The sequence below is a fragment of the Triturus cristatus genome, chromosome 7 (assembly GCF_964204655.1).
Source record: "Triturus cristatus chromosome 7, aTriCri1.1, whole genome shotgun sequence".
Classification (NCBI taxonomy): Eukaryota; Metazoa; Chordata; class Amphibia; order Caudata; family Salamandridae; genus Triturus; species Triturus cristatus.
The window spans coordinates 915,143,944-916,297,376 of record NC_140590.1 but is presented as its reverse complement, the minus strand read 5'-3'; the positions used below and the strand labels follow the sequence as shown (position 1 = coordinate 916,297,376).

At 44.5% G+C, this 1,153,433-nt stretch overlaps 1 protein-coding gene across 1 annotated transcript in view; it reads left to right on the top strand.

Annotated features, from left to right (window-relative positions):
* The first annotated feature begins 1,047,186 nt into the window (after positions 1-1,047,186).
* SLIT3 (slit guidance ligand 3) overlaps positions 1,047,187-1,153,433 on the top strand; it is a 1,010,870-nt gene continuing 904,623 nt past the window's right edge. The window contains exons 1-3 of the mRNA XM_085617848.1: positions 1,047,187-1,047,916; positions 1,127,263-1,127,334; positions 1,143,207-1,143,278. Of these exons, the coding sequence (XP_085473974.1) occupies positions 1,047,729-1,047,916; positions 1,127,263-1,127,334; positions 1,143,207-1,143,278 (332 nt within the window). The 5' untranslated portion in view covers positions 1,047,187-1,047,728. The remainder of the gene's footprint in view (positions 1,047,917-1,127,262; positions 1,127,335-1,143,206; positions 1,143,279-1,153,433) is intronic.

Below are 1,153,433 nucleotides of genomic sequence, written 5' to 3'. Positions count from 1 at the left end.
GTGTGTGTGTCTGTGTGTATGTGTGTGTGTGTGTGTGTGTGTGTGTGTGAGTGAAGTGAGTGAAGTGCACTATTACTTGGTAAGAGAATAACAGTCCTAAATGTTTGTAGATGTGGCACTGTCCTGTTCTCTCCCTTTCACACACTGCAGCACACCAGCCATGATTGCTGTGCTGCATAAAAAGTACATTGGCTCCATCGAATATTAGTTTTTCAGGTGATAGAACCTTCACATTATGTATCAATTACCAGCACAATCAGTGGCAACTCCACTATAATAAAATACATGTTTTTTCAACTTATTGAATGTTTTGTGAGTCTGTCACACCATGTTACAAGGCACCGAATAATCCAGTTCCCCAAACATAAGTTGTTGAGACAAGTCCAGTCAATTTGACAAGCTTTTTCAAGATTATGAGGTTTTGCAGCAAGTGCTCAAAAGACGCTGCAAGTGCATGGAAGAGAAAAAACATAAATGAATTCACAAAACTTGGGGGGGAGGGGAGTCAGAAACATGCTACTGTAGGATACCTCCTATTTTAACATGTAGTTAATTCTAGATGCTCCCAAGACTAATTGATCATAGACACGAGTACCTGACGGGGTTTAGGGTCAGATGCTGTTAGAGGTGGGTTGGCTCTCTCTGCTCTCTAAGGGCATCTGCCATTCTGCTGCAAAAGAAACAGGTGTAGAGGGATGTGCCCTGGAAGGCCTTTGGAGCAATTTTGAAGAGGTGTCCCCCACTCCCAAGCATCCTGCTCCATTGGCAGGGCAAGGTCTACTAAGAGAATCTCTTTTGGATTGCTGGCATTGATAGAGTGCTGAAGTGGCACTATGTCAGTCTCTACTGGAGACCAGAAGTAAGCTGGAGGGGAAGTGGATCCTGTGGCGACCTATCTGAGACTCTTATGCGAAAAACTGTGTAAGCTGTATGACAGGGTCTGACAAACAGAAACTACAATCCAAATGTGTCAATCCTGTGCTACAGATCTACAGAAACAGATGCTAGAGTTGACAGACAAAGTTTGGTTACTGAAAGGGAAAGCTGAGGTCAAAGAAGTAGAGTTCTTTATAGCAATATAGCAGGTTATAGGAGTACCAAGGGGGAGCAGAGAGTTGCAATCCCATGCGATGTATTAAAACATAGTTGGTGAAAAGAGTGGGCCCTCAAGGGTTATCTGCCTGTTTGACAGTCCTGATAGATCAAATGGGTCCCTGAGAAACCACCACCACTGATATCCTCCCCACGATCAATTGTCACTAAGATTATTAATTTTTGTGGCTCAGTTCTCGGGTATTTAGGGAGTGCTGGCCTGGGTGCATTGAAACGTGCATCAGTGCTGATCAAGAAGTGGACCTAAAGACCTAGGTAGATTAGCACTAAAATAAATTTGACCAGCTGAATATGTCATTTATTCACTTACAGACATTATTATATACTTGATTTTGTGTCATCCATTGTAGGTTGTGTTCTACTTGTAAACAAAAGCAATGACAAGTATTTAAACCTGACCTCTGCGCACTATATCCTAGTGGCTGTTGCTATTTCATTTCTTTAAAAAAACATGAATCAAAACACTTTAAACATAAATCAAGACTTTCTTAAACATTCAATTGCATACACCGCAATTAATATTGGATAATCGTTTCCTTTTACAATTTTTTTATTCCATTATCTCCATGGATGCTTTCTTGAGGCACAATCTCTTTTCATCAGTGCAAAAAGTCCATGAAATCCTTTACTTTGACTGTACTTCTAATGACTTGCCCAATGCATTTCGGGCCCCATCGGCCCTTCCTCCGGGGCTATAGTCTGTAAATTATGCAAATAAAATATTGTTTTACTTATAATATGCAGGGAAACAATAAAGCAAACAATTTGATAATTAAGTATTGATTGAGCAGACCAGTATTATGTGACAACAGAAAATTTCTCATAAGAACAAGTTTCTTGACTTATAGCTGTTTTATGCAAAATAAAGTTCAATAGAACAAATGAAAAAAGTGAAAAAAGAGTGAAAGGAAAGCAAGAACCCTTTTGTGACCGAGACATTAATGATAAAACAACTGACTCCTCTATTTTCGGACACCCGGTGCTCTTGATGTGGAACAAATCGTCAAACTACCTAAATAAACGCCACGTGAAACCCAACCAAGAGACAATTAGACCATGAACTTATCTCACCGAAATCCTTTGCTGAACAAATATGCCCAGTAGCTGTACTACACGCGCCTCAGTATAAACCTGAAAACAATAGAATAGAAAAACGCCTTGAGCTACCACTATGTTCAATTCGCTATTCAACAAGAACGTCCCTGGTTTAATCTCTTTTACCTCCAGTTCTGATAGAAAACAATATTTTCAAGTTTTCCACCGCTATTAATCCCGACCTCGAGTGGTTTGGTTTCGTGAAAAAGTTTTCCCGTCTACGTTGTGACGAACCCACGTCTAAAAACATGAGCGCGGGATCTAAACAAAAAACGGACTACTAACTACTTTAAGGGCGCCATATTGGAACGGTGCTCAAATGAAAACATTCTCCATAACTGCCATAGCCAAACATTAACTGCTTAAAATTCTCGAGGAATGAGGCGTAAAAATCAATCCCCGTCGCTTACACCGTACCGTGATATATAAACGCATAAAAACACCTTATCTATAAATTGTGCGGTAACTGTTACAAACCTCCGTACTGAAATAAATGACCATGATTCATATGCAAACCCAATTATTGTTTCAAGAATAGTCTCCTTCCACAGAGACCTCGTTGCTAAATTGCGTGTACATCATAATAAAGTGACAAAGTGAGATGAAAGAAAATAAAATTTGAGACACACTCATGATAGAAACCTTTTAAGTGGAAAAGTGAATCAAATTAAAAATAAAACATGCAAATAAAAATATCTCAAACATTTGATACTGGCACATTATTCCTTTGAATATTAACTCAATAATCATCAACCTTGCTTGGCCAAATTTTACTTAATGCGTTCTTGTTTCTGAATACTAGAAAACACCTAGTTTGCCTTGACAATTGGTACATTACAGAAAGCAGCCTAAATCTACTTTATCATTGATCCCTTTAGGATCCTGAGTCTCTAGTCGTCTAATCCAAAATATCTCTCTTTGAAGTAAGGTTCTATTAAGATCCCTACCAGGTGTGGGCTCAATCATTTCTATTACCTGGAATTTTAATTGCGCAATTGTATGGCGAAATTTCATCCAATGAACAGATAAACTGCTTTTAGTATTTTTGTTGAGAATAGTACTCTTATGTTCTGAAATGCGTGTTTTTATTTTTCGTTCCGTTTTGCCTATGTATAGTGATCCACATGGGCATTTAATAACATAGATTAAATTTTTTGACTTACAATCTGCATTGAGTCTGATTTTGATCATTTCTCCAGTACTAGGATGTTGTACAGTGTTTCCACATATAACGTTATTACAATGTATGCAATTTTGACCCCTCCGCATCCCTTTATACTCTTGTGTGGTGGTAACAGGTTGATATTTAAGCAGTTCTTTCAAATTTCTCGATCTGCTGTATGCAAAGATTGGTTTGTTCACAAAAAGGTCTTTCAAATCACTTTCATGTTCTATTATTTCCCATCTTTTGTTTATAATCCTTTTTATTTGACTAGACCAAGTAGAAAATGTAGAAACAAAGACTTGTCTGTTCAAAGTTTTTTGAGGTTGGGTTTTTAAAAGCGTATCCCGGGATTTAGTAGTCATCTTTGAAATTGCTTGCTTTAGAATGCTTTCAGGATAACCTTTGGACAAATATCTTTCTTTGAAAAGATCCATGCATGTTTTTAAGAGAACTTTCTTTTGAACAAATCCTCTTGGCTCTAAGGAACTGAGAATATGGAAGATTATGAATGAGATTAGGTGAATGCAAACTATTAAATAGTAATGCATTGTTCTCATCAGTGGGTTTGTGGTACACTTCTGTGAGTATGTTATTTTCTTCAACTGTTATCAAAACATCCAAATATGGTAATGATTTCTTATCAATCATACTCGTGAGCTCTATGTGTTCATCGTATTGATTTAGCTGTACAATTTTAGTTTCCAAAAGTTGTCTGTCATTTCCCCAAATAAGAAAGATATCATCAATGTATCTACAATATAGTAACACATTTTCCGTCCATTCTTTGTCTGACATGATGAACCTCTCCGCCCCAGCAAAGCCCATCGAAGTACCTTTCAATTGCAAATAATATTTATTATCCCATTCGAAATAACTATGATGAAGACAGAAGTGTAACATCTCAAGAACGAAAACTTTATCAGCTCATATTGTAGATTGTTTTAATAGGGCCCATTCCACTGCCTCCATGCCTCCCTCGTGGGGGATAGAAGTATATAGTGTTTTTACATCCAAGGTAAATTAAAAAAATGATTTATCAAGTGCAACCATTCTGAGTTTTTGTAAAAAATGAGTAGTGTCTTTCACATAAGACAACCAGTTCTGAACAAAGGGCTGCAAGAAATGATCTATATATTGTCCAATGGGTTCAAAGATCGTGCCACACCCTGTAACGATCGGTCTTAGAGGTGGGTTCCATAAGTTTTTGTGAATCTTCGGTAACATGTACCACCCAGGTCTCGTAGGGTTAGTGACTGTCAAATAATGTTTGGTTGTAGTGGGTAATCCAAAATATCTCAATTGCTTTCTCAAGAATGGTATCCAAACTCCTAGCCATCTATAAAGTAGGATCTTGGTCTAACAATAGGTAAGTATTGGAATCTGAAACATGTTCACTTACTTTAGACATATAAAATGTCCTATCCATAACCACTATAGCCCCACCTTTATCCGCTTTCTGTATCACTATTCTGGTATCAAGTTTTATAGATTTTAGAATAGTCCTGTCTTGTTGAGTGAAGTTAGTTCTTTTTGATTCTTTGACGTTGATTTTTAAAAGATCATTCTTAACTAAATTCTCAAAAGCGTCTAGAATCTTGTGAGATGTTGGTGATTGAAATGTGGATTTCTTCTTGAATTCAATAAATTCTGGTTCTTTTCTCTCTCCTTCAGTTCTAGGCAACGTAGAAAAAAAGTGACGTAAACGTAAAATTCGCATGAACTTGAATAAGGCTACTTCATTTTCCAACGTTGTGGTATGATAAGTTGGTACAAAACCTAGTCCTTTGTTTAGAAGTTTGGTTTGTTTAGGAGTGAGTTGAATAGATGAAATATTCACAACTAAGTTATTTTCTGACTTCTCAGATTCGGTCTTGCTTTTTCTTTGACTTCTCCTGGTCTTCCTCCTTGTTTTCCGGGCGGTTGGCTGGTATCTGTTTCCTGTACTAAAAAAGACTTCGAAGTCGAGGCTTCAGCAGATGTTGTTGCCTCCTCAGATCGGGTTTTATCGTTAGTTTTTTCAATTCGAGGCGGTGCTCTATTTATATGGGTATCCCCTTCTGTGGCCACACTCTCTTCTGAAGAAGTATTGGTGTTCTTTTTGAAATACACTCTCCTCTGAGCATAAACCTCCACCCATGTGTACACTTCGTTGAGTTTGTAATCCAAAGTGTCTCTTTTGTATTTTCTAAGTTTTCCTTCTTGTAATTCCTTGCAATATGTTTCCAGATTTGTCTTGATGTCCTCTAAGATTTTTTTCCAGTCATCTTCTTCCATCCTAGCTTCGAGATCTGTTTGGATTATCGAAATCTCCTCCGTAATTTCTTTGATCACTACAGCTAGTTCTTCTATTAATAACAAGATTAGGTCAAGAGAACATTTATTAAGTACAGCGTATCAACGGTCCAGGAAGTCTTTTTTAAGATGAAATCTAAACAACATTGGTTTGATTGACAGTCGTAAACCCCTTGGAATCCTTTTAGCTCGATGGTACTGTACCAATGTGGAGGCTTGAAGGCGTTGATTTAGTTGTCTCCTTGTTAAAAATTCTAATTGCTTAAGTTGTTGTTGTAGAGTACTTCCCTGCACATTAAAAGATTTTACCTCATTGATTAAAGAATAAATTTCCGACGCTTGTTCATTTGTGTATGCCAACGTGGTGGCCCTGTTTTCTGTTAAACTTGTTATAGCATCAAATGACATGGCTGGGTGCTTCCTCAATACAATTGCGCAATTAAAATTCCAGGTAATGGAAATGATTGAGCCCACACCTGGTAGGGATCTTAATAGAACCTTACTTCAAAGAGAGATATTTTGGATTAGACGACTAGAGACTCGGGATCCTAAAGGGATCAATGATAAAGTAGATTTAGGCTGCTTTCTGTAATGTACCAATTGTCAAGGCAAACTAGGTGTTTTCTAGTATTCAGAAACAAGAACGCATTAAGTAAAATTTGGCCAAGCAAGTTTGATGATTATTGAGTTAATATTCAAAGGAATAATGTGCCAGTATCAAATGTTTGAGATATTTTTATTTGCATGTTTTATTTTTAATTTGATTCACTTTTCCACTTAAAAGGTTTCTATCATGAGTGTGTCACAAATTTTATTTTCTTTCATCTCACTTTGTCACTTTATTATGATGTACATGCAATTTAGCAACGAGGTCTCTGTGGAAGGAGACTATTCTTGAAACAATAATTGGGTTTGCATATGAATCATGGTCATTTATTTCAGTACGGAGGTTTGTAACATTTACCACACAATTTATAGATAAGGTGTTTTTATGCGTTTATATATCACGATACGGTGTAAGCGACGGGGATTGATTGTTTCGCCTCATTCCTCGAGAATTTGAAGCAGTTAAGGTTTGTTGTCACATATTACTGGTCTGCTCAATCAATATTTAGGTGCCAATTCCGATCCGGTAAAAAAATTCCCCGTCCGACTCGTATCCGGATTTTTTTCCGTCCGAATCGTCAAAGTAGCGTACAAACTGCCAAGTACGATTCGAACGGAAAAAATTCCATACGAATCGCATTGGGAACATTTCCCCACACGTCCTCGTGTCGGGAAAAGTCACCGACACGTCCCAGGTCGAAAAACCCACCGTGCGGAAAAATAAAGTCCGACTGCGCAAGTACGATCCCTCCCGTCCTCCCCATTTCACAACCGGACGCAAGAAACACCGTCCGAACCGAACTCCCATAGCAACCATGGAGACATGTGCCCGCATACGCGCCGAACAGCCCACCACCCCCCCGCCCGGGTATGTACGCACCGAACCCCCACCCCAGCAGTGTATGTATGCCCCGAACCCCCACCCGTGTATGTACGCCCCAAACCCCTACCCGTGTATGTACGGACCGTACCCCCACCCGTGTATGTACGCCCCGAACCCCCACCCGTGTATGTACGGACCGTACCCCCACCCGTGGAAGTACGGCCCGTACCCCCACCCCACCCGTGTATGTACGCCCCGAACACACACCCGTGGAAGTACGGCCCGTACCCCCACCCCACCCGTGTATGTACGCCCGAACCCCCACCCGTGTATGTACGCACCGAATCCCACCCCAGCAGTGTATGTACGCCCCGAACCCCCACCCGTGTATGTACGCACCGAACCCCCACCCCAGCAGTGTATGTACGCCCCGAACCCCCACCCGTGTATGTACGCCCCGAACCCCCACCCGTGTATGTACACCCCCACCCGTGGAAGTACGGCCCGTACCCCCACCCCACCCGTGTATGTACTCCCCGAACACACACCCATGGAAGTACGGCCCGTACCCACACCCCACCAGTGTATGTACGCCCCGAACCCCCACCAGTGTATGTACGCCCCGAACCACCACCCGTGTATGTACGCCCCAAACCCCCACCCGTGTCTGTACGCACCGAACCCCCACCCCAGCAGTGTATGTACACCCCGAACCCCCACCCGTGTATGTACGCACCGAACCACCACCCGTGTATGTACGCACCGAACCCCCACCCCAGCAGTGTATGTACGCCCCGAACCCCCACCCGTGTATGTACGCACCGAACCCCCACCCCAGCAGTGTATGTACGCCCCAAACCCCCACCCGTGTATGTACGCCCCGAACCCCCACCCGTGTATGTACGGACCGTACCCCCACCTGTGGAAGTACGGCCCGTACCCCCACCCCACCCGTGTATGTACGCCCCGAACACACACCCGTGGAAGTACGGCCCGTACCCACACCCCACCAGTGTATGTACGCCCCGAACCCCCACCAGTGTATGTACGCCCCGAACCACCACCCGTGTATGTACGCCCCGAACCCCCACCCGTGTATGTACGCACCGAACCCCCACCCCAGCAGTGTATGTACGCCCCGAACCCCCACCCGTGTATGTACGCACCGAACCCCCACCCGTGTATGTACGCACCGAACCACCACCCGTGTATGTACGCCCCGAACCCCCACCCCACCAGTGCATGTACGGACCGTACTGACGCCAAAAACGCACGCACTGAACCAGGACAAACCATATTTACACAAGGAGAGTCAATTAGAGTTGCCCCACACCACCAAACATGCCCAACAACCCCACAAACATCACATACACTGACCTGCAACTGCCAAACTGCCAAACAGAGGCCCAAAACACAAACACTCCTCATAACACACCCACACAAAATTCAAACACAGCCACACCCACAAATGGACCAATAAAAATGGACCACACACACAAACCATGAGCCTTTGCAACAGACCCACTGCTGCCAGAGACCACAGACGACCCACACTACCATACTTGAACCTCACACTTGCATACCTTCACACAACCACCTACACAAACACCCCCTCATCACATTCACACACACACCTCCACTACCACACTCACACACCCACAACCATCAACACCCACACCCCCACAACCATCCACACCCACACCCCACGCCATGTCCACTACCAAGAATCCAAAGTTCACAAAGGAGGAGCTGGAGATCCTTGTCGACGAAATCCTCAGAGTCGAGCCACAGCTCTTTGGAACATTGGTCAGACAGACCAGCATAGCCGAAAAATCGGCCATGTGGCAGAGGATTGTCGATTCTGTGAATGCTGTTGGGGCCACCAGAAGGACCAGGCACGAGTGCCAATCCTGGTGGTACGATCTGCGGAGGACGGTCAAGAGGAAGATGACTGACAATCACAACCAGGGGAACATCACTGGAGGAGGGCCGCCCCCCAGACCGGTACAATACCATCCCTGGGAGGAGAAGGTGATGTCCACGCTGGCGGTGGAGGGACTACACGGACTACCAGGACTCCCAGACGCTGGTGAGTACACAAACAACTCACCTCACATGGGGGGGATGCCATACACAATCAATCATGCACGCCACCCCCCCCCAAGCCACCACCGGACACAACCACACTCCACAAACACACACATGCCACTAGCGCCTCCATGCCCCATGCACCAATCAGGGCCATGCCAAGTCACAGGCCACACAAAACACCAACACAACACAGGATGTGGCCGATGCTGGGAGTGGGGGCATCAAAACTAACATTGAGCAACTCACAAGCACACAACAATGCCCTCAGCCCATATGGCCCAGGGCACAGCCATACAAACTGTGTGTACCCACACAGTACTGTCTTGCCTGCAAATGGTGGCCGCCTTGCAGGATGACATGGGTCTGAAGGCACAATTTGCACATAACAGCAGACAATGAAGATGCATCGCTCTGATAGAGTCTCAGCACACACCGCCACAGCAGCAGCCTACACTCAGACACACTGCCCAATGGGTGCCCGGAGAACAGAAACTAACTCACATGAACAAGCCAATGGCCATTCAAAGACCGGCTAACTGTGTGTGCCCAGGAAGCTGGCCTGAGGTGACAGAGGGTGACAAATAGAGGGAGGGAGAGGGGGATTGAAGGGGAAGGAGACAGAGGGGGACACAGGGAGACAGACAGAGGGAGGGAGTAGGGTGACAGAGGGAGACCGACAGAGGGAGGTGAGTGACAGAGGGAGGGAGGAAGGGAGACACAGGGAGACCGACAGAGGGAGGAGGGTGACAGAGGGAGGGAGGAAGGGAGACACAGGGAGACCGACAGAGGGAGGAGGGTGACAGAGGGAGGGAGGAAGGGAGACACAGGGAGACAAAATCACCCTTGGGTGGTGTGGCCATGTCCACTCTTCAGACGGTGGACTGTGTGCATGCAGACAAGGTCTGGCGGTGCCTCAACTCCCCCCTACCCTAGATGAAGACCGGTCCATGTGTCAATCTGTGCACGAGTACATTCCTGCTGCAGGCACAGACCTAACCACACACCCAGTATACCCACCCACTGTGTCGGTAAGAACCCTGTCACAAATGCGTCAGTCACCTACCTGCATCATCAAATTGCATTGGCAAAACACCATTTGGCCACGTACAGTGCAACACGTAAGGCGCCTCTGCATTGCTCGCTACGCCCGCACACCACACTGCTGACTGTGTACCCAAATAGATGCATCAACTAAGATTGTGTCACACATGCGTAAAGCCCTGACAGCTGTGGCCAAGGGACATACCCATGCACAAGTGCACTGTGAGAGGAATGCAAGACAGATCCAACTACCCAGAGGAAGAGTGCCAAATCAGAAATGCATGAAACATGGATGTCACATGTAACACTGTTAACATTGTCTCTCTCACACACAGGTCAACGTCGTCGATCACCCCCCAACACTGGGGGGGAAGTCTCACAGGACCAGGCTCAGCGGGATGAGGACCCCACTGCCAGCGACGACTCTCACCACTCCGTGGATGACCCAGACCAACCTGGCCCCTCTGGTGTCCAACCACCTGCAGCACCTGCGTCAGGTACAACTGTGCCAACCACCACCCCCATTCCTGCCACATCCCAGGAGACGTCCAGGAGCCCTGCCCGCACACGACAACCCAGCCAGTCTGCCCAGGAGGGACTCGGTCCTCCGGGCACCCAGGAGGAGGCAGGCGGCAACGCAAATGCCATCCCTCAGGGGTCCCGGAGACCCGACGCGCCCACAACGGCAGGCCAGGTGCACGTGGGCAGGGGTGGCGGGAGTGGAGGACGGCGGAGGCGCGAACCTGACCAGGGAGCTCAGGACCCGGTAGTGTCCCAGGTCAGCAACATCCTGGCGACATACCGGCGTGACACCAGGGGCATGGACCAGATTGCGTCCACCCTCAATGACATCAAGGGGACCCTCGAGGAGATGAAGACCCTGCAGGCCCAGCAACATGCCTGTCAACTGCAACACCAAGGAAGGATGGAGGATAGACAGGCTGAGCTTGTGGCGGTGCAAACCCAAATGACCGGTGTTCTCCGTCGGATTGCCGACAACATGGGCAACCCTCCCTGTGGCACCAGGCGAAGGCCATTACCAGACACAGGGAGGGATCAGGAGGAGGAGGATTCATCCGACGGAGCGTCACAGACATCGTCACGGCCTGCTTCCGAGGGTCCCCGCAGGAAGGTGGGTCGTCCACGAAAAAGACTGTGAGAGTCAGCAGAACATCACCATCTCCCAGGTCACCTGGCCTGGCACCTGGCCCTCTGGCCCAATAGCAGCACATGACATCCTCTGCCACCTGGACTTGCTGGTCACTGTCTGACCTATGTTGACGAAGACTGTGGCATGGACTCTGATAATTTGCAACGGCAAGGATACCAACTCCCCCAGTGAACTTTGGATTCTACCCTCCCGCAGTGCACCTCTTGTCATCCCCACAAACCCGTACCCCACCACAAATAAATTAATCACAATTACAAGATGATGCTGTGATTCTGCATTATTACAATACATGTGTGTGTCGTAAAGTCAAAGCATGCCTGATCTCAGAAGTAACTCCAACCATCCAAACCGTGGGGTCTCAGTCTTGCCCAGGACACACATGGGTCCCAATGTATCATCTGATACAGACATGGAGTACCATACTCACCTGTGCTGGGCCCAACCAGCTGAGGGGTTCCCGCACAACTGTGGCTACAGACACATTTAGGGGAGCTACAGTCATGCGCAGAGGTCAGGGATCATGTGGAGTGACCTGGCTTGCCGCTCCCAGGTATGTCTAGACATGTGTCCCTACCATGTCCTGCATGCTTGCGTCAGGCGGATGTTGAGAATGGTGGCTAGGCCAAGGTTGGATGCATGGAGATGCCAGAATGCAGTTTAGGATCACAGTGCCACATGGTTGTGTTGGGGTTGTGGGCTGCATCATGAGTGTGGGCGTGGATCGAGAAGGTCATCCTGCAGCTGGCTGTGAACCATTCCCCCCATCCCGTTTGGACGTTGATGTGGCCTGGTTGCCCGATGCAGTAGCAGAGCAGTGCAGATGCACTCCGGATATGGACAAGTATCATGGGAGTTGTAAGGCACATGTCCGTAGACTGCAGGGTAGGATTAGACACGGATGTTGTAGTTGCCCTGGGGGATGGTCTCCCTTGCCTTGAGGTGGATGGAACTGTGCATCTTGTGCATAATACAGATTCCAATCCCTGAAAAACCGCTAGCATCTTGCTACTCTACACATAGACACATATGCACCACCTCTGAAAACTATGCCAGACATGCCGCATGCACAGTGGCAACAGGCCACCATTGACAGAGAAGAGGCACCTTGGAGACAGAGGGACAAATTTATTAGTCATGTGTGTTGGAATGACAATGCTACTCTGTCAACACATACACAGGTCATGCGGATGAACATGTGGGAGCAACACTGGCACCCCCCATTGCAACACAGATGCTGGTAATCCATTGAACTGGCACACAAGTGACGGATAACAGCTAAACACCCCCTGCTGCCACGGAGAGGCTGCTATACACCATTGAGGCCCTGATGGGGCAATCACACACCATGTCAACCCGGTGCAACCTGTATGTTTCCGAGGCCAGTGTTACACACATTGATGGCCTCATCACAATCCCCAATCCCCTGACACATGACAGTCACCAAGTCTGACCATGGCTCCAGGTGAAGCCTGCCCCATGTCATGTTCCCCATGTAGGATCCACATGTATGCAAATTGACCACACATGAACCGGAGAAGTGCACACAGACTACAAACAATTTACACACCCAAAACGCCGTGAGGCATCCCTTACCCTAAGGAGATTTCCAAACTTGCCCGTGCATGTGACGCAGAATCAGCACATGTTGCTGTGTTCATGAGGAGTAGCAGGAGCACAACAATGCCACCAGCAGACAGCATGCCCATGTACCTGTGGAAGAGAGACACACAAGGAGTCAGCCCAAAGGAGCACATCCGCAAGCATGTACTCAACACGTATCATGTTGTCAACATGACAGGTGACAATGATGACTCTCGGACTACATCCTTCCATTGCGCCATCACTCGAGTGACACTTCAAAACACACCACTGACTCACTTGGCAGACATGCAGATGGACACACACATTGCAACACATCCCACACACGGCCCAATGCGTGCACACTCAGACACTGGAACTCACCACTAAGCAAAGAACTCGCGTATGAGCCGACTCCGGATGTCCTCCACAGCCTCCTCCTCCTCCACATCACTTGCCCCGTCACCAAGCCCTTCATCCTCCACGGGTGGATGGTCCTGGTCATCTGGATCCAGTATGAGTGGAACAGCTTTCTCCACTGCCATGTTGTGCAGCATGCAGCAGACGATGATGATCTTGCACACCTTCACTGGGGCATATGGGAGTGCGCCGCCGGTCTTGTGGAGGCACCGGAATCGGCTCTTCAGAAGGCCAAACGTCCTCTCAATGACTCTCCTGGTCCGCCCATGGGCGTTGTTGTAGCGGTGCTCGGCAGCCGTGCTGGGGTTGCGGACAGGCGTCATCAGCCATGGCATGTTGGGATAGCCAGCGTCCCCTACAAGGACACATCATGGACAGAAGTGTGTCAGCACAGGCAGTGAGATTGGAAGATGACGCCAAACACTGAACTGCCAGAGTCTACCCACCAACAATACATGCTCGCTCGTTCCGCAGCTGCAGCATCAGTTCAGGCACGATGAAGGCATCGTGTGCTGATCCTGGAAAGCGAACACAGACATGTGAAATCACCATGTTGGACAGACACACCACAAGGGCATTAATGGAGTGATAATGTTTGCGATTCCTATACACCACCTCCTGTGCCTGTGGTGGTACCAACGCTACATGTCTCCCATCTATGGACCCAATGACATGGGGCATCCCTCCCAGGGCATAGAACTCACGCTTGACACCTGTCAACTGCTCAGGATTTGGGAATTTAATGTACTCATCCAGGTGAACCAACATAGCCTCTAAGAAATCATGCAGAACACGGCTGAACATCGTCTGGGACATGCCCCCGACGTCAGCAATGGTATGTTGGAACGTACCCGTGGCAAGGAAATGTAGGGCTGCCATCACCTTCAACTTGGGTGTCAGTGCACTGGGATACCTGTGTCGCGGGAGGAGGTGTGCTTCCAGCCGGCCAGTCAACTCATCAATCAACCGTTGGCTGAATCTGTAGCGGCGTATACAGTCCCGTTCATGCAGGGCAGCCAGGTCTGGCATACGTCGAGGGAGAGGCGGAGCCCTGCAGTGAAATGGTAGGGACACCGAAGAGTGAGCACTGTACGACGACATTGTCAATGCACTGAGCACATGTTAAACAGCCAATACACAAATGGCACATTCTGAGTCAGGTCAGTGCCACATTTCCTGGACACGTACGCCAGGCAGGTGACACTCCTACCAAGGGACAGCCACTAACGGAGTGGGGCAAGCTCACGATGACATGGCATGAGACCAGCTGTGGGCCAGTGCAAGTGAACATGCACACGCATCACAGGATTCACAGACATCCACACATGTGCAGAAGTAGGATGCGTATGGTACAGACAGGTTGGTGTATGCGATATGCACTGGTCACATGTCATAGGAAAAGGACAGGCCACACACATTGCCTTGGAGGAGTACATGTCGAGACAGAACATACATACATTGAGAGCATGTAGATATGTACTTGTGTTGATACTCCATGTAGTTGCATACATACACACCTCATGGCAGATCACATATGTTGGCTGGTGTGCGGAACAGTGTGCCATGGCCATCTACACACAGACACATGTTGGTAGCAGCAACTGCTGATGCATTGGACCACACACCTACAGCAAAATCATGGAAACACATGCCACACACATGACATGGTTGCAGCGTGCAACGCAGCCATTCACATGTCATGTGTAATATTCCGTGTACCTGGCATCAGGGGACAGGTGCGGGTGTCCGTGACTGGGACATGCAAGTGACTCATGGCTCTACTAGTGTGTACGACATGCACACATGTCAAAGGAGTGGAGGGGATGTGTGGTACAATGCGCACCATCACACACGACATGTGTACACAGCTCATCGTACATATGCTTTGCCCACACCTCAGGGGTATTGTGCCACATCACATCCTGACACACCTGTGTCACACACATGTGGTATTGCACAGACTATGCATTGGTGTCCACCCTTGGCAAAATCTGACCGCTCCATTCCTGTCTGTGTGCCGCCTGTCACCACTGACAGGTGTGAAACGCACAGTACATACGCTCTGAGTGCGTGTATAGGGTCCCTGGGCCAATATGTGCGCTGGCGTATGCGTACGCCACAGTAGTACGGACCGTACAAGTGCTTGTACGGTCCGGATCACAATATGTGCGCTGGCGTATGCGTACGCCACAGTAGTACGGACCGTACAAGCGCTTGTACGGTCCGGATCACAATATGGGCGCTGGCGTATGCGTACGCCACAGTAGTACGGACCGTACAAGCGCTTGTACGGTCCGTACTACTGTGGCATACGCATACGCCAGCGCCCATATTGTGATCCGGACCGTACAAGCGCTTGTACGGTCCGTACTACTGTGGCGTACGCATACGCCAGCGCCCATATTGTGATCCGGACCGTACAAGCGCTTGTACGGTCCGTACTACTGTGGCGTACGCATACGCCAGCGCCCATATTGTGATCCGGACCGTACAAGCGCGTGTACGGTCAGTATCACTGCTTTTGGGGTGCCCTAGGGCGTGGAACGCACCGTACCTGTGTGTAAATGTATGAAAACACATAGGGGACACATGAGGGACAAGTATAAGGGCCTAAATGCATGATGGTTGCCATGGAGACTGAGTTAGATTTTTGAATTTGAGCACCAGGTGCCCAGCAGAAGTCAGTTTGAAAGAATCTACATTGTTGCAAAGTGGATGTTGACTTGACATCATCATCAAAACTGAAACCATGCAAAGCCACACACTGGGGTAGGTTTGAAGGGATTGGATGAAATGTAGGATGCAAATGTGACTGACCAATCAATCTGTACTCCTGTACATGAACAGGCCAGCCAGGCATATATAAGGCAGCCAGGTCCCATGAGAGAGCACTTGCCTGCACATCCATTCATCCATTACCACTGCTGCTGATAGTGATTCCTCTGGCACCATGTCCAGGACTGTGGAGAGGTCACAGCCATTCACCCAGGAGGAGAACCTTGCACTGATAGATGTGATCCTCCCACAGTTCCAGAGCCTGTATGGTCGACCAGGGGTTCAGGTGAGTGCAGACTCCACTAGCTTAGACTGTGCCCCTTTTGTGTGACTGTGACTTCTGGCATTGTGTCCATGTGTGACAGACATGCACTGTTGTTTAGAGTGGGTCCCAGGGTGTGGAAGGCCTCATGTCACCCATGCAGAGCATGCTGTGTTTCCTGTGTGCACTCCTCACTTGCATAGTGCCTACTGTGACAATGAATGCATGGTGCATGCCACATTCTGCCTGCATACTCCTCCTGGGGATGTTGTTTCCACAGTCCTGATGTGATCCTGTGTTCCCCCCAGTGTGACAGGTGACAGTACCCATGGATGTGTGTTTGTTCAGTGTACCTGTGCTGTGAGTGTCCAAAGGCCGTGTTCGTCCCCTGCACATTGGTGTGTGTGTAAGTCCCCTGTCATGTGGGTGAGTGCATATGGGGAGTGTTGCACACAAGCAGCATGAGGGATGGATATAGCCTGGCCATCCAATGTGAGCAGGGAGCAGTGCTGTGTGCATGCCGTGCTGAGCCAGCCCCACACCTGTGACACCCCCCGTCTACTGGCACATGGGCAGAGTGAGGTGTGTACCCGCAGTTGGCAATGCCATGTGATTGTCCTGTACCTGTGTGTGTCTGTGTACTCTGCTGAGGTAGCATCAGTGTGCTGGGGCAGGTGACTGCTGTGAGGTGCTGTACATAATCCTGGTGTAGCCTGTGAGGCAGTGTGATCCCTGGTCAGTGAGTGTGTGGTACCCCTCATGCCACCCGTGTACTTTCAATGGCACGTAGTGCATTTGGCCTTCCACAGTGGATAATGTCCCTATGACAAAGGTGCAATGAGTTGCATGCATACCATGGCCTGTTCATAAAGAGGATTGTTCTATATGTGTGTCTCTGTGTCTTTGCTCATGTGGATTGATGTATTCTCACTTTTGCATCCTCACAGGTAGGCGCCATTGCCAAGGGGGAGATCTGGAGGGAAGCCGTCAGTGCCGTGAGGGGTACAGAGGGTCGGAGGCGGAGCCTGTCTCAGGTGAGGAAACGCTGGCAGGACATCCGGTGCTGGACGAGGAGGATTGCACGGCTCCTGCTGGGGGACTCACCTGAGAGCCGTAAGAACCGTGGGCGCCGTCGTCTGACCCACATCCAGAAGCGTGTGCTGGCGGTGGTCTTCCCCGATATGGACAGGCGCCTACAGGAGAAGCAGCAGCAGGAAGGGGGTAGGTACATGTGTGTCAGTTGTGTGTCCCCAGCCAATGTAAGTGCGCAGTTGCATGGATACACTGCCAGGGTTTGATTGTGCAGTGCGTCAACTTGTCCCCAAAGTAGCCCGGTGCTGTTCTCACTCCCTCCCTTCCCCTCCTTGCCATGTGTTCCCTGATCTGTGTGTAGCCACTCTTGCACAAGGTTATTTAGGCAGGCAGTTTATGCAGGTGCCCAATGCTAGCAGCATCATGTGTGGGGGTGATGTGTCACAGGTCTGGGGACCTTGCGTGTGCCATGGCCAATTTCTGTCATTGTGGGCTCCATGTCACTTGGCAATGATTGTGAATCACGACATAGGGGTGTCTCCAAAGTGTACAGCCTTCCAGCATGCATGGCCAATTGTGTGCCCTCTGACATGATGTGCCTGAGTGGGAGGCCTGCTAAGTGCCGGGACGGTTGCTTAATTTGCAGTCATGTCCATCCTGGACCATGGAGGAGTGTGGGCACTACTGTGCCCTGGGGCACCTCTTCCTAGGTATCATGTGTGTCATCCAACAATATGGCCATTCACTGTGTCTTCGCCAGGGGTTGGGTAGGGTGGCATTGTACCCTGGGCTCAACTGTTATGACCTACAGGTTGCTACATGTGTCCACTGTACAGGGGGACCCATTTTGCTTGTGCATACTCACAGTGGGCATTACCTGTGTGTGTTGTTAAGACAATCTGATGATGTTTGCTTGTCAATGATGTGTGGACAGGCGCACCAGGGGCAGTGTGTGTACAGTCATGAATTAGTGGAGGCCATGTGTTTTCATCCCAGAGTAAGAGGTGTACATACTTCCTCCGTCTCAATGAGATTGTCTCAGGTGTGGGTGGTTTGTGCGTACAAGGCCTACATGTCAAAAGCTCCATCCTCCTTGCTGGGTTTGGCCTGTGTGTGATGTTTGACTGGACATACGCTCAAGGTGCAGTGACCCAGTCATGTTTGGCATGGTTTCATGTATTGCCTTTGCAGCATGTGCCAAGAGTAAATAGATATGATTCCTGCTCATCCCTTTTTGACGATGCAGTGTGGTGCAGATGCTGTGCACATTTGTCCCCAGAGGCTGGCTTCTCTGTAAAATTTGAAGTGAAGTGATTTGCTGTTGTGTCATGCTCTCCATTGTTTCTCAGTGGCATGGTGGGTCGACAACCTGTGTGTTCCATGGCCTACATGTGTACATTGTTTTGTAGATGTAACTCCTGTTGCTTTTCAGGCTATGCAATGTGACCTATGTATATTTGACTCATGTGACATATGTGTACAGGTGTCTGATTATCTCCTGTCTCTTCACCTTGCCCACAGCATCGCCGGGGGACACGGAAGGAGACACTAGCACGGACCGGGAGGAGGGATTGAGCACCAGTGCCAGCAGTGCTGTCCTGTCTGGCACATGGAGTGGCACGGAGGCCGAGGGGAGTGAGGCAGAGGACCTGTTGACTGCCAACACAGACTATGACGCAGACGGGTCCGAGGCTGAGCTCCCAGAGGTGGCGGAGTCTGCCCCCCCAGCTGAAGGCAGCCCTCCACATCCCCCCGCCACCTCAGTTTCCATCACCGGCCTCCCACCTGCTCGTGGCCCTTCCCTCCGTGCTCGGTCCCCACATGTCTCCTTCCTGCCAGGCACCGCACCCCCTGCCCCTGTCACCACTGCTGCGGTGAGTGCGGAGTCTGTGGACATCCTGAGGCAGTTGCAGGTTGGTCAGACTGCGATGCTAAATGTCCTCCATGTCCACACCCAGGTGCTGACCCAGATGGAGGCATACATGGAGGGCATGTCGGCTGCGCAGTCTGACCAACGGCAGTTGCTGAGGTCCATAGACTCCACACTGACTGCAGCACTGGATCTCCTGCAGCGCTGCCTACCCCCCCTACCCCTGCACCATCCCCAATTCCCACTCCCGTGCCTGTCCCACGCACATCCAGACGTCAGCGTGCACGCACCCCAACAGACACAGGCACCACACCACCAGGGAAGTCGAAGCGCACACCTCCTGTCACGCACACACAGGGTGAGGAAGGCACACCCACTGGGTCGGGGGGAAACGTACAACACGCAGCCACAGTGGGAGTCCGCAGTCCACACAACCCACTCCCTCCAAATCCACTCCCCTTAGCTCTCCTGGCCAACAGTCGGTGACAGCATCATCCACTGCAAGTGTGCCCCCCAGCCCCAGGATGACACCACCCCGCAAGCGGTGGAGGCGGGACCCGGCCAGGGGAGTTGAGTCCCCCACCCTGTCCACACCCTCCCCCAGTGGTGCTGCGACCCATCCCTCTGCCCCCCCCCCCCTCCTTGGGGCCTGTGGTTCGATTGGGTGCGGGGGAGTCGCTGGGGGAACTTGCCGACGTGTGCAGCGCCATTCTGTCCTCCACCTTTGGCGCTGGCACCCCCCCTGTGTCAGAATCATCCCTCCCTGCACCCACAACACCTACCCTTGCCCCTCCTGTCCCTGCGGTGCCTGTTTCCACCCTCCCCCCTGATGCCCCCTCTTCTGTGGATGAAATGGACATGTGCACTGTGCAGGCAAGCTTGGGGACACACGTCCCGATGTGTACTCCCCCCGGACTTTGCTGCTGGCCTGGCCCATGGCCCTTGTACATAGTGGACATTTTCTCAGAGATATTTTCCTGCTGAATAAAGCATTTTCTTTTGGTTTTGCACACTGATGCTTTCCTGGACTTGCTGTTGGTGCTGGTGCTCCCTGAGTTGGGGTGGTGATAATGTGTTAGGGTTCTGTGAAATGTTGGAGTGTGCTGCTCATGGGGTGTACCCTGCCATCAGCGTGCCATCACAAAGGTCTCTGCCAATGGTATTTGGTCATGTTTGCTCTCACTGTATGGTGACATTGTCCCAAGGTGTGTTCCATCCTCTGTGGAGCAGGCCATTTTCCCTGCAGGGTGTCTCCCAAATGCTGTGCTGTGCTGTGTCTACATTTCCTGGATGTGTGAGGGTTGCCTTTCAATATAGCCATGCTGGCTCAGCGATGGCTCCACCTGCATCTGGGGTATCACCCTTGTTGGTCACTGAACTTGTTGATGGGGTATATTGTCCTATGTCTGGGCACTGCTGGGAGGACTCTGCACACACCCCTCCTGTCTCTGGGCACTGCTGGGAGTGTTAGGCACCCACCCCTCCTGTGTCTGGGCACTGCTGGGAGGACTCTGCACACACCCCTCCTGTGTCTGGGCACTGCTGGGAGGACTCTGCACCCACCCCTCCTGTGTCTGGGCACTGCTGGGGAGACTCTGCACCCACCCCTCCTGTGTCTGGGCACTGCTGGGAGTGTTAGGCACCCACCCCTCCTGTGTCTGGGCACTGCTGGGGAGACTCTGCACCCACCCCTCCTGTCTCTGGGCACTGCTGGGAGTGTTAGGCACCCACCCCTCCTGTGTCTGGGCACTGCTGGGAGGACTCTGCACCCACCCCTCCTGTCTCTGGGCACTGCTGGGGGGACTCTGCACCCACCCCTCCTGTCTCTGGGCACTGCTGGGGGGACTCTGCACCCACCCCTCCTGTGTCTGGGCACTGCTGGGAGGACTCTGCACACACCCCTCCTGTCTCAGGGCACTGCTGGGAGTGATAGGCCCCCACCCCTCCCGTACCAAGGCCTTTCTGACGTGGGTACGGGCCGTACCGCCATTGTTGGAGTGACGTAGGGGGACGCGTGGTACGTTCCGTACCCACGCTCTTGCGGCCTGGGTAGGGTACGTACCGGTTCGCGTGACCATCCACTTCCGTTGTGGCGGACGCTTGCGTTGCTGGCCTCGCCCCCACCCCCTGGAAGTGACCAGGCCCTGATGGTCAGGTATGTCCAGGCCATGTGTGATTTGGTACCATGTGTTGGTGTTGTGTGTCCTGCCCCTGCCCCCCCCCTTTGCCCCTGGTTCTTGTGCTGACCTTCTGCGGCGTCTGCGTCGGTTCCTGTACGCCAGGTGGACTGCTAGGAGGGCAGGGATGGCACGTAGGTTCGGGTCCATGTCTGTTCGTCGCGTCCAGCTGCTCCTTGCGTGTGTCGTCCTGCTTTCCCGGCAGTTTTTGGCAGCCGGTAAATATTTTCCGTGAGGGATGACGTCGGTTCGAATCGTACTTCCTGGTTCGTGAAACGTAGGCTGGATGCGTACCGACGTCAGGTCGGCGCTTTTCAGGATCGGAATTGTGTTTCGATTATGTTCGGTCGGTGTTTTGTTCGATTCGATTGCATTGGGCAAGTCATTAGAAGTACAGTCAAAGTAAAGGATTTCATGGACTTTTTGCACTGATGAAAAGAGATTGTGCCTCAAGAAAGCATCCATGAAGATAATGGAATAAAAAATTTGTAAAGGGAAACGAATATCCAATATTAATTGCTGTGTATGCAATTGAATGTTTAAGAAAGTCTTGATTTATGTTTAAAGTGTTTTGATTCATGTTTTTTTAAAGAAATGAAATAGCAACAGCCACTAGGATATAGTGCGCAGAGGTCAGGTTTAAATACTTGTCATTGCTTTTGTTTATAGGCTTGTTTAGGCAGTAAGTCAAACTCTGCAGCACGCCACACTTAAGGTTAAAAAATATTAGTGAAAAAATAAACACGAGAGTTAAATTAGGAGTGCTCCTCGTTCAATTAAATTAAGTGTTCTACCTGTACCTGCATTATAACTGTACCCTGGATGATTAGCTTTTTGAGTATTCTTTCTATATATAGAGTACGGTTTGATAATTGATATACTCTGTTGTTGGTCGTGGGGTTCTAAAAGTGTCTTGGTTTTAAATTGTCTTGTTTGTATGTAGTATGATATTTGAAGTATGAATGAGAGATGTGAGTATAATCGAAGGTGTGAGTATGAGTGGGGTGTGGGTAGGAGGCTCCCCCCCTTCTTGTTTGTCTTGGCAATATAACCCTTCGCAACCAAGTTGGGTTTTGATGGAGTGGGGTGAGGGATTCCGATCATGGGGTCTGCTCATTACCTTGCTTTATGCAGATGATCCCCTACTGCACATCCATGATACAGAGGCTGATTTTGTACCATATGTTGTTATGTGTATATGTAAAGTGCACACACAAGAGTATCCTAGTGCAAATTCTCTGAACAAACTTGAGTGACTCTCTGGGCTGTGTGTAAACTGGGCTAAATCCTTCTTTTGCTCACAGGGCCCTGAGGCAAACTCAGTTGCGAATCACCTAGATGGCAATATAGGGCATGCTATCAGTGCCTTGAGGTCCCAAATAGTCATTGGTAGAGCACTAACTGTTGCAGGGAGATAGCCTTAACCAAGATGATGATGCTCCTACACTGCTTAATCGCTTCACCAATATGGCACTCGTTATCCTTAGAAGGGTCTTTAAGGAATTCAGCACTTGGTTAAATGACCTTATTTGGAACATTCGGAGAAGATAGGGGATTCCCCAGTGGAAGCTGAAGTCCCAGATTGGACTTGGGGTCTTGGGAGTCCAAGACTTTGAGTTTTACTCTGTTGCATCTCAAACCCAATGGATTGCTAAATGTCTGTGATTTACAAGAACTCAGTGATGAGTTTTGTGCAGATGAAAGATTCTTGTTGTGGGGAATTATAATCTCCACTGCCAAGACTCAGTCCCACCTGCCATAGTTGAAATTACTGGCCCAAAACTGTCATCTGCAGGCTTTGTATAGAACTTGGGAAAAGGTGCTTTACAACCCTTAGATCTCACTGAACAGTGTAGATGAACATTTCTAGCTTGGGAATAGTAAAGAATTGAAGAGCTGGGGTCCTGCGGGATTAGACACGAAAAGAGATATGTTGGAGAATGGGTCTCTAACATCTTCTGAATCCCTAATGGAGGGGACTTGACTCCCATTGAATCAATTCTTGCAACATGGGGCACTGACTGCAGGACTGCACTCACTATGTAAATCACAGACACAGAATTTTCAACCCATAAGTATATTCAGGCCTTTTTACAGTGGGTCGTGGAAAGAGGCTAATCACCTGGTTATATTGGACCATGCTGGGCATTGGGAAGCCACTTCTGGACAGTTAAGCGGATACATGGAATTCAACCTTGGAAAAGCTTTCAGTGTGAAGGAAAGGATCATGGTATTGAGCTATGCCCAAATTGTATCTTGTGCGGAGCATATTTGACTCCCAAAATACTTAGGTAAGTGATCTCTAAGATTTCATTGAGCTACCCCCAGTGTCATAAGCATAGAGCAAGCTTTGCCCATATGGCATGGGAGTGCCCACTGGTAGAGCAGTTCTGGATTTTACAAGATACACACATTGCGAACACAATGGTGAAACGCTATACACAATACATTTGAGAACTGTATACTGGGATTGCCCCCCTCACCACAAAGCAGGCAAGACAAAGATGAGATTTGCTGATCTCCTACTAATATTGGCCAAATGTTTTATCTCCATGAACTGGATGACCAGTTCAGGCCCTCCTGCAAATCAACGGAACAAAGTTGTAAAACGATTTCCAGCTGGCGAGAGTCTAGATTTACACAGAGAAATATGTTCTGCCCTTGCCAGGCTGAGGGTATCATTCTCCCAGATGGTCAAAAAGGATGTGAGAGCCCCTAGAGAGGCTAACCCTTCTACCGGTATCTATGGGTTCCATTATTCATGAGTTCCACTAACACATCCAGAATGTACATCCCTGCCCCCTGGCTTACACCCTACTGGCTGTTGGGAGCAACACCGCACACCCATGGATGGGATCGCATTGGGAGGGGGGGTCCTGTCTGGTAACCCACCCCTGGACCTGTCCCATTCCCTTCATCACAGACTAGCAACCACATACACAATCAATTCCGTCGTTGTACCTTCTCATCCTCTTGCTCCCCTCACCGTCGACTGGAATATAATACATTTTTATTGGCAAAAAAATCAATATTTGATATGCAAATGTGTAAGAAATTTAAGACATAATTGTGCAAGCTTTGGGAGCTGTGTATTTGTTCACTGAGTGGCAGACGGAGTCGAGTAGGGTGAATATATCTTTTAAAACTATATTTATTTCACTTCGCCAAGCATCCTTTAACTGCGCATCTTGCTTTCCAAATGTTCTTATTTTTTCCTGCCTCCTGGTGCTCTTTTTATACATATGTGATGATCTGAGTGATGCTGCACTGCTTTCCCATCATCCCAAAATATCTCCCAGGGAGTTTGCATGCTCAAGCTATGTATACTATGTACCACAGAGACACTATACAAACACATGTTTGTTGAAAGCCATTCTATTTGCATTAGAGAGGGGCGAGCCAAAAAATTACCAGGGTAAGGCGAGTCAAGGATCTGGCTCGGATCTCAGAGCCCATGCACGAGCCGAGCCCTGAAAATATTTGCTATGCAAATCATACAAAAAAACCTTGCATAAAATATGATAAGGTCTCTTCGAAATTTGAAAACGTATGTTTCTTTACCATTTGGAAACTTTGACATTAATAAGTCACATTACAACACTGCACGGAGAAGAACTAAGGGGCTCATTAGGATGGCGTAATGGCGATCGTTACCCCATCCTCATGTGAAATACCCCCGCTATATTATGATGGCGATGGGTATCATGGCGGACGCAAAGTCCGTCCGTCGCTTTTTCGCTGGCCGGTCGGAGCTGGGCCACTAATATGGTGGCAGTGCCCAGCAGGCACCGCCAGCCATATTAGGATGTGGGTGGTTTAAAGGCCTTTCCATGGCGGCAATGCCGGGGATTGGCTTTGGGGGCCCGTTGCGGGGCTCAGGGATGTGGGGGGGTACACTTGGGGGGTACCCATGGTACCCCCCTACAGTTGTGCCTGCCACGTGGTGCAGGGAAATGCTGTGCATGCCCTTTTACCATTGCAGACGGTGCTGCAACCAGCAGCACCGTCCGCAATGGTAAAAGGCCAGGATGCGCCCGCCAGTATGACGGGCGCATCCTAATTGGGCCGGTGGGACCGCCACATGTCTGGCGGTCGGTCTCATCACCATTATGAGGGCGGGCTCGCCCACCTCTAATTTGCACACATACTGTTTGGTGCCACCAGGTGTTGGTGTCTGGCTATACCCTATATCAAGCTTACAACATACTTTTAAAACTCAAACAACAAGACTATAGGGATTGGGTGACGGAGGAGACCAGGAACAAAATTAATGCGACACAACATCGAGTATATGACATTGGCGACTAAGCAGGAAAACTGCTGGCATGGCTCAATCAGCATGAGAGAACAAACTGATGGGTTGCTTCCATCACTTAAAATACCAGGACAATCCTCTGTGACCCCACAGCGATTGCTGAGGCCTTTTCCGACCACTACCCTGGCAGATATCCCCCTCCCGGTCTTGACTGTGGAAGAAAGACAGCTCCTAAATAACGAGCTCACTGAGGACGAAAAAGCAGGCGAATAGAGCTCTAAGTTCGGGCAAGGCTATGGGCCCGATGGTATCCCAATAGAATTGTATAAGCTGACAGCACCCACAACGGTACCACATCTCCTGACAATGTTTGAGGAATGCAGGATATGAGGCAAGCTTCCAATCAATCAAAGGCTAGGTATTATAGTAGTGATTCAAAAAGAAGAGAAGCCAAGGGACCAATGTACCTCATACCGACCTATCTCATTGTTCAACGTGGAAGCAAAAATGTTAGCAAAACTATTAGCCTGAAGACTTCTTACAATGCTTACCACCTTGGTCCATCCAGATCAATTGGTCTTTATGCAGGGCATAGCACAGCCCTAAACCTAAAGCACCTGCACGGGGTATTGGGACGTTCCCACAGGATCCGGGAGGATGCCGCTGTTCTCTCTCTAGATGCGCGTATGGCTTTTGACACAATTGAGTGGCCTTATATGTTTGCAGTACTTAGATGAATGGGCTTTGGACCGTGATTCCTGTCTTGGATCAGTCTCTTATACACAAGACCCTTAGCCCAGGTAGTGGTCAATGGGAGGACATCAAGAGTGTGTCCTTTATGGCAGGGCACGAGGCAAGGTTGTCCCTTATCTCCCCTAATATTCGCTTTGATGCTAAAGCCAGTGGCAACTTGGATCCAAAGAGATCCAATAATATGAGGTCTTTGCTGGACATAGGTCTGGGAAGAGAAAATATCACTGTATACAGAGGGTGTCCTCCTATATGTGGCCTCTCCCCGTTCGTCTATTACCAGAATACTAAACATCTGAGCTACTTTTAGCAGATATTCTGGATACACAATTAACTGGTCGAAATCAGTGGTGTTTGTTCTCTGTGGCCGGAGACTCCCACTCCCCACAAATTGTGAGGCGCAAATAGTGACGGAGGGATTTTGGTATCTTAACATCTATGCAACTACAGACCCAGCCCATTTTCAGGCCCAAAATCTACAAGGCAACTTGGGGCATATGTATCAAACGATTTTGTATTCGCAAACGCTGCAATTCGCAAAAAAACAGCTTTTGCGAATACAAAATCGCAAAACGCGATGTATGAGCCATTTTCGCATCGCATGATTAAGGAATCGCTAATTTTGCAATTCCTTAATTTTGCGTAAGCATTTAAGGAATCGCAAATTGCGATTCCTTAAATGCTATGTAACAAGCACCCAAGTTGTGCGATTTCTCCTTAAGAAATGGCAAATTACCACCAACTTCAAGTTGGTAGTAATTTGAAATTTCTTTGAAAAATGCACTTTTTGGCATTTTTCAAAGTGCCATGTGGCGAAGATGCATGTCCTTAGGGCATGTATGTGTGCCATATGCGCACACATGCTCATTTCAGGGGTGCATCAGGGTGTCCTTATGACACCCTTGCACCCTTGAAATTATTCTTAATTTGCGATTCTCTAATTGCGAATCGCAAATTGAGAATGACTTCCCATTCATTCCTATGGGCCTCCTGGCCCATAGGAATGAATGGGAAGGTATTCCTTAATTGTGATTTCGCAATTTGCTAATCGCAATTAAGGAATAACTAGAAATCGCAAAATATTTGCGAATTTTTAAATACAATCCGTTTTGCGATTCTTAAATAGCGATTCTCAAATAATCGCTATATGAGAATCGCAATAACGGATTTTGATACATATGCCCCCTTGACATGACTCCAAAACGATGTCCAACACTGGTGGGCTCTCCCCTGTCCCTTCTGGGTAGGGTGGCACTGCCACAATTTCTTTACATTTTGCAAAATAAACTATTCCCGGTTCCAGTTACATAATTCAACTCACTAGAGAGTACATTCTGAACACTCCTATGGGATGGGGGATCCCCACGGATTGCACTCAACAAACTGACCCACAGGTGGTATGAGGGAGGAATAGCATTGCCCCACATCCAAACCTACTATAGGGCGGCTCAATTAGCAACTATAAATCAATGGGTTCACCAGCGGCTCTCGGAACCAGCCTATTGGATGGATAGGCTAAACCTTCAGCCGAGAGGGTACCTGCAGGCGCTCTATACTGATCCAAAGCATCTATAGCTGGAGTGGCCCATGGCACTAACTGTCCATGTATGCCACTCAACCCTTGGTAAGCTGGGTTGGAAGAACAGAATTACCAAGGCAACACCCCTATGGGATTCACAACAACTGGGCACAATGGGAATGAGAAAAGGCTTTGATAAATGGGACCTGATCGGAATCTCGTGTGTGGGAGACCTACACACGGGGGAGGATATTATACCATTCGAACAGTTTAAAAAAAACAATGAACTGGCCCACTCGGAGTTTTTCTGCAATCTACAGATCCGACATGCCATACGGGCAGTGGTGGCCCGGGGGAGTCCATACCTGAATTGTCATCATTAGAATGCAGGCTTCTGGAAGAACATTTAACTCATCAGGTGATTTCACTCACATATCAACAACTCATTAACAACTTACCCGACACTCTGATAGCCTTGAGGGACCGCTGGGGATATGACATCACAGACCTACAAGAAGAAGACTGGTTGGAAGCCCTGGCTTACCCAAGAGAAGTGGCCATTTGAGCCCGCCTCAGACTAAACCAGCTTAAAATTCTCCACAGAGCCTACGTCTCCTGTAACACATTGGTAAAAATGGGTAGAAAACCTGACACACTCTGTCACAGAGGTTGTAGTGAGGAGGAGTCATTCTATCATATTCTCTGGGCATGTCAAAGAATCCACCACTACTGGGACACTATAGTATCCTGCATTTCTGGGATAGCGGAAGAGGCGTTAACACTCTCACCCAAATGGTTTCTATTGAATGTTTGGGAGGGCTCTTATCTGGGAAGAGCAGATCAAACCTGGGTTACCTTGGGTCTTATGGTGGCAAAACGTAACATAGCCCATCAGTGGGCTCTCGTAAGCCCTGCTGACCCTCCGGGACTGGAAGAGGGATATGGACAGGGTGTGGTGGCAGAAAAATCAGTTTCTGTGAGAAGAGGATGCCCAAGGAAATGGGGGAAAATATGGGACAAATGAAATGTGTATAGAGGGAATCCATGTACAGCCCCCATGGGACAGACAATCCAGCCCCTATCTAACCCAGATATTACTTAATGTGGCAACAGATAAAATGAAGTCAAATTAATTTTGTGGTAGCTTCTGGTGGGAGGAGGCGAACCTACCGAATGCTGTAATGATTGATTGTTGTGTGTTTGCATAACTGTAATGCTATGCCTGTCTTTCTGCTCAGTCTTAATAAAAAGGTAAATTAAAAAAAATATTTAACTGGGTTTTTTCAGATTCTGTAAAGTGCTCCAATGTGGTAAAACGCAAGGCAACATTTACAAAGGGTTCACATAACTCAGCCCGCTAATGCAGACGACCAGGCCCAGAATTAATAAATTATCATGCAGCGCGGTGCAGCAGTTGCAAATGCTGTGCTGCATGGCATCTGGATCAATTAATTATATCATAATGACAATTCTAAAAATGCATCTCTCTCAGTAACATGAGGATCAAAAATTGGATGCAATATTCTGCATATTTTTGTAAGAAAGGGAAGAGACATGGAGAGAGGACTTTAGGTGAACCAAAACAATTATTCAAAGGAGAAGGGAAATATAAAGAACGTACCTCTGTTCATAAAGGAGAGTTTTCAAAAACTTCATCCAAAGTAAAAAATCTGGATTGTTTCACAAAGAAAGGGCATGTTAAGAGTAAACATTTGGGAAGTTAACTCTGCCTACCTCTTTAGGTCATTCTAATTTAGAAAGAGGCACTCAAGGCTTTTTATTATGCCATAAATATCTAAATAAGATAATGTATGTTTTCTTGAAATAATGAGGAGAGATCTGTAAAGGGATGTTAGCTAGAGTAAAAAGAATAATAGGGACGAGTGTCATCTTAATCAAATCCAATCTTCCCACCATAATAAAAACAATGGGTGCCACTTGGAAATAAAGATGTTACTATTGGAATTGCTGAGTTTAGATTCACATAAACAGTTTCTTTGATATTGTTAGAAAACAAATGCCCAAGGTACTTAACTTTATGCGGCGTCCAGGCAAAGCTGGTAAATGCGAATTCTGTTTAAAACATAATTTATTATTAAGGGGAATGATTTCACTCTTATTTTTATTAAGTTTGTATCCCGAAACTGGAGCAAAGTTCTCCACTTCAGTTTGAAACATAGGTACAGAGGAGGTCTGATTAGATAGAAATAATAGAATATTTTTGGCATATACAGCCATCTCACCTTTACCTGTTTCTCTCTGTATTGAAACCCATGGATAGTGGAATTTCGACACATTTTTGTTAAGAAAGGTTCCAATGCAAGAATAAAGAGCAACACAGAAAGAGGGCATCCATTTCTAATTCCCCTATGTAATGGAAAGAAGGCGGATACTAACCGATTAACCAAAATAGAGGCTTCAGAAGAAGAATCTATAAAGAGACCAAATCAAATTTAAATAAATAAGATAAATTAGGGCCAAAACCAAACCATTTAAGAGAATGAAGGATGAAAGTCCAGCCCATTCGAGCAAATGCTTTCTCAGCATCAAGGGAAATATTATCTGCTATATGACTACTTTTAAAATGTACAGCAGTTGTTTTATCTAATATGTATTAATATGTAGTTCTAATACATACATTACGTACATCTTGTTGCATGTTTATTCAGTGGTTAATTTCATTGCTCTTGTCTCCCCTTAGGTTCACTCCTAACTGTGCTGGTGACAATTATTTCCTTGTTGTTGGTCTAACTTTCCTACTGAATTTCCCTGGACCCACATCATGTCGTCTTCTTCCTGTGGTTTCACAATACCTCCCTTTGTTTGTCACTAGGTAATTTTCTATTTGCTGTTTCGCCTCTTATGTTTTCAGTTCTTTATTTCTCCCTGTTTTTTCTATGTTTCTAATTTCCATCTACTAATCTTTTTGCACTGTTTGCATTTAGGTCATTTTGTTTCTTACTTTTCTGTAGAATGCAATTATTTTGCAAACACTATAAATAATTCTCTGTGCTGTTAATACTTTCTTGGAATGTTAGGAGGTTGGGGTTTCCTATTAATAGACAACAATTTTTATCACATTTGTCTAAATTAAAAACTGATGTAGCACTGTTACAAAAAGCTCATATTATAGAGTCTGAAGTGCAAAAACCTGCACTTAATTGGGTGGGTAAGACATTTTCTTCTTCAGGTTCTGGCAATAGAAATGGTGTTGTTATTCTTTATAAAAGATCTCTTGATATTAAATTGATCCCTTAAGATTCTGATATGGCGGGGAAATGGATTGCTGTAAAATTACTTATTAATAATTTTTTTTTTCTTTTTTTCAATCTTTATGCATCTACACAACCTCATATACATTTCTGGCTGGACATTTTCCACAAACTGATGTCTATTTTAGATAACATTTTGATTTTTTGCGGTGATTGCAATCTTGTTATTGAGACTTTCATTAGCTGTAACTCTAAGGTTACTTTTGTCCCTTCTACTATATACAAACTATTTAACTCAGCTCTATAACAAAGCTCTCTTGTGGGTGGAATCCTTCCCTGAGGGAACATACCTTCTTTTCTCCTTTGCATTCTGCTCAATCCAAGATAGAACATTTATTTATTTTGCAACCTTTGGCTCAACACCTTTTGAATTCTGATATTGGTTCAATATTAATATCTGATCACTCTCCAGTCACAGTAGACTTTGATCTTCTCCCAGCTTCTAATGGTACTAGGAGATATGGTTTATTAATTCTTTTTTATTAGCTAACTTTTTTTCTCACAGTTTTGAAGCCTTTGTAAAGGAGTTTTTTGCCTTCATTGATATTCCTGACATATCCCCATAAGATCACTGGAATTCATTTAAAGCTGCCGACAGACACTATATCATCTCTCATGCTTCCAAAACAAGGAAATTAAATAATCATAAAGCATCAACATCCTGAATGATATTAAGAAATTTGATTTTTTCCAGTATACTATTTAGTCCAAATATTGTCTTGGCAACTTAGTGAAAGCTAAATTTCAATGTAATAAGCTTCCTAAGGAAGATGCTGCCTCTTATTTACTCAAGACTAGTGCTTAATATTGAAGGGCTCAAAACAAGGCGGGTAAACTCTTAGCCAATTATTTTAGGGTTAAAAACAGCTTGTTAAAATTAATTAAAAAGATGCAGAAATCTTGTATGAGTTTAAGAATTATTACTCTAACCTGTATACTCCTGAATCAATCCCTTATCCTGAATCTATTGAACAATATCTAGATCCTATCAAAAGAGAACATGATCCCTCTATTGATTTTTATCAATTCGAAAATGAGCTCTAGACTATTGAGATTCTTGAATTTGATCAAGGGGAAATCTCCTGGTCCTGATGATTTTTTAACTGCATTCTATCTAGATTGTTCATACCACTTGTTGCCCAAAATCTTGCCATTATTCTTTTTTTTATCAATAATAAATCAGCCGGGGCACTTTCCAAGAGCTTTGGTTTGTTTCATTTCCAAAGAAAGTAAGGATCCTACATGATGTAAAAATTATAGACCCTTTTCTTTGGTGAAATAAGTCTAGAAAATGTTTGCAAGATTTGTTGCCCTCGGTCTTGATCCATCGTTACCAAAGTTGATAGAAAGAGAGCCCTGCCTATCCTCTAGTTATGCGTTGGTCTACGTTGTCAAGGGCCTGCTGTCCATTTGTAGCTGACAGCCCTGTAGGGGCAGAGAAAGATGCAATGCTGCCAACCAAGTGTGGAATGTCACTCAACCCTTGCTAAGCTGGGTTGGAAGAACAGAATTACCAAGGCAACACCCCTATGGAATTCACAACAACTGGGCACAATGGGAATGAGAAAAGGCTTTGATAAATAAGACCTGATCGGAATCTCGTGTGTGGGAGACCTACACACGGGGGAGAATATTATACCATTCGAACAGTTTAAAAAAACACAATGAACTCGCCCACTCGGAGTTTTTCTGCAATCTACAGATCCGACATGCCATACGGGCAGTGGTGGCCCGGGGGAGTCCATACCTGAATTGTCTAATTAATCCCTTCAAGGACCATATAAAGTAAGGGCACAAAGAGCATATATGCAATTTAGAGTACTGTTCAAAATCAATCTCTTCCTATCTCCTACGAACTTCCAATCCAAAGAAAAGGCCCTTGTCCTGTCTCATATTGATGGAGGTAATGTATTACTTCCTGGTCTTCCAAATTCTTCACAGACACTAGCAGCAGAATTTCTTGCAGTTTATTGTTTAATCACCAACCAATAAATGTTCAAGCACATCTCTAATACTTTAAAATATCTGCATTTTCTGTGTCAAATGACAATATACATGTTGGATTCCTTCTAAATTATTTATTTCAAAATTGCTTGATACACTTCCTGTTATCATTGTTTGTAATAGCGAGAATGGTTCTTTGAAACACAATGGTTTCCAAAGGTAAGTTACACTTTTGATTAAGTTTACTACTTTTTCGTATTCACATACTGCACTTTTGTGCTAACTTACACTTTTGTGGTAAATTAACCTTTTGTAGTAGATTCAGCGCGACACATGATACTAGTACTGCAACACCTTCCCATAGAAAATAATGGAGGTTGGCACCTACAAGAAAAGTATAAATTACCTTCAAATTACAGTTTGTGAATACGGTAAAGTAGTAAACTTGTACAAAAGTGTACGATATTATGAATGTGCAGTTTGTGAATAGCACTTTGCAGTAAGTTTTGTAGTACAACTAAACTTACTACAGAGTGTAGTTTGTGAATGAGGCCTTTACACTTTGACTGTCCCATTATTATGTATGTAAATCCAATGCTTTTGTATGTTTGTTATCATATACAGGTATGAAATTATTTGACTTTTTGATTTCTTGAAAAAACAAATAATTACATCTAATTTACATTTAATCTGAAAGATTCACGTTCTTTGTCCAGTCATGCATTGTGAGAGTGGATTTTATTTATGAGGCATGGGATAGATACCACCTTCACTAATAATTCTAAGCCTCGTTCAACTTGTTTTCTGATATGTGAAACTTTTGATACATGTGTTGCTAAACTAAATTCAACATTATGTTATATATTTTATTATATATGTTGGACTTGGCCCTTTTTGCAGGGTCATGTAAGAACTTTTTGCCTTCCTCCTGTATTTTTTCTGTCCTGTTGTTGGTGGCTTTAGGACTCTGAACACTTTATCACTGCTGTTCAGTGTTAAAGTGCACGTGCTCTCTATGGTAAATGTGGTAAGATTGGTCTACACCTATTTGGCATATTTAATTTACCTGTCAGTCCCTTGTACCGTGGTTTCACATATACCCAGGACGAGTAAATTAAATACTAATGGTGGGCTTGCAGCGCTGCTTGCGCCACCCAACAAAGTAGCCTTTCAAACCTGCCTCAGGTCTCTGCCACTGCAGAGCCTGTGCGCGCAGTTTACTGCCGCTGTGACGTGGCACATAAAGTGGTTGCCACATCTATGACTCCCCTTTTACTACATATCAGTCACCCCTTCAGTAGGCCCTAGCTAGCCCTATGAGCAGGGTGCAGTGTAGGTAAAAGGTAGGACATGTGCCTTAACTGTGTGGCATGTCCTGGTAGTGACAAACATACTATTTATTTCTCACTGCTGTGAGGCTGCCCTCTCATAGGAATGCATTGGGATTCCCTGATATGGGTTTCAATGGTAACTCCTTACATGAGAGGGGTAGCATGATCAAGTTTGGTATGTTTGGAATAGTGGTGATAAATGCTGCGTATTGGTGTTCGCTGACTTATTATTACTATTTTAGAAATGCCACTTTTAGAAGTGGCCATTTCTGTGTGCTATGTGTCTTTGTGGCTGCCTGCTGTGTATTGACTGTCTGGCTTTGGAGTGACAGGGTCTGGGGAGGTGCAGTGGCTCTAGAGAGTCTGGATGAGTCAGCGCTGGGCTGAATAGGCCTGGTCTGCATTTGGAGTGGTGGGAGGAGTAGCACCTGCACCTGAATAGGGCTGTGCCTGCCTTCCACAATGATGGCTCCACCCCCCGGTGGTGTGGTCTGAGGGCAGGGCTTTCACTTACAATGGGGAGTGTGGTGTACTGTAAGGATATTTTTAATTTTCCCCCAGAAATGGTTTGGACTGGGCTCGGAGCCCTGTGCCAGCAGAGAACAAAGACTTTGTGGACTATAAATTTTGGGGCTGTGACCGCATGTTTGTTGCGCTTGCTTGGAATTGGAACAGAAGATGCTGCCAGGAGATACTGCCACTTGGGAATGACCTTCTGCCTGCTGGGTGGCTGAAAGGACTTCCACTCCGCTGAGTGGCCCTGTGTGCTGGCCTGACCGTGTCCAGCTCTGCCCTTGGTGATTCTGGTGGAAGAGCACTGCCTGCTCCCTGCCTGTGGCTTCAAGAGGGAGATGGGCTGAGCTCTTCATTTTTTTTTTGCCCTGTGCTGGAGTAGCCAGGCACTGGTGAAGTGCTTCATAGTCCCCGCCTTGGTTCCTGGGGTTAAGTGCAGGCAGAGAGCTGGTTGTCACCATTACCACAGCGCGCTTTGGGAGCGATGTATGGGAAGAGGCTCACCCATTTGTGACCGAAGGACTGCCAGGAAAGGGCGCACTGTTCAGCAGGGCAGCTGGGGGTTTGCAACGTGGCCCCAAGCTGCCCAAAGTTGTGAGGAGAACAAGGATTCCCAGACAGTGAAGTCCTTTGCATCACTGAGTAAACACTGTGAAGGAAGGTCAAAACCGATGGAGGCTTCGCTCTGTGAAGAGAGAGGCCAGCTCTGCATCCCCGTGAGGGAGGTACTGCCGTGTGGCCCAATGTCAACATCCACAATGTTCCTCAGGAGCAGTACCCTCAAGAGGCCCACCTTCTGGCAGTTCTGACTCTTATAGAATATTCACAGAGTATCAGAATGGCCAGATGAGGGGAAGGGAAATTAGGGAGGGTACTGCGGGGAGGGAGACCTAAAAGTAAAAGGGACAACTTTAGATTTAAAACACCAATTGTCATTAACAAAACATTGAAAAGCTGATAAGATTATTTCTGTAAATTACCTGTAAAAGAAATGCGTGATCCAAAGTAATTAGTCTCTGTTTGTTTTTGTCAGTGATTTGTCAGAACACAACTCCAAAGACTCCTCAATATTGTTCAGGAAAATTCTGATTGCAATTACTGCAGTTACTGATAGTCTCAATACAAGGAAAATGAAAGAAAATGATTTATGCTAATTTTCTGTTCAGGATAGTTCTGAGTCATCCAAAATACCTTTATAATGTTCCACACGATGAAGATACACTGGTATTGACCAATACTTATCAAGATGTCTTCATAACAGTGTCTTTACTTTCCTTTTTTCTTTGCTTACACTTATGTCCTGCAAATGTCTGTAATACTTTCTCAGCCGAGAGTATGCCCAAATACAATATTCCTTAGAAGATACTTATCCTACCTGTTCTCGCCGATTTCAAGGTTCAGGAACACGAGAAACGGACCAAGAATACTTCCTGCTCAAACTCGTTTTGTAGCTGCAGGAAACTCTTCCGCTCTGACCCCGTAACTTATTGATAGGGCCGACTGTACTGGAAAACGCACACCACCCATGTGCGCTACACAGGAAACGAGAAGCTCCGCTCCAAACGAATGTCAGGAATAATCCGCGATTGAGAAAAGGGTGTGACCGTTTTTATATCAGCACGGCGGTCACGTCTTCTCTCGTGGAATGACCTGGAATTACAAAAGGACATGGTCTGACACAAACGTGGCTTCGTGTTGAACATAACGTGTTGTTCAGCCCATCGAGTCAGTGCATTACTTAACCATTGGTCATTGCAAAGTTCCTCTAATGTAAACTGAAGGTGTCATTCAATGCCACCACCTGTTTGTCTTCACAGAGTGGCAGAACATAGCATATTTATTGTCTATACCACAACATGTTTGATTTCACAGCGTGGCAACTATTGTCCAACAAGGTCCTTTTGCGTGGTTTGCGTGGAACAGTTCCTTTGGTGCAGCATCTTCGTGGAGAACCCTGACACTCAAGCCGACGAAGACACCGCTTCGTGGACTCCAGTGGCAGCGTGGTAATGGCGGGAGCCCACCGAGCGCTCCAAAATCAAAACCGTCCCAGTAGCCGAGGTCCAGCTGGTCGACCCTGCGGGAGTCCAGGACGAGTCCGACTCCCTCGGAGAGCGGGGCAGTCTATTCACGGCAGCGGGACCGGTAAGAGGCCTGGCGAGGAGCTGCGCTGACATCACCCGACTTACCGAGCAGAGCAGCTGCCCCGTGTGGCAGTGGGCAGCTGCCATTACAAGAGTCACTGTCGCGGGGGACCACGTAAGGTCTCCCCACCCTCGGGGGCATTCTCTTGAAGAGAATACCGCATTGCTCTGGATAAGGGCATGGTCGGACCCATTTGCCTGAGCCCTCACTTTTGAAAAGGGCACTGTGGGGTGAGCCCAGGATGGGGCCCGAGTACATTACCACTTTTCAGTAAGGGGGGAGCGGAGACTTCTGTACTCCACACTGAGTGGAGGATTACGGCCTCAAAAGGTAATGTGGCCCTCTGACAAGTTATAGGAGCTATGCCCTGATATGATTATGATTTAGGTATTTCATTGCCAGGGTTGCACCCCCTGTACAGTGATGGGATGTGTTGATAATATGTGCATGCTGCAAGTGTTTCCTATGGTGCACTATTTATGCTATGCCTAATGCTTTGTGCTGAGTGCCATATTACCAGTAGTTACTGGTCGACCTAACTGATGTTATGACAGGGGCCCGATTGGCCTAAGTGATTTATGTGATCCCTGTGAAATCATGACAAGTGCCTAGTGGCACAGTGATATATATGTGATTGTGTTCTAATGTGTTTTTATGGATAATACAAAGGATATTTTTATATATAGATATTTTTATAACCTTGTGTCAAGTTTCTTTTGTGGTGTGCCTAGTGTGTCGCTGCTGTGTCAGTGTGTTGTGGAAACGCTTTACACATTGCCTCTGGGATAAGCTTGACAGCTCTGCCAAGCTACCAAGAGGGTGAGCACGGGTTCTCTTCAGTGTGTAACTCCCTTGCCCTGACTAGAGTAGTGGGTTATATGATTGTGCTTAGCCCTATATATGTGTTGTTACTTATAAGTGTGTTTTGGTTGAGGTTATATGAAGGAAGAGATTATTATATTTCATATATAAAATAGCACAAATGTATTATGTTCATAAGTACATTTAATGTTTTGGTGATATTTTCTGTGTCTCTTTGATCTCTTAAAAACGAAATAAAATATTTGAAAGTAAAAAAGAACTTAGGACCTGATTCACAAAGGTAAACTTATACTTTTTTGTAAGTTTATGTTTGTTTTGGTATTCACAAACACGGAGTCAATAGTAAGTTTACTACTGCGGAGACTTCGCTGTCAGGGTGAGAACTCCACACAGAAATATCGTATCTTTTTATGTGCAGAGTTCTCCGCCTTGGCCATGAAGTCTCGACAGTCGTAAACTTACTATTGACTACCTGTTTGTTAATACCAAAACAAACGTAATCCTACACAAAAGTGTAATTTTACCTTTGTGTATCAGGCCCAGTATTAATGCCTCCCCATGCTAGAATCCACTTCAAAGTTTATTGCGTGATCTATAATAAATACCACTTGAGGCAGGCTGGCTGCCTTGCCACTGCATTCAATGATGATGGCCTCATAGTAGAGCACACATTGCTCTGAGCACATGCTTTTTCTGCATATGAACCAGTGATCTGGAATGACCATTCTTTGCACCCAAGACATGATCATTTCAGTTGTGCAAATCATGAAATTGTGCAAGTCCCACCTCTTCACATTATGCCTACCATCCAGTGCTTAATTTGAGACGGTGGTTGTAGTTGGCATTATTTTGCACGCTGTAAAATCACTGTCACTCTAATCAGGGTAGGTTACACCCTCAGAATAACCCGTGCTCACCCCCTTGGTAGCTTGGCAAAAGCAGTAAGGCGTATCTGAGAAGCAATGTGTAAAATATTTGTACACACAGTAACACAGTGAAACAACCACATAGGTGGTTAACTGACAAAATATTGATGTCAATAAAATATAGAAGTAAAAAATATCGATGAAAAAATATAGAATGCAAAAATATCGACTCCCTATACTTAAACAGGTAAGTACAAAAATATCGGGAAAAAACATCAATGTAAAAAATATAGTTGTGCAAAATATGGATTTATATATATATATACATAAAATAAAATAATAAATATTAAATATGTTAAATAATAAAATTAACATAAAAAATAAGTAGATTTAATACAACAATATAATAAATAAACTTAATTAAAAAAGTTAAACACACATACATAATAATTCATATATATTTACTTTAAAACAATTAATAAACTATTCATTTTAATTTATCTTATAATTTAAAAATTATATACAAATTTACAAATATATATGTGTACTAATAACATAAAATCTAATAAAATATATTCTATTATAAATTAGAACATTAAACTATTTAAAAATCCTCAAACTTAAATTTCCCACTCCAGTGAGTGCAACAGTAGGGAAAGTGTTAGCTAACGGAGGGGCTAAAAATTACTATTCCCACTCCAGTCAGTGTAACAGAAGGGAGAGTGTTGGATAGCGGTGGGGTAAAAATTACTACTCCCACACAAGTCAGTGCAACAGTAGGGAAAGTGTTAGATAGCAGAGGGGAAAAAAATACTATTCCCACTCCAGTGAGTGCAATAGTAGGGAAAGAGTTGGATAGTGGTGGGATAAAATGTACTATTCCCACACTAATAATTGTTTAAGTAGGGGAAGTGTTGGATATCGGAGTGTTGGATATCGGAGGATTAAAAATTACTATTCTTACTCCAGTGAGTACAACAGTAGGGAAAGTGTTGGATTGCAGAGGAGTAACAACTAATATTCTCACTCCAGTCAGTTCAAAATTAAAAAGAAACAAAATCTTAACAACAAAAATATTTTAAAAACAAAGCAAATAAAAAAATATATAAATATGTTAAACATTTAAATACAAATATATTTAATACTAAACAAAAATAAAAATAAAACTTATTATAATGTTAAGTACGTGTTAAGACAAAAATCTAACATACACAAGTCAAGAGATGACGTTTCAAAAATTAAATGCAATTATAGCATTTAGAGACCCATAGTTCAAACTGGGGCAATAACAAGGTGGTTGACGAAGTTGATCCTCGAAGTCCGAGGCCAACCGCGATGGAGTGCGGGCCGGCTATGGAGTCGTACAGACTTACAAAACCTTGGAAAATAATGACCAACAAAGACGTTGCGAGGCACCGAGGAGGTGAGGCATCGCTGAGGCCAGTGCGGCATCAATCAATCACAGAATTTATAGGGCGCGCTACACACCCGTGAGGGTCTCAAGGCACTAAAAAGGGGGGGGGGCTGCTGCTACCGCTCGAAGAGCCAGGTATTGAGGAGCCTCCTGAAGGCCAGCAGGTCCTGGGTCTGCCGTAGGTGGGTTGGGAGGGTGTTCCAGGTCTTGGCCGCGAGGAAGGAGAAGGATCTGCCTCCGGAGGTGCTTCGTTGGGTTCGGGGGACAGCGGCAAGGCTTGCAGAACGGAGCTGGCGGGCGGGGGTGTAGAAGTGGAGTCTGCTGTTCAGGTACGCTGGTCCAGAGTTGTGGAGCGCTTTGAGTGCGTGGGTGAGGAGTTTGAAGGTGATCCTCTTTTTGATGGGGAGCCAGTGCAGGTCTCTCAGGTGAGGGGTGATGTGGTTGCGGCGGGGGAGGTCGAGGATCAGGCGGGCCGAGGCGTTCTGGTTGCGTTGTAGTCGTTGTAGGTGTTTGGTGGGGATTCCGGCGTAGAGTGCGTTGCCGTAGTTCAGCCGGCTGCTGACAAGGGCTTGGGTCACCGTTCTTCTGGTTTCGGTCGGGATCCACTTGTAGATCCTGCGGAGCATGCGGAGGGTGTTGAAGCAGGAGGAGGAGACAGCGTTGACCTGCTTGGACATGGAGAGGGAGGAGTCAAGGATGAATCCCAAGTTGTGTGCGTGGTCTGTGGGTGTCGGGGCTGTTCCTGGTGCAGTCGGCCACCAGGAGTCGTCCCAGGCAGACGGAGATGGGCCGAGGATGAGGACTTCTGTCTTCTCCGAGTTCAGCTTCAGGCGGCTGTTCCTCATCCACTCGGCGACGGCCTTCATACCCTCGTGGAGGTTGGTTTTGGAGGTGTGCGGGTCCTTGGTGAGGGAGAGGATGAGCTGGGTGTCGTCGGCGTAGGAGATGATGTTCAGGTCGTGTTGGTGGGCCACTTGTGCGAGGGGGGCCATGTAGATGTTGAACAGCGTCGGGCTGAGGGATGAGCCCTGGGGAACGCCGCAGATGAGGTCGGTAGCTTCTGCTCTGTAGGGTGGGAGGCGGACTCTCTGGGTTCTGCCAGTGAGGAAGGAGGATGTCCAGTCCAGGGCTTTCTCCCGGATTCCGGCTTCTTGGAGGTGCGCTCTTAGCGTGCGGTGGCAGACCGTGTCGAAGGCGGCAGACAGGTCTAGGAGGATAAGGGCAGAGGTTTCCCCGTTGTCTAGTTGGTGTCGGATGTCGTCTGTGGCGGCGATGAGGGCTGTTTCGGTGCTGTGGTTCCGTCTGAATCCTGATTGCGATGGGTCTAGGATCTTGTTGTCTTCAAGGTGGCGGGTCAGCTGTATGTTGGCGATCTTCTCGATGACCTTCGCCGGTAAGGGGAGCAGGGAGCTGGGCCGGAAGTTCTTGAGGTCTTTGGGGTCCGCCTTGGGCTTCTTGAGGAGGGCGTTGATTTCGGCGTGTTTCCAGCTTTCCGTGAATGTCGCTGAGTCAAAGGAGATGTTGATGACCTTCCGTAGTTGGGGTGCGATGGTAGCGTCTGCTTTGTTGAACACGTGGTGTGGGCAGGGGTCTGCTGGAGATCCCGAGTGGATGGAGTTCATGATCTTGCATGTTTCGGTGATGCTTACGTGGGCCCATGAGGTCAGTAGGTTAGTGTTGTTCGGAGTGGGGTCTGTCGAGGTCGGGGTGGTCGGAACTTTGAAGCTGCCGTGGATGTCGATGATCTTGCGGTGAAAGAAGGTGGCCAATGAGTCGCATAGTTCTTGCGAGGGTGGGATGTCGTTGGTGTTGGCGCTGGGGTTCGAGAGTTCCTTTACGATGCTGAAGAGTTCTTTGCAGTCGTGTGCGTTATTGTCCAGGTGGGTTTTGAAGGAGGATCTTCTGGTTGTTCTGATGAGCTGGTGATGTCTGCGGGTGGCGTCCTTGAGGGCAGTGTGGTTGTCCGGCGTGCGCTCATGGAGCCAAGTATTTTCCAGCTTCCGACATGTGTGTTTGGAGGTCCGGAGTTCCTCAGTGAACCAGGCGGCCTTTTTGCTGGGATGGTTGATGGGTGGTTTCTTTAGCGGGGCGAGAGTGTTGGCGCAGTCTTCGATCCATTGTCCGAGTTTCTGGGCGGCGGTGTCTGGGTTGGTGGGGTCGCCAGGAGGGTTCAGGGTGAGGATGGAGGTCAGCTGGTCCTCGGTGACTTTGCCCCAGCAGCGGCGGGGCAGCTGTTGGGTGCGGTGGTGCGTGGTTGGCTTCTTGAATGTGAAGTGGATGCATCGGTGGTCGGTCCAGTGAAGCTCGGTGGTGTGGTTGAAGGTGACGTGGGGGCTTGCTGAGAAGATGGGGTCGAGCGTGTGGCCGGCGGCGTGGGTGGGTACGGTGACGAGTTGTCAGAGTCCGAGGTTGGCGAGGTTGTCGATCAGGGTGGCGGAGTTGGAGTCGTTGTTGTTCTCGAGGTGGTAGTTCAGGTCCCCTAGGAGGATGTAGTCTGTGGAGGCGAGTGCATGGGTGCTGTCGAGGTCGGCGATGGAGTCGCTGAATGGGGCTCGGGGTCCGGGGGGTCTGTAGACGAGTGTTCCTCTGAGGGTGGTGTTGGGGTTGGTGTGGATCCGGAAGTGGAGGTGTTCGGCGGAGTCGAGATGGTCGTCTGCGAGGGTGTGGACCTGAAGTGTGGATTTGTGGACGATGGCTATTCCTCCTCCGAGTCCGTGGGTGCGGTCTCTGCGGGATAACTTGTATCCGTCTGGGATGGCTATGGCGATGTCGGGTGCCGAGGAGTCGTTCCACCAGGTCTCGGTCAGGAAGGCTACGTCCGGGGCTGTTGTGTCGAGTAGGTCCCAGAGCTTGACGGCATGTTTGCGTGCGGAGCGGGTGTTGAGGAGTATGCAGCGGAGGTGGTTGGATCCGGTCCCTGGGGGCTTGGTGGTTCTGTCGCAGGAGAAGCTGCAGGTGCGGCATGAGAAGGGTCCGTGGGTGCGTTTCGGGGCAGCCTGGAAGCAGTGGTTGTTGCTGCCGGTATTGAGGGCGTTGAGGGTGCTGGTGTCGTACCGTAGTCTGGCGTTGCGAGGGGCGTGGGGTCCAGGGATCCTGGCACTGGGCGCGGTCCAGGCGCGTACGGGCGCAGACGGGCTTGCCTTTGGCGCGCCTTTGGCGTGCCAGCTGCGCGCGTCCGCTGCGCTTCCGCGCGGCGTCCTCCATTAAAAGGCTAAGTGGGAGGGAGGAGCAGCTGGGAGGCGGGAGCGGGGCGGCCAATGGGTGGCTACCGGAGGAAGGGGGCAGGGCCGCAGGGAGGCAGCGGCGGGAAACAGAAAGAAAAGTGGGTGGGGCCGCAGGGGGGAAGCGGCGGGAAGCGGGGAGCAAGGGAGACAAGGAGCGAGGGGCACAAATAGCAGGAGCGCTAAGGAGCGCAAGTCAGACCTGAAAAACAAGCACAAATGGGGGCAAAAGGAGCAAAAACAGACGGACACTCACCGAGTTAACAATGAGTACAAACAGTCAACACAGAGCAGGAAGCAGTACAGGGGGCACGCCGGAGGCGTACTCACCACGGCAGCGGCAGCGGAGGGGGACACGCGCACTGAGGAGGAGCCGAGCGGCGTGGGGAGTGACCCGATCTGCGATGGAGGTCGCTGACATGTTGGTGCTTGGGACAGCGCATTGCACAAAGGAGGTGAGGCGTTAGTGAAGCAAGTGAGGCAGTGGAGGTGGTGTGGAGTCATTGAGTCAGTGACGCTCAGGACTTTGCAAGGAACATGGGAGGTGATGCATCGTTGGCCACGATGTGTCGGTTCCACTTGTGGTGCAGGGTTGATGAAGAGTCGAGAGTCAAGCCATGCGGCATCGAGTTCGCAGTGCCAGTGTCACACCACAAGGCCACCTATGTGACGTTAGAGTCGGAGTAATGCATCACAGACTTTGGTCACGCGGTACTCAGGACTCCCTCAGGGGCAGTTTTTCAGAGCCGTGGGCTGTAAGTCTGAGTAATTGCATTGAGCAGGGGCCACGGCTCTAGTGCAGGCAGTGGCGCCGTGTCAGATAGCTGCACCGGCTCCGAAGTTACTCAATTGAATGCTGTTTTTTTCTTGTTTAGCACAGAAAACTCACTTCCAAGAGCCCAAGAACTGGATTTTGCACCTCTCGTCATGCTAGAACTCCCAGTAACTCTTTGATGGTCCTAAGACCTCTAACAGGAGGCAAGCTCAACTCAAGCCCTTGGAGAAGTTTGGAAGCAGGATGTTGAAAGCACAGTCCAGTCCTTTAACTCCCAGGTCTGAAGCAGAAACTAGCAGTCCAACACTGCAAAACAAAAAGCAAAGGGGCAGTCCCTTCTGACAGCTGTCCTGCTCTTCTTCCTGGCATAATGTCCTCAACCCACAGTGTTCCGAGTATATGTTGTCAGAGGTCCAGTACTTATATCCATTTCCACCTTTGAAGTAGGCAAACTTCAAAAGAAAAACTGTGCACAAGACCCTGCCCTTGCTGGCCCTTACTCCAGACACACTACTGGGGGCTAAAGACTGCTTTGTGAGGGGATAGACACAACCCTATTTGGTTGCAACTGACAACTCCTCCCACCATTCTAGCTCAGGAAGACCCATCAGCCTGGTGATGAGCCACCACGATATGCAGGGCACAACTAGCTCCATTTGTTTGTGACTGTCTAGATTGACAAAAGTTACAAAGCCCAACTGTAATCCAACCCAGACGTGTAATCTAGGGACAGGCAGAGGCACAGAAGGGTTAAGAAAAAAAATGCCAACTTTCTAAAAGTCTTTAAACACTGGGTTACTTCCAGTATTGATGGCCAGAATGGACGTAGGAAACATCTTTCAAAAAAATGAGATCCGGCCACCTTATTTAAAGTTCTGCTATTTATTTCAGCAGATTACGGACCAATAGACGCACTTTATCTTAGTCCTGGCTATTTCTTTGCCATTTATTCAAACTTTCTAAAAGTGGCATTTTCAGATCAACAATTTAAAAAATAACTTCACTAAAATATGTGTTTGTAAATTGTAAGTCCAGAGACACCAAACTCCAATTTTCTATAGGCTCCCAATTGGAAGATACACCTGTAAAATATTATAAGGCAGCTCCAATGCCAACCTATGGGCGAGATAGGCCTTGCTGTAGTGAAAAACTGCAGTTTTTCAGTACTAAGATATGAAAAGCTCACCAGCACATGTTCTACCTTTTAAATACACTGCACCCTGTCCATGGGGCTACCTAGGGCCTACCTTAGGGGTATCTTACATGTAATAAAAGGGACGGTTTGGGCCTAGAAAGTCGGTGTACCTGTCAGATCCACAGGGCAGTTAAAAAACGATGCCGTGGCAGGCATGAGACACGTTTGAGGGGCTACCTATGTGGGTGGCACAATCAGCCCTGACAGCCCACTAGTAGCATTTAATTTACCGGTCCTGGGCGCACTTAGTGCACTCTACTAGGGACTTAATAGTAAATCAAATAGGACAATCATGGGGAATTCAAATACTGTTAAAATGTAAACTTACAGCACTTACACTTTAGCACTGGTCAGCAGTGGTTAAATGCCCAGAGCCCTAACACCAGCACGACACTTACACTTTAGCACTGGTCAGCAGTGGTTAAATGCCCAGAGCCCTAACACCAGCACGACACTTACACTTTAGCACTGGCCAGCAGTGGTAAAGTGCCCAGAGCACTAACACCAGCAAAAACGAAGATCTGGCTACATCAGAATCTGGACATGAGAGGCAGAAAGACATGGGAAACCATGCAAAAAAGATGCCAGGTCTAACAGGGTCCTGAATTTTCCTCAACAGTCTTGCACTTAGAACAAGAGAAAAAAAAAACAAGGTTGAAAGTTGGAACAAGATAAAGGTGAACAAACAGTGACAAAGGGAGACAGCAGGAATTAAATGAACCACCAAGGGTGTGGTATAGGTGCGGGAGTGTCTGGTAGTGGATGAAAGAGGCATAAGGGGGAATCCAAACTCGCTGCATTGGTATTTGTCACCCACAATATTCATAGCACTGGCTGTGGGTTTCTGAGCCAAACTTTGGGCCCGATTCACAGAACTAACTTGAGACAAAATCCTAAACCTACGACCATTTTGGTATTCACAGAAGGCACTTACTCATTTTGGTATTCACAGAAGGCACTTACTCATTTCAGTATTCACAGAAGTTAGGAGTCCTAACTTTAGGACTCCTAAATGCCTTCTGTGAATACCGAAAGCCTTAAAATTAGGATTTTTCTCAGTTTAGTAGTAGTATAGTTAGGACTCCTAACTGTAGGACTCCTAAATGCCTTCTGTGAATACCGAAAGTCTTAAAATTAGGATTTTTCTCAATTTAGTAGTAGTAAAGATAGGATTCCTAACTTTAGGACTCCTAAATGCCTTCTGTAAATACTGAAAGACTTAAAATTAGGATTTTTCTCAGTTTAGTAGTAGTAAAGTTAGGAGTCCAAACTTTAGGACTCCTAAACTGAGAAAAATCCTAATTTTAAGACTTTCGGTATTCACAGAAGGCATTTCGGAGTCCTAAAGTTAGGACTCCTAACTTCTGTGAATACCGAAGTGAGTAAGTGTCTTCTGTGAATATCAAAATGAGTAAGTGCCTTCTGTGAATACGAAAATGGTAGTAAGTTTAGGATTTTGTCTTAAGTTAGTTCTGTGAATCGGGCCCAGAGATTCCCGGCACTTAGGGGCCTATTAGGATGGCGGGCGGACGAAACCCTAGCAGTGCTGTGACCGGCTGCCAGTGGTGCGGTGGTCCCGCACCGGCAATTAGGATGCCACCGTGGCCCCCAACTGCGAAATCCGCGTGCCTTTCGCCACGGAAAGGCTTTCCCTGCATGCATTGTAATATGGATGGTGGTGTCACCATAGTCAAACCTTTTTCGCCCGATCGATTCATCGACCAGGCTGAAAAGCGGCGGACGGTCTTCCGGTCCACCACGGTACACCCCGCCAACATAATGAGGCGGGGGTAAATTGCATGCGGGTGGAGAATAATGGTGGGCGGATAGCCACCACCAATAGGGGCGGTGGCGATCCGCCCGCCATTATAATAGACCCCTTATTGTTTTACAAATTAAGCACCACTACCATTTAAACTTTTTCTCTCCCTCCCCTTCGCAATCCCACTGTGTTGCTCTAGTCTTCTGTATTTCTACGCATATTTTGTCCTGAGTGTTAAATGTATATACAAGTATTTCTATCCTCATGTTGTCTACTTACCACTTCTCTTTATAGCACCGTCATGTGAGACCAGATCACACTTCATAAATATTCTAAATAAAATAAATAATAGAACACGCCAACTGAATATCTCTAAACCACAGCTAGCACTTGTTTTTCATTTCCAGGATGCCTTCATTAACATTGACCACAACACACAAGGTTGGCCCTTCTATATCGATTGGTATTTGTGGAATCAAAGTGTTCAATATGCACAAATATAACTTTTCTCTGGCTTGGCTCCGGATCACACAGCATTGTCTAGTCTCCGGGAAGTATGGTGTAATTCTGACCGTGAACTGAGCCAGTAAATCTCAGATTTGCGTGGATATTACAAGTGAATGCTGTGAATAGCGCACCGATCACTCACACACAGTCTAATCTTGCCTCTGATCAGCCTAAAAGCTGGAGTTTATTCAGTTGTGGCTTTTTATCTAAATATTTTGTAATTCTTTAGACTGATCACTGTAGTGCTTGTGAGAGATGCCAGAGGTGAGCGTCAGACTCTGACACCCCCTAGATCCGTTTTAATATACGGGGTATACACAGAAAGCGCAATGTGCATGCCAGCAGAGTTAGCAACAGTCCGAGGGAACACAGAAGAAGAAGAAAAATAAGATGCCCTTATTTCTTTAAATGTCGGCCTCTTAACTGAGACTAGAAGAAATATGCCACTTGAGTCTGTAAATTTGGTTAAAGTGCTTGCACTGTGCTGGGAGCACCAATTAAAGCCTACATGGGCTGCTGAGAATGTTGCTGAATGTCACTTTGCACTCTATGCCAGTCTCGAACCAGTGATGGGACTTTGCACACCTTTCTTTCTCTATTTATCCTTTCATGTCTACTGATTGTGGATATTTTGAGACACCTTTGGCCTGACAGCTACTTTGGAGGACGTTGATGCATGCAAACATTTGCGACTGAGTGAAAAGTACCCATTTGTACTCATTCTGAAGCATTTCCATACACATCATGAACAAACTGATTATTGATCAACATTTGTAGGGGCTTTTTTAAATTGATGTAAGTGGCTTTTTACGAATGTGTGGGGTAGACATTGCATATTGGGATCCTTCTCATAGGAAAGGTTCCCTGGGAATGAATAATCTGGATTTGCATACATCTTGAAAAAACTATAAAATAATTTTAAAACGATTCAATTTGATTCATTTTTGCCCCATCTATATGTTACAGGTGATGGGGTTGGTGTCAGCAGCCCTGGGGCCCCTGTGTGTTATATTCTCTCTCCCCATTTCTCCAGATTCTCTTAAATCAGATACAGATCTGTGTGATCAAGAAACACTCTTATGACATTGTTTTGGCATGCTGCATATATTTTAAGCTCTCAAGCAAGGGGGACATTTAGGGTGATCAAATTGCTTGCTGATTCGGGTTCAAATGTATTTCAAATCCTTTTCTGTGGTGCAGAAGTTTAACTTCTACGATTAAGGTGTATTAATGTCAGGATTCTCAGAGCAGTTGAGATTTGAGGCAGACGTTGGGATGCAAGTCCACCAACCTTCCTCTCCGTGGAATCTTTGCAAGACAGAAAATGCACAACTAGCAATTTGCAACCCCCCCAGAGGCAAATGGGGATAACAGAAGACAAGATAAATATACACTGTTCCCTGCTCTGCTCTCCAGGCCTCGGTGCATAGGGCTCCCACTGTTGGTCTTCAGGGATTTAGGGAGAATATTGTCATCCACCCTCTGAACCCCAGGTGAGAGGGCATCTTGGTAACAGATTCAGAGGAATGGCTAGCAGTGACTAGTTACATCCAATCGGTGTTTTTATTAGCGTTCTAAAAGAAAACAATAAATACTATGTGGGTATAATTCTAAGGATGCAAAGAAAGGTATTTTCACCCGATTCTCCACAGAATTAGCAGTTGACAAGCCTTAAGTAGTACCAGGATATCCGTTACTGGACGTAGAAAAAAAAGTATGAAGTGACAAGGAAAATAGGACCCAGTGCTAGGGAAAGAAACAACTAAGTCCAAAGGACATTAAATGGTGAGTGAAACACTAGTGGCAGCTGGAACGACACAACCAAATCAAGGTTACAAAGCATCCGTTTCTTCTCACTGCCTCTAATTAAACTACCCCAGAGGTGTTTCACCGTCTTCTGGTTTGATGCATTATGACCAATCAGTGAAGTGTCTGTGTCTTTATGCCCCAGAAGGCCCGTCCATAGCTCCGCCACCCCTGATGCCAGAGAACGGTTCTCCACATCTTCCACCCAAGCTGTCTATATCTGGCAATATGTGCTTATATTCTACACCTCGGTCTCACTGCCTTCCTCATTTGCCTGCATCTCCTTGTTTTTGCATATATACTGACAGTGAAATCGCTGCATTGCCTTATACGTTATGTTATGTGGATTTGTATAATGCACAACTCACCACTTACCTGGGAGGGTATCCTGACACTGAAAGCAGGAGCTGCATGGGCAAAACCACGACCAAGGCTAGGTGAACAGCCAGATCTACAATTCAGTAACTCACGAGGCAGCTGTGATGTGCAGGAGCAGGGCATTCCACACTTTCACGTAAGGTAGGAGAAGGCACAATCGTTGGATTTGATTCTGCGTATGTGGGGGTAGGGTGTGTGCAAGTAGCAGTTTGGCTGAGCAGAGGTGTCTGGTAGGTTTGTGGAAGTTTATGCAGTTGTTGGTGTATGTACGGCCAATGTTGTGTAAAGCTTTGTGTGTGTGAATAGTTTGAAAAGCCCCTGTTTGTGGATTGGAAGCCAGTGAAGCTCTTTGAGATGCAGGGTAATGTGAGCACCGAATGGAAGGGTGAGCCCGATTACTGAGAGTTGGATGGCTTGGAGTCTTCTGGTCAGTTGAGCATTGATTCCAGCACAGAGTGTATTGCCGTAGTCCATCTTGCTGGGGATAAGGGTTTCGCTGTCAGTTCTGTGAGTGTTGGTAGGTATCTACTTGAAGAGCTACTTGAGCATCTTGAGTGTGTGAAAGCAGCGAACTGAGAATACGTTGCCTTGGCCGGTTATGGTGAGTTACTATTCTGATGAGTTGCTGGGAGGGGTGTGGGTCTGAGTTCAGCAGGCCACCAGGAGGATTCCCAGAGCGAGGTATCTTGGCTAAAGATTACTACTTCAATCTTGTCTGTTTTGAGCTTAAGGCCAAGGGGGCCTGGCTGACTGACATGCGGTCTGTCAGGAAGAAATAAATATAGCATTGTGGGGGTCACTGGATGCCAGCTTCGTGCAGTCGTTGGATAAGATAGGGTGGGTAGGCATTTGGTTATCATCTTTTCCATCACTTTTACTGGGTATTGTAGCATGGAGATAGGCCGGTAACTGGCTAGTGTCTTTGGGTCTGCTGAGGGTTTCTTGAGTTGAGGGAGTACTGTGGTGTGTTTCCAGGCATTCTTGTATGTGGGTGTGATGAATGAGTCATTCAGGATCATTTTGAGGGCTACACTGATGAGCCCGTGTTGAAAAAGAAGATGTCTTAGATGGTAGTGATCCTGTTGCTGAAGAATAAATAAAGCTGGGGTCAGAGGAGCGTGCTGCTGGAGAGGTGAAGTCCTTCACGGTGGCAAAAATGTCCTCTGCGATGTTGATGCTACTTTTGATGCGGCTGGTGATCGTAGAGCATTTTGAGGCTCTGGTTTTCAAATGGTAGTGGCTGAGGGTGGATTTGTAGGTTCTCTTGTCGGTCTTGGCCTGACTTTGTCTTCATCTGCGTTCAAGTTGCTTGCAGTGGTGTTTGGTGAGCCTGACCTTTGTTGTCTACTAGCTTGTTTGTGATCTAGTTCTCGTGGCTTTGTTGACTTTGACAGTAGCCTGGGAGTAGTGGCAGATGGTAATCCTGGTGCTGAAGTTGCAGATAAATTGGGGGGCGGTTGTTGCTGTGTCGAGTCCAGTGGCGTAGTAGTTTGGAAGGACCAGGATGATTCTGAGATCTTATTCCAGTCCCATTGTGATTTAGCACTTCAGTGGTGTAAAATGGGTATGCTGAAGTGGACGAGGGTGCTGTCAGACCAGGTGACTGGTGTGGTTATGTCTACTGTGATGTTGCTGAAGCTGGTAATGCTGGGGTCCAGTAGGTGTTCAGTGACATCACTAGGGCCTTACACTTGCTGGATGAGTCAGAGATTGGACATGTTCTCAATAAGGTTGGTTGTGTTGCAATCGGTGAGGTCTTCCAGGTGGTAGTGGAGGTTGCCGAAGAGCATTAAGGTGCTGAATCCGAGGACAAGGTGGGGGATAAAGTCCACTATGGTGCTGCCAAATTTGCCACAGGGTCCGGTGGAGGGGTAGTGAGGGCGAAGCTCAGGGTATAGTTCATAATTATGAGGAGTTTTAAGGTCGTCAAGTTTCCATATTGCTGGTGGTACTTTCCAAGGTGGTGGAGCATTAGATGTATTCTTTGAAGATGGCCATGATTCACCTCCAGGGCTGTTTGTCCTGTTCTGTCTTGATACCTTGTATTCAAGTGAGATTGCCTTGGGGATGACGGGGGCTGAAGCAAGAGTCGGACCAGGTTTCAGACAGGAAAAGCAGATTTGGTAAACTGTTGTTAGCACATCCCAAATTTTGATGCCATGTTTAGTAAAGAAGTGAGTGCCTAAGTAATTTCAAATTGCCATGCCTTAATTTGAAATAGCTTTTCAGATATAGTGCGCATTCTATCTGTTAAGAAGTGAAAGCTGTAACCATTCTGCATTCATAGTGGTGTTCGTTTTCGAGCTGAGGCTCAATCCGCATAGAAGCTGAGAGTTTTGGTGCAAGCGAGATGTTTTGAGGGGTGGAGATGATTGGTGATAGGATGGACCTAGATGTCTTCTCAAGATTATTAAGATGTGCTCTGATCTTAAGGCGATCATTTGGGTGAACCAATGTTTTTCAATTTGGTTAGAGGTAATTCAGTGTAGTGCTGAGCTTTTAAAGTCTATATGTGGCACAATGCTGCTGAGCAAGACTTGAAGTGTGGCTGTTGGAAATTATCATCCTGTGTGTTATTACCCCCTATTTTTCCTTTCACTATACTATTTTTTGTAGATGCTGTTGTTGTTGACATTAGGACTCTGCACACTTTACTCCTGCTAACCACTGCTCTCCCTTGGAAATATGTTAAAATTGGTATACACCTAACTGGCACATTTAGTTTACCAATAAGTCCCTAGTATATGGTACTAAAAGTACCTAGGGCCAGCATTACCAGATAATTCTGATTGGCACTTTGTGCTTCTTGGTGCTATTTTTACCTTTTGGTGCGTCGGCTGGCCGGCGGCATCCGATGCACCAGTGCTCATGTGCGTCGGACAGCCCCGGCCGTCTGAACACATGGCATCAGAGGGATTCCCTTTCACCCCCAACAGCCTTGGGAGCTGGGGAAGACCTTCCCCAACTCCCAAGGCTGTTCCCCTGTTTTCTGTGCAAGGACGATCAGTGCGCACGTCGCGCTGATGTCATTGCACAGAAACCGAAACTGAAATGAGCCGATAGGCTCATTCCAGTTACACTTTCAATGGGCTCAAGGGGCTATCTCAGCCCCCGAGCACAAAGAAAGTCAGGAGTGGTATCATTAGAAAGGGGAGAATTTCCCCTTTCCAATGGAACCCCTCCCTATTGGATCCCTGCTTGGGGATCGCCCCAGGAGGGTGATCCCCAAGCAGGGATCCACCCACTAGACACCAGTGAGGGGAGTGGCCCCTTGGACACGGGCCTTTGATCCCCCAATTTTTGGGGGGACCAATTCAGTCTTTCTGCCCCCCCTGGAGTGCAGATGGGAGCAGTAGCCGCCAATCTGCCCCCCCTGATGGGGCAGTAAGCCACTAGATCCAGGGAGTTTTTTAAAAATATATCGGTATAGGGGTGGGGTCTGCCCATGATGGGCATTCCAATGCCCCCACCCCCCTCAGCAAAATTCCAGTCCTTCTGCTCTCCCTGGCGGGAAGAAAGCCCACTAGAAGCAAGCGATTTTTAAAATTTGATTTAGGGGTCGGGGGGATGACCAAGATCGGCATGCCAATGCCCCACACCTCCAAAAATGAAACAGTCTTTCTGCCCCCAGGGGGCAAATGGGGGCAACAGCCCCTGATCTGCCCCCTAGGGGGCAGAAAGCCCACTAGGCACCAGGGATTATTTTACACATAGGCATGGGGGCTGCCCAAAATGGGCATGCCGATGCCCACACCGCAAAACAAATTGCCACAGTCTTTCTGCCCCCCAGGGAGGCATATGGAGGCAAAAGCCCCTTACATGCCCCCCAGGGAATATTTGTTTTCAAAATTCAGGGATGGGAGCTGCCCAGAATGGACATGCCAATGAACACACCACCCCCAAAAAAATGCCACAGTATTTCTGCCCCCCCAGGAGGCAGATGGGGGCAGCAGACCCTGATCTGCCCCCCCCCAGGGGCCGGCAGAGAGCCCACCAGGCACCAGCGATTATGCTGGCTTTTTAACATGTGGGGGTGGGGTTGCCCAGAATGGGCATACCAATGCTCCCCCCCCCACAAAAAATATAGCCACAGTCATTCTGTCCCCATTTGGAGCATATCAGGGCAACTCCCCCCATCCCTCCAGGGTGGCAAAAAAAACACTAGGCACTGACGTTTTTCACTATTTGCCTACCAGTGGATTTTGGGCCCTAGCACAGCCAGTACCTAGGGAAACGTAGCAAACCTGTACATTTTTTTAAAACTAGACACCAAGGGAAATACAGGATGGGCTGACATGTGTGCCTCTCACCAGGTTCTGTTAACCAGAATCCCTTGCAAACCTCAAACTTAGTTTTTAAAAAACATACATTTTCCTCATAATTCTGTGATGGAAAGTTCTGGAATCTGCATGGATCCACAAAATTCTACCCACCCCGCATTACCCAAAGTCTTCCGAAAAAAATTGTACCTCACTCGTGTGGGTGGGCCAAGTACCTGCGAAAGGCAAAGGCCCAAAATGTAATGTGGAGACATCAAAAATTCTCAAATTTCTGTGTGGGAAAGTTGTGGGATCATCGGGCTGACAGAAATTTCCTATCCCCCAATGTTCCCCCAGGTCTCCCAATAAAAATGGTACCTCACTTGCATGGGTGGACCAAGTACCCGCGACAGGCATGGGCCCAAAATGTATTACGGAGACATCAATATTACCTATCACAAAACAACCTGGTTTTGCAAGGGGGGTCACCTTGATTTTTGGCCCCAGATTCGGCGGCATACTAGGAAAACCTACCAAACCCACATATTTCTGAAAATTTGACACCCAGGGGAATCCAGTGAGGTACGGCTTCCATTGACCCCTAACGTTTTCCTACCCAGAATCCCCTGCAAACCTCAAATTTAGCTGTAAGAATCACATTTTTCTCAAATTTCTGTGTAGAAAAGTTGTGGGATCACTGGGCTGACACAAATTTCCTACCACCCAGCGTTGCTCCAGGTCTCCCAATAAAAATGATACCTTACTCGTGTGGGTGGCCCAAGTAACCACAACAGGCAAGGGCCCAAAACGTATTGAGGAGACTTCAAAATTACCTATCAGCAAATGACCTGGTTTTGCAAGGGAGGCTCCTGGGTTTTCGACCCCGGGCTCGGCGGCCATCTAGGGAAACCTACCAAACGAACACATTTCAGAAAACTAGACTACCTGGGGAGTCCAGGGAGCTATGGCTTGCGTGGACCCCCCAAGGTTTTCCTACCCAGAATTCCATGCAAATCTAAAATTTAGCTGAAAAATTCCCTTTTTTCTCAAATTTCTGAGTGGGAAAGTTGTGGGATCACCGGGCTGACACAAATATCCTACCACCCACTGTTCCCCCAGGTCTCCCGATAAAAATGGTTCCTCACTCGGGTGGTGTGTCCACGGTGCGTTTTTGGCCGTTTCCTGTCACGGGCACTAGGCCTACCCACACAAGTGAGGTATCATTTTTATGGGATGACTTTGGGGAATGTGGGGTGGGTGGAATTTTGTGGAGCCACGCAGATTCCAGAACTTTTCATCACAGAAATGTGAGGAAAATTTGTTTTTTTGGGACAAAGTTTGAGGTTTGCAAGGGATTCTGGGTAACAGAACCTGGTGAGAGCCATACAAGTCACCTCATCCTGGATTCCCCTGGGTGTCTATTTTTCAAAAATGTATAGGTTTCCCTAGGTGCCGGCAGAGCTAGGGTTAAAAATCTCCAGCTAGGCACTTTGCAAAAAAAGGGTCTGTTTTCACTGTAAAAATGTGGTGTGTCCATGTTGCGTTTTGGGCCTTTTCATGTCGCGGGCACTAGACCTACCCACACAAGTGAGGTACCATTTTTAAAGGGAGACTTGGGGGAACACAGAATTGTGGAGCAACTGTTATTACCTATTGACTTTCGATGCATTTATGAGACTTTGGGGAACACAGAATTGTGGAGCAACAGTTATTACCTATTGACTTTCGATGCATTTCTGCCTTCCAAATGTAAGACAATGTGTAAAAAAGAAGTCACTTTGAAAAATGTCCTATAATCCACAATTTCGGAGATGTGCAAATAGCTACTGTTTCTAAACTCTATATTTTGTTCCCATTTTAGAAATACATAGGTGTCTTTCATACCAATTTTTCACTGTTTATATTTTCCCAAATGAATTGCTATATACCCAGTACACAATAAAAACCATTGCAAGACACTGCTCAGTTATTGGCTCTAGGTTCCTTGGGTTCTTGGTGAACCTACAAGTCCTATATATCCCCACAACCAGAAGGGTCCAGCGGATGTAATGGTATATTGCTTTCAAACATCTGTCATACTTAGAAGAAGTTACAGGTGTAAACGTTGGCACAAATGGCTGTTTTTCCCAACTCATTTTCAATATTTCCTATTTTCAACTGTTAGTTTCTATTAAAAAAACTTGATGGATTTAGACAAATGACCCCTTGCGGAATTTACAATTTTGTCTACGTTTCAGAAATGTATAGCTTCCCATGATCCATTATTACTTTCATACCCATTTCTACCACTAACTGGAAGGAGGTTGAAAGCACAAAAAATAGCAAAAATAGGCTATGTCCCAGTAAAATGCCAAAACTGTGTAAGAAATTTTGGTTTTCTGACAGAGGTCTGTCAGTCCCTGAAAGCTGGGAAAATTGTGATTTCTGCACCACAAACACTTTGTTGAAACCATTTGCAGGGAAAAACCAGACGCTTTCATCTGCAGCAGTTTCAACCATTTAAAAAAAAAAAAAAAATTAGCTGTGTTATGGCTAATTTCTGGATCCCCTCCAGGGAAATGAGCAAACCCTGCATACCTTTAAAATCCCTATGATGTTGAAAGAAAAGGATGCAAATTTGGCGTGGATCACTTATGTGGTCACAATGTTACAGGGGCGTAAGCGCAAACTACCCCAAATAACCAAAAAAAGGCTTAGCACGGCGGGAGGGGGAGGCCTAGCAGTGAAATGGTTACAAATTCATAACTTCAGTTTTACTGATTGGACTTTTGTTGTTTTAGTGTCATTTTATTTATTAAAATGTACTCTATGTTTGAAAGCTGCATGAATACTTTACAAATTGCCTTTAAGTTAAACCTGGCTGCTATTGTGCATAGCTACCAGAGAGTTAAGCACAGTTTTATTTAGTGACTTTGTGGCTCATCCTGACAAGGATTGTGTTTACTATTTGAGTGGTGCTCTCACGCCTCTCAACGAATAACTCAATTTCTTGCAGTTGCCATACAAATGCTTCTGAGAGGTTGAGGAGATTAAGAAGAAAGGTTTTTCTGTTGCTGTAGTAATGCAGATGATGTTATCAGATACCTGGATGGTTGCTCTCTCAATTCCCCATAGAGACCTGAATCAAGACTAAATGCCTTTGAGGAGGAAACTGGACTTGTGTCACTTATGTAGGTGTCATTAAGCTGTCTACTAATTATTAGTAATTGGCTAGGTCATTGGTGTTTCATGCTGGTGTTCTTATTTCCATTCCGGATCATATTGAGGAAAATCCATGGTCGAGGTGATGGTGACAATGCTCAATGACAGTTTGATAGCTTCACTAATGAAGTGTGGTTGATGCTGTCTACATAGGTCATGGCCTTGGGAGTACAAATGCGGCTTGAGAGGTTGTCAGTAGTGAGAGTGATGATGGTCATCCAATTGGATCTGCTATAAGGTGGAGTTATTCTTCTGTATTAGCTAGTGTTTGTTTTTTAGGTACAAAGTTAACAGTTGCTGGGTGGTGCGGTTAAATCCTGATAATTATCTTTGTGGATTGCAGAAGAGAGGTTGAAGAGGATGTACTGGCATATATCACTGCTGCTGGAGATGTGGAGAGCACTGTCGACCACCTGAATGCTTGTGGTCACTATACTGCATTGCACACTGAACCCTAATTCATAGTTGTAAAGAGGAAGGGTCCCATGATTCGCTCATGGAATTAGGTAGGTATCAGCTTCTCTTTTATTTTATCGAGGAAAGAAAGGTGCAGTTAGTGAGGTTATTTGGACTGCGATTGACATTGTGCAGGAGTGCAAGGACCTGATCAGTCAAGACGATGGTTTAGAATTACATTGAATGGGCCTAGCTTTGAAAATATTTGGCATCTTCTTGTGCTCTTCACTAGAAATGGATTGGAAAGCTGATGAAGGGATAATAATTGTGTCCTATATTGTAAACTTGAGGGAGTAGAGGAGAGCCATTGAGTCATTGAGGTTCAAATTGGAGAAGTATCTCAATTTGGGTGCATTCAGTGGTGGGATTGTTGAGAGAGAAGCCATTTACATTCTTGGTAATGCTATTTGTGATCATACATATTTCTTTTTAAAATAATCTTTGCATGGCACTGTTAGACCTGACAGCCTAGGGGTGATCTTCCCCTCAAACATTTTGCATTCATCCGTCCTATTTTTGCTGATCTCATACTTGCTGGCCTTAGGATTCTGCACATGTTACCACTGGTAAATAGTGCTAAAGTGCATGTGCTCACTTCTTAAAACATGATATTTTTGACTTATCCCAAATTGGCACATTTAATTTACTTATAAGTCCCTAGTAAAGTGGTACTACATGTACCCAAAGTCTGTAAATTAAATGCTGCTAGTGTGCCTGAAGCACTTTATTTATTATTAATTGAGTTTTATATAGCTCAAACTTGGCCAGAGGATATCAGAGCACTTTACAGAGTTGGCATAGCAGCAATTTCATGGGTTATGTTTGTAGTAAATATAAATACATTGTGGCAATAAGTGAAACAAAATCTATGGAAGCCATCATAAACTGTTGATGAAATAGGCATGAGGTAGATACGGTAAATAAAAGTATACAGTGCCACTTAAGTAGCCTTCAAACCTGTCTTAGGCCTGCCCTTGCAACCTGTGTGTCAGCCTGGCAAACTGAACAGGGTGTAGTGTATTTAAAAAGCTGGATATGTGTTTAATTTTTACATCTCCTGGTAGTGAAAAACTCTTAAATTTGTTTTTCACTACTGCAAGGCCTACCTCTACCATTGGATAACCTTGGAGTTACCGTATTACATTTAATAAGCTGTAACTTCCAAATGGGAACAGGTAAACAGTTCATGTTTGATGTATTTGCAGTCGTAATGGAATATCCTCTCTAATGTTGGAGTCGGATTTTAAATTACAATTTTGAAAATGCCACTTTTAGTAAGTTGGCATTTTCCTGCATTAGCCATTTAGTACCTGCTGTCTGTTTCTAGGTCACATCACTGGTTGTAGCTGACAGTTGTGCTTTGAGTATTCCTCCTAGACACACATAATCAAGAGCTTAGGTGTGCCTGAATGGGCCATCACTTGCAGGATGGTATGGCTGGGCACAGCCCTACTTACACTTCAATAAGCTATGTCCTGACTCCACACAATGGGCTGCAGTCTGGAGCGAGGGCAGGAAAGGCAGGAAGCCTGTTCAAATAAAGGGAAACCTCGAGAAGCTTTGCCCACTTCAAAGGAAGTCTCAGGTATAAATATTGCCCCTCATACATCTACTCTTCAGTACACTTCTGGACCTCTGGATACTCTGCCGAGGATTTCTGTGCTTCTGAAAAGACTGCCACTCTGCAGGTCTGCTTCTCTGAAGGACTGCTACCCTATTGTGCTGACCTGCTGCCTGCTGCCCTCTTACCTGGGTAAGAAGGACTTGACCTGCATCTGTTGAACCCAGGACCCTAGAGTGACTCCAAGGGCTAGTTTGCTATAGCCTCAGGGACAGAAGCCTTCAGAAACTTTGACCGCATCACCTGGACTATGCAATCTGTGAGTCCTGTCCTGCCAAGTAGTACCACCTCAGTCCTGGATCCTTGGAAGTGGGCCTGAAGGTAGTCTTCCAGCTCATCTGTGGATCCAGCAGAACTAGTGCATTGCCTCTGCTGCAATGATTCTTCCAGCACAAGGACTCCACATTGACTTCACAGCCGGCATCGGAACCACTGCTACATTGAAACCTTCCAACACAGGTCCTTGCATCGCAAATCTCTAGTCAACACCAGCCTCGACAGCAACACAGGTTCTCACTTCACAGCCTTGCAGCTCCTTGAAACTGACACATCACATCGGCTTCGCGACGCATCCTCAATGCCAGATTTTGCTTCACAAGCCCTCATCGATGGGATCCTTGATGACGATGTACGGCCTTGCATTGCAGCTTCGAAGCTCCTCAAAAATGAAGCATAACCTCGGCTGCGCAACGCATCCTCAGTGCAGGACCTTGCAATGTTCCACAGCCAGAATTTAAGGTACTCTTCAACAGGTCTAACTGGGTTCCTGTAGCTGGCCCGTGCTCCATCACAGTCGGCCTGAACCTCTGACTTTATCCTGATCTAGCGCAGCCAGATATTCACAGTTTACTTTGTGCATTTTTGGCGCTATTTTCACGTACATCTTTAAACCTGCATATCTCCGGTCATACTGATTGGATTTTTGAAGTTATAGTCTTGTTATATTTATTCAAATCTACTTTATTTGACTAAATCTGGTATGGGAACCTTTTGTGGTGTTTTTTCACTGTTTTAATATTTGAAGTGTTGCACAAATACTTTACACATTGCCTCTAAGTTACGACTGACTGTTCCGTGCCAAGCTACCAGGGGGTTGAGCAAAGGTTAATTTAGGGTTTGCTTGTGACTTCACCCTGACATGAATTGTGGTTTCTGCTTAAATCGGGTTTTACAACCCTCAACCAGGAACCCAATTACTTACAGGCACTGCACTTATCAGTGATCATTTCTATTGCTGGGTCATTCTAGGATTGATGATTGAAAACAAAAAGAACCCCCTGCTAATGACCTTAGGCAACCTATTGTATTACTTTTAAATATAATAGTATACAAAGAGCCAAGCAAAACATGTGATATGCTTCATTTCTTTTATTATTATAAAAAAATATTTTTTTTTTAATCAAAAGCAAATCACTGATGACTCCTGAAAATGAAACCTATTCTATGAGTAAACTAGGTCACCATATATCTTCATCTTGTGAACATGTTAAAAGAGTTAAATGTCCACAGTAAAGAAACAACAAAGTACAAAACAGTATTTAGGCTTAAAATGTCGCTAATTCTTGGTATAGTTTACTCATAGAATTGGTTTCATCTCCAGGAGTCATCAGTGATTTGTTTTTTATTTTAAAATGTGTATTCTTTGATAATTAAAAAGAAATGATGAATATCACATGTTTTGCTTGGCTCGTTGTATACTATTATACTTAAAAGTAACACAATAGCCTGCCTAAGGTCGTTATGTACAACACATTCTAGTATTGATGCCATTCTTGGCAACTTAAAGTACACTAAGCTGCTTTTGGGAGCTACATTGACAGAGATTTAGTGGATAGCTTTTGATACAATAGTCAGATTTCTTCATGTGGAACACAGTTTTCTCAGATCATTGAGGTACACTTGGAGTTGTTTTCTAAACCATCTTTTCTCTTTCCTGTGAATAGTGTAGTTACTGTGAGCACATTGTACTAAAAGGCAGGTATTGTTCTAGAGGAGTGTATTTTCATAATGCACACAACTCCACTTTTATTGGAATCAGGAGGTTCATAAAGTCAAGATGGTCATTGACATCTCTGAAGGAGCTTGATAAGAGGACTAATGACACCTGGTTTGGGGTATCATCAATGGGCGTACTGCTGAAAGGGGTGAGATTAAGCTTGGAGGATTATTGCAGGTTTTAACGAGATGATCTATTGTGAAGGAGGCGGCTGGGGAGTGCTACATCGTTTTTCCAGCCCAGAGGTTATGGTGGTTGTGGCTGCTTACAGTGGTCATGGAGAATAGCACAATGGTAAAGATGTTGCATTTTACAATGAAAGAAGTGAGCTGTGGTGTTTGATGTTGGTGGTGTTCTGAAAAGTTGAAATCAGTAAGAAAATATTGTGTGAGGAGTTAAGAGACTTGCAATTGCAAGCGCAGCTATCTTCAGGGTTGGTGGTCTATAAGAAGGTAGAATTTGATCGTAAGATAGTGTGAGATGTTAGTTGAGGTGTTTTAGTGGCTAGAGACGGGGTGTTCATAGAGGTGCAACAACAGGTGCATGTGTGAATGGCTGCAAGGCCACCCCCTGCACAGCTAGCATGTTGGAAGTTGTATCATCCTCCTGGTCAGTCGTCATCAAAGCTATATGCGGAGAATGCAGGTACCAGAATCGAACAGTGCATATGCTCATTGTGTTGCAGTGACGTCTGCAGTGTGTGCTGTTGGTGGAACTGCCTAAGGGGCACTGATAAGCATACCGTAAAACACACCTTCTGTTAATCCGTTGCCGGTGTCTATAAGGGGAAGAAATAATATTAATATGGTTGGCTGTGTGGGTGATGTAGGTGGGTGTTGTGTTTACGGGTGCTTGAGACAGTAGAAAAAGGTGAAGTTGGCAGGAGACACATGTTCACGTTGTCAGCATTCATAAAATATAAGTCTCGAGAACAAAATACATACATTCTTTTTAAAAAGAATTTATGTGAAGCAGTGTTTCACAACAGCTTTTTCTTATCTTAGTCTGGAACTGATCACAGTTTCTGATTTATTGCTTCTTGGGTCAAAGTACAGGATACTGAACAAAATAAGGACAGAATAGGCTTTTCTTTATTACTTACACTTCCCTTGTCCAGCACAACTATGTCAAGCAAGCATGAGGGGTCGCTTTAATGTTATTAATTTAATCAAATCTTTCGGAAGGAGATAAACAGTACAGAATGAAAACTAACCGCTAACTTGTAGGCCTTGTCCTGTTGTACACTCCATTCTTTCACACACATTCAGCATGCTTGGTCTCTTTGAAACAGCCACCATTCTGAGGAGACTGTTTTGTCCTTGCCACACTTCTTTTTCATTTTCTACCCCAAAAAATGTCTACCCCCAAAAATGTCTAAAGAGATTTCCTGTCAATGTCACTGAAACTCATGTGCTGGACCAATCGGCACTGGCAGAGAAACAGGAGGGGTGGAGCCAATAAGGAAACACGGAGGTGAGGGTTGTATTCTACACCCAGGAGACTGCCATATCTGAAGTCGCCCTGAGAGGGAGAACCAACCAGTGCATGTCTAAGATGCACCATCCTCACAACTCTCGCCCCATCTGGAGCCGGTTATTGCCTCAGATCGCAGCAGTCCCCAGAGAGAGGAGAGACCCGCCCTCATTAAAGTTCTCCTTTGTGCACTTTAATACTCTTCCTGACCTCCATTCTCACTTTCGATGGTTTTATGGATACAGAGTCATTGAGAAGTATTAATGCCACTAGACACATGTGGTGGTGATGGCTGTCCCGCCTGGCTAATGTACTCACAATTTCTCCGAGGTGGTCACTTCATTCAGCCAATCAGCTTTAACTGGGAGGCGGAGTTGGTAAATGTCCTCGAGCCAGAGAGTTAGAGACGCAGCCGGAAAATTCCAGCCATCGGTCATAGGAAGCATTTATTTATATGTAACATAGAACAGTGCCTTGAGTGCATTGCAAGATGATGCAGGAAAGGTAGGCAAAGAACATTCGCAGATTCCATTATTTGTACTGCTTTTACCATCAAGGTGGAAGTGAAATCAAAGGGGCTTCATTTTTTCTTTGCCCAAACAGGTAGAAATCTGCTAACCTATAAATCAATTCCATGCCCTTCAGCAGTTTTCTCAATGGCTTTGGTGTCGGAAAAACAACAATCACTGCACCTTATCCCTCCGATCCATACTTGAGTCAGCATGATGAGCACTGCATAACCAACCCCATTGAGGCAGATGTTGTCAATCGCTCTGGCATCACGCCCTCTGACAACCAGCTTAGCTTTATGCCTAGTATAGATCTTTTGCCAATATGGAAACCTTTGAATTGAAAAAGCAGTAAAGTCTGGTTTCAACAGACATTCCAAGCTGAGATTATTTATGTTTGCTCTTTATTTCGGTATTTATAGATCTCAAACTATGTCGAAACCCCAAGATGACTTAACATGTTGGAAAATGTGAACCCAAACGACCTAAAAAAGAACACGAACTTCCTTTTGAGCTAGGAACACAACACGACTAAATCTGGATTCGAATCGGTGATGGAAAAAAGTGACCGAAATTGAACGATATTTCTGTAAATTCACGTGGAAAACAACATATTGGATGTGCTCACTTCATTTAAACAACTAAACCAAATACTCAGCTTGGTTGGAATTCAATTCATGAGAATAATGAGTTTTTACTTTAATGGTTCATCATTCTTCAATATAGGACATCACTTGCCCAGCTAATTGTGCCAGGGTGGGACTGGAGAACCAAAAGTAGCCCTGGAAAAAAAGGCTCAAACTAGCTTACTTCTTTTGTCTCCTTATGATAGCGCTCTCTTTTTATCCCTCCACGCTCCCTTTCTTTTTCTCCCGCTCCACTTGCGCGTTTTTCTCCCTGGTCGCTTTCTCTCTACCTGCCCCTTCCCTCTTTTCAATGCCAGACTGGGGTACCAAAAGCAGACCTGGCAAAAATGCTCAAACCAGCTTGCTCAAGCCAGCTCTCTCTTTCCATCTATGGCCGGACTGGCCAGCCAGGCAAGCAAGTAATGCCCCGGGAAGATGTCTGGTTTTAACACTTGAAGGCCGGTTTTGGCCTCCAGGAGTGGTGGTCCACGTTACATGATCCCAGAGGTAGCTTGAAAGAGTTGCTCTGGTTTTAGTGCGCATTAGCACGTCTGCACATGGGGGGTTGAATTTATCATTTTTGCTAGGGCTGTTTTAAGTTCATAGTTCGGCCCTGTTTCCATTCATCCTCACTCTCTCCTTTTCTCCTATCTCTCATCTTCCTATCTGATCAATTTCTCTATACCTTTCCCCATCCCGCACCCTCTTTCTCTCTCTCTTGAAACATCACTGTGCCTCCTGCAATCAACCTTGAGGAGCTGGGAAAATTGACGGAGGCATCATTGGTGGCCCCGGGACTTCAAAACCAGCACAAAAGGAAACTAGCACTCTGAGCAAATGCCTGGTGGAATAAAAGGCCCATCCTGCCCTGAATGGTGCAGTAATGCTCAACATCTGAACCACTGTTTTAACATTTCAAAATGCTGGTTTGAAATCTCAAGCTTGTGAGGTGTACCACAGAAGGATTTCCCTTGTAAATTTTTCAACTCCATTCATTTTGTTGAGATGCATAGGTAGATAGGAGGAGAGAGAAAACATTTTGAACAATTTAGGCTTGTAAGGTGTATGGGAAAGTTGGAAAGTGGTGGATGGAAAGTGTGAGAGAGAGGGGGAATCCACTTTTCGACTTACAGATGCAAGTGAATGGCCCCTTTACAGAACAAATCTTCACTTATTTAAGCCTCACTTATACATTTCTGACCTCACCCATCACTGGGACCGAAATGGGTACTAAAAGCAGCCATCAGAAATGTGGTAAAACCAGCACCATATTAAAGTAAGCAATCTGGTACCAATTCTTAATTTGTGAGGTGACCCAATGGCAATTAAAAAAAGAAAGTGTAAATAATACATTTTAAAATGTATTATTCACACACCCGAACCCTGTCTCTGGGACTGAGGTCATGGTACTGCTCCTGATGCGGGAGGTTTTTAGTAGCTCCAACCTAGTAAGACACAGAATATACCACATCAGCCAGCCCTTTGCCGTAATCAAGATTCATGTCATCTGTAATATTTACAAGTGCATTTGCAGGCACTGCAGGCAATCTCATTGCTCGGCCCAAGATGATCTCATGTAGAGACAGTCCTGTCCTACAACCAGGAATACTGTGTAGATTGGTCAGCACCAGAGGCAAATCATCCGGCCACTTCAAAGATGTCAACACACACACCTTGGCTATACAGAATTTCAACGTACCATTTACCTGCTCCACAGTATTAGAAGCCTCAGGCCGATAACTACAGTGCAGTCTCTGTTCCACTTGCAATGCTGCGCACATTATTTACAGGACGTCAAAATTAGTTCCTCGGACTGACTCCAGCGAAGTTTAGGAACCAAACCTGATTATCATTTCCCTCAACAACAGCTTGGCTACAGTGAGACTGTCATTTCTCCTTGTAAGATAAGCTTCAACCCAATGAGAGTAAATACACACACTACCAGGACATATCTCAGTACATTAGACACAGGGATCTCGATAAAATTCAGCTGCATCCTGTTAAATAGGCCTCCTGATTTCCCTATGTGACTTATTGTCACTTGTGTCCTCCTTCCTACATTCACTTGCCGACACACAATGCATCTGTGACACAAACTCTCAGCCATCAACCTAAACCAGTGGTATAACCAGCTCTGTGGAAACAACCTGACCATTGCATCCCTCTCAACATGTGCAGAACCAAGAAAATGCCTAGCCCTTGGAGAGAACAGACTGTTCAGTAACACGGGTCTTCCATCTGTTGATACTCAGATTCTATCCTCCCTATTGACACAACCTGCTCTGACTCAACCCTGCTGTTCTGCCTCTGATACTTCCTCTTGCAGCATCTGTCAACAGTAGGTTGTAGTTGGTCTCAATTTCAGATTCATTTACATATTATCCATTGAAGGTTCGGGACCCTTGAGGGCACTACTGGTGACCTCGTCAGCATAACAGTTACCAACTGTCACATAGTAATTTCTGCTTCTGTGTACTGAACACTTGACAACAGCAATTTATTTAGGCAATCATAATGCTTCTACCAGTTTCATAACAAATTCCGCATTTTGAATGTGGGAACCCGATAATTCAATAAGTCCCCTTTGAGATCATAACTGTCCAAAATCATGGACCACGCAAAGCTATCCTGACTATCAGTAAAAATAGTCACTTTCAGTTGTTCTGAAACACAGCAGGCTCTTGTGAGAGCAACCCGTTCTGCCATTTGTGCAGAGGCTACACCTCAAAGCCAGGAGGCTTCCACTACTCCCCCACCATACAGACTGTGTTTGCAGCTCTCAGAGTTCCCCCATCATCCCTCAAGCAGAGCCATCCACAAACAGTATACAATCAGACTCCGCCAGGGGCTCATCTCAAATATCTGGTTTTGACAGTCATGTTCCAGCTCCCCATCATCATCCTAATTTTCAGGCAATAGTAACAGCGTAGCAGGATTCAGTGAAGCACAGCTCCTAAGGATTATGTTCACTGCCGCAAGTATAGTCTGTTCATATTAATCAAACTGCTATTTGTCAAGTGCTGAGTGTGAGTATGCATCTGCAGTATTTCCACTGAGTGGGGCACAATGACAGTAAGAGGGTGTCCCATGACTATACTCTCACATCTTTCAATGCCGACACCTACTCGCACTACAGCTGCAAGGCAACGGGGCAGTCCTGCTGCAACAGGGTCATGAGTAGCAGCAAAATAATTCAAAGGTCTTCGGGCATCCCCATGCATTTGTGCAAACACTGTGAGAGTGCAGCCCTCCCTCTCACAGCAAATAAACTTTAAAGCTTTGTTACTTTCTCTCAGCTCTAAAAAGGCAACCAAATAGTCATTGACCCATGGTATTGGATTAGAAACATCCTTGTGTGTCAGCGTCTGTAAAGGCTTGGACATTACGGAAAAGTTTTACTGTCGACAGTGGCCCACTATTTCCAGAAATATCCTGACCTTTTTGTGTTGTTGGTGTATTCATTTTTAGACTCAGAGAAATTCCCAATGTTTAATTTTATTTAATTTTATTATTATAAAAAACATTTAAAAAAAGTAAAAATTGAAAAACTCATCTTTTTATTTACTGGCTTAAATAAAACTTTCATGCCATCTTTCGCTGAATGAACTCCATATTTTAGGAACAATGGTTCTAACAAACATCGACAATTATTGTACAGTGCAGGGCACACAAAAAGAAGATGCTCTAATGCTTGTACAGAAACCCCACAGAAATTACACAGTCTGAATTCCAGGGTCTCTCACTTCCATGCACCTGTAATAACATTTAATGGCAAAATATTTAATCCAAACAGTAAAAAAAAGACAAACTCCATGGTTCAGGTTCCACCTTAAATATGGTTGAGGTTATTCCCCAGTGCATGTAGAAACAATTATCTCCATCTTCCTTTTTTCCCTACAGGCAAGCATATTTAAATCCCTTGAAGTAATTTTAATACTATGGGCCATATTGTCAAGACGGGCCATAACATTATCGCCACTTTAGCGGCAGGAAACTGCCGCTAAAGCGGTGATAAGGGGCTTGGTAATATGCCCTTGTGAATTCCCATAGAAGCCCAGGTTCACACCAGAACCTGGGCTTCTATGGGAATTCACAAGGGCATATTATCAAGGCCTTTATCGCTGCTTTAGTGGCAGTTTCCGGCCGCTAAAGTGGCGATTATGTTATCGCCGGTCTTGATAATATGGCCCCATGTCTTAAAAAGACTTGGCCTGGGCGGAGATCCCCGAGTTTCACTTTGCAGAATTCCGTGGAGTTACCAAAGCACTGTGCAAGATTCTATAGAGTTCCACACACGGTGGATGCTCGGCCACCATGGAGAGAGAAATGAGTGCAGGGAATGGCTCTCTGTGCAAAGAATGTAGCTGGAGGTAATGTGCTATTTTAAATCAAGCAAAAGACACCCAATTGATGGACGGAATGCTGAACAAATCAAAACATTCACCCCCAGTCAAGAGATCTGGGTTCAATCCATCATTCTTTTGCTCACCATGCCACCCCAGTTTAGACCTGGCCATATGCAAATCAGCCTTGACCCTGTGCCTCATGGGATCAGTCCAGCCCGAACTGCTAAGCCAGGTCCTCCCTGGACCGGAAACAAGCATCCTAGGACCGGTTTCGGGCTTTCAGCCCTCATTAGCCAGGATAGCTTGATTTCAGTGGCACAGTGAGCAGGGGACCAACGTCTGGGCATACCCGGCGCACTTAGGGCGAGAAAGCAAAGCACACACAATTGATGGACGGAATACTGAACAAATCAAAACATTCACCCCCTGTCAAGAGATCTGGGTTAAATCCATCATTCTTTTGCTCATCATGCCACCCCAGTTTAGACCTGGCCATATGCAAATCAGCCTTGACCCTGTGCCTCATGGGATCAGTCCAGCCCGAACTGCTAAGCCAGGTCCTCCCTGGACCAGAAACAAGCATCCTAGGACCGGTTTCGGGCTTTCAGCCCTCATCAGCCCGGATAGCTTGATTCCAGTGGCACAGTGAGCCCTGGACCCACGTCTGGACATACCCAGTGCACTTGGGGCGAGAAAGCAAAAGACACACAATTGATGGACGGAATGCTGAACAAATCAAAAAATTCACGCCCCAGTCAAATTAAGGATTAAACCCAGATCAGTTGACTGGGGGTGAGTGCTTGCAATGTTCAACACTCTGTACATCATCTCCTTGTGTTTGCTTAGTTCGCCCTAAGTTAGCAGGGTATACCCACAAGTGGGTCCTGTGCTCACTTTGCCACTGGATTCAAGCTAGCCTGACTGATGACGGCTGATTACCCAGAAACCGGTCCCAGGATGCTTGTTTCCGGTCCAGGGAAGACATTGTTTGGCAGTTCGGGCTGGACTGTTCCCATGAGGCACAGGGTCAGACTGATTTGCATATGGCCATGTCTGAACTGGGGTGGTGGAGTGAGCTAAAGAATGATGATGGATTAAACCCAGATCAGTTGACTGGGGGTGAGTGCTTGCAATGTTCAACACTCCGTCTATCATCTCCTTGTGTTTGATTTGTTTGCCCTAAGTTGGCAGGGTATGCCCAGACGTGGGTCCCTTGCTCACTTTGCCACTGGATTCAAGCTAGCCTGGCTGATGATGGCTGATTAGCCAGAAACCGGTCCGAGGATGCTTGTTTCCGATCCAGGGAAGACATGGCTTGGCAGTTCGGGCTGGACTGTTCCCATGAGGCACAGGGTCAGACTTATTTGCATATGGTCATGTCTGAACTGGGGTGGCGGAGTGAGTAAACGAATAATGATGGATTAAACCCAGATCATTTGACTGGGGGTGAGTGCTTGCAATGTTCAACACTCCGTCCATCATCTCCTTGTGTTTGCTCTATTTAAAATCAAGGCATTTGCCAAATACTGCTCCAAGAACCCTCTCTTACAAAAGGCTAATCAAACATATGCCTTTGGGTTTTATGTTATAAATTAGCCCAACTCTCTCCTTACCAGGCAGTTTCCACTCAATTTCAAAACAATTCCCGCTCAGGCCCCGTGATTGCTCGAGGTTCTACTGCTCTTAGAGTGGTACCTGTACCAGTGTTGTGTAGTTTCTACAAATCTATATAGGATCTGCGCGCTTAGACAACATAAACTAAGGTATTGGTGTTCAGTCTGATTACAGACACCCCCAAAGAATATGTTAGTCTGTAGACCAGACACCTCACAGTGCCACTATAAGCTGCCCAACCTTACCAAGGAGTGAATAGTTTCTGGCAACTATCGAAAATGACAACCCTGATCCCTCAGGGAAAGTGGAAACAGTACAGTACTCTTCACTCAGTCACTCATGCTCTCTTTGTCTCAGAGAGATATACACAATAAACAATGGGGACGTTTTGAATAAGTATTTATTGAACCAGCCTCATTATAGTATAAAATACATGGGCTGCAACAACCATTAGACTGAAACAGACAAAAGCGATTACAAGCACCAACAGAGTAAATAAAGGTAGAATTCTACCAAGGTGCTAAAACAATGAATATATGCAGGCATATAGATACATGGCAGTGATTAAGTGTACTCTTAAGATGCTACCCTAGCTAAGCATACCTAAGTGTACCTAGCATGTAACTAGGTGGAATGCCAAGAATCCCCCAAGGAAAGAGCCAACCCCATTACCTGATGGGAGAGAACAAAGGACCCCGTCTTGGTCTCAAGTTGGACACCCCGCAGGGGTTGTCAGACCACTCCGTGCTGAAGTGTCTGCATGCAGGGATTTCAGTGTCTCGTTTCAGCATGGAAGCTTCTCCTCTGGTTTGCCTAGCGAAGATGTGGTACTTATATACCTGAAAGGTGCCTTCAGGGGTTCTTCCTAGGTGTGTCATGGTACTGTGAGCCTGTCGACCAAGGATGACGATAGCGGGGACGTTTGTACAGAGTGATTATGCAGAAGATGGTAACCCTGCTGTGATACTAGGAAACCTCATGCATAATAAATGAGGCTAGTTTTTGAAGAAAACTACACAACATTTATCCGGCACTTTTTTAGGTAAGAGGTCAGTGCCAGAGCTGTTACGTAGAGCAAGGTAGGACAAATATAGGTAGAAGGTTGTGCAACCAACTAGGCTTATATTGGGGTACATTGAGGCTCAGAACACCAGTCTATCAGCTCCCTCAGCGCTGAACCTGCACCAGTTCACAAGCCCCCTCTGCAATGTACCTGTTCAGAAGGGGAGAGACGCCAGAAGCTTTGCTGTCCCCGCTGCATAGGTACGCATGGACTGCAGTACACATGAACACAAACACAAAATACTCCCTCCCGCACCTCATTACCAAGTAAAAAAAGAGGGAAAGTAAAGGCAAGCTTACCAATACAAAAAAGGCTGGCAGCAGGTGGACACGCAGTGAATTACCTCAGACATGCATCTTTTGCCTCTCCTTGAGCCTTCTGCAGGCCAGGGCCTGGCTCAAGTGCCTGGGCTCCGGAGATGGTTCTGGGTCCTGCAAGTTTAATTGCTGGCAGACCAGGAATGTGCTCCAACAGCAGGGAGTGACCATGCCACTTGGCACAGATCACAATCATACCTCCTCATGCTCCAGCTAGGGCCACCTCCACACCCACATACACTAAACTGGCTCATAAGTGGCTGGAACAGATGTTCTGTTGCGGCCGTATTTATTTCCAGTGCAGTTGGTAGTTTCTTTCGGAGCAGCAAGGTCTCTTCCTTGTACATATGTGCAATGATGGTTTCTTTGGTTAAATGTTGCCGGCTTTTTGGGGGAAATTCATGTTTTTTACCAATGGAATAGCTGATTGAAAAATACTACCATAATATCACTCTCAGTACTGTTTAGCCATCCAGTCGATGTGAAACATGCTTTTTAATTAATTTTTATTCATATAATAAATTTTGGGGTGAGGACGCCTGTAAACTGTACTGGGGACCACATGCAGTGGGGCTCGTTATCAAGAAGCCCATTGGCGGGAAATTATTTCAAAATAAAGTAACTGCAGCTGTGCAAATTGTTTTGCCTATGATGAGGGTGATTCCCGAAACGCGTCAGGCATAACTCGCTGGTCGAGGTGCAGGCGGTGCCCACTGAGGATTACGACCCCCCGATTGCTCCCTCAAATGCTGAGCAGCTTGTTTATTGATGTATTACGTGCCGGCTTTGGGTGCGGAGGGTTGCACCCCAGGAGAAGATGGGGGCCACGGGCACGATAAGTGATGTCAGTGCTGATGTGGAGGGGTCGACCATGGATTTCGGTCACCACCGACGCCTCGTGGCCCATCCTAGGCCGATGTGATGGACACATACCACCCATTTGGGATGTAAGAGTCTACATGTGGCACTACAAGTCCCATCAGACACTGTTATCAAGAAGCCCATTGGCGGGAAAATATTTCAAAATAAAGTAACTGCAGCTGTGCAAATTGTTGAGTGTTTTGCCTATTGTTGGAAATTACACACTCCCACACCGGAAGGGTGGTGGTGTTCTCCCAGACATACACTGTGGTAGCTTGGCTCGAGTGGTCAGGAATCAGGCACCGTGCTAAGCATACGACATACCCATACAATAACCATGCGTGCATCCGTTCCAAAAACGACTCTACACCGTAAAAATTATGAAAATATCTTTCTTTATCTTCTTTTTCTCTTAGTTGCTGATTGGATAAATAAATAACAATCACAATATACAAACTTTTTAAATAGTGCAGGTCAAATAAATACTGGCTTAATGATTCAATAAATAGGGGTGATCATAAATAATGAGGGCATAAATATAAGTGCAATACATACAGGCAATTAAATATTCTGAGGCAATAAATACTGTAAACCAATAAATATTGTGCATCAATAAATACTGTGGACCAATAAATACAGTGAAGCAATAAATAGGTTAAATACAATAAATACAGTGCCCCTAATAAATAATTAAAATCTGACAGTGACACTCATGGAATCAGATCACATTTGAATTCCTAAGGGCTGATTTGGCCCAGGTACAGCTTGGGGGGATGTGGAAGGCTTGAGGGTGTCTACTCCCTGACTTGGACAAGGCTGAGGCCTAAACTGAGGTAGATCAAGGGGGGAAAACCAGAGACCTGGCTCTCTCACTCCACACAACCCCTCTAAATTAGTCTCAGCTCACCCCTGGCACAGTCAGGCTGGTTCCAGCACCTCCCTAGCCCCTTAGAGCAGTCTCTCAGGTCTCCACAGGGCCTTAGGCGCCCTCTACTCCACTTACTGCCCTTTTTCTGATGCTCCGACGCCGCTGGAGTCGCGTCGACGCCGTGAGGCGGTTCCGGTTCGATGTCGGCGGCCTCGGCACAATGTCAGTTCTTGACGACGCCGGTAGGCGGTACCGGTTTCGATGTCGGCGGCCTCGGTTCGATCTCGACCTCCGATTCGATGGCGTCGGGCAGTCTTGACTCGATGTCGACTTCGGGCGGCTCCGGTCCGATGGCGACCTCGGATTCGATGACGTCGGCCGGCCTTGGCTCGATGTCGACTTCCGGCGGCTCCGGAGTGCGATCTCCACTCCCGACCTCCGGTGCTCCTCTCCTCAGGTTTCCGGCGACTCCGGAGTGCGATCTCCACTCCCGACCTCCGGCACGCTTCACCTCGGTCTCCGACGACTCCGGAGGGCGGACTTCACTCCTCCGATGACGCCGCTCACTCGACCTCGGGTGACTTCCTCCTCGACCTCTGGTACTCCTCACGACCTCTGACGGCGCCCTCTCTCGACCTCTGGCGGCTCCGGGTACGACGTCCGCTTTCCAGTCGGCGCCGCTTCTCCACCTCGGGCTCCAGGTCTCAGGCTACTCGACGTCGGACTCCAGGGAAACCAGTTTCCAGGTCAGGATCTTGCTGTTCTCTGTTTCTAAGGCCTGTTCCTGCTGTCCAGGTCCTTAGGATGGTTTTTCTTGCTTCTTCCCACACAGGGCTCCAGGCTGGGCTCAGTCAGTAGGGACTAGTATCAAGGGTGGGTTTATGGACCCCACTCCAGGCACAAGTTTCCACCCCTGCTGCTTCACTCCTTCCTCCTTCAAGTTTCTGCTGCTCACTCTTCACCAGTCAGGTGCCAACTGCCAGCTCCAACTGCCAACTCTCTGTCTTAGCTTCCCAACATTCTAAACCGCCTCCAACGGTCACAGGGTTCTGGAATGTTCTGGAAGGTGCTGGTAGGTTCCAGTGGATGCTGGTGATGTCACAGGTGGCCACCATTTTGTGCTCCAGGCCCTCAGACAGAAGTTTCAGGGGTAGATAAAATGGCTCCCTGAATCTGCAGCAACACGAAAAAGTCTGGTGGTTCCCAAAAAGGAAAAATTCAAACAGGGTTTGAGGCAAAAGTGGGACAAAATAAATAATGATGAGGAGGGACCACCCAAAGGGCTGACAGGTCTAACACGCGTCCCCCCCAGCTGAAAGTGGGGAGAGCTACCCAACCCCTTGGGAGTTCTCATCACTAAGGCGGAAATACCTTGAGAGACCGTCTGCATTGGCGTGGTCCACTCCAGGCCGATGTTCCACCTGAAAGTCCATTCCCTGTAGGGAAATAGACCACCTCAACAACTTGGGATTCTCCCCCTTCATTTGCATCAGCCAACGAAGGGGTCTGTGGTCGGTCTGAACCAGGAAGTGCGAGCCAAACAGGTATGGCCGCAACTTCTTCAGAGCCCATACCACTGCAAAGGCTTCACGCTCTATTGCACTCCACTTCTGTTCCCTGGGGAGTAGTCTCCGGGATAGGAAGACCACGGGATGATCCAGACCCTCTTCATTGAGTTGCGATAACACTGCCCCAATGCCATGTTCTGATGCATCTGTCTGGACAATGAACTCCTTGGAAAAGTCTGGGGCCCTTAAGACCGGGGCCTCGCACATCACTTTCTTCAATCTCACAAAGGCCTGCTGACAAGCCTCCGTCCAGACTACCCGTCGAGGTTGTTTCTTGGACGTGAGCTCCGTGAGGGGGGCTACGATGGTACCGTACCCCTTCACGAAGCGGCGGTAATATCCCGTGAGGCCCAGAAAAGCTCGGACCTCAGTCTGTGTCTTGGGGGGTTCCCAGGCCATGATGGCCTCGATCTTCGCCTGGAGGGGTTGCACCGCTCCCCTACCCACCAAGTGTCCAAGGTACACTACCGACCCCTGCCCGATCTGGCACTTGCTGGCCTTGATCGTCAATCCAGCTTGTCTCAGGGCCTGGAGAACAGCTTGCAGGTGACGCAAGTGATCCTCCCAGCTGTTACTGAAGACGGCTATGTCATCCAGATAAGCAGCAGAGAAACTCTCCATTCCGGTGAGGATCTGGTTTACCAGGCGTTGAAACGTGGCAGGTGCGTTCTTGAGCCCAAAGGGCATCACACAGAACTGGTAATGGCCATTGGGCGTGGAGAAGGCTGACCTTTCCCTTGCTCCATCAGTCAAAGAGATCTGCCAGTACCCAGAAGTAAGGTCAAAGGTACTTAGATATTGGGCAGCTCCCAGCCGGTCAATCAATTCATCCGCCCTAGGGATCGGATGAGCATCAGTTTTGGTTACTGAATTCAGTCCCCGATAGTCCACACAGAACCTCAGTTCTGGTTGGGCACCCGGTGGTGCAGCTTTTGGTACTAACACCACCGGACTGGACCAGGGGCTGCTAGAAGGTTCGATCACTCCTAGCTCCAGCATCTTAGTGACTTCACTATGAATGCTGGCCTTCACCTTGTCTGACATCCGGTAGATCTTGGACTTCACAGGTGGGCTGTCTCCTGTGTCCACGTCATGGACGCACAGGTGAGTCCTACCCGGGACAAGGGAGAACAACGAGGAGTACTGCCCCAGGACCTGGCGACAGTCCTCCTGCTGTTCAGGAGTTAGAGATGGGGAGAGAATCACTCCCTCCACCGACCCATCCTTCTCTTGAGACGCAAACAGATCAGGGAGAGGCTCGCTCTCCACGTCCTCTCCTCCGTCAGTCACCATCATCAAGATGACTTCGGGCCTCTCGTGGTGGGGTTTGAGGCGGTTGGCATGCAGCACCCGCAGGGGCTGATGAGGGGTCTTCAGGTCCACCAAGTAGGTAGCCTTACCCTTCTTCTCCAACACCTCAAAGGGTCCTGACCAGCGATCCTGGAGGGCACTAAGCTCTCCTGGTTCGATCACCCACACCTTCTGGCCAGGCTCCAACTCCACCGGGTGAGCATTGTGGTCATACCACGCCTTCATCACTGCTTGGCTGGCTTCCAAGTTGTCAGAAGCTTGCTTCCACAACTTAGCCATTTGGCTCCGGAAGGCCAGCATGTAGCTCACCACATCCTGGGGAAGCTTTCTGGGAGTTCTTTCCCATCCGTCTCTCACCAGGTTGAGAGGTCCACGTACAGGGTGCCCATACAGAAGCTCGAAGGGGCTGAAGCCCACTCCCTTCTGTGGCACTTCCCTGTATGAAAAGAGTAAACAGGGTAGGAGGACGTCCCATTTCCTCTGCAGGCTTTCAGGCAGACTTCTGATCATGCCCTTCAAGGTTTTGTTAAACCTCTCCACCAGACCATTGGTCTGGGGGTGGTAAGGAGTGGTGAACCGGTATGTCACTCCACACTCCTTCCACATGGCCCGCATGTACGCTGACATGAAGTTGGTCCCCCTGTCGGACACAACTTCCTTGGGAAAACCCACTCGGGTAAAGATTCCCATCAGGGCCCTAGCCACAACAGGTGCTGTTATGGTCCTCAGAGGTATTGCCTCTGGGTACCGTGTGGCATGATCCACCAGAACCAGGATAAACCTGTGACCAGCTGTAGTCGGTGGATCTAACGGACCCACAATGTCGATGCCCACCCTTTCAAAGGGGGTGCTAACGACAGGAAGTGGTTCCAGGGGAGCTTTCAGCTTCACCCCTGTTTTCCCACTGGCTTGGCAAGACACACATGTCCGGCAGTAGGTATCGGACGACACTTTCATCTGAGGCCAATAAAAGTGTGGGACAAGACGGGCGAAGGTCTTGTCTTGCCCCAAGTGTCCTGCCAATGGTATCTCGTGAGCCAACTCCAGAAGGAAGGCTCGATAACGTTGAGGGACTACCAAGGCTCGTGACGATCCGTGTAGGGGTGCCTTGGGTTCACTGTAGAGGAGGCCATCCTCCCAGTAAACACTGTAGTTCCCTTCAACGTTCCCTGCTGCCTGGGCTTCGGCCTGTCGCCTCAGCCCCTCAAGGGTAGGGCACTCCCTCTGGCCCTGGCAGAATTCCTCCCTGGACGGGCCTCCCTCCACGTGCCACTCGGCCGGGATGGGTAGGTCCTCCAGTTTGGTAACGTCCCCCACCGCAGACTCCTGGTCCACCACCTCCGGTGGCCTATCCGTCCTACGGGGTGGGGACGCCGAGGCAGGCTCCTCCTGTCCTCGGTTCTTCCCTTGACTGGCAGCTGGCTGGGCCTTTGTTCCAGGCTCCAGCCGAAATGAACTCCCTCTTCGGGTAGTCGCGGACCTTGTGCTAACACAGGCCCAGTCAGGTGTACCCAGCATCTCAGTATGAGTCCGGTATTCCACCTCCTTCCAAGCGTTGTGCTCCATGTCATTCCCCAGCAGACAATCGACTGGCACGGCAGGGCTTACGGCAACTCGAAGTGAACCTGCAACCCCCCCCCATTCAAAGGGAACCTCGGCCACTGGATAGTGGCCTGTTCTGCCATCAGCCATCGCGGCTGGGTGGAGTACATCGGGAATTACCTGCTCTGGAGACACCAGTTGGCTACGCACCATAGTCATACTGGCTCCTGTGTCTCTCAGAGCCTCCCCTCTTTGGCCGTTGATGGTGACCCACTGCCCATACTTTGCGGTATTTGCGGGCACCTGGATCTTAGGAACCATCTCCCGTTCTCCCAGGGACACTAAAGTGACACCCGCCCACTCCCTTCCCTTAGTTAAGGGCATCTCCTCCCCGAGCACTACACTAGCTACTCCGGGGGTCTTTCCTCCAGTGGGAGGGGGTGGTCGTTTCAAGCACTTCGGATCTCCTTTATAGTGTCCAACGCCACCGCACTCATAGCAATGGACAACCCTTGGCTGCTGACTTTGGCCAGGATTAGGGTTTCTGGGTGGGTTAGCCCTAGGGGTGAATCCTGTTCCCTTTCCTTGGAAATTATTTTGGGGGCCTTTGGAGAACTCCTTTTTCTTTTCCCCTCCCTCTTTCTTCTGGGGGGCGCCCTGTCCGGCCTTTTGAGTATCCCCTCCAGTCCCCCTTGTGGACACCCGGGTACTAGCCCAAATGTCCGCCTCCTCAGCAAGCTTCCGGGGACTGGTCAGCTTGCTATCCACCAGGTGTTGCCGCAGTTCAGGGAAACATTTCTCGAGCAGGTGTTCCTTCAGTACTAGGTCAAACAGCCCCTCGTAGTTCCTTACTTCACTGCCCTGAATCCAACCCTCCAGTGCCTTCTTTGCATAATCCAGGAAGTCCACCCAATTCTGTGTGCCCAGTTTGTGACTACCCCTGAACTTCTGTCTGTACTTTTCGGGTGTTAGTCCAAACTTCCTTATGAGCGCCAGTTTCATGGTGGGGTAGTGGGTCTGCTCATCCTCTTCGAGGGCCAATAAAGCATCCCTACCAGCTGGAGGCATGTACTTGTACAATCCCCCCCCCCAGTACTTCTCTGGAACCCCATGGGCCCTTAACGAGACCTCATAGGCCGCTAGCCACTTGGCGATATCGTCGCCCACCCCATAGCTAGCTACTATGTCCTTTGGCAGGTAGGGTTTGGGTTCCCTGGTGTACTCTTGTTCTTTGCTGCCACCGTTAGGTACAGGGTGTGCCCCGATTCTCAGGATCTGAAGATCTATTTCTTTCAGCCTTATCTCATGAGCCATCCTCTGTTCCTCCTTCTCTTTCTCCAGCCTTGCTAAGTCCCATGTGAGCTGCCTTTTCTCCCTCCGGTCTGTTAACTCCACTTCAGACAAGCCACCGCTAGAGGCACTGCTGCCCTTCCTGGAAAGTGTCCTGGGCCCCGCTGACAGGTTCCCCACCTCCGGTTGGTACAAACCAGCTCCCTCACTGTCGGGCTCTCTATCCCTGTCCTCCTCCTCAGCCCTTGCTTTCTCGTCGTGCCTCCCCCCAAGCCCTTAAGCTGGTTTGGAGTGCACCCTTCTTTGCTCCTGGGGGACAATACACCCCCTTCCGCTGACAGAACTCCCTGAGTTGGGCCACAGTGTACGTTTCTAAATTTTCTAGTACAAACTCCATCTTGCCCACTCAGGTCAGAGGACAGTTATTTGCAGTAACAATGCAGGGGGGTACCTTTAATAATACCTCCTCCCACCACCAGAGTAAATTTGGAAAAAACAAAAACCCACAATTAGGAAGGCCGCTTTGAGAAAACTCCCGGTGTAGGCCTATGGACTACCCACAGTTATTGTTGAGTATACGTAGGCACAGCTCAATCCCACCACTGAACACCAATTAATGTTGGAAATTACACACTCCCACACCGGAAGGGTGGTGGTGTTCTCCCAGACATACACTGTGGTAGCTTGGCTCGAGTGGTCAGGAATCAGGCACCGTGCTAAGCATACGACATACCCATACAATAACCATGCGTGCATCCGTTCCAAAAACGACTCTACACCGTAAAAATTATGAAAATATCTTTCTTTATCTTCTTTTTCTCTTAGTTGCTGATTGGATAAATAAATAACAATCACAATATACAAACTTTTTAAATAGTGCGGGTCAAATAAATACTGGCTTAATGATTCAATAAATAGGGGTGATCATAAATAATGAGGGCATAAATATAAGTGCAATACATACAGGCAATTAAATATTCTGAGGCAATAAATACTGTAAACCAATAAATATTGTGCATCAATAAATACTGTGGACCAATAAATACAGTGAAGCAATAAATAGGTTAAATACAATAAATACAGTGCCCCTAATAAATAATTAAAAGCTGACAGTGACACTCATGGAATCAGATCACATTTGAATTCCTAAGGGCTGATTTGGCCCAGGTACAGCTTGGGGGGATGTGGAAGGCTTGAGGGTGTCTACTCCCTGACTTGGACAAGGCTGAGTCCTAAACTGAGGTAGATCAAGGGGGGAAAACCAGAGACCTGGCTCTCTCACTCCACACAACCCCTCTAAATTAGTCTCAGCTCACCCCTGGCACAGTCAGGCTGGTTCCAGCACCTCCCTAGCCCCTTAGAGCAGTCTCTCAGGTCTCCACAGGGCCTTAGGCGCCCTCTACTCCACTTACTGCCCTTTTTCTGATGCTCCGACGCCGCTGGAGTCGTGTCGACGCCGTGAGGCGGTTCCGGTTCGATGTCGGCGGCCTCGGCACAATGTCAGTTCTTGACAACGCCGGTAGGCGGTACCGGTTTCGATGTCGGCGGCCTCGGTTCGATCTCGACCTCCGATTCGATGGCGTCGGGCAGTCTTGACTCGATGTCGACTTCGGGCGGCTCCGGTCCGATGGCGACCTCGGATTCGATGACGTCGGCCGGCCTTGGCTCGATGTCGACTTCCGGCGGCTCCGGAGTGCGATCTCCACTCCCGACCTCCGGTGCTCCTCTCCTCAGGTTTCCGGCGACTCCGGAGTGCGATCTCCACTCCCGACCTCCGGCACGCTTCACCTCGGTCTCCGACGACTCCGGAGGGCGGACTTCACTCCTCCGATGACGCCGCTCACTCGACCTCGGGTGACTTCCTCCTCGACCTCTGGTACTCCTCACGACCTCTGACGGCGCCCTCTCTCGACCTCTGGCGGCTCCGGGTACGACGTCCGCTTTCCAGTCGGCGCCGCTTCTCCACCTCGGGCTCCAGGTCTCAGGCTACTCGACGTCGGACTCCAGGGAAACCAGTTTCCAGGTCAGGATCTTGCTGTTCTCTGTTTCTAAGGCCTGTTCCTGCTGTCAAGGTCCTTAGGATGGTTTTTCTTGCTTCTTCCCACACAGGGCTCCAGGCTGGGCTCAGTCAGTAGGGACTAGTATCAAGGGTGGGTTTATGGACCCCACTCCAGGCACAAGTTTCCACCCCTGCTGCTTCACTCCTTCCTCCTTCAAGTTTCTGCTGCTCACTCTTCACCAGTCAGGTGCCAACTGCCAGCTCCAACTGCCAACTCTCTGTCTTAGCTTCCCAACATTCTAAACCGCCTCCAACGGTCACAGGGTTCTGGAATGTTCTGGAAGGTGCTGGTAGGTTCCAGTGGATGCTGGTGATGTCACAGGTGGCCACCATTTTGTGCTCCAGGCCCTCAGACAGAAGTTTCAGGGGTAGATAAAATGACTCCCTGAATCTGCAGCAACACGAAAAAGTCTGGTGGTTCCCAAAAAGGAAAAATTCAAACAGGGTTTGAGGCAAAAGTGGGACAAAATAAATAATGATGAGGAGGGACCACCCAAAGGGCTGACAGGTCTAACACCTATGATGAAGGGTGATTCCCGAAATGCGTCAGGCATAACTCGCTGGTCGAGGTGCATGCAGCGCCCAAGGAGGATTACGACCCCCGAGTGCTCCCTCAAAGGCTGAGCAGCTTGTTTATTGATATATATCTACATATATATATATATATATATATATTCACTGAAAAAACCATAGGTTTCTGGGGCGTTATAGTTAGCTGGACTTTTCACTCGTACAAAACCATAGAAATTCCCCCGTTATAGTTAGTTCAGCTAACTATAACTCGCGCGCCCGCAATGCACTGCTGATGACGTCACATATTACATTAATCATGACATGGTCAGTGACATCACTCATGACATCACTGATGACATCATCCTTGTGATAGAGTGGCAGACCTCCTCTCCAACTTTAGAGACTACTTAGGTTACACAACACTGCCCTGTGCATATTACACTCCAAGGCGCATATCACATAGCAAGCGCTAGTGCCTGTGCTATCTCGTGCTCTCCAATGAATCTGTCATTGCGCACAATGTATTCCATATTATATTTCACGCCCCGGTTCATCTTATATCACACTTTTTGGTGCATAGTTTATACCATATACTATATCTAGCTTTCATTTTCAATCGTGCTCTCAGGACTATGTTCTATATAACACTGCATCCACCTACCCTTTTCACGGGCATTACATTTTGCGATGGGAGGTGGAGGGTCAGGGGATGTTTCTGCCAAGTGAGCCCGGAGTCACAGTCCCAAACGTCCTCTTCTTCCTGAATAAAAGTGAGATTATGCTGCATACTTGTTCATATTTTAAGTAGTTCGTACAGACACACATTTTAAAAACAATAAAGTTCCTAATACCCACCTTCTATGAACAGTTAGCTTGCTGCCCCATCCACCTCCTCCCTATCCTCTGTTGTCTGAATCCATGGACTAGCCTCCTCCCTCCTGTCATGCATGGTCTGATGTGCTGCCACTGCCCTGCATTTAGCATGATGTACCAGTCCACTCATCCTGCCCTCCATTGCCCAATTCTATGGCCCATCATTGACCTCCTGCTTAGCCTCTGTGCTTTGCTTGCTGCCCCTATTCTTCTTCCCCCTGCCCTCCGATGGCTTTGTGCATGCCCCTGCTCCATCCTTTTTGACCACCATGTTCCATGGACCTGCCACTCCTATCTACTCTGAGTGTTCTGTTGAGCTGCCGCTCCCCTACCACCTGCCTAGCATTGTCAGATGACTGTAACCTGTCCCTGCCACCTCCACCCTGCCTGTCCACATGCCATGCCCCTATCCCCTTCCTCCTGTCCTCCATGGTCCATTTTACTGCCACACCCTTCTGCCCTCCCTGGTCTGTTGTGCTGCAACTGCTCCTCCTGGCTGCCCCGCGCGGTCTGTTGTGAGGCCCCATCCCCTGAACTCTCTTGTCTGTGCCCAGGTCCTGACCCTCCCTTCTATCCTCCATGGTCCTTTGTGCATGCCCCTGCACCCTCCTTCTTGCCCATCATAGCCATTGTGCTGCCACTAACCCTCCCGCTTGCCATGCATGGTCTTCTGTGCTGCCATGGCCCCTACCACCTTCCCTGTGTGGTCAGCTAGCTGCTCCTGACCCCCTCCCACCTTCCCTCCATGGTCTGTGTGTATGCCAACATAGTCTCACTGTTGCTCTCCATGGTGTGTCTTGTTTCTAGTGCCCATCCTGCCTGACCTCCATGGTCATCTTGCTGCTCCTGCCCTGCCCCCTTGCCCCCAGCCCTCTGTTTCCATGTGCAGACCCCTATTCCCTCCCTCCTGGCCTGTCGTTTCCATTGTAATGCCACTGATCCGTCCCTCCTGCCCTTTATGGTCTGTTATGCTGCAGCTTTCTCTCCTTTCTGTCCATTATGGTCAGCTAGCTACCATTGCCTCTTTCCCCTCTGTTGTCTGTTGTCCATGTGCATGGTCCTGTCCCTTCCCTATTGCTTTCTATGGATTGTTGTGCTGCACTCCCATCCCGCATGCCCTGTGTGGTGTATTGTGCTGCTGCAAACCCTGATGCCTGCCCTGTAGGGTCAGTTTGGTGCACCTCTCAATGTCCCTCCTGTCCTCTGTTATCCGAGTCCATGTCCCTACCCCAATTCCTCCTGCCTACCATGGCCCAATGTACCATACTTGCGAACATTTTGAACTTGGTAAGAGGGAGATTTTGAAATAAAACTGGGGTATTGATTTTCCCCTTTGAGTTACATTGAAAAAGAGAAGATTGTAGACAGGAAACAGATCAAGTAAAGCCCATTTGAGCTTAAAAACATTGGACGTTTCCTGGCTGAAACGGGTCTGTTGGCATGTATGGTTGTATGACCACTGCCTCTTCCTTCTGCCCACAATGGTCTATTATATTGCCACAGCCTCTCTTGCCAGTCCTGTATTGTTGGTTTGTTGCCCCTGCCCCCCTTTCCACTGCCCTCCATAGTCTGTTGTGCTGCCACTGCCCTTCCTGCCTGCCTAGTGTGGTCAAATTGTTGCCTCTGCACTCTCCTACCTGCCTTCATTTTTCAGAGTCCGTGCCCCTGGCCTCTGCCTCTCAACAGTATCCCAATGAACAACTAGATTGCTAACATTCTATATTTATTACAAAAGTGTGGAATGTCTGACGTCATCTTGATGTAATCAAAACTGTAATGCCTAGAGCATTTCCTTTAGAAATTACATATATGAGAGGGTCTTATTTGCATCAAAATTATGGTCAGTGCTCTAAAAAACTAAAATGAGGACATATTTTCTGAGTTTTCAAATAGCGACAAAGAACTTTTAAATTATTTGTAATCTTAGTTTTTTTATCCAGTTGACCACTTGATTAAATGTTGCATCCAAGGGGAGAGGGTGTGGTGTTACTTCCAGAGCTGCAGACTTTGCAACTGGGGAACCAGGTTGGAGTTTCTGCTTCAGCTCAACATTCTGTGATTCTGGTCAAATCACTTAATCTCCCCATGTCTACAACCAAAATGAATTTGATCTTGTGTGATGTAACAGTTGACCACTTGATTAAATGTTGCATCCAAGGGGAGAGGGTGTGGTGTTACTTCCAGAGCTGCAGACTTTGCAACTGGGGAACCAGGTTCGAGTTTCTGCTTCAGCTCAACATTCTGTGATTCTGGTCAAATCACTTAATCTCCCCATGTCTACAACCAAAATGAATTTGATCTTGTGTGATGTAACCCATGTTCATGTAAAGCACTCCAATACCTGACAAGTCTGCACTATATAAAACTGCAAATACACAAAAAATAAGTGTTTTGCACACTTCTGTCATTGGGCTACATTTGGGCTACATCTGGGTGATATTTGGGCTACATTTGGGCTCTTTTGTCTCTGGTGGCCATTTTAGGAGATTTATTTGTTATGAAGTTTCCTAATTTCCTCATTTACTGCAGTCTCCTCAGTAGGAAATGCTTTCAGTTTTTTACTTTGATTCCATCAAGAAGATATTCAGATATGTCACACATTTGCCATAAATTCTGAATGTTAGCACTCTAGTTGCTCATTAAATCACTGTAGTAAAGCTACTGCTCACCACGGAAGTCTGCTGCTAGTATTAGAAGTGCATGTTTCAGTCTGCATATCAGAATTTTTTAATGGAATAGAAGAGGATTTGAAAAGTCACTCAAAATGTGCCCTAATTTATCTTTCTTCAGCACTAATCATAATTTCTATGGCAAAATGAACCCCCTCATTGTGTTCCTTTTTAAATTAAATGTTTTAAGTGTTACCACTTTATTCCAATCAAGATGGCTTCAGGTGTGCCATACTTTTGTCATAAGTAAGACAGTAAGCGCTCTAGTTGTTCTTAAGAACACTCTGGGACATTCTGTCATTGGGCTATACTTGGGCTACATCTGGGTGATATTTGGGCTCCATTTGGGCTCTTTTGTCTCTGGTGGCCATCTTGGGAGATTTATTTGTTATGAAGTTTCCTAATTTCCTCATTTACTGCAGTCTCCTCAGTAGGAAATACTTTCAGTTTTTTACTTTGATTCCATCAAGAAGGCATTCAGATGTGTCACACATTTTCCATAAATTCTGAATGTTAGCACTCTAGTTGCTCATTAGATCACTGTAGTAATGCTACTGCTCACCAGGCAAGTCTGCTGCTGGTATTCAAAGTGCATGTTTCAGTCTGCATGTCAGAATGTTTTTATGAAATAAAAGAGGATTTCAGAAGTCAAAATGTGCCCTAGTTTTTCTTTCTGCAGCACTAATCACAATTTATATGGCAAAATGAACCCCCTCATTTTGTTCCTTTGTAAATTAAATGTTTTAAGTGTTACCACTTTATTCCAATCAAGATGGCTTCAGGTGTGCCATACTTTTGTCTCTAGTTGTTCTTTAGAGCACTCTGGGAAGCTGCAGTAGAACACAAAGGAATCAACTGACAGTCTCTGCCCTTGTTGGATGTACATGTTTTACTGAGAATGTCAGACTTCATTCTTACATGACTGAGAAAGATAATGTGAATTTACAGAAATTATGCTCTCAGTTTAGCTTAGAGATCACCTTCCAAACCTCTGTGGGAAAAGTATGAGAAAATAGTTTTCTCTCAAACATGGTTCGTGATATCACAGCAGAAGGCTTTTTCACATGGTAAAATCACCTTAGAACACACCACAATTCCTAAAATGTGTATGGTACCATCAACAAATGATTTATAATGTAACTAAAGTCTTAAAACCTTCTATTAACTGCAATGCTTTTTAATGAGGTGCTATCAAATATATTGGTCCCAAGATGGCTGCCAACACTTCTTGGAGGAAGTACCGACAGCCAATCAGATCTCACGATGAGATGTGTGGTTAGGCTCCGCCCAGATATGTATGTGATTTTTCTTTTGATTTTCTCAGGAACTACTGAACAGATTGACACCATATATGCAAAAGGCACATGCCTGACCTGAGGACTACCTCTTTGCCAAATTTCAAGTCATTCTGTTTAGCCGTTCGGGCTGTACCTTGGACTAAAGGTCCCTATGGAAAATTGCATGGGGAAAATGTGTTTTGGGACCCCCCTTTTTTCTCAGCCCCCGCTTGACGACTCCCCCCGAGACTTTCAGGGTAGGAGCGGAGCAGAGCGCCCCACCTATTTTGAAAATGTTGCGAGGATTCGTCAACCGGCGCCAAAGTTATTCCAAATAGAATGTTGCGGATTTCCTATGGAAACACGGTCCTAACTATAACTATCTACTGGCGACTGCCAGTAGATAATATAGATATATATATATAGATATAAATTACCTACTGGTGGTCGCCAGTAGGTAGTTATAGTTAGGCCCTATTTTCCATAGGAAATTCACAACATTCTATTTACAATAACTTTGGCGCCAGTTGATGAATCTTCGTGAAATTTTCAAAACTCGTGGGGCGCTCTGGTCCGCTCCTGTCCTGAAAGTTTCAGGGTGATTCAGCAAGCGGGGGCTGAGAAAAAAGGGGGGTCCCAAAACGTTTTTTCCCCATGCAATTTTCCATAGGAAACTTTAGACACGGCTACAGCCCGAACTGCTAAACGGAATTAAACCAAATTTGGCAAAGAGGTATTTCTTGGTTCAGAAAGAACCCTTTTTAGGTCTCGCGAGCCAAAGGCTCGAAGAGACATTTTATATCTGGGCTTTTCTAAGTGCTGCCGTGGCCTAAAGCTACAGTGCACGTGAACGTGCACGCTCGCAGCGCCATGTGTCTTAACTCCGTAGCGATCGTAATCACGATCACTTTCACTTTCGCGGGCTCCTCTGTTGCTGGCATTCCCCCCTCACTTCTCGCCCAGCCCTTCTTGTTAAAGCTGCAGGCGTATTAACGCAATACTGCATTTCAACTCAAATATTCTTGTGCATGGAGCCAGTATTTGTATTGGGGCATTTAAACATCTATAACCGAGTGTTTGACAACATAAGATGAAAGTAATTTACTGTTGCGATTCATCCTGGCGTTTCTTAACCCCGCAACGGAGCTGAAAGTTAATTAACATGACCACGTGTTACACAACCAAAGCAACTTATCGCAGTGCTTTCCAAGGTTCCCTAAACTTGTTTTTTTATTTAAAGGGTAGCACAGTTGTCTGTTTCCCTGTCATGATTCTTCCCCCACAGTAAGGGCGTTGACGAGGAAGTACAGGACAAAGTATAATGACGATTACCAGCAAGTAATCACAGCATAACAGAGCACTGATGTGCCTTCTTAATATTGGTTACTTGCTACCCACCAGGACTTTACCACTTTCATTAATACCCTCCCAGCTCTTATCTCATACCTGCTCATGTCACCGCTGTACATTTCTACGAGTCGTACCATATCACAGCATTAATGTTGAGGGTTAAACCTGTATGCAACTTAAAGTTAGCTTTTTATTAACACAAAATGCGGCATCTTTTATTGACTAAATCCATTCCTGGACACGCCTTCCTTTATACAGCGGGTATCCCACACTGAAGATCTGACATCACAACTTTTCCTGGCTCGTTTTTTTTTTCATGGAGCCAATATAAGCAAAGCTTTGATTTAATAAGATTCTGGACAAACACTGACATCATTCAGCGGCCGCTTATCAAAGCAGGCATCCTTCCCTGCAGCGACCATCTGGCTCACCTCGCTGCTCGTCCCTCCTGGCTCCTGCGCATCTTCATTTATTACCTCTCAGTAAACAAGCTTCAAAGGGGCTGCTATCATCATTCACACCTCCCGTGCTTAGCAGGCAGCGCGGTGCCCATTTGCCTTGCATACCACGCTCCTTCTGGCCGGCGACCACAAAGCTGAAGCCATTAATCCAGTAGTCTAACAAGGTCCTGGGTTTCGTTAGAATGGTGCAAATATCTGCGCATATTTGAGAAGGGCATTCTCTGACCTGGAAATCTATGAATTATGGAGTGATGGTGACGGGGCACAGAGCGTAGAAGTGCCAAGACGCTCTAAAATGGTGAACTGATGTTGATGTGGGGAACATATTTGACACATGAGGATGTTCCACCTGCACCTACGTCATGTGAGTAACTCCAAAGATGTTAGCTGCCCATCAACGCAATGTGCTTCCAGTTCCTTTTACAAAATACATCGGTGAGCTGCTCTCACACAGGCAACTCTAGGCTCTACAATGTTTCACTTTACTACCGAAGTCATTTTTGGGTTGCGTTTGCAGTTTTGTGTAGCGCAACCACAACCCGAAGGTATAGCAGCGCTTTACATGAGCACCAGTTACATTACACATGGACAAACCCTTCTCTTTTTTATTATAGTATATGCAAGTGATTAACTGGCTTGCGTGTTATTGTAACGAATGAGTGCTCTCCATCACACATATGAACAACTAAAGGCCTACGTGAGTTGACAGGGCAAATATGCCAACATTGTGGATTGTAATTGCATCGCTGCACCGTGCAATGAGGGGTTTCAGTCTCCAGGTCGGTAATAACCATGTCCACCTGTAATTACCGGTTCCCTTGCCGTGGGCTTATACCTGATTTCAGGGACATGTCTGCTACCATTTACCCCATTAATTGAGCTAATGGTAACAGGGTGTAGGGGGAGTTGGAGGAGGGGCAACGCGATGCACAGGGTGGTGGTGGGGAAGGCGGAGGTGAAGATGCAGGGCAGGCTTTGGGGCTGCTGGGGTGCCACAGGAGGTGGGGCCAGGCTGACCACAACTCCAACCCAACCTGCTTTTAATTTTACTGGGTGCAGGTGCTGAAAATAGAAAATATTTGCTCCTGGCACCCATGAATTGGTCAAGGTGTGGCAGAGGAATGGGGTGGAGGCACAAAAGGGCAGAGTCATGAAAAACTGTGTTTAACAGTCAACTTTACATTTTTTTTTTTTTACTCTGCTGCCTAGAAACTGGCACTAAGGACAAATGAGACATCAAGTCTGTTCTGGCTTACCCAATTGGTCACACAGTGGCTGCATCTTAAAATATATTATGGAGTGAAGGCACTGGCCGCTGAGATCTTTGTGTGCCTAGTACTTTCATTGGATAATAATGGTAAGATAATTCTGGTGGTTCCAGGATTGATCTGTGTTTTATCTAATCAAAGTTTTGACTCATAAAGTAGCATAAAGTGTTACTGCATCTGCTGAAAAACACATTGCATAAGATGAAGATCACAGATTTGTATTCTAGGTAGATAAGTAAGTTGATCATTGCCTTTGACACAGAGATCCATATGTTGTTTGCAGTTCATACGTTGCAATCCTTATACTATAGAACAGTGAGCTCTGAATAGTCATTAAGGCGCTGCATGCAAGCTGCTAGCTATGGTGGGGTTAGAACCTTATTGTTTTTTTCTCAAGCTATCATTTTTCTTAGGTTACTACAAAGGGTTCCTTTTCGGAGTGATACTGCCTAATTGGTGCAGATAACCTCAACCACTTTTATATTCTGACTTTGTATTTCTCCCGACCATGCACTATTTAATATAAAGCCTAGCAGTATGGGCCATACATTGTAACCCTCATTGCCTTATATAACATTTCCTGCACTTTGATTTACACACTTGTATGATTTATTGTCTGTGTATAATATGTGTATGTGTGTGATGCAAAGCGCTCTGACAACCTACAATGGAATGAGTAGGTATATACAAAGCAAATAAATAAATGAATTAGTAAGTTCTATTTAAATCACTATTTGTGTAATTACTAATACAGATGCTCCTGACATTCTTACAGTGCATGCATCTCTTACTTGCAGGGGTTGAACAAAGTCAAAGCCCCGGCTCCAGTTCATAGTTTCTGTTAAATATTTCTGAAACTATAACAACCTGAGTGCCTTTGTTTCCCTCCATTGCATTGGCGAATAGGTTTTAGGCTACAGATAGCTCCCACCCAGGATTAAACTAAAACAAAAGAAGCGCTGATGAACCTTTAAATCAGGCCTTTGTTTTTGGCCCAGATGGAAGTGAAACAATTCATTGGCATAGCCAATAGGTCTCGCTTTTGGGACCTTATAAGTGTTTAACTATGCAACAGTTGCATAACTAAATACTTATAAGGTCCCAAAAGCGAGACCTATTGGCTATGCCAATGCTTGTTGTTAATTGGTGTAAATCCGTTCAGTAGTTGCTGAGAAAATCAAAGTAAAAACACATATATATCTATGGCAGCGGAGGGTCTGCGCACCCTCCCGATCACGAGCTATATGCTAATTGGCTGTCAACACTCCAAACCAGGAAGTGTTGGCAGCCATCCTGTGCCTCGGTAGAACCGAGGCACAAGAAATCAGTCATACAAGTGCGCAAAACGCAAAAAGGGGGCAGGGTAGAAACACCCTGACCCCCTAGGCCTGCTTAGGGGGTCCCACAAGCAATCCAGGGCCAAAAAACGGGAAAATCCGTGGAGGATCCGTGGATCCGGCTGCGGGGGAAAAAAAAATAAAGAGCGGGTTCCCTCGCTTCATTAGTATTTAGCCCCCGGAGGGCCAAGTCCCAGGGGCAATATTTTTAATCTAATGGGGGGCCCAGAGGGGCCCCCCAGCCCCGGTGACTGCCACCACCCCGGGGATTTTCTCAAATATGTGCAGGGGGCTCTCAGCCCCCCCAGCTCTGGGGACCACCACCCCCTGGGGGTTCAACAAGAGATGGGTGGGAGGGCTCAAAGGCCCCTCCAAGCCCCGGGGACCGCCAACCCCTAGGGCTTTTAAAAAATATGTGGGGGCGGCTCACAGCCCCCCCAGCCCCGGGGACCACCACCCCCGGGGCTTTAATTTTAAAATAAATCATCCAGTGTGGGGGGGCTTGAGCCACCCCACACGCCCTAGGGACCGCCACCTCCCGGGGGCACTGAGTATTTAAATTTGTGGGTCCATTAAGGACCACCACCCCCGGGGCTTTGTAAATGTTGGGAGGGGGGCCACGCGGCCCCTCTCCTGGAGCACTTGATGGCCCTGGGGACCGCCACCCCCCCAGGGCCGGCTCCGGCTCTAGCTCTAGGACTTAAAAAAACTTAGAAACTCACTGAAAAAAACATAGGTTTCAGGCACGTTATAGTTACAAATTAGCATTTAAAAAACCTTTGAAATTCACTGAAAAAATCATAGGTTTCAATCACGGTATAGTTAGGAATTAGCATTTAAAAAACCTTAGAAATTCACTGAAAAATCAATAGGTTTCAGGGGCGTTATAGTTAGTCGGACATTTCACTCGTACAAAACCATTGAAATTCCCCCGTTATAGTTAGTTCAGCTAACTATAACTCGTGCGCCCGCAATGCACTGCTGATGACGTCACATATTACATCACTCATGACATGATCAGTGACATCCCTGATGACATCACTGATGACATCTCAAATTACATCCCTGATGACATCACTGATGACATCATCCTTGTGATAGAGTGGCAGACCTCCTCTCACCCTAATATAACCTTTGATACACACAGTCAAAAATAGAAACTAACATTTTCAAAACAATGGCCATACCACTTACAACACACCTATTCAGTAATTCCAAGAGCTGCACACACATCCACTCATTCACCAACAGTCCTATACAGTCACTCATACATGTACTCATTCATCATATGTACTTATACACCTATACATCCTGTTACACAGTGACACTCATCCATAGAGTTACTCACACACATAGTCACACCTGCAAACAAAGTATCAAACATCCATTAAATTGCATATACAGTTATACACACACCACCACACTTACTGCTACAGAAAGTTACACATACTTACTCTCTTAAGCAATCACTTATAAAAACACATACTAATTTACACAGGAACTCTTCCAATCTCTCACTCTCACATATACTCACTTATATACACAAATACTCACATATACTAGTTTAAAACATATGTAGTTACTCATAAAGACACGATTGAGAGTCATTCACTCACTAACACACCCATACACACACTCATCCACCCATACAGCCCTGCACACATGCTGTCTTCAACACATACAAACAGTGAGTCACTCATTCATGCATCTATGCACTCCGTAATACCCCCACCAAACCATACAGACACTCAGACACTCATACTGATACTCAAAAAACCAACTAATAACCTACATAGACACTCATGTAGCTACTCACCAACCCATGCAGCCACTTATACACAAAGTGAGAGACTGATACAGATATTTACATATTTAAACATGACTTATTAACCCATGTATTCACTAAGATACACTTAACCAGTCAGTAATACAATCAATTTTTCAACAAAAAAATCATCCATTTAGACACTTATATGCCCATTTATTCTTCCATCTACCTTGAGATATACATATATAAAACATATTTAATTTTCAGAAAAACACACATTCACTGGATGATGTGATCAGTGATGTCATCAGTGATGTCATTTGAGATGTCATCAGTGATGTCATGAGTGATGTCACTGACCATGTCATGAGTGATGTAATATGTGACATCATCAGCAGTGCATTGCGGGCGCGCGAGTTATAGTTAGCTGAACTAACTATGACGGGGGAATTTCAATGGTTTTGTACGAGTGAAATGTCCAACTAACTATAACGCTCCTGAAACCTATGGTTTTTTCAGTGAATTTCTAAGGGTTTTTAAATGCAAATTCCTAACTATAACGTGCCTGAAACCTATGTTTTTTTTCAGTGAATATATATATAGGTAGATATAGATAGATAGATATATATATATATATATATACAAAATAAAAAAAGGAATATCCTTATAAGCAAGGATAAAAACATTGCAGTATTACCGTATCTAAAAGCACTGAAAATGTAAAAATGTCATAAGAACCACTAATAAAAACTTTATAAGTCCTTAAAATATGTAAAAAGCTCTCCAAGTCCTTAAAAAGAATTCATATAAAGTTTGAGTCACTGAGTACGCCTGAAAGCCATTGTTCTCAGTTAGAGCGAAAGAGAGAAAGAAAAAATTGTTATAAAATTTCAATTTTGTTGTTTTGGAAAAGAGGCCACATTGTTCCCAGCACACAGAGATCCAAATGTTCATGTGTCCTTTGTGGGAGATGCAACATCACTGTTGCTTGCCTTTGCAGACGACGGTCCCTGTAACACCTCACAGATCAGGTTAATCGAGCAAAGGTGATCTTGAGTTCCCACAGCCGATGCTGAGGAAGCATTTGAAACATCCAAAGCATGTGTGCCTGCAGTAGAGCCGGTGTCCAATCCAACAGGAGCTGAAGCATCCAGTGGTTGCTCTAAGAATGCCAGCATCAACATGGGAATACTCTAAGGGCACTGCACTACGTGGGCCTTTAACGGGTCTAGCAATACATCCACATCCGGAGGAGTAACCGATGGAAGTGTTAGTCAAAGGTCCAACACGCACTCTTGTCCACAGAACAAGCAGCGGTAAACAGGCAAAACACAGTCAATCCAGACTGATCTGAATTGTTGCAACCAAAACTCACTTAGCTTCCGAAGTAGAGGTGTGCCCAAATGGAGTACCATGAGGTCACGGCAACGTCACTCCAAGAGTGTTTTTTCCATCTCTTTGGTGATTGGGACTTCCATTGCATAGCAGAAAAATTACAATCAGGATACCCACTACCAGTAGGAGGATTCGCGAAAGCCCTCCAAAACGCTTCCTAATACGGAGTGTATGGAAGCGGGAATCACTCTGAAGATTGTCTGAAAGGTGCTTAACGGTCCAGAACCTATGGTCTTAAGAGCAATCAGTCCGAACTAGTGCCTGTATCTCAGCTGAGGACCTTGCAACCTGAAAATCAAAAGTCTCTCGGGCAGAGGTTAAGGGCAAAACCGTATAAAAGAAACATGCAACGAAGCCCATTACGGCGCCTCCCTGACTGTGTGGGTTGGTGGAAATAATACTTGCATACAACAAGTAACCCTGGAACTTACTGTGACTAGATATGCGATGTCTAAAAGCATCCCACAACAACCTTAATCATTCAGCATTAAGCAACTCCCATTTGAGAACAGCCTGAACACTGGATTAACCACGGCAGCTGGGGATCCCTTTAACTGACAGCATAGGTTTGCAACTGAACCATTACAGGCCCCGTGAAGCATAATATCCTGGCAAATTAGAGACCCACTTAACGAAGTCTTGCAGTCTGTACCGCTGAGAAATATTTCAGTGTCTCCATTCCTGCTTCTAAACCATACAGTAATTCCCAAGATTCATCGATGAAGTCCTTACCCATTGCTTCATATCTGCCTACCTGGTGGTATTTCAGAGAATATTGAAATTGGAAATTTGTTACTGGTTATATTATAAATAGCCTATAAGAAGCGTTTACGACGTGGTGTCCGGGGACCTAGCAAAAAATCCCTTAAATCAGTGTCTTCTGAGAGTAAGGGCAAGTTTCGTTTCACCTGGGACAGTGTTGAGGTTCTTTGCCAATCTAGGCATAACTTCCCAACACCGTATGATGTCACTACCCCTGGATGTTCTTGCTGTAAATAGTGTAGGGCAGGCCTATGGATAATAATCCCTTCTGTGGTACCCTTGAATCTTGACTGATACCTATTTGTGTTGATTGGCCAAACTAACCATCCCTTCCAATTGGGGTCTGATGAATTGTATGAAACTTCATGCATCATGTCATCTAGCGTACCCTCACCATGTTGTGTATAGTTTTGCTATCCCTCAAAGTGTGAAAGTGAGGGAATACAAGGTGTGTTCAAGTCCTTGATCTTGGCTAAACCATGACAGGAAGTCTGTTGCATAGTGTCGTTCAGGAACATAATCTGCTATGGTATGAGGCACGCTCTAAATAATGCCTCTGTTCCCTGAACCTGCCATTCCTTAGTCCCACAGACTGATTTTATGTCTATAGTGTCTTTCCATAAGTCGAAACACTGTACAGACATTTGGGAATTAAAGGATGCAGAGTATATCTGCTTCCTGTTAGTAAGCATATTTTTCTTTGCAGATGCAGGTGTCAGCTTATAATAATATGAGCTTGGATCTGATGTATTAAACCCAGAAAAATAAGCAAACATTTGGGTAAACGTTTGTGAACTACCTTTCGGTGTTGTTGGGTAATGTTCCCATTGAAGTATGTGAAGACATTATGTGGTGTACTTGCTTTATGCAGAAAATGATGACCATAATGTTGATAACGGTACATGGTGCCAAAATCAGATGTATCATCATACATTTCATTTTTTGAGAATGCAGCAGATTGTTCTAAATCAGACAGCATTCTAATTACAGTTTCAAAATCTCAATAGTCAGATAATGTACTGGAGGTGATAATATAATTGAAATAAATTTTAAATCCATGCAGAATTTTTAAGAGTTCAGTGTGACCAAATACATCATATGAAACCCTATCCCAAGCTATTCCTTCAGGAACTAGAACTGCTGTAATGTTCACATAGGACAGGTCACGATGAGATGATGTACTAGGTTTTAGGACCAAGTTCACATGTGATACAGCGGAGCATTCTGAGAGATAATGTCCATTTACGAGCAAGAAAAAGACAGTCACTAACCCTATCCAGAGGACTAGGAACAGTATGCCAGTTGCTTTCTAGAGCTCTAGCCATGGGAGGCAAAGGTAAGTCTTCTTTCACCAAATGTAGAAATCATGAAGTTGTTTTTTGTGGGAAACTGGGGCTGACCTTGACTCAGGTTCACTTGGATCCAGAGAGAAGGTGTCAAAATCGATGAAATAGCCAGTTGCAGTTTGATCAATTTTTGGTAGCTCAGAAGGTTTTGTTGTATGTGCAGATGTCTCCTGTAGAGGCATATTGATGTAGATGTTGGTGGTAGACCAAATTGATATCTGTGTTTCATTTCTGTTTTGTTGCTGTTCAATTTCAACAGTTACAAGTTCCATTTCATTGTTGGTAACTCCATTACCATGTATAGAAGACTCTTCAAACATTATAAGTCTTTCTGTTTGAACCTCCTGTATGGTAGTGAGAGGAGATCAGTGGTGACCCTGGAGCCCATGCGGCCTGCTATTCAGTATCGGCCACATAGTGTGGTTTGATCAGATCAATGGAGACAAATCTCTTCTTTTTTGCCGACAAGAGGCTCAAGAAGTACTGTTCTTGTTCTTTCGACAGCCAGGACGGGTACAGGCGTTCTGTAAGATGGCCCAATTACTTTCTTGTCCACAATCTTTTCTCTGACCATATCCCTGACTTTTGGGATCCTGGTAGGTCTTGCTGTTACTGATTTTACATCCCCAGTGGCGGTGCGTTTTACTTGGACGTTGCTTTGTAGTGCCAGGAATTTATTGAGTTCCTGTAAAACAGCCAAACGGTTATCAATGGCAAATTGTTTTTCATCAATAAATGAATCAAACATTTGTATAGCGCACTACTCACCCGCGAGGGTCTCAAGGCGCTAAGGGGGGGGAGAAAACTGCTACTGCTCGAACAGCCAGGTCTTGAGAAGTCTCCTGAAGGTCAGTAGGTCCTGGGTCTGTCGCAGGTGGATGGGGAGGGTGTTCCATGTCTTGGCGGCGAGGTGGGAGAAAGTTCTGCTGCCGGAGGTAGTTCGGTAGCGAGGGAGAGGTCAACAGATCGAAGCCAGCGGTTGGGAGTGTAGAAGGTGAGTCGTTTGCTGAGGTATGTTGATCTGGTGTCGTTGAGTGCTTTGTGAACGTGGGTGAGGAGTTTGAAGATGATCCTCTTGTTGACGGGGAGTCAGTGCAGGTCTCTCAGGTGGGCAGTGATGTGGCTGTGGCGGGGGAAGTCGAGGACGAGGAGTGCGGAGGCGTTCTGGATGTGCTGGAGTCTTTTCTGGAGTTTGGCTGTGATTCCTGCGTAGAGGGTGTTGCCGTAGTCTAACCTGCTCATGACGAGGGACTGGGTAAACGTCCTTCTGGTTTCGGTAGGGATCCATCTGTAGATCTTGCGAAGCATGCGGAGGGTGTTGAAGCAGGAGGAGGATACGGCATTGACTTGCTGGGTCATTGACAGAGATGCATCCAGGATGAATCCCAGGCTGTGTGCGTGGTTGGTGGATGTCGGTGCAGCTCCTAGCGAGGCCGGCCACCAGGAGTTGTCCCAGGTGGAGGGGGTGGAGCCAAGGATGAGGACCTCCATCTTGTCCGAGTTCAGCTTCAGGTGGCTGTTCTTCATCCATTCGGCGACGGCCTTCATTCCTTCATGGAAGTTGTTCTTGGTGGTGGTGGGGTCCTTGGTGAGGGAGAGGATCAGCTGGGTGTCATCGGCATACGAGACGATGTTGAGGGCATGCGATCGGACGATAATGGTGAGCGGTGTCATGTAGATGTTGAATAGGGTCGGGCTGAGGGATGATCCTTGGGAAATGCTGCAGGTGATCTTGGTGGCTTCGGATCGGAATGGAGGGAGGCGGACTCTCTGGGTTCTGTCGGTGAGGAAGGGCTTTGTTTTGCGGATTTCCGCATTGTAGAGGTGTGTGCATAGGGTGTGGTAGCAGACAGTGTCGAAGGCGGCCGAGAGGTCTAAGAGAATGAAGGCCGCGGTTTTGTCATTGTCCAGCAGGGTCTTGATGTCATTGGTGGCAGCGATGAGGGCGATTTCGGTGCTGTGGTTGCTGCAGAATCCTGATTGGGACGAGTCCAGGTTGTTGTTCTCTTCGAGAAAGTGAGTCAGTTGTCTGTTGATGATCTTCTCAATGACTTTAGCCGGGAACGGGAGCAGGGAGATAGGCCGGAAGTTCTTGAGGTCCGTTGGGCCCGCCTTGGGTTTCTTAAGTAGGGCATTGATCTAGGTGTGCTTCCAGCTCTCCGGGAAGGTGGTAGTCTCGAAGGAGCTGTTGATGATCTTCCGGAGTTGGGGTACGATGATGGAGCTCGCTTTGTTGAAGATGTGGTGGGGACAGGGGTCTGACGATGAGCCGGAGTGGATGGTGTTCATGGTTTTGATGGTATCATCGTCGTTGACATGGTTCCAGGAGATCAGGAGGCCGGTGTGGCAGGGGGCGGTGAGTTCTAGGTGTTGGTGGCTGTTGGGGGGTCAGAGTGTTGAAGCTGTTGTGGATGTCTATGATCTTGCAGTGGAAGAAGGTGGGTAGCGAGTCGCAGAGGTCTGTGACGGCGGGATGTCGTTAGAGCTGGAACTGGGGTTGGCGAGTTCCTTCACGATGGTGAAGAGCTTTTTGCTGTTGTTTGCGTTGTTGTCAATGCGTTCCTTGAAGGAGGTCCTTTTGGCGGTTCGAATGAGTTGGTGGTGTCTGCGGCTGGCGTTCTTGAGGGCTGCATGGTTGTCCGGTGTCTGTTCGCGGCGCCACTTCTTCTCAAGTCTTCGGCAAGTTTGCTTGGATGCTTGGAGGTCGGTGGTGAACCAGATGGCCCTTCTGTTGGTGCGTTTGTTAGAGGGTTTCTTGAACGTGGCGAGGGTGTTGGCGCAGTCGTTGATCCATTGCCTGTGTTTTCGTACAGCTGTGTCGGTGTGGCCGGTGGGTGAGTCTAGGACGAGGATGGTGTTCGGCGACCTTGTTTCAGCTGTGGTGGGGGATTCGTTGCGGGTGGTTGTGTGCGGTGTTTTTCTCGAAGGAGAAGTGGATGCAGTGGTGGCATTCCAGTGGAGTTCGGTGGTGTGGCAGAAGGTGACGTGGTTGCTGGCAGAAAAGATGGGGTCAAGCGTGTGTCCAGCAGAGTGGGTGGGTGTCCTGATGAGTTGTTTGAGTCTGAGGTTGGCAAGGTTATCGGCCAGGGTGGTGGAGTTGCTGTCGTTGGTGTTCTCGAGGTGGAAGTTCAGGTCTCTGAGGAGGGTGTAGTCTGTGGAGGCCACTGCATGCGGGCTGACGATGTCTGTGATGAAGTCGCTGAACTGTGGTCAGGGTCCGGGTGGTCTGTAGACGAGGGTTCCTCTGAGGGTGGTGTTGGGATCGATGTGGATCTGGGAGTGCAGGTGTTCGGCTGTGCTAAGGGTGTCTTCGGTGCGGGTTGAGATTCTACGGGTATTCCGGTGGATGATGGCGAATCCTCCTCCTGGTCTGTTGGTGCGGTCCCTGCAGGTGATCTTGTAGCCATCCGGGATGGCTATGGCAATGTCGGGCGCCAACGCGGGGTTCATCCAGGTCTCAGTCAGGAAGGCGACATCCGGGGAGGATGAGTCGAGCAGGTCCCAGAGTTCCACAACGTGCTTGTGGATGGAGCGGGTGTTAAGTAGTATGCACCGGAGATGGTTTCGACCTGCCCTGGTGGGAGGGGCAGGACGCGCAGGTGTTTGCTGGCTGGTGAAGCAGCAGTTTCGGCAGGAGAACGGTTCGCGGGTGAGCTTCAGGGTGGCCTGGAAGCAGGTGGTTGATCGGCCAGCGTTGAGTGCGTGGAGGAAGTTGGCATCGTAGCAGTGTCTGGTGTGGTGGCGCTCGTGGGGGGCCAGGGGTCTGGCACTGGGCACGGTCCAGGCGCAGACAGGCTTGCCTTAGGCATGCCTTCGGTGTACCAGCGGCGCAGCCGCGCAGCGGCTGCCATTAAGAAGGGGAGGTGGGAGGGAGGAGCAGCTGGGAGGTGGATGGGAGGGCAAATGGGCGAATGGGCGAGTGAGGGGGGCGGGCCGCATGGGACGCAGCAGCGGGAAGAAACAATCAGAGAGCAACAGGAAAAGAACCAGGGAGCTACGTGGAGAGGGGGGCAGGATGGCAAAAAATACAGGAAAAGGCAGCACAGGAAGGCAGACACAGTAGCCCAGAAGAGCTGGCAAAATACAGTGAAAACAAAAAAAATAACAGCGGGCACAGGAGGCTCGAACTTGCGCTCGCGGCAGCAGCAACGGGAGGAAGGGCATGGGCACAATCAGGTGGTGCTAGCTCTGCAGCGTGGGGAGCAACCTGCCTGAACACAGGTTCAAGGGTCATCTGCCACTGTGCTGCCACAATCGAGGTTGGGTACCCACATTCTTGTCCCAAATAGGACCTTGTATGGAGTACGGCCTCCTAGAGAACTTTTTGGCATGTTATGAAGTGCCCTCTGGACCCCATATAGGTGATTGACCCAACTACCACCTGAGCCTAATACCCTTCATGTTAAGGATTGCTTTAAGTCCCATTTTTTCCTCTCCACTCTCGCATTTCCCTCAGGATGATACAGAGATGAGTACCGCAATACAACACCCAAACTTCCCATGGCTTGTAAGGCCAATACTTAAATGCGGGGCCATGGTCAGAGTGTAAAGTGCCAATTGCGTATGTCCCTATAAAGACTTCTTCTGCTGACAGATGTCGCACTTAAGGACAAATGTCTTTGTCTGTTTCGTTAAACCTGGCCACCAATAGCGTTGTTTCAATAGTGAAACTGTCCCCGTAATCCCTGCGTGTGCTGAACCAAGACCCTCGTGTGCAGCTAGAATTAAACCTAATATGCGATCCATGTTTGGTATTACTCTATACCCCACTCCTAGAATTTGAGCATACGGAATACTTTGTGCATCTAACTTGTAGGAGTACTTGAGTAGAAAGCGTTTTGGCATGGCTGGGCTGTTTTTGCGAGAAGCTATGACAGCTGCCATTATGTCTCCATCTATTCTCGTGCATCAATGAGTGATTGCAGCTACGGCAGCAGTTTGCACTGTTTCCTTGGCAGCTTCATCAGCCAATGAATTCCCCTCTTCGTGCATGACAACATGTTGATGACTCAGCACATGAATCACGTGAGCCTGTGGCAAGCCTGTTATCGGCTTTGCCACTTATTACCAAAACAACTTATGCTTTATTATGCAACCTTTAGAGTCTTTAAACCTATTCTGACCCCAGTAATGAAGATATTCATTGTATAACTGGACACAATAAAATGAATTGCACACTATAAGTGTGGGTTATTCTCGATCCGTATTTTTTAATGCCAGTATCAGGGCTTTAAGTTCTGTCAGCTGTGCCGTGCAGTCTCCTAGAGACTGCATCTGCGTATTGCTAGGACGGAACTTGCTGTCCCGCATAAGTCCCTTTACAATTGCACAAACTGCACTGTATTGCTGTGCACTTCTTACGGCAGGCTGAGCAGATCCATCAGTGTAAATAATGTATTCATACTGAGCTAGAGGCATTATTTCATTCGGGAGAGTTTGTATCCATAGTGAATACAGTGCTTTTGCGTTTGTAACGCTTGCTTTTGTAACAGCCTCTAAGGCCTGTACTGAAGTCACAATAATTATTCATTTCCCAAGTGCCAGTGCTCTTTTTCTCACCAGTCTGTACTGTTGTTAGATGCAAAGCGCATCTCAGCATTTGTGTACAAATGAGATTTGTATGCAATGGGTATAGTTTCGCCTTCATTGAAGGTTAGGTAAGTGTACCCAGATTGACCTGCGACTAAACGGCTTTCCAAAGTCGTAGTGTTCACACATGTGTGTAAGGGCCCGCATCACAGAACTATCTTAAGACAAAATCCTAAACTTCCTACTTTTGGTATTCACAGAAGGCATTTAGTAGTAGTAAAGTTAGAATTTTGACTTAAGTCTGTCTTAAGTCTGTCTTAAGTCTGTCCTAAGTTTGTCTTAAGTCTGTCTCAAGTCTGTCTTAAGTCTGTCTTAAGTCTGTCCTAAGTTTGTCTTAAGTTTGTCTTAAGACTGTCTTAAGACTGTCTTAAGTCTGTCTTAAGTCTGTCTTAAGTCTGCCTTAAGTCTGTCTTGGTATGGTAAAGAATGTGAAAGGTTAGGAGACTACCCAGGCCTATATTGAGGTACAATGCAATTTATAACAACTGGCGAGTGGCAGAGTTTTTGCAGAACTCCGTGCTCTGAATGGAGCGTGACGTGGCAAAACTCCACAAACTCTGCTGGTGGAGTGGATCTTAAAAAGACCTTCAATGCTGGTCGAGATAATGCCAGTAGCTCACTCTTATTTATATTCATATTAATTCGCTGTAGTGCTTCATTACAATTCTTAAGAAACAAATTGGAAGTCGTACTTAGGTCAAAGACTTGAGAGCAAAGAAGGCTTTTGAAAGAATTCATATTGGTAAGCAAGAGACTGTGGCCCCAATGGAGGATGGTAGCTAACCCCATAACATAAGTACTTGGGAGCCCCATTTTTTAGTGTAAGGCTTCAACCAATGAAACGGTATTACAAGACAAATTTTAGGAAGTGTTTTCCCCCATTTTATGGAGAAAACTCCGATATTTTACAATGATTCGTTTTATCTTATAAAGTACAGTCAAGGGAGCGCTAGGTGGCGCCTGACCGGCATGGCCGCTTCGCCGTGAAGCTCCGGCTGCCGGACCCCGCCGATCCTTCCCACTCTGCCTGATCCTGCCCTGGCCGGCCGTTTTTGGCTGTCCTGGGCCCTGACCCGCCTGGCTATCACTGGTGCAAGTTTGGGGCATTCTCGCCCCCCCGGAGCTGTGCTTGCCGTCTCTTGTCGGTGCCCGGCGGGAGGCGGCTGGGATCCTGGATGCTGGGTGCGGGCGCGCGGCTACTCGAGCCCGCAGTGCCCACGAGGCGGCTAGGCCTGGAGGTCCTGGCTGCCCGGAAAGGTCGTCGCTGCCGCTGCGGCGGCCCCCCCCGAGGGGCTCCTGCCTGAGATCCTGTGGCTGGTGGCGAGGTGCTGTGGAGCCCATTCCGGGCCGCGGAGCCGGGCTGGCGACCAGGCGGTGAGTGGGGCACTGACTGCACTCCCCGGTGGGGCGACCGGAGTGGCTGTGGGGGCTGGAGGTGGCGGGGGCCCTCCCCATCGGGCCGGGTGTCGGCGGTCGGGGTCCGGCTCCCCCCCTTCCCCCCCACTAACGTTGCTTGAACTGCCCTGGTGCCCCGAGGCCTGCAGCGGTGAGATGATGGTGTGACGCTGCGTTGGGGGTTCGGGCCGCGGGCCGGCGGTCGGGGGGAAGGTGGCTGGTCATCCCTCGCTTCTTCCTTTAACTTACCCCCCCTCCATATCCGCCTCTGGGGGCCTGTGTGTTGGGGGTGGCCCTGTCCGCGGAGGCCCCTGGAGCCCCTGGCCCTGAGCTGTACACAGGCAGTAGACGTGCTGGACTCTCCGAGACGGGGGTTTGTGGCGCGGACGGGCGCCCGGTGACTTTGGCTGCGACGCGTGGTGAGGAGTGGTGCCCCTCCGGGCGAGATCCTGGGCTGCAGGCGGGCAGCAGCTCCACCGGGCTCATCGTTTGCCGGATCGGGCGGTTGGCGAGGGGATACACTGGGGGGCCTGTGACGAGTGGCCTCCTGATCTGCCGAGGTGTCCTCCTGCTGTTCGCCTCCCGAGTCCTTCTGGAATCGCCGCGGCCGGTTCCGTTGCCCGTGAACTGGGCGAAGCGCCCCCCGGTGTTGCAGGTGCCGCCGCCATGGGTAAGGACAGGACTTCCAGGTCGACGCATCGCGGCTACCCAGACCAAGATGGACAAGTTCACGACCTCCGCGAAAGGGCCGAGCCCCGCCAGGGAGGGGGCCCAGGCCCCTGGCACGGACCTTGCTGCCATCTTGCAGGCCATCACGGCATCCCGCTCCTCCCTGGAGGGCATGGTGGGGGAGGTGAAGGTGGACGTGGCCCTTCTTCGGCAAGACCTGCGTAACGCCACCGCCCGCATATCTGAAGCTGAATCTCGCATCTCAATAGCTGAAGACGATATCCGCCAGCTGCAAGACCAGGTGCGTGAGCTTACCACCCACTCTAAAGAACTGCACTGCCGGGTGGAGGACGCTGAAAATCGTGCCTGTCGCTGTAACCTTCGCCTGGTGGGTTTCCCGGAGGGAGCGGAGGCGGGTCGTGTGGATGACTTCTTGGAGCGTTGGTTTCAATCCTGGATGCTGGTGGGCAGCCTCTCGGCCTGTTTCGTGGTGGAAAGGGCCCATCGTTCCCTGGCGCCAAGGCCCCCGGGAGCGCCCCCCCGTCCTTTTATCCTGAAGATCCTGAATTTCAGGGACAGAGATGCGATCCTGAGGGAGGCCAGACACTCTACGACTCTCCGCTACCAAAATCACACTATAATGGTATTCCCGGACTACTCCCGAGAGGTCCGGGAGCTCCGGCACTCCTACATGGAGGTAAAGCAGAAGATGCGATCCATGGGCCTCCAATACCAGCTGCAGTTCCCAGCCCGCCTCCGGGTCATTTTTCAGCAAAAGACCTTCTTCTTTGACACGCCGCGGGCGTCCTGGACCTGGCTCGCGGAGGAGTGTCCCCTGCTGCGCGCTGGTCGGGGATCACCGGTGGAGGGGCGGGCGGGGCGAGGAGCGCCCCGATCTTCCAGATCCCGACGACGACGGCGCACGCTGCCCCATAGGCGCGCGGGGGAGGAGATGACTGTCGAGCGTGTCCGGGGCCTCGTCGTCCGTCCTCGGTGGCGCCCACCGGTCCTGACGCCGCCGGGCAACGGGCCGTGTCCTCCCAGCGGGCGGCCTCTCTGACCCAGCCTGCTCCTCAAGTAGACACTTCGGACCTTTCCCGCAGCCCTACCATTTGACTTCCATTTACTGCTTGTAATGTTTTTGCCGGGGAGGGGAGATTGGGATGTGCTTTCTGGTTGCTGGGCTTCGCAGTCGGGCCTCGGTGCTCCTACACACTTGTTGCTCTCGGCCAGGGCGGGTGAATTGGGTCTGCTCTGATTTCTCAAGGGGTACACTAGCGCTCAGGCCCGAGCGTTTTAGCTTGGTTTTGGTTACACACTGTTAGGGCGACAGATGCTTCTGTTTTTGAAGTATAGGGTGGGGGGTGCGGGGTTGGGGTTGGTTTGGGGTTGTTTCTTCCTCCTAGGGAGATTTTTGTTGTTCGAAGGTGTAATCCTCGCTGTTATGGTTCTAAGGCATCATGTAATGTTTGACCTGCTCTCCTGTCCGATCTCTTCATGTCCCTCCTTCCGGGGAGCTCTCCTGCCCACGCGCTCGTTGGCCCCAGTGTGGGCGCGGTGCCCGCGGGGACTTGGCATCATGCACGCTTCCCGACCCACCCACGGCTCCCTTTCGCGGCCACTTTGTCTATCTCCTGTCCTACATGCCCCTGCTTGCTCCCATGGCGGACACACCCATGCCTAAAGCTGCCGTGCGCGTCTTGTCCTGGAATGTCAATGGTCTGCTAGATCGCTTCAAGCGCATGGCGGTCCTTATATATGCGCAGCGTGCGGAGATTGACATCCTCCTTCTTCAAGAGACCCACCTTCTGGGTAATAAATGTCCCTTCCTCGCCCGCTACGGCTACGATAGGGTCTGGCACTCGGGCTTCGCTAGAGGCTCACGGGGGGTGGCTATCCTGCTTAAGCGTTCCTTTCCCTTTGTAACGACCCAGGTGCATTTAGACCCCCAGGGTATGGCCGTTACGGTATGTGGCGCCCTGGAGGGACAGCCGCTTACACTGCTATCCCTCTACGCAGCGCCATCCCTGCTGCAGACCGCTCTTGCTTACACTGCGGACCTCCTCCCCAAACTCCCGACGGGGTCCCTTGTCCTCGGTGGAGACTTCAACGCTATCTATACACCCCATCTGGACTCGACGGGTCCGGTCTCCTTTACCAGGACCGCTCGCGCGAAACAGCTATCATGTTGGGCTGAGGCCCAGGGCTTGTGTGACGTTTGGAGGGTTTGGCACCCATGCGATCACCAGTATACCCACACTTCGGCAGCGCACCATTCCCATGCCCGTATTGATCTAATTTTTGTTCCCTCTACCAACTGTGCAGGGGTTTGTGATGTCCGCATTCTTCCGCGAGGCCTCTCTGATCACTCGCCGGTGCTTCTGGCTCTTGGCCCACCTCCCTTTACTGCCCGTCCGACGTGGCGTTTGAATGCCTGGTTCCTTCAGGACACGGCCTTTCGGAGGGTGGTGGAGAGAGGGATTGCGGAATACTACTTTCACAACGTGGGCTCCGTCTCTTCCGCGGCTGTCCTCTGTGAGGCCGGCAAGGCGACTATTAGAGGGGTTGGAAAGGGGCATCTGCAGCAGCAGCGCCGACGCCAACTCCAGCAACTTACAGCTTGTGAAACGCAGGCCCTGGAGATTGAGAGCGACCAGGACGCGTTGGGGGACACCGCACGGACGCGACGCCTGGCCTTTCTCCGCGAGGAGATACGCATGTGCTCTCTAGATGCGGCGAAGACTCTTTGGCGCTCCTCGGTGGCCCGGGTCTACGGGTGGGGGGACAAGAACGGAACGTTCCTGCACCGACTGGCCACCTACCCTCGCGCAGGCCGGGTGATTCCGGCCATCACAGACGCCGCAGGGGCAACACACACGGTTTCGGTGGCAATAGCTCAAACCTTTGCGGACTACTATTCTCAGCTATACTGGGCGCGGGCGCAGGGGCTCTACCTTGCGGGATTGATGGGGGGATCTCTTTACGGAGGTGGTGGAGCCGGGTTCCTTCCCGCGAGAAACAGATACCGCCACTATAGTCGTCCTGCCGAAGACTCAACCCCCATCACAGTCCTGCTCCGATTACCGGCCGATATCTCTTATCAATACCGAGCTTAAGGTCTACGCTACCGTCCTTGCGCAACGGCTGCGCCCGTTTCTGGTCGCGCTGGTTCACCCGGACCAATGCGGGTTTATGCCAAACCGAGGAACCAGACACTGCCTGTGGCGCCTGCATCTTGCGCTGGCCCATCAAGAGCGCCTTTCTCCTTATCTGGCCCTTCTACTGGTGGACTTCGAGAAGGCCTTTGATTCGGTGGGGTGGGAATATCTTGGAGACACCTTGGAGCTATTGGGGTTCGGCCCCCAGTTTCACGCCATGGTTCGGGTTCTTTACGCGGACCCACGAGCTCGGGTGCTGGTCAATGGGACCTTGTCCCGCGTGTTTTCCATAGGGCGGGGGACGCGGCAGGGCTGCCCGCTCTCGCCCCTCCTCTTCGCCCTGGCGATGGAGCCCCTGGCTGTGCTCATCCGGGCAGATCCTGCTCTCCGTGGTTGGGACTGGCCGGGTATGGTCCCTGATAAAATTGCGTTGTATGCGGACGACGTTCTTATTTATCTCTCAGATCCGGCTGTCTCGGGTCCTCGGGTGCGCCGAATTCTTCATCGGTTTGGGCAGGCATCTGGTCTCCGTCTGAACTCCGGGAAGTCTGTCCTGGTTCCGCTACACCCTTCACGGGAGTGTTTTGATTGGCAGTCTGACATTCCCCTCCGACGGCTGTCCTTTAAATACCTGGGGATTTGGGTTACTCTTCTCCCGGAACTGTGCTGGGCTCTCAACGTGGCCCCCGTGGTTAACAAGGCCAGATCAGATCTGATGAAGTGGCAGTCACTCCCATTGAATCCGCTGGGAAGGATTGCTCTTTATAAGATGATGATCCTCCCTCGGTTTCTATATATGCTCCAAAACACGCCCTGCTCCTTACCCCGTTCTTGGTTTCGGGACCTGGACAAGACCGCAACTAAATTTCTTTGGGGCGGAGGTAGATCCCGGTTGGCCTTAGACCGCTGTCGCGTTCCTTCCTATGACGTCGGCCTGAGCATGACGAATCTTTACCTATACTATCTCGCTATGCGGCTGCTGGTGGTCCATGACTGGTTTTCGGGTGGGTGGGATGATCCGGCTTATAGACTGGAGGTGCAGCTCATCGGATTCTCTTCTATTCAGAATATGCTCTATGGCGCGATGGTCCCTGGATCGCTTCCGGAGGTCGTGCGGACCCCCTTTCTGGCGTGGCGAGCGGCTCTACGGCACACCCGGTGGTCGAGGGTCCTAACCCGGGTGACACCGCTCTGGCATTGCACTTGGATGCGGGAGGTGGCGGGGCTCGGTGGCTTTCGTAGCTGGGACCTCCTGGGGATCTCCTGCCTGGGCGACGTCTGGCGGGGAAGCCACGTGTGCTCCTTTCAAGAGCTCCGGAGTCGGTTTTCTTTGCATCCCTCGCAATTTTATCGTTATCTTCAGCTGCGCCATGCGCTCCAATCTCACGTCCCCCTAGACTCCAAACTCCCTGACCATAGCCCGCCTGAAGCCCAGGTGATGCTGGGATATCTTGGGAAGGGGGGCATCTCCCGTATTTATCGATCCTTGGTTAATAATACCCCGATGGACTGGAGTGGGCTGAAGCAGCGGTGGGAGGCCTGGGTGGGTCCTCTGGACGACAATGATTGGAGGGACGCCCTTATGGCGCCCAGGACGATCACTGCATCGGCTCGCTTGCGGCTTATCCAGGTTTATTACCTTCACACTGCATACCTGACCCCAGAGCGTCTGTTTCGCGCGGGCCTGTGCCAGGGGGCCTCGTGCGCGCGGTGCGGGGTGGAACCGGCAGATTTCTTTCATATGGTCTGGTCTTGCCCTCGCCTGGACAGCTTCTGGGGGGAGATTGAAACTGACTTAACTGACGTTCTGGGATGGGAGGTCCCCCATGACCCTCGATTAGCGCTGTTGGGCATAACGGATGGGCTGGATGGCTCCCGTAACGAGCACTATTTCCTAACCACGGCCCTGGTGGTGGCCAAGAGGGATATAGCGGCCGCCTGGAAGCAGGTTGACCCACCCAGGGGAGAAAAATGGCGGAGAGGGGTGGATTGGTGTGCTGCACAGGAATGGACACTGTATGCTGCAAGGGGTTGCCCCAAAGAGTTCCGTAAAGTATGGGGGAAATGGCTCGAGGGCTTAGTTTAGGGGGGGTATGCGTAGGGCGGGAACGGAGGGAGAAGGGTGGGGGAGAACGCTTGTGCTGCTGTTTTTAATTATTATGTGACAGGTCTGGCTGCTATCAAATTGCTCAATTTGCTGTATGTCCTTTTTGATCTTGATGCCTATTTGAAAGCGTCAATAGAGCATTATTATGTGCCGTCACATATTTATCAGATTTATATGAGATATGTTCTTTCACAGTAAAATTGGCAGAATGTATTTTCCCCAAGTTTGCTCTTATTGATATTATTTTTAACCCCTTCCCCGCGGCGCGAATTTCACCGCGATGTGAGGGGGAGGCGGGGTTAAGCACAGTGCCGCGGTGCTCATGACGGCTCCCGGCCATCATAAATCACAGTGGGCATGTGCTCTTGACGGCCGGGAGCCTTCCGAACCCCGCCCACTAAGTAATTCTTCCGCACAGGCGGGGAATTAATCGTGCGTGGGCGGAGCAGCAACGTTCAGACGGCTCCCGGCCATCATGAGCACACGCCTACTGTGACTCATGATGGCCGGGAGCCGTCATGAGCATGGAAGAGGTTTAGTAGTGGCTATCGGCAAACTTCTGCAAGCAATCAAAATGATTCTGAAGTCCCCTAAGAGTTAGGTTCAGGATCACAATGTCGTCCGCATAAAGCAGTGAAGTAATATTACTATGACCCACCTGTGAGGAATCCCCACCCGATGCAGCCAGAGCTGATGGTAAATCAAAAATATAAAGGGATAATAATAGAGGGGCTACCAGGCAGCCTAGTTTAAGGGCATTTTTTATCAGAATTTTAGTGCTAATCCACAGTCTCCCACAAGACGTACATGGCACTAGGTAGAATAATAAGGTACAGTAATAAGGTTAAGCAGATAATCAGAGATTTTAAAGACTCTAAGCTTTTGCCAAACAGTGGGACGGTCTACATGGTCAAAAACTGTAGAGAAATCAATGAATGAGGCGTAGACCAGTATATTACATATTTCAGGGCCCCTAGCTGCTGTTGGCCTTGCATTATGTATGATTACTTTGATCTGTGCCCCCGAGGGAGTTACTATTTCGCTCTCATCAGAGGAGGTAACCGCCAAGGATGGAAAATCCTCATCAGGTAGATGGTTGGCTGAATAAAGGCTCAAAATATACAAGCCTGGCTACTTGGGATTGCGCTAATTTTAGGCCTGGTCCTATTCCCAACTGAAATATTAATTATATGCCAAAACCTTCTTGCATCTTTTTTGTGACAGCTTCTGTAGATTCATCCAGATCTTATGAGACTGTTGCTTTTTCATGGTCGCTTTCCATCTTGTTCACCTCTTTTATAATAACTTTATCATTGTCCGTCTTCCTCTTGAGAAGGATAACAATTGCTGCCTTTGCAGTTTATTAATTCATTTGTTAAAATGAAATTCCTTATGTGCAATTTTAAAAGATTTATTATTTACCCATGACGTCCCACTTGGGAGAAAGTTTTCTGCTACCAGGGTCTGAATATCTTTCTCAAGGGAGGCCACCAAGATTATATCCCTATTAGCGTTACGTTGTAATGTGTTTATTAACAAATCATTCAACTTTCCTTTTTGGAAATGTTCCAATGTACTTTCCCATTCGCTACACTAAAGTGCATTGTGTTGGCCTTAGAATTCCATGACAAGAACACTTCGAAGGCTAACTTGATGTTAAGAGAAATGATTTTATGATCCCTCCGTGAAGAGTCTAGCAGCTCAAGGTTAGTCAGAAAACTGAATATTTGGCGAGAAGTAAGACTATAATCGATTAGGGAGGTCTTCTTGCCACTCTTATATGTGAACTGGGAAGGACCATCATTGGGCAATCTTCCATTTACGATAATATATCCATTATCCCTTCACACCCCCAGCAGGAGATTACCTCTTTTATCAGCTCTACAGGATGGGGAAGAAGGATACTCATTATAATTAAGTCTTTCTCACTATACGTATCTGCATATAGGCTAACAGCATGATTGGAGATATTGGTATTCAAATTCTGCACAATTAACACATTAGCAATATTCTCTCCTTCCTTAATTTGAGAGATGAAATGAAAGAAAGAACTGAGGAGATAATCATGAGTAGGGCCACAAGTGAGAAAAAGATTAACAAGAAAATACTGAAGCTCTCTATCCCCTAAAGTTAAATGATAAACATTGGAGAAGATTTGAAGCACGAGTAAAAGATATGTATAACAATTTATATTCTGTACCATTTCAATATCTCCACTGGATGTCCTTTCTTTACTTTTTAAGAAGGGCAACTAATAACATAACAATTTGTGCAGTCAAAGGCTTCACACACCAGATCTCTTATAAACAGATAATATCTGCACCCAGAAGAGCAAAAACTCTCTCTTGTGACACATGCCTTGCTCCATTCTCTATATGATGTCCTAGACACAGGGCTTCCCTAAATCAGTACTCTAACTCGCTCGGGGACACTTTGGGGCAGATTTATGTTAGACTTGTGCCACTTTTACGCCGCTGTTGCATCACTTTTGTGACGCAGCGGTGGCGTAAACCCTGCGCCACGTTGCGCCCTATTTACATCGTGACGCATCTATGGAGATGCATCACGGTGTAAAGCCCTGCGCCACATTAAACCTGCATCAGGTTTAATGTATGCAGGGTGGGCGTTCCATCGGAAAAAGCCTCGGAAAAGTGATGCAGTGAAATCTACAAGATTTCACTCAGTCACTTTTCCGACGCTGCTGCGTCAAAACCTTGCGCCTGCTTGAAGCAGGCGTAAGGCATGACGCAGCATGTTAGGTATGGGCAGCCCCTAAACATTGCTGGAGTTGCGTCGTGCTTGCGACACGACTCCAGCAATGCGCCGCCCTTACGCCATCAGATGCGTCACGCATCTGTTTATCCTTGCGCCACGATGCGCTGCATTGTAAATGCGGCGCATCTGTGGTGGCGCAAGGGTAAACTTGCGTGACTCATCTTTCCTGGCGCATCCCAGCTGATTTGCAGGGATGCTCCAGGAAGCATAAATCTGCCCCGTAATGTCCATTTTCAGCCAAGTGGTTCAGCAACACAATATTCTCCTGTTCACAGGCCTCTTGGGTATCTGATGCAACCAACAAGTTGTTGCTATATTGAATTCGGACAGAATTACAGGGCATCACCAAGCATTCAAGGTTCTTTTTGAGAATCTTATTAAAAATTAAAGGGCTCACTATGTAGCCTTGTAGGACTCTGCATGGTGCCAAAACACGGTTCTTGATCCATAAGGCAAAAAAGTACTGACTGTCCTCATGCACGGATATAGAGAAGAAAGCAACGCTTAATTTGTAAAATATGAAGTCCAGGTGCTCAAATGTATGTTGGAGGACACACCCACTTCCGCCGGCTCCACCCACTTCATTCACTAGCTTCACCCACATCCTCAACTGGCGCTGCTGAAAGTCAGATGTAATACCCAATCTGAATTTCAGCAAGGGAACCTTCTGACCTGTAAAATGTTTGAAAAAGAGTAAATCAAAAGTGCATTTAAAGCACACGTTTGGAATAAATTATCTAAAATGACTAATGCATTGAAATGGGACACGTAAAATATTCCAGTGCTCTATGTGCAGATTTGGGGAAAGAACAATTCTGGGGTAAGCCATTTTTAACTAATCTAGTCTAATTAGTCTAATTGTCTGTCATGAGCAAGCACTCACCCTAAACCGGGGAAATGTCACACATAAGCCCTCAGGCCAGAAAGCATGGAAATATCACACATAAGCACGTAGGCCAGAAAGCATGGAAATGTCACACATAAGCACCCATGCAATAATCCAGGGAAATGTCACACATAGGCATCCAGGCTAGGGCTTGGCCATAAACCGTGGAAATGTCACACATAGCATAGGCATCCATGATCCAGGCCATAAACCGTGGAAATGTCACATATAGGCATCCAGCCGGGGCGTGTACATATGCCCCCATGATTGTAATGGGGTCTCCCCTTCCCCCAGGAAAACATTATTTTATGGAAAAATATCAGTTTTTTAGTCCCATTCCCTCAGATCTACAGATATTTGTTTTTTTTGGCTCTGTTTGGAACAGCTTGGTTCTCTCTTGTGTGTCTGTTCCTTGTATTGCGCATTAACCGAGCATCAGCTCTATATTGTACACTCTAGATATATTGGCTGACCCAATATCCCTCCTGTGGATGGGAGAACTCAACTTGAGGATCCCTAGCGGTTTTACATTCAAGAATCAACCGATCCCACAGAGTACTAGATGTTGCTCGCTGTTCCTGCAGTGTCTAAAGACTAGATTGTCCCTTCATCCCAGGATCTGCCATATCTGTCAACAGCTGCAAATGAAGCCAAATCAGTTAATGTCAATGCTAGTCTGCTGGTGGGATTTCAGATGTTTCTGGGTTTTAAGATCAGCGTATGATCAGTGCTAGCCCATACCAAGGAATACACACCCATCGGGGGCTCAAGATCAGCTTATGGTGTGTGTTAATCAAAGAGTATTTAATGCTAGCCCTTAACAAGAGATCTGAATGCATCTGCAAAGCAAGAGGACTGAAAGGTCAAACAGGTGCAGATGCATCTAGGGGTCAAGAAGACCCAATGGTCAAAGCAAGTCTGTGGAGAGGAATACATACACATGAATGTGGGAGCTCAAGGTCAGCTAATGGTCAATACCAGCCCTAGTGAAGAGCACAGGTGCATCTGGAGGTTTAATTTCAGTTTAGACAAATCCTAGGGGTGTGCTGGAGTGTCCAGGTGATCAAGCTCACTTTATTATTAATGCTGAACTGTTTAACAGTGCAGGTGCATCAGCGTGGGGATGAGCTCAGTTTACACCAATCATCAAATGCAGAAGGGGGGTCAGATGAAACTGAGGGCTCAAGCTCAATTTATAGTCAATGTAAATCTGTAGAGAGGGTGCAACAGTCTGAGCATTTGATTATCACTGACTCCCCCTTATTTTTCCATCGCATCTTCCTTTGGGGTTGGATAGATATTTAATTCTGCCTGAGCCTCATCCCCGTTTTCGAAATGTTTGTTGCAGGACAGGTCCACTAACCCCAACAGGAGTGAAGCGCGTTGGCCTAAATGAAGCACCTACTCAATCGAGTTAAGCACGATATAGGTACACCTTTCTCAGACTCCTTCACCGACACATTTTGCTTATGTTTAATGGTACTGCAAGTCCTCATAAGAGCACCAGCTGAGTTGGTGCAACGCAGGAGAAAAGGACCCTGACAATGCTTTAGACAACAGTTCACTAAAGACGCTCAAGACTGAAAAGCTTGACAGACCAAACACCAACCAGGAGGAACCATAGCATGGGTGTGACAAACTTGCATCCGGCATGCTCTTCTGCTCTGGAACAGATAGGGAGTTCTAGGACTTAGCTAAGCCAAACTTTTGCTAGGGTATTTTTTATGAAGAATGATTTCAAAGCAAGGTGAAATGTTGTCATCTGTCCACCCACCTTCTGCAGGGCAGCCTAATTCGCTCATGGCCCAGCCTACCCATATGGCTCACTCACTGTCACTATAAATAATACTTTCAGAGACACACTATTATAGAGTAAAATACTATCACAGATAAATATCTGAATAGAAACCTAAACAATTTGGTAACATCAGAAAGATCCCTAAAGCAAAACTGCTGCAACAAATTCCTTTACACTGAAAACATATTTCAGTCACTCTCCCCTAACTTGACCAGTGCTAAACTTAATCCAGTCCCCAGCATTACAATGGAACCTAACGCTAACTGTTGCACGCACACAACTGCTTATGGCACCCGAAAAAGCTGCTTGTCTGACAGGAATTATTGCTTTACTTTTTTCAGCCCAGGCTTTTTTCTATGTATTTAAAGCCAGCATTAAAATGATGATGACAGTCTTTTTCTGATTTGCTATGATTTGGAATTCTCCGCCCAACACTAGTTTTAAAGGTAGGGTAAGATGATCTGCCAGGAATGTTTGTGCAAAGACTTACGCATCATTTGTGCCTGCCATGTCAGTAATCTTGTAGTCCACACTTTGCCTTGCCTTCTGCCGCCACATTGCTGGTTGGAGTTCATGTTTTAATGAGGAATGGTTTATAGTACATTGCTCCTCCTAAAAGTTGAAGAGTGTGGGTGAGTGGGGTGAACAACATGCTAATTTTACAGCCACAGTTTCTGCACTAACATAGCTTTTTTGCTTTTGTGGTGGAACTCTCCAAAATAGTGAGTGCATCGCAAACTCAATTTTGCTGCAAAACTACAGTGCTGAAAGAAGTAACGTCCGTTCTTTGTTGTGAAAACACACTTCTGTGCTACAGTCAGTATTTTTTGTCTCAAATGACTCCATATCCTTCAGAAGTGAAAGGTTGGGGCTTCTGAACGTCATTTTAAAACTCAGTTGTAAAATGCAATCTCTCAAAAGTGGTCATGCACAGCCTTACCATGCCATTCATTTCATGGAGAAAAATAATCACTTCTTCTAGTGCCACCATGCAGAAGATCCGCCTCTGAGGAGGCGTCAGTGACCGTGAAGGTTCAGGTCCACTTGGAGAGAGAGGCCTTCTTTCCATCTCACCACTCGACGAATATCCTGTTCACTGCTCAGGGTTCGGCAGTGCATACATATAGTAAAGTGAGGCTAAGGCGCACCATTAAGTGGTGCCAAATTGCAATAAAAGTGCAAAACCGGGGGAGGTTGGGGGGCTCTCTAGCCTGGTGGTGCATGGCTAACCCTGGAACAGACAGGCATGAGACTGGCATCTGTGCTGGCACCATTTGATGCAAGAAATCAAAGTAACCTCCTGCAGAGACATTTAGCAGCAGCAAGCTATTTTCACAAGGGAGAGAGTTAACAGCGGTCATTTAGACTCTACGGGTTATGCTAGTTAGTAGTTCCCGTTTTTTTTTTTTGCACTACTCCTGACTAGAAACTAAGCTGAAATGGTGCTCGCTCGTGTTTTAGGTTCTCTGCTCCCACCAACTTTGATCAGGTGAACAAACAGCGAGAGTAAAACTTTTGAAAAAATTTAAATTGAAACAGTGCCGGTACCACTGATGGACATTATTCCCCATTATTAGCCCTGGCGCCTAATTGGCAACAAATAGCGCACCACCTGGTACCTGCTATAAAGTGTGATTTGTGCCAGAGAGTTTTTGCACTCACACTTTACACTGGGGTCTCAGTAAAGCACTATGTGCACTGCAAGTGCTAACATATTTCACAAGCCACCCGCTGCGCTTTAAGCTTGGAATGGAAAGGCGCACTTGTCAGCAGGTAAACACGAAAGGGTTCATTTTAGCACCACTCCTGAAGTAACCCTGAAGCACAATGTCTCTTGTCTTGCCTGGCGCCGGTCACATTCTTGCTCGGGTCTCATTTCAGATCTTCCTCATAATAATACATACAGTAAAGCAGTGGTCGAAGTGGGGAAAAAAAGTAGGGGAACTGTGAGCGGAGAATCAGAGGGCGGGAATAACCTGAGGATTGGATCAGGGTGCGGAGTGAGAGGTGTGGCCAGGATGCGCAAAACATCCCAATCTTTAGTATTTGTTTGGCAGTTCACTGACCAGTTACAGCTTATTATGTTATGTAATTCAACCAATGGATACACGTGATTATTTAACGATTAATATGAGTTATTGACATTAAAATAAATTCACAAAGTGGGATATGTTTCTAAATACAGAATGTCCCAAATATGCTTAAAAGTGGAAGCACAAGACATTTGTTTCCGAGCCATGGAATTTCTGTCATCAGCAATATACACAGAAACAATCAATTTTACATGTGTAAATCACTGTATAGGAAATGCTACATAAGACCAAGGACTACAAGGTGAAGGAGTCACATGAGAACCATACTAATAGACAGTATAGTTTAATAGTGATTGATCTGGAGAAACACAAACTCAGAATATAAAACTTAATACCATGATTGGGGTTTCTCTTTAATAATCATAATCGATTTCTATCCTAATGAACACTTTTTGCAACATTAGGATAAACAAAGGCTTAGGGAAAAAACCATAATGCTCTAGTTTATACCTTGCAGTTTGCATGCAGCTCTTAGATGACAGCCAATAGCTCACTGTTCTTTGTTAGGATTTTAACTTATAAACTGCATGCAAGTAACAAAAGGATCTCACTGACAAAAGCAGTAACCCACTGACCTATTTAAATTATGTGCACTTTGTGATGGGCATGGTAACTTTTTTTTGCAGCAGGCACATTAACCCTCTGCGCTATCTTTCCATGAGTCAAAACTTCCACTGGACAAAACTCTGATCTCGCTCTGGGAAGAAGTTTATTCACCGGAGTTATCATGACATTTTTATAATTGCCAAAGGTTGACCCACACTTGCCACTGCTAGGGTCCACCTGCTGGTGCTAAGACACCTGGGCATCTAAAGTCTTGCGAGGCCTTCTAAGGTCTAGCACGGGAATGTGCTCCCTCAGGAGAATGGTCTGGGGGACTGGTCATAAAGGCTGAACCTGGTTCCCCCAGTTCTAAATTCGGCAGCTCTGACCACAATCCTACATCCGCTTCCCCACTGAACACCATACTGCCCCACTGAGAGAAAATCACACTGGCTTCAACTACAATCCAATTTGACCTGCTATAAACAACTGGATGCAACTTAATTCAAATTACGCACTAGGCAAGAGCAATATGCTGCCTAAAAGAAAAAGTAACAACATCCTGGAAAAAGCTAACACACATGGGGTATGAAAGACTAAATAAAGCATGTGAAATGAAGCAGGAACAACATGGTGAATTTAACGCTTTTACACTCACTATTCAGAAATCAACGAGTATTTTTGCCTGAAAAGTTAAGGACATAACTACAGGGCCCAGAAAGGACCCATTTTAATGTCCACTGCTCATATGCTTACAAAACGTTAGCAGTATGGTTTAAAAACACCAAATTAGTGAACACAAAGCCACCCTACACATTTTGTTTTCCAATCCTCCCATCAACGAGGTATTGCAGTACCTCCAGCACTGGTGCACTTCCCCACCCGGGGAAAACAATGCTGTTAATAGAAAGACAAGAAAAACAAGCATTGGAAATGCAATAGGTCTCGCATTTGTTGGAGCTGGAGCTATTGGTATTGTAAATGGCAATGTTTTGTACTTTGAAAAAGGTCTTGTGTTTGTTGGAGCTATTTACATTGTAAATGGCAATGTTTTTTATTCATCCTTAGGGTTCTATATAGCACGAACTTAACAGCCTCTGTTGTGAATTTCGATTCATCAAAGTTTTGTGAGCCCTGAAATTTGCACAAGTAAAGTGCTAACAGTATAAATATGGGCACTGTTTAATAAACGAAGCCACTGCAATACAAGAGCAAAGGTGACCGAGTGACTGCTTCTGGGTTTACGGAGTTGCTTACACTCACTGCCCGTTAAAGCTAGCAAGCCCGCTACTATGAGTTTATCAAACTTAATGCTATGTTTTCTTATGTTATGTTATGCTATGCTATGCTATGTTTTGTTATGCTATGTTTTGTGTATGCTATGCTATGTTTTGTTATGCTATGCTTTGTTTTGTTATGCTATGCTATGTTTTGGTATGGTATGCTATGTTTTGTTTTGTTATGCTATGTTTTGTTGTGTTTTGCTATGCTATGTGTTGTTTTGTTGGGCTATGCTATGTTTTGTTAGGCTATGCTACGTTTTGTTATGCTATGCTATGTTTTGTTGTGTTTTGTTATGCTATGCTTTGTTATGCTATGTTTTGTTTTGCTATGCTATGCTTTGCTATGTTTTGTTATGTTCTGTTATGCTATGCTATGTTTTGTTGTGTTTTGTTATGCAATGCTTTGTTATGCTATGTTTTGTTTTGCTATGCTATGCTTTGCTATGTTTTGTTATGTTCTGTTATGCTATGCTATGTTTTGTTGTGTTTTGTTATGCTATGCTTTGTTATGCTATGTTTTGTTTTGCTATGCTCTGTTTTGCTATGTTTTGTTATGTTCTGTTATGCTATGCTATGTTTTGTTGTGTTTTGTTATGCTATGTTTTGTTTAGCTATGCTTTGTTATGCTATGCTATGTTTTGTTATGCTATGTTTTGTTTAGCTATGCTTTGTTATGCTATGCTATGTTTTGTTATGCTATGCTATGTTTTGTTGTGTTTTGTTATGCTATGTTTTGTTATGCTATGCGTCGTTATGCTATGTTTTGTTATGCTATACTATGTTTTGTTTTGTTATGCTATGCTATGTTTTGTTTAGTTATGCTATGCTACGTTTTGTTGTGTTATTTTTTGTTATGCTATGCTATGTTGTGTTTTGTAATGCTATGCTATGTTTTGTGATGCTATGCTATGTTTTGTTATGTTTTGTTATGCTATGCTTTGTTTTGTTATACTATGTTTTGTTTTGCTATGCTATGTTTTGTTGTGTTTTGTTATGCTATGCTTTGTTATGCTATGTTGTGATTTGTTGTGTTGTGTTAAGCTATGCTATGTTGTGTTGTGTTTTGCTAGCTATGCTATGTTTTGTTATGCTATGCTATGTTTTGTTATGCTGTGCTATGCTTTTTTATGCTATGTTTTGTTTTGATATGCTATTCCATGTTTTTGATGCTATGCTATGTTTTGTTTAGTTATGCTATGCTATGTTTTGTTGTGTTTTGTTATGCTATGCTATGTTTTGTTGTGTTTTGTTATGCTATGCTATGTTTTGCTGTGCTATGTTTTGTTATGCTATGGTATGTTTTGCGATGCTATGCTATGTTTTGTTGTTTTTTGTTATGCTATGTTTTGTTATGCTATGTTTTGTTTTGCTATGTTTTGTTATGCTATGCTTTGTTATGCTATGCTGTGATTTGTTGTGTTGTCTTATGCTATGCTATGTTTTGTGTTTTGCTATGCTATGCTATGTTTTGTTATGCTATGCTATGCTATGCTTTTTTATGCTATGTTTTGTTTTGATATGCTATGCTATTCTATGTTTTGTTATGCTATGCTATGCTTTGTTTTGTTATGCTATGCTTTGTTATGCTATGCTATGTTTTGATATTTTTTGTTATGCTATGCTATTTTTGTTGTGTTTTTTATGCTATACTATTTTTTGTTATGCTATGCTATGTTTTGTTGTGTTTTGCTATGCTAGGCTTTGTTTTGTTATGCTATGCTATGTTTTGTGATGCTATGCTATGTTTTGTTATGTTTTGTTATGCTATGCTTTGTTTTGTTATGCTATACTATGTTATGTTATGCTATCAGTGGAAGCAAAGCGTGAAGGCGATACACTGAGGACAAATGAGTGTGTGGCAAAGGAGCAGAGAGTGATGTAAAGTTAACTAAGGACAACATAGGAGGAAGGGAGAGATGGAGAAACATGATGCAAGCGTCGATGTATAGTCATGAGCGAGGAAACATGAAAATCTGCTGCGCGCTGACAAACACACGTGCTGAAGACAAAGTTGAATGGAAGCACAAGCGATTATCCTTACCGTTTGTCTGATCGTGCCTTTACATTTATTTACATGCCTTAGAGGACTGTGGTAAATATTCTTTGTTACCTAATACTGAATTTCATACGGAATCTTAAGTAAAGTAAAATAGCTCAAAATAACAAGAGGCAGAATCCGTGGTATAAGAGGTTTTCTAAATGGGCTTTATTCCATCAAAAATGGCCGACTCGAGTCGCGGCCTTCAGGTTCCGTCACCACGAGGGTTCAGGAAGTGAAGTACAATACTTTATTGACAGACATGTATTTTTATAATAAGTACATTACAATGAAACGAATGTAGAAGGCGTAACATTTGATAAGAAAAGTGACATAACAGATACGTAATCGAAACTAGGCGTAATAAGGAGCGAAAAGAAACATGATTGGCTCTGGTTATCTTACATAGGTGGATCTATACGATAATACTTAACATAGATGCGTGCGCAGCAGTATGACGTGTGATTGACGTGCAACTAGGGGGTGAAGGGGACTTGACGTTTAGCTTTACATGTGGAGACGAGAAGTCTGGGGGGTCAAGTCAACCTAATCCCAAATCATATCTAACATCCTATGTTTAGAGAACTATGTTATCCACAAGAAGAGACTCTCGGACAGAATCTATTCTATACTGACTGTGTGCGTGTACAAGCGTCTAAGTGTCTATATGAGATGCGAGGGGCAGAAAATTCTCCATGGCAGCAGGGCTATGAATCACTTGCAGGAGGACGGAAAGGCTGAGTCCTTTGCTTGGTAGCTAAAGGAAATGTTTACCTAAATCACTGGACAGGAATGCATCGGCTGAGGAGCAAAGTAGATAATTCGAAGGTGAAATACAGCTTCTTGGCAGGCAGGCGAAAACTGGCCGAGGCAGGCACCGTTAGCTGCACAGGGAGTAGGACAAAGTTCATGGATACAGATGCGAGCTCAAGCTGAAGCTGTCAGAGACAGAGAGCAGGGAAGGCTTTGAGGACAGAATCGGGCCTACTTGCCTGAACTGTAAAAATAGAGTAACTTAGCCATATAAAGTCGGTGGCCTTTCATACTTAGGAATCGAATATCCAGCCCATCGATGGCGGATCTGACAGAGAACATGTTGACGGTGGACGCACATATGTTTGCGTTTTGGAAACTGGAACTGGAGAGAACATACATGTCCTTGTGACATGCACATAGAACCGTTGGGGTCCAAGATAGGGGACATAACTGATTAGGAAAATCCACATTTCCACATTCCCTCCTTGTCCCCTACTTGCCCTTCAAGAGATATCAATCTTCATCATTCCATCGATTTGCTCATGGAGCATCATTTCTTCTTCCTTCTTCTTCCGGCATTTTGAACGAGAATTTTGATATGGAATGCATGATGTGGCACACAGACCACAAATCGCTGGTCCACATTGCAGGCATAAACAACAACTGAAGAGCATAAGAAGGCCAATACCTAGGAAGGATAGAACTCTCCATCCCCAGGCTGATATCACACTCCAAAACCACCCGGACCACGTCCAAGTGCCTGGATTTTCGTGTATCTGGCTTACAATCTTATGAAGGCGTGTTATAGCTTTATATACAGATGGCGAATTTTCTGGTATGAATATGCAGCAGCTGGATCCGATGACCCTGCAAGCTCCGCCCCTATCGGCCAGGATGACGTCAAGGACAAGACGATTCTGGAGAACAACAATTCTCATCACTGATTGTTCCTCTGTCAGATTGCCTAGGGCGGCTATAGTCTCGTTTACTACAGCTTCGAGAGTCTTGGTGAGTCTGCGTATCAGCTTACTATTTGATACGGTACCTATATAGGGAAAGATACCTTTATTGAAATCTACATACTTGTCCCATGCCGTCTCAGTATAATCGACAACTGGGAGATCTCTACGCTCTCTTTTGTGTACTAAATGAACATTTCGATAATAATCAGGGGGAGCTAGGAAAACAGGTGGCAGAAGGAATGCTATGTAACAGGTACCATCCCAATCTAGAGGCAGAAGCATATATGCCGTCTGACCACATATAAAGTAAGAATGGCGAGAAGCTCTAAATGACGATTTACCTTGATCACTATATTCTATTGTAGTAACGCATTGGCTATGGCCCATATGTATGGAACCAACTTTTCTCACACATAATTCACCCTTAACTGGAAATACTGACATAGTGGGCAGAATTAGTTCAACTTCGGATTTGACATTCAAAATCATAAGATTAGGTGTAAAATTACCTAATTTATACACTTCATTTTCTAGATCAGTTCCTGTTCTACTGGGTCGACCCTCCTTATTAGGGTGACAGACTTTGAATAAAACTAGATTCAGATTTCCCCATATCCAATGTTGCTGATAAACTGCTGTGTCTGGGTCTATGGAATTTAATAAACTAAACCATGCTCCACAGGAGCCATTGTGTGTGAACGGATGTGGAAAGAAAGGCAGAACTCCTTTGTTATTCTGATAGGGAGGGAGTCGGCCACACACCCAACAATTGGTGGCATTACTGGTCTGATGGGAATGATGTAACATGCTAATGAAGGTGTTATTGCGCAGCGCAAGTCTATAAGACAATTCATGCGGAGGTAAGTCACTAAAAGAATGTTCAGCAGCAACATTATAAACATGTCTAGAAATAGGGTAATATATGTGCAACAACATACTTGTAATAATTATCAAAAGACTTAATAAAAACAAAATTAATAATGTCACTATGCAGTGGCTACGCAGTGATTTACAATACGCCTGTCGTTTCAACATTTTTCCGGTATTTCCTCTACTTAGGTCCAGGGGATACATGTCAGAGACAATTCAACCGCTTCACCTTGGAGAGGACTTAAACAATCAAATTGCTCGACGTCCTAGGCCTTAACTTAACTTTGTAAAGTTCGCTTTCAGTTTTTTCCACCAAAGGAAGTTTTGAATCAGTCTGTGAGGGAGTGCAGGGCACAGTGTCTATATCTGAAGGTAGTCCATGAAATTTTTTTATGTGACTTGAATGAATCCAACCTTTGCGTCCCTCGATCTTCACGGCTGTTCTTGTGGTCAACAGGACCAACTTGGGTGCTTTCCACCTGGGCTCCAGTTGATTTTTCCTGTCGAAATTTCTCACAAAGACAAGATTACCCGGAACAACGTCATGGGGTTTCGCCTCAGTGTTGTCGGGAAAAGCTGCAGCTACCTGTGAACGAGAAGATTGTAGTGCAGACATCAAGGAAGCCAAGTAATCTGTCAGCATATTACAGTCAATATCAGTTATTTTGCGTGGTATAGGCGTCCCCCACATATTCGGCGGTCTACCGAAGATCACCTCATACGGGGATAGCCCTGTTCTAGAGTGTGCTACCATTCTCATGTAAAAGAGTGCAACTGGTAATGCTACTATCCAGTCGACACCTTTCTCTCTACATATTTTGGACAGTCTGATTTTCAGTGTCTGGTTATGTCTTTCTACGAGACCTGCTGCCTCGGGATGTCGGACACAGTGGAATTTCCACTGATAACCTAACAGAAGTGAAACGTGTTTCATTAATTCGGATGAGAACGGCTGGCCGTTATCTGAGTAGACAACACGTGGTAAACCGTATCGTGGGAAGAATTCTCGAACCAACTGTTTGGCAGTAGTCGGGGCAGTGTAATCTGAAACCGGGTACGCCTCTGTCCAACGGGACAGAGCGCAAACAACTACGAGAACATATTTGAATCCTCAACATCGTTCCATCTGGATATAATCCATCTGTAGGACTTCAAAAGGGTGATCAGGAGGCTGAAATCCACCCTGTTCTACGGGAACACTTTTTCCTGGGTTGAACTGGCAGCAGATCATACAGGTACGGACCTTTTGTTTGGCTGCTGCTCGTAAATGCTTATTAAACCAAATGTGTTGAATGCTGTCTAGCATAGCTTTCTCTCCTAGATGTGCTGGACTATGTATAGTGTTAATTATGGCTTGGACCATTGAATCAGGAAGGAACCATACAGACTTTTCCTTCATCATCCATCCTTGGTCCGTTTGGATCCCTCCCAATTCAGTCCATTTCTTTATTTCGTCTGGTGTAGCATGTGTCTGTATGTCGATTACGTCAAGAGTAGGATCTTTAACTGTCATACAATGTGTCGGTGTCGGGACTATTGTCTTTGTCATATCGGGGGTTTGAGTTTGAGCAGTCAGTTTAGCTGTTCTGTCGGCTAGATCATTGCCTTGGGAAATGGTATCAGTAACTTTTGTATGGGCTTTACATTTCATAATTGATATTGCAGTGGGTAGATGTATTGCATCTAATAATGCATGAATGAGGGGTCCGTGCTGAATGTGGGCACCGTGAGAAGTTAAATAACCTCTCTCTCGCCACAGCACGCCGAAGTCATGTACAACTCCGAATGCATAACGTGAATCAGTGTATATGTTGACTTTTTTATCCGTGGCTTGAATACAGGCTTGTGTCAGAGCGATGAGCTCTGCAGCTTGAGCTGACAAAGTATTTATACGATTAGTTTCAACAACTTCAGTATCGGTTGTGACTGCATAAGCGGCTACTAACTCTCCTGTACTTGTTCTCATGCATGAACCATCGACATAAAATGTCAAGTCTGGTTCTGACAATGGAACATCGGTCAAGTCTTGTCTGGGTTTTGTCGTTACAGTAATGACTTCAATACAGTCATGGGCTAGTGGGTCTGTTCCGATTACTGGCAAAAGTGTGGCAGGATTCAATGTGTTACAGCGTCTTATTTCTATATGCGGCTGAAACCGTGTCAGTTCATACCCTGTAAGTCGTGCTACGGTCAAGTGTTGTGTTTGTGTTCTATTTACAAGAACCTCTACTGCGTGTGGTACTTGAACTGTTAATGGATGTCCTAATACTATGGCATCGCTTTGTCTGATTGCTAAAGCTGTCGCTGCTACTGATTTTAGGCATGCAGGCAAAGCCTGAGCTACTGGATCTAATGTACTAGAAAAATAAGCACATGGTTTGTGTGCTCCTGCTTGTTCCTGTGTGAGTACTGACAAAGCAGTACCTTCGCGTTCTGTAACAAAGAGTGTAAACTGTTTTCTGTAACATGGCGTTGCTAAAACTGGTGCTTGACATAAAGCTTTCTTTAGGCTTTCAAAAGCTTGTGTATGTTCCTGAGTCCAAGGGAGAACAGTCGATGTGGCTGCCTCCTGGGTTGTCAACTGAATGAGTGGTTTTGCTAGGAATGCATATTGCGGGATCCACTGTCTACAATATGAAGTGAGGCCTATGAAAGCCCGCACCTCCTTTTGTGTCTTAGGTATTGGCATGGTAACTATCAACTGAATACGGTCGGGTGTAAGCTGCCTTCCCTCCTTGTCCAGCGAGTGTCCAAGATAAACAACTCGCTGGACACAGAATTGCAGCTTAGAAGGGGAAACCTTGTGTCCTTTTTCGGCTAGAAATTGTAAAACTGTCAGTGACGCTTTTTCACATTCAGCTTCGCTTCTTGCGGTGATCAGCAGATCATCGACGTATTGAAACAGAGCCGTGTTAACTGGCATGTGGATACTGTCAAGTTCTCGTTTCAATGCTTGGCTATAGATGCTGGGGCTTTCTGTAAATCCTTGAGGTGCGCGTGAGAATTTAAAGCTACGTCCATTTAAACTAAATCCGAACAAATATTGGCTTTCCGGATCTATTGGGACACTGAAGAAGGCATTCTTGAGATCGATTACAGTAAAGAATGTCGCTTCGGAATCAATAGCTGTCAGTAATGACGAGATATCTGGGACCACAGGGAATTGTGGCACAATGCATTTGTTTAATTCGCGCAGGTCAATAACCAATCGATATACTGGCGGGGCCTTCGGATCTGTTCGTTTAAGAATCGGTATTATCGGTGAATTACATATATTGGAGTCTGTTTCCACAACTACTCCTTGGGCAATGAGCTCGTCAATGATTTGTAGTAAAGCCACTACAGCATCTGGTGGTAACTTGTATTGTCGCATTCGTGGTAGCACCACTCCTGCCTTTAGCGTGACTCGATATGGTGTAATATTCATGCAACCAACATCAGTAGGGCCTTGTGCCCATAGACGTGTAGGTAAAGTCTGTAATCGGGGATCCATGTCTCTAGATACATAGTGACCTTTAAAATCACGTAAAAACAATCTTACTCCTTCCGGAGAACAACATATTATAGCTCCTAGGGCTTTTAACGTTTTTATTCCCAATAGGTTTTCTGGACATGATTTAGTAAGCAATAAATCTGTAGTTCGGGTCAGAGGTCCTATCGTGAGTGGCAGAGGCTGTGACACTTCATTAACAATAGGTTTGCCTGAAAAACCAAGGGAAATATTTTGAGAGCCTGAGAGGGGTGCCCCTGGAACTTCACTACGTTTTATAGTTGTTCGACTTGCCCCTGTATCGAGTAAGAATTTTCTATCCTGACCTAATAATTCACTATGTACATAAGGTCCTTCTTGATCTACAGGAATCTCGATAAGCGGTAAGTCAACTTCCCTCTCTAGGCTGGTTCATGCATAACGCTGATACTCAGGATATTCATACTGTGCAGTCTGATACATTTGTCGTGTTGCGGTTTGTGTGGCAGTAGCAGGCAACGGTGGTGCAGCTGGCACAAACTGTATTGGCTGTTGTGCGGCTGGCATGGCCTGGGAATGCGGCATAGCTCCTTGTTCATTCTGATCTTGTCTATGTGGCCGTGATCTTTCTTGTGTTTTACCTATGGCGATATTATGTTTTAGAACTGGACAATCGTGTACGTAATGACCTGGCTTTTTGCAATAATTGCATGTTCCTTTTACCGGTCCTGCTGAATCGGACTGTGTCGTACCCTTTCTATGTCCTTCAGCCGGTACTGTCTGAGACACTAGCATTTTCATTTTTGTATCTTTCATGCGTCTTTGTTCGTGTTCTTGTTCATCTCTAATTCTATTGTGATGATACTGTAACATTTGTAGCATTTGCGACGGAGTGTTACTTTGCCAGGTACTCTCGAATTTCAATATTCTATTCTTTACTGGAGGTAAAGCATTTTCTACTAATTTTGTCACAAATAAATGTGGATACGACTCACTACTTGTTTTTATACCACTATTTATTCCAAAACATTTTTCAAATCGGGCATAATAGTCACTTGTGTCTTCATCGTGCTTTTGTTTACAGGCCGTGATTGCACCCCAATCTTCCTTTTTCGTAGTTAATAAACGTGGCAGTACTTGTACTAGTAGACCTGGTAATGCTTTGACTTTATCCCCGAGCCCTGAACCTGCAGCTCGGGCCTTTTCTTCCGTTTCTAATGCTGTCCAATCTATCTTTTGGTCTCCCACTTCCCACTCTTTTTCTTTCAGTTTTTCATAAATGCCAGCAGGTAAGAGCACCTTTAATATCGTCATAATATCAGGATAGGTATACTCTCCCATCAGCAACATGTCCTTAATTTCTCGGTGGAAACCCGCTGGGTCTTTGTCATGACTTGGTACTACTTTCTTCATTTCTAACAATTCAATTTTTGATATGGGTGTGTATACAAACACACGGTGAAACTCGTTGTCTTCGCCTTTTATTGGGTGCACTTCTCGTAAGGGATTTTGTCTATCCATATAATACGGCGTTCCTTCTCTGCGGGGCAGCGAGAAAGAATCCGGACTTACAAAAAGGACATACTGTTTACGTGACACTAATATTTCTTTAATTAACTTGTTACCAGAACCTCTCCATCTGTTCGTGAGTAGTTCCGTTAATATATCAGGTAAAGGACCAGGGTCAGCATGTTGGCTCTTATATAGTATAAGAAGCTGCTGAATCATATAGATTCCAGCTAAACGTTGTTCATCTGTACTAAGGTTAAAAAACGTGTGTGCTACGGTCTCATCACCGTATTTTTCAGGACTATCAATCCAGTGAACAGCTGATCTGGCTAATTCTTGCTCATCCATGGAATCGAGGAGGTGGTAACCCCTTCGTTCTCGTAGTATTTTATCTGCGGCTTGAAACGAATGTTCAGGAGACTTCAGATTTATTACAGGCGTCGGATACGTTCTGCTATTATTTGGACATACAGAGTGTATGGGATCAGAAAAACATCTAGTATTTTCACAGGATCTTCCTCTGCCTACATATGCTATGGTTTCTGACTGTCTTGCGGAATTCCCTGATTCGGACACTTCATCTTGCTCGAACTCGTCTGTTCCCAATCTCTCTTCATGAATACGCTCTATTTCTTTACGGATTTTTCGGCACATGGCTATTATACAATTTTTCTTATCGTGTCTCCCTTCTGATATATTCTGGCTCCATCTTGTAAGAGTAAGCATTGTATTCGGGTCTACCCCCGGTCGGTCTTGATTTCTGATCACACAGTTTATGAGGAAACGTAGCAGTTCCCCCTGTATCTCTACTTTCTGGAATTCCATAGCTCTGTTAATACATCCTGGATCTCGTCCTGTTTGAACAAAATGATATATGTTATCTAGATGCGTAGTCATTCCTGGTAACCTCGCTAAATACTCTGCGGCTCGCCTGATACGTAATGATGCCAGGACCATTTCATCCTCTTTACCAACCACCGGGTCATATCTACAATTTACAAGGAGTTCTTTAAGCGTACGTTCACTTACGAACTTGGGTGTACGTGAATGTGCTGATTCTTGAAAAACAAGTTTATTTATTCTGGGCGGTGTAAAGGTACTGCTAGCACCTCCCGTGGCCCCATCTGGGGCGTCGGGTGTGAATGGGTTCGTCGAACGTGACACAGCAACTATGGGCGTCGATACCACTGTAGAATCGATTGCGGAGACAGATGCGGAAACAGATGTGCTTGCCGAAGCTTGCGTCGGGACTTGCTGTTGCACGGGGACAGATACCTGATCCTGACGTTGAACCCCTCCGCCAGACGGTCTATGTGGTGTGGGGTTAGCATACTCGGGAGCTGCGTCGTCTAGATATGAGGAAAGAAAAACATCTTCTGCGGTTCTGGGATGCCCTTTTGGATGTACCCTAATTGGAAATAATGGGGGTGGCAAGTCTTTTGGCGTCTCTGGAACAGCCTTAGGTAGTCCTTCGGCTAGGAGGGGGTACATACCACTCATAAGAGCGTTTCTTTGTCTATCTACTTGTTCTGATTTCACTCGGATACCTTCCTCGATTAATAGATTTTCTTGAACTTTATTTGAACTTTCTTTACTCCTCTCTTCCTGTCTACGTGCTTTTTCTGTACGTCTATGAGATTCTTTACGCCATAATTCAACGGCGTCTTTCTGTGACTGTCTGACCTTTCTTTTCCATAACTCTTCTTCCACTTTCATGATGCACTCTGCATCCCAGGTTCCCGCTGCGGGCCACCTTTGACTTTCCGGCAATCCCTTGGTATAATCTACCCATAGATCAAGAAACAATATGGCATCTAAGCCATGCTTATGGTACATAAAATGCCCTGGGGTGTCCCTAGGAGGAATAGGAACTGCTTCTTCGAGCACCCCTTTTCTGGTAGTAATCTGTCTTAACCTCGAGAAGAGCGGCATTTCGACAACTGATCTGATACTTACTCTTGAATTCACTTAATACGGAAAACACAATAATGAACGGTGAACAATGAACAATCATTCATACCACAGTATGCAAGACATTTGAACACTTTAAACATTAAACATTAAACATTTTAAAAATGACCGACGATGATGACAGTCTGCATAACTAATCACCAAGCAGAATTCTTGACAAAAACTGAATACTTCGGAATACTTGATATACTGCTAAACAGTACATATACACTGCTAAACAGTGCAGACCGGATTTGTGTACCCAAATCCGTCTTGACCGGCACAACCTATGTGCGCGTCAACACGCCTCCCCGGCGATGGTACTCACCGAGTAGCTCCTTGAAACGGAAGGCCTCAGAGAAAGAACGGGACTCGATGACTGCGGACAGCGGACCTTTTGGACATCGGGACTTCGAAAACCTGGTGGGCCTCTGTATACCTCGGATCTTGCTCTCTCAGCTAGGCTCTGGTCGGGATACTTCGCACTTCTCACCGCCTCGTCTGGGTTGATCGCAGCCTCAGTCGCCCCCGCTTGACCGGAGGGAGCTTACAGGAAATCCTGCTGGTACGCGTTTATGGTCCGTCCAGCTGTGGCAGGAGACCGGGCCTGCAACGCACCGCCGGCGCGTGAGATGAGAAAGTGTCCCTGTTCGGGCGCCATTATGTGGTAAATATTCTTTGTTACCTAATACTGAATTTCATACGGAATCTTAAGTAAAGTAAAATAGCTCAAAATAACAAGAGGCAGAATCCGTGGTATAAGAGGTTTTCTAAATGGGCTTTATTCCATCAAAAATGGCCGACTCGAGTCGCGGCCTTCAGGTTCCGTCACCACGAGGGTTCAGGAAGTGAAGTACAATACTTTATTGACAGACATGTATTTTTATAATAAGTACATTACAATGAAACGAATGTAGAAGGCGTAACATTTGATAAGAAAAGTGACATAACAGATACGTAATCGAAACTAGGCGTAATAAGGAGCGAAAAGAAACATGATTGGCTCTGGTTATCTTACATAGGTGGATCTATACGATAATACTTAACATAGATGCGTGCGCAGCAGTATGACGTGTGATTGACGTGCAACTAGGGGGTGAAGGGGACTTGACGTTTAGCTTTACATGTGGAGACGAGAAGTCTGGGGGGTCAAGTCAACCTAATCCCAAATCATATCTAACATCCTATGTTTAGAGAACTATGTTATCCACAAGAAGAGACTCTCGGACAGAATCTATTCTATACTGACTGTGTGCGTGTACAAGCGTCTAAGTGTCTATATGAGATGCGAGGGGCAGAAAATTCTCCATGGCAGCAGGGCTATGAATCACTTGCAGGAGGACGGAAAGGCTGAGTCCTTTGCTTGGTAGCTAAAGGAAATGTTTACCTAAATCACTGGACAGGAATGCATCGGCTGAGGAGCAAAGTAGATAATTCGAAGGTGAAATACAGCTTCTTGGCAGGCAGGCGAAAACTGGCCGAGGCAGGCACCGTTAGCTGCACAGGGAGTAGGACAAAGTTCATGGATACAGATGCGAGCTCAAGCTGAAGCTGTCAGAGACAGAGAGCAGGGAAGGCTTTGAGGACAGAATCGGGCCTACTTGCCTGAACTGTAAAAATAGAGTAACTTAGCCATATAAAGTCGGTGGCCTTTCATACTTAGGAATCGAATATCCAGCCCATCGATGGCGGATCTGACAGAGAACATGTTGACGGTGGACGCACATATGTTTGCGTTTTGGAAACTGGAACTGGAGAGAACATACATGTCCTTGTGACATGCACATAGAACCGTTGGGGTCCAAGATAGGGGACATAACTGATTAGGAAAATCCACATTTCCACAGGACACGCGCTGTAGATGATATGAAATGAAAGTACAAGCGATAATCCTTCACGCTTGGCTGCATGCTGTTAGTTGAAGATGGGTAAGACTTCCCTTGAAATCGGAACAAGCGCGTATGAATCAAGGCTCAGCAAAATAAAAGAAAATCAAAGGCGGTAAAAGGCTTGAAAAGTTTGTAGCGGCGAAAGTGAAAGTAATCGAGCAGAGCATCAAAGGGCTGGGTGAGAAGGGAGGGGGGAATGCAAGGGTCAAAGCGGCTAAAGTGAAAGAAAGCTATAGAGAAGGGAGGGGGGAGTGGAAAGTTTGTAGCGGCGAAAGTGAAAGTATGTTGTATTGTGTTTTGCTATGCTATGCTATGTTTTGTTATGCTATGCTATGTTTTGTTATGCTATGCTTTTTTATGCTATGTTTTGTTTTGATATGCTATGCTATTCCATGTTTTTTATGCTATGCTATGTTTTGTTTAGTTATGCTATGCTATGTTTTGGTGTGTTTTGTTATGCTATGCTATGCTATGCTATGCTATGCTATGTTTTGTTGTGTTTTGTTATGCTATGCTATTTTTTGCTATGCAATGATATGTTTTGTTATGCTATGCTATGTTTTGCGATGCTATGCTATGTTTTGTTGTTTTTTGTTATGCTATGCTTTGTATTGTTATGCTATGTTTTGTTTTGCTATGCTATGTTTTGTTATGCTATGCTTTGTTATGCTATGCTGTGATTTGTTTTGTTGTCTTATGCTATGCTATGTTTTGTTGTGTTTTGCTATGCTATGCTATGTTTTGTTATGCTATGCTATGCTATGCTTTTTTATGCTATGTTTTGTTTTGATATGCTATGCTATTCTATTTTTATGCTAAGCTATGTTTTGTATAGCTATGCTATGCTATGTTTTGTTGTGTTTTGCTATGCTATGTTTTGTTATGCTATGCTATGTTTTGTTATGCTATGCTATGTTTTGTTGTGGTTTGCTATGCTATGCTTTGTTTTGTTATGCTATGCTATGTTTTGCGATGCTATGCTATGTTTTGTTGTGTTTTGTTATACTATGCTTTGTTTTGTTATGCTATGTTTTGTTTTGCTATGCTATGTTTCGTTATGCTATGCTGTGATTTGTTGTGTTGTGTTATGCTATGCTTTGTTGTGTTTTGCTATGCTATGCTTTGTTATGCTATGCTATGTTTTGTTATGCTATGCTATGCTTTGTTATGCTATGTTTTGTTTTGATATGCTATGCTATTCTATGTTTTTTTATGCTATGCTGTGTTCTGTTTAGTTATGCTATGCTATGTTTTGTTGTGTTTTGTTGTTTCTTGTTATGCTATGCTATGTTTTGTTATGCTATGTTATTTTTTGTTATGCTATGCTTTGTTATGCTATGCTATGTGTTGTTTTGTTATGCCATTTTTTGTTATGCTATGCTGTTTTGTTGTGTTTTGTTATGCTATGCTATTTTGTGTTTAGTTATGCTACGTTTTGTTTTGTTATGTTATGCTATGTTTTGTTATGGTATATTTTGTTATGCTATGCTATGTTGTGTTTTGTTATGCTATGCTATGTTTTGTTACGCTATGCTGTTTTGTTGTGTTTTGTTATGCTATGCTTTGTTTTGTTATGCTATGTTTTGGTATGCTATGCTATGTTTTGTGATGCTATGCTATGTTTTGTTGTGTTTTGTTATGCTATGTTTTGTTTTGCTATGCTATGCTATGTTTTGTTATGCTATGCGTTGTTATGCTATGTTTTGTTTTGTTATGCTATGTTTTATGCTATGCTATGTTTTGTTTAGTTATGCTATGCTATGTTTTGTTGTATTTTGTTATGCTATGTTTTGTTATGCTATGTTATGTTTTGTTTTGTTATGCTATGCTATGCTTTGTTATGCTATGCTATGTTTTGTTTTGTTATGCCATTTCTTGTTATGCAATGCTGTTTTGTTCTGTTTTGTTATGCTATGCTATTTTGTGTTTAGTTATGCTACGTTTTGTTGTGTTTTGTTATGTTATGCTATGTTTTGTTATGCTATATTTTGTTATGCTATGCTATGTTGTGTGAAAGTAATCGAGCAGAGCATCAAAGGGCTGGGTGAGAAGGGAGGGGGGAATGCAAGGGTCAAAGCGGCTAAAGTGAAAGAAAGCTATAGAGAAGGGAGGGGGGAGTGGGAGCAGCTGTGCACGTGCATGTGATCGTGCACTCAAGGTTTAGGCCAGCCAAAACTGTGGGTAGCACTTTGAAAATCCCACATACAAAATGTCTCTTCGAGCCTTTGGCTCGCGAGACCTAAAAAAGGAGCGCTTCACTGGCAAACTCTGTAAAGTGACGCTAATGGGTTTGGGTGTGAATAAAACCAATCTGGCCACTTTAAGAACACTCTGTCTTGCTTTTAGTTATTTATTTTCATATTTTGAACCGTTTATTTCCGAGGCTGCACGTTGGAATAGAAAAAATTCAAAAACGGCATTTCCAGGAAAGTGTTTTTTTTTTTTGCATCCATTTCACAGGGGTACAAATGAATGACAGGAAGAAAGGGTGAGAACCATTTCTTGAGTCATGGATTCGGTGAGTGAGGAGGGGCTAGACAGAATAAGAGGGAATAAGAGTAAGAAAGAGAGGGTGGAAGGGAGAGGGGCGCTGATAGCGTCAGAGCAGAAGGGGACACTGTCCTTGTCATGTCTGGGCAGGAAGCAAGAGACGGAGACCTTTCTTTTCCTTCTCTGCTCCCTGCCCGTCCCCGAACAGCCACTAATGCCGAGCCCTCTCTGCAGGCCTTGGATATTTCTGAGGTCCAGGGAGGCATGTTCAAAATAAAAAAGTAGGGGAACGGAATGTATAGAATTAAAGAAGTAGGGGCACGCCGTGCCATGCCGATCCCTCCCACTTCGACCACTGCAGTAAAGTCACAACGCTTGAGAAAAAGCAGTGTTGAATGGTTTGGTTTTTCATTTTTACTTGCAGGTTTACTTTGCTGGTGGCACTGCCTTTCTTTTTAAGAGGCCTGCTAAATGCTGCTGCTGCTGCTTCAATAACAGTGCCCGCCTTGACGTCGTGCTGAACTCTGGCTGCAGTGACTCGTGCGGTGCGTGAGTACCGGGGCGTGGTCACGTGGAATTTAATTTGAAATAAAAGGTTACACAGGCTGCTGCAGACTGCCCCTACCACCCACATGACCAAATACAGCCCTGGCCCGCCCACCAGCAACACTGAACCGAAGCAGGCCAGGCAAATACGAATGGATGACGTGGAGGATTTAATATCGGCACTGTCGAACTCTCTGAATGAGCACGCAGCATAGCAACTCTCTTCAACAGGAAGACTAGTTTGAACAACACTGCAGTGAGTCAGTTATTTACTTTGTATGACGGCACATGCAGTGAGTTCAGTAGCTTCCTGTTTGATGTGAGTTAAAGTTGGCAGTAGCGGTGTAGACCCGGCACTGACACATAAGTGCCGGTGCTAAGCACTGGAAAGCACCGGCACAAATTAAGCACTGGAAGAAAGCCTGATACAGATCCATCACAGTGAATCGCTCAGCCTCACATGGAATTTGAAACAATATCACAGCTGGATTCAGTACCACAAGACAACAAAGGGGGACAGCATTGTTAATCTTCCTAAAGTCCTGCACAATCCTCATTTACCTCTTGGTTTCTGCAGGCCCATAATGAGTGAATTACATGGACTTTCAATTATCTCTTTCAAAATGCCTTGCTGTATCACTGACTTAATCACTGGGGTAATCCCAGTAATTGTTTCTGGCGTTAAATTATACTGAGGTGTTTTAGGCGACTCAGCGTTGGGTTTGACATTTATTTGGGCAGGTGCAACTCCTTTTATAAGACTTATGTCCTTTCCTGGTGGAGTAGCACAATTTAGGCTCCATCCTTAACACATTATCATTGCACAATTTTGCATTTATATTTTGACATTATATTTACTGCATGCCTTAATAATATTAACGTGTGTGAACATTTAAAAGCATTAATGAAATGTGACTATTGAGAAACTGAAACTTTATAGATGTGTGCACTGATGTTAATTTAAAATACTTACATGTATTAATTATTCATTGTTGGAAAACGAGGCCGCATCTGTGAGGCCTGCACAAATAACATGACTACATTTGTCCTTCACTGGGAACCAAACACCCAATTGTAGCTCCTGACTCTCAGAGGGTAGCGTTGCAGAGCAGTCTGAGGCTTACTCAAGGGAGGTGGTGTGGGCTAGTAATCGCCATTTGCAGGTGCACAAAAATAACACTCAATAATTGATTGTCCAGTCTGTACTTTGCTTTATAAAAGTAAGAGTACATTTATTAAACACACACAGACTACTCAATACTATGCACCAATTTACAAATATACATAAGCTGTTGGAATTACTTTGTGACATTGCATAACATCTCCACCCCTCCCGCAAAGGGGGGGGTGGGGTCTAGTACCACCACTCCCATGCATACACATCAACTTGCCCCCAATGCAGATAGTTGAACATAACCTGGAGCGAGGGCCCTGCGCACTGGCACCATCCCAGTGGCGACCCACCCCATTACCTCAACAAGCATTAACAAGGGGTAAACCTGCCTTGGTGACACATGACCCTGACTGAGCATCTCCTGCTGACCATAAAGTATGCACCTCTATATCTTAAGGGCTAGCAGTCTGGAGTCTTCACCTAAGTGCAGCAGCAAGAATCCATGTTTACGCACACTTTAGAATGGCAGTACTCATCACCTTGGTTGATCATTTGAATGCATTGCAATTACAGCCCCTAAAGGCATCACAGATGAAATCACAGGATTGCGCATATACAGCCAGACACCCTAGCAGGACTGTCTGGCAACATAGCCCCACTTGGCTTATGACATCTCCTTACACATGTGACTTACAGTCCCTTCAAAAGAAGTACTCCTGGTAACTACACTTCTCCTGCAGTGCGCCTCTTCACTTTAAAAGGAATCACAGGTAAAAGCATGGGATTACGTAAATACAGCCAGACCCCCTAGCAGAAAGGTCCAGCAACATAACTCCATTTAGCTTAACATCACTTTACACAGGTACTTCACTTTACACATGTGACTTTCAGTCCACCTAAAAAGAAATAACAAATAGTAAATGCATTTCGGTGCAATTACACCACTTCACCTCCAGGGGATGCCCTTCTCCAGACATCCCCAACTCAGCCCTTCACTCCATGATGCACTTCATAGTACACCCTCAGCTGTAGAACATAAGTTCCAGCCTAGAAGGTGTTAAAGGCTGGCTGAGCCCTTGAGGGGTTATTCTTTCAGATGCCCCGTGAAACTTTTGGGTGGACTGTTCTTCTTTATGCTGGGGGAGGCTGCGGTGCTCCTGCAGCCCCTCTGCACCCCTTTTCACACGTGAGGGTGACCCCCCTCCTCTGGGGGCCACCAGGCACCAAAACAGCAGATTTTGTCGTGCTGGGAGGGGGGGGGGAAAGACTGCGCTTCTCCAGCAGCTCCCCCAGCACCTTTTCACAAGTGAGGGAGACCCCCCTCTTCTGGGGGCCACAAAGCACCAAAACAGCAGATTTTCAAATGCCTTGCAAGGCATTATGGGGCGCTTCATGCTCCTCTGTACCAGTCCCAGCCACTGGGAACACTCTCCTCCACCCTCGGGGTCTCTGATTCAGCAGGGTGCTGTCTTCACTGGCTCCCTGCTCCAGCCTTTCGCCTGGCTCTCCTCCGTGGCCTCTCTTCTCCCTGCGCAGAGGCCACTGCTCCTGCGCACCGGTCCTGGGCTCTTCTTCTGGTGCTGTTAGGGTCCTGGGGGCAGTCAGGGGGTCTCTCCTTCCAACTGCCCATTGCGCCAGGCTCCAGCACCTTCAGCCTCAGCAGACCACACCCCAGAGAGAGCTTCTCTTCCTGTGCAAGCACTTTTTAAAAGTTAAGTAGGGGGCTGGCAGGAAGTCCCTGTTGGTCCTATCAAACAGCGACACATCACTTTCCTGCCCCTGCTCCCTCCTTCTTGTCCAGCCTCTGGGTTTGTTAAAAATGGCGTCTTCCAGTGTCTCTGGCCACATGGCCTCTGAAACCCAACTCCTTCCCTCCTTGGTGCAGCCTGGTGCCTGGCACCTAGTGATGGATGAGCCTGAAGCCCCACCCATCATCTCTTCATGGAGAGGAGGCCCTCGCTTGTGGAAGAAAGGTTATCAATCCATCCAGCTGAGGTCAGCCCTCAGCCTGGGTCTGGTCATGGCTGGCTCAGAGAAATATGACAGTTCTGGATGACCCACAAGCAGTACCAATATGACTTTGGACTCTGCAGAATACTTATTTTCACATTCGCTACATTGGACTTAAGTGCGTGTCTGGAATCTGTAGGCCTAACGGAAGTTAATCTAGCCATGGGCCCCACATCCCCATAGGGGAATAATAAAGTGAAAACACAGTGAAACACACTGACTTTCCCTGGCATGTTTCTTTTCAGTGTATAAAGCCTATTCCATGTCACCACCCAATAATGCATAAGTCCTGCCACACCATTCACTTTGTAGCTGCTCCTGGACTGCGCACGCTAGGAATCTCCCCTGCGCAGCCCGTATACGTGTGCACACGCATGTACACAATGTGTCTGCATGTAACCAGCCCAGTGTCCCTTACTCCAGCTGCTGCGCAGTGGCCTGGTCAAGCCAGGGGAACACCAGTAAAATCCCCATGCAGTCTCTTACATCCTGAGTTCACTGTGGGTGAGTCCCAACTTATGAGGCTCCCCCACAGTAAAAGCTCAACAATTAGGTGCTCAAAAAGCGAAAAATCCGGGCGGCCCATAGTGTCAGAACCACCTTCTAACATTCATGTTTTATAATTCAAGTTATGTTTCCATAAATAAACTTGCATTCTTAATTTCACGTTGGCATTTATTCTGAAAGTTAATGCTTGCATGTGTAATCATATCTTTGAACATTAAGGGGCCGATTATGATGTCGACAGACATCTTCGGTTTCAATTCCGACCGCCTAATAAGAATGTAGGATGCCGGAATTGAAACTGGCTGGTCATTCCGGCTGGATTCTGATGGGTTCAAGGAGCCCGTCGGCCAGTTGGAGACCCCAACATAATCCCTGAGGATGGCGTTTCAGCCGTTCGGATTATGTTGTCGGTTTCCGACAGGCTTTCCATGTCGGTTTAAAGACCGCCCACTCCTCCATGGCCTCCGGTTGGGGGCCGAGAGGGCACCTATGGTGCCTTCCTGTTAATCCCTTCACCGTAAAACATGCACCTTGAGGTGACTGCCACGCGGTGTCTGGATTAACATAATCTCCCATTCATTTCTCCATGGGAGCTCATGCTACGGCCAGTTTACGGCCGCAGCGAAAGCTCCCATAGAGAAATGGGAGTATGTGACGCACCATGTGCGGTCGCATTGTAATGGTGATGTCGGTGTTGCTGACCAGAGGTCGGTTGGTCCCGAGACCGCGGCGATGTCTGGCCAACATCGTAATCAGGCCCTAAAAGTTTAGTTAAAGTTAGCCTGACTACAGGTCTTGATGTTTAAATATACTGCACATGGTCAGCATGTTGTTTCTTTTGCAAGTGCGTTCTCAAGGTATCATTAGCTAGAGAAAGGAGTGTTGTTGTCTGTATTAGTTTATTGATAGGAAGGTCTGAGAAGAAACATGAATACCTAATGAGCAGATGAGACATCCTATTCATCGCTTATCAGAAACTGGGGGGATCCTCAAGGTTGCAGTAACTGTACAAGTTCTATGGGATGAGAAACTCAGGGGATGTTGCAAATGCACACCACAAGAAAGTTAATTCATTGGGTTCCTGCTGGGGTGGGAAGAGTAATGAATGTTGCTGAAGTTTCTGTTTGTTTTAGTCAATGTTCACGCTGTTAGGAGAAAGAGCAGATTCCTTAAACTTTGAGGGGTACAGACCTCTCTGCTTTCTTATTCTTGCAAGTGTGAAGCTTCATGCTAAACACTTATTCCAATTCTAGAAGACTACTATTGGAGTCTTCACTATGCTGACACCTTCTCTCAACTCCGAATTCTCTTGAAAACCCACTCTATAAACAATCTTTATTCTAAACTTTGAACCGCAATTCAATGATTATGAACGTACTCATGTTTAGCAGAGAGAATCTGAGTTTCTTTAAATATTGTTGGACCTTGATTGTTTGTATTTTAGTTTTACCCTATGTCATTTTTGTAACCTGAGGTTCTCAAGGCTTAAATTCTGTTGGAAATTAGCTTGTTTTGCCAAACATTCCTCTGTTGATCTAGTTGTTATTCGCTAGGGGTAATCTCATTGTTGGGGGATTACTGTATCTGATAAGCTCTTTTTCCCTAAAGTTATTCCTAGTTTCAGCAGATCGTGATCGCTTTCTCCTCTTTGTGTTACACTGAACCCGTTTGTTTTTTTCGCAGTTCTAGGTGTGTAGGAAGATGTAATCAATTGGGCAGAGTTGTCTGCCTACTTTAAACGTTTCCTTAGCAGGGTGATCGGTATCCATCCTGCCATTCAGACCAAACAAATCCTTCGTGTCCAGGTACTTCCCTAATGCTATGTCTTGTTGGGATGGTATACTTTCAGGGAAACTATCCGTACTTTTATTATATGAGCGTAATACTTCTTTGAACCAGGGATCTAACCTCTTTGTATTCATTTTATGGTTAAAGTTTCCCATTAGAATAAGTATTTAGTTGTCACAATTTTCACATAAACAGTCCACATCTTCCTTAAAATGGCCCATCTCTATCCTGTACTCTTCTGGGCTCCCCCACTGCATATATACATTCATAATTATCATATTATCATACTTGGCATCAGGGTCCAACAACCATACTCTGCAAGTCAGTAACCATTTACATTTTACAGCTATAGAGGTCACCTTTTTCGCAATCTTAGTTGATATTAGGGCCATAATCCCCCCTGTGGGACGTCCTTGCTGTTTTTTCTTTGCAGGCCTATTTAGTTGAACAAACCCTTCAATTATATGGGTTTTATTTCACAACCATCTTTCTTGCAAATACATAATCTACAGACTTTTGGCTAACTTTTTAAGGCTTTCTAGTTTTGTCATTCTTTCAAGCCCATTTATGTTCCATGTTAAAATTCCAAGGCTGTGCGACAACTCAGTATCCTAATCAATTTCAATTAAGCAACCCACCCCCTCCAGGGCTGGTGAGAGAGGACCTATCAAGCTGTTTTTAAGGCTCCAGTTACCCCAATGATTGCTGATCCCTACAGTGCCTACAGTAGTCATGATTTCCTTTTTTTTCTTGCACTCTAGATCAGCCTGACCTGTCTTACCCCTAAACCAGCATGGTACTTCATAAAAGCTGTACCTTGGTATCTTTTCACATTGAATTCTGATTCTGGGATTTGTTGTATCCCTTCCTTCAATACCTCTTTCTCTGCTTTTACAATAGCCGCCTTTACAAGCCCTAAGTACATCAAAACCTTTGTGACTTAATTTCCTTTACTATTCTCGGTAAAGCCCACTTGTCTAAGATCCTTGGTTCCTATTTCCTTTAAACTTGCACATTTGGAAAAGCAAATATCAGCTGGGAACAATTTAAGGGTCAAAGCTTTCTTATTTGTTTCTTACCCCTATCTAGTTGGGATGGTTCAAAATACAACCACATATTATCCATATCCTTCTAATCTATGTTGAGAGTGTTGCCTCTTTCCTCCCCCAGCTTTTTAATGAGTGTTGTATGTAACTTTCCTCCTCTGGCCACCTGAACCCTGGTGTTTTTTTTCTCCGGAGCCCTTTTCCTGTGGTTTGTACATTACCTCCCTTTCATTCATACGTGGGAGTTTTAATTGATCATTCCTTTTCTCGACCTGGGCTTCCATTCCCGTTTCCCGAAGGGTCCCCTTCTTTATCCATTTCTTTAAATCACTTCAAGAGGTTCTCCCCTTTTGAGCATTTCCTGGTTTGAGATTTGCTCCCTCTTTTCCTTTCTGCCATTTAGTTTCCTACTCCTTTCTCTTCCCCTGCTGCCGGGATTTCCTCCCTATTTTTAACCGCGGGACATGTTGCCTATACATTAATGATTCTACCCATTTTTTTTATCAACATGGGACGTTTGGAGAAATACACACTCTCTGACTCTGCCAATTGTAGGGATTCCCCAGCATTTCACATATTCTGCTTTTTGAAGACAGGTCTTAATATAGACGGCATATGCCTCCAAATAGATTTAATTGTCCCACAATGTTCTGTAGTTGATCTTTTTGAGTTTTTAAACTATCATTGTTCATCATAGTTACTTCTAGTACACCTTGCAAAGTTTTTTGCAGCATTTTCATTATGTCCGGCATTGAGGCTGAGTGTGTTGCCGAGATATCTAATCCAAGCGTAGTATTTTGCACTGACCCTTCTGTGTTTTCAATCACTCGACTTCCCGACAGCCCTATACTTTTTTCTTGCTCAGACCTAGGGGCTATATCAAGGTCCCTATTCTACACCTGCTGCGTCGCTTCTTTATCTTGAGGGGTAAAAAGCTGCGGTGATGAGGACCATCTTGGTTCCATGGTAGATTCATCCTGGCTTAAAATGTTTTGATAGTTTATGATGGATGAGTCTAACTCTAGATCACAATAGCTTGCGTTCATGTTCTCTAATAGCTGCACATCTCCAGAATCCAATGTGTCTAATAGGAATTGTTTCCTCTTAAAATGTTTCCCCACAAAGTCCTTGATTAATTTGGAGACAGACTCCCCCCCCCCTTCTCTCCATAAAGGGGGCTTTCTGGTGCTTTCTGGTGTGGGCTTCTTTTTTGCATTTATCCTCCAGAGCCTTCTCTTTTTTTTTTAGGGTTTCCCACACTTTTTTGCAATGTCCCAATTTCTATTGATGCCTCAAGATCCATCTGCAAGAGCCCATTTTGCCCTTTTTGTAATTTTCTTTTTCCAGGAGCCATTGCTTGACGACTGAGGTAGTGGGTTTAAGATTACCTTAATAGTTCTTCTTTAATCTTTGATCTTTTAGCACCCCCCAACGCTCTTTCATTGCTTATTTGCAGACTAACTGCTTTACGCACCTCGTGGAAAACTCCCCTTCAACCTTACGAACCATTGCACAGCTGTTAGCTAACCATCTGCCACAATAGTTCATCAAATGGGACAACATTTGATCTAAACCACTTACCTTTGCTGTGCTGTTACAGTAGTTGACAAGATTCTGAAGTGCTGTGCTGTGCTGCCACCGCCACTCCTCAGTCTTGTGAGCTTCCTTGTTTCATGTATTTCCTTTATTTAAAGGTAGTTATGTTCTTGCGTAGTCCACTCCCCAGATGGTCACCATTTCCAAGCTTGGACCCCCGTCACAATTGCACCCAACCCTGTAGACTTACGGGCGCAGGAGCACACTGCCACTTGCCTAACTACTCTGGCTCCCCCCGAAGTGCCATCGCAGTTGCACCCCTGGTCCTGCTGCCGGGGATGGCACTTGACTTCCAGCACTCGTATGGGTCTGGGGTATGGGCAAGGCAAGGCTGAGGTGGGGCTGCGGGCCTAAGTGCCTTTGATACTAATGATGTCTTGAGGTGCCCCATAATGCTTTCAAAATTTTCTCCTGGCTTCATGTTCCTGTGACCCCGTGAACAACCTCTCTGCCGGCGCACGTCTCCTGCAGATCACTCCCGCAGTACCCACGCACCCACATGTGCGCACAAGCAGGAGCATGACAAGTTCACGGTGTTCGGTGGCTTGGCGCCCGGCCTCTCCGGTGATAAGCAATATGACAACGGCATAGCAGCAAAACAGCAACACAACAGGTCAGGTGGCACAACAGAGACAACCATGCCAGGGTGGTTATTCACCTCACCTTCTGCGAATGGACCAATCTGGTCTACCGCTAAGACTGCGCCAAGTTTGCAATCTTCCTCCCCCCTCAGCCACCGTCATTGTGGCAGGTCTATGCCGTAGCTCTTAAATGTGTCTAACATGGGGAACTGTTGAAATGGGTTTTGGTTTTGGAAAGAATTCTGCTTTAATTTTGGGACCTGATTAGTATTAAACCTAGGACCATTCATATTCTCAAGAGGCATCGGGAATGGGGAATTTGCATTACTGGAACTTGTGACATATAAGAACCCTGCACTCTCGGCATGGGCACATTTTGTAACTGAATTACAACACCATTCCAGATCTGCTCAAACTCCGAATTTTGAACGTGAGTCTCGTTCATCCCACTATTGGCATTTAAATGGCACTTGCACTTTCAATGCCCCGATTTGTTACAATAATGACAAGGATTAGACCTCTTCAAAGTCGCAATATCAATCTCAGTACTTGGGTCAACTGTGGCCCTGTGGGCCTACAACCCCTTGCATTCCACCCACATTCCCTACATATGGCTGATTCTGACCTCCTCTTTGTGCCTTCTTCAACTGGACCAGCATGAGCTTTTTTTCATTCACTTCTGTTTCATGTCCAACTCATCACTGCAATATCTAGCATATCTCAATATGTAATCAATGGGCTTGTTCTGCCAGCAAATAAAATGCTGCTGGATCATCATGCTAATCTCAATTTGCAGTCCCATCACAAACCTAGATACAAAATCTCCCATGTCATATACCTCTGGGTTTTCCATCTAGCTATGATGTTTGAACACTTGCAACAGTCTCTCATAGTAAGCATGCAGTGTCTCTTTAGGTTCCTGTGTGCACATGTCAATCTTTATCCAGTTGATATCCTTCGCAGGTACCTTCCCTTTCAGAAACATGATCACCTGCTGATACTTTTTCATCACTTCAAGTGATGGCACATGAGCTATTGGGTTTCATGCCAGACTCTTTTTATACCCATTGTATAGCCACCTTACATTCAGCCCATAGATAGTAAGTACCACAATGTCAAAAAGGTGTTCAAATCAACCCACAACACTTATGAGATTTTAACAAACCTTCCATCTTTAGTGTACCACTGAATGGGATTCTTTCTTAGTTTTGGGAAATCATTTGTGAATGGTGCAAGATCAATCCCACTCCATGTCTCATATAGATAACCTCTACCTGGTACTTCTCTCAACGGGAAACTTTGCATTCCCTCTTCGCATTGAGCACTTGGGGTGTGTCTCCCTTTTCCCTGGTGGTAGATCCCACTTTCAATTTCTTTTGATCTTTCTTTTTGGCAAGTCTACCTTCCAATTTGGTTAACTCACTCCACTTAATATGTTATCAATCAATTACCTCATCACATGCAATAATTCTTCTGCAACGATTTAGTCCCATTAAGATCTATGTCATACACTCAGGCTGAAAGATTGTTGTGTGCTTTCCCTGCTCACCGTCTAATGTCCTTGCACATATACACAAGTTCATCCTCTTGATAAGTGTCTATGCAAGAGAAATCAAGGTTTCCTGAGATCAATTTGTCTAACTCCAATCTTAACCTAATGGCATCTATGGGTTTCTCCTCCTCCGAGGGCTGAATTTCCTTTCCAAATTCAGAAATGTCACATTCTCCAGGGGATCCATCAAAAAATCTATCCAAATCATGTACTTTCTGTGAACTAATACTATTTGGGATCCAGAGGTGTTAAATGTTACTTCCCGTCTTGGGCTATGGCTTGAAATATGCTATGGTGAGTTCCAAAAGGACAGGTGATAATTCTGAGGGCAAGCTCCTCTATAGAAGTGAGGCCTGTTGTACTTAACATCGAAGATGCAGTGGAGTTGTATGGTTATCTTAGTCAAGACAAAAGGAGTTATTCCTGTCACTCCCCATGTCAGAGGCATAGGGGCGTTGGTTGAAGCATTTATTCCAGTAGGCACTGTCAAAGAATGTGTCGGACCCCCATATGACTCTGGGTTATACATGAGAACCGCAGGCCCAACAATGGCAGGAAAAGTTATTGCATTCAGAGCATTAGGAACAGAGGAATTTGTAGTGGCAGGAATTCCTGAAATTTCTCCCATAGGGATCTGATTTGGATTGACAGGGGTGGTGGCTCCTTCAGGGTTTGCACCTGTGAGAGTGCCACTCAAACCATCAGACGGGATAACATTATAAGGTGGTGGATAAGTTGACAACAGACCATCCAAAAACTCATCACCAGAATCACTATAATCGCCTGAGCCTGCTGCATCATCTGCCTTTGCCTCTCCTTTTTCTTTTTCTGAGGTTCCTCACTTGTCATTGCGGTGTACAGCCTAGTTCACTCAATTATTTCAGTTCACCATGGTTGTTGTTCCACATCCCACTTAGCATCAATATAACTACATGCTGCTCCCTTAGCTTTGTCCTGATATTTCTCTCTATCCTTAGCATGGGCAGCATGCTCCCAAACATCAAGTGCTTCAAATTGTGCATGTCTATGAGGCGGCTTCATCTCGTACACTACTCTTCTCAAATTTTCAACAATTGCCATTAAATGTGCCATAGCAAGGGAATCTTAATGCACCTTCATTCTCTGTGCTCTTATGCCACTGGCTCAACGAAATGCACATGTGGAGCCCCACATTTAGGCCATATAATGACTTACCGGGCCTTCTGATGGTGCCTCTTCACCATCTTCAACAGGGACCATCACACCTCCCCGGATCATTTCTCAAATGCCTCTGAAACATTTCATTTTTAATAATGATTTAAACAATCACAGAACAGAACATTTTATTTCAAACAAGGGATAATCCTTACTCAACCACAGTTAGCTATTATCCAACACTAGTAGGCAATCTCAGAGTGGCACCTTCAGTTCTGTCCTATCGCAGTGTGACTCTGAATGACGTAACAAACAATTGTGCTGCAGCACCTACACCAATCAGTCAATTCCAGTCTGGCACACTATGATGCAATTCCTGCTCCTTGTAGCAGGTCATCCTCCTTTACAATCCTCACAAATGCTAAGCAAGCAAAATAAACAGAAATGTTGTCTGCTGTGCTAAAGATTTCAGAGTATTAAATCACAAAAGGAATGATCTGGAGTAACACTTTCAGACTTACTCATGCACGCACAGATGAAATGTCGCCAGCGGGATAGCACCCTGACTAATGGAGCTTTTTCTGTGCGAACTAAGATCCACCAGCACCAATCCCTTAGTACTCTCACAACAAACACATATCTCAGTTGTGCAGTTGATGACACCTCACAACTGACACTACAAAACTTAGCTGACATATTACTAAACAATATCCCCTTATCTATCCTAGGATCTTGGACTGTGACGAGCTGGTAACATCTTCAGATGCCCAACGTTAAGTGCATCTACATCTACCCAACAACCCCAAAAGACATTGCTGCAACATACAATCTCAGCACAAACATGCAAGCTTGAGATGCATCGTCACCACACATGACCCTATTAATGCTCACTCTCCAGAGCTACTGCAACTCCTCCAAACCACTGGAGCACTACTGATTCTCCAAACTAGGACATGGACTTTAAGGGCTTGGTCAACTTTAGATTTCATGCAAATGTATTCTAGTTCCCGTCGCTTCAATGACTAGCCATCCAATGGCTACCACTGAAGGGCGTGTAGATAGCTGCACCTCAATGTTTTAGTAAAATCATCAACTATATTAAGCCCATTGGTTGTATGGATATTTGTTAGTTGACTTGAAGCATTGTAAGGGAGTTAACATCAGAAATACAGTTCCAAATTGTGAAGCCAATATGACTCCACAATGAAGACCAGGAATCAATAAATTCAAATATATGGGTTTATTTTAAAACATGAATCCGTCCAGTGTATATGCAGATTATTAATAAATTTAGACGATATAATAATAAAGTTTGAAGGCCAAAATGTGCCAATAAATTAAACCGTAATAAAATAGGATGCACAATAGTAACATCTACAATACAAAGAAATTGTTGCAATAAAGTGTTGCATAAAGAAACTTCTCATTTCAAATCTAAGCATATATTGAAACCACGTTTTTTTAAGGGAATGTCTAAGAGAAGAGCATAGAAGGTGTCAGCATAGAGTCGAATTTCAGTAGATGTTCAGGGAAATAATCAGCATTTTCAGTCAAAACCTAACATCAAGTTAAGCTCTCTCGAATATCAAAAATGATAATTGTTACAGTATTATCTGAATATATGTATTAGAAACAAAATCTATTTTACATATGAATATGCAAAACATGGTTACATAAGTTAATTGATCAACTTAATACACTTGTGTATAAGTCCTTAGTGTTTGCATTAATTAGACACTATCAATATTTTTAAATGTAAACACACATGTTAATGAGTTTAAGTCACACATTGAATATAAATGTTGTATATGAAAATATAAATGTGTATACATGACATATACAGGGTGGAGCCTAAATTATGCTGTTCCAAATTCACCCCAGTTGATCCATTTAGCTCAGAAGTCCAATTCCTAGATTCACAGGATGCATGCTTTCATGTTCCCATACATGCTGACAGCCAGTGTTTTATACATTTTGCTTTATAGAAATAAAATGTTCAATTCCAAGCCTTACCCTTCAGATTGACAATTTCCCCCAGAGTTTTTACAAAGGTATTTGCACTTGTCACAGCATACCGTCACTTGAAAGGAATAACAATTTTTCTGTATCTTCAAGATTGGTTGTTGTCTACTTCCTCTCTTTTGAAGGTGTTCAAGAATGTGTAGATAGTGACCGAAGTGCTGCAGGAGCTGGGCACTGTATACATTGTCAATCTCTTAGCCTCAAGGGGTTTTGTGTGCCTTCCCTTTGATTTCCCTCCTCCCAAAGGTGTTCTGGAAGATTCAGGAGGAGAAGCTGTCGGTTCTACTAGTAGCTCCGTATTGGCAATGTTGTCCATGGTTTTCTATCCTAATGAATCTCTCCAGAGGGGAGTTTCTTCAGGTACCATTTTAACTTTCACCTCTCCAGTTCCTCTCCAGTTCCCAAATCTGTCTTTTTTCAATATCATCATCTCAGATTGACAGCCTGGAGCTTTGAGGAAGTCAATTTGGACAATTTGGGGCATTCTAAACAGGTCACCCTTGATATTCAGACATCAAAAAGACCTTCAACTCTTGTTCCATATAAGAGCATTGGGGCTCATTTCACAAGTGGTGCCTCTCTTGTGGTCTAGATGCAATTTCAATTGACCCCTTTTTAGTGTGCTTGGCCATAGCAACCTTGTCTTCACAATGGCTGACCATAAAGGTTCCTAAATTAGGAGGATTGATCTAAGGTATCTCCATTAGTCTTCATACTTTTGAAAAGTCTTTGGTTAAGGAAGCTTGTGATTCTGTATAATTCCACCCGTGAGAGACCTATCCATTGTGTTAAGAGGTTTGCACCAAAATCCTTGTTAACCATTGGAAGAGGCAGATCTAACATGAATATCTTCAAAGACAGCTTTTTTACTTGTGATCACTTCAGCAAGAAGATTGGGCAGATTGGGTGCATTAGTGATTTCCTGTCCTTGCTTAAGATTGTTTCCGGACTGGGACAGATTAGATCTTAAATTCATCTTGAAGATCCACCAGTCTTTTCGCCTGTCCCAGAAGATAGTTCTTCCACTCCTCAAAATAGAAACAGATTCACAAATTTCTTCTTCCGGGGATGTTAGAGGGGCTTTAACAATTCATCTGGATTGAACTGGCGAAATTAGGTCTTCAAATGTATTGTTTGTCCCTTATGGATAACTGGACAAAGGCAAGATGATAATGACTCCCAATCAAAATTTTATAAGGTATTAGGGCAGTCACTTCCTAATATCCAGGGTTGTTCCATGAGGGCAGGTTTCAGCTTCTTGTGAAGAGGATGATGGAGTTTCACTGAAAGAGATATGGAGGGCCGATTCCTGGGCATCTAATCAGACCTTTGTAAAACATTGTAGGCTGAACCCTACAGATTTCGCTGCATGTATATTATCTGAATCATTATCCTCTTTGTCTCTGTCCACATCCCTCCCTCCCATGTTGAATCCCAATCATCTGGACGTGGTAATTTCGGGAAGAGGTGACAGGCGAGGGATGCTTTGTAGCGTGTAATTCAACAGAAATGGAAGAAACACACATCAGATGGAATCTCGGATCCCTGGATGTGGCAAACTCTCTGTTTGAGGTGGGTAGCCTCACACGGTAAGGACTGGGAAGCAGAGGACTGCGAATTGGGGTAGTGAAGATTACCGTTAAGTAATTTTCCATGTCAGTTTATTTCATCAGCATTATTCCAAGATCCCATCAAAGAAATCTTCCGCCTTGACTGTGCAGGACTCCGGCCTTGCATATGTCACCTTCCACGTCACAAGGAAGGTTACTAAAATGGAGATAGTTTGTAGAGGACTTAGTACAGCACCAGTTCACTAGTATATAAGCCAAGCTTTTCATGACCGACTAATCCCCTCACCCCTTTCAAATGTATTCAAGTATGTTTGCATAGTTCCTCCAATTGAGAAGTTTTGACAACGCCTCCCATAAATTCCTAATTCCTTGGAGGCTCTGTACATGAAAAATGTTGAACCACAATTCATAAGGCAACACCTTAAAGTCTCAAGTCCAGTGGGCGGTCTAATTAGAAAACAGGTTCTAAATCAATCATTTATTCAAAAAATATCACTAACTGGTTCAGTAAATTATTTTAATCCAAAATATGTCATGAAAGAATTATTGTATGTAGCCATTTTAAATTACATCATTAAGTAAGAGCAGGTTTGTACCATAAATGCGCCACACAAATGCATTCATTAACTCATTCGCTCAGGCGGCCATTAATTAATTCGATTACCATCTCATCCGTTTAGAATGATCCTAAATGGGCGACACAGTGAACAAGCATTTTGCTGCGAAAGTCTACGTGAGAGTTTGCGGTTTTCTACTTTTCCAGAATCTTCCAAGTAGGCCGCTTCATTCTACTGATCCTTCTCAATACCTTTTAGTGTAACTCATCTGTATGTTATTTCAACAAGGCCACCTGGCGGTGCTGTTCTGTAACTGCAGCATCCATTCGTTGAAAGTGCAGAGTTCAATAAAAACACTGTATATTTTGGAAGAGGTGCAGAAGATCGTGCCACGTGGTTTTCAATGGAAGAAAAATTCAGCAAAGGTGAAATGTGCCAAGCTCTTTCGAGGAAGCACCGTTTTCATTACAATTCAAATGAATCTGCTTATTCGATATTAGAGGCAAAGAAATTAGAAACCAAACAGATGTTTTCATTAAATTAAGAGTCAAAATCAAGCAGCTGATCACGTTAATCAACGTGACCTCCAATCCAGCCACAAAAATGAATTTGTTGCTACACAATGAGCAAATATTTAAAACTGGGTTCTCTGATCAGCCAAGAGAAATATGACCCTATATCAACATTAAAAACCAAGTTCATCCTTTTAAAACACGAACAGGGCTTGCTCAGAAGATTTTTCAGTGCCAGATTGCTGTTATTGAGAAATGGGCTTTGGTACTAGACTTATTTTCTGAATACACGATTAATCGGTTAGACACTCAAGTGACTTGTACAGTAAGTATATAAAGACATTTTTAGTTTATTCCAGGTGATGTGATTGTATTGCACTGTCATTTCTGTAGTGCTTTCCTACCGCTTGTAAGACCCAAAGGGGCATATTAACAAGCCAGGCGATAAAATTATCGCCGCTTTAGCGGCAGAAACTGCCGCTAAAACGGCGATAATGGGCTTGATAATATGCTCTATGGAATTCCAATTGAAGCCCATGTTAGATGTCCTTCACATCTAACATGGGCTTCAGTTGGAATTCCCTAGAGCATATTATCAAGCCCATTATCGCCGTTTTAGCGGCAGTTTTCTGCCGCTAATGCGGCGATAATTTTATCGCCTGGCTTGATAATATGCCCCTCAGTGTTTTCCAGGTTCACGTTATGCAGTTTGAAATCATTCTGGTTGTTTTTCCTGGGCAGACGTGTATTTATCGCTATTCAAACGTGTTTATGCAAAACATGCAATACATACAATATTACCAGATTGTTGAAAAACAAGAAGGAAATTGCTGCATCAGGACTCCCAGGCCCGTTCTGCTATATATGGTAATGGTGCTCCAGCGGCTCAGTGGGCCAATGAATCCACTTAATAAATCTGTGTTTGATTTCATGGCCACAGGATTGAATCCCGGCGGATACACTCAGCCTTTTATCCTTCCAAGGTCGATAAAATGAGTGTCATTGAATTGGATACACGTCTGCTACAAAGTGCTAAGAAGCCAAAAGGGTTGCATGCAATTGCTTTACAAATACACGTTATGATCCCATTGGAATCTCAGCCACAGTGTAGGGTGACTGGATAGGCGAAATGAAAAACCAGGACAGGATACAAACATAGGTCGTATTCGTAAAGGATATTATTAGCATGCACCCATCTTGAAAAAACAAAATAAAAACCTTTCAGGGCACTTTTTAAAACATCCTATGGTGCAATTTCTTTTAAAAAACAATCAGAAGAAAGTCAATCAAAATAATGATTTCTTTAAAAAGCTACCCCATGTTCTCCTCCCAGCCCCCTTCCCCCCCATCCCAATATCGGATAAAGCTCAGAGAACGGGCAGTATCAGGTTCCTTGCCTTAGGGCTTCCTAGTATGTCGATGCCCCATCTTTAAATTCTAGTGTGAACGAAGCAGCACAGTAGAGGAGTCTTTAAAGCAATTTTTCGCTGTGCAAGGAAACACGGTTGAAAATATGAACACGCATGACATTATTACCTACTGTAGTGATAGATATATTAAGCACCGCGCGGGTAGCGCGCGATGCTTAAGGAATGTTAAAGGTATCTTGTGTTCTTTCAAAATGTGGCTCATGCATGGAGGGTTCGCTCGGTGGAGGTTCGAATGGAGCTCGTGAGTTGCCGTTCGTACATCCACTTGAGAGGACGCTCCGTGTGCCTGGTGGAGGTGGATACTAATAAACAGAATCAAACGAGTCTACTCTCTATGATTTCCATCATTTCATTTGGCGACGAAGGGATCCAAAGTTTTCCGTCATTAGAGCAATTGAGGACGCTCAGCCCCCTGCCGATAAAGATACATTACGCTCGTTCCTAGGATTGGCCGAATACTACGCTAGGTTTGAGCCTTCCTATGCTCAGGTGGTAGGACCATTATGCATGTTGCTTTGAAAAGGACAGAGCTTTAACTGGACTGCTGAATTAGGTAAAGTATTTGGAGATGTCAAAAAGATGGTGGTGTCCGCGCAAACTTTATATGCTTTTAGAGACGAATGTACCTCTATCATAACAGTGGATGCTAGTGTTTCCGGACTCGGTGCAGTACTTTGTCAGAGAGTTGGAGGTCATGAACAAACTGTGGCTTTTGTCTCGAGGTCACTTAAACCATTCGAGCAACAGTACAGCACAATAGAGAGGGAAGCCCTGGCATGTGTGTGGGTGGTACATAAATTTAGAATTTACATTTGGGGATGCAAATTTGAACTTATGACCGATCATAAATTTGGTTTATATTTTTAATAAAGTGAGCTCCTCCAATATGTCCGCCAGTTTGATGAGGTTAATGTCAAACTGCAGGAGTTCAATTTTGACGCGAAACACATTCAGGGTTGAAACTTTTTCCGTGCGGACTGCTTATCGAGGCTTTTGATGCATAAAGATGATGAGGAGGATACTTTTACAGAACATATTGAATGTGTTGCGAATGTGGATGCTGTTCAAGAGTACGATGCAGTTGTGTCTGAAGTGGATTGGCAGTCAGCTTGTGAGAATGACATGATTTTACAAAAAGTGATGGAGTATACCACACATTATTGGACTGAGGTCAGATGTTTGAGTGGGATTTGCATGTGTTAGCACAGGTTTCAGATGAACTTTCAGTGGAGAACAATATTGTTCGTCGAGGGGACAAATTTGTTCCTCTGACTAATTTACGGCCTTCAATCATTAATAAAGCACATCAAGGACATTTAGGAATTACTAAAACTGTTATGAAAATAAAGCAGCATTACTTGTGGCCTTCATTAGACTCTCAGGTTAAGAAAACATTTGATAACTGTCCTGAATGCCTTTTATCAGATAAGCATTGGCGTACATTGAAAACCCCATTACATCCTACCGAATTTCCAAGTGCTCCATGGGAGAAGAGTGGTCTCGCGATTTTTTGGGTCCTTATTCCATTCTTGATCAAGATAGGAAATATGTAATATTAGAACATTGGAATGTTGGGAGCTCCATTGAAAACAATGGAGTGCTCCGGGCTTATAATGGCTGGTATAAGCCCGGAGCTCCAACATTCCAATGTGTCTTTGTTCACAGCTCTGGCTGTGAACAAAGGCTTCAGGGAGCCTGAGGGGATTTGAATCCCCTCGCGCTCCCTGAAGGCTTTGTTTTGTTAGAACATTCTGCCCTCTAGTGGCAAAATGTTCTAATAGCCTTATAGCCCTTCGTAGCAGGGCTATACCGGCTTTTAAAGTCCCTCTGCTTTGTTAAAGACCCTCGCCTTCGGCTCGGGCCTTTAACGCTGCAGCGGGCCTTTAACAGCTGGTATAGCCCGCTACGACGGGCTATAAGGCTATATTAGCCGTTGACAATTTCTCCAAATGGATGTATCTTAAATTCGTGAAAGCTCCTGATACCGAGTCAGCTATATCATTTTTAAATGAAATATTCTCTTTAAAAGGATCACCTAAAGCGATTGTTACGGATAATGGTTCCCACTTTGTGTTAGATAAGATGTGTACATTTTTAAAAGAGCTCAACATTAAGCATCTTAAGATTGCTTTATATTCCCCATCGTCGAATGGGTTAGTGGAAAGAGGGAATAAAGTGGTGAAAGAAGGTATACAAACAGCCCTAGCTTCTGGTCTGAAAGTGGAGGAGTTTATCCAGTGGTGTGTCTCCTTTTACTTTGTTAAGGGGTAGAGATGCACACGCTGTTTTATTTCCGACCTGGTTACGGGAAATGTCTGGTGAAAATAAGATCAATTTTAAGGAAGTGTACTGTGTGACAAATAGACATCAACATTAGACAGAACATACATGTAACATAAAACACACGCTCTATTCGGAAAGGAACTGGGTTCCTATGATCCTAAAATACCCAAAAACAAAGGTTAGCCATGCCAGTAGGAACATGTAAAAAAAAAAACATACTTGCTGTAAAGAGAGAAAATAACTTCATGAGCTCGTGGACCGAGTGGTGGAAGTGCCAAATCGGCTATCTATATGGTAGGAAAAACGGGAGAAAGAATATTGCCAATCGGTCACGAGAATGACGTTGAAATGGTCCGAGGTAGGCAATCCCTACAGGTGCCGGCTGTGCAGTACTTACAACTCCCTGGAACAATGTCCTGCCAAATGAACCACCCCGGTCGGCTCCGTCGATGAAAATGTGCGGGAGGGAGCGGGTTTAAATACCTACTTCAATCACGGTAAGCGCGCGAAAGTCGGTGATTACACCGTTGCACGTTGACCCGCTAGCTCTGCGTACGGAGACCCGGAACCGGAAGTAGGCCGGTCGGGTCACAGTGTTAGAGCAACAGGACACAGAGCGTAAAGTTAAAGACACAAGGTACTAAGGCGTCTGATACAAATGCCTGCGCGCAATCGTCAGCAGGACAAATACCCAGAAAAATGGCATCTAAAACGACGGATTCCGCTACGGCGAAACAAATAATAATGTAACGCCGAAGGAAATTCGAAATGCATATACGCATGTTCAAATCAACTGGATATACGCATAATCTGAAGCTGCAAGGAAAATAATGCACGCTCAAGGGTGTTATTAGGAAAAAAGACCCCCCCGATGTTGTTGGTGGCCATGAACATCAGCCTTAGTTAATAGGGAACCAGGTAATGGGCACAGTGACACCTAGAGTTGAGTAATGGTACAAACAACATGGGAGCGGATCATGACACAGGCTCAACTCTCCAGGACAGGGGAGAGAAAGGAGAAGGCTGCATAGATCAGGAATTTATTGCTGATACGTGCAGAGTTGGTAGTCTGAAAGTCACAAATGGAATTGATTCCATGGTATTTCGTCATTTAGTCCACAGATGGGGGTCCCCAGACGGAAAACCCAACGCTGTTCTTTTTCAAGGAGGCCATGTTCTCCGCCCAATTGCTCAATCACGGTCCACTGCAAATCATCAATGCCATGTCCGCTGGATATGTGGTGGCTGGACATCTTAGTAGTACTTCTCCCACATCTGACATTGCTGCGATGTTCACCTACACGTATCTTGATTGGTCTGGTGGTCATCCTCACATATTCAAGACCACATGGGCAGGTGATTAGATAGACCACATTTTTGCTATTACAATTAGTAAAGCTTCTCTGGTCCCACTCATCACCATTCCGGAATTTAATGTGTTTGCTTTTTTTCGTAAGGTAACATGTGCTACAGTTACCACATGGGTGATGTCCCTGTAATGGTGGTAGTAAACCTTCAATTCTAGGCCGGGGTGTGCTCTTGGGTCTGGTATGGACAAGCATGTCTCTGAGGTTCCTACCTCTTTTGTGTGCAAACATCAGTTTAGTGATATTCAAACCGCAACTATTGAGAAGTCGCCAGTGTCTATTCACTATCTTCGTGATTTTGTTGGAATGTGTGTTATAAGGGGTTACACAGATAGGTCTCTCTTCAGCCTGAGTGACCACTTTGTCTTCCAAAAGGGCTTCTCTGTTGTTATTCCTTGCTCTCTTGAGGGCTTTATTAATGATTTTTTCAGGGTAATTCCGCTTAATCAGTTTTTGGCGTAGTTCAGATGCTTGTTTCTTGAACTCATTTGTTTCAGTACAATTTCTCCGTAAACGGAGGAATTGTCCATACGGTAGGTTCTCCCTCAAGTGACGGGGGTGGAAGCTATCGAACAGAAGTAAGCAGTTTTTTGCCGTTGCTTTGAAGTGTGTGGGGGTTTTCAGTCTGCCCTGTTCCGGATAGATATTAAGGTCCAAGAAAACCAAGTTGTGAACTGAACCTGTATGGGTGAATTTCAGAAATGCATTTTGTTGGTTGAGCCACAGCATAAAGGCCTCAGTTGAGTCTGCGTCACGTTCCCATATGACCAGAACATCGTCTATGTATCTTTTCCAGACTTTGATGTGTGAGAGGAAGGGGTTCGTGGTGTGCAAAATTCTGTTGGTCTCTAGATGGTGTACATAGAGGCCTGCCAGGCTCGGAGCGAAGGTACTCCCCATGCTGGTACCGTGTCGTTGTTCATATATGTCTTTTGCATACATGAAAAAGTTTCGGGTGAGTGCCAAAGATACACATTCCATCACTAGATTGTGTGGTGTCTGGTATTCCCAAGGTGCGGAAAACAATACCTCCTCTATAATGAGCAGCGTCTCGTCATGCGGAAGGCTAGTATAAAGACTTTCCACATCAAGTCCAATGAGGAGATGCTTGGTAGGGTCAAAATCAGTATCCTGCAGCACTTGCAAGACATTCTTGGTGTCTCGTAAATAGGTGCTGGTGCCTTGAACCAAGGGGCGAAGAAAGGCATCCGCGAACCTGGACAGTGGTTCCAAAATGGAATTGACCCCGGAAACAATGGGTCTACCAGGGGGGGAGGCCAGCTTCTTATGGATCTTAGGTATAGTATAAAAATAAGGGATCCTGGGGCTAGTATTGACCAGAAACTCAGCCTCTTTCTTAGAGATCCAATCATTAGCTAGTGCTTCTTCCACCATAGTGACGATTCTGATCCTGATTGATTCAGTTGGATCTTCCTGTAGGATACCATAGTTTCTACGATCATCTAGGAGTTTCCTACATTCGTTGTCATAATTGTCTGTTGTTTGTAACACAATAGCTCCCCCCTTGTCTGCGGGTTTGATTGTGATACCCTGATTCATAGATAATTGGCGTATTGCCTCCTTCTCCTCCCTTGACGTATTCTGAAAGATGTTGTCGTTCACTGTTGAGATATCCTGTATTTCTCCCATCACGGCTTTCTCAAAAGCAAGGATTTCCACAGGAAGTGTGGAGTCAGGGGGTACAAAGGTGGATTTATTGCGAAGTCCTGTGTCCTTTCTATTCACCTCTGCGGTGGGTTGGTTACTGAAGAACACTTTCAATTTCAGTTTGCGAATGAACTCGGTAATTTCAGTGAGAATCTTAAATGTGTCAAACCGATTTGTGGGTACAAAGCCTAGTCCTCTCTCAAGGACCTTGCTCTGTATCGGTGTAAGGGTCAAGTCGGTAAGATTAACCACTAGCTTTACTTCCGACTCGTTGATGGTTGGGGGGGCATGTTGTTGGTCATGCTCCTGGTTGACACTCGAGGGGTCTCGGTCTCTGGTGCGGACCAATGGACGTTGTATCCACCTCTGTTCCGACCCCTTCGTGGTCCCTGGCGTGCCCCTAAAAAAGGTGGTGGGGTTTGGTAGTTGTAATCAAATTCTTGTGGAGGTGGTATCCACTGTGGAAAAGGTCCCCCCATCATGGGTGGACCATATGCATAGGGGGGATACGAGGGAGGTCCTTGATAGCCATTCCATCTACAACCCCTTGGGTAAAAAGGACGCTGATTGTAATTGTCCCTCCCTCTATTGTACCGTTTGCCACTGCCTCTGCTAGAATTCGAGTTATCCGAGCCAGTATCGGAGGAGTCTCCATCATAGTTCTGATCTTGATTCTTGGGGACATAGTCGTCTCGTGTGTAGGGGTACACTCGTTCATGACTGAATCGTGCCGTGTCCTTCTTAAGTTTGTTATACTTGCTTTGTTTTAATGTCATTTCAAACTCAGTTATTTCCTGGTTGAGTTCCTCCAGGCGTTTTTTGAGGACACTCTGGGATATATAGGCCTTAAGACGAACTTCTAGGTTCAGAATTTCGATCTTTAATTCTTGTGTTAGTCTGGTGGCTGTTTTTATAATCAGGACTAACCAGTCCCGAGTGCAATGCCATGAAATCAATGACCAGTCGCGTTTGAAAGTCTTATCCTGTTGAAAAATATAGGGTTCGTTACGGACTATCAAGCCCTGGGGGGCCGCATTGGCCCGTAGGTACTCAGTCATCAATAACCCATGTAGAGCAGTTCTGATCTGGTTTCTCCTCAGATTTGCTAGTTCATCCCAATCCGCATTGTAAGGACCCGGGTCGGTATTACTTAACCCTTCGAAAGGGTTGATTGCAGCCAAAATCCTTTCCACTTCGTCTTCTGCGAAGGTCAGCCCATGTTGTCTGCCATTTCGATAGCTTGTGAGATGAAATGGTAGTGTGACTGAATAGAGATGGTGTGTCAGCCTACAAATGTTATGTGCCTAATGTCGGTGAAACAGTGTCTAAAGAAAAATCTGTTTGTGTCTCAGGGGTAAATAGCCTCTGGTAAGGGAATCATCAGTACTATCAAATAAAGTACTGGCGCCAGAAATACTGGAAATAAGAGAGAAAGAAAACTCCCACAGCTGCACGCTATCATACAAAAAGGAACAAAGTGGGGAGTAGAGAGGTACCACTCGCACGAGTGGTGGAGGTGGATACTTCTTCCCAGTCATACGTTCATAAACATAGGGATCCACCCATGGGTACAGTATGTCAAGAAACTCCCGCAGAAAAAATATGTATCCCACAGTCGTGGAGTATACACATCAGTTGTTTAAATACCCCTCACATACCAAAAGGGCCCTTGGTGTCATGCTTCATCATAGGGGTCTTCCCGCCCCTCTACGGGACGGGGCGTGCTACGACCTACGTCTGCGTGGGAGCACTGTTATTACTGAGACGACTATGTGTGATGCGAGGGTGTGAGAGCAAGGGTCAGGAGTGGATGGAAACGTGAATTAAAAAATACCTGGCTCTTTGGTGAAAAGAAATTTATTATACCGTTTGAGCTGGTATTAGTAAAAAGGTGAGGGGGAGGAGGGAGTGTGCCTCAATGAGCTGTGCCTCCTAGTGGTGCCGACATGTTTCGAAGCTTCCCCATGCTTCTTCTTCAGGACCTTAAGGATCCCTTCCTAAAACTCACTGTGATGTGTAAAGATAAAGAATAATGAATGAATAAATGAAAAAGGAAGCAAATAACCTCCTCAAGTTAGTAATGCCTAGATAGGTCTTACATGGTCCATTGACCTAGAGGAACAAACATAAAAGGGGAGATAAAAAGACATATTTCACGTAGGTAGATGATCAATCCATCGTGTGTAAATAGTGATATGAAAAAGAAGTGATATAATAATCTCCTCTTAACACTATCCATAACGTTATCACGTGGTCTGTGGTGAAGGTACTGTGTGACAAATGGACATCAACATTAGACAGAACATACATGTAACATAAAACACACGCTCTATTCAGAAAGGAACTGGGTTCCTATGATCCTAAAATACCCAAAAACAAAGGTTAGCCATGCCAGTAGGAACATGTAAAAAAAAAAAACATACTTGCTGTAAATAGAGAAAATAACCTCATGAGCTCGTGGACCGAGTGGTGGAAGTGCCAAATCGGCTATCTATATGGTAGGAAAAACGGGAGAAAGAATATTGCCAATCGGTCACGAGAATGACGTTGAAATGGTCCGAGGTAGGCAATCCCTACAGGTGCCGGCTGTGCCGTACTTACAACTCCCTGGAACAATGTCCTGCCAAATGAACCACCCCGGTCGGCTCCGTCGATGAAAATGTGCGGGAGGGAGCGGGTTTAAATACCTACTTCAATCACGGTAAGCGCGCGAAAGTCGGTGATTACACCGTTGCACGTTGACCCGCTAGCTCTGCGTACGGAGACCCGGAACCGGAAGTAGGCCTGTCGGGTCACAGTGTTAGAGCAACAGGACACAGAGCGTAAAGTTAAAGACACAAGGTACTAAGGCGTCTGATACAAATGCCTGCGCGCAATCGTCAGCAGGACAAATACCCAGAAAAATGGCATCTAAAACGACGGATTCCGCTACGGCGAAACAAATAATAATGTAACGCCGAAGGAAATTCGAAATGCATATACGCATGTTCAAATCAACTGGATATACGCATAATCTGAAGCTGCAAGGAAAATAATGCACGCTCAAGGGTGTTATTAGGAAAAAAGACCCCCCCGATGTTGTTGGTGGCCATGAACATCAGCCTTAGTTAATAGGGAACCAGGTAATGGGCACAGTGACACCTAGAGTTGAGTAATGGTACAAACAACATGGGAGCGGATCATGACACAGGCTCAACTCTCCAGGACAGGGGAGAGAAAGGAGAAGGCTGCATAGATCAGGAATTTATTGCTGACACGTGCAGAGTTGGTAGTCTGAAAGTCACAAATGGAATTGATTCCATGGTATTTCGTCATTTAGTCCACAGATGGGGGTCCCCAGACGGAAAACCCAACGCTGTTCTTTTTCAAGGAGGCCATGTTCTCCGCCCAATTGCTCAATCACGGTCCACTGCAAATCATCAATGCCATGTCCGCTGGATATGTGGTGGCTGGACATCTTAGTAGTACTTCTCCCACATCTGACATTGCTGCGATGTTCACCTACACGTATCTTGATTGGTCTGGTGGTCATCCCCACATATTCAAGACCACATGGGCAGGTGATTAGATAGACCACATTTTTGCTATTACAATTAGTAAAGCTTCTCTGGTCCCACTCATCACCATTCCGGAATTTAATGTGTTTGCTTTTTTTCGTAAGGTAACATGTGCTACAGTTACCACATGGGTGATGTCCCTGTAATGGTGGTAGTAAACCTTCAATTCTAGGCCGGGGTGTGCTCTTGGGTCTGGTATGGACAAGCATGTCTCTGAGGTTCCTACCTCTTTTGTGTGCAAACATCAGTTTAGTGATATTCAAACCGCAACTATTGAGAAGTCGCCAGTGTCTATTCACTATCTTCGTGATTTTGTTGGAATGTGTGTTATAAGGGGTTACACAGATAGGTCTCTCTTCAGCCTGAGTGACCACTTTGTCTTCCAAAAGGGCTTCTCTGTTGTTATTCCTTGCTCTCTTGAGGGCTTTATTAATGATTTTTTCAGGGTAATTCCGCTTAATCAGTTTTTGGCGTAGTTCAGATGCTTGTTTCTTGAACTCATTTGTTTCAGTACAATTTCTCCGTAAACGGAGGAATTGTCCATACGGTAGGTTCTCCCTCAAGTGACGGGGGTGGAAGCTATCGAACAGAAGTAAGCAGTTTTTTGCCGTTGCTTTGAAGTGTGTGGGGGTTTTCAGTCTGCCCTGTTCCGGATAGATATTAAGGTCCAAGAAAACCAAGTTGTGAACTGAACCTGTATGGGTGAATTTCAGAAATGCATTTTGTTGGTTGAGCCACAGCATAAAGGCCTCAGTTGAGTCTGCGTCACGTTCCCATATGACCAGAACATCGTCTATGTATCTTTTCCAGACTTTGATGTGTGAGAGGAAGGGGTTCGTGGTGTGCAAAATTCTGTTGGTCTCTAGATGGTGTACATAGAGGCCTGCCAGGCTCGGAGCGAAGGTACTCCCCATGCTGGTACCGTGTCGTTGTTCATATATGTCTTTTGCATACATGAAAAAGTTTCGGGTGAGTGCCAAAGATACACATTCCATCACTAGATTGTGTGGTGTCTGGTATTCCCAAGGTGCGGAAAACAATACCTCCTCTATAATGAGCAGCGTCTCGTCATGCGGAAGGCTAGTATAAAGACTTTCCACATCAAGTCCAATGAGGAGATGCTTGGTAGGGTCAAAATCAGTATCCTGCAGCACTTGCAAGACATTCTTGGTGTCTCGTAAATAGGTGCTGGTGCCTTGAACCAAGGGGCGAAGAAAGGCATCCGCGAACCTGGACAGTGGTTCCAAAATGTAATTGACCCCGGAAACAATGGGTCTACCAGGGGGGGAGGCCAGCTTCTTATGGATCTTAGGTATAGTATAAAAATAAGGGATCCTGGGGCTAGTATTGACCAGAAACTCAGCCTCTTTCTTAGAGATCCAATCATTAGCTAGTGCTTCTTCCACCATAGTGACGATTCTGATCCTGATTGATTCAGTTGGATCTTCCTGTAGGATACCATAGTTTCTACGATCATCTAGGAGTTTCCTACATTCGTTGTCATAATTGTCTGTTGTTTGTAACACAATAGCTCCCCCCTTGTCTGCGGGTTTGATTGTGATACCCTGATTCATAGATAATTGGCGTATTGCCTCCTTCTCCTCCCTTGACGTATTCTGAAAGATGTTGTCGTTCACTGTCGAGATATCCTGTATTTCTCCCATCACGGCTTTCTCAAAAGCAAGGATTTCCACAGGAAGTGTGGAGTCAGGGGGTACAAAGGTGGATTTATTGCGAAGTCCTGTGTCCTTTCTATTCACCTCTGCGGTGGGTTGGTTACTGAAGAACACTTTCAATTTCAGTTTGCGAATGAACTCGGTAATTTCAGTGAGAATCTTAAATGTGTCAGACCGATTTGTGGGTACAAAGCCTAGTTCTCTCTCAAGGACCTTGCTCTGTATCGGTGTAAGGGTCAAGTCGGTAAGATTAACCACTAGGTTTACTTCCGACTCGTTGATGGTTGGGGGGGCATGTTGTTGGTCATGCTCCTGGTTGACACTCGAGGGGTCTCGGTCTCTGGTGCGGACCAATGGACGTTGTATCCACCTCTGTTCCGACCCCTTCGTGGTCCCTGGCGTGCCCCTAAAAAAGGTGGTGGGGTTTGGTAGTTGTAATCAAATTCTTGTGGAGGTGGTATCCACTGTGGAAAAGGTCCCCCCATCATGGGTGGACCATATGCATAGGGGGGATACGAGGGAGGTCCTTGATAGCCATTCCATCTACAACCCCTTGGGTAAAAAGGACGCTGATTGTAATTGTCCCTCCCTCTATTGTACCGTTTGCCACTGCCTCTGCTAGAATTCGAGTTATCCGAGCCAGTATCGGAGGAGTCTCCATCATAGTTCTGATCTTGATTCTTGGGGACATAGTCGTCTCGTGTGTAGGGGTACACTCGTTCATGACTGAATCGTGCCGTGTCCTTCTTAAGTTTGTTATACTTGCTTTGTTTTAATGTCATTTCAAACTCAGTTATTTCCTGGTTGAGTTCCTCCAGGCGTTTTTTGAGGACACTCTGGGATATATAGGCCTTAAGACGAACTTCTAGGTTCAGAATTTCGATCTTTAATTCTTGTGTTAGTCTGGTGGCTGTTTTTATAATCAGGACTAACCAGTCCCGAGTGCAATGCCATGAAATCAATGACCAGTCGCGTTTGAAAGTCTTATCCTGTTGAAAAATATAGGGTTCGTTACGGACTATCAAGCCCTGGGGGGCCGCATTGGCCCGTAGGTACTCAGTCATCAATAACCCATGTAGAGCAGTTCTGATCTGGTTTCTCCTCAGATTTGCTAGTTCATCCCAATCCGCATTGTAAGGACCCGGGTCGGTATTACTTAACCCTTCAAAAGGGTTGATTGCAGCCAAAATCCTTTCCACTTCGTCTTCTGCGAAGGTCAGCCCATGTTGTCTGCCATTTCGATAGCTTGTGAGATGAAATGGTAGTGTGACTGAATAGAGATGGTGTGTCAGCCTACAAATGTTATGTGCCTAATGTCGGTGAAACAGGGTCTAAAGAAAAATCTGTTTGTGTCTCAGGGGTAAATAGCCTCTGGTAAGGGAATCATCAGTACTATCAAATAAAGTACTGGCGCCAGAAATACTGGAAATAAGAGAGAAAGAAAACTCCCACAGCTGCACGCTATCATACAAAAAGGAACAAAGTGGGGAGTAGAGAGGTACCACTCGCACGAGTGGTGGAGGTGGATACTTCTTCCCAGTCATACGTTCATAAACATAGGGATCCACCCGTGGGTACAGTATGTCAAGAAACTCCCGCAGAAAAAATATGTATCCCACAGTCGTGGAGTATACACATCAGTTGTTTAAATACCCCTCACATACCAAAAGGGCCCTTGGTGTCATGCTTCATCATAGGGGTCTTCCCGCCCCTCTACGGGACGGGGCGTGCTACGACCTACGTCTGCGTGGGAGCACTGTTATTACTGAGACGACTATGTGTGATGCGAGGGTGTGAGAGCAAGGGTCAGGAGTGGATGGAAACGTGAATTAAAAAATACCTGGCTCTTTGGTGAAAAGAAATTTATTATACCGTTTGAGCTGGTATTAGTAAAAAGGTGAGGGGGAGGAGGGAGTGTGCCTCAATGAGCTGTGCCTCCTAGTGGTGCCGACATGTTTCGAAGCTTCCCCATGCTTCTTCTTCAGGACCTTAAGGATCCCTTCCTAAAACTCACTGTGATGTGTAAAGATAAAGAATAATGAATGAATAAATGAAAAAGGAAGCAAATAACCTCCTCAAGTTAGTAATGCCTAGATAGGTCTTACATGGTCCATTGACCTAGAGGAACAAACATAAAAGGGGAGATAAAAAGACATATTTCACGTAGGTAGATGATCAATCCATCGTGTGTAAATAGTGATCTGAAAAATAAGTGATATAATAATCTCCTCTTAACGCTATCCATAACGTTATCACGTGGTCTGTGGTGAAGGTACTGTGTGACAAATGGACATCAACATTAGACAGAACATACATGTAACATAAAACACACGCTCTATTCAGAAAGGAACTGGGTTCCTATGATCCTAAAATACCCCAAAACAAAGGTTAGCCATGCCAGTAGGAACATGTAAAAAAAAAAAACATACTTGCTGTAAATAGAGAAAATAACCTCATGAGCTCGTGGACCGAGTGGTGGAAGTGCCAAATCGGCTATCTATATGGTAGGAAAAACGGGAGAAAGAATATTGCCAATCGGTCACGAGAATGACGTTGAAATGGTCCGAGGTAGGCAATCCCTACAGGTGCCGGCTGTGCCGTACTTACAACTCCCTGGAACAATGTCCTGCCAAATGAACCACCCCGGTCGGCTCCGTCGATGAAAATGTGCGGGAGGGAGCGGGTTTAAATACCTACTTCAATCACGGTAAGCGCGCGAAAGTCGGTGATTACACCGTTGCACGTTGACCCGCTAGCTCTGCGTACGGAGACCCGGAACCGGAAGTAGGCCGGTCGGGTCACAGTGTTAGAGCAACAGGACACAGAGCGTAAAGTTAAAGACACAAGGTACTAAGGCGTCTGATACAAATGCCTGCGCGCAATCGTCAGCAGGACAAATACCCAGAAAAATGGCATCTAAAACGACGGATTCCGCTACGGCGAAACAAATAATAATGTAACGCCGAAGGAAATTCGAAATGCATATACGCATGTTCAAATCAACTGGATATACGCATAATCTGAAGCTGCAAGGAAAATAATGCACGCTCAAGGGTGTTATTAGGAAAAAAGACCCCCCCGATGTTGTTGGTGGCCATGAACATCAGCCTTAGTTAATAGGGAACCAGGTAATGGGCACAGTGACACCTAGAGTTGAGTAATGGTACAAACAACATGGGAGCGGATCATGACACAGGCTCAACTCTCCAGGACAGGGGAGAGAAAGGAGAAGGCTGCATAGATCAGGAATTTATTGCTGACACGTGCAGAGTTGGTAGTCTGAAAGTCACAAATGGAATTGATTCCATGGTATTTCGTCATTTAGTCCACAGATGGGGGTCCCCAGACGGAAAACCCAACGCTGTTCTTTTTCAAGGAGGCCATGTTCTCCGCCCAATTGCTCAATCACGGTCCACTGCAAATCATCAATGCCATGTCCGCTGGATATGTGGTGGCTGGACATCTTAGTAGTACTTCTCCCACATCTGACATTGCTGCGATGTTCACCTACACGTATCTTGATTGGTCTGGTGGTCATCCCCACATATTCAAGACCACATGGGCAGGTGATTAGATAGACCACATTTTTGCTATTACAATTAGTAAAGCTTCTCTGGTCCCACTCATCACCATTCCGGAATTTAATGTGTTTGCTTTTTTTCGTAAGGTAACATGTGCTACAGTTACCACATGGGTGATGTCCCTGTAATGGTGGTAGTAAACCTTCAATTCTAGGCCGGGGTGTGCTCTTGGGTCTGGTATGGACAAGCATGTCTCTGAGGTTCCTACCTCTTTTGTGTGCAAACATCAGTTTAGTGATATTCAAACCGCAACTATTGAGAAGTCGCCAGTGTCTATTCACTATCTTCGTGATTTTGTTGGAATGTGTGTTATAAGGGGTTACACAGATAGGTCTCTCTTCAGCCTGAGTGACCACTTTGTCTTCCAAAAGGGCTTCTCTGTTGTTATTCCTTGCTCTCTTGAGGGCTTTATTAATGATTTTTTCAGGGTAATTCCGCTTAATCAGTTTTTGGCGTAGTTCAGATGCTTGTTTCTTGAACTCATTTGTTTCAGTACAATTTCTCCGTAAACGGAGGAATTGTCCATACGGTAGGTTCTCCCTCAAGTGACGGGGGTGGAAGCTATCGAACAGAAGTAAGCAGTTTTTTGCCGTTGCTTTGAAGTGTGTGGGGGTTTTCAGTCTGCCCTGTTCCGGATAGATATTAAGGTCCAAGAAAACCAAGTTGTGAACTGAAACTGTATGGGTGAATTTCAGAAATGCATTTTGTTGGTTGAGCCACAGCATAAAGGCCTCAGTTGAGTCTGCGTCACGTTCCCATATGACCAGAACATCGTCTATGTATCTTTTCCAGACTTTGATGTGTGAGAGGAAGGGGTTCGTGGTGTGCAAAATTCTGTTGGTCTCTAGATGGTGTACATAGAGGCCTGCCAGGCTCGGAGCGAAGGTACTCCCCATGCTGGTACCGTGTCGTTGTTCATATATGTCTTTTGCATACATGAAAAAGTTTCGGGTGAGTGCCAAAGATACACATTCCATCACTAGATTGTGTGGTGTCTGGTATTCCCAAGGTGCGGAAAACAATACCTCCTCTATAATGAGCAGCGTCTCGTCATGCGGAAGGCTAGTATAAAGACTTTCCACATCAAGTCCAATGAGGAGATGCTTGGTAGGGTCAAAATCAGTATCCTGCAGCACTTGCAAGACATTCTTGGTGTCTCGTAAATAGGTGCTGGTGCCTTGAACCAAGGGGCGAAGAAAGGCATCCGCGAACCTGGACAGTGGTTCCAAAATGGAATTGACCCCGGAAACAATGGGTCTACCAGGGGGGGAGGCCAGCTTCTTATGGATCTTAGGTATAGTATAAAAATAAGGGATCCTGGGGCTAGTATTGACCAGAAACTCAGCCTCTTTCTTAGAGATCCAATCATTAGCTAGTGCTTCTTCCACCATAGTGACGATTCTGATCCTGATTGATTCAGTTGGATCTTCCTGTAGGATACCATAGTTTCTACGATCATCTAGGAGTTTCCTACATTCGTTGTCATAATTGTCTGTTGTTTGTAACACAATAGCTCCCCCCTTGTCTGCGGGTTTGATTGTGATACCCTGATTCATAGATAATTGGCGTATTGCCTCCTTCTCCTCCCTTGACGTATTCTGAAAGATGTTGTCGTTCACTGTCGAGATATCCTGTATTTCTCCCATCACGGCTTTCTCAAAAGCAAGGATTTCCACAGGAAGTGTGGAGTCAGGGGGTACAAAGGTGGATTTATTGCGAAGTCCTGTGTCCTTTCTATTCACCTCTGCGGTGGGTTGGTTACTGAAGAACACTTTCAATTTCAGTTTGCGAATGAACTCGGTAATTTCAGTGAGAATCTTAAATGTGTCAAACCGATTTGTGGGTACAAAGCCTAGTTCTCTCTCAAGGACCTTGCTCTGTATCGGTGTAAGGGTCAAGTCGGTAAGATTAACCACTAGGTTTACTTCCGACTCGTTGATGGTTGGGGGGGCATGTTGTTGGTCATGCTCCTGGTTGACACTCGAGGGGTCTCGGTCTCTGGTGCGGACCAATGGACGTTGTATCCACCTCTGTTCCGACCCCTTCGTGGTCCCTGGCGTGCCCCTAAAAAAGGTGGTGGGGTTTGGTAGTTGTAATCAAATTCTTGTGGAGGTGGTATCCACTGTGGAAAAGGTCCCCCCATCATGGGTGGACCATATGCATAGGGGGGATACGAGGGAGGTCCTTGATAGCCATTCCATCTACAACCCCTTGGGTAAAAAGGACGCTGATTGTAATTGTCCCTCCCTCTATTGTACCGTTTGCCACTGCCTCTGCTAGAATTCGAGTTATCCGAGCCAGTATCGGAGGAGTCTCCATCATAGTTCTGATCTTGATTCTTGGGGACATAGTCGTCTCGTGTGTAGGGGTACACTCGTTCATGACTGAATCGTGCCGTGTCCTTCTTAAGTTTGTTATACTTGCTTTGTTTTAATGTCATTTCAAACTCAGTTATTTCCTGGTTGAGTTCCTCCAGGCGTTTTTTGAGGACACTCTGGGATATATAGGCCTTAAGACGAACTTCTAGGTTCAGAATTTCGATCTTTAATTCTTGTGTTAGTCTGGTGGCTGTTTTTATAATCAGGACTAACCAGTCCCGAGTGCAATGCCATGAAATCAATGACCAGTCGCGTTTGAAAGTCTTATCCTGTTGAAAAATATAGGGTTCGTTACGGACTATCAAGCCCTGGGGGGCCGCATTGGCCCGTAGGTACTCAGTCATCAATAACCCATGTAGAGCAGTTCTGATCTGGTTTCTCCTCAGATTTGCTAGTTCATCCCAATCCGCATTGTAAGGACCCGGGTCGGTATTACTTAACCCTTCGAAAGGGTTGATTGCAGCCAAAATCCTTTCCACTTCGTCTTCTGCGAAGGTCAGCCCATGTTGTCTGCCATTTCGATAGCTTGTGAGATGAAATGGTAGTGTGACTGAATAGAGATGGTGTGTCAGCCTACAAATGTTATGTGCCTAATGTCGGTGAAACAGGGTCTAAAGAAAAATCTGTTTGTGTCTCAGGGGTAAATAGCCTCTGGTAAGGGAATCATCAGTACTATCAAATAAAGTACTGGCGCCAGAAATACTGGAAATAAGAGAGAAAGAAAACTCCCACAGCTGCACGCTATCATACAAAAAGGAACAAAGTGGGGAGTAGAGAGGTACCACTCGCACGAGTGGTGGAGGTGGATACTTCTTCCCAGTCATACGTTCATAAACATAGGGATCCACCCGTGGGTACAGTATGTCAAGAAACTCCCGCAGAAAAAATATGTATCCCACAGTCGTGGAGTATACACATCAGTTGTTTAAATACCCCTCACATACCAAAAGGGCCCTTGGTGTCATGCTTCATCATAGGGGTCTTCCCGCCCCTCTACGGGACGGGGCGTGCTACGACCTACGTCTGCGTGGGAGCACTGTTATTACTGAGACGACTATGTGTGATGCGAGGGTGTGAGAGCAAGGGTCAGGAGTGGATGGAAACGTGAATTAAAAAATACCTGGCTCTTTGGTGAAAAGAAATTTATTATACCGTTTGAGCTGGTATTAGTAAAAAGGTGAGGGGGAGGAGGGAGTGTGCCTCAATGAGCTGTGCCTCCTAGTGGTGCCGACATGTTTCGAAGCTTCCCCATGCTTCTTCTTCAGGACCTTAAGGATCCCTTCCTAAAACTCACTGTGATGTGTAAAGATAAAGAATAATGAATGAATAAATGAAAAAGGAAGCAAATAACCTCCTCAAGTTAGTAATGCCTAGATAGGTCTTACATGGTCCATTGACCTAGAGGAACAAACATAAAAGGGGAGATAAAAAGACATATTTCACGTAGGTAGATGATCAATCCATCGTGTGTAAATAGTGATCTGAAAAAGAAGTGATATAATAATCTCCTCTTAACGCTATCCATAACGTTATCACGTGGTCTGTGGTGAAGGTACTGTGTGACAAATGGACATCAACATTAGACAGAACATACATGTAACATAAAACACACGCTCTATTCAGAAAGGAACTGGGTTCCTATGATCCTAAAATACCCAAAAACAAAGGTTAGCCATGCCAGTAGGAACATGTAAAAAAAAAAAACATACTTGCTGTAAATAGAGAAAATAACCTCATGAGCTCGTGGACCGAGTGGTGGAAGTGCCAAATCGGCTATCTATATGGTAGGAAAAACGGGAGAAAGAATATTGCCAATCGGTCACGAGAATGACGTTGAAATGGTCCGAGGTAGGCAATCCCTACAGGTGCCGGCTGTGCCGTACTTACAACTCCCTGGAACAATGTCCTGCCAAATGAACCACCCCGGTCGGCTCCGTCGATGAAAATGTGCGGGAGGGAGCGGGTTTAAATACCTACTTCAATCACGGTAAGCGCGCGAAAGTCGGTGATTACACCGTTGCACGTTGACCCGCTAGCTCTGCGTACGGAGACCCGGAACCGGAAGTAGGCCGGTCGGGTCACAGTGTTAGAGCAACAGGACACAGAGCGTAAAGTTAAAGACACAAGGTACTAAGGCGTCTGATACAAATGCCTGCGCGCAATCGTCAGCAGGACAAATACCCAGAAAAATGGCATCTAAAACGACGGATTCCGCTACGGCGAAACAAATAATAATGTAACGCCGAAGGAAATTCGAAATGCATATACGCATGTTCAAATCAACTGGATATACGCATAATCTGAAGCTGCAAAGAAAATAATGCACGCTCAAGGGTGTTATTAGGAAAAAAGACCCCCCCGATGTTGTTGGTGGCCATGAACATCAGCCTTAGTTAATAGGGAACCAGGTAATGGGCACAGTGACACCTAGAGTTGAGTAATGGTACAAACAACATGGGAGCGGATCATGACACAGGCTCAACTCTCCAGGACAGGGGAGAGAAAGGAGAAGGCTGCATAGATCAGGAATTTATTGCTGACACGTGCAGAGTTGGTAGTCTGAAAGTCACAAATGGAATTGATTCCATGGTATTTCGTCATTTAGTCCACAGATGGGGGTCCCCAGACGGAAAACCCAACGCTGTTCTTTTTCAAGGAGGCCATGTTCTCCGCCCAATTGCTCAATCACGGTCCACTGCAAATCATCAATGCCATGTCCGCTGGATATGTGGTGGCTGGACATCTTAGTAGTACTTCTCCCACATCTGACATTGCTGCGATGTTCACCTACACGTATCTTGATTGGTCTGGTGGTCATCCCCACATATTCAAGACCACATGGGCAGGTGATTAGATAGACCACATTTTTGCTATTACAATTAGTAAAGCTTCTCTGGTCCCACTCATCACCATTCCGGAATTTAATGTGTTTGCTTTTTTTCGTAAGGTAACATGTGCTACAGTTACCACATGGGTGATGTCCCTGTAATGGTGGTAGTAAACCTTCAATTCTAGGCCGGGGTGTGCTCTTGGGTCTGGTATGGACAAGCATGTCTCTGAGGTTCCTACCTCTTTTGTGTGCAAACATCAGTTTAGTGATATTCAAACCGCAACTATTGAGAAGTCGCCAGTGTCTATTCACTATCTTCGTGATTTTGTTGGAATGTGTGTTATAAGGGGTTACACAGATAGGTCTCTCTTCAGCCTGAGTGACCACTTTGTCTTCCAAAAGGGCTTCTCTGTTGTTATTCCTTGCTCTCTTGAGGGCTTTATTAATGATTTTTTCAGGGTAATTCCGCTTAATCAGTTTTTGGCGTAGTTCAGATGCTTGTTTCTTGAACTCATTTGTTTCAGTACAATTTCTCCGTAAACGGAGGAATTGTCCATACGGTAGGTTCTCCCTCAAGTGACGGGGGTGGAAGCTATCGAACAGAAGTAAGCAGTTTTTTGCCGTTGCTTTGAAGTGTGTGGGGGTTTTCAGTCTGCCCTGTTCCGGATAGATATTAAGGTCCAAGAAAACCAAGTTGTGAACTGAAACTGTATGGGTGAATTTCAGAAATGCATTTTGTTGGTTGAGCCACAGCATAAAGGCCTCAGTTGAGTCTGCGTCACGTTCCCATATGACCAGAACATCGTCTATGTATCTTTTCCAGACTTTGATGTGTGAGAGGAAGGGGTTCGTGGTGTGCAAAATTCTGTTGGTCTCTAGATGGTGTACATAGAGGCCTGCCAGGCTCGGAGCGAAGGTACTCCCCATGCTGGTACCGTGTCGTTGTTCATATATGTCTTTTGCATACATGAAAAAGTTTCGGGTGAGTGCCAAAGATACACATTCCATCACTAGATTGTGTGGTGTCTGGTATTCCCAAGGTGCGGAAAACAATACCTCCTCTATAATGAGCAGCGTCTCGTCATGCGGAAGGCTAGTATAAAGACTCTCCACATCAAGTCCAATGAGGAGATGCTTGGTAGGGTCAAAATCAGTATCCTGCAGCACTTGCAAGACATTCTTGGTGTCTCGTAAATAGGTGCTGGTGCCTTGAACCAAGGGGCGAAGAAAGGCATCCGCGAACCTGGACAGTGGTTCCAAAATGGAATTGACCCCGGAAACAATGGGTCTACCAGGGGGGGAGGCCAGCTTCTTATGGATCTTAGGTATAGTATAAAAATAAGGGATCCTGGGGCTAGTATTGACCAGAAACTCAGCCTCTTTCTTAGAGATCCAATCATTAGCTAGTGCTTCTTCCACCATAGTGACGATTCTGATCCTGATTGATTCAGTTGGATCTTCCTGTAGGATACCATAGTTTCTACGATCATCTAGGAGTTTCCTACATTCGTTGTCATAATTGTCTGTTGTTTGTAACACAATAGCTCCCCCCTTGTCTGCGGGTTTGATTGTGATACCCTGATTCATAGATAATTGGCGTATTGCCTCCTTCTCCTCCCTTGACGTATTCTGAAAGATGTTGTCGTTCACTGTCGAGATATCCTGTATTTCTCCCATCACGGCTTTCTCAAAGCAAGGATTTCCACAGGAAGTGTGGAGTCAGGGGGTACAAAGGTGGATTTATTGCGAAGTCCTGTGTCCTTTCTATTCACCTCTGCGGTGGGTTGGTTACTGAAGAACACTTTCAATTTCAGTTTGCGAATGAACTCGGTAATTTCAGTGAGAATCTTAAATTTGTCAAACCGATTTGTGGGTACAAAGCCTAGTCCTCTCTCAAGGACCTTGCTCTGTATCGGTGTAAGGGTCAAGTCGGTAAGATTAACCACTAGGTTTACTTCCGACTCGTTGATGGTTGGGGGGGCATGTTGTTGGTCATGCTCCTGGTTGACACTCGAGGGGTCTCGGTCTCTGGTGCGGACCAATGGACGTTGTATCCACCTCTGTTCCGACCCCTTCGTGGTCCCTGGCGTGCCCCTAAAAAAGGTGGTGGGGTTTGGTAGTTGTAATCAAATTCTTGTGGAGGTGGTATCCACTGTGGAAAAGGTCCCCCCATCATGGGTGGACCATATGCATAGGGGGGATACGAGGGAGGTCCTTGATAGCCATTCCATCTACAACCCCTTGGGTAAAAAGGACGCTGATTGTAATTGTCCCTCCCTCTATTGTACCGTTTGCCACTGCCTCTGCTAGAATTCGAGTTATCCGAGCCAGTATCGGAGGAGTCTCCATCATAGTTCTGATCTTGATTCTTGGGGACATAGTCGTCTCGTGTGTAGGGGTACACTCGTTCATGACTGAATCGTGCCGTGTCCTTCTTAAGTTTGTTATACTTGCTTTGTTTTAATGTCATTTCAAACTCAGTTATTTCCTGGTTGAGTTCCTCCAGGCGTTTTTTGAGGACACTCTGGGATATATAGGCCTTAAGACGAACTTCTAGGTTCAGAATTTCGATCTTTAATTCTTGTGTTAGTCTGGTGGCTGTTTTTATAATCAGGACTAACCAGTCCCGAGTGCAATGCCATGAAATCAATGACCAGTCGCGTTTGAAAGTCTTATCCTGTTGAAAAATATAGGGTTCGTTACGGACTATCAAGCCCTGGGGGGCCGCATTGGCCCGTAGGTACTCAGTCATCAATAACCCATGTAGAGCAGTTCTGATCTGGTTTCTCCTCAGATTTGCTAGTTCATCCCAATCCGCATTGTAAGGACCCGGGTCGGTATTACTTAACCCTTCGAAAGGGTTGATTGCAGCCAAAATCCTTTCCACTTCGTCTTCTGCGAAGGTCAGCCCATGTTGTCTGCCATTTCGATAGCTTGTGAGATGAAATGGTAGTGTGACTGAATAGAGATGGTGTGTCAGCCTACAAATGTTATGTGCCTAATGTCGGTGAAACAGTGTCTAAAGAAAAATCTGTTTGTGTCTCAGGGGTAAATAGCCTCTGGTAAGGGAATCATCAGTACTATCAAATAAAGTACTGGCGCCAGAAATACTGGAAATAAGAGAGAAAGAAAACTCCCACAGCTGCACGCTATCATACAAAAAGGAACAAAGTGGGGAGTAGAGAGGTACCACTCGCACGAGTGGTGGAGGTGGATACTTCTTCCCAGTCATACGTTCATAAACATAGGGATCCACCCGTGGGTACAGTATGTCAAGAAACTCCCGCAGAAAAAATATGTATCCCACAGTCGTGGAGTATACACATCAGTTGTTTAAATACCCCTCACATACCAAAAGGGCCCTTGGTGTCATGCTTCATCATAGGGGTCGTCCCGCCCCTCTACGGGACGGGGCGTGCTACGACCTACGTCTGCGTGGGAGCACTGTTATTACTGAGACGACTATGTGTGATGCGAGGGTGTGAGAGCAAGGGTCAGGAGTGGATGGAAACGTGAATTAAAAAATACCTGGCTCTTTGGTCAAAAGAAATTTATTATACCGTTTGAGCTGGTATTAGTAAAAAGGTGAGGGGGAGGAGGGAGTGTGCCTCAATGAGCTGTGCCTCCTAGTGGTGCCGACATGTTTCGAAGCTTCCCCATGCTTCTTCTTCAGGACCTTAAGGATCCCTTCCTAAAACTCACTGTGATGTGTAAAGATAAAGAATAATGAATGAATAAATGAAAAAGGAAGCAAATAACCTCCTCAAGTTAGTAATGCCTAGATAGGTCTTACATGGTCCATTGACCTAGAGGAACAAACATAAAAGGGGAGATAAAAAGACATATTTCACGTAGGTAGATGATCAATCCATCATGTGTAAATAGTGATCTGAAAAAGAAGTGATATAATAATCTCCTCTTAACGCTATCCATAACGTTATCACGTGGTCTGTGGTGAAGGTACTGTGTGACAAATAGACATCAACATTAGACAGAACATACATGTAACATAAAACACACGCTCTATTCAGAAAGGAACTGGGTTCCTATGATCCTAAAATACCCAAAAACAAAGGTTATCCATGCCAGTAGGAACATGTAAAAAAAAAAATCATACTTGCTGTAAAGAGAGAAAATAACCTCATGAGCTCGTGGACCGAGTGGTGGAAGTGCCAAATCGGCTATCTATATGGTAGGAAAAACGGGAGAAAGAATATTGCCAATCGGTCACGAGAATGACGTTGAAATGGTCCGAGGTAGGCAATCTCTACAGGTGCCGGCTGTGCCGTACTTACAACTCCCTGGAACAATGTCCTGCCAAATGAACCACCCTTTCGAAGGGTTAAGTAATACCGACCCGGGTCCTTACAATGCGGATTGGGATGAACTAGCAAATCTGAGGAGAAACCAGATCAGAACTGCTCTACATGGGTTATTGATGACTGAGTACCTACGGGCCAATGCGGCCCCCCAGGGCTTGATAGTCCGTAACGAACCCTATATTTTTCAACAGGATAAGACTTTCAAACGCGACTGGTCATTGATTTCATGGCATTGCACTCGGGACTAGTTAGTCCTGATTATAAAAACAGCCACCAGACTAACACAAGAATTAAAGATCGAAATTCTGAACCTAGAAGTTCGTCTTAAGGCCTATATATCCCAGAGTGTCCTCAAAAAACGCCTGGAGGAACTCAACCAGGAAATAACTGAGTTTGAAATTACATTAAAACAAAGCAAGTATAACAAACTTAAGAAGGACACGGCACGATTCAGTCATGAACGAGTGTACCCCTACACACGAGACGACTATCTCCCCAAGAATCAAGATCAGAACTATGATGGAGACTCCTCCGATACTGGCTCGGATAACTCGAATTCTAGCAGAGGCAGTGGCAAACGGTACAATAGAGGGAGGGACAATTACAATCAGCGTCCTTTTTACCCAAGGGGTTGTAGATGGAATGGCTATCAAGGACCTCCCTCGTATCCCCCCTATGCATATGGTCCACCCATGATGGGGGGACCTTTTCCACAGTGGATACCACCTCCACAAGAATTTGATTACAACTACCAAACCCCACCACCTTTTTTAGGGGCACGCCAGAGACCACGAAGGGGTCGGAACAGAGGTGGATACAACGTCCATTGGTCCGCACCAGAGACCGAGACCCCTCGAGTGTCAACCAGGAGCATGACCAACAACATGCCCCCCCAACCATCAACGAGTCGGAAGTAAACCTAGTGGTTAATCTTACCGACTTGACCCTTACACCGATACAGAGCAAGGTCCTTGAGAGAGGACTAGGCTTTGTACCCACAAATCGGTTTGACACATTTAAGATTCTCACTGAAATTACCGAGTTCATTCGCAAACTGAAATTGAAAGTGTTCTTCAGTAACCAACCCACCGCAGAGGTGAATAGAAAGGACACAGGACTTCGCAATAAATCCACCTTTGTACCCCCTGACTCCACACTTCCTGTGGAAATCCTTGCTTTTGAGAAAGCCGTGATGGGAGAAATACAGGATATCTCGACAGTGAACGACAACATCTTTCAGAATACGTCAAGAGAGGAGAAGGAGGCAATACGCCAATTATCTATGAATCAGGGTATCACAATCAAACCCGCAGACAAGGGGGGAGCTATTGTGTTACAAACAACAGACAATTATGACAACGAATGTAGGAAACTCCTAGATGATCGTAGAAACTATGGTATCCTACAGGAAGATCCAACTGAATCAATCAGGATCAGAATCGTCACTATGGTGGAAGAAGCACTAGCTAATGATTGGATCTCTAAGAAAGAGGCTGAGTTTCTGGTCAATACTAGCCCCAGGATCCCTTATTTTTATACTATACCTACGATCCATAAGAAGCTGGCCTCCCCCCCTGGTAGACCCATTGTTTCCGGGGTCAATTCCATTTTGGAACCACTGTCCAGGTTCGCGGATGCCTTTCTTCGCCCCTTGGTTCAAGGCACCAGCACCTATTTACGAGACACCAAGAATGTCTTGCAAGTGCTGCAGGATACTGATTTTGACCCTACCAAGCATCTCCTCATTGGACTTGATGTGGAGAGTCTTTATACTAGCCTCCTGCATGACGAGACGCTGCTCATTATAGAGGAGGTATTGTTTTCCGCACCTTGGGAATACCAGACACCACACAATCTAGTGATGGAATGTGTATCTTTGGCACTCACCCGAAACTTTTTCATGTATGCAAAAGACATATATGAACAACGACACGGTACCAGCATGGGGAGTACCTTCGCTCCGAGCCTGGCAGGCCTCTATGTACACCATCTAGAGACCAACAGAATTTTGCACACCACGAACCCCTTCCTCTCACACATCAAAGTCTGGAAAAGATACATAGACGATGTTCTGGTCATATGGGAACGTGACGCAGACTCAACTGAGGCCTTTATGCTGTGGCTCAACCAACAAAATGCATTTCTGAAATTCACCCATACAGTTTTAGTTCACAACTTGGTTTTCTTGGACCTTAATATCTATCCGGAACAGGGCAGACTGAAAACCCCCACACACTTCAAAGCAACGGCAAAAAACTGCTTACTTCTGTTCGATAGCTTCCACCCCCGTCACTTGAGGGAGAACCTACCGTATGGACAATTCCTCCGTTTACGGAGAAATTGTACTGAAACAAATGAGTTCAAGAAACAAGCATCTGAACTACGCCAAAAACTGATTAAGCGGAATTACCCCGAAAAAATCATTGATAAAGCCCTCAAGAGAGCAAGGAATAACAACAGAGAAGCCCTTTTGGAAGACAAAGTGGTCACTCAGGCTGAAGAGAGACCTATCTGTGTAACCACTTATAACACACATTCCAACAAAATCACGAAGATAGTGAATAGACACTGGCGACTTCTCAATAGTTGCGCTTTGAATATCACTAAACCGATGTTTGCACACAAAAGAGGTAGGAACCTCAGAGACATGCTTGTCCATACCAGACCCAAGAGCACACACCGGCCTAGAATTGACGGTTTACTACCACCATTACAGGGACATCACCCATGTGGTAACTGTAGCACATGTTACCTCACGAAAAAAAGCAAACACATTAAATTCCGGAATGGTGATGAGTGGGACCAGAGAAGCTTTACTAATTGTAATAGCAAAAATGTGGTCTATCTAATCACCTGCCCATGTGGTCTTGAATATGTGGGGATGACCACCAGACCAATCAAGATACGTGTAGGTGAACATCGCAGCAATGTCAGATGTGGGAGAAGTACTACTAAGATGTCCAGCCACCACATATCCAGTGGACATGGCATTGATGATTTGCAGTGGACAGTGATTGAGCAATTGGGCGGAGAACATGGCCTCCTTGAAAAAGAACAGCGTTGGGTTTTCCGTCTGGGGACCCACATCTGTGGACTAAATGACAAAATACCATGGAATCAATTCCATTTTTGACTTTCAGACTACCAACTCTGCACGTATCAGCAATAAATTCCTGATCTATGCAACCTTCTCCTTTCTCTCCCCTGTCCTGGAGAGTTGTGCCTGTGTCATGATCCGCTCCCATGTTGTTTGTACCATTACTCAACTCTAGGTGTCACTGTGCCCATTACCTGGTTCCCAATTAACTAAGGCTGATGTTCATGGCCACCGACAACATCGGGGGGGTCTTTTTTCCTAATAACACCCTTGAGCGTGCATTATTTTCCTTGCAGCTTCAGAATATGCGTATATCCAGTTGATTTGAACATGCGTATATGCATTTCGAATTCCCTTCGGCGTTACATTATTATTTGTTTCGCCGTAGCGGTATCCGTCGTTTTAGATGCCATTTTTCTGGGTATTTGTCCTGCTGACGATTGCGCGCAGGCATTTGTATCAGACGCCTTAGTACCTTGTGTCTTTAACTTTACGCTCTGTGTCCCGTTGCTCTAACACTGTGACCCGACCGGCCTACTTCCGGTTCCGGGTCTCCGTACGCAGAGCTAGCGGGTCAACGTGCAACGGTGTAATCACCGACTTTCGCGCGCTTACCGTGATTGAAGTAGGTATTTAAACCCGCTCCCTCCCGCACATTTTCATCGACGGAGCCGACCGGGGTGGTTCATTTGGCAGAACATTGTTCCAGGGAGTTGTAAGTACGGCACAGCCGGCACCTGTAGGGATTGCCTACCTCGGACCATTTCAACGTCATTCTCGTGACCGATTGGCAATATTCTTTCTCCCGTTTTTCCTACCATATAGATAGCCGATTTGGCACTTCCCCCACTCGGTCCACGAGCACATGAGGTTATTTTCTCTCTTTACAGCAAGTATGTTGTTCCTACTGGCATGGATAACCTTTGTTTTTGGGTATTTTAGGATCATAGGAACCCAGTTCATTTCTGAGAATAGAGCGTGTGTTTTATGTTACATGTATGTTCTGTCTAATGTTGATGTCCATTTGTCACACAGTACCACAGACCACGTGATAACGTTATGGATAGCGTTAAGAGGAGATTATTATATCACTTCTTTTTCAGATCACTATTTACACACGATGGATTGATCATCTACCTACGTGAAATATGTCTTTTTATCTCCCCTTTTATGTTTGTTCCTCTAGGTCAATGGACCATGTAAGACCTATCTAGGCATTACTAATTTGAGGAGGTTATTTGCTTCCTTTTTCATTTATTCATTCATTATTCTTTATCTTTACACATCACAGTGAGTTTTAGGAAGGGATCCTTAAGGTCCTGAAGAAGAAGCATGGGGAAGCTTCGAAACATGTCGGCACCACTAGGAGGCACAGCTCATTGAGGCACACTCCCTCCTCCCCCTCACCTTTTTACTAATACCAGCTCAAACGGTATAATAAATTTCTTTTGACCAAAGAGCCAGGTATTTTTTAATTCACGTTTCCATCCACTCCTGACCCTTCCTCTCATACCCTCGCATCACACATAGTCGTCTCAGTAATAACAGTGCTCTCACGCAGACGTAGGTCGTAGCACGGCCCGTCCCGTAGAGGGGTGGAAAGACCCCTATGATGAAGCATGACACCAAGGGCCCTTTTGGTGTGTGAGGGGTATAACAACTGATGTGTATTCTCCACGACTGTGGGATACATATTTTTTCTGCGGGAGTTTCGTGACATACTGTACCCACGGGTGGATCCCTATGTTTATGAACGTTGGATACTAATAAACAGCTTCAAACAAGTCTACTCTCTACGATTCCCATAATTTCACCTACTGTGCTCACACACAAACAATCCTGTATTCAAAACCGGCATTTTTATTTATTCTAATGAAAACTCTTGGGACGACGTGACAGACCCTGAAAAAACGGAACTGTTCCAGCAAATTTGGGAAACCTGGACACCCCAACACAGTGATGTAGCAAGGGTGCAACAATGAACCCTTATTTAGTCGGGAAAAGCTCCCTCAGCCCAATGGGTGGACAATAACAGACAGCAATAATTGCTTCGTCACGGATCGTTAGCATCCCTCACCACGGGCGTCACTGCACCTGCTACATAATTGATCATGAAGCCTCTGAAAAGGCAAAGCTACTTGTGTGTCCTTCAAGAGAAGCTCTCTTCCAAACGAGTCTACTAAACGTATTCTGAGATACAAACATAGGAAGGACTTCTTTACTTTCTCCTGGGTGAAATCTTGAGCTTGGAAGAAATAGAGGTTTGAGTCTCGGCGTCTGCTCAACATCTCGTGATTCTCGGCAAATCATGTAATCCCCCCGTGCTTACCAAAAATGAGTGTGTCCTTGTGTAATGTAACTGGTGCTCATGTAAAACGCTCTAATACCTTCGGGTCAAGTTCATACAATAAAAAATTGCAAAACATTAAAACAGAGCGCAGTGAAAGAGACCACAGAGTTTGTACAATCTATTCAATGGTTCTGTCTGTAAGAGGAAGTGGTGCCTCTTACCTGACGTCAGTGCACCCGTGACATAGCCATGATCATAGCCCATCTTTAAGTTCAGCAATGAGAGGCCCTTTTGTCGCCCCTTCCTCAACAAGGAGGGAGGTATTCCCAAATCATAAGTGTAACTTACAGACTCTTCAGTCTTCTCAGTGCATCTTTGAAGTCAAAAGTGAGGTGCCAGAGTGCATCTCACATGTGCAAAGCATGAATATACTTAAGCTAGAAATAACATGGGAGGCTTGTCCTTCATTGCTAAAAAAAGAACATGGGCACTCATATATATGTCCCAATGCTTTTTAGACTCACAAGTGATCCACGTGCCTTGACCATTCTCAATGTTCCCATATACAAGGAGGCTGACCCCTACACATCCAAGATAACTGCTGCATCCCCGAAGCTGGAACAGGTGGCTTGCTCCTCCTCCACAAATGTTTGGAAATGCATAGATGAATCCATTTTCCGCTTATGGGATGAGGTAGAACAACAATCTCCGGTATTTGAAAATGCACAATGAGCAATCTAGGGCCATGCATCGCAAAGCCTTATTAGCAACATGAATGTAAAGTCTGCCAGCGTTCAGCTGCATAGAACACCTTTTGTAATCTCTATCTATTCCCAAATCTGTATATGGGAGGGCACTGTACCAGTGTGCTGCGCAGCGCAAAACTCTGGTGCACAACAATCATGCGATGCAAAGGAGAGCCTAATATGCAGCCTTCCACCAAGACAGTGCATCCAGCACATTCCCCCATGGTGTGGCATGCATGCCACACCATGCAGGAACAGGGGGTGCAAATTCAGGGGGGTACATGTTGTGACACCCCACATGCACCCCAAGGCCCAGCAGTGGCAGGGAGCACTGTTAGGGTCCCCTTAATTGCCTCTCCCCCACCCCTTCCATGGCAGGCTCACCACCATGAAATGGATGCTGAACAGGCAACTCCTAAGATGCTTGGCATTGTCACAGCGGTACTGCCTGCATATTGCTGCCCTTGTCAGCACTGCCTCTGTCTCATGGGATCCTTGATCTGGGCAGAGCCGGAGGTCTCATGGTGGTCCGATTGCCACACTCATAATAATGCGGGCAAACCTGCAGTGTGAGGGTGGTAGGTCCACCACCACGAGTATAGCGGTCCTGTGGATCGCCGTGATCAGAATCAGGCCCAAAATCCTTATTTGGAGTAGAGTTCACATTGAATATAATTTCATTCCCAGAATTGAGAAAAATATCATATCCAATTGTAAAGGCAGTGCTTGAAACCTATAAATTGGCTGCAAGACTAAGTGCTTCCAAGAGTAAACAATTCTTTAGAGGGTGAGAGACAGGTGAGTGTAGGACACTCATATTCTAGATCAGAGGAGGCTCAGCTCTGAACTGTCATACAATGTTGAATTTCAGCCTCTTACCAAGTGGCATTTAAGTATGTTGAAGTTTCTAAGCAACCAATTTTCCTACCTCGATGCAAGTGAAGGGAGCTCAAAAATTGAACATCAGGCTTTTGAATAAACCATGCACTTAACATGTGGGTGATTATCTAAAGTGTAGGACTAAGACATCCAAAAAACCAGCATAAATCGGTTTCTCACTGAGAATTTGTATCCAAATTACAGGGAACTATGCAAAGAGCGAATAATTACAAGGGCGAATTTGTCGTGGTTAACTACCGGATTGCAAAATCTGTATGTGATAGTACTTTTAAAGATAGAGTTGGGAGACAGCACTGGATGTGCACATTAATAAGGGGCCGAATACGATGTCATTTGGAAAGGCACCGAAGGGGATTTGGTATTGCAGAATCCGATTTGGAACCCTTGTTTCTAAATGAATCATACACATTTCCAAATGACCGATTACGTTGCCCGGAAACAGTTCGGGCAGTCCGAATCGGTTCCAAAAGGCATTTGAACAGACCGAGTCATTCGGGGATGAATCGTTCAGCTCTATAGACACGGTTTCCGAAGGAGTGATTACGATGACCGATTCAGACAGCCATTCCAATTCAGGCTGCCCGACATGAAACAGCTGTCGGAATCTGTTTTTGGGGACCCTGTTCGGGCCCCCCTTCACCCAGAGGCATCCGAAAAGGGGTCCGTGGGTGTACCCAAGGGATCCCTCTTCTCAAACATGCACAATGTGGCAGGCACCATGGGGTGCCCATCACAGCGTACAAGGTTTTCCCGAACCACCCCTTTCTTTCAATGGGAGCCTGTGTTCTCGTTCTGAACACAGGCTCCCATTGAAGTCAATGCGAGTCTGACCGAACGATGTTGGGAAACATCGTAATCGGTCGTTCGGACTCGCAGGACTCGATTCGCTCAGAAATAAATCAAAGACCAATTCGTTCTGAACAGTTTCCAAGCGACATCAAATCGCCTCCTAAGTGGGAATATTCACATTTTATTGCATGCTACACATTTACAATTTTGCACAGAATCAAACAATTTACAGTCACTCTGCAGCTGGCATTACAAAGGAGGTCCCCAAAACTGAAATCTCTAATTTTAACTGCTAGAGTACATATCCACCCTCACCCGTCAGGTATTATTTTGGAGAGTGTCCTAATGATACTTTGCTTTCAGCCCTCACAGTGCAATGCAGACCAGTGTTTAATTTGTAAAAGAATAACTGCTGGGGTCCAAAATGTTGGTCAGAAGCCCGTGTCTGGTGCTGCTGAATGTCAGGAATGCTGAATACCATGGCTGTGTATCTTTATTCCCATCATGCCTTTTTCATTTTCCACCCCACAATTCATACCCATTTCTTTTACTCTTGCAGGTTCTTTTTCATACTTGTCTTCTCTCTTTGTTACTGATTATCTGTCCCTCTCTTCCTCCAACTTTCTTTCTCTTGTTCTGGGTCAAAGTCTGATGATGAAAAACATGCCCAGAACCCCAAAACGAAGTATTGGTGGGCTACGCCAGCAACCACGGGTCAAATTTAGCATCTAGGATTACTGAGGCAGTGCACAAGTCTTCAGGCACACACTCCAATCCCTTTGCTGCCTCCAACCCATCTCCCCCTCTACCAAAGTTTAGTAAACACGAGGAGTGGATTTATGGCTTGTGCCCCTTTCTTGTAATTCCAATATTCTTTAAAAGTGCTTTACTTCACTATGGACACAGGGCAACTGATATCTATGTGGCCATTATTAATGAAAATAATTCAACCATTCTGGCAGTACAGTACGGTGGACACTGGTTTCAATACTGTAAGTATAGGACCCATTCATTCATTGTACTTACACAGTAGACTTTCAATCATGTTTGTGTTATAAATTGGCCATAAAATAAAGCACAAATGTTAATGTTTTCCCACACTGACCCATGGCTGACAGACAGCATTTCCAAAACAACGTATGGTTCAGTGCGGCATGTGAAATTGTGAAGCGGGCTCTGAAAAGCAATAAAAGTAGTGCTAGAAAAATCTTCCTTATTAATTTAATTTAATTTATTTTACAATGAGTGAATAACATTTACTGCTACTGTCAAAGTTGGTATTGAAAAAACAGAAGAAACTGAAAATAAAGAAATTTAATAAAGTATATTGCTAATTTGAGCAAGGTCTAAAATTACAATTAATTTAAGTTATCTCGAGTTTAGACAATAATTGAAATGAAAAATATAAGTTGATTACATGTTATAAGTAATTTAAAATTAATTAATGATAGGGTTGCGTCTGGCATTTTAATCTCAATATGGATATTAAATGTTTAACTGATCCATAAAGATCAGAACATTTAGAATTATAATTAGTATGAATGTTTTATAAAAATAGTTCAAAACATTGTCATTACATTTAGCACTGAATTTAGATTATTGTGAGAATAAAATAGCTTATCCTGAATCAATTAATTAAGAACACATTAACACATTTTAAGGTTAAAACAAGTAACATTTTAATGAAAATTAATGTAATTAAAATAATTTAATAATAAGTGTGTGGAAATTGTTAGCATTATGGTAGAATTTAGTGTTAGAGATTGGGTAAGAACTGAAGTTACGATGAAGTAAATTTAGTGATGTAAAGGTAATTTCAACACTATGGGTAAGTAGATGAAGTAAAGATTTTGTAAAGTAAAGTTGGGGTACTAAAGGTATGTGTAAGTGACAGTAGTAGAACTAAAAATATAAAATACTTGAATCGACTGCCTATTCTCACCTTAATGGAGTGCCAGCCCGCTCGGGGTACAGGAAGCCTTTCTCCCCTTCCATGATCTACCAATTGCACTTGCACTTCCTAATGCACCATGCACTACTCCCTGTATGCTATGGTGCAGAATATAACCTGCGCTCCCCCATCACTTTCACCTTGACACCCTCCCCCTTCATTGTGCCAATCGTTTAGACTTTGCGTTGTCCATCATGCTTCTCTAGTATACAACACAGGCACAACTTTAGCAGCATTAGTGCAAGATTCCGTAATCAAATTGCTGCAGCGCAAAATTGCCCACCCTTTTATTAGTCACAAATACATCACCATTATGTAACAGATACATGACATAAACTTGCACTTACCACGTGTTTCTTGTGTGGTTTGATGTTTTAATGTAAGTGCTGCACTTGGCATCATTATTAAAGAAGTGCATTCATGGTAGGATTAGAGAATTTACCTACATTGTGTGTTTTACCATAACTAATTAATATATTATTTGAAGTCTTGATGAAATTAACCATCCTTACTTGGTAGATAATTTACTTACTATAAAGATGAAATTCGACTTTCATGATGTGTGCTTTAATACCTTGAATAAAATTTAGTGATTATCAAACTATGTAATACGTGCACTTGCGTTACACACGTTTCATTTAATTGTAGTTCTTAGCCGTACTTACACCTGATTATTTTAAAGAATTACTCTATGTTACATGTAATTTGAATCTAATGCACTAGAAACTTATATTCATTTGTATTTAAAAGTGAACACGCATATTAAATGTGCAGACGCATATTAGATGTGCATCGAGTCGATGCTTTAACTTGTTCTGATTAGGCCTCTATTTCACCATGTTGCATAAATGCTGTTTTCCATTTTCTTCTAAAGTGACATTTCCTGAAGGTATTCACACGCATTGTTAGTTGAGAATAGAATCATTACTGTACTAGTGATAGAGAAGAGAACCTGAGAAGACATCCTTGATGAATGAATATGAGGAACCAGAGTGTCAACTGAAAGGCCTAATCAGCAATGTTTCAATGTGGCCTGTGCGTGAGAAGATGTAGCTCTGATGTCCAGTATGATATTTTTCCCTGATGATGCAATCTGCAACATGAGAAATGGACCGGAACAATGGTCTTCTGATGATATGTACAAAGGGTTGTTACCTAGAAGACTCTTATGTGTCAGGGCCTGATTACGAGTCTGGTGGTCTTGCGACCGCCAGACTCATGGTGGCGCAGGAGTGGCGGTCTACCGTTTTGCCAATTATGACATACAAAGTTGTATCGTGGCGGACCGCCTGCTGCGCCAGGGAACAGTCATTCCCTGGTGGCAGTTCAGGAGCGCCACAATGCACTTTGCTGAGCAGGGACTGCCGCAGTCCCGTTCAGCATATTTTGAGTTCTTGCACCGCCCGCCTTTTTGTGGTGGAGTCCCCCCATGAAAAAGCTGGTGGTGTAAAGACAATGGGGGCCCTACAGGGCCCTCATGTCCCCCATGCCATGGGAATACATTCAGGGGGGCACAACATGTGCCCCTCTGTCTTTATTCCCACCAGTTCCACCATGGCTTGGATGTCACCGTCCATGCCGTGCAGGAACTTTTTGGCTGTTGAGTTTCAAAGGGGTGTGCAGTTCCTAAGTAAAGGGGAAGGGAACGGAAGGTCTTTCTTCGTGATGCCCTCACACACCCCGGCCAAAGTCGTAATTAGGCCCTCAGTGATCACCCCGTCGACTTCAGACCATTTTTTCCTAGAAACGTTTTAGGAGAATTCTTTTGGAACCTTCCCTGCCCCTTCAGAGACCACCTTTCCTTTGGACTCTGAAAAGTTTAGACCTCTGTGCTTACCTTTTATTCTTTCCTAAGAGTGGTTTAGGCAAACATTTATTCCTTGACCTATAGAAGTCTCTTGCGCGAGTTTCTGAGATTCTGACACCTTCCTGCCTAATTTTGTTTTGCATTTTCTAATTTCCTATATGGAATTTCCCCGATTTTGAGATTATTTAGATTCATAAAACCATCCTCTTAGTTTAGACTCTGATTGAGGATCTAAATTGACTGATATATAGACTAGAGAACATGAGACTTTTCTCTGACCATCAAGTTCTTATGTTACTCATTTGTAATGCTATGACTGAATTGCTTGTCTGCCTAATATTTGTTCGCGTTAGAAATGTTGTCTCTGGTTGGCTAGGGTGTGCACCCAAGCCAAGCAGAACCCACTACTATAGTCAGGGCAAGCAAGTTACACACCAAAGATATCCTGTGCTCACCCTCTGGTAGCTTGGCGCAGACAAGTCAGGCTTATCATCAGAGGCAATGTGTATAGTGTGTGCTCAACAGACTCACACAGAAACACAATGAATACACAACAAAAGAAACTCCTCACAAGATTGTATAAACAATATATAGTATTACCTACTGGCGGTCGCCAGTAGGTAGTTATAGTTAGGACCCCTTTTCCATAGGAAAACCGCAACATTCTATTTGGAATAACTTTGGCGCCGGTCGACGAATCCTCGCGAAATTTTCAAAACTAATGGGGCGCTACGCTCCGCTCCTACCCTGAAAGTCTCGGGGGGATTCGTCAAGCGGGGGCTGAGAAAAAAGGGGGGTCCCAAAACGCGTTTTTCCCATGCATTTTTCCATAGGACCTTTAGACACAGCTACAGCCCGAACGGCTGAACAGAGTTACTTGAAATTTGGCAGAGAGGTAGTCCTCAGGTCAAGGAAGTGCCTTTTGTAGGTCTGGTGTAAATCTGTTCAGTAGTTCCTGAGAAAATAGCATTTAAATCAATATATATATCTGTGGCAGCTTACGGTGCGCTTACCGTGCGCTTACCGTAAGCTTACCGTACACGTACGGTGACGTGCGCGAGCGCGATTCTGATTGGCTGTTAGATCTTAGTAAACATTCAAATCGGTCGAAACCAGGATGCGGCGGCCGCCATTTTCTCTCTCGCACTCTGAGGGGGGGAGGAAAAACAAAGGCCAAAAACATGTAAAGGGACTGTTTAGACAGCTCCTAACCACCTAGCCTTGATGAATGTGTCCCCAAAGAACCCCCAAGGCCAAAAATTAATTTTTATTTTTTTACTAAAAATCACCGATTACGCTTACCGTACGGTAAAAAAAAAAAAAAAAAAAAAAAATCCTCTATTTCCCCACCCCGTGTGCAAATGGTGCCTGCAGGGCACCATTCGCGCATTGCATATATATAACTGCAGAAAATGTAAAAGCTTATCTTTCACAACGAAGCGCATAATATCTCCTCCATGTGCGCACGGTGCGCGAAGCGCATCGTGCGTACATGGCCTATCCACGGCACTAACTGCGTAAAGTGGGCGCGCGGTGCGCGAAGCGCACCGCGTGCTCACTGTGCGCGCACGGTGCGCGAAGCGCACCGCGCGCGCACGGAACATATGTGTCTTTATGAAAAAAAAATATTTGTAATATATGTATAGCTAAAATTTAATGGAAGAAGACATGGGCAAATAATTGTCTAAATACAGTATTAGCATCAGCAGAGGATTGCGGTCGCGTGAGTTATAGTTGCCTGCACTAACTATAACGGGGGAATTTCATTGGTTTTTTATCAGTAAAATGTCCAGCTAACTATAACATGTGTGAAACCTATGGTTTTTTCACTGAATTTGCAAGGTTTTTTAAATGCTAATTCCTAACTATAACGTGTGTGAAACCTATGGTTTTTTCAGTGAATATTATATATACATGTAGACCAAAACAACATGAATCACCAAAACTGTACATATTATGCCAATCCTGCAATAGTACTCATTATCCTGATAAAGGCAAAAATGACTTATATCATAAATGTTTTGTAGGCACTGCCGATTAAATAGCCACTTTAGTTGCATGGAATAACCGTGGCAGATATTACTGGGCATGTAATGCACAGAGGAACACCAATAATTGCTTTACAAATGCCTATGTCTCACCATGAATATACGGGCATAGCACAGCTGTGCTCCTAAGAAGCTTTATACGGTAATTGGGCTCCAAACTTAAGGTACAGGAACACCTGCACTCCTACTACATTTACCATGGTAATCCAGTGTAGGGGAAAGCAAGACCGGGACCTCCATTGAAGGTTCACACAGTCATGCCAATAAGATCCAGTACCCCCAAAACAACAATATCCAGTCCCCCAAGGTGGGCCGCAACAAGGGGGGAAGGCACACACACCAGAAACAAGGGTGGGGAGACCTCAAGAAAGTATATATCCCTGAGGGAAAGTGGGGCTCATTTCCGAGGCACGTTATCTTGCAGGATATTAGTGGAAATGTGGCGAGGAGCAGAGCTCTGTGTCCAGGGGCCGCCTGGAGGCAGTTACAGGAAGCACACATGCTCTGCTGAAAGGAGTGCAGTGCCGCCACTCAGATGGCCCCTGAGATTCCGACAAGTTGCCCGCAGGGGCCGTGGTGTGGTCCTGATGGTCCCTCGGGGCTCAATTCACCAAGGTATTCTTGGTAAGGATGGGCCCTCTTCAGGAGAAGCAAACCAAAGGCTACAGACACCCTCTAAGCGGAGCTAAGATCAGGTGACCACAACCGTTCGGCATAGGCTCCTGCAGCATCACTCAGCCAGCAGGCTTGAAGGGAAGGGGCCGCGCTGAAGGGCTCGCCCAAAAGCAGTGCTGAAACCAGCCCTCCTGTCCGGCTGATGGGACCCCTCCGAGGGAGGATCTCACAGTGCGGCAGGCAATTTACCAGCAATGAAAGCACGGTGTGCTGATCCCAGCGTGTTAACTTCCCACCTGAGGAGAGCTTGTAGCTCACAGAACAGTGCTGGGAGTGATCACTGCTACACCCTGACTCCTCAGGATGAACCCAGGAGAAATGGACCGTGCTCATCACGTGCTGGTCCCAAGAAGCTAAAAACACATGCTTTTCTTTCATAGAAAATGGGGAAGCACTCCACATGCTGGAAGTAATCTTAAAATGGCAAGAACGAGGGGGCAACAAGCTTCTGACTCCCTGGAGAGCACAGGGGCAGGTAGGCAGGCAGCAGGCCAGCACATAAAGGACATTTGCAGAGTGTCAGTCTTTCTAGCAGCCTAACAGGCGGACAGGTCTGCATATCAAAGCAAGCAGTCCCAATGGCAGTTCCTCCTGACAGCACAGCAGTCCTCTGGCAATGTGCAGTTTGTAGTGTCAGCAACCTTTTGTTTACAAGTCCCACACATTGTCTAAAATCGTGGGGTCAGAGCCACCGTAAATGTCTTTGTCCATGGTGGGACTTCAAAAGAACATTTAGAAGTGTGCAATAATTCCTTGCAACCCAGTCCCGGCTCCAGACATCAATAAGGGGTAAATCAGCCCTTTGTGTGAGGCAGGACACAACCTATACAATTGTAAACTGTGAACGCCCTCTCCCTCTCCCAACCCAGGAAGATCATCAGTATGCAGATAAAAGCAGATGTATCCCTGTCATACCCAACCCTTGTTGTGTGATGGCTGTCTGGAAAGTATGCAGAAAGTGTAGCTGTCACCCAAGCGCTGACATGGATTGGAGTTAGGTTGCATACAACAAGAGTCATAAGCACAGAAAAATGTCTACTTTGTAAAAGTGGCATTTCTAAAATAGCAATGTCAAATCCAAATACACCAGTAAGTAGGATTTATCACTACCTTTCTAAACATACCAAACGTAGCAATGCTACTTCCAATGCTAGCCTATGAGAGGAATAGGCCTCGCAGCGGTGAGAAACAAAATAGGCTGTTTGTCACTGCCAGGACATGTCACACAATAAAGGCACGTGTCCTAACTTTTCATTACACAGCACCGCGCCCATAGGGCTATTTAGGGCCTACCTCAGGGGTGACCTATGTTTAATAAAAGGGGAGTTTAAGGCTTGGTAGTAGTTTTAAATGCCAAGTCAAAGTGGCAGTAAACTGCGCACGCAGGCTCTGAAGTGGCAGGCCTGAGACAGGAATGAAAGGCTACTTCTGCGGGTGGCACAAGCAGTACTACATGCCCACTTGTCGCATTTAATATACAGGCCCTGGGTATATGGGATACCACTTTACAAGTGACTTACAAGTAAATTAAAAATGCCAAACAGGAGTAAATCAATCATGCCATGTTTTAGAGGAGAGAGCACATGCACTGTAATACTGATTAGCAGTGATAAAGTGCCCAAAGTTGTAAAGCCAACAAAAAGAAGGTCAGAAAAATAGGTGAAGTAACTCAAAATGTTTGGGGATAACCCTGCAAAAAGGGCCAGGTTCAGCAGTCCGCCACAATTTCTTCCAGAGGTTGAGCTTGCCTTTTGTTTTTCTGTGCCTTTATAGCATGGTGTTAAGAATTGTGTACCTGAACTTGATTAGCAATTTGTAATAAGCCTTCTTAAGTATAGATACCGATTGGTGGTCCTTATTGTGTAGCCGAATTGGATACACTGTTAATTGATGAAAAGCTAACTCTCTCATCCCTCAGGGCGCATAAGAAAGATCCGTCGGAGGAGGACATACAGTAAGGAAAGTGGGCCCAGAAAACGCAGCATCAAAATACACATTATGGTGCAGGTCCCACCAAGGAATACTCACTCATGCTCGACCAACTGGTGCAACATGTGTAGCAGCAGGATGAGCTTCCTCAAGGGTGGCAAATGACATCAACAATTGATACGCGAGGAGCCTAGCACGCAACCAAGATGGCCGCGTAGGTGCGAGGCTCCCGAGGACCTCCGCGACCTCCTGAATTAATCCTGGCGATATCCTGTCCTTGTTAAGGGGACTGTGTTGGGGAACCGGAGCTGAGGCGCCACCCGTTTTTTGGGCTCGAATCGGACCCCGGACGCCGGTGGGAGCATCGATCGAAGGTCGTGGCCTTCCCCTCGCCGGCCCCCCGGATTGGAGTAGTGGGGCGATCCGGGGACAAAGTGAATAACAGCGGCGAACGGGGCTGGGCGACTGGCGTACCCCACGCTTTCGCTTTCGCTTTTGCGCCCTCCTAGCTCTCAAGCGGGGTCGGACTGCGGAGCGGGGTGTGGTGGTGTGGCCTTGTCCAGGAGCCCGGCTGACCCGCCGGCGGTGGGTTGACCCGCGGTTCGTTGGTCGCCCCTGCCCCCCCCTTGGCACCCGTGACTTGGTATAGTGGCCCGTCTGGGGTGCTTGGCACGACGGTGAAGGAGCCAGCATGTCCACCAAACAAGATGGCGACCGGGCGAAGGTGAAGACGACCCGCCGTGGCACGGCGCACCAGGCCAATAGTATGGACCGCTACACGCTCCAGAAGGGTTCTCCGGAGACATCGCGCACATCCCCGGTGGGCCCGACGGAGGCATCCGCTCATCCGGTGGATCTGACCCTCCGGGACGTCATGGGCGCCATCGCAGAGATGAAGGCCTCGGTGGACCAGCGTTTCGACACCTTGGCGCAAAAAATAGACTCGGTCCTGGTGGATGTGAGCCTTGTGAGGGCAGACTTGTCCAAAACAAACGACCGAGTCGACTCCCTGGCCCACACCACAACGAGCCTCACGACAGACGTGGTGGCCCTCCAGAAGGAGGTGCGCCGGCTTGGCCAGGCGAGCGCCCTGATGGACCGGCGACTGGAGGACTCCGAGGGTCGGGCCCGGAGGAATAATGTCCGTATTGTGGGGGTGCCGGAGGGACGAGAGGCGGAGGCGGCGGATCTCTTCGTGGAAGAGTTGATCCTGACCCATCTCCAGCCCCGGGGGCTGAGTAAGCTATTTGCGGTGGAGCGTGCTCACCGGGTCCCCGGGGGCAGACCTAAGACTGGTGCCCCGCCGCGGCCTCTCATTGCCCGGATTTTTAATTTCCGGGACAGAGATGCTATCCTCCAGACCTCCAGACAACAGGGACCGGTCAAGCTTGACAACATGGAGGTACATTTCTACCCAGACTTTACCCCGGCGGTCCAGAAGCAGCGGCAGAGCTTTCTTGGTGTTAAACGTCGCCTAAGGGACCTGAACCTCAAGTATTCAATGCTCTTTCCAGCTAAGCTGAGGGTGGAGGTGGATGGTCGCACGCACTTCTTCGACCGGCCCGAGGCGGCTGGGGACTGGCTGGACACTCTGCCGGGAGATCGGGGCCGGGGGGGCGGGGGGGACGCGGCTGGCGAGGAGGGCCCACCGGAGCAGAATTGAGGGGTGACTGCATAGGCCGTGCTCTGGACGTTGTTCCTTCACCATTTATTGATTGCGCATTTTCCCCTCCTATGGAGGTCGTGCGGGGTCTGTTGGGGGCTTCCCTCCTCCTCTGGGGGACTAGTTAGTATTTTAGCTATGGGGCGACAGGCACACTGCACTTTGGGGGGGCTGTCTGGGCTCATGCAGGGGTGCAGGGAGGGGGGAGTTTTGTTGGGACCGGGGGGTGGGGGGGGTGTGTTGTTTGTTAGCACCGCAGGGCAAACCCGCTACTATATTGTTGTTTTTAGGATGCTCGATGGGGGACGACCGATTGTTTCGACGTATGATGGGGGGTAGGGATTTGGCTGTGTTGTCATGGAATGTTAACGGCCTGGGGGATAGGATTAAGCGTGGTGTGGTCCTGCAGTACTTAAAACGTATTTCGCCAGATGTTGTCTTCCTGCAGGAGACGCACCTTATAGGTAACTCCTTTCATGCAATGAACCGGCGGGGATATCGTTTGGCGGCCCATTCTGGCTTCACCTCGGGCTCGCGGGGGGTGGGTATTATGATCAAGAACTCGCTCCCGTTGGAGATTGATGAGGTGCGCCATGATGAGAGGGGACGTTTCACTGTTCTGGTGGGAAGAATGGAGGGTAGAGTGTTTATTTTTATATCAGTGTACGTCCCGCCTGGGTTACAAGCCACCACATTTGCGGACCTGGGGCGCCTCCTTCTGGACCTTCCGAGTGGCCTGCTGGTGGTTGGAGGGGATTTTAATGCGGTAGCCTCTGGGTCTATGGATCGCCATCCCCCTAGGGACCTCCCCCGGGCACAGGCGTGGCTGCCCGGCCTTCTGGACACGCTGGGCCTGGTGGATTGCTGGCGATTAAAGCATCCTGCATTGCGACAGTACACCTTCCACTCGGGTGCCCATGGTAGCCTCTCGCGGCTTGATTACATCCTTGTCCCAGCGGCCCACGCAGGGAGGGTGGGGGAGGTGCGCCATCTAGCGCGGGGTATCTCAGACCACTCCCCATTGTTGTTGCATCTCGATGTCTTCCCGAGGGGGGATGGCAGGGTGGGCCCAATCAATGCATGGTATTTGCGCGACCCCACCATTCGTGCTGATTTGATCAAATCCCTACAGCGATACTTCGATGAGAATGTGGGGTCGGTCTCTTCGGCCATCTCCCTGTGGGAGGCTTTCAAGGTAGTCCTTAGAGGGGAGGCCCTCTCCTTTATCTCCCATGCCCGGCGGCGCGAGCGGGAGGAGGTGACCCGGGTGGAGGCCGAGATTGCAGACCTGGAGGGTGACCTGGGAAGCGGGGTAACAGACGACAAGTTGCATGTTCTACACCTAAAGCAGGCGGCCTATCGGGCCCTCGTCACGGAGGCGGCCAGGGGCCTCAGTAGAGAGCAGCAGGGGCGATTGTATGATGTGGGTGATAAGGCTGGCAAATTGATTGCGTGGTTGGATAAGAGGGAGAGAGCGAGCCGTGTGGTGCCTTTGATTGAGAGTGTTGATGGTGCGTGTGTCACTGAGCCGGAAGCCATTGTCTCCTGCTTCGCGGATTATTTCCGCGAAGTCTACTCCCCGGTTTCCCCCTGCTCGGAGGCAGACTCCCATGCCCTGCTTCGGGACATCGCACTGCCCTCCCTAACGGTGGAGGACAGGGATTCGCTGGACGCCCCTCCCACCTCGGACGAAATTGCCCTGGCTATTCGCTCGGTTGCATCCGGCAAGGCCATGGGCCCCAATGGTATTCCCATCGAGCTCTACAAGCTACGCCCGGATGTGTTGGCGCCCCACCTGCGCGCGATGTTCCTGGCGGCCCACTCGCGGGGTTCCCTCCCGCCGGACCAGCGTCTAGCCACAATTGTGGTGATCCACAAGGAGGGGAGGCCCCGTGAACGGGTCACATCCTGTCGGCCGATTTCGCTTTTGAACGCGGAGCCCAAAATCCTCGCCAAGGTGTTGGCCAACAGGTTGGTTGGCGTGGTGGGCGATTTGGTCCACCAAGACCAATCTGGCTTTATACCGCACCGCAACACGGCGCTCAATCTGCGGCGCTTGCACGGGGTGCTCGCGCGTGTCCCATTTGTGCGGGAGCCGGCCATCTTGGCGTCCTTGGACGCCACCATGGCGTTTGATACGCTTGAATGGCCATACATCTGGGCGATGCTGGCAAAATTTGGGTTTGGCCCGGGTTTCATTAGCTGGGTCAAATTGCTATATTCGGGCCCATTGGCGCAGGTGGTAGTGAATGGGCGAGTCTCGGCCCCATTCGCGCTGGGGAGGGGTACGCGACAGGGCTGCCCCCTGTCGCCTCTCCTGTTTGCCCTGGCCCTGGAGCCCCTGGCGGAGTGGCTGCGGTGGCACCCTTCTATCCGTGGTCTCCGCTGGACCCCCGAGCATGAGGACCGTGTGTCCCTCTATGCTGACGATATCCTTCTGTATCTCGCCTCCCCGCGTAAATCACTGATCGTCCTGGTTGATGTTTTGCGTTCATTCGGTCGCAACTCAGGCCTGGTCATCAACTGGGCGAAATCCTGTGTGTATGTGCTTTCCGGGGAGGCTCCGGCCCTACCACGGGACTGTCCGATCCAGATTGCCTCCCAAGGTTTTCGGTACCTGGGTATCTATATCACTCTTGACCCGGAGGCCCGCTACGAGCGGAATTTGTTGCCCCCCCTCCGGCGTTTGAGGGAGGACGTGGTGCGCTGGCGGCGTCTGCCGCTCTCGCCGCTCGGCCGAGCGGCCTTGTTTAAAATGATGTCCCTGCCACGCTTCCTCTACGCCCTCCAGAATACTATGGACTTGGTCCCGGCACGCTATTTCCGTGAGGTGGAGGGCCTCCAGCGGCGCCTGTTCTGGGACGGGAGGCCGCGCATTGCTCTGGCTAAATTGACGCTCCCGTGGTACGATGGGGGGGTCGCCCTCCCTGACATTAAACGGTATTACTGGGCCTCCCAACTAGCTGCAATTAATCATGGCCTTTACGGGCCCGCCTTGAACCCGGCATTCGAGATGGATAAGATGCTCCTGCCCGGTGGCGATTACAATCGAGCGCTCTACGCTGGCGCGCCCGACTCCCGTTTGACGGGACCGACGCGTGTCATGGTGCGTGTCTGGCACGCGGCTAATGCAGCTATGGGGTGGAAGGACCGTTTGACCCGGGCGTCACCGCTGTATGCGTCTGAGAGGTTGGGCTCCCTGTGGACGTCGAAGGGCTTCGAGAAGTGGGACACGATCGGAATCAGCACGGTGGGAGATCTCTGGACGAGGGGGGGATTCAAAACTTTTGAGACGCTGCAGGCGGAGTTCCAGCTACAGGGCAGTGAGTACTTTCGGTACCTACAGGTTCGCCATGCGCTGAGCTCCGTCTTCCCGGATGTCGCATCCATTCCGGAGTCTTCCCCCCTGGAGGACAGAGTCCTAGATGGCCATGTCCCGGACAGCACGATCTCCCTCATATACAAAAAACTGATCAACGATAGATCGTGCCTGCTGACTAGTCTCCGCGAGGCTTGGGTTGCCGACGGGCTGGAGCTGGACGATGAGGATTGGATTTCCGCGGTGGCCTCTCCGAAAGAGGTGGCCATCCCGGCTCGCCTTCGTTTCGTCCAGCTCAAGATCCTTCACCGGGTTTACGTGACGGGGCCAAGGCTTCTGCGTATGGGCTTTGCTGGTGACGGAATGTGTAAGCGTGGCTGTGGTGCGTTGGCGACTTTCATGCATATACTGTGGGAGTGCCCGAAGGTGGAGCGATTCTGGCGTGGTGTGCATGAGGTCCTGCGTGTGGTGACGCGTGTTGCGCTGCTGCCTGAAGCGAGGAGATGCTTGCTGAATGTATGGGAACCGAATGACTATTCGGTCCCGCAGACGCGGTGGGTGACTCTGGGATACATGATAGCCAAGCGCGACATTGCCCAATTGTGGGGATCCCAGAGGCCCCCGGCGGTGTCGGACTGGAAAGAGCATATGGATTGGTGTATGTTTCGTGAAAAGGTGGTGTATGTGGCGAGAGGTAAGCCTGGGGCGTGGGTGAAAATCTGGGGCCCCTGGAACGTCTACCGCGGGGGTATTTGTGAGCCACCACTGCTACCGGCTGCCTCGCCTGCTCCGTCTCCCTAGACGGCCCCCCCTCCCTCAGCCGCGGGCGCGCGGTCCCCCAGTCCCTGATCTATTCCCATTCCCCTCTCCAGAGTTCTGCTGCTGGTTTGGATCCCCCACTTATGGAGCACGTGCTGTTATTTTGGATCGCGGGTTGCCTTGCGGGTGTGGTTTTTTGGTGTTGTTTTGTTTCAAGAAAAGGGAACCGCACTGTGGGCTTGGAGCTGTGTGGCCTGCACCATTGACTACTCCTGTTTTCACTGCTCTACACTGCCTAGAGACTTTTACTGTATGTGTGTAATATGTTTTTTGTCATTCTAGCGGCCGGCCGGATGGTTGTAGGCCCATACTTGTAACTTCTACGAACTGCAATAAACGGTTTCAAAAAAAAAAAAAACAATTGATACGCATGTTCTCCCTTGTTTGTAAATAACTGGCATTTGCAGACCCTTTCAATAGTTTCGCCCATTTACTCTTTCCACTTTAAATTTGCAAATGCACTTTTAACATAGACATGAACATCGCTTACTATGAACAGCCTACAAACTACTTGGCTCATATAACATTACATTGCTCACACAACGATCTGTGTTTAGTTTATTTACATCTATTCTCATGGTTTAATCACGTTATATGTAAATATATTGCTTTCCCTATAGGCTATATTATAAATGACAGGAAAAGATCATTAAGAGTCCATGGCATGCTGTGATTCTAATATAAAGATTAATGTTGCGCTGTTTAAACAATAAACAACGTCCCCACTTTTCACTCCGGAGGGTTAACCAACCCTTTCACTCAAATTTATTTCAGTCTTTCAAATAAACTTTATAGAAATGTTTCTATGGTAATCTTTTAATTATGTTTCTTGTCACAATGTTGCATCACACTTGTGCACTGGTATCATAATCATTAATCTTCAAGCAAGACAATTTCTTTATAGCTTTTTAAGAACAAGCTCAGTTCATTTGGAAAATATTCCCACATCCCCGATGCATTTCGGGACAAAGCCCTTCTTCAGGGGTATCATTCTGCAATATTAAAAAAAAATTCAATGATTCAAGAGATTTCAGTCCTACTTAAAATTTAAATCAGATGACTAATCTGTGAGGGGTTATATAAAGTGCTCTCTGTGTTGCCCGTGAACAGAGACAGTAATTGTGTGCTGTACAAAAATTGTGCTACATGCCTCATTCAACAAATGTGATTAGGAGGATGTGCTGGAAGGTTAATGCGTTCCACTAAAGAGCTACACTATGACTCTTGTGTAGTTGAATTGTTACGCATTGCTGATTAGTGTAATGCTGAAATCTACACTAAACAAACATGGATCCTAATAATTACATGCTCATTAATTAGGTCACCCTTCGCATTTGGTCAAAACCGGTAATGCGAAGCCTATCTAACAAGAACGTTCCAATCATGCAGAGATGTCATGTATCAGTAATAGTAAACACGGAGCGTACCTCCGTCTTTTAGTCAACCTGCAAAAAAAAGAGCCAGCCAATATCAGTGCAACGGTCCATTAATCATGAGTACACAGATTGTGCCTGCTCGAGTGAGTACAATCTTACCTACCGTAATCTGTGTGGTTAGTCCTACGATATCCCAGTCATTACACTCGAATAACCCTGGTGTGTCCGGACGTAATTAGGAACCCGGTGAAATCCAGAAGTAAAAAAAGGGTCAAATGACGGTCGCCATCTTAATGAATGTAAAAGACTCAAAACTTGAGCATGCACAGCGGTGGCCATCTTACAATGGGTGTATAATATGCTGAATGCATACATTTAAAGATCAAGGATAATTGTGCTCAACGTTCTCATATGTTTTTTTATCGGTGTGAATGCAAAAGAAATTAAAAACGTAAACCCTAAACAACCGGTGCTTATATTAACATTGTGAATGTATGGTAAAACCGGGTGGAGGACTACGCAAATGTGCATTCATAATCAAACTGTGTAATTAAGAAGATTAATATACACAGAACTTGTTACATACAAACTGTGAACAATGTTCTATAGGATCTGTAAAGGTTAGATCGAAAATCACATTCTCTACTGTTTTACATGATCAAAGAATACTTGTTAGCATAAACATAGAAGATATACAAAACGATAGCTTAAACTTATACTGCTCAATACCTAACAATTTGACTACATCCTATGTTATACTGCGTTTATGGAAAATAAATCAAAACGTCACCTTCTGTTAAATAAAACTTTTCAATGGAAACAGCTATATTCAACTCTTTCATTGAGTCCCTTAGGTTGACAAACATCCAGTCTTTTTATCCCAAAAAAGCTTGCACTGCAGTTACCTCTTTCTGTTGTCAACTCTTTCACGTAAAGGAACCACTTCTACCACCAAAAACCTAAATTGGCTAACATTATATTTATTGATGGTAAAATGCATCGCTACAGGTGATTTCTCAAGGTGGTTCCTAATGTTACTTTTATGTTCTATCAATCGGACTTTGATTTTTCGTTCCGTTTTGCCCACATATATGAGCCCACATGGGCACTTCAAGAGGTATACCAAATTCTTGGAATCACAGGTAGTTGTTGCATATAATCGCATAGGAGTACCTTTTGTAGGGTGTGTCATACTGTTTCCTTTAAAGATGTTGTTACAATGCCCGCAGTTTAAACACGGGATAGTTCCTTTTGTGGGTAGTAACCATAGGTTGAGGTGGTTTGTCCAAAAGTTGTTTCAAGTTCTTGGTGCGTTGGTACCCGAAAAGTTGAAGATGGTCAAATATACCTTTGAAATCAGTCTCATTCCGTATCATTGGCCAGTACTTTAACATGATCTTTTTAATTTGATAACTTCTTGTTGAAAGTTTAGATACAAACCCTGATCTTTTACCTGTGTTGTTTCTTTTTTGACTCGTCAAGAGTTGTTTTCTGTCATATGTTTCCGCTCTTTCAATTGCGTTATCAATTACTTTTGATGGGTATTTTCTTTCTCTGAATTTTGTGATCTTCTTACTTTTGTTGGCTTCAAAGTCTTCAGTTTTTGATGAAATTATTTTTACTCTTAATAACTGTGAATACAGTAGGTGATTTTTAAGAGCAATTTGGTGACAATTATTTTAGTGGAGTATGTTATTCCTGTCTGTACTGTTAGTGTAGACATCTGTTTCAAATCTGCTCCCGTTCCTTGTAATTAATACATCCAAAAATGTAATTTTTTCGGTAGTCATGTTGTTAGTAAATTTAATGTGGTCATCAATATTTTTCAAATGGTTTAGAAACAACAGTAACTCCGATGTTTGACCTCTCCATATTAAGAAAATATCATCTATGAACCGCCAGTAGACTAGTAGATTGTGAGACCAGTTAGGGTTCGATAAAATGTTATCGATTTCAAATCAGTGCATGAAGAGGTTCACGTAGCATGGTGCTGCGCAATTGCCCATTGATGTTCCCAACAGTTGCAGATAGTATTCATCATTCCAGCGAAAATAGCTTTGAAACAGCGTAAAGTGCAGTAGTTCTGAGAGAAATACTTTTAGATCCTCGTCAATTGTGTGATTTATGAGAAACGATTCAACCGCGTCCAGTCCCTTATTATGGGGAATGAACGTGGGCAGTGAACATACATCAATAGTACATAGCGTCAATACGCTATCCTCATCAAGCACAATAGCGTTGATTTTGTTTAAGAAATCGGTGGTATCCCGTATGTATGTAGACATGCTCTGCACTATAGGTTGTAAATGTCTGTCAAGGTATCTCTCAGTTGGTTCATGGATGGAATTTTTTTGTAGACACAATTGGACAAAATGGAGGTTTTTGTAAATTTTGGTGCACCTTAGGTAGCATGTACAAGTGTGGACTCTTGGGGTGATCTTGTATGAAATATTTTTTGTCATTCTCAGTAATAGTACCCATGTTGCATGCTTTCTCTAAAATGCTCTTCAAGATTGTTAGAAACTCTTCCATTGGATTATTTTGCCACTTCATGTATGTAGTTTGTTCATGCACATGTTCATCAACACTTTGTTTGTAAAAGGTAGTATCCAGAATATCCAGTGCTCCTCCCTTATCTGCCTTACAGCAAGTAATATTGGAATTGTTGGCTACTTGAATAATGGCTTGTATTTCTTTTGGAGTAGGAGGATTTAGGATTGGGTTTTTTGTAAACTTCTTTCAGTTCTTTGAGTATTATAGTCTCGTAGGAGTCAAGGATTTTGTGACTAATGGGTGCCATAAACATACTTTTTTTCTTTAAGCCGATCAGAGTTCCTTCTTCAATAAATGATTGCGTGTTGTCCACATTATTGAAAAAATGTTTCAAACGTAAATTTCTCATGAATTTAAACACACTGATTTCAGTTTCCAGTTCGTTGGAGTGGTGTGTGGGTACGAAAGATGTTCCTTTCTGTAAGGTGTTCATTTGAAAATTTGTCAATGTAGCACTAGAAATGTTGATGATCAAATTCTTTGACTCCGTGTTGACTTGGCTATAGGCTGATCTGTACTTTTTTCCACCTTGTCTCCTCTGGGTTCGACGTCTACGTCTTGGCCTCTCTCTAAAAAATGTGTGTCTGTTGAGGAACTAGTAGATGGTTCACCCTGTGTGCGTGTATCTTTCTTTTGGCGATCCCCTCTGGGTCCCGACTTCTCAATAGACTCATTAGATGTTGAGCGTTCCCCATCGGTAAATTTTGGGGAAAACGGTCTTTGTTGTCTACGGTGGGTGTAAATCTCCACCCAATTATAGACTTGCCCCGGCTTGTAGTCTATAGCATCCCTTTTATATTTCCTTATCTTTCTTTCGTTAATTTCTTTTGTGTAGGCATCTAGCTGTTTGTTGATGTTCAGTCTCTAGTTCATCTTTACACAAATTGCTGTTTATGTCCCTTTTTATCTGGTTAATTACCTTCTCCAATTCTTCAATCACTTTTGATAGTTCCTCAACAATCAACAATATCAGGTCTAATGAACATTTATTGAGGATAGCGTACCAACGCTCTGTGAATTTTTAGTTATTTTTATATAAGGTAGACTTCAATGAAATTCTTAAATCTCTTGGTATCCTTTGCGCTCTGTGATATCTGATTAAGGTGCTGGCATGTAGACGTTGATTTAACTCCCTCTTGGTAATGTACTACAGTTGTTTGATCATGCTCTGTGTGGATGCAGTGCTGGTTGTGGAGGGGTCGGTCTCTTGAATCAAAGAGTATATGCGATTCATTTCTTCCAGTGAAAAACCAAAGGTTTCTGCACGCCTGTCAGTTATATTCGCCATTTCTTCGTAAGAAATGGTTGTACAATAGGTGCTCACACTTTTGAAGGTCAGTGAGTCAAAATAAAAAGTCAATGGTCGTGCGGCATACTGAAATTACTCAATTGTGTTCCAAAATATAATCCAAAGTATGCTCAAAAGTTTAAATCGGTAGGGTGCAGGTAGGTATCTCCCTATGACCTGAGGGTGTAATAGTAAAGATAAAAGTTGCGCTGTTTCAGTCTTTCAAATAAACTTTATAGAAATCTTTCTTTGGTAATCTTTGTTTTATTATGTTTCTTGTCACAATGTTGCATTACACTTGTGCACTGGCATCATAATCATTCATCTTCAACCATTGACTTTTTATTGTGATTCTAATATAACAAGTTTAACCTGCATTTTCATTGACTGCAGTGGTCATTTCAAATGAGCAATTAATCAACTTGACTACAAATCTGAAAGACCTATATCACTGCCACTATCGAGAGTAAGATCCAAAAAATCTTAATGTGATGATTTACGTATTCATAATTCACGCTGAGAGATTGACTTTCCCTGAGAACAAGCTGCACTGTTGTAGCACTTTGTCTCAATTGCTGGTATTCAATTATCGCTGTAATTTCACTGGCTTTTTCATCACAGACAAGGATTCCTTTATCATTGAAGAGCCCTAGAATCTGATGGACAAGAGGTCTGCAAAATTATCACACTAAGAAAAGACATTTACATCAGTCAAAACCTATTGTGAAAGCCTGAAATGAAACCGGCCAGTCATTCTGGCTGGATTCTGATGGGCTCAAGGAGCCCGTCAGCCAGTCGGAGGCCTCACCGTAATCCCAATAGATGGCGTTTACGCCGTTGGGATTACGATGTCGGTTTCCGACAGGCTTTCCATGTTGGGCTTTTCGACGTGGAAATCCTGTTGGAAAGCGATTTTGGGGGCCCCTAGCAGGGCCCACTTCTCCCTGCGGCCTCTGGTGCAGGGATGAACAGATTCTCTCATTTGTCTATGGCTGCTTTTGCTAATGTTAATTAATTATGTATTCATTATTAATTAATGTTAATTATTTAATTGATCATTAATTATGTTAATAGTGTAAGTTAATTTTAATTTTTATTTTTTGGAGTGTGTTGTGGGATTTATGGGTGTACAGGGTTTGAAGTTATTAAATTGTAATTAATTGTTTTTTAATTAAAACGAACTATTTAATTGATAATTAATTACGTTAATTGTGTTAGCAATTTTAATTTAAGGTGTGGGTTGTAGGTGTTATAGGGGTATATGGTGGGAGAAGCTATAGCTAAACTTATTTTATGAATTACAGTTATTAATAAATAGTTTTAAGACTTTTGTATATGCAAAATGTTTCATATTGTTTGTAATACGTTTATTATATATTTTTATTTTTATGACATGTTTTAATTTTCATTATTTGTTCAAATGTAATGTATATTACATTTACAATATTAATTTTTTACATTTTTATTTTGTTTTTGAAATTAGTTTTTGTATTTGTAGAAATTTTGTTTCTAATGTAGTACTGACTGTAGTAGGAATTTAAAAAAAATATTTTAAAATCCAACACTTTTTTTACTGTTGCAGTGACTGGAGTGGGAATAGTAAATTGTACCTCTCCGCAATCTAACATTTTCCCTACTATTGCACTGACTGGATTGAGAATAGTAAAATTCACCCTTGCGCAATCCAACACTTTCCCTACTGTTGAACTGATTGGAGTTGGAATATTAATGTTTACCCCTTCACAATCCAACACTTCCCTATTGCTGTACTGACTGGAGTGGGAATGTTAATTTTTACCCCTCCGCAATCCAACACTTTCCCTACTGTTGCACTGACTGGAGTGGGAAAAGTAAATTTTATCATTCCGCAATCTAACACTTTCCCTACTGTTGCAGTGACTGGAGTGGGAATAGTAAATGTTATCCCTCCGCAATCCAACACTTTCCCTACTGTTGCACGGAGTGGAGTGGGAATATTACTGTTTTTTAAATACAAATTATAATTTGTATTGTTGTGTTAATTGTAGTGGGAATAGTAATATGTAGTATTTTGCAATGTTATAGTTTATGTGATTTTATATTTATTGTAGTTAGAATAGAAAATTCATGTTTACGCATTGTTCTATGTATGTTAGCATTCGCGGCGCCATTTTCTACGCAGGCACCATTTTGTGTTATGTTCGAAACTTATGCTCTGCTATTTCTGAGAAAAGGCCTCTGTTAGGTTCTGTTTCTCCAAAGTTAGGTTTTGCTTCACTACTGAATACACTGTTCTTATTAGCACATACCTTTCTCTTTAGATATAGGCCTTCTCCCCCTTGTCTAGTGGTAGGCATGGGCAGAACGACCTTGAATAGTAGATAGTGTGTGCCCAGCCTCAGAATCGAAACTTAATTTTTGTAATTCACTATTTTGCTGCACCTGCTAGGAAAATTCCATTGTGGGCGTGCCTTCATGGTCCTGAAATGCACATAAAGTATTTTTATGCTTGCTGATGTCAGACCCTCTGCAGCACTCCTAGGCGACTGGGCAGACAGACTGGGCTCTACTCTGAATGTAATTGAATAAACAGATATTGGTTTGTATTCTCTCATGTCTGACCCACTCTTCGTTTGGTATGGAAGGCTGAGTGTTGGTCGTGAGGGATCGCGTGACCCTAATCAGGCCACTTCCTTCAGTTGGCGCCCGAACAGGGACTCTTTTGGGTGAGTGACCCATCCCCTTCCGCAGACGGGAAGGTCGGTCGAGGCCATCGTCAGGTCGGACTGGCGATTCAGGGATCCCTGTATGAGGAGCATTGATTGCTCTCAGCTGCCCCTTCCGTCCTGCCGGACAGTGCCTCGCCCAGCAGTCACACCCACTGGAGTCCTGAATGGCAAAACCATTGGATCTGACCATTTGGTCTGAACAGTCGGCAGCGGAGAATTAGTTTGCTTGATCTGCATACACCAGGTGAGTTTTTTTCGTGGATATGTTACCATTTTGATTTGATTTTGTTACGGTCTGAGGACCGTCTTTGGGAAATAAGCATTTGCAATTGCTTTGCCAGGCATAAAATAGTGAACTTGTTTTCTTTTGAAAATGCCTGGAATCAGTAAATTGTTTTAAGCTCAGTCGGCGCCTCCAGTAGGGTCTCCAAATTTTAATATGTATGTGAAGCATGGTCTTGGCCCTATCGTGTTTGGTACATTATGGCACAAATATACAAGGGACAATGCTGAGTTGCAGTGATTGTTGATGGGTATTTTTGATGAGCAAAAGATTGGGTATTTACAGGATACAGGAACAGTTGTTCAAGAGACGAAGTAGACAGTCTATGTTCGATTCCCTCAGAACATGGCAGAAAGCAGCTAGGCAGAGACGATTGAAGACGGAGAAGGTGGCATGGAAAGGGAATATGCAGATACTGACTCAGAAAGCTGTAGCATATGATGGAGAAAAACAGAAGTAGGGGGTTGAATGTGAAGATAGGAGGTTTCGATTACATGTTGATGGATCGTATTTGGTTAAGGAGGAAAATGATACTTTTGTGGAAGAATTGTTAGACACCCGACCACCAAACCCCATATGCCCGCAAAGAATATATCCCACTGTCCCTGTACTATCACAGCCACCTGTTACAACTGTTCCCACTGTCCCTGTATCTAGTGCTGTTATTTCGACTGCTGTGGCTGTGGCTTCGGCTCCACCTCCTCTTTTGTTGTCTTTGCCATCTGTGGCAACTGTGACTGTTAGCATCTCTGCCACACCTATTGTCTCGGCATCCCTGTCTCCAGCCCTTTCTCCTACGACGCAACTGTCGGCGACGAGTGTGCCTCTTACTTCTGTTGCTGCTCCGTCTGTGGTCCTTCATCCCCGACATTTGCAAGTGTTGAGACGCCAGTTCGTGGATTTGAGGATAGAGCTTTGACAAGATTTAATGAGCGTTTGAACCCTTTTGTATGGTCAGTGGTAGGGGATGAGGAGAAGAAGGTTGTAGCTAATCAGGCTGCGCAGTGGGGTCATAATCCTATTTACAGTGTGGAGGATGTTTGGAGTGTGATGAAAGGTTATGAGCCTTTTATAAAGCAGCATGCTCTTAAGCACATGTCCTCTACATTAATTGGTCTCTCAGCAGCACTTTGGGGATGCTGCACCGCAAATTTTATTTGATATTAAAGATCATGTGTATACTAATGGTATGGACCCAGGTCAGGTTTTGGAAACATTACCTCATTGGTTGCCGATAGGGGCAGGTTGCATGATAAGAGTCCTACTACAGTGTCTTAGTTTCCGATGCAAGAGGTTAATCGGATATATCACCCAGAGATACCGAAGTTGACGGATCAGAGCGGTAATGTTACTTGAGCGACTGTGGCGGCCCGGTTCCAAGAACAACGGGTTTACACTACATGGAAAAGAAGTGAGGTTTTGTCCCTTAAGACTCATATGCCCTACCCTAGGAAAAATCCTACTGCTTATTATAAAGAATTGATTGAAGCTGCTTCTTCGACTGTAATGACTCTTGCTGATATTGAAATGTTTGTTGGTCTTCTTGTTCTGTTTGATATTTGGAGGCAGGTTCATACTCAAGATCATGTTCCGGAGTTGGGTGGTACTTGAGATCAGATTAAAGCATGGGATTAGGAAAGAAAGCCAGCTGATAAGCCCCGAGCGGAGATTTTAGCGTTGCCAAGCCGCATTAATACATATATGCATTCTCTTATTCTGCAGAGTAAAGTAGATTGGGATACGTTGACAGCCTGTCAACAAAAGAAAGATGAGAGTTTGTCTGATTTTTTCACTCGGGTTGGGGATACATTTTTGGATTACAGTGGGCAGGATCTGTCTATTGAGGGAGATGTTCGGGTGTTTGTCAACAGATTTGTTTCTAATTTACTTCCTGAAATTGCGACTCATTTACAGGCTTCTGAAAGTACCTAGTCCACCTCTTCCCCTTCTGTTATTTTGAATATGGCTCAATATTATGAGCATCGGGACAATGAGGAGATAGAGAGGACAGAGAAAAAGCATAAGGATTTAAAGACAAAGGTGTTTAGAGGGAATTTTAGAGAATGTGGTGGTCCTGCCCGACAGCTTCCACGTACTAGTAGGCAGCTGAATACGATGCTATTGGAGCCGAATCAGTGTGCATATTGTAAGGAAGAGGGTCACTGGCGAAGCTAGTGCCTGTGATTTTACAGAAGGTGACGGTCCCTAGAGAACAAGGTTCTCATGGATGGGGTCGTGGAGCCGGTGGGGCTGATAGGGCTTAGAATTCTGCAGCCTCACAGGGTTGTTCTGATAATAATTACTTTGACTACCCTCGTGCTGGACAGTACTACCATGATGATTATGATATGGAAGAAGTGACAGGAATGTCTTACAGCTCGGACAGCCAGGGACAGAGTGGGGGACCAGTTCTGATACCTATAGACCAGTGTGGTCCTCATGTAACAGGGGAACTGCAAGGTTTGACTAAGGATTTTTTGGGGGACATAGGTGTGACAAAAAGTTCTGTTTCTCAAAATTTGGACCCTGGGGGGGCTCTGTCTGGCCATAATAATGTTTCGGTTGGTTTTTCAGGTGTACCGGTTGTGAGCCCCATTTCAAAACCCCTTGCATTGGCTATTGGTCCTTTCACTGTGGATTTGCCATTTTTGCTGACGTCTAATTGTGGTGAGAACTTGATGGGTTTGGATTTATTGAAGAAATTGCATGTTACAATGCATTGCTTCCCAGCAGGTGTCTATATGGCAATGGGCCCAGATGTAGTAGGTGTTAAACAGTGTTTGTCCACAGGATGCGCCTCATCTCACTGAGTTTGCTGATGTGCCACCCACTTTGTGAGCGACAGGTGATACAGATGTAGGGCTGCTGCGTATACCACCAGTTTCGAAACAGGTCAAAGACAATGCTTTTCTGCCTCGTATTCCTCAGTATAAAATACCACAGGCAGGAGAACAAGCCTTATTGCAAATTATTCAGGACTTCATTAAGAAAGGAGTGGTTGAAGAGAAGACTGCCAATATTTGTAATAGTCCCATTCTTCCAATTCTTAAATGGACACCCTCAGGTTCTTCTGATGATCATGAAGATGTTTATTGTTTTTTTATTGATTTGCACGAAGTTAACAAAATAATGGTTTCCCTGTTTCCAGTGGTCCCCGACATTACTACTCTTTTGACGATGATACCTTCCTCTGCTAAATTCTTTTCTTTCATTTATTTTAAAATATTTGTTTTAGTATTCCTATACATCCGGATAGTAGGTACTTGTTTGGGTTTACACTAGCTGGCAGAAGCTTTAGGTTCTATCGAGCTCCTCAGGGCTATACTGAGAGTCCAAGTATTTATAGTCAGGCTTTAAAGAGTCAGTTGGATTCCCTTTCACTTCCTACAGGTAATGTATTGGTGCAGTATGTTGACGATTTTCTTGCTTTTGATACCGAGCAGTGTTGTAAGGATGGCACTGTTAAATTGTTGCTGCATTTGGCTCATCATGGATGTTAGACCTGGCACCATTGGCGTGGGTCTCAGTTCCATTTTTTGCTGTTTCCTCATATGTTTTTGCTGGTTTTAAATGCTTTGGGCACTGTGCCACTGCTAATCAGTGCCACAGTGCAAGTGCTCCCTATTGTAAATTGATGTATGGGTTAGTGACTCCATGATTGGCTTATTTGGTTTACTTGTCAGACCCTAGTACAGTGCACTGCGTGTGCCCAGGGCTTGTAAATCAAATGCTGCTGGTGGGCTTGCAGCACTGGTTGTGCCACCCACAGAAGCAGCTTGTAAAGTTTGTCTCAGGCCTGCCATTGCAGAGCCTGTGTGCAGTCTGTGACCTTCCCTTTTCTTCATATCAGACACCCCTAAGATAGGCCCAAGGGCAGGGTGCATGGTAAGTATAAGGTAGTATGTGGAAATACGGTTTATTAATGGACGAAAGCTCCTCCATTTTGTGTTTCCCAGTCACCATTTTGTGCTGGCCTTTTTTAGCCTGCCACCTCAGCACATATAAATTTGCTCCATCTGCACAAAAGAAATGCTGATACATTAAATGACCCCAGAGCATATGTTTGTTCTTTTCTTGATAGCGTGCAAATAGAACAGGGCGCCTTGACACAAGGTCAATGATTCATTTGTTTAACTTTCCTAATGACTGATATCACATGTATTACAGCTAACAAAAGACTGCTGATGGTAACAAATCATTGTTGACACAAGAGATGCAACCTTTTGTTCCATATCCAGATGATTAATGAAGTGAGCGCCTGACTCTGTAACCACAGGCATACCTATGTTTATAATTTTGTCACAAGTTATACACAGTTCTGCTTTATTTCTGTTGACCGCGGAATTACTGATGATTGATGGAATTTAGTGAGTAATCTTATATTTGTGCTCTGCATGCCACGTATACACATCTGCAGAGGAACTGGTCCTGACCAGTTCATGATATTGTCCTGGGATCATTAATCATCTTTGGCAGTTGCTAATCCTTCATACCTACTCCCTCCCACTCTTGTTCCAGCACAACCATATATAAGGCCACCTGTGACTGTGAAAGTTGTCCACTTCTCTCATAGCCACATGGAGCTGTGAGGTGGTGTACCCGCTTAAGCGCAAAAAATCTTTTTATGTTTCAGTTACCCCCGACTGCTGGTCTTCCTTGTTGTAAGCATACCTGGGCGAGGTAGGAAAAGATCCACTTCCTCAAATTGGCGACTCTGGTGGGACCTCTCCGTGGGACATCCAACGGCTAGCTGAGTCTGTGGTTGAGAGGTGCGACTGAGGACCGAATGATCGTGGGGGCCCCTGCACGAAGGAGACAGCGTTTGTCCGCAGCAGCTGCCATCTGAAGTCCCGACAGGCCTCTTGACACAGGATTCCCCGGCAGAGGTCCACGAGCTGATCCCTTCTGAAACAGACGTGTTGTCCGAAGACCAACAGTCGGACGATCCAAGGACCCCAAGGAACACCACAGAGTGGTGAGATTGTTCTGTTGCATGTTTTTGTTAAAAGTTTTTGGTCAATTAAGTCTGTTGAGGACTGTGGTAAAGGAATAGTTATAACTAGAAATAATAGGAACAATGAAGAAATGCATTTCTAAAACGTTCTGTTGTATACATTCAGGTTATCGGTTGGACGAAAGTGTCCCCACTCCTGTTGAAGATAGTCCTGGTTGGATATTAATGATAAAGAAAGGAGTGAATGTGAACTTATACAATAAAATATGGCATGAGTACACAAAAAAGGATAAGGAATTACAGTTTCCTATTGATGGTACCTTTGATTTAGGTAAATTACAACAATGTATGATGGAATGAAAGGTTCGACCTGCTATGTTTGAGGTATTTCAAACATGGGAAAAATCTGCCAGAACACGGAATATGAAACAGAAAAAAGATAGGGAAAGAGAACAGAATAAAACACCTATGGCCAAGGTAGCAGAATATAATAATATGAAGATAAATGAAAATATCGAACAGCATGATAGAGAATTTAGGATGAAAACGGAAAACTGTTTTGTTGCGATAGAAAAAAGAAAGTGCCACCCTGTCGATGAAGTACTGGAGGATTTGTTAGACAAACCACCCCCGTATAATATTGTCCAAATACCTGCACCCCCAGGTCCAGGGGCTGCGGGTCAACAAGCTAATGTTGTTGCTCAGCAAGCTCAGCAGGTGGTCCCTCCTGTTGTGGAGGCACAACAGGTAGCTACTCCTGTTGTACAGGCTCAACAGATAGTCCCTCTTGTTAATAATTTTCAGGGTGCACATGGATCAGTAGGAAACACCCTACCAATACCATCTGCTCCAGCATCCTCCAGCACAACGCCTCCTATGTTAATGACACAGTTTACCACGCAAAGTGATTCCCCCACAGTAACTACACGAAGAACACACAACTGGATGAATTCCTCTTACTCCTGGTCACCAACAGGGGATAGTTTATCAACAAATAAATACATCAGACAACCCCGACTAGGCTACGAAGAAAAAGATACCATAAGGAAAATGACAAAAAAATGGATGGACCTAGGAGACATAACTAAAATGGAAGCCTGTGAGACGTTTGAAGGAATGCAAGAATTAAGAGTTAAAAATGTTGTCATTTATGGTATGGTGGAACGACTGTTTGATCACTGTCATCTCTTACTAGAGGACCGTACCATTTGTTAGAACTCGCCAGAATGGTTGAATAAATTATGGAGGGATAGTGACAACTCCATATTAACAATTGCACAATGTAAAGATGCATTTGATGACTGTTATCAACTCCAAAAGCAGCTAAATAGCATTGTACGTAAAGCCACACAAAAGAATATCCACCAACATTATGGCCCAGAAGTTAATTATGATACTTCAGCTTTCCCTATGAGAGAGGTACTTCCGATTGCAAATCCCTTAGGTGGAAACCATCGACCTGTCCCTCAATATGTTCATACTCCTTGGACCAGGGCTGATTTGTTGGCCATGAAAAAGGAGTTGCCTGATCCTAGAAAAAATCCGAAGGTCTTTTATGAGCAACTTGAATCCGCTATTAATTTTAACTCCTATGATACTAAAGGACATTGATTTTTTGTTTGATTTTTTGGTACCCCAAGACATATGGCGTCAAGTTAGGGACTACAATTGCGCAACTATTAACTTGCAAAACATAACAAATGATGACACTGGTAGACCAGCGGGAGGGGCTGTTCCACCAGCATTAAAGGATCTACCAGGGCATATTATAACACGAATGCAGGAAATATTGCCCAGGGAAAAGGTGGATTGGGATAAATTGACTGCATGTCGACAGAAGGAGGGAGAGGAAGTGACTGATTTTTTCAGTAGAATAGGAGAGGTTTTTAAAGGATATAGTGGACAAGATATACAGACTGTGCAAGGAAAGCGCATTTTTGCTAATCAGTTCGTGCATAATCTCTTATCTGACTTATCAGATAGTATAAAGACCTACGAAAGTACCTGGACTGCTAAGGATCCAGCCGAATTATTAACAATGGCCTGCTATTATGAGAATAAGAGAAATGCAGAGAAAGGGAAAAAGGATAAACAAATGAAGGAGTTAAAAACAAAAGCATTAATGCAGCAAGCTTTTCCTGACAGAGGAAGGTCAAGAGGACATACACATTTTCAGACAGGAGGTGGACGTAGTAGAGGGGCTGGTCGAGCTGCTTCAGCTCCGACGCAGCAGATAGCAGGGTTAGGGTACAATACATGTGCCAATTGCTTTCAGGAGGGTCATTGGAAGAACGAGTGCCCTTTGTTACAGGGCCAGGGTCAGACTATGAGAAATAATGCAAATAATTTCAGAGGGAATACAACTCCCCATGCAGACAGAGGGAGAGGTAGGGGACAACGAGAAATTATAACCACGCCGAACAGACAAAATATTTTGATCAAAGAAAAAATGCGTATTTTACACAGGATTACACACAGGATGATGACATTCAAGATTGGACACAATAGGGATGCCCAGGAGAGGACAGGGAGCGAGTGCAGATACCAGTGGATTCTTCAGGGCCATATGTAAAAATGGTAGTTGAAGGTGAAGAGAGGGTATTTCTTCTAGGTACTGATGCCACTAATACATCCATTTCCCACCGCTTGCTCCCCCATGCTCCTCTCTTGGGAAAGTTAGATAAGTCGGTGGGATTTTCTAATGCCGTTGTCACAAGCCCCATTTCACGACCATTGGACTTCACAATTGGTCCCATAACAGGGAGTATGCCATTTGTATTAACAGAGAAATGCTCACTTAATTTACTAGGTCTGAAGGCTTTGAAAATGATGCAAGCCACTATATACTGTACACCGAATGGTGTCTACCTCACTTGCAAGAAAACAGCACTACCTAAGCAAAAATGCCTACCTAGACAATACATGGTTTCAGACAAAAATGACATTCCACCTGAACTTCATGATATAGATCCAAAATTATGGGCACATGGGCCAAATGATGTAGGAAAAATGGATATTGACCCAGTACATATTAAAGTAAAACAAAATGTTAGATTGCCTCGTATTCCCCAATATAAGACATGAAAAGAAGGTGAGGAGGGACTACAAATTGTCATATCAGGCTTACTGCAGCGACAGATAATAAAAGAAGTCACAAGTAGCCTATGTAATAGCCCCATTCTACCTGTGATTAAACGTGATGATGGAACAGTACGGGTCAAATATAGGATGGTTGTTGATTTACGAGCCATTAATAAAATAGTGGAACCCCAATACCCTGTTGTACCCGACATTACTGCAATGTTTTCGTCTGTACCACCTTCAGCCCAGTGGTTCACTGTAATTGATCTAAAAAACGCCTTCTTCAGTATTCCAATACACCCAGATAGCCAATACTTATTCAGTTTCAGTTTCCAAGGAAGATCGTACCAATTCTGTAGAGCTCCCCAGGGCTATACAGAAAGTCCTAGCATTTATAGCCAAGCATTAAAAAGACAACTAGATAATTGTGTTATGCCACCTGGTACAGTATTATTACAATATGTGGACGACTTGCTAATAACAGCTGAGACGGAGGACATCTGTAAGCAAGCTACGCATGCTGTTTTAACATTTCTCGCTTTGCATGGACATAAGGTTTCGCCAGCTAAACTACAGTATTGTCGACAGGAAGTGACGTATTTAGGTCATCTCCTGTCGAAAGGAGGGAGGAGATTATCATATGACAGAATACAAACAGTGCAGAACATTCCCATACCTAGAACTCAAAGACATGTGCGTGCATTTCTGGGAATGGTCTCTTTTTGTAGGCAATGGGTGCCAAATTTTTCTTACCTGGCCAAACCATTACTGTCCTTAACTCACAAAGATGTGAAAGATCCCGTCCCTTGGGAGAAAGAGCATCACGATAGCTTTATGGCTTTAAAAACTGCTTTATGCAACGCACCTGCTTTGGGCACACCAGACTACACTAAAGACTTTGCATTGTTCGTATATGACAGAGGAGGGTGCGCAATGGCTGTACTAACTCAGAGAAATGGAGAGAAGAATAGACCATGTGCCTATTTTTCCTCAACATTGGATCCGGTAGCAAGAGGCCTACCAAACTGCCTCAAAAATATTGCTGCTGCGGCTGCTGCAGTAAAACAGGCAGACTCTATTGTCCTTGGACATCCAGTTATGGTTTACGTACCTCATTCAGTGGACATACTATTAAACAAAACCAAAACTCAGCATTTAACTAATGCTAGGTTGACTCATTATGAACTGATACTAATGGCCACTAACGTGACCTTACAACGATGTAATACAATAAACCCAGCTACTCTGATGCCTCTCCCTTCGGAGCAGGATGAAGTACAACATGATTGCGTGATTGTTACTGAAACTGAAACGAAAGGTCGAGTAGATTTGTACCTATGCCTACGGTTGATGGAACACTATTTGTGGATGGCTCTTGTCTAAAGAGACCAGATGGAACCACCTTTACAGCCTATGCAATAACAACCAACAAAACAGTGGTTGAAACATGTAAAATACAACAGATGTCTGCTCAGGCAGCCGAGCTAATTGCTCTAACTAGAGCATGTGAGCTTTCAGAGAAGTTAGTAGTAAACATCTACACCGACAGCCAGTATGCTTGGGGGGTGGCTCACAACTTCGGAAGATTATGGTCTGAGAGAGGGTTCATTACATCTGGAGGTGCCAAAATACTGCATGGCACCTTGATTACAAGAATATTAAATTATCTTGCATTGCCAACAAAGTTAGCTATTATAAAGTGTAGTTCACACAAGAAAATCACAGACCATGTAGGTCAGGGAAATGCCTTTGCCGACGAAACAGCAAGGCATACTGTGTTAAATGAGTACACCTTAACCTATGTAGTGTCAAGTGCAGATGAGGACAAAAATGAAATTGATCCTTACAAGGAGATAAAAGAGATTCAGGGATTGGCAAGTGAAGATGAAAGAAAGCAATGGGTAAAGGAAGGATATTACTTTAACACACACCTTGGGGCTTAGATGAATACACTAGGGACAAAGTGGATCTTGCCCGATAGTTTCCTCCTACCCATGCTTCAGATGGTTCATGGTCCTGCACACCTGGGGGCTGATGGTATGACAAATACAATTGAAAAAATATGGGAAAACTAAAATATAAGAAAGACAGCTGTCAAACTTTCTAAGAATTGTATGACCTGTGCTCTTCATAATGTGGGGAAAGGGATACAAGTACCACCTGGTCATTTCAGATTGCCAGAATACCCCTTTGAATGCCTACAGATGGATTACATAGAAATGCCCCCTGCAAATGGCAAAAGATATGTTTTGGTCATTGTATGTAGTTTTAGTAATCGGGTGGAGGCATTCCCTTTGAAAGATAACACCGCATTAAGCACAGTCAAGATGCTGTTAAAAGAGTACTTCCCCCGCTATGGCTTGCCCAGAAGTCTGTGGAATGATAACGGGGTACATTTTTCAAATAAAATAATGGACCTGGTATGCCAAGGATTGGGTCTTAAGCAAAAATGTAATTCAGTTTATCATCCAAAAGTGGCAGGGCTTGTAGAGCGCTGCAACGCTACATTAAAAAATAAACTGCAAAAAATATGTTCATCAAGCACTCTCAGTTGGGTAGATGCTTTACCCTTAGCCTTGTTCTCCATGAGGACAACTGTTACGTCCAAAAATAGGCTCTCTCCATACAAGCTTGTTATGGGGAAACCAGCAAATGGTTATGGGTTTGCCTCTCCACCAAAATTGCAGGAATTGACGCATTCTGCTTTATTGGATGATTGTAAAGAACTAACTTCTGCCCTGTCTACCATTCGCCAACAGGTCAGAGACACTTGGTCCCCGCCTCTGGAAGGAGACGTACATGACATCAAGCCGGGGGATTGGGTCCTGACCAAAAACTTTGTGAGGAAGAACAGCTTACAGCCCAGATGGAAGGAACCATCCCAAGTTTTGCTAGTCACACTAACAGCAGTTCGATGTGATGGACACAAAAACTGGATTCGTCTGTCAAACGTAAAAAGAGCACCACCGTTCTGACCCAAATTGCCCCCGGAAGAGGAACATTCGGACCGAAGGACTGGTGACTGCACTCCTGCAAAGATTGACAATAAATGAACTGTATCAGGATACAATCCACTCCCAAGGAAATTGAAGAGTGCTTAGGACGGAGCAAGCACCAACTGCCGCGCACAGAACAGTCTTTAAAGGACTAACTTGTATAGTGAGGTTAGTAAAATAAGGACACTGCTGATAAAGATTTGACAGGAGAATAAAGGAATACCTCCCAAGCCCAAAGACCCATAGGAGGAGAGGGCGCGAGGTTGAATTTTGTCAAAATAATACCAACTGTAGAGCCTGTAACAGTGAGGCCTATAACGAACACTGTTGAACTGCCACACATGTGAGATTGTATATCACGAATGGTATTGCTATTTGGAAGAGCAACCAAACACATTCCTTTGCTAGACATGGAGGATACATATTCCACCCTTAAATTGCATAAGAAAGGGCGTTGGTACTCCAAACTAGGCATATTATGTCTGCTATTCTGTATAATGTCTTTGGTCATCGGCTTGTTATATCTTCGAGAGCTCTACCATCCTATAGCAAAAACAGCCCCACTTCCCTCTGAGCTTCCCTCTGATATTGTCCCCTCGGTTACAGTAGCACCCGAGGATATGGATCACAGGGAGGAAATGCGTCATAACACTTTTCTTACCCTACTTCATCAGACCCATAAAGTAATAGATAAAAATAATTGCTGGATATGCATGCAGTTTCCAGCCTATGTAGATGAAGGAATATCCCTTCTTCAAGTACCCCTGCTATTTGAAGCATCCTGCTATGCATTACACATTGCAGTGCTGAAAATAGAGCTAATAAAGGGTCCTCAGCAATTTGGTCACCTCCCGTTCTACCACTAGAACATCGACAGTCTCCCTGTACAACTGTTATCAGACAGGGAATTACACTGAAGTTATCTTGTCTAATGCAATGTTCCCCTTTTCTAATATATTCACCCCATTGTTTTTGGCAAACAATGCCAGTATACCTCCGCTTGATAGAGATACCATGAAAATACCCTTTCTGAAAATTAGGCGGCGTGGTGTGCTTGGGAGTATATGTAGAAGAAACGGCACTGCCAATATGGGGAATAGTACAAATTGCAATATGACTTTTGAGGTGACTTCTCAGGAAATATCTGTTCCACTTTATGTCGGTGACTCAGTTTATTTCATTTGTGGTTCCAGGGCCTATACTTGGCTACCAGTTAATTGGGGTGGCTGTTGTCATCTAGGACATGTAACACCAGCTATGTCTGTGAAATGTCCTCAAGAAGTGAATAGAGCCTCTAGGACTATAAGGGGTAGGCGGAGTGTTGATCAAGGAGATACGGTGTCTGAGATAGCTGGTGATGTGCTGACGGCGTTTGTTCCTTGGTATGGCCCTGACATAAATTCCAGGAATATTCGCAGATTATCCCGTCTCTTGGAAGCAACTATAGAGGAGACAGCAGGGATTATTGAGAACATCACAGTGGAGCTCAATTCCGTCAGACTAGTTTCCCTTCAGAACAGGATGGTTCTAGACATGATGTTGGCAGAACGGGGTGGAGCATGTAGGGTGATCGGGGCCTCCTGCTGCACGTATATACCTGACTCCTCCACGTCAGTTAGGGAAGACTGTATGATATAGGAACACAGGTCCATAGTGCTGTTGGCTCATGGGATCCTGCAGGTTCCTTTTGGAACACTTTATCTGCATGGGGCTGGAAATAGGAATTTTCCTAGTGACTATCTTCCTTATAGTGGTTGAGTGCTGTATTCTCATTAATTGCCTACCCATGTGTTGTCAGTGTTTGGGGCGACTGTTGAAACCACCCCCAATGCCCCCTGTGACACTAACTAACGCTCTCATCATGAGGGATGTTGTAACACAGCAATTGATGGATATTGACATTTCGGATAACGCCCCATCAAGCGCGAATACAGTTGATTATGTGAATGAGCGCAATGAGGCCCACTATAGTAACAGCCGGCCTATTTATGAGTATGTGCGCTAGACGACGCGCCTGTTGGACCTTGCGTCCAAAGGGTCGATTGTGGAAATAGGGTTTATTAATGGACGAAAGCTCCTCCATTTTGTGTTTCCCAGTCACCCTTTTGTGTTGGCCTTTTTTAGCCTGCCACCTCAGCACATATAAATCTGCTCCATCTGCACAAAAGAAATGCTGATACATCAAATGAACCCAGAGCATATGTTTGTTCTTTTCTTGATAGTGTGCAAAACGAACAGGGCGCCTTGACACAAGGTCAATGATTCATTTGTTTAACTTTCCTAATGACTGATGTCACATGTATTACAGCTAACAAAAGGCTGCTGATGGTAACAAATCATTGTTGACACAAGAGATGCGACCTTTTGTTCCATATCCAGATGATTAATGAAGTGAGCGCCTGACTCTGTAACCACAGGCATATCTATGTTTATAATTTTGTCACAAGTTATACACAGTTCTGCTTTATTTCTGTTGACCGCGGAATTACTGATGATTGATGGAATTTAGTGAGTAATCTTATATTTGTGCTCTGCATGCCACGTATACACATCTGCAGAGGAACTGGTCCTGACCAGTTCATGATATTGTCCTGGGATCAAAATCATCTTTGGCAGTTGCTAATCCTTCATACCTACTCCCACCCACTCTTGTTCCAGCACAACCATATATAAGGCCACCTGTGACAGTGTAAGTTGTCCACTACTCTCATAGCCACATGGAGCTGTGAGGTGGTGTACCCGCTTGAGCGCAAGAAATCTTTTTATGTTTCAGTTGCCTCCGACTGCTGGTCTTCCTTGTTGTAAGCATACCTGGGCGAGGTAGGAAAAGATCCACTTCCTCAAGTACATGCCCTGGTGTGTGTGGCATGTCCTAATAGTGAATTATAGCCATTTTCGTTTTTCACTATTGCAAGGCTACCTGTTCCCCTTGAGCTAGAATGGGCAGTTTGATTATAACATCCTATAATCCTAACTGACCCAGGGAACATGGTAGAAATTTGATTTTAGTGTGTCTGAACTCAGAATGATAAAATACATCTTTTAGTGAAGTTAGTTTTAACATTCTGTGTTTGAAAATACCACTTTAGAAAGTAGGTATTTTCTTGCCTAACTATCCAAGCCTGCCTCTGCTATGTTGTGTATTCCATTTCTGGTTTGTGAGTGACAGGGGCTGGGGGATTCCAGGAGACAAGGTGAGTCAGCACAGGACTGAATAGACCCATCTGCATGTAGATTGGTGGGAGGAGTTTCACCTGGGACCTGAATAGGGCTGTGCCTGCCTTCCACAATGCTGACTCCACCTCATGTGGTGCGTCTGATGTCCCTGGCACACACTGTCAAAAGAAAGAAGGAGTCCTGTAAACAAAGTGCTCCAAGACTGACCAGAACTGGTTTGGACTAGGCAAAGGCCTCTCTGCCTTCAGAGAAAAAAGAGAATATGAGTATAAATACTGGGGCCCAGACCCGAAGACTTTACATCACTTCTGGGAAACAAGAAGAACCTTGGCTGAGGATAGGAACCAGAGAAAGAGACTGCAGGAGGAGACTAACCCTACCCTGTGTGCTGTTTGAGGATTGGCCTGCAGTGGTTACCTGATTGCCAAAGAAAGGAGAAAGGACTTTGTGCTACTTTCATCAATTTGTAAGAATATCTCCAAGGGCTTGAACTAGAGCTTGCGCCCTGCCTTAAGTCTCAGGGATCCAATACTTCACCAGCCAGCTCACCTGAGTTCCCTTGCTGGGAATCTGAAGTGCCTGCTGTTGAGCTGGGCCTTCTGAGAGACTGCGTGTCGCTGGGAGCTGGAAGCATGACTCAAGACGAAGAAGCGTGTCGCTGCCGCAGCAGTTGTCTTCGCATTGCAGAGAAAGCGTGCCGCTGCCGCAGCAGCTTTCATCACATCGCAGAGGAAGCGTGCCGCCGCTGTTGCCATCGCATCGCCGAAGTGCCCCGCATCACTGGAGAAGAGTGTTGCCGTCGCATCATACGCCATCGCATCACCAGAGAAGCATGTCACAATGCCTGTCGCGGCTCAAGATGATTCACCAGGTGCCGCATGGCCGTCAGGCGTGCATGCATCACCCCTTCGTTGTCACAACATCAAGAAGACGCCATTTTTGTTCATTGCACCGGGTACTCATTGCATTGCGGCGTTGCTAGTCGCATCGCCACAGAAGCGCCGTAAGAAACCGACGCATCTCCTCCCCACGCGCTGAAGAACGGACGCATCACCTCCTCTACAGTAAGGAACCGACGCATCACCATCCCCTACGCAGCAGTAGGGAACCAACGCATCACCTCCCCCAAAGCAAGGAACCGACGCATCACCGTTCTTGCATGTAAGGAACCGACGCATCACCTTCCCTGCAACCCTTTTGTTTATATCACGTTACGCATCCAAAGTTACATTGAACGCTAAGTGTCGCATTTACCATCTAAAGAGAACTAAGCTATTTCTACCATTCTAAAGTACAGTATTGTGGTTTTTTATCATTTGTGGTCTTGTGTTAAGTCTATATAAAGATACTTATTTTTTTATAATACAGCCTGTGTGGTGTCCATCTATAGTGTTGTCATTGTATTACTGTATGTGTTCACAAATGCTTTATACACTACCTTTGAGATAAGCCTGTCTGCTTGTGCCAAGCTACCAAGGGGGTGAGCAGGGGTTATTTTAGGAGTGTACCCCCTTACCCTGACTAGACGCAAGGGCCCATATTTGGTCAAAGGTACCTAACTCTGCCAACTAGAGACCCCCAAATCTAACAATGGACATACGGTTGCTCTTTCTAAATTCCAGTATTGTCGACAGGAGGTCACATGTTTAGGTCACCTACTGTCGAAGGAGGGTAGGAGATTGACGCCGGAGCGCATCAGTACCCTTCTTAAAATGCCCGTTCCACAAACTCAGAAAGATGTGCGCGCTTTTATAGGTATCACTTCCTACTGTCGGCAGTGGATACCTAATTATTCCCTACTAATCAAACCCTTGCTTGCACTAACAACAAATAATGTGCATGAGCCTTTGCCTTGGATGCCTGAATGTCAGCAGTCTTTTGAGCAATTGAAAACTGCGCTTTGTTCGGCTCCAGTACTTGGCACCCCTATGAGTAAATCGTTTGTGTTGTACATCCATGAGATAGCTGGTTGGGCGCTTTCTGTCCTAACACAAAAATTTGGAGACAAGCAACGGCCGTGTACTTATTTCTCTGCTGTCCATGATCCAGACGCGAGAGCCCTCCCAAGCTGTCTCAGAGCAGTCGCGGCCATGGCCATGGCCACTTCGATCAGACAATCGGCTGGACTTGCACTGGATACTGACCTCACAGTTATGGTACCCCATGTTGTGGATACACTTCTGAATAAGACAAAGACACAGCAACTCACCAGAGCACGTCTTACTGGCTATGAATTGACATTGTTTGCTAAATATATCACGATCAAAAGATGTGCTACTCTGAATCCAGCCATGTTACTACCCCTCCCTTCCGATAGTGATGAAGTTGACAAACATGATTATATCTTCCGGATGGAAGAAGAGATGACAGGACGGGTAGACTTGACTAATGTTCCCTTACCTGACCCACAAGAGGAACTATATGTCGACGGCTCTTGTTTTAAATTGGCAGATGGCACTACAACTGCTGCTTATGCTATTATCACACTACACACAGTAGTAGAGGCATCACAAGTCCCTTATCAGTCAGCTCAAGCTACTGAGCTTGCTGCCAACCATCCACAGTTAGCAGGTTTGTTTGAGAAGTACAATGGTATTCTCAAGCTTAAACTGGCAAAAATACAGGAGACCACAGGGTTAAAGTGGCCAGATGCTTTACTGTTGGCTTTTTTGTCAACAAGAACAACGGCACATTCTAGGACAGGATTGTCACTGTGTGGAAACTAGCTGCAATAGCTGTTAGCATCTGCTGAAGCCATTTTGTTTGTGGCAGCCATTTTAGTTGGCCATGTGCTCGCCATGTGCTTTCTCCCTCTTCACTGTTGACTGCCCTTGTATTCTGCTTGTGTCATGTGATATAGTTAACTACTTCAGCACTGAGTAAGAACCTTGCACATGCTCAGAAAGGCCTAGCTTCTAGAATGCACCTACCTTAGACTGTAACTGTCAGGCTGCTCTAACTGATGTCAGCAACTCATTACTCCTCCTACCTGTTGACTGTGTATTTTCTGTATGACCATCTATGTGTGTAACTCTTCTCATGTGTACTTGTACCACCTCCTTTTGACCCCCTGTGTGGGTATAAAAGGCCCCTGTTCTCTGCACTCCTTAGACTGTCTCCTACAGTGGCCTGAGGGTACTGTATGATGCAGTCTCCCTCATGTGAGGTTAATAAATACTTATTTTTGATATTACAGCTTACTTGTCAATCTCTTCTTTGTTGGGTTAAAGTACCAGGTGCATCAGTGAACCCCTAAAAAGGTTTTTATGTCTTCAACTGTATGAGTTTGTGTTTGGATGCCCGGCAAATGTCTGGGGCGTCCCGTGACCTCAGCGGTTTTCCGATATCGAGTACCCGTTGTTGATTGACTGTCTTTGCCAGTTAACTGAAAGTTTGTGTTTTATTCACCAATAGGTCCGGGAAGCCCTTCCAGCTACACCAGAGGGGCCCGGACATGACATTCAGCCTGGAGATTATGTTTTGGTGAAAACTTTTCCGCAAAAGAGGAGTTTAGAGCCTTGTTGGAAGGGACCCGAACAAGTCCGCGCACAGCAGTCAAGGTCTAGATTCATGCGACACACTGTCGCAGAATTTCTCTACCCCTGCCCTACTACCAGTGGGTGAAGGATGGTATAGGGGACTCCGAATGTGAGACGGTGCCTCGGTTTGTCCCCTTCGGTGATGCCAAACTGACCTGGACGCAAACAGATGCGGAAAATGATAATGTGCTGAATGCAGCTGTTCCTACGGAAATACGAGCTATCCAGGAGTCTCTTTTCCTTGATCCTTCTGTGCCTGGAGCCACTAGGTACAATTTGCGCCCTCGGCTGGTGGACGGTAAGCCAAAGGAGAAGAAAGATTAGACAGGGATGGACTGTTCAAGTTAGGGTGTACTTTGCTATAGGGTGATGAAAGTTTTGGACAGGATTGATCAAAGTACCCCTTTGGGGGTACATTGTCCTGGTTGATGTGGGAATACGAGCTTAGGACAGAGCAAGCTCCACCGCCGGTGCTCAAGAGCGCCAACGTTTTTGATGGACAATAGGAACATAGGAGCCTGTGCCAGTGAGGCTCTGACAGACACTGGGAATGTGTATACTACTTTGCATCTTGCCCCTCCTTATTTTTTTCCCATTATTCACCATGTTCCCGCTTGGTAGAATGGTTGCTGAGGAAGAGCAGCCAGTAATTCCCCCTTTTTACACACATGTATTTTGGTCCACAAAGAAAAAAGTTATATGTGCTGTTTTTATGGTTTTGTTACTATTGATCTTGCGTTGGGTGTCCTGGATTTTGGAATGCGATCAGGATGCATCATTATGTACCAAAAGTACGGTTATTCTTCAGGTTCGGTAGAAAAGAATGACCCCAAGCAATACATTTTTAGATACACACAGGTGATTCTTTGGAGAAGGTACTGCTTGTTACCCTACTGAATCTGTCACTAGTCTATGGACAGCATATCAATTATAATTATACTCGGCCCCCTGATTTTGTAGAAATGCAAGGAGTATTTGGATTTGGATTTCGCTATCCAGGTCCCTGTTTATATCATAGAAAGCCACGAGGTATGGGTTAACCAGGGTGTGACAACAACACTTATTCCGACAACTTCTATATGGAAAAACAGAATGTCACTTTGGTGGGTTACCAGTGTAAGGAGTTGATAGTTCCCCGAGAAGCTGGTTATTTCCCTGCCTGTTGACCAATTGTCAATTTTACTGACCTCATACTGTATGTCAATTGTTCAGGGATAGTTTTGCATAAGGGTACATACTCTTTGGTAGATCCAAAGGACCTCAGTACCTTTGGGAGGAATTCCAGATACTCTGCCATAGATTATGATAGACCGATTTATGCACACCCTGGATTTTTCTTTTTGTTTAATGGGACTTACTCGAATGTCCATAATGGCACACATGCTGTGGCACTTAGGATGGTGCTGCCTTTGGGTGTGCCTTGCAAACGTGCGAAGCCCAAAGTAAGATGGGTGAAAAGGACATTGACCAGGGAGTTCTGTGAAGGAGTGTCAGATTTAGAAGATAATAATTATAGTAATGGTATTACCTTCAGATATATTCTCTCCTCCATAATTACATTTGGTGGAACTGCTATGGTCAGGGGCGAGAGAGCTAGAGGATATTTTGGGTGTAAACTACAGATATTGTCTAATTCTACAGTTGCAGCTTTGCGTGACATCACCACCCAACAGGAAAGTATAAGGATATATTCCGAGGAGACTAGATATGCAGTTGATTTTATCATAGCTAAGAGTGGTGGTGTGTGAGCGGTAGTAGAAGACCAATGTGTAGTCGGGATCACAAATATGGAAAAGAATATTACCCAACACATTTTGGACATCGTAGAGAAGGTTAAAGGAATGGAAAGTGGGAACTGAAGTTGGTCTCCTTTCGGCAGCTGGGGTTGGATCCTTGAAGAGGTGATTTATTTAATTGTGATCTTGGTCTTTTGCTGTGTCCTTGTTCAATGCCTTCCCTTCTGTTGCTCCTATTGCACCACCCTTCTCACTCCTAAGAAAAGAATTTCGATTCATGACACCAATGTTACAATTATGATCCAGAAGGAGATAGATGACCTCATGCAGATAGATGAGGGCATCTTTGAGACTTCTTCTCTCCTCACGTTCTCCCTCCCCAATGCAGAAAGTATGGAGTGTTCCTAAAAAGTTCACATGATTTATTGATTTATATGTTCATTGCTATTATTGTAAAATGTTTAGCTCATGCTAAAAGGAGGGTCTGTTAGAATAGGAAATTCATGTTTATGCATTGTTCTATGTATATTAGCATTCGCAGAGCCATTTTCTACGCTGGCGCCATTTTGTGTTATAATCTAAATTTATACTCTGCTATTTCCGAGAAAAGGCCTCTGTTAGGTTCTGTTTCTACAAGGTTAGGTTTTGCTTCACTAATTAATACACTGTTCTTCTTCACACATACCTTTCCCTTTAGATATAGGCCTTCTCCCCCTTGTCTAGTGGTAGGCAAGGGCAGAACGACTTTGAATAGTAAATAGTGTGTGCCCGGCCAAAGAATCGAAACTTAATTTTTGTATTTCACTGTTTTGCTGCATCTGCTTGGAAAATTCCATTGTGGGCATGCGTTCGTTGGTCTTGAAATGTACATAAAGTATCTTTATGCTTGCTGATGTCAGTCCCTCTGCAGCACTCCTAAGCAACTAGGCAGACTGGGCTCCACTCTGAGTGTAATTGAATAAACAGATATTGGTTTGTATTCTCTACTGTCTGACCGACTCTTCATTTGGTATGGAAGGCTGAGAGGTTGTCGTGAATGACCCAGGTGACCCTAATCAGGCCACTTCCTTCAAGAGTAGTACATTTTATTTTTGTGTGATGTAGAATATTTTGTTACTTATGTGTGGTGTTAGGTATGAGTACTTATTTTTATATTTATTGAGTATAAAAATATGTTTTATTAGGAGGTGGGGACCTAGGGACCTGTTGCTCCTGAGGCGGAAAGCCGGGAGCTAGTTAGTCTAACTATTTTAATTCTCGTACTTTTTTCTTTGTGTAAAAATAAAATTGGAATTTTTACTTCGTAGCACTGGGAACTTTGTTCTGGGCTCGTAAGGCTATCGCCGTACACCGCTGCTCCCTGCAGGCTTCCTGGTGACGCTGGGCACTCGGGACCAGAGGGGCCGTCACACGATAGCGGCCATCTTGGGAGGAGGAGTAGATCATGGGCTAGTTGTTCGGAGGTAGGGCTACACGCGCTGCCACGAAAACGCATAAATTAAGCAGGACACATCTCTCGTGTCAGACCTAGGGACCTGTTGCTCCTGAGGCGGAAAGCCGGGAGCTAGATAGTCTAACTATTTTAATTCTCGTACTTTTTTCTTTGTGTAAAAATAAAATTGGAATTTTTACTTCGTAGCACTGGGAACTTTGTTCTGGGCTCGTAAGGCTATCGCCGTACACCGCTGCTCCCTGCAGGCTTCCTGGTGACGCTGGGCACTCGGGACCAGAGGGGCCGTCACACGATAGCGGCCATCTTGGGAGGAGGAGGAGATCACGGGCTAGTTGTTCGGAGGTAGGGCTACACGCGCTGCCACGAAAACGCATAAATTAAGCAGGACACATCTCTCGTGTCAGACCTAGGGACCTGTTGCTCCTGAGGCGGAAAGCCGGGAGCTAGTTAGTCTAACTATTTTAATTCTCGTACTTTTTTCTTTGTGTAAAAATGAAATTGGAATTTTTACTTCGTAGCACTAGGAACTTTGTTCTGGGCTCGTAAGGCTATCGCCGTACACCGCTGCTCCCTGCAGGCTTCCTGGTGACGCTGGGCACTCGGGACCAGAGGGGCCGTCACACGATAGCGGCCATCTTGGGAGGAGGAGGAGATCACGGGCTAGTTGTTCGGAGGTAGGGCTACACGCGCTGCCACGAAAACGCATAAATTAAGCAGGACACATCTCTCGTGTCAGACCTAGGGACCTGTTGCTCCTGAGGCGGAAAGCCGGGAGCTAGTTAGTCTAACTATTTTAATTCTCGTACTTTTTTCTTTGTGTAAAAATAAAATTGGAATTTTTACTTCGTAGCACTGGGAACTTTGTTCTGGGCTCGTAAGGCTATCGCCGTACACCGCTGCTCCCTGCAGGCTTCCTGGTGACGCTGGGCACTCGGGACCAGAGGGGCCGTCACACGATAGCGGCCATCTTGGGAGGAGGAGGAGATCACGGGCTAGTTGTTCGGAGGTAGGGCTACACGCGCTGCCACGAAAACGCATAAATTTAAACGTTCCCATACGCGTTAGCGTACGCGTTGGCGGGAGCGCCTTGAGCGCCGAAGGAGCGCCTAAGGAAAGCCCGTCTGTGCCCGTCCGTGCCAGGACGGAGCAGGACGGAGCTTAGGACCGCAGTCATGGCAGCTCAAAACCCTAATAGACTTGTTTATAATGGTGACTTTTTATTGACACTAAGAGATTACGCTAGATCACTCTGTCCCCCGGTGGCCATTTTCGAGAGCAGATCTACCCATTGCCATCGCTGCACTACACTGCACTGCAATCCCCTTAATTCAGTGGAAACTACTAACACCCCTATTATCTTCGCCTTGTTAAACTGTAGATCCCTTCCGCAGCATTCAATAGAAATTAACCTGATTTTAGAGGAAAGAGCCCCAGACATACTCTTCCTAACCGAGACGTGGCTCACTGAATCATCTGACCCGGATATTGTTCAGGCCCTCTCTCCCAATTACTCTATTATTAGATTAGATCGCCAGACAGGACGTGGAGGAGGTGTGGCAATTATCCATAAGAATATATTTAGTTGCAGAACTCAAGACAGCCCTCTCACAGACTGCGAGAGCCTCGGCTTTTCCATCTCCATCTCGCCCACGAGTACTTTCTCAGGGATCTTGGTCTATAGACCCCCGGGTGACCATCACAGCTTCTGTCACAATCTTCTTGACAAAATCTCTCTCCCTATTAGCAGCTCCTCTAATTTTTCCATTCTGGGCGATCTTAATATTCATCTGGACGAAACAGATACAGCTGCGACTCAATGCCTGTTGGATACCTTGGGATTAGTCCACCTTGACCAAATAGTGACCTCCCCTACACATACAGCAGGTCATTTGTTGGACCACTGTTTCACTAATCTCAAGAATATAGTGTGTGAGCCTCCCCATTTCATCCCATGGTCAGATCACGCCCTACTTTCTTTTGCTTGGTCTCCTGACACGCAGAACCATAAAGTTAGACTCTCAAAGAAAGTAGGCCGAGTCTGGTCCAGACTATCGGTCAGCGACTGGGAAGCTGCCCTTAGGAGATGTCCACCATCCCTTTTTGAGGATCCTGTGGCTGCCAATGAAGCCTTTGATCACTGGCTGAACTCCACTCTAAATACCATCCTGCCTAAAAATGAAATGCGACATTGTGAAGGCCATAGCAAACATCCATGGTATACTGATAATCTTAAACAACATAAACAGTCTTGCAAACGGGCAGAGAGGAAATGGAGGAAAGCCTTTTCTCCCGTTGCTAAAATGGAATATAAAATAGCCCTCAGGTCTTATAAAAAATTACTCAAACTCACTCAAGCAGAATACTATCAAATAAAAATTTCAGAGGCAGAGAATTCCACCAGAGGGATCTTCAAGGTCTTTCAATCACTGGTTACTACTCCTCGGCCCATCAATCTGCCACCTGATTTGCATAAACAGTGTGAGGCGTTAGCTAACTTCTTTGCGACAAAAGTGTCTAACATCTACACTAGTTTTCCAGCAATCCCTCCTACGCCTGATAAATTGGACAAGGCTACCGAAAGCTCGGAGTTGGTTGCTCCTAAGTCAGGCGATGATCTCATGGCCTTCCCGCTATTAGATCTTGTCACGGTGGAACGTCTTCTTACCAACTTAAAATCGGGCTCGCCTCAGGACATCGCTCCTCCGGCTGTACTCAAACTTGTCTCTAAAACAGTCTGCCCTATCATAATGCAGGTCATTAATTCATCTTTGACCTCAGGAGTGGTTCCCCCGAATTGGAAGAGAGCAAAGGTACGCGCTTTATTAAAAAAACCTAAGCTGGACCCAGAAGACCTGACTAAATTTAGACCTATTTCATTGTTACCCAGTCTCAGCAAAATAGCTCAAAAGCACGTCAACCATGTCCTCTCTTCTTTTGTTGAATCCTCGGGCGCCCTTCATTCTTCTCAGACTGGTTTTAGACCTAAGCAAGGTACCGAAACAGCGCTGGTGGCGGTAGTCGAGGCTACCAGGAGGATTGTGGATGCTGGAGGCTGCGCTGCGGTGGTCCTATTGGACCTCAGCGCAGCTTTCGATATGGTAAATCACTCTCTCCTGCTACACCGGCTGCGCCTTGCTGGGATATCAGGATTGGCTCTCAAATGGCTGCACTCCTTTTTATCCGACAGGTATTTCTCTGTCTTTGAGGACGAGGTGTCATCAAGCCAGTTGCATCTGAGCCACGGCGTTCCCCAGGGATCATCACTCAGCCCTACACTCTTTAACATTTATATGAGACCGTTGGCTGATGTAGTGCTTCCTTGGGGAATTCAGCTTGTCACATACGCCGATGACACGCAGCTGGTGGTTTCTCTAGCAAGGACAACAATCTACATCATGGGCTCAACAACCTCACCCCTTGTCTCTCCAGTGTCCTGGATTGGATGACTTCCTCTTGCCTAAAATTAAATGAGGCCAAAACAGATATCATGTTGTTGGGCTTCAAAGCTCCGATAAACCTTGATCCCTGGTGGCCCAGCTGTCTCGGAACCCCCCCCCCCAAACCTAAGACCAAAATAAAAAGTTTGGGGGTGTGGATGGATGACACTCTAAACTTCCAACATCAGGCCAACAAGGTAGCGGCAACCTGCTATGGTCTCATGAGATCGTTAAAAAAAGTCCTTGACCTTCTTCCCTTTGAAGCAAGACGCATTTTGGTCCAGTCGTTAATTCTCTCAAGACTGGACTATGCTAATGCTATATATCTGGGAACATCGGCAGCCACTTTAAAAACTTTGCAAGGTGTTCAGAACTGCGCAGCACGTCTGCTCATGAAGATCCCCAAACGCTGCTCAGCAAAATCCTCAATTCGTACTCTTCATTGGCTCCCAATTCAGGAGAGGATCACATTTAAGGCTCTGTGTTTGGCTCACAAGTCCATTCATAATATGGGCCCCTCTATTCTGAAGCAAAAACCAAAGGAAATGATGGACGGAGTGTTGAACATTGCAAGCACTCACCCCCAGTCAACTGATCTGGGTTTAATCCATCACCGTTCTTTAGCCCACTCTGCCACCCCAGTTCAGACATGGACATATGCAAATCAGTCTGACCCTGTGCCTCATGGGAACAGTTCAGCCCGAACTGCCAAACCACGTCTTCCCTGGACCGGAAACAAGCTTCCCAGGACCGGTTTCTGGCATTTCAGCCGTCTTCAGCCAGGCTTGCTTGAATCCAGTGGCAAAGTGAGCAAGGGACTCACGTCTGAGCATACCCTGCCAACTTATGGCGAACAAAGCAAAAACCAAAGGAAATGATGGACGGAGTGTTGAACATTGCAAGCACTCACCCCCAGTCAACTGATCTGGGTTTAATCCATCACCGTTCTTTAGCCCACTCTGCCACCCCAGTTCAGACATGGACATATGCAAATCAGTCTGACCCTGTGCCTCATGGGAACAGTTCAGCCCGAACTGCCAAACCATGTCTTCCCTGGACCGGAAACAAGCTTCCCAGGACCGGTTTCTGGCATTTCAGCCGTCTTCAGCCAGGCTTGCTTGAATCCAGTGGCAAAGTGAGCAACGGACTCACGTCTGAGCATACCCTGCCAACTTATGGCGAACAAAGCAAAAACCAAAGGAAATGATGGACGGAGTGTTGAACATTGCAAGCACTCACCCCCCCGTCAACTGATCTGGGTTTAATCCATCACCGTTCTTTAGCCCACTCTGCCACCCCAGTTCAGACATGGACATATGCAAATCAGTCTGACCCTGTGCCTCATGGGAACAGTTCAGCCCGAACTGCCAAACCATGTCTTCCCTGGACCGGAAACAAGCTTCCTAGGACCGGTTTCTGGCATTTCAGCCGTCTTCAGCCAGGCTTGCTTGAATCCAGTGGCAAAGTGAGCAAGGGACTCACGTCTGAGCATACCCTGCCAACTTATGGCGAACAAAGCAAAAACCAAAGGAAATGATGGACGGAGTGTTGAACATTGCAAGCACTCACCCCCAGTCAACTGATCTGGGTTTAATCCATCACCGTTCTTTAGCCCACTCTGCCACCCCAGTTCAGACATGGACATATGCAAATCAGTCTGACCCTGTGCCTCATGGGAACAGTTCAGCCCGAACTGCCAAACCATGTCTTCCCTGGACCAGAAACAAGCATCCTGGGACCGGTTTCTGCCAAGCCTGGCTGAAGACGGCTGAAATGCCAGAAACCGGTCCTAGGAAGCTTGTTTCCGGTCCAGGGAAGACATGGCTTGGCAGTTCGGGCTGGACTGTTCCCATGAGGCACAGGGTCAGACTGATTTGCATATGGCCATGTCTGAACTGGGGTGGCAGAGTGGGCTAAAGAATGGTGATGGATTAAACCCAGATCATTTGACTGGGGGTGAGTGCTTGCAATGTTCAACACTCCTTTCATCATTTCCTTTGGTTTTTGCTTTGTTCGCCATAAGTTGGCAGGGTATGCTCAGACGTGAGTCCCTTGCTCACTTTGCCACTGGATTCAAGCAAGCCTGGCTGAAGACGGCTGAAATGCCCGAAACCGGTCCTAGGAAGCTTGTTTCCGGTCCAGGGAAGACATGGCTTGGCAGTTCGGGCTGGACTGTTCCCATGAGGCACAGGGTCAGACTGATTTGCATATGGCCATGTCTGAACTGGGGTGGCAGAGTGGGCTAAAGAATGGTGATGGATTAAACCCAGATCATTTGACTGGGGGTGAGTGCTTGCAATGTTCAACACTCCGTTCATCATTTCCTTTGGTTTTTGCCCCCCCCCCTCTATTCTGAACCCTTGGTTTCAGCGCCATAAATCAATAAGATCCCTCAGATCCAATCATCGTAATCTTCTAGTGGTGCCCAGGGTGAGGCTCGCCCGGATGGGCGGCCGGCTTCTCTCTGTACAAGCGGCTAACCTCTGGAATAAGCTCCCCGATAACATCAGGCATGAATCAAACATTACCATCTTCAGGAAGCAACTAAAGACTTTCTTGTTTAAGTAGGTCCACTTTCATCCTCTAGGTCTTACAGCGCTGGGATGCCCATGGGTAGCCATGCGCTATATAAGAAAGTATTCATTCATTCATTCATTCATTCAATTCATATGTATTTATTTAAATTTCTTATAATTTATTTCATGTTGAGTTATTTTATATAATTTTGTGTTTAATTTATTATAATAATAATATTTATAATTTTTAATATTTTTTGTTTTGTAAATACTTTTTTCTTAAATTGTAAAAAATGTATGATTTAATTTTGATTTTAAATTAAATTGTTTTAAAAAAAAAACTATTTTGGTCCTGATTACGATGTTGGTTGGAAACGAAAGCACCCGACTACTTGTCGGATTTGGTTCCTTTGGCATGCCAGCGGTGCGTCAGCACATCTGCGTGCTTAAATTCTGTATGCAAATCATTGTAGCCTTTTGCCTGTTGCACAACATTGCCATGTGATGGGGCACACATGCAGCCTTTACGCCTGAACCATGTCCCTATCCAGGTTCCAGGAGTGGGACACAGAACAGTAATCAGGGTCTGTAGTTATGTGCTTGACCAGTGCCCTCACACTTTTTATGGCCTGTTAGGTTGGTTGCTGCATCACTTTGGTTGAACAGTGTTGAGACAATGATGAATAGCATGCTATGAAATCATACTTATACCATCTTGACACACCACTGCTGCATCATCATGATGTCACAACCAAATGTGCAAATCACCATGCAATCTTCATCCTTCAGTCCTTTATTCATTCACATATGCAACCTCACACTAGATACACCATTTACAAACACTAATGTTCTCTCAGATCAATACACCCTAAATATAATGTGCAGAAAATGACATCTAATATATGTAGGAACACATCCACATATATTTATATACATATTTTATCTATTTCATTTACAAGAAAGTTATATCCATCCAATTTTTTGTGAGGGACATTTCTGAACGGGACAGAAGTCATTCTAACCCTGGCTAATATCTCCCTCAGAAAATGGGAGAATACCTGTGTTGCACCTGATTTGGAGGATGGAGCAAGGGAGGCAACCAAGGTACCTGCAGGCTGAGGAGTGGTTGAAGGTGAGTCCTCCATAGCTGGATTGAACATCTAAAGCTTTTTATCTGATGCCTGGGAAAGTGCAATCTGTATGTAGGATATGTCTTGGAGTGAGACTTCTTTGCCAGACGTAATGTTTTTTCGAGATGTTCTCCTGTGTAGGACTAAAAAACTCGTCTTCTTTTTAGGATCTTTATACTCAATGGAGAACTTGCTCTCTCCTTCCCTAAAAGCTTACTTATATTCACTAACATCTGTAGTGGAGAAGTGGAAGTGGTTCTATGCCATCGTTAGCATCAGTAACAATCTCCATGTGACACGTCGTAGACTGACACTATTTCCATGGATTCAGAGGCACAGGGATGTATGATGATGAGTAGACAGCAAGGAAAGGCCCCTGAGATGTTTCCAGCACTACAGCTGACTGGCAGAATTTCAAGATGTGAGGCAAGTTGCAAAAGCTGCCAGGTGGATCCGGCCCTAAGAGCCCACCCACTCTGCTGTCTCCCCCGAACAGGACAACAATCTAGCCTAGTCGCGCTGACCTCAGGAACGGAAGGCACAGTATACCCCAATCACACCACCACAACTGGGGCCTGTCCCCAAGATGGCGGCCGCCCGCCCCTAATCACCGATCCATCAGAAAACTCTCCGGACCCGCTACCACACTGATCCTCTTCCTGGAACGCACAGGAAGAATCTCAACGGACGCTTAATCCCAGTAACGGGAGAAGTGAGACATGCCACCTCCTGCCTGGCCCTAAAATGGTGGCATCTAACCCCTAATCACACTCTCACATACAAAACAACCTTCAAGACTCTCTTTACCAACTCTACTAGACTGCTCCTCCCCTCTGAAACTGTCATTAATCGAGCCCAGCGGGCTGCCATCAGAAACAGGAGACGCAGCACACCCTATCACAACACCACAACCGGGGGCCTGTCCCCAAGAGGGCGGCCGCCCGCCCCAAGCACTGAAGCTTCAGCAAACTCCCCAGACCCTCTACCACACCCACCCTCTCCCTAAAATGTATGGAAAAACAATTTCAGACGTGCTGGCTTCAGAAACGGGAGACACAGCGTACGCCATCACTCCACTGCAATACAATGCCTGCCCCCAAGATGGCGGCCATCCGCCCATAATCTCTGTTTCATCGGTCAACTCACCGGACTCATCCTCACTAGGATCAATGCAAATGCACGGGCTTGAATAAGAGAGAGGCACAGCCCACGCTTACTCACAACTGAAACCGAATGCATACCCCCAATATGCCAGATATCCGCAATTAACTCTGACTTACCAGGATCCTCCCCTCAGTACAGCCTCAAAACCAATCCAAGAATTATCCCCTAGAGCCCTAAAGTAATAGAACAATTAGACGCACCAGCCACAGTAATCTAGAGACACCTCTCTCCACCCCACCCAACCAGGTGCCTGTCCCCAAGATGGTGGCTGTCCGCACATAATCATCCTTGTTTCGGACAAAAGTCAACAATTGTCTGCCCCGAGCTGAAGATCTATGGCCACTAAGAACAGCCAGCCACAAAAGTCAACACCACATTCAAGTACACCCAAAGCACTGAGGAGAAACAAGCCATGACACCCCACCCATCTCCCGCTGCTCCCCCTAGCAATTTCTCCCACCTACTTGACTTCGTCTGAGGGTCGAAGAGGCAGTCCCATCACCACCCACCCCAGCTACCTGACCCCACTTGAGCATGGAAGATGTAAGCAGAAAGGTAGCTCCCACACCTCCAATCGCAGCTACCTCTCGCTGAAAGCTCAAAGACCAAACACATATGGTTGGAAAGAGCAATAAACCCATCCCTAAATCTTACTTACACACAAAGAGGGTTACTCACTCCTAACCCCTTATAATCGCATCCGCTCAGACCAATAGACTGAACACAGTTCTGGGTAACCTTCCACCTAACCAACCAAGACAAAATGTCAACTCCCACCTCATTCCCCCTCCGCCCCCCATACCCAACGGACTGAAACCACACGGCCCGAACTCCTTCTCCAGCATTTTTCCCCCGAACCTCACACCAAAAGCAAAAAGAAACCTCAAACACAGACTGATTAGATAGCATCCATAAACTCTATTCGCAGACATATACCACTGATCTTCCAAAGGCCAGGTAAAAATGGATTTCATTTTCCATACCATAAGATCTGTTAATTGGAACACCATCCTCAAAACACATCTGCACATATCCAAACAACTAACACCCCCTACAGCTGCAAAATAACAATCACACTCCCAAACAGCCCTAAACACAGCAGCAACACCTCTGTGACCATCTACACCAACGGCATAGTCATGATCCAAGCCAATAACGACAACCTAGAAGCTTTCAACTCCATCTTCCCCTCACTCCGCAACACCCCATCGCATTTACACAGCTCCTGCCCGTCAAACTCCTTATCCCCCGATAGACCGCCCCTCCATGAGATCGCACAAAGCAATCACAAGACCTTTGCCATGAAAGTCAACCTCCGGACACCATCCTCCCCTCCGTCTACCCCTCCCCGATAGCGCTCAATTCGTTCCCACCCTCCAAATTTAATCAGAGCCCCGGCACAGATGAGGCTCTCCAACCCCTTACCAAACAACACCCACCCCCTCCAGCCTTAAACCACCACTCCCAACATACAACCAGCGAACCTAATCCACAGTCAATGACTCCTAACTCTCTCCACTGAAACACAAGAGATGGCAGCGTGAACCACGCCGAGATCTTCCACCCCCATATCCAGGACTACCCATCGGGATAACATGGGCAACTCCAACACCAAAAGCCAACTCCAAGAGCCCAGCCTACACCCATACCTGACACCCACATTTACCGGTACCAATCACGCAAGGCCTCCCAAGACTCAACGGCCTAGCTCAATCACAACCCCGATCTGGAACCAGTCACAGAGACCCAAAAGAACAAGAGCCGCAACGCCCTCCCAGGACACCCCTACCCTTTTTCCTCCATAAAGACGACCCAGCGACTTGCTCTGCCTGAAAGCCAGCTAGAAACAGTAATACTGGGCCTCACCGAAATCTTACGGCACCTCACCACACTCCGGAAGCCCAACCAACACCCACATCCGACACCCTCTTTCACCATCACTTTTTATTTTATTATTTATTAATTTTATTTTTATTTAAACACTAATCACTCAAGGCCTCACAAGACCCAACAGCTCAGCTGGACCACAACCCCCCTCCCAAACCAGGCTCAGAGACCCAAAAGAACAAGCGCCTCCATGTCCACAAGTGAAGCAATGGATCTTGCCTCCTCGTATGACACATCCACCACTGTCACCTCTAGCTCCAAGATCCGGGTTATCACTGGAGTGGGAAGAGACCGCCACCCCCCAGACCCGCAAGACCCCCAGCTCTCCTCACTAACATCCCCAGGGCCCCATTAAAGAAGAAACTCAAAAACAAGGGATCCAATACCAACTGCATGCTCATTAACTGCAGGTCGGCCACCAAACATGCAACAGAACTAGCAGATACCATCCTTACACATGACATAGACATCACCGAAAAATGGCTAAATGAGTTCTCTCCCCAATTATGGACATGCTTGTGCCCCCAGGCTTCGCAATCATCCACAAAGACAGACAAAACCAGAGAGGAGGGGGTATAGCAATCATACATAACAACAACATCTTCGTGACGGAAACTGACGCCCTCAAATATAACTCCTTCGAATGTCTTACTGCCGCCATTAAGATGAGTGACAACAGAACATTACTCTGCCATCTCCTCTACCATCTGCCAGGAAGCACCTCCTCTTTCGGAGAACACCTCTCCAACCTGATAACTCAACGCTCACTCCGTGACTCCAACAACATAATTCTAGGTGACCTCAATCTACACTGGAATGAGGAAAACAATGCGCTAATCAAAACCTTAAACGATCTCCTAAGCAACAACAACCTCACCCAACACTGCATATAGAAAACCCACAACAGAGGCTCAATCCTCAATGCCATTATCGCTCAAGCAGATATAGACTCCATCGACCACACCTTGCCTGTTGACTGATCTGATCACCATATCATTCTGTTCCACTTGAACCAAACGATTCAATGCCAGCCCCGCACGCAGGACCCCCCGCTGGGCAAGAAATCTAAGTCAGATTCCCCTTGCAGACCTGGAGGGAAGGGTAAGCTCCCTCCTCCCCAGCCACACTGAAGAGCTCTCAACAACAGAACTCACCTCTCATTACAATACTACTATAACTTCCATTATGGACCAAATAGCCCCCCTGAAACTAAAAAGAGCCAGGAACATACCTTCTAGATCACGGTTCAACACAGATATAAACTACGAAAGAAGAGAACTAAAAGTGGCAGAAAGACTCTGGTGAAACAACCCGTTCACAATCCTATGAGCTAGACTCAAATCAGTACGAGGAAGATACAAAAAACACATAAAGAATGAAAAAACTTCCTTCTTTTGCAGTGCCCTTGACAACACAAAAAACAGACCTAAAGAACTCTTCAATCTCATTATGCAACAAACTTCGACACAAGTTGTGACCTCCAAAGACCTGTGTGACAACTTTGCCAATTTCTTCAATGACAAAATCACCAAGATAGAACTCTCCTTGGATGTGCAAAGCAATCCCCCCGACAGTAAATCGCCCCCAGAGACAGAAGATATCACACCCAAGCACCCTCCTAACTTATGGAAATCTTTCAATCCCATCTCCGAAGCAGAGGTCATCAAAAATGATTTCCACCACTAAACCCTCAGCACACGTTTTGGATCCCTTACCTGCCCAACTGGCCAAAAATCTCAAACTCTCCCTAGCCCTGCAATAGACCAAGATTATAAACAGCTCCTTGAGTGTTGGAGTCATGCCTAATTGTCTCAAAACCGGCCAAGTCACACTTCTGAAAAAACCGGGCTCTGACACAAATGATCTGAATAACTTCAGACCCGTCTCCAACCTCCCTCTCCTAGCGAAAATCCGGGAAAGATGTGTTCTCCTCCAACTCACTCAACAACTAGACAGCACCGACCTTCTAGAGCCTCATCAATTGGGTTTCAGAAAAGGTTGCAGTACAGAGACAGCGATCCTAAATGTAATAGATGATATGCACAAATCTCTTGATACAGGCCAATGCTGCCTACTCATACTCTTGGCTTTATCGGCAGCCTTCGACACGGTTGACCAGAAACTACTCATTAAAGCACTTCAAGAAAGGGCTGGAGCAGTGGAGGTGGTCCTACAGTGGTTCACCTCTTTTATACAGAAGCGCACCCAAAGTAAAAAAAATCCAAAACTTCTCGTCTGACCCACTCCCCATTAGCAGGGGTGTCCTCCAAGGATCAGTACTCTCCCAGCAACTTTTCAACATCTATATGGAACCCCTTACCACCATACTCAAAAAAAAAAACATTCCCTTGCCCCTCTATGCAGACGATACCCAAATCTATCTGGAAACCTCCTCCATTGAAGACATTCAGAGACTGAACGACACTAAGAGAAGTCCAACACTGGCTATCATGCAACCACTTAAAACTAAATCAAGACAAGACGGAAATCCTCCTCATCTCCAACAAAGAGTAGGACCCTCAAATCACAGAATGGCTAAAAGCTATTGATGCTCTCAACTACAACCCCACCCTAGCCGATTCTGTAAAATCGCTGGGAATCACTCCGGGCCCTAAATTAGACTTGAGCAAGCCCATCAAGAACACCGCAAAGAACGCCTTCCTCAACCTTAAACTACTCAACAAAATAAAACCCTTCATCCCTCCGAGCGACCTCAAACAAGCTACTCAATCCCTGGTACTGTCCAGACTGGACTACGGGATCGCAACCCTCACAGGAGCAGCAAAATTCCACATAGCTCACCTCAGATCAACTCTGAACGCAGCAGCCAGATTGGTCACCGGAGTAAAGAAGTATGAACACATCATGCTTGCACTCAGAGAGCTAAAATGGCTCCCAATCGAAATGCGTGCCAATTTCAGAACTGCCTGCCATGCACACAAAGCGCTGCACACAGGGAAACCCTCCTACCTGGCCTCTAAACTCCAGAATGCCGGTCAGACAAGAAGCCTACTCCTTATCCCCCCAATAACTCGCAAACCAAAAACCGCATCTCAATCCTTCGCAGAAAATGCGCCCAAAATCTGGAAATCCATACCAGTCCATATCAGGACTAACCCCTCCTACTTCAAATTCAAAAGGCAGCTAAAAGACCTCCTCCTCAACTGCTCTCTCCCGAATGTATAGTTACAACCTAACCGCCGTAGCCAGCCCACAGCAGCACACAGACTCTTTGACATTAATGACCTCTACCTCACTCTCCTCATGATTACCTCCTATATCCCCCCCTCCCTGGTCTAATCTCATCACGAGTCATTGTGCTTTTTACGACGACATTGTGCGAGGCGTCATATCTCTTTGTACATACTACTGTGATAACATACCTTACGAGTGACATTCTGCCCTCTACGACTATATTATGCGATGCATCATGAGTCATTGTGTATGTTACAGTCAAAGTGTGAAATCCCGCATTCTATAGAATGCCTAGGTAATGTATAGAATGTCTGAAAATGCCTGAAAATCGAACGTCAAAGTATGAATTGATCGATATTTTATACATTGCCTAGGCATTGTATACTTTGCCGGATTGTCTGCCGCCAAAGTATATAATACGCCTAATCCCGCCATTTTATTCCCGACCGGCAATGTATGAAATCCGGCATTCTATAGAATGGCTAGGTAATGTATAGAATGCCTGAAAATCGAATGTCACAGTATGAAATGATTGATATTTTATACATTGCCTAGGCATTGTATACTTTGCCGGATTGTCTGCCGGCAAAGTATATAATAAACCTAATCCCAGAGACAGCACAAGTTATCAGCAAGCGAGGGGCAGAGACAGCATAAATTAACAGCAAGCGAGGGGCAGAGACAGCACAAGTTGCCAGCAAGCGAGGGGCAGAGACAGCACAAGTTGCCAGCAAGCGAGGGGCAGAGACAGCAGAAGTACCCAGGCAAAGAGTAGGTGGCAGCCGTGCGGTGGTGTAGGGAGCGACCTGCCTGCAAGCAGGGTCAGAGGTCGTGTATAGCATCCGGCTGAGGTTCCACAGACGCTCTGCCGTCATCCTTTCCCGTGGTTCTTGTATCACCATGTCGGAAGGGAGTGTAGTGCCAAGACAGGAATCACGCCATGGTGACATGCAACGACGGTTCTGCGATGAATTATCTCAAGTAAGAGCCAATGCTGCTAAAAACTATGTTTTCCTAACCGAAACCAGTTACCAAAAGTTAGTGGACGATGTGGAAAAGGCTAAGACGACCATTAAGAAGGAACCATGGGACTATTGGCTGGTGAAACACTATGACGTAATGATGGTCGAGAATATGACTAAGTTGATCTATCCTGTTAAAGAAGGTACGAGTGCTATTCAGTTTTACGTCGCAGACTCCGAGTTATTTGACGTACTCCATAAGGCCCATTTGGCTATTGGTCATGGAAGACGGGACAGGATGTTGAAAGAACTTTCACCCAAGTATAAGAACATTACCCGTCATGATATTGAGCTGTACATTCACCTTTGTGAGCCTTGCCAGAAGAAGCAAAAATGTGTTAAAAAAGGTGTTGTGGTCAAGCCAATGATTTTTTCTGAATTCAACTCCCGTTGTCAGGTCGATCTCATCGATTTTCAGTCCCATCCTGACAGAGAGTACAAGTTTATAATGGTGTACCAAGATCATCTCACTAAGTTTGTAGTTCTCAGGGCTCTGAAATCAAAGCGAGCGGAAGAAGTAGCCTACAAGCTCGTCGACATATTTACGTTGCTTGGTGCTCCAACGATTCTACAGTCCAATAACGGCAGGGAATTTGCAAACAATGTGGTAAGCAGCCTAAAGGAGTATTGGCCCACCTTGAAGATCGTCCATGGTAAGCCGCGCCACTCACAAAGTCAGGGGAGCGTCAGAAGAGCTAATCAGGACATTGAAAATATGCTGTGTGCTTGGATGCAAGATGAAAAAACTAGCTGCTGGAGTGAGGGATTGCGGTTCGTCCAATTTATGAAGAACAGAGCTTTTCATTCTGGGATTAAGAGGTCACCATACGAAGCTTTGTTCGGCTGCAAAGCTAAAGTAGGTCTCTCGACTTCGTCCCTGCCTGACGACGTTTTACAAGATGTAGAGACTGAGGAAGAGCTCAAAAAAATAATAGAGAGCGTACAAACAACACAACAGCAGGAAGAAAGATGAGATGAATCAATGCAAGAGGCACAGCTCCCTGCAGAAGACATAGCTGAGAATGCAATCTATGATGGAGGAAACCAAAACAGTGATGAAGCCATGGTTATCGAAGAGCCTTCCATTTCTGTGGTTACCGAAAATCCTTCTTCTTCCGCTATCTGTTGCGTCTGCCTAAAAGAAACCAGCGGTGCTCATACATGTCAAAAGTGTGGCCGAAACGTTCATGCCATCTGTGGACATTCTCCTAAAGACGATGACGGTGACGAAGTAGAAGGTTTTGGGGTTAGCATTTTGTACAATGTTTGCTTCAATATTGAGAAAGCTATCCAAAGTAAAATCGAATCGAAATCGAACCTTGAGATTCAGGCCAAAAAAATGAAAAGGGATTCTGACAAAAGAATTTCTCCAGTGCCTTTGGGAGCCACTGTGCGAGTTCCGATTCCCGACGTCGACAAAGGGCGGGGTGACTCACGCAATCTCTTGGCAGCTGTTATGAACGTGACGGAAGATGGCTTTTACTGACTTGGAACTGCACAAGGAATCTTGAAGCAACTCTACGCCAGATCACAATTCACCGTATGTCTAAAGAACTTAATGAGAATTGAAGACATTCCTGACCACGAAATACCTCTCCAATCTGCAGCTACTTCTCAGTCCACAGGAAGCGGCCAAGGATTCGTCAGGTGTATGTGCAAGACGAAAGGCCAAAATATGAGGTGCCTTTGTGTGAAAAAGAAAATTAAGTGCAATTCAAAATGTCACTCTAGCCTTCCCTGCTGCAACAAGTAGGTCATGCCAGTTCTGCTTTGTGTTTCACCGGTAACAATATTCTGTTTGCATTCTTCTTTAAGTCGTGAAATGTATGTACAAGATCAAAGTGCCAAAATAGAAGGTGTTTTTGTGCTGCAACAAGTAGGTGATGCCAGTTCTACTTTGTGTTTTACCGGTAAGAATATTCTATTTGCATTCTGTAGGTCATGCCAGTTCTGCTTTGTGTTTCACCGGTAACAATATTCTGTTTGCATTCTTCTTTAAGTCGTGAAATGTATGTACAAGATCAAAGTTCCAAAATATAAGGTGTTTTTGTGCTGCAACAAGTAGGTCATGCCAGTTCTGCTTTGTGTTTTACCGGTAACAATATTCTGTTCGCATTCTTCTTTAAGTCGTGAAATGTATGTGCAAGATCAAAGTGCCAAAATATAAGGTGTTTTTGTGTGAAGAATAAAAGTGAGTACAATTCCACGTGTTACTCCGGCCTTTCTTAGTGTAACAAGTACTTTAATCTCAGTTCTGCTTTAATTGTTTTCCGGTAAGAATATCCTGTGCTTTATTTCGTAGTTTTGTTCTTTCAGCTTCAAATGCGTATTAATTAATAAAGGCTTCTCATCTTGTGCCCTTTTAACACTTTGCGTAAATGGAACTGGTCATTCTGTATAATGCCTAGGAATCTCATCTTGTGGCCTTTTAACACTTTGCGTAAATGGTACTGGTCATTCTGTATAATGCCTAGGAATTGTATGGAATGCCTAGGAAAAGTATGTAACATTTTTGCAAAAAACTTATATTTCATAGTTTGCTGAAAACCATCAGGCATTCTATACATTAACTAGGCATTCTATACAATACCGGGATTTCACACTTTGACTGTAACATATATACTAAAATGTTAATGTATCTTACCAATGATCATGCTGTAAAGTGCTCCGATACCTTCGGGTCTGGCTAACGCTATATAAAACTTTTAAAATAAATAAATAAATAAAATTGTATTTGTTGCATCTGACAAGGCACCTTCCTCCCATGGATTAGGTTGTAAAGTTGGCTGGAGAGAAAAATGAACATAGTGGCATCACAACACCTGTGCCTGTAATAGAAATAGGGAGTCCAGACAGGTGTTTTTAAATACTCCCAATAAACATTCAATTAAAATTACTTGCACCTGATTTCGAGAAGGGAGAAGGAGGGGCCCTTTTAGAAATGGGGTTTCTGGTTGGCTAGGGTATGAACCTAAGCTAGGCGGAACTTACCACTCTAGTCAGGGTAAGTAGGTTACACACCAAAGATAACCTGTGCTCATCCCCTTGTAACTTGGCACAGAGCAGCCAGGCTTATCATCAGAGGCAATGTATAAAGCGTTTGCGAAACACACTCACACCATTAACACAATGAACACAAGACAAAAGAGGCACCACACAGGATTATATAAAAAAAATCATATATTATACAGGAAAAATAGAACAAGACAAAATGAATCATAAATACTGTGCACACTATGCAAATCCTGGGTCAGTGCTCATTGTTCTGAAAATGCAAGAATCAAAAATTACATACATCATAACATGAGGGCATGAAATGCAACAGGTAATAATACCACATAAATCACCATATATCACCATACAACTGAAAATACTTTGTAGGTAATGCAGGCCCTCTTTAGAGACAGAGCTATGCCAAACGCTATGAAGCCATAATTACTGTGTGAATTATGCAGGTGTCAATATTGCATACATATCAGGTGAAGTATAAGTAACCCCAAAAGACTTCCCCTAGTAGGCACTTATAAAGAGAAACATTGGATGTATCCACAACACATGGGGCATAAGAGCACCTGTGCTCCTATTATAGGTTATGCAGTGTTCACGTTAGCCAATGATCACCTTTTGACTAATTGCAGATATGACCTGTAGGCCGCAGTGACCCGGCATGCCTACTACATGGGTTACAGTACTTCCCCAGTCTCTGTCAGTGGCAAGTTCCTGTTCAGGGAGGCCTCCATTGAGGACTCCTCCTGTTCTGCCACCAACAAATAACTAGTAAAACCATGAGCAAGCAGCCCCGCCAGGTACATCGCAAAGGGAAGGCACACACAGGGACCGTCGACTCCAGCAGGCTGACCTTGCTTGGTATCTCATGTGCAAAATAATGAGAAGTAGCTGACTGCGAGAACGGGGTGCAGTTGTCAAGATTGGCTCCACTAAGAAAAGAGCCACCAAGAGGAGCACGGGATGGCTTCTGTGGCACTGGAAGTGCCTCCAATGCACAGTACTTTCCTGCGGCCTTAAGGTGTGTTCTGAAATTGCTGCTGAGCCCCTTGGGGATCAAGCACAGTGATTAAAATCACCAGAGCAGGGAAAGCAGATGTGGCATCTTCCCGCGGCAGCTGTGAGGGGGGCCAACGAGCTGTGCTAATCAGTCTGTTGATGTTGCCTCGCAACGGGCCCAGCTGCGGCAACCTTGTCTTGGGCAGGGCCACCTAACCTTGGGACTCGCTCGCCATGATGCAGTGAGTCACGGATGGCACTCGATCCAAGGCGTCCAGGCATTGCACCCAGCAGGATTGCAACTCGGGGCTTGGTGCGCACTGCTTGGGTGGTGGAAGCAGATCGTGGAACTAGGTGCTGTGGTGCCGCTTTGAACGCTCAAGTCTGGTCACCAGTTGCGTCCTTTTAGCCCACCCCACCACACAGGGAGAGACAAGGCCTTGGGCACTCTTTGGCGCTACGGCATTGGTTCCCACAATTCAGGGCGGCCAGTCCTGAAGGAAGTGACGGCGCTGTGCTTGATGTCTGTTGGGGGGTTCCCATGCTACTTCGGCGATGTACATTGGCCAGCTCTTGGAAGAAAAACAAAGCACCTCCACTGTGCTACTTCAAAAGAGGAGTGTTCACCACACGTCTAATTTGTAAAACACAGAGCGCTTTCCCCTGGTCAAAGCGCTGCACTAAACATGAGTTCATTGAAGGCTGTTGCCTAATGAAATCCTTAGAGATACCAGTTACACAGGACGGTGGCAGCCCACCCATCTCTGGAGGGCATGAAGAGCAGGCAGGCAGGCAACAGGCCAACAAATGAGTTTCCTCAGCAAAGTGGCAGTTTCTCTAGCAGTCAATCAGACAAGCAGGTCAGCACAACAAAGCAAAGTAGTCCAAGTGGTGATCTCCCTGGCAGTACCGCAGTCCTCTGGTGCAGTATGTAGAGCCAGCAGCGTCTGGTTACAAGTCCACGCAGGGTCTAAAACAATGGGGTCAGAGCCCCTGTACTTATACTCAAAATGTCTTTGATATAGGGGGAACTTCAAAAGAACTTTTAGAAGTGCACAACACCCCCTTTCAACTCAGCCCTGGCTCCAGACGTACAGCAGGGAGTAAATCAGCCATTTGTGTGAAGTGAGGACAAAGCCTATACCAATGTAAATGTGCCCCGCCTCCCTCTCGCCGAGCCCAATAAGAATATCAGTATGCAGATGCAGCCGGCCCTTCCTGTGTTGTGGCTGATTGAAAAGTATGCACAAAGTGTAGCTACCAACCAGGCCCAGATGTGGATTGAAGTCAGGCTTCAAAGCACGTAGAGTTATAAGCACAGAGAAATGGCTGCTTTCTTAAATGTGTCATTTCAAAAATAATAATAAAAAATCAAACTACACCAGTAAGCAGGATTTCCCACTATCATTCCAAACATACCAAACATGCCAACGCTACTCATTTCTAATCAGGAATTACCACTTAGGTACATATAAGGGAATCCCCAATGCTAGCCTTTAAGAGGAGTAGGCTTCAAATGTAGTGCGAAACAAATTAGGGTGTTTGTCACTACAGGGACATGCACACAAAAAAGGTGCATGTCCTACCCCTTATTTACAAAGTACCCTGCCCATAGGGCTACCTAGGGCCTACCTTATGGGTGACCTATATGTTGTAAAAGGGGAGTTTAAGGCTTCAAAAGTTGTTTTAAATGCCAAGTCAATGTGGCAGTAAAGTGTGCATGCAGGATCTGCAGTGGCAGGCCTGAGACAGGTTTGAAAGGCTTCTTCTGTTGGTGGTGCAAGCTGCGCTACAGGCCCACTAGTATCATTTAATTTACAGGCCCTGGGTGTATTGAATACCTCTTTACAAAGGACTTGCAAGTAAATTAAATATGCCAAACAGGTATAATCTAATCATATTTTGTTTAAAGGAGAGAGGGCCTGCACTTTAGCACGGATTAGCAGTGGTAAAGTGCCTAGAGTCCTAAAGCCAATAAAAAGATGGGCGGAAAAATAGGAGGAAGATGGCAAAAAGTTTGTGATAGCCCTGAAAAAAGGGCCAGGTCCAATGTTAATGTTAATGTTAAATTGAATTTGTGAAGCGCATTATCACCAGGTGGTCTCTAAGCGCAGTGAGAGGGTGCTACCTTAGTCTAGATGGGGGTGGCGCAAATTACTGCGTGCCCCAAGCCTCCTGGAAGAGAACTGTCTTGAGCTTTTTCCTGAACGGGAGCAGGGAATGTTCTTTTCGTACATTTTCAGGCAACTTGTTCCAGATTTGGGGGATGCAGGAGGAGAACGCCCTACCTCCAATGGAGGACAAGCGAAAGCGGGGGCAGACCAAGAGACTGGCCTCTGATGAACGTAACGTTATACTTGGATTGTATTTGGCTAAACTGTCTTTGATGTATCTTGGCGCTTGGCCATAAATGGCTTTGTGTGCAATGCAGAGGCCTTTGAATTTGATCCTCTGTCTGATTGGGAGCCAGTGCAGTTGGCGCAGGAGGGGCGTGGCATGCGTTTGTCTGGATACCTTGAAAATAAGTCTGGCGGCATCGTTCATGACTATCTGCAGTCTTGCCAGAAGTTTTCCTGGCAGACCAAGGTAGAGGGAGTTGCCATAGTCTAATCTTGCTATAATTAGGGCTGATACAACTAATCTACGGGTGTCAAAAGTAATAAGGGGGGCCAGTTTGCGTAGCTGTCTCAGTTTGTCTGTGCAAGTGCCCACTATTGCTAATACCTGTTGGGCCATGGAGAGCTTGGCATCGATGTTCAGGCCCAGGCTTTTTACCGCCTGTGTCGGTTCAGGGTATTTGCCTAATTCTTGAGGCCAGAAGAGATTGCTCCAGGGGTTGGCATGAGTGGTGATGGCTAGCACCTCTGTTTTATCTGGATTGATCTTTAGAGAGTTTTCCGTCATCCAGTTGACAGTGAATTTGAGGATGTTCTGAACCCTGGCCTGGGCAGTTGGAGAGTTATCAATCTGAATGATGATTTGGGTGTTGTCGGCATGGTTGTATATCTGGCACTCCATCTGGTTCAGAGCAGCTATCAGAGATTGGAGATAGGCATTGAACAGAAGGGGTGACAGTGCCGACCCCTGTGGAACCCCGCAGGGAAGTGTGCCTGCATTGGATACTGCGTCAGTCAGTTGTATTCTCTGGGAATGACCATCCTGGAAGGTAAGTGAGCCATGTCAATGCCTTGCCCTGAACTCCTAGATCAAACATCCGCGACAGGAGTAAGTCATGGTTGACTGTATTAAATGCCGCGGATAGATCCAGCAGAATCAGGGCGCAATAGGGTCCTTGTTGAACCACTAATCATATGTATAATACAACAAAATTAACCAGGAAGATATGTGATATTTAAATCAGGAGCCTACAATCACAGAACTCTGAGTAGACCTATAATATCCTTTAAGGTTACCTTTACTGGGCACATTTTATTTTATTGTACTTTATTTACTATACAGAGACAGAGCAATGATATATCCCAAGTGCAAAAAAATGCCACCAAAAAGGCCATGCAGGATTAACAACAAATCCTCGAAAACAGAAAAAGAATTCAAGTAGGGTAGTGGGAAAAATAAACACGCAAGACACTAATCAAGGGAAGAGAAGGGGATAATCTGAGTTTAGGCAGCAAATCATCCCACAACATTCTGATATGTTGAAATGATCCAACAAGAGAAATCAAATGCGACTAGTTTGACAAAAGCAAGTTTCGAGGTCACTGTATCGAGCGTCCAAGAACTCATCTGACAACTCCATCGGATCAAAAATATCAGGGTGGGGAAATGGACCACTTGTCCTGTGTACCAGGGTCTTTTAGTTTACGTGGTTGGGCATCCTTAAAAAACCCTCATATACGTACACTGGCGTAAGGCGGTATATCTTGATTTTCCGCCGTAGTGTATCGTGATAGCATGATCATTGGGCTTCTTATTGTCCAAATGCTATCCTCCCCATGGAGGAAGACCAACTGGTTGTGCAGTAGTGGTCAGAAATAACGGAACGAGGGCGTGCTCGTGCTCTGTGAACTGTGCTGTTAAAATTCCTGAAGTCAAATCCCGTGTCCTTTATTCTTGGGGTACTTGACAAAGGGAAATTAAAAATGGTGTTCGTGCATGTGAATAAACTTAATTATTAGTTTAATGCACTGGTATGAATCTAGTGTTATCTGGTCAACATGTTTCAGCCCCATGCAGGGTCTAGAGGCTTTCGTCAGGACCAAAAGGTGAAAGGGGGGGCTTTAGTAAGCTCTCCACTATTATTCTGGAGGTGGAGATAAGTACTCACCACCTTCGATTTAAGGAGGTCAGACCGATTGTATCCGCTCCTGTAAAGACAATCAAGGATTATATGACAGCCTAACGTGATACTATACAATGCTAAAACGATATTCAAGTGCTCTTTAACCTGTTGACATCAATATCATTAATCGATGGTCTGCGATGTTGTCGCGCTTATTTATTCACTCACTACAGGGTGCACGCTTATTAAAAGAAGGGGGGGGCTAACTGCGGAAGGGTTTTGTGAACGTTATCTCGGTTCTCTTGATGGTGTGATTCATAGTTATATTGAAAATGGCCCCTGAAGTAGTGTGGTTAGTTTATCGTTATAGTTCTCATAACAACTCGTTTTCCTATGACAAAGCGAGCCGTGGTTGTTAACTAAGCAGTTTAGTGTGTTGTGTCTCAATAAAGCTTGTCGGGTGATAATAACAAACTGAAGGTTCAGTGCAATGAAAGCATAAAACTATGTGAACTTACGGCGTTGCCGTTTGCTGATACAGCGTTAGGAAACCAGAACTAAGAAACAAAGTGTCTTGGTCAATTACCTTGTTTCGCAAGTTGGACATCTTCATTCAGGGTGTCAGTCAGTTAGGTGAGTGCCAATTGCGGCTACTCAGGCAGAATTGCTTGTTCTGACTCTGACGTTCCCCTGGGTTGACGTGCTCCCGGTTGGGCTAATTTTTCATAGACCGGTTCTATTGAAATTAAAGTAGGACTAGTCGGTCTTGGTTGGCCTTCGTGAGGGCACTTATGGTTGGCATGATAGTCTATGGGGGATAAGTATATGAGCGGTATGCGTATGTGAAGAATGGGAGGATTACATTCACTTTATTTTGTTCGCATCTTAAGTGGCGTCAATAGGACAGTGATAATGGTGGTAAAGTGTTTTTGGCAATTCCGTTTGTTGATGCTCCCCTTTCACGGAATACATTGAGCAGTGTGCGTAGTTGACAAGATGGGCATCTTTTACATCTTGAATACCATCGTTACTCAGGGTGATGGTGCCTCGGGGTTGTCGAGAGTCTTTTCCTAGGGTCTTCTGTATACGGAAATCGCATCAGAGTATAGTTGATAAAATGGGCATTTTTACATCTTGATTACCATCGTTACTCAGGGTGATGGTGGTGTCTATGGTTTGTCAGGAGTCTTTTCATTGGGTCTTCTGCATATGAAGATCACATCAGAGTATTTCACTTCTTTAGGGCGTGCCAAGGTATGGTATCGTTCAGACCTTCTTTGTCTGTCTTAAGGCGATGGACCCAGCGCTGTTCCTTTTCAAAGAGGATGCGCTCAACATTGTGGCCTTTGAACAGTTGGGTTTCTAAGACAACCCATTGCAGGTCTTCTGCGGTATGTTTGGCTTCAATATAGTGTTTACTCATTTGTGTTGTTGCTCTTTTGCATGTGACGTTACTTCGATGTTCAATGATCCTTTGTTTGATTTTCCTGCACGTCATTCCTATGTATCTCAATCCACACGGGCAGACAATCATGTACACCACATGGGTGGTGTTGCAGTTTGTGTGGTGACGTAGTTCCCATTTTAGGTTCGGCAGTAGTTGTAGGGTCTTGGTCACTTTCGTAAGTTTACAAACCGAGCAGGTTCCACATGGGTAGTGTCCCACTATAGGATTCAGATTCCATACTGTAGTTAGGGTTTCTCTTGGACCGATGTCTCTAGGTCTGGTGTGGACCAAAATATCTTTGATGTTTTTGGTTCTCCTGTGGGCAAATCTCGGTTTAGGCCATTTCAATGTGTTTGAAGTCAAGATTCCCCAGTTTTTGTTAATGATTTTCTTCACTGCGTTAGATTCGGTGTTGTAGGTTGTGACGCATGTGAGGAGATCTTTTGGTTCTTCTCTCTGTACAGTGGATAGTAGGTTCTCTCTGGGCTGATTGCGGGCTCTTTTCTGGCATCTTTTTATGATCTTGGTAGGGTAGTCTCTCTTCCTGAGTTGATCCTCTAGACCTCTTGCTTGTTCTTTATAGTCATCTAGGTTACTGCAGTTACGTTTTAAACGTAGAAACTGACTGTAAGGTAGATTGTCTCTGAGGGGTCGGGGGTGGAAACTGTTATAGGAAAGAAAGCTGTTCCTTGCCGTCGGTTTATAGTAGGTTTTGGTGTGCAGTGTGCCGTTTTTGGAAAAGATGGTTACATCCAGGAAATCCAGTTGTTTCTTGTCTGCTGTGGATGTAAATTTGAGACATTCGTCTCTGGTGTTTATCCATGTTAGGAAATTATTAAGAGCTGATTGACTATCTTCCCATATCATGAATACATCGTCTATGTAGCGGCGCCAAAACTTGATGCCCTGATGGAATGGATTAATGGATTAATGGTGGTTAGTATGTGCTCTTGTTCACACAGGACAAGTGGTCCATTTCCCCACCCTGATATTTTTGTACTAACCTCTGGAAGCCGAATGGACCTCTGCTTCTTTTTCCCTCCCCCCTATTGATATACTACAGTTATCAGCAGCGCACAGCTGTGGGAACTTTTGCAAACCCTGTTTTACCCCAGAACTGGGATAAAAGGGTAGTAACACAACAGCTTGAGAACACAAAGGTGATCATGGCTGAAATGCAAGGACTAAGCTATACAGAGGAAGAGGTGAACGCTATCTTTCGGAATCTTCTCTGTTACAAGACAGAGACCTGGCACAAACACTAACACAAACCAATGAGTGGGACGAACTTACAGAAACCAAGAAAGAACTAGTGAGAACAGCCATCCACGGCATCATAATGAAGGAATACCTACGCGCTAACTCAGCACCCAAAGGCCTTTGGGTACAGAATGCCCCTCGCATTTTTTTGAAGGATATACTCTTCCGCAAAGACTGGTCGTCCATTTCATGGAAGTGTACCAGAGACTATTTAGTCTTAATCATCAAAACAGCAACACGATTAGTAGAAGCTCTAACGATCAGCATACAAACCAGCGAAGCCAAACTCAAGACAACAGTGCACATCTCAGTCTTCAAGAAAAAACTTGAGGAAATAAATAAAGAAATGAATGAAACAAAGGAGTACATCACTCAAAATAAAATTCAAAAACTGAATAAAGACTTAAAAAAATTCTCAACAGAGAAGATGCACCCCTACTCAAGAGAAGACTACATTACCCCTGAAGACAGGGAAGACGATGATTCCTCAGTAGAGAGTTCCAACAACAACTCTGACTGGAGTAGCGATGAAGGAACAACCTCAAGGAGAGGAAGAGGCCAAAATAGGAGGAACCGCCGCCAGAGAGGAAACAATTGGCAAATGCCCAGGTACTATGAACATCCACCACCACTCTACCAACCCTACGTACCTAATTATCAAGGATGGATGAATCCCTATTTTCAAGGCCCACCACACATGGGCGCGATGATGAATATGCAACCGCAGCCCTCCTCTTTTTTAGGGAGAGGCCCTGGACGCCAGAGAGGAAGAAGAAAAACAGTCACCTGGAACGAACCAGAAAGACAAATGCACACCCGGAGCATGACCAAGGACCAACCAGGAACCAGCACGACCAATCACTGGTAGTCAATCTGACTGAAGTCACACTGACACAAGACCAAGAAAATGTTCTTAATAAAGGCCTGGGCTTTGTTCCAACTCCGACACTCGACATCTTCAAATTGAAATGTGAGCTAGCAGAATTCTGCAGAAAAATAAAACTCAAGGCTTTTTTCAAGGAAAAGGAAACACAACCTAAAGAAGGAGATACACACTTGAGACCCAAGTCTACTTTCAACCCTCCCATGCACCTAATTCCGGTTGAGATACAAGCTTTTGAACAAGCCATAATGCAGCAAGCAGACAATTTAGGTTCCACGAACAAGAGACCTTATATTAATCTTCCCAAGAGGGAACAAAGAGCGATGGACGATCTACGCAAAAATGACAACCTTATAATCAAACCAGCGGACAAAGGAGGAGCCATTGTTCTACTAACCAGACAAGGTTACCAACAACAATGTACAGATCTTCTCTCTAATGAAAGATTTTATGTCAAACTACCTGATGATCCCACAAAAAGACTACAAAGAACCATTGAATTAATGGTAGATGAAGCAGAGATTAACCAATGGATTTCGAGCCAAGAAGCTGCTTTCTTAAAAACCAAATCACCAAGAATCCCGTATTTTTATTCTCTACCAAAGATTCACAAGAACAAGACTCCACCACCAGGACGCCCAATAGTGTCTGGCGTTGGTTCTGTGTTAGAACCACTTTCTCAGTTTGCGGATCAATTCCTGAAACCTCTGGTACAAAGGACACCCACTTATCTAAAGGATACCCGTGATCTCCTTAATCTACTTGAGGGACAGGTCTACAATGAGCACACTATGCTCCTGGTAGGTCTAGATGTAGAGAGTCTCTACACTAGCCTACCCCAACAGAAAACTCTGGATACTCTTGAGGATATTCTTTTCACAGATAACTGGACCTACAAAACACCAAGACATTTCGTTTTGGAATGCTGCAGACTAGCGCTTACAGAAAATTATTTTGAATTCGAAGGAACCCTTTTTGGACAATGCCATGGAACTTCGATGGGTAGTACATTTGCTCCAAGTGTAGCAGGGCTGTATGTGAGTAATTTTGAACAAGAGCACATACTAACCGCCATTAATCCATTCCATCAGGGCATCAAGTTTTGGCGCCGCTACATAGGCGATGTATTCATGATATGGGAAGATAGTCAATCAGCTCTTAATAATTTCCTAACATGGATAAACACCAGAGACGAATGTCTCAAATTTACATCCACAGCAGACAAGAAACAACTGGATTTCCTGGATGTAACCATCTTTTCCAAAAACGGCACACTGCACACCAAAACCTACTATAAACCGACGGCAAGGAACAGCTTTCTTTCCTATAACAGTTTCCACCCCCGACCCCTCAGAGACAATCTACCTTACAGTCAGTTTCTACGTTTAAAACGTAACTGCAGTAACCTAGATGACTATAAAGAACAAGCAAGAGGTCTAGAGGATCAACTCAGGAAGAGAGACTACCCTACCAAGATCATAAAAAGATGCCAGAAAAGAGCCCGCAATCAGCCCAGAGAGAACCTACTATCCACTGTACAGAGAGAAGAACCAAAAGATCTCCTCACATGCGTCACAACCTACAACACCGAATCTAACGCAGTGAAGAAAATCATTAACAAAAACTGGGGAATCTTGACTTCAAACACATTGAAATGGCCTAAACCGAGATTTGCCCACAGGAGAACCAAAAACATCAAAGATATTTTGGTCCACACCAGACCTAGAGACATCGGTCCAAGAGAAACCCTAACTACAGTATGGAATCTGAATCCTATAGTGGGACACTACCCATGTGGAACCTGCTCGGTTTGTAAACTTACGAAAGTGACCAAGACCCTACAACTACTGCCGAACCTAAAATGGGAACTACGTCACCACACAAACTGCAACACCACCCATGTGGTGTACATGATTGTCTGCCCGTGTGGATTGAGATACATAGGAATGACGTGCAGGAAAATCAAACAAAGGATCATTGAACATCGAAGTAACGTCACATGCAAAAGAGCAACAACACAAATGAGTAAACACTATATTGAAGCCAAACATACCGCAGAAGACCTGCAATGGGTTGTCTTAGAAACCCAACTGTTCAAAGGCCACAATGTTGAGCGCATCCTCTTTGAAAAGGAACAGCGCTGGGTCCATCGCCTTAAGACAGACAAAGAAGGTCTGAACAATACCATACCTTGGCACGCCCTAAAGAAGTGAAATACTCTGATGTGATCTTCATATGCAGAAGACCCAATGAAAAGACTCCTGACAAACCATAGACACCACCATCACCCTGAGTAACGATGGTAATCAAGATGTAAAAATGCCCATTTTATCAACTATACTCTGATGCGATTTCCGTATACAGAAGACCCTAGGAAAAGACTCTCGACAACCCCGAGGCACCATCACCCTGAGTAACGATGGTATTCAAGATGTAAAAGATGCCCATCTTGTCAACTACGCACACTGCTCAATGTATTCCGTGAAAGGGGAGCATCAACAAACGGAATTGCCAAAAACACTTTACCACCATTATCACTGTCCTATTGACGCCACTTAAGATGCGAACAAAATAAAGTGAATGTAATCCTCCCATTCTTCACATACGCATACCGCTCATATACTTATCCCCCATAGACTATCATGCCAACCATAAGTGCCCTCACGAAGGCCAACCAAGACCGACTAGTCCTACTTTAATTTCAATAGAACCGGTCTATGAAAAATTAGCCCAACCGGGAGCACGTCAACCCAGGGGAACGTCAGAGTCAGAACAAGCAATTCTGCCTGAGTAGCCGCAATTGGCACTCACCTAACTGACTGACACCCTGAATGAAGATGTCCAACTTGCGAAACAAGGTAATTGACCAAGACACTTTGTTTCTTAGTTCTGGTTTCCTAACGCTGTATCAGCAAACGGCAAAGCCGTAAGTTCACATAGTTTTATGCTTTCATTGCACTGAACCTTCAGTTTGTTATTATCACCCGACAAGCTTATATTGAGACACAACACACTAAACTGCTTAGTTAACAACCACGGCTCGCTTTGTCATAGGAAAACGAGTTGTTATGAGAACTATAACGATAAACTAACCACACTACTTCAGGGGCCATTTTCAATATAACTATGAATCACACCATCAAGAGAACCGAGATAACGTTCACAAAACCCTTCCGCAGTTAGCCCCCCCCTTCTTTTAATAAGCGTGCACCCTGTAGTGAGTGAATAAATAAGCGCGACAACATCGCAGACCATCGATTAATGATATTGATGTCAACAGGTTAAAGAGCACTTGAATATCGTTTTAGCATTGTATAGTATCACGTTAGGCTGTCATATAATCCTTGATTGTCTTTACAGGAGCGGATACAATCGGTCTGACCTCCTTAAATCGAAGGTGGTGAGTACTTATCTCCACCTCCAGAATAATAGTGGAGAGCTTACTAAAGCCCCCCCTTTCACCTTTTGGTCCTGACGAAAGCCTCTAGACCCTGCATGGGGCTGAAACATGTTGACCAGATAACACTAGATTCATACCAGTGCATTAAACTAATAATTAAGTTTATTCACATGCACGAACACCATTTTTAATTTCCCTTTGTCAAGTACCCCAAGAATAAAGGACACGGGATTTGACTTCAGGAATTTTAACAGCACAGTTCACAGAGCACGAGCACGCCCTCGTTCCGTTATTTCTGACCACTACTGCACAACCAGTTGGTCTTCCTCCATGGGGAGGTTAGCATTTGGACAATAAGAAGCCCAATGATCATGCTATCACGATACACTACGGCGGAAAATCAAGATATACCGCCTTACGCCAGTGTACGTATATGAGGGTTTTTTAAGGATGCCCAACCACGTAAACTAAAAGACCCTGGTACACAGGACAAGTGGTCCATTTCCCCACCCTGATATTTTTGTACTAACCTCTGGAAGCCGAATGGACCTCTGCTTCTTTTTCCCTCCCCCCTATTGATATACTACAACTCCATCGGATCCCCACGAGTCATCCTGGCAGAATAGTGTACCAGCAACTTGCCTCAGCTAGAGGACTGCTGAGAAGAAACCAACAGTTCTGCAGAGCCATTTGTTTACACCGTGAAATATTTCATCACCTTCCGACTGTTTTTAGCGAGGGCTGCTTTAAAGTTGAGTCCCAGCCTGAAACTGCCCCGACATCATCCACAATCAGTTCTGCTGGAGTCATCGAAGCTTCTAGAAGTTTTCCGAGTCGGATGAAAACACTTGCATCTGGGCCAAGCCCGACCAGTGGAGGCCCGGCCTTCTGGTCCATCCCACTACTGCTGCAACAAAGTGGTACCAGTGCCAGGGAAGGACTGGGTGACAGAACATTTCCATCACATTGTTCACAGTTGTCTTGCATTGATGCTTTGTTTTGAATTACGTCTAGGTTAGAGGTGAATACAAGGTTGGCATAAATCAGTCTTAACTCTAAATGTCATCAGAGCTAACATCAAACGTTTAGCAATTATAGTTCACTTGGCAGGTGAAATATATGCCACCCAGTTAACCACCCTAATATTGCATCATATGTCCCAGCACAGGACTGGGATTACATTTTGCATCTCAGGTTTGTGGCACCATTCCCACCACGTGATAAGTATCTCGTGCGTCGTTTCAGAGAATTGGTTTGTCAATACCGTGGGAAATTAAGACAACACATGAGTGTTGATGTCCCATGAAACAACAATGTGGGAAAACGCCTTCAAGTGGCAGCAGACAGATTCCGTGGCCGGTGGCCCTGGTGGATCACTGCATTTCCACATCCCAAGTTATCCACGCCTCGTGCTGTTCCCGACCTTCACGACACATTTCAAAGTCTTTTATGGAAATAGAGCGCAAGCACCCCCGACAGGAAAGTCTCTGAGTTTATAAAAGCATACCATCATGAACCTACTTCACATTTACATTTTGGGAACTAACGTAGCCTTTAAACAAAGTGTCTTTGTGTGAGGTTTGGCGAGTTATGTATTGGAAGCTATTGTCTTTGGATCTCAAACTTGACAATCAGCCTTCTCTTATTTCGGTTTCAGCAGAAGCGTTCTGTGTGCAATCAAAACAGCCGCAGGCACAAAACGTCACTCAAGAGCAAGTATCGAGTGTGCTGTGGAGGTTCAACTGCGAAGTGCTGCTCTGCGCAGGCTCAGGATAGGGCCGCACACGTACTCGAACGGCGTAATAAAACATCTGCCAGAGTGTGCTGGTTGAATGTATCCAGCTGCTCAGGAGTTCTGAATGTACATATTCAAAATGGCTGTCGCGGATTACGCCCCTGAAATGAAGGCTGCCTCTCAGCGGTTGTACCATAGCAATAAAGCAATTTCGAGGATAAACAAACTTCCACTGTTGCTTTGTGAAGGAGAAAATGAAAGCCATGCCTTAGCTGTCAGGTAGTTCTGCACACGTTGAGCGTAAGCAAAGTAATCTCACCAAAATAGTAGCAAGAAATGAATTGCTTTGGTGGCCTAGAACCTGGTATGGTATTATTTTCGTATTAACACTTTATTTTCCATAATTTATCGTGTATATTATTAAAATATATATGGTAAGTATAATAACACACCTTGATATCTAAACTAAGTGGCAAATAATCCAAAATTATTAATTGCCTAATAAAACTACACTTTTTGTGACTAGTCATACACATTCGAACAATTAATTAATGTTAAACTTGCCAATCATACAAAACTTTCTCAAAAACAGCTTGTTCAACGGCAACACTTTTCTGGAGAATTTTACAGAACTAGTCATAATATTTAAAATTGTATTCAGAATTAATCTACGGATGTCCAGGCAACACACTTGTTCCACATATCGACGGTCTGGCACAGCCAGAGCTTTGCGATTGAACTAAATAATTAGCCTTGCCCTGGGAAGGTGGTGGTCCCCAGGGCCATGAACAGCCTACGGTTGGGGGTCGCTCGGCCCCCTCATCTTCATTTTACATTTGCCGTGGCCCTGGGGAGGTTGCGGTCCCTGGGGCCCACATAGGCAATTTGGAGGGTGGCTGCATTCTCCCCCTTCCCATTTTATGCATAAAATAAGCCCCCGGGACATGGCCCACCTGGGGGCTGAAATTTTAACAAGCGCGAGAGACCATGCTTGTTTTTGGGGATTTATTTCATGCGGATTCGTAAAAATCGAAAGGCTAGGAGCTAGATAGATTTTAAAACTTGATGCTCTTAACCTAGAAGATTGAGGGCCTCATTTATGAAAAGTGTTGCATCGATGTGACAAAACAGCAATGTGACAGTTTTCACTGCACCCTCCTTGCAACATTAGATGCCCCATATTTAATGTATGGTATTCCATGTCACAAAGAATGACAGATATGTCAGAATCCTGACGTATCTGTCGGCACAAAAGTCACCCATTGCAGGAGTTGTGTTGCAAGCATGATGCAACTCCAGCAATGCATGGGGTAGGCCTGCGCTTATGGCACTGAGTCACCTTTACACCTGCCATGAGGCAGGTGTAAGGTTTTGACGCAGTGGCGTCCTAGAAGTGTCACAGTGAAATCTCTTAGATTTCACTGAAAAACTTCTATGAGGCTTTCTTGCGGGGGAACACCCACCCTGCATACATTATACCTGAGGCAGGTATAATGTAGCGCACGGCTTTCCAAAGTGTTGCATCTGCTTAGATGCGTCACTTTGTAAATAGGATGCAACGTGGTCCATTGTTTACGCCACCGCTGCATTATAAAAAGTGACGCAACGGCAGCACAAAAATGTCGCAAGGTATTCATAAATAAGGACCTCAATGTTGATGCAGAGTTATATGTGTTCATTTAACTTCTCTCTCTATCTCTTGGTGTCATTACTAAAGAGATTTACATTTGATTATTTTTTTATTTTTCTAGGACCTGCTAACAAGAAACTAATAACTGACCACCAGTAACGTGGAGAGTAGGGCTTGGTTGAATATATCCAAGCTATCTCAGTGTACAGAGACACGTAACTCTTTTTTATGTTAAAGTGGTGACAGTGTATATACTTTGATTGCAATTTGCTTTATCTTTTCACTGCATATAGTTATTTTCAAAATTTGGTTGACTTGAATTTTTGACATTATTGGATGAGACATGAGCATGCCAGAGTTGTGTGATATTCCACATATTAAAAATGTGTAAATATGATGGTGCAAATATGTACTGGATGCAATGCTCACTTGAGCACCATGTGTCGAGAATTCAATGTTACACGTTGTGCATTAAAGGGAGCACACTTGTGCTGTATGTTCAAAATATACGTCTTATGTAATCAAAAATGTCACACCAAATTGAAATCGAGTTTTCCCCACGTGACTGGTTATTATGGACAGGAGAAGGCAATTACTAAACCTACCCAGCTTGTTAATTTCGAGATATGATAATGTTACCACTTCAGATCATAAGATAATGATATTGTTGAATGTTACGTATTTTATCCATGTGGCAAAATAAAGGTGAAGAAACAAGCCGAAAGGGGCAGAATAAAGGTCAGAAACTAGCAGAAAGAGGTATAGTAAAGGTCATAAATGAATAGCAAGAGGCAGAATGAAGGTCAGAAAAGAACAGAGAAAGGCAGTACAAAGGTCCGCAACGAGTAGAAAGAGGCAGAAGAAAGGTCAGAAATGAGCAGCTAGAGGGAAAATAAAGGTCAGAAATTAACAGAAAGAGGCAGAATAAAGGTCAGAAACCAGCAGAAAAGGCAAAATAAAGGTCAGAAGCAAGCAGAAGGAGGTGGAATAAAGGTCAGAAGGGAGATAAAAGAGGCAAAATAAAGGTAATAAATGAGCGCAAAGAGGCAAAATAAATGTCAGCAACAAGCAGAAAGAGGCAAACTAGAGGCCAGTGGCGAGCAGAAAAAGTCAAAATAGAGATCAGCAACGAGAAGAAAGAGGCAAAAAATTGTCAGAAGTGAGCAGGAAAATGGCAGAAAACAAGCAGAGAATGAGCAGAACCCACTGAGGAACTCCTGCACCCACTCACAGAATACCTCAGACACTCTCACACCCACTCACAGACCCAGTCAGACACACATGCACCCACTTAGAGAATGACTCATATTCTCTCTCACCCACTCACAGATCTATTCAGATACTCATGCCCTGAGTCTCATATAAACTCAGAGACTCACAGACCCACTCAGACTCCTACATCCACTCACAGACCCACTCAGACACTAATGCAGTCATTCAAAGACTGACTGACACACTCATAGAAGCAAAAGACACACAATTGATGGAAGGAATGCAGAACAAATCAACACATTCACCCCCAGTCAAGAGATCTGGGTTAAATCCATCCTTCTTTTGCTCACCACGCCAACCCAATTTAGACCTGGCCATATGCAAATCAGTCTTGACCCTGTGCCTCATGGGAACAGTCCATCCCGAACTGCCAAGCCAGGTCCTCCCTTGACTGAAAACAAGCATCCTAGGACTGGCTTTGGGGTTTCACCCCTCATCAGCCAGGATACCTTGAATCCAGTGGCACAGTGAACCCGGCACCCACCTAGGAAACTGGTCCTAGGATGCTTTCTTCCACTCCAGGGAGGACCTGGCCTGGCAGTTCGGGCTGGATTGTTCCCATTGTGCGCAGGGTAAATACTTATTTGCATATGGCTGGGTTCAAACTGGAATGGCACGGGAAGCAAAAAAACAATGGATTTAGGCCCAGATCTCTGTACTGGGGTGAATGTATGACATTGTTTTGCATTCTGTCCATCAATTGTTCTTTTTGCAAATGTCACCCTGAGTGAGACTGGTATGTCCAGACGTGGGTCCGGTGCCTTCCACGCCACTGGAGTCAAGCTATCATGGCTTATGAGGGGTGAAACCCCCAAACCTGTTCTAGGTTGCTTATTTCCAGTCCAGGTAGGATCTGGCCTGGCAGTTCGGGCTGGACTGTTCCCATTGGGTGCAGGGTCAAGACTGATCTGCATATAGCTGGGTTCAAACTGGAATGGTAAGAATTGCAAACAAATTATGGATTTAGGCCCAGATCTCTGTACTGGGGTGAAGGTATGACATTGTTCCGCATTCTGTCCATCAATTGTTCTTTTTGCAATTGTCACCACAAGTGGGACGTGTATGCCCAGACATGGGTCCTGTGCTCTCCATGCCATGGAGTCAAGCTATCCGGGCGGATGAGGGGTGAAACCCCAAAACCAGTTCCAGGATGCTTGTTTCCAGTCCAGGGAGGACCTGGCCTGGCGGTTTGGGCTGGGCTGTTCCCACTGGGCGCAGGGTCAAGACTGAATTGCATATGGCTGGGTTCAAACTGGAATGGCATGGGGAGCAAAAAACGATGGATTTAGGCCCAGATCTCTGTACTGGGTTGAATATATGAGATTGTTATGCATTCTGCCAATCAAGTGTTCTTTTTCCAATTGACACACTCATTGAGGCACTTGCAAACCCACTCAGACACTCTCACACCCACTCACAGACCCACTCAGATACTCCACAACCTCTCACAGACCCAATCAGAGACTCATGCACCCATCTCACAGACCCACTCAGACACTTACACACCCTCTCATACACCCATTGAGACACTCAAAGCACACACTCACAGACCCATTAAGACACTCATACACTCACTCACAGACTGCCTCACACACACAGGGACACTCTCAAACACACTGATATCTACTCGCAGACCCACGCAGACACTCACTCAGACACTCATGCACCCACTCAGATACTCATGCACCCACTCACCAATCCACTCAGACACTCATGCACCCACTCACACACCTAGTGAGACACTTATACAGCCACATTCCCAGGCCCACTGAGACACTCACATACCCACAAACACACATTGACACACTCATGCACTCTCTCACACACCCACTGTGACACTCATGCACTCAGTCACACACTCACTCTAAAAGGTTGCAGGTTACAGTTAGGAAATAGAATTAAAAAAACCTTAGAAATTCACATAGCAAAACAAATGTCACAGGGACATTATAGTTAGGAAACAGTATTTAAAAAACCTTAGAAATTCCCTGAAAAAAACAAAGGTTACAGGGACCTTATAGTTAGGCTCAGATTATACCCTCACAATGCACTGCTTATGACCTCACATATTACATCACTCATGACATGGTGAGTGACATCACTGATGACATCTCAAATGACATCACTGATCTTAGCTTACATAAACCTTAGAAATTCAATGAAAAAATGTACGTTAAGGAGACATTATACAAATTCATTGAAAAAGAGAAACCTTAAAGTGCCATTACAGCTAGGTGTTTAAATAATACAATCACAAAAGTTTAAAAAACAAAACACCACTGAATTTTACCAGTTATAATTTACTGATTAAACTATAACATACACCCACCATTCACTGCTTATGACCTCACATATTACATGACGTGCTAAATGGCATTATTGATGTGATCACTGATGGCATCTCAAATGACATCTAAGCTACTGCCCTTCAAATGGCTCTATAAACTATCTGATCATTAAAAAACAAAGTAGGGCATACAGTGTCCATAAACATAAACAGCATAGACTTACTTTATGAGCATTTACAGGATGAAATAAGATACTGTAGTACTGGAAACAAGTCTGATTCAGTATGGTGAAAGGTAAATGGTGCACACTTTTAGTGTCATCAGTACTTCATATTAACAAGATAAGGACTAAGCACAAACCAGTATGAGTTGCAGACATACTTTTGAAGTAGGGTGTGGCTTAATTCAAAGTGCTGTTGACAAAAGATATCGAAAAACAAAAGCTTCTCATACAATGCATTATTCACTTGAAGATTTCTTTGCACATTCTAATGTTAAAAAGGTCTCACGTGGGAATATCAATAATTTCTGTACCAACTGGAGATTTGTGAAGTGCTGGTGTTTATTTTCATAAGTTCAGTGAAAATTCTGAGACATTATACATTGTTGTACAATGTATAATATAGGGTGGATCACTTTGATGTGGGTTCTTTCCACAGATATGGCCCACATTCTGCTTGCTGGAAGAAGTTATGCCCATTAGTAGACAGGTGTTTTGCCCAATACCAGGGGAGCACCCAACCCCCCATTGATGACCAACCTCCCTCTAACTTGGCCATGCCTTGTAGTGGATTGTCCTCCATGCCTACTGTTAGAAATGGGGATCTCTAGTTGGCAGCGGCTGACGCCGATGTTCAAATAGGGATCCTTCTTCCTAAGTCAGAGTAAGGGGCTACACCCTTTGATAACCCCTGCTCAACCCTGTGGTAACGTAGCACGAGCAGACAGGCCTATCTCAGAGGCAGTGTGTGAAGCATTTATGACCATACACAATAACGCACTGAAGACACCACAAAGGGATACCACACAAGTAGATATAGAAAAATAAGTATCTTTATATAAGCTTAACACAAGGCTCAAAAGCGATCAAGAAACCACAATGCACATAATTACAGATTCACTTCAAAAGCAATAGAGGCACTCAAAAAGCGTGTGGAACGAACTTAGTTCGAGGCCAGGGTCCACGCGACCTGGGGATGCACAGTGTACCTGAGATTTAAAGGGGCACGGCACGCAGCCTCACAAGGAAGCCGTGGTGATGCTAGGCGGACTCGCAGCGGCCACAGCTCCCCGCTGTAGTGGTCCGTGGCGTGCACTTACAATAATCCTGGGACGGGGCTTAAAGACGGGCACCCAGCGGTACCTGCAGGTGATAACAAGATCCTTGAAGTGGTGACTAGTGCGGGCACTCAGCGGCACAGCTCCTCAGCTGCAGCGGCCCACAATAGCGATAGCGATGATTCTCATGGGACGGCAAATGCGGGCACTCAGCGGCACAGCTCCTCAGCTGCAGAGGCCCACAATAGCGATAGCGATGATTCTCGTAGGACGGAAAATGCGGGCACTCAGCGGCACAGCTCCTCAGCTGCAGCGGCCCACAATAGCGATAGCGATGATTCTCGTTGGACGGCCAAGGCGGGCTCTCAGCGGAAACAGCTCCTCAGCTGCAGTGGCCCCCAATAGCGATCACAATGACTTTGGTAACACAGGCAAATGCAGGCTCTCAGCGGCAACAGCTCCTCAGCTGCGGTGGCCCACAATAGCGATCACGATGACTTTGGTAACACAGGCAAATGCGGGCTCTCAGCAGCAACAGCTTCTCAGCTGCGGCGGCCCACAATAGCGATCACGATGACCTTGGTAACGCAGGCAAATGCGGGGTCTCAGAGGCAACAGCTCTTTAGCTGCGGTGGCCCACAATAGCGATGCGATGACTTTCAGCCCGCGTTCCCCACAGTAGAACCAGAGGCTCTGGAATTCTCAACAGAGGCCTCACCTGCGAGTAGAATCCCTCTCAAATAGGAATCCGGACGGCTGGTGGGTGAAGTCTAAGGTCCCTGAGACTTCAGCAGGAGGCAAGCTCAAAGCAGGCCCTTGGGTAGTTGCTTCAGCAAGATGGATGAAAGTTTCAAAGTCCTTTCCCTCTCGCTACACGGACAGAGGTTCGTCTTGACATCCAGAAGTAACACACCGTGTAGGGGTTTTAGCACAGATCTTTATACCCCAAAAGTCTTTGTTCTCAAAAAGTCACAAATCACTGAACCCAGCCAGAACCAGTTTGGTGTTGTCCTGGAGCACTTTATTTACGAGGCTACATCCTGCCTTTCAGGGAGAGGGGGTCTGCCATCAGATGCACAGTAGGAGGTGGAGCCATCATTCACCTTGTCAGGCATAGCCCTGCTCAGATAAAAGGGTCACCCCTCCCCATACCCCATCGGAAGATCTTTCTATTTAATCCAGGTCGGTCTCAGCCTACCCTGACCCTCCAAAACCAGACAGCCAATACACATTACAGCAGAGCACATGGGAAGGCTTAGGCAAGAAAATACCTACTTCCCAAAAGTGATAGTTTTAAACACAGAATATAAAAATAATCATCACTAAAAGATGCACTTTAATATTTGGAGCTCAGGCATACTAAATTCGACTTTCCTATCATGTTCCTTGGGTCAATTAGGATTATACCAATTCATACAGTCAATTTACAATAAGGAGCATTCGCGCTGTGACACTGAATGGCAGTGGCACATCGCCCAGAGCATCTAACACCAGCAAACACAGAGGAGACAAAAGCGAATAACGGAGGAGAGACCCACGCCAATGATGCCAGGTCTAACACCTACCTGCGGCCAGGCCATGCAACGACCCCTTGTTGGTGACCAACCCCCACAGCACACAAGACCAAAGGCCTTATGTGACATAAGGTTGGCCACATGGCCTATGCAACACACCTGCCACATATGGCCAAAGACCATGTGGGGCAGGGGTTGACAGCAGGGCTTGTACTCCCTGAGGATGACCAACCTTCAGCCTGCAGCCACGCCCTGCCCGCAAACCCCCAAAAGGTGCTCAACCCTCTCTGAGCATGGCCTGTTGGGTGGTGTGGGGTTGGTTGCAGGTGCACTCAATCATGTGTGGCAGGTGTTTGGCCAACCCCCCCACAGACCCCCTCCTCATATTTGCCATGTGTGGAAAGGGGTTCGACAGGCTGGGCAGGAAAACAACCCCCAGTGAGTCTCCATCCCATAATTGCCCCTTCGGCCAAGCTTGGTGCTCTTGCTGTGTAGGTGGGCACACTTTTGGCAATCATTGCATAACATGGTAATAGGTAGGTTTGGTGGTTTGATTGCAAGTATTCAGCTCTAGAACTTTTGCATTAGGTTCTGTGGCATACAGTAGGCAATTATATTTCCGAAGTATACATTCAAAGTTGTTGGCTTAGACAGTGATGTCTTTAGTGCTAAGCTTAAACGCAGTACATTTTATGAAAGCAATGGGTGTTATTGGGAGGAATTGTGCTTCAGACAAGAGTTTTATATTTCTTTAATAAACAAGTTGTGTCTGATTTAGAAAAATACTGTGCATGGTGAAGGGTACACTTTGGAGAGCCTCTTGTTAGCTCACAAGAAAAATAAGCAATTTGGTGCACACACAATGACACTGGATAGATATAAAGAGTCTTCATACAAATACAATTGAGAAAAATGATATAAAAGATGGCATGTGGGTGAACATTTAGATGTTTTTGTTAACACATCAATTTCCTCCATTGAGTCTGATTGAGAGAATTTTGCATTCTTTATGGTGATCCCACAGTTCGGCAATAGACATAGTGCAACTAATAATAAGATATAGCCACCAATTTAAATATAACTAGGGAATAACACGGAAAACAAGCATTGGCATAGCCAATAGGTCTCGCCTTTGGGACCTTATAAGTGTTTAGCCATGCAACAGTTGATGTTGTTGCACCAAGGATATTGTGCTGCATAACTAAATACTTATGAGGTCCCAAAGGCGAGACCTATTGGCTATGCCAATGCTGGTTTTCTCCTCCAATGCCAGCAAGTAAATACGTCACATTGGATAACTAGCGCTTATTATAAAAGCGCAAAGAAAAATTGATCTTGCGGCCATTTATATATGCAGTCCTTGTAACCAGTAAGGGGCCTTTCCGAATTTATCGGATTAAAGCATTTCAGAAAAGGATTCAGGGGAAGGTGGTATGCGTGATGTATCTAAGCTTCGAGAACGTATCATCTGTATTTACTTATTTTTTAACACCATTCCCACCATTTCTTTTCCATTTCACATGACCTATTGCTGTGGATGTGGTGAGAATACAGGCGACTCACACTGCCATTTGAAATGCTCGTGAAGCAGACTACTGCTTGATTTATCCACTGAAGAGACCTGTAAAAGAAAGCAAAAGTCGGCAAACTAGCAATGTGCTGCACTGCCCATTGGAACATGCATTTGAGTCAAATTGGATTCACCATAACAAAAACAAGTTCTGAAAGACCAGACTTTCATTGTAGAACGGGGTGACATCACCGCACATCTGAGCCAATGAAATGTGCTCTTAGTGTGAACACACATGTCAACATTAGTAAGAGAAGCAAAATAATACACCTCTAGGACACACCTGTCAGGGGAGAACAAACACAAAGGCACATGGTGCAAACAAATTAAGAATCACCGTAACCGTGCATCATTTCCTGGAAACCCTGCAGCCATTCCCTCCTAGCCTGTCACATGGATCAACCCACGTACGTGTAAGCCACAACTGTCACATACTTGTCATGAGTGTGTTCAACTTTGACCTGCAAGTAGCGGCGCTGCCCAAACTAACAGACACAAGGGGCATGGATACCACAGATACCCTTCACAGGAGTAAATATCACTCCACCGGTGCTTGTAAACTTAAGGAACAATTACACATATACAACGTGTGCATGTTACATAACTTTGGGGTCCTGCACTGCCATAGATTACAGATCGTACAATTAAACCAGGCCCTTGATCCCACTGCGAGGCACGCAGCAGGCATACGCTTGGGACCTGTAGTAGCTCAGTTAAGTTGATAGGGAAGTGAATGCCTACCAGAAACTGTAAATAAGCATTTGCCCCACGTTGTATGGCCTGCAGTGGGCAGTAAGAGCAGAATTCGCACCCACACAAGAGCGACCGCCATTTTACATTCATCGTTCCCAGCCTGGCAGACCATCCCCCCTGGGGAAACGGAGAGGGGGCTGCGGCTGAAGGCAGCCCGGCTGCACGTTTACCAGCCACACACAAGAAGTGGGGGTCGGGGAGCAATCAGACTTAAGAGGCGGGGGAGGTGAGGAACTTTTCAGAGAGATAAACAGCAGTCTCTTTTTCCGTATCCACCCCCGCATTAGAATGCGGCTAACGAGCCTCCGCTGCCGCCGGGTTCAAGAACCAAAGCAAGTTTAGCATTAGAATGGACAAACTTGTGTAACCCTCCCACTGATCCATATAAAAGGTACACCACCATTCTCTGAAACTACCTAGCGGGGGCCGGTTGTATATTCCTTCCACACTACAAGGGATTAAACGAGCTCCCTGTCCGATCACGGGTACAAGAGCGTAGTGCCACCAATGTGAAACAAAAAATAATCAAAAAAACAAGCGCGGCCGCGATAGCGAATGCACTGGAAGAAGAGTGATATGCTTTCTTTTTGTTTACAATTCCAAATTGGATTGGGAAAAAAAAAACAGCAGAAGGAAAGAGAAAAGTATGCCGGTGGGGGGGACACAGAGGGCGAAATCATAGAAGGGGTTGAAGAAACATAGAGGGAGGTAAGAAGCAACACAGGGCATGTGCGGGGAGGAGCCGCACAGAGCACGGGAAGGGAAACAAACAGACAAGAGAGTGTAACGTGGAGCAGGGGTGGGCAGGCAAGCATGCAATATGGCAAGAGGGGAGAAGCTCACGAGGGTGAGTACAACATAAATGACAGGCAGAGCAACACGAGCGCAGCAGAAGACGCCTCAAGCGTATAGTAACAATAGCAAGACGCATGCAATAGTAAAAAAAACATGCCAAAAGTAAATATAAACCGGGAGAAGCTCACGAGGGTGAGTACCACATAAATGTCAGGCAGAGCAACACGAGCGCAGCAGAGAACGCCTCAAGTGTATAGTAACAATAGCAAGACGCATGCAATAGTAAACAAGCGCTCGCCATTACGTTTTTTTCCCCTTTTTCTGCCATCCCAGGCCTCGCCTGCTAAAAGGTTTCTTATTTTTATGGGGCCATGTGTTTGGCCCCATAAAGATAAGAAACCTTTTACGCCAGCAGTAAGTCAGGGCAGTCAGTCCAAGTGGGACGGCAGAAGAGAGAAAAGAGTACGTCACACTGAGCTCTTTCCCAGTGGCTGGCCACCGTTTAGCATAAACGGTGACGCCAGCCAATGGAAAAGAGGGGCGGGGCTTAATGCCCTTTACTAAAAAATCCCCATATCATTAGATCTCGCCAGGGATACTGCGCATGCGCGCAGCCAACGTCAGGCGAGACCTACACAGTGCTCCTGCTTGTTATTCTGCATTTTTGGTGCTCAGTCTGCAATAGCTTTTTGCTGGCTATTGTATGTACGAATTTTCCATGTGGGGAAAGAGAAATTACATTATCATCTATTGAGTTAATACCACTGTTGTATAAATAAAAACTGTGCGCTAAATGCATAGAGGAACATTTTCAGATTTTCTCGAAATAACCCCATTGCATTGAAAAAAAACTTATCTTTCATACTCAACTAGATTGAATTCACTTATCTAAATGATTTATCTGCTGTAAGCTGCATGATTTGGAACCACCATACGACCTATGAATCAAAAAGGGTGATAAATAAACCTTGTCTCTTGACTTTCTATAAAATTTGAGATACTTTTCCAATCTAGAGCGCTTGGACGAGTCAACAAACCAAATGATGATGCATGTATTTGCTTGGTGATCCTCTATTGTGTAGTGAAATGTCTGAATTAGCCTTTCCCAACGTGTTATCTTCATGCAAATTAATGCACATTTTCCTCTACGAAAATTGATGCTAAGCCAGCGACCACAGCATTCAATGAATCAGAAGCTGGAAAAAGACCTGAGATGTTTTGCTGTCCCAGCACCCTGATGATGCACTGAAGGCATGAATGTCTTGATCCAACTATGAGGCAGGATCTCCTAGTCTGGGGAATTTGTGAATCTAATGATGGAGCAAAACCAGCAGGGGAGCTGTGATTGGGAGGAGGAAGCAGGGAGCTGAGGAGTAGGAGTTAATGCTAAACAAGGAGGCTTGGCTCAGCAAACAGAGAGAGTAGCAACAGAGAGATGGCAAAAAGTATGGGGTGGCTCTGAGTGAGGCGCTGCGATTGGGCTAGAATGTAGGATTAAAGGAGGGTGAAATGACTGAAATAAAAGTTGGGAATGATAGCTTTGGGGCCAGCAGCCTGCAGTGGTGGTTTCCCGCATTAGGACTTCCCGTTGTAACTGTAAATCTGTCAGATAACTAGTTGAGGAGGAGCAAGCTGTTGAGAGATGCAAAACATGTTTTCATTCAAGCAATTTTTGGGGGGGCAGAATATTATGCTTCCTAACCAGATATTTCAGTATGGGCCCTTGCCTGAGACTTCTGGGTGTTAATATTTATATAGTTAATGAGTGTTGGGTTATAACGCTGTATTAAATGAATTTAAAATTCTGCAACTCATGCCTTCAAGATAGTGAGAGTGATGGTTTAGATATTGACAGGACAGCTGTTTGTTTCTCAGAACTTCATCAAGCCTGACCTCAGATTGTGTGCACTAGTTGTAGCATCTGTTTTCTACTGAATTGCATTGATCAAAACGTTTACATATGCGATCAGCCCACAGTTTCCAACATTACTCTATTCCAAGGGCTGTAACATAAAAAGGGTTTAGTTATGCAAAAGTTGGTCGCACACTGCTCGTCACACCAGCAAGTTGCCCCAAAGGACTGTGGTAAATGTAGTGGCGACGGCGGGTACGCCTATGCCACGATGTGTAAAAAGAACAGTATGTGTTGCGTTAGCCATCCCTGGACACGTGTTTCGAGGTAGTTGCCTCTCGTCAGCAGGGAGCAGGTCAGTGTGAAGGGGTGCCGTGTGGACTGCCAAAATGTAATTAAAACAGGTCAAGTACCTCATATGGCGCGCAGGTGCAGATCCAAGGCTCGTCAGCCCGTTGGCTCAAGGGAGCCGTAATAAATTATGCAAAAGTTGGTCGCACACTGCTCGTCACACCAGCAAGTTGCCCCAAAGGACTGTGGTAAATGTAGTGGCGACGGCGGGTACGCCTATGCCACGATGTGTAAAAAGAACAGTATGTGTTGCGTTAGCCATCCCTGGACACGTGTTTCGAGGTAGTTGCCTCTCGTCAGCAGGGAGCAGGTCAGTGTGAAGGGGTGCCGTGTGGACTGCCAAAATGTAATTAAAACAGGTCAAGTACCTCTCATGGCGCGCAGGTGCAGATCCAAGGCTCGTCAGCCCGTTGGCTCAAGGGAGCCGTAATAAATTATGCAAAAGTTGGTCGCACACTGCTCGTCACACCAGCAAGTTGCCCCAAAGGACTGTGGTAAATGTAGTGGCGACGGCGGGTACGCCTATGCCACGATGTGTAAAAAGAACAGTATGTGTTGCGTTAGCCATCCCTGGACACGTGTTTCGAGGTAGTTGCCTCTCGTCAGCCGGGAGCAGGTCAGTGTGAAGGGGTGCCGTGTGGACTGCCAAAATGTAATTAAAACAGGTCAAGTACCTCTCATGGCGCGCAGGTGCAGATCCAAGGCTCGTCAGCCCGTTGGCTCAAGGGAGCCGTAATAAATTATGCAAAAGTTGGTCGCACACTGCTCGTCACACCAGCAAGTTGCCCCAAAGGACTGTGGTAAATGTAGTGGCGACGGCGGGTACGCCTATGCCACGATGTGTAAAAAGAACAGTATGTGTTGCGTTAGCCATCCCTGGACACGTGTTTCGAGGTAGTTGCCTCTCGTCAGCAGGGAGCAGGTTAGTGTGAAGGGGTGCCGTGTGGACTGCCAAAATGTAATTAAAACAGGTCAAGTACCTCTCATGGCGCGCAGGTGCAGATCCAAGGCTCGTCAGCCCGTTGGCTCAAGGGAGCCGTAATAAATTATGCAAAAGTTGGTCGCACACTGCTCGTCACACCAGCAAGTTGCCCCAAAGGACTGTGGTAAATGTAGTGGCGACGGCGGGTACGCCTATGCCACGATGTGTAAAAAGAACAGTATGTGTTGCGTTAGCCATCCCTGGACACGTGTTTCGAGGTAGTTGCCTCTCGTCAGCAGGGAGCAGGTCAGTGTGAAGGGGTGCCGTGTGGACTGCCAAAATGTAATTAAAACAGGTCAAGTACCTCTCATGGCGCGCAGGTGCAGATCCAAGGCTCGTCAGCCCGTTGGCTCAAGGGAGCCGTAATAAATTATGCAAAAGTTGGTCGCACACTGCTCGTCACACCAGCAAGTTGCCCCAAAGGACTGTGGTAAATGTAGTGGCGACGGCGGGTACGCCTATGCCACGATGTGTAAAAAGAACAGTATGTGTTGCGTTAGCCATCCCTGGACACGTGTTTCGAGGTAGTTGCCTCTCGTCAGCAGGGAGCAGGTCAGTGTGAAGGGGTGCCGTGTGGACTGCCAAAATGTAATTAAAACAGGTCAAGTACCTCTCATGGCGCGCAGGTGCAGATCCAAGGCTCGTCAGCCCGTTGGCTCAAGGGAGCCGTAATAAATTATGCAAAAGTTGGTCGCACACTGCTCGTCACACCAGCAAGTTGCCCCAAAGGACTGTGGTAAATGTAGTGGCGACGGCGGGTACGCCTATGCCACGATGTGTAAAAAGAACAGTATGTGTTGCGTTAGCCATCCCTGGACACGTGTTTCGAGGTAGTTGCCTCTCGTCAGCAGGGAGCAGGTCAGTGTGAAGGGGTGCCGTGTGGACTGCCAAAATGTAATTAAAACAGGTCAAGTACCTCTCATGGCGCGCAGGTGCAGATCCAAGGCTCGTCAGCCCGTTGGCTCAAGGGAGCCGTAATAAATTATGCAAAAGTTGGTCGCACACTGCTCGTCACACCAGCAAGTTGCCCCAAAGGACTGTGGTAAATGTAGTGGCGACGGCGGGTACGCCTATGCCACGATGTGTAAAAAGAACAGTATGTGTTGCGTTAGCCATCCCTGGACACGTGTTTCGAGGTAGTTGCCTCTCGTCAGCAGGGAGCAGGTCAGTGTGAAGGGGTGCCGTGTGGACTGCCAAAATGTAATTAAAACAGGTCAAGTACCTCTCATGGCGCGCAGGTGCAGATCCAAGGCTCGTCAGCCCGTTGGCTCAAGGGAGCCGTAATAAATTATGCAAAAGTTGGTCGCACACTGCTCGTCACACCAGCAAGTTGCCCCAAAGGACTGTGGTAAATGTAGTGGCGACGGCGGGTACGCCTATGCCACGATGTGTAAAAAGAACAGTATGTGTTGCGTTAGCCATCCCTGGACACGTGTTTCGAGGTAGTTGCCTCTCGTCAGCAGGGAGCAGGTCAGTGTGAAGGGGTGTCGTGTGGACTGCCAAAATGTAATTAAAACAGGTCAAGTACCTCTCATGGCGCGCAGGTGCAGATCCAAGGCTCGTCAGCCCGTTGGCTCAAGGGAGCCGTAATAAATTATGCAAAAGTTGGTCGCACACTGCTCGTCACACCAGCAAGTTGCCCCAAAGGACTGTGGTAAATGTAGTGGCGACGGCGGGTACGCCTATGCCACGATGTGTAAAAAGAACAGTATGTGTTGCGTTAGCCATCCCTGGACACGTGTTTCGAGGTAGTTGCCTCTCGTCAGCAGGGAGCAGGTCAGTGTGAAGGGGTGCCGTGTGGACTGCCAAAATGTAATTAAAACAGGTCAAGTACCTCTCATGGCGCGCAGGTGCAGATCCAAGGCTCGTCAGCCCGTTGGCTCAAGGGAGCCGTAATAAATTATGCAAAAGTTGGTCGCACACTGCTCGTCACACCAGCAAGTTGCCCCAAAGGACTGTGGTAAATGTAGTGGCGACGGCGGGTACGCCTATGCCACGATGTGTAAAAAGAACAGTATGTGTTGCGTTAGCCATCCCTGGACACGTGTTTCGAGGTAGTTGCCTCTCGTCAGCAGGGAGCAGGTCAGTGTGAAGGGGTGCCGTGTGGACTGCCAAAATGTAATTAAAACAGGTCAAGTACCTCTCATGGCGCGCAGGTGCAGATCCAAGGCTCGTCAGCCCGTTGGCTCAAGGGAGCCGTAATAAATTATGCAAAAGTTGGTCGCACACTGCTCGTCACACCAGCAAGTTGCCCCAAAGGACTGTGGTAAATGTAGTGGCGACGGCGGGTACGCCTATGCCATGATGTGTAAAAAGAACAGTATGTGTTGCGTTAGCCATCCCTGGACATGTGTTTCGAGGTAGTTGCCTCTCGTCAGCAGGGAGCAGGTCAGTGTGAAGGGGTGCCGTGACCTGCTCCCTGCTGACGAGAGGCAACTACCTCGAAACACGTGTCCAGGGATGGCTAACGCAACACATACTGTTCTATTTACATTTCGTGGCATAGGCGTACCCGCCGTCGCCACTACATTTCCCACAGTCCTTAGGGGCAACTTGCTGGTGTGACGAGCAGTGTGCGACCTACTTTTCCACAATTTAAACGGCTTCCTTGAGCTAACGGGCTGACGAGCCTTGGATCTGCACCTGCGCGCCAGGAGAGGTACTTGACCTGCTTTTAATTACATTTTGGCAGTCCACACGGCACCCCCTTACACTGACCTGCTCCCTGCTGACGAGAGGCAACTACCTCGAAACACGTGTCCAGGGATGGCTAACGCAACACATACTGTTCTATTTACATTTCGTGGCATAGGCGTACCCGCCGTCGCCACTACATTTCCCACAGTCCTTTGGGGCAACTTGCTGGTGTGACGAGCAGTGTGCGACCTACTTTTCCACAATAAAAAGGGTTTAGTGTCCATGAGTGCATAGAGGATTAATGCACAAGTTAGGAGATCATTATGAGTTCACTGGTGTTTGCAGTGGTGATAAAGGGGCCACAATTAAGTTTACTGGCTGCTATCTTCCACTGCAGACTCCAGGCATATGGGGCCAGATGTACGTCTGTTTTTAGTGGACACAAATGGAAAATCGGGCTGTTTGCAACTGCTATAAAGGGTTGTAGTATGTACAAACCCTATTATGCTAGTCAGTAACCTATTACCGGCTCGCAAAATAGGGTTTGGGAGTCGCTATTAGGAAGGAGCGTGCCAAGGGCGTCCCTTCCTAATAGCAAGTGGCACTGCTATGTACAATTGTTTTAAGACCGCAAGTGCGGTCGCAAAACAATCGCAGTTACCGCCTACTTCAAGTAGGTGGTAAGCCAGTTGCAAACAGGACAGGGTCCCCAGGAGATCCCTTCCACTTTGTGAATGTATGCCAACATATTTTTTGGGAGCAGGTGGAACCACTGCCAGCCCTTAAAAAATTAAAAGAAAGTTTCTCTTTTTTTTCTTTTTAATGCATCCTGTGTTCCTTTAAGGAAAACAGGCTGCATTTGAGGGGAAAAAGTTACTTTATTTAAAAAGCAAACACAGATATCGTGGTCTACTGTCCCTAGAAGTCCACCATCCCTGAGATAGTAGCCCATTCCCAATGGGTCGCACATTGCGACCTGCCTCTTGAATGTTGATGAGGCAGGTCGTTAGCAACCCCACTGGGAATCACTAAAAGTGTCTGAGACACAATAGTACATTCCGCTTTGCGAGACACAAATTGCGAGTCGCAAAAAATCACAATTTGCGACCCGCAAAACAGAATGGTTGTACATCTGGCCCTATGAGTATTTTCCTCAAGATGGGGAATAACTGTTCGCACCCTAATTTTCCAAGTAGTTTACACCATTTCAGGGAAAAAAGGTTGTTAGTATCCGCTTGCTCTGAGCGGTGGAAAATGTCAGCATGATTGCTGGTGGGGGGGTGAGAAATGGGGGGCAGTGTGAAGGGGAGTATTAACTGCTCCCCAGGACTGCAGTAGACAGTGGCGGGAGCTGTGGAGTGCTGTTTGCAGTAGACCCAGACTCTGCCCCTGGAGCCTCTCTGAGAGGCTCGGTGTCTTCAGACCAAGAACTATCCGGTCCGTAAATTTTATACTCAATAACTTAAGGCCCTGAAATATTTATAATTCCGAATTGTGTTATTTCACTAGGAGTTACCGCTGGGGTAAAATAATGCCATTTTAAATGAGAGCTACAGTCAGTAGCGGCTGCCACCGAATGGGCGTTGAGCAGAGGGGGGAGTGAAGGGGGAGGGAATTAAAAATACATTTTAAAAGACACTTACCTGGATGCAGCCGGCTCTGCCGCAGACTCTCCTCCATCCTCTTCCTGGCTTCTGTGGAAACAGGAAGCACCCAGGCTCCCCTGAGCCAATCACAACACTCCAATGCAGCGTTGTAAATGGTCTGAGCACAGTGGTTCGGGGGCCTGGGCATGTTCTCACCCCAGTTTGTAATGCAGCCTGGCTGGAGAATATGGAAAGTGCGCATGACATTTTGGCCAGCCCGACTGAGCCTACCACTCCCCCAGCCTCTAAACAGTATAGCCCGCCCCCAACCAACTGAGCCAGTAGTTTAAATAAAATGATAATAACATCAAGTTATCGTTTTATTTTTCTGTTTTTAATAGCTCACTCAGTTAGCAGTGGGGCGACGCTCCTCCGCCTTAGCGGAGGAGCCATCACTAGCTACAGTGTAGAAGCTGCAGACAGTGAAGATCGAAAATACCAAGAGGTAACCACAGCACTGAGTTTCTGAATTGTGCTGTGTTGTTTTCACGCACTAACCCATAGATTTACCGATCAAATATCTGTGCTATAGAGGACACAATTTTGGCAAAAAAGGTGCATAAATGACTTCTACATGGCGCAGAATAAGTTCATGATATGGCTGAGTCTGCACATTGTCTCTTTGTTTTCCCTTTATACCTGCTTATTCCTTCTGGGGTTTTCTTCTAACCTCTAAGTATGCATTCTGTAGGCTATCGCATCCCAGACATGTCTTCAAGCACTCTGTTTGAATGCTATCCCAGATCAATCACATTCGTTTTCATACAATTAATTTAGTGAGATTAATAAAAGACAACCACAGTTTAAAAAATAAAACAGCATTTGAAAGCCAAAATGCACAATAGAACAAGAAAAAAACATTTGCTGCACCATATCAAAATCACAAACCAATACGTCATAGGTTATGATCCCAGGAATCATGATCTGTCGAACCACTGGCCGGCGTTTCTGCTTTAATAATGCTTAGTGCGTCAGAGAGCATCTTCTAAAAATGATTTACACATTCTGCACTCTCGCACATTTTTTAGCAGTTAAAGGTGCACAATTTATAATTGTAAGCTTAGAAATAACATTCTGGGACACTGCGGTTTGCATGCACAGATACACTGCATGACCCTATTACCTTCATTGCTTCTGGTTTAATGCACTGCCAAAGTCGCATCTACAATCGCTCTTATCACTTCTACAGAATTTATTTAAAATGTTTAGGCAATGGTAGTGTGGACTTTGCAAACAAAGGGGCATATTATCAAGGCCAGGCGATAAACTTTAGCGTCCTTTTTCGGTTGTAAAGCGGCGATAACTTCATTGCCAAATCAGCAAGGACATGCTAGCACGTGTTTTGCTGACTTAGCCCCCATTTCCAGCATGGCTGTGAAACCAACCAGGGAAAATATCGCAAAGGCAGCTTTGCGATATTATCAAGGAAGGAAGGGTAGCGATTTTTTTAATCGCGTTAAGTATGCCTTAACGCAGAAATTTAAAGTCTGTTAAATTCCTGACTAAGGCATACTTAACATGGAGGGTGGATTGTGTGGCTAAGACCACAGTCCCCTATCATCTAGGGTGTCGCCATTTTCCATGGAACATCGGAAAACATTGCTATTGCTAATATAATTATCGCCATTGCGCTGAGCGTTGTTAATACAGCGCTAGCATGGCGTTAATTATCTGCGATAGCCGGCGTTAAACATTTTAACGCTAAGAGCGGCCAGCAATGATTATCGCTGGCCGTTGATAATATGCCCCAATGTACTTTGAACATATATTTAGGGTATTCATGCTGCTCTTCCTTGTTCCAGGCCCCCTTGTAAATTTGCATTGCTTGTCAGGATGCAGACATGAAACACATCAATATCAAGTTTAGTTCTTTACACCAGCTGGAAGGCCTTAGTTGTCCTGTACATAATTTCATTAAATCCTTCGCTGCAGTGCGAACTGATCTAGCTTCGCTGCTCTCACGATACGACTGGCCTCATTACCTTCTATTTTTGTAAATGAATACTAATAAGTTCACCTTCAAGTGCAACCCAGATATGTCTTCGAGCCACAATCATTGAATACCCTCCCTGAAAAGTCACATCTTCCTAAACAATTAATTTACTGTGGCATGAAAAAAACAATGGAGGAGAATAATTAAAAAAACTATAATCACTATTTGAAAATATACTAGCAGTTGGTAGTCAGCAGTTCACAGTAAGAACATCTTAGTTGTGCACTTTAAAATTGTCATAGCAGCAAATCGTGGGTTATATTCCTAATGTATTTATTTATTATTCACACAACTTAGATGAATCTGACAAAAACTGCTAAGTAGAGCATCTGCAATGAAAGTTTAGACCGTTATATATTGTACATAATTCTCAAATGTGCAAACCAATGCAAGGAGTGAGTATTCACAAAAGAAGAGTTTGCACAAGAGAAAATGTAGCTGGATTGACTGCATATTTGTGACGGAGTAATCCGTCCGCCTAACTCTAAATCAAGTCCTCTGTCTTTTTTTAACAAGATGCAGGAAGTCAAGGATCTCCATTTCCTCGCTTGATGCTTCCCAGGTGCTCCAATTGTCCCCAGAGGCTTCACAGAGACTTCATCCCTAGAAGAGACAAGCATTTGCATAGCCAATAGGTCTCGCATTTGGGACCTTGCTATGTTATGTATAGGTTCTTGTTAAGCGCGTATATCACCCTAAGGTCTCAAAGCGCTAGCCTGAACTTAGAAAACAGGAAAGGATGAGAAGGGGGGTACAAACTGAAGGGAAGTAGTCTCAGAATAGCCAGGTTTTAAAAGATTTGCGGAACTTCTTGTGGTCGATCTCTGTAAGAAGATGCAGAGGCAGGGTATTCCATAAAGTGGGAGCAAGACTGGAAAATGATCTTCCGTCATTCTTAACTGTGAGGGTTTTTGGGATAGTTAGAAGATTTTTATTGGCGGATCGGAGAGTTCTGGCGGGCTGATAACTTTTCAGTTTGTTAGCCAGATAATGAGGACCATGTCCGCTAAGGGTTTTGTGTACTAGATAATTAATCTTAAAATTGATCCATTTTCTGACTGGGATCCTATGAAGGGCTTTCAGACTAGGTGCCGAGGGGAAACGGGGTGGAATGTTTAGAACCAATCTAGCCGCCGTGTTCTGCAGGACCTGGAGCTCTGTTAGGTGCTCTTCGTTTATGGAGGCTAAAAGGATGTTGCCATAGTCCAGACGGCTGATTATTAATCCCTGGACCAGTGGCATACGAGATGACAGTGGGACCAATTTGAAGATTTTACGGAGGCTACACATTAGTCCTTAACAGATGCGAGCTACTTGGTTGATGTGGTCTGACATAGAAAGTTTATTGTCAACCAACACTCCTAGATTGCAGACTGCCGCCTTAGGTGAAGGACATATGCCTAGAGTGGCCACCAATCATTTGTCCACAACGTTTGTGCATTGCCGAAGAGGATGATTTCGGTTTTGCTAGAGTTGAGTTGAAGATGATTGTTAACATCCAGCTGTGTATGTCCAACATACACTGCCTGAATCTGTGTTTGGTGTAGGTAGGATCTGGTCCGAAGGTGATTAACAACTGAGTGTCGTCAGCGTACGACACTGTATCAAAGGTGATACATACAAATTAAAGAGTGTAGGGTTCAGGATAGATCCCTGGGGGACACCCTTGTCAATGAGATGGCTGGTGGTGGTAAATGCACCTATTTGAACTTTAGAAGTGCGATCGGTCAGATAACCCCTGAGCCGGTTCAGCGCGGTGCCCCTGACACCCAACTACCGCGGACAAGCGAAAAGAATGCTGTGAGAGATGGTGTCGAAGCCAACCGACAGGTTGAGAAGGACCAAGATGGCAGATTGTCTGGCATCAGGGGAGAGTCTGATATTGTCGACCATTTCCAATAAGGCCTTTTCGGTGCTATGAAAAGCCCGAAACCCAGATTGAGAGGAATCCAGCAAGTTATTACTTTCTAAGTGATTGGTTAGTTGTTTGTTGACCAATGACTCTAAAACCTTCCCGAAGAGAGGAAGAAGAGAGATTGGCCGGTAGTGGTTGGGCTGCTTAAGGTCTGTGGTAGGTTTCTTTAAAATAGGTCTGACCATGGCCTCTTTCCATCTAGAAGGCACAGTAGAGTGAAGTAATGAAAGATTGAGCAGTTTGGTTAGGCCGGGGAGGAGGGCTGGTCCGATTTTGGACAGTACATGGGCGGAGACCGGGTCTGTGGGGGAGCCTGATTTCACCCTCCTAAGCATGGCTGAAACCTCTTCATGTGTGAATTCAGAGAATTCATTGAGAAGAGATGAAGGCGAGAGGTAATTGCTGGCAGGTCTCTGATTTGATGGTTCGCTGGCTATGTGAGGTCTGAGGCTATGGATGTTACTAATTTTATCTACAAAGAAAGATGATAAGATATCCACCCACTCTTGTGATGTGATCTGTGTTGGCTGACAGGAGGAGGGGTTAGTAAATTCTTTTAGTATCTTGTACAATTCTTTGTGGGAGTTGGAGGCTTGATTAATTCTATCCCTATAAGTAGATCTTGTAAGTGTTTAGCCAGAGGTATTGACTTTGCCAATGTATTAAGCATTTTTGTTACCTCATATATTACCAAGAAGACATTATGTACAACTGAACAACCCTATTAAAAAAGAATTAATATAAAAAAGTCTTCTAGTTTTTTTATCCTTGGAATGCTGCAAACTTCTTCCTGCCTTTTCTAATGTTTGTTTGTTATATCTTTGTTTTCGTTATGGTGGGGGGACATACAAAACTGGAGAGTGGAGGTTGGGAAACAGTACCTGAATTACAACACTAGCAGCAAACAGACACTAGGAGAGAATCAACAGATGCCAGATTCCGAGGGCAGACTGTTGTGGTGCTGAGTGATGCCGAGGTGGTGCTGAGTGATGCTGACGTGGTGCTGAGGTATTGGTGTGCTGGTTGAGGTGATGCTGTGCTGATGCTGAGGTGGTGTTGTGGTGGTGTTGAGTGATTCTGAGGAGAGGCTGCACTGTTGCTGAGGTGGTGCTGAGTGATGCTGTGGTGGCACTGAGTGATGCTGTGGTGGTGCAGAGTCATGCTGAGGTGGTGGTGCTATGCTGGTGCTCAGGTGGTGCTGAGTGATGCTGAGTTAGTGCTGTGCTGAGGTGATTCTGTGCTGATGGTGAGGTGTTGCTTTGCTGATGCTAAAGGGAAAGCTGCATGGGTGCTGAGTTGCTGTTGAGGTGGGGCCACACTGGTTCTGAGGTGGGGCTGAGCTAGTGGTGGTGGTGCACTGATGTGGAGGTGGTGCGGTCCTGATGCTGAGAATGCCCTAGACATTGACTCCTCTCTATATGTAGAATGGTCAGACCACCATTTCATCCTTTTCCACCTCAACCAACAACACATAATAATCAAGGGTCAAACACTGACCGAAATGATGTGTTAAGAACCTAAAACAAATTGACAAGAATGACTTAACAACTTCACTCTCCTCTTAGCTACTCCTACTCACTAACTCCCACACAATTGAAGAACTAACTACACACTACAACAAACCATGACTGAGTGGCACCCCCTCAAACTCAAGAAACAGAGAAACATCCCATCCTCCATTTGGTTCAACAAAGACCTCAACGAGGAGAGGAGAAAACTCAGACTAATGAAAGAAGATGGAGATGTGACCCTACTACCTCTCAAATTACTGCACTACAATCTGTAAGAAACAGGTTTAAGAAAGACATCCTCAGAGCACAAACTGCATTCATCCCCTCACAACTTGCCAAAGCAAAAAAAACAACCACACAAACTATTCAACAATAATAAGCAACAAACAGCAGCTGCCAGCACAATAATTATGAACCCCACCACGCAGATCTGTGAAGTCTTCTTAGACTTCTTTGCTGAAAAGATAGCAAAGATCAATATGGATTCAGCCTACTACCCTGCTCAGCTCATGGTCCCGAACCAACCCTCCCAGCAGATCCCATTCGAACCAAAGCCCACACACCCACCTTCAACCAGTAAAAATAAAGCTTCTTGAAATTATCTTGGGGACCTTTCTTAAATGATCTAACAGAATATGCGTAAAGTTAATCAGATTATCAGATAAGTAAGAATTTCCTTGATCATGCTATTCACAGTTTAAGTTATGTAGGTGATGGTAGCAGACCTGAATTAGTCAATTGGTATATAAAGCAGCAGTTTTTGCACAAAACTTGCAGGTGCTAATAGGCATGATTTTCCAATACAAAATATGATTATAGGTTTCAAAATTGTGAAGATGAGTGTCTCACAACTCTGCATAATTTTTATAAGTCCTAAACAGCTTTGTCTCATTCTTTGTTTACAAATGGTGGAGAAAAAGGAATCCATTTGACAGGTCAAAATGTTCCCATTGGTACTCAAGACTGCAAGCAGGGTGCATGTGTTGCTCGCCAGTGTCTGCTTCTGTTTGCCTGCTGCTCCTAATAGGCTGTAGAGAGAATAAAACATTATTTTTGGACTCTAATTCCTGGAACTTATATCCAGCCCTTTCTAAGTGGAACATCTGGCTGCAGGTATTCAACGATGGGTTGGGATGCTACCTGAACAATTGTCAGTGGTTAGAAAAATTGTAAGCATTCCTCTCATCGCCATTCTGTGTGTTTGATGTACGCCCTAAATGTCAATGATATGCCCAGAAATGGTTCCAGTGCTCACTGTGGCACTGGAACCAGGCAATCACCGACGGTTGTGTTCTAATCATGGCAAAATTGGTTTTGGGTTGCTTTCATTGTGGTTCAGGAAGGACCTGGCTTGGTAGTTTGGGCTGGATTGTTCCTATTGGAGCAGGGTCAAGATTGATTTGCACATGACTAGGTCCAAACTGAAATATCATTGTGAGCAAAAGCACTAACCCAAGAGATTGGCAGTGCTTAAATAAATTGAAAACATTCCTCCCATCACCTTTTTGTGTTTTGTCGTGCATTTGATATCAGCAGACTACCACAAGACGACTGATGGCTTTCCTTGACTTTCAGTTTGTCAATATTGAAAGTCTTGCTGCAGCAGAAGCAGTATCCTCTACTTCATTTATTGTGGAGGATGTTGCAAGCTGCAGGATCAACATTTTGTCAACAACTTTCCTGCCAAAGAAAAATGAATAGATCATATTGCTGATGCAGAGTTTTGGTTTTTGCTTTGTTCGCCATAAGTTGGCAGGGTATGCTCAGACGTGAGTCCCTTGCTCACTTTGCCACTGGATTCAAGCAAGCTTGGCTGAAGACGGCTGAAATGCCAGAAACCGGTCCTAGGAAGCTTGTTTCCGGTCCAGGGAAGACATGGCTTGGCAGTTCGGGCTGGACTGTTCCCATGAGGCACAGGGTCAGACTGATTTGCATATGGCCATGTCTGAACTGGGGTGGCAGAGTGGGCTAAAGAACGGTGATGGATTAAACCCAGATCAGTTGACTGGGGGTGAGTGCTTGCAATGTTCAACACTCCGTCCATCATTTCCTTTGGTTTTTGCTTTGATGCAGAGTTTGCCCTTGGATGGAAAGAGGCAGAATAGTTGTTTTTACTGTCCCCGGCGCCTTTCTCAGCCAGTCCTGTGTTTTTCAAATGAAGTTCTGTGAAACTGACTGAAGCAAAGCAGTCAGATTAATAGTTACAATGTGGCTTTCAATGGCTGTGCATTGACAGCCCTCCCATGGCCCATTACTGGACTCGCTATGCAGTCTTTCATTTTTTTCCATCAAATGTTAAAGATCTTTCTAGAAGTTCTCAGTCAATATAGAACAATCCAAGATTGTTTTTACTCCTAAATTAGAATTGAGCTACTGCATCATTACTGACTCCAGTAAATAAGTACCTATTAGTCTTGCTTGTTGCATTCTCTGTCAAAACATGGTATATGTTCCGTCCACTATATTCCAAGTGCATTATAAACAATACACAGCACATAATGGTGGATGGAGGATCCACCACATTTTGTTGGAGTAACCTGTTGACCACCCTTTAAGACCCTTAATCTTTTTGGAAGTGCTCTTCGGGTTACTTCGGAGAGCTTGCCACACAATGCTTTCTCCTGTTTTCCAATGTAGTTATGTTCACAATATTTGAGGAATTGGTCACAAGATATTCTCGGACACTCTCCAACTTACTTCAAAATAGTGGAAGAGTTGGATTTAGTGCAGTGAGTATGCTGCAGTTGCATGAAAGACAAGTCTTCCTGAGCCTAAGCAGGCTGTGACAAGGAGGTGTTAGGAAAAGTTGTCCTCGCACCTACATGGTATCAGTCAGGACTCCAAGTGAAGCACAGACATGAAGATATAGTCAAAGCATAGCACAGGCTTGTTTTCAGTTCTCATAGGGCAGTCATGTAGATAGGGGGCAGATAGTCATGGTAGTAGTGAGGCAAAGTTCTCTGAACCCACCACTATTCACATAGGTCATGCTTGTGGCGTACTTGCTACCTACATCCTCTGTCTAAATGTGGCTTGCAAGAGCATTGTAGTACTGCGCTGCAAAAAATTCACAGATAGAACATCTGCCACATTTTGACCGAGTACCCGGTCCATCAAACCCTAAGGATTTTAGGGCCTTATTTGAAAGAAAGTGACGCAGCGTGGCACTACAAACCATTTGGCTGAGCTGTGCTGCGTCACTTTCAAAGCACAGGGATGTGTCATATTTACAACAATATGTCGCATCCCTGTGCTTTCTCCTGCGCTGGCATCCTTGCGCCATGGTGCAAGGTTGTCTGGGTTTAGAGGAGATTGCTTTTGTGCAGGAAAGGACATCTTCCTGCACAAAAACAATCATGTGGGGGTGTTGTACTCTTTCTATATGTACTGCGGAATGCAGCACACATAGAAAAAGTAACAAATGAGGAGAAATATAAGTATTCCTCCTCGTTGCACCTCCTTACGCATCCCAGTGGAGGTGTAGGATTCTGATGCATTCCCAGTTTACAAAATGTTGTATATCTGGGAATATGTCAGAATCCATTGGTGTTGCATGGGAACAACCACAGCTACACCCATGGCATGCCCCTTTCATGCAAAGTGCTGCGTGAAAAGGGGCAGTATTTACAAGGCCATGAAAAGCCACACAGGGTGGCTTTACGTGACATTGTAAATATGGAGCACTACACTTCACCACCGGTGCGTCCAAAAAAGTGACGCATCGGCACCGCAAGGGGCTTGTAAATATGCCCCATAGAATTTATAGAAGTGCTCTATGGGGAACTGAGGAGAGTCGTGTTCCAGCAAGTTTACTCCAGTTTTAAATGTAGTTATGCTGACACTATCCAAGGAATTGGTCACAAGACATCCTCGAAACCGGTCCCAGGATGCTTGTTTCCGGTCCAGGGAAGACCAGGCTTGGCAGTTCGGGCTGGACTGTACTCATGAGGCAAAGGATCAAGACTGGTTTGCATATGGCTGGGTCTGAACTGCTGTGGCGAAGTGAGCTACAGAACGATGATGGATTCAACCCAGATCTGTGACTGGGGGTGAGTGTCTGAAAAGTTTAAGCACTCCGTCCATCATCTCTTTGTGTTTGCCAAGACATCCTCAAACACCACCCAACGTAGTATCTCACAAGAAAGAGTTGGTTTCAGAGCAGAGACTGTAGTAAAGGTGCCTGAAAGACAAGTCTACCTGAACCTAAGCAGGCTGCTACACAAGTGGGTACTCTTCTTATAGGAAGAAGTGTGGGGAGGCTGAATGGTAGTAATTTGTGAATCTCCTCAAATTACAGACCATTCCTTCACAGAAGTGTGAAGAAAATGTGCAATTTAAGCAAAGGTTTGAGGTTTTCAAGGCATTATGAGCACAAAAATGTAATGGGGCACATAGATGTCACACCACCCTGGACTTCCCTGATTCCTAGTTTATAGAGCTGCTTGGCTTTAGTAGGTTTCTGTGGGTGGCAGCCGTCCCTGGGTCTAAATTCCACACCTACCCACATCGTCAAAATGGGTCAGTTTTCACGTCAAAAACTTGATGTCTCCATATTTAATTTTTGGAGTTTATTATGTTGCAGGAGCTAGGCCTAGCAGCACAAGTGGGGTACTGTTTTTATTGAGAGAAGTGTGGCAAATTTTGGATCTCCATAGTTTCTGGAACTTTTTCTCACATAAATATAATGAAAATGCATTGTTTCAGCCAATATTTGTGGTTTGCAGGGCTAGCTGGATAAGAAAATATAATATAGTAGATAGAATCCATGCAAATCACACCACCGTGAGCTTCACTTTGTATATTGCTATTATTCATTGAACTTCTCTCCATTTTTGGCTCCTGAATTTAATCCAGCATGAAACAAAGAATACATATTGAAAATGCCTTCTGAATCACATGATATTATGTGTTAGAACTGGCCTCTTTTGCCGTTGTTTCCCCTGACTTTCTGCCTTCTGACCCCCTGTGTTTGACTGTGTGCTGAACTTCGTTTTTGCTGGCTCTTGGACTCTGTCTGTGTTTTACTGCTGACCAGTGCTGAAGTGCTTGTGCTCTGTGTCTAAAATGTAATGATGGCATTTGGGGGCATATTTACTACAGAAGTGGTGGAGCGTGGCGTTAACCCCCTTGGCTTAACGCCACGTTCCGCCACTTCTGATACACAGGGCTGCACAATATCACAATATTTACAACAATATGGTGCAGCCCTGCATTTCTCCCTGCACTGGCACTAAATTTAGCAGCTTTGCGCCAATGTAGGCACCTTGCACCATAGTGCAAGGGTGTCTGCATTGAGGGTAAGAGTTTTTATGAGCAGGAAGGTGTCCCTTCTGGCACATAAACAATATTTAAATGGAGTTTTGAATTTTCTATGTTTCCTGCTTAATGCAGCACACATAGAAGTTGCAAAACGTCATTTTCTTTATTGATTGTTTATGTGCCGGAAGGGACACTTTCCTGCACATAAACAATCAAAGGCCTTTTGCTGTTTCTATGTGTGCTGCACAATGCACCACACATGGAAACAGCAAAAACAAGGAGAAATTAAGCATTTCTACTCGTTGTGCCTGTTTAAGATCAGGTTTTCCCTGGTCTTAATTTTGGTGCTGTCCCATATTTACGCCACCCTCAGAAATATGGGGCCGCATCAAAATCAATGGGTGTTACTGTGGAACGCCCACCGTAACACCTATTGCCCACCCCTTTCACGCTAAGTATCATGTGAAATGGAGCCTTATTTACAAGGCAGCATTAAGCCACATTAAGTGGCTTAACGTGCATTGTAAATAAGGCAAAGCACATATCGCCATAGGAACGTCTCTAAAAGTGACGTTCCTGTGGCGATAGGGGTTTGTAAATATGCCTCTTGGTTTCTCCGTGATTGACATATTTGAATTACTGATATGTCCCTAGTACAGTGCACTATATGTGCCCAGGGCTTGTAAATTAAATGCTACTAGCGGACCAGCAGCACTGTGTGTGCCACCCACAAGCCCTTTAAAACATCTCAGGCCTACCACTGTGGAACCTTTGTGTGCAATTTTAAACTGCCATTTCGACCTGGCAAGTTCACATACATGCCAGGCCCAAACCTTCTTTTTTATTACATATGAGTCACTCCTAAGGTGGGCCATAGGTAGCTCCATGGGCAGTGTGCAGTAAATTTAAATGCAGTACATGTACTTTTGAGTTTACATGTCCTGGTATTGAAAACGTGCTACATTCATTTTTCACTACAGGAAGGCCTATCTCTCCCATATGTTAGAATTTGAGCTGCCTTGTAACACTTTACAAGTATAACTTCCAATTGGGAAAAGATAGGAAGAGTAAGATTGGTGTCTCTTGACTGACAATTTAAAAATACATCTTTTAGTGAAATTGGATTTTAAATTGCAAGTCTCAAAATGCCACTTTTAGAAAGTTGGCGTTTTCTTGCTCTAAGCATTCTATGCCTCTGCCTGTCTCTGGAATGCACATCTGGGTTGGGTGACAGCTGTACTTTGTGCACTCCTTCTGGACAGTCACACACAAAGGGAGCTGAGGTGTGACCTACATATCCGGATTTCCCATTATCAGGCTGATGGGTCTTCCTCAACTAGAGTGAGAAAGAGGGGCTGACACTTACACCTGAATAGTGCTGTTCCTGTCCCCACACAAAGAGTTGCATTCCCCACTGGAGTGTTTCCGGAGCCAGGGGAGGAAAGGGCAGGGTTTTGTGCACTAGAAATACCTTTCTTTGAAGTCTCCCTACTTCAAAGGCTAAAATGAGTATAATTACTGGACCTCAGACACCATATACTCAGAACACCTCTCGTACTGAGAACTTTCTACCAGGAAGAAGAGCTGTTATGCTGCCAGGGGAACTGCCACTTTTCTGCTTGCTTTGCTGTGTTGGCCTGCTGCATGCTGCTACTTGCCAGTGGGTGAATAGACTTGACTGTCTAAATCCTGCATCTCTAAAGGTTCTCCAAGGGCTAGTTGGGCTTGCCTCCTGTTTCTGAAGTCTCAGAAATATCAAAGACTTCACCTGCATCTTGCTATCAGCACCTGGGCTCCTCTGCTCTTAGTCCTGCTCTGCCAAGTGGTACCATATCCAATCCTGGGCCCTTCAAAGTGAGTGTTTGGTGCTTCAACCCAAGAAACCAAGCATCAACACCGAAGCGTAAATTGGATTGGCACATTCTCTGCTATATCAATGCATCGCCGCTGCCTGCAGTGAAACAGTTGACACCGCTTGCCCACTGAGTGATACAACGACCTCAACTTACATCAAAACCCCAACTTTGCTGATGCAGCGCCTCCAAATCACCGTTGCTGCGTAAGTCTTGGACCTGCTTTTTTTAATTAGAAAAATATATGGTTGATAAATATTTTTACAATTTTTCAGTAAGGATTGTGTAATCAATAGACTAGAATTGCAAGATTATTTCATCAAATACAATAACTGTTAGACATTCAAAACAGATGATGCAAACAATAGATACATATATAGTTGATAGAGGCAATGCGGTAGATGGAGAGTCTTGGACCTGCTTCGCTGAAGTCTGCAAAGCATCACCCCTGATGCACTCCCGGCCATGCACAGCTTCGCACCAACGCATCACCTACAGCCCAGCAGTTTAACATTGATACCTCAGAACCAACGCACAGTGATCTTGGCATCAACGCATCAATAATGTTACCTGACTTTGGAACCAACGCATCGCGTTCGACAGCAACAAATCACATCCGTTTTTCAACACATCGTCCCCAAGCTTCGCCACGTCCAAGGTACTGCCAACGGGTCTGCATGACTCCTGTGTCCAGCCCACACTCCATCGTGATATGACTGAACTTTTGGATTTGCCCCGGTTAATTGCGACCAGATAGCCCCAGTTATAGCTATTGACTTCTAAGCACTGCATTTTGTTTAGTCATGCAAAATTCATATCTTGAGTTGTGTATGTTGGATTTTTATCATTCTGGTCTTGTTTTACTCAGATAAATATTGCCTTTTTGTCTAAACTGGTGTGAAGTACATTTGTGTTGTTTTCACTGTGTTACTGTGTGTGTGTGCACAAATACTTTACACATTGCCTCTTTAGTTTAGCTTGACTGCTCTGTGACAAGCTACCAGAGGGTGAGCACAGACAAACTTTTATTTATATCCATTTTTCATTCATTAAATTTTTCCATATAAATTGCTGAATGTTCGTTACACCGTAAGCTACAGCTCAGTTGTAGGCTCTTGGTATCATCTATTTTTGGACAACTAGAAAACATTATATATTCCTCCTACCACAAAAAGGGGCTGCTTGACATAATGGTAAATTACTTTTACAAATAGGTTATGGGGCAAAAGATTACAGACAAACTGTTATCATTGATTTCCATTTTGTATGCTTCCTTTTAATTTCAAGGATTAATTTATTTGGGAAACCATGAGAATTCTACATGAATAACCTAATGCTCAATTCAGAACTTTGTCTATTTTCCAGAAATGCATAACTTTTCAAGTTCACCCATTGATTTCATACACGTTTTCAACCAAAGTGTCAATAGATTGAACCCCATAATAATACGAAAAAGGAACTAGCCTTAGAAAAATGAAAAGAAACTGTGTTCAAATATTTTCTTTTTACAACTGTGCTTGTTTCTGAGAGCAAAGATATTGATCTAAGCAAATCAAACCTTTTGTTGATACCATTTTTAGAAGAAAACCCAATTAAAAATAAACTCTATATTTTGGTTAATTTGTCAGTTCTCAAATGGAATTCAATAACCTTGGGTACATTTAGGAAGCACAACTGGTGGTACAAAATGGATGTTAATTTGGGCTGGATACCTTTTCTGTAAAAAGCTATGAAGACTTAAGTGCCAAGTGCCCCAAGCACCCAAAAAAGCTCTAAGCAACTATGCGGTATAGAAGCCTGGTAACAACTACTACAGCACCATGGGGCATATTAACAAGGGCTTTATATCCGATTTTCTGGCTTTAAAAGCCAAAGAAACGGAGATAAAAATGTCGCCCTATCAACAACAGGGTGCTAACATGCAAAATCGCATGTTAGCACCCTTTTTCATTACGCTTCCCTTTGCATCTCTAATGAGATGCAAAATGGGCGTTCCAGAGCAAAATAATAGGAGAAATGCCGCTAAGCGACATTTCTCCTATTATCAAGCTTCACGCTGACCCTGTTAGAGACAAAAAAAACAGCGCTAACCACGGTTAAAACTGCTTTTTTACATCTGCTAATTTTCAGATTTAGCCACGTAATCCAATGGGAGGTGGATTACATGGCTAAATCCACCATGGGCTATCAACAAGGATATCTCTATCCTTGTAGTTTTATTGCTGCATTACCAGTGATAACCTCCCTAAATGCCGCTATCTCTGGATTTTTTATCGCCTAGGCGGTTAGCATTGTTAATAACGCGATAACCAGGTGATATTATCCAGAGATAGCGGGTGTTAAAAAAATTAACGCTAAGCGCCCTTAGCGTTAATGTTCCCTGTTCCTTGTTAATATGCCCCTTAGTTAAGAAACAAAAAGACATTTCACATATATTCTTGATAGAAACAGCTCAATGTATGTTTTTGAGGTAATACAAACGCCTTTAAAGCACATGAAGTATTGTCCTGATATGGGCGAATTAACAATCCATGGACAGTGGGTTAACGAAAAGATGTATGTATGGTAACAGAACATTCAGCAAATCTTATTGTATTTGTGCAAAGCAGATGTGGCGGATTTCATTGAGAGCCACCATTTTAGTGGATTCTATAATGTTGAAAATATTGTCTACATGTTTTCTTAATTGACAGATATTCAACAAGAACGCTTTCACTTGTGGCATTAGAAAATGGAACAGCGAATGACAGTTGTGCCTCTTGTGTGATCTGTGACTCATGTTTGCATATCCAAGTATTGTGTATTTCTACTGTGCCTTTATTTGTCTTGTGAATATAAAATACAGACTTTTTTCAAATTATATGTAGGGATAGTGAAGACAACTACACTCTTAAGTTTTTCAGAGTCTTCAGCTCTTCAACGAGGAAGAAAGGATGCTCCAACTCGATGCAGATGCACACAAATATACTTTATTCACGTAGATACGAATGTGGCTTGGTGGTGGCCGCTACAGGTGGGCTGGTAAGAGTCAACCCATCGTTCATGTTAAAAAACTGGAGGGGCACCGTTTGGGGCTAAGAACGGAACAGGAAAAAAAGAGAAAACTGTGATGAAACTTTTTTTAAACTTATTTTTAAATTTTCGGTACATATATGTTTCATAACATGGACGTAAAGACTTAACTAAATACAATACATGCAGCTGTTGTTTGGTAAGGACACTAATGATCTTATTTTTCCTTCTTATTCTGTAAGAAGATTACAATTCACTCATGTAGATGGTTCAAATAAAGCATTTCAAATGTTTTCTACATATCGTACTGTGAATCCCCCTCGCATTTACTCATGAAGTCTTAGAAGAATAGAATTCATGGCATTGTCAAGATAAACATTGTTTTTATAACTCCTCAAGATTAAATGTATATTGACTGAAACATAATAGGTTATTCCATTGTGTTGCAAAGTTGAATCAATTTCAGTCTGCAGAATTAACCTTTCATCGGATATTTGGCTTTGAAAGTCAGGTTAAAGATGTCATTAAATGTGTGTGGTATTTATTTTATAGAATACAGAAATGTGCATCATCTTTTCTCCATGAACATTCTAAATCTTTAGGAAGGTATTATGTTATGTTGATTGTATAGTGCACTAATCACCAAAGAGGATATCCAGGCACTTGGGCAGGTGTGAAGGTGTTTGGTCCCTAAGGTGCTTATAAGAAGAGCGAGGGCTTTAGCTTCTTGCGGAACTCAAGGAGTGAGGAGGAGGCTCTGATGTGTCGAGGGAGGTTGTTCCATGAATTGGGTGCGATGTGGGTGGACGCCTCCGAGTTCTAGAGCAGCCACAACTGGGTCCAACTTGCATACTTCCTCTGAAGTCAAGGGGCTGCAGCAGCCCCTCCCGACCTATCACAGACTGGGATGGGTCCATTGTTATTCTGTCTGCCAGCTGATTGTCATAATATGTGTGAGATGTAAGGCACTCTGACACACTATTCTACATGCTTGCGATGAGTAGCAATATAAAAGAAATGTAATACACATGACATGGGGTCTGTGTAGAGAGGAGGGGCACCACTGGAACATTGCAGGTGCTATTGTCCACAGTTTATATAAAGGAATGGGAGAAGGGGTTATTTATAAATCCTTGGGTACTTCTTTCAAAGATAGATGTGGAGAAGTTTCATGCATTATGAAGTTAATTTATTTTTCTGGAGGCCCAGGCATTTTAATATTGGCAATAATGAATGGCACAGCATGTCCTCTACCATATTAAACTTATTGATTGGATTGTGAATTGGTACTCCTTGTGATGAATAAACTACCTCCCAGTACTAGGGGTCATCCTGCTTGCCAAATATATTTATCAGTGCCCATGATCAGTCACTATTGTGAATTACTTCACAAATATATAAAGCTAATTGCATCATATTGTAGTAATTTGGATAAGCTTGGCCCAAGTGTCTGGATTGGCGAATAGATACTTGCTCAGCATACTGTGCATTATAGTTAGAGTATATGTTGTATAGAGTTTTTCTTTGTGGGCAGTATTTTAGTGTTGTGCATGTATCCACATTTTTAGGGGACTTGGTGCTCAGGTGTCTCTGGAGTACTAGAGGTTTTGAAAACAAAGATCCTCGGGAGAGAACATGGCGGCCACAGAGCGAGCAGGTAGCTAGTTCGCTCTCGGAAGCTCCTCTACCACCAGCCCATCAGCTCGCTAAAATGGCATTGCAACCGTCCAGTTACGTAGAATACACCCCCACCCCCTCTCTACGTACCGGGTGCAGAGATATGTGCTTTTCCTCTATGCCGGCGTCCGCAGTGGCCCTAGATTCGGCCCGAGCTGCACTTTCATGTTGGGACAAGGCCGCCCCCGAAACTAATAGTAGCTCTCCTCCCTTGTCAACCTTGGTTAGTAACACGGAGACTGCAGAGCCCTCTAGAATATTGGACTGCAGACCTAAGGAGCGCTTGGTTAAGCCCATGAAACTCGGGGAAAGTAGGGGTGAGGGCAAAAAAGCAACCCTCTACAGGGGGTACCACAGCCCGCCGTAGGCTCTAGGCAGGTTAGTGCAGGGGTGAAAGCAAGTGGGCTAGGTGACAAGCTAGTTGCAAGTCCCCCTAAAGAAGTAGCGCCCTTCCCCATAGGGGATATAACTTTGGGCGACAGTGTTCTTAATTCAGATTCCCCCACAAGTTCGCTAGAAGCCATGTTTGTATCACTGTCGGGGGATATTAGGAAAGGTTTTGCAGTCTCAGAGGCCAACTAAGGGGAAATAAGGAACTTCCGTGAAGCACTGGAGAAAAATATATATCTCCTCTCCATCAGAACGCAGACTTTGGAAGACTCTGTGGGCCTTTTGAAAGAAGACCTGGGGAAGGCCAAAGCGAGATTCGGACTCTAAGGGGGGAGGATTGGGTCCTCCGGGAGAAATTGGAACTCTTGGAGAACAGCACCAGGAAAAATAACTTAAGCTTTTTGAAGGTGCCAGAAGGAAAGGAAGGGGAGGACATAAAATCTTTTGAAGAAGGTCTACGGATTGAGGAAAGAGAGGAGGAAATATTTAGAGACATTCAAAGGGTGCACAGAGACCCCTTCAGTAGAAACCCTAAGATTAAACCAAGCAAAATCCTCATAAACCTTTTGACTTCTGCACTAAAGGAAAAATCTTGACAAAAGCTTTGAGGATGAAGTGTATAAAAGTGAGAGATTGCACCTTTGAGATTAGAGCAGATCTCAAAAGGGACACTCTGGATAGGCAATGAGAGATGGTTAGACGCCTAAAGGATTTAAAAAAGCTGGGGGCCACCGCCTAGATTAAATTTCCTGCGACTTTGAAGGTTATGCATGACAACAAAATGCATAGCCTGAGGAGTTTACAAGAGGAAGAAGACCTTCTGGAAACTCTGAAACAAGCAAGTGGCAGCTAGGATTGGCAGCTAGGCTTAGAGTGGCTTAAACTGGCTTACAGAGGGGGGTGGGAAGCGTACAGAAGAAAGGAAGTGAAAAATTCATATTAAGGGGAAGAAAAAAGAAAAAGAATATAAGTAGAAAAATTAAAAAGAAAATGGGAAAAAACACACTAAAATCTTTTTCTCACACAACATTGAGTGAAACCTCTTTCTTTTTCTGTTTGGGTGGGGGGTATTTCATGTATATCGGTATGGAGGTGGCGGACATCCCGTAGCGTACTAAAAAGAGGACTAACATCAGGTCCAGAGGAAAGAGGGATGGGTTCTACAGGGAGGTGAGGGTCCGGAAGGGGGGGGGGGGAAGGGTTGGGGAGCATAGGGGAGAAAAACAAAAAAGAAATATCCTCGTTCACCTCAATAAGGCAGCCCATGGATGTAATAGATGATATGTCTCAGTCGAAAGGCTTAGGGACAGGGCAAGGGAGATGAGTATTCAGGTATTAACATGGAATGTTAATGGTTTGCGTGTAAAAGCGAGAAGGGATAGGATCTTGCAATACCTTAGGGACTCTTCGGCCCAGAAAATATTACTACAGAAACACACTTGGTAAAGAGCGAAAGTATGGAGATTTTTAAGGGGCAGTCATGTGTCCAACAGGCGGTTTTACAGAGCAGAGTGCTAACATAAGAAGAATAGCAATACTAATCAGAAAGCAGGTGAAGGCTCATATCATAGAAACAGCAATGGATAGGAGTGGTATGTGGATAGTTTCAAAAACAAATATACAAGGACAGATATTAACACTGGTAGGGTATTACGGCCCGAACATGGACGACATTGAGCCATTAAAGGGAGTTTTTTCAACATTGCTGGACTTCCCCGATCCAACAATTATGGCCGGAGATTATAATGTAATAATTAACTTAAAATTAGATCAATCTAAAAGCAGCAGTGCAATTGCCACTCCCAAATCACGTCCGTATTTGAGAATGATGATGCAGCAAACCGCGCTCTGTTATTTGTGGAATAAAGGCTCTACCCCGGTTACGGTCGTTTGGGACACACTTACAGCTTATATGAGGGGTAAACTTACAAGCATTGTAACTTTTAGGAACGGGACCTATAGAGAGCAGGTCTGTCAAATAGAATCAGAAATGAAGGCCTCAGAAGCTGAGTCAAACACGAGTAACGTGGGAGGAGGTAGGCACCCGGAGGGTGATAAGTTAACATCACCGAAGGCACAATTAGAATCTATTTAAAATCCCGCATTAATAAGCACTGGGAAGCCAGCAAAGTTGGCCCATTTTGAATATGGGGTAGGCGCTGCTAAACTACTAGCTTGGAAGGTGAAGACAGATAAAAATAGGAACTTGATAAAAGAAATTGAGGGGGTACAGAATGGGTTGGTATTAACGAACGAGTTGGAAATTGAAGATGCTTTCAGCAAACACTTCCATAAACTCTATATGGAAGATCAGATAGTGTCCGAGGACGAGGTCAATCAGTAGTTGGGCCCAGATGTAATTCAACCCCCAGATATGGAGGGGCAAGAAATGTTGAACCAGGAAATCACTCAGGAGGAGGTAGAGAGCGCCATGAAGATAAGTAAAATGGGGAAGGCGGCCTGCCCGGATGGGTTACTAATAGAAATATACAGAATTCCGGGGCAGAACCTCATTCCCTACATGACTTTGATGTTTAACCGCATCCTTAGGGACTCCACACAGACACCTAATTCTTGGGGCAAAGAAATAATAACACTGATACAAAAACGAGGGAAAAAATCCAGCTCAGTGCGGGTCATACAGGCTGATATCTCAACTAAAGCAGATTATAAAATCTTTGCAAAGATCTTGTCAGAGAGGCCAAGTAAAGTTATAGGGGGATGGTACATGGTGCCCAAAAGGGTTTTATGAAGGGTAGGCAGCTTTATGAGTTAACACACAGTCTTATAGGAGCGATTGATTTGGCCTCGACCTACTCTATACCATTGGCAGTTGTGACTTTAGACGCCGCAAAGGCGTGGAATAGAGTTAATTGGTCATATTTAGGGACCATATTGAGAAAGTATAATTTGGGTGGTAATATTTGTAAAGCTGTGCATCTAATGTATCAGAACCCAACAGCTATGATACTTGTCAATGGTAATCTGATGGAGTCCTTCCAGTTATCCTGGGGTACTAGACAAGGTTGTCCCATATCTCTGCTCCTGTTAAATTTATATATAGAGCCCCAATCACAAAAAATCAGGGAAGCAGTGGACATCCCTAGGTTTTCTTATGAGGACTGGGAGAAAAAGACAGCGCTTTATGCAGATGATTTAATGATCTATGCATCTTATGTTTCATCTGCTATACCGGCCATCCTCCGAATTGCCGCATAATTTGGAAGGGTGTCAGGCTATGAAGTTAACGCAAGGAAAACGGAAGTGATGGCATGGAACTGTGAAGATGAGCGCCCTTTAATTAAAAAACGAAATGAGATAATTGGGTGTAAAAATCGTACAAGAGGTTGTTAAAATAACAGGAGTGAATCTGGATATCATTGAAAGAGAGTGTGTGTGAATGCTGTGCGCATTTACCATTAACAATCTTTGGGAGGGTGAATTTAATAAAGGTGATAATTTTTCCCAAGATAACCTTTCTGTTCAGCACAATTCCTCTGCATTTTGATAAATCCCGGTTAGTCAGGATTCAGCAGGACATTAATGCGTTCATTTGGGCTTCTAAGGGGCTGAGAATGTCTTGGAAGAAGCTACGGCGAAAAAGAGAGAATGGTGTCTAGCCTTGCCAGATATCCAATATTACGAATTGGCCTTTCAGCTCTCACATTCTGGAATGCTGTTTGGTTTCCCGGATAGCTCGGATCTGGGGTTTCTGTTTAAGGTGATGTTAAAGGGAGCTAAATTAAGTACTGCAAATTTCCTGTTTAAGTTCGGTGAAGAGGTACTTTAAAAGGATCAAGCTGAAAGTACTACAGGCCATTGCGAAAAAATGGTTTAGAATCAGGTGCCTTATAGGCTTAAGCTACTATTTCTAACTGGCCCCGGTATGAGACTCCACAGGGACCCCCGACTGTCTCAAGGACAAATTAGCTCTTCCCTTGAGAGAAGCTGGAGTTTGTAGTTGGGGAGAGCTCACCCAAAATGGCAAATTTCTACCTTGGGCAGAACTGAACCTACTTACCAGAGGGAAACTGTCAAGATTTAAATACATTCAGTTGAAAAGTTGGGAGTATAGTTGCAGTTTCCAATTGGGCAATGAACATACCTTGGAAGACCAATTCCTGGGAAAACCTCTGGGGAATAAGCAGCCGCGGTCCATGCAGGTAACAGCGGTGGGGCGGTGGGGACGCGTGAGGGGGTATTTCGAGGGACGATGCTGAGGGAAAATTAATTATTTATTTAATTTTCCCTCAGCATCGTCCCTCGAAATCCCACCTCACGCAGCCTCACTGCCCCACCGCTGTTACCTGCACGGACCGCTGCTGGGAATAAGGAAGTTTCCACGTGGTACTGGGCTGTTCAGGATGCTATTGATGGAGAGTTTACCCTGGCTGAGGATCTGTGGGGCGAGTACTTGCCGAAGGAGCAACTGCAGCATACATGGCAAGTATCAATGTGCACTTTATTCTCGACAGTAAAACCTGCTTCGTTAAGAAGGAACCATTTTTTTCACTCCATAGAGCCTACATAACCCCGGAAAAAATGTCTAAAATGACGAAAGATGACGTCAAATGCAAGAAGTGTAGTCTAGCACAAGCCACCGATATCCACATGATTTACCAGTGCCCAGCCTTAACAAACCTTTGGGAGGAAGTGGATAAGATAATCGCAACCTTGTTGGGGGCCAACATCAAGGTAAGCCTCTTTTTGGTTATATTTGGAGTAGAAGAGGCATGCAAGGCCCGGTGAGAAAGTTCCTGTTTTATGCTATCTTACTTGCTAGAAAGGAATTCTACCGTAAGTGGGTGGGGGCTACTCCTCCATCGCATCTCGAGTGGCTTGACTCCCTGTTCTATGTATCTAAAATTGATTTATTAAGGATTCCTGCAAGCTATAGCAAGGAGAAGCTTTGGAGCTTCTTATCGAGGTGGTCGCAGCATTCAAGGGTCCTATGATTACACCTAAAAATCTCTTTGAGCTGCATGGGTTACCCTCCTTGTTTCATCTCCGTTATATGCAGATCCCGGTTATCCGGAGAAAGTTGAGAGCTTCTTACCCCTTGGGGGGCAGTGGCTATCCTACCCTTCCTCCGATGATGTGAGGGTCGTCTTTTGTCTTTGACCCTCCCTATTTGGTTAACGGGCGAAGAATGGGTGTACTGCAGTCTGGTGGTGAATGATGACAAAAACAAAAGATCCTCCTTCTGCGAGCCCTAATATTTTGGGTGGTATTATATTTGTTAGATTTTACCGCTTGTGGTATTATCTGTCTGTTTCGACTTTTACATCCCAGAGGGGAGACAACACGGTAATTGCACATGTTTTCAACCAGTTCTGGGTTGGAAAACTCAGAATATGCAGAGTTTTTCGTCCAGATTCTACTTGGAGAAACTTGTACAAAGCAAAAATGTGGCATTTCCACAATATTTGTAATCCCAATTTGTGTGCAAATTCCTGCATGTGCTCAACCAGGATTACCACGGCTGAATTAGTGGTCCCCAAAATAGTGATTTATCATGGACAATGGATATCGCATGTCACCATTGCCGTGAATGCACTAGTCCCATGTCTGAACAGATGAAGCAGTACTGTGCATGCTGTTCCACCAAAGTACAGTGGCATTCCTACTTTTGCATGTCAATTGTTTTTTGCCTACTTTGCACTGGTGAAAGCTTCCCAACACTTGGTTCAATGTGTCTTATTCATCTGGGTCTCACGGCTAACATCAATATTGTCTATAAACAACGAATCACACAACGCTACACTTAAATGAAAACCTAAACATGGTAATAATTACTTTAGAAAACAGACGGTTTGTTTTTCTTATTACAGCACAGTATAGACTATGTTTTCCCTTTCCTGGATCTGAACTGGAGCACTCATAGGCAAACCAAAAGAAAAGCATAACGTCATTAACTTGACAGGATGGAAGCTATTCATTCCCATTGTTGTGACAAGTAAAGCAAATGGGAACATGTCCTTTATAATAGTCAGCAGAAGAAAAGCATTTGATGACCATCCGCACACCACAAATTCTACCCCGAGGCCTTTAATCAAGTACGACTAGCAAAAACCACAAAGTAATTGTGGAAGGCTTGGTACCAACGTTTTCACTTGGGACCAACACATTTCCAAGCCAGAGCTCACAAAATCCTATAATTTAAAGAAAGTGTCCTGCTAAACCTTTGAGTCGGAAGGGCATGCAAATGCAAATCTGGCATGGCTTCGACGCAGTTTCGATTTACGCCAAAGTACAATGACTGCTGCTTCAGCGCTCCACGACAGCGGAAATCAAACTGCCAAGTTTGGTGTACCATCAGCTATGCATACAAAATGCCAAAAACACGTGCTGCAAATGTAACACTGTCAAGCCCAAAATAATTATGCGCTTGCCCTGCCTCAGGTACAGCGAAAAAGGGCCCTAAGTGACACACGCTGGCGCTAATGCAAGCATGAAACGTTTTTACACTTCAACATATGGGTGCATATTATCAAGCACGGCGTTAAAATTATCGCCGCTAAAGCGGCAATAATGGGCTTGATAATATGCCGCAGAGAATTCCAATAGAATCCCATGTTGACACTAGAACATGGGCTTCTATGGGAATTCTCAAGGGCATATTATCAAACCCATTATCGCCGCTTTACCGGCAGTTTTCTACCGCCAAAGCGGCGATAATTTTAACGCCGTTTCTTGATAATATGCCCCATAGTTAGGGCCGAAAAGTTGATATGGGCACTACGCCAACTTGTTGCAACTCACATAGCACCAAAACCCCTGATTATGAATGCGATGGATGGGGTGTAAAGGGGCAGTACCAGAGGAAACAGACCATGGGGCATATTTACAAGCTTATTTTCTCCGCTTTAGCGGCCAATTTCGGCAGAAAAGTGGCAAAATAAACTTCTCTATATTTTCAAGGACACGCTAATGCGTGTTTCCTTGATGCATTAGCTGTTTCCCCTCCATTTTGCATGTCAGCGATTATTATCGCTAATAACATGCAAAATGGGCGTTCCTCACAATGTCTGCATGATTTAGGTGGCAGACAGACCTTCGCACTATTAACCATGAGGCCTCAGCGATGTAAAAAACTGCGCTAACCGCGGTTATCGCATGTATTTTACGTCTGCTTTTTCTTCTACTTAGCTATGCTGAAAATGGGAGGTGGATCGCCATGTTACAACCACACTCCCCTATCAGCAAGCATCTCCATAACCATCGCTGGTTTTCAGGCGATGTTTCTGTTTCTCGACATCTATCGCTGGAATTACATCGCCAGTTCGCAAAGCGTTGATAATACGGAATCGCTCTAAGCGCGCTTAGCGATGTTTACCGCTCTTCCTCGATGATATACCCCCATGGGATTTCACGGAAAGCGAAATCTTCCAGAGTATGATGAGCCATCGGTGCCTGGAATTCTAGCGGGAAGAGAAGCCAGATGCAACCACTGGGCAAATGGTGCTCCCAAGTGGAACAAATGTCATTTCCATGAAGCATCATTTTATCTGCCTTACTCTTAGGCAGTTGTCATTGTGCGGGAACTTGTAATACAAGGTGTACCTCCCTCACTTGCAGATGTCACGCAAGACCCCACTGGCTCACCAGGCACGAAAATGGCATTTCAACAGTGAGGTCAGATAATGACACTATGCAAATCTTTCTAGCTATATACCATTTTTTTTAGCTTTCTGACTTTTAGTAAATCTGGGACTCAGACTGCAAATAAGAAACTGGCGAATAATGCTACTGAAAATTACCCCAAAACAGGCTGAGCGAAATGAAAGAACAGTGACAAAGTAGAGAATTAACAATACCGTTTTAACAAACTGAGAGAGCGTCAGTGCACTGTCACCTTATTTGTAAGTGTGGCCAGATTTATCACACTTTGACACGGATGGCACGTGTAGCGCCTCCCTAGCGTTCTTGACTGAAGCTTTTGGAAAGGATTGGTTACTGTTTTTAAACCATTCGTGCAGGAGCAGCCACGCGACCGAGCCTGCTGCACGCGCCTTCAAGGAAGAAGCTTTGACGGAAAGAGTTAAAATTGGCTTTAATTACACGAGTAACATCTCAATTGGCTCAGCTAGGCAAGATTGTCATCTCTGAGGGGATTATGAAATTATGTGGAATAAACTTCTAGAGAATGAATTGACATCTCTACTTAATTCAGAACAGAACAAGACGAGAATCCGATAGCTGTTCTTAAACCCGCTCCCCGTCCCCATAGCAGCACAGGCCGCCTAATTGCTTCCTGCATAAATGGTATCCCCTGCTGATGTCATAATGTAAAGTTGGTTAACTGAACTCTTTTTTTTCCCAGTAGTTCGTCCCAAGCCCGTGCCACCCGAACCACAGTTAATTAATAACCGCCGGTCTGTGAGTCACCGGAGGAAGCGAAGATTCCGTGGTGACAAGCAGGGCAGCGAGGTGTCCTTCCGCTGGACACGGTATGTAAGCGAGCTCCACCGAGAAGGACTAGACTTCTCTCTGATAGACTGCTCTCTGATAGACTTCTCTCTGATAGACTGCTCTTGATAGACTGCTCTCTGATAGACTTCTCTCTGATAGACTGCTCTCTGATAGACTTCTCTCTGATAGACTGCTCTCTGATAGACTGCTCTTGATAGACTGCTCTCTGATAGACTTCTCTCTGATAGACTTCTCTCTGATAGAATGCTCTCTGATAGACTGCTCTCTGATAGACTGCTCTTGATAGACTGCTCTCTGATAGACTTCTCTCTGATAGACTGCTCTCTGATAGACTGCTCTCTGATAGACTGCTCTTGATAGACTGCTCTCTGATAGACTTCTCTCTGATAGAATGCTCTCTGATAGACTGCTCTCTGATAGACTGCTCTGATAAATACCAATGCCGGCGCTGTAGACAAAAATTAAGCAGAGTTCATTTTCAGACATGAAGAGTTTCCTACTCTGCAAAGCGCATGTGACTTCAGTTTACGTATATAGACAACTCAGGCACGTCGATGCTTCTGTCCTCAAATATACTGCGTCACTCCCCTGATCATAATTCTATAATTTTAAGAACCCTCATTGGGTCACTAAGGCCGCTCGCTGCTCTGCAGTGTCGAGTTGGAAAAAACACAACTATTGGCCAAAGGCAAAAGTGGTTCATATCCTCCCATCACGATCAGGGATGTTTCAACAAGCAAAGTTTTGGTAGTGCATTGGGAGAAGGACTTTTCAAGAGAATTTTGGGAAAGTGGTTCATGTTAAATGGATATAGTGAAGCACTGCCAAGATTTTAACTAATGACTTCTTATGTCTCCCCTATAGACAGCTTTTAGCTGTTTTGTTGATGAACGGCATCTTGTGAAAATACCAAAACAGTACAGTGAGCTTAGCGCATGTCCATTTAGTTGTCACTCTCATTTGTTTGCTTCCTATTTGATGGGTCCACTTAATTTTTTTAGGTTTCGCCTTCACAGCGCTTGTGTTGTGCTAGTGAAATCTATTGTTAATATAAAACTTAAAAGGGGCTTACATCCTGCCCTTGCTTCCCATTGGTTCATTTGCTTGCCATTTACTTTTCCTCCATTTCTATTGGCTGTAGCATACTATTTCCTGTTCTTCCTGTTTGTTTGTCTTATCAGTCTCCCGTCATCCACTTTTGAAGAAACTTTTTTTGATGTTTTTCCTGCACAGCACTTGCGCACATTGCCGAGAGCTCTCAATGAGGCCCCCCCACCCATACGTCTCTATGACATGCATGCATTCCGACGCATCAGTTTCATGTTGGCTCTTCTTTTTGTCGTGCTCACACAGCCTTCAAAGCAGAAAAATGAGCCATGTGCAGACTATTCTTGCTCTAGTCTTTCTTTAAATATCTCTCTGACGTAAGTGCATTCTGACGTGTCAGCACTATGGGTCCAAGTAGTGTTTCTTCTTTTATTATTTTTTTGAGATATGGTTGTATGTTAAACCTATCCTGAGTTTATAGTTACATTTGGCAAAGGCTTTTTTCTGCCATCGCACATGGAAAGTAGGCAGATTTCAGGGACATGAGCGAGCAGGCCCTGAGCGGGAGCTTGGAACTGCATCGTGAGCACGCCTGTTGATATTCTTTAAGCTAGGACTATAGCCGGGCCATGAAGCCATTTTACAAAAAAAAACATTGTGTTCAATCCTCAGCGCCGGCCACACCCATCTGTGGCAGGCCTCCAGGGACCGGCACTAATGTGCCTCGGATGGTCAGATGAAATTGACGAGTTGAACGGTAAATCAGCTCAGCAGCGCAGGCTTTTGAGTTTCAGCTGCTGTTTTTTACAGCCAGCATAAAGGTGATCCTGCTTTTAAGGTCCGTTCCAGCTTCAATCACTCTTCCGCCCCCAACTCCAAGGCCTGTCAAACTTTGGTGACCCTCTCTCTTTGGGGACCACCCGCAGCTTTAGTGTCTCACACAGTGACATCACCCAGTTATGAGCCCCTAGGCGACAGTGCAGACAAAAGGGGGGTAAGACTGGATTATTCTGCAGCTCCTTTAGGGGGAGTGCTCTGGAGGTGGAAATCGTGGCATGTGCACTTCAAGGTCTCACTAACCACAGTTCACTTCACTTACTTCGCTTTCTAAGTCCCAGCAATCTGGGGACTCCATCAACTCTATCAGCTTTCTCAGGCTTTCTGCGGAACTGCCTTAGTGTGCCTGAGGAGGCCATAGCCTCCTAAAGCACACTAAGGCAGTTTAACTTCTGGAACGGCTCTCAGGGGCTGACAGCAGTGTCTCTGAGCCTGCGCAGCTGTCGCATGCCTGTGCTCTTAACGTGCAGCTGTCTGTGGCCCACACGTGTGCCAACAACGGTCCCTTGATTATTATCAGAGTCCGGGAATGCTGTGATGAGCAGTGGCTCTGCCCGGCTTTCTAATGCTCTGATGCCACAATCTTCTGAGCAAGCAGGATGGCACTTGGTGGTTTTCATCTACACAAATACCACCACCAGTGGCGCATTGCACAAGGATCGAATACAGCACTCCCCATTAAAATCACTATTCTCAGCATGAGTTTCTTATCAGAGACAACACATTTGGCACAAGGTGAGATCTGTCTGCTTTTAAATGTTGTGCTATCACGTGGATCTCTCTAGAAATGTGATCCCTGGTTCCCTTCACAAATGCATGTTTCCAAGTGTCAATGGGGAAATTCTGATTCTCTGTATGTGCAAATATGCTGCCTTCCCTTTTCCTGGCCAAGCTCACTCTTGTTGACTCCTAACCGGCAGCTTCTCAGATAAGGAACGGCAGGTTCTACATGTACTCTGATTCCTACGAATCACAATTTTCTGGTCAATCTCTTTTGCCTCGCTACAAGCTACTATTCTCTAAGACCGGAGTATTATATGAAACTGCTTGTCTCACACACATATAAGATTGTTGATGTTTTGCCCCATAGGTGCAAATTGCTGACACAACATTCATACAGCAAAAGGTATTTTGTGCAATGTGCTATAATTAAAGAAATCCCCACTGTGTTATCCGTTCGCCTACTTTTCCTTGTGACCCATATCAGATACTACCATGTCTCAATATTGTTGTTCCACCAACTACTCTATTTTGTGTAGTTTGTCCATATTTCCGAACCACTAGTAAGAGCACAATATATTGCCTTGCTCAATAAACAAGTCATAACACTTTCGCAGAGCTTCAGTTACTTATATTCAACACCTGCTTACAACAAAAAACAGTTTAATTAATCACATAGGAAAAAATGAATGCATTTACCAATGCTTCTTCTAGTGCTTGCGCCGCCGCAGGAGCATAGCCTTCCGTTTTACCATCATTTCGACTGACTGACTTGTATCTTTTCACTGCTCATATTTAGGGACTATTTCTTTTTTTTTCATTAAGCACTCCAGGAGAGTGCATGAGTTTTCTCGCTCCTTCTTGACTGCTACCTCCCCCGTAAAAATGTACCCCCATGTGTCCACTTCACTTCCCCCTCCAGCTCCTCCATTGCTTACCCACCCCTGTAGTCTTTTAAAAAAATGTTTTAGTGTTTATGTTTTTTAGCAGGCACTGCAGTTGCCATGTGCTGCAGAGTGGCTGCACTTACCAAAAGAAAATGCTTGCGCATGTCTCTGTGGTTTCCTCCCACTCACCAAGGGCGGCTCCTCCGTTTGAGCGGAGAAGCGCTGCCCCACTTAAATTACCCAGCTATGTCACAGAGGCGAAAAATAAAATGGTAATGAGGTTAATGCCTTACTATTTTATTTTCTGTCAACCCATCCTGAACCGAGTGTCAAAACGGTGCAGGGTCTGCTGAGTGGCAGCAGAGGGGTGCTGCCTGACTGAGCACTTTTTTATAGTGCACATGTCCCTCTGGCTGGCCATCAAGCAACGGCCAGCCTGACATGCTCACCATAAACCTCTCATCCCAGCTGTATTAGACAGCTGGGTTGAGAGCCTACAAAAGCCTCCAGTGTCCTCGGGAGCAGTGAGAGAGGCCGCTCCCTCCAATCCTGTTACTACTTTCATGCAGTGCAAGAATTGGTTAAGCCCAGCTGGATGTGACGTCAGGAGAAGATGCCCGGAGTGAGGAGGACGTGTCTCCGGAAAGCATGGTAAGTACCTTTTTATTTATTTATTTATTTATTTAGTGTATTTATTTGTGTTTCTTTTAATGCATTAACCCTTTTTCATGGCACTCCAATCACTGTACTTTCCGGCCACCACTCAGTGGTAGACGTAACAATATTTTATTTCAGGGCCCCTGCAGGATCCGCAGTGCGGGGGGGGGGGCCGAACAGCAGGGGGGCTCCGCAGCACAGTACTCTTGCCTGAGAGCTCGGATTAAATCCGAAGTTGGGGCCGCTCCATGTACCTTGCAGGGGGGGGCTACTACTGAGAAAGGGAACCCCCTCTGAGGAATTGTAAGGTCTGGGAGAAAAGGTGGAAAGTCCCAAAAATCAAACTATTAAGATACCTCCCACTTGACCTCTATTTCTTTATACCGGGGCAATAACTGCTCCAAAAGGGCTATTATAAAGACATTTTTAACGCATATTTTATTTCAGAGCAACTTTTGTTTATTTCAAATATGTACTCGTTTTTATTTTGTCAATATATAATATATAAATATCAACAAAAAAATTAAAACACAAATTTTTACAACGACAATTATTTAGTTTGTGTACAATTATTTTTTTCCTATTTAAACACATCTCATGACACATGCTAAGATTTCATACAATAGCATATCATATTCAACAGTGGACCGCTATCTACTAAACAATAATGAAACTCAAAAATAACTCACATACATACACAACCACAACATTCAACCTAACATTCATCCACATTCGCATGCTCAATCCGTTCAGAAGGGAAAAGATGTTTCTTGGTCTCCTTCACCCTGTGGTGGGTTAAGCACATACAACGTGGTTAACGCATGTTTCAGTGGTAAAAGAACCTTATACAGACCACCTTCTTCAGGACCTTCTTATTTCAAATATAAATCATCAAATCGTAGGGGTACGCCCAACATCTTTGTAGAGGGCGCGACAGGCTTTTATATTATTCACACAGATTTACTGGATTGCCTGGTGTGTGGATTTAATTTGAGTACGCTTCAGACAAGGCTTAAAAGGATTCTCTTTATTAGGCGCATGGCAAGCTTTATGATCGTGTACAGGGAATTACCGGCTTGCCAATATGTAGATTTGTTTCAAATATGCTTCAAATCAGATCTAATAAGATTCTTATAGGAGAATTATATATCCTTATGATGCTGTAAAGCTCCCCATATAGCGGATCAAATATCCATTATGACAATATATTAGGGACATCTATGTCAATAATTTCCTTGAAATGCCTTCAATTACGTTTTGACGCTCTCTCCTACTGCAACGCTACCAACAAGAGGCCCCCCAAGTTTTGTTATGCACGTGCCACCACTGCCACTCACCGTTGTTTCCCATCACATGTACTCCACTCTCTCTTCAGCCGCACCTCTGTTGCTCTTCTCCCTCATAGTCCTTTAAAACTGTTGTTTTAATTTGCAGTTGGGCCACTCCTCATTTAAAAATTGCTTTCACGCTAATACAATTTGATTTACTGGCCCATATTATATTGGTGAGCTAAAAAAAACTCAATGATGTTCTTGTTATTTTGTAGGCACTTACATGCATTGTGGTGGATGTGCGTACAAACATGTTCATGCATGTGAGCGCCAATGAAATGATGTGGCTGCCAGCAGCAGCTGAATCATCATGCTTTTTTTTTTCCTTTCTTTTTTGCCAATGCTGTACAGCATTGGCAAAAAGCATTATCAGAGCAAAGTGATCATCAAAGATACCTCTATTGCACTTGCCAATGCTTGTTACAGAGGGTATCAAGACTTTCCACTGAAGGTGTTGTAGAAATTGTGGATTTTACAGCCTCAGCCATTGATTGGCTTGTCCGCTATAGTACGTAGGAAGTAATGTACAAACTGTTAAAAATATCTAAAAAAACAAGCTCATATTTGAGACAAAAGCGGTTAATTTTAGCAGGAAAAAACAATGAAATCGTGAGCCTTTTGGACCAGCACTTCCGTCACTGGCCTTTTGCATTTAGGCCAGTTAAAAGGTGGTTAACTACTGAAAGAGCTACTTAAATTTGTATTCTCACTCTCCCACTGTCTATGAACTTGGCACCATCTGTCAAAGGGGCCATGCAACATAGAGAAAAATAACAGTTCTCTTTATCCTGACGGAATCTCTAACAATCACCAACAATAGGCATTCTAGAATGTTTCTCTGTTGGGTAACCTAGCTCTTTACTTGTAATATAGTGAAGCAGTAATATTGGTGCATAACACACGTACAAAACCAACAACATAGCCTAACAAATACAACAAGTTGGCCTTAATTGGCCACGTTCTGATCCTTTCTCCATGATACCTTTGACTTTCAAAGCCCAATCATTCCGGAGTCATGTAAGCAAGGATGATTTAACAGATGTCTTCTGGACTCTGTCCTATTACTACTCTTTGGAACATGTTCTCATTTAGGACATAAGAGCTGAATATTACATTTTCATATTAATCTACCATTGCTGACACATTTCCCTGACCTTACCTCCTTCACTGCTGTCTTCTGGAAGTCTTTACTGTCACTGGTGTTCCGTATACCTCCTCAGTAGTTCACATAATTTACAGTTCTAGTATACCTCATTTTACTAAAATGCTTGATAGCGTAATTCCGCATTGTTCAATTCCAATGGCCCCCAAATAATTTGTTTTTATTCACTAGCCCCTTTACTCCAATAAAATATAGCAGAGGAGGCAAAATCACGTCTGTGGCAGTCGGATTCGCGGCGGAAACACACCAACCCGCCGCCAGGACAGCGGAGACACTAGCCGGAAAATTGGGATATTCCCGATGTGACTGCAGTACGTTCCGCTGTTTTCTACCACCGCAGTCGAAAACAGTGATGAATGGGAGGGACGGCAGAAGAGCTGCATCATAGCCATCGCTGCGGACGCTCCGTGAAAGAAATTGGCGGTCAAAATAAAAATACACAAGGCCACCAAGTGCACACAGCAAACTAGTCCTGCCCCTAACACATCCCAAAGACACACCCCTATTGCACAATCAAAAAGTACAAATCCCAGGACAACCCACACAACACATCTGACAGCAATACCCCATTTTGACACATCCACATAGCAGAGTATAAAACCAGTCCCTTCCCTGACGACAATCCTTTGCAATACTCCAGAAGTGAAGGGACAAACTCCACAGCTGAAAGGAGAGGCAAATCATCACACCACACACACATCACCACCACCACTTCCACACCTGCACCTCCAACCCATTGGCACTTCAAACACCATAACACCACATAAAATGCCAATATTGACAGAGAGTGAGTTGAAGGTTATGGTAGAAGAGATAATCAGAGTTGAACCACACCCTCATCAAACAAACTCACAGGTAGGTAGCCATTTTCACAGGGAGGGCTGTTTAGGGGTGGGAGGCCTGCACTACAACTCCCACCAGGCACCCCTGTCCTATCCCTGAGCAGGATGGAGCACTCCCTCCCACCTAAAAGCATGTGGCAGCCATTGTATCTCATCAAACAAACTCACAGGTAGGTAGCCATCTTCACAGGGAAGGCTGTATGGGGGTAGGAGGCCTGCACCACAATTCACACCAGGCACCTCTGTCCCACCCCTGAGTAGGATGGAGCACTCCCTCCCACCCAGAAGCATGTGGCAGATATTAGATCACTACAAACAAACTCATACGTAGGGAGACATTTACCAAGGTTGTTCTGTCTGTGGGTGGGAGCCCTGCACAACAAGTCCCACCAGCCCCCGTATTCCTCAGCTCATCAAGATGGAGCACTCCCTCCCACCCAGAAGCATGTGGCAGCCATTGTATCTCCTCAAACAAACTCACAGGTAGGTAGCCATCTTCACAGGGAGGGCTATCTGTGGGTTGGAGGCCTGCACAACAACTTCCACCATGCCCCCTTGTTCCACAGCTCATAAAGATGGAGCACTCCCTCCCACCCAGAAGCAAGTGGCAGCCATTGTATCTCATCAAACAAACTCACAGGTACTTAGCCATTTTCAAAGGGAGGGCTGTTTGGGGGTGGGAGGCCTACATTACAACTCCAACCAGGCATCCCTGTCCCACCCCTGAGCAGGATGGAGCACTCTCTCCCACCTAGAAGCATGTGGCAGCCATTGTATCTCATCAAACAAACTCACAGGTAGGTAGCCATTTTCACAGGGAGGGCTGTTTAGGGGTGGGAGGCCTGCACTACAACTCCCACCAGGCACCCCTGTCCTATTCCTGAGCAGGATGGAGCACTCCCTCCCACCCAAACGCATGTGGCAGCCATTGTATCTCATCAAACAAACCCACAGGTAGGTAGCCATCTTCACAGGGAAGGCTGTTTGGGGGTGGGAGGCCTGCACCACAATTCCCACCAGGCACCCCTGTCCCACCCCTGAGCAGGATGGAGCACTCCCTCCCACCCAGAAGCATGTGGCAGACATTAGATCACTACAAACAAACTCATACGTAGTGAGACATTTACCAAGGTTGTTCTGTCTGTGGGTGGGAGCCCTGCACAACAAGTCCCACCAGCCCCCGTATTCCCCAGCTCATCAAGATGGAGCACTCCCCCCACCCAGAAGCATGTGGCAGCCATTGTATCTCCTCAAACAAACTCACAGGTAGGTAGCCATCTTCACAGGGAGGGCTGTCTGTGGATGGGAGGCCTGCACAACAACTCCCACCATGCCCCCTTGTTCCACAGCTCATAAAGATGGAGCACTCCCTCCCACCCAGAAGCAAGTGGCAGCCATTGTATCTCCTTAAACAAACTCACAGGTAGGTGGTCATCTTCACAGGGAGGGCTATCAGTGGGTGGGAGGCCTGCACAACAACTTCCACCATGCCCCCTTGTTCCACAGCTCATAAAGATGGAGCACTCCCTCCCACCCAGAAGCAAGTGGCAGCCATTGTATCTCATCAAACAAACTCACAGGTACTTAGCCATTTTCAAAGGGAGGGCTGTTTGGGGGTGGGAGGCCTACATTACAACTCCAACCAGGCATCCCTGTCCCACCCCTGAGCAGGATGGAGCACTCTCTCCCACCTAGAAGCATGTGGCAGCCATTGTATCTCATCAAACAAACTCACAGGTAGGTAGCCATTTTCACAGGGAGGGCTGTTTAGGGGTGGGAGGCCTGCACTACAACTCCCACCAGGCACCCCTGTCCTATTCCTGAGCAGGATGGAGCACTCCCTCCCACCCAAACGCATGTGGCAGCCATTGTATCTCATCAAACAAACCCACAGGTAGGTAGCCATCTTCACAGGGAAGGCTGTTTGGGGGTGGGAGGCCTGCACCACAATTCCCACCAGGCACCCCTGTCCCACCCCTGAGCAGGATGGAGCACTCCCTCCCACCCAGAAGCATGTGGCAGACATTAGATCACTACAAACAAACTCATACGTAGTGAGACATTTACCAAGGTTGTTCTGTCTGTGGGTGGGAGCCCTGCACAACAAGTCCCACCAGCCCCCGTATTCCCCAGCTCATCAAGATGGAGCACTCCCCCCACCCAGAAGCATGTGGCAGCCATTGTATCTCCTCAAACAAACTCACAGGTAGGTAGCCATCTTCACAGGGAGGGCTGTCTGTGGATGGGAGGCCTGCACAACAACTCCCACCATGCCCCCTTGTTCCACAGCTCATAAAGATGGAGCACTCCCTCCCACCCAGAAGCAAGTGGCAGCCATTGTATCTCCTTAAACAAACTCACAGGTAGGTGGTCATCTTCACAGGGAGGGTTGTTTGGGGGAGAAAGGCCCGCACCACAACTCCCACCAGGCACCCCTGTCCCACCCCTGAGCAGGATGGAGCACTCCCTCCCACCCAGAAGCATGTGGCAGCCATTGTATCTCATCAAACAAACTCACAGGTAGGTAGCCATCTTCACAAGGAGGGCTGTTTGGGGGTGGGAGTCCTGCACTAGAACTCCCACCAGGCACTCATATCCCACTCCTGAGGAGGATGGAGCACTCCCGCCCACCCAGAAGCATATGGCAGCCATTGTATCTCATCAAACAAACTCACAGGTAGGTAGCCATCTTCACAGGGAGGGCTGTTTGGGGGTGGGAGACCTACACCACAACTCCCACCAGGCACTCCTGTCCCAACCCTGAGCAAGATGGAGCACTCCATCCCACCCAGAAGCATGTGGCAGCCATTAGATCACTACAAACAAACTCACAGGTAGGGATACATTTACCAAGGTTGTTCTGTCTGTGGGTGGGAGTCCTGCACAACAAGTCCCACCAGCCCTCGTATTCCCCAGCTCATCAAGATGGAGCACTCCTTCCCACCCAGAAGCATGTGGCAGCCATTGTATCTCATCAAACAAACTCACAGGTAGGTAGCCATCTTCACAGGGAGGGTTTTTTGGGGGTGGGAGGCCTGCACTACAACTCCCACCAGGTACCCCTGTCCCACCCCTGAGCAGGATGGAGTACTCCCTCCCACCCAGAAGCATGTGGCAGCCATTGTATCTCATCAAACAAACTCACGGGTAGGTAGCCATTTTCACAGGGAGGGTTGTTTGGGGGTGGGAGGCCTGCACTACAACTCCCACCAGGCACCCCTGTCCTATCCCTGAGCAGGATGGAGCACTCCCTCCCACCTAAAAGCATGTGGCAGCCATTGTATCTCATCAAACAAACTCACAGGTAGGTAGCCATCTTCACAGGGAAGGCTGTATGGGGGTAGGAGGCCTGCACCACAATTCACACCAGGCACCTCTGTCCCACCCCTGAGTAGGATGGAGCACTCCCTCCCACCCAGAAGCATGTGGCAGACATTAGATCACTACAAACAAACTCATACGTAGGGAGACATTTACCAAGGTTGTTCTGTCTGTGGGTGGGAGCCCTGCACAACAAGTCCCACCAGCCCCCGTATTCCCCAGCTCATCAAGATGGAGCACTCCCTCCCACCCAGAAGCATGTGGCAGCCATTGTATCTCCTCAAACAAACTCACAGGCAGGTAGCCATCTTCACAGGGAGGGCTATCTGTGGGTTGGAGGCCTGCACAACAACTTCCACCATGCCCCCTTGTTCCACAGCTCATAAAGATGGAGCACTCCCTCCCACCCAGAAGCAAGTGGCAGCCATTGTATCTCATCAAACAAACTCACAGGTACCTAGCCATTTTCACAGGGAGGGCTGTTTGGGGGTGGGAGGCCTACATTACAACTCCAACCAGGCATCCCTGTCCCACCCCTGAGCAGGATGGAGCACTCTATCCCACCTAGAAGCATGTGGCAGCCATTGTATCTCATCAAACAAACTCACAGGTAGGTAGCCATTTTCACAGGGAGGGCTGTTTAGGGGTGGGAGGCCTGCACTACAACTCCCACCAGGCACCCCTGTCCTATTCCTGAGCAGGAGGGAGCACTCCCTCCCACCCAAACGCATGTGGCAGCCATTGTATCTCATCAAACAAACCCACAGGTAGGTAGCCATCTTCACAGGGAAGGCTGTATGGGGGTGGGAGGCCTGCACCACAATTCCCACCAGGCACCCCTGTCCCACCCCTGAGCAGGATGGAGCACTCCCTCCCACCCAGAAGCATGTGGCAGACATTAGATCACTACAAACAAACTCATACGTAGTGAGACATTTACCAAGGTTGTTCTGTCTGTGGGTGGGAGCCCTGCACAACAAGTCCCACCAGCCCCCGTATTCCCCAGCTCATCAAGATGGAGCACTCCCCCCACCCAGAAGCATGTGGCAGCCATTGTATCTCCTCAAACAAACTCACAGGTAGGTACCCATCTTCACAGGGAGGGCTGTCTGTGGATGGGAGGCCTGCACAACAACTCCCACCATGCCCCCTTGTTCCACAGCTCATAAAGATGGAGCACTCCCTCCTACCCAGAAGCAAGTGGCAGCCATTGTATCTCCTTAAACAAACTCACAGGTAGGTGGTCATCTTCACAGGGAGGGCTGTCTGTGGGTGGGAGGCCTGCACAACAACTCCTACCATGCCCCCTTGTTCCACAGCTCATAAAGATGGAGTACTCCCTCCCACCCAGAAGCAAGTGGCAGCCATTGTATCTCCTTAAACAAACTCACAGGTAGGTGGTCATCTTCACAGGGAGGGTTGTTTGGGGGAGAAAGGCCTGCACCACAACTCCCACCAGGTACCCCTGTCCCACCCCTGAGCAGGATGGAGCACTCCCTCCCACCCAGAAGCATGTGGCAGCCATTGTATCTCATCAAACAAACTCACAGGTAGGTAGCCATCTTCACAAGGAGGGCTGTTTGGGGGTGGGAGTCCTGCACTAGAACTCCCACCAGGCACTCATATCCCACTCCTGAGGAGGATGGAGCACTCCCACCCACCCAGAAGCATATGGCAGCCATTGTATCTCATCAAACAAACTCACAGGTAGGTAGCCATCTTCACAGGGAGGGCTGTTTGGGGGTGGGAGACCTACACCACAACTCCCACCAGGCACTCCTGTCCCAACCCTGAGCAAGATGGAGCACTCCATCCCACCCAGAAGCATGTGGCAGCCATTAGATCACTACAAACAAACTCACAGGTAGGGATACATTTACCAAGGTTGTTCTGTCTGTGGGTGGGAGTCCTGCACAACAAGTCCCACCAGCCCTCGTATTCCCCAGCTCATCAAGATGGAGCACTCCTTCCCACCCAGAAGCATGTGGCAGCCATTGTATCTCATCAAACAAACTCACAGGTAGGTAGCCATCTTCACAGGGAGGGTTTTTTGGGGGTGGGAGGCCTGCACTACAACTCCCACCAGGTACCCCTGTCCCACCCCTGAGCAGGATGGAGTACTCCCTCCCACCCAGAAGCATGTGGCAGCCATTGTATCTCATCAAACAAACTCACGGGTAGGTAGCCATTTTCACAGGGAGGGTTGTTTGGGGGTGGGAGGCCTGCACTACAACTCCCACCAGGTACCACTGTCCCAGCCCTGAGCAGGATGGAGTACTTCCTCCCACCCAGAAGCATGTGGCAGCCATTGTATCTCATCAAACAAACTCACAGGTAGGTAGCCATCTTCACAGGGAGGGCTGTTTGAGGGTGGGAGGCCTGCACAACAACTCCCACCAGGCACCCCTGTCCCACCCCTGATAAGGATGGAGCACTCCCTCCCACACAGAAGCATGTGGTAGCCATTCTATCTCATCAAACAAACTCACGGGTAGGTAGCCATTTTCACAGGGAGGGTTGTTTGGGGGTGAGAGGCCTGCACTACAACTCCCACCAGGCACCCCTGTCCCACCCCTGAGCAGGATGGAGCACTCCCTCCCACCCAGAAGCATGTGGCAGCCATTGTATCTCATCAAACAAACTCGTAGGTAGGCAGACATTTACCAAGGTTGTTCTGTCTTTTGGTGGGAGGCCTGGACAACAACTCCCACCATTCCACCTTGTTCCCCAGCTCATCGAGATGGAGCACTCCCTCCCACCCAGAAACATGTGGCAGCCATTGTATCTCATCAAACAATCTCACAGGTAGGTAGCTATCTTCACAAGGAGGGCTGCTTGGGTTGGGAGGCCTACACTGCAACTCCCATCAGGTACTCCTGGCCCACCGCTGAATAGGATGGAGCACTCCCTCCCACCCAGAAGCATGTGGCAGCCACTGTATCTCATCAAACAAACTCAGAGGTAGGTAGCCATCTTCACAGGGAGAGCTGTTGCACCCCTGAGCAGGATGGGGCACTCCACCACATCCAGTAGCATGTGCCGCAAAGTCCACCACAATGTGACAACAGGACAGGTAAGCAGACAATGCATGCACCCTAGCATTCATCAAGAACAGCATGGAGACATATCGCAACACAAGGCCCCACATAACACTGACACAGATATAATCCCAATTTACAGTGTGCATACAGCTAAGCGTATGTAACTGTCACAACAACAGAAGTGTGAATCATCAAATCACAGGTGGAAGCAAATCAGGGCTCAAAAATGCACAGCAACGAATGCTCTCTGTAACTTAAATGGGGGCTGAGTATGAAGGACCATAGGAAAAGTAAACAAGCATGGTCTGTTGAACAAAGAAATCAAAGCACAGGACAGGACAAAGGTATGCATGAGATGACAATCAATCAATCTATTTGTAAAGCGCGCTACTCACCCGGAGGGTCTCAAGGCGCTAGGGGAAGGGGGGGACCGCTACTGCTCGAACAGCCAGGTCTTGAGATGCTTCCTGAAGGAGAGGTGGTCTTGGGTAAGACGGAGGTGGATGGGGAGGGAGTTCCATGTCTTGGCTGCCAGGTAGGAGAAGGATCTTCCTCCCATGGTGTCTCTTCGAATGCGTGGAACGGCGGCGAGGGCGTGGCTGGACGATCGTAGCTGGCGGGTGGGAGTGTAGAAGGTCAGGCGGTTGTGGAGGTACCTGAGGCCCAGGTCGTGGAGAGCTTTGTGTGCGTGGGTGAGGAGTCGGAACGTGATTCTCTTGCTGACGGGGAGCCAGTGCAGGTCTTTCAGGTGTCCGGAGATGTGGCTGTGACGGGGGATGTCCAGGATGAGTCGTGCGGAGGCGTTCTGGATGCGTTGGAGTCTTTTCTGTAGTTTGGCTGTGGTTCCGGTGTAGAGGGTGTTACCGTAGTCCAAACGGCTGGTGACGAGTGCCTGGGTGACCGTCTTCCTGGTTTCGGTGGGGATCCATCGGAAGATCTTTCGGAGCATGCGTAGGATGTTGAAGCATGATGATGAGGCGGCGTTGACTTGTCTGGTCATCGAAAGGGAGGAGTCCAGGATGAAGCCCAGGTTGCGTGCGTGGTCCGTTGGTTTGGGTGCGCTGCCCAGGGCGGGGGGCCACCAGGAGTCGTCCCAAGCAGAGGGAGATGGTCCAAGGATGAGGACTTCCGTCTTGTCTGAGTTCAGTTTCAGGTGGCTGTTCGTCATCCACTCGGCTACGTCTTTCATCCCTTCGTGAAGGTTGGTTCTGGCGGTGGCTGGGTCGTTGGTGAGGGAGAGGATCAGCTGGGTGTCGTTGGCGTGGGAGATGATGTTGAGGTTGTGTTGGCGTGCGATGGCTGCGAGGGGGCTCATGTAGACATTGAAGAGGGTGGGGCTGAGTGATGATCCTTGTGGTACGCCGCAGATGACTCCGGTGGCCTCGGATCTGAACGGGGGGAGGCGGACTCTCTGGGTTCTTCCGGCGAGGAATGAGATGATCCACTCTAGGGCCTTCTCTTGGATTCCGATGTTGCTGAGGCGCTGCACTAGGGTGCGGTGGCAGACAGTGTCGAATGCTGCGGAGAGGTCTAGGAGGATGAGGGCCGCAGTTTCCCCGTTGTCGAGCAGGGCTCGGATGTCGTCAGTGGCTGCGCTGAGGGCGGTCTCGGTGCTGTGGTTGGCTCGGAAGCCGGATTGCGAGTGGTCGAGGGATCCGTTCATCTCGAGGAAGGCGGCAAGCTGTCTGTTGACGGTCTTCTCGATGACTTTGGCAGGAAACGGGAGGAGCGAGATGGGGCGGTAGTTATTGAGGTCGGTGGGGTCTGCTGATGGTTTCTTCAGGAGGGCGCTGAGTTCGGCATGCTTCCAGCTCTCCGGGAAGGTGGCGGTGTTGAAGGAGCAGTTGATGATGTCCCGGAGTTGGGGTGCGATGACGGAGTCGGCCTTGTTGAAGACGTGGTGGGGGCATGGGTCGGTTGGTGATCCCGAGTGGATGGTGTTCATCGTGTGGATGGTGTCTTTGGTGCTGACCGGGGTCCAGGCGCGGAGGGTGGTGGTGGGGGGCATCGGTTCGGTGGTTGGGTGCGTGGTCTGTGCGCCGAAGCTGTTGTGTATGTCGGCTATCTTGCGGTGAAAGAATGAGGCGAGTGAGTCGCAGAGGTCTTGTGAGGGAGTGATGTCGTTATTTCCGGCGCTGGGGTTGGAGAGCTCTTTGACGATGCTGAAGAGTTCGTTGCTGTTGTGTGCGTTGTTGTCTAGTCGCTCCTTTAATGCTGTCCTCTTGGTGGTGTGGATCAGCTGGTGGTGTTTGCGGGAGGCGTGCTTGAGGGCGTTCATGTTGTCTGTTGTCGGGTTTTTTCGCCAGGCTTTCTCGAGGGTGCGGCAGTTCTTCTTGGAGTTCTTGAGGTCGTCGTTGAACCAGGGGGCTGTATTGCTTTTGGGCCTGTTGGGATGGTTTTTCAGGGGTGCGAGGTCGTTAGCGCAGTTGGTGATCCACTGTGTGAGGTTGTTGGCTGCTTGGTTGGGGTCCGTTGAGTTGGCGGGAGGGTTCTGTCTCAGTGCTGTGGAGAGCTGGTCGGTGGTTACCTTGTTCCAGCTCCTGCGGGGAACCTGTTGCTGGTGGTGGTGAGTTGTGGTTCTTCTGAAGCTGAAGTGGACGCAGCTGTGGTCTGTCCAGTGGAGTCCGGTGGAGTGGCTGAAGGAGATGTGCTTGCTGGTGTCATGCACTGATGTCGAACACGCACGAAGGTCCAGTATATAAGGACCCGCAACGCTAACGAACGCGCTTAGCGTTCTAGCTTCGAGCCCTGTTTCCGTCCCTTGCACTCGTTGCCTGACTTCCGCTTTGTAGTTTCCTGTTTCCTGTCCCGGGTGCTCCGAAGTCCGGGTATGGTGTTTTGAGATTCCCGGGAGTTTCCTAGCGGCGGGTTTGTTGGTGTTTGAGAAGCCGCTTAGATAGTCAGCGGACGACGTTCTTTGCACGGCTCTTGGTTTCCCCTGATTCCAGTAGTTCGTTTGCCATTCGTGGCACGGCGCATCTAGTCTCCTCGTTCCAGCGGTTACGCTCACTTCCCCAGCATCCGTGTGAGTGTTACCTGTTCCCTTTGTTCTTGGCCACATAGACCAGTGCCTATACCTCGTCAGTATTCATTGTAAGTCCTCCTGTCTCCCCCGTTCCTCTGTAGTGCTCATACCAGACCCAGCCTAGGTTTTTGTTAGTGTTTTCGTTTATGTCCTCCCCCTTTCCTGTAGTTGAGAGTCCCGTCATCACAGTGGTTCGTCACACTGCAGAAGCAGGTTTCCAGTAATTCGGGGCAGTACTTCTGTATGTTCTAGGCTCCACTTATCCACGGTGCCTGTCTCCTTGAATCCTGCCTATAGCGTGGACCATTCTCCCCATAGGCCGAAGGGGCCTCTAGCGTGAACCACTGTGCCGTTATCTACAATTCGACAGAAACACGGTAACAGCGCTGTGCGCTGCTTTATTTTCTTATATGCAAAGGTTGAAAGGGGTAGTAATTTGTGTTGTTTCCTTTTATAGTTTTTTCTTGTTCACCATCGAAGCGCAACACTAAACAAATCACATAGTGAGCCCTAATTGGAGAACCCTTCCTCGAGTCCTGTGAGTCTACCAAAATTGGGAGGGGGGAGTTGGGAATAATTCAGGAAGAGTTGTTTCTAATCCTCTGTTGTTTGTGGTATAGGATGCTCCAGAGGGACACCATCAATTCATTCCTGTTTCAATTGTGGAGTTAGCAGAACTTTGGTATGTGAGACTTCAGAATAAGCTATAATTAAACATAGAGGGACGTTGTGATTACTGAAAGTAACCCATTCTTTATATTGCAGCGGAGTATTGTCTCATCCTGAAGTCCTCTTCAGCCAACTATAGACGGGGCCCCCCACTTCCCTTGTTTTGTTTCCCTGTTTTCCCCTGGTGTGTCATCCGAGGCTCTAGTGTCTGATAGAGTCGGAGGACCGCAGGGGAAGATTGAGGCATACTCTACGAGTTCCTGACACTCCTGCAGAAAGCTCCGAGATTCATTACAGCTGGAGGAGAAGACTGGGTCAAGCGTGTGTCCGGCGTAATGGGTGGGGGTGTTTACCAGTTGCTTGAGTCCGAGGTTGGCAAGGTTGTCTAGCAGGGTGGTGGTGTTGTTGTCGCTGTTGTTCTCCAGGTGGAAGTTGAGGTCCCCTAGGAGGATGTAGTCAGCGGAGGGGAGGGCGTGTGGGCTGATGAAGTCTGCGATGTCTTCGCTGAATTGTGTGCGGGGTCCTAGGGGTCTGTAGATGAGGGTGCCTCTGAGTGTGGTCTTGGGGTCGGTGTGAATCTGGAAATGAAGATGTTCGGCGGCTGTGAGGGTGTCGTCAGAGTTGGTCGTGATGCGGATGGTGTTTTTGTGGACGATTGCGATGCCTCCTCCTGTCTGGTTGGCGCGGTCCCTCCGGGTGATCTTGTATCCGTCCGGGATGGCGATGGCGATGTCAGGCGCTGAGGAGGCGTTCATCCAAGTTTCCGTGAGGAAGGCGACGTCTGGGGATGTGGTGTCAAGCAGGTTCCAGAGTTCCACGGCGTGTCTGTGGACGGAGCGGGTGTTGAGCAGGATGCACTTCAGGTGGTTGCTGCTGGTGCTTGGCTTGGCGGGTGCGGTACGGGTCCAGATGCAGGAGAACTTGCAGGATTGGCAGGTGAAGGGTCCGTGGGTGCGTCTTGGGGTGGCTCTGCAGCAGCCGGGGATCTGGCCGGTGTTGAGTGCGATGAGAGTGGTGGCGTTGTAGGCCTGGCGGGTGGGCTGGCATCTGCGGGGGCCAGGGGGTCTGGCGCTGGGCGCGGGCCAGGTGCGGACGGGCGCAGACGGGCTTGCCTTAGGCGCGCCTTCGGCGCGCCAGCGGCGCGGCCGCTGTGCGGCCTCCATATGAGTGGGAGAGGGAGGGAGGAGCAGCTGGGAGGTGGGAGCGGGGCGGCCAATGGGGTGCGAGGGGGCGGAGCTACGGCACGCGGCGGCGGGAAACGGGAGGCGAGGGGGAGACGCGGTGCGCAGGGGAGCAGAAGAAAAAAGGATCAAAATCTGGGCAAAAAATGGTGAGGGGAACAATTCCAGCAGCAAAATGACACAGGTACAATGGGGGCGAATACAGGCACTCACTCGTGGGAACAGAAGAGAAGGAGGACACTGGCACTCGAACGCAGGCAGAAAGGATACAGCAGCGGTCAGCGATCACACAGGGGGCTGCGTGGCGGTGAGGGGAGCGACCTGCCTGGTAAACAGGGTCAGAGGTCGCTCAATGGCTAGTTCATGCGCAGATGTAATGGCTGCCAGTCAGAGTAATCAGCAAAGATGCTTCATATCAAGTTGTATATCCGCCAGTTGTCAGATGACAACCTTTCATCGTAATCTTAAAATCTGCACGTGGGGCCTGGTATCCATTGACATGTCACACCAGTGAAAAATAATGTATGTACACCCACATCATGTCATGATGTACATCACTGTGCAGATATACAATGTATGAAATAGTTAAATGTGTGTTGCCTAACCTGTAAATAAGAGACATTGAACCGCAAGCTTGAGGGGTGCACGTCAATGGCCATCTCCCCTCTGTCCCACATGTGACCAAGAACTGACTGCAGAGGACGGCAACATAAACCTGCAGAGCCAGTCTCCTCCCCTGGAACATGGACTCTCTGATGCGGACTCCCTGGATTTTTAGGATTTTGGGCTTCAAGCCAGCCCATCTGGAATGCCAGGGGGCAACAGGTCCTAGGACACCACTGCCACCACCGCCCCCTCAGTAGCAACAACAACGCTGACCTCTGCTGGAACGACCTGTGCGGCCACTACCACCACCAGCAGCACCACCAGCACCACCGCCAGTGCTGGCTGCAACACTCGCACTGCCCCACAGGATGACCACCCCACACCAACAACTGTGGAGGGCAGGGAGAGTAGGCGTGTGCATACAGTGGTGCGGCAACAGGTCTGTGACAGCAGGGCAAGTGGGAGGCCAAGAACGAGTCAAAGACAACAGGACCCTGTGACTGAAGCCCTGGCAAACATCACCAGAGTCCTTGGGGCCTATGAACAGGTCCAGGGACAAATGGGCCAGGCTCATCAAGATGCCCGTGAGCTCCAACAGCTGCTGAGGTCCATAGACAACCACGGGGGCCAAATCGTGGACATGCTGGCCCAGCTAGTGGCGGTACTGAGGGTCAGGTTTGCGGCACAGACAACACCTTCACCTCCCTCCGTTGTCATGCAGGATGCCCATTCCCCCTCCTCCCCTGTGGACATGGAGAGGGGTGACTCCTCAGACCCCACTGGCCCAACAGCTGTGGTCCCCCTGCGAAAAAACCAAGGGGCCGTCCAAAGAAATCCTTGGGAGTAACCCGTGGCAAAGCACCTGCCAAACGCCATCCAAGAAGCCAGCCATGATGCCACACCTCTTCACCCTGCCATTGACTTTGTCAAGTGTCCTTCCCCACACAGCCATGTCAATGGCATCTGTCTGTTGGACTGGGTCACCACATCAATGCGGTGAGGAATCAATTGTCTCATCTACCATCACTGACAACTCATTGCTCTACCCTTCACATTACTATAAATATTCACTCCCCTGTCACAAATACCCATTGTATAAACACTCCTTACACACCAATGTCGTGTCTGCTCCATGTTTATTTCAGTATATGCATTGCTCACCATGATTACAATGTCACAGGAGCACCGATTGTCGCTAGGCAAGGAGAGGCTGAAGGGACCTAGGAAAACACAACAGAACAAAAGTCACTAGCCAGGCGGTGGCATCACAGCCATCATGCAACACTTGTCATCAAGGTACTCCAATTTGCACACATTACAATAAACAACAGTACTGACATAGACATCCTGTAGCTGTGCATAACTACACTGTTCCCTAAACATTGGCAGCCAGCACTGAGTCAACAACATGCTGCAGTCACAAAGCTCACATTGACCTTTTCAACAGCAACAACATCAGCAGACAATGGCCCCGTTGTACATTGCCACTCACCTTCAAGTGAAGTAGCGGTTGATGAGCTATTGTCGCAGGTCGACACCTTCCTCCTCTCCACTATCCACGTCACTGGACATGGGTTGGTTTGCAGGCAGGGGCCTCGGCTGCTCATTACCATCCAGGAGCAGTTGGATCTCCTTGCGCACGGTCCGGTTGTGTAGCATGCAGCATGCGACAACGATCTGACACACCGTTTTGGGCGAGATCAACAGTACGCTACACCACACGATGGGTCCTCCCATGGGCATTATTGTAGCGGACGTCAGCTGGTGTCCGGGGATTCCACAGTGGGCTCAGCAACCAAGGACGGTTGGGATACGCAGAGTCACCCAGGTCTGAGACACACACACCTACTTTGTAATACAACTGTGGCAGAGGACAGCATGTCACACACACAGCACGCTACTTGACTCAGCATACTCACCCACAATCCATGCAAGCTTAGGAAGCAGATTAGCCATCAGCTGTGGTACAATGCTGTTACGCATGATTAGGGCTCCCGGTTTTATGGTATTTATTTTTTTGCCATTTCCGTCTGTATTTATCCATATTTATTTTTTAGGCTTTTTTTCTGTATTTATCCATATTTATTTTTGCTACAAGCAAAAGGCGACGCTACAGCTAGTATTTTTCCACATTTATTTACATTGACAAGGCACACCTGCGCCCGGTTGTTATTGGGCAACACAATACATTCAGCTGAAAACTTTGCCATTGTAGTACAAGCACATGTGCATTTCAAGAGACTTTGAGGGCATTGAGGCTCTTTCTGGTTTGTTAATGAAGTGAAGACCACTGAAAACCCGTTCAATATTTGCTGATGATACCGGAATGGCCACAAGATTCTGTTAGAGCTTCACCCCTCTGAAACCCGCCCCAGAGGCCTTAACAAAACCATGTAATAAACCCCTCACTCCAAAGCCGGCAGACAGGAAACATTTACTATGAACTTGCACAGAAGCCAAATTCACAACTCCGAGACATTTCTATAGTCTGAGAATGCATGCGCTTGTGAACTTCTGCAAAGTACTATAAAAGGTCACATACGTCCACAATGTTTTTGTAACAGGACATTGTGCCCCGGCAGTCAGGTTTTATAACAAGGCACTTAAGGGTTACGTAGGTATACCTTGATAGTAATCTGTTTTTACCCACGTACTTTCCCAAATCAATCTTGCCGCACAACAGTGTTGCATTGATTCAAAACATTCACAACAAAAAGTATGAAGATACTTCACACATATTTTGGGGTTCATTGACGAGCCCCTATTTAAATGTGGCATTAAAAAACCGAATAAAACATTTTCCGCTTCAACTCTTTGGGTACTGTGCACAAACATGTCAAGAAAACATGGAGGGGGAGAGGACGTCTGGTGACTTTGGAGCTGAGGAACTGGGTTCGAGCCTGGGCGTCGGCTCAGCATCCTGTGATTCTGGGCAAATCACTTAATCTCCCTGTGCCTACCAAAAATAAATGTGTCCCTCTGTAACGAAACTGGTGCTCATGTAGCGTGTAATGTTACTGGCCATGTTGGGAACTAGTCTTTCCATATTAGTCCAACGCAAGTTACAAGACGATTAAAGCTTGGTATAATATTTAAAACATAATATAAAAAAAAGACAACAGTATTTTCGGTTTCAGTAGAAGCATATTTTTCAAATAAGTATTTTTTTACACCCATTGAAGTTACTTGATCCATTTTCATATCGTCTACTACAGCCAGCATAAAACAAAGGAAATACTTTCTCTACATAGCTGCAAGAGGGAGGGGAAAAATATGTTCTAAAACAGGCAAAGCAACCCTATCATTATGGGGTTTGAAGTTCCAGGTACTGCTTGGAAGATGAGAGATACTAGAAACGCAGGGTTTCAGATTCAAATGCCAAAATGTAAGGTGGATATAAAGCTTATATCTTTCATATATGGTGCAGTAAACAAATCAACAAGGTGAGGCTTACAGATGTTGGCAAAGTCCTGCAAAAAGATTATGCAAATGTCTTGATTTTGTGAGCGACTCATGTTTGGTGCACGGAAGCTCTCCCAGTTTGGCCGCCAGCAGGCGGACAGACACCTGCAGATGTCTGCAAGGTATGGTGGAAGCTACAGGAGAATACCAGTGGGGTGGGGAGGGGTGAAGCGCGCATGAATAGAACATGGCGCCCTAGAAGGCTGCTGGAGGAGGGAGAGGTCTGCAGTATTTGACCCCACAAGAGAGGCGAGCTGTGGCATAAAAAGCGTCCAATAAGCCACAGATACTTCAGAGGGCATCAGAAAAGGGAGCCGCCGGTATCTAGACTGAGTGAGGCTTACCTTTCCACAACACAACATTTATTTATCCCTCAGCACAGGATCCAACTATCCTGCAGGTCAGAGAATTCAATCACTGCCATATACATACACTAACAGCCTGTGTACTCCCTCGAAGCCTGCCTACCTATTCCGACTCTCCATTTTTACGGAGCGTGGGCACCAATTCCGGGTCAGTTTGTGCGATATAAATATGCCCCCCCCCAAACGATATTTCTCCGTAGAACAGAGATACTGAGAACGTACTCTGCGAGCAGCCTGCGGAGGAGAGGAAGCGGCTCAGCAGCGGGATCTGCAGACTTCGGCGCTAGGGAACCACGCCCACACAGTGATGCTCACATCAGACCAGGATTGGCTGAAGAGGCCAGTCGTCACTGCAAGATCCTGAGCACATAGGCCCACACGAGGGCACCAAAAAGACCCTTATTGGAAGATCGGAAGGGACTGGAAGGCATTTCCTGGAAGCAGGGGGCGTGGCAAAGAAACTGCACGGCAGCGCGGCAACATTTACTCGTATTTTACCGTTTATAAATATAAATACAGACAAAGGAAATATCGATTTCCGTCTGTATTTATATGTATAAATCCGTAAATACGGAAAACCGGGAGCCCTACGCATGATGTATGAGTCATGGGCTGAGCCTGGAAATTTGGCACACACGTGAAAGATGATCATATCAGCCTGGCACACCACTTGCACATTTATGGAGTGGAAGTGTTTACGATCCCTATAGATGTGCTCACGTGCCTGTGGTGGAGCAAGCCCAACATGGGTGCAATCAATGGCACCAACACCATGGGGGAACGTGTCCAAGGGCATAAAAATCTCCTTTCACAGCCGCCAATTCAGGCCCCCTGGGGAAATGGATATATCAGTCTTTGTAGATCATCATAGCGGACAGGATATCACACAGCACCATGCTGAACATAGATTGCGACATCCCACCTGCTCTGGCCACCTTGTCCTGGAATGATCCAGTGGCAAAAAAATGCAGTGCCGCCATCACCTTAGACGTTGGTGTGAAAGCTGTTGGATATGTTCTGCAAGGCTGCAGGTGGGGTTCCAACATAGCACATAGGTTCTAGGGTGGCTCTATCCAGATGGAATTTCCGAATGATCTCCTCATTCTCCTTGTCTGCCAGCACTGTGAAGGGACGATACAGATTTGGTCTCCTCCTAATTGAGATGAAAGTGGACACATGTCAATGCAATACACCATGAGATGTGCACAACATCTTACGTTTTGACTGACACAACGCCAACAATGACTGTCATCACAATTGAACTACAGAGCAGCTCATATGTAGGGACACCTTCAGCTACACTACTCGTACACTTGTCCACTTTCACACAACTAGTACCTCCGACACAACATCTGACCATGGGAATGCACATAAGGATATGGCCACATCTAGCATGAGCACGCCTGATATTATTTCATCCAGCATATGTGTAAAACTGCAACACTACTGTCTCATACCTAGCTGCTGTACCTAACACACCATAAGGCGTAAGTTGAACATGGCACACATCAACAACACAATGACCACAGGCTGAGCGTAAACAACACGTGTGTGCATGATCCAAGAAAAGAAGACAGTCAAATATGCACATTGTTCCTTAAGACATACATCACTGTAAATTTCACAGCACTTTCACACATTGACATGTGTACACTTCGGAGAGTCCATAACAACACTGTTCTGTGTACATGCCCATCAATATCACAAGTGACATGTGAGGGAGTACATGCCAATGTACAAAATCACAGGCACAAATATGGCATGTGTAGTAGGCAGTGGGTTAAATATGACGCTGGCATTGTGTGGACAATGATGTGCCATTAATCATGTGGCCACTGTGCACTGTTGATGACTGCCCATTGGCCATTGACTCAGCATGATGTATCCATTGGTGCTGTCACACATATCAATGTATGGCACCCAAATCGCGGTAGCTACCACCTGGCAGCAGCGATGTGTCACCGCCAATGCCCAAAATGCAATTGCGGTAGTGATAGGCATAAACACATGCTTAAATGGAGGATGGCATGCTCCGCCACCCAAATCACGGTCACACATATCAATGTATGGCACCCAAATCGCGGTAGCTACTACCTGGCAGCAGCGGTGTCTCACCGCCAATGCCCAAGACACAATCGTGATAGTGATAGATATATATATATATTGCCAAATGGCGGTTCGTATGCTCCGCCACCCAAATCACGGTACATAGGAACAGTGGTCCCAGAAAGCGGTCATACAATATATATTTCACAACATAAATTCAAATTCAAGACTGAGACATAAAGTAGTGTTTAATTCACACTGAACATTGGTCTGTTATTGACAATGTTCACATATTATTATATACAGTGATGTCCCTAGGTGGGAATGAGGGGCAGTGACTGCAAATGTCTAGTGTGCATCAAAACAATATATCACTTAAAAAACACTTGGCTCATTCATCGATCCTATTAATCACAATTTACACCCAAAACCTTTTTGTAGCCATGGTTTCCAATATTAACAAAGTACTAAATCTCTGTTGTTCAAGCTGGCTTGATGGAAAAATGTCGACATTTTGACCCCAATACGATTACAATCCTTACGCCGGGGTCTTCACCAGGATTGAGGTGTGGGGGTGGGTGAGGGGATCATAAGTCGCCTCTGAGGAGGGGCTGATGTTATGTAGGGGCATGTGTGGCTCCTTATACACGAGAGCGGGAAATCAGCACTGGAAAGGAAATTGTCACTTTGTCATGCTTGTTTTATTGGCTGTCAATGACATATAGAGTAATCTGCGTTAAAAGAGTGCTGGCCGGAACTTTCAAGTTTCCTTCATGCCGCTGCTCTGTAGGGACACCTCCGTGTGACACATATCAATGTATGGCACCCAAATCGCGGTAGCTACCGCCTGGCAGCAGCGGTGTGTCACCGCCAATGCCCAAGACACAATCTCGGTAGTGATAGGCATATACACATGCTCAAATGGCGGTTGGCATGCTCCGCCACCCAAATCACGGCCACACATATCAATCTATGGCACCCAAATTGCGGTAGCTACCGACAGGCCCCTGTGGTGTGTCACCGCCTTGGACCATGCCCTTACAGCCAATAGGAACCGCAATCGTGATAGCCTAATGCAATTTTGAAAATTGCAGTAGGCATGCTCTGCCACCGCGGGACCGGTCATTGGATGCAATTGAGAGATGAACCACCGCGGTAGTGCCCGCCTGGCCCCTGCGGTGTGTCACCGCCATGGACCATGCCCTTACAGCCAATGGGAACCACAATCGCGGCAGCCTAATGCAATTTTGAAAATCACGGTAGACATGCTCCGCCACGGCGGAGCCAGACATTGGATGCATTTGAAAAAGGCTTGAAGCTGCTTGGAACCACTGAAACTGCCCCAGGGGGCTACATATTTGTGGGAGAGAGCCTCACATTTCCACAGGTTCCAGAGCATCCTGCCTGAGAACCCTCACCTGCTGCTGCTGCTGTCACCTGCCCACAGTGATGACGTGGACTGAGAAGATCCGGGCCAGTCCCTTCACCAGCGAGGAGCTGGAGGTTCTGGTGGACGAGGTGCTCACACACTATCCAAGACTATATGGTGCCCCAAATATCGTGGTAAGTCTTCAACGTGTGAGTGAGAGTGCAGGGGGGCACACATGAAGTTGAGCTGCTGCAGTATGTGCCTGTGAGTGTGGGGTTTTGTCATGCACTGCCTAGCATGCATCCTCCAGGGGGAAGGGATGTGTAGCCTATTTCACACGTTTCCCTGCCTGCACATCAAGATTTGAGGGACATGTATTGTCTTGTAAATCAAAAAGAATGTGCAGTTCCTAAGGGAGGGGAGGGGGAGTGAACAAGTCTCTTATAGATTGCCCTCACACACCCCGAAGGATGTCATACTTCATCATTGGGCTGTGCTCCTCGTCGGGCCGGTGCTGCAGTGCCCAACGGGCTCCTGCAAAGGGGCTCTTGCCGGAGAACTTTTAAGAGACAGCTGTTAGGTGAGTGAGGGTAAGTGGTCAATGTGGTAGTGTGAGTGGTGAGTTAAAATAGGTTTTGTACTGCCCTATAGAACCAAATAAATTTGTGGGGTGTACTAACCTAACTAAAATGCGTGAGCCCTGTCTAGATTTAATGATCTTGCAAGGTCTAGTGTGTGTATGCGGTCAACATGTTTCTTGCCTTCTGCCCCTAGTGGGTCAATCGGCAATTCTTCAGGACCAGTGTCTACAGAAGTGGGTTCTCCCAGAACTCTAATACTATCGCAACGCCGGTGCTGAGTACTGTATTTGTCACCAGCGTAGTATGCCAAGTTCCAGGATTGGTCGCCTGGATAGGTGAGACCCCTGGTCTTGAGGTCACAATAATGACAGGATTGCCGTAAGAGCACGTCGTTGCTCGGCTATGGGGGGGCGCGCAACTAGCGGAGCTCCTACCCCTGCTCTGGCTTCCGTGATTGTCTTGTCAGCCATACAGTGACGCAGCAAGTTGGTAATGCAGGAGTCAGGACAGTGATTGCTTGTGTGAATGGCTATGTGAGTCCCTGTTGTCCTTCTCAGTGTGAGCCCACCTGGCCTGCACAGTCACCGCCCAATCTGACAAGGACACATCACTGAATGTACAGAGTGTTAGATGTGTATTTTTTCCCTTACTCTCCATCGATGAGCCATCTCAGCTCTGTAGTTTGCACACGACAGGGCTTGTGAGAAGGGTCTGGGTTTGGGAGATCATGTCTCTCAATGTGACATCCATGACACAGTGAGTAATTCACAGGGCAAGGGCATTGAGGGCTGTGCAGTGTTGGACATAGTGAGTCTACCCCCAAACATATGTTGATATGTAATGTATGTCTTGCTCTACCTAAACATGAACAGTAGATGTGGGCAGACTACACATGGCTTTATTTGCTGGCATCCTGCATGTGTATGAGATGGGCATGCACTGTGTCCACCCTCACATCTGCATGCATTTATGTGTGGTTCTATCATGCTGATGTACCATGTGAGATGCATTCTTGTCTCTATTAGACATATCTGTGGATTTTGGATGAGTCAGTATCATGCTACTGTACTGAGATATTGGTACATAACAATGTGTCACTGATGTTTTCCCCCTCTTGTCTCCCATGCCAGCAGCTCAAAGTACACCAGCGTAAGGCCGTGTGGAGGGCCATTGCATGCAATGTGCGGGCTCTGGGTGTCTCAAACCGATGGCACACCCACTGTCACAAGAGGTGGGATGACATCTGCCAGCTGAGCAAGAATGTGGCCGAGATGACACTGGGGCTGATCCTGCGGACTGGCAGGTTGGCACGGCGTAGCATGACACCACTAATGGCCCACATCTTGGCCGTGACACAGCTTGAGCTGAATGCACGTTTGAAGGAGCATCAGCAGAAATCTAGTTGTGAGTATTCTGGGACGGGTGACTTTGGCTGTGAGTGGTTGCATGTGTACACAGCCTCGGCCAGCACTGGGCTATGTGATGTTGGTAGTGTGATGCAGTGGCTTGAAAGTGGCCTATGTGCTGGGTGCAGCTGTCATGCTTTTGCCCTAACTACTTCCTAATGTAATTTGAGTACTGGGCATTTACATAGCATTCTGAGTCGTGGGCTTCAGATATCATCTGCATTGGGGTAGTCTGGTAAATCACATGGAAGGGAAAGACGTTGTGCCTAATCTGTCAAGACGCAGATTCCTCGGATCTTGCTCGATGTCAGAAGGGTCCACCTCCAGGCAGTTCCAACTCTGGTTTGTCGTTATGACACAGTATTAGAGTGGCCAGGTGGGGGAAAGGATATTAGGAAAGGAACAGGGGGGAAGGAGTTCTGAAAAAGAAACATAAAGATGCGTCAAACATTAATGAGTGACTTGTTATTTGACTTAACGTTTCTCTGGTAACAAATTAGGAGAGCATAATCATCTGTCTATCCTCGCTGTGGGACCAACTACGTGCATGGAGACATGCTAGAATAGAATGCACAATGGTTAATCACCTGTCCTAATAATCAACTATAACAGTAAGCCAAAAAAGCTCTTTGGAGTCTATGATCTGTTAACATACCATTGCTGTCCTTTCCAAGTCTTGTTAACTTTTTCCATTAAGGGTGCTGGTCCTGCCACTCAACTTTGTACAAACTCTCAGATGATAAAAGTTTCTTTTAATATTAAAAAAATTCCGAAGATGGTCTATGCAATTCGTTCAAGATCTTGATAATCTTTTCCTCGGATTTAGTCAAGGATAAAAGGCTGTATGTTCAGTTTTGCGCCTTAGAACTTTTAATGTCTTGTAACATGACCTTCTGAAAAAGTTCGCAATATCTTTAAATACACTTTGACTCCTTTATAAGCAGGAAAATTCAAAGTGACCTTACCCTAACTCAGTAGAATTCAACTCTGAAGAGCGACCGGCGCTGTGATGACGAATCTCACCTTTGTCTTTGCTGCCCGGAGAAGTTCTGTTGTTTTCCCGATGTCCGTGGGAAAACCGGAAGCAGCTGTTACCTTCTGGATCGCCGAGGAATAGTGAGCACGTTGCCTTGGGTGTGTTTTTTTTTTATAGTAATGCCACCCCCAAGGGAATGAAAGCGTGTGGAACGTAATAACATTGCATACGCGTTGTAAAACACAAAGGCTTGCAATGTGACACGCATTTTAAAAGCAACGGCTGCAATGTGCAGAAACGTTTTACAAGCAAAACGGCTCTTGTCTGCTCACCAAAGTCGTAAGATATGCCCAACCATTTAACAAGGAAGGTTTGCCATAATTAGATATGGGTGACATAATAGACAGAGCTAGGGCTAATGCGCGTACAATATAAAACATATAGTGGTCTTTGCACGCACAAGGAAAAGAACAAAGCATGCATACAAGGAATCATATGATAATGGTGGGCAAGGCATACATTTGTTTACCACTGTTGTGGGTGAAAGCATTGCCACCAAAATCGAGCCATAGGTTTGGCTCTATGCATTTTGCCACACAATGTTCGTGAGCAGGTGTTAGTACCCCTAGAGCCGCAGCCCAAAACTATGACAAATCTGAGTGTGCTTTCATCAATGCGTGCATTGCCTGACCTCTGATTTGTGAGGCTTAGACATCTGACACCAATGTGCAACAGTAGTTGTGCCCCAAAGTACAACATGGTGGATGGCATGAGCTCATGGCCATAGTGGAATGTTATGTTGGAGTCTGTATCTGTGTTGACACCTTCTGCTCCATCCAGATCTGACAGTGGCAACATGTTGTGGGGTTCATCCTTGCCCCCATCAGGGCCTTAGGTGTGCTCAGAGCTATTTGTGTGTCTGGTTGAACGGAGCCACCGGCAGGATATTGCGCTTTGTGGTCATCACATGGCTCACTTATGCCTGGTTTGCTTGTTGACACGCACTTTTCGAGTTAAAAATTTAGGTCGCACAATGTTATTGCACAGGGTGGTGTGCAACATCTAGATTTCATCATCTTCAGTGATGCTTTGCTTGCATGTTTGTTCTGTTGATGCCAATGAATTGACCTTACATCTCTCTCACATGCAGCATCTCCCGTGGGCACGGAAGGACAGGGGACGGACACCAGTGGTGAGGCATCAAGCACAACAGCTGCACACGAGCACAGTCATAACAGATGTGACCAGTGCCTCGGAAGGGGACAGGAGTTTGCTGGAGGAATCACAGCCAGAGACGCAAAGCTCAATGTCATCTGATGCCAGCGGTGACGCATCCATGTTGGCGGGCACAGGGAACGGGGACTCTGTCTTCTCCTCCATCACACAGCGTAGAGTGCCCACCCTCCCAGGTACTTCCACTAGTGCTGCCTGTGTTCGCACCAGTAAGAAGGGAAGAGTATCCTTGACCCCAGGCACCGCTGTCCCTGCCCCTGTCCCCCCTGCTGCCGTCAGTGCAGAGTCTGTGGACCTTTTGCGCCAGTTGTGTATGGGCCAGACAGCTCTCCTCAATGCCTTCATAGACCACGATAAAAAGTTGGCACAGGTGGTTGCTTTTATGGAGGGCATACAATCAGATGTGGGTGGGCTACACCGGACTGTCCAGTCTTTGTCCCCCACAGAGGCGGCAGCCCTTCAACTGGCACAATCTCGGAGTCCAGCTCCAGTCCCTTTGTCCACCCCCCTGCCAGTGGCCACATCTGATGATAGTGACCACGCACAACAGACCTCAAGGTCAAGATACTGCACACGCAGCACACAGTAGCAGCAGCCCAAGCGGTCCAGGGCGCAGACACCATCCCCACAGAAAACTAAAGCCACCCCAGAGCGCAGAGACAAAAGCCTGTCAGGCGACACCAAGGGCCACAAAGCCAAGAAGCAGACCTCAGGGTCACATGCCTCAGAGGCATCCCCAGCCAAGGACTCTCCTGTCCATAAAGCGTCTCGCAAAGATAAGCAGACAGTTTCCGTGCCCACTGTGAAGGTGGTGCCTGCTAAGAGTACACATAAGAAGAGCTCCAAGGCGTATTCACCCACAGCCTTGACTCCCATCCAAAGCCCAGTGAAGCAGGGAAAGGAGGGCACTGTAGGGCAAACACCTGGTAAGCAGGGGATGGAGGGGCAAAGGCAAGGCCAGGCCAAGCGTACCGCTGGATCCAGCACATGCCCAGAGGGAGGGCCACCGTCTGCACCTGATGCAGCTTTGGTGGTGAGTGTACCTGTTGTGTCCACACCACTTTCCATTAATCCCAAGACAGGGAAGCCATTTAGAATCCCCAAGAAGTGGAAAGGCACCCCTCCACAATCTCCCACCCACACTGTGTCTCACGGCAGCATGACTCCACCTCCACGTGCCACTACACCACCTGGTCCAAGCAGCAAACCGGTTTCCCAAGCCACTGATGCCTCTACCTCAGCTGGGCCTCATTCTCCCGGGTCAAGTCCTACAACTGTCCCTGACACACAGCCAGCTCCCAGTCTGACTGACAGCCAAGTCTGAGTGGTAGTCACCCTCACACACTTGTCTCTCCCACAGCGGTGCCTGTACTGCCCATTGTTACCCCAATGACTGTGTTGCTGACCATGGCAGGGTACAGTCGCACACATTCCCTGTGTAGCTTCTCATGGACTCACTCTGCACATTAGACTGGCCACTGTCCTTGTTGTTCACTGCTGTTTGCCCCTTGCCTGTGCAGCTTTTCATAGACTTACTCTGCCTCAGGAGGTGAAGTCCTCCTGAGGATCAGCCGGGAGAGACCAACGCTGTTGATTGTTCTAATTTGCACCATCTGTTTTTTAACACCTCGCACTTGTGGCTTTTAAAATATTGTTTTGAAAATGTTAACTTGCGCATTTGCACGCTGTGGAACTCACCAGCTAGAGAGTCCACAGCTCAAATTCCCCCGCAGTTACAGCGTGGGACCGCCGCCATTTTGGGAGTATTCCGGTCAGCGGGCTAGTCTTCTGATGCCCCTGACGGTACTTAAGCAGACGTTGGCGTGAGCTCACCGCCAGTGCACCGAAGGCGTGCCAAAGGCAAGCCCGTCTGCGCCCGTCCGTGCTCGTCTCGTGCTCAGCGCCAGCCCCCCTGCCCAAACGACTTCAGGGAAACCATAACTCTTGCGTATTCCAGTAATGATCTGAAAGCTCTTAACACCAACAAAGCAGACCAGAACTGCTATAGTATTCACCCGGAACACAGGCCTACCCAAATCTTAAAGATTTGCCCTGGCTGTAACATTAAACTACCGGAAATAACATCTCAACCAGTGGCCGCACTAAAGGGGAGGAGAAAAGTAAAGTTGCCTTAGGCACTGCCTGGAACTGCGTCCTCATTAATGCGAGGTCCCTGGTCAAGCAAGGCACTGAATGCGCCTCCTTCTTGGAGGACGAGGGGATAATGATTGCTTTTGTTACTGAGACCTGGACGGACGACACTTCCGGTCCAGATCTAGTGAAAGCCATGCCTCCTGACTATCTCTGCTACTCGCTTAATAGAGCACAGAAGAAAGGGGGCGGACTAGCGGTCATTCACCACAATACAATCACATCATCCTTTAATTCACTTGTGAATGAAGAATGGGAAGCTCTAGGGCCCGATTTACAGAACTAACTTAAGACAAAATCCTAAACTTACTTCCATTTTGGTATTCACAGAAGGCACTTACTCATTTTGGTATTCACAGAAGGCACTTCCTCATTTCGGTATTCGGTATTCTGTGAATACCGAAAGTCTTAAAGTTAGGATTTTTCTCAGTTTAGGAGTAGTAAAGTTAGGACTCCTAACTTTAGGACTCCTAAATGCCTTCCGTGAATACCGAAAGTCTTAAAATTAGGACTTTTCTCAGTTTAGTAGTAGTAAAGTTAGAACTCCTAACTTTAGGACTCCTAAATGCCTTCTGTGAATACCGAAAGTCTTAAAGTTAGGATTTTTCTCAGTTTAGGAGTCCTAAAGTTGACTCCTAACTTTAGGACTCCTAAACTGAAAAAAATCCTAGCTTTAAGACTTTCGGTATTCACAGAAGGCATTTAGGCGTCCTAAAGTTAGGACTCCTAACTTCTGTGAATACCAAAATGAGTAAGTGCCTTCTGTGAATACCAAAATGAGTAAGTGCCTTCTGTGAATACCAAAATGGTAGTAAGTTTAGGATTTTGTCTTAAGTTAGTTCTGTGAATCGGGCCCCTAGAGTTCTGTCTCTATATTACACATCATGACTCCTTTAGAGGCTCCCTCATATATAGACCCCAAGGCCCAAGAAAACATTTTATAACTAAAGCTGGTAACTTATTAGAAATAGGGTTAAATACTTCCTCATATACAATTCTAGGTGATTTTAATTTCCATCTTGAGTTAGACTCAGACCCAGACACAGCCAACCTTCCAGGTCTAATGATGGGCGGAAATCTAGAACAACTGGTAACTGGAGCCACCCATCAAGCGAGTCACACTCTCAATGGTATTTTTTCCAATAACCCTCAGCTATCATTCACGAATCTTCACCCTCTAACATGGTCCGATCACTCGGCTGTACTCCTTAAGCTCACCACGCCGAACCACTTGGGTATAAAACCCTCTAAAAAATATCTGGAAACAAGAGCCTGGAAAAACTTAGTAGGTGAGGACCTGCACAACCTTCTAACTTCAACTGAGACCCTGCCTACTTCAGACCTTGACCATGCAACTAAATCTTACACGAAGTGGCTGGAAGAGGCAGGGAATAAGCTAGCCCCTAAAAAATGGGTACACTTCCACAGACAACGACCTTCCACACCCTGGTACTCTCAGGAACTCAAGGACCAAAAACGTATTTGTAAACACCTGGAAAGAAGTTGGAGGAAGGATTATAAAGATGAAGACAAAAAGGTATACAAATCGAGCCTGGCTCAATACAAACAGCTGCTACAAAGCACCAAACAAAAGTATTTCACAGAAAAACTTCACGAGGCAAAAACTTGCCCAAAGTACTGTTCAAAACAGTTAACACCCTAGCCCAGTGTTTCCCAAACTGGGGTCCGAGGACCCCCAGGGGTCCGTGGCACATTCCCAGGGGGTCCGCAGGCAGCAGCTTTAAAAGCACTGCAAAGTTCCTTGTAAAATTAGCAGTTTTCGAGCAACTATAAAAGTGTCAAGAAAATGCCAGTGATTAATGTACCTGCTGGAGAGAGAGGAAAGTTTTGTCTAGTGGCAGCTTTGACTTATCTAATGTGACACAGAGGGTTAATATGCCTACTGCAAAGAACGTGTACAATGCATTTTAAAAACAGTATTTTATGTGCATAGGTCAGTGGGCTACTGATTTTGTCACAGAGATTCTTTTGTCACTGTGCAATTCATAAGGGAAAATCGTAATCTAGCACAGTGTCCTATAAACTGTCAAAGAGCTGCTTGCAAACCGCATGGTAAAAGTTAGAAACATATGTTTATTCCCAGTCTATCATTATCCTGATGCTGCTATGTTCCCACTTCCTGCACATGAACAATTTTGTAATGCCTTTTTGTCACTTCTATGTGTGCTGCCTAATGCAGCACACATGGAAGTTACAAAACGTCATTTTTATTAAAGATTGTTTATGTGCAGGAAGGGTCACCATCCTGAACATAAACAATCAAAGGTGTTTTGCTTTTTCTGTTTGAAATATGGCACTTCTACTCATTTTGCCAATTTAAGACTAGGTTTTTCATGGTCTTAATTTTGGTGCTGTCTCCTATTTAAGCTGACCTTGTAAATAGAGGGCAGCGTCAAAATCAATGGGTGTTGGAGTGAAACGCCCACTGCAACTCCCACTGCCCACCTTTTTCACGCTAAGCATTGCGTGAAAGGGGGCCTTATTTACAAGGCAGCGTTAAGCCACAATAAGTGGCTTAATGCTGCCTTGTAAATAAGGCAAATCCCCTATTGCCACAGGAACATCGCAAAAAGTGACGTTCCCATGGCGATAGGGACTTGTAAATATGCCTCTAAAATCCGTAGTAATTTGAGTATTTGTTTTGAGTGCACACGTTTGTTTATTTTTTTCGAATTACTGTTTTAATGTTTGAAATTTAAATCCTACAAATTGCTTGGGGGTCCCCGGCTTCCAGTGGTGACTCAATGGGGTCCTCAGGAGTCAAAAGTTTGGGAACCACTGCCCTAGCCCATCTTAGCATCCCATCTATCCCAGCGAGTCAAGAATTATGTAATAATATAGCCAAATTCTTCTTCGACAAAGTTAATGTCATTTTTCTAACATTCTCAGACTCATCAAATAGAAAGCCATCAGACTCTTCCACTTGCCAAAGGAAAGAAATAAAAGATAACAGTGAACTCAACAGCTTCAGCCCTCTCACTGTAGGGGACACCTATAATCTCCTTGCTAAAGTGAAGTCAGGATCCCCGTAAGACCCATACCCGATAGAGACATTAAAATTAGCTGCAAAGATATTGGCGGGCAAACTTACACATATCTTCCACCAAATGTTCCCGAGAGACTGGAAACAGGCTTCCATTCTGCCATTATTGAAGAAATCCAACCTAGATCCCAAGGATCCAGACAGTTTCAGGCTCACCTCCAGATTACCCATTCCAGCAGAAATAATAGAGAGAAATATGAACACCCAACGGAACCAGTTTCTTAAACTATCTCAAGCGCTGAACCCTACTCAATATGGATTTAGAGAGGGTCACAGCATGGAAACGGCGCTTATCAAGTCTACGGAAGAGATCAGGGCTTCTCCTGATCAAAGAGGAAGGGCCCCCATGATCATGTTGGACCTTTCGGCGGCATTTGATATGGTCCATCACGTTGGTGGACCGCTTAGAGGAGAAAGGAATTAAGGGTATGGCCCTTAAACTCCTTGAGTCCTTTCTCTCAGAAAGAACCCAAACGGTCAAACTGGACAAATTTGAGGCAGAAACTTTCTCCTTACCGTGTAAAGTCCTGCAGGGGTCCTCATTAAGTCCGACACTTTTTAATATTTATGTGTCCTCTATGGCCCCCCTCATTGAAACCTATGGTTTTAGTTTCACATCATACGCTAACGACACCCAAATCGTGGTGGTAATACGACCAGAGCTGCTACAAGACAACGCATCCAGATTACAGGGCTGTATAAATGCGGTGGGAAATTGGGTGACACAGAACTGTTCAAAGTTAAACTCCAGTAAAACTGAGGTTTTGCTCTTCGGCAACAACCCTATTTTCTGGACTCCAGACTGTTGGCCGAACTCACTAGGACCACTGCCATGTCCAACCAGGAAGGTGAAGAACCTGGGAATCTGGATTGATGACGCACTCAGTTTCAAGGACCAGGTGAACTCTGTGGCATATACTACTTAGTTCATCCTCAGACCTTGAAAAAATAATGCCTTTACTTCCTAAAGAGGCTCAACAAACGGTGGTTACTGCATTAGTAATGTCCAGACTGGACTATTGTAACAGTCTTTACCTCAAGCTACAAGAAGGTTCAATGAATAAACTGCAAATTCTGCAGAACGCAGCCACCAGACTCCTTACAGGAACTCCTAAGCATGCATCAATCACAGCATCAATCAAAAAACTTCACTGGCTGCCAGTCAGGAAGCGTACCCAGTTCAAGGCCGTGTGTTTGGTCTTCAAGGCTTTGCAGGGAACAGGTCCTGACTTTCTAAAACAACACTTCCGTTGATACTCACCAAAAAGAGCATTCTAGTCATGTGATGCTAAATTAGTGATAATGCCCCGGACAAAAAAAGCTAACTGGGGTGGCAGAAGTTTTATTGCCAATGCAGCTAAGGCTTGGAACACCCTCCCATTATATCTGAGACGCATGACCAACTCGATAGCCTTTAGGAAGGCCTTAAAAACTTGGCTCTTCACAAATTAGATCACATAACACACAAGAACTGCCTCTCTGGTAGACTTCACCTCAGTGCCAGGACACCTTCGGGTAGCAGCAGTGCTTTACAAATGCAATTAACATTAACATTACCACATTGGACTGGCCACTGGCCTTGTTGTTCACTGCTGTTTGCCCCTTGCCTGTGCAGCTTCTCGTGGACTCACTCTGCACATTAGACTGGCCACTGGCCTTGTTGTTCACTGCTGTTTGCCACTTGCCTGTGCAGCTTCTCATGGACTCACTCTGCAAATTAGACTGGCCACTGGCCTTGTTGTTCACTGCTGTTTGCCACTTACCTTTGCATCTTCTCATGGACTTCCTGTGCACATTGGACTGGCCACTGGCCTTGTTGTTCACTGCTGTTTGCCACTTGCCTGTGCAGCTTCCCATGGAATTACTCTGCACATTGGACTGGCCACTGGCCTTGTTGTTCACTGCTGTTTGCCCCTTGCCTGTGCACCTTCTCATGTAACTACTCTGCACTTTGTGCTGGCCACTGGCCTTGTTGTTCACTGCTGTTTGCCACTTGCCTGTGCAGCTTCTCATGTAACTACTCCACTGGCCTTGCTCTTGTCTACTATTGGTGCCTATCTGTGCAATATGTGAATAAAGACAGTGGCTCCTGTTGTCTGTTTTGTCAGTGTCCTTACTGATTAAAGTTTTTTCTGTGTGTGTATGGTTTACTGTGCCACATGTTCTGTATGCCACTTCAACATTGCCAATGGCTTGTCTCACTTTTTCTAGTTTTTACAGGGGGGCAGAGACTTCAGTTCTTCCTGACTCTGATACTTGTGGGAGCAAAGATTGTGGTTTTAGATGAAATACTGTTGTCATTATCATTCTTTGTTCATGTTAACTATATTTTACACATGTCAGGTTTTGAGGCACTGCCAGCACAGAGCGGGATTCTATCCACCGGATTACAGGCAGGCTGGCCAGGGTCATCATGTCTGTGTGATCTTACTTTATGTGTGCCCAGCAGTGTAGGTGTGTAGTCATCTTGTGATGGTCAGTCATCCTAGTCACATGGGTTACTTTCAATGTGTGCACTTGGGTGGTCAAGAAGTGTGCAGTGTGAAGGGGTGAATTTGTTGGGAATGTTGATGTGTGTGTCAACTACACACGTGTCACCCAGGAGTAGAGTTCCTGTTTGTGTGATTGTTCAGCCCTGTGATTGTGATTGTGTGCACATATGTGTGTTGTATGTTGTGCACTGTGCAGTGTGTTGGTGTGTTCTTGCAGTTCAGGCTGACTCCTACTTGTTGTTTTTGGCAATTGTGAGTATGCAGAGTATGTGACTGGTAGGTCAGTTTTGTTGATCATCCATGTGTCTTGATGCTGTTTGTGGTCACTGTGCATATCTGCTCAGCCACACTGACATTGTGGGTGTGTTTTGCCATGCATTGCTGTCACAAGGGGCTTTATTGCCTCCAGTATGGCATGTGGTGTGTGGCGTCATACCATCCCCTATCTGTGCTTCAGATGCCTACCCATTGTGATGAGTCTACACTCCATCTATTTGTGTATGGTACACTCCTGCCATGTCCACTACTGATGTGCACACCACTTCACTTTCATGTCAGCTGTCCCCTTGGGTTGCCTGTGTGTGCGCCTCCTCATCACTTCATTGGTGACACTGAGCTTTGTGGTGCAGATCTTTGCACAGGAGCAATGTGCCACTCAGGACATTTTCCCAATTAGTTATATGTGATTTTCATGTACTGTTTAGCAGTCATGGTTGCTCATATGCAGTTCAACTGTTTGTGCTGCACAGTCCTCTGGTCAGGTTGTTTCCACTTTGGTGTCCCAGACTTGTGCATCTGTGGGTGTTGGGTTAGGTGTATGTGTGTTTGCTGAGGTACTGCTTCACTTCCTGAGTGTGATGTTGTCAGTGTGCTGTTTTGATTGTTGTTGTGGGTGTTCATGGTGTGTCACTCATATCTGCGTGGGACTGGTATGTTTGGTGTGCACACACTGCTTGGTGTACATGCAGTGCTGTGGGTGTATGTTGCCTTGTCCTTGCCTGGTGTGCCTCCCCTGATGTTGTGCTGTGTTTGTAATGTGATTTATTGGCATGTGCATCTGTTGTGTGTTTGATGTGGCTGGGTGCAGTTTTTGGTCTGTGTTGTCTCTTGCAGCTGACAAATGCTCTGTGTGTGGTGTTCTATTTGCTTGTCAGTGTTTGTGTTTTGTTGGTGTGGTGTGGTGTGTTTCATTCAGATGTGTGTTGCCAGTGTGGGGTGCCTTACTTGTATGTATGTCACATGAACTTAGGTCTATTCTAGTTCCTGTGCTTGTGTTAGGTGCGTCCTTGGTATTTTCTCTTCTCATATTTTAGCTGTCTCTTGTCATTCTTGTGCATGTGCAGGCATGTGGTACACTGTGACATCATGTTGACTTGCTGGGTGGTGTGGTATGTCTGTCTGTGTGTCATTGTAGGCCCATTGCTCCCAGTTTGTGTCCATGATTGTTTTGTGATGGTGCACTTCTTGTCTGTGTTGTGGTATGTTGTCTGTGCATTGGTCCTGATTGATGAGGTTGTGCACTCATGTTCTGTCTGTGCTCTCATTGCCTTTCCACAGTTTGGCTGCACAGGTAATGTCTGGTCTTGTTGTGCTTTTGTGTGTGTTTTTGTTGAGTTATGTGTTTGGCTGTGGTTTTTGTGCAGACATTGGTTCTGGCATCCCTGTGTGTATGTGATGTTTGTGGATACCCCCAGGGAGTGTGATTGTTTGTCTATGTATTGACTGGACGTTATTGACACCCTTCGGTGTGTCTGACACTGGTGTTGTGTGGTGCAGGTTTGATGGGGGGTATGTGTGATGATTTCTTACTTGTGTTTGACAGTCATGGGGTGTGTCAATGGGCCCTGTGTGTTGTGCTGCTGACATATTCCTGTCAAGTAGTTGGATACATATGTGTGGCTGTTCACTGTTTGACTTCAGGGCCTTCCTTTCATCCCTTTTTCTATACATGGGTTGCCTTGCTGTCTCCCTGAGTTGTTGCACTGAGGTGACTGTGGTTTGACTTCACTCACTGTGCCAGCCATGTGTGATTTGATGGGCTGAGGGTGTTGTTATATGTTCCTTGTCTTTCATGTGATGTACACATGCTTGGTAGTTAGCTCCTTGGTCTTCCATTTGTGGGCATCTCACTTTAGCTTTCCTATATGTTGTACTCCATTGCTGCTGGCATGTGGTCTGTGTATGTGGCTGTGTGTCAGTGTGGGGTATGTCTGTGTGACTTGGCAGGCTGTGTGTCCAGTGGAGTGATTGTTCATTATCTGTCTGTGTTCTCATTTTCTTGCCATGTGTGTGGTGTTGTTGTGGTGTATGGGTTGCCCTTGCCCTGTGCTGTGTGTTCCTCAGCAGCCACTCCTGCTGTGGCTGTCTCCCTAGTTGTATGGTGTGTGGTGCAGGGTGTGGGGTCACCTGGCTTGTTGTTGTGCATGGTGGAACACAGGAGGGGCACATGGCATATCCCTTCAGGGGGGGCATAGTGTGTGAAGGGTGGAGGTGTGGTCCTGTGGTCTTTGTGCACAGCTCATGCCTGGCACTGGCACTGCCTTCTGCATTGTGTGCATGTTTTCCCGCGTCTTTACCGCTGCAGTGACGTGACCGCGACATTACTTCATGATCGCGGTAGATGGGTGACCTGGATGCAGAGGGATGATTTGGTGACAGGTACAACATGTGTGGGTACACTTGTGGATGTGTTCCTGTCCCCACCAGGGTGTCTGGTGTGGACAGGAACCCTATATCGGCCCATGAGTTGTGTGCAGAGTTGTGTTATTGCGTACCTGCAGCGTCGTCCACGACGGTCCATGACTTGCTGGTAATGTATCAGGTACAGCACCGGTAAGACGTACAGAGCTGGATCCATTGCGGTCGGGACCGGGTGGATGGGACCGGGACTCTGGTTTCGCGCTCCGCTGTGGTGCTTCCGCCAGTTAGGCGGTTTCTTCGCTGCAGTGCGATTGGCTGTTTGGGGCATCCTGATTTCTACGGCGGTCGGGACGTCATTCCACACGGCAGTGAGTCTCCATTGGCTCTCACCGCCGTGATGCGGGCGCACTTTGATGGCGGTTCGCGTCGCACCGCGGTGGTCGGGAAATGGGCTATGTTTGGCCATACTAATATGGCGGGCGTGAGGAGCACTGCTGGCATGCGGAAAATAGCATTTTCCGCCACCGCCAGCAACGCGGTGGTGCCTCTGCCCGCCATACTAATACACCCCATAGTGAGCAGTATAGGCTTAGGGCAGAGTTCCAGGGGACATTCCCTTGTATTATGTTGTGAAAGGTGGAAAGGGTATTGCCTGTAGTCTGTTTGTGAGGCAGGACTTGAACCAGTTGAGCATTTTGCCTCTCACACCAGTCTCCCTCAAACGTGTAAGCAGGATTTGGTGGTTGACAGTGTTGAACGCAGCGGATAGGTCCAATAGAAACAGTACTGTGGTTTAACCATTGTCAACTTTCATTCTTACTTTGTTTGTGGCCGTAATCTGTTCAGTTTCTGTTCCATGTGCTGGCCTAAAGCCCATCTGTTCTGGTTGTAATAAGCGGTTATCCTCATGAAATCAGCTAGGGTCTTACAAAGATATTTTTTGAGTATCTTGGATTGGGAGAGGGAGCCTTGAGATAGGACAGCAGTTGCTCGGTTCTTGTATATCAGCCAAGGGTTTTTTTTAAAGAGAGAAGTCACCAGGCCTTCCTCTAGGCTACTAGAACCCTCTTGGTGTTGAGCAATTGATTACAGATTTGTCGTAGAGTGGGGAGGAGTTTGTTTGCTCTGTCTTTCATATTCCTATTGGAATGGGGTCTATAGGGGAGCCTGAAGAGATTGATAAAACAAGACCTCTGAATGTTGTCTCTCATAGCAGATCCCTAGGCTTGTCGCATTAGACCATTCTTGAATTGGGTCTAGCCTTTTGGACAAATTATCTGGATCTTTAATATTGGTTAGGTTTACTCGTTTTACATGTCTGCTATGATCCATTTAAATTTGTCATGAAAATAATCTTAAAGGCTACTGTATAGTTCTTGTGAGGGTAAAATATTTTGTCTTATACATTCAGGGGTGGTTAATTATTTCATCATATCAAAGACTTTCTTTGTTTTATTGGATGCTTCAAGGATAGTAGCTGAGAGGCAGGAGGCTCTGGCCTTCTTTACTTCTATCTTATATTCCAGCAGGCCAGTTTTAGTAGAGTTTTATCACTATCCATTTAGAATTTCTCCATTGTCTCCCAAGTTTTCTGCATTTTGATTTTAGGTCTTTAAGTGTTTCTGTGAACCACAGTGCTGAATTCCTAGGTTTGTGTTTGATTACTTTTAGCAGGGCTACCTTATCCAGGGTGTCTACAATGGACGTTTCATAGTTTGCGTAGTTTGCTTCTATTGTATTAGAGTCTAGAAAACAGGTTATAGTACCAAATACTATTTCCTTATCAAGTTTCTTTCGTTTAGACAAGAGTCTTTTCAATTATGGTTATCTGCTACATTTATTATACTTGTTTCCTTTAGTGGGTATTTTAAAATCAAAAGTGACCATATAGTGGTCGGACCAGCTAATAGGGATCGGGTTATTTACTGTTACCATATCTGAGGAGGCAAGAATTAAGTCCGGAGTGTGTCCACTTACATTAAAAAAATAGATGGTTGCAGTGTAATTAAAAGAACAAAAAAGATTGTTTCCTGTATGTAATGCATTTATGAGATAAAGAATTGAATATGTGACGATTCAAAGTACTTTTAAGATGTAAAAAATCTCTAATACATTGCAATGCATACATTTTAGAGGATGCGAAATAATGCATAAAACTGCAAATTGCTTGAGGTGAGACATAATTACTGTGTGGGTAAGAGCAAAAGAACACACTGTATATTCGGAAGAATTGGTAACAATAAGTATTTCAGATAGATGCATTGTCAAGCCAGATCTAACAATGTAATTGGACTTCTTTGGTCAAGTAAAGCTCACTTCAAAACATGAATTACCTAATAATAGCTTAAATATTAATCAAAGATGTCCATCGTTACTAATTCTCCCTATGCATACTTGTAAGAAATTGGGTTGCTGGTTGATTGGGGTGTAACCTCTGGTAATGCAGCAACCACAATCCTTTTCAGGGTGAAGCACAAGCCAACCCTATATTGACCTGTTCTCAACCCTCTTGTAGCTTGGCACTGAGCAGTCAGGAGTAGCTTAGAGGCAATTTGTAAAGTATTTGTGTAACACTTCAAACAGAAATAAAGTGGACACACCACACAAAAAGTATCCCACACCAAGATAAAAAATAGAACATCATATAATAAGTAAAATAAGACCAAAACAACAAAAATCAGTGGAACCGGAGATATGCAATTCTAAAGATTTTAGTGAAAATGAAATCAAAAAGCACAAGGCACCAACTGTAGATATCTGGTCGCACTGGGACAAAGTCACAAATTCAGTCCGACCGTGATGGCGCATGGGCCAGCTACAGGGACCCAGTTAGGGACTGCTGGACAGCGTATCTTAAATCCTGGTTTATGGAGCATTGCCAGGATCCGCATTGAAGATCCGCTGTACAGCCAATGGATTCTGAGATAAGACAAGCCTGCGATGTGAGGTACTGTGTCATCATTGGGGATCCATCTACAGGGCTTGCCAGCAGTCGGAGTGATGCGCCAGTTGCAAAGAGCTGAGATGTTGTGATGCAGAGTACGTTGTTTAGGCTGCCATCGCCGAGGGATGCGAGGGTCTGGCAGAGCTCCTTAAACCCAGTTCCAAGGCCCAGATCTAGAGTGGCATCACTTGGCAGGGTAGACTCAGAGATGGCAGAGTCCAGATGCATGTGTAAGGTTTTTGGAAGTTTGTTATGTCCCTGAGGCTTCTGATCAAATGTGTAACACATCTGTATTCTTCTGCGTTTAACCTTGAACTCAATATTCTAAACCTGCATTCACTTCACTATGCTCTACTGCTGACATCATAGTTCTACAGAGTCCATCAGGAGCCACAAAGGTTCCGTCATTACAAACTCACACAACACTACACTTATTATTTAAGGAGAAGGGTTTAGAAATTAGTTAGGAGTGGCTAACACTGAGTTAGGAAGGGAAATCCCACCTACAAAAGAGTAAGCCTATTGCTATTCACAAACTGCACTTCAATAGTTACTATAGCTGAAAAGGACCTAAAACAGTTGTTAATGATTTAACATATATATACATTTACTTTAATTTCAAAAAAATAAAATGTACATTTCATATAAATAATATTTCATTAAAACATTCTATTGACTTTAGAAAAAATACACTTTGGGCCTATTACAATGTCGGTTGTAAGGCCTCTGAGCTGAGGTCGGAGGCCTTACGACGACATCGTTGGTTTCAATTCTGACTGGCTGATTTCGATTCAGTCGGCTGGTATTGAAACTGGCTGGTCATTCCGGCTGGCTTCCGACAGAGTCGGAACCGGCCTTTAATCCAAATGGACGGTGGATTACGCCATCTGGATTACAATGCACGGTTTCCGGCAGGGTTTCCATGTCAGCCTTTACGACATGGAAACCCGATAGGGTTTCCAGGCGCTTGCAGGTCTCAGAGGCTTATTCAAACAGCCAGGTCTTGAGGGCCATTCAGAATTCTCAAAGTGAGGTGATTGTATGTAGGTGGGTGAGAAGGCTGTTCCAGGTCTTTGCTGCAATGTGGGAAAAGGAGAGTTCTCCACTTCTACTCCAGTAGATGCGGGAAGTATGGGCAAGTAAAAAGAGAGGCAGAGCGTAGTCGTCTCGACTGTTGGTGTAAGTTCAGGTGGTGGTTAATGTATGTGGGTCCTTGGTTGTGAAGAGGCTTGTGTGTGTGGTTCAGCAGCTTGAATTAGCATCTATTCTCTATGGGGAGTCAGTGGAGTTGTCTGAGGTGGCGTGTGATGTGGGTTCATTGAGAAAGGCTGAGAATGAGTCTGGCTGTGGCGTTCTGTGTGGTCTGAAGTCTCTGTAGGAGCTGTTGGGCGATTCCAACTCAGAGGGCATTGCCGTCGTCCAGTCGGCTGGTGATGAGGACCTGTGTCACGGTGTGTCTCATATGTAGGGGTAGCCACTTGAAGATCTTACTCAGAATACGTAGAGTGATGAAGCAGGCGAAGGAGAGGGCGTTGATCTGTGATTTCATGGTGAGCTTGTTGTCAATGATGATTCCAAGTTTTCTGGCGTGGTTGGAGGGAGTGGGTGTGGTTCCTAGGTCTGATGGCCACCAGGAGTCATTACATGTGTTTCTGCTGTTGCCACTGATCAGTACTTCTGTCTTGTCTCTGTTCAGCTGCAGGCAGTTGTTCTTCATCCAGCTGGCGATGTTTGTCATGCATCTGTGGAAGTTGGTTTTGATGGTGGTGGGGTCATCTGTGAGTGAGAGGATGAGTTGGGTGTGGTCTCTTAGGAAATTATGCAGAGACCTTGAGATCTGTCGATGGTGACCAGCAGGGTCATATATGCACTGACGAGCAAGGGGATGAGAGGTGAGCCTTGAGGGACACTGCACGTGATCCCCTTGGGTTCAGAGGTAGAAGGTGGGAGGTGGATCCTTTGGGTTCTTGCAGTGAGGAAGGAGGTGATCCATCTTAGCATGTCCCCTTGGATGCGATATGGTGGAGTCTTTCGATTAGCATGTGGTGGGATACGGTGTTTAGGTCTGCCGAGAAGTAGAGGAGGATCAAAGCTGCTGTTTCTCCTCATTTGAGGAGGGTTAGGGTGTTGTTGGTGGCTGCGATCAGGGCAGTTTTGATGCTATGATTGCTGCAGAAGCCAGATTGGGAGGCGTCGAGTAGCTAGTTCTGCTCCAGGTGTGTCATGAGTTGATTATCGATGATTTGTTCGAGTACCTTTGCTGGGATTGGGAGCAGGGAGATTGACTGTTAGTCTTTGAGTTTGCTGGGGTTGGCGTTTTTTTTAAAGTAGTGGTCTGACTTAGGCGCATTTCTAGGCATCGGGAAATGTTGCCGTGGTGATAGAGGTGTTGAGTAGGGAGGTGAGTTCCTGGCCAATCCTTTCGTTTCTGAGGGTGAAGATGTTGTGCAGGAATGGGTCTGTGGGAGCTCCCGAGTGTGATGGATTTCATAGTGGAGGTGGCATCCTGGGTAGAGAGGATGTTCCAAGTGGTCAGTATGTGGTTCCTGTTGGTTACGGTGATGGAGTATCTATCAAGGAAGTCTGTAGGAGTGGGTTTAAAGTTTCTGTTTATGGTTGTGATATTGTTGTGGAAGAAATGGGCGAGGTTATCGCACTGCTCCTGTGAGAGTATGATGTTGTTTTCGCTGGCAGCCGGGTTGGAGAATTCCTTAACAATGTTTAAAAGTTCCTTGGTGTTGCTGGTGGTGGTTTCGATGCATCCAGCAAGGTCTGTCTTCTTTGTTGCCCTAAACAGGCTGTGGTAGAAGTTGAGGGAGGTCTTGAAGGCTGCCCTATCGGAGATGTCCTTGCTGGCGCACCATCTCCTCTCTAACCGTTTGCTGCCCTGTTCTGAGTTCTTGTGTGTTCCATCTGGCCTTTTGAGGATTTTCTCTGGATGTTGCTCTTGATGGGGACGATGCTTTTTGCACAATTGGTGATTCAGGTATTGAAGTTTTTCACTCCCTGCTCGAGGTTGGTGGTAGTAGCAGGGTTGGAGGTGTTGAGGGCATTTGCCTAGCTGGTCTCTGAAATTGTTTTCCACCTACGGTGGGGGGCGTTGGTCATCTTGAGGGTGGCGGTGCGGGGGCTGGATGTTTCATGGGGGTGGTGGTGTTGATGACGGTGGTATACTGTATGGCCTCTTTGTGGATGATGGCTGTTTCTCCTCCCAGCTTGTTGGTGCGGGTGATTCTATATCCTTCGGGGATCGATGTGGCAATGTCTTGTGGGTATTGGGTTGAGTCAGGTCTCAATGAGGAAAACAATGTGGGGTGTAAGTGTGGTGATGAGGTCCTATAATTCAGTGGAATGCTTGCATAGTGAGCATGTGTTGAGGAGGGCACATGTGAGTTGGTGTTTTTGTTCAGGTGGTGTCTGTGGTGGGTTTGGGGTGGGGCTATTGGTGGGCTTGTGTGTGTGCAGTGGCAGGTGAAGTGGCAGTGGCTGCAAGTGAAAGGTCGAACTGTGGAGCATGTGGACCAGAGCGGTGGTAGTGTTTGTTGCTGCGTCCCGGGTGTAGAGCTCAGCGATGGTGTATCTCTGGATGTAGTCCAGGCATGGACGGGCACAGTAGGGCTTGCCTTTGATGCAAAAGCAGCAGGCCCACTGCACTCATTCACTGCATGGTCACGCTGTAGCCTACATTAAGTAGGTCCTTGGGTGGGTGGGCCTTCTGTTGGTGGGAAGAACAGTGAGTGGGGAAACCCAGTTGGGTAAAGCCCAGCGGGAAAACCCAGGCAGCTGCGGAGTCACTGGATCAGTCTGGAACAAGCAGAACTGGAGGCCATAGGCAAGTGGCAAGCTTGGTGTCCAGGTGCCTAATTGTATTCATGACCTACATTTCTCCTTTAAGTAAGTGAGAAATCTCCTGCTACACCATCATTTGAGCCTCGGAGACACATACTTATAAACTATTTTTATCACAAGAAGTCCTCAAACTCTTTCCAATCGACAAAGCAGAACCAGGTCCTTAACACTGTTTTTCTAAGAGTGATTATGTGCTTTCAATTAAAAGCCAGTGTTATTTCAGCAATTTCCTTTGTTATTGGTACATTGAAAGATCATCCTTTAGCTTACTGCTTTTACAGTTGATTTTGTGAAGGTCTAATTTAACTTTGAATATGCAAGCAAGCATCCAACTAACACATAAGAGCAAAGCAAGCATTCCTTTGTGGTTCCTGGTGAAAATGTTAGACACTTTGTCTGCCACGGTCCAAAAGATACAGCTCCACAGAGCACACAGAACATGCCTTCACTGGAACATTCTGCAAAGACATAGTTGAACCTATTATGGGTTTGAATATTTGACTGACTTGGAATGTAAATAGCATTTTCTACTTACATGTACTTATTGAATATGCTTTGAGTCATTTGTCTTTGTTTCAGAGGAAAGCTTGGATACAAAAAACACATCTTTTGGAATTGATTTGCCTCTTGGCGGGGCTGGACTCTCCAACCTCTACTGCTGCACTATGAATACAATTGAATGACAACTGTCCAGGGCTAGGTTGGCCAGTAATTCCATTGTGCATTTTCCTGGGAGGCTGGAGCCATTGGAGGCAGGTTTTTTGAGGGTCAGTGACCGCTGCTCGATCTCCAGCTTCCCTGAGCTTATGCCAGCAGGAACAGCATATGAAAGACAGAGAGCGAAAGACAGAGAAAGGGAGATGTGGATGTTGGAAAGAAAGAGACAGGAAGAGAGCGTGGCAGTGGGTTCAACACTTTTGTCAAGGCTGCTTCTGGTTCACAGTTCCACTTACCTGCTGTCTGCTCAGCACACAGGAGATAGTAGAAAATAATGGGGCTGATTCACAGAAGTAATCTGAGACAAAATTCTAAACGTACTACTTCTGGTATTCACAAAAGGCACTTACGATTTTTTGGCACTCACAGAAATCACTTACGACTCCTAACTTTACGTTCGCACTCGGGCCAGAATTTCCACACCCAGAGCAGAATTTCCACACCAGGACTGGAAATCCCGCACTTATGCCGGAATTTCCGTTCCCGGGCCGGAATCTCCACTTCCGGGAAAGAATACCCACATTATGGATGGTTGAACATTTCCCTCAATGCTAAACACCTGTCCCAGTGCCTACCATCCCCCACCATGCATCAGCCGACACACTGCAGCCCAACAGCCAATCCCAGCCCTGCAGCACGTTTGAAAGCAGAGCAGACACACACAAACTCTTTCAACATGTCGCTGAATGTGTTTGCTGCTCTCCCCTTGCCATGCGGCAAGAAGACTTGAGGAGGAGGAGGAGGAGGAGGAGAGTAGCGAGGATCTTCAAACAAAGGATCAACCTATTTGGGATGTCCAGCCAAGATGTCAGGGCCGGATACCGTTTCCCTCCAGAAGTCATCTTGGAGATGGTATGTGAGTGGGAGCAGGAACTTGACTCTGTGACCTGCTGCTCCCATGCCATTCCAGCCTATCTCAAGATCCTTTTTGCTCTCCATTTCTTTGTGACAGGGTAATTCAAAAGGGTCTCCAGTGACCTTGTGGGCATCTCTCAGGCAAGCCAGTCGAGGTGCTTGCATCAGGTAGTGAGCTGCATCAATTCTAGAGTCCACCTCCACATATGAATGCCCCATACACTGGCCAGCAGACAAAGGGCAGCTAGGGATTTTTATCTCCTCTCTTGCTTCCCACATGTGCTGGGTGCAATCGATTGTACCCATGTGGCCCTTCAGCCACCCTGCTGCATTGCACACATATTCTGCAACAGACACCAATGGTATCCCATCAATGTGCAGGCTGTCTGTGATGCCAGTGGGAGATTCATAGATGTGCATGCAGTGTTTCCAGGCAGTACCAATGACAGCTTCGTATTCCACATGTCACCTCTTGCCCCGCGAATGGATGCGGGAGAATTTGGCAACATGTGGCTACTGAGTAAGAACCAAGCACTAAAAATGAGGGATATGTGCAAATGAAGGGGCTTATTTACAAGCTCCTTCCGCTGCGCCACTTTTTCTCATATGAAAAGTGACACACCGGCGGTGCAAGGGGCTTGTAAATAGGCCCGGAAATGCATGAATGCCAACTTACATTAACAACCATTGTACAATAAGAATCACCAAGCCACATACACGGTCTCAAGAGACACTGCATGTACCAAAGTATAGATCATGTTCTGTTTAAATTTAAGATGAAAATGTAACCTATTGCCCTATCTTCCCTCCTCAGGCGATGCTGGGTATGCACTTTCCGTTTGAATCCTCACACCTTACAGACATCCAACCACTGTACCTCGTAGGTACAATCGGGCACACAAATGAACTCGAGCCATCATAGAGCACAATTTTGGTCTGTTGAAGTCGCGACTCAGATGTCTTGACCGTACAGGGGGTGTGCTGTTATACTCCCCTGAAGTCGTGTGCAAGATCACATTAGCCTGTTGTGTTTTGCACAATATAGCTTTAACGCATGGCTTACACATACCTCTTGAACCTCGGCTAGCTCTGAATCCGGGTAACTGGGCCATTGCACATAACCAAAATCAGGGTATGCAAGGCAGTGATCAGCTAGTTGCCACGTTTTTCACATGAACAACCTGTTGTGTCATGGACAAAATGTGGTTTGCAGTCTGTGGTCAATGATGAAAGTTGGATAATTACGACTCTGTCCAAAATTCCATCATGAGATTACTTTGCAAGCCACACTAACTGTATGTAAACCACAGCTGTTGACAGGAGTCAAAATATTGACCGTGCATCAGGTCATGTGCCAATGTCAGCAATCAGTGTATTGGATGTCCTAAAGGAATCTATTGACTCAGAGGATAAGGTGTATATGTTCTGAGAGACCCTCCCGTACCTTTTGATAATGGGAGTCTGAATCAAAAAAAGGCATAACTATTGCAATATTGAGTTTTTGCCCCCAAATGATTTGACTGCCCCACAAATGATGGGCCCACAATGTGAGTGATGATGTTCTGGCTGAATCTGCCACTGTGTGTCTGGGATACACAGCACTGCTTCCCCCATATTTTTCGTAACACAACAGAGAACTCTAATGTTGAGCACTAAATATGGACTACATGTACCATAATGCAAAGGAGGAGAAAACTAAACTGGGGTTTGATGTTGTGTCAGCCCCCCCCCCCCCCCTTGTCCCAGCCCAAATCTCATTAAATACTCTGTTGTTTGTTTAATGTCTATCATTTTCTCTTACACAGTCATTTCAGGTTTCTCAGCTACAGAATAACAGGATGGCAGAGGATTTGATCTGTGATGGTGGATGAATCAGAATGAACACAAAATAGCTGTCAACTACTTCCTGTGATGTATTTCCTGTCTACCACTTCCAGTATGCCATTGCCTGTGAAGGTATGGGTACTGGTCCATTTTTGCAACTTCCGCCACAACTGCGCACTCACCTTATGTGGAGCGTGCACCTCACATGTGACCCCGACAATCGGCAACCGGAAATTATGTATTCGGGCCGTAATCTCCGAAATCGAACCAGAACCCATTATTTCATACAGAAAATGACATACAGGAAGTGGGAGGCAGGAAATACAGCACAGGAAGTTGTTGACAGCCATTTTGTGATCATTCTGGGTCATCCTCTCTCACAGATCAGATCCTCTGCCATCCTGCTGCTCTTTTCAATCTTATTTCCCCCCAAATGGCTGAGGATTATGAGGAGAAAGCACCCCCTTTCACTGAAAAGGAATTTGACATTTTAGTTGAGGGGGTGCTTACAAATATCCTCAGCTACATGGGGGCCAGAGTAAGGAAGAAACCAATATCTTTGGAATGGGCTCAAATTCCGGAACTTTTTAAGACACAATATGTGGATGTCGCTGATGATTAATATGCTTCTGAAAATGTTTCCTTCCTTCCTTCTTCCCCTCCCCACTCCCTCCCTTCCTTCCTTCCCCGTCCTGGAGCCCCCCGCCACGTTCGCCCCCCCTGCGGGCCATCAGAACAAAAACACAGTTTAAAGTAGCTGAGGGGCATATTAGCAAGGGCTTCATCGCCGCTTTTTGCGATTTTTTTATCGCCGTATCAGTAAGCTGTCGCTAACAGCAGTTAGCGACAGCTTTCAGGCGATAGCGACCGGTTTGGGGCCTGCTTCGCATGTCAGCGATATTTATCGCTAATGACATGCAAAGTGGGCGTACCCAAACTGTTAGTGACTGAAAGCAGTCGCTAACACAGCTATCGCCTATTACCAATGCAGGCGAAGCGATAAAAAAAATCGCGCTAAGCGTGATTATCACTGGTATTTATCACCTGCTGGAAACCTGACTTACCGGTATTCCTCAATGGGAGGTGAATCTTCAGGCTAAGTCCACCATGGCGTTAATGCATGAATATCGCTGGATTTCCAGCGATATTCAGGCATTTCGCCACTATCGCTGGATATTTTAGCACAGTGGAGATAAACGTTGCTAATAGCATGTTTTCTCCGCTAAAATATCCAGCGATAGGCAGCGAAAAAAATAAACACGCTAAGCGAGTTTTGCGATAAATATTGCATGTTCTTGCTAATATGCCCCATAGTTCTTTATTGTGTTTTTTTTGTTTTTCTTCTTTATATCACAGATTTCCGCTTTTATTATAAAATAGTTGATACTATAATCCAAATTATGTGCGTAGATTTGTCTATACATTCATACAACGTACTCATGGGTGATTCCACCCACATAGAGTGTATATATACATCTATACCTTGTAATAGACATTCTTATAGATTTACTGTCAGACAAGTTCTTAAGGTGTATGCAAATGTATTGCTTAGTTTGAACACAGACTATTTTGTGATTTATAACGCTATAACACAAACTGTATCAAAACTGAAAACTGAATAAAATTCTGTGTTAAAAAAAATATATATATGGGGGCCAGAGGACCAGATGAGTAATGCAGCGCGGGCCACACTATGGGCTAACATTGGTGAGCGCTGCAGTGCAGTGGGTGTGTACACAGGGAAGGTGAGGGCATGTCGCAAGCGCTGGGAGGACCTAAAACGCTGGACCCGGCACAAGGCCAAGGAGCTACTGGGCCAGTCTTCCCAGCACCATTTGCATCGTCCCCGCCTCTTTCCACTGTACAGGAGGGTCCTGCATGCAGCTTAGCCGACCCTCCATGCTCAGCTGGAGGAGCATGAGCAGCAGAGACCTGGTAAGTGCATTATATGCAATGTGTGTCTGGAAGTATGATGTGAGTGAAGACAGAGCTGTACCATTGCATGTCCCATGCCTCAATTCACCTATTCTGTGTCTATGCATCAGTCATCATGAAGCAAAAGGCTCACTGCAGCGCATTGACTGTACAGGGCAGAGTGCATTCTGGGAGTTGTCGTTTTATTATGACAACTGGGGAATTGAGCCACACACGTGCATGTGTCCAGAAATCTGCACTGCCAGCACCATTAACAGTGAACCAAGGGGATCATAACTGATCTGTGCATTGGTCCAGACACTGTCCCGTGTATGTATGAGAGGCCAATGTCTATTGGATGCTGTGACTTGCATTGCATTCAGTGAGTTTGGGTTTTGATTGAGACAGATCATCATGTGCCATGGAGTCAAGAAAGACTTGCCTCACTCTTAAGTGTTTCCAATTTTACCAAGTGTTTCAACAGAGACACGTCTTACGCTCAGTGGCTTGTATACCATTTTTCATGTACAGGTAGCTGTAACAACGAGCCCCTACTGTTCACCAGGGCACAGAGACTCCATATCACAGGCCCATTTCAATACCATCTGGACTCTCTCTGATCTTTTGTAGACTGGGTTTGGAACCTGCCCATGTAGCAGTGACAGGACACCCAGATCACAAGAATGCCAAAGTTGAGGGTTGGCCAGTACAGATGCGTAAGTCACTTACAATCTCGTCAGATGTCCATATCAGACTCAAGTCAGGAGATGACAGTGAACATACACATAATTTAAGCTCATAAACACTGACAACTGTATAATGTGATCAGAGGAGAACAAAGTCTGATGTTGGCTCATCTAGGTATGTGTCTTGTCCTGACGTGTACAACCACTACATCATGATTTGTCTTTTATTTCAGTGGGCTCAGCTAGCCAAAAGGACCAACAGCCGGACACCGTTCAGAGCAGGACATCTTTGGTCTGCTGGTGGCTATGACCTCTTTCCACTAGTGAGGAAGAAGAGGATGAGGCAGGACCTTCAACATCAGGAGGCAGGGGAATTTCGCCCACCCGTACTGAGCAGAAAGACACCTCTGGTGCTACGTACCGGGTGTAGATTTAAGGGGGGGAGAACTGGACACCTCTGGCCAGGGGGGGTATCTACTCTCCCCTGAACCATTCACCAGTTACTTTTGGTGAGGTGTCCCCAGGGCAGGCCACAACACAACCTGGGCCTGCCATCAGCCCCTCCCTAACTCTAGAGCCCCCCATTCCATCAGGGCCTCCAGCTGCATCCCATGCAACCAGTCCTCCTCCTCTTAGCTGCCAGGTCGACTCCAACATTGGCTCTAAACCTGAGGCACCACACCCTTCATGTTCAACCCAAATCCTTTTCTGTGGATTGTTCCTCCTGTGGCCGTACCAGAGGACTTGCTGTGGGCATGTGAGGGTCAGCCAGACATGTCCTCTCTCATCATGCTGCAGATGTATACAGAGCTGCGCATGATGTGAGCGGAACCTGCCCAAGCTCTGGCCACACTCACAGCCAGTGTCAATTCCTTGACTATAGCCATGTTTTCTTTCATATCTCAACATAACTTCCACACCACCGTCAGTCTCCCCCATCCGTTGCGCCACACCGTTTCCCCCATACTCCTCATGTGTCCAAACCCCGTGTGGTGCCTGGTCCTGCACCGGCCAGCCAGGAGCCAGCATTGGACTCAGAGGATCTAGACATTGTGGTACTAAGGGATGACAAGAAGGACACTTGACCTGTTGGACACAATCTTCTTTGTGGACAATTATTTACTTTCCCCCTTGTAAATAGACTGGTTCGCCTGACGCTCCCTGACGTGTTATATTTATGTTGCCACACCCCAATCCAAGTTCTTTTCTCCTTTTGTAGTAAGAACCTCATTTGTATTCCTTTCTCCCTTCCAAACGGACTGTTGTTTTTTTAATCCCGCACATTTTTTTTACAGAAAATGTTATTTTGAATCATACTTTCTCTATCTTGTTTAACTTCATTGTGAATGTCTTGTACAAAATATGGATATATTTTGGGAGTCATCTGCTCTGCACATGAGGGCTTATTGCAATGATGTGGTTATACTTGTACATGTGTCATACACACTCATACATCCTCTTATCTCTGGGCCACCAAAATTGATATAAATTTGCCTATCAGGACATGATACACCACAGAGTCTTGACTTGTGAAGGGAATTTCTTTTTATTTACACATATTTACATTGGTCAAAAAATTTTGGGGATTTGATCAATGGGGATCGTGCTTGCGACTTCGCAATTTCGGAGGTGAGGATCGCTGTGAGGGATCATGTCTGGGTTGTAGCCGAGGTGCAGGTTGGTGTGTTGCATGTGCCTGCATAGGGTGAAGTTCATGTGCAGGAGCGGATGTTGTCTGTACAGTTGGTGTTTGTGCGTGGACAGGGGGTTGTTGTGCAGGTGGTTGTAGTGTCTGTTCAGGGGGTGGTGGTGGATGTGCTGGTGGTGGTAGTGCCCGTTCAGGGGGTTGTGGTGGATATGCAGGTGGAGGAGTGCCTGTTCAGGGGGTGGTGGTGGATGTGCAGGTGGGGAGGGTGCCTGGACAGGGAGCGGTGGTGGGTGTGTACCCTTGCTGTGGTCCTGTGCAGTTTGTGGTACAATTGTGTGGGTGTGATGTGCTGCAGGCAGATATGATGGCTCCCCTCCCTGCGTTGACCGTGAAGGGAGACTTTAGATCACTTTCAGCATGCCCTTCATCATCTTCATGGCCAAGGCATGGTGTCTTGCACTCTCTTCCCTTTGGATGGATATCATGTCTCTGATATTCTTGGCCAAGTCTTGCCAAGATCTATCCATCCTGTCCAAAACATGGGTCAGTCTGTCCACCACCTGAGGGAATTGGCACATGTCCTGCAGGGCCTCAGACATGTCTGAGAGGGTAGCCCCTATTGCACGAATGTCCTGCCTCACACCTGCCTGCTGTTGTAAGAAGTCCTGCTCCCACTGGGCACCATGGCTAGGTGTAGGCCCTCTCTGCAGGGATCGGCCATGGATGAGACCACCAGGTCCAACAGCAGGGGGGTGGCAGCTGGTAGCCTGTGTACAGGAAAATGGTGCCCAAGGGATACCTGCACCACAACAGGGTTGTGCCTTCCCTCAGATTGTGGAGAGAATGCCTGGGATACACTGTATAGGGATGGGTTTGTAGGGGAACCACCAAGTCAGTACTGGATGTGAGGGCTGTGAGGGAGTGATGTATGTTTTAGGGTGCGTGTGAGCAGTGACTTGTTAACTCTATGCCGAGCACAGGTAATCTTTCTTTTTATATGATACTGAGGCACTTTTCTATGTGGAGGGTGTGAGGCCTTGCCAAATTTGTCTGATCTGGGAATTTTTCAGGCCATGGCATCTGATTCATCATCCTCTGCGAGGATGGACAGATGGTCTTCATTATGCTCAATTTCTTCAGCCTCCTCAGGTACGTCATCCTCCTCCTCTTGCACAGTACTTGCAGACGACATTACTACCTGCAGGAGCAGTGGATTTTCCCCTTTAATTGCCCATCTCCCAACACTGGTGGAAGGACCATCCTCATCATCATCATCACCTGGAACACAGATGTTGCAACAGGATAAGTAATTGACCTGGTGTAAGATGTGGTACAACACAAGGGTTGGTTCTACTGTACTTTGCATCAACAGATGAAGCACATGTGACCTGGTTTGGGTACCCTACACGTGAAAGCTCACACCATAGCACTGAGGTGTTGAATGGAGATGTACAATGCACAACCAAACTCACCAGCTCCAGCCACAGTTCTGTGTCCCTTTGCGATCCCCCCTGATGAAACTGCTGAACCTGGCGGCTCCTCATTGGTGTAGTTGATGAAGCGGTACCCGATCTAGCAGCTAGAGAGGGAAGTGACAACATACTCAATGATCTGCTTTACTAAATTACAAACAGGCACATGTGACACTTTTGGAAATCAAATGGTATGTATGTAACTTTGTACACCGACTGCAGATTCTATGCAGAAGGAGATTTGGATCTTTGTCAGGGTTTTTGAATCTATGATAGGGAAACACTTCATGCTACACTTACCTGATGGACAGGTGCGAGAGGGTTTCACTGCTGCAGCCTGGATGTCTTGCATTCCCCAGGATGATGTTTTATGGTGCACTGGTGTCATCTGTCAGCAACTGTAATGAGACATACATATCTATATTTCAGTACACCAGATGGTAGCTATGAGCTAACATGTATGTGTCATTCTCAATGACCATTGATATGATATTCCTAGCCAATGTCCAGCATGTTTACCTCATGGACTTTACATGTGGGCCCCTGCTCACATGCAGCAGTTGTCAGCTGTAACCTCCAGACAGCACTGACATCAAAGAGATAACACATCAACAGACAAACGTGTATGAGAAGGACACTGATATGTGAAGGAAGGGGATAAATAATCAGGATGCCGCCGCATTACATTGATTACACCTTCACCGTTAAGGCCATCATGCCTCATGGGTATAGTGTTGTCTGTTGACAAGTCAAAAGGAGTGTACATCACCAGGCTGACCAGTTTCACATTTGCACATCACATCAAACATTGCTTTGCGGAGTTCATATGTGAGATGTGCAATAGTCAGGTACATCTTGTGGCTCATTTGTGCTTACCTACACATGAAGTCACAAAGCTCAATTTTGACTGAGAGATCACAAAGATCACACATTTGTTATGTCCATCCTTTGAATGTCCTCTGTTGCCATAATCCATTTACAACATCATGGTAGTACTTAGCTGACATCGGATGATGTCTTATACAGCAGACATCCTAATATCATATATTATACACTCACTTATATAGGCGAATACAGTTGAAGAGGAGACAAATGAAATGCAACATTTGACTAGGATCCCACATTGCGGTTAAGTTGAGAAGCTTTGATAGTTGCCACCTTCACTGGATTTGCTTTTTTCAGCCAAGAGATTTGAAAATTTAACTTCCTCAAGATTCACCTTAGCAGACCTTACATCCATCACAAAAGTACACAACTGGCATCAGTGCGACCCTCATCCACACCAATTTCATTAGGATTTGTCCATTGATATTTTGTAAGAGTTTTAATATCATTGAATTACAATCCAGTTGTGTCTAGGACACTTCATATGACACTATATACTATATTATGCCCATTCTGCATTCACTTAGCATACATTTTGTGTCATCCTCACTAGCCACCATGGTGTGATTTGGTATGTGATGAAATGGCATATGTAGGCATATTGTGATGCTGGACATCAGTGTAAAACACATACAACATAGGAACAAAGATTAAAGGCACATATCATGAGCATTCTGGTACGTTATTCTTGGGTTTACTTACCATGGCCCTGCACCTGCCCAGTGTGTGGTCCCTGATTAGATGTCACAGCCAACTTTGTAGCAGAAGTCAATGGGAGTACTGGAATATGAGATAACATCATTGGACCTACAATGATAAGTGTGTTTGCAACTTTACATTTCAGCTTCCAAATGTGATGCACTCAATTTCAGGCACAAAGGATAAGCACAAGCAATGTGGGCACTACCGTTGCAGAAGTGTGTCGCACTACATATCATGAGTGAACCAACACTCAACTTACAATGGCCCCACTGCCTAGAAGCAACGTCTATCAAATTGACACCACAACAATTCCTGAAGTAAGGTCCACTATCGTGTTTTGTTTATGGCCAAAATAACATGCCATCCGATGTTAACAAATATAACTAGCTGGATGGACTGGACAATTTTATTTATACGAAAACACATTCTAAGTTGGACACTGCACGCATTCGCAATACTCCTGACAATTTATCTCACTTCTTGTTTATCATTGTAATATTTGTTAACATTGTATTTCTTGATTTTGTCTACAAAAGACAATTACAATATAGTGGGGACTCCTTTTTGATTTGTTGTGGCACTCAAATCCAGGATTGAGTTCACATTTCTAGAAGTGAAGGTGGAATACATACAATGTTCACTTATCACAAAGTATGATGAGCCTAGATATAATCATTTTCATCTTTCGCTATTCACAAATGTCATTTACTAAAGATAAATGTCCTTTAAGTATTCCAATAGTTGTAAAGTTAGATTTTCATCTCCGGTTACCTTTGAGAATTGGGCCCTATATGTCCCTCTGTTGTCTGCTGACAATGTATACATTTTGAACATCTCCCGACCAGTTTGACTTACAAGGTTTGCCTTGCTCTGGATGATGTTGTTTCCTCACCGAAGATGCAGGGACCTCTGCTACTGTGGTTGTCTGTACTCTGGCTGAGTGTGTCAAGAGGTGAGAAGAGAGAAAAGTAACAAATTGAAAATTTACATGTTTTACTTGTCAGACATTTCCTCACATCTTCTGCATGCTAACAGTATTGTGAAGTACTGCCACGACCTTGCAGGAAGGAGCAGTGGGGCTTTGGGGATGTAACGGCAGGGCAGGGTGGGAAATCGACAACAGAATAAGGGAATTAAATGTTTTAAAATAAGGATTATCTCACCTTCTGCTTTGTGATGCAGCAGGCACAAGGTGAGTTATTTTTTGGATATTTTATTTTTATTTTCCCTATTCCATTGTCTGTTGATTTTCCTCTGCCCCACCCCACCCCCCTCTGAACATTGTTCTTGACTGACCCAGCTGCGTCTGGATGAGTGGAATGGGCACTTTGTCAATTGCTATTTAACATATACGGCAGCAGTACTGTGCCCATGTTTTTAATTGTGGGAGAGGGATTTGCCATTTCTGATACAAAGGATTCTGGGACTTGTGGTGCAACATACGGAGGGAAACATATGAGTCTCTGACTGACTATATCTTTCTATAAACTTTGGACAATTTTCTTAATCACAATGGGGGTGCAACATAGACAGTCATTTGATATACTTGTTCTTGTCATCACATTTGCGTTGCGGACATCACTCACAGGCAGCCCATGGAGCATGTGAGGGTGGATTGTAGTGAGGACATCCTCCTCAAGTGTGGTGAGACGGAGGCGAGTTCCAGATTGCGGAGCACGGAGAACTGTTTAACTGACTCCTGGCGTACTTCTTCCTCACCCTCGCCTTTTTGTCCTGCTACTTCTTCTTGATGTCCTGGACTGTGCGCACATCCTCCCCCAATGCTGTGACGGCAGTGGTTAAATCCTGCCATAGAGCTGCCTTCTGTGTTCCACTGGTGCAATAAGGGGGAGGCCATATAGCCGTTTGTGGTACCTTACAATGAACTCCACACTCAGGGTGGTCTCCTCAGTTGTGAAGTTTTTCTTCCTCTTCTGTTGGTACATTTTCCAGTAGCAATGCACAGCAAATGAAAACAGGAACTCTCTGTGACCAAACCCCGTTCCTTGAATGTGTGCAGCTTTTATGTGGTTTGTGGGATGGTCTTGCAGTTGGTGTTAATTGACTTCATCTGATGCATGTTGGGGGATAGTAGGCACTTTGACAGGTGTTTAGCATTGAGGAAAAATATTCAACCGGCCAGAATGTGGAATTTCTGCTCCTGGTGGGGAAATTCCTCACTGGTTTAGGAGTCGTGATTTCTGTGCATACCAAAAATCGTTAGTGCCTTCTGTGAATACCAGAAGAAGTAAGTTTAGGATTTTGTCTCAGATTAGTTCTGTGAATCAGACCCAATAATTCTGCTAAGTGCATGTGGGTATTCAGATTGTGACTGCTGCCAATCTCACCTAGTTCTTATTGGTCCTGTGTGAGCATCAGCCCCCAATAGACCTTTATACAAATGCTGCTATCACCAGAAGGGAGTGCCTTGTATGCAAGGTGTTAATAAAACATTGTACTGCCATGCAGGAACCTGCCTTCACCAGCAGGTCATGAAAAACTACGCATTTCCTGCTGATAATACCAGATTAGCAAAATTTTAATTTCAACCTGATTAAAGATTGTGGGCAAAATATCAACTGTTAAAATTCGATGAAGGTAGTTATGTAAAGTAAATAATGGCTTAAAATATTTAAATCCACATATGCATCTTGATGGCATATATATCTTCAAAGTATATGAATGTGGAGTGAAAAATGGTAAATCTATATTTAACTATATATTTAACAGCACAATTTTGGCCACAATATCTTGACAGGTTGATACATTTGGCTTCAATACCGACGTACAACTGTATAGTAGCCTTCTCTCCTGCCTACACCAGTCTTGTAAAAGTAAACAGTATCACAAGAAATGGTCTTTCAAACCGCCCGAAGGCTTGTTGGGTGAATTTAAGTGTCAATATGAAAATATCTTTTTTGGTGTTACATCAAGGCCTACTAACCACAGAGCAGCTTCCAGCAGTGGTGGCCAACACACAAAAATACCTGCAGGGTGGAATAGAGGGCCATCAGGAAGCATGAGGGTGGGAGCGCTCAGCTGTGGGGTGTTTAATCATAAACATTTAAAAAAAGAAAACACTTACCTTGTACTGCTGGCTGCATTGCACTCCTCTGCTCAGTTCCTGCCCCAGGAGTCCCTGGGAAAGCATCACAACTCCCATCCAATCACCGCACTGCTCTCGTGCTAAGGAGCACAATGGATTAGCCTGAGTTGGCGGTTTTGATGCTCTGCTCAGGACAGGGAGTCTGTGCAATTTCTCCCACCGGCTGTTCAATACAGCCGGGTTTGAGAAAACTAAGTGCGCATGTGTGTTTTGCCGGCCAAAGACAGCAGGCCAAACACACATGGGCACTTAGATGTGCACATACCATTCTCCTCCCCCCTCCTATGGCCCAGCTCCACCCTTCCCTGCATGCACTGGGTCAGAGCCAGCAGCTAAAAAATAAAACAATAGTAAGATATCATTTTATTTTTTAGCTGCTGGCTCTGAGCCAGTGGGGCGACACTCCTTCGCCATTGCGGAGGAGCCGCCGCTGGCTTTCAGAGTCAAAGCTGATAATAATGGCTACAGTTCTGTCTTTGGTTGAGTACCCCCAGATCCGTGTATTCTGGTACGGTATAACCATGTACATGCAATAAAGTCCTCATCCCAAGTGCTTAGTTTGTAATCATTGAAGAAACCAATAGTGAAGGTGGCCTGGACAAAACTGGCTCTATCAGGTACACTAATAACCCCACTATTCTAGCTATACATTTGTGTGAAGTATAGGGGAATGACAGAATTTCCAGAATAAGCAGTCTGTAAACTGAGTGATATCTGAAACTGAGTCAGTTTTGAAGAAGAGAAACTCCATTTATTGGGTCAAGTTGTGAAACAGCTTCCTCAATTGGGGTCTAATTTTTTAAGAGGATACACAGCTATCTGCACTTGATCCCAAAGATAGAATGGGTCTTGCGCTAGAAGAACAAATGAAATAGATTTGATGAGTTTGATGAAAACACTATGAAGCTGAAGCAATACTGACAAGGAGAGCTGATAGTTTATCCTTTCCACTGGAATTGAAGAAATCTCCTATAAACATGATGTACAGAGACAGGTAGGGAGGCATATTACAAGTTTGAATGCAAACTTTCCCTCTAATATTCTGGAAAATCAGTCTCACCTAGATGAATAATGTTCATTCTGGAATGACAATACAGGACAGAAATATTGAAATTGTGTAAATTTGCAACTGGATGGTTTCTTGTGTTTCTTTCTCACTACAAAGTGTTTATCAGATTCCCTTGAGTTGAATTAGAGCTGGCTCTGTAAAGAAGCTCCGCTATTTCTGGAATCACAAACAGTGATTTTTCATTGGCCAAAAAAGAGGTGTGTCGGGTGCAGTGGAGTGAAATTCTGTATAGAAACGTTTAACAGTTTGATTGACTGATAAATCTACAGTGATACTTGGCTAATTGAGGGAGAAAGAATAAATAATCCCCTCTATTTTTCACCCTTTTGTAAGCATTCTTTCACTTTGCAAGAAAGAAACGCTACCTTTGGCTATATTGGCAATGCAGTGATAGCATCTTCCTCTTTAAGTGGCAAAGACTGGTTGTGTGTATTGATGGTCATTAACAAACTTACTTGACAGATATTTGAAACATCTGCTTGAAGAGAAGTGGCCATGGTGTAGCACTGAAGTCATTCACCAGGTTCAAGATCTCAATAATGATGATGGAGCATGATTTTTGCTATTAAAATCTGCTCAGGAAAATCCACTAATGTGTGTGTTTTAATAAATTGCTAACGAGTGAAAATCAAAATTACTAAAACGTGAAGACTTAGAAGGTATGGCCGAAAATGTGCAAGGTTGCACGCATTTTTAAAAAGTCAGAATACCACATGTACAATGAAAGATTTCTTTATAGGGTTATGAATAATAATAGAATGAGAAGAAATTATTAATTTCTGTGTCTAATATTAATGTTCTTATGTTTCCTGAACTGCAGGAATTTCCAAGCACAAACATGAAAAAGCTCTTTTATTCTTCGTGAAAGTAGTGTAGGCTTAGAAATGTAGAAAATTATTTCTCCTTTCTCTCAGTTTTCCTTCTTAAAACATGTAGGCCTAAGCAAATGTATTGGTTATGAGATTTGCTTCTGTGCTCCTTTGTTTCTCTTCATGACGTTTTCTGATGTCCTTGTAAAGAATAACATTTACATCCTTAAAGAGCGGAGAATAGTATGACTCTTTCCTGTCAAGGCGAGGATTTAGAATGAAACTGTTGCTATGTAGTTACAAAATATTATGTAATTGTAATTTTCTTCTTCCTCTATAGGAAGTCATAGAATTTTAGATAAAGACTGCTTAGAGAAATTTGAAAAGTCATTGTTAGGAGATGTTTGCCTCCCTAGTTACTGACCAATGAGAGTGGCTTGTAGGGTTTAGCAAAGTTTTTAACTTAGTGTAACAAAGTTGCGAAGTCAGTATAAAGATGCTGGTGGGAAAATGATCTTCAGCTCGTTCACATTCTGGTGACCTGTCCAGCATCCGTGGTATGCTGTATGCTGTGCTGATTCCTGATCTGGCTAGCAATCCTGACTGTGGAGAACTCTTTCCCTAGAGACTTTGCACATCATCGGCTGGTGATGCTGCCTACACTATTCTCCTACGGCCGTGGAGATCGTTTTCTTGACTAATTGCATGCTGTGCATTAGTTTTCTCTAAGTTACTGAGAGGTAACTGAACTGTGATTTTACCCTGATATTTCCTTGTTCTCTCTTCCTCCCTTATTTCTCACCTGAATTTGATGGTCTCCGAGTTACTCTGCTTGTGATAACTGTGATGTTTTACATGTGATACCATGAGCTATGTGTTTTTCTTATGATTTGTATTTGTGTATGACCATTCATATTGTCTGAAATAACACCAAAAAGGTACCTAGAAAGAATAGTGTCTGTCGTTATTTCCTGAGTCATTACTTATTTTTAGGATATCATTTGTCATATTATTGATGTAATTGTGGTGAATCTTATGGTATAGCTGTTTCTTCATTACAGGTCCTCATGAAGGAATAGTGCTCTGATTTCTCTACTTAGGCCCTTTTAGCTCTACCAAAGATCCATTGGAGAACCTTTGATATTGCCAACAGAAATGATAATGACTTATGGGCCCGTCATTATAGTATTTACGCTTCCTTCGGTATTGTATAGGTTGGTGTGGGATATTATAGGCCTCCCCATCTCTTCCGCTGCATCAACGGCAAAAAATACTTCTGAAGGAAGATTTGGCTTTGACCAACAAGAACACTAACAACTTGAGTCAGATGAAACTCAAACCGACAGGCAAAGTATTGTATTCATCTAGAAAGTCAATATTCATTGTAAAAACATTAATCAATCATAACAACAATTATTGGTTTATGCAAAGAGAGGTTATGTTTGTTCCTGCTGTAACTTCCATAAAATGAAGATGAGTGATGCATAATTCCACCTGGATAGGAACAAGGCAGAAGGCATCTGTTGAAGCTCTGCTGACCCGCCATGCTGCTGCTGACTTTGCCTCAGTGGAACCCCTACCCTGCCTAAGAGGTACAGACATGTGAATGCAGCATCTTGAAGCCACCACTACAACTAATCAGACACCAGAACAGGGGTGTCCAACAAATATACATCTATTAAGCAGATAAGACAAGCCTTAACTGCTTTTGGAATGCTCTCTCCTTCACCACAATTTATTTTGACATCATTTAACGCTTCTGCAGGTGTGGATATCCATAATTCAGTGGGCTTAACATCAAGGTGCTGTGGAGAAGCCTGGTTGGCTTTAAAGAATCCCTTTATGCTGCGAGGCTACAACAGTTCTGTGTGTCAGACAGTGGTCTGGCCCCTCATAAATGCTGTTAGTTCCCCTGAGTGAGAAGGTACTTTCTTGAAGCCTTACAGTTTCCCATTTAGCAGGATTGCCTCATTTTTATAACTAACACCACTAACCCGGAACCAATGAAGTAGGTTTATGTTCATTAGCTCATTAATGACATGTTTCAAACACCAACGCACTGTCACCTTCTTTTCAATTTAATATGAGCCCAATTTACAAAGCCATTCACAGTTGTAAACCTACATTTATGGCCATAAATGGTTCTATTTACCCCATGTCACAAAATCATAAAAGGATACCTGGAAGACATAATTTGTTTTACTACCATGAACTTGCACACCACATTTGTACTCAATTTTACAGTAGTAAACCCCATGTTTGAGGTGGAAAGTGGGAGGATCATAGATTTGTCAGCATTCAGAAACTTCTCTCGGATGTCTTTTAACCAAGGTAATGGACAGAGATTTACTCCAGCAAAAGGCTGCAGATACCCTCTTTCCAGGGTGGAGAGGGGAACAAATCACCTTCACATTTTAGGGGGATGTAGATGAGAGTGAAAAATATTTCCTGTGGAAGAAAAAAAAGAAAATATGTGTATTTGCAAATCAAACTGAAATTCCCTAATGCAAATGTGCACCCTGCATCTAACTTCACATTGGTAATTAGTAGATGTCACATGATCAGACCAGTAGCATGAAAGCTGTAACTGGTATATGTGTCCAGATATACTATGGAGAATATATGAGAGTTATTAAAAGTCATAGATTTACAGATATGTACAAGTACGTCTATTGGTGTAAATTATTTTCATGTTTTTGTGAATTTAGCAGGCTGCTTATTGGTTACTATTGATTTTTCTTTGTTCCTTCATTGCTCTAGGTGTTGGTGACCAATAAGGTTGAGAACAGTAAATACTACATACTTGTAATAAATTTAAATTTGGCTGGTGAATTCTCAACCTTCATTTAGCAGAGCATTTTTTGTGGTCCGTGAGTGATGGTGGTCATTTTATGTTTGGTCAACATTGCTAAACTTGCCAGCATCTCACTAACTGAATTGTTGTGCTATTGTGCTTTTTGTTTTCAGGACTGTGCTGATGCTCACAATCATTTAGGGATGGAATTGCAAGTCACACAAATGGTCTAGCTATGGTAAATTGGCTCATTACAGAGACCCCGAACCAGCCCCGTAGTGCTTGTACGAAGGGGTCTATGAATTTGCAGTTCTAAGTTGATTACCGGAGACTTAGGGCCTTTTTGCGAGTTTGGCGGTCTTAGGATGGGACCGCCGTAGTCCCAGGAAGACCGCTAAGCCAGTGGTTCATCTGCCTGCCGGATTATGAGTTTAATCCAATGCGGGCATTGCTGCGACGGTCTAATGGTGGTATGGTATGGTATGGTATGCTAAGCTCATAGGAGATCCTAACAAGCATATCGCCACCGTGAGAGAGCCTGCAGCACATTCATGCCCAGTGTGGCAAGCACCATGTCGTGCATGGCACACTGTGCAGGAATGAAGGTGTGATTTCAGCGGGGAACAACATGTGCATCCCCAGTTTGCACCCTCATGGCCAGATTCAGCCGGGGGCCCTGTTAGGGCCCTCTTACCTGCATTTCTGCCACCTTTTCATGGCGGTGTCCCTACCATGAAATTGGCGGTGAAAATGCAGGCCTTAATATGCTCGTTGTGCCGGCATCGGCACTGCCAGCATAGTCGGCCCTTTGAAGACCACTGCCGCAGCGAGATCCTTGGAGGCAGCGGTCTTGTGGCTGTCTCACGCTCACACTCGTGATAGGGCAGATGGGTGGGGGTGGTCAGACCGCCACCGTGATACTGCGCTCCCAGAAATGCCATAATCGTAATAAGGCCCTTAATGTGGTCGCCAAAACTGACAGATTTCCTTCAGAGAGAAATTAGAGACTATTATTGCCTTTCTTAGTACCTTTGACAAATAATAAAAATATATATAATTTCAGTAAAATTGCTTCATAAATGTAAATATTTAAAGGTACTTATTTAGTCAAATTTGTAAAAACATTAACTATAGGAAAACTTTCCTTTAATAAATAATTATTACAAAAAAGGGGGATTGGGGGTTTCCAAGCGTGTTATTAAAGAAAAGTATTTATAAAACAATTACTTTATAACTGAACAAATTAAAAATTAATTAAATGAAAACTACAATACTTGTGAGTTACAATCTAGTGTTAGATACGTTATGGACAACAAAAATAAAACATTTGTTTCACTAACAACAATTCAAAAATATTAAACAAAAGTAAAGTTACACTTATGATTATTACTTTTCAGCTATATTAAGTAAATTAAAAACAGAAAAAGAATAAGGCACCAGAAAATAGCTAAAACAAGGAGATGGAGATGAGGACATAGCAACAAAAATGAAAATTCATTCCTCACCGAGGAACAGACAGATGAGGAGAATCCTAAGAGGAAATGGCAGGAAATCAAGCAAAGAAGTGGTAAGCATGCTGTACTTTGTGCTGGCCAGAGGCCCTGATTTTACAAGTGTATTGCACTGGAATGCCATTTATACCGTGTTTTGTATTCTGTACTTTCTACCATTAAAATTCCCATACATACAGTAAATATGTTCATATATTTCAAGGAGGTGTGTACTCTGGTTTGACATTTAAATCTCTGTTGTAATCACGATGTTTATGTTGTGCAATATCTCGGCTGGCTCTACACCTTCTTTCTTGAGATAGGCATTAACAGCTCATCCTTGTCTACGAGGGGAATTATGGAGGCTTAGCCAAGGAAACTTTACTCAGTACACTGGGGCAGGCTGATCCCTGCAACCGTGTGCCCTAGAGAAACATCTTTACAAATTGTAATGGCAAAATCAAGCTACAAGTCTCAGAATGTCAAGTTCAGTTGGTTAAAAAGCCACACCTGGCTGAAAGTTTAACTTATAGCATGGACCACTTGGCTGCTATGCAGAAGGATGTATAGGTAGAAAATAAAAATAAAGCTACAAATCTTTGGTTTGTCACATCAAGCATTCAGTGATTGTTCTATTGCTGCGTTCTGACCACAATGTGTGTTACATATCAGTTTTACATACCATCATTTGCTGTGCTCTTCTCATGCAATTTCATTTGGCACATCTTGAAAGTATAGAAAACAATAGTTGGCTACCTGCTGCTATTGGTTTGGCTTCTGCTGGCACAATTCTACAAGCATTGCCCAAGCCAACAGTTGCAGTGGTGGGCAGTGGACAGTGGGCAGCATGCAGTGAGAGGAAGGCAGCGGAGGGGAGAGAAAGAGAGAAACCGACCCACAGCAGTGCTAGTGTCAACGAGAGGATTAAAACAATACGGAAGCAGTGAAAGAGGGGTGAGTGTGACTGAAGAGGGGGGAACTGATAACGACTTGAAAGACATGGGGTGAAGAGAGAGGGAGACAGATAGAGAAAGTGAGAGAGGAAGAATCAGAGCATCCTCGCCCATCAAATGTTAAATTTCAGAATGCTTGGAAAAATTTAAATAAAAAAGAGTTCCCCATCATCGGCAGTGGTAGAATATATTCAACAAATTAAAAAGGGAGAACGAAACCTAAAATGCTCCAGGGGTGGAACAAACACAAGAACATAGAAAACCATTGAATCAAGAGCAGGGATAGAGAAGAAAGCTATCCAATCATGAATAAGAAGACCCAAGACCCTCACTAAGACCTAAGACCCAAAACACCTACATCTTTGCGCAATGATATCCCAAACAGCAAAATTGTATTAGTATCAGGCATGGGAACTGAGGTGCACAGCACATGTTAGCAAATGTCTGCCTTTAAAATGGTTGCAATGAAGGCATACTATACGGTGTGCAGGTGCCAATGAAATGAAAGCAACCACTTTCATAGAAAGAATAGTCTTAAGAAGGAATAGGAAAAAGAGATTAGGAGGAAGGACTAGGAATTAATATGGATAATTATGACTGACTCATGTTATTGGAGTGCAGACCAGCCTTTGAATTTTTGGATGAGATTTCTCAATTAAGTCATGCGGCAATGAACAAATGCATGGATAAGAACATAGTAAATCTTACAAAATACCTACTTAACTCAATTGAAAGGAGAAAGAAAGACTCAGGTTTCTAAACGTTTTGATGGTAGACGTGCATTCAATTGATTTTAACATATTTTCAAGAAGACAAAAACTTATAGGCAATGCAAGATGTTAGTGTTAAGGTTCTAATATATTATCATTTGTATCTTTCAAAATCTATGCTACTTTTTAGGTCGAGCATTCGAGACCTCTTGTTTATATTTTAGCATATGCTTATATGTGTATGTACTTTGTGGGCTCTGGAGATCAGCCTACGACTTGTCAGCTTCCGCTTAGGGACTTTATTTTTTGTTCAACTGCCTCTATTTAACTGTCTTGATAGAAAATGACCAGTAGAGTTCAGTAAAATACTAGAATTGCTTTCTGCTTGTTCAACTGCCTCTATTTAACTTTCATGATAGAAAACGACCAGCAGAGGTCAGTAAAATACGAGAATCACTTAGATTCCCGTCTGTAGCAATTGTCTTCCACGAGCACCCATAGACAATAATATTTATTTTCAAATCTTGTATTTTCAGTCACATGACGACCGAAGGTCCTGATTTTATATTAAAAACAGAGCTTTGGACCATACCATCTCCCTCTGAAAGGCAATATTTCTCTCCATGTGTTCCCATACCCGGCGTGCCACGCAGTTTGGTGCTTACTTTCCCTCCACGTTAAAGAACAGTAGATGTTTCAGCACCCAGGCTAATGTGCTGCATAGCTCAATACATATAAGGAGGTCCCAAAGGCGAGACCGATTGCATTGCAAATGCTTGTTTGAGTCAATGTTGGTTTACTAAATTCTCTCTTAAGGCCAATATGGTAAATTGTTTTGTAGCTTATATTTGCAGAATAATAACTTTTTTAATATAAAACCTTGCCTGAGACATTCATGAAGCCAAGGCTAAGCAATTCAGATGACCTTTAAAATAAATCGCCATAATTTATTTTGAGCAGATTTGTCTCTGTTGTCTTCTAGCTTGCACTGCACTCTTTTGCAACTCTTCTGTAGATACTCAGGGGAGGAGAGCCCAGTAGAGACATGTCTGGTCTGATTCAAGGCGAGAGACAGGTCAGGATCTTGCTCCACAGTGCTGTTTGGTAGATATATTCCTCTTCTAGAGTTTACGACTATTCTTGACAGCCAGTGCATTAAAGACGAATTATTCTTGTGATATAAAACACATTGGTACAAACATAAATCAGATATCTGCTTATCTGCTTCAGAAATTGCGTTGTTTACACAGGCTTACATTTTCAGCACATAAAAGTAATATTTTTCTTCAAGTAACACAGTTTGAAAAAGTTATACGCAAAGTTGTTACACGAACAGAACAAGCTAAATATACTATTTAATAGAGCCAAGTGGAAGTCCAGAGTCAGTCTAATAATAAAGTGCAACATTCCTTTTTTCTTAGTGTACCTGCTGCAGGCAAAATAGACATTTGCATTATTTTAGCAAGTCCTGAAATTTCATGACTTTGTGGTATTGTGGTCTACACAGTTTAGTCTCTTTTTGCATAGTCAGTATTCCTACTTAGCCTGAAAATACCTTCAGTAAGCATTGGCTTTTCTGGCGCAAAATGAATTGGATGTGAATCATGTTGGTCTACGAGGATAATGGAAAGTGCATGGAAAATTCAGCTGCCATGGATACTGAAGGAATTATGTAACATCTTGGCAATTTACAGAAAGCATGTGCCTTTAGTCCTCGGTAAATCCGGATAGGCGGGTTAGTGTGCGCTTCTACCATATTGAAAGCAACGTGCCTGGAGAGTCGTGGGCTTTACATAGTTCATTTTAAGGACCTGACGTACAAAAGTGGGGCACAAAGAATTCCGGGTTTTATCCAAAGCGACTGCTTTGCGTCCCTACCTTTATTTTGATCTGTGAATGATGGATAGAGCGCAAAATGTAGATTTACAGGGAGTCACAGAAACTCACGCCTCATTAACCGTACTAAATTAGAAAGTAGAGCAATTATCTTATATGCAACTCATCTACATACTGCATACTGATAAACCACACAGCTCCTGATGAGGATTCAATATAAACATAATTTGTAATGTGTACACACATCTATTTCCAGAAAAGCGTAATCAAGGGGCTACATCTGGTGTATAACGGCCCAGAGCATGTGACACGCGAGTGAGTGAGTGAGTGAGTGAGTGAGTGTGTGAGGGAGGGACTGACTGAATGACTAAAGTTCACAGAAACCACTAAAAACTGCATAGGGTTTCGGCTGTTTTAAAACATATCAGCGGTCACTAATAGCAGTCTTATACCGAGGCTCGTCATTCAATTAATAACAGCCCAAAACATAAGCATAGTCGAGGTTTTGACCCCTGAGAATACATCTGAACCAGGGTCATCATCAGGATTGAGATGCAGAATTAAGTGGTACCCTCTGCAAGGATTGACCTTGCACAGCACACAGCTGCCTTTTGGCTACGTTTGCGCTACAGAATTACGACATACATATTGACATGCAGACATTGGTCAGTTTGTTAGGGGGTAGCCATAGTTCGCATCACCACAGAACTTTAAGCAGCAATGAAAAAAGTCACTACTCACAAAGCAAGTAAATCAGCACTGCTCAGGACAGGCTCTCAATACACTGCCTAACCTAGACTCACACTCAAGGACAGCTGCAGTCTGAAAGGGTAGTCATCTGACTGAGAAATAAATGAGTTTATAGACTCTAGCGGAAGGGTAGAAGGCAGGGGCCTGTCAAGGATAGGCAGTGTACTGCTTAGTCTGATTGTTCTCTTATGGTGACACAGATCTTCTGGCTACAATCTTGTGTTCTGTGAACCTAGGTGGCATGGACATCAATTCACCAAAATGCCAGGGGTTGCTGAAGTGACATCATACACCCTTTGGACTCCCTCCTGCCACATGACATCACAGGATGTGATGCCACATGACCTTTGACCCTGGTGACATGACAGGAAGTGACACCATTACAATACAATAAACAAGGTCAGAATGGGACAGAAAATATGCCCAGGAACCAAAATAAAACTGACCCCAAAAAGTTTATTAGATAGCTCAAATGTGCAGATGTTTGCAATCTGAACAATTTTGAATTTTTAAAGACAAGCTGTATAAGGGCCTCATTATGGGTTTGGCGGTGCGGGAGCAGGACTGCTCCACTCCAGTACCGCAAAACCCGTGGTTGAACCGCCCACCAGATTAGTAGTTTTCTCCTGTCTGGCGGGTGGTTCTTTGGAGTTCCCAGGCCGGTGCCTATGAAATAGGCACCGCAATGGGAACATCAAAATCAGTACCTGCACTGCATGGAATGCTGCAGTTATGTTATGTTATGTTATTTTTCATTTATAAGGCGCACAGATGCCACAGCCAAGCGGCGTCCTGGCGCTACAAAGGACAAGCAACACAACCATCAGATGTAACATGCTAACCAAGATCGCTAGACCAAAGGAAACAAGAATGTTTTCACCGCTTTCCTAAAAGGAAGCAAGTCCGGAATGGATCGAACACTGAACGGCAATGTGTTCCAAAGGCTGGCCGCCAAGACACCAAATGAGCGTCCGCCCATTCTGGCTTTTTTAAAGCGAGGGACTGTGGCCAAAAATTGACCGGTTGAGCGAAGTGTTCTAGCCGGTGTGTAGTTGGAGATAGTCTGAGACAAAATAGGAGGGGAAGCCAGTTTCAGAATTTTAAAAACCAGGCACAGTACTTTAAATTTTATCCTCTGCCTAACGGGCAGCCAGTGAAGATCAGAAATGGCGCTCCTAACTGAGCAAAATTTAGGCAGACCTATCAACATACGAGCAGCCGCGTTTTGTACGCTCTGAAGGCGTGTGAGCTCTGCTTGATTGGTGCCCAATAAGAGTGCACTGGCATAATCCAATCTGGAAAGAATCATGGCCTGCACTATAAGTTGCCTGGTAGAGGAATCGAAGAATTTAAGAATAAGCCTGAGACTCTGAAGAACGCCAAAACAGGTGCCCGCAACTTTCTTTGTGTGGGGGGTGAATGATAGATTGGCGTCAAGCAGAATCCCAAGATTCTTCACCTGGGTGACTGGGGTAGGAGTTGGGCCGAGCTCTAAAGGCCACCAGTCGTCTCCCCAAATATGGATTTCCTTGCCCAGCACTAAGACTTCTGTTTTTGTGGCATTAAGTTGAAGACGATTGTCGGTCATCCAGCTTGCCACCTCTCTAAGAGCTTGTTGAAAATTAGAGGAATTCAGCGTGGTAGAACCATTAAGAGCCACAGCTAATTGGGTATCATCGGCGTAAGATACCATAGTGAGACCCCATTTATTGGCAACTTCCGTCAACGGTCTCACCTACAAATTGAACAGGGTCGGACTGAGTGCCGAACCCTGCGGAACTCCTTGGGAAATAGGGCGGGGGGAAGACTCGTAAGGGGGAGTACAAACCTTGAAGGTACGCTCGGCCAGAAAAGAGCGAAACCAACCCAAAGCAGTGCCGTTTACTCCCGCTTCTCTCAGCCTCTGGAGCAGGATCGGGTGGGAAACCGTGTCAAAGGCGGCACTGAGATCCAGCAGGATCAGTGCCGCCGTCTGACCAGAGTCTAGCATAGTACGAAGATGCTCAACCATAGCCACCAATGCTGTCTCAGTACTATGGCCTGCTCTAAAGCCATTCTGGCAGTCCATGCCGTTCAAGTACTAGGGTCCATGCACACAGGGGGGCACAACATGTGACTCCCTGCATGCACCCCATGGCGCAGAGGCACAAGAGTTTCCTCACCGCCACACTTTTCATGGCGGTCGCACTGCCATGAAAAGTGTAGCGGTGAGGAAACCCGTAATATGCTTGTCAGGGCCGCAGCGGCCCCGCCAAGCATATTGCGGCCTCAAGTCTGCCGCACAACCACCAGGAATCTCTGATCCCTGGCAGCTGTGGTCGTCCCAGGGTGGCCCGACTGCCATCGCCGCGTCACCGCAGGTCTGGCAGTGGGTGAACCACCAGACTTGTAATAAGTCCCTAAGTGGTTTGCAGAGAATGGGAGACTCAAAGGATTTGAGCATAGTGCAGGCAATAATTGTTTTAATGTCAGTGAAATCAACAGTAAATACTGACCCAGCAGACAGTAGCAGCTGCTACTGATTGGGAGTGGTGCTGGTGGGGGAGTGGGTGCAGGTCAGAAAAAAAAATTAAAAAACACTTGCCTGGGCAGGAAGGACCAGGAAGCACCATGGCTCCCAGGCTCCCCATAGTCAATCACAATGCTGCATGTCCAGATATGCACTAGTAGGGGCTGTGTGTGTTCTGTAAAAGGCAAACAGAGCTGTGGCAGCCCTTTTTTCCCCTCTACTTCTAGTCCTGTTTCTGCAGCCTAGGAGGCCAGGGGTCGAATGGATAGCATCATGGGTAGCAAGTGGCAAGGCATGGGTCGCAGCCGCAAACTCTGGCGGCCCCTAAATTATGTCCATGCTAGGTGGGTTGCGCCTGCCTCAGTTCTCTGCTTTATAGATTAAGGATGTAAATACATTTTTGGGGGGCGTGGCTAGCACCCAAAAAATATGGCGGCTGGTCCCTGACTCTCCCAGGATAGCGGAGGCGGCGGCAGCCCTGTTGCAGTAAAAAAGGCACACACGGATGCTGTAATGCAGGACTGAGCGTCGGAAACTCCAAGGCACCGCGGGAACTGCTCCATTCTTATTACGGTGACTTGCAGGCAACTTTCTTTTATTTTTGCGCTACGGAGCGACTCCGCTAGTTAAGCGGCCACCATTTTGTGCTCCCCAGCTGACGAGAAATACCTCAGTGCGCCGGTTAAAGTGACATGCAACCCTTGGCTACTTTATAATATGTGGCTGCATTGTATTGCTGGCGCTTTTTCTCTCCGAAAAAGTAATGTTTGCCTGATAATTTTCAAAATGAGTTTTTCCTGCATATGGTAATGTGCAGGCAACGCAAATTGTGTCTGTATCATGTTCTTGCTTGCTTCTCTTTGAGGGAAAAAGCCTACCTTGTGTAGTTTGTGCCAGCTTTCCTCAAATGCCTCAGAAGAGTTTATGACTATATGCTTCATTTCCTTGCTGTTTTCGTGACACATCAAGGTTTGTATGAAATTGCACCAACTGAAAACTGTTTGTAATGGTGTGAGCATTTCTCAGTTTCCCTCGGCACATTTGAATAACTGTATTTTCTCTAGCCTTATATTCATATATATTGTGCTGAGGAGTTTTTTGTTGTAGCATTGAGAAAGAACATTTCATCACTACTGGCCTCTTAAATACAATCTAGCTCAGGTGCATGGGAAGATTAACCAAGGATTCCTCTCAGCAAAAGTCCTCAACACGCAGTTTCTTAATTCGCACCAATTCTCGTTTCAGTTGTCTATCCATGGATGACTCAACGAATGCTTCGCCTAAGGGCGTCTCGACATCTGCTGCCACTATGTCCTCTGGTGTTAACAAAGCGCCGAGCAAACGTTTGAAGAAAGATCCTCCTTCTCCCCCTAAACAACCTTCCTCGGTCTCGATGGACTTATTGTTGGAAGAAATCAGGGCTTTGCGTCCCTTTGTTGAGGAAACTAACTCTAAGCTACAACTGCTCACTGATAGATGGTCTAGCTTGGAAGATAGGGTCACCACAATGGAACACAATATGGACTCTTTGAACTCCTCTGCAACCAAAATGGAATCCTTACACTCTCAGGTGTCAGCACTACACAAGCAGGTTGAAAATTTGGAAAACAGGAATAGAAGAAACAATCTCCGTATTTATGGATTACCCGAGGGAGTGGAAGGTACAGACCCAATCACTTTCTTCAAATCCTTCATTCCAAAGATTCTCAAATTACCTGATGATACTCTTCTCAATATCCAGAGGGCTCATCGGTCGGGTCCGGCATCTTCAATGTCTTCTTCCACAGGAAAAAAGCCAAGGGGAGTGATCCTATATTTTTGGGAATATACTGACTTGATCAAGATTTTATCAGCTGCCAGGGCAATCACTCGCAATACTTGGTCAGGCAACTCTTTATTCTTCTCTCAAGATTACTCCAAACCAACTGCGGATCGTCACAAGGGGTTCTTAGCAATGAGACCGCAACTCCGTTCAATAGGTGCACGATATGGCCTTTTTCGCCATTGTCTGCTTAAGGTGACCATCAACAATAAGAACATCACATAAGAGACCCTGTGAAGTTGAAACGCTTCCTTAATTTTTACCACGCTGATTTTATGGATACTTCCTCATCCCACGTGAGATAGACGGTTTGGACTTTGATCTGCATTCACTTCTGTTACATGCTTTAATTCGTTAACCACTTATTTGAGTACTGATAGTTATTAACAATGCTTGTTCTCATCAATATTTTAGCTAAGCTGGGAGCAGATATAGCTTGTTTACAAAAATCTCATTTGACGGCTGAAGAGTCTCTAAAATTAAAGAGAGGTTGGGTGGGAGTGGTCTTTTTCTCTCCAGGCGATAGTTAAGGAAACGGAGTTCTCACTCTTTGTCGAAAATCACTTCCTGTTAAAATGTTAATGCAATGTGCAGATAAATATGGTAGATGGTTGTTTGTTAAATTGATGGTGGGTAATGCTCCGAACTCTTTACTTAATATCTACGCACCCACTACTGGGGATTCCTCCTTTTGGACTTCTTTGGCCAAACAAATTACACATTGTTTTGATGATAACTTTAGTCTCACAGGTGATTTTAATCAAATCCTCGACCCTTTCTTAGATCGTAATTAAGTCATCTCCTTTGTTCCCCACAAAACTTATAAACTTTTCATACAAACTATTAAGCAATACAATCTTATAGATGCTTGGAGACTGTAATCCCTAATTAAGAGAATATACCTATTATTCCCCAACACACCATACCCAGTCACGTCTAGATTATTTTTTTATATCACATAACATATCTCAATCGTTGATGGCGGCAGATATTGGATCTATTCTAATATCTGATCATGCTCCCATTACTATCCAATTAGACATTTTACAGAAGCCCAGTTCAACTCAGAAGTGGCGTTTTAATAACGCTCTACATTGAGATTCAACGTTTACGTCCTCATTTACTTCTTTTTTCCACGAATATTTCCTCCTGAATCAATCTGATACTTTGCCTTTTCATGTGGTGTGGGATGCTTTTAAAGCTGCAGCTAGAGATTTTGTTATCAGATATGTTTCTAAGAAACATAGAAAGGCACAGGAACTTACCAAAGCCCTTTTAGCCATGATAGAGAGATTGGAGCATTCTTATTATTCTTCCAAATCGAAAGTTTGTTTGTCGGAACTTATAGATGCTAAATTTCAGTTTTATAAGGAAACCACTAATAACGCTTCTACTTTTTTACTAAAGTCTAGCGCAAACTTTTATGGTGGCCAGAATAAAGCTGGTAAAGTATTAGCTAACTATTTGAAGGTTAAGCATACCAAACTCAATATAGAATCTATTTTGGATGAAAATAATACACTGAAATTTAAGGATGATGATATTTTAAGTGAATTTCTCTAATTTTATAAAACTTTGTACACATCAGAAATCCCTTCTTCAGACCACTCTATTTCTCAATTTCTATCCAACATTCGACACTCTTCTGTTATACGACCTGATCTCTCACTATTAGAATTTGACTTAACACAGCAGGAGCTTCTCACCGCCTTACAAACACTCAAGAAAGATAAAGCTCCTGGCCCAGATGGTTTCACTGTTGAGTTTTGTACCCATTTTACACATTTACTAATCCCCAAATTACATACTCTCATAAATACTTTTTTACAATCAGGGGAATCTTCTGGCTCCTTTTCAGATGCCCTATTTGTTTTATCCCTAAGTACGGCAAAGACCCAAAACATTGCAAAGATTATCGACCCATTTCTTTGGTTAATATTGACTATAAAAAAATTAAAAAGCCCTAGCTTTACGTTTGGAATCTCAATTGCCTGACCTATTAGGAAAAGAACAATCTGGTTTCCTTAAAGGACGACTTATCACAGATAACACTCGCTTATTTTTCGACATCCTATCCAAAACTCCACATTTCCCACAGTCTTTAGCAGCAATAGCTCTAGATGCAGAGAAAGCATTTGATAGAGTGGAGTGGCCCTATCTTTTTCATACACTTAAATGGTTTGGCCCAAAAATGATTGCTCTAATATCTATTCTATACTCTAATCCACGGGCCACAGTTTGTGCAAATGGTGGTATGTCTTCTTATTTCCAGTTAGGTAGGGGTGTTCGACAAGGCTGTCCACTTTCTCCATTTCTTTTCAATCTTGCTTTAGTACTCTTTTTGTTAAGTATTCATCAAAATGACAACATCCATGGTTTTGATTTCAAAGAGCCTCAAACCAAAATGGCAGCTAATGCTGATGATGTTCTTTTTTTTCTCTCACAACCTCAATCCTCTCTTCCCGCTTTTTTAGAAGAGGTTGATTCTTATGTATCCATCTCTGGTTATAAATTGAACAGCGACAAATGTGAAATTTTACTTCGAACAAAATATACCTTCAAAGCTGACTTCACTGCCTCAGGTTTCGCATGGAGTCCCAAACATATTAAGTATTTAGACTTACAATGCACTCCCTCTATTTCAGGAACATTATCATGATGTATGAAAAACTGTACACAGAAATTGTCCTCTTTGACCATGAAATGGCACCCTCTATACTTATCTTGGTGGGGTCGCCTGGGCACTATAAAGATGATTCTATCTCCTATAATTCTTTCTACAATTTCCAACATTCCACTCTCAATTCCCTTAAAATATTTTAGGAAATGTAATTCTATCTTATCTTCCTTTTTATGGAACAATAAAAAATCACGTATGTCCATATCAAAATTGACTCATCCAAAATCGGAGGGTGGGGTTAATTTCCCTGACTTTTCTATTTATCATAAATCTTTTTTACTTCGCCAAGCTTCGAGATGGCTCTCTGAGTCTCTTGTGGACATGTAAGCTGCAATCTTGATCCACTCCTATAATTAAACATACTTCCAAAATTATACCACCTGCCTCTTCTTCAGACCCCATGGATCGGAACTCTTTTCTCAATTCCACCACATGGCATAACACCTGCATATCAATATGAAGCAAACCTCTATATTGGAAATCCTGGAGGCAACAAGGTCTAATTTGGGTACATCAATTGTATGTCCAGAATGAGGTTCTGTCTTTTTTACACGCTAGTAGTTCTTTTGACTTGCCTGCGTCTTTCCACTCTAAATACTCCCTCCTAACACAAGCCATTTAGAATGCCCGTACCCACTACACAATGTCGTTTTCCATCCAGATCACAAAGTAGTATACCAATTTAGGTATTGTATATTGTGTATGATTATTTAGCATGCTCATCATGTAGTAAATACTACATGTACATACACTACTTTCTAGATATCTTGTAGACATAGCTCCTTTCAATATATGGTGAGTGTAGAAGGGATCATCTTGGTCCTGAAGAAGAAGCCAGGGGAGGGCTTCGAAACATGTAGACAGACTTAGGAGGGACTGCTCATTTAAGGCAATATACCTTCAACTCCATTTCCCCACTTTTAATAATGCCAGCTCAAAGGAAAATTAAAGTTGTTAGTCCAAAGAGCCAGGTATTTTTCAATTCACTTTCTCATTCACTCCTGACCCTTCCACTCACACTCCTACATGACACATAGTCGTTTTTTCAAAAATTGCGCTCCCACATAGTCGCAGGGCGTAGCACGCCCGGTCCCGCAGCGGGGCGGGAAGACCCCTATGATGAAGCATGACACCAAGCGCCCTTTTGGTGTGTGAGGGGTATTTTAACAAAAATGTGTTTTCCCACCACTGTAGGTAACACACTTAGTCTGGGAGGACATGGCTCCACATCATTTCTGCTACTGCACATATTGCTGCTACAAAGCTGTTATTTGACTTTCATTACATCATGACGCTGTATAAGGTAAATGAACATTTGCTGAATTCAGGGGCTTGTGTAAATGTTTTTTTGTGGCCATCCTATTTGTTGACATGATTTCACTATGGTATACTACAAGGGCTCAAGTATACAAGGTGATCAACTATCCTAGTACAGCCATAAGGATGGAGTGTAGACAAGTTCATTAACGGTATTGGAGCTGTCTGGGGTTATCACATCACTGTGACCAACTCTTTCCAGGAAATGTAGCATGCATGCATGTGCTCATACTAATGTTGAAGTCTAAGTAGTGAACCATGAAGCTGGTGTACTCTATGCAATTTTGAAAAAGTTTTGTGTTACAATCAGATGGTCAGGTATGTTAACGGAGTTGCAATAAACCAATTTTATGTAATTTCAGATGAATCCCAGGCAAGCGAAGAAGAAAGGGCCAACATTGTTGGGGAGGCAGTTGGCCACAGTGGTTCCTATCCTGACAGTATGGACACAGATGGACCCAGTGAACAAGAGGGTGTAGGGAGTGCCAAGGATGAAACAAACTCTACTTTATTATCTTTAGAGTCATCCTCCAGTGGACACTCCTGAGTGGTGGTGGACCCCACAGTATCTGTTCCAACAACATCCTTGCCTGCCACCCCCAGTTCCATCTCCACCATCCTTGTTGCTCCCCAAACACTTTGCAGGGCCCGCTCCTTTAAGAGGGGAGCCGTTTCCTTCGCTCCAGGCACCTCAGCATCTGCCCCGTCCTGCCTCACTGTGCAGAATAAGGAGGCAATGAACCTCCTGAGATACATCTCTGTTGGCCAGACTGCACTACTGAATGCCATCCAGGGGCAAGGCACTCATCTACAGCAGATGGTGGCCTACCTGGGAGGCATGCGCAGTGTAATGTCCGGCCTGCTGAGATCTTTTCAGGCTCTAGCCTCGTCTCTCAACAAAGCCTCCCATCTCCCCAACCTTGTGTCCCTCACCAACCCCTTACCCATACTAATACCCTTTTTCTAAACCTATCCAAAGCTCAGACAAACATTTGCAGGCAAATACTCATAAAGACATAAGCAGCACATCTAAACGTAAGCACAAAATCCACCCAAAAAACAGGTATGCATTCAAACACACAGACAAAACAGATACAACCACCACACACAAATGCACCCCGCCAACATCACATCCACAACCACCACTGACAACACCATACCCACATACTCACACTTTCCCCATCACATCCACACACTGCACAGATGACTGCACACTCATGGACACTCCATGCCCCCACCACCACATCCACACCCAGCGCAGACACCACACCCACCCCAAATACCATCACTTCCATACACACACCGCAGGCAACCACCCACACTGTCACCACCACATCAGCATCCACACACCCACACCCAACACTTCCACTGCCGCAACATCCACAGCCAGCACAGACAACACTACAACCACCCCCAAACACCATCACTTCCATTCACACACCACATACAACCACACCCTCTGTCACCAACACATCAGCATCCACAACACCCACACCCACCACTTCCACTGCTACAAAAGCCACAGATACCCCAGCCACATTCTACACATTTAAGAAATACAGATGCACACCATCAGGCACCCAACAGAATTTGATATGGTATGTGATGGTGATTAGCTTTTATAGGCAGGCACTCATCATAATGGCCACTTGGACCACCTAATTGATGTGATTTAATACATTAGAATGTGTGACTACAGATGTGTTTGTTTCACCTGGAATGGGATTCAATATGAACAACTTTGTATATTTAGAGCTTGGAACCAGTGCAGGAGTCACACAGGACAAGGGGAAATGTTCCATGGATAGATATGTGGGATCAATCCATATTAGGTAAAATATTGATTTGGGTGGTATATCAAATGGGAATGGTTTCAGCTTGTCTTGAGCAATGTCTACATCATTTTGCTTGATTTTCTCCCATTGATGTATGTTGGATCTGTTTAATGTGTGCAAGTTATTTATTTGTTTAGCCACGCCAGGAGGCTAGTTAGTTGTCATACCTTTTTATTTTACTATTATCTTATACTTATATTTTTGGACATGTTCCCAGTATTTTGTGTGTACCTTACACCTACTATAGTTATGTGAGAAGAATGCTGTTACTAATGTGTTTGGTTTAAGCACTTGCATATTACACACACATGCATGCCACTTGGTGATACCATTGGTTGACCCTGATATACTTAAAACAGGAGCCCTGTGCAGAGAGACGTTTAGAGTCATGGGCAAAGTGGGCTCCGGCCCAGGGAGCCAGACTTTCAGGGTGCCCCCTGATTGAGCCAACCCTGTTCTACAGTGAGTCTTTCCATAATGCCTTTGAAATACTTCTTGAAGGTATTGTTTTAATTGACATCTTACCAAAACTACTTTTTAATGTGGGTGATGTGTGAGAGTCTATTTCAGAACTTTTGCAGAGAAGGTGTGTTTCTGTTTCATGGAACATCCATACTTAAGTTTCTTTCATATCAAAACAGGACCTAGCATGTGAGAAATGGGAGGTATCACAGAGATTATTTTCTGTAATGTAAGTAAGGAGCTGCTGTGTGTTACAATAGTAAAAATATACATTACTATCACTTAGTACGGATGCGTTTCTGCCTTATATACGCCCCTTTCTATCCACTCAGATATGTAGGCTTTACCGCCACAGTCAAGTTGGCGGGAAGGGTCTTTGTGATTGGGGCGGCTTTAAAACTGGTGGACATGCGCATTGGCCTGTCCAGCTGCCACGGTCGAGATTTGATGGTGGCGGCAGTAGAACTGTGGCGGTCTTTAGTCTATGCATCTGCTTGCTTCGTAATTCGGTAGACGGAGCGTCAAGGACCCCTTCCTCCAAACTCATAATCAGGCACTTAGTTTATATTGGAGTAGGAATAGTAACTGTTGCCCCTTTAGTGTTCATCGCCTTCCCTAACTTAGCTAATATTGGAGTGGGAATAGAAAATGTTGCCCCTTCCCAGAGTTTATGTATAATGGAGTGGGGATAGTAAAGTTTTATTGGAGTGGTAAGAGTACATGTAAGAGTACATGCTTCCCCTTTAGTATCCTTCACATCCTCTGACTTATGGCCTCATTATGACTTTGGTGGTGCAGAAGGGGGTTGCCACGCCAGTGCCCCGCTTCCGCAGTTCAAAGACATAATTAGACCACCTGCCGGCTTCTGACTGGAATCCAGGTCGGGTGGTCCTGTGGCTGCTGGCCCACGGCAGTGCCTATTTAAAGGCTCATAGGATAGCTATAACAGGCACCACAATGGGTACCCCAGAGCAGTTTCCGGCAAGGCATGGACTGTCAAGTTCATGCCCTGCAGGAACTGGGGGAGCATGCAGACAGGGGGCACACCATGTGCCCCCTGCATGCATTTCCTGGTGCAAAGGCAACAGGGGGCCCTGTAGGGCCCCTTTTGTTTGCTCTCCGCCACACTTTTCATGGCGGGCTCACCACCATGAAAACCGTGGCAGAGATGAAACTCGTAATATGCTTGGCAGGGCCGCAGCAGCTCCGCCAAGCATATTGCAGTCTCAAGATCGATGCAACACCCGGGACACTTGTGAGTAGCCATGCGCGCTAAAAATCCAAATAACATAACACCTCCAGGGATTTCTGATTCCTGTGGTTGCACTGTTGCCAAAGCGGTCTGACCGCCTAAGTCGTACTGGAGTCGTTGGACAGCCGGTGAGATGGTGCCCGCACCACATACATGGCTACGGCAGTCAGTCATAATAAGGCCCTAAGTTTACAATAGAGTGGGAATACAAATGTTTGCCCCTTTAGTGTCCATCACCTTCCCTGACTTAGTTTATATTGAAGTGGGAATAGTAAATTGAACCATTTTAGTTTCCAAAACCTTCCCCGAGTTTAGTTATAATGGAGTAGGAATAGTAAATGCTGCCCCTTTGCTGTCCAACACCTTCCCTAAGTTACGTCATACTGGAGTAGGAATAGTAAATATTGCTCCTTTAATGTACAACACCATCACAGAGTTGATTTATATTAGAGTGGGAATAGTAACTTGAACTTTTTTAGTGTCCAACACCTTTCCTGAGTTAAGTTTTATTGGAGTGGGAATAGTAAATGTTGCCCCTTTAGTGTCCATCACCTTTCCTTAATTAGTTTAGATTGGAGTGGGAATAGTAAATGTTGCCCCTTTAGTATCCAACACCTTCCCAGAATTTTTTTATATTGGAGTGGGAATAGTAAATTGAACCGTTTTGATGTCCAACTCCTTCCCTGATGTTAAGTTATATTGGAGTGGAAATAGTAAATGTTGGACCTTCAATGACCAATATCTAACTTTAGTGACTTTATAATGCAGTGGGTATGCTTAATTTAACACTTTCAGTGTATAATGCCTTTCCTTAGTTAAGTTATATTGTACTGTGTACAGTTCATTATGACCATTAAATGTTATAAATATGTGTTTAGTATGTTTGCAGTGAAGTGGAATAGTAAGTGTTATGTTTGTATTGTGAAATAGTTTGCTATAGCTGTGTTTTCTATTGGTGTGGTAACAAAGTTTTATTCTTATAGGGGCATATTATCGACAAATATCGCAGAGCACGCCTAGCGCGTTTTTTTCTATCGCTGGAATTCATCGCCGAGATAGCGAGTTATTATCAACGCTTATCTCAGAGGCGATGCAAATTCCAGCGATAGCGGCGAGAACCAGCAATAGCGTGGGAAAACAAGCGCTATTTCCACTGCGCTATTACAATGCTTGCTGATAGGCAAGTGCAGACTCAGCCTGACAATCCACCTCCCATTGACAAGATGGGTAAGTCAGGTTTTGAACAGGCGTTAGAAACCAGCGATAATCACGGTTAGCGTGACTTTTGTTATCGCTACGCGGGTCCGGGGCAGGATTAATAATAGAGGGAAGTTTGGTTAGCGACAGTATTCATGTCATTTTAGTGTGGAACACCCACTTTGCATATCATTAGCGATAAATATCGCTGACATGCAAAGTGGAGAAAAGACGGCTGCTACCTCAAGGAAACACGCGTTAGCGTGTCCTTGAAAATAGAGTGATATTTAAATCTACGCTTTTCGGCCTAAAACGGCCGCTAAAGCGGCGATATTGGGCTTGATAATATGCCCCATAATATTTTTATCTATACATTAACAAGCATATTGAAAAAATGCATATATTTTTGTTAATTTTTTTATTCAAACAAAAATAACTGCAATTTTTTAGTAGTTTTCAAAATATTTATATTAAACAAAAAAGTAAATTTTTATGTAGGTATAAAACATCTTTTAATAGTTGTAAAACATATTCTAAAAATAATAATTAGAATTATTTTTGACATTATATGCATTTCCATTTTTTTAAACATACATTTATTTATATATTTTTGACACAGTTTCAAATACATAATGAAAGTTTTTTATCAAAAATAGTTTTAGTATATTTTGAATAATTATATATATATGGTATAATATTATTTAATATATACTTTGCAATTTGTGTAGTCATTTTCATAACATTGTTGTACATGTTTAATGTTTTTTAACATTTTACAACATTTTTTTTAAAAACATTTCAATAACATTTCTGCTATTTTCCCATTCATTCCTATGGGAAGATAGTCATTTCATTTAAGTTTCATTAGGCAGCCATTTTTTTCTACCACTAACTATGTTTACTAGTCTATTGGTGTTGTTTGGAGTCATTTCTGGAAGGAAGAAGTCGCAGTTGGGTGGTGCTGTTCATCAGTTAAGGTAAATTATTTTTTACCGTTTTTAGGGGGTTTCTAAGTTTGGGGGATGTAGACTAGTTGTGTATACTATGTGTGTTCTTGCTAAGTTTTTGTGTGTTTTAGTGCATTTCTAATGCTATTTGCTATTTGGTACTTTGAATGGAAAGAAATTTATAGTCAAACTTATTATTAAGGTATGTGTTGTTAACTAGTTTTGTATAGTTTAATATTATGAATGTTTTAATTTGGGAATGTAGTGTTTTGTATGGGAGTATGTTTTATTTATTTCTTACAACTTTGCAATTCCTAGGTTTTTCTAAGGGAAGCTGGATGATCCGTTTTAAGGAAAAAATTGTTGGTTTTATATAAACCAATTTTTAAATAAATATTTCCTTCTTTTTTGCGTTTCTTGGAGCGCGTCTTTTTTTAAATACATTTATGTGTTTTTTATGGAAAAGACTTTAGATTGCTTTTGTTTTTGGGGGGTGTTTATTACATTTCTAAGGAGTTTTAGGTGGGTTACACATTTTTCCTATGTGGATTTGGACAGAGATCTGCACCTACAAAACCGCAAGTTTAATTTATTTATTTTATAAGGGAGGGAAATGTAATATGCTTAAAATAATGTTATTTTGATGTATTTAATGTGTTGATCTGTTTTTAAAATATGTGCTGTAGTTTTACTATTGTAACTATTTAGTTTGTTAGTTACTTGCATTTGTTTAATATTTGAATATTGTAAAACACTATTATTAATATTTTTATATCAATGATTCATGTTTATGCTAGTATTATTTATTCACTGAAATAATACCAATATTTATTAGTATTAGAAAAAATATATTTAATTTATTTGGTCTAGTATATTGTAGTTTTTAAAGTATGTGTTATCTTTTATATGTGGTTTAGAGGATATATATTTGGCTATTACTTCTAATTAGTCTAGTCCTTTGTTGTTTATGAATAGTTTAACTTTAAATTGTAGTAGCTCGTAAATATTTTTGTTTGTTTAATTACGTTAGGGGAGATCTCAGTAACTGATTGTTCTATTCTAGCTTTGTTTTTGTCTAAGACTTCTCGTAATTTGTATAGTGCAGATTGAGTTCTCCCGAGTGTGGATTGCTAGGCATTATGCCATTCTTCCACTGCATTGGTTTTTTCTTTGCTTCTTGTGCCAAGGTGCTGTCATATCTGGAATTTTGGTTGGCGTCTGTGTCCCAACCTATGCAGTCTGCCAACCCATGTGTCCTCAAAGTTTTCCATTAGGGGAGTTCATTTGTTGTTTTGATAATAGGGGCTTTCTATTAGGATGTTGTAATGGTTGGCGACTTCTGTGACAGGCTCTCAGGTTGGTGGCTTATTCCACACTTGGGCCTTTTTATGAGTACGGAGGTTCCAAGACCACTCTACCTGTGGTGGTGGTCTGACCGCCATGACCTCTGTGGTACGATCGCCTGATTCTGACCATGGTGGTCGGACTGTCAGAAGACCGCACCATCGCCAGGAATTCGGATCCTGTGGTGGTGTGGATGCTGGCACTCCATGTCTATTCTGACCTGCCTTTCCACCGACCTGTTCATGGTGGGGATCCCACCATGAAAAGGTTGGTAGAAAGGCAGGGAGTGGGCTCCAAATGGGACCTCCAGCCATTTCACCCATTGGACATGGTGGCTGAAGGCACATGTTGTGTCCCTCTATGTCTGCACTGTTGTGCACACACTGTGTGCCTTGTATGGTGCATGGCAACCATGTGCGCATGGCAGTGCAGGCACTGCAGTGCGGTGGCATTGCCTTCAAGCTCACTCTGTGAGCCGAAGCATGCCACCAGCGCACGACCGCCAGCGGTACACCACTGGCCCAGCAGTCAGGATGTAGCCGGCTTGGTGGCTTTCTCCTGACCGCCCATGCTGTGGCCCTGGTGGTCCGACCACAAAGTTCGAAATCAGGCCCTTATTGCAGATTTCTGTAGGTGATGCCATATACTTTGATTAAAATGGTACTAACATGCTTGTATGGCTATATGTGGGTATATTTTTAGGACAGATTGAAACATAGCTTGTTAAGTTAATTACATTTTTTGTGGGGTAATAGTTGTTTGTTTGTTGTTTGATTTAGTTGACAGTTCCATGTAGGTATTGCCTTGCTTATTAGGAAGCAGAGCATTAACAAAAGGAATATTGGTGTGTTGAAATTCACCATGAATAGTGAATAGTTCATGGAATGATTTGGGACACATTTTAAATGTACCATCCATTATCCATTTTTGACACTGGAACAGTTGTAGTAATTTGGTAGAGCTAGAAAAGATTCAAATTTCTTTGTCATTACTTTTATATATAGTAGGATGGGTTCCTCTGTGTGGGTTAATGTTAGGTTTGTTTTTATGTCTATCTCCCTATATGTTTTAGGAGCAGGCGGGTGTCCCTGGTGGCCCTTTCAGTGGATGTTATGTGGCACTTAAGGTGGGCACTGATGGTAATTACCCTGTTATATGTTCAGGTACTTGGGATAGTATATTTTTGAGTATCTATGTTGTGGGTTCTTGAGTACTAGTGCTTGTTTCTCTTATATGTTCTAAATCGTCTCTCAATTCTATTTCTGTTACATTTGGGGACAGATTATGCTCTCTAACATTAATGACTACAGTTTCTTTAGTAGCCGCCCTCCCATAACATGCATTGGAATAATACTTTGTACATTTCCAATTAATGTGTTTAGAAGAAGCATTTTCGTGGCTGTAGGTATATCCCATATAAAACAATAATAACTTTCTCTTCTGTGATGTTATGAATTTGGTGCCTTCTGGCATTATTTTTTAAATTCATGTAATAATATAAATATAAAACATGAGACATTCACTCAATATCTTTATTGAAATACAGTTAAATATACTTTTCCTATTTTTTTCTTAACTTACTTCTTCTTACAGACGTTTTGCTTTGTGGTAGTCTTTTCTTTCAGGAAGTGTCTTCGTGTTAGAGGTCTTTTTTTCTTTTGTGAGAGAAAAGGTAGTTTTGTTTGTTAGTGTGCAAAAAGGGTATGAAGTTCCTCTGTGATAAGGCTGGGGAAGATGGGAGCTGGGGTATAGTGAGTCACTGGAGACCACTATGTTGTATGCAAAGAAGAGGGGGAGTTCCCCTAGTGGGAACTAGGGCTCTTACACACCCAGCAAGCTAGGTGTCATGCTTCATCATATGAGCCTGCCCCTCGTCAGGTCGGCGCTGCAATACCTGACGGGCACCCAAACCGGGGCTCTTTGTCGGGGACCTTTTGTTCCTGCCGGTGGGTGCAGTGGGGGTGAGGGGCCTAGTGTGTGTAGATGTGAAGTGAAGTGAGTCTAAAATAGGTCAGTTAGTCCTAGCCAACATTTTATTAAGAAGGTAAACTGCCTAGTATAAAAGAGCGAGAGGGGCAAAGGACTAGTGGCAATGTGTCTAGTTGTGTATGCCCTGCTCTCGAGTGATCGACATGTTTTTTGCCAATAATGTCAAATAGATAAGGGCACTTCCTCAGGATCAATAGAAAATGCTATCTACACTAAAGAGGTAAGTAAATTCTACATACCAAAATCTCAGGTAGTGGACCTATAGGTAGAAAAATGAGGGGGGTTATAACATGTTGAAAATACATGATAAGTGCAGGCATACTCTGTCCCAGCAATCCATGCCTTATTATCTAAAGGGCAAACGTGATGGTGAACAAACCATGAACACACAATGTAGTCACTGAATCACGCGGTGCAGGACAGTAAACTGGGTAGTAGTTAGCAATATCGTGTGCTTAATGTGCACCGAATATTAAAACAACTATACAATTTATGTCAATGGCAAGGACAATAGCTCATTGGAAACAATAGCAGACAGGACAATGACTCGCCTATATTGTAAACAAGTGATTGCTTGCAACAGTGAGCCGGCGGTAAAAAGGACACCGATTGGGTCCTGTGAGAGAAAGAAATGTATAATAGGAGGTTCACGCATATCGGGAGATAACCGGCCACTAATTGAGAAATACTCAGCCAGAAGCCCGGTAGGCAGGAAGAGCACTGAAGGGGTGGTCGGTCAGTAGTCCCGGTCGAACGCCGGTGACCCGACCCACATGGAAGACCCCACCTAGTGTGCAGCACGGAGTGTACGGACGCCCAACTGGGCCGCGCGGGCCCCAAGGGACCACCGGAGAACTTGATGAGCCCACAGAGCACCACGGGACCCAGGCGGGCAACCGCAACACCCAAGCTACCCACAGATGTCAGGCGCCCTAGCGGGTAGGTCAGGGTTGTGGATCCGATCATAATAGAATGCACTCACATCCCATAGTGATAAAGACAAGCATAGGGTCGGAAAAATTTAAGGTCACTCACTGGCGTGTGAACGGTCCTTGCATATGACCTACCCTGCCGCCGACACCGGGATGGTAGCAGGTCACGGGCAGGCAGTGTAGATGTAGTGTAGGTCCCAGTGACGTGGGAGCGGTCAATTGGGTACTAAATGGCACGTAACAGCTGGCGCTGCATATGACTTGCTGGCAAACGAGTGGTGAGCTCAGCGGCCATATTGGAGTGTAGTGGAATACCGGCGAATGTGAAGGAATACCGCTTGTCAGCAAATATGTATTGAAAGCGGTGTAAGGATCAGATATATTTATGATCCCGTGACAACGTGTATGTCAATGTAAGGATCACAGTTGTGCATGCTGATAATGAACGTCTATCTATAATGAAGTGTGGTGATGCATGGCGGTAACAGCGCTCATTAACCATGTTTCTACGATCCCGTGATAACATGGAAATTCAAGTAAGGGTCACAGGTAGCTGTGAATGCTGATTGGGAGCATCTATCTGTGAAGAAATGTGGTAATCTTAGGCAGTTACAGCGTTCATTAACACAGTCATTCAAAGGTGGTTTGATCATGACCGAAAGGGCTCATGTATGACTGCTCCGTCTGACTATAATAACACAACCCATGAGTGTGAGCGAATGATGACCCACACAACCAATCATCTGTGTGGTAGTCAATGATGTAACGCATGGCTGCATAATGTAAACTAGGTAGGGCGGGCCACAAGTGGTGATTTGTCAAGTCAGTAAGCCCCCTGGTATGTCGTCATTCAGTCCAGCAGTATGTGTGGAAAGTCTGTGAACCCATCTTTGTTCGGATTTGAACAATGCAGTCTTGGTGATCTGTGGGTAGGTTTCTAACAATATCCATCGTAAAGTTTCAGGGGAGTGTTGTGCATCCTTAAAGTGTGTATACAGTTTTGTAGTGACCCTTTGACACCGAATATTGCTTTTATGTTTGGTTATTCTGATCTTCACAGGTCGCATGGTCATTCCTATGTACTTTAAGCCACAAGGGCAAGTGATCATATTAATACATTGCTTGGTGTTATAATTGGTGTTCTTTTTCAAAGTCCATCTAAAGTTGGACAGCAGGGATATTTCTTTAGATGTGGTGGTAAGAGGACACACTACGCAGGAACGACACGGGTAGTGTCCACTTACTGCCGGGAGACCCCACAGAGTCCTCTGTGTGTCCGTGTTCTATTTCTTGGGCCCCATGTGTATCAAGCCATCTTTCAGGTTGCGGGTTCTTTTGTATACTAACCTGGGTTTCGGTAGTTGTAATTCACCTGTGTTCAGAATGTGCCAGTGTTTCAAGATGATTTTCTTAATTCAGGCAGAGTCTGGGGTGAACAATGTCACACAGGTTAGAGTGTCTGTGGTTAGTTTCTGATGCACTTCGAGGAGAGTCTCTCTAGGGTCATTCCTTGCTCTCTTCAAATAATCCCTCACTTGTTTCTCTGGGTAGCCTCTTGCTTTGAGGTTGGATGCCAGGGTATTGGCTTCTCTTCTGTAATCAGAGACCAATTTACAATTTCGTCTGATACGCAAGAATTGCCCAAACGGCGAGTTATCTCTTAGCACTTAGCTATTGCAATCAGTGTTTTTGTTGTACAGAGAGGTGTTGAGGGTACCCGCACTGAGTGTGATGTTTATATCAAGGAATGGTACAGAGACGTCAGAAATGGTGTGGGAGAATTTAAGGTAGTAATTTTGATCATTGATCCACCTCACAAATTCCTCACAAGTCGACCGTGTCCCATGCCAGAACACCAGGATATCATCAATAAAGCGTTTCCATAATATCAGATTGTTGTGGTATGGATTGGCGGTGTTCTGGATAGTGTCCTTCTCAAATGCCGCCATGTAGAGGCACGCTAGGCTAGGAGCAAAAGTGTTCCCCATAGATGTACCCTAACTCTGATGAAATAGTTGTTGTTTGAATTCAAAGAAATTTTCGGTCAGAGCCAGGGTAGCACATTCCATTATAAAGGAGATTGGGGTAGGAGATGACCACTCCAGGGCGTTCAAAGCGGTTTCAATAACTGCTAGGGTGGCTCTCTGGGGAATATTCGTGTAGAGTGCCTCCACGTCAAGGGTGACAAGGAGGTCAATCTCTCCTGTATTATGTTTCCTCAATGATCTTAAGGACATCAGTCGTGTCTCTCACAAAGGAGGGTGTGTCTCTCACTATCGGTTGAAGGAAGTGATCACAAAAAATGGAGAGTGGCTCCAGAATGGATCCAATCCCAGAAACTATTGGCAGGGTGTACAAATAAGGCATCCGCGGTTCCTTGGCGAGCAAAAAGTCAGCTTCATTGTGGCTAATCCAACCGTTGGACTCTGCCTCGTAGATCAATGTGGAGATTCTGGTTGTCAGGCGTGTGGGGGGGTCGGACGTGATGGGAGTGTAGTAGCTCTCATTAGAGAGTTGACGGATGCATTCTGCATCGTAGCCAACATTGGATTGCACTACAGTGGCCCCACCTTTGTCACCTTGTTTTATCGTGATGGTCACATCCTCTGCTAGGGCTTCCACAGTGAACTCCTCCATGTTGGAGAGATTGTGGAAAGGTGCCTGTCTGTGTGGTAGGTCTAACTCCTTAAGAACAGCCTGTTCAAAAGGCTAGAACTTCTACCGGAACCATATTATTGTGTGGTGTAAAAGATGAGGGATTCCTCAGTCCTGAGTCATCCTGTTCCATTGGGATAGTATCCTTAAAGAAGGCTTTAAGTCGTATAGTGCGGAACCAGTTATGTATCTCACAATGGTCTCTGAATTTTTCTACTTTGGGCGTAGGAACAAAGCCTAATCCCATCTGTAGTACCGCTCTCTCAGATTCAGTGAGAATGCGGTGAGAGGGGTTGACCACTAGGTCCTCTTGTCTCTTGTTTTGCTCTGAGTGTCTATGCCACGGGTCGTTTGATCTTGCCAATGGACTTGTTTTTGTGCTCCTCTTCTGTTGCGTCCTTTTCCTCTGCCCGAACCTCTGTCTAAAAAAGGTGGGTTGCTGTTGTTGAAAAATTGGGGTGGGCCCTGTTGGTATTGGGGGAACTGCCAGAAGGGAGCTGCTGGCCCGTGGTACAACGGGGGGCCCTGGTATGGTGGTACATTATAGTATTGGTTAGGACGTTGGTTTCTACGGCAGTTGCTGCTCCCCCAACTACCTGTGCTAGAGTTACTGTCACTGGAGTCTCTCCTGTCCGAATTGTCATCAGAAGAGTAACTCGTTTTGGCCGAAGTGTAATCATCTTTAAGGTAGGGATACACTTTTTCTTTTGAAAATTTCTGAATATCTTTTTGAAGTTTGTTTATTTTTGCTTCATTAGATAGTCTTTATTGTCAGACATTTCTGTGTTAATCTCCGTTAGCCTTGTTTTGTAGGCTGTGATTTGTATAGCAGTTTTTAGTGCCCCTTCAGCTATCTGGATCCTCACCAGGAGTGCATCTGCCAATCTTCTTGCTGTGTTGATAATCAATAAAAACCAGTCCCTAGTGCATTTCTATGCAACTAGGGACCATTCTGTTTTGAAGATGGCATCATACAGGAATAGTCTGGGGAAGTTATTGACTATCAAGCCAGATGGAGCAATGTTTGCTCGTAGGTATTCCGTCATCAGTGCACCGTGGAGGGTAATCTTAAGCCACTCTCTTTTTAATGTAGTTAGGGAGTTCCAATCATCCGAGTTGGAGCCAGATGCTGAACTACCATCAGTACCCAATAGGGAGGGGGTTCTGTCTAAAATGTCCGTGACTACATCATCGCCAAACCTCAATCCATGGTGGTGATCCATTGTGACTCGATTGTGTCGAGATAGCAAGAGCAGGCCAGTCTGGACCCAAAAGTGATCTGCTGGTAACCTAGTGAAAGGTCCCACGGGTGTGACCTGTGCTGACTATATCAAACAAAGGAAGGGACTAAGGGGCAAGTTTACATAGGTCCAGCGTACATGCCCCAACAAGGCTAGTGTACAAAAAGGGTATGAAGTTCCTCTGTTATAAGGCTGGAGAAGATGGGAGCTGGGGTATAGTGAGTCACTGGAGACCACTAGCTTGTATGCAAAGAAGGGGGGGAGTTCCCCTTGTTGGAACTAGGGCTCTCACACACACAGCAAGCTAGGTGTCATGCTTCATCATATAAGCGTGCCCCTCATCAGGTCGGCGCTGCAATACCTGACGGGCACCCAAACCGGGACTCTTTGTCGGGGATCTTTTGTTCCTGCTGGTGGGTGCAGTGGGGGTGAGGGGCCTAGTGTGTGTAGATGTGAAGTGAAGTGAGTCTAAAATAGGTCAGTTAGTCCTAGCCAACATTTTATTAAGAAGGTAAACTGCCTAGTATAAAAGAGCGAGAGGGGCAAAGGACTAGTGGCAATGTGTCTAGTTGTGTATGCCGTGTTCTCGAGTGATCGACATGTTTCATGCCAATAATGTCAAATAGATCATGGCACTTCCTCAGGATCAAAAGAAAACGCTATCTACACTAAAGAGGTAAGTAAATTCTACATACCAAAATCTAAGGTTGTGGACCTATAGGTAGAAAAATGAGGGGGGTTATAACATGTTGAAAATACATGATGAGTGCAGGCATACTGTGTCCCCGCAATCCATGCCTTATTATCTAAAGGGCAAACGTGATGGTGAACAAACCATGAACACACAATGTAGTCACTGAATACTGGGTAGTAGTTAGCAATATTGTGTGCTTAATGCCAGTTTTGAAACTGTTTGGCATCAGGCACTGCCGACCTGCACTTATTGCCCTGCAAATGCTAGATACTGTCTTTGCTGTAGCTTCAGTCAATGCTTTTTTTAAATTCATTTTCAAATCAAGCAATCAGTTGTTAATGTAGACATTCTTTGTGTTTTTAACTTGAATTGTGTTATCCATGCTTTTATGATTATTGATTTTAATCGAATAAAGCTGTATTTGATTGATTGAGTGTGCTTAATGTGCACCGAATATTAAAACAACTATACATTTTATGTCAATGGCAAGGACAATAGCTCATTAGAAACAATAGCAGACAGGACAATGACTCACCGATACTGTAAACAAGTGATTGCTTGTAACAGTGAGCTGGCAGTAAAAAGGACACCGATTGGGTCCTGTGAGAGAAAGAAATGTATAATATCGGGAGATAACAGCCCACTAATTGAGCAATACTCAGCCAGAAGCCCGGTAGGCAGCTAGAGCACTGAAGGGGTGGTCGGTCAGAAGTCCCGGTCGAACGCCGGTGACCCGACCCACGTGAAGGACCCCACCTAGTGTGCAGCACGGAGCGTACGGACGCCCAACCGGGCCGTGTGGGCCCCAAGGGACCACCGGAGAACATGATGAGCCCACAGAGCACCACAGGACCCGGGCGAGCGACCGCAACGCCCAAAGCTACTCACAGATGTCAGGCGCCCCAAAGGGTAGGTCAGGGTTGTGGATCCGATCATATTAGAACGCACTCACATCCGATAGCGATAAAGACAACCATACGGTTGGCAAAATTTAAGGTCACTCACCGGCGTGTGAACACTTCTTGCGTATGGCTTACCCTGCCGCCGACACCGGGATGGTAACAGGTCGCGGGCAGGCAGTGTAGATGTAGTGTAGGTCCCAGTGACGTGGGAGTGGTCACATGGGTACTAAATGGTGCGTAACAGCCGGTGCTGCATATGACTTGCTGGCAAACGAGTGGTGAGCTCAGCGGCCATATTGGAGTGTAGTGGAATACCGGCGAATGTGAAGGAATACCGCTTGTCAGAAAACATGTATTGAAAGCGGTGTACGGATCAGATATATTTACGATCCCGTGACAACGTGTAAATCAAAGTAAGGGTCACAGTTGTGCATGCTGATAATGAACGTCTATCTATAATGAAGTGTGGTGATGCATGGCGGTAAAAGCGCTCATTAACCATGTTTCTACGATCCCGTGATAACATGGAAGCTCAAGTAAGGGTCACAAGTAGCTGTGAATGCTGATTGGGAGTGTCTATCCATGAAGAAATGTGGTGATCTTAGGCAGTTACAGCGTTCATTAACACAGTCATTCAAAGGTGGTCTGATCATGACTGAAAGGGCTCGTCTATGACTGCTCCGTCTGACTATAATAACACAACCCATGAGTGTGAGCGAATGATGACCCACACAACCAATCATCTGTGTGGTAGTCAATGATGTAACACATGGCTGCATAATGTAAACTAGATAGGGCGGGCCACAAGTGGTGACGTGTTAAGTCAGTAAGCCCCATGGTATGTCGTCATTCAGTCCAGCAGTATGTGTGGAAAGTCTGTGAACCCATCTTTGTTCGACTTTGAACAATGCAGTCTTGGTGATCTGTGGGTAGGTTTCTAACAATATCCATCGTAAAGTTTCAGGGGATTGTTGTGCATCCTTAAAGTGTGTATACAGTTTTGTAGTGACCCTTTGGCACCGAATATTGCTTTTATGTTTGGTTATTCTGATCTTCACAGGTCGCATGGTCATTCCTATGTACTTTAAGCCACAAGGGCAAGTGATCATATAAATACATTGCTTGGTGTTACAATTGGTGTGGTTTTTCAAAGTCCATCTAAAGTTGGACAGCAGGGATATTTCTTTAGATGTGGTGGTAAGAGGACACACTACGCAGGAACCACACGGGTAGTGTCCAGTTACTGCCAGGAGACCCCACAGAGTCCTCTGTGTGTCGGTGTTATATTTCTTGGGCCTCGTGTGTATCAAGGCATCTTTCAGGTTGTGGGTTCTTTTTATGAGAACCTAGGTTTCGGTAGTTGTAGTTCACCTGTGTTCAGAATGTGCCAGTGTTTCAAGATGATTTTCTGAATTCTGGCAGAGTCTGGGATGAACGATGTCACACAGGTTAAAGTGTAGGTATATCCCATATAACACAATAATAACTTTCTCTTCTGTGATTTTATGAATTTGGCGCCATCTGGCATTAGTTTTTTAATTCATGTAATAATATAAATATAAAACATGAGAGATTCACTGAATATTTTTATTGAAATACAGTTAAATATACTTTTCCTATTTTTTTCCTAACTTACTTCTTCTTACTGAAGTTTTGTTTTGTGGTAGTCTTTTCTTCAGGAAGTTTCTTCGTGTTAGAGGTCTTTTTTTATTTTGTGAGAGAAAAGGTAGTTTTGTTTGTTGCAAGTGGTATAGTTTTAGCATTTGACAATGCTTAGGTAATTAGCACATGTTGGTGTTGTTTTTGCAGTAAGTTTAAAGTAGTTCATTAAAATACTCACTTTATTGGTGGTGATAAATGTGTCGTTTTTGTTGCACATTACAGTGCAGGCGGTCAAAAGTGAAACCGGCCAGTCATTCCAGCTGAATTCCGAAGGGCTCAAGGGGCCCGTCAGCCAGTCATAGACCGGCACGTAATCCCTATGGTCAGCGTTTCCACTGTAGGGATTACGATGTTGATTTCTGACAGGCTTTCCATGTCGTGCTTTCTGACATGGAAAGTCTGTCGGAAAGCGACATTGGGGGCCACTAGCAGGGCCCCTATCATCCTGCAGCCTCCAGTTGGGGGCTAAGGGGGCACCTATGGTGCCCCTGTTAATCCCTGCGGTGCCTGCCTTGAGGTGCCTTCCACGTGCTGCAGGGATGAACAGATTCTCTAATTTGTTTATGGGAGCTTGTGCTACGTCCGGTTAACGGCAGTAGCACAGGCTCCCATAGGCAAATGGGAGTATGCAACCGCACCATGTGCGGTCACATTGTTCTCACAGTGTCGGGTGGATGTAAGTCCGCCCGACATTGTAATTAGACCCATAGTCATATAGTTGTATATTTTGTGGCCTTGTAGTTTGCAAGGGAAATCTGGCAGAGTTTCCTCCTCTTCAAATATCTGGCGTCTTGTGAGATATTTTTTGCTTTAATTCGTTTAGCTTTCATATTGTTTGTTTAATTGGTGAAGCTATTTTATAGGCTATATTTGGGTGTAGTTTAATATTATTGGTTGGTTTAGGCTGATTTAATTTTTTGTGACAGTTATATCCTTATTTGGTAAATGCTATTTAATGTTTTTTTATGTTTGTAGTTTGTATGTTTGTAGTTTATATAAGTTTATTTCTTTGCTAATATATTTTTTTGTATTTAGTTAACATTTGACATTGTTTATTAATATATACGTTTAATGTGTATAAATGTATTTTAAATGTTTAGAGGTGTTTTAAGTTAATATTGTTTAAACTTAAGTTTTTGTTGAATTAAAGTAGTATTATTTATTTATATATTTTATCATTTTAAGGATTTATTCATTGTTGTTTATTTGTTAAACTAGTGTAGTTTTAGTATTTTTTAATCTGATCTCTTTGTTGTTTTAACAATATTTATCTAGCTGTCATTAATGTTTTCAATATTTTTGATAAAGTATATGTGTATTTATAAGTCACTTATAAATATAATGATATTTCTGTTTTCGATAAATGTAGATTCAGATATTTTTAACTTTAATAGTTAAGTCGATATTTTTGTGAATGATATTAAAAATGTGATATTTTTGTGAGTCAATATTTGTTGTCTTGATAGTATGTCACTGATCAAGTGACAACTGTAGATATCAGGTAGCGTTGGACCGGGACAAATTCATACGTTCCGACTGACCGTGATGGAGCGTGGCCAGCTACAGGGACCCAGTTAGACTCACTGAACAAAGTACCTTCAATTTTGGTTGACAGAGCATTGCAAGAATGATGCGTCATGCAGCAGAAGCAATGCACTGGTTCTGAGATACAGCAAGGCTGCAGTGAGAGGTCATGCTGCACTGTCGTTGAAGATACCACTGACAAGGAGTTGTGATGTGAAGTCCGGAGTCAAGGATGCGTCAGGGCAATGCGTCGGTTACGATGAGCTGTGAGTCTGCGGTGCGGAGTCCGTCAACATCGTAGAGGCTACCATTGACAAGGGATAAGAGGGTCTTCGCTGAGGACTGCATCACACGGCAGCAGTTCTGATGCAGCAATGGGCTGTAGTTTGATGGGGCCTTTGTGGTGGTTCTGTTCCACAGAGCAGGGGCGATGCATTGTTTCTGCTCTGGGCTGTGCCGTGCAGCAGAGGAGATGCATCGGTTCAGCTGGGTTTACAAAGGCTGTCAAAGCACCTTAGACCCACTTCCACGGGTCCAGGACTGGGGTGGCACCACATGGCAGGGTGGACTCTTAGATGGCAGAGTACAGGTGCGGATGCAGGTTTGTTGGAGCCTTCTGTGCCTGAGACTCAAGCTAGGAGGCGAGCCAACTGGACACTAGATTTACTTAGGAGCCAGGGTTCAAGAGACGGAGGTCGAGTACTTCTCACCCAGGCAGGAGGGCAGCAGGCAGCAAGGTGGCAGCACAGCAAGCCAGTAGTCCAGCAAAGTGCAGTTCAGCAGAGTGGCAGTCTTTCAGCAGCACAGCAGTCCTCCTACCTGGCAGAGTATCCACAGGTCCAGAAGTGTACTTAGGTGGTGGTGTCTGAGGTCCAGTATTTATACCTAGTTGTGCCTTTAAAGTGTTGGAAAAGCTTCTAGAGGTTTTCCTTTTGAAGTCCCCAGGCATCCTGCCTTCTTTGTCCTGGCTTTAGACTAACTACAGGTGGTATACAGCCTTTTGTGTGGAGGCAGGACACAGCCTATCACACAGTTTAGGTGGGGCTGTGCCCAGCTCCTCCCTTTCATCCTGCAAGTGATGGCCCATCCAGGCAAGTAAAAACTATTGACAAACATTAAACAATATTTTTTTTATATTAATATGTGTTGGAAATTTGTATTTTATTAGTTCTAAGTTAATAAATATTTGAAATTGTTTTACATTTATATTTAAATTATAAATATGTAATGATCTGTTAAAAAAATAACACAATTTAATTTTTCCCCTACACTTTTTAATTAGGCAATCTCCTCCGCAGTGGTGGAGATCGTCACTCATGTGTGGAAAGTCACTAGTAGTAGCTTCACACTGGTAAATGTTCTCTTAGAGTGTCCAACCCATGATTTCACCTGGTGGAGACAAGTATGTCTACAATGAGGTGTAAACGTTCAACTGGAAATGGTGAAAATACAAAAAGTGTGGCTTTGTACCTAACAGCGAGGGTTACTTTCAACATGATTAAATCTTCAAGTTCAAATTTACCTTCTTGAAACTGGCCCACAGTGTTAAATCAATAGTGCTAAATCTTTATTGTAACTCTGAATAAACAATTACATTGTAGATTTTGTGGTAGAAATGTTGTCCTTCTTATCTTGCATGTATTTTTTGTTAATTTCTTGTAAACATCAAGGGCCTAATGTATAAAGCTTTTATTTGTCTGCAAACGGTCCGCTTCGCAGAAAAAAGGCATTTCTCAATGTACAAAGGCCTAATTTGTGAATCAGTAACCTATTACTATCTGGTGTGACCTTCCTAATACTGAATTGCGGTGGTATGTATGAATGTTTTGCAACCAAAATGCGGTTGCAAAACATTCCTATTTCACCACCTACTTCAAATAGGTTGTAACCCATTTGCAAATGGAAAGGGGGTCTCCAAGGCACCCCTGCCTCTTTGTGAATATTTGTAAAAACATTTTTGGAGAGCCTGTAGTCGTCCTAGGGACCACTGCTTTTCATTAAAAAATGAAAGAAAACTTTTCATTTTTCTTTTTGAAACGCATCCTGGGTTCCTTTAAGGAATCGTGCTGCATGTAAAAAAAAACATTGCTGTATTGAAAAACAATCACAGTCACGGTGGTTCGCTGACCCTAGCAGGCCACCATCCCTGTGATTTTTTTGATTCACAACGAATGGCAAACCGAGACCTACCTCATGAACATAAAAGAGGTTGGTCTATTTGTGAGCAGGGAATCGCAAAATGTGTTCAACACACTGTACATTGCTGTTTGTAATTATCAAATAGGGAGTCTCAAAAATGTGCTATTTGGTAATCGCAAACACTTACCTTGCTCCATCCGGCCCTTAGTTCTTCATTATTATGCCTAATTCTCGTCACATTTACATGACATTTCTGATGCACGATTATTGCATGTTCTAAGGGTGACTAACCTACTATGTAGCTGACAGGGCATTGATAGGAATTCTGTAACCTCAGACAAATATACACTGCAGGGAAGGTGTCTGACATTTTAGATCACTAGAATGGAATGAGGCATTCATATGTATCAGGAGAGATTGTATTTCCAGGAGGGAGCAAAGAAACATGAGACAGAAAATCAGGTTCCTCGCGTTACTCCTATGAGCTCAATGATTACAGCTTACAAGCAAAATATGTGAAAACCTGTTTATTTAGTTTCAGTGAGACAATGTGGCAGCTTCCATGCTTCCTTGCGTTGAAAACTCAGTGAACTCAAGGGTATTTATATTTTTGTTTAAAGAAATAGTCTAAATATCTTCTTTATTACAAAAAGAGGGTCACCATGTGGGTCGTTCACACCTGGAAAGGACTACCTATTCGACTTGAAAAGCCGGGGTCTGTCCCTACTATCCGGAAAGGACTATCCAGAAAGGTCCTATGGAGCGTGTTTTTTGGAGATCACTAACTCCAAAAACACTGACTTTTTATTTTATTTTCAGGACTGTATTAACATTTTTCTTCATAGAGCACATAGCACATCAGCGCCTATATATTCAATAAGTACTCCTGGGTGAAATTGGCTTTTTCCATTGTGAAATATGCATCATTTTCATTAACATTATGCAAAAATATGTGTCTCTTATGAAACACGCATTAAAATGTCAAGGAGATATCTCTCATGGAAAAGTCATGTAAGATACAGTGGGTGACTCTTTCGAGTAGAATTCTTTTTTGGCTATGGCACACATCAGTTTCACAGGGGTAGATTTATGAACTTGTCATGCAGTGCAGCAAGTCACCTTTCTGCGCTGCACTGCGTGACACGGAAAGGGCAGGATTGTGGGGTATTTAAGGTATTATGGTGCATTCCTGCCTTTTCCCCTGCGCTGGTGCCCTTTTGGCAGCCTTGCACGAACGCTGGCACCCTTGCACCATGCCTCCCTTTCATGCAGGATTGTTTTAGTGCAGGAAGGGGCCCCCTCCTGCACAAAAACAGTCCTGAGGGGTATATTCCTCTTTCTATGTGAGCTACAGCACTAATAGAAAGAGACAGTAACGAGGAGAAATAAAGATATTTCTCCCCATTACACCATCACACAAAGGCGTATCTTTTGGTGGTATTCCAAATCTGGTAAAGCGTCAAAATCCATGGGAGCTGCATGCAGTACGGGAATGCAGAGATTTGCGCTGCGTCCCCAGACTTATGGAGCTATGCAAAGTGGCCTTGCGTGGCTTCATAATTCTCACTTAAGGTTTGCGTCACACATGTACCACATTGAGTGGTGCAAACGTAACGCAAAACAGGTCATAAATATGGCCCCAGTCGCAATGAGAAATTTTCGACTTACACCATTCTCCCAAGAGAAAAAGATTATCTGAAAAATTGTAACGTTCTTTCACCAAAAACGTATACAAAAAGCACAAAACACTATATTCATGTGTTATGCACAACTGTACTTGAATAATAAGGGGCAAAGTTAACATACTTTCAAGCAGCGTAGCAAGCCACCTTGCTGTGCTGGGCTGTGTGAAAGGGAAAGGACAGGAATATGCCGTATTTAACATCATACGGCGCATTCCTGTCCTTTCCTTGCGCTGGCGCACTTCAGTCTGCCTAGCAGCAATGCACTACAAGGAGAGTTGTTTTTTGTGAAGGGAAGGATACCTTCCTGCACAAAAACAATCTCTCAAGGCAGTTTCCTCTATCTACGTGTGCTGCAGATTGCAGCACACATAAAAAGAGGGAATAACAAGGGGAAAAACATATTTTTCTCCTCGTTATGCCCTATTCTGGGAGGCATAGCGATTTCACGCAATCCCAGGTTTCCAAACATGTGCGTGAAATCCATGTGTGGATGCATGGGAAAGTCCATGTTCCACCGATTGAATGCGTCCCAGAATTAAATGTAATGCAATGCTGTGAAAGCATTGGGTTATATTTTTTTAACAAAGCCACACAAGGGGGCACAAATCGCCCCTTGCGTGGCTTTATAAATATCTACTAGCATTTTGCGTCATAGAAGCACAAAAGTGGTGCAACCATGGCCAAAAATGTTAGTAAATCTGGCCCTCAGCGTTTAATCGGAGATACACAAATGTACCTCTTTAGCCCTATAATTATGGTGACAGATTTATAAAAACAAGCTTCGATCAGCTGTGTAGACACCTGTGGAAGTGCCCCCTTATACATGGCCACAGTTATCAAATAATGTGGCTGTGAGTTTATGCCTGTTAGATTTTGGATATGTAGAATGCAGGTGCCTTGCTTGTAGTGTGAGTGTTCTGAGCGACAGATGAGAGAAGGTGAAATAAAATGATGGTAGTGTTGATGCTTGAGGAAGCTGGAAGAAGAGTGTCGAAGCAGAGAGATACCGATAGGAGCAGCTGTTCTAAAATGGATTGCTCAGAGATCAAACTTCATGACAGGTGGATGGGTTCTTACCTTTTTTAGATATAATTTGGGGTTTTCCTTTTAGATCATGAAAGGGAAAACTCCAGGCACTTATTTCCAGTAAGGACGTGTCACTCTCCAGGAAGCCAGAGTGGATTACTAGTTGCCTAGATTACCTCCGGGATTCCTTAAACTCCAAGGGGCTGACCAGGGCTCTCACTGATAGGACTGTGGTAGCTGTCAGGCAGAGACTGGTGGATAATCCATACACCTAGTCAAAGTAGTGTTTGTTATTCAGAGACAGTGATGAAGCAGTGCGAGTAGAGGGCAATGTTCCCAATGGAGAGAGGGAGGAATATTGGGTATTGTAATGAAGGCTACTTCAGCATAGAGAGTGCCACAGACACATAGAGGTTTAGCACTACATCGAATATGTGACTGAGAGTGTTCCTAGGCAGATAACTTAAAGTTTCAGATATAAGGTTCACTCAGAGCCACAAATGAAAGGGTCTTCTTGTACAACATGAAGCGGTTCAGACAACACACCTGGAAAAAAGCTCTCTGGATAAAGAAATGGTACATGAGACCAAATAATGAATCTACTGCTCCGTACCCTGGAGGTGAGAACAAAAGAGTTGTGGCACTTCCAGACCGCAGGAAATGGGTACAGATTCCCCGCTGGAAGAATAGCACAATCCTATTCAGAATGGTGAAGGTACCAAAATGTACAACCAATCGAGAAACCTTCCAAGCCTAAAATGGTTTGAGCTATGACACTTCTTTCCATTGGAGGGATTGCACTGAATGTCATGAAAAGACATGTGTACTACAGGGGCTATTTCAGAGTCTGCAAGTACAAACAGTAGAAGTGGAGGCATTAATAGTGTCAGGGCACTTCATGGCTTGGTTCATTAAGATCATAGGCTTAGGATAGTGCCCTGTCACAGATGCAATTGCCAAACCACTGACTTCTAATCACACAAGGATGGGAATCCCCATTCATGTCACACAATGCTAATGGTTGAGAGGCATTCTCACTCACTCACTCGTTCGCACACTCACTCATTCTACATGTGACCTGTTACGGTATTACCAACAATGCAAATCAGTGATGATTTCCTAATGACAGTGGCGGCTCCTCCGCTAAGGAGCATCGCCCCACTGTTCGCGGACTAGTGAAAAAAATGTGATGATAATAACAGAAGTTGTTTCTGTTATTATATTATTATTTTTTCCGCCAGGTTGGGCGGGGCCAGCACTTCTGTGACGTCCAGTAGGAGGAGTGATTTGCACTCCTTAAATTTGCATAACTGCTTGTCTGGCCCTCTCGGCCTGCCCAAGCAATCAAGTACACTTTGCATGTCCCCCACCAGGCTGCATTACACAGCTGGGTGAGGAACATGCAAAGCCTACGAGTCTCCATTGGAGTGCCGATCCAAAGAACTCAGACCAATCACAATGCTGCTATGCAGCATTGTGATTGGTCAGGGGAGGGAGCCTATGTGCTTATTGGTTCCAGAGAGACGACGAGGGAAAATACAATGAAGGAGAGGTGGCTGCAGACTTATTTTGTAATACCCCCCACCGGCGACCCTCCCCAGCCCACCCCTCCACTCTTGTTCCCTGCCAGCTGCTACTGCCTAATGCAGTTAAAACAGCCACTATCCTTCTGGCCGCATTCCTTTCTCAGATCGGATAGCAGATTTCCATTCCTAAAAAAGTTGACCCAGGGTCAAACATTGGGGACCCCGCCAGCGGCTAACAATCAATCAATCAATCAGTATAAATGTAGAGCGTACGACTCACCTGTGAGGGTCTCAAGGCGCTGGGGGGTGCGGGGGTGCTGCCACTGCTCAAACAGCCAGGTCTTGAGGAGTCTCCTGAAGGCCAGCAGGTCCTGAGTCTGTTGTAGGTGGATGGGGAGGGTGTTCCAGGTTTTAGCGGCGAGGTGGGAGAAAGATCTGCTGCCGGCAGTCACTCGACGGATGCGAGGACGGTGGTGAGGGTGAGGTCAGCGGAGCGAAGCTGGCGGTTCGGGGTGTAAAAGGTGAGTCGTTCGTTAAGGTACGCTGGTCCGGTGTTGTGGAGAGCTTTGTGGGCGTAGGTGAGGAGCTTGAAGGTGATCCTCTTTTTGACAGGGAGCCAGTGAAGGTCTTTCAGGTGGGCTGAGATGTGGCTGTGGCAGGGGATGTCGAGGATGAGGCGTGCAGAAGCGTTCTTTATGCGTTGTAGTCATTTCTGGAGTTTGGCTGCTGTTCCTGCGTAGAGAGCGTTGCCGTAGTCCAGTCTGCTGCTGACGAGGGCCAGGGTAAATAAATATTATCTCTTGAACAAATGCTGGTAAACTGGGATTATACCCAAGAGATGTGTATTGATGAAACATCTGTATCTTGCAAACTGAACAAAGAGCCCGCCAAAGCTAATGGTAGAACAAAAGAAATAGAAAGTGTAAATCAAACAGTTACCAGGTAAAATTGTTTGTGAAATTATCTGGTACTCCGGAAATTAGTCAACTAGGTCCCATCTATAGGGCCCGATAACCGTCAAAAGTCTAATTATGTATGACAAGATATAATAGTTGCAGAGTGATGAGAGTATCATCCCCCCTTGTTGCGAGGAATCTGTAGATACCGTATAGCACACACATTTTTGGAATTGCCAAATAAAATGTTGCCAGCTGTTTTCTACCTTTTTGTAAAAACTTTATACAAATATAAAGGGATAGACCTAAATGGATAAAGATACCAGGGGGAAAAATAACCATTTTGATGACATTGCATCTGCCTATCAAATCCAGCTGTAACCTATCCCATTTTAAAAAAATGTAAAGACTCCGTGTAAAAAGTTTTATAATCTAGAGAAATAATGGTTTCCATGTTCAATGCATTGTGAATGGCGAGATATTTGACCCATGTGGCATATCGGGCATTGGGAATTGCTGGACAGACACTTGCTGGAATTTACGTCTAATCAATGTTCAATTTGTATCCTAAAGCTAGCCCAAAGTTGTTCAGGTATTTTTAATAGCCAGTACAGCCTTCATTGGGATGACTTTAATATGGACCTGAATACTTCCACCCACACTTAGGAACTGCACACTAGTCTGTTATATCAGTTTATGTTTGGGAGTATGTGTGCATGACCTGGATAAAAAACTCCCGGTTCCTCTTGTTTGAAGAATTAATTGGACGGCGGCTCAGCCATGGAACTGACTTTACCTGTCTACATTTCAGTAGGATACTCCACTGAAAACAGGGGAGTAACTCTTCGTGCTCTCATTTCCTTCGCTCTATTCAGTCCAGAGCATCACTATGGAGAACAACCAAGGTCTCTCTTTCAGTGACGATCTTGTGTCAGAAATCCTCAGAACCCACTCACTGTTGGACCCAGACGGGGAGGCATCATCCTGCTGCCAAGGCAGTGATTGGAATATTATCACTGCAATGAATAGACAACTAATGAAGATTATTATGCATGGCGCAATAATGACCGAGTACCATAACATAGCTCTGAACGGTCTTATTGTTGCCAATGTGCCAAGGATCTTTCTAGAAGACAAACAATTCAAGGAGGAATGGTCCCTAGTTGCCTGGAAATGCAATAGGGACTGGCTGGTATTGATTATAAAAACAGCCAAGCGCTTAGCGGATGACTTGATTATCAAAATCACGGTGTCAGAAGGAGCTCTAAAAGCCAGCATTACCATCACGGCATTTAAGACAAGGCTGGCAGAAATTATCAGCGAGATGGCAGAGAATAAAGATTATCTGTTGAAACAGAAGGTCACGAAACTTCAAAAAGATATCTTCAAGTTTAGTAAAGAAAAAATCTATCCTTACTTGAAAGAGGATTACTGCCCAACACACGATGAGAACTTATCAGAGGATAGTCAAACTTCAAGAGGAAGGAACTCCTCGAATAGCAGCAACTCGAGAACAGAAAGCTGGGGTGGACAACAACACCATGGAGGACCCGCTAACCCGATGTTCGGCTATGGGATGCCTGCTTACCAAGGACTTCCTATGTGGCAATATCCGGGCTTTCCACATGGCCCACAGCCACCGTTCACCCACTTTCACCAACCTTTTTTAGACAGAGGCTGGGGCTGAGGGAGAGGCAAAAGAAGAGGAGGTTACTACCAACGGAAACAGGTAAAATTGCAGGACCAACCACATCAACAGCACATGGAGCTCAGGAGTCACACGGGGAAGAGAGGCTAATTGTCAATCTATCCTCCAGACTACTCAGCGACCTTGAAAAGAAAGTCCTGTGCAGAGGTTTGGGATTTGTCCCTACACCAAGAATTGACAACTTCAGAACTAATTGTGATCTACACAAATTCTTTAGGAAAGTACGATTACAAGCCTTCACAGGCCAACCAGAATCACCACCACTGTACTCTGGCCTACGAAAACCCTCCTGGTTCACCCCAACTCGAGGATAGTTCCACCAGAGATTTTCACCTTTGAGAAGGCAGTCCTAAAAGAAATTACTGACAACCATGCAAACAGAGTCTTCCATAACACATCTAAGCAGGAAAATGAGGCAATCCGCAACTTGGCCGATAATACCACAATTAAGATCAAAGAGGCCGATAAAGGGGGAGCAATTGTCATAATGCCCACAGCAGATTACAGGAAGGAATGCCTCCGCCAACTCACTGATGGAAGATACTACACTCCCCTCTTGGAAGATCCCACCACACGCCTGATCACAAGAATAAAATCTATTGTGAAAGTGGCCTTGAACCAGGGATGGATTAGCAAGAATGAGGCGGTTTTCCTCATCAATGACAACCCAAGACTGCCCTATTTTTACACCCTTCCCAAGATACACAAGGGAACAGGACCACTGCTTATCTCCAAACTCAAGGTACTTCAATGGGCAGCACATTTACCCCGAGCTTGGCATGTCTTTACATGTCAGACTTCGAGGCAAAACATATCCTCACAGACACTGACCGTTACAGAGATAATATTTCTCTGTGGTGCCGCTACATTGAGGACGTCCTGGTTTTTTGGAAGGGCAATCAAAAAATCATCCCTGCCTTTGTAACCTGGGTCAACGGCCTTAATCCATATTTAAAATTCACCGCCAACACCTCTGACCAGGAATTACCTTTCCCGGATCTAATGTCAGCCTCAAGCCAGACAAATTGGAAACAAGGACTTAGAAAAAACCTACAGACAGCCACAGTCCTCTGCTATTCAGCAGTTTCCACCCTAAAGCCCTTCGGGAGAATATCCCCTATGTGCAGTTTCTTTGTATCAGACGGAACTGTAGTAATCTGGAAGACTTCACCAACCAATCGTCAGAGCTCACTACCCACTTAGCAAAACCGGAAAACCCAGTAAGAAAAATAAGAACTGCCCAGAAGAGAGCCTGTAACACCAAAAGGGTAGCACTCCTTGAAACACAACCCAAGGCTGAAGATAAGAATAAGACATGCATGACCACTTATACACCTGAATCAAACATGATCAGACGGGTCATAAGGAAACACTGGAGGATCCACCAGATTGGTGACCTTGCACCCAGCCCCCCAAGATTTGCATTTAAGAGAACAGCAAACATAAAAGACATGTTGATCAACACAAGACCCAAAAAGAAGGAGTCACAACAAAATCTAACATGGGACCTACCTCCTGTGGTCGGCCACTACCCATGTGGACAATGCATAGCTTGCCCCCTCACAATTGCCACCAATTCGGTTACATTGACCGACACTTTGGTATGGACACAGAAGAAACACACAAATTGTAATTCACGCAATTGCGTATATCTCATCACCTGCCCATGCCAGCTCAAATACGTGTGGATGACAACTCACCCTGTGAAAACAAGGATTACTGAACACAGGAGCAACATTAGGTGTAAAAAACACAAAAACCAAAATGTGTGACCATTTCACAGAAATGGACCATACCACCAATGACCTACACTGGACGATTTTGGAATGCCATCACCACATACGAAAGGAAGCCCTGTTCAGGAAGGAGCAGTTTTGGGTCTTTAGACTCTCTTCCCACACTACAGGGTTAAATGACGATATCCCCTGGGTTGAACTGAACCGACCAATGTAGTTACCAGAGGGCAGTTGATGACAACGTCTGTCATGTCCTCCAAACAATTATAGGGGGGACGCTTAGAACTGATCAAGCACCAGTATAAACAACACACTGACAACATCTTCTGTTCACTGTACAGACCTCACAGAGCAACTGACTACATTACACGTAAGGTATAACCTAGGTGCTTGCCTTTGTCTACCACCACCGCCACCAACAAGTGTAGGCACCAGATAAAGACGCCCATGCCAGCAAACTCCAACAAGCGGGATTCTTCATTGCACTAAGAGGGGCTGCCTTTACCTTTCTTTAACAATGCTAGCGGTAACCTGCTTTAAGAGAACCTTGCCCGTACCTTTTGCATCCTCTGATGCTCTTGCAATACTGCATTTAAAGAGGTCCTTTGCCATCAAACCCCCATTCAACCATTACACCTTTAGTTCTATCAGGGTTTCCTTTATCATTTAATCCTAAGGGCCGGTAACTCAGCATCCCTTTAAAAAGTGGCAAACTCGAGAATTCTGCCAGTCGCCCAAGATTGGTCAATAAAGTTCACACCCAAGATGGGCACCACCTCCTGTGCACTAGCACCGTCACGCTAACGTGCTATTATAAAAACCCCGTCCCCGGACCCACAACTCACTGGAATCAGAGCATGGGTAGGAACATGGCTAGTTGCTGCGCCACCTTCCGTGAGTATGCATCTCTATAAATAAACGCTGCCGGACCTTTTGAAGAGCTCCCGGTAAGACTAATACATTGTATTGCTATTGACTGCATGCTCTCCATATACCCTCATTCTGTCTTAGGTTTTGAGCAACGAGGTGCTCTGTTGAAAAGCTCCCGTCAGCCTAGACCTAATAACTAAGGGGTGAGTCCCTAACCAACAGTCCGTTCCGGACACCGCTAAGTACGCGCTCATGTTATTTTCTTTACCCTCCTTTGCCCACTACCACGAGATATTATGCCTGATAAAACAACGCCAATGTCTGAAACCGCGTGTGTGTAAATATGTGTGTTCTTGCTCACTGCAGGAACTACGGGTTAATTGGCTACCCCTGTTTTTGCACTTGGGCAAGTTCGAACATATACCGCAACAAATACGTTGCTTCCGCCCACTATTTGTGTTTGTTGGTCATGTATTGTGTATTCTTGTCTGGCTAAATTAACGGAAGAATATTCAGAGTTTATTCACTCACTGTGTCTCCAGGATTGCCTCCTCAATTGATTTATAATTGGAGCAGTACACGCACTGTCAGACATGGACAACAGTAGTACATACCGCTATGAGCACAACGGACTACTTAATCATGCCAATATTTTATTTATTTTTTAACTGCACGACGATAGCGCCAAACCACACAGGAGTTTCCCGGAAATTTGGAGAATAGCGACACAATAAGGCACAGCACAGGGGATAGAAATGAGTTCTCCACCTGGGCAATAAGGATCTCATCACTGCCTGACCCACATTGGGTTCACTTTTCAAAAACAGTTAGTGCTGCGGGGATTCTGCCTCAAAATTTTTAAGCTTTCTTTATTATCACTTTCTTACAGGTCACACAACACTAGGTCAATCGGACCTGGTGTTCACATGCAAAGTTGGTTACTACTCCATTGCGCCACTACCAGAACCAGCATTTCGGTAGTGTCAGAGTTGAGAAAAATTCTCTAATCACTCTTGGTCCCGATGAATTGCCACTAGACCCGTTAGGGGCTACCTTGGGCAAGAAACATGTTGACCATCCACACCACACATGCCCTTTAGGACTTTTGCATCCAGATAGGGCTGTCTGCTTTTAGTTAGGTTAGTGCACCCCTGGAATAAAATTTAGACTATAGGGCTGCCCTAGACATATTTTAAACACCACTTTGCACTCACTACACTACCAAGTCCACACACCCACATGCACCTGACGGCTTCATCAACAAAAGATCTCTCCTAAAGAGCGTCTTCGCGGGTGCCCGTCGGGCATTGCAGCACTGGCCCAACGAGGAGTAGGCCCAATGATTAAGGGGGATGTAAGGGCACCTTTTCACAGACCTGAATACTCCCACGCACATTTAGGAACTGCACACTAGTCTGTTATATCAGTATACATTTGGGAGTACGTGTGCAGGAACTGGATAAAAAACTCCCAGTTCCTCTTGTTTGGAGAATTAGTATAGCAATAGCATCAGTTTATACTAATAGCTTAGGTTCCCAATTTTTTACCTTCATGCAGGGATTAAGGGGGATGACTCAAGAACTCATTTGAATGGATCCAAGTAAAAAGCAAATAAAGAGCAAATAAAAGCTGGAAAAGTGGCATCCCTGCCTTGTGCCTCAATTGATGTGAATAATTTCTGAAAGACTGCACATACAGACTATCCTAGCAGTTAGACAGGAATAGAGTGCCTTGCTCTGTATAACAAGGCCAGGGCCATTACCCTTCAGCGTCATAACTGTCCATAGGAAAATCAAACGTTCTTGGCTAATGGCAGACCTAAAATGGTAACTGAACTGAGCAGTGTTAGGCCTGGTAGCTCACTAAGGAAAGCAGAAGCTATTGTGTGAAAGAGTTTGCAAGTGTGCTATGGGTGAATATCAAAAGAGGTGGCAAGGAGGGGGCGCCGATGTACACATCTAAATGTTGAAGATGGAGGGAGATGGAGGCAGATCAAAATGTGCAATATCAATCAACTTATATCTGAATGGATGATGTGCAGAAACTTAAAGTCATTTGTACTCCTCTAGGAAGATCTAGTATCACCTGCAAGACAATATTTGAAGGTGAAGAGCAATTCATCCCAAACACAGGCAATAAGGCACATCCATAGTCCTGTGGCCTCCTCTCTTCTTAAAGAGACAGATTCTACCTCAGCCCACAGAGAACAGTAGAGGGTCAGTGGGATGAATTGGGTTATGATGGGAGCTTCCATCTCTTTGTCACTGAGTATCTAGCCCAGTGAAATAACGAAACTTGAGTGGGCCCCCTGCAAGGTACTTGGAGGGGTCCTGCTCCGGATTTAATCAGGAGCTCTCGGAACAGAGTACTGGGCTGAGGGGGCCCCTACAGCTCATGGCCACCCACACCGTGGGGCTGTGGGGGCCTGTGTTACGCCACAGATCTATCCAGTATGAAGGTTAAGTCCAGAAATCTACTTACAACTTTACGAGACTTGGGCACTTATAAAGGCCCAGTATACAGCTACATAGTTCCTGGCGACCAGTGAATGATGACACTACAGTTCTGATGGCTTGTTAGGTTGATTGATATAATGCACACATCACCTGTAAGGCTATCCAGGTGCTTGAGCAGGTGTGTAGGCCTGTGGTCCTTGCAAAATTAGTCAAAGTACCAGGTTTTCAGCTTCTTGCGGAACACAAGCAGTGAATAGGAGGCTGTGATGTGTTATGGGAGGTTGGTCTATGTTTTGGGTGCAATGTAGGAGAACGAGTATCCTCCTGCCCTGCTTTGGTAAATGTAGGGTGTTTGTGTAAGTGATAGTAATGTTAGGTGTAAGTGTCTTGTTGGCTGGTGACAGTATAGGTGGCTGTTCCGGTATGTTTGTCTGGTGTTGTGCATACCTTGTGAGGAGTTTAAATTGGCTGCATTTGTGGATGGGGAACCAATAGAGCTCTCTGTGGTGGGCTGAGATGTGGGTGCAGCATGGGAGGTTGAGTATGAGTCCTACTGAGGCATTCTGGATAGTCTGAAGTCTATGCAGGAGCTGCTTGGAGATCCCAGCATTGAGTGTGCTGCCGTAGTCGATTCTGCTTGTGATGAATGCTTGCATGATAGTTCGTTTGGTATTTTGTGGTAGCCACTAGAAGATCTATCTCCTCGTAGCATATTTAGGATGCACCGATGCAATAGCATGCAGTCCTCACTACGTTGACGTGGGCCGTTATGTTGAGCTTGTCATTCAGGATGATCCCCAGATTTTTGGCATGGCTGGTGAGTGTTGGTTTTGGTCCTGGCTCTGTTGGCCACGAGGTGGCATCCCATGGGGTGATCTTGTTTCTGAAGACCAGTACTTCCATCTTGTCAGTGTTGAGCTACTAGCAGTTGCTTATGCTGCTACCAGGGTCATGCAGTGGTGAAGTTGATTCTGATGGTAGTTGTCTTGTCCATCAGGGAGAGGACGAGCTTGGTTTCTTTGGCATAGGAGAGGAGAGTGATGCCTTGGAATTGGATGCTGTTGGCCAGTGGTGTCATCTAGACGTCGATCAGGGTCATGAGTGGCGATTCTGGGGGACTCCGCAAATCAGCTTCGTGGTCTCCAATGTGAAGGGTGGCAGTCTGACTCCTTGGGTTCTTCCTGTGAGGAAGGTGCAGATCCAGTTAAGTGCGGGTCCTTGGATGCCGGTTTTGTGGCGTGTTCTGATGAGAGTGTTGTGGGAGACTGTATTGAATGCCACAGGGAGGTCGACCAGGATGAGTGACACTTTTTCTCCTCAGTCCAGGATGGTCCAGATATCTTTGAGTGCGCAGTGAGTGCTATTTTGGTGCAATGGTTTTTATGAAACCTAATCTCAGTCCATTAGGAGGTGTAGTTCAATTGGTAGGGCTGGCAGAGTCATGGAGGCAATGCACAGTCCTGCGGAGGAGGTGCGAGGAGCTGAGGAGTACTGGGCCGGTTGTTGCAGTTGAGATGCGTCGCACTGGCCTAAGCTTGCGGAGCCGTTGAGGTGATGTGTGGTCCTATATTGAAGATGTGTGACACAAAGAAGCCTGTTGTGTCCCGTTGGCTTGAGAACAGGAGATCAGCCGGCTGACCCTTGGAAAGCTTGGATTCCTGGGACACACAGTTAGGCTGGTTTAAGCAGGGCAGCTCACAGCAGAGGAATCCTGGTGTAGCAACAGCAGTCATGGGGCAGCAGACTGATCCTTGGGCAGCAAAGCAGGTCAGCAGGGCAGATTTCACAGTAGAGCAGTCCTTCTTCCTGGCACAGGTCCAGAAGGGATCTGAAGAGTTCTAGTTTTAGGTCCAATATTTATACCTGGTGCCAACTTAGAAGTAAGAGATAGCTCTAGAGGTTTCTACTCTCCAGAGGTGCTGAAAATTTCCTGCCTCCCTGCCCCAGGTCCAGATTGTCTGGTGTGACAAAAGACTGGTGCTAAAATATTTAGTGAGAGTGATTAGGTAGGGTCTTTGTGATGTGCAAGTGTGATAAGTGACAGCTCCTCCCCCTGTTAAGTGAGAGTGGCCCATCCTGCCAACACCTACCTTCCCTTTGTCTCACTGTCTGGAAGCAATACACAAAGACATACTGCTAACTATACCTACTCATATGACCCAGGATACAGGCAGCAGAGACCAAATGGTTAGGACAGGAAAATTCCAGCTTTCTCAAAGTCACACAGATGATGGACAGAATGCATAGCAAATCGAACATTCACCCCCAGTCAATAGATCTGGGTTAAATCCATCGTTCTTTTTCTCACCATGCCACCTAAGTTTAGACACAGCCATATAAAAATCAGTCTTGACCCGGTGCCACATGGCAACAGTCCAGACCGAACTGCCAAGCCAGGTCCTTCCTGGACCAGGAACAAACATCCTGGGACCTGTTTCGGGGCATCGCCCCTCATCAGCCAGGCGATGGATTTAGGCCCAGATCTCTATACTGGGGTGAATGTATGACATTGTTCTGCATTCTGTCCATCAATAGTTCTTTTTGCTTTTGTCACCAGAGTGGGATGGGCATGCCCAGACGTGGGTCCCGTACACTCCATGCTACTGGAGTCAAGCTAGCCTGGCTGATGAGGAGGGAAACCCCGAAACTGGTCCTAGGATGCTTATTTCCAGTCCAGGGAGGACCAGGCCTGGCATTTCGGGCTGGACTGTTCCCATAGGGAGCAGAGTCAAGACTGATTTGCATATGGCTGGGTTCAAACTGGAATGGCATGGGGAGCAAAAAAAGATGGATTTAGGTCCAGATCTCTATACTGGGGTGAATGTATGACATTGTTCTGCATTCTGTCCATCAATTGTTCTTTTTGCATTTGTTACCTCGAGTGGTAGGGGCATGCCCAGATATGGGTCCCATGCTCTCCATGCCACTGGAGTCAAGCTAGACGGACTGATGAGGGGTGAAACCCCGAAACCGGTCCTAGGATGCTTGTTTCCAGTCCAGGGAGGACCTGGCCTGGCAGTTCAGGCTGGACTGTTCCCATGGGGAGCAGGGTCAAGACTGTTTTGCATATGGCTGGGTTCAAACTGGAATGGCACGAGGAGCAGAAAAACAATGGATTTAGGCCCAGATTTCTGTACTGGGGTGAATGTATGACATTGTTCTACATTCTGTCCATCAATTGTTCTTTTTGCAGCTTTCTAAAAGTGGCATTTTCAGAATTGTAAAAATCAGACTTTACCAGTAAAGAGGGCTTTTAATTACAATTCTATAGTCACCAAACACAACCTGTCCATCTGCTCCCAATTGAAAGTTATCACTTATTAAAGGCAATAAGGTAACCCAATGTTACCCTATGGGAGTGGTAGGACCTGCAGCAGTGAAAAAAAATCTAACGGTGTTTCACTACCAGGACATGTAAATCTTAAAAGTACATGCCCATCTTTTTTAAATACACTGCACCCTACCTTCTGTTCTGGGCCTACTCTAGGGGGTGATATATGTATTAAAAAGGAAGTTTTGGGCCTGGAAAAGGGCTTGTTTTATCAGGTCAAAATAGCTGTTTAAAAATTGTACACAGGCTGCAATTGCAGGGCGGAGACGTATAAAGGTCTACTTAAGTGGGTGGGACAATCAGTGCTGCAGGCACACTAGTAGCATTTAATTTACAGGCCTGGGTATGTGTAGTACCACTTTACTAGGGGATTACAAGTTCATTAAATGCGTTAATTGGGTATAGGCAAATTTTACCATGATTAGAGGAGAGAGCACAAGCACTTTAGCACTTGTTAGCAGTGGTATAGTGCACAGAGTCCTAAGGCCAGGACTTAGGAGATCAGAAATGAGATCAGCAAAAAATGGACGAGGAAGGCAAAATGTTTGAAGAAAGACCACCCAAAGGCTGACAGTGCTAACAGTTCTCCTTTGCTTGTTGGGTTTAATTGGAGTGAGGGAGTCTGCACGGTTCTTGATCAGATGTGGAAGTTAGTGATGCCCTCATTGAAGTTGTGAGTGGGTTAGGTTGAACCGAGCTGAGGGCTTTGAGTCAGTCTGCCTCTGAGATTTTGTCCCAGCTGGGAAGGCTGATTCTGGTGGGTGCATTAGCTTGTGGTGTGTTGATTTGGAAGTGGGTGATGAAGTGGTCAGTCCAAGGGAGTGGTGAAGTGCAGTTGTACTTGATGCTGTCACCTATGGTAGCGCTGGGGTCCAGTGTGTGTCATGCGATGGATGTTCGTTCTGGGACTGGGTTAGCCCAATGTTGTTCAGGATTTTGAGGAATGCTTTGGAGCAGGGGTTGGAACTGTCTACAAGTTTGAAGTTGAGGTTGTCCAGGAGTATGAATGCTCTTTAGTCAATAGTGAGAGGGGCAAAGAACTTGGTGATGCAGCTGGTCAAGGTAGCTTGTGGTCCGGGTGGTCAGTAGACAAGGGTTCCATTTAGGGTGAGGTTTTTGGAGATTTGCAGTTTGAAGTGCAGAGGCTCCATGAATGGAGTTTTTGTAGATGACTGTAAGTACTTCCTCTGGCTTGAGAAGGTGGTCCTGTAATGTGATTTGTGGCTCGCCGGGATTGCTGCTGTGATGTCGGTGCAGATGTGGAGTTGTGCCAGGTTTCTATGAGGAAGAGGAGGTCCAGTGTGTTGCTGCTCAGCTGGTCCCAGAAGTCTGTTGCGTTTTTGCTGAGAGATTGTGTGTTGAGCAGTATACATGTGAGAGAGTGTGCAGATTGGCTGTGGAATTTAGTATTAGTTAGGGGTGTTGATGGTGTTGATGATGCTTGCGTGGGATGTGTGGGTAGGCTGCTGGAGGTGAAGCAGCAGTGGGTGAAGTTTCCTACCGTGGTGTGTGGTGTGGTACAGCATGGCAGCAGCAGGAGGAGAGGCATCCCAGGTTGAACAAAGGATCACTGCAGATTATTGCTGGGGGATGATTGGACCAAAGTTCATGGCATTAGATGCGGTCCAGGCACAGATGGGTGCCGATGAACTTGCATTTGGCTTAGCGGCTGCCATTAAGAAGTAGATCTGGGAGGGGAGAGGAGAGGAGAGAAGCACGGGGAGGGCTACGCTGAGACACAGGAATAAGACGACACAGTAAGGAGCTGGGGAGGAGCAGATGGAGGTGAGAAATGGAGATAAGAGCTGGCTGAAAAGGCACAAATGGGGAGAGAAAGCTAAAGGAACAGACATAAAAGCAGAAATGGGATGAAGAGCAAAAGGAGTTGGCAGAGAAAGGTGGAAAAAGAGGGGTGCTGGCATAATAAAGGCACAAAAAGTAGGTGAAAGAGCAAAACTGGGGAGAAACTGGCGAGAATAAAAAAGAGATTCAAGAGAAGCAAAAAGAGGAGAAGAGCTCCAGATTTAGCGATATGGGGGTAAAAATGATAACAACAGCTGAAGTAAGAGAGGTGTGAGAGAGCAGGAGAGAGAGAACAGCAAGAAGTGAGGTGGAGCCTCAAAGCCAAGAGAACATGGTCTGAAAGGACCTTAACTGGTCGGAGGAATGGTTCAAGTAACTGGGGATGTGCCTAGGCAGCCGCTCAGTGGTGTCGCACAGCGGCCACTATTAGGTAGGTCCTGGGATGGGGAGGAGAACAGGAGGAGCTGTGGGTGGGGCTACGATGAGATGAGAGAGGAAGAAGAAGCTGCAGGAAGAAGCAGATCAGGAGCGGGGAAAGTTAGAGGTGGGAAATAGCACCAGAATGAGTGGAGAAGCCGTGGGCAGAGGGGGATGGGAAGAGTGAAAGTGTGACAAGGCACAAAAAGGGTGGAATTAGAAATTAGAGGGAGCTGGCATAAAGGCACAAAACTTCTTAGCCCACTGGCAAAAATTAATAAAATCATCAGATTAAAACATTGTGCTGTCCGGTATTTCCATGCTGGACACAAACAACTTGCTATATGGGAAACTAAAGAAGGAATTGAGACAAGTGCATGTTTCTATATCGCTTAACAAAGTACTAAGGAAGGACCCTCCTAATGCTGATTATGGAAACAAACGAAAGCATAAAAATGTGATTTCTAATTGCAAACCCACATCATTTTTTTTGTTTCAATAAATCTTTATTGAAGTTAATTGTGACATAACACAGTAAATCATATAAAACAAATAAATCAGTATAAACAATACAGATCTCGCATAAGTGTAATTAGCAAACATAGGTTTTAATGTCCTTGCAAACTAATCTTTACAGTCTAAGTTAGTAAATGATCTCAATCTCATATGTCTGTACGGGAAGAAATTAACCAGTACTTAAAACATCTTAACTAACAGAAGAGAAGAGAGAAACATCTAGAAATGGCATTCAACTGTGATAATCAGCCATATTATATTCATATCAATGCCGTTTAATAGGGGATGCTACTAATAACTGGGAGATAACCTAAAAATGTGGAGATCCAGGGGAAGCCATTGGAGAATAATGCAAATTTGGTTAATAGATATGTCTTATCGCACATCGGAAAAAGTTAGAGGTTTTTGTCAGTGGGGTTGTGGTTTGTAAAGTCGTCCAACGTTTGTCATATTGTTTGTGAAATTCTTGCATTTCCTGGTAGAGCCTCTTGGGAATTGTGTGCAATTCTCATATAAGTGATCCATCCCCACAAAGTGTGATACAAAATGAAAACGAAACATTTCCATTCTGGAAGAATTACTTTACTAGCTAAAACCAAAAGAATGTCAATAAGTTCTAAATCCCATGCATTTACAGTCTGTGTCAAGGGTGAGTACCATTGGACCAATTTAACTAATGGGAAATTAAGTCGATTGTTATTTTGAACATTTTCATCATTATGCCTGCAGTCTTTTACCAGTATGACCTGAGTGGGTCCAGTCAACAGTCAAAAGAAAGTATGTTATGATGTCCTGGGGTCTAGTCGCAGTTCCAACAAACATTTTTGTTAATTAGTTTGAGTTTATTAGGTGTCCAGTACAGTAGATGCAAAGTAAAAGAATGTAGATTGTGCAAGTGTGGGGATAATATTATTATGTAGAGCTTTATCACAGATAGTATTCCATTCTTCAAATAGAGAGGCCTCTAAATGTAAAGAGTCAAATTTCTTGGTCCATTTTAGTTAGATTGAGGTTGAGTTTATTGAGGTGGCTCTCAATTTATATATTTTTGAAGCAACATGAACGGTGGAGAATCATAGTTTTATGTGAGAGATAATGTTTGGATGTTCAATTGAGCCTAACTAGACAGCTTATCTTTGATTCAGGGTCCTGATGGTACACTTTACAAGCCACCAGCCATTTACATTTTACTTCTAGAGGTCTCACCTTTTAGGCTATTTTAGTGGACATCAGGATAATTATTCTTCTAGAGGGATGATCCTGCTGACCCCTCGTGGCAGACCTTTTTAGCTGAATATGCCCATCAGCTGTGGGTGTTTCATCGCACAGCCATGTTTCTTTCAGGCACACAGTCTCATGGAGGTTGATTATCTTCTTAAAACTTTCTAATTTTGATTTTCTTCTAAACCCATTGATATTCCAAGATAACACTCCAAGGCTGTGCGACGCACCGGCATTCTAATCTTTTTGACTAAGCCACCCCTTTTGCCCTAGGGCTGGTATAGAAGGAACCACATATCAATTTTCAAAGCTCAGATCTCTCCAGTCTCTGGCAGTCCCACAGTGTTACACAGTAATTTCATTTTCTTCCTTTTTCCTAAATGCCTGATCAATCAACCTTACTTGCCTTTGCCCAGGTCCTGCATGGTGACTCGGGAATGATTTACCTTGGTTGTCTACTTTGTTCACTTCTTTTTCTGGGACTAGCCTGATCCCTTCTTTTACCACCTCCTTCTCCGCCTTTATAATTGTTAATTTTAGCAGCCCTGAGTACAAGACATTTGTGATTTCATTTCCTTTATTATTTTGCATAAAGAACACTTGCCTGAGGTCCTTTGTCTCCAACTCTTTCAGGGTAGCACATTTATAAAACTAAAATAATAGCTAGATCCGACTAAGGGTGCGTCGCTTTCTCACTTTTTCCCACCCTTTCCATTTTGGGATGGTTCAAAATATAGCCACAAATTACTCCCATTACCTACTTTCCGGTTTCAAGGGTCCCACTCTGTACTTACCCAAGTTTCCCTTTCTGCGTAATGCACCTACTTGTTTAACAATACTGCCCTCCATCTTACTTTGGTGAAGTAGGGTAACATCCCTTGTTCTACCTCGTGTGCCTAATCCTTCACCCTTGTAACTCCCCCCTTTTCAGATTCATTGGGGATACTTATAGGGTGGCTCTTCTTTTGCTCTTTTACTTATTTGCTATCCTCTCTACCTATATCTTCATCCTTTATTTTCCAGTGTTTCCTTTTCCCCAACGCCTCTTCAGCCTTCATCACTCTTTATGTCTGTGGTATATATTGCCTGTACCTAGGTAGTTCCCCTAATTTCTCTACAAGCATACAGCATCTGGAAACAAACAAACTCTGTAATCCTGAAGACCAGGAGGCTTCCTCTTCTGCATCCAAATCGGCTGGAATTTCCATATTTTGGCTATTGCTTTCTACGGGTCTAACTATAGAAGGAATGTGGTCCTGAATTTGTTTTAATTCACCCACAATGACCTGTAACTGGTCCTTTTCGGCTTTCAAAATGTCATTATTCATCACAGGTAATTCTAGCAAACCTTGTAATGTTTTTTGTAAAACCAGCATTATATCCAATATAGAAGCCGGAGGAGTGGCTGAGATTGCTAGACTTAGAAAGTAGGGTTTTGCACTGAGCCTGCAGTAACTTCATTTATTGTAACCCGGGACTGCTCCATACTTTTCTCTCGCACCTGCTGCTCTCTCTTATCATTACTGGGGACCACCCTACAGTGCTATGTGGCACCCCCAGCATTTCTCTCTACCATTTGTGACACTTCACTAACCGGATGGAGAAGAGCTGTGGTGATGAGGACAGTCTTGGTTCAACAGATAATTCATTCTGGCTTGGAGAAACTTGATAACTTAAAAAGGGTAGGCTATGATCCAGCAGGCACCGGCTGAAATTCTCAACCTCTATCCGTTGCCCTCCTCCAGTTAGGCAGAGGTCTGCCAAAAGCTCTTTCCTTTTGAAATGTTTGCCCACAAAATCCTTGATTGAATTGGTGACTGATACTCCCCCTTCTTATTTTGTGGAGGGCATTTATGTGAGGGTTGCTTCCTTCTATTTCCATGTGTTGTCTTTTTCACCAATTCCCTGGGAATTCCCTCACTCTCTTCAAGGGACCTATTATCCATAGTAGTCCATCTGCAAACAACTTCCTTGCTTTTTATGTAATTTGCCTCTCCCTGGTGCCATTGCTTAATATAAATGTTAATTTTCTTACTGAAAAATGCCTTTAATCACTTTCCCTGCCTTTTTGACTCAAAGAACTTACCTCTGCTGTGCCTACTAAGAACGGGTGCTGTGCCACGCATCTGCTGCCGCACCTCCACCCAACTGTTAAGTTCTTCGTTCCTTCTTGCTACGTATTAATCCTCTATTAGGGCCTTATATGGACCAGGGACCATAAATCTCACGCAGATGCCCCCTCCGACTTATCCAAGCTATATGGTGTCACAGGCACAACGCATGCACTGCCGCTCATCATGTGCCTCGTGGCTCCCCACGGAGGGCAGGCACAGTTGCCTCACTCTGACCCTGCAGTTTGCTATTTTCACTCCCGATAAAAACAGTAGATTGAGAGCACTAATGGGGGAGCTAATACTGATCACCACAGTTTGGAGTTTTTTACTGATTTGTTCCTTCCTTCATTGGGGGCAATCACCATTGGTTTGGCTCCCAGCTCGCTACACTCCTTGCGTGACTCCGACGGCATAAACGGGCACAAGCACAACAGAACACGTACATGGCACAGCAAGTCAGACGTCAGCAAAGTTGATGCAATTGCTGTAGGTGGTGCTAGAGGCGCACCTAGAGCCAAATTTCTGGAGGGGGGGCTAAGAAAAAATTTCAGAGTGGTTAATTCGTCCAGCAATAGGCAGAGTGGAGAGGCAGGGGCTCTCAGAAGGGGTGAAAGAACAACAAAGCCTTGTTAACAAGTAAATGGTCTTTTAAAGACCAATGAAGTACTCAGGTGCAGCTGTGTGAGTGCCCGGGAAGCTGTCTCAGCCCGGGCTGCCACACACGATGGGGGATCTGAAGCCCTTTGAGCCCAATGGGCGTTGCGCACCTGGGTGGTGCCAGTGCTGTGCAAGACTTTGTATGTGTGCGGGAAGAGTTTGAAGAGTGCCCATTTGTGGCCTGGGAGCCAGTTAATCAGAAATGAATAATTGATGAATCCAAGTTCGTGGAGAACAGCAAAGGCCTGCCTGAGGATTGAACCCTACATTGAACAATTTTCAGGTGTGTAATTTTGCTCCTGGTGAGACCAGGTGCATGTGATACTCTACTGGTATACTCTTCCAAATATATGCTTCCATATGCAGATTGTTACTATACAATGCACCATGGACCATACCGTGCAAAACTGCAGATGGTGCAGCTGAACCTATAAATAAAGTTGAAGTATACAAAAATAAACATTATTTTCCATCTTACTGTAAATGTATAGTTATTATTTATAAAAATGCAATTTTATTTTACGGTTTATATTATTGTTTATATTTTGAACTAGATATATACGGGGGCACCAAAATCTTATAAAGTGCTTGGACTATCTAAATGTCTTAATCCGGCTATCCCCAGTTCTCTCGCTGCACAAGCTGCTCCCGAGGCTGGCGGCCTGGGCGTGCAGTAGCAAGGACTTAAGTCATGGCGCCTCTGTGAGATGAAACGCATTTGTCTTATACTTACAATTCGTATTTCCTTGAAAAGCTGGCTTGTGCTCTCTTATGTGCTTCTCAAGTTCATCACAACAATTCTCGCTGCAGCTCCTCCTTGGGCACGCGCCGCCCGCGCTCGTTGCGCAGTTAGTATAAAACACGTTTCCCATGACAGGCTAAGAGTGCGCGCTGCTCAGCCCCGATGCTTAAATTACACTCGTTTACAATGCTTTGAGTCAGCTTCGTAAACCTAAAACGGTGTTTCGGGGTCGCCCCTGTAGTTGTGCCCTTCTCGAACTTTCTATAAGGCTAAGTAAATACAAATCTTTTGGCATCGAATGCAGGTAGTGTAAACTTTTCTGTATCGAACAACAACTTGAAAAATTCTGTTTTTTTTACTTCTAACAAGGCCTTCAGATTTGTTGGCAGAATGCCCGCTTAAAATGCATTACGTTACAAATACAAGCTCTAATGGCTCCCTTAGGTCATGCGTTTACTAACTTGACAGGTGGCTAAATAGACTATTACAGATCTGACACTCACAAGATTTACTGCTGGTGAAATCTTGAAAATGTCCATTGTGAGCTTGCCATTTTTCACCTTGAATGCAGATTGACTAGAGATTGCTTTCACTCTTGGTACAACTGATACTCACACAGGGGTTAATAGACACACACAATGACACGAGGTAAATGCAGCTTTTGTTCAGGGAAATGTGGGGATTTTCGAGCTGCCTGTTACAAAAACAATCAATTTACAAAAGTGTTGGTTAGGAAAATGTCCATTCAAAATAGTATTAATTTTCAAGATGCATTAGCTCATCCTCTCATCTGCCAAGCATAAACTGAATATGTTTGTTCCTAGCTTTCCAAATGTAAAACTGCCACGCGCTGGACACGTTGACGCGTGTACATGTCACTCATCCAATATAAATGGAAGGAATATCAAATACCCCTAAAAAAAGCAATTGCGGTGGCCATTTTTGGTTTCTCGTAATACAATGCCATTCATTTTATGCTATACAAGTCATATTATAAAGAGGTGGAGGAAATATTTAGCTTTATTTTCTTAAAACGTCTGTTAAATACTTATATGTCTCTGGAAAAGTAGGTCAACTTGGCGAAAGGCCTCTTTTTCACGCGCAGCAGTATATAATTTGTCATAAATATGATTTAAGAGGGAACCTTTGACTATTGCACGTAAAAGGCACTTTGTGCACATATAGAATTGTAGGCCAGTAAATAATAACTAGAATGAGGGCTTCACTGTGACGTCACTAGTGACAGTGAAACTCGAGTTGCCTTTAACACTCGTAACCCCAGGATGGAAAGCATTTCCTAGTTGAGCTCTGCCCCTGGACAATTAAATACTGCATTTGTCTCACCTGTCTCGCTTGTAGGTCCCTTCCACACACCTCTCAGCTGTCTATCCAGACCAACAAAGCAAGGGTTGAGCAGAGGTGATGTGGACACAACAAATGGCATACCCACTGCCATCTTGATTCTTCCCTCTCACAATACCTGGAATCATGCTAATCCTTGCCTCCTCTCTTTGTGTTACCTCTGCCTGGGCATTTGTGCCATAATTCTGTCTGAACTGCCTGTCACCCCACCGCCCTCAGCATCGTTCTGACCCGCCGCCCCGCCACCTGTACAAAGTATACCTGTCCCACCGCTGCCACGCATCTCTGGCCTGTCTCTGCCTCTGGGTGCACCGTGTGTTATTGCTCTCATGCACAACCACTGCAGCTGGCATCTGCCCTGGCAGAGTTCCCCTGCTGGTTTCCCTCCTTCTTGTAGCTCTCTAAAACTTTGGAAGGTTGATGGGAGGTAGCGCTTGTTTCTACCCCGGGTCTTAGGGTCTGTGAAGGCAATAGACGAAAAAGATGGAAAAGAAGACCCTGCAGGACATGCACCTCCCTCGCATCGCTTAGAACTGCAGCAATCTGGGGGTCTGAAGAAGAGGAGATGGCGGCAGCCATTGCCTCACTATACTTGGGTAAGTGGGGACCGGGGTGAGGTGATGCAAGACAACTGCTGCTGATGTAATGTGTCATCACTTGGAAACTAAACTAAAATTCAACTGACATGAACTCATAACAACTGATAATAGCGCTCAGAAACCGTTCATTTATATAATAGCATCTTATGGAAGCATTATGCAACATGGCAGTGCATAAACAGTCAATCAGTCATTTGTTAAGTGCAACTTCTCACCCATAAGGGTCTCAAGGCGCTGGGGTGGGGGTGGGGGGGGGGGGGTAGGAGGCTCCAGTCCATCAAGGGGCTGGTCTGTCAAAGAGCCAGGTTTTGAGTTTTCTTGCGAAGATGGGGAGCGATGTTGTCTGTCTGAGGTGGAGCAGAAGGGCGTTCCAGGCTCGGGCCGTGAGGAAGGAGAAGGAGCAGCCTCCCGATCTGGTCTTTCTGGTGTGGGGGACCATGGCGTAGGAGAGCTGGGCTGATCGTAGGGTTCTCTGGGGTGCGTGGAATTTGAGTCGGCTGTTCAGGTATGCTGGTCCGGTGTCGTGGAGGGCCTTGTGGGCTTGGGTGAGCATCTTGAAGGTGACACTAGCTCCGATGGGGAGCCAGTGGAGTGTGCGCAGGTGCTGGGAGATGTGGCAGTGCCTTGGCATGTCGAGGACCAGTCTTGCGGCAGCATTCTAGATGTTCTGTAGCTTGCGAGTGAGGTTTTTGTTTATTCCGGCGTAGAGTGTGTTGCCGTAGTCAAGTCTGCTGGTGACCAGGGCGTGAGTGACAGTCTTTCTGTGTTCAAGGGCGATCCATTTGAAGGTCTTACGTAGGAGGCAGAAGGTGTGGAAGTAGGAGGACGAGACAGAGTTGATCTGGCGGTCCATTTTAAGCTCGGAGTCCAGGATGATTCCCAGGTTGTGTGCATGGTCCGTGGGGGTGGGCGGGCTTCCTAGGGCGGGGGGCCACCAGGTGTCGTTCCAGGCGTTGGAGTTTGGGTCCATGATGAGTACTTCTGTTTTGTTGGTGTTTAGTCGTAGGCAGCTGTTTTTCATCCATTTGGCGACGGCTTTCATGCCTTCTCGAAAATTGTTTCTGGTGGTATTGGGTTCGTTGTAAAGGGAGAGGATGAGTTGGGTGTCGTCTGCATATGACACAATGTCGAGTCAGTAGGTACTGACGATGGGGGCGAGCGGAGCCATGTAGACATTGAAGAGTGTAGGGCTGAGGGAGGACCCCTGGGGGACTCCGCAGGTGGTAGGTGTAGGGTTCAAGAGGAAAGGGGGAAGTCTGACCCGCTGCGTTCTGCCGTGTTAGGGCCTTTGTGATTGGGAGGCTATACTTCTTCATAGAGGGAGTACTTATGCATGGCATAAGGGGATTAGATATTTCAGCGTCAGCATACTCTGTCTGCACATCCACTGGTTAGTAAGGGAATGTCACATATAGCCCAACATAGACAGATATTTCCACACACATTAACCTATACAAGCAGCACATTCCACCTAGGCAAAGCCTCAAACATAGAGTCTCTCACACACAGTCTCAAATGTGCAGAGCCACACTTGCACAGAGACTCACATGTGCAGATTCTTGCACAGGGATGGACCCTTACACAAGTACAGAGTCTCTTACGTGCCAACACATTGGTGCAGAGTCCTTCTTTCACACTCATGCATGAGCACAAGTCAGAACTGCACAGGTACTATAAATTCCACACAGACTGTGACTCTCACAAGCAGCGGTTCACCTGGTCAGAGTCTCAACAGAAAGAAGATCTCACTTATGAAGAGTAGAATGCAAGCAGTCTTGCATGGAAAGCATCTACATGCAGTCACGAGCAGAGAGACATGCACATGCAAAGCGTTTGACACACACTGACCGTCTCACTTCAGGAGAAAGTGTCAGACCAGCAGAGAGTCTGACATAGGCAAACTCTTTTGTAGAAACAAACAATCCTATAATGTCCCTGGCATTGGAAATGCTTCCTGGTCTTTTCTAAAGACACAGGAATAACCTATAATTGACTCCAGTGCAATCACAATGGTGTTTCGGAAGTACAAGTGACCCACTCTCCTGCAGAGATGTGACACTTTTGAGAAGCACTGGTCTAACACATGACTGGCTCAGTCGTATTTTACAAAATGCTATAGAACTGCGTATTGGCCATGTATCATACCACGCTCAGAGTCAGTTAGTGTAAATCCAGATATCTTTTGAGAATTGTATCCATTTCTCCATCAGGTAAACCGCTTCTGCCTTTGGAGGAGTATACGAGTTAACGTGCTTCTCGGTGAAGGCACTCTCTTCCATGATCCAGGTCAGCAGAAATCCAATTGGACTAAACTGGAGCAGATTTCAGAACCACCATGCTGGCTGTGATGGCTCTCCTCTTGATACATGTAATGCACTATTGCCTTACATCACTAGACCCAGCTGAACCCACTGAAGAGCAGCAGACAAGCCTCAGCATTCTTCAACAAAGAGCGTATGTATGCAGCATAACAACAACCCTCAGAGAGCACCACAGGCACCCAGTCCCTGCCCAAATCACATAGAAGACCTGCTAATCCGGCTACAAAGTGCTCAACTCTTGCACCGCCCGCCCCCCAGCACCTCCCACACAGGATTAGGAGTCTGGTGGGCATCATGACATGGAGCAGCAGCACTGCCAGGCTGGATATCAGCAAGTACACGAAGTAGTAGAGGCAGCAGACATACTTCTGACATGGTCCTGAAAGTGGAGCACCTTCCCCTTCTGTTTTTTTTTTTGTTTTATATAGTGCTAACTAGACCCAGAGGTATCGGAGTGCTTTACATGAGCACCAGTTACGTTACATACAGACACACATTCATTTTTGTTAGGCACAGGGAGACTAAGTGATTTGCCCAGAATCACAGAATGTTGAGCGTCCCTATCGAGACTCGAACTCGGTACCCCAGCTCCGAGGTCGACCGCCCTAGCTGTTTGGCCACATTCTCTCCAGAGGTGGCTGAAAGACCATCTCTTCAAGTAACGCTTCATCACTGTGTAACCACCTGGAGGGTTGACATCACAAACAAGTTACCACCCCTAACCTCTCTCACACCACCCTTTACCTACTCACAGTTCGACCACTACAGTGGCCAAAGCAGGTCTCGTAATACAAGCTCTGTACACCCTTCCAGTAACACACAGTGAACACTGTAACAGACTCTCATATGTAGGCATGGTGCACACTATCACTAATAAAGATAGGCAGCGTAAACACTATCAGAACTCTTGCTCCAGAAAGCAGTGTGTGAGGCTTCAAGCCTACAGCTGTCCCCAGTGTCCATCAGCAGATCCTTCCTTCTTCCTGCCAGTTCAGTCCTTCAAAGTGGCTCATCACAGCCTACCAAGCTTAATTTCCTCACTCTTGCTTCCAGGACCAATCAGCAAACACTTCCCCCTTCCTGCCAGGGCTGCCCTTCAAAGTGGCCAATGCAACGCATCACAATGCTCCAAGCACCCTGACACTCGCCTGTATAGAAGATATGGGGCGAAAGGAAAATCACAGATAGTAGATAGATTAAGTTTGTGGCTAATAAGTGAAGTCCGAGTTGAAATAATAAAATGTTATTCATACTTGAACTGGGAGAAGTAGCAATGCACGAAAACAAGGGGAAGGGAACGTTCGCCTTTAACAAAAGGGATATTTTAGAAGGCGTCAACGTCTAGAATAGTCTCCATGTCTGTTTATTCCCTTGAGGGAAGCAGGCAGACTGCTTAAACTAAGAGACTTAACATCAGTTCCGTTAAACGATGTGCTCCGGAAGTGATTAACAAGACACAGTAAAAACTGTTGTATCAACTTCTAGAACCTGAAAGCATTACTACAAGTCCGTCATCACATCAAACACATTTTTACCAACAGGACGCTGTCCTAGACAGTGACTCAAAGACAGGAGACAGGAAGTTTAGAAGGAGCAAAACACATGTTGAATTTACAGGTTATGTCAATGTAAATTATATGGCTCTCAGGCACAGTCAAGGCTTACGTTTCATGGGGTGAGCAAATATTTACAAACGAGATCGATTTAAGTAGTCTTGGTTGTGTTGTTGTTAGGGTTATTATTTAGTAACTGCTTAGAGTTGAGCAGAAAAGGACGAAAAGTTTACTCAGTAATGAAGGCATTTTTAAACAGATGGAGTTCTAGTCAGTGATTTGGAGGTGTACGAACTGATTAGGCAGGCCAATTACCCATATGGAAAGACAGCCTTCTCCTGTGTGACATTTTAATTTAAACCATCTCTTCTTATATTGTTTGTAGATGTTTGGTATTTAGATTAAAAAATAAATTAACAGGTGGTATAGTTTATGTTCTGTTGTGTTACGTTGTGTTATTGGCATATGTCAATCCACAAACTGCCATTCGTATGGTATAGCAGGAGTTCTGGGGTGAGGTTCAGAATGAATCCGAGGCTTCCATCACAGTCTGTAGTCTCAATCCATATGGGTGTGTGGGGGGGCTATTTTTCATACTCAGAATGCGTATGTTCCAATTTTAGGTGAATATTCAAATGTCTTTGAGTTGGGGTGGGGGGGTCCAATAATCTTGGTACTTGACTGGTAGGCTAGGAGTGGGGCCTGTATTGTTGGGGATTGGGCCCCACAACACGCATGAAAATAACAACACAAACTCTCTGGTGTCATAGTGGCTATACGCTACCCTATGCTAACCACGCCCATTGCGCCGGGCTGTTTATTTCCTTTATGGCAGACGCCAGCCACTACCACTACGTTACGCACAAGGGGGTGGGCGGTTGCTATCCCCTTCTGTGTGATCCGGGACAATGGAGTGGCCCATGACCCAGCAACATTACATTCCTTCTTTACCAGGAGATATCAAACATGTCAAACATGTAGAACCCTAAAAACACTAAACAAACCATCAGGTTCAACAGTAGTCCAGACCCTGACATAGCAATCACAACATACTCCTACTTGATCTCGTGGTACGCCGGTACCTTGTTACCACTTCCTGCTTGTCGATCGCCCTCTGGTCAGTCAGACACAAAGTCTTTGTATTTCTGAGATGGCTTAGGGTGTGATCGCAGCCAATAGCGTACCTGGTCACCCATTGCCAAGATTCCTGGCGAGGGCTTCCCTTGTCTCAGGCCATCCGTTGCTCTTGTACTCCCGCAACTGGCAGCTCAGGGCCAGTTCTCAGAGCCTTGAGGGGGTGCTGAGTGGGGGTGTTGCAAATAGATCTTCGGAGAGGGCCCGTGGAATGGGCTCTTTGTCGCACTGGCTGTTTGCATCTTGAGAGCTCGTTGCAGTAGCACCTTCTGGTAGGCCGGCTACCGAGAACTTGTCGGTGGTTCGTTTTGGGACTCTTTTCATTGGGAGAGGTTTCGTGTCACGCACTCTTGGACTCTCCTTTTTGTCACCCTTGCACCTTTGATTTAAAAAACTACCCACAGATCCAGTTCGAATGGCAGTCTGAACTTCCCTCCAGGATGGCAGTCTTGCACTAGCACTCGTTCGCCCACCAGGATGGGACTTTCTCAGGCCTGTTGTCTCCAGGTGGGGTCTTCATTGATGCGGGCCCTCCGGGCATCTGACTGATTCGGAGGATTTGGTGCTTCTTCCCAGGCTGCGTGATGGGGGATGGTATCTGTCACTGATCGGCCAAAACATAGCTTGCTTGGGGATATGCCGGTTGTGCAGTGGGGTGTGATCCGGTATTGTCATAAGAACTGGTACAACGTTTGTTCTGTGTTGAGACTCTCTGCCATTGCAATTTGGATAACTTTGTTGAGGGTTCTCATTAGGAGCTCTACCTCTCCGTTGGCTTGAGGCCATCGAGGGGTTATACGGCAGTGTTTGATGTTTTGAAAGACCAGGTAGTCTGTCAGCTCTGAGCTGTTAAATAGGGACCCGTTGTCGGTGCAGACTTTTCCAAACAGACCATGGGTTGCCATGAGCTTCTCTAATTTCGGGATCACTTCCGCTGCAGATGTTGTCGCCACTATTTCTACTTCCAGGTATCGCGAGGAGTCGTCCACAACCACTAGCATGTGTTGTCCTCCGGGGAGGCTTTCACAGTCTGCGCTCACTCTCTGTCAAGGGGCACTGGGGCCTGTTTTAGTGATAACTGGCGCCGGACAGTCTAGTGGACTTGTGACGATGCAGACACGGCAGTTCCGCACAACGGCTTCCACCTTCTGATCCAGACCTGGGAACCAGACTTAGTTCCTAAGCCGGTTCTGGGATTTTACGATTCCTTGGTGTGCTCCATGCGCTAGGAGCGCAGCCTTCTGTGTAAGACCTTCTGGCAATACAAGTCGGGGGCCCCTGAGCAGAAATCCATCACTGGTTATGGATGGCTCCTGGCGGACCTGATGCAGGACTTTCAGAGTTAACTGGACCGCTTCTCTGTGGAGGGAAGTTGGGTTCTGCAGCGTTCGCCAGTCCCCAGTTGGGACAGCTTTGATGGCAATTTGCAGGCAGTCATCGCCCTGGGTGGTGGAGACTACCTCTTCCAGGGACATCGGAAGGAGTATGGATCTATCCACGATCATTCTTACATAGTCTTTGGTTGCAGTTGCTTCTGCAGCTTTGGGAGGCGTGGCAGGTTGGGCATGCCTGGACAGGAAGCAGCATGGTTTCAGGTGCTGTGTCGGTGTTCAACTGTGAACTGAAATTCTTACAGTTGCAGGATCCACTTCTCAATTCTCGGGGAAGGCCGTGCCGAGGCACTTTGAAAGAGTGGGATCAGTGGCTTGTGGTCCCTGACAACAGAGACGGGGTGGCCATATGAGTAAATGTAGAAATGTCTGCAGCCCCGGCAGATGGCAATCGTTTCACGCTCTATTTGTGAATAGCGTTGCTCTGTTGGTGTGAGCGAATGGGTGGCATATGCTACTGGAATCCATTCTCCACATTCCTGTCGTTGGGCCAGGACGGCTCCAAGGCCAGTGGGACCGGCATCCACCAGAGGCTGTTATTCTCTCAGGGGGTTGAAGTACACCAGAGTGGTGCCTGTGGATAGAGCAGCCTTGGTTTGCTGGAACGATTCTTCCTGCTCAGGCCCCCACAGCCACGGGCTGGATGACTTGGTCCGGTCTCTGAGTGGGCCGGGGAGGTCTGATATGTTCTTTATGAAGCATCCGCAGTAGGTTACCATGCCCAAGAAGCTGCAGACTCCTGACACCAACGATGGAGCGGGGGCCTATTGAAAGTCCTTCACTTTGTCGGGGTCAGGGCCAATGCTTTTGTCTGAAAAGCAATATCCAAAGAAACTAATGTCTTTCCTTAGTCACACTTCTCACGGTGTAGTGTAAGTCCACTTTCTTTAAGTCATGAGAAGACAGCGTGGAGGCGAGTCAGATGCTCTTCCAATGTGGGGGAGTGAAGAAGGCCGTGGAGGACACCTTTTACTTTTTTCTCGAAGACTTTGGTCGCCCTGGAAATGCCAAAATTGAGCCTTGTGTACCTCCAGATCCCTGCGTGGGTCAATAAGGTTTTGATGGAGCGGGAATCAGGATGTTGCGGTATCTGATGAGAGCCAGAACGGAGGTCCATTTTGGAGAACCATCTGGAGACTGACAGCTCACCAATGATGTCGTCTACAGTCGGTGTGAGGTGGCGTTCACGCTTGATCACTACATTTGGGACCCTCATATCGACACTGATGCGCACAGCATCCTGTTGCTTGGGTTTTTTCGCCACCACAATGGGGAAAACCCATGGCGTGGGACCGCGTACACGTTCAATGATGCCGCCCTTCTCTGGGAGTTTCAGCTTGGCTTCCACTTTGGGTCGGAGATGGAAAGCAATCCTTCGATGACTGAGGGGCCACAGGGGCAACCGACTTGTAAATGTGCAGATGGATGGCTGGACCGTTTAGGCACCTGATCCCATTGAACAATGGTGTAAAGACCTGTAACAGGTAGTCTAGATCATGCGCGTGCACGTCAAATGCACATTGTATGAGGTTGAGGTCTTGAGCAGTGCAGCAGCTGAGTAGGAACACAGTTCCTTTTTGTGAAATGTAGGCTTTTGCTCTTTGATGTGTGGAGTCATGAGATAGATGTGCTTGAAACAAGCCACAACGTCTCAGTGGTGGGTCGATGGTGTTTCGAAGTGCTGGTGAGTCAGGTAGGCTGTGGTAAATGTCCACGGCCATGAGATTAATTGTGGCTCCTGTGTCTATGAGAGCTGCGATTGGGTGGTGCTGCACTCCGATTTTGCATATCGGGCGGTCTGGGGGGTGGCTTTGAGGGTATTTAGCATTCTCACCACATGGACGACAGCTGCTTCATCTTCATCCATGTCGATGTCTGACATGTCTCCCGGGTGCAGTTCTACTGTGCGCATCATTTTCTGTGGGCCCTCCGAACCGTCGTCCTTGCGAAGAGTGGTAGACTTTGGAAAAGTGATTTTGCTTTTCACACACACTGCATGTCTTGCCTATTGGTGGGGCATGTTCCTTTGTGGGGGTACGGGCTCCCTCACCATCAGCATGTGCGACTCAGCGGTCCTTGCTTGGTAGGGTTTAAGGGCATTGGAGAGCTCTTTTGAATGCCCTAGCCTCAGGAAGTCTCTCATGGACATGTTGGGTTCTTGCAGGATGCACTCAGACAATTTTGAGGAGGTACACCCTTAAATGAACTGGGCTCTGACTTCATTGTCTTCATCTGGATTGGTGAAGATGCTGGCCAGCTCTCTAAAACGCCCATAGAAAACATCTACTGACTCATCTGGCAGCTGTCGCACTTGGCGTAGGAGAAACCGTTCATCGTCAGGGTTGGCGTACGGCTCAAAGTGTGTGGTGATGGCATCTCACAAGGTAGCATAGTTCTGCGGGGGCCTGCTTTGACTACAAACTTTGACATTTTGTGGATGTCGGCTCCCCCTGAGTAAAGAAGCATGGGGCATCTGTGTCCAGCTGGGATCTCAACAGCTTCAAAGTATGTCTCTAGGCGTTCGACCCACGCCTTCCATCGAGCGGCTTGGGAGGGTGGCAGCCTCTTTGATTGTGAAGGGCTCCAGTGAGGGAACTGATGCCATGAAGCTGGAGGTTATTCAAAAAAGCAATGGGGTAACCCAGTATCCCTCAGAACCTGTAAAAAAAAAATGAAGCTGGAGGTGGCATGCCGCGGGAGTGAGTGGGAGCTCCACATGAACCACAGTCCAGGGTTAAAGAGTGTCTTAGTACAGCTGCGGAGCGCAGAGGGTTTCAATGACCTGGTTTCTTAGCAGTGGTGGTAGCCCTTCCTTTGCAGGCCTGCTGTGTCCTGTGTCCTTTATGGTTTGCTTCCTTAGCATTATTATCCTTTCTGTTGTTTATATTGTTTTTTTCCTCTGAAGAGCTGCTTCACATTCTGTAATTTTTCCTGTTTTTGTCTTTTTTGTATGGTCCAGGCTGGCAGAGCAGAGGGGCCGGAGCTCAGATGAGCTCTGTGGAGGTCTGTGCACCTCGCCAGGTGGCGCTGCGACGGTCCGGCCACCGTGGGAAGCAAGATGGGCCAGCAGGAGGGCAGGGCCCTGCCCCTGGAGACCAGGGGAGTGGGTGGGGACATGGTAGGCTGGCGGCTTCCTAAGCAGAGGATGTATTGCTCCTGATGTCCTGGGATCGTCGGAGACAGCGGGCGGTGCCGGCAGTGAGCTGTAACTTCGCGCTTGACGTCCAGTGAGATGTCGGAGGCAGCGGGCAGTGCCAGCAGTGAGTTCGGACGTCACGGGGTGCCGCTGGGTGTAGGGAGGGGTCAGGCACACATGGGTATTGCGGCCTCGCTCGTCGCCAATGTAGTGTTGGGTATTGGGCTCCGCAACACGCATGAAAACAACGGCACGGACGCTTTGGTGTTGTAGTGGTTATATGCTGACCACGCCTGGTGCGCCGGGCTATTTATTTTATTTTCTGGCATATGCAAGCCACTACCACTACGTTACACAAATGGGGGAGGGCGGTTGCTTCCCCCCTGTGCGATCCGGGACAATGGAGTGGCCCATGACCTTTTATGAACAGATTAAGCAAAACTGTTAAGTAAGCCTCAAGCTTTCTGGAGGAAGAAAGGACATCTGCAAAGCTGATTCTCTGAAAATGTTTTTTGGGGAAGATTTGACCTGTAGGTTTTTGTGAGGTTTTTCTTCTACAAAACACTGGTAGCCTTTTTTGTCGCCTGCATTTTAATGCAGTTGAATAAGGTTTTCAAAGTCGGCAACGTTTAAAACATCCTTTTAAGTAGAGGTAAGCAATTTTATGATAATAACTTGATTTTATTGAGCGATTAATAGCATAGTGTTGGAGCTGTCCTCGTCTTGGAAATAAGTGTTACTGTTGCCCTATTTAAAAATTATTGACAGCAGAAGAATGAAAGTCTGAACAGATCTTTCCAGTAAACACATAACCTAAAAACACACACAGATGTCAGCAATTAGCACATAGCTCTCTGGATCATTTTGCCAACAAGCATGTTGGTTCCACCCGATTTGTGTTCTTTGCAGAATATATTGGCTTTCAGTCACTTCAAGGATTAAGAGTAAAAAACTAAGCATTATACATATGCATTAAGTATTAATGGACCTTTGTTTCGCTTTCTTTTATGGAATTTATAGAGTGTTTTATTGAAAAAGCAGGACATGATTATTTAACATGGATCAAAAATATAGTTTAAATGTAATAAAATAGCATCACAAGAACTGATAGAGGGAGATAGAAGATTTTCTTTAAGAAGAGAGTGAAGTGAAGATAAAGTAGAGGCAGAATGAGGATATATAGGAGCATCTTAAGTGTTGGGCAGCAAGCCTTGTCAGGCACAAGGTGGATGAGGTGTAGGAAATGGAATTTAAAGAGGTAAGCATACGTTCCAAGGGGAGATGAAGCATTTAGAGGGGCATGTTAATTAATGCATTTGAAGATAGTGCAGAGTAAAAACAAGCAGGAGACAACATTGAGATGGCAGCCAGTTCGGAGTAGGAGGCAATGGAGCAATATGGGCATTTTGAGGCAGTTAAAACAAAAAACAAACAGAAAAACAAATATTTGTTTTTGAGGAGCATAACTCAGAGACCAAGAAGAGGGGGTGGAACAGAAGTCCTGATGAGAAAAGCCAAGGATTTTGCAAGAACTGTAAGAAATGTGCAGCATTTAAAGAAATTAAATAGACTAGAGAGAGAAGTATGAGCAACCGAAGAAATGCAATTTGAAAACAACAGTGGTGGAGCAACAATAACACCTAGATTGCAGGTGGAGCAGGTTGGAGGAAACGAAGATGGAATAAAAGTTACTGATTATGGAGGAAGTCAGAGATAGGAAGTAGCAAAAAGGCATAGGAATATCATTAAGTCAGATAAAGATGGCGTTTTGAACACCGACCCATTATTATAGGTAAGCTATTCACTGATTTCAATAGAGATTTGTATGCTCCTGCTGCTCTAGTTAATCAACATTTGATTGACGAATGTATATAGAGGGGCGGGTGTGCCTCGACTGGAGCAAGATCAGAGGCTAATACTTGAAGAAGGTATAACTGCTAGTGAACTGGAGTTAACAATTAGCACCCTGTCTTCAGGAAAAGCAGCCAGTATGATACTATCCCCTTTGAGATCTACAAAGTATTTAGTGAAACACTTTTCGCTTTATTTATGATTCTGATTATGCATACTGAGGGTGGCAGTGACACTATAGATTCCTGGTAGACCACTAACATTATTATTTTTCTTATAAAGAATCAACCCTCAGATAAGAGGGATCCTACTGGCCCATTTATCTGATCAATTCAGATGCTAAAATATTTGCTAAAGCCCTTGCTGCCAGACTGTCTCCTCTAGTCCAGTATATTGACTCCCGCCAACAGCACTGATATGTTCCTGGTAGGGACACTACCAGACATATAAACACTGCCTTGACTGTTTTCGATATGACCAGCACTATGGGTAGCAATGTGGGTATGATATCACTGGATGCAGGGAAGGCCTTCATCTGGGTTGTATTGTTCTTTTTATGGCCAGCCCTGCCAGTTTTCAGCATTACCAGCAGGTTCCTCTCCCGGGTTAGGTCCTTATCTAAGAGTCTCAAAGCTAGGGTAATCCTAGCAGGATATAGCTCAGCCCCATTCGAAATCTGTAGGGGACGCACACTAGGGCTGTCCCTTATCCACGCTACTGTTGGCCCTCTATATTGAACCATATCTCTGGCTACTTATTCTTAATCCTTTGATACAGCTGACAGTATCTAAAGGGATAGAACTGAAAATCAGTGCCTACGCAGATGATGTTGCAATGGTTGGGTAAGTCTTCAGCTACAAGCACAATTTCTCTAAAACGTAGGTTCTGCTTAGCCATCATGAAGAGATCCCAATTCTTGGAACCACTTTAGCTGCTACCTATCTTGAGGTTAAGATCTGAGTTAGTTTGCTTTGTATTATTGATCTCAATTACGAGTCCCTCTTACAGGAACTTTGTGTAAAGCTGCGATCCCGGAATCATCTTCCTATTAGCTTTTTAGGCCGATCCAACATAGTTAAGATAAACATTCTCCCCATATTTCTATATTTATTTTGGGTGATTTGATTCCGCTTTGAGTCCCTGACTTATTTATCAGGCACCTCTAAGGGGTTATTGGCAGTTTTATTTCAGGCTATAAGAGAGTTAAGGGGGCAATTCATTATTTGAAAATTGTGCCAAATCAAGGCAGATTTCAACTCCCCGATTTGTAGATGTGTTTTTAGGCTGACTTTTGCCATCAAATTCATAATCTGCTAATGAACCATGATTCAAATTCTTCTGTATTGGGGTATCAAATGGCTCTTGGATCTAAATTTAGGCTGTTTCTTAGCAGACAAGCCGATCCGATCTGATTCAAATTACTTTGAACAAGTCAGGATTAAGATCACCAAGGATATTTATTCAATTTGGGGGTAAATTCTGGTCAAATTTGCAGTTCCAATTGTACAATCATTCACATCCCTGAAGGGCAACCCTAATTCCCCCCAGTATTTCATGATACAGAGGCTAAACTTTGGCATAAACAAGGTTTAAAAACTGTGAACCGGCTTTTTGATGTGACAGGGTTCTGTCTCTTGTCTACTCTTCAAACATGTTTTGGTCTCATTCTTTCTTTAAATACTTACAGATTCGGGACTACTTTCTTTAGAATCAGCTATGGTCAGTGGCTGGGGAGACCTCTAATGTTTTGAAGTACTTCTATACCACAGCTGATACACTTTCAATTAGTTTATTTTACAAAGTTATAGCTGCTTAGAAAGAAAACGATCATCCCTTGCTTGTGGCCTAGTGGAGCAGTAGTTTAGGAGAGACTATCTCAGCAGATGAGATCTCAGATGCATTTAACATCATTAATTGCTTGGTTCATTATGTAAATCTGAACCTACAACATTCTTAAACTTTATGCAGGCTCTTCTATGCCCCTGATAAAATTTGTAAATAGGCATTGACACCAACAGTAAGAACTGCTGCCCTAAGTGCAGCCTGTATTCTGCGGACATTGTTTATATGTTCACAGGATGCCATACGTTAAAAGCATTCTGGTTATGTATCATAATTCATCTCTCCTTACATCTGGGATATGATACGCGTTTGTCTGCTAAAGACACAATGCTAACTGATAAACAAGATGTAAACCTCTGAGACTCTGCGCTGATTGCAATGACAATTGTCACTGCCCGCCTATGCATCGGTAAAGCGTGGATCGATTCTACATCCCCACTATTTCTAATTGATGGTCTATGCTTTGTTAGATCTTCGAGTTTTAAGTAGCTATTTTCTGAACCAAAGGCATCAAGGGTCACTATCGGCTAAAATATATTTGTGGCCAGATCTCTTTCTAGTTGATGTCTGATTTTCTATACTCTGATTTTCATTTTAGTACTCAGTGTTTTCTGCTATCCTGTTTCTGATGTTTTCATATATTATGTTTGTAGTAATACTGAAATTATTGGTTTGTTACTTATTTTGGTATCTGCAACTCTAATAAAAAAATAATTTAAGAAAAAGGAAGACGCAACCAGAAAAAAATAAATTTCCACCTGGAAGTATATCCACTGCTGCAACACAGTTAAGCATTTTGAAATAGAATTGTGATGGAGGAGGTGTAGACCTGGGGTTCATCTGTATAGAAATGGCAGGAGAGACCAAAAAAGAAACAAAAGAAGCAAGAAGAGTGATGTGACTAGAGAATTGGAGGGAACCTAGATAAAGCTCAAAGTGACACCATGCAGGAGAGGATGAGATTTAGATGACTGACTAGCCCAGTAGGCGAAGTAGAGGCCAGATGTACAAAGAATCAATGTGAGAAAAAAATGGTCACAAATTGGGAATCATTTTTTGCAAATCAGCTCTCGATTTTGAGAACTGGCCTATGTATTAATAGGTTAATTTGCAAAAAATCACCATTCAAAGTGGGTTACAATTCGACCTAACGTCATCACTGTTCGTGAGATAGGTCACAAATTGCAAGTTACATCATTTGGATGCCGTTACAGTTATCACAGTGATGGTGGTGTCCTGGGGTCAGCAGATCAACGTGTATGTTATTGCATGTAAATAGAGGACATTTCTTTTAAACGCAGCCCATTTTCCTTAAAGGAAAAGGGTTTGTATTTAAATAAAAAATAATAGTTAAAAAAAAAGTTTGCTCAACCACTCCCAAACAAACACTGTATTTACTTTCACATATTAGAAGGGGTGTCACAGGCAAGAAAATTATCATTAAGTTGGGGAGCTGGTAACCTATCTATGGTTTGCGACTGAAATTGAGATTGCAAACAAAAGATACCAGGTGTTCCGAATTGCAATTTGGAAAGGAGGCAAAATGTGTTGTTTTGGAAAGGTTAGAACAGGCAGATATTGTTGCCAATTTAAAGAAGTGGGAGTTTGCTAAATCAAGTATTGTATATGTAGGTCATGTAATTTCACAGCATGGGGTAGAACCACATCAGGGTTTAGTGGATATGATTGCTAATACTCCTGTACATGTAAATAAAGACCACATCTCATCCTTTTTGGCAGTTTTCGAATTTAACGCAAAATTTATTACAAAAATGTGCAAATAAGACAGAAACGTTGAGAGAATTACTTAAAAAGAACAACGTTTTTTATTGGGATGAGAACTGCCAGGCAGATTTTGTCAGGTTGAAGGAAGAGATTGCATCTGCAAAAATATTGGCACTGCATAATCCGTCAACTCAATGTTTGATCGCAGTTGACACAAGTAACAGCAGACTAAGGGCAACGCTGTCTCAATTAGTTTCCCAGGTTGAGAGAACGGTAATATTTGCTTCCAGGGCTTTATAGGATAATGATTTTTTTTGCTGAGATTGAAAAAGAATTATTGGCTTGTTATTGGGCGGTAGAGAGATTCAAGAGTTTTGTTTGGGGGAGAAAATGTGTACTTCTGACTGATCACAAACAATTGGTTGGTATTTTGGGTGTTGATGTGGTTAGCGATCTTACACCTAGCACAGCCAGTCTGAGTGCAAAACCTCTACAGTATAATTTTGACTTTCAACACATCCCAGGTGGCAAAAATATTGGGAAAGAGTATCAGTTCAGGTCACCTTTAATAACTGCAAGGTGTAACACAAACATTGAGGATGAGGAGTGTCTTATAGCTTCTGTTGATGTATGCATCAAAGGCACATTTGATCAAAGTGAATGGATGGACTGTTTGGAGATGGTTGACATTTTGAAAATAGTTCGTAAGCATGTTTTTGAGGGGTGGCCTAAAGAAAGAGCTTTATCATCAAGTCTGCAACCATTTTTTAACATTGCGGATGAGTTGACATTAGAGAAAGAGAAAATAGGCTGTTTCTTAGCAGACAAGCCGATCCGATCTGATTCAAATTACTTTGAACATGTCAGGATTAAGATCACCAAGGATATTTATTCAATTTGGGGGTAAATTCTGGTCAAATTTGCAGTTCCAATTGTACAATCATTCACATCCCTGAAGGGCAACCCTAATTCCCCCCAGTATTTCATGATACAGAGGCTAAACTTTGGCATAAACAAGGTTTAAAAACTGTGAACCGGCTTTTTGATGTGACAGGGTTCTGTCTCTTGTCTACTCTTCAAACATGTTTTGGTCTCATTCTTTCTTTAAATACTTACAGATTCGGGACTACTTTCTTTAGAATCAGCTATGGTCAGTGGCTGGGGAGACCTCTAATGTTTTGAAGTACTTCTATACCACAGCTGATACACTTTCAATTAGTTTATTTTACAAAGTTATAGCTGCTTAGAAAGAAAACGATCATCCCTTGCTTGTGGCCTAGTGGAGCAGTAGTTTAGGAGAGACTATCTCAGCAGATGAGATCTCAGATGCATTTAACATCATTAATTGCTTGGTTCTTTATGTAAATCTGAACCTACAACATTCTTAAACTTTATGCAGGCTCTTCTATGCCCCTGATAAAATTTGTAAATAGGCATTGACACCAACAGTAAGAACTGCTGCCCTAAGTGCAGCCTGTATTCTGCGGACATTGTTTATATGTTCACAGGATGCCATACGTTAAAAGCATTCTGGTTATGTATCATAATTCATCTCTCCTTACATCTGGGATATGATACGCGTTTGTCTGCTAAAGACACAATGCTAACTGATAAACAAGATGTAAACATCTGAGACTCTGCGCTGATTGCAATGACAATTGTCACTGCCCGCCTATGCATCGGTAAAGCGTGGATCGATTCTACATCCCCACTATTTCTAATTGGTGGTCTATGCTTTGTTAGATCTTCGAGTTTTAAGTAGCTATTTTCTGAACCAAAGGCATCAAGGGTCACTATCGGCTAAAATATATTTGTGGCCAGATCTCTTTCTAGTTGATGTCTGATTTTCTATACTCTGATTTTCATTTTAGTACTCAGTGTTTTCTGCTATCCTGTTTCTGATGTTTTCATATATTATGTTTGTAGTAATACTGAAATTATTGGTTTGTTACTTATGTTGGTATCTGCAACTCTAATAAAAAAATAATTTAAGAAAAAGGAAGACGCAACCAGAAAAAAATGAATTTCCACCTGGAAGTATATCCACTGCTGCAACACAGTTAAGCATTTTGAAATAGAATTGTGATGGAGGAGGTGTAGACCTGGGGTTTATCTGTATAGAAATGGCAGGAGAGACCAAAAAAGAAACAAAAGAAGCAAGAAGAGTGATGTGACTAGAGAATTGGAGGGAACCTAGATAAAGCTCAAAGTGACACCATGCAGGAGAGGATGAGATTTAGATGACTGACTAGCCCAGTAGGCGAAGTAGAGGCCAGATGTACAAAGAATCAATGTGAGAAAAAAATGGTCACAAATTGGGAATCATTTTTTGCAAATCAGCTCTCGATTTTGAGAACTGGCCTATGTATTAATAGGTTAATTTGCAAAAAATCACCATTCAAAGTGGGTTACAATTCGACCTAACGTCATCACTGTTCGTGAGATAGGTCACAAATTGCAAGTTACATCATTTGGATGCCGTTACAGTTATCACAGTGATGGTGGTGTCCTGGGGTCAGCAGATCAACGTGTATGTTATTGCATGTAAATAGAGGACATTTCTTTTAAACGCAGCCCATTTTCCTTAAAGGAAAAGGGTTTGCATTTAAAAAAAAATAATAGTTAAAAAAAAAGTTTGCTTAACCACTCCCAAACAAACATTGTATTTACTTTCACATATTAGAAGGGGTGTCACAGGCAAGAAAATTATCATTAAGTTGGGGAGCTGGTAACCTATCTATGGTTTGCGACTGAAATTGAGATTGCAAACAAAAGATACCAGGTGTTCCGAATTGCAATTTGGAAAGGAGGCAAAATGTGTTGTTTTGGAAAGGTTAGAACAGGCAGATATTGTTGCCAATTTAAAGAAGTGGGAGTTTGCTAAATCAAGTATTGTATATGTAGGTCATGTAATTTCACAGCATGGGGTAGAACCACATCAGGGTTTAGTGGATATGATTGCTAATACTCCTGTACATGTAAATAAAGACCACATCTCATCCTTTTTGGCAGTTTTCGAATTTAACGCAAAATTTATTACAAAAATGTGCAAATAAGACAGAAACGTTGAGAGAATTACTTAAAAAGAACAACGTTTTTCATTGGGATGAGAACTGCCAGGCAGATTTTGTCAGGTTGAAGGAAGAGATTGCATCTGCAAAAATATTGGCACTGCATAATCCGTCAACTCAATGTTTGATCGCAGTTGACGCAAGTAACAGCAGACTAAGGGCAACGCTGTCTCAATTAGTTTCCCAGGTTGAGAGAACGGTAATATTTGCTTCCAGGGCTTTATAGGATAATGATTTTTTTTGCTGAGATTGAAAAAGAATTATTGGCTTGTTATTGGGCGGTAGAGAGATTCAAGAGTTTTGTTTGGGGGAGAAAATGTGTACTTCTGACTGATCACAAACAATTGGTTGGTATTTTGGGTGTTGATGTGGTTAGCGATCTTACACCTAGCACAGCCAGTCTGAGTGCAAAACCTCTACAGTATAATTTTGACTTTCAACACATCCCAGGTGGCAAAAATATTGGGAAAGAGTATCAGTTCAGGTCACCTTTAATAACTGCAAGGTGTAACACAAACATTGAGGATGAGGAGTGTCTTATAGCTTCTGTTGATGTATGCATCAAAGGCACATTTGATCAAAGTGAATGGATGGACTGTTTGGAGATGGTTGACATTTTGAAAATAGTTCGTAAGCATGTTTTTGAGGGGTGGCCTAAAGAAAGAGCTTTATCATCAAGTCTGCAACCATTTTTTAACATTGCGGATGAGTTGACATTAGAGAAAGAGAAAATAATTTTGAGGGGAGACAAATTTATACCTCCCATGTCATGAAGAGCCAAGATCATACCCACTGGACGCAAGGGCCATTTGGGCCAAACTGTCACCAAAAGGAACATACTTTCGGTGTATTGGTGGCCCAGTATGGTGAATGACGTTATGCATACAGAGAGTGCATTATTTGCTTGATACGTGATAAGTCCTTAAAAGTTGTCAGACCACCCATTCATCCTGTGAAGTTTCTTAAAAGAACATGGTCAAAATTGGTCGTGGACTTTATTGGGCTTTTTAATTCTTTATGCGTTGGTTTTTGGTTTATTATTACAGTAGGTGGTGGGAAGTCAAGTTTGTCTAGTAACCAAACACAAACACTGTCATTCAGTTTTTCAATAAATATTTTATGCGAGAAGGTTTTCCGAAAGAATTGGTGTCCGATAATGGAGTACAATATGTTTCAAAAGAGATGAAAGATTTGCTAACTAAGTCTGGTATAATACACAAACGAATCACATTATATCACAGTCAAGCCAATGGTTTAGGGGCTTTTAAGAACAGAATCAAGGTGAGAATGGCCATCGACAGCATGTCGTTTTCACATCAAACAAGTCTAAATGTCAATTCAGGAAAGAAGCCATTTGAAATTGAGAGGTCATTTACCTGCATGTGAAATGTTACCTCCATGGTTGAAATAATGTCAGTCTCATTCAATTCATGAGAGAGTTCTAGATAGGGACATAAGTTCCAATGTTGAAGTGGCTCAAAGGAAAATGAAGCAACGGTTTGATGGCAAACATGGTGTTGGCACTAAGCCTGGACAGAGCTCGCAAAGTTTCACTCGGTGGAATTCCATGGAGTTTCAGAAGCTCAGTGAGCCAGCAGGGTATTGCTCAGCCACTCATACACTAGACACTGGTTGCCTTTCAGTCTCTCTGTATTGTTTAACTAACGTGGAAAAACATCAACATCAGTCACATAGTATATGGAAGAAAATGGCAACATCTGTCACATAGCTTTTCCCTTTTCCCTTTTTATCTTTACAATCTGATGTAGGCTATATAAACTGTGGCAAAAAGCAGTTCAAGAGTTATTACAAAAAGATCTGTATACCGCATATTGTGCTTTATGTGGTTCCTCAGTATTTCAGGTGCCTGCTACAATTTGAGTGACTTTTGCATAGAAATCAACTGAACATCTATCTCAATTTGATACTAAAGTGGCCTTGATCACTCATTTGACAATCGTATTAGTTTGTAAATTAAACGTGCAAATCAGTTTTTCATCAAATGTGGAGCATCCTATTCCCTCTTTTCTATTGCACTTCCAACGTTAGTCACCTTCTCCGGTTTTTCTGTCCATTTATGAGAAGGTTAATCAAAGCGGAAAAAACTCGAAACAAATTAGCGGGAGCAAACATATTTTGTTAGAAATAAAAAGTGCATGATCACACTCTTGGTTCTTGACATGCAAATGTTAAGTTGGTATCAAGAGGATGAGGCACTTTAGAACACATTATCAAGGTTAATTTATCACACGATTCTCTATGTCCTGTTTGATAGCCAAAAACGTAAATATTGTGGTGCAAATTAAGATGTTTTATTGTGTTATGTTACGAAAGTTCGCTTGCAAGTGCAGGGCTCAGGAAAGGCGGTTAGTGTGAAAGCGCTCTGGATGAGGTGTCAGCTTTTTGAGATGGGAAAAGAAATAATCCCCTTGACCAGACAATATGTTTTCAGTACGCAATAATCAACAATACATCAAAATACCATATTCAATTTTACATTCAAATAGTATTTTATGAAAAGAACTTTTTTGTGAGATTGAAATTTTAAAGAAAGCACACATATAAAATCATAATTATAACCAATCAAACACTTTAAAATGCAGTTCATACAATACAGAGGAAAATTGATCTGCTCAAATTACAAATAACGTTATGAGCAGCATAACCGAGATAACAACATATGTAAGACACAACACCTTGTCATTTACTATTGCACATCGTGTGGAACTAATACTATGAAACACAGCTAGTGATACATTGATCAAATCTGTATCTACATGTCTATGTTGGTCCTTAGATTGTGCCTGAAGAAGCATCAACGCGTTTTGATGGTTTAAACTTATAATCCCATCTTTATCAAGACACAATGATTATGTTTTCTCAAATGTCAATCCTGGTTTCACTCCCCTCAAAAGTAGGGTTTTATGCGTTTGATTATTGATCCCTTTCAGTCACTCACTCTTCTTTTTGTTTACGTGGCAACTCCTTGATCATTCATAAATTAGAATCATCCTCGTTCCTGTCATTTGTTTATTTTAAAAATTCGATTTTTGTGTGGTCCGTAGATCCAACGTATCTCTCTTTAAAACACTGCACTCCCCTCGGGTCTTAATCCCGTTGTAATGGTTGCCCCCGTGTTGTGCTTTAAAGGTTATGTAAACTACGGCGGTCCGTCAAGGCTTTCAATCCTCTTCCCTAACGTGCAGCCTCTGATTCTGCAGCATACTGCCGGGGATTTGAGTGTCATCTTTTGCAGTGTACTCAAGAGTCATTACAAAAAGATCTGTATACCGCATATTGTGCTTTATGTGGTTCCTTAGTATTTCAGGTGCCTGCTACAATTTTAGTGACTTTTGCATAGAAATCAACTGAACATCTATCTCAATTTGATAGTAAAATGGCCTTGACCACTCATTTGACAATCGTATTAGTTTGTAAATTAAACGCGCAAGTCAGTTTTTCATCAAATGTGGAACATCCTATTCCCTCTTTTCTATTGCCCTTTCAATGTTAGTCACCTTCTCCGGTTTTTCTGTCCATTTATGAGAAGGTTAATCAAAGCAGAAAAAACTCGAAACAAATAAGCAGGAACAAACATATTTTGTTAGAAATAAAAAGTGCATGATCACACTCTTGGTTCTTGACATGCAAATGTTAAGTTGTTATCAAGAGGATGAGGGGCTTTAGAACACATTATCAAGGTTAATTTATCACACGATTCTCTATGTCCTGTTTGGTAGCCAAAAACTTAAATATTGCAGTGCAAATTAAGATGTTTTATTGTGTTATGTTATGAAAGTTCGCTTGCAAGTGCGGGGCTCAGGAAAGGCGGTTAGTGCGAAAGCACTCTGGATGAGGTGTCAGCTTTTTGAGATGGAACAGTGCTCACTTGTTGGTACTTGTATTCAGAGTTGCATTTTTGTGCATTCTTTGCAATAAGTCTTCACGGTCTACCCACGTCACGTGACTTGTGCAGATATGTAAGCCTTCCATCCATCTGCGAACAGTAGACTATAGTGACTTTCAGATGTAGTTTGTGCATTTTGCACTCCATAAATGCCCACGGTTTCTGCTGGTGGTATGTATTTCATTGATTTCCCCCTCTAGCGTAGATTAACCCGGTGCATCATCTTTGGAACCGCCGGACCCGGAACTGGCGCTTCTCTCAACATACCTGGAGTATCGTCGCCACTGCATGAAGAAAAACGATGCATCACCTTGACTGCGGGCTCTACATCAGCGCATCGCTCGCCTGCACCCTGCATCTCTCTGCATGTGATCAGGAACAAGGTACTCTGCTCACCGGGCCTGCGTTACTCTTATCCCCGGCATGCACTTCATCGCAGTCAGCTTGAACTGTTGACTTTGCCCCGGTCCCGTGTGACCAGATAACCTCCATGAGCACTTATTGCTTCTAAGCGCTAGAACTCTTTTTAATCTTAACAAATCCATATCTCGACTTCTACTTATTGGAATTTTGTCTTTTTGGTCTTGATTTATTTTTAAGAACATTGCCTATTCATCTAAACCTGTGTGGAGACTTTTTTTGCTGTTTTCCTTGTGTTACTGTGTGTGTGTTAGACAAAGTCTTTACACATTGCCTCTTTAGATAAGCCTGACTGTTCTGTGCTAAACTACCGGATGGTGAGCACAGATTATCTTTTAGTGTGTATCTAGCTTACACTGGGCCTGATTCACAAAGGTAAATTTACACATTTGTGTAAGTGTACGTTTGTTTTGGAATTCACTAAACTGCATTTTAGTATCAAGTTTACGAGTGCGGAGACTCAACAGTCGGGTCGGAGAACTGCGCACATAAAAAGATACGAAATGCCTTCCTTTTTATGTACGAAGTTCTCCGCCCGACTGCAGAGTCTCTGCACTTGTAAACCTAGCTTTGTGAATTCCAAAACAAACGTAAACTCTGCCAACCAGAAACCCCATTTCTAAAAGTGACCACCTACTACAGCACAAAATTGGTGTAGTACATTTAAAAAAGCCATTTGGCATTCACAAATCTTGTGATTTAGTAAATCACAGGATTTGTGACCACCAAAGAACTCCATATATCCGGCCTTAGGTGTTTTCAGAGAGATAAGAGGCTAACCATAATAGGGCAAGATCCAAAGACTCCAGGGGAAGAAAGTATAGGACAAAGAGTGGCTTGGCAAATCGTGTAGAAAGCATCCGTAGGACTGGGAAGAATAATAAGTGACAAACAGTTGCAGATCCTCTTTTGGGATGTTTTTGCTGCACCCGAACAAGAAGAAGTCACAGGTCATGTTTCAGTGCATGCGGTGTGCACTAAGGCTGCTCCATGGATCGGTCTAACAAACCTATCTTTCTGTAGTACAGAGCAAAAGGAGACACTGAGGAGTGGTGATCATCACACCAAACTTGGAGTTGATCTGCTCCTTGCTTATATACTGTTGTAATGTGTATGCGGTGAGATCTTCCGCTGCTGTTGTCTTCTTACTTTTGACACTGACATTCTGCTCCATAATTCAGGAAGCAAGGCAGCTAATTTTACCGTGTGTCCTTGACTGCTCACCTATCTCCATAATTTCTCACATATTTCAGATTAGAGTGGGTACAATGTAGCCAAGTTTTTCACTCACTTTGTGCCCAAGTTTAAGTTTTTGCTTCATTGGCACTGCCTAGTGCGACTTAGGTAGATCTATTTACTGTTTTCTGAAACGTTTTTCTCTAACATCACAAAGGGGAAAACTAAGGAGCAGATGTAGTTAGTATTTTAATTATCACAATGCTCCAATTCATCGTTTTAACAATTCAAATGTTTACATCTATGTACTAATCCCATTTTAGGACTCTGGAAAGCTTTTCCGACTCCTAAAATGAGATTATGAATGTTTACTGATTTGATATCTGGAAGGATTGTGCTGGAGGCATCGCTGCCAAATATCGAATCAGTATCTTATGCATAGGGCTCCCGGCTTTATGGTATTTATGTTCTTTTAAATTTTCGTCTGTGTGAATAAATATTCATTTTTTGTTCATTTTGTCTGCACTTATCCATATTTAATTTGTGCTTAGTGTAAAAAAAGAAGCTACAATGGGCATATTTCCACATGTATGTAACTGACAAAAGTTTACTCATGTTTGAATGGCCAATGGGTTTTAGCCATTAACAGTACAATACGGTAATTCGAAATCATTTGCATTGAAAAACATCTTAAACAGCTGTACCACTGAAGGTATTTCAGATCCATTATGAAATCTTTTACATTTTTTAACTCCACTATCTGTCAATCTGCACAGCTGTTGACATAGCACACATGATTGAGAGTAGTGAGGATCTTCTAAAAGAAACCTATTGTACGTAATTATACAGACAGGAAAATAGGCAGCTTTCTGCCTATATTTATCCATAAAAATCGAAAACTGGGAGCAATGCTTATGTATCAGTGTTCTGCAACTGAAATCTGGTTGCAAAACATCGAACGTTTACAGTCACCTCAAAAGTTGCCCCCCTTTGAGCCCATTCCCCTTTGTCAATGTAAAAACAAAAGTTTGTCGAAGATTAGGCAGGGATCCAGGGGACAACTGCCAACCCTTAAAGTAACTTTTAATCGCAGCCCTGTTTCTCCGAAGGTAAATAGACTACACTTTAAAAAAAAGTGTACTTTATTGAAAATCAGTCACAGACATGATGGCCTGCTGTCCCTTACAGGCCAACATCCCTGTTATTGTGCCCAGTTGGATTGAGTTGCAATTTGCAACTTACCTAGTGAATGTTAATTAGGTTGGTTGAATTTTGACCCTATCTGATTTAGTTTTTTAATGAAATGACCTCTTTTGCAAATGTCAGTTTGCAAAAATATTTACTGGTTGCAAAAATACTGGTTGCAAATTGTGGTCAGTATTATGCGAGTGGTATATCTGCCACTTTGAATTTTGTTGCTATGCAGGTGAAAGAAACATTCAACGGCAGAAGTTAAAAAAAAATAGTTCTCACTGCCTGAAATGCCATGGCACATTAACCACCACTGATCGAATGCTGGCAAGTGCAGGTAGAACCGAGTCACAAGAAAACAGTAAAACAAAGATAAAAAACAAGAAAAGGGGGTGACCCCCTAGGCCTTTTCAGGGGGACCTCCAGGGCCCAAAAAAGCATTTTTTAAAATACTTTTGGCGGAATTCGCTTTGGGTTCGCGGGCTCCTGTGCTTAATTTTAATGAGGCCCCCGGGTGGGCAGGTCCCAGGGGCAATGCAGTTTAAATTTGAGGGGGCTTATTAAATCTAATGTGGAGGGGCACGCAGCCAACCCGCAGCCCCAGGGACCGCCACATCCCCAGGGCTTCTGAAATAAATGAGTGGGCGGTCCCAAACCCCCACGCTGCCCCGGGGACCGTCACCTTGCTGGGGCATTTATGTAAATAAAAGGGGGGGCCTCGCGGGCCCCAAGCCCTGGGAACCGCCATCTCCCCGGAGCTCTAAATAATAATTAGTGTGGGGGGCTCAAGCCCCCCCACACTGCCCCGGGGACCACCACCTCCCCAGGAAACTTAATATTTAAATTTGGGGGTCCATTACAGACCCCTGGGCCCCAGGGACCACCACCTCCTCGGGGCTTTGCATAGGTTGGGAGGGGGGCCGCGCAGCCCCCCTCCAGGATCCCTCGATGGCCCTGGGGACCGCCTCAGGGCCGGCTCCTGCAGGGTCCCAGGGTGCCCACCTGCCACTGCTGTTTGCTATGCAAAGGCGGGAGCACGGCTCCCGCCCTGCCATAGCAAACGCTGCTTTGCTTCCTTGAAGAGAGAGCAGGGAAACCTGCTCACGCTTCAAGGAAGCTAAGCAGAATTGCTTTTGAGGAAGGGGACGTGCATGTTAGCAGCTCCCCTTGCTCAAAAGCAATGCCGGCTCACACAGGAGGCAGGGAGCCGGCGGGACCGTGGGGGCATTGGGGCTCCCCACACGGTCCTCAACGGAAAGGGCCGGCCCCGGGGGATGGGGTCCCCGGGGCCAGAAGTGACCCAGACGGGGGCCACGCGGCCCCCCTCCGATATTAAATTATATATATATATTTTTTAAATAGAGGCACAGCCAATAGAGGTCTTAGGAGGGGGGCCATGCAGCCCCCCTCCTTAAAATATTTTTTTTTAAATTAAACATGTTGCCATTCCCTGGGTGATGGGGTCTCCGGGGCCGAAATTGGCCTCAGGAGGGGGTTTGCGCGGCCCCCTTCCCGTCTTTTTTTTCTAACTGTAGAAAAAAGAGCAGGTCAGGCCCTGGGGAATGGGGTCCCCAGGGCCTCAAATATTGTAAAAGAAGGGGGGCCACACAGCCCCCTTCTAAAAAAAGTAAATAAATAAAAAAAAGCCAGAATCACGCCGGAGACCCCGAACCCTCCCTGCAGCACTTGGTAAATGCGACCCCTGGCGCGTTGTAAGTTAGGGATTTAATTCCCCTTGAATACTGAGGGTCCCTGGGGGGAAACTAGCCCACCAGGTACATCCAGTATGCCCCACAGAGCTGTGTTGCAGAGAGGTGTTCTAAGGCTACAACCCTTTCTACACCTCTCTGCAACGCATTTTGCGATGAAGGGCGCGCAACGAAATTCATTTTGTTTATTTTATTGTTTACTTACCTGCAATTATCCATATTCTGGTTTTTAGAACCCCCCACCCTGCCCCTCCCCCACCCGCCTTTCCGCCCCACGGAACTCCCTCCACGGGCCGCGGCTGGTACCTAGTGGGCTAGTTGGTCCCCAGGGACCCTCAGGACTCAAGGGGAATTAATCCCCCAATTTACAACGTGCCAGGGGGCGCGTTTGCACAGTGGTGCAGGGAGGGGGCGGGCCTAAAACACCAGTGCACAAATGTGCCCCCTGACGCGTTGTAAATTGGGGGATTAAGTCCCCTTGAATCCTGAGGGTCCCTGGGGGCCAACTAGCCCACCAGGTACCTCCAGTATGCGCCACAGAGCTGCGTTGAAGAGAGGTGTTCCGAGGCCACGCCCCTTTTCACACCTCTCTGCAACGCAGCTCTCTGGCGCTTACAGGAGGTACCTGGTGGGCTAGTTGGCCCCCAGGGACCCTCAGAACTCAAGGGAAATTAATCCCCCAATTTACAACGTGCCAGGGGGCGTGTTTGCACAGTGGTACAGGGAGGGGGCGGGGCCTAACAAAACAAGTGTGCAAATGTGCCCCCTGGTCTATTGTAAATTGTGGGATTAAGTCCCCTTAAATCCTGAGGGTCCCTGGGAGCCAAATAGCCCATCAGGTATCTCCAGTATGCACCACAGAGCTGCGTTGCAGAGAGATGTTCCGAGGTCATGCCCCTTTCTACATCTCTCTGCAATGCAGGTCTGTGGCGCTTACTGGAGGTACCTGGTGGGCTAGTTGGCCCCCAGGGTCCCTCAGGACTCAAGGGGAATTAATCCCCCAATTCACAACGTGCCAGGGGGTGCATTTGCACAGTGTTGCAGGGAGGGGGCGGGGCCTAACAAAACAAGTGTGCAAATGTGCCCCCTGGCGCATTGTAAATTGGCGGATTAAGTCCCCTTGAATCCTGAGTGTCCCTGGGGGCCAACTAGCCCACCGGGTACCTCCAGTATGCGCCACAGAGCTGCATTGCAGAAAGGTGTTCCGAGGCCATGCCCCTTTGTGGTGGTGGTGGTGGTCCCCGGGGCTGCGGGGGGTTGCGTGCCCCCGTAAATCATCAATCAAGGCCCGGGTAGGTGGCGGTCCCCGGGGCTGCGGGGGTCCCTGTGGGCCGCCACTATATAAATTGGGATTGCGAGTCACAAGATGGCTCCCAACACTTCCTGGTTTGGAGTGTTGGCAGCCAATCAGAGTGAAGCTCATGCTCGGGAGGAGTCGCAACTCCTCCTCAGTGCCCAGATATCGAATCTTTTCTTTTTTTAATTTCTCAGGAACTACTGAACGGATTTGCACCATTTGAAAAAGGGCTTTTTCTGAACCAAGATCTACCTTTTTGCCAAATTTGGTGCGATAAAACCGAAGTGCTAGTAGTAGGCAACAATCACATTACCTTATCTGAAATGAGTTGGAGTCTTTAGGGGATCATCCACTCCCTTAATCAGCTGTAAAATGTCTGGGGTTTTGTATTGATAGTAATATATCATTGGAGGTTCAAGCCAAGAAAGTAGCCGCAAGCTGCTTTGGGTTATTAGGAAGTCTTAGAAAAGTGCTGAACATGTTACCCAGCTCAACCCAGAGAGTGGTGGTGCAAGCAGTAGTATTATCTAAACTGGACTATGGGAACGCACTTTACCTTGTTAGTACCCAATTTGTGATCAAACAACTACTAGTGATACAGAATGCTGCTGCATGAATACTGCTGAAATGACCTAAACACCATGTAATTTCCAGTTGACTAACATCTCTACATTGGCTGCCTGTTTCCGGCACAATGCATAACTCATTGGGAGCCACACAAGAAAGGCCCCCAAATACTACAGCATCTGATATGTCCATACAGTCCTAGGAGATCATTACGTTCCTTCTCTATAGGGCTACTAACATTCTCTAAGATCAAGGAATATGGGAGTGGATGGACAATCTTTCTCTAATTAGCCCCTAAATTATGGAATGCTGTACCTGTAACCTTAAGAATGAACAAGAATGAGTTGAGCTTTAGGAAACAGTTGCAGATGGTGTTATATGCCTAAGTACTTAGATTTCTGAGTCTGGTTTGGTCGACCTAGCACTGGGAGGCCCGTTGGGTAGCCATGTGCTTTAGAAATTACAAAAATAGGGGGCACGGAGCTTGCTCGCTCCGAAGATGGCGGCTTAAACTGAAAGCTCTGTAACGCCATCTCGCAATCCTTCATGGATCCGGCACCAGTGCGGAACATTTGTTCTGTTTTGAACTGCTCCGGAGGGCATAGGGAGCGTGGTGCGCAGTTTCTGGCCCTCATCACACACTAGCAAGCTTCACAGCTGACTCTGACTGTGGAGCCTTTGCCCTGGGCCGTGATCCCCGGGCTCACGTAGCGGGATGGTGGCAGAGGAAGCGGCCGAGGCACGGACTACTGCGGTGAGAACTGGTGAGCTGCAGAGCACTACAGCCCGCTGAGAGGAGCAGACACACGCAGGCCAGGAGGGAAGTCGGCCATGGCTGCAGCAGTGTGGCGCCGAACGCTGTGACCCAGGGAAACTCGGGCCAGACGTGGAGTGCAGGCGCAGCGCATCTCTCGGTCTGACTGTGCGACCTGGAAGATACCGCGGTGGAGCCATGAGAACTGCACGGTCACCCTGAATGCACATGGCTCGGATGCATGACCGCGAGCTGTTAGGGCACTGCGCTGACACCAATGGCCATTCTGAAGCCCGGGAGGGCAGAGGTAACCGTGACTCCTGCAGTGCAGAGTAGAGATAACGGCTGCCTGGTGGTGTAGATGTATTACGATGGGGTCGGCCCTGGTAAGCTATGGTGAGTCGCATATGTCCTCACACCCACAGACCCATGTGGCTGGTCAGCGCAGACTGATAACCCGGTTTGATTAGCGAACGGAGGGGCGATTGCTGGTGCTTATCTGAGACATTAGCGCAACACCGCAAGGATTAATGGGAGACTGAGGCCGACTAAGAGAGCTCGCAGAGCACCGTGCAGAGTGCGGTCTGTCTGTTTTGAGTATTGAGAGGAGCTGGCTTCAGGACCTGGCAGGTACATGCCTTGGTGAATAGCCTTGGAGTTGGGCCCATTTTTGGCAACTGCATCTCCCTGTTCACGTTGAGGTCATACACCTGTGGTGTCCATCTGTGTTGCGATTATACACCTGTCAAGTTCCGGTCAGTTCATCTGTCTGTGGGAGCAGTGCAGCTGTGTCCCCTTGTCGATGTAATTGTTGGAGGCGCTGGAGGCGCTGGAGATGGTCGCCCACCTGCGGTGCCCATCCGTGTAGCAACTATACTCCTGGAACTCTATGGTCAGTCCAATTGCCTGTGGGGGCAGCCAAACGTGGAGGACAGACTTCAGAGCACGCCAACTGACTGTGTGTGCCTGGCTAGCTAATCAGCAGACACAGACCCCTCGTGAGCACAACAGACCGGCCACAATGGGTAGAGTAGACAAGACGCAGCCTAAACTCACCTTCGACTAACGGAAATCTAAAGTGAGGGAGAACAACTCAGAAGAAGGAGATAATCCACAGGAAGAGGCACAAGAAGAAGCCAATGGCAATATTCGCACCTTGCTAGCGGCCATGTAGAAAGGCTTGCAGAACAGCCTATCTATTCTTGGAACTAAACTAGACTCCCTCTCATACCGCATAGATAGAATGTCAGAGCGAATGGACAAACAGGCAGAGAGGATGGCCGAGCGCAGGGTCACGGAGGTGGAAGAAGCCCAGACAGAAATGGACACAGAACATAAGCAAATGGGAAAGATGCTACAAGTCCTGCAAGAAAAGACCGAGGACCTCGAAGCGAGGTCCCGTCACAACAACCTAAGAATCACAGGCCTTCCAGAGTCGACCCAGACCGTGGAAACATTTGTTGAGAAACTGTTGATATCTCTGCTAGGTGGTGAGACGTTCTCTCCCATATTCGTGGTCTAATAATAGCAAAGCTGTTGAACTATCGGGATATGGATTCGGCATTCGGCATTGAGGGTGGCCCGGGAGAAACAGACCCTGCAATACGAGGGATCCACTATCTCCCGGAGTTCACGATCCGAGTTCAGGAGGCACGCAGACAGTTTGCACCACTTAAGCGCCTGCTACGGGACTAAAACTTGTACTTTGCCATGCTGTACCCGGCGAGACTCCGAGTCAACCGTCAGGGCAAGTCGCGAATTTTCACGGATCCAAAAATGCTGAAGAAAGCCCTAAAGGAGTGGTCCAAGGACAAGCGCTGTAGCCCTGGGCGAGACTCCTTGGATGAGGCGGCTAGAGGTGGTCTGGACGACCAGGACTGATCATTGGACTGCCTGCTTTACAGATAAGAGGGACACGCGCAGGGGTGCTCGGATGGGCAGGAGTAATACGCTTGGGGGAAGTTAATAATGGTGGCTGATTTGTATTAGATAAGGACTAACAGAGATTATTGCATGGATAATTGTACTAAAGTGCCATACGAAGAGAGGTCTGCGCTCAGTGCAAGTTGAGATATACTATCTCTTCGCCAGGGAAGGTATTGAAACACAGGGGTGCGGCGGTTATATATTGCAGATGCACTGCATTTGATAGATGGCGAGTGGAGGGGGAAGCACAGTTCGGTCATGTCCTACTAACCTACCAGATGGGCAACATCTGCCCACGCGTGTGCCACACACCTTGGGATTTGTATTGATTTTTTTGTTTTGGGAAGATGAATATTCAGATGACAAATGGGGACTGTTTCGAGGTATTCCGTCATGGCAAAGTTGGGGCATGGCTGGCATGGGAGGGGGGAGGGAGGGTATTGATATTGCAGATGTATAACAAATTACAAACTGTACAAATTCTTTTTTATGGACAGCACACAGTCTACCCACATATGCGGCAGCGATCACCATGCAGACACCACGCACCCCCATGACGACGCCCAGTGGGTCTAGTAATATGGTAGCACGCTGTATGTTCAGAGCCCTCACCTGGAAAGTAAGAGGTCTCAATGACCATAGGAAGCTCAGGAAAGTATTAGCCTATTTGTCTAGACACAACATTTATGATGTGGTGCTGCAGGAGATGCTCCTACCTCTCAATAGCCCTATGTTGCATAGCAGGGGACTGCAGGGAAACTCACACGCAGTGGGTTTTACTTCACATGCTTGAGGAGTGCTCACTTGGGTAAACCCCAAATCTACTCTTAAAGTCGAACCACTAGACTCAGATCAGGAAGGGTGCTATGCGATCTCTAGATGCAGGGGGAAAGGTATGGAATTACTTCTAGTCAACATATATGGCCCGAACTTCGACAAGTCCAAGTTTTACACAGCAGTGTTAGACAAGGTTTGCGGACAAGGGGAAGGGCAACAGCTTTGGGGAGGTGACTTCAATTTAGTATTGAATCCACGGAAGGATAGATCTGGAGGTCCAGAGAGGCGCATTACAGTGGTAGCCCGCATAGTTGCGGATGCAATTGCACAGTTAGACTTATGTGATGTGTGGCGTCAGAGATATCCAAATAAGGGGGGGTACACACACTACTCGGCGCATCATGACTTGCATACCCGAATAGATTACTGGCTAGCTGCCAGGCCTCTACAAGACCGAATTCAAGCTTGTGAAGTTCTCCCTCGCACGCTCTCGGCCCATTCACCGATATTACTAGTGCTAGATACCCCACGGAAACTTATCCCACCCTTCACATGGAGATTCCTACCCTAATCTCTGCTAGATACTGCCTTTAAGGCAGAGCTGGCGGAAGCAATTGAAACGTACTTTGCCTGCAACATAGGGTCTTTGGCCAGCTTTCAAGTGGTCTGGGAGGCATTTAAAGTATATATTCGGGGTGTCACAATGACTAAACATTCTGGGGTTCTCAGAGCGCTGCGAAAACGACTTGCAGACTTGGAGTGTTTGCTTAATAATCTTGAAGAAAGTCTTTTGACAGGGGCTGATGACAATATGGCACAAGAGTTCCAAACACAGTTAGGTGAATACCATGAGACGGCTGACGCAGAAATAAAGCATCTGGGTAAATACAACACGGCCCGCATGTACGGTGAGGGGGAACGCCCGGGCATGATCTTGGCCCAACTTCTGAAAAAGCGGAGGGAAAAAACTGTAGTTACCGAGATCAAAACAGTTGAAGGAGACATACTGACTGAGGAAATGGCCATAGCTGAGAGGTTCCGACAATATTTTTCCGTGCTATACTCCTCATGTAGTGGAGGCTCTGAGGCCGATATTTTAGACTATTTAACGCATATAAAGGTACCTTGGTTTACAGACACACATTGCAAATTCCTCATGCGACCTCTGGAAATAGAGGAAATAACTATGGCGCTGGCCGGCATGAAATCTGGTAGTGTGCCGGGAGTAGACGGACTCAGTCACTTTTTACAAAGCATTTAAGGATTTACTAGTGCTGCATTTGGCCATCCTCTTTGACAAAATGTGCGAGACAGGTGCTATGCCTCCCACGATGAGAGAGGCGATCATAGTCGCTATCCTGAAGCCGGACAAGCCTCCGGAAGATTGCGCGTCATATCGCCCACTTTCATTGATTAATGTGGACACGTAGATTTTCGTGAAGATTCTGGTGAGCCGACTAGTCCCACTAGTTCCGTTGCTGGTCACACCAGAGCAAGCGGGCTTCGTGCCAAGCAGAAACCTAACGTACAATCTGAACGGTGTTCAGAGCGATGCAACACACTCAGGCCAAAGTACGGGCGGTGGCTGTTTTCCTAGATATGGAAAAAGCCTTTGACTCCGTCGAATGGCCATTTATGAGACAGGTCCTGACACGGATGGGGTTGGAGAGTGTCTTTTTACAGTTGATAGGGGTCCTATATAATTTGCCCAAGGCCAAGGTTAAATTGGCAACTTGGTAACGGATATTATACATGTCTCTAGAGGTACACGGCAGGGTTGCCCCCTGTCACCGATACTATATGCGTTGGTGGCGGAACCCCTAGCTTGCGCACCATGCGAATACCACAGATATAGAGGTGTATGATTCCCGGGCTAGGAGTTGATTGTATCAACCTACTCGGATGACACGTTTCTTCATGTACGTGACCCTGACTGTAACCTATCGCCGGTATTGCGGGAGGTGGTGAGATTCGGAGCGGTGTTTGGACTTCAAGTAAACTGGCCAAAGTCTAGTATATTCCCCCTTACACCGGCTACGCTCCCATTTGAAGCCGACTGCCCGCTGAGATGGTCGATGGAACCGGTGCAGTACTTAGGAATTAAGATCCATACGGGCTCTGCGGTGGTGTTCAGGGAAAACTATGGGGTGGCGGTTAGTAGATTAGAAGATGAAATAGACAGATGGATCCGGTTGACCCTGTCGCTGCTTGGTAGAGTGTCAATTATGAAGATGGTAATATTGCCCGTTTTTTGTTTTTCTTCACAAATATACCTCTGGTTCTCATAAGCTCCTTTTTTCGCCGCCTTACTGCGTTGATGATTAAGTTGGCTTGGGCTGGCAAGCAGGCACGGGTCAGGCCTTGACCCATATTACAGGGCAGCACACACGCTTACCATTGGATGCACGGTCCCCCGTACATGCCTCATCTACACATAGAAAAGGTTGTGGCATCCCCTCTTCCGTTGCCAGCTCTGTTGTTTACGGCCGTGGACCTTAGGACAGGGATTCTAGACTCAGTGAACGCTACTAAGCATGCCTGGCAACATTTTCTAAAGTTACAGGCAGGCGCCATATTATACTCCCCGCTCACACCACTTGAGTGGTGTCAATGGCTACCCCCATGTAGAGACAAGGAAGTCACCCATGCGCTCAACTCCATTGGAATGCAGAAGGTAGGGGACTTGTTCGAGGGGACCACAGCAAAGAGCTGGGAAGAGATGGAGACCGCAGCTTCGGAAGTAACTCTTCTCACTAGATTTCAGTTCCACAGAACACAACAGGCTTTGCTGAAGATACTGGGCAGTGACCTGTCGGAACCACCGTATCTGTCTCCCCTATCCTATGTAATAGAAACTGACTCGCCGACTCGGATAGTGTCTAAGATATACAAGCTGACCATGAGCCACAGGGTAAATTATTATACTAAAGTCCGCCTGGCTTGGCAGAGAGACCTGGGTAGGGACATTGATGATAGTATGTGAAAGTACTGCTGCGACAGCACGAAGCGCATATCATTAAATAGCAGACATAGACTGATTCATTTTAAGTATCTAAACAGGGTTTACTACAACCCAGAGAGACTATGTAGGTACGGACTGAGGAATGTGGCAGATTGTGTGCGCTGTAGTGCCCCGCAGGCTGGATTTCTCCACTTAGCTTGGCTCTGCCCGGGAATATCCAGTTTTTGGGATCTAGTTTTTAAGGAATTGGGACAAGTGACAAATTTGTCGATTTCCCCAGAGCCTGCACTAGCCCTGCTGGGTTACTCTAAGCTAATACCTAATGGAGCCCGGAGGTTAGTAGACATGGGCTTGCTACTTGCTAGGCGCAGGATAGCGATATGCTGGTCACGCGGTCCGACCCCTAGGATGGCTCAGTGGTCGAGGGACATGCTGTATTGCAGCACACAAACTGAGACCTTTAGTGAGCTCCTTCCACCACCCAGCAGACCTAAGAACTTCTGGGCACAATACAAAACATATATTGCTACCATGGACAGCGATACTGGGCCAGCCGTCGCGGCTGAATAAGTGGTGAGGGCAAGCAGTCCTACCGAATAGACTCATGGGGTCAGGCTTAACCTTCTTAGTGAGCCCCTGCGGCTGGGTACGGACACAAAGGGGAATTAACTTGCTACACTACACTAGGATCTACTTACAAGTACACGTGGTAATGTGATGTATAGATGGGGGCGGTAGGGGGTGTTGACCAAAAACATGATGTCATTTGATTTAAATTGCCTGCTGAATTGTAGCAATGTGACATAGACTGCACGATTATCATGTGTAATTGCAACTGATATACGGAAGGAATAATAATCTCTTGGTTGTTTTTGAAAAAGTTAATAAAGTACTTAATTAAAAAAACGAAATGCCAAAAATACAATAGAATAGAAAATTTACATGAATAGCATTCATTTTGCTCACCATGACACTTATATCTGCAATTATACTTTTCCAAATATTCTGTACTAAAACAAGGCTTTAGCATAGTAATAAAGCCTTTTATGTCATAATGTGGATTGTCTGTTTGCACATCCTTCGTGGAAAAGTGTTCCAGTAACCCATTTAAATTAAATGCATTTCTAACGCTCACCAACAGAGTTCTGTAGTTGCCCATATGTGTTTTCTCCATGTCAGTTAAGAGAGAAGCTTTTAACACAGCCAGCCAGTTTCTCCCACTAAAGGTGGTACGTTGGTAAAAATCTTTGCTTGCCTAAAGATCTAGGAGAATCTACTGGGCCATGATTCCAAGGGGGCTTGCAAAAATGTTTCAAGGGTACATAATAAACAAAATCTAGTTAGGTACAAAAAGGTCCAATTAGAAACTCTGCTTAACCCCAGCTAGTTATGGCAAAAGCAGGAAGCAGTTCCCCAGAGCAATGATAGATAAGTGCAAGCAGTACCCTACTACACTACAGTGAAGGGTATTACACAATAACCCTCAAAATATACGCAAATTTCAACATTCGCAGTAGACCGTCACCTAGGTGCGAATTTAGACTCACCATGATGAAGAATGTATTATGTAAGCCTTCGGGCAATGTTTTTACCTTGCAATATTGTTACATTTGTGGTTCTCATTTTCATTCAGTAGGGCAAGGCAGGATGCTAAAGCCAGTGGGAGTACCTCAAAATCTGATACAGCATCACCAAGCTGCTACTGAGGCCTTTAGTTTTGGCACCAAAAGCTCAGAGCAGGAAAAATCAGTATTAACAGCTTTCTTGTACTCATTGCCACTATAACTTGTGCCCTAAAGTAACTATGACGAAAGCCGTCGACATATATTGTATTGTATTGTATTGGAATTGCATTTATATAGCGCTTACTACCCCTGACGAGGCGTCAAAGCACTTTTTCGGCAAGTAGCACTCTACTCCGGAACCCATAAAGTATTAGTGGTGAATTAGTATAGTGAAATATGAAAGTAATTTGAGTGATGGTTAGTCAGATATTTGGATTGAGAAGGATAGCAGAAGGACAGAAGAGGGAAAAAGGTTTACATTTATATAGAGCTTGTTACCCCTAATGGGTTGTTGAAGCACTTTTTTGGTGAATAGCACGCTACTCCGGAACCCATAAGGATTAGTGGTGAATTAGCATAGTGAAAAATGAAAGTAATTTGAGTGGTGGATATTAATCAGTTATTTGGATTGAGAAGGATAACGGAGGGCTAGAAGAGGGAATAAAGGTTTACATTTATATAAAGCTTGCTACCCCATATGAGGTGATGAAGCACTTTTTCCGGTGAGTAGCATGCTACTCTGTAACCCATAAAGTATTAGTGGTGAATTAGTATAGTGAAATATTAAATTTGAGAAGTGCACATGTTAGTTTGTTATTTCGATTGAAAAGGATAGTGGAGGGATAGAAGAGTGAAGGATTTAGATTTGTTTATCCTGGACATGGTGACTAGATCGCCGATGGGCCTCCACATGGGGGAGGAGCTTGGGAGCATTTATAATCTGTAAGGAGGTAGAGGAAAGCAGGCAGAACTGAATTTGTGGTTGAGTATTTGGGAGTAGAAGTGTTAGAGATTTAGGCCCATCCAGTGCTCCATCACGACTGTCTTACACTAGCACCTTGCGCAGAGAGCTGAGCTGGGGTACCCGAGGGAGTGATGCCCATCTATGGCCTGATTCCGATTAGGCATGTAGTTCTGTACTGCCATCATATTAGTTTAGGGAGGTGTTAGACCTGTCAGCCCTTTGGGTGGTCCCTCCTCATCATTATTTATTTTGTCCCACTTTTGCCTCAAACCCTGTTATAATGTTTCCTTTTTGGGAACCACCAGACTATTTAGTGTTGATGCAGGGTCAGGGAGCCATTTTCCCTACCCCTGGAACTTCTGTCTGAGGGCCTGAGACACAAAATGGTGGCCACCCATTGTCACCTGTGACATCATCAGAACCCACTGGAGATTTCTAGAACCTTCCGTAACATTCTGGAACCCTGTGACAGTGAGAGGCAGTTTAGAATGTTGGGAGGCCATCTCAGAGTGGCAGTTGGCAACTGACTGGAGAAGAGAGAGGACAGAGATAGAAGGAGGTCGGAGTAAGGCAGCAGAGGTGGAAACCAGTGCTTGGAGTGGGGTCCAGAAACCCACCCTTGATGCTAGTCTCTACTGACCAAGCCCAGCCTAGAGCCCTGTGTGGGTCCAAGACCAGAAGAACCATCTTAAAGGACTGAACATTTGAAACAGGCCTTAAAGAAGAAGAACAGCAAGTTCCTGACCTGTTCAGCCGTGTCCTCCTGGAGTCCTGACGTCGAGAAGCCTGGAGACCTGAGGCCTGAGGTAGAGAAGTGGCGCTGACAGAAAACAGACGTCGTACCCGGAGCCGCCAGAGGTCGAGTGAGGGCGCCGACGAAGGTCGTGGAGAGTCACCGGAGGTCGAGTAAGGAGTAACCCGAGGTCGAGTGAGGGCGCCGACGGAGGTCGTGGAGAGGCGCCGGAGGTCGAGTCGGGAGTCACCTGAGGTCGAGGTGAGGCGTCGACGGGGGAGTGAAGTCCGCCCACCGGAGTCGCCGGAACCTGAGGTGTAGCGCGCCGGAGGTCGGGAGTGGAGATCGCACTCCGGAGACACCAGGAAGTGGGGAGTCCGAGACCCTGCGACACCGGAAGGCGACATCGAGACGAGGCTGTCCAGCGACATCGAGTCGAGACCGCCCAGCGACATCGAGCCGAGGCCGCCCAGCGACATCGAGTCGAGACCGGCCAGCGACATCGAGTCGAGACTGCCCAGCGACATCGAGTCGAGACCGCCCAGCGACATCGAGTCGAGGCCGCCCAGCGACATCGAACCGGAGCCGCCTCACGGCGTCGACACGGTGCCGAGCGGAGCCGATCATCATGAAAAGGGCAGTAAGTGTTAGAGGGGGCGTTTAAGGCCCTGTGGAGCCCTAAAAGACCATTCTAGGGGCTAAAGGGGTGTTAGAACCAGCCTGGGAGTGCCAGGAGTGAACTGAGACTGGTATAGTGACCTACATAAAGAGCTGTGTAGTTTGGAGGGCCAGATCTGTAGTTTGCTCTTGTTCTGCCTCAGGGTAGGCCCCAGCCTTGATCAATCTAGGTGGGACACCCCCATGCCATCCAAGTGTCCTTAAGTGTGTATGGGCAAAGTAAGACCAGGTGACCTCATGTAAATGATTTGAATTGTCACTGTCATTGATTGTTTTACCTTAATTATTGGAGGTGCTTTATTTATTGTCATCTACTAATTTATTCCTGCACTATATTTATTGTCTGACTGTATTTATTTGCCATCTGTATTTATTGCACCCTATTTATTCCTTGCTTTTTTACCACTGCACCTATTTATTGAAATTCCAATGTAGTATTATTTATTTGACCTGCTCTTTTAAGGAAAATCTTATTGTTTTGTATTTATGTGATGAAACCTGCAACTAAGAGAAAATAAGATAAAGACATATATATTTTCAACTTGACTTGCATAATTTTTACGGTGTAGTGTCGTTTTTGGAACGGATGAGTGCATGGTTATTGTGAGTGTGTGACGTACGCTTAACACGGTGCCTGACCCCAACCGCTCGAGCCAAGCTACCACTGTGCTGGGAACCTGGTGATTGCTAACCCGGTTGCCCGGTTTCCAACATAAAATTGGTGTTCAGCGGTGGGATAGAGCTGTGCTTGCGTCTACTCGACAATAACTGTGGGTAGTCCATAGGCCTACACCGGGAGTTTTCTCCAAGCGGACTTCCTAATTTTGAGTTTTGTTTTTTCCAAATTTACTTCTGGTGGTGGGAGGAGGTATTACAAAAGGTACCCCCCTGCATAGTTTCTGTAAGCAACTGTCTTCTATCCTGAGTGGGCAAAATGGAGTTTGTGTTGGAGGATGTGGAAACTTACACTGTGGCCCAACTCAGAGAGTTTTGTCAGCGAGAGGGGGTGTTTTGTCCCCAAGGTGCAAAGAAAGCTCCAGACCAGCTTGAGGGCTTGGGGGGAGGCACGACGAGAAAGTAAGGGTGAGAAGGAGGACAGGGATGGAGAGCCTGTCAGCGAGGGGGCTGGTTTATACCAACCTGAGGTGGGGAACCTAGTAGCGGGGCCCAGAACACTTTCAAGGAAGGGCAGCAGTGTCTCTAGTGGCGGCTTATCAGAAGCAGAAATAACTGACCGGAGGGAGAAAAGACAGCTCACATGGGAATTGGCGAAGCTGGAGAAAGAAAAGGAGGAACGGAGGATGGCTCACGAGTTGAGGCTCAAGGAGATAGATCTCCAGATCCTACGGGACGGGGCACACACTGTTCCTAATGGTGGCAGCGAAGAGAGAGAAATCACCAGGGAACCCAAACCCTATTTGCCGAAAGACATAGTAGCCAGCTATAGCGCAGGAGATGACATCGCCAAGTGGCTAGCGGCCTATGAGGTCTCTTTAAGAGCTCATGGGGTTCCAGAGAAGTATTGGGGAGGGGGATTGTATAAATACATGCCTCCAGCTGGCAGGGATACATTATTGGCCCTAGAGCAGGATGAGCAGACCCACTACCCCACCATGAAAGTGGCGCTCGTGAGGAAGTTTGGACTAACACCCGAGAAGTACAGACAGAAGTTCCGGGGTAGCCACAAACTGGGCACACAGAAGTGGGTGGATTTCCTGGACTATGCAAAGAAGGCATTAGAGGGTTGGATACAGGGCAGCGAGGTGAGGGACTACGAGGGGTTGTTTGATTTGATGTTGAAGGAACACCTGCTCGAAAAATGTTTCCCTGACCTGCGTCAACACCTAGTGGATAGCAAGCTGACCAATCCCCGGAAGCTTGCTGAGGAGGCGGACATTTGGGCTAGTACCCGGGTGTCCACAAGGGGGACTGGAGGGGACTCTCAAAAGACCGGACAGGGCGCCCCCCAGAAGAAAGAGGGAGGGGAAAAGAAAACGTAGTTCTCTAAAGGCCCCCAAAATGGTTTCCAAGGGAAGGGAACAGGATTCACCCCTAGGGCTAACCCACCCAGAAACCCTAATCCTGGCCAGAGTCAGCAGCCAAGGGTTGTCCATTGCTTCGAGTGCGGTGGTGTCGGACACTATAAGGGAGATGTGAAGTGCCCGAAAAGACCACCCCCTCCCATCGGAGGAAAGGCCCCCAGAGTAGCTAGTGTAGTGCTCGGGGAGGAGATGCCTTTAGATACGGGAAGGGAGTGGGCGGGTGTCACTTTAGTGTCCCTGGGAGAACGGGAGATGGTTCCTAAGATCCAGGTGCCCGCAAATACCACAAAGTATGGGCAGTGGGTCACCATCAACGGCCAAAGAGGGGAAGCTCTGAGAGACACAGGAGCCAGTATGACTATGGTACGTAGCCAACTGGTGTCTCCAGAGCAGGTGATTCCCCATGTACTCCACCCTGCCGCGATGGCTGACGGCAGAATGGGCCACTATTCGGTGGCCGAGGTTCCATTTGAATGGGAAGGGGTTGCAGGGTCACTTTGAGTTGCCGTAAGCCCTGCCGTGCCAGTCGATTGTCTGCTGGGGAAGGACATGGAGCATAATGCTTGGAAGGAGGTGGAATACCGGACTCATGCTGAGATGCTGGGTACACCTTACTGGGCCTGTGTCAGCACCAGGTCTGCGATTACCCGGAGGGGGAGTTCGTTTAGGCGGGAGCCTGGAACAAAGGCACCGCCGGCTGCCGACCAAGGGAAGAACCGAGGACAGGGGAAGCCTGCCTCGGCATCCGCGCCCCGTGTGACGGATAGGCCACCGGAGGTGGTGGACCCGGAGTCCGCGGAGGGGGATGTTACCGAACTGGAGAACCTACCCATCCCGGCCGAGTGGCACGTGGAGGGAGGGCCGACCAGGGAGGAATTCTGCAAGGGCCAGAAGGAGTGTCCTACCCTTGAGGGACTGAGGCGACAGGCCGAAGCCCAGGCACCAGGGAACGTTGAGGGGAACTATAATATTTACTGGGAGGATGGCCTCCTCTACAGTGAACCCAAGGCACCCATGCACAGATCGTCACGGGCCTTGGTTGTTCCTCAACGTCACCGAGCCTTCCTTCTGGAATTGGCTCATGAGATCCCCTTGGCAGGACACCTGGGGCAAGACAAGACCTTTGCCCGGCTTGTCCCGCACTTTTATTGGCCTCAGATGAAAGTGTCGTCCGACACCTACTGCCGGACGTGTGTGACTTGTCAAGCCAGTGGGAAAACAGGGGTGAAGCTGAAAGCTCCCCTGGAACCACTTCCTGTCGTTAGCACCCCCTTTGAAAGGGTGGGCATCGACATTGTGGGTCCGTTAGATCCGCCTACTACAGCTGGTCACAGGTTTATCCTGGTTCTGGTGGATCATGCCACACGGTACCCAGAGGCTATACCTCTGAGGACCATTACTGCACCTGTTGTGGCTAGGGCCCTGATGGGAATCTTTACCCGAGTGAGTTTTCCCAAGGAAGTTGTGTCCGACAGGGGGACCAACTTCATGTCAGCATACATGCGGGCCATGTGGAAGGAGTGTGGAGTGACCTACCGGTTCACCACTCCTTACCACCCCCAGACCAATGGTCTGGTGGAGAGGTTCAATAAAACCTTGAAAGGCATGATCAGAAGTCTGCCTGAAAGCCTGCGGAGGAAATGGGACGTCCTCCTACCCTGTCTATTGTTTTCCTACAGGGAAGTGCCACAGAAGGGAGTGGGCTTCAGCCCCTTCGAGCTTTTGTATGGGCACCCTGTGCGTGGACCTCTCAGCCTGGTGAGAGACGGATGGGAAAGAACTCCCAGAAAGCTTCCCCAGGACGTGGTGAGCTACATGCTGGCCTTCCGGAGCCAAATGGCTAAGTTGTGGAAGCAAGCTTCTGACAACTTGGAAGCCAGCCAAGCAGTGATGAAGGCGTGGTATGACCACAATGCTCACCCGGTGGAGTTGGAGCCTGGCCAGAAGGTGTGGGTGATCGAACCAGGAGAGCTTAGCGCCCTCCAGGATCGCTGGTCAGGACCCTTTGAGGTGTTGGAGAAGAAGGGTAAGGCTACCTACTTGGTGGATCTGAAGACCCCTCGTCAGCCCCTACGGGTGCTGCATGCCAACCGCCTCAAACCCCACCATGAGAGGCCCGAAGTCATATTGTTAATGGTGACTGACGGAGCAGAGGACGTGGAAAGCGAGCCTCTCCCCGACTTATTTGCGTCTCAAGAGAAGGATGGGTTGGTGGAGGGAGTGATTCTCTCCCCGTCCCTAACTCCTGAACAGCAGGAGGACTGCCGCCAGGTCCTGGGGCAGTACTCCTCGTTGTTCTCCCTTGCTCCGGGTAGGACTCACCTGTGCGTCCAATATGTGGACACAGGAGACAGCCCACCTGTGAAGTCAAAGATCTACCGGATGACAGACAAGGTGAAGGCCAGCATTCACAGTGAAGTCACTAAGATGCTGGAGCTAGGAGTGATTGAACCTTCCAGCAGCCCCTGGTCCAGCCCGGTGGTATTAGTACCAAAAGCTGCACCACCGGGGGCCCAACCGGAACTGAGGTTCTGTGTGGACTACCGGGGACTGAACTCAGTAACCAAGACTGATGCTCAACCGATCCTGAGGGCGGATGAACTGATTGACCGGCTGGGAGCTGCCCAATATCTGAGTACCTTTGACCTTACTTCCGGGTACTGGCAGATCTCTCTGACTGATGGAGCTAAGGAAAGGTCAGCCTTCTCCACGCCCAAGGGCCACTACCAGTTCTGCATGATGCCCTTTGGGCTCAAGAACGCACCTGCCACGTTTCAGCGTCTGGTGAACCAGATCCTCACCGGAATGGAGAGTTTCTCTGCTGCTTATCTGGACGACATTGCCGTCTTCAGTAACAGCTGGGAGGATCACTTGCGTCACCTGCAAGCTGTTCTCCAGGCCCTGAAACAAGCTGAGTTAACGATCAAGGCCAGTAAATGCCAGATCGGGCAGGGGGCGGTAGTGTACCTTGGACACTTGGTGGGTAGGGGAGCGGTGCAGCCCCTCCAGGCGAAAATCGAGGCTATCATGGCCTGGGAACCCCCCAAGACTCAGACTGAGGTCCGAGCTTTTCTGGGCCTCACCGGATATTACCGCCGCTTCGTGAAGGGGTATGGTACCATTGTGGCCCCCCTCACGGAGCTTACGTCCAAGAAGCAACCTCGACGGGTAGTCTGGACGGAGGCTTGTCAGCAGGCCTTTGTGAGACTGAAGCAAGCCATGTGCGAGGCCCCGGTCTTAAGGGCCCCAGACTTTTCCAAGGAGTTCATTGTCCAGACGGATGCATCGGAACATGGCATTGGGGCAGTGTTATCGCAACTCAATGAAGAGGGTCTGGATCAACCTGTGGTCTTCCTATCCCGGAGACTACTTCCCAGGGAACAGAAGTGGAGTGCTATAGAGCGTGAAGCCTTTGCAGTGGTATGGGCTCTGAAGAAGTTGCGGCCATACCTGTTTGGCTCGCACTTCCTAGTTCAGACCGACCACAGACCCCTTTGGTGGCTGATGCAGATGAAGGGGGAGAATCCCAAGTTGCTAAGGTGGTCTATCTCCCTACAGGGAATGGACTTTCAGGTGGAACATCGGCCTGGAGTGGACCACGCCAATGCAGACGTTCTCTCAAGGTATTTCCGCCTTAGTGATGAGAACTCCCAAGGGGTTGGGTAGCTCTTCCCACTTTCAGCTGGGGGGAACGCGTGTTTGACCTGTCAGCCCTTTGGGTGGTCCCTCCTCATCATTATTTATTTTGTCCCACTTTTGCCTCAAACCCTGTTATAATTTTTCCTTTTTGGGAACCACCAGACTTTTTAGTGTTGATGCAGGGTCAGGGAGCCATTTTCCCTACCCCTGGAACTTCTGTCTGAGGGCCTGAGACACAAAATGGTGGCCACCCATTGTCACCTGTGACATCATCAGAACCCACTGCAGATTTCTAGAACCTTCCGTAACATTCTGGAACCCTGTGACAGTGAGAGGCAGTTTAGAATGTTGGGAGGCCATCTCAGAGTGGCAGTTGGCAACTGACTGGAGAAGAGAGAGGACAGAGATAGAAGGAGGTCGGAGTAAGGCAGCAGAGGTGGAAACCAGTGCTTGGAGTGGGGTCCAGAAACCCACCCTTGATGCTAGTCTCTACTGACCAAGCCCAGCCTAGAGCCCTGTGTGGGTCCAAGACCAGAAGAACCATCTTAAAGGACTGAACATTTGAAACAGGCCTTAAAGAAGAAGAACAGCAAGTTCCTGACCTGTTCAGCCGTGTCCTCCTGGAGTCCTGACGTCGAGAAGCCTGGAGACCTGAGGCCTGAGGTAGAGAAGCGGCGCTGACAGAAAACAGACGTCGTCAGAGGTCGAGTGAGGGCGCCGACGGAGGTTGTGGTGAGTCACCGGAGGTCGAGTAAGGAGTAACCCGAGGTCGAGTGAGGGCGCCGACGGAGATCGTGGAGAGGCGCCGGAGGTCGAGTCGGGAGTCACCTGAGATCGAGGTGAGGCGTCGACGGGGGAGTGAAGTCCGCCCACCGGAGTCGCCGGAACCTGAGGTGTAGCGCGCCGGAGGTCGGGAGTGGAGATCGCACTCCGGAGACACCAGGAAGTGGGGAGTCCGAGACCCTGCGACACCGGAAGGCGACATCGAGACGAGGCTGTCCAGCGACATCGAGTCGAGACCGCCCAGCGACATCGAGCCGAGGCCGCCCAGCGACATCGAGTCGAGACCGGCCAGCGACATCGAGTCGAGACCGCCCAGCGACATCGAGTCGAGACCGCCCAGCGACATCGAGTCGAGGCCGCCCAGCGACATCGAACCGGAGCCGCCTCACGGCGTCGACACGGTGCCGAGCGGAGCCGATCATCATGAAAAGGGCAGTAAGTGTTAGAGGGGGCGTTTAAGGCCCTGTGGAGCCCTAAAAGACCATTCTAGGGGCTAAAGGGGTGTTAGAACCAGCCTGGGAGTGCCAGGAGTGAACTGAGACTGGTATAGTGACCTACATAAAGAGCTGTGTAGTTTGGAGGGCCAGATCTGTAGTTTGCTCTTGTTCTGCCTCAGGGTAGGCCCCAGCCTTGATCAATCTAGGTGGGACACCCCCATGCCATCCAAGTGTCCTTAAGTGTGTATGGGCAAAGTAAGACCAGGTGACCTCATGTAAATGATTTGAATTGTCACTGTCATTGATTGTTTTACCTTAATTATTGGAGGTGCTTTATTTATTGTCATCTACTAATTTATTCCTGCACTATATTTATTGTCTGACTGTATTTATTTGCCATCTGTATTTATTGCACCATATTTATTCCTTGCTTATTTATGACCTGCACCTATTTATTGAAATTCCAATGTAGTATTATTTATTTGACCTGCTCTTTTAAGGAAAATCTTATTGTTTTGTATTTATGTGATGAAACCTGCAACTAAGAGAAAATAAGATAAAGACATATATATTTTCAACTTGACTTGCATAATTTTTACGGTGTAGTGTCGTTTTTGGAACGGATGAGCGCATGGTTATTGTGAGGGTGTGACGTACGCTTAACACGGTGCCTGACCCCAACCGCTCGAGCCAAGCTACCACTGTGCTGGGAACCTGGTGACTGCTAACCCGGTTGCCCGGTTTCCAACAGGAGGCAATTCTGTGATATACAGGATTGCCCATATTTAGGTCGAATCATGGGGATGAGGACGTAATATAATGCATACACGAAATAGAACATGCAGTCCCGTAGGGTCCTCAAATAGGTATGGCCCATCCAGGGCATGATAAGGTTTATGCATGTGCCACATCCATGCAATGTTTAACGTTGCACTAATAATGAAATAGTTTGGCCATGCGCACTATCTATGCGATGTCTAACGTTACACTAATAATGAATTAGTCTGGTTATGTGCTAATAATGAAATAGTTTGGCCATGTGCCGCATCCATGTAATGTCTAACTTTACACTAATAATGAATTAGTTTGGTCATGTAGGCCCGTATTGATAGGGCTACCCAGAGTCAGTGCGCAGTTAGAGAGGGCACATGATGGATGTAAAGAATGATGACGTAACACAACACTCTAGTATGGCGGTCCATATAGATTCTATGCCTGACCTTTGATGTGATGCTCTGCCTGACTTTCAATTATTGTGCTTGACGATGTATTTAATGAGGCAAAAATGTGGCGGCCGCCAACATATATATTAATATATATATATATATTTATATATATATATATATATATATATAAATATATATATATATATATATATTCAATGAAAAAACCAAAGGTTTCACACACGTTATAGTTAGGAATTAGCATTTAAAAAACCTTAGAAATTAAATGAAAAAACCAAAGGTTTCACACATGTTATAGTTAGCTGGACATTTCACTCGTAAAAAACCAATGAAATTCCCCCGTTATAGTTAGTTCAGCTAACTATAACTCGCGCGCCCGCAATGCACTACTGATGACGTCACATATTACATCACTCATGACATGGTCACTGACATCACTCATGACATCACTCATGACATCTCAAATGACATCACTGATGACATCACTGATGACATCATCCTTGTGATAGAGTGGCAGACCTCCTCTTCCCCTAATATAACCTTTGATACACACATTCAAAAATAGAGACTAAAATTTTCAAAACAATGGACATACCAATACCAGTTACAACAACCTCTTCAGTAATTCTAAGAACCACATACACATCCACTCATTCACCAACAGTCCTATACAGTCACTCATACATGTACTCACTCATCATATGTACTCATACACCTATACATCCTGTTACACAATGCCACTCATCCATAGAGTTACTCACACATACTCACTCATGCTAATAAAGAAACAAACATACATTTATTTGCATATACAGTTATACACACACCACCACACTTACTTCTACGGAAACTTACACATACTTAGTCTTATAAACAGTCACTTATAGAAACACATACTTATTCATACAGGAACTCTTTCAATCTCTCACTCTCACATATACTCACTTATATACACCAATAGTCACATATACTAGTTTAATAGATATGTAGTTACTCATAAAGATACTATTGAGACAGTCATTCACTCACTAACACACCCATACACACACTCATCCACCCATACAGTCCTGCACACATGCTGTCTTCAACACATACAAAGAGTGAATCACTCATTCATGCACCTATGCACTACGTAATACCCCCCACCGAACCATGCAGACACTCAGACTGATACTCAAAAAAACAACTAATAACCTATATAGACACCCATGAAGCTAATCACCAACCCATGCAGCCACTTATACACAAAGTGAGAGACTGATACAGATATTTTCATATTTAAACATTACTCAGTAAGCCATGTATTCACTATGATACACTTAATCAGTCAGTTACACAATACATTTTTCAAAAACAAAGCATCCATTTAGACACTTATATACCCATTTATACTTCCATTGACCTTGAGATATACATATATAAAACATATTTAATTTTCAGAAAAACACACATTCACTGGAGGATGTCATCAGTGATGTCATCAGTGATGTCATTTGAGATGTCATCAGTGATGTCATGAGTGATGTCAGTGACCATGTCATGAGTGATGTAATATGTGACGTCATCAGTAGTGCATTGCGGGCGCGCGAGTTATAGTTAGCTGAACTAACTATAACGGGGGAATTTCATTGGTTTTTTATGAGTGAAATGTCCAGCTAACTATAACATGTGTGAAACCTTTGGTTTTTTCATTTAATTTCTAAGGTTTTTTAAATGCTAATTCCTAACTATAACGTGTGTGAAACCTTTGGTTTTTTCATTGAATTTCTAAGGTTTTTTAAATGCTAATTCCTAACTATAACGTGTGTGAAACCTATGGTTTTTTCAGTGAATTTGCAAGGTTTTTTAAATGCTAATTTCTAACTATAACGTGTGTGAAACCCATGGTTTTTTCAGTGAATTTGTATGTTTTTTTAGATGCTAATTCTTAGCTATAACATATGTGATTCCCATATTTTTTTTATTGATTTTTTATGATTTTTTTTTTATAAATTCTTATATTAAATGTGTTTTTTTTTTTAAAAAAAAACAAGTTTTTTTTTAAACTTTTTATTCTCTTAAAACACTATGTTTTTTTTCTTAAAAATCTGCAATATTTCAAGTTTTCTCTTTATTTTTTTTACCAAACAGGTAAGATATATTATTATAACTTTGAAAACATTTTTTTTTTTTTTATTTTTTTTTTTTTAGTGCGCGTACGGTAAGCTTACGGTAAGCGTACGGTTTACGCAATGTCCGTAATTTAACTACGCTGTTTGCGTATAGTTACGCAATTTGCATAGCCGCGCGTACTGCGCGTGGGGCGCGTACGCGTGTACGCTACACGCGCACGTTACGCGGAAGTGTTGGGGAGTGACTGTTATGCGCATGCGCGCGAGCGCGTGTCTTTTTTACGCGCATGCGTACTTTTGCCGTAAGCGTACCGTAAGCGCACCGTAAGCGTACGGTTGGTCATGTGATCATGAAACACAACTTTTGATTGGTTGAAACTACTTTCAGTTCTAGAACTCTCCTACACCACACCCATTCTCCTCATTTCTGCTTGTGATCCCTTAGGAGAAGGAGCTGGGTTGTCTTTGTGATACGATGGCAGAACAGCAGAGCTCTTCTGAGAATGAGGCTAGCAGCACTACCTTGAGGCAGAGAAGGAGGAAAGAAAAGACCTCTTTCATATGGGAGTATTTTACTTTTCCAGAGGACAAGAAAAAGGTAAATGCACCCTTAGTGACTTGTAAGCTGTGTGGCCGTGTACTTTCAAGAGGGAATCCCAACAAGAAATATTCCTTCGGGAATCACACCATGTTGAGACACCTTAAAGATGTACACAGAAGGACACATGCTCGACATACTGAAGGTAACCCTTCAGTAAGTCAACCAAGCACATCCACAGCAGCTCAGCCTGGTCCATCATCTGCAGGGCCGAGTCCTTCTTCTGCAGGTCAGGTGAGCCCTTTATCTGTGGTGGGAGCATCTCCTTTTTCTTCTCCTCTGGAAACCAACCATCGTTTTTTGAGGGTTGAAATACGGTGCGCCACTTGTCATGATCTAATTTGTCATAGGGAGACCAGTGTTTCCCTAGTGAACAATAAAATAGATCAGCACATTTGTCGTAGAGACTAATATTCCCACTCTTTCTTTCCTCTGTCCCTGCATGAACACAACGGCTCTTTTAAGAGCCAACCTTACCTTTCATCTATTTTTTATATATGTTTTTGAAACTTTTTTTTGATTTTTTTTTTACCGTACGCGTACGGTACGCGTAATTTTTTTTTTTTTTTTGTAAAAACACTAAAAATCAATTATCACATTACAAGGTCCTTGAGAGACTACAATGAAAAACTGAAAATGTGATTGTGGAGAAGTGGAAAAGAGGGACCTTGAAATTTTTGACTTACCATACCCACTCAAAAAATTATTTATTAATTTAAATTTAATTTTAATTGCTTTAAAAATGGTTCTAGTTGTCGAAAATTTTCAATCTCAATCTGAAAAAAAAGAAAAAAGTATTAATATTTAATAAAACATTTCATAATACAGTACACATATTTACATATTTTTCAAAAAAATGTTTTGCCCACAATCTCTTTTTGCATAAACATAACTTTATAGAAATGATTAATATTCTTAAAAAATATAATCTAATATCAATACTTATTTCTTTAAAATACCGTCTGACATTTTTGTTTCAGAAGTATAATCACAAAAATATATCTTCAATAACTCCACAATACATCTGATTCCATTTCCTTTAGGCCAAATAGTAATTTTAAAATTCTTTTTTGATTAAATTTCCAATGGTAATTCAATAAAAATCAAAAGTTTAAATTGTACAGATCTCACCGATTGTCTGTAACATTTTGGTTTCCGAAAGATTAATTAATAATTAAATAAGTCCACAATAGAATTGTTTACCTTTCCGCATGGCCAAATAGTAATTTTAAAAATCTTTTTGGAATAAATTTCCAATGGCAATCCAATAACATTCCAAAATTTAAATTGTGCAGATGTTAGCGATTTTTTCTAAATTTTTGGTTTTCCAAAGTTTCATTAAAAATTGAAAAAGTCCACATTACAATTGGTTACCTTTCCATTAGGCCAAATGATAATTTGTAAAATCATTTTTTTTGAAAATTCCAATGGTAATCCAATAAAATGGTAAATTTGTTTTGTACAGTTCTTGCCAAGTCTCTCTAAAATTTTGGTTTCAGGAAGATTAGATAGGAATTTGCTAAATCAAAAGGCAAACGTTGCTTAAAAATCAATTGGGAATCATTACACAGTGTCCAGCCTTTTTCACATTTAAGATAAACTGTGTAATGACCAGAAGTTACAGTAGGTCCATCATGGAAAATTATTGCAACTGTTACAAAAGTTTTTCCTGAAATTGATAATTGCTGTCCTGTAAACTTCTTTAATAAAGTATCTAATTTTGAACCATCAGCTTTACAGCGTTGCATCATTAAAATTACATACTGTCCGTATTCTTTTAAAATTAACGTTGAAAACATGTCAGATTGACACTCACCGCATTCCATGCTATGATTAGCATCTTTAACTAATTTAGCAAAAGTGACTGTTTTACTTTCTGGCAATGTTAAATAAATAAACCTTTCAGAATCAACATTAGAGCCACATATATTATAACAGTTTTCACAACTATGTTCCCATTTATAAGAGAGACCAAATAAATTTTCAATGGGAACCCCTTCTTCTTCCAGTACCTGAAGAAAAAACATCAAGAATTCCTGTGCGTCTTGCTGTACATTTTGAGAAAACTGTGTTCGTCCTGAACATACATCTAAAAGTTTTCTAATTTCAGTAGCACTTTCTATTTGAGTTTTATCATTACTCAGCTTTTGAAAAAGGAGAACTCAGAACAGAATCTTTTTCTCTGATTTACTATTATCTGCTCTTGCACACTTTCCAGATAAAATGCAACGTTCAGCACTACATTAGCGTAGCAGTTGACACCAGAGCTATTTTCAAAATGATATCCTACAACCTGTTCTTCATTTTCCTTTTTCTTTTTGCTTGCAATTACATCACTCCTCTTTTTTTTCCTCCTCTCTACATCTTCATTACAGATATTCTCATTTCTCCTTTTACGAGAAACTACACGTTTCTCCAACACAGGATACTGACCTAAATGAGGAGCATAGCTTCTTCTTAATCTATTATACTCCTTTACACAATTTGTATCAGCACTAACTTTTGAGTCATCAAAGTCTATCATGAATAAACCTGATAATGTTTTCACTCGTGACAAAGCAACATATGCCATACCTTCTTTGAACACAGTTGAACCAATGTTCACAAATACACAATCTACAGTCAATCCTTGAGACTTGTGAATAGTTACAGCATATGCTAGAGAAAACGGAAACTGCTTCCTACGTACATATAAGTCTTTCACAAGCATGAAACGAACTGAACAACGACAAATGTCTTTAACTTCTTCTATCTGATCAAATTTTATTTTTAAACATTCAATTCCATCTTTTTTCTGATAATTAATAAAACCCACAACTCTTCCCATAGCTCCATTAACTAAACCTTTTTCAACATCCAAATTTCTCCTTAAAAATACTCTACAGTTCATGCAAACATATAGATTTTTTTCTAATCCAGCAGTTTTGGAAATGTTCTTCTCTAGTGAATCCAATTTATTTTTCAGTTTGCCTGTTAATGTGATAGTAATTCTTCCATCCTCAATTTTGTCCACTGCTTCCAATTTCCTGATATCTTCCTTTTCCAATTTCAAAAGCTCCTCATTGAATATTGAGCATTCACGTAGAGTTGGCATTAAGCAGATGACACTTTTCTTTTCTGCAATGTTCTTGTATATCTTCTCTGCAACTATTTCTTCCTTTGGAAATAAATTATGTAGCAACCGACTCTGTAATGCTTTTGTGCCAGCTTCAGTGAGTAGTCCAATTCTGATATCTTTCAGAATACTTCCATATTCTTCATCGTTTGCTTGTCTCATATTGGTAGTGAGTTCCTTGTACTCAAAGAAGGACCAAATATTTGCATTACCGATGCTTCCCAATGACTTCTTTGTGTCTTCATGTGTCACAGTATTAAACACTGGTTGTGCTTTAACTGGAGTAAGCTGTAGAAGATCCCCAAAAACTATGACATGTTTTCCACCAAATAACACGTCATAGTCTGTCCTTAGAATTTGCTGCATTCTTAAATGCACAAAGGCAAGCATTAAGTTTGATACCATGCTCACCTCATCAATAATGAGAACTTGCATCTTCTTCAATACTCTTGAAACTTCCAAGCATGCTTCTCCAGTTAGCTTGTTGTATTGTATTTTGTTCTCATGATCCACTGGTAACATTAGCAAACGATGTAAGGTGATTCCTTTTATGTTATATGCTGCTAACCCAGTTGGAGCAGTAACCACACAAGACAAAGTAGAATCCGTTTTTTGCTGTAGGTAGCTTCTGATGACTTTTATTAAGAAACTTTTTCCAGTTCCAGCTTGTCCACTTACATACATCCTGATTGGATGAAATGATGTGCATGAGCACTCTTTTTTTTCATGTAGAAATCCGTGATCAATTTTGTTTCTGATCTCTTCATAAATTTGTTGCTGCTCTTCGTTCAGTTGTCTTTCCAAATTTTGTAAGTCTATAAATTCTTCTTGAGCTTGATTCATAGCCGTTTCCACTTCATTCATGGCTCTTGATGCTTCATTTTCAACGATTGGTTGTCCTAGGGGATCTTGACTGAGTGTTCCTGAACTTTGGCTGTCCTGAGAACTGTCTCTAGCTACTTCTGCTGCAATTGTAGTTTCCTGTTCAATTTCTTCATTTAACATTTGCAGATAAGTTGTGAATGTACTGCATTGTATGCTGTCTTTGCAAGCATTAAAAGAATCTTCATAGCTTTGAAATTCTCCCAGTAGTTCATCCTCTGTACGCCATGGTTTAAACAGCTGTAAAAGAGCCAAGTAGTAAAATTCCTTTTTGTCAGTACTGTCGCAACTCAGCTTCCTGTGATTTATCAAACTTCCTTTTGTTTGCTTCACCAAACATCCTTCCTCACCAATGACTTTATATTTTCCATTGTTGATGTCTTCTGCGGCTTTCCGTGAATAAATGTAGTTCTGCAGCACTTCATAAAGACACATGTTCTCCAGATGATGACTTCTCTTTGGGTAATATGTGTCCAACATGTTTGATTTCAAAATATCTGTACTTTCTGGGTCATTCTCGGCCAAATATTCAATTTCTCCAACAGATTTCAATACCCGATTTCTCATTGCTGCAAGGCCTAAACTTGCCCAAATTATTCTTCTTGATTTCGAGTAGAGACTTGCAGAAGATAACCTATCTGAACATTCGTAGGATCCAATTTCTCGATGCGATAACATCTTTAAACTGAAACTGTACAGCTTCTTACGGACAGTCTTCTCGTGAGAAATCTCGACCCACATTTCCTTCAATTCTGTTTTTTCTGATTTCGTAATGTAAGACGTTACATATCGAGCAACAGCAATGGAATTGTCAGCTACATACTGTATATCCATGTTAGCATTCCACATGGATAAAATGACTGGGTTGTAGTCATTTATATTTTTTGATTCTTCTTTTCTTTTAAGGTTGTAGGTATTCTTAGGTGATTTTCTTGTGATAGTATGTCTCACAGATGACATAAAACTGTTTACTCTTCCATTTGAAAGAACAGGTCTAGGAAATCCAAATCGACATTTAGTGTAGTATTTATCTTTGCTCTTGTATTTCCGTTGACAGTATTTTCCACACCGATGACTTTGGAAACGTAAAACTTGCTCCTTTAACTTTTTCTCTTCTGTGCTTTTTGGTATAGCACATGTTGCATATTCTTCAATGTAAGATAACACTGCTTCATCAGCATCTGTTCCAAACTTTGGGGCATCCTTGATCCACAACAGCATATGAATATGAGGAGCACCTCTTGCCTGGTACTCTTTTCTCCAAAAGAAATCCACTACTTCTCCTAGAGGTGTATTTTTTTTATTGCAGATGAAGGACATCATAGCCTCAAATCTATGATTGAAATATCTGCAAACATTAACCGGATCCAATGAGCACAGTTCTCCTGCTGTCTTGTATTCGATGTTTTTAATGTTTGAATTTGCCTCTCGTAGAAAATCCAGTAAATCATCCCAAGCGTACTCAGCACAGCTTAGGGTAACGAACCATGTTGGTGTTCCTAAATTCCGTAACATGCATTTTAATTCACCATGGCGTCGGTACCAATATTCATTAGTCCCACGCTGACAAGCCATCAGATTGATCAGTTGTGTTTCCAAATGATCATCTCGGTGCTGAACTTTCTCCATAAAATCCTTAGCAGACACATTTTGTAAATGTACTCCACTTTTTAAAATGTGATTTACTGCATATGATAATGCAGACAAGTCGCTTTCAAATAAAAGATGGAACAAATAAGGAATACTTTGTCGAAATCTTGGATCTTCTGCATATAGTCTTGTAGTCCGATACTCAGAAGCTGGAATCTGTTCTGGACGTTCATCGTATCGTCCTCCTTTTCCTTTAGGAAACAGCTGGGGAAAACATCGAGCTTCCAAGCTCTCCTCCCATACACTCACGGGAGTTCCTTTTGCTTTCTTCATCTGAAACAGATCAATATTGTCTCCCATAACTTCTTTTGAATGAAGAGGATGTATGCTAAAATGTTCATAAATTTCTTCTTCATTTGACTTGTCCACTTTTTCAATTTGTCCAGTTGGTGTTTCTGTGTCTTCTTGTAAATCTTCTTCTTCTTCTTCTTCTTCTATATAAATTGATTCATACCATTTGTTATTCCTTTTCAAATACAAATTTGCTCTTTGTACTTTCCGTACATCTACCAGCTCCTGCCAAATCTTCTTATTCTTTGTAGGTACACCATTAACCAGAATAACTAATGGTTCAGTTTCCAAAGTATCTGCATCAATAGTTTCCATATTTTTTTTCAAATCCAAGGGCAAATATACCACTCTACCTTTTAAACCTCTCAGTAAATCTGAAGGAGGTAATTTACCAGTTTTGGGCTCCATACGTACTATGGTCTGGAACTGATGAACACATTGAATAAGTATAGACTCATAAGTATTTAATTCAGAAAGTTCGGCAGGAATAACATCCAATTCTAAATTATTATGTACAGCTCTGGTCGGCATTCTATTTTCTTCTAATTTGTTGTAACAGTATTTACAAATACGCTGAACTTCACCCAATTCAAAACAATTTTCAAGAAATATATATGTGGCAAAATCCTTCCACTTATAATTATCTTCATTTTCACTTTTTCTATAGAGATCAACATACCTGGTTTGTTTTCTATAATGAGTTCTGCGGCAACAAATACAAGTAATATTTGGTCTTTCATTAGAGATTTTTTCAAATTTTGTTATGTGATCATTAAATGTCTTACTTAAAAATGGTTCTACATTCTCTTCCACTTCTTCCTCATTTACTGTGTCCTTTTCTGCACTGTTTTGTTCAGGACCAAAGTAACAAAACTGAATCTCATCAACAACCTTCTCTACATCTGATACTGACCCACGGAACAGAGCCCTATTCAATTCATCTATCTTTATTGCTGGACTTTTAGCAAAATACAACCGTCTCACAAACTTTCTCATTTCAGTATGATGAACAGCCAGCATTCTAAAATGATGGAAAACACTAATACACACTTTTCTAGATAGACAAGCCAGAGAATGACCCTGCAAACCAGTATTCTCTCTCACTCTGCATGGATCTAGACTTTGAAGCACCGTAATCTTCTGTTTTACACTTTTTTTACTATATTCTCTTAGAAACTCACGAAATTTATCAATAGATTCCTGACGCACAGTGCAAATACTACTACAATTCCAAGTGTACACTGGGGCTTTAGGACGTCTCCCCATAGCCTCATCCGCCATCACTTGTACCTCATCTCTTGCAACCATTATCTCCTTCTCCATTATGCAACCATTTTTCACTTCGTAAGCACGACCTCTGGTGTCAACTGCATGCAGCAAACTATTACTTTGAAAATAGCTCTCTTCATTAAAAAAATGTTCACTACTTGAACTATGCATCCATTTTCCTAAAAACACTTTACAAAAGTTTGTTCTGTTCACTACTCTTTTCCTTTTGCTTTGTGATTTCAGTACATTAACCATTTTATCTAATGTACGCATCCTATTCAAAATTAAAATGAATAGTTTCCTTTTTAATTCTAATGCCTTTGCTGCAATGGCTTCAATTTCTTTTTTTCTCTTGTAAAATTTAGCCTTTTGCTTATATTTCTTCACATCCTTTATCAAATTGGACATAACTCTTCTCTGAAACATTTTTCTACGTATCTCTTTAAACGCTGTTTTTCTGTTTAAGTTAATCTTTTTAGTTGCAGAAGGTATATTTGCATTAACTAAATTCTCAATTTTTTCCTCTCCTTTTCTATTGAAAACATTCTTTCCAGTACAGACATTTTGTACATTTTTCCTTTTTTTGAATATGTTCTTTAAAAAATCTTTTGTTTGCTTACCAGAAGATTTTTTCTTTTTCCCAACATGAGCATCTCCAACTAACTTAGGTCCTCCAGTTGTCTTCAAATATAGGTTTTTTTTGTGGTCTTTCTTTACTCTGGATTTTGTAGGCATCTTAAATTTTGTTCACTGCTCTTCAGCAATACCTGAAAAAAACTAAAAAAAAAATCCTTTATTTTATTTAAATATATTACTTCATTTTTTATGTTCTTTAGAAATCTTAAAATACTATAAACCCCTTTCCTATAAATGAAAATCACAATAACACCTTCACAAATTAAATTTCTAAAAATAATTCCTGTGTGCACACAAAGTCATGCTTTGAAATTAGACAGAAAACGAAATTTCTTTGCCAATTTGAAAGCACACTTACTACTCTTTTTTTTGGCAAGTGATAAACACTTTTACAGACTGACACATTTTGAATCCACTTTTTAGATTCTTAAAAAAGCACATGTCCAAACTGCTTTTTCAGACCAGCACCATGTGTAACCTGGGTGACTGACTACACTCCAGCAAGGGCAACCAGCCTTAGTGATGCTGAATGTATTTGCATTACTGACTGAAACCTCAAACCCCACTCGCTTGTGAATACTGTGCATGATTCCACAGGGTAAGCAGCTGGGTGTGTGCTAAGAGTCTGCTTCTGCACCAAAAAATGGCTCCCCCTTTCCATCTAATGCAACTGTGAAATCACCAGAGCAATACGCAATAAATCTCTGCCTGTAATTCCTTTTTGCACACAGAGTCATGTTTTCATATTAGTCACAAAACGAAATTTCTTTGCCAATTTGAAAGCACACTTACTACTCTTTTTTTTGGCAAGTGATAAACACTTTTACAGACTGACACATTATGAATCCACTTTTCAGATTCTTAAAAAAGCACATGTGCAAACTGCTTTTTCAGACCAGCACCATGTGTAACCTGGGTGACTGACTACACTCCAGCAAGGGCAACCAGCCTTAGTGATGCTGAATGTTTTTGCATTACTGACTGAAACCTCAAACCCCACTCGCTTGTGAATACTGTGCATGATTCCACAGGGTAAGCAGCTGGGTGTGTGCTAAGAGTCTGCTTCTGCACCAAAAAATGGCTCCCCCTTTCCATCTAATGCAACTGTGAAATCACCAGAGCAATACGCAATAAATCTCTGCCTGTAATTCCTTTTTGCACACAGAGTCATGTTTTCATATTAGTCACAAAACGAAATTTCTTTGCCAATTTGAAAGCACACTTACTACTCTTTTGTTTGGCAAGTGATAAACACTTTTACAGACTGACACATTTTGAATCCACTTTTCAGATTCTTAAAAAAGCACATGTCCAAACTGCTTTTTCAGACCAGCACCATGTGTAACCTGGGTGACTGACTACACTCCAGCAAGGGCAACCAGCCTTAGTGATGCTGAATGTATTTGCATTACTGACTGAAACCTCAAACCCCACTCGCTTGTGAATACTGTGCATGATTCCACAGGGTAAGCAGCTGGGTGTGTGCTAAGAGTCTGCTTCTGCACCAAAAAATGGCTCCCCCTTTCCATCTAATGCAACTGTGAAATCACCAGAGCAATACGCAATACATCTCTGCCTGTAATTCCTTTTTTCACACAGAGTCATGTTTTCATATTAGTCACAAAACGAAATTTCTTTGCCAATTTGAAAGCACACTTACTACTCTTTTTTTTGGCAAGTGATAAACACTTTTACAGACTGACACATTTTAAATCCACTTTTCAGATTCTTAAAAAAGCACATGTCCAAACTGCTTTTTCAGACCAGCACCATGTGTAACCTGGGCGACTGACTACACTCCAGCAAGGGCAACCAGCCTTAGTGATGCTGAATGTATTTGCATTACTGACTGAAACCTCAAACCCCACTCGCTTGTCAATACTGTGCATGATTCCACAGGGTAAGCAGCTAGGTGTGTGCTAAGAGTCTGCTTCTGCACCAAAAAATGGCTCCCCCTTTCCATCTAATGCAACTGTGAAATCACCAGAGCAATACGCAATAAATCTCTGCCTGTAATTCCTTTTTGCACACAGAGTCATGTTTTCATATTAGTCACAAAACGAAATTTCTTTGCCAATTTGAAAGCACACTTACTACTCTTTTTTTTGGCAAGTGATAAACACTTTTACAGACTGACACATTTTGAATCCACTTTTCAGATTCTTAAAAAAGCACATGTCCAAACTGCTTTTTCAGACCAGCACCATGTGTAACCTGGGTGACTGACTACACTCCAGCAAGGGCAACCAGCCTTAGTGATGCTGAATGTATTTGCATTACTGACTGAAACCTCAAACCCCACTCGCTTGTGAATACTGTGCATGATTCCACAGGGTAAGCAGCTGGGTGTGTGCTAAGAGTCTGCTTCTGCACCAAAAAATGGCTCCCCCTTTCCATCTAATGCAACTGTGAAATCACCAGAGCAATACGCAATAAATCTCTGCCTGTAATTCCTCTTTGCACACAGAGTCATGTTTTCATATTAGTCACAAAACGAAATTTCTTTGCCAATTTGAAAGCACACTTACTACTCTTTTTTTTGGCAAGTGATAAACACTTTTACAGACTGACACATTTTGAATCCACTTTTTAGATTCTTAAAAAAGCACATGTCCAAACTGCTTTTTCAGACCAGCACCATGTGTAACCTGGGTGACTGACTACACTCCAGCAAGGGCAACCAGCCTTAGTGATGCTGAATGTATTTGCATTACTGACTGAAACCTCAAACCCCACTCGCTTGTGAATACTGTGTATGATTCCACAGGGTAAGCAGCTGGGTGTGTGCTAAGAGTCTGCTTCTGCACCAAAAAATGGCTCCCCCTTTCCATCTAATGCAACTGTGAAATCACCAGAGCAATACGCAATAAATCTCTGCCTGTAATTCCTTTTTGCACACAGAGTCATGTTTTCATATTAGTCACAAAACGAAATTTCTTTGCCAATTTGAAAGCACACTTACTACTCTTTTTTTTGGCAAGTGATAAACACTTTTACAGACTGACACATTTTAAACCAACTTTTTAGATTCCTAAAAAAGCACATGTGCAAACTGCTTTTTCAGACCAGCACCATGTGTAACCTGGGTGACTGACTACACTCCAGCAAGGGCAACCAGCCTTAGTGATGCTGAATGTATTTGCATTACTGACTGAAACCTCAAACCCCACTCGGTTGTGAATACTGTGCATGATTCCACAGGGTAAGCAGCTGGCTGTGTGCTAAGAGTCTGCTTCTGCATAAAAAAATACCTCCCCCTTTCCATCTAATGCAAATGTAAAATCACCAGAGCAATACCAAACAGCTTTCTGAGACCAACAACATGTGTAAACTGGGTGACTGACTACACTCCAGCAAGGGCAACCAGCCTTAGTAATGCTGAATGTATTTGCATTACTGAGTGCAACCTCAAACCCTAAAAGTATTCCTTATTTATACCAGTACACCTTAATTTATCGTGAAAACATAGTCCATATTATTTTACATGTTCCTCACATTTAAATTTCTCCCAAAACAGAAAATGATAAACACAACTTCAACAAAAGGAATTCCATTTCTATTATTCATTTCTTAATTTACCATATACATCCCCTCTCAAACTCTAAACTGACCTTTAAAATTAGTTAGTTGTGAAAGAAATGTGGCACTCAAACAGCAGATTATCAGAGCCAGGATCTCTGTTCTTTACACCTCTCTCCTCTCAGCAGAACCAGATAATGGCAAACTTTCCCTCTCTTTTTCCACACATATACATGTTAATTTCAAATCTCAGTGCTTCCCCCTTTTTTTCAAATGTAATCACACATTTCTATTGGTTGAAAACCAACCCTTTTCCAAAAGTAGCCTTCCCCCAACTTGACTTCTGCCTAGTACCCTTCCCCCAACTTGACTTCTGCCTGCTACCATAGCAACAGCTCATGGAACACTGCTGTGTGGAGTTAGGTCAGAAGTTCACCAAACAATGTTTCATTTCCAAAGAGCAAGAGTGCTTGACTTTTCAAACCTAACAGCAAATCCATAGTACTGTTCTTTGGTAACACATTTTTCTGTACCAATACAAAACATGCTTCTATTAATTTACACATACAGCCTAGTTTTTATTGTAGAATGGTATGAAACAGCCAATCAGTTCTTTTTTTTATAAAAAAAATATGTATGCCCCCATTTCCAAACTGTCTTTCATTTCTTTTTACCATTCTACTGAATTACGCCTCCTGAGTGCATCCAGTTCTCCTTTGAAGATGTTCACAGTGTGGATTGTAGAGCACAGCTGTCTTCTGGAGTGAAAAGTATGCAGAGAAAACAGATATGGTGAGAGACCTTGCTTTGCCAAATGTAGACATTAAATGGATTGGTCAGAGAGGGTTAAAGTGGCACCAATTGATGCCATTGGTGAAATCCTTCATGCAAATCCAACACCCTGACCTCATAATAGTGCACTGTGGTGGCAATGACCTAGGCACTTTGACTGGGGTAGGTCTGGAAATGCTTATGAAGGACACCTTTGCACAACTGTTTTCACTTTTCCCTAAAACTGCCTTTGTGTTTTCTAACATATGCCAAAGGCAAAAATGGAACTGGTCCAATCATTTCTGTCCTCAGATTGACAAAGCAAGAAAGCACGTCAACAAATCTGTTTCTGCTTTCCTCCGTGACTATGGTATGGGTTCCATTTACCACAACAACTTGCGTTACGACATGCAAGACATTTATAGAGGAGATGGTGTGCACTTCACTGATGAAGGGAACAAAGTCTTCCTCTTGAACCTTAGACTCTGCATCGGTACTTACTTGTAGGTACCACTAAAAAATCACTTCATAAACACAACGGCTCTTTTTAGAGCCCCCTAATATCTAAACACTTAAATCTGAATTTTATTTCTTTTTTTAATTTATATGATGGATTCCTTTGCTCTCCCCTGCGCTGGTGCACAATTAGCTGCCATGACCCAACGTAGGCACCCTTGCACCATGGTGCAAGTGTGCCTGCGTCATGGGGATGATTGTTTTTGTGCAGGAAGGGACACTTTCCTGCACAAAACAATCACAAGAGGTGAATTCCTCTTCTTATGTGTGCTGTAGAATACAACACGCATAGAAAGAGGAAAATAACGAGGAGGAATGATTTTTCCTCGTTGCGCCTCCCTATGCCTCTTCTGGGAGGTGTAGCATTCTGACGCATTTCCAGTTTTACGATTTCTCGTAAATCTGGAAATGCAGCAGAAGCCATGAATGTTGCATGGGAACGCCCACAGCAACACCCATGGCATGCCCCTTTCACGCAAAGGGTCCGATTACGATGTTGTCTGGGGACTCTTCCGACTGAATCGGTTTTAGAATCGTTTTGACCGAATCGGGTTCTGCGAGTCTGACCGCGGTCCATATAGATTCTATGCCTGACCTTTGATGTGATGCTCTGCCTGACTTTCAATTATTGTGCTTGACGATGTATTTAATGAGGCAAAAATGTGGCGGCCGCCAACATATATATTAATATATATATATATTTATATATAAATATATATATATATATATATTTATATATAAATATATATATATATATATATATATATATATATATATATATATATATATATATATATAATCTACTGGCGGTCGCCAGTAGGTAGTTATAGTTAGGACCCTGTTTCCATAGGAAATCCGCAACATTCTATTTGGAATAACTTTGGCGCCGGTCGACGAATCCTCGTGAAATTTTCAAAATAGGTGGGGCGCTACGCTCCGCTCCTACCCTGAAAGTCTCGGGGGGATTCGTCAAGCAGGGGCCGAGAAAAAAGGGGGGTCCCAAAACGCGTTTTCCCCATGCATTTTTCCATAGGACCTTTAGACACAGCTACAGCCCGAACGGCTGAACAGAATTACTTGAAATTTGGCAGAGAGGTAGCCATAAGGTCAAGGAAGTGCCTTTTGCAGGTCTGGTGTAAATCTGTTCAGTATTTCCTGAGAAAATAGCATTTAAAAGCATATATATATGTGGGCGGAGCCTAACCACACATCTCATCCTGAGATCTGATTGGCTGTCAGCACTTCATCCAAGAAGTGTTGGCAGCCATCTTGGGACCAATATACATGATAGCACCTCATTAAAAAGCATTGCAGTTAATAGAAGGTTTTAAGACTTTAGTTACATTATAAATCATTTGTTGATGGTACCATACTCATTTTAGGAATTGTGGTATGTTCTAAGGTGATTTCACCATGTGAAAAAGCCTTCTGCTGGGATATCATGATTGAGAGAAAAATATTTTCTCATGCTTTTACCACAGAGGTTTGGAAGGTGATCTATAGGCTAAACTGAGAGCTTATTTTCTGTAAATTCACATTATCTTTCTCAGTCATGTGAGAATGAAGTCTGACATTCTCAGTAAAACATGTACATCCAACAAGGGCAGAGACTGTCAGTTGATTCCTTTGTGTTCTACTGCAGCTTCCCAGAGTGTTCCAAAGAACTACTAGAGCGCTAACAGTCCTACTTATGATAAACGTATGGCACACCTGAAGCCATCTTGCTTGGATTAAAGTGGTAACTCTTAAAACATTTAATTTAAAAAGGAACAAAATGAGGGGGTTCATTTTTCCATAAAAAGTATGATTAGTGCTGCAGAAAGAAAAATTAGGGCACATTTTGAGTGACTTCTCAAATCCTCTTCTATTTCATTAAAAAATTCTGACATGCAGACTGAAACATGCACTTTCAATACCAGCAGCAGTTTTCCCTGGTGAGCAGTAGCTGTACTACAGTGATCTAATGAGCAAAAAGAGTGCTAACATTCTGAATTTATGGCAAATGTGTGACACATCTGAATGCCTTCTTGATGGAATCAAAGTAAAAAACTGAAAGTATTTCCTACTGAGGAGACTGCAGTAAATGAGGAAATTAGGAAACTTCATAACAAATAAGTCTCCCAAGATGGCCACCAGAGACAAAAGAGCCCAAATGTAGCCCAAATATCACCCAGATGTAGCCCAAGTATAGCCCAATGACAGAATGTCCCAGAATGTTCTTAAAAACAACTAGAGCGCTTACTGTCTTCATTATGACAAAAGTAAGGCACACCTGAAGCCATTTTGATTGGAATAAACTGGTAACACTTAAAACATTTAATTTAAAAAGGAACACAATGAGGAGGTTCATTTTGCCATAGAAATTATGATTAATGCTGAAGAAAGAAAATGAGGGCACATTTTGAGTGACTTCTCAAATCCTCTTCTATTTCATTAAAAAATTCTGACATGCAGACTGAAACATGCACTTTTAATACCAGGAGCAGACTTCCATGGTGCAGTAGTTTTACTACAGTGATCTAATGAGCAACTAGAGTGCTAACATTCAGAATTTATGGCAAATGTGTGACATATCTGAATACCTTCATGATGGAATCAAAGTAAAAAACTGAAAGCATTTCCTACTGAGGAGACTGCAGTACATGAGGAAATTAGGAAACTTCATAACAAATAAATCTCCCAAGATGGCCACCGGAGACAAAAGAGCCCAAATGTAGCCCAAAATCACCCAGATGTAGCCCAAATATAGCCCAATGACAGAAGTGTGCAAAACACTTATTATTTTGTGTTTTTGCAGTGTTATATAGTGCAGACTTGTCAGGTATTGGAGTGCTTTACATGAGCATTGGTTACATCACACAAGAACAAATTCATTTTGGTTGTAGACATGGGGAGACGAAGTGATTTGACCAGAATCACAGAATGTCGAGCTGAAGCAGAAACTTCAACCTGGTTCCCCAGTTGCAAAGTCTGCAGTTCTGGAAGTAACACCACATCCTCTCCCCTAAGTGCAACATTTAATCAAGTGGTCAACTGGATAAAAAAACATAAAGATAACAAATAATTTAAAAGTGCTTTGTCGCTATTTGAAAACTCAGAAAATATGTCCTTATTTTAGTCTTTTAGAGCACTAACCATAATTTTGATGCCAATAAGACCCTCTCATATATGTAATTTCTAAAGGAAATGCTCTAGGTATTACAGTTTTGATTACATCAAGATGATGTCAGGCGTTCCACACTTTTGTAATAAATATAGAATGTTAGCAATCTAGTTGTTCATTAGGATACTGTTGAGAGGCAGAGGCCAGGGGCACGGACTCTGAAAATTGAAGGCAGGTAGGAGGGTGCAAAGGCAACAATTTAACCACACTGAGCAGGCAGGAAGGGCCGTGGAAGCACAACAGACTATGGAGGGCAGTGGAAAGGGGGGCAGGGGCAACAAACCAACAATACAGGACTTGCAAGAGAGGCTGTTGGAGGGAAGATCTATTACGGGTCAAGGAAGCTAGGGGCGGTCCCCAGTTCCCTGGGAGCCACCACAGAACTGAGCAGGAGAGTGAGTCAGGGACAAAAGGGGCACCTTAATTTGAGCCGGGGTGCCTAGGAACGCTTGCTCCAAAAATGAAGAAAACAGACATATGAGACATGGAATTGGAGGCAGAATACAATGGCAGTTTAATGAGAAGATGCAACTTCAAAGAAACCGCAGAATAGAGACATAAAGTACAAAATACAGAATCCAGATAATCATACAGCTGTCATAATATTCTCTGTATCTCAATTAATGTACTGACAGAGAGAGAGAGAAAACACATCTATAAATGCATCATGAGAAACAAGTTACACCAAGGAAAATGTTACCTAGGAACACTCACGTTTACTCTTAGAGCAAGCATTCCTGCAATTACAATACAAAATCTTTTAAATGCAAAAGTAAAGAGAACAATGGTTAAACATAACATGACATTTCACATAGGTAAAATAGAATAAGATACTTCAAGCAAAGCAGAGCAAGACATTTTAAGCAAAGGAAGACAAGAGCTCCCAGCTCTTGGGGAAAACCTGCACTGCCTGTTAACCTACATACAGACGGCGAGGTAGTCCGTCGATATCTGTGGGTGCTCCCTTTTTATATCATTTTGTGGGCTCCTTTGCACGCTACATCTACCTACGTATGCTACCCAAAAGCTTCGTCTGCAGATTTTACCAGACATTTCGTCATTTACCCACTTAATGCTGACAATGGACTGGGTGAAAAGGTCAGTCTCTCAGGCCAATCGCTTATCGTAAGTTCCATAGAGCAAGCAGAAAATAATGGGTATTGTACGGGAATTCAATATATTCATGTATAAAATCTCCTCAGTTCTCCTAACTTGACGCTCTGCGGTTGCCACTTCCTTAAAAGCGGGAAACCTGCCCAGGAAGCAAGTACCAGTCCAGGATGCAGCCTACTGTATGTCGACAGCTTCAAGGGGATGTTGAACTTTGATACCGAGCACGGAGCACTCGGGTAGGGTGGGGGCTACTAGTTTGGATCAGAAGGCCTCGCAGACCTGCCTTCAGACTGCTATACACTAAAATTGCAGAGCTATGGTCAATTTAACAAAGAGGCCCACATATTGAACAGAAGGGCCTACACAGGGGTTTTATGCTGGCTGAGTGGTAAGGATGTCTCAGGATAATTATATAGCAACACAGGACCCGCTGGTCAATTTAATACGGCCTACAAATGCAGCTGGCAGGGCAAGGACAAGGGTCTCATACTTCAGGTGTGGACAGAACGGGCCAGGGGCCCCCTGTGATACAAAATCTACCCTCCTTCAAGGCTGTGGCAATGTAATAGACCATTGTGGGCAGAAGGAAGAGGCAATGGTAGTACAACCATACATGCCAACAGACCCGATTCAGCCAGGAAACGTCCAATGTTTTTAAGCTCAAATGGGCTTTATTTGATCTGTCTCCTGTCTACAATATCCTCTTTTTCAATGTAACTCAAAGGGGAAAATCAATACCCCAGTTTTTTTTCAAAATCTCCCTCTTACCAAGTTCAAAATGTTCGCAAGTATGGTACATTGGATCATGGAAGGAAATGGGATAGGGTCATGGACTTGGATAACAGAGGACAGGAGGGACATGGAGAGGTGCACCAAACTGACCCTGCAGGGCAGGCATCAGGGTTTGCAGCAGCACAATACACCACACAGGGCATGCAGGACGGGAGTGCAGCACAACAATCCATAGAAAGCAAGAGGGAGGGGACAGGACCATGCACATGGACAACAGAGAACAGAGGGGCAAGAGGCAATGGTAGCTAGCTGACCATAATGGACAGACAGGAGAGAAAGCTGCAGTATAACAGACCATAAAGGGCAGGAGGGACGGATCAGGGGCATTACAATGGAACAGACAAGCCAGGAGGGAGGGAGTAGGGCTGGGGGCAAGGGGGCAGGGCAGGAGCAGCAAGATAGCCATGGAGGTCAGGCAGGATGGGCACTAGAAGCAAGACACACCATGAAGAGCAACAGTGAGACTGTGATGGCATACACACAGACCATGGAGGGAAGGTGGGAGGGGGTCAGGGGCAGCTAACTGACCACACAGGGAAGGTGGGAGGGGCCATGGCAGCACAGAAGACCATGCATGGCAAGTGGGAGGGTTAGTGGCAGCACAATGGCTATGATGGGCAAGAAGGAGGGTGGAGGGGCATGCACAAAGGACGATGGAGGATAGAAGGAAGGGTCAGGACCTGTGCACAGACAAGAAAGTTCAGGGGAAGGGACCTCACAACAGACCACACGGGGCAGGCAGGAGGAGCAGTTGCAGCACAACAGACCAGGGAGGGCAGAAGGGTGTGGCAGTACAATGGACCATGTAGGACAGGAGGAAGAGGATAGGGGCATGGCATGTGGACAGGCAGGGTGGAGGTGGCAGGGACAGGTTACAGTCATCTGACAATGCTAGGCAGGTGGGAGGGGAGTGGCAGCTCAACAGAACACTCAGAGTAGATAGGAGTGGCAGGTCCATGGGACATGGTGGGCAAAAAGGATGGAGCAGGGGCATGCACAAAGACATCGGAGGGCAGGGGTAAGGAGAATAGGGGCAGCAAGCTAAGCACAGAGTTTAAGCAGGAGGTCAATGATGGGGCATAGAATTGGGCAATGGAGGGCAGGAGGAGTGGACTGGTACATCATACTAAATTGAGGGCAGTGGCAGCACATCAGACCATGCATGGCAGGAGGGAGGAGGCTAGTCCATGGATTCACACAACAGAGGATAGGGAGGTGGGGATGGGGCAGCAAGCTAACTGTTCAGAGAAGGCGGGTATTAGGAACTTTATTGTTTTAAAAACATTGTGTCTGTGCGAACTACTTAAAATATGAACAAGTATGCAGCATAATCTGACTTTTATTCAGGAAGAAGAGGACGTTTGTGACTGTGACTCCGGGCTCACTTGGCAGAAACACCCCCTGACCCTCCACCCCCTATCGCAAAATGTAATGCCCGTGAAAAGGGTAGGTGAACACAGTGTTATATAGAACATAGTCCTGAGAGCACGATTGAAAATGAAAACTAGATATAGTGTATGGTATAAACTATGCACCAAAAAGTGTGATATAAGATGAACCGGGCGTGAAAAATAATATGCAATACATTGTGCGCAATGACAGATTCATTGGAGAGCGCGAGATAGCACAGGCACTAGCGCGTGCTATGCGATATGCGCCTTGGAGTGTAATATGCACAGGGCAGTGTTGTGTAACCTAACTAGTCTCTAAAGTTGTAATATAAAATATGTGCTGGGGAGTGTAACGTTGCATATGCACTGTGACAAAGATATGGATCCCAGATTGTAATATGTATGGCATAGCACTGTGCGTTATAACATAGGCATCGAGAAAGGCACGTTAGATGGGGCAATATAACCCGTGCGAAGACAAGTGTGGCATGACATATTCACGGGGTGGTGTTACAGTGCACATGGGCTAGAGAGTGTCATAGCATATGCACTAGCTAGTGGAATACAACACAGAGGTGTGTGGCACTCGGCAGGCAATGGTGGGTGTAACACAGCATTGGGCTCTGTCAGGAGCACGCTGTGACTCTCAAGTGATGTTCGTCCCCTTTCCAGAGAGTAAAATAAAAAGTATTACACATCCGGCAGTGGATGTGTGTTTTATTAACCGTGAGGGGGGTTTCTTGCATAGTTTTGGTCGAATTTTTGTCGAATCCCCTTTGAATGGCTTGGTGTGCATGTGTATTAAATGTGCCCGTCAATAGCTACCCATGTTTGTATAAATAAACGACAAGGGTGTCTACCAGGATTAGGCACGGTAGGGCATCAGACATGTCAGAGCTTCACTAGTGGTGTAAATACATTCCACGTGGATTCATTGCATGCATAGTCGCCTTTTAATGAATATCACGCAAATCGTCATGGTGATAGGTACGTACGGTTTGTCCAGCATGTCCTAGGTGTGTCTATAAATATATATTTTTTAAAAATATTAAACAGTGGCCGGCCCTGGGGATTGGGGTCAAAAAAATATAATTAGGAGACTGGCCCTGGGGGATGGGGTCATCAGGGCCAATAAATTAGAATAAGAAGGGGAACCAAACAGCCCCCCTTCTTAAAAAACTAAAATAAATAAAAGACTGGCATCATGCCGGAGGCCATGCCCCCTCCGTGCAGCACTCTGCAAACGCGCCCCCAACAGGCATCTCCAGTATGCGCCAGGGAGCTGCGCTGCAGCCAGGTGTTCTGAGGCCAAGCCCCTTTTTACACCTCTCTGCAACGCAGCTCTGTGGCGCTTACTGGAGGTACCTAGTGGTCTAGTTTGACCCTAGGGACCCTTAGGATTCAGGGGGACTTAATCTCTCAACTTAGAACAGCCACAGGGCGCGTTTACACAGTGGTGAAGGGAGGGGACGGGGCCTGAGGTGACGTGTGCAAACACGCACTATGGCACGTTTTAAATTGGGGATATAATTTCCCTTCAATACTGAGGGCCCCTGGGGGCTAACTAGCCCACCAAGTGCTTCCAGTAAGCGCCACTGAGCTGCATTGCAGAGAGGTGGTCCAGGCCGTGCCACTTTTTACACCTCTCTGCAACGCAGCTCTGTGGCACTTACTGGAGGTACCTAGTGGGCTAGTTGGACCCTAGGGACCCTCAGGATTCAAATGAACTTAATCTCCCAACTAAAAATGGACACAGGGCGTGTTTACACAGTGGTGAAGGGAGGGGACGGGGCCTGAGTTAACGTGTGCAAAAACGCCCTGTGGCCTGTTTTAAGAGGTAGTTTTAATCCCCATGCCCTATTATACACTAGGGGCTTACAGAGGAGGTCATGCTAATCACAGGGGGACCCCAACGCATAATGTTCCCTAGTGTATGTAGGTGTTTTCACTGTATTCTAAGTGTCTTTTAACATAGCACTGGCTCTAGGACTGGTTAGTCAGACTCCGTTACCACCAGTATCCGTCTGAAAAAGTTGAGGGTACAGGATGATTTTGCAACAAGGCTTCTTTCTGCTCTTCTTTTTGTTCTTTCTGCACGTTATCCTTCTTCCTGCACTTATCTTCGTATTTGAGGACTTCTGTTGCTTCTTTCTGCACTTCTTTTGTTTCTTTCTGTGCATTTTTTCTTCTTTCTTCACATGTCCTATCTCTGTAGGCATAGTTAGAAATTAGCATTTAAAAAACCTTTGAAATTCACAGAAAAAACCATAGGTTTCAGGCACGTTATAGTTAGGAATTAGCATTTAAAAAACCTCAGAAATTCACTGAAAAAACCATAGGTTTCAGGGGTGTTATAGTTAGCTGGACTTTTCACTTGTACAAAACCATTGAAATTCCCCCGTTATAGTTAGTTCAGCTAACTATAACTCGCGCGCCCGCAATGCACTGCTGATGACGTCACATATTACATCACTCATGACATGGTCAGTGACATCACTCATGACATCACTGATGACATCTCAAATGACATCACTGATGACATCACTGATGACATCATCCTTGTGATAGAGTGGCAGACCTCCTCTCACCCTAATATAACCTTTGATACACACATTCAAAAATAGAGACTAAAATTTTCAAAACAATGGACATACCAATACCAGTTACAACAACCTCTTCAGTAATTCTAAGATCCACATACACATCCACTCATTCACCAACAGTCCTATACAGTCACTCATACATGTACTCACTCATCATATGTACTCATACACCTATACATCCTGTTACACAATGCCACTCATCCATAGAGTTACTCACACACATAGTCACTCATGCTAGTAAAGAATCAAACATACATTTACTTGCATATACAGTTATACACACACCACCATACTTACTTCTACGGAAACTTACACATACTTAGTCTTTTAAACAATCACTTATAGAAACACATACTTATTCATACAGGAACTCTTTCAATCTCTCACTCTCACATATACTCACATATATACACCAATAGTCACATATACTAGTTTAAAACATATGTAGTTACTCATAAAGACACTATTGAGACAGTCATTCACTCACTAACACACCCATACACACACTCATCCACCCATACAGTCCTGCACACATGCTGTGTTCAACACATACAAACAGTGAGTCACTCATTCATGCACCTATGCACTACGTAATACCCCCCACCGAACCATGCAGACACTCAGACTGATACTCAAAAAACCAACTAATAACCTATATAGACACCCATGTAGCTACTCACCAACCCATGCAGCCACTTATACACAAAGTGAGAGACTGATACAGATATTTACATATTTAAACATTACTCACTAAGCCATGTATTCACTATGATGCACTTAATCAGTCAGTTACACAATCAATTTTTCAAAAACAAATCATCCATTTAGACACTTATATACCCATTTATTCTTCCATCGACCTTGAGATATACATATATAAAACATATTTAATTTTCAGAAAAACACACATTCACTGGATGATGTCATCAGTGATGTCATTTGAGATGTCATCAGTGATGTCATGAGTGATGTCACTGACCATGTCATGAGTGATGTAATATGTGACGTCATCAGCAGTGCATTGCGGGCGCGCGAGTTATAGTTAGCTGAACTAACTATAACGGGGGAATTTCAATGGTTTTGTACAAGTGAAAAGTCCAGCTAACTATAACACCCCTGAAACCTATGGTTTTTTCAGTGAATATATATATATATATTTTTCACCAAGTTTGCCCAAAGCAACGAGAGCGCACTCAACCTTGGAAGAAAACCACCAGGTTTATTCACAGGGAAAAACGAGCATCAGCATACATATTGCATTTTCTTTTCCGACGCGTTTCGAGGCTCCTGCCTCTTAGTCATGGATCATTAGCATATGCTCCGCAGATGGCTCTGATTAGCTCGTTCACAGCATGCCTGATTTAAATACCATTTGCTCAGTGCGTGGAAATGTTCCATTGCATGCTGGGACTTGTAGGTTTAATCAGAGAAAATTTTGTACCTTAGTAGGCTCTGCTTCGTATATTTCATTTTGCTATGTTGTTATCCTCAGTGGGCTATGATGCTGATCACGTTCATATTTTCGTCTTCCATGGTGCTTTCAATCGAGTCTGACACATGAGGCCGGAAATCTTTTTACAAGCTTCAATGTGTTGTTTGTGGCAGCCCATGAAGAAGGGGCATCCTGGCCCTGAAACGCGTCGGCATTAGAGAATGCTTTTGGAGCAGACAAGCAGGCTGCATTGTGAATTTGGTATGCTGTTGAGTGACCCCTCGATGCTCTAGGGCACCTTTGGTGAAAAATATACACGCGGCGGCCCGGCCGCGGAGGGGAGCACCGTCGTCAGCTGAGAGAGAAGTGTTGTTTCAGCTGACAGAGCCCGTGATGTTGAATTGTTCGACGTCAGATGGACACAGCATATTTTATGCTTACTTCGCCTGCCTGGAAGCTCCGATACCTACTAAAGGAATACATTGCCTTAAAAACAAACGAACATTGAACTTACTTAAAGAAATTACTTACGCTTGTAATCGGGACTCCATGTCCCATAAGGCATTAAATGGCACCGCACTTAGCATACGCCTGCCAAGGAGCTTTCATGGAAATAAATGAGGCCGGAAATCTTTTTACAAGCTTCAATGTGTTGTTTGTGGCAGCCCATGAAGAAGGGGCATCCTGGCCCTGAAACGCGTCGGCATTAGAGAATGCTTTTGGAGCAGACAAGCAGGCTGCATTGTGAATTTGGTATGCTGTTGAGTGACCCCTCGATGCTCTAGGGCACCTTTGGTGAAAAATATACACGCGGCGGCCCGGCCGCGGAGGGGAGCACCGTCGTCAGCTGAGAGAGAAGTGTTGTTTCAGCTGACAGAGCCCGTGATGTTGAATTGTTCGACGTCAGATGGACACAGCATATTTTATGCTTACTTCGCCTGCCTGGAAGCTCCGATACCTACTAAAGGAATACATTGCCTTAAAAACAAACGAACATTGAACTTACTTAAAGAAATTACTTACGCTTGTAATCGGGACTCCATGTCCCATAAGGCATTAAATGGCACCGCACTTAGCATACGCCTGCCAAGGAGCTTTCATGGAAATAAATGAGGCCGGAAATCTTTTTACAAGCTTCAATGTGTTGTTTGTGGCAGCCCATGAAGAAGGGGCATCCTGGCCCTGAAACGCGTCGGCATTAGAGAATGCTTTTGGAGCAGACAAGCAGGCTGCATTGTGAATTTGGTATGCTGTTGAGTGACCCCTCGATGCTCTAGGGCACCTTTGGTGAAAAATATACACGCGGCGGCCCGGCCGCGGAGGGGAGCACCGTCGTCAGCTGAGAGAGAAGTATTGTTTCAGCTGACAGAGCCCGTGATGTTGAATTGTTCGACGTCAGATGGACACAGCATATTTTATGCTTACTTCGCCTGCCTGGAAGCTCCGATACCTACTAAAGGAATACATTGCCTTAAAAACAAACGAACATTGAACTTACTTAAAGAAATTACTTACGCTTGTAATCGGGACTCCATGTCCCATAAGGCATTAAATGGCACCGCACTTAGCATACGCCTGCCAAGGAGCTTTCATGGAAATAAATGAGGCCGGAAATCTTTTTACAAGCTTCAATGTGTTGTTTGTGGCAGCCCATGAAGAAGGGGCATCCTGGCCCTGAAACGCGTCGGCATTAGAGAATGCTTTTGGAGCAGACAAGCAGGCTGCATTGTGAATTTGGTATGCTGTTGAGTGACCCCTCGATGCTCTAGGGCACCTTTGGTGAAAAATATACACGCGGCGGCCCGGCCGCGGAGGGGAGCACCGTCGTCAGCTGAGAGAGAAGTGTTGTTTCAGCTGACAGAGCCCGTGATGTTGAATTGTTCGACGTCAGATGGACACAGCATATTTTATGCTTACTTCGCCTGCCTGGAAGCTCCGATACCTACTAAAGGAATACATTGCCTTAAAAACAAACGAACATTGAACTTACTTAAAGAAATTACTTACGCTTGTAATCGGGACTCCATGTCCCATAAGGCATTAAATGGCACCGCACTTAGCATACGCCTGCCAAGGAGCTTTCATGGAAATAAATGAGGCCGGAAATCTTTTTACAAGCTTCAATGTGTTGTTTGTGGCAGCCCATGAAGAAGGGGCATCCTGGCCCTGAAACGCGTCGGCATTAGAGAATGCTTTTGGAGCAGACAAGCAGGCTGCATTGTGAATTTGGTATGCTGTTGAGTGACCCCTCGATGCTCTAGGGCACCTTTGGTGAAAAATATACACGCGGCGGCCCGGCCGCGGAGGGGAGCACCGTCGTCAGCTGAGAGAGAAGTGTTGTTTCAGCTGACAGAGCCCGTGATGTTGAATTGTTCGACGTCAGATGGACACAGCATATTTTATGCTTACTTCGCCTGCCTGGAAGCTCCGATACCTACTAAAGGAATACATTGCCTTAAAAACAAACGAACATTGAACTTACTTAAAGAAATTACTTACGCTTGTAATCGGGACTCCATGTCCCATAAGGCATTAAATGGCACCGCACTTAGCATACGCCTGCCAAGGAGCTTTCATGGAAATAAATGAGGCCGGAAATCTTTTTACAAGCTTCAATGTGTTGTTTGTGGCAGCCCATGAAGAAGGGGCATCCTGGCCCTGAAACGCGTCGGCATTAGAGAATGCTTTTGGAGCAGACAAGCAGGCTGCATTGTGAATTTGGTATGCTGTTGAGTGACCCCTCGATGCTCTAGGGCACCTTTGGTGAAAAATATACACGCGGCGGCCCGGCCGCGGAGGGGAGCACCGTCGTCAGCTGAGAGAGAAGTGTTGTTTCAGCTGACAGAGCCCGTGATGTTGAATTGTTCGACGTCAGATGGACACAGCATATTTTATGCTTACTTCGCCTGCCTGGAAGCTCCGATACCTACTAAAGGAATACATTGCCTTAAAAACAAACGAACATTGAACTTACTTAAAGAAATTACTTACGCTTGTAATCGGGACTCCATGTCCCATAAGGCATTAAATGGCACCGCACTTAGCATACGCCTGCCAAGGAGCTTTCATGGAAATAAATGAGGCCGGAAATCTTTTTACAAGCTTCAATGTGTTGTTTGTGGCAGCCCATGAAGAAGGGGCATCCTGGCCCTGAAACGCGTCGGCATTAGAGAATGCTTTTGGAGCAGACAAGCAGGCTGCATTGTGAATTTGGTATGCTGTTGAGTGACCCCTCGATGCTCTAGGGCACCTTTGGTGAAAAATATACACGCGGCGGCCCGGCCGCGGAGGGGAGCACCGTCGTCAGCTGAGAGAGAAGTGTTGTTTCAGCTGACAGAGCCCGTGATGTTGAATTGTTCGACGTCAGATGGACACAGCATATTTTATGCTTACTTCGCCTGCCTGGAAGCTCCGATACCTACTAAAGGAATACATTGCCTTAAAAACAAACGAACATTGAACTTACTTAAAGAAATTACTTACGCTTGTAATCGGGACTCCATGTCCCATAAGGCATTAAATGGCACCGCACTTAGCATACGCCTGCCAAGGAGCTTTCATGGAAATAAATGAGGCCGGAAATCTTTTTACAAGCTTCAATGTGTTGTTTGTGGCAGCCCATGAAGAAGGGGCATCCTGGCCCTGAAACGCGTCGGCATTAGAGAATGCTTTTGGAGCAGACAAGCAGGCTGCATTGTGAATTTGGTATGCTGTTGAGTGACCCCTCGATGCTCTAGGGCACCTTTGGTGAAAAATATACACGCGGCGGCCCGGCCGCGGAGGGGAGCACCGTCGTCAGCTGAGAGAGAAGTGTTGTTTCAGCTGACAGAGCCCGTGATGTTGAATTGTTCGACGTCAGATGGACACAGAATATTTTATGCTTACTTCGCCTGCCTGGAAGCTCCGATACCTACTAAAGGAATACATTGCCTTAAAAACAAACGAACATTGAACTTACTTAAAGAAATTACTTACGCTTGTAATCGGGACTCCATGTCCCATAAGGCATTAAATGGCACCGCACTTAGCATACGCCTGCCAAGGAGCTTTCATGGAAATAAATGAGGCCGGAAATCTTTTTACAAGCTTCAATGTGTTGTTTGTGGCAGCCCATGAAGAAGGGGCATCCTGGCCCTGAAACGCGTCGGCATTAGAGAATGCTTTTGGAGCAGACAAGCAGGCTGCATTGTGAATTTGGTATGCTGTTGAGTGACCCCTCGATGCTCTAGGGCACCTTTGGTGAAAAATATATATATATATATATATATATATATATATATATATATATATATATATATATATATATATATATATATGGAGGTTGGGGGCTACAACTTCTTTGTGCTATATGCATCTACCACGAGTGCATCCCACAAAAGGCAAACCTTTGAGTGAATTTATATCGGCCCGCCAGGTCGAGGGATGCACCACCGCATTATTCACAGCGGGTCCGCGGCTGTTTATTGGGGCAGCCAAGTGCGTTAGTAGCGGATGCGCACTATCAAGAAGTTTGTTTGTCTCCGTGTACCATGCAGGAAGAACTTTTCAATATCTTTACAAAGGGAACCAGCAACCCACATGGGTTAGAATTTGACTCTGAAACTACCAGGCCCATGATGCTTTGAAGCGGCACTCATCGGCCGGCCCACAAGGGCGTGTCTATGCTCGTTAATTAATAAAAGGGAATCCCTGGCAGTGTTGCTTGGTTGGTTGTTTTGTGACAGTTGCCAGAGAAGAAGGGTGTAAGGCCCGAACCGCGTCGCAAGGATTGTCTGGAGGTTGGGGGCTACAACTTCTTTGTGCTATATGCATCTACCACGAGTGCATCCCACAAAAGGCAAACCTTTGAGTGAATATATATATGTTTTTATATATATATATATATATATATATATATATATATATATATATATATATATATATATATATATATATATATATATATATATATATATATATATATATTCCAGCTCGCCACAAACGTAGAACGGACCAGCACTCACATTAGTTCAATCCAGTTACAGATTTATTGGCAAAAAAAATACTCTAAACAAACGCGTTTCGGCAATCCTGCCTTTGTCAATATCAGCGACCCACGTTACCTTGGCAATATTTAAACATGTGATGATTCAACGATTAGAAAACGGACGAACAGTGACATTACTATTACAGGGGCCATCTTAGAGAGTGTTCAACTAGTCACACAATTCATTCATGTTAGAGCCCTATGCATGTATTGCGATAAATTATATATGATAGTTCTATTGAAACAAAGGCAATTCATCCTATCGACGTCATGTAAACATATTTACAGTATTTACACACAACAGATCAGCAAATAAATGTGCGCTCTCAGAAAATGCTGGAAAGCAGTATTTTAATTCTGAGAATTAAAATACTGCTTTCCAGCATTTTTGGGGAGCGCGCATTAATTTGCTGATCTGTGAAATAATTTTGACGGTTTTGAGCTAGGAAAAGTGTTTATTGACTTGCCTATATGTTTGCTGCTGGTTGATGGATCATCAAGAAATTTTACCCAAAAATTCTACGCGAACTTCAGAGGATGTCTGGAAGGTTTCAGGGTGATCCTTTAAATCTGGCCTGAGAAAAAAGGGGGGGCCCAAAACACATTTTACCCATGTTAATTCCCTTCGAGATATTGGTCCAGAAAGTATGCTTTTTGTGAATTGATGTAAATCCATTCAGTAGTTTTAGAGATATTAACCAAAAACCAAATTTGTATATTTAGGGAAACAGATTCTCCATGGATCCCACAGCGGGGAATTTACGAACCCACGGACCAAAGCAAGAGTCTGATTGGCAGGCCATACCTTCAAAGAAAAGTTGCTGCCCCCATTTCAAATGTCAGGAAATGGTCTCCGGGGCAGGGAAGTTGGTTGAATAATAAATAAATGGTTCAGGTGAGAGCTTTTCTGACCCATTGTGAATGTTAAAAATGAAGGGAAAGCATGTGTACTTGGGGCAAAATTAGCCAAAAACATTTTTAGCACTCGCAATATCCAAGGACCAGTTGCAGGGTTCCGTGTGGCCCAGTGTAAATCTGTGATAGGTCTGTGGATCTTGTGCGACTCAAAAAAAATACAGACACTCTCACACCCACATATATACCCATACAGACATTTGCCCATGCACTAACTTACCCATACAGACACTGTCATACTCACGCCTACACCCATACAGACACTCTCACACCCATTTAGATACCCCTACAGACATTCACCCACAAACTCACCGATCCATAAAGACACTGTTACTCCCACACTTACACCTATTCAGACATTGTCACAGCCACTCACATACCTAAACAGGCACTCTCACACCCACACTTACACCTATACAGACACTCTAACACCTATTCACATATGCATAGAGACACACTTATACCCACACTTATACCCTTAGAGATACTTTCACACCCATTGACGTACCCATACAGACACTGTTACATCCACACTTACACCTATATATCATAGTTAGGAAATAAAATGTAAATAAACTTTAGAACTTCACTGAAAAAACTAAAATTACAGGGACTTTGTAGCTAGGCTCACATTTCACTCAAACAAAATCATCGAAATTCAGCAGTTATAGTTACCTGAGCTAACTATAACTTAAGCCCCTGTAATAAACTGCTTTCGACCTCACATGTTACATCACTCACGACATGGTCAATGACATCACTGATGACATCACTTATTACATCTCAAAAGACCACTGATAACATCATTGACACACCTCCATGCAGTCTCTCATACACCCACTCATATGTCCACAAAGGTAGTCACATACCCATTCACAGACCCAAACAACTACTCACACACCACTCATTCATCCATGCAGCCACTAACACACCCACTCACTTACCCATACAGCCACTAACACACCACATCATACAGCCACTCACACAACAAATCATACACCCATACAACCACTTAAACATGAGGTAACTCACCCATACAGACACTCAAACATGCACTTACCCATACAGACATTGACTCACCCACTCACTCATCCATACAGGCACTCGGACACCCACTCACTCACCTACAAGCACTTACACACATAACCACACACCTATAAAACCACTCACACACCCACTCACAAACCCATATAACTTCTCACACATGCATGTACACAACAACACAAGCACTAACACACCCACTCACACCCCCATAACAACTGACACACCCACTCACACATCCACTCAATTACTCACACGCCCAGTCACAAACCCATACAACTCACACACCAACTTATTAACCTATACAACCACTTACACACCAATTTACACAACCACTCACACACCCATACAACCACACACATGCATACCCACACCCACTCACACATACAAAACCACTTACAAATCCACTCACAAACTCATACAACCACTCATGCAACTACTCACACACCCACACACCCACTCACTCACCCATACACCACTCATATACCCACTCAGACACCCATACAGGCACCCAGACACCCACTCACACACTGATACAGACAGTCACACAGCTACTCAGATCACATATGTTAGAAATACTATCACTCAATACTAGTACACTATCTAACTTTTGTAGTGGGTTAGTATGTATGTTTAAAATTCAAAACCTCTTAGAAAACACTTACACTCACTTGATGATGTCATCAGTGATGTAATTTGAGATGTCATCAGTGATGTCACTGATAATGTCATAAGTGATATAATGTGTGAGATCATAAGCAGTGCATTGCAACAGTGTATGTTATAGTTAGCTCAGGTAACTATAACAGCTGAATTTGTATGGCTTTGTATGACTGAACTGTGGGCCTAACTATAACATCTCTGTAACCTTGTTTTTTTGCAAATCATTCCAATCTATCAATTGTGTATTTTATGGGCTGGTGGTAGAAGCAGGTGGCCTGGGTGGATGACAACCAAGAGTTTGTTCAGAATGTTTTAATTTGGACCCAATATATAGAAGATTTGTTTTTTTATTATGGAATGGAACAAGGGAAAAAAGCATGCAAATACATGGATAAGCTCAACAACAATCCCTTTAATTTGAGATTTACAGCATCTGTTACTTTTCTGGACATTGCATTAAAGATCTGGAATTGTAAAATACATATATCTATCCACTGGAAAGATACGGAATAGTACATTGCACTTTAAAAGCAAACACCCTAGGAATTGAACGGAAACTATTTTGTGTGGGGAAACTCTCAGATTAAAAAGAATATGTAGTCAGGAAGAAGAATATGTAGAACAACTGACTAAAATGTAGAAGAGATTTATAAAAACAGTGTATACCTCCAATACAGTAGATTTGGCAATGACGAAATCTGAAAATGTAACTAGGAATCAGCTGCTGTACCCGAATATCAAACCAGATAAGGAAAAGTGTGTGACACGATTAATTACATGCTTTAATTCTTTGTCATATAAAGTAAGTCATGTTTTTAGAAAACATTGCCCAATAGCCAAAGGTGACACAGTGATAGGAAAGGATCTGCCAATGGTACCCACTATAACTTACAGAAAGGGAGGACCATTGCAGATGAGCTCACATACAACTATTTGTCTAGTAATTGTAGATCAGATACCTGGCTGTCGAAAGTGAAGGGGTTCTTTAAGTGTAAGTGGAAGTTGAAGACGGTTGTGAATGCATCAGAACATACCACCTCAGATGGTCATAAGAGAACAGTTAATGGATTTTATAACTGTTACTCTGATCACTGTGTGTATGTGTTCAGTTGCCCATGTTCCCTTTTATATGTAGGAAGCACCATCTTTCCTCTTAAAAAATGTATTTTAGAGCATCAGAGGGCTATAAGAATTCATGATTTTAATTATCCAGTGGCGAGACACTTTTATGATAAACTTGATTCAGGAAGACTTAACTACTTTGGGGAAGACAAGGTGTCTTCAGATGTGAGTGTTGGGAATAGAGTAATGCAATTGAGACTTCTGGAATCCAGATTTATTCTGGATTTGCAGACATAATTCCCAACAGTATTGGATAGAGATGAGGGATTGGAAGTACATGTGGAATAACTGTTTTGAATTGACTGTTGCCTTTTACTGTATAGTTGTAATCAGAATAGGTTTTTCCATGAAGCAATCTTAAAATGATTAATTACTTGGTTTTTTAATGTCAGAAAAATGAATTATTGGCTTCAGTCATATTTTAAATATTTATATTAATCTTATAATATTCCCCAATTTGTAATCCCTTTAATGGGCAGGTGGTTATGGTAACTGCAGAGTTTGCTTATGTTTGATGTTAAGTGGGAAATTGTTTACCTTTAGTGATTTTGCACATCTCGGAGTCATTTGTTTAGAGGAATAATATTATGGGATATATTATATTTTAGCAATTGGACTTTTAAAGGAGATTTAGTGTAAAATTATTATGTAATGAATGAATATTTATTATTGATTATTTGCTGCTAGTATAGTGCTACTTTGCACATAAAAGTTGAATTTATAAACTTCTCCCTGAGTAGGGAGACAGGGGAATGACGGAATATACATTAAAAAATGGATTTTAGCCTGCGTTTGTATGAATTGTGTATAAAAGAAACAATGAATGATTATGAGAGAAACGCTGAATAAAATGACTTATGAATGAATGTGAATAGTATTGTTGTTATTAAAAAAAACATTGTTTGAATTGTCGAAGAAGTGGGCACTGGCCCTATATTGGTGAATTACGCCCCATACGTTCTGATAAAAAATGAAATTAGTTTAATTCATGGCACTTAAAATAGTGAAAAAACAGCTCTCCACCTAAACCTGGGAAATAACCCGAGTTCCCTGCTTCCTTTTTTGCATATATTGATTTATATGAGATCATAAGCAGTGCAAAATGGGGGCACAGGTACAATTAATAAACTAAACAATAACTGGTGTAATTCTCTGTTTGCTGGGCTTTTCAACGTTAGTTCTTGTCTCATTCCAATGCCTAAATATAATGTCAGTTTAACTTTTGCTTTTTCAGTGAATTGCTAGGGGTTTCTTTAAAGTAAGATATGGTCTAAGCACCTAACCTAACTATAACATCACTTTATCCTTTTTTTTTAGCAGAGTTCTGTTTTTTTTAATCATATTCTAATTTGGCCCAGCACCCAAACCAGCAGAAGTAGCCGAAGCCTGCTGTGCACAATCTTTGTCTACCAAAATATTACCTATTTTAAAAATATGGAGCTCTTGAGGTACTGAGAAGCTGGCTAGAGTGAGTAAACCCTCTTTTCAAGCCCCCCTTTAAAAATATATTATGTTTCAAATTACAAAAAAATAAACCTCCACTCACATTTTACAGTGCTTATTTATTTCAGGCTGCTCCTCAAGAAAGGCTTGAAAATCAACCGCTAATTTGCCAACAAAATGGCCTTCTGAAGTGCCTTACATTTGTGTTGAATGTAAAATTTTCATGTTCATTAGTACTTTGTGGTGAAGCTGCAATTGATCACTGGAGAGTTGATTGACAGGCTGCTGCTGGTGTTGGAAGTATTTTTCACTCTGCATGTCAGAAGGTTTTACTGACATGGATGAGAAAAACATTTTAAGAACTAATACTCATAGAGCACTAACTTAATTTCTATGACAGAAAGAACCCCCTTATTTCTATATTTACTACAGAATTCTCTCTAGCAAATGATTCTACAGCTTTGATTCCATTAAGATGGCATTCAGGTGTGCTGCACTTCTGTGATAAATACAGAATGATAGCACTCCAATTGTTAATGAGACTACTGTGGGGAAGCTGCAGTAGAACACTGGGGAATTAACTACAGGATGTTGCTGCTGCTTTTGGAAGTATAGGTTTCATTCAAAATATCAGCCTTTATTCCCATATAGCCGAGGAAGATATTGTGAAGTTCTAGAAAATGCGCTCTCTTTTTAGCTTCTGAAGCACCCTTCATAACCTTATCAAGAAATAATTAAAGAAATTTTTTTTTTTGCTCAAACGTGGCTCATCATGTCCAAGCAGAGGGTCAGCATTTTTCACTGAGTAAACATATGAGAATTCAATAACTGAGTATAACACCACCAACAAATATTATCACCCCTCATATGTGTTCCTTTTTGTGACCCTCAAAAAGAGTCCTTTGTTGTAATTTAGGTTGAGCTAATAGCTTGCTTTGTGGTAAGCTCTGCATTAGTTCTACAGAAGGGGGTGTACAAGGCTCTGCGGCACCTTCTGTAATACCAAAGTGCCCCAGGAGTGCGCAGAGCGGGTGCAAAGCACCTTGCGCCCCTGGGGCACTTTATGCAATACAGCTCAAATCAAAAAAGCACACCTTCTGAGTAAAGTTGTAACTTTTTATCAAATTTGATGCAATTCACTTGAGCCATTTTTTTCTGTGTGGGATAGCTAAGTTTCATGTGGAAAAAAACATAATTGCAACTGTGTAGTTATAGTTAGGTCAGAGTTTCGATAGGAAGAGTGTGGACAATAATGGATGAATAAAACAATTTACAGTCATGGTATATAGCATGACTGCTAAAATACATTCCCAATATTACTACAGAATGGGGTCAACTCCCATGTTATGGGGATAGTATAGGAAAATTGGCTTCAGAAATTATTGTAATTATTGTTTATTATGTCACAAATTGCATGTTGCAATGATGTTAAACATACAAACTTGGTAATAGTCACAAGACCTCGTCAATTTGATTGTATGTCACTACACAAATTTAAATCCTTAGACCCTATTTTTCCTAAATACTTTTTTAAGGAGATATCAATGGAAGAACGTCATGGAACAAATCATATGTGTAGATTAACATAACGTAGGATGCTTTTTATTACCATATTTGGGTGCTTTTCCTGCATAAATGTATCTAACTATGCAGCAAGAAGTCAAATTATGTGACAAGTTTTCTGGCAGTAGTAATGTTATCCATTTGAACTACTGACATTGTGAAAATTATGCAAATTATTTAGAAAATTATATGCCAAATGTGGTAAACCGAATCACATGAGTCTCTTGTCTTCATTAGTGCTCATTGCAACAATTTATTCATGAAAGCTAAAGAAATCATGGACTTTAATTTCAATGAACGCCCATTATTAGCTGGACTTTGAAGAAAACAGCTTTTTGACCCTAAGTGGCATATTTTACAAGGAAATGACGGAGTGCTGAGCGGTGGCAATTTTTGCAGCACCTCGCTCCACCATTTCCAAAATGCAGGGATGTGCCGTATTTACAACAATACGGCACACCCCAGTGTTTTCACTAGCGCTGGTGCTAAAAATAGCTGCCTAGAGCCAACGCAGACACCTTTGCGCCATAGTGCAAGGGTGCCTGCGTTGCAGGGAATGATTGTTTGTGTGCAGGAAGAATTCCCTTCCTGCACATAAACAATCAATAATGACGATTTGTTACTTCTATGTGTGCTGCATTCTGTGGCACACATAGAAGTAGCAAAACGTCATTATTTAATCACTGCTTATGTGCAGGAAGGGACACCTTCCTACACGTAACAATCATTAATGACATTTTGCTCTTTCTATGTGTGCTGAAGAATACAGCACACATAGAACATAACATAACATAACATAACATGTATTTGTAAAGGTCACGTTCACCCGGAGGCATCTTGGTGCTAAATGTTTATTGTTATCCAACTCAATGGTACTCAGAAAAAGCAAAAACGCCATTCTAGCACCTGCTATTGCAAGGCGTTAATTTTTGGCACTGCCTTAGATTTACACCGCCTTGTAAATCTGGGGCAGCATCAAAAAGCAATGTGTGCTGCTGTGGATGCCCACAGCACCACCCATTGCACACCCCTTTCACGCAGATACCTGCATTAAAGGGCTCCATATTTACAAAGCGGCATTAAGCCACAAAAAGTGGCTTAACGCCACTTTGTAAATATGGTGTAGGGCATTGAGCCACTGGAACATCACCAAAAAGTGACGTTCCAGTGGCACAATCCGTTTGTAAGTACGTCCCCAAATGCCCTAAAATAAATATGCAATATTAAAAACATATAATGGATAAAGTGAGATGTGATTCTATATTACCATTTAGGTTTCTGGTTTATGATGTATACACACATACGCACACACCCACACACACAGACACCCACAGACACACACACATATAAAACTTCAAGAAACCAGTCCTGTATGCATCAAACCTCAGTGCCGGTGGCAGTGGTGAAGCAGGGGGCAATGGCTCCAAAAAAAAATCTTACCTTCGCCTTCCCTGCCGCAAGCCTCTCCTTCATCCTTTTCGTCTGCACTGGCAGCACCGGAAGCAGACTCTCCTACCAGACGCTGCGTCGTGATTGGTCTGAGCAGTGCCTGGGAGCCTGGGCATGTCCTCCAGTGGTCTGTGCAACACAGCCAGATGGAGAACATGCTAAGTGTGCATGACTCTTTGGCTGGCTCAAGAGGGTCGGCCAAACAGTCATGCACACTTAGGGAGTGCAAACCACTCCTGACTCTGCTCTGGCGACCTCAGCCTCGCTTCCCCCACGCCCTGGCTCCAGTCCCGCACAGAAAAATAAAATGCTAATAACATCTTGTTTTTATCATGTTATTTTTATTTTTGCACTGCTCAAATAGCAGTGGGCTGATGCTCCTCCGCCCTACTTCTCAAATCATAAATTTCAATTAAAAAGACACGTTATGACTATGTGCATGTGTGTTGCAATATACAAATGCTTTGCTAACCAGCACTAAATTCATTTAAAAGATATCTACATAGTACAAATTATGCCAGTAGCATGGAAGGCGTGCCAGCCTGGGGCTTACCGCAAGCCCCTGCACCCCCTGTCATCACCCGTCATGAAGCCTCCATTCTGGATATAGCCTACGGACATCTATGAGACATAGGATTCACAGGGCTTCTTATCACATTCTTCAGAGGTATCCCATAGTTTGTGTATTGCTGCGGGTGTCATCTGACAACTCATGCAATAAGGTTGTGTGTTAACACATCAAATAATACATTACCATATTTTACACGTCAGAGGAATCACAAGGTGGGGTTCCCACTTGGTGACCCTAAAAATTTCAAAACCATATTTGCAATTTTGGGACCATTGCGTCCATTTTATTGACAGGCTACCTTAAATATATTGTAAAGAAGCACCTACATTTTATAATTTAAAATAAAGCAGAATTTGGCAGGCTCTGAAAGTTCAGAAAGTTCAACTGCATTTTAGGGGAATAATTAGTTAATCATCAATGTCAATAATACCTAGTTTGTGATGTTCTACATGCTCAATAGAAAACAAAATAATATAATCTAAAAATAGAAACACCTATAGACTTGCTTTGTGAATTATGTGTTATTAAGTACTTGATAAAAAGAACAAAGAGGCACCACAAGCCACTTTCCAGTGTCCTCAAAGGGAATAGATAACTATTTGATACAAAAAAACTGAGAGGGGAGAGACAGTTGACTGGCAATATTGGGAGTTCTCTGCCATATTAATCAGGATGTTCAACTAATCAGTTTTGATGAAGTTCTCTCAGACGCCAATTCATGTAGCCTTTCTCCATGGATAAGGGAGCCTTACTCCTGGAACAAAAGGCGTGTGTAAGACAAAAGTCGAGAGTAAGTAACGCCTTCACAGAGGAAGAAAATTGTAGCCAGATTTTTTAAAAAGTCTAAGAGTAGATTTACAACTCTTCTTGAAAGTAACTTTACACTTTTTTGCAAAAAATAGTCCTAGTAGTGGGGCTGGAAAGCTGCTCTAGGCACATGTTTCTAGGAATACTACTGGGAATTTCATATGTACAATTAAGCATTGGGGAAATGTAGCCCATTGTGCAGCCAACCCTTTTCAATTTTTTGTTTCACTTAAGGGAAACCTCTTCTCCTACACTCTATTCAAGATTATAGGTGATCTATTCCTCTTCCTACCAGAGGAGAGACGTTTCTCCAGCCCTTTCCTGAAGTAAATCTCCAACCATTTGCAGGAGGGTAAAGGGGGAGATCAGAGTCTGTGTATTTCCACATTTGTGGTTGTTCACATACTAACACGGCAAACCATGCATTATTCTGTCCAATCACTGGTGCTTTGGTGTAGTTTCCTACCTGTAATTAGACACACTTGTGGTGGCAATCGCACATTAGTTCAGTTATTTACACTTGTCAAGAATCCACAGCAAATGATATACATATGGAATTTCAGATTTCTGAAACTGAACATACCACTGTTACCAATCTTGTCCAAGTTCAAAATAATTTTAAATTCGGGATACACGAGTTGAAAGGATTAACTTCCACAATCCCTTTATGGAGACCCACGGTTGTCCGTCAGTTTGATATTTCATGTATACAAGTCATCACTCCCTAATGGTGCATAATTTTACAATCATGTAAAGACGAGTAGGCCTATTAAACCAAATCATTGATGACTTAATCTATGCAATCATTTGTTACATCATTGCAGCACTTAGCGGAGAAACACAGATGACGTTTCATAACATTCACTGTAGCAGACACTAAATACTGAACCCCCCACTTTAATATATATCCCGTTTCCAATTAGCTCTAAACCCGTAATCCAATTCAGATAATAAAACAAAAGGACAAAACCCCTAAACAAGCACCCCAACAAACCAATTGTCCGCTCCCTGAGAAGCACTTCTTAAATAGGTGAAACAAAAGCAATAAACAGGACCTCTGCTCAATGAGATACGTTCTCTGCAAGCACCAGCTGAAAGGCAGGCAGCACTGGAGCAGACTATGCAATATTGGAAGGTAAGCAGTGCTTTAAATGGGCTGGTACTCACCGGTACGGAGTACCGGCATTTTTTAATTATCGCCTCTTGAGTACCGGAACTTTTCCTAGGACAAGGAGAATACCGGTACTCATGGGGGGGCCTTGCCTTGACACAGGTAGTGCGCTTCATGGTCTCGTGCCTCGGCAGTACTTTAAACATGACCAGCTCTGATTTTACAATCCTGAGCAGAGTTCACACAGGAGCACCAGAACAGCAGCTCTTCTCACCTTGACACTCAGCAATCTTGTCCAGCGTCTCTGCAATTCTTCCAGCAGGGGTGAGGCGGCAGGGTGTTTTGTTTACCATTTGATCCTGCACAGTAGGAGTTGAGAGTCGACCATAAAACTAACGGAGATGGTGTGGGGCGTATTCTTCAGGGCAGTACAGCGTTTCAGCATGCCATTGTTTTAAATGACTGTAAATGTTAGTTCATCAGCAATTTAAATTAAGCATTTTTCATTGAATGTACATCCCTGCCCTTGCCGCCAATTTTCCGATTACCCTCAAACAAGAAACACTTTAAAGGCAACAACATTTTGTTTTTGGTTTGGTGCATTTAAACCGCTTGTTTTGTATGAGAAACCACGTTTAACCCAAATGCGACAGACAGCTCCATGGAATGCTTTAGACTTTCAGACAGTTATGGATTTTAGCTGGTAATGCTTTTGCATGCTGGGACTTGTAGTTCTCGTTTCTCATTATAAGTAAAGGTTTCTAAAAATTCAGGCATGCAAAGCTTTGATGGCAAAATTCAGAGACAGTTTTGAACCTACCCTTATTATTATTATTAGGGCCATAACCATAGGACAGATACTTCTGATTTTTTTTACTTTGCACTTGGATTTCTTGCATATAAAGTTTGGCAAGGTTGAAAACCTAGCCCCACCCCTGGCTCCGCCTCTAGTCCCTCCCCACACTCCACCCCCCAGTCCACCGCACCTTTTGGTGAGTACCTGCACTTATTTTTTTCCATTTAAAGCACTGAAGGTAAGTATCCTAACACGGTCGAGAGTCTCGAGCAGGCACACTGCCTGCTTCTTGACTTGAGTCCTCTAAAAGAAGCAAACAAACATGCGGCAAAAAACACTCTCTGTCTGAGGAGGCAAGTACATGAACAACACAGCGCAAGCTTTAGCGCCTGCTAACCTAGTCTCTGTAAAACCCTCAACAGGCACAGCGTTTAATGAACCAGTAGTCTATAAGAGGATATCTCAGTCCCAATTTAAAAAAATTACATGTATCACTTCTATTAGTTTTGCAGACCTTTACCTCACACGAATGTTATTGTTTCACTTTTTATGAAATTATAGAATCGGGGGTACAATTTCATTAACTTTGCAGGCTCACACTCGCCCACCTTCACAAACTTTAAAGGTATTGTAGCTTTACATTTTGATATCCGGTTACACGACATATATTAAGTTAGTATGAATTGACAGATTTAAAGAAGTTATCTGCAATATCCAGTGAGTTTGAAAGTACAGCTATTGACAGAGAACACGTTTATTTTCTTTAAAAGCTTTTCAGCAACTTCAGAAAAACCCCCAGGTAGGAAGAAAAGCTTTCGAGCGTTAGTTGTGTTGTATGACATACGTGTTGAGAACCTTGGTAGTTTTCATGCTCTTACATTTGTATACACTTCCCTTGTCTTTCTATTATGTATGTCTCTCTTGCCAACAAGTTTTGCAGGGGGAGAGTGACTGATTTGCAATTGCACAAGGAAATTTGAGTAACTCACCATCTGTAAGTTATGCGTGCATATGTGTAACGTACTATTTTGTGCGAAATCACAAATATATTTTTGAGTCAGGTGTCTCAAGTGAGCTTGCTGTGTGCCTTTTGAAGTAGCAATGCTGTCTCAGAAGCAGGGCAAAGTCTGTCTTATGCTGTCATCTTGAAAGAAAAACAGGTGGGCAATCGGATCTTCCTCATGAGAGGGCCATAATTTAATTTATGCAAATCCTCCAGATTACGTGTGACCTTCATCCCCAAGTACCTGATAGGGCTACTACTGTAGACCTTCTGAAGGACTTCTGGTAAGAACTTCATGTCAGTGTTGAAAATCAGAATTTTTGTCTAGGCAGGGTTTATTGTCTATCCTGCCACCGCCGAAAACTTTCCTAAGAGTTCAAACAGTTTTCCAATAAATGTCCGGCAGAATATATAACACCAAGTCATCAGCAAAAAGTTTTAAATTTGGGGGTCTAATAGTGGGGCTTGAAAAGCTTCAATTTTCCTCAAGGCACAGGCAACGGGATTCATTAAAGCCACAAACAATAATGGTGACAATGGGCAACGTTGCCTAGTGCCCAGAAGGATATTGATGGATGCTAACATTTTCCCATTAAATGCCAGTTGAGCTCTGGAACCCTGATATATTTAGGCGATCACTTTAATAAATTGAACAGGAAACTTCAATATTGCTAAAGTCTTAAATAAAAACTTCCAGTTCACAAAATTTCGAAGCATCCACAAATAAAACCACCACCGCCGTAATTCGGTTAACCGTATAGTAATCCATGGCTTAAATATACAACAATGTGGATTAGAATATAATTGGCGAGATGGTACAAACCCATTTTGATCTGCAGTTAATAAATAAGTAATTACCTCTGGTATTCTCTTGTCTAAAATCTTCATAAAGATCTTATAATCAGCATTAAGTAAGGTGATGGGGCAGTACCAATGAACCTGATTCTGGTTCTTCTTTTTTAGTAAAACATGTTAATATCCCTCTCTTAAATAAATGAATGAGGTGGGGTCCCCCTTTTATGAATATGATTAAACAGTTCTGCAAGGGTGTCCTTAAATACAGAGGGCCTTACTGACAGTACGGTGCAGCAAGTCACTTACAAACTACAGGGATGCGTCATATCTACAACGATATGATGGGTTTCTTTGTTCTACCCTGCGCTGGCGCACAATTAGCTGCTATGACCCAACGTAGGCACCCTTGCACCATGATGCAAGTGTGCCTGCGTCACGGGGATGATTGTTTTTGTGCAGGAAGGGACACTTTCCTGTACAAAAACAATCACAAGAGGTGATTTCCTCTTCTTATGTGTGCTGTACAATACAGCACGCATAGAAAGAGGAAAATAACGAGGAGAAATGATTTCTCCTCATTGCGTCTCCCTATGCCTCTTCTGGGAGGCGTAGCATTCTGACACATTTTCGGTTTTCGATTTCTCGTAAATCTGGAAATGCAGCAGAAGCCATGGGTGTTGCGTGGGAACACCCACAGCAACACCCATGGCATGCCCCTTTCACGCAAAGGGTCAGATTACGATGTTGTCCAGGGACTCTTTCGACTGAATCAGTTTCAGAATCGTTTTGACCGAATCGGGTTCTGCGAGTCCGACCGACCGATTACGATGCTTCCGAACATCGTTCGGTCAAACTCGCATTGACTTCAATGGGAGCCTTGCACTCTATGGTAGGCACCCCATGGTGCCTGCCACACTGTGCATGGTTGGAAAGAGGGCTCCCATGGGTACTCCCACAGGCCCCATTCAGAGACCCCCGGGTGAAGGGGGCCTGCTACTGGCCCCCAAAGTCAGATTCTGACAGCTGTTTCGTGTCGGACAAGCCTATTCTGAACAGCTGTCCGAATCAGACATTGTAATCGCTTGGTTGAAAACAGTGTCCATAGAGCTGTACGTTTTGGCTCCGAATGACTCGGTCTGCCCGAATGCCGATCGGAACAGATTCAGACATCCCGAACAGTTTCCTTACATCGTTATCGGCTGGTCGGACATGTATCCGATTCGGTTACAAACATATGTTCCAAATTGCATTAGCCGAATCCCATTCGGAGCCTTTGCGAACACCATCATAATCGACCCCAAAGTGTGGCGTGTAAAATGGCCATATTTGCAAGGACAAGGAAAGCCATGCCGAGTGGCTTTATATGCCCTTGTAAATATGGGGTAGCAAATTGTGCTGCCGGTGCATCACAAAAAGTGACGCACTAACAGCGCAAGGGCCTTGTTATTAAGCCCCTTAATCATTAATGCATACCACTTGGAGGGATACCCAGCCTCCCCCAGAGCCTTACGTATTGAAAATTCCCTTACCACTTTTACAACCTCTTCTATCTATATGGAGAAGAAAAGATTACTTGTAGCTTCTGTTGCTAATAATGGAATTTGTGCCAGTGTAAAACATTTTGTGATATCTTCATGTAAGGGTTCTAAAGTTTCCTCAAGTATTCAACCAAAATATCTAATAAAAACAGACTTGATTCCCTCTCTGTCCCGCTCTGTTTTCCCCGTCTTTCGATCTTCTATTTTGATGACATTTTTCCTGAGCATTCGAGCCTGGGTGCACCATGTCAACAATCTTCCACTGACTTTCCCCTCCTCATATAACTGTTGGCTGTACATCTGTACACTTATGATCTTCCTCTCCAGTAAAAAAAAGTTCTGGAGTTCCTTTTTGATTGCTTCCCTATCTAAATATCTCTCTTTATCTTGTACCTGCCGCAATCTAGTTTTGAAAGTCGGAGCTATCTTAAGAAGGTTTGCTATTTATCACCCTCTAACTTTCTACAGTGCTTTCATAAACCATGATGCCACCCTTCCTTCACTTATGCGCCTCCCAAATATTTTCCAGTGATGCAGATCCCCATTTTCAGAAACCAAAGTTAAGTCCTACTCCCCATTTCTTCCAAAAATGCCTCTTTTAAAATGTGGGCCTTGTTAAATGACCATCTAAAAACCAAAGTGGTTATGGATGGCTAAGAAACTTCCAAACTAGCTGCTGTATGATCTGAAAAGCAGTTAGGTACATAAGACACAACCACCGTTGACAGAGAGTCAGTAATAAGAAAAAAGTCTATCCTTGAAGCTGTCTGAAACCGAGCAGAAACAAAAATATACTGCTTTTTATCTGTGTTTGATCTAGCCCGTGGATCAAACAGGCCCATTTCACATTTTAGTTTATTAATGTATTTTGCCACTTTTGGTTTCCTCTGTGTTCCCTCAAGGTTGATGAGATCCAGATCTGGGGTTTGAACACAATTAAAATCACCTCCCACTACAGTGTTCTTCGAACATTGAGCTAAGCGAAGACTCAGATCATATAAGGGCTCAGGCTCATCAAGAACTGAGCAATATAGTGAGACACATGTGATTGACACGTGATCAATTAAAATCTCTACGATCACCCATCTCCCTATCTTATCTGTCAATGTTAACCTCACCCCTAAACTTCTTACTTGCTAAGTCTGCTACTCGTCTATAAGCTGCAGAGGTGGCAGAGTGCCACGTTAACTGAAATGATCCCCTTCTAGAACGTTCTTCCTTGTCCTTTGTTGTATGTGTCTCCTAGAGATTGTTTTCTGTCTCTCTGACCAATTAAAAATAGCTTGAAGCTTCCTACTGTTTTTCAAATCATTCACGTTTATGGAGAAAATTCTGAGTTCTAGTACTGGGCAAATATTCCAAAAGACGACCCCCCTTTCCAGCATTGTGAGTCTCTCTTTCCACCCAACCTCTATTTCTGAAAAACATTTTTAATATTCGAGAAGGTGTTTTTCTTCCCTCAGGCCCCAGCTCCAACCAATACCTGTTGCTTTTCATCCTCTCCACCATCCTCCCCTCCTGTCCCTTCTCCCCATACCCCAAGCTCCTTTTCCCTCCAACAACTTGTGCATTTTCTCGGTCCTTACATAGCTGTCCAACCCACCCTTCAACTTTCAAGTGTGTTGACTGCACTCAGTGCCCTGCTTCCAGCTTCCCCACTTTCCCACACCCTCACTAATTGTGCCAAAGAAACAATGCTTCTCCCATCATGCAACATTGAAACCCTCCCAGCAATTATATAAATTAGACTATATTTCTGTCACCCTGCTTTTGCCGAAACTCATTGAGATACACTCTTGCCATCTCAACCTCCTGAAAGATGTTAAATATTTCATTTGCCAACACTGAGTCTTGCCGGCTGCACTAATATGGCTTGTACAACTCGCTTTGCCACTGGATTCAAGCTAGCCAGGCTGATGAGGGATGCTTGTTTCCAGTCCAGAGAAGACCTGGCTTGGCAGTTCGTGCTGGACTGTTCCCATGAGGTACAGGGTCAATACTGATTTGCATGTAGCTTGGTCTGAACTGGGGTGGCAAAGTGAGCTAAAGAACGATGATGGATTCAACCCAGATCTGTGACAGGGGGTGTGTGTCTGAAAAGTTTCAGCACTCCGTCCATCATCTCCTTATGTTTGCACCTTCTGCTTTAAACAGGGGTATCAACAATCGTAATTCTATCCGACGCCTTGACATCGTAAAAGTCATAACGAGGAAAACACAAAAACTGAAACCCTCTGAAGATTTAAATGACCACTGTTTGATTGCTTGTGAGAGAACATTTTCTCAAATTCTAAGGTCTCCAAAGTTCACTAATACTGTACGGGGATGTGTGGCATTTGCATATTCTGTGAATGGTACATGGTGTTTCCTTATTACAATAAGATCCTTTGTCAAATTTGGAAGAATATGGGTCATAATTAAGCACTCTATAACTATAGCTGGTGCGGATGCCATCTTCTTCCTTTCAGGTTTTCCCACAAATCACAAGTTCGACCTCCTTAGTCGATTCTCCTGAGACTCCAAATGTGAGTTGATTAACTTAATCTCCTTCACCAGAGAGGTATTTGCTAATTTAAGATCACCCAGAGTATGTTCTAGAGCAGAGACAAGTGTTTTTAGTTCCTCTAATTGAGCAGAGTAAGTGACTATTTTCTTCGCTATTTCCTCCATTTTTTCCACTCATGAAAGATGCAAGGGAGCTTGGATTTTGTTTCATCTCATGTATCTTCCCCAATATGATGGGTAACAATGCCTCAATTTTAATATTGGGAGATTGAATGTCTGCTTTAATGGAAGTCAAAGTTTCAGTTGGGTCAACTGGATCAGTTCCCCCCCTCCTTGCTGCCTTTGTCAAACCTGACTTGGTGGTAGGAGCTTGAGGTGCTTGTGCTTTGTGTATTGGTGACACTTGTATTGATTTAGGCCTAGGTAGGGACACTAAGACTGCAATGTTGCGAGAACCGCCTGGACCACTAAATGTCATACTACTGCCCTGTCTTCATCACTCTTAGCATCACCCTTCCTCTCCAGTTCTAGTAGTGGTGGGGCAAGCAATGTTCCAATGCTCTCATTCCCACTAACACCCGCAATTTGACTGAGGTCTGCCACCCCCTTGTCCGCAGTAGCACTGCCCCTCCCCTGTATACATATTTCCTTATTATGGCATACTGGTGTGCTCCTTAATGCCCAATGCCAATTATTCTTGCGCCCCTGTGTCTTCTTGTGCAGACTGCCCTCCCATGCCTGCAAGATCTCACACTTTTGGGGGCAAAACTGTCTTGAGTTCAACAGGAGGCTACCCTTGCTGATGTGTACTGTTTCTTATCTGCCATTAAGTGGAGCGGACAGGTGGGGGTCCACCAGCACCTATTTTTTAAGACAAGCACTTATTTCCCTCAACAGACTTTGATCCAGAAAAAGAGAGAGTGAAAGAAAAGGGGGGAGAAAGGAGGGAGGTATAGCCGGAAATGCAGTGACAAAGGGATAAAGAAGAGATGAAAAAAGAACCCTGAAGTGTGAGATAAAGAGGGAGGGAGTGGCTCATTTACGATGCATATGATGGAACCAATACTATGCAGACATGGTATTCGGAACCCCGACCTTTGCTATCACCAGCCGCGGTCTCCGGCACTTATTCTTTTACAAATTCAATGCTGATCATCCTTCCTCGTACTGCCGCTTCGAGCTTCCGTTCAAAAGTGCAGTGTTTATCGAAGGGTGCAGTTCAAGAGGACATAATCAAGTAATGTCACACTAGTAGGTGACCGAAGACATTATCAAGAAGTGCATGTACTTGGCTGGTCAGATTATAGACTATTCATATGTGCTACTGTATATATATATATGCACTTTTGTGTGGGTGGTTTTTACTTATAGAGTCGTTGGATCATACACACATTCATATAAGATGTTAGAGTTAGCCGGCATTTGTGAACTAGTTATTAGTTCATTTTTCTGAGAAAATTGCCACTTTTTGCAGATTGGCCCTAGTTTATTATGTTAGTTTGTGCACTTTAAAAGTGGAATTGCTTTATTGTAGGGCTGCCACGCAACCCAGAATCACCTTTCTGCTAAAATAGTGAGTCTTTACATCTCTTCTTCTGAGCCACGCTGGTTTTTAGGTTTCGCCTGACCCAGCGCATGCGCTGGTCTGGCGAGACTTATTGAGAGGGCTCCAAAAAGTGCTACCAGGTCAGCCTAGAGCTACAGTGCAGGTGCGCGGGCGCGCGTGCCGCGCTTTACCGCAATTACTTTCACTTTCGCGGCCGCACGGCCGCTTTGCATAGCCAATAGGTCTCGCTTTTGGGACCTTATAAGTATTTAGTTATGCAACTGTTGCATAGCTAAACACTTATAAGGTCCCAAAGGCGAGACCTATTGGCTATGCCAATGCTTGTTGTTCTTGCTTCAGAACATGCGATACTGAAAATGTACTGCTTTTTAAACGTAATTAAGATGCCTTTATACAAAAATGCAGCCTCCAGCTCAGGCCTTTCTTGGCTGTTTGTTACTAGTGAGGGTAAACTTCACTCAGGTAAATAATGTGCTACAGGTGAGCTCCTGTCAGCTTCTAAGAATTGTCCTTGAAAAGGTTTAGGCCCCTGCGTAATAAGGCAGGTTCTTCATTTAGTGGCACACTTCATTGGCGGTTACCCGCTGGCCATTTAGGAGGTTCCAAAGCTTTGTGTACCTCAGACCTTGAAAGAAACACATATCTAGAACCACCCATTATAAATGGCAGCTCCCTTAACCCGACATCTAACATTACTTTGCAACTGGGGCCTCACCAGATTCACAATAGTCTGTGACGTTAGTGATTCCAAATCATGACCAATGCTACATTATGGAAGGCTTCATGGCTCGGTTTGGGCTTGTGTACATCCTAACACAGTGCAGGCCAATGCACCTATTACAAATACCAGCACCCTCTGCAATGCATGCTGATTTAACAATATAGAATAAAAAGGTGTAGAAATTACAGCACAGAGACAAGGGGCCCCAGTTTATTAGTTCTGTGTTTCTTTGTAGTTGCCCCACCTGACTCTTCATGAGGGATCCTGAAAGCCCCCTTATGGTGTGAGAGAATTGACAACTGGAACCAAACAACCACATTTGCGGGGGCCTTAAAGCTCCCTTTTGTGGTAATAGGAGTTACCAGCTCTCATGTAGGCGGTGCACACCTGGCACACTGTGAATTTCAGCAGTACTAGAGTCTCACACTGGTCACTATTAACAGCTTCTGACACTGCTGACCAGAACCACTCTCTCATCAGCGCCAGAAACTCACATTTCACAGCAATACCATCTTAATATAATAACCAGTATTTACCTCTTTCATTGCTCGTCAGTATCAGTAAAAAACACAGCCCACGTGAATTGGGTTTACAATGTCCACCATTTTCTTTCAAAATAGACCTCACACTGTTCCATCCACAACTTCTCAAGTAGCCAATTATTAACAGTATCTAGCACTACCCACCAGAAACATGGCTTTTCCCACATTAGCAGCATCCGATGTTGCCCAACAGTACCAGTCTCTCACACTGTTCTCCACTGCCAGTAGCTCACAGTGCCCACAGGTATTCTCGACTCATACTGCTAGCAGGAGCCAGCCATACACAATGCCCACCGGCTCCAGCTGGTGGGCGGTGGCAACTGAAGCATCAAGGAGCTTTCCATCAGTTCCTGCGTCTTAGACTACCCACTACTGCCCCTCCTCGACCTGCTTTCAAGCTTTTCACAGTTCAGTGTGTAACTGACCATATAACAATGCAAGAAGCAGGGGCAGGGGTAGAAAATTATCCTCTGCCTACATAGAGCCCAAAAAATCAGCACTGACGCATACTATGGAACAACAGGGCCTCTTTCATTACAACAAATGGCACCTTCACATGTGATGAGTACTGATACAAAGAGAATGTAGTTATTCGCTTTCAGAGGGTCTCATTTATGAGTTTTATGCCATAGGGCTGCTCTACGGCAAAAGTAAGGGCAGGAATGCGCTTATCTATTAGATACTGCGCATTCCTGTTCTTTTTCCCTGTGCCGGTGCTCAATGGGCTGCTGTGTTCCAACACAGGCACCTTTGCTCCATGGTGCAAGGGTGCCTGCATTGCAGGGATCATAATTTTTGAGCAGAAAGTGACACCTTCCTGCACAAAAACAGTCACAAGAGGCCTTTTCCTCCTCCTATATGAGCTGCAGAATAAAGAGTAAAAACGAGTAGAAATAAAGCTATTTCTCCTTATTGTGCCTCCCTTATGTCTCCCCTGGGGCGGTGTAAGTATTTGGCGCTGGCTCAGACTTATGATTTCTCGTAAATCTGGGGCAGTGTCAAAAAGCTATGGATGTTTCTGGGAACGCCCCCAGCAACACCCACGGAACGGCCCTTTCACACAGTTTTCTGCGTGAAGGGGGCACATATTTATAAGGCCATGAAAAGCCAGGAAACGTGGCTTTACATGGCCTTATAAATATGCCAGTGGCACATTGCGTCACCTGAACATAAAACAAATGACGTTCTGGTGGCGCAATAGTGCCGGTAATGCCTCATAAATGAGGCCCAGAGTGTTTAAGCTGCACTTCCTGAATGGTACTCAACATAACGGTGATACCTTGGGGACTCCACTGCCATTTGCTAACAGTAAGATGGGGTGTTTTGTTTAATTAGGCTCAACATTTTTGGGGATTCATGGAGTAGTCCAAATATCCTACTTTAAAATTCAGCCACAGATATTTTCAGGGTCTTTATAGGATTCAAAAAATGATTTTGCATTGAGTAGCAGTGTAATGTCTGCCTACTAAAAGTCATGCACGGATCTCTGAGGTTTGACGAGGCAGGGAATAGACCAATGACGGCAGAAGAAAAATGTGTTACTGATGGGAAAGTGAATCCTCCACGCTTCACATGGGGAAGGTGTGGTGTTGTGGTTAAGCTATTGGGTTGGATTCAAGAGATGGGAGTTCACCTCCTAGACCAACCACCTACATAGCGCTCATGGGAAGCATCTCAGTATGCTCCGTCCCAGTTTCTCGTTTGTGAATTTTAGTTCAGTAAACAAATATGGTGATTTAATTGAGACTTCATATTATAAAGGTAATGATCCCATTCAGCATGCAAGAAGCAATGGAAGGACCTTGCAGAGAAAGCGTACATAAATGTAACGAAAAGGTAAACACCTTTTCCTGTCTGAATTATTGATTGCTTCACCGGAAATCCCTTGCTGCTTTGAATTAAAAGTCAGTCTGTAAAGTATTGTTTCTTTTTGGCATGTTTTCTGCGCATTTACTTCCTTCTGTGTTTTAAATTAGATTGCTCCGTGGAACATTGTAACTTGTTTTGTGCGTGTACGCCAAATGGCAATTTCCGTTTTAATCATGGCATCTTAGTTTTGCTAACAGCATTTCATCTGGGGTTTTGGCTTTCGGTATGTTGGCAGATCGCGGCCAACTTGGCTTTTAAAAGCACTTTTCAAACTGAAAAGTGTATTTTATTTACCACAGTGAGGTATAGTTTGTTACTTTCTTTTGGCTGTTACTAATTCTACTGAATAGAAACCACTCTTTCTCTTGCACTAGACTGCATTTGAGTGCAATTATGTATAATTAGATTTAATTATGTTGGGCACCGAACACCGCAGGTCTTTCTGCCTAGGGGACTTATTCAGTCATAATATTTGTCAGTATTAGTCAATTGTCTCTTGTATCTTGTGGAAGAATTGGACCTATACAGTTAATCTATTTCTCAGTATTATTTTAAAGGCTGTGTTTAATTTACAAAGTGACAGATCTTGGCAGTGTCTAATTTCCTCCTTCCACAGTGATACCTGCTGGGTATTATTAACCGAGCCAGGCAACCATACACTGGTAGGCAGCAAAAACCGTGCCACTTGCATAAACGATTACTCTGTAAATTAAAAAAAATTAAGTGCCTCTATTTCAGCACTTCTCTGAAGTCATTACACTATTGGCTGTTGTAGTGTAAATTTAAAATATGGTTTTTTGATTAGCACGAAGGCATCAACCATGCTGATGTCCTCTGCCAGCCACCATACCACTCTCAATCCACTGCTTTGCTGCTCCTGTGATTACATGGCAGCCATTGTGCGTAAAGGAAAGTGTTGAGGCAGCTTTGAGGGCTCAGTGGAGATGGTGTCTCTACAAAGTTCAAAGTAGACTCCTCTAGCAACAAATTATATTACCACTCATTTTCTCATTGAATCCCTTCTGTAAATCACACCGTACGTGTCATTGCTGATTCTCCTGTGGGTAAGCTCATTGTCGGTGGAATTCCGTTTGGGCAACATTGTATTATGACTAACACGAGTTGGCTGGGGTGCAACAAAAATGACTTTTGAAACATCAGACTGGCTGGGTAAGAGGGCAATAAGGACTACGAAAACGGTAGCAGACAATTACTGCAAGAGCCAAGGATTGTTCTTTGTATAAAGAAAATAAAATGCAATATTAATAAACACTGCAACAAATTATGCTGGAATCATGAAAGGGAAAATGTTAGTAATTAGCAAGTGGAATAATGGGATAATTAAGAAACTTTACTGAACAAAAGTGACATTCCAGTTCTAGATGTTGAAACAGTAAGGTGGAGTAGGGAATGAAAAATATTTTCTCCTAGGTGTGGCTATACTGAGAAAGCCACATATTCTGTCCTAGGTGTGGCTATACTGAGAAATGTGAATGACTTATCTTTTTAAGTGGAGGAGTTATAAAAGAATTAGCGTATACTCTAATACCCATTATAATTTAAATGCCAATTTGAAGACTTCCCTAATGACTCTTTGTGAATTGTCAGCACACAGCAATAACTGTCCCCATTCTTTTCAGTGAGATAAATGGAGCAATGTCTTTAATTTGGAAGCAAGGGAGCTATATCTATAAGATAAACTCAACGGGGACAGCTGGGCAGTTTCCCTAAGCTCCATTTGACAGTTGTCCACCCACCTAACTATGAATGAGGTATAAATGAGAAACAAAATGTTAAATAGAACTTCAAAATGTTCCTTTTTAACAAAGTGTTGCTTTGTTCTTTGAAGTAAAACAAGATATAATTTTCAAAATGGTCCTTCCAGAACTAGATACAGTATACTCCAGTTGGCACTGGGTTTGTGCATAATTTTTAAGGGAGCGCAATCTCAAGCAAATCAGATTATTGGGCTATGTATGTCGTATTATTCCCTGATAATGTCTCCTATGTTTATTGCGGCTTCGTGCATAAAGAGTCAGGGTTCTTGCTGCCTCTTAGGGTCTGCATTTCGATGTTCCACCGCAGGACTTAAGGTTGTGAGAATATGTGAAATTCATATCTATTTCATTTGCACAACATACACTAGAGAACTTAGGGCCAGATGCAGGTAGAAGCACTTTTGCGAGTCCTCAATAGCGAATTTTAGGGAATCGCTATTAAGGACTCGCAAAATGCCATGTAGGTAGGAATTGCAGTATTTTTTGTGATTGCTTAATATTCCTTAATTGCGAATTGCGATTCGCAATCAAGGAATACCTTCCCATTTGGAATGAATGGGCATTGCACACGCAATTTGCGATTACCCAATAGGTACTCGCAAATTGCGTGCGCAATTTCAAGGGTGCAGGGGTTCCAGAGGGACACCCTCTTACACCCCTGAAATGTGCTTGTGTGCACATGTGGCGCACATACATGCCCTAAGGGCATGAATGTGTGCCACATGGCACTTTTAAAAAAGCAAAAAAGTGTTTTTTTTAAAGGTAATCGAAAATTACCACCTTGAAGTTGGTGGTAATTTACGATTACTTAAGGCCAAATCGCACTCTCTTTTGTGCTTCTTTCATTACATTTAAGGAATCGCAATTTGGGATTCCTTAAATGCAATCGCAAAATAGGGAATCTCAAATTTTGAGATTCCTTATTTTGCGAGGGGGTTTTTGTATGCTACGTTGCACACTTCTAATTTGCAATTGCAAATAATGAAATTCTGCAAATTTCAGCGTTTGCGATCGCAAATTGGCTTCCTACATCTGGCCCTTAGTTGCTTCTTGGTGCTACTAGAGAAGAGCAGTATTGTTTTTGCATCTCTGAATTTAAATATCACTTCATACATTTTATGCAGTGCTGAAGTGCATATGCAGACGGATTGCATTCACACCTGGGGAAAGTGATTGATGGATTGGAAAAGTGTTGAATTGCAGTATAGGTAGCCTATGCTGGAATCATTTTCATCTCTTGCATGCTTGACCAAAATGGCGCTTCTAGTCTATGTGTCTTATCCTAAGCTTGTAATTGAAAGAAGACATGGTTTTGTTGATGTTGTGCTTCCTTCACCTCGTCTGTAGTTTTCTTTACTGTACAAAATTGTTGAGTAAATTAAAAGACAGTAACATTGTCCTTTCAAATTGGATCGAAGACATTTTGTATGCCTGGAACCTTTGAGAGATAGTTGTCAGTGACTTGGTTCTGACTTTCCTTTTTCTAGGCAGAGAATGAGTTAAAGTAGTCAGTGGATGTAAAATGGAAATGTAAAGCTCAAAGGTGTAATGTATGAATATGTTTAGTAATATTTGCATTTAAAATGGTAGTCTTTTTCTGACTTGGCACATTCAGGATGTATGCTTTGCCATTTTAATGTGACCTATTGGATAATTGGATTTTTTCTTGCCTCTATGGGCACTTGCTCTGTGCTCCGTGGAGTACATAAAACCATCTTCATCTAAGTTGTCAGAGCTATGAGGCTGCTTTATGCAATGCCAGGCCAGCCGTAAAAACCAGAACCCTTATAAGTGCATTTACCTCTAATGCCCCAAAGTGATGTTCCTTCTGGAATCCAGTCTCACAGAAGATCATGGCCCTATTTTTAATTACCTTGTCCAAGCATTATATAACACTTTATGATGTGCATGTGCTGGAAACAGAGGAGGAATTTATAATGATTTTTTACCAATCACTGCACACCTATGTAGTCAATTTCCCAGGGCCGAAAATGTGTCCATAGAATTATAGGTGAAGTTTGAGAGTTATATGTTTTGTGGTTTCTTATACTAATATCCAAAACTCCACCTGTAAATCTGAAGTGGATTTGAGCAAGAGAAGGTCAAACCCCACACTCAAAGTTGAAAGAAAAAGGGATTAAAGGTTAGAGAAACATCAGAGGCATCTTCTGTGGTGTGGTTCAGAAACATCTTCAAAGATATTGGTAAGTCTTCAGACAGAAATATACTTGCATACATCCTCTCAGTGCCACCTAAGAAAAGGACATGTGCGTTAATACAGGGCAATACCACCACCAGTCACACCCCGCCTCCAGTCCTGGACCTAACAGCTTCTCAGGAAGGAGATGCCGATAACGGACCAGGAGTGTTGCTAACCTTCTGGCTAACCAGAAAGCCAGAGTCTTGTGAAAATGATAACGTGAAGTGCAGCAGCTCAGAGTCAGCAGGCGTTACATAAGGCGCTGAATGCACAAGCCAAGTAGGTTTGGAGTGCAACACAATATGCTTGACATTAAATTCAGGAGCGATTATACCAACTGCAGTAGATGACTTCAATGCGGAGAATACAAGCAAGGGAAGGAGAATAACCATCAAGGTGCAGGAAAGAATCAAATAATGGGTGATGCTACAAAAGAGACAGCCATACAATTAACCCCTTGAGCGCTGCGCGGATTCCCCCGCGGTGCTGAAGGGTTCGAGCGCGGGCGGGGCCATGACGGAACGGTTCCGTCATGAGCACAGCTCAGCCGATGCTCATGACGGAATCGTTCCGTCATGAGCATGGAAGGGGTTAAGCTGTAGGCAACTGGCCAGTGTTACCGACAGTTCCGCAGTTCCCCTGGAGGCCCCTGTCTTCCCTCAGGGCTTCCTTCTGATTGGCCTCTAATTGATCTTGACCTGGAAGGCCCACTGATATCTCTGTGCCCCACACGCCACTGACCATCCGTCCAAATTTTCCAATCCCACTTCTTCCTGCTCTTTCCCTGTGTATCTGTCTCACAATGCTGTTAATCTCATACCTCCATTGGCCCTGAAACTGACATGAGGCAATAAAAATGATGCTTTTTATTTATCACCGTCTTCACTTATTATGGACTACTTTGCAAGGTTAGAGAAGCTTTTCCTCCATGCTCAATTTCTCCATTGTAATTTATTAATACTTTTTGATAATAACCTTCGATCTGAATTACCAAATGATCCTCATATTCAAGAGGTCTTTCGCATCATGAAATAGTTGAAGGTGATTTACCAAGCAAAATGCCCCACTCAGAGAGTGGACTACCAACTAGATTTGACTTTTGCTTTAGAAGATTGTGCCAGATTTACCAATACAGTCAAAACCCCCTGGTTTAACTATTCTTGTATTCACTTTATTATTGCCATTACTAGTTATAACAAGACGGCTAAACCTATACAAAACAACAACTAAAACCAGGATGTGTCCAAACGTCAATCCTCCTAGTGGGTCCACAACAATCACCAAATACTATATAAATTGTGGCAAATATTTTCTGAATGGTGTGATGCTTCAAGTCCCACAAATATCAGATATTTCTTTAACTATCAAGTATGGTTCATTCAAGATCAAATGAGCCTAAGTCAAGACAAAAGTGTACATTTGAAAGATGATGCTTGCAAATGGTGCACCTTAGCCCTTAAAACTGCTAGTGTTTTCGCGCACCCTGTAAATTCTGCTGCTAAAAAGATACAGATATGGACATTTATGGAAGCTACTGGGTATATACAGTTTATTGTTCACAACAACCAAGAGGACACATTATTCTCAAAAGATACTGACCTCAATGTAACTGCTAGAAATGTTATCTGATTTTTTTCAGATAAAATAAAGATTAGGGCTGGCTTTGAATCTGACACTCTTTGAGATTGAGAAGATGCATCAAAAGACTATCTGAAATCAATGCGCAGTTCACTGACTTTGACAAGTAAAGACTGTATGAATCTGATAGCTAAGAATAGACCATCAGTATCCAAAGGTCATCTTATCATGGTTTTTTTTTTTAGAATAATGAATGACTAAGGGCCTCATGTAGGTAAATAAATTTTACCGGTTCGTAAATACCGAGCCGTACCGAATCGGTAAATTAGAATCGGTAAGTTATATGTAGGTAAAAATTCGGTAACAGTTACCGATTCGGTAACATTCGGTAATTACGAATCGGAATACACCGAATCGGTAAATACCGAGGTGGAATCCACCGATTCGGTAAATACCGAGGTGGTATTTAGCGATTCGGAAAATACCGAGGATACTACCACCTACCCTTAACCAAGTAGCCAATATCACAATCATGCCTTCATAGAAGGTCTCTCAGGCTTGAATAGGGGACCCCATACCTCAAAGATCAGCTCAGTGAAATCACATCACAGGAGCATCAGGAGTCTCCTCGCAGGAAGGCTCGCCTTCGGTCTGAATAATAAACATGATGTCTGTGATATTAAAAGCACCAACTTTCAGGTATGTGCAGCTGCGCGTGTGCCATGGCTAAATCGTGGGTCGAACAACCCAGAGTGGAAAACATGCATTGTGTAAAATTCCAGACTGTGTGTCACAGCATGTACAGACCAAGGTCGCTGCGCAGTGCTTGGGATGGGAACAACATAATGCACGCGTCTGAAGGAATTTTCGAGTCATCAGTTTATTCAAGAAAGAACATGTAAACGCAGTGTCGTGTGCAAAGACACAAATATGGCTACATAACATTCAACGCGGTCATGCCAACTGAACAATGCATGTTCGTATGCAGGGAGAACTCACTACACGCCCCCTTGAGCGAAGCAATATGTAATAGGCAAGAAAAGAGAGAAAGCAGAGTTCAGTTTGGTCAGAGCAGGACAGGGCATAACCAATGCAGCGCCAAAGTCCTACAGTCCAATTAATTGCAGCATACAATTGTAAAAAACACAATGCATATATAGTAAACAACTCAAGCAGACCATCAGGAAGAGAAAAACGAGAAATAAAAGAAATGAATGTCGCGCCAGGGTGCTGTCCAGTAGCACAGACGCAATGGACGACTATCCAGTCAATCCATGAATGTATAGGCAGCATATGTGGCCACGGCTTCCAACAGCCAATCGTTTTCAGGGCCACTAAAAGTCTCAGCCATCCAATTGAGTAAAGAAAAGGAACATACGTGTGCTCCAACCAACGGAGCCTCTAGCACAATCTGAGGGCACCCGGAATGTTCCTCCAAATAGCTCATGGACAAGAAGTCGTAGGCTGCCGCTGAGATGTCCCAATTACCCAGGATACCAAGCGCCGCTCCACACTCCATGATCCGGACACCATAACAGGACAACTCGTGAGACACTAAGGGCCGCATCAGTCGATCGAAATCCGGCACCGGAGACAGCATGTTGGTCAAGCACAAATCCAGAGGCCATTCAAAGGGACAATCCAGGCAGTGCAATACAGGTTGTACGCAGGTGAAGTAGGAATACCTGAAGGATAATCCATAAGCCAGGCTCAAAGTCGCCAATGGCAAAGTACCATAGAAGTCAAGCATCCTATCACGAAGAAGATGCAGACGGGACAGGCGCTCGTGTGGCACAGAAGGAGCAGCCATTCCGTAGTATGAAAAGTAAAAGCAGCACACCTTCCACCAGCGCCAGATGCAGCGGAACACCTCCAAAGATGCTCGGGAACAGTGAATGTAAAATGCCGAAATTACACAAATAATAGTGTGGAAGGAGGTCACGAGACCCGAGCCCCACATGTTCACACAAATTGAGCCAGGCCGGTCGTGGACGAGGCATTGATAATACATTGGATCAAAGAGCCGAAATGCAGGGGGAGGTCAGTATTCAGAAGCGCCTGTTCCTCAGTGCGCGTAGTAGCAACGTGAAGGACAAATATTTCACGAGGGAAGTCAAAGGCACCTGTTTGTGGGACAATGGCGCTCTATTCTGCTCAACTAGTTGGACTCTGCTTTCAAGGTTGGAATCGAAGGTCAGATGGAAACATCCCGCCGCCCATGCGGGGGTGGAATAAGAACAGTATTGCAGCAGACAACTTCATGCGAGACAGTTATGTACGGGATTACCACTCACATCCCGCAGCAAACATCATTTATCATATTTAAATGAATACCGTTTGCAAGCACAGTGAAAGAAGGTGTAATCACAGGCACTGGGATACCTCGTAGGACGCACGCCGAAATCGGGGCTTGTACATTGCATGCGCCGTGTACTTGCATGTGCCCATTGTCTCATGCATGAATCCTAGGAGTGAGAGTGCTAGTGCTAATATCGATAACGGCTTAGGCCTTCTCCATGTTCGCTTGGTCAATGGCTCTCAGTCTGGAGGCCGCCTCACTGTGCGACAACTTGCAGACCTCGTTGTAAATAGCATACGCGCACCTTTTGGTTCTGCCACCCACGGGACCTTTCACAATAACATTCCATTCGGTATGCACATTGATGGAGTGGGTGGACTTCCTGATCCTGTAGATGTGCTCTGTGTCAGCTGGTGGACAGAGTGGGATGTGTGTCCCATCAATGCAGCCAATGTAATGGGGGAATGAATTCCTGAAGGAACGGGACAGGCAACTCTGGGATACACCACCCACCGCAGCTGTCACCACCTGCGAAATGCCGGATGCCAGCAGATGTGGCCTGCAGAGCACCTGCACATGTGGGGGTATGGCGTGCGCCCTTCTTATTGGCTGGTCCAGGAGTGGGTGTAGGTCCCTGCTTAAGTCCATGATGGTTTCGGGGTGTAGCCTGTACCTCTCATGTATCTCTGCATCAGTCAGCTGGAATAGTGTGATGCGCTGTCTGTGGATGCGTTCCTTCCGTCGCCAATCCCTCAGTCCTGCTGCCTGTAGACGTCGGCGCATTGCAATGACGTGCATGGCTGCCAGGCTGTCCACGCTGTTGCATTTTGGGATTGCTGAGCTGCACTGCTGTTGGTTACCACCTGCTTTCAATCCGTGTTAATTACCGACTCTTATTTACCGATTTTCCTGGATTTCTTATTTACCGAGTGCTCCTACATGTCATTTTAATTATTTCCACTTCATATTTACCACTTCATGTTTACCGATTCGTTAATTATGTATTCGGTAACTATGAATCGGTATTTACCGCCTCATATTTACCGAAAAGTGGTTTTTGGACTCCTACATCTCACTTGTCTGGATACCGGTCGGTAACGGCATATTTACCGAAATTCGGCCGTTACCGACCGGTATTTCGCTACCTACACGAGGCCCTAAGTGACTCTCTATTTCATAAACTCTTCATTTTAAACAAAGTCATTCCGCAGAGCTTGGCAATTGTGCATCCTTTGTTAAAAAAAAACTTTTACCCACTGAGCCGCCTAATTATAGGCCTTTCTCACTTTTGATCTGATTCAGTGAGCTACTGAACAGGTCGTCATTCTAGAAATACAGAATTATGTGGAACTTAATCAGCTATATCATCTAGTTCAAGCTGCTGTTACACTGGGCATGGAGGCAGAGTTATTGTTTACTTCAGTTACACATGATTTTCAGATGATTATGGACAAAAGTAGCAAGGGAGTCCTAATATTTTTTGATCTCTCCACCACCCCTCATATCATTAACTATTCAGTTCTCCACCATTTGACCTCTTAGGCCGTATGTTGACATGTTTTAACATCCCCTGTTTTCTGTCTGGAAGAACCCAATTAGGCTCATTTCATTCATCACAGAAACCTCTTCTGGGTATTATACAACATGAAACAATAATGTCTTCACTTTAGTTTAGTCACTATGTGTGCCTCTTTGCCCAACTGATTCAGATATATCAGGTAAAAACATACCTTTACTCAATTAATACTCAACTTATTTTTAATCTGTGTGATGATAGTAGAGACTTCTCCTCTAACCTTTCCCTGCATCATGAGGAAACTCAAATGTGGACAGCCAAAACATATTGAAGCTTAATCCTTCAAATTATGAAATCTTACTCATCAATAACAAACCCTATAAATGGCATAGTTTGTTCTTGATGCCATCCCGGGATAATTGCCTAAATGCAGTCTAATCAGTCTAGAATCTAGGTACGATCCTAGACTCTGAGTTATCTCTGGAAGTCCAAAGTTCTGCATTCACCAACGGACCACAGAAAAATGTCCCTTTTCTACCTTTCTTAAACAGGGCTGTAGTTGGCAATGTATACATTGATTCTAGATTTTATTATGCAAAGTCAATTTACTTGGTCCATGGAAGACGATCCTGGCCCACCCACATAGAATACAGAATACAATTGTTGTTATTTTATTCAAATTGTATAAGTTTTAATCATTATTCTGAATAACTTAAACAATTGTGTTGGCTCCTGATCAACAATAGGATTTGTTTTAGACATCCTGCCTGCATACTTTGTAACGTATTTTACTGTAACAGCTCAAAATTCCTTTCAGAGAGATTTGTAAAATTATTTTTGCTCTGGATCTTGGTGTCTTAAATGGAATGAAAGATCCTTTCAGGTACAGTGAGCCATTCTTTGCCTCTGAAACTGAGAGCCGAATCTAATCTAATTAAAAGTAGGTGGCTCCATAAAACATGGCCTTTCATACAATAATTCTTTAACTGTTTGGAGTTTTTCCTCTTCTGTCACGCATGCTAATCTGAGTCTTTCTCAACAGTGGTTGTAGAACGAACATTTCTGTAATCATGCTCTAAATTATGAAGACTTCTCTTTCAGCCACAGATTTCAAAGGGGTGATAATGTTTCGTTCTGTGCACTAATTGTAGTAATGTAATTTCTCATATGGATTTTCTAGCAGAGTTCCAATGAAGACCCCATTCTCTTCACGTTGGTCAGTGTCTGGAAAATGAATATTTAAGCCTTATCCATTGATTTGAGTTTAGTTTGCTGGCATGGTGCTTTCTCATCTGTGATGCTGGTTATAATGGAGCATAAAGTCTTTAATGAGCTCTCAGTGTCATTTTTTAATGTAGTTCCCAGTCACTGTGACACCACTCAGTAAGTTCAATTGCTAACAGCCATACATTAATATTAACACTGTAAGAATTACCCCATTAATGACTGGTTACTCTTCCAGGTTGCAAGCACAACTGAGTGAGTACATTTTATCTATCACATTTTGGGGTGTTATTGGAACTATTACAAATCCTGGTGAGGTCTCTGTTAACTGAAATCGCTTCCATTGTTCACTTTCTGTGACATATACACTAAATACCATTATCATACTCACAGATTCCTTCATCTAATCACAAATTCGTGAGTACCCTTTAATCAGGTAATATTCCTATTATTAGTCTAGTCTACCAAAAATAGGAATTCCCTTCCTTCATTAACTATAGTTTCATTGGTTCCTCACATAGGTGTGCCTGTTATCTCATTGTCCTCAAGAGAACTCAATATTTTTTTTAAGTTCAAGACACCGTTGACATCAAAGCACACTAATTATTGCCGGCTTAAACAAATTTGCAATTGTTCTTGATTCGTATACGTCTGCATTTATTAACACATAAAGAAAGTTGTTGCCCATACCTAAAATTGTCACCTGTTCACTTCTATGTGTTTTTTCACCTTGGGACACAGCACACATGCATTGATTTGTCTGCTTATTGTGCCATTTGTCAGATTTGTGCAATTTCAAAATAGTCTACATGACTACACTACAAGTGTAGTTACTATACTTTCTGGTTTAATTAAACCACCCATAAGGCTAGAGTTTCTTAGTGGTTTTACTACATTAATTGTACGCTTAGAATATATTTCTGTGTCCATCTACAAAGTTCATATAAGTGAATTTCAGGTGAAACATTGTCTTGAGTATATACAGAATGCAAGCAATTAGAAAGGGTAGTGATGGAATTTTTATCGCACTTTGCTCGTAGTGTGCTATTCTGTTTGTAAACAGAACTGTACATAGAAATTATTTCAATGTGGTGCTATATGGTACAAATGCATCACCCTACCCTTAATGCATAACACACTTTAGCCATAGACCTCTGTGCTAACATGAAAAACGGGTACCATAGCACTCATCACAGCAATCAACATGAAGTGCTTCCACTTCTCATGGTAATTTGTAGATTCAACAATTCAAAGACAAGAGCCAAATATTGTTTCTCATTGGAGCTTGCATTTTCAGTCAGGAAAAACAGCCAGTCAGGAAAAGAACAGCTGACATGTGTTTAATCACTTCTGTGACTTTTTCAAGGCTAAATTTGGCGATTAAGTATAGCTGGTTCTGTATGGCAGTCAAGTAGAAAGGCCACGATGTAGTGAAGGGTGATGTTGTGTATTCCGAAGAGACACTTGCAGTGCAAATGATTTCATCCGCTGTTTCTGAGAAAAGTCATGAGTCTGTGGAAGTGGTTTCAAGAGTGGTGTTGTGTATGACACCCGAAAAGTCCCTATATGCGTGGTATGTAATCACGTCCCACTGTTGTATTTTTTTTCAAAGACAGAAAGCGTCTGGAAGTTCCGACACAACACCACTCTTGAAACCACTTCCACAGGCTCAGGACTTTTCTCAGAAACAGTGGATGAAATCATTTGCACCGCCAGGGTCTCTTCAGAATATACAACGTCATCCTTTACTACATTGTGGCCTTTCTACTTGACCGCCATACAGGACCAGCTATACTTAGCCACCGAATTTTGCCTTTAAAAAGTCATAGGTGTGACTAAACTAGTGTCGGATGTTCTTTTCCTGACTGGCTGTTTTTCTTGACTGAAAATAAAAGCTCCAATTTGAAACAATATTTGGCTCTTGTCTTTGAATTGTTGAATCTAAAAATTACCATTAGAAGTGGAAGCACTTCATGTTGATTGTTGTAATGAGTGGTATGGTACCTGTTTTTCTTATATACAGAATGCCGAGGCTCTACTGGCATAAGGGCTGCTTCTGTTATATAAAGTATGCAGTCACAGAAAATAGCTTTGATTTGTTTCTTTCAGATCACTTACCTGTTTGTGCTCAATAGGCAACGGCTCTTGTTAGGGCACTTTATTCCATGCAAATTCTGGAGAAATTCTAGTTCAATAAGCACCCTGCAATGAATCTTTCATTCCTACTTAGACTGACATCAAATTCAATATATTTGAATAATGTAAAGCACATATGACCCCACACGTAAGACAGAGAATGTTTAAGTTCAAAACCATAAAAGTTTATTAATAAATTTGCAAAGTTACAAACTCAAATCATCAGGATTAATTGTAATTCAATTGTCAACACATTAATGCATTAGCCAATATAATCAAAGCAATCCCAAGTCTTTTGAGCAAAGACAAACTATTATTGTCTCCAACTGAATGGAGCAAATCTATTCTCCCTTAAAGGGAAACTCTGTACACTGCTTAGCTAGGGGAAGTCAGAGAAATCCAAAGAAAAGTCAGAAAAAATTATTCTACCAGAATGCCTCTGAAAGGATCCAGCAAGCATCTGCTCTTGATGCTCTTGATGTGAATCGGCATTGAAAAGCAGGCAGCAAATGATCTGAATCTAAAGGTAAGTGAAAAGGCATCTGTAAGAATGAAGTTCTGCGCAGATAGGAGTTTCCAAGTTTGGGTTTATTCTCATGAAGAAAAGGATCCCATCCACAGGAACCATACAGACACGAAGGAGGCTCGGCTTCAACTGACAGCCTCTTACATATACATTCCAAAGCTCCTGGCAACAGGAGCAGAGACCTAGAATGGCAGACATCTCTCCCTCCTTTACAATACAGAGTAAAGCAATAAATGATACATATACAAGGATAATGAAAATGAACATAAGAGAAAAATCACATTACATAGTATGTGGAAGTGGAAGATACTCTTGTGGACCTATGTACAGTGCCTGAAGCCCTAACAAATCCCTTTGAGCTTCCAGGAGTGGTATTTAGACCACTAGAGGTATTAGAGTTCTTTGAACCAGCAGGAGAAATATTTGGACCAATATAACTGTTGCACGAGGTGGGACCAGAACCTTCGTATAGTGGATGAAAAGGTACCAGATCATCTCTAACAACAACCACTCTGTTCAAGTTCCATATTCGGTGATCAGCAGTTTTGACCGCATTCTTAATGATCTTGATAACTTGCAAAGGTTTAAGAAATGTTGTAGAAGAGGCTCTACTACAAGGATTCTTAATTAGAAACTAATCTGCCACTTTCACAATAGTCTCTTTCCACTCTTTCTCTGGTCATAAAGCTCCTTGTGAGCTACTATTTTTTTTGATTCAGTAAGTTTCCAGTCACGCTCATCACAGCTCCCACCCGAGCGTTTTGTAAGTCATTTACCCATGTAGGTGCCACCAACGTGTTGGGACGTCTTCCCCTTAAAAGTTCAAAAGGGGTTTTCTTAGTTGTGGCATGAGGGGACAACCTATAAATTTCAACCTTCTTAAAAATTTCATTACGCCAGTCTGACCCAGAGGATTTAGCCATCTCCATCATCTCTTTCAGGACACGATTGAAGCGTTCCACCATTCCGTTGGTTTCAGGATGGTATAAGGCACACTTCTTGTGTTTAATGCCATATTGAACTAAGAACTGCTGCATTTCTCTGGAGACAAACTGAACGCCATTGTCAGTTAGTATAGCATCAGGGATGCCTTCCCTGGCTATGAGTTTTTGCAAAAATGTTTTCACATGCTTATTCTCTATGCCACGAGTAACAGCTATCTAGGGCCATCTGGAGAATAGGTCAACCAGAACAAGAACATACCACAGAGCCATTGGAACGAACAGGGCCAACAATATCAAGTCCGACTTCTTTCCAAGGACCATCAGAGTGATCTCGTATGACGATCGGTTGGACCTTCGGTTTGGCTACCCTCTCACTCAAAGCACACTGCACACAATCCCTGATAGAGCACTCTACCTGCAAATCCATCCCTGGCCACAAATAGGACAACCTCAGTCTCTCTTTGGTTTTGGACATCCCCTGATGTCCAGCATGGACCAAATCAAGAAGATCGTGCCTAAGGACAGACGGAGGAATTAATCTCAAACAAGTAGACCACCGTGATCTGAGAGTTCATCATTGACATGCCAAACGTTTTCTAACTCATCCTCACCCTTGGGTTTGGTTTTCCAACCAGTCTTCACACGTTCCAAAACCTCAAGTAACACACTGTCATAAGATAAAGCTTCAACCCACATCTGTTGAGTAATACTGTCACATACCATGTTTTCATCATCTTGTAGGCAATCATCAGATGAAGTTTGTTCACCAGAATCAACCAGACGTGACAAAGCATCTGCAACCTTGTTGTCGTCTACTCCAGGCAGGTACTTAATTTCAAAATCATAGTCTTGCAGACCCACAACCCACTTGGTGATCCTACTAGACACAGCATCAATGCCTTTTTTCTTGAAGATTTCACACAGGAGCTTGTGGTCAGACCTAACTTCAAACACATTGCCCCACAACAGGTTTTTGAGTTTCTTGATGGACCAAAATACAGTAAAAGCTTCTCTTTCTATAACAGAATATCTTAATTCAGCTCCCCACAGATTCTGTAACAAAAATAAAATTATGTCAACCTGACCTTGATTTGTATGAAGTAGAACGGCACCAAGACCCTTCATACTGGCATCAGTTATCAAATATGATTTTTTGGGGGATCAAAGCAACTCAATTTCGGAGCAGTGTTCAATTTCTCCTTGAGATTACAAAACTCATCTTCACACGCCTGGTCCCACACAAATTCACACCCCTTGTGTAACAATGATCTCATCTTGACACAGAGAGAGGTGAAGCCCTGCACAAACTTGCTATATTACTACTGAATCTAGTTTGCGAATGGTATGAACAAGATCCGCCTTGGGCATAACACTCCCCCGCAGAAATGGTGTGACCTAAATAATCAATAGATTATTTCCTGAATTTACACTACTCAATTTTAACTGTGAGATTATGGTCATTAAGTCTACACAAAACTTCCAGAACTCGTTCATCATGCTCTCTATTGTCTCTCCCATAGATCAGTATATCATCTTGATATACCCTTACTCCAGTGAGATTTTTTAAGACATTTTCCAGGGCTCTCTGAAAAACTGAAGCTGGTGACACAAGACTGAAAGGAAGCCTGGCAAAGCGAAAGGTGCCAAATGGAGTCACAAAAGCCGTAAGATCTCTAGAATCTTCACTCAATTTAATCTGATGATAAGCAGATTTAAGATCTATGGTACTAAAGACTTTTGCACCTTGAAGTGGCGTCAACAAATCTGCGATCTTCGGCAAAGGGTAGCGATCCACTACAACATGTTTGTTCAATTCTCTTAAGTCCACACACAGACGTAAAGACCCATCAGCTTTCTTAGCAGCTACAGCTGAAGCAAGCCAGGGAGTAGCCAACCTCCTCAATTATGCCTTCAGCTTTCAAACGTTCTAACTCACTTAACACTGGCTCACATACAGCAACAGGAATATTGTGCACCTTACTGCACACAGGTTTAGCACCATCAACCAACCGAATGTGTTGCACGTAATCTCTCAAACAGCCCAAAGTTTTGCAAAAAAGTTGAGGAAACTGCAACATCACCATTTGCATGAAGTCTTCAGAGGAATTGCTTCCTACAGAAGAGATTAAGTGTGTGTTGAAGTTTTCCCTTAATCTAATAGGGTGTGAGTCATTGGGATCTAAGATTATACCAAGATCTCTCTAGTGGAACCAGCTTAATATTCAGTCCCCTTTTTGAGAAATGTAAATCTTAGCGTTGATCATTCTGTCTTTGTATTCAACAGGACCACAAAAATAACCTAAAAACGTAATTGGTTTACCGCCACAAGCCCATGGTGTAATGTCAGGAGGACAGATTTTTATTTTGTGCTTGATTTTCAGAAGGTAAAACTCTTTTGAAATTATGGTGATTTTAGCACCAGAGTCAAACAAAAGAGAGGTACTTTCACCTTGCACCAAAACTTCATCTATGGGACCATTCTTACCCTCACTATTACCAGTGGCTTGTAGAAGAATTTGACAACATTCAAGTACAGGATCAGTATCATTGACATATTTATCTTCCTCATAAATTTCATTTACTTTTCCCTTGTAAGATTTTCCTATACACACTGCAGCAAAATTACCCTTCCTTGTACAATTAGTGCATGTAGCTTTCCAGCCCGGACATAGCCTGTCATTGGCCAAGTGACCTAATTTGCCACAGCGAAAACATTTGGGTTGAAAAGTATTACATTTCCTATTTTTCCCTGAATCAGGTTTCTTTTGATCAAGTTGTTTAGTTACTTTTTGAGTTTGTTTGACAAATTGAACTGAATCTTTTTCTTTCTTATCACCATTATTTTTAATGACCTCTACACATTTAAGAGAATGTTCGATCCTTTTAGCAATGACCAAAACATCCTCAAGTGAGGGTTCGTCTTTTTGCCATAGCTCCTCTCTAACACGTTCAATATTACAACCCAACATAAATTGGTCTCTAATTCTTTCATCCAGAGTGCAACCAAACTTACAAGAAGAAGCCAGTTTTCTCAAAGCGGTAATATAATTTTCTCTGGCCTCATCTTCAAGTTGACTCCTGCAACCAAAATGATACCTGCGCTCAAAGAGGAACCACAAACTCTGGCATATCTTTTGAAGACTTTGCGCCATTTTTGCAACCTTATGGGTGGATCACCAGGGCTAGAGAGAAAGAAAGGTGGAGCAGGCACATTTTGCATATTGAAAATAGTTAGTTATAAGTTTTCAAAATATGAACAAGATTTAACCAAAATTGCATAAGTAATACAGGAAATAAAGAAAAGTGTGTGTATCACTAGAATAACACACACTTTGCAAGCATAAAAGTGAGTCTTCTTGAGAATGTGTGCAAAAATCAGAGGCTCAACCTTTACAAGTGAAGTACATTTTTAAATATGCACATGTAGCATCTCTCCGCTGGCTTCGATACGGTCCATCATGGAGTATTGATGGATCGTTTACGGGATTGCGGAGTGAGGGATAAAGTCTGGTCTCTCCTTAAATCCTTCCTCTCAGACAGATGCCAGACAGTCTCACTGGGTGAGTTTGTTTCCAAGCCTTTTTCCCTTCCTTGTGGGGTTCCTCAGGGGTCTTCCCTGAGCCCTACGCTCTTTAATGTTTATGTTTCCTCTTTGGGCCCTTTGATTGAATCCTTCGGCTTTTGCTTAACATCTTACGCCGATGATACCCAAATTGTGATCTCCCTGCAACCAGGTCAGGAGAAGGCAACGGGTGAGAGGCTTCATGACTGTATGGGAGCAGTGGGAGGCTGGATGTTGCAAAATTGGTTAAAGTTGAATACTGGCAAAACAGAGGTGATACGGTTTGGGAATAACGCTAATCTCTGGACTCCTAGTTGGTGGCCAGAGGCCATGGGGACTCTTCCAGTACCCTCCAGAAAAGTGGGGGTGGTGCTGGATGAACATCTTGACATGCGTGATCTAGTAAATGCCGTGGTCTCTGCTACTTCCTACACCCTCAGGACCATGAGGAACATTTTGCCTCTTCTGCCGGCTGATTACAAGCGTACAGTGGTTACGGCCTTGATTATGTCAAGACTAGACTATTGTAACAGTCTTTACTTAAATATGCATGAGCGCAGTTTACAAAAACTTCAGATGCTCCAGAATTCAGCAGCCAGGCTGCACACGGGAACCCCGAAATTCGCTTCTATTTCGAGCTCAATAAAAAAACTTCACTGGCTGCCCGTAAAAAAGCGAATACTCTTTAAATCCCTTTGTTTAGTTTTTCGAGCGCTTCAGGACACAGGCCCATTTCATCTGAAGCAACAATTCCAGTGGTATGTGCCTGGAAGATCGTTACGCTCATTAGGAGCAAAATTCACTGTAGTACCCACCACAAAGAGAGCTAGATGGGGAGGGTGAAGTTTTTCCGTCGGGGCAGCTAAGGCCTGGAATGAACTGCCTTTTAGCCTAAGAAATTCCAAGGAGAAATTTGCTTTTAGGAAAGCGCTCAAAACATGGCTGTTTTAATTCTTCTGAACCTCAGTTAGGAGGACTGGAACAAGCGCCAGGACACCTTTGGGTAACCGTGCGCTATATATTTACTAACATAACATAACATAGCAGGTTGAGCTGTTTTATAAATGTCAACAGGACATTTGACTGTATCATGAAGTAAAAAATGACAGGCAATATAATCAAAAGTGGTGTCACAGAAGAGAAAACAATAAATGCATGCTGTAATGGAAATTGTCCCATAAGTGTGCACATCACTGTAAAGATGTGCAGAATGAAAAACAGTTGACACACAAGTTGATTATACTGTCACATGTGAGCGAGTCATAAAAAGAAAAATGAATGTTCTCTAACAACAAACGCTGCACATGAACTTGTCACAAAAATGTGTGCATCACTGAGTGAAGAAACATAAAACGACACGCATTTTGATTAAATGTGAGCGTGTCACAGGAAAAGATGCGCGCTGTAAATAAGTTGACAAAGAAGTGTGCGCATCACTGTAACAAATATGCACACAATGGTGAAATTACCGTATGGAATGTGCGCATCACTGAGATGAAGCGGGAAGTGTCAGAAAGTCTCCACATGCAGAACAAAGTGGCCGGCGATGTCTCCACAAAACACAGCGCTGGTTGAGTAATGCTGCAAGTGTAGCCGGCAATATCTTGATGAAGGGATTGAAAGACTAGAACGCCAAAAGTAATTGTGTGCGTATCACAGAAGTGAGACGCCGGTGACTTCAAAGCAGCCACAGTGGACACCTAAGATGGCCTCCATGCAACGTAGGGAGCAGCGTGGGGACGTCGAAAGGCAGGTGACGTCAGCAGAGCTTCAGAGACGGAGAGAAGGTGGTGAAACTTCGTCGCAAAGAAAGCAGGTTCCACACAATGGGGGCGGAGAGGAGCCTTGAGCGTGAGGCGACTTCAAACAAAAACAGAGCTTGCCACTGCGCCGGTAAGCCAATGTAATTAATATTTCTTAAAACACTGTACATGAGCACACAAGCATTGAGGGTAAAGACAGCTGAAATTGCCAATGCATGAAAATGACTAAGTTGTTAGTCAAAAGTCAAGTTTGACGCGTTGGTAACTTTCACTTTTGTGAAACGATAATGATCCCAATGAAAGTTACATAAGAGAAGCAATGTGCAGCGCCTTGGGTAATAAAAGTGAAGAGAATAAAATATGTAGAACAGTACCTCAAGGCAGCTTGGTAGTCCAAAGTTTATTAAACGCGGTAGATGAGCTCAGTAAAGAGAGCTTAATGTAGAAAGTGTTGAGATCCTTTTCTAGTGTATCCAATCATCCCATCCTCTGTCACCAAATGTAAGAATCAAGCTCTGCGCAGATAGGAGTTTCCAAGTTTGGGTTTATTCTCATAAAGAAAAGGATCCCATCCACAGGAACCATACAGACACGAAGGAGGCTCAGCTTCAACCGACAGCCTCTTACATATACATTCCAAAGCTCCTGCCAACAGGAGCAGAGACCTAGAATGCCACACAATCTTAACCTCTAGTAAGAGTGAGACATTAGAAGGGAATCTGAGTCTAAACGCTGCAAATATTCTTAAAACAACAGAATTCTAACATTATCAGTAACAGAAAAGTTCTCAAACAGCCAACCAATCAAGTGAAGACAGAAATATACAGTGTCAGCCTCATTAAAAAATAAAAAACGTTATCACAAGCAACCTTCAACTTTGACCTTCAAACTACCAGATAACACTACTATCAAGACCCCTAACTGATCCGATCGGCTTGATTCTAATATTTGTATTCTAAGACCACTATCAAAACGATTCTTATATTTGTTTTCTAAGTTCAACTTTCTCCAGACTCCTTCCTCCATCCTTCCCAACAAATTCTACCAGTAACTCCACAAACCTGAACCAGTGCCTGAGTTATTAGGGACAGGACTAATCTTACGCCTATGGCCATGTTCAAATATTGGCACATCTCATACACTCAGTCTTGATACATTGCATTATGGAGACCCTAAGAGACCATTACCAGCAACAGACATTTGAGTGAGGAGAGGTTTGGAAATACCAAAACTCAATGCTTAAGGTTAGCTACTCAAAACTCTTTTCTCTGGCTGATGGCTGAAGTGTATCTATTTTAGAGGTAAATCTCTTCAATACCAAGGCTCCTCCACTGTGAAATGCCATCTATTTTATTTCAACCACAAACAGTTACAGAAGAGCACTAAAGACCTGTCTAGTCTGTTCTGTATATTGATCTTTGAACGCAGATTACCTGCTCTTTTCTGTGTTTGCACCTCCGCCTATAATATCAGGCTATGTGCTACACAGAAGGGCAGAAATACAATTAAATGTACAGAAATAAATAGCCCAATGTCCACAAGGGCACCAACATTGACAGCATCGCCTGTCAGCTCTCAGCAGTTTACCAAGTGTGTTGACACATAAGAAGGCACTAAAATTGTTTGGTGCAAGCATAACCCTCAGGTGCAAAACACAGTGAAACCTATGTCTTCCCTTTGAGTAAAAGGCAATGACTACTTTAGTAAACATCACCACAACAATGGTGTTCCCTGGTGCTTGACCCTGCTCAGGAAAACCTTGTGTGTCTGATTTTAATTAAAGACTACCACATATGAACTACTCTCCATCTTGTTTGCCCTGGAAATGCATCCTTCTTAATGTCACCTGGCATCCAACAATTAAACAGCAGTAAAAAAAAAAATTAAAAGAGAACATTAATAAAAAATGAAGATTCCCACTTAAGCATACAAAAATGTAAAAAGCATTACATTTTGAAGAAATAAAATATTATTCTCATGCCAACTAAAGCAGCTCTAGGGAATGTGTTAGACTTTGAAGGGGGTCAGATTTACCATTCCAGCTTCAACGTAAGCAAGAGTGGAGAAAGTGTTGGACTTTGAAGTAGTCAGATTTGCTATTCCCACTCCAACTCTAACAAACAGTAGGGAACGTGTGGCACTTTGAAGGGGTCATATTTATACCACTCCACTTTACCCTAAGCAACAGTAGGGAAAAAGTGGACTCTGGAGTGGTCATATTTACTAGGCCCACTCCAATCTAAGCAACAGTAAGGAAAGCGTTTAAAAACAACTACAATAATTATTATTTAATATTTAGAAAAATACACAATGTAAGCAATTAATGTAACAAAAAAGGAAAATGAAAATACATATATACAAAAAATATATATATTTACCAATTTTTATTAAAAAAACAAATACTAATACTGTTTACTTAAACAAGTAATGTAAAAAAAAATCTTATCAAAACAATAAAATAAACAATTAAAACAATATTTGCAGATTACAAAAACCTGACAGGCTGTGTGGAAAACAGTAGGTCACCATAAATACTAAAGAGCACACTACCACCTTACTAGATGGACCACACGTAAGCAATTACCACGCTGGGACTGATGCTAGATGTCACCAAAGCTGTTATTTTCATTCTTGCACAAGAGGTATGGCAATAGCCCAAGTCAAGTTAAAAGGTCAATATATTTCAGGAAACGTTTCAGAAAACCCGATGGAACCCCCTGGACAGGGTAAGTCTGTGCCCAAATACAGTCCGATGACATGGTAGTTCACTTAAAGATCGATGCTTCCAAATAAGACTCCTTATGAATGCAGACCTAAGCAGCAATCTGTTCAGATTCTGGTCTTGGAAAGCCACCACACATGTTCAGTGACTTGAAAGAATAGGAAGACGTTATAGTTTTGACACTCATGAGGGAAGAAATGTAAGGAATCACCACACTTGACATGGGCCAATACTGTGGGTAAAGCACAGAGTGGACGGTGAGTTTGTCACTACCATCATCCACCTGGTTCAGGCAAATGCATCACCCATAGTTGTACGGAACACACATAAAAAGTCACTTTAGAAGGCAGAGCCACATGGCTCAAGAAAAAGTGTCACCTATTACTATCTCACTAGTTTAATCAGTTTTTGACTGGAAATTATGAGGTTAGATGCATTAACTATTTAGGACTGCCGCTCACTTCGATTCTGAATTTTAAGAACCTGACACTTAGTACATTGGTCGGTTTGCAAAATGTCACCCTGGTTGCAAAAATACTGGTTGCAAATTACAGCCAGTGTTTTGATCAATGTACTAAAGCATGTGGCCCTGTATACTTTATCTGACTGTGTTCATGTATTGTTCTAATTGTTTCTAGTATTCTTTGCACCTCACACAGGCTAATTCATCGTGAGAGACTATACGTCTTGGTCACCTCCAATTGTGAAGAACTGAGTGCTGGGGAATCTTAGATAAGGCACTTTACATCTAATCTTCTTTTCTGCTTCTTTTTCACTCATAACTTTATGGTAACTTCCTAATAACAATGCAGTAACATCCTCATCAGGGGGCATCAGCTTTGACACATTCTTAATGAGCGAAGTCAATGCGCCTTGTATTTTAAAGTGATAATATTCTTGGCAGGCAAAGTGCAGTGAGGTTATTAAAAACACATTCCTAAAGCTTGATCAAAGCTAAACGAAATTCCACTGTTTGTTTAGAAGAACATGCCAAGTGCTGCCGATCATATGTAATAATGTTTTCCTTCCATTGTAGATCTTTGCTAGTAAGCATTCAGTGCAGGTGCCTTCGTTTTGAAATGATGCACCAGGAAACAACGAGGCCTGAAATTGCATGCAAACAGCACATCTTACTGAAGGGCAGCATGAACAAATGAGTCATTGTGCCTCTTAACCACCTAGATACTAAGAACCTACCGAATGGTGTCTTTGCCAGTGAGCATCAAATACTCACAGAGAGAGTGAGAGATATTTTCCCAGAGAGGTAACACAATATTCTTCGTGTTTCTTACTCTAATACCCATCTACATTTTAGCTTTAATATAAAATATTGTAAAATGCTGCTAATTGTGAAACAGAGATAAATAGTGTTGTCCTTGTGCCTATATACCTCATTCTGCATGGCTAGTGTATCAGGTGAAGAGATGTGAATTTTCACGTTATAATTGGTCAACACATTTGCTATACTGTTCCACTTCCTCTTGAAAATGTACTGCCGTATAAAAACGCTTCAATTAAGGAAGGTGAAACTGTTTTATTAAACCCATATTTTTTCCACTTTAATTAAACTTCAGTGTTTCCCATTTCAGTGAGTGCAATTTTCCAAATACAAAGCAAAGTCAATACATTCCTCAAGCAGTGATAAGGTTTTAAGCAAATTGATCCAGGTTCCACAGCAACTTCTTTTTAGGTCTTGCCTGAGACAATGTGCTGTCTTTTGTGAGACATCTGATACCTTACAGGGGGCTTAGAGGCCGACCATTGCTTACCATTGGTTGGCTTCATTGTCACTTTAATTTGCCTGCTTCTTATTCGTCAACTTCCGTAGGCTTTCTTCCTCTTCATACATTTGTGCCTCCTCTAGAGCATGGACATGTCACTGTGTCCTACCACTGCTCACTTTTTCAGGGTCTACTTTTTAAATTTTGTTTATGAGAGTGTGTGTGTTTTTCAGCTGTCTCCATTGTGTACTTCTTCCTCCATGTTCCTCTCACTGACTCTCTCGCCATTGTCTGTGTGCTTCTCCCAACCCTCAGTTGTCTCTGTGCCTCCCCAAGCTTCTGCCGTCCACCCTCTGTTGTTTGTGTACTTGCTGCCAGACATCCCTCCCACCCCCCATTGTTCATCTGCTTGCCCCCAGTCCCACCTGCCTCCTCTTTGTTATATGTCTGCTTGGCCCCTGACCAGTGCTTAATTTGTAAAATATGAAGTGCCAGGGCTCTGGCCAGGAGGCCACTGCAGCTTGCACCACCCATCGCCCTTGTCATTGTTGCCAAAACAACTACTAATCATCTCTCTCGCATGTAAATGCGACAGTTCAGATTATTCCATGTCCACAAAGCTGAAGGAATGGCTGGGTATGCAGGTATTAGCAATTTTAATGTTTATTGTAGTCCTAAAATACTGTTGTTCTGCTCATCTCTAAATTAGATGAGCAGCGCCACCATGTGGTAGACTGTTCTAAGTATGGTGTTGAGAATTAGGTGCAGGTGCTGAGCACCGCAAACCAATTAAGTGCCGGTGCTGAGCACCGGAAAGCACCGGCTCAAATTAAGCACTGTCCCAGACACTCCCACCACCCTCTATTGTCATTGTGGTTGACCCCAGAACCTCTCGCTCATCCTCTGTGTCTGTGTGGGTGCCTCTACCCATCGTGCAGTCTCCTTTGTTCATCTGCTTGCTCCTGCTCCTCCATCCCACTCTCTTTTGTCTGTGTGATTGCCCTCCTGGCCTTCTATCTGTTGTCCATGTGCTTGGCCGAGCACTGCACACTCACTCTCTGTTGTCCATGCTGCACAGCATGGCTGAATAACATTGCCAAAGTCGATAGCTATGATAGGAGTGAACTATTGACTTTGCCAATTCTTGTTAAAATAGTAGTAGGCAACTGAAAAATCATGTATTTTCTTCCCAATATGTTGTGAAATTTCATAAAAATTATATGAAGTTACAATAACTAAAGCTAAATGTGGGTGCCAATATCCTTTGTGACTTTTTTCATGTGAGCTCCCATTTCACATTAAAAAAGTCTCATGATGTGTTGGCAGGAGACTGATTTGAGCTGGATATGTCTATCAACAAGACATTTTTGGTGCAAACAAGTGTCTTTCATGCAAAAATGATGCAAAATTGCTCAAGATTTGTGCAACACAAAATACGGGCCTTGCACAGATATTTACCAGCAGAATTCAAAGGGGTGGGGAAGAGAGGAACCTGTGTGAATCACCTCACACTTTCTCCCAGATATCCACGTAGTACAACTAAGGTATAAGAGACCCTAACTAAAAGCATGTGGGTGGTCACTGTCTTCTCTTCACAGGGAAGGAAAATACATGGAGAAGAAAGGTAAATCAGGACAGCTACGCTTTAAACCCCATGTGGACATATTTCTTGAAAAAGGAATGCCACTCTCACCCGCTTCCAGAGACATCATTCATCATCAGGTGCCTCCTCACTATTATCGATGATTTAAGTGATAACCATAATCCCTTTAGAGCACAAGGGGGGGGGGAGGTTTTTTTTCATCAAGAAAGAAAGGTACAAGACCACATCACATAGTATTACTACATACTGCTGGTGTGTTTTGTTAACGGTGGAGAAAAACCCATAAAGGTCATAATGATTCCTCCAGGAAAAAGGAAAGCAGATTTTGCAAATGCATAGAAGAAGGTGGTTCAACAGAATCACTATATTATTTGCCTCATCTTTTCATGGTTAAGACCAACGTCCTTAAGAGATGTATGCAATGCGGACTCTAAATTATTCAACATGTTTATGCACTGACGCCTACAACAGGTCATGGGCATTCGCCAGGGCCGGTCACTTTCTTACCGTCACCCTAGGATCCTAAGACCACAAGGTAGTAAGGGAATTAGAGGAAAGACAGCACCTTGTTTTATCTATGGTAATTGATTAGTAGTGCAGATTTGTCAAAGACAAAAACACACAGCATCTACAGAACAGACATTCCATCCAAATAACAAGTCAAATATTGAAAAGCTGATTAGCCCTCGTACAATTGAAAAATGTTACCTTGAAAGCAGTAACAATTTCTACACAATGGTCCTCCTATTCTCCCTGTCCTGAAACGGATGAAGTTGTGAATGTAAGTCCTGTGGTGTCTTCTGATATGCTCTGATCCGGTAAAATGTAGCAGGGCTAAGTTCTAAACTAGCTGACCCTGACTGGGGAATGTTAATAGAGAGATCTGATTTCTGTTTATTTCAGGGAACATTGGCAACGCCAGTACACAGGATGAGGTTCAGAACCTTCAGCATCGAGGCTCATGCTCCTAAAGCTAGGATGCCTAATAATATGCCTCAAAGTATTGCTTGACTGTAATTTTAGGTATATTAATGCAAACTGAGAGGATATTTTTGTGTTGCTCATTAGACTATGTATTGGCAAATCAATGGCTTAGCTAAATATTTACAATAGACGTACCCCTTCCAACAAAGAGTCTATCAATCGCAATAAACAAGCCACTATTTTAGAATCCCTTGATTAAGACTGCCATATAATTATTGCAGTAGACCTAAATACATCTTTTGAACACTGAAAGGCTGGTATAATACCAATTGCTCAAAAGATGTTCTGATTCATGCAGTCAAGAAGAGTGAGAAAGCAGAAATCATAGGATCAAGGTCCAACTACAAAAAAGACCCACAGGATGTCTAAAGAAAATTGGGAGTCCAAGTTCTGGGATGATCTGTTGGAAGAACCTAAACAAAAAGACACAAAGGTCTTCTGGCATATTATCGCCCATGGCGAATGAAAAACTATATGAAACCAGAATTTCATATGCAGTCCCACAAATGAGTTTCTCATTTTACTATCTTATATGGGGCTGGATCATTAGAAAGTCTATATACTGTTAACATTTCTCCACTTTCCTTTGCTCCAGCGATACCTAAGCAAAGCAATATTATGGCAATTATTTTTTCCTTGAATGACACTCAGAATGCAATAAAAGTTTAAATAATCTGCAAGGCCTCGATAAAATCCCCAGTGACCTGTTCTGCTCTGTGCCACTATATGCAGTGTTTATATAAATAAACTCTCAAATGCTATAGTATCAGTAGCCCTAATCCCAGATACCTGGTGAGGTAGAGAGCGTATAGCCATCTGCAAAAGTGGTTCCCACACTTGCCCAAAGAACTACCATCCAATACGTCTTATTGACAATCTACAGAAGATTTTTGAAAGCAGGTATTTATTGGATAAGCTCAATTTGTGGATGGAAGAAAATCAAGTACTTTCCTATTTCCAGACAGGATTCAGACTAAAGGGAAAGTAAATTAACCTGGTCTTCCATTTTCTTTTGGTCAAAAGTAAAACTGTTGATTTAACTTCAGGTCATTTCATACTCCTCTGATATGGGTTAGAAATGTATGTCATCTAATCCAAAGTCATGGTTTTTAATCCCAGAAATATGTTTAAAGGAACAATCATAAAAAATGATTATACATTAAAGAGAGTCTGAGAGTTTGGCTATTTGGGTATTCGACAGATGGACTCTAAAAATTGATTGCCCCTAATTGTTAAACGCTAACTCATTATCTAATATAGAATGGCTCCTCCACTCAAGACCACAACCAATCCTTCTAACTACCCCATCTTGCTGGTAGTAGAAATGTATAGGACTAAGGTAGTTAGCAAAGCCCTCTACAGAGCTAAAATATGTGGTCATTGCAAAACCAAAAGATTAGGCATAAGTGAAAATATATTCATCAAATCAATATTGAAATATCCTCAGAGTGCTTCTACTACTCTGATACGGCTTAATCCTGCATTCAAATCTATCTCTCATATTATCAATATTGAGGAACCTTATCTCTATGGAGAAGCTTGGCGAGATACAATTCAAAGATCTGGCTCCATGTAAGATCCTGGTTTGAATCCTTGGGATTAAGTGACTATTGGGAGTATCCATCAATGATACACAGACGTGCCTTAAAAATTGTTAAAACCAGAAATTGGCATTTCCTTTTGGGTAGGTGGCAAACTGTGGATAGTGGGAACCTAACAAATTTCTTTTTTTTTGTATTTAAATGTGAACCCAAGTAAGAAGACTTTTGGATTATATTAAACCTGCTAGCACACAGGCACTTTGCATCAAATTTAGATGTAGGCACATGCTGCAGGGATCTGTGTAGTCAGCATCCGTTGGTTAATGCTGGCAAGCAAACTAAGGTTGTTTGCACTTGCTACAGAGATCTCTGGGTAGGCTGTTGATGACACATTTGACTAGTCATAAAAAATCTAAGATCTTAAAGTACTTGCTTCAAATGTAACTTTTAGGTAACATATTTGAATCTTGTTATATAGCACAGTGGATTTCAGAGTTTGTTTGAGAAATCCTTCTGCAGCTTGCAGATCATGGGTACTTATCAGGGTCAGTCATTCAGCAGATTAAGTAACCACTGAAAATATTTGCATGTGTTATGTTTGAATAAATGCAGATGACGTATGGATCCCTTTAAAATAACTTAGTGAGGTTCAGAATTTTTATGAGATGCTTGTACAATATGAAGGTGTGGTTAGAATCCTTGCAGGCTGACTCAAAGATTCAGTGTTCTGAGGTAATAGAATTAGTACTTCAGGGTTTGGTAGTAATTAGCACTGGACAATTACCACTTCTAAGCACGGTAAATGAAAGACTTAACTATCACCCAATTAAAATACTCAATGTAAGGATCTTGGAAGGATGGAAGACCTAATTGACCTTGCTGGGGGTTGAACTTGTGATCTGCAGATCATGACAGTTCCCACTCTCTGAGCTATCCTTCTGCCTACACACACAGACACCACACTACTATGGCCAGGCAATTGCTAATGTCCATTGCCCATTCCACCCTCGAACCACCCCGCCACCCACAACACCCCCTTTAGACAATGGCAAGATGACAAAGTCAACACATTGGGATTAGTTATTGAAAGACCCCAGCCGTATTTGTTTAAAAATACTATACAAACAGAACCTTTAAAGTTTAAACAGTTTTTATGAACAGTAACACACAGTTTTTCATCTTTGTTTCCAAAGATCAAGTCCTAACCTTATTGAAGTCACTAATACACGGGAGATTTCTATCCATAGCTAAAACATTTTTCTTGTACATCCATCAACATCATATCTCCACGAGTGAGATCATGACTGAAAGCAGAGTCCCTTCCTCCTAGACCCCTTATCCAGCAACTCTGGACCTGGGTGGGTCCCTACTTATGGGAGCGCCCACCCCTCAATCTCACCTACCGAGGGTGTTGCTGTGCAGGAGGCCTGTTCGCCCACCAGGGTACGAAGCTCGGGCACCCTCTGTGCCCAGCTTCCTCCCCTCAGGGGCCTGTGCTAGCTTTGAGCCCCCTGCGGATGTGTGGGTGATCACTGATTAAGGACCACGTGTCAATGACCACCCCATCCCTGGAACCTTTATACGTGGAGCAAGCACCCCCTGGAGAATCCTTCTATCACTTTGGTCTAAAAGGATGCCTTGCATTAACCCGAACTGTCTCACCATTCATGACCTCACATGCCACAGGCCAGCATAGTTCACCTACTATCTGCCCAGCCCACCCCCCCCCCCCCCATGGCACGGGTGATGAACCAGCCATGCCAACAAATCCTCAAGAAACAGCTCATTACCAACCGTAGACAGATGAACACCATCCTGTAAGAAAAAACGCTTGCCCTTGATGCAACCACGAGCTAATAATGACAACCTAGCCGACCTGAACAACTTACCAATCTTATTGTTCACCTGTTTCCCAGAGTCATTGAGGGCTTTGACTGACTTACCACCTCTCCAATGCAGCATGGGAACAATGATTGACCATGCTAGCATCTCGATGGGGAACCTCTTTTCCAGCCAGCCCATCTCCAAGATGATTAGCTCAAACAAGTCTCTCCTACCAATCTCAGTCAAATTGTTGCCACCGAGATAAACGATGATGATCCCTGGAAGTTGAAACCCCCAGGGCAAGAGTGTGTCCAATGCAGTTCTTAGATGAGCGAGGCTCAAACCCCCTTAACCACAAAAAGTTAAATGATAGCCTGCCTACTCAGCTCTGGCAGCGTAGCCGCCTGCAACATAGAATGTATTTGCTCGCCTCACGTATGAGTGGACCAGAATAAGCACGTCTGTAACCCCATCTGCTCCTGCGTGCACAAGAGGCACCAATGTATCCAGCTGCTGTCAGAGCTCCTCACGTCGTCCACCTGCATCAACAGGAGAATAGAAAAGGAGGGAGTAAAAAAGGGTATTAGTGTAAGGCAGCTACAACAAATTCAATCTGACATTACGCTTATCCCAATACCTGTCGCAGCAGTAGTGGCCTCAATCCTAAGGAATGAAAGCCATGTCCAGATAGGTCCTAACCCGCTGCCTTCAGGGACCTATCCAGCACCCTACAGAACTTATATCTAATGAATGATGTACCATCTGCATATACCAACAAGGCACCCTCTGGCCCCTGAGTAAGGTGACCCAGAAAAGCTTCCAGATTTGCCAAGGGGCCTCATTCATTACCCGAAGCCCTATGACGCAGAATGTGCTCACCACATCCCATCTGGTCAGTCTTTGAGTGGACGATAGTTATTGCCAGGGAACCATTCGGCAGCTGAATGTCTGCATATTTCAGGCCCCTGCTCCCATCCCTCTTGTTTTTAGCCACCAGCTCACCAACCCTCAAAGTCCTGAAGAATTCCAGAGCAAATGCCACTTTGAACAGCTAGACCTCATCTAGGGACGTACAATGCTCCCAAGGCTAGATATAAGAGTCAGCAACCGGACAGTGTCAATGGGGTGCCTGCTGCCTGGTTTTGCCCCCTCCAGATGTTGACCACCATTCAATTCTCTCCGTACCAGAAAGGCCTTCATCCCATTAGAATGCCCCAACATCTTTGCAAGGAAGGATATCGCAGCAATGTGTCTCCTAGCATATGAGACCGTCCGCCCCTCCTCCCTCAGGGACCAAAGAAATGCAAAGACTGCCTTGGGAGTGAAACCATCCCTCCTTCCCATGCTCCCTAAAAATCTGCAGTATGAGCTGAATGCCACCTCAAAGGCACACCTCGTCCTCAGCGCTAAGCTGGCTTCCGCAAGGTCTGGTAAACCCGGGCACTAAGCCTCCAGAGTCACTTCGGGAATGGTGTGGGGAACTCTGCCTATCCTGGGTGATGGTACCTGAAGGCTTGCATCTTAAAATGAGAAAAAGCATCAGCTGCATTGTTTAAAACAGGAAACATCCATTACAACTCAGTCATCACAATGCACCACCTTTACAACACAACTGTTACAACGCAACTGCCTTTACATTGCATGCCATTACAACACATGCCATTACAATGCATGTCACTACAACGCATGTCATTACAACGCATACCATTACAACGCATACCATTACAACGCATTATAAGGTAAGAAATTGAGATTTTTTTGGGTTTTAGGGTGGGTATGGGTTTTGGGGTACATGTGAACAGTAATTTTTACCCCTACACTATCCAACACTTTCCCTACTGTTGCACTCACTGGAGTGTGAATAGTCATTTTTACCCCTACACTATCCAACACTTACCCTACTGTTACACTCACTGGAGTGGGAATAGTAATTTTTACCCGTACACTATCCAACACTTACCCAAAAATGATTCTGCATTGTAATGGTATGCCTTGTAATGGTATGCGTTGTAATGAATGTGTTGCAATGGTAGTTTTAAAAAATGTGTTGTAATGGCATGCGTTGTAAAATCATGCTATGTTACAACTGTGTTGTAAAAGCATGCATTGTAATCGTTTGCGTTTTAACCTCATATATTCTTTAAAACACATGGCACATGGTTAGATTTAAAGATGACATTCAGTCTTAAACACAGGAACACAATACCTTTCAATAAGCAAAAGATCATTTTGCATCTGGCTGCCTGTTGATTGATGCATTCCACTTCAGACATGTTGTCGGACCAGAACACCACTAACCGGTTGCAAAATTGTTCCGACCAGACCGTGAGGGCCACCAAGATGTGGAAGAGCTCAAGAAAACCAATGTTGGACACCAAGGTAGACTCCACCAACTCCTGCCAGCATTGAGCACACCATTCAAGACCAAGAACGGCCTTGAAACCCTCACTGCCCGCTACATCTGTGAACAGGCCTATCTCCTCTGTCCCATTGAATTTGTGCAGAAATGCCTCTTATTTCCTCAGATCCTGGTGCATCTCTGATCATAAACTAGTATGGTGGTGCCTCTCATGGAATCCAGGCATGGCATGTGCAATTGACCTTGAAAATGTGTGACCCATGGGTTTAATGTGAAGAGAGGAATTCAGCTGCCTGACCACTACTTGTAACTGGTGCATTATCACTTTCTTAGCTCCAAACAATCCCTTCAGGCCCGGGAATAAGCAATACGTTTTTCCATTGTGAGCCTAGATTCACCTGCAACAGAGTCCAACTCAATCCCAAGGAATTTGATTGTTGTTGCTGGCCCACAGGTGTTAGCCTGTGCCAGGGCCACATCAAAGATCCCCATCAAATCCTGAAACGCCTGAAGTGCCCCCGTACACTCTCCTGCACCGGAATGGCTCAAAAACAAAAAGTATTCAAAGTAATGCAACAACCACTGGCGTCTAGTCCTGTGCCTAAAGACCCATTCCAAGAAGGTGCTAAACTTCTCAGAATATGCACAGGAGACCGAGTAGGCAATGGGCATACATTTGTTAAATTAAAAGGAGCCCTCAAACTGAAAACACAGGAGGTGGAAATCATCTGGATACACAGGAAACAACCAAAAAGCAGATTCAAGTTCCGATTTCGCCAGCAGCCTCCCTGGCCACAGCCCCTGCAACATCATGATTGCCTGATCAAGGAAGGCGTACTTAACAGAGCCCATCATTTGCCTCATTCACGGACTGACCTTTGGGACCAGAAAGGTTGTGAATCAATCTGTACTCCCCTGGCTCTTTCTTAGGGACTACTCCAGGGGAGAACATACAAAGTTCCAAACATGATGGTTGGGAAGTGGCCTGCCACCCTACCCTGGTTGATTTCCTTGAGAATCTTAGCCCTGGTGACTCCATGATGGGATTGTTGATTCTTGCAATATGCTACACCAATGAGCAGCTCCGCTGGTATCCTAAAGCCATCCTTAAAACCCCCATACAGCGCCTGAGCTGCTTCACAGTTATTATAGACATTTAGCCACGACACCATTGCCTGCCAATTGACCGGGGAGGGAGCCTTGATCACGAGTGTGTGGTCATTGCTGCTTTTTGCTACCTCTGTCTTTAGCTTTCTTGAAACATTTTGAATTTGCATGTCCCCGAGGGTTTGGTGCAAGATCTTTTATCGAAGTACCAACAAGAGCCTTTCTTTACCCCTTCCACCCGGGCAGTTGTTCCCCCTAGAGTCAGCCTGAGAGTCTGACATGGGGTGGCCTCAAGACGCTGCAGCTTCATAAAGCACAACCAGGTGTTCACGTCTATCTGGTCCCAAGCTAACATGGGCCTAGTGGCCCTAATTCAACGAAACTCCTTATCATAGTCCTTCCAGGCTGTACCTCCAAACTCATTGTGGGCACAGACCATCCTGTTCTGCTATCAGGGTAGTTACACGCCCATGTTTGGGAAACACTCTGCCATGATAGCCTGGAAGATTGTGAAGCCCTTATCCCCGTTCATAAGTGTCTCCTTCATACTCTTTTAGAAAGGCCTGTGACCACAATCCCTAGAATGAGAGCACTCCTTGCACTGCTGTCCTCCTCTCACTCAGGCCTGTCCACATTCAATTCACACATGTCAACATATGTCCCGTTCCAAATTTTCCCTTTTATCTCCAACGGAACGTCTCAGCCTTATGGACCAGGCTCTGAACAAACATCCCCCAACCGAGTACTCGTAAAGGATGTCCCTGTACCTGTTACTGCTGCCTCCAGACCTGAGAGTGCGGTCCCTGCCACCACTGCAGCCATGGGCCCAGGGTAACACTGTTTACCAACCCAGACGTCCCCTGCATTGCCTGACGAGCCTACGATGGCCCAGTAGGCCCTATTGCTGGAGCAACCCCCGCATGAGCCCGGGTGTCAAGAACCATCAAGGTGAGCCACCAATATCCTTGCCCTCTCAACCTGATCACCCTCGGCCACACCGGCCAAAGCCCCACTCATCGTGGAAGGAGCCAACATCCCCACCTTAGATAGCCAGGGCAGGACATTTTCTAAATTACTCACTAAATCAGGCTGGGCCACGGTCCCCGAAAGCTTAAGCACGATCGCCGCACAACTATTCCCATTCTCAGCAATGCTCCCACTCGCTGTCGGCACCAACACTGCAGAAACCCCCCCTTGCGTGACCACATTGTCAGTGCTGGCCACTGGTGGAGGCTGCAAAGGGCTCCCGGATGTCACACTTTCCTCCCCAGAGTCCCCTACCCTTACTTCCTCCCTTACTAGGTCCCTGACCTCTAGCAGAGGAAGAAATGCCACTTTGGGTGGCACTCCCATGAATCTCGCCCTCTTCGCTGTAGCTCCCGGCTCACTGGTCTGGCTCTTAGCTGCCTGTGATGCAGTAGGGCCAAAATCTTAGTCATGGCATCCATCCTTCGCATCAATGCCATCAAATCAACCTCCAGCCCTGCGCGCTTGGAGCTCTTCCTTGCGCCATCTGGCATCCCACCCCTGGGCCTAAGACTGACAAAAGGAAGAAACCTGTCCAGCAAAGAAACCTCTGCCACGCAAACATGTAATTCCCACCACACACCAATATGTTAGCAATTCCAAAGCCACCAATGAACCTTATTGGGGCATATAGTGCAGTCTGCAAGGACCGCCAAAACCACAACCAAATCACTGGGCCCAATACAGCTTTGTCCCGGAACTGCTACTATGCCCCCATAAATGCTTCCAGGTGAGCTGCCTGCAGCAAGAAACACTGTGTCTAAGAGAACCTACTGAAAACATCCCGTCCCACCGTAGTCACCCTAGCCCCTAAAAAATTACGTCAAGACAGAGTGGCCCCCATAATGAGGGGCCTGGGCCCTCACACTAGAGGAGCTTGTGAGCCACTGCACAGGACCAGGCCTATGCCCTCCAAACAAAACAAAAAAGACAGCTCTCCAAACTGGGAAATGTACATACCCAATTGGGATCCCCAGAATGGAAAATCTTGACCTTCAGAGAGTCCAGGACCTTATTTTTTACCTTATTTCTTTGCCCACACAGTGTGTGGAGCGCAGCATGTCCAGATGGAGGTGCGGCCCGGAGTCAGTGAACCTGCAGGTGGAGACAAAAAAAGAAAAGGGAAAGAACATTTCTTGTTCAACCCTTTGGGGCAGTGCGGTGTCTGGGTGGCATCTGGTCTGTGGGGCAGCGAGCAGGAAAGAGTCTCACTCCCTGCATCGCACCGCCTTTAATGGGCGGGCCTTCCTGAAGGCCCACAACGACCATCTAAGCACTCTAGTGCTTCTGGGTCACGCCCGGAGCTCCAATCCAACAGTGCCCTTCTGGAGGGCTGCAGTCTCTTGGGCCACGGCCATGCCGCCATACGTTCGTCTCCCCCGAGTTGGGGGACCCTTTGCAAATGGCATTGATTGTGCATTAAACAGGCATGCTGTTTTGTCTTCTGAAGGCAGGATGCAGCAAGCAAATGCATACCTTGCAACAATCAAATGCAGATCATTTCATGCAAGTAATGAAAGAGAAGGGTTGATTGATTTATTTTAGCTTTTTATAGACTCTCTCAAGTATTTTCGATGACGTCACCGCAGCGCGTATTATAGTCTATTTTGCAGTGGTCTTACGTGACACCTTTGTATTAAAGTAGTACGTAGCACTGTAATGTGCATAATAATAGGATCAAATGTGTTTATTTCTAGCCACGCGCGCCCCAACCATAATAGCTCTGAATCTCAGGTTGTGGGTTCGTTCCCTTAGGGTAAGGCAGTGCCAGACTGAAATGTTCTTCAGACTCCGGCTCAGACATGTGCACCTGTATTACAAAACTGCAAGAAGTATTCAATTACAGAACACTGTACGGCAATAAACGCGTAAGAGAGCTGTGTGCGGTTTGGGAGCCTTATATGTTTTTACTTGAACATTCTGGGAACGTGAGGGCAAAACAAAGCTCACTGCTACAGAACAGATGTCCCGGTAGCAGTTGCTGCTGGCATCCTGCTTTGCCAGTATCTCCGGCTTCGCCAGTTCCCTGCCAGGCTGACTGCTGGCACACAGGCACGTCCCGTGTATTGGGTTACTACCAGCACATTGTTGACTGCATGCACACCTCCTGCAAATGCTGCTTTGCGGGTTCCACAGGAAACACCTTGCGCAGATTAGCACGTCTGGGCTTCTGCACACGAACCGAACCGATTCCTGCCGCAGTTCACTGTTGTGTCTTTATTCAGTGTCTCTGTCCACGCTCAACATGTGCTGTTAGCGAGTCACATTTAAAAAGGCCTGGCATGAATCTGGATAGGAAAATGAGCCCTGCGTCACAGCATTTGACACCAGCGTAGTTTGTGCATATTCAACATTCACCTGTCAATCACAATCACTAATGCAGACAGAAGGAGGAGCTGATGCCCACATTTACCGTGATGAAACAGATGAAGCGGGCAGAATACACAGAAACACACAATCACAGAGCAGCACGTTTGAGCTATTGCTTATTTTTATTTGCAAGGCGCACACTGTACATCTCTCTTGTTGCCTCGAAGGGGCGCAGAATATGGGGTCTCGGAAATACCACTACAGGGGGTCCCGATAAATCCGAGGGCGGAGAAAACCCTGCCTGATGTTTTACTGACACGACCTTGTCTGCTTGCCAGTGGAAACTGAATTCACTTGTAAAGCCCATGAATGCCCGCAGGATTCTTGGCTACCTGTGGAAATAGTAGAACACGAGAAAACGTTGGCACCTGATCGTGGAAAGGTAACAAGCACAGTGGTTCTCAATATGTAAATAGTAAATACATTTTTATTTTAAACTATGGATGCTGGTCACTATTCCATATTTTTTATTTTGTAGCAAGGAAAACAACCAAAACCAGTGGGGGGAAGTCAACAGACGACGGGATAGGTAAAATTAAATTTAAAAAAATTAAAAAATAAAACCACTTACCTTGTGCTCGCTGCATCGCCGACTCGGCGATGCAGCGAGTGCAAGGTATGTGGTTTTATTTATTTTGTATTCAATTTTACCTATCCCATCGTCTGTCAACTCCCCTCCAGCGCCCCGCCCCACCGCTCATACACGTGCTGACCCGCCTGAACACACAATTTAAATAGCACCAAGGAAACATTTCCAACCATATAGTCCTGATTAATATAATGCATTTCTAGATTAGACACTGAACATGTTGTTCCCCCCCAAATTGCAAGCTCTTGATCTGCTTGGGTACAGTTAAGGCCTATGCATTATCATTATTCACATACACTGACAAATGGGTATAAAAGAAAGAGGCAAATGCATACTTCCGTGACTGCCAGAATGATTGGATGAGCTCTTGGGGAACAGGGGAAGAGGAATTTTATATATGAAGGCATGAAAACCAAGGTTAGGAGTTTGTTGTTTATGTCACTTATTCTGCTGTAAAATAATGCAAAAAAGATTTGGAATACAAATTATGCATGAATTAAATAAATATATTTACATTTCTTCATTATTTAATACACATTTATTTTAATGGGGTAATTGCTGTAACGTTAAATTTTATTAAATCTATGAAATGAAATACCAGCATTTGTAAAGCGCACAGCTACCTCCGGAGAGGTATCCCGGCACTGGGGGCCATCGTGAAGATTAAGCGAGCTATTGCCCAGTGATCGAACCGTGAGCCCCCGTGTTCAGGAATCAGCCGCCCTGGCCGCTGCACCACACCTATTCCATATGTTAATATTAAATATTTTACATTAATTTACCTTCATATTTTATTTCAAACTATAACTTTTTTTAGAAAGAATACTACCTAATAATTGTCCTTACACTTCCCTAAAAGGAGATCTCCCCCACAGTGGTGGAGATCTCCACCTGGGAGATCTCTACCTGAATGTGACAAGTTATTAGTAGTAACGTTACACTCATAAATTCATTGCTTGGTTTCTGTGGGTGAAGACTTTTAATTCTCAGTGTAAATCTACACTCAGAAACGGTGAATAGTGAAAAAGTGTTAAAAAATGGTGAATAGCAAAACATTGAAGATTTACACCTGGGTGCAGGCTTAAATTTACACATAAATCAATGCGCACATGTAAATTTGCCTTTGTGAATAGGGGCCAAAATTAGTAGGAAGCTGGGCATTGCAATGGTAAATAAAACAGACTATAACAATGCTAATAATCTAGAGTCAGATGTACATTGCATTTTTAAATTTGCAAATGCCCCAATTCAGGGTTTGCATCTAAAAAAATGCATTTTAAGACCTGTTAATTCCATTTTAAGAGTATGAAATGTTTTTGCTACTCCTAAATTGGAATGACAAATGGATATCTATTTGGTACCTGGAAGTAACGTGTTGTAGGTGCCCCTTCCAAATACCAAATCAATATCCTATGTGTCAATGTTTTACCATAAAAATCAAGTCACAAAACATAGAAAAGTTACCAAGACCTCAAAGGATGTCATAACTAGCGGTGGATAACCAGTCGCCACTCCTCCTTATTGCGGAGGAGCCTCACCCTACTACCTCAGCCAGGAGTTAAAAACATGCAAAATAAAATGATAATAAAGCATGGCTTGAGCCGAGCCTAGTCTTGGGGGCAGGGCCATCCTCTGACAGGCAAGCCTGGAGGGCACTTGCAGTGGTGGCATGACGGTTTGGCCGGCTTTCATAGGACGGCCGAACCACCATGCACACTTAGATGTCTCCAGGCTACAGCATGGAGAACCGCAGGCACAGGCTCCCAGTCCCTCTGGGAGCGTAGCACATTTTACTAGTCACTTACAAGTTATATGTCTTTGAGTCACTGAGGCCCTTTTTAAAAGCAGACTTCAACTATATGTCTCTCCTACTCCACCATCTCATCCTTGTGTATCCATCCATTGAACACCACAGAACTTACGGTCAAAGACCAGCAGTTCAGTCAAATGAAACAAAGGAAAGGACGACAGCAAAAAGGTTGCAGGTCACCCAAGAATGATCCTATTTCATGTGAACTGTTGTTACTCAAGCAAGCAGCAAAACCTGGAAAGTGCAGCTGCATCAGTTGCTATTTCCCAAGTGATGCTCCCCCATGAAGTCCATTTATTGAAAGGAAACGTCCTGAAGGCAGAAATACGTCTCTTAAAAGGTATGGTTGTATTTTTAACAAAGACTAAACCACCACCCACCCCCCTCTTTTCAATGTGTTTCACTGCTGTTCTGTGGGTAAATAACAAATGACTAATGAATGCTCTGGTTTGATTTTGCCCTTCATCATTTAAATGGGAAAAAAATACCAAATGCCATGATCAGATGTGTCTGCACAACAAACACCTTGCTAAAGTCAGCTGTTCTGAGTACTGGTGCCATAAACAAGGCTCCCTGCAAACGGACAATTTCTTCTTACAGTGGTATGTGCACAGGACATTTTTGACTTCTTCTTAAAAGTCAGCTTAGTCAAAAGTGACAATCCTCTTGTGCTGTTTAATAAACCTTTTGTAATATTCACTCAAGCTTAGGAAAACTTTTACCTGTGTCAGTGTCTTGTGAGTCTCCCAGTACATGGCAGCCTGGATCTAAAGGTTTCAGAGGCTCTACATGACCCCCCACCCTTAACTAGTGGCCAAGGTATCCCACAGATCCCTGCCTTTTATTGTCCTCCAGTCAGGCCTGCCAGCTACATGGCTTGAAGTAAATCCCTGAGTAGAGTTGATCCTTCTAGTTACAGCAGCAGAGAGCAGTGTCATCCAGGCGGGCATCACTAAAATCTTCCAATTCGAATTGTCTCAGCAGACCTATCTTTAGAAAATATCAAGGACACCTTTCAGCCTAAAGGCATCCTTTTGTCCTGAAAGTGGCTCGCTGGACTCGAAAATGCTCCTTTGCACCTTCTGTTAGGACAATCTGACAGCACCCTCATGTTAAAGAAAAGGTATTGAGAACCTGGCAGCTCCTATCCTTTTTAAGAGCTCATCAGCTCATCAGCTCAAGTCAATGGGCTTGTGCCACCACCATGTAGTCTGTGCAAAATCTCAGTTCTGGTGTCCCTCCCTCTGGGATGGTCTTTGGTACCAGAACCACCAGACTGGCCAAATGAATACTGGAGGGTTAAATCACCACCAATATTATCATCTGGGAAACTTCATCCATAATTCAAAACTTCCTCACTTTGTCCAACCACCTGTAAATCTTACTTTTGACGGTCACTCCGTCACCTGTGTCAATAATCATGAACACACGAGTCAGTGAGCCCATATGTGTGTCTGAACAGACCCGCAAACTGAGCATGTAACTGATGACTGTGTTCCTTCTACTCTTCTGTCAGTATAACAAAGAATACTACTCCCTCTACAATGCCATCTTTCTCCTTGTGTGACAACACCTCCATTTTCTCTTCTCAATGTGTCACCCTCAGCATCATATTGTCAGTTCTGCCATACTTGGGTTTTCGAGAGTTGAAATGGGTCAGCCATTGACGGAGAAGTATGATTCCGGAGGAAAGTCTTGCTTTTCTTCTCCAGCACAATATATTGACATAGATGTAGCAAGGGAATATATTTCTGTTTAAAATGTCTGACTTGGTTTAATTCAAAGAATGCCCTACAGACGCTCATAGAAGTACTATTTGAGTTCTGTCTTATAATTCGTTTTCATACCAGTCTTAGTTTCTTTAAATCTAATCACTGAGAGGTAATGTACGAAGATTTATCAAAAGCTTAAATCAAAAGATCATAGAATTCTATAATTAAATTACAATTCATGATTCTTATCAATAGCATCTTAGCATTTTTTTAATTTGTTTTATGGTTTTCAAGATGTCAAAACTTATAGTAATGCATAGAAGTGTGGGGCTCAGTCTATGTAAAGAACCTGTGCTGGAAGAATGCCACAGTAGAATCATAACCAATTACAGCATAGAGTACATCAACATATCAGGTCCTCCCAGGTGCCTATTATTCCATACCCCAACATTCACAGGCATGTTCTCCTTAGATATTGTAGTCAGTCCTGCTGAGTTAATGGATACTCTACGTGTTGTACCTAGAAACAAGTATAATGTTGTCTCTCTAATAAACACCTACTCTAACAGTAAGAAGTGTGCAGTCACCCTGGAGGCTTCAGGGTCCACAACAAGGGACGTGCTATCTGAGTCTCTGCAGAGTTAAAATGTATGGTCTCTATCGTTTCAGTGCAGTCAGCAGATCACCAAGCACCAGATGTAGCCCTTGGGGCTATAAGCTGTGCAGTTGTTCACTCAAGAACATCCTTTATGCAGGAAATTATGCTTCAGGGAAACACCGGTTTGCACACCATTGTTAACCTGCGCTTGGCAAGCAATAGCCCAAAAGTAATAAATGACTACCTGCCTCATATCCCTTGGGAACAGGAGGAATAGGAGAGACATCTCTAGTGAGAATAGATGTATCATCACAATCAGAGCCGACACACGGTCCTTTATCTGTCACAAAAGGTCAAAAGTACTTGGCAAGGCTGGATCATATGGAAGTCAGCCCACTCTGCACGAGAAATGGGGCAGAGTTTCAAAAGCTACTTATATATGGAGTCTAACAACTGACAGATATGTGCAATGCAGATAGTTAAGCTGTATGAGTATGAACCAAGCATTTTTGGATAACATTGTGGTATCAGTAATCAACCCCACCTGTGAGGTTTCATTCCATAACCTCAGACTATGAGGCACTTGGGTGATGCAGACAGCCTTGTATTCTATTTTTTTGGTATATTTGTTATTGATTTTGCAATGCAACAAATAAAACAACATGAAAACCACTACATTCACCTACCCAATCTCGTCCCAAGATTTGGGTTTGATATATTTGTAACATGATCCAAACTATGCATCTTGTATAATTCAGCTTCTATCCTACCCAATCACATGAGTTCACTTTGAAGGGCCATCCAATCCACTGTTGTATTTTACCTCTGCCCATGGTGAACTGGCATCTCCTTCGTTCCCACCTCACAACTCACAGTCATGTCCCATAATCCCCATATTTTATCAAGTTTCCTCATTCACCCTCTCCCCTTATAAATTTCCTTTTCCGTCATTTTGCAGACTTCCATGCCTCGCTCCTAGTTCTGATATGTAGGGGACATGCCAGATCCCCATCTTTGTGCTATATCTCTTTTGGCCATAAAACAATCCAGGTCCACTAAACGTTTCTGGTACAGGAAGTGATCTTTCTGGACCCATATCCCCAGTAATGCCAGACTAAACCGCAGCTCCTGGTGGGAGCCCGGTTCCCTTGCAAGGATTTGCGAACTACTTCCCAGAAAGATTGTATGCCGCAGCAATTCCAGATCATGTGTAGGAAGGTTCCCTTCAGCCCGCACACCCTCAGGCAGTTCGCATTCCTCTTCTTACCAATTCTATATAATAGGGTGCATGTGTAGTAGACACAGTGTAGGATCTTGAACTGGATCAAGCGGGACCTCGCTTTCATTGCTACCATTGCAGGGAACTCTCAAGCTTCCCACCAGCCATCTTCTCACAATTCCCCCAGATCCTGGTCCCAGGTTTTCTTCAGTTTCAATAGGAGGGCAGAGTGTTCCCCATTACCTTCCCAAATGTCAATGTTATCAACTTCTCATCCACCTGCCCATCCAAGAGCCTACTTTCTAATGGGGAGTCCTCTTGCGTTTTATCATCCAGAGACCCACATTCCCTAAGGGGTGACACATTTGACCATATCATAACCACTGCATCTCAATCATGCGGTATTCCCGCTACAACACTGCAAAGGGGATCACCCCATTTGCATCCGAACGTAGAGCAGCCAATATTATTCCAGCCCTGAGACCCTTGTAGAGCCACAACAGTTCTCAATTTAGCACCCTCACACAATGGTGCTTTTTGTGTAAGCCTACAGCTCCATCCTATTTCTCTAGTTAGTCTCTTTTAGGTATCCACCACTACTTCTGTTGCAGTGCATTCTCCGTTTTCCAGTCTGCCCCCAAAAAGGTTGTGCAGATAACTGTTAGTCCCCATCCTCAGCCTGTCTTGCTGAAATGCAAGGTTTGTCCAATCTGTGTACGCCCAGTCATCTACCACACTCACTTGCGTAGCTTCAGAATATTTTCGCACATTAAGTAGTGCAATACCACCTTCATACTTGGGTCTTTGAATGATTCTCATGGCTATCCGAGGCTAACAGCCTGCCCGCCCATAGCAGTATTCATACCAGTGTGTCCATTCACATAAAAAAAACATTCAGGATTCTGCAAGGTCTGTTGTGGAGTATATTTGGAAAACTAGGGAGGGTCACCATCTTAAACATCACCATCTTACCTAGTAGCAAGAGCGGCAGTGACTGCTAATGTTTTATGTCTTGCTCCAGTCTTCAGAGAAGGGGATTTGTTTCATAGTACAAGGCCGGGCAGTTTGTTGTCCAGATCCCCAGATATTTGAACTGTGTCAGTTCTAATTGTAGTGGCAGGGCCAATTCCTCTCCCTGTGTCCACCCCTCTACCAGAAACAATAGAGGTAAACCCAATTAATGGCAAATCCTGGGTGGTCCCTGAATACGCCAAAAATATCCCACAACCTATCTAGTGTTGGGGTTACATTTGTCAGGTAGAGTAAGATATCATCTGTGTATAATGATATGCACTTGTCACTTCCATCTCCGCTTGGCCAGCCCCACGCCTGCGTATCTTCCCATACCCACTCAGCCAGTCCCTCAATGGGCCGGGCGACTAGCATCAGTGAAAGCATGCATCCTTAACGTGTTCGTCTCGAAAGTCTGAACTCCCGTGAGGTGTGGACATTGATTTGCACTCTTACTCGAGGTCGATATTATAGCAGTTCGGCCCTCCTGAAATATTTGGGGCAAAATCCTATTTTAGCCAAAACCCCTAAGAGGTATGTCTATTCCACAGATTTGATGGCCTTATTGGCGTCCATCAAAGGGATTACCCTTAGTCGGCGACATCACCACGGCCAGCAAGTTATTGTGTAATCATCTCAGGTGCAGCCTTGTCTACCGACCAGGCATAAAACCATTCTGATCTGGGTGCAAAACCTTGTTACAACCACCCTCATTCTGGTCACCAGGGGTTTGGCTAGGACCTTAATATCTGTGTTTAATAATGAGATGGGACAAAATGAGTCACATCTATCGGCAGGTTTCCCTGCTTTTGGGATAAGTACAACTGGCTGGACAGAGGCTGCATGAAGAGCACCCCCATCCACCCATGCAGTTTCCCAAAGAATTCTTTTGGGAACCCTTTCTTGCCCGGGGCCTTCCCAGATTGAATATGGTCATTTGCAGAGGAGATTTCCTCCACTGTAGTGTGCACCGCCAACTCTTTCTGTGGTCCTCACCCATTCCTCTCATTGGGCAGTCAGCAATGAAGGATAGTACTTCCTGTTCCGAGGCCCGCAGAAGGGAAGCTTAAAAGGTTTCAAGTTGTCTGGCAAATTCTTCTGCTATCTCGCAGTTCTTTTTCACCATAAGGCTGGAGTGTGCTTTTATTTCCCTGACTAAAATGCCATTTGTCTTCTTACTGCGAGCAGTTTACCTGTCTTGTTCCCTCCTTCATATTTTTCTCTTTTGTTTTGCCAGGTAGGCCACTTTTGCCTTGTAAATTGCTGCTATCTGATACTCGGCTCTCTTTAAATCCATGGTTGTCTTACCAGGGGAATTGGTATCACTGCGTATCTCCTCTCCAGTTGTATCAGTTCCCTATCCAGGGTAGCTAACCTCGCACGTCTCTCCCTTCTGACCCACACTTCCCCTGTGATTAAGAGTGTCACTGGGCTTTTCACACAGTCCTTGTTTTCTTTGAAGTCGAGCTTGGATGCTTTACCTAGATGTTTAACTTCTTGGACAGTGAAGAGGCACCATGTTTCCATTTTCCACACCCCCTTGGGTCTCAGCACCTTAGTATTCAGTGTCACTAGCAAAGGTGAATGGTTGCTGATGCCCCTGGCTAATTATGTGGCATTACTAAATCTGGGGAAACAGTCATCTATTGTGAAGAAGTAATCTAGTCTCAAATGCATTTTGTGCACCCTGTAATAAAAGGAATACCCTTTTTCTGTAGTGTGGCGATTCCTCCAAATATCGCACAACCCCAGTGCCTTTGCAAAGCCCTCGAGTTTCCTCTTTGTCATCTCACCTTCCACCCCAGTGCTCACACTGTCTGTATTTGTGTCCAACACCAAATTAATGTCCCTATCAAGGATTACTGGTGCCAGGGAACCCCCACTTTCCGTAACATGTCCGACTGGAGTCCAGGGGGCATATATAATGATAAGAAACACTACTTCCCCCTCGACGTCACTCAAGATCATCATGTAACAGCCATATGTGTCTGTCCACAAGCATCTGACATGAAATGGGAGCATTTTTCTAAGCAGATATCACTCCTCTCGAGCTCCAAATGTATTGTACATACCCGACCAGTCTGTACCTTCCCCGTCCCATACTGCAGTGCTCTACTCCCCTGAGGTGCGTTTCCTGTAGATATATGGCGTCTGGTTTAGACCTGTTAAGGGTCCGAAGCACCAATCTCCTCTTCATCTTATTGCCCAGGCAGTTAACGTTCCAAGTTAATAACACTAATGTTTGTGTACGTGTCTTGGTGGATGAGTTTGTTTCCTTGCTGTGAGGGTCTGAACCTCCAAGCACGCAGTGTGTCGCATATACCTTGATGTATTGTACTGTTGTGATAGATCCCCAAACTCATCCCCCACCTTACCCTGGAGTGAATGTACAACTAACCACTTCCCCAACTCATGGTCCATGTTAATACTAAACACAAACAACATCACACAAGTATATGCAACCTTCGCTGAGGAGGACCTACCAGCCACTCGTAAAGAGCTGTCCATTTGCCAAGGCCATGCCTTGAACAGTCTGTAGATAAGATTTACAATTCTCCACCGTCAAATCGCACCCAGGTGTTAGTCATGTAGCTCACTTCTCGAGCCGCCAATTCTCTCCTGTCATGCCACTCGGGGGGTATATTTCGGTCTTAGTCATCTCAGGAGCCCCCAGTCTCTACAGACTTTGAGGGGTCCCCTGCTCCCTTCAACACATTGTAAGCCCTGTGGTGAGGTACCTACAAGGCCATGATACGGCCTCTCAGCCCCTCATAGCCATCTCCCGAGCCTGGCTGGATCTACAATCCTCTAGGCTTCATTGCACAATCTAGATAATGCTACCACAGTTGGCGGGAGATGCGAGGGGGGACATGAACCAGGCCTTCTCTGCCGCTGCACACGCCGGTCCTCTCATATTATATAGAGGCAATCTCCCAGCTGCTGCATGCCTCTCCTAAACCGCACCCAGCTTCCAGGCAGGTGACATCTTCCTGCAAGCAGAGTGGCCGTGGCTCTTTTCTTCATTGTGCACCGCCGACGGGGGCTAGGCAAGTCCCGTATCATGCCTAAAGAGCTCTGGGGTGTGCTCTTTCTTGAGGCAGGTTCGGAGTCTGAAAGTATCAGGATCATGAGGCTCCGGGGCCACCAATGGGCTTGGGTGCTCTGGGGTTCACATCCTTTTATTACATGGACGGTTAGGCCAGGCCCCCAGCCTTGTATTCTTAATACAGCCTGGTACAGAGGTGTAATCATTTTACCATTGGTCCCTAGGTCCAGTAGGGCCTACATAAATCCCTGGGTAGGTGGTTCCTGCATTCTATTGACCCAAGCATGGAAGGGTACATGTGACAGATGCCCAGAAGTCACAAATTCACCTACAGGTATCCCGGAACCCAGGTGAATTTTTATAAACCTGAATTGCATCTTACATTTTAACATTATATGCATATAGCAATGAGCTCTGAGCTTATCTGAATACAGAAACATGAACGGTTAGCAACACACAACCATGTAGTCAAAGAAAGTATGCTATTGAGAAATAGTATAAACTCTGTTTTGCTTATTCACAAAGGTAAATTTGCATGTATAAATTTACTCTTACTTGTGGCTAGCCACCTTTCTGAGTGCACATATACTACAAAATGTAGACTTACATGTCTCCCCCTCCTGAAACAGGGGGTGGAGCCACATTTGTGTAAAGTTACTACTAGTAACTTGACACACATAGGTAGAGTTCTCCATCACCTGGGCAGAGATCTTCCAATTGTAACGTATAGGGAAACATTACAAAGTGTATAACAGTTAAAAAAATGTGTAAAGCTATTTTTATGTTATCTATTTATTTAAATTAAACTTTTATAAAATTTGTAAAGGCAGAACACATTTTGAAAAAGATACATATTTAATTAATTTAAAATATTAAATTACATTAAAATTATTTAAAAAGTTTTATTGAAAAAATCACACAACAACTTTAAAATGTCTATATTTATTTATTATGTGTCAAACACTAGAAACAAATCTCTTTAAAATGTATTTAAATTCATGTAATTATTTTTTGGTTTATTTAGCATTTGTTAACAGTAAATTAAATGTATATACTGTTAAAATGTTGAAATAAATGCAATTATTTTAGCATTATTTCCAATGGGGCCCTGCCTCCATTATTTTCCGTGGGAGGGTGTTGGTTATGTGTGGTGCTGGATTTACTCCATGTTGAGATGGAGCAAATGTACTACTGTTTTGGGTCCTTTTTGGCTGCAGTATTTTTAGAAATGCAGTTTGTATATAGCAATGGGCTTACTCCTTTGTGGGTGGGTGCTTAAACCCCTCCTTGGACCTCCCTAAGCCTCTACTTACTCCTCCCTAAACCCCTCATATTTAGTAGTAGATATTCCCAATTTTTCATCCCCTCCTCAGTCCTTCCCAGATTTACTACTGAGGGCCCGATTACGATGTTGGGCAGTAAGCCTCCGACCAGCTGTCGGAGGCTTTCTGCCCGACATCGAAGGTTTTATTCTGACCACCGTATAAGGATGACAGCAGTCGGTACGAAACCAGCAGGGGGGTTCCAACACAGTCGTCAAAGTGTCAGAAGCCAGCATAATCCCATAATGACGGGGAAGCCAGGCTTGGCTCCGCCATTGGGATTATAATGGTACTGTTCAACAGCCATTTCATGTTCGCCTTTCCGACATGAGAAGGCTGTTGGAAAGTGTCTTTGGGGACCCCTAGCAGGTCTCCTTCCCCCTGGCTCTCCACAATGTGGCCTGAGGGGCACCACATGGTGCCTGCCGAACAGTGCAGGGATGTTTAAAAACATCCATTCTAAAATGGAAGCTTGTACCGCGGGCCTATACTTCCCACTGTGCTAGCTTCCATTGTCAAATTGATGTTTCCGACTCCCCTGTGAGCGGTCACATCCAAATCAGGCAATCGGACCACTGACCTATGGTCGGGCAGTTCCACACCGATACGGTGTCATGTCCGCCCGACATCGTAATCAGGGCCTCAATTGTAAACCTACATGTGTGAGGTTCACCCTAGACAAACTATATGAGGGGTGGGGGGGGATTTTCACCTGCAGGTTTGTGAATTGTATTGTGTAGTAACTAAGTAGTACTACTGTAGTGCTAATTTATCTACTACAAAATGCAGTTTGTGAATCAGGCCTAATGTTTTTAAATTTAATCTCTGAATTTATATGTAGGTTATAGTAACCCAAAACTGATCCAAATGCGAGTTCCAGAAGGATGACTAGAAAGATAAGCAAAGTGATTTTGGAAGGAACAAGCCATGACCTTAGCTGATCACAGATTGTCAGAGAGAGTCTATGAGTATACTTTGATTTGGAGGTGAGAGGATTACTGGCATGAGACACTTTGAAGTCAAATGCAGGACATTTACATTTGAAGTGGTTTCAGATGGCGAGACGGTGATTTTCAGTGGTTAGAATGGGAGAACCTGTATTGTAACAGATGGCTCAATGGAGGTTAGACAGTAACAACTTTACTGATGATTCAGAAAGATTAGCAACAATAAAAGAGAGTGGCAATACTTCAGGCAGATTAGAGGATTAGATTGGCAAAGAAGAAGAACGTTGTGGTTTCAGGAGTGAGGAATCTTTGGATTAGACTAGGATCAATGTGTAGTTTTAGAAGTAAATGTTTGGTTATTTTGTGGGTGACGTTGATGAATCATTTCCAGCTCACAGGATCTCTGCCTTCTGCGTGACTACATATAAAGCAATGCACGATGCCCAATAAGAGCAGTTATTGCAGGGCGGGGTACATATTTGATAAAAGTTTTGGTCACAGACTATGAGGAAACAAAGATTGCGAATGCAGAAGCTTCTGACCATTTCCCAGGACAGGGTGATGATAATAGATCATGATTCTCGGGCACAGAAGAAGCAATTCACAAAAGCATTTATGAGAATGTGAAGTTGTGCTACAAGTGTATTCATTTGTATACACTTGTCTGGTTTGGTTAATGGACCCCAAAAGATCCATCTCCATATTAGCAAGAGTGAAAAGGCGATACAATTCTTTCTGTTTGCTCCAATTGTAAAGGAATCTATCCTAAATGTTCCCATTTTAGATAATTTGCGGCCAATACTCAATACTTCTTTGTGAATAGGCCTCTGTGTGACTAGTGTGTTCTTGTTTTTTTGGGGTGAGTGGCAAAATCAAGTGAAGGCAGTGCAATGAATTCATTTTTAGACGTTGCCAAGTCCACAAAAAGTAAAATAAAAAAACTCCAAACACATAACTCAGGAAGGCAAACACTCTTTAATTGTATCTTTGCCTTAGACACTGTACAAAGTTTGCCTGCCTGTCAGCTGGGTTGCGTAATACAAATACCATATACTTAACCTCTTCTGTGCCCATGACGAGATAGTCTCGTCATGGAGCACGGTTGCGCTGTGCCCATGACGAGACTATCTCGTCATGAACCCCACCCACTAATGAAACGCCCGGCACAGGAGGGGGAAAGGGCGTGGCACAGAAGGGGTTAAATACATGCATCCTTATAGAATACATTAGGGGTCATTCCAACTTGGGGGCAGTTTTGGTGCAATAGTTGGGTCCTTGCAGTTTGCGATTCTAGGGAGAGCAGCCAGTGTTCACTTACTACTTAATTCTGATTTTTGAACTGCAGAATCAGAGATAGCCCAATAACTGCAACGTTCCTGGTGAAAATTGTAGGGTAAATAACCAGTGGATTCCGTAATTCTCAAAATCCTGAATGTGGCCCAAATGGGAGTTTGTGTCATGATTCACACTTAGATAAATTGCGGGGCATTCCATTTTGATTATACCATCCAGATTTTGAGTTTAAAAGTATTTTTAAACCGGCAGGTTTCTAGTTTTTTCTTTCCTCTAATGAGTCATTCTCTTCACTCGTGCTCAGTTTAGCTGTTCTGCTTTCGTGTTCCTCTTACAAATGAATAAACACCGGTAAAGCCAGAGGGTTGGCTTTTTAATTCCTTGGCGGCCTTCTTCAGTAATTAGGAAGTTTGCGTGGGTGGGGGCTTGGATGGAGAAGTGGGTGAATCTAAGAAAGAGAATGGTTCCTTGCATGAGTATGTGCATGGGGAATTAATGGATGAATGAGAGAATTAATGGATAAGCGAGTGAATGGATGAAAGGTTTAATATATGAGTCCATGAATGAATGATTGGACAATGGCTGGATGGTCAAGTGAGTGCCTGGATGAATGCTGACAGATGGCCCAAATCTTAAAGGCTGAAGCCTCAGTCACCAATGACTGCAATTACTAATATACCTTTGCAAGCATTTCACCACTGCTGGCCACTCTCTTGTCAATAAAGCTCACAATCTTCAAAAGTAACTACCATGATGCTGATGTAGCGCCTAAAGGTTTTGAAATTTGTAGGGGTGCATCATATTTACTGTTAGCTGGCACCCGCATATAATCAATGTATACTTAGATGTGTAGTGTGAAATATATTAAGAAATGTATCAGTTATATCGCAACATCGAAATCTTAGAGATGTGAAATGTAATGTGAATGTATTCAGTAAAAGGTATGATGATTAGTTTTCGTTCAATGCAATGTACTAGGTTAAACATGTGACATGATTTAAAATTGTTCGTGTAGGTTGCTTACTCATGTATATGAAAGTAAAAGCACTAATGCTTAGAATGTGATTTAATAGTGTGTTTAACCGAGTAGAGGCCTGAATGTCCATATATATTGTTGAGGAGATAGGCCTGGTATTTTCTTATGTTAGCCGAATGCGGTAGGCCGCAATGATTTATTCTAGTAGAGGTTTTGGGCTGCAGTAAATTGTAAAGTTAAAGAATGCGAAGTATTTCTCCATCCCATGATCTCACCGCAGGTGCAAGGACAGTTTGTTCGTTAGTAGAAAAGGAGAAAGCCAGACATGGTAGTACTTTGGAATGTGCCAATCGCAACTCCTAGCGCGGACGGTGTCTGGGACTCAAGGCCAAGCTGATGGACGAGGGAATGGACAGCGCTGAATGGAAAAGTACTGGAAGAAGACCTGGTCGAGGAGGTGTGTCGGAGGGCGTATCCTATGTTTTGGGGTTTCGTATTAGGGACAGTGCCCCGAGGGTTGAGGGCAGAGTAGAGAGAGCAGAGGAGCAGAGAGAAGAGGTGGGCGAGAAGCTAGAAGGAACATGGTAGATCAAGCTCTCTAAGTGAAGACTTCTTAGGGAGTTTCACTTCTGACACCTTTTCGCGATTTCTTGGGTCTTAAGGAAATGCTAAGTAGGGATGTCATCTAGCATAGTGTAGGGACAGAGATGCTCAGGATTTATGATTCCTAATATCGACATTGGCTTGGTAGTTATCTACCTCATGCTTTTAGAATTTGTACTCTTGATTATCTTTAGTCGAATGCGGATTCTTCGTAGAGTAGCATTTGTGTTAGTGCCTATTTACCTGTTGTGCTTGGTACTGAGGTGCCTATATCTGCAGATGTTTATGTTGATAATAAAATCCCGAGAGCAATAGAAGTTGAGTTTGAGTCCTTAATTATGCCAAATTGTGGAAAATACTCTCTGATAATTGTGTTTGCTCCCTCCACACTATTGGGCAAATAAAAAGGTTCAGTCGACCTGAGTGGGTTCTTGTAGATTAATGGAAAACAAGAAATTGGGCCGGAGCAGTTGGTAGCAGTCGGATGGTTACTTCCGATAGCGAGGGACGATTAGACTAGGATAAGTGATCCTTGAGACCCATAAACGATAAGTGATGGTGAATCATCAGATGGTGAGCAGCAGACGACGGCAGATGATGAACATTGATGGCGAGTAGCAGTGCGGCAAGAAGCAGCAGTTCGTGGAGTGAATATGAATAGGATGAGATGTTGTAGATTGCGGTGTTGATTTTGTGTGATGTCTTGCGGAGTTGGAGTGAATGTTGAGAGATTGTGAGATCAGACTGTGAGCGCGCGCAGCCCGGGAATTGCGGTGTAGAAGACACCTGTGGTAGATTTGTTGACCACCCAAAGGAGATCGTGAGGTACCATCAATCACCTGGACCGAGATAGGGGGAGCGAATGTGTGAGGGCATGACAACTTGACGCTGGTCGTGGGTTGTTGTATGTGGATTTGAGTATTTGTAACCTATCAGAGGCGATCTGTCTGCCCGGAACTTGACGGGGACAGACAGTTGCCAACAGAGGTCAACAATTTCGAGAGACTGTGGACGAACAGTCAGAGGCTGTGGACGAACAGCCAGAGAAGTAACTTGTTTGGGACAAAAGGTTATTTCAGTGTATGAATGGGACGAATGCAGGCGTGAGGTGTAAGTGTAAGGAAAGGGAACTGCTGCGAACGAAGGAAGGTGACGTCAGAGAGTGTCGCGCTGTGATAGGCTGGTTGGTGTTAGTCGCGCTGTTATTGGAGGGTTTGACATTGAGAGGTAAACAGTGTGTGAGATTGAATTTTGACAATCATGAAGTGTTTTAAGGTCTTTCGAAAACTATGTAGAGGCGACAAACATGTGGTTACTCGGGAGGGAGAGGAAGCCCCTCATGAGGATACTCCAGCAAATTACATGGCAAAGAATGTGGGATTGCATACGATTATTTGGCTTGAGAATTGGCATAAAATGACCCAAAGTGAAGGAGAATTAGCATTCCCGAGATATGGCTCATTTAGGTTAGCAGTGTTGTACCAATTGAAGTCTGTGATGGCGGCTTTACGACCTTTGCCAAGGCCAACACAATTTGAAGCACTACATGCGTGGATTAGAGCGGCGCATGATAGAGAAAGAGGAAGAAATCAGGAAAGGGTGAAAAAGTCGGTCAGGGCTTTCCAGGATGCCAGATGGGACGCAGTGGAGAAAAGATGGAGGGTACAGGCAATAGAGGGAGATAGATTTTACCCCTTATTAATCACTTCGGAGGGGGTAAAGAACGTAAAGTTCGATGATGAGGACGACAGTGATAATGAGGATGCCCTATTGGAGAGGTTGTTATCAGAGAGACCACCTCCGTATAACCCAGAGGTCCCAGAAGAGACGCCGGTTCAGATAGGAGAGACTAGAGGAGAGACAGGTCTACCAGAAACGAGAGTAGAAGGAAGGATCTCGATAGGAACAGCGAGTACAAGGAGCCAGTCTTCGGCTAGCGTAAAGATTGAGAGAGATGTGAGGTTACCGGATGCTCTAAAGGTACCGGTCACTATTGGACCTATTGTTTCGATTTACCACCCAGAGTTAGAGGAGGTTGCGAACCCAGAGCAGACAGCCGAAGGGGTAAGGAGAGAGGTCGCGGGAAGTGGCCTAGCGGGTGGAATGGTCAGGAATCCGAACCCTATAGAATGGAGTACACCATTGCCAGCCATGTCAGACTCGTCTAGGGGTCAAGGGGAACAGAGACCAGAGAGGCCGAGGTCTCTGATGGAGTCGAGATCGGATTTACGATCATGGGTACCACCAGTTAGAAAGCAAAACCCAACAGTAATGACAGCAGAAAGAAAGCGGGTTACTTTCGTGAACCAGTCTTCTCCAACGTGCATACCAGAAGAGAGTAGGTCGCAGGAGCAAGAGTGTGAGGACAGCGACAGAGAAGTGGCCGGCTGTCGAGAAGTGCTGAGAGGAGCCCTGAAAGGGGGAATGATAGATGTAGTAAGGTTAAAGGCGGAAGTGGATGAGATAATAAGTGGAAATTTATCCCTTGAGAGAATATTAATGTATGGACCAGATGAATTGCTTTTTGTAGCGAAGGATGTAACTCGGAAAGCATGAGTAGTACATGACAAATTGTCAGAATTGGCTAGGCGATATGAGGTGGATCTGTCCAAGTCTAAAACATTGCAAGGAAGTCATAGGTTGCAGTACAGTGACCAAGAATTGGAGGAGAAAAGGGTTGCCGGATTGAGGGCCCACAGCAGAGATCTGATCGTAGCCGTGCGTGCATGGAGGATGTTTGATAAATGGGAAGAAAAATGGTCAAAGAAGAAAAGCTCTAGGAGAACGATAGGAGAAACCCAACCTTAGGGAGAAGCCCGCAGAGTGGTATAAGCAGGTTGATCGTTTTGTTAAGATCTCAAAGGTATTGTGGATCGATCTAAATGCCTTATTTGATATTGTGGTTCCGGGAGATTTGTGGGCGGCATGCAAGATTGCCGTTGAGTGGCCGGATTACGAGCCTGATAGGAATGCGATCACGAATGGTCCGGCAATGATAGTGATGAGGAAGTACGATCAAGTGATTGCTTGGTTGAAGTCGAAGGTCTCACCACAAGACATTGATTGGGTAAAGATAGACAGGACAGTACAGGAACCTAAGGAGACGGTACATTAATTTTATGAGAGACTTTTGCAGGTTTTTAAGCAGTACAGTGGTCTAGATACGTTGGACACGAAAGATATGGGACAGTTTGTTTCAAAGTTTGTGTTGGGATTGAGGCCAGAGGTTAGTCTCATGATACAGCAGCATTTGATTTGTTGGCAGAACAAGCCTGTTGATGAGATTTTACAGTATGCCAGATATTGCACAGATGAGATCGAATCCAAACACCGAAAGTTGAAAGATAACTTGATGCTTGTTCAGATGCAAACCGCCCAGGGACAGCCTAATGGGGGAGCATTGGTAAGGAGACAGGGAAATTATCAGGCGGGAAATCAGAATGTTCAGGGGCAGGGAAGGCCAAGATCAATAGACCCTAGAACAGGTATGGATGTGGCGACATTGAAAAAGACAACAGCATGTCATCAGTGTCACCAGATTGGACACTGGAGACGCGAGTGTCCCCTGAACCCATGGAATCAGATACAGCCGGAGGGTGAAATAGTTCAGGTCCCTGGGGTGGAGGCGGTACTGACAGTGACTAGACCTAGAACGATAAAAGAGGGGACAGGTGTTCCGCAGATGCAGGTTCCCCAGCCACCTAGAATACAGAATGTACAGCAGGGAGCTCGAACTTATTTGCAGATGCCAATGTTTGAAGCGGGCGAGGAAAATGATACAAGCCTGTTGGCACGATCATGTTCAAAGAGAGATAAGGATTGCATGCTTAGAGCCATCCTAGAGGTAGATCAGAGAGGACCCTTTGTGGAAGCTGATCTTGATGGTCACCCTACAACCTTTTTGGTTGATTCGGGGGCTACCCGATCGACTATAAGATCGGCAGTGGTTCCAGGCCTAGCTCTTTCTGGACAAAGTATCCAGGTTGTTGGTGTGGCAAATAAGAAACTGGTTAGTCCACTGACGGAGCCATTTCCAATCAGGATAGGAAATTTCAGTGATCGACACCAGTTCGTGGTGTGCGATTCTAGTCCGGTTTGCCTGTTAGGGAGAGATCTATTGTGCAAGCTCAACTGCACGATTTACTGTACCCGGAAAGGAGTGGAGGTACAGACGAGAGACGATGACGCGACCTTTAAGGTGGCGAATCAGCGTGTATGTGTGGAAATGTACCCAGCATTGACGGTGGAGGAGCTTCCACTTGATCTGAGGGACTCAGTGTCTATTGATGTATGGGACCTTAGTGGTGAGGAGATTGGATTAGTCAAGGGAGTAGACCCAGTGAAAATCCAGATTAAACCAAACGTAGAGTTTCCGAGGATACCCCAGTATAAGTTATCTCCTGAAACGATTGCAGGGATTAAACCTGTGATTGAGTCTATGATCAGGCAGGGAATACTAATGGAAATTATGGGTAGCCCATGTAATTCGCCTATCATGGGACTACAGAAACCAAGTGGGAAATTTAGGATCGTGCAAGATTTGCGAAAAATAAACGAAATAGTTGTTCCATGTTGTTCAGTGGTACCGAATCCATCTGTGATCCTATTTCAGATCCCGTGTGAAGCTGAGTGGTTCATGGTGATTGACTTGTGTCAAGCTTTCTTTTCGATTCCTCTACATCAGGAAAGCCGATTTCTTTTTACATTTCGGCTGGAAAATCGTGTGTTAACATGGTGTCGTATCCCACAGGGGTATACCGAGAGCCCATCTATCTTTAATCAGATCTTGAAGAAAAACCTCGAAGGTCTTGTGTTGCCACAAAACTCTGTTTTAGTGCAATACATTGATGATCTGCTTGTTGCGTCAGAGACGGAAGACGCTTGCAGAATTGATACTGTTGCTCTGTTAAATTACCTGGAAGAGAATGGTCACAAGGTGTCTCCAAACAAACTGCAATACTGTTTGAACGTAGTACAGTATTTGGGGCACCGAATTGAGAAAGGCAAGAGAAAGGTGTCTCCAGATCGCATTGACGCGATTTTGAGAATGTCAGTTCCCTCGACTCAGAGGGAAGTCAGAATGTTTTTGGGTATGGTGGGCTATTGCCGCCAGTGGATCCCAAACTTTTCCTTTGAAGCGAAGCCTTTACAGCGACTGACGCGAAAGGATGTGAGTGATCCGGTACCATGGGATGACGACTGCTTAAGGTCATTTTTGAAGCTGAGAGAAGCTTTATGCAGCGCACCAGCTTTGGGAATGCCAGATTACAACAAGGCATTTGCCTTATTCTGTTGCGAGAAGGAAGGTTGCGCATTAGCAGTGTTGACTCAGAGTCACGGAGGTGTCCGTAGACCAGTTGCTTATTTTTCAGCTACTTTAGATCCAGTAGCTTCTGTGTTGCCCGGATGTCTCAGATCCGTTGCTGCAACAGGTGTCAGTATCAAAAGATGTGAGAGCATTGTGATGGGTCATCCGCTTACTGTTCATGTGCCACATTCTGTTGAACTGTTGATGACTAGGACTAAAACGCAGCACCTCACAAATAATAGGTTGACTCGTTATGAGCAATTCATCCTTGCTGCAGATAATGTGACGCTGAAGAGGTGTTCTGTTTTAAATCCTGCTACATTGTTGCCTATTCTAAATGTGAATGACGAGGAAGATTGTGAGGACCATGATTGTCTCGATGTGACTGAACTATGCACCAAACCGAGACCTGACATTGTCGATGAACCGCTCCCAGTTTCGGATGAGATTTTCTTTGTGGACGGTTCATGTTTAAGAGACAGTGTTGGTCGATTGAGAGCAGCGTTTGCTGTGTGTACCATCACAGGGGTGGTTGAAGCCTCTTGTCTAGAAGGAATACACTCCTCACAGGTGGCTGAGCTTATTGCTTTGACTCGTGCCTGTTTGGCCGCTGATAAGATCCGTGTAACGATTTACACGGATAGCCAATATGGGTATGGTGTGGTTCATGATTTCGGACAGCTATGGTCCCAGAGAGGGTTTATGACATCTTCTGGTTCACCTATCAGAAATGGGGATTATGTACGACAATTGTTGGAAGCATTGCAAGGCTCAGATGAAATTGCTGTTGTTAAATGTTCTGCACATACTAAAGGAAACGATTTTGTGTCATTGGGTAATAATTATGCAGATGAAGTTGCTCGATATTGTGCAGAACAGGGATGTAATTTTACTGAAAACCATGTTGTGGAAAGTGAAGAGAAAACAGATTACGATGTGATGTTAGCTATGGCAGACTCATGGGAGGAACTGAAGCAGTTGCAAGACGGAGCCTCTGATCAGGAGCGGGATAGCTGGATACGAGCTGGATGTGAGAAAGGAGATATGGATGTATGGGTTTCGAATGATGGACGAGCTGTGCTACCGGAATGTTTGTTGAGTCCCATGGCGAGATTGATACATGGTGCTGTACATCTTGGCAGAGATGCAATGATGCGAGTGTTTCGCCAGACCTGGTACAATCCGAAGTTTCGAATGGTAGCTGAAGCTGTGTGCCAGAGGTGTGTCACCTGTCAACAGATGAATGTAGGAAAGCGATCCGCTGTGACGTTGAGTCACATAGGTAGGCCAGGTGGACCTTTTAATAGAATGCAGCTGGATTTTATTGAAATGCCGAAGTGTAATGGGTTGAGGTACATATTAGTCATAGTATGTGTCTTTTCCAGGTGGGTGGAGGCTTACCCGACAAGTAGGTGCGACACACTCACTGTAGCTAAGTTATTATTGAGAGAACTAATCCCGAGGTACGGTTTCCCGACCTCTTTTGAATCAGATAGAGGAACGCATTTCCACAGTGAAATCATGAAGCTGCTTTGTGCTGCTTTAAATGTAGACCAGAGGTTGCACTGCAGCTACCGACCAGAGGCTTCTGGGATTGTGGAGCAAGTTAATGGGACTTTGAAAGCCCGAATGGCGAAAGTGTGTTCTTCGACATCTTTGAAGTGGCCAGATGCATTACCTTTGGTTCTCATGAGTCTCCGTAGTGTGCCTGATAGAAGGACTAGATTGTCACCCCATGAAATCCTTATGGGAAGAGCGATGCGCTTACCAGCAATACCTGCCACTGCTTTGATTAATATCACTGATGATATGATTCTGGATTATTGTAAAGGCCTGGCTGACGTGGTCCGTTCTGTGTCTCAGCAGGTGCAGACAGCAACGGTTCCAGCTGCGAGTGACCTGTGCCACGACTTGTGCCCAGGGGACTGGGTACTTGTGCGTAAACACGTGAGGAAGAGTTGCCTGGATGCTCGCTGGCGTGGTCCGTACCAGGTAATACTGGTTACGAACACGGCAGTGAAGTGTGGAGGATTGCCGAACTGGATACACGCCTCCCATACCCGTAGAGTTCCAGCACCCTTGGAAGAAACAGCCCCTCTTGAGAACGAAAACCCAGCTGAGGTGGCAGGGCCATCTGAGAGGGCAAGTCAAGCTGTAAGGGGTGTTGGCGCAGCTGGTTGTGCACTAAACCAACGTGAAAGCAACGTCGAAATAGACTCGGAAGAAGAAGAAAGAGCTGCAGTGGGCAGGATCGAGTCAAATCCTGCGGAAGGAGAAAACAGTGCACAGGGTATCGGTAGGGCGAGTGGAGGTGCCACTGAAGCAGAAAGGGTTTGGCCTGTGAGTCAGAGACGGGTAAACCTGAGATCGGCACCCAGAACAGATCTCGCCCCAGTGTCCGAAGAATCGGAAGCAGAGCCAGGTGACGAAGAACAACCCCAAGGTGCTCTGAGAAGATCGAAGAGAACAAGAGTCCCATGCCAAAAGTACGCCTCACCAGAGTGGGCATACTCAGTGACTGATGACAGGCTTACAGAACACGGGAAGGCTGAGATCGATCACACTGGTCAGCAATTCTCCGTTTCCCAGAGTGGAAGTGTTGTTGAAGATCCCAGGATTGGAGATCGAATGAATATTGACCATCAACATTCTGAGTCCGCCACTCTTGAGCATCATCTGTGGTCTGATTCTGGAAACACTGGACTTCCCAACTTTTGCAGTCGTACCAGCTCCCCAAGAACTGACAACCCTTAAACATGACATTTTGAAGGGGGTTCTACAGCTATTGGGACCCGCAGTTATTCTGGACTGATTGTAAATTTGCTGTATATAAAGTTTGAAAAGAAGATAACCTAGGCCCGAGAGGAAGAAGAATAAATGTAGGGATTTTTCCGTTGGAGAGTGAAGAAGAGCTAGGGAAGTCTTTCTGATCAAAAAGATACGAGAAATTGAACTTTGCTAGAGGTTTCCCCAGTTTTAAGAGAGCAGCTGAACCGAATTTCCGGATGAGAAAGAGACTTGTGTCAACGGAGATTGTACTGAACATTGAGAACATTTCCAAGTTGGCAGAACCTGGAAATACACATCGTAGAGCCAAAGTAGTGATAGGCACACTGTTAGGGGTAGTGATAGCTGTTATATTTGCAGTAGTAGTAACTTCATACATGGTGGCCCATAGACAGGAGGGGGAGGTTCAGGGAACACCCACACCTACCACTCTAGGACAGGGAGGGGTCACTATTAGAGATCAGAGAGCGTTGACACTTGAGGAGAGTCATATGTTTCATATAGATTTGTCTAGAGCTGATTTTAAACTTAATGCTTATGCGAAGCTGTTGTATAAGTATGTTGATGCGATGGATGCGAAGGATTGTTATGTTTGCATGCAGTTGCCTGCTTCAGTAGACGAGGGTATTAGATACCACCATCTCCCATTGACATATGGAATCTCTTGTAGTTTATTGCTTAGTCTGTTTTATGAAAGGAAGCACTTCGAGTATTTCTTTTCGAATTATGATACAGTACTTCCTGAAGTTCCGGCATATAAGTTTTTGAATAAGTACGATTATTACAAGTCAGAGGATAGACTTCAAAAGTATTTCATACCGACTAAGAAACTAGACACAGCTTATGCTCACAGACATAATCTGACATGTTGGTTGTCCGAAACGGAAAATAAATTTATAGGTCAGATAGAGGATAGGTATAGTAAACTGACCCAGACACGAGATACAGGAAATAGTCCAGTGGATTGGACGGATGAGGAGAGATTGCATAAATCTAAGGGAAGTTATGGGCAATTGCATTAGATGAAGTACAGAAGGGGAAGTTGTGTATTGCTCGTCCTCAAACCTATTATGAGAAAGTTCCAGTGGGACAGAGTACGTGTGATCATACTTTTACCATGGAGGATTCTGCTAAGAATTTCTTGCAAGGTCCGGTACAGGTGATTCCGACTGTGTACTATGTGTGCGGGAAGAATGCCTATGTAAGATTGCCTGCGAATTGGTATGGTGCGTGTTATTTGGCTATCATTTTCCCAAAGATTTATCATGCAGAAGATTTGAATCTACTAGAGACGGGACGTCATTCGAAAGTGCGTAGAGCTGCAAGTGCAGGAGCAGTGGTTGGTGATTTATTTGGAGCGACTATACCTAGTTTGGGTGTGGTCCTGAATGATGTGAAGATAAGAAGGTTGGCGACTGTGGTGGATGAATTGTCAATGAATTCGGCGAGGTCATTGTTGTTGGTGAATGGAGAAATGTTGTCGATACGGAATATGTTTTTGCAGAATCGACTTGCGTTAGACGTATTATTGGCAAAAGAGGGCGGAGTCTGTAAATTGCTGAAGGTCCAGGAATGTTGCACGTATATTCCAGACAATAGCAAGGATTTGGAGAAATACATAGACAACATTACTACAATCCATAAGGAAATATTAGATTTGACAGAAGAGAATGTGTGGGAAAAGATTGGTCAAGGATTTGGTCGAGTGGGAACTTGGTTTGCGAATCTGGGAATGGGATTTGTTGGATCTGTATTAAAGCCAATAATAATTGCTGTGGTATGTGTGATTTGTCTGTGGGGACTCGTAAGAGCCTGAAAATGGTACAAGGGGAATAAGGTTGAAAGAGCCCTCAGGGCGAGTGAGCAGAGAATAGCAAGATCGCAGGACCGTCAATATCAGAATCTTAAAAGGATGGAAGAGATTCGGCAGAGTGGAATGGTAACAACTGCCTTTTAGATCAGCTTTTATTCCAGAAAAAGTGAGAAATTATGGTGTGATGACAGTTGTCATCAAAGGGGGGAACTGATGTAGCGCCTAAAGGTTTTGAAATTTGTAGGGGTGCATCATATTTACTGTTAGCTGGCACCCGCATATAATCAATGTATACTTAGATGTGTCGTGTGAAATATATTAAGAAATGTATCAGTTATATCGAAACATAGAAATGTTAGAGATGTGAAATGTAATGTGAATGTATTCAGTAAAAGGTATGATGATTAGTTTTCGTTCAATGCAATGTACTAGGTTAAACGTGTGACATGATTTAAAATTGTTCGTGTAGGTCGCTTACTCATGTATATGAAAGTAAAAGCACTAATGCTTAGAATGTGATTTAATAGTGTGTTTAACCGAGTAGAGGCCTGAATGTTCATATATATTGTTGAGGAGATAGGCCTGGTATTTTCTTATGTTAGCCGAATGCGGTAGGCCGCAATGATTTATTCTAGTAGAGGTTTTGGGCTGCAGTAAATTGTAAAGTTAAAAGATGCGAAGTATTTCTCCATTCCATGATCTCACCGCAGGTGCAAGGACAGTTTGTTCGTTAGTAGAAAAGGTCTTTGTCTAAGAATTGAATTATGGAGAAAGCCAGACATGGGAGTACTTTGGAATGTGCCAATCGCAACTCCTAGCGCGGACGGTGTCTGGGACTCAAGGCCAAGCTAATGGACGAGGGAATGGACAGCGCTGAATGGAAAAGTACTGGAAGAAGACCTGGTCGAGGAGGTGTGTCGGAGGGCGTATCCTATGTTTTGGGGTTTCGTATTAGGGACAGTGCCCCGAGGGTTGAGGTCAGAGTAGAGAGAGCAGAGGAGCAGAGAGAAGAGGTGGGCGAGAAGCTAGAAGGAACATGGTAGATCAAGCTCTCTAAGTGAAGACTTCTTAGGGAGTTTCACTTCTGACACCTTTTCGCGATTTCTTGGGTCTTAAGTAAATGCTAAGTAGGGATGTCATCTAGCATAGTGTAGGGACAGAGATGCTCAGGATTTATGATTCCTAATATCGACATTGGCTTGGTAGTTATCTACCTCATGCTTTTAGAATTTGTACTCTTGATTATCTTTAGTCGAATGCGGATTCTTCGTAGAGTAGCATTTGTGTTAGTGCCTATTTACCTGTTGTGCTTGGTACTGAGGTGCCTATATCTGCAGATGTTTATGTTGATAATAAAATCCCGAGAGCAATAGAAGTTGAGTTCGAGTCCTTAATTATGCCAAATTGTGGAAGATACTCTCTGATAATTGTGTTTGCTCCCTCCACGCTATTGGGCAAGTATAAAGGTTCAGTCGACCTGAGTGGGTTCTTGTAGATTAATGGAAAACAAGAAATTGGGCCGGAGCAATGCCAATGCACGCAATATGCCAGAGTTGGTACCACTGCACTAAGAACACCCACAATATGACAATAATTACCACTATTGTGCAAATTGTGATTTGCCCCAGTACTCCGTGTTCCACAGTGCATGTTTTGGTTTGCACCTTTACTTATCATTCATGAATGCATGTTCATATTTACATAAAGAAATCTTGGGTTATAAAAGATATGGAGGTGTCGCTTAGAAAGCATGACTGCATGGCTATATTTGGACTATCATTAGTGAGTGTTCCGAGTTGCTCTGTGAGCATTAGTTCAATTTCTGATTTGGACCATGGCTAACACACCTCATAGCCAGATTTGTACCATCACTCAGTTTTAATCCGTGAACGCTGATATTTTCATCAAAACACATAAATCTCCATATTTGCCACATTATTCAGAAATCTTTTCTGAAGACACATTTAAGCACTTGCTCATTAATCATTCGTGCATGTCCAGATATGCCCAATGACGCCATCATTCTTAGTGCATGCTCATATTCTCCCCATCACTCACTAATTCTTAGTGCATGATCCATTCGCATTAAATCCTTACTGCATGTTCAGATTTACAGAAAGTTATTCGCTGGTAGCTTGTAAAGATGAACTACTCAATAAGCTGATCCAAAATGCGACTGACAGTTTCAATAAGCAATGGCTGGTGTGGGCTGGCAAAAAGGACCAATTGTTAGAGTGGCTGACATAAATATGTGTGTGTGTGTGTGATTCTGCATGGCAACACAAATAAATGCTGACATTCGGGTTTTTTTCAAAGTTATTTACCCCCAGAGCTTCAGGCAAGGGAGTATTTACACATCCAAAAATGGAATGACTTCAGCAATTTTAGGCATGGCCTGTTGAAACTGTTTATCCCAAATTTTCCCAAAACATTAATTGAAATGGTGGTTGAAACTAAGGCATGTTGTTAGAAAGTGACAGAGAAATGGAAAAAAAAACTGATCATTTTTTATTGGGGAAATTCAAGAAATATACTTTTTTTTTTAAAGAAATACAATGTTAAATGCTATCCAAGACAAATATGGTCACATGTATGAAGTATTTTTGCAGTTGGAAATGGCCAAACGGACTGTCTCCGACCGCAAAAATGCTTTTAAATATGGAGAAAATCCAAATTGTGATTCCGTAACACGTTACAGAATCACAATTTGTGTTTGCTATTCAGTATTTGGAAGGGTCGTGTTTAGGGCATCCTTTCCAAATACCGAATCTGAATGGGATGTATGAATGTTTTGAGACCGACTTGAGGGCCATATATACAAAAGTTAGGCTTTGCGATTCCCAAATACCAAATCCGTAGAAATAGTTATTAGGGAATCACAAAATGAGATGTATGTAATCGCAGATTCCATTAATAGCGATTTCTATTGATTCGGAAGCGTAATTAGGAAATCTCAATTTTGGAAATCGCCAAATTGCGATTTCCTTATAGGAAATCGCAAATTAGGAAAAGTTGCATTCTGAATGCAGAATGGTGATGTTAGACCATGAAGTTAAGAAATCAAGGGGATGGCCACAACCCAGAAGCCTAGGAAGGTGCTGGAAGGGAGAAGTGCACCTGTCTCATCACTGGCAAGGGAATACCTGTGAATGAATTGCACCATGTCCAAGGAAGACTGGGACAAGGATTCTGGGAGCAGAAAGCGGAAGGTCATGTTTTCTGAAAAGGAGCTGGAGCTCCTAACAGAAGAATGCGTGGAACATATGGGCCAGCTCTTTGGGAAGGTCTCTTTTACTGTTCCTGAAAGCCAGAATTCCAAGATATGGAACATCAGCTTGGAAAAGTTTAACTCCCTTGGTGTCACACAGAGGACCATCCCAGAGCTCCAGAAATGCTGGTGTGACCTGGGATCTCATTCAAAGGAGAAGGTGGCCAGCAGGATGCTGAGGGTCGTGGCATAGGTGGCGGACTCCCAAAACACCCCTTCACACTCCCATGGAGACACTCATCAAGGGTACACAGGAACCAGAAAGAGTGGTGGGAGTGTCATACATTGATACCTCCAATGCTGTAGTCACCAGCCAGGGTAAGTCAATTCCCCTTTACTTACCCTAATAAAACATCACAGCAAAAATAACTCCATTGGGATGCTTGCTTTACCTTGGCAATGCATCATGAGAGTTGTAGCACACAAAAGTTGCATGCTGTACTGTTTGCTGATGACTATACCAGTCATATCTGTACATCGCAAACAAGTCACAAACACATGAAGCACAGTTGCAACAACTTTGTGAACAGACGTTCACCATGTATTTGCACTAACTATATACATACATTTCTGCAGATCACGCCCAGGATGTGTCAGAAACAATTGAGGCTGAAGAAGCTACTGACAAACATGTGGAAATGGAGGACAGCACATTACCAACTTCTATGCCTATCACTCCCATTCCAATTGCTAGGAGAGCAACCATTGCACCACTACCACACTTTGTGGACAGTGATGAGGGACAATCCCAAAGCAGGGACACATCTACATCTGTGGGTGGGACACACAGACACCGTAGAGGCCAACAAGCAACAGTCCACAATGAGAATGTGTCTGACGACATGGCAAACTGTTCTCTTGTGTTTGGTGGCCTGGAGAAATCCATCATCTATGTACAGTGCCTGCAAACCAAACAAATCAAGACTGTCAATAGGCATCTGCTAAGCATCTCATGGTCAATTCAGCAATTGCAGGAATGGCAAGACTGGTGGATTGCTGCCATGGAGAAGGAGCAATGTGTGCTGAGGCACTGGCACAGGCGTACCTGCATGCTTTGAAGCCTTCACTCATTCCATTATTCGATTGACAGCAGCCACAACCTTTGCAAGCAGAAATGTAAACATACAAAATGATGTTGCGTGCTGCTGTAAGGAGGTTGCACGTGGGTTAATTCAAGTGACCACAGCCCTTGAAAATATACAGACCCACGACCACTCTGTCTCCAACATTCTGCTGCCACCTTAGACTGAAGACGGCTCTTGCATCAGGGCCACATCTATGCGGGAGGTATGTTGTACCAGGTGTACATGCTGAAACACTTCTGGGTCTGACATGTCCCCACTTCCACAGGCTAGTGTTGCTGACAAGGCACCCAACCACAGAGGCCAGAAAAATTGAATACACTGAACACTCTGAGCCATGAGTCTACTTTTCCTTTGATTGTAATGACATACTTTGTTGCCTAGTTGACACATTGTTACATACACTATGGATACAGTTGATTTAGAAGAGATTGGCACAACTTGAATACAAGGTGATCTTTAAGTTATGCACCATGCATTACCATCATGTGTGATGTCCATTTCTTAGATGCTGTAATCACTCTTACCTCAAAAATCATTATTTGTGATCTCTGTGCATTATGCACGACCCTCTGCTGCACTTGTCCCATCCTGCTGCACCTGTAGTGGTGGTAATTCATCATCTGAGTCAGATTTGTCTTCAATGGTGATGTTGTGTAGTATGGTACATGTGACGATGATCTTACAGCACATCTCAGGTCTGTACAGTAGTGCTTTGTCAGTCTTGTGGGGGCAGCAGAACCTGGACTTCAGTATCCTTTCAGTGACGGAACTCGTTATCTTGTGTGCCCTGTTGTACTGCTTTTCACTTCTTGATCTTGGAGTCAGGTATGGTGTGAGTATACAGGTACGTAAGGCATATGTACTGTCTCCTAAAGAGCATGAGAATGAAAACCATTAGGTCACAGTACACAAACAGTTCTGGCCATTGTATTCATTGAATTAGAAATTCTCATACCTAGTAAAAAATAATTACCAAATTCACCCTGTGACAATCGGTTTTGCATGTCACTGTGGCAGAACATGAAGGAGTCATTGGTGCTGCCTGGTAATTTGGCCAGAAGGTCTGTTATGATAATTGAGGAATCACACACTACCTGCACATTGAGTGAGTGTGAGCATTTCCTGTTTCTGTAGATGAATTCATTTGCTGAGGGGGGACATATGGCATAATGTGTGCCATCAACACAGCAAATGACACTGGGCAACTGTGCTACCCAGTAAAACATTGATTTGGTCTTTTGCAAATATTGGGGACATTTGGGAAATGTATGTATTGGTTAACTTTGCTAACCATGATTTCCAGAAACCTACGAAAGAACCTGGAAAAGTCACTTTGTGACACCCCCCGCCACTGCTATGGTAACTGCCAGACGCTAAGAGATGTAGGTAGCACAATATGTGCACATGTGTTAGGAATGCTTTGCTCCTAAGTGTTGGGGTCTGAAGCTGAGTTTGTAATTCAGCAATTAATTTCAGAATTACCTCATTACTGAGTCTGTACTTCTCAAATATCTCATTCTCAGTCTGTTCAAACAGGGTGACCTTCACCCTAAATATCCTCACCTACCCTCCTCCTCCATACACCTCGCCAAAACATACAGGGTTGCCATTCTGAATGAGCCAGAAGCATTTTGGGTGCCTTTTTATAGTTTGCACCTGGTTATAATCTGATCCAGATTGATGGCAATTGCATTTCCTAAATGGCCATTTTGGAGACTATTCGCAAGTAGGAAATCCTTTGTACATGCTGTTAGCGATTCACTATTTGTAAGTCCCTATTTGCGATTTCCTATTTAGCAATTTCCAAAATGCAATTTTTAATGTATAGTAGATGCATTTTGCGCCCCAAAATAGTCTTTCATACATTCTGCAATGGCATTTTTCATTTCCTGATAGCCTGAAATAGGGAATCGCACCTGTAGGAAATGCAAAATGCCTTCGTACATATGGCCCTATGGTCGTATAACATTCATATTTTACCGACTTCTTGAAGGAGCTGGTAACCCATTCACAAATGGGAAGGGACCCCTTTCCCCTTTGAGAATGGAAAGCAAATATTTTGTTAAGAGCAGGCAGTGGTCTTACAAACCACTGCCTGCTCTTAAAAAATTAAACTGTATATTTGAATTATTTCCTTTTTAATCGCATCCTGTTTTAAAATGGGCTGCATTTAAAAAAAAAAAAAGATTGGCTTATTAAAAAGCAATCACTGGTGGTGTTAAACCAGATTGGTCGCACACTGCTACACCTACCAGGCGTGTTCCCCCAATGAAAATGGTCCCTGAAGGTCAGCGTCGGCGGATACACCTATGCTCGAGTGTGAATGCAAGTATGCGTGGCGTGTGCCATCCCTGGACACGTGTTTCGAGGTAGTTGCCTCTCGTCAGCAGGGAGTAGGAAAATGTGTGGGGTTGCTGTGTAAGCTGCTAAAATCGTTATCAGGTCTAGTACCTCTCGTAGCGCGCAGGTGCGTAACCATGAGTCCGTCGACTCCACCGGCTCAAGGGAGCCTGAATATAAAGTTAAACCAGATTGGTCGCACACTGCTACACCTACCAGGCGTGTTCCCCCAATGAAAATGGTCCCTGAAGGTCAGCGTCGGCGGATACACCTATGCTCGAGTGTGAATGCAAGTATGCGTGGCGTGTGCCATCCCTGGACACGTGTTTCGAGGTAGTTGCCTCTCGTCAGCAGGGAGTAGGAAAATGTGTGGGGTTGCTGTGTAAGCTGCTAAAATCGTTATCAGGTCTAGTACCTCTCGTAGCGCGCAGGTGCGTAACCATGAGTCCGTCGACTCCACCGGCTCAAGGGAGCCTGAATATAAAGTTAAACCAGATTGGTCGCACACTGCTACACCTACCAGGCGTGTTCCCCCAATGAAAATGGTCCCTGAAGGTCAGCGTCGGCGGATACACCTATGCTCGAGTGTGAATGCAAGTATGCGTGGCGTGTGCCATCCCTGGACACGTGTTTCGAGGTAGTTGCCTCTCGTCAGCAGGGAGTAGGAAAATGTGTGGGGTTGCTGTGTAAGCTGCTAAAATCGTTATCAGGTCTAGTACCTCTCGTAGCGCGCAGGTGCGTAACCATGAGTCCGTCGACTCCACCGGCTCAAGGGAGCCTGAATATAAAGTTAAACCAGATTGGTCGCACACTGCTACACCTACCAGGCGTGTTCCCCCAATGAAAATGGTCCCTGAAGGTCAGCGTCGGCGGATACACCTATGCTCGAGTGTGAATGCAAGTATGCGTGGCGTGTGCCATCCCTGGACACGTGTTTCGAGGTAGTTGCCTCTCGTCAGCAGGGAGTAGGAAAATGTGTGGGGTTGCTGTGTAAGCTGCTAAAATCGTTATCAGGTCTAGTACCTCTCGTAGCGCGCAGGTGCGTAACCATGAGTCCGTCGACTCCACCGGCTCAAGGGAGCCTGAATATAAAGTTAAACCAGATTGGTCGCACACTGCTACACCTACCAGGCGTGTTCCCCCAATGAAAATGGTCCCTGAAGGTCAGCGTCGGCGGATACACCTATGCTCGAGTGTGAATGCAAGTATGCGTGGCGTGTGCCATCCCTGGACACGTGTTTCGAGGTAGTTGCCTCTCGTCAGCAGGGAGTAGGAAAATGTGTGGGGTTGCTGTGTAAGCTGCTAAAATCGTTATCAGGTCTAGTACCTCTCGTAGCGCGCAGGTGCGTAACCATGAGTCCGTCGACTCCACCGGCTCAAGGGAACCTGAATATAAAGTTAAACCAGATTGGTCGCACACTGCTACACCTACCAGGCGTGTTCCCCCAATGAAAATGGTCCCTGAAGGTCAGCGTCGGCGGATACACCTATGCTCGAGTGTGAATGCAAGTATGCGTGGCGTGTGCCATCCCTGGACACGTGTTTCGAGGTAGTTGCCTCTCGTCAGCAGGGAGTAGGAAAATGTGTGGGGTTGCTGTGTAAGCTGCTAAAATCGTTATCAGGTCTAGTACCTCTCGTAGCGCGCAGGTGCGTAACCATGAGTCCGTCGACTCCACCGGCTCAAGGGAGCCTGAATATAAAGTTAAACCAGATTGGTCGCACACTGCTACACCTACCAGGCGTGTTCCCCCAATGAAAATGGTCCCTGAAGGTCAGCGTCGGCGGATACACCTATGCTCGAGTGTGAATGCAAGTATGCGTGGCGTGTGCCATCCCTGGACACGTGTTTCGAGGTAGTTGCCTCTCGTCAGCAGGGAGTAGGAAAATGTGTGGGGTTGCTGTGTAAGCTGCTAAAATCGTTATCAGGTCTAGTACCTCTCGTAGCGCGCAGGCGCGTAACCATGAGTCCGTCGACTCCACCGGCTCAAGGGAGCCTGAATATAAAGTTAAACCAGATTGGTCGCACACTGCTACACCTACCAGGCGTGTTCCCCCAATGAAAATGGTCCCTGAAGGTCAGAGTCGGCGGATACACCTATGCTCGAGTGTGAATGCAAGTATGCGTGGCGTGTGCCATCCCTGGACACGTGTTTCGAGGTAGTTGCCTCTCGTCAGCAGGGAGTACGAAAATGTGTGGGGTTGCTGTGTAAGCTGCTAAAATCGTTATCAGGTCTAGTACCTCTCGTAGCGCGCAGGTGCGTAACCATGAGTCCGTCGACTCCACCGGCTCAAGGGAGCCTGAATATAAAGTTAAACCAGATTGGTCGCACACTGCTACACCTACCAGGCGTGTTCCCCCAATGAAAATGGTCCCTGAAGGTCAGCGTCGGCGGATACACCTATGCTCGAGTGTGAATGCAAGTATGCGTGGCGTGTGCCATCCCTGGACACGTGTTTCGAGGTAGTGGCACCCCTTCACACTGACCTGTTCCCTGCTGACGAGAGGCAACTACCTCGAAACACGTGTCCAGGGATGGCTAACGCAACACATACTGTTCTTTTTACACATCGTGGCATAGGCGTACCCGCCGTCGCCACTACATTTACCACAGTCCTTTGGGGCAACTTGCTGGTGTGACGAGCAGTGTGCGACCAACTTTTGCATAATTTATTACGGCTCCCTTGAGCCAACGGGCTGACGAGCCTTGGATCTGCACCTGCGCGCCATGAGAGGTACTTGACCTGTTTTAATTACATTTTGGCAGTCCACGCGGCACCCCTTCACACTGACCTGCTCCCTGCTGACGAGAGGCAACTACCTCGAAACACGTGTCCAGGGATGGCTAACGCAACACATACTGTTCTTTTTACACATCGTGGCATAGGCGTACCCGCCGTCGCCACTACATTTACCACAGTCCTTTGGGGCAACTTGCTGGTGTGACGAGCAGTGTGCGACCAACTTTTGCATAATTTATTACGGCTCCCTTGAGCCAACGGGCTGACGAGCCTTCGATCTGCACCTGCGCGCCATGAGAGGTACTTGACCTGTTTTAATTACATTTTGGCAGTCCACACGGCACCCCTTCACACTGACCTGCTCCCTGCTGACGAGAGGCAACTACCTCGAAACACGTGTCCAGGGATGGCTAACGCAACACATACTGTTCTTTTTACACATCGTGGCATAGGCGTACCCGCCGTCGCCACTACATTTACCACAGTCCTTTGGGGCAACTTGCTGGTGTGACGAGCAGTGTGCGACCAACTTTTGCATAATTTATTACGGCTCCCTTGAGCCAACGGGCTGACGAGCCTTGGATCTGCACCTGCGCGCCATGAGAGGTACTTGACCTGTTTTTTTTTTTTTTTTTTTTTTTTTTTTTTGAAACCGTTTATTGCAGTTCGTAAAAGTTACAGGTATGGGCCTACAACCATCCGGCCGGCCGCTAGAATGACAAAAACATATTGCACACATACAGCAAAAGTCTCTAGGCAGTGCAGAGCAGTGAAACAGGAGTAATCAATGGTGCAGGCCACACAGCTCCAAGCCCACAGTACGGTTCCCTTTTCTTAAAACAAAACAACACCAAAAAACCACACCCGCAAGGCAACCCGCGATCCAAAATAACCGCACGTGCTCCATAAGTGGGGGATCCAAACCAGTAGCAGAACTCTGGAGGGGGGAATGGGAATAGATCAGGGACTGGGGGACCGCGCGCCCGCGGCTGAGGGAGGGGGGCCATCTAGGGAGATGGAGCAGGCGAGGCAGCCGGCAGCAGTGGTGGCTCACAAATACCCCCGCGGTAGGCGTTCCAGGGGCCCCAGAGTTTCACCCACGCCCCAGGCTTACCTCTCGCCACATACACCACCTTTTCACGAAACATACACCAATCCATATGCTCTTTCCAGGCCGACACCGCAGGGGGCCTCTGGGATCCCCACAATTGAGCAATGTCGCGCTTGGCTATCATATATCCCAGAGTCACCCACCGCGTCTGCGGGACCGAATAGTCATTCGGTTCCCATACATTCAGCAAGCATCTCCTCGCTTCAGGCAGCAGCGCAACACGCGTCACCACACGCAGGACCTCATGCACACCACGCCAGAATCGCTCCACCTTCGGGCACTCCCACAGTATATGCATGAAAGTTGCCAACGCACCACAGCCACGCTTACACATTCCGTCACCAGCAAAACCCATACGCAGAAGCCTTGGCCCCGTCACGTAAACCCGGTGAAGGATCTTGAGCTGGACGAAACGAAGGCGAGCCGGGATGGCCACCTCTTTCGGAGAGGCCACCGCGGAAATCCAATCCTCATCGTCCAGCTCCAGCCCGTCGGCAACCCAAGCCTCGCGGAGATTGGTCAGCAGGCACGATCTATCGTTGATCAGTTTTTTGTATATGAGGGAGATCGTGCTGTCCGGGACATGGCCATCTAGGACTCTGTCCTCCAGGGGGGAAGACTCCGGAATGGATGCGACATCCGGGAAGACGGAGCCCAGCGCGTGCCGGACCTGTAGGTACCGAAAGTACTCACTGCCCCGCAGCTGGAACTCCGCCTGCAGCGTCTCAAAAGTTTTGAATCCCCCCCTCGTCCAGAGATCTCCCACCGTGCTGATTCCGATCGTGTCCCACTTCTCGAAGCCCTTCGACGTCCACAGGGAGCCCAACCTCTCAGACGCATACAGCGGTGATGCCCGGGTCAAACGGTCCTTCCACCCCATAGCTGCATTAGCCGCGTGCCAGACACGCACCATGACACGCGTCGGTCCCGTCAAACGGGAGTCGGGCGCGCCCGCGTAGAGCGCTCGATTGTAATCGCCACCGGGCAGGAGCATCTTATCCATCTCAAATGCCGGGTTCAAGGCGGGCCCGTAAAGGCCATGATTAATTGCAGCTAGCTGGGAGGCCCAGTAATACCGTTTAATGTCAGGGAGGGCGACCCCCCCATCGTACCACGGGAGCGTCAATTTAGCCAGAGCAATGCGCGGCCTCCCGTCCCAGAACAGGCGCCGCTGGAGGCCCTCCACCTCACGGAAATAGCGTGCCGGGACCAAGTCCATAGTATTCTGGAGGGCGTAGAGGAAGCGTGGCAGGGACATCATTTTAAACAAGGCCGCTCGGCCGAGCGGCGAGAGCGGCAGACGCCGCCAGCGCACCACGTCCTCCCTCAAACGCCGGAGGGGGGGTAACAAATTCCGCTCATAGCGGGCCTCCGGGTCAAGAGTGATATAGATACCCAGGTACCGAAAACCTTGGGAGGCAATCTGGATCGGACAATCCCGTGGTAAGGCCGGAGCCTCCCCGGAAAGCACATATACACAGGATTTCGCCCAGTTGATGACCAGGCCTGAGTTGCGACCGAATGAACGCAAAACATCAACCAGGACGATCAGTGACTTACGCGGGGAGGCGAGATACAGAAGGATATCGTCAGCATAGAGGGACACACGGTCCTCATGCTCGGGGGTCCAGCGGAGACCACGGATAGAAGGGTGCCACCGCAGCCACTCCGCCAGGGGCTCCAGGGCCAGAGCAAACAGGAGAGGCGACAGGGGGCAGCCCTGTCGCGTACCCCTCCCCAGCGCGAATGGGGCCGAGACTCGCCCATTCACTACCACCTGCGCCAATGGGCCCGAATATAGCAATTTGACCCAGCTAATGAAACCCGGGCCAAACCCGAATTTTGCCAGCATCGCCCAGATGTATGGCCATTCAAGCGTATCGAACGCCATGGTGGCGTCCAAGGACGCCAAGATGGCCGGCTCCCGCACAAATGGGACACGCGCGAGCACCCCGTGCAAGCGCCGCAGATTGAGCGCCGTGTTGCGGTGCGGTATAAAGCCAGATTGGTCCTGGTGGACCAAATCGCCTACCACGCCAACCAACCTGTTGGCCAACACCTTGGCGAGGATTTTGGGCTCCGCGTTCAAAAGCGAAATCGGCCTATAGGATGTGACCCGTTCACGGGGCCTCCCCTCCTTGTGGATCACCACAATTGTGGCTAGACGCTGGTCCGGCGGGAGGGAACCCCGCGAGTGGGCCGCCAGGAACATCGCGCGCAGGTGAGGCGCCAACACATCCGGGCGTAGCTTGTAGAGCTCGATGGGAATACCATTGGGGCCCATGGCCTTGCCGGATGCAACCGAGCGAATAGCCAAGGCAATTTCGTCCGAAGTGGGAGGGGCATCCAGCGAATCCCTGTCCTCCACCGTTAGGGAGGGCAGTGCGATGTCCCGAAGCAGGGCATGGGAGTCTGCCTCCGAGCAGGGGGAAACCGGGGAGTAGACTTCGCGGAAATAATCCGCGAAGCAGGAGACAATGGCTTCCGGCTCAGTGACACACGCACCATCAACACTCTCAATCAAAGGCACCACACGGCTCGCTCTCTCCCTCTTATCCAACCACGCAATCAATTTGCCAGCCTTATCACCCACATCATACTATCGCCCCTGCTGCTCTCTACTGAGGCCCCTGGCCGCCTCCGTGACGAGGGCCCGATAGGCCGCCTGCTTTAGGTGTAGAACATGCAACTTGTCGTCTGTTACCCCGCTTCCCAGGGCATCCTCCAGTTCTGCAATCTCGGCCTCTACCCGGGTCACCTCCTCCCGCTCGCGCCGCCGGGCATGGGAGATAAAGGAGAGGGCCTCCCCTCTAAGGACTACCTTGAAAGCCTCCCACAGGGAGATGGCCGAAGAGACCGACCCCACATTCTCATCGAAATATCGCTGTAGGGATTTGATCAAATCGGCACGAATGGTGGGGTCGCGCAAATACCATGCATTGATTGGGGCAACCCTGCCATCCCCCCTCGGGAAGACATCGAGGTGCAACAACAATGGGGAGTGGTCTGAGATACCCCGCGCCAGATGGCGCACCTCCCCCACCCTCCCTGCGTGGGCCGCCGGGACAAGGATGTAATCAAGCCGCGAGAGGCTACCATGGGCACCCGAGTGGAAGGTGTACTGTCGCAATGCAGGATGCTTTAATCGCCAGCAATCCACCAGGCCAAGCGTGTCCAGAAGGCCGGGCAGCCACGCCTGTGCCCGGGGGAGGTCCCTAGGGGGATGGCGATCCATAGACCCAGAGGCCACCGCATTAAAATCCCCTCCAACCACCAGCAGGCCACTCGGAAGGTCCAGAAGGAGGCGCCCCAGGTCCGCAAATGTGGTGGCTTGTAACCCAGGCGGGACGTACACCGATATAAAGATAAACACTCTACCCTCCATTCTTCCCACCAGAACCGTGTAGCGTCCCCTCTCATCATGGCGCACCTCATCAATCTCCAACGGGAGCGAGTTCTTGATCATAATACCCACCCCCCGCGAGCCCGAGGTGAAGCCAGAATGGGCCGCCAAACGATATCCCCGCCGGTTCATTGCATGAAAGGAGTTACCTATAAGGTGCGTCTCCTGCAGGAAGACAACATCTGGTGAAATACGTTTTAAGTACTGCAGGACCACACCACGCTTAATCCTATCCCCCAGGCCGTTAACATTCCATGACAACACAGCCAAATCCCTACCCCCCATCATACGTCGAAACAATCGGTCGTCCCCCATCGAGCATCCTAAAAACAACAACATAGTAGCGGGTTTGCCCTGCGGTGCTAACAAACAACACACCCCCCCCACCCCCCGGTCCCAACAAAACTCCCCCCTCCCTGCACCCCTGCATGAGCCCAGACAGCCCCCCCAAAGTGCAGTGTGCCTGTCGCCCCATAGCTAAAATACTAACTAGTCCCCCAGAGGAGGAGGGAAGCCCCCAACAGACCCCGCACGACCTCCATAGGAGGGAAAAATACACAATCAATAAATGGTGAAGGAACAACGTCCAGAGCAAGGCCTATGCAGTCACCCCTCAATTCTGCTCCGGCGGGCCCTCCTCGCCAGCCGCGCCCCCCCCGCCCCCCCGGCCCCGATCTCCAGGCAGAGTGTCCAGCCAGTCCCCAGCCGCCTCGGGCCGGTCGAAGAAGTGCGTGCGACCATCCACCTCTACCCTCAGCTTAGCTGGAAAGAGCATTGAGTACTTGAGGTTCAGGTCCCTCAGGCGACGTTTAACACCAAGAAAGCTCTGCCGCTGCTTCTGGACCGCCGGGGTAAAGTCTGGGTAGAAATGTACCTCCATGTTGTCAAGCTTGACCGGGCCCTGTTGTCTGGAGGTCTGGAGGATAGCATCTCTGTCCCGGAAATTAAAAATCCGGGCAATGAGAGGCCGCGGCGGGGCACCAGTCTTAGGTCTGCCCCCGGGGACCCGGTGAGCACGCTCCACCGCAAAAAGCTTACTCAGCCCTCGGGGCTGGAGATGGGTCAGGATCAACTCTTCCACGAAAAGATCCGCTGCCTCCGCCTCTCGTCCCTCCGGCACCCCCACAATACGGACATTATTCCTCCGGGCCCGACCCTCGGAGTCCTCCAGTCGCCGGTCCATCAGGGCGCTCGCCTGGCCAAGCCGGCGCACCTCCTTCTGGAGGGCCACCACGTCTGTCGTGAGGCTCGTCGTGGTGTGGGCCAGGGAGTCGACTCGGTCGTTTGTTTTGGACAAGTCTGCCCTCACAAGGCTCACATCCACCAGGACCGAGTCTATTTGTTGCGCTAAGGTGTCGAAACGCTGGTCCACCGTGGCCTTCATCTCTGCGATGGCGCCCATGACGTCCCGGAGGGTCAGATCCACCGGATGAGCGGATGCCTCCGTCGGGCCCACCGGGGATGCACGCGATGTCTCCGGAGAACCCTTCTGGAGCGTGTAGCGGTCCATACTGTTGGCCTGGTGCGCCGTGCCACGGCGGGTCGTCTTCACCTTCGCCCGGTCGCCATCTTGTTTGGTGGACATGCTGGCTCTTCCACCGTCGTACCAAGCACCCCAAACGGGCCGCTATACCCAGTCACGGGTGCCAGGGGGGGGGCAGGGGCGACCACCGAACCGCGGGTCAACCCACCGCCGGCGGGTCAGCCGGGCTCCTGGACAAAGCCACACCACCACACCCCGCTCCGCAGTCCGACCCTGCTTGAGAGCTAGGAGGGCGCAAAAGCGAAAGTGAAAGTGCGGGGTACGCCAGTCGCCCAGCCCCGTTCGCCGCTGTTATTCACTTTGTCCCCGGATCGCCCCACTACTCCAATCCGGGGGGCCGGCGAGGAGAAGGCCACAACCTTCGATCGATGCTCCCACCGGCGTCCGGGGTCTGATTCGAGCCCAAAAAACGGGTGGCGCCTCAGCTCCGGTTCCCCAACACAGTCCCCTCAACAAGGACAGGATATCGCCAGGATTAATTCAGGAGGTCGCGGAGGTCCTCGGGAGCCTCGCACCTACGCGGCCATCTTGGTTGCGCGCTAGGCTCCTCCCCCTACTTGACCTGTTTTAATTACATTTTGGCAGTCCACACGGCACCCCTTCACACTGACCTGCTCCCTGCTGACGAGAGGCAACTACCTCGAAACACGTGTCCAGGGATGGCTAACGCAACACATACTGTTCTTTTTACACATCGTGGCATAGGCGTACCCGCCGTCGCCACTACATTTACCACAGTCCTTTGGGGCAACTTGCTGGTGTGACGAGCAGTGTGCGACCAACTTTTGCATAATTTATTACGGCTCCCTTGAGCCAACGGGCTGACGAGCCTTGGATCTGCACCTGCGCGCCATGAGAGGTACTTGACCTGTTTTAATTACATTTTGGCAGTCCACACGGCACCCCTTCACACTGACCTGCTCCCTGCTGACGAGAGGCAACTACCTCGAAACACGTGTCCAGGGATGGCTAACGCAACACATACTGTTCTTTTTACACATCGTGGCATAGGCGTACCCGCCGTCGCCACTACATTTACCACAGTCCTTTGGGTCAACTTGCTGGTGTGACGAGCAGTGTGCGACCAACTTTTGCATAATTTATTACGGCTCCCTTGAGCCAACGGGCTGACGAGCCTTGGATCTGCACCTGCGCGCCATGAGAGGTACTTGACCTGTTTTAATTACATTTTGGCAGTCCACACGGCACCCCTTCACACTGACCTGCTCCCTGCTGACGAGAGGCAACTACCTCGAAACACGTGTCCAGGGATGGCTAACGCAACACATACTGTTTTTTTTTTACACATCGTGGCATAGGCGTACCCGCCGTCGCCACTACATTTACCACAGTCCTTTGGGGCAACTTGCTGGTGTGACGAGCAGTGTGCGACCAACTTTTGCATAATTTATTACGGCTCCCTTGAGCCAACGGGCTGACGAGCCTTGGATCTGCACCTGCGCGCCATGAGAGGTACTTGACCTGTTTTAATTACATTTTGGCAGTCCACACGGCACCCCTTCACACTGACCTGCTCCCTGCTGACGAGAGGCAACTACCTCGAAACACGTGTCCAGGGATGGCTAACGCAACACATACTGTTCTTTTTACACATTGTGGCATAGGCGTACCCGCCGTCGCCACTACATTTACCACAGTCCTTTGGGGCAACTTGCTGGTGTGACGAGCAGTGTGCGACCAACTTTTGCATAATTTATTACGGCTCCCTTGAGCCAACGGGCTGACGAGCCTTGGATCTGCACCTGCGCGCCATGAGAGGTACTTGACCTGTTTTAATTACATTTTGGCAGTCCACACGGCACCCCTTCACTCTGACCTGCTCCTTGCTGACGAGAGGCAACTACCTTGAAACACGTGTCCAGGGATGGCTAACGCAACACATACTGTTCTTTTTACACATCGTGGCATAGGCGTACCCGCCGTCGCCACTACATTTACCACAGTCCTTTGGGGCAACTTGCTGGTGTGACGAGCAGTGTGCGACCAACTTTTGCATAATTTATTACGGCTCCCTTGAGCCAACGGGCTGACGAGCCTTGGATCTGCACCTGCGCGCCATGAGAGGTACTTGACCTGTTTTAATTACATTTTGGCAGTCCACACGGCACCCCTTCACACTGACCTGCTCCCTGCTGACGAGAGGCAACTACCTCGAAACACGTGTCCAGGGATGGCTAACGCAACACATACTGTTCTTTTTACACATCGTGGCATAGGCGTACCCGCCGTCGCCACTACATTTACCACAGTCCTTTGGGGCAACTTGCTGGTGTGACGAGCAGTGTGCGACCAACTTTTGCATAATTTATTACGGCTCCCTTGAGCCAACGGGCTGATGAGCCTTGGATCTGCACCTGCGCGCCATGAGAGGTACTTGACCTGTTTTAATTACATTTTGGCAGTCCACACGGCACCCCTTCACACTGACCTGCTCCCTGCTGACGAGAGGCAACTACCTCGAAACACATGTCCAGGGATGGCTAACGCAACACATACTGTTCTTTTTACACATCGTGGCATAGGCGTACCCGCCGTCGCCACTACATTTACCACAGTCCTTTGGGGCAACTTGCTGGTGTGACGAGCAGTGTGCGACCAACTTTTGCATAATTTATTACGGCTCCCTTGAGCCAACGGGCTGACGAGCCTTGGATCTGCACCTGCGCGCCATGAGAGGTACTTGACCTGTTTTAATTACATTTTGGCAGTCCACACGGCACCCCTTCACACTGACCTGCTCCCTGCTGACGAGAGGCAACTACCTCGAAACACGTGTCCAGGGATGGCTAACGCAACACATACTGTTCTTTTTACACATCGTGGCATAGGCGTACCCGCCGTCGCCACTACATTTACCACAGTCCTTTGGGGCAACTTGCTGGTGTGACGAGCAGTGTGCGACCAACTTTTGCATAATTTATTACGGCTCCCTTGAGCCAACGGGCTGACGAGCCTTGGATCTGCACCTGCGCGCCATGAGAGGTACTTGACCTGTTTTAATTACATTTTGGCAGTCCACACGGCACCCCTTCACACTGACCTGCTCCCTGCTGACGAGAGGCAACTACCTCGAAACACGTGTCCAGGGATGGCTAACGCAACACATACTGTTCTTTTTACACATCGTGGCATAGGCGTACCCGCCGTCGCCACTACATTTACCACAGTCCTTTGGGGCAACTTGCTGGTGTGACGAGCAGTGTGCGACCAACTTTTGCATAATTTATTATGGCTCCCTTGAGCCAACGGGCTGACGAGCCTTGGATCTGCACCTGCGCGCCATGAGAGGTACTTGACCTGTTTTAATTACATTTTGGCAGTCCACACGGCACCCCTTCACACTGACCTGCTCCCTGCTGACGAGAGGCAACTACCTCGAAACACGTGTCCAGGGATGGCTAACGCAACACATACTGTTCTTTTTACACATCGTGGCATAGGCGTACCCGCCGTCGCCACTACATTTACCACAGTCCTTTGGGGTAACTTGCTGGTGTGACGAGCAGTGTGCGACCAACTTTTGCATAATTTATTACGGCTCCCTTGAGCCAACGGGCTGACGAGCCTTGGATCTGCACCTGCGCGCCATGAGAGGTACTTGACCTGTTTTAATTACATTTTGGCAGTCCACACGGCACCCCTTCACACTGACCTGCTCCCTGCTGACGAGAGGCAACTACCTCGAAACACATGTCCAGGGATGGCTAACGCAACACATACTGTTCTTTTTACACATCGTGGCATAGGCGTACCCGCCGTCGCCACTACATTTACCACAGTCCTTTGGGGCAACTTGCTGGTGTGACGAGCAGTGTGCGACCAACTTTTGCATAATTTATTACGGCTCCCTTGAGCCAACGGGCTGACGAGCCTTGGATCTGCACCTGCGCGCCATGAGAGGTACTTGACCTGTTTTAATTACATTTTGGCAGTCCACACGGCACCCCTTCACACTGACCTGCTCCCTGCTGACGAGAGGCAACTACCTCGAAACACGTGTCCAGGGATGGCTAACGCAACACATACTGTTCTTTTTACACATCGTGGCATAGGCGTACCCGCCGTCGCCACTACATTTACCACAGTCCTTTGGGGCAACTTGCTGGTGTGACGAGCAGTGTGCGACCAACTTTTGCATAATTTATTACGGCTCCCTTGAGCCAACGGGCTGACGAGCCTTGGATCTGCACCTGCGCGCCATGAGAGGTACTTGACCTGTTTTAATTACATTTTGGCAGTCCACACGGCACCCCTTCACACTGACCTGCTCCCTGCTGACGAGAGGCAACTACCTCGAAACACGTGTCCAGGGATGGCTAACGCAACACATACTGTTCTTTTTACACATCGTGGCATAGGCGTACCCGCCGTCGCCACTACATTTACCACAGTCCTTTGGGGAAACTTGCTGGTGTGACGAGCAGTGTGCGACCAACTTTTGCATAATTTATTACGGCTCCCTTGAGCCAACGGGCTGACGAGCCTTGGATCTGCACCTGCGCGCCATGAGAGGTACTTGACCTGTTTTAATTACATTTTGGCAGTCCACACGGCACCCCTTCACACTGACCTGCTCCCTGCTGACGAGAGGCAACTACCTCGAAACACGTGTCCAGGGATGGCTAACGCAACACATACTGTTCTTTTTACACATCGTGGCATAGGCGTACCCGCCGTCGCCACTACATTTACCACAGTCCTTTGGGGCAACTTGCTGGTGTGACGAGCAGTGTGCGACCAACTTTTGCATAATTTATTACGGCTCCCTTGAGCCAACGGGCTGACGAGCCTTGGATCTGCACCTGCGCGCCATGAGAGGTACTTGACCTGTTTTAATTACATTTTGGCAGTCCACACGGCACCCCTTCACACTGACCTGCTCCCTGCTGACGAGAGGCAACTACCTCGAAACACGTGTCCAGGGATGGCTAACGCAACACATACTGTTCTTTTTACACATCGTGGCATAGGCGTACCCGCCGTCGCCACTACATTTACCACAGTCCTTTGGGGCAACTTGCTGGTGTGACGAGCAGTGTGCGACCAACTTTTGCATAATTTATTACGGCTCCCTTGAGCCAACGGGCTGACGAGCCTTGGATCTGCACCTGCGCGCCATGAGAGGTACTTGACCTGTTTTAATTACATTTTGGCAGTCCACACGGCACCCCTTCACACTGACCTGCTCCCTGCTGACGAGAGGCAACTACCTCGAAACACGTGTCCAGGGATGGCTAACGCAACACATACTGTTCTTTTTACACATCGTGGCATAGGCGTACCCGCCGTCGCCACTACATTTACCACAGTCCTTTGGGGTAACTTGCTGGTGTGACGAGCAGTGTGCGACCAACTTTTGCATAATTTATTACGGCTCCCTTGAGCCAACGGGCTGACGAGCCTTGGATCTGCACCTGCGCGCCATGAGAGGTACTTGACCTGTTTTAATTACATTTTGGCAGTCCATACGGCACCCCTTCACACTGACCTGCTCCCTGCTGACGAGAGGCAACTACCTCAAAACACGTGTCCAGGGATGGCTAACGCAACACATACTGTTCTTTTTACACATCGTGGCATAGGCGTACCCGCCGTCGCCACTACATTTACCACAGTCCTTTGGGGCAACTTGCTGGTGTGACGAGCAGTGTGCGACCAACTTTTGCATAATTTATTACGGCTCCCTTGAGCCAACGGGCTGACGAGCCTTGGATCTGCACATGCGCGCCATGAGAGGTACTTGACCTGTTTTAATTACATTTTGGCAGTCCACACGGCACCCCTTCACACTGACCTGCTCCCTGCTGACGAGAGGCAACTACCTCGAAACACGTGTCCAGGGATGGCTAACGCAACACATACTGTTCTTTTTACACATCGTGGCATAGGCGTACCCGCCGTCGCCACTACATTTACCACAGTCCTTTGGGGCAACTTGCTGGTGTGACGAGCAGTGTGCGACCAACTTTTGCATAATTTATTACGGCTCCCTTGAGCCAACGGGCTGACGAGCCTTGGATCTGCACCTGCGCGCCATGAGAGGTACTTGACCTGTTTTAATTACATTTTGGCAGTCCACACGGCACCCCTTCACACTGACCTGCTCCCTGCTGACGAGAGGCAACTACCTTGAAACACGTGTCCAGGGATGGCTAACGCAACACATACTGTTCTTTTTACACATCGTGGCATAGGCGTACCCGCCGTCGCCACTACATTTACCACAGTCCTTTGGGGCAACTTGCTGGTGTGACGAGCAGTGTGCGACCAACTTTTGCATAATTTATTACGGCTCCCTTGAGCCAACGGGCTGACGAGCCTTGGATCTGCACCTGCGCGCCATGAGAGGTACTTGACCTGTTTTAATTACATTTTGGCAGTCCACACGGCACCCCTTCACACTGACCTGCTCCCTGCTGACGAGAGGCAACTACCTCGAAACACGTGTCCAGGGATGGCTAACGCAACACATACTGTTCTTTTTACACATCGTGGCATAGGCGTACCCGCCGTCGCCACTACATTTACCACAGTCCTTTGGGGCAACTTGCTGGTGTGACGAGCAGTGTGCGACCAACTTTTGCATAATCAATCACTGGTGGTGGTCTGCTGAGCTTGGGAGGCCACTATCCCTGTGATGGCTGGGATGCCTAATGGGTCACAAATTGCGACCTACCTCATTAATATGCATGAGGTAGGTCTAGCTGAGACTCACTAGGGATCATTAATGAAACTCAAAAGAGTTTCATACATTAGGAATACAAATTTCCTAATTGCTATTCGGCGACAATTGCAATTAGGATATTGGCATTCCCAATGTTTTTAAATATGGCCCAAGATATGTTATCTGTCTATTTGGCTCAAAGCAAAAGTATTGTGTAAAATAAACAACTAAGACAGTGTTGGTAAGATCAAAAAGATTAGATGGGGTCATAAAAACTCTGATGGGTTTGATCTACAATATTTAGCAGATGACAGATTAATTTTAAAAATGGGATCAGAATATGCCAGCTAGAAGAAAATAAAAGGTTAAAGCAAAGATATAGTAATGGCATAATTTAGTCGTGTCTGAGGTACAGTAACTATAGTCAAGCAGCATGGATCATTGTTTGTATCATAGATAAATGGCAAAGGAGAACTGCCCTCGTTCTACACCTAATTCCCAGCAAAATGGAGGACAACAATTATCTGCTGCTCAAACTTCCCAACTACATGTTACAACCCATTGAAAATATTTTGAAATTTGAGCTTCTCCTCCTTCCAATTGGCACCTTCATTTCATTCAAATATACGGCAAGTTGACTATATAGGGTATATTGAGAATGTGAGTTGAAATAGCTATAGGGAGTTGCGTAAAGAGGAACAGAGAAAGAGAGACAGGGATCTATGATGACATATTGAGCACAAAAAAAATTGTTTTGTAAAGATCTTGTTGCATAAATATCAATAAACCTAATATTGTCTGTTTTAAACCCTTGTTACAATCAATAAAGATAGTAAAACCAAACATATTGCTGCTAAAATATTCCAAAACAAACATTATTACATAGAAAATAAAAAGACCAACAACACAATAAAACACATGCAACCTGAACGAAATGTTGATAATAAAGTTATCAAACACTAAAGTACTGAAAAATAAATCCCCCAAAATGCTAAAAATGGTTTATAAACTACTATAACCTGAAATAAACTGTATATAAAAATAACATTTAATTGAATGAATATTAAAAAATGTATTTGCATCTTCCATATAAGGTAGAAAATGTAACTGATATGTCTACTTTAACTAATCAAATTTGAAAGCAAAACAGTTAACAATAGAAACAGTGCCTTAATTAAAACAAGCATTGGGAAAGCCAATATGTCTTGCCTGTGGGACCTATAGGCTGTATCAATGGGATGTTGTGCAGCATCATTATTGCTGTGCACCATGGCTAAACAGAAAAAAACCTACACAGCCAGCTTCAAAATTTTGTTGGTGCACACACTGAGCATGTATGCCTACAAAGAGATGCAAGTGTTCTTTTTTCCTTTTTGTTTCGAGTTGCATCGGTAAACAAAAAAACAGTAACATGAGCAGGTGGAGGAAAGAACACAGATGAGTGAAAGAATGAAGACGGCAGAATCACCATGGATGGAGAAGGTGTGAGGAGCAGCACAGAGGACAGGTGGAAGCAACACAGGGGTGCGCAGAGGAAGCAACATGGAGAATGTTGGTTAGAGGAAGCAAAACAAAGGTGCGGGGAGGAAGCAAACAGAGATACAGCAATGTCAAGGGGGTGGTAGCGAATAAACAAGAGACAAACAATGTGGAGTTAAGGTGCATAAGAAAGGAGCTCAGAAGGACAAAGCAGTATAAAAGTGAAAGTGTACATAAGAGCAGCTCAAAGGACAAGGCTGTGGAAAATGACATTTTTATAATGTTATGAAACTAAGGGGCATATTCTCAAGGACTTATCGCGGAGTTAGCGGCACTTTATCACAGCCAAAGTGGCGATAGATTTATCGCCCTATTCACAAGCTGCTGCTAATAGCCGATATCGCCAGTTTTCCTGCGATAGCAACCGCGAAAAACATCGCCACGGATGACACCAGCAACTAACACTAATGAGATGCAGAGTAGGCGTTCCTGTGCAAAACGTCACGATAACACCTCTTCGCAATATTCTCAATGACCAGCCAGATCGGCGATAAGATCTCAAAACAGGTGATAAGGCGCATTAGCAGCAGGGATTTAACACCTGCTCTGACCTGGTGTTAAGTCAGACGACAACCTGCACCATTAAAGGGAGCCCAGCCCATAGCCTCACCTGAAGAACAACAGATGCCATGGAGCTACTGATCATGCCGCTCGGAGCCCCAAGACGGTCACAACACCCATTGCCACCACACCCAGGCCCGCCCCCCTTCCCCCCCAGACTACCACAGAGGCAGCGCAGACAAAGACAGCGGACCTTCAGAAAACACACCAGCCTCACAGACTTTACACCAGAGGATGTCATTGCCCACTACAGGCTCAAAAGGACAACCATCCTCCGCATCTTGACAGGCTGACGGTACCAACACTGCGGGCAACCAACATCCCTTTTCAGACAAAGCTGCTGGCTGTGCCGCACCTGTGGCCTCTGGGACCTTACAATCAACAACTGCCAGAGTCGGAGGAGTCTCATAGCCAGCCCTATCCAAGTTCCTCACCACTGTCTTGGATGCCATCATCAGCTTGGTACCCCAGCACCTTTACTTCCCACACACTGTGCAGGAACAGCTGGAGACCAAGCAAGTCTTCTACGCCATAGCTGGCTTCCCGCACGTGTTGGGGGCAATCAACTGCACACATGTACTCCTTGTGCCCCCTGCCGCAACTGCACACAATTATCTCAACAGGAAGCACACGCATTCCATCAATGTGCAGGCAATAGTGGACCACCTGGGACTCTTCACCAATGTCGTCGCCAACTACCCAGGCAGTGTGCATGATTCCTTCATCTTCCGACAGTCCATGATCAACCAGCGCTTTGAGGCTGGCACCTATGGGAATGTATTGCTCATTGATAATCAGATTATTTTAATTCAGGTAGCCCCCAAAGTGGAGATGCTCATCGTTAATTTATATAATAGTATTGAGAAAGGTCTAATAAATGGTTTGATAAATTCTCTTATTAAGGATCTAGGAGCTTCGCTAGTCTCATCTCACCGAGATTCCATCATTATTTGGGGAGGTGACTTTAATCATCGCCTCTGCAAATATTTTCTGAGCGGTTGCGGTGATCAGGAAAAACATAAATCAGAATATCAACCACACTTCGACCATAATAGCGGGGGTGATTCATTTAATGAAATGATGGCAACTTTTGATCTTGGTTTTGTTAACTTGCTCTGTAGACCTCCGGTGGAGTTTAGTCCGACGTATGTGGGGAGAGGGTATAGCACGTTGATTGACTTTGTTACAATTACCAACTCTCACTCCAGCTGGTTAACCGATTTTGCCACACATACTCTTGGGGTGAGTGATCATCTTCCATTGAGTTTTAGCATACAGCTCCCTTGCAAATCAGTCCGTTCTCCGGTGGAGAAACTGGTCTGGACTACCGATTGCACTTTAAATAGAACGAACGGGTTTGCCCTTAGATGGTCACAGTGTAATCAAGTGGAGTTGAATAGGAACATTATCAAACAAGCATTAACCTCCATTAACGTGTGCCTTCAGGATGAAGTATCCCACTTAGACATTCTGGAATCTTTTGCTTTAATCAAAAAGACTATTAAAGATGTTCTACATCGTCCCGCCAAAGCGGGGAAAGTAGCTAGAAAAGGGTGGTTTGATTCTGCGTGCACTAAGGCCCACACTGCTTTAAAGTTGGCCTTGGGGAAAAATCCAAGGAATCAAACTGAAATTACCCAGTTTAGACGTGTGTACAACCAGGCCCGGAAGGCTCGGAAATGCGCGCTCAAGAACGACGCGTGGGAATGTCTATATAATGCGTCCTTGGAAAAGGATTGCTCCGCCTTCTGGCTGGCGGTTAGGGCTCCTTTCCTTACTACAGGGGAAACTGACAGAATGGATGTGGCCATCACTGAAGATTCCTGGGTCGACTTTTTTGCTGATGTTTATAACCCGGGAGGGAAAGATAAACTGGTAGTTAAAAAGCCTACTACCAAGGACAAATCGGCGGACGATTTTGCCCCGATCAATCTAGACGTTACTGTTGATGAACTCTCTGTCGCAATCACCCAGAGCAAAGGCAACAAAGCACCAGGCGCAGATGGCGTCCCAATTGATTTATTTAAAAGTCAGCCGGGGCTCTGGTCGCCTCTACTCAAGCGTGCTCTAGAGGCTAGTTGTGCGCGGGGCCTTATTGATACCTGGGCAGATTCGATAATCATCCCAATATTTAAAAAAGGGGACCGGGATAAACCTTCTTGCTATCGTCCCATATCCCTTTTGGATTCTTTTTTGAAAGTCACTGGGCGAGTTATCTTGAATCGTTTGCAACTTTGGGCCGACGAGTTTAACATCTTATCGCCAGTTCAATATGGCTTTCGTAAGGGCTGCGGCACTGTAGAACAGGTTCATAATTTCACGTCATTAGTTGGCAAATATACCCAGGCCAAAGAGGGCAAACTCTTTGTCGTGTTCGTTGACCTAAGCGCGGCCTTCGACTGTGTCATTCATAATCGATTGTGGCAGATCTTGAGTGACATGAAGGTTGATGAAGTAATTATTTCCTTTCTAAGACAGCTGTATGCTGGCGCTAGGGCAAAGGTTAGACATGGTTTAAATGGTGAATGCACTAAGCCCTTTTATGTAAAAAGGGGTGTAAGACAAGGTTGCGTACTCGCCCCACTGTTGTTTTACCTGTATACCAACGACCTAGAAAATGTTCTGACCGCTGCAGTACGCGATTCCCCTCAGGCCAATCAGCACCAAATTGCGTCCCTACTATACGCGGATGATGCAGTGATCATGTCCCGGACGCAAAGAGGCCTCCAAACTGCTTTGGACACTTATATAAATTTTATGGATAACAGGGGGTTAAAGCTGAATGTTTCCAAATCATTTGTAATGACTTGTGGTAGTGGTAAGAAAAGAGCGTGTCGTTTGTTTGCAGGGAAAGAGGAACTTGCCCCTTCTAAAATATTTTCCTACCTGGGAATAGTCCTCGAGGAAAAGGGGTCCTGGGGGCCAGCTATTAGAAACAGGACATTGTCGTTTAAAAAAGCTACTGCTGCACTTATGATCTTCTCGAAAAAGTTGGGGAAGAGACCACCTGCAATATTGTTAAAAATCTATCAAGCCAAGTGCATCAGTATAGCCATTTATGGGGCAGGCATTTGGGGGATTAATAATAATTTCTCCTCAATACAAAGGGTAGAGAATGCATTTCTAAGATTTATCTTGGCAACCCCTGCTAGCTCCCCTGTTTTTAACTGTCACGCAGAGCTAGGTATGCGCCATGTGAGCGATCTGATTAGTATACAACCTGTTCTGCTTTGGTATAGGGTATGGACTTCTCCAGCTTTAACGCTAAATAGAGATATCCTTAAAGACTGTATGGGATTGGATAAAGCACTTACGATACCCTGGTTGAAGTATATTTGTCAATTCACAAGGGACCTTGGCAGACCAGAGTTTTACTTTCAACCGGAGACCATGTGCAGTCTAACAAGAAAGGATTTGAAGGAGATATGTTGGTCTCATGTTGAGTCACTTAGATTAGGCGTTGAATTTAATAAGAACCTTGTATTGCAACATCAACTTACACTGGTTTCTAATGACATTCAACCATACTTAACATGGTGTCAGGTGGGCTTTGACCGTTTTTTGCTCACCAGGCTAAGGTTCGACGTCTTCTTCCGCCTAGTCTCCTTCCCTGCAGTTAATGATTGGGCAAGAAAATTATGTAATTGCCCGTGTGACAATTTATCTACCCAATCAACTCTACATGTAATCTGTTTTTGCAAATTTTATTCGATAGAAAGATCTAGATGGATTAAGCCATTTTTAAAAAAACATGGTTCATGGAGACACTGTCGGCCCGCCTTATTGTTTTTAGTATCTTTACAAGACGAATACTGTGTGTCAATAATGCTGGGCTTTTTAAAAAGTATTTTAAGAAAAAGGAAAAGTTTAATCAATTTTTAGGTAATTTATTTATGTTCTGTGTAACAACATTTTTATTGTGGTTTACTTTTGTCTATATATGAACATGTTACTTTTATGATTTCATGAATCTGAACTCGAATAAAGTATTATCTATCTATCTATCATTGATAAGTACCAAATGAACACACCACACACACAACATGCCCACCTACCAGACACGACAGCAGAACTTACTGTGGTAACCTGGGCTAGCCATGTACACGAGCCATCAACGGCATGGCACCTCAGCCACACAATAGCAGAATGTGGGGAGAGGTAGGAACCAGGCTTGTGGGAAGGAGGCAAGAGACCCATGAATGAGAATGTACACAATGTCAAGTGTGGCGTGGATGTGCTGGCCATACCGCAGTATTGAGACCACAGACATGTCCATGTTGACATATACTGCTAGTGTTTGGAGTGGACAGTGAACGCAACCATGTTACCCCAGGCAGTGGGGAAGATCATGGGAATGTAGCTTGTTATGTCCCCCCTGTAAGCGCGAGTGGACTGGGCTGGTCCGGCATATGCCAGGCCAGCGTAGTGGTGTGAATAAAAAGCCTGTTGCTCTGGGCATGGTTCTCTTCTGGAATGGCCAACGTGTCTGCCAGGGTGGCGCCTCTCAGCCCGCCATGAGGCCGATGCCATGAGCGACGGTGCCTGCGATCCTATGCTATCCTATCCTGTGATCCTATGCGCCTGCTGCACCCCAGGCCGCTGGTCCCCAGACTCATCTTGGCCACCCCTGCGCAACCAGGCATCACTGCTCACCTGCTGACACCGGCGTGTGTGAAAGAGGGCCCACCACATGCAAGTGCAAGCTCCAAGCCCGAAGCCCGCGACCTTGTCAGCCTCCTCAGACCATCACGGCCTCCGCAACACAGGCCCCCAGCACTCCTTTCTCGTTGACGTACTCCACCGCTGCCTCCGGACTACACTGCGGTCCAGTAGGTCACACATTTGGAAGTGAGTCTTGATTTCATGATGGCCGAGGTCATATGTTAATGGGACGTTTGATATCACTGTACTCCCTCAATGTGGTGCTACCAACTCTGTGCATAGCATTCCAACGACACATGTCTGGGGTCCCTTGCTGACTGCTGCCTTCGGCCTACACTGCGGTCAAATCGGTCACACATTTGGAACTGAGTCTTGATTTTTCAATGGCCGAGTTCATATCATTGCACACAAGGAGAGGAGTAAAAGGAAGATGGGGTTCAGTCCGAAGGAAAAAAGGATCATCGTTATGGAGGTGACTGAACACTAGCAACAACTGCTCTGGTGCCACTAACTCTGTGCATCGCTAGCCAACGACACGTGGCTGTGAGCCCATGCTGACCGCTGCCTCCGTCCTACGCTACGGTCAAGTAGGTCACACATTTGGAACTGAGTCTTGATTTCTTTATGGCAGAGTTGATACCATTGGACAGGCCTCATCATAGACTGCATCCCCTTTCAGCTCTGGTGCCACTAACTTCATGGACACTCTCTGGTTGAACTTTGGTGGCATCTGAGTATATGGCCTGGGGGTTGTCTTCATCATCATATAGCTGATACTGACTTGGTGTTGAAAATGAGTTTGTAGCATTCATCTCCTCCATATTGCCTGTTTCTGCTTGGTTCTGCCCTCTGCATCATGCCCTGGAAGAACACCTTCCACTGTTCCCCGAAACACCAGCGACATTCACCTTCAACATCGACGAGGACCCGCTCAGCTCTCGTGACCCTCCCTCAGTGCACCGCAAGTCACCGTCCCGTGGCGGTGTGCCTGTGCCGGCCGCAGTGCATTCTGGGCCACTAACTCTGTGCAGCTCAAGTCATGGACCCTTGCTGTTTGAACCTTGAACTTCTGATTGTCTGATCACTGTTGTAGTTGTTGCAAGCACCAACCACTCCCTGAGGGCTGGCTTACACTCACACACTAGACATGTGACCCTGGCATAAAAGGGGCCAAGCGCACATGCCCGTAGCCAGTTCCACAAACTATCTAAGTGTGTCCGTGTGGTCATTATGTATGCAATAGGGCCCCGGGCCCTACCACATTACATTGTGCTGTGTACAGCGGACGCAACCATGTCACCTCAGGCAGTGGGGAAGACCTGGGCCTTTAGCTGTGTCGTACCCCCCTGTAAGCGTAAGCGGAGTGGATTGGCGTACGATAGTCCAGCGTAGGGGTGTGGTTAATCACCCCGGGGCTCTGGGCGTGGTTAAGTTTTGGCCTTGCCAAGGAAGTAACTAATGCGTGTGTCTCTGTTGTAGTGTCGGCGCCACCCGTCCCGCAATGGACAATGTTAAAATATAGCATGCCCCCGGAGTGTGGGCCCAGCCGAAGGGGTAAATGAAGGAGCGCAAGCCCGCTCTGGGTCGGGATCACACAAGCCAACTGTTGTGTGTGTCGCTATTACCGCAGCATAAGCCAAAGGTCTACCCTCAGCTGCATCGCAAGTTCAGCCAGCTATGAACTCTACATCTGTGTCCGCCCTAACCTTACCCTAGGTCTACACACACGTGGCCGCCCACCTTCAACGCACAACATCACAGTGTCGTTGTCAGGCTTGTGGACATGCGCAGACAGGCATGACAATGGTGTTCCGTGGGAGTGCAAGTGATGCAACCGCGCTGCGCACACTAGTAAATAGGCTCAAGGGGAGGGAGGAGCAGCAGTGAGGCTACGTGACACACATTGATGCCGCTCATTTGCTACAAGCAGTACATGTCAAACAGGAATCACTAAGTCACACATATCACACACCAATGAACCAGTGAGCCTGTCAACACATCATGCAGAACCAACTATTGACTCATGTCTCTCTGCACTGTCACAGGTGATCAAGGATATGCACTCTGCTCTTGGATGATGACACCCCTCTGAGCCCCGAACACACAGGCCCAGAGGCAGTACAATGCGGCCCACAAATGCACCAGGGGCATCGTGGAACGTGCATTTGGCGTGTTGAAGTCCCGTTTCAGGTGCCTGGACATCACAGGTGGAAGGGTCCTGTACAGCCCAGACATCGTGTGCAAAATGATAGTTGCATGTTGTGTGTTGCACAACATATGTGTATGCACCAATGCCCCATGGCTACAAGTGCCAGATGCACCGGACGAGGATGAGGAAGATGAGGCAGGTGGACCACACCCCACTGCAGCTGCAGCAGGAATAGCCCGTAGGAACACCATCATTGATAATTTCTTCACATGAGCACGTCACATTGTCACAGTCCTTAGCAATCATGGGACAGTACAAAATGACCACAGGCACAGCATGTGCAAATAAATTCAGTCCAACACACTTTCCCTGAGTGCATGTCACTCCTCTGTACAAGCACATCACTCTGACAAGCGTAAGTGCAACATGTAGTGCTAACAATCTCAAAAATTGTAAATAGATGATGTGTGTGTCACTTCTGTACAGAGAGGCTGTTTAGGGTGTCACGTATTCGAAATGCCATTTCTGTGTGTCAAAGATAGTATGTAATCCCATTCATCAGCGTTTCACATGTGTCCCAAATCATTACATATTGACTGTCATTTGTGACTTACAATTGACAACAGGGCTTCTTTTGAGGTCAGATATGTACCACCATGATGCAGGGATGCACCCTGTGACTCAAGTCCCACAACATGAGCAACATGGACGTAAGGGGGAATCACTGCCCCTACATTCGTCCATGGTTTCATACTTGATTAATCATAGACATGACACATCTGGGTGTATTAGAATGTATTATTCACGTTCAGTGGAGTGTTGAAGCTGTCTTAGTACTGGGCCATGCAGACAACACTTTACAATATTTCCCCGTGGAGGGCCAGCCAGAGTTCTTTAGGGTTTAACAAGTTACTCGGGAGGGGAAGAGTCCAGTCCGCAGGCTGATTGCTGTGTCATTATTATGCAAACAATATATAGCAGTCCATGTCGAGGTGCAAGGTTAGTGTCGCAGAGTGTATTGGGGACAGTGGAATGTGTTATTCCAGGGCATGATGCAGAGGGCAGAACCAAGCAGAAAGAAGCCATATGGCGGAGATGAATACTACTGCTTCCTTCTTACCACTAAGGCCGATTCATCCTCATCTTCGTCCTCTGACGTTTCCTGTGCCTCACATGTGGGTGGTGGTGTTTGGTCTGCAGCACTGTGTGACATTGACACATCAGGGGCCGGAGATGTGGATGCAGAAGTAGCAGCAGCATTCATCTGCGCAATGTCTTGTGGCATCACTCCCATGATGAGGATCTGCAGGTCATGGAAGATCCCATCTACAGCTTTCTCGTGTGCAGCCGTGGTGGCCATTCTTTGCGCCTGCATCCAGTCCATGTTCTCCATGACCCTCCTTATGTTTCCCAAATCACGGATGACATCGCTGTAGTCACTCTGACTAGACAGTTTTTGTTGTCTAAGAGTCATGACTCCAGCGACGCCAGCCATGGATTGTTGGAGGGCATGGGGCGGACTGTGGGTGTCCGTTAGGGAGTGTAAGTGGTCCCTGATGGGACTTAGACACCCACGTATGGCATCTAGTTTGGCTGCCATGAGTTCAAACCCCACCCGCACCTGTTCAGCCAGCTCATTTTGGCAGTCTAACACATGGCATTGGAACACCATGTGTTTTTCAGTGAGGTGCTGGGAGCCAGACATGGTGGTGGATGCTTCCTGCTGTGTGGTCTGTGCAGGGGGTGGGCTCACCTCGATGGTGATGAGCTGACCTGCTACTGGAGGTGGGGTGCGGAGGGTGTCCATGAACCATTGGAGTTCGTCGAAGTCGATGTCCTGGGGGTCGTCTCTATCATAACTGATGTGATGTAGGGTCTGCTCCACAGGAGGTGTTGATTGTCCCTCTGCAATGTAAAGGGGGGATGCAGTTTCACAGTGTGTTCCATGTATGTTGACGCATTGGCGGAGTAAACATACAGACTGCATGACAATGTACATTGTGAATGTTTGTGAGGAGATGCCTATTTGATGCGGGACAGTGGACATTTGTACTACATCACGGATGTGAGGTTGTACTCGTACATTGTCATCTCACAGTTTCCTGCTATGCCAGATGTTATTGGCCATTTTGGACACACATGCGGCACCAGTTGTGTCCTGTGTTCTGTTGTGAAAGTGTTGCAGTTTGTACCACATTGTTGTCAATGTTGAGGTGCTCTTATTCTTATGTGTGTGTGCTGCATTGAGGGTGAGTCACCCCTGCAGCTCTGATTTGGCTGCCCCTTGTCCCTTTCAGGCGGTGTGCCTTTGACTTCTGTGCTTCTACAGTGCTGAGATGTAGCGGACTTGGGTGAATTGGGCTCTTGGTCGAGTTGTGACTCTTGGGAATGGTTTGTCCGCAGATGTGTTGTTGACGTCAGGGGTTGTTTGTGCACGTGGATGTGTCAGAGTGTGACCGGCTCCTTTATGGATGTGGTCCTCACTCAGAATCCTCAGTGTCGAGGCGTGCACAATGTCATGCTGATTGGACTGCAGCCATGCTAATCGTCATGTAGTGTCACTTGCATTGTCAGTGTGGCTCACAAATACGCATCTTTGCTGACTTTCGCACGTGTGCATGTGTTGGGTGTGAGATTGGTGATGTGTGGGGTGGGACCCCTTTGGGCCCATGGTGGAGGGGGGCCTACTTGGTGTTTGTATGTGTGCTGCAGTGTGCCACGCGGATCAGGGACATGATCCAGAGTCATTGTGGGTGTGCAGTGTGCTCTACTTAATTGTGCATGTGTGCCATTGTGCCCATCTCCCCCTGTCCCCCCACTCCCTGGTCGGTACTCACCCTGTTGATGTTGCGTCAGGTCATGTTGAGCAGTGTCCGGATCCACAACTCCTGGTACCGTATCCCGACTGATGACTGTGGCCACCATTTTCTCCATGTCATCCAGCTGCTGGTGTGCCGCTGGACCCCACCTTCAATCTGCGTTGCTGCTTTCATGTTGACATCGAGTTTCTTCTTGGTTTTTCCCTTCACATCATTCCAGCACCTCTTGACCTCTTCCAGTGTCCTACTCAATGCTGCAACTGCATTCACATGGTCCAAGATAGTCTGCCATATTTGCGTCTTTGTTGCCAATGAAACGTGGGAGGTGACGAACAGTTGTTGGTAGTGTTTTATCAACTCTGTGACGATGATCCTGTTTTCATGCGGACTGAACCCTGTCTTCCTCTTCTCTTTGGCCTTCCCCAACCCAAGGTTCCTTGCTGGTCGTCTGTGGGGCTTGTGGGGTTCGCGTTGTCCTCTGCACTCGGTCCGGGTGCATCCATGGTGCTGCGCAGTTTATTTATTTTTTTGTCTTTTTTTCTGCTTTTATAGTGCATTTTCCTGCATGATACGTGGGAATTGCAGGCCTGTTGCTGGTTATGCTGATTTTTGTATCGCGACTGGCCACATCGCAACTTTTTTCGCGTTTGTGTTCTGCATTCTTTCGGCGTCGCGTTAATATTAATGCGCCCATTTGCCGCGTTATCGTTAGACTATCGCATGGTGCCGCTGGGTTGAGAATACAACGTTAACACATTGTTATTTTGTCACGATAGACTTTGATGTGCAAATTTGTGTTAAGCTAATTTTGCGATAATTATCACACGTTCTTGAGAATATCCCTTTAAATGTACTGAGAGAAGCAGGCAGACAAGCTGAATGGTAAAAACACATGCACTCTGATGGAATGCTTAAAGAAATGGTGGTTTAGAGTTTTTAAATTAGGATAGTGGTGAGAAATTAAACATGCACATAGAAGTACTGGAAAGACCCTTGATGAAATGGTTTAGAGCTGATAGTTAATGGGAGACCAAGTGGAAGAGCGAGTCTGTAAAAGATGGTAAATGCACTCAGAGTAGCTCAAAATAAAAATGTGTTGAAAGTAGAACTATTATAATATTATGAAAAGAAAGGTGCTGGGAGAAGTGGTAAAACACAGAATGGGATAAACATATACACTCTCATGTAGTGCATTTAGAAAAAGAAAAATAAAGTTACTGAAGAGAAGACACGCAGAAAAATAAAAGGAGCCAGTCAGAGAGATGGTAAGCAGACTATGCTCCATGGGAGAAACAAAGACTAGATGGATGGGCTAAAATTAATAAAGCTACTAACTAGAAAGCAAGAAAATAAAAGTGACAAAACAAAACAAAAAAAACAATGAAAGGCATTGGAAAAGTTGTTTGCCGGTTAGCTATCAAAATATCCCCAATAATTATTTTACAACTAGACATCTGCTGTGGGTGGGACGGCCAACACTGTTAATGACAGATTAGAAAGTTAAAAAAGCATAATTACCCAACTAACAGAGCAGAAGTGCAAGTCTGAAGTGTTGTGTGAGATAAAAGAAGCATGCAAATGTTCCGCAGCCTCAAAAGGAACAATATTAATAGACTTAGGCCCTGATTTAGAGCTTGGCTGACAGGGTAGCCCATTACAAATGGTGACAGAAATGGCATAAAAAAGACTTCATTACAACAAATGGAGAAAATATTTGATTATGATCATAAACAAAAGCAAACTCTTATAATGAGGAAACATATTTTAAAAACATTGCTAATGTTTGAAAATCATAGGAATGTGCTAATTGAAATATATTAATACATATTGCCAAGTAAATATTAACAGTACATAAAATATATGTTACATTGAAAATATACTACATGTGAAATAACTATGATTTAAAAAATGTTACATAATTGTTAAAACACATGATAGTGCGAATTATAATATAATAGAGAATTATTTATTTGTGCAAAAAAGGTTTACACTAAAATATCATTAAATAAATTTGCAATGTTAAAATGCCTATGTTTGCCTCCATGTATTTCTTATGAAGTGTCAAATTGATTGTTTATTATAAGAAAGTGTTTCATTAACATAAATCTAGGAAAGCATAATGATAGATATTGAATATTGGTGTGGAAAGGATTACAGTTAATATATACACTCCAACCTAGCCAAGTTGGATTTTGGAGGGGTCACTTTAGGTTTTCCTACGCAAGACTAAACAATGTAGGGGAAAATGTTGGACTTTGGAGGGTTCGTATTTACTATTCCCACTCCAACATGAACAAAATTGAGGAAAGTGTTGGACTTTGTAGGGCTCAGATTTACAATTACCTCTCCAACCTAAAAAATACTCAGGAAAGTGATGGGCTGTGGAGTACTCAGATTTACTAATCCCATTCCAACCTAAGTAAACATTGGGAAAATGCAGGACTTTGGACAGGTCAGATTTTCTATTCGAATCTAAACAGAAGAAAGTGTTGGATTCTGGATAAGTGAGATGTACTTTATTCACTCCAACCTAAATAACAGTGGGGAAAGTGTTGGACTTTGGGAAGATCAGATTTTATATTCCCACTTTCATATAAAAAACATTGAAGAATGTGTTGGAATCTGGAGGAGTCTATGTCTGTTCAATCCTAAACAACTTTGGGGAAACTGTGGGACTTCGGAAGGGTCAGACTTATTATTCCCACTCCATCCCAAACAATACTGGGGGAAGTATTGAGTTCTGAAAGTGTCAGATTTACTATTCCTACTCGAATCCAAGCAACATTGGGGAATGCGGTGGACTCTGGAGGGGTGAAAGTCACTATTTCCACTCCAGCCTAAGCAACACTGGGGAAAGTGTAGGACTCTAGAGTTACATAGTCAGACTCACATTTAAGCAACATGTGGTAAAGTGTCAAACTTTTGATGGATGATACTAAGAAGTTCCTCAAACAATTAAAATACACAACATTTAAGAAAATGATTAGATTTTGGGGAGAATTGCTGTTAACAAAGCAAATGAAAATAATTTCACAAATTCAATAAAAGGACTACTTGATAACTACAAACAAACCAAGTAATTATAATAAATGCCTATTGCAATAATATACTTAAAAAAAATAGCATTGTACATTCTACTGAAATTTAACAAACTAAATGTAATCCAATAGAAAAGTATTACTTTAAAAAACATAGATCATAATAAAATAACTCATTATTATGAACAGCATTTCCAAATTATAATTAATTATCCGTACAATAAAAATAGGAAATGCACTTAAAATGCTCCTAATATAATTATAATTTATAAAACGGAACTACAAACTATATCAATAAACTTACTAATAATTATATTTAGTAATACATTTGTCAAATAGTTACCCGTTTAAACACCAAGAAACAAAAATATGATAAATACTACAATAAATATCATTAATATGATAAACTAACATAGCTTAACTCTAAATACAATAAATAATAAAGACAAATGAAAAGTATTTAATTCTAATTAAATAATGAGTTGCATAATTTAAATAATTAATAAATGGATTAAACAATTAACAATGAAAGAAAATTTACAATTCATAAAACATATATTTATAAAAATACTTCACTCCTGTCTTACAGACCCACCAACACGCTAAAGAATTACAATACTAAAAAAACTACATTTAAGCCTGTTAAAATGTTGCAAAATAAAAAAAAACTGATTTTTGTTTTACAATATTTATAAAGAAAAAAATACAATCTCAATAGAAAAGTAGACAATATTTAAGAAATCAATATGTTCTAAATCAAACTTTTCTACAAAGTAAAAAAAAAAGATATTTTTTCCTCCTCAAATATGTCCCATGGTAGTCTGGATATAACAATTCCTCCCAATGTATTATTTCTTATGTCGCTGTTAAGGTGGAGCACTTAAGGAAAGAAAGAGAGAGAGAGAGAGAGAGAGAGAGAGAGAGAGAGAGAGAGAGAGAGAGAGAGAGAGTGTGTGAGAGAGAGAGAAAGAGAAATATATATACAGAGAGTTTCAATATCCAAGAGTAATGTATCTTCAATGTACATAGATTTGAAGTTATTAATAGTATATCTATCCCTGCCTAAATGTTCATAGCTTCATGATATTGTGATAGTGCACATGTTAGGAACAAGGTTTTGGCAGGTCCAAACATTAGTACTTGGAATTCTAACACAGTACTATGTTGGCTACCCTCCCAGGTGATAAACCAGATGTAATATAGCTGACTGATTTTGGAAGTCAATCAGATATGGTTCTGATCATCAACAACTGGAATTAAAGGGAATAATCTTCAATATAATCTATAAATCATACATTCACTCTGATTTATATTATTCTGTGGCAGACCCATATTAACCTAATTACAGAGTGAAAGACTGCACAAACATTATACTTTTTTTTAACTGTTTGAAAATTCTTAAATTAGGGTGTTTTTCTTCAGCGTCATCCCCACGGGAGATGGTACATGGCAAAGGTTCACTAATGTTTTTTCCTTCAGGTCATTTGAGTGTGTTTATTGCAAACAGGTGTACCTTTTCAAAGGGGTTGTGCGCAGAAAATTGCAGTTTTTCAATTTTCTCAATATTTTGAAAATATGAAATTCACTGTTTATCTCCCTCACCCAAGGGCATATCAGTCAAACCATGTCTGCATTTCCTAGGTCTCCAGAGTGTTTAAGTAGTAGACATGAAAGGGTATACAATTTCAGAACAAAGTGAATTTAAGTGGGCTTTCCTTTTGCAGCAGATTTTGATGCCTGGACTAGGGGTGGACGGAACTCTCGGAGAATTCAGCAGAGTTACAAAAAACACTCTACAAGATTGCAAGGAGTTCTGTCGACTTACAGAAATATGCATGTCACACTGTTCGCGCTGCAATTTAGCACCAGTAGCATGAGCAGCACTGAAAAATCAGTGAGAATGTCACCATGCAGTGCGCAAGAGCGAGCTGCCATGCAAGTTGATTTTGCTGTTGCTTGTGAAGAAAATATATTTGAACGGAAGCAAATCCACTCAAGAAGCAGCCGTCTCACTACAACTACTCGTGACTGCCCGCATTAAAACATGGCGTCGGGGGCGCCAAATCATGCTTGCACTTGCATTTCTGGAGCCTCGCAGGAAAATATTCCACTATGCGGCGATTGACAGAATTTGACCAGAACTCCACGTTACAAGAATAATGCAGCGTCCCCAAATTCCACATATTTCTCAGGCAGAATGAAACATTGCGCCCACCCCTAGCCTGGACCTTACATCACCATTTGAGAACCATACATTATTACAGTTTGCCCATGATAGTAAATTAATCCTTTGGTTGTAGCTCCATCTCCTTCTTACTGGCTGTAGGGGAAAGCTACATTGGAGTTTTGTTAATATTAATCAAATATTCAGATTCCCTCTGCCAGATGGATAATTCCATCAATGGTCATACAGGCTTCCCCGTTTCTGTTTCTTTATAACCTCCCTTTTGTACCAAGATGCAGTTTCAAATGTAAATTTACAATTTTCTTCTCCTAGGTTTTTCTATGTATGGAGATGCAGATGCATGCAGGTGTTCAAAATATCAAACCATATTGTTTCAATAGTCATCCTACCCCACACTCGGGAGAGCATCCAAAGAATGGGAATGTTTAGAATTTTTCGAAAATGTCATAAAAAGATTATCTTTAACCTTCTCCATGTAAGGGCATGTTTGTATGAAATGTCAAGACTGATTGACATTTCAGTGGCTCTCCTGAATATGTGAATACCGGGTATATAGCATTTTCTAATCTTGTTGAGGTACCTACAGGTGCTAAAGCATGCATGGTGCAGAATTGGGAATTGGATTCTGATGACAGATAACATCCTCGGAAGTGCATGGAAACATGTGAACAACATTTATTTTCAAATTCTGTACAACATGAGTATATTGGGTATCTGACCTCTGTAGGATTTTATTAGTGTGAAGTAAATCCAGTTTGAAAAGGACCAATACTAGAAGACTTGCAGATATTTCCAATATATTTCTATCTTTGCTTGTTTTTGGTAGAGATCATCCCATATATATTTTATCATGGGTGTGTGGGGACACCTAACTTGCAAACATAAATAGAGGCTCAAACTTCCAACTACATAAAAGTAATGCTTCAATCTAATATTCCTTTGGGCGTCTTGTTAGGTATGCTTCTCTGCTTTGTTGTAAAATATCACTGAGACTGTGAGTAAACCTGTCAAACCATAGATTTCATGCCTCTGCACAATCTTGTGAATCTACTAGAGGGTGGGTAACGTCCCACACACTGACAATCCAGCCATGAAACTATCCACAAAAAGCAATTTTTTTAATCTTTATGTAATTCTCCAAATAATTATATTTGTTTTTAGCATGCCTCATGCTGAAGAAGGGCTTATGGCAGACTGAAGCCATCTTTGTGGTGAGAGTGCACCCACTATTGTGTTTTCAAGGTGTTCCTAGGTGTGGTAAAGCATGCCAACCATAAGTGTGCTGTAACTATCACATCGACCTCATCACTAACACCCATTATTTTTGTACCACCGTTTCTAGACTGTGGCCTACATTTTGCCTCAATCATCATCTGAAGTATATGTCTTCTGCCCCAGTATAGACCTAACTGTGAAACTAGTGTAGCGTAAGGCAGGCCAGGATATGTTGCTTTGTAGTAATGCATTTTTATGCAGATAAGAAGAGTGAAGCCGATAGGGTTGGGCAGAGGTCAATGCCAGAAAGTGGCAGATATTTTAAGAAATATTTTTCATTGCTCCTCTTTTGCCTCAACTTTCTGTTGTGCTGTGCTTAGCAGCCCATTTTGTTGATAGAGTCTACTGACTATTGCATTACTTGAGGTCTGAAAGGGAATTGAAGTACAGTTGCAGTGCAATCCATGTCTGGAAGCTATAGAGATTGGGATATAGAACATTTGCTTCAGTGGCCATGAAGCAGAACGCCTATGTTTTGGGTGAGTTAAACTTGCCTAACAAAGTTTGGAATCCAAGCTTCTGATTTACGTCAAGACCGAGAGGTAGACTTCGTCTCCTGTTCATACGTTCCTTTACTGCTTTCAAGCCAACAGATATGTCTACTATAACAAGTGGAATAGGAATGCAGATGCAACTCACTGAAACCAAGAGACTGGGGGCTTGATTCACAAATGGCCTCCACACTCATGGCGGAGGCGCCTCAGTCGTTGTGAATTCTACACACTCGGGACGGAATCTCCACAATGAGACTTTTCAATGCAGAGATTCGGCCACGAGTGCAGAGACTTCCCCATGACTGCAGGACCTCTGCCACAAGTGCGGAGGCCATTTGTGAATCAGGCCCTTACTGCTCAAATGAGTAAGAAACACTGCTGTATACTGGTCAAGAGCAGTGGTTATTGGGTTATGCGGTAATAAGACTGTAGATTTTTTTTTTTTATTCAACTCGCTGCAACCAAAGACTGCAAATCATTAAGAGCAAGATTCCAGGGAGCAACATCTGAAGTTACAAGTCACTTCTGGGGGTGATTAATTAGCACTAAAAGACATGGATACGTTTCTACTTTTCCATAACAATATTGTTAAAAAACACTCCACTATGAGTCCAGAAAGGAACCCATTTTTGTGCAGTCTTTCACTCAACCAATAAGCTTATAAACGGTATCGGATTAGGAAAGTCACCTTTCCGTGACAAGAAACTGTTCTGTTCTTCAGGGGTATTGAAGAGGGCATTCTTACATACCTTTACCTTGTTGAACACTTCTTGGATACAAACTTGAGCGGAGCGTATTAGTATTTGATTGAGCTCTTTAAAAATATCTACGTTTGAAAGCAAAGGCCCAATCAGGTCTGACTATGTGCATATACAATTCAGCCTAACTTTTTTCCCTGTTCCCACTGAAGAGATTTGTAGCAAAACATATACATTAATCTGACTTTCCACCCTAGACTCACATTGTTTCTCAATTACTTCTCTAATATCGATGAGGTAGACTGGTTTGTATTAAAAAAGGTTAAATCAAGTTTTCTTCATTCAGTTTTCCCCACTGTTTTAAGGTATCTAACTTCGACATTTTTGCTATTTTCTGACTCTAATTAGAACACTATATTATTTTAACAGTATCATATTTTGAATTGTTTTATTTTGGTACCCACCCAGGCATACTCCAGTTTGCAATATGCCTCTTACTACTGCAAGGGTAACACGCAGGTACTTCAAGGATACTTTGATTTGCCTGTTCTGAAGCTTTCTGCTAATGGTTCTGTGAATATTCAGCTAATGTACTGTCCATCAGACACTATATGCTGCCAATGGAAGTTCGTATTGCTAACCAGTGGTTATATGTGAGAAAAAGCTTGATGTTTTCCTCTCCCTTAGCTACGAATGTGTAAAAAAAAATTTATAATAGGCTAATTCAATATTTTCACCAAGATCGAGAATATTTTATTAATTTATTCTGGAGTGCAGAGCTGTACAAAGAGGGAGGATACCCATTTGGCTCTAAAACCGAAGCAAGAGCTGGAAATTGCGTCTACGCATATGACGAGACTTGATGACCTAAGGATCAGTCATAGAATCAGTAGGATCCCAACACAGATGAGAATCCTGCCAAGAGAAAGAAGAAGAGGCCAACGAACAACTTAGTAAAGCTCAGACACTATCGCCCTTTAAAATTCCAGGCAAAATACGATAGTGTTGTCTTCATCAACAACATAGACATACAGGACATGAAAGCAAAGGAAACTGCATCTGGATCATAATAGGATAACCATCTTATCATAAAGGAAGGAAGCATTGTGGCCCAAAAGAGAAGAGATGAACAAAAGATGGAAAGGGAAATAATATTGACTCTGGATAAAATGGTCAATGGAGAAAGTGTGAGAGGCATTGGGACTTTTGAACACAAATGATGTAAGGTCACACATGAACAATGGTTAAATTCTAGCAAGCAGTGTCAGAACTCGCGATGTGCAAAACTTATGTAATTGGCATTTGTGCAAGTCCTCAAAATTCCACAAAAGTTATATGCAGGGTAATGGAATGTTAGAACACATTCAATTGCAAAATAGGCATTTTTGATTTGTATCTTTTAAGAACTATACACTTAAAGTGTATTTTCCGAAAATTGTAAGTAATGCCATTTAGGAAGGATTTTGCCTACCATGAGCACGTATTAGTTAGAAACATACGTAAATATATGTTATTCCAATCTTCATATTCTGCGAAGAATTTGATAATTGGAACTTTTCATAAGAGATCATTGTAAAACCTGGTACACAATAGCCGACTATGGCCGCCCACTAAACAGAGTAACTTATTTATTTAAGTTTGTGCATTTGCAATACCAATACATATTTGCAGGCTTAGGGGCTCATTAGGATAACGGGCGGTTCGCCACCGCCCGTATGGCAGTGGCAATCAGCTCGCCAAAAACCGCCGTCCGCTGCAAATTTCTCCCCGCCACATTACCATGGCGGTGGGGTCCCCAGCGGATGGGAAGACTGTCCGCCAGTAGACAATCCGCCCGATTGCCTACCAGGCGGAAAAGCAGTTTATATGGTGGCGGTGTCTGGTAGACACCGCCATCCATATTACTATGCAGGTGGGGACGTGCCATTGGCGCCATGGAAAGGCAGGCGGTTTTGCCATTGGGGGCCCGTAGCGGGCCCCCAGGGATTCTGGGGGGTGGGGGCTGCACATGGGGCGTACCTATGGCACCCCCCTGCAGTTCCATGCACAACATGGCAGGCACCGCGCGGTGCCTGCCACGTTGTGCATGGAAGTGCACGACATGCCTTCTTGGCATTGTGGCGGGCGGTGCTGAGAGCATCGTCCGCCGCTACAATGTCAAGTATGCAGGATTCGCCCGCCATTGTGGCAGGCGCATCCTAATACCACCAATGGGACTCCCGCACCGATGGCGGGTGGTCCCATTCCCCGAGAGGACCGTCCGCCATCCTAATGACCCCCTTAGTGAGGTTTAGTGTATATAAAGTGCAGTTTTGAGTTAGAAAATAATAAACCATACAATCCTATCAGTTCTCCATATAAACTTAGAAATACATAATTTCTTAAGGAAATGCATCTTGTCTGTTCCATTAGCAACATTTTCAAACAAACATCAATCTTATGAAATTATTCTTTACCGTATATGTCTTGCAAAAAATAAATCACTTTAATAATCTACCTCCAAATGCACTGATACCACTTGGCAGAATGTGAATTTTAGAAAGAGGGAAGTGGCGGGGAGAATGTACCTGAGGTACCATGCAGCTGAAATGTTTTTAGAAATCACAATCCACATTTGCATGATCTGTCAAATTTTAAATAATCTTTTGATTTGAGACTACAGTAATGAACAAAATCCGTTTTTACCATTTTATAAATATTGAAACAATACATTGCCTATTAATAGCCTAACTTTTCTGGGGTACTGTGACACTCTGCCCTACCCTAATCGTTAAAGTGCGTCATGTAAAAGACAGAAACATTTACAAAGATACCGTCTTTAATTGGCGAGTCTAAGTTATATGTGTATATTTTTAAATAGTGCCGCCCTTGTAAATCCCAAATGATCAAACCACACACCCAGGGTTTACAGGGTTCATACAGCAGAAAAGGTACTCCCATATTGTTATCACTATTCATTATAAAACCGACCCACTCCTTTTCAGTAGACAATCCACAATGTTACAGTACACACCAGTTCATGTATGTCGAGTCACTGACAGGACACGTGGTATAATGGACAATGTTTATTCCTTCTACTGAATGATATCAGAATGTGTGGACATTAATTTAGCCAGGTCAAAACAACTATCCTATCATAAACGACATGTGACCACTCAAAAGAAGACCGTCCACAGCCCCACCCAAAACATACCCGTCTGGAGAGTATGCTGTAAACGAGCAGAGACCTTACAAACTCAAACCCACTCTGGTTCAAGCAAAGCTGAACCTGCCCATGAACCTACTTCCTACCCTTTTCTAAACTTGCCTGTTCGATCTCGGATCTGTGCTAAAAGCGTATTGTGAGACCATAATAGGGCTGCTCTGAAACTATATTATGTGAAAGTCCTATTAGGGAGTGTATGTAACTAGGAACTGCTATCTGCTGGACCCCACTGGATCCGTCAACGGAAGTGAGTGAAATCTACCACTTGCGTCTGGGTGCTTATTCAAATCTACGTAACCAAAGCCAGGAAGCTGCCCTCGCCTTCTCAGGTGAGACCCTACATCATTTCAATTTGCAGGATTCTGCACATAATCTTCATCTTTTTCACCTTGCAGTGAAGATTTTTACCACAATAAAGTTCCTCAAGGCCCATCTTCTCTGTGATGTAGCTTCCAAGAGCATCAGCATGGCAGGAACACTTTGATGAGAGCGCTCTCTCTGTCTGCTTCTTTGGGGCACCCCTTTGTTGTAGTGTGGATTAGCCCTCTTTCTTAGTTAGGGCACTAAGATGTCCCTCAAATGAGAAAATTCCCAGGAAATGATGTCTCTCTGGGAACCTATCTGTGACTTTTGGACTTCTTTTCTCAAGGAGCAAGAGTACCAGAAGTGCCTGTAGCTCCAGGAGATATACCTTCATTCTCTCACCCACTTCACAGCAGAGAACAATGATGGGCTTCTCCTTGGCACTTCTTACACCTCCTTCCAACATGAAATGTCACTGGGCGTGCATTTCCTGACAGTCTGAGGATACATCAGGGGGATGTTTTGCTGGCCTGCATACCCTACTCTCAAACTGAAGCCTCCTAGCTGCAGCATTACGCTTTCTTCAATCCTATACAAACTTATATGCGCTCGTGCATCTTTAGCAGGCCACTTGTTAAGGTGACTGCAAACATGACAAAAACAAAGCTCCTGAGTGAGTTACATCACGTGTACGGCACGCTTTGTTGCTTTCTCTTAGACATTTCACCTAACAGCTATAGCCAAACCACACGAACCAAATACTGCAAATTGTTCCTCCTCAGGTGCACAGTTCCATAGTATTTGTGGGTGGACGTTGTGCCCTACACAAATCTTCCAACAGGCAGCACATACGCCATATGTAAAAACATGGAAGGCAGATGCCTGGTAGTGCCGGACACCAAACTCTGCAATGCTCTCAAACTATTCACTGCACTTACTGCTGCTCGCACCCATTCATACACACACCATTGAAACCAGGCACTATATCACACTAGTTAGTGGTGCTAAACTGCCACATTAATTGATACCACAGGACACCTCGCCCTGATGCATATAAGCTTTGCTGAAATATACATTTTCATCTTAGCTAATATTTATTTATTGACCTATTTATTATTATTTTAAGTATGTATGGGTGCACAGATGTATTTTAATGCAGAAAACTGGCAGGGTGGCTCTGCTTTTTAAGCTTCCTTCACAAACATCTTTGTCTGCTGTTGTCGTTCATGAGTTGAAGCCCGGCGAAGTCAGTAAGACTTGCTTCCCTCCCGGGTCAATACAGTTTATCATTGACCTTCAACACAACAGCGTCAGCTTTTTAATTGCGCTTAGAACTAGCAAAACAGCGGAGTTAAGCACTATTAAAACGCTAGTTGTTATTACAGTTACACCAATGAAATGCTAATGTAATGTGTAATTGTAATTGTATTGTAAAAGCCCTTAATATCCCCGACGAGGCGTTTTATAAAAATAAAAAGCCACTATAAAAACGAACGAGTAAACGTGGCATTTTAAAACCTTTTTAATATATAGAGCCAGTGGCAATTGTGTCTGAACCAACAATTTTCACACGAATGCCAAGACAATTGTAATTTATGAGGCAGGGTTCAGATCATGTTAGGACACATACCCCGGCGGAAGCGGCCACGCCCTGCCGCGCGCGGTAACGTTGGAACCACGAGACGTGAAAGCAAAGTACCGAAGGATGGAGGAAATCCAAGCCGCTCTGGCTGAACACCCACTCACTCCCGTCTGTCATCGGCGGCTGCGCCACAGAGCAATTATCCCATTTAGGAGGAAAATGCCTTTGCTGGGTGAATAGTGTTGTGAGCATTTGGACTGGGGCCTTCCACGGATGGTAACATTTCGGATTAACCTACGTACAGGTGGTAGAAAGTCGGATTGATCGAGGTTGCAATGTGCGCTAGCGCCAACTGGTTGGTTACATGTATTCAAGCGCTAAAGCGCTAAATATCTGCTACTAAAAAAGACTTTAGCGGTGAGCGCCCTGAAGTCCACCTCATACAGGCTTCTGACTTTGTCCTTATCCAACCTCTCGGGCAGGCAGTGCGGTAAGTGGACCTGAGCCTCTCCCACGTACTAAATGTAACTTTAATTAGGTCTTGGGTGCTCAGTGAAATTTACTAGAGCGTGTTTCTGTCGTCCATACAATGAACATTGTATATAGAGTTTCTGCTGTGTAAGATGCTCTGCCCGGATCCTGCCAGGAGGGGGGTCATTCAGGGGTTCTACTTTCTGGAATATTCTTGCGAGCAGGGTGGCTTATACCAGTTGACTCCCGCCTTCTCTTGTGGCAATGGCACCTCTGAAGCACTGCTCTTAAGGGGGGCAATGGAAAGGAGGTCAACAGGGGTCACACGTGTGGCTTATTCTGCGTCAGTCCAGGCACCTCCTACATGGCTGCCGCACAGCTGTGGTAGTCCTGCGCCATGGCCTGTTTTGTGTTAGCTGCGGTAAGTCTTGCACAGACACTCCATAGTTGTGGTGGTGGTGCTGCGTGCCCGCCGCCCAGAAAATAGTAGAAGAGAGCCGCCATGGCAGAGTGCAAGATTGATTCATGCTCAACAGTTCCCATACCATCGCCAGCAACACCTCCTATATTTTTCCAAAACCCTAGCAACTTTTCACCACTGATACCAGGCCACTGTTTTAGTATTCCAAGTAGAGGACAGCCCTCACCTGTGCTTCTGGCTGTACATAATGTATGTATAGCATTGGCACTTTCCAAATGGTTGTTATAAGTGCTCTCATTTACTGTTCAGAGTACCCAGTAGATTTCCTGCTACTTCCCCAACTCAACTTCATTTTGCTGGTGCAAGACATTCAAAGATAGTCTTTATCTGCTATCAGCCTATCTTGCAAAAAGAGCTGTTAACCAGTGCAAGATGGCTGCCTCTCAAACCTTGTGTCCAGTTCCCAGCAGGAGTAACACAATGCCCCCACTTGATGTTGAAATTCCTGACCTGAGACAGGGTAAATGGAGTTGGGAAGAGAGAGGGAGAAAAAGAAGAGGTCACCGTTTGACACATTGTAAGTAGGTACAGTATAGACGCCATGGAGATGATACCTCAATGTCATCCGCAATGCGGTCTCTTGTGTCCAGGTTAGCTTGGTTAGTGAGTGATACCAATTAAAAGAGGAAGAATTATTACACTCATGACTATAATGCCTATCACAACATAAGTTCAGTAACAGTTTAGGTTAAGGAATTACTTTCTAATATTCTTTTTACATGTGTTTTGTCTGCTGTTTTAACATGGTTATTGACAAAATGACTTCAGTCATTCTTTTCACTTCTGGGACATGAAGTAATATAAAATGACTATGAGGTGTATAACTATTGCAATTGTAACCATCTTAAAAAGTTGCTTTCAAATGTTTATAATTTGGTCATATTGACATTGGAGGATGTAATAAAATAGCAAATTATACAAACTCTCTCCTTAACAAACCTAACAATGTGATTTTGTTTGTTGCATCTTACCGCTCCTGATGAAACCCTCGACAGACCCGAAGACGCTGATTAACTACAGATATATCTTCCTCCTCCCCTACCCTGCCAAAGTTATAGCAAATATTATCAACAGCTGACTGGCCAACCACTGAAACACCAGCAATCTCCTGGACCCCTCCCAATCTGAATTCGGAGCTAACCACAGCACTGAGTCCGCCCTCCTCACTGCCACTGATGACATCTTCCTTATCCTACTCAACCTCTCACGTGCATTTGACACCATCTCCCACCTCATCCTCTCCGAACCACCATACGACCAGAAATCTTGGATCAGTACTCTGATGTATCAGCTCCTCCACCTCAGGATGCATCCAAAGAGTTAGCTTAGACTCGTAGTTGACCACTGGCTCCTACATGATCTGTGGCATCTCTCAAGGCTCCTCACTAAACCAATGCTATTCAACATCTCCATGACCTTTCTCTCAAACTTCATCCATGCTCACTAGCTCAGCATCATCTCTTAGGCTGACGACATCCAGCTCATCCTCTCCCTCCCTTAAGACACCACAAACACCCAGGTGACTTTTATCAGTTGTACGTCCGAGGACACAACTGAATGGATACCAACAGCCCAAAACCCAGCTCTGCCCAGATGGAAGTAGCCCTATTTGGTAAAGACACCTTTCTCTGGTCCTTGGCCTGGTGGCCCCTAGAGCCACGATTAATGCCAAACCCTCCCAACTCACTCAGGAACCTTGGGATTGTAATAGACAAACCAATCTCGATGCCCAACCAGATTAACATGGTCACCTTCACCTGCTTCCATGCTGTCAAATTCCTTAAGAAAGTTTACAAAATGCTCCTGTTGGACACCCTAAGATCTGCCATTTAAGTCATGATCAACAGCTGACTGGACTTAAGCCCTTTACTTTGGCATCAGCTCTCTACTCCCTAAGAAACCTCAAGTGTTACAGAATGCAAGAGCCAGATTTATTCTCAAGCTCCAACTCTACTCTCACATATCCAAACACCTCAAGGACCTCTACTGGCTCCCAATCCACAAAAACGCCTTGTTCAAGCTCCTCACACACACCTACACCATACTACACAAGCAAGGCTCAGCATACCTCAACAGCCACACCCAGTTCCACAAAAACAGGCACCTATGCTCCGCTAACCTTCTCCTCATCCCTTGCATCTGCGAAGCCGGGACGTCCCTTTACTTACCTCGCCCCCAAAGTTTGGAATGAGCTCCCCTTCTACATCACTGCTTTTACATCACAGATGTTTGCAACAAAATGAAAACATGGCTCTTCCAATAGGCTCATTTAAAAGGTTTTCACTACCAGGATATGTAAAACTTAAATGTACATGTCAAAACTTTTATATACATTGCACCCTTCCCTCTGGGCTGTCCAGGGCCTACCCTAGGGGTGACTTATGTATATTAAAAAAGGAGGTTTGGGCCTGGCAAAAGGTGTATTTTACCAGGTCATCATGGCAGTTTAAAACTGCACACATGCTTTGCAATGGCAGGCCTGAAACATATTTAAAGTGCTACTGAAATGGGTGGCACAATCAGTGCTGCAGACCCACTAGTAGCTTTTAATTTACAGGCCCTGGACACAGGTAGTGCCACACTACTAGGGACGTACAAGTAAACTAAATATGCCATTTGGGCATACACCTAATCTAACATGTTTAAGGAGAGAGCACAAGCACTTTAGCAATACTTAGCAGGGGTAACGTGTGCAGAAGCAGTAGTTAGCAGGGATAACGTGTGCAGAATCTGAAGGCCAGCAAAAATAAAGTCAGTAAACACAGGAGGTCTGAAGGTAAAAAGTTAGGGGAAAACCATGCCAAGGATGCCAGTTTCTAGCTAAGGTTTCTGTGCTAGACGCTTCTACCAAAAGATGGGGGGTGGGGCGGGGTATTCAATCATTGCATAGTAATGTCTGTTTCAGAATGTTTTGCCCGTAGATGGGCACATTGGAGGCACAATGACCGCATACTGTGTGAGTGTGTTTGTGTATGTGTGTGGGTGTTGTGTGTGTCTGGGTGTATGTGTCTGTGTGACAATGTTAATGATAGCACATATTGCTTGTGATGGATGTTGAAAATATCCTGCAAGAAAAATGTCTGCAACACCCACACTGTGCACCAAGTTACATCCAAGAGCAATATGAATGTATGAGCAGTGCTTGTCACTTCTGAATGCCAAGGAGCTACAGACAGAAAAGTTATGACGATGTTAGATCAACTTAACATTCTTCAGCATATCACATGACATGGTCAGTTCAGAAAGTGATACCATCACTGACAGATTCCAGTGGTGCCTCTGACACACATATGATCACTCACACACCAGTCTATTCATACCAGGGCCTGGAAACTCTATAACTGACATGGATGTTCATCTCTATACACGGATTTCATATTGTTGTACAAGCAACATATATCTCAAACCACGTTGCCATTAGAAAGGAGGAATTTCACTTGCCACTTGCCACATTACACAAAATATCTGTGGGCATTGATCCAGATGTGAGCCAACCCTCTTACCATTAGTCATCCGATGAGTCTTTTTTTATTGTGACCGAGAGGTGAAGGAAGTCAAGCAATCTAATTTCCAGTGTTGCCCATTTGGCTACACAATAAGGACCAGGAATCAGTGACTTAAGTTAAAAAGTTTATTACAAATTATTACATATTAGCAGTCAGGTTTGTGTAAATCAATCAGAATACCGTGCTGTAAAGGTACAGAGTAACACCCGTATAGCCAAACCTCCTGAAGAAGTTTTGGTGCATCAGTATGAGACTCACCACAATACAAAGAATTAACAGCAGAATCTGATGCTCAGAGAATAGTCTTATGACTTCTCTCTTAAACATGAGTCGTATCTAAAGTCATTTATTTAGAGTTTAAAACTAATAAGGATGGTTAAGTCTGAAGGAATTGCCAAAGGTTAGGAAATATGGGGAAAAGAGGAAAATGCGGGAAGTATGCAGAAAATTTAAGGGAAGGTGTAAGAAGCGCGGTCAAGAGTCTTCTAGAGATAGTAAAATAGGTGTTAACCTAAGCCACACTCAGCAAAGAAACAAAGTGGTAAGTACAAAGATCTGTGCCTCTCAAAGGAAAAGTGGCCAGCAATAACCTGTGAGAACAGCAGCTAATACCACAAAACTTGTCTAGGTAACAACCCTTGATCACACCATCAGGGGTCCCATTGTCCTTTCCATTCTCACGTCGTGAGCTGCAACATTATCAGATTCTCCCAGGCCAGTCGTGAGAACGACATTGCCCTTGGCCACCTGTAACTCCTCGCAATATTACTAAATAGAGCTTTTCAGTTAACACTAGCTCTACATATTCTTTGTCAAGGACTTCTTCACAGGCTTTCTATCGCTAATGTAGTGTTACATTTATTCTCAAACTAACAAAACATGTGAACGCGCCTGCATTGAAAAGACAAGCATGCAAAAGTGGAAAACAGTATTTTATGTAGAAAAAAATACAGGAGTAGTTAAGCCAAGTTAATCATATTATTTAATGGTGCACATTAATGTGTGTTGTTTGTGCACATTCAACTACAAATGAATAACACATGTAAGTACTTAAATTCAGCCACCAATTCACATTGCACTTTAAGTAAATGTAAAGTAACTTTGAATGCATGAATACAAGTGTAACTTGGAAATACATTATGAATACCAATGCAAAAACATTAGTAAAATCATTCTCGTTTCAAAAGTAAATACATTTTAATAGTGTGAGAATGGTTTATAAAATCTCTAGAGACTATATTTCATTTTTAATAAAGTTAAGGCACATAGAATATATGATTTTCTAGTTCTACAGTGAATGCACTTCAGTACAGATTTTTAGTCCAACATTTTACATTAATAAAGTTAGGACACACAATTATGTAATGCTACATATACATTGCGTATTTGTGACATGTAAGGGTGGAACCAAAATTACTCTGTTCAAGCATAAAAATCCTCTCGCTCTGATACTAAGCCACAGCACTACAGGCCAGCCCCTCTGTTTACCCATGCAGTGTCTCCATATAGCAATTGCAAGTATTCCAGCGTACCATCGCTCCAAATGTTCTGAGAAATGGATGTTGTATGAGGTACTGCAGAGCCACACATCCGTCCTGCTGGGAGAATATTGGGAGAGTATCACTGAAGTGAATGTGAGCAGAATGTAATGCATGATTTGGACACTGTCAATGGGAGTGAAGAGATGACATATATTCTGAAGTTACAGAGTCTTAGGGACAGCGGATATCTGTAGGACACAGACACATTTTACTCATTTGTAAGGAGTACAGTGACCATGGGAGATGCATACGCCTACGCCGCAGTTGAACAGGAAACAGATGAATACACAGGGAGTGGCACTGGAAAGGCATGCAAGGAGGACAGTGGACAGAGACAGATGTTGGTTGGATACCCAGTCACAAAGAGGAACTAAATGCAATTACACACTAGCAATGTATATGAATGATATGAAACGACATGGAACATAAACCTGCAGTAGTGGTACAGCATTGTGTGCCATAGAGGGGGGAGTAGAAAGGAAAGGCAGTCAACCAAATGCACATGTGATGGACAGTCTTTGAAATGTAGCATCAGCTATGTGTAATGCTATGTATTTTGGAGACAGGCCATAAAGGCGCAGAGGTGAGTATGGACTGACACATTCTTCAGCAATCATGCCACATTGATTGTGATATTAACAATACAAATATTAGTATATGTTTGATTCTATTTTTTGCTCCTCTAACAGTGTCAGACTGATCACCTGTAGGGAAATGCCTGATGAATATATGCATGCTACTGACAGTGGTTCATCATCGTGTGTGCTGGTGTATCAGCTACAAGCAAATCCCAGTTCATGCCTGTATTTCCTACTATATCTATTCTAGTGCTCTGAGAAACAGTACTTACTCCTTGGCTCTATCAACGTTCAGACTGCAGTGATCATGAGAGGATACAGATATAGCAACATGACGTCTAGGGTCAGTGACAGGGTGCTAGGTGTCATGTGTAAAATGTAGCAATAAAATGGAGACCACATTGGGTTTCCAATACTATCTGCATTTACAAAGAATATGTTAGGAGCATGTGTATTCTTTACTTTCCAAGTTCTACAGTTTTTCCTCAGCAGTAGCGCTGCCTGCCTCTGCTTGATCCGGTTCCAGAACACTGCTGTTGCAGAATTTACCTGACCATTATGCCTGAGATGTTGTGACATTGAACTTTGCAGGTTTTGTCCTTGGCTTTCCTGGATTGTTATTGGTCGGATGGTGGCTGTACCATGAACCATGACACAGACCTGTAGCATGTCTCCTGCCTTCATTACCTAGACACCATTCATTCATGTGACTTGATGTAGGAACATGAATCTTTGATCACCGCAAAGGCTCAATCATGTTGTGCCCAGATGTAGTTTCTGTTGCATGTCATGTATCAGATAATGTATGAGTTTTGGTAGAATGCATTAACCATACAATAGGTGGTCACTGTCATTAGCGGAAGTGATGTTATGTGTGATGTAAGACTTTCACGGCTCAGTGCCATGCATACCTCTGTGTGCAGTTCACTAAGTAGTACACATTACCTATGGCGGGGTGTTTTAATTCATGACAAGACTCTAATGGCTCTGTGAACAATAATGGGTGCGGCTCTAATCAGCAAGGCTGAGCCCAGTAACTAGGAGAACAAAGAAATGCCAATGCTGACAGGTTAGTCTAGATGATTAAAAAACCGTGGAAGAGGAAATGAAACGACCACGACAGTACTAGTTAATAGTATTTATTTCTGGATATTTAATTGAAGTTTTTTTATATATAAATCTTGTATGACAATTTATTATATACAAGAATGGCAAGCCGTCAATACAAAAACATACAAAAGCCTAAACACACATAGTAAAGAAAAGGAACTTATTTAACACTTTTCTGCCAGAAAAGTCTCCAACCTTGATTCAGTGAACATACAAACACCACTCCTCATCCATCCACACAAACAGTCACACTGAAATATATATGTATATATCCTTCGGACACTTATTCTATGCTAGTCAAAGAATTGCCAAAGCACTAAACAACCCTGGTGAACTTTAAACTACAATAAATTTAAAGGTGCATGTCAATCTATTTTGAACAAAACTACTCATTTAAGGAAGTTTTTTGAGAATGCACCTATTTATGCTATTTACACCAGTGATTGGAAAAACAGGAAAACAAAAAGGTCGACGCGTTTCGAACCCCTGAACTTAATGTGTCAAACGAGCATCTTAAGGCAGGAACAATCCCAGGTGGACTCCAAATTCGGAACATCCCGGCAGCATTTAGAATATACAGGGAAAGGTAGCTTAACATAATATACCAACTGCGTTTTAGGGCCTGTTTATACTTTGTGGTAATGGAAGATGCAGGGTGTTAGAAATGGGGGTCTCTAATTTGGCAGATGTAGGTACCTTTGTCCAAATAGGAACCCTTGCTTCCAAGGGGGATACACACTTTAGATAACCCCTGCAAACCCCCTTGGTAGCTTGGCACGAGCAGACAGTCTTATCCGAATGGCAATGTGTAAAGTATTTGTACTCAAAACACACAGCAACAGTGAAAACACAACAAATAGACACCACACCAGTCTATAAAATAAGGTATCTTTATCTTCTAAACCAAACAAGACCAAAATGACAAAAAATCAACATACATATATCAAAATAGCACTTCACAACACACTTACTTGCAGAAATAGCACTTGTAGACACAAATAGATCCACCTGGGGCTATTATGACAAAGTGACAGGCATAAATCAAAAGTACGGCACTGACTTTAAGGAGCGCGGCATCGGACATGGAGTCTTACTGAACCCCCAAACAACAGTAACTTGGAAAACGAAGTCTATGGACGATGCATGGCGTTGTGGAGGTGAGGTATCGGTGCAGAGGTTGAGGCCGGTTCCCTGGTTACCGCGTGGGAGGTGAGGTATCGTGTCTGCGAGGAGAGGACATGTCAAGTCCAGGACAGAGGAAGTCGACGGCATCACTGGGGTCGGCGGTGAGGTGTCGGTTCTGGTGAGGCGATGCAATGGGAAGTTGAAGAGTTCGTGAAGTCACCCTCGTCGGTTATCGACTCCACGATAACGGATGCTGCCGCCGGCGGTGATGGCATCGATGTGAGTGCTGGCGTTGGGAAGTCCGATAACTGCAGGCATCGAAGGTCATAAGACCTGCGGTGCAGGCAGGGCAGTGCGTTGTGCACTTCACGAGGGGTGCAATGCAGGTTACAGCATCGCTGGCGGCATCAGAGTTGTGTTTCTTGCTTTCTTTAAGACTTTTCCAGCTCCTAACAGCAGGAACAAACTCTAGAGGACCAAAACTGGAATGGGCACCTCCTGGCAGGTCAGAGCTCCCAGTAGTGGAGTTCAGGGAAACTGGTGGTGAAGTCTTTGTGTCCTTAAGACTTTAGACAGGAGGCCAGCAAACCCAAGCCCTTGGAGATTCTTCTTCAAGCAGGTTGTCAACAAAGTTCCATTCTTTGTCCTTTCCTAGACCAACCCAGCAAAGCACATAGCAAAGGGGGCAGTACTCCTCCTTACAGATCTTCAGATCTTCTCCTTGGCAAAAGGTTCCTCGAGTCCAGAAAATATGTAATTCCCTGGGGTTTAAGGTCCAATACTTAAACCCCATTTTGTCTTGGTTCTCTTAGTGGCAAGGTTCTCTGAGCCTAGTCCAAACCAGTTCTGTCCTCTCTAGAGTAGTAGCACTCCAGGAGGTGGAGACAGCATTGTTCAGAGGACACACTGCCTATTCAGGTGTAAGTGAAACTCCTCCCACCACTGTAAATGTAGCCACGTTCTATTCAGTTCTGCTCTAAGTCACCCTGGAAAGGCAGGACACACCTCACCCCCCCTTGTGGCTGTCTACAGTGAATGCACATCCCCAGCCCTTGTCACTCCAAAACCAGACAGTCAATACACAAACCAGAAGAGGCACACAGAATGGTTGAATAAAAAAATGCCTACTTTCTAAAAGTGGCATTTTCAAACACACAATTTAAAAGCCATCTCCCTAAAAAGATGTGTTATTAAATTCTGAGTTCAGAGAGCCCCAACTCCATTTCTCTATCTGGGCCCTATGTAAAGTTATAGTTGTAAGATGTTATAAAGTAACTTCCATGTTAGGCTATGGGATAGATAGCTTTTCAATAGTGGAAAACGAAAAAGACAGTATTTCATTATCAGGACATGTCACACACACACCAGTACATGTCCTACCTTTCACAAACACTGTACCCTGCGCATGGGGGTACCTTGGGCCTACCTGAGGGGTGCTTTACACTTAAGAAAAGGGAAGGTGGGTGCCTGGCAAGTGGGTGCAATTGCCAGGTCGACATGGCAGTTTAAAACTGCGCACAGACACCGCAGTGGCAGGTCTGGGTCACATTTGAAATGGCTACTTGGGTAGGTGGCCCACTAGCAGCATTAGATTTACAGGCCCTGGCACACTCAGTGCACTTTACTATGGACTTAACAGTAAATCAAATATGTCAATCATGGATAACCAATCATACTAACAATTTACACAGAGAGCATATGCACTATAGCACTGATTAGCAGTGTTAAGTACCCAGAGTCCTAAAGCCAACAAAAACAGGTCAGGAATAATAGGAGGAACGAGCAAAACGCTTGGGGATAACCCTGCAAAAAGGGCCATTTCCAACACAGGGCCTCTCTGAGGCTTTATTATAGAGAGGTGTGGGCAATTGATGTCCCCTCTGACAAGGCAAACTTGTAGGTGTTGTGGCCGTTGACATGTCAACTGGATGTATAGGATTTGAGTGGCTTGATATACTGGTGTGAAGACATATGGTCATGATATTCTGTTTTTGTTTCTGATGACTCTCTGTGGGACGCAAGTGTCATGGAACACTTTTGCCTATAAACATTTCTTTCACTTATCATGTTATGCACCATCATGTGGGCCGTGGAGCACAGCATATTGCTGACAGTGACCATGGGTAGTGAGAATCAATGCAGATAATCTTAGTCTTTGTATGCATGGATTGTTATGCTTTGCATGAACCTTCTATTGACATGACACTTGAACATGTTTGAAAACAGGGGCTTGCATGTCGATGAGAATGTGCTCTTACCGCAGGTTAACATCTTCAGCGTTTTCCTTGATTTCAGTTTAATGCAAACAATCGGGTGGATTATTGTTAAAATGCTCTCAGTGCTTTTATGGCCTTTGTAGGTGTTTGCTTACTGTTAGTTGATGTTTACGATGTTCTGTGTTTTTTCAGTTTACAGACCACTGCTAATTTGATTTGTTCGCTCACCTATTGCAATGCTCCCTTATCCTGTTATTTTATCGTTGCTTTGTTTGCACAACCATTGTTATGTGGATATGATTTTGTGTATTTCCTTCTTACATTTACATTGTAAATTATTTTATGAGTGTTTTTTGTTAGGGGACTTGTTAAATGTGATTTGGATTTTTCAAGAATAAGGAATCAAGGACACAATTTAATTCTTGGTGGAAAGGATACTTTTGTCGCAACAGTGAATGCGTCTCTTTACCACCAAGAATGCAGTTCGCCCAGTAAATTCATATGCGGGCGGACTTTAAGATCAATCACTGCAGAGACTACTACGTCCCTGCTATGATTAATCCCCTCCGATGGCCTTTAGGAGTAAGGGCCGCTGGAGGCTGACCTTTCATTCCACCGACCTAATTTAGATGGACGAAATTACAGGTTAGTTTTCACTGCCAGTCCAAGACAACTCTGGTGGAAAGAAGCAATGAAAACTGCTAAATGCTCCCCTCGCCAGGGAAGAGGACTCTCATGATTGTGGAATATTGTATTTTTTTATTTTTAAAAAGAAAATCCCTATTCAGGATTTTTCTATTTTTAACTCCAATAAGAACCTGTTTGGTACAGGGCTTTGTCCGTCTGATGGGGCTCTACACTGAACAGAAAAATTCATTTTCAAGCTCAGATTTTTTTTATCAGACTAAGAACAAAATTTCCACTTTATAACGTGTAATGTGGTAACTTCACTTGTTTCCTATGGTGAAAAACTGCAGAAAAATCCTTATAATTTTGATACAAGTATCATTCTTCACTATTGCAATATTATAAGACAGCAATAGATGACCATAAAAGGAGGGTTTGGTGAGTCATACAGACAACACAATTCTTGAAATTAACAGGAAGGAAAAGGTGATGTTCAGTTTTCACACAATTTATTACTATTACTGCATGTTATGGTCACACGGCAGCTCGCTGCCCACACATTTCTTCATGTATGGCCTATTCTTTGAGGACTCTTCTGGCCCTCCTTGGTAAGAATTTCCACAGCCTCCATTTTCCAAATGAGCATCTTAATCTCCCTCCATGATCGTTTATTCCTCTCATTATTTTCTTGAGTCTGGCCTAAATATTGTCCACTTCATTGGATTTTTATTTTCATAGAGTGCTTTATGATTCATCCAGTTAGTCCTCCTCCAATTATTCTCTTTGGTTTCCCAACAATAGCATTAAGAATCCTGAGGAGGAGCCCAGCGCGCAACCAAGATGGCCGCGTAGGCACAGGGCTCCAGAGGGCCTCCGCAACCTCTCACATCTATCCTGAATAAATCCTGATTCTATCGACGGGCTTCTACAGGCGAACATAAGCGGAGATGATACCCGTTGTCCAAATTTAAATCGGACTTCAGGAACCGGGATAGCATTGGCTTCAAGTTGGCGGCCTACTCCTGGCCTTGCCCCGGACTCGAATTGGCGTGGTGCCCGGGCAGAAAGTGAATAACAACGGCATGCAGGACCTGGGCTGGTGTGTACCCCGCACTTTCACTTTCGGTTTCGGGTCTCCTCGCTGAAACTGGCTGAGAGACCCTGGCTTGTCAACGACACGTCGATAGTGGGACGATTGGGAATCCTGCCTGGATCTTGGACACTAGCCTGGCCTACACTTCGTGATCGCCGAGGCTCATCAGACCGGCTGTCCAGAGATTGCTAATCGTGTTGGTGGACGACAACCTGGGTGGCCCTCAGACAATGGCAGCTAGATCGGACGGAGATAAACAAAAATCCAAGACGACTAGGCGGGGAGGTTATACCCAAGAAAATAACATGGACCGCTACGCTCAGTCAAAAGGATCCCCTAGTGGACTGCATAAGTCACAGGAGAGACCCAAGGAGGACCCGGGATCGTCCATAGAATTAACATTGCAGGATGTCATGGGTGCCATCGACGAGATGAAAGCTGCGGTTAGTCATCAATTCGACACTTTGGCCCATAAATTGGACACGGTTTTGATCGACGTTAATCTACTCAGAGCGGACCTTTCAAAAACGAATGAAAAAGTCAAATCCTTGGATCTGAAAACGTCGAGCCTGACAACAGACGTGTCCGACCTGCAAATCGAGGTCCGTAATCAGCGGACATCCAATGATTTATTTGTCCGTCGGCTGGAGGACTTTGAAAGTAGGGCTCGGCGGAATAATGTGCGCATAATAGGGGTGCCGGAGAAATCGGAGGTTCCTGCGGCCGACCTCTTCGTGGAAGACCTCGTGATCAATCATCTTGCACCCAAAGGGTTGAGTACATTTTTTGAGGTCGAGCGGGCCCATAGAGTTCCAGGTGGTAAGCCGAAAGCGGGCGCTCCCCCACGGCCTATTATTGCCAGAATTTTCAATTTCAGGGACAGGGACGCTATCCTGCAGGCCTCGAGGGTGAGTGGGCCGACGAAGTTTGAGAACACTAATATAAGTTTCTACCCGGACTTCACACAATCGGTCCAAAAGCAGAGACAGGGATTCATGGGTGTTAAACGGCGCCTGAGGGACATGGAGCTGAAATATGCGATGCTCTTTCCGGCCAGGTTGCGTGTTGAGTTTGAGGATCGGTCACATTTCTTCGATCGGCCGGAGGTGGTTGGAGATTGGCTTGATACTTTGCCCCAGCGACGCAGTCGAGAGGGACAGACTGAGGAGAACGGAGGGGGCTTGACGGGGCAGGAGGTTCCCGGTGACTGAACATTGCGATGACACTTCAATACCTTGGTTCGATGTTTCTATTCAGTGCCTTATTCTTACATGCCCGGGGGTTGTGGGGTGCTTAGTGAGGCTCTTTCCTCCTCTGGGGTTTCTTTCCGTAGATTAGTCAATGGTAGGGCGACAGGCACACTTCAAGTTAGGGGGGCTACATGGGCTCACGCAGGGGTGCAGGGAGGGGGGAGTTGTAACGGGAATGTTGGTGGGGAGGGGGGTTGGGGAATGTTTGAATGTTTTACAAGGCAACGTAACGCTATATGACTGGTGGTTGGGGTCGTGTTCTCTGGGGGGAGGGGGTTGTGCACGAGGTTGGGATGGGGGTAGGGGATTGAGAGTACTCTCATGGAATGTGAATGGCTTGGGGGACAGGATTAAACGTGGGGTAGTGCTGCAGTTTTTGAAACGGCTCTCGCCAGACATTGTCTTTCTGCAGGAAACGCATCTAATTGGGAATTCTTGCCATGCTATGAATAGGCGGGGATATTGTCTCGCTGCTCACTCCGGTTTCACTTCTGGCTCGAGGGGGGTGGGCATCTTGGTTAGAGCCTCACTCCCGCTGGAGGTGGACGATATAATCCATGATGACAGAAGGCGGTATGCTGCACTCGTAGGACGGTGGGAGGGCAGAACTGTCTCGCTGGTCTCTGTGTATGTCCCACCAGGATTGCAGACTGTAACATTTGCTGACTTAGGGCGCATGGTCCTGGGACTCCCGGGGCGGGGTTCTGGTGATGGGGGGCGATTTTAATTCTGTCGTGTCCGGTAGAGCGGATCATCACCCTCCCAGGGATCTCCCTGGGGCGCAGACCTGGCTGAGTGGGTTTATAGATACCCTCGGACTTATAGACTGCTGGAGATTACTGCACCCGGGACAGGCGCAATACACTTTCCACTCAGGGGCTCATGGAAGTCTATCAAGACTTGATTATGTCCTTATGCCGGCGGCCCAAGCTGTGATGGTTAGGGAAGTAAGACATCTGGCCCGGGGTATTTCTGACCACTCCCCACTACTGTTGCACATGGAGGTCACCCCCGGGGCTGAGGGGAGGGTAGCGACGATTAACCCTTGGTACCTGCGTAATCCCAAAATCCGGGCGGAACTGGTTAAGTCTCTCGAACACTATTTTAATGACAATGTGGGGTCAGTATCATCTGCTGTCTCATTGTGGGAAGCCTTCAAAACGGTGATCCGTGGGCAAGCCCTTTCCCTAATTTCCCACACCAAGAAAAGCAAGAGTGAGGAGGTGGTTCGCCTTGAGAATGAAATAGCTGAGTTGGAAGGGGACCTGGAGCTGGGTGTTACGAATGATAAGTTGCACGTTCTCAGTCTCAAGCAGCTTGACTATAGAGCGATGGTCACCTATGCCGCCAAGGTGATGAGTAGAGAGCAACAAGGGCGCTTATACGATGTGGGGGATAAGGCTGGAAAGTTGATTGCATGGTTGGACAAGAAAGAGAGAGCGAGTCGAGTGGTACCGGTTATTGAGAGAGCGGATGGCACGCAAGTGACTGACCCTGTGGAAATTGTTGAATGTTTTGCGGATTATTTCCGCGAAGTACATTCTCCAGTCTCGGATCGCTCCGAGGATGACTCTCATCTACTGCTGAGAGATATTGCGTTGCCGTCTTTGTCAGAGGAGGATAGGATACTGATGGACGCGACGTCGCCTGATGAGATTGCTTTGGCCATTCGCGCGGTCGCTTCCGGCAAGGCCATGGGTCCTAATGGCCTTCTCATCGAACTGTATTAACTGCGTCCAGACAAGATGGCGCCTCATCTACGTGCAATATTCCTTGAAGCACGAGAAGTGGGCTCCCTCCCCTATGATCAGCGTCTTGCCACAATAGTTGTGATTCACAAGGAGGGGAAGTCGCGGGATCGATGTATCTCTTATAGACCTATCTCTCTGTTGAATGCGGAGCCCAAAATTCTAGCTAAGGTTTTAGCTAATCGTCTGATTAGGGTCGTTGGCGACTTGATTCATCCGGATCAGTCTGGTTTCATACCTCACCGTAACACGGCTCTGAACCTGAGGCGTCTCCATGGAGTGCTCGCCAGAGCGGCGCACATACGTGAGCTGGCCATTTTGGCGTCTCTGGATGCGACGATGGCATTTGACACTCTCGAATGGCCATATCTTTGGGCGGCACTCGCGAAATTTGGTTTTGGCCCCGGGTTTATCGGTTGGGTGAAGTTGTTGTATGATGAACCATTGGCTCAGGTGGTAGTGAATGGCAGAGTGTCGACACCCTTTGTGTTGGGAAGAGGCACGCGGCAGGGTTGTCTGTTGTCGCCTCTTCTCTTCGCACTTGCCTTGGAGCCTCTGGCTGCCTGGCTCCGATGGGAGCCCTCCTTGCGGGGCATTCGATGGACGCCTGAATTTGAGGACTGCATCTCTCTTTATGCGGATGACATTCTCCTGTACCTCACATCTCCCCGGCAGTCTTTACTTGTATTAGTCGATGTTCTACACTCATTTGGTCGTAACTCCGGCTTGGTCATTAACTGGACTAAGTCATGCGTCTACGTTCTCTCGGGTTATGCTCCTTTCCTCCCGCGTGGCTGCCCTATCCAGATTTCGCAATCGGGGTTTAAATATTTGGGAGTCTTTATAACATTAGACCCTGTGGCCCGCTATGAGCGGAACTTGCTCCCCCCACTTCAGCGACTAAAGGCCGACGTTTTGGGTTGGCGACGGCTTCCGCTTTCACCGCTCGGACGTGCTGCGTTGTTTTAAATGATGTCACTACCACGATTCCTGTCTGCACTACAAAACACGCTTGACGTTATACCGGCCCGCTATTTCCGTGAGGTGGAGAGTTTGCAGAGGCAATTGTTCTGGGACGGGCGATCGCGAATCGCTCTCACAAAATTGACACTCCCTTGGTATGATGGGGGTATTGCACTCCCCGATATCAAGCGATATTATTGGGCGTCCCAATTGGCGGCGGTGAATCACGGGATGTACGGACCGGCCCTGAACCCGGCGTTTGCAATGGATAAAATGTTATTGCCTGGTGGGGATTACAATAGGGCACTTTACTCGAAGTCTCCCGGCGTGCAGTTGACAGGCCCAACAAAGATAGCAGTACGTGTGTGGCATGCTGCGAATGCTGCGATGCGATGGAAGGACCGCCTGACTCGAGCGACCCCGCTGTATGCTTCAGAAAGACTGGGCTGTTTGTGGAAAACGAAAGGATTTGAGAAATGGGATCTGATTGGCATATGTAAGGTGAGTGATTTTTGGGTGAAAGGGAAGTTTAAAACGTTTGACATGCTGAAAGTAGAATATAAGCTGAGTACTTCCGGTATGCTCAGGTCCGCCATGGGGATGTATGACGTTACAACGCATGCTATTACAACGCATACCATTACAACGCATTTTTTACAACGCAAATACTACTACAACGCTTTACTTTACAACGAATACTTTTACAACGCAAAACCTATTAAAATACTTAAAAGTGCTGTTACAACGAAATCTATTACAACGCATACCATTACAACGCGAAAAAAAAAATTTTGTACTGAAAAGTACAATAAAATCTGGCACGGGATGCAGGGAAATTAGGGGTTTTAGGGTGGGGAAGTGTATTAAAATGTGGAGAAAAACTGTACGTAAATCTACTGAAATGCATTACCAAATTAATACTCGAGTATTAAATTAATACTCGGGTATTAAAATTAATACTCAAAATCCCCCCTAAAATTCCGTTTTCACACATTTCAAAGTTTTACACAAAGAACGAAAAATTTAACAACAGTACATACACATTTTTATCATGATTACATCGGAAAGTAAGTAAACACAGTAAAACAGAAGACACATACACATAGGCGCCATTTTATCCATCTCACTTGTAAAACTTGTCCTACAACACTTTCTATGAAAACAATAGCAAAAGACATGTTCCAAAATGGATGCCAAAACGGAGCAAATGAATGAAAACAATACATTTTTAAATGCTTTTTTAAATTATCATTTTCCACAGTAAAATAAAGTATAATAAAAAACACAACGAACGCAGTTTTTAAAAAAATTAATAGTGACACTGAAAAAAAATTATAAATACCAGGAAGACACCATTTTGCAATCAGTTGATTATCAACTACCAGAGAGACCAGACGTCAAAACCTGACCCTCTGTCACCTCCACTGCGACCTCCTCTGAGAGAGCACTGAATTCGTTTGGAAAAGCATTATTAGTTTGCAACTACTAGTAAGTCACTAAAATATTTTAACACCTTGCTTTAGCGTAAAATATGTTTGCTTTCCATACAAAATATGTTTTTAAAATTTTTATATTAACTTTTAAAATGTACTGTTTCAAATTTGTTATCACTAAAAATATATACCAACTTAAAACAACTACTTTCTTTTCCAAAAACAGAAACTTGCTATTTTTTCAAACTCAAGAATTCGTGTACCTAATTTTGCATCACCTCAACGTAATCGACTCACCTTTACTATTGTGAAGGTAAATGTTATTTAATTGTAATTATTTTAGTTTTAAAATATATTTTTAGCATTAGCAAAAGTGTTGTATGGTAAAGGGGATTATATTAATTTTTTACACATTCACACTACATCTTAAACGAAATTATGCGATGGTGCAGGGGTAACAATTACTAATATGACTTCAGTTAGGTACTGCATTTGAAAAAGCATTTCATGTTACTGGGGTAACTATTACTATTGTAAGTCCCAGAATGTTCAGCAGTAGAGTAATTAAGTGATGGTGTAGGGGTATCCATTATTACTCTTATTTAATAATGCATTCAAAGTGTATTATGTTTTGCTTTACCAATTGTTACTCATACTCATTTGTCAAATATCAGATTTACAATAAATTGGTTTTTTTGTTTTAACCAACGTTGGCTAAGTAACATTAATTTATAAAAAAAAAATTCATTTCCACAGTAAATCGCTTGCAACTTTGTGGATTAAATCAATTTAAAAAATAACTTAATCCTGCAGCCAGCAGTACCAAAAAGCCACGAAAACAATCAACAACAGAAAAAGGTATTTTAAATTTTCAGTGTTATAATTTCCACAATGTAATAGTCATTCATTTTGCTATTGTTACTCCAGTAAAGTGCAGAAGTAGGGTAAGTGATGGATAGTGTAGGGGTACAATTTACTATTATAACTCCAGGAAGGTGCAGCAGTAGGGAAAGTGTTGGATGGTGTAGGGGTACATTTTTCTATTCTAACTCCAGGAAGGTGCAGTAGTTGGGAAAGTGTTATGTACTATTAGTTATATTCAATGTCATAATTTTTAAAAGTTATTCAAAATTTTGCATTTGTCAACAACGTTAAGTTATTTTATTTTCTCTTTTTTTTTTGCCAGACAATTGTTTGTATCTTTGCTGTACGATTCAGTCCATCACATAAGTGACAACTCCAGCCAACAAGCCAATTCCACTTCAGAAGCCTCACCAAGGAAAGCAATTCCAAAAAAACAAGGTATTTTTATACAGCATTGTATTTAAGCCATCAATATGTTAGACAAACCATTTAATTGTTATTGTTAATATAATCCCAAAATATATAACATAAGAGTTGCAGTTGGAAGAATTTTTTTTTCTAACTCCAGCTTGGTGCAGCAGTAGGGAAAGTGTTGGATGGTGTAGGGGTATAATTTACTATTCTAACTCCAGGAAGGTGCACAGTAGGGAAAGTGTTGGATGGTGTAGGGGTATAATTTACTATTCCAACTCCAGGAAGGTGCAGCAGTAGGGAAAGTGTTGGATGGTGTTGGGGTGCAATTTACTATTCTTACTCCAGGAAGGTGCTGCAGTGGTGAAAGTGTTGTATGGTGTAGGGGTACCATTTACTATTCCAACTCCAGGAAGGTGCAGCAGTAGGGAAAGTGTTGAATGGTGTTGGGGTGCAATTTACTATTCTTACTCCAGGAAGGTGCAACAGTAGGGAAAGTGTTGGATGGTGTAGGGGTCCAATTTACTATTCTAACTCCAGGAAGGTGCAGCAGTAGGGAAAGTGTTGGATGGTGTAGGGGTCAAATTTTCTATTCTAACTCCAGGAAGGTGCAGCAGTAGGGAAAGTGTCATGTACTATTAGTTATATTGAATATCATATTTGCAAAAAGTTATTTTAAATTTGCATTTGTCAACAACGTTCAGTTTTCTCATTTTCTCCTTTTTCCACTTTTCCAGACAATTGTTTTTGTTGTACGATTCCGTCCAACACATAAGTGTCAACTCCAGCCAGCAGGCCAATTCCACTTCAGAAGCCTCACCAAGGAAACCAATTCCAAAAAAATAAGGTATTTTTAAACAGCATTGTATTTAAACCATCAATTTGTTAGACAAACCATTTACTTATTAATGTTAAAATAATCCAAAAATGTATAACATAAGGGTTTCAGTTGGAAGAAGTTTTTTTTCTAACTTCAGGAAGGTGCAGCAGTAGGGAAATAGTTGGATGGTGTAGGGGTACAATTTACTATTCTAACTCCAGGAAGGTGCAGCAGTAGGGAAAGTGTTGGATGGTGTAGGGGTCCAATTTACTATTCTAACTCCAGGAAGGTGCAGCAGTAGGGAAAGTGTTGGATGGTGTAGGGGTGCAATTTACTATTCCAACTCCAGGAAGGTGCAGCAGTAGGGAAAGTGTTGGATGGTGTAGGGGTGCAACTTACTATCCTAACTCCAGGAAGGTGGTGTAGTAGGGAAAGTGTTGGATGGTGTAGGGGTGCAATTTACTATTCCAACTCCAGGAAGGTGCAGCAGTAGGGAAAGTGTTGGATGGTGTAGGGGTGCAATTTACTATTCTAACTCCAGGAAGGTGCACAGTAGGGAAAGTGTTGGATGGTGTAGGGGTATAATTTACTATTCCAACTCCAGGAAGGTGCAGCAGTAGGGAAAGTGTTGGATGGTGTAGGGGTACCATTTACTATTCTAACTCCAGGAAGGTGCTGCAGTAGGGAAAGTGTTGGATGGTGTAGGGGTATAATTTACTATTCCAACTCCAGGAAGGTGCAGCAGTAGGGAAAGTGTTGGATGGTGTAGGGGTACCATTTACTATTCTAACTCCAGGAAGGTGCTGCAGTAGGGAAAGAGTTGGATGGTGTAGGGGTATAATTTACTATTCTAACTCCAGGAAGGTGCAGCAGTAGGGAAAGTGTTGGATGGTGTAGGGGTCCAATTTACTATTCTAACTCCAGGAAGGTGCAGTAGTAGGGAAAGTGTTGGATGGTGTAGGGGTGCAATTTACTATTCCAACTCCAGGAAGGTGCAGCAGTAGGGAAAGTGTTGGATGGTGTAGGGGTGCAATTTACTATTCTAACTCCAGGAAGGTGCACAGTAGGGAAAGTGTTGGATGGTGTAGGGGTATAATTTACTATTCCAACTCCAGGAAGGTGCAGCAGTAGGGAAAGTGTTGGATGGTGTAGGGGTACCATTTACTATTCTAACTCCAGGAAGGTGCTGCAGTAGGGAAAGTGTTGGATGGTGTAGGGGTATAATTTACTATTCTAACTCCAGGAAGGTGCAGCAGTAGGGAAAGTGTTGGATGGTGTAGGGGTCCAATTTACTATTCTAACTCCAGGAAGGTGCAGTAGTAGGGAAAGTTTTGGATGGTGTAGGGGTGCAATTTACTATTCCAACTCCAGGAAGGTGCAGCAGTAGGGAAAGTGTTGGATGGTGTAGGGGTGCAACTTACTATCCTAACTCCAGGAAGGTGGTGTAGTAGGGAAAGTGTTGGATGGTGTAGGGGTGCAATTTACTATTCCAACTCCAGGAAGGTGCAGCAGTAGGGAAAGTTTTGGATGGTGTAGGGGTGCAATTTACTATTCTAACTCCAGGAAGGTGCACAGTAGGGAAAGTGTTGGATGGTGTAGGGGTATAATTTACTATTCCAACTCCAGGAAGGTGCAGCAGTAGGGTAAGTGTTGGATGGTGTAGGGGTGCAATTTACTATTCCAACTCCAGGAAGGTGCAGCAGTAGGGAAAGTGTTGGATGGTGTTGGTGTACAATTTACTATTCTAACTCCAGGAAGGTGCACAGTAGGGAAAGTGTTGGATGGTGTTGGGGTATAATTTACTATTCTTACTCCAGGAAGGTGCAACAGTAGGGTAAGTGTGGGAAGGGGTAAGGGTAACATTTGAGGTATAGCATTTACTTTTTCATCCTAATTTGTTTTTCTTCTCTTCTCTTTTCAGATAATGTCTAGTCTTGAAGCTGCGAAGTACATTAAATTCAGGAAGGGAAAACATTTATTAAACCATGGAGGGTACATATATAGTAAGGAAAGAATAAGTTTAACTAGAAATCATTGGAGGTGTGTGCAATACTACACTACCCATTGCAGTGGCAGAGCGGTTACTCTTGATAATTTAGTTGTGAAAACAACAGAACATAACCACTCTGCCTCTGCAATGGAGGTAGAAATAACAGAAACAGTTAACGAAATGAAAGCTATTGCAAGCACCTCCAATGATTCTACAGGATCCATTTTAAGAGAGGTTGCACAGCATGTCCCCAGTCATGTTGCTAGTAACATGCCTATAATTCCTAATTTGAGAAGAATTATTCAAAGACAAAAGCAGGCAAGTAACATTCAATTATCTACACCACATTCTTTCTCTGACATTAGAATTCCACATGATCTTTCAATTTCTTTTTCTGATGAACCTTTCCTTCTGCATGACAACGAAAACCCTCAGAAACGAATTCTCATTTTTACTACCCCACGTAACCTTGCAAAGTTAGAAAGTAGTGAAATTTGGATGATGGATGGGACGTTTAAAAGTACACCCCATCCTTTCACTCAAATTTACACTATACATGCCAAAATTAACAATAGTGTAATCCCCTTAGTAGTTTGCTACCTGATAAGACTTCTGCAACATACACTGAACTTTTATCAGTGATTAAAAGTAAAACATCTCAAAGTCCTAGGAAAATAATTATTGATTTTGAATTGAGCATGATCAATGTGATCAATAAAACGTACACGGATACCCAAATTCAGGGATGTTTTTTTCATTTTTCCCAGGCATTTTGGCGTAAATTACAGAAAACATCCCTAGTTGCAGAATATTCTCGTGATAGCAAACTACAATTTGAACTAAAAAAATTAACAGCACTTTGTTTTGTTGCTCCCGATAGTGTGGACGAGTACTACACTGCAATTATAGAATCTGTTTATTATACAAGTAACGAAGAGAAATTGGCACCCATTCTAAATTATTTCGAGGACACATGGATTGGGCACCTAAGCAGATCGGGTCGCAGGAGGAAGCCACGATTCCATGTGGAGTGGTGGAACTGCTACACGAGTTGTTTAGAGGGAGAAGCAAAAACAAACAATGCCATTGAGGGATGGCATAACTCCTTCAACCACACAATTGGCAAACCTCATCCAAACTTCTACTCTTTCTTGGAAACTTTGAAGAAGGAGCAAAGTTTTCAAGAAATGAGAATAGCCCAAACACTTGCAGGTAGTCTAAACCCACGAGTAACTGTCAAAACAAAGGAAATGTCTGAGAGACTATTGGCTATTGTACAACAATTTTCGTTGTGTGTGGCTATAGACTACCTGGAAAATCTTTCTAACATTCTTTCTTTCTAAAATTAGTTTTGTACTTACTTTCTTGCTTTGATTCAAATTTAAATATTTTTAAATTACAATTGGCATACAATGTTTTTTCTAAAAAATTTTTCAAACTTACAAGTCGGGTCCTTTTTTTTTTTTTTCAAATCTTCATTTATAGCAAACTACCAATGTGATCAAATCTACTGTTCCATAGTATTGGACCAATTTTTCAACAACCAAACGCCATTAGTTTAATTACAGAAAACTTCTTTATTAATTACCGGCCTAAAAATTCACCAAAAAACAAACTAATCAAAATTGTACATGTCAAGCCATTATCCAAAATGCACATTGCTGCATAAACACCAATTTATATTCAATCATTTTTTTCCTAAATTTACCAATACGCTATTATTTTTCTCTTAGAAATGAAGATCAAAATCACTATTTTTAGTTCCGAAGTTAAGAAATAAACTTTGGGAACAGTAACTTTAAATAATTTTACAGTTACATACATTTTTGAAATGAACCAATTCCTTTGCGCGACCCGACATAGGGATACATTAATGACATAAATGTGGACATGATTTAAAACATTTACAACATCAATTAGTTTTTCCGCAACCTCTCCTTATTCTTTTCTTACTATATATGTATCACTATTAAAGGTTTAATCTATAATTAAAAGTGAAAATGTTTCCTACCTGGACGCAGATCAGCTTCCTGCTGCTTCCTCCTCCGATGCTCTTCAAAATGGCGCATTACGTCGACGCTCACGTCATTACGTCATCGCGCGCTTCAATGTTTATAACGGACTACTTTATTTAACTAATCTGTAAATAAATGTTTAAAAATGTAATTAAATTATTTCTATGTTTTCTAAAAAATGTACATTATGTTCCAAAAATCAATAAAAATTTGGTTTATTTTTAAAGTTTGTTTCAATAAAGAAATATTTTATAAACATTATTTGTTTACTGTTATTATTTTTAAAAATTGTAATTTAATCATGTAAAATGTTATTTTTTAAATGTAAATTTACTAAATGTGTTCCTTACCTCGACTCTATTTTCTTTTTCCTTCCAAACTTGCGCATTCTTCTCTTTCTGATCCTCCTTTTCTTGTTCCGCGGGTTGTATATTCTGAAGCTGCCAAAATAAATGAAGGACAAATAAGCTCATAGACTTCAATGCAAAAGCGTGGGAACTTTTTTTTAAACTAAGTTCTATTTTCTTTGCTCTATTTTCTTTTGGTTTAATTATTTTTTAAATACATTTCTAATTACTCTTTTAATATTATAAATATTTTTAGTTTTTTATTTATTTTATTTTTTTAACATTTCTCTAATTTTATATTATAATACTCCAAAAGTACTCTTACTTTTTTTTAATTTTTTTTACAATCATTACACTTTATATAAGAAGGTTAAAAATACGCAAGTATTAATCTTTCATAATACTAATATTAAAATAAGTTTTTATTGATATTAATTTTTAATAAATGCTCTAGTATTAATAATTTATATTAATTCTAATGTTTAGTTTTATAACATATTTAATTAAAATTAAAATTACTCAATTATTAATTTCTCATAATACAATTCATTTATTAATAAAATTATATTTATTTAAATTAACTTAAAAAATACTCTTTGATTTTTTAAAAATACTCAAGTATGAATCTTTCATAATACTAATTTTTAAATAAATTTTTATATATATTTTTTAATAAAGCTCTAGTATAAATAATTTATAATAATTCTATTTTTAAATTATTATTATATTATAATAAAATTAAAAATACTCAAGTATTAAATTCTCATAAGACAAATCATTTATTATTAAATTTATATTTATTTAATTTATCTTAAAAAATACTCTTTGAAATTAGAAAAATACTCAAGTATTAATCTTATATTTATTTAATTTAACTTAAAAAATACTCTTTGAAATTAGAAAAATACTCAAGTATTAATCTTTTGATAAACTACTCACATTTTTTAATTTTTCTAAATTAAAAAATAAATTATACTCAATAATTACTCTATCATATTTAACAAATATAGTATTTATTTTAAATTATACAATATTTTTTAAATTTTTTACAAAACTCAATATTCTAAAAAAAAAAGCGTTGTAATAGTATATGCGTTGTAAAAGTACTTACCATATAACAGCATGCGTTGTAAATGCATGCGTTGTAAATGCATGCGTTGTAAAGGCTTTTGCAATGTATGCGTTGTAATGGTATATGCGTTGTAAAAGTACTTACCATATAACAGCATGTGTTGTAAATGCATGCGTTGTAAAAGCTTTTGCGTTGTAAAAAATGCGTTGTAATAGCATAGCGTTGTAAAAGTTGCGTTGTAAAGGTTGTTTCCCCCGCCATGCGTTGTGTTCGGTTTTTCCTGATGCTACTGCTATCCCGGAATATTCCCCATTGGAGGACAGGGTGCTAGATGGCTACGTGCCTGACAGCACAATCTCCTTGATTTATAAAAAGCTTATAAACGACCGGGCGGACCTGTTGACCCACCTGAGGGAGGTCTGGGTAGCTGACGGTTTGGTATTAGACGATGAGGACTGGGTATCGGCGGTGGCCTCCCCGAGGGAGGTGGCAATTCTGGCTCGCCTTCGGCCCGTACAATTGAAGATACTCCATAGAGTGTATGTCACTGGACCCCGCCTGATGCGCATGGGTCTTTCCGTGGATGGTCTGTGTAAGCGTGGCTGTGGTTTGCTGGGTACTTTCCTTCACGTCATATGGGAATGTCCTGAGGTGGCTCGCTTTTGGAATCGGGTGCATGCGGTAATGGAAGAGGTCACACATGTTGCTCTGTTACCAGAAGCTAGAAGGCGTCTGCTGAACGTGTGGGAGCCAAATGATTATGATGTGGCACAGACGCAGTGGGCGACTTTGGGGAATATGGTGGCTAAACGCGACATCGCACAGTTATGGGGTTCTCAGAGGTCACCCACGATCTCGGTATGGAAGGAGAATATGGACTGGTGCATGTTTAGAGAAAAGACGGTGTATGTGGCGAGAGGCAAGCCCAGGAAATGGTCTAAGGTGTGGGGTCCGTGGAATTCTTATCGCGGAGACATCTGCGCCCCTCCTCTGACGATAGTATTGGATGTTCCTTTGTCCCCCTAGCTGAACATTCCTAATTTGCTATGTGATGAGTATGTTACAGTTTGACTTTTTCTCCGCTCCCGGCCCCCCCCCCTCCTCTATCGCAGACCATTTATGATTACTATATGAGGGGGACTTTCCTACCCCGGGGAGCACGTACTGATACTTATAATTCTTATTGCCTTGTTCGTGTGAAATGTTTATAAGTTTTAAATTAAAAGCTGAAACTGTCTTCATACTGGTATTCGGACAAAACTGCTGCCTTCACTTAGAGTGCGGACGGACTAGCGGGATCTTTTGATTGACATGTCTGTATAACGATGAACTAACTCTTCTCGTACTACTTAGTGGCCGGCCCAAGTGGTTGTAGGCCCATGTCTGTAACTCTTTGAAGTCAAATAAAGGTTTCTTTAAAAAAAAAAAAAAAAAAAAAAAGAATCCTATGTAACTTCCCCAAACCTTGATCCATTACTCTTCGTCACCTTTCAGGCCATTTACATTTGATTGTCCTAATGGTGACTTGCAAATTAAGGTAGCGTTGAAGTGCTGTGAACTATACATACAAGTTAACTCTGTACTAAGTTGTTGCACAGAGATTAAAGTTGTGTTCCATTATTTGAAAAGACCAGCTATTGCAGTCCTATTGGTCTATTGTTCTCATTTCTCACCTCTATGGGAATCTTTATTAAGACATTATGTGGAAATCACCATTTGAGTATTAAGCACATTAGCTGTAGCGTTTTTTCGATTATTCTGCAATAAAATTAACTAATTATAATTATCTCTTGTCTTTTGTTCCACTGCTGTATTACTTTGTACCAACATTAGGTATACACATTGTGTCAAAATATTATCATTGGTGACACTTTGGTGGGTCATTGATTGCTTGTAGTTTAAATTCAAAGTGATCCATTTTCTTTTCTCTCTGCATAAAGTATCCCAGATCCTTTTGGACTATTTGCATTGACCTTGTTGTCATTATGCCTGACAAAAGAACAACCACAGTACTTAATTACTTTTGTAAAGTTGTACTTTCAGCTAGAGATAACGTTTGTGTTAGAATTGGGGTTTTTGATTTTCAGAGTATGCACCCTGTACAAGCAGGAAAGACCACTCTAGTCAGGCAAAAATACCCCACACAGGGTTAGAAATATAGGTTACATTTTTATGAGTGAAACAAGACCACAATGACAAATATGCAATAGGTAGAACCGGAATTATGATTTTTAAAGAATAAATCAAAAAGTAGTGCTTACAAACAAATAGCGCTTAGTTGTTACTTGATGTTGCCCTGGACCAGGATAAATCCAAAGTTAAGGCCGATCCCAATGGAGGGCAGGCTTGCTACAGAACTCATGCATGTCTCGTCAATAAAGTCCCTTGGATGGAGGCAGTGCTGACCTCGAAGACTCGATGCATTGGTTCCGATTTGTGCAGACGATAAAGGCTTCCTCTACGAATTTCTTTGCGATGCGTTGTCATCAAGAAGCTCTGTCTGTCATTATCGAGCTGCACAGTCTGTCAATGTGATTTCATCAATCAGTTCCTACGTCAATGTCGAAGGCCAATGCGTCTGTTCTGAATAGTGCAAAGTCATCACTGTGTCGATTTTGATGATTCTGCACAGCAAAAGCTCACTTTCTAGGGCCCAAGACTGGATTGCCACCATTTGGCAGGGCAGAAATCACAGATGGCAGAGTCCAGGTGCTGGTGCAGGGTTGAAGGATGTCTTTGATGGCCCTGAGACAGAATAGGGGGCAAGTCAGCAAGCCGTTGGAGTCAGTCTGGGTTCTAGTGAAATGGGTCCAGTCCATGTCCTCAGCAGATTAGAGATCAGCATGCTGCAGGGCTGAACAGAAATAAACAGTTCTTCCAGAGCAGCAGTCAAGCTGAGTAGCAATCTTTGGAGTACAACAGTCTTTATTCCTGGCAGAGTTCTTGACAGGTCCAGTGGAGTACTGTCTTGGTAGGGTCAGAGCCCCAATACTTATACCCAGTTGTGCCTTTGAGGTGGGGGTGACTTCAAAGAAGGATCTTTGAAGTGCAAACAGGTCCTTTCTTACCAGTCAGAGCTCCAGACTACCAGTACGGGGTAATCAGCCTTTGTGTGGGAAACAGGACACTGCCCATTAAGGTATAAGTGTTCGCTCCCCCCTTTCTTCCTGCCTTAGAATTCAGATGAATGCAGATGAATTCTCTTTCACACCCACCCTACCTGTGGATGTGGCTCTCTGGGTCTAGCTGTCACCCACCCCAGAACTGAAATGGAAACAGGCTGCAAGGCACACAGGCCCATATGTACGAAACTATTTAGAATTTCTTAACAGACCGAATCGCATTTTCAGGCCATTAAGAAATGCTAAATAGCCTTTCGGTAAATATGAAAAGTACAAAAAGGATAGCAAAATGCAATTTCTACCCAATAGAAATCCCATTTTGTGATTCCCAAATTAGGAAATTGCAAATAGGGATTTCTTATTTATGATTTTCTATCATTACAATGTATTTCAAAATGCGAAATGGGCATTTAGGAAATACTATTACCATCAAATACAATACAATGGTAACCAGGTGCAAATTTAATAAAGGCACCCAAAATTCAGCTTTTGCAGTGCCATAGAGAATGCACTCGCACCCGTTTTACATGAGCACATTTTGGGGGGGGAGGGATTTAAGGAGGGGCCTAAGGCCTAAAGGGAGGAATAGGTTTGCGTTTCCCAACTTGTCATTTGCTATTAGGCTCAAAGGTATTAATGGCTTTGCATTTTTAAATTTGTGATTTCCGAATAGCGATTGTGACTCCATAGGAATCGTGATTAGGAAATCACAATTTTTGTACATTCCAATTTGCGATTCCCAAATAGTGATTTCTTAGGATTTGCTACAAAGAAATCCAAATTGGAGGTTTTGTAAATATGAGCCACAGAGCAGTAAAAGCAGAGAAGTGTCCACTTTCTAAAAGTGTAGCATTTCTAAAATAGTAATGTTTTTTTTTGATAATCAATTTTATTGATTTTATGAGAGACCAGTAACAGAGAACAATAGATCAGCAACTGTACAAATATCAGTGCAAAACAGAAATGTGATGGTGTTACACCAGTGTATATGACCTGATATGCAAGGGATGGACAGCGCACCACCCACTCCAGTTCTCAGTTGCAAAGCCAAAGTGTCAATCCTCTATCACCCCAACCCATTTGCCCCACATTCTGCAAAACGTCCTCGGGCATCCTCTAGCCTCGTACAGGGGCCGTTCCTGTGCAGCGCTCCAATCTACCCCCCTGCACCAAGGTGTCATGGTGGGAGCAGTCAAGTTCATCCAGTTTGCCGCAATGTCCCTCCTGGCCACCATCACCACCAGAAAGAGTTTGTCAGCTCTGGAGCCATCCATCCCCTCGGTGATTCCCAGGAGTACCTTCACTGGGTCGAGAGGGACCTCCCTGCCCAGGACCTCAGTAAGCTCCTCTATCACTGATTCCCAGTAGCACGTGACTGCGGAGCAAAGCCATACCATGTGGTAAAATTCAGCTTGTGAGTGATTGCAGTGGGGACAGGATGCATCAGGTCGGAGCCCGGCACGGTGGAGGTGCAGCGGTGTGAGGTAGGCGGCATGGAGGTAGTATACTTGGACTAGGCGGAGCCTTGCTGAGGCTGTGATTGTTTTGGGAGCCATTAGTGCATCTCTCCAATCAGCGTCTTCCAGGGACCCAAGCCATCCTTCCCATCTGTCCCTGAGCCGGGATAATGTATTGGGTGTGTTTTTTGTAAGGGAGCGATAGATACGGGAGATCCCCCCTTCCCAAAGTTGCCGGTCATGATCTGGGCTTCAGGCGGGCTGTATTCGGGTAAGGAGGTGCCCTCTGGGATGTGAGAGTGGAGGGCGTGGCGCAACTGCAGGTAACGATAAAATTGGAAAGGGTGGAGGGAGTACCCACGTTGCAAGTCTTGAAAGGTGCGTATGTGGTTCCCACCCCAGATGACCCCCAATTGCGAAATCCCAATGAGATCCCACGTTCTAAAGCCAGAGAGGTTGGCGACCTCCCGGAGCCAAGTGCCCTGCTATAATGGAGTATACTGGGTCAATTTGTCCGACCAGTGGGTGTAGCGCAGAGAAGCCTGCCAGGCCAGAAGCACCCCACGCGTGACTTCGGGCAGGGTTTGGGGATTGGTGCTCCCATACAACATCCCCTGGATGTCATACAAACCCAGGGTGTGCAATTCCAAGCGATATGCTGGGTCGGACCATCTGCCATTAAACCAATCGTGCAATGTGAGGAGCCGAGCAGCTAAATAATAAAGATACAAAGTTGTCATCCTCAGGCCACCATCGAAGGGTGGGATCTGGCACTGGGCAAGGGCCAGTCCCTCCGACTCCCCCACAGGATCTTGGTGGCTAAACTGTCCATCTCTTGGAACCACAACCAGGAGAAGGATAGTGGCATATTCTGAAGGGTGTAGAGGAACCTGGGCAGAATCATCATTTTAAATAAGGCTATTCTGCCCATAGGGTTCAGCGGCAGCGCCTGCCATTTGAGGAGATCAACCTGGGCCTTTTTCACTAGTGGGGTTACATTGAGTGACCAGGGAAGGTCTGGAAGGAGGACAACCCAGATCCCTAGGTATTTGAAGGACTGTCATGGCAGAGGCATCGATGACTGCCAATCAAAGCACTCCCTCGAAAGGTGAATGGGGACCAGGACGGACTTAGCAGAGTTCAGTCGAAGGCCAGAGCTTTGCTCGAAGAGACTCGGCGTCCGGAGACACCGGGGTCCCGCTTGTGATGGGCCCACTAAAAATAGCAGAACATCGTCTGTGTGGAGGGCGACTTTGTCCTCGTCTAGGCCAGGCCATCTCCATACCATGATGTGCTTGTCAGATCGGGCCAGACAGGCAAAGGGCTCCATCACCAATGTGAAGAGGAGGGGCGAGAGGGGGCATCCCTGCCGCGTGCCCCTCTTGATGGGAAAGGGCCGCGATAGAGCTCCATTAACCAGTACTCGTGCCCGCGGCTTACAATATAGCATCTTGACCAGGTTGCGGAAGGAGGCTCCCAATTCCATCTCCACCAACACCGCCTCCAGGTACCGCCAGTCCACTGAATCAAACGCTTTCAAAAAATCGACGAGAAGAAGGGACAAGTATGGGGTCAGCTGGTGGCGGTTCACTAGAGCAAGGTTGAGACGCCTAAGGCAGTGTCTGGTTGCCCAGGAGGGCATGAATCCGTACTGGTCGTGGTGAAAAAATTTGACCAGGTACGGTCACACGTGGTTGGCTAAGACATAGGCAAATATTTTGAGCTCTGAATTGATGAGAGAGATGGGGCAGTAGTTGGAGCAGTGCTTCGAGGGAGGCTGAGATCACCACGATGGTGGCCATGTCTGTTTCGGAGCAGAATGGTAGGTTATGTAAAACTCCTACGGGAGTCTGTCTGGCCCCGGTGTCTTCCCGGAGGCCATGCTTGTAATGGCATTGTTGACTTCCTCCGGGGTGATAGGGAGGTGCAGCGCCTCCCCCTCAGATTCGCTGAGTCGCGGAAGAGGGAACCGCTCGCGCTGAAGTAGTTCCGGGAGTGAGAGACTGGGAGGCTGCGCAGAGTCGAGAGTGGCGTAATATGCTGCGAAGCATTGGGCCACAGCCACTGGGGATCATTGGATCTCTCCATCCGAGGTGATCACCTAAGGAACGATACAATTGGCCATTGGGTAAGTGGCTAGACGGTGAAGGAGCTTCCCATTTTTATCTCCCCACCCATACACTCGTGCTACGGAGGATCTCCACAGCAGCTTGGAGGCCTGCAGGTAGGTCTGTTTAATCTCGTCCCTCAGGAACACTAGCCTCCGATCTTGGGTTGCAGGTCTTTCCTCAGGTGGTTGACCTTCAATTAGGACAGCTTGGACTTCTAGGAGTGTGAGTCAGGAGTCCTGCGCCGTTCGCTTAAGCTTGAGTTGGCCCTTGGCGAAGCCAGTAATGGTGGCCTTACCAGCTTCCCATAGGGTATCAGGGGAGGGAAAAGAGCCCTGATTAGTGGTAGAATAGTGCCGGAGCTCATCGCCCACTGAATCCCTGAATTCCTTGTCCTGGAGAAACCAGGCGTTCAGCCGCCAGATTGGGCGTGAAGATTCAGGGAGGTTACCCATCTACATCGCCACAGGGAAGTGGTCAGATATACCTCTGGGGAGGATGGTGATATCTTGAAGTGCCCGACAATCCAGGGCCGGCATGAAAATGTAGTCAAGTTGTGCATGTGTGTGGTGGGATGCCGATGTGTGGGTGTAGTGATGGGTCATCGGGTGCCAAAGTCTCCAAGCGTCTCCAAGTTCCAGGGCGGCTGCCTAGTTCGTTAAGAGATTAGAGTGGGTGATCCTAGAGGTTGACGGGACCTTGGCGGTGTCAAGGTCGGGGTTCATAACTGCATTAAAGTCCCCCCCAATGATGATCATCACAGGGCGGCAACTAGTGAGGCTATTTTAATAGGTTTTGCGTTGTAAAAGTATTCGTTGTAAAGTAAAGCGTTGTAGTAGTATTTGCGTTGTAAAAAATGCGTTGTAATGGTATGCGTTGTAATAGCATGCGTTGTAACGTCATACATCCCTAGTGAGGCAACTCGCTGAAGTGTGGGAGTCATCAGGGAAGGTGGGGAATATACGGAGAGCAGGCTCAGGGTCCGATCCCCTATGCTCCTTTCCAAGGTGACAAAACAGCCCTGAGGGTCATGTGTCACCTTTCGCAACACGAATGGGAGGGCACGGCGCACAAAGACAGCCACTCCTCTCGATCCCCGATTAAAACCGGAGTGCCAAAATCCACCATAGCCGTATCTCGCCAGGAAGGGGCAGTGATTGCCTACCGGATGGGTTTCTTGGAGCAGCAATATATCTATAGTGTGACGCTGTGCATACCGCAGGACCGCTGTGCCCTTGACCCTGTCTAACAGGCCATTAACATTCCAGGACATTATATGGAGCGATGCCATCCCGGTGCGGTTATCGGACATGGGGGACTGAGTGTAGGATAGGACACCCGGTGTGGGTGGCAGGTGCGGGCGAAGTGTTACACCTACTTGAGGTAGTAGGTACAACTCAATAGTGCTGGTCGTGTGTGCGCTCATCATGCTGCTGGAGAGAAATGCAGGTGCAATAAACAAATGAAACAACAAAGAAACCCCAGGACAACGGTCCCTCCCCCATCCCTATTCCCTCCCTCCTCCCTATATTTCAGGAACGGAACCATCTGTTGCCCTAACAAGGAAAAACTGAAAGAGAACCAAACAAGAACGCTTGGGAATGGGGAATCGTGAAGGACCCCTCCTCATAGCAGGATGTTCTGTGGCAATGTCCATCGGGAGTTAGAATTGATAAGAAGTTGAAGTGCAGCACTAGGGCCATGGATCTGACCGTGACCGGAAGGTATGGTGGGTTCAAGAGGGCCCCGTGTGAAGGGTCGGGCTTCGGGAGAGGTCCGTGTCTGCTAGGTCCAGCAGCGATGGGTGGGGTGAGGCGCCTCCCGGGTCCGAGTGGCCAGAAGAGCCAGTTTGTCTCACGGCAAGGAGGTCCCCCCAGGGGCGCCCCAGATGTTGGATGATGAGAGGGACCCGGAGGTGAGTCTGAACGTGGGGCAGGCAGGTCCCGGTGGGCACCTCCGACACCTGTCACCCATGTCCAGGCCACCTGCGGGGAGTCAAAGAAAAGGGTTCTGTTCTGGAACACAACCCGGAGGCGGGCCGGGAAGAGGAGCTTGTATTGGATGTTGAGGGCACGCAACCTTTGCTTGACTTCGCCAAACGATTGATGCTGGCTCTGGACCTCGCAAGTATAGTCGAGGAAGATCATGATCGTTTGGCCTTCATACTTGAGGTGTTGTTGCTTGCAGGCTTTGGCCAGTATGGAGTCTCCTCCCTAAAGTGAAGGATCCCCAATATGATCGGTCTATGGGGCGCACCCGGTGGTGGTTTGGGTACAAGAGATCGGTGAACCCGCTCAATTGTGAACCATGGGGAGAGGGAGCCGTCGGGCATCCACGAGCACAGCCAACGCTCAGCGAAGTCCGCTGCCCGGCCTTGCTTCGCTCCCTCCGGAAATCGCACCAAGTGAAGGTTATTTTGCCGGGACCTATATTCGGCATCTTCAGCCCATCGGTGAAGCTCTTGGGTCTGAGACTGGAGGCGAGCGACCTGGTCTTTAAGTTGGTGGACCTCATCCTCCACAGTGGATATACGGGATTCCGTTTCCTTAATCTGGGACGTAGCGTTACGGAGGTCTTTCCGGATAAGAGTCATATCAACCCAGACTTCGGCAATCTTGCCCTCCACCGAGGATTGTGAGGTATGGATAGCCTGAAGGATAGTGGACAGTTCTGCAGCAGAGGGGGCATCCTTGACAATGGTCCCTCCATTCGCCCCAGAGTCCGTGGGCCACCTGGCCTCCCGCTGCCCAACCAACGGCCGATGTCCGTCCCCAGCAAGTCCCCTGTGCCCCCAGGCGAGAATCCATGGGCAAGCCGGGATCAATGCCGGGTCCAGGGTGCAGGAGCCGGCCAACGAGAAAGGGCAGGGTACCATACAGATGAGATGCAGGAGTTAGGCCAGCCGGGTGAGAGGAGGGAATCATCCCGCCACCCGATGCAGTGGCCAAGCCCCCCCCATGAGGCACCCGTCCACCCCGGGCCCACAGGTCCCACTGTGGTCCAAAAAGGGGGGAAGGGAGTGGGTCACCAGCTCGTCGCTGCTGTCCGGATTGACAGCAGAGGCGCCCTCCACACACCGCCGGTGCACTGGGGGAAAGAGCGTGTGTCGCAAGAGCTGCTCCAACTGGCGGCAGCTGGCCCAGATCTAAGGATCAACAGTTAGGCAGGGTGCAGGGGAGCCGCACACTTGGGGGCCCCAAGACACGATGGGGGGGAAAATCCAATCTCCCTGCCACCCGAACCGACAGCCGACCCCCCACCCACCTCAGGGTCCAGGACCACACGCGGGAGGCGGGTCAGACATAGGCAGCACCCCAGCTCCTCACCTCCATGGAATCAGGCTTCGTGGCAGAGGGATGGCCATGCAGCAGTCTCGTCAGGGGCTACTCTCTCATTCAGGTGCCCGAGCCCCTCTCGGGGGGGCCAGCACCCAGCACGGAGTCTCTGCTGTATGTGGCCGGCACCTGTGCGATGTTGCGGGAGGGGTAAGGTCAGCTACCTCTTCCACCACTGTCCGGCCGACCGCCAAGGGTTCACCACATTCGTGGCAGCACAAGGAAGGTGCGCAGGTCCGGTCGCGCCAGCTGCCAGCCACAGGCCCAGATTCCAGGCCAGGTGCACAGTCAACAAATTAGGCAGGTCCGGGCACCAACAGCTTGGGGTTCCAGAGGGGTGTTGGACAGAAGATCAACCCTCTCATCGCCCATCCGATGGCCGATCCACACTTCGATCCCCTGGCACCTCAAGAGCAGCCTCCGAGTGTGTGGCGGGCAGGGCCTCCCCAGGCCATTCTCAGCGCTAACAGCTCAGCCGAGCACGATCCCCAGGCCATTCTCAGCGCTAACAGCTCAGCCGAGCACGATCCGTAGCCAAGGGAGGTCATCACCGCAATCTCCAGCCGGGTCAGCACCAGCAGCCCCCCGGGGTCTCCCCCGTCTGTACCGCACAGCGATCTGCCCTAAAGCTCGGGAGCATCAGGATGAGCCAGGAGACCGCACCGGCGGGGCTGCCATTATAGAGTCACCACTCCCCTGCAAGGGCTGCCTGCGGCGTCTAGGGGCAACCCACTCTGCCTCCAGGAAGGGATCAGGGGTCCAGAACAGCTAAGCAGTCTGATTGCGAGATGGACATGTACCGATTGTAGCGGATTAGGAGCGGATGACGGAGGGGTCCGGAGCACTTCTAAAGTGCGACCACCATCTTGACGCTCCTGGCCACACCCCTAAAATAGTAATGTTAAATACAATTTCACCTGTAAAGAGGATTTATCATTATCATTTCTAAGATATGAAATATGATGCATCTACACCTTTCTAATCAGGAATTACAGCTTAAATGTGTATTAAGGAATTCCCAATGCTAGCCTATGAGATGAGTAGTCCTCACAGTAGTGAGTGTTTGTCACTACCAGTACATGTGAAACTTAAAAGTACATGTCCTGCCTTTTACTTACACAACATCCTGCCCTTAGGGCTATCTAGAACCTACCATAGGGGTTACTTATGTGTAATAAAAGGGGAGTTGAAGGCTTGGCAAATGGTTTTAAATGACAAATCGAAGAGGCAGTAAACTGCACACACAGGCCCTGCAATTGCATGCAAGATCCAGGTCTGAAAGGCTACTTCCGGGGATGGCACAAGCGGTGCTGCAGGCCCACTAGTAGCATTTAGGTTACAGGCCCTAAGTATATGGTATACCACTTTACAAGGGACTTACAATTAAACTAAATATGGCAATTATGTATACACCAATGTTGCCATGTTTAGGGGAGAAGCACATGCACTATGGCACTGGTCAGCAGTGGTAAAGTGCTCAGAGTCCTAAGTCCAACAAAAGAATCAGTAAAAATAGGAGGTAAGCAGGCAAAATGTTTGGAGGCAGACCCCCCTAAAGATGACAGATGTAACAGTTTGTTTCATGTTTTACACAGCATTAAGCACCATTTCTATTTTGCATTATGAGGAGGTGTGTCTGCAATCTGTTCAAATGCTTTGGAATCAGTATCATTTGCTTACTAATTCTTCTGTACATAAAGGAACCCATTCATACTGTTGAAGAGCTGCCGGAGATGTAATAAGATGCATTTAACTGAATCTCCCTTTAGGGTGATTGATGCTTATATTCTTATGCATTGAACCACATAGTCATTGTGAAATTCACAACTAACTACCTGCAGCAGCTCAGTTCCACGCCTACTGTTGAGATCAAATAAGCGTTGCACGTGGGTGGTCAAAGACAGCAACTACTTATCCTGTGGGAAAAGTGAAAATATGTGAGCAAATATTTACAATACATAATTCATTGAAAAACTGCCAAAGAAGGATGCACCAGAATGTTGAAATCGATCTCCGCTCATTCTGAGGAAGAAGCAAGAATAAAATTTAAAAAGTAAATTAGAAAAGAGCAGGGTGCATCCTTATTTCTGTTGATCCTACATTTCTGAAATACATTGCAGAACACATCTGAGAATTCCAATCAGTCTACGTAAGCCCACCTGACAACATACAGACCAACACAGAAATACTACAAAAAGTCACCTTCGTGGTGGCAAGAACACCGATCATACCGATAATTAAAGCTATCTGTATAATGCAAAACAATAAGTTGCTCACCTTAGATGCTCAGGTGAAAAACAAAACAGAAATGGAGGGAATCAATCTTTCCCACAGGCCACATAATACATTGATGTGTACATTTACATTTTGCCTGATCATCTGCACTAATAATGTGGTCACCCATATTTTATTAGTCCCAGATATTCAGAAGTACATAGGTTATTTGGCTGGAGTACAATTCACGTGGCCTACTGCTTCTGGGCAGCCACACAGTGTCCTACAATGTCCTACAAGCCAGGGATCTGTCTGCTCCTCTTATCTGAAGTTTTGCAGCAATATAATAGTCCTTTACAACTTGAAAGCCCAGGCCTCCCCTGTTTATAGGTGCTGCCACTAATTTGTTAGTTCCCCTTGCCATACAAAGCTTACCAAGGCTGTCTGGATCGTTGGAAACATAGTGTTATCAATTATGATTGGAATTGCCTTTTAAGACCCTGGGTATCAGCAACATTTTGTGCTGCTAGCCTGCCCAACCATGAGACACAGAGGTGCTTCCATCATCTTAGATCCAGCCTCTTTTACAGGGAAGATAGTGTATGGGGGGCTATGTATCTACCAAAGTCTTTGAATTTCGTTTCTGTAATCTTAAAAGCTTTAGTTACGTTGTCCACACTTATCGGTAGCAACACCAACATGTCCGTGTTAACTATGGATCCAGAGATCCCTGTAACCCTCTGAAGCAAGTTCTGCAGGTGATGCGCTGCTCTGTCATACATACCATGACATTGCTCGTGAAGAGTGATATCTTGTGTTCATAGCCCCAAAAACTCATACCAGGTATTTCTGCTGCTTGACTCATGGCTATCTCTATTGGTTGTATTGTGAGAATGAATAGGAAGGAGGGCATTTGTCACCCATGCCTCTTTAAATTCTTGTCATCTGAAAAGACTCCCTTTACCAATAGCTTAGCACTTCATCTTTTACTTTCTCTCAGAATAGGAGCATCCCGCTTACACAATCGAAGGCTTTCTCAGCATCCAAAGCCAATATTGTTATTTGCATCTTCTTCTAGTTCGCCTTTTTGACAAAGTGAGCCATACACCAGACTTTTGCGCTTTCCTCCTAATACCCCACATGTGTCCCAAGAATTTGGCAACAGCACAAGCAAACAGGGGTCTAGGGTCCGATTTAAAGTTTGCAAGGCTACTTCATGATTTTGAGTTCCTAGCTGCTTACAAATAGATTTTAGCCAGTTTGCTCTGGGGTGCTCGTAAGCTGGGCAGGCAAACATTACGTGGGCAACAGATTTGAAAGCTATATTGCAACCAAAACAAATCAAATTACAAAAATGGAATACGGTGCCAACTACCTGTGAGTAAGTTCGGAGGGAGTGTACCAATCCTAAACTGGATATTAAAGTTCTATCATTTAGTACCTGGATAATATCTAAGTAATTCTCCAGGGAAGTACCCAGTTTGAAATCCATAAACCCAGTTGTTAGCCTCCCCCATGACGTATTGCTGAGCTCAGCTTGCGCTGATCTGAGTCATGTAGTATGTGCACTACAACAGGTGGGTTTCCTGTAGGAGGACTGCATTTGCCTTTTCCTTTTTCAATTTACATGCATCCAGTATCCTTTTCCTCTTTCCCAGGGAATTTAGTCCCTTGCATTGCATGAGTGAACCATGAATTTCCTGTCCGAAAGGCTGCTTTCTCCCCCTTCTCTCAGCTCTTAGCTAGCCTGTGTATGGTTGTCTACATTCCTGAGATTCTGATCCTACCCATTCCCCACCAAAAATCCCTACCTACCCAAAGTGTCTAAAACATCCCAAATGTAAGCACATTTCTATGCAAACTGAATGAAAGTTGGCTTCATGAAGCACACAATCCACAGTTAGTTACAATGTGCTCTGGAGCAATATATTTCTCTGCAAGTTTGTTGCCATTTCATTCCCCTATTGTCCCTACCTTGTTTGTTCTCCTGTTGTCTCCCATTAGGTGTCAATTACAATGAATGTAGCACTGCATCTTTTCATGAGTCCTTTTTTTGTGCTGGGTGACCTATCCTATTTTGCCAATTTGTGTTGTTGTGTGTTCAATTCATTCCTCACAGTGTTCCTGTTGTTCCTTAATGGGATAAAAGCAGCAGCTAGTCAGATGACTCATGTATTATCTTCCCTTGTCACTGATGTAGAGTGGAAGGTCACATCTCTGTTCTCTTACTTTTTCCACATGAAAAAACTCATTGGAACCACAGGCAGTGTTTTGATATTTGATCCACTATCGGCTTTAGTGTTTTGCATTTAGCCAAGCTTGTTAGTGCAATGTCCTTTAGGAGGAGGAACATATCCCCCTAAAATTTCAAGGACTTTTGCATCTTGCTTCCTTCATGACACAGTATTTCCATAGGTAGGAAGCCAGTTTTACTAGTATGTGCCTTGGGAGCTTGTGGGTATTGGGTTTTGACAATCCTACCCTATGGGCCCTCTCAATCTTTACTCCTTCTTCTTTGAGATCTAATATTTGGGAGACCAATATTTTGAGATAATTCACTATTTAATTTCCTTCTGCCTCCTCCATAATATTTCACATTTTTTACATTGTGTATTATTAAATGATTTTTCAGAAGCTCACGTTTTAGTTGCGGTGCCTCAATTCAGTTATCAACTGCTTTCAACTTACTCCTCATATCGATTCCTGAGGCCACCATTTCTTCACTTTTCTCTTCCATTTCCCCTGGGCCCAGTGGTTGTCCAGTCTCAGCATAGTCACCATTTCTATGAGGTGCTTACCGATATTTGTGAGTTCCACTCCAGATCTTCTTACCATTCCCTCCTTAAATCATGTAGGCAAGAGCAGATGTCTTCTTTGGTTAGGCTTGTGCTCTTTTTCTGCATTATCATCCAGCTGCTTTTAACATTCTGCAACATCAGCCATACTGGAAGACCATCCTTAACAGAGCGGGGCAGGAGCACAGTTCCTTCTAGCTCTTGTCCTCCTTTTTATTCATCCAGTAACTGCTCTGTGTTGGACTATAATCGGTCTACCTGTTGTAGTTGTCCTTTACTGTTGTGTCCTATGAGGGGCTAGGCCAACTCAAGTCGGCACCTGTGGAATCCCGCAAGGTGGCACTCATATTTTTACCACAGATTTGTTGCTTCTCCTTTGGGTGTTCTTTGCCCTGTAGTTGCATTACCTACCTACATCTTGGAGTGTCTGTTTTTCATACCTAGTTAAGTATTTTGATTTTTTAACAGAGTGAGTGTTGGAAATTGGGATCCTGATTGAGGGGATGACATCTTACTCAAGCAGCAACCACAATCTTTGTCAGTGTGAAACACAGGCAAACCCCAGATTAACCTGTGCTTAACTCTCTGGCAACTTGACATAAAAGCAGTCAGTCTTAACTTAGAGGCAATGTGTAAAGTATTTAGGCAGCACTTCGAATAGTAACAAAGTGAAAACACAACACAAAAAAGCACTCATTTGGAAAAATTGGGTAAAATGTAATACAATATTTGATACCAAAACAACAAAAATCCAATCAGTAGAACCAGAGACATGCAACTTTAAAGATTTCAGGTAAGTAAAGCGCCTAAAAGTAAATAGTGGTATTCACAGTTATATGGCAGTGCAAGACGAGGTGAAAGTCACAAATTAAGGCAGACTGCGATGAAACATGGGCTGGATACAGGGACTAGGTTAGTCCCAATGAAAGAGTTACCTTCAGGTCCAGCACGAAGAGTTCCATTTGCGATTAAAGGGGCTGCGAGGAGCAGGGAGAGCGTCGCAGATGGTCGGTGATGTATTGAGAAGAGCAAGCCGGGCGTCGAGGATGTTCGTCACTGTCACGTGAAAATCGTGTCTGGAGTCATAAGGGTCATTGCTGGAGCTTCACGTTGGCGGTTACCGCAAGCTGTTGTGCTGTAGTACTAGGTGCATGTCGCGCTGCACCTAGCTCGAACTTTGCATTGACGGGCAGCGTGGGCAGCAAGATCTTGGCACGAACTGCCTGTTTGTGAAGAGCCTAAAAACTTCAGGATTTCTCCATTTATTTAGAGAGGAGCTCAACAGAGGCCACATCAAGGATCAAGGACCTGAGGGGTTCAGGAAATCACCTCGAGCAGAGGCCAGCAAGACTAAGGCAGATCCAGGAAGCAGGTCAACTGGGCAGTTGCAGGGAGTCTTTGGGACTTGTTATGTGCCTGTAGCTCAAAACAGGAGGCAAAAGAGCACATTAGTCTTTCTTCTGTAGAATCCACAGGTCCAGAAGAGTTGGATCTGAGGGTCCAGATATATATATATCTGGTGCCCACTTTGAAGTAGGAGACGTTTCTAGAGAATTTCCTTTGAAGTCCCAAAGGTATCCTGCCTCCCCTGCCCTGGCTCCAAGCTGGCTGCATGAAAAATGCAGTGGTGACAAGTCTTTTGTGTGAAATCAGGGCACAGCCTATTAAGTTGCAAGTGGGGATGTGCTTAGCTCCACCCCATCCTGCCAGTTGATGGCTCATTCAGGCACACCTAATCCCTCTATTATATGGCTGTCTGGGAAAAATGTAGAAAGTCCAACTGTTAACTACACATAGTCATGTGACCCATGAACAGGTTGGGGGCACCAAATAGTTAGGGCAGGAAAATGGCAAGTTTCTAAATGTGGTGTTTTCACAATTGTAGCTTAAAATACGACTTTGCCATTAAATAGAATTTCTAATTACAGTTTCTCAGACACCATTGACATTCCTATCTGCTGCCAATTGAAATTTGTCACTTACTAAATGTGATAAGTTAACCCAATTTTATTCTATGTGAGAGTTGGGCTCGCAGTAGTAAAAAATGAATTTAAGAGTTGTTCACTACCAGGAGATGTACAAATTAAATGTTTATGTCCAACCTTTTAAATACACTGCACCCTATGTTATGTAAGTCCTACCCTAGTGATGACCTAGGTGCATTAAAAAGGGAGGATTGGGCCTGGCCAGAGGTTTATCATGCCAGGTCGAAGTGGCACTTTAACCCTGTACACAAAGGCTGCAATGGCAGGCTTGGGACATGTTTAAAGGTCTACTTAAGTGGGTGGCACAATGAGTGCTGCAGGCACACTAGTAGCATTTAGTTTACAGGCCCCGGGTACATGTAGTACCACTTTATTAGGGACTTATAAGTAAATTAAACATGACAATTGAGTGAAAGCTAATGTCACTATGTTTAATGGAGAGGCCACAAGCGCTGTAGCACTGCTTAGCAGTGGTAAAGTGTGCAGAGTCCTAAAGCCAGTTAAAATGAAGTCAGCAAAAACAGGAGGCTGGAAGGCAAAAAGTTAGGGGAAAACCACACCAAGGATGTCAAATCCAACAGTGATGCTTCTCACAGGACATCAAATATCTACTAAAATCTTGTAGAGGCTGGTGCTGCCTTAGCAGGAATCTCAATGTCCATTGGTCTAGATCTTACAGCGAACTGTAGCTAGCCCTAGATTTAACCACCCGCTTGGCTGCTTAGCTCTGCCTTCAAAATATATTTAACAAATCAATTATTCTTTTCCAACTTTAACTACTCATGTCAACTGCATTTCAGTCCTAGTAGTTACCTTTAGGAACAATCTGTACTATTGCTATCTATACACTCTGACTGATGTAATAAAATTGTGTCACTCCTAATAACACATTAAGTTGCAGGCTTAGGAGAGCTAAAATCATCCACTTCTCTGATGGTGATGTTCACAGTTGCTCATATTTCTTCCCACAAATGGTGTTGTTTGGCATTCCTGCCAGAGTTAAGGACAGGGGCATATTCTTTCTCCTTGCAATACACAATTCTTTTATGTGAGATCAGGAAAAATGTTTATTCAAAATAGGAGTTTGCACTGGCATCACTTTTTCCTCTGACAGATTTCAGATACCGAACTCTACTAAAAGTTATTAGGGGAAAAGATTCCGAAAAAGGCAAAAAATGTGAAATGTGGTATTTTAAGCAGCAATTCCACATGCTATGCCTCATTTCCAAGTGAAAACCCAGGAATAGGATCTAATACATTCTTTACCATTACACGTACACATTTTGAGGTCTCTCCTAACAGACAGTGCATACTGACAGCTTGCAAAAGAACTATTGTGCGCTTACCAAGAATGTACAGAGGATGTTTAGCTCTCCAATTGCTTACCATTGTGTGGTTTGATTGTCATTCCTATTTGCATTTCTTTGTTTCTATTTGATGGTTTTCCTTGTCCCATCTTGTCCATCTTGTGCTTGTCCCTCCCCGGGAGCATAGCCTCCTTACCATCCTTTTGCCTGGCTAAATTGTATTCTTCAATTGCTCACCTTATAGAGAACTACGTTTTTCTTTTTTTGTTAGGTACTACATAAGAGTGCGTATGTTTTTCAACTCCCCTTGTGCTTCTCCCAAACACCCACCACCCTTGATGTTTTATGTTAGTCTTGATCTTGTGCACTGCTCTCTTGTGTGCTTCTTTCCTTGCCTTCTGCTCAGTGTTGCTTTCTCCCTTGTATGCTGCTCTCTATCATTTGCTTTTCTCCCAAATCCCCTGCCTACTGACTTGCTCTCTTCCTTGATGGCTTCCCCTACCTGGCTTGACTTTTATTTTAACCTCCTGCCCCACTCCTTTGGCTGCCCTTTACCCAGTCTTCCGTTGCTCCTCCACCCTTGTGGACAGTTTAATTTCTTCTTATTTTCTTTTGCTTTTATTTTGAGGACAATTTGCTGTTGGGCGCTGTGCTTCCTAGAAAAGAGCTTTTAACACTTAAAAATATTTTTTGTTGACCAAACTAAGTGATGTCTGCCATCTTAGATTGGTCTATAGAAAAGTGGCACCTGTATCATACTGCAAACGTATGCATGGGTAGTGACCCATGCACGTTCCTCCAGAATGATGAAGCTGCCAAATGCGGCCTGGTCATTGTGTTTTCTTTTTTTTTTTGCTGATGCTATACAGAATTGGCAAAAGCATTGTGTCGTTTTAAGAATACTGTTCAGCAACGCCAAAAAGCATGGTAAAGCCAATAGGCCCCAAAGGCGAGACCTATTGGCTATGCCAATGCTTGTTTTGTATAGCTGTCAGTCTGGTACACCTTACAGTAATTGCCACGAAATCTTGATCATGTCAGCGCCACAAAGACTTACAAACTGCATTCAAGATTTTGTGACTTTTGATGAATGTGGGAAAACAGACATTAAAATCAAGCTGCTGCACTACACCCAGGAAAACCCCGCTCTTTGTCACTTCTGCTCATAAGCGAAGCAGTGAGAGCAATACTGGACTGTGACCTTTGCATTGCCCTGTGGAAAATGGAGGGATACGCCAGCTCCGGATAACACTTCTGCAATGTCCATGCATATCTAAAAAACATTCACTAAATAACATTTCACTTTCATCATTGATACACTCATGCATGCTTGATTTCAAGGACTACCGTATTTAAAATCGACAGAGATATTTTAATTTATGTAAACAAGCCAAAACATATCGTATGGACGACATATTTGTAAATGTCCTGATAGATCTATTTATAAACATCAAGATATATTTTCCTCAATGTTTCCAACACATATTCCAAATATACCTATGCAATTTATATAATTACTGTTATTAAGACCTCCAACAAAGGTGAAGTTATACTTTGTAAGACTCACTGACCAAAATGTGGGTAGTAAGTGTTTTTCTAAAAGCACAGGTTATTATCATCACTCTGGATTTAGAACGAAACACTGCACAATGACAGCATTGAGCTAGATAAGCAATGCATTTAGTTTTTAATGGCTAGAGGGATAAAAGGGAAAGCTATTTAAATATATCTTCGTAAGCATCCTGCGAATAGTGGAAAGTGTGGAGAAAGTATGCCAGGTCTCTTGAGCACTGTGTTGATGGCCTGAAAACCTTCCACCACTTAGCTACCTAGAAAGGTTCGAATCTGAAGGTCAGAGTAAATTGTGTGTGAGAAACTAAAATCCTCAACATTTTGGATAAACAGCTAAATCCTAAAGAAAGCCCACAAACATCCCTGTGATTGACACTCTGAATTCCTAACTAAGTTGGGCAGTGATGTACTCCCAAACCTCCCAAACGTAAGTAGATTACATGCCTTTGCACAACCATAAAAACATATTTCTTTCTGCCGATGACAAATGTTAAAATGCAACAACACAATAGTGGTACACCATGTTGTCCCTCTGCAAATCACACTAGATTATATTTAGTGTTCTTACTGTGGAAGTTAAACATTTTTACGTACATGTAACCTCATGGTAATATAGAACTGTGCTTCAACACTAACATAGAAAATGCATATCAAAATAACGGTTAGAAAATGTGCCTTTATTAATCATGCAAAAAGTGAAAATGTTGCTCACCTCTGCAGAAAGCCCCCATTTCTATCATATCTGCACTGTTAGGCCTCAATAATTTATTGATTCTTTCCCATTCTTTTCAGAACATAAATGCCTTTTTGTAAAATGATGATTTAACTTTATAACTGGACTGTGGAACTTGACATATTTGTGAAATGTGCTGTTTGCTACAAAATGTATTTCTTTCCTTCCTCTCACCATATGACAACATTATCTTTAGATTGTTTCCTCTGCCATATGCTTATGATGAACAAGTAAATAAAATGCTCATTGTAGGTTTAAATGTCATGATCTAACCAGGGCATGCTAGATATTACTGTCTCATTTCATAGAGCAGGCCATTGTTACACAATGGGACATCGAGCAGCTAACAGAGTAGGAATGCAAAGGTTTTCATGAGAACCTTCCTAGATGTATCTTTTTGTAATATGCTGTGGCCACATTCGAATAACTACATGTCAAGGGGGGAGGCGATGTACGTTAGAATATTCACCCTCATTGGCTATAGATGACATCACCACTTGTTTTTGCAACATGTTTGGTGCTTTCTATATAGTATGTGTCCTAGCTAGAAGGTTAAGGCATTCTATGCACCCCTACCCTGCCATGTCCCTTAGCAGTTTGTTGTGCTATACTGAATTGCCATAAGCTACTGCTAACGATGATTTATTTGTTTTCCTTATGATTCGTGAGGAGACTTTCTATTTTATGAGTATCATAGCTACTGCTGTGATTAATTACTTTACCTGTTTAACAGTTGCTATTGCAGCAGTTAGGAAACTCGTCTAAGTTTCCAGAACGACTCTTTATGGGGAGTTTGACTTTTGTAATAGCTATCAGCCTTCAGCTCTAAAAACTTTACTTACTCTTTTTCAAAAGGAACTCTCTGAGTTCTTCGTAGGATGGGCTATGTCCTTTAGACTAGGATAAGGATCATGGGCCTGATTACGAGTTTTGTCAGTGCAGGAGCGGGTGGCATGCCACTGCCACTCTCCCACACCGCCAAAACTCACTGCCGCCTGCCCACCAGATTACAAGTATTTCTGCGGTCTGGCGGGCGTACGGCATGGTGTTACTGTTCAAAGGCTCATAGTGAGCCTTAAACTGCACCTCTGCGGGACCGACAGTGCACGTTCCTGCATGGGAAGGAATGCACTATGTGGTGCATTCCCTCCTGTGCAGAAACTGGGGCTGCAAAACTACAGGGCGGCATACCATGTGCCTCCCTGTATGCACCCACCAGGCATACTGCAGCACACAGACCACTGCACCGCCACCAGGAATCTCTGATCCCTGGCGGTTACAGTGGTGCAATGGCGGTCTGACTGCCCCTGTTGTAATAGGGAGGTTGGAAGACCGCCACCGTGAGTCTGGCGGTCCATGGATTGCCAGACTCATAATCAGGCCCTCATTCTTTATGGAACATGCTGTTATTTTGTATGCCTGTTCTGAACAAATATTCTCGACATTTTTGTAACTGGATTTATCTGACTAATCTGAATAAAAAGACAAAAATAAAGACTAATCTCTTAAAGAGAAAATAAACTTTTAAAAATGTCACCAACTCTTTCATTATAGACTGAACATCTAATTTTGAAGATGATGTTTAGAGATGTGTTGGGTTGTGCTCCATTCTAATACAGTGGCAAAGACTCATCAACTCCAAGAGGCATGGAAAATGGAAGTTCGCTTAGTAAGTTTGAAGTGGGACTACTTATTACATTTTTATGAGATTTCTAGTTGGCATCATCTAGCGTATTTCATGTTTGTTGGGTCATTTCTGTTTTCCTCCTATGATTTGCATAATATTCACTAGCAGGACAGTGATTTAGGCAGAACATATGTTACTGGGACTTTGAAACTGATTTGTGTTGTTGCTATAAGATGTTATTTGCTTGTGTTTTTGGCAAAATACATATTTTTTTTGTGAATCACACTATCTATACATGATCACAAAAGGAGAATGTAATGCTTGGTCTCAAATGGAATGATTATATATTGAAGTCAAGTGGTGTAGACACATGACAGCGATGCAATGAGGAGGGGAGAATGAATTACAGGGAAATGGGGAACATTATGCATGCCTTTATGGAAAGGATAACATTGTTTGACTGACTGCTGAGTCTTCACAAAGATATCTCTACCAAAAGTCAAACTTTATTGACACATGAACCGAACCTTGTACCTGATTTGTTAGAATCCTCAATATTACGTGTAGCAGTGATACCTTTCTTGCAATCTTCTGTAATATATGGCCCAGTTCTAGACCTCCTAAACTCTGTGGCCAAACAAAGGATCATATCTATCTCACCAACTTGAGGCAGTGAACCTAGTGGACTGTAGCAAACCGACCCCGAGGATGGTGCAATCAGTCCTGTGAGACATACAGGAGTATCTCTTTATTGGTGAGCCCCAAAACTCATTTCATCATGGATAGACACGCATTAGAACCCAACTGGCTCCGGATAGCTGACGGCCGTCACTGAGGATATTTGCAGCTCAGCTCACAAGAACCAAATCTTTCAGTAATTTGAAAATTCAACTCTGCCTAATATATGTCTGTACCAAACGTGAAGTACACTTTTCTGATTATTTTGAAAAGGGCAGGCCTCATGATAAAGTATGTAAAATGTATGAATTCGCATATTAATCTTGCTGCATCTTCGCTTGATTCTCACATTACAAATCATATGAATGCATATATATAAATAACTGATGAGAAATCACACTACAACAAAGCACATTTATGTTATATATGTACATAAAATACCACATGCAGCAGGCATTTTTAAATTGAATTATGTACACTCAAATAAATGAAGATACAAATATTTGAGAAATTGGAATACTGTTTGACTGGAGTATAAGCCCTGGTCAAGCATCAACCACTATCCTTGTCAGGGTAAGGCACAAGTAATCCCCAAATTAACTTGTGCTCAACCCCCTGGAAGCTTGTCACAGAGAAGTCAGGCTCAACTAAGAGGCAATGTGTAAAGTATTTGTGCAAAATGAAACATAGTAAAAATGCCACACAAAAATCCCACATCAGGGTAGAAAATAGAGCAGAATTTAATAAATAGATCAAGACCAAAACAACAAAACTCTAATTGGTAGAACCAGATATATTCAATTTTAAAGATTTTAGTGAAAAAAGTGCCAAAAAGCACAAATCTCCAACTGTGGACATCTGCTCACGCCAGACTGGGACAAAGTCACAAGTTCAGGCTGACCGCGATGGAGTGGTCCAACTACAGGGACCAGGTTAGGTTTGCTGGACAAGGTACCTTACATCCTGGTTTGCGGAACGCTGGGCCCGATTCACAGAACTAACTTAAGACTTAAGAATCCTAAACTTACTACTTTTGGTATTCAGAGAAGTTAGGATTTTGTCTTAAGTTTGTCTTAAGACAAACTTAAGACAGACTTAAGACAGACTTAAGACAAACTTAAGACAGACTTAAGACAGTCTTAAGTCTGTCTTAAGTCTTTCTTAAGTCTGTCTTAAGTTTGTCTTAAGTCTGTCTTAAGTCTGTCTTAAGTTTGTCTTAAGACAAACTTAAGACAAAATCCTAACTTCTGTGAATACCAAAAGTAGTAAGTTTAGGATGTTGTCTTAAGTTAGTTCTGTGAATCGACCTGAGGATCTGTGTCGAAGATGCATCGTGCAGCTGTAGCGATGCGTTGGTTCCGAGATGATGGGAGGCTGCGATGTGTGGGCCTGTATCATCATTGAGGATCCTGTTGATGGGGCTTACAATGCAAAGTCTGGAGGATGTGGTGAGCAGTCGTGGCGATGCATCGGTTGCACATAGCTGCGAGGCTGCGATGCGAAGTCTGGCATCATTGTTGTCGAGACTGCCATGGCTGAGGGATGCGAGGGCCTTTAGTGATACGGGTCTTTACGATGGGTCCAATCCACGCAGTAGCTGAGATGCATCAGTTCCGATTGGGTTTCCGCCGTGCAGCAGAAAAGATGGTTAGTATAGAAATTGCATCTGCTATTCTCATCTACTCGCCAAGTGAAGGTTGGATGGGACTTCCCCGTTGTGTTCTGCAAAGAAAGATTATCACAGATCTGTATGACCCTAAATCTAGAGTCCCTAGTGTGAGGTTCCTCTCACACTCATTACACTCTGTTCTTCGTTTATATATTGTATCAGAAAACTGTTGAACATTTTCAGATTAAATGATTAGCAGTGAAGCCCTGGCAGCCTTTCACTTACTTACAGTCTGTGAAACCTTGCCTATTGTTTAAACTCTTGAGTGCTAAGGGACATACTGAACACATGCTTAGCACTGCTTCTGAAATGCTAATGGTGTGCTATGTGCGTAGTGTCACTAGGGTAGGGAAATCCCTCTGTTTTGTTTGGTTTGGTAATGGCAACCAGTGCGCATGGCATGCTAAACTTATTACATGGAAAGTGAAATTAAAATGGGATGATTGGTTCATTTCACTTTCACTTATATCAATGCTCTGAGTCATATCTCAGTCCCCTTGTCTACAATTTAGATGGGGGAATGTATTGTTGGATAGGAGAGAATCTCCCCTTTTAAATGACATCTGTCCCTAGTTAATTTCACTTTGGGTATCACCTCAGGAGGGCAATCCTCAAGCAGGAATCTACCCACTAGCACCAGTGATGACTTTTTGAGGGGTGAGCACCATCCGAGCTCTAGACTACTGCTCCTTAACTGCTCCGAAAAAAAACATCTTTCTGCCACCACCAGGGAGAGGAAGGCGGTATTTACCTCCAATCTACCCCCATAGGGAAGAAATCTCACTAGGTATTTTGACTCAAGGAAAAGGGGTACGGCAGCCCACCTAGGTATTGGGCCAAGCCCCCACCCCCCAAATGATCAAAGCAATCTTTCTGCCACCTCTAAGGGGCAGATAGAAGGTCTCTACCTCCAATTTGGCCCACCCAGGGATCAGAAAGCCAGTAGACGACAGGGGGGTTTATTGAAGTGCAAAGAAAGGGGTGGGAGCAGCCCTTCAAAGCATCAGAGAGAGCAACTCCCCCCAAGGTTGTAAAAACAGTCTTTCTAGCCACCCCAAGTGTTTTTTCTCAAATGTCCCCTCCTAAGATGTGCAGAAAGCCCACTAGACACCAGTGAAATGCATATGGCACACCAATCTGACATGCTGATGGCGGGGAGAAAGCCCACTAGGCCTGAGGGAATTGTTTTTATGTGCCACATAAAAGGATGCAGGGTAGTGGTGCTTTATGCCATCCGGCTGAGCCCCCACCACGAAAAAGGTCAAAACTTTCTTTCTGCCCTGCTGGTGGCAGATTTGGAGAATTTCACCCAATCTGCACTATCACAGGTGGGGCAAAAAGCTCAGTAGACAGCACTGATTTGTTTTTAAATATCACATAAAAAGGGGGTGAGGTTGGCCTTCCTATTTCTAGTCCTTGCCCCAGAATGGGTGTAACAGACTTTCTGACCTGAAGGCATTGGATTGTGGTATTTACCCACAATCTGCACAGGGGGTACATTAAGTCCTCGAAACACAAGAGGAAAAATACTCCCAACCAAAAAAGAGGTGGGGGTGTCTCCACCCCAGAACAGGCACACCAGGCTTTCTGCCTCTCCGGGAGCATATTTGGGGGTGTTTACCCAAATTATACCCCTGGAGGAAAAAAAGTCCACTAGACCCCAGGGGAAAATAGTCCTAAACAAAGTGGGTGGGTGGCTCAGCCACGCATTGTGCCATGCCACCAACCCAGAAAGGGCTCAACAGTCTTTCTGCCCCTTGTGAGGACAGAAAGCCCACTAGACACCAGGGAAAATAGGCCCAAGGGGAGCTCAGATATCATGCTGTGCTCCCACACCAAAATGGTTGCAATAGTCTTCCTGTGTACAGAGAATTAATTACAAAGCTGTTCCTTTACAAAGGGGATGAGACAAACCAGGTAGTGTGCAAAGAATATTGATTCATCGGATATTGTGGCCCTCACACAACCCTCAGGATGTCGTGAATCACGTACCCTTCAGGATGTATCGTTTCATCATCGGGCTGCTCCTGCGTCGAGTCGGCTGGTGCAATACCCGACGGGCTCTTTTTAGGGAGCACTCTTCTGGAGATCTTTTTATCCGGTACAGCCGGTGGTTGAGGTGGGAGTGTGGGGCTGGTTTTTTTGTAATGTTTAGATGAAAAAAATTAATTAAAATAGGGTTCGGAGTGCTTGTCTCAAAATATTTATTTAGGAAGCCTCCTTGCCTAATTAAAATTTTTTGAGGTAAGGTGTTGCTAACTTAGACTAATGAACTAGGTTATGCACACTGCCTCATTAGGGTCGACATGTTTCTCGCTCAAATAGAGAAATTCTCTGGCGATTCTTCAGGACCAAGAGTTTTTCTATCTACATGTGAATCTACACTGATAATCCTAAGTAACAGTGAGCATTCTCAATATAAATTGTTAACCAGTAGTTTACCTGCAGCTCGGTCTACCCTAAGTTTTCATAGGATAATCCTCTGCAGTTCCTGGTAGGCTACGCAAGGAGTTCCTTGCGTTTGACACGCCGAGTCCGTGTCTCCTGTTCACCTACCCCGCTCTACCAGGTCACCACCCAGACCTGGTAGAGCGGGGTAGGTGAACAGGAGACACGGACTCGGCGTGTCAAACGCAAGGAACTCCTTGCGTAGCCTACCAGGAACTGCAGAGGATTATCCTATGAAAACTTAGGGTAGACCGAGCTGCAGGTAAACTACCGGTTAACAATTTATATTGAGAATGCTCACTGTTACTTAGGATTATCAGTGTAGATTCACATGTAGATAGAAAAACTCTTGGTCCTGAAGAATCGCCAGAGAATTTCTCTATTTGAGCGAGAAACATGTCGACCCTAATGAGGCAGTGTGCATAACCTAGTTCATTAGTCTAAGTTAGCAACACCTTACCTCAAAAAATTTTAATTAGGCAAGGAGGCTTCCTAAATAAATATTTTGAGACAAGCACTCCGAACCCTATTTTAATTAATTTTTTTCATCTACATTACAAAAAAACCAGCCCCACACTCCCACCTCAACCACCGGCTGTACCGGATAAAAAGATCTCCAGAAGAGTGCTCCCTAAAAAGAGCCCGTCGGGTATTGCACCAGCCGACTCGACGCAGGAGCAGCCCGATGATGAAACGATACATCCTGAAGGGTACGTGATTCACGACATCCTGAGGGTTGTGTGAGGGCCACAATATCCGATAAATCAATATTCTTTGCACACTACATGGTTTGTCTCATCCCCTTTGTAAAGGAACAGCTTTGTAATTAATTCTCTGTACACTTTAGGGCACACTTAGCTGGACCTCCTTTAAAAAGCCCGTTAGGCCCCCCCCTTCGTTCTTGAAATAGTCTTCCTGTCCCACTGTTGGCAGATTAGGGTGTTTATTCACAATCTGCTTTGACGGATAAAGAAAATCACTAGACACACCCAAAAAAATAAAAGGGTGTAGAGCAGCTCAACTGGGCATCGCACTATGCCCTCATCACAGAATAGGTCACCCACCTCGGTTATAGAGCATCCCCACCTCCATCTCTATGGCAAGCTGGAGGAAATTCCAGTCTGCTGTCACTTGCCATTCTAAATGACGGCACTATTTGTGTTTGGGGCCAGCTTACAACTAGGGAACCCTACCCAATCCAGATATTTCAGAAATCTAGACACCCAGGAAAGTCCAGGGTAGTGTGACTTGCCTGGAACCCATACGCATTCCTAGACAGAAGTCTCTGCATGCCTTAACCTTTGACTAATATCACAGATTTGTCTGTGTTTTTCGCCAAAGTTTGAGGTTTGCAAGGGCTTTTGGATGAAAAAAATTGTCTAGGTTTCAGAAATGTCTGAGTTTGTTAGGGTTCCCTTGGTGGTGGCTGCGCTAGGTCCCAAAATCCACAGCTACCAACATTTCAATTTTTTATTTATTTTACTGGGTAAAATGTGATGTCTCCAGGTCACATTTTGGGGTGTTTTGTGTCACAGACGCGGGGCGCAGCCACACAAGTGTTGCACCATTTTTATCAGGAAACACAGAAAAGTAGAACATTTGTTATTACCAATTAGATTTCTCTACATTTTTGGCTTATAAATGGATGCTAGTGTGCAAAAAAGTAGTAATTTTGCTAAAGCTCTCTATATTAAACGATAACACAGGTAATCCAACATTTAGGGCTGTGCAAATATCCACTATTTCTAAACTCAGTATCTTATGCACATTCAGAAGTACATAGGTTTGCTTCATATCTATTTTTCATTCATTATATTTCACCATAAGAATTGCTGTAGGGTTGGTACATAGTGAAAAAGCTTTTGTAACTCAAGTAAAATAAAAAAAACATTATAAGTTGCAGCTCAGTTGTTGGCTCTTGTTATCGCTTGTTTTTGGAGAACCTACGAACCCTATATATCCATGTGACAAGAAGGGTCTGTTAAAACAGTGTATTGCTTTTATAACTCGGCCATTGTGATAATAATTATAGATTACATTGTTTTCATAAAAGGCTATTTTTTTACTAGGTATTTTCAATATTATTTTTAGTGAACTATTAGTTTCTTAAGAGATCTACAAAAATGACAGCTTGCTTAATTTCACTATTATATCTAGTTCCCAGAAATGTATAACTTTCTGGGATCACACTTGGTTCAACAACAAATAGCAAGAAGGCTTAAGCCACAAATATTAGGAAAATGGCCTACCTCTTAGAAAATTGCAACACCAGAGTTAAAAGCAAGGCTGTTTGATACAACTGTGCTTATTCCTGAAAGCTGGGAAGATGTAGATCTTAGCACAGAAAACCTTTTGCTGGTGCCATTTTTAGAAAAAGAAAACTACATCTAGCTATATTTTACCTATTTTCTCAATTCCTTCCATGGGAATCCAAAAACCATCGGTGCCTTTAGAATCCCTAAGATATGCGTAAAAGGACATAAATTTGGCCTAGATACCTTATGCAGAGTATTGTTTTGAAGGCTTACTGTAAAGTAACCCGAATGTCAAAAATAGAGTTTGCATTCTAAGGGAAAAAGGCTTAGCATTAAAGTGGTGAAAATAATAAATTAGAAATGAAGTCAGCAGTTTATATGAAACCTTGTTGATTACTTAAAAGTAATCACTAAAAAAGATTCAATTCTATTCTAAAACGTTATTCAATCTTTACATTTAACATCATAAAAGTACATAACAAGTATACACAGAGATACAACTAGTAGTATTATATAGACATTCACAAGAGGGAAAAAAATAAAAAATTCCTTTAGATCACGAATGCGTATACATTTAAACTCCTTTCTATTCGACAATAAAATTATGCTTGACATGAACCATATCAATAAAAAGGTAGAATAAAATTATCCATATCCTATTTACAGTTGTAATTGTCTTCTTTTGTTCCTACATGCCACAGAAATGACGGTAATGAAAAAAGCACTAGAGGATCAGGCAAGGATTTAAAAACGTATGAAGCGACCCGATGTTGATTAAAATTATACTGTTTTAAAATAGGTACAATAAATTGATTTCTTTCCCTCTGGTAAAAGCCACAAAAAAATAATATGTGGAGAGCATTTTGAGGGGATTTTAAATCACAGGGGCAGAGGGGCAGTTCCGAGTGTTTGAAGGTCCTCTTTGGGAACCCTAGCATTAAAGGTACTAAACTTAGACGGAACCTCAAAAGGATAAATGTATGCCTGGTGGTGGGAATGTCTTCTAAGTAAAGGTATCCTCCCTCTAACAATGATGGCGTTAATTGATACGTGCGCGCTACCTGCTTACGGTAATTCCTTTCCCTACGGACATATTGACCCCGGCACATAAAAGTATCGGCCAGCTTCTGTTTGGACATCTTCTTACAAGTGGTAGGGTTTTCAAAAAGTTCAGCCAAGCCCAAAGTGGTCAGCTCCTGTTTCACATATTTCAGCCACCTGATCCTACCATGGTTCTCCATCTTTAAGATGTCTCTAATTATGTTTTGGGTTAGGGTCACTGTATCCCTGCGCCAAATGGAGAGCCAGAGCTGGAGGGGGGCCGATCTGATAAAATCAGTGATGTACGACAGGCCTAATTCCATGAGGGTTACATAGTTCTAAAATGACTCTGGGAGGGAAAACACTGATTTAAAAAATCTGTTTTCGATAATTTGTAATGGCTCACTAGGTGCCATGCCCCATACCCCTGCCTCGTAGGTAGCTGCCGCCTTAGCCTTTGCATATTAGATTTTTTTGATCGAAATTAATGGTTTTGCCCCCAACTTTTTGGGGAAGGATTTTATTGCCCCTAAACTCCTCACCATACCCATGGCCCTTCCTTTAACCAACTGTGCCCATACTTGTTTATTTTCGAATAGTACCCCTAGATAAGGGAATGATTCAACCACCGCGATTTCACCAGAATCCATATAAAAATGTGGTGGCTTCTCTCTTTTGCCAGCCCCAACTACCATTATGAATGACTTCGACTGGTTGACTTTTAAATCCAGCAAGGACATAAATGCTGCGTAAGCTGTTATAAGGTGCTGCAAACCAAACCCAGTTCTGGCCATCAGGACAGCGTCAGCCGTGAAAGCAAGAATCGGCAGCCGCTTAGAGCCTGAGACAGGGACGTCCAAGATTGCATCCCCTAGGGCCCTCTCTATCCCATTAGTATAAATAGAGAAAAGAAAAGGGGCGAGGATGCAGCTTTGCGTTACCCCTCTCGAGATCTTGAAGTGGCGGGGACATTCACTGTTTTTCCCATAACAAACGCATGCCGAAGCGTTTGAATACTATTGGCGGATAAAGTCGAATATGGCCTGATCGATCCCCATACCTTCCATTATACACCAGAGCTTAGAGTGGGAAACACAGTCAAATGCCGAAGATAAATCCATAAATGCAAGATACATTTTCACACTTTACGCCCTGGTGTATTTGTCCATGATTAAAGAAAGCTTCAGGCACTGGTCTACTGTTCCCATCCATGCCGAAACACATATTGGGTTTGGATTAAAATTTCTCTGTCCTGTGCCCATGTCTCCAATCTCCCAAGAAGGAGAAGTTCCATGAGTTTCGCTGTTGTGTCGATAAGGGAGATTGGTCTATAATTTTTAGGGTTACCCTTATCGCCCTTTTTATAAATTGGAACTATCACGCTGGTTGACCATGTGGGGGGCGGGCCCGTTATTGCTATGTTATTAAAGGCGTTGGTTAACAGGGGGACCAATAAATCTTCGTTCACGTGAAAACGATCTACGGGGCCTCCCCAATACTGCATGCCTCCAACCCATTCCTCACTTCCTCCAACGTAAATGTTAAATTGACATGAGTAGAGTCAACTAAGGATTTTGGTCATTGTACAGAGGACTCACTGGGAGAAAAGATATTTCCAAAATGTGCCACCCAGTCATCCTCTCTGACATTAGTATCCAAAGTAGGATCCAACTGAGTTTTAAAATAAGGGGTATTAATTACCTCCAAAAATCTTTGCCACTGCCCATGATTGAAGCCTGTTCAAGTTTGGACAAGGCCTCCTCCTTCATGGTCCTCTCCCTTTTCCTTCTTGCGCATTTATATTCTCTTCGGAGTGAAGTAATTGCAGAGTGGTTTCTGGGTTTGGCTCTCAACGCTGACAGGAAAGCCTTTCGCGTTTCCAAACAGGGTGAGTCAAACCATCCCTTAGCCTCTACAGCTTTATCTTTTTTGTTCCGGGTAAGAACCACCTTTATTTGTCCTAAGAGTTTCGTAAAGGATGATACCGAGGCTGAAGGGGAATTACCTAGGTCCAGACAACATACGATGTTCTCATAAGTGATTCTTATTAATTCAGGGATAAGATTAAGCTTAACTATCTCTGCCCATCGTAGTTGGTAACCATTGCACCTGGACGGTAAAGGAAGGTCTATTTCCTGTTGGTTAATTACCTCCTTAAAGATAAGGTGGATCTCACATGGTAAAATTGCATGATCGCAGTAGGTCTTAAATTGTGCATCTAGATATCTACAGCTATCACTAAGGGGAATAGAGATCAATGTCAGTTATTTATTCCTGTGTTTCTCGCCTAAAAGTTTTTTGGGGGAGATCTGACAGAGTAGGGACCTCGCTGATTATTACCATATTTCACAAAAAGAGGGTCTGGTTCAAACTCATTCCATAAGTACTATGGGAAAAATGATAGACCGGGTTGCCCCTCGTGTCCTCCAGTCCACAGACTCGATCGGGAGTAAATTTACAAGGTCATATGTTGAAGTCCCCATCCAAATAATATTTAGAGTCTAATTCGTCTTTCTTAACTTTGAGGCCTGGTCAATTGCCTTATTTAGTTGATCGACAACTAGGTGCATGTTTCTACCAAAGTTGTTGTTATAGTAATGTATTAACAGGAAATATGGGCTTTCCCCTACAAACTTCTTTATTTTTATTGGAGCTATATTGGGGATCAAGGTTAAAAGGCCCCCCTTTGCCCTGCCTGACACTGACAGGGATGCCGTAGTCTGAAATGAACGGTATCCATTTATAAAAATTGGATCCGTGGCCCATGTTTCCTGTAAGCAGGTAATGACCTGACCCTGCCAGATATTTTTCCAATGCAGATCAGCCAGTTTACTTGTAATACCCGCCAGAATCCAGGACGCTATCTTGAGTTTATATACATTTTCCTGCTTCATCTCGCTGTTAATAATTCCTAAGGGGGAAATTGATGTTTGACCGCCCCAAGTGACCTGCCCCGCGATAGGCTGGTGATGTAGTCAGTCACATTGCACCAAATCAGAGAGTGGGGCAAATCTGTTCTCGCAGGGTATGCCCTAAATTCTAGGGCCGGCCCTAGCGGTGTAATCTGAGTTCCTTTTGGAGGGACTACCTGCAGTTGAGCTAGTATGGAGCATGACGCTGAACAATTATTTAAAATGTATTATCACACAATCTCCCTCCAGTGATTTGGGCGAGGGCCCCAGCCATTCTGCCCTCCTAGCCATTATAATTTGACTTTCAAGAGGAACCCCCCTCCTAGATATACCACTAGTGTGCTGGGATAACCAGTGAAGGGCTTTATCTATCAGTTGTAGAGTTGATTCGACCTGCCCCTCCCTCAAAATAGGGACATTACCTAACACTATAACAAGAGGGGCTGCTGCCGGAGGGAGGTGCAGGGACTTGTGAGTTAAAACTTGCGTGTTCTGTTTAGAGACTTTCTGTTGTTCTATCTCACTGTTACATCCAACCCACCTGGTTAATGCCCGTGAGTATGTACCAGATCTACTTGTGCTATTATTAGGATGTGAATGGGACATGGTTATGGGCTCCCTCATATTATCCCTCGTATTATCTGTCTGCTCACTTTGGTGAGATGGCTGCTCCTGTCCTTGCGAACAAGTAACCTGTCTTGGGTGCCCAGGCTGGCGACCTCATTTTGAAGCACGTCCACGCGCTAAGGCTCCTGGATAGTGTAGTTTCCTCCCGGGCACCACAAGGACCGCCAAACCAGGGCACAACAAACAGAGGGCAGGAATCAGCTACGAGGTGCCGCGGGCCGATGACCTCGTTTTGAAGCGTGTCCACGCGCTAATGCTCCTGGATAGTGTAGTCTCCTACCGTGCACCACAAGGACCTCCAAACTAGGGCACAACAAAGGGTCGGAATCAGCTACGAGGCGCTGCAGGCCGGCGACCTCATTTTGAAGCGCGTCCACGCGCTAAGGCTCCTGGATAGTGTAGTCTCCTCCCGGGCACCACAAGGACCGCCAAACCAGGGCACAACAAACAGAGGGCAGGAATCTGCTACGAGGCGTCACGGTCCGGCGACCTCGTTTTGAAGCCCATCCACGTGCTAAGGCTCCTGGATAGTGTAGTCTCCTCCCGGGCACCACAAGGACCGCCAAACCAGGACACTACAAACAGAAGGCAGGAATCAGCTGCGAGGCACCACGGGCCGGCAACCTCGTTTTGAGGCGCGTCCACGCGCTAAGGCTCCTGGATAGTGTAGTCTCCTTAGAATAAAAACCATATGATGTTATAATATTACCAGAATAGTAATAATGATGTTGTAATATTACTAGAATAAGAGATAATAAAGTGAATGCTATGAATACATACATCACACACACACACACAACATAACATACCTATACTTATGAGGACCGGCCATTGACCGTAATGAAGTGTGCAATTACTATTCTAACTCCATGCGTGCTTTGATAGTAGGGTAGGTTATAAAGCGCACCAAAGCAAGTCTAACTGCAATTTTTTGATACACCAGCTCCAAAGTATCGAAACACACTATTTGGACAGGTCCTCATAATTCACCGGTCCTCCCAAAGATAGTGTTTGTCTGGTTCTGTCAAGGTTATCCCACGCTATGATGACCGAACCGGTTCCCACAGTGTGGGTCATACATGCCCACACATACCACACACACACGCACCCACACATAAATAACAGTTTGCCAAGTCTGCACTCACAGCCTCATCCACCTGAAGTTTCAGTCCTCAAGCTGCTAGTGCAGCTCCTTCATCGCCTTTATCAACAACAAATATTTTACCTCACTCCCACAGATATAAAATAAAGTCATAATCGTAGTCTGTTGACATTTTATTGTACATACTAGTTGTGCATATAAGTATCAGTGATAAAATTAACATCATTATGTTAAACAGTCATCGGTCTACATCATTTATACACTGCTAATTACCTCCAGTGTTAAATCACTCATGACATGTTCAATGACATCATTGATAACATCACTGCAACATCTGAAGTTACATCATTGATGACAAAAGTGTGCATGTGGGTGTGTGAGTTTTAATTTCTTTAGTGCATCAGTTATAGTTAATTGAGTTACAATAGCTGGTGAATTTCAGTGGTTTTATTTGTTTAAAATGGTATGTTTCACTGACATTTTTTTTTTAATAAACAAGTTTTATTGAAAGAAAAACAAAACTCACAGCAGAGCAATAATAATGTCACATTAGGTAGTCCCCTCCCCGGCAGAGTATACAAACGGGCACTGGGGATTACAGACCTCGCATGCGGGGCAGTCCACCTCCTGTCAAATCCATTAGCGCGGCAACCTATAGATGGACTCACGCTTCACTGACATTTTTAATTAACTTTAAAGTCACTTTAACCTTTGATTTGTTCCAGGGAATTTCTAAGGTTACATTTATGAGTAGTGAGATATGGGAGATTTAAAAAAAAGCAAAAAGGGCCCCATTTAGATTATTTTCCTTTTGAGAACTATAACGATTTCTTTATCATGAAAAAATGAAAGAGACCCAACATTCTCAGTTTTCGGTGCCAGCTCATTAATTATCTACAGATATTGATGATGGTGGGTTAGCATATGTCTCCTTAGAATCAGGATGTTGAAATTACAGGTGAGAAATATGTCAATTGTGACGTCGAAAGTGAAACTGAAACATTTGTAAAGAGGCATCAAATAAGTCAATGTAGAAATTGCTGATGCTGAATATAAAGTTAGCAAATTTTGCATGACATAACCAATGAAAGCCAAGAAGGAAGAAACTGTTGACAGATTTATTCTTTCCAGGGTTAGTATGGATGCTGATGACACTGATGAGGGCATTGGTGTATTATAAGAATCAACAACTGCATTACAGTATATTTTTCTTTCTGCATTCACATTATCTCCACTGCGTCAAAGGCCATTATTGAGGGTTGTTTCAATGGAATGCCCAAATAAATTGTTCCAATGCAGATTGTTCACCAGAAAGCAGGTCTCACTTGGGGAGTCTGAAACTTGTGAAAAGAAAAAGAACAATTCCCACTTATTCTGTTCAAGAAGTCTCCTCCAAAGTAAAATGCTATTACTTAAAGAATTTGCTGTTACTTCGGGTAGATTTTACTTCCATAAACCTTGGCATTCATGCTGACTTTATATCTTTTCTAGGAAAACAATACGAATTGCACCACCAACTATGAGAAGCGCAACTTAATTTCCACCAAACAGATTCAGAAACAACAAACTAAAGAAGAAAGGTATTCATCCAACAGTAGCCTCAAAGCCAGTCATTAGGCCACATCCAGTGGCTTTAAAAACATAAGGACAGATTTAAAAGAAAGTGACGCATCTATAAAGATGCGTCACTTTCCCTGCACCACCATTAGAAACCCTTGCGCCACTATGGATGCGCCGTATTTACAATACAGCGCACCATGGCGCAAGGATTAACAGATGCGTCAGAATTTCTGACACATCTGTTGACGCAAAATTGAGTGGTGTCGCAAGCACGACGCAGCTCCAGCAATGCAGGGGAAGCCCTGTCATCATTGTGCTGCATCACTCCTTATGCCTGCTTCAAGCAGGTGTAAGAATTTGACGCAGTGGCGTCCTAGAAGTGGCGCAGTGAAATCTTGTAGATTTCACTGCGTCACTTCTACAAGGCTTTTTTGTGTTGGAACGCCCACCCTGCATACATTATACCTGACGCAGGTATAATGTGATGCAGGGCTTTACAATGTGAAGCATCTCCCTAGATGCTTCACGTTGTAAATGGACCGCATTTTTACGCTGCTGCTGCGTCACGAAAAGTGACGCAACAGTGGCGCAAAAATGACACAAGGGGCTTGTAAATCTGCCCCATAGACTATGCTAGTTGTATTTGATGACTGGAAGAGGATGTGCAGTATGTCAGCAAAATGTGTTCTGAATGAACTCTGCAAAAGTAGTTTAATTTCTGATGCAACAGTTTACAAGGCATATGTTTCTGCTGCAGAAGTTAAAGACAGATCTATTTGTGTCACAATCAGAACACGCTTGTTGGACTTATAAAAGCATATGTTTATCATGTCTAGTTTTGGCTAGGGAACACTTTCAAATGGTTTCTTAGAGTATAACATGCACTACCACAACACTACACTATTTTTTGAACAGTTAACACATAGAATAAATCAGAGGTCAACCCACATCAACTGTCATTTGTTCTAATAAAATAGGAAACGTTTCCTAGGAGTGTATGAAAGAAGGAATGGAACTTGTACCACAGCTCCTACAAGTAATTTACAAGCAAACATGTGCTTCTAATGGTTATAAGAATAATACAGACAAAATCCTATTAGACTATCACCTCGCTGCCAATGCAGCCTTTAATAAGACTGCTCCTATAAAACCGTGCTGTAAGTCCAGTCATGGCACACATGTATCCTACTATTCACCAGAATTGTGTATGGAAAAAGCACTATGCAAAAAATTTAGCATCACTCCCATATCATTGACGATAAAGATACATTCAAATTAGCCTCTAGGAAGTACCACCGTAACATAAAGCCAGTAAGATACATATTTATCTCCAAATCAATCAGACAGGAAAGTGCGTACTTCCTTCCTTTACCCTCGTGCTTGCATCCATTAAGCTGTGCCATCGCAAGCTCTTTGTAATGGCTTCACAAGTCATTTAGAGGGAAAGATTTATGAAATCTACAAAAACTATCCTAAAACAAAGGAGCAAGACTATGAGAAGCTCAATGTTTGACCATTACAAATGTAGGAAGCTTCTTAAAACATCATTATTTGTTGCCCAGTCCGTCTTCTCCTTTATCTTAGTTTTGTTGTGCCGAAATACCCCTCCCGACGTGATTTGCGCCCATTGTAAATTAAAATAACATATCAACATAAGATAAGTCCAGCTCAAAGTTATAAAGTTACAAAGGAGGGAATGTCCTAGTGAGTTGGTGCAGGCATATGTACTAATGAATGTGGGATTGTCTTTTGTTCAACAATTGAACTGGAAAAGAAATGTCCACACATGCTGAAGAAAAGCATTGTGTATTTGCTCATTCCAGCCTAAGGATGTGTGTTTCTGACAATCATCAAAATGATAAACAGTTATTGGCAACAGCCACATATGAAGCTACCTGCAGAAAATGGTGCTTATTTATGAACTTCCATGGTACTTTATTCATTTTCAAAGTTTGCAATACCCAATGAAATTGTTTTTTGGCTTACATCTGAGCCAGCAAAAGATTCATATCTTCTTTTAAAAAATTGAGATTGGCAGAAGTAATGGTACAGATTTTGTAAATGTGTTTTAGGAGTGTTTGATATCCATTGTCAATAACTTCAAATGTGATTTGCATTATATCTTTGTCAGTCTTTCTGATTCTTTCTGCAGCTTTTCTTTCACAACGTGAGTTTTCCTCTGGTATATTAGCATATATTAGGATATATGTAAACTGATAATTTTTCAATGGGATGTGGCCCCAGGAGGAAGTTACTTAACTCCATGTCTTCAATAAGCTTTGACAGGTGTTCCTTCACAGTATTTCTACTCCAATGGGACAACCATCTTTGGCATAACTTGGTAACACTATAGATATTTACAGTCATAGGGGAATATATAACATATCAAGGGTCTGATCTGTTTGCTGATGGATCAACAGATTTAGATAAGAATCTGTTCATACACACATCATTATTTATTGGCTATTGGGCTATTGCATCTAAGCTGAAAATAATGAATTATATGTTTCATTCTGTACCAATTTGTCAATTTTTCAGCCTGAAAGTGTGTTAAATTACTCTTTGCAATTGATGGTGTTTTTAAATCTCTAAAAGATGCAAAGCTCATGCAAATTTTCTGCTGGAGCGTTTTGTTTATAAATATAATTTCTGTGGGAATCATGACTGCCTTAAACATAGTATTAGTGCCCTTGACTTGCCAACATTTGATTCCCCACTCACATTTTGTCATTTGCATTTTCTCAATAAACTGTGTTGAATAATTAAACCTGTGATTGATGATCAGGATCTTTTTTTAGTTTATCCACCTCCTGAGAATAATAAAAGGCAGATGGATCGGGCTTGTCATCACTATTGAAATAAGCAAATCATTTCTGGAAATTTTATAGGTGGGGCCTGACAATGTTCCTAGTGTTTATAATTATATATTTCTTTAGGGATATGTGATTTATGAATGGAATGGTGTCTGTAATGATGAAAAAAAACAACTCCTGATGATTTTCTGCATTTAAATAGGAATCTTCACTATTTAATGAGGAATAGGAACTCAAATCACTCATTAACTGTTTAACATCATTTATGTCCTATGAATTTGTGAAATCACGAGGAAGTATGATGTCATTGAAGGAGATTTCTAAAATATAGGTTTTTTCTTTTGGACCCATAATTTGATAAGGAGCTCTTTCCCAAACAACGCTGACCAGCACAGGATACACAATGATATTCACAGCATGAGAATCCCATTAGGCATCGTGCTCTGTGAGAAAAAGAACACAGCAATTCCTAAATTACATGAAACAGCATTGTTGTATCAGTAATGTAGTTCCCATTTAATAAAAGCAAAATAATAATCAACATTAGAATCCACATTAAAATATCTAGAACTTCAGTAGAAACCCATATGTGTGTGCATGGTCGAAAAAGGTATCTGTCATGGAACCAACAGCAAGCAAGAAGCCAGCTGTAGTGCTGTGGAAAAAGACCAACTTTTGTGTGATGTGCCGTCAATTTTTACTAACCAGGCAGAAAGTGCCTGTGCTTCCCCTTTAAACACAGTCAAATTGGCTTACACCTGACTGACAATTTTATCTTGTCTATAAGTCCCTACTTTATGGTGTAGAAAATTCACCTGGGACTTTGAAGTTAAATGCCACCTGTGGACTGCAGCACGTCTTGTGCCCTTCACATAGTTGACCTACAAAAGATTTCTAGAGGTCTAATATGTGTAGCCTGACTGCAGCAGCTTAACAGGCTGCTATTAAACCTGTCAGAATAAGCATTTTTGATAGGTAGGAACCCCTGCTTTTCAGTGGCGGCTCCTACGCTTAGGCAGGACCACAGGACCTGTTTTGAGTGGCTACAGAGGAGGGAACTGTTCATTGCACTGACCACACCTCTGGGTGGGTATGCAGACTCTGCACACGTAGAAAATGGTTTCACATCTTGGTTTTGGGGATAAGATACACTATGAGATTGTTTGCAGAAGGGGACCAGGTAATGCAACAAATGTGGGTAGGATTGCCCCTGAGAAATTTCATTTCATTGGTTAGTGGAGAACCAGACATCGCCCCAATCTGCTAGCTGGTGCCAGGCATACATGTTGGACCAAAGACACCATCTTTAAAACACTTTCTGGGCCTGCAAAGGATCAGAAGAACTTGGACCATTTGTGTTGTTGACCTGGGAGGGGCTTTGAAGGCCTGGACCTATTCCCTCTTTTACCTAGGATAAACAGGAAGTGGATTCCAAGGGTCAGTTAGCTGACCTTCGGTGTCACTAAAAGGTCACAACAATCTACAAGAGGCCTTTTCCCTGAGGTGCACAGCTGACCAGTGGCAGCTGGATTTTGATTGGACTTTGCTATTCGCTTCTGCCTACACCCTTAGAATGTCGAAGTGCCTTCCACTGAGGTTCTTGGGTCCTCAGAAGTGTACTTGTGTTATTGTTTGGGCATCAGAGAAAGTTTGAAAACGTTTGGAAACTTTTCCTTCAGAGCTCCAGATCTTTAGGAGGACATGTTGGAAAAGTATCTGACAGGCAGCTCCACAGCATCAAATTAGATGTTGGCTTTGTCTCACTCAAATATCCCTGCACCTTTTGAAAAATGATTATGCCCCATTCTGCATTGAGACTTTTCAGGGAGAAATCTCTGAAGCTTCAGAGCGCCATGTATACAGCCTTCTGTTCCACAGCTGTGGCAACTGTTTCAGTTGTAACTCTAAAGATGAAATGTCATTGTATTGGAATCAACAGCATCAAACTCCACTCATGAGTAAAACATTACAAAGGGTATGCAGCATGTGAATGTACAACTAAAGTTAACTCACTCCCTGTGTTAGGTAAACACCTAGCCACGAAGCATTGGTAACTGGTGGTCTGAAATTTGCACCGATAAGAAAAGGTTGTGCCATTATAAAATAGATTGAAAACATGAGGCTCAAAACTGTAATCACAATGGGGTATAACTGTTTATAAATCAAGATTCTGACAATTCCACACCCGAAAGGAAGTCCCTATATGAATTGAAAGAAGTACCGAATATTACAACCAACATCTCCACCAATAGTTGGAATCTTGAGTGTGCAGTCAGATGTTTTTTTTCTTTGCTGTCCCTTAACGCCAGTTTAAATCTGGTGGTGAGGAGCAATAAAAATAAAAATAGGACCCCCACACACTGGGAGAAAACTCACATGGTGTGGGTATCATTAGTTTTATTTTTTCAAAAACTTTGAGAGTTCTGCTTTGAAAAACAGTTGGTAAAAGTTGACAGAGCTTGCAGACAAACTTTTACAAAAATGACAGGTACTGCAATGAAGGTCGTTCCTGCCAATGTTAAGAGAAGTCCGTGGAACAGGCAGACATCTATAAATCTGAGTGACGGGAGGTCCTGAAGGACGATGGAGTAACTTACTCCGTTACCCTGTAGGATATTACTCCGTCCTCCAAAGTCTAAATCAGGCCCTATATGACTAGTTAGGTGAATCAACCTCCAGTTCAAAGAACTAGAAATGTCCAAAATACACATTACAAATCTTTGAATATTACATTTTAAAATATGAAGACGAGGATAGTAGTCAATCTTCTCTTCCTAAAACCATAATGCATGTATTCATAATTGATGCATCTTTCCTACAATAGCAGCATAGGTATTCTGCCACCCTGGCCATCACCTCCTTCCCTGCCCCATTCCACATTAACTTAAGAGAGGTCAAGCTGGTGATTAGAACATTTCAGATGGACTTTATTGCTGTACCTCTCTGGCTATCGAGTGTAAAGCTAGCAGTACACAAAGGCTTTTGTGAAATGCAATAAATGTACAGAAGGGCGGTGCTGGGGATTCTTTCTTGGCACTTCATACTAGACAGCCAATGTTATCAGTCTTGCAACTGCGAAATTTCATGATAGCAATATTACTTTTAATAGAGGCTGTGGTGCACTCCATAGTTTACAAATCTGACAAACAAATGCAACCTTCCAGTGGGACCCTCAGAACGTATACAGGACTCTTGCGAGTCTTGATGTCCTTATACTGTCTTTACAACATATGAGGCCAGGGGTCGCAAGGCAATCATTAAGCAAGCCAGAGGTCTGAGCTGCTACCTATGGTGACCCACACACTAATATCCACATCTACCACTCACTCACATTTACTTATGCACCAGCATTCACCCAAGCATTTCCCCTCACTCACATTCACCTGGTCAGCTACTTACAGCAATGTGCATCAACCATCACATTCACTCATATTTGCCACTTCAGTCACATTCTCCCATTTAACATTCAGCCAACTCACTCACGTTCCCCCACCAATGTATGCTTTCACTCATCCAATCACATTTACGATAAAACATATTCACTCACTGACCCACTCACTCACTTTCCACACCTTCAAAAACCGTCCTATCCACTCATCTCCAAATTCCACTTCATTTCTTCACTCATTAACTAACATTCAACATAGCCATCCGCATTCACCAATTCACGCACTCACGTTTATCTACTAACTCTCATGAATCATACCAATTCCTCACATTCACCCTGTTTATTCATGCTGATCAACCTACTCACATTCTATTACCCACTCACTCATTCTTTTGCATTCAGTCACCCAAACATTAAACCTGACTCACTCTGCCAAACAACACCACTCACAAATGTAACCTCGCCCATGAATTAACTAACACATTTACCTTTGAAAAGTCAGACTATTACTTTTGTCAATGCTTTTTTTTGGGCCATACCATGGAATGGAATGGAATCAACAATAAGGCAGCATTTTCCAAAGTTAGATACAGCTGAATTAGCCGTCAGTGTGTGGTATGGGGAAGCTTTGCAAAATTTCCACACAACTTGGATTTTATGATGCTCCAAGCTACAATTCACTTGTCTCTTCATAAACATGCATGTATTCATGCATATCACTGGGTGCATCATTCAAACTTGGCTTTGCTCCATTTTTGTTGTAGTCAATTCTATGGAAGGTGTGATAGCAGAATATCAAAGTCATAATGTCATCTGACATAAATATTGTATCTAAAATAGTGTTTGCAAGAATGAGTTAATAATAGAAAATCTATACCCAATTGAACGCTAATTTTGTAATTATTTTTAGAAAGCATAATTCATGTCAAATTATATTTTGTATGTAATAACACATAACCTCCTATAAATAGTTTGACATATGTCATGCTCTCACTATTTATGGCTTCATTGATAGTCTATTGGTACAGTTATACCACACCCAGTAAATAACAATACCATGTGGTGACATATTTGGTAGGTGTTGTAGACCCACGTCATTATGAGCTCCACAACTCGGAAACAAAAAAGAAAAATGTGGCAATTTCAGAAGGGGTTCCTTTCTCCCATTCGAGCTGTTGTGAATTGTCACCATCCATACCCGGTGTAGTATTGAACGTCGACTGAACTATAGGGCAAGCGCCAGTGCCAGTGCCATATGGGCTGGTCGGAGAGGTCAGTTAGTCGGCCAGTTTGTTGGCTGTTTGTTGGTCTGTTGTATGGTCTGCTGTGCCAGTTTTTGAAGTTGATTTCCCAAATATTAAAACAACCATTGAAGTTCAAATCAGCCCTAATTTTCACATATCTAATTCACTAACAGGGCACTTTTATTTTTGTGTCTGGGCCTATTTTCAGTCCCAGCCCGACCCTGTAGTATGACTGGAAACCTACAGTTTTCAAGTCGTACTACTGGAAGATAATAAATTGGGAAAAACACAAAATTGCGTCCAGACGGAAGTATAAATCTTCAACCCTACATTTGCATTTTTAAATTGAGCTCTTAAGACTAGCAAACCTGACTTTCACCATTAAAAGCTTAACAAACCTCTGTAAGTCCAAGTCCCCGGCATGCTTCAGCTGTTCAGGATAAATGCTTCTACTAAAAAACATAAAAATAACATTAAACTTACCAGGAAACATTTCACTGTGTTGTTTTTCATGTTTGAAGTTATACCCTCCCTGTGTCTACTTCAGTCCAAGAAACAACTGAAGGCCTTTGTACAGTACTTTGCAAGGCTCAGTAGAGCTGACATCTTCCTTCTGGCCAGCACCCTATCTCAGCATTCCAGATGTCAGCCGACACCAAGATTTATTGAAGACGGCTGGCTCTGCAGAAGCCGGATGCACACAGAGGATTCTCTCTGGATAGTTCAACTAGGATTGCTCAGTTATCATCTTTCCCAAAAAAAGATAAACTGTTAAACTGAAACAACAAAAACGGAACTAGTTGGAACAACTATTGTTACTTACAAAACATTTTTCTTCCATGTTCCATTAAAACCCTTCAATAAGTTGGATGCAAACACGGCAGCTCAGAAAGTGGTGTGTTTTGAATTGGAGATGCTGCAATAAAGCCATGGTTGTCATGACTAAGAGGCACATGACTCCGGACTTGTCCACACGTATGGAGAAGCCCATGACTAATGACGTGTTCATGACTTTTAAAGACATTTCCTACTCATCTGTGGCATACGGGGAAGTCTCTAATTCATGACTTCCACGATCTTTAGATTAAGAGAGGATCTCAGGTTTTAAGGGTAATTTAAGAGAGTCACATTAGGAGTGCTGTGTCTTAGGGTCTGGAAAACATGTGTGTATTTTAATGATAGGCGGTTGAGCTTTATAAACTGTTCAATAATTCATACATTCTGAGCATTGGTGGTGCTCATACTAACAGCTCAAATTCTTATCACAAATGTGCTGCTGTGTTCAGGACTGATGCAAAAAAACAGTTGATGGACAGAATGCAGAACAATGTCATACATTCACCCCAGTACAGAGATCTGGGCCTAAATCCATCGTTTTTTTTGCTCACCATGCCGTTCCAGTTTGAACCCAGCCATATGCAAATCAGTCTTGACCCTGTGCCTCATGGGAACAGTCCAGCCCGAACTGCCAAGCCAGGTCCTCCCTGGACAGGAAACAAGCAGCCTAGGACCGGTTTCGGGGTTTCACCCCTCTTCAGCCAGGATAGCTTGATTCCAGTGGCATGGAGAGCAAGGGACCCACGTCTGGGCATACCTTTCCCACTCGGGGAGACAAATGCAAAAAAACAGTTGATGGACAGAATGCAGAACAATGTCATACATTCACCCCAGTACAGAGATCTGGGCGTAAATCCATCGTTTTGTTTGCTCACCATGCCGTTCCAGTTTGAACCCAGCCATATGCAAATCAGTCTTGACCCTGTGCCTCATGGGAACAGTCCAGCCCGAACTGCCAAGCCAGTACTGACAGCATGTGGCCTCTCCTCCTCTAAGCCACAGCCGTGGTTTTCCTAGACATATTGCAAGCTCTTTGCTAATAACTGACCCATGCATTCGTGTCATGGAAACCACGCCACTCTGCAAGATGAGCCTTGGCCCGCCTCTTCCGCCTCCACTTAAAAAGAAAGAACCAGAGCTCTGGATCCGTGGAAAAATGGAGTTCAATGTAGATCGTACATATTTTCTTCGGCACATAACTGAAGTGTTATGTATTTGCTCTGGTGGTCCTGTATACTATGTCGCTTCCATAATGTTATGTTCCGTAACGTGTATGACATCATGAGGAACGCGTGTACATGAAGATTCTACCAGTGTCTCCTGGAGAGTTCAGGTGAGGTTGGGATGAGCTAACATCGCAACAAAATTCCATGTGGGGTGCCTTATATAGGACTTGTAACCAAAACGGATGTTAATGGAATAGAACTTCAATATAAATAAATAAAAAGTGTCTTAATGGAATACATCTTCAGTAAATGATACATATAAATAATAATTTATTAATATAAATAATATAAATAATAATAAATAATAAATAACGCAATTCAATATAAATAATAATAATATAAATAATAATATAGAAATAATAGAAATAATATAATAATATAATAGAATATAAAATAGAATAGAATAATATAAGTAATATTATCTAATAACAAATATACTATAATGTAATATGAATAATAATAAATAATATAATTCAAGATGAATAAGAAATTATATAAGCAATAATTTAATAATATGAATAATATAGATAATATTAATTATAATATAAATAATAAATAGTGGAATAAAACTTCAATATAAATTAATAACAATCGTTGATATTCACTTTGTAACAAAACGTGTATCACTCCCCTCTCTTTCTGAGTCTTCTTTATAATGTCTTTGGCACAACTTGTCTAGTTGACAGCACACCTTGTGGCATCAATACAGGTCTGTATCATCATTGTGGTCTCTCATTTTAAATGAAACATGCCTTCAGCATGAGTCAGTGCATTGTACAGCATGAGTCAGTACAGAGTGACATCAGATGAAGTACTGTTAACACTAGCCCATTCACCCAAAAACTATTGAGTCACAGGCCCTGATTCTAAGCTATGTGAAATAGGATGAGGTATTTACCACACCCTTGAATACCTTTACCCTGATGACAATAGTGGTAGACACCTCCTATTCCTAGCTTTCAATTGTGAATTGAGGCAACTTATACATTATTACTATTTTGTACACAAATTCAGCATTTTGCCTTTTTTCTTGTTTGACCTGCGGAAATCTAGCAACGGAAAACAGCAAGGGCGTTAAAAGTATTACAGGACTCCGAATTTCAATCTCTGGGCACACTTAACCAGGGATCTGAAATTAACCCCCAAGTCCTAACCACTGTCAAAGAGCTTAATTTCTAAACTTTGAAGTGATCATACATTAGTAGTTTTGCACCTGAAGGACTGATACAGCAGATATTGGGAATTTGCGAAAGTGTAATGACCTAACTATTCTGAGTGGCACCATCACTGTCCCCTGAGAAATGGGAAATTACAGTATTGCCATGCCCAGTTCCTGGAGCAATTCCGCATTTTCAGCCATTTTCTTCCAAGAGAATTTTACCCAGTGTAATGTTGAAAGAGTGCAGGGGAACTGTGAAAGCTCAATTGTCATATTTCAATATCTCCTTTATTTCCCAGTTTAGTGGGAAAGTCAGTTTCCTGACAGCTCTGGAATTATACGAAACTTGTACATGGTTAATTGTCAAATTTTCAGTTGAGCCTCTGTGCTGCTCATGTGCAGGATGGTAAATGCATGGCCTTATTATGTAAGGTATAGGCAAGCTGCTTCATCCTCTCAGAAATCTAGTTTGATTTGTAGTTCTTTTATTTTAGTAACAGTCTAGAATGCTGATCCTAGAGGCACTAACAGTCTGGTGAAACGGTCCCAGACTTCCTTCTGCCGAGCTTCACATCAGTCAATTGATAGGGTTGTGATGTCAGTTGCTTTCACCACAGCAGCTACTGCTGTTGCACCTGTCTTCACCCGACACGCAGTCATTACTCACTCCACATCTGTGGCTGGCTGTGGGCTGTGCAGTGGCTTCTTGCTTTTAACCCCAAATGGCTGGGAGTGGGCACTAAAAGTTGCCCCCATAGAACTACAAAACACTTCTCACTACCTAAACATTGTCCTCCCTTTACTGCCCTGAGAGTCGAATGTGGACACTGTTCACTTGATCCATTTTGCCGAGCCATATTGGGATGGATGCACCAGTGGCAAATGACCTCATCCATCACAGATGGCACCCAGTAGCCCCTGTCTACCTGTGGCCCACTGAACTGGATCGCCATCTGCAGAAAATGTTGAGCAAACTGGTATGGGCAGTCAAGAAACTTTGCTTAAATTGGTAGGGCCCGATTCACAGAACTAACTTAAGACAAAATCCTAAACTTACTACTTTTAGTATTCACAGAAGTTAGGATTTTGTCTTAAGTTTGTCTTAAGACAAACTTAAGACAGACTTAAGACAGTCTTAACACAGACTTAAGACAGTCTTAACACAGTCTTAAGACAGACTTAAGACAAACTTAAGACAAACTTAAGATAGACTTAAGACAGACTTAAGACAGACTTAAGTTAGGATTTTGTCTTACGTCTGTCTTAAGTCTGTCTTAAGTTTGTCTTAAGTCTGTCTTAAGACTGTCTTAAGTCTGTCTTAACCCCTTGAGTGCCCCGCCCTTTCCCCCTCCTGTGCCGGGCCTTTCATTAGCGGGCGGGGTCCATGACGAGATAGTCTCGTCATGGGCACAGCGCAACCGCGCTCCATGACGAGACTATCTCGTCATGGGCATAGAAGAGGTTAAGACTGTCTTAAGTCTGTCTTAAGTTTGTCTTAAGACAAACTTAAGACAAAATCCTAACTTCTGTGAATACCAAAAGTAGTAAGTTTAGGATTTTGTCTTAAGTTAGTTCTGTGAATCGGTCCCATCAACTTTGACTCTAGTAGTTTTAAGGGGCCTAGGCACGATTTACCCATTCCTTGTACCATGTGGCCACTGATTACCTCATGTGGAACCAAAGAGTTAAACCCCAGCTTTTAAAATACAATCTTAGTAATCAAGCCAGCAAGGAAATGAAAACTGCTATATGCGCTGGCCTGCACATAATGGGCCAGATTCACAGAACTACCTTAAGACAAAATCCTAAACTTACTACCATTTTCGTATTCACAGAAGGCACTTACTCATTTTGGTATTCACAGAAGACACTTACTCACTTCGGTATTCACAGAAGTTAGGAGTCCTAACTTTAGGACTCCTAAATGCCTTCTGTGAATACCGATAGTCTTAAAATTAGGATTTTTCTCAGTTTAGGAGTCCTAAAGTTAGGACTCCTAACTTTACTACTACTAAACTGAGAAAAATCGTAATTTTAAGGCTTTCGGTATTCACAGAAGGCATTTAGGAGTCCTAAAGTTAGGAGTCCTAACTATACTACTACTAAACTGAGAAAAATCCTAATTTTAAGACTTTCGGTATTCACAGAAGGCATTTAGGAGTCCTAAAGTTAGGACTCCTAACTTCTGTGAATACCGAAATGAGTAAGTGCCTTCTGTGAATACCAAAATGAGTAAGTGCCTTCTGTGAATATCAAAATGGTAGTAAGTTTAGGATTTTGTCTTAAGTTAGTTCTGTGAATCGGGCCCAATGGGTCTGGCACCTCCTCTGTGCAGCAACTCGAAAGGCAATTCTATTTTCATCGGTATTTTCTATTCTAAGCAATCCTCGTATCACACTCTTCTCTGAACCCTGAAGCCCAGTTACAGAGAGCCAAACTAGGACTCACTAAAATGAAGGGCATACACTCAGATGATACCTTTTAATCCATATCACAATTTAAGAACCTAAACAATACAAAACACTCTGCTTCCAGGCACAGCCCCCAGAATCAAAAAGCTATGCAGCAGTCGCGCAAATGAATAAATGTAATTAACGTAATATGACAACAAGGATTTATAGATCAGAAATTGGTGCTACCCCCATCTAGGAGGCTATGGGATCCCACCTTATGGTCTTCACTAATGGGCATGCAATGATGCTATTGTTGTACGTAAACTCAACTTATCTCCTCAAAGAGCAGACGCAGAATTCTACATTACAAGTTTCTCCACAGACTCAATTGCACACCTCTGAAACTTACCTCATTTGTGTTGGAGTATGATAAGATGCACAAGCGTTGTCCTTATCTAGCGGATAGCTTTATACTTCTACCCTGGATACATTTCACAATTACATCCTATTGGAAAGGCATTTCTCCACTCTATCAGACATGATAGACAGTCTGCTATCATCCTTCCAACCAATGGTATTATTGTTATATTGCAAAGACCGTCCCCCATTGATCCAAAGGTGCAATGTGATTGGGCTGCTGCTAGCGAAAAGAAGGATGGGCTTATAATGGGGATAGGGCCGGCGCCAAAAGTGAGTAAATGAACAAATGACTTTATGTATTGTAACAAATCTCCACTCTCAAGAGGGGACTACTTATGCCCACTTGAGTCACGACCGGGGGATATCTGGAACACTGTGTGCAATTACCTACTGATAAAAGGAGGCGAAGCTGATAACTAGATGAGGCAACCATAAGTGTTGGGTTTGCAGTACAGAATGAAAGTAGAATGTAGGTAAGTCTAGTAACTCTAGTGTTAATCATGCAAAAACAACAATTTGTATGTATCAGTGCCATGTCCATCACACCCCTACATATTTCTGTGAATATGAGTAGCAGAAACTAACGCTAGAATGTAAAGAATGATAAATGATGTAAAAGCTATGTCACCTGTAAAAAGTAAATGTAAGAAAATCGTCAAGCCTTCAAATGTTAAGTGATTGCTATGAAAACCTAAATAGTAAAAAAGCGCCTTCAGTCAGAATATGTCTACATATTTGTGGCCTTATACACTGTGCCTTTTCACACATGACATGTACCACACAGGAGTTGATGCCCTGTCACATTTAGAAGCCTGGTAAAACTATTTCATTTTGCTTTTATTTTTATTTTTTGGCAAGCACTGAGTGATTCACATGCCTCCAGGCAAAATGAAATGTTTGTTTCAATGTTGCAGTTTGAGAACTGCTGAATAGCTGCTAGCAGGCAGCACCCGATCTAGGGAGAATGTGAAACAACAGCATCTATCCTTTACATTGTTTTGATGTTGTACTCATCACAGCCTCTAGGGCAGCCTCACCCTGGAAAGTATTGCTTCTTTTAATCCAATTTACCTACAAGGCAAAGCCCACACACTGTTGCTTCAGTTACTGTGTGTGGGAGGATAGCTTGTTCTTCAATCTCCGGGTACGATAAACGTGGAAACTGCAGTCTGGGAGCCTGTACATTAATTCATTCCCACAAAAAGCCTGTGATCAGATATAATTTCCAAAATACTGCCTGATCTCCAACGCTTTGCTCTGAAATACTAAATTAGAGTTTTAACAAAGACAACTGTGTCTTTCAATCATTTCAACTCATACAATAATAAACACATACGTAAACCTATTACCTTGGTCATAATCTATTGCAGAGTTCCTTCTTTAGGAGCCATCTTTGGACTTCCAGCTCAATTATAAGTAGTACCTGTTGGACTTGGTCCTTTCTGCAGCGTCAGCCCCAAATATTTTGCCATAACCCTCTTATTTTGTGAACCCGTTTTTATTGGCATTTAGGACTCTGTGCACTTCACCACTGCTAGCTAACCAATGTTAAATTGCTTGTGCCCTCTCCTTTAAACATTGTAACATTGGCTCACACCCAATTGGCACGTTTAATTTACTTGTAAGACCCAAGTAAAGTGGTACTACATGCACCTAAGGTATGTTAATTAAATGCACTAGTGGGCTGGCAACACTGATTGTACCACCCACTTAAGTAGCCCTTTTAAACATGTCATTGCAGGCTGTGTGTGCAGTTTTAGACTGCCATTTCGACCTAGCAAAATAAACCTCTTGCCCGACCTAACCCTTCCTTCGTAATACATACATACATGTCACTCCTAGGTTAGGCCCCTAAATAGCCCATACAGCAGGGTGTAGTGTATTTAAAAAGTTGGACATGTCCTGGTAGTCCTCGGGGGGTGGACACCTCCAGAAAAACCTTCTACTTCATGTATAAATAATATTGGACCCTCACACCCAACTCTTTAGCACACCTCTGGTCCTGTGGAAGACCCAGAAGAGCTGCTGTACTGCTCTGCTGAAAGAAGGCTGGCTACTCTGCTGCCCTGCTGCCTGAGTGAAAAGGAATTGACCAGCATCTTGAGCCCAGGATCAACAGAGTGATTCCAAAGTCTGGTTGGATGGCCTCTTGATCATAGCCTTAGGAGAGAAAAGGCTCCAACCACCTTGAACCCAGCACCAGGACCCTGCCTGCTCCAAGATTTGCTTACAAGTGTTGCCACCCCAGGCCTGGACCCTTGGAAGTGGGCCTGAAGGTGGTTTACTATCCCAGCTGTGATCCATGAGTACCGACGCAGTGCGACACATCACCTCGCAGCTCCACATCGAAACCACTCCTGCACGACGCATCCCCAATGCAGGACCCTGCATCTCTTCCAAACTGCTGCTGACCAATGCCTCTTTGATGCAGGACCTCACATCGCAGACTCGCAGCTCCCCCAGAATTGCTGTGCGTGACACATCCTCGACATAAGACGTTGCATCGCAGCCCACAGCCCATTGGATTCACTGCTGCACAATGCATCCTCCACGGGGGATCTTGCAATGCTACACAACCCAGATTTCAGGTACTTTTTTAGCAGACCTACCTTGGTCCCTGGTCCCGGCCTGCAGACATCACAGTCAGCCTGAACTTGTAACTTTGTCCTGGTCCGGTGCAACCAGATAACCACATATCTTTGCGCGTTTAGGCACTATTTTCACTTAAATCTTTAAAATTGCATATCTCCGGTTCTACTGATTGGATTTTAGTTCTGCTGGTCTCAAATAATTTATTAAATTTTGCTCTATTTTTCTAATTTGGTGTGGGATTGTTTTGTGTTGTGTTTTTACTTTATTACTATTTGAAGTGCTAGCCATATACTTTACCCATTGGCTTTAAGTTAAGCCTGACCACTTTTGAGCCAGGTTACCAGACGGTTATGCACAGGTTAATCTGGGGTTGCTCGTTACTTCACCCTGAGAGAAATTATGGTTGCTGCTTCAGTTGAATTTCACCCTCCTCAATTAGTAACACAATGTGCAACAGTACCATTACCTTTTAATGCATTCCTAAAAAGAATGTATCTCCCTACCAAGCCCAGATATTCACAACATTTTTAAAATATATTCTGTACTGCACAAATGGCTATTATTTTAACATGTTGAAGGCACATACTAGAAAGAAACAGAGAAAACAGGTTGATGAAAACAAACAGGGTGAGAACTACATTAACAGGGAACTACATTTGGAACTTGCTGAAGGATTTCATAGCCAGGTGACAAAGGTGATTAGCAATGAAGAGGACAATACATTCCACATGTTGCATATACTTCAAGTCTTCCCCATTTATTAATATATATATTTGAAATTTCAAACACAGAGCAATAAACTTAATTACTTAAAATCAAACACATTTTTAAAAGGCAGTGAATCTGTTAATAGACGCAGGTCTCTAAATGCGAATGGACATCTACCCCACATTTATTTCCCTTGTTCACTTCTGCTGCATGTTTCATTCTGTTTTAGGATTATCTCTTGGAACAGAAATGGGATTAATGGCCTAGTCAAGTAAAACCAAATACTATCCCACTTCAAAGCTACTAAGGTTGATGTAGCGTTCCTTCAAGAAACTAAACTAACCGAGACAAACAGTTAAAAGCTGCTATGGTTAATCTTTATATTACATCTATTCCATTGCTTTACTACCAGTTTCAGATACTCCAGATTGAGATACTCATACCTACGGAAACAAAACCACTGGCCTAGATGTAAGAGTCCTGCTAGTGAAGTAACTAGAAATATGGTTTGCTATTTTCTAACGCCCAAACAGTTTCTCTACTGTTGCAGTATATATTTAATAGATCACCATCAGCATCCTGACTTCTCATATCGGCAGTCCACTACTCCATAAACATAACACTGCCCATATTGGTTTTGCAGTATAGAATACAATCTCAATTTCATTGCAAGTTCAAAGTCTCACACTTTAAGACTAATGATCTGAAAATCTTCATGATAAGAGACATCAAGGAAATTTATATTATCAATTAAAACATCAAATACCCTATCTCACTCTTATATAAACACACTCAACCTTTCATCCAGTTGCTACTTCTGACGACGACTCATTCATCACAATACTTAACATCACTCACTAGGCCATGACTGCACCTCCCAGCACTAGAAGTTGAAATCAAACACTAAATCTAATTCCTGGTATACCCAAAAGGTAATACTTACAACATGATTATCTGTAATGTTGAAAAACATAATGCACATATTAAACTCTCATACACCTCTTACCGATCTCACTGCAGTTTTTCTACCTGCTCAAATGTAAGAGGGTTTCAAGATGTGTTAGGAGGGCTGATAAGATTGGATCTAGGGCATGGTTTCCTCTGAAAATGCATTTCACTCCTTGCCACCGCCCTCAACTCTATCCAAGAATGGATGACATCTCACTAACTAAAACTAAATCCTTCGAAACCTGAATTCCGTCTTATCTCAAACTCAAACTCCCCACCTCCTGTACAATCTTCGGTGGATAATCTGAACATTCTTAACTGCAAATCGACCATAGTTGACAGTACTATATCCCTAGGAGTCATACTGGACAAGAGACTTAACCTCGAGTCCCAAATCAACACCATGGCCCAAAATGCACACTACTAACTACGCCTTCTCTGTGGTTAAACCAAATTCTAGCCGGAGGTTTGGCTCGGAAAGAGGTGTCAACTTTAAACAGTCGCTGCCAAATGGGTATCCTGTCTTACTCCTAGGTGCGGCTATGCTTACTTATCTAGTCATGGCCACCCTATGTGTTAACTGGTATTAAAAACTCATCAACCACCCAATGCAGGTCACAAGCCCATCAGCCAATAGTCTCCAAATGGGCTAGAAAAGTATAATTGAAAACATGTGAGGCGGGTCAGAAAGTGCCTCACTTAAGCACCATCCATGGAGCAACTAGTTGGTACTCACCAGTTTGCTCGTTGACAGAGAAAAGGTGTGACCTAACTCCTAAACTACTGCAGAAAAATAAGAAGTGAAAAGATAAGGTGCCTAAATGATGGTGACATCTATCTACCATATAAGCCCACTAATGTAAAAAAAGAGTGAACTAAACTCCCCGTAGATTAAAATGGAGTTGTGAACTTCTCACATATTTTTTCATTTTTGACTAGTGTTCACACTCAGTTAAAAAAGACGGCATGTTTAGACCATTTTAACTTGAACGGCCGAGATGTTTCATTACCCTAAAAGTTTGCAGCAATTTCATCAGGGCACGGAGACCTCAAAAATGTACTGGGCCTTCAATGGTTGATAAGAATAGGAGAAGGAAAGACAGTGCCAGAGAAAAAAATAGCATATTTTAAAGGAATTTTAAATGAGCTAACAGCCTCAAATTTTAACAAGCCTCATGCTCATGTCAGCTTTTTTATATAACATGGTTACTGAGTAATTTCCAGGTGGACTCCTACCAGCAACTCACCAGGAGAGGACACAAATGGTAAATAACCCCCACACAACTTAGAGCAGTCAAGAGTACGCACCTGTAAATAAATATGTGCACGTTACCAAAAGAAAAGACGAAAAGAAAGTTACTGTCTGACCTCCCAATTTTTCTCTACGGAGGTGTTTATCTTCCAAAATCAAACATACAATCGCCTGACAGCTTGTAATATACAAGTCGCTTCCTTAAAATTCCCCATGTGGGTGCCATTGAGATTAACAGTGAGAGCCTTGTTGTACCGACGCCAATATTGGATAGGCAAATATTACTTAAAAGATAATGGTTTAGCAACATGCACACAGCATTCTCATATTCACAGACCTCATACTGAGTCACCGCCGGGCCGGGTGTTCGCGTTTCAATGCTCAATGTTTACCACAAATTCGATCTTGTCTAAAATACCGATCGGCAACGCCTGATCCAGAAAGGGTTAAGGAGTCCCACCCCTCCAAGTCGGAAGGACTCTGAAGGAGCTCTAGACCCGTCTACCCACTCTAGCTGGTTCTCGTGAGCCAATCGTGGATTGCAAATGCCATCTAAGAATGAGCTCGGGTGGTAAAATCTAGGGGCCATCTTGACAGTACTTGATTAGTCAGGTCGGGCCAAGCAAAACGGGCACCATCTTAAAATGGTATTAAATACAACTAGTAAACATATTTCAACTGATAGCCATTTCAAGAGAAAACAAAAAAACATCTTTAATTTATGTTTGATTGTATGTATACTGATCTGTCTAAGAAGCTAAACACCTGATGGGGAAAACTAACCCAATTAGAAGTGGGCACACTGCATTTGAGGGCATATGGTGCCCAGAAGCCAAATGCCATTTTAGGCCTATTAATAATGGTCCTGTTAATATCCTGTGCAAGCCAGATATCAAACCATCATTCAAGAAGCCACATAGAGATTCCATGCCTCAAAGTGTACCACAGAATAGCATATTCCTAGTTACCTGTGTGATGGCAGCTGCTGGACAATGTGTACCTACCACGCTCATTTAATTGATCCACAAGTCTCTGTGTGTACATCTAAGCCTCACAGCACCCCAGAGCTAGAGCCAGGATAGAAAAACAGGTATCATTTAACCACCTTATGCCACTCGATAGAATCACTCAAGCCCTCCCGGTCTAATTTTTCAGAAAAAATCCACTGAGCCTTTTTATGAATAAGCAGGTTCTCAATGGCTTATGCTGCTCCTGTCACCGTCTCCAGGATAGGCCATCTCAGGTCCCTACAATTGTGTCCCATCTCCTGAAAATGGCGGACATGTCTTGTGGTAAGTTTCCCTGTTTTAAGGATACTGATGTGTTCCTGGACCCTAACCTTGATTTTTCTGGATGTGAGGGAAGTATAGTGTAACCCACAGCTGCACATCAATTGACAAATATCATTGGTGGTATTGCACTTACTTAACTTAGTCTGATACCAGGTTCTTCCATCTACAAGGGTAATGCTCTTGGAGGCCTGAATCAAGCTACACACTGGGCAGTTTTCGCATGGGATATGTCCTGATGATACCCCAATTTCCCGTTTCTGCAGGCTGTTCTGTTGGGTATGGACCAACCGATCCTTCAAATTGGTGGCCCTTTTAAAGGTTCATCTTGGCTGGGGCATTTTCGTAGGACCAGTATCCAAAAAATGCCAATGTTTCCTAATGATTTGTCTGATCTTTGTAGACAAAGGGTTAAAAGTGGTCACCACTGGCAGGCGCTTGTTCTTAGTACTCTCACTCCTTTCCAACAAGGCCTCCCGGGGGGTCTTCATGGCTCTCTTTATATGCCCTCTTAATCACTCTGTGGGATTAAGCTCTTTCCACAAAGTGTTTGGCAAGTGTCTCAGATTGTTCAACGAACATCCCAGTGTCAGTGCAGTTCTGGCATCTAAAAAAAACGGACCCACCGGGAGAGTATCCCGTAGTGACCTCGGATGGAAAGACAGATAGTGCAGCAGTGAGTTCATGTCGGCTTCTGATTGATTGTGATGTAGCGTCTCTTGATCCCTGGCTGTTATATCCAAGTGAAGGTACACAGCTGCATGTCTGTCAATTGCCCAAGTGAAATGTCTGTCCGTTGAAATATGTTTACTAGATGTATTTGACACCATTTTAAGATGGTGCCCATTTTGCTTGGCCGGACCTGACTAATGAAGTACTGTCAAGATGGCCCCTAGATTTTACTACCCGAGCTCATTCCCAAATCGTATTTGCGATCCACGATTGGTTCGAGAGTACCAGCTAGAGTGAGTAGACGGGTCTAGAGCTCCTTCAGAGTCCTTCTGGCTTTGAGGGGTAGGACTCCTGACCTCTTTCCGGGTAGGGCGTTGCCGATTGGTATTTTCGACGCGATCGATCAAATTCGCAGTAACCATTGAGCATTGAAACGTGAACACCCAGCGGTGAGTCAGTATGAGGTCTGAGAACATGAGAATGCTGTGTGCGTGTTGCTAAAGCATTGTCATTTAACAACTATTTGACTATCCAATGTTAGCGTTGGTACAACAAGGCTCTAACTGTTAATCTCAATGGCACCCTTATGGGGAATGTTAAGGAAGCTACTTGTATATTACAAGCTGTCTGGTGATTGTATGTGTGATTTTGGAAGTTAAACACAACAACAGAGAAAATTGAGAGGGCAGACAGGAACCTCCTTTTCTTTTGGTAATGTGCACATATGTATTTACAGGTGCGTGCTCTTGGCTGCACTGAGTTCTGTGGGGTTATTTACCCTCTGTGTCCTCTCCCTGTGAGTTGCTGGTAGAAGTCCACCTGGCAACCACTTGGTAACTATGTTTTATCAAAAAGATGACATGAGCATGAGGCTTGTTGAAATTTGAGGCTGTTAACTCATTTAAAATTCCTTTAAAATATGCTTTTTCTTTTGTCTCTGGCATTATATTTCCTTCTCTTATTCTCATCAACCATTGCAGGTCCAGTACATTCTTGAGGTGGAGATGTGTTCCCGTGCCCTGATGAAATTATTGCAAACTTTTAGGGCAAAGAAACATGTTGGCCATTTAAGTTAAAATTGTCTAAATATGCCATCTTTTTTAACTGAGTGTGAACACTAGTCAAAAATGAAAAAATATGTGAGATGTTCACAACTCCATTTTAATCTATGGGGAGTTAAGTTAACTCTTCTTTCACATTACAGGGATTAGATGGTAGATAGATGTCACCATCATTTGCACACCTTATCCTTTCACTTCTTAATTTTCTACAGTAGTTTAAGGGTTAGGTCACACCATTTCTCTGTCAAGAAAGTGCCGATGATGACAGAACGAACAAACTGGCAAGTACCAACTAGTTCCTCCATGGATTGTTCTTAAGTGAGGCACTTTCTGACCCACCTCACATTTTTCAATAATACTTTGCTAGCCCATTTGGAGATTATTTGCTGATGGGCTTGTGACCTGCATTGGGTGATTGATACGTTTTTAATAACGGTTAACACATACGGATGGGCATGACTAGATAAATAAGCATAGCCTCACCTAGGAGTAAGACAGGATACCCATTTGGCAGATACTGTTCAAAGTTGTCATGTGTTTTTCATAACCAGGTTTTGTTGTTTTGTGCAGTATGTGAGTGGACGGCATCCTGGTTTTCATTCCCTCTTATTCTCCTTATTTGATAGTTGGAAAGAGGTGTGTCAGCACATTATTTTTCTTATTAGTGTCTCCTAGGGCTAATTCAGTTGTTGATACTGGAAGTGCTCTGGTAAAGAACTTTTTTTGTTTTTAAAAGGAGTGTTAATGATAAGCTATTGGCAGTGAGAAAATCACAGTGGAATTAGAAAGGTTATCTTTGTCCACTCCTTCACTGGTTTAACCCTTGACTGCGTACAAGAAAACAAGTATTGGCAAAGCCAATAGGTGTCACCTATGAGACCTATTGGCTTTGCCAATTATTTATAGCCATGGTGTCCAGTAGTGCAGCTGCCATGCAGCATGGTTAAAAATAATTAAAAAGAAATAGTGCTATGGTGCAGCCAACGCTAATGCACTTTTTTAAATTAAAAAAACAAATGGGAAGTGGGGTCAGGGGTAAGACAAAACAGATGGAGGGTAGTAGAGAAGGATGCTTATGGTGTAGAGGGCAACAAGGTGTGGAGGGGAAGCACATGGAAAATATATGGTGGGCAGAAGGGGCTGGTGTGGCAAATGGACAATGGAGGGTGGGCAGGATGGGCTGGGGAAGCAAAAAGACAATAGCCGGAGGGCGGGAGGGGAAGGTCAGCAAGCTGACAGACGGGAGTGGTTGGGAGGGGCCGCGATAGCAAGCTGACATCGGAGGGTGGGTGAGAGGAGATGGAACAGCAAGTTGACAACTGAGGTTGTGCAGAAGGGGATGGGGTAGAAAGCTGATGACTGTGACTGAGCAGGAGGGGATGGTGCAGCAACCTGACAATGTGCAGTCTGAAGGAAGTGTTAGGGAAGAAAACTGACAATGGAGGCCTTCGGGAGCAAGCTGTCAATGAATGGTCAGCAGGAAGGGCATAAACTGAAAGCTGACAATGGAAGGTGGGGGGGAGGGGCTGCAGCAGCAAGCTGACAACAGACAACAGAGGGTCTGTGGGAGGAGCCCACGGACAGCAAAAGTGGGCAGGCACAAAAATGGGGGAGCACAAGGACAACGGAACAGCTAGGGACTTTTACTTTACTATGATATTATTGCTTTTTTTTTTACACAGTTGTGTCCGCAAAATTAAATTTTGACCTCAATTTTTGTACTGAATTTTGACCCTTTGTTCCGAATTTTTACAGACCCTGCCCAGTATTTGCCTCTATGGTAGGTGGTCACCCTAGCTCTGCTACTCCAAGTATATACTTTGTGAGTGATGGGTATATTTACAGAAAGCAAACAAAAAAAGAAAATTAGCTACTGCGGTGCAGCTCTTCTACTTATTATGGTTTTAAATGAAGGTGCTTAGTGCATGAAGTGTCTGTACATTTCCGCGTGACCCTTCACCTGCAAGGCTAGGAGCAGGTCATTTTATACGCAACAATATTGCTCCTTTAATGTGAAAATATTTTTTTTCTAAATCCGCATAAACTCAGAGGGATCTGCCTGCAGAACATTTATGGACAACACCAGTGAAGGTCAGTCCTGGGAGACAGGAAAAAGAGCAACTCTTCGTGGCAGCGGAAGCCATTCAGGTAAGGCTCCTCTCTCGGGAGACTTCCAAGTTATGAAAGTAGCAGCAACCTTAGATTGGCCGATGCGTTTTATGCATTCCGAGAAACAAGAAAGAAATAGCGTGGTCTGCCAGAAACAAATGCTGTCATACATGTCCTAGGATAAATTGGATATTTAATGATGTTCCCTGTTAAAGCTTTGAGGTAGGCTTGCATCTCACAGGTCACTGACCTGTGCCAAAGAATCTGTACTTTTTATAAAGTACACAATAAAAATGGCAGCATGCTCTGCTGTAAGAAAGTTGTGCAAAAGGACCTGAATGGTTTCACTCAATGCAAAAATATTATTCTTAAAAAATTTCATTAGAGAAAGTAATACGGGGGGAGCTGCAGAGCACATTTCTAATACAGACATCTTGAGCAAGCGGCCCTTGTGCATTGAATGATGAAATGACTTCAAACCATCTTAAAGTCGAGATCAAAGGCTGCCTGAAAGCATTCTTCCCGACCCAGAACGTACCACAGAAAGGCCAATAACCCAGGTGTGGCAGAGCAAAGCCACTGGGTGCGACAACTGGAATTCAGAAATCTCCCAGATGTAAGCCCTAGGATAGACCTGCATCCAAAAAAAGAAAAAAATAAATTCTACAAGGTCCATGAAGGCAAACAACATCGTTGTCATAATTTTGCCTGGAAGGTATAGCCTGCCAATGAGAAACAGCCTACTGCAGATATGGGTTTTGTCTAAGGGAGCCCTGACAAGCATGCTCTGCTGAATCTGCAGAGTCCAGTTTTTCCCCATTTTCCTCCCTAAAGTTCTCGGGCCCATTTTTCAGAACAAGACTAAGGGCCTCATTTATGAAAAGTGACGCATCGCTGCGTGAAAACAGCGATGCGTCACTTTTCATTGCGCCTTCCTTGCGACATCGATAGTGCATCATATTTACAGTATGACGCATCATGGCGACGCAAAAATGACGCATTGCTGGAGTGTGTCAGAAAAGTGACGCAACTCCAGCAATAGATCATTACACATGGGCAAGTCCCATGTTAAATGTGACTGCGTCAGTCTTAAGCCTGCCATGAGGCAGGCGTATAGATATTAACGCATTTGCGTCCTAGAAGTGGCGCAGTGAAATCTCATAGATTTCACTGCGTTACTTCTACGATGCTTACTTACGTGGGAACGCCCACCCTGCATACATTATACCTGACGCAGGTATAATGTAGCGCAGGGGTTTACAAAGTGACGCATCTACCTAGATGCGTCACTTTGTAAATATGGTGCAACAAGGTCCAGTTTTTACGCCGCTGATGCGTCACAAAAAGTGACGCACCGGCGGCACAAAAGTGACGCAAGGAATCATAAATGAGCCCCTCAATATTTTGCAGCAATAAAAAGGGGAAGATGTCAATGTGAAAGGGCTGTAATGGTGCTGACATCCAGGGCAAATCGAAACTTACTGAGAATGTGCTTTATGACAAGAGAAAGGTATTCAGATAAGTAGCAAATGATCAGCAGACAAGTTCACAAATTGAACTTGGGTGCAAGTGATGCTGCTTAACGTTCAATTGCTGCTGTTCAGAGGGGTCTGCACCCCATCACAGAAGGAATGGAGCATATGTCAAAGGACAGTAGGCAAGGCCTCGGAGGGCCCTGACGTCACCAGCTGACACTGAATACATACAAGGATCAAGTAATACAATTCGCATGACTACACAGAAGGTGATGTGCACACCCCGGAACACATGTGCTGTGCACCACACATGACAGTAGGACCATGTATTTCACTTCCCAGAAGGGGGACGATACAGCACGAAAATGATGCTTGATTCACTTTTAAATTCTTGGTTCCGGTTCACGTTTTCTGATTTTAAAAGCTTCTCTCAGTTTAGCTTTCTGTTGAAATTACTTCAGCAAAAACATTTTCAGATTCATGATGAACGTATTGTTGGCTCAGAGAAAACATAATTTGTAGATCAGGGGTAGGGCATCTATTTTCACTGCAGAGTCCGTAAAAAATTAATCACTATAGCAACGGCTTTGTCACGTGCCACTGTTTTGTACTCGGTGTTCTCTTCGTAAAGCACGAGGCATCTTTTAAATGACGTCTGCTCTGTAATGTGTTTTGCGATCATTTCCTATTATTTTAAATGTTAACCCTTGGTGAGCGCGACATACGACATAACAGTCAGAGACAGTGTTTCCTGTGCCCTGAGTGCCACATTAACGTGGCTTTTGCTTGCAGCTCCCCCAGAAAACGAAGACGTGGCAGCTAGAGCGGCAAAAAAAGAGTCAGCCCGAACAGATCCTAACGAATGACCTTTCTATGAAGGACTGGGACATTTCCCCCTGCTGTCAGCCTCGTGGTCTGTGCCTTGCTAATTGCAAAAGTGGGTGCAAACCGCGTGTGCATCCCCTGTTTTAATCAGGGTGTGGCACACTGTGTCAGTGCCAGTTTTCCGCTCGTACCACTTCTCCGGGTGACACCTATAGCACATGGAGCTGGAGAACAGTAAGGAGAGCTCCATGCGGTAAAACTAGGTCCAAAGGCCATTTCTGCTGCTGATTCCCCGTTGCGTGGGGCAACACTTCGACGCTCGCATGTCTGGACTATGTTCATTGCACAAGTACCTGCAGTTTTCCACTGACGCATCCAGACTTCAAACATGTCACCACAGTGCCTTACAACTGAGATAGACAGATTGCATAAAGCGCCATAGTACAAGTGCCGGTTTCCACTCGTATCCAGAGTACGTGGGGCATATTTGCCGTTATTTTATGCACCGCAGCATAGCAAGCAACCTTGCTGTGCTGAACTGCGTGAAAGGGCAGGAATGCGCTGTATTTAACATCATTCCTGTCCTTTCCTTGCGCTGGCACCTTTTGGCTGCCTAGCGCTAATGCAGGCAAACTTGCACCATGGAGTGAGGGTGCCTGGGTTGTAAGCAGGATTGTTTTTGTGCGGGAAGTGACACCTTGCTGCACAAAAACAATCCTCTGAGGCATTTTCCTCTTTCTATGTGTACTGCAGAATGCAACACACAGAAAGAGGAAATAAAGAGGAGAAATAAAGATATTTCTCCTCATTATGCCTCACCTGGGGAGGCGTTGCATTTTGCAGCATTCCTAGGTATACCACGGATGGTAAATCTGGGAATGTCCCAAAAACCGTGGGGAGATGCACGGGAACACCCATGCGCCAACCATGGGACACCTTTCTGTGTCAGAGTAACGCTGCACAGCGATTTGCACTGTGATTTGCACTGCGTTGCGTGACTCTAGATTTATCAAGCAATGCAGGACCACCAAGGTGTCCCTGCATGACATGATAAATCTTATTTAGAGTTTGCGCTGCTCTTGCACTCCATTGAGTGGTGCAAGGGCCACGCAGCTGCATAATAAATATGCCCCATAGATTGCACCAGCGTAGGAGCAGTGTTCCACTGATATACTTGTTTAACATAGAATGCATCTATGGTGGTGCAGTTTCTACGGACAAATGTGGTTTGCACATATTCTACTAGTACTGGTGCAATTTACCACTCAACATTACAGATACACTTGTTATTTACTGTCAATGTTTTTGCACTTGACAGGAAGTGATGTTGTTGCCCCAATGTAATAACAACAAAAAATGTTTACAATCAGGCAAAACTGGTGGCAAAATTGCACTGCCACCAGTGTAATCTATGTAAACTGGCCACTGTTTCTTACATCTGATGTGGAGAGACTGCCCCTACCATCAGGAATATTAGCCCTTCACTCTGTTACCATTCGTAGCCTTTTTAAAGTACATGCCCACAGAGACTTGCCCCAGCAGTGGAAATATGCCATCAGTTCACATTTACTGACTAACTGCCGTTGGTTGCTGATCCATTTAAGGGTGCTGTTAAATACATATGCATTTCACACTGAGGAGGATATTCACAAGGAAGTGGCGAAGAGAGACGTTAGCCGTCTTGGCTTACCGCCTCTCTCCGCCACTTCGGAAACGCGAGGCTGCACACTATTCTCAAGGATATGGTGCAGCCTTGCGTTTCCCCCTGCGATGGCGCTAAGTTTCACAACTTAGCGCCAACGCAGGCACCCTTGCACCAGAGTGCAAGGGTGTCTGCAAGCAGGGATGTTAGTTTATGTGCAGGAAGGTGTCCCTTCCTGCACATAAACAAACCTAAAATGCCAGTTTGTAACTTACATGTGTGCTTCTTCATGCAGCACACATGTAAGTTGCAAAACTGCATTTTTTTTAAAAAAAAGGTTTGTTTATGTACAGGAAGGGACACTTCCTGTACATAAACAAACCATGGCATTTTACATTTTCAAATATGGAAAATGCTAAACGAGGAGAAATAAAGCATTTCTCCTCGTCTTGCCAACTTAAGACCAGGGTGTTCCTGGTCTTAAGTTTGGCGTTAGCTCCTATTTATGTTGCCCTTGTGAATAGGGGGCAGCATAAATATCAATGGGTGTTGCGGTGGAAGGCCCACCAAAACACCCATTGCACGCTCCTTTCACACTAAACTCAGCGTGAAAGGGGGCTATTCACAAGGCAGCGTTAAGCCACTTTAAGTGGCTTAACGCTGCCTTGTGCATAAGGCGAGGCCCCTATCGCCACCACAACGTCACTGAAAGTGACATTGTGGTGGTGATAGGGGCTTGTGAATATGCCCCTAAATCTCTCACACAATGAGAGTTTCATTCATTTCGATGTGCAGTATGAAATCCAAAGTTGAAATTTCTGGTGTAAATAATAAGTTGTGCGCCCCTCTGTCATGGCCGCCATAGAAATACACTGATAATTGCATTCACAACACCTAAGCTTAATTCACTGCCTGCTCAACTATATGCATGAAATGAAGTAGAGTATACAGAATGGAACTGTGTTATCTTGTGTACGACAATGTACACTACTAAAGTAGTGAATATCTATTTCACTATCCATTCATCAAATACATAAGGAAAAGCGGAAAAGAAAATTAATTGATGCCCAGTTCCACCTGCGGTTGCAGATTAGGACAGTGAGTGGCAGAAGAAACAATCTGTAAAACAAAGGAGACATCGTTAATGATCAGTCACAAACATCACTCGTTTCAAGCCCCAGGGACACTATTGCATGTGAAATGTGCCATTTATTGTAAATAGTGTGAGTGTCTGTGTCGGATCCAATTCAAATGACTCCACACCCCCTGCACTGGCCTTCATTTCACTCTTATTGGTTCCGACGTGTCTTCAGAGCAGTACCTTTGCAGTTGTCGATTTATGCCTTTGCTGAGAAGAGGGTGGGGTTTGAGTCAATGCTCAGTGAACCTTTGCTGCGTTGTTTTTGCTGCAGATTATCGCGTGTTATTATCAGTTGAAATCACAAGAGCAGTCATAATGAGAATGAGATTGGTGACTTCTAGTTGTTTTACACTAACTCATTAAGCAGCTATTGAGCACATAACATGCAGTACATTCGTCATCCAGAGATTCCACAGAAGGAACGCCATCACATAAAACGTAAACGTGGCAGAGTGAGACAAAATGTAAACTGTTTAAGGGGCATATTATCAAGGAAGGCGTTAAAAATTATCGCTGGTTTAGCGGCAGAAAACTGACGCTTTTTTGCAGAAAAAAGATTCTGGTGTGAACATGGGCTTCTATTGGAATTCTCCAGGGCATATGATAAAGCCCATTATCGCCGCTTTAGCGGCAGTTTTCTGCTGCTATACAGGTGATCATTTTTAACGCCTTCCTTGATAATATGCCCCTAAATTCTCTTCTCACTCCCCTATCCTGCCGTCCTCATGTCTCAAGCACAGATGCATGGAGGTGGAGGCAGCCATGACTGTCTGCAGTACTAACAGAGGACCTTTGGAGCATCAGCTAAAATAAAGGCAGCTCGTATGGCTGGTGGTTCCCAAACTAGACGAGCAGTCGTTTCTTCCTAGTGCCAGAGATGGTCGATACTAAGCCGGTAGAAGAGTGCGGTGTTGCCACCTGCTGCATCTTACCATAACACTTTACATAGTATATTAACAATAGTTAATAGGAAGATGAAGAGCTATTGACAAACTAACCTCAGTCACAAAAATAAATGTAATGATGCACAACCCATGCTGGCTGCAAATACGAACATCAACAATCGTCATTGAAAAGGAAATTTATAGTAAACAGTTACAATATGGATCATATTGTGTCACGATGCAGTCATTGTTGCCAATCCAGTGTGGATAACTGCTTCAAAATTGCAATATGTCGACTACAATTATTCAAAGATCTTAGGCCGGGATTATTTATTTATTTATTTTTGATATAGAAACAGTAAGAACTATTACTGCCTTCCTTCCTTAGGAATGGTTGGAAAAAAAGTGTTGATGGTCCTTGGAAAAATGTAAATTACATCCACAAAATGTGTATAATTTACAAAGATTGCATTACGTGAAATTCGCAATTTTTTAAAAACAAAATTCATTATGCAATTTTGTGTGATTTTTTGCATGCTGGAGACATGTTCAGTGAGAAAACGTCTTGCTGAGAGAATTTTTCAGCTCAAGCAAATATCTTGAACGACTTTCTGCAGATGTTAATGAAAAATATCAGGCTGGATAACCACAATCAATATTTCGCTCTAAACTCTTAGGGGCATATCAGCAACACCCAGCGATAATTATCGCTCAGCGCTCTTAGCGTGAGGATAATTATCGCCGGGTAACATGGATTTTTATCGCTGAGATAGCGTGCTATTAGCAACGCTTATCTCCTCAGCGATAAAAATCCTCACGCTAACTGCGTAACGTGAGATTATCGCTGGAAACCCAGCGATAATCTCACGTAGTGTGGCGTTAGCTTGTTGATAGGGACTCACAAACTTAGCCATGATATCCACCTACCATAGGATATCATGGCTAAGTCAGTCCTGAAGCAGGTGTAAGGAAAGTAGCGATAACAAGGGTTATCGCTACTTTTCCTGACGCTATGCTTCATAGCGTGGGGCTTGATGATAGGAGAAAAGTCGCTTAGCGACATTTCTCCTGTCATGTTAGGTCAGGAACGCCCACTTTGCATCTCATTAGAGATGCAAAGCTGGGCGTTAGGAATCCCCACGATAAAGCAAGGTTTCACGCGTTAGTGTGGCCTTGCTAATTAGGCGATAAAATAATCGCAGCTTTTCGGCCGAAAACGGCCGCAAAAGCGGCGATAATTTTTTATCGCCCGCTTGTAAATATGCCCCTTAATTTTTCAAACTTTTTACGGAATTGCAGATAATTTCGTGACAAAATAGAAGATTTTGCACAACCCTCAGTTTTTTCTTTGTTTTTGATTTCCTTTGGTAAACGCTTGGAACTTATTCACATTCTGTCAATATGACAAATGTGGCCAATGAGGAGTCTTGAGTCTTCTTTCAAACATTTGCACTGCAATATGTGTTGAGATGTTTTGATGTTGTTGGGCGTAATAACTCTCGCCCAGATTTGCATGTGGAGAATTTAATTATATCCAGTGCACAATCTTGCCTGAGTTTCAATTTAGCTGAATAAAGATTCTCACAAGTCTCAGAAATTGGTACAGTCAACACAAACAAAAAAGTGACTTATCAAAGGTGCTAAAAAACAAAATTTCATTTGTGTGACAGTCAAGACATTATTATCCTCTCGGGATGTGTTTATTTAAAAATTAACAAATAACTAACATCACACGTAAAAACGCAAAGAGAGTGAGAGCTGACATCTATTTTTTGTGCAGCTTAACCATAAAATGAGGTTATAATAACATGATTTAATTTATTTGACAGTATAAACAACATAGTGAAATAGTAAAATGCACAATGAAATTGGAGAAAATATTTTACACACTTGGGTACAATTGTAAATTAATTTCTGAGATCATTGGATGCCAAGCATAGCATTATATTTAAAAATACAAGCACAAGATTAATTTAGAAGCATCACATAGACAATAGGTTCTAAAACAGGCTTCTCCAGCGAGTAGCTCATGAGCTAATGGTAGCTCTCCAGCTACCTTGAGGTAGCTCACCTGTGTCCAGTCCAGCCTACTAAATTAGAAGCTTTTGTTTGACTGAAGTATTATATGTACATCAAAACTAAAAAATTTGTATTTGATGCAAAACTTTGTGTATTTTCCTAACTGATGAGCTGATGGTTGGATTTCCAAAATATATTTAAAGCTGATATTTGAGTGATAAATCTTGTGGCATTGGGAGGGTATTACTAATACCCTAGTGCCACGAACATTTAATCTATGCTATTATGTATTACCCACGTAAAGGCATACAACACTACTCATATTATTATCTCAGGATAATTTTAATTGATCATGAGTCGCTCTCATTACAGAAAAGGTTGGAGACCCCTTTTCTAAAACATACATAATTACTTTGCTACTTCACTGTACTTCAATTCAAAACAGGTATATCTTTTTTGTACACTATTTGAATTACATATTAAATGTAAAATATAGCCAATTCATCATTTTGGAAGTGATCATGTAGACTCATGGTTGATCAATTTGAGTTTAATGAACTATTAAGTTGCCTTTAAAAGAATAATGAAGTTAATATGTTGAATTTTGAAAAGCAAATCTCAAATTTTAGCTCCACAAATTACTTTCTAGTATATGTGAGGATGCCTTACACAAAGAGTGGAAATTGGAATATTTGCAATTTTATTTAGTTGTCAGAAATACATTTGATTTGAAGATACCAGCTTAATTGATTGAAACTATCTCTCAGGCATTAATATAGGTTATCTAGAATGACTGTGAGTTGTATTAATACCCAAAAGAAATGCCATGGTCTTGTCCTGGATTCTATGGCAGGACCGGAGGCTTCAGATTATGCTTATCTCCATTTCTTTACTGACTCACAGCAGCCAACAAGAAAACAGTAACAATAGTAAAAAACTTCATTTCCCATGAGGATTTGAACCTCGCCTCCTGTAACAACCAATAGTCACATCCTACATTCTATAAAATAATGAGGTACCATCTTGGCTTCCTCTCTCTTCGCTGCTCCGCAGTCAAGATAAGTGCCTCATTATTTTTCCCTTAGATATTGATTGTCATTGACATACTAAGGTTTATATACTGTTTGTAGGCTTGATATAATACTCGGAATTGTTTGGTTGTTTAGCATATCATATCGCTGCGCAGCGAGTGCGCAGTTGCATACTTTCAGCCTTACTTCACAGTGTGTGTTGCGCTGTTTCAGATCTTCGATTTTAGTCTCCGAGTGTTATTTAAGTTGCCCCCTGCCGCTCCGACTCCCGCGGTGAGTCGGGCAGCTTTTCCATTGAAGCGCGCTGCCGGGGATTGGTCCCCCCGCGAGGGAGCGAAACGCACGCTAAGGCCCGGCCAGGATCCTTGCGTGTGTCTCGGGAGCCTGCACGCATCTGTGCACGCGTGCAGCCCCGATCGTAGAAGCTGGTCAAGATGCCTTCTCCCGGGCTCTTTGGAGGTTTTAAACACACGCATAGCAGGAGGTGGTGCCGGTACTGGTCCGATTTTGGTAACGTTTTCAGCGCGCTTGTGTGCTTGACTAAAACTTAACCCTTAAAGCCCAGGAGTGGCTTCTAATATTTTTTGGATGCCCTGAGCCTGAATAGGCAGCAGGGTCAGATCATCCTCCATTAGTCCTATCGGCCAGGAGCGTTTTTGGTCTTTTTTTGGCCCCCTCTGCTCTAGCTTTGCTCCCACCTGACAACCCTGGTCTTGTGAACTGGTTGGGCTGTACAATTAAGCTTCCCTCTGGGGACCTGATATCACTTTTTCTAAGAGCTGAGATGTCGGACTGTGAGGTCTATGAAGAAGAGGTGATTGCGTGTGATGACCCTGATGAGGCAGGGTATTACTATGACGAGTCTATAGAGGAGCTTATTGATAAAAAGCTAGACGCTAAACTTGACAGAGTCCTTTCCACAGCCCTCTTACCTAGAAATCAGCGTTTAGAGCAACTGGTCACAGGTAAACCTATTCCCTTTTCATTTGATCCTTCTGACATTGTCCACACCCGCTCTGCTGACTGGCTTCCACCCCCTGCGGTGGCTGAATACATGCAGACACACCTTAGGAAAAGTTTTGACAAAGATGTTAGGGCCCGCTTGAAATCTGAATGCCCCCGCCCAGATCTGGCGCATAAAGTGGCGGTCACCCCTGACATGGATTCCTCAATGACCACTTTTCTGAAAAAATACAAAAAAGATCCCAAGAAGGGTATAGACCTCGGCGTTCGGGCATGCCAGGACAAGGTGTTGGATATATCAGGGCCCCTTGCAAAAATCCTTGAACTGGCATTGCAAGCTCAAGAGACGCGTGCAGTCATTCACCCAGAGGTGGATGGACCCAGAGAGTCATTTGCCTCCTTGGTAATGCCAACTGCGCCATCACTTCTGAACGACGTAAATCCATCCTGATCCCCAGCTCGTGGAGTTGGCGACAGCTGAGCCGGATCCATTGGCTGAAGAGCAGTTGTTTGGCGAACGTTTCGTCAAGGATATTGCCAAATTTGTCAGTACCTTCGCCTCTCTGGATAATTCCCAGTCTTCCCTTAAGAGAGTGTTCCATCAGGTCTCTGGTAGGGCCGGGCGTGGCAGAGGACGCTCGACCGGCCGCTACGTCAATCCCAGTACTCAACGGGGCTTCACCCCTCATCGCAGAGGGTACACACAAGAGCCTGAGCAGGCGGGCTTCTATCCATCGAGATCCCGTGTTTTCCAAGGACACTTTAACAGAGGTGTCAACAGAGACTACAATTTCGACACCCAATCTTCTGGTAAGTCCCCAATTGTTGCCAATGATTCCCCTCGGGGGCAGATTGTTTTACTTTCTGAAGAATTGGACAAACCTGACTGCGAATGCGTGGGTTCTCCACACAGTTCAGGGTTATCAGATAGAGCTCTTAGACTCCCCGTGTCAATTGTACCCTCCTCGTCCTCTCCTTTTTTCCCTACAAGACCAAGCTTTTATAGACAGCGAGCTGTAAGAGCTTTTGGCCAAGCAAGTCATTGCCGCAGGACACTTCATACCCGGAGGTTTCTGCAGCAATGTTTTCTTGGTACAAAAGAAGGGAGGAGGCCAAAGATTGGCGTTGAATCTCAGGGAGTTCAATCCCTATGTGGTGTACAGGCATTTCAAGATGGAGGGGATACATCTGTTGAGAGATCTTCTTTTGGAACAAGATTGGATGGTACGGTTAGACCTGAAGGACGCCTACCTCACAGTGCCCATCTGCCCCTCTCATCGGAAATTTCTTCAATTTGTCTGGAAGGAGCAGGGGTACCATTATCGCTCTCTTCCCTTCAGACTGTCATCAGCACCTTGGGTATTCACCAAACTGCTAAAACCTGTGATGACGCGCTTGCGAGAAATGGGAGTGAGGTTAATAGTCTACCTCGACGATATGCTAGCTCAGGATCGGGACCTCCTCCTCACTCACTTGGAGTAGACGATGTCCCTGCTTCAGGAGTTGGGCATTGTAATAAATACCAAGAAGTCCATGGCGATCCCGACCCAACATATAGAGTTCCTGGGATTTCAGATAGATTCAGTTTCTGCTCAGCTTCTGCTTCTCATGACAAAGATCAGGTCTATCAAAAGAGAGATAACTTCCACCCTGTCCAAACAGATGATCTCGTTAAGGGTGTTAGCGAGGATTGTGGGCCTCCTGGTGTCATCTATCCAAGCAATCATTCCAGGTCCCCTCCACTACAGGGCCTTACATAGGTTAAAGATCTATTATCTACAAAAAAGGTTTTCTTACGACCACCTGATTCCGTTATCCCCGGAAGCTCGGGAGAAGCTTCAGTGGTGGTTGGAACACATGACAGCATGGAACGGAAGAGCTATTTTTGGTGCCTCTCCAGACGTCATAATAGAGTCCAACGCCAGCTGCTGGGGTTGGGGTTCTCAATGTGGGGACTTTGCCACCGGCAGACGTTATTCCGCCGACGAGTTAAGGTTGCACATCAATTGCCTAGAGTTACTAGCAGGCTCCTTCGCCATAAAGTCGATTTCCCTGTTGAAGAGCAATTGCTGTATCCTCCTTCTGATTGACATTGTGTCCGCGATACGATACATCAATCATCTCGGCGGGACGAAATCTCGGATGTTAGCCAACATTGTGAAAGAATTTGGGCATTTTTGCCTGGACCACAAGATCAGTGTGGTAGCGGAATATCTACCGGGGAAATTCAATCAGGTAGTGGACTGGAACTCCAGATTCCTGAGAGATTTTAGCGATTGGAGGCTTCACCCCTCGTTGTTTGCAGAGATCATGGTTATGCGAGGCCCGTGCCTGATAGACCTTTTTGTCTCTCGCCTCAACGCTCACCTTCCCACCTTCTTCAGTTGGAGGCCGGACCCGATGGCAAAAGGAACGAATGTATTCCTTCAACATTGGGGACCACGGAGGAATTATGCCTTTCCACCTTTTGCTCTGATCCCGAGGGTGGCAGCGCACGCTCACCGGCAGATAGCATCAAAATTGTTAGTCACACCCTTGTCGAAGACTCAGTCTTGGTTTCTGACACTATTGGAGTTATCGGTGGATTTACCGTTTCAGCTCCTGGTGTTCCCGATGCTTCTCCAGGACCTAGTGGGAGCTCCACATCCGCTGGTCTTGCAGAACCAACTGTCCCTCATGGTCTGGATGCTCTCAGGCGACACAAGCGAATTGAGGGCCTTTCATAGGCAGCTGCCGGGTTTATACACCAGGCTTGGGCTCCATCCCCCAGCAAACGGTATGCTGCTTCATGGAAACAATGGATGGGTTGGTGCCTTCAACGGCAGGTGGATCCCGTGGGATCGGATTTAAGGGAAGTATTGAATTTTTGTCAGAATGTGCGGAATCTGGCCTGTCCTATTGGTCTGTGAATAATTTTAGGTCTGTCCTTTCCTCTGGGCATAATCATGTGGACGGTAAGCCGGTGGGGATGCACCCTTTAGTGTGTAAGCTTCTTAAAGGCATTAGGGTGGCTCGACCACCACAACCTCATTATACCATGCAGTGGGATGTTTCTACGGTCTTGACTTTGTTTGAATCTTGGCCTGATAATAAAGATTTGTCTTTAAAACAGTTATCGGCCAAGCTCACAATGCTCTTGTGTCTGATCTCCTGCCCCAGGGTTTCAGATGTTCGTGCTGTAGATTTGGCTGGAGAAATGTTTTCCCCACAGCGTGTCTCTTTCGTCATCTCCAGGCATACCAAGACCATGTCACGTTCGGTTGAGTATCCTACTTTTCCACACAATGCTAAATTATGTGTTTTACAATGTTTAAAGACTCATGAAGAACGTACTCTTGCTCATAGAACTGATCCCTTGGGTCAATTGTTGTTAGCAATTCAGAAGCCCTTCCGACCTGTTTCCGCAGCCACATTGGCACGCTGGGTAAGATGGGTTATGGCAGGATCTGGTATTGATGTTTCAGTGTATGGTGCTCATTCCGCCAGAGGCGTTATGGCCTCTAAAGCATAAATTTTGGGTTCCAGGTTCGAAGACATCATTAAGGCAGCGGATTGGTCTTCAGATTCTCTGTTTAAAATGTTTTATTACAAACCTATTTCGCATGTTTCTCCAGTTGTTGTTGGTGAGCTTTGAACCAGCATAATCTGAAGCCTCCGGTCCTGCCATAGAATACAAAATTTTCCAGCTATCGCAACAAGAATTTTTGATTCTATTAAGGACATGGAGGCGAGGATTATCCCACCCGATGGGACATGTATGATGTAACTTTGTCATAATGCATGACATATAATTGAACATGTTTGCCCTCTCTGTTATATTGAACCGCTGATGGGTTCCAGATTTTTATGACTGTTTCTGTTTTCAGGAACCGATTCAAAGCAAGCTTAATATCCTGCGCTTTCCGAACATGGACCTTCCGGTGATCGGATGATGTCATCAGTTTTCCAGGATCTTGGATCGTGTTCTCTGTTGAGAACGAACCCTGGTGTTGGTACTCTCTGTTGAGAGGCAGGACTGTTATTTGGTTTTTTTGGACATTTAAAGACTGGTTTGCAAAGAAAGAGGAAGCCAACATTGTGCCTCATTATTTTATAGAATGTAAGATGTGATTATTGGTTGTTACAGGAGGCGTGGTTCAAAGTCTCATGGGAAATGAAGTTTTTTGCCATTGTTACTGTTTTCTTATTGGCTGCTGTGAGTCAGTAAAGAAATCGAGATAAGCATAATCCTCGCCTCCGTGTCCTTAAAAGAATCAAAAATTCTTGTCGCGATAGCTGGAAAATTTTGAATTTACAAGCCACAATACAGTATTCTACTAACCTGTTCATAGATCACAAAAATGTAAGTCTGATAACACATTGTGAAGGACCCATACCAGGGAATAGATAATGGTATCAAAAGGGAACACTCCAAGTAAAATTGTTGATGGTCTCCAAAATTGTTTCTCCAATGAAGGTATCAAAAGAGATCAAGCAATTGCAATGCAATAGGTCTTTCATTTGTGATAGTTAGAGCGACTGGCGTTGTAAATGACAATGTCTTTTACCTATGTGTTTGTTTAGGCCTTGCCTAGGTAGCGCTTGCGCTGTCTATTCAAGACATGCTGTATTGAGGTATAGGCTTGAAGCTCCGCCCACTCTCCGCTCATATTGTTCATTGGCTTGTGTCATTGTCCTTTGTAAATGTTGGCTTCTGATTTGTTAATAAGCTTATTAGTCCCTTCTTAGTACCTCCCTGTCTTCTGTTGTTACCTCCCATGATGACTGGCCCTTTTACAAGTTTCTTTACTTGATAGCTTTCATTAGCAGTTTTGAGAACTATGTACTCAATGAATGTACACAGCATGCACTGGATGCCATCTTCAGTAATGGCGGCTGCTTCTTCGCATTTGCATTTCTTTTAAACACACTCCATGCGCAGAATTCTGCTTGAATGCTTCCTAGTTTGTTCCCACTGCCTTCCCCATCTACGCCCTTTGTGTGCCTTTGTTTTTTTTTTAACCGGAGCGTGATGATATACATTTTAAATACGCTCCCTCCACTTCCCCCCCCCCCCCCCCCGTTGTACGATTGTACGAACGAACAACCATTTTCCCACAAGCCATCTTGGATCACCAGGGGAAAAAACGTTTCCCAGTTGTTCCAAACTCAGGCCAACCAGTCTTCGAGAGCTTACATGTTGACATAGTTGCGTACATGCATATCCTGTTTACATACTGCGCACATGCATAACTTATTTTTTGGTGTTTTCAAGCGCCTTATGCTGTGCTTTCACGTTAATAGAGGCCACGTCCCTTTCTTTAGACTAGCCGCTCTAAAGAAAGGTCCACGGCCACTATTAAAGTGAAACCGGGGCATGGGGTCCTTTCACATCAAAAAAGCATTTGTTTGCCAACTTGAAAGGCAAACGCTTTTTTTGGTAAATGCACCCCATACTGTGCTTTCACTTCAATGGGAGCCACGCCCCTTTCTTTAGACGCGGCTTGTCTAAAGAAAGGGGCTTTGCCTCTGTCAATGTGAAAGCGTGGCAAGGGGTGCTTCTAAACAAAAACTATTTGCAATGCAATAGGTCTTGCATTTTTGAGAATTCAAGCTATTGTCATTTACAATGCCAATAGCTCAAACTCTCGTAAATGCGAGAACTATTGCATTGCAAATGCTTGTTTGGTTAGGAGTGGTGTGGATGTATGTGGTGAGGAGTGAACGTTTGTGGGTTGGATTGGAATTGTTAGTTGTGTAATTGTGTGTGGTGGAAACGTGTGGTGTGAAATGGATTTAAGTAGTGGAATTATGTGGCATTGTGTGCAATGGGATTATGTGAATAGTAATTATGTGGTATTGAGTGTACTGGAATTATGTGGAGTGGGATTGTGTCATGGAGTGTAATTATGTGGAATGGAATTTGTGTTGTGGAGTGGTGTGTAGTGGAGTTTAATTATGTGGTGTGCTGCTGAATTTTGTGTTACCAACCACAGGGGCGGCCCAAAAGCACCTGAACCAGCGGCAATCAGTATTTAATCCAAACAGTGGTTCAAGAACCAATTAGTTTACACAACACAATAATCCCAAAAAATTACACATTATAATCAAACAACCAAAATAATAAAAGTCAAAAACCAAAAAAAGTGAAAGAAAAAGAGGAAAAGAAAAGGAACAAGGGGGGACCCATATACATATATTTCTCAAAAATACAGATTTATTACAATTAATACACGTTTAATAGCACTGGCTATTTACAGACCAAAACAAGTGGCAGACAAAAAATACGTCACACAAAATGTTATGTTATGTTATGTTATGTTACAGCGTTCTTTTATAGCGCACGGCTACTCGAAAAGAGTGTCCCGGCGCTTTCCACCTGCATCTCAGAATAAAAATAACACAACACAGCAAAAGAATGAGAAAAAGAACTGAAACTGAAGCAATAAGAACAGCCTAAAGATTAAAAAGCCAGGTCTTCAGGCTCTTCCTGAACAGGAACAAATTGACAGTGCTGCGCAGCGAAAGAGGAAGCGAGTTCCACAGCTGTGGGGCTTTGCAGCTGAAAGAGCGCCCTCCCGTGCGGGCCTTCCTCACCCGAGGGACCACCGCTTTGTAAAGGGATTCCGAGCGCAAGGAGCGGACTGGTCGATAGAAGGCTAGTCTCCGCCGCAGGTATCCAGCCCCTGATCCAAACAGGGCTTTGTGCATCAGAGTCAGGGATTTAAACTGGATCCGCTTCCGGACAGGCAGCCAATGTAGCGCCTGAAGCAGCCCGGAAGCTCGGGCTCGTCTACGCAGGCCAAAGATAGCCCGGGCGGCAGAGTTCTGTACCACCTGTAGGCGCTGAACTAGGTAATCAGGGAGGCCAAGGAAGAGGGCATTAGCATAATCAAGCCTCGAACCGATGAGAGCCTGCACAGTAATACGCCTGTGCTCCTCAGACAGCAGGGGCAGGAATTTACGGAGCATTTTCAAAATTCCATAACAGGTGCCAGCCAGACCCAGAATGTGTGTTCGCAGCGATAGCTGGTTGTCCAGCTTGACACCCAGGTTTTTAGCCACCAAGGAAGACTGTGCAGGAGGGCTCATGTCGGACGGCCACCAATGCTGCCACTCCGGATCGACACCGCAACCAAAAAACAGAACCTCGGACTTGCTCGAGTTGGCCCTTAGACTGTTCCGTTGGAACCAGTCAAAGACCAATGTAAGACAGTCCCGAATTCTCCCTCCATCAAACTCCTGGTCTTTCCCGCATGTGAAGAGGAGTTGCGTGTCGTCGGCGTAAGAGATGATCTGGGCCCCATATGCTTCCACCAAGGCCGCCAAAGGGGACATAAAGATGTTAAACAACGTGGGGCTCAACACAGATCCCTGTGGAACCCCAACTCCCAATGGCGGCATCTCGGCAGAGCTCTGGGAAACCCAGACCGTCTGGCGGCGGCCTTCAAGGAAGGATGTAAACCACCTGAGCGCCGTCCCCCTAAGGCCGATGTCATAAAGCCTCGCTAAGAGCGCCCTGTGGGGGACGGTGTCGAAGGCCGCCGATAGATCTAACATGACCAGCATCGCCCTCCCGCTGACATCAAGAGTCTCCCTGATGATCTCAGTGACCTCTAACAATGCCGTTTCCGTACTAAAATTAGGACGGAAACCGGATTGAGATGGATGGAGCAGATTGTTAGCTTCCAGAAAGCGCGACAGGACACCGTGGACGTGTTTTTCCGTGATCTTCGTGAGGGCCGGAAGAAGTGAAATTGGCCTATAATTGGCCAGAACCTCGACGTCGAGACCCGGTTTCTTTAGGAGGGGGATCACCATCGCTCTCTTCCAAGAGCTGGGGACCCTCCCCTCCCTCAGCGAGGCGTTGAGGATGGGATTAACCAGCGGATTCACCACCTCCGCCATCCCAGCCAAAAATTTGGCGGGGCAGGGGTCAAGTGGCGAGCCAGATTTCAAATTGGCCAACAGCTGCCTGGACACATCGCTGGAAACAGCAGGAAAATCAGACAGCACCGCCGTCGGTGTGTGCGGAAATCCGCACCCAGCCCCGGTGACGCCGCTTCCATCCTCCGGTCCTTCCACAAAGGAGGCCTGAATCGCCTTGATCTTATTAGTGAAGAAGCCGGCCAGATCACCTGCCCACGTATCTGAAGAAACTAGAGGGGGCGATTGGGAACTAGGGGTCGTGAACTCCTTCACAATGGTGAAGATCTCCTTACAGGAGTTCGCGGATGCCTCGATCCTCCTAGCCAAATAGTCCCTCTTAGCTCCCAGAATGTCCCGATGGTAGGCCTTCACCACCGCCTTGTAGGCGAGTTTAGCCTCCCCATCATACAAACGTCGCCAGGCCCTCTCGGCCACCTTACATTGGCTGCGAGCCACACAAAGAGCCTCCGTAAACCATGGTGCAGATTGCCGTGCCACCGTGGATCGGAGGGCTACCTTGGGGGCCAGATCGTCCAGCCTATCAATGAGCCACCGCTGCAGAGCCTCAGTGTCGCTATCCAGATCGCCCGAAAGATGGCATGGGTGATCCAGAAGCGCCTGTTCCAGCATGTCAGGTGTCACTCTGTGCAGCGCTCTCGAGGTCGGTCTAGACAAGACTGAGGCACTGTTATCCGGCCGCGCACTCTCCAGCACTGAAAATCTGATCAGCCTGTGATCGGACCAGAGCACCGGCAGGGTGTCAACCTCCGTAAGAGGGACAGATGAAAACACCTGATCCAGGGTATGCCCCTTCTCATGGGTTGGCCCCGACACGAACGGTAACAATCCCAGTGGAGATGTAATATCCAACAGTTTGACCGCATCCGAGTCATCCGCTACGTCAAGGTGGAGGTTGAAATCACCAGCCATGACGCAGTGCTGTGAGGTCAGCACCAACTCAGAGACAGCTGTCTGCAGATCTTCCAGGAAGGAACCCAAAGGGCCTGGTGGCCTGTAGACCAACAACCCCTTCAGGGCCTGGCCCGGGGACAGTCTGAGCGTGAAGGCGAGCGACTCAGCGCTCCCGATGGAATTAAGAGGGAGAACTGAGCAGGAAACGCTCTTTTTCACCACTACCGCCACTCCCCCGCCTCTACCCTTCACTCTATCCTGCCGGAAGATATTGTACGCCGGAGGAATGGCTGAGAAGACATCCGGATTGGAAGCCTCTCCCAACCAGGTTTCGGTAAGTAGCAGGCAAAGGGGATTTTCCCTAACAAGGAGATCGTAAATATGCAGGGCATGGCAAAGGAACAACACAGAACAAAATAATGTGTCCTCTATTAATTTTCAGGCCACCTATGCGTCAATGGCGTTTCAACCGCTTTGTTAATATGCGGTCATCATCAGGACAAAGGAAGATCAACAGAGCGTTCAAAATTCAAATACTCAAAAGAACTCCGACGTGTTATTGCTTTCAGCGTTCGGATAGTGTTCAAAAAGATACATATACATAAAGATAAATGATATCTGAACCTGGTATAATTATACCATGGAGAAGAAAAAGTTTTTCCACGTCTGTTGAACAAATGTTAACAGATCGTATCTCCCGACCGGTAAATAAATTGCCAATCAAATTCCGCTACCGTTTGAGTGCAGCATCCGCATCCACGCTTACAAAATCAGGATGCGAATGAGGCACCCAAACCCAAACCCTCTTTTTTTCACGTTTTTTGGGTTTTTGACTTTTATTAATTTGATTGTTTGATTATAATGTGTAATTTTTTGTGATTATTGTATTGTGTAAAAGAATTGGTTCTTGAACCACTGTTTGGCTGAATTTTGTGGCGCGATGTGAAATTCTGTGTTGTGGATTAGATGTATGTGGTGTGTTGTGTAATTGAGTTGTTGAGTTGAATTATGTGGTTTGTTGTCGAATTATGTGTTGCAAGGTGGAAATACGTAGAGTAGAATTGTGTGGCGTGGAAGTGTGTGCAGGCAGACAAAATATAAACCAAAACACACTCCTCTGGCAGGACACCATGCTTATAGGCATGTCCAATGGAGGGATATCAGCTTTCCAAGGTTTGAGGCCTAGCACAGGCCTGTCCTCGAGCCAAAACGGCATGCAAGTGGTACTCTCATAAATGCATTAGGGGTAGACGGGCCATTCTGATTATGTTTTTCAGCAAATGCACGCATAAAGCCTCTTACTTTAAAGTCAACATATTTGACAATATGGCATTTCTTATTTCTAAAACAAATCATCACAGACAGATAAGAAACATTGATCTCGACCCAGTGCTCTCTTCTTTTCAAGTAACACCAACAATTCTAATATTTTTGGATATTTAAGTCTCTCATAAAAACAAAGTCACATTTGCTTTGTCATCTCTGCCATAATAAACGTCGTTCTAAGAGAAAGATGTCATTGAAATTGACCGTATAGGACTCAAGATTTGTTGTGCTATAAGGCCGAAAATGAACATAATGTTTAGAATTCGCATTTGCGGTTGTCTAAAAACATGCTTGAAAATTACGCTGAAACTTACTAGTCAAAACGAAGCCTTCAGTTGTGGAGACGCAGCAAATTCTCAGGGAGCTGTTGAAGACACAGACACAACTCTTGGTCACAATGCAGTACAGGGGCAGGGAGTATGTCGGAGGGGTGGGATAGAAGGGTATCTCGAGTGATGCTGGGCACAGTGTGCCACCCAGAATACGAGAGGATTGATTCAGGAGCGCCCATGGAAGCTCTGCACCCAGGGGCCTGTCAGCAGCCTGGTGTCTGAGTCACAGTGGTACATTCGACAGATAGGCAGCTGGTGAGATAGCAGAACACATTGACCCCATCAACACCTCCACCCTGACAGCTCCAGATATACTGTCACACCTCAGCCCCCAGCAGGTTAAAGGGATGGGAGATGGGCTTGGCATTAGTCTGCAAACCTGACCCCGCATTGGTGCTGCACTTGCGTACGCATACGCACATGGTATATTCCATTTGTAGGTAAACCTCAGCCCCTGGCCGCCGTAGGTTTAGTGTACATAAAATGTGCAAAAACATTTGTCGGTAAACCTTAGCCCCTGTCTGCGATAGGTTTAAGGTATATGAGAAGTGCAAGGACATTAGTTGGTAAACCTCAGACCTGGCCGCCATAGGTTTAAGGTATACGAGATGGGCAAGAATATTATCTGCACACCTGAAGCAGCCATCATTAGTGTTGTACGCGAGCATGCAGCCATGCATATGCACTTTTCACATGCCATTAGGGGTCACACTTGAGCTACAGGATTAAGGCGTAGGATGTGCGTGTGGGCATTAGCATGTAGGCCTGACCCCGCGGCCATGCTAGTGTTGCATGTGTGCAGGCATACGTACATGGTACAGGCTACTAGATGGCTCACCTAAGCCCCTGGTCACCACCGGTTTAGGGTATAGGGCATTAACTGCACTCCTAATTCCGCAGACATTGCTGCACAAGTGCACATGCACACAGTACATACAGCTAGGTGGAACACCTGAGTCCGTGACTGTCACAGGTTTAGCTTTAGATACACCAGGTGCACATGGGCTTTAGATGCACTCAGAGCCTGCTGATATCACAGTATAAACCACTGGTACCTATGTGCTCAGGTTGCACACTTGAGACCACAGCTTTCAGACTTGTCATACATCTATACAAAAGTGCCCAGTACACTGGAATGTCACACTTGGCTGCAAACTACTTGCAAGTAATAGTGTGTGTCTGTTTACTAGCTCTTTTCATGCACACCCACAACAAATACACACGCTTACTACAATATCGCTTTCATGGAGCCTGTATTCGATATGGGTATGCAATAACGAGCCTGTCCTGAGTCAGCAAGATCAGGCAGAAGTAGCAGAGCACTGAACAGAGGAGGACGCCAGCAGACCAAAGCAACTGTGTACCTACATGACGATGCAGGTGAACATCAAATGGAGATTGGTGGAGAGAGGACCCAGGAAGGGTGTGAATAGCGTGATGTTTGCCTGATGTTAATATGGCCCAAGTTAGTGGAAGCTTTGCTGAAGCATATAGATGCACAGTTGTGTGTTTCTCTCTTTCATGATGGGGACAGCAGACTGTGCATGCATTTAATAAAAGGAAGGTGGGGCAGCACAAGGCCAGTGTGGTGAGTAAACAGGAGCCAAATGAGCCTGCCAAAGATGGAACCACTGTGCTCATGGGTCTGAGAGAGCACAGCACAGGCAGCACTAACACAACTGTGACATTGTGGAGGAATGCTGTATTAAAATGTAAGCAGCTAAGGAGCCGAATCTGAACACAGGCAATCAGTAAAGAGCAGGAAACATAGAACAAAATGTCCCCCAAAGAACAGATAAACAACCATAGTGTAATGATAAAGTACTTAGTCCCTGCTCCGTGGGAGAAATGCAAGAGACAAAGGAGGGGCAACGAGGCAGGACTGACCACTAGCAAGCAAGGATGTTTAAGGGATACTGAAACAAACAAATTAAGTACAGTGGGCGGAGTTTAAGCCCACACAGAAGTATATACTCAAGTATATAAAAGAGGTTGAAAGCTCAACCTAAAAAGTAGTGCAGAAAAAACATTCTCAAACATGCACGTGGAAGGTTGTTCCTGGTCTACATTCAGCATACAGTTTTAAATCAGCAGCTTTCCAGTGAGTGGATGTTCAAAACTTCTGAGAGATCTATTAGATCTGACCTAAGCCCATGTTGATGTCCTTTATTGAAGGGCTCTGCCATGTGCAAGAGACATCCCCTTTCGACATGTGCACCATTTATGTGCTTTTACACCCGTTTTGCACAGCGACCTGTCCCTAAAATTGATTGGACTTCACCCAAAATTGTCTCAACCCATGTATAGATTGTGCATTGGGTGACGAAGTGCTTTAAAAATAAAGATTACCTTGGAATAATATGATGAAACTCCTCCATTAGACACTCTTACACTATGGAGGATGACCGTACCAATGTGACGTCCATTGATCCTTTCCTTTGTTTGTTTCTGTTTGACAAGTAAGCAGCATCATTTGAAAGATTTAAGACTTCATAGATACTAATAATTACATTTTTGATATTTGTAAAAAATTGGGTAATATTTCTGAGGGGTGGGTACCCCACTCAAGCAGCAACCACAATCTTTGTCACAGTGAAGCACAAAAAGTCACCAAAGTAACCTATGCTTAACCCTCTGGTAGCTTGGCACAAAGAAGTCAGACTTAAGGCAATGTGTAAAGTATTTATGCAGCATGCAAACAGTAATAAAGTGAAAGCACAATACAAGCAGAATCCAAATTCGATTTAGAAAAATTGAGCACATTTTAATAAATAAAATCATACCAGAATGACAAAAATAATTCAGTAGAACTGGAGATATTCAGTTTTAAAGTCTTACATGAAAGTAAAAGCACAAAGATCCACTCGCGGACATCTGCTCATGCTAGACTGGGGGAGAGTCACAAGTTTCGGCCATGTATAACGGAGCGCAGTTTGGCTACAGGGACCAAGTTAGTCCAGCTGAAGTGTTACCTTCTGAGTCTGGTGCAAAGAGTTTCTTTTGTAGTGGAGCAGGCCACAAGGAGCAGGTAAAGCATTGTGAATGGTCGTTGCTGTAGCACGAAGAGCAGGCTGGGCATTCTGGGCAGACACCACTGTAATACAAATAGCCAGTTGGGCAACATGGACTGTTGGTGCTGTAGCTTCACATTGACAGTCACAGCAGCTGTTGTGACTGTAGCACAAAGTTTGGGTCTCGTTTTGCCGGTTGTCCCTAAAGGTCGCTGTAGCAAGAAGAACAGTTTTTACCGAAGTTTCACGTTCGCTCTCATTGTATGTGGCAGAATCTTGGTGCATACTGGCCCATTTGTGGTTGTGAGGAGCCCAAATTTCAGGATTTTCACCTTTACTCACAGTGAAGTACACTTAGATGGCAACCAAAGGTCCAGGACCAAGACCAAGGGAGACACCTCTTGGGAATCAGGGACTCACTCCAGCAGAATCCAATAGTGCTGAGGCAAGTCCAGTTGCAGCTCCAGGCAGCTCCAGTTGCAGGAGGTCAACTGGACAGTTGCAGGGAGGCCACTGAAGTTTGTTGTGTCCCTGTAGCTCAGACAGGAGGTCAGCCAACTGACACTTGGAGTTACTCTGGTTAGCCTGGGATGAAGATAAGCTGGTCCAGTCTTCTTTCTCAGACAGCAAGACAGTCCGTCAAGCAGCAGGGCAGTCCTCTGGCAGCAGGGCAGACCTTCTTCTGTAACCTCCAGGAGTGGTCTAAAGAGTGGCTCAGGAAGTCCAACATGTGTACTTGGTTCTGACCTTCTTCTGTAACTTCCAGGAGTGTTCTGAAGAGTAGCTCAGGAGGTCCAATATTTATACTTGGTACTATCCTTTGTATGGGTGGACTCCATGTCCTACCCACAAATCTGGTTCTGGAAAGTTCCTCCCCTTCCTCTGTCAAGGCTCCAAACTGTCGTTGGTGGCAAAATGCAGGGCAGGCCTGATGTAACATTCCTATATGTGTGTAGGAGTCAAAGACCTTTGAAGTGTGAATGGGGCGGGTAATGTCCCTCCCATCATCCGGCTAGGATGGCCCATCTTGTCCACACCAAAGTCCAAGTTGTGTTACTGTCTGGAAGCAATACACAATCCTCAACAGCAAAGCCATTCAGTCATATGACTCAGAACACTGGCAGAAGGTACAATTGGTTGTGACAAAAAATGACAACTTTCTAAAAGAGCCATTTTCAGAATTGTAACTTAAAATCCATTAAATAGGGTTTTAAATTACAATTAATTGGAGTATGAACAGCATGTCTCTATCTGCTCCCGATCCAAGGTTAGTACTTATTAAATGTAATAAGGTAGCCCAGTGTTAGTCGATCTGAAAAAAAGGCCTTACAATAGTGAAAAATGACTTCAGAAGTTGTTCACTACCAGGGTATGTAAAATTTAAGTATGCATGTGCTACTTTTTAAATACAGTGCAACCTGCCCAAGCGCCTTTAGTGCTTACATTAGATGTTACCTATAAGTATTAGAAAAGAAGGCTTAGGCCTGGAATAAGCTTGTTTTGTCAGGTGAAAATAGCATTTTAAAACTACACTACAGATTGCAGTGGCCGGCATGAGACATGTTTTAAAAGGCTTCTTTAGTAGATGGCACAATGAGTGCTGCAAGCCCACGTGCAGGATTTATTTTACAGGCTCTGGGTGCATGTAGTACCATTTACTAGGCCTTTACAAGCAAATTAACTGTGGCAATTATATGGATGCCAGTTGTACCATGCTTTAAGGAGAAAGTACAAGCACATTATCACTGGTTAGCAGGGAAAAAGTGCACAAAGTCCTAATGCCAACAAAAATGGGTTCAGCAAAAGAAGGCAAAAACCTGGGGCTGACACTTCAAAAAAGGCCTGGTTCAACAATAATCTAAATTTGAAATATTAAAAATTAACTATCTACCTAATTGTCATTCTCCTACCACTCCTAGAATTGAAAAGGTATGTTTCTGGCAATCTGAACATGTCTCAACATGTCAAAATATTCTACCACATCCGCAATCAGTTACATTTCTCCTGTAATTGACATCTCACTTTGAGAATGCACTAAGTTTGACTACACTTTCCAGTTAAAGATTAGTTAGCTTGGCCCACTGAGAGAATGGAAAGATGAATTATATGATAAATGACCTTTGACTTATCCCATTAATTTTTAAAGAAATACGTAAAGGGGCAGATTTGCTATTCTTTCATGCAACACAACACAGCAAGTCAATTTCCTGTACTGTGCTGCGTGAAGGGCGGAGAGCAGAAAGGTGCAATACTTACAAAGATATGGCACATTTCTGCTGTCTCCTAGTGCTGGAATACTTGTGGCCGCCTAGCCTAGAAATCGGGTTTTGGTTGACTTGGGTGTGAGTCCTGGTCAAGCAGCAACAGCAGTCCTTGCCAGGGTAAGGCCCAAATAAGCCATAAGTTAACCTGTTCTCAACCCCCTGATAGCTTGGCACAGAGCAGGCAGACTTAACTTAGGGGCAAGTGTAGAATATTTGTACAACACATCAAACAGTAATAAAGTGAAAATACCACCCAAAAAGGAAAGAAAAATAGAGTAAAATTTAATAAATAAAACAAGAACAAAACAACAAAAACCCTATCAGTAGAACCGGAGATAAGAATTTTTAAAGAATTTAGTGAAAATAGAACCAAAAAGCACAAAGCATCAACTCAGGGCATCCGATTGTGCTGGATCGAGTAAAAATCACACTTTAAGGCTCACTACAGTGAAGTGGAGGTCAAATATAGTCAAGAGGTTTGTCCTGCTGAAGTTTACCTTCTCAAATTCATGCCAGAGTCCCTTTTGCGTTGGAGAGGGCCACAGGAAGAGTGTCACAGGAGGCTGCAAGCATAGCACGAACAGCTGGATTGTGTGGCTGGAGCTTCGTGCTGGCTGTCCCCATGAGCAGTCGATGCTGAAGCACAAGGAGTCATCCTGATGAAGCTTTGTGCTGAATCGCGTTGTGAGCAGGGAGGTCTTGGTGTGAATGGGCTTGTTCATGGTTGCAAAGAGCCCAAAAGCTTGATTGTAGCTCACTCAGCCACACCAAGGGCCCAGGACATGAGGGGAACCACTTGGGGTCAGGAGCTCAGTGCAGGTGGGTGCAGGGGCTGGTGCAGGATGCTGGGGAACCTTTTATGCCCATGAAGCTCATATCAGGAGGCCAGCGGACTAGCCCTTGGAGTCCTGGGTTCAAGGGTGAAGTTGCAGGTCCAGTTCTCCCTCCCCAGGCAAAAGGAGGGCAGCAGGTCTGCACAGCAGGGCAGCAATTCCTTCAGAGCAACAGTCCAACAGAGTGGCAGTCCTTACAGCAGCACAGCTTCTTTCTGGCCGAATATCCACAGGTCCAGAAGTGTACTGAAATGTTGGTGTCTGAGGTCCAGTATTTATACACAGTTTTGTAGTGGGGAGAATCTCTAGAGGCATGCTTTTGAAGTGTGCAGGTGCCCAGCCTTCATGGCCCTGGCTCCAGACCTACTACATGGGGTATACAGCCCTTTGCATGGAGACAGGACATTGACTATTCAAGTGTAAGTGAGGCTAGTCCCAGCTCCTCCCTCCCATCCTGCCAGTGATGGCCCATCCAGTCGCACCTAAGCTCCCCATTGTGTGTGGCTGTCTAGGAGGAAAAGCCCAACTGTCACCTACATCTTGTCATGTGACCCAGCGACAGGCTGCAGGCACCAAATGGCTAAAGAATGAAAACAGCAACTTTCTAAAAGTGTCATTTTCAAAATTTCAATTTAAAATCTGACTTTATCATAAATTAGGATTGTGAATTCGAATTCCAGAGAACCAAGAATGAACTGGTTTCCTGTTCCCATTTGGAAATTGCACTTATATGATGCAAAAAGGTAACTCCAATGTTATCCTATGGAATTTAAGAGCTTTTAATAAGGACACATATTACTTAAAAGTACATGGCCTAATTTTTAAATTCATTGCACACCGCCCTCTGGGCTTTACAGTACCGATCTTAGGGGTGAATGAATAGTATTTAAAAGGAAGGTTTGGGGCTGGCAAAAGGCTTACGTCGAAATGGCAGTTTAAAACTGCACACACACAGGCTGCAATGTCAGGCCTGAAACATATTTAAATTGCTACTTAGGTGGGTGGTACAATCAGTGCTGCAGGCCCACTAGTAGCATTTAATTTACAGGCCCTGGGCACAGGTAGTGCCACTTTACTGGGAACTTACAAATAAATCAAATCTGCCAATTGTGTATAAGCCAATCTAACAGGTTTTACAGAGAGAGCACAGCACTTTAGCTCTGGTTAGCAATGGAAAAGATTTCATAGTCCTAGGGCCAACAAAAACAAATTCATCCAAAATAGGACAAGTGACTGCAAAACGTTTGGGGATGACCCTGTAGAAAAGGGCCAAATCCAACAGGCAGGATTGTCCCTTCCCACACAAAAACAATCCTAAAGGTGTTTTCCTCTTTGTATGCATGCATATTGCACCATGCGTACAAAGAGGAATTAACTAGTAAAAATAAAGATAATTCTCTTTGTTATGTCTTGGTAAGGGAGGCCACCATTCTGGCACAATCCCAGGTTTGCAGACCTTTGTAAATCAGATATTGTGTCAAAAACCATGAGTGGATGCGTGAGAACGTCCATACTCCAATCATGGAATGCCTCCCTGCTGCAAGTTAACGCAGGATAGCGATATGTGCTGCCTTGCGTTACTTTGGATTTGCTACACCGCTTTGAGTCATGGAAGATGGCTCTGCATGTCTTAGTAAATCCCGCTAAATGACTTGTGTTGCCTTGTGATTACATGCATCATGCAAGGACAACACAAGCATTTAGTACATCTGGCCCATACTATCTAGTAAGACCAACCACGACCAAGGATGCAGAGCATTTATGCCACTCTCTTAAGGTGTATAGCATTACAATTTATAAAATGTTTTACACATAACAGCTAACTTAAGTGAACACATGTAGACCCAAGGACAAGTAACACTGGAAAAATATGAGCTCCTCCATATCTTTTTCTGCAGCGCAGCACAAATTTTATAATGTGGTGTTTACCAAATTGGACCCTGTATTTTGAAAGAGAAATAAGGGGCTAATGGATGGATTTTAATAAAGCACTGTAACTATAAATACTGACCTTAGAATAGCCACATTCACTCACTGCCTATGACTTTATGTCTTGTGTTACAGCATTTTTAACCTGTTTTGTGTTGTGTTGTGAAGCCACCCTTGGAGAATGCTCCAGCTATGCACTACTAGCGGGTAACTTCTAGGCTGTGCTTTGGCCATTACAGTACAATGTATGACTGTCATTCACACATGTGCTATCCCATCATATGAAATACACTTTCCAAATAAACAGTGTAAATCTTTGCTATTTAGAGGTTATCCTTTCTTTTCAAATTCCAGCTATATGGCTCTTTTTTGCTCTGCGTCAGGCCATATGAACCACTCCTGTGTTTAGCAGTATGCTAAGAATACCTGATCAGAACCATTAAAATAAAATATTATATTATTTTGTTTGATTATCAAGGTGTGTATAATGGGTGTGGGTTACATGGGCAGCAGTGGCGTAATGAAACTTGAGGGACCACCTGCAAAGTACATGGAGGGGGTCCCCCATTCTCTGCGTCAGTCAAGATCTTGCAGGCTTGCGACCCGCCATACTGAAGGGGCTCACCCTAGGCATAAAAAAAAGATTCTGGATCCTCCATTGGTCACATCCGCCCTTTACATATATTAGTAAATACTGCTGCTGCGCCCTCCAGCAAAGATACATAACACTCCCTCCAGCCGGACCACCAAACATATCCTTCTACTTGATGACCCACCTTCAAGCAAAGCCTGCTAAGTTAACCACCTCCAAACACAGACCACTGCCTTCATGCCTGCTACTAATGTGTCCATTAACTCTACTCTCACCCCTACGAAACCCACAGTTATGCTTTTCCATCTGCCTTTAAAACCACCCCTCGAATGTCACTGCGAACCCGTGACCGCCACCCACTGCTCCCCTGTCCACCACCGACAGAAAGACTGATGGCCGGTCCCCATCTAACCACTGCCTACCAGTAAAGACAGAGCCTTTCAGCTGCTGCCCTCCCCAATGCCACTGTAGTAGTTTAAAACATGTTCAACAATCTCTTCAACTGACCACCCCAAAACAGTTCTTGCTGCTAGCCTCTAAGGCATCAAAGCCATTCCTGCTACTCTTCATCCTCTGCATGATGCACACAATAATATTAAATGTACAAAAGGTCCGATTTTGTTTCCTCACGCCAACATTAATTTACACTATGTACCCCACTAAACCATCCTGTCAAAGGCAAACCTGATCCCATGTGTAGCACCAGTCAGCAAGTACCCCAAGGACAAACACCAGAGAGAATGCGCAATTCATGTAATTAAACCTACAGTGCCAACGTAGCATTTCCCCACCCACTGTCAGCACAGCGAAGTCTGCAACCACACAGTAGCCATCAATACCGGCAAGATCTAAAGCGCATTTCCACTTCCTTTCAATGGCAGCTCCTGATAAATATTCCTATGACTTCTGGGCTTCTCTTCCCCCTTCCTTACTAATAACTAATGGAGGATAATGAAACAAATATATAGTATTTTCTTATGCAAATAGTGTATCAAGCACTTGCTGCCTACAGTCCTCACCAGATCCACAAATATCAATATTCTGCTATCGCACCTTCCTGTTAACCCTATCATTATCTGGAGATGTTTTTTATCCCTTCCGTGAACTGTGAAAAGCAATACCTTGCACGAAAACAAGTTCCTTTAAAACCTTTGCTACTTATACAGGCCCGCAAAGTACTTACTTGTTTTATTTACTGTTGTTGTAAAGCAAACAGGTAACTCATTCTAGGATTGGAATTACTGCTTAGAAGTGTGGAAGTTAATACTGAGAGGTAGGATGATTTTTTGCATGTCTGACAGACACTCGTTCTTCCCTGCATGTGCACACAATTCTACAATACAATTTAGCTTAACAAATTGTCCAGAAATGTAGCGGAAGGTAAAGAAACAGTCCATATTATTTTTACTGAGAAAAATAGACAAAAGTTTACTTTATACCTAATGACATAAAAGCCTTAGCGTGCACAGCTTGTCGAAATCCACCCCAACTAATTCAGCCCTGCCAAGTACCACGCATCTGGCGTTAGACTAAAGCATTTCAGTGTGGTGATCTGCATCACCGCACTGAAATGCAAAATCAGGCATAACAGGAATCGCGCCTCCTCGGGTACCAGTGCTGCTAATCAATGCTGGTGTAGTATTATTTCTATGTGGCTGCCATCTGTTTTCTGGTGCTTCCCCTGTCTTTTAAACGCAATGCGGTAAATTTTGTTATGCAGTACAGTTGCCTGTGTGGTAGTTATGTAATGAATGTCCCTTTTCTATGCCCACAACATTTTGCCGTATTTCCGTAGTATGTCCATAAAGTTAGGTCTTGCGAGGATTTGTTGGAGGCGCGCACCATGCACCGGCAGCCCTATGATGTCAGCCGTTTCGAGTGCGACATATGCAAGGACTGGTTCCTGACGGGAGCTAGGGGCTTGAGAAGGGCACCGGAGCTCTGGAGTGGGTGATGTGACCTGGGATAACCTCTGCCTCCCTGCGTTAAGCGATTTGCAAAATCGGCCGCTCTGCATGGAGGAGCCGGGATCTAAGATTCCAACACGATGACACCACAGCGCTGAAGTGCCCAATTTCATTGCTGCTTTGTTGTTGGAGGAACGGAAATAACGATCAGTAAGCATTAAAGGTATAACATGCGGGAGTCTGTTTCCAGGCTGATTCCTACTTGTTTTCTTCAAATCTTTCACATGGCGGTAAAAGGTACTTTCAGCTGCAGACATACCGGAATGAAAAACAAAAACGTTAATTGTGAAGGTCCTGTAACTCCTGTGACCTAGGTGTATTGGTAACTCTTACCTGGATCAGAGCATTGATTTCTTCAGATGCAAGATAGATATATAGCTGCACTGATTAGGGGTGTTACATTGAGTAATTGCTAAATGAGTGACACCGGCTTCTGAAAGCGTTACTGTACCCAGGTGACATTGTATTGATACCGCACAATACACTCTCGGAGTGCATAGACATAACCTCCCCTCCCCTTACTGCCATGAATTATTGCTCCTCAGAGGGTTAGCGCCTCCAGTCATCTCTCGTAGTTCCACCTGTTACTGTGGTCAGTCACCTCGCAGCCATCCAACGCCTGTTGGCCCTCCCGCGGTCCTCAATGCTCCTCTTTTGACTAGAGTCTATCGAGAGGCATGCTCTAACAGTCTACTATATTGCCTCATTCAGCCTCTCAAGTTCGGGCCTCTGCCTGCTGGTCGCAGGCCCGTGAGGCCTAATTTACACACACACAGAAGAGACCTCAGGTCCCCCTCCATCCAGCAGGTGTTGCATTAATGCACCTACAGACCTTGCTCCGCAGATGAGCTGATTGCGCCGAGGGTCTAGGTGCCTACCGTGGCGCAGGGAGCTGTGGCCTAACTCTAGTCCGGGAGCATCAGAGGCACCACTGCACATACTGCTTCAGGCTCGGATCTCCCCTCCTCACACTCCTGGCTAAATGGACGAAACACTTTAGCCCAGGGCAGTCTAGACCACATAGTCCTAAAACATGTTAGATCCCAGTTGCACCCTACCTCAGACAGAAGATCACTGAGGAGGCACTAGAGGGTAAGTCACTGGGTCTTACTGTGATTTTAGCATCCTAGAAACGGACTGATTACTCATAGACAAAAGCAGCTCTTTTTGGAAGGTTCAATCTGACCACAGATTAGCATTTAGAAAAAACTTTGCAGCATTTCTACGCAGAGTAACCAGACATTATGGGAGGCCTGATTGGACCTTGAATGAACTGCCACTTTTAAAGTGCTGGAGTAAGTGTAACCTGGCGCAGGCAAACCTCTGATTTCTGCAGAGAACATCCTATGTATTTATTTTGTAGAGTTACATTAACATGTAGCTGATGAAAAACTGCCTGGCGCTTGCAAGTTTGCAAAGACACCTGGCAGGCTGGTCACCATGAGGCTGCAGAGAAATACACCTCAATTAGAGCACATTTTCACACTGATTAACTCATAGATGCCAAGGTTTCAGATTGGTAAATTTGACGTTTTCATATTTTAACTGTAATAATGGGTCACAGTCACACAGTCTGACTCTGCTCAGTTTTCAGTAGCCTGCTGTTAGAGCACTTTAGTTCAGTGACTATCTTAGAGTTTCTAGTTGCTCAAATGCGCGTAATTTCTAATTTTTATGTTTTCCTCCTCTTCGTTGCTTGATTTTGCTCACGAGAAAGTGTCATTCATAGTCGTTGAAATGTCACTCATAATTACACTGACATTATGAAAATGTCGCATCGCAATCTGAAACCTTGGCAACTATGCTACGTCTACCACACACAGCACATTTGAACATCTCATAATTTCATGCCACACAATTCAACTATAAATATTTTAACCCTGCAACATTCTATACCACATAATTACAATCCTAAAAATTAAAAAACACATATTTTCACATTACATAATAACATTCCACACAACTTAATACCACTCCAAACTACATAATTACACTCCACACAACACAATTTAACTACACATAATTCCACTTCAACCTATATAATGATACTTTACACAACATATCTACACTCCACTCCAAAACACATAATTACCCTCCACAAAAAACAACTCTGCAGCATGCTGCATAATTCTACTCCGCACAATTATACACCACACCATGCCACATAATTCTACACGTCACACAATTCCACAATTCATCCCCACACAATTCATCACACAACATAATTACACTCCACATAATACCATGCAGCACCACATAATTTACCTCCACATAATTATGCTGTAATCAATAATGCATATACACTCCACATAAATCCAGTCTATGCCATGTAGCAACAATCCACATAACTACAGTTCACACCATGCCTCATAATATCATTCAACATAATTTCCACTCAACAGCGCACACTTCCACGTCACACAAATTCAACTCTACTCATTTCCATTCCACACCACATAATTCAACAACAAACTACATAATTCAAACCAACAACACAAGTACACAACACACCACATACATCCAATCTACACCACATAATTCCACATCATGCTACTATATTTAACAGCACACCACATAAATAAACTCCACTGCATACCACTCCACAACACAAATCACCATTCCAGATAATCTCTCTCTGAGACAAACAATCCCTCTCCAAGACACACATTCCCACTCCACATCATTCCAGTACACTCAATACCATACAATTACTATCCACATAATTATACTGCACACCATGCCACATTATTTCTCTACACAGATCCAATCCACACAACACAATTCCACTCCAAACCATATATGACTTGCATATATTGCAAAACCATATATTGCACATGCTTACCTTCCAATGTGTCCCAGCAGATCCTGTTCCGGGAGCTGCAATCCTTCTCCTGCCCCTGTCAGCTCTCCTCTGTGCTGCCTCCTGCTCTTTCTGGGGCCCCCACCCCATAATTTTTCCAGGCGTGGCTCTGACTGAAGAGAAACAATGTAACTTGTTACTTAGTTTCTCTTCAGCCCTGGGTCAGCGTGAGAGGAGCTCAGAGCAGGCTGCACACTGCAGCTGCTTTAGAGCAAGCCTCTCTCTCAGGAAGAGCTGAGGGGGCCCCCTTCACCTACCGAAAGCTGGGGCCCCCCCGCACAGCGGGGGCTGTGGGGGTGTTTGTTACGCCCCTGATGGGCAGTGTTTTGCTAGTGTGTTTTAAGAGCGGTGAACTGCACTTTGCATTATTCTGCAATCATGTAGATGTTCTTATTCTTAGCGTGCAGTGAAATAGCACCAGAGATAGATTTGTATGTCTGCCTGACATCCTTCATCGTGGTTAAATTCTGGTGCTTTGGTGGAAAATATTCCAAATCCGATTACTTTTGTGCTTCACTGTAAACAGAAGAGTTTGTTCGTTGGTTGATGAGATTCTGCATCCCTGGCAAGAGAAGACCCACGTTTTACTTCCTTTCTGAATTTGAGTTGCTCTTTGTGTTTCTTGTTTTTCCTGGAAGAAAATTCCTTAATATTCCAATGTGAACAAAGAAGGTGTCCCCTGGCCACAGTACTTGCAGGAACTGGCATGTGTCCTTTCATTGTACTTAAAGGACATAATTAATAGCCATAGTCAATAAACACAAGGTACACGTGGCATTGGGTCCGGAGACAGGGCAAAGAGCAGTTGCACCTTGCCCAGCATGCATCTCAATACACCTCCTGGGCACTGCCTGTGGTCATGCCGTGGCACCTGGGCACTGGGCAAGGACACAACCTATGCTCTTTGCCCACTGGCTGTAGACTGGGCCCTGACAATGCAATATACATTGGTATAGAGGGCACTGTACCCATGCCCACCATACTATGGTGCCTAATTTATTTTATTTTATTTGCTGCATATTCCTAAAAACACCATAAAGTCAGATGCCATATGAGTTAGGAACTCTAGCAAACGTAGTGAACATGTGCTCCCAATGCTGGACATTTGGCCACACTCACCACTGGCCACACTGTGTCCACGCAGGTCAAGACCCACTTGTAGTAACCATTGACCATTCATTTATGACCCTAAAGGCAGCAAACAATATTCCTCACCATATATTGTTCGCCGAAAATCTTTTATGGCTGTTCTATTATTGCATTTAAAGAAGCTTCAACCTCGATGTAAATTGAGACAGGCCTCAGACCTAGTGCCTGTAACTGTTCTCCTGGCCAAACAGCTTAATTAAACAAACTTGTCCCGTTTTGCCAAACGCCTCTTCTCTTCTGTTCTGTTTTCTAAGGAAATCCGACTGGATCAACAAACCCTCTGTCGAATGCCCTGGTTCTCTCTGTAGTGCCCCATATGACGTCTGATTGACGATATTAACAACATATTATCATAATTACATTGGGGTTTAGAAGGGGGGGTGACATCCAGGTCGCAGGTGTAAGAAAGAGCGAACTAACCACTAGTGATTCTGGGAGTAGATGGCATAACACCCACTCGTTTTAAGAAATAACTATTCGCAAATTGAAGTAACCATTAAATGGCAATAATTTCCCAGGGCCCTGACCTGATAATTCACTCTGACCTGAAAGTCATCACTCCCATCGTGACTGGGTGCATTCTGGGCCGGTTCTGTTGCACCCGTGCTGCGCCCTCCATCACCACGTGGGGCGCTGCTGCGCTCGTCCGCCAAAGACAGCGTCTAACAAGGCAAGCAAGGAGCGGGCTCGAGAGAAAACACAGGTGTGTGCAATCCAACTGCTACTGCAGTATGTCTCGCTGAATTAGGGAGGCAAAAATGTACAGAAATGTTTAAGGTCTGGCCCAAGGCAACAAGAATGAGAGATAAAACAACTAAAATTGAGATGTGTCAGGTTTCTGCTATGGAAATGCGGTGAAAAGGAATGATTCTTTTCACTGGGCTTCTTCCCCTGAGGCGATGGCACAGAAAGACTACGGAATATGAATTACAAAAAAATCCATATTCGTGTGTGACCATCATATTGAGTATCAGCATACGACAGAGTGTGATTGCTTGTTGCTCGGAAAGGGAAAATAAAGACACCTGATATTCCCCCACAGGCAAGCACGCTTAATCTTCAATTACTGCACGGAACAAACAGAAGAGTGATGTATTAAAGTGATTAATGATTGGACAAGAGCAAACCGAGTCGCTGCGGCGTTCGTAGGAAATGAACGTGGAAATGTAACACAGTTATCAGTATGTAATGCACCTGGACACCATGGGCTTGACTGACAAAATGTCGCCTGGAAAAGTCGGAAATCTGCTATTATAGGTCTGCTGCTATGTTTTGAGTAGAATTTTCATTTTTTGAGAATTTTTTAAGAATCTCAAGACTACTAAAATTGTACGATCGTAGTTTCAAATGAGTTCTCCTAATGGTCACAATTAACTGTACGTGGAAAATCTAAATGAGTGAATGCTGTGGAAATGTTCATGAGAACTTAGCACTTTCTTCTTAGGAAACAAAGATTGCATTTTGAGTTCCGAACATTTCGCTCTTTTTGTTTCTATAAAACAGAATGTGAAATTTCGAAGGGCAAATTCAATGTTAATAAATAGAGGCACAATCTTCAATCAGAGGAAACCGGTTCCTCTTACTTAGCTTGTTTATTGACAGTACAACATGCATTCTGGGGTTTCAAACTCGGGAGGGACTCGGGAGGCCTCGAACAGAGAAGTGTATCCCCCTAATGAGTGATGAGTTTTCATAACTGAGTGTTTTTAAATGAGGCTGGTCGGGTGAGTGCCTGTAATGTGGAGCCGGTCTCCTGCAGCGTCCTGCATAGAGAGTGTTGCAGTCTATGAGGTGCAGTGCTTTTAAGCACAATGAGTATCTGCCATCAGCATGCAAGTGGCACAGTCATCCATACATGGCGCTCCTGGGCAATACCTCAGCTCTATGTAACTGTGGGAAGAGTCATTTTTAGCTCAAGGAGGACACTGAAATATGGAAGTGCCTCCCTCTAACTATGAATGTGGGTAATTTTTTATGCTTTTTTTAAAAAAAGGACTTGGCAGGTGCAGGCCTGTAAGGTGAATGCTGCATTCCTGCTCTGTACTGGCTGGGAGCGTACTGTCCTGGAGGCTGAATTCAAGGTGGAAGGGCTATCCTTGGATGATGGAGCAGTGCTCCCACACACAACTTCAGAATTATGGGACTCTGTGTGGAGCTGTGCGGGGAAGAGGGATTAAACCAAGGAGCACTGTAGAGAGGTGCCTCTACAGAGGTGGGTATCATTTACATGATTTATTTCTCTTTAGGCTAGGCAGATGCCTGTAATGTAGAATCTTTACCTCCAACTCTGTCCAGGATGCCAGAATGCTGTGTCTTGAGTTGTCTGTTTTCTAGGCCACCCAGAGTGTCTGGCAGCAGCAGGTTGGTCTGCCATGGGGCTGGTACAGCGTAATTTTGACCCCACTTTGACACGTCACAAATACATAACTGAAATGTGCACTTAGCACATGTTTCCTGTGTGGCCTACGGCATTAATATGAAATGTCGCACCGACATCGTTATTGAAGTGCATTCACTGTAGAAGGAGAGAATTCATACATAACACTGTGTGCCTTAGCCATATTAAATGAGATAGCCTTTGAAGACTTGATGAATAAACTATTCTCTCATGTTTAGAATGTGTTTGCTCTTGAAACAATAATGGATTTACGTGATGTGTGGACTAATGTTACACGTATATTTCATATAAAAATGTAGTTCTTAGCCATACTTACACATGCTCATTAAAGATTTACTGTGTGCTACATGCAACATGAATCTAATGTACTGACAAGTTAAATTCATTTGTTTTTGAAAGTGCACAAGGATGTTAAATGTACACTATTGATATAATATTCTAAAATTGCCCTTACTAGGCCTGTTTTCCATTCTGCATAAAATACTGTTTTCCATTTCTGCTTATATGACTTTTCCTTTGCAGGTGCATTCACACACATTGTTGGTTTGAGAATAGATAAAACACTGTATAAGCGATAGAGAGAGAGCTTGAGAAAAAGACCTTGATGAAGGAACATGGAGAGCCAGAGAGTTAACTGAAGAGTCCTATTCAGCAATCTTACAAGAGGGCTTGGTTGAGCAAGGATGATGTTGTTCCATGGTTAATGTGGGACATTTCACAAATGTTACAGCTTACAATGTGGGAATGGAAACGGACAATGGAACCCTTGATGATGCGAACAGAGGGTTGGTACCTGAGCGATTTTAGCGTGAATAACTGAAGTCTACACTGTCTGATGCTATAGCCACTCATCCATGGATTTTGAGAAGTTTAGACCTCTACTCTTATTCCCTTTGATTCTTGCTGAGTGTAGCTTAGGCTAAACACTCAAAATGTCCCTGACCCGGGGGGTGTGGCTAGCAGCCGAAGGGAATGGCCGCAAGCCAGCACAGCTCCGGTGCCCTCACTGTATATCCTGATCTTTAGCTTGGCGTTAACCTGTAAATTACCCCTTATTCAAGAGGATCCAGACCCCTACGTCCTGAAGTGAGGACAAAGGGAAGACTTCTGCCTGTGGTGCCAGAGAACTGGCGCGGATTCTCTGATGCGGACGGAGCCCGATTCGAAAATGGCGCTGCGCCCTCGCTCCACTGTGTGAAGTGGTGGAAACGACGGGCCCCAATGAGCAAGTACTATCCAACTGAGCCAGCAGGGCAGAGAGGCTGCGCCTAAGAGCAGGCGGCGAGCCGCAGCGCACATTGGCTTGGCCATCTTGGTGACCCCACAGTGCATCCGGGGACGGCGAGCACGGACCGCCGGCAGCGAGCGCACTACGCCGGTGGGGCTACTAGTTGAAGCCCTGGCGTCAGGGGCCTAGTGGCCTGATCTCCCGGACAACTGAGGTCGGAGGCTGCATTGTCCCCATACGAGCGGTGTGTGAGGCAACAAGGCTCCCGCTCCCTGACGAGTCCTGGGGAGGACTGCTGAGGAGGGACCACTGGGGCACTGAGAGACTTGGAGGTGAAGTATGCCATGCTATTTCCGGCAAAGCTTTGGGTTGAATCAGAAGGCAAGGCCTGGTTCTTCTCCTGCCTGAGGAGGCGTGGGACTGGCTGGAGGGCTGTCGCTGAATGGAGAAACCACATAGAGATCGAAACGGCAGACCAAGAAGCGGCAACCCTGATCTTAGCGCCGGACAACGTGACGACCTGGTCAGAAAGGAGAAAAAGTCGGACTCAACGTTGCACAGCTAAATGTGGTGGCAAACTAGTTCCGGGGAAGCGCAGGAGGATAAGTCCCCTGGACTATGACAAATGACCTTACCAAGGCTATGGAGGTAAGGAGTCGAAGACTTTAATATAAGAAAATGTAATGCCATGGTGGGTAGAGGGGCCGGGATCCACACCTGTTATTTTTTATGATATGATGCCATCCTTTGAACACGGCGGGGAGGCATGGCTGCACCCAAGCACCTCTCTAATAGGGACTGGGGCGACAGGCACTCTACCTTGTTGGGGAGTGGGTGGTTTGAAATCCACTGGCAGGGGGACAGGGAGGGGGAGGCATGGGAAAGGGGTAGCGTGTTCATGTTCTATGTTTGTTTTTTAATCACAAAGTGCCATGGATCAAATTCCATTGTTGCTGGTCACATTTCAACTGTAAACTATGCTTTCATTTCGCTCTCTAGCTGGGCCGGACTCCACTGCCCTCCCACATCTACTCCTCCGGTTGGGATACCGTTGAAAGTGGGGGCTGCGCCCCACAGAGTACCCATGGCTCTTCACTTATACTTTCCACATTACCTATGGCGGGGACTCAAATAAAACCGTCATCATCCATTCTAACATGGAACGTTAATGGGCTGGGGGACAAAATAAAATGTGGAGTTGTGATGCAGTACCTTAGAAGAGAGGCCCCTGATCTAGTCTTGCTGCAAGAAACACACTTAGTGGAGAACAAGTGTAAGACCCTTATGCAAATGGGATACAAGTTGCTGGTCCATGCGGAGTTCACCTCTGGCTCTAGGGGGACTGGTATTTTAGTTCGAAAGAGTATTGCACTCAGTCCCACCCATACCTGGGCAGATCCTCTGGGGAGGTTTGCAGTTCTGGAGGCCAGTTGGGAGGGGAAACCATTAAATGTGGTCTTGGCATATCTTCCCCCTGCCCTGGGCAAGGAGGCGCTCACTGACTTAGGGAAAATCCTGGTGGATCTCCCAATAGGCACTCTCATTGTGGGAGGAGACTTTAACATGACTATGGACAACCACAGTGACATATACCCCCGACGTCTTCTGGTGCGTCCCAATACACAGATGGCAGATTTTACAAGTGCTACGGGCCTGGCGACTTGTGGCGCGCCCTGCAACCAGACTCGACTTACTATACCTATCACTCCAATGCACACAGGTGTATGTCCCGCATAGATTACTTTCTCACACACCTAGCGGATATCAGACTTTTTAGGCATCCACTTGGTATACAGAGAGGCATTTTGGATCATTCACCCGTGTGGATGGAGCTTATGCAGTCAAAATTCCAGACATAAAATAGGAGCTGCTCACGCAGACAGACCACTATTTTAATGAAAACGTCGGGTCCGTAGACTCTGCCCAGATACTATGGGAAGCCTATAAGGTGGTCCTGAAAGGGCAGACCCTGGCGCTAAAAGTGGGATATATCAATAAACAAACCCAACAGCTTTCACAATTGGAGAAGAACTCCTGCAGCTGGAGGAGTTAAATGCCTCCTCGCCCAGTGAGGACACCATGCATCAACTAACTGTTAAGCAGCTAGAATACAAATCCCTGGAGGGGTAGAAGGCTCGGGCAAGAATGCTACAAATGCAACATAGGATTTATGAGATGGGTGACAGGGCCGGGAAATTGTTAACCTGACTGGAAGGAAGGGAGCAAGGGGACCTCTGGGCTACCACTTTGACCGTTGATGGGGTGGGATGGATCTCCGATCCACAAAATATTGTGGAGGCATTTGCTAACCATCTAGAAAAAGTCTATGCCTCCTCAAAGAAATATACGGCTGAGGACTCCCGTCAACTGCTTGTAGATATGCGTCTACCTACCATATCAGAGTCGGAAAGGAACGTCATGGAAAAGGGCATAACTGATGAACAAATAAGCAAAGCCATATATAGTATTCAGTCTGGTAAGGCAATGGGACCCAATGGTGTCCCTATTTAGTTTCTTAAGCCCATGGCCCAAAATGTTGCGCCCCACGTTAACAATATGTCTACTGAGAGCTTAGAGAGAGGAGTTCTGCCGGAAGACCAGCGTCTGGCTTCTATGGTTGTCATTTGGAAGCCGGGTAAACCAGCTGACAGTTGCGGATCGTACCGACCAATCTCATTAATTAATGTTGAGGCTAACGTGTTGGCGAAAGGAATCACTGACACCAGGCTTCCCGCCTGGTGTCAGTGATTCCTTCGTTGGTCCATGCTGACCTGTCTGGTTTTATGCCAGGTATGGCATACGGCTCTAAACATCCGCCATATTCATAATGTCCTGGGGCACAAAACCTCCATAGCAGAGGATGCAGTAGTGCTCTATTTAGATGTCTCCATGGCATTCGACTCTGTGGAATGGCCATATCTCTTTGAGGTGCTGAGCCGCCTGGAGTTTGGCCCGAAGTTCCTAGGGTGGATCCAGCTCCTTTATACGGATTTGCGGTGCCAGGTCGAGGTTAATAATCGCACGTCCCGAATGTTCCCATTGGGCAGCGGCACCAGACAGAGTTGCCCCCTGTCCCCCTTGATTTTCTCTTTAATCCTTGAGCCACTGGCATCCTGGGTGAGAGGGGACATCTCCATTAGAGGGCTGAAATGGGGGGAAGGGCACAAAGATAAGATTTCGCTATATGTGGATGATATCCAGGTACATCTAGCATCCCCATATGCCTTCAACCGTAACCTTTTGAATATTTTCACAAATTTCGGCCAGTACTCCGGATATGCCATCGATCGGTACGGTTTGTCCTTCGGGGTCCTGTCCCCGGACTCCCTTCGGGATGTGAGCTTGAGGTGGTCTCAGGTGGTTTTCAATACTTGGGGTCTGTGTTACACCGGATCCCCAACTCTTCTATGATAGGAACCTAGCTGCCCCCCTGGACAGGCTGTGTAGGGATGTTAAATACTGGAGATCCCTGCCGCTTTCTCTGCTAGGTAGAGCCCCCCTGTTTAAAATGCTGGCTCTTCCGAGATTTCTGTATATCCTCCAAAACTGCCTGTATAGGGTCCCTGACTCCCATTTTAAAAGTATTAAAAGTGAAGTCCGAGTGTTGTTATGGAACAGGGGAACGCCCCATATAGCGCTGCAAAAACTTACTTAAGGGTGGTATGATTGGGGGATAGCACTTTCGGGCATACGACTTTAATACTGGGTTTCCCAGCTAGTGGATAGAAACCACTGGTTGTCCCATTGTCCTGTGGACGCAGCATATATGCTGGATAGATATCAAATGGGTAGAAAGGGGTGTCTAGGAGCTTTATACACGAAAGTCCGGAGGGAAAGGTACCTGGGCCCTGCCGCACAGACGGTAGGAATTTGGCATCAGGTAACTAAACGCGCGGGATGGGCCGGGGTGTTGACTCAGGCCACACCCCTTTGGTCTACTCAAAATCTCTGGCTCTTGAGTCATCAACCGGGCTTTGACAGGTGGGACACAATTGGAATTTCCACCATAGGTCGCTTAATCAAGAAGGGTAAAATCCTTACATTTAGGGAACTACAACAGAAATACGAATTGTCCCCGAAGGAGGTATTTCGTTACTTGCAAATCCGTCACGCACTTATGACAGCACTCCTAGACCTCAGCAACATACCGGAATCATCCCCCCTCGAGGATCGGCTGCTCTCAGAGCCTATTCCAGATAAAGCCATATCACTATCTTAGAAGAATAACTTCAGACCCGTCTCCAATCTCCCCCTCCTATCCAAAATCCTCGAAAAATGTGTCCTCTTGCAACTGACTCAGCACATGGACAACATCAACCTTCTTGATCCCCACCAATAGGGGTTCAGAAAAGGCTATAGCACCAAGACCACGATCCTCAACATCACAGACGATATCCACAAATCCCTCGATACCGATCAATGCTGCCTACTCATTTCATTTCATGAAGCTTTATTCGGTACATTCAAGAAACAATGACCATAAAAGCACACAAGCAAAATGCTATACAAAAAGAAACACATAAAAGATTTAAAAAATCATGCTTTTCCTAAGCTGAATAGACTTACATAAAAACGTAGCAAAAAAAAAACATTTGTCCGGACAATTCAATTCATAAATCAATTTCATAGCATCCTCCACATTAGAAATAGCATATTTTTTTAAAATTGGTTTTAAATAGACAATCCTCATGTTCAAGAAAAGAGTGCAAACTAGCATAAAGTGCAGGGTGCTCTGTTTCGAGTGACCATCACATGGGCACGGTCCAACTGGCTGTTTCTTTAGTTGTGGAAAAGCCACCAACCCGTGGGCCATCCCCAGTCTGAGTCTAGTCAGAACAAACCTATAAGCTAGTTTAGTTACCAGGCTCAAATACAGTTGGAAGCCATCACTATACATATATTTATTGTACAGAATAACTGAGGTGAGGCGTCCACTTTAAACTGCACGTTTTTGGGCTTGATACATCAAGAAAATATTTTTCATATCTAACTTTGAAAAATTGCCAGCAGAACCAGGATCTGCCGCTATATCGAGTCCAAATATAGTATCAAAGCTATCCACAATATACTTGAGCCATGGTATATTAAAAAAATAGTCCAGTTTAAGACAGTCCTCAGTTAGGGACTGATTAAAAACTCTCTCCTCCTTAGTCCAGATTGCACGCCATACCATTAGTGGCCTTAACAAAATCAAGTCACTTAAGTGGGCAACCCCAACTTCTCTATGAATTAAATCAGTGGAGGCTGAGGTGGGGACACAAAGCAATTTTTTGACAAAACAGTTTTCTTCCCTTTGCAAGGAGTCAACATTAGTATGGCCCCACAACCCAGCCCCATATAATGCGATGGAAACACTCCTGGCATTATATATTTGGATCATATCACTGATTCTTCTGTCGCCGATCTTAGTGGCAAATTTAAAAATACCGTAGGCACTTTTCTTCATTTTGGACCTAACATTCATTAAATCATGGGACCAACTACCATCATGAGTAAAGATAACACCCAAATAACAGAATTTATCCACATCCTGGACTTTCACCCCATCGATAAAAAAGGCATGATTTTTTTTACCTCTAGTACCACAAACCATAGTGTGAGTTTTACTCTTATTAATGACTAGCCTCCGTTTACTGATAAAGTCTGAAAACTGGTCCATTAGTCGCTGCAGACATATCGGGGTCCGGGACAGGAGCACAGCATCGTCCGCATAAAGCAGAACTGGGACGCATGTTCCACCAATCTGGGGAGCATCTGCTTTAACTGTTTTCAAGACCGAATCGACCGCATTAATAAATAAAGTAAACAGAAAAGGGGCTAGGACACAGCCCTGTCTTATCCCATGTTTTACGTCAAAATTTGGGGTACACTCCCCTCCTACCCCGAAACGCACACATGTTTGCATTCTATCATATAATCTTGCTAAGAAAAAAATGATAGCCTCTGGTGGGCCAAGTTCCAACAGGACTGGCCATAAGATGGAATGGTCCACTAGGTCAAATGCACTGCTTAGATCGGCAAAGCAAAGATATAATGTGTCTGGCTTGGCCCTAGTATACTTTCCGATAATTAAATCCAAGTTCAGGCATTGATCTAGTGTTCCACGTCCCTTTCTAAACCCATATTGAGAGCTTGCCAGGATCTCATTTGCTTTCGCCCACTCTTCCAGCCTAAATAACAATACTCTGCTCATAATTTTTACTGAGGAGTCGAGCAGACTGATCGGACGATAATTACTAGCTACCGCCTTGTCCCCTTTCTTATAAATAGGGACAAAGATCGAATCTCCCCATGTAGGTGGAATCAGGGTTGTTACGGCAGCATTCAGTACCAGGGTAAGTATGGGTCCCCACATCAGTAGTACTGTCTTATAAACATCGATGGGTACTCCATCTGGGCCCTGCGCCTTCCCCCCTTACTAGACTTAATACTGTTCTCAACTTCTGACAGAGTAATGTCTAGAGGGACTATGGGCCAAATTCTTGGTTCAACATCAATAGGGCCTGTTCCTTGAAATATGGCCGTAAAATGAGAAATCCAGCACTCGCTACCAACATTAGATACAAGGTGTGGTACTTTATTGTCCCTGAGAAAAGGAGAATTAACCGTGGACCAGAACAGGCAGTTATCTGAAGTTTCAGCCGCCTGCGATAGGTTATCCCACGCTTCTTGTTGTAAATCCTTCTTCCTTCTAAACAATGCCAATTTATATTCAGATCTTAAGTAGGCAACCAAGGTTTTATCCCTAGGCCTAACTCCTAGGGCCTGTTTCAGTCGGGTTGAGATAGAGGTACATGTATGATCGAAGCAACCCTTTCCCTGATGGGACTTAGCCGTCCTACTAGTGGTGAAGACACCCTCAATAGTTTTATTAATTTTGATAAAGTTATTCATGATAACAGTAGATGTACTATCCAGATTCAGAATGCCTTCAATTTCAACCAAGGATTTAGATACGATCATACCCATGACAGCTGCCGATTTATCCCCCTTCCATCTCAACCGTGTTCCATTTCGCCTATGTGACTCAATGTTACACAGGCTTTTTGTCACCTGTTGTCTGCTACACTTCCATATCTCAGTAACCATTACGATACGATTATGATCACTAAGTGTAGGATCCTGTATTACTGATGTCTGAAAATTGGGCACAATAAATGATGACACCATAACATGATCAATGAGGGAATTAAGGTTCCTTCCCGTATAAGTGGGAATAGCTTGGCCATCTGCATCCTTACCAGGTTGCAGTAACTCTAAATCATAAGTTGCCATGAGATTGTTAATTGCGTCACCATATGCATTATGGGGAAAATGTGACATATAATTATCACTATTGTCTGGCACTCCACAAGCCCTAGAAAGTGACAAAGGGCAAATGGTAAGATTAAAATCACCTAACCAGATGAAGTTAAAAGAACATTTTGCTTCGGTAAAAAGCTTCATGAGTGCCTTTTCTAGTTCCTCAATAACTAGATGTCGGGTATTATTAAAAATGTTATTGTAAAAATTTATTAACACCACCTCGTGGCCATCCTTTTCTCTAACCCACAGAATTTGTGAGTGTGTTCCTACAGTTATATGTTTAACAACTGTAAGTGATAAATCCACGGACAACAGAAAAAGCAAACCGCCCTTAGCTCTACCATGTCTTGATTCTATGGCTTCCAAGCTGTAACAGGCGAAGCCATCAACACTAGGTTTACTGGTACACCACGTTTCCTGCAAACAAAGGATATCGTATGACCCAACTAGGTCCACCCAACCCAGATTGTTTTCCTTTGAAGCCCATCCTGCTATATTCCAACTCACCATGGTTGTCCCCTTCTTAATACAACTTTCAGAGATACAGGTTTGGTTATCGTATACCATATCTACAATCCGATCCGGCCTGTCTTCGGCTAGACCTGCGTCGGTATACCCGGCCCAGGTGTCAGTCGAATTGGCTGCATTCCTCTCAACATCGGGCACATGCTTCGGCCAGATGCTGATTAGATCATTCGTGGCCCCATTTGTAGCAGGCGTGGTATCAATGTTACCCCGTCGTGGTATCATGTTAAACATAGCCCCATGTACGTTCGCATTAAACCCACCAACCTTTGGCTGTCAATCATTCAGGTCCAAAGAGCTAAAAGCTTGAAATCTATTATATGTTGGAACCTCAAAGGTTGGAAAAGGAATGGGGAAAAGGGGTCTACCTCTATTGATAGCTTGAGGTGCATTATTCAAGTGGTTATAAAAATAACCCAGTGGGTGTACATGCACTTTGTCTTCGTCAGGGGTTAAAGAGGCAGCTCTAAGTAAAAAGGTAGCAACATGTTCTGGATATCTAAAATTCACAATAACACAATCGCCCCTATAGGTTTTCCTTGAGTTGCCAATCCAATTTACTCTTCTAGTGCTTAGTATTTGATCAGAGTAATTCAGAGGAAACCCGCATTGTCTGTGTAACCAAGAAATAGTTTTATTTTTTAAAGAATCCTCATTTTCATGATATGGCGTAGACAGGCTGGGGACTAAAGGTGGAACATTAGTGAGAACCACCACATAGGGTGCACAGTCAGGGGGGAGATTTATATAACTACTCTTAAAAACTGGCACCTCCTTTTTACTGGCTTGTATCGTTGTGGCCTTCCTACTATTGTCAGCCGATACATGGACTGCTGTTACCTTTTTCCTCTGAATCACCGGCAACGGGGCTGCCGCTACCTTTTTATGCTGATCTGCCAGGGGGATAGGAGTAACTCTTTTTTACACAAGGAGAGTGAGAAAATGAATAGGACAATTGCGTTCTCCCAATCAAAACTTTTTTATCACTATAAGCAACTGTTGCCAAACCGGTAACCCCACAAGGGCTACAGTTTTTTTCGAGGGATTCCTACGATGTTCTCTGTGTCAGGTGGAATATCAAAGATATTGAAGAAGACGTCTCACTCACATAATAGTGACCTGCTTCATCATAGGCGTTTTCTCCACACCCAGATAAGATGATACTATCTGGGCGGACTCAACCAAAGATGTAATGGGAGTGCTTATATAAGTAGGTAACTGGTTAAGCAGGGAACCAGATTTTTTATAAACTAAAAATACCTACAAGTGTACCCCTACTCGATCCTTTATTCTGAGGCACTTGTGCTACCATTAAAAACCATATGTTGGTTTTTTTTTTAACATTATTCTATTCAAATGTACCCTCATATAAATGCCAACATGTTTCAGCCCTCATTAAATAGCCCAATCGGGTCTGGGGCCTTCGTCAGGGTGTTGTATTTCTGTTCCTTAATTTAAGGTCCCTGCCTGGGCTTTACGCATATACTTCATGCATACCAAAAGTGAGGCCTAATGCACTCACCTGCACTTCTTGTGTTCGAGCTCCAGTAGATTTTCTATAAGAGGTAAAGAAGAGAGTATACACAAGAGTGTATAGTTATATGCAACATTTTTCTCCTGTGCCTATAACGTGCTCTTATTCACTATAATAGTGTTGAGTGTATGTGTTCCACCCGACTAAGTGCTCACTATTATGATGCTGGTAAACAATTATGCCAAATCAACTGTGCATACCACTCTGCATATTTCTTTCACCACACACTGTGATTCATGTCCACAAAATTCTCTGATTGCTATAAAAATGTGTTTCGTTGTGAAACACATTTACCGCACACCAAAAAATTCCATTACAATGATTCAAGATTGTAAAACACACGTGTTCTGTTGTAATATCTTATCTACAAATTTGCACTTGTTTTGTGAGCTCTGTGAATAGTTTCCGTAATATTCTGAATGTATTTATATTTATTTTTCCGTTTCGAAAAACCACTGGTTGGTGATGTATTGCAATGTTTCTCACCTAATAGTGGATGCTTCATAGCATCACGCAGGAATCGTGTGTCAAAGTGGCGTCCTGTAGTCACACACTGTATGGGACAGATAATGTTTATTACAAAAAATCGTATCTATTGAGTTGTAAAGGTATGTGTCACAATAAAACCGTGTTCTCAATTATTCAAGTGTTAGGATCTTTTCAGGTTTGTCTTTTTTTATCGTTTCTCTTGTTCTTTTATTTGCTGACCCTCATCCTTCTGATTGAATGTTTTCGCTGTGGTCTATATGTAACTCACGTCCCCCGATCTCATAAATCTTATGGGGATAAACCGTCATCTCCTTTTAGCCGCGTCTCCCATATTTGTGCTATTTTCTATAACAATTGTCAATGTAGCTCCATGTTTGTTGGCCATCTCATACATGGTGCACGGTGTTTTTTTTTTAGAATGCGCCAACACGTCACTATATAAGATCATTAGTGCAAAACATTTCCCTGTGACTACCTCTTTTCTTTGAGGTGCTAGATAGTACGTGTTTATTTTTAAATCTCAGTGAAAACAATTGAAGGGATTTTGTTACCCTAAGATGTCTGTGGTGTTTTTAAGCTAAGATTGCATCAGGTTTTCTAAATAAATCCCGCAGTCTCTCGACCCGTGTAACTTACTTCGTCAAGGATCCGCCACCGCTTATTCGCCTAATCGACACATCGCCTGCAGTCGAATACGGTGTGATTCTGATGGGCGTCTTAAATAGCGATTTCCTGACTAACGGCCCGGTTCTTCTATCCAACCGCGCGATACCTCTATCGTTTTTTGGGGGAATTCTGGTCTACAAAGTTGCGTGTACGTTACGTTCACTACGGGTTTCTGGGCATTGTAGTTGTCTTTATTTGGTCTAAGTTTTTTTTCTATTTTAGTCGTATTTTTTAACTTTCTTGTGTCAATGCCCAACTTTATAGTTCCGTACCACATCTCTACACACACATGTTCAAAATAGATTTTCTTAGTGCAGATTACCCGCCAACATTACGGATTCAATTTAGTTCTAAATTTGTTTCTATTTTATGATCCTACTGCATTTGCCCACATTGATGTTGTACAAGGATTTTATGTTTTAATCTTGGCGACAAGGTTGAATCTTTTTAGGTCTACATGTGTCCCGGGCTACAATCGTCCGTGATGTGACATGTGTGTTATGTTACTTCTTGAAGCTTCTGGATGTTACATTTCTCTATTGATTCTGGGTATCTCATTTATGTAATGAAATTCGATCTTTTCGGGTACCTAGGCCTGGGATTTTATCATATTTCTATGTTTACAAATTCTATAATGACAGTTACAGACTTGGTTGTTTCTTGATATTTTTTCGTTTGACAATCAGATGTGTTGTTTGTTGTTTATCAAAACATTATTTTCTTCGTTCCGCTCACACCAATAGTATAGATGGTGGTTATCAGTGTATTGGGTTATGTCAATGCTAGGAAGCATCCGCTAGTAGGTGAGAAACATTTCAATACATCACCAACCAGTGGTTTTTCGAAACGGAAAAATAAATATAAATACATTCAGAATATTATGGAAACTATTCACAGAGCTCACAAAACAAGTGCAAATTTGTAGATAAGATATTACAACAGCACACGTGTGTTTTACAATCTTGAATCATTATAATGGAATTTGTTGGTGTGCGGTAAATGTGTTTCACAACTAAACGAATTTTTATATCAATCACAGAATTTTGTGGACATGAATCACAGTGTGTGGTGAAAGAAATATGCAGAGTGGTATGCACAGTTGATTTGGCATAATTGTTTACCAGCATCATAATAGTGAGCACTTAGTCGGGTGGTACACATACACTCAACACTATTATAGTGAATAAGAGCACGCTATAGGCACAGGAGAAAAATGTTGCATATAACTATACACTCTTGTGTATACTCTCTTCTTTACCTCTTATAGAAAATCTACTGGTGCTCGAACACAAGAAGTGCAGGTGAGTGCAGTAGGCCTCACTTTTGGTATGCATGAAGTATATGCGTAAAGCCCAGGCAGGGACCTTAAATTAAGGAACAGAAATACAACACCCTTACGAAGGCCCCAGACCCGATTGGGCTATTTAATGAGGGCCGAAACATGTTGGCATTTATATGAGGGTACATTTGAATAGAATAATGTTAAAAAAAAAACAACATATGGTTTTTAATGGTACCACAAGTGCCCCAGAATAAAGGATCGAGTATGGGTACACTTGTAGGTATTTTTAGTTTATAAAAAATCTGGTTCCCTGCTTAACCAGTTACCTACTTATATAAGCACTCCCATTACATCTTTGGTTGAGTCCGCCCAGATAGTATCATCTTATCTGGGTGTGGAGAAAACGCCTATGATGAAGCAGGTCACTATTATGTGAGTGAGGCGTCTTCTTCAATATCTTTGATATTCCACCTGACACAGAGAACATCGTAGGAATCCCTCGAAAAAAACTGTAGCCCTTGTGGGGTTACCGGTTTGGCAACAGTTGCTTATAGTGATAGAAAAGGATAGGAGTAACTACCTTGCCCACTATGCCTTCTTGGTACCCTAACCCAACATTACTAGCTGATACAACTCTTTCATTTGGCCTAGAACATACAGTATTACCAGAATGAACAGACAAAATATTACCCAGCCTAGAGACTTCAGCTGTCATTAAGTCTAATTTGTCCACCAGAGGTTTTACAAGTGTTACAAACTTGGCCTCAATAAAACTGACCAGAATATCAAGTTGCTCAGAGTTCAAGTTGGCAGCACAGTCCTCTGTTAGGGTCCCCATATCACGGACAATGTTCTTAGATGTAGGAACAGTTTTTTTCTTGATATTAGGCCCCCCGTACTTGAGCTGCACTTTCCTGCATGCCCTAACTTCTCTCTTCGCCTTAATAGACCGCTCGGGGGTATTAATCGAAACATTCGGTGTTAGTTCAACAAACTGTTCTGGGGTCTCAATAATTGCCTCCGGCGACTCCTTAGTAGGGACCGGTGCACCCACCAACACGGCCCCAGGAACACTGGCAGCACCAGGAACCAATGCACCGTCATCCACAGGGGGAGAAGGAAGCGGCGCAGGTAAGGGTGAACTCCCGCGCCCCAAGGATTTCCTCCGATCATTATTTATTTGATTTACCACTTTAACAAGGTAGTTATCCAGTGTAGCCAACTGTTTCGCCATTATAAAACCAGTTGCAGGGAAACCGGCAATTCACTCACCCCCAGTCCCCGTGCTCAATTCTGTGCTGCGGGAGTCACAGGTGCGCTTTATGCGCCTCCAGGCACCCAAACAGTATGTCGGTAGCCCACGGGCTGCAGGTGATGCTGGGAGGGGTAGTTTCACTCACCCCCGGTCCCCGTGCTCAATCCTGCGCTATGGGAGTCACAGGTGCGCTTTATGCACCTCCAGGGGCCCAAACAGTATGTTGGCGGCTCACGGGCCGCAGGTGATGCTGGGAGGGGTAGTTTCACTCACCCCGGGTCTCCGTGTTCAATCCCACACTACGGGAGTCACAGGCGCACTTTATGCGCCTCCAGGCGCCCAAACAGTATGTTGGTGGCTCACGGGCCGCAGGGAGGGGTAGTTTCACTCACCCCGGTCTCTGTGTTCAATCCCTCGCTGCAGAAGTCACAGGCGAGCTTTATGCGCCTCCAGGCACCCAAACAGTATGTCTGTGGCTCACGGGCCGCAGGTGATGCTGGGAGTGGTAGCTTCATTCACCCCGGTCTCCGTGTTCAATGCAGTTGCGGAGTCAGCGGCGGCCATCAAGCAGCAGTTCTCTCCGTGGGCGGAGCATCAGCGGACCAGCGGACCAGGGGACGCTACGGCAACGTGCGTGGGTCATCGGTAATGCATTTAGCCAATCATATTCCTCTTCAGCAACTGATTGAAAATTGGAAAATGTCCCGTTTGCTCTCCGATTCCGTTCGCCGTTTTCCCGCATTTCCTGCTGCCTACTCATTCTCCTGGACCTATCGGCAGCCTTTGACACGGTTGATCACCAACTACTCATCAAGGCTCTACAAGAAAGGGTAGGTGCTGATGAGGTAGTCCAATGCTGGTTCTCCTCCTTCTTACACAGCCGCTCGCAAAGGATAAAAATCCAAAACTTACTTCCAACCTACACCCCTTCGGCAGAGGCATCCCCCAAGGCACAGTGCTCTCACCACAACTGTTCAACATATACATGGAACCCCTCACCACCATTCTTAAAAATGACAACATACCTTTCCACCTATATGCAGATGACACCCAGATCTATCTAGAAACCTCCTCCTTTAATGACATCCACAGACTAAATGACACTCTAAAAGAAATCCAACATTGGCTGTCTCTAAATCATTTAAAACTCAATCAAGACAAAACAGAGATCCTCCTCATCTCCAACAAAGAAGAGAACCCTCAAATTTCAGAATGGCTAAAAGATATGGATTCTCTCCTTGGTAATCTCACTCTAGCAAACTCTGTAAAATCACTAGGAATCCCCCTAGACCCAAAACTCGACATGGCCAAACCCATTAAAAACTCTGCAAAGAGTGCCTTCCTCAATCTGAAGCTACAAAACAAAATTAAACCATTCATCCCCACCAAAGATCTCAAACAAGCCACTCAATCACTGGTGCTATCCAGACTCGACTATGGGAATGCAACCCTCACTGGTACAACAAAATCCCACCTAGCTCCCCTCAAAACAACACTCAACGCAGCAGCCAGAATGGTCACTGGAATTAGGACATAAGATCACATTTCACCAGCACTCAGAGAACTAAATTGGCTCCTAGTCGAGCTGCGTGCCAACTTCAGAACTACCTGCCTCACGCACAAAGCCCTACACACAGGAAAACCTGACTACCTGGCAGCGAAACTCAAGAGGGCTGGTCAGACAAAAAAACCTCTGGAGCTCCAATACCCTACTTCTCATCCCTATGAAAACACGCAAACAAAAAAACGCTGCACGGTCCTTCACCGGAAACATGCCCAAACTCTGGAACTCAATCTCAGCAGATATCAGAACTATCTTGACCTTCACAAAATTAAAAAAACATCTAAAAGTCCTCTTCCTCAACCGCTCCCTCCCGAATGGATAGCCGCCGCCTTAACGTAAATCTCTACTTGCCGTTGCTCCCTGACATTGTATCACAAAGACCTACCTCCTCCCTGCTCTTTCACCACCTCATGTTCCTCCCCCCCAATACGTTCAACCCAAGACAACGTGCATTAATTGAGGTTATCTCAGGACTCATGTACTACCTCAATACTGCACAGCACACTTGGACTTCCGAACCAATATGTATAACACTGCTCTATTATATGACTCTTGCAAAAAACTGCTGTAAAGCGCTCGTGTACCCCCGGGTCCGACCAGCGCTATATAAAACTCCATAAATAAAAAATACTAATGTATCGGAAACTCTGTAACAACTTGCCGGACTCCTTCCAGGCTCTGCGAGACAGGCGGCAGGCCGACATTGGACAAATTGAGGATGAGGACTGGCAGACAGCACTGATGTCTCTGAGGCAGGCTGCCATTACCCTTCGCTTTCGATTAATCCAACAAAACATTCTTCACAGAACGTACCCCACAGGGTAACCTTAGTGAAAATAGGAAGTAGACAAAGTGCTTTATGTCTGCGTGGCTGTCAGTTAGAGGCAACCTTCTCTCATACTATATGGGATTGTCCGATCCTCCGCCATATATGGGATGGAGCAACGACACATATGCAGGATGCAATAGGGAAACAGATAACACTCACACCACCGCTGGGGCTTCAAAACTTTTGGGAAGCAACAGATCTCACGGAAGTGGAACAGCAATTTGCCACACTAGGGTACACATTAGTTAAAAGGGCGATAGCAATGAAATGGGGGGCAGCGGAAAGGCCATCAGCTGGGAGCTGGGCGGCTTAGATGGATAAATGCATGATTACGGTGCTAGAGCGGGTAGTACAAAATCTTGTATACCCCCCATTCTGCATGTTTATATTAATCTAAATAATTAACTAATAGTAATCTTATTAATTTGTGTGCAGTGAAAGACTTATCAATCATATTAACAAAAGAATTACACGTGGGAATTGCACTTTACATGGCTAAACTAATTGTAAACTAACACATGTACGCATACTAATAATAGAAAATTAGAATATTGCATGATACATGTTGCTTTTGTGATGTAATTGTAAATTGTGCTTTATTGAGTGAGTATAAACGCTTTGGATGTTGCTTTCTGCTAGATAATTACTTACACATAGGGGTATTAGAGAGGGATTAACATTTTATTAGCCATTTCTATGTTTTAATTATGTTTTTGTGTTTGTTTTGCTTAAGTTGTCCATTTCGGCCTAGTCAAAATGGCTGAACGAGACGTTGAACGTGACTGCTCCTGACAACACGAGGTTCTGGGTGAAGTGCGCATGCGTCACCGCCAGCAACAGTGGCCTAGTCCTGACCCCAGGAGCCGATGTCCTAGTCAAGGTTGCTCCGGGAACTTCGTCAACGACAAGACAATGAACTGTCTTAAAACCGGAACCAGCAAGTGCGATTACTTCATTTTGCGAACTATGTGAGAACTTTACCGCTTGACCCCATGTCCACCAATGAGGACTCTCTAAAACCCCAATCTTGATACTTTTTGACATTATTTTCATTATAAAAGTAGGTAGGGTATTGAACTAAAAAAAAACTCTTCTTCCTTGACGAACTCGATTTCCTGACGTTATGCTGACGGAGAGGACGGTGACACTGCTGGACAGCTGTTATCCTGAATCTTTGAGAGACTGAATTGCGGCCTGTCTTTGATGAAATTAAAAGGTTTTTCCACAACTTGACTGACTTAGAGGACGACTTTTAGCCAGATTAGGTAAATATGATGTTCTGCGGTTCTAGTGATGTTTTCTAACCCTTTGCAATTTTCTTAGATAAAGGATATTTGATTAATTGACAAACATGTTGTGTCGATTATTTGAAGAAGAAAATCTAGATTAATGAGTAAAGTATAGATAAATGATTGTGTTCACTAAAACCATAGATAACAACTCTGGGGCATATTAACAAGCCAGGCGATAAAATTATCGCCGCTTTAGCGGCAGAAAACTGCCGCTAAAACGGCGATAATGGGCTTGATAATATGCTCTATGGAATTCCAATTGAAGCCCACGTTAGATGTGAAGGACATCTAACATGGGCTTCAATTGGAATTCCTTAGAGCATATTATCAAGCCCATTATCGCCGTTTTAGCGGCAGTTTTCTGCCGCTAAAGCGGCGATAATTTTATCGCCTGGCTTGTTAATATGCCCCTAAATGATTCATCTCCTAATGAGGGGAATATCTCAGGGTTGGAGTCAACGCATTTAGAGTTAGGTAAAGATATCTTTTATTACCTGGTTAACTTTGTGATGCTTAGGGCGCTTTCTCACATTTGTTATTGCTATGCTCTATTCCATAATATGTGTTTTAAAACTCTCTTTAACAGTAGCGGATTGGGATTTTCTCCCAGTTGCCATCCCTCTCCCCCCTTTGAGTAATAGTGGATCACTACATCCAGGATTTAGGATTTTTCTGTTGAGACTTACAATAAGAGTGTCTGGTTTGGTCTTTGTTTTGGATGTTGGACAATTTCTCTTGTTAAAAAATTTGGGAATATTTTTCAGACATCTTCCTTCAATGCCATCTCTGATTAGGGAGATCATTGTCACAACTGAAAACGAGGTTCAATATGTGACCAGCCAAGCATTGAGGACTCAAATATTTTGTGAGAAAACTAGAGATCCTAACTTTACAACCACTTCAATGGCCTGTTTGTTTCTAGGTGCATCAACCAATAGATTGAAATAGCCAAAATTCAAGGCTTTTGTGACTAAGCTCGAAGTACTAAGGCTAGGTCCAAGATTTCATTGATGAAGGAGGGTTGTAGCTCAGGGCCCCTTATATTCCTGTTATGAGAAATTAGTAGCTGGATCAAATATCTGGATCATGTCACAAGTTTCAAGAGACTGTTTTACTGCAATGTGGTTGTCTAACAAGCTGATATTGAGGGATTTGCCCATCGTCTTCTTAAGTGAGCTTGTGGTGAAAGTCAACTTGTGAGACTAGGTAAGGTTGGCGTTCATTCTGTATGACAGAAAATATTCACTGTCTCCTGAAGTGAGAGGCAATTGACCAGAGACTGGGCTAACATTTTTAGGAGTTAGGGTTCAAGCAAGGAGAGTTTATGGCTGATACCAAAATGTTGGTTCTCTGTCTGGACTAGTTTTGACCAAGCTCTTGTCATTCATTTTATGACTGCATGGGAAGTGAAGTTGCACAATAAACAAATATGAGTGAGCAGACAGAATTTGATAACACTGTATGTGTGGTGACTAAACACCATGAAAAAGAAAAAACTGCAAACAAATTCTCTAAATCAGATACAGGAATTCCTGATGGTCAGCAGAGCCCATAAAGGTTGCGTGCCTGAAAAGTGGATGCAGACACGTATTTTATGCCACTGCAACCACTTATAATATATAATAATTAAAATATTCCCCATAAGCATTCTAGAACTTAAGGCAAGTGTGTGACTGTCAAGTATAATATTTAAATGTACACAACTTTATGTTAAAATTATATTTTCAATCCCTGTATTTCATAGTAGTATTTAAAGATTCATATATTTCTGACTTCACTGAAAGGTATAAATATTTTATAATCATGGAATGTCTTAACCATTGGGTGACAATTGAAGGAAATATTTCTTCTACAAGAACACTAAGGGCAATGGAGCCTCTGTATATATAGCGAGAAACCTAACAAGCATTGAAAATGCAATAGGTCTCGTCTTTGATTAAGTTAAAGCCATTTGCTTTGCTAATGGTATTGTCTAGCAAAGCAAATGGCTTTAACTTAATAAAAGGCGAGACCTATTGCATTTTTAATGCTTGTTTTGTAGACTGTCTCACGCCTGGATGTCAAGGGCACCTGCTGGGAGACTGATGTACAAACAGGCCCAGTTTCATCCTCTAGATTCTAGAAACTGTGCAAACAAACACTGTATCAATGCCAGACGGACATCAGCCTCGGGATTCAGCGAGAACCACAGAAAAAAACAAAATTGCAATTACATGGGACATTCCAACCTCAACTGATGAAACCGATTGCAGCCAGTAGTGCACAACTATGGCTATGATACAGAAAGAGGAGTCCAAACAGTGCCCAGCACTCAGAAAGGCACACAGTGATGAAAGACACAGCAAGTCAACCTGCGATTTATGAATCACAGGTGCAACAGTGTTAATTGAGAAATGATTAAAGGACAAAGAAGATAGGCTGCTCACTCACATGGATGACAACAGACAAACCACAAATAGATATATTTGGCACCCCACAAGTAATACCAAAAGTGCTCAGACAGCATGTAAGAGATTAATGCTGAACAACATTCAAATATGTCCTTACTGAGGAATAAAGTGTATTCTTGCCATTAACTGCATGCAAAAACATACCCAATAGAGAGGCACTACCCTCCCATAAGCCTTTTTAAAAGCAGACTACTCACAGCAGATTGCGCACAGAAGAGGAGTGCATGCTACTGCTACCTCTGCAGCAGAGGGCAGACTTTGGGCCATTACGCAAGACTCTTAAGAAGCGTGCATCGCAGCTGCCTTGGCTATACTTGTTTAGTGGGCACATCGTAGACTTCTATAAAACTGAAGGGTAACGCACGCTACCATTATCTGTGGTACAGTTATCTCCTTCACCACTATCACCATTTCCCCCACAAAGTCACACCTACTTTCCACGCCAGCACCGCTGCCCCCCGCCTGCTCCCAAGCACACACGCACAATCACGATCACCCCCCTACAGCCCTTCGCCCACCACTAAAGTGACCGCCACCATCACTTTGCATCACTAACATCTTTACTGCTCTCACCACCTAACCTACAAAACTGCAGAGTCCTGGGAAGCACCTGTGGGTGCCTCTGGGATTTAAGCACTATATAGACTTGTTATCGACGTGAGAAACAGAAAGGCTCGGTCCGCGCTCGTAAACTTGTGGCCTGTATACAGAGATCTCATCATCAACGCCCACTCTAAACTACCCCGGAATAGCACCCTCACTATCGGGAGTAAAGTAGGAATGGGAGCAAGGTGGGGAGGGAAGGGATAAGAAATAAAGTAGGAAGGAAGGAAAGAGTAGTGGAGAGGAGAAAGGAGGGAGACAAGCAGCATATGGAGCGGGTCTAAGAGCGAGGGGGCTGTGCCTAGCACACTCACATGCAAGATACTTGAGACCTGGGGCTGGCATGAGTTGGTTGCTGGTACTTCAGCCTGTCATCCCTGCCCCGCCCGCTCAGCGCCAACCTTCAAAAACCTTCAGGGGTGCTGCTACACCCACCGCTTCCTATAACCAGGGAAAGTGAAAGAGCGCCATGCGCGCGTTGTAGGCACGGCATGAGCGTGCACATTGGCGTGGCCTGCAGCTCGTGCCCAGTGGCGGAGCCTGAATAAATGCTGCGCGGCTTGGTGCGGCCCAGGGAGGGGGCTGCCAAAGCGCCCAAGCCACACAAAAAAAAAATCAGTACAGGAAGTCCGGCGGGAGCCCACCCCGCCTTCGTGAATGCCGCATGGTGCGGCCAAAGCAGGATTTCAGGCGGGGCTCTTGTGAGCAAGATGAAGCCCCATGTGTTGCTGCAGTGACCGGCTGAAGATGGAGACCAGCCGAGGAGCAGCGCAGAGTCCCACAAGAGCCGGTAAGTGGGGTGAGGCATGCTGTAAGTGTAAAGCGTGCCGTGCTTGGAGCTTGCGTGGTTTATACTGCCAAGAAATTACAAAACGCTTTGTTTGTTGTAGGAATTTATCTAAAGCTGACACGCGAATTTCTTATATGGTGGAGTACTAGGGTTTGGAAGTGTGTGATTTATTCATTTTGCAGATTAAAGCTCGCGTGCGCATTAAAAACAAGAGGCACACGTATATTTTAATGTTTTATGCCACACTGAGCAAGGAAACGAAAAGCGGATTCAGAAGACGACACTAATACGAATACGGATTTGAATAGTTTTATTGCACTGAGCAAGGTTGCAAAAACCAGCTCATGTCTTCAAAAGCCCGTGAGAGCCGTGTTAATGCAGCAGCAATTTGCGTGCACATAGCCTGTCCTGCAACCTTAGGTAACATCGCCGTACGCGTTCACAGCTCATGTCTTCCAAAGCGCGTGAGAGGCCTGTTAACGCGGCATCACTTTGCGTGCACATAGCCTGTCCTGTAACCTAAGGTAACGCCACCGTACGCGTTCACAGCTCATGTCTTCAAAAGCGCATAAGAGGCGTGTTAACGCTGCATCAATTCCTCAGCTAACGCCGCCGTACGCGTTCACAGCTCATGTCTTCAAGAGCGCGTGCACCTATCCTGTCCTGCATCGCTAAGTAAGTCGGCAACAGTAGATCTCGCTTAGCGAGCAGCGCACGGCGCTGCATCGCTAGGCGAGACCTAATCGCTAGGCGAGACCATAAAAGGGACTGTGGTGTAAACATTTTGGCAAAATGCCCTGATCAGGAGAGAAGCATCATCAGGTGTGGCGCTTCCATAAGGACTTAGTGTCCCACCCAGTGCTTGTGCCAAGTTACTGAAAAGGCCTAAAAATGCCATAGCTAAAGGACGTGACAAAATTGTGTTTCGTTGGAGCACTGAAAATCTTTGCCCCATTCCGGGGTGTCACATCTGTTTACTGAGGGTCAAAGAACGTATAGGTTGTGATGTGAACAAAGCTATAGATTCATACAGTGGATGTGGGTCCCATGGTGAACAGAGCAGAAGAAGCAGGATGTGTCCCTGATCTAATGAAGGTAATCGGCTATTTATGGATCATAAAATGTAAACGCATTTTTTATAATCGGACACCTTTCACTTTTTAATCAATTTGTCCACCGCAGATTGCTGCACACTTTCCAGAATGTTGAAAATAACCATTCTAAGGCTGAAAACCCAGTTAGGCAATAAGAATGCCCTCAAACGAACAGTTCTATTCTCCACAGAGGCAAGAGGGCCACAAACTAAAATGGCAATGCGTGAACAATTCAATGTGAAGTTCGCAGTTGAATATATGTGATAATTTATTCATTTAATTATTTTCCTTGTTTTTGGCGATTTCTTATATTCCACGTGCCGCCTTCAAGTCGCAGATTTCGCACCTGAAAGTCGAGGCAAATATTTTGGCACAATATAAGCACAACTTCTGGTCTGGTGCCATTGGAACGCAATTAGTATCTTTAGATTTATTAGCGCTTTCAAAACCAGACCTTTATTAAAGCATGTGGAAAGCCAAAAAGTTAAATACGCTCTACAATAATTTTCACAGAAATATTTATTGAATATTCATATAATAAATAACTCTGGAAACATTTTTTAAGACAAACCTAAATGATTTGTATGCCCTCCCTTTCAATGACTAAAGCGCTAAAGAGACCATGTAATTGGGGAACGTACAGTATGGGAAAACCGCACGAATCGGACACGCAACGCCTGTTAGGTTCGCTTTCAATGAAATTTTAATTGTGTGTTTAATTGTGATTTTACTTGTACTGAAACTAAACTCTGCTCTATTGGGGACTCTTAAAAATTGATTTCACTGCCTTCTGGAGTGTGTTATACTCCTTTTAGCTGATTTCTGCTCATTTAAAGCTGCTCGATCGCGGGTGGCCATCTTGTGCTGCCACGTGTTTTTCGGCAGGTTAGTGCGCCAGTTTATGCACGCTGTCCTGGCATTATTCTATATTAGTCTAGTCAAATTAGTTCAAAAAATGGGCTAACCTAGAACTAATTGCAATACAATTTCTGTGAGTGGATTGTTATTGAAATTTTTCCGTAGAAAACGATGGTGAAAGGTCTACCACTCTATCATGACGCGTTAATCCAATATGGCGGATTTTTCAAAATGGCTGCCCATTATTAAAGATATACGGTATAACTGTTTATATGCCCATGTGTGGTATAATTTAATATGTTTTTAGGGACGGGAAAGTCAAAAATAACATTAAAAATTGTTTCTGATGACCATAATATCAAATTGGGATTAATACAATAAACAATGATAATTATATGTTAATATGCCAAAAGTTTTGACTTTTTTTATTTACATTTTTTTACATCATTTGAAAGGATAAACAAATTTCAACCAAGATAATATAGCACTTCTCAATATGACACTGACAAATGAAAATTGTCAAAGAGATAAATTCAAACAGCACTCCTCAATATAAGAATAGTATGATTTCAATCATCGTCCATGTCCACTTCCATGGAATTGCAACAGCTTATTCCTCGACAATCCGTGCACGCATCTCTGTCTTTTACATATACATTGCAGAGTCGCACATTGACTCTTGCTACAGCCACATTAGACAAATTGTAATAAATGATCTGGTGCTGGTGCTTGACTCATTCTAATGGGAGCCAATCTTCCATCTTTCACTTCAAATCCCCACTGTAATGGATCCATATGAATACCCATCCACTGCTGCGCCTGATGATATACTCTGAGTGAATGAAATTTGCAGGCATCCTCTATAGGAGGCAAGACTTCCGGTTTCACATGTTTTGTTGATTTTGTTGCCTTTGAAGTGAAAGTTTGAAGTCTCATATCATGTAGTGTGCTGTCTCCTGTTATCCTTCCATACAACTCTATAATAGCATTAAGACCAGCATTTTCAATTTCTTCTGTTGATTTTTGTGAAGTTTGGAATATGGCAGCACTTTCTTTGAAGCTGCCTGATTTTCTTAGCAACTTTATGGAGTCACGTTTTCCTAATCCAAATGGTTTGGAGGTGGTATCACATCCTAATACGGCGTGAGCAAATAAGATGTGAGAGCAGACGTCATTACCTAAAGCTTTTGCTAATTTCCTAATATCATACACAGTTATTTTTTGGGAAGATTTCTTAGGTTCTGGGCAAAGGAAAATATCAAATTGGTTTTCTTGAAAATGATGAAGGAGTAGTATGAGAAGATCGGTGTCCTCGCCAACAATGGCTGTAGGATGAGTTTTGGCCGACGAAATAGCCTTCAAAACGGCCATGAAGTCTGCATCACTATGAGCTTGCTTTGTTTTACACCCAGCTTCTTGTAACTTTTGCGATAATTGATCAATGAAGGCTTGTTTATTTTCATTATTACTCAGAAATAATTGTTACTGGATGGCGATGGAGGTAGAAGTTATGAAATTTACTTTAGGTCCTACAATACCTCTGTTTCTTTTTAGATGGGCTTCTGATTTTGTAGAAAACGTATCTCCATATCCGTCGAATACTATTTTAGCCTCGCCATACTTTGTTAGCACATATCTCTCATAGGCACGAAGCAGCTCATGGAATGTCTGATTCAGACTCCAAGGAAGGCGATGTAGTAACCACCCACCATCAATGACGAACTGCATATTTTCGGGCATGTTAGCAACGGCTGGTACTTGCTCTTTAATTTAATTGGTAAGCTGCAACTTCCCAGATTCCCTCATAAGTCCATGTTATGTTATGTTATGTTACCAGGAACTTATAAGAGCGTGCGGTCACCGAAAGGTTTCATGGCACTGAACTTGAGTGATGTCACGGCGAAAGACTCATACATAAGCTTGCTCAAACAGCCAAGTCTTGAGCGCCTTTCTGAAACCCATCAGATTATCGCACCTCCTGATTACTAAAGGTAGAGTGTTCCAAAATTTAGGGCGAGGTAGGAGAACCTGCAGCCTCCTTGACGTTTGCGTTTAAAGAGGGGGAGAGTCAGTAAATGGAGATGGGCAGAGCATAGGTTACGCAGTGGGACATGCTTTGCAATCATGCAGCTGATGAATTTAGGACTCCTACTGTGCAGTGCTTTGAACATCAGACAGCCTGTCTTAAAAGCTGCACGTTGGGCAATTGGAAGCCAGTGAAGTTTAGATAGCCAAGGTTTAGCGGATTGCCAGTTAGGTTGTTTATAGATTAATCTTGCGGCCTGATTCTGCACTAATTGAAGACGTTTAAGTAGGAACAGGGGCAGGCCAAGGTAAATGGAATTAGAGAAGTCAAGACGTGAGAGGACCAAGGCGATAACAGCCTGTATAAGTGCAGAGTGAGATAGCAGGTGGGCGATCTTGCGAATTTTACGCAGTTGGAGAAAACAGGAAGAGACCACTGCTCCGACTTGTCCCTTGAGTGACAGATCAGAGTTAATGGTGACTCCCAAACTCTTCACAACGGATGAAGGGTTAGGGGGAACATCTAGTTCAGTCAGCCAGTAATGGTGGCCCCACAGGATCTCGCTCTTCCCAGGCAGAACTAATTCCGTCTTGCCCGGGTTGATTTTGAGGTGATTGAGGTCCATCCAGTGCTGGATGTGAAGTATGGTGGCTTGAAATTCAGCAGCCGAGTCAGGGGAGTCCAAGGTAAAGACAAGCTGAAGATCATCAGCATAGTTAAAGGTCGTTACCTTTCTATCTTTTAGTGAGTGGATCAGGGGCTTTAGATAGAGGTTGAAAAGGAGTGGAGACAGGGACGAGCCCTGTGGCACCCCACATGTGGTGGAGAGCTTGGAGGCAGTAAAAGGACCAAGACGGACCGCCTGTGTCCTGTCTTCGAGGAAGGACTTTATCCAATTGAATGCAGGGCCCTGTATGCCGGCCTGCGTGCACGGTCCATCAGAATTTTGTGATCGACCGTGTCAAAAGCGGTCGACAGTTCCAGGAGCATCAAGGCCTGAGGGATGTCCTTATCTGAGTAAGCTCTCAGAGTGTCCAAAGCTGCAAGGATCACAGACTCCGTAGAGTGAGTAGGCCGAAAGCCCGCTTGGCGAGGCTCTAGGTAGTCCATTTGTTCGACAAAGCCAGAAAGGCAGCCTGCAACATGAGTTTCTAAGATTTTCGCCAAGCAAGGCAGGAGAGAAATGGGGCGATAACTAGAGAGATGTAAAGGATCAGCCCCTGACTTTTTCAACAAAGGGACCACAATAGCGTTCTTGAAGGCTATAGGAACCGAGCCTTGCACTAGAGATTCATTCAAGAAGGGAAGCACATGATGAGAGAGGTTAGAAAGGGCGAGCCTCATAACCTGGGGGGGACAGCAGTCGTTCGGGTACCCGGATTTAACACGGGTCATTAGTTCCGAAAATATCTGCGGGCAGATGATCGGAAAGTGAGACAGAGTTGCAGAATTAGTAGGCCTGCTGTCCAGAGGTTCCGAACGAGCTCTAGTAGAAATGCTAGTTTTGTTGGTGGAGATTTTATCCAAAAAATAATGATTCAGGGAGTTGCATAGCTCTTGAGTAGGAGACTGGCTAGGGAGTGTTCTCTCAGAGTTGCAGAGGTCATTGACTATCAGAAAAATGTATTTTGATTTATTCTGAGCGTTGAGAATTCTGGCTGAGAAATAGACCGCCTTTGTTTCTAGTATTGCTTTTTTATACTCTTTGCGGGCAAGTACAAACTGCTGTTTATCTTCTACAGAGTATCTAGACCTCCATTTCCTCTCTTTTTGGCGGAGCTCCAGTTTTTGTTTTTTTAACTCAGCAGAGAATCATTTGTGGGCGTCTGAATGGCGGGCGCGGGAGAATTTGGTGAGCGGAGCATGAATATTAGAGGCCAGCAGTAGCCAATTCGATATGTTCTTTCCCATGGTGTTAACATCGGGGTTGAAGGTGGCGGCTGAGCTGGCCAGAGTTTTAACGAATTCTGATTCATTGAGTGTCCTCCACTTTCTAGTCACCCCTCCTACCGCCGTTGGGGGTTGTACCCTAGAGTTTATGGTGACCGTAAATTTCAGTACATAGTGGTCTGACCAGATAGATGGTGAACTTAAGGGCACTGATAGAATGATGTTAGAGGACCAAATTTGTTCCAGAATATGTCCCTTTTCATGGGTAGGGGCTAGAACATGTTGGACCAGATTCAAGTTTGAGAGCAACTCAAAGAGTTCTGTGGCGTGTGGTCCGCCCGGTCATCCTGAAACCAATAGTTTAGGTCTCCTATAAGTAGGACATTAGAATAATTAGTGACGAGGTTTGCCATTTGTTCGCTCAGTGATAGGGGGAAAGTAGGCATTGCCTGAGGGGGGGCGGTAGATGAGCACAAAGACAAACGAGCCATTATTAGTGTCGAGTTTAAGAACAATCTTCTCTGCTTCCGGGAGAACAAGGGGAATGAGGGTAATAAACTTAAAGTTTTTGTGTATGATAGCAGCTACCCCACCGCCACTCTTTCCTGGGGACCGATTAGCATGTAAAATGTAGTAGTCAGAAGGGAGTGCTGCCAAGATATCTGGGGCAGAGTCCTGGGTTAGCCAGGTTTCGGTGACCAAAAGGATATCTGGCTTTTCGGATGTCAGCAGCAGAAAAATGTCAAGCTGGTGCTTGACCAGAGAGCGGGTGTTAAGACAAGAAATGTGCAAGGTGGGATGAGTAGCTGTGGTAGATCTAGGGGTAGGGGGACTGGGGGAGTGAGGGTGGCCAAGCGGCTTAGTTTGTGAAAAATATCGTTTTTCATTATGCTCTTAAGGACGGCAGGTATAAGGGGAATGTAGGGGTGAGCTAATAAGCTAAGTTCTATAGAGGAATATTTGATGGTTTTGGTATTAGTTTTGGCACCTGGGCCCGTCTGGGGGCGGACAGGTGCAGACGGGCTTGACTAAGCCCCGCCTCTAACTCCTCCTCCTACCGGACGATTGGATGAGGCCCAGGGATGGAGAGATGCAGGAGAATGGAGCAGCGATCGAGCCACGAAGTAAGTTCTAAGTGATATACAATTTTTTTAACACAATAAACACAAGTCAATAATATTTAAAGCAAAGTTAAAAACGCAGTCAGCAGAGGTCTACGCGGCAACATTCAAACAAATATGCCCGCTCCCGCGCTGCAGTGATTGTTTGAAGCCTAAGCCCCGCCTCTAACTCCTCCTCCTACCGGCCGATTGGATGAGGCCAAGGGGTGGAGAGATGCAGGGGAATGGAGCAGCGATCGAGCCACGAAGTAAGATCTAAGTGATATACAATTTTTTTAGCACAATAAACACAAGTCAATAATATTTAAAGCAAAGTTAAAAACGCTGTCAGCAGAGGTTCGCGCGGCAACATTCAAACAAATATGCCCGCTCCCGTGCTGCAGTGATCTTTTGAAGCCTAAGCCCCGCCTCTAACTCCTCCTACTACCGGCCGATTGGATAAGGCCAAGGGGTGGAGAGATGCAGGGGAATGGAGCAGCGATCGAGCCACGAAGTAAGTTCTAAGTGATATACAATTTTTTTAGTACAATAAACACAAGTCAATAATACTTAAAGCAAAGTTAAAAACGCTGTCAGCAGAGGTCCGCGCAGCAACGTTCAAACAAATATGCCTGCTCCCGCGCTGCAGTGATCGTTTGAAGCCTACACCCTGCCTCTAACTCCTCCTCCTACCGGCCGATTGGATGAGGCCAAGGGGTGGAGAGTTGCAGGGGAATGGAGCAGCGATCGAGCCACGAAGTAAGTTCTAGGTGATATACAATTTTTTTAGCACAATAATCACAAGTCAATAATATTTAAAGCAAAGTTAAAAACGCTGTCAGCAGAGGTCCGTGCGGCAACATTCAAACAAATATGCCTGCTCCCGCGCTGCAGTGATTGTTTGAAGCCTACGCCCTGCCTCTAACTCCTCCTCCTACCGGCCGATTGGATGAGGCCAAGGGGTGGAGAGTTGCAGGGGAATGGAGCAGCGATCGAGCCACGAAGTAAGTTCTAAGTGATATGCAATTTTTTTAGCACAATAAACACAAGTCAATAATATTTAAAGCAAGGTTAAAAATGCTGTCAGCAGAGGTCCGCGCGGCAACATTCAAACAAATATGCCCGCTCCCGCGCTGCAGTGCTCTTTTGATGCCTAAGCCCTGCCTCTAACTCCTCTACCGGCCGATTGGAAGAGGTCAAGGGGTGGAGAGAAGCAGGGGAATGGAGCAGTGATCGAGCCACGAAGTAAGTTCTAAGTGATATACAATTTTTTTAGCACAATAAACACAAGTCAATAATATTTAACGCAAAGTTAAAAACGCTGTCAGCAGAGGTCCGCGCGGCAACATTCAAACAAATATGCCGGCTCCCGCGCTGCAGTGATCGTTTGAAGCCTACGCCCTGCCTCTAACTCCTCCTCCTACCGGCCGATTGGATGAGGCCAAGGGGTGGAGAGTTGCAGGGGAATGGAGCAGCGATCGAGCCACGAAGTAAGTTCTAAGTGATATACAATTTTTTTAGCACAATAAACACAAGTCAATGATATTTAAAGGAAAGTTAAAAACGCTGTCAGCAGAGGTCCGCGCGGCAATATTCAAACAAATATGCCCGCTCCCGCGCTGCAGTGATCGTTTGAAGCCTAAGCCCCGCCACTAACTCCTCCTCCTAACGGATGATTGGATGGGGCCAAGGGGTGGAGAGATGTAGGGGAATGGAACAGCGATCGATCCACGAAGTAAGTTCTAAGTGATATACAAATTTTTTAGCACAATAAACACTAGTCAATAATATTTAAAGCAAAGTTAAAAACGCTGTCAGCAGAGGTCCGCGCGGCAACATTCAAACAAATATACCTGCTCCCGCGCTGCAGTGATCTTTTGAAGCCTAAGCCCCGCCTCTAACTCCTCCTACTACCGGCCGATTGGATGAGTCCAAGGGGTGGAGAGATGCAGAGGAATGAGGCAGCGATCGAGCCACGAATTAAGTTCTAAGTGATATACAATTTTTTTAGCACAATAAACACAAGTCAATAATACTTAAAGCAAAGTTAAAAACGCTGTCAGCAGAGGTCCGTGCGGCAACATTCAAACAAATATGCCCGCTCCCGTGCTGCAGTGATCGTTTGAAGCCTAAGCCCCGCCTCTAACTCCTCCTACTACCGGCCGATTGGATGAGGCCAAGGGGTGGATAGATGCAGGGGAATGGAGCAGCGATCGAGCCACGAAGTAAGTTCTAAGTGATATACAATTTTTTTAGCGCAATAAACACAAGTCAATAATATTTAACCCTTTCGCTGCGGCGGGAATTCCGCCGCAGCGCTGGGGGGGGTTTGGGGGCAGCGCGGTGGCGCGGTGCTCATGATGGAACCACTCCGTCATGAGCCGCGGTTGAGCTGTGCTCATGACGGAGTGGTTCCGTCATGACTCCGCCCTCTGCGCTAATCGCCCGCACAGGCGGGAATTAGCGCCGCGTGGGCGGCGCGGCCGCCAATGGCCGCAGCATGACGGAACCACTCCGTCATGAGCACACGGCGACCGTGGCTCATGACGGAGTGGTTCCGTCATGAGTGGGGAAGGGGTTAAAGCAAAGTTAAAAACGATGTCAGCAGAGGTCCGCGCAGCAACATTAAAACAAATATGCCTGCTCCCGCGCTGCAGTGATCGTTTGAAACCTAAGCCCCGCCACTAACTCCTCCTCCTACCGGCCGATTGGATGAGGCCAAGGGGTGGAGAGATGCAGGGGAATGGAGCAGCGATCGAGCCATGAAGTAAGTTCTAAGTGATAAACAATTTCTTTAGCACAATAAACACAAGTCAATAATATTTAAAGCAAAGTTAAAAACGCTGTCAGCAGAGGTCCTCGCGGAAACATTCAAACAAATATGCCCGCTCCCGTGCTGCAGTGATCATTTGAAGCCTAAGCCCTGCCTCTAACTCCTCCTCCTGCCGGCCGATTGGATGAGGCCAAGATGTGGCGAGATGTAGGGGAATGGAGCAGCGATCGAGCCACGAAGTAAGTTCTAAGTGATATACAATTTTTTTAGCACAATCAACACAAGTCAATAATATTTAAAGCAAAGTTAAAAACGCTGTCAGCAGAGGTCCGCGACATTCAAACAAATATGCTTATTGAATAAACTAGCTGGGTATGAGCAAAGCTCATAATGAAACACCTCCTGCAAATCCACGCCACTAGTCTGAGCACAAATCAACAAGCGCTGAAACAATAGTTCAGGATCCATAACAAAGGTTTCTTCTTTCAATTTAACAGATTGAACTGATTTCATTACCTTCACCTGGTTGCTTTTTCTGAAAGAGAACTCAGAGACTCTTTTGTCCGTCTTCTCATTAAGAATTCTATTTCCATTTTCTTCTGCAAGTTCAGGATTAACATCACTGCCATAAGTAGCACCAGTGACAATGTTACGCAGGTTGCTGTCTCACTCAAAAACATTGGGCTGTTCTACATATACCAGTACTTTCTGTGTATCTCCTTTTTCGCGTTCAATTCTTGAACTGGTCATAGTAACATGTTGCTCACTTGCTGCATACTTCACTGAAGCAAAGTCCTGCATGCATTCATTCAATGGGCGCAAATAGGGCGTGACATAACCCAGACAAGCTGCTACTGTTCTGTCATACCTTTTCCATGGGTCATACCGCCGAATCCTTTTATATTCTTCATTAGAACTTGTTCAATTACCAAATCAGTGGAAAGGCCACACCAAAACCTATCACTTCTTCGGACAACATGCAGACCATTCGTAAATGCCGTGTATACATCAGGAGCTTCAAATTCAAGCTCAACCATTCTCTCATAATACAGTCGTGCAGAACTGGCATATAAATTATGGCCACATGCTGCAAAAAAAGGTAGCATATCCTTTACCATTGCAAGATGTAGATACCAATTTCCTGTTCTTTCAGCTTTTAAGAATTGTTTCAGGATGTTGACTATTTCCAAATATTGCAACCAAAGTCGAGGAGTCCTGTAAAATGTAAGTTCATCTTTGGCCTTCAGCAGTTTGGTTGCAATTTCAACAACAGCATTATGTGTAACATCCTCAACAGAAAGCTCCCCATTAAGAAGATTATTAAACAATGATCTAGCTGCCTGTAAATCGTCGTTACCATCTAGGGCTTGCGTTGCTAAAATCGTGTTGAAAACTGATGAAACAATAAGATGACCATGAATCGCTCTTGCAATAGCTTTACCAGAAAGCATGTGCTTTACAGCATTTCCTGCATATATGATCTCAAGTATATCAACCAAGCCTGCTCCACTCATCAAAAAACCGATGCATCCAAGAAAACTCATGATTGTGTGCAGGCCTCCTAGTCTCAGAATGACCTTCTTCAAAGGACTATCCTGTGATTCATTGGCTATGATGCTAAGTGCTTTGTGGAAAAGAGGCTGGTCGAATGTTATAATAGGGGTCTGGCATGGTCAGAAACAAAAAACAGTGTTGAGAGAATACACGTCTCATTTGTTGGATCCATGTTAATCATTGGCAGAAAGATGACAGATGATACACCGGGATGGTGACCTTTATGTAGTAGTTGGCATACTCCTTGCCATCCTGGAACACTGTTGCTGAGTAGATGTGAGATGTTCAATAAAATATCCAGGTTTGCAGATGGGTCACTGTACGCGATTTCCTTAATGGTATTATACTTTAAGAAACGCATCCCACTGGCCTGTGAATGATATGTTTTTATTGGGATTTGCCCCAACCTCCTCAGTTCTTCAAATTATACTTGACGTTTCTTAATGACCGTTGAAAATTTTCCAGTTGGAGTCACAGTGGCGATAATGCCCATCCCATGAAAAGTACCATGGCCATCTATTGTAATAATATTGTGATCAATATTATCAGCTGCATATTGAATGAATTTCGGAGGACTTTCAGAAGGTTCCACAAGGACAGGTATAGTATTTCCTCTTTCTGCTGCAGCTGAACGTTCAAAACGAAGAACTTCTGAATAGGAGCTGCAGAATTCCATATGATTTACTGCTTCAACTAAAAATCTCGAGCTTGTGTTGTCATGTAATTGAACTGCCAGCCCTAACTGCAATGGTGCAACTAAGACTCGTGGGCGCACAGCTTGCATAATTGCCTGTCCTATAGAAGCTACTTTTCTCTCTCTGTTGGTTTTATCAGTAACAAAAACTGATAATAAGTACCTTAACGAATCAGGAATATAGCTCACATTATAGTCAACACTACTCTCGTTTTCAATGGGTGGATATGTTTCTGGTTCTGCAGGGATGTCTTTAATATCATTTCTTATTATTTCAGCAGCAGCCATAAGGAGATTGTTTCGATCCTCTTCAACATCTTCATGGCTATGACTGTGGTACTCTTGCAATACATGAGCAGCTGTACTTTTAAAAGTAACAACATCAGCAGTCCCTGCAACTGTTCCTGTGAAGATTTCATCTTCAAAATGCTCTTTGAGTTTTTGTTTCATATACTTCGAACTGTATGGTTCGCTGTCTTCTGGCAGTAATTCTTGTATTTTATTAACAATTCTTTAACAGTAGTTTGTTCTTCATCATTTGCCTCCATGTATTTAACTACTTGAAGAAAAGTTTCCTGGCAAACTGAGTCCTCTGGTCAACCTGAAGATATTGGAGGGTTATCAGTGAACTGCCCAGGACTGAATTTTCCAGTATAAAAATTGACGTAACACTGTTTGTGGTAGCATGCATCTACAGCATGTAAATCAGACACATTTTGGATACGTCTCTTAACTTTGTCTGCCCATTCATCATTGCGTTCGTTGCATTTTTGTAAAACTGATGATTTGAATTCAACTGTTCGTGCATTAAACCACACATTTTTTTTCCTCTCCCTGAAGTATAAACTTAACTCAGTACCACAGAAAAAACAATTTTTTCTAAAATCAAACGGGGTTTCACACGACCGTAAAACACGAGAAGTTGTGGGATCTGATTCTTTCACCTGGAACGGAGTTTTTCAAGTTAACAAAACGCACTCTACATTTCTTGTGAACTTTCTGCCCAACACAAACGTGAAACTTAGATATTTTTCTCTCCTTGCATGTTTTTTTAATTCCAGTCACTCCTCTTTCAGTGAGTACAGATACATTGTCATCTTCTTGAAACACCACATCGCAAATGAAACACTTTTCTACGTCCATTTTCACTGTATCTCACAGCAACTCGCAAGAACTTGTAACACATAAATGAAACATTTTTGATTAACAAAAAAACAAACAATAACAACAAAGTTACAAAACAAAACACAAACAATAGCAAACTTTTTATTTCAAAAGTTAATTGTAATATTTACGTTCCTTCACACTTTGTCCTATAAGTCAACGAAAAAATTATACAAACTTTGTCTATCTGACATATTCCGCGATTATTTGATATTGTTGTCATCAGAAACAATTTTTGATGTTATTTTTGACTTTCTCATCCCTAAAAACATATTAAATGATACCACACATGGGCATATAAATAGTTATACCCTATATCTCAAATAATGGGCAGCCATTTTGAAAAATCCGCCATATTGGATTAACGTGTCATGATAGAGTGGTAGACTTTTCACTATCGTTTTCTACGGAAAAATTTCAATAACAATCCACTCACATAAATTGTATTGCAATTAGTTCTAGGTTCCGCAACAAATTGACTAGTCTATATAATGGACATGGATCAGCCGCACAGTGGACGCACGCAGCGGGCGCGGCAATGGAGCGCCCTTAGTCGAGCCTAAGGCAAGCCCGTCTGTGTACGTCCGCGTCCGACCGGGGCCAGGGGCCATAACCCCTGGTCCGAATAAGAGGATTCCCATAAGGTACTCCCACAAACAGCTGGTGGACCTTAATAGTGTGTCGTTTTCTGACTCCGGGTTATTCAATCCAGAGACTAAGGTTTTTAGCTGCCCTTGTTGTAGCTTTGCATTTGACACACACTCATACAAAGGGATGCAGTTCCTTAACTACTCCCCCAAGGATTGAGAACTTAGGTCTAGGGTAATGTTTATATAAAACCTTGAAATACATCTGATAAAGATTATACATTTTTTAATATAAATTGTCGTTCACTCCCTAAGCACATGTCAGATATTTTTGACCTTTTGATGAATGAGCAGCCTAATGCTATTTTTCTCACAGAAACATGGTTGCATGAGTGTTCTGGGCCTGATATTACGTTCGCTTTACCATCTAATTACAAGATAGTTAGGAGGGACAGGGGAATTAAAATGGGAGGCGGTATTGCAATCATCTATAACAACTCCTACACATGCAACTTTGAAGATCTATCCTTTGTGGGCTGTGAGGCTGCATTATTCAAACTTGCTATAACCCCACAGGTCACTTTTTCAGGCATTTTGTTTTATCGCCCCCCTGGGCCTGCTGGGGCATGGGCTGACTCATTTCCTGACCTAATTACTCCCTACCTCTTGGACGCCGCTAATTTCCCCATCTTGGGTGATCTGAACCTGCATTTTGATGACCTGACGTGTTATTAGTGCTGCACTTATTCTAGATCTACCAGCTATGAACATTCTGCTCTGTAATTCGGGTTCCACCCACGTTGCTGGCCACTTATTGTACAAGATTTTCTCCAATCTGCCTAACATCAGTTGCCCCCCAGCTCTTCTAGTACTCCGGTCCCGTCATTTCCTGGTTGACTATCGGGTCAAAAAAGATCTATCTAACCTAGTCTCGACTGCTCTCGGTCCTAAGTCCAACTCAAGAAATTGGGGTAAACTGGATATTGAAGCTTTTAATAAGCTCCTATCTAAGAGTGTCCCCATCTCTAGCCCAATTTCAATAGCAGACGCGGATGCCATGCATAACTGGATCTTTAATTCCATTGATGTTTGTCTTCCGTCAGCTGTGACGAAGGAGAACAATCACCGGCCACCTGCCTCTTGGTTTTCCGAGAGTCTAAAAGTGGAGAAAAGTAAATGTAAAGCATCAGAGAGACGCTGGAGAAAGAACTACGCTCGAGACACCAACCTAGTCTATAAAAAGGCAAAAAGAGACTACCATTCACTCTGTAAAGCTGCACGTGCTGAGCATGTGACCGCTACCATTTCTAAGGGACAGAATAACGCTAAGAAGTTGTTCAAGCTTGTCAAAGAACTGTCTGTCGCGGCATGCCAACCCAAATCTCCGGATCTCACCGAATCGCAATGTGAAGATCTTGCTATGTTCTTTCTCCATAAAGTTGAAAGTATATATTCCGCACTTAATGAGTCTCAACCAATCAATGACATACAGCAAATTAAGAATCTTCCTCAGTCAATTAGGAGTACAGAACCTCAGGTCTGTACGTCGCCGGCACCTATTAGCAATTTAGAAACTTGGGTGCCCCTGGATAACAACTCTTTTAGGCGGATTTTGGAGAGCCTTAGATCTGGTTCTCCTAGGGACCCCATCCCCATCACTGTGCTCCAGAAACTCGAACAGTCCTCTCTGTTGTTGATTATGGAGTTGCTAAATGCTTCCTTAAAGGAAGCAAAAGTTCCACCTGCATGGAAGCACGCAATGGTTATCCCACTTTAAAAAAAAGCTAACGCCGACTCCGTGCAATTGTTTAATTTCCGGCCCATTTCTTTTCTTCAGGCCTTCTCCAAAATTTTGGAAAAACATATCAATATCCAACTGACGTAATTTGTTGAATCCCAACATTTTTTTGCATGGCTCACAGTCTGGTTTTAGACTAGGCTTTTCAACGGAGACTACTCTGCTCGGTGTCACAGAAATGATACGTAACCGTGTTGATGCCGGGGACACTGTGGCTCTTATACTCCTGGATTTAAGTGCTGCGTTTGACACGGTTTCTCATACTGTGTTATTGCAAGCTCGGCACTCATTGGGGGTGACTGGCTTAGCACTCAACTAGTTTGATGATTTTCTGACTGATCGCATGTTCCCAGTCTTTTCTCCCATGTCCACTTCCAATACTCATTTTTCACCTTATGGGATTCCTCAAGGTTCGATCTTTAGCCCTCTTTTATTCAACATCTATGTCAGGCCTCTGGCGACGATTGCTGAAGATGCTGGGTTGTCTCCTTTTTCCTATGCCGATGACACTCAGATTGTTTTCTCCCTATCTGCTGAAATGGCGTCTAAATCATCTCTTCAGTCTGGGCTGAGGAACATAGCAAGCTGATTGCAAGCCAACCTGCTGAAACTCAATGGTGAAAAGACGGAGGTGATGATACTGGGTAAGAATAAAGACCTGTGGGGACCTCAATATTGGCCACTTGAAATGGGCGCTTTGCCCTAGCCTAATCATCAGGTTCGGAACCTAGGCGTTATAATCGATGACCAGCTATCAATGAGGCAACAAGCGGTGAAAGTGTCTTCGACCTGCTTTACTATTCTCAAATGGCTCAGGAATATCCTTTGGATGTTGCCTTTGTCTACGCAATGAACCGTGGTCCAAGCTCTTGGTACCCCAAGACTGGACTGCGGCAACATTCTGGATCTAGGAGTCAACAAGGACGTGTTACGTAAACTACAGTTGGTGCAGAATGCGCCGGCTAGGTTACTTTGCAAGGTTCCAAAAACAGTTTCCATCTCAGGCTCTCTTCGAGAACTTCATTGGCTCAAGGTTGGGAATCGTATTAAATTCAAAGCCCTGAGCTATATGTTTAAAATCAAATTTGGTAAGGCACCCCAATACTTGAATGCCTTAGTTCACCCCTACCTTCCTTCACGTTTTTTATGGTCTGCCACTCAGGCTAAATTTACGGTGCCTAGGACCAGACTGTGGCTAATGGGCGGTCGGCCCTTCTCCTGTCTAGGTCCCTCTTTGTGGAACTCCTTCCCTATGTCACTTCGGACCGAAACTATATATGAGAATTTTCGTAAGTGTTTAAAAGCCTGGTTGTTTATTATATAGAGAACACCTCCTTTTTTCTCTTCTGTTCCTGACAGGCGGCGCCGGGAAATCCTTGGGTAGCTGTGCGTCTTATAAGATTAAAATAACATAACATAACATTACATTGCAAGTTTATGTAAGAAACATCAAATTTAACACGCAGTGCAACTTATATATGTTTAAATCATCACTGCAGTAAAAATAATTCAGCCATTTTATTTGCAAGTATTTATGAAATAAGAATACGTGAAAGAAATGTAGATTATCTAACACAGATGCTATTATGTTATTAAAGAAGACGTACATTTTTAACTGCTTTGTGAATAATTGGCGAGTTGGTAGCGTGCACCAGAATGGCAGGAAGGCAAGAGGGATTTTCTAAGTGCTAGTGGTGCTGGAGAGTAGAGTTGATCAGAAAGGTTAGTGTTTCTGGTTGAGATCTAAAGGATACTATGACGTGCTAATAGTGAGTAATTGGCATGGGAAATCCATTTGGTATTGAGAGGCATCTTTTGGAAATGTTTATATATTTTTCTTTTCTATTTTTAAATTTAAATGACGGCATCAAGTTGGATCCATGATCCCTTTTATATTCCCTGTTTAACATATTGTTGTAAATTGTTTTTTTTAACTGTTGGTATATTTTCAAATGTAAATTTAATGTATGCTGTCGAAAACATATGAATATTTTTTTGATTTGTCACTACAGACTTATTTTTCAAGTAATTCATACCCTCAGGAAAGTCAACAGAGTTTGTATAATCTTTTAGTTTAAGACTGTGTACTTCATTCTATATAACTGTTTTTATTAGTTCCTCTTACCTTAGGAAAATCTCTTTGACCTCTTTGTTTAATTTATTTCATTTCTTTTCTTTGCCACTTGCTTTTCAGTTGCTCTCTTATTTCTGTATTTCCTCTAGTAGCTTGAACTTGGGAATACTTCACCCCTCTCTCCTTGATATTTAATATAGCCTTATAGCCCACCTTAGCGGGGTATACCACCCATTAAAGGCCCGCTTCAGCGGCGTTAACAAGGGAGGGGGACTTTAATGCCGGTATAGCCCAGCTACGGAGGGTTATAAGGCTATTAGAACATTCCATCACTAGAGGGCAGAATGTTCTAACAAATAAAACAAAGGTCTCACGGAACCCGAGGGGATTGACCTATATCCGTGAGGCCTTTGTTCACAGCAACAGCTGTGAACGACAACATTGGAATGTTTGAGCTCCGGGCTTCTAGCGGCCATTAGAAGCCCGGAACACTCCATTGTTTTCAATGGAGCTTCCAACATTCCAATGTTCAGATATATTTTAAGTAGCTTTAATGATTACTTTCTTTTCTCTAAATGAGACTCAGTTGTTTCCTTTGTTTTCTAGGATGTTGCTGATTTATTGTCTCAGTTCATTTATTTTGCTCCGCTTTTGGTCTTGGCCACAGTTGAAAGACCTTTCGATTCCAATACATAACATAGTTAGAGTGGGCTTTAGGTCAGTCCCTTGCTCATGATTGGATCTTCTAGTTGTCTATCTTAGTTCTGTGCTCTTGGTTCAGTGGCTTTCCTTCCTATAGTATTTTGATCTCACAGTGTTCTGTTTGAGTGTGTTGTATCCTTTCAATGTAGACAAATAATTATTTTCAACTCTTTGTAGATGCCCAAAAGGGTCAGTGCCTAGTGCCTCCTCTCAATCCCACAGTTTTAAACTAAACCAGCATTCAAAGCACACACCCAGTGTTGACTAACAGATTGCAAGAGCTTGCATCAATAAACCAGACATTAAATCCGGACTGTCGGCTTCTCTGAGATAAACCCTTTGAAGATGGCTACCCCTGTAACTCTACAATAGAGCCCACTTTAACTGTACATAAGAAAGTTACAACACTTCGATGGTGTGGCACCACTCTCTTCTTCAATTTCCAAGTTAGCTGCTGCGTACAGTTGACTTTGGTGCACCTCAATCAGCATAATTACCCACTCTGAAACAAATCGCTGAAGAACCAGATATGGAAAATCACTCTATCACACTTAGTGTAGGCTCTTTTTCAAAACTATTTTAATTGCTCTATTGCAGAAATTTGCAAGACATGGATTTGACCTGAGGTGTTGAGAGCCAAGACTAGCAATAATTTAGATGCTTTACTACATATCCCTCTGCATAAATGCAAACTTTTCATTCACTTTTACTTTATCCTCCCCCATCCCTAATATCTTTTCACTACAATCTGTGTCACCCATTTTGTTTGTATGCACACAACTGGCTCCAATTTCTATTTTGCTGTTATGTCGAAATGAATTACAAAATAGAAGTATCCTTACCTGCGCTTTATTACTGCAGTAACATTTTCACTAAGAGTTTCTCTCCTTGTCCAGTCCACATTATGAGATGTATAAAGATATTTCATGAAGCATTTTCAAAGCAAGTAGGTCTGGCTTTAAAATCTGTTAATTAAAAAAACTATTTAAGGAAAAAAAGTAACTCATGAAGCATTTGTTTTTCAGTCAACAAAGTGAAGTTGTTAACCAAATATGAGCATGCACATATACTTCATATACTTTTTAAAAATAAAACATATTTCAAAGTAATATTAAACACAGTACCTGATCACAAGCCGCACTTGTAAGTAATTTTACACTGATTAAGTTCACTACTTTTCGGTATTCACAAACTGCGTTTTTATAGTAATTACTCTTTTGTAGTAAGTCTAATACTACACATGGCCAAGCACTGGTACTTCAGTAGCCTCCAATAGAAAATAATGGAGGTAGCGACTCGAAAAAAACTCCATATGAAATGTTAAATTAATTTCAGTTATTTACAATAGGTACAAATAAAATTTTATATAAATCAGTCTTAAAAATATTTACTATTAAATTATAAAATATTTAATAAGCTTTTTTATGTTAAAAGTTATGTACCATTTTTAAATATGTTATAATCACCATTTGTGCTCCCTCTATGTAGTTGTAGTTAGGTCAGACTTTCAATAGAAATCAGGATTTTTTCACTAATACCTTTGACGCAATTTGATTTAGCTTCACAAAACTTTTTTAAAAAGGAGTTTCAGCTCTTGCTTGGAAAGTTTGAAGGTGATTCATAAAGCAGGGGCCGTGAAAAAGGTGGGTCCCAAAACATCATATTCCTATGTTATTTACCATAGGAAATTTAAGGAAGTGATACAGAAAAAACAGCTGCATGGAATTGCAACAAATTTGGCAGAAAGATACAACTTGATTTGGAAAGAAGGCTTTTCATGATTTAGTGTAAATCCATTCAGCGTTTTTCGAGAAGTTTCCTTTTAAAGAGGTGGCTAGGGTGGTTATGAAAGGGTTTAAAATGGGTATATCTGGATGGTTGATCCCACAGGAGTATGACGGAGCCGTACATTTCAAAATAAGGTTTTTTGATTGGCCGTGAGAGCAACTTCTTTCATCTGCCTTTTTAGTCCTATGAAACCTGTTCCTGTCCCACCAGGAACATCTTAAGGATTTTGGGGGTCCAGGGTCAAACATAATTTGGCGGTCCCTGCTCAGCACACCTCTGAATTTATTATCCACTTTTAGCTCATTTACACACTCCATGACTTTGGTTGTATCATTGACAACTCTCTTCTTTGACCAGCCTACTTCTGGGAACAACATTAGAGCAAACAGTTTTTCTATGGCTGGCCAGCACCAGAGAAACGGAAAGATTATCAGTCTGAACCAGACCATTTCATGTTGTGCTGTGCACCGTTGTTTCACATTCTGCCGTGTGCATATGTTTATTTTTGTTTTTGTTTACTGCTCTCCTGTTCCACGTGGCACTAGGCTGTCATCGCACCGGCCCAGCAGTGGCTCCATGTGGAGGGTACAAACATGGAGGAAAGTATGATGCCACACAGCACATCGACACATGGGGGCATATTTACAAGCCCCTATGGCCACCACAACTTGACTTTTAACCCCTTCGATACGCATGACGGAGCGGTTCCGTCATGCACATCGGTTGCGCTGTGCGGATGACGGAACCGCTCCGTCATGGCCCCGCCCGCGCACGAACCCTTCAGCACAGCGCGGTAATCCGTGCCACGCTGAAGGGGTTAAGGACGTTGTAGTGGTGATATGGGCTTTACCTTATTAACAAGGCATTAAGCCACTTAATGTGGCTTAACGGTGCCTTGTAAATAAGGCACCCTTTCACGCTATACTTAGCGTGAAAGGGGAGGGCAATGGGTGTTGCTGTGGGCGTTCCATTGTAACACCCATTGATTTTTACGCTGCCCCATATTTACAAGGGTGAAGTAAATATGGGGCAGTGCCAAAATTAAGAGCAGCGAAATCATGGTCTTACCCTGGTGAAACGAGGAGAAATGTTTCATTTCTCCCTTGTTTTTGGAAACAGCAAAAATGCCAATGATTTTAAAAAATGACGTTTTGCAACTTCTATGTGTACTGCATTGAGCAGCACACATAGAAGTTACAAAACACAATTTAAAGGTTGTTTATGTGCAGGAAGGAATACCTTCCTGCACATAAACAATCTTCCCCTGCAACACAGACACCCTTGCACTATGGTACAATGGTGCCTGTGTTGTTGCTAGGCAGCTAACTTTAGCACCAGTGCAGGGGGAAAAGCAGGGCTGCACCATATTCTTGTAAATATGGTGCAGCCCTGCATTTCTAAAGTGACGGAGCATGTCGTTAGCCTTCTTGGCTAACGACATACTTCGCCACTTTACTAGTAAATATGTCCCCTTGCCTACCTGCCACATAAGCATAAATACTAGTGGTCAGACCAAGCCTTCTACCCACAATCTATGTTGTTACTCTGTAGTTAGTTTATCAGAGCCATTTGGATACGCAGTGTTGATGGGTGGTTTTCTTTACTGTACTGCCTGCGCTGTGAGCAACAGGTATTCAGAGTCAGGAAGAAACAAGCTGTTATTGCATAACCTGGCTGCAGTCCCTGGCTATGCTATGGCACAGAGGGAACCTCACCATGCCACTTTTTACTGCATAGTTATGGCCAGATTTATTTAGCCATTGCGTTGCCATTGTTTCTCGCAAGGTGATGCAAGGCAACAGAAGGCCTTAATTCAGATTTGCCAAGCCCACACAGCCACCTTGCGTGGTCCTGCATGGCTTGGAAGCGCAAGTCGCTTTACTTGCGTTACTCTTCCCTGGGAAGACAATACATCGGTGGAGAATGGGTATTCCCACACATCCACCCATGCTTTTGGCACATTCCCAGTTTTGCTAAGAATAGTAAACCTGGGAATGCATGAAAATTGTACGCCTTCCCGATAGAGGTGCAACAAGGAGAAATATCTTTCTTCTCGTTTTTCCTCTTTCTAAGTGTGCTGCATTCTTCAGCACACATAGAAAGAGGGAAAAGCCTCAACAAATTGTTTTTTTGCTTCCCTCACAAAAACAATAGCGCAAGAGTATCTGCGTTGGTACTAGGCAGCACTCAGTGCAGCAGCACAGAGAAAGTAGGAATGTGCCATATATTAGCAAATATGGTGCATTCCTGCCCCCTCCTTTTCATGCAGTGCAGCAAGTTGTCTTGCTGCGTTGTGCTGCATGAAAGGTTTGTAAATCTGCCTCTAAGTGTCCACATGCTGAATATAAGCAAAGGCTAGTGCAGCAAGGCTGCACCTATGCATTTTGAAAGGTTAGCATGCTTGCTGAATCAAACCAGAAAAAAATAGGAATTTTCTTTAAGTCTTTCTTTTCCTAGGCAGCGGCTGGGTTGGCCAGATAGCTTGGACTGGCTCAAAATAAAGAAAGTGAGTAAACAAACTGGTTAATCTTTAACTCTAGACAGTGTGGAAGCTATCTTATTAATTTACTGATAGAGCCCCTTTGAAGGTAGGAGCCATGGACTCCTCTACCGGTCTTTTCTCTTCCAGGCAGGCTCCAATGAGGGACCCAGCCAACTCCCCTAACCAATTCTGGCACTGCTCTCACCAGCATGAAAGCAGCACCAGGATTGGAGGGAGTGGCAGCACTCAGCACTCTTAAGCGCACTGGAGGCCTGCGCTTTCTCCAACCCAGCTGCCATAGACAGCTGAGTTAGAGAAATTTAAAATGCGCATGTCTGGCTGGCCATCTCAAGACGGCCAGCCATAGTGACATGCACATTTTAAACTTAAGCATACAGCTACCTGTTGTCTCTCATCAGCAATGGCCACATTCCATCCTGACACTCAGTCCGGGAAGGGTTGGTTTCTGAAAAAAAAAAGAAAATAAATTAACTTTATTACCATTTTATTTGACAGCTCTGGCCTGGGTCTTTTCTTTGTGGAGCGACACTCCTCTGCTCAAACGGAGGAGCCACCCCTGCTCTGTTGTCCCGTTAGCTGAATGACCAATATATCATGGAAAAATTACTTCCAGTTCTTCCTACCACTTACTGATTATACATATTAAAAGTATGTTCACTTGGTGAGTTTGAATATCTATAGTTCCTGCTTGTTACTGGCCCTAAATGGTACTTTTTTCTCCTTGAAGTTTCTGCTGCTCGAAAATTTCATGCTTGCTTAAATTATGCCTGAATCCTTGGTGTTTTTTCTGTTATCGTGTGGTTTTTTTTCCTCTGAGGTGGTGGAGTTTTTTCCAGCCTGCTTTTTAAACAGATCCATACTAAGGGGTCTATTACGATGGCGGGCAGACAAAGTCCGCCCGCCACCGTAACGGAATGTGGGACCGTCCACCAGGGGTGCGGCGGTCCTGCAACTGCAATTAGGATGCCACCGCCACCATGGCGGTGGCATCCCCCATTCCCGACATTGTGGTGGGCGGAGCTCACAGCACCGCTCGCCATAATGCTGGGAATGCACGTTGTGCATTGGCATGCACAAGGTGACAGGCACCGCGCGGTGCATGCCACCTTGTCCTTGCCAATGTAGGGGGGGTACCACAGGTACCCCCCAAGTGCACCCCCCACCCCCCAAACACTTAGGGGCCCGCAACGGGCCCCCGCAGGCGGAATCTGCATGCCTTTCCATGGCAAAGGCTCATCTCCGCATTCATCATGATATGGATGGCCGTGTCTTGCAGACACCGCCACCATCTCATGACCTTTTTCTGCCCAGTCGACAAGTCGGCCGTCAGAAAAGCGGCGGACGGTCTTTCCGTCCTCCGCGGACCCCCCAGCCATACTAATATGGCGGGGGGTCATTCAGGCACGGATGGCAGGTGGATCGCCCCCGCCGGGCCGGAGGTGGCTACCGCCGGCCCGGTTGGGGCAATCCGCCCACCATCCTAATGGGGCCCTAAGTCTTCAATCTGAAGTCTGGAGTAGTGAAAGAAAGCAGCTGGCTTTTTCTCCCCATCAAAAAGTTATTACCTGCATGTCAGACACCGTCCCGTTTAGCTAGTTTGATGTTAACCCACCTGGCTCCCTGGTAAGAATCCTCTGCCTCTCAAGTTTTATTACTAGGTACAGAGGAACTTCCCAAGGGGAAAGGGGGAATAGATGGAAAGTGAAAGAACTCAGGATAAACAGCCTCCTTCCTCCCTATGATCAGGTACTCAGACAGCAAATTTTCACGAGGGTCCGTAATGCCCTCAATCAGGTCAATCTTAGCTGAGAAATAGATATAATATTGCATTTACAAGAAGAATCGATGCATGGTACTATGATGAACAGTCAAAGCATCTGAACACCTGGTTACCAGCTCAAATGAGCAAAGCAGGATATATCTAAGCTTCAAGAAATATGATGCAAGGAAAAGAGTTGCCAGGGATAGCAGCTGATTTGGCAATTGAAGGGCTCAATCTAAGTAACAAACAATTAGGACGCTGAACGCATGAGCGTTACAGAAGGAAGAAGCAAAGAATATCACCAGTCCCAGCACAAGAGCCAGTAACTCTCAATAGGACCAATGTAGGAGGAAAGCAGAAAAGGTGTACTGATGTGAAGACGTTATCCATACACGGCAGTCACAGGACAATCATATGTTCTCATCCTGGGCTCCTCGCCCTCCGCCTGGGACGACTCCTGGTGGCCCCCCGCCCCCCGCCCTGGGCAGCGCACCCAAACCAACAGACCACGCACGCAACCTGGGCTTCATCCTGGACTCCTCCCTCTCCATGACCAGACAAATCAACGCCGTCTCCTCGTCGTGCTTCAACATCCTGCGCATGCTACGTAAGATCTTCCGTTGGATCCCCACCGAGACCAGGAAGACGGTCACCCAGGCCCTCGTCACCAGCCAACTGGACTACGGCAACTCCCTCTACGCCGGAACCACTGCCAAACTCCAGAAGAGACTCCAGCGGATCCAGAACGCCTCAGCAAGACTCATCCTCGACATCCCCCGACACAGCCACATCTCCGGACACCTGAGAGACCTGCACTGGCTCCCGGTCAACAAGAGAATCACCTTCCGTCTCCTCACCCACGCACACAAAGCCTTACACAACCAAGGCCCAAGATACCTCAACAGCCGCCTCAACTTCTACACTCCCACACGCCAGCTTCGATCGACCGGCCACGCCCTCGCCGCCGTCCCCCGCATCCGAAGAGCCACCACAGGAGGAAGGTCCTTCTCCCACCTGGCCGCCAAGACTTGGAACTCCCTCCCGACCCACCTCCGCCTGACCCAAGACCACCTCGCCTTCAGGAAGCAGCTCAAGAACTGGCTGTTCGAGCAGTAGCGGACCCCCCCCTCCCCAAGCGCCTTGAGACCCTCCGGGTGAGTAGAGCGCTATATAAATGCCTTGATTGATTGATTGATTGATAAAAAACAGAATGAATTGGATTCAAGGGCTATTCTTGCAACAATTTCTGGTGGTGTTTGAGGCAGCTGGGTACCGGGCAGATGAGCACCTGTTCACCTTTTTTCTTTTTATTTGGGTCTAATATAAGGGACTAATCTGAGGTGTGCTAAATTTTCCCTCTTACCTTATCCCTTTACACCACAGTTGTTCCCATTTCTGATTTTATGTTAAAGCTTTATCATCTTTTCTACATATATTCGATGATGGGTAATACCAGCAAGTCCATCCTTCAATTATGCAGTATCAAGTTCAGAAAACACTATCCTGCAATTCACTAGTCTGTATATGAACTCGCACACAAGGCCACAACTCGAGGCCACCAAGTGGGTGGTTAGTAGTGCTCCACAAAACCACTTAAGTAAATTAAAAATCTATTTTAATTTGTTACTTCAAACCGTGAACCACTTGTAATGCGCTGGTCCAACACTTCCTTCTTGGTTCCGGTAAAGCTGGGTATTCTCACATCTATATATCTGCTTCAATTATTACTTTTTCTAATTAATCCTAGAACTTTTAGGTGCTCTGTTCCCATTTTCTGTTCTATTGGTTACGTTCTTGGTGTTGTTTATGAGTTTTACTTTGTCCTGGATGGGTGTAGGGATCACATACTCACAGGGTGCTATATGATTGATTTATTATTATTATTACGTTCAAGATGTTAGTGACTTATCTTCAGCATGTAAATGTACTTAAAGCAAGGTATCGCAAGAGTGCTTATAAAGTCATATTTGCTTTGTATCTGTAAACGGTGTTGCGGATTTCCATTTTTGCAAAATGTGTATATTTATGTGCGTGCCAGGCATCGATCATGCTTCATCCCTCATTCACAGTAGGCCTGGGTAGAACTCCGCGAAGTGGCTAGAAAACTCTGTGACACTACACGGAGATTCATGTGCGGGCAGAGTTTGCCGGGACACCCGTTTGCGTTGCCATGTGCAACACGGAGTGCGTCCTCAGATGCAAATCACACGCGAATGGCACTACGCGGTTCTCATGTGTGTCCTCGCGGTCAACTCTCTGTTATGGTGCTGGAACTATTTTCACAATCCCTCTCAATCTCTCTAATACTCCCCAGTTAAAATGTATCTATCCCTCCTTTTTATTTATTATATTAGTGTGTGTATATGTGTTTTTGACATTTTGAGGAATTTCTTTAGGTGTTTTTCATTACTTTTTGTATTTTCAATATTTTTCCCTTTACTTCCTTAATTCTTCTTTCCTTGCCCTTCTTTTCTACCCCACCCAGCACCATGGCAGAGGGTTGTCTTGGATGCCGGCTGCACCGTCGCCCAGGTGTTCAGCCCTAGGCAATCTTTAGCGAGGAGGAAGGGGCAGTACTCGTTTGTTTTGTACAGTGTCACCTCCCCTCCATGCTGGTAGCAGGTGACAGGCTCAGCAGTGGATACCCCCTGCGGGAGCATCCGCTGCGCTGGGGGAGGGTGCGCCGGTGTGTGCAGAGCACCAGTCAGGTTCAGCGTACCATCCAGTAGCTGACGCACTGCTAGGTGGATGTCTTGGATCATGAACAGGACCTGCTTGAGCATCTAGGAATCAAGATTCCGGGGCGTAGTGAGTATAAATTATTTGTTGTGTTTGTATTCTACAATGCTAACATTTCTTTCCAAATAGCATGCTGCTCACACTCAGAGGTAAGTTATTATTATTATGTGATCCAGTTTCTAGTTTATACTAATCAGGTGCTCTGCGCTACCTAATCGTACTAATCATTGGTGCTCAGTTTGGCTGATTAATTAAGAAGCGATTGCAGACTGTCCTACTTTCATTATAGTGAATGAGTCATATCAGAGAGTAGTGCGTTCTCTCTGTGACTTTGTTTATGTAGCACGTACAGTTCCAAGCTATTTCACAGTGATATGTACTATGCACCTATGCATTGCAAAAAGGGAGACTAAGTTGGTCCATCAAGGGGGTTGAGAAATGAGATCAGAGTCAAAGATCATTAACTGCAATGCATTAGTTCCAAATGTAGGGTTTTTGGAATGAAATTTGGAATAGGGATTTTAGGATTAGTATGGGCACCTCAACGATAGTCGATCGACTTGAACTAGTACTATAAGTGAATGCGATCTATTTTAGAGAAGTACAATGTGACTGCGTTTGCCTGTCTTTTTTATCTTCGTCATTTCTTATATGAGCACACAAAGACATGAAGGAGACAGGTCCAGGAGTAGCTGGTCAGCGGGAGGCACCGACTATCAGAGCTGCTGCTGAGGGCTCTGCTCAGCCTAGTAAGTCCTATTATTTATTATTATTATTTCCCTAATGTTGCGTTTTATGATTGTTGTTTGACTGGTGTTTCTGGTGAGAGTGTGGAAATATGGATTTTTCTGGTCAGTTATGTCCCCTATCTTGGACCCCAACGGTTCTATGTGCATGTCACAAGTACATGTATGTTCCCTCCAGTTCCAGTTATGAAGACGCAAATACATGTGCGTCCACCGTCAACATGTCCTCTGTCAGATCCGCCATGAATAGGCCGGATATTCCATTCCTAAATATGAAAGGCCACCGGCTTTGTATGGTTCACTTATGCCATTTTTTCAGTCCAGGCAAGTAGGCCCTGATTCTGTCTTCAAACTCCTCTTGCCTTCTGCCTCTGAAAACTCGAGTCTGAGCCTGCATCTGTGACCATGAACTTTGTCTCATTCTCTGCGCGGCTCACGAAGCCTGACATCAGCCTATTCTCTGCCAAGAACTGTATTTCACCTTCGAATTATCTGCTTCACTCCTTAGCCGATGCATTCCTGTCTAGCAGCTTAAGTAAACATTCTTCCAGCTACTGAGCAAAGGCTCGGCCTCTCTGTCCTCATGCAAGTAATTCATAGCCCTGTTACCATGGAATATTCCTACCCCCTCGCATTCAGTGTAGACACTTAGACGCTTGTACACGCACGCACAGTCAGTATAGAATAGATTTTGTCCGAGAGTCCTTCTTTTGTGGATAACATAGTTCTTTAAACATAGGATGTTAGATATGATTTGGGATTAGGTTGACTTGACCCCCCAGACTTTTTGTCTCCACATGTAGAGCTAAATGTCAAGTCCCCTTCACCCCCTAGTTGCACGTCAATTACACGTCATGCTGCTGCGCGCGCATCTATGCCAAGTATTATCTTATAGATCCACCTATATGTGACATCATAACCAATTATGTTCCCTTTTACTCCTTATTACACCCATTTTTCGGTTACGCATGTAAATCGTCATTTTCCTTATCAATTGTTACGCCTACTGCATTTGCTTCATTGTAATGAATGTTCTATAAAAATCATTTCTTGTCAATAAAGTATGTACTTCACTTCCTGAACCCCCGTGGTGATGGAACTTGGAGCAACCGATTATAATCGATCATTGGAATAAAGCCCATTCCGAACCTCTAATATCACGGATTCTGCCTCTCATTTTACTGAGCTATTTTATTATGTTTCTGTATCAAATTAAGTCCCGGTAAAGGAATTTTATTTACCACATGAATGGCGCCCGAACAGGGACACTTTCTCATCTCACGCGCCGGCGGTGAGTTGCAGGCCCGGTCTCCTGCCACAGCTGGACGGACAATAACGCGTACCAGCAGGATTTCCTGTATCTCCCTCCGGTCAAGCGGGGGCGACTGAGGCTGCGATCAACACCCAGACGAGGCGGTGAGAAGTGCGAAGTATCCCGACCAGAGCCTAGCTGAGAGAGCAAGATCCGAGGTATACAGAGACCCACCAGTTCGAAGTCGAGTCCAGTGTCCGACGAGTCGAGTCGAGTCCAGTCCGGTCCAAGTTCAAGTTACCGAGGCCTTCCGTTTCCGAAGCTACCCGGTGAGTACCATTACTGGGGAGGCATTTCTGACGTGCACATAGGTTGTGCCGGTCAAGACGGGTTTGGGTACACAAATCCGGTCTGCACTGTTTTAGCAGTGTATCTGTACTGTTTAGCAGTATATCAAGTATTCCGAAGTATCTAGTTATTGTCAAGAATTATGCTTGGTGATTAGTTATGCAGACGATCATCATTGTTGTTTATTTTAAAGGTTAAAAAAAATGTTTAATGTTTAATGTTTAATGTGTTAAACGTCCTGCATATTGTGGTATGAATGGTTGTTCATCATTGTGCTTTTGTATTAAGTGTGTTCAAGATTAAGTATCGGATCAGTTGTCAATATGCCGCTCTTTTCGAAATTAAGACAGATCACTACTAGAAAAGGGGTACTCGAAGAAGCCGTCCCTATTCCTCCTAGGGATACTCCAGGGCACTTCATGTATCACAAACATGGCTTAGACGCTATATTATTTCTTGATTTATGGGTAGACTACACCAAGGCATTACCAGAAAGTCAGAGGTGGCCCGCAGCGGGGACCTGGGATGCAGAGTGCATCATGAAAGTCGAGGAAGAGTTATGGAAAAGGAAAGTCAGACAGTCACAAAAAGACGCCGTTGAGTTATGGCGTAAAGAATCTCATAGACGCACAGAAAAGGCACTCCGACAGGAAGAAAAGAATAAAGAGAGTTCAAATAAAGTTCGAGAAAATCTATTAATTGAGGAAGGTATCCGAGTGAAATCAGAACAAGTAGATAGACAAAGAAATGCCCTTATGAATGGTATGTATCCCCTTCTAGCCGAAGGATTACCTAAGGCTACTCCAGAGATACCGAAAGACTTGCCACCTCCATTATTCCCAATCAAGGTACATCCTAAGTGGCATCCTAGAACCGCAGAAGATGTTTTTCTTTCCTCATATTTAGATGACGCAGCTCCCGAGTATGCTAATTCCGCCCCACATAGACCGCATACCAGGGAGGTCCAACGCCAAGATCCAGCACCCGTATCCCTACAGCAACAAATCGAGTCACAAGTTCCGGCAAGCACATCTGTTTCTGCATCTGTTCCTACAGCTACTTCTATAGCTGTGTCCACACCTATAGTTGCTGTGTCACGTTCGACGAATCCTTTCACACCCGACACCCCAGATGGGGCCACGGGAGGTGCTACCAATATTTTTTCTACGCCACCCAGAATAAATAAACTTACTTTTCAAGAGTCAGCACATTCACGTACACCCAAACTCATAAGTGCCCGTACGCTTAAGGAACTTCTTATAGATTGTAGATATGACCCGGTGCCCGGTAAAGAGGACGAAATGACCCTGGCATCATTGCGTATCAGACGAGCCGCAGTGTATTTAGGGAAGTTACCAGGAATGACTGCGCATCTAGATAAAATATATCATTTTGTCCAAACAGGGCGAGATCCAGAATGTATTAACAGAGCTATGGAATACCAGAAAGTAGAGATACAGGGGGAACTGTTACGTTTCCTCATAAATTGTGTGATCAGAAATCAAGACCGACCGGGGGTAGACCCGGAAGCAATGCAAGTTCTTACCAGATGGAGCCAGAATATATCAGAAGGGAGACATGATAAGCAAAATTGTATAATAGCCATGTGCCGAAAGATCCGTAAAGAAATAGAACGCCTACACGAAGAAAGATTAGAGGTAGACGAGTTCGAACAAAGCGAGGAAGAAGGGTCAGGACTGCCCGCGGGACAGTCGGACACCATAGCCTATGTAGGTAGAGGAAGATCTTGTAATAGTAATAGATGTCTTACTGACTCGATACGTCCGATATGTCCAGATAATAACAGGAATTTCCAAATACCTATAATTAATATAAGGTCTAACGAGCATTCGTTCCAAACCGCCGACAAACTACTCCGAGAACGAAGGGGTTATCATTTTCTCGATTCTATGGATGAACAAGATTTAGCCAGGGCAGCTGTCCATTGGGTGGACAGTCCCGGAAAATATAGTGATGATACAGTAGTACGCACATTTTTAAATCTCACCCCAGATGAACAGAGGTTAGCTGGGATTTATATGATTCAACAACTCATTATACTATATCGGAGTCAGCATTCGGACCCTGGTCCCTTACCTGACATATTGACTGAATTGCTTATGAATAAATGGAGAGGTTCAGGTACTAAATTAATTAAAGAAATTCTAGAATCAAGAAAGCAGTATATTCTTTTTGTATGCTCAGAGCATGTCTCATTGCCCGTCAAGGAAAGAACCACGTATCACATGGATAGACAGAATCCCTTACGAGAAGTGCACCCAATAAAAGGCGAGGACAACGAGTTTAAGCGCGTATTTGTATATACGCCCATATCGAAAATAGAATTGTTACAAATGAAGAAAGTGGTACCCAGTCATGACAAAGATCCAGCGGGTTTTCACCGAGAAATTAAAGACATGTTACTCATGGGAGAGTATACCTATCCCGACATTATGACAATATTAAAGGTATTGATGCCTGCTGGCATTTATGAGAAACTCAAGGAAAAAGAGTGGGAGGTAGGAGACCAAAAGATAGAATGGTCAGTGTTAGAAGCGGAAGAAAAGGCCCGAAGTGCAGGAGCAGGACTTGGGGATAAAACTAAAGCACTACCAGGTTTATTAGTATAGGTACTGCCACGTTTATTAACTACGAAAAAGGAAGATTGGGGTACAATTTCAGCCTGTAAACAGAAGCAAGATGAAGACACTAGTGATTACTATGCCCGATTCGAAAAATGTTTTGGTATAAATAGTGGCATAAAAGCAAGTAGCGAATCATACCCGCATCTGTTTGTAACAAAATTAGTAGAAAATGCCCTGCCCCCAGTAAAGAATAGAGTATTAAAATTCGAGAGTACCTGGCAAGGTAACACTCCATCACAAATGTTACAAATGTTACAGTACCATCACAATAGAATTAGAGAGGAACAAGAACATGAACACAGACGCATGAAAGACACGAAAATGAAAATGCTAGTTTCCCAGACAGTTCCAGCTGAAGGACATAAAAAGGGTATGACACATTCCGATTCAGTAGGACCTGTAAAAGGGACATGCAATTATTGTAAAAAGCCAGGTCATTACGTACACGATTGTCCAGTTTTAAAACATAATATCGCCATAGGTAAAACACAAGAAAGATCACGGCCACTCAGACAAGATCAGAATGAACAAGGAGCTCTGCAGCATGCACAGGCCATGCCAGCCGCACAACAGCCAATACAGTTTGTGCCAGCTGCACCACCGTTGCCTGTTGCTGCCACACAGACAACAACACGACAAATGTATCAGACCGCACAGTATGAATATCCTGAGTATCAGCGTTACGCATGAACTAGCCTAGAGAGGGAAGTTGACTTACCCCTTATCGAGATTCCTGTAGATCAAGAAGGACCTTATGTACATAGTGAATTATTAGGTCAAGATAGAAAAATTTTACTCGATACAGGGGCAAGTCGAACAACTATAAAACGTAGTGAAGTTCCAGGGGCACCCCTCTCAGGCTCTCAGAATATTTCCCTTGGTTTTTCAGGAAAACCTATTGTTAATGAAGTATCACAGCCTCTTCCACTTACGATAGGACCTCTAACCCGAACTACAGATTTATTGCTTACTAAATCATGTCCAGAAAACTTGTTAGGAATAAAAACACTGAAAGCTCTAGGAGCCATAATATGTTGTTCTCCGGAAGGAGTAAGGTTGTTTTTACGTGATTTTAAAGGTCACTATGTGTCTAGAGACATGGATCCCCGACTGCAGATTTTACCTACACATCTATGGGCACAAGGCCCTACTGATGTTGGTTGCATGAATATTACACCATATCGAGTCACATTAAAGGCAGGAGTGGTGCTACCACGAATGCGACAATACAAGTTACCACCAGATGCTGTAGTGGCTTTACTACAAATCATTGACGAGCTAATTGCCCAAGGAGTAGTTGTGGAAACAGACTCCAATGTATGTAATTCACCGATAATTCCGATTCTTAAACGAACAGATCCTACGGCCCCGCCAGTATATCGATTGGTTATTGATCTGCGCGAGTTAAACAAATGCATTGTGCCACAATTTCCTGTGGTCCCAGATATCTCGTCATTACTGACAGCTATTGATTCCGAAGCAACATTCTTTACTGTAATTGATCTCAAGAATGCCTTTTTCAGCGTCCCAATAGATCCGGAAAGCCAATATTTGTTCGGATTTAGTTTAAATGGGCGTAGCTTTAAATTCTCACGCGCACCTCAAGGATTTACAGAAAGCCCCAGCATCTATAGCCAAGCACTGAAACGAGAACTTGACAGTATCCACATGCCAGTTAACACTGCCTTGCTTCAATATGTCGATGATCTGCTGATCACCGCGAGAAGCGAACCGGAATGTGAAAAAGCATCACTGACAGTTTTACAATTTCTAGCCGAAAAGGGGCACAAGGTGTCCCCTTCTAAGCTGCAATTCTGTGTCCAGCGAGTTATTTATCTTGGACACTCGCTGTCCAAGGAGGGAAGGCAGCTTACACCCGACCGCATTCAGTTAATAGCTAACATGCCAATACCCAAGACACAAAAGGAAGTACGAGCTTTCATAGGCCTCACGTCATATTGCAGGCAGTGGATCCCTCAGTATGCATTTCTAGCAAAACCACTCATTCAGTTAACAACACAGGAGGCAGCCACATCGACTGTTCTCCCTTGGACTCAGGAACATACACAAGCTTTTGAAAGCCTAAAGAAAGCTTTATGTCAAGCACCTGTTTTAGCAACGCCATGTTACAGAAAACAGTTTACACTCTTTGTTACAGAACGCGAAGGTACTGCCTTGTCAGTACTCACACAGGAACAAGCAGGAGCACACAAACCATGTGCTTATTTTTCTAGTACATTAGATCCCGTAGCCCAGGCTTTGCCTGCATGCCTAAAATCAGTAGCAGCAACAGCTTTAGCAATCAGACAAAGCGATGCCATAGTGTTAGGACATCCATTGACAGTTCAAGTACCACACGCAGTAGAGGTTCTTGTAAATAGAACGCAAACACAACACCTGACTATAGCGCGACTTACAGGATACGAACTTACATTGTTTCAGCCACATATAGAAATCAGACGCTGTAACACATTGAATCCTGCCACACTTTTGCCAGTAACCGGAACAGACCCACTAGCTCATGACTGTATTGAAGTTATTACAATAACGACAAAACCCAGACAAGACTTAACCGATGTCCCATTGTCAGATCCAGACCTGACATTGTATGTAGATGGTTCATGTATGAGAACAAGTACAGGAGAGTTAGTGGCCGCTTACGCAGTCACAACAGATACTGAAGTCATTGAAACTAATCGTATAAATACTTTGTCAGCTCAAGCCGCAGAGCTCATCGCTCTGACACAAGCCTGTATTCAAGCCACGAATAAAAAAGTCAACATATACACTGATTCACGTTATGCATTCGGAGTTGTACATGACTTCGGCGTGCTGTGGCGAGAGAGAGGTTATTTAACTTCCCACGGTGCCCACATTCAGCACGGACCCCTCATTCATGCCTTATTAGATGCAATACATCTACCCACTGCAATATCAATTATGAAATGTAAGGCTCATACGAAGGTTACTGATATCATTTCCCAAGGCAATGATCTAGCCGACAGAACAGCTAAACAGACTGCTCAAACTCAAACCCCCGACATGACAAAGACAATAGTCCCGACACCGACACATTGTATGACAGTTAAAGATCCTACTCTTGACGTAATTGACATACAGTCACATGCTACACCAGACGAAATAAAGAAATGGACTGAATTAGGAGGGATCCAAACGGACCAAGGATGGATGATGAAGGAAAAGTCTGTATGGTTCCTTCCTGATTCAATGGTCCAAGTTATAATTAACACTATACATAGTCCAGCACATCTAGGAGAAAAAGCTATGCTAGACAGCATTCAACACATTTGGTTCAATAAACATTTACGAGCAGCAGCCAAACAAAAGGTCCGTACCTGTATGATCTGTTGTCAGTTTAACCAAGGAAAAAGCGTTCCCGTAGAACAGGGTGGATTTCATCCTCCTAATCACCCTTTTGAAGCCCTCCAGATGGACTATATCCAGATGGAACGATGTCGAGGATTCAAATATGTTCTCGTAGTTGTCTGCGCTCTGTCCCGTTGGACAGAGGCATACCCGGTTTCAGATTACACTGCCCCGACTACTGCCAAACAGTTGGTTCGAGAATTCTTCCCACGATACGGTTTACCACGTGTTGTTCACTCAGATAACGGCCAGCCGTTCTCATCCGAATTAATGAAACACGTTTCACTTCTGTTAGGATATCAGTGGAAATTCCACTGTGTCCGACACCCCGAGGCAGCAGGTCTCGTAGAAAGACATAATCAGATACTGAAAATCAGATTGTCCAAAATATGCAGAGAGAAAGGTGTCGACTGGGTAGTAGCGTTACCAGTTGCACTCTTTTACATGAGAATGGTAGCACACTCTCGAACAGGGCTATCCCCGTATGAGGTGATCTTCGGCAGACCACCAAATATGTGGGGGACGCCTATACCACGCAAAATAACTGATATTGACTGTAATATGCTGACAGATTACTTGGCTTCCTTGATGTCTGCACTACAATCTTGTCGTTCACAGGTTGCTGCAGCTTTTCCCGACAACACTGAGGTGAAACCCCATGACGTAGTTCCGGGGGACATCGTACTTGTGAGGAATTTCGACCGAAAGACTCAGCTGGAGCCCAGGTGGAAGTCGCCCAAGTTGGTCCTGCTGACCACAAGAACAGCCGTGAAGATCGAGGGCAGGAAAGGCTGGATTCATTCAAGTCATATCAAGAAATTTCATGGACTTCCTGCAGATGTAAACAGCCCACCTCGTGTGTCTTCACCCATTGACTCAAAACTTCCTTTTGTTGAACAGAATAACTCTGAACACTATAAACTAAAGCTTAGGCCCAACCAGTCGAGCAATTTGATTGTTTAAGTCCTCTCCAAGGTGAAGCGGTTGAATTGTCTCTGACATGTATCCCTTGGACCTGAGTAGAGAAAATACCCGGAAAATGTTGAAACGACAGGCGTATTGTAAATCACTGCGTAGCCACTGCATAGTGACATTATTAATTTTGTTTTTCTTGAGTCTTTTAATAATTACTGCAAGTATATTGTTGCACATATATTACCCTATTTCTAGACATGTTTATAATGTTACTGCTGAACATTCTTTTAGTGACTTACCTCCGCATGAATTGTCTTATAGACTTGCGCTGCGCAATAACACTTTCATTAGTATGTTACATCATTCCCATCAGACTAGTAATGCCACCAATTGTTGGGTGTGTGGCCGGCTCCCTCCCTATCAGAATTATGAAGGAGTCCTGCCTTTCTTTCCACATCCATTTACACATAATGGCTCCTGTGGAGCATGGTTTAGTTTAATCAATTCCATAGACTCAGACACAGCAGTTTACCAAGATCATTGGGTATGGGTAAACCTGAACCTAGTTTTACTCAAGGTCTGCTACCCTGACAAGGAGGGTCGCCCCAAAAGAACAGGAACTGATCTAGAAAATGAAGTATATGGATTAGGTAATATTACACCTAATCTCATGATTCTAAATGTCGTATCCGAAGTTGAACTAGTCTTACCCACCATGTCAGTATTCCCAGCGAAGGGTGAATTGTGTGTAAGAAAGGTTGGTTCCATACATATGGGCCATAGTAAATGCACTACTATAGTAGAATTCAGTGATCAAGGCAAATCTTCATTTAGAGCTTATCGCCACTCCTACTTTATATGTGGTCAGACTGCATATATGCGTCTACCTCTAGATTGGGATGGTACCTGCTACATTGCATTCCTTTTGCCACCTGTTTTCCTAGCTCCTCCTGATTATTATAGAAATATTCATTTAGTACACAACAGAGAGCGGAGAGATCTCCCCATTGTCGATTACACTGAGACGGCATGGGACAAGTATGTAGATTTTAATAAAGGCATCTTTCCCTATATAGGTACTGTTACTAATAGTAAGCTGATACGTAGATTAACTAGAACCCTTGAAGCAGTAGTGAATGAGACTATTTCCGCCTTAGGCAATTTAACAGAAGAGCAGTCTGCTATGCGGATTGTTGTGCTTCAAAATCGTCTTGTCCTTGACGTCATCCTGGCTGATAGGGGCGGAGCTTGTAGGGTCATCGGATCAAGCTGCTGCGTATTCATACCAGAAAATTCGCCATCTGTATATAAAGCCATCACTCGCCTTCATAAGATTGTAAACCAGATACACCAGAACCCAGGCACTTGGACTTGGTCCAGTTGGTTTTGGAGTGTGATATCAGCCTGGGGATGGAGAGTTTTATCCTTCCTAGGTATTGGCCTTCTCATACTATTCAGTTGCTGTCTATGTCTACAATGTGGACCAGCGATTTGTGGTCTGTGTACCACATCGTGTATTCCACCACCAAGATTTCATTCGTCACGGAAGAAGAAAGAAGAACAAATGATGCTATATGAACAGATCAATGGATTGATGAAGATTGATATCTCTTAACGGGCAAGTAGGGGACAAGGAGGGAATGTGGAAATATGGATTTTTCTGGTCAGTTATGTCCCCTATCTTGGACCCCAACGGTTCTATGTGCATGTCACAAGTACATGTATGTTCCCTCCAGTTCCAGTTATGAAGACGCAAATACATGTGCGTCCACCGTCAACATGTCCTCTGTCAGATCCGCCATGAATAGGCCGGATATTCCATTCCTAAATATGAAAGGCCACCGGCTTTGTATGGTTCACTTATGCCATTTTTTCAGTCCAGGCAAGTAGGCCCTGATTCTGTCTTCAAACTCCTCTTGCCTTCTGCCTCTGAAAACTCGAGTCTGAGCCTGCATCTGTGACCATGAACTTTGTCTCATTCTCTGCGCGGCTCACGAAGCCTGACATCAGCCTATTCTCTGCCAAGAACTGTATTTCACCTTCGAATTATCTGCTTCACTCCTTAGCCGATGCATTCCTGTCTAGCAGCTTAAGTAAACATTCTTCCAGCTACTGAGCAAAGGCTCGGCCTCTCTGTCCTCATGCAAGTAATTCATAGCCCTGTTACCATGGAATATTCCTACCCCCTCGCATTCAGTGTAGACACTTAGACGCTTGTACACGCACGCACAGTCAGTATAGAATAGATTTTGTCCGAGAGTCCTTCTTTTGTGGATAACATAGTTCTTTAAACATAGGATGTTAGATATGATTTGGGATTAGGTTGACTTGACCCCCCAGACTTTTTGTCTCCACATGTAGAGCTAAATGTCAAGTCCCCTTCACCCCCTAGTTGCACGTCAATTACACGTCATGCTGCTGCGCGCGCATCTATGCCAAGTATTATCTTATAGATCCACCTATATGTGACATCATAACCAATTATGTTCCCTTTTACTCCTTATTACACCCATTTTTCGGTTACGCATGTAAATCGTCATTTTCCTTATCAATTGTTACGCCTACTGCATTTGCTTCATTGTAATGAATGTTCTATAAAAATCATTTCTTGTCAATAAAGTATGTACTTCACTTCCTGAACCCCCGTGGTGATGGAACTTGGAGCAACCGATTATAATCGATCATTGGAATAAAGCCCATTCCGAACCTCTAATATCACGGATTCTGCCTCTCATTTTACTGAGCTATTTTATTATGTTTCTGTATCAAATTAAGTCCCGGTAAAGGAATTTTATTTACCACAAGAGCTAAAGTTTTTCTGACATCCTTACCTGCCGTCTTTCTTCCATGCGGCGGTGAAGACGGGATACGAACCCACTCATGCAGAGCACAATGGATTCAATTTTTTTTTTATTCTTATTATCCCTGAATTATCTTTTTTTTTCCTTATATTACATGTTTGGTTTTGTTTGGTACCTGAATTATTCCGATCTCTACTTCACTTGTCTTCTGCTTTGTTAGTAATCTTTCCCTCTCTCCTATAAATCATGTGGTACTGTAAGAGTAGGACTAAGAGTAACACATTTGGCACTCTACTGTCTACCGTGGAGATTGCAGGCTCAAGTAAGCTAGTATTATAAATAATATTCCCCATTTATATTTGTTGAAAGGGCACTCTTTTTCCTGCTCATGCTCTAACAGTTGAGTTCACAAGAGAGTAGCCATTGCCATGGACTCCCCTCCCCTCGATGATGTGTGCTGTCTCATATATTTATACAGTATACCAACAGTTTTCCATGGCAGTGTGGCATGGCTGGAAAACAAGAATGAGGTCCCACTCCCATTGCATTTACAAACAAATACCGTATGTCGTTCATTGACCATTATTCCACCCCTGGCTTGTCTAACTTTGGGAACCAACCAAATGCACAGAGCGATATTTTTGTTAGAAAATACTGCAGTGCTAAGGGGTGGCGTATCTGGCATCTAAAATATGTATAATGTTGTATTCTAGCCACACAGGCCAAAAGTGTTGCCAGCTACAGTGCCACTGCAGGAGGAGTCAGTTGGAGGGGAGAAGCAGTGGCAGGGACGGGCACTGGTAAGTCACATAATTGCTTGCTTTTTGATAATTACTATTATACTCACTAGCTAGTACCAGGGCATTGTCAACACATGACCGCGAACCCCCAGCTTTACCAACTGCAGTGGTGGTAAAGGGATGGATGGGCAAAAGGGTGGTTGAAAGAAAGTGTGGATAATGAATGGATGGATAATGGACTAGAAATTTGAGTGACAAACTGGAAGAGCGAAAGTAAAGCTTAATCATGGTGGCTATCGGTGAACTAGAATGAAAGAATGAATGAATATTTGGATTGTTTGGATGAATAAGCAAGGCAGCTCTTCTCATGAGGAGCATGCTGGTCACCTACTTTGCTTACTTTGTTTATGAAGGTTTATCAAAGCTATGGTTCAAAGTGGGGGGTATTTTTATTTTTTGGTCTACTCCCTTGACTCGCTGTGTTTGTTAAGTGAGCCAAATGTATACCACCCATCATTCATCACTCCCCACCCCACCCATGGCATTTTGCCACCTATAAAGTCAATTTGTGACTGCAGTGTTGCCTGTGCAATGTGCGTCTGCGTCAGTTAATGCAGTATTTACAAAATGTTCAATGCATTGCAAACTGAACACACAAGGTGTGTTGTTTCCCTTCACCCACTCAGTCACCTCTTAGTACTTCACTCCTTTATTTTTTCCTGATTTCTTCTGTTCCAGCCTACCAAAAAATTGGGAAATCCATTCTTGGCATGTGCCACATTTAATTTAATAACAATGTGAGTGAAGTGATTCCCGAATAGATTTCATGGTTTCCCATAATAGATTTATTTTACACCTGTTCAGATTTTTCCCTTTGACTAGTACAGTGACTGAATAAGCCAAAGATAATGAGTCGATGATCAGTGTAGTGGTCCCTCTATTCTTTATCAAAAAAGCTCTACACTACCCCTCTAATCCCTCTACCCTACCCTGCAGTAGAGTAAGTCAAGTTTCCCTTCCTTGCTACCTGCTGTTGGAAAATGAGGCAGTATCTGTGAGGCCTGCACAAATAACATGACTACATTTGTCCTTCACTGGGAACCAAACAACCCATTGTAGCGCTTGACTCTCAGAGGGTAGCGTTGCAGAGCAGTCTAAGGCTTACTCAAGGGAGGTGGTGTGGGCTAGTAATCACCATTTAGAAGTACGCAGAAATAACGCTCAATAATTGATTGTCCAGACTGTACTTTGCTTTATCAAAGGAAGAGTACATTTATTAAACACACACACTACTCAATACTATGCACCAATTTACAAATATACATAAGCTGTTGAATTACTTTGTAACATTGCATAACATTCCGACCCCTCCCACAAGGGGGGGGGTCTAGTACCACCACTCCCATGTATGCACATCATCTTGCCCCCTAATGCAGTGGGTTGAACATAACCTGGAGCGAGGGCCTTGCTCACTGGCACCATCCCAGTGGCGACCCACCCCCTTTATCTCAACAAGCATTTAAAATGGGCAATCCTGCTATGGTGATACATAACCCTGACTTAGCATCTCATACTGACCATACAGTGTACACCTCTACATCTTAGGAGCTAACAATCTGGGTTGTTCTTCACCAGCAGCAAGAATACATGTTTAGACATCACTTTAAATGAGGATCTTATCATAGCTGATAACAGTTGTAATGCATTGCAATCACAGCCCCTAAAAGGCGCCATAGGTTTAATCACAGGATTAAGTATATACTGCCAGACACCCTAGCAGGAATGTCCAGTAACATAACTCCAGTTTGCTTATGAACTCACATTATACATGTGACTTTCAGTCCCTCAAATAGAAATAACCTGTGTGAATGCACTTCTCGTGCAATTGCACCTCTTCACCTCCAGGGGATGCCCTTCTCCAGACTTCCCCAGCTCAACCCTCCATACCTTAAGGCATTCCCTAACGCACCCCCAGCTGTAGAATACAAGTTCCAGCCCCGGGATACTGATGACTGTTGGCTGAGCCCTTGAGGGGTTGTTTCTTCCAAGTCCCCTAGAGACTTAGGGTGGGACTTTACATCTTCATGGTGGGGAGACTGCGTAGCTCCTGCAGCTCTCCCTGCACCTTTGTATTCACTTGGCATTGACCCCATCCTCCTGGGGCCACCACTCGCAGAGAACAATCCACTTTTCCTTGCAGGCCGGTCCGGGCCTGCAAGGCATTATGGGGTGATATGCTCCGGTCCATGCATAACATAGTAGCGGCTCCCCCGCTGCTTGGGGAGACCCACTGCGCCATCGTTGGCGGCCTCACGCCGCTCCGGATCCTTGAGGGGGCCCGGTCCCACCCGCACCCCTCCTGTGCCAGGTTAGTGTACTTAGAGCAGCTCGGGAGCCCACCCCCGGCCGCTTTGGCTGCCGCGCTCTTCTGGGTCCCGGTCCCACCCGGGAACCCCGCATGGCTGGCTCGCTGGAGAGCAACTCGGGGAGCCCACCCTTGGTGGCTCCCGCTGGCTCCCCGTCTGGCTAGCACCCTCGCGTCCTGCCTCGGGAGCCGGCGTCTCTGTTCTGGTCTGCCCGCTCCTGCGGGCAGACATGGAGACTCCTGCCGGTCTGGCTGGACCTCGGGAGAGTGCGACGGCACTCCCCCTGCCTTCCTCCTGCCACGGGGGAGTGCGGTGGCACTCCCCCACCTGCGCGGGGCACACCGGGGCCCGGAGTTGGGATCCTCGGCCCCTCCCCCTTGGATGTCTTCACGGTGAGAACGACGGCGCTCCACGGCTTCGGCTTCTGATCTTCTGATCCCTGTCCCCATGGGCAGTCTTCACGGGGAGCGCAATGGCACTCCCCGACTAGTATTCGGAGCGACGGGGCCGGGAGTTGAGATCCCGGGGACCTGGGAATTCTTCGCGGGGGTCCGCAATGGCGCTCCCCGATAACTTTTCTCCTGTGAGGGGGGTGCTACGACGCTCCCCTCCCTCCATTTCATCGGGGGCCAGGGTGGGCTCCTGGCACCCCATTCAGGCAGTTTCACAGGGAGCGCGACAGCGCTCCCTGACTTAACTTCTCGTGGGGGCAACCCCCGGGACCGGATCCACCCCGGGGGCACATCTTGGACCGGCAGCGGAGCCCCACGCTCTTCGTCGTCGGTCTAAGGTCGCCTACCTCCTGGGGGTATCTCGGCCCCCAGGCAGCCAATCTGCTCCATTTTGTCCTCTTCTTGCTCCTGGTGGCACTCCTCAGCCAGTGGGAGCACTTTATTTCCTGTTCTCAGGGAAGGTGAATTCATCCGGGCACAGTCTTCACTGGCTCCCTGTGCCAGCCTTTCACCAGGCTCTCCTTCAGGGCCCCTCTCCTCCTTAGGCAAAGCCCAGGCTTCGGCTCTCTGGTCCTAGACTCCCCTTTTGGCACAAGTCAGGGCCCTGGGCCAGTCTGGAGGTTCTTCCTTCCAACTGCCCATGGCTTCAGGCTCCAGCACCAGTCTTTCTTAGCCGACCACACCCCAGAGAGAGAGCCTCTTCCTGTGCAAGCTCTTCTTAAATAATTTGGAAGGGGCTGGCAGGAAGGCTCTTCTTGCCTTATCAGGCAGCGACACCTCACCTCTCCACCCCTGCTTCCTCCTTCTTGCCCAGGCCTCTGAGATAGTTCAAAATGGCGTCGCCCACGGGTCTCATGCCACATGGTCTCTGAAAAGCCCCTTCCCCCCTGGCTGCCATCTCTCAATAGCAGCTTGGTGCCTGGCACCAGGTGACAGCTGCTGATGGATAACCGTGTAGCTCCACCCAGCTTCTCTTCTTGGAGAGGAGACCTTCGCGCTTGGAATGCTTGCCATGAAGGGCTAGGCCTCTGATGCCTCAGTTTGGGGAGGAAGGTCATTAATCCAGCCTGGCAGGGTCACACACAGTCAGGCACTGGTTATGAGCTGACTCAGAGGAATATGACATTTCTGGATGACACATAAGCAGTACAGTAATGGTTTTGGACTCAGCAGAATACTTATTTTCCCACAAGTTACAGTGTACGTCGGTTCGTGTCTGGAATTTGTAGGCCCTAGGGAAGTGAAACTATCCCATGTGATCCCCATCCTCATAGGAGAATAAGGGAGTGATCCTTCGGTGAAAACAGTAAAGCACACTGACTTTCCCTTACATGTTTCTTCCCATTGTGTAAAGCCTATTCCATGACACCACCCAGCTCTGCATAATTCCTGCCACACCATTCAATCTGTTCCTGGGCTGCGCACGCCAGGAATCTCCACTGCGCAGCCCCTACACATGTGCAAACGCATGTAACCATGTGTCTGCATGTAACCAGCCCAGTGCCCCTTACTCCGGCTGCAGCGCAGCGGCCTACTCTCACCAGGGGAACATCAATAAAATCTGCATGCAGTCTCTTTCATCATGAGTTCATTGTGGGTGAGTCCTAACTTCTGAGACTCTCCCACAGTTAAAGCTCAACAATTAGGTGTTCAAAAAGCGAAAAATCCGGCCGGCTCAGATGGTCAGAACCAACTTCTAACACCTGCCCAGCAAATACATTTGTTGGAAATAATCTGTGGTGGTGAGCAAAGCCAGTGAGTAAAGAAGGAGTAAGTGCATGATTTGATGCCAAGTTTGGCGTATGGGATACACTGTGACAAACATGCCAAATACAATCTATATAGCTCATTCATTTCCATGTAGTGCAGTCCATCATTTTCCCCAACATCTACTTATGACAAACAGGATAATATCTGCATTTCATATGCGAGGTGTGTGAAGTAGTACCTTATTTATTATTCATCTGCCTCTTTGGGCTCAGGGTAGAAAGAGAAATGTATTTGGAGAAGAACAGGGCCATTGTAATTAAAAGTAGATAATTGTCAACTACATCTGCAACAGCTGCAGATAGTAGCAAAATACCCGACGCGCTGGCTAGCAGTGATCATGGCTCCATTATTTTAGAACAACACATAACTTGTACTCCATAGTGCATAATACCTTATTCATTGATGAGAGGTAATTTATTTTTCCACTCAAGGTGTCTGTTTATAGTTACTTGAAAAGCCCTTAGAAGAAACAAAAATCAAATCACTGTTTTTTTTTTATCCGGCGTTATATTACCGTAATAATTTTCTGACAAACAGTCAGTGCTTTTAGTTCAAGGCATGTGTGTGTAAAACAAAATTGGCCTTGTGACTCTTTTAATCATATTCACATCAAATTCCAATGGCCCTAGGGACCAGCAATGTACTGCTACTGTGCCACCCACTAATGTAAAATAATTGTTTGCACAGAGCATTATTTACAATTTGTCTTTTTGTCATTCTCAATATAGCTTCTCCTGCTTGTCCACCCGTAAGACCCAACAGGCAGTAGATAGTGGCCCATCTGTGGTGGCAGAGGCTGGAGCATATCCAGCAAGAATACTGGTGGCTTGTGTCCCCAGAAGAGGAGGGGGAGGAAATGAATACCTCTCAGCCGGGCCCAAGTGCAGCCGATCCCCCTCATCATCCACCTTCCCAGCCATCCCATTGCAAGCACCACCGCCAGCTGACATCAACTGCTGGCACTACCTCCTACACTCACAACAGCAGGCCGTTGTTGTGCCGCATCCTGCAGCGGCTGGAAACCATCGAGAGTGGGGTCACCATGATGGAGCAGAGCCTGGACCAGCTCCAGACAAACATCCAGAATGCCCACTTTTAGCTCTTTTTAAAAAAAATGTTTTGGTGGGAGGGACTTTTTGAGACTGGGTAGTGAGGGTGGGAAGGGAGTTGGGACTGGGTTTCACTTTCTTTGGACATTTCAGATTTTGGGACACTGGGGCTTGGGTCAGTTTGTTTCGGGAGAGGGGTGGGCGTGTTATGTGGGTGGAGAGGATGGGCTTCTTTGTAAAAAAAATGAAGAGGAAAGTCTATTTTATTGAAAGTTATGGCAGAAATAGTTTTTTTACTACTTTTCCTTTGCATTGCTACCTTCAGTTTTAACACAGTCTGTTTATGTGCTTGTATGAGAGAGTATACTGCTTAGTTATAGAGTTACACCTCTGTAGCTATCTTGAACATCAGGGGAAAGCTGCCATGACCTATATTATAGTAGCACTTAGTTACTTACTTACTAAGTTAACTAGTTCGCTTCACTCCATAGTTCTGTTACCAGAATTTAGATGAAGCAATAACAGGGAAGGCATCACAATTTCGCATATGAGGTCCCATTTCCACGCAGGTGAACTTCAACTGTAGGATTAATCAGAATGATTAGCCATCGTAGGCAACTAAATGGAAATAAAAAGACTGAGTTAGTGGGTTATATCAAAGCTTTGACACCAGAGTACCACATGATAACACAAGAATTCCTGATAGTGATAAAATAACAAAACATAGCAATAGTAGTAATTTGGCAAATGGGGAGCTACTAGCAACTTACGAAATCCTCAAGTCATAAAAAATGTACACAAAGTCTGGAGTGGACAAGCTTAGGTGTTTATGGTTACGCAACACAAGGCCTGGATGATGATGCTGTCGACTGATATTCTTCATTCTATATCTAAAATATGGATCACCTTCCATGTGCAAGTGGGTAAATGGGGCCAGTGTGGGCTATTGCTTAGAAGATCCTGCAGTGAGTTGGTGCTGCTTTCACTATATCTGTCCTACCAAGTGTGTGATCCATTGATGGTGTAAATTAAGCCACATCTCAATAAATCACATAGCCCGGGGGAAAAGGGTTAGAGGTTTGATGAATGGATGAGAAAGGTGATTTGCAGAAGGTTTGTCAAAGACAAACACTACAAAAAGGTAACATTCATCTGGGAAATGAGCAGCACATCATTTGTCATCAATCTGTTGTGAAAGGAAACAAAAGAATGAGTATGACAGAGTACAGTTAAATGCATTACGAACAGTCCTTCTGCCCCCGAGACACAAGTTATCAGATATCTAAATGTTCTGTCTTCCAGGCTGGGAGTAAATCCACCCTCCTAGTTCTCCAAATATGATTGTTAAAAGAAAAATGATACTGTGTTGCAAAATTAGGTGATGCATCTGCATTCTCCTCGGGAATGTCCACCACTCTTGGTTGCCTGTCTGGACTGGTCTAGGAGGTAAGCAGTAGTGTTGAGCTCATCGTTCGCCTTTCGTTCATGCAGAAGACCAGAAGGCGTATGGATAGTAAAATATAAGTTGTATTTTAGAGTCAAGGAGCAGGACAGAAGGAAGGTAAGCTTCATGAGGAGTGCGTCAAGAAGACTCAGAGGCAGAGCAAATAAAACAAGAGGGGGACAGAGTTTCCCTTTTTCCACAAGTCCAACACACAGCCACACACAGCAGCATTTCACAAATAAACACACCTCTCTCTAGTCCGCATAGCTGAGTACTAGGCCTCAGACTCTTGGTTTACCTTTGAACTAAAGTAGATAACTTCTTGCTTCTAGCTGTTTATGAGGTAGTCCTGCAGCTCCCGTACTGAGTTCTTCTATTCTCCTCCTGACTCTGAGTAACTCCATCCCAGACCAGTCATCATGACCCGAGCAAGATAGACGTGTAGTGCACTGCTGTTGAACAAGTAGAGAAACACAATCAGAGCATTTTGCATAGATTTTTGTTTGTTAACTAAAGTGACTGTTCTGGTCTGTGAAGAACCAGAAAAATGGAGAGGACCCTGCAAGTAAATCTGGCTTAGTGTGAAAGGGCCAATCACATCCAGCGAAAAAATTATAGCCCATCACTCGGGCCCCAAACATTGCAACTCAATCATCTCAAGAAAGTTCATGCATTACAGTTTAACACACCCTCCCTCACTGTCAGCCACATGATGAATCATCAATCATCATCCCTCACACAATCACTTACTCACCATTGGAATAGTTGTAGTTACCTCTTCCAATCCAAGCACGGGTATTTAGGTATTAGGTATTCATCTTTGATGCAGGCAACACATTGGAGTTTGGTATTGGCCCTCTTGTAAATCAACAATCTTCTGGGCCACGCCTGCTAGTGCTAAGTGATGCAAAAAGGGATATTCAATAGGCAATAGGCAAGCGAGGGGGGGCAGGCATTGTGTGGAGGCTTCTTCAATGCACACGGGTCCAACTACAATCCAGCAATATATGTGACAAAAAAAAAGTGGGGTAGCATAAATCTGACACAAAAATAATAATGCCACTAGCTACTTATTTTTTTTTCAAAGATAGAAGTTCAACCAAAAATAATTTAAAAGTTCTATAGGGGCACTGGCACACTTAATCCGGAAAGTAGAGTTCGTCCTCAAACTCAGGTGGTTCAACCAGAAGTTGATCAGCTAAAACACTTGATTGTGACCAATCATCCACCTCCTCCTACTATGCTGTTTCAGGAATAGTGTAATTGTGTGGTATGAAATGTTGGTTCATTGTGATCATAGTCAATCTCGCCATGTTTTGAGACAAGATACTGGTCCTTCTCACTGTAACAACTGCACTAGCTGCATTAAACACATGTTCAGCAGAAACACTGGCTACAGGGCAATCCAGATACTCTATTGCCCGTCTGCTGAGCACTGGCCATTGGCACATCTCCCCATGACAATACATCAATAGATTTTGATCCACATAGACCTCTTGTGCATCATGCCTCTACTCCTGGAACATCCTGTGGATGGTCATTAGTCTTGCCACTTGCTTAACCTGTTTTGCCATCGCCTCTGCACTGGACTTAAGCTCTGACGATTGAAACCAATACCATGCAGAGGTTGGGTCCGGTCCTTCTGTTGCTGTTGTTGATGGTGTTCTAGTTGCTGGTGTTGTTGGCTGCTGTGAGACAAGACTTCCCTCTCTAGAAGTTGAAGGTGGCACCCCAGAAATGTGGGGTGGGACTCTAAGTTCCAGCTGTTCTTCTTCAATGTTTCTGGCTTGCTCTACAATCCACCTCTTGTATTTTGAAACATCCCCTTCAGAAAAAGGCATGAACGTGGGCAGAATTGTTTTGTACCGTGGATCAAATAGTGTGGCACAGATTTACTCTTTGGATGAGATGATATCATGTCGCAGCCTTGTATTTACAAGCTAAGCAAAAGATTAAGCTCTCAAACAAGGCATGGGCTGACGTGTTTTCATTCACACCTGCAGGGGCGAACCTTTCAGAAAACTTCTTTACCTGGTCCTGTAAGAGATGCAACAATGGGATATCATGGCCCATCTTACTTTTTTCCTTCATAACTTTCCATGTGAAAACCTCAGAAGTGAGTGGCATCTGTGTCAGGCATTTGACTAGGCCCCATTTGTCCATAACCATAATCATAACTTTCCCAACTGCATCCCCTCGTCTTTGAATGACACAGTCATTGAACTCTTTGTACTGCTCAAACAGAAGTTGCAACATATAATAGGTAAAGTTCCAACATGTTGACCCCTCCTGTATCAGGGCTTTAACTGGTGCTCAATTAGTACGCTGAATAATCTGCAACAGCTTCTGTACTTTAATGAATGGCTGAAATGAGTGCAGATTCTTCTGCAGGTGGTCAGTATATTGCTGACTATGACTTCTTTTTAGAGAAAGTCTTGCACCACCAGGTTGATGGAATGGGCCAAACACAGGACTCTGAAATAGCCTCTGTCTGACATGGCCTTAACTATGTTACTGCGATTGGCTGTAGTAAAAAATCCCATTCTGAGACCTCTGGGTCACAGCCATTCATACACCTTGCTGTTAAATTCGTCCATGATGTGTACAGCTGTATGTGATTTCTCACTGGCGAACATGGCCACTGTCGCATCACGCCAAATGCTCTTAAAACTTTCTTCAGGACCAAGACCTGCAGATATCTTTTGCTTTACCCCCACAAAAGAGATTCAATGTGCAGTGATGCACATGTAATCAGTCACCTGACAACTGTACCACATGTCTGTCGTCAGGTGGATGGCATAAACAACACTTTGCTGCAAAGCTTATCCAACCAACTGCAGCACATCGTGATGCAGCGCTGGAACAGCAACCCTGGCAAAACCAATCCGACTTGGTACCTTCCATTTCGGGCAGATGGCTGCTACAAATTCTAAGACTCCCACCCTTTCCACAAAAGAAAATGGGAGGAGGTTGAGTGCTAATATTTTTGCCAGCTTTCCATTGTACAAACATGTGGATGGGTGGTTCCGCTCGTAGAACCCCTCCTGCCTAAACATCTCCATAATAGTAGCCTGGATTTTCTTGTTTTCTGGGGCCACTGACACAGGAGTCTTTCGAGACGTAGATGGTGGTGGTAGACTTAATGTGTGTCGTGGTGGGGAAGTCACTGTATGCTATGGTGCCTCCATCTCACTCAGAGTCTTGAGCCATTGTGAAGTCGCTGAGGTGAGTGATTCTGCTGGTGCACTGTTGAGGACAGGGCTGATTTGCCTGAAGATGTCGTCCTATTTTTCCTCATCATCACCTCCCACAGTGATTGGACTTGCAGCAGATGTTCCCCAGCTCTCCTCAACACCACAACCATGTTCAGCAATTTTTTAAGGTGCTCCTTCCACTTGATTGTGTGGTGTTTTTTCATATGGCTTTACTGGCCTCCAGTACCATAATGTGTACCAAGTTTCCTCAATGAACATTCATGTGGCAAAATGGTGCAATATGCTCTGCCTCTTAGCTAACCATAAAAAACATCACAAACTGAGAAGAAGTACTTTTTTACTGTGCCACTGCCAATGCCTGCAGATGAACTGAAGGTAGGTCGTCATGTCATTGGTTGCCTCTCTGCTTCTCCTGAGGTAGGGGTTGGTGCAGGTCTCAGCTGGGGCTTCGCAACTATGGGAGATGGTGGTGCTACTTGTGCCACATCCCTCGGAGCAGGTTGAATGGCAATGTCAGACTCCTCTGTATCACCTTCCACAATGATTGCCTCATCGTTGTCATTCTCCTCATCATTCCCTTCCGTAAGTCTAAGGGCCTAATTATGAGTTTGGTGGTCCACAGGACTGTCAAACCCACGGTAGCGTGGCAGCTACCGCCGCAACGGCGGTCCGACTGCCAAATTACAACTTCGGCAGTTGGACCTCCATGGTGGTCTGAGGCAGTAATATCTTGGCGGTGCTGCTGCAGCACTGCCAAGTAAATTATGACTTTCCGACCTCCACACTTTTCATGGCATGGATTCCGCCATGAAAAGTATGGTGGTTAGGAAAGTAAGAGGGCCCTACAGGGCCTTCTGGGGCCCCTGTGCATGGAGGTGCATGCAAGGGGCACATGGTGTGCCCCCCTGTGTGCATACACCCCTGTTCCTGCATGGCATGGACTGCAAAGTCCATGCCGTGGTGGAACTTGCATTTGGCGTGCCTTTGGCACTACAGTTTAAAGGTTAACATATGAGCCTTTGAACTGCATCGCTGCAGGTCCACCATGCACCAGACCACAAAATGATTCAGAATCTGGCTGGCGAAATTTGAGTTTGGTGGTCTTGAAGGGGGGCGCTGGCGTGGTGGCCTTCTTCAAGACTGCCACACTCACAATCAGGCCCTAAATATTTCAGGAACTTTTCTTTTTCCTTGCCTCTCCTGTAGTCCCTGGACTGTGCTGAGGTCCACTCTATGTCCCTATCATCATCATCATCAGAAGTGGTGCTTGGAGAAGATGGTGGAGTAGTACCCTTCCTTTTTTTTGCTGGAGATCTGGGAGCCAATGATTTTAAAAGAGAAGATTCTTACTCAGAAGGAAGCTCAACCTTCTGTTCTGCTCAAACATCAGGAAAATGTACTATTGCTGGCTGCAACTGCTGCCCACTTTGCTCTGTTACCTGAAACAATTGTGTACTACTTTGCTAAAGGGACAAATCCAATTCAACGTCACTACTCGGTGTTGACATGATTACAGAGGCTGCCTCTCTGACAGGTTGAGGTTGGGGTTTAGGTTGGGCCTATATTGGGCTGAGGTTGGGGTAGTGCTGTTGAGCTTGCTCCCCGGTGGTCGGTGTGGTGGTCCAAAAAAGATTTGGGGCGACATGCCACTGGTGGGAAGCTGCTTCTTCTGACTGACCACTTTCTTGAAGCATCTTTCTCTGGAGGCCATATTAAAGCGCGAAAAAAGGATGTATTGCGCGCACCTCCTGAAGGCTTATCAAGAGATTTAGTGGTTGTGTCGTGCTCCGGGGTATCACTCTCCGAAAACGAGTGTGGATATGAACTGTAAGAAGCACCCCCAAACATTGGGGTGTGTCCCCCTGGCACTGACTGTAGTCCTCAAAGAGGTTTCCAAATTTGCAAGGAAGATCGTTGCGAGTTTTTTTTGTCATAAAGCTTTTTGACAAAAAAAACTCGCAACGATCTTCCTTGCAAATTTGGAAACCTCTTTGAGGACTACAGTCAGTGCCAGGGGGACACACCCCAATGTTTGGGGGTGCTTCTTACAGGCCATATTAAAGCTCTCAGTTTGCAGTTGCACTAAGCTGCACAAGTGGAAGTGATAGGAGGACTGATGGGTGACTGCACAGGCCTTCTATTTGTCAGTACTGTGAGTGATATCTCTTCTCTTGTCTTGTGCACCTAAAAACACACAACCAAGAAAAACATTTAGTGTGAAATGTGCGCATTGTTTGCTGTCTGAATTAGTACAGACAAAGGCAATATAAGTGTGGTTGTTTTGTTAACTTAGGTAACCACTTTAAAGTCAAACCACACCACCATACCATAGTTACCCATCAGAATAGCACACAATATACAGAATGATAAAGTTCTTTCCTTTATGTTCATATATTCTAAAGGAGACTCCTGTGATACTCAGGAAACTAAGGGGCATATTCACAAGAAACTATCGCCGTGTCAACGGCACTTTATCGCAGCTAAAGTTGCGATAAAAATACCTCCTCATTCACAAGCCAGTGTAAACAGCCCACAGCACCAGTTTACTCGCGAAAGCAGCCGCAAAAAACATCGCCACAGAGGACCCGTGCAACTATCGCTAATGAGATGCAGAGTGGACATTCCCTTGCCAAAATCCGCAACATCACACCGCAACATTCTCAACGACCAGCCACATTGGCGATAAAAACACAAAACAGTCAATAAGGCACGTTAGCACCAGGAAATATACACCTGCTCTGACCTGGTGTAAAGTCTGACGGCAGCCTGCACCACAAAAGGGAGACCAGCCCAGGGCCACACCCAAAGGGCAACAGAAGCCATGGAGCCACCCATCATGAGGCCCGGACACCCAAGAGGGCCACAACACCCTCCAACACCACACCCAGGCCCGCAACACCCCCCCCGACCACCCCCAACCCCGGACCAAGAAACTGCACACCAACACCACAAATCCCAATACAAACATTTTGCCTGATGTCACACAAGCAGGAAAATCAACAGACATGCGTGGCCAGGAAATGGAAACTCAGTCAAACAGCAACGCAATCACCAACACAAAACACCATACAAACAAAAGCCCAGACAACCCGTGGGATGAGTCCTAGCGGCTCTTCACTGGACAATGCGTAGCACACAGCCTGGAAGACCAAATCCAAGAGAAGAAGGTGTGCCATGCGCCCAACAAAGGAAAGAGAGGGAGAGAGCAAGGGAGAGAGACGGAGTGAGATTGCACAAGCAGCGCAAGGCCCCTCGGGCATCTGCCTCCACATGCCAACATGTGTGTGTGTATCGCCATCCGTACACCATGAGTCCAAGGCCCTGTCCCAATCTCAGCGCCAAAGCCACATCACATTCCGAAAACACAAGTAGTAGTCAGACAAACATCAGGGATTAAAGCTCCTTTCTTCCAATGCAGAAGGCGGGAGGACACCTGCACCTATGACCTTGGTCCAGAACGTGCCTGGAACACCCTGAGAGAGATGCCATGGCAGACGTGGATGACTCCTACATCACGCATTCCCCAAATGAACTATCCGACTCATCCACACCCCACACACAAGCTTCTGCCTGTGGTAAACCCGCATGGCATGCCCTTGACACTCACACAAACAGCAACCCACTCTCCCCAACTTTGCACACACAACCGAATCATTGCTCAGAGCTGTGGCATATCCTCCACACAACTGCCGCAGTTCAGAAGAGTGCCCGTTCCACGAGACTCACCAACGCAATGGCTGGCCATACCGGGCACATGCACAACCCCATCACGTGGAACAGTACCATCCGCGTATACTGCTTTTACCGGGCGCAGTGCCACTGGCAGTGCTGCGGATCAGTTACCGGCTCAGCTTCCGCATTGCCTACGTCACATGTGTCCAGCCCTGGTTCCACTGCCAAACATGCACATTCAAGTGTCCCATGGATGTCTGCCTATCCAATACAACTGTTGATGAATTGGACTATGGCTTGTGTCTGCGCCCCCTGTTGGATCACGAACAGGAGTGTAACTGAGGCATCCATGCATGGGATGCCTTGACATACTGCGTATGTTTGGTAGTTGTGCATGGGAGATTGCACAATTCCTTGTGTGCAGTGACCACATCAAGGCGCTCCCCTATTGGGCTTTGTTGCAGATTGGTGAAATGGCGTGGGCTGAGCACACCTACCCGGACCACTTAATGGATTGGCTCACCCTGGGGTTCCTTGAACACGACAGCGACGTACTACTGGAACACATTGCACATGAAGCTGCACGGGCATTCATGGATGAGTAACTACGTTCCTGCAGCCACATCCGATTGGCACCCAGGGCACATATCCCAACAACTTGTTGCATAATGGGGATAGCTCACACATCCCACCACAACAGTGGATACATCTGCCTTTGTCCGGGCTCTGGATGCATGTGCGTGGAACAACGCATGTGTACACACACCTGTTCAAGGTGATGCAAGTCCATACCCGGTGCAACACGGCGTTGTTTGGCAACTATGCCAATTCAGACACACTCCTGGGGGAGAGCACACACATGGCAATGTAGCACGACATGTGAACCTGTCGGACCCTCACACCTGATCACTGTCAGCAGAGCAGACAATCAGTGCACTCCGGAGACAGAGCACTATGCAGATCCCATGGGCAGTGAGTCGTGCCCCCTCACACGGTGAAATTGGCAGACTGCAAACAGCACATGACTCATCCAGCAAGGCAAGGTGGGCTGAGAGCGTTGCCATCTGTGATGAATGTTGCCCAATTTAGCCCCAACATTTTCTGAACTTCGACATGTACCCATGCTGCGTGTAAGTGTCTTAAGCATGTACCTGCCTGTTGTGGCCCTTGCCTCGTCCGTACTGACACACACATGCCAATAAAGGCTATGCAACGCCACTGGTGTCTAACTGTGAGGTGTGTTGTTTGGATTATCCACTCTTGCGCCAGAATGAGCATCGTCCCTACACAAAGAGGAACTGACTAACGCATGTGCAATGGGGGGGTGTCCTTTTGGCAAGGTCCACCTCTGTGAGCCAGACCTTGCTATTGGATAGGTGCTGGACGCCATGTGCACTTACATGACTTCAGCAATGTGAGTATGGTGTCCAACCCCTGACCATGTGGGGCAATGTCATATATCACAACAGAATGTGTCCACACAGATGTGTGTGAGTAGGCATGCGACATGAACTTCTGGTGTCACATGTGCTGTAGGACACCACTCCTGGCCTGCTTTTGTTTGGGTCAGTCCTGCACACAGCCCTATTCAATACATGGACGTGTGCCTACGTTGGGGGTTGTGAGATTGTGGTTGATGTGCAATGGGGACACAGCTAGTACTCACCTTCACAGTCATCCAATTGGCCATGCGCATAGATGTCAGGTACCAGGGTGTACCTTCATGTGCAATCATCGTACCTACATCCAGCCATACCTCCACACGTTAGTGAACATAGTGACGACACATCTGTGTGATTTAGAATGTTTTATTCACATTCAGGTGAATGCGGGAGCTGGGTCTGTACATGGCCATCCAAGCCCACATCACCTAGAAGCCCAGTGGCGTGCCAACCAGAGTCCTTTGGGGATTGCACAGTGATTGGGAAGAGGGAGAGTGCAGTCTGCAGCAGGATAGCTGTGTAATTGGCCAGCGGTGAAGGAACGGCAGTCCGTGTGGGGTTCCGGGTGAAAGTCGCAGAGTGTTCTGGGGGCTGCTATGACGTGTTTCCCAGGCCATGATGCATAGGTCAGGACCAGGCAGGGACAGGCCATATGGTGGTGATGGCTGCCACTGCCTCCTTCCCCACACAGTAGTACTCATTACCTTCTTACTCCCCTGATACAGGTTGTGTGTCCGGTGTGTCTGGTGTGTGTGGCGGGGTGATGGCTGCAGTCATCTGGGAATGGCTCAGTGGCAGCAATGGCAAGATGAAGTACTGCAGGGCATTGAAGTCCCCAGCTACTACTCGCTGCTGTCCATCCGTGTCAGACATCCTTCCAGCCTGCATCCGCTCCTTGGTCTCCATTGACCTCCGCATCTTTCCCAACTCTGTGCTGTCATGGCTGGTGGCTGTCTGCTCACACAGTTCTTGTGTCCGATTCATGGCACCAGCGAGGTCAGCCAAGGTCTGTGGCGGAGCATGGTGCGGACAGGGGGTGTCCGATAGGGACTGTACGTGGTCCATGATGGGACTCAGACACCCACGTATGGCATCGAGTTTGGCTGCCATTAGCTCGAAACCCACCCGCAGCTGTTCAGCCAACTCCACCTGGGAAGACCACACACATTGTATGTGCTCCATGTATTGGTCAGTGGGTCCTGGGAGACAGCGGTGGTGGTGTGTGTTTCCTGCTGTGTGGTCTGTGCAGGTGGTGGGGTCACCTCGAGGCAGCTGGCCTGCCCTGCTCCTAGGGGTGGGGTGCAGAGGCTGTCCAGTATCCGTTGGAGTGTATCTTGACATATGTGTTGGTTGTCCTCTACATCATCAATGATGGGGTTTGTGTTCTGCTCTGCACTAAGTGTTGATTGTCCCTCTGCAATGTTTTTTTTTTTTTTTTTTTTTTAAATTTTTATTGAACAATAATTCGGTTACAAGCACGGGCCTACAACCACCAGGGCCGGCCGCTAAGTACAGAATGAAATATACATTTATCAAGGCTGCAGTCGGTTCCCGGGGCTCAGCCCCGTAGTGGCTCCGGATAGTTCGGAAGGAACAGGAGACTTAAGTCCAACAGACACAAAAACTAAAAGAAAAACAAAAGCCTCTGCAATGTTAAGGGGAGATGCCGGTTAACAGGGTTTCATATGTATGTTGTTTAGACTGCATGCCAATGTACATTATGAATGTTTTGAGGGAGCTGGATATTCGATGGCAGTTAGTGTGTTTTCCCAATACATGACAGATGTGTGGTGGTACCCGTTCATTATCATCACACTGTGTCAGGCAATGCCAGATGTGAGTGGACAGTTACTACGCACGTGCGGAACTTGTTGTGAGCCTTGCCCTCTGGTGTAGGTGTTACACTTTGTACCACATTGCCGTCATTGCTGATGTTCTGTGATTGATATGTGTGTGTGCTGCATTGTGAGGGAGTTGCCCCATGCCGCGCTGATTTTGTGTGGCCTTCTCCCTTTGAGATGGAGTGCCTTTGAAATGAGTGCTTTTCGGGGCCTGATTTGCTTTTGACTTGCGTCATATGTGCTCTCTGACAGATTTTGTGGCCTGGTGCATTGTTCGTCTGCTGCGTGTATTGTAAGGCATGGGTTGTGGGTGCACGTGGATATGTCAGAGTGTGACCTGCTACTTTACGGATGTGATCCGCTCTGGGCTACCTCCATGTCGATTCGTTGGTCATGTCATTTTTTTGGGGCTGCTGCCATGCTATCGGACATGCAGTGTTACTTGCATAGTCAGTGTGGGACACAGAGCCGCTGCTTTGCTGGATTCCGCACATGTGCATGGGTCGTTGGTGGTATTGGTGATAGGGGGGGCCCTCTGTACACATTGTGGATGGGGGCCTACTTGGGGTTTCTATGTGTGCTGCAGTGTGCCAAGGCAATCAGGGACATGTTACACAGTCATTGAGGGTGTGCAGTGTGCTACGCATACTTGTGCATGTGTGCCATTGTGCCCATCTCCCCCGTCCCCCCGTCCCTGGTCGTTACTCACCCTGTTGCATTTGTGTCCGGTCATATCGTGCTGTGTCCAGGCACACCAATCCTGCCACCATTGACCTCCTGGACACTCCGACTGCATTGACGTTGGTTACGATGGCCTGCCATATTTCGGTTTGGGTTGCCAGTGCCGCAGTGGAGGTGCCGAACAGTTGATGTTGTTCGGTCACCTCCGTGACGATGATCCGTCTTCCTGGGCACTGAACCCTGTCTTCCTCTTCCCCTTGCTCTTTTACGAACGTGGGGTTCCTGGCTGGTCCTCCGTGGGGCTTGTGGTGTCGGGCTTGTCCCCTGCACTCGGTCTGAGTGCATCCATGTTGCTACGCAGTTAGAAATGTCTTTTTGGCTTTTTTTTCTTGCTTTTATGTTGCTTTTTCCTGCCAGGCGCGTGGGATTTGCAAGCCTGTGGCTGGTCTTCGCTGATTTGTGTACCGCGATTGTCCTCATCGCATGATTTTTAGCGTTTCGCATGTTTTGCGGCATGGCGTCGATTTTGATGCCGGCATTTGACGCTTTATCTGGTGTCTATCGCATGGTACCGCCTTGTTGTGAATTCCATGTTGACACGGGGTGATTTTCCCGCGATGGGCTGCGATATTGAAAGTTGCGTTACGCTACTCTTGCGGTAGTTATCACACGTTCTTGTGAATATCCCCCTAAATGGGTAAATGGAAAAGTAATCTTTTAAAACTGGAGATAAGTGTGTACCTATGGCAGGCACCATGGTCTAGGGGGGAATTGAATAATAATAACCAATGAATGATGCTAGATTCTAAAGTGCACCGCAGCCAGGGTGTCCACCAGGAGGAAATTTAATTATATACCTTAAAATCTGAATGCTGTTGCGAGGCCGTGCGCCTATGATTGATGGATGGATGGATGGATGATGGATCTACCAAGGTAAAATGAGAAAAAATATTTAGAATAAAAAAAGTGGAAAAAGTTAAAATAAAAAAAATTACAAAAAAATGAAAATAAAATAAATTACAAAAAAACAACATTTGAAAAAGATTACAATTAAAAAATGTAAATAAAAAATCTAATTAGAAAAAAATTAAGTAATAGAATTACATTTGCAATTAAAAACAATGAAAATTTAAAAGATTAAAATAAATAAAAAAATAAAAAAATAAAATAAAAACATTAACAATACGTGAAATTATCCTCAAGCATATTACTAAGCTGATATCTCATCCTTCTATGCAAGCTTATGGCAAAGTGCTAAATGGCTGACAGCCAGTGCCACATGGTCAACAACAACACAGAGCAAGAAGGCATGGGGAACAAAAAAGACATGCAGGCCACCAGCCACATGGTCACAGCAACAAGCAGGAGGCCTGGAAAACAAAGAACACATGCAGGCTTATGGCAAAAGCATACTGGCTGGCTACACAAAATGGTCGCCAACCACATGGTTACAACACCAACTACCAGCAAGGAGGCATGGCCACAACAAACACTGCATGCAGACCTATGGCAACAGCGCTCTGTCTGACTATAAAAAATGGCTGTCAGCCACATGGTCACAACAACCAGCAATGAAGCATGGCCAGAACAAAGAATAACACATGCAGGCCAATGGCGAAAGCACACTGGCTGCCTAAACACAATGGCCGCCAGCCACATTGTCACAACAACCAGCAAGGAGGCCTGACTACAACAAATAATACATTCAGGTCTATGGCAAAAGCACACTGGCTGGCTACACAAAATGGCCACCAGACACATGGTCACCCAACTACAACCAGTAAGGAGGCATGGCCAAAACAAAGAACACATGCAGACCTGTGGCAAAAACACACTGACTGGCTACACAAAATGCCACCAGTGACATGGTCAGTGAAAACAACAACAAGCAGGGAGGCATGGCCACAACAAAGAAAGCATGCAGGTGTATGGCAAGAGCATAATGGCTGTGCTTTGTTTGCCCTAAGATGGCAAGGTTTGCCCAGACATGGGTCCCTTTCTGACTTTGCCACTGGATTCCAGCTAGCCTGGCTGATGAGGGGTTTCACCCCGAAACCGGTCCCAGGATGCTTGTTTTAGGTCCAGGGAAGACCTGGCTTGGCAGTTTGGGCTGGACTATTCCAATGAGGAACAAGGTCAAGCCTGACTTGCATATGGCTGGGTCTGAGCTGGGGTGGCCAAGTGAGCTAAAGAACGATGATGGATTCACCCAAGATCTGTGACAGGGGTGAGGGTCTCAAAAGCTTCAGTGCTCTGTCCATCATCTCCTTGTGTTTGATTTGTTTACCCAAAGTCGGCAGAGTATGCCCAGACATGGGTCCCTTGCTCACTTTGCCACTGGATTCAAGCTAGCCTGACTGATTTATTTATTTATTTATTTATAAAGCACGACATTCATCCCTCGCTAAGGTAGCGAGGTCATGTGGTGAAGTTGAAAGGGCTGCTGAAGTGTTGTCCTCAGTGAGATGTAAGTCCTGTGGAAGCTTGTTCCAGTGCATAGCTGCAAGGTATGAGAAGGTGCATCAGCCTGCCCTAGTCTTTTTGATCCTTTTTGTCTCCGCTAACGCCTGATAGCATGACCATAGGCACCTGGACGGGGCATAAAATGTGATTTTATTCTGAAGAACCCTGGGGACGAATTGGTAAAGTGCCTTTTGTGCATGGCCCAAAAGCTTAAATCTTGCTCTTTGATGCATGGGAAGCCAGTGAAGTTGTATCAAACATTCAGTTGCTGAACTGCATCTGCCCTTGTTGCACACCAGTTTGGCCGCTGCGTTTTGAATCACCTGCAGGCGTTTGAAAAGGTAATCTGCCATGCCAACGAACAGTGCATTTCGGTAATCTAACCTACTAATAAGTAAGGCCTGTGTGATTGTTCTTCTGCATTCCAATGGGATCGAGGGTAAGAACCTCTTTAATAACTTCAGCGTGGCAAAGCTTCTTTCACATAGGTTCCGCACATGATCCTGCATGGATAGGGTGTTATCAATAAGGACACCCATATTTTTTGCACACTGCTTGGGTGCTGGGGCATCTCCCAGCTAATGGGGCCACCATGAAGCATCCCAGATAAGATTGGCTCCTCCGAAGAGCAGGATTTCCGACTTCTCAGCATTTAATTTTAGGCAGTGTTCTGACATCCAGGTCGCCATTTCAGAGAGGCAGTTGTTTAGTTTTGCCCTGGTATCCTCATGCCTATCTTCAATGGCTATTGTCAGTTGAGTGTTGTCTGCGTAGGAGCAAATGCCGAAACCCCATTTCGTGCTGATTTTTGCCAGAGATGATACATAGGCATTAAAGAGCGTAGGGCTAAGGGAGGCTCCCTGCGGGACACCACAACTGAGAATTTTTGGACTAGAGGAGAATGCGCCCATTTGTACAGTTTACGTTCTGTTATTCAAGAAAGAACTGAACCATTGAAGGGCCTTTGCGTGTATCCATTTCTCGTGACGGTTTTCCAACAGAAGATGGTGAGAGACTGTGTCGAACGCTGCCGACAGGTCCAACAGGATCAAGGCTACTGCCTTTCCCTGGACCAACATCGATCTTTTATTGTCTAGGATGGCCAAGAGGGTTGCCTCTGTACTATTGGTGGCCCTGAAGCCGGTTTGAGAGGGGTCTAATAATTCATTGGTCTAAAGATAGATGGACAGTTGTCTGTTGACCAGCTTCTCTAGTACTTTAGAGAGATAGGGGAGTTGGGAGATTGGCCGATAATTGGCTGGGTTCTGTACATCTGTGCCAGCCTTCTTCAACAAGGGAGTCACAATGGCCTGTTTCCAGATCTCTGGGAAAACTGCAGTCTCCAGAGATTGATTGAATAACGTGTGACATGTGGGCCTAGTGTGGGTATGATCCGAGCAAAGATGAAGTGTGGGCAAGGATCAAGAGGGGATCCTGATTTAACTTTCCCCATTGCCTTCGCGACCTCTTCCTCTGTAAAGGGGGAGAATCTGCCCAGACATACGGGGGCATCGGGATGAGGGTCCAGGTGTTCCCAGTTAGTAGGGTGTACTGGGGCCTTGATGCTAATTGACGAGTATATTGTGCTGATTTTATTAGTGAAAAATTCGCTAATCATTTCACAGCATTCTACTGAGGGAGGCAGGGTTTGGAACATACAGGTTGGTTTGCATAATTCTCGTACTATTTTGTATAACTCTTTTGCCGAGTTGCTATTCTCATTTATTCATTGTGCGAAATAAGTTCTTTTGGACTTCTTGATTGCATTATTATAGCTCCTCATTTCTGTTTTGTATGCTAACCCGTCAGTGTCCAGTCTGGACAATCTCCAGTTGTATTCCAGGGTTGTTACCACAAAACCGGTCCCAGGATGCTTGTTTCCAGTGCAGGGAAGACCTGGCTTGGTGGTTCGGGGTTCAACTGTTCCCTTGAGAAACAGGGTCAAGACTGATTTGCATATGGCTGGGTCTGAAGTGGGGTAGCGAAGTGAGTTAAAGAACAATGATGGATTCAACCCAGATTTGTGACTTGGGGTGAGTGTCTGAAATGTTTCAGCGCTCTGTCCATCATCTAGTTATGTTTGCAAAAGCACACTGACTGCCCTCACAAAATGTCCACCAGCCACATGGTCAAACAACGAGCAGGAAGCATGGAAAACAAAGAACACATACATTTCTATGGACAATAACTATACAAAAAAATGGGCCCTGGCCACATGGCATGGGGAATAAAGGCAAATGATGGCCAATGGCAAACACACACTCACTGGCCCGACAAAGTAGGCATGGAAACACAGAAAAAAACAGTTTAATTCAGCAATGCCAAAACGAAAATTAAGTGGGCCAAGAAATTACACATCCTCCAAAGACATTTAATATGATTACCCTACCTATACACTGTTTGCAGGAAGAAAAAAAGCATGAAATACCCCCAAAAACACATTTTGTAATTTCATCCAATGCCACCAATGGCCTAAATTATGTTTCAATTCAACAGACACCACATTGACAGTGGTTTTATGCACCCATGACTACTACTGGGCCTATTGGCTGGAACGCCCATTGGCAGACTTACCCACATAGTGAATTAAATGAATATTGCAAATTTATTAAAATACATGGAGAACATGGACTAAACTGTGCAAAATGTTTCCTCTACAAAAGAAGAAAATTACATGCAAAAATATAACTAGGCCCCTATTGAAATTGCAGGCCACCCTCCACAATAAATTTTAAAAATTTAATAAAAATAAATCCTGGTGCATGCCCTCAATCAAATGAACAATACCATTACACACCAGTTTTTCAACTTACTTGTGAAACCTCAAATACAAATGGGCTTATTTACAAGCCCCTTGCGCCACCCGTATGTCACTTTTCCCATGTTAAAAATGACGCAAAAGTGGTGCAAGAGGCTTGTAAATAAGCCCCAAAGTCCTTAAATCCAATGGTGTATATGCAGCAGACAAGGAGAGAGATCCTTCCAGCTCCAAATCCCAATGAAAATTGACCAGGAGATTGACAAAGCACTGGGAGTTGATTGCAGGACAGGAACAGGAAGTTGGAGTCCCTGAGGCACTGCCTCCCTGTTGGAAAAAAACGCTTTTAAAAAAGGCTTCTTGCGCAAAAAAAACTCCAACGCCCAGTTGGTGAACAAAATCCATTTGAAAAGCCCCTCAGCTGCTTCTCGAGCACAAAAGCTGGTCGAGCAGTTCATTCGTGATCAGCACTACATTGGCACCGCCGCGGCCGGAAGCAGAGCAAACGAGCACAAAGTATCGCATGAGCTTGATAGTGGTCCAAGAAACAAATCTTGAGCGCACACATGGAAAAAAAACTCAAATTTGCACCAGGGAAGGTGGAATTCTGAGCTCCTCCATTCAATGGAGTACAGAGGGCCCGAATTCCGCAAACTCCGTGAGCGAAGCGGAGTTTTATAACTGGGCCTAATTCACGGAGTACTGCAGCTAAATCTGTAGCTGGTGCACATTCCATTCTCGTAGACAGTAATGGCTTGGAGCAGACCTGCTTCAGGGGAATGAACAAAAGGCAATGGACAGAAATCTCCAGTGTATCTAGGACTCATGTAACATTGAGAAGTGGAGTTCTTGTCTGCATTCCTTCCCTAATCTGGGGAAGAAATATAATGGACAATATTGGCATATGTGGTTCATTTGAAGCCACAACGTGAATGCACTGACTTACATGGATAAATGAGAGGGAAGCCTGTTGTTGTCAGCAGATCCCATCACTATCTTTGTATGCCTAGCACAAGTCAATGCATATTATACCCTTATAAACTGCTGCCGAGAGCTATACCAGTTGTTAAAGGCCCTGAACCCGAGTAACAAGCCTGAGCTGCAGGTGAGGGTCTATAGCATGAAAGAGGGCCTTTAACAACTTGTACAGCCTGAGGCAGAAGACCTATGAGGCTATTAGGACATTCCACCCACTCAGGGTAGAATGATCTAAATTAAAAAGAGCAGAACAGGAAGACAAACATTAGAACCTTAGAGCAGAAGGCTTAAACCAGCTATTACTCGTGCTGATCCTGAGCCACTTCATTGTCTTCGAGGGAGCTCCCAACCTTCTAATGTTCTAATACAGTGGTGTGTTACGAACAACAGGGGAGTGATTCTGTTTAGGACCAGAGAGGCTGGAATCTGTTAGACTTCACAATGTGAAGGTACCTCTCGGACCATATATTAGCTTGTCTTATGAAGTATATATAGTGGTGAGCACCTACAGGTCTGATACACCCTCGGGCAGACCTACAATCGCAATTGCAAAACCTGAGCTGGCGCCCTGCTGCTCCTTTCACCTGCAGGTCGAGATTGTAAGTCACTTCCTTCAGGCTCTGAGTTGTTAGAGACATTTGCCCCATATTCATACATCTGTAACGTTTTCTGCTCTTTCCCCGCCTAGTACAGGTCCTTGAATCTAAGTAGTGTGGAAATGGAGAGGTATTTTCCACACTCAAGAAACACAGTTACGCCAAGGTGTGGAATGTAGGGTGTTCAGTAAACAATTCCTCTTCTGAGTTATTTAGTTTCAAATGAGGGCACACATGTGGAATAATTTTTTTCCTCACATTTTCCCTCTTTTCGAATGTTGTCCCTGACGAAATTTTGCTACGCTTTTTTCTGGTGAAATATGTGATGGAAAAATTACAGGGGCGCAGTTCTTACCACTCACTTTATCATTCCTATCCATCCACAAACTCCGGTTTGCATGCGGATCAGAATGTAACTCACCACTGGAAATCAAGCCTTAAGGCTCCAAGATCTGTATTTTCTCTTGCAGGGCCATTACATATTATATTTAAAAGACATTAATACATATGTATTAAAGGCAGATGGAGTCCTCAGGGCTCATATGATACGCTTGTTTGCCTGCCAGCACTGTCTTTGATCTCAAACTTTGCTTAGCCTCCATGACTGTCTAACTATTAAATCTTTATTGCTTGTATACAAAAAGTAACAACCAGTACATTTCCATGCCATCACACCCATAGACGTTATCACACAGTCACCTAACAGAGGCGCACCCTTTCACTCCACTGACCACATACCACCACAAATCTAAATCAACCCCAGCCCCAGTCAGCAGTGGAAACATGAGAACCGCTAGGAAAGTAATCCCTGCCTACAATAAATGCGGCGTTCCCATATCGTAAAGTATTTAAAAACCTCTAGTCACTGTTGATAATAAAATACCCCAAATCTAGTTTTTAAAGGCCAGATGTACTAAGAATGAATTTGGCAAATTGCGTACAGACTTTTACTGAATCCATTCTGGATTTGTGAGCCGACCTGTTTACAAGTAGGTCTGTTCGCAAAAACCCAAATTGTAGTGGATCACAATTCGACCTACCTCATGAATATTATTATTAATGAGGTAGGTCCCTAATTGTGACCCACTTTGAATTGCAGCTATCAAAGGGATGGTGGTCTGCTGAGGTCAGCAAACCACCATATCTGTGGTTACTTTTAAAGCATTTTTCCGGAAATGCAACCAGCGTCACCAGGCACAATGTCCAAGAAGGGATGAAAGCTGTCACCACCTGGATGAAGAACTGCTGCCTTAAGCTTATCTCAGACAAGACAGAAGTCCTCATGCTGCGATCCATCCCCTCCGCATGGAACGATACCTGGTGGCCCTCTCCACTAGTAACTCCCCCCACCCCGACGGACCAAGCACAAAACCTCGGCATCATACTAGACGCATCGCTCACTATGGGTTGCCAGATCAACTCTGTATCCTCTGACTTTTTCAATCCCCTCTGCCTGCTGCGAAAGACCTTCATACGGATATCGCCCAAATCCGGAAATACCATCACTCACAGCAGCAGACTCGACTACGGCAACGCAATCTACGCCGACATTACCCAGAAAACCTCTGCAAGCTCTAGAACGTCTAGAATGCTGCAGCCAGACTGGCCCTTGACCTCCCCCCTGCACAGCCACATCACTCCACACCTCCGCGAACTCCACTGGCTCCCGGCAGACAGAAGAATTACCTTTAAACTCCTCACCCAGGCTTACAAGGCCCAGACCAGCATACCTGAACAGCTGCCTCTCCTTCCACTCACCCAAAAGACACCTCAGCTCCACCCAGCTCACACTGGCCACCACCCCACGGATCCATCAGACCAGAGCCAGAGGAAAGTCCTTCTCTTTCCCTGCTGCCAAGACCTGGAACACCCTAATTCTCCACCTCAGACTATCTCCCATGCTACCTCAGTTCAAGAAGGACCTCAATACCTGGCTCTTCCAATGACCCTAGCACTTAGACGGATCTGCTCCCCACCTCCCCCCAGCGCCTTGAGACCCTCATGGGTAAGAAGTTGCGCTTTACCAACCCTTGATTGATTGATTGAGTTTCTTTAAAGAAAAACAGGATGTGTTAAAAAGAAAAAACTTTTCACTGACATTTTTAAGGGTTACCACTACCTACTCTTAAAGAAAAAAAATTTCAACATTTTCAAAGGGGAAGGTGTCTCTTTTCGATGGTCAATAAAACATTGATGTTTTGTGACTAGATTTCTAACCCAAGCAATCCAATTTTTGTAAGGGAGGTAATAAACACACTGCTTCCAAATACTGAATCAGTATGTAGTTGCAACTCCAAATTGTAATTTGCTAATGTGTAACTGCATTGCAATTTGAGTTTCTGAAATACCAAAATGACTCTTTGCAGGGACTGATTCTACGAATCAGCCCTTTTGCAAATGCAAAAAGTGTTGGTCCTTCTGGCCCTAAATGTTCAACAAAATGAATCATCTTTCAAATACAGGTGCAGATCTACAAGAAAGTGCTGCAGCGCGGCACCAAAAGCCCTTTGGCTGCGCCATGCTGAGGCACTTTCAGAGCACAGGAATGTGACAGATTTACAATAATATGTTGCATTCCTGTGCTCTCCCCTGCACTGGCGCACAAACATCTGCCATGCCTGCGCCATGGGTAGATTGTTTTTGTGCAGGAAGGGGCACCTTCCTGCACAAAAACAATCACTACAGGCATTTTCCGCTTTCAATGCGTGCTGTAGAATGCAGCACACATTGAAAGAGGAAAAAACGAGGAGAAATGAAAACATTTCTCCTCGTTGCGCCTGGCTACGCCACCTAGAGGGTGGCGTAGCAAACTGACGCATTTAAAGATTTACGATTTCTTGTAAATCTGGAAATGTGTCTGGTTCCCTGGGTGTTGCGTGGGACCACCCACAGCAACACCCATGGAACGCCCCTTTCATCCAAAGTGCTGTTTGTAAAGGGGCCATCTTTCCAAGGACAGGAAAAGCCACACAGGGTGGCTTTTCCTGTCCTTGTAAATATGGGGCAGAGCAATGCGCTGCCAGTGCGTCTAAAAAACTGACGTACTCGCAGTGCAAGGGGCTTGCAAATCTGCCCCTGAGTTATTAGAATGCCTCAACAATAATAAGCACAGTTTTTCTTCTTTGCTTCAGTTCTTAATATCATTTTATATGGTAGATGATTTATATTCAAGTCAATCAATACCCTAAGATCCCATGTTTAAGGAATCCTTATATACTCTGTTATGAACGGGATTTGGTAAAGCTCTAAACCTGCTTGTAAAATAATTCTATTTTATATTCCCGCAGGGCACATGGAGTCCACTTCTCACAATGTCCCATGCGAGCTCTGTTGTGCGGAACAGCTGCAAGCTCAGCGGGCGGGGGGGGCAAGTGTTCCTCATCCATTCAGTAACTCAGTTCAGCGAAATAAATCTTTACATTCTTCGTAAAAGTCTTAAAATAAAGGCATACTTAGCAATTACAACACAGGCCTCAAAGCATGCCACATACCTTTCGATCAGCTTCAATTGATGGGTGAGGGAAGTGCCATGAAGGGCTTTCGCAGTTTTCCCTCACACTATACATAAGGGGGCAGATTTATGTGGGACTTGCGCCCATTTTACGCCGCCGTTGCGTAACTTTTGTGACGCAGCGGCGGCGTAAACCCTGCGCCACGTTGCGCCCCATTTACATCGTGACGCATCTATGGAGATGCGTCACGGTGTAAAGCCCTGAGCCACGTGAAACCTGCGTCAGGTTTCACGTGGGCGTTTCGACACAGGGGGGGGGGGGGCGTTCCGTCGCAGGAACGCCCCAGAAAAGTGACTCAGTGAAATCTATAAGATTTCACTGAGTCACTTTCCCAACGCTGATGCGTCAAAACCCTGCGCCTGCTTGAAGCAGGCGTAAGGCTTGACGCACTATGTTAGGGATAGGGTAGGTTGGAACAGTGCTGGAGTTGCGTCGCGCTTGCGACGCAACTTCAGCACTGCGCCAACCTTACGCCGGCAGATGCGTCACGTATCTGCTTGTCCTTGCGCCACGATGCACCGCATTGTAAATGCGGCGCATCTGCGGTGGCGCAAGGGCAAACTTGCATGACACATCTTACCTGGCGCATCCTTGCTGATTTGCAGGGATGCGCCAGGGAACATAAATCTGCCCCAAGGTTTTTATGTATAACATGAAGAATGGCATTGATAAACGCCAACCTATAGGAGCTGTCATACGGACAATGCTAAACCCATCGTCACGCTAAATAGCACAAACAAAAAATACAAAATAGAAAAACCTTCATCGTAGCCAACTGACTTTTGCCCTGATTCTGAATAAAGGGTGAGATATTTACAGCATATGGCTTTAAGTGGGCCGGATCTTTCCGGTGCTCAGCACCGGCAGTTCTAACAAGATGGTACGCGACGGGTCCCTATCGGGCTCTCCATTTTTTGCCCTCACCTTCAGCGTGAAAGAAATAATCTCAACTCTGCAGCAGTACCACCCTTCACAAAGTTCTTTCACAGTCTCATCATTTCAGAATGGAAGCATATTCATTATTATATACAACGAAGCCATAGTTTTTGCTAATTTATGTTATGTAACTAACAACCATTGGCAAAGCCAATAGCCCTGGATTGTTGTATGTGTAATGTTACATGTTGTACATCAGGATGCAATGACAGAAACAGCAAAATTCCAGAGGGGGGGGGGGGGCACACTATGCTAAGCACAGATTGTTAGTTTATGTGTTTTTAAGCCACGCCCTTAATTACATCAACCACGCCCCTTTGAGAGACCTTCTATTTTTTTCATCCCACTTAAAGCCCTGGTAAACGCTTTACTCCGTTGTGGGATATTTATCGGGTGCAATACACAGGGCTTTAAGTGGGCCGGGTCTCACTGGTGCTGAGCACCGGCAGTCTTTTTTAAGGAGGCCTCGAAACGGGTCTCTATCGGGCTCTGTTTTGTGCCCAGGCACAGGCGGTCCGTTTTTCTCTGGACTGCAGTGACAGCATGGACATCAATGTGCGCTGCTCACACTGCTCACTTCTCACTAGTGGAGAAGTTACGGCATCACGTCATGCCAGGTGAGCGTTGTAGGGGAAGGGAAATCCTTTAAAGAGTTATTTTCTCTCTGGATTTCCCTTCTCTTTTTGAAACTCAGGCACAGCAACATTGTCGTGGGGTCACCAGTGCTTTAAGTGGAAGCTTTTTCAATATTATATACAAGCCATAGTTGCTGCTTATTTAACTTATGCAAATAATAACCATTGACAAAATCAATAGTCCTGACTTGTTGTACGTATGATGTTACTTGTTGTATCATATATCTGGATGCAGTGACAAAAACAGCAAAGTACAAGTCTGGGGGGCACACTATACCAAGCACAGATTTTTAGCATAGGTGGTTTTAAGCCACACCCTTAATTACATTGGCCACGCCCCTTTGAGAGACCTCCCCACCCCCCCCCCGCAGTTTTTTCATCCCACTTGAAGCCCTGGCAACACACATTTGCTTTTCCTTTTTAGGTCTCGGCTAGCGAAGGCTGCGCTTGTGCTATCTCGCTCGCGAGATTTAATGTTTTCAGAAGTGGGGCTTTAACCCGACCCTCTTCCTCCCTCTTCTCCATTGGCTGGCCTCTTAAATGCTGGTCAGCCATTGGAGAAGAGCTTTGTCCCTCCAAACAAGCCCCGTCTTTTTCCGATTCGGGGGCGTGTTTTTTCACCTCTTTCGGTTTTTTAAAGCCCCGCCCCTTTCCGCCCCTTTTACACATGGTGGGCGTGTTTTGTTTTTTTTTGCGTCGGAAGATTCGTCCATTTTGTGCGCGGTCGGAGCGGGACTGGGGTCGCCTCTTCCTTGCTGCTCGGCATTTCAAGTCCGGCCCTTTTAGGTAAAAGCACTTACTGATTTCTGATGTCTAGCAACCAGTGACTATTATTGAGTAGTTCATTAGGGCAGGTTTAGGATGCCAGGCTGAAAACGAATTGGCAGATTAGGCATACTTTCTGAGCTGCCTTGTCTGGCACCAACTGATTCTCAAAGTTGGATTTTTACAATCATGAATCACGAGGCGGGAGATTAGGCTCGAAATCGGTAGCCTCCCTCCTGAATCGGGGGGGTTGGCGTGGATGCCCTTGTGCTCATATAAAGCGCTCCAATAGCTTTGGGTCGAGTTTGCGCTATATAAACAACTGCAAATACAGTGATACGCATGACCTCTAACTCAGCATGTCTCTTAGTTCAGAAATGTCATCAGAGCGGGGCCAGATTCGTTTTTTAGTTTATTCTTTAAAACGTTCACTTTAAAAGATAACAATTTACTAAGGTAAATAAACTTTATTAAACGTTTAAAGACACCTTTATTTTATTGCAACATGATATTTTTTGCAACATAACATACAAAATATTGCACGCGCATCAGCTTTTACAGCCTGAGCCAACCCGTAACTCTGGTCTTGCTGTTAATTTTGTAGGCTCGTCTACCTTTGCATTGTATGAGGCAAGTTAGGACATCGGTTGTCATTGCCAGTGCTTGATGACTACACACACTTAATACTGTGTTAAAGTCCTTTCTCTATTTCCGGAACCACACAGTAATGCCGCCTCTGCTTCGGACTGAAGCGGAAGTTGCGGGTTGGCTCCAGGGAACCGACTGGGGTGCAGAGAAAGGCTTGCTTCGTGAAGATTCAGGGAGAACGCACTAGAGAGGAAAATAAGAAAGATTTGCTGTTTCGTCGGTATGTGGCTCGGGGACAGGGAAAAGAGGCAGAATGTGAGGCAGGAGTGATGTTTGATGCCTCCATGCACTTTGGGTTATCTGCAAATGCAGCGCATTTTTAAAAGGCGGAAAGCCCGCCACTCTTTAATTTGCGGCTCTAAAATGTAGTGCTTTGTTTGGGAGAGGTGGTTGATAAAGGAGCCCTCCGCTGCTCTGAGCTTAAACAATTTTTTCATTCTTGTTGAAAATGTTCGAATGGAACCCATCCGTGAGCTAGATTGCATGAATGTGCTTGCTGCATTGCTTGAGACACTACAGCAAATGTGTGTTGGGGGGAGATTGGTATTCTCACATCTCAACAACAACCGTGCAGCAGACTCCGTTGCATTTTGTGATCTATTTCTAAAGTGCGCGTGGAAGCCTGTTTGAATGTGTCTGACTTCGTTTTGAAAGAGGTGGCCTTGGGATTTTACGTTTTATAGCCTGATCATATAATATAACTCTTTTATTTAGGCTTCAGAGCCCGATCCCGATAACATTACTGGCACTTTGTTATCTTGTATCAGTAGAACCTATTGTGATGCTGTAGAAATATCTTTTGAAGTATGTGTATGTGTGAGTATGTGTGTGTATGTGGCTCTGTGTATGTGTGTGTGGCTCTGTGTGTGTGGCTTTGTGTGTGTGGCTCTGTGTGTGTGTGTGTGGCTCTGTGTGTGTGTGGGTGGCTCTGTGTGTGTGGGGGGGCTCTATGCGTGTATGTGTGTGCCTCTATGTGTGTGGCTCTGTGTGGTGGCTTTTTTTGTAGGTGGCTCTATGCGTGGGTGGCTCTGTCTGTGTGTGGGTAACTCTGTGTGTGTAGGTGGCTCTATTTGTGTGTGGGTTGCTCTATGTGAATAGCTCTGAGTAGGTGGCTATGTGTGGGTGGCTATATGTGTGTGGGTGGCTTTGTGTGTGTGGCTCTGTGTGTGGGTGCAAATGCAATAGGTCTCGCATTTGAGAGAGATTACGCTATTGACATTGTAAATAACAATGCCGTTTCTTTAAATGTGTTAAAAACAAAAACATAAACAAAAACAATGTCATGAGCAATGCCAATAGCTCTAACTTTAACAATGCCGAGACCATTGCATTGTAAATGCTTGTTTATGATTTGCATATACCTTACAGAGGAGGAATACAATGAGGAATCAGCGTTTTCAGCATTGAGTCCACATGTTTTGACTTATTCCATGCCTTTTCTCCAATAACTTTCGATAGGTTTGACTTGCTAAAATCTGTCATGTGAAAAGTGGGGAGGGGCAAAAATGATTGCACAGCTAGTAATGTTAATACCCGTGCAAACTTAGGAATTGGACCTCAACCTTAGATCGGCTTGGGGCCGTCAGGAGCAGTTTATACAACTGCAGAGTTATTATTATCATCATTATTATTTTACATGATTAATTTCGACAGCCATTAATCCGCCCTCAAGGTCTAACTGAACACTATAGAATCCCAGCCTCGGCCTCCGGTGGGTCCTGCCCGCTCTCCTTCCGCGCGCCCATCTCGTCCGCCGCTCCGCATGGGGCATGTTTCCAGCACTGCATTATTAGTTACGCAACGGAATCTCATAAAAGGCCTGGCACAACTCTAGCAACATCTGGACAGCAGCAGCATCCATCAGAACAGGGTTCCACTGCTCTTCATATGCATTACATGTGGGTCCATGCCCTCGCGCGCAGCCTCCTCTGATGGGAACCCTCCTGTATTTTCGAACCTGTGCACCATTTTAACTAATTTCCGATGTTTTTCTTTCACCCAAAAATTATTTTTAAAAAATGCACAATACAAACGCGGACTTCTCGAAGAATGAGAATGTTTTCTTACACTGTAGAGCTGACTGATGATAAAAGTGAAGGGAAGAATGAAAGGCAGGGCACTAAAAACAACAACAAACGGCAGTCTGAGAGTACCACAAGAGGCACAGCGATAACATGAGAGGCAATGAAAGCAGAGGACAGACTTGCAGATTGAGGTGCAGTTTCCAAGGGAGACAAACTGAATTGATTCTATAGAGACCGGAATCTGAAAGGAATCTAGTGCTAGATATACGAACATTAGTAATAGCAATTAACAGATAGCCATTCGCTATTTGGAAATGCAATTGTTAATGCACTAAAGTGAAATCTGGCCCTGATTTCCAAATTAGCAATTCCTAGAGGGTCGTAAATAGTCTTACCTAATGAATATTAATGAGGTAGATCACAATTTGGGGCCCACTAGGGATAACTGACTTACAGGAACGGTGGCCTGCTAAGGTCAGCAGACCACCATATCTGTGATTGTCTTTAAATAAAGCAATCACAAATATGCCTCATATTTTCCTCAAAGGACAACAGGATGCGTTTAAAAAAATAAAAACTGAAATGTTTCATTTTTATTTTTTATGACTTTGTTATTGGTTTGTGGGGCCACTGCCTGCTCTTAAAAAATATTTTTTAAAACATTCTCGAAGAGGAAAGGTGTTCTGAGGAGGTCCCTTCCCATTTGCGAATGGGTTACCACCAACTTTGAGTTCGTGGTAAAGTGCAAATGTTTTGCAACCGCATTTCAGTTGCATACAATTACTACATACCACTCAGATTCCCTATTGGGAGGTGACACCTTGAAAATGCTCCTTCCAAATAACTATTCTGTTTTGGTTCACAAACCCAAACTGTGATTCACTAACAAGTTACTGAATCATAATTTGCAGTAGGTAACATGTCCCTTGTGCTTACAATGGATAACATCATGTCCCTCGTGCTTACAGTAGCTGGCATGCTCCTTCATGCTTACAGTGGGTGACATGTCCCTCATGCTTACAGTAGCTTGTGCTTACGTTAGATCCTTTTGGTTCCTCCATATCAAACATAAAAAGTCACTGTAGAAGTCAGAAGGTCGAGGCATTGTTATTTACCAATATTTTCAATAATCGTTTATGTCCATTTGTATTTTTAAAATCTTTAAACACAGTTCCCTTAACACCACAAGGCATGTGTCCCTCATCAAAGACCATTGTGTCAAGAATTCAAAAAATGTACTCACGCCTTTACCGATAATACTCTACCTAATTAATATATTTTAACACCCATAAATGTCCCCGCTTGATTAGTCAATGTTTTCCCTTTCCTTTCATGAAATGTTTCATATTATTTAAAAAACGGTATCCTTTCTCAGGGAAAGTATACAGTTTCCAAAGCGTCTTCCCGCATTTAGTGTAGGTGAACATTGCTCTTTATTTGAGAGTGTAATCACACCTGGCACCTAACCAGATCCATCACCACGTTTGCAAGAGAGATAGAGAGAGAGAGATCATTAGAAAACATGCATTGGCAAAGTCAGCAGGTCTCACTTTTATTTTAATTTAAGAGCTTCTCCATTGATTACGGATTTTGTTTGAGTTATAGTGTGAATTGTTGAGTTGGTGAATGAGAAAGCGAGTCAAAGGTTGCATGAAAGGAGGGAGTAGGGGTTTCATGGATGGATGGATTATTGAGTACATAAATGAATGGGTGAGTGTGTGGAAGGAAGAATAGGAATGTGAATGCATGAACAGATGGCTGGATGAATAGATGAGTGGATGAATAAATGGGTAAATCAATAAGAGGATCATGTTTGTCCCTGGAAGCTATTTGCCTCATCTGCCACTGCTAAGCACTCAGTTATGTGACCACTTATTCATTTATCCATTTAACAAGGAATTCTTATGTTACAAATGTCTGTCTCTTATTCATGCTCTTTCACTCGGACATGGATTAGTGACAATAAATGTACTCAGTAAGTGGACTCATCCAAATTAATACATGAGAAAAAGATATTCAGGCTTTCTGGAGGGCAGTGCGAGCCGGCTTATCCCCCGCATCATCCTCTAATAAAATTACTGTCCATATTACTGCTGAGGCATTGATAGACCACTTCTCCGCAGTTTATTTAACTACTTATAATGTGTCGCCTGAAGAAAGTCAGCATGGATACTCCTTATGTGGTAACCTTATTTTTTATGGTGAAGAAGTCATTAAAGCGATTCAAAATAGTCCCCGGAAAAAGGCTCCGGGTCCAGATGGTGTACCTCTTGACTTGTTCAAAGTGAATCCTGAGATTTGATCTCCTATACTTAATAATGTCTTGAATGCGGTTTGTTGGGAGGGGTTTTGCCTTCATGGTGTAAGTCATTAGTGGTTCCAATTTTTAAAAAGAGTATTGTTAATGACCCTAGATGCTACCGCCCAACATCTCTTCTCGAGTCTACAACAAAGATAATAGGTAGAGTAATTTTGGAATTACTTTTTTCATGGGTGAAGGAGAGAATTTTTTTATCTTAGTTACATCATGGATTTAGAAAAGGCCTTTAGACAATCGAACAGTGTATTACTTTGCATCTTATATTGGCCAAATATAAAATAAATATAAATTTGCAAAAGGTGCCCCTGTTCATCTCGCATTTATGGATCTTTTGAGCACATTCAATTGTGTTCTTGATGGAGCGGGTAAAATGTTTTCTTTTTATATAACCAATCCATTTATATAAGTTCATATTAAAATGATTAATAATTAATTATAATAATTAATGGCTTGATGTGAAGGTACTAAATCAACCTTATTAACCGAGAGAATACACGTGGGAATGCATTTGCATGGCTAAAATTAATAAGTGAACTAAGTTGTATGCATATTAAAACGATAGATGTTGCTTGAGCAGTGTTAATGTGATTTGCGCTTAAATAAACCAGCATTAACGGCTTTGAATGTTGCATATGGCTAGATAAATACATACACATAAGGGTATTAGCAAGGGAATAACACTGTTTTAATCATTTCTATGTATTAATTACGATTTTGTGTTTCTTTGCTTAAAGTTGACTATTCTGGCCTACCAAAAGATGACCACGACTGAAACCTAACTAGAGTACATTACTTCATTATTCGAACAATGGAGAAAGGCGCCTGCACTGACTTCGTTCGTGTCCCTTGTGTGACCTGTCGGACCATGCCCATGAAGATTACCCTGGGCGAGGTGCCAATGTCCCTGAACGTGGAGCAAATGTTGCTAATGGAAAAAGTGAACTGTCGAACTCAACCTATTACCAATGAACTGATACATTTGGAAACGGGATTAGTCTTTCCCATACATCCACTTTGAGACTTCTTCCACATGAGAACATTTGAAAATGTTTCCTAATGTATTGAGATATATTTGAATTCAGCCAATCGTTGGCCTGGGAAAGGAGAAAATGTAACTGTTATATGTAAATTTTGGTATAAATATTAGTAGACTAGAGAGGGAAGGGCTGCTGTTCTTCGCTAGACGTCACTTTGTGCCGAAGCTATTGACGGAGAATCGATGATCAGAGATCCTTATGCTGATGGAAGAGGACGGAGACTTTAGAATTCTGATGAATATACTGAGGACCAGTTCTGACTTAGAGAACGACATTTAGCCAGAATAGGTAAATATGACAAAAGATAATATTACATTATTAGGATTTAACCTGCATTTGAATTAGATAAAGAAAATCATTATTTGAATTACTGTGTCGGGTGATTATTTCTTTGAAATGTTTAGTGATTAATTTGAGAGTTAAAGCATCATTAAACACAATAACAACTAAATGATCCGATTGACCTCCTGATGGAGGAAATGTTAGGGTGATTCAGTAGAAGTGGTTTCCTCTATCAAAGCGAACAGCTGTGGTTTGGATTTTATGTCCCTTTGTAGGCACGGATAGTTTGAGAGAATGAATGTTGGTGTTATGGGCCCCACCAGTGTGTGATGTGTGTATGTGCGTGTGACTGAGAAATCATTTTGTCCGTGGAAGCAGGGGGAATTTTAGTGATCCGAACTGCACCAGTATTTCTGGTAGCTAGAGATGGTTTTTATTGTTTTGGTTTGATGATTTTGGCATGTATATAGCTTATCAATTATTGATTGGTATTGATATATGTACTAACACTATATGTTGAAGTCGTATTGAGTTTTATGTGGTCTGTACGGCTTCTGGGAGGTAGGAAGTCGGGAATTGATAACCGTTCCGTAGTAGAGCAGAGGTAAGTGCTGCTCTCGGGAAAGACGGAATTGTGGTTGCCCGTAGGTACACGGGAGGAACGTGTGACAATTGAAGTTGCACGGCGCATTGTCTGGGTTTGATTTGGTGACATTGCCGCGTGTTGCCATTAGTGAAATTCTCTGTGTGAGAGAAGTGTGAATGATAGCAAAGGGTTACCTGTGAAATTTTGGTCTTAAGTACCAGGAAACCAATTGGCATACTGATAACACTTATCACTAAAAAGGTAGCAGGTGTTCTCTGAGCTTGTGAGAAGGACAAAGTAGAGGTAAGCGCTGCTTTGTTAACGTATGTTATAATTCTGTAGTAGCACAGACTGTTCGCTGTTCTTGGAAAAGACAGGATTCTGTGTGAATGAACTACATTTTCTTGTGTGAAAGTGCGTGAATGAAATAGCATTCGGGTTAATTGTGGAACTCTGGATTTATTTCTCAGGAGCATTGTGTTTCCAACTATGTGTCTTAATTCTGGAGAAAACAGTTAATTGATGCTTGGTAGAAGGGTGAAGTAGAGGGATGTGCTACTTTGTCAACGGACGTAATGATTCTGTAGTAGGGCAGAGGTAAGCGCTGCTCTCGGGAAAACAAGATTCTCGTGGGAAAGGTCTTTTACTATTCTGTGGTCAGCGAAGCAGACAATGGAGACGTTTGTATGTTGTAACTAACAAGTATTGTAAAATTGAAACAAAGTCTACCGAGTAGTTTTGTAAAGGAGGGGTAGACTGGAGATAGGAGTCAGGAGCAGGAGCTGCTGCAGCGACTGCTGATGTCAGGAAGACCGCGCTGGGATTGGACGGCTAGTTAGAGGGGTAGGCGCTCCAGGATTGGTGCGTTAGTGTGAGTCGCACAGGGATTGGAGATTGTGACAGTGACGTAGACGCTCCAGGATTGGTGCGTTAGTGTGAGTCGCGCAGGAATTGGAGGTTGTGACGGTGACGTAGATGCGTTGAGATTGGTGCATGAGTAAGAGTCGCGTTGCTATTGGACTAAAAAGATCTTACAGTTGCAGAAAAGACTAAAGGCTTCACGAAAGAAAGGAAGATGTATTATCATTCACCCGAGAAAAAGAAAAAATCTTTGTTTAGCAAAATAAGAAATTGGTTCGTGAAAGACAAAGAGGTTGTGACTAGGGAAGGACAGTTACTTCCTCCAGCGAAAACCCCCGCATCCTTCATGATTGCGAAATATGGGTACCATACTTGCATTTGGTTAGACAATTGGGCGAAGTATACAAAGGAAGACGGAGTTTTAGCGTTTCCAGAAAACGGTTCCTTTAATTTGGCAATATTAAGGAATTTAAGGGAGAGGATGATGAGCTTAGATCCGCGGCCTAGGCCTACGCAGTTTGAGGCGTTGACAGAGTGGGAAGACGAGATGCATGGGCGAGAAAAACAGAGAAATGGCAATAGATACCGATATATGTTCGGACGGCCAAACGATCGTGAAACTCATTATGATCGAATGAGAAGGTGGCGAGACGCAAGTATGACTGAAGGACTGTTTCCCGTGAGAACTGCAGGGGAAAGTGAGGGAAGGAAATGCATAGAGAAAAAGCATAATGTAGAACCCAGAAGGTATGGAGCAAATGACACAGAAGATGATGTCTTAGATGACATGTTTTACAAAAGTCCACCTCCATACAGGCAGGAATCAGAAACGTCAACCGCCGGTACACCGGTGAGGGTGACTCTGAAAATCATTAAGACAGAAGTTGTGACTCCAGAGGTAAAGAGAAGGAATTCTCTTAGGGAACGGGGAATGGAAAATAAGGTAGAGAGTAAAAATTCCAGGGAACTAGCCAAAACCACATTAGAACTGACAGAAAAAATAAGAGAATTGACGAAAAATCTAGAAGCAGTTACAGTCCCTGTGACCATAGGTCCTGTTATGCCTATTTTTGAGAAGCAGAAAGAAAGTGAGCACGGTCTAACAATCCCGTATGTGAACAATAGACAGACAGAACAGCCCCTGATGAGAGCAAAAGAGAATTCCTGGAGACACACTATGAGTGAAGGTGAATTACATGTGTCAAATAACCCATTTTATTGTCCTGCTACTGTAGAGAAAAGCAGAATGGTAGGAGGACCAATATTAGAACCACAGAGACTGACGGAACCAGGGAATGTAGAAAAATCAGTGGGTATAACTACAGACGAATTGAGCGAATGGCTGAAGGGCTTGCAAGGTAAAGAGAAAGAATTCCATACCATTGATGTGGCAAAATTACGGATGGTGTTAGAGGAATTGATAGTAGGGACCATCCCCACAGGTAAACTGAAAAATTACCAAGATGAGGAACTATTGTTTTTGTGCAAAAGTGTCACTTGGAGAGCAAAGAATTTACATGACAGACTAGCAGAAATAGCAAGTGAAATGGGAATTGACATGGACAAGGTAAAAGCTTTACAGGAGCCTTACCGAGTGGATTTCACGGAAAAGGATATTGAGAATCTGAACACTGCAGGACGAATAGGGCAGATTAGGGACATAATCACAGTGTTGAGGAAATGGGGAGATGTGGACAAATGGAAAAGCCGGTGGTATAGGAAGCGGGATGATACCTCAGACAGAACTTTTCCAGCATTTCCTGTAAGAGAAAAGGAAAAGGTAGTGGCAGAGTTCCCCATGAGAGAGATTCCAGGAGGGGGATACGTGCATGTTCCATGGACAAGACAGGACATTTTTTCATTTACAAATGACTTCCCTCGATTACGAGAAAAAACAGTCGAGTGGTACAGACAGGTAGACAGATTCGTTAAATTGTCAAAAGTGCTGTTGATTGACCTGAATAGTCTGTTTGATATAATAGTGCCAGCAGACTTGTGGGCAGAATGCAAGATAGTCATAGATTGGCCAACTAAAGAATACCCGAGAGATCCCAAAACAGGAGCACCAGACCCAGAGGTAATGAAGAAATATGAACAGGTCATGGTGTTCTTGAAAAACAAAGTGCCTCCCAAAGAAACAGACTGGGTTAAAATAGATCGATCCCATCAAGAAGCGAAAGAGTCAGTTCACGCTTACTATGAAAGGCTAATATTAGCTTTCAAACAGTTCAGTGGGGATGACAATCTGGGAGAAAAGGACCTGAGTCATTTTGTGTACAGATTTGTGTATGGTCTGCGTCCCGAGATTGGGGACATGATTAAGCAGCATACCGTGGACTGGCAGAGCAAGAAAATAGACAAGATCCTAAGGCATGCTAAATACTTTAGTGATGAGATTGAGGCAAAGCAGCGAAAACTAAAGGAAAAAGCAATGTGGGCTCAAGTGAAAGTCGCAGCGAGACAGGAAGCTCAGTTGGTTGAACAAGCCAATAACCCAGGCATTAAACCAAGATTTGGCTCAGGAAAAGGAAAGGGTAATATAGAAGAAGCTAAAAAGAAGTTTCCATGCCACAATTGCGGAAGGTTAGGGCACTGGAAATCCGAGCGTAAATATCCACCAAGTACTAATAATGAAAATCCATCATTAAATCCACAGGTGCAGTGTGAGGGGAGTGGCCCACCGCCGCAACAGCAGAAGGCTGTTAAGCCACAGAATCAGGTGCCAAAACCACCACTACCGCAAAGCAGGAACATCCAAAGATATAGCAAGGAAGCGGGATTCTACAATGAAGAACAGGTAAACAAACCGCAACGCGCGAGCGCTGTGTCACAATATTGGCTGCGAAATGACGAGAGTGAGTCAGAGGAGATTTATTGACGGTGCCGAAAAGAGGAAGAAGGGTGCGTACTTGGCGCAACTCTAGAAATAGATCAGACAGGACCATTTGTGGATGGGAAAGTTAATGATGAAAACATTACTTTTCTAGTAGACACTGGAGCTACGCGGTCTACTGTCAGTTCAGCAGACGTGAAAAATCTTCCTCTTTAGGATGAAACAATCCAAGTAGTTGGTGTGTCAAACACCCAGATTAGAATGTACCTTACTGAACCGGTAAAGGTCAGAATAGGAAAATTCTCAGACATGCACCGATTTGTGGTGTGTGACACCAGTCTTGTGAATTTGCTAGGTAGGGAGTTGTTGTGCAAAAAGAATTGCACCATATTTTGTACACAAGACGGAATAGCTTTTGAAACACCAGATGAGGATGTTCTGTATAAAATGACCATAGCTAACAGAGAGAATGAGGTTGCTGGAACCTATGCCATATTCAATCCAGATGAATTGCCCCCAGAATTGAAACAGACAGTGAAGGCAGCAGTCTGGGATTTCACTGGAGAAGATATAGGCCTGATGAGAAATGGAGACCCAGTGAAAATCTCTGTAAAGGAAGGAGCAGTTTTCTCAAACATTCCACAATACAGACTGACACCCGAAATAATTGCAGGAGTAACACCTTTAATTGAGAAAATGATCCAGCAAGGAGTGTTAAGGGAAATATTGAGCAGTCCATGTAACTCACCTATAATGGGACTGTAAAAGCCTAATGGGAAATTCAGGATTGTGCAAGATTTGAGAAAGATTAACAAGATTGTTGTGTCATGTTGTCCCATTGTTCCAAATCCATCAGTGATTTTGTATCAGATTCCCCATTATGCAGAATGGTACACAGTAATTGATTTGTGTCATGCATTCTTTTCCATTCCGTTGCATCATGACAGCCAGCCGATTTTTGCATTTCGGTTTGGAGAGCGTATTTTGGCATGGTGCCGAATCCCACAGGGGTACACAGAGAGCCCCTCTGTTTTTAATCAATTGCTAAAGAAATCTCTGGAAAGTCTTACCATGCCTGAAAATTCGGTTTTGGTTCAGTACATTGACGACCTATTGGTGGCGTCAAAGACACGCGAAGCTTGTGAAACGGACACAATAGCTTTATTGAACCATTTGGCGGATGGAGGACTAAAGGTATCTCCGACAAAATTGCAATACTGTAAAAAAGAAGTGCAATATTTGGGTCATACCATTGAAAAAGGGCTGAGGAAAGTAACCATAGACAGGATCAGAATCATTAGAGGAATGAGAGCTCCAATGACCCAAAGAGAGGTGAGAATGTTCTTAGGAATGGTTGGTTACTGTCGTCAGTGGATAAGTAACTTCTCCCTGATTGCCAAACCATTGGTAAAATTGACGAAAAGCGAGGTTAAAGACCCCCTTGAACTGAACAAAGAAGAATTGGCAGCATTCAGACAGCTAAAGAACAGTCTTTGCGAAGCTCCAGCTCTGGGAATGCCAGACTATGAGAAAGAGTTTGAGTTATACTGCAGTGAGAGAAACGGATGTGCACTCTCAGTGTTAATACAGAAACATGGAAGGCAAAGGAGACCAGTGGCATATTTCTCGTCAATGTTAGATCCAGTGGCGGTAGGTCTGCCAGGATGTCTGAAAGCAGTAGCTGCTACATGCCGAAGCCTAGAGCAGAGTGAAGGAATCGTGATGGGGTATCCAGTAAGAGTGTTTGTACCTTACAGTGTGGCGATCCTTTAAACAATGAGTCGAACACAGTTCATGTCACATAGTCGGCTGACTAAGTATGAGAAGGTCATACTAGGTGCAACCAATGTGAGTCTGGAAAGATGTGTGAATGTGAATCCAGCTACACTTTTGCCTGATGCAGAGGGAGTGGAGGTAAGAGATGATGTTGACCATGATTGTCTGGATGTGCTTGACTATTGCACGAAACCTCGACCTGACATAAGAGATCTGCCATTGCCAGAAAGTGATTGTGTTTTTCGAGGATGGATCTTGTCTGAGAACAGATGAAGGAGTGTTGAGTGCCGCATATGCAGTATGTACAGTTTCAGCAGTTATAGAAGCATCACTTTTGAAAGGAGTTAAATCCGCTCAAGTAGCAGAAATAGTGGCATTAACAAAAGCATGCAAAATAGGGAGGAATGTGAGAGTGACTGTGATGACTGATAGCCAGTATGGCTTCGGAGTTGTCCAATACTTTGGCCAATTGTGGCTACAAAGAGGTTTCCTGACCTCAAGTGGAACTCCCATAAAGAATGCAGAAGTGGTTGGAAAATTGCTTGAGGCAATACAAATGCCCAAAGAACTGGCTGTGGTAAAATGTGCTGCTCATGGTCAAGGAAGTGATTACATCACTACAGGGAATCGCTTTGCAAATGACATGGCTCAGTATTGTGCACGAAACCAGTATTCTATTAATCGGTCAAAGGAAAGGGAAATGTCTTCTTGCTCCTTAATGTTTACTAACGTTGTGGGAACATGGGGTGAGGTGAGACAGTTGCAGGATGAAGCAGGAGATGAAGAAATGAAGCAGTGGGTAAAAGCAGGTTGTGCACCAAGGGAGAAAGATCATGTGTGGGTCTATCGGGATGGAAGACCAGTAATGCCTGATAGCATGATGTCAACCATGGCACGGATGTATCATGGCCAAGGACATCTGGGAAGGGATGCGATGATAAGGGCTTTTAAGCAGACCTGGTACAATGCAAAATTCAGGTTGATAGCAGAGAGTCTCTGTCAAAGATGCCTGATATGTCAGCAGTAAAATCCTGGAAGGAAAACCGTGGTGAGTCTAGGCACCATAGGCCAGGAGGGAGGACCTTTCACTAGAATGCAAATAGATTTAATTGAAATGCCACCTTATAACAAGCTGAGGTATGTTTGGTGGTAGTTTGTCTGTTCTCTAGGTGGGTGGAAGCATACCCTACCAGAAGAAATGATGGAATCACAGTGGCCAAGCTCTTGTTGAGGGAATTCATCCCAAGGTTCGGGTTCCCCGTGACCATTGAATCAGACAGAGGAGGACATTTTTACAATGAGATCATGGGATTGATTTGTGAAGCATTGGGTGTACAGCAAAAGTTACATTGTGCCTATTGACCAGAGGCTTCTGGTGTGGTTGAACAAATGAATGGTACAATCAAAAACAGAATAGGGAAAATGTGTTTAGCCACAGGAATGAAATGGCCTGATGTCTTGCCTCTAGTCTTGATGACCACCAGATCCACTCCAGACAGAACTACAGGTTTAAGTCCCCACGAAATTATAATGGGACGCGCCATGAGACACGCATTTGTTCCAGTCAACAAATTGATGACAATAACTGATGACATGATTTGGGATTATTGTAAAGGCCTGGCTGACGCAGTCCATTCTGTGTTTCACCAGGTTGGAGCGGATGCCACCACACTCGAAAAGAAACCAGCCCATGATTTGAGCCCAGGGGACTTGGTGAGAATAAAAGTCCACATAAGACGGAATTGCTTGGTTCCAAGGTGAGGAAGGCCAAGGCAAGTCATCTTGACCACAACAACTGCCGTAAAGTGTGCTGGATTGAAAAATGGGATACATGCAAGTCACACTTTGAGAGTTCCAAATCCAGCAGATAGCATTGGGAAAGAATATTTCGATGATTCGGGATCAAGTGATGATTCAGGCGATGAGAATGCAAAGTCAAAAGAAAATCCTGAAAGGGGGGAAAAGGAGCCAAGACTAGTTCAGACTCCAAGAGAAGAAATTCTGAGGAAGAGATTGCAGATTTCAGATGGTTCAGATTCTGGAGGCAAACAAAACGCCAGTGGTGAGCACAGAAAGAAGAAAAGAAAAGAAAAGAATGTCCAGTCAGAAGTAACATTTACACCAAATGAGAGAGTAGAAGATTGCTGCAGATCGGCGCATATAAATTCTCCCTACTTCCGCGAACAGAGTAAATCCACAGTCGCACGCAGAAACACTCATCATACGCTAGGGCCCATCACACTGAAATTCACACTATTACTCTATCCACACTGAATATAAGAGAGAAACCTAAACCAATCTGCATCTAAACGAGGTCAATGCGACCATAAAGTTATTTTCCTGAGTCATGATTTTAAACATAGGAAAAACATTTGAAACTCAATAAATGACTAAGAAATAACCACCCGACACTGATATTCAAACAAAGATCATTTTTTTATCTAAATTAGTTCAATAAAAGTCAATCAATAGCAAGATCATTATTCTCATAGTTACCTATTCTAGCTAAATGGGTCAGGACAGGTCTCTCAGTAAAGTCTCCCGAGTCGCCGTCCTCTCAATCAGCATTGATCCTCACGAACATGGGTTCAGGAAGAAGTGGCCTTAGACCCTCTCTAGTCTAACATTATTTATAACAAAACTAGCGAAATAAAAGTAACAAATAAACTCTGAATGTCCGTTGAGCCGCTGAGCAGAGCGAGCAGGAAAGGATGTCGTCTGGCAACATTCAGAAAACCTCCGCCCAGAAAAAATCACAAAAATAAAAACACCGAAGAAGGAAACTCGAGTTTGCAAGCGATACATTAATGAATGCTCTTCCTTGGTACCATAGCGAAGCCACCACAGGTTTATCGTAGTTCATTGTGGCTTTACTCTTTTCCAAGGGCAATTGGAAACATGCCCGGAGCTGCTGTCCTCACGGAAACTTTTAAATCAGACAGAGGCTGTGGTCAGGTGACTTCCAACCATGTTCAGCAAGGCCTTTCGTCAAAATTCAATCACTCGAGCGCAGGCTGTAAATAGCAGCCATCTTGGTTTAGGCCAAAATGGCCCATCTTAATTAAAAGAAACACAAAACAACGTTACCACATCATAATGATTATACAGTGTTAATCCCCACTAATACCCTTATGTGTATGTAATTACCTAGCCGTCTGCAACACAAAGAAGCATTAGCACACGTTATTTAAAAGCGCAAACACGAAACAAATAGCACTTTTGCGACACTCATTTAATTAAGTTGCACATATTATTAAGCAACATATATGCATTCCCACGTGTAGTTTCTCCTCATTAGTAATGTTGGTTAATCAAGACTTTTAACAAAACTAATAATTAGTAATTATAAATCAGTAATTTTAATCATAACATATAGACAAAACTGGAGCTTAAACCTCAATAAATTTTCAACAGAAAACTCTGCTCCAGCAATTCCACCTGAGAAAATACTGGAAGGAGAAGAAGGGACAGTCACAGAAAGAGAGGGACAGATTGCGGAAGACCCCCGAGGAGGTGTAGGGAACTGCAACACCCAGCGGAGTGCCGGAGACCCGAGGAGGGACAGAAGTAGGGCCAACACAAGAGGTGGAAAAAGAGACTGTTGAAAAGGAAAAACCAAACGAGACAGAATCGGATACAGTGAGACTGAAATACCAGAGGGTCGAGTTCTAAGGAAGAGAACTTGGATTGAGGAAAGAAACAGTAAAGACGGCAAAACAAGAAGGAATGCTAAAGGAGATCTTTGGCCAAACAAAATTAGGAGACTGAGATATCGATTGACACGAGTCAAACCCTCAGAAGCTGAACAAGTGAATGAAGTAACCAGTCAGCACAAAAAAAAGGAGGGAGAGACAGAAGTGTCTGAAGCAAACAAACGATCGAGAAAACCAAACCAGAAGTATAAGTCACCTGAATGGACGTACGTGGCACTGCCTGAACAAGGAGAAGAGGTAGATAGTCAAGGAAATCCAGAGGAGACTTTACTGAGAGTGGTGAAGGAAGAAGAAACAGCGGAAATCCTGAGTGTTATCCTATCCGATATCAGAGAAGAAGCGGAAGATCAGGAAATTCTGTATGTGGATGACGAGAAGGAAGTGAAAAACGACGAGAGGCCAAGCTGAGTAATTTCAATCAGGTCCTTGTAGAAATATAAAGGATTGAAAAAGAAATTGAAGTATTTGGATCACCTGATAAGGGCTTAGCTCTTGCAGGAGAGCTACAAGAGGCGGAGTAGAAGAGGCTAAGTCAAAAGACACAGTCAATTTTAACAAGATGGCTAACATAGATGATAACAAGAGTAGATGTACCTTTATGAGAAGATGGTGCAAGGCATGTTGTTGTTGTACAGGACTATTAATGCTTCTTTGGAGCGTTCTCGCTCTCTTGATCTCTTTCAAAGTAACTTTAGATACACTAGAGGGACATACAGAGAATATGACTAACATAGTAAAAAGTTCACAAAAGGTAATTCCATTTAGAACAAGCACTGAGCACATGCACAAGGATAGGTCCATAACTGATTTTTCTAGCAATGTTTTTTCAAAATTATTGTATGAATATGTAAGAACAATGGACGTAAGGGATTGCTATGTATGCATGCAGTTACCTGCCTCAGTTTCGGAAGGGGTGACTTATCATCACCTCCCAGCAACTTATGGAATAACATGTAGCGTTTTAACCAGTATATTTTATCAAGTAGGGAAATTAGAATATAATTTGTCTAATATAGATAATATTCTTGGACAATTGCCCATGAATAATGAATTGAATCCAGCTAAAGCTGCTAACGTATTAGGTGAGAGTTTTATAGAAACTAAAGAACTAACTTTAGAATATATTTTTAAAACAATTTAACTTGCAGTTTGAAGACAGAAGAGAAAACATTTTTGGATATGGTCGAAGAGAGGAGATTGAAAATACACAGAATGCAGAAGGACATAAAGATGAGGAAAACATTTGGGAAATAGATGGGAAAAAGGAGACAAAGGGTGATGCTAGACCAACAATAGCTATAGATTCACCACAGAAAGGCAAATTATGCATTATGAGAGAAAAATCCCAATATGATTATTATTATATAGGGATAAGTGAGTGTCATGATACATATTTTATTGCATCTGGATGGGGATTTAGAGGCGGAGAAGATCCAGTTTTGCCTGGACTGTACTATATTTGTGGGAATAAGGCTTATTACAGGTTGCCCGACCATTGGTATGGCACATGTTATGTTGGCCTGGTCTTTCCAAAGATTTTTCACATGGATAGAGTAGAAAATAGTGGACCACATAACCTACTAATGCGTAGCAGAAGAGAAACTTGGTTAGAAATTGTAGGTGATATTTTTGGAGCCTTGATACCAGCAGTGGGAATATCTTTGAATGCAAATAATATTCGGAAATTGTCAACCATAATGGATCGCTTGTCATCAAGCACCGCTGGAGGATTTCTTTTGGTAAACACTGAAATGGTTGCCATGCGTGCTATGGTTATGCAAAATCGACTTGCCCTTGATATCTTATTGGCAAAAGAGGGTGGAGTCTGTGGAATGCTGAAAGTTCAACATTGTTGCACTTACATTCCTGATGAAAGCAAAGATCTAAAAGTATATATTAAGAATATTACAGAACTGCATGATGAAATAAAACCACTGGAGGTTGAAAGTATCTTGACTAGAATTAGTAATAAGATGGCTGCTATTAAAGCTTTCTTACGTAAATTAGGTAGTACTATATTAGGGAAAATATTATTTCCATTAACGTGTGTGATTCTGGGCTATTTTGGTGGGTATGGGCCTCGAGGTGGGGCTGGTCTCTCTCCTCAGACTTCTTCATCGTGATCTTTGGGCCTCCGTAAGATTTAGGAATGTGGGGGAGTGCACTCCATCATTTAAAGTTGGATGTGGCATACGCCAAGGATGGGTACTCTCCCTCATTCATTTTCTGCTTTATACAAATGGCCCGGAAAATGTGTTGGTCAGCTCTGGGATTTATGTGCCATGTGTAGGGACAAAGGCCATGCCTGCTTTATTACAAGCGGACAATGCAGTTCTTCCTGCCAGGATTGCCAATGGCCTTAAGACTTTAATCTCTAATTTTGTGACTTTTAGGGAGGGGCTTGATTTATGGACCAATTTTACTAAAACTTTTACAGTGGTGTTTGGCTCTAGAAATACCAAAACTAGAAGTCTAAATATAAGAGGAATAAGACTGGATAGGGTGAGCCCCTTCCCATACCTCAGCCTGGATTCTGATGATGCCGCCCGTGGTCCTCTTGTCATAGAAGCAGGTTAGCATGCTTTACTCGTGCAGTTGGCATTACCTTTTCCCTTGTCGCTAGTATTGGATGAAAACCAGTAGCACCAATACTGTAAATTTATAAAAGGAAGTGTATACCAACTGTAACATATGGTATGAGTATTTAGAGCTGCAGAGATATTGGGGCCATCCAGGTCGAGGAGAACAGGTTTTGTCAGTGCCTGTTGGGGGTCCCCCCTTCGACTTTCTCTACTGCTCACACCTGGAATTAGGGCTGGACTATATTGAAGATGCTATTAACGCTGCCCCTTAGATCCTTTGGTGCTCTACGTGGATGAATAGTGAAGCTGACCTCAATAGGGCTATTATAAGAGATTGCCTTTCTTGTGACCATGGTCTTACAATACCATGGTTGAAGCATACTGGAGATACTTTTCTGGAACCTGGCTGTGCCAATTTATGTGTGAACCCTGAGGCCATAATAAAAAAAAGATAAAGCCTGGGTTCAGAATTGCTTCTTAAATCATAGGCAGGCCTCTAGGGAGGCAGTAGAGGTGCAAAAACCAATTGTGAGAGACTATTGTGTAATCCAGATGTCTGAAGGGATTGCACCTTATTTATCTTTTGTACAGAATGTTTACGAATGCACAATGTTGATCAGATTTAGATTGGGCTTAATACGCTGGATGCTTTGTTTCCCGCTAGGGCAATATTCCTCCTCAGATATATGTTCTTGCCCATGTGAAGAGAAATCACCCCAGTCTTTACTGCACGTTGTCTTTTTCGGCAGATTTTACTTTCAGTATACCACAACATTTGTAATGCCTGTATTACGTAGGTTTACATTTTCTAAATGCAAATCTGCTATCATTTTGTACAGCAACTTAACGACTTGGATACTTGTTTTTGGGTTGGATGCTTCTTGAAAGGCATCCTGTCTCAGAGGAAATTAATGTTATTTTAAGTTTGCTATATTGGGAACGTAATGTGTACTATACTAACTACCTGGCTGATTTGTATCTGATATGCACTTGTTTTGCACAATGGTAGTGCTTGATATCTTATTTCTTGTTATGGTGCTATATATACTCTGTACTATTTGTCTTGGATCACCATTGTCTGCTGTACTGAGATACAACAAACATTTTGCACCTGTTTGATGATGAACTATCAATAGTAAGGTTCTTATTATGACATGTCTATAGTGTTTTATCCATTTTTAACCATTCTGTTTGTATTTTTATGAATATGTGCTCCATTTTTTAGTTCGAATAAAGATTAGATTGATTGATTAATACATGAATCATTGTATGTTCCCTGACACCACACTTGTACCTCTATTTCCTTTTTAGATAGAAAGGAACAGAAAAATAATGGATAAGCAGCTTATGAACAGATACTCAGAAGAGAGGTGGTAGTCACCAGCCTATGCGCAAAACAAGTGATCAAGCAACTCAAACAAGGCCAAAATAGCAGCTGGCCTTATTATCAGAGCATGCATAGCAGACAAACACTAATCACCAATGCATGCTCAGAGAAGACCTTAAGCTCTGTACTGTAGGTCATACACATAACAGAAACTTTCAATCTGTTATGTACCCATTCTCTTTCATGACACATGATTCTATGATCAATGTATTTCTCCTGTTCATGGTTATTATCTTCTGGCATGAATCACTGGCAATGAAAGTGTTGCATTGGCTGACTCATATAATTGAGAAATTAAAACCCTTGTCTTCATTTCTATTGCTCTTTCCCTCTACTCTGCCATACCAAAGACAGAAGTAAATGCGCCACAGATGTAAATGTGTCCATGTAGCTTGTGTAACTGTACTAGATGTTCAAAAAAGAGACACTGGTCACTGGCCTGTGCTGGCAAGCCCGCTGGCAAGCCCGCGCATGCGCATTTCTTGCGAGAAATGCGCATGCGCGGGCGTCCGCGCATGCGCATTAGTCAGAAGAAGTTTGAAATGGAAGAGGGAGCCCCGGAGACGCCGCGTTTCAGGTAAGTTTCTTTAATTTAGTATTTATTGTAAATGCGGGGGTTTGATTTAAAAGGAGGGCGGGCGGGAGGCGGGTGGCAGCGGCAGGCAGCTACGCTTCGCCCTGGGTGTGCGTAGCGCTAGCCTGCTTCGCCTACTTCAAAAACTGCGAAGCAGGCAGCGCTACGTACACTACGTGGGCGAAGCGTAGTGTCTCGCCCAGGGTTACGCACAATAAGCACATGCTTATAATTAGACAGATGTTATTACACTGTCAGACAAGAAATACTACCCAGCAGTGAATGCTCAGAGAAGACCTTAAGCAATGGACATGAACAGTCACTAAGCCTTTCCAGGACATATTAATATGTTTTGTGGGCATGTTCTTTAATAAGGCATCATTTTGTGGGCATCTGTTCATCAGCCAATGCTCAAAATGTGTGACCCTGGCCACTCTGAACAGGACTAAAAGCAAATTAGCATATTATATGAAGCAATATCACACACACTTTGATATTAAATAGAACACAAGAAGTGACTTCAGTGAAATGATGAAAGAAGAAAGTAAATATAAAAGTTAAACAAGCACCAATACCCCACTAAAATGGTCTAAATGGTTACAAATTTAGTGAAGATGTCCACTGTAGCTTCTGCCATCAACTGATGGGGTTGGTAGGAGTGCTCCCACTGCGGTGGGATGATTTTCTGAAAAAGGTAAATTATGCCAATGTCATTCACATAATTTCACGCTGTGCTTTTTATGTGAAATTCCTGAAATTCCACCATTCCACCACTTTGCGTAATTACACTCCATTTGCGGTAAATATTAAGTGGCTGTTGTTATTGATACTTTTGTTTAAATGCGTCCTTGAGGCAAAAAATTGATGCAAGTACTTTTTCTGCTAAAATATGGCATAAAAGAATGGATTTGCATTTCGCGTAATATTGCATAATTTCACCAAATTTTGCCCTCATTTTTTGTAATCATACAAAAACAAATTAAGCAAATTCTGCACGTCCCTACTAAAGACATGAATCACTGATAATGAAAACATTCTATACCCGTACTCAACTGTTCTAGATTAATTAAACTCCTAGAGCCTGGTGAAGAAGAAATGCACAAGAGAAAAGGACTGATTAAGATCAGTAACTTGTTTCCCTAACAAAGACTTGGTTATATTTCATAATTCTTTGCTACTGAATTTTCCAAAACAGGATACAGGTAATGCAGGGGATAACATTTATGATTGAGATTTGGCAATATGTGCTTTGTGACTCCAAACATTCAATTGTACCTTAATCATGGGTAAAACAGTAATTACGTTAATGTGCATATAAATCAAAATATTCATTATACATTGAATGTACATAATTAATTAATTAATTACATTGCATTATAAAAATGAACAAATACAAAAAAGATATAAAGAAAAGGGGGAGAAAAAACAATATACATATTAGCATTGGCAATATTGGGGAGAGGATGTAGCCTTATGGCTAGAGCACTCAACCTCGAAGCTGGAGAACTGGGTTTGAGTCTCGGCAACGACGCTCAACATCCTGTAATTCTGGGAAAAACACTTAATCTCCCCGTGCCTAACAAAGAATGTGTCCTTGTGTAACGAAACTGGTGCTCATGTAAAGCACTCTGATACCTGATATCTTTGGGTCTAGTTTGCGCTATATAAATTTCTACAAAAAATAAATATACATTAACAACTAGCAATAGGTTCATAATATTTATAATGTTAGGCACGTTGCACAAGTATTCTTTACTCAGTATTAGACTTTTAACATAACAAATGCTCCCTCATAGTTCAATTCTTAAAATCTCAGATTTGTCTTTTATTTGTTAATTCAAATGTCACTAAATTTCCACACCGGATTGGTACAGTTTATGGATAAGATTATATGGGCATTAATACACCTTTTATTTATCTCAATTTGTATTAGTCAGATACTTTGCAATGGGATTTATTGTAAGAACCAGTTCCCCATATAAAAGAAAAAGAAACCTACAATTAATGCCCCCAAGTCAGTCAAGAAGAATTTGGAGGGGTTAGAATTATTATTCCCACTTCAACATTAGAAAACATATGAAAAGTGCTGGACTTTGGAAGGGTCAGATTTACTATTCCCACTCCAAATGTAACAAAGGTGAGAAAAAGTTGGAGTTTAAGGGGTCAGATCTACTATCCACATTCCACAATTAGCAAAAGTTGGGAAAATGTTGGAGTTTGAAGAGGTTAAATTTACTATTTCCACTCAAGTCTATGCAACAGTATGGATCATTTTGGACCTTGGTGATATCAGATTTACTATTCCCACTCCAATGTAAGCAAAAATAGGGAAAGTGACGTTGGAGGGTTCAAATTTGCTATTTCCACTCAAACGTAAGCAAAAGTAGGGAAAGTGTTGACCTTGAAAGGGTCTGATTTACTATTACTACTTCGGTCAAAGCAATACTAGGGACACTTATTAGACTCTGGAGGGGTCAGATATACTATTCTTGCTGCTAAATTATTGAAAGAACATTTAAATGTAGACCAAAAACAATAATTATATTAAAATAATACATTTATTAGCTAAATAGAAGACAAATACCATTAAAGTAAAACAATAAACATGTTAAATTACAAAAAAAAACTAGGAAAGCTATTCTGCCTTAAAAAGTTCCACAGACAAAAAATTGTATTGTATTACAAAATAAATACGAATATATACATTAAACCTGGTTAGCATTACATTAGTCTGGGGTTGCTTGTGTTCCCTTCTGGATAGGGCCTTGTCTGGCAGGTCAGGAAGGGCTAACGTGCTAAGTCAGGCCTTTGTGTAGAGTGGGACAGTGGGGTAAAAAAATATGGGCTGGAATGCTACCCAGAGTGACTTCCAGTGGTTAGATTTCTTAGAAGCATTACTTCCATAGCCTTTTGTATGACTGATGTTAGTCACTAGCTGGCCAAGGGTATACCCAGGCTGCGTAGTGGGATTTTAACACAAGAGACTTGTAACAGCTAGAAAAAACCCAGGGTGAAAATCACCAGGACCTCCTGGAATTTGACCACGCTTTGGTGCTTGAGGTTGACAGCAGGTTATGCTAGATAGTTTCTAAAATGAGTGTATTGTCTTACAAGAGATCTGAGGTTACATAAGGAAAGGGCATTGAAAGCAAAGAATGGCTCCTGGCAAAAACGAATCCTGTAGGTTAACAGTGTTTAATAATTTTATTACGATTGGCCACTCATGTCTGTGAACAAGGAAAATGCCATTACAAATCAATGTGTATGCACTGCCTCCATCGAGTTTCACCCGTGAAGTCAGTCAATAATTGTATTAGTTCCAGTATGGAATGATGTTGGAGTATTTCCACTTGCTCTAGTAGCTCTCACAGAAATGGAGGATGCTAAAAAATGTAGAGATTCAGAACATCAGAGTAACAAGCCATTAGCTTTTTGATATCTTGATTGCTGGGAGTTGGGGGGCAGTCAGCTTTTAAGAAATGGTTGATGATGTTGAGAATGGCAGAGCCCATCACAGCAATGACAAATCTTTTTTCAGAACAGTGGGAAGTGGGAAAATGCAAGGTTTACTAACTGATTCAGTACATCCTATTCACTACCATCATAGTACGGAGGACAACAATGGGTCATCCTCTGTACCTGAAAAGAAAATGCTTCTGGTGAAAATGTCAAAAGCATTTTTGTTTAGATAGCAAACTCAGGAGGAGAGAGAAGGGCTTTCCTTATTCTCATGCTTGATTTGGATTTTTGCTTTGCAGAAATGACAGTGAGCCAACATACTAATGTCAACACAATACAAAATTAAAAGCAGACTGCTCAAATGTTATAGTCTGCTTTCACTTTTGATCTGTCCTGGGGACATAACTCTGCCCGAGCACTGATCAACACCTAGAATCAGTGTTGGAAAGGCTGCCTCTCCTTTGTTGATTCCTGCTTGCCCCTTGAGGGATCTTTGTTTAATGGGGGAATGGCCACTCAGGGCTGGGTCTCTGCTCTCATCTGCCTGAGAAAATCACTTGTTCTACCCACGGGGTGGAAAATACAGGGTGTTTACCCCAACCAGATTCTGGCAGAGCAGACTGCCCATTAGGCACCAGGGAAAGATGTGTATGCTTTTTTGGGAGGAGAAGTAGCACTCCTGGGCATGGGCCTGTGCTCCCCCCATACCATGGGTCTTTCAGTCCCTCCTGGGAGGGGCAGATAGGGGTGTTTACTCCCTCACTGCCCCCCAGAAGTTGTAAATAGCCCACTAGGCACCGGGAAAAGTGGTGTGCTTTTATTTGGTAGATGTGCCTCCCCTGGACATAGACCTGTGTTTCCTCCCTTCCCATGGGCACAACAGTCTATGTCCCTCCTGGGGGGCAAAAAGCCCATTAGGCACCAGGAATATTGGGGCCTATTTATGAGTTTATCACGCAGTGCAGTGCTGCAAGTCACCTTTCTGGGCAACACTGTGTGACAGGCAAAGGGCAGGAATGAGCTGTATTTAAGGCAATATGGTGCATGCCTGCCTTTTCCTGCTGTGCTGTCGCACGTTTGGCAAACTAGCACCAAGGCAGGCAAGGGTGCCTGCATTGCATGCAGGATTGTTTTTGTGTAGGAAGGGACACCTTACTGCACACAAACAATCATGAGATGTATATTCCTATTTCTATGTATGCTGAGAGTTTTTTGTTTTGTTTTAGGACCTATCCCCCATCCTGAACGCCCTAACAGTCTTTCTGCCCCTGTTGCATAGAGCATCCTTATCCTCACAGCAAGCAAGATGAAAATTTAAATCCATATGTACTCTTACTTGCCATGTTAAATGGTTGAGCTATTCAGGCCCATGCTCAGCTGCCACCCACGGAAAACAGGATATTTTCTTGCCAACAATGCCCTGCAATCTTTAAACTTTTCCTAAACTCACTCATTTTCCTCACATTTCTGTGACATAAACTTCTGAAATCTGCAGAAGCCCACAACATTCCTTCAACCCAGAGTTTCTGCACTTGTCCTGATAAAAGTGCTACCCCACTGGGTTGTATGACTCAGCTAAGTTCCATCATCAGGAATAGATTAAACAAGAGACAATAGGGACCATCACAGAGGACTTGCTTGCCTTTTGCAGGACTTTGTGAATAAGAAAACTTTGTGGGATCCATGCAAGGCACGCAATACTGTAATACCCTGGTTGACTAGTTTTAACAAATGTCTGGTTTTGGTAGGTTTCTCTGGGTGAAAACTGAATTGGGGCCCAAATTACACAACTCACCACATTGTAAAAAAATCCTGATTTTGCTGATTCAAATTTGATATTTTCAGGTCACACTTTGTGATGTTTTGTGTTGTGGACACAAGGCCCATCCACACTAGTCAGGTACCAATTTTGTAAAGAGACATGTGGGAACACAGAATAGTACAACATTTGTTATTGCTAATTAGATTTCTCTTCATTTTGGCTTCCAGGTACAAGATGAAAAATCATTATAAGTTGCAGCTCAGTTGTTCGCTCAGGGCTTTTGGAAAACCTACAAATCCTATATATCCTGGCAACCAGAAGGGTCGCGAGACGTATTGGCATATTGCTTTTGTAAATCAGCGATTGTGTCAAAAATTACAGATGAAAATGTTGTCACCAATTGCTATTTTTTTCAGGGTTTTTTCATTGATTAGTTTCAATGGTAAAACATTCAGGGATCTACCCAAATGATTCCTTGCAGAATTCAGGGTTCTATAACCTTTTCAGAAAAGTACAGCATTCTGTGATCATGCATGGCTTTCACACCTGATTCCACCAGAAACTGCAAGTAGGTTGAAACCACAAAAAAATAGAAATAAAGGACTATGGGCCATATGTAGGTACCTAAATACCGGTCGGTAACGGCCGAAAATCGGTAAATATCCCGTTACCGACCGGTATTTAGGCATTTGCGATGTAGGTGGCTGATTTTCTGGATTCGGTATTTACCGAATCGGAATTTAAGTAATCGGTAAAATACCGATTCGGTAAATTACCGAATCCAGAAATGCTATGTAGGGGGCACTCAAGTGAGTGCATTATTGGTGTCTGGATTCATTATTTACCACCAACTACAAGTTGATGGTAAATGACGAATACCTTTCAAAAAGCATTTTTGTGCTATTTGAAAAGTGCCATGTGGCAGACATACATGCCCTTAGGGCATGTATGTGCGCCACATGTGCACACATGCACGAATCAGGGGTGCAACAGGGTGTCAATGTGACACCCTGCCACCCATGAATATGCTTCCCCTATTACCGATTCGGTATTTACCGAATCGGTAATAGTAAATGGCTTCCCATTCATTTCTATGGGCCTCCAGGCCCATAGGAATGAATGGGAAGAGATGCATTATTACCGATCCGGTAAATACCTATTCATAAATACCGATATTTACCGAATCGGTAATAATTACTGATTGTTTACCTACATACTATTTACCGATTCATAAATACAGAATCGGTAAAATTCGGTATTTATCAATCGGCAAATATAATTTATCTACATATGGCCCTATATCTTAGAGAAATGCAAACACTGTGGCAAAAAATGTTATTGATTCAGCTCTTGTTATTCCTAAAGGCTGGGAAAATGGTGATCCTATCACAGAAAATCTTTAATTGAAGTAAGTTTTAGAAAAATAAATATGCATTCTTGTGCAGCACTTCTTTACCACAACACTCATACGGTAGCTATATGTTGGCTATTTTCTCTGTATCTTCCTGGGGTAACAACAACCCCTGGGTACTTTTTGAATCCCCATGATGTCTAAAAAAAAGACACAAAACCATATATGGAAAATAGTTATGGAGGCATATGCCAAGAGCACCACAAATAGAAACAAGCATTGGCATAGCCAATAGGTCTCGCTTTTGGGACCTTATAAGTATTTAGTTATGCAGCACAATATCCTTGGGGCAACAACATCACCTGTTGCATGGGTAAACACTTATAAGGTCCCAAATGCGAGACCTATTGACTATGCCAATGCTTGTTTAATGATGTGTTCTGTTTCTATGTTCTTACGATTGCTCTTTTTACCTTGTTTTTGCTGCTGATGATAGACATTAAATAGACTGGTGTATAATGTAAGCCTCTGTGCTTGGCCTTAAAATGTACGCGGTATTTCCAGTTTCAGAGTAGGAAGTGAAAACAGCCATAAGTAAAGGGAATGCTTAATAAGGTCCATCTCAAGGGGCGAGGCTAAATAGTTTCACCGTAGAGGAACAATAAATGGCTAAATGTACATATTTTAGCTATAGGTATAAATGCTCATTTGCTTCAGATTTACGTGTTAAAAAATACATTTTATATTAAATGCCAGAGCCTACTCAAGGAATCCTGTCAAGATTTTAGTGAGTACTTGCAAGAGGCTCAAACATAAGAGTAACTCATATGGGACCAAATTTACGACTTCCAAAGCTTTATGAGGCAGGCCATTTATCTTTTGAATATCCTAATGGTGTGAGTGCCAGCTTTGAGGAAGAGTTGGTTATTTGTTGCCAAACGATAGGGATTGGAGAATGGGAATTCAGCAATGCCTTGTGTTTTGTTAAGGATGCCGCCTCTAACTAGCGAGGAGGCAAGGCTCGAGCTCATAAATGTGCACATTATTCACGAATGCCCATGGCTCTATAAGCCTGTGTGTTTATATATTTTCATATAAAATCTTTAAAAACGTGCGGCCGTGAAAGGGGACACGTTCTGTGGTGTGGGAGAAGCGGAGCAGGGAAAGGCAAATGGTGGCGCCGCGAAAGTGAAAGTAATCACGGCTGTAAGGGTGCCCGCGAGATGGCGCCTGTGCTCGAAAGCGCGCGCCTTTGGAAGCACTTCAAAAAGCCAGTTACTAATTGTCTCGCTAGACCAGCGCATGCGCTGGCTCTAGCGAGACCTAAAAAAGGGGTCAGCACTGGGGGTAGAAAAACCTCAGTAGCTAAGTGGTTAAAGTAAGTCAAGCCAATTAAGCTGGTAACCAAAAAAGAAAGAGATGAATGTAAGGGAACAGGAATGTTTCCTATTTCAATATGGTATTAGTTCTTTCTGACAAAGGAAACTGAATCATCACAGAGCAAAAGAGATTATAAAAATGTGGCTCTTAAAATTATCCAACAAACTCTATATCCTCTCAGTTATGTTGTTAGCATTAAATATTTTATTAGTAAAGTCTTGTGTTTTTCCTTCATTCCTGCAGTCTTTTGCGACCTTGTCTGAAGTTTCAATAGGTTGTTTAGGAATGTGCACTGAAGACTGGTTTCCATTGTATTACCATGTAGGTATCACAATCAGAGGTTAGAGCTGGCAATTCTACGAGTAGCCATTCAAGAGGACGTGTAATATATTGGACTTAAAAAATATAATATTTACAGGCAGATTGAGTGTGGCATGCATAAGAAATGGGTGTGTTGTTAACAGCAGAGTAAGGGTGTCACTTTTTACAGTGTTACTTCTAAAGTGTCTGTTTTGTGAGAGTGGAAAGTTTCACTGGGCTGGTTCTCTGAAGTCTATTCAAGAAACATGGCTACGTTTTTATTATTTGTAGACATGCAAGAATGCATGATCTTTGATCATTTAAATCCCAAAATATCCTTGAGAATGCGGAGTGATGTGAGATTAAGCATTTGGAGACCAGATGGGCCAATAACATGAAGTTTCACCTCAGTTGCCACATTTCTTCACATTCATGAATCTTTACTATTTGGCTTCATATTACACAGCTGAATATGGACAAAATGTTGTACAATAGTCCACTGATTGATCTCATGTTCATCTCCATAGGGGGCAAATGACTGCTACCCGGTAGAGGTTGAAGATATGTTTGCTTAGAGACCCATGGAGGGCTTTTTTCAGGGCCCTGAGGCGGCTCCAAAATCAGGGCTTTATCTTGATGCAAAGTAGGTACCGCTGAGAAGTAGCCGCCTGTCCCCTGCCAAAGTGGAAGTGGGGGCGGACGACAGGAGGGAGGAGGGAGATGGGGAGGAGGGAGGAGGGAGGTGGGGTGGGTTCGGGTACAAAAATAAATTAAATAAATAAACTTACCTTAACACCGCTGCCTCTGTCTCCGGCTGTATCGCACTTTTCCTGCTTCTGGCCCTGGGAACAGGCTCCCAGCCCGGTCCCGCGGCCAATCCTGAAGCTGCTTTCGCATGAGAGCAGCTTCAGGATTGGCCTGAGTGTAAGCAACTTGCGCTCCCAGGCAGACTGGGAGCCTGCGCCTGCTCTCTCCAGCCCCATCACCGCGGCTGCAGAGAGCTTCACTGCGCATGAGGGGTTTGGGAGGCCTCGGACGGACGGCCAAATACCTCATGCGCAGTGAAGGGACTGACCACCACTCCCCCATCCGCAGTGTCATCCCCTCGACCCACCGCCAAAACTCGTCAAAGTCCTGGGGGCTGGTCCAGGGGATTAAAATAAAACGATAATTAAACGGGTTTAAAACCCGTTTTATTATAGTTTTATTTGCTGGTAGTGGCAGGGGGGCAGCGCTCCTCCACCCTAATGAAGAGTGCGGTTCAAGAGCGGCTACTCATTTTCCCTCGTGGGAGACCACGGGCATCTCCATCTGAGCTCCCACAAACGACTCTTAATTTAAAGACCCCAAAGAAGACGAATCTTGTAGCTTTAGTGTACAGTATTCTAAAGGTCGACACTAGACCCCTTAAGAATTAACCCTCTGTTGGTGGACCCTCCAAGCAGAAAAGAAATACAGAAGGGATTACACTCTTCTCTATTAAGATTTCTTCTAGTCTATTTCGGGGGTAGGATATCCATCATGGGCATCAGCAGTCCAAGGATGTGCCCATCATTCAGGGCATAGTTTTCCTTACACAGCAAGGCACAGGGTCCTAGTCCTTAAAACACATTTGCAGGTTGCAGCTCCTTGATCCATGTGGTTGAGCCGTAGTCATGTTTGGTGCTGTAAAAAAAGGTTATGGTAGTAATGTATATGAGAGCGCACATCAAAGACCGTTAGTGAGATCGGATTGGGTATACAGTAATAATGGACTATGTTTGGTGCTGTCTTGCCTGAATGACAGTGCCAGCAGCCCACATTCTGGTGCATACAACACCAGCAGGTGCACTTCTAGAAACAAAAGGACATATTTACAATGAATTTACACATAGCAGTGCAGCAACCAAAGTCAAAGAGAGAGCAGAACAGCACAATATCCGTGGCACAGTTTTTTCCTCTTCCTGGACTGGAGCAATTTAGGCTGCCTTGAGACACATCCATGCACCATAGAACAAGGGTGTGCGCATGGTGTCAAGCATAGGCTTTGTATGTGAACAGTTCAGTGCACATGCAAAGTTAGAAGGGTTTTGAGAAAAGAAAACATTTCTTTAAAGTTATGCTTGCCTCAATGAGACATACATTTTTGGCACAAATCTTGGTCTATGAATGTTAGTAGAAACCGATTTGCATCAAAACGCATTGATGGCTGCCCGGGAAGGCCCATCTGGCACCCATGGGAAGCCCTTGAGTCAAAGTATCTCAAAACTCTACTTTGCATTACTTTGAGGCTTCTTTCCAGTGTAAAGCTTGCTATGTGCTGGAAGCAAGAACCAAAATCAACACTTTGTGCTGATTTGCATCAATGAAGCAAAGTGTTGACAAACTTGGCCCAAAGTTTCAGACTTCTGTCTCGGGACTGGCTGTATTTCCTGGCTTACGTAAACCCCACGGTAGAGTTCTTTGCATCTTTTCCAGTTGATTCGCATTGCGCTGCTCTCTACTCTGACAGTAGCCTTGCCTGATCATTTATTACACAGCGGTGCCTGCCTGTCGGATTGCCTCCAGATATACCTGACCACCTGTGTCTTCCATAAAGATTGAGTCTTGCGCTGCCATTTGCTCAGATACAAGACGTCCCTGTTCACGTGTCTGCAAGGTGTGCCTCACTGTCAACTGCCTCATGCGTGGCTGTTCTGACAACAGATTTCCCTGGTCACCTTTTCAGATTCATGCCTTTTTGTCGGATTGCCTTGTGGTTCCCCCTCTGCTCAAAAGATAGCCCTTAGTGGCTAGTCCCATGTGGACTCTGATATGTTCATCTACAGTCGGTCACAATAAACTCCTTTCACTTGCACAAGCGTTATATTCAACTTCTTCCGACCCTCCATTCCATAGATTCTACCAGTGACATCTTATGTTGTCTAATGCATCTTCTTCGCTTCACTTCAAATTTACTTCTGTGCTCACGCCTAAGTATCGCTGCAGCAATGTTAGGGTGACAGGAGAGAAAAGCATGAAATAGCCAATCTCAGACCGGGCCCGTATTATGCAAATGGCGCGTTTTCATTATTTGCACTTGGTGCACTTTTTAAAAGAAGCGCCCAGGGTAAACAATGAAAATGTGCTGCATTATGGTGAATGCGCTGCCCCCAGGGCACCCGCAGACTCATGCTGCCCTGGTGGAAGCGCATTCCTGTGAAAAATGGAGCGGCTTTGAAGCTGCTGCTCCGTGTTTTCACAGTGAGGGTGGAAACCTGCCTGCACTTTGAAGGAGGAATAGAGATCCCCTTGCAGATGGGTGCCGTGAGTGATTGCCCACCCCAAGGGGATGTCTGGGGGGGTCCATGAGAACCCCTTTCCCCCCTCCAGAGGACTGCCATCGGAGAGCACACTGACAATGTGCCACTTTTTAGGTGACACACTGTCAGTGCGCCTCCTGAGAGCTTCTTTTCCTCTGTGCCCGTGTCTGTAATACGGCGTGGGCACAGAGGCAAAGGGATTTCTTCATTTGCATGGGGCATGCCCCCATGCAAATGAGGGAATGCCCTCTGAAGATAGCGTTTGCGCTTTATGTGTGCCCACGCTGTTTTACAGAAGGGGCTGCAAAAGAGTCTGAGGCACCAAAGTGCCCCGGGGAGCACACAAAGCGGGTGCAAATACCCGTTGCGCCGAGGGACACTTGTATAATAAGTATTGAACCCTGAATGTGTGATTCAGCACATTAAATGTAAACTTATTTTCTATTTTCTATTTTACAGTTCTGGTGGTAATGTTGAATGGTAATGTTGAATCCCTTATGCTTTAAGTGGCATTTTGTCCACGACCATGCGACCATAACACGGAATCCCTGTGTTTAACAAGCATTGACAAAGCCAATACAGCGTGCCTATTGGTATGTTTATGCTGTAAAGAAAACAGAAAAAATTTAAAATATGCATGACTGCATCATTTTTGGGTGTGTTCATGCTTCATGTCGCTTGGGCAGGCTGCTGGCTCTGTTTTTGATATTCACTGATCTGAGATAAATTGGTCAATATGAAAGAATATTGATATTTTATTGATATAGACCTCTTCAGAGATCCACAATATGTTAAAATATACAAATTTTTCATTTCCATACTGCCACGATATAAAAATACATTAAATACAGAAAAGATTATTTGTCCTAGTTTAAATAACTCTAAAACAGCTGAAGAAATGCTTTTAAAAAGTTAAAAAAAAATTATAACATAAATTCATCTGTTGGGGCTCTTATTAGCGCAATCAAATCCATAGTCCTAAATATATTCTATTTTGTGCACATAGGTTCTAAAAAATGGGAGCGTGCATCAACCAAGCCACTATTTGCACAGACAAATAGGACATGTACTAAATCTTGGGTTCCTCCACTACACAGATCACACTGGCCGGTTTTATCAAAATTACCGACCCAATTGTGTGTTATATCTTTTAGCTGTAATGTCCTCAATCTTAGCATCAAGATGCACCGCCTAACCTTATGGTCCAGTGTGAATCTCAGATATTTTGGGGTGTCTTCATACGCCGCACTGGCTAGTGAGAGCTTATAATGAGATAACTGTTGGCAATAAATCTTACCCATTTCATAGCTCAATCTCGGAGTAGATTTTTTCAGAAAGAACTGCAGGAGTACTGGAGACCAACTTTGCAAAAAATGTGTAGAGCATTGAAAGTGCTCCAGAGCAATCTCTAGATTTTCTTTAAACATATTTTTCCCTGATTCAGCCTTAAAGGCTTCTTGACATAAAATCGCTCTCAATGTGCCTTTAGGTGCATGCAGTAAGTTATAGGCCCATCTGACGAGGTTTGCCAGGGCTCTTGTGAAAGCGCTCACTACCCCTAATTCCAGTTGATGTGCCTGAACAGGTGTAGCTTGACTTGTAGTAGTAAGCATACGTAAACGTTTTCCCTCTTTCAGGTTTAGAAAGCCCCATCTTTTTATAGGAATGTATTCTAAACCTTACGTTAATATAGGGGTAATCTGTTATCGATAAATTTCTAGGAAGGATGAAAAATGTTGCCTCCCAGTAGACAAGTAAAACTTTTTTATTGCACTAAGATGGGCTACTGTTTTTTATTCAGTCCTCTGAAAATGCGAAACAGTTCCAATAGACTGGGAGAAATCTCTCCCTAAGTAGGTGTAAGTAGGTACTACAGCTACAGGAATTCCTCCTAATTTCCAGGTAAAAGGTTTGCCCTTTTTGTGTGCCCCTAAACTGTGCTGTTTTTGTTTTTGAGATGTTTATTCTTAAAAAATATTTCTCTGTGTAATTAAAAAGGGGCCTCCATATTTCGCTTCAGACCGATTGGGGTATGGTCAAATATGACTGCGTCATCAGCGTACATTAGCATGATATAATGATGAAATAATATGAAAATGGAGTACTAAGAAAGAGCTTTTATTTTTAAGCAAAGTGCCGAAATCAAGGCACTGCCAAGCCGTCTAAGAAATGTTTTTGTTAAAAAAAAGTAGGACCCCTACAGCAAGGGAGAAGGGGCATTGTAGGATGGGGTTGGGGTTGCAGGTATGGGGGAAGGAAGGTAACAAAAGCACTCGAGTGAGGGAGCAACAAGGAGGGCAGGAAGACACACATGAGGTAGAGAACAATACAAGGTTGAAGGGAGAAATACATAGTCAAAAATAACAAACAGCAGGGGTGGGAGAACCACATGGGAAAAAGAAAGCAACACGGAGCGCCGGGAGAAGAGAAGCACACAAGCAATAGAGAGCAACTCAGAGCACAAGGGGAGAGAAGCACACAAGGAAGACAGGTGAAAAACAGATGGCGTGCTTCAGTAAAAAGAAGTTCCATGAAAGTGTTCAGTGGAAGGACACAAGTAAAGAGGGTTTTCTGCAGGGAAGGGACAAACACAAGATATACAAGGCAAACCAATGAATAAGAAGGAAGCAAATAAGAGTGACAATAGAGGCAACCAATGGTAAGCAGTGGGCGAGTTTTAGGATCACTACAAATTGTTCCGACGTTGACAGTAGGTCTTTTGCAGCTACAGCTGAACTCAAAGGTGTGTGGATATTCACATGGAATGTATCTTTTTGATATTGTGTAGGGAAAAAGGCAGTCTCCGCGAACGGTATTTAATAACAATCTACTTTTTCATTAGAAGTAATGGGGCAGTGCATGCTCTTGGTGCGAACTGCAGATGCTCCAGCTCACAAAGAACATACAAATCATTGGTACGCAGCACTGTGCAGCTTTGGTTCAAAGGCCAATTTAAAAAATATGCTAAACTCTTTAGGCAAGGAATAATCCAGAGATGCTCTCAAAATTATTTCCTTAAATTTGTAGAAAATTGCTCTTTTCGCGCTGCTCAGGAATCCTTTAAGTCACAGAACCCCTTTAAAAAGTGGGTCAAGGTTTTTTTTTTTTAAGTAAGAGCCCCCAGGATATAGCTGCATGGAGTAGGACATTTTGTGGCATAAAAAATGAAATTTTGAGGAAGACTATTGTGTTTTTGCAGCACTTTATTTTAGTGAACATTTCATAGTTATGTCCTATTAAATTGGGAATTTGCATGAAAAAGCATGGTTTGAATCTTCCTAATCACACAATATGTTGTCTGTCTCCTACGCTCTAATCTCATCCTGCAAGATTTAATGACAAAGTATTAGCCATGGATGTCTGAAAGAGATACCCATCTACTCACTGAAGTGCACAGCGTGAAACTGAAAAAAATCAGGGCTCAATCCTGGTTTCTGTTTTTGACCAAACTGTGTGATCTTAGGTAAATACTTTATTTGACTTAGCCTTTTTTTTGTTCATTACCAGATATGAGAACACATTCAAATATGTGTGTTCAGGATGAGCGCTTTACGCAAAAATCTCTCTTGTATTTGCTGTAATAATCTTATCATACTGCTTCGTCTTCCTGCTTCACCAAATTGTGTGATCTTAAGCAAATACAGTTTCACTGAACCTCATTTTTATTGATTCCAGATATGAGAGCACCTTCAAACATGTGAGTTGAGGATGTGCACTATACCAAAACCTCTTTTGTATATGGATTGATTGATTGATTATAATGTAGTTCTTTCTATAATAAAAATATAGATCATATGTAGTTGGCACATGACAACTGACTAGTCTCTTGGTTCACTGATGGTATCGTTGTTAGGGGTGAAGGGGACTTAAATATTTCTGAAACTACCACTTTTGACAAATGTTACTCAAAGAAGTGAAAAACATCAAAATATTAAAGAAAAAAAACATTTCTTAAAATGTTTATCATTGTGTCAAACCAGAATCATGACTGGCTTCAACCTATTCATTTGCTGGTCCCCCATCTATAAGCAGTACAGCTCTTGAGCAATTACTTCACGTTTGTAGAAAAGAAAGAAAGGTACATTCTTTGTAAATAAACACACACTTCTGTTTTGTTTCTAGAGTAGTAACATTACAGAGCATTTACTTTTCATTCCTGTTACACTAATGCAAGTATCGGCTCAATATTGGTACTCGTCCTAAATAATTGAGCACTGTTGATGACTTTACATGTGATGCCCCTGCATTCTTCAAATGCATCTGCGCAATTGTTACACAGACAGTGGTGTTTTTCAAAATGAGGTGACTCTTCAATCACCCGACAGTCTTCCTTTCGACTTTGCCAGTAGGGCACCCACCACAGACAATATTATTTTCGTCAGGGGCAGGATGGCTGTAAGCAACCTGAGTGTCATGCGCATTTGAGCCTGTTCCTTCGGAAAGTGAAACTTTCAGAGCGGCTGGCTCAGCAACAAGTATAAATCAAGTTAAGATTGCTGTTTTCAGCTCTGGGAGGCCATAAAACTATAAATAAATTTGCGGGCATCGTGCACCTTGGTCAATTTTGCAGGAAATCAGCGATTAGCAAAATCGCGAAAATCTGGGGGTCTGAAAAGTGTGCATAATGTGTTCTAAAGTTTGCATTTGTTCTTTGAAAATGAACAGTATCATTAAAACAATGTTTTGATTTTTTTTTTTTACAGGGTTTTCATGAGCCACGGTCGTTCTTGCTCTTTCCCCCTGTCTCAAAGTGCTAAAAGAACATGTCTAGAAGAAATGCAAATATCTTCTACCATAAGTACAACTGGGGAGATGTCCACGTTTATCACACACAACTCTGTCGTGTTACGTCACATAACCAGGGCTCCATTCTGAATGGAGAAACTGACGTACCCCAATGAGACTTCTGTGGATTCTTATTAATCACTAAAATGCCATTTAAAACACAAAATATCCCACCATTACATTTTAAGCACATTCTGGAACCTCAAGCAGTAGTCTGGTAGAAAATAAGTTCATAATTAAGAAGAAGAATGCAAAAAATGCGCTGTCACTACTATGATAGGAACATAATATATATGCACTTTAGTTAGGGTGGAAAATGTCCCCTTGATATTTCCCTCCTAATAAAACGTTTCTATAGCGCACAACCTGCTTTTAATATGGCATTGTGGCACTTTTTGACAATCTGAAAAATTAGTTTGTAAACAACTGTGTATCTCTCAAACCGTAGTGGTATTTGTGTTTTTAGGTCTCATTTACGTGAGCATGAACTAGTGCATTTGCTCTTGCTTGCAAGATTCGTGTGTTCAATAATAGCCTTGAAACCTGTCCATTGCTTATCATTCATTGGCGTCACTCTTCTTTGCTGCCTTCTCAGTGGGTGGGGCATGGACCACGTACAGATTAATTAGGTCTGATTTGTGTCCCTCTGCTGGCCATCTGCTGCTAGTGCTGTGATTCAGGTAGTTTTTCTATGCTATGATGTGGTCAATGTTGGCTGCTCCATAGTTTTTTTTCTGTAACTTATCTCCATCCCTTCCCTGTTTCTTCTCCCCTTCCACCTGCACTCTCATGTTACTTCTCTGCTCTCACATTCCCTTCCAACCCTGTTTCTTCTCTCACTCACCCTCCCTTGTTTCTTCCACCACTCACACTTTCATGTTGTTTTTGTTTCTTCTCTCCTCCCACATGACCTCCCATCCCAGTTTCTTTTGCCCCTCTGACCCGTCCTGTGTCTCTTTCTTCTCTCTGTCCTCCCTGCCCAAAGGAATAAAAAAGCACTATGAAGCAGTCAGTGCTGGCTTATAGCCTTTTATCCACCTTCAGCCGCTACCCCGTTACCCACACCCACCCGATTGCCATAGCCAATAGCTCACTGAGTGGTGAGGCCTATTGGCTTTGCCAATGCTTGTTTTCTTTTGGCCTCAGAGCACATAACAATCATTCATGCATGCCACGAATCCTTGAATTATGGATGGAAGCCAAAACAAAGGCTCTCCTGTCAGGATGGGGCATTATGCATCCCCTTCATAGTTAGCATGACTACTATCAGCTGAAACAAAGAGCCCTAGATAGGCAGTGGTGGCATAGTATTAATTTTTATTGATAGGGCATGTCTTTTTACCATTTTACTTTTTCTCTCTAGGAAGCAGTTGGCCTACAGGCCTCGCCTATTAAAATGTTCCGTCAAGCCTTCTGCAATCTGGTTCTTTGCTGCATTCTGTGCTCATGGTTAGACACATTTGTTTGAAGCGAATATATACACACATATATATCTATTACCCTCTGGCAGTCGCCAGTAGCTGGTTATAGTTAGTAACATGTTTCCATAGGGAAAGCCTTTTTTGACTTGCCTATATCGTTGGCGCTGGTTAATGAACCTTCATGAAATTTACCCAAAAGAGTGTGCAGGTAATTCTAGTTGTGCATGGAACGTTTAGGGATGATCTGACAAGCAGGGGTCGAGAAAAGGGGGGGTAAACAAAAAGTGTGTTTGCCATGTTGATTCCCATAGACTCTTTAGACACTCCTGCAGTCTGAACCGCTGGTTGGTAAATTTGGCAGAAATGTAGCTTTTGGTCCACAGGTCATGCTTTCAGTTATCCTGTGTTAATCCGTTCAGGAGTTATTGAGAAATTTAAAAAAATCCAAGTTTAGATATCTGTGGCTGTGAATAATTGGCGACTATTTCGCGACAAATCATAAATGTGTGTGCCAACAGGAATGCCATAATTTGGCTGGTCTCAACCTGAGCAGAGAGTTGCGGACTGCCATTTAACTTCAATGGAACAGTCCCCGGGGCTCAAACAAAATGGCAGAAAGTGAGATAAGGGGTCAGGTTGAATATGCCCAGACCCCATGAGAGGAATTTAGGGGACTTTCAGGAACATTTTATGTGTATAATATGTAAAAAAAACTGGGCTTTTATTCCACTAGCAATATTTGTGAATTCACTGTGACAGTCAGTGGTGCACCGCTGTGTAAAGTGGCAAAGAATTAGCAAATATCAGAGACAAAATAAAAAAAATACATTCACAGACTCATTCAGACACCAATGCATGAACTCGTAAATGCACTCAGAGACTCCTGCAGATTCTCACAAAACCACTCAGTGATTCATACACCCACTCACAGTCACACTCAGACACTTACGCACCCATTCATAATCTCAGTCTGAGACTCATGTATGCACTCACAGACACACTCAGACACTCATGCACCCACTCACAGTCCCACTCAGTAATGCATGCACCCACTCACAGTTTCACTGAGAGACCCATGTACCCACTGAGAGACTCACTTAGAGAGTCACACCCACTCACAGTCCCACTCAGAGACTCATGGACTCACTGCTGCACCCACTCAGAGACTCATGCACCCACTCACAGACCATCTCAGACACTCATTTACCAACTCACCAACCCACTCAGAGTCTCATGTACCCACTCACTGATTCACTCAGGCACTCGCACACCTACTCAGGCACTCATGTACCCACTTCCAGACCCATTCAGAGACTCATGCACAAACTCAAGGACCCAATCAGACACTCATGCACCCACTCAGGGACCAACTCAGATACTCACACACCCACTCACAGACCCACACAAACAGTTATGCACCCACTCACAAACCCACTCAGACACTCTTGCACCAACTGACAGACCCACTCAGCAACTCATGTACCCATTCACAGACCCATGCACCCACTCACACAGAGATTCACACCCAGTCACACACCCACTCAGAGACTCACACACACACTTACAGATCCACTCAAACATTCACACACCCAATCATAGACCCACTCAGACAGTTATTTACCAACACTCAGACATTTTGCACCCTCTCAGAGACCCACTCAGACACTACTGCACCCAGTCACAGCCCTACTCAGAGACTCATCCACCCAGTCACATACCCACTCAGAGACTCATGCTCCTACTCATACAGACACTCATGCACACACTCACACAAACATGCACTCACTCACAGACCCACTCAGACACAGACACGCCCACTCACAGGCCCACTCAGACAGTTATGCACCCATTCACATGCCCAATCAGTGACTCATGCTGTCACTCACAGACCCATTCAGAGACTAATGTACCAAGTCACAGACCCACTCAGAGACTTATTCACCCACTCACAGACCCACTCAGAGACTCATGCACCCACTCCCAGATTTACTCAGAGACTCATTCACCCACCCCCAGTCCCACTCAGACACTCATGTACCCACACATAGTGCCACTGAGTGACTCATGCATCCACTCACAGACCCACTCAGAGACTCAGGTAACCACTCACAGACCCACTCAGACGCTAATGCACCCACAGACAGAGTCGCCCAGAGGCTCAAACACCCACTCACACACTCACTCAGACACTCACAAACGCTCTCATAGACCCAGTACAACTCTCACACATCCTCTGACAGAGCTTCCGAGACAGTTATGCACCTCCTGAGTGACCCATTCAAACTCTCATATACGGATTCACATACACACTCAGAGACACATATATGTTTTTATACAGTTATTTAGATAGTGAGGTACCTAGTGTGATGTACAGAATTCCTTATATATAGTTATGAATTTTGAATGTGCTAGTGTGTATTGAATACCTGCTTTTGTTTGCCATATTCGTGACTTAGTCGTGAATATCAAGACGTTGTCATGAATGTTTCAAAAAAGATATTTATAAAGAAAATGAACAGTATTTTGGACAATTGGGTGGCTCTGAGAAGATCCTTTGTGTTCATTGTGAGTATGTGACAGCTACACATAAGACCGGATGCAAAGATTTAGGTTGCTTAGAAACACCTTGTTGGCTTTGTCTGTGAAGCGAACTCCATCACTTCTATACATTTCATGCATGTCAAAATGCAGGTTGTTGTTGTAGATCGAGCCCATGTTATGGTCTATGAGGAATGCAGAACATGTTTCCTGGCTGTGTCAATCTGTGGATAGAATTGATTTGACCACTTCCATTTCTGCGTTTGGCATATGTTGGAGTACACCAAGATAGTGTGAGGGGAAGTGCCAATAATTGTGCAGAGTTATTCTTCATTAGGATTTCCAGTCCTACCCCAGTCTGTGTGCCTAGGTCACTTCCACCACGGTGCACAATCATGAGGTTAGGGGGTTGGGAATCCTCAATGCTTTTAACCAAAGGCAGCAATTGATGCCACTTCAACCCTCTCTGGCCAATCCAAGTAATGTCCGCATTAGCCAAACCAAAGTCCCTGTCAATACCACTATTGCTAGCAGCCTCTCTAGGCCAAAATACATAGTTGTGGCCCACAATCCACACTATAACCATTTAGAAGTGAAGCATCAGTAGCAGACATGCGAAAACTGGAGCTGAATGTGGCAGTTTTCAAAATGAAAGGCAGTCAAAATGGAGGTGTGCTCCTGGTTTAAAAAACTTACATTTGATTGGATGCTGTGAATATGCAGGTGCATAAAATTAGATAGTGTCTTGAAAGGATCAGTAACTAGATCTATGAATCGCTCTAGGAAAAATAAAAAATTGTAATACATTCTTGGATATGCTTCTCATTCTGTACAGTAAAACACACCTGCTACAGCTCATTTTGTAACTATTATGGCCCTTCTAGAATATGCTATGAACTTGTGACCTAGTGGTTCTAGTAGATTGCTCTTGGGACAGTTATAAGAGTTTATTGGGAGAAGGGTGTTAAAGAGTGAGTTGCATGTTTTTAGCAATTAGAGCTGTTGAGACTCATCGCATAATAAGGGTTTAATTTCATAGTGAGGGCTTGCTAATCATGTGGTCTGTAGTTTTAAGGTCATACAACTATCAAGCTCTATATGATTCTGGACTCCTATTATTTTTTGTGACATTGTCAAAACAATTGTGATTAAGTCGTGAATATGCACACATATCCTACCGTACTGAGCTTCTTTATAAAAGTGCATGAAAGGGTAAACATAAAGTGTTAGACCTGGCACCTTGGTGTGAGTCTCCCTTCCACTTTTTGTCGCTGTGCCTCATGTGTTTTGCTGGTGTTAGCTGCTCAGAGCACTGTGCCACTGCCAACCAGTGCCACAGTGCAAGTGCTCCCTATTTAAAATGTATATGTAGATTGGATCCCATGATTGGCTTATTTGGTTTACTGTCAGACCCCAGTAAAGTGCACCAGGAGTGCCAGGGCTTGTAAACACAAATGCTGCTGGTGGGCTTACAGCACTGGTTGTGCCACCCACAGAAGCAGCCTGGTAAAATGTATCTAAGGTCTGCCATTACAGAACCTGCATGCAGTCTGGTACTGTCATGCTGACTGGGCAATTGCACACACTTGCCAGTCCCTAAACCTTCCCTTAACTTCATATCAGTCACCCCTATGGTAGGCCCAAGGGCAGGGTGCATTGTAAGCATAAGGTAGGACAAGCCCTGATGTGTGTGGCATGTCCTAATAGTGAATTACAGCCATTTTCGTTTTTCACTATTGTAAGGCTACCTGTTCTCCATAGGCCAGAATGGGCTGCTAGAATTGTTACATTCTATGATCCTAACAGACCCAGGGAACATTGTAGAAATTCGAGTTTAGTATGCCTGAACTCAGAATAATAAAATACATATTTTAGTAAAGTTTATTTTAATATTCTGTGTTTGCAGATACCACTTTTAGAAAGTTGGTATTTGCTTGTCTGACCATTTCAGCCCTCCTCTGCTATGATGTGTATCTGCCTGTCTGGTTGTGCGAGTGACAGGGCTGGGGAAACCCAGAGGGGCAGGGCTAGGTAGCCTGGTGGTGAATAGGAAGATTAGCAGTCAGATGGGTGGGAGGAGTACACCTGGGCTCTGAATAGGGTTGTGCTCTGCTACCACAATGCTGGCTCCACCTCCTGCGGAGCGGCTGATGTCTCTGCCCTGCACCCTGAAGAGAAAGGCAGAGTCATGTCAACAGAGTGCTCAAGAACTGGTTTGGACTGGGCAAAGGCCCCTCAACCCCAGAGGAACAAAGGAATTAGGGGTATAAGTATTGGGACCCTGCTCCCAAGAGATTAGATCCTGCAGAAACAAGAAGAACCTCTGCCAGAGGAGAAGGAACTGGGAAAGCTGTAGGAGGATTACTGTCCCTGACCTGGGGGATTGGACTGCAGTGGTTGCCTTGCTGCTGAAGGAGAGGAGAAAGACTACTAAAGACTTTGCTTCAACTTGTGCTTTAAAAAGATCTCCAAGGTCTTGAACTGAGCTTGCCCCCTGAACGAAGTCCCAGGACCAGTGGACTTCACCCCAGAGAAGAGAAGCGTGCCACCGTCGGAGCCGCTGTCATCGCATCTCGCAAAGGGTGTCGCCGCTGCAGCATCGCATCGAGCGGAAGCGTCTCGCATCATTCCGGAAGTGTCTCGCAACGCCGAAGAAGCGTGTCGCCATCGCAGCCATCGTAGCTGTCGCATTGCACCGCATCGAGAGAAGAGTCTTGCATCGAGGAGGAAGCGTGTCACCATCGCAGCCATCGTAGTTGTCGCATTGCACCGCAACCAGAAAAGCGCCTCGCATCTACGGAGAAGCGTGCCTCCGTCGGAGCCGCTGTCGTCGCATCTCGCAGATGGGGTGTCGCCGCTGCAGCATCGCATCGAGCGGAAGCGTCTCGCAACGTCGGAGAAGAGTGCCGCTGCCAAGGCCGCTGTCGTCGCATCTCGTCAAAGGTGACGCCGCTGTAGCTGACGCATCGAGTTGAGCCTTCTCGCAACATCGGAGAAGCGTAGCGCATCTGGAAGATCCCGTCTTTATTTCTTTTGCACCAAGAACTTCAACGCATCTGCATCGCTGCAACACTTTCGTTGCCCTGCGTGTCGCATCTAAGGTACATTGACTTAAAGTGTTGCATTTAAGAACTTAAGAGAAACTAAGCAATCTTCTACCAACTAGCAACCATATTGTGTATTTTTAATCGTTTAATGGTCTTGTGATAATCCTATATAAAGAATCCTTATTTATAATATAAATACCTGTGTGGTGTCCATTTGTAGTGTTGTCACTTGGTTACTGTATGTGTTCACACATGCTTCACCTATAACGCTCTGAGATAAGCCTTGACTGCTCGCGCCAAGCTACTTAGAGGGTGAGCAGGGGTTGTTTTAGTGGTGTAACCCCTTTCCCTGACTAGAGGAAAGGTTCCCTGCTTGTCACAAGTACCTACCTGTGCCAACCAGAGACCCCGGATTCTAACATTGGTGGTCAGCGGTGAGGATTCTGGACTTGCATTTGTGACTCATGTACAGTGATTGGTGAACACTACTTAGTGAGTGCAGACCTTAAACGCAACCAATACTTGTTGCAAAGTTCTACAAGGCGCTGAAGGCCTGGGTAGAAGCAAGGAATGCCATTGATGATGATAATGCAGAGAAACAGTTAGATGCGCCAGGAGGTCTAGGTGGAAGGAGAACCCCTTCCCCTGCTGGTAGCAGTGTTTCTAACCACAGTCTATCTCCAGAGGAGCTGGCAGATAGAAAAGAGTGTAGGATGCATGAATTAGAGCTGGCCAAGCTCAAGTTAAGTGGGCAGTTAGAATTGGAAATGCAGAGTAGAAAGTTAGCCCTGGAAGAGAAGCTACAATATGAACATGAAAAGGTTTTGAGGGAGATTGAGCTGAAAGCCCAGAGTCTAGAAAAGGCTCCCTCTGGTGGCAGCACACCGTCAGTACAGGTGGAGTCAAGGGTGTACATACCCAAGGATGTAGTAAAGGAATTTTTTTTAAATGATGACATAGGGCAGTGGTTTATGGCCTATGAGGTAGCCATGTCATCCCATCGGGTCCCTGAGAAAGATTGGGGAGCGGGGTTGTGGGGACGGTTCCTTAGTGAGGGGTGGGATACACTGCTGGATTTGCCTTCAGATGATTATAATTCCTATCCCCATATGAAGGCTGCTTTGATGTCTAGGTATGGGTTGACCCCTGAGTTGTATAGGCAAAGGTTCAGGGGTTGCACCAAGATTCCAAACAGTACATATGTTGAGTATGTGACTTTTTTTTGCAGAGCACTGGATGGTTGGGTGAAGGGTAGCAAAGTTAATGATTTTCAAGGGCTTCTTGATTTAATGGCATGGGAGAACTTGTCTAGTAATTGTTTTCCTGAGCTACGCCAGCACCTGATTGATAGTAGGCTGACTAACCCTAGGAAGCTTGCTGGGGAGGCGGACCGCTGGGTCAGTACCAGGGTGGGGGGGGACAAGGGTAAACAGAGGGAGTTCCAGAAGAGGCCCCAAAGTAATCCTCAAGGGAACCAAGGGAAAGGTTCTCAGCCTCCCACACCACAGAAACCGACCGGGGCCCCGACAGGTACACCTGTTCAGAAGGGGCCCATCAGATGTTACAAGTGTGGTAACATGGGGCATTTTGCCTCTGATGTGAAGTGTCCATTGTTTGGTAAACCAGCTCCCACTGGTCCTCCCTCACGGCAGGTGACTAGTGTAGCCCTGGGGGAGGAGATGGGTGTCCAAGGTGGGTGGGGTCCCACAGAGATGTCCCTTGTCTCATTAGGAGACTGTGAAGTGGTCCCCCAAACCCAGCTGCCTGAGAACACTAAAAAATACAGGCAGTGGGTGAACATAAATAGCCATAGGGTTGAAGCTCTCAGAGACACAGGAGCCAGTGTGACGGCTGTCAAGCGCCACCTGGTGTCTCAGGAGCAGGTTGTCCCAGGAGCATTCTATCCGGTTGTTGCCGCCGACAACACCGAGAGTCACTGCCCAGTGGCTCAGGTTCCCTTTCAGTGGGGGGGTCTCTGGTACTCTTCAGGTAGCTGTGAGGCCCGCCATGCCTGTAGACTGTCTGTTAGGGAACGACTTGGAGAGCTCACCTTGGGCTAAGGTGGAGCGGAGTGCTCACCTGGAGATGTTGGGTATGCCGGATTGGGTGTGTGTCACCACACGGTCCATGGCAGCCAGTAGAGGTGCTCAAGAGGTCCTGGAGCCTGAGAGGGAGGCCCAGGGACCGGCCTTAAAGAGAAGGAGCAGGGGGCGCGGGAAACCGGCTCCTGAAGTTCCCATGGTCCAGGAGGAAGCAGACCTTGAGGGGGATGCCCTGGAACCTACAGGGGAACAGATAGCTGAACTGGGGGACCTGCCTGAGCTGACCCATTGGCAGCAAGAAGGAGGACCCTCCAGGGAAGAGTTCTGCAGGGAGCAGAAAGAATGCCCTTCTCTTGTGGGTATGCGGCAGCAGGCTGCAGACCAGGCCAACGGCGATCAGTCCGGAACTCATTTCATTCACTGGGAGAACGACCTCCTGTATTCTGCGCCTAAGGTTGCTGAGCCTGGGTCAGCCCGTGTGCTGGTGGTACCCCAGCGCTTCAGAGCCTTCCTACTGGGGCTGGCTCACGATGTACCCTAAGCAGGACATTTGGGGCAGAACAAGGCCTTTGAAAGGCTTGTCACCCACTTCTTTTGGCCCCAAATGCGCAGTAGTTCAGATACTCACTGCAGAACATGCCAAACTTGCCAGGCTAGTGGGAAGAGTGGAAGGAAGCAGAAGGCTCCACTCCAACCATTCCCTGTGGTCGGTACCCCATTCCAGCGAGTGGGGATTGACATTGTAGGGCCACTGGACCCCAGGACAGCGATGGGCAATAGGTTCATCCTGGTCCTGGTGGACCATGCCACCTGGTACCCGGAAGCCATCCCTCTGAGGACAGTGACGGTCCCCGTGGTGGGACGTGCGCTGATGGGAATTCTCTCCCGCGTGGGATTCCCTCTAGAGGTGGTGTTTGACCCAGGTACCAATTTCATATCTAAATATATGAAATCCCTTTGGCAAGAGTGTGGTGTAACCTACAAGTTCACCACACCCTACCACCCCCAAGGAAACGGGTTGGTTGAGAGATTCAACCGAACCCTCAAGGGCATGATAATTGGCGTAAGTGGGACGTCCTCTTACCATGCCTTCTCTTTGCTTACAGAGAGGTGCCACAGAAGTCTCTAGGCTTCAGCTCCTTTGAGCTTCTGTACGGACACCCAGTGAGAGGACCTCTAAGTCTGGTCAAGGAAGGCTGGGAGCAATCTCCCAGGAAACCTCCCCAGAATGTATATAGCTACGCAGCGATGATTGTTGTTTTACCTGGACTTTTTTTGCCATTCTCCTGCATTGCCTGTGGGCTCGGGACTGCGAGGACCAGCAGCCCGAGGGACTCGCACAGCTGCGGACTCCTCCCGAGGCCCTCCCACTACTGCCAGCTGAATTTCACTCCTCGCGGCCCCCGCTTCGCGGGAGCCGCTCGCAGCGGTGATTGTTGTTTTACCTGGACTTTTCTTGCCATTCTCCTGCATTGCCTGTGGGCTCTGGACTGCTAGGACCAGCAGCCCGAGGGACTCGCACAGCTGCAGACTCTTCCCAAGGCCCTCCCACTACTGCCAGCTGTATTTCACTGCTCTCGGCCCCCGCTTCGCGGGAGCCGCTCGCAGCGGTGATTGTTGTTTTACCTGGACTTTTCTTGCCATTCTCCTGCATTACCTGTGGGCTCGGGACTGCGAGGACCAGCAGCCTGAGGGACTCGCACAGCTGCAGACTCTTCCCGAGGCCCTCCCACTACTGCCAGCTGTATTTCACTGCTCGCGGCCCCCGCTTCGCGGGAGCCGCTCGCAGCGGTGATTGTTGTTTTACCTGGACTTTTCTTGCCATTCTCCTGCATTGCCTGTGGGCTCAGGACTGCGAGGACCAGCAGCCCGAGGGACTCGCACAGCTGCGGACTCTTCCCGAGGCCCTCCCACTCTTAGTATATATCCCAGGCCAGGACGCGCATCGCGGGACGCGCGCGGGCGGTCGCCGGGCAAAGCCCGGGCCAAGGGCGGGCCCGTTTGAGACCGTTCGAGAACGATAGAGGACGGGACGGGCCTATCCCCCAATATTTTCTATTTGGGATAGACTTATGTACAACTTATTGTTTTTAAATCTTCAGTGATTATTTTAACTGTCTTAATCTCTGTAATTATGAATTTATTACCGGGGAGAACAGGCCATAGACCGTCCTTTGAGGGTTCAGTAGCAGGGACATTAGATAATTTTATTATAAGAGCATCAACATTATTAGCCCATGAAATCGAACTTACTGAAAAGAGATTGTCTTTGGATATAGCTGCTGAAAAACGATCTTCCTTGGGATTAATTACATTTGCTAAGACTCCCCAGTCCGCCGCATGCTATTATCCCTAGTATATCTGAAGGGACTATGTTGGGTAGCAGGAGTTCTTTGGCTCCGCTAGAGAAAAGGTTAGAAACTAGGCAATGGTGTCATCCAGTTTCTGAGGAAGAAGGCATGTCTAGCCGAAATACCTTATGCCAACCTAACAGTACAAATCTATGAGTCCCATCTATTTTTTTGTCTCCAGTTAGAACTAGATCTACTTCTGCTATTAAGCAGGGATCGTCTAAACCATCACCTGCCCCCATACTGAAGAGTATATGTCCTAAAAGGAAACGGGGAGTGGAAAAAGAAAAAGGCAAGTTGCCTAAAAATCGTAAAATTGGCCTTCCTAATAATAATCTAGCAGTCCCTGTAGTCCCAGTTTATTGAGACCAAGGGAGGGATTCATATGAAGACTCGCCCACCTCTTTGGCCCCGGTAGGTAATACGTTTAATACACTGGGAGAGGATTTTTGGCATAGACTAGAATTGGTATTAAAAAAATCTGTTTCACCGATCCAGGACAGGCTTGATCGTATTGAAAATAGGCTTTCTTCCCTGGAATTAGCCTTTGCCTCATCCCAAACTAGAATCGATCTGCGGGGCAGTGCCATTAATGGAAATGACCCTAATAAGGATGCTTCGAGACAAACATCAACCAACCAAGAGGGACTGCAGGTAACTGCAGGGGCAGTCTCTCTACCCCAAGTAATTCCAACACACCTGGTTGTACCTCCTAGCTCAACGGTCATTGGGGCGCAACCTGTTATATCTGGAGAGAAGGGTGGGATCGGGTGTGGGGATGGAGGTAATGTTGCTAATGATGATACTATTAAACCTAAAGCACAACGGGGTATCCAATCTTTTGGGCCAGTTGATCGAAGGCGACATTTAAATCTCCCGCCTGAATCGACCCCCTATGTCGTTGTCCTTACAGGGGTCCCGGCATTAATGGACGGGAAACGGGAGGAGTTTTGGGATTTAAAATATAAGTGCATTCACTGGTTAAACAGACATAGGCCGTTGCCAGCGTCGGTTTCGGCTGAAATCATTTTTGCACAGCGGGTGGAATGGGTGGGCCCACAAGTTAAATCTGTGAAGGGTGACTGTATTGTTTTAAATTTCAGAGATAGGAGGGCCGTAGAGCATATTTGCGCTTGGCCCCTAAATAATCTGACCTCTCATATTAATTCATTACCACTTACATTCTTTTACCCGCCCTCACAACAAAATAAGAGTCTCCCGCGTATCTTAATGCCCGGTATTCCTCATGGAAGGTTAAGCGAAAGAACATCTCTGTTTAATCGGTTTGAGGGCTTGTCAGGCTTGGAAGACTGTGATTGATGGTATATATCACCCCAGGATGAAACCTCTTTTGGAGAGTTAGCCCCGGGTCCCCCAGATAGGAGTAATATTCTGCCCCCGGATGGGAGTACTGGTAAATATGCCCCGACGCTAGAGGGGTTATTTTTAGAGAAGGATGCCAACAAAATAGACCTACCCGCTCAGGGAGCCGAGGATATTCCATCGGAAGTAGTCGAGGACATGGGCCCCAGTATGCCAATAAGTCTATTTTTTACTGAGAACGCATTTAGGCAATTGGGACTATTGCCTCAGTTATCATATGATTGTTCTGGCTCCCAATCTATTCCCACCAGTACGCCAATTAGTCCAATTTTTACTGAGAGTGCACTTAGGCTTTTGGGACTATTACCTCAGCCACCATATGATTGTTCTGGTTCCCAATCAATTCCCACTCGCTTAGGTTATTACTTAGCCACCTGGAATATTGCCGGGTGGCAACGTAAGTTGGATATTTTTGGCTGGAGGGAGTTCGTTGGTAGTTGTGATTTATTTTGTATGCAAGAGACCTGGTGCAAGGAACAAATCAACTTAGGTGGGTTTGTTTCTTTTAATCTCCCAGCTCAGGAATCTTTGGCGGGTCGGGCAAAGGGTGGCCTTTTGATATTATTGTCAATCAAATTGCCTGTGGTTGTTAAGGCATATGAAATGATTGGATATCACTCCCAAGTGTTATGGTTACAACACGAGAATGGCCGCAATGTTTTGATTATCAATTATTATATTATTATTATTATTATCAGACACGATCACTTGCGGTCATGGAATTAATGGGTGCCCTTGACAAACTGTGCTCTGATAATCTTATTAATTTTGATTTTATCTGGGCGGGTGATTTTAATACTCCTCTCTGTCATTTATCCCTAATTGAGGCTTGTGGGTATACCACTGATAGCGATAAGGTGGAGGTCCATTTCCCGCATAATTCTTACGGAGAGATGCTGAACTCTGTTATGGCTAAATATGACTTAGAAGTTTTGCAGAGTTTAAAAGATGTCCAGGGCAATCCTGTCCCTACATTTACCGGTAGGGGCGCCAGTACTGTAATCGATCATTTAGTAATTTCGGCAAATATTAATGTTTTCTGTGGAACCCCGGTGACTCTGAACTTATCTGTTAGTGACCATAACTGTATCATTTCATGTTTGTCCATATGGGGCTTCAAGAAGCAGGTGACTGAAACTATTGTAAACGATGTTGTTCTATGTAGACCTAATGGCTTCAGGATTAAGTGGAACGTCACCAATTCAGACACATATTTGAAAAGAATTGTCACCACTTGTTTACCTGAGATAAGCATGTGTCTGGAGGTTAATGCTGGCTTCTTAGGTATTTTACAATGCTTTAGCAAAATTAACGTAAAAATTAACAAAGTTTTGACCATCTCCAATGCTAAGCAACATAAGCAGAAAAGGGGATGGTTTGATAAAGCCTGCACCGAGGCTTTACAGAAGTTAAAGAAAGCTCTTTCGTGTAGCCCCCAGAATAGGTTAATTATTACTAATTTTAGAATAGCCTATAAGGAGCAGCTAAAGCGTAGGAAGCGAGAACTTCAGGAAGAAGCATGGGATAAATTGACCGCTGTGGTGGAGCTATCTAATAGTAAGCTCTTTTGGGACACGGTCAATAGCCCATTTTTAAGGAATGATGATGTACCCACTATTACAACTCAAGTCAGCAAGGAAAGTTGGGTTCTTCATTTTACATCTATTTTTAATCATAGTGACATTACTTGCACGTCAAGTTCGTCTTCCGTTGCGTGGCCTATTATTCCTCTCAATATTACACCTCCTGAAGTAGTAACTGCTTTAAGATATAGCAAAGGTGGGAAAGCTCCTGGCCCAGATGGAGTGCCAATTGACCTTTATAAAGCTGATATGATAATATGGGGCCCTGTTTTATCTAATGTTTTTAACGCGGCTGTAGAGGAAAAGATTCCCTCAACTTGGGGGGAGTCTATAATCATCCCAATTTATAAAAAGGGAATCAGATCGGAAGCCAAAAATTATCACCCCATATCCCTTTTAGACTGATCATTAAAAACTATGAGCCGGGTATTATTACTTAGGTTGGAAGAATGGGCAGAGGATAACGGGATCCTGGCTCAATCTCAATATGGGTTTAGGAAGGGCCGGGGGACCCTGGAACAATGTATAAATCTGGATCTCATTATTGGGAAGTACACGTGCGCAAAGCAGGGATCTCTTTTTCTCTGCTTTGCAGATCTTAGTAGCGCGTTTGATCTGGTGGATCATTGTCTATTATGGTCAACCTTATTGGACCTAGGTGCCCCCCAGGCTATTATTTATTTTTTGGCAAGACTTTATTCTAAGTTATCTGCAAGTATACGCTACAGTCAAGCAGGAGAATGTACAAGTCAAATTGCGGTGAGCCTTGGCATTAGGCAAGGCTGTGTGCTGGCACCCCTCCTTTTTTCTCTCTTTATCAATGCCATTGAAGCAGATCTTAAAAAGGTTAAATGTGATGCCCCGCAAATTGAGGGACAGGATGTACCTGTGCTGCTTTATGCTGACGATACTGTACTCCTCTCAAGAACTCCCATTGGTTTACAAAAATTAATGGATAGGTTCTCTGATTTTATAAAAGGAAGGAAATTAAAACTTAATAATTTTAAAACTTTTATTTTACCGTGTGGACGTAAAATAAGAAATATGAAATCCTTCTATATCAAGAACCAAAAAATTATTTCAGTGAATAAATTTTGTTACCTTGGCATTATGTTTTCTAGCAATGGCATGTGGCATCAAGAGATTTTAAATGTTAAGGCCAAAATGGCCAAAAGCGCTTATGGAGTTTTTAAATTTGCTATTAAATTGGGGGATCGTCGCATATTTGATATGCTACATATTTACAGAAATAAATGTGTTTCGGTTGCGCTCTACGGAGCAGGGGTTTGGGGCCATTGCCCTCATGGAGAGCTTCAGGTGGAGGAAAATGTTTTTTTAAAGAAGTTATTATGTTTACCTTCATCTGCCCCCACTGTTCTAATTCATAATGCAGTGGGGTTGAACTATTTGACTGACCTGATATGGCTGAGACCCCTAATGCTATGGAGATCAATCTGGATGAAGAAAGAGACTGGGTTCAATAGAAGTATCATAAAGGACTGCCTTTGTCTGGATAAATGCCTACAAATTCCCTGGTTAAAATATGTGGTATCTACATTTAAGGACCTATTCCAGGTGAATATTTTGGAAGATCCGAATTACGCGACCGTTATCCCTAAATCAGAATTTAAACATTTTTATCTGAGGGAAAAAGCTCAACGCCGTCATTTTAAGAAAATGCAGCTAGCAACTGTGGCTTTTTATTATTCACAGGCACACACTGTAGGGTTTCAACCATACCTTTTAAAGGTCACTAGAATCTCACATCGGTTCGTATTGACCCGATTGAGATTAGGTATTGTTCATCATTTGGTGGCTTTTCCATGTATAAGAAAATATTCTACTATTTTTTGTCCATGTGATGGAGTCACCAAACAGAGTGTTACACATTTTCTCCTCACATGTGATCTATATACGCATTTGCGCATTGTCTATCTCAAACCACTTTTTATAAAATACGGGTCTTGAACTTTGACATCAGCTATGAGCCTGCTGTTTACCTTAAATGAGATAGATATATGTTTTCTTACTGCTACGTTCATCCTAAAATCAATTGCTGCTAGGAAAAGTATGGTTTTTTAACTATTCTGTTCTGATGGCTGACTAATTTGTAATACAATTTCTGTTTTGTAACCCTCTTAACTGTGTTTTTTTGGACAAATTATTTAGTAAGTTTTATATTATCCTGTGCTTTTATGATTGTTGTTTTAATAATCGAATAAAGCTTATTTTGAATTTGTATATAGCTACATGCTGGCCTTCAGAAACCAGACTAGGCGTTTCAGGGAACTTGCTGAGGCAAACCTGGAAGCCAGCCAGGAGGAGATGAAGCGGTGGTACGACCGGAATGCCCCTCTGGTAGAGCTTCAGCCTGGACAGAAGGTATGGGTCTTGGCCCCAGTGGAGCCCTGTGCGCTCCAGGATAAGTGGACCGGTCCCTTTGAGGTGGTGGAGCGCAAGAGTCCGGTTACCTATTTGGTGGACTTGCGGTCTCCAAGGAACCCCTTAAGGGTCCTTCATGTCAACCGCCTCAAGCCCCACTTGGAGAGGTCCCAAGTGGGCATGCTCTTAGCAACAGATGCTGGGATGGAGGAGGAGACCGAGCCTCTTCCTGACCTCCTGTCAGCCAAGGAGCAAGATGGGTCAGTGGATGGTGTCATCCTCTCTTCCACCCAGACCCCTGAGCAACAGAATGATTGTCGCCAGCTGCTGGGACAATTTTCTGACCTGTTTTCCCTGGTTCCCGGTGTCACTGATTGGTGCGTCCATGATGTGGACACTGGGGATAGTACACCTGTGAGGCACAAGGCCTACAGGGTGACTGACAGGGTAAGGGCCTGCATCAAGGAGGAGGTCTCCAAGATGTTTGCCCTTGGGGTAATTGAGTCCTCAAGCAGTCCTTGGGCCAGCCTTGTGGTCTTGGTCCCAAAGGCTGCAGCGCCGGGAGCCACACCCGAACTCCGGTTCTGTGTGGACCACAGAGGAATCAATTCGGTCACCAGGACTGACGCACACCCCATCCCCAGAGCTGATGAGCTCATAGATCGGCTAGGGGCTGCCAACTACCTCAGCACATTTGATTTAACGTCTGGGTACTGGAAGATCACCTTGACCGATGGGGCCAAAGAGAGGTCAGCATTTTCCACCCCTGATGGGCATTACCAGTTCCAAGTTATGCCCTTTGGGATGAAAAATGCCCCTGCCACCTTCCAGAGGTTGGTCAACCAGGTGTTGGTTGGGCTGGATTCGTTCAGTGCAGCCTACCTGGATGACAAGGCGAGTAAGTGCCAGATCGGGCAGGGTTCAGTGGTGTACTTGGGGCACCAAGTTGGGAGTGGCCAGGTGGCACCCCTTCAACCCAAGATAGAAACCATCCTGAATTGGGAGCCGCCCAAAACCCAGACAGAGGTGAGAGCCTTCATAGGTCTCACCGGGTACTACAGGAGGTTTGTCAAGGGGTATGGCAACATTGTTGCCTCCTTGACAGCGCTGACTTCAAGGAAGCAGCCCAGGAAGGTGATCTGGACTGACACCTGTCAGAAATCTTTTGAGGCCCTGAAAGCTGCTATGTGCACGGCGCCCGTGCTTTTGGCTCCCAACTTCTCCAAAGAGTTTATCGTTCAGACAGACGCTTCAGAGCATGGTGTGGGGGCTGTTCTTTCACAGATTAATGAAGAGGGCCTAGATCAACCTGTAGCCTTTATTAGCAGGAGGTTACTTCCACGGGAACAGAGATGGAGTGCTTTTGAGTGTGAGGCATTTGCTGTGGTCTGGGCGCTGAAGAAGCTAAGACCCTACCTGTTTGGGTCTCACTTCCGGGTTCAGACAGACCACAGACCCCTCAGATGCTTGATGCATATGAGGGGTGAGAATCCAAAGCTGTTGAGGTGGTCCATTTCCCTACAGGGTATGGATTTCACGGTGGAACATCGCCCTGGTACAGATCACGCCAATGCTGACGGTCTGTCCAGATTTTTCCGCCTTAGTGATGAGGAACTCCCTGGGGTAGGGTAGTTCTCCCCACTTTTCAGCTGGAGGGGACACGTGTTAGACCTGGCACCTTGGCGTGAGTCTCCCTTCCACTTTTTGTCGCTGTGCCTCATGTGTTTTGCTGGTGTTAGCTGCTCAGAGCACTGTGCCACTGCCAACCAGTGCCACAGCGCAAGTGCTCCCTATTTAAAATTTATATGTAGGTTGGATCCCATGATTGGCTTATTTGATTTACTGTCAGACCCCAGTAAAGTGCACCAGGAGTGCCAGGGCTTGTAAATGCAAATGCTGCTGGTGGGCTTGCAGCACTGGTTGTGCCACCCACAGAAGCAGCCTGGTAAAATGTATCTAAGGTCTGCCATTGCAGAACCTACATGCAGTCTGGTACTGTCATGCTGACTGGGCAAGTGCACACACTTGCCAGTCCCTAAACCTTCCCTTAACTTCATATCAGTCACCCCTATGGTAGGCCCAAGGGCAGGGTGCATTGTAAGCATAAGGTAGGACAAGCTCTGATGTGTGTGGCATGTCCTAATAGTGAATTACAGCCATTTTCGTTTTTCACTATTGTAAGGCTACCTGTTCTCCATAGGCCAGAATGGGCTGCTAGAATTGTTACATTCTATGATCCTAACAGACCCAGGGAACATGGTAGAAATTCGAGTTTAGTATGCCTGAACTCAGAATAATAAAATACATCTTTTAGTAAAGTTTATTTTAATATTCAGTGTTTGCAAATATCACTTTTAGAAAGTTGGTATTTGCTTGCCTGACCATTTCAGCCCGCCTCTGCTATGATGTGTATCTGCCTGTCTGGTTGTGTGAGTGACAGGGCTGGGGAAACCCAGAGGGGCAGGGCTAGGTAGCCTGGTGGTGAATAGGAAGATTGGCAGTCAGATGGGTGGGAGGAGTACACCTGGGCTCTGAATAGGGTTGTGCTCTGCTACCACAATGCTGGCTCCACCTCCTGCGGAGCAGCTGATGTCTCTGCCCTGCACCCTGAATAGAAAGGCAGAGTCATGTCAACAGAGTGCTCAAGAACTGGTTTGGACTGGGCAAAGGCCCCTCAACCCCAGAGGAACAAAGGAATTAGGGGTATAAGAATTGGGACCCTGCTCCCAAGAGATTAGATCCTGCTGAAACAAGAAGAACCTCTGCCAGAGGAGAAGAAACTGGGAAAGCTGTAGGAGGAGTACTGTCCCTGACCTGGGGGATTGACCTGCAGTGGTTGCCTTGCTGCTGAAGGAGAGGAGAAAGACCACTAAAGACTTTGCTTCAACTTGTGCTTTAAAAAGATCTCCAAGGGCTTGAACTGAGCTTGCCCCCTGAACGAAGTCCCAGGACCAGTGGACTTCACCCCCAGCGCCCCAGAGTCTTTTGGAAGTGCCTGCTGCTGTTGTTGGGCCTTCTGAGGGACTGCGTGTCGCAAGGAGCTGGAAGCGCGACGCAAGGAAGAGAAGCGTGCCGCCGTCGGAGCCGCTGTTGTCGCATCTCGCAAAGGGTGTCGCCGCTGCAGCATCGCATCGACCTGAAGCGTCTCTCATCATTCCGGAAGTGTCTCGCAACGCCGAAGAAGCATGTCGCCATCGCAGCCATCGTAGCTGTCGCATTGCACCGCATCAAGAGAAGAGTCTCGCATCGAGGAGGAAGCGTGTCGCCATCGCAGCCATCGTAGTTGTCACATTGCACCGCAACCAGAAAAGCGCCTCGCATCCACGGAGAAGTGTGCCGCCGTCGGAGCCGCTGTCGTCGCATCTCGCAGAAGGGGTGTCGCCGCTGCAGCATCGCATCGAGCGGAAGCGTCTCGCAACGTCGGAGAAGAGTGCCGCTGCCAAGGCCGCTGTCGTCGCATCTCGTCAAAGGTGACGCCGCTGTAGCTGACGCATCGAGTCGAGCCTTCTCGCAACATCGGAGAAGCGTAACGCATCTGGAAGATCCCGTCTTTATTTCTTTTGCCTTAAGAACTTCAACGCATCTGCATCGCTGCAACACTTTTCTTGCCCTGCGTGTCGCATCTAAGGTACATTGACTTAAAGTGTCGCATTTAAGAACTTAAGAGAAACTAAGCAATCTTCTACCAACTAGCAACCGTATTGTGTATTTTTAATCGTTTAATGGTCTTGTGATAATCCTATATAAAGAATCCTTATTTTTAATATAAATACCTGTGTGGTGTCCATTTGTAGTGTTGTCACTTGGTTACTGTATGTGTTCACAAATGCTTAACCTATAACGCTCTGAGATTAGCCTTGACTGCTCGCGCCAAGCTACCTAGAGGGTGAGCAGGGGTTGTTTTAGTAGTGTAACCCCTTTCCCTGACTAGAGGAAAGGTTCCCTGCTTGTCACAAGTACCTACCTGTGCCAACCAGAGAACCCGGATTCTAACATAGAGTAACCATTCAGAAGCTTCTTACATCCACTTATTCAACCATACAGCCACACACACATCCACTCACACTGGGATACACACAGTTACACAGACACTCATATATTCTATGTTTTGAACTAGAACCACTCATTAGTAGTACACAAACTAAACTAATTTAACTTTTGTGGAATCTTAGTATATATGTTTACCATTCAGAAATGTTTAGAAAACACTTACAATTACTGGATGATGCCACAAAATTCCGGGGGTGAGCTCCCTGTGATATAGCATATGAGCAAGGCCCAGGGGATGGGGTGCCCAGGGCTATTAATTACTCAATGAGAGTGGGACCATGCAGACCCCCTCTCTTAAAATAATTGATCCCAGGGTTGTGCTTCCTGGGGCCTTTTGATGCTCAGGGTGGCCATGCCGCCTCCTCCCAATATAAAGTAATTTTGGCCCCGGGGTGGGCTCCCCAAGGGCCTCTGGAAGCCCAGGATAGGGGCCACATAGCTGTTTTGGTGGTCCTTTTTCTCCTGCTCATTACTCCTCCAAATCAATATCCCCCTGCATGTATGCTCTGCCCACAGTCTTCGCATAGCACAGGACAATGTGACAAACTGGTTATTTCACTTAGAAAGCATGTATTATTTTTTTTATTATTTGTTTTGCAGAGTTTTATATAGCACGAACTTGACCTGAATCCAATCGGGTATCAGAGCGCTTTACATAGCACCAGTTACGTTACATGAGGACACATATTCATTTTTTGTTAGTCACGGGGAGATTAAATGATTTGCCCAGAATCACAGAATGTTCAGCGTCATTACCGAGACTCGAACCCAGTTCCCCAGACCCAATGTCGAGCGCCCTAGTTAGGCCAACTCCTCTCCCCTCTTCATCATACACTGAATTATCCAATCCCAAGGACACTTCTGCAAGAGGTTCCGATGTGGCTTTCTAGAACACACTGGTCTATGGGTCTGTCTTTGAGAAATGTTTCATATTTTGCTGTGCATCTCCGGACAGCAACAGCACAGAAGCTGCTGAAGTTTTTATTTGAAGATGATTAGTATTGTATGTCTATTTGCGATCATCTAAATTCTGATTTGCTCGGTATGTATTATCACTAGTCATGCCACACTGAATTTGCAGTTTTTCTCATTACCTATTCATAAAAGGTGTATAAAATCCCCTTGATTCTGGGGCTGAGCCAGAGCCTTTCCTTTTTCATCTGTAGTGATTACTTTGAGATTTTTTAAACAAAATCCTTTAACTCTGCCCGATCTAGAACTCAGTTATTACGTGGTCTCAGTTGCTCCTTACTCTGCTAATTTTGTTGGGCCTGCTGTTGAGGAGGGTGTTTACTCTTATTGCAAGATCAATTGTGCTGGAGCAGAACCGCTTGAGGTAAATTTGGGGGTGATCTAACTTTTGGGGTGCATTTGAATATTGGGATTCTGCTCCCAGAGAATTATAGCATTAACGAATAAGTACACCGGGGTCCTTTTGAGAAGGAATACATGACACTGATCAGAGAGATGGAGTTGTGCACTATGAGAGAGACGGTGTGGCAATAATTAGATTTATGCTACTGTGGGCAAGGCCCCTTAGTGCAGATCTGCCAGCCTCAATCTGTTCTCCATTTCTTTAAGTTGCCGAAAATGTGTCTCTTCGAAAATAACTAATCGCAGGATAATCACTCCCTTTACGCTTCCCCTCATTTCTCTGCACTAACAAGTACAACGTCTCATGGTATACAGCACTCTGCTGCCTTTCAGCTACATGCATCTCTATCTCTCTCTCTCTCTCTCTCTCGCGATCTCTCTCTCTCTATTAAGGACAGATTCATATATAGAGAGATAGTAACAGAAATTGGTTGCATGCTGAAGTGGATTCAGGGCGAAGGTGTAATAATATATCTGGCAACAAGCACTAGGATAACACGCTGCCTAATATGTTTGCACTTATAAAACGAATAACGAATGATAAGTCATACTGCCACCAGAGGGCGCCACGTTTGTAATATAGCTGACGCTCAAGGAAAGGTCTGTAGGGGTTATTCAGACACATTTCTTCAGTGAGATGTGGAAGTGGCTATTTGCTGCGAGATTACAGTGGAAACACAAGCCCAGGTGCAGAGCGGTCTCTGAGCCGCTCAACCACTAAGCCTTGCTGTTGAATGGAGGGCACAGGTTTGTGTCGGTAGTCACACCCTGTTATTGTCAAGAATCGAAGAGCCGTTTAAAATTACCTGGGGATGCTTAACACTGCGCCCAGTACTATTAAAGGCTAGACACAAATATATATGTTAATATCCTTAACACAGACAGAACGTGGATATATTATGCCTCAGACCGTGCTAAGCAGGCAGACTGCATACATGTTCTACGCCTACCGTGTAAAAATCCAGCGTTCTCAGAAGCACGTTTTTTTGTATCTCGCCCTCGAGCACATAATGAGAAGACACGTGCTCGGTTCTCTGATCCGTGGTGCCTGCCCTCTGTATGAATAACACGAGCAGCGTGCGCCTGTGCTGGACACAGGCAGGCACGGCCGGGTTCTGAATGCCTGCACTTCTGCCTCGCCACAACTTGAGGCACCTCCGAGTGTGTACAGCGCCCGCACAGGCACACACACCAGTCTCTGGGCACAGCCTCTTGCACGGTGCTTTGATACTTAAAACATGAAAGGAGGGAGGTTTCAGAATTAATATACACACCTGTTGAATATCTTCGAGATTCATTCCCAGCGGATGGTGCCAGGCCTCACCAGCTGCCATTATTGGCATCTGTTCACCTCGCTATTGGATGCAAATGATTCCTTCTTCCGATAGCTCTAAACCTCACTATATTGTCTGAATTAGCCTGGCCGACACTTAAGATAAATGAATAAATAAATATATCGTTCAATTAACACTTTTAATCAAACGAAGAGCCCACCCATTGGCATTTTCAGTTCACGCATGCTGAAACGGAAGAGTACCATGATGATATATAAGAATGAACGAGGGGTAAAATATGGGCACACGGGACGACAGAGAAGAAGACAGATACTTTGCAACAATAAGAAAATCCACGTTGGCGCACGTGCCCTGCTGACTTTTGCTGCATGAGCCTAGCGCATCCCTCTAGCGATGGAGTAACTTGAGGGGAGAATGTGCGTTGTCCAGTATCCGGAAGTACATCTTACGCTGCTACGGACGTGCTCTGGTACAGTAACGCCCCTGACTGGGCTTGAGCGCTCACCACACTGAGATCTCCATTGTAGGCGTGGCCGGTGAGGGGTTTATTCTCTGAGACATGGAGACAGAGCGAAACAGCAGGGGAGGGCCTGTGTCCACCAGGCATGTTAGTGATGTAAGACCAATGGTTACTGTAGTCCTTTCAGCCGGGCTTTTGGTTTTCTGCTCTTCTGCACCAGATGGTACTGCCTTGCACTATGCACCATGGTTTCACAAGTGATTTTCACAAGTGAATGGGGCTAGCAGGGACAGCATTGCTAGGAGCATTAGTGTGCACTCCCACTGTGTACCCGCAACTCTTCTTGACACCCTGATGGTGCCTTGTGGCCTCGATGAAGGCGGGGGTCTGTATGGGCACATCGCGCAGGGGGTCAGCATTGAGAGTCTGCTCTGTGCATGCCTGTTGCTGCAGGAGACAAACTTGAAGCCAGTACTGTCCTGCAGTGTAAAACGGACAGTGACGCAGAGCAGAGACGAGAGGAGTAGGCCACCTGTCCCCTCTGCAGCCATGAGAGATGATGCGCAGTCCTGAGCTGACACTCGTAGATTAGTTCAAGGACCTCACCCAAAGAAGTTACTACGCTGCCCACTCTCTGCTGCTCACACTACACTTACACTCACACCAACTGCTGCCAGCGGTTACTCTACAGTCAGTGTCTTGCTCACACTCACCCACCGCTACTGGTAGCGCACGCGCTTCGTGTCTTGTTAGCAGCTCTTCGGCGGTAGTTGAGGTAAGACGCCTGGGCTCGGCGGCAAGCAAGGGAAATGAGCCCTTCTACTGCTTTTGGTGCAGTAAACGACAGTAATTACTAGGGCACCGGTACCGCTGCACACGCTGCACCCGTGGCAGCTGGGCCCCTGCTCCTCCGTGTGATGCTGGCAGCGTGTCTCAACGAGCGTGCAGCTCGAGGCCAGGCTGACGTCAGGCACTTCAGTCTTCAGCTAAGAAAAGACGCGTCCTCTCAGGTGTGCAGTAGACCTACGTGCTCGGAAGGGATCTGCCCAAGAGATCGCCAGAAATTCGTATATTGAGCATTCACTGCTCCACTCACACGAGGCCCGCACTGCCAGGCACACACTGCACTCACTCGCCGCTGCACACACTGCTCTCTCGCTCCACTGCTCCCAATGAACTCAAGCGGCTTTCACTTTCACTGCTCGCATCACACTACGCTCAGACTGAATCCTCCAAGCCTTCTGTGCGTGCCTTGTGCATACTGCGCCAATACTGCTCACAAAGCATTCACTGCACGCACGGCTCACTGCCATCGACACTCTCCTGTTCACAAGGCACCTTTTGAATGCATTGTCCCTGCACCCAGTCTCTTGTTATTGGGTGCTGCTCGGATCCGCCTGCCTGCCCTACACTGCCTAGCCTCAGTCACTGCACTTATTGTCTTTCTGCACAGCACTGGCCTCCGTCCTATGGCTGCAGCTGGTCACTCCCCTCCATTGTGCTGTGCACCCTTGACCACTCTGCCCTCTGCTCCACCGTGCAGTACAGCCCTGGTCACCCCAGGGCCTGGGTAACGAGTGCGACCAGGGCCCATTGTGGAGGAAGGCTTTGATTTACACAAGTTAATTCTGGTCCAGCTGATTTGGGTGGAGGTGGATTAGTGTCGTGGTGCAACAGACGATATTATTAATGGTCTTTGATGTACATCAAAGTAACCTTTTCATTCCATCCAGTTTCTGCCTTGGATGTTAGTTCTACCATCATTCCAACTAAAGCCCTTGGTTCACCTAATGACCCCTGTCCTCCAAAGCTGAGCTCGTTTTATGCTTCCTGGTTCGGTTTTCCTGTTTGATCAGTGCTCACCCTGAGGTGGGTTCCGGATCCCTGGAAAGCAGTCACAGTAAAAGCGCGGGTAAGTTAGCCTCGCTGTTTCCTAATGATCCGACTACTTATCAACCAATTTCTCTCTTACCATTTTAGACTAATATTATGGGGAAACTGGCATTTCGATGCCTCACTGATTCGTGGAAGAAGACAAGTTGTTTTGCCAATTTCAGGCAGGCTTCAGGTGCAGTTGCAATACAGAATCAGTGGCTACCTCAGATATGATGCGGAGAGGTCGGAGTACTTATTTTACTCCACCTCTCCACAACCTGTGACATCATTGAGCAAGCTGCTCTATTAGACAAAACCAAAATATTGCACTTTCAAGAATGATTCTATAGGCAGCTTGATTTTCTTCTTATTGCATCAGCAAATAGTAACTTCAGCATCACGCCCACTGAACTGGGAGCTTCCACAAGCTTCTATATTATGGTACTATTAAATCCTTATTTGGTCCTTCTGGTGTCAGCATTATTTGATATGAAAGGTCTATTTCTATATGTACACCAACGAAAGACAGATGCTACGTAAGCTCCATCTTAAGAACGGCGATTGCGATTTTGTCGCAAATACTCTGATTTGTAAGGCATTGGATGACTCGCAACTTTCTTCAAATGAATTTGGGTAAAATGCAGGTATTGGTCTCTAGGAATGATATGGAGAAAGGGCAACCATCTTTGTGGCCTAACATTATCGATTCCTCCCCCAATCTTGTAGCAGTTTAAAAAAACGTGGGTTTTTCTAGACTTAAGCTAAACCCTAACCCCACAGATTAACAAGGTATCAAGTGACTGTTTTCGCAGCTAAAGCTCCTTTGGGAAAGTCAACCAATTACCCGGTGGATCTCTGCACACAAGTAGTTTCTACTTATATCACATCACAATTAGGCTACATCAGATCCAGTATTTACTCCTGCCTTGTGGCTTTACGGAAAACAAACTAACAGGAGTTGCAAATATCTCAGTTTGCAGCCGCCCACCTTATCACTGTAGTTCTAGGGAGCATATTTTGTCTGTTTTAAAACAGCTTCATTGGCTGTAAATGAAGCAGAAGATTCTGTTTAAATCCATAGTCCACAGGGTTGTTCTCAATGGCTCCCTACACTGCTAGCCCAAAAATTCATGGTGACAGTTTCTACGCTCAGTCTTTGTTCCAATGGCAAATTCTTGCTTTTTTATCTTAGAGTCTGGTCAGCTTCTTTGGGCAGACCAGCATCTTCTGATGCCACCATAAGGGATTGCAATCTGCTGCCCACTGGACGGTGAAGCCAAGCATCAGTATTCCTGTTGAAAAGAGATCTAAAAACTGTTTTATTCAAGACTGCTTTTGACACCTTGAGGGCCGGTGTGTGGATCAGAAGGTTATCTAGCGTCAAGAAACTCCAGCATTCGCGCACTCTGCGAATAACCAAAATACATAAATAATAAAAATCAGGGGGACTTTATTAGGGATATTTCATTCTGAAATAGATAACAGCTATTCGTGAATAAAGGTATAATCTTATAAGAGATACTAGGCCTATTAGGCTACTCAAGTGGGGAAACGGGACAAAGCTAGAATAATCTTTAAAGCGCTAGTTACGTGCCATGCACCAACTAGATCTATGAAAATGATCATCTACTTCCTGAAGGCACGCCCTCATGAAGGGCTTCCACAAAATGCGGTTCTTGGTCACATTGAGAATATTTGGTCCTCCGTATGCTTGTTGCGGTGCGCAGAAGACTCATGCTTTTCCTGTTTGGCCAACTACATAGCAGGAACAAGTGTTGGCCTACCTACGGGAGACAGAAGCTGCCAAGTATATGACTGTGACATGAAAGATGAGAACCAGGTCTGTTTTTTTCAGTTTCTGACACATCACTATATTACGGTTTTGTGCTCTTTAATGAAGCAATGCAGGAAAATATTTAGTTGAAAATGATTTGATTTTTTATAATTTTTGACCTGGTATATCTGTAGATATCATTTTATACTGTCACTATACTATTTTTTTTTATATAAACCGAACATAAACAGTAATTAAATAGCAACATTGTGATGTCTTCTCGGGTATTGTGCAAATTAAGCTACATCAGTACTAAGGGCATTGTGCAAACTGCCAACAAATGCTTCCAGGCAATGAGATGAAAGGACAAAAAGTGAGGTTTGCAACTGAACATACTTACAACCGTGTGCCTGGCGCATCTGCTTTTTGACCATCTGTGTTTTAAAAATGCAGCAATAGCTGCGAGCATGGTCTTTTGATCCTGTGGCTAAACCTTTACATCTTCATTTGCCTCTGCGTGGGGGCAATCACGCTTTATTAGACCTTTAATGAAAAGCAGGATTTACGACAGAAACATGCACTTAATCGACTAAGTCCTTAAAAATGCCAATTAACCAGCATTTTACTGAACAACCCCTCCAAAAAAAAGACCATGACATGAGATTCTAAAGAACACAACATTAGAGAAAAGTGCACCCAACAACTCTCACTGGATAGGCTCTCTCACCTTTACCAAACTGCACGCTTTATAGCAACTGCACTATTTCTCCTCGCCATTAGAAACAGCACACTCCAGCTCAGTGCACTACCATTCGTGCCACGCACAATCTTTCAGACTCTAAACTCAAAACACATGTTCATGCTCAGCACACAAAAATGCTCACTATAAAAAGAAACCTTTCGACTTTGTTCATGCTGTGAGATATCCAAGGGATGGCAGGACTGTTCAGAGGACAGCGAGTCAAATTACATTTTCTAAAAGAAAAGTAAACATGAATTAGTCAAAGTGCTCTATAATATGGATCAAGAGTAGTTCATCCGTTTCACAGAGCCCTGTGATCCGCACTCGCCAATATCTCTGAACTTCAAACAATGATGTAAAAGCACATCTCCTCTTCACTTAAAAAGCAAGCCCCAAGAAACTCCCCAAAAGACTGTAGGTTTTTTTACCACAATATCAAGGCACAATTACAAGAGTGTGTACTGAAATGCTCATTGACAACAAAACTACTGTTTTGCTCAGGCGTTTTTAGGTAAATGCTAATAATTCGTTCAGAATTTAAGGTCGCACCACTTTGGAAGTCAATGATAGTCACCTCTGAAAGGCGTTCATCAATCATAGACATGTCTTTCCTTGTTTGCAACTCTTCAATGTGATGCCGTTCCTAAGCTTCAAGGAAAAAGAAGTTCCAGACATGGATTCATGAAAGACATTTAAAAAATGAGCGGTGGAGTAGTCTATTGTCCTGATGAAAGCCGTGGACCGTTAGAGCAATTAGGTAACAGCTGAAAATTAAGATGGATGGAGAATTTTATCCATAGGCATCCACACAGCGTTTGGACAAAACATTGAATAAAAAAAAATATTGTGATGCAAAAATATTGTGTCAAGAATATTGTAATGACAAGAATATCGTTGACAGGAATATGAAACGTAACAATATCATTTTGAGGATTGTTTTTACTATCATTGTAAAAAATATTGATTTAGAAAATATTGTTGAATGTGATATTATTTATAAGTGTCATTTTGTATGTAATTTTTTGTAGGGTATTTGCTTCTATATGTTTATTAATTTTTGTATTTGTGTTAGTCTGATAATTTATTCATTATGAATTGGTTGAAATTTGTATTTTTAGTTGTATCAATGTTTAAAAATAGTAGACATATTTTCTTTTAGTAGCGGTATATTGAATTATGAGGGGACAAGGGCAGGGAGATTTTTAAAATGTTGATATTTTAGTGTAAATTTAATGTTCATTATTTTAATGATATGAAAATTAAGGTTGTACATTTTTTAAATGTATTTTGTTACATTGATAATTTGTATAAATAAGAATGTATAATTAATTAGAATCTATATTATTAAATTAAAAATATAGGTTATTATAGATATTAAAATAAATATTTAAATTACAAACTATTTATAGAGATTGAAATATATTAAAACTAAATGTAAGAAAGCAATATAATAAAAAAAAATAGTAGCTTTTATTAAAAAAAATCTCAAAAGAAAATATATTTTTATATATTTTTATTTTAAAAGTTGGTTTTACATATTTTTGAATATGTATGAGTGTTAATTTTGGATTTTAAGTTTATTTTTTATTTTATGGTTCAAAGTTTAGGGATGGTAGTAAATATTTTAAAAATATATTCATTATTAATAGTGAAAACATATTCTTTTATTTGTTAATGTTTAATTAGGAATATATAGGTTTGTAATTTTGTTTAGTGTGCTTTCTAAGTAAATTTTAGTTGATATTATATATCAAAAATTGTGTGTGAATATGGAGTATCAATTGAGCATATAAAACTTTTAGTGTGTAGCACCTTGCATAAAACATTTTAGATTGCAGTGAAATAGTAAATTTCACCCCTTTTGTGTCCAACACCTTCCCCAGATTGGCTTAGATTGGAGTGGGAATAGCAAATATCACCCATTTAGTGTCCAACACCGTCCCCAAATTAGTATATATTTGAGTGTGAATAGTAAATGTCACCCCTTTGGTTTCCAAGACCTTCCCCAATTGGGTAAGATTGGAGTGGACATAGTAAATGTCACCCCTTTAGTTTCCAACACCTTCCCCAAATTGGGGGTAAATTGGACTGGGAATAGTAAATGTAAGCCCTTTTAGTGCCCAACACTTTCCCAAGTTGGTTTGGGTTGGAGTGGGAATAGTAAATGTCACCCCTTTAGTGTCCAACACCTTCCTCAAATTGGTATAGATTGGAAAATGAATAGCAAATACCACTCCTTTATTGTCCAAGACCTTCTCGTAAATGGGTTACATTGGAGTGGGAATAATAAATATCACCTCTTTAATGTCCAACACCTTCCCAAATTGGGTTAGATTGGAGTGGGAATAGTAAATATCACCCCTTGAGTGTCCAACACCTTCTCCAAATTGGTTTAGATAGGAGTGGAAATAGTAAATGTCACCCCTTTAGTGCTCAACACCTTCCCCAAATTGGTTTAGATTGGAGTGGGAATAGTAAATGTCACCAATTCAGAGTCCAACACTTTCTTAAAAATGGTTTATGTTGGAGTGTGATTATTTAATTTGATACTTTTAGTATGAAATCCTTTTGTTTTTGTATGCAGTAGAAATAATTTATGTTATTTAATTCATATTTTTGGTGGTTAGTAATGTAATAAGAAATAGTTGTATGTGTGCAATTAATAATATTAATAATTGCATGTTTGTATAGAATAAAGACTTGTAACATATTTTTCCAAATTTATTTCTGTTTTCAAAGTTTATTCAATAAACATTTTTACATTTTTAAACAGGTATGTTGCAACTTAGAAATGAACTTTTATATATAGTTAAAGAAACCAATTTAAATATATTTTTATCATTGCATAAAAATGGAAATCATATTTAAATGGCATTTTAGGTTGTACTGTTCCACTTTTTTCCACTGTTTAATTTTTTCCAATTCTTAAATTGATTTATATACATGTTTCCACCCTTGTTTGTTTTAACAATTTTTCAGTGTATATTAAACAGTTGTATTAATTTTATACTAATATATAATTTATACTTTACAAATGTAAAAAAAAAAATTTACAAAACGTTTTGGGCTAAATAATTTCTTTACATTTTTTATTACATTTATTCAACATTTGAAAATTCTTTTCCATTCATTTTGATGGGGTGATAGTCTTTTCTTTTTAGATACATTAAGCAAGTCATTTTTATTTTATTGCTACCTTCTATTTTGTAGTCTATTTGTGTCAATTGAAGTCTATTTTCTGGGATCAGGGTTGCGGTAAGGTGCTGCTCTTCGTCGGAACACGTAAGTCTTTTTTAAAGGGTTTTCAAGGGGTTTTGTGGGTAGACGAGATGTTGGGGGAGGTCTAGATGTTAGTTATAGTGTTGCTGTGGGGTTTCTGTACATTTTCCTGTATTAATAACAGTGTTTTCACTAGTGTGTAGTTTTGGGTTTTCTCAAAAGTAGAAAGGTGCCCCCTAGTTCCTTTAAGATCCAAGAGGAGGGGAAAACAGCAAAATTAGAAGAGAAAACCTCTGAACTGACCTATATTTCTTTTAAGTATGGCCTCCTGAGGCTCATTGACAACACAACCCCAATATCAGTGTCATGCAACAGTGTTAATTCAAAAATATGTATTTTTATTGTTATTTTCTTCATACAAAAATATTTTGTGATTTTTTAATATATTTTATAATTTTACCGCTATACATTGCTTATAAAAGAAATTCCTCATTGTCTACACCTACATATAACAATAAAACAGATAGACAAACTGTTACAAAGAAAACAACAAAGACTCTAACAAATCAGTGTACAATACTACTCCAGCTTATTAGACATTTGATATCGACACTAGAACCGTGGATTAATATTTGTATAATGAGTTAGGCTAACATTGCTGCAGAATCTAACAATTTCCTCATCTGTAACAGTTTTGAAGGCCAGGTAACCGACATTGCAACTCTAAAATCGAAATACAATTGATGAATGCGCAAATAACCCCACACTCAACCATCAACACTTCACTCTTACCTGTCACACCAGCTCATTCACACTGACACTCATACACAAAACAGATTCAATCATGTCGGAGATACTAAACAGTTGAGAAGAGACAACCTATGTCATTCTTTGTGATGCAAGTATCACTCATTAGATTCCTCTGGTGTATATGTCTCTGAAAGGATTCCCCACATGTGTGATAATGGTCAACCACGTTTCGGTGGGTCATCACTTAAACCAACTTCCAACCAAAATGAAATCAAATAAATCTCAAATAAAGTGGACAGGGGTTATCTGCGAAATAATAACACAGTACAATAATTTTGGACACTGAAAGCGGGGGAGGTTGAAACAATTCAAGAAACATATTCAACATAAATCCCTACAACCCGTATTGTATTAGTCAGACTAGGTTACTAATGTACTAGCATCCAGTGTGCAAAAGGTACCAAACACCAATATGCAAGCTGCCTCATACCATGCAGCCGGGGGAGGGTGAAGCCAAGATGTGACCAAGAATTGTAGTTTATGAAGAAAAGAAAAGAAAAGGACAACCTTCACCAACTATCTGATAAAAAAAGCGTTCTATTAATTAGAAGAGATGTGACGAGATTAAGAACAGCGTTTCTACATAGAGAGCTTACTGCAAATCACTCTTACTGGAAGATAATTTCTTTAAATTAAGCTGTAGGTCCTTGCAATTGGCAGAGCAGAGCCATAAAGGGCCCCTTGTTAATGCTAATGTCAAATTGAATGCCAGATCATTGTACAAGGAAAGATAGCAAGCAAGAATGTAATGGTCATCTCAGTGCTGTCACGGGATGGCCATTACACTAAGATGTGTTTATGGGATCTTACCCTATTTACAAAAAAACCTTTAATTATCATGGACTGCAGCGGATAGCCGAGATGTTACGAATATTCTGTTTGAGTACCTTGTATAAATTACTCGGACATCTAGGGTGCACAAGAGAAGAAAGCCTTACAGACATGATGCAAATAAGACTCAAAATAATTTTTGTTCAATCGCTTACTGCTGTGTCCTGTTCATATACAGGCATAGAACTAAGCTCTTTCTATCATTAAGTCTCTTTGCAATGTGCTGAGAAATATTGACAAAGCCTGCAGAAATCTGCTATAAAGGTATGCAGCTAAAATGTAGATAAATGATATTTCTAGATGTTCAAAGATGATTATATGATAGGTGATATACAGAATTCGGTACACCGCCGATGTGGGGCTGCACTCGTTGGTGCACCTTAGCTGGCAACTCAAGCTAGCTGTTCCGATTACATAATTCGATACATGGCAAATGCGGCGAACTCTACCCCAAGGAGCTAGGGCAAAGTGAAAGTAGTACCTAAACCCCAATGGCAAAGTCCCCATACTTACCATAGGTCCAAACAATCCATGGCCCAATATACGTCTTCGATCCGGCCCATGCTACCCATAGAGTTCCTTTAGTCTCGAAGGCGTCTAACTCTTTTCCTTATTTATGGCGTCTGCGCAAGGTGCGACCTGTGTTCTCGCGATGAAAAGATAACATGATAACACCACGTAGTGAGACTTCCGGATGTAATGCCTATATGTTCCTCATCCATCGTCGCCATATTGGAATGGCAAAAATGGAAACTATACTGAATGGATTCTAGTGTAAGTACAAGCTCTGATATTGAGAGCCCCAAACAACGAAGGAAAACCTACCATCCCATCTTTATATACATGTCAAGTTATAGCTAATACGAGACACGCAAACAAATGGATGTAATATAAGCTTACCAAAGTGTGTGTTCACCCATATTTAGCAATAACAATGTATGTTTGTAGTTCTCTGTATAAGACATAGTGCATATTAAATGTGAGAAAAGAGTGAAAATTGCAAACGATGCCTAAGTAGATTATACCTGTCTAGTCCTGAACTGCACTGAAGAAGCCATAAACTGGGTGGAATAACACTGATCAACTCCCATGAAAGTGTGCACTCACATTATCTAAAATGCAGAGAAATCATGGATAAACCAAGCACATATTATCTCTAGAGTTATTAGTTTGATCTTTCCACCCTCATAGTACATATTAGTCCCATCAACAATAATGGACAAAAAACACAAAAGTTAGAATTATTCAATATACCTGGAATAACATAATGGCATGAGGGAAAAGTATCATGTAAGTGGAATATGTAGTGGCTCTATTGGGCTGCTATTCTCACTCAGGTTGTAAATGATGCCAGCCGGCATAGGGTCAGATCCTACCAAGATTTCTTTTGTAATAATAAATGACACATCTTAAAACACAGATAGAGACCATCACATCGAAATCATTCATGGATGGCTATATCTGTCAATAATAATTTGACTTTCTAAACAACAACAATGCAGTCACGCCTGCTATATATGGAGTTCCAAAAACGCATACAAATATAGCAGATCCATCTCAAAGACCCATTTTCTCATCTATTAACTCATGCACGGAACCACTCGCCAAATATGTGGATGCTTTTTTATGCCCCTTACCACTCAATATGCATCCTACATAAAAGACACCGGCCACAATATAGCTACCATAGAGCATTAACCTTTTAATCAAGAGTCACAGCTATTAGTCACCTTAGACATAGAGTCCTTGTATACCAACATTCCCTAGGACCTGGCCACTGAATCTGTGTCTGCATTCCATCCGGAAGTCTCAAAACATGGTGTTATGACGTTATCTTTTCATTGCGAGAACATAGGTAGTGCCTTGCGCAGGCAACATAAATAAGGAAAAGCGTTGGACGCCTTCGAGACTAAAGGATCTCTACCAGTAGCGTGGGCCAGATCAAAGACGTATTTTGGGCCATGGATTGTTTGGATCTATGGTAAGAACGAAGACATTGCCATTGGGGTTTAGATACTACTTTCACATCGCCCTAGTTCCTTGGGGAAGAGTTCGCTGCAGTTGGCATGTATTGAATTATGCTATTGGACCAGTTAGCTTGACTTGTCAGCTAAGGTGCACCACCAAGTGCAGCCCCACATCAGCGGTGTACCGATTTCGGTATATTACCTATCATATAATTATCTTTGAACATCTAGAAATAGCATTTACCTACATTTTAGCTGCATTCCTTTATAGCTGATTTCAGCAGGCTTTGTCAATATTTCTCAGCACATTGCAAAGAGACTTAATGATAGAAAGAGCATAGTTCTATGCCTGTATATGAACAGGACACAGCAGAGAGCGATTGAAAAAAAATTCTTTTGGGGCTTATTTGCAACATGTCTGTAATGCTTTCTTCTCTTGTGCATCCTAGATGTCCAAGTAATTTATACAAGGTACTCAAACAGAATATTCGTAACAACTCGGATATACGCTGCAGATCATGATACTTAAAGGTTTTTTTGCCAATAGGGTAAGATCTCATAAACACATCTTAGTGTAATGGCCATCCCGTGACAGCATTGAGATGACCATTATATTCTTGCTTGCTATCTTCCCTTGTAGAATGAACCGGCATTCAATTTGACATTAGAATTAACACAGGGCCCTTTACGGCTCTGCTCTGCCAATTGCAAGGACCTACGGCCTAAGTTAAAGAAATTATCTTCCGGTAAGTTTGATTTGCAGTAAGCTCTCTATGTAGAAACCCTGTTTTTAATCTCGTTACAATTCTTCTAATTAATCGAATGCTTTTTTGATCAGATACTTGGTGAAGGTTCTCCTTTTCTTTTCTTCATACTCTACGACTCTTGGTCACATCTTGGCTCCACCCTCACATGGCTGCATGGCATGAGGCAGCTTGCATACTGCTGTTTTTTACCTTTTGCATACTGGATGTTAGTACATGAGTAACCTAGTCTGACTAATACAGTACAGGTTGTAGGGATTTATGTCAAATAAGTTTCTTGAATTGTTTTAATCTTCCCCGCTTTCAGTGTCTAAAGTTGTTGTGCTGTGTTATTATTTCGCAGATAAACCCCATCCACTTTATTTGAGATTTATTTGATTTCATTTTGGTCCTGAGGAAGGTGGTTTAAGTGACGACCGACCGAAACGTGCGTTTACCATTATCACACATGTGGGGAGTCCGTTCAGAGACATATACACCAGAGGAATCTGATGAGTGATACTTGCATCACAAAGAATGACATAGTCTGTCTCTGCTCAACTATTTAGGATCTCCAACATGATTGAATCTTTTTTGTGTATGAGTGTCAGTGTGAATGAGCTGGTGTGACAGGTAAGAGTGAAGTGTTGATGGTTGAGTGTGGGGTTATTTGCGCATTCATCAATTGTATTTCGATTTTAGAGTTGCAATGTCGGTTACCTGGCCTTCAAAACTGTAACAGATGAGGAAATTGTTAGATTCTGCAGCAATGTTAGCCTAACTCATTGTACAAATGTTAATCCACGGTTCTAGTGTCGATGTCAAATGTCTAAAAAGCTGGAGTAGTATTGTACACTGAGGTGCCGATTCCGATCCGTTAAAAATATTCCCCATACGAATCGTATCCAGATTTTTTTACGTACGAATCGTACAAGTCCCGTACAAACTGGCAAGTACGATTCGTATGTTAAAAAATCCATACGAATCGCATTGGGAAAATTCCCCGACACGTCCTCGGGTCGGTAAAAGTGACCGACACGTCCCCTGACAGTTTTACGTACGAATCGGTAAACTGAAGTCCGAGCACGCAAGTACGATCCGTCCCGTCCGTCCGAATGCACAACCGTATGGAAAAAACACCGTACGGAGCGAACTCCCATGGCAACCATGGAGACGTCCAAACATGTGCCCGCATACGCGCCGAACACCCCTCCAGCCCACCCCCCCAAGTACGTGCCGTACCCCCAGCCCCCCCAAGTACGCACTGTACCCCCAGCCCACCGTAGGTACGGAGCATACCCACACCCTCGTAGGTACAGAGCGTACCCACACCCCACCCCCGTAGGTACGGAGCATACCCCCACCCCCGTAGGTACGGAGTGTACCCACACCCCCGTAGGTACGGAGCGTACCCACACCCCCGTAGGTACGGGGCGTACCACCACCCCACCCCCATAGGTACGGAGCGTACCCGTACTCCCGTAGGTACGGAGCGTACCCACAGCCCCGTAGGTACGGAGTGTACCCCCACCCCCGTAGGTACGGAGCGTACCCCCACCCCACCCCCGTAGGTACGGTGCATACCCACACCCCGTAGGTACGGACCGTACCCCCACCCCACCCCACCCCGTAGGTATGGAGCGTACCCCCACCCCTGTAGGTACAGAGCGTACTCCCACCCCCGTAGGTACGGAGCATACCCACACCCCCGTAGGTACGGAGCGTACCCCCACCCCCGTAGTTACGGAGCGTACCCCTACCCCCGTAGGTACGGAGCATACCCACACCCCTGTAGGGGGTGTGGGTATGCTCCGTGGGTACGGTGTGGGTACGGAGCGTACCCCCACCCTCGTAGGTACGCTATGGGGGTGGGGGTATGCTCCGTACCTATGGGGGTGGGGGTACGCTCCATACCTACGGGGTGGGGTGGGGGTACGCTCCGTACCTACGGGGGTGTGGGTACGCTCCGTACCTATGGGGGTGTGGGTACGCTCCGTACCTATGGGGGTGGGGGTATGCTCCGTACCTACGGGGGTGTGGGTACGGTCCGTACCTATGCGGGTGGGGGTACGCTCCGTACCTACAGGGGTGTGGGTACGCTCCGTACCTACGGGGGTGGGGGTACGCTCCGTACCTACGGGGGTGTGGGTATGCTACGTACCTACGGGGGTGGGGGTACGCTCCGTACCTACGGGGGTGGTGGTACGCTCCGTACCTACGGGGGTGTGGGTACGCTCTGTACCTACAGGGGTGTGGGTACGCTCCGTACCTACGGGGGTGGGGTGGGGGTACGCTCTGTACCTACGGGGGTGGGGGTACGCTCCGTACCTACGGGGGGCTGGGGGTACGGTGCGTACATGGGGGGGCTGTGGGTACGCTGCGGACGTGTAGGGATGGGGGTACGGTGCGTACCGGGCCCCCTTTTCGTCGTGCATCGCGGCGTACTTAGCTTTGCCGGCACTTTTTGCGTCCCGTAAAAATTTTGCCGTGCGAAGTGCTGTGGGTACGAATCGTACTTGCTGATCCGTAAAAGGCTGCCTGACTCCGTGCGAATGTCGTGTACGCGGTGTCCCGGATCCGAATTGTGGGTATCTTTTAGCCGGTCTGTGTTTTTTACGATTCATACGGAAATGGTGTTTCTGTACGAATCGTACTTGCGGGTTTGTAAGGTGTTTTTCCCGGGTATGAGTCGGACGGAGACAACGCTCCGTCCGACGGTTCGTACCCGGGTTTTACAGGATCGGAATCGGCACCTGAATGTTAGAGTCTTTGTTGGTTTCTTGGTAACTGTTTGTCTATCTGTTTTATTGTTATATGTATGTGTTGACAATGATGAATTTCTTTTATAAGCAATGTATAGCGGTAAAATTATAAAATATTTTTAAAAATCACAAAATATTTTTGTATGAAGAAAATAACAATAAAAATACATATTCTTTGAATTAACACTGTTGTATGACACTGATTTTGAGGTTGTGTTGTCAATGAGGCTCTGGAGGCCATACTTAAAAGAAATATAAGTCAGTTCAGAAGTTTTCTCTTCTAATTTAGTTTTGGGTTTTCTTACACAGTTTTAGTAATGTAACGTTATGTTACATTGTGTTATGCTGCTTATTTAATGATGATTATGTGTAATTTATAGGTTTTTGAGAATGTAATGTGTTTTGCGGATGCGTTTTCTTCTTTACTTTACAGGTTTTTGTATACAAACGTGTCCTGTGGGCATTGGGAGTTACTGTTTTTTGTTTTGTTTTTTACTGAAATTGCTTTTGGTTTATAATAAACCAATATTTTGAGCTTGGATTTCCTTTTTTTAGGGTTTGCAGTAGCGTTTATTTTTTTAACACTTGTTCAGGGTTTTTATGGTTCCTGATTATTATTTTTGACTATATGGATACAGTACAGTTGGTCATATTTATTGTATTTGTTTTCGTGGGAAATGTTATATTGTATTGTTTATGTATATATTATGAGATTGCTATTTGAAAATGTGCGCTCGCTTTATGTGTTGTATTTATTGTACATGATTGATTGAGTTTGTTCTATAAGCTTTCGGTTGGTGGGGTTTACATTTTTCATGTAAATAATTGATATGTTATTTTATTATCTCAATCTTATTTAACATTGGAGCTTATTTAATGTTTATACAGAAGTAAAAAAAAAAGTTCATTATTCAGATAAACATTTTTTGTAATGTTGGCTTCGATTTTGTGACAGGTTTTTGGTACTTTGTAGGTTACATTTGTTAAATAGTATGCTTTTCGCTATTATTTCTCATTAATCTTCTCCGTTATTGTTTATGAAGAGTTTGACTTTAAATTGTAGCATGTTGTACATTCTTTTGGTCTGTTTGCTATGTCAAGGTGCAATTTTGCTTACAGATTGCTCCATTCATAGTTGTTGGTAGCTTTGCTCTTTTTGTAATGCTTCTATAATTGTATAGAGTGTAGGTTGGGTTCTGCCTAGTGTGGATTGCAAAGTATTGTGCCATCTTCCACTGTGTTGTTTGTTGTGGCTTCCTGTGCCAAGGCGCTTTCATAGACATTCCACCATGGTTTCTGGAATTTGGGTTCAGGTCTGTGTCTAGAGCGATGTAGTCTGCCAACCCAAGTGTCTTAGAAATAATCCATTAGGGGGTTAGTTTGTCTTTGGTTTGTTGGTAGAAAGGGCTTTCTCTCAGGAAATTGTAGTAATTAGCTACCTCTATTACAGGGACATAGGCTAGTGCTATCATTTCTTTTTATTTCCCTGCGACAGGGACTCACTTAGGCCTGCTTGGCAAAGTAACTTAAATCTTGGTTTGCAGAACAGTGCAAAGGTCCATATTGAAGTTGTGTCTCACAGTCGAAGCAATGTGTCAATTCTGAGATGCAGCAACGGTGCGGTGCGAGCTTCTGTGTCGTTGTCGAGGATCTTATCAACAAGGTCTTGCGATGCTGAGTCTGGCATCAAGGACGCATCGAGCAGTCGGGTGCTGCATCGGTTCCAAGGGACTGGGAGACAGTCATGCGGAGTCTGGCGTCGATGTTGAGGCTGCCGTTGACGAGGAATGTGAGGGCCTGCAACAGTAATGCATCATGCAGTGGTGGTTCAGATGAGGTGACTGGCTGTGATGTGATGCAGGTCTTTGAGATGGAACCGATCCACACACCAGCGGCAATTCGTAGGTTCTGCTGGGGGTTGTGCCGGGCAGCATAGGAGATGCATCAGTTCTGCCTGATCCACAGAGGCTGGAAAGAAGCTTAGCCCCACTTCTAAGGGTCCAGCAATGGGGTGGCACCACCTGACAGTGTGGTCTCCTAGATAGCAAAATGTAGGTGCTGGGGTTGAGGTTGTTGGAGCCTTCCTTCCCTCAGGTTCATGTTGGGAGGCCAGCCAACTAGCCCTTGGAGCCACTTTGGGTCTTGGGTTCAACAGATGCAGGTCCAGTCCTCACCAAGGTAAGAGAACAGCAGGCAGCAGATCAGCACAACAGTGCAGCAGTTTCACCAGAGCAGCAGACCAGCAGAGGGGCAGTCCTTTCAGTAGCACAACGGGAGATCTTCCTTACAGAGTAGTCATAGGCCTAAAAGTGTACTAAAGAGTTGGTGTCTGAGGTTCAATTTTTATAGATAGTTATGCCTTTGAAGTGGGGAGAAGTTTTTAGAGGCATGCCGTTGAAGTGCACAGGAGCCCAAACTTCGCTGTTCTGGCTCCAGACTAACTACAGGGGGTATGCATCCCCTTGTGTGGTGGCAGAACACAACCTATTCAAGTGTTAGTGGGGCTGTGACCAGCTTCTCCATCCCACCCTGCTAATGATGGTCCTTCTAGTCACATCTAAGCTACCTATTGTGTGTGGCTGTCTAGGAGGAATACACAAAGCCTAACTGTCAGCGACACCCAGTCATGTGACCCAGAGACAGGCTGCACGCACCAAATGGTTAAGGAAGGAAAATTCCAACTTTCTAAAAATAGCATTTTCAAAAATTTAATTTCAATTCTGACTTCAACATAGGTTAGGAATATTCATTACAATTCCAAAGAAGTCAAGCATGGACCAGTTACCTGCCCCCATTTGGAAATCACAGCTTATCAAATAGTGAAGAAACGAAGGAAAAAAGACATGTAAAACTAAAAGTACATGTCCAACTTTTTAAATACACTGCACCAAGCTCGCCAATTAAATGTTTTAAAGTGAGGATAGGTGGTGGTTGATCAGTGATGTGTTCAGAAACTTTAGGCAGAATATCTTTTAGGAATGTAGAATGTAGTTGTGGCTGCCAGGGAGCTAGTGCTTGACTCTCTTATATCCTGTAATACCACCCCTTATTTCTATTTCTGTCACATTTGGGCAGTGATTGTGCTCTCTTACATTACTACAACATAAATGTTTGTAGTGGCCCTTCCATAGCATGCATAAGGAAAATAATTAGTACATTTCCATATCACATTTTCTGTTGATTCACTTTCATGAGTGTAAGTGGAGCCCATGTGACTTATTAACTACTTTCCTTTCTGGGATATTATATATTAAGCTCTCTCTGTCATTGTATTTTAAAGTAGTGTAATAGTATAAATAAATGCAATATTTTAAAGTTTATATGTTTGTTATCTACTTATAATATTATGCAACTACTTCTATTTTTTATACTTACATGTAAGTTCTTTTTAGATGTTTGACACTGTTTCAAAGCTTTTCCTTAGGGGATATTGTAATGTGGAGCAGGTGCTTTATTCTCTGATGGAAACAAAGTGTCAATTTCATTTTAAATGTTTTTTATCGGTGTTTTGTAGAGTTTTATGTTTTTAAGTTTCTTTTTAATGGCTATTGGGGTGAGTTTGCATTTGTAAATAATTTATGTCTACTTACTTTGTTATATATTTTTGCTGGTTTGTGATAGTTTTGTTTTCTGGCCAGTTATCACTTTAAGAAGTTGGAGTGTTTTCTTACAGGAAGTACATGTAAAAGAGTGTTTTGTTAAATATTAGCTATTTTACATTTTTAATATTAGTTTTAGTTTAAATATAAGTTTTATTTACTTTGTTTAGGTAGTAGTTGAGATGTATATATTTCTTCTTTAAGGGTCTCGTCAAAGAATCCAGCAGAGTTGCAGTATTTGTCTTTTTTGAAGTATTTAGTTGATAAAATTAGTGTGCCTTTAATAATGTTGATTGAATTGTTTGTCCAACGTTTTTGTTTAATGTTGTTTAAAATTTGATTTTATTGGTTAGTATAGCTTTAGTTCAAATTTTTGGAACAGTTATATCCTTATATGGTAAATGGTAATTTAGTTTTTTTTTGTAATGTTCCATATATAGTTGAATAGTTTTGAAAATAATTGAATATCACCTCATGTTTAATGAATACCCAGTTCTTCCCTTTCTTTATTTATTACCGAAAATCCACAAAAGAACTTTTCCAATACCTGGACGCCCCATCATTTCGGCGATCAAGAGCATGACCGAACAGGTGGGGCAATATGTGGGTTTTTATTTACAGGACTTAGTAAGAACATTACCTTCCTTTGTGAAAGATACTGGGGATTTTTTGAATAAATTGAAGAATATCGCATGGACTGACAATATGATTCTTATGACTCTGGATATAGAATCGCTATATACCAGTATTGAACATTCCTGTGGTATCAATGCAATTAAGTACTTTCTGAATTCTAGGCCTTGTGAATACTTCATGCATAACAAAATGTTGATATCCTTGATCACTTGGTGCCTAGAAAATAACTACTTCTTATTTGGCAAGGATATATATAGGCAAATACAGGGTGTTGCCATGGGGGCCTGCTTCTCCCCTAGCTAGGCGTGTTTACACATGGGCTATTGGGAGGAGCGGGTCCTCAGGGTACAACACAAAGACATTTTTGACAATAGGATCATGCATTGGTTGCGTTACATCGATGATGTTTTTATTGTTTGGAATGGAGATACTGAGAGTGCAGAGGATTTTATCAAAACAATCAATGATAACTGTTTTAACCTACACTTCACATCATGTATCAGTCCAACCAAAATTTAATTTTTAGATGTTTGCATTTATGTCAATGACAATAAGTTAGTTACTACTGCTTTTAGAAAACCGACAGCAGGGAATGCAACACTTCACGCATCTGTGGCACACCAGAAGACTTTGAAAGCTGCCAAAATGAAGCTCTATCTAGATTAAAGAAAAGAGGCTACACTAACAAAGTACTAACAGAAGCAGTATTGAAAGCTAGCAAGAGACCTAGGGTATCACTCCTACCACAGGAGAAAGAAGAAGAAGGGTTAGACAGTATATCAGAAGACCCACCTAGACTCATTACAACTTTTAGTCGTCAAGAAAGGAAAATCAGAGCCATAATTAGTAAGAACTGGCCCATTATCTTGACAGACAATGTCCTAAGCAATAGACTGCCAGAGAAACCTATGATTACATTCAGGAAACCTCAATCTATGGGAGGGCAACTTTCAAGAAACAGTCCTGAGTCAGAGGATAGGGAATCATGGTTGAAACCAAGAAAAGGTTTTTACAAATGCACAACTTGTCGTGCATGTAAGTTTGGAATAAATACAACCAAATACAACACTCCATTCAGAGAAAATGTGTTAGACATCAAAGGCAATTACAACTGCTGCACTGACTTTGCGGTATATGTGCTCACGTGCACCTGTGGACTTAGGTATGTGGGAAGTACCAACCTCCAGGTGCACGTGAGGATATTGCAACATCTTCGGGCTATCATCAACAGCGATCCGGCATATCCGGTCGCACGTCATTTCAAAGAAGTCCATAATAAGGACAATAATTGCGTGTCTTACTTTGTCATCGATTCTGTTCCAGTTCCGCGGAGAGGAGGCAATAGAGAAAGAGCATTAAGACAGCGGGAAACTAAATATATTTTAGAACTTGATAGTAGATTCCCTAATGGTCTTAATAATTCAGAAGACATACACACTTTTTTATAGATTGTAAGTTATGACATCTGTAGCAACAATGAATGAATGGATGTACCTAGGAGGTGCAGCATATAAGAAAACATACCTTTCTCTACAGGCTTGTGGGATGTAGGGTCACCGTCCTACCAAGAATATGACCGCTGTGATGAACATAAATAACACCATAACATTCGTCCAACTTGCCTCACTTTTTTCACATATTTTTTATAGTGACAGTTTGAATCTGTTAGCTTTCTTTTTTTGTGGTTGAGGATTTAAAGATATTTTTGCACTAGGCACTTTACATTTATTGACAACACAAAATATGATCATCAACATAGGAACTTGTATTATCTGTGGCTTTGTGTATACATATGCATGGATTCTCCACTGTTACATTTTTTTAAAATCCAAACCAAAAGTATTAAGGCAGCCATGTATAAGAATTGTTTTTTTATACACAGTGACAGTACCGAACATACTGATTAAATCTATCCATGGATATTTGTTGTATTATGCAGTAAATTGCACATACCTTTGCATAATTTGCACATTCATTTCACATTTAGGCAGGAAGTTGCATGTGTATTTGCATATTTTGCACATGTCAAATTATGCGCAATTTGCACTGTTGATATCCTTGGAGATTCAATGACTGTGGGTTTATAATATGCACATATTGCGTAATTTGCACGTTAGTTGCGTATTTTGCACAATTTTCGCATTTATGCAGTAATTTGCACATGTGTTTATATATCATGCACATGTTAAGTTATGCGTGATTTGCACAGGAAATAACCCTTGAGATTCAATGATATTGCCTTATAATCGGTACACATTGCGCAATTTGCACGTTTGTTGCGTAATTTGTACAGGGTAAAAAATTTGCGTTATTTGCACATAATATGTTAGCAACATCGCATTGGTAGGTCGCTCCCCTGCCCTCACGGCGCCACCAGATCCTCTGTGCCTGCCTTCTGCTCTGTTGTTGTGCCGACTGTCCCCCAGAGTGTCTGCCTTTTTCCCCTGTGTTTGATCGCGTCCCCTTTTGCTTTTTTGTATCCCAGAGTGCCTGCTTTCCCCGTGTGATCGCGCTCCCCTTGCCTTCTGTATCCCTGAGTGCCTGCTTTCCCCGTTGTGATCGCACTCCCCTTGCTTTTTGTATCCCTGAGTGCCTGCTGACCCTCGTGCCCCCGCCGTCCCCCCCGTCCTTCCGCCGCTTTTTGTCGTTTTTTCTCGCTTTTCCGGCTTTTGTACCCCTTCTAGGTACTTTTCCGCTTTTTCGGGCCTCCTCGCCTCCCCGAGGCCCTTCGCCGCTTTTCCCGCTCTTCTTCCCCCCTACCCGCCCTCCTCCCGCCTCCCAGCTGTCCCCGCCTCCCCGGCTACCCCTTATATGGCGGCCGCTGCGAGGCAGTGGTAGCGACCTTTGACCCCAGGGTAGGTCGCTCCCCTGCCCTCGCGGCGCCACCAGATCCTCTGTGCCTGCCTTCTGCTCTGTTGTTGTGCCGACTGTCCCCCAGAGTGTCTGCCTTTTTCCCCTGTGTATGATCGCGTCCCCTTTTGCTTTTTTGTATCCCAGAGTGCCTGCTTTCCCCGTGTGATCGCGCTCCCCTTGCCTTCTGTATCCCTGAGTGCCTGCTTTCCCCGTTGTGATCGCGCTCCCCTTGCTTTTTGTATCCCCGAGTGCCTGCTGCCCCTTGTGCCCCTGCCGCCCCCCCCGTCCTTCCGCCGCTTTTTGTCGTTTTTTCTCGCTTTTCCGGCTTTTGTACCCCTTCTAGGTACTTTTCCGCTTTTTAGGGCCTCCTCGCCTCCCCGAGGCCCTTCGCCGCTTTTCCCGCTCTTCTTCCCCCCTACCCGCCCTCCTCCCGCCTCCCAGCTGTCCCCGCCTCCCCGGCTACCCCTTATATGGCGGCCGCTGCGAGGCCGCGCTGCAGACGCGCCGCTGGCGTGCCGAAGGCGCGCCTAAGGCAAGCCCATCTGCGCCCGTCCGCGCCTGGACCGCGCCCAGCACCTGAACCTCTGGCCCCCGCGCCCCCGCCTGACCTACGACTCCGCCTTCCTCGCCAACCTCAACCCCGGCCGCACGCCGGGCTGGTACTGCGCCACCCCGAAACGCACCCACGGACCCTTCACCTGCAGCAACTGCCGCTTCACCTGCCTCCGAACCCACTCCGCTCCCGCCAAGAACTACTCCCCCGGAAACAACCTCCACTGCATCCTGGTCAACACCCGATCCATCCACAGGCACGCCATCGAACTGTGGAACCTCATCAACTCTACGAACCCGGACATCGCCTTCCTCACCGAGACCTGGATGAACCCCTCCTCGGCACTCGACATCGCCATAGCCATCCCCGACGGCTACAAAATCATCCGGAAAGACCGCACCAACCGCATCGGAGGAGGCATCGCCATCGCACACAAAAACTCCATCCGCATCTCGACCGACACCGACAACTCACTCCCCGATGCCGAACACCTCCACTTCATGATCCACAGCGACCCCAAAACCACCCTCAGAGGCACCCTCATGTACAGACCACTAGGACCTCGCACCAAGTTCAGCGAAGACATCGCAGACTTCGTCAACCCTCACGCACTCTCATCCACCGACTACATCCTCCTAGGAGACCTCAACTTTCACCTGGAGAACCTCACCGACAACAACACCACCGCCTTACTGGACAACCTCGACAACCTGGGACTGAATCAGCTAGTCAACACCCCCACCCACGACGCCGGACACACGCTCGACCCCATCTTCTCCTCCAGCAAACACATCACCTTCAGCCACACCACCGAACTCACCTGGTCGGACCACAGCTGCGTCCACTTCATCTTCAAGAAGACCACCGTGCCCCACCACACCCAGCAACCACCAAGAAGACACTGGAATCGTATCACCACGGAACAGCTCGCATCAACCCTCTCCCAGAACCAACCCACCAGCACCACCGACCCCAACGTAGCCGCCAACAACCTCACAAACTGGATCTCCGACTGCGCCAACCTCCTGGCCCCCCTGAAGACTCAAGCCAGCACCAACAACCACAAGAAAAACTCCTGGTTCACCCCCGACCTCAAGAACTCCAAGAAAGAATGCCGCGCCCGCGAGAAGACGTGGCGCCTTAACCAGACCGAAGAGAACATGTCAGCTCTCAAGGACGCCACCCGCCAACACCACCAACACCTCCGCGCCGCACGAAAAACAGCCTACCGGGACAGACTTGACAACAACGCCCACAACAGCAAGGAACTATTTGGCATCGTCAAAGAGCTCTCCAACCCGGAAGCAGAAAACAACTCCATCCCTCCCTCACATGACCTCTGCGACTCCCTCGCAACCTTCTTCCACCACAAGATCACCGACATATACAACAGCTTCCCGACCGCCGACACAAGCCCCCCTCCGGAACCCGCCACCGACACCACCACCATCCTCACCTGGAACCCTACCACCACCGAGGAGACCACCCGCATAATGAACTCGATCCACTCCGGATCCCCATCGGACCCCTGCCCGCACCACATCTACAACAAGGCCGACGACATCATCGCACCGCACCTCCGAGACATCATCAACGCCTCCCTCACCGCCGCCACCTTCCCGGAGAGCTGGAAACACGCAGAGCTCAATGCCCTCTTAAAGAAACCTACAGCAGACCCCACCGAACTCAAAAACTTCCGACCCATCTCTCTCCTGCCGTTCCCCGCCAAAGTGATTGAGAAAATCGTCAACGCTCAACTCACCAACGCCCTGGAAACCAACGACTCCCTCGACCCCACACAGTTCGGTTTCAGGGCCAACCACAGCACCGAAACCGCCCTGATCGCAGCAACGGACGACAGAAGAGCCCTGACCGACAAGGGAGAGACCGTGGCCCTCATACTCCTGGACCTCTCTGCAGCCTTCGACACGGTCTGCCACCGCACCCTGATACGCCGCCTCAGCAACGCCGGCATCAGAAGCAAGGCCCTGGAATGGATCGTCTCCTTCCTCTCCGGAAGGACTCAGAGAGTCCGCCTTCCCCCCTTCAGATCCACAGCCACGGAGATCATCTGTGGCGTACCTCAAGGATCCTCCCTCAGCCCCACTCTCTTCAACGTCAACATGACCCCCCTGGCGAACATCGCACGCAAACACGGACTCGACCTTATATCATACGCCGACGACACCCAGCTCATCTTATCCCTCACTAACAACCCCACATCAGCTAGGACCAGACTACATGAAGGAATGAAGGAAGTGGCGAACTGGATGACAGACAGTCATCTGAAACTGAACACAGACAAAACGGAGGTCCTCATCCTCGGCCCCACTCCCACCGCATGGGATGACTCCAGGTGGCCACCCACCCTAGGCAGCACTCCCCAACCCACCGACCACGCGCGCAACCTCGGCTTCATCCTGGACTCTTCCCTCACCATGACCAGACAGGTGAACTCGGTGACCTCGGCATGTTTCAACACCCTCCGCATGCTTCGCAAGATCTTCCGCTGGATCCCCACCGACACCAGGAAGACCGTCACCCACGCCCTCGTTACCAGCCGCTTGGACTACGGGAACACCCTGTACGCCGGCATCACCACCAAGCTGCAGAGGAAACTCCAACGGATCCAGAACGCTGCCGCAAGACTCATACTGGACATCCCTCGCCACCACCACATCTCCGGACACCTGAAAAAACTCCATTGGCTACCCGTCAACAAGCGGATCACCTTCCGACTACTCACCCACGCACACAAAGCCCTTCACAACCTCGGACCCAAACTCATCAACAACCGCTTCTCCTTCTACACTCCCCCGCGCACTCTGCGCTCCACCGGACAGGCCCTGGCAGCCGTACCCCGCATCCACAAAGCCACCGCCAGAGGAAGATCCTTCTCTTTTCTAGCAGCGAAGACCTGGAACTCTCTGCCCAGCCACCTTCGCGCCATACCTGACCACCTCTCCTTCAGAAGGCAGCTCAAGACCTGGCTCTTCGAGCACTGACCCCCCCCAACTCCCAGCGCCTTGAGACCCTTGATGGGTGAGTAGCGCGCTTTATAAATGCGATTGATTGATTGATTGATTGATTGGTACTGTATTTGGATGCATACACTATGTAATCATTTGTATACACTATGGATTCAAACAAAGATCTAATGCATTTAAGGTTACACAGAAGAAAGCCCCATATTACAAATGTTTCGTCACTGTCTATTATCCCGTGGTGTAGCAATGAAAAAAAGAATGTATAAAACAATAATGACGTACCGCTGTCTCACTATGTGATCAAGGGCACTCGATGCCTGAAACGCGTCATGTGAGGAGTGAGAGAAAGGAGAAATAAACTTACCTGTCATTTCAAGCTTCCTCGTGGTTCGTTGATTTCCATGTTCGCCGAAAGGAAGTGCTGGAAGTGGTTGCTGGTATATATATATATATATATGCTTGGAATAAATCCTGTTGAAAACCTCAGCATATGTCGGGCTCATTTGTAGTGACGAGTGAGCATTGGAGTTTATATATATATATATATATATATTATATACTGGCGGTCGCCAGTGGATAGTTATAGTTAGGACCGTGTTTCCATAGGAAATCTGAAAATTCTATTTTGAATAACTTTGGCGCCGGTTGACGAATCCTCGCGACATTTTCAAAACTAATGGGGCGCTCCGCTCAGCTCCTACCCTGAAAGTCTCGGGGTGATTCGTCAAGCGGGGGCCGAGAAAAATGGGGGGTCCCAAAACGCATTTTCCCCATGCATTTTTCCATGGGACCTTTAGTCGAAGGTACAGCCCGAACGGCTGAACGGAATTACACCAAATTTGGCAAAGAGGTAGTCCTCAGTTCAGACTCGTGCCTTTTGCTTAAATGGTGTAAATCCGTTCAGTAGTTCCTGAGAAAATCAAAAGTAAAATCACATATATATCTGGGCGGAGCCTAACCACACTTCTCATCGTGAGATCTGATTGGCTGTCAGCACTTCATCCAAGAAGTGTTGGCAGCCATCTTGGGACCAATATACATGATAGCACCTTATTAAAAAGCATTGCAGTTAATAGAAGGTTTTAAGACTTTAGTTACATTATAAATCATTTGTTGATGGTACCATACTCATTTTAGGAATTGTGATGTGTTCTAAGGTTATTTTACCATGTGAAAAAGCCTTCTGCTGTGATATCATGAATCATGTTTGAGAGAAAACTATTTTCTCATGCTTTTCCCACAGAGGTTTGGAAGGTGATCTATAAGCTAAACTGAGAGCATATTTTCTGTAAATTCACATTATCTTTCTCAGTCATGTGAGAATGAAGTCTGACATTCTCAGTAAAACATGTACATCCAACAAGGGCAGAGACTGTCAGTTGATTGCTTTGTGTTCTACTGCAGCTTACCAGAGTGTTCTAAAGAACAACTAGAGCGCTAACTGTCCTACTTATGACAAACGTATGGCACACCTGAAGCCATCTTGGTTGGAATAAAGTGGTAACTCTTAAAACATTTAATTTAAAAAGGAACAAAATGAGGGGGTTCATATTGCCATAGAAAGTATGATTAGTGCTGCAGAAAGAAAAATTAGGGCACATTTTGAGTGACTTCTCAAATCCTCTTCTATTTCATTAAAAAATTCTGACATGCAGACTGAAACATGCACTTTCAATACCAGCAGCAGACTTCCCTGGTGAGCAGTAGCTTTACTACAGTGATCTAATAAGCAACTAGAGTGCTAACATTCGGAATTTATGGCAAATGTGTGACACATCTGAATGCCTTCTTGATGGAATCAAAGTAAAAAACTAAAAGTATTTCCTACTGAGGAGACTGTAGTAATTGAGGAAATTAGGAAACATCATAACAAATAAGTCTCCCAAAATGGCCACCAGAGACAAAAGAGCCCAAATGTAGCCCAAATATCACCCAGATGTAGCCCAAGTATAGCCCAATGACAGAATGTCCCAGAGTGTTCTAACAAACAACTAGAGCGCTAACAGTCTTACTTATGACAAAAGTATGGCACACCTGAAGCCATCTTGATTGGAATAAAGTGGTAACACTTAAATTATTTAATTTACAAAGGAACAAAATGAGGGGGTTCATTTTGCCATAGAAATTATGATTAGTGCTGCAGAAAGAAAAATTAGGGCACATTTTGACTTCTCAAATCCTCTTCTATTTCATAAAAAAAATTCTGACATGCAGACTGAAACATGCACTTTGAATACCAGCAGAAGACTTTCCTGGTGAGCAGTAGCTTTACTACAGTGATCTAATGAGCAACTAGAGTGTTAACATTCAGAATTTATGGCAAATGTGTGACACATCTGAATGCCTTCTTGATGGAACCAAAGTAAAAAGTAAAAAACTGAAAGTATTTCCTACTGAGGAGACTGCAGTAAATGAGGAAATTAGGAAACTTCATAACAAATAAATCTCCCAAGATGGCCACCAGCGACAAAAGAGCCCAAATGTAGCCCAAATATCACCCAGATGTAGCCCAAATATAGCCCAATGACAGAATGTCCCAGAGTGTTCTAACGAACAACTAGAGCGCTAACAGTCTTACTTATGACAAAAGTATGGCACACCTGAAGCCATCTTGATTGGAATAAAGTGGTAACACTTAAAACATTTAATTTACAAAGGAACAAAATGAGGGGTTTCATTTTGCCATAGAAATTATGATTAGTTCTGCAGAAAGAAAAATTAGGGCACATTTTGACTTCTCAAATCCTTTTATATTTCATAAACAAATTCTGACAGGCAGACTGAAACATGCACTTTGAATACCAGCAGCAGACTTCCCTGGTGAGCAGTAGTTTTACTACAGTGATCTAATGAGCAACTAGAGTGCTAACATTCAGAATTTATGGCAAATGTGTGACACATCTGAATGCCTTCTTGATGGAACCAAAATAAAAAACTGGCCACCAGCGACAAAAGAGCCCAAATGTAGCCCAAATATCACCCAGATGTAGCCCAAGTATAGCCCAATGACAGAATGTCCCAGAGTGTTCCTAAGAACAACTAGTGCGCTTACTGTCTTACTTATGTCAAGTATGGCACACCTAAAGCCATCTTGATTGGGATAAACTGGTAACACTTAAAACATTTAATTTAAAAATGAACACAATGTGGGGGTTCATTTTGCCATAGAAATTAGGATTAGTGCTGAAGAAAGAAAAATTAGGGCACATTTTGAGTGACTTCTCAAATCCTCTTCTATTTCATTAAAAAATTCTGATATGCAGACTGAAACAAGCACTTTTAATACCAGCAGCAGACTTCTGTGGTGAGCAGTAGCTTTACTACAGTGATCTAATGAGTAACTAGAGTGCTAACATTCAGAATTTATGGCAAATGTGTGACATATCTGAATACCTTCTTGATGGAATCAAAGTAAAAAACTGAAAACATTTCCTACTGAGGAGACTGCAGTAAATGAGGAAATTAGGAAACTTCATAACAAATAAATCTCCCAAGATGGCCACCAGAGGCAAAAAAGCCCAAATGCAGCACAAATATCACCCAGATGTAGCCCACATGTAGCCCAATGACAGAAGTATGCAAAACACTTATTTTTTGTGTATTTGCAGTTTTATATAGTGCAGACTTGTCAGGTATTGGAGTGCTTTACATGAGCATTGGTTAAATCACACAAGATCAAATTCATTTTGGTTGTAGACATAGTGAGATTAAGTAATTTGACCAGAATCACAGAATGTTGAGTTGAAGCAGAAACTCCAACCTGGTTCCCCAGTTGCAAAGTCTGCAGGTCTGGAAGTAACACCACATCCTCTCCCCTAGGTGCAACATTTAATCAAGTGGTCAACTGGATAAAAAAACATAAAGATTACAAATAATTGAAAAGTTCTTTGTCGCTATTTGAAAACTCAGAAAATATGTCCTCATTTTAGTTTTTTAGAGCACTAACCATAATTTTGATGCAAATAATCCCCTCTCATATATGTCATTTCTAAAGGAAATAGTCTAGGTATTACAGTTTTGATTACATCAAGATGACATCAGGCGTTCCACACTTTTGTAATAAATATAGAATGTTAGCAATCTAGTTGTTCATTGGGATACTGTTGAGAGGCAGAGGCCAGGGGCACGGACTCTGAAAATTGAAGGCAGGTAGGAGAGTGCAGAGGCAACAATTTGACCACACTGGGCAGGCAGGAAGGGCAGTGGCAGCACAACACAGGAGGGGCATGGAGAGGTGCACCAAACTGACCCTAGAGCGCAGGCATCAGGGTTTGCAGCAGCACAATACACCACACAGCGCATGCGGGACGGGAGTGCAGCACAACAATCCATAGAAAGCAATAGGGAGGGTACAGGACCATGCACATGGACAACAGAGAACAGAGCTGACCATAATGGACAGACAGGAGAGAAAGCCGCAGCATAACAGACCATAAAGGGCAGGAGGGACGGATCAGGGGCATTACACTGGAACAGACAAGCCAGGAGGGAGGGAATAGGGGTCTGCACATGGAAACAGAGGGCTAGGGGCAAGGGGGCAGGGCAGGAGCAGCAAGATGACCATGGAGGTCAGGCAGGATGGGCACTAGAAACAAGACACACCGTGGAGAGCAACAACGAGACTATGATGGCATACACACAGACCATGGAGGGAAGGTGGGAGGGGGTCAGGGGCAGCTAGCTGACCACACAGGGAAGGTGGGAGGGGCCGTGGCAGCACAGAAGACCATGCATGGCAAGAGGGAGGGTTAGTGGCAGCACAATGGCTGTGATGGGCAAGAAGGAGGGTGCAGAGGCAGCATGCACAAAGGACCATGGAGGATAGAAGGGAGGGTCAGGACCTGGGCACAGACAAGAGAGTTCAGGGGAAGAGGCCTCACAACAGACCGCGCGGGGCAGGCAGGAGGAGCAGTTGCAGCACAACAGACCAGGGAGGGCAGAAGGGTGTGGCAGTAAAATGGACCATGGAGGACAGGAGGAAGAGGATAGGGGCATGGGATGTGTACAGGCAGGGTGGAGGTGGCAGGGACAGGTTACAGTCATCTGACAATGCTAGGCATGTGGGAGGGGAGTGGCAGCTCAACAGAACACTCAGAGTAGATAGGAGTGGCAGGTCCATGGAACATGGTGGGCAAAAAGGATGGAGCAGGGGCATGCACAAAGACATCGGAGGGCAGGGGGAAGGAGAATAGGGGCAGCAAGCTAAGCACAGAGGCTAAGCAGGAGGTCAATGATGGGCCATAGAATTGGGCAATGGAGGGCAGGAGGAGTGGACTGGTACATCATGCTAAATGGAGGGCAGTGGCAGCACATCAGACCATGCATGGCAGGAGGGAGGAGGCTAGTCCATGGATTCAGACAACAGAGGATAGGGAGGAGGTGGATGGGGCAGCAAGCTAACTGTTCAGAGAAGGTGGGTATTAGGAACTTTATTGTTTTTAAAATGTGTGTCTGTGCGAACTACTTAAAATATGAACAAGTATGCAGCATAATCTCACTTTTATTCAGGAAGAAGAGGACGTTTGTGACTGTGACTCCGGGCTCACTTGGCAGAAACACGCCCTGACCCTCCATCTCCTGTAAGCAGTTGAGTAAAAGCGCCTTTTTTACAGTAGTGATTTTTAAGGAATATTATTGTATTTTAAAAGTTGACACTTAGAAACTTTTTCCCATAGAATCACCAATGTTATCACTTAGTAGGTAAGTAGTGTTATCGTTACTTTTTCTTACTCAGTGGTGGATCCTGGATCCAGCACTGGTCAACCTCCTGTAAACAGTTGAAAGAATGTGTTTGAGTCATACAGACGATTTTTTAGGAATATTTTTAGTTTGTGAAAATAGACACTTAGAAACTTTTCTGGTGAAAACCACACAATGGATTCCTATGGAAGGAAATACAAGTTACTGGTAAGTATGCTTAGAATTACTTTTCAGGGTCAGTGCTGAGCTAAATGATGCAGCCCTGGGTTCTCTCCTGATAACAGGTGAGTAAATCGGAATTCGTAGTTCGGCTGATTTTAGAGGAATATTTGTACAATGGTGAAGGAAGGGGGAGGGGCCTGAGGTGACGTGTGCAAACACGCCCTGTGGCGCGTTTTAAGTTGGGGAATTAATTCCTCTTCAATCTTGAGGTCCCCCTGGGGGCCAACTAGCCCACCAGGTACCTCCAGTATGCGCCAGGGAGCTGCATTGCAGAGAGGTATTCAGAGGCTACGCCCCTTTTTACAACACTTTGCAACACAGCTCCGTGGCGCTTACTGGAGGTACCTGCTGGGCTAGTTGGTCCCCAGGGACCCTCAGGATTGAAGAGGAATTAATTCCCCAACTTAAAAAGCGCCACAGTGCGTGTTTGCACAGATCTCACCTCAGGCCCCGCCCCCTACCTTCACCACTGTGCAAACGCGCCCCGTGGGGTGTTTTAAGTTGGGGGATTAAGTCCCCTTGAATCCTGAGGTCCCCTGGTGGCCAACTAGCCCACCAGGTACCTCCAGTATGTGCCAGGGAGCTGCCTTGCAGGGAGGTCTTCAGAGGCCACACCCCTTTTTACAACACTCTGCAACGCAGCTCCGTGGCGCTTAGTGGAGGTACCTCGTGGGCTATTTGTCCCCTAGGGGACCTCTGGATTGAAGAGGAATGAATTCCCCAACTTAAAACGCGCCACAGGGCGTGTTAGCACAGTATCACCTCAGGCCCCGCCCCCTACCTTCACCACTGTGCAAATGCACCCCGTGGCACGTTTTAAGTTGGGAGATTAAGTCCCCTTGAATCCTGAGGTCCCCTGGCGGCCAACTAGCCGACCAGGTACCTCCAGTAAGCGCCAGGGAGCTGCGTTGCAGAGATCATTACACCTCTCTGCAACGCAGCCCCCTGGCGCATACTGGAGGTTCCTGGTGGGCTAGTTGGCCCCCAGGGACCCCCGGTATTGAAGGGGGTGCATTTGCAGAGTGGTGTAAGGAGGGGGCGTGGCCTCCGGCCCGATCCTTTTTTTTTCCCCCTCTGTTTTTTAGAAGGGGTTCTGTGTAGCCCCCCTTCTTTTTTTTTTTTTGGCCCTGGGGACCCCATCCCCCAGGGCCTGCCCCCAATTTTGATTTTTTTTTTTTTTTAAACGGGAAGGGGGCTGCGTGGCCCCCCTCCAAGGCCATAATTTGCCCCTGGGACCCCATCCCCCGGGGCATGGCCCTTTATGAAAAATATATTTTTTTATGGAGGGGGGCTGCATAGCCCCCCTCCTGTGCCACCTATGGCCCCGGGGACCCCATCCCCCGGGGCCATTTTTTTAAATTAAAAAAAAAAAATTTGGAGAGGGGGGCCACATGGCCCCCTCCCGGGCCACTTATGGCCCCGGGGCCTGACCTCCGTTGGGGGCCATGGGGGGGGTACCCAATCCCCCCACGGCCCCACCGGCTCCCCGCGTCCTGCGGGAGCCGGCATTGCTTTTCCACATGGGGAGCAGCTAACATGCTGCTCCCTGTGTGGAAAAGCAATCATCTTTGGTATTTGGAAGAGAGAGCAGATTTCCTGCTCTCTCTTCCAAATACCAAAGCAGTTTGCTATGGCAGGGTGGGAGCCGCGAGGTTCCCACCCTGCCATAGCAAACAGCAGTTTGCTATGCAGGAGCCGGCCCTGGGGGATGGCGGTCCCCAGGGCCATCGTTGGCGGCCCCCCCCACTTAAGTTAAAGCCCGGGGGGTGGTGGTCCCCGGGGCTTGGGGGGGAACTCGAGCCCCCCACACAGGGTTTAAAAAAAAAAAATTAAAAACAGCCCCGGGGGGTGGCGGTCCCCGGGGCTGCGGGGCCCCTCTGGGCCCCCCATTATAAAACCATATTACCCCCTGGACTTGGCCCCCCCGGGGGTTAAATCTAAACAAAGCACGGGAGCCCGTGCTTCGTTTTTTTTTCGTTAGCGGGATGCGCGGACCCTACGCGCATCCTGCGATTTTTAAAAAAAGGCCTAGGGGGTCAAGCTGTTTCTACCCTGCCCCCTTGTTGCGTTTTGCGTCTTTTTTTTGTGCTTTCTTGTGCCTCGGTTCTACCGAGGCACAAGATGGCTGCCAACACTTCCTGATTCAGAGTGTTGGCAGCCAATTAGCATTCAGCTCGTGCTCGGGAGGGTTCGGGGAGGGTGCATGGAGGATCCGCGGATCCTCCGCGGCCATAGATATCACTAACTTTTTTACCTTGATTTTCTCAGGAACTACTGAACAGATTCACACCATTTATGCAAAAGACACGAGTCTGAAGTGAGGACTACCTCTCTGCCAAATTTGGTGTCATTCCGTTCAGCGGTTCGGGCTGTAGCTGCGACAACAGATCCTATGGGAAATTGCATGGGGAAAACGCGTTTTGGGACCCCCCTTTTTTTTCGGCCCCGCTTGACGGATCACCACAAAACTTTCAGGGTAGGAGCGGAGCAGAGCTGGCCAAAAGTTTGGAAAATTTTGCGAGGATTCGTCAACCGGCGCCAACGTTATTCCAAATAGAATGTTGCGGATTTCCAATGGAAAATAGGTCCTAACTATAACTATCTACTGGCGACCGCCAGTAGATAATATATATAAATATATATATATATCTCACAAAACATTTCTCCACCTTACCAGGGGCCTCTAACTCTCTAGGGTGGGCTCACGTATAGCAGGAATGGAGAATCTTGCCCATCAAACCGCAAAAGAAGAGGAGCCCACAGCTACGGCAACGTTTCAAGCTGACATTTTTATTATGTCTTAAATCACGTGGCAGCTTTAGCAACTCATTTAACCCTTACGTGTTTCAGTGCTCAGCGCCTTGTTCACAGGTGAGTTCAATCTAGTCCCAGTGGTCGTGTGGTCACTCCTTTTGACCACAATACCCAAAATGCATCAGTATGTAGATTTTCCAAACCGGCTTCGACATCGTATTTTTTAAGCATCAGTAGCTTTTAACATTTTGTCAAAGTCCAGCATTTTCCTTATTAAATGCGATGCTTTCAGGAAAACTATATTCAAAAGCACAGTGCACCTCGCTGCCACGTAGTGAATAGGTGCTTGAAAGGAAACAGGAAGGCTACTAGAAGGATGACAGAACCTCCTTCTTTCCCTTTCTCTCCAGTTTTCACAAATAGTCACAGAAATCCATTTTCGACTGTTAGGCTGAAAAGCGAGTCATGCCCCCTCCGTTTAAAACACAAAACATTTCTCCACTTTACCGGGGGACTCCAACTCTGCAGGCCGGGCTCACGTATAGCAGGAATGGAGAATCCTGCCCATCAACCCACAAAAGAAGAGGAGCCCACAGCTACGGCAACGTTTCAAGCTGACATTTTTTTTTTAAGTTTAAAGTTTATTAAAGGAAAAATTGAGGCAAACAGATAAAAAAACATTATATAAGAGAAATCACAATCTAAGAGAAGCATAAATTAAAACAATTAAAAACCTATTGCTGACAATCGAAAAAAGGAAATATAGGGGGGGGGGGAGAAATCAAAATATCTATTACAATAGTTCTTTTAAAACAATGAGAAGAAAAGTGATGACTAAAACCTTAATCTCTTATTCAAATACAAAGACATTAGTAAATACATTATAATCATAAACTTTAAATCAAGGGAGTACTACGAAAATTATATCTAAAAACAGAAATAAAAAGACAACAAGTATTTCATGGAGGTTTTCTGACTTCATCAGGAGTATTAGCGGAGGATGAGGCTATATCAGTTAAGTAAGTGGATAGAGGGAGCCAAAATAGATCTCTTTTAATGGATAAGGATACGGGAGTGACATTGCTTGTATCAAGTCTATGATGAAAACAAACAGCATTCCACCATGCTTTGAAAGTAACTTTGTCAGCTTGTTTCCAGTCAGAAGTTATTAAACGGAGGGCTATTGCTAATAATAAATCAAATAAAGAGGAGCTAGATAGAGAATGTGTCCAGGATGGTGATAAGGATCCTAGAAAGACGTTAGTTGGAGAAAAAGAGACTTGGGTTTTAAAAATTCTATTGATCAGGGACCAGACTAAAAGCCAAAAACGGGAGAGGGAGGGGCAATCAAAAAGCATATGTTTTAAATCCGCTGAGATACTAGAGCAAGACCAACAGGCTGAAGAAAATTCTGTAGAAAAAGAGGCTAACTTCGCTGGGGTAAATAAAAGGTGTTTGTAAATAAAATAAAGAGTCTGAGAAGTATTAGCTGCTCTCGACGTCTTATGAATCTTTAGCCACAATTTATCCCAAAATGGTATAGACCAACATTCTGTTAGATCCTTTTCCCAAGCCAATTCAGCCTTCCCCTTGGCCATGTCTGAAGAAAAGAATAGATTTTTGTATAAAGAAGAAGCAGAGGAATTAATAGATAATAAAGGAAAAAGAGTGGAACATCTGGTAGGGATACTGGGATCAGGGGGTAAAGAAAGAAGGTATTGTGTGAGAGAAGGGAGGAGTGAGTCATATTGAGTTTTACAGGACAAGGGTAAAGAAAAATTTGATTGGAGGATTGAGAAGGGTAGAGGAACATTATCATGTACCAACTGTGAAATCCAAATTAGGCCTCTGAGTCTCCAAGTTTTCCAATAGAAAGTACGACCCCTAATACGCAATAAGTGATTATGCCAAATGGGTTGCTGATCCAACGAGGAAAAAGAGGGGTAAGAGGATGGAAGAAGAGGTGCTAGTATTTTACGTGTATGGGAAATAACTTGAGAACGAAAAGAAGAAATATTATTAGTAAAAGTGAGAGATTCTTTAAAATGGAAAGGAGCTATAAAGTGTTGTTCTATATCCAACCAAAGAGGAGGATGAACACATTGATCAAGAGATAACCAGCAAGAGGATTGTTTTAGAGAAAAAGCATAATGATAAGATTTAAAATCAGGAAACCTGAGACCTCCAGAATTCTTGTCAGCCTTGAGAGCATTGAGAGCTATTTGAGGAGATTTGTTTTTCCAGAGGAATTTATTTAGCATAGAGTCAATTTTTTTAAAGTAGAAACCAGGAATATGCACTGGAAATCATAGACAGAATATAGAGAATTAACGGCGAAAGCATCATCTTGATAGAATCCAGCCGTCCCCACCAGGAGAGGAAGAGCGGGTGCCATCGGTCAATAGACTCAGATAAAGTTTTAAGAATATTATTAAAAATTTTCCTTTAAAGTTTCGGGGATAGTAGGAGAGAACCATAAACCTAAGTACTTTATTTTAGAGGTTTTCCAGGAGAAACCAGTGGAAATAAAATCGTGTTTTAAACAAAAAATATTTAAGGGAAGAACTTCACATTTATCTTAATTAAGACGATGGCCAGATAAATGAGAAAAAGTATCAACTTGGGATAGAAAGGCTGGAAGAGAAGTAGATGGATTTGAGCAACATAGAAGGATGTCATCAGCATAAACAGACATTTTAACATGAGTAGTGTCAAGCTTAAAACCAGTAATTCTATTACCTAATCTAATTTTGGTTAAAAAGGGTTCCAAAGCTATTATGAATAACAGAGGGGACAAAGGGCATCCTTGACGAACACCTCTAAAAAGAGAAAAATACTCAGAAGTTTTCCCATTAACAAAAATAGAGGCTTTAGGGCCAGAGTAAAGTAAAGAAATAAGAGAAATCAATTTAACAGGGAAACCAATCCATTTTAGTGCCTGAAACATAAAATCCTAACCGATCCTGTCAAAAGCTTTTTCAGCATCTAGTGCTATCGCGGCAATGGGATAATCGAGAGAGGAAGCTTTACTTAAAATGTTAAAGAAAACTCTGGAATTATCTGAGGACAAACGACCCTTAACAAAACCTGATTGCTCTGGGCCAATAAGGTTAGGTAGAATGGGGTCAATACAGAGGGCAAGAATCTTTGCGAAGATCTTATAGTTCAAATTGACTAGGGAGATCGGGCGATAGTTTTTGCAAAATGCGGGATCTTTGTTTTCTTTGAGAATTAAACAGATCATGGCTTCCTGAAAAGTTCCTGATGAGAACCCGTCATTAACAAAAGACTGATATAGCAGTAAGAGTTGGGGAAGTAAGAAAGACGCAAAATGGGCATAAAATTCAATAGTAAATCCATCAGGACCAGGTGCTTTTCCTCTTTTCAATACTGAAACGGCATGCTTAATTTCAGAGAGAGTGATGTCAGATTCTAATGAAGAAAAGTCAGTATTATAAGAGGGTGGAGAATTTATTGATTGAAATCATTATTGGAGAAGAGTCTGGGGTGGAATTAAAAGAAAAAAATTCAGAAGCAAAGGAGGTGAATTGGCTTGTGAAGTTAGGATCTGCTAACAGTGCGTTATTAAAACGCCACCTATCAGCATGAGGGTAAAAGGTATCAGATCAAAATCCACAAAACCTGGAGCATGATCCGATATTAAAATAGAACCAATTTCAGTGTGAGAAACAAGTTGAGACAAAGGTTTACTGAGGAAAAGATAATCAATCTGGGATTGTAAATGATGAGGGGGAGAATAGAAACTATATTCCCGGGTATCTGGATTACAAAGCCTGCAGATGTCAATTAAAGCTTTACGAGGTATGACAGAAGTAAATTGTGTATGCATCTTGGTGTTGGCAAATTTTACAGAGGAATGTCTATCTAAAATAGGGTCAAAAACCTGATTACAATCAACTCCAAAAATAACATAATCGTCAGCAAACATAAAAAGTTTATTAGATATCTGAGTCCAAAACTTATTGTCAATATGAACAGGTGCATAGACATTAAAGAGTACTAAAGGTATTTGATCAATAAGCAATTTAACAATTACCCAGCGACCTTCCAGGTCATTATCCTGATGAACAACTGAAAACTGATGTTTTTTATGGCATATAATAGAAGTCCCATTTTTCTTCCCTAAACTTGGAGAAGAAAAAACATAACCCACCCAATTTCTTTTCAGTTTAGTTGCTTCAGGATCTGACAGGTGAGTTTCCTGAATTAAAGCAATATCAGTATTCAATCTAGCTAAATGAGTTAACACACATTGTCTTTTAATAGGGTTGTTAACTCCTTTAACGTTCCAAGTTACAACTCTAAAGGAAATCCTTTAAAAAGAACATGCACAATTATTATAAAAGCAATTGAATAGTAGACTTGTTGTTTAAAGAAAGAAATAAAAACAGTTGATGAGAGAATAAAAAAGAGAAATGAGATTAAGAAAGGAGAGAAAGCAAATTTGAAAAAGATCGTTTCAAGGAGAGAGGGAAAGAAAGAAGAAAGGTGAATGGAAAAGGACAGGGAAAAACAAAAAGACAGTACAGAGAAACAATACAAAACAAACCATTGACATTGAAAAATAAAATCAAAGGGACATACCACATAAAAACGATGAGAATGGGGTGGGTGGAACCACATGAGGAAGGAAGCACACCAGACCGAGGCCTCCACGGAGACGCAGCAAGGAGAGAGAAACCCCAGGCACAAACGAACAGGATAAATTCAAAGAAGCACAAACCTGCATCTGGGGAAAAAAAAAATCTGACAAATAATAAAAGTGATTAACAAAGCACATAACTTGACGAAAACCAAAAAACAATTGGGATGAGAATCAAAGCTAAAACAGTGACCAACAATGCTTATGCCACAAAAAACAGTTAAACTCGAGGAGTGTCCATAGAATCGGCTCTGCAAGAGTCTAGGAATTGTTGAAGAAGTGCTGGATCTTCATAGGACAATGTTTTATTATTATAAGTCACTTTGAAGAGACATGGATGGAATGAGCCATAACGAGCATTCAAGGATCTGAGAGCAGGTCTCATCTCTAGAAACTTCTTTCGACGATCCGCAGTAACCTTGGCGTAATCCTGTGCAAAGAAGAGGGTTGAACCATTCCATGTGATCTTTCCTTTCTGTTTAGCCGCTTGAAGAACTTTAAGGAGATCAGTATATTCTAGAAAGTACAAAATTACCCCTCTAGGTTTCAATGCAGAGGAAGAAGTAGCAAATGAGCAAGAGATTTGACCTAGGCGATGGGCTCGTTGAATATTCAAGGTTGGAGAAGTTGAAAGTCCAAGGAGCGTGGGCAAAAAGGATTGAAAAAAGGTTATAGGGTTAGACCCTTCAAGACCTTACGCCAGTCCGTAAATGCGTAGATTATTGTGCCTGTTGTGGTTTTCCAAATTTTCCACTTGTATCTTAAGGTTCTGTATCTCTCTATGTAGGCAGGGGACTTAGTCAGTAATTACCTGAACAGAAGCGACTTTTCTTTCTAATTCGTCAACTTTTTGTTCAGTATGCGACCAATTATCCTCCAAGTTTTGAAGACGCAAATTCGTCTCTGCCATGTATGGTTTAAGAGAGCGGATTTCATCAAGCAACAATTCCATAGAAATAGTGGAAGAAGAAGTAGTAGGCGAAGGAGGATTAGTTTTCACTCTTTTACCTGGAACAGAGGCAGATGTGGAAGGAAGTTTGGAAATATTTTTCTTGCTTGAGCATGAATTTTGCGAAGAAGTGCCTTTTGTCGTAGAAGTATCCATTGTTGCTTCTTCCACATTATCGGATAGGACACTGAATGGTTTAATGTCCTCCTGTGACTCATTATTTGAATTTATTTGATGAAGACCACTCCGAGCCGCGCGAGAAGCTGCTATTTTAAGAAGAGAGGAGGTAAGAATCAGATTTCAGAGCGCAAAATGGCGAGAGTAATTGTATTATTATTCACTGCTTCAAAATAGTAAAAATAGTCCAAAATACAGTTACATGGGTAAGTGAGATTTAAAAGCCTGAGGTCACTGAAGGAAATACATATGTGTTCCTGAGGAAAACATGCTGGCAATTCACCTCCTCAAAATATATAAAGAGCAGACAAAGGCAAAAATACAATTTAAATATAAACAGTCACTGTGGAGGAGCAAGGAACCATTTCCCAGGCAAGCATGTTATCAGGTGAAGAAAAGCAGATGGGAAGTTTTGTGGGTGAGAAAGCACCGTCCATGAGTGACACAAGGAATGGGAATAAATCAAAATGGCGTCCGCGTTTCACTCGCGGATCGCGTTGAAGTAAAACCAAGAAAAAGGTCAAAAAGCGCTCACCCTGCAAGCTACAAGTAACACAGTTTAGGCAGCAGAAGCTCCGGCAGAGATATCCGCATCTTGGGAGGTCGCGCGTCAAAAAATCGAGCCCGGAGAAACTCTGATGCGCTACGCTTCAGCGGAGCTCCCGAGAATGGCGGCCATCCTCCTCTGCACCTTAGCCACGCCCCTCAAGCTGACATTTTTATTATGTCTTAAATCACGTGGCAGCTTTAGCAACTCATTTAACCCTTACGCGTTTCAGCGCTCAGCGCCTTTTTCACAGGTGAGTTCAATCTAGTCCCAGTGGTCGTGTGGCCATTCCTTTTGACCACAAAACCCAAAATGCATCAGTATGTAGATTTGCCAAACCGGCTTCGACATCGTATCTTTTTAGCATCAGTAGCTTTTACATTTTGTCAAAGTCCAGCATTTTCCTCATTAAATGCAATGCTTTCAGGAAAACTATATTCAAAAGCACAGTGCACCTCGCTGCCACGTAGTGAATAGGTGCTTGAAAGGAAACACAAAGGCTGCTAGAAGGAGGACAGAACCTCCTTCTTTCATGTTCTCTCCAGCTTTCACAAATAGTCACAGAAATCCATTTTCGACTGTTAGGCTGAAAAGCGAGTGATGCCCCCTCCGTTTAAAACACAAAACATATATATATATGTATATATAAATATATCTGTCTGTCTGTATATATATATATATATATATATATATATATATATATATATATATATATATATATATATATATATATATATATATATATATATTTTTTTTTTTTTTTTTTTTTTTGGACACCAGAGCTATTATTTTAAGTGAACCCACCCCCACTATTTTGCACCCGTCAGAAGAGTGCTGTGTACGCCAAGGTGGACTGTGGAGCGATGAGAATATGGCGTCCTGCACCGCCACTGGGCGTCGTAGCATTAGCCACGTGATGAAGCGCCAGTCATACAGACTGGAGGAATATTGGATATATGCCGATCCCTGCGCTGCCTGTGACGGAACCTGGTGGTTGACGAGGGGTGCCTTACAGACCAACCATCCACACGACGTGATGGGGTGCCCAGGCATGCGGTAATAGGGAGGTGTGACAGCTGAGGAGTCCAAGACATTGGATATGGATCGACCTATACCTCTCTCCCTGACATCTGCCGCGCCCAATGTGCATCCAGCTCTGATATTTAAGGCACTGATCCGCACACGCTGTGTGTAGTACACGCGAGCTGGAAGAAGGCAGAACGCCGAAACGCGTCCTCGTAACTTGTGTCCTTTTATTAAAGGATTGAACTCACCCCGCGAGTGCAGTGTGTTTTTTGGACACCGGAGCTATTATTTTAAGTGGACCCACCCCCACTATTTTGCACCCGTCAGAAGAGTGCTGTGTACGCCAAGGTGGACTGTGGAACGATGATATATATATATATATATACACAAAATAGCAAGCAGCACCCCTCCTTTCACTCTCTCTCCTTGTAGTTGTGATGGAGGGGCACGAACTCCACTTTAGGTACACCAAACAATAATTTTATTTTAACGTTTAAGCAGAGGTATATATATATTACCTACTGGTGGTCGCCAGTAGGTAGTTACAGTTAGGACCTATTTTCCATAGCAAATCCGCAACATTCTATTTGGAATAACTTTGGCGCCCGATGCCGAATCTTCGCAAAATTGAAAAACTTTTGGCCAGCTCCGGTTCGCTCCTATCCTGAAAATCTCAGGATCATTTGTGTAGCGGGGACTGAGAAAAAAGGGGGGTCCCAAAACATGTTTTCCCCCATGCAAATTCCCATAGGACCTTTAGCTGCAGCTGCAGCCCGAACTGCTGAACGGAATTACACCAAATTTGGCAGAAAGGTAGACCTTGGTTCAGAATCGCGCCTTTTGCTTAAATGGTGTAAATCCGTTCAGTAGTTCCTGAGAAAATCAAAATCACATATATATCTGGGCGGAGCCTAACCACACATCTCATCGTGAGATCTGATTGGCTATCAGTACTTCATCCAAGAAGAGTTGGCAGCCATCTTCGGACCAATATACATGATAGCACCTCATTAAAAAGCATTGCAGTTAATAGAAGGTTTTAAGACTTTAGTTACATTATAAATCATTTGATGATGGTACCATACTCATTTTAGGAATTGTGGTGTGTTCTAAGGTGATTTTACCATGTGAAAAAGCCTTCTGCTGTGATATCATGAATCATGTTTGAGAGACAACTATTTTCTCATACTTTTCCCACAGAGGTTTGGAAGGTGATCTACAAGCTAAACTGAGAGCATATTTTCTGTAAATTCACATTATCCTTCTCAGTCAAGTGAGAATTAAGTCTGACATTCTCAGTAAAACATGTATATCCAACAAGGGCAGAGACTGTCAGTTGATTCCTTTGTGTTCTACTGCAGCTTCACAGAGTGTTCTAAAGAACAACTAGAGCGCTAACAGTCCTACTTATGACAAACGTATTGCACACCTGAAGCCATCTTGATTGGAATAAAGTGGTAAATCTTAAAACATTAATTTAAAAGGGTACAAAATGAGGGGGTTCATTTTGCCATAGAAAGTATGGTTAGTGCTGCAGAAAGAAAAATTAGGGCACATTTTGAGTGACTTCTCAAATCCTCTTCTATTTCATTAAAAGATTCTGACATGCAGACTGAAACATGCACTTTCAATACCAGCAGTAGACCTCCCTGGTGAGCAGTAGCTTTATTACAGTGATCTAATGAGCAACTAGAGTGCTAACATTCTGAATTTATGGCAAATGTGTGACACATCTGAATGCCTTCTTGAGGGAATCAAAGTAAAAAACTGAAAGTATTTCCTACTGAGGAGACTGTAGTAAATGAGGAAATTAGGAAACTTCATAACAAATAAGTCTCCCAAGATGGCCACCAGAGACAAAAGAGCCCAAATGTAGCACAAATATCACCCAGATGTAGCCCAAGTACAGCCCAATGACAGAATGTCCCAGAGTGTTCTAACGAACAACTAGAGCGCTAACAGTCTTACTTATGACAAAAGAATGGCACACTTGAAGCCATCTTGATTGGAATAAAGTGGTAACACTTAAAAAATTTAATTTGCAGAGGAACAAAATGAGGGGGTGCATTTTGCCATAGAAATTATGATTAGTGCTGCAGAAAGAAAAATTACGGCACATTTTGACTTCTCAAATCCTCTTCTATTTCATAAACAAATTCTGACATGCAGACTGAAACATGCACTTTGAATACCAGCAGCAGACTTCCGTGGTGAGCAGTAGCTTTACTACAGTGATCTAATGAGCAACTAGAGTGCTAACATTCAGAATTTATGGCAAATGTGTGACATATCTGAATTCCTTCTTGATGGAATCAAAGTAAAAAACTGAAAGCATTTCCTAATGAGGAGACTGTAGTAAATGAGGAAATTAGGAAACTTCATAACAAATAAATCTCCCAAGATGGCCACCAGAGACAAAAGAGCCCAAATGCAGCACAAATATCACCCAGATGTAGCCCACATGTAGCCCAATGACAGAAGTGTGCAAAACACGTATCTTTTGTGTTTTTGCAGTTTTATATAGTGCAGACTTGTCAGGTATTGTAGTACTTTAGATGAGCATTGGTTACATCACACAACATCAAATTCATTTTGGTTGTAGACATGGGGAGATTAAGTAATTTGACCAGAATCACAGAATGTTGAGCTGAAGCAGAAACTCCAACCTGGTTCCCCAGTTGCAAAGTCTGCAGCTCTGGAAGTAACACCACATCCTCTCCCCTAGGTGCAACATTTAATCAAGTGGTCAACTGGATAAAAAAACATAAAGATTACAAATAATTTAAAAGTTCTTTGTCGCTATTTGAAAACTCAGAAAATATGTCCTCATTTTAGTTTTTTAGAGCACTAACCATAATTTTGATGCAAAAAGACCCTCTTATATATGTAATTTCTAAAGGAAATGCTCTAGGTATTACAGTTTTGATTATATCATGATGACGTCAGGCGTTCCACACTTTTGTAACAAATATAGAATGTTAGCAATCTAGTTGTTCATTAGGATACTGTTGAGAGGCAGAGGCCAGGGGCACGGACTCTGAAAATTGAAGGCAGGTAGGAGAGTGCAGAGGCAACAATTTGACCACACTGGGCAGGCAGGAAGGGCAGTGGCAGCACAACAGACTATGGAGGGCAGTGGAAAGGGGGCAGGGTCAACAAACCAACAATCCAGGACTGGCAAGAGAGGCTGTGGCAATATAATAGACCATTGTGGGCAGAAGGAAGAGGCAGTGGTAGTACAACCATACATGCCAACAAACCCGATTCAGCCAGGAAACATCCAATGTTTTTAAGCTCAAATGGGCTTTATTTGATCTGTCTCCTGTCTACAATCTCCTCTTTTTCAATGTAACTCAAAGGGGAAAATCAATACCCCAGTTTTTTTTTTCAAATTCTCCCTCTTACCAAGTTCAAAATGTTCGCAAGTATGGTACATTGGATCATGGATGGCAGGAGGAATTGGGGTAGGGACATGGACTCGGATAACAGAGGACAGGAGGGACATGGAGAGGTGCACCAAACTAACCCTACTGGGCAGGCATCAGGGTTTGCAGCAGCACAATACACCACACAGGGCATGCGGGACGGGAGTGCAGCACAACAATCCATAGAAAGCATTATGGAGGGGACAGGACCATGCACATGGACAACAGAGAACAGAGGGGAAAGAGGCAATGGTAGCTAGCTGACCATAATGGACAGACAGGAGAGAAAGCTGCAGCATAACAGACCATAAAGGGCTGGAGGGATGGATCAGGGGCATTACAATGGAACAGACAAGCCAGGAGGAGGGGAATAGGGGTCTGCACATGGAAACAGAGGGCTGGGGGCAAAGGGCAGGGCAGGAGCAGCAAGATGACCATGGAGGTCAGGCAGGATGGGCACTAGAAACATTACACACCATGGAGAGCAACAGTGAGACTATGATGGCATACACACAGACCATGTAGGGAAGGTGGGAGGGGGTCAGGGGCAGCTAGCTGACCACACAGGGAAGGTGGGAGGGGCTGTGGCAACACAGACGACCATGCATGGCAAGCGGGAGGGTTAGTGGCAGCACAATGGCTATGATGGGCAAGAAGGAGGGTGCAGGGGCATGCACAAAGGACCATGGAGGATAGAAGGGAGGGTCAGGTCCTGGGCCCAGACAAGAGAGTTCAGGGGAAGGGGCCTCTCAACAGACCGAACGGGGCAGGCAGGAGGAGCAGTTGCAGCACAACAGACTAGGGAGGGCAGAAGGGTGTGGCAGTAAAATGGACCATGGAGGACAGGAGGAAAGGGATAGGGGCATGGCATGTGGACAGGCAGGGTGGAGGTGGCAGGGACAGGTTACAGTCATCTGACAATGATAGGCAGGTGGGAGGGGAGTGGCAGCTCAACAGAACACTCAGAGTAGATAGGAGTGGCAGGTCCATGGAACATGGTGGGCAAAAAGGATGGAGCAGGGGCATGCACAAAGACATCGGAGGGCAGGGGGAAGGAGAATAGGGGCAGCAAGCTAAGCACAGAGGCTAAGCAGGAGGTCAATGATGGGGCATAGAATTGGGCAATGGAGGGCACGAGGAGTGGACTGGAACATCATGTTAAATGGAGGGCATTGGCAGCACATCAGACCATGCATGGCAGGAGGGAGGAGGCTAGTCCATGGATTCAGACAACAGAGGATAGGGAGGAGGTGGATGGGGCAGCAAGCTAACTGTTCAGAGAAGGTGGGTACTAGGATCTTTATTGTTTTTAAAATGTGTGTCTGTGCGAACTACTTTAAGTATGCAGCATAATCTCACTTTTATTCAGGAAGAAGAGGACGTTTGTGACTGTGACTCCGGGCTCACTTGGCAGAAACACCCCCTGACCCTCCACCCCCCCATCGCAAAATGTAATGTCCGTGAAAAGGGTAGGTGAACGCAGTGTTATATAGAAACATAGTCCTGAGAGCACGATTGAAAATGAAAACTAGATATAGTGTATGGTATAAACTATGCACCAAAAAGTGTGATATAAGATGAACTGGGGCGTGAAATATAATATGCAATACATTGTGCGCAATGACAGATTCATTGGAGAGCGCGAGATAGCACAGGCACTAGCACGTGCTATGCGATATGCGCCTTGGAGTGTAATATGCACAGGGCAGTGTTGTGTAACCTAACTAGTCTCTAAAGTTGTAATATAAAATATGTGCTGGGGAGTGTAACGTTGCATATGCACTGTGACAAAGATATGGATCCCAGATTGTAATATGTATGGCATAGCGCTGTGCGTTATAACATAGGCATCGAGGAAGGCACGTTAGATGGGGCAATATAACCCGTGCGAAGGCAAGTGTGGCATGATATATTCACGGGGTGGTGTTACAGTGCACATGGGCTAGAGAGAGCCATTGCATATGCACTAGCTGGTGGAATACAACACAGAGGTGTGTGACACTCGGCGGGCACTGGTGGGTGTAACACAGCATTGGGCTCAGCCAGGAGCGCGCTGTGACTCTCAAGTGAGGTTCGTCTCCTTTCCAGAGAGTAAAATAAAAAGTATTACACATCCGGCGGTGGAAGCGTGTTTCATTAACCGTGAGGGGGGTTTCTTGCATAGTTTTCGTCTAATTTTTGTTGAATCCCCTTTGAATGGCTTGGTGTGCGTATGTATTAAATGTGCCCGTCAATAGCTACCCATGTTTGTATAAATAAACGACAAGGGTGTCTACTTGGAGAGTACCCACCGGCGGGGGTGCCGGGATGAGGCACGGTAGGGCGTCAGACACCTCAGAGCTTCACTAGCGGTGTAAATACATTTCACGTGGATTCATTGTATGCATAGTCACCTGTTAATGAATATCACGCAAATCGTCATGGTGATAGGCACATACGGTTTGTCCAGCATGTCCTAGGTGTTTCTATAAATATTTTTTTTTTTTAAATAATAAAAAACAAGTGCCGGCCCTGGAGGTTGGGGTCCCCGGGGCCAATTAAGGCCTTGGGAGGGGGGCACGCGGCCCCCTTCCAAACATTTTCTTTTTCAAAAAAAATAAATTAGGGGGCAGGCCCTGGGGGATGGAGTCCCCAGGGCCAATAAATTAGAAAAAAAGGGGGGCCACACAGCCCTCCTTCTTAAAAAAATTAAATAAATAAAAGACCGGCATCGCGCCGGAGGCCACGCCCTCTCCTTGCAGAACTCTGCAAACGCGCCCCCTGGCCAGTTGTAAGTTGGGGAATTAATTCCCCTTCAATACTGAGGGTCCTTGAGGGCCAACTAGCCCAACAGGTATCTCCAGTATGCGCCAGGGAGCTGCGTTGCAGACAGGTGTTCTGAGGCCACGCCCCTTTTTACACCTCTCTGCAACGCAGCTCTGTGGCGCTTACTGGAGGTACCTAGTGGGCTAGTTTCACCCTAGGGACCCTTAGGATTCAAGGGGACTTAATCTCTAAACTTAGAATGGCCACAGAGCGCGTTTACACAGTGGTGAAGGGAGGGGACGGGGCCTGAGTTAACGTGTGGAAACACGCCCTGTGGCGCATTTTAAGTTGGGGAAATTATTCCCTTTCAATCCTGAGGGACCCTGCGGGCCAACTTGCCCACCAGGTGCTTCCAGTAAGCGCCACTGCTCTGCGTTGCAGAGAGGTGGTGCAGGCCGTGCCCCTTTTTACACCTCTCTGCAATGGCGCTTACTGGACGTACCTAGTGGGCTATTTTGTCCGTAGGGACCCTCAGGATTCAAGGGGACTTAATCTCCCAACTTAAAACGGCCCCAGGGCGTGTTTACACAGTGGGGAAGGGAGGGAACGGGGCCTGAGATGACGTGTGTAAACACACCCTATGGCGTGTTTTAAGTTGGGGAAATAATTCCCCTTCAATCTTGAGGGCCCCTGAGGGCTAACTAGCCCACCAGGTGCTTTCAGTAAGCGCCACTGAGCTGCTTTGCACAGAGGTGGTCCAGCCCGTGCCACTTTTTACACCTCTCTGCAACGCAGCTCTGTGGCACTTACTGGAAGTACCTAGTGGGCTAGTTGGACCCTGGGGACCCTCAGGATTCAAATGAACTTAATCTCCCAACTACAAACGGCCACAGGGTGTGTTTACACAGTGGTGAAGGGAGGGGACGGGGCCTGAGTTAACGTGTGCAAACACGCCCTGTGACGCGTTTTAAGTTGGGGAAATAATTCCCCTTCAATCCTGAGGGACCCTGGGGGCCAACTAGCCCACCAGGTGCTTCCAGTAAGCGCCACTGCGCTGCGTTGCAGAGAGGTGGTCTAGGTCGTGCCCCTTTTTACATCTCTCTGCAACACAGCTCTGTGGCGCTTACTGGAGGTACCTAGTGGTCTAGTTGGACCTCAGGATTCAAGGGGACTTAATCTCCCAACTTAAAACGGCCACAGGGCGTGTTTACACAGTGGGGAAGGGAGGGGACGGGGCCTGAGGTGACGTGTGCAAACACGCCCTGTGGCGCGTTTTAAGAGGTAGTTTTAATCCCCCTGCCCTATTATATTCTATGGGCTTACAGAGGAGGTCAGGCTAATCACAGGGGGACCCCAACGCATAGTGTTCCCTAGTGTATGTAGGTGTTTTCACTGTATTCTGAGTGTCTTTTAACATAGCACTGGCTCTGGCTTGAGATGTCATCAGTGATGTCACTGGCCATGTCATGAATAATTTAATATGTGGCATCATCAGCAGTGCATTGCGGGCGCGCGAGTTATAGTTAGCTGAACTAACTATAACGGAGAAATTTCAATGGTTTTGTAAAGTGAAATGTCCAGCTAACCTACGGTTTTTTCAGTGAATTTCTAAGGTTTTTTAATTGCTAATTCCTAACTATAACATGTCTGAAATCTATGGTTTTTTCAGTGAATATATATATATATATATATATTTAATCCACAGAACGGGTCATTCCAAGATTGAGCCCATCGTCAGGTGGTGCGTTATGCCGGTATGCCCTACCCGGCTGTTACAATTTGCGCTTATCCTCAATATACACGCGTTTTGACAACTTAATGTCTTGATCACACGTGTGATCAAGACATTAAGTTGTCGAAACGCGTAGCGAGCAATAAAGAGTTCCTTTATAGCACTATACTTTGAGAGTGCGTGTATATTGAGGATAAGCGCAATATATATATATATATATATATATATATATATATATATATATATATATATATATATATGGAAAACTTCCGGCACAGCTGATCTCCTTCGTCTGCCGGGGTCGGTGCGACGTACGTGTGCCAGAACCCGTTTGTAAATGAAAGAACTTCCGTGTTAAGGATAAGACACAGAAAAAACTCGCACACTAGGGTCACTTTTCGGATACTTAGTGTATTAAAGAAAATGGCTATATTCTTTAATACACTAAGAGGCATATTCTCAAGGACCTATCGCCGAGTTAGCGTCACTTTATCCCCACCAAAGTGGCGATAAATTAATTGCACTATTCACAAGCTGGTGCTAACAGCTGATATCACCAGTTTTCCGGCGACAGCAGCCGCAAAAAATATCGCCATAGATGACACCGGCAACTAACACTAATGAGATGCAGAGTAGGCGTTCCCGTGTAAAAAAAACGCGACAACACCACTTCACAACATTCTCAACGACCAGCCAGATTGGCAATAAGGTCACAAAACATGCGATAAGGCGCGTTAGCAGCAGTGATTTAAAACCTGCTCTTACCTGGTGTTAAGTCGGACAACAACCTGCACCATGAAGATGAGCCCAGTCCAGAGCCACACCTGCAGAACAACAGATGCCATGGAGCCACTGATCATGCAGCTCGGAGCCCCAAAAAGGCCACTACACCCACCGCAACCACCCCCAGGCCCCACCCCCGGTCCCACCAAGCACCTTCCCTGGACAAAGAGATATCACATCAACTGTACGAAATCCTGATCAAAACAATTTGCCTGATGTCGCACAATCACAACAATCAACAATCATGTGTGGTCAGAAAAAGGCGAATCAGTCATTCATCTTTGAATTTCAAAACAAAACAATTTATTCAAATCAAACCAAAAACAACTATGTGGAAGAGTCATGGCGGGTCTTCTTTGGACAATCCGTAAATCACAGCTTGCAAGACAAAATTTAAAGATAAGAAGGTGTGTCATGTGCTCATCCAAGGACCGAGAGTAAAAGGAAGAGAGGAAGAGAGAGAGAGAGAGAAAGAGAGAGAAAGAGAGAGAAAGAGAGAGAAAGTGCGAGACAGCGAAAGGGGGAGAGGGAGAGAGTGTGGCGACACTGCGGACCCAGACTTCACTGCTCACCTGCTGCCACCGGTGTGTCTCCAACCATGTGCCGGTACACACTGCAGTCCACCAGGTACCTTACTGAAACAGATTTCTGAATCATGAATGGCAAAGTCTACATCATGGCACATGCCATCAGTGCTTGCCCGCACCTGCGCACACAGTATGCTGAACACCAGCCCCATCCGCCACCCAGCGGTGATTGGTCGCCCCTGCGCAACCAGGCCTCACTGCTCACCTTCTGCCACCGGCATGTCTCCAAGAGGGCCCACCACATGCCGGTGCAAGCTCCAAGCCCGGGTCCTGCGACCTTGTCAGCCTCCACATCATGCAGCCCCACACCGCGGGCCACAAGGTCACACACCTGATTCTGGGTCTTGATTACACAATGGCAGAGATCATATCAGTGCACAGGGCATCATCGCAGGCTGCACACCCACCCTGCTCTTTTCAGGTGCCACAAACTCTGTGAACCGCGAGGCAACGCCACGTGGCGGTACGCCCACGCTGCTCCCTGGCTCAGGCCTGCACTGCGGTCCAGCAGGGCTCACACAAATCCATACCAGTCCGGACCGCCAAGACGGTGCATCATCGCAGGCTGCACACCCGCTCAGCACTTACGGTGCCCATACCTCAGTGCACTGAAAGTCACCGTCCCGTGGCGGTATGCCCATGCCGGATGCAGTGTATCCGGTGCCACCAACTCTGTTGCAATTTTGCATGCACCCGGAGGGCAGCCGCGCATGAAGAGATTGTACAAGGAGCGCAAAACCGCTTGGGCTCTTGGATCATACATGCCAACTGTTGTGTGTGTTTCGCAATTGGTGTACCATAAGCCTAAGGCCTAGCCTCATTTGCAGCGCGAAAGCCACATCACATTTCCAGAATGCAAGCAGTTGTCAGACTAACATCAGGGATGAAAACACCTTTGTCCCAATACATAATGCGGAAGGACATCTGCACCTCCGACCTTGGTCTTGCATGCTGCCGGCACCCACTGAGAGAGATACCATAGCAGATGATGACGACTCCCACACTACGCACAGAGCAAATGAAAGAGCAACCTATCCACACCACACACACAGAAGTCCTGGCTCGAGGTACTCTTGCATGGAATGCCCTTGACCCTTACGTACACAACTACCCATACGTCCACACACATATGACTCATTGATCCGAGCTGTGGCACATCATCCACATAACTGCCACAGGCCTGAGGAGTGCCAGTTATACTAGAGCCACCAACGCACTGTCTGAACATCCTGGGCACATGCACAATAGCTGTCACGTGGAACTGTACCGTGACCGAATGCTGCCTGTTAGTGTCTGATGCATTGGTCTGCATGTTGTGGCCCTTGTCTTGCATGTACTGACAAGCACATGCAAATTAAGTCTACGCAACTTCACTAGTGTTCAATTGTGATGAGTGTTGATTGGAATGACAAATCGTGTGCCTCAATGAGCATTGTCCGTACACAGTGAGGGACTGACTGACGCATTTCACTGAGCGGTGAGTCCCTATTGCCAGCTCCACCTCTGTGAGCCAGACATTGTGGTTGGTATAGTTGCTGATAGACCTGCGCTCCTACGTGTCTTCAGCAATGTGAGTATGGTGTCCAGCTTCTTGCCATGTGTATCAATGTGATCCATCACTACAGGCTATGTCCACCCAGTTGAGTGTGAGTAGGTATGCGAAGAGATGTTCTGTTGTCAAATGGGATGGGGGACACTACTTTAGGCCTGCCACCGGCTTAAACATTACACACACAGCCCTATTCCTTACATTGCGTGGGGCAAATTTGTGAAAGTGCGCGAGTGTTGTGTCTGTGCATTGAGGCACCAGCTAGTGCCCACATTCCCAGTCACCTCACTGTTTATGTGTGTCATGTTCACATATGCCCATTGCTCTCATTTCCCAGGGTGTACCTTTTTGTTCAATCAATGTCCTTACATTCATCCATACTTTCAAACTTGATCGATAATGGACATGACACATCTGTGTCAACGTGAATGTTTTATTCACATTCGTAGGGGTTGTCGGAGCTGGAGCAGTACATGGCCATGCAAACACCACATTACATTGTAGACCAGGGTAGGCCAGCCAGAGTCATTTAGGGATTGACAAGTACATCGGAAGAGGTAGAGGACAGTTTGCAGTTTGATTGCTGTGTCATTGTAGAGCAAACATAACATGGCAGTCCATATCGAGGTCCAAGGTGAGTGTCGCGGAGTGTTCCGGGGGACAGTGGGAGGTGTTGTTACAGGGCATGATGCAGAGGGCAGCACCAAGATGAAACAGGGCATATAGCGGAGAGGGTTGCTACTGTCTCCTTCTTACTACACAGGTGAAATCACCTGCATCTTTGTCCTCTATGTCATCTGTCTGACAAGTGGGTGCTGATGTTTGGGCTGCAGCACTGTGTGCCACTGACACATCAGAGGCCGGAGATGTTTGTGTGGAAGTACCAGCAGCATTCATCTGCGACTGCTTTAGTGACAGCAATGCCATGATGAGGATCTGCAGGGCTTGGAAGACACCAACACTTTTACGCTGGTGTGCATCCGTGGCAGCCATTCTTTCCGCATGCTCCATGTTCTTCATTATCCTCATCATCTGTGCCAACTCTCGGCTTACATCGCTGAGGCCACTCTGAGTAGACAGTTGTTCTCCTCTCAGAGGCATGTCTCCAGCAGTGTCGGTCATGGATTGTTGGACATCATGGTGTGAACTGTGGGTGTCCGTTAGTGAGTGTAAGTGGTCCCTGATGTGACTCAGACACCCACGTATGTCATCCAGTTTGGCTGCCATGTTGTCAAACCCCACCTGCACATTTTCAGCCACCTCCTTCTGGCAGTCTAACACCTGGCCTTGGAATGCCATGTGTTCTTGAGTGAGGTGCTGGGAGCCAGCTGTAGTGGTGGGTGCTTCCTGCTGTGTGGTCTGTGCAGGGGGTGGGGTCACCTCGATGCAACTGGCCTGCACTGTTCCTGGGGGTGGGGTGCGAAGGCTGTCCACGAACTGCTGGAGGGTGTCAGGGCAAATGTCCAGGGGGTCTTCTTAATCATCACTGAAGAAATGTCTGGTCTGCTCTGCAGGAGGTGTTGATTGTCCCTCTGCAATGTAAAGGGGAGATGCTGGTTGTCAGTGTGTTCCATGTATGTTGACGCATTGTACATGTTTACATACAGACTGCATGACAATGTACATTGTGACTGTTTGGGAGGAGCTGACTATTTCATGCTGGACAGTGGACATTTGAACTACATCAGAAATGTGAGGTTGTACACGTACACTCTCATCTCACAGCTTCCTACTATGCCAGATGTGATTGACCAGTTTCTACGCACAAGCAGAACCAGTTGTGTCCTCTGTTCTGCAGTGAAAGTGTTGCACTTCATACCACATTGTCGCCAATGTTGCTGTGCTGTGCTGTTGTTGCTATGTGTGTGTGCTGCATTGTGAGTGAGACGGCCCTGCAGCTATGATTTTGCTGCCCCTTATCCCTTTGGGGCAGTGTGCCTTTGAATTCTGTGCTTCTACAGTGCTGAGATGTTGCAGACTTGGCTGATTTGGGCTCTTGGGCAGGGTCTATTCGCAGATTTGTTGTTGCCGTCAGGGGTTGTGTGTGCACGTCGATATGTCAGGGTGTGACCTGCTCCTTTCCGATTGTGTTCCACACGCAGACACCTGTGTTGTGGCGTGCAGCATGTCATGATTATTGGGCTGCAGCCATGCTATTCGTCATGCAGTGTCACTTGCATTGTCAGTGTGGCTCACAGACACACAGATTTGCTGTTTTTCATACATGTGCATGGGTTGGTTGTGGGATTGGTGCTATGGGGGGACACCCTTATGCCCATAGTGGACGTGGGCCTACTTGGTGTTTGTATGTGTGCTGCAGTGTGCCAAGGGGATCAGGGACATGCTCAAGAGTCATTGTGGGTGTGCTGTGTGCTCTACCTAATTGTGCCATTGTGCCCATCTCCCCCTGTCCCCAAGTCCCTGTTCGGTACTCACCCTGGTGCTGTTGTGTCAGGTCATGTCGAGCAGTGTCCGGACCCCCAAGTCCTGCCACCGTCTCCCCACTGATGACTGTGGACACCATTTCCTCCATCTCATCCAGTTCCTGGTGTTCCGCAGGACTGCCACCTCCAGTCTGCATTGCTGCCTGATGGTTGTCAGAGAGTTTCTTCTTAGTTTTGCGCTTCGCATCATTCGAGCACCTCTTGACCTCTCCAATTGTCCTCTTCTTCACTCCGACTGCATTCACCTTGTCCAGGATGGCCTGCCGTATTGCATTTTTATTTGCCAATGGAACGTTGGAGGTGATGAACAGTTGTTGGTGGTGTTCTATCACCTCCGTGATGATGATCCTGTTTTCCTGCCCTTCCGTGATCCCGAGGTCCCAGGCAGGTCCTCCTGGGGGCTTGTGGGGTTCCTGGAGTAAAAACGCAAGTAATTGATTTGTCTGCGAATTATAAAAATCCAGACTTGGTGATCAAATGTAAAAATAGTGCCCTGGAGTAAAATATCAATTGAATACTTGTCTTTGTATGTAAGATAGAGTATATGCATCAAGTGAATATGCTTTTTTGTCCAAACTGTGTTTGAATTAACATGTTCAAAAATGGCAGCCATGCTGAAAGTGATAAGAGAACTGTGCAATGCCGAATGAAAAATGTAGTCCTTCGTTTATATTTTTAGTTGAAATTACTATTTTAATGTTAAAGAAATGGCACCATGGCATCGTGAACAAGGCAGCGTGAAGCTGTCGAAATGCGTTAATGTGATTGTTACAAAATAAATAACCGAGTGACCACTACCTCCTGGAGTGCTGGATGTTTATTGCTAAACGTGGTAATCTTATGGAGATATATATATATATATATATATATATTCACTTAAAAAACCATAGGTTTCACACATGTTATAGTTTGCTGGACATTTCACTCGTAAAAAAAAATGAAATTCCCCCGTTATAGTTAGTGCAGGCAACTATAACTCACGCGACCGCAATCCTCTGCTGATGACGTCAGATATTACATCACTGTATTTAGACACTTATTTACCCATGTCTTCTTCCATTATTCTTTAGCTATACATATATTACAAATATTTATTTTTCAGAAAGACACATATGTCATCAGTGATGTCATATCTGACGTCATCAGCAGAGGATTGCGGTCGCGTGAGTTATAGTTGCCTGCACTAACTATAACGGGGGAATTTCATTGTTTTTTTACGAGTGAAATGTCCAGCTAACTATAACATGTGTGAAACCTATGGTTTTTTAAGTGAATTTGCAAGGTTTTTTAAATGCTAATTCGTAACTATTAACGTGTGTGAAACCTATGGTTTTTTAAGTGAATTTGTACGTTTTTTTTAAATGCTAAGTTATGTATTTATACATTTTTTTTTTTTTTTAGGGTTTACACTGTGCGCGCACCGTGCGCGCACCGTGCGCGCACCCCGCGAAATTTAAAAAAAAAATAAAAATGTTTTTTCACCCTAGGGGGTTCTGTGACCCCCTGACAAAGGCTAGGGGGTCAGGAACTGTCCACCCTGCCCCCTTTTCACGTTCTCCACTTTTGTTTTTCACCCCCTCAGACTGCGAGAGACAAAATGGCGGCCGACACTTCCTGGTTTCGACCGATTCGAATGTTTACCGACATCTAACAACCAATCAGAATTGCGCTCGCGCACGGCAGGGTGCGCGCACAGTGCGCGCACGGTGCGCGCGTATAGATATTGATATGGTTTTAATTGCTATTTTATCAGGAAATACTGAACGGATTTACACCAGACCTGCAAAAGGCACTTCCTTGACCTTATGGCTACCTCTCTGCCAAATTTCACGTTATTCTGTTCAGCCGTTCGGGCTGTAGCTGCGACTAAAGGTCCTATGGAAAAATGCATGGGGAAAACGCGTTTTGGGACCCCCCCTTTTTCTCGGCCCCCGCTTGACGAATCACCCCGAGACTTTCAGGGTAGGAACTGAGCGGAGCGCCCCATTAGTTTTGATAATTTCGCGAGGATTCGTCAACCGGTGCCAAAGTTATTCAAAATAGAATTTTCAGATTTCCTATGGAAACTCGGTCCTAACTATAACTATCTACTGGCGACCGCCAGTAGATAATATATATATATATATATATATGTCCAAAATCCCTTTGACCAAAGAGAAAGTAGGGTCGCACTCCGCACAGAATTAAGATGTTTTTATTTTAGCCCAATTACGGTATGCAATAAATCCATAAACAAAGCGACGCGTTTCGGTCTTGCCCCAAGACCTTGCTCACGACACTGTGGCCAGGTTCGCGTATACAATTAATAACGGTTTTTTGAAAAAAACAAATCATTTCCTGTCATGTGACTTTCATATGCATTGTGGGACTTGTAGTTCCCATTGTCAATTTAACATAAACTTTCAACGTTTCTCAACATGTTATAATCATCTATGAAATTAAAATAAAATTTTCATTCCGCATTGATTATATGCGATCATATTCCGCAAACCCATGGTGCCACGGTCAATATTTACAGTCAATAAAAAATTATTATAAATTCATATTTAAAGTGCCCAATGATTTGTACTTAAAGAGTGATGTAGGCATGAATTTTTTGCCTGATTATTGTACCATCGTTACTCATCAATAATGCCCCTCCAGTGGGGTGTGACATTCAAGTATTAGAATCATACCTCTGTCAATTGATCTATTAACATATGGGAACATCAATTGTTTAAGCGGGTTAGCAAACAGGTGAACTAGGATATAGTAAGAATTAACCTATTTAGCAACCAATGCATGTTACATCGCATGTTTCAAGAATTATAAGCAATTGAAAAAACCCCCCACACAAGTTTCCAAAACATTCCACATTTTTCTTAGCATCAAAAATCAATTTCATACAGTTCAGAGGTGGCTGTATAATTCCTCACTTTGGTTCAACCCATAAGGAGTCAGTGTCCTGAGCTTAATAATGAAACGAGATTCCTTTTGTCGTAAAGTTTTTTCTCTGTTTCCGCCTCTGATAGTTAGTGGTATGGTTTCAATTCCGTAAAATTTTAGGAGTTTCCAATTATTCGTGTGTGATTGGTTCATATGTTTTGCCACTGCGTTTGATACGTCCTTGTTTGTCACTGCTCGTGTGTGTTCCAAAATTCGTTTTTTTAGTTCACAAGTGGTGCTGCCTACTTACTTCATTTTACATGGGCACTCGATGATGTAAATTGTGAATTCACTTTTGCATGATATTAACTGTTTTATTTGCCATTTGGAACCATTCGCTAGGCATACTTCTTTGGTAGGTCTAGCGATTTCACACACTTTACATTTTTGACATTTTATGAAACCTGTTGTTTTTAACCAATGAGTGTCCTTTTTAGCTTGATAATGACTGTTAACCAATCGATCTTTGAGGTTACGAGCTCTGCGATATGTGATCATGGGGTGATTGCCCACAAGTTCTTTCACTGTTTCATCCATTTGCAAGATTTTCCAATTTTTCCTTAGTATGCTACTGATTTGTTGGGCATCATTCGTGAAATCTGAAATCATTCTGATGGGTTCCTTGCCCAATGTGGTCTCTTGCTTGGGTTTCAAACAGTCTGCACGTGGTTTCCCATCCGCTCGTTTCCAACATCTTTTGATCAATGTTTTGTCATACTTTCTCAGTTCAAATCTCTTTGCTGTCACACGACTCTGAGTTATCCATTCTTCGTATTCAGTGCATATTCTACGCAATCTCAAGAATTCCCTGTAGGGTATACTGGCAATCAGTGATGGTTGATGGAAGCTGGTTGCTTCTAGCGTCGCATTTGTTGCTGTAGTTTTGCGGTGTATATATATATATTCACTGAAAAAAACATAGGTTTTAGGGAAAGTTAGAGTTAGTTGGACATTTCACTCATACAAAACCATAGAAATTCCCCCATTATAGTTAGTTCAGCTAACTATAACTCGCACCCCCGCAATGCACTGCTGATGACGTCACATTTTACGTCACTCATGACATGGTCAGTGACATCACTAATGACATCACTGATGACATCTCAAATGACATCACTGATTGAAGAAGAGATGTGCAGAAAGAACCAACAGAGGAGCAGAAAGTCCTCCTGTGCCCACAACTTTTTCAGATGGATACTGGTGGTAACTGACTCTGACTAACCAGGCCTAGAGCCAGTGCTATGCTAAAAGACACTTAGAATACAGTGAAAACACCTACATACACTAGGGAACACTATTCGTTGGGGTACCCCTGTGATTAGCATGACCACCTCTGTAAGACCCTAGTACATAATACAGCAGGGGGATTAAAACTACCTCTTAAAACAAGCCACGGGGGCGTGTTTGCACACTGGTGAAGGGAGGGCCTGAGGTGACATGTGCAAACACGCCCTGTGGCCGTTTTAAGTTGGGGGATAAAGTCGTCTTGAATCCTGAGGGTCCCTGGGGTCCAACTAGCCCACCAGGTATCTCCAGTAAGCTCCACAGAGCTGCGTTGCAGAGAGGTGTAAAAAGGGGCGTGGCCTGGACCACCTCTCTGCAACCCAGCGCAGTAGCACTTACTGGAGGTAAGTGGTGGGCTAGTTGGCCCCCAGGGACCCTCAGGATTGAAGAGGAAATAATTCCCCAACTTAAAACACGCCACAGGGTGTGTTTGTACACATGTTACCTCAGGCCCCGCCCACTCCCATCACCACTGTGCAAACATACCCCGTGGCACATTTTGAGTTGGGGGATAAAGTCCTCCAGTATGCGCCAGGGAGCTGCGTTGCAGAGAGGTGTTCAGAGGCCACGCCTATTTTTACACCACTCTGCAACACAGCTCTGTGGCGCTTACTGGAGGTACCTGGTGGGCTAGTTGGCCCCCAGGGACCCTCAGTATTGAAGAGGAATTAATTCCCCAACTTAAAACGATCCACCGGGCGTGTTTGCACACATGACACCTCAAGCCGCATCCCCTCCCTTCACCACTGTGCAAACGCGCCCCGTGGCACATTTTAAGTTGGTGGACCCCCTAAGCAGGCCTAGGGGGTCAGGGTGTTACTACACTGCCCCCTTTTCTTGTTTTTCGCGTTTGTTTTACTGATTTCTTGTGCCTCGGTTCTACCGAGGCACAAGATGGCTGCCAACACTTTCTGGTTTGAAGTGTTGACAGCCAATTAGAATGCAGCTCGTGATCGGGAGGGTGTGCGGGTCCACCACGCCTCTAAAAATCAAAACATTTATTTTTGATTTTCTCAGCAACTACTGCACAGATTTACACCATTTTTAAAAAAGGTTGCTTTCTGAGCCAAGCAGTACCTTTTTGCCAAATTTGGGGTAAATCCGTTCAGTAGTTTCGGCTGTAGCCTTGCATAAAGTTTCCTATGGGAAATTGATTTTTTGACTTTTAGTTTTTGAATTTCTCAGCAACTACTGAACGGATTTGCACCATTTAAAATAAAAGGTCTCTTTCTGAACCAAGGGCTACATTTTTGCCAAATTTTGTGTAATTCCGTTCAGCAGTTCGGGCTGTAGTCGTGGCAAAAATTTCCTATGGGAAATAACATGGAGAAAATGTGTTTTGAAACTTTCGCAAAGATTCGTCAACCGGCGCCAAAGTCATTGGGAAAACAAAAAACGCTTTTTGAATAGAAACAAGGTCCTAACTATAACTACCTACTGGCGACCGCCAGTAGGTAACATATATATATATATATATATATATATATATATATATATATATATATATATATATATATATATATATATATATAATCTACTGGTGGTCGCCAGTAGATAGTTATAGTTACAACCTAGTTTCCATAGGAAATCTGAAAATTCTATTTTGAATAACTTTGGCGCCGGTTGACTTATGTTCGTGAAATTTTCAAAACTAATGGGGCGCTCCGCTCAGCTCCTACCCTGAAAGTCTCGGGGTGATTCGTCAAGCAGGGGCTGAGAAAAAAGGGGGGTCCCAAAACGCGTTTTCCCCATGCATTTTCCCATAGGACCTTTAGTCGAAGGTACAGCCTGAACGGCTGAACAGAATTACTTGAAATTTGGCAAAGAGGTAGTCCTCAGGTCAGGCATGTGCCTTTTGCATATATGGTGTAAATCCGTTCAGTAGTTCCTGTGAAAATCAAAAGTAAAATCATATACATATCTGGGCGGAGCCTAACCACACATCTCATTGTGAGATCTGATTGGCTGTCCGCACTTCATCCAAGAAGTGTTGGCAGCCATCTTGGGACCAATATACATGATAACATCTCATTAAAAAGCATTGAAGTTAATAGAAGGTTTTAAGACTTTAGTTACATTATAAATCATTTGTTGATGGTACCATACTAATTTTAGGAATTGTGGTATGTTCTAAGGTGATTTTACCATGTGAAAAAGCCTTCTGCTGGGATATCATGAATCATGTTTGAGAGAAAACTATTTTCACATGCTTTTCCCACAGAGGTTTGGAAGGTGATCTATAAGCTAAACTGAGAGCATATTTTCTGTAAATTCACATTATCTTTCTCAGTCATGTGAGAATGAAGTCTGACATTCTCAGTAAAACATGTACATCCAACAAGGGCAGAGACTGTCAGTTGATTCCTTTGTGTTCTACTGCAGCTTCCCAGAGTGTTCCAAAGAACAACTAGAGCGCTAACAGTCTTACTTATGACAAAGGTATGGCACACCTGAAGCCATCTTGATTGGAATAAAGTGGTAACATTTAAAACATTTAATTTAAAAAGGAACAAAATGAGAGGGTTCATTTTGCCATAGAATGTATGATTAGTGCTGCAGAAAGAAAAATTAGGGCACATTTTGAGTGACTTCACAAATCCTCTTCTATTTCATTAAAGAATTCTGACATGCAGACTGAAACATGCACTTTCAATACCAGCAGCAGACTTCCCTGGTGAGCAGTAGCTTTACTACAGTGATCTAATGAGCGACTAGAGTGCTAACATTCTGAATTTATGGCAAATGTGTGACACATCTGAATGCCTTCTTCATTGAATCAAAGTAAAAAACTGACTGTATGCCTACTGAGGAGACTGCAGTAAATGAGGAAATTAGGAATCTTCATAACAAGGTTCCCAAGATGGCCACCAGAGACAAAAGAGCCCAAATGTAGCACAAATATCACCGAGATGTAGCCCAAGTATAGCCCAATGACAGAAATCCCAGAGTGTTTTAAAGAACAACTAGAGCGCTAACAGTCTTAATTATGACAAAGGTATGGCACACCTGAAGCCATCTTGATTGGAATAAAGTGGTAACATTTAAAACATTTAATTTGCAAAGGAACAAAATGAGGGGGTTCATTTTGCCATAGAAATCATGATTAGTGCTGCAGAAAGAAAACTTAGGGCACATTTTGACTTCTCAAATGCTCTTCTATTTCATTAAAAAGTTCTGACATGCAGACTGAAACATACACTTTGAATACCAGCAGCAGACTTCCATGGTGAGCAGTAGCTTTGCTACAGTGATCTAATGAGGAACTAGAGTGCTACCATTCAGAATTTATGGCAACTGTGTCACATCTGAATGCCTTCTTGATGGAACCAAAGTAAACAAGCATTGAAAATGCAATAGGTCTCGCCCTCGTTTAAGTTAAAGCAATTCTGTTTATAATTAGGTGGCTTTTTAGCTTTGCTTTTATTAGTGTTTTTCAAAATTTCATATACATACCATGCATATGTATGCATATATGTATATGTATATGTTTGCATGAATTTATATTTATATAGATCTGCAGATTATATGTTTATATATGTATATATATATATATATGTATACACATACATATATAAATGCATATGGATATATATGCATATATATGTGCATATGTGTGCATGTACAGAGAGGTAGAGAGGTAGAGGTGTATAGGTAGAGGTGTAGAGGTAGAGAGGTATAGAGTAGTAGAGAGAGAGGTAGAGAGGTAGAGAGTAGAGAGCGAGTAATAGAGAGTAGAGAGTGAGTAGTAGAGAGTAGTAGAGAGTAGTAGAGAAAGTATCAGAGAGTGAGTAGTAGAGAGTAGTAGAGTGAGTAGTAGAGAGTAGTAGAGTGAGTAGTAGAGAGCGAGTAGTAGAGAGCGAGTATTAGAGAGTGAGTAGTAGAGAGTAGTAGAGAGTGAGTAGTAGAGTGAGTAGTAGAGAGTAGTAGAGAGTAGTAGAGAGTGAGTAGTAGAGAGTGAGTAGTAGAGAGTAGTAGAGAGTGAGTAGCAGAGTGAGTAGTAGAGAGTAGTAGAGAGAGAGTAGTAGAGAGTGAGTAGTAGAGAGTAGTAGAGAGTGAGTAGTAGAGAGTGGTAGAGAGAGTAGTAGAGAGTGAGTAGTAGAGAGTAGTAGAGAGTGAGTAGTAGAGAGTAGTAGAGAGTGAGTAGTAGAGAGTGAGTAGTAGAGAGAGAGAGTAGTAGAGAGAAGTAGAGTAGTAGAGCGTGAGTAGTAGAGAGTAGTGGAGTAGTAGAGAGTGAGTAGTAGAGAGTAGTAGAGAGTGAGTATTAGAGTGAGTACTAGAGAGTAGTAGAGAGCGAGTAGCAGAGAGCAAGTAGTAGAGAGTGTGTAGTAGAGAGTGAGTAGTAGAGAGTGAGTAGTAGAGAGAGTAGTAGAGAGTGAGAAGTAGAGAGAGTAGTAGAGCAGTAGAGAGTGAGTAGTAGAGTGAGTAGTAGAGAGTAGTTGAGAGTGAGTAGCAGAGAATCAGTAGTGGGGAGTGAGCAGTAGAGAGTAGTAGAGAGTGAATAGTAGAGAGTGAGTAGTACAGAGTGAGTAGTAGAGAGTAGTACAGAGTGAGTAGTATAGAGTAGTAGAGTGAGTAGTAGAGAGTGAGTAGTAGAGAGAGAGTAGTAGAGAGTGAGTAGTAGAGAGTGAGTGGTAGAGAGTAGGAGAGAGTAGTAGAGTGAGTAGTAGAGAATAGTAGAGAGTGAGTAGTAGAGCAAGTAGTAGAGAGTAGTAGAGTAGTAGAGAGTGAGTAGTAGAGAGTGAGTAGCAGAGAGAGTAGTAGAGAGTAGTAGAGAGTGAGTAGTAGAGAGTGAGTAGTAGAGAGTAGTAGAGAGCGAGTAGTAGAGAGTGAGTAGTGGAGAGTGAGTAGTAGAGAGCGAGTAGTAGAGAGTGAGTAGTAGAGTGAATAGTAGAGAGTGAGTAGTAGAGAGAGAGTAGTAGAGAGTGAGTAGTAGAGAGTAGTAGAGTGAGTAGTAGAGAGTGAGTAGTAGAGGGAGAGTAGTAGAGAGTGAGTAGTAGAGAGAGAGTAGTAGAGTAATAGAGAGTGAGTGCTAGAGAGCAGCAGAGAGTAGTAGAGTGAGTAGTAGAGAGAAGTAGAGAGTGAGTAGTAGAGAGTGAATAGTAGAGAGTAGTAGTAGAGCGTAGTAGAGAGAGAGAGTAGTACAGAGTGAGTAGTATAGAGTAGTAGAGAGAGAGTAGTAGAGAGTGAGTAGTAGAGTAGTAGAGAGTGAGTGGTAGAGAGTAGGAGAGAGTAGTAGAGTGAGTAGTAGAGAATAGTAGAGAGTGAGTAGTAGAGAGAGTAGTAGAGAGTAGAAGAGAGTGAGTAGTAGAGAGAGAGTAGTAGAGAGTGAGTAGTAGAGAGTGAGTAGTGGAGAGTGAGTAGTAGAGAGCGAGTAGTAGAGAGTGAGTAGTAGAGAGTGAATAGAAGAGAGTGAATAGTAGAGAGTGAGTAGTAGAGAGAGAGTAGTAGAGAGTAGTAGAGTGAGTAGTAGAGAGTGAGTAGTAGAGAGTAGTAGAGAGTAGTAGAGAGAGAGTAGTAGAGAGTGAGTAGTAGAGAGAGAGAGTAGTAGAGTAGTAGAGAGTGAGTGCTAGAGAGCAGCAGATAGTAGTAGAGTGAGTAGTAGAGAGAAGTAGAGAGTGAGTAGTAGAGAGTGAATAGTAGAGAGTAGTAGTAGAGAGTAGTAGAGAGAGAGAGTAGTAGAGAGTGTAGTAGAGAGTGAGTAGTAGAGAGTAGTAGCGAGTGAGTAGTAGAGAGTGGTAGAGAGTGAGTAGTAGAGTAGTAGAGAGTGAGCGGTGGAGAGTAGTAGAAAGTAGTAGAGTGAGTAGTAGAGAGTGAGTAGTAGAGAGTGAATAGTAGAGAGTAGTAGAGAGTGAGTAGTAGAGAGTAGTAGAGCGTGAGTAGTAGAGCGTGAGTAGTAGAGAGTGAGTAGTAGAGAGTAGTAGCGAGTGAGTAGTAGATTAGTAGAGAGTGAGTAGTTGAGAGTGAGTAGTAGAGAGTGAGTAGTAGAGAGTAGTAGAGTAGTAGAGAGTGAGTAGTAGAGAGTAGTAGAGAGTGAGTAGTAGAGAGTGAGTAGTAGAGATAGAGTAGTAGAGAGTAGTAGAGAGTCAGTAGTAGAGTAGTAGAGAGTAGTCAGTCAGTGTCAGTCAATGTCAGTCAATGTCAGTCAGTCAGTGTCAGTCAGTCAGTCAGTGTCAGTCAATCAGTGTCAGTCAGTGTCAGTCAATCAGTGTCAGTCAGTCAGTGTCAGTCAATCAGTGTCAGTCAGTCAGTGTCAGTCAATCAGTGTCAGTCAGTGTCAATCAGTGTCAGTCAGTGTCAGTCAGTCAGTGTCAGTCAGTCAGTGTCAGTCAGACAGTGTCAGTTACAGCAGCTCTGCTGACCTGGTTCTCTGGCTCTAAAGCAGCTCTGCTGACCTAGTTCTTATGCTACAGAGCAGCTCTGCTGATATAGTTCTCTGGCTCTACAACAGCTCTGCAGACCTGGTTCTCTGGCTCTAAAGCAGCTCCATTGACCCAGTTCTATGGCTCTGAAGCAGTTCTGCTGACATGGTTCTCTGGCTCTATAGAAGCTCTTCTGACCTGGTTCTCTCCCTCTAAAGCAGTTCTACTGACCTGGTTTCTCTGGCTCTGCAGCAGCTCTGCTGACCTGGTTCTCTGGCTCTAGAGAAGCTCTGTTGACCTGGTTCTTAGGCTCTAGAGCAGCTCTACTGACCTGGTTCTCTGGCTCTAAAGCAGCTCTGCTGACCTGGTTCTATGGCTCTAAAGCAGCTCTGCTGATTTGGTTCTCTGGCTCTAGAGTAGCTCTGCTGACCTGGTTCTCTGGCTCTAAAGCAGCTCTGCTAACCTGGTTCTCTGGCTCTAAAGCAGCTCTGCTGGCCTGGTTCTCTGGCTCTAAAGCAGCTCTGCTGACCTGGTTCTCTCCCTCTAAAGCAGCTCTGCTGACCTGGTTTCTCTGGCTCTACAGCAGCTCTGCTGACCTGGTTCTCTGACTCTAGAGCAGCTCTGCTGACCTAGTTCTTAGGCTCTAGAGCAGCTCTACTGACCTGGTTCTCTGGCTCTACAGCAGCTCTGCTGACCTGGTTTTCTGCACTCACGACGCACTTACCCGACTTCGCGAAAATATATTTAAAAATAATATAAGTTTCTTATAAGTACAAATATATTATTTTGATGAATATCTTACATAATCTCTTGCCTTAGTATGTATATTAAAGACACATACATATCATTTTGGAACATAATTTTTTTTTGCGGGAGTCGCGCACCCAGCACGCCCCAGCACGTATATGATGTCACGCGGGACCCGCAAGCGCGCAAACATCTTGTACCGTAATGCGCATGTGTCGCGAATGCGCGGGAGCAGGAGTCGCAGACTGGTCGCATACCAATCGCGCATATCACGTGATATTAAATGTATATGATGTAACTGAAAAACACGCAGCAGTCGCACACCATACGCGGATCCTTCATGACTTTTCTAAAATGGCGGCTAGAATGCGCACACCCACCGTGATGTATACACTTTGAGGGCGCGACTGCGAAAAAAATTGGAATTATTTTTTTAAAGAAAATGATATAAATATATTAAAATAAAAAATGAAAACAAGAAAATTAATCAATATTTCAGTTTTAATTAAAAAATGTTTTTTGGCAATTTTCAGAAAAATATATGTTATTTAATGAATAAAATATTTATAAATAAACAGTTAAAAAACTGTAGAAAATCAGTACCAAAAATAGATATAACTACTATTACACTTAAAAGTTAGCATTTAAAAAACCTTTGAAATTCACTGGAAAAACCATAGGTTTCACACACGTTATAGTTACGAATTAGCATTTAAAAAACCTTGCAAATTCACTTAAAAAACCATAGGTTTCACACATGTTATAGTTAGCTGGACATTTCACTCGTAAAAAACCAATGAAATTCCCCCGTTATAGTTAGTGCAGGCAACTATAACTCACGCGACCGCAATCCTCTGCTGATGACGTCAGATATTACATCACTGATGACATATGTGTCTTTCTGAAAAATAAATATTTGTAATATATGTATAGCTAAAGATTAATGGAAGAAGACATGGGTAAATAAGTGTCTAAATACAGTGATGGAATATCTGACGTCATCAGCAGAGGATTGCGGTCGCGTGAGTTATAGTTGCTTGCACTAACTATAACGGGGGAATTTCATTGGTTTTTTACGAGTCAAATGTCCAGCTAACTATAACATGTGTGAAACCTATGGTTTTTTAAGTGAATATATATATGTATATATACCTAGTTTCCATAGGAAAAGCATTTTTGATTTGCCAATATCTTTGGCGCCTTTTGACAAATCATGCCGAAATTTTCAAAACTAATGGCCCGCTCCGGTAAGCTTCTGTCTTGAAAGTTTCAGGGTGATTTGTCAGGTGAGGGTCCAAGAAAAAAGGGGGTCCCCAAACATGTTTTCCCCATGTTAATTTCCATAGGAATTTTGAAACAGGTTACAGCCCGAACTGCTGAATGGAATTACGCCAAATTTGGCAAAAAGGTAGCCCTTGGTTCAGAAAGAGAAATTTTTTTAAATGGTGTAAATCCGTTCAGTAATTCCTGAGAAATTAAAAAAAGAATAATATCGATATCTGAGCAACGAGGAGGGTTCGCAAAACCTTCCCGGGCACGAACTTCACTCTGATTGGCTACTAACACTCCAAACCAGGAAGTGTTGGCAGCCATCTTCTGACTCGGTAACCGAGTCACAAGAAAGGAGTGGAAAAAAGGTAGAAAAACAAGAAAAGGGGGCAGGGTAGAAACACCCTGACCACATAGGCCTGCTGAGGGGGTCCCAGAAGGACCCCCAGGCCTAAAAAAAGCTTTTTTATAAAAAAAAAAAAATGGCAGAATTTGTGCTTCATTTTAATGGTGGGCCAGGTCCCGAAGCAATGGCAAATTAATTTGCGGGGGCCATAATTAAACAGTGCCCCGGGGACCACCACCTCCCCGGGGCACTGTTTAATTATATGGGGGGCCTCACGGGCCCCCCAAGCCCCGGGGCCGCCACCTCCCCAGGCCTTAATTAAAAAAATTAACGTTTGGTGGGCTTCTGCCTCAGGAAACAAGTGGACTTCATCCCCCAAGCATAAGTGCACCAGGAGCCACGTTTGCAGAGTGGTGTAAAAAAGGGGGCGTAGCATCAGACCACTCTCAGCAATCCAGGTGTGTGGCGATTATTGGAGGTACCTGGTGGGCTAGTTGGCTCCCAGGGACCCTCAGTATTCATGGGACTTAATTTCCCATCTTACAAAGCGCCAGGAGGCATGTTAGCAGAGTGGTGCAAGGACCTTCAGGAATGAAGGGGACTTAATACCCCAACTTAGAAAGCGCCAGGAGGCTCGTTTGCAGAGTGGTGGGGAAAGGGGGCATGGCCTTTCTCCACCTCTCAGCAATCCCACTGTGTGGGGCTTACTGTTGGTAAGACGTAGGCTAGTTGGCCCCTAAAGGACCCCCAGCAGTGAAGGGGACTTCAATCCCCAACCAAGAGCGCACCAGGGAGCGCGTTTGCAGAGTGGTGGGCAAAGGGGGCGTGGCCTGCTATGAGAACTTAGCAATCCTGCTGTGTGAGACTTACTGGACGTAATACGAGGGGTAGTTGCCCCCAATGTTGTCGTTAGGGGCCAACTACCCCTCTTGTTACCTGCAGTAAGTCCCACACAGTGGGATTGCTAAGACGTCTAAGGAGGACATGCCCCCCTTTCTCCACCACTCTGCAAACACTCCTCCTGGCAGACTATGGGATGGGGATGATGTCCAATATAGTCCTGAGGGACTTTGGTGGCCAAGAAGCCCTCTTGGTACCTCCTCTAAGTCCTATGCAGTGGAATTCCTGAGCGCTGGTCGGAGGCCCAGCACCCTTTCTCCACCATTCTGTAAACGTGACTACTACTTAAAGAAGCATCTTTCTGCACCTCTGACTTAGAGGTAGTTTTAATCCCCCTGCCCTATTATGTACTAGGGCCTTACAGAGGAGGTCATACAAATCACAGGAGTACCCCAATGCATAGTGTTCCCTAGTGTATGTAGGTGTATTTTCTATTATCTAAGGGTCTTTTAACATAGCACTGGCTCTAGGCCTGGTTAGTCAGAGTCAGTTACCACCAGTACCCGTCAGCAAAAAGTGGGGGGGCACAGGATGACTTTGCAACAAGGCCTCTTTCTGCTCCTCTGTTGGTTCTTTGTGCACATCTCTTGCTTCTTTCAGCACCTTTCTTCATCTTTCTGGACTTCTGTTATCTCTTTCTGCATTGCTCTTGCTTCTTTCTGTGCCTTTCTTCCTCTTTCTGCATATGTCCTACCTATGTAGGCATAGTTAGAAATTAGCATTTAAAAAACCTTTGAAATTCACTGAAAAAAACCACAGGTTTCAGGGATGTTTTAGTTAGAAATTAGCATTTAAAAAACCTTTGAAATTCACTGCAAAAAAAACATAGGTTTCGGGGACATTATAGTTAGAAATTAGCATTTAAAAAACCTTGGAAATTCACTGAAAAAACCACAGGTTTCAGGGACGTTGTAGTTAGTTGGACATTTCACTCATACAAAACCAGAGAAATTCGGCCGTTATAGTTAGTTCAGCTATCTATAACTCGCGCCCCCGCAATGCACTGCTGATGATGTCACATATTACATCATTCATGACATGGTCAGTGACATCACTGAAGACATTTCAAATTACATCACTGATGACATCACTGATGATATCATCCAGTAAAGGTTTGTGTTTCTGCAAAATTTAAATATGTTCTATATATATATATATATATATATATATTACCTACTGGCGGTCGCCAGTAGGTAGTTATAGTTAGGACCCCTTTTCCATAGGAAAACCTCAACATTCTATTTTGAATAACTTTGGCGCCGGTCGATGAATCCTCGCGAATTTCTCAAAATAGGTGGGGCGCTACGCTCCGCTCCTACCCTGAAAGTCTCGGGGGGATTCGTCAAGCGGGGGCTGAGATAAAAGGGGGGTCCCAAAACGCGTTTTTCCCATGCATTTTTCCATAGGACCTTTAGAACGAGCTACAGCCCGAACGGCTGAACAGAATTACTAGAAATTTGGCAGAGAGGTAGTCCCTAGGTCAAGGAAGTGCCTTTTGTAGGTTTGGTGTAAATCTGTTCAGTAGATTCTGAGAAAATAGCCTTTAAATCAATATATATATCTGAGCCCGCTTACGGTACGCTTACCGTACGCTTACCGTAAGCGTACGGTGGCGTGCGCGTGCGCGATTCTGATTGGCTCTTAGATCTTAGTAAACATTCGAATCGGCCGAAACCAGGAAGCGGCGGCCGCCATTTTGTCTCTCGCACTGAGTGTTGTTTATCAAACAAGATGGCCAAAAACATGTTACGGGGCTGTTTTGACAACTCCCTCCCACATAGACATGTTGAGGGAGTCCCCAAACATCCCCCAAGAGCAAAAACGGTTTTATTTTTTTTTCGGCAATTTCGCCGAGTACGCTTACCGTACGCTTACCGTAAGCGTACGGTAAAAAAAAAAAAAAAAAAAAAACACTATCCACACTTACCCCACCCCCTGTGCTTTTGGTGGCCGTAGGCCACCAAATGTACAGGGCTTATTAATAGGTAAAAAAAACTAAATTTTGGCAACATGAAATTATAAAATCGAAATAAAAAAAACACTATCCACATTGACCCCACCCCCTGTGCTTTTGGTGGCCGAAGGCCACCAAATGTACAGGGCTTATTAAAGTTGATAAAAACCGTGCACGGAACAAACTGCGTTAAGTGGGCGCGCACGCCTCGAATGGCGTAAAGTAACTTAGCATTTAAAAAAACGTACAAATTCACTGAAAAAACCATAGGTTTCACACACGTTATAGTTAGGAATTAGCATTTAAAAAACCTTGCAAATTCACTGAAAAAACCATAGGTTTCACACATGTTATAGTTAGCGGAAATTTTACTGATAAAAAACCAGTGAAATTGCCCCGTTATAGTTAGTGCTGGCAACTATAACTCACGCGACCGCAATCTTCTGCTGATGACATATGTGTCTTTATGAAAAAAAAATATTTGTAATATATGTATAGCTAAAAATGTATGGAAGAAGACATGGGCAAATAAGTGTCTAAATACAGTATTAGCATCAGCAGAGGATTGCGGTCGCGTGAGTTATAGTTGCCAGCACTAACTATAACGGGGCAATTTCACTGGTTTTTTATCAGTAAAATTTCCGCTAACTATAACATGTGTGAAACCTATGGTTTTTTCAGTGAATATATATATGTATATATATATGCCAAGGTGTATTGAAGAATGAGTGGAAGTACAAGTGTCTAAATGGATGATTTAGTAGGTGCATGACTAACTATAACATCCCTGAAACCTGTGTTTTTTTCAGTGAATTTCTAAGGTTTTTTAAATGCTAAATTCTAACTATAAAGTTCCAGAAACCTATGGTTTTTTCAGTGAATATATATATATATATATATATATATATATATATATATATATATATATATATATTATATATATATATATATATATATATATATTATCTACTGGCGGTCGCCAGTAGATAGTTATAGTTAGGACCGAGTTCCCATAGGAAATCTGAAAATTCTATTTTGAATAACTTTGGCGCCGGTTGACTTATCTTCGTGAAATTTTCAAAATTAATGGGGCGCTCCGCTCAGCTCCTACCCTGAAAGTCTCGGGGTGATTCGTCAAGCGGGGGCTGAGAAAAAAGGGGGGTCCCAAAACGCGTTTTCCCCATGCATTTTCCCATAGGACCTTTAGTCGAAGGTACAGCCCGAACAGCTGAACAGAGTTACTTGAAATTTGGCAAAGAGGTAGTCCTCAGGTCAGGGAGGTGCCTTTTGCATATATGGTGTCAATCTGTTCAGTAGTTCCTGAGAAAATTGCAGTTAAAAGTACATAAATGTCTATATGCACGCCCCGTGCACGCACCGTGCATGCACGGTGAAAAACCCTTAAAAAAAAAAAACTTTTAAAACTGTTTATAAGTTTATAGAAGATATTAACTATGCTGTTCAACTTTATCCAAATTCAAAAATAAAGAGCTGAGCCATTCCATATTACAGGATACAGTCAATCTATAGCTATATACATAGGTAGTTTATTGTAAAGTAAATATATAAAAAATATAATAATAGATACATAAATTAGCATTTAAAAAACCTTACAAATTCACTAAATAAAACATAGGTTTCACACACGTTATAGTTAGAAATTAGCATTTAAAAAACCTTGCAAATTCACTTTAAAAACCATAGGTTTCACACACGTTATAGTTAGGAATTAGCATTTAAAAAACCTTGCAAATTTACAGAAAAAAACATAGGTTTCACACATGTTATAGTTAGCTGGACATTTCACTCGTAAAAAACCATTGAAATTCCCCCGTTATAGTTAGTTCAGCTAACTATAACTCGCGCGACCGCAATCCACTGCTGATGACGTCACATATTACATCACTCATGACATGGTCAGTGACATCACTCATGGCATCACTGATGACATCTCATATGACATCACTGATGACATCACTGATGACATCATCCAGTGAATATGTGTCTTTCTGAAAAATAAATATTTTTTATATGTATATCTAAAGGTTGATGGAAGAATAAATGGGTAAATAAGTGTCTAAATGGATGTTTTTTTTGTAAAATTAATTGTATAACTGACTTATTAACAGTATCTTAGTGAATACAGTGATGTAATATGTGACGTCATCAGCAGTGGATTGCGGTCGCGCGAGTTATAGTTAGCTGAACTAACTATAACGGGGGAATTTCAATGGTTTTTTACGAGTGAAATGTCCAGCTAACTATAACTTGTGGGAAACCTATGGTTTTTTCAGTGAATATATATATATATATATATATATATATATATAAAGTCCTTGCTCACCAAGGATCAGGTAAGACACACAAGGTACGGACCACCGGACGATAAGTGGTTGAAGTTAAAAAAAGTGCTTTAATGAAGTTTCGGCACATGATGTAATTCAGGCTTATATATATATGTATATATATATATATATATAGATTGGTGTGCAAATTTTTTAAGTTAATGCAATTTGTTTTTGGGTATATTATTAGGAATTTAGTTATATATTTTATTGGGGTGGATTATAAGTGTTTTGGATGTGTAATATATGTCTTTTTGTTTCAAACATGCGTATACAATGTTATATGTTCATTTTTAATAATTAATAATTCTGTTATGTAAAAAGTGCTTTTTATATTTATTAATAATAATGTAATAATGTTGACGATATTATTGATTCGATATTGTGTGAATCAGTATTTGTGACATATTATATGTTTATTTAAAGGTAATGATATTTTTGTTTCTGATATTTGTGTTTTCGATATAAGTAAAAATTGATATTTTTAACAATATTTGTGTTCTTGATGTTTGAGATTTTATTAGTTAAGTTTGGAAGGCAATATTCTGTTAAATATTTATTTTACAATAGTTTTGTGGTTGGATATTGTATGCATCAATATTATGTTGATGATCCCATCCACACATTTATTTTTAATCATACTTAAAATAAAGGCAAATTAGGGAAGCCCTTCAGCATTTTTATTTCTAATTTGTACCCGTTGAAGAAATATCCAAGTGCTCTCTCCTCTGAGGTTGAGCCTATTGTGGTTTAGAGGGACCAAGATGAGATCTGATGATGAATCATGCCTCTAATAGTGGGTAAGAATATACATAACAAAATGATTAACTAATGATAGGGTTTCATTATTCTCCTTGGGTTTCGTCCAAGGATACCTTCTGTGATTTGTACATTATATTGTCTATATCTTTGATAAGTCCAATACCCAGATCCAAGGATGAAATCCATTTTGATTAAAGTAATTTAATTCACATTAGTTGTATTCATCAATGCTTCTGGATTCATCCATAACAATGAAATTCACCTATTTGAAAGGACAAATGCTTAGTTGATCAGAAATCCACTTTATTTTTTAAGCCTCTTAACTTTGTGCAACTGAATTTGATGAAACATCCTCATTTTAAAGGGGACTGTGCTTAACTCATCATTTATTTGTCTCGTTCTTGATAACTCAAAACTTGATATCGGGGAGAGGATGTGGCCTAATGGCTAGAGCAGGCGACCTTGAACATGAGAAACAGAGTCTTGGTAGGAATGCTCAACATCCTGTGATTCTGAGCAAATCACTTAGGTGCCGATCACGATCCGGTAAAAAATTACCCCGTGCGACTCGTATCCGGTCTTTTTACCGTACGAATCGTACAAGTGCCGTACGAACTGGCAATCACGATTCGCATGGTAAAAAGTCCATACGAACCGCATTGGGAATCATTCCCCACACGTCCTCGGGTCGGAAAATGTGTCCGACACGTCCTCGGACGATTTACCGTACAAACGTGAAAAGTCAAGTCCGACCGAGGAATCACGATCCATCCCGTGCGTCCGAGGTTACAACCGTATGGAAAAAACACCGTCCGCACCGAACTCCTATAGCAACCATGGAGACATGTGCCCGCATACGCGCCCAACACTCCCCCCAGCCCCCGTACGTCTGACACGTACCCCCCGTGTATGTACACCCCCACCCGTCTAGGTACACCCCAGTACGTTCGAGTCCTACCCCCACCCCTGTACGTGTCGTACCACCGTGTACCCACACCCCAGTACGTTCCAGTCGTACCCCCACCCCTGTACGTGTCATACCCGCGTGTACCCACACCCCAGTACGTTCGAGTCCTACCCCCACCCCTGTACGTGTCATACCCCCGTGTACCTTCACCCCAGTACTTTCGAGTCCTACCCCCACCCCTGTACGTGTCGTACCACCGTCTATGTACACCCCAGTACGTTCGAGTCCTACCCCCACCCCTGTACGTGTCGTACCACCGTGTACCCACACCCCAGTACGTTCGAGTCCTACCCCCACCCCTGTACGTGTCGTACCACCGTGTACCCACACCCCAGTACGTTCGAGTCCTACCCCCACCCCTGTACGTGTCGTACCACCGTGTACCCACACCCCAGTACGTTCCAGTCGTACCCCCACCCCTGTATGTGTCATACCCCCGGGTGAGGGTACGAGTCGTACTTACACTGTTGGGGTGGGGGTAGGCTCCATGCATACGCGGGTGAGGGTACGAGTCGTACTTACACTGGTGTGGTGGGGGAACGGTCCGTACGTCCGCGGGTGAGGGTACGAGTCGTACTTACAATGTTGGGGTGGGGGTCCGCTCCATGCATACGCGGGTGAGGGTACGAGTCGTACTTACACTGTTGGGGTGGGGGTACGCTCCATGCATACGCGGGTGAGGGTACGAGTCGTACTTACACTGGTGGGGTGGGTGTACGCTCCATACGTACGCGGGTGGGGGTAGGGTCCGTACATCTCCGACCCCACGCTATGTGATGCTCGTGCGGGCCGTACCCAGGCCTTTGCCACGTGGGTACGATCCGTCCCGCCATTGTTGGGGTGACGTGGGTGTGGGCGTGGTACGTCTCGTACCCACGCTCTTCAGGCGTGGGTACGGGACGTACCGGTCTGGTTGTGTTGCCGGTTCGCGTGGTGACGGACTTCCGTTGTGGCGGTCGCTGGCTTAGCTGGACACGCCCCCACCCCCTCGTAGTGACCAGGGCATGGGTGTCAGGTATGTCCTGGGCATGTGTGGTGTGTGACTTTGGTGGGGGTTTTGTGGCCTGCCCTGGTCCTGCCACCCCCACCCCACCCCACTTTCCCCCCTCCCTTAGTTGTTCTGACCTTCTGCGGCGTCTGCGTCGGAACCTGTAGAGGAGGTGGACTGCTATGAGGGCCGGGATGACACGTAGGTTCGGGTCCATGTCTGTCCGTCGCGTACGGGTCCTCCTTGTTTGCGTCGTCCTGTGTGTCCGTCGCGTACTGGTACTCCTTGTTCGCGTCGTCCTGTCTGTCCGTCGCGTACTGGTGGTCCTTGTTCGCGTCGTCCTGTCTGTCCATCGCGTACTGGTGGTCCTTGTTCGCGTCGTCCTGATTTCCCGGCAGTTTTTGGCAGCCGGAAAATATTCACCGTGCGGGATGACGTCGGTGCGAATCGTGATTCCTGGTTCGTGAATGGCAGGCTGCGAGCGTCCCGACGTCAGGTCGGCCCTTTCCCGGATCGCATTGGTAGATATGTTTTGTTCGGTCGGGCTTTTTTACGAATCGTACGGAAATGGTGTTCCGTGCGAATCGTAATTCCTTGTTTGTAAATTTTGACGACCGGGTACGCGTCGGACGGAGAATATGCTCCGTCCGACGGTTCGTACCCGGTTTTTACCGGATCGTGATCGGCACCTTAATCTCCCCATGTCTAACAAAATTAATGAGTCTGTATGTAATGCAACTGATGCTCATGCAAAGCGCTCTGATACCTGATACCTTCGGGTTGAGTTCTCACTATATAACCCCCCCCAAAAAAACTCTGTTCACCCAGAGCTTGTGAGCCAGCTCATATTGGTTTATAACAGTCCTTTTCTTTTCCCTTTACTGATTCCCATTAAAAGGAGTCACATATATTGCAGATCTTAAAAACGTTACAACCAATCAATACTATTCAAACTTGTTCACTGCAGATTCGTCTTCTGTTGGATATTTGATATAGTGCATGCTCATTTGTATACCACAACTTATCTTTTGGACCATTCTACCAATGTGCACTAAAACAAAGCTGTTGAGTTTACATTTTTAAATAATTTAGCTATAGAACCCCCACATTACTTTTAAAAAAAACACGTTGTGTCCCAGGGTGTTGGCAGTCTCTGGGGCTGTGGGAGGGCTGCACAGCCCCCAACATCATAATAAAATAATGATGTTGGCCTGTGGAGGTGGCGGTCCCCAAGTGGCTCCACTAGGCCAACCCCCAAATAAATATAAAAAATGCCCCGGGGAAGTGGCAGTCCCTGGGGTTTAGGTATTCGAGGCGCCCCTCCTACATATTTAAACATGACCACCTAGCGAACCCGGGAGCCTTTATTAAATGAACCGTGGAAGTCAATACTTAAAAAAAAAATATTTCAGCCAGAGTCGTGGATGCAACGTGACTCCTGCCAAATTTGTTTTTTTAAAGATGCTTTTTGTGCCGGGTGGGTCCCTGTGGGACCCCCACAAGAGGTCTAGGGGTCACGTTTTGTCTTGTGACTCGGTTCAACTGAGTCACAAAATGGCTGCCAACACTTCCTGGTTTGAAGTGTTGGCAGCAAATTCGATCTCAGACACGAGATCGTGAGGGGCTGCAGATCCACTGCGGCCTTAGTTGCATATCTTGAAAATCTTTACATTTCTCAGCAACTTATTAATGGATTTACACAATTTACCTAAAAGAGTGCTTTCTGGACCAAGAGCTACCTTTCTGCCAAATGTGGTGCAATTCCGTTCAGCAGTTTGGGCTGTAGCGGTGTCCAAAGTTTCCTATGGAAATTAACATGGAGAAAAAGCATTTTTGGAACTTCCCCCATTTGTCTTGGCCCCCGCATGACGGATCACCACAAAATTTTCAAGACTGCAGCTGAAGTGACTGGCATATTAGGTGGGAATATTTCACTAGGATTCATCAAACGATGCAGTTATTGACAAATCAAAAAACGCTCTTCCTATGGAAACTATATCCTAACTATAACTACCTTCTGGAGATATATATATATATATATATATATATATATAAAAATATTATCTACTGGCGGTCGCCAGTAGATAGTTATAGTTAGGACCGTGTTTCCATAGGAAATCTCAAAATTCTATTTTGAATAACTTTGGCGCCGGTTGACGAATCTTCGTGAAATTTTCAAAACTAATGGGGCGCTCCGCTCAGCTCCTACCCTGAAAGTCTCGGGGTGATTCGTCAAGCGGGGGCTGAGAAAAAAGGGGGGTCCCAAAACGCGTTTTCCCCATGCATTTTTCCATAGGACCTTTAGTCGAAGGTACAGCCCGAACGGCTGAACAGAATTACTTGAAATTTGGCAGAGAGGTAGTCCTCAGGTCAGGGAAGTGCCTTTTGCAGGTCTGGTGTCAATCTGTTCAGTATTTCCTGAGAAAATAGCATTTAAAAGCATATAAATATCTATACGCGCGCACGGTGCGCGCACGGTGCGCGCATGTGCGTGCACGGTGCGCGCACGTGCGTGCACGCTACCGTGCGCGAGCGAGCGAAATTCTGATTGGTTGTTAGATGTCAGTCAACATTCGAATCGGTCGAAATCAGGAAGTGTCGGCCGCCATTTTGTCTCTCGCACTGAAAAGGAAAGGGGGAAAAAAGGTGGAAAACGTGAAAAGGGGGCAGGGAAGAGAGTTCCTGACCCCCTAGCCTTTGTCAGGGGGTCACAGAAGGACCCCCATGGGTGAAATAAACATTTTCTTTTTTTTAATAAAAATCGCGGGGTGCGCGCACGGTGCGGTGCTGCGCACCGTGCGCTCAACGCGTGTGCACGGTGCGCGAAGTGCACCGTGCGCCCAAAGCGCGCGCACGGTGCGTGCACGGTGAAAAACGTTAAAAAAATATATATATTAATAAATACATAACTTAGCATTTAAAAAAACGTACAAATTCACTTAAAAAACCATAGGTTTCACACACGTTATAGTTAGGAATTAGCATTTAAAAAACCTTGCAAATTCACTTAAAAAACCATAGGTTTAACACAGGTTATAGTTAGGTGGACATTTCACTCGTAAAAACCAATGAAATTCCCCCGTTATAGTTAGTTCAGATAACTATAACTCGCGCGACCGCCACTCTATCACAAGGATGATTTTATCAGTGATGTCATGAGTGATGCCACTGACCATGTCATGAGTGATGTAATATGTGACGTCATGAGCAGTGGATTGCGGGCACGCGAGTTATAGTTATCTGAACTAACTATAATGGGGGAATTTCATTGGTTTTTTACGAGTGAAATGTCCGCCTAACTATAACCTGTGTGAAACCTATGGTTTTTTAAGTGAATATAGATATATATATATATATATACTTACATTGGTGTCTGCTCCGCTTGGACCTGGACTCTTGGGTTCGGCTTTTCCCGGTGGCATGACGTCAGCACTGCATCAACCAATCGAAATGAGGCAGGCAGCTTAAAGGGAGGGCGGGAGAACCGTGAATTGTTAGGCAGCATTTGAGAAAGCTATTACAGCGAAACGCGTCATGCAAAGCCAATTGGAGAATAAAAAGCAGTTTGAACTGAAGTCCTGCGTGTGCTCTGCTTCCTTTGTATAGAGGGGAGAATTGGTGGATGTTGATGGTGCGAGCCACGAGCACCTTGAGAGTACCAACCCCTAAGTGTCCGGCGGTTATGTGGCAAAACTTTGGTAAAACTACAGACGTTGTGGTAGACGCCGGAACACTGCTTACCTGAACAGTGCCTGGCTGTCAACGATGGACAGCGACTTCGCAGGGGACACACTGCTTACTTAGGCGGTGTGCACAGGCGAGCATCGGGATTCATGGCGGTGGGGTGAAGGACCCAGGACAATGCTACCCCGCTCACATTTACATCGAAGCCTTCACGAACTAGGAGGCCATGGTGAGACGGGAGCAGACACTGCCCACTGGGGCAAGTACTTACATTGGTGTCTGCTCCGCTTGGACCTGGACTCTTGGGTTCGGCTTTTCCCGGTGGCATGACGTCAGCACTGCATCAACCAATCGAAATGAGGCAGGCAGCTTAAAGGGAGGGCGGGAGAACCGTGAATTGTGTGGCAGCATTTGAGAAAGCTATTACAGCGAAACGTGTCATGCAAAGCCAATTGGAGAATAAAAAGCAGTTTGAACTGAAGTCCTGCATGTGCTCTGCTTCCATCGTATAGAGGGGAGAATTGGTGGATGTTGATGGTGCGAGCCACGAGCACCTTGAGAGTACCAACCCCTAAGTGTCCGGCGGTTATGTGGCAAAACTTTGGTGAAACTACAGACGTTGTGGTAGACGCCGGAACACCGCTTACCTGAACAGTGCCTGGCTGTCAACGATGGACGGCGGCTTCGCAGGGGACACACTGCTTATTTAGGCGGTGTGCACAGACGAGCATCGGGATTCATGGCGGTGGGGTGAAGGACCCAGGACAATGCTACCCCGCTCACATTTACATCGAAGCCTTCACGAACTAGGCGGCCATGGGGAGACGGGAGCAGACACTGCCCACTGGGGCAAGTACTTACATTGGTGTCTGCTCCGCTTGGACCTGGACTCTTGGGTTCGGCTTTTCCCGGTGGCATGATGTCAGCACTGCATCAACCAATTCAAATGAGGCAGGAAGCTTGAAGGGAGGGCGGGAGAACCGTGAATTGTTTGGCAGCATTTGAGAAAGCTATTACAGCGAAACGCATCATGCAAAGCCAATTGGAGAATAAAAAGCAGTTTGAACTGAAGTCCTGCGTGTGCTCTGCTTCCTTCGTATAGAGGGAAGAATTGGTGGATGTTGATGGTGCGAGCCACGAGCACCTTGAGAGTACCAACCCCTAAGTGTCCGGCGGTTATGTGGCAAAACTTTGGTGAAACTACAGACGTTGTGGTAGACGCCGGAACACCGCTTACCTGAACAGTGCCTGGCTGTCAACTATGGACGGCGACTTCTCAGGGGACACACTGCTTACTTAGGCGGTGTGCACAGGTGAGCATCGGGATTCATGGCGGTGGGGTGAAGGACCCAGGACAATGCTACCCCGCTCACATTTACATCGAAGCCTTCATGAACTAGGCGGCCATGGGGAGACGGGAGCAGACACTGCCCACTGGGGCAAGTACTTACATTGGTGTCTGCTCCGCTTGGACCTGGACTCTTGGGTTCGACTTTTCCCGGTGGCATGACGTCAGCACTGCATCAACCAATCGAAATGAGGCAGGCAGCTTAAAGGGAGGGCGGGAGAACCGTGAATTGTTTGGCAGCATTTGAGAAAGCTATTACAGCGAAACACGTCATGCAAAGCCAATTGGAGAAGAAAAAGCAGTTTGAACTGAAGTCCTGCATGTGCTCTGCTTCCTTCGTATAGAGGGGAGAATTGGTGGATGTTGATGGTGCGAGCCACGAGCACCTTGAGAGTACCAACCCCTAAGTGTCAGGCGGTTATGTGGCAGAACTTTGGTGAAACTACAGACGTTGTGGTAGACGCCGGAACGCCGCTTCCCTGAACAGTGCCTGGCTGTCAACGATGGACGGCGACTTCGCAGGAGACACACTGCTTACTTAGGCGGTGTGCACAGGCGAGCATCGAGATTCATGGCGGTGGGGTGAAGGACCCAGGACCATGCTACCCCACTCACATTTACATCGAAGCCTTCACGAACTAGGCGGCCATGGGGAGACGGGAGCAGACACTGCCCACTGCGGCAAGTACTTACATTGGTGTCTGCTCCGCTTGAACCTGGACTCTTGGGTTCGGCTTTTCCCAGTGGCATGACGTCAGCACTGCATCAACCAATCGAAATGAGGCAGGCAGCTTAAACGGAGGGCGGGAGAACTGTGAAGTTTTTGGCAGCATTTGAGAAAGCTATTACAGCGAATCGCGTCATGCAAAGCCAATTGGAGAATAAAAAGCAGTTTGAACTGAAGTCCTGCGTGTGCTCTGCTTCCTTCATATAGAGGGGAGAATTGGTGGATGTTGATGGTGCGAGCCACGAGCACCTTGAGAGTACCAACGCCTAAGTGTCCGGCGGTTATGTGGCAAAAACTTTGGTGAAACTACAGACGTTGTGGTAGACGCCGGAACACTGCTTACCTGAACAGTGCCTGGCTGTCAACGATGGACGGCGACTTCGCAGGGGACACACTTCTTACTTAGGCGGTGTGCACAGGCGAGCATCGGGATTCATGGCGGTGGGGTGAAGGACCCAGGACAATGCTACCCCGCTCACATTTACAATGAAGCCTTCACGAACTAGGCGACCATGGAGAGACGAGAGCAGACCCTGCCCACTGGGGCAAGTACTTACATTGGTGTCTGCTCCGCTTGGACCTGGACTCTTGGGTTCGGCTTCTCCCAGTGGCATGATGTCAGCACTGCATCAACCAATCGAAATGAGGCAGGCAGCTTAAAGGGAGGGCGGGAGAACCATGAACTGTTTGGCAGCATTTGAGAAAGCTATTACAGCGAAACGCGACATGCAAAGCCAATTGGAGAATAAAAAGCAGTTTGAACTGAAGTCCTGCGTGTGCTCTGCTTCCTTCGTATAGAGGGGAGAATTGGTGGATATATATATATATATATATATATATATATTATCTACTGGCGGTCGCCAGTAGATAGTTATAGTTAGGATCGTGTTTCCATAGGAAATCCGCAACTTTCTATTTGGAATAACTTTGGCGCCGATTGACGAATCCTCGCGAAATTTTCAAAATAGGTGGGGCGCTCCGCTCCTTCCCTGAAAGTCTCGGGGGGATTCGTCAAGCGGGGGCTGAGAAAAAGGGGGGGTCCCAAAACGCGTGCATTTTTCCATAGGACCTTTAGTCCAAGCTACAGCCCGAACGGCTGAACAGAATTACTTGAAATTTGGCAGAGAGGTAGTCCTCAGGTCAGGGATGTGCCTTTTGCAGGTCTGGTGTAAATCTGTTCAGTATTTCCTGAGAAAATAGCATTTAAATCAATATATATATCTATAGGCGCGCTCCGTGCGCGTACGGTAAAACGTACCGTACGCGCACGCTGCCGTGCGCGAGCGCGATTCTGGTTGGTTGTTAGATCTTAGTAAACATTCGAATCGGTCGAAACCAGGAAGTGTCGGCCGCCATTTTGTCTCTCGCAGTCTGAGGGGGTGAAAAACAAAGGTGGAGAACGTGAAAAGGGGGCAGGGTGGACAGTTCCTGACCCCCTAGCCTTTGTCAGGGGGTCCCAAAAGGACCCCCAAGGGCCAAAATTTCTTTTAATTTTTTTTTGAAAAATCGCGGAGTGCGCGTAGCGTGCGTGTACGGTAGAAATGGAAAAATTCCGCGAACTGCGCAACGTGCGCGTACAGTACACGCACGGTGAAAAACCTTAAAGAAAATAAATAAAGAAATACATAACTTAGCATTTAAAAAACCGTACAAATTCACTGAAAAAACCATAGGTTTCACACATGTTATAGTTAGGAATTAGCATTTAAAAAACCTTGCAAATTCACTTAAAAAACCATAGGTTTCACAAATGTTATAGTTAGCTGGACATTTCACTCGTGAAAAACCATTGAAATTCCCCCGTTATAGTTAGTGCAGGCAACTATAACTCACGCGACCGCAATCCTCTGCTGATGACGTCAGATATTACATCACCGATGACATATGTGTCTTTCTGAAAAAAAAATATTTGTAATATATGTATAGCTAAAGATTAATGGAAGAAGACATGGGTAAATAGGTGTCTAAATACAGTAATGTAATATCTGACGTCATCAGCAGAGGATTGCGGTCGCGTGAGTTATAGTTGCCTGCACTAACTATAACGGGGGAATTTCAATGGTTTTTCACGAGTGAAATGTCCAGCTAACTATAACATGTGTGAAACCTATGGTTTTTTAAGTGAATTTGCAAGGTTTTTTAAATGCTAATTCCTAACTATAACATGTGTGAAACCTATGGTTTTTTTAGTGAATATATATATATATATTTTTTTTTCACTGAAAAAACATAGGTTTTAGGGAAAGTTATGGTTAGTTGGACATTTCACTCGTATAAAACCATAGAAATTCCCCCGTTATAGTTAGTTCAGCTAACTATAACTCGCGCCCCAGCAATGCACTGCTGATGATGTCACATATTACATCACTCATGACATGGTCAGTGACATCATTGATGATATCACTGATGACATCTCAAATGACATCACTGATGACATCATCCAGTGATTGTGTGTTTCTGTAAAGTTTAAATATGTTTAATATATATAGGGAAAGGCTCTTGCCCTGTCATTGCAAACAGCAGTGTCCCGGGGGTTGGCACCCCGGGACACTGCAGGAGCCGGCCCTGGGGGGGGGGCGGTCCCCAGGGCCTTTACTAGCTCCAGGAGGGGAGCCGCGCGGCCCCCCTCCTAACATTGACAAAGCCCCAGGGGTAGGTGGTCCCCGGGGCTCGGGGTCCGTTACAGACCCCCACATTTCAATATTAGTGCCCCGGGGAGGTGGCGGTCTCCAGGGTGTGTGGGGGAGTCCCCCACACAGGTGTTTTTATGTTTTTTTAAAAAGCCCCGGGGATGGCGGTCCCCGAGGCAGTGGGGGGCCGTGTGCTCCCCGCTAATTAATGAATAAAAGCCCGGGGGTGGCTCTGAATGGGCCTGTGAGTGGGTGTGTGAGTCTCTGAGTAGATTAGTGAGTGGGTGCTTGCTTGAGTTTCTGAATGGGTTTGTGAGATGCTGCGTTAGTATATGAGTGGGCCTGTGAATGGGTGCATGAGTCTCTGAGTGGGTCTGTGAGGGAGTGGTAAGTGTCTAAGTGGGTCTGTGAGTGGTTATATTTGTTGCTTACTTGGTCTGTGAGTGGGTGCGTGAGTGCCTGAGTAGATGTGTGAATGAGTACGTGAGTCTCTAACTGGGTCTGTGAGTGGGAACATGAGTCTCTGAGTGGGTCTGTGAGTGGATGCATGAGTCTCTGAGTTGGTCTGTGAGAGGCTGTGTGAGTCTCTGAATGAATATATGAATGGGTGCACGAGTCTCTGAGTAGGTTTGTGAGTGGGTGAATGAGTATCTGAGTGGGTCTGTGAGTGGGTGTGTGTGTGTCTAAGTGATTCTGTGAGTGGGTGCATGAATGACTGAGTGTTTCTCTCTCATGGATGCATGAGTGTCTGAGTGGGTCTATGAGTGACTGTGTAAGTCACTGAGTGGGTCTGTGTGTGGGTTCATGAGTGTATGAGTAGGTATGTGAGTGAGCGCATGAGTCTCTGAGTAGATCTGTGAGTGGCTCTGTGAGTATCTGAGTGGGTCTGTAAGAGGGTGCATGAGTGTCTGCGTATATGTCTCTAGCTGGGTCTGTGAATGGGTAGGTGAGTATCTGAGTGGGTCTGTGAATGGGTGCGTGATTGTCTGAGTAGGTCTGTGAGTGGGTGCATGAGTGGGTCTGTGAGTGAGTGCATGAGTGTCTGAGTAGGTCTTTGAGTATGTGTATGAGTCTCTGAGTGGGTCTGTGAGTGGGTGGGTTAGTGTCTGAGTAGATATGTGAGCGGGCACATGAATCTCTGAGTGGGTCTGTGAGTGGGTGCATGAGTGTCTGAGTCTGTGAGTAGTTAAATGAGTCTCTGAGTAGGTCTGTGAGTGGGTGCATGAGTGTCTGAATCTATGAGTGGTTGCATGAGTATCTGAGTGGGTATAAGATGTCTGAGTGGGTCTCTTAGTAGATGTGTGAACATCTGTATGGGTCTGTGAGTGACTGTGTATATCTCTGAGTAGATCTGTGAGTGGATGAGTGAGTGAGTGCCTGAGTGGGTCACTGAGTGGGTGCATGAGTGTCTGAGTAGGTCTGTGAGTGAATTCATGAGTGTCCGATGGGTCTGTGAGTGGGTGCATGAGTCTCAGAATGGATATATGAGTGGGTGCATTAGTCTTTGAGTGCATTTGTGAGTGGGTGGGTGTGTGAGTCTCTGAAATGGATATATGAGTTGGTGCATGAGTGGGTCTGTGAATGGGTGCATGAGTGGGTCTGTGAGTGGGTATGTGAGTGACTGAGTAGACCAGTGAGTATGTGTGTGAGTCTCTGAGTGGGTCTTTGAGTGCGTGCATAAGTGTCTGATTAGGTCAGTGAGTGGTTGCATGAGTCTCTGAGTGGTGCTGTGAGTGGGTATGCCAGTGTCTAATTAGGTCTATGAGTGGGTGTGTGAGTGGCTGAGTTGGTTAGAGAGTGTGTGGGTGTGTGAGTCTCTGAGTGGGTCTGTGAGGGGGTGGGTTAGTATCTGAGTAGATATGTGAGCGGGCAAATGAATCTCTGAGTGGGTCTGTGAGTGGGTGCATGAGTGTCCGATTGAGTCTGTGAGTAGTTAAATGAGTCTCTGAGTAGGTCTGTGAGTGGGTGCATGAGTGTCTGAGTATATCAGAGAGTATGTGCATGAGTCTCTGAGTAAATCTGTGAGTGGGCGTGTGAGTGTCTGATTGCATCTGTGAGTGGTTGCATGAGTATCTGAGTGGGTGTAAGATGTCTGAGTGGGTCTCTGAGTAGATGTGTGAGCATCTGTGTGGGTCTGTGAGTGACTGTGTATGTCTCTGAGTAGATCTGTGAGTGGATGAGTGAGTATCTGAGTGGGTACATGAGTGGGTACATGAGTGTCTGAGTAGGTCTGTGAGTGAATTCATGAGCATCTAATGGGTCTGTGAGTGGGTGCATGAGTCTCGGACTGCATATGTGAGTGGGTCTGTGAGTGGGTATGTGAGTGACTGAGTGGACCAGTGAGTATGTGTGTGAGTCTCTGAGTGGGTCTTTGAGTGGGTGCATAAGTGTCTGATTAGGCCATTGAGTGGTTGCATGAGTCTCTGAGTGGTGCTGTGAGTGGGTACGTCAGTGTCTAATTGGATCTCTGAGTAGGTGTGTGAGTGTCTGAGTTGGTTAGAGAGTGTGTGTGTGTGTGTATGAGTCTGTGAGTGGATCTGTGAGTGAGTGCACACGTGTCTGAGTGGGTCTGTAAGTGGCTGCATAATTGCCTGAGTGGATCTGTGAGTGGGTGTGAGAGTGTCTGAGTAGGTCAGTGAGTGGGCGCATGGGTGTCTGAGTGGGTCTGTGAGTCGGTGCATGATTCTCTGAATAGATATATGAGGGGGTCCATGAGTGTCTCAGTAGATCTATGCGTGAGTGTGATGTATTCATTTTTTACTTTTTGGGCGATTTGCATGATGTTACACTGGGGCACGTACTGAGCATCTCAACACATTTGTGAATATTTCACGAGGGGAAAAAACATAAACACACTATTTTCCAGCTATGGGTTCAAGGTACCTCTACACAGGCCCCTTATACCACTTCTGTTCTTCATTTACAGCCCTGTGGACCGTGTCCTGTTATTAAAAGGTGGGTGCAACTTTGTGCTCAGGTTGTGGCCAGCCAATCACGGCATTAATGTAGGTGCCTGCATTCACGATTCATCGTGAAGTAGTCCTGAATTCGTTGTGAGCCTAGATATACAAATTTGGATTTCCTTTAATACCTCAAAAACTACTGAACGGATTTACACCAAACAAAAAAATGTGCTTCCTGGGCCAAGTGCTACCTTTTTGCCTAATTTGGTGTAATTCTGTCCAGCGGTTCAAGCTGTAGTCGTGTTCAAAAATCCCATGGGAATTAACATGAGAAACTCACTTTTTTGACTCCCCATTTTTCTCAACCCTGCTTGACGGATCACCCTGAAACTTTCCATGCACAACTAGAATCACCAGTAAACTTTAAAAAAATAAATTGGGAACATTAGCCAAATGGGGCCAAAGATATAGCCAAGTCATAAAACGTTTTTCCTATGTTCGTACCTATAACTACCTACCGGTATACACAAATATATATATATTTTTTTTCCGGTGAAAAAAAAGTGACAGAGACATTTATATATATATTAAAGGTTACAGGGATGTTAAAGTTATGAAATAGAATTTAAAAAACTTAGAAATTCACTGAAAAAAACCAAAGGTTATAGTGACATTATAGTTTAGGTTTCACTCGTACAAATGCAGAGAAATTCAGCAGTTATAGGTAGAGAACTATAACTCGCACTCCTGCAGTGCACTACTTATGACCTCACATATTACATCACTCGTGACATGGTTGGGTTTTTTTTCTCAGAATTTCTAAAGCCAATTTCGCCCCTGGGGACCACACACCCCAGGGTCAGGCCTTTTCTTTTTTTATATATTTTCTTTCAAGGGAGGGGGGCCGCTCAGAGCTATTTTCAGCCCTGGAGACCCCATCCCCCAGGGCCTGGCCTCTCCGTTGAGGACTGTGGGGGGAGCAAGAAAGCCCCTGCAGTCCCTGCCGGCTCCCCACCTCCTGCAGGAGTCAACATTGATTTGAGACCCAGGGACCTGCTAACATGAAGCTCCCCGGATCCCAAAGCATTGTCTGTTTCCCAGCTAGCTTCACAATGGGGAGGGACTCAGGCACAACTCTGTTTTCAGCAAACAAGAGCATTTTTGTGCTCTCACTTGCTGAAAACAGAGCACTTGTTTGCTGTGGCTTGGCGGGATAGGTGCTCCTGCCAAGCCATAACCAACTGCAATGTTCCGAGGGTGGGCACCCTGGGACATTGCTGGAGCTGGCTCTCGGGGTGGAAGTCCCCAGGGCCATGTATGGCTCAATGAGAGGTGTCACGCGGCCCTCTTTCTTTGTTAAGTAACCCCAGGTGGTCCGCAACGGACCCCCTTCATTATTGTATTTGTGCCCCGGGGAAGGAACAGTTCCTGGGGCTGCATGTGGGGGCCAGAGCTCCTCCACGCATTGTAATTTAATTTAGCCCCAGGGAGGTGCTGGTCCCTGAGACTGCAGGTGATTCATGCCCCCCCATTTGTCTTGATTAGCTCCAGGCAGGTGGCGGTCCCCAAGGCTGCGGTGGAGCCGTGTGACTCCCCGCATATTCTTACTGCCCTGGGGAGGTGGCCTCCCCCTCATCTGTTTTTTTTAAAATAATTAAGGTATGTGCCTCGGGGAGGTGACAGTCCCCTGGGCAGCGGGGACGGGCGCCCACCGCATTTATAGTATTGAGTGCCCTGGGGAAGTAGCGGTCCATGGGTCCTAACAAAATCCTAGGAGGGAATCCACCTGCGAGTCCATGTCCATGCTTTTTATCTCCAGCAGAGTCCATGTTGGGTCTCCCCCACCATATCTGGGGGGTCAGGGTATTTCCTATCCTGCCCCCTTTTCTTTATTGTTTATTTTTTTTCGGGGACTCTGCTTCAAGCAGAGTCTCAAGATGGTTGCCATCACTTTCTGGTTGAAGTGTTGGCAGTCAATCAAATTTTAGTAGGATCAGTGAGTCTACGGTAAGTCCTCACATCCCCCGATATCTATATTTTTTAAGTTAGATATCTCAAAAACTACTAAGCTGATTTATACCAAATAACAAATAGCACACTTTCCGGGCCAACATCTAGCTTTCTGCCAAATTTGGTGTAATTTTGTTCAGCAGTTTGGGCTGTAGCTGTGTTCAAAAAATAAAAAATACCCATAGACTTAGTATGGGGAAAAAGGTTTTGGGACCCCCTTTTTTCGCTTGATGGGTCACCCTAAAACTTTCAACACAGCAGCTGAACCAAAAAGGGGAAGTTTTGTGAACATTTCGTGTAGATTGATCAAGCGGCACCAAAGTTATTGGCAAAACAAAAAACACTTTTCCTATGGAAACTTTGGCCCGAACTAGAACTACCTACTGGCGACCGCCAGTAGCTATTATATGTGTGGCATCCTGTGTAGGGTGTTGCTGCATTATAGAATTAATAAAACAGGTGTGAGCACTTGAACAAAGGTGTGTCGTCTTCATGGGACATGGGTGAGAACGTGTCTGATCGTCCTTTGAATTAAGGCGTTTTGAGGTAGAATATATATATATGGACACACTCACCTTCTTCTCAGACACTTCATTGTATTGTATTGTATTGTAATTGCATTTGTATAGCGCTTACTACTCCTGACGAGGCGTTAAAGCGCTTTTCAGCGAGTAGCACGCTACTCGGGGACCCATAGAGGATTAGTGTTGAATTAGTACAGTGAAACATGCAAGTACATTTTAAGTGGTGGATACGTTAGTCAGTTATTTGGATTCGGAAGGATAGCAGAAGGATAGAAGAGGAAAAAAGTTTTGTATTTATATAGCGCCTCTTACCCCTGATGTGGTTGTAGGAGAGTAGGATCTTCTTCTTCTAGTTACCCCCACTTTTTGCTGATGTTTCACTGTTTTCGACTTAGTCTGGCTGGGATCCTGCTATCCAGGTCAACAGCCGAGCTGCTTTCTCTCTAAATTGATTGCATGTACTTTAGGTACACCACAGATTGGATTCTGGAGTACCCTTATAAGTCCCTAGTATATGGTATACTATATATCCAGGGCATAGGAACCCCAGAGGCCTCTCAGGGGCTGCAGCGTATATTATGCCGCCCCTGGGAGACCATTCAAAATAACACCACAGGTCTGCTACAGCAGCCTGTGTAAAGTGGTGCATGCACCCCTTACTTAGATATAGGTTCACTATAGCTATCCCTATCACTGCACATATAAACCTATCAGTCACCCCTATGGCAGGCCTTATCAATCCTGAAGGTAGGGTGCTGGGTTTTATGTGAGAGGGTGCCCATGCATGAGCAGAGCCCCTCTGCAGCCTTCGGAACCTCTATTCTGGGGTTGTTTGTGATGCAGCCAACCATATACTCTTAAGTGCATTATAACCTCGCGGTAAATGCTAACTTTAAAACGGCTGCATGGAAACATGTCATGTTTGGTGTCAAACACCTTGGAATCACACCTCCACACCAGTAACTGGTGTGGGAGGTATGATTTCACCCTACTAGAGGGAGAAATATGACTACACCTTTACACCCGGTACCAGCTTCACAGACCCTGGCATCACAAAATGGATGCTGCCAGCCACAGACAGGAGTCTGCCCTCCTGCTGCTGGATGAAACTCCGGCAGGGGACGGCTGGACAATTGGTTTCCTGTCACAGGGAGGTGTGACCACCTCCCAGACAGGCTTTAGTGTATTGGGGCTGGGTGGGTGCACTCTGAGAGCGCTTTGATGTCTGCACTGGGGCACATTTGGTGTCCCTGTGCATAGTACAGCTCAAACCGGTTGCAGGGGCTATCAGCCCCTACTCTGGCGCGAAACTGGACAAAGGACATGGGTGTAGCCACCCATCTGTCCTGACCCTCCCATAGGTGGGTCCCCAGAGTTTGTCCCACACCTTCCTTGGGTATAAAGTAGGAACCCCTGGCTACAGGACATTAGATTTACCTGGACGAAACTCTGCTACAGAAACCAAGTACTTCAACTATCTACACTACGTTGGATGACCGAAGAATCTCCCTTGGAGTTAAGGAGTTACTCCCCTGCAAAGCAGGCACCAAAGACGCATCTGACCAGTTTGCATCTACCCAGCTCCTGAAGGACTCCGAAGATTTTGCAACACAGGAGGTGGGTTCCTAAGCTTCCCCGAGGCCGACCAGTGCTCTCAGCAAACCTGAGATTCGCAGCCCTCGTGGGGACCGTGCAACCTGAACCCCTAGACACCGTGCACATTTGCAGCAGCATATGCTTTTTGGCGATCCCTGAGGCTGTGCTTTGGGCTACTTGTAGTCCAGACCCCGAGCAGTGACTCCATTGAAGATTACTGGCCTACACTCCACAAGTGTTCCGTGGGCTGGTATTTTGTGTTTCCTCTCGAGGTCCCTTCGCGATCCCTGTTCCGTCGACCTGTGGGTCCCTGAGAAGGGTACTTTAACTTTCATTGGGCTTTCCTGGTTGCTCCAGACGTGCCCTGACTCTACATTGCTAGGGGAGTCCACAGGACCTTGCTGGTCCACACCGAAGCATCTTTTGTCTGACCGCGTGGGTAGCAGTTGCCAAGGCTTGTTGGTCTCCAATCCGGACACTGACCTCCCAGCACTTGACATCCTTTGTCGGACAGCTCGCCTGCGGACTTTACTCATCGTCGACGTCTCCTGGTCCCCGTGCCTGCAGAGTCAAGCTTCACCTCTTCGCACCTGAAACACCTGACATCCGTGGGCATTCGTCTACCGAGCCCCTGGTCACTGGCAAGTGACCCAGACTCTGTCCCCTCTGCTTTCAGGTTTTTCTCAGCTCCGATCCAGGCTTGGATCACACCAGACACTTTTCCTCTTCACGGCAGCAGCACTTTGCAGCATCACGCTATTGAAAACAACGAAGATTCCCGACACCATTTGACACCTATGCACCTGGCTTCCCTGGGATAGGTAACACGAGTACTGCGGTGCTCACATGGGTGCTGGCCTTAGAACCTTCTAAGTTTGAAAGGATTTGCTCAAACTCCTCTCCTAAGTGTCCTTAAGCTTTAAAATTCCAACTGCGACTTTCCCGTAGGATTGTACGGGGCTCGCGGCTGTGATCTCACACTACACGCGTCCCCCGTAGGTCCCCTGTGTCACTCCCTTGGGTGGTTCCTTGGGGTCCCAGCGATTCTACATGATCTAGGCAGGCATTGTGTCTAGTTAAGTCGTGGTTGTTATACCACTTTCTTTAATATATATTTTGGTTTCCCCCTGGGGCCCTCTGTGTATTGTGCTATTTACTGTCGTTCTAGTGTTTTAATATTGGGTATCTTGTGCTCTAATCTCATAAAGAGGTTAGTAGAGAGTGTTTAGTAATTAATACATATATTTAATATATATCTTGTGTGGTTCTCCTTTCATTTGGTCATTCAGGAGGTTATAATCTGGTAAACCAAGCTGCTTTACATTCCTTCGAGACTTAGCCTGAAGGCTGCTCTCCATAGCTACCGCTGGGATAGCTTTCAATAAAGGTTGTCTTTAACCTAATCATCAATAAGGGTCGTTTGGACTGGCACAAGGTGCCTACTATAACTAGTGGACAGCATAACCAGGCCAACTTCTCACAGTGGTGTTGAAGCGCTTTTTTTGGGCGAGTAGTTCGCTACTCCGGAAACCCATAAAGGATTAGTGGAGAATTAGTATGGTGAAATATGAAAGTAATTTGAGTGGCGGATATTAGTCAGTTATTTGGAGTGAGAAGGATAGCGGAGGGATAGAAGGGAAAGAAAGGTTTGCGTTCATATAGTGCCTGTTACCCCTGATGGGGTTTTGAAGCGCTTTTCTGGCGAGTAGCAGGCTACTCCGGAACCCATAAAGGATTAGTGTTGAAAATTAGTATAGTGAAATATGAAGTAATTTGAGTGGTGGATACGTTAGTCAGTTATTTGGATTGAGAAGGGTTGGGGAGGGGTAAAAAAGGGAGAAAGGTTTGCATTTATATAGCGCTTGTAACCCTGATGAGGTGTTGAAACACTTTGTTGGCGACTAGCACGCTACTCGGGAACCCATAAAGGATTAGTGGTGAATTAGTATAGTGCAATATGGAATTAGAGAAGTGAACATGTTAGTCTGTTATTTTGATTGAAAAGGATAGTGGAGGGATAGAAGAGTGATGGATTTCTTTTTTTCAGTCATAGCAGTAGGAGGAGGCTTTTGGATGAGTAAAAAGGGTTATTGGAGGGGAAGAGTCAGAGGGAAGAGTTTAGAAAGGTTTGTTGTGGGTAATCAGTATAGTAAAATAAGTGTCAGATGATGCAAGGAGGGGTAGAGTAGGAGAGAGTCAAGAAAGGGTTATTTTGGGGAACATAGTAGTGGTATGGGGTTTGGGATAAATGAGATAGTGGGTGTAGAGGAAGTAATGATAGATGTATAGGGTGAGAGATAGGGTAGTGCATTGGAAAGAGTAGTAGAAAGAAGTTTGTGATGAATCAGAAAGTTGGGTTAGAAGATATATTGAAAGAAGTATAGGCTGAGAAATAGGGTAGTGCATTGGAAATGCTAAATTAGAAGAAAGTGATAAATATATAGATCCATAAGTACATTGAAAGTATATAGATGCATAAGGGAGGTAAGTATATGCAAATTAAAGATATTGAGAGAGGTACAGGATGAGAAATAGGGTAGTGCATTGGATATGCTTTTTCAGGAGAAAAGTAACAGACACACAGATCCAAGTACATGGAGGTACATAGATGCACAATGGAAGCAAGTACATGTAGACCAAAGATTATTTTTTGTGTGTTTTGTTTTTATAACAACATAATTATTCTACATGTTTATACAAAGCAATACACAAAGATAGGTACATATCTATAGTGAAATTAATGCTTATATACAGAGGGACACATACATTGGGTGGGTGTTAATGAATGGGAAAATGGGCAGTATTTTTGGCCCAGGTCCCGACCAATCTTGAACAACCTCAAACAGGCATTCACCCTTGTCCTCTCCACCCTTAGTCTCTCCACCTAGGCTGAGACGCCCTACGTCTTGGCCGTTTATATCCCTAGTAGTCAGGTGACCCCTTCAGCCAATGGGAACCCTGGCCCTAACACTATCCAATCACAACACTAGCCCTAAAATCTAGAACCAATAGGAGACCAGGACCTTACAGCCAATCTTAGCCCTAGTCCAAGCACCCAATCAGTTTTTAAAAACCCTGATCTCTACGTCCAATAGAGGCCCTAGCCCTACCAGTAGTCCAAACCCTAGTCCAAGCAACCAATGGCACAGGAAGCCCTAGTCCCTACTTCCACTAGAAAGCCTAACCCTACTTTTAGTCTCACACCTAGTCCAGCAACCAATAACACCAGAAGTCCTAATTGCTACTTTCAATTAAAGGCCTAACTCTAGCCCTAGTCCCACCCTAGTCCCAACAACAAATAACGCAGGAAGCCCTAGTCCCTACTTCCAATAGAAATCCTAATCCTAGCCCTAGTCCCATCCCTACATTGATTGAATCACAGACCCAGAAACCAATCAGAACCCTCAAATACCCAACCAATGAGGACACTAACCCTAATCCAATAGAAACATCAGATACAACCACCAATCAGTGTACACATGTACCAAACAATATCAGACTATATAAGGTCCCAGCTACCTCAAACAAGGTTTGCTGGCCAGGGAGTTGGAAGCTGCTCCTCTATTCAGAAATCTCCTAGGAGACAGACAGGCTCAATCCACACTTTGGTAAGGCCCTAACAAACTTATCCTCTAACAACCCTATTTGTATAAAGCTTTACTCCCTCTCCTGGCCAAAAAACGAAGTGCACAGTCCCTATTAAACACAGTTTAAACAGCTTACAGGAGATTACTGCTGTCTCAGGTGGGAAGGAGGGGCTGGTTTCACTTACTTGTTAACACAAGATGGTCGCTGAGGGTGCACTGCTTTACAGACAGGTCTTAGCACAGAGCAAAGGAGACATTTGGAGGGATAAAACTGATAGTCACAGGGAATGAGAGGAAAAAACAATAGAGTTTGGACTGCAAATCCCACAATTCAACAGGTTAAATGGAAGCAGTCACGGGCAGGAAAAACCACAAGTTTAAACACAAAAACATGGGATAAATTATGCAATGGCAGGTTAAAACTACCATTTTAAACTGTAACAACCACAGGCAATGACAGGTAAAGAAATTTAAAAAGAAAAAATAAGATGATGCAATCACAGGTAGGGAAAATCATTTTTTAAACCTTTTTAAGGAAAGAGACAGCACTAGTCTGCCTCCTTACCACTTCCTGGACTCTGCTCACTGCAATCTGGGCACAGGTAGGCTGCAACTCACAAAATGTAGCACTGTGAATCTACGATAGGTTCATGCTGCAGCACTGAATCTAGAATAGGTTCATGCTGCAGCACTGTGAATCTAGATAGGTTCATTATGGGGACAGAGGTGTGTAGATAGGTGTACACAGAGACAGTCCTCTGTACTGAAACTTCTCTACAGAGTGACAAGCATATATACTAAGATTTGCAAAAGAACTGCCATCTCCACCAGCTGACAGCAGCGCGTAGTATACTATGAGGATGCATTTGCCTCTGTGGCAAAACCTTTCTCTTGTATATTTAAGCACTAATCTCTCTATAGTACCTTATACATATATACACATCAAACAGCTCCATCTTGAAGATGAAACTGCCACTTTAAGTCAACATTGCAAGACTGTAATAATATTAAAATCTTTAAAAGCTATTAAGGAAAGAAATCAGTAGTAACTTTAGACTTGTTATTACAAAAGCAATTTAACAGCATTACAAACAACAACTACATTAACAAACGACAACAACAAATGTAAAACAAACAAAGCAATAAACTTAGCTAATCTATAAAAAGAAATCGTCACTCCCGCACCAAAACCTCCTCCCCTTTTGCTTCATATGTCTACTGGATTTTGATGTATGTAGATCTTCTTTTCCTTTGTTTCAGCCACCTTAGCCTGCCAACCCATATCTGCTTTAATGTTTTTTTTTCTGACAGGCTAGGTGGCAAAATAGTCACTTACAATAAAATTAGCAAAAAGGATTTCAGTTAGGAAATTAGAAACCACCAGTGTGCTACGCTATTACAATAATCTACATCTGCTCAAGCAGAAAACAACCGTCCTTTTCTAAATAAAACACATTTTGCTGTTAAAGCATGCAGATCAGTAGAGATACACAGAACAAGCTTCTTTAAGGTTACAAATGTCACTGTAGGCAGTAACAAAATCAGTTGTGTAATTATTTTTCTTTCCTGGCTTTCCACAGTTACTGTTCCCTCTTTCTTCCGAAGTAAACAATTTTTGTTTTTCTTTTCCATATATTTTATGACATGACACTTCTGTTTTTCAAAACTTCTGTTTTCATTTGTTTACCTAAAAAAAGACAAGAAAACCAAAACAATTAAAGTTACATGATGATCTTTGATTGATAACAGTGAAACATCACTATATACTCTAAAGTTCTTTTTACTACATTTTGTGACCACAATCACATAGTTATATGTACAGTACCACTATCTTTATATTCCTTTCTCTAGGAAGAGTTCAACACCCTCAACCAGTGCATTTTGTTCACAATTAAATTATAACCTACCATCAAACTTGGGGGCATGTGTACAATAGTAGTGACGGAGAGCGGGGTTAGCCTTCTGGGCTTAATGCAGCACTCCACCACTTTTCAAACGCAGGGCTGCACTGTATTTACAATACGATGCAGATCTGTGTTTTCCCCTGCGCTGGTGCTAAATTTAGCTGCCTGGTGCCAACACACCATAGTGCAAGGGTGTCTGCGTTGCAGAGGAAGATTGTTTATGTGCAGAAAGGTGTCCCTCACCGTACATAAACAGTCTTTAAATGGTGTTTTGTAACTACTATGTGTGCTGCTTAATGCAAATAATGTAAATAACAATGGCAGCCATTTCATTTCTAACATTCCAACAGCTAGCTAATCAGAGTGCTCACTCTCGAAGAAAGGTTTAGACATGCTGGTATTCCCCAAGGTTTCACTTTAGTTCAATATGTTGTCTTTTTGCTTTTGTTATCTGTTATCCTAGATCGCTGGAAGGTGGACTCCATCTATCTCCTCACTTAATTGGCTAATATATGGCATAAGGCTTCAAAGCACTCCACCCCCCTTTCAGTATCTTGGTCATGACATTTCTACTAGTAAGCCCCACCTGTCCTCTGGGTTGAAGTCACTCGTAGGTTGCCCTGAACTGTAACTGTCTCCCAAGTGAGCATTTTTCTTGACATGACTCGATATTCACTAAACTGGCAAAGCTCAAACAACATTACATCAGAAAAGATACCTCAGAAAAATTGCAGAAGTCTAGCAAAGTAGAAAATGTATTTTAAACATGCATTAACTTCTGAGCCCACTTTAGGGCTTCCTGACTGTGCAAAAACAATTACTTTGTACTGTCATGAACATAACAGTAATGCTTTCAGAGTATTAGTTCAGAGTCATGAAGATCAGAAAAAGCCCATAGGCTATCATTCTTCAATTTTAGTCCCAGTCACATGTGGGCTTTCATCATGTTTGCTGTCTATGTTGGATGCCACAAATCTTTTTGAATCATCTGAAAATGTTGCATTTAGTCCTCCCCTAAAATGAGAGATGATGGGAGATGTTCCAGACAGATATCCTGTCTGAACCCATCATGGCAAACTAGAACTTGGAGCACTGGCAAAGTGCGTCTCTTATAATAATAATAATAATAATAATACTGTCATTTGTAGAGCGCGAACAGCTACCTCCAAAGAGGTGTCCCGGCGCTGTAGCAACTGGTGGTGTACAGGGCAGCCTGCGTTGAACAGAGAGTCCATGGAATTAGTCCTGATTGAACAGCCAAGTTTTGGCTGCTTTCCTAAAAATGGTTTCAGAGATGATTTGTCGCAAAGCATTTGGCAAGGTGTTCCAAAGCATGGCAGCCCTGAGTGAAAAGGATCTGCCCCCTAACGGGGCTTTCCTAACTCTTGGGGTGCACAACAGGTTCAAGGAACCTGATCAGAGAGAAAGAGTCTGCTTATATGCACCAAGCCTCTTCTTCAAATAGCAGGGGCAGGATCCGTGGAATGCCCGAAAGGCTAGGGTTAGGACCTTACATTTTATTCTGTTGGTGACCGGCAGCCAATGCAGTTCCCTGAGATGCAGAGAGATATGCTGCTTAAATGGGACGTGTTTAATCAGTCTTACAGTCGCATTCTGGACCATCTGTAATTTTGTGATCTGGTGTGCTGGGAGGCCTAAATACAGGCCATTTGCGTAATTCAGACGAGAGGTTACTGAGGTATGGACCACCTTCCAGCAACAGTTCCCTGGGAGAAGGTGTAGAATGTTCCGCAAGTTTCTCAAACTGCCAAAGCATGCACCTGTCACCTGTTGAATTTGGGCCAAGAAAGATAGGTCCACCTGCCATTTTACACCCAGGTTTTTTGCGCAGTCTGCTGGGGTGGGAGGGCAGCCCATTTCCTCAGGCCACCAGAGGTCTGCGGCGGGGGGTTGGCTGTTCCCGAAAAAACAACACCTCTGTTTTGTCGGCATTCAACTTAAGTTTGTTGTTGTTCATCCATTGTGCTATATCCTTTAAGCAGCTGTTAAAATTCTCAAAAGAGGCACTCGACAAATCTTTAAAAGGAAATACCAACTGGGTATCATCGGCGTACGAAATCGCCTTCACCCACCAGTTGGCAATCAGTGAAAATAATGGGGCCAAATAAATGTTGAAGTGCAGTGGGCTCAGGGCCGAGCCCTGTGGGACCCCACACCCTAGGGGCTTACGATTGGATTGGTGTGGTTGGAACGCCAATCTCTCTGCGTGCGCTTATTAAGAAAAGATTTAAGTCACTGCAAAACTGTGCCTTCAATCCCCAGGTTCTGGAGGCGCTGGATCAGGATGGAGTGGTCAACCGTATCAAAAGCTGCTGATAGATCCAGGAGCACCAGCATGACAGATGACCCTGAATCTAGCTCCAGCCTGATAGAGTCCACCACCTCTATTAGCGCGGTTTCCGTACTGAACCCCGCACGGAACCCAGATTGAGTATCGTGCAAGATATTGTAGCTCTCAGTAAAGTTGGGCAATTGCTTCTGTACTATTTTTCCAAGCATCTTAGCTGGTGCCGGTAATACAGAAATCGGTCTGTAGTTACTGAGTTCGCTAGAATTCACATTCGTTTTTTTCTTAAGAGGGAGGAGCATTGCATGCTTCCATAGATCCGGAAAGATGCCTATGGTCAGGGAGCTGTTCCATATTTGAGACAGCACCTGAGAGGAGGAGTTAGCTAGCTCCTTCCATAGTTTCGGAGGGCTAGGGTCCTCTGGTGATCCTGACTTGCAGCCCTTGATAGCCACCAGAGCCTCCTTCTGTGAGATCAAAGTGAAATTTAAGAGAAGGGGCCTGGAGTTTTTTCTTAATGCTATGTCAGATTTAACTGTTTCAACTGAGGTTGAAAAGGAGTTGTAAATCTTCCTGATTTTGTTATAGGAAGAAATCTGATATTTCTTTGCATAACACCATTGAGGGTTGGACACCAATCAGCAACTCGCAAGGTTTAAGAAAGGCATTTAACAACTTTGATAGCTTTGTCAGGTTTATCGGCCTCCTCAATGCATTTGGCTATGTAATCTCTCCTGGCTTTCTTCATTAATTTATGCATTTCTTTTAAAGAGTTTTTATAAGTGGCTTTCACTGAGCTTTCATAATCCACTCTCCACTGTCTCTCAAGCTGCTTACATCTGCTTTTCATGTTCCTCAGCTTCTCTGAGAACCCTTGGGCAGAGGGTGATTTTCTAAAAGATTTCATCGTTTTAGCTGTAGCAGTGGACTCCACAGCCTCCGCAATCCACTTGTGAAGTGTCACGGAATCAGCATTGGGGTCCCTAGAAAGTGCAGGTTGGCTGTCCAGCAGCACAGGGCCTAAAAACTCAGCTGTGAGCTTTTTCCAGTTCCTTTTCACAAAATAGCAAGAGCTATCCTAAACATGGGATTTGGCCAGATTGAAGGACAAGGGCACAAGGAAGTGATCAGACCACACCAGCTGTCTCGGGGCTTTGCTTTTTAGAGACAGTATGTTAGAAAAGACGAGGTCCAGGATATGCCCTGCTTTATGAGTGGGAAAGTTAACAGCTAGGGGTAGATTGGCCCCTTCGAGAAATGAAACTACCTGCCTGGCTTGCGTGCAGGAGGGGTCATCTACGTGCAGATTAAAGTCCCCCAGTACAGTAAAGTTGGAGAATAAAAGAGATTTCTGTGCGATGTAATTGCAGCACCGGTGACCTAACCTTATGGCGCGCTGCCACCATTCGCTGCTCGGCCAGACACACCTGCTGCTTAAGAGCTGCCCCCAACCGGAAGTGTTAGTGTTGGAGGGTGGAGCCTCGTCCCTCCATGCAATCAGCACTCAGCTGCGGTGGAACGGGGACCGGCCCGGCAAGGAAGTACAAGTACAGGTAGGCACAGATTTAAAAGATAGAATCGCAATACAAATTCAATTCTTGTTTTAAAAAAGGTTATTAAAACAAACAGGAGCACCCCTCTGCAGCGCAATGCCGCCTGCAGCACCGGTGACCTAGCCTTACGGCGCGCTGCCACCATTCGCTGCTCTGCCAGACACACCTGCTGCTTAAGAGCTGCCCCCAACCGGAAGTGTTAGTGTTGGGGGGCGGAGCCGCGTCCCTCCACGCAATCAGCACTCAGCTGTGGTGGAATGGGGACCGGCCCGGCAAGGAAGTACAAGTGCAGGTAGGCACAGATTTAAAAGATAGAATCGCAATACAAATTCAATTCTTGTTTTAAAAAAGGTTATTAAAACAAACAAACAGGAGCACCCCCTCTGTAGCGCAATGCCGCCTGCAGCACCGGTGACCTAGCCTTATGGCGCGCTGCCACCATTCTCTTACCCTGTGTACCTGCTAATTGGGTGGGACTGGAGAATCGCACAGTGTGTATGGCATAGCAGTGGGACTTTAACTGCTATACCACCACTGTGTTGAGTTGTCCTGATGCAATTTGGCAAGGGGTGCCTAACGCACGGTGGCTGAGTCATGCAAGCATGGTTGAAGAGATATGGGAGAGTGCTGGCATAATATGAGTACAGCTGGCCGGTGATTGCAGCTCTGGAATTATTTGTGGGGATGAGAAGATGAGAGAGGAGCCGCAAGGAGCCCACGAGCAGTAAACCTGATTGCTATTGTGTCAATTATGTTTATGTAAACAGAATGATGACCACTTGCAAGGAGAACCTTAAGATTTCCATCTCTATCCCAGCTCTTGATGCCTCGGTCTCTCAATCCCCTTGTGGTCAAATCAATCTCCCCTGAATCAGGTGTGAAGTAAGAGATTCTGCAGTATCTCTATTGAAGTCGTCATTTTATGACCTTATTTGGAAGATTTTTCTGAGCTGGTGGTGGGAAGTGGCAGCAAGCAGTGAGCATAGCAGGAGAGATAGTGATTCAGCAGTGACAGATGATAAGGAGCTATGTAATTACATTTACGCCTTCTGTTGGTGAAGTTTAAGTGGAGAAAACAGTCAACATCCATGACCTGCTGGCTTTTTGAGGTTGGAGATTCTGCAACATTTGTTCTCAAGGTATTGACTCACCATCACCATTTGAAATTGGGATGAAGCCTTATCCGACCAGAAAAGGCAAAGGGGTACAAAGTCTCAAATCTCAATTAGATGTTTATAATCTGCAATATCTGCCTCTAGTTAACTCTATTCGGGATGAACAAAACTGCATCTAGTGCCCAGAGGAAGTCATTTTTATGTAGCAATAAGAAGGAGACGTCACAAGGGAGCTTGATACTTTAGGCCACTTCTCAAATCTCAAAACTAAAGAGAATTGCTCTTCTCTCTGCTCCTGAAATTATTATCTTAAGTCAAACTAAAGTATCATCACCATCAGGTGCTGGAGGTGAGATCTTCTCTTCCACTGGGACTGAAATAAATACGTAAAACTGAAAAAGCTGACTGTTTTAATGCAGCAGCTGCATTGCAAGCAGTGGCTAAATCAAAGATGGAAGGGAGCAAGAATAATTGTAGTCATATCACTGCTACTAGTGGCTTGGTTAGCAGTTTAGAAGTAAACAACTTACACCCTTTTGTTTGACAACATTGGACCCGCCAAATATACTTGTGTGCCACAATACCGGATCTTTATTAATGAGAGGCCAATTGGGCCACAGTGGCTCAAGGGGCACTAGAGGAATGAGGCAAGTGTGAAAGCCAAAAATCCTCTATAAGAGAAGCTGAATTACCTTGCTCATTCGAATCGTCTGAATCGAGCAGATCACTGTCTGTGATAGTATATAACATAATACACCATGAGAGGGAGAATACTACCTTCCTCCTTGCAAAATCTATCCAATATGGAAAGCATGGAAAACATGAAAACTGACCCAGAAGCCGAGTGAACTCAGGAAGTTTTGAAATAAAGGCTGTGCACATAGAGATGGACAGTAAAACTGAATACAAACTGGACAAAATAGACAAAAGATTACAGCATTTTAAATCTAGGTCTGCAGAAGGTGAGCAGAAGATCTCAAACATAGAAGACGCGTAGGCAACCATTCAGAAATAATGGCACAACTTCAGAAAAATATGTATAATGTAAAGTACAAGCTTTAAATACTCAAGAATAGATCTTGATGTGTAAATTTAAGATTGGTCGGAGTGCCTGAGACATTTGGCTAATACGAGGACATGGTAGAGAAAACCTCTAAATTGATTTCCATGTATGTATTAGCAGGACAGCATTCAGATCTTTCAATAGCTAGAGTCAATAGTGTTCCATCCGGCCCACCTAAAGAGGGATCAAATCCTCAGATTATTGTGGTCTATTTTGAGGACGTCAGAATTCAGGATGGAATTCTAAGGAAAGCAATTCACTTAGGAACCATAAAAGTGGAATCAGACTTTTCTTTTAAAATCTTTCTATGGGAAAGGGATGGAGAGGAGCACTACAAGGGAAAATAAAAGTTTAAGATCATTCTCAGATATTAAAAAAAAGGGTGACTCTTAATTGCAAATGGTATATTTTTTGTTATCAGAGATAAAACAAATCAATCTTATATTATAATTACAAGGTAATGTACAGTAAAGAATTAAGAATTAGGGTTTCTCTTTTTTTCAGAACCTCACAACCTCAATGTTAGAACTACCTATAAACAACTATAATGCTAGTGGCCTCAACAATACATTTTTATTGGGCTGCTACAATTCAATTACCAAATATTCTTTTACACGAGACACATTTCATGAGAGGAAAGGAAGGATATAAAGTAAAACATTCTTGGGTTAAAGGTTTGTTTTTTTCTTATCAGGAACTGCCTCACTTAATGGCACTATCATTATAATTAATAGAAGTTTGATACTAGCTGTCTTTCTCCCATTGCAGATAAATATGGTTTGTGGATTATTGAGACGGTTTTCATTAAGAAAGTTAGATGTAACATTGTTTCATATTACTGCCCAATACATGTTATTAGAATGTGAGCTTTGTGGTATACATATATATTGGGCAGCACTTTCAATTATTTGTCCTTTCCAAGTATGGATGCCTCTATTCCCAACATGAGGAACAATTCAATCAATCAGGATTTATAAAGCGCAGCTAATCACCCGATAGGATCATCAGTTTGATTTGTTTCTGAATTCTGTTCTTGACTGATTTTCAGAGTGATTGTTGGGAGTCTGCTTAGTCTAGGGATATGTGGAACCCTGGCACCATGCATCTTGCTCTGTTTGAGAGCTATTGCACCTGAGTTATTCCAGGATGGCCACAGTATCCCCCTAATACACATGTGACTTGTATGGGTTGTGACGGTTCTGAGGCGCACATTACTACCGCGTTGCAGTTTGGGGATTGCTTGCCCCTACCTGAATAGTGGCTGTGAGGTAGTGATAATGAGTACAAGTAAGTACTATATTCCACAAGGCTGAACACATGAATTTATAAATATCGAGATCTGGTGTTGTGTGAGAGCTATACGTATTTTGCACCCAAGTGACTCCAATATGGTTGCCGTTTTCTTGGAATATACACATGACTTGTATGAGGAGTGTTATTTTTGAGACACATCTTACCCGTGTCTCATTATGGAAAGTGTTTGGTTGTACTGGAGAACTGACCTGGATCCAACAATATGGGGTTATAAATAAGTGCCATACTCCACATGGTTTAATATATGAAAATATTTATATCATGAGTCTGAGGTTTGCAATTATAGGCTTTATGTTCTGTCACTCGATTTGCAGATTAAATGACCTATATTGAAGTCGGATGTGGGTAAGATCACTCAGCACCCCTGTGGTGACTTTATGTGTTGTTTTGAGTGTTATTTACTGACCTAATAGATGTTCTAATTTTGGCATTATAGCATGATTTTTATGCTAGATTGGGCATCCTTTGCATAGTTGAATTGTTTTGGAAACAAGGCATTTATGTAGAGATTAAGTAATGTAGACAGGGGTCTATTGTTCAGGCACTGGGTGCTATGTACCGCACTTTGTTTTAATTTGTTTTAATGGTATATTGACATCACTGTGGTTTTTACTTTTTAGTTATGGTTTAGCACTTGGTAGATGTTTGGTCACCTCAAGGTGTTCTAATTGTGGGCAGGCGGGCACAATTTTTCTGGACGTATTGGTTTGATTAACTATTACTTTTTAGTATTATGTCTCATTGGTATGTTTTTATGTCAGTACTTGCAGGATTAACTTCTTTTAAACGCTGAGTCCTAAGGATGATCTAGCTGACCTAGTTGGCCACTGGAGACCGAAACGTCCACAATCAATCCTTCTTAACACTATTAGTTACACCTTATGTTGTGTTAAGTTCCATCTGATTACTTGTTGAAGTCTGACTTGATGGGATTTTTAATTTATGAACCTACCCATTTAAGAGGATTGACTGCGCTTCCTTAGATCCCTATATTGAATTTATACCAGTAAGATTGAGGGATCTTGTGGCATCCCCAGTATTAATATATGAATTTGTATATCTACTGCTTTGTATTTGGATGTATATAATGTGGTTTGTACCAAATGTATGTAAAATCTATTTGATGAAATATTGTTTGAGTTAACGCATAATATACTCTTTCTTACATCAATACTATGTTTGACTCTTTGAATTTTCATCAGATGGCATATAATAGGATCATTTTGTGACCATTGAAGTGATAAACATTGTAGAAACGATTCCTCAGGGAACATTTTTTGTGACTAGACAATTATACCCAGTTGTTTGGGAAGATTGGGTTCCCCTATTGTGTAATAATACATGCAGCAATGATCCATTGGTATGGCCCTTCTTTGCTTCTGTAGCCCAGAAATATTTCCAATCCTGTGCCACCTGTCGATCTCATAATGCTGTTTAGGGTATTAAGACCACTCCTTCCTTCCCTCCCCTTTGGGGACCCTTTGTGCATCTTCTAATAGATTTGATCCAGATTCCAAGGTGTGCTACTCAAGTGTTTTGGAAATTGTGTGCACGTTTTCAGGATTCGTGGAAGCATACCCCTGCCCCCACTCAGATGCCATCCAAGTAGCTAAGCAATTACTCCAGATTTAATCCCTCAGTTCAGGGTATACCAAACAGGATCTTGAGTGACCATGGAATACATTTTGTATAAGCAGTAGTACAGGCCGTATGCAAGGCTCTGGACATAGACAAGCATTTTCATTGTGCATATAACCCAGAATCAGTGGGAAAAGTAGAAAGTAACAATTGAACCAGTAAAAAAAAGTAGCAAAACTATGTTTAGAAACCCAACAAAAATGCCCCGATGCCCTGTTACTAGCTTCATGGTCCCTCAAAGCGATTCTCTCAAAGAAAACAAAACTGGGCCCTCATGAAAGAGCAATGGGTCGATCCATGATGCCACCTGCAATGCTAGATTTACAACTGAATGATGATCCAGTCTTGCAATGTTGCTGAAAGTTTACATAATGCCTCTACAGTTTCCGTTCTTAGATTCAAGCAACATTACCCAATAGTCTGATTGAGACCTACTACTCCCTGAAGCCCGGCAATTGCGTGTATATACATGTGCACCAAAGGAAGACCATATTGCCTCCTCACTGGTGTACACCCTAACAGATTCTGCTCATGGCTAATGCAGCTGTTACATGTTATGGGCCCTGCAATGTGGATCCACTCATCTCACTGCATGTGAGATGTTTCTTCTGGGGGTAGCAGTATTCCTGCTTCTGCTTCTGGAAAAGTGCCCGGCCCTGGTTCCATTGATTTCTATGCTCCTATCTTTCCACCGGACAGTGGGTAGGCATTCCGTTCCCACCCTCTCTGCCTACACCACACCACTTCACAATGCCAAACCCACAGCCTCTCATCTTTACCAACTCTGTCTGGATAATAAATCTCTTTGTAAGTTTGGCCTACTCTCATTGCTGCTGCCTTGAGTGTTCAGTTGATGATGTGATACATGTTTGCAGTGGATTAGAAGATTAATCTTCCTTCTTCCTGGATTTGCATGCATTTTCCCTCTGAAGCGGGTAGTACTATCCCATTGGTTACTGTATCCATCAGTCATTATGACAACTGTCTCGATAATTTCTATCATGGCATCAACTGCTAGAGTGTGCTGGCAGGTCTCCTACTTTTCATCAGAGCCTTGAAAAGTTTAGCAATCCTTTGGACCATTCCAGGCCAGTTAAGACTCATCTTGCAACTGACTGACTGAGGATTTATCTCTGAATATCATTAAGAGAATGCTCCGAGTGTGTACTTGGAAAGAGAGAATGGGACCTTGTTGTAGATCATTCTTTTGAATCACCAGCTTATGGATTCTGTCATCCCAATAGACTGCTGTTTTATAAGTGTCATCAGCAAAAGGGTTAAGCAGATTTTATTTAAGGATCCAAACTCATCCATTGGTGCCCCTGCGCAGTCCTGGGAACTATTATCCTGAAGATGCAGTACCTGCAATAGGACACTTTGGTGACTACCCGTTACTGCGAAGACAGGTAATCAAACTGCTTCAACTAAAACTATATTATGTTCTGCCTTAATCCCAATGTCCAATTTCCTGTTTCTTTAGATGAAGCAGCCACTAACTCCACTGCATTAGGTTTAGGATTCGTTGAAGATCAGTTACACACACACATGTCAATATGTTGACTCAGAATAGAATGGCATTAGATTACATTTGAGCAGAAAATGTGGGTGTAATTCTGAATGTTTCAACTTTCTTCTCAACATTTCCCCCAACATACATGACCAAAGAGCCCACATTAGGGTTAGCTCTAAGAAACTATGAAAGCTTCAGAACGGACTGGACTACAATGTCTACAGCATCTGGATATAGCTGAATGGAATTTCTGGGCACTGGGGAATAAAAATATTTGAAATAATCATGGTTATTGTTTTAATTGTGGCTGTTTTATATGTGCTAAAAAATTAATGACGTGTATCATCCTTTGAGGTAGCACAGATAAAGCCTCTGACGATACAGTTCCACTTGCTGCCTTTGAGGACGATGAGAACAGTTATAATGAAGATGTAAAGGCAGATGCTTTGAGGCTATTTGCAACTGAATTGTCCTGAAAAGTTTTGCCTACTGGCAAAAAGGGTAGGCTAAAAAAACATAACCACGTATTCCTGTTGCCTTAAGTATTGATAAACCCTTGCACATGTATATCACAACGTGCTCTGATATATTATATGATATACCTTGAATATTGTTTTATATTAACCTAAAGTATTCATCAGCCTTAACATGCATGCTACGTTTTATGATTCCCTTAGGCCTAGAAGCCAATTGATTTTTTAGGTAGTACATCCACACATTTCCTACATCCCATAGTAAAGGATAGTCTCACTTTCAACAATGGCAAACAGAAACATGATTTTAGGAAAACACCAGTATGTTTATGTATCTTTATCTTCCATCTCCGTGAGAAGATTCTGCCTCCTGCTCATTAGATTGTTTTTCAGAGTAACAATTTCTCTCACTAGTTTATACTCTATAGATTTGTTTGAGAAAGAAGTGTATAAAAACAGTTCAAAATGTTATACATTTTTAGCATTAAATGCTCCAACTGGCTTTTTGAGAGATGGTCACCTTATTACGTGCTGTGCTTTTTGCCGTTTTTGCATTAAACACATGTTAGACTTTTGGATATATCTATATGTTCATCAATCAAAGCATAACAATTCCTTATATTTGTCTTATTTTTACAAATACACATGACCCCTAACCATAAATCTCCCAATTATGTATGCTGCCTCTTATTCAAAATCATTATCAGAGGAACAAATTCTCTGTCCCTCAGCAGCTGACCATACAGGATTCTCTATTTCAATGTTTTCCGATGTCTGCTGTTCACATGGAATATGGAGTTGTTTGCTGCAGCTTTCCTAAAGATCTGAGTATGTAGTCCACCCTCCTTCACATGGTTACATCCAAGTAATCAATGATTATTGAGCTCATTTGCTGGTCTTTGATGTTATAAACATTGTTATTCAATCTCTTTATGAAATTCCCCAGTATTGTTTGGTTTCCATCCCATATCAAGGATGGATCATCTAAGAACCTTATCCATGGTAATATATGATCAGTAAACTCATCATTACCTTCTGACCACATCATCATTTTTTCCTACCAGCCTATAAATAGGTTGCCATATGTTGGGTCTGAGGAGGTAACCATCCCAGTCCCTTGTTTTGGAGATAACTCTTATTATTGAATAGCAAGCAGTATTATGACACTTCAGGGATCGTATTTTTGAGCTCTTTTGTTGTCAAACTAGATATCCTTTTTCAAGATACTGCTCAACCTTGTTGCTACATTTCTGCCTCTTCTTAAAATTACAGAATACTCTCACATTTGTGCTTTGTACCATTATTGCTCCACCTCTTCCATCACATCTTAAATTTAACAATTAATGTATTTTTTCCATATTTATTAGGAGAAGATTAAAACATACATTTTGCATCAAATACACAGGTAAACAAATTCATTTTAGATAACACAAATCATCCCTGAGAGGACAGCTCAATAAAATAGTAAGCCTTTCTTATTAGATATAATCTTATGCCAATCAGGTACACCTTAAGACAGGGATACTCATAGTACGGCCCGCGGGCCGCCAGCGGCCCGGCAAGCCTTTCTTTGCGGCCCGCGGACCTAGCAGACATCCTACCCACACATGCCAACCCTACCGATTCAGACGGGAGACTACCGATTTCAAGGCTAGTCTCCCGCCTCCCAATTCCTGCTAGCAAAAACCTGATTCCTCGGGGGGTTTCAGCTGACAGGGCTTGTATTGTGTAGAGTGCTAATTCTTCCAGCAATAATCAGAGTGGCGATGCAGGGGCTCTAGAAAGGGTGAAAAAGCAAAACAAAGCCTCATCAACAAGCGAATGGTCTTTTAAAGACCCGTGAAGTACTCGGGGGCGGCTGTGTGTGTACCTGGAAGCTGTTTCAGCCCGCCGGGCTGCCAGGGGGGGGGGTGTTGTATGCACTGCCAGCAACCTGCCAGGCCAGTGCACAACATTTGCACCACCCTCTCTCTGACTGCCACTGCGCTCAATGCTTCTGAAAGGTAAGGAAAAAAAACGTGCATTTTGCGTTTCAAATGTCCGATCCTGCAGCAGCACACTTCCAACGCCCATACATGACAGTAACCCGATTCAAGGCCCCATTCTCCCGATTTTTTTTTTCTGATTTTTTTTTTAAATCTCCCACTTTGCTCTTCTGAAATGTTGGCATGTATGATCGTGCCAGTGGTTTTTTTTTTTAACAGTGTCAGCAAACACAGACACTGCTCTGTGGGGGCCCGGGGATTCAAGGGATAGTCCTGCTGGGGCGCTAAGAGGTGAAATACAACAAAGCCTCGTTATCATGCAAATGGTCTCTTAAAGACCTGTGAAGTACTCGGGTGGGGCTGTGTGTGTGCCCTGGAAGGGAAGCTGCCTCTGCTACCACACAAGCGGAGGGGGGGGGGCGAGGTGACAAAGAATTACAAGAGAACAGCAGGGTGTGAGAGTCGGGTAAGGGGACAGAGGGCAGTAGGGAGAGACAGAGACAGACAGATAGAGATAGAGACTAACAGAGACAGGGACAGACAGAGACAGGGACAGACAGATAGAGGCAGAGACAGACAGAGGCAAAGAGACAGACGGAGAGGGAGACGTAGAGGGAGGGAGACAGAGAGAGAGGGAGACAGAGAGAGAGGGAGACGGAGAGAGGGAGGGAGACGGAGAGAGAGAGGGAGACGGAGAGGGAGGGAGACGGAGGACAGAGGGAGAGGGAGGGAGACGGAGGACGGAGGACGGAGGGAGACGGAGAGGGAAGGAGAGGGAGAGAGGGAGGGAGGGAGAGAGAGAGGGAGGGAGACGGAGGGAAGGAGGGAGATGGAGGACAGAGGGAGAGGGAGGGAGACAGAGGACGGAGGGAGACGGAGGACGGAGGGAGACGGAGAGAGACTGAGAGGGAAGGAGAGGGAGAGAGGGAGGGAGGGAGAGAGAGAGAGAGGGAGGGAGGGAGACGGAGGGAGGGAGGGAGGGAGACGGAGGACAGAGGGAGAGGGAGGGAGACGGAGGACGGAGGGAGACGGAGGAAGGAGGGAGACGGAGACGGAGAGAGACAAAGAGGGAAGGAGAGGGAGGGAGAGGAAGAGAGGGGGAGGGGGACAGAGAGGGAGGGAGACAGAGAGAGAGGGAGAGAGATGTTTTGAAAGGTTTTTTTTTTTTACTCTAGCTCCACCCCCACTGATCCCGCCCCCACTGAATCCACCCCTACCAGTGCGGCCCTCGGCCACTAACCACACTGTAATTTTGGCCCCCGACAGAAAGTTTGTGAGTACCCCTGCCTTAAGAGGTAATTTAATTTTGTCTAGACATTGACCGGTTTATCTAGATTCCACGGGTCCCTTAGTTGGTGGCCTCTTTTAATTGCTCTCTTTCTCTTACAACAATAAAGTGCATAAAGTGATGTTCATGATGAAAACATGCTAACGGGCCCACTACGGTTGAAACATCTTGAATCTGTGCTCAACCAAGCTTTTGCTGTACAAATTCAGGCAATTGTATGTCGACGAATAGTGACAAACAGGAGCTGTAAGTAGCGATTATATCATCATCATGTCCTAATATAATCAAAATCTTTACATTAAGTAAGTTTCCCAAAAAGACAAATATTTCTTACCAGTAAATATTTAGAGTATCACAGATCATAAAAAAATGCTCCACATGTACATTTACTTCCACAAACTATGAAAAATTTGATTATCCCAATCACATAATTTAACTTCAGTGTAATATAGCTTGTCACTTGTTTAACAATGTTGAACTTCAAGTTGGCCAGGAGTAGTCTTGAGTTCCCCAACTGAATTGATTCTTGGATATTCAATCTTTCGGCATTTATATTCAGTCTTCTACTCCAGTTTTGATTCAGTATTCAATATCATCATTCTCTGACTCCAGAAAGACTCTTTAGTTCTGTGCTTTCAATGGGTGCTTATTGAATTTAATAATTCAGTCTTCACCATAGATAGCTGGCCTATTCCTAATTTGTTGATAAAATCCCTTCTTTGCAGGTTTTTAAAAAAAATATTATTTTCAGAGATTACATGCCTCTTGCAAAAATGTAAAGTTGCATACTCAAGTATAGTTAGAGATATCGCCATGTCTTTTGATACCAGCTTTTTCTCATAACTTGCAATACACATCATGGAATAATGTGGGAAATAGTGTAGAAGTCCATAGAAGTGTATAGCAATTATATTTAGGCATATCAAAAACTTTTGATCTAAATTTTCCACATTTTATCTGCAGATAGTAAAACCTTAAATTGCAATTTGTTTTATGATAACTGTGCTTGATAAACTTTACCAGAAAGCCATGAAAATCCTTCCCCAGATACATTGCATATATGGATGGAGGATTTTCAGGTCTGAATTTGTTGACTATAAGCAATAATCAGAAGTTGCATATGCATTATTGTTGCAGCATCGTGATAGTATATAAAATTTGGAAAAACCCAGCCACTCTTACCTTTTGATAACTTAAGATTTCAAGGCTCTTCTGGGTTGCTTTTAGCCCCACACAAAGTTTTTACAAATTGAATCCATTTTCTTGAACCAGGATGTATTTAGATAAAAAGGAATCGACCTTTCAAGATTGAGAAACAGAGGCAGAATTATCATTTTTATTAGATTGCACTGACCTATTGTAGCAGAAGTAAATTATTTAGCCGTTTTAATTTGTTCTCTGTTTTCACCAATGGGGGATCATAATTTGCTTATGTTTTCTGTAACGAAAGATGGCAGCCGGCTAGCTCAGCTGTACAACGCTTTTCTCACCGTTCTTAACAACAGCAATGAGATCAATATAGGAAGTGGCAAGCCTTATGCAGTCAATTGGTGTCTTAATGTGCCTCATCTTCAAACCTGATAACTTTGTAAGTGAAGCCGAGCAGAGTTGGCCATTCTTGCTGCTTTGCTGCCTGACGTTGCAGACTATGGCACCGAAATCTATCCATCAGGTCATGCCTGATAAGCATGCCCATGAGGTTTGCTGAACAAGCAAGGCAGCAGACTATTTTATGGCTGTCACAGAGCTGAAAAGACATGGCTAGATTCTTCTTTGTATCGCTCTTCTTACGGGAGAGCTATGGCGCACCGATAGGACATCATTATAGGATTGTTTGTGACATCAGAGACCTTCTTAGCTATGTCCTCCACAAACTCTGGGATTATGGACTCTAAAATCACAAATCTGGCATCCAACCCTTAACTTGCTGGGTCAGATTCCCAGCCGTAAACAGCGACCCGTCTCATACTACTAAATTAAGTACACAAAACAATACGGTAAAAGAAACTGTATTGAACTCTTTGCTAAGGAATAGAAGTAATGAAAGTCTATTGCATACTCAGCCTGCTGAGCAGGAAATGAGTCCAGGAACGAACTGAGGGCTCAATACAAAAGCAATAACAGAAGAGACAAGGATCGGTACTTCACAAGTAGAGGGGAGAACCATAGTGCAGGCTTTGATCTACTGTAGTACTCTGCATTCCAAGCAGCACACTGTCATGTAAAGATGAGGGAGGAATTTGGTGCCACCTGATATCTGGAGTCTGAGGGGCTGATTCCGATGTCGTTAGGAAGGTCTCCAGACGGGTTCCGGTACTTGAGAATCCGATTTGGAGCCTGTTTCCGACCGAATCGTCCCCCGTTCCGAATGACCAAGTATGATGCGAAGATCTCGTCCCATCGACCGAATCATTTCCGAACCCAATCCTGTCCATCTGACTCGTTCGCAGCCAAATCGTGCCGTGCAATGGAGCTTTTGGGTATAGCTGGAGGTGCAGAAAGAAACGTTAAAAGGTCTTTTATGATCAGAGCTGTTAAAAACTGCATTCCCGGAACTAACCGACTGGGATTGGGAACCTCAAATTAAGCAGGTACACAAATTTCATCTGATGTTGAAACAGTCCCACCATTCAGTAAATGAGTCTGGGCAAAAGCCTCGAACAAGATTAGTTTTTTTCAGAAACTTTCTTCTGAGACAACTAATATTTGATAAGGCCCAGCCAGAGGCAGAGAAAGAAGTAGAAAAGCATGTTTATTTGTAAGATCTGATCTCTGTCACATAACAGTAGTGAGGTGATAACTTCGGCAGCTTATCACGCCATTTCATAATATAAATTGTTAGGCCTTTCTACTTAATCCAGCATGATTGAAAGTGTTGAAGGATTCTAAAAAATACGTTTTTACTTTGGGGATAAAAGCAAAGGAACTCTTGTACAACATGAGCTGATAATATGCCTGTAATATTTTTATGATTGCTGTTTGTGTGCTAGGAGCTGGTGGATTGGGTGCATACACTTGACAACCCAAATTTATCGCTATATTTGAAGCCATAATTGTGGTGCTTTCCCGTCTTGTTGGGGATTCCTGCTCATTGGCTGACATAGGGATATGGAAGGAGGGGTTGAGTTGGGTCAGGGGAGTTGGAGTGGGATTGGTGGTGGGAGTGGTTTCAACACGGGTGGTTGAGATAAGGGACTTAGGGGGGCAAAGGCATGGGATACGTGGAGTTGGGCAGTGTAAAAATGGGACATTGTCTAGTAAAAAATGGAAAAGATGAATCAAGTATTTATTTAATAATATTCAACACTAATCTATTTCTAAATGCCAATCGTAGGAAGCAATCATAAGCTTGGAATATAATCATTAAACATCCAAGGATTGAATGATGGGAAAAAGGGGGGTGTTAAGGGAAGAACTTAAAATATTCGAGGCTGACTTTGTTTGTATCTAAGAAACACATTGCTCATGCAAATAGGATTCTTTTAAAAAACTTTTTAGGGTATCAGCTATTAATTTCTACAACATAAGCATTTACTACCCAGAGTATTGCAGTTCTATGAAAGCCCAACTGTTGTAAGGTTTGCAGAAGAACATCCGACAAATTGGGCAGATGAGCAATTATGGAATGCTCTATAGAAGCTCTAATGTTTTTGATGCTCAAAGTATGGACCAAATCTTGATGCTCCTGAAGTTTTTGTTTTTTTAACTGCAGAGCTAGCACAATAGCTCCCTACACTTGTTATATGTGGGGATCTAAATTGTCATAGACAGTTTTGAAGTGCAGTGAGCGTAAAAGGATAGGAAAGCTAAGGTTGACTGTGCAATAAGGAGACTTGTTCAGTCTCAGGGATTAGTTGATTCTTAGGAGAAATTAAAGGAAGTAAATACTGGGTATATGTATTTTTAGGTCCCGATAGGTAATAGACTGGATTCCATTATTTTCTCGTATCACCTTTTTTATTGGTATCAAGATATATCCCAGAACCTTATCATACCATAGTCCTGTAGTTCTTGAGATGCACAACAGGTATATAAGGAGGCTGGCACCTAGATTGGCATTTCTGATGACCTTATTACAGGCTCTGGAATATATTAAATACTTGACCCCCTGCATTCCAGAGTTTTTAATGTTCAATGTTGGCTCTGCTGAACCAGGAATTGTGTGGGATACATTTAAAGAGGGGGTAAGAGCTATGACCCAGAGCCATTAAATCCATAGACAGAAGCTGAGTCAAGGTCAGATAGATAAATACTATGCACAGCTTGCATATCTGGATGTACAGTGACATATCACTGTGATGAAAACAAACATTCATTGTCTTTATGTTGGACAATCGACTGGAAAATATACCACATGTAAATCGCAGAGCTACAAATGAAGTGATAGTATATGTAAAATACTGGTATTTACAATTACATATGTTTAGTTAGGAATAATATCAAGGGAATGATTGATTAGACAGGTACTCTTGTTAACGATAGACAAGAATTAGTTTGGGTTTTCTGAAAACATTATATCCCCATGATACTATCCCTTCTCAGGCCACGATTACTTCGTATCTGAACAGTGTAAAACTAACACCACTATCTGATGAGGTCAGAGATGCCCTAGATGCTCCAATATAGCTGGATGAGATTAAAGAAGCTATAGGAATTTTATCGGCTGGGATGGTGGTAGGACCTAATGGCCTTCCCCTTCAATTTTACTGACGTTTATTTTCCTCTTATTGCAGTCACTATATTGGCCCTCTTGAGGGCAGTGCAAAAAGGCAAATCTCTTCCACAATCACACATCATGGACAACCACTAATATGATGTTTTTGCTCTACAAAAAAAAGAAAACACCACCTAATCCAGGCTCAAACCATCCTATTTCACTTATAAACAGTGATGCTAATACATACTCAAAAGTATTACTTAGGTGAATGGGCATTTTATTGACAGTTTAGTATCTTCATGGCAACATGATTTTGTTCCTGGGTGGGGAACTACTGATCATATAGGACTATTGCCTTGTTTGATGTAGAGACTTGCTATACTTTATCCTTGGCAATGATCCTGCTCAAAGCTGAAAATTCCTTGACCCCGTAGCTTGGGCATATCATTGGAAAACAATGGATCAGATTGGGTTTGTTGCATTACTTATGAAAGCAATCTGGGTTCTTTACAATCACCCACATGCAAAATTACAAATTGGTGGCCAAACGTCAGATAAGATTGTAATTTTGAGAAGGGCCTAGCAGAGCCTCCCTTGCTCAGCATTCCATTTTGCAATACTTATATATTCATTTGGAATCCGTTAGAAAGTGACAAAATAAAACTGGTATACTATAATGGTTATACTACAAACTTGCTAGCCTGTGCCAATGATATTTCCATAATTACTATAAACGTGGATACATCAAAAATAGATGCTGTAGCAGGCATATTTCCCTTATTATCTGGCTATCTTTTAAACAGCAGCAAACCCCAAATATTAACCAATGATTACTGCAAAACTCAGGACCCTATGGCTAGCGATTTAGAAATGTATTTAGAGATCAACTTGATTACAGATGTTGATATTTGTCTGCTTTAAATGATTACTTTATTTTTACGCAAACAAATCTACATTCCTTTATTCCATGACAGTGTTTATAGATGTATAAAGTATGACCACATCTAAGGTAGCCACAATATATGTTCCAAAGTATGTTTATAGGTTTTGAAAGAAAAACTGGTACCTCTTTACTATAGAGGAACAAAGGTGTGACATATTCATATTGGAATAGGTTCCCATATTGTGATGTGTTCTTTTGGTTTTTTGGAAGGAAATATATGGTTGGTTGAGATTATTGGTTGTGATATTTTTACATATCCATATTCTTCTGTATCCAATAATCCACTTTCTTTCCAATTTGAAAGCATCAAATGATACCCTATCTCATTAAATTCCAACAGATTGGTATCCATTACCTCATAGTGCTCTTCCTTCATATAGAAGGCTTTGTCCATTAATATAACATTTTGGCCTTCATCTGATGCTTTTTTGTTAGACGTGATGTCCTTGGCATTGTTTCCCTCTACGTTTTTACCTTTACTCCATTTCTTTGTGGAATTGTTTTTGCTGACATTAGGACTCGGTGCACATTACCCCTGCTAACCAGTGCTAAAGTGCTTCTGCACATGTTAAACTTGTCAGCATTAAGATGGTCTTCCCCCCCCAAAGTATTTACCTGCTTGCCTCCAATTTTGCTGATTTTGTTGTGTTGTTTTTAGGACTCTGTGCACTTTACCACTGCTAACCAATGCTAAAATGCATGTACTCTCTCCCTAAACATGGTTTGATTGACTTATTCTCAATTGGCATAATTTTTTTTTTTTTTTTTTTTTTTTTTTGAAACCGTTTATTACAGTTTATAAAAGTTACAGGTATGGGCCTACAACCACACGGCCGGCCGCTAGAGCATCAAAAGCATAGTACATACATACAGCAGGAAGTCTCACAGCGGTGCACCGTAGGAAAACAGGGGTAATCTATGGTGCAGGCCTCATAGCTCCATGCCCACAGTACGGTTCCATTTTCTTAAAACAAAACAACATCAACAAACCACAACCGCAAGGCAACCCTCGATCCAAAGTGACAACACGTGCTCCATAAGTGGGGGATCCAAACAGCGGCAAAACTCTGAAGAGGGGGACGGGAGTGAGTCAGGGACTGGGGGACCACGCGCCCGCAGCCAAGGGAGGGGGGCCATCTAAGGAGACGGAGCAGGCGAGGCAGCCGGCAGCAGGGGCGGCTCACAAATACCCCCGCGATAGGCGTTCCAGGGGCCCCAGAGTTTCATCCACGCCCCAGGCTTACCCCTCGCCACATACACCACCTTTTCACGAAACATACACCAATCCATATGCTCTTTCCAGGCCGACACCGTAGGGGGCCTCTGGGATCCCCACAATTGAGCAATATCACGCTTAGCTATCATGTATCCCAGAGTCACCCACCGCGTCTGCGGAACCGAATAATCATTAGGTTCCCATACATTCAGCAAGCATCTCCTCGCTTCAGGCAGCAGCGCGACACGCGTAACCACTCGTAGAACCTCATGCACACCACGCCAGAATCGCTCCACCTTCGGGCACTCCCACAGTATATGTATGAAAGTCGCCAACGCACCACAGCCACGCTTGCACATTCCATCACCGGCAAAACCCATACGTAGAAGCCTTGGCCCCGTCACGTAGACCCGGTGAAGGATCTTGAGCTGGACGAAACGAAGGCGAGCCGGGATGGCCACCTCTTTCGGAGAGGCCACCGCGGAAATCCAATCCTCGTCGTCCAGCTCCAGCCCGTCGGCAACCCAAGCCTCGCGGAGACTAGTCAGCAGGCACGATCTATCGTTGATCAATTTTTTGTATATGAGGGAGATCGTGCTGTCCGGAACATGGCCATCTAGCACTCTGTCCTCCAGGGGGGAAGACTCCGGAATGGATGCAACATCCGGGAAGACGGAGCCCAGCGCATGGCGGACCTGTAGGTACCGAAAGTACTCACTGCCCTGCAGCTGAAACTCCGCCTGCAGCGTCTCAAAAGTTTTGAATCCCCCCCTCGTCCAGAGATCTCCCACCGTGCTGATTCCGATCGTGTCCCACTTCTCGAAGCCCTTCGACGTCCACAGGGAGCCCAACCTCTCAGATGCATACAGCGGAGACGCTCGGGTCAAACGGTCCTTCCACCCCATAGCTGCATTAGCCGCGTGCCAGACACGCACCATGACACGCGTCGGTCCCGTCAGACGGGAGTCGGGCGCGCCAGAGTAGAGCGCTCGATTATAGTCGCCACCGGGCAGGAGCATCTTGTCCATCTCAAATGCCGGGTTCAAGGCGGGTCCGTAAAGGCCATGGTTAATTGCAGCTAGTTGGGAGGCCCAGTAATACCGTTTAATGTCCGGGAGGGCGACCCCTCCATCGTACCACGGGAGCGTCAATTTAGCCAGAGCAATACGCGGCCTCCCGTCCCAGAACAGGCGCCGCTGGAGGCCCTCCACTTCACGAAAGTAGCGTGCCGGGACCAAGTCCATGGTATTCTGGAGGGCGTAGAGGAAGCGCGGCAGGGACATCATCTTAAATAAGGCCGCTCGGCCGAGCGGCGAGAGCGGCAGCCGCCGCCAGCGCACCACGTCCTCCTTCAAACGCTGGAGGGGGGGCAGCAAGTTCCGCTCATAGCGGGCCTCCGGGTCAAGAGTGATATATATACCCAGGTACCGGAAACCCTGGGAGGCAATCTGGATCGGACAGTCCCGTGGCAGGACCGGAGCCTCCCCGGAAAGCACATAGACACAGGATTTCGCCCAGTTGATGACCAGGCCTGAGTTGCGACCGAAGGAGCGCAGAACATCAACCAGGACGATCAGTGATTTGCGCGGGGAGGCGAGGTACAAAAGGATATCGTCAGCATAGAGGGACACACGGTCCTCATGCTCGGGGGTCCAGCGGAGACCACGGATAGAAGGGTGCCACCGCAGCCACTCCGCCAGGGGCTCCATGGCCAGGGCGAACAGGAGAGGCGACAGGGGACAACCCTGTCGCGTGCCCCGCCCCAGCGCGAATGGGGCCGATACTCGCCCATTCACCACCACCTGCGCCAATGGGCCCGAATATAGCAATTTGACCCAGCTGACGAAACCCGGGCCGAACCCAAACTTCGCCAGCATCGCCCAAATATATGGCCATTCGAGCGTATCAAACGCCATGGTGGCGTCCAAGGACGCCAAGATGGCCGGCTCCCGCACAAATGGGACACGCGCGAGCACCCCGTGTAAGCGCCGCAGATTAAGCGCCGTGTTGCGGTGTGGTATAAAGCCCGATTGGTCTTGGTGGACCAAATCACCCACCACGCCAACCAACCGGTTGGCCAACACCTTGGCGAGGATTTTGGGCTCCGCGTTCAAAAGCGAGATCGGCCGATAGGATGTGACCCGCTCACGGGGCTTCCCCTCCTTATGGACCACCACAATTGTAGCCAGACGCTGGTCCGGCGGGAGGGAGCCCCGCGAGTGGGCCGCAAGGAACATCGCGCGCAGGTGGGGCGCCAACACATCCGGGCGTAGTTTGTATAGCTCAATGGGAATACCATTGGGGCCCATGGCCTTGCCGGATGCAATCGAGCGAATAGCCGAGGCAATTTCGTCCGAGGTGGGCGGGGCGTCCAGCGAATCCCTGTCCTCCACCGTAAGGGAGGGCAGTGCGATGTCCCGAAGCAAGGCATGAGAATCTTCCTCCGAGCAGGGAGAAACCGGGGAGTAGACTTCGCGGAAATAGTCCGCGAAGCAGGAGACAATGGCTTCCGGCTCGGTGACACACACACCATCCACGCTCTCAATCAAAGGCACCACGCGGCTCGCTCTCTCCCTCTTATCCAACCACGCAATCAATTTGCCGGCCTTGTCACCCACATCATACAATCGCCCCTGCTGCTCTCTACCGAAGCCCCTGGCCGCCTCCGTGACGAGGGCCCGATAGGCCGCCTGCTTTAAATGCAAAACATGCAACTTGGCGTCTGTTACCCCGCTCCCCAGGTCACCCTCCAGTTCTGCAATCTCGGCCTCAACCCGGGTCACCTCCTCCCGCTCGCGCCGCCGGGCATTGGAAATAAAGGAGAGAGCCTCCCCTCTAAGAACCACCTTGAAAGCCTCCCACAGGGAGATGGCAGACGAGACCGACCCCACATTCTCATCGAAATAGCGCTGTAAGGATTTGATCAAGTCGGCACGAATGGTGGGGTCGCGCAAATACCATGCATTAATCGGAGCCACCCTGCCATCCCCCCTCGGGAAGACATCGAAATGCAACAACAATGGGGAGTGGTCTGAGATGCCCCGTGCCAAATGGCGCACCTCCCCCACCCTCCCTGCATGGGCCGCCGGGACAAGGATGTAATCAAGCCGCGAGAGGCTACCATGGGCCCCCGAGTGGAAGGTGTACTGTTGTAATCCAGGATGCTTTAAGCGCCAGCAGTCCACCAGGCCCAGCGTGTCTAAAAGGCCGGGCAGCCACGCCTGTGCCCGGGGGAGGTCCCTAGGGGGATGGCGATCCATAGACCCAGAGACAACCGCATTAAAGTCCCCTCCAACCACCAACAGGCCACTCGGAAGGTCCAGAAGGAGGCGCCCCAGGTCCGCAAATGTAGTGGCTTGTAACCCAGGCGGGACGTACACTGATATAAAGATAAACACTCTACCCTCCATTCGTCCCACCAGAGCAGTGTAGCGTCCCCTCTCATCATGGCGCACCTCGTCAATCTCCAACGGGAGCGAGTTCTTGACCATAACACCCACCCCCCGCGAGCCCGAAGTGAAGCCGGAGTGGGCCGCCAAACGGTATCCCCGCCGATTCATTGCATGAAAGGTGTTACCTATAAGGTGCGTCTCCTGCAGGAAGACAACATCTGGTGAAATACGTTTTAAATACTGCAGGACCACACCACGCTTAATCCTATCCCCCAGGCCGTTAACATTCCATGACAACACAGTCAAATCCCTACCCCCCATCATACGTTGAGACAATCGGTCGTCCCCCACCGAGCATCTTAAAAACGACAAAACAGTTGCGGGTTTGCCTTGCGGTGCTAACAAACAACACACCCCCCCCACCCCCCGGTCCCAACAGAACTCCCCCCTCCCTGCACCCCTGCATGAGCCCAGACAGCCCCCCCAAAGTGCAGTGTGCCTGTCGCCCCATAGCTAAATACTAACTAGTCCCCCAGAGGAGGAGGGAAGCCCCCAGCAGACCCCACCCGACCTCCCTGGGAGGGGAACATACGAAAGCAATATATGGTAAAGGAACAACATCCAGAGCAGGGCCTATACAGTCACCCCTCAATTCTGATCCGGCGGGCCCTCCTCGCCAGCCGCGCCCCCCCCACCCCGATCTCCAGGCAAAGTGTCTAACCAGTCCCCAGCCGCCTCGGGCCGGTCGAAGAAGTGCGTACGGCCATCCACCTCCACCCTCAGCTTAGCCGGAAAGAGCATCGAGTACTTGAGGTTGAGGTCCCTTAGGCGACGTTTGATACCAAGGAAACTCTGTCGCTGCTTCTGGACCGCCGGAGTAAAGTCTGGGTAGAAGTGTACATCCATGTTGTCCAGCCTGACCGGTCCCCGTTGCCTGGAGGTCTGGAGGATGGCATCTCTGTCCCGAAAATTAAAAATCCGGGCAATAAGAGGCCGCGGCGGGGCACCGGTCTTAGGGCGGCCCCCGGGGACCCGGTGGGCACGCTCCACCGCAAAAAGCTTACTCAGCCCCCGGGGCTGGAGATGGGTCAGGATCAATTCTTCCACGAAGAGATCCGCCGCCTCCGCCTCTCGGCCCTCCGGCACACCAATAATACGGACATTATTCCTCCGGGCCCGACCCTCGGAATCCTCTAGTCGCCGGTCCATCAGGGCGCTCACCTGGCCAAGCCGGCGCACCTCCTTCTGGAGGGCCACCACGTCCGTCGTGAGGCTCGTCGTGGTGTGGGCCAGGGAGTCGACTCGGTCGTTTGTTTTTGACAAGTCTGCCCTCACAAGGCCCACATCCACCAGGACCGAGTCAATTTTTTGCGCCAAGGTATCGAAACGCTGGTCCACTGAGGCCTTCATCTCCGCGATGGCGCCCATGACGTCCCGGAGGGTCGGATCCACCGGATGGGCAGGTGCCTCCGTCGGGCCCACCGGGGACGTCCGCGATGTCTCCGGAGAACCCTTCTGGAGCGTGTAGCGATCCATACTATTGGCCTGGTGCGCCGTGCCACGGCGAGTTGTCTTCATCTTCGCCCGGTCGCCATCTTGTTTGGTGGACATGCTGGCCCTTCCACCGTCGTGCCAAGATCTCCAAACGGGCCGCCACACCAAATCACGGGTGTCAGGGGGGGGGGGGGCGGGGGCGACCGCCGGGCCGCGGGTCAACCCACCGCCGGCGGGGCAGCCGGGCACCCGGTCAAGACCACACCACCGCACCCCGCTCCGCAGCCCGACCCCGCTCAAAGCAAGGAGGGCGCAAAAGCGAAAGTGAAAGTGCGGGGTACGCGAGTCGCCCAGCCCCGCTCGCCGCTGTTATTCACTTTGTCCCCGGGTCGCCCCACCACTCCAATCCGGGGGGCCGGCGAGGAGAAGGCCGCAACCTTCGATCGATGCTTCCACCGGTGTTCGGGGTCCGATTCGAGCCCAAAAAACGGGTAGCGCCTCAGCTCTGGGTCCCCGACACAGTCCCCTCAACAAGGACAGGATATCGCCAGGATTAATTCAGGAGGTCGCGGAGGTCCTCGGGAGCCTCGCACCTACGCGGCCATCTTGGTTGCGCGCTAGGCTCCTCCCCCTCAATTGGCATAATTAATTTACTTATAAGTCCCTCGTAAAGTGCACTACATGTGCCAAGGTCCTGTAAATTAAATGCTACTAGTAGGCCTGGAGCACTGATTTTGCCACCTACTTAAGTAACCCTGCAAAACAACTCTCAGGCCTGCCACCGCAGAGCCTGTGTGTGCAGTTTACACTTTAATGTCGACTTGGCATTTAAAATCCCTTGCCAAGCCTTAAACTCCTCTTTTATTACATATAGGTCACCCCTAAGGTAGGCCCTAGGTACCCTATAGGGTAGGGTGCTGTGTAATTAAAAGGTAGGACATGTACTTTTAAGTTTTACATGGCCTTGTAGTGACAATACTCCCAAATTCATCTTTCACTACTGTAAGGCCAACCCCTCCTATAGGTTAATATTGGGGATTCCTTGTTACATCTAATAAGTGTAACTCCCAATTGGAACGAGTTAGAGCTGTCATGTTTAGTACCTATGGAACTGTAATGATAAATCCTCTTTAATGATAACGTTGAATTTATCATTACAATTTTAAAAATTGCACTTTTAGAAAGATGGCATTTTTTTGCTCTTAGCCCACTCTGCCTGCAGCCTGTCACCAAAACACATATGGGTGGCTAACAGCTGACATTGCATTCCCTCTAGGCAGCCAAACGGAGCTTGGGTGTGACTTGATGGGCCATCCATCTCCTTATGGGTCATCCTGGGCAGGATGGGAGGGGGAGCTGGGCACAGCCTCACACACCTGAATAAGCTGTGCCCTGTCTCTACTCAGAGGACTTGTTAACCCCCTGTAGTGATTCTAAAGCCAGGTTAGGAAGGGAGGACCTCTATGCACTTCAAACCCCTCTTTGAAGCATCACCCACTTCAAAGGCACCACTGGGCATAAGAACTGGACTTCTGAACGTACCAACTCAGTACACTTCTGGACCTATGGATACTCTGTCAGGAAGAAGGAATGCTGTGCTACTGAAGGACTGCCACTATGCTGGACTCCTGCTCTGTAAGAATGGTTTTCCGGCTGTGGTGACATGCTCGCTGCCCTCCTTGCCTGGGTGAGAAGGACTGGACCCACATCACTTGATTACAGAACTAGAGTGACTATAAGGGCTCACTGGATTGTCTCCTGATCGAAGTCTCAGGGACATAAAAGACTTCAAACTCATCTGCTACAGCACCTGGTCTCAGCCATCTGAGAGTCTTGCCCTGCAATGGTGTCAAGCAAGTCCTAGACCCTTGGAAGTGGTTATAAAGTGCTGCCCCAGCTAAACTCCACACATCAACACAATTGCACTGCTTCAAACGGGCGCATCTCCATCGCGCTGACGCATCGCCGCGAAGGTCGAGAACGTCGCATAGCCAATGGCGTGGCGCATTGCCTCCATTCCCGGCGCATCTCTAACTTTGCGCAGCTTGGAACTGACACATCGCCAACATCTTAAGAATCAATGCTGATGCATCGTCTCTTTTGCTCCTCGCATCTCATCCTCGATGTCGACACAACAACGAACCAAGGTACTGTTTCAGCAGGCCAAGGCCGGTCCCTGCATCCAACCTGTGCTCCGTTGCAGTCAGCCTGAAATTTTGGATTTGAGCTGGTCTAGCACGACCAGATAGCCCCCATTGGCACTTTATGCTTTTAAGCACTACATTTCAAGATAGTCATTACAAATTCATAGCTACGGTTCTACTTATTAGAATTTTGTCATGTTGGTCTTGGTTTGTTCATTAAATTAAACTCTATGTTTCTTACCCGGTGTGCTATCTTTTGTGTAGTCTTTTCACTGTTTTACTGTTTGAAGTTTTGCACAAATACTTTACACAGTGCCTCTTAAGTTAAGCCTGACTGTTCTGTGGCAAACCACCAGAGGTTAATTTAGGGTGTGTATCTGACATACCCTGACTAGGATTGCGGTTCTTGCCTGGACAGGGTATATACCTCTGCCAACTAGAAACACTATTCCTAACAGTGTGCTACTTAAAACATATCTGATTTGCACATTCCATTTACTTGTTAGTCCCTAGTAAATGGTACTACGTGTACCTGTAAATTAAATGCTACTAGTGAGCCACAGTACTCATTGTGACACCCACTAAAGTAAACTTTTAAAACATGTCTCAGATATGCCACTGTACCTTGTAGTGCAGGTGTAAACTGCCATTTTAACCTGGCAAAATAAACCTTTTGCCAGGCCCAAACATTCCTTTTTAATAATTATAAGCCACAACTAAGGTAGGCCCTAAAAGGTCATAGGGCAGGGAACATGGTATTTAAAAAGCGGGATATGTGTGTTTACGTTTTACATGTCCTAACAGTGAAATACTCCTAAAGTTGTTTTTCACTGTTGTGAGGCATATCTTTTCCATGGGCCAACACTGTCTTACCTTATTTCAATTAATAACTGCTAACATCATATTTGGAGCAGATAGATAAATTATATTTAAACACAAATGAATTGTAACTTAAAAGTATCTTTATTGGTAAAGTTGGGTTTTAACTTCTAATTTTGAAAATGCTACTTTTAGAAAGTTGGCATTTTCCTACCCAAGTTTCTGAGGACTTTCTAAGAGTTTCCAGCTGCCTGGGTCTGTTAATGGTTCCCCCATCAAGATTGTGTGTTGGGACCAGATAGTGAACAATGAGACCTGGGTGTAGCTGGGAGAGGGTCTTCCTGGCAGGATGTACCGTAGCCTGATTACATTTCAAGGGACCTTGCCCACAGCAGACACAAAGGAACATGACACTCGGCCTGCCCTTGCCTTTGTCACTCTAGACAGTTTGGAGCCGGGTCCAGAGGAAGAGGAAGAACTGACCAGAATCTGTTTTGTGGTAGGCCAAGAAATTCCCCAAGCAAAGGATGGCACTAGGTATAAAAATAGGACCATTTGGTCAGTCCTCGCACCCCACCCGCTCCACGTTGATTGTCATGTTGTGCAGCCAGGGTTAGACCAGCCCTGGGTGCCTCAGGCCAGGCCCTGTACCCAACCCCCTGCTGCGCATGGCCAAATGTTGTGGGCACAGGGTTTGGTCACCCAAAGGGGGTTGGGCACAGGGCCACTCATTTAATATTCCTTTTATGTATTGTTTATTTTTTGGGTGTACCAGTCCCACCTGGGGCACCCTAACATTATATTAAGTTTGGGGCCATATGGGGAGCCCCAATGCTCCCACTGCCCCTGACAGCTCTCCAGCCAGCAACAATTATGGGTGCCTGCAAGCCAGGCCATTATTTCAAAGTGGGTTCCCCAGTGCCCACTCGAGGCACCCACAACATGGCCAGTCATTCTGGACCACTTAGCGAGCTCCACCACCTCCATGGCCTCTGCCACTTCCCGAGCCAACACCCATAGGGGTGCCAGTGTGAGCCAACCATTATAAAAAAAATGTGGTTGCCCCGGGGCCCTCCTAGGGCACTGTCAGAAATTAGGGTTCTGTGGCAGTACCTCCCACTTTTTGCCTGGTATCTGGTCCAACTTTGACTGAAAGTGTGCTGGGTCCCTGCTAATGAGGTCCCCAGCACCAATGTATGTTCTTTCCCTAAAACTGTACCTTGTGTGGCACTACTTCAGCTACCCCTGTAAGTCCCTAGTAAATGGTACCCCTGGTACCTTGGGCATTGGGGCTGAAGAGGGTACCCTAGGGCTGCAGCACCAGATGTACCACCCTAGGGACCTTTCACCCAAGCCATGCAAACTGCCATGCCAGCCTGCATGCCTAAGGTATAGGTAAGTCACTCCTCTAGCAGGCCGTACAGCTCTAAGGCAGGGTGCACTATATCACAGGTGTGGGCATATCTGCCTGAGCAGATAGACCCCTACAATATTTAAGTCTTTTCTTAGATATTGTAAGTGCCTGGAAAGCCATAGAGAGTACATGGGCTAGAAAATCAATGACTAGAGTTCCCCAGCCCCATGATGGCTTCTCTGAACCCAGGAGTATTTGTAACAAACTACTGCTCTCAATAAACCCACACTGATGACACTGTGGGATATAATGAAACATGTACTCAGTGGGCACCCAGAGGTGCCCCCTGAAAACCAACCAACCAACCAACCCTGGTGTGGTCACAGATTGTCTTTAGGCAGACTGTCAAGACAAGACATGTTTCTGGAGCCCTGAGTTGAGAGCCCTCCGCATTCAAGGATCAGAAACAAAGCACATCCTGGGCAGAGGTGTCACACCTCCTCCCCCAGGATGGGCACAGTGCTCAAAGGCCTGCTGCTTTTGTGATGTGACCCCCAGCCTCTTCTGCTAGCAGCAGTTGGCAGCCCCCGGTTCAAATCCCCACTTTGGGTGGGATAACCAGCAGGAAAACTTAGTCAGAAAAGGAGGTGTGCCCTCCTTCACCCACTTCATCCCTCAGGTAGAGGAGGAGAATAAAAGCACATTTTTCAGTGCCCACCATCTTGAAGATGGTGGAACGTAGTCAATCAGAACTAGGACTATGCTCCCCTCCCACAGGAGGGTGGCATAATTGAGGGTGTAGACACTCCAGATAAGGTGCCCATTGGCCCTACCTGTCACTCCCTTAAAATGCCCCAAAATCTAGTATTTAGGTGGCTCCCTCTGACCCAGGAACTAGTTCCTGTCGACCTAAGAAGAAGGATGAAGAAGATGCCATGGAGAGAAGAATGTCGACACCCACTGACTTGGCCATAGCCCTACTGGCCTTTCTACAGCCCTCGAAGATCCTGCGATGAAATGATGCCTGTCCTGCAGTCAGTGACCTTCACAATCCCTGGGAGGACTGCCTGTGTTTGAAGAAGACCAGAGCTCCCAAGGACAGCTGCTCTGTGAACAAGAAAGCAACACCAAGGACTCTGGTGCCGTCTGGATCTGTGATTCCTGACGACTCTTCTCCAGACGCCTCCGGCCTGTGTCCAAGTGGCCCACCAATCCAGAAAAGGTTCCCCACTGATCCTGAGACCAAGTTCAGCATTGGCTGACCCGTTCTGGACTCCACGACAACACCTGCAGTGTGAATCCAAAGGCTCCCCCCGACTGCGACCGGCTCCGGCAAGAGAAAATTAACATCAAAGTACACCCCTGTACCCGAAGCCCCTGGGCATTGGGGAGCTCGACTGACTGTGTCCCTACTTACCTCGGCTGTTACTGGTTCCCTTTGTGCAGCCTCTAGTTTGTCTCCTGCAGCCTGCTTTCCAAACTGAGTTTCTCCATTAAATTGCATTGAGTGCCCGACAGCGTGTTCGCACCCGGCGCCACTGTGTTGCTGGTGGTGTATGTTGGGTGTTGCCTTGTGGCCACCCGTGCCTACTTTAACCTCTGAACCTTGACCCGTGCAACTGATTTACTTACCTGCAACCAGTGTGTCACCAAACACCCCCAGGTTCTATTGGGTAACATTGGGCTTGATCTTCAACTTTGACTTCTGCACCCGGCTGCCTCGTGGCGCTGCTGGTGCAGTGTTTGTGCTTACCTGAACGCTTCCCTCTGCTGACCCTGCAACCCCGAAGATTGAATTTGTAAGATGGTTACTTACCTCTAAAACCGCATTATTTTTTTCCTCCATAGGTTATCATTGCAAAGACTGAAAAACGCAGTATCCACTTTGAAACTGAAAAGAATTTCTATTTAAAAACATTTTTACATTTTTGTGAAGATCTTGGTCTTAAAATAAAACTTGAGCAAAGCTTATTTTTATAATATTGGTGTGGATCCCCTCTCTGAGTCAGGTGTTATTTAGTGGTCATTATGTGCACAACAAATGTCTTGCACTCCTCTGTGTTAGGCCTACGGCTTCTCGCCCACACTGCCACAAAACTTTGGGTTTGCATTGAGCCCTGTACACTTCTGGGGTATCTCTGGACTCTGTGTACGGTATAACCACCTAGTGGCATGCCATATACAGAGCCAACTTTCTATAGGCACGCACAAGATGGCCAGTCAATGGTGGCCACAGACGGTGGCCCAAAGCCCCTGTGGCCCTGCCAGCTCCCCAGCCAGCACAGCATGATACAGCTCAATTCCTTTTCAACTGCCTGAGTGAGAGCAACTTTTTTCTCTGCTCCCACCTGGCAGGAGCAAAGTAGTGTTCCATGCCTAGGAGAGTGTGAACAGGGAATTAAATTTGTATTCCCTGCCCACACTCTCCCAGGCAGGGAACAACATTGTCCTGGGGGATGTGATCACCAGGATACTGCTTTGTTTGTTCCCCAGGAGATGGGTCCCCAGGGCTAATGTACGGCTCAGAGAGAGGGGCCCAATGCCCCCCTTCCCTTAACTTAACCTACCGGCCTTGGAGGGTGGGGTCTCTGGGGCCTTCTTAAACCTCAGGGAGGGTGATCGCCCCCTCCCCTAAATGTAATATCGGCCTGGGGGAGTGGTCCTAGGGACCTCCAGACAGCTCAAAAGGAGGGGGTGAATGCATCCCTTCCCCCAAAAAAATCATGCAGTCCCTCCCCCGGGTCCTGACCAACCCCAGGTGGCTTATTGTTTAAAATGGTGGACCCTGCATTGTTTTCTAAACAGGATCACAGATCCTCCATGGATCTGTGGTCCCGTTATTAAAAAGGTTATGTTTTTCACACCACCTAGTGGAAAAGGGTATCCCTACCCTACCCTCTATATTTTTTTTACTCTTTTTACAGAAGAGGGAACTGAGTCCCTGAGTCCTAAAATGGTTTCCATCACATCTTTGTTGATGTGGTATCAGCCTATCAGATCTTACCTTAATATCTGGTGGTTCCATAGGTCCTCTATGGCATGAAATATTGACACATTCTGAGCCTTAATTTCTCAAAAACTACTGAACGGATCTACACCAAATCATAACAAGCATTGGCAATTCATCAGTTTCGCCTATGTAATGAATACAAAGCTGTTTTCATCAATCATCGTCTGGCAGAAGGAAAGAGCTCCCTGACAGGAGTAGAGAGGATGTGGCGCTGCAGCCAGTGCTGCTGACTCGAGAGCTAGGGATCCTGGTTTGAGTCTCGACGGCACCGCAACAGCCTAGGATTCTATGCAAATCACTTAATCTCTCTGGGTGATACACAGTTATATTAATATGCTGCAATAGTAAAAGGAAAAACTTTATGAATATATAGTTTCACCAAAGTGGATGTTAATAGTATTTAGGCAGCGGGAAACTGATAAGAGAAGCAGACGAGCCAATAGAAATGGAGGAAAGGTAAGTGGCATGCACAGGAACCAATGAGATGCCAGGAAAGAAAGAAGGCAGGATGTAAGTCCCTTTTAAGTTTATATTAAAAACAATAGATTTCTCAAGCAAGCGCTGTGCAGGCGAAACCTCCCCCCACCTAGACGGATCACCCCAAAACTTTCCAGGAAAGAGTTGAGTTGGATGAGATTATTGGGTGGGGGGAGTTTTGTGAAGATTAGTCAAACAGTACCAAAATAATAAGCAAACCAAAAAAAAGCTTTTCCTATGGAAAGGTGGTTCTAACTATAACAACCAAGTGGCGACTGCCACTGAGTAATATATATGTGTCTGTCTGTGTGTATATATATTTTCTGTCTGATTTAAGGTGAGGTAAGTGTTTTATTGAACTTCCTTTGCTCATTTTGTTTTTGTGTCATAATTTTGTATTGAATAACGAGAAAGAAAAAATAGTGTGCGGTTGGCACAGAGCGTTGTACAATCATAAGAAATTAGCTATTGCGGATACATCTGTTTTGTAATGGGGGAGAGAAGAGAAGAAGGGGGGTCAGGTAGGAAAAGAAGGGTAGGAGGGGGAAGAAAAGAAGTGGGGGGAGGGAGAGTTGTGGGAAGATGTGGAGGGAGTACATCATACATCATAAAAGTCGCCCGCATTAATAGTATATGAAAGAGAGATCTAATAGCATTGATTGCGGTATTCTGGTTCAGAGAAATATACACCATTTATAGCATTGCAACAAGACCTTTCATCTGGAGCTATGCGGTAGGCGTTGGTAAAAAGGTCCTGAGCCTGGGAGGGATGGAGGGGGCGCTGGGCAGCACTGGTCTTTTGTCTGCGGCGGAAGTGTGAGGGGGGTGGGGGAAGGGGGGCTAGAGGTCAAGTGGGGCATTACTATGGTGTGCCCAATCAGGGGGAATAGTAGGTACTTCGGTCATCGGTGTCAGATTGGAAAGGTCAGGTGATGATAGGGCTTAGTGTGGTGAAGGGAAGGAAAAAGGGGGGTGACCGTGTTTCCAGGGGGTGGTATGGTGTGGGGTATTAGAGCCCCGGGATATATAGGATGGGGTTGCCTCCCTGGGGGAGGGATGATATGCCATGTTTTATTTGTGTAGCGGTGACTGTCCATGTGATTGGGAGGGGGATTCCTATGGTGATTCAAATTGAATAACACTACTTGAATAAGTTAACGCAAAATACTGATGGTCAGTGTTAACGGAGAGGATACGGATGTAATCCTGCAGTCTTAGAACTGCACAACATTCAGTCCTGGAATCAAAGTCCTAGCTGCCCCACTTGAGCAAACTGTGTGATCCACAGCCCATCGATTTACTTCATTATGTATCATTTTTCCTAACCATCAAGTTTGAGAGCACAGTTCAGGACAGGATTTGTGCTCTACAAAAAGCTCACATATGCATGGTTAGTATAAAAGTATATTGCTTTAAATTCAACACATTGAACAATATAGGCTATCTGAATAGAGTACATGGAAAACTGACATACTCTGGGTAACTTGTGACAATGTAATCAGGGCAGGGACATATTCTGGAATGTTTCGTGTTTAAGTAATATGATTTTAAATTAATATCACTCAATTTCATGATATATTCGCACATATTAAAGTGAGACACTAAGAAATATTGAACACACATTGTTTTCATTTTAAAGTCTTTTAGCAAATTTTTTCAAGACATTCTTTCCCCGATTTACATTTTTTGACGGTTTGGCTCGCCTTTGGCTCTTAGAGGAAAATTCTACCACTGACTGGCTTAGCTCTCCCCGAGGTCAGTGCTTTAGATAGAAAAGCAGAAGTGCAGGTACTTACTGCACCATAGTACCTGATTGGTGTTGAGAACTGCTGGCACTATCTCGTTAGACGTGTCAAATTTTAGCTGAGAAGTACAGGCACTCAACCGTATAAACTAAAGCAGCGCAGGTACTCAGTACCTTCAGTACATGTGCATTTAAAGCGCTGCCCAAGATTTTCCGTGTTCCTGCAAACCCTCCCCCCTTCCCCCTCCGAATATTGCCTACCAATGATTGGAGAATGGTTAGTGTTTTGAAAGGAGACAAGATTGGGGGTCAATTGCGTCTCCTTCCAAAACACGCACGTTATCAGCTGCGTCTTCTGTGGGGATTCGTCGGTTCTTCCCAGAGAAAGACCTAAAAACCTTGGTCCAATCACTAGTTCTCTCTAGACTGGATTATTGTAATTCTCTTCTGACTGGCCTTCCCAAATCTCACCTCTCCCCCCTTAAATCCGTCCTCCATTCTGCAGCTCGCTTCATTTCAGGATCCAAACGAAGTGACCACATCACTCCTATCCTGTCTTCTCTCCGATGGCTTCCCATCGAGGCTAGAGCTATACGGCTTGCATCACCCACAAAGCCTTGCACTCTTCCTCCCCTTGCTATCTGGCGAATAAACTGATATTGTCCGGAGGCTTGAGACCTTCTGGGAATGCGGAAAAGTTCCTGCTTGTGCCCCCCTCCTTCAAAAGGGAAAAATTGATGGCTCAATCGTTCTCAGGTAATGCAGTGAGAATCTGGAATTCGCTTCCTCCTTTGCTCCGTGCCACCACCTCCATCCGGATCTTCAAAGCGGACCTCAAATCTCTTCTATTCCAAAGACACTTTCAGAACTAATTCCTTCATTCTCAGAACCCGCCAGGAAGTTCTTTAGTCATTGTAAATTTGTTATATTTATTTATTTTTTGTGCATTCCTTGCTTGCTGTGGTTGATATTGTGTTCATCTTGCCTGCTGTGTTTGATTCCGTGTCCTGCTATTTTTGTACGTTGTATTTTGTAACATTTCTCTCATGTAACGTAACTGGTTCTATTGCACAGCGCTCTGACACCTTCAGGTAAAGTCCGCGCTTTATAAAAATGCATAAATAAATAAATCCTGTCACACTTTGCACGCCCATACCACTGCCTACCTGTATCTGCGCCCCGTACCCGCTCTCCACCCTCCTCTTCCCCTTTCACCCACCCCTATCCCATCCCCGCCTCCTGTCTCCCCTCACTCCGCACTCTTGGAGAGCAGGAAAAAAGTTTCAAACATTGCCGACGTCACGTCCTCCTTGTCCAATGGGTAAAGGAGCTGAGATTTTGGGGGTGGGCCGCCTCCTCCAGCCTCTGGCTCTGCTTCAGTGAATGAAGTGGGAGGTATGCTTCCTTCTCAGGCAGTCTGTGGTGCCTGCGCCGCTCCTGCACCCCGCCTGCTACACTCCGGCCCTTGCGCTCTCTTGTCTGCCTGATCCTTCTGCTCCTGGGAGTACAGTGCTTCGCTCGTGACCTGACGCAGGACCCCTGAACCACGGCCGGCACGTCGCGCACCTTTCTGCATAAGTCACCTGGTGGACTCTGAAGCCCTGGGACCCGCTGACAACTTTTGATGGATGCTTGTTCTTATCTCAAGACCGGTTCGGCTGGCTGGAGACCTGGGGAGCTCTAACCCCGCTGGGAATTTAAGAAGTCCCGCAAGTCCCCCCTCCCCCCGATCGTGATCAGATTTCATTTCATCTGGGAATGAGATCCCAGGCTCTCCCGAGAGAGGTCTGAGGCCGCCCCACCTGCTCGTGTCCCCGTGGTTGGAGGTTCGCGCACGCCGAGGGGCGCGCATCTGGTTTTGCAGACATGTCGCCCGGCCCCGGACTGGGGGGATGTTGGCATTTCGTGGCGCTGCTTGGGATTGTGTGCATGGTAGCCTTGGATCGCGTTGGAGGATGCCCCAGCAAATGTACCTGTTCGGGACCAAATGTGGACTGCCATGGGCTGGGCTTGAAAGCAGTGCCCAGGGGCATCCCGCGGAACGCAGAGAGGATGTAAGTACTCACAGGGGCGCTCTGTGCATGCTGTCGGGGCTGGGGCTGTGCAAGGGAAACAACAAAGAGGGGTGTGCAAGTCCGGTGTAGAAAGACGCATGAACCATGTGGAGATGGGTGGAAACTGTGGCGTAGCCCTAGTGCAAGAAAGGAAATGACCCCCTCCCCATTGATATTTGAATTATAAAATACATTAATAACCAGCGCTCCATGCGCCCCTCGGCCCCGGCGCTACCGCACCTGCTGCACCAATTGAACGACGCCCTTGGGTGGGAATCAAATATATATCAATAAGGATATTTGTCATTAGCTCTTGGAGGCATTTACCGGTTGGCGCTATATCGAAGATTCTTTGTGGCCTCGCAAACGCGTCTGTGATTGCTGGATGCCTCTGAGGGGGTCTAGTTGACTTCTGGTGATCTTTAAATGGACTCTGCCTTCAGAGCGTGCCTTTAGTCTGACATTTCGCTTGAAATGCAGATTTGCTTCTGCAAATTCCCTGCCCCCCAGAGCGGCGCTCAAGACGTGATTTTGGGCTGATGTCCCTTAGATGCGAGGGGGTTGTTCTATCAGGTGGAGGGAAGGGGTGGCGCGAGTCATTCCTTCTGCACGGTACGGACGTCTCTCCTTTCTTTTAGTTGGTTTTGTCAATGTGTTGCTGCTGAATTACTCACGTGGTTCGCTGTCTTGCTGTTGGGAGGAGATCGGTACATGAAGGCTTTATTCGTGTCCGCGTTATCAGTTCTGCAGCCGACCGTCTGCACCTCTTCCCCGCCCCCTCACACTCACCTGTGTGCAGGATAGGGTGATGGAGCGGGGTCGGGTCTGCTGCCCACAACTCAGAGCGGGGCTGAGCAGTAGGTGTGCGCGTCCGGCTGTGGCGCCCCCTCCCAGCCCCAGGGCTGTTTAGAGTAAATCCGGTCTGGTGGCCGGAGCAGTGACAGCTCCGCATTCCGACCTTTGTCTGCACATTCCGCCGTCTCGTCGGAGCAGGAGAGCTCGTGCAGCGGGGGTGACAGTCGGCGTTTCACCAGGGGACCCTGGGGTAGAGTCTGGGGTCGTCAGCCGCCCACGGGGCCCGCAGGCCAAGGCACGGCCAGGGAGCGTGGGTCCATCCCTTGTAACTTCAAACCATGTGTTGCCTCTCGTTTTCTCACCGTTCCCCCTGAACATGCACAACCCGCGACCCTCAGCACGCGTTTGTATATTCGTAGATTACGCGTTCCTCTGGGGCCTACTTTTTTGCTGTTCTCCAAATGTTTAATATTATTCAACGATGCTCATGTCGTCGACTTCGTGAGGCTGAAAGGCCCAGTACAGCCCCCCCATCTGAACTTGCGGCAATGGGAGAGGAAAAGCCGAACACAGGTCCGTGCATTGAATGCTTTAGTCCACTCAACCATCAGATGCGGCAACGGAACACACATCTTTTTACACTCCAAGGCCGATTGTCCAGTCCCTACTGGATATCTGTACTTCCCTTTATTCAATCCCTACTGCATTGTAGTTTCTTTTTATACATACTAGGCAATAATGCAGCAGCAGAAAGTTACAATGCCCCAGAAATCACCCTTAATTTAGAGAAGTTGGAGACTCGAACCTTCAGAACCGGGTTGTTTGTACTCATTAAAGATGCGCCTGAAGCACAAACGGTTTTCCCTGACAGTCTGTGCGATTTACACATTTGGGTAACTAGCGACTACCACCAGTCAACAGACTCTACTACGCATTGTATCCTCCTCAGGTGGCTGAAAGTCTGTCTGACCTTGAGAGAAAGAGACCTTCTAGATGCAGTCTGTACACACATCTCTGAAGCAGGCACATTAACACGCTGAGCCACCTTACCAGTAACTAGCAACAGCAGCGATCTCTTAGAATAAGTGCTTTAAGCAACAGGCTGGGAGCAGTAAGTGTTTTGTTCAATAGTACTAGTGAATACAGTGCATACTGTGTTACTAGTGTTCTCAGCCTAGGCAGGAAATGTGGTCAGTTTAGTTGTATAGCGACGTTTAGGGTAACACACTTCCAAGGTAAGTGTGCACATCAAGGCATGCTTCCCCCCCCCCCCCTATGGCCACAAGGTGCAAGTTATGCCACAGTCACTCACTCGGCTGCATAAATACAAATTGTCCCCATTCTGGTAGATAGTGGGAAACGCTGCAAGTTGCAAATTGTGAAAAAAGGCTATAATTCAGACATCTGAAAAAATTGGGGAGAAAAGAAATCGCCGTCTGATTACTCCATGTGTATTTTAACAGAGCTCATTTCCCAGATCATATATGTTTACCACAACCAATGGCAGCAGGTGGTACGTCACAGGGCAGTATTGTGCAAACAGCATTTCAACTTTTGTGTTAACTTACATGACAGATCTATCACACATGTATAACATGAAAAACACTACCTCAGGTTGTAGGACGGGGAAAATGCCACGTCTTATGAACAATCACTCATCGTGAACATTCTCTGTCTTAGTGTGCATGGCTGCAAGAAGGGGCCACCCTCTGTTCCTCCAGCTCGCATTCCTTGTATTGTTCCATAGCAAGATCTGGGTGGTGTGAGCCACAAGCTTGTGTTGGTGGCTGGGTGGGCGCAGATGTCGTGACTACATTTTCAATTGCGGATTCTTGGATGCGACCGCTTCAGTCCAGATTTCTGCAGTTAAACACACTGTGTGATCCTATGCGAACCACTTCATCTCTCTTCTGTCTCATTCCCTTGATCTAATAAAATTGGAAGCGTTTAAATATGGGCCAAAGAGGGATAAATAACCGGTATTTGCGTTTTTTGTGTCCCACTAGAGAGTTATTACTTTCCATTTCTTGCCACAGATCAAAGGCAGTTTGAAGACGGTGCTTCATGTTCAACCAAAGGAGCTTTTCATAATTGGCTAAAATGGGCAGTAACTGCGTAATTGCGCCCTGAGAGCAGGGACTGCGCGCATGGAAACTGTCTTGGGTGAAGAGTGGTATCTGGGCCTCTTTGACAGGGATTAGACTCGTGATCGGGGTCAGAGCTCAGGGACAAGCGTCAGATGTCAGTCTGCAGACACTGAGCATTAGGGGCCGCAGACTGAGCAGGACGCCGGCAGAGCTACTCTGCAGGGCGTGGGTGCACTGCCCAAGTCACGTGGTCACCTTCAGACCTTCGACGTTTTGGCCAATTCCCGCTGGAAAGTGTCTTTAACAAGTTTCTGTCCCAAATATTTTCCCCTGAAATTGCATGTCTGGTAATCTCATTGCACGCTGCCTTTCTACTAACGTGTGTTTTAAAGTATGTTAAAATAACAGACCTGAGATAAATACGTTTCGTTTTAATACCTGGACGGAATGGAATATAATCTTGGTTCTCCTCAGATTGGAATCTGCCCAAAAGGGCACATAGGAGAGCATGCACGCGATATTTGAAAAACATCACACGTGAAAATCGCTCTCATTAATACCTAACTTTTGGAAGGAAGAACTCAATACTGACTGTGGAATATAATATTACTTGGTTTAATCCATGATCTTTGCAAGCAGAATTTGACAAACTGTTAAAACATATAGGAATGGCGCCCGAGCTCAACCATATCAACTATTTAGAAGAGTTCAATCCATGCTATATATTGAACAGTATTGCTGCCTACTGTAGCCCATATAGTAGTGGATGGGGTAGTTTAATAAATATGCCATGGCGAATAAGAAACTCATCACACTATCCCATATTTTCTGGATCAAAGACTACAATGCATATAAAATAGGCATATCGGCCAATTTTACCCACATTCTCTGAAAGGGAGAGAGTTCAATATGTGTTATATACAGAGTAGGAGAATCACAACCGGTAACACAGATTCTCTGGGGCAGTGAAACAAGTCCTAAATATGGGTTATAAAGTGATTTGCTTTAGCTAACAGTCTATGAGCGGGAGCATAAACTATATGTTAAATATTGAATCTGAACATCACCTGCTTTACTCCACATTCACCTGATGGAAGAGCCTGACACCTGTTAGGTAATTCAAATATCACTCTTACATTCTCCATGTTGAATATTGAATAGAAATGTAGACCAATGTATCCAACATTCTCTGTACTAGATAGTAAAATACATGCTGAATATTGATTACAAATGTTGCCCTCTTTAGCCCAGATTATCCTGATGGGCGAGTGGAATACACTTGATGGGAGAGAACAATACGTGTAAAATATTGAATACATAATCGCGCAATGTACCCCACATTCTCTGGATGAAAGATACCAACACATGCTAAATATTAAGTGCCAATATCTCCCTCATTGACCCAAGTAATCTGGATGAGAGAGTCCAATACATGTTAATCAATGAATATGGATATTGCCGGTTCAAACTCATATCCACTGTTTTGGAGAGTTGAATTTAGACATGCAGTCCCAGGTATCATCTTCAAATCACTGCTAAAATGTTCATCTAACCAGTATAACATACGTAACTGACAGCACATTTTGAAAGCAATTTTTGCGAAAACCTACATGTGGCTGAAAGCTAAAAACATACACAATGAAAAACATATATCGTAAAAGAAGGGCAAGAGACACTCTGGACTTTTCACACGCCCTCCATCAATATGGAGTACAAAGATTATTTTCCAATGAGCCTTCATACACCATACATACATCACCTTTCCAGAGCCTCATAACACCGTACCTATCACACGGGCTGTCCGTTTCCATAAACCAAAGGGGTTGCGAACAGCCCTCAGTCCCTGATCGAGTACAGAGACCAGTTAAACTGTAAACACTTATGGTGGGTCCACAGTGGCCTTCCTTGCATATCTTTTGAAAATTAAATCGTAGAAGTGGTTAATTTTAAAGCATTTACTAAACGTGCTAGCTAATAAAATGCATGCATATTATGTGATAGTCAAAAGGAGAGATCATTTTTCACCATAGAATCAAAGCCCTTCTAGATGCCTCAGTTGGGCCCCGTGGAGTAACACAAAACAAGAGGCTGTTCAATGGAGAGGTGCACAAGTGACTCCTCCATTTTCTCCCAAATCTCCAAATCCTTGGACAATGGTGAGATGCCTTGTGGGTATGAATAAAAGATGGCCATGTCCCATATGAAGCAATGGTCCAGTTTGGGCTTTTCTTTTACAACTCATTGTGTTCAGGTGTGTTAACTCAGTTGGATAAAGTGAAGTCAACAAGGATAACATCTCCCAGAATGCATTGCGTTGATAAACCAAAAACCCAGAATCAGAATGCTGCATTCTTGGTGACATGGAGTATTCTGGTAAGCCTACCTGAGTAGGGGCACAACCCCTTCACCTCAGGGACTGCAGTAGCCCTTGTTGGGCCGTGGCTTGGCATCAGTAACTGAAAGGCACACACTGGTGTCTCCTCTCTCATGAACCTTTAGTATGCATATTCTTTGCAGTGATTGTCTTTGCTCAGAGAGCACCCTGGGCAAAACCAAATTTGGTGCCCCCTGCAGTACTTTCTCCGTAACTTTGTGTTGAAAAAAATGAGGTGTAGGAGGAAAAGTGGCTGGGGTCAAGAGAAAGTACAGCCATGGGAAGAAAAACTGTCAGAATGCAGACCCAGGCGCCAGCAGCCTCCAGAAACTGTTTAAATACACTTTTGTTGGAGCCAGGTTGATAGAAGACTGCTGCAGGTAGCTCCTGCGCCCTTCTAAAGGTCGGCGCCCTGGGCGCAGGCCCAGTTTCCACATGCCAAAGGCCGATCCTGATTCCATGCTGCAGCGGGTCCACACCTTGCAGTCTGTGCTGTTTCAATGCTGAAATCAAGCTTCTTTTATCCAAGACGCTCGGGAAAATTCAGAAGTATCTCTCTAGAAGCATGCACTTCAGGCTGCGGTCGGAGGGAAGTGCTTGGATCAACAAAGTTGGTCGGTGCTCTGCGTGCTGTAAGCAACGGGGTTTAACTTAACTGACCAGCTTTGTAGCAGTGTGCAGCAACATGCTGAAACCCGAGAGCTGTAACCTCGGGCGCTCCAGGTCACCAGCTTGATGTAAAACACCCGCCACAGAGTTCACCCATGATTTCACCCTAGTGCCAGCACACAGGGCCTTTCGAAACGATAAGTACACGCTTGGAGTCAATTGAAATTCCACTGGAAAAAAAACAGTGGTCTGGCCTCCGATGTCAGGCTCTGCTCTCTGACATTTGAGCCAAGGTGAAACACGAACTCGTAACTTCGAGTGACGCATTCAAGAAGTCGGTGTAACTTGGCGGTAATGCAGAATTTAATGCGCAGAAAAGTTCACATAGAGCTTATTCGGAGTGAAGAAGTTGCTTTGCAATCCGTTCCTTCTTGACAATTGAAGTTACAGAGCGCGCGCATTGCTGACGTAAAACGTGCATGCGCACATCCGCCGCCCGTGGCTTGGTCCTGAGATTAAAAGTATTGATAAAGATCTGCATAGTAGGGGTTAAATACGTAGGCAAGCCATGAGGCAGGTTTACATGTCATAGGCAGAGCCTCGTGCAAAAAAATGGAAACTGTCCCTCTGGCTTCTCGTATTACGTCTGTTTCCTTCCTTTCAACTAGCGGCGAGCTATGATTATTGTAGTACGGGCAGTGGCACCAGGGTCCTGCTACACGAGCAGCCCACTGCATCCCAATTGTGGTTGCCTTTTCCTACCGAACCAGTACGAGGCGGGTGCAGTTTCTTTGCAGTTGTTGCGTGCCCGGGGGTGCTCCCTGGTGAGGTGCTCAGGCCTGATGCATGTGGGTAACGGCGGCAGCGAACAAAAGACACTTGCGCTCTCTGTGGTTGCAAGTTCGGTCTGACCCGGATGTCCGGTCATGACCTGTACTTTATTTCTCTCCCCCAGCTTCTGCTCTGGGCGGTACCAATTTACTTTCACATAGAGGTGGGCGTGGAGGACAACCCTTCAACAGCGGACACACATGGGTGATCCTCCCAACATAACATTCCTCCTGTACCACAAATTGGCTGAGAACAAACTATGACACCCAAAAACCAGGTGGCGCAGTATAAGACACAGGATATATACATATATATATATATAGAGAGAGAGATGTGAACGATGCATAACATGGGAACACAAACATTGTCCATGTAAGAGCACTTAGTCCAATACGAAACCTCTAAGTCGACGACACCGCAGGATTGGCCCGGAGTTGATACCTCTGACCTCCACGACAGACACTCCTCTCTTGACAGTTCTCGGTGAGGGACATCCTCGAGGAATTGCCGGTGGAAAACCTGGGCGGAGACCGTTGTTGTCGGTTGGCCAGCAACACATCAGCAGATTCAGGCGCAACCGTGGATTCAACATCATCTGGATCAGGCGCCTCTGCTCTGGGAGACACAGGATGTTGCACCGGATGTTTTTACGTCTTGAAATGTGAAATGTTCCTCATTGTTTCACCATCCCTCCTGCCTGTTATCATCGTGCCTTTGATTGCCTGGATGGCCCAGGGGTCCAGTTCAAATGGAAGCAAGAACTTTCCTCGTGGATGTCGATTTCTCACCAACACAAAGTCACCGACTGCCAGAGACTGCCTCTTTGCATGCCGTCACCGGGACATTTGATCATTCTTGGCTCGTCGTTGTTGGAGTCGTTCGGCAACCTGATTACAAAGGCTTAAGGACGGAGTCACATGAGGGATGACATCTTCCACCATCCGGTGAATTCACAGCGACCCGGGGGTGACCATGGTTGTGGAGTGAGGTGTCAAACGGTATTCTTTCAGGAAAGTGTACAGGGCGCATTCCATGTTCTGCTCTCAGGCAACGGCTATCCTCAGGAACTTGTTAAGGGTGCGCATAAAATGCTCTGCCTCCCCATTTGCTTGTGGCCACCTGGGCGTGATTTTGTGATGTCGGACACCACAGATTGGAGGTAATCAGTGAACTCGTGACTAGAAAACGGTGGGCCATTGTCTGTGTGTAGCTCTCGAAGAAGTCCATGGGTGAGCATGATCTTCTCAATCCGCGGTATTGTGTTGCTCGCGGTGGTTGAATCTAGAATCTCGACCTCTGGATATTTTGAAAAATCATCAATGACGACGATGACGACGAGCATGTGCCGCCCCTCCCGTCAGGCAGACTCCCGAAGTCGGCACTGGCTCTGTGCAAGGGGTGAGGTGGTATATCTTCCGTCACAATTGGTGCAGGTGGTTCAGCTGGGCCCATGGCTTGACATAGAGAGCAAGATCGGACCGTCTGCTCTACCACGCTGTCCAAATCAGGAAACCACATTTACTGCATGGTCGTGACTTGGTCTTGACTATTCCTTGGTGAGCAATCTGGGCCAGATCCACCACTCGTTGTTGCAAGGTTCGGGGAATGACCAGTCGGGTGCCTCTCATTAGGCATCCTTCGGGATAAATGGGCAGTTCGGTGCGAACATTATGTAGGGCTTTGACGGCCATTTGGACCTCTTCAGTCCTGCATGACAGATTGTCAAGTAGGAGGTGCCATTTTCCTGATACCACAGCTCAGGTCGCCATTTCCCAGCATTCGTCTGCCTTGGTTGCTTCTACAATGTCCTCCAGCAAGATGGGAAGGGGGCGAGAACGCTCCACCACTAGCCTGACGTATTCCTCAATCTCGTCCGCTTCACTCTCCTCCTCCTTGGTCACCGGCCTCGCATGCCTGGACAGGAAGTCGGCTGGATTATGTGTCCCTGAGCGATAGATCACGTTGAACTGGTATTCTTGTCGTTGTAGGATCCACTTTTACTGCATGGTCAATGGGAGTCATGGGAGTCTCGTCAAAACCACCACTTTTCAATCCTCAGTGGTGGTTTTGACGAGACTCCCATGAAGAGCGGAATCAGCGGTTTGTGGTCTGTGTGGACGGTAAACGGTTGACTATACAGGTACAGATGGAAGTGGCAGCACCCCCAGTGGATCGCAATTGCTTCCTTTTCGATGTGTGAGTATCTCTGTTCAGTGTCGGTTAGTGCACGGCTGGCATATGCTACCGGTGCCCACTCCTCATCTGGCTGCTTTTGGGATAGTACTGCCCCGAGTCCAATGGGGCTCGCATCGACTGACAGATCCGACTTGCGCGCTGGGTTGAAGTAAACTAACGTGGTCTCCGCTGAGAGGGCACGTTTGGTGTCCAGAAACGCCTTTTCTTGCACAGGACCCCACTCCCAAGTGGTGGTAGTCTTCGTGAGGTCTCGCAATGGCGCAGTTAGTTCCGTAACGTTCCGGATGAATCGGCCACAGTATGTGACCATACCCAAAAAGCTTCTCACACCAGTCACGGTGGTAGGGGCTGGTGCAGTCTGGATGTCACAGACTTTTGCAGGATTGGGTGACACGCCTTGCTGGGAGAAGTGGTACCCGAAGAAAGCTACTTCCTTCTGAAGGAAAGCCTATTTTTCACGATGTAGGGTGAGGCCACTGTCTTGTAGTCTCTGGAAGACATCACAAAGGCGGTCCATGTGTTCCTTTAGAGTTGTCGTCACTGACATTTATGACTCCTCTGAGGCCGGAAAACACCCCTCTAATGGTGTCTTGAAAAACCTCCGCCGCGCTGTAGACTCCAAAGCTGAGCCGCTTGTATCTGCGTAGTCCCACATGTGTGGAGAATGTGGTGATGGCTCTCGATTCAGGGTCTAGCAGTAGCTGGTGACAGCCTGCTCTTAGATCCATTTTAGAAAACCACTGCGAACTACTAACTTCCGCGACTATGTCGTCTACTGTCGGGGTAAGATGGCGTTCCCTCTTTATCGCGTGGTTCGCCAGGCGCATGTCGACGCAGATTCTGACTTTCCCTGGTTGCTTGGGCTTTCGGGCTATCACGATTGTAGACAACCATGCCTCTAGTTTCCTCAGCTCCTCCTCGACTTTTGGCCGCAGATGAAAAGCCACTCGTCGGTGTTTGAGAGCAACCAATTGGATAGACTGATCCACGTGGAGCCACACCATATAATCCTTGAGGCATCCTATGCCTTTGAAAAGGGATTTGAATTCTTCCACCAAGCATTCCACATCTTCCTGGTGTACAGCGAAAGCGAAGGCTACCAGCTGTAGGGGCTCCACCGTGCGGCAGCTCAGTAACATCCCAGGCCCTTCCTGGGTGACATAGACCTTGGCTCTGGTGGATTTTGACTCATGGGAGATGTTGGTGGTGAATACGCCGGCCAAGGAGAGAGGCGTCGTGGAACCATACGCAAAAACCTGTGTGGAAGTCGGTCGCAGGGTTGGCTGTATCGGAAGCGCCCGTAGCATGGACTGCGCCATGATGTTTATGGGGGCGCCTGTGTCGATCAGCGCCTGTATCTGGGATCCGGCAACGCTTATGCTGCATTTCGGGATTCGCCACTTAGGGCATCCGTTTGGTTGCAGGGCGTGAATGACGTGGACTGCCCCCTCCACATTATCATCATCCATGGTGTCTTCGTCCTCTCCCGTACGCGGGGTATCTATGGCGTTGACCTGTCGGCCTCGCTGCCATCTTTGCCCAGCTGAGTGACACACTTTTGCCAGGTGATTTAGCCTGCGACATACCGAATATTTCTTCCCTTGAGCAGGGCACGGTTCTTGATGAGGATGAATTTCCCTGCACATGTAGCATGTCCTGGTTGTTGATGGTGGCTTGCTGCGTTCTGGCTTCTTTGGGGTGTGCTTCGTAGGGGACGCGGCTGTCACCGCATTCACATGTTCAGTCTTGACTTGTCGTTGAAGTGCCTCTTCCATGTGTGCAGCACACACCTTTGACAGTTCTTTGGATTCGGCCCATCGTCAAGATGTCGGCCATGGAGATTCCTGGAGTTTGAAGTATGTTTTCTCACACCTTGATGGACGAGCACCCCTGAATGAATTGTGCTCTTATTTGATCGTTTATATCCAGCAACGTGCATGTGCTTGCCAGTTCTTTTAAGCGGGCGTAAAAAGTGTCCACCGATTCCTCAGGGAGTTGCTGTACTTGGCATAATAGAAAGCGTTCATAATCTGGGTTGGCTAGAGGTTCGAAGTGTGCCGTCAGTGCAGCTTGAGGGTAGCGTAGGTGTGGAGCTACTGATTTGCCCAACTTGTGGATCGCAGGACCGCCCAGGTGCAACAACATGGGTCGTTGGCGCTCCGGCTTCAGGCCCACCGCAGCAAAGTCGGTCTCGAGGCGCTCCAGCCAGTCCTTCCATTTAGCCACCTGCGCAGATGGTTGGCCATCCATTACGAAAGCCTCAACAGGGGGCACAGTCGCCGTTCTGCGCACTCTAGTTTAATCAGGGATACACCGTCGAAATACCCCAACTTGACTCAGGAGGACCACGCCTGTGGAGAAGTAGACTTGGGTCTGGACCATGCAGCAGCACGCCTTGGTTTTGCACACCTTTGAACTGTCAGTCCCAGTCTGTTGGGATGGGCCTGCCTTATGCAGCCTTCTGGTAGCAGAAATATACGTGCCCGCTGGAAAAAAATGCACACTTGGTGTTCTGGCCGTGGTGCAGTGTTTTGTAGATGCCGAGTAAGCTGAAGACTTATGTTTGCCACCCTTGCTTTATTGTATTTTATTTCTTAGGCCATTAGTGAGTGTTGTCCCTTTTAGTTTCCTTTTTTTTTTGTTTCTTTATTTGTCCCTCGCTGCACCAGGGATCTGTGCCATTTATCACCGATGCTCCTGCCCGCCGCGGATACAGGCAACGCAGCGCGAGACACTGCCGGCACCTTCTCTTGCTTCGCACGAAAGCACGGCGTGCGCGCGCACACAGACCACGTGTGTAGGGATTGTGCCAAACAGTTCTGCAGACGCGGCCGGGCAGCCACTCCGGGGCGTATGAGGACTCCGAAGGAGGAGGCACACAGGCACACTGAGAAGGAACAGGGTAAGGGCGCTCACCGTGAGACAGGCGGGCCCGGCGCCCGATGACGACTCACAGCGGCCGCTTCTGAATCAAAGAAGGCACTCCGGCACAGAGCGGTCCCTTGAGAGGAGACCACCCTCGTCGCCAGTTGTTGCGTGCCCTGGGTTGCTCCCTGGTGAGGTACTCAGGCCTGATGAATGTGGGTAACGGCAGCAGCTAACAAAAGACACTTCTTCTCTCTGTGGTTGCAAGTTCGGTCTGACCCGGATGTCCATTCATGACCTGTACTTTATTTCTATCCCCCAGCTTCCGCTCTGGGCGGTACCAATTTACTTTCACATAGAGGTGGGCGTGGAGGACACCCCTTCAATAGCGAACACACATGGGTGATCCTCCCAACATAACAGCAGTCATTAGGGCGCGTGACTGTCTTACTATGCCATGGGTTTCGAGTACGATGTTGGGACATCGGTGCACACACTGCGTGTGCATCGCCCGCCATCCTCCTTGTTTATAAACGCACTGCAACAAGTCCACTTACTTTTACGGCTCGATCCCAAAGTCTAATTCTGAAAATCAAGTAGGGTGAAGTAACGATATCAGTCCTGGATTTCCCCCATTTAAAGTTATAGGCCTCTTTGCGTATTTGTAGCTAGGCAGATTAAACTACAGTGAAACCTCGTGCAGTTTTGGAAAATTAAAAAATGCAAATCTGGGGGAGGTGCATTGGGGGCGACTGAAAGGATATTACAGTTTTCCAATATGTAAGTCGGAACAAAGATTGACCCCCACCTCCAGCCCCACGGTTCGAACCATGTGTAGCAAAAAAAGGGAGTTTTATAGGTTTTATTTGAAATTTTCACACTGAGGTCTGACTGCCCCAGCCAATGAATTGCACGTTGAAAATCAATTAAAAACGTGCCGCATTTAACACTCCAGGGTGGGCATACCATGGGTTCAGGCGCAGACGCACTGTTTGCCCCTACTGTTCGCAAACCAATCTTCCTACTGTGTGAATTTCACGCGGAGTTGATAGTTTACTGAATGCCTGCAAAAGTATGCAGAGGTCAGCTAAGGTTAAATATATGATAGATGCAAATTATACAGGCACTCTCGGTGAGCAGGCGCTCCCCGCCCAGAGGAGGTAACAGATCAGTAGGTGTGGGACGTGGGACATGATAATTGCAGGCTGCAGTGAGAGCCGTGAAAGAATAGGGGCAGACTCTTTATTGTACCACTGGACCCCGAGCCCTCCCTAAATTCGGCTGGATAGATCCATTTAGAAAATTTTACATAATCCCCAGTTTATTTGTGCATGTGCCATTGTAACATACAAGCTATGGGTCTTAGAGACCTATGCTCAAAATTGTAATCAATCACACAGGGATGTAAACTCGATATTGAACATTGTGGGCATGTAATGTGTACACAAATGTGTACAGGTATGCCGCAGGGCTATGGCAGAGATAGGTGGCAGAGGCGATATTTAAATCTGTGTATCACTAGGGAGACATCAATCCAACATGTTTTGCACGTAGTGGTGAGTCCTATGGGTATATCATGGATAGGTCTGGGCGGAGTTCTCCGTAGAAGTGACAAAAAAACGTTGCCAAGGTGCGCAGAGTGCCGCGAGCGGCAGAGTGCATTACCTTGCGGCGTTCGCAGTGATTTTTAGCGCCGGGTGTTTGTCCCATGCTGTAAAATCAGCGCGAACTGCATCACGAGCAGGGCAAGAGGGTGCTGCTTCATTCTGCCACTCGAGTAGAAGTTCTAATCAAGCGGCAGCTTCATCAACGCGAACGGAAGGTTTCTCAATGCGAACAGTTGTGACTATCCGCGACCACCCGCATTGAGAAATCTCGCTGGGAACCGGTCTAGAGTTGGATTTTCCTCCCTCACCAATTTACCATTGGCGAGCCAGGAAACAACTCCGCTCTGCTATGTGTAGGTGGGTTTTTTGGAACTCTGTGAGCTCCGCGGAGTGCGAAAAACTCAGCAAACTCTGCGAACAGAGCGGACTTCACCCCCCTGCCCTAATCATGTAGAGCTGTGGAGCACAGTAGTCATTTGCACCTGTTTTTTTTACACCGAAGGCTACTTTTGTCTTGCTGAATAGGCTGCAGAAACCTTTGTGGAACCTTTTGTAATACAGAAGTCATAGGTGCATATTTTGTGCCGGAGTGATTTCAAAGGAGCATTTGCTAGTTGTGAGTAACGGAATCCCTTTGCACTAGTAGCGTAACGAAACTTGAAGGGGTCTCCCTGCAAAGTACATGCAGGGGGCCCCCCCACACTCTGGATCCAGACGGGAGCCAGTGCCGGAGGGGGCCCCGCGGAGCTTGGGGTACCCCTACACCGCAGGGGCTGCGGGGGTCTTTATTATGCCACTGCTTTTCACCATTGTCATATTATAGATGTGGATGCAGCAGCAAAAGGAAACTGGTAGGCACATTAAATATGTGCCACAAATGAAGAGGCGCACTCCCAATTTACACCCCTCGTCATCCTATGAAAGGGAAACGGTGGTCTCAGGATTTCCTCGGGTATTTTACTAGAGATAAGGTGAATCGCACGCACTCAGAGTCAGAGATGGAATCAGGCGGTCTGGTCTGCAAGAGAAGAGTTTGTACCTGCACTGAGAGAGCACTTTTTAGGCTTTGCTATACAGGACATGTGCTGTCTCTGCGCGACGTGTTGTTTGCACCCAGTAGGCATACAGCTCTCCCATAGCTTACCATTTGTTAGCCTCAGCGTCGCTCTCATTTCCTTTGTACCTGTGTGTCACAGCATGCAGGCATTATGTCTTCTTCTTGTGTTTGGCCCTCCCCTGGAGCACGGTCCAAGTATTTGTGTCCATCCACTGCTTACGATTATGGGGCTATTTTTTTCTTTGTCCTCAGGCACTCCGTATGAGTGCTTATGTTTTCAGTCCATCTCACATATCACCATCCATGTAGCTTCTATTCCCTGCCATCTGTTCCCCTTCCATGTTGCCTCTTTTCCCTCCTACCCCCTACCAAGTAATTTACTCCACTGCACTCTATGCAATGCACTCTATGCCACTTTGCTCTTCTCTGCCCCACTCTACCCTAGGCCACTGCACTTGATGCCCCTGCACTCTATGCCACTCTACTCTGCACCACTCTATGCCACTTCACTTTATGCCGCTGTACTCTAAAAAACTATACTCTACGCCATGCACTCTATGCCACAGCACTCTACTCTTCACCGCTCTTTGCCTCTGCGTTCTACTCCACTGCACTTTATACCACTGCATTCTGCAACACTCTACTCTGCGCAACTGTACTTTATGCTACTGCACTCTATGCCTCTCCACGCCACTGCATTTTACTCTACTGCACTTTACGCTCTCTGCACTCCACGACACTCTACTCTGCACCAATCTACTCTACACACTCTGTCACTCTACACCACTTTAATATACATCACTGCACTCTATGCCACTGCACTCTATGCCACTGCATTCTATGCCAATGAACTCTATGCCACTCTACTCTACTCTGCACAACAGCACTCTAAGCCCCTGTACTCCACGTCACTGCACTATACTCTGCACCACTATATGCCACTGCACTCTACACCACTGTACTCCACTCTGCACCACTCTACTCTACACCTACTGCACCCTATGCCTGCCAATCTACTCAGCACCATTCGATTCTATGCACTGCACTCTACCCCACTCTTCTCTGCACCACTCTACTCAATGCCACTGAAATCTACGCCACTGCACTCTAAACAACTGCACTCTACGCCACTGCAGTCTATTCAGTGCCACTGCACTCTACAACACTGCTCTGTTCACCACTCTATTCTATGCCTCTGACTTCTATGTCACTCTACTGCACTCTGCACCACTCCATGCCACTGAACTCTACACCACTGCACTCTACTCTGCACTACTCCACTCTATGACACTCTAGTCCACCCACTCCACTGTATGCCACTCTATACCACTCTACGCCACTCTACTCCTGTCCACTCCATTCCACTTTACTCTATGGCACTCCACTTTACACCACTCCACTCTACACCACTCCACTCTATGCCACTACACTCTGTGCCACTCCTTCTGCTTTACACCACTCCACTCTACTCCACATTTTCTCTACGTCACTCCAAGCCACTCTATCCCACTTCAAGCCACTCTGTTCCACTCCCCTCTATGCCAATCCACTCTACGACACTCTGCACCTCTCTACGCTATGCCACTCCACTCCACTCCACTTCATCCTGCTGTACTACATGGCTAAAACCACTGGCAAAGCCAATAGCTCTCTCATAGGCAAAACCTAATGGTTTTGCCAGCGTTGTTTTTTGTTATGTGGTTAATTCTCCTGGCCTACACCAGACACACCGGAAGAACGCCTGGTGCTCACTGGGCCCATTAGCCATTTAACATGCCATGGCCTCTGTCATCGCAAGTAGGGTGGCAGGTACATTCATTTTAGCTGTCTACATTTCTAGAGATGGCATTTTGTCTACGGGGTGCATTTTGTATTTTGAGTTGGATTTTTTACCAATTATTTTTTTTTTACAAAAATGGAATTATCCAGATCCCACATTCTCCTTGGGGCCTTTCATCTGGATGCTTATGGAAAACTGTTCCCCAGTACTATTCACACCGAAACCTCCATTCTGCTAGCTCTATGCTACTGAAATCTTAAAATTAAAAATTATTCAGCTTTGAAAGAAAATCTTTCAGTACCTGGGCCAACAGTAGAGCCTGTAATTATTTCAGAGGGATGCAGCACTATAGAGATATTGAATCAGGTACATTTTCTATGGTTTCCAGGTTTGTAGTATAAGTGAGGGACTGCTCTGAATGAACCTACCACCAACCACTTGTCTGTTATACATAGCAGAGGTTTCTAGTTGATGGCTAGATGGGCCGGCCTGATACTGGCCTTTTCAGTGCATTCCTGCACTTATACTTCTGACTGGGAAGTCCTATTATGAATAGTCACAGCCCTATGCTGTGACCATGTTAAAATGCTAGCATCTCCACTACTTGGACCCTAGTAAAAGAAAGGACTATGAGTGGTTGGCTGAAGAGGGGGTGGAGGGAGGAAGGAACACCCAGCCAAATGTGTGGTGTATATTTATACTAATAAGGGCTTGTGGTTTAGTGAAGCTGATTGTTGAATGATTTTTTTATGCTACATGAAACTGCATTACTTTACAGCACAGTGCGTTTTCCATTTACACTGCCTCTTGATGGTACAGTTGTGTCTGATGTATACAAAAAATGATGAGTGGAATGCTTGAATTAATCTCAGCTGCAGGTAATTACTTGAGGCTGAATCCCAGGACCATTTTCATCCTTATTAGGACTCATTTTAGCTAGTTCTAGTAGCACATTGTTCACTGGACCATTGTCTGAGCATACCTGTCCTACATAGGGCATCACACGGAAGCATACAAAAACACTGATGAATAGAATGGTTGAATTAATCTCTGCCACTGATAATTGCTTGGGGCTGTATTTCAGTTCATCGTCCATCATTTTTTTGCACACCATGCCACCTCAGTTTGGAATCAGCCATATGCAAATCAGTCTTGATCCAACTCCAGTGGTAACAGTCTAGCCCGAACTGTCAGGCTTGGTCCTCCCTCAACTGGAATACAAGCAATCCAGGACTGGTTTTGCTCATATTAGGGTTATCTCTGGTGCCAGAGTGTTGTTTGCTAATAGTGGATTTTCCTACGGATTCTGAACTTTCTCCAATTTCCTTCCTTCAATGTGATATAAAAGCTGAATATGTCATATTCGATATCATCAGAGATACAGACCAGTCACTGGACAGGAGATGGATTAGATATAGTGAATTATCTGATGATTGGGAAATACTTCTATCCAATCATGGTCAATCTCTGCGATTAACTTTTGTGGATAAAGATTGCACCCTAGGATTGCTCCAAGAGCAGCTATATACCCATTCCTGGACTCAGAGTCGAGCTAAAGCGGTTCCAACTATTTGTGGGTGGTGCTTCTGCCTGATTGGTGTCAAGCACCCACCTTTCTGAACAAACCACTATCCAAGGTCTGCTGAAAGTAAACAATGGCAAGTTTGACAGACTCCTCAGATGTCTTTCATTTACTAAGACCTAAAACACTTCACATCATTGATTATCCCTTAATTTTGATCTCCTTTGCAGTATCTTTCCAGTCACATTATGGGAGAATGAGTTAGCTTGTTCCATTTAAAGGGAGAAAATAGGATCGGCATTTGGATGGGACCGCCACTTACATGTAACAAGAGTATGTTGGGCTTCTTTGTTTGCATTAAAGATGGCAAATGGGTTATTGATTGTGTTGTAGAAGAAGCATCACACAGACGGCAGGTGACTGATGTAGTGCTACAGATGTAAGGGGTCTACAGAGGGGTCAGCTGGGTGCCTGGAGGTAGAAAATCCAGCTTTAAACTCAATGTGATGAGATAAAGTAAAAGTGACACACAGCAGGTATTGCAGAAACTCTAGTAAACACCACATTGCTAACTGCTTACTCACCTTCGTGAGATGGACCACAGCCATGAAGTTTCAACTTACATTTATATCACAGCTCTACAGTTGATCGATAAAATCACATATTCCAACCAGCCAAAGACCAAAATGATGTAATTTCTGAAATCAACAAAAACACACCTTTGCTGATGGCCCGCATGCAGGTGAAGTCTGGGAAATGAATGATCCAAAGAACCTGTGCTCTGGTTTTCCATAAGCAATGTGGGAAATTGTGCTGTTGTGAATTGCAGCTCTTGGGAAAAGCCGATATACTTTTATAGGGCGCAACATCCCTGATAAATTGAAGTGCAGGTCCGGCCTGGGAAGCCAAGCAGCCCTGGCAAATTTCTCAGAACAGTCCTTGGGGAAGCACTGCCTGGCTCCAGGAGGCTGGAAATGCTTGCTTACTGCTTTTGTTACTGGCAGCTGATATTGCAGCACCGCTGCAAAACCGGCCCCCCTGAACAAAACCAGCCCCCTCCTCTGAATACCCGAACCCCAACCCTTCCAGCCTCCCGGGGAAACGCCCGATGCCCGGTACAGCCAGTCCAGCCCTGTTGAAGTGGGTCTCTTGCAGGCTGCAAAACGTGGTCCATTTGAATTGTAGCACATGATAGTCGTAATTTGGATTTTTTTTTAGATAAGAGTCCTCCATTTCATTACAAATATGTGCACAGGGGATATTCCAAGGGTATGCCAATTTCAGAAACTAAGGCAGAACTGGGGCACGATACCGTCAACTCATATTCAAATGTTAAAGCCTTAACATTTGGAAAATCCAGAGACCCCGAATGGCAAACAAAATCTCATTGGACGACTTGTGTTAATCCACAGGCAAGAAAGTAATCTCTCTCCGGTGACTGTATTTAAAATCAAAATTCTGAGCTTAAGGCAAGGAATCAGTGAGGTGCTCCTGACAGCTAGTTCCCTTCTTTAAGCTCCATTGCTGACAGCCTGAGAAAGCGCATGTCTGAAGGATCAATAATGGGAAAAGTATTTGTGCTGGGACAGATTACCCTATGCAATCCATATGTATACAGCACTTCCCTATGTTCGAATAGGAGGGTGGAGATTCATCTATCAATGGACCGCCCCATTCACATAGTGTTCAGCACATGTCTCAATGCAATCAAAGAGCACTGAGCCTTTGAAGCAGGGCAGTTGCACCAAGGAGAAGGCACCTCCTCCTCCGAGGGAGGTCTTTGTCCTGCCGCAGATTGTTGATGCTTGTTCAACAGACTTTAGGGCCTGGGCACAGACAATAAAGCATTTAGAACAGCGATTACAAAGGATCTAATTTCATACAAATGCATTAAAATAAAAATTGGAGTTTTAGCAAAACCAGACGGTTTTTGTTCCTAGCCATGTTTCTTGACTCTATTTTAATTTATTTTTTTTGCTTGTTGGATGCGTTCCTTGCTTGTGTTTGTTGTAATCTGCTCCCACCCAGGCCTGGATCCCCTCATGGCCTTACTATGTGGGAGGGCTCCGACCAGAGGGTACGGTGCGCTGAATCTGGTGTTCATGTGTCTTCATTACCTAAGGGCCCGCTCTGGGACGTCCCCTATTACCGCATCTGTGGCTGCGGTCTGGGTCTCACGTGCCTCTAGGAAGCCTTCTCTCCGAGGGGGAGGAGGGAGGAAAGACGGGGGTCTTCCATCAAAATGCCTCAGAGCCCCTTCGAGGTCGAGACGGCCTTCTAATGAAGTAAATAAATAGTTAAAAACATTTTACTCGTACGTCTTGTTTAAACTGTTCCAGACTGCCCCTGCTGAGACGTCACGGGGGTTTCCTGGCCGTATGCAGGGTGAAATCTAAATGCATTCGGTGTGTTTGCTTTGCTGACCATGGACCCAAGCAAAAATCTGCGCACGACTTCCTTTAGTATACTTTTTTGTTGGCATAGAGTTCGCACTATTCGAGAGCACACAAGTATGTATAATGTTGGGTGAAGGATTGTGTGATTATTTTCTGTGGCAAAACTGACAAGAAAAAAAGCAGAGCATAAGCTCTAATTTAACTTGTGTCGCATAGAACATTTTTTGCGCCATGATATGGAAACATTGTCTTGGGTTTTTACTGTGTTCTTTCTGCTTAAATGATACTGTGTCGTCATTTTTACTCCCCTTCTTAACACGATGTGTTTTAGCAGTAGTTGGCAGACACATGATTTTTTATTTTTGATTCAGGGATGTAGTTTCAAATACTATGTCTTGTATTTGAAAATTGAAGAAATTAATAAAAACAAAAAAGCACTAATGTACAGAGACAAAACATGTTTTCAAAGTTAAACTAATGGGACGAATTCTTCAAACATACCAAAGAAGTGAAACGATGAAAGGAAAACGAAAGGTTGGCTAACATGAAGTCGGAGGTCCACACAGTGTAATTATGTAGTCAACACGAAAATCGATAGCATATTAGAATTCATATTCACCATAATTCCTTCGTCTGTAGAAGCTTACGAAGTAGATGGCCACGTAGGCGACGAATGGACAAATATCACGCAGTGTGAGCTTTCTTGCACCCTGGCCGGGTGAAGAAGAAGCCGCACAATGTTGTCACCGATTTTCCCCCATCCCTTTTCTCCAGAGTGGAGACAGGAAATTAAATGCCCACTTATACCTCCCACTATACATGTTGCCTATCTGTACTCATGATAGATCAAAGCAATACAATCTAATGGTAGGATATCGGGAAGGATGTCCAGTTGCACAACCACTGTAAGGCATGTTTGCGCGCTTGAATAGGTGTTGTTCTACTTAATCTTTTAAATTTGAAACACAGGCAGAATATGTGGTAGATGGTACAGAAGCAATCAGTGAACACCTTTAAAAAGTAACTTTTTCGTGTAGGTGAGTAGTGCTTCTTCACTGGCTGTGGTAGAAACATTCTGACGTGAGCAGTGACTCCCTGTGTCAGCAAGGTTCTTTCTTTTTTAAGGTCTCGCCTTCCAACATTTATAGCTGTCTCTTTTTTAAAGACCTATTGTGTGTGATACCAATACTTGCAGTGTGCTGTGGGGCCGGCAATTGTTTCTCGTTGGTTGACCTTCTTGTCAATCCCGCTAGCTTCTAATTCAATGACTTTCCTTCTTCTTCATGTCTTTGTCCCGCCCCTGAGACATAGCTTCTTTACCATCGTTTGGATTGGATGATGTGCATCCTTCCACTGGTTACATTCAGGGAACTATTTTACTTTAGTTTCCAGCAGTCCATGGAAGTGCATGTATATTCTTGTTTTCTCTCCCAATCCCGACTGTGATTGTTCCACCTTCATATCCCTGTGCTCTCATTGTTGATGTCCCACCCCCTGCTCCTGTGTTGCTGCGACTCAACCTCCCAGTCCAGCTCATATTTTTTCGTGAATGGACGCCTCTTTTGCTCCCTGTTCCTTCTTGAGTCTTTTTAATATTTCAATTTCTTTAGTTTTTTAGGAAGGCCATGTAGCTGTAATATGCTGCTGTTCTACTCCTTTCCCTAAATAAGCTCTTGGTCACCTTTGATAGTTTTTTCATTCACCACTCCAAGCTGGCTGTCTGTGTCACCTGTGCACATGTACATTACCTGCTGAAGCCAAACACCAACATGGCTGCCGCATCATGGCCTACACATGCACACTTGTGATGCTGCCAGGTGCACGTGTAAAACATTGCAGTAGGTCTTTTTTTTTCTTTTTGCTGAAATTATTCAGCATCAGCACTAACCATTTCCCCTTTTTTTCTTGTTCAGCATTTCGAACATGCTTTGGCAATTGAAAGGTGAGATCTATTGGATTGACCAATGCTTGTTGTTACTCACTTGCTGATTTGTTAAATTAGACTTCAGTGTGACCTGTTTACTGCACGTTTATTTTATTGCATAGGTGACAGCCCAAATTTTTGACTAAAGGTTTACAGACCTTGTAAAACTTGATCTGTTAGTCATTTCTGACAAATTAAGTCAAAACATGTTTCCTAGCCCCGGGCTATACAATTTCGCTATTCAGTCGCATTTTTTGTTCCCTTTCAAGAAGAACCACTTCTAGTACGTGGTTGATTTCCAAGTGCTACGGAACAATCTCTGAGGGGTTTGACAAGAGCAATGTTTGTGGGCGAGATTTGTGATATTATGTCTGCTTTGTCGGTGGAGCGCAAATGATGCTTTTAGAGAGCAGTGATGGCTTCTAGGTGGAGAGTGGGCTTTGGTTTGTCACAAGTGCTTCTGACAATGCAACAGGCAGACTTTCATCATCCTTTTCATGTGATGGGGTTAGTCAGCCTTTTTTTGTATTTTAAAAACAACCGCTAAACGGAGGTTTGTTTTTGAAATACAGAGAACTCAATGGCCTTGTAGTTTTTTTTATTATCCCTCCACCTGGGGACCATTAATATTTGTTCCTGCCCTAAATGCCATGTAAGGCATGACAGTCTGTGATAAGCAAAACATGCATCAGCAGCGCAAACGCATGGACCCTGCAGCCTTGGTATGGACAAGCCTTTGGGTCATTGATTTCCAGTAAAAGAAGCCACCTGAGGCTATGATCTTTGAAACCTTGCCGTTCCCCCACTCCTAAACCAAGTGGACAAACTGCGGGTTGGCATCAAAGGTGCCCCACCTCCTGCTCTGAGCGGCGTTAAATGACCCCTTTGGTATTATAACATGTAGAGGCCGTGAAATCTCTTTGTACTGAGGTCAGGTACATAGGCGAATATCATAAGTTACTATTTTCCAGCTTGACATGTAGATAGTACAGAAGTTGACCAAATGTTGTGCTTGGGTCCAATCAGGTTACTGTGTGTTCTTGTCCTGACTGTTTCCATCTTAGGGCCCTATTACGATGCGGGCTAGAATGGCTCTGACCGCCGGTCTGAGCCCTTCAGCCTGCATCATAATCGGGTGGTCGGATTACTTTCTGACTGATCCATTTCTATGGGGTCTGTTGGAAGAGAATCCGAATCAGTTCTCTGAATGGCCTCCCGTCCACCATTTGGAAATCCTGCAGTGATCCCTCGGCCGGCTCTTTCTGGCCGAGGTGTTGCGATGGCAGATTTCCACTGCCTTCCTGTGCCGGCCTTTCTGACACAGAAAGGCATTGGGAATCTGTCTTTGGGGGCCCCCTGCAGGATCCCCATGGGTGCAAGGCCACCAAATAGCGGCCGAGGTTGCACCTTTCGTACCCCCTTGTTGATCCCTGCACCCCTGCTCTTTGCAATGAGAGCATTCATTCGGTATACAACCTTTACAACGCAACTTTTACAACGCACTACACTTACAACGCATTTTTTACAACGCAACATCCACTACAGCGCATTCCATTACAACGCAGGACACTACAACGCATTTTTAAAAACTACCTTTACAACGCATTCCATTACAACGCATACTACCTTTACAACGCATACCATTACATTAAAACCCTACACTATCCAACACTTACCCTACCCTACTGTTGCACCCCCTGGAGTTAGAATAGTAATTTTTACCCCTATACTATCCAACACTTGCCCTACTGTTGCACCCCCTGGAGTTAGAATAGTAATTTTTACCCACATACTATCCAACACTTACCCTACTGTTGCACCCCCTGGAGTTAGAATAGTAATTTTTACCCCTATACTATCCAACACTTACCCTACTGTTGCACCCCCTGGAGTTAGAATAGTAATTTTTACCCCTATACTATCCAACACTTACCCTACTGTTGCACCCCCTGGAGTAAGAATAGTAATTTTAACCCCTATACTATCCAATACTTACCTTAAATCCAATGTAATATTATGCGTTGTAATGGTATGCGTTGTAAAGGTAGTATGCGTTGTAATGGAATGCATTGTAAAGGTAGTTTTTAAAAATGCGTTGTAGTGTCCTGCGTTGTAATGGAATGCGTTGTAGTGGATTTTGCGTTGTAAAAAATGCGTTGTAAGTGCATGCGTTGTAAAAGTGTGCGTTGTAACGACATACATCCCATTCATTCCATCCGGAATGCATGCTTCCATTGTAAAGTATAGGATTGCGACCAAACAGGGTTCGGTCTCATCCTACTTCCTGGGCTGGAACTGATGACAGGAGGTCGTTCAGTTCCAGTTGCAAACCAATGTCGGATGCACTCCGGTCCGTCCGACATCGGAATCGGCCCCTAAGTGTGGTTTCTCACATGAGTCCCCTATTACCAATCCGTCGGCTGCATATTGTAAATGCATTATTTTAGCCTCTGTCTAATTTGGTTTCAATTGATCTAGGCCAACATAGATCAGAAGACTAAACGATTACAATTCTCCTGTGCAATAAATTTGCTAGACTCGGTTATATCAAAGTGCTGGTTACAGATATTACATCTCATTCATAAACAGTGATTTCATCAAAATCTTTTTCACAATAATAATCATAATAACGGTGCACTTTAATGGCGTTTCAGAAATCACTCTACAGGCACTTAACATGTTTCTTGCGATGGACATTTTAACTGGCAGTGAGTTTTTTATTAATTTAGGTAAAGAGTTTTCATCGTGTACCTATTATGTATAATCTCCTGCCTGAGGATCTTGGGTTATGACGGCCTACACAAGATTGTATTAAAATGAATTATTTTCCACGCCCCTTTCAGCTATCTCCTTCCATTTTATGTGTTGTGTACATCTGTAAATTAGGCAGCGTAATTGCTTGCTATGTTTGGCAGCCAAGCGTCAGAGGGTGTGTTGGTGACCATGTGTTCCAGACGTTGGTAGGGACTATGGATCCGTAAGGACTAAAGTCTGGTTTGTGGTCCTCGCTGTGAAAGAGCTGAGCCCTCATTCAAGAGTGCAGTGGAGATGGTGTCTTGGTGCATAGATATCCGCTTTGTGCCACTGCGAAGAGATGCCAGAATCTTCTATACAGGAGGAAAGCAAGACAGTACGTGCTCCCTGGCAGTGATCTCAGCACTTCTATTCCCTGTGAGCGTAGGTTCTGGTTAAACACTTTAAACATACGTGAAGGAACATAGTCTGGATTTCAGTTGATCGCACATATAGGTTGGGCAATGGGCACCATCCAGTGTGTTTGTTGGCATGTCGCAAAGAGTGCAATACAAGAAGAACAGCGCAGTTGTCTGCTTGCGTTCCCACTCCAGCAGTCCAACAGGGGTCAAAGGCTGTGTCACTTCCACTTCCACCTGGTTTTGGAATATCAGCTCTCAAGCTTTATTAATGATATCATGATGATTGTATCAGTCCATTTATTATTCTTTACTGCTAAAATTACAACAGAGAGCACCGGGTGAAATTAAGCCTCCCCAGAAAGAAACCAGGGCTGATATTACAAGATGGCGCAGCACTTCAGAATGAAAAACTACAAACAACACTTTGTTCTGCAGTCCGCGCTGTTCCCCGTTTGAGATCACATTAAGGAAGGACTGAAACTCAGGGAATACATAATCCACATTGTTTGCTACACTTCTTGGCCAGCTGTCACAGTGTTGCCAAGACGAAGCTCAAGCAGTGATGCCTGTCTCATCTTCCACATCTCTCTCTCTCTCTCTCTCTCTCTCCCTCCCTTTCTCTCCCTTTCTCTCTCTCTATCTCTCTCTCTCTCTCTCTCTCTCTCTCTCTCTCTCTCTCCCTTTCTCTCCCTTTCTCTCCCTCTCTCTCTCTCTCTCTCTCTCCCTTTCTCTCTCTCACTGCAACTTTTTTCGTCTTTATACATTTCTGGATCTGAATTAATGCTGTTCTGTGTTCCTACCTTTGACCCCATCACTTTGACCCCATACTGATATCTTTCCATGTCTGCCATGACGTTAAAAGACAGAAAAGGGTGGATCGTTGGCAGGAGTCTAGGTGCCAAAGCAGTAAATGCTTTTATTGTCTGAGCGCATTCATACAGCACTATGCTGTGACCCAAGTCACTTTCAATAATTTCTGGCAAACAAAAGACAATTCATTGGTTCAAAAACTAGTAAGTCTCTCCAGAAGCAGCAGGTAGTAAGAAAATGTGCTTAAACTATCAAAAGGGACACTGTTCAAAGAGGAAATTAATTAGTCAATGTGTCCCTAAAAGCTAATAGTTTATTTCAGCAAATGGAGCAGATACTTTCTTTACCTGCAGGCATGCATGAGCTAAACCAATAATTTATATCCATAGTCATCTTGTGTATTGAAGCAGAATTCAAAAGTGAAATCTAGACCCCGCTATTTCACAGAGATGAAGAACCTCCTACAGCTAAATATAAAACGACTGCCAAGTCTACTTTAAACACAACATGGCTCTGCTACCTTACTAGTTCGACATTTTGATAGACTTAAATTGAGTGGGTCAAACTTGTTTCTTAGGCTGACCAGCGGACTTTGTTAACACTAGAATTTGTCACTGGAAAAACACTTGATTCCAACCAGTAAACAAGCATTGGCATAGCCAATAGGTCTCGCCTTTCTGACCTTATAAGTGTTTAGCAATGCAACAGTTGATGTTGTTGCACTCTAATCTTGTATTTCCTTCCTTTTTTAGCCATCCACCTTTCCTTTTTACCTTGCATACATACACCCTTCCTTCTTCTATCTATGCGTACATCTTTGCCTCCTTCATCTATCTTCCTTCCTTCTTTCTTCCCATTATTTCGGCTCTAGTCATTCACTCTTCTTTCCATGCATCCTTTTCCCTATACCTGCTTCTCTCGATGCATCCCTCCACCCATCCATTCTCCTCTCTAGCAATTCATCTCGGCATCCACCCATCAACCTCTCCATCCTCCTCTATAGCGCTCCTTCGGCCCCATCCTTCTCTCTATTCCTCCCTCTCCCCCACCATCTCTCCCTTCCTTCCATTGCAAGAGCTAGAGTTTATGAGCTTCTGATCAAAGTCAACGCGGCCTTAAACACCAATTTAAAAGTTATATAGTTTTATGCTACACAGAACTACCTTCTGGCACCCCCACCCCTCAACTTGGCATCGCCTCCCCCCAGTTGCTAAAGTGGGTGGCTAAGGACGCCTCAGTTGGGAGTAGGAGTGTATTTGTAAAGAGTATCCCAGTGTGCTGTGCATGTTAGACTGCACACAGCGAGTAGTGTGCCTTGCAAGTTTGTCAGCTGTATGTGCTTGCAGGAAGTGGAGTGACGGTTGGTGGTCTATGCTTGCAGGGAGTAGTGTGAATGTTGGTGGTGTGTGCTTGCAGGGAGTGCGGTTACTGTTGGTGGTTTATGCTTGCAGGGGGAGAGTGAATGTGGTCAGTGGTGTGCACTTGCAGGGAGTGGGGTGAATGTTGGTGGTGTGTGCTTGCAGGGAGTAGCGTAAATGTTAGTGGTGTGTGCTTTCAGGGAGCGGAGTGAATGTTGGTGATGTGTGCTTGCAGGGAGCGGAGTGAAAGTTGGTGGTATGTGCTTGCAGGGAGTGGAGTATATGTTGGTGGTATGTGCTTGTAGAGACCAGAGTGTATGTTGTCAGTGGCGTGCGCTTGAAGAGAGCGGCTTGCAGGCTGATCCCACACCCGCCTTGCTGTATCTGTGGTTGGTTGGTTGCGTCAGGGTGGGAGGGTCACACGCTACTGCCGCCTCTTAAGGGGAAGTTTAGTGTAAGGAGGAGGAGTTGGGCACACAAGGGAGGGGGAGAGGAGCAGCGGAGTTTAGCTCACACTGAGCCAGAAGGTTTTAGGGCAAGCCCCCCTCCACTCTCTCGAGAAAACTGCTGGAAAGTTGTGTGGGGGCGAGTGGCGGGGGCCGGGGTGTAACCATGTGAGCCTGTGACAGGGAGAGGCGGGGGGCTGATCTGAGGCACAGGAGTGGGGATGGCGCTGCTTTCGCCAGGCGAGACCTAAAAAGGGGGTTTCTTCCTTAACAAAATGTGACCTAAAAAAATTATAATTCAAGGTTGACAGGAGTCTTATTTGCTTCTGTCTGTTAACCCATGTTTACACAATTATTTTTTACAATGATGCCAAATTCTCTTACCACCTCCAGTGGTTTCAAGTTAGATTCCGATTCTTTATTCCATCAATTTCTAAATTTGCAACAGTAGCTCCATGGATTATTTATGGATATGATAGGAGCAGATGAATCTCTTCATTCCTTTATGATCTCTAGATTGTGCCTGTGGTTTCACTTGCATTAAAAAATATATATAGTCTGTTCCATTGTTGGCTGCAGTGGGAAAAAATAACATGGTCTGAAAACCTTGTGAAAAAGTTTAAATTGAAAAACGTTGCTCTTGTTGCGTAAGTGCAGCTCTTCACTATCCCTCCAATTGAGTTCACTCTACAAAGGATTTGCACAGATCCAGAATTTTAATTTGGACAATTGCTTATAAATTATTGCATATTGAGTAGTAATGTAGGGATTATCTGGGTTTGCTCAATTTGGGTCATGATGCTCTGTCATGTCTGTCATATCGTTCTGTTTTTATTCTTTAATAAGTTTTCACCAATACAGTTTACTTGTTGTGCAGAAAGGGTACACATCCAGCAGCACAAGAACAAAGACACTTTTATGTGTCTCCATAAACCATCAAGTATAGCTCCTCTCATGTAGCGGGGAGGGCCAGTCCTGTAGAAGGTTCCCTTCCACAACAAGCATGTCTGACAATCAGTTCCTAACTACATTATAAATTATAATCCGTACCACAACTACAAAAGATAACTGTCAATTGTGCACACCCACAAAATGTGCCCGTTCGTACCCAACACCGGTATCAGCCCGCGTTTCTCTCACTCACCCCCTCTCTTTAACTGAATCCGAAATACTTACCGAAAAATGCGAACCATGAAAATAAAGTCGCTCATCTAAGAACATTTGCCCTAAGGGGTTACAGTGGTACGCTGTTCCCTCAATGTAGGATCAGGATGGGGATACCGAACGGGAAGGGAAATGAAGACATTCGGTGTCTTGAGGGCGTGCGGCTCGTAGTCCATGCGGACGTCCAGTCGCCGTAGATAATCGGACAGGAGATTGAGATTGTCCCTTCCACTAATTTAAAGCTCAACCATGGGCTAGAAATTTGCCCCACAATACCTACTTGATGCAATTTAAAGTCAGGCGGATTATCGCCTTTGTTTGCCACTACTACAAGAAGGAAACCGAAGTGGTCACTGTCTAAGAAAAGACTATTGGTTCTCGGCCTGCTTGGGTGATTTGCTAACTCCAGTAAATGTTTGCCATTTAATTAAAACCCTGAGGTGGTAATTAAAAAGGGACGGGGATTTAGGCCAGAGAGTATTTGACAGAGGTAGCGATTAATCGCTTCCTTTTTGCAACTGTTCAAACAAAAGTTTAGCAAGTCAACAATAAAAGGTGTTAGCACAGTAGCTGAAGCAAACCTGTTCTGTGTCGCCCACAAAGTACGTTAGCACTGAATGCAAGCTATGACTGTTTGCATCTCTGATATGTATTGCAGAAAGGTAAAGCAACGCTTCTTCTAAACTGTCCCGAAAGACTGGAGGTTTCATTCAATAAGGAATTTCAGTTGACGACAAATGGAGAAAATGCAATATGTTCCTTTGCTGTGGCTCTATTAGTATTTTATTACATCTTGAATTGAAAGGACTTTGCTTTTTGGTGATGTACAAGTAGAGTTGAGTGTTAGGCGCAGTAAATACAAATTCTAAATTACAACATAATTTACCCACGAGACCTGAACAAGTCAAATCTCTGCACCATCTGTATGTGGTATTGCTATGTTAGGAAAAGGTCCTTCACACATGAAAGGGCAAAGTCAAGAATAATAAGGTACAGAGGGTTGACTTATTGCAATTTAGTAGAACAGTTTGAAACAGTCAGTACAGCTAAAGCGAGATAGTTTAAAATCATCCTTCAGTTGAGAAAAAACAGTAAAAGGCACACTAAATACAAGCATATGCAAGTAGAAAGTAAAAACCTTTGGAGGAGTAATGACACCGTGTAGGTATAGAAAAAGTGCCCGAAAAGTGGGAAACACAGGACAAAAAGTGTTTAATTTGTAAAACAACGAGTTCCCTTGCCCAAAGCTCTTCTCAGAAGCGTTCGGTCGGTGCTTTTAAATGTCCGCAGGCCGAATAGGAAGGCCCCTCTTTAATCCACGACCAGACAATCCCTGCCCCCTTATTTTACTCTTGCAAGTTCCTGCTTTCTCTCTTTATGACAGCTTTTTCTGTCTTTCTCTTCTTTCTCCGATCGCCTTTGTGAGTTTTTCCCTCAATTGCTTTACTTAAATGCCTGATGATGAGGATAAATAAGTACTGATCCCCAAAAATGAGTGCGGGTGAACCCCACTAACAACACCGGCTCAAGTTAAGCACTGAACGAGATCTTAAGGTTCGAAATAAGAACACAGATAACTCGTATAAGAAGAAGCCAACACACAATCAGTAATATTGATTTCTAACATGGGTGGGAAATGCACTAATATTATTTAGTATTATATATATATATATATATATATATATATTCACTGAAAAAACCATAGGTTTCAGGGGTGTTATAGTTAGCTGGACTTTTCACTTGTACAAAACCATTGAAATTCCCCCGTTATAGTTAGTTCAGCTAACTATAACTCGCGCGCCCGCAATGCACTGCTGATGACGTCACATATTACATCACTCATGACATGGTCAGTGACATCACTCATGACATCACTGATGACATCTCAAATGACATCACTGATGACATCACTGATGACATCATCCAGTGAATGTGTGTTTTTCTGAAAATTAAATATGTTTTATATATGTGTATCTCAAGGTCGATGGAAGAATAAATGGGTATATAAGTGTCTAAATGGATGATTTGTGTTTGAAAAATTGATTGTGTAACTGACTGATTAAGTGTATCATAGTGAATACATGGCTTAGTGAGTAATGTTTAAATATGTAAATATCTGTATCAGTCTCTCACTTTGTGTATAAGTGGCTGCATGGGTTGGTGAGTAGCTACATGGGTGTCTATATAGGTTATTAGTTGGTTTTTTGAGTATCAGTCTGAGTGTCTGCATGGTTCGGTTCGGGGTATTACGTAGTGCATAGGTGCATGAATGAGTGACTCACTGTTTGTATGTGTTGAAGACAGCATGTGTGCAGGACTGTATGGGTGGATGAGTGTGTGCATGGGTGTGTTAGTGAGTGAATGACTGTCTCAATAGTGTCTTTATGAGTAACTACGTATGTTTTAAACTAGTATATGTGACTATTGGTGTATATATGTGAGTATATGTGAGAGTGAGAGATTGAAAGAGTTCCTGTATGAATAAGTATGTGTTTCTATAAGTGATTGTTTAAAAGACTAAGTATGTGTAAGTTTCCGTAGAAGTAAGTGTGGTGGTGTGTGTATAACTGTATATGCAAGTAAATGTATGTTTGATTCTTTATTAGCATGAGTGACTATGTGTGTGAGTAACTCTATGGATGAGTGGCATTGTGTAACAGGATGTATAGGTGTATGAGTACATATGATGAGTGAGTACATGTATGAGTCACTGTATAGGACTGTTGGTGAATGAGTGGATGTGTATGTGGATCTTAGAATTACTGAAGAGGTTGTTGTAACTGGTATTGGTATGTCCATTGTTTTGAAAATTTTAGTCTCTATTTTTGAATGTGTGTATCAAAGGTTATATTAGGGTGAGAGGAGGTCTGCCACTCTATCACAAGGATGATGTCATCAGTGATGTCATCAGTGATGTCATTTGAGATATCATCAGTGATGTCATGAGTGATGTCACTGACCATGTCATGAGTGATGTAATATGTGACGTCATCAGCAGTGCATTGCGGGCGCGCGAGTTATAGTTAGCTGAACTAACTATAACGGGGGAATTTCAATGGTTTTGTACAAGTGAAAAGTCCAGCTAACTATAACACCCCTGAAACCTATGGTTTTTTCAGTGAATTTCTGAGGTTTTTTAAATGCTAATTCCTAACTATAACGTGCCTCAAACCAATGGTTTTTTCTGTGAATTTCAAAGGTTTTTTAAATGCTAATTTCTAACTATGCCTACAGAGATAGGACATGTGAAGAAAGAAGAAAAAATGCACAGAAAGAAACAAAAGAAGTGCAGAAAGAAGCAACAGAAGTCCTCAAATACGAAGATAAGTGCAGGAAGAAGGATAACGTGCAGAAAGAACAAAAAGAAGAGCAGAAAGAAGCCTTGTTGCAAAATCATCCTGTACCCTCAACTTTTTCAGACGGATACTGGTGGTAACTGAGTCTGACTAACCAGTCCTAGAGCCAGTGCTATGTTAAAAGACACTTAGAATACAGTGAAAACACCTACATAGGGAACATTATGCATTGGGGTCCCCCTGTGATTAGCCTGACCTCCTCTGTAAGCCCCTAGTATATAATAGGGCATGGGGATTAAAACTACCTCTTAAAACAGGCCACAGGGCGTTTTTGCACACGTTAACTCAGGCCCCGTCCCTTCCCTTCACCACTGTCTAAACACGCCCTGTGTCCGTTTTTAGTTGGGAGATTAAGTTCATTTGAATCCTGAGGGTCCCTAGGGTCCAACTAGCCCACTAGGTACCTCCAGTAAGTGCCACAGAGCTGCGTTGCAGAGAGGTGTAAAAAGTGGCACGGCCTGGACCACCTCTCTGCAATGCAGCTCAGTGGCGCTTACTGGAAGCACTTGGTGGGCTAGTTAGCCCCCAGGGGCCCTCAGTATTGAAGGGAAATTATATCCCCAATTTAAAACGTGCCATAGTGCATGTTTGCACACGTCACCTCAGGCCCCGTCCCCTCCCTTCACCACTGTGTGAACGCGCCCTGTGGCTGTTCTAAGTTGAGAGATTAAGTCCCCTTGAATCCTAAGGGTCCCTAGGGTCACACTAGACCACTAGGTACCTCCAGTAAGCGCCACAGAGCTGCGTTGCAGAGAGGTGTAAAACGGGGCTTGGCCTCAGAACACCTATCTGCAGCGCAGCTCCCTGGCGCATACTGGAGATGCCTGTTGGGGGCGCGTTTGCAGAGTGCTGCACGGAGGGGGCATGGCCTCCGGCACGATGCCAGTCTTTTATTTATTTTAATTTTTTAAGAAGGGGGGCTGTGTGGTTCCCCTTCTTATTCTAATTTATTGGCCCTGATGACCCCATCCCCCAGGGCCTGTCTCCTAATTATATTTTTTTAACCCCAATCCCCAGGGCCGGCCACTGTTTTTTATTATTTTTAAAAAATATATATTTATAGACACACCTAGGACATGCTGGACAAACCGTACGTACCTATCACCATGACGATTTGCGTGATATTCATTAAAAGGCGACTATGCATGCAATGAATCCACGTGGAATGTATTTACACCACTAGTGAAGCTCTGACATGTCTGATGCCCTACCGTGCCTAATCCCGGTAGACACCCTCGTCGTTTATTTATACAAACATGGGTAGCTATTGACGGGCACATTTAATACACATGCACACCAAGCCATTCAAAGGGGATTCGACAAAAATTCGACAAACTATGCAAGAAACCCCCCTCACGGTTAATAAAACACACATCCACTGCCGGATGTGTAATACTTTTTATTTTACTCTCTGGAAAGGGGACGAACATCACTTGAGAGTCACAGCGCGCTCCTGACAGAGCCCAATGCTGTGTTACACCCACCATTGCCTGCCGAGTGCCACACACCTCTGTGTTGTATTCCACTAGCTAGTGCATATGCTATGACACTCTCTAGCCCATGTGCACTGTAACACCACCCCGTGAATATGTCATGCCACACTTGTCTTCGCACGGGTTATATTGCCCCATCTAACGTGCCTTCCTCGATGCCTATGTTATAACGCACAGTGCTATGCCATACATATTACAATCTGGGATCCATATCTTTGTCACAGTGCATATGCAACGTTACACTCCCCAGCACATATTTTATATTACAACTTTAGAGACTAGTTAGGTTACACAACACTGCCCTGTGCATATTACACTCCAAGGCGCATGTCGCATAGCACGCGCTAGTGCCTGCGCTATCTCGCGCTCTCCAATGAATCTGTCATTGCGCACAATGTATTGCATATTATATTTCACGCCTGGTTCATCTTATATCACACTTTTTGGTGCATAGTTTATACCATACACTATATCTAGTTTTCATTTTCAATCGTGCTCTCAGGACTATGTTCTATATAACACTGTGTTTACCTACCCTTTTCACGGGCATTATATTTTGCGATAGGGGGTGGAGGGTCAGGGGGTGTTTCTGCCAAGTGAGCCCGGAGTCACAGTCACAAACGTCCTCTTCTTCCTGAATAAAAGTGAGATTATGCTGCATACTTGTTCATATTTTAAGTAGTTCGCACAGACACAATGTTTTAAAAACAATAAAGTTCCTAATACCCGCCTTCTCTGAACAGTTAGCTTGCTGCCCCATCCCCCTCCTCCCTATCCTCTGTTGTGTGAATCCATGGACTAGCCTCCTCCCTCCTGCCATGCATGGTCTGATGTGCTGCCACTGCCCTCAATTTAGTATGATGTACCAGTCCACTCCTCCTGCCCTCCATTGCCCAATTCTATGCCCCATCATTGACCTCCTGCTTAAACTCTGTGCTTAGCTTGCTGACCCTATTCTCCTTCCCCCTGCCCTGCGATGACTTTGTGCATGCCCCTGCTCCATCCTTTTTGCCCACCATGTCCCATGGACCTGCCACTCCTATCTACTCTGAGTGTTCTGTTGAGCTGCCACTCCCCTCCCACCTGCCTAGCATTGTCAGATGACTGTAACCTGTCCATGCCACCTCCACCCTGCCTGTCCACATGCCATGCCCCTATCCTCTTGCTCCTGTCCTACATGGTCCATTGTACTGCCACATTCTTCTGCCCTCCCTGGTCTGTTGTGCTGCAACTGCTCCTCCTGCCTGCCCCATGTGGTCTGTTGTGAGGCCCCTTCCCCTGAACTTTCTTGTCTGTGCACATGTCCTGACCCTCCCTTCTATCCTCCATCGTCCTTTGTGCATGCCCCTGCACCCTCCTTCTTGCCCATCATAGCCATTGTGCTGCCACTAACCCTCCCACTTGCCATGCATGGTCTTCTGTGCTGCCATGGCCCCTCCCACCTTCCCTGTGTGGTCAGTTAGCTGCCCCTGACCCCCTCCCACCTTCCCTCCATGGTCTGTGTGTATGCCATCACAGTCTCACTGTTGCTCTTCATGGTGTGTCTTGCTTCTAGTGCCCATCCTGCCTGACTTCCATGGCTATCTTGCTGCTCCTGCCCTGCCCCCTTGCCCCCAGCCCTCTGTTTACATGTGGGGACCCCTACTCCCTCCCTCCTGGCTTGTCTGTTCCATTGTAATGCCCCTGATCCGTCCCTCCTGCCCTTTATGGTCTGTTATGCTGCAGCTTTCTCTCCTGTCTGTCCATTATGGTCAGCTAGCTACCATTGCCTCTTGCCCCTCTGTTCCCTGTTGTCCATGTGCATGGTCCTGTCCCCTCCCTCTTGCTTTCTATGGATTGTTGTGCGGCACTCCCGTCCTGCATGCCCTGTGTGGTGTATTGTGCTGCTGCAAACCCTGATGCCTGCCCTGCAGGGTCAGTTTGGTGCACCTCTCCATGTCCCTCCTGTCCCCTGTTATCCAAGTCCATGTCCCTATCCCATTTCCTTCCATGATCCATTGTACCATACTTGCGAACATTTTGAACTTGGTAAGAGGGAGATTTTGAAAAAAAACTGGGGTATTGATTTTCCCCTTTGAGTTACATTGAAAAAGTGGATATTGTAGACAGGAGACAGATCAAATAAAGCCCATTTGAGCTTAAAAACATTGGACGTTTCCTGGCTGAATCGGGTCTGTTGGCATGTATGGTTGTACTACCATTGCCTCTTCCTTCTGCCCACAATGGTCTATTACATTGCCACAGCCTTGAAGGAGGGTAGATTTTGTATCACAGGGGGCCCCTGGCCCGTTCTGTCCACACCTGAAGTATGAGACCCTTGTCCTTGCCCTGCCAGCCGCATTTGTAGGCCGTATTAAATTGACCAGCGGGTCCTGTGTTGCTATATAATTATCCTGAGACATCCTTACCACTCAGCCAGCATAAAACCCCTGTGTAGGCCCTTCTGTTCAATATGTAGGCCTCTTTGTTAAATTGACCATAGCTCTGCAATTTTAGTGTATAGCAGTCTGAAGGCAGGTCTGCGAGGCCTTCTGCTCCAAACTAGTAGCCCCCACCCTACCCGAGTGCTCGGTATCAAAGTTCAACATCCCCCTGAAGCTGTCGACATACAGTAGGCTGCATCCTGGACTGGTACTTGCTTCCTGGGCAGGTTTCCCGCTTTTAAGGAAGTGGCAACCGCAGAGCGTCAAGTTAGGAGAACTGAGGAGATTTTATACATGAATATATTGAATTCCCGTACAATACCCATTATTTTCTGCTTGCTCTATGGAACTTATGATAAGCGATTGGCCTGAGAGACTGACCTTTTCACCCAGTCCATTGTCAGCATTAAGTGGGTAAATGACGAAATGTCTGGTAAAATCTGCAGACGAAGCTTTTGGGTAGCATACGTAGGTAGATGTAGCGTGCAAAGGAGCCCACAAAATGATATAAAAAGGGAGCACCCACAGATATCGACGGACTACCTCGCCGTCTGTATGTAGGTTAACAGGCTGTGCAGGTTTTCCCCAAGAGCTGGGAGCTCTTGTCTTCCTTTGCTTAAAATGTCTTGCTCTGCTTTGCTTGAAGTATCTTATTCTATTTTACCTATATGAAATGTCATGTTATGTTTAACCATTGTTCTCTTTACTTTTGCATTTAAAAGATTTTGTATTGTAATTGCAGGAATGCTTGCTCTAAGAGTAAACGTGAGTGTTCTTAGGTAACATTTTCCTTGTTGTAACTTGTTTCTCATGATGCATTTATAGATGTGTTTTCTCTCTCTCTCTGTCAGTACATTAATTGAGATACAGAGAATATCATGACAGCTGTATGATTATCTGGATTCTGTATTTTGTACTTTATGTCTCTATTCTGCGGTTTCTTTGAAGTTGCATCTTCTCATTAAACTGCCATTGTATTCTGCCTCCAATTCCATGTCTCATATGTCTGTTTTCTTCATTTTTGGAGCAAGCATTCCTAGGCACCCCTGCTCAAATTAAGGTGCCCCTTTTGTCCCTGACTCACTCTCCTGCTCAGTTCTGTGGTGGCTCCCGGGGCTCTGGGGACCGCCCCTAGCTTCCTTGACCCGTAATAGATCTTCCCTCCAACAGCCTCTCTTGCAAGTCCTGTATTGTTGGTTTGTTGCCCCTGCCCCCCTTTCCACTGCCCTCCATAGTCTGTTGTGCTTCCACGGCCCTTCCTGCCTGCTCAGTGTGGTTAAATTGTTGCCTTTGCACCCTCCTACCTGCCTTCAATTTTCAGAGTCCGTGCCCCTGGCCTCTGCCTCTCAACAGTATCCTAATGAACAACTAGATTGCTAACATTCTATATTTATTACAAAAGTGTGGAACGCCTGACATCATCTTGATGTTATCAAAACTGTAATACCTAGAGCATTTCCTTTAGAAATTACATATATGAGAGGGTCTTATTGGCAATAACATTTTGGTTAGTGCTCTAAAAGACTAAAATAAGGACATATTTTCTGAGTTTTCAAATAGCGACAAAGCACTTTTAAATTATTTGTTATCTTTATGTTTTTTTATCCAGTTGATCACTTGATTAAATGTTGCACTTAGGGGAGAGGATGTGGTGTTACTTCCAGAACTGCAGACTTTGCAACTGGGGAACCAGGTTGAAGTTTCTGCTTCAGCTCGACATTCTGTGATTCTGGTCAAATCACTTAGTTTTCCCATGTCTACAACCAAAATGAATTTGTTCTTGTGTGATGTAACCAATGCTCATGTAAAGCACTCCAATACCTGACAAGTCTGCACTATATAACACTGCAAAAACACAAAATAATAAGTGTTTTGCACACTTCTGTCATTGGGCTATATTTGGGCTATATCTGGGTGATTTTGGGCTACATTTGGGCTCTTTTGTCTCCGGTGGCCATCTTGGGAGATTTATTTGTTATGAAGTTTCCTAATTTCCTCATGTACTGCAGTCTCCTCAGTAGGAAATGCTTTCAGTTTTTTACTTTGATTCCATCATGAAGGTATTCAGATATGTCACACATTTGCCATAAATTCTGAATGTTAGCACTCTAGTTGCTCATTAGATCACTGTAGTAAAACTACTGTTCACCATAGAAGTCTGCTCCTGGTATTAAAAGTGCATGTTTCAGTCTGCATGTCAGAACTTTTTAATGAAATAGAAGAGGATTTGAGAAGTCACTCAAAATGTGCCCTAATTTTCTTTCTTCAGCATTGATCATAATTTCTATGGCAAAATGAACCCCCTCATTGTGTTCCTTTTTAAATTAAATGTTTTAAGTGTTACCGGTTTATTCCAATCAAGATGGCTTCAGGTGTGCCATACTTTTGTCATAATGAAGACAGTAAGCGCTCTAGTTGTTTTTAAGAACATTCTTGGACATTCTGTCATTGGGCTATATTTGGGCTACATCTGGGTGATATTTGGGCTACATTTGGGCTCTTTTGTCTCTGGTGGCCATCTTGGGAGACTTATTTGTTATGAAGTTTCCTAATTTCCTCATTTACTGCAGTCTCCTCAGTAGGAAATACTTTCAGTTTTTTACTTTGATTCCATCAAGAAGGCATTCAGATGTGTCACACATTTGCCATAAAATCAGAATGTTAGCACTCTTTTTGCTCATTAGATCACTGTAGTAAAGCTACTGCTCACCAGGGAAAACTGCTGCTGGTATTGAAAGTGCATGTTTCAGTCTGCATGTCAGAATTTTGTTAATGAAATAAAAGAGGATTTGAGAAGTCACTCAAAATGTGCCCTAATTATTCTTTCTGCAGCACTAATCATACTTTTTATGGAAAAATGAACCCCCTCATTTTGTTCCTTTTTAAATTAAATGTTTTAAGAGTTACCACTTTAATCCAAGCAAGATGGCTTCAGGTGTGCCATATGTTTATCATAAGTAGGACGGTTAGCGCTCTAGTAGTTCTTTGGAACACTCTGGGAAGCTGCAGTAGAACACAAAGGAATCAACTGACAGTCTCTGCCCTTGTTGGATGTACATGTTTTACTGAGAATGTCAGACTTCATTCTCACATGACTGAGAAAGATAATGCGAATTTACAGAAAATAAGCTCTCAGTTTAGCTTATAGATCACCTTCCAAACCTCTGTGGTAAAAGCATGAGAAAATATTTTTCTCTCAATCATGATATCCCAGCAGAAGGCTTTTTCACATAGTGAAATCACCTTAGAACATACCACAATTCCTAAAATGAGTATGGTACCATCAACAAATGATTTATAATGTAACTAAAGTCTTAAAACCTTCTATTAACTGCAATGCTTTTTAATGAGGTGCTATCATGTATATTTGTCCCAAGATGGCTGCCAACACTTCTTGGATGAAGTGCTGACAGCCAATCAGATCTCAGGATGAGATGTGTGGTTAGGCTCCGCCCACATATATATATGCTTTTAAATGCTATTTTCTCAGGAAATACTGAACAGATTTACACCAGACCTGCAAAAGGCACTTCCTTGATCTTATGGCTACCTCTCTGCCAAATTTCAAGTAATTCTGTTCAGCCGTTCGGGCTGTAGCTGTGTCTAAAGGTCCTATGGAAAAATGCATGGGAAAAACGCGTTTTGGGACCCCCCTTTTATCTCAGCCCCCGCTTGACGAATCCCCCCGAGACTTTCAGGGTAGGAGCGGAGCGTAGCGCCCCACCTATTTTGAAAAATTCGCGAGGATTCGTCGACCGGCGCCAAAGTTATTCAAAATAGAATGTTGAGGTTTTCCTATGGAAACGTGGTCCTAACTATATAACTACCTACTGGCGACCGCCAGTAGGTAATATATATATATATATATATATATATATATATATATATATATATATATATATATATATATATATGTGTGTGTATATATATATATATATATATATATATATATGAAGAAGTCTCGTTCCACGAAGTTTTATCATTCAGACAAACAAACGAGAGTGTACCCAAGATAAGTGCTCGTTTTCTATTTTATTCCTTTAGAAATGTCGCCATGACGCGTTTCGACAGCTCCCTGCCTTGATCACATGTATATATATATATATATATTATCTAATGGCGGTCGCCAGTAGATAGTTATAGTTACAACCTATTTTCCATAGGAAATCTCAAAATTCTATTTTGAATAACTTTGGCGCCGGTTGATGTGTCCTCGCGAAATTTTAAAATCTAATGGGGCGCTCCGTTCAGCTCCTACCCTGAAAGTCTTGGGGTGATCCGTCAAGCAGGGGGCCGAGAAAAAGGGGGAGTCCCAAAACGCGTTTTCACCATGCATTTTTCCATATGACCTTTAGTCGCAGCTACAGCCCGAACGGCTGAACAGAATTATGTGAAATTTGGCAGAGAGGTAGCCATAAGGTCAAGGAAGTGCCTTTTGCAGGTCTGGTGTAAACCTGTTCAGTATTTCCTGAGAAGATAGCATTTAAACGCATATCAATATCTATACGCGCGCACCGTGCGCGCACTGTGCGCGCACCCTGCCGTGCGCGAGCGCAATTCTGATTGGTTGTTAGATGTCGGTAAACATTCGAATCGGTCGAAACCAGGAAGTGTCGGCCGCCATTTTGTCTCTCGCAGTCTGGGGGGGGTGAAAAAAAAAGGTGGAGAACGTGAAAAGGGGGCAGAGTGGACAGTTCCTGACCCCCTAGACTTGGTCAGGGGGTCACAGAAGGACCCCCAAGGGATAACGGCGAGCCGTGGGTGCTCGGTGCGCGAAGCGCACCGAGCGCCCACTGCGCGCGCACAGTGCGCGATGCGCAACGTGCGCGCACGGTGAAAAACCTGAAAAAAAAAAATTTAATAAATACATAACTTAGCATTTAAAAAAACGTACAAATTCACTGAAAAAACCATAGGTTTCACACACGTTATAGTTACGAATTAGCATTTAAAAAAACCTTGCAAATTCACTTAAAAAACCATAGGTTTCACAGATGTTATAGTTAGCTGGACATTTCACTTGTAAAAAACCAATGAAATTCCCCCGTTATAGTTAGTGCAGGCAACTATAACTCACGCGACCGCAATCCTCTGCTGATGACGTCAGATATTACATCACTGATGACATATGTGTCTTTATGAAAAATAAATATTTGTAATATATGTATAGCTAAAGATTAATGGAAGAAGACATGGGTAAATAAGTGATGTAATATCTGACGTCATCAGCAGAGGATTGCGGTCGCGTGAGTTATAGTTGCCTGCACTAACTATAACGGGGGAATTTCATTGGTTTTTTACGAGTGAAATGTCCAGCTAACTATTACATGTGTGAAACCTATGGTTTTTTAAGTGAATATATATATATATATATATATCGAAAGCACTCCTGCGCCTACGCCTTGGAAAGCGCCTGTAAGTCCACAGTAAAGGAGCACGGACCACCGTTGAATGCAGTAGTTGTTTTATTTAACTCGAGGTAAGTCAGCCATGACGCGTTTCGGCTCCGTGGAGCCTTGATCACATGACACGCCATGAAGTCACCCGTTAGTTTAAATCCATTTTTTTATTTTTTTCTCACATTTGATTGGTTACTACTTCCCGTTCAAATTTAAAGTGACAGTGCTTGTTAGTGCAAAATTACAATGATTTTTGTGTGGGGCTACTTGGGACACATCTCGGTAAAATACCGCGGTCTCTAATGACAGTTATACATACACAGCCGTGTATGTATGCCAATTGCAATTGATAACATCTGTTGTTATGCTTCTGATTGATAAAAACATTATTTACATGAATAAATAAATAAATAGATAAATATGCATAAATAAGCATAGATAACACATTACACACTGAAAAATATTCTAAAACCATATGTATGGGTTAAAATCATAGAAATACTTAGACGGATATATAATGGTTAAAACTTTAGACGTAATAATCACAAGTTTGTGTGCAAATCTATCTATTATTAAGTACATCATTCTGGTTTAAATACCATGTCAATGTCTTATTGTGTCAGTGTGTAATTTTACCAATCATAATTGATGCTATATGTTATTTTGGCTGTGAGACCTGTTGTCTAACCCCTAGTTTTTTTGATATAAGTGACAAGGAAAAGTGTAAAGGAATAAGTGCAAAGATCGGTGTAAGTTATCAAAATTATTGTAAAAAAGGCCTTTCACAAAAAATTATTGATTTAAAATGCACCTAAAAATAACCATAAAAATATGTATATGTTAAAACCAGGATAGAAGATATTCAATATCCTGCAGGGAAGGGGACTTCTTGGGTAAGTGAGGCCGCTATCAGTTACCTTGTCTGAAATGCATACGTCATGAAGTTAATTTGAGACGGGACTAAGGTAAACTAAACTGCAGTACAACAGGAAGTGTCTGTTGTCAGCCCATGGTATGTTGATTTGGTAAGATTCATCAAAGGTGATAAAGTCAAGTGGTTGTGGGGTACTGACATGCGGTTGATCAACAGATAGTCTGTTTCAGAGATAGGTATACATGTCTTCTGTTGCATTAAGGCCATTGGGGCTCTTGGAGTCTAGTTCTAAAATGAAGCCAGTCTCCATTTGTCTGAGAATCTTCTCTCTGTTGCCACCATGTTTGTTGAGAGGCACACAGTCGATTATAAAATATTTAAGAAGTTTAGGATCCGAGTGATGATGTTCAGCAAAATGGCGGGCCACTGGATAAGTGGAGTCTTTATTGGTTATCGCTCGAATATGTTGTAGTATCCTTTTGTGCCCCTGCAGCTTGGTACTTCCCACGTATTTCAGCTTACAGGGGCACTCCAGGATATAGACAACATATTCCGTTTTACAGGAAAGGGCTTTGTTAATGGTCTGTTCTTGATCGCTGAATGCAGTCTTGTATGTGAGTGTGTTTACCCCGCATTGGCAGGCTTTGCAGCTGCTGCATTTGAAGAAGCCCTTTCGCTGACTGAGCCAACTACCTTTAGGTTTTGTGGTTGGATTGTTCTGCACTAGTTTGTCACGCATGTTGGGTGCCCTTCTGTTGGTAACGGACAATTTAGCAGGGACGGTAGGTCCTAAAATGGGATCATTCTTGATCAGAGGCCAACTTCTCTGTACAATTTTGTTAATTTCATGATGTTGTTTACTGAAGCCCAGTATCATCCGGAATTCATCTTTTTTTGGGCACAATGTGGTGTTGGGTAAAGATATTGGTGATTCATTAGGATGTATTTTGAGAAGAGCCGTTCTGTCTATTGTTGTACATTTGGTAATGGCGGCTTCAATGCATTTTTTAGAGTAGCCACGTTGGAGGAACCTGATGCGGCTGTTGTGTTGGGCTTTTAGTAGTTCTTCCTCTGTGCTACAGATTCGCTTTAACCGAATCATTTCGCCATAGGGAATGCTTTGAACCAAATTTTTGGGGTGTAGACTAGTTGCGTGGAGGACTGAATTGACAGCTGTAGATTTGCGGTGAATTTTGGTTTCGATATTGCCATTGTGTATATAGATTTCTACATCTAAAAAAGTTACTTTAACAGCACTAATATCATATGTGAAATTTAAATTGATGTTGTTAGTGTTAAGCTTGTCAATAAAAGATTTTGCCTCCAGCTCAGTTCCATCCCATATTAAAAATAAATCATCAATATAACGCCACCAACATTTAACATTATTGTTGAGAGTGTCCGAAAAGTTTCTGTGTAGGACCAATTCTTCCCACCACCCCATGTGGAGGCAGGCGTAGCTAGGTGAAAAACTTGCGCCCATTGCCACGCCTCGTAACTGTTGATAGACACAATTCTGGAATAGAAATAAGTTATTATGCAGACAAAAGTCTATCATGTCCATGAGCATTTTGCTGTGAGCTTGGTAAATAGGTGCTCTCTTGTCTAGATAGTATTGGACTGCTTTAAGACCGTCCAAGTGATTGATGCTCGTGTATAAAGCCGCGATATCCATTGTTATTAGTAGGTATCCTTCTTTCCATTTGAAGTTATAAATTTTGGTTAGGAAATCCCCAGTGTCTCTAAGGTATGAAGGAAGTGCCTGTACGTAATCTTGTAGGAAATAGTCAATATATTGGGACGTGTTTTCTGTTAAGCTGTTCTTTGCCGAGATGATGGGGCGCCCTGGTGGTTTATTTGGGTTTTATGTAATTTCGGAATGAAATAAATTTCTGGAGTTGTGGGTGAATTGTTTCGTAGGAAGCCATATTCATCTTTTTTGATCAGCCCCATGCTTCTCCATGCCATAAGCTTGCTGTAATAGCATTCGTAGGTCGATTTGAGTTTAAAAGGATCGCTTCTCCGATAACATTGTGTATCTGTGAGTTGGCTGAGGGCTTCAATGTTGTAGTCTTCCTTGGACCAAATCACTAAATTTCCGCCCTTGTCGGCATTCCTAATAACAATGTATTGATTATTGGATAGATTTTTCATGAGTTGATTGTATTTAATGTTTTGTTTTCGCGTCTTGGTTTTGCTGTACTTCTGATTTGATCTGTTTATTTTTAGGTTCAGATTTTTTAAACCCAAGATTATTTGTTCATGATACACGTCTATAGCGTCCCTGGGCATAATGGGTACAAAGACCGAGCGTGGTTTGAACTTGGATATTGGTCTTAGTTTTTCTATATCTGAAGTCTTAATAGTTGCTGCTGCGTCTTGAGAATCTGTAGATGAAACTAATGATTGCAAGTCTCTGAATAGTGGCATGTCCTCGTTGGATAGACCAAAGACTTGAAGCGATTCACTTAGAGGAGGTGATGCTAAGGTTGCATTCTTAGGATTCGTTTCTTTCATCAAGTGATATTTTCTTAGTTTTAATTTGCGAATAGTTTTGTATACATCAATTCTGGTTGCCGCATAGTTAAATGAGCTCTCTGAACAGAACGACAGTCCCAGTGAAAGTAATTGTAGTTTGGCGTTATTCAGGGCCAAGGATGTTAGATTGGTCACAGTGATATTCTGTGTATGTGTTGGATCATCATCTATTTTCGATTCCATCTGCGGGTTTGATATCGTCTTGACGAGTCTCCTTTGATGTGCCCTTCTCCTTTCTCTTCGTTTGATTGTTTGTTTGTTGTTGTTTGTTGCGGCGGTCTTTTTGGTCGAAGTGTTTGTTTTCTCTCTTCGACTAAAAAATCAAGTTCTTCCGCGAGAGATATGGCCACTGGAACTCTTTTGTCTCTGATGTCTGCTTCTGTTTTGCTTTCTATTGCGGAACTCAGGTCTGATGTTGATGAATTGACTTGATGTGTTCCCTTGTAATTTGTGGGTCTTGTCTGTGACACATTGCTGAATTTTGATATCTTCATGTTTTCATATTTTTTTGCAAAAGTGAAGATGCGGCCACATTCATAATCAGCTTTGTCACGGTGGTATTTATATGTTTTGCGTTCTCTGATCTTGTCTTCCTCTTTTTTTAGGCGTAGCAGCATTTCTTCTTTTAGTTTTTCAGACTCCACTTTTTGGTCCATGTCTGCTATTTCGACATTCAGAGTGTCTATTTGTGTTTGAAGTTTGAGACGATCTGACTCGGCATATTTTACTAGCAGCATCACTAGTTTTCTGGAAGATTCCAGGTTGGTTTCTGCCCACTCTTTGAGCATCTGGGGATCAGGTGTTTCATAGCTTGGGGCGATCAATATACGGAGCCCCCGGGGAATTCTCCCGACATCCAGATAGCGTTGTAAGGAGCGGCCCTCCCACCACTTGCTTTGTTCTCCTTTCATGAGTTTCTCTAAGCTCCTGTATTTGTCACGGAGACTTGTGTTTCTGGTTGGTGCTGGTGCATTATGGGCTGTGTAGTTTGTTTCCGGCGTGTTTGAGTCATCAAACATCGCTGAAGCGGCAGCCTCGCGATCTCTTAGCGTGTCGGCTGACATTGCCTCGAGTTTGAAATATATAACAAGATTATAGACTTGCGGATGTGTGGAACTATAGATCAATCCTATATCGTCTCACTGTTCCAGTCTATGGCACACCCCTCTGCCCAGTATTATTAAGTTTACGTTTGTGGAATGCCTCTCCTACCTCACGGCTGCTGTTGGCACTCCCCGGGTCCTCCGGCTCGAGTTAGTGCTGTCCTGCTTCGCCTGGTTGTGTAGGTTCGTGTTATCCACTATACGTTGCTGGGGGGCTGAACCGCCGATAATCCTCCCGGATTGTTGCTTGCTGTCCGTTGCCGGACGGCGTCTTCTTTGCGTGCTGTCAGCCCTATATAATACTAATAATCCCCCTCTGCCTTGCATACAACTAGAGGCAGTATTTTTGGTTCCCCTACTATGTACGTTTCAATATCTTTTGTATTTGAACCATTTCAAATATAATTATTAAATATTTTTGTGGTGCATGCCCAGACACCACATGGAGAGTTTGGAAAATGGGCAAAGGACAAATTGTAACGATCCAGTGAGATACATTATAATTGATAGACTGAACCCTTACATAAAAATAAAGGACCTTGATAATTCATTCATCTAACCCTTCTTTTGTTCCCTGGCTGTGACTTTTCCATTTTCCTTAACAGTCTGTTGATTTATTTTCTATAATATATTTTCATTTATAGTTTCAAACATTTTTATTGTAATCACAAACATTAATAACAACAAGGCAGGAGTACAGCCACAGCAGTATTTCTATCTCAACACCACCTACGCCCAATTAGGGTGACCAGATTCTCAAAACAAAAAACCAGGACAAGTGTCATAGACATAGAAGTAGGACTGACAGAAGTACCCATGGCTTTAAGTGGGATGGAAAAACGGGGTGGGGGGGGAGGGGGGGGGGGAGTCTCTCAAGGGACGTGGCCGATGTAGTTAATGATGTGGCTTAAAGCACCTAAGCTAAAAAAAATCTGTACTTAGCATAGCGTCCCAACTGAAACATGTGCTGCTTCTGTCATTGTATCCAGGTAAATAATAGTACGAGTAACATCACACCTAGAACAAGCCTGGACTATTGGCTGTGTCAATGGTTGTTAGCTACATAAGAGAAATAAGCAACAACTTTGGCTTCGCTGTACATAACATTGAAAATGCCTCAGTTCTGGAATGAGAGACTGTGAAAGAACTATACCTGGTCTCTTTGAAAGCAGTGAAGGGTGGTACTGCTGCAGCTGTAAGCTTTTTTTTTTTTTTTTGTGAGGGCAAAAATGGAGAGCCCAATAGAGATCCGTTTCAGGCCCAGAGAAGTCAAGCAGGCGCACGGAGAAACTATTTAAAAACCCGTACATTTATCTGTTTAACCCGGACACTACGCAAAAACCAGAACATTTCTTTAATTTGGAGCAAAGTGGGACACTGCTCCAAAAACCGGGACTGTCCGGGGAAACCGGAACGTCTGGTCACCCTACACCCAATCCACCCTCCCTGCGACACCAGCATAGTTCAGGAAAAACAGAAACAGATCAGCTGCAGAGAGACCGTTGTATCTCATCTTTGGCACCTGTTCTACTATGGGAGAGCAGACCCAAGACTCGCAGATGTCTAGGGCAGGTCAGGCCTCTATTGTCTCGGGTAAGGTACTCCAGAATAGGGTCCCACATTTTGGAAGAATTGTCCGATGCGTCCTGGAGATTGTGTATTCTGAAGCCATACTCTGGTATTTGGGGGGATGCCTTTCCCCCATAGGCTCTGTATCATCTGTGTGCCTGCCAGTAGGAAGTGGGAAATGCTCTTCCCCTCAAGGAAGTGCAGAGGGGTAAGTAAGCTTCTGAGACTGACCCAGGAGGATAGATGCAGAGTCATTAGTCAAGCACCCCTTGTAGGGCCACTATTGTGGCTAAGACTTCCTCCCAGAGTTGACCCAGGCATGGGCAGGGCCACAGGATGTTGTAGATGATCCCTGTTCGTCTTCAGCCCTGGCCCTGTTGCTGTCCATTATATGAAGCTGTGGCGGTGCGTCGTGCCATTGATATACCATGTTATAGAGGGCCTTCCCGCCCTGGACATATTTGGCGAAGTTTGACATGCTTGTGTGAATGGCTCCCCATTGTGTGTCATCTAATGCCACCACGGTACCGCAGCTGCACAGTTTTCAGAGGTGCCATGTACTTCGTTCATTTCCCCCAAAGTGCTCATCTATACAAGTAAAAGTTTACACAATGATCCCCATTTTAAAATACTATACGGTAGGCCTGGAATGACTAGAAATGTTCTCAGGTGCTTAAAGTGTGAGCAGAGAAGCCTCTTCTTTATAAATATTGCATCTTTACCGAAGCAGGGCTGAGAGGAAGAGGGGGCCAAAGACAGACTTGAAACGCAAGCACCTTTGGGATGGGAAGTATGGCCCTGATTCCGGGCATGTGGGCTACATTATCTATCAGGTGGGATAAATATCCCATATTATGAGTTTCTGCGAATAACATGCAGATTTTGTTGCTTACCATGTGAAAGTCTACAGGGGGCGGCAAATACTGTACACCTTTCCCCCGTTCCAGCAGTTTGACCTGCCGAAATTTAAGGAAGGGTGGGATATTTAACATACACTGTAATTACATGGGGTTATGCACGCGTGGGAAAACACCAACCAGCTCATAATCAGGGCCTTTGTGTTATGTCTTTACTGCTGTCGTTGTTCTGCAGGAAGCGGATCAGCACACAAGATGGACCGTTTGTTGCCTCTGTCTGGCTTTTCCATTTAGCTGAGTGAAATGTATCTCAGTCTAACAGCAACTGACCCCATCCCACTCTGTGACGAGGTTGGGCCTGCTGCCTTCCCTCATGTGAGGGAAAGAAGCCGTCCCAAGTCTCCTGGCACCTCTGAGGCGTGGGACTGCTGCCCTCCCTCATTGGCTGACGTAAGGGAAGCCAATGAGGGAAGGCAGCAATCCCAACCCTCCTGGGAACTCCGAGGCTTCCCTCTCGGAGATCTGCAGTTCAGGGAAGCTTTTTATGTGTTTATTACTTTATTGTATGTTTGGTGCGTGTGTGCGCATGTATGCAATGGCGCAACTAGAGCCACTTTTCGGGAGGGGGGGGGGGCTAATTCTCCCAGCGATAGTCAGAGTGGAGATGCAGGGGCTCTAAGAAGGGGTGAAAAAGACAACAAAGCCTCGTCAGCAAATAAATGGTCTTTTAAAGCCCTGTGAAGTACTCGGGTGCGGCTGTGTGTGTGCCCGGGAAGCTGTCTCCGCTCGGGCTGAACCACACGACGAGGGGAGGGGGGCGTTGCACGCCTGCTTGTATGTATGAATGTATGTGTATTTGTTAATGTGTTTTGTGAATGGGTGTGTGTGAGCGTGGGTGAATGCATGGGTGTGAGTGAGGTGTGTGTGTGTGTGTGTGTAGGTGTGCCCCCCACGCATCTCCCAGGTAATTTCAGGATGGGCCCAGACTGGGTAGTATCGGAAGAGCGCCCGAGCGCCCGAAGAACAACTGTAGATGAAATAAATTAGTCATTGAAGGATCTGCTCTTCATCAGCATTTCACAGGATAGACCATTGCAGATGACGTTTGTCTGGAGCCAAAATCCCTCTTTATCGCACACATGTCCATACATTATGTAAGTCCATGGGGATGCGATGTTGTTTTGCTCTTATTAAAATTGGCGCTTTACAATTTGGGAACCTTAATTTAAAACACCCCTTCCCCTCCCCCACATGACTTGTAGGTTTTGCACAAAACTGGAAACTCAAGTCCATTGAAATGCAGCAGAGATGAGAATGGGCTCCTATAACCAGAGCTTGGCTCGCAGAGATGGCCTGCACATTCCTTGTGATTTTACAAAACTTAGAAAAAGATGCACTCTTGCCATTGTTCTGTAAATAGGGAGGGTAAGCGATTTGGGAAGATCACAAAAACGGCACGAAAATCCGAAGGAAATGTTTTAAAATAACAGATCTTTTCAAGAATGACCCGTGTCTAGTTGGAGCGTTCCAAACTGTGAAAGAATTCACATCGGAGAGTCTGTCACAAGTAATGTTGGGGCACTTTCAGTTCTATGATTAAGAAAGCACGGTGAACATCAGGGCGCCTTGCTGCATCTCCTGTGCTTGTTTGAATTCTTGCACTAGTCTTTGGTGCTGTGCCCCAGGATTTAGTACAGAATCCCTTTACCTGTCATTGTATCCCATCATGGCTGCGCTTCCCTTCTGGAAAGAGCACCCCACATGATGCCGACAAGGAACTCCCCAGATCCTCTGCCCTTATGCATCCAGCAACAAAGAAACTAGCCTTTTCTCCCAAATTTAGACCTGATCTTAGCTTTCCTTGATCTTGGCTGCATACCTGGTCCATGGCTTCGTATGTACATTTTGCTCTTTGTAAGCGCCAAACCAAATGTTAACTCCATTTTGTAGATATATTATATTGCATGGTATTTTAATCTGTAAAATTATGAATGTATTGCTGTAAGTAGGTACACCCATATGTGTAAGAACTTTTATTCTTCTGCAAAATTGATTTGACTTCATAGATACAATTTTCATATATTATCTCCCTGAAAGCATCATCAGTTTCATTGAGATACCCCTGAAAAACACAGCCCCTCATATCAAGAAGCCTTCATTTTCTTTTATTATGGCTGTGGAATCGGGCAGATCACTGATGGTCCACCACCACCCATGTAGCAGCTTTACACGTAGGTCAATTCAAGGGGCGTAAGGAGGGGGTTTAGATTTTACACAAGTAAGGAAGTTGCCTTTTGAAAATCACATTTGCGTCTTTCCAGTTGGTTAGGACCATTTTAACTGCTCCTGATACGACCCACAGAGGAATGTGGAGATCCCTGGATATTTACCTAGACTCTTACGACCCTGAATGAAAAGGCTAGGCTGCGAACCACACCCAGGTACTCCCCATGATCGTGATACCAAGACAATTGTATTTAACTGGCCACAAGTGTTCGAGCCATGTCGGGCCTGTCCGCGAGGCCAAATATCACCACAGAATGTCAGATGTAATTAAGAAGAATGTACCCTTCTCATTACCTGTTCCGATCTCTTTTTTCACCCCTTGCTTCCTGCTCTCTTCAGTCTGCCCTTCTCTCTTCTTCAATAAATAGTGCCACGTGGGGTTAGCTATATAAACTGCGATGTACAAAGGGCAATTGTGTCATCCTATACTAACCTTGTAACAACTGTTTGCAGATGTTTTTCTTGTATAAAAATAATACATCAAAAAGAAAATGACATTTGCCTAGTGACAAACATAATCTCTTTATTTTTTATAATAATTAGATATACTATTATTTGTTCTAAAAGCATTTTCCAATTTGGTCAAGTCTTGCAGTCTCCTTCACCCAGGTACATCGATTGCCTTTGAAGTTTGTTACGTTTGGTTGGTGCGATGGGCTTCATGACCATGCCTTCAGACACCGCTACTGCTGGACTCTTGCTTTTGATCCCAGGAGTTGGCCAGCCTTCGTGCCCTTTCTAAATATGACCTGGCACAAAGAAGGGCCACCAAGACGGTTTTAGGATATACCAATATTTGATGAATGCTAAGGAGAAGGGAACAGCGCTTGCCACTTTGTTCCAGCTCAAGGGAGGCGCTTCCAAGTAACCCCAAAACCTCGAGACTAATTACTGCAAATTGAATTAAACAAAATGTTTTTATTTCTCCGTGAACAGCACACGGCTCAAATATGTGGTCTAAACCCAACAGAAAATGGGAATCATAAGTGCAATTAAGACTCTCATGGGAAGATACTGACACCAGAGCAAACACAGTACAGGGAACTGAGTCAAAAGACTCTCCATTTCTCTCTGGCAAGCCTGCCGCGCGGTCTGTATTTTATTATAACCTTGTTTAGCTGTACGTAGGGCACCGCCCCCTTTCTGAAGTGTTACATAAACATTGTTTGTCACTGTCACAAATGTTAGGCAGCTTTTTAAAAAGGACTGGGTTACTGTAATGTTGTGTGACGTGCTCACAAGCTATTAAACAGACAAGTCCCCTTTGCTAGCGGCTTGACTTGCTCGTCAGTCAGCGCATTGACGCCGCACCAGCGTCTATATCGCAAGAGTGACTGCGAAAGAAATTTGATTGCAAGCTTTTGGGTTCATTCCCAGCAGAGTTAGCAATCAGTGTCTTCTTGAGCAACAGTGTTTATGGAAAGAGCAGATACATTGACTTATGATGTTTGGGTGAATGTAGGGTTCGTTTTACAGAGCGGGCTTTGAAATGAAGCAGAGCACCGTCAACTTACCAACCAAACCACACAGACACAGCACCCGGAGGAGTCTTTTATCCATCATTATACATTTGGATGCCCTGTGGGAGGTTTCAGCATGTGGGTGGAAGCTCATACCAGGACACTGGAAGACCAAACAGCACCAACTAGGGTGATTTGAGTGCAGGATGGCACAGCAACTTACTACTTCAAAGGGATTCAATGGGAACTTTAGCTTGAAAATTAATATGCACGTGCCAAAAGATAAGATTCATTTTAAACATCAGTGTGAGGCCATATTTTAGTTCAGACACTTATTTAATCAGATATGAGGCCGCAATTCAGGATTACTTAATCGCTGATCTGACGCTCATGTGGAAGCTCTGGCCCGCGTGATTGAGCGTGAACAAGTTTATAGTACATATTGTGGATTCCTTGATCTTTAGGCATCACTCTAACAATGGCATTTGGGGCTTTCTGGAAGCCAAATTAGCCTGTTTTTTCGGGGTAGGATACATGTACCTTCTTTGCACTCTACATGTGCTATTCTTCGACTCAAGCAGTTAATACAATTTTCTCTCTTGTTTTCTGCTCCTTATCTGTTATTTTTGGATCTGTGACGTTACAACGCATGCCATTACATCGCATGCCGTTGCAACGCCAAACTTTACCCCGACTTTCTGTCGGGGGAGCGCTGGAAGTTGGAATAAATTAATTTTCTTTTCCAACTCCAGTGTGTGCAACAGTAGGGTTGGTGTTGGAGTTAAATCCAACACCTTCTACCCACTGCTGCACACCTTTTTCGTTGCAACGGCATGCGGTGTAACTGCATGCGTGGTAACGGTTGCGTTGTAAAGGCTGCTTCCCGTTATTTTTCCTTATTTTGAAGGCATGAGGAATGAGGTAAGAGTGTACCTTATTTGTTGTATTTAATGACACAAAACATAAGCATGCTGTTCAATTGAATGTCCAGATACAAACATTCTCCTGCTGTTAGTGCAACATTGCATTTGATATCACTTAAGAGTAGTGTTACAGGGACGATTCTATGGGGTAATCTATGGTTGAGACATTGACATTTCTTGACTGCTGTAGCAGGCGTGCATCATGGCCAACAACACTGGAATAAGCCATGTCTAATGGCACTGGGGCAGTCCATGACTGATGGAATGGGTCATTTCAAGGATGATGGATCAGGGACATTGCTGAGAAGATGACACCGAGCCAAAGCTGACGATGCTTAAGAAAGCCTAGCTGTCTCATGCTCCATGGGAACGGAAACCAAAATGTGGCTGAGATTGGGGAGTGTACCAGATTGAGTGCAGACAGAGGCTGAAAAAACCTGGAACATTTGTGGTGAATCGAACTGGACCAGGCCATTCTGGATGTGATGCGGACAGGTCACTATTATTGGAAAGTGACGTCATTGCTACTAGTACTGTGGGACATCACTGCTGGAACAATGTTGATAGGGCTCTACCTTGCTGACTGAACTACAGTTTGCCATTGCTGATGGGACAATAGGATGCCATCGTATAGATCGGATTGGTGCATGTTATTGCTGATAGTTTTTACTCATATCATGGCGACGAAACTTGAACATCAGCGCTGCTATTTTAGAGTCATATAATACTGAGTCAATGCTAGTATGTTGTCACTTTTGTCGAAGTGTCATTGGCTTCCTCTTTACTGGCAATTTGACCATATACACCTTTTAAATGACAATTCTGGTATCCTCTGCTGTTGTAGGGATAGGTGACCAACTAGTACTACCTCGATGTAGTGTTGGTCGTGATGGGCCATGAGCATGGCTTTCGTGCTGGGATTGGGTAGGGCATTGCTGATGGAAATCAGGATTTCATTAACGATCGGTGTCCTTGCACGATGTCATTTTGGCTCAATTTTTATTTATTTTTTAAATCCTGACCTAAGCACCCTTGCTAACAGCTCTAATTTTACAAGAGAGGCAAATGATGTTTATTAGGTTGGGCCTTCTGTTATGTGTCACAAGAAAAAATTCACTCCTTATCCTTGTGATGGTTATGGGATGTGAGGGTAGCCAAAGCTGATGCATGCGCTAAGTAGGAAATGCCTCTACTTCAAGGATCTATGTGTAAACGTGATGCATTTGAATGCTGTTGGGTGCAGTATTGACACGTTTGTCGTAATTTAACTCCCCAAACTCATTATGTATTTTCTTAAAAATATCCCTCAAATGAATGTTTCGTACTACAAAAAAGCTGATTTCTTTCTTCCTTCACTAAATATGTTTTATGGGGTCTTTCTATGTGAGGGCCATGGCTACTTGCAGAAAACTACCCTCCATGATGGTGTTCTTTAGAGAAAACCACCATCAGTCAGACTGTCACAATGTGCTAAACCAAGCAAAGTAAATAATGAGGAAGGTCTCTGAAAGCAAAAGGTTCAACATTGATTGATTGATTAATGGTTTTGTTGAGCGCGTCCTGGTGCTTGGCTATCCTAAGAAGGCAAAGAGAGCAAAACTTTACTCATGTTGAAAGAAGGAGAAAGGTTTTTCATAACTCACGGGGCAGCAGAGAGTTTTCTTATTTACACAGAGGAGAAGGGGAAAGATTCCAGTATATGGTTACTAGAAAGGGGAAGGGACCACTGGCAATTCTAGAGAGGCAGACAGTATGATTGACAAGCAGGTTGTGGGATACAGAGAAAAGAAAGTGAGTAGGAATATGTCAACAGAGCTTTTTATGAAGACAAAGTGGACCAGAAGTAGTAGAATGCCTTGGAAATAAAACATTGAGTGATGGGTGGGGGGCAGAAGCTTGACAAGAAGTTGAGATGTGAGTGTATGGCTTGGAAGACAAAGGATCAAACAAACAGCAACAGTTTTCTCAGTTTAAACTTGAGATAGAAGATGTCGAGGAAGACCCAAAAAGACTGAATACCCATGTGGCAGCCTAAAAAAGAATGGCTGACTGGACCACGTATTTCCTGAGATCAAGGGGATGAAAATGAATGATGTTTTACAACAGATGAATATAATAAAATAATTTATAAGAGAACTTTGGAGATCTGAGAGGAGAAATCCGTCCAAATTTGACACCCTGTTTAACCCCTTCAGCGCGGCGCGGATTTCCGCGCCGTGCTGAAGGTTCCGTGCGCGGGCGGGGCCGTGACGGAGCGGTTCCGTCATGCGCACAGCGCGACCGTCGCGCATGACGGAACCGCTCCGTCACAAGCATCGAAGGGGTTAAAGACTTTACTGAAGTGTTTGTAGGCCTACGGTTAGGTCAAAATTCAAAGGACCACTTGGATAGAGTACCGCCTACAATAAGGATCTCATTTTTATCAGGTAATCAGGCTTCAAAGTTGACTTTGTCTTGTTGCAGATTGTTGTCAAGCCTGAGCAAAATCTAAGTGTTGTCTCTATACAACGTAAGCGTTATGCCCCAAAAAAGTATAAATCTGCAGGTTTTGTAATGAGATGTAGATAGGCATTGAACAAGGTCAGTCTCAGAGAAAGGGCCTGAGGAATTCTACACATCAGAGATTTCAAATTATAGTCTCAAGGTGACAGATAAACCTCTTGCAAGGGTGAAGTATAGAAGGAGGAGGTACGACCTATAACAAATAGCTGTAAAAAGAACTATAAGGGCATAAGGGGTTAAATTAAAGCCAGATTTGATGGTTGGCAGGCGTTTGGTGATGGACTTATGGAGAGTGGGTGTGTTGAACATGGAACGCAAAGAATCTGTATGAAGGGAAGAGAAAGTATCAAAGTATTAGCAAGATAAACAAATTATGAAACCGCATACTGTGGTTTTGAGGAGGGGGAACCGAGAGGCTTTTTTACAAGAGGTTAGAATACGTTTTGAACAGTTTTGAAAACGTCATGAGGTGAGGTTTTTTTTTTTATTCTAAGGAAGTCGGAGGAGTAGTGTACAATAAAAATGTCCTTATAAAATTTAATGGCAGTTTATAAAGTAGACAGTCCTAAAAAAGATAATTCTGGTGCTGAGTCCTCGTATGGGATGTATAGAATCATTAGCTGAACTAAGTTCAGAAGAGCATGAGGGGTGGATGGAGAATACTGGATATGACCTGGTGTCAAAGTGGGATTAAGGAGTCAAGGGCAGTTGAAAGCCAGGAGCTGAACTTGTGTGCAAGTTCAGAAGATGAAGCCCTGCAGTGAGAGACTGAAATTATAGTGTGCTGATAAATTGGGTAGAGTGGAGAGAGGCCTAGAGTTCTAGCTATTGGAAGGCAAAGGTACAGCAGGACCAGGTGTTTAGTTCATATAAGAGTGCATGGAGAAGAAACATTAATACCATTAAAAGAAGCCACAGTAGGGCCCAGAAGGTGTCTAGCAATAAGAGGTGACTTTCTGGTCTGGGTAAGGCCCATGGTGGAACATGTGTCAAAAACAGCATTGGCACTGGACAAAGAGGGATTATCAATGCAAATGTTCCAATACCTGAGGCAAAGAACCTTAAAGACTTTTATGACATAAGGAACAAAAAAGAAGAATGTGCACCAATAGAGTGGTAGCATAAGGTCACAGTAAGCGAGATGACAGGTGGAAAAACACTAACGCATAAACGGAATTCAGCAAAAAGACCTGATGAGTAGAAGAGAAGCTGATATTTTGCTTTTAAATACATTGTTGGCAGCAAGTTGAATTATGTATTTATGTTTTTAAAGGAAAAGTCTGAAATGCACCCCCTGCACCCTCTTGATGTGACAGGTTTGAATTCTGGTGGCTACAATAAGCAATATGCCTGTCACTGATCTGAGGTCAGTAAAATGAGTAAGATTGAGTTGTCTCTTAGTACCACCTTTCGTTACTGTTTTTTGAGGCCTGCATCAATAAGCATACTATAGACAATTTCTGATAATTATTTGTACAAAGAGAAAAGTTGCTGGTAAAATTTACCTTGTCGCCTTCTTTCCCTCATTCTCTGAATAGTTGTATGCCAGAACATTAGCAAAACATTTTTTGATAAAAATATCACGGTCTAAATATTATTTACAAAAATATTGTATCTTGGGTGTAGGCTTAGTATTTTTAGCTCCAATCGGATAATATTGTTTGTAAACAACATTAATGACATTATAATTTTGCCTGATGATATTTAGGCTATAATATTCTGGTATCATACCAGACAGAGTCTACTTGATCTACTTCAGTTTATGCATCCAGTGGGCCTTCTTTTTAGTTCTCGTCTAAAGCAGCACATACACTATTCCCCCAAGACATATTGGTGGCTTACAGGGGGCTTAGAACTGGCTCATGGTCTACCACTGGTTGACCTCATCGTCACTGTCATTGAATTGCTTCTTTGTGGTCAGCGCAGGCCGGCTTCACTTCCTCTTCATGTTTTTGTCCCTCTCCTAGAGTATGGCCCATAAGAGTGCATTTGTTTGCAGGCCGTCTTCCTCATGTCTTGCTACAACCCCCATCATTCCATCCCTCTCTGTGTTGTTGCTTGCCTCCTCCCATCCCTCTCCCTGTTGTTACTTGTACCCCTCCCATCCTCCCATCTCTCTCCATGTAGTTGCTTTTCGTGTCTGTGTTATTGCCTGCCCTCTCCTGTCTCTCTCCGTGTTGTTGCTTACCCCCTCCCATTCCACTTTGTGCTGTTGCTTGCCCCACCAACCCTCCCCTTGTTTTTTGCACCTCCCACCCACTCCATGTCATTGCTTGGCCATCGCCATTCTGCTCCTTTCCATGTTGTTGCTAGCCAACTTCCACCATGCTACATCCCGTTGCTTGCGCCACCCATCATACCCCATCAGTTACTTGGCTCCTCTCAGCTCGCCCGTGTTGTTTCTTGTCCCCTTTCACCCTATCCTGTGTTGTTGCTTGCTCCCTGCATCTCCATCCCGTGTTGTTGCTTGTTACCTATCACCCTACTGCCTATTCCTGCGTTATTGCTTGCACCACACCCTCCCTCCCCACCCCACGCTGTTGCTTGCACCTTCCTGCCCTATCACGTGCTGCTGCTTGCCTCCTCTTACCCCTTCCCACGTTGGTGCTTTGTCCCACCCAACCTATCCATGTTGTTGATTTTGCATTTGAATGATCTCTATTCCTGCCCGTTTTTGCCTCGGTTGTCTATCTGCCTGTCTGTGTGTTTGCTTAATCTGATACTTTGGTTGTCTCTCGATGAATGATACAACACATGACGGTACCGCAGTCCGGTAAAATGTCTTTTATAGCACTGTCACAATAGCCAATTTTTGGTTGTAGCCTAATTTGAGGGGGTGAACAAACTATTGACAATAGAATAGCACGCCATATCTTACTCATCTTCTGTCAAAACTGTGAGTACCTTGCATGATCGAGCATAGCTCTGTCAGCACAGTCTCAATGTCCTGCGAGAAGGGGATGTCTCCCTCGTGAGTGTCCAGATGGAGCTCTAATGGGACTGCAGCAGACTTCTCCACACTTTTGGCTAAAAGTGAAGGCTAGGAATAGGGCGATTCTGAGTTGACGTTTGGCTCGCAAGCTAGATCATCATAAATGTTTCCTATTCCAGTTGTTTGCAAAATTCAGAAACATGCACAACGCGCTTTCCTTCAGGGAGCGCAGGCCAATGGGAATGAGTTCTGCACATTTTGGTGGGATTTGCTTAAGCTGACTTAAATACTCTGGGCCTGCTTGCATCCCTCACAGCTGCTTCGGTTTGTGCTCCTAATTGTGCCTGCGAAACAAACTGTTTTTAGGAGGGTCAAGGAAGGTGATGCATCCGTGATCAATGCTAAGCTGCTACACCATGCATTCCTCTGTCACACCTGCAAGATTAGTATGGAATATATCTTGCATAATTGGTGACAACAGCTCAATGCCTAAGAGCTCAGTGAGGATAGAAAACACAGCCTCTATAAACATGCTTATCATCCTTTCCCAACTCCAGGTTGTTGAGGCAGCTGCAACATGGGGAAGGCCACTTTCTTTCAATGGAGTACCTGCATAGCTCACCAGTGGATACATCGTTGAAAGTGGATAAATCTATTCTAAAGTGTCATGTAGGTGCGAGGAAGGGAGAAGAGCAGTGGTGGCTCTCCCACAATGGTGGAGGAGCGTCGCCCCACTGACTCAGAGCCAGCAGCTGAAAAATAAAACAATATCTTATTATTGTTTCTTTTTCAGCTGCTGGCTGAGGCAGCGTGTGCAGGAAGGGGTGGGGCCCGGCCATGGTAAGGGGGGGGAGGAGGAGTGGTTGGTGCACTTTTAAGTGCGCATGTCAGTTTGCCGGTCATCTTAGGCCGGCAAAGCTGAAATGCGAACGTAGGTTTTTCCAGCCCAGCTGTATTGCACAGCCAGGTTGGAGAAACAGCACAGACTCCCGGACCCTGAGCAAGCATTAATCCAGCCCGCTAAGGCCAATCCCCACGCTGCTCTCATGCTTGAGAGCAGCGCAGGGATTGGATGGGGAGTCCGTGATGCTGTCCCAGGGACTGCTGGGAACAGGAACTGGTTGCAGAGAAGCGCTAGACAGCTGGCAGCAGCAGTTAAGTCTTTTTTTTAGTTTATTATTAAATCCCCTCGCCGCGCGCTCTCCCTGCGCGCTCCACCTGCGCCCCCTCCTCCCCACGTTCCCCTTCACCCATCCCACCACTTGAGAATAGATCATATAAAATCATATTTCTGTAATATCCATTTACTGAAGGATAAACTCTGAACCTTTGGAGAAGGACGTCCCAACTAATGGCTAAAAATGCAGTTTATTGTATATAAAATAGGTATTTTAGATGTAATGTATTCCAAATGCAGTAGCACGCTTTGCACTCCTTTTTTTTATATTTTCAAATGGGGAACTTAATCCCCGGTATAAAATCATAGGAAGCAGATTTAAAGAAAATAACAACACCTGCGATCGAACCAGGGTCAAAAACAAAACCACGACGCTCAATTCAATTCAAAGATTCTGGGCAGGGTTTATATGTTGGCGGAGAGGAAACTCTGTTTCCCTGGCAGAGGACAGGTCATCTGCCAAATATTAAATCAGCCCTCTATGATTTCAGGATTTTTCAAATGGAAGGCTAAGATTCTGTATTAATGCCAACTTGAGGCAGGGTACACACTGCAGTTTAAAAACATGGGAGAACAGATGCATTCCAAGCAGATATTTCCTGCATGACTCCATATGTGATCATCTACAGCCCCTGTATGCTTTCTGTACTCCATTCCTTCATTTCAGCCCCATCTTGTGCATGAGAACCTGAGCAGTGGTCACTCATATTGATGGGTGCACCATCAAGTTTTTGAAGCTCGGTAGCAGAACTATCTTCTCAGTACAAGGACACCCGTACTCATCCCGTGTTTTCTAAAGGTCCTTGGAATGGAGAGGTGACAGTAATGAGTTCCGGGTGCAGGGAGGTTGGCCTTGATTTACCTGGGTCACCTTCATGGGTCCTTCCATGAAGAATGTTTGCATGACTATGCCAATGACACAAACTGGAATCATATAATGAAGTTTTTTTGGAGGCATGTAATAGAAAGTTACTCCTGCCTAGTTTCACTGTCCTAGACATGGCTCGGGGTTCAAGAAATGGTGAAAAGCAGCAGAAGGTAAGGAGACCACGGCCTTTGGGAAGCATGATTATGTGGTGTTCATATTAATATACTAGCATTAGCGCAGGGTTGTAAAAGCTCATGAATTAGGACTGTACTCCTCCATTCGCCATAAGAGGTGTCGGAGTTGGGGTAAAGTTCGAGGCTATTTAATGCCTCAGGATTCTGCAAAGGCAGATCGATGGGTCAAATGAGTGGCTCTGAAGCTCTTTTGTTTAACTCAACTTCTATTTATCTAATTCTCAAAATTGAATAAACAGTAATGCTTCCCCGCCTTCCCCGACCATTCTGCCTCCTCAGTCTTGCTAGAGGGGGCTCGTTTCTCCTGGACTCCCCTCCCTCTCTGATGCTTACATCTTAGACATCTTAAAAAATAGTCATACAGGGCACACGTGCAGAGTGGTCATGTTTCGTCTCCAGTTGCGTCATTTTGCCTCCTTGATGCCGTCCGCGGTCCTTCTGTTGGTGTCTTGACTGGCACAGCCTCGCCCAGCGTGTCTTCCCGCCTCTGCCAGCTGAAAGGACAGAATATTTTTCTGGTCGTGATTTGTGTTTGCATTACCGTGTGATTACCCTGGAGTATCTCTCCCAAGTATGTATCAAATGAAACTGTTATTTAGACCTGGCAGGTCAGGCTCAATGGTAAGAATTTCCTTTCAAGTAATGACCCGAACTCAACTCCTTTTATTAGTGTTTATATAAAATGTGCAGTTAGTCCACGCCATGAACCCGTGTTTATATTCGAGCAGAAATAATTACATTGCACTTTCCTGTTTCCTTAGAGCTGTCATTAGGAGTAGGCTGAAGCAATAAGGCATGACAGGCCGGCGCAGTTTGGGGTTTTCTGAGTGGCACGGGTAAATTGTAGGGCCGGAAGCAGGAGACCGACTGCTTCGACCTCGGCAGGGAGCTCTGCCTTATTTCTCTTCTGAAGCAAAATGGCAGAATTCTGTGGATATTTGTTCAAGTGGCCTGGTGCGTCACCGCGCATCCGGGAGAACTGGATTCTCACCCCGGAGTCTGCATTTTTGCAAATGTTGTGGGATTGTAGAGCAAATCGCTTTAGACATCTCGTGCCTCAACTTGTAAGCATATATGTGCAGCATAAGTGTGTAAATATGTGTGGTGTAGTTAAAAACACACCATGCAGTGTCCAGTAATATGATCCCATCCCTCTGCTTTACAATCTTGTTTCAACCTGATCTGGCCCGGTATTCGGATGTGTGTACAGTGACTGCATTTGATCTGTCCCTTGTTCAATAAAATGTTTTCAGTGATGCACTCTCTGCTGTGTCTCAGAGTTGTATCAAACTCCTAAAATAAAATTGGAGCAGCTACAGAATTAAAAACTTACAGTGCACGTGATTGGATTATTTTCTAAGAAACTGAGTGCCATACATTAAAACAATCAGTGCTAGGCACTTTACATTCAATTGAATCCGTAACACGTGCCCCCAAAGACAAAGAAGCAATAACAGACTACAAGTGTGACGTCGTCTTTAAGATGTTTCCAAAAAGCAGGTGGTCGATATATGATTTTAATTGCAAAGTAAGAAAGTTCCAGATGTGGCCTCATAAATAGAGATGCTTCGGCTTCCTGTTATGTTATCCTAAAGTATGATACATGCTTTTGTAGACTTCTATGCGTGATAATACCATACTTCAAATCTCGTCCTTGAATTCTGAGCTGTGTTGTGTCCGCTTAGTTTGGGACATGCGTGCCTTCAAGAGGTCGCACGGGTGTTCTCCACCGTTCCTGGGTTTTGACACTATGATTCTCTGGTTTCTTGATTTGGAAGCTGGTTTTATGTGTCTGAAGAACAAGCATCAGTGACAGATGAGATTCAGGTTCTTTCAATGAGGATATTAGGGATCAAAGGCAAGACTTTTATTTCTGCTCCATTGGACTTGGAGAAAGTATTGTCCGACACGTCTTCGCCGTGGTTGTGCCGAGCTTGTGTTTTCTGTGATTTTAATGTAAGTTTGAATGTCATCTGCATTGAGAGTAGAAAAAGACGTGGTGAGAGGAAGAGCTCTGATATAAATGTTGAGGAGGATGGAGAATGGGGGAGTCAGTTGTGCATACTTTAGTCTAGTTGTGGCCTATTCCTTTAAGAGGGTGTTCAGGATTTCTATGGGCCTCCATCTCTGCAGAGGAAAAATGCCATCAAAGACATGATTAGGTGGAGGTTAGCATTTGTGATGACTAGTGAAGAGACACACACGGATACTTGTGTGAATTGTGGTAGTTAGGAAGGCAGACGCATCTTCTTTTAGTGCTTCAAGTCGGTCGATCAGTGCCTAGAGCTGAAGTGTGTAAAACAGCAGTGGCTGCTCTTTAGTCCCGCTCATAATAATGATGATTAGATCTTCAATGCACAAGAACATTAGGGCTCATCAGGCGTTCTCACTTACTGAACGCATCTTCACAAGTTTTTACAGGGGACCCTGGGCGAACTGTAACCTCGAGTTTCACTGAGGGGCACATTACCTTTCCTTTCTGACCTTTAGTTCTAAATTTGATCTCGGTATATGGTTATACCAGCCTGTGTAGTATTTACTGGATGTGCAATTACTGCACCATTTCAATTTATGCACCTCGGAATGGTAGAAAACATTGAAACATTATACGTTTCCTCCTTTTGAGGTGCACCAACTTGGAATGTGAAGCGTTTGTCCACACACTTTGCACTTGGTGTTACCTAGTGCAAATTGTGCAGGCAAACACCTGCTGTTGTGCATTGAGTGACTGAGTTGTAACTCGGATATGTGTCAGTAGTGGCTCGCACAGGTAAGAGCGGTGAGCCAGGGTGGGGTGGGGGTGGTGGAATTCCACAGGCAACCGAGTCGGCGATGCGGCGAGCGCATGTTAAGTGGTTTTTATTAATTTATCTCTTTAATATCACTTATCCTGTCGTCTGTCGACTTCCACCATTCCCGCCCTGCCCGCCCCAACCGCTGTTACCTGTGCGAGCCGCCACTCATATTAGTGTTGACAAGACTTTGTCCACAAATCGTGATTTGTACAGAAAAGAGGTAAAGCCCCCAAGAGATATAACAATGCCAGGAGATGGTTGAGCTTGCCTGAGGCAGATCCGCGCTTCCTTTAGTTCTGGGTGCACGAACCACTGTGCTACCTGAGCCAAGTACCTAACTTGCCATCTAGAAAAACTAGCCTTGATAACACAGGGATGGGTAGATAATACTGACAGGGACCAGATATTCCCACCAGTGGGAATGTGGGAGGAGTTAAGTAATTTGCTCCATGAGAAGAGAAAGGCGGGTGGTGCACACACTTTCATTCCATTGTCCTGGACTGCAGATGCGATCAGGGACCCAGCGGGAGAAGAGTAAAGAATGCAAGATATTACCCCCATTTTGCTGGGCTTCTTCTCTGTGGTTATTCGGAGTGGATTATTCAGACAATATGTTTATGGTGTCACTTTCTTGGAGGTTTAGCACTTCCAAGAAAAAGACAATCTGCCCTCTCTATTACAGTGGTTACGCTAAATTCCAACTATCAATAGCCAAATTCCAACCATGCCATCAAATAGGAGTGCCCAGATAAGATGGCACCTCCTCATGGTGACCAGGGCAAAAGGATTGAGAATGAGTTCTTCTCATAACTCCTCCACACTCAAGTTTACTGCCAGGATTGGCATATCCTGTCCTGCAAGGAGAATAAAATAATCTTGTAATTTTGTTCTGATCCGTTCCCCTGTAATGTGTTTAAGTCCAGTTTATGCTGCGTTTCACGCTCATTGAATACTTTAAACTATATGGAGGCACCTGATGGAGTTGGAATCGTCACATTTAATGAAGTCCGTAACATACACTGCTGGCATATTTCTGATGTGGACTCATAGGGGCCAATTCAAAGAACTAATCTGAGACAATATCCTAAATGTACTACTTTTGGTATTCACAGAAGGCATTTAGTAGTAGTAAAGTTAGTATTTTGTCTTAAATTAGTATTTTATCTTAAGTTATTATTTTGTATTAAGTTAGGATTTTGTCTTAAACTAGGATTTTGTCTTAAGTTTTGGTCTTAAGATAAAATCCTAATTTAAGACAAAATCCTAACGTAGACAAAATACTAAGTTAAGACAAAATACTAAGTTAAGACAAAATCCTAAATTAAGACAAAATCCTAAATTAAGACAAAATCCTAAATTAATACAAACTACTAATTTAAGCAAAAATAAAACTTAAGACAAAATACTAACTTTACTACTACTAAATGCCTTCTGTGAATACCAAAAGTAGTAAGTTTAGGATTTTGTCTCAGATTAGTTCTGTGAATTGGCCCCTAAGTTTCATCACAGCTTGCCTCTTTATATAACGGTGTAAGTCAACTTTTAACCATAGCATGTCATCCCACCGATCTGGTGGTGATTGTTGCACTGTGTTTGCCACAGTGTGTTTCCTATTCAGTGAGGGTGTGCAGCACAGAGACTTAAGGTAGACCTTAGCACTTTCACCATTAGTGGCTGCCCTGCTCCATAACAGCTCGCATTAAGGGCATCTTCAAAATCAATTGTAACATGAATGAAGCCAACATGACCAGCTCCTCTACAGTCTGGTTGATAAGCTGACTGTCTACAGTGACTAACTGCACACCCACAGCCAGTGCACAATCCGACCGGAAGCAATAAAGTAAACAAAAAGAAGAAAGTGGGCATCTTCTCCGTCTATGCACCCAGGATCTGAAACAACATCCCCATATTCATCAGGAACGACCCATCCCTGCTCCAATTTAGGAAACAGCTGAAGATATGCCTCTATGTAGAACACTACATCATGACGCAGTACCCGTCCACTCCAGCTCCCAAAACCCAGCTGCTTCTCCAGTCACTCACAGGCTGAGTCTTTGTTTTTTATCATGCAAGGTGGTCTGCTGCCCTTTGGTTAGCTTAGCACTCTGCAAATACTACATAAATACATTGGTGGCGGCGTCTGGACATTTCCTTCCTTTCATCCATAAAGAGTCAGCTTGGGCCCCTAACCATGGTGGGCAAAGCTTGGGGCCTGCAGCTTCAGCTGACAGCAGGTGGGAAACATGCACATTATGTTCTTCTCCCCTCAGCAGTTCCTCACAGTAGACTAGTATTTAATGGTTTATGTGCAGCATTTGTTTACTTTCGTGTTATATTATTTTAGCGATGTATGTGTGTAGCGCATGCCTGCCATTGGAACGTGACCAAGATATATTCAGGGGACCTGACGCAGGCCCTTCTGTATTTGCCGCCCACCGTCCTAGCACAGTATCCCCAATGATGGTGAACCTAAATGGACAGCAGTAGCCCCCCTTCAATGGCGTCCTTGTGGACGCGTGTTTACACAGCTAGCGCTTAGCATCAGCACCTTGACCGCGTATGTGCCTTGGTTTTCTGGCCTTTGTGGGGCAGCACCTGGGCACACTTGGATTCTGATTGGTGGAGTGAGCCTCAGTGCTTACACAGCTGTGTGGAGCAGAACATTAAGGAGGAAATCGGGTTTTCTAATGAGGCACGTGGGCCTGGTAACGCTAAACTCTGTTGATAATGACAGCCCTGAGCAGTATTTTCAGTAATGGAATTAGTAAGTATTAGCAGAACAGATTTAATGTAGTATGTATGACATGATGATGTGTGCATTGTTATGTCGTCGCATGTTTTCGACTATAGGAAACACCCGGATTTAGTTGGCTCGAGGACGAAAACATGGCGCCTGTATTGAGCGTGGAAAGGCCATTAGAAATTAATGGCTACAGCTTCTGTTGCACGAAAGGTGAAAAAGAGTCCATTACAAGCGGCGCAAAGGCTGGTCTAGCGCTTGTAAAAAGCCCCTAGTTTTATAGGTGTGCGGGGAGATTTATATGTGTGAATTGGCACTGCAGGGCCCGTTACACGCCAACACAGGCAGAGGTTTAGAGGACTGCAGGGCGTTGAGAAGGATTTCAATCAGAGACCACCTGAAAAATATGGCGCGTATTTGTCCTGGGTGGCCTCCTGCAATATCGTTGCAACACTCGAGGCACTGTTTGAGAAAGAGAACAACGGAGGGGGAAGTGATGGCTTATATTACAAGTTGCTGAAAATGCAGCATGTTAGTTTAATTACTCAAGTCCTCACCGGGGAGTGTTCTTGAAGGCCATTTGTGGGTTAGATGGTAGGATGCCAGCATCACGCCAGATCTGGACTTTGGCCATGCATAGCTAATACTAGGAATCCAGACAGTTCACCGCTGGCTTACGATATTGACCTTGGTACTATATATGGATGTTTAGGTGATGTGCACTGTCTTTAGTTAGGGATCAGAGTCATTTACCCAAGTCCAATACTTGCTGCGGAGATCTGTGTTCAGCCCACAGGTCACAGTTCTGATAGCCGATGGGTTAATTCATCCGTCACGCATTTCACCATGCTCGTGTCAGCACACACCACTCGTGTAACCTCCAATAATACTGTTTCAGGCCTGCCAACTCACACAATGCCACAGTGTGTCACACAATATAGGGTTCCTTCACCTTGTGAGGTGCCAAGATCACACAGTGGCAAGGAAGACAAACTGGAAACCCCTGCATAGGGTGGATTTCCAGACTATCTTTCGGGGCTCTGAGCAGCAATGTTCATTAATGGGTTTGAAAACACCCCAGGACACAGATACCAGCCTCAGAAAGCTTCTTTTTTTTTTTTTAAGGAGTGGACTGTGCTCTTTGTAAAGGGGGAGGATAATGGTTGGAGGGGCCAAAAGTGCCTCTCAAGTTTTTCTCAGCATGAGGTCCCGCCCCCCCTCCTCTAGCTGTGAAATATTTTTCTACTCTCACTGGTCTACTCTCTTGGTGGAATATTTCACAGGATTCCAACACAGCAGAGATGCCCCATATAATTGAGTATCGCCATGCACACAGCATCACTCTTTACTGGGACACAACATGCACTGTTGCAAAGCAGAAGATGGAACGCCTAAAGTAAATCCAGCATAGCCTAATTATGCTATTATTTAGCTTTTACAGCACCTAGCAATACTCACTACCACAAATTGCCTTACACACACACCTATATGTCTGCTAGAAGACGTGCAAGCTCTTCAGTTCGGCCATCTAGGCTCACCCATCAAACTCCAATAACAATGCACTCACAGTCACAACTCACTGAAGTTGATACAATCACCTAAAATAGAAACATAGAAATTCACACTACTGAGTCCACATCTTCATAAAACGAATCAGACTTCAAAACCGATTGAAAGGCACCCTGGCTATGGAAAAACAATGTGATGCCATACAAAACAAGACTTTGTGCCATACAATTGCAAGTACCATAACATTACGTAACATAACACAACACAACATTGGTACCATTAAATATATAAATTGCTACTTATACTTAGAAACCTAGGTGCCGATTACGATGGCGGTCGGACCGCAACTGACTGCTCGTTGGTTGCGATCCAACCTCCATCTGCTGCTGCGGTCCGACTGACTCATTACAGTGCATGCGGTCCGATGCAGCAGGCGGAGGGACCGTCTGATGCTTTCAGTGCATCAGAAACCCTTTATAATCCCGTAATGATAGTGGCTCCGCCATCGGGATTATGATGTCGGTTTCCGACAGCCATTCCGTGTCGGCCTTTCCGACATGGAAAGACTGTCGAAAAACGACATTGAGGGCCCCTAGCTGGGCCCCCTTCCCTCCTTGTCCTTTGCCTTGGGGCACACCTATGGTGCCCCCCTAAACTTCCCTGCACCGTGTTGAAAACATCAATTTTTCAATGGAAGCTTGTGCTGCAGGGCTTTTCCGCCCACTGCACAAGCTTCCATTGAAAAGTGGATGTTTCTGACTGCCCTATGGGTGGTCACATCCAAATACTGTGCTCTGAACCGCTGACCTAAGGTCGGGCGGGTCCCAATCCGCAATGGTGTCGAGCGGACGTGAGTCCACCCAACATTGTAATAAGCCCCCATGTTTGTTCTAATACCAGTACTACTACTTATAATCTCACAGAGCCAATCAAAGCACTGCTTCAAATGATCTGTCCCATGGGTCTCCTGAGTCCGGCTGCCAGTTGGAAAGTGCCACTACATATAGGAAGACATCGGGTAGTTATGTTTTTCTTGTTGCTCTAGTTTTTATAGACTCTGTGCACGCCTCATACCATAAAACAAACACACCATGAGTCCCACTTTTTAGCGGATTTAGGGAACTGTGCAGCCCTGCAGCTAAGCCTCTGGGACAATTACTCGGTATTCTTCGGCCTACAATGCTGCTGATATTCATTAGAAGACCCTTTCCAGGAGTAAACCGGGTCTAACTAGCCCTGGGCCTTAAATCACCAAATGTCTGGTGAAATATCCGGGATGTAGCAATATCAACTAGGGTAAAGTCTCATGCAACGTGTTTGGCTTCAGAGGGACACAATGTACTTCAGATTAATGAAGGTGGGCTGGGGTAGAGAGGAGAACCCAGGGCATGTTCTAAAGATATATGAAAGGTATCCCTCCTCTAACATTATGGTTCAGTGTTCTTTTCAGTGCATCATGAACAGCGCATGATTTATTTATTTATTTGAAAAGTTTTATATAGCGCTGGCTAGACCCGGAGGTATCGGAGTGCTTTACATGAGATAGGACATTGTTTCAGTACATTGTTACATAGTTATATCAGTTCCAGTTCCAGTTACCAGCACATGCTTAGGAGAAAAACGTGGGCTTACACAATAATATAAGATATTAGCGCATAGCATATCCAAGACACATGTTTAATGTTAATGCTCATTTTTGGGTGCATTGGCCCAAGTACGAATGTACCTCAAATGTCATTGCAATTAAGGCCTCCTTCTGCGACCCGTGCAAAAATTAGTGCTGAGATAAGTCATTCCTCAAAAGCAAGATGCACAGACCTACCGCGGCTAAAGTGGCAGTGGCTCCAGCAAACTGTAGGAAACATGCAATCGTGCACTGGTATTGCAGCAAACATGCATTGATGTGGCAGCAAATACGCTCTGATACGTCAGAACAAGTCATATGATAAGGTACGACATGAACTCCTACCTGAACATGGTACTCATCGAATGTTGACTCGAGTGTGGGCACAGAACCATGTTTCACAGATCACTTGCAGGCCCAGCTCCACGTCCATTCATCTGCCTCTATCTCATACAAGGGAGACACACCCACGACTGACGCCATTATGTCATTGCGGGTGAATGCTTGCTTTCAGTCAGTGGCCCGCAGCAAGTTTGACATGTGTAAAATGAAGAAACTATTGTTTGTTTGTGGTGGGGTCTAAACCCTAAAAGAAGATTCTTTCATCAGGAACCTTAGTGAATATATGATATGCTATCCACACTTGAAGATCACACATGTAAAGTATTTCATGGACGCGTTCTGTTTCATTTTGTGTGCACATTTCATACACATCCTACCTTAAATTAAACGCTGCTTGTGCGTGATGGTGGTGAATCCAACCAGCATCTGGGACTGTAAAAATCTCAATCGTGAATGCAAGAGGTCCTCGCTAGCTGGCTTCTGTGGGCAAGAAACAAAGAATGTTAGTCCTTTGCTAGAATGGTTTTTAGTCAGACTTCTTCACAGCATCAAGAGAATGTGCCTGAATTTAGGAAAGTTAAGATTCTGGGGTTACTTGGAAACTCGGGCATCAGTCGTGTGTGGCAAAATTGACTCAAGTTCAAGAAGTGCCAGCTCTGCCGAGTGATGTGCTTTACGCAGGCTCATCCTCATCAAGTGGGTGCTGCGGTCAGTGCCAAAATCAACTAAAGACAAACCCTCTGTAGGGGTCTCCTGGACTGCCAGCTACAGGGTTTGCAGCAAGTGCAGAAAGAAAGCTTCAATGTGGCTCAATTTTGGCCTCAGAAAAAAGGAACACCATAGCTGCTCTTAGAAGAACAATTCCCGTGATTTTGACCTGACTGTGGAATAGCTTTAACACTCTGTGCTGGCCATCAAAAAGGCAGTGACACATTGCCTTAGCTCGTTGCTAAATGTTTTTATGATGTGATTCAGTGATCTTTACTCTTATGTCTGTTGTGTCCCCTGCTCTATTCAGGGCCGGCTTTAGCGCCGGTGGTGCCCGATACGACATTCATTTTTGGCGCCCCCACACCCAGTGGTCGCCTCCTCGAATTCTCTCACTTCCACCGGGCAAAAGCGCCCCACATCTCCCCAATCATAAATTATTGCTAAACACAGAGCCCGCCCTGAGGTGAGCGCCCCCTTCACTGGTCAGCGCCCAGTGCGGCCGCACCAGCCGCACTGCCCTAAAGCCGGCCCTGGCTCTATTTAAGTAAAAAATAAATGTCAGCTGCATAAGGCTGATATATAGCTGATCCATGTTGCTTTTGTGGTACCTGTGTCTAATGGGCTGGCCTAAGATTGTGTGCTCTGCCAGGTACTCGAGTCTGGAAACCAAAGACTGACCCTGACTCTTCCTATAACTTCTTACCCAAAAGACTGAACTTCGTGCAAATACGTTTACCACAACAGCTTTAACCATACTGTTCTTGCAACGTATCACAAGTACTCCATGCCACAAGCCGAAAACTAACCTCTTTATACTTCCATAGGCAGTTTCCTGCCATTGCTTGTCTCATTAGTGTGAAGACACTTTATTCTTAGATCACCTTGTAACTTAAAATCAAATTCTGTTGTTGGCTATGCAAGTAGTGCATGACGTTACTGACGCTGCCTCAGCTCTACCACCAGCCTTTCTCATGTACTAGCTGCCTGAAAACGTCCTTGTTTCCCCATATCCCAGCCGCCTCAGCTTGGGACACCCCCTCTTTCTTCACGCGTATCCTTGTCAGCGCCCAGATGTGGGCTTGGGGCGTTTGTTGCTCTGGCACCGGCCCCCTGTCGGTCCCAGCCGCCTCGGAGTGCGGTGTTTGCCGGGCACCCTGGCTTCAACCAGCTTCGGGGACGTCTTCCTCGGGCCTTTTATGTAATCCTGTTGCCTTCCCGAATTTGGCGCCTGTTTTCGGAGAGGGAAAGGATTAGAATAACTCCGTTCACTGTAATTACCAGGAAAACGCAGGCGGATCTGACACTGAAAAGCGTTTTTCCTCTGCCGATTTTTCTGTTCCAAAATAGCTAAGTGCAGGAACTCCTACACAGTGGTTAGTTTTGGGATCAGTGACTGCAGACCCCCTGGCTCGGATTCCACACGCACGTGTAGGAATTGGTTTTCTACTTCCAGCGCTCATGCACGTGCTGTGGTCGCCTGCTAGGGCCGTGTCCATGGGTTCGAATATGTCAAATACCTGGAGAGGTTCGCGTCGTGGTCTTCACTACTCTTGCAGCCCTGGCGTTAGGGTACCAGACATCCCCACCCCGCCCCCGCGGTTACCCACAACAATCCCCGGTTGTGCACAGGAAACCATTTTAAAAGAGAAAAGGTGAATGTAGTTATTGCAAATGGTCTGTCACAACTCGCGATCATCAAATATTATTTTCTCACTCCTTTTCTACTTTGCCCTCTATGTGATTTCATATAGAGTTTTGAGGCCAGGCTGTACGCAGCTGTCTGCAAGACGCATTTTTACTAAATAGTTTGAAATATGCACTGAGTGGGTGCTGGCTCCACCAGATGAATCATTTTCTGTCACTTGATGCGATTAGCTGTTTGGGGCACCATTGTGCCTCCTGCAGAGGGCTTGCATTGCAATTCTTTAGATACTATTTTACATCCCAACAATACTCTGAATCATCACACATTAAATTCTTTATCCCCAATGTTGTGTATGCAGAAATCAGGTGGTTGATTTCTACCCTGCTGCAGATTTTTATAATCTTTCACTCAGGAATTTTAAAAGCAAACCACTCTTATTAGCTTTGACAGTTCTTGTTCTCTACAATGGTGGCTGGCATGTAAGAAGGGTGGTGGGCAGGAAGGGAAGGGACATAAATAAATAAAAAATAAAAATAATTCCACTTACCTTCTTGGACCGACGTCCTCCTCGCTGGGGTCTCCTCTCCAGGCAGGCAGGCTCCAGGAAACTGCAGTAACCAATCCTGGCGCTTCTCTCATGTTGCATGAGAGCAGCGCCAGGATAGGATGGAGCGGCCTCTTTCGCCACTCCCGAGGACTCTGGAGCGCTATGCTGCCTCTAACCCAGTTGTCTTAAGCGGCTGCGAAAGAGAGGTTTAAAATGCACGTCTGCCAAAAAGACATTCGCACATTAAACTTAAAGTGCCCTGCCTATCACTGCTCCCTGCCGCTGCCTACCAGGAGCATCAGAAAGCCCCGCCCCTCCCCCCGCCCCATCCTGACGCTCGTCTCTGGATGGGGATTTGAAAAATAAAATGGTAAGAACTGAACCTTATTACCATTTTATTTCTCCATCTCTGGGGGCAATTTTTTAGTGAGGCGATGCTCTTCGCCTTAACAGGGGAGCCGCCCCTGGTTCTGCAGCGTTCACACAACCTCTCCATTATTTCTGAGCCATTCCAGTGGTGGAAGATGGGGGCCAGTGACACAGGCGGAGTACATTCTTTCACCCACAAGCTTATCTGTGCTCGCTTATGAAGGAACATGATAGGAGGCTGGTAAGAGCAGATTTCTTGATAGTTGACCTTTGAATTGTAGTAACTGTTGGTCTACTCTGAGGTGGATAAGAGATTTCAGACCTGTGTTTGGAAGGTTCTACCTCCAAACCTTTTGTATTTGTTGTGGCACATAGCGAGTGGGACATTTTATGTAACACTGATTATATATTGCGCACATCCTGCTATAGGTAACGTTTTGCAGTACCATTCTGTACAGTATATGCTCACCCAGGTTTTGCAGATTCCCTTATAGGCTGGAGTCTGTTTGTGAGTTGTAGTACGCAGTAGGTAGTGTGAGGAGATTTTTGTTGCCTTATAAGTTGGGTGAGTGTAACCAGAAGTCCAGCTAGGTGCCTACATGCCAACTGGGCTATTCAGCTTGCTCATTGCCTGAGAGTTTATATGGGTATGAACTAATTGAAGATATTCGACCCCCTCCGAAGCCCTGATCCCTGTCTGCTAGCTCATCTGGTACTTTTTGGATGATTGCGATGATTTCTGTTGAGATGTGTACTGTTGCATAGTCAGTGGTATGTGATGATGGTGAGGGTGAATGCTGTTCTGGAAACCCTGCTGTCCACCAAAGCAGTACATCTGTACTTTCTTTGTTGTAGGTAAGGTGTTTTGTCTAATATGTTGTTATGGTAGTTTAGTTCATGTATGTTGTTACATAATGGTGAGTGGTATTGCATGCACATTGACACATAAGGGTATTGGAAATGTGCTCATTTTCTTTTTTATTTGGTTGTACAGCGTTCTGTATAATCTATTTAGTAGGAAGCTGCGTTACGAATGTGCTCGATGCACACTGCACCACATACCTAAAATGTTTAAAGACATTTCCCCCAAAAGCCATTTCTGGTTGTGACAGTAACACCTATGGACGGGCGAAGGCAGACAGAGAAATGAGGACACTTGCTGAACCTCTCCTGGAGCTGACACCTTCATTGTTCCCTTCTATCCCACCTCACAGCGTCTTCTCCATGCAAGCCCCTGAGAGAACACAATCCACTGAAAAGCCAGGGCCATGGACAAAGCACTAGGAAGTTCAGTTTATGGTCCATGTTTGCAAAGGCTGCTTGAAACGTTGTTGTCAAACTGTTCAATGTGTGAAACTAAAGCTGCACCTGGTACTCTATGAAAAAACACATCCGTACAATTCAAACTGTGTTCATTTTTTTCTAAAATCAAAGTTGTTTCTCGTCTCGTCTACCACTGAGTTAAGGCTACACTTTCCTTTTAAAAATACACCTTGATGTTTAGTTGATAAACGTATTTTAGAAAAAAGCACTAGCAAAGCCGATAACTCACGCCTATGCGAGAGCTCTTGGCTGTGGCAATGTGTTTAGCCATGTTGTACACCAGTGTGGCTGCTGATCATCATGGCTAAAGGTTAGTGGTGTGGCATGGAGTGGGGTAGATTGGGGTAGAATGGAATGGGGGTAGATTGGGGTAGAGTACAGTGGGATTGATTGAGGTATAGTGGAGTGGGGTAGAATGGGGTCGAGTGTAGTGGGGTAGATTGGCATATAATGAGGTAGACTGGAGTGGGGTAGATTGTAGTGGAGTTGAGTGAGGTAGACTGGAGTGGAATGGGGTAGGGTGGGGTGAAGTGGGGTAGATTGGAGTCTGGTAGATAGGAGTGTAGTAGATTGGAGAGGGGTAGATTGGGTTAGAATGGGATGTAGTGGGTTAGAATGAAGTGTGGTAGATTGTAGTGGGGTAAATTGGAGTGGGGTATATTGGAGTGGGGTAGATTTTGGTAGTCTGGGGTGGAGTGGGGTAGATTGGAATGGGGTAGATAAGAGTGGGGTAGATTGGGGTAATGAAGGTTGCAGTATACTAGGGTATATTAGATTGTAGTAGGGACAAGTGGGGTATATTAGGGTGGAGTGGGGAGGATCAGAGTGGGGTAGATCGAACAGAGAGGGGTAGATTGGAGTGGTGTGGGATAGATTGGACTGGAGTAGGGTAGTTTGGGGTGGACTGTGATAGATTGGAGTGGACTGGGTAGTTTTGAGTGGAGTGTGGTAGATTGAAGTGGGTAGATTGGGATAGAGTGGAGTGGGCTATATTGGGGTTGTGTGGAGTTGGATGGATTGGACTGGAAATTGGAGTGGAGTGGGGTAGATTGGAGTGGAGTGGGTAGACTGGGGTAGATTGGTGTGCAATAGACTGAGGTAGATTGGAGTGGGAGTGGAGTAGATTGAGGTGCAATGGACTGGAGTAGGATAGATTGTAGTGGAGCAGAGATTGGAGTGGACTGGGATAAATTGGATTGTAGTGGGGTAGATTGGAGTGGAGTTGGGTAGACTTGAGTGGGCTAGATTTGGGTGAAGTGAGTTTGATTGGGGTAGATTGGAGTTTGGTAGATTGGGGTACTTTGGAGTAGGGTAGACTGGAGTGGATTGGAGTAGAGTGGCATAAGGTGGAGTGGGGTAAATATGAGTGAAGTGCGGAAGATTGGGGTAGAGGGGAGAGAAGTATATTGGAGTGGAGTGGAGGGGGTGGGGTTGATTGGGTTAAATTGCATGGAGTGGGATAGTTTGGAGTGGAGTGGGGTAGAATGGATCATAGTGGAGTGAATTGGGGTATATTGGAGTGGAGTGAGGTAGACTGAGGAAGATTGAAGTGGAGTGGACTGGGGTAGATTGTAGTGGGGTAGATTTGACTGTTGGGGTAGACTGGGGTGGGATGAAGTAGGGAGGGGTAGATTAGAGTGGGGTAGACTGGCATGGAGTGGGGTAGATTGGAGTGGGATAAATTGGAGTGGATTGGGGTAGATTGGATTGGAGTGCAGGGTGGTAGATTGGAGTGGATTAAATTGGGTTGGAATGGAGTGGGCTGGATTGGAGTAGAGTTGATTGAGATAGATTGTAGTGAAGTGGAGTGCAGTTGATTGCAGTGGAGTGGATTGGGAAAGACTGGAGTGGTGTGGGATAGAGTGGGGTAGATTGGAGTGGAGTGGAGTGGGTAGATTAGAGTGGAGTGGAGTAAGTGGTGTGGAGTGGAGAGACATAGAGTAGAGAGGCGTGTTCTGTTGTGGAGTGAGTGGCATGGAGTGGCAAAGAGTCGAGTGGCATGGAGTCGAGTGGAGGGGTGTGTCGTAGAATGGAGCGGCTTGTTGTGCCGTGGTTGAGGTTTCATAAAATAGAATGGCTTGTTGTGTCATGGTTGAGTGGTGTAGGGTGGAGTGGCGTGGAGTAAAGTGGTGTGTCAAAGAGCATTTTAGAGTGGATAGGTGTAGAGTGCAGTGGCATGTCGTAGAGTGAAGTGTTGTAGGATGGAGTTGCTTGTTGTGTGGTGGTGTAGGGTGGAGTGGCGTGGAGTCGAGTGGTGTGTCATAGAGCATTTTAGAGTGGAGGGGCATAGAGTGGAGTGGCATGTCGTAGAGTGGAGTGTCATAGAAAGGAGTGGCATGGCATAGAGTGTAGCAGAGTGTTGTAGAGTGAAGTGTTGTAAAGTAGAGTGGCGTAGTGTGGACTATGCATGGTGTGGTAGTGCACTGCCATTACAGACACCGTATTTTCAATTGAAATGACTATTGCATATGCCGTGACATACAAATATACTGTGCACAAACGATGATGTGTGAAAATGTCATCACCTAGTGTATTGATGTCCTTTGTTTGTCTTCAGATATTTGTTTCTACCACCCTTACAAAAAAGTTCTTCATTTGTACTGTTGTTATTCTCATATATTCAGAAATATCAGCACAGTTCATTTTTGTTGTGTGCTAGAAAAAATAACATTCTACATCCTCTCCTTTTACATGGGTACTCAGCAGGATTGTCACATAAATTATTTCACTTTGAAGTCAGATAAAGAGAAGTAAACACCAAGCTTCCTCAAAGACAGAGCCTGACATTTGTCCTCGGTCTTTGAATGCACAACAAATGTGACAAAGTAAGAACAAGATTTAAAGGCCTGCTTAGAGAAAATGAGTACTCAGAAGGATGCAGTAAACAAGGGATGCTCTTGATAGGGATGAACTCAAGCTGGACAGCCTAAAGCAAATAAAGCCTGCAAATAGAAAGCAAGCAATTGTGAGTAACAAAGCCAATAGTAAGCAATGGGATAAAATTGCATTCCCAGGGAACCTTTCAGAATCCCCACAAGTAGTTGTAAGCAAACCAGACAGCTGTACTGTCTGATAGCTTCAACCTAATAACAAGTGTACACCTCATGAACATCTTGTGAATAGAAGTACAATTCGGCACATTATGGCATACCTTCCTGCACAAAAACTATCCTTTAAGACAATTTTTTCTTTGTATGTATGCTGCACACATACACAGAGGAAATGACGAGGAGAAATAAAGATATTGCTCCTTGTTACACCATCCTCAGGGAGGTACAGGATTTTAGCACAAATCCATGTCCAAAAGTCTTTGTAGATATGTGTTTGTGTCAAAATCCATGGGTGGATGCATGGGAACATCCATGATCGACTCATGGAGCTCTTTCTTGGTACAAAGTAATGCAAGCCAGTGCATTGATTACTTTTTTTCTACAAAGCAACACTAAGCCATTTGCTTTGCGATGTAAATACCAAAAAGGATTTGCTTTGGGTCCAATGGTGCGTATTTTTGCCATTGCTAATACCCATCATCATTTGGGTGATACATGGAATGCTCTTGAAGGAAACACTCTTCTCCACCTGTATGTGTGAATCAGTGACTCTAATGGATAAGTTTTACAAAGAGGCAGCATATGTATGTGTCATGTAAATCCTGAGCTGAAGGATTGTGCAAGATCGTGATTAAAATTAATTTGCAGCCATGATTTTCCTTTAACATATTCAAATTGTGCAGCACCATACCTCCCATCAAAGCCATCTGTCCAACCATAAGAATGTATCAAAAAGCATCTGGGAAAAAAACTCATGACTTTAACATGACTTGAATGTCCTGGACCATCCGAGCCGTACTGAGAACACAAATCTGCCCTGGCAATTTTATCGGACTGGACTGTGGTAGGGGGGCGAGGATGGATGTGCGGAGCACTGCTGCTTATCTAAAGCAGCCCCCAGCATGGCTGCTTTTGTCACTGGGGGCCAATACTGCAGCACTGCTACAAAACTGGACCCCTGTAACAAAACCATCCTCCACCCTTCCAGCCACCCTGGGAAATGCTACGGCCAGTCCGGCACTGTGGACCATGCAGCCACACGGATTAAATGGTCCATTGTGATGTTTCCAAATCAACCTGCTGCCTTGTAATGCAAATGGTGTTGCAAGACAGAGCCATTTGGGTCTGTCAGTTCTTGCCAGTGTCACAGTGGATACTCAGTGGTCCAAAGCGAAAGAGGCATGACCAGTGGTTAATTTGTCAAATAAAAAGTGCCGGGGCTCTCCTCAGGAAGCAGTGCTAACAGGAGAAATGTGCTGGTGCAAACTGCCTCCTGACTAGAGCCCCGGCACGTATTATTCTGGAGAGGACTTGGCCTAATGGCTAGAGCTGCCGATTTAAGAGTTGAGGAACTGGGTTCGAGTCTCGGATTGGCTCAACATCCTGTGATTCTGGGGAAAATCGCATGCCTTCCAAATGAGTGTGTCCTTAATTGGTGCTGAGGATTAGGGGCTGAGCACCGGAAAGCACCAGCTCAAATTAAGCACTGGACATTACATGTTTAATGAACTATTTCTTAAACATTTGTTTAAAAGCACTAGACATTATGTTCCAGTGACCATTGTTTTCTTACAATTCTTCTGTGAAATTGGTTCGAATGAACTGAGAAAGACCAATTCCCATAATTACTTGATTGTTTATTGAAAGCCGATAATGGTGCTGTGACAGGGAATTACCTCATCGCCCCACAGTATTGGTGAGGTGACATGCTTCAGTCACATATTGCATAGTATATTGAATGTATTGTGTTTTCTATTGCAGAGACTTGGACAGGAATAATATCACCCGGATCACTAAGACTGACTTCGCTGGACTCAAGAACCTGCGAGTACTGTAAGTACAAACTGCATTTTTTACCCAAGAAACCTTATCAGGTGAGAATAGAGCCCTTTTAGCTGCATTACACCTCCTATCGGTGGTGTAGGGGACTGACGAGATGCTGCAGCTGGTAGAAGAATTAACTAAACCTGTTCTACAGTGCTGGTGACAAAATACATGGATAATGTGATATGAATTATATTGTCAGCTGTCGTGATTTTCACCAACATTTGAAAATTAGCATCCATTTCTGCTAGAGCAAAGCTGCCAAAATCTTCCTCATGAAAAATATAAGAATTTCAGCTTTGAAGTTTGCTTTTAGTGAGAATGTTTACAGTAAACACTGCACGGTACACTTTCTTTTGGGTCAATTTCTGAATTCTGAACAAGAATGGCTTAGTAACTGGGCTTTCTCCTGTAGAACACATGATGCCTGGAGAATTAATTATTTACTATTTATTTATTTTGACATTTTTTGTTTGGTTACTCTAGAGCATTGATAGAAATTCAAAAACTGGTTTGGCCTAATGAGAGTAAGGGGAAGTTTTAGTCCAGTTGGGTAAACGCAAATAACAGTGTCCAATATTCTTCAGCCACAACTCATGTTCTGAGCTGAGCTTTGTACTGAATGCAAATCTGATTAGTTTACTCCTAAAGAAGTTTTTGAAGCACTTTAAATTGGGTTCTGATCTCAAGTTAGGGTTTAGAGCATTTCAAAGTCTGGACCCTGGACACCCAGTGATCTGTCAAAGTATTTTATCCTCTTGGAGAATTGCTTGGTGATCAAATGGCCGGACATTATGCGAAGACTTCTAGTTGGGGCATAGTGAGACAGAAGTTTCTGCAGATATTCAGGGAGTTCCTTAAAGGTGGCCTTGATGTGGTTCCACTTATGGAGACATAGACCCATTCTTTTGGTCTGGTCATGTGTTTTTTGGGTAGAAAACTTTGTTATGGTAGTTCACATGCACCACGAAGAAGAAGCTCATCAGCTTGCCTTATAGTCAGTTCTTAGAATGGGAGGACATTTCAAAAGGGATGGAATAGAAACCAAAATCACTGTGCCAAAAATGTTCAATGAGGTCATTGGTCCTTTCATGGTTGACCATGACAGGCTATCTAGGTCTCAATGCAGCCTCCTTGTATACAGCCTCCTGGGAAAATGCCAGAGTGCCAGAAGGGCTAATTTGATTTTGTCTTTTGAAGTTTCGAGAGCTACTTATAGACGCCATTTGCAACTGCCTTGACCTGATGAGCAAACATCTGTACTGCATCAAAAATATCCTTAGATTCTTCACTTTTGGGGAGCTGAGGGAGGGAATCTGATCTCTGTCTGGCTTCAATGTAATTAAAAGACAGTTCATTTTGATACAATACTTGGGCACTACAATGAAATATGTGGCAACATTCTAGTTCAGTGATAGGAACTGGACCTCAGTTAGAATAGTACATATAACTGTCTTTAGTGTGTGCATTTTCTGTACTTACTGTTTAACCAGAGATTGATTAGTATTTTCCACCCCGTTTATTGATGCACTTTCCCCAATTTTAGTTGGATTGAAGTTAAAATAGTAAATCTCATGCCCTTGAAGTATGCACTTACCACATGTATGAAGGGCTGATGTTAGAATATTAAAGTTCACCCCTTTAACTTGTGTATGTTTCCCAATTAAACTTGGATCAACATTATAATTAGAGGTCCTGGTTTTATGGTATATTTTATTTTATTATTTCCATCTGTATCTATCCATACTTATTGTTCGGCCATCTCGTTGTTATAAATAGTTTTATATCACTTAAGGAGTTTAAATATGTTGTGGACATGACAGGCCTGGATATCTTTTTGTACTTCAGGATTTGTAAGACAAATGGCAGATAGTTCACAGAGGAACTAAGACCTCTTCATGTCCTGACTAATATCATGATAGTGCAAGGAACAAAAAAATGTTTTTGGATATTACACAAAGATGTCTACAACCTAGCAGACAAGCCCCAGAGTCCCCTAGAAGAGTCTTGGAGAGAGAGAGACATGAACAGCGAGATTATTCAAGAACAGTGGATATTCTTCAATTCACAAACCACAATGTGTCTCCTTAAACAGCAGCAATAGGCTGTTACTTTTTAAAAACTTGCATCAAACCTACTACATACTTTTACTAATATTCAAAATCGGACTTAGATACAGTGTTAAATGTTGTAGATGTGGACAACAGGTAATGCAGTTGGCTTAGCAATGTCTCAAAGTTGCAAAGTACTAGAGGGTAATATTTGCAATTCTTAGTAAATGATAAATATAATGATGCAACGCAAAAGTGTGTAGATTGTGCACTCCTTTTTTTTGGCATGTAAATTCTCAAATCAACAAATACAATGATCAGTGTGCTACGCCTTCAGGCTGCTGCCGAACATGTACTACATGTAAAAGAACAAGGCCAAGTCCCCACTGGCACCTTGGACAAGGCGTGCACCACTATAAAGAGATATACTTTCAAATTCAACAATTTCTCATCTCGCAATTGCCATGGGATTCACCACATTTATTTCAAATCATCTCTTGGTTCACATATTCTGTGTGTACATGATTATTTTAAATAAATAATGTTCAAATTCAAACATTCAAAACATATAAATACAGTAATCCAAATGACTGAAAAACACAAATGATCCACATTAAAAATCACGTGCCCAATGTATTTCAGGACGGCATGTCCCTTCTTCAGGGCCAAATTAATATCACACTAAGTACCTGTCAACTCAACGGTAAGACGAATCTTCAGCTCCAATGACTTCCAGCCTTCCAGGGGCCTGCATGGCCGTTCCCTGTACTGTGATACCCCACACTTCCATCCTTCCCAAGACCCTGGAACTTGGGCTTGTTGTTCATGGCGGTTTGCTCTGGACGGCTTTGCTTTAACGCATTTGTGGCACAAGCACTTTAACAGTGGTTAGCAGTGGTAATGTGCAGAGTCCTAAAGCCAGCAAAAACTAGGTAAAAAATGGAGGTGGTAGGCAAAAAGTTGAGGGGGGCACCATTCTATGGCGGACAGGCAAACAACAACAGAAATCTACAATATATTATGTGTTGTGAAAGTTTTTGCACATGTCTGTCACATGTCTGTAGTTGATATCATGGATGTATGTGTAATTTACTGCTTGAAAATGAAATAAAGTGTTAAAAGAAATTGAGACTTGAGTGTGGTATGGTAGCAAAATATAGACTCCCAAATGTCTTTTGACCACAATATTCTGCTGCTGGTATAATGACAGTGAAAATATAGATGGACATAATACTGAGGGTAAACATGTTGTTTGTTTGTTTTGGATTTTTGTAATAATATATTTTCAATATTGTTTCTTAAATTATTTTGGTATTATTATATAGTACATTTTAGTGTTCCAGTGTTTCTTTTTATAGTTTTTGAAAATATCTTTAAGTTTTGATTTTTTTGTTCTTGCGTTCTAATTGTTTTTAGATTATGGGTTATTTTAGAGGTTAGCTTGAGTAATAATTTATTGAAAATGTTGAAATAAAGTATGATTTTATTGTTCAACTGTAGTTAAGTTATAGTAGTATATCTCACTCCTTTTATTTATTCATTTATACTTTCCCCAGGTTTAGCTTTAGTGGAAGTAGAATAACAATTTCACCACCGCAATTCCTGTACTTTTCCCAATGTTTGCAGGACTGAAATATAAGAGAAAATCTAACTTCACTTTTTGTTGCATTCTTACATTGCTAGCAAATTTTACCCCCTTTATTTACTTTCCATATCTCAGCCCCTTTCCTTTATGCACTTTCTCAAATTTATTTCCGGGTTTAGGGTAGTATATCTCATATCATTTTATTTTTGCACTTTGCCCAAATTCATTTCAATTGGAGGTAGAATTTGGTATGGAGTTAAAATAACGCATCCCGCCTTTTTGATTAATGCACTTTCTCCAAAGTTTGTAGGACTGGAGTTAGAATAGAAAATCTAAACATTTTCTTTATTTACGTTACCCAATTTTACTTGGATTAGAATCAGAAAAGTAAATCTCTCTATGCCTATTCATGTAATTTCCCCAGTGGTTTCATTTATGTACTTTTCTCTAATTTAATATATTCCTAGTTATAAAATATTTGTAATAGATATTTTGATTAAATATTATGTTATTTGTTGCATACAATTTTTTGTAGTCTATATTGTGGTAGTAGATTTTTTTATACGTTCTATATTTATGACTGTAGATATTTTTGTATGATATACTCTGCTTTTGTAAACTCATGCAGTAATGGAATTTTTGGACTCAATTCTATTATAATCGTGTAATATGATGGTATATTCTGACTCATATTGTATTAGAGGGGAGTTATTGAATGGTATAAAGACATATTCTTGCATATTGCTTGTGCAGGAAATTCCCTAGGAATGTTACCGGTTACTTTATTATTATGTATAGTCACCTGTTTGTTAATTAACTAGAATAATTTAATCACTTCTATTACAGATACCTTGTGAGATGTAATTGATCACTTGAGACAGCTGTACCAAACAACTATTGGATCAATGTATTCTTTGGAATGTACTCAAGTGTTTAGATGCATAAACTGAATTTTCAAATCCCTTTTGCCAACATGTTGAAAAATACAGAACTCATTGTCAGAAGAATTATTTGGGATTTCAGACTCAAAGTGTATGCCAGCTTAAAGCAAATCAAATTGATTCACATAGTCATTATGACTAGATCAAAAGCTTAGTGCATCAGTTTAGACTTAATTTCCAGATGCAGTGTGACAGACTGTGAATAATATGCCACTTTCATTTTGTTGGGTGGTCGAAGTTAAATAATGTGAGGATTTCACACCAATTAGTTTCCTATGAGACCACAAAGTGTTCACTTCTTTGTTTCTGCAAATTCTTTGTGCTATCTATAGAAGCTATGGGCCTGGTTTAGAAGTTGGATGTATTTACTCCGTAAGGGTGACGGAGTATAATAATCTGTTACCCTGATAGAGTACCCATCCTCAAAATGTTGAGTTTTCTGCTGGCTTAGCATGCAGCTCTAGTCATTGACAGGGACTGCTGCCACAGCGATTCCTGTCTATGAGTAAAAGGTTTGACAGACTAATCTGTTAAACATAATGGCAGCCCGTCAAACTTTTAACAAGTTTTTGTTTCTTCAAAAACAAAATTTCTAAGCAGGATTTGTTTTGGGAAAAAACAAAAACTACAGACCCTACACCATGGGTGTTATCTCCCATCATGCGGGGGTCATTTAAACATTCTCACTGCCCCTTACCGCCAGATTTTTCACAGCAGTAAGGGAGAGTAAGTACTAGCAATTCATACGCCTGCTCTAAATCAGGTGGGTGGTCGAATGGCCAACCGTCTGGCAGCCTGATGGAGTCAGTGATGGAAATGGATGAGTCTCTGTCATACTAAAGGTTCATCTGATTGTAAATGAGACGGTCTGCCCTTCACTTTGGTGGCGAGAGTACTCAGTCGCCAAAATCAAAATCAGCCCCTATAAGAGTAAATCTCTGTTCCCATATCCATAAGGATTGCCCCAATGCTGCTCCAATTTAGGAATGACTCCTGCATCCCAGCTGTCCAGCCCTCCTCGGCCACTACTTAATGGCGGCCGCTGCGGGGACAGGCGAGCAAGACCACTGACTCATTGTCAGTGAAATTGCTCTCCCTCCGTCACAGCTCCACCATTAAGTGAGGCCTTCCCCCAAGCCCCTGCACTCTCGAGTGTTGGTGTTCGAGGCCCTCCTCCACCCGCAGGTTTCACCTGCGCCTCATCCCTTGTGGTCCAGTGGACCTCTGTCTCCATTCTCTTGCTCTGCTTTTTCTCTCCTTTTTCACTCATTTTTTCCCTCACTTCTATCTCCCCCCTTCACTCTCCTTCTGGGTCTTTCCTCCATTTTCTGTTGTTTTCCCCTCATTTCAAGCTCCCCCCTTCACTCTCTTTCTGTGTCTTTCCTCCGTTTTTCACTCAGTATTTACCCTCATCTCAATCTCCCCCTTTCACTCTCCTGTGTCCTCTGTGTCTTTGCTCCACTCTTTCTTGCACTTTTTCTGTCATTTTCCCCTCATTTCAAGCTCCCCCTTCACTCTCCTTCTGTGTCTTTCCTCCATTTTTCACTCGGTTTTTACCCTCATCTCAATCTCCCCCTTTCACTCTCCTGTGTCCTCTGTGTCTTTGCTCCACTCTTTCTTGCTCTTTTGCTGCCTTATTTGCACTTTTCTCTCTCTTTTTGCCTTTTTCCTTTTGCCTTTTTAAGCTTGTTTTTCCCCGCCGCTGCTGCCCCCGCGGCCTCTCCCCTTAGCACGACCAGTGCGACCGGCCCAATCCAGCTCCGCTCCTACCTCCCAGCTGTTCAGCCCTCCCCGACCCCTACTTAATGACGACCACTGCCGGGGCGCCATAGGCAAGCTCGTCTGCGCACGTCCGCGTCCCGACTGCGACCAGCGCCAGGAACCCTGGATCTCTGCACCGCCAACGCTACGACCCAGCGGCACTCCACGCTCTCAACCCAGGCCGCAACAACAACTGCAAGCTAGCATCACCAGCCGACCCCCACGGACCCTTCAGCTGTCGCCGCTGCCGGCACACCTGCAACACCGCCAAGACCACTGACCCAGCACAATCCGCCCGCAAGAAAACAACCAAACCAAAGACCCTGCAATGTATCCTCCTCAATGTCCGATCCCTCCACAAACACGCCACTGAAATCTGGGACCTCCTCAACAGCACTACCCCGGACGTAGCATTATTTACCGAAACCTGGACCAACACCACCTCGGGACCGGACATCGCCATTGCCATTCCCCAAGGATACAAGATCTCCAGGAAGGACCGCCCCACCCGCCCGGGAGGAGGAATCGCCATCGTCCACAAATCCACCCTCCGCCTGAGCACACTCCCCGACGAGCCCACAGACCTGATGGAACACCTTCACTTCAAGATACTGGCCAGCCCTACCTTCACCCTCCGAGGAACCCTCATCTACCGACCCCCTGGACCCCGCGGACTTTTCGCCAACTCCATCACGGACATCATCTCCCTGCATGCCATCGCGTCCACCAACTACACCCTACTGGGAGACCTCAACTTCCACCTCGACAACCAACTGGACCCCAGCACGACATCCCTCCTGGACAACCTCCACAACATTGGACTCTACCAGATCGGGACCGAATCCACGCACTCAGCAGGACACACCCTCGACCCCCTCTTCACAACACTTCAGCATCAGAACACCCACCATCCACAGACACCAGCACCGGCTCCCACAAAGAAACTGGACCAGAATCATCGACGACCAGCTAACCTCATCACTCAGCAACTCCATCCCCAACCATCGCAGAAAACGACGACGCCAACACCGCAGCCCGAACCATGCATAGATGGATCTCCGACAGCGCCAACACCATAGCCCTCCTCAAGAAAAACAACAACACCCACGCCAAGAAAGCTAAATGGTTCACCACCGAACTTCGAGAGTCCAGACGCACTTGCTGCCACCTCGAAAAGGCCTGGAGGAACACCAAATCCACAGAAGCCCACAACAACTTCAGAGCCGCTACCAATGCCCACCACCAACTCATCAGAAAAACGAGGACAAAAGCGATTGAAGACAGAATCTCCACTCATGCACACAACAGCAAAGAACTCTTCAACATCATCAAGAAGTTCGCCCAACCCACCAGCGAGTCCACTGACATCCCTCCCTCACAAGACCTCTGCGACAAACTCGGCACCTTTTTCCACCACAAAATCAAGAGCATCTACGACAACTTCGACGAAGGCAACCAACACACTGAACCCTTACCAACCACCCCTGACACCCTGAAGCCAGCGATCGACAACTGGACAGCCCTCACCACCGAAGACATACTGAAGACGATGAAATCAATCCACTCCGGGGCCCCCATGGACCCCTGCCCCAACCACATTTTCAACAGAGCCGCCGACACCATCGCACCCATGCTCTGCCACACCATCAACCGCTCCCTGGCAACCGCCTCGTTCCCTGACGACTGGAAACATGCTGAGATTAACCCCCTACTGAAGAAACCTTCGGCGGACCCCACCGACCTAAAAAACTACAGACCCATCTCCCTGCTCCCGTTCCCAGTGAAATCATCGAGAAAGCCATCAACAGCCAACTCACCACCTTCCTCGAAGAGCACAACATCCTCGACTCCTAATCCGGCTTCATAAAAAAACACAGTACGGAAACCACCCTCCTCGCCGCAACAGACGACATCCGTACCTTACTGGACAAAGGAGAAACAGCAGCCCTCATCTTCCTCGACCTCTCAGCGGCGTTCGACACAGTCTCTCACCGCACCCTAATACGCAGACTCCATGACGCAGGAATCCAAGACAAGGCCCTCGACTGGATCCGCTCCTTCCTCTCCGGCAGAACGCAGCGTGTCAGACTCCCCCCTTTCCTCTCAGACCCTACACCTACCACCTGCGGAGTCCCCCAGGGGTCCTCCCTCAGCCCTACGCTCTTCAACGTCTACATGGCTCCGCTCAGCTCATCCTCTCCCTATACAAAGAACCCAAACCGCCAGACACAACTTTCGAGAAGGCATGGAAGCCGTCGCCAAATGCATGAAAAACAGCTGCCTACAACTAAACACCAACAAAACGGAAGTACTCATCATGGGCCCAAACCCAAATGCCTGGAACGACACCTGGTGGCCCCCCGTCCTCGTAAGCCCGCCCACCCCCACGGACCACGCACCCAACCTGGGAATCATCCTGGACTCAGAGCTCAAAATGGACCGCCAGATCAACTCCGTCTCGTCCTCCTGCTTCCACACCCTCCGCCTCCTATGTAAGACCTTCAAATGGATCCCCCTCGAACACAGAAAGACCATCACTCACGCCCTGGTCACCAGCAGGCTCGACTACTGCAACGCACTCTATGCCGGAATAAACAAAAACCTCACCCGCAAGCTAGAGAACATCCAAAACGCCGTGGCAAGACTGGTCCTCAACCTGCCAAGACACTGCCACGTCTCCCAGCACCTGCGCACACTCCACTGGCTCCCCATCGAAGCTAGAGTCACCTTCAAGATGCTAACCCACGCTCACAAGGCCCTCCACGACACCGGACCAGCATACCTGAATAGCAGACTCAAATTCCACGCACCCCAAAGGACCCTACGATCAGCCCAGCTCGCCTACGCCGTGGTCCCCCGCACCAGAAAGACCAGATTGGGAGGCTGCTCCCTCTCCTTCCGCGCGGCCAGAGCCTGGAACGACCTTCCGCTCCACCTCAGACAGATAACATCGCTCCCCATCTTCGCAAGAAACCTCAAAACCTGGCTCTCAACAGACCCCCTCCTTGATGGACTGGCACCTACAACCCCCCCCCCCCCCCCCCTCTACCCCCCAGCGCCTTGAGACCCTTACGGGTGAGTAGTCACGCTTAACCAACACCTGATTTGGATTGATTTGATTTGATTTGAATGACCTCGTTATAACACACTACATCACAATGCATTAACCACCCACAGCCCAGCTACTATTCCTATCACTGATTGGCCTTATATTTGTCTTTAACCTAGTACCGTGCTCCACTGCCTTTTGAGCGGGTTCACACTATAGAAATACTGTATACATACATGCATACATAATCATACAGGATGAATGCCTCTCTTTGGAGATATTGTTTTATTTCCAAATTTGAATATACATTGGGTATTTGAAGGACTCTGTATACTTATAATATTTCATAGGCCATCAGTGACAAGTTGGCAAGTGCCCTTTTATTACAAAACGTCTGCAAGAATGATAATTTACAGTACTAAATCCCAAAGGAAGGGTGCATACAGATTACTGTCCCTTAAAGGCTCAAGGCTATTACTTTTGCAATCAATGTTCTGAAACTTAGACAATAATTCTCAAAATTTGACTTTCAAAATTACCTCAGTCTTAAGGAAGCCTATCACATAAGAAAGGAGTGAATTAGCTGTAATCTACTGTAGCTGTAAGAAATGAAATTCAAAAACATAAAATGGAGAGAGAAACTAGTCTGGTTACATGGACACTGGAGACAGTATAATAGTTTTGGACTCGCAGTGATGCAATCCAAGTAAATAATCTCCCAATCCAAGAATAAAAAGTATCCATCAAAGGATTTTCTAAAGAGGGTTTGAGGATGAAACAGGGCAGAAAAAGTATGAAAAATAAGGCCTTCACAGCATGCTTGTGCTTGAATCAGAAGCCTTTTACCCAGGAACTGCATCTTCTTGACAGAGAGTACTGCTGTTTTCTTTCTTTAGCTGCCTCTAAAGTCAGGCATCCTATGCTTCTGCTGGAGGCAGGAGTTCTCTTGTGGGCGAACGTTTCTATTGTGTAGAGTGAGTGTTGCTCCTTACTGCCACTCTTTATATGTTTTAACATTCCTTTTGCATAGGACCCATTCCCCTATGATTGGATGGTTAACATCTTTATTTCAGCCCTGAATGTGCGTAAGTTCCACATTGGATGCTGGAACTATTAAAAATGAATATTAACCTGATTGAAAGATCTGCCCACGCCACTCACTATGCACAAAATGAACAACATATTTCTCCAAGAGAATTTTTCCAAGGCTGCCATTTTGTCTTTTGTCACCTTGTTGAGAAATTAGCATTTGTAAGGAACTTCTAAATTTCACAATACCTAGAGAGAGGTATGTTTACTAAGATATTGAGTCAGGTTTGCGTAAGGTGATGCAAATCAACACAAAATGTTTATTTGAAATTTACTTTCCAATGCAAAACTTGTTTTGCACTGTAAAGTCGCCCGAAAGGAGTTCAGAGCAATGCCTTGCACTGCTTTGCATTATGTAGCATCAAGGGGGTGCTCCCTGCATAGTGCATTGGCTTCCCTTGTGAACAGCCATGGTTTTAGCGCAAAATCCCATCTACTAAAAAAAAGTCGACCGGGTTTCACATAAAAAAGAATGCTTTTTTGACATTGGCATTATCAAGGAGAAGTGTTTTTATTTCTCCAAAGTTTCCCAGCTTTGTTTGTGTGCTGCACTGTAGAGCACACATACAAAGGAGTACAATTTCAAAAGTTAGTCTAAGCATAGTATTTTGTACTACAAGGATATCCTTCCAGTGCAAAACATATGCCAGACATCAAGTACACACCCTTGCATTAAAGTGCGGAGGTGTATGCATGGTGCTGGCAGCCTGATTGTGCACCAGCACTGGAGCGCGAGCAGGACAGCACCATAGCTCTGTCCTACCCTCTTATGCAATGCAATGCAGCAACTTTGGCTGTTGCAATGCTTTGCAAACCATTTTAGTAAATATACTCCCTAGCTTCTAAATAAGCATAACTGCCCAGTTTCAATGCTCCTATGACATTCAGATTGGCAGAAATAAATATCTTGGGATGTAAATATCTGATTGACATCTATTTTCACTTATATTTTTCAGGTGATCTCGGTTGCAATTTTGACTTTTAGAATACACTAATTCTAGTAATGTTTTGTAGTTATATGGTAACTCAGCTGGTTCCTATACATAATGGGGCCTAATCACAAACTGCATTTTGTAGTATGTTTAGAAGCACTACAGTAGTACTACTAAAGTACTACAAAATGAAATTCACAAGCCTGCTAGTGTAAATCTCCACGTCTCCTATTATTTCTATGGTCAGATCCACACCCATGTAAGTTTACTACATAGTACTAAATGTGGGAGCCACCAGAAGGAGAGGAATCCCTGGAAAAAGGAGCATTAAATAGGAGGTTTTAGGTAGGAGTAAAGAAGGGTTTAGGGAAGTTAGGGAGGGGTTTAGGAAGGGACAATAACCCACCCACAAAAAAGTAAGTCCATTATTATTATAAAACTGCACTTTTAAACTTATTACAACCAAAAAGGTACCCAAAACAGTAGTAAACTACCAGCTCAGAGTTGGATTACATAAAGCACCACACATGGCCAATCACTGGGACTGCAACACCCTCTCATAGGAAATAATAGAAATAGATAATTTTAGTAATTATAAAGAATTTCATATATATGTGTGTGTGTGTATATATGTATAGTGCCGTATCATTTTATGTATTTTGTTATGAGTTTAATGTTTAAAATACATTTATAAAATTAACTACTATTTATCATAGAGCTATTTCTTTCTAATTTATGACCTAAATAATCTTTACTTTTACTTTTCCTTATACTTTCCCGTAGGGAGACTCCACAGTCAAGGTGGAGATCTCCCTATGGAAAAGTATAGGGGACAATTGGAAATGTTTTAATAGTTATAATAAACTAGTAAACATAGATTTCTGTTAAAATATAATTTTCATTAATATTATATATATTTTACATTTAGAATTAAATAAAAAATGATGATCTAATATGAGGTGGCATGGTGTGCAATTAAATGTAAATTATTTTTCTGAAGTTTAAATAAAAATACAAAAGTTACAAAAAATGTTTTTATTATACATTGATAATGAATAAAAGTGATGTATAGGATTTATTGAAAGTAATTTAGTTACATTTTATCAAAAGTTATTATCACTTTTATTTTAAAATGTTAAAACGGTTAAATATTTTATAAAGGAATGATAAATATTTTTTATTTTAACGTTAAAGTGTATTTATTTTTTAAGTATTTTAACTAATTTAATTAACTTAACATTATTTGCTAGGGGGGTTATTTTAAGTCTATGTTTCAATTATTTACTACTACTGTTTGTTTTTGACAGTTATAACTTACATTCATAACTGTTCCTTCACGCCCTATTTCACAGGTTAGAGACTTGGAAGACTACACGTTTTTGTAACTTTTCATTTGGATTTTGTGAATAGTCAGGAGTAGAAACAATACTCATAAGTGTAAAAGTAAATAACGTGTAAATTACTCACAAGTATAAGTCATCTTTATGAATAGCCCAGAAACAGATCAGTTTCATAGATTGTGGCCCCTTTTGACCTCGCCACCGTTCAGTATTAATCAAAAAGGCCTGCAGCCTGAGACACTGCCATTCAGGGCCCAGTAGTTGTACTACTCTACGCACTTCTTTTAGGGTCTCCTGCTTGTCTCTTAATTCATTACATGACCTAAAAGATTTAATTTATTTTGATACATGTATTCCTTCACTCAGGACCAGCAAAAAATATTAGCTGTTCTACACGGATCACAAATGTTCATACAGTTCACTTCCATGGTATTTCCTTAATGTGGAACCTGCCTAGGAGACTGCTATCAGGTGGGGCTACATGCTAAAAGATAAAATGGGGACATTTTATTTGGATTATTGTAAAGAAAGGCACTATGAATCTAAGCTCACTATATTTGTTTTCCTTTGAAATATTACAGTATATTTAACTGGAATTTTCATGTGGCTAAGTCACCCACAGAAAATGTACCTACTAGGTGCTCCGATCAGACTACATCAAAGTTGTAAAAATCCTCTAAGCCATCTCCATGCAATGCACGGCTGTCACAGGGCGCATGTCTCTTCACCACGAGACTCAATTTGAAAAGTGACAGTGCCTATCTATGCAATGTTCTTTTTAACTGTTATGTTTGGGTGTGGGGCACTGCAAATGGATACTGAGAGCCTGTGCAATTCTTCCAAAAGGCTTGACAACTGGAGGAGTACTACTTCAGGTCCTCATATATACCTTTGGGAAACCCCCTCATTGTGGTCTTAAATTTGAAAGAGGACTAAGGTCGAGTTTCTTCATAAGGTTATGTAACTCCGCTGTGCCTTGCAGTATTGTTTTTATGTACTCAAAGGAATACTTTGTTCCTTGTTCTAGACATTTACAGTGCTCAACCGCTCCCTTTACTAAATGGTGCTAGGCCTCTTTGATACGAAATGAAAGAGATGTTCCTATACTCTGGTAATAAATCAATATTCAACAAAATCCCTAATGTTTAGCTAGCAACATTTTAAGCCCCTTAATATAGGTCCATTACAAATCATAATATAATGTATACTGTACATACCTATAGATATCTACTCTGACATGTTTATCTTCAGTGCATAAAATAAATTGAGGTACGTAAATGTTCCTTAACTGTTTTCTATATTTACTGTGATCTGCTGCATTGATCTCACTTGCAGTGATTCTGGAAAGAGGTGTCTGTTTACGTATTTTGGGGGCAGTCCAATAGCTTCTTTTACCTTTCTGCTGCAGCAGACAATGCAAAGTCAGAGATCAACTGCTATAGCTAATCTAGAAATTAGTGATGTTCCAACAGGAATGCATTTAAAAAAATGTACAGTAATTTAGTCTCGCTTACCAGACAACTTTTAGCTTTCTGTATGTGGAACCCACTTGTGGGCCATACCAAAGCATTGCAATGAACCTAGAGCTCACCCTTCGCTTACCAATTGTTTGCTTTATGGTTGTTCTTATTTGCTTGCTTCTTATTCGATGGCATGCCTTCTTTTTCCTGTTTTTGTCTCTCACATGAAGCATAGTTTCACCATCCTTTGGATTGGTTGATTGGTGTAGTTCCAAAGTTTATATTTAGAGAGCTACTTTTTTTTTCTTTGAATAAGCAATCCAACCAAATAATTCTTGCTCTCTTGCATGTGCTCTTTACCTCCACCAAAGCCTGCTTTTGCTTCTCCTCCCCTAATGGTCACTTGAAAACATAATTTTAAATGTTTACATTTTTTGGAAGAACCCATCAGCTTCCATTTGCTACTGGGTCTCTCCACATTCTAAACAGTGCTTTCATGTGCCTCGGTTGCATTTCGCTCCCTCACCCATATCCTGTTGCTTGCCCCTCATCACCCCCAATGCTCTCCTCCATTGTTCCCTGACACTCGCAATCATTTTAATATTTTTTTTATTTTAATTTTTGGAGAGCCTGACAAATTCAGTTTCCTGTCGGGCTGCTCTGCTGTCTCAAAAGCACAATCTCATAACAAAATTATATTTCTTTAAAGTCACCAATCTCAGTGGCATTCACCATCTTAAATATGAACATTCTATTGTTGTGCACATGCATGGTGACATATGCATGCTCATACATCATCATGTAAGTGTGCCTCTACAGAATGATGCAGCCGGGTGTAGTGGCCACATCGTTGTGCCATTTTCTTCTTTTGATGATGCTCAACAGTTTTGCATCAGCAAATGCCTGGGTCTAATCTGAGGTGGCATGGTGTGCACAAGAATGATGGGCTGGAATGCTACCTGAGCAATTACCAGTGGCTAGACAAATTGGAAGCATTCCTCCCATCACCTTGTGTGTGTTTTGGGTGTACGGATTTGTATTCTGAGCATAGTAGGAAGAGGTGGATGGCTTTGTAAGAGTCACAAAGAGATTCTAATTGTGGCATGCAGTCTTGTAACTGAGTCGGAGTATTGAAGGTGGCAAAGGAGGGTGCATGGCTTACCCTACTTCAGCATCCATAGAGGCAAATTAACATTATATCCAATGCCTTTTTGGTGGTATAACCTACAAGTATCAGATTAGTTGAAGCATTGGTTCCTTTTAACTCTGAATCGTCTGGCCGTGCATGCTTCACATCGACCCTCTGTGACCAGTCTTCATAAAACTAATCAATAGGGTTTGAGTATGTATGGAGATTTATGGTAATGTAAAACCCACAAATACTCATTGGAGGCAACAATCTGTGAATTACTGCTGACAAAATTACCAGTGGCAGAAACTGCTGCACTACAACATATCAGTGGCAATTTTGCTATTTGTGATCCTGCTGATTTGGGATTTAACCATAGGTTCTATGATCTTCATATTTAACATCCTACGCATCGCTAGTCAATCTCCACTGATTTTGTTGCTTATGGCCAGGCACTTTTAATGAACACTAAAAAGAAATCACACACATAACACAATGCTGTATCGGTTTCATAGTCTAAGTCCTTTTTTTACTTTCATTGCAGACATTTGGAAGATAACCAGATCAGTGTCATTGAACGTGGCGCGTTTCAGGACCTTAAGCAACTTGAGCGTCTGTAAGTATGACACATCCATAAATGATCACTGTTCACCTGTAAAAGAATTAAGCTTTTCTCTCTGCCTGTACTGCACTAAAACAATGCACAGAATTGACAGTCTGGAAAAGAACCGGGGCACATTTTGGCAATCATTCTGGGTAGGTTAGCTACCCCCTCCATGTCATCGCAGACAGTCTATCGAGCCCTGGACTTTTGTGTAGTAGCCTAATGCCTTCTGGATGTTGTAGTCTGGGTTTGCTTCCATTGAACTAATTGATTTGTAGGTGACAAAATCCCCCTAATTCTGGTAGTCTAGATAAAATATAGCTAGAATATATACATCTTAAACCACAAGAGTTTCCATGGTTTTGCTGTGAATGTGGCTGTTTTTGGTCCAGATTAGAAGTCACTGCAACTATTGAGCAGAAGGAAGGTTTCATTTTAGCCTCAGCCCATCGCAAAACAGAAAACTCCAATCTGGGCTTGGTTTATAGCTATATTTGAAGAAAAACTGGAGCTGTGTTATTGTTTGATTGACCGACATTGCTGAAAGTTGCTCGGCTTGAGACTGACTCAACTTCTCTCTGTCATGGAGCAGATTCTGTTTTTACAGCACTGGCTTCCAGACAAAAATGTACTCCCACAACATTTTAAAGGGGGAACACAAGCCAATTTTATTTTATAGTCGGAGCCTTTCGTTCCTTCTGACCGCTCCAAGGCTTACTTTTATTTTTTCAGTCCCCGAGGCGGGGTGCATAGTTTTTTTTTTAAGGTACTGAACACAATTCCTGAGCTAGAGGCTAAAATTCGAATTTAGCTGATATCTTCAAGAATAACGAGAAAGTGCTGTGCCCCTGCTGCCCCCCCAATGATGTCTAATGTGAGAGTGATATGAAAGGACAGGTGGCTTTAAGTCCAACCTGAACACATGAGTTTGACCCCAGAAAATACCACCTCTGAACAGGAAGTGCCAACTCTGCACAGGATATGTAATCTAACAACAGAAGTTTAGGGTTCAGCAATCCCTGCACTGGCAACGCTATGGCGGCCTCCTGTTCTACAATCTGACAATTTTTATTCCTATATCGGTTCTCTAAGAGCTGGCACGGGAAACAGAAAGGCACTGGAGGGGTCAGAAGGGAAGTAATCACCTTCAAACAAGAAGAAAAAAACCACACAGATGACGGTAGCCATCTGTTCACAGCAAAGCAAACAGTCTGTCTATATTTAATTGAAAATAATTTTACAAATTTTCTGTTTGTCATTTACGATTAATTATTTTCAGGAATAAATAGATTTTATTTTTAGGAGTTGAAGCATATTGTCTGAGTTTCAAGCTAATGATTAGGTAGAAATGTAACCTATTATGACTCAAACATTACATTAACTTTTCCATTCCATTCAATAACTTTATTTCGGTCTCAGGGGCCATAAAAGTACAGTTCATAGCAATATAAAAAAAGACAGTATATACATTTAAATCATGGATAGTACACCATCATAGAACTACTACGTATGCCAGTGCATAGAAAGAAAAACCGCACATTTGAAGACGAATGAACCTAATTTGAAATATATGAAATAACATGATTCGTTATTAAAGTGCATGTGCAAAAAAAGCCAGTTAACAATCAAAACAGATAAAATTGGGCGACTATCCCAAGTTAAAACAGTAAAAATATGTGCAAAATAATAGAGACATAATTACTAGTTTAAGAAGGTCCACCGAGCTTTCCACATGGATTTTAAAAAGCGGGAAACAGCAAAAACAGTGGGGGCTTGAGTATCATATTTTAGAACTCTGTATGCCACAGCGCATTGTGTAAAACCTAAATTCTTGCATAGTTTGATAAGCCAGTGCTGGCGTATTGATCTGTAGGCGGGTCAGAAGAAGAGGACGTGTAAATCTGTCTCCTCCTTGTGACTGCACGCAGGGCATCAATCTGAATCAAATTTGGACCATTTATTAGTGAAACCGCGAAGCTGCAGAATCCCCATTCTAAACTGCATATACAGTTTTCTAGCCGAACTAGGTTGGAAGTCCTCCAAGAAGGACTCCATTGAATATTCATCTTTAATTTGGATAAAATCAGCTGTCAAACGGCCACAGGACGAGCTTTGGATAACTGATAATTTATGCGTTCTATAAGGTCTCATCAGTTCCAGCCGTGAAATTGATGGGCATGATTCTTTCAATGGCTTTCCACTCTAGCTTCTTAGTAAGTCTCTTACTAGACCAGACAATATAGCGCCGGTTTCCATTTTTTTTATGACTTGTTACATGGATAACAGTCCATTGCTTACAGAGTCCCATAAAGTGGACAGGGAAGGATAGAGGGTATAGTCTCAGAAAAGTAACAGAGAAGATGGAGAAAGGAGGGTGGTGGATGTTGAGGAGTGAAAGAGGAGAGAGATTTGAAAGTGAAAGGGTGAATAAGACAAAAGTCTTATTCAAAAGGAGAGAAGGAATGGCAGAGAAGGAGGCAGATGGAGACCTGCAGTGGCAGAGAGAGTATGAAATGGAGTTGGAGAGAAAGGTACAGAAAGCCTTTAGGAGTTTGTGCAGGGATCACTATTACAAGTGATGCAACGCGTATCACACCCAGCAATTACCAGGTGTGATCAAATCCCGCCCTTCATTAAATCACCGCAAGTGAAACATGCCAGAATTTAAGAAGCGGAAAAGCCCAATTATTTTGCTGCTTTAAGCAGTGAAATATGCATGTTATTCCTCAAAAACTCTTAATAATTGATAATTATATAATCTGATAAATACCAAAAACCCCATAGTCAGAATTTTATCAGTTGCGATGATTATTTAATCCAACAGCGACTCCTCGTAATCAGGCTCAGTGATAGAGAGACTGTGAAAGACAGAAAGAACCCATGCAACATAGAGGCAACAGAAAGGGATCACTGCACCCAAAAGAAAAGTCTGGGTCTTCTTGTCAGCGAGCGAGGAACAGAAAGTGTACCATTATAAATAATCACCACTTTGTTAACAAATAAAACAAACAATATTAAAGCATACTCTTGTGAATTACCATAAATAAGAGAGAACAAATAGAATGCAAAAGATGCCGAATGTTAGCATATAAAAATAAACATCAGATGGTCATGATATATGTGCCGGAAAACATGTTCCGTCTTTTTTTTGGCCAGTCGTTTTGAGATTTGATCATTCACGATGATCAGACTGCCATTAGAAAGTCCTTTCCCTTTGGTTCATATCGAGAAAACTTGATGACCGAATTATGTATTATTATTATCTGCTTAACAAAATGCCAACGTTTCAGCCCAGCCAATGTTTATTGTATTAGTCAATAACACTATGGCCCCAATCATGCACCCAAAGTGTTGGAAGAATTATTTTACATTTTCACTCTGCACTTGCGGTGCGGATTTGGACTGGGCAATAAGGAACCTACAACATACTACATGCCATCACCTATCCTTCTGGGACCTTAGTACCCTGACAACACCAGGGCAAATGTGTACCGGCATTTCCAGACTAAATAAGTTCTCACTGATATTTGAGCTGGAAAGGGAAACAGTTGCATTGAATAGCTAATACAAAAGGTAATTTTACAATTGTAGATTTATTCAAATGTTTATGCAAATATCAGTGTAAAGTTGCACCACTGCAATCTGTTTCATTAAAATGTTTTAATACAAAGCTGAACTGGAAAAAGTGTAATTTCTATACTGCGACTACTGCTAGCAACATCTTGCAACAGAAGCCATCAAAAATGTACACTGTAGTCATTCAAAAACATCTGCTCAGAAGATATATTATGAGCCTTTTCACTTATTCCGCAATACAGCATGGGACATTTTTCCAGACCAGACTGTTTTTGTTACTATATTATTTATATTTTTGCAATTTTTGCAGATTGCATATATTTGAATAAATAGCTAAAGAAAAAAGAAAGAAATATGCATGATTTCAAAAGCCATTGGCTTTGCCAATCCTTGTATATCCTGTACAGTGCAGTTGCCTCCACTTTGACACAAAATTCATGTCCTGTAAAATATGAACTCGTTTTTTGTGAAGCACGTTAAGTTGTTTTGAAGGTAACAAATGCATAGGGTGTGTTGACATATGACAAATAGAAATATTTAAAAGGTTATAAAGGAAATTGTCATGTTTATGGAAAAAATTAAGTCTCATTTGGGCACTAAAAAATAAAGTTACATTTGGGCAAAGAAAAAAAGTTACTTTTGGGCACGTTCTGCATAAGAGTAAATGGTGAACCCTACAAATCTGTCACCATGTGTAATCTCCAAAACTGTAGGCTGCTGAGTAACCTCACAGTTGACTCAAACATTGCAGGACCAACTGCTCCGTCTCAGTGCATTTTCGTTATCAGTCCAAGAAGCATACTGGTACCTCGGCAACTCAATGCTACTGTCTGGGCATACCATCGTCAATTAACAAGCCTCTTAAGCTAGCCACTTGGGAAAGTAGGTTGCTTGTAAGTAGTTAATGAGACTTTCAATATTAAAATATTTCACTACCACCATAGACTTAATATACTAAGCACTGATTTATCTGCTACCAGTTTCCTGCAGTGGCGTCATGGTTTGGTGTTTGAGCTCATATTTTCCTGAAGCTCCTAGCTAGTCACCTATGTAAACAAGAGTTCATTGCAAGTATAGAGGGATATAAGTTATTGAAAAAAAAACTGAATTCGGTGTCACGGCACTGAAATAATAAAAGTAAAGAACGAGGGCAAAGTGGTGAAAGGCAAATTTCAAATGAGAAATCAACCCAGAATACCTAAAGAAGGACACTTATTACTCGACCGACCACCCAAAAAACATGGACATTTAAAATGACTGAAGGGCAAATATGAGCGCTAGGGTGACTTTCAAAGAACAGGTTTGAATAAAACACGATACCAAACACTCTCAAGGCGACGGGTCACAACTCTTTTTTATAAGAGTTGGAGAAATTTCACTTTTTCAGCCAATAAATGAAACAGCTAAAGAGCATCTAAATGTCGCAGATGAATCATCATACAAGGAACTGTCCATTCATTATCTCTGTTTTAACCTTAAATCATTCTTCCCTTCCCTGTCACTCTGTCCGCTGTTTCAATACTTGGCAAATACCTCCAATTCTGAATGCAATACTTTACAAAGTGAAACAAGTAAGTTAAGGCGCACAGAAATACCCATGGCATGTTGTTGTTTGGGGTGTGACGCAATAGGAGAGTGGGCGAGGAGTGCTTTTATCCCGTTTCCCACCAAAGAGTAAGCTAATTTGAATGGTGAGTCTTAGCTACTTTGTTGGCCTCGCCAACGACAGTATTAGAGGTAATATGGACTACACCAATACATTGAGCCATGCCATTACTTATAATTGCTTGCCTTTCTTGGCATTCTAGCTTCTTATTCAATGGCTGTGTTTGAGCATAGGTTCTTTATCTCCTCTTGACTGGATGACTTGTATATTGCTCACATTCAGAAAACTACAAGAGTGCTTGCGTTTTCTTTCCCTATCTCCCTCTTACCTGTGTAGTGCTTATCCCTTCACATCAGTGATGTCTTATGCACTCTATGTTGATCTCATACCTCTCCTCATCCTGTTTATTTTTTTGTTAACCCCCAGTCCTTTTCTGGCCCCTTCTCTCCTTTTTGCCGCAGCACAGTAGCATTTCCTTGTTTCCCCACACTTACTTTCCTCTGTTGGTTGCCACCCCACCCGTTCTGTATTTTTTTAAAATATTTTATCTATTTTTTACGCTGTTCAGGAGCGCCCAGCAACTGCAATTTGCAAGGGTGCTGTTCCTTTGTGCAAAGACACTTTGTATACCTTTTGTTTATTTAGTTGTTAACATATCTCTCTAAGAGCTTCCTTATCTTGGAATGGTACATTTTAAAAATGGCTGCCGCATCATGACATATGCATGCACTTGTTTGGTGACACACGCTTGTGTATACATTATCATGCTGTGGTTACAGTAGTGTCATGACGCATACCTGAACAAGTATGATAACACATGCATGCGCTTACATAACCATGCTGGACTTTTTGTGGCCATTGCTGGTCTACATTGCCATTCCATTTTTTTTTGTTATTTTGCTGATGCTGACCAACATCAGCCAACTTAGTTGGCAAAACCAACAGGATAGTGTGTGATTCCAGCGTTATAGGGCCGTTCATTGAGGCCAGTGCCAGGATTTCGCCCCGTCAGGGAAAAATTACATTTTGCTTATTAGTGGCTCCTCCCCACACCCCATGGGCAAGCCTGCTATTGTGAACACGCGACATAAGTCAACAACCGAAAATGTAAAAATGCGTTTTGGATTGTGCTCCAAAGACATAGGCAATGTTTTATTTTGAAAATGGGTGTTTATGCACACATTCACAAATGTTGTTTGTATGTATTGCATCCACAAATGCTCTTTAGTAGATTAAAGCCAGGGTTATTGACTTTGCCAGTGCTGTGAAAAAGCAGGAAAAAAATGATTGCTTTCTGTACAGAATATAGTAGAAAAATAATTGAATATGACAATGCAATGATTCAACATACTTTTCATAGCTAAAATAGTCCCTCGTGCATTCTGACGGAAGCACTTCCTAGAAGATGGAGTGACAGATACTTTTCATAGCTAAAATAGTCCCTCGTGCATTCTGACGGAAGCACTTCCTAGAAGATGGAGTGACAGATCAAACAGCTAGTAGCATGAGAGGAGGCAGTAAAATTCCTCTAGAAGGAGCAAGAACTGGATCTATGTGTATTTTAAAGAACTGGTAACAAATGGACCAAAAGACAGATGGTCTGTCTAACCAGACCTAAAAAGCAAAATCTGTTTGGCGCAGTGGCGCCCGCTGCTAGCTAGCATCGTTGGCAGGTGTCTGTATTGCAAAGCTGGTGTGAATGAGCATTAAGATCGTTAGAATGGATATATTATGTATCCTGTGTAAGGCAGAAGTACAGCACAGTACTTGAATGTACACAGAGATGCTGTGATACAGCTGCGTGTCTCTGAAGACGCTCAAATAAACAGCTTGATGTAAACTTTAGATTACTTTCAAGCTTGTGCACATAAACAGGCCCCACACAAACAGGAGCAAACAGTACTAGCCAGTGAAAGATTCCTGAATGCCTCCGCCCCATTCCTCCCTATAAACTCCTTCCCGTGACCACCATTGCCACCTAGGCCTCAGCATTCCTTTCATATTACCTGGCATACCTGGCCTTCCTGGCAATCCCACCGTGACGTGAGGCGCAGCGTGGAATTTCACGCGCCCGCGCGCCACCCTCTGCTAACCTTCCTCAGATGATGACGCGCGCGACCGCAAACCAATCCCGCTCCACTCCAGACTTCAGGTGAAACCACCAATGGCGATCCCTTGTCAAACGCGCCGCCCTTCCGGCTCTTCGACCACCCTCGCACTGTGCATCACACATCGGGGGTGAGTAACAAAGCACACATTACTCACTTCACATTTTTCAAAGGTATTCTTCGTAAGCTGTAGGTCAAATTTGAACAAAATACATTCGGGTGGCTTTGCATTTTCTAACATTCCCTCAGAATGTATGCCGCATCCTGGTATTTTTTTCAACGGATAATTTGGGTGCCTGAACTAAACTGGACGAGAATCCTCGAAAGCGACAAATGAGTACTGTTACCGAGAGCCAGGAGGACATTTGGGAAATAACTTCAGCTCCCCTTTCCCTCTCCATTCTTCCACAACAATGTCATTTTTAAAGATACCACGGTTGAAAATTCCCTCAACCCCCCCCCCCCCCCCCCCCCACGTCCCCGAAAGCATCTTTCTATGCAATAACTCTTTTTGCAAATGCCACGTGAGCAGGGTTTATCGTGGAAGTATGGCAGAATTGTATTGTCTTTGGGTGTCAGCAGGGTCCATAACAGAAGACCCACTTTCTAGCCCTGGAAGGTGGCAGATGGTCTTAATATTTCACTTTCAGGGTCTGGTTTTGACCTCTAACACAAGTTATCTGATTGTAATTCTGTTTCTGCATTTAGCATGGTGCGTGGTACCTGGCATCAAACACTGGACATAGGCAGAAAGATGCACTCGGAGCCCATTTTTGCAAAGGTTTTAGCACCATGCTCCCTTTTTTTATAAGATGTATGGAACATTTCCATAATTTCCCAGCTTCATCCTGTATTGCATTCACGCTGTGAATATGCTCTTCCTCCAAATGCACTGAAAACCATTTAATCAATAATTTAGACAATGTGATCACAAATTAAACTAGAACTCCAACAATATGCCTATTTCAGCAGTCTGGCAATGGTGGCAGGTGGGAGCAAAAAATTATCAAAATGAGTGGTCTAACATATTTTTATACTTTTCTTTGGGAATTTCTTTTTAGAATCTTTGTAAGCACTTGAGATGAGCAAAGTAAACATTGACTGGGCACCATGGAGCCTAACCAAGCACGATTATCGTTTTTTTTAAAAATACTGGCCGAGAGCTGAAATGTCCTACCTCCTGTTGGTTTTCATTTTTGCTGTCAACCCTAAGCCTAAGAATGGAGGGACTTCCTTACAAGGGCAAACATGAGAAGATGCCCCTGTTAGTCAATGCGTTTCTGAGCCACTGCTTTGAGGTGCAGCTCAAATTTTTTTCCTAGTTAAGCCAAAGAGGAGCTATTTGTAATATAAGTGTAGTTTGGGGGTACCAAATGGCAAGAGAAAAAGTAAACACACTTTCAGCCAGAAAAAGATCACCAGAAGTATTTCTCCTGGTACCCAGAATACCTACAGTTTGAGTTCTGGAATTCTGCTTGTGTATCTAGAGGTAGGGGCTTTAAACAGAGAGCTCATTCATGCTCAGTGCCCTCAGTTACCAATGATTGAACCAATCCTAATCTCTAGCTCCACAGATATCGAAATATTTGTGCAAACACTGAAGCTAAGTGACATACAAAAGGAAGAGAACATATAACGGACATTAAAGAGAGGTGGAGGCAATGCCCCAAGACTGAAAATACTCTCTTCCCCAAGTTTAATGAATTGGCTCTACCCCTACCACATATTCTGGACCTACCTGCGTATGAGCGAGAGCATGTCCAGTGCAGCGACTGCATGACAATCCTAGTCTTTGAAACCTCTGTTGCTTCGCGTGCTCTTGTGAGCTAGTGACGTTTTCACGGACCCTCTTTTACATATGCAGATTTATGTCATTTTGTCAGTCCAGCTATGGTACGTTCGGTTTTCTGTTTCTCATGTTCTCCCTTGTTTTCTATGCTTTTTCCTTTTTTGCGTAGCATTCTCCACCTTAGACACTCTTACTGAATGTCGAGAAAAGGCCTGTCCGTGTCGGGTAGCATCTTGGATGTAAAACATATAATACTTGAGAGTAGCATGATAGCATCCTAATACAATATCTTTATGAGACCATAACATACTTATGTCAGAGCCTCATACATCATAACCTCAGAGCTCAAAGTAAAGACTATCTCGAATGATAAGATTGCGACGTACCCCAACGCGGTATAACCTAGTAATGGAAGAACATATCATCGCAAACTATAAAATATTAGTGTAATATCCTAACACATTAAGCTAATAACAAATAAATCCTATGTTATTGTAACATAGATAAAACGAAACGTAACATACCATCCACACTGATATCATTAAAACATAACTAACAATATTGACTAACATAAAAACAACCTCACCTATTAACATAATTCAATAACTTCGTAACTTCATAACATTTTAACACAACACATCAACTTCCTAACAGCTTCAGAGCTTCTTTGTATTTTAACCTAACATCAGTGCCATCACAACATTTTAACATCACATCCAGATATGACATAATACGCTAACGCGGTCAAACCTAATTTAACGTCATAATCGCATCTCATTGCCACACACAACTATAACATTATTAAATAACGTATTAAGATCATAAAACACCATGCCATATAACTTCACAGAGAGCAGCCTCCCCTGAATGCTCAAGAAACGGCCCTTTCTTCCGAAGTCCCTCTTTAATTTAGCTTAAAGCCATTATTCATTGGAAGGCATGGCAACTAAGAGGTTATAATGACTTTGCAAACACCGCTCCGGAGATGGGGTGTCTCTGCAAACATCCAGCCGGAGCTTGGCTGCCTCTTCAAACAGCCCCCTGCAGCCGGCGCTTGCCTGTGAGCTGCCTGCGGACCCCGGCTTGTG